This window comes from Panthera onca, chromosome D4 (assembly GCF_046562875.1).
Source record: "Panthera onca isolate mPanOnc1 chromosome D4, mPanOnc1 haplotype 2, whole genome shotgun sequence".
Taxonomy (NCBI): domain Eukaryota; kingdom Metazoa; phylum Chordata; class Mammalia; order Carnivora; family Felidae; genus Panthera; species Panthera onca.
The window spans coordinates 35,839,792-36,993,224 of record NC_138351.1 but is presented as its reverse complement, the minus strand read 5'-3'; the positions used below and the strand labels follow the sequence as shown (position 1 = coordinate 36,993,224).

The following is a 1,153,433-nucleotide window of genomic DNA, read 5'->3' as shown; positions in this document are numbered from 1 at the left end:
ATTTCTTAATTTATCGTGACTATTTCTTAGGTCTTTGATCTCTGTACCAACAGGTCATCTGCTGTCTTCTATCCTTTTTTCAAGCTCAGCTACTAGTCTTATGACTATTATACTAAATTTTTGCTCAAATATATTGTTGATATCTGTTTTGAGAAATTCTCTGAATGTCATTTCTTCCTGGAATTTCTTTTGGATGGAATTCTTCCATTTTGTCATTTTGGCTAGTTTTCTGTCACGTGTTCTAATAGCTTGTTATGTGTCCTGCACCTATGGACACAACTACACAAAAAAAGCATCATACACTGTCCAGGGGCTGCCTTTTCAGGAAGTGTTTTGGAGTGTGTTGCATGCACTCTTTGTTGCGTCTTTAGCTCTCTATCTCACAGCTCATAGTGGTGGATTTGACCTTCTGCCAGGTGTACTTTGATTTGTTAATGAAGTAACCCTGGAAAAAAAGAAAAAGGGTAGGTGGAAGAAACCTAATACCATGCAAAGAGAGAAATGACAGGGGTGCAAAAAAAAAAAAAAAAAAAAAAAGACTGGGCAAAGAATCAAAGAAGGTATAGGGCTTAATTCAGAGAGAGAGTGAGGAAAATAAAGGAGATACAGAAATGGTGTAAAAAATATACAGTAAAAATGACTGATTAAAGGAAAAAAAAATAACCAGAAAAGAGAAAAAATTATAAATAATAATTATATATATATATATATATATATATATATATATAATAAGAATTGACCAAAAATCAAATCAGAAACTATGAGGCTGATACTAAAGGGGGAATAAAAAAAAGAGAGTAGAAAGAAAAAAAAGGGAAAAAAGAAAAGGAAAGAAAAGAGAAAAAATAATAAAATATACAAAAAAACAGACTAACAGACAAAACTGTAAGACAGTTGTCTGTTGGTGCCTGGGACCTGTGGCTGCACTGGTCTCAAGGAGAGGCTGTCTGGTTCAGTTAGTGTCAGATCCAAGGAAGTAGATAAGCAGTTATCAGCCATGGAAGGGTGGGGTTTGGTGTAAGGGGGTCTAGCCTCCACTAGGAGTCCCTGTCCTGTTTCCTGAAGACCCACTCTGTTGGTGCTGCCAAGGAAAACAGCAACACCCTAATCACTCCTTCCTGGATCTGGTGTCTCAAACCATGCTGTTCAGTCCACCCTCACAGAGTTGTGTGAGTGGCTGGCCTGTCCTGCTCCACAGTCTTCTGAACCTCCTAGGTACTCAGCTGGGATTCAAAACCGGATGTCTTAAAGGATCCTGCTCCACGTGACCTGTTTCTGGGATAGTGCCACTCTGCTCAGCCTCTGGCTGGCGCCTGCACGGTCTTTTATCCTTGGGGAGGCAATATACCCTCTTCCCACAGTACTCAAGGAAGGAGACTGTCCTCTCCCAGTGTGCCCCTGAGATCACTACCACACCCCCAGTGGGCTCTCCTCCCTGCCAGGTGCACATACAGAGCTGAGTCTGGGCTGAAGAAAGTCAAGCAACCCTGAAAACTCTGATCTTTTGCTCCTAAGTCTATTTGTAAATAGAAACTAACTCTCCCCATATTTCCCATTCCCCAGCCCATGGTCCGGAGAGGTTTTTCTCTTGTCCAAATACAATACCACATGTCCACAGCCTCTCTTTCTCTTCCTTTTGTTTCCCCACGAAAGGCGTTCCCCTGCTCCATGCTTACACTGCCGTTTTATCTCTCCCAATTCGCAAACACGCACCTCTGTCCTACCAAGCTATCTCTTTCCACCTGTGGAGATTTTTCTGTCTCTCCACAAGTTGTATTCCAAGGTGTTCCAAGTGTTCTGACTTCAATACTGCTGTGTTTGAGGGATGAGGGAAATTCCGATCCCTCTACTTCTCCACTATCTTGATTCCTCACCATAATTTGGATTTTTAACCACATATTTTTCAAACTGAAATTTCTCATGTTTTCTAATTTTTTTGGGGGGGGGGGGTAAACTTCTGAACTTAAAACACAGATGAACTCTGAAAAAAAAAAAAAACCTATTATACTTAGCTCTCTAAGTGAACGTGAATGTGCATTTGGAAGAATTGGTTCATAAAAGCCAGAGACACTGACTACTTCTTTAAACTTCTTTACACAAGTAAATTTTACATAAATCGTTTGTACTGTATTACCTGTAAGAGTTGTTCATGTAATATACTGAAATATTTACTTTTCAACGCTTAATGTAACGTGCAAAATACATAAATATCAAAGGTGAGGCCAAAGAAAGTATTTCTTCAGGAAGCTTCCACAAATAGTCCTCTACTCTAATATTTAGATAATTGAAACCATTCCTATTACCCCTCCAAATGGTATCATGTCACTAACTGAATGTAGAGGAGTGTATTTTGTTACTTAGTAATTTCCAACTAAAGTGATGCCAGTTATAATTGTTTCAGAGACTCTAATCTATTAACTTGCTTCAAAGTGGCCTTGTACGGGAAATGTTACAATTGGATGGACACTGGGAAGTTGAATCCCATTAAGTTGCTTTGCTGAATACTAAGAGAGAAATCATTTAATTCAGCTTCTCCGTGACTGATGTAAATGATGAACTTGGTAACTTTTGTCACTGTTTGTATTGTAAATGCCACCAATTTAATACAATCAAATTTTTTCTAGCCGATGTGGACTTTCTTTCCATCTGATTCGCCTATGGCACTCTCTGATTGACAAGTAGTCTACAATCAGTTTCCCTTTTAAAAAAAAACTTAAGTTTTATCCCTTATTTCTGTATATGTTTTTCTTTTATTAGGGCTTACATTTGAAGTGCCCTGGGAGTCTTTGATATCTTATCTCTTCTTCCCTCGGACTGCCTACAATTCAGTTACAAAATACTCATTCTATCCCAATATTTTCTTTTAACTTCTCCCTCCCAAACTGAACTACATCAATGCCTTATTTCCTGGCAATTTTACGGAGGAGCTGAATAGAGTAGACTTCCAGTAGTAGAAACAGCTTTTTTCCCTCTTTCTGTTAGAGTTCCTTTCAATCTTGGTCATGCTGTCAAGGATCTCAGACAAGCAAAATGTTTGTTTGTTTGTTTGTTTGTTTGTTTATGGGTGACTGACATGTAAATAGTTAACTTGGGAAACTTGGGATGGAAACTTGGCAGAGGGCCAAGGTTGAGAATATTAATATTTCTCTATTAGTTTAAGGATGGCAAAGCAGTATGACCTTCTTCAAATGACCAAGCTATAATTTCAGCTGCTCCTAAGGATTTGTGTCTGCTTTTATTTTCCTTCATTTCCTCACAATCGAGAGAGTCAGCAACAATATTCCTATAATAAACCTCCCTGGCTTAGAGCCAATAAGTTTTTATAGGTAGGCAGAACCTTAGCTCATTCAGTTAAGAGTTTTTCACTCTGGGTATTGGAATGCCCTTATGCTACATAAGAATATTCTTAGATCTTCTCAGGAGATATGGGAGAAGCCAAAAATTCAGAGTTTAAGATCAGAAAGCATAACACTTTTATGAGAATAACTCCAGTTTCAGTGATTAATCACTTTGAAATCCCCTATTTTCTGTTTTTCAACTTTCATTGCTTAAGCATAATAATAACAAATATTATTTTCTTGAGTCTATCCTGTTTACCATTGTAGGACATCAGAATCTATTCTATTCATTCTATGTATGTCTCAAACTCAAAGAAAGGCCCTACCCTTCTCTGAACTAGTCTATAAGAGCATACACAATGGAATTCAAAACATCCAAACCTCCACGTCTGTGTCATCTCTGCAAAGCCATCTCTGGTAACTGCCAAAATCACACTGAGTCAGTGCCAAACTGTGCCTCATTGGATGTAAACTATACTGATGTGTTAATACCTCAGAACTGTTGGAACTGGCAAAGAAAGTTGGGATTTCTGAGAATTTAATGCAAAAAGAAATACAGTGTGTTCTCATCATATGTGGGGAAAGAATCTTACTTCCTAACTCTGCTAATCCATGCGTCCCTAGGCAGTGCTTTGACTTTTAGAGATTTGAGTCAAATACCTTTATCTGAACTTTCTACCAAATCCCTCTACTCAGATTTAGGCACACACTGGTGAAGAGTAGGTTATAAATAATGTGATACTTAACACTAGGCTTTTCAATTTCCCTTTTCCCTTCATTCCCCATTAGACCTTGAAACAGTTTTTTGTGCCTTTTGAGTTTGGAGTTTATTTTTCCTGGTGATGGGATACTGCCTTGGAGGCTCTACAATTCTTTATATATTGTTTATAGCTGGACATGACCTTCAGATCCTACAGTGGAGCTCCTATATGCATGAATCCTATAAAAAGCAAATAAAGGTTCAAGCTAACATGGGGAATTGAGGTGTAGACAGGAGAGAATAACTTGTTCCAGTCTCATAGCCACAAATGGGACAAAAATACAATTTACTCATTACCAGTTCACCGCAGCACTCAGCTTCTCAGGAACTCTTGGTTAACATCTTCTTAAAGCATATTATCCAATATTATATGACACCAAACTATAGAAAGTTCACTTTGAAAATAAAACCAGTAAGGTTGCACCTGATTGGCTCAGTTGATTGAGTGTCTGACTTTTGATTTCAGCTCAAGTCATGATCTCAGGGTCATTGGATGGAGCCTCACATTGGGCTAAACATGGAGACTGCTTAAGATTCTCTCTCTCCCTCTTCCCCTCTCCCCTGCTTGTGTTCTTTCTCTCTCTCTCAAAAAAAAAAAAAAAAAAACAGTAAGAAATAGTTATTAGAAGAAGAGATCATTCGTAAGTCCTTAGTTTTTACCTAATGTTCTTTTTCAAGATCGCATCCAGGATACCACACATATTTACTTGTCATTTCTCATTAGGCTCCTGTTGGCTATGAAGAGTTTCTCAAACTTACTCTTTCATGATGTTGGGAGTTCTTGAGGAGTACTGGTCAGGTATTGTAGGAGGCCCCTCTATTGGGACTTGTGTCATGTTTTTCTCCTGAGTAGACTTGGGTTTGAGAGAGGAAGATCACAGAGGATGTGTCATTTTCATTATATCATATCAAGAGTACACAGCATCAGCATGATCTGTGACTGCTGATGTTAACCATGACCACTCATTATCTAGATGAATGTTTGTAATTTTCCTGACTGTGAAGTTACTTTTTTCTCCCCATTTCTATTCTTTACTCTTTGGAACAAAGTGTCTATGCACAGTCCACATGTCATGAGTGGGGAGTTATATTTCTCATATTTTAGGGCAGAAAATATAAATAAAATCTTATGGAAGATTTATTTCTTCTTCCTCCAATCATTAATTCATTGAATAATTTATTTATATTTATGGACTCATGGACATTTATTTTATACTTTGCGTTATAATTCAATACTATTTTATTTTGTTGCTCTAATTGTTCTATCCAACTTTGGCCAGTGGGAACGCTTTCCATTAGCTCATGAGGCTCTTTGAAAAACCTTAATAATGTTTGTTTATTTGTTTTAAATGGATCACTTCATGAACTTGCATGTTATCACTGAGCAGGGGCCATGCTGGTCTTCTCTGTATTATTCTAATTTTCATACAAGTAAACACTAATGTGTTTTTGTTTTCCTTTTTCTTTCAGCCCTGCCTTTATTTTTGGCACAGCAAAATGCTCCAGTCTCATCTTATATATTTCCTTCCCTAGTTCTAAAATCAGCCATTCACCAAGGAATATTATTCAAAACTAAGATTTGGGCCCAAGGTGTGCTCATTGTTACTGGGGTGTCATTTCTTTTAGGCTTTCTCACCTGATAGACCAAAAGAATATATATTTGTATACTACCCCTGTATACACACATAAGTAGAAATAAATGTATATAGATAGATGATAGATGATAGATAAATAGATAGGCAGACAGGCAGATAGATAACATATAACTATCTGTAATAATATTAAGCTAAACATGAGTTCTTACTGACAGTAGTTATTTTTAAATTTCTCCCACCTCTCATTTAAAAAAAAAAATATGTATGCATTTATTTATTTATTTATTTATTTATTTATTTATATTATTTTCTTAGGGAGAGAGACAGCATAGTGGGGGAGAGATGAAAAGGGAGAAAGAGAGAATCTCAAGCAGGCTTTATACTCAGGATGGAGCCTGATACAGGACTCCATCACACAAACCTGAGAACATGACTTGAGCTGAAATCAAGAGTTGGATGCTCAACTGACTGAGCCACCCAGGTGCCCCCCCCACCTCCCAATTTTTATTCTTTTCACATTTCCTGGTTTTACTCTGTCTTTGAATTATCCCCTTTAAATTAAGTTGGCTCATCTAAGTAACAGTATTCTGGAAGCTTCTAAAGATCCACCCACCATCAACATACTGGTAATCTTCATTCTCCCAACAAGTTTTTTTTTTTCAAGCCTCCATGCCTTTGCATATGTTATTTGCTCTGTATAGAATTCTCTACACAAACTATTCCAGTTGGTAAATTTCTTTTTACCATGCTGTACCCTATCCCAGGTGTATTCCTATCCCACCACCCCACTCTTGTTTGAATGTAGCTGTTCCAGTGAAGGTTTTCCTGATGTCTTAACCTAAATAGTTATGTGTACCTTTCATTCCAATTTTGTAGTAACTGCCTTTCTTATGCTGTGTACCTTATTTTATTATAATTGTGTGCTTAAATCTCTTTGTCTTTCAATAAGTTGTGAATTTTCTGAAGTCACTTCCAAGTCTAAAACAGTATCTGGCACAAAGTAGATATTCAAAAAACCTTCATGAATTGAATAATTGAATTAATTAAAGAGGAGAATATTTTATAGGGTTTAAAAGGGCAAGCATATAGATGAATTTGAAAATGAAACTTGGAACAAAGTTATATTAAGGTTGTTAACTCTGAAAAAGTCTCCAGTCCCAAATTATCTACTCCATTTACCTGTCACAGGGTGTGAAATTCACCATTAGAATTTCTTTCATTCAGTTCAATATATTTTTGTTCAAAGTAACCTATTTCAAAGTGAAAATATATCCATCCAGAGTAACCTTTTAACTGATAGTTAATGTATTGTCAGTCCTTAATGCTTTAGTGTGTGAAATCATCAGATCTCCTGATAGATAGCTTTAATACTGAGCACTGACTGCACAGGTAGAAGAGGATTTATTTGGTTCTTTTTTTTTAAAAAATGTTTATTTATTTATTTTTTATTTTTGAGAGAGAGAGTGTGGTGCGGGGCACAGACAGAGAAGGGAACAGAGCATCCAAAGCCGGCTCTGTGCTGACAGCAGACAGCCTGATGCAGGGTTTGAATCCAAGAATTGTGAGATCATGATCAGAGCCAAAGTTGGATGCTTAACTGACTGAGCCACTGAGGCACCTGTTTATTTGGTTTGTAAGAGAATTGATGTTTATATTAGACTGGTGAAAAATCTGTTTTGCCCTTTATAATTTTTTACTTGAATGAATAATTGACTTTCCCAAATCTCAATTTTCTCATCTAGGAAGGTTTCTGAAATCTGTATTATTGAAAATTGTTGTGAAGGTTAAACAAGATTACACAAATGTCATCCCACTGCCTCATACACAGTAAGAGTAAGCACCCAATAAATGTCAACCACTATTCTTAGTATGAACATATGAAAATATTCCCCAGGAATGAGAATTTTGATAGGCTTTTGGTAAACAGAGATTATTTTGCTTTATAAGGGATAGCTGATATTAGAAAACCACAAGTGGGATATTAAAAGGATTTGTAGAATTTTTCGGAAACCCAAGGCATCCATTAGAAAGTTGGAAACCTGAAGGAAACAGATTTAAAAAAAAAATAAAAGATTAGATTGGCTGCTAGAATGGGTTAGAGTATATCCATGACGGATGCTGAAAAGAAACATTGTGTCTATTACAAAATATTATGATGGGTTGTGTTGGTTTCAAGAACCTGAAGGTTGACTGGTGATTCATTCTTTCAACAAGCATTTACTGACAGAACATTATGTATGGTCCAGGCACTATTCTAAGCACTGAGGATACAATAGCAAACAATAGAGAAAAAAACAAATCTGTGCTCACATTTAAATGTTAGTGGAGGAGGTAATATTTCTCTAAGCTTGAAATACGGCTCCAACGACAAATGGTTTTTCATGTTACACTGATTAAAAGTAGGTTATGCTTTACTCTTGTGAAATATATCAAGTAAGTTCTAGAATAAGAACACATATTTATTACACATTTCATATGTGCAAGAGACTATGCTAACCCCTCTGTTAAATAGTTAAACTCTCGCAACAAATTTATTATGTAGTATCACTATTATCTTAATTTTTCCAATGAAGAAACTGAATCACAAGGAAGGAACTTAAATTTTCTGAGGTCACATACCTAATAAATGATAGAGTCAGTATTTAACACACCGAAGTCTGACACCAGAACCCTCAAACACCACCCTATAAAGTTTAAGACAAATAAGAATGTCCTCTACCAGCCCTCTGCTGTCATTTTCCCCTAAGACTTCACAGAGAATAGTCGATTGGCACATCTCCAATACTCTTTCTTCCTGTGAAGTCATTCCCTTCCAAATCCATAGGACATGAGTCATTCAGGAAAGAAATATGAACCAAAGTGGGTCACATTTTTGCAGCTTAGGTCACATATAATTTTTATTTTTAACTGAACACAAAAGTCAATACACTAGTAGGTCTGGGAGCTGTATTATTTTCTCTATTAAAAAGATATATATATTAATAAGATATATATGTGTGTGTGTGTGTACGTATATATATGTGTATACACACATATAAATATATATACGCACACATATATATATGCATATACCTATTTGAATAATCTAGAATATGCCTTTAAACACAGTTTTATTTTTTAATTAAAAAAATTTAAGTTTATTTTTTTTTTTGAGAGACAGAGAGAGAGAGAGAGAATGAGGGAGGGGCAGAAAGAGAGGGAGAGAGAGAGAGAAAAAAAAAAGAGAGAGAGAGAGACAGAGAGAGAGAAAATCCCATGCAGGTTCCACACTGTCAGCAAGGAGCCCAATGCAGGGCTTAAACTCACAAACCGTGAGATCAGGAGCTGAGCTAAAATCAAGAGTCAGACACTTAACCACTTGAGCCACCCAGGTGCCCCAAACATAGTTTTTAAATACACCAATCCCATACCTAGTCTACAAAAAATACATCAAATTTAACATTTTGTACAAACAGCATAGCCAAGGTAACTTTAATAGGCTACTCTAACAGTAGTTGGTAATAAAAGCATTCTGTAAGAAAGGGGAAAAGAGCAGGAAAAGTGATTCAAGGAATATCCAATAACTATAAAAGCAAAATTGCTAAAATACATGAATTCTTGATTTCTTTAATGGATCGCCAGTTTTTAGGCAAAGAAAGACTACTAATCTCAAGCCATTTACACAATGTCTAAAATCTGTATTTTAAAATATCTAAATCACTCACCTTATTCCTATTTAATTAACTGTCATGAAATGAATATCTTGTGGGTTAATAGAATCACTGAAGCACAAACTGAATAAGAACATGTTTGTTGAAAAATAAGGATACTCTCTAAAACCCAGAGAATATCATTAATTTGTTTCATGGAAATACTGAAATTCATAATTTAGACTAAATGATCAGCTTTGATATTTTTTCATTTATTTATTTTCCAGTGATATTATTTACAGTTAGACATAATCTTTAACTAGGAATAAAAAGTACAATGAAACACAAGGATTTATAATGTTTGTGTCCTAGTTGTTAGTTTTTGCTTTGAATTTGAATTCAATCATAGCTACTCTTTGACAGCTGTCTTTTACTTTACTGTACCAGATCATCTCTCGTGGGTCTTTTTTTTTTTTTTTTTTTTTTTTTTTTTTTTTAGTTTACTTAGAAGTTTCTTTATAGTAGAGTCCCATTCTATTAATCACTGCAGATATTTTACAATATCCTATTATAATGTGTTTCATGTATAGGATATAGAATTAAGTGATAGTTTCAAGCTTCATCTAAATGCAGGGTACAGACATGAGAAGTTATAGAGCCATTTATAGGAGTTAAGTATAACAGAATTTCTCATTTAGCATTTTTATTGCTATTTCACATTTGTAATTACAGTACAAAAGTGATTCTAAATCTTTCTTATGCTAGTCTTCTTTGCAGTACCATGATTTAACATAAGTGCTTCTATTTTCAGTTTTAACTTAAGCATAGAAAAAATGCTAACTTTTTGATTCTCTTAAACTAAAACGGGCAGTATGTCATAATTAAATACTGGAATAGAGAATCTCAGCAGAAGAGGGATCAAATTCCACCTCCATTACTTACACATCGTGTGATGTACAGCAAGGCACTTAACCCCTTTAAAATACAGGCCACTCATCTGTAAAAGTGAGGTCAATTATATCTGCTTCATATAGTGGTTGTGAAGATAAATGGTAACGCAAATAATAGACGACTTGACATAAAGTAGGTTACCTTCGATGCCTGTGAACTTTGGGTTATATTAAGTTATTCTTCTCCCTTTCAAAGGGTATTGTGTAAATTCCTTAAGTAATTTGGTAACTAAATAAATATCTGTATTGTAAATTTAAATGCTTTAACAGGAGAATGCAAAAGAAATCCTTTTCAATATTCACAGAACACCAGGCCATGTACCTTTGGGACTCAGAGAAATTTTAAGTAATGTTAGCATGTAGGTAAAGCAGGTTTCAGCCCAGCTGTGTTTGTGTATATATATCACACGTGTGATCATCTCTGCCTCTGTAGATCTTAATTGGGAGAAGAATGTGATTCACTTTGTCAGTTTCAGTTTCAAGGTGTTTTTCACATCTTGAAAATGTTGAATTAGTTTAAAAGTTGTATACAGCTTTTGGGGGTTTGAAGAAGAGAAGAACTGAAAATGTAGGTTAAGGTATTTAAAAAGTAACACACTGGGGGGCGCCTGGGTGGCGCAGTCGGTTAAGCCTCCGACTTCGGCTCAGGTCACGATCTCGCGGTCCGTGAGTTCGAGCCCCGCGGTCAGGCTCTGGGCTGATGGCTCGGAGCCTGGAGCCTGTTTCCGATTCTGTGTCTCCCTCTCTCTCTGCCCCTCCCCCGTTCATGCTCTGTCTCTCTCTGTCCCAAAAAAAATAAATAAAAAACGTTGAAAAAAAAAATTTAAAAAGTAACACACTGGGGTGCCTGGGTGGCTCAGTCAGTTAAGCGTCCCACTCCTGCTCAGGTCATGATCTCACAGTTTGTGAGTTCAAGCCCTGGATTCAGTTCTGTGTTAACAGCTCAGAGCCTGGAGCCTGTTTCAGATTCTGTGTCTCCCTCTCTCTCTCTGCCCATCTCCCATTCACTCTCTGTCTCAAAAATGAATAAACATTTAAAAAAATGAAAAAAAAAAAAGAAACACTACATGCCATGTCATTTCAACAACAGCATGGAAGAGAAGCCAGGATATTGATATCCAAATCCAAATTGACTGTAGTTGATCAGAGGTATGATCTGGAAATACTACTTATTATTGAAAAAATATGAATGAAAATTATTATTTAACAACTACTAACTAACAACTTGTAGAAGTAGTCAGATGTAAGAGGTAAAGGGGACAAAAAGCTGGCATGAGACAGTCATACAATGCTGCACTTTTCTTTTTCCTTGAGTAGACCCACAGTATGTTCAAATGAACAGAAACACAGTTTTAAATGGAAGTTCAAGCAATGTCCTAATAGTTCTTCTGTTCAAAACCCCTTTACCTAAACATGAATTAAATCAAAGTGAAAGGAGATAGCAATGATTATAATCAACATTGTTTTGCTTATGACTTTCTTATTTTGTTTTTTTTTATGTTTCTTTATTTATTTTGAGAGAGAGAGAGAGCAGCAAGGAAGAGGCAGAGAGAGTGAGAGAGAGAGAGAGAGAGAGAGGAAGAGAGAGAGAGGGAGAGAGAATCACAGACTGCGCTGATAGTGCAGATATGGGGTTCAATTTCATAAACCGTGAGATCATGACCTGAGGTGAAATCAAGAGTTGAAAACTTACCCAACTGAGCCAGCCAGGCGCCCCGATTTTGTTTTGTGTTGTTTTTTTAATGTTACTATTTTCTGGAAAAAAAGTAATAAATGAGAAATTTTCATTAAAATTACAAGCATATGAAACTATCTTATTAGAATATAACAAAAACAAGAACAATAATAGTGGCAGCTAATATTTGTTGATTGTTATAAATACCATGGTGATATGTTTCATTGAATTATTACCCTATAATTTATCAATTTACTCATTTGTCAGACAAGAAAACTGAAATTTGGAAAGGGGAAGTTTCTCCTGGTCATATAGAATATGCACACACTAACTTCCATTTGAGTTGAGAATGTGAGTAGGTAAAAGAGATTCAAGTTGTAACTATAAAGGAATGTCATTAACATTAGAGATTTTTAAACAATGAAGCAAATTGCCAAAGTGATGCTACTGGATCCATTGAGAAGGTAAAAAATACCTTCTCTTCCTCTTGAGTTCATTTAAGTGTTGTTCTTAGAGGTAGGTTTCTTGACATGGGCTTTAGGAATTTGGCTATGCCTAAAAATTGTATACAAAATCATATGTGTATGTGTCTGTGAGAATATCTTGATATCTGTGTGGGTTTGTATTTGGATATATAAGCAAATGTGGATGTGTTTGGGTTTACTTTTTTAGGGACAGAAGGAAATAGTTATCCAGTTTTCAAAAGTTTCCATGATACAAAAAATGTTTATAAGCAAGTCATTGTTTCATAGGTAGCAATGATTTAAATTAATTAAAAGATAGACTGAGGTATAGTAAACATTTTAAGAGTTTATTTGTACAAAAATGACTTGGAAATTTGATTCGCTATAACCTTATATTGATGGGCATTTGCCTTATGTGGAAAAGCTTAGTGGGATGTGTGTGATTAGTTGTGGTTAGGTTTTAATGTCTAACCTTAAGGCATTTATAAGCTTAGGTTTTGGTTTGCTTATGTAGACTGCTAAGGTATTTGAACCACCTCAATCTAATGGCCTCTTTGTTTAATTAACAAGATCAATGGTTCGAATATCTCTCTATACATTATGCCTGGAAAGATTTGTGAAAATATTGGTAATAGGTTCCACCAATATTTTAATTGGTCTTGGGTGTGGCTCATGCATTGCCATATTGAAAAGCTCCCCAAGTGATTCTAATGCATAATTATAATAGAGAATACTTATTTAAATGAGATGATATGGATCATTTCAATATTGTTTTGTAGCAACAGCACACTCATTGTTCTATTATCATAAGAGGATAACTTTAATTTTAGTTTTTAGTTTTCTTTAACTCACAGTTTTTCAGTGTTAAATTATATTTAACTATAGTTTTCAAATATGCTTTTCACTTGTCTACAGTTACTGAGTTCTTAGGGCTTACCTTTCCTTATTACTCTCAGATCACCGTTTTCCAATATCAATACATTTAGGAAATAGACACTGGCATTGTAATTTTAAGGAATAAAACCTTCGGGGGTGCAGGTCAAAATATAAGCCCTTTAAACTAAATAGCATGGCAGCACATTAAATGATCAGGCTGAAAAAAGAATAAAATTTTGCTCATTAATTCAGATCCTGAGAAGAGATTGACATCAGTGTTGTTCTCCAGGGTACTGAGCATTTTAGTAGAGAAAGCCATATTTGAAGTCATTGTTAAAATCAATATACTCTCTGAAGATCAATCATTAATATGATGCCACTGAGCTAAAGTCATTTCACACAAAATACAAAAAAACAAGAAAATGCTTGTATGTGTGTGTGTGTGTGTGTGTGTGTGTGTGTGTGTGTGTGTCAGAGAAAGAGAGAGAAAGAGCAGGGAGAGGGAGGGAAAAGGGAGAGGGAGGGAGGGTATAATTTGCATACTGTAACTAAAATAATAATGACTTTGGGACTGGTGTGTTTGGCCATAAAGCCTCTTAAAGTCTTCTAACACATGTCTGTTTTTCCTTGATACCATTTTAAGGAAACCAACGTAGAGTTACTATTTAGAATTGAAGATAAACGGTTGACTCCATTGAAAACGCAATGAATCATTGAGCTCCTAACAAAAATGAATAAAAAGTACTAATGGCAACATTAAAAATACTCTTGTATTTAATTCTCTAAACAATTGTACTTTAAAGATGAGGAGCCTGGTCCTTAAGGAATTTATTGATCCAAATTCACATAGCTAATGTAAGATGAGACTGGGATAAACATCTAGTACTTTCTGACTCCAGAGGCAGTAATCCTAACCCTTATATTTTCTCTATTTTCTTGTACTCCTTGCTTATATTCCTTCTCTGGTCAGCTTCCCTTACTTTGTAATGGTCAGGATAAGGAGAGACCACTTCTCAAAGCAAATGGATCCACATGGGTCTCAAACCGAAGGCTGTAAGGACCACTGAACTAAATAGAGCAGCATTTGGGAGTGTGAAAAGCAATGCAAAAGCAGAAGACCTTGGTTTTAGCCCAAATATGCTATAAGAAGTCCCAGAATGCTGAAATCCTTTACTTTTACTTATCCAAATATCTCTTACCACAGTTCAATACAGAATATTTTTGTTTGTTTGTTCTCTCTGGAGAGCTACTTTTCTAATATTATACTGAATACAAGTTGGGTAAATTTCATTGTAGCATTTACATTCCGTATTATAACAAAGCTTAGGCGACACACAGGTATTCTTTTTTATGTTATCAGTTTTATCTGCACAGAAAGAGGCCAGTGATATACATGTGTATATACACATGTATATGTGTGTGTGTATGTATATACGCATATGTATGTGTGTATATGTATATGTATATGTATATGTATATGTATATGTATATGTATATGTATAGTTCTTTTTTGGACTTTTTTAATGTTTGTTTTTGTGAGAGAGAGAGAGAGAGAGAGAGAGAGAGAGAGCATGAATGGGGGAGGAGCAGAGAGAGAGGGAGACACAGAAATCGGAGCAGGTTCCAGGCTCTGAGCTCTCAGCACGAAGCCCAATTCAGGGCTTGAACTAACAAACCGTAAGATCATGACATGAGCCGAAGTCGGATGCTTAACCGACTGAGCCAGCCAGGTGCCTATATATATATATATATATATATATATATATATATATATATATATATATAATATGAATATATATGTGTGTATATGTGCATGTGTGTATGAAATATATATATGTATGCACACACACACACACACACACACACACACACACACATATATATGTGTATATATTTTTTTCTTAGATCCATTACAGTCCTGAGAGACATGTCCCAAATAGTGATTATCTCATGATATAGAATGATTCCAAATAGAAGAAAGTAGCAATTATTCACTGTCACCACTTTAGTCTTAATTTAATATTCCAGATCTCTCTATATTTTCACTATGCTAATTATGATTCACTGTCTCAGACTTCCCTTCTACCCCTCCAGGAAATTTTCAGGAAAAGCCTGTTGAGTGTTTTCTGTAAGTAAATGAAAGTACAAATATTTTATATAGACATAGTAACAGATAAGAATAAGTCATAATGATGTAAAATTATGTCTTATCTTCACAAGTTTCTCTCTAGTCTAAGAACTGGACTTTTCATCATCTCCACAGAAAAAGATTATAACAGTTAACACAAATATTGGTGAGTTGGAGAAACAACTGAAACAACAGCTGTGTTAAACAATGCATATATAGATTTAAATGTTTAAATATTTATACAAACCTCAAAATTCTTTTTTTTGTCTTTAACTGTAACTAGGTTTCTTTATAACACCACCCACCTCTGGCACCAGTCTCATTGTGTTGTAAACAGGCTTGTATATGAACCTCCCTTGCCATTACAATGGGCATAGTTACATTTTTTTAGTTACCTTGGATGGATCCCATACAAGTCTTCCTCAGTAATAACTAGAACATGAGATGGTTTTCTTCCAGATGTGCAAGGACCATGATCCAAAGGGAAAAGAAAACTAGCAAAGATACATTTATTGCCCCATTTGAAAAATAGTTTTTACACACATTTTTATATGTATACGTTTATCTTATAGGTGTTGTATGGTGTTAAATTGGTTCTCTTTTTTTCACGTTCTTTTTATGTCAATTATTTTTCTAAATCTGTCTTTTTCTTTTTTGTGAGGTGTTTATTTTTAATTTATTCTTTTGAGGACACTAAAATCATTTTTAGTCTATTTTACACTCATCATTTTATTCTCTGTTGGAATACTGTGCTAAAATACACAGAATTCTCATTATCTTGGTGTAAGTTTTATATTTAACTTATTTTAATTTAATTTAATTTTTTCCTGATGTGATGCATTTGCTTTCTGTGACTTATTCATTTTATTGGTATAAATATAAATGTGTTTCAAGGCGTTTTTCCTCTTTGACATTGAGTTTTAATGGTCTTGAGACAAAATTTAGGATCTAGTACAATTATATTTCTGTTTTAACTACATATGTGTATGAATATATACGTATGCATGTACAAACGGATATGAATGTATGCATGTGTATATATGCATAATAATGTATATTTGTAAACAGGTGAGTTTTTTCCATTTTTCATTTGATAACAATTGATAATGGCATAAATGTATACCATAAATATATACATAATGAATAATGGATTTCCTTATAAAATGTAGATATCTCATGTGGCAATAAATTGTATTTTCATTAATTTAATCAGTTTTCATTTCAGGATACCATGACTAACTTAATAATTGGATAAAAAATTAATATTAGCTCTAACAGATTTTCGTGACCTGGGCCTGGTTAAACAAAACAATCCAAAAATGGTTAGCGTCTATAGAGACAAATATTTGTAGCAAGTCTAATAGCAGTATTGATCCTGCCACATATAATTCCTGCTACTGCTATTTACCAATTTAATGCTGGTGTATTGGCTTATTGTATCACCTCTCACTAATTCATGGGTCTAAAGACATTTTGATTCATACCCTCAGTCCTTCCACATAAATACACTGTGATAAAAGCTGTCTGAATCTGAAATATAAATTAGTGAAGAGTTAATCAGTTTGGCAAAGGTGTTAAACAACACTCTGGTATTGTGACAACTTCAAGACGTTTATCCAGCAGATAGTTTTAAGATGAAATTTATTCCTGATGCAGGGTTTGGGTCAGTAATTCAGTTGTTAATAGGAACTCAAATGTGCAGTTTAATATTTTGACAATAAGTGATTTGGATCTTAATATAGGAACTAAAATCTTATAAAACTTTATGTATGTTTTTGGCCAGTCATATAACTTTACTTCCTCCAAGGCATACATTTGCTTCCTTTCCCTAGGCTTCTATCTTTGTACATATGGACAGCCTGATGAATTTACTCTGGAGATTCCCGTTTTGGAAAATTTTTAAAAAGCGTAGCTACTCTCTTCGATGTCAATTTCAGCCATAACAGCAAACAGCTTGATGCGGTTTGTTGGAATACCTTTCTCATAGTATAAAATGTCAAACCATTAGATAAAATGTTCAGAAATATAGGACACAGAAACGTTTTGAGTAGTGTTGTTTTCACCACTTGGAAAATAATTGGGCTGTGTTTCACAAGACAGAACTGTTAGAATGGGGTAATGATCAGAAAGGAAATTCTTCTAAACTCCAAGCTCATAATTGTCCTTGATTTAGGTTATGGTCCCCAGATTTGAAAACACACCCACCAAAGTACAACCATAATTCAACCATTGTTCTTATATTTCGAATACCAGATATGAGTGTCAAAATTTATTTTAAAAATGTTTTAATGTTTATTTATTTTTGAGAGAGAGACAGAGACAGAGTGTGAGAAGGGGAGGGGCAAAGAGAGAGGGAGACACAAAATCTGAAGCAGGCTCCAGGCTCTGAGCTCTGAGCTCTGAGCTCAGAGCCATATGCAGGGCTCAAACTCACGAATCATGAGATCATGACCTGAGACGAAGTTGGACCCTTAACCAACTGAGCCATCCAGGTGTTCCTTGAGTGTCAAATTTTTACCTAATGGATACTTATATTGTATATTACTGGATATTAACTAAAATGAAGCCATTATATCTCACTCTCTAAAATTCTCTAGATACCAATGATATAGAATTCCTAAGAAGGCAAGAATCACTGGTGATAGTTAAGCTCACAATAATTGTTCTCAAAGCCTCTTTTGGAGTTATCTCAGATCAGCAATGGCATGTTCTTTGTTTCTATTGTCTTGGGTGTAGTTTCTTCTTTAAGTTATGTTATTTCTTACCCTCATCTCAAAATAATAAAAGCTTACCAGCATGGAGAGTTAAAAAGCATGACCTAATTCGCTACTATCATAAAAGATACCAGGCTATTATTAATATTTGAAACATGTTACCATTCTCCACCTTCCTAAATTACAAATTATACGTTCACACAAAATACATATTTATCACACAAAAACACAGGAATGCTATAACGGGCATTAAGTTTCCCTCAAACAATCCGTGAAAGTCCATTTAATCTGCAATGAGATTCAAATGTAGAACTATTACTAGCCTATTTCTGGTATCTAGGAGCAGTTGGTCACATGATATAGGAAGGAGAAGAAAGATACCTCCCCATTCCCTCCCACACACTTGTTAAGGAAAAACAGAAGGGAATTTTCTATAAATGTTCTGTCACTTTCCTAGGTTTTCTTTTCTTTTTTCTTCCATTTCTCTTTGGTTCTATTGCCATTTCTTCATTATCTCTCTTTACTAATACTGTTTCTAAATCATTTGCCTCCACATAATCAAAACTTCCACACATCAACTAATTATTAATCTGTAAAAATTCCCACATTTAAGTGGGAATAATATCCAGTTCCTTGTGCTGGTCAATTGAATTTTCATTTTAAAAACCGATAGTCTTTTTAGCAAGGTAAGCTAAATACTCAGGTATTATGGAAAGATACATATTTGGGCAGAGATCCCAAAAGATGAGGCAGTTCTCTGGAATTTATGCTTCAGCAAAATCTTCCATATATGCTCTTTCTGCCTTTCATATGTTTTTCCTCCTATCCCTATTTCAGAATCTAAAATTCTTTAAGAATTCTGAGTATTTTTATAATGGACCCAGTGGCTTCAAGAGTAAGGAAGTTCCGCAGAGAAGGGATAGGTATAGCTACTTTCACATTCAAATTTTTTGTACTTTGTGATTTGCTAGTAGAAATAAAAGGGTTTAAATCTCTTTGGATAAAGAAAAACACACATAGACACTCTTGTAGGTCCTTGCTTTTGTCATTTCTCAGTAACTTAAAAGCTAAATGAGTTCCTGAGACCTGTGATCAAGGATCCTAGAGATATTCCAGGTTACTCTAGTACCCTTCTGCATAGCTCAGTCTGCAACTTTGCTCTATTTTCATTTTAAATATCCTCGTCGATGAATAAATAGAATCTTGTTACACTCCACATTTTTTATCTTTCATTCCTCACTTTTTACCCAATTCATGTATCTATACTTACCCTTTCTCTGAGTGGATAAGTCTTGGGCCAGACACACCAGATATTTATTTCCCAGAGAGAAATATGTGGACCTATTCTGAAGTAGGTATTTTCCCTTTCATGATTTCTTTGTTCTCAGTTAAGAGCAACTTCTTTTGAACTCAGGCCTTGTTTCTGACATTGTCTTTTTTTTTTTTTCTTCTCCTGAAATTTTTTGTGAAATTGGTTTCCATGCAACACCCAGTGTTCATCCCAACAGGTGAGGATGAGCACTGGGTGTTGCATGGAAACCAATTTGACAATAAATTTCAGGAAAAGAAAAAAAAAAAGACAATGTCAGAATCAAGGCCTCTTAATCAACAGACATTTTGTAGTCCTAGACAGTTAGCATTTATTTTTAGTATGTGTACGTATGTGGCTTTAAGTTACTTGTTCCATCTCTAACTTTCTCCTTGGATTCAATATATCACTTTTGGTGTCATACAGTAACTTAGTAATTCATATGCACTCCCCTATTTTGTTTAATATTTGGAAGTGATGGTCTGCTAACTTGTTTTATCATAAGTGATTTTATTTATTATTTATTTATTTATTCTGAGGGATGGGGGAGAGAGAGAGGGGGAGAGAGAGAGAGAGAGAGAGAGAGAGAGAATCCTAAGCAGGCTTCTCACTGTCAGTGCAGAGCCCAATGTGGGGCTCAAACTCAAAAGCCATGAGATCATGACCTGAGCCAAAACCAAGAGTCTGATGCTTAAGGGACTGAGCCACCCAGGGACCCTTATACAAATTGATTTTAAATCAGTAGTTTCACCTATAAGATCTGAGACTTTGACTCTCAATCACCCATCCATCTGGTTATCTATCTATCTATGTATGTATCTTATCTAATCTGTGTGTGTCTTTATCAACCTGATTGAGGTATGTATTTATATCTCTTGAATAAATATCCTGGATCAAATGGTAGGTGAAAGCTTAACATCTTAAGGAACTTACAAGTTTCTTAGTTTTCCAGTGTATTGTGCTATATTATATTCACATTAGCAGTGTATGAGAGTTCATGTTATTCCATATAATCAATAATACTAAGTATTGCCAGCTTTTTTATTTTAATCATTCTCATGGGATACGTGTAGTAGTGTCTTGTTTTGATTTTAATTTGCATTTACCTGATGAGAATCTGTCACATATTCACTACATCCACTTAGCCATTTGCACAGGTTCTTTTGTGAGACATCTGTTCAGATATGCTCATTTCTTATTGGGGAATGTATCTTCTTTATGGCTAGTTATAAGAGGTTATATATATACATATATATATATATATATATATATATATATATATTATGGATAGAAGTCCTTTGTCAGCTATGTGTATTAGACTATTTTCTCTCAGGATGTAACTTGCATTTTCTGTTCTTAATGGGGTCTTTCCAGAGAATTTTTTTTTAATTTTGACAATACCCAATTTATTATTTTTTCTTTTATAGCTTATGCATTTATTCCCTAATTAAGAAATCTTTGCCTACACCGAAGTCACATAGTTTTTCTACTACATTTTTTTTTCTAAAAGTCCTATATTTTTGCTCTTACTTAGTCATGATCTGTTTTGTGTTGATTTTTATGTATGATATGAGGGAGGGTATACGCTCCGTTTACTGTTCCTTTTGGATATCCGAGTATTACAGCACCATATCTTAAAAAGCTTTCCTTCCCCCATCAATTGCCTTGGTACTTTTTAAAAAGTCAATTGATCAAATGTGTGCAGATCTATTTCTTAACTCCACTGTTTCTCCTTCATATACATGTCTATTCTTCCGCAAGAGTAACACTACCGGATAAAAACAGATGTAGAATAAATCCTGAATTCACATAGTTTAAGTGCTGTGGTTTTCTTTTTCCCTTGTTATTGTTTTGGTTGATTTTCCACATATATATTAAAATCAACTTGTCAAATTTTTAAAATAAGCTTACCAACATCCTCCTAAAGAATATAAGCTATATCACATAAAAAAATCTACTTTTGTTGGCACTGTTATTGCTTGATTCTAGAAAAGTTGATCATACAGGCAAATAATAAGTATTTGTAGGATCTTTAAATTGATGAAGAAATGGCCTCTGCTTGTGAAATTTATTAGAAAAGCAATAGAGTTAGAATGACAGCTGAGACATTTTAGTATTAGAGTTGTTGGTATAAACAATTTAGACAATGTAAAAAAATAAAATTTCTTTTCTCATGCATAAACAAGTATCTTTAATTATATCTTCTGTAAGTTCTCTTTTATTCATAGGTTATGGATGTACTTTTTATGAAGACTCCCTTAGGCTGATTTAGTATTTCCCTAATATTTTATTTCTACTATATTGATTTTACTTCTACTATAGCAATTATCATGCTGCATTATAGTATTTTCTTTATCTGTTTCCCTCTTATTTATTTATTTATTTATTTATTTATTGAACACAATGAGTGCGGGGACAGTATCTTATTTTCATCTTTGTATCCTGACCACTTGGCACAGAGTCTGCCCCAAGCACATTTCACAAAGGATACATGATTGAATGGCCAGGCAAATTTTTGGTGATTTTTCTTTTGAGTGCGACATCAGGTAGTGCTGATAAAACTACTCAAGATGATGAATATGGCGTTCTTGGCAGTTATATTTCCTGTGACCATATAGATTAGACACAAATACTACTCCAGAGACTTGCAGCTTTGCATAGTTACTATATCATGACTGTCAACTTCTCAAAAGACATACTGACCTTTCTTAATCAGTGCATCATTTGGAATTTGTGGCAGTGGAGGTTCTTGACAACTTTTAAGCTTGAAAACCATAGTCTGCATGTAAAGATTCCCTTGTGAAGGCAGGCCATGATTTTCATCTTCTTCATGCTTGTCATTAGTAGCTCTTTGCTGACCCTGCACATTTTTAACATGCAAGAATGCAATCACTAGCAGTTTCTGGATTACTGTTATAAGGATTTATGATGGTCTTCATAGCCTGTTGAGTTAAAAAAAAAAGTTTCCCAGAGGACCAGAAGCACACTATGACACCAGTTTCCATTTTTAGCATATGTCCCAGGGTAAATTTAATGTTCTGATGACTGCTTTAAAATAAACCTTTCTTTCACTTAAGAAATAGATACTTCTTTTCATTAAACATATTCTATCTTCTGTAATGGGCAAACAGGAATGGCAAACAGGAAGAAAAAAAAAGGAAAATAAACTTGAAATGAGCATCAAGTAGGTAATTGTCTCTTCTTATATTTAATTCAACTATTGAGTTAAATGTATGTGCTAAAGGTGATGATGCATTAGGATGATGATTATCTATAATTCAGGCTTGTTCTTACAAGAGTTAAAAATCTGAAGCATGCAAACAAATCACTCATTGTTTTTCCTCTTCCTCCCACTCACTTAATTATTTAGTTTTGAAGTTTCAAAATGTCATATCTGACCACATGCTATTAAAATATTTCAGCCATTTGATAACTGGTTCAATAATCTACAAATACATTTTAGCCATGTTACAGTTATATATAATCTTTGTTGACAAAAGTCATAATGGATAGTTGCAAACTTGAAAACCATCCTATTACATGGGAATTGAATTCTAGGGAAGTCACATCTGGGATTTTGGGATGGTTCTTATTTCTGCTGTGCTTATAGACCTATGTGCCAAAATGTCCCAAATAAAAATGGAAATGATAAGGTCATGGTACTGATAAAAAATGCTATTTTGAGGACAAAAGAATCATAATGAATACTGAAAGATAAGAAGATGTAAAAGCAAATAGAGTAGCCTGCTTGGTCTTTCTACCTCTATACGTGATTTTCTACCAGCTGTTCTCCATCAAGCAGGGTTTTATTTTTTTTTCTTACTTTTTAGTATATTTTATTTTTTTAATAAGAAATTTATTGTCAAATTGGTTTTCATACAACACCCAGTGCACATCCCAACAGGTGACCTCCTCAATACCCATCACCCACCCTCCCCTCCCTCCCACCCCTCATCAACCCTCAGACTGTTCTCAGTTTTTAAGAGTCTCTTATGGTTTGGCTCCCTCCCTCTCTAAACATTTTTTTTCCTCCCCCCCACCCCCAATAGTTTTCTGCTAAGTTTCTCAGGATCCACATAAGAGTGAAAACATATGGTATCTGTTTTACTCTGTATGACTTATTTCACTTAGCATAACATTCTCCAATTCCATCCACGTTGCTACAAAAGGCCATATTTCATTCTTTCTCATTGCCACGTAGTATTCCATTGTGTATATCAACCACAATTTCTTTATCCATTCATCAGTTGATGGACATTTAGGCTCTTTCCATAATTTGGCTATTGTTGAAAGTGCTGCTATAAACATTGGGGTACAAGTGCCCCTATGCATCAGTACTCCTGTATCCCTTGGGTAAATTCCTAGCAGTGCTATTGCTGGGTCATAGGGTAGATCTATTTTTAATTTTTTGAGGAACTTCCACACTGTTTTCCAGAGTGGCGATCAAGCAGGGTTTTAAAATATAAATTAGGTCATACTACTCCCTTCTCAAAATCCTTTATCAGAGTCTCATGGGGAATCACTCTTAGAGTAAAATCTGAAGTCCTTTCCAAGGCTGAAGTGACCCGCATGACATAGTCTCTTACTACTTTAACTTTGTCACTCCAGCTTCAACCCAGCTCATCGTCAGCTTTGACCATCCTGGGCTCATTGCTGTTGTTGAATAAACCAAACATGTTCCATTCTCAAGAACCTATTGCTGTATCTTCTGCCTAGAACACTTTTCATCCATGTATTCATTTGGCTCTTCTGCATTTCATTCAGAGAAGTTTGTGTGGCAACTTTCAGTACTTCATAACCATCATATCTCTTTAGCCTGCTTTCCTTTTCTATTTAACACTGATCAAAATCTATTTTATACTTACTCTTGCTTCTCTTTTAATAGAATATAAACTCAGTGAGTGAAAAGTCTTCACTTCTTGACCGTACCCATCATTTTCTCATTTTTAGTTGACCTTTGTTTGGCTAAAGTCCATTTTCCAGTAGATTTCCAAAAAGAGGATATAAAAGGTAATTACCTGAACACTTGAATGTCAGAACATTTCTTAAACCTATCACCCACCAATCCTTGGAATAATGGCAAACACATTGGTTTATAAAATACAGTGTGTTGATAGGAAATTATGTCATTTTTTAAAAAAATATTTGTGTGGGGCGCCTGGGTGGCTCAGTCGGTTAAGCATCCGACTTTGGCTCGGGTCATGATCTCGCGGTCTGTGAGTTCGAGCCCCGCGTCGGGCTCTGTGCTGACAGCTCAGAGCCTGGATCCTGTTTCAGATTCTGTGTCTCCCTCTCTCTCTGACCCTCCCCCGTTCATGCTCTGTCTCTGTCCCAAAAATAAATAAACGTTAAAAAAAAATATATTTGTGTGATTTTTTTTTCCTGTCCTTATTTCTGGACACTCTTAAGATCTTTTTTCCCCTATTTTTCTGAAATTGCAAGTTAATGTGCCTTAGTGTGGCCCTCTTCTTTTATCATGCAGGAAGTTTGGTGGGTTCTTTCACTCTAGAGATTGGGATCCTTGGTTTTAGAGGACCTATTTTCTAGTGTTTTGTTACCAATTTCCTCTACCCATTTTCTCTGTTTTTTTTTTTTTTTTTTTTTTTTTAATTCTATTAAAAAGATGTTCAGGATTTTGGATTGATAGTCCAAATTGCTAGTTAAAGCTGTATTTTCCAACTGAATGCTTTAACTTTTTCTTATACTTGGGAGAGATTTTCTTGAATTTATCTTCTCACCATTCTGGAGGGAATAGAAATATGGAAAAATTATAATTTGTAAGGGCTTCCCTGTTCTCTGAATTTCTTATTTATAGCATATCATTCTTTATGTTTATGTGCAACCTTTTTGCTTATCTTCAAAATAAATTAAGGTTTTGAAGTTTTCTTTTTGTCTCTGTTTTTTTTTTAGGTGTTTCCTTTTTTGTTTGTTTTGTCCCCTCTAATTTTTGATGGATACTTTACCTACCTTTCTGGGGATCCCTAACTGTAGGGAGACTTTACCTACATTGCTGGAGTATGTGAGTTGACTAATCAAGAGTGAGTTGACTATATTGACAGAGCTGGTCACCTGGTGGTGTTTAAATGTCAATCTTACATCTTCAGTGGGAGAATTAAAACTATTAGTATCTGAAAACTCTTTCCCTGGAATTATTATTTTATCAAGACAGTTTTCAAATCTTGGTGGAGGTATACAAGGAGATAGGTGATAGACACTTGGCTCCTAACTTTCTGGGAACCAGATAGGGAAAGAAAGATGAGGTCACCCTATTTTATATGCAGTCATTTATGTAATCCTTACCTTCCTATTTTCTACAGTTCCTGGTATCTCTAAATCCAGTCTGTTTTCCTGTAGGAGACAAGTATGTGAGGATGTGAGACATGAAAGTCAAGTGCTTTTTAATCAGATTTTCAACCAATCTCAATTTTTTTTTTAAGTCAGTGCATTAACCTTGTTTCTCAGCATATCTCCAAATGCTGAAAGTTTCAGGGGTTCTGCAGGATGGATTGTCTTCATTGTTTTATATCATCGATGGTGGATTGTCATTAATATGTTTTTCTTCACTAACCTAGGTGGTGACTTTATTGACTGGACTAAATCAATTATGACTGTATGGGGTTTAGTTTTCCAAGGCAGATCCTGCGATGAGGAATTTTTTGAAAGTGGTTTATTAGGCCTGGGGAAAACAGTAGACAATTGAGGTTGTGGAATGGGAAGGGAAGGAAGTGAAGCAAGGATGTTGAATCAAGCAAAATCCCCAAGAGAATTTTTTTAGTTTAATCCCACCTCAGAGCTCAGGAGACCCAGGGTTGGTGCAATCAGGAGGCAAGGAAGTTGGTGTATCTAGACTATCACACCTGGCAGTCATAGGAGAAGGGCTACCTGTTGCACTCTGGGGTACGCAGGCACACGGAATGGGTTTTCAGCCTAGGAAACAGATCTCTAACAGAGACACTAGTATTGGCTAAAGGGCATGGAACGTCAGATAAAGCCACTGTGCATGAAATGCGGATCAGAGAGAATATGATGGCAGTACTAACAGCGACTCGTACGCCACTTCTCTATCCATAAACTTACTTCTAAAATTCTGTTAAAATTGTTGCTGTCTTTTTTTATCCCTTATTGGTAAGTTTTGATCATTACATTTTGTTTTACTTTATTTTAGACATGATCTCAATCTCACACATTTACTAGAATTTGCTAGGGGAAGTCCCAAGTTTCTTTTATTAACGTATTGTACGTTTATAGGAAAGAAAATATGATGCAATGGAAATAAACAGGAAATAATATGGATAATTTTAAGAGGAAAGAATAAAAAGTATTTGTTGATTACTAAATACATGTATCATATTAGTCAAAATACTGACGGTTGTAATTTTTGTCATATATTCCTCAAGTTGGTCAAAAATAATTGGGGGGAGGGGGAAACACCAAAAAAGGTGAAGGACAACACATGGCAGAGTAATTTGAGTTAACAGAATTGGAAATGTATCAAATGATGTTTTCCAAAGACTTATAAAACCAGATATGGAATAATGTTAATTAAAATATAATTACAGTTGAATTACAAAAGTGTAGTTTATATAAGTTATTGGAATTAGAAATACCATCACTTATTAACTAACCATGATTTAAGATTTTTTTAATACAGTTAAAAATACCCTTGGTATTTCGACCCAGTTTTCTGAAAGTTGGTGGAAGAAAGCAAAAAATAAATTACAATTTATTTGAGAGAAATTCAAATTTATTCTCATTGAAGGTAATGAATGGCATAATTGATTTTTCTGGGGGAGGAGCAGGTTCTATGAACATCTCTAATTTTATCCTCTCCTATCCCAAGTAAACTGTCCCAAGAAGTTTAAAGGTCATTTTTTAAAATTTATTTTTTAATGTTTATTTATTTTTGAGGGAGAGAGACAGAGAGAGCACAAAAAGAGGTGGGGCAGAAAAAAAGGGAGGCGTAGAATCCCAAACAGGCTCCAGCCTCTGAGTTGTCAGCACAGCGCCCAATCGGAGCTCGAACTCACCAACCATGAGATTGTGAACTGAACCCAAGTCCAACACTTACCCAACTGAGCCACTCAGGTGCCCCCAAATGTCCGTGGTTTTAAGGTAAGCAAATGGGAATGGCCTTTTTTTTTTATCACTAGTTGCTAGCCATTCAGAGAAAATATATTTTAAGTTTCTACAGATATTAATTTTAGATATAGGTAAAAATATACATATATATTTGGGTCTACTCTGAGGTTCTAAATATTTTGGGGAGTGGGGCACCTGGGTGCCTCTGTCAGTTAAATGTCAGACTTCTGATCAGGTCATGATCTCACCATTCCTGAAATCGAGCCTGTGATGGGCTCTGTGCTGACAGCTCAGAGCCTGGACGGAGTGTGCTTTGGATTCTATGTTTCCTTCTCTCTCTACCCCTCCCCTGCTCGCTCTCTGTCTCTTTCTCTCTCAAAAATCAATAAACATTAAAAAAATTAAATATTTTGGGGAGTAATAACAAAACTTGATAATATAATAAACCTTAGATATTACATATTTTTCCTAACTGCTTAATTATGTTTTGTTTACGTGATGATGGATCTATATCCTACTACATGCTTTCCACAAATTTTTCCTAGACAATTTTGTTGTGTTAACTTGAAAACTATGTACAGTATATAAGAAAGTGCTAAACATGTAATAGGAAATAAGTAAATAGTTGTTATCTGGCAATTAAAGAACATGGTGATATTTAAAATTTGAAAGTCAAACAATGTTTGGGAGCAGAAAAATATCAAGAAGTTTTATAATTTTATATTACAAAATATGTGAAACAGGAAATATTATCTAAAAAACTAGTATAGTAAATAATTATTTGTTTTATTTCAAATTCATTTTTCTAAGTAGTATAGTTCTGAAGAAAATGAAACTATATTCAGTTGATCTACATCTGCTGTGGTTTTCTAGCACTTTAGGGAAGTTGCTGACTCCTTAAAAAAAAGAAGAAAATTTAAAACCACAGAGTGGGCATTGTTTTCTCATTTATACAACTTAAAATGCTACCAAAATGTATTTCCAAAATACGTACCTAAGGAAACTTTAAAATTGTGTAGTCCACAAAATTGAAGTTAGTTATTTATGTATATTGAATTGGCTTTTTTTTTTTTTTTTTGAATTGGCTTTTGATGAAAGATACATTACCAGGAGTCTTCCTAATCAATCAGATCTTACCTGAGAACTGGAAATAATTCAGTGGTATGTCTCTGAGCCTTAGCAATGCTTCTTTTTCTTTGCAAATAAAATACTAGTACTTCTATAGCATTTACTATGAGCCAGCTATTGTTTAAGCACTATGCTTGTTCTCATTTTATAAATCGGGAAACTGAGGCATGGAAAAGGTAACCAAATTGTCAAAACCATACAGATAGTAATTGGTCAAGACAGGTGAATCAAATTATCTGGCTCCAATATCCATGTTCTTATCTGCTTTGAATTACTACTTCTTGAAAAGCATCTCCTATGGCAATAAAAGGAATGAGCAAAGATTAATCACAAGGAATATTTTATTGTGGCTTCAGTTAGCAATAGTGTTTCTTTTTTATAGTAACATCATTTTTTCTCCAAATAAGTAGATAAATATGAGGATACACAAGCTAATTGAGACAGCAGTTAGGTGCCTCTTGGAGGCAATAGCCAGAGTAAGTTGCCAGTGTGGTCTACTGGGGTTTAAATTTAGAATGAAAGAATAGAAAAGACAGGAAATATATACAATAGGACAATTGATGGATAAATTTGTAAATATTTGGAATGTTTTTGAGAGAGACACCCTTAAAAATGAGGAAGGAAAGGACAAAAGAAGACAGAATAATTTGAATTAAATACATCAGTTTTTGCTTTTCCAAGATTTATGAGTCTATATGGTTTTTCACAAATAAACCACAATGTAGTGTTATAAGGTTTTAGTTCATCCAATACCATCTATGGGCTTTTTGCCATGGGGACTCAAAAACTCTCATGGAACCCAGTTTAGATTTTTAGATAGTTTCTGATATGATATGATACCAAGATCAAGAAGCTTCACTTTGCAAGGACCTCTTACTCTAACAAATTTGGCAGCTCAATCACATGGTCCAAAACAAGTAGCTAGCCAAGGCTATCTTTGTCAGTTATCAAAAGCCTGGGCATTTAGATCAAAGGGAGGAGTGAACACCATTCAAGTGTATTATTTGATGGATCAATTGCGGAAATATTCTTTGAAATTCTAAGCCATAGCTAAATCTTTAACCCATGCTGAAAATACAAATATTTAAAAAAAGAGACTTCCTATATTTTTCCCAAAATCAAAATAAAACATTTTTTATCTTTACATTCAGATTTTTTTATGCTTTTGTGATCATATATATATATATATATTTATTTATTTACATTAGTGATTACTTAACAACATTATTACCAGAAATAGTGATACGTAAGTCAGTTGCAGTGTACTTTTCATATCCCAAAGGCATATGCAAGCACTTAATGTGGAAGATGAGCAGGGGATCAACATGGCAAAAGACTGGGAAAAGCATGCATGTATTGTTATCTTAGCTTAAATGGAAAAATGCATGCTTGCAGAGAATAGTCATTCATCTCTTGACACAAAGCATCTGAATGAATATGTTTCCTTTTTTTCTAAGATGAAACACTGGCTTGTGAATTACCTAATCCTTTAATCCAGATTGAAATCCTTTAATCCTGCTAAATATGGCCTAAAATGGGAGTTAAGAAAGGTATTTCAAATGCATTCATAATTATGCCAGTGAAAATGTACTCCTTGTCCAATATGATCCTTTTCTCAATTGCTTTCTAGGCCTTTATCTGTTCCAGATAAACAAATAAACATAAACAGAATTTGTAGGGAGGAATTGAAAGAACTGAGAAAGTAAATTTTTGTTTCCATCGATATTGAATGTATAACCTATTGTTTTATTATTTTTATTTATGGATATGTTTAGAATTTCAACAGTGTATTGTTGGACAAAACTGTTTATTACAACTATGGACAATGATAATAATAATAATAATAAAAGATTAAAAAGTTGGGCTATAAAATTTGAATGGTTCCAAAATATTGACTAGAAAATATCTGACTGGACAATAGAATTAACTCTAAACATAGTAACTGGTTTAACAAGTGCTTTGTAACTTTTGTGAATTTCATCATTCATAATTTTTTATTGCTTTTGATTTTCTCTTTGACAAATAGGTGTCAAGAAATACACAGTTTTCTGAGGCACCCGGGTGGTGCACTCAGTAAAGCATCTGATTCTTGATCTTGGCTCAGGTCATGATCTCACAGTTCATGAGTTTGAGTCCTGCCCCGGGCTCTGTGCTGATGTGGCAGGCCTGCTTGGGATTCTGTCTCTCCTTTTCTCTGCCCCTACCCTGCTTGTGCTCTCTCTCTGTCTCTCAAAATAAATGAATAAACTTTACAACATTTAAAAACAGAGAAATACACAGCTTTCTACTTGATTAAGAAGCAAAATATATGCTTTCGCATGTGAGTAGAGGAAAAAGTGTTATTAAATGGTGGTTACCTAAAAGGAGCTTCATAAATACTTAAGTGATTAACTATTTCATCCTGATCACACTAAGTCATAGGGCCGGTTGTGTTCTTCCTATGATTTGATATGATATTTTTTTTTTGCAGTAATCCCAGAGAGTTCACCTTCAATTGGAATTTTCAAATCATCTTATAGCTATATTTGTGATTTTGCAACATTCTCCCCACCAAAAAGTGAAGACTCTAGGAAAGATATCTGAAAGATGTAACATATAAAATTACTTTAATATTTATCTCAGTTAAAGTCAGGCCTTTTGATACCCAGGAAGGTTAGAGGACTTATTTAGTCCTAGTATTAATAGGGAATAAGAATCAAGTGATGGTAATAATTTATTCAAAAATACTTATTGTGGGGTTAGTAAGTGTCATTCATTGATTCTGCTCTTAAGAAAACCAAACTAATAAGTCACACATCCAGGACATAACCAGTTCACCAAAAAGAACAAATAGCAAAAACAAAAACACATGTACATGTATATTCAAAATTGGTAAAAAACTAAACATAAAGAAAAAATTTCAAAGAAGCCAGGGAGTGAGGGTATACCTTACCTATAAACAAGCGCAATGAGAATTACAGAGGACCTCTCTTCACAAACCATGCAAGCAAGAAGAAATATTTAAAGTGTTGAAGGAAAAACAACAACAATAAAAAACTACTAACCTAAACTTTTACATCAAACAAAATTATCCTTCTAAAAGAAGAAGAAACAAAGATTTCTCCCACAAATAAAAACTGAATGAATCATTAACAGACTTCCTGTAATAAATATTAAAAGAGGTATTTCAAGTATCAAGAAAGTAGCATAGGCTAGAGACTTGGACCTAAAGAAGGAGAGGAAGGGAGTTGGAGACGGAATGAATGAAGATAAAATAAAATCTTTTCTTTTTCTTACTCTAAATTGACCTAAAAGATAATTATTTCAAGTAATACTAATTTGATATATAGATTCAACACAATTAAAATGCAATAAAAACTCAGCAAGCTATTTCATGGCTATCAACAAAATGATTCTAAAACTAACATGGAAAGGCAAAAGGCATACAATAGCCTATAAAATTCTAAGAACAAAGTTGGAGGATCACACTACCCAATTTCAAGAATTCTAAAACTACAGTAATCAAGTCAGGGTGGTATTTGTTAAAAAAAAGACATTAGAATTATAATATAAATAAAATGTAAACATAGAGCAATAAACATAAATGCAGATCATAAACTGTACAATACTGATATTGCAACTAAAATATAGATCAATGGAACAAAATTAAAGTCCAGAAATGACCCATATAAACATAGACAACTGGTTTTTAACAGTGGTGCAGAGGGAATTCCAAGGAGAAATGACTCTTTTCAGCACATGATGCTGGTACATATGAACATCCATACACACATACACACATATACACACATGCATGCAGATGAATCTAGATACTTACCTTGCATCTTTCCTATCAATAATGCAAAGTCTATCATTAACCTAAATGTGAAATTCAAAACTACAGGGGCACCTGGGTGGCTCAGTTGGTTGGGTGGCCGACTACGGCTCCAGTCATGATCTCGTGGTCTGTGAGTTCCAGCCCTGCATCGGGCTGTGTGCTGATAGCTCAGAGCCTGGAGCCTGCCTCCGATTCTGTGCCTCCCTGCTCCTTTCCTGCTTGGTCTCTGTCTCTGTCTCTCTCTCAAAAATAATAAAAATTAAAATAAAGTTTAGAAATTCAAAACTACATTTTCTAGAAAATAAGTAGGAGAAAAATTTTTATATCCTTCATACTGATGATTAATTTACTAAACACCACCAAAAGCAGAAATATGAAAAAAAATAGATAAGTTGAACTTTATCAAAATGAAAAATTTCTGCTTTGAGACACTGGTAAGAGAATCAAAACATCATTATAGACACATATCTGATAAAAGTATTTATATTTTAAATACACAAAGAACTCTTAAAATCAATAACAGGAAAACAGACCACCCAATTAAAACAAGGCAAAAGACTTATTTCACTTAACTTTTAGGTCCATCCATGTTTTCACAAATGGCAAGATTTTATTCTTTGTAATTCTTTATTATAGCTGAGTAATATTCCATTGTGTGTGTATGTGTGTGTATATAAACATCTCACATCTTCTTTAGTAATTTGTCTATGGACACAGGTTGCTCCATACCTCAGCTATTGCAAAAAAAATCTGCAATAAACATAAGGGCACATGTCTGTTTTCAATTTAGTGTTTTTATTTTCTTTGGGGGGGGGTAAACACCTGATAATGTAATTATTGGATCATATGATATTTCTATTTTTATTTTTTGAGGAATATCCATATTGCTTTCCACAGTGCTGTACCAGTGTACATTCCCACCAACAGTGCATGAGGGTTCCCTTTTCTCCACATCCTCACCAACACTTGTTATTTCTTGTCTTTTTGATTCTTGCCATTCTGGCAGATGTAAGGTGATATCTCATTGTGGTTTGGTGTGCATTTCCCTGATTATTAGTGATGTTAAACATCTTTTCATGTGTCTGTTTGGAAAATATCATAGGATTTTACTTATATGTACAATCTAAAAAAATAAATAAAAGAAACAAACTAAAATCAGAAACAGGCCTGTAAATAAAGAACCAGCTGATGGTTACCAGAGGGAGGCATTGGGAGGATGGACAAAATAGGTCAAGGGGAGTAGGAGTTACAGGCTTCCAGGTATGCAATGAATAGGTCACAGGGATAAAAGATACAGAATAGGGAATATAATTAATAGTATTGTAATAACATTATATGGTGACAGATGGTGGCTACACTTCTGGTGAGCATAGCATAATGTATAGTCTTATGGAATCACTATGTTATACACCTGAAACTAATGTAACAATGTGTGTCAACTATACCTCAGTTCAAAAATAAAAATAAAAGTAAAAATACATAAAAATAGGCAAAAGATGTGAACAGACACCTGATCAGAGACAATATACAGATGACAAGCATATGAAAACATGTTCAACATCATTTAACACTAGGGAAGTACAAATTAAAACAATAATGAGATACCACGACATATGTAATGAATTGCAAAAATAAAAATTAATGATACCATTTGCTGGTGACGATGCTGAGGGGAGGGTGGCTGGCTCAGTCAGCAGAACATCTGACTCTTGATGTAGGGATCATGAGTTCAAGGTTCACATTGGGAGAGAGCAAAGATTTATTTAAAATAAATAAATAAATTTTCTTTAAAAAAAGATGCTAAACACTAAAATCCTTCATTCAGGGATGATGGGAAAGCATAATGGTGAAGTACTTTTGAAGACAGTTTGGCAGTTTTTTTCCAAAGCTAAGCATAATCCTAGTATATGATCCAAATATCACACTCCCAGGTGTTTACCCAACTGATTTGAAAGCATTTCTACACAGAAGTCTGCACTTGAATGTTTATTCATCATTACCAAAATTAGCACAACCAGGATGCCATCGACAAATGACTGGATAAACAAACAGCAGTACATCCATACAATGGAGTGCTATCAAACAATAAAAAGAAATGAACTAGTGCAAAGATAAGGATGAATATTAAAGGTATATTCCAAGTGAAAATAATGAATCTGAAAAGGTTGCATGCCTTAAGGTTACAACTTTACAGCATCCTGGAAAAGGAAAACTATAGAGATGTTAGGTAGTTCTGTGGTTGCCAGGGCTTTGGGGAAGAGGGAGTTAAATAGGTAAAGAGTGATGGTTGCATTAGGGTGATAAAATTATTCTGCATGATACTATAAAGTTGTATAAGTAACACTATACATTAGTCAAAGCCCATAGAACTTTATAGTACAAAGAGTAAATCTTGATGAATGGAACTTCCAAAAATCACTTAGAGATATGGCAAACAAAAGAGAGAAGGCACAATGTGTAAAGAATCTATTAGTGGTGTGCCTGGGTGGCTCAGTCAGTTAAACGTCTAATTCTTGATTTCAGCTCAGATGGCGTTCTCATGGTTGATGAGACTGAGTCCCTCATCGGTCTCTGTGTTGACAGCGTAGTGCCCTCTTGAGATCCTCTCTCTCCTCTTTCTCTGACCCTCTCCCGCTCACGTGCCCTCTCTCCTTCTCTCTCCCTCTCTCAAAATAAACAAATAAACATAAAAAATATATTAAAAATATATGAAACAAGTTCACTGAACAGGGAATATGTGTTGTCCTATGAAACAATCTTAATGGAAAATAAGACTAAAGGGGAAAAAAAAACCTGTAAAAAAACTATACTCTAATTAATAAAAGTGTTTCCCCTAGGGAAGGGACTATCAATTCTGAAACCAATAAACATGTATACTGGAAATTAACAGTTAATTAAGTAGCTGGTTGAAGTCAGATGTTCAACATCGGATTGGAAGATTACCAATAAACAAGGGGTAGGGAGGCTAGAATGATCCATGTGGTAATGTTTTAGACATAGAAACGGAAGTATGAATTTGTGTTGAGCATAATATATACATGGTGAATTAGAGAAATGTTTATAGATGTGCAAAAAACAGGTTAGTACACACATATATATTTACTTGTTCTGTCACCAATGAGGGCCTGGAAACAAAAAACACTCCACTATCACTGAGTGCTTATAATAAGCTATGTGCTTATTTTGGTTACTTGTAGTGCCAGAGTAAGTGCTAAAAAAACAAAACAAAACAAAACAAAACAAAACAAAAAACAGCACACACACACACACACACAATAACAAATACACTCCAATGTCGGTGTGTCGGTGTGTCAAAGTTAACACAGGAACCAACTGAGAAGCTGCTAATGGCCAATACTGGACCATTAGAAACCGAACTGGAACAAAATGAGCAACAAAATAAATAAAATTGTACTAGAATATAGCCCATAGTATAAAATAAATAACCATAATCTATTCTTTTGTAAACAAATGATTAAATGAATAAATGGAGGAGAAAAGGCAAATTTCCTATGCAAAATATTTCCAAATATATATAGATACTTCTCTACTTGTAAAGATAGAGTAGAATTTCCCACACAATATTGGCTGCGGCTGTGTGACTTCTTTCTGATAAAGTACTTAATGGAAAGTAGGGAGAAAGAGTAACTTTAGTACTGACAGACAGACACCACCTCAGCTGCATGATCAAACTGAACATTCACAGTGATGACATGTGGATAGGGTATACATACACTTGACACTATGTGATAAGAATATCACTTGACTTCTGTGGTCTTTCACCCAAAAAAACCCCATAAACTCAGTTTAGTCATGAGAAAAACAGCAGACACATTCCAATAAAGGGACGGTTTGAAAAACATCTCACCATAAATCTTCAGAACTGTCAGGGTCATCAAAAACAAGGAATACCTGTGTGGTTCCTGGGTGGCTGAGTTGGTTAAGTGACTGACTCTTGATTTCAGGTCATGGTCTCATGGTTCATGAGTTCAAGCCCTGCGCCAGGCTCTGCACTGGCAGTATGGAGCCTGTTTGGGATTCTCTCTCCCTTTTCTCTCTGCCCTCCCCTCCCTGCTTGTGTGCTATGTCTCTCTCTCAAAACAAAAAAACAAACAAAAAAAGAAAAAAATATCTGAGAAGCTGTCAGAGCAACGACAAGTTTAAGGAAAGATGACAAATTTTGCAACTTTTCTGTAAATCTGAAGCTATTCTAAAATTACAAGTTTTTTTTTTTAAAGGGAAAATAAAGACTTTTTTAGATACACTGGAAATGGGTTGGTAAAATCAGAAGGAAGTAAGAAATATTAAAGGACTCCTACATGCAGAAAAAAAATTTTTTACCAGGTTGAAAACTGGATCCAGGCAATTGAATAAAAAGAAAAAAAATAGCAAATATGTAGGTAAATATAAAATCTCTTTTCTAACCTACTTAAAATATAATTTGATGCCTTTAAAAATAATAAAAATACTTTGTGAGGTTTAGAAAAAACTTAGAAGTAAAATGTATGAGAGCAACAGCAAAAGACAAGGACAGGTTAAATATAATTATGCTAACGTATGGTTCTTAGACTATACATGAAGTGGTATAATATTACTGAAGATAGGTTGTGATCAGTTGAAGATGTGCACTATAAACCTTAACTAACCATTAAACAAAACAAAAAGAGATAGCTAATAAGCCAACCAAGTTTTATGAAACGGAATGATTTAAAAAATAAAACTCATTCTTTAGAATGTAGAAAAATAAGAAAATAAAGAAGACAAAGGGACATTTGGAGAATAGGAAACAGTAAGGTGGTAGATTCCAATCCAACCATGTCAATAACCACATTAAATTAAGTGATAAATACCCTGATTAAAAGGTAGAGATTGTCAGACTGGAAAAATCTACATCTGACTATGTATTAAATACAACAACCCCAATTTAATTTAAAGGTGTAAAGTAAAATATATATACCATGCAAATAGTAATCAAAAGAAAATTGAAGTAAAAACAGAAAATTGGAGTAGTTATATTAACATTAGATGACCTAGATCTTAGAGCAAAAAAATTCTCATATAGGTAAGACTTTCATTTCATAAGTTCATCAAAAGGGTACAACAATCCTAGGGGCATCTGGGTGACTCAGGTGGGTAAGCATCTGACTTTGACTCAGGTCATGATCTCATGATTCAGGAGTTCAAGCCCTGTGTCAGGTTCTGTGCTGACAGCTCAGAGCCTGGAGCCTGCTTCAGATACTGTTTCCCTCTCTCTGCTCCTTCCCCGCTTGTGCTCTCTCTCTCTCAAAAATAAATAGACATTATAAAAAAGGACATAAAAATTCTAAATATTTATGAATGCAATAACAAAGATAGAAAATACATGAAGCAAAAACTAATAAAACTGCAAAAAGAAGTAGACAAATTCAGTTATATTTAGAAATATCAACACTCCTCTCCCAATAATTGAGAGAAAAGAATGACATTAAGTCAGTAAGAATATGGAAGACAGTCTATCAACAAATTTGACTTAAATGACCAATGAAATATTCCACACAACAATGTGGAATGCATATTATTTTTAAGGGAACAAAGAAGTTTTATTGGGATATACCACATTTTAAGCAATAAAATTACCCTCAATACATTTAAAAGGATCAGGCATTTTGAAAAGTATATTTTTTGATGAGACTTAAATTCGAAATGAGTAACAGAAGACATTATGAAAAATTTCAGATATATGGATAAAAAATAACACTTTTACAAGCATCCCATCACCAAAGAAGAAAGGAAAATTGGAAATTATTTTCAATGGAATGAAAATGAATACATAACATGTCAAAAGCTAAAATAGGGCTTAGAGGGAAATTTATGGCACTAAATGCCTAAATCACAAAAGAAGAAAGATCCCACACTAATGACCTAACTCTACTCTACTAAACAAAGTGGAAAAAAAAAATCAAGCCCAATATTAGAAGGAAGAGTTTTTTCTTAGAAGAAAGAAAATAGGGGCTCCTGGGTGGCTCAGTCAGCTTATCTCAGGTCATGATCTCACACTTCGTGATTTCTAGTCCCACATCGGGCTCTGTGCTGACAGTGCAGAGCCTGCTTTGGATCCTCTGTCTCCCTCTCTCTCTGCCCCCTCCCCCGCACTCTCTCTCTCTCTCTCTCTCTCTCTCTCTCTATCTCTCAATAATAAATAAATGAAAAAAATTATATATATATATATATATATATATATATATATGAAGAAAGGAAATAATAAGGGTAAAAATACAAGTAATAATATAGGAAACAAAAACAATGGAGAAAAATCAATAGAATAAAAACTGGCTATATGCAGAAGTCAATAAATTTAATCTGCTTCTAGCCAAGTTGAAGAGGCAAAGAAAGAAAATGACACAATTGTCAACACCAAGATTCAGAGAGTGATTATCCTTACAAATGAGATAAAGTAGAGGGGAAATTTGAATAACTTTGTGGTAGTTTTAATATATTTCCATAAATCTTTATTGATTCCCTGGTAAAAAAAATAGATATTTATTGTCTTATTCTTCAGTTGTGAGCAGAACTTAGTAATTTGCTTCTAATGAATAACATAAACTGGAAATGATGGTATGCAAATGTGTACACTAGATCATGAAAGGCACTGTGACTTTCTCTTCTCTCACTCCCTTAGATCACTTGCTCTGAGAGAAATTTTCATGTTGGGAGGACACTTAAGTACTTAGGCAGGTTATGAAGAGGCCCATGTGGTAAGTATCTGAGGTCTTCCTCCAATGGCCATATGAGTGATTCATCTTGTAATTAGATACCGTGAGGATCAAGTCTTCAGATTACTGAAACCAATTGAGAGACAACCCAGAAACATCCAGATAAGCTGTTTCTGAATTCCTGACCCAAGGGAACTTGATGTAATAAATGTTTGGTATTTGAAGTATTACATATTGAGGTAATTTGTTCTTTGGTGATAGGTAATAAAAACATTACACCAACTGGTTTGAAAACTTAGATTAAATGGACCAATTCCATGGAAGAGGCAAAATACTGACACTCAAGGAGGAAAAAAAAAAAAACAAAAATAAAAAAAACACCTATATAGCTTCAAATCTATTAAAGGAATTGAATTTGTAGTTTAAGACTTTCCCATAAAGAAAACGCCAAGCACAGATGTCTTCACTAGTGGTTTCTACCAAACATTAAGGAAAAAAATAATAGCAATTGTATAAAATCCCTTCTAGAAAACTGAAGAGGAAGAAACACATCCTCAATGAAGTCATCATTATTATCCTTACACCAAAAACAGAGGAGGACATTGGAAGAAAAAAAAATCTATCTCTTTGCAAATTTCTCTCACACAAGTGCAAAATTTCTTATATAATTTTAATATGTTTAATCCAACAATATCCAAAAAATAATACTTCTTGGCAAAGTGGGCTTCTTCTGGGAATACAAGTTTAGTTCTACATTTAAAAATCAATGAAGTTAATTTACCATATCAATAGAATAAAGAACAAATATCATATGAGCATACCAATATGCAGAAGAAATATTTGACAAAATTCAATATACATTCATGATAGAAAAGTTCAAGGAACAAAGAATAGAAAATAACTTCAATTTGTGAAAAGGGCATCTACCATAAACCTACATCTAACATATATTGAATGGTGAAAGACTGAATGTTTTTTCTCTAAATTCAAGAAAATAGCAAGGGTGTCCAATCTAACCACTGCTATTCAACAATTTTCCTGTAGGTCCAATCTAGGCAAGCAGAGCCAAGAAAAGAAATCAATGACATACAGATAAAGAAGGAAAAAATAAAACTGTCTCTGTTTGTGTCAACATGATTTCCCATGTATAACCCACATATTTTCTAAAAAATGAACTCATAATCGACCCTTGGTCCCAACATCCTTGTAGACCTGGCTTTCTTTTCTTAGTTAAGGGTACCAGCACCTACCACCAGACTGTCCAAGCCAGAAACATCCTGTCACACTGAATAACATTATTTCAATTGCTTCATTTATTCTATCGTCAAGACCAATCAACTTTCCCTCCTAATGTCTATATTATCCATCCCCTGTTTTCTATTTCTACTTCTAATTCTTCTTTTCTGGCACTCTCTCTTTGCTTAGGGTAAAGCAATAGATGCTTAACTGATCTCTGTCTCAGGTGAGGTTCTGTTCCGGTCTTCCTATACATGCTGACCAAGAGATCTCTTCAAACACAAACCTAATCATAATACACCCATGTTTGAAAAAGGATTCCGATGCATCCTAAAGATTTCAGAATAATATGCGATTGATTTAGCTCTGTCTGCATTGTATTCTATCTCCTGAGCCCTCAATATTGAACCCAGCCATTAACAATGACTGCAGCTTCTCCATTTGCATGGTATCATTTAACATCAGCATGGCATTAACATTATTTAGAATACAAGCTCATTCCAAACCCAATACCCAATATGTGCCCAAATAACTCCAATTTACCCTTAGAGACTGAACTTTTATTTGCTCAGAAGTCTCCCTTGGTCCTTAACTATTACCCTCAAGGTTCATAATGTAAGTGCTTTTACCTTGTGATCCAATAATCCTCCACGTATACATCTATCATAACTTGGATTATAATAAAATGCTATGTTTACCTTACTTTTTGACTCCAGATACTAGCTGTAAGGTTGCTGAGGATTGAAACGATGTTTAAATCATTATTCGCATCATAAGGTCAGGGATGATTTTGGAATTTCAAAATTTCCTATCAATGTTTGACTGATGAAATAATAATCAAATTGTTTAAAAATGCCTTAAAAGTAAAGGGTTAATATGACATATATGGCATCACACTGCCTTGTTTCGCAACTGAAATGCCAGTGCATACATAAGTTAGCCCAATAATTTACTAGAGATACAACAAATGACGTGAAAATATAGTGACATAATTTATTGTTCATGTATTCTTCCAAGTATATAGTCCTAATTTATACTCTTTAAGGAGCTTGACTACATCTTCAAAGCTTTGTCAAGGACCAGGAAATAACATTCGTCTCAGTGTTTGCAAACATCTAATATTTTCTCTACTTTCCACATCTTGCCTTTTTTATATTTTATTTATATTTTTTAAGTTCATTTATTTTAATTTTGAGAGAGAGACTGAGCATACAAGCAAGGGAGGGGCAGAGAGAAGGGACAGAATCCCAAGCAGGCTCTCTGCTATCAGCCCAGAGCCCAATGCTGGGCTGGAGATCACAAACTGAGATCATGACCTGAGTCAGGATCAAGATTGAGACACTTAACTGACTAATCCATCCAGATACCCCTCCTCTTGCTTTTTTAAAATTAGAGTTCCCCTTGGGGCGCCTGGGTGGCGCAGTCGGTTAAGCGTCCGACTTCGGCTCAGGTCATGATCTCGCGGTCCGTGAGTTCGAGCCCCGCGTCGGACTCTGGGCTGATGGCTCAGAGCCTGGAGCCTGCTTCCGATTCTGTGTCTCCTTCTCTCTCTGCCCCTCCCCCCTTCATGCTCTGTCTCTCTTTGTCTCAAAAATAAATAAAAACGTTAAAAAAATTTAAAAATAAAATAAAATTAGAGTTCCCCTTGAAATTGCATATATTTATACACAAACTCAGAAATCACTAGTTCATTAATTTCCCCTAGATTTGGACTCTTCCTTGGAGATTTAAAAACACTCCACTGGAAAGATATTCATGACTAAAATTAGTGCACTCCAGTTTAAATGAGAAATAAAAACATTGGTTTCACACCAGTGGAAAGAAGCCCTTCAGGCAAGATGACTCTGAAGGAGGAGTATAAGAAATGGATAGAAGAGATAACAGTATAGCCTGTAGGTTCTAAAATATGATTTTAGCTACAACAATTGAGGCTATTAATAACTATAGTTATGGATATGCACATATTCACTAGAACAAAGGATTCTCAGTTTTAAAGCAAAAGAGGCATCAATACACAATGGTAGACAAAGTAAAGTGCCCTGGCTATGACAAACTGTAGCAATTCAGACATCTTATACTCTTCCTTCTAAATTGACAATAGTATGAACTTCCTTGTCCCCCAAATAGTTTCCCTCAATTAAATATATAAGTAGTTTGTAACTCCTGGATGCCTCATTACTGCATTCTAAGCATTAGAGCCATGATACAAAGGAGTCATAGTATTTTTAGTTTTACATCTTATTGGCACCATGCTAATCCATTTTTACATGAGCATTTATTTTCTTTTTACTACCTTTAAAAAGAATTATGTTTTGCTAACAGTTGTTAGAAAACAGATACAAGGCAAAGGCTTGTAGACTACTAGTTTACAATGGAGTGCAATTCCAGAGAGCAGAAATGAGAGCAAGGAGGATTGAGACAGGGAAGAATAGATTATGCAATTTGAGGAAGAACTCACACAGAAATGAGTACAATAGCCACGTGCTGGGATGTAGGAAGTGATAGAAGTCCCAGAGGCAGGAGGTACAGGACAGATACATGAGGTTGAGGTGATCTGGCGTTTAAAAGGTATCTGATACAAAATATCACTTAAAATGTATCAGATCCAGATTCTTGCTTCTGGAACTGTTTCATTAAAGTCAGTATTCTGATCCTTTCTAATTATTGTTTTCAAGTTTGTAACTACTCTATGGCTGCTTGCAAAATTGTAAAATATAGCATGGCTGATGTGATTATGTTAGCCCTCTCTGTGGATGATGTAGTATGTTCCCTTGGTGTGAAGATTGCTTCTGATTGTAGGAATAGCTGAAAAGATTAGAACTTCTGCACCACCATTCAGTCACTTAGCTCAAGGATTGAGTTTTCTTATTGATAACATTTTGGGAAAAGTGAGAAAATTGCTCATTGTTTTCCTTTGTAACTCATCGCATCAATTAAAGATGAGTGCAGTTTGCAAAAGATCTCCAGACTATAGGGTAAAAAAAAATACCCATTTTTCCTGAATATAAAACACGGGAATGGAAGTGTACCTGGGTGGCTCAGTCAGTTAAGCATCCAGCTCTTGACTTCGGCTCAGGTCATGATCTCAGGTTTCATGGGATCCAGCCCCATGTCTGGCTCTGTGCTAACAGCATGAAGTCTGTTTGGGATTCTCTCCCTCTCTCTGCCTCTCTTTTCTCTCTCTCTCTCTCTCTCTCTCTCTGTCTCTGTCTCTCTCTCTCTCTCAAAATAAATAAATAAATAAATAAATAAACAAACAAATAAATAAATAAAATAAAACAAAATCAATAAACATTAAAAAAAAAAAAGAGAAATGGAACACCCTCATTCCAACATTGGGAGGATTACATGCAGCCTAAGAGTTGACAGTTAATATAAAATAAGGCACTTAACTTCCCTGTACTTGGCCAGATGTGTAGCTATGACTGCTTTCTAAACTTGAGAGTATAGAATGGCACAGAATCTGACCTATTTATCATGTGCTCAGTATAAACTGAAAAGTAGGAGGTCATTAGAAGTATAAAGAAACTCTTTTATGTACAATACATGAGAAGGAGAGCTATTTGGCTCCTGGGGTCTTGTCTCTGGAGATATGTAGGCATACTATTTCTTTGAAAATACAATCTCTGTTTTATCTTTTCTGGTAGTGTATCCTCTACTCTTCCTGCACACACGTTACTTATCTCCAGCTGTCTCTGTCACAGTCTACAAATTATTTTGTCAGTCTTTCTCTTGAGCTCAGCTGAATTTTAAGATCAATGAACTTACTTGCCAATTTGACAGGGCTATCAGTTGTTCTAGCAATTAATTAAGCCTTACAAATTATTTTAACCCACGACTAGCAGTCTCTACACTGCTTAATTGCCACTCAATCACACAGTTAAATTTGCCTGAAATTAACACGGTGTTCCACAAGGGAGACAATTTCAACCAGTCTGTCCAGTTGCTAATTTTCTGAATATTTCCTTAGGCATAGCTTTGAAAAAAAAAAAAAATAAAGCTTCAACATAGGAATCTTACTTTTCTGAAAGCATTTGAAAATGATCTTTTCTCCTTCAAAGACTAATTTGAGGTCATGCAGAAAGTATTGATGTGAAAGCACTTTTCTGTCTTTGTTATATTTAGCATTAATTTAGGGGAAATAAAGTGACTAGAGACCAGAATACAGAAGGAAAGGGTAAAGAAGGCAAACACATGCAAACATGCACATGCAGTTACACTGTTCTGGTTCATTGACTTTGTCTTGCGAAATGATAGCCAAGAAAGAGAAACTGGTAACGTGAACAAATTCACAGCTGATCTTCGCACTTAAATATCATTCACCATGAAGCTGACTTGGAAATTAACAATCTATCCACCTGTAAAAATATATATTTAGATCCGCTTAGTGCTAGCATTCATTCTTGGCTGGCATGAATCTAGCAAATACACTGCCTTTGTAACTGAATGACAAAATGGCAGTATTAGTGTCTTTAAGAATCACAATTTGTGCCTGGACTTTTAGTTCAAGCTGTATAATACATGCAGTATATGATCTGCATTTGAGATAGCTATTTAAAAATGACATGGTTTCCTTTTCTAAGCACATGAATATACATGTTAGTCAGTGCCCAGCAGGAGAGCTATCTTTTCTTTCTTTGCTCATGTGAAAGAGTAGGTTGTCCTTGGCCGGGGGCATTATGTTATAGAGAAAAATCATCTTCCTTATAGAATTGGAGACTAACTTTCCATAAGTGAGGAGCTGGTGAAGGGAATCTACCTAATAAGTGCCTAATGGATTTCTGTCGCTATGCTAGCTGCTTTATATAAGTGTTCTCTAATCATCATAACAAATTTAAAATGTAGCCACTATTATCCTCTTTTTTTAGATGAGTAAGCTAGGCTCAGAAGAGTTATCCAATTTAATAAGGTCTTACAGTTGATATGGGGAGCAAACTCTTCACTACCTTTGCCCATTCCAAACCATTTGTCACATTTGCAATGGGGTCATATTATCATGTCACATCGTTGCCTGAAATCCATCCATTATTCCCTGTTGCCTAAATCAGAGTCCAAAGCAAGCTTCAGTCTTTACCTACCTCTCTGGCACCATCCATCAACTTTGTGCACTTTGCACCGAGTTACATCAATAGTTAATTACTTGTGGTTTCAGGAAAAGGAAAAAAAAAAAACCTCCAGTTTTGGTTTACTCTAAGTTTTGGCATATCCTTCACCTTTGTCTGAGAGATCTGGTGCCTGTCTCCCTAAGCCCCTCTTTCTGACCCAATAAACTTATATTTCTCCTGACTAATTCTCCATAGCCTTTAAAATTGAGATGAGGCTTTACTTCCTTTTTGAGGCTTTCCAGGACCTGGCCTTCCTTCAGTGCCTTTAGCCACTTCTGTTTGCACCTTCTCTTATGACTGTATTATTGTATATTAACACATCTGCCACACGGCAGACCTTGGCTCCTTGAAAGAGAGTCATGAGTTATAGCTCTAGAACTAGCACCTTACCTGGACTTCATTGATACTACAATTTGATAAAAACAAATGGATACATTGAATCAGTCTAAAGTAGGTGTCAAAGTAAAGACAACCTAAGAATGCTTGGGCTTGAAGAAAAAAAAAAGTTTTTCATCCAGGAGAAATTATCATCAAATAACGATATCCCTGAAAAGAAGGAGGGGTGGGGGGAGCATGGAGAATATTATAAAATTGATTTCAGAAAAAGTTTCAGGGAAGGGAACATTTCTCAGTTATGCTAAATTAGGCTTCCCTTACGCCACATTCACTACATTTTAATGATAGGAATGGCAATTTTGCCCAAATTGATTTTTTTAATTAATTGTTTTGCCCTCAGGATAAATATGTAAACCAAATCATACTCAGCCTGGCAATCTGCTAGTAAGCATTTGGTGAGTTTGTCATCTATTGGTGGTGGGTTGAGGGAAGGAAAGTAGATGGAGAAGAGAAGAATGACATGAATTTCATCAAGTGAATCTCAGTAAAAACTTTTGTAACTTAAATCCTTTGGTACTTGCTCTTTTATGGTTATGGAATCTATTACTTACAGTTTTATAGTGTTTTGCCAATCATTAACCAGATTCCAACTTTTAAATGAAGATTAGAGAATTTTTCTTCTCTTCTTTTTTGTTTCTAATAACTTCCTTTATCTCAGAGGAAACAAAGATTCCGCACATATATTACTGAACATTCTGTTTGCCCAAGGCATTTTAGAATTTCAGCAGGTAATATCTATTCTTGAATATTTTCTTTATTTGGAATATATTTTACCTGGGTTAGAAGTTTATAAGGAATCATAACGGCTACTTTGTGTACTCTTCTCCCCAAACAGTTGTTCTGTTGCTGATATTTCATTCCTATTCCCCTTCTAAAATTTATGATGAAAAGAGGTCCCATTTTCTCAGCTGAATCTTATTGCATGGGCATTAAAGAACCTGATGTTTTCCTTCTAAAATTTGATTGCTTTCCAAACTTTTCATTAGAATATACTTAAAAGATATTTATTTGTACTCCTCTTCTAGTTAACCAATAACTCTGCCATAAAGCATACAGCCAGAGGCTGTTTGGTTGCTGGGACCCACCCACATAAAGTTTGGCAAACTTACAAGCAAGTAAACCACCCTAAGCAAGGGAAATCTCATTTGAAGAGAATGGGCCACAGTTAATATTTCTGAGAATAGCACAGCATATGCTTCTTAAATTGTTCTACACTCAGGCCCATGGAACATCAATTAGTTTTTAGGCATAAGGAATGTACATCAGCTTGGTTAAAATGTCATTTCTACTATTCTCTGTGTGGAACCTGGAAAGCTCAATGTTAAAGGAAAATCTGACTCAGATAATTTATTAGTCCTCATTATTAATATTTTAGCTCACTTTTCAGCCCTAAGCAATCCTTTAAAAATACAGTTTAGGGGGGAGGATGTGTTTTTTTTTTAACTCCATTAAAACAGAACATTTTGATAAATGGGCATTATTTAGAAAAGCATTGCTTTCATTTACACAATATCAAAGTAGAGAGTTAGCTTCAGATATTTAAAATAAAATGTAAGTATACTTAAGTCATTTCTGGATATAATATTAAAGTATTTTTAAACTGACCAAGATTAGGTTGTCGTAATCAATGTTTTGTTTTTTTGTGTGTGTAGTTGCTTCTTTTCTCCAAGAAACGTAGCCTGAACTTCAGATATTGTATTATAGATACCATAAAGATTGGCAGAGTTTTGAGCTACACGTCCCAGCATTCACACTGCCTCTGCCTCCCTCACACACAGGCATGCAAGTTTTTCATGAGGCAGGACTCATCAGCCAGCATTTGGCAATATCAAGTATACCTTATTTAAAGTTGCCCCCTTTCTTCTTTTTTTCACAGCCTCTTTTTAGAAACCTATTCAAATGTTTAACAGCCATTGCCCACCAGGGAAATCTTTCAATGGTTAACTTAAATCACTCACGCTGTGATCTAGAGCCATTTACAGTTTTGTCCTCAGTCCTCCTTAGAAGGAGAACTAATGAGAACATAATCACTAAATTATCTCCTGTTCACCTTCTGGTGCTTTTTTCCCTTTACACATAACTTACTAGTATGTAGTTCTCACAAGTATTTGAACTCAGGCATTTACTAAATGCACTTAAACATCACACACGCAAAAAATGACAGTCGTGACAAAGTTTAGGGGAACAGAGAGAGATTTTTAAGTTAGACCTTGTCATTCAGGAACTAAAAATAAAAAACTCAGCCTCCATAGGTTTTAATTTTTTTTATTTATGTTAGAAACTTCTTGCACCAAAGTCACCCATTCTTATTGTTATGAAAGCCTTAAATTGTTTAGTGTATTTCCAGCTTCTATGGATTCTTCCAATTCCATTTTTAATGCTGTGTTTCTTTTAATGAGCATAACATTAATTTGTGCCCAACATTTGGATCTATCATTTTAATTTACCAAAAATAAATAATTTTTTAGCATGCAAGGATACATGATATATTGGTTACTGTTTGTTAAAGATGATCAATTATATTTTGTATAAATTACCTTCTACTTCCTATAAATCAGCAGGATTATTTTTTTAAAAGTAATATTTTTTGATTGCCTTTTAAGAGTTTGGCTTGATAAGTAGGTTTTATTTATAGAGCAAACTCTCAGGAAGTTACTATGGTTATAAACATGAAAATATATTCATTTTCAAAACTTCATTTGGGGCTCATACTAATATATTTTTTAGTGTTTATTTATTTTTGAGAGAAAGAGAGAGCGAGAGTGTGCACGCGCGCGCACACACACACACACACACACACACACACATACACGTGAGTGCAGGGGAGGGGCAGAGAGAGGCGGAGACACAGAATCTGAAGCAGGCTCCAGGCTCTGTGCTGTCAGCATAGAGCCCTACACAAGACTCAAACTCGTCAACTGTGAGATCATGACCTTATCTGAAGTCCAACACTTATGCAACTGAGCCACTCAGGCGCCCCTCACACTATTATAGTTTCAATAACACAGTTTCATTAAATATAATGTATAAATAAATCCAGTGGTATTACTCTTGTCTGATGTTGTCCATCCATACAACAAAAATATACAAGCAAACTACACTTAATGCTACAGTTTGAGTTTCACTGGGGAGCAGACCCTAAGGCAAAGTTCAGTATTCATGATGTTTATAGAAGAAGGACCATTTGAATCATCACTATGGGAAAGAAAAGAAAGACGCAGGATTGGACCAACAGCCTCAGCCTAACTCACAGGAAAGTTTGAGCTAATATAGCCATCACAGACTTTCTGTGCTGGGCTGAAATGGTTGGGCCTTTATACTTCCTCTTGATCAGCCATTTGATACACCCCGAAAAAGCACAACCTTGGGGCAGATGAATATCTGTAGCTGAAGTGATTCCTGGAGGGGTAACAGCTAAAAGTTGGCCCTTAACAGCTTTCCTAGAAGTTAGGGTAACTTCTTCCTTGAAGGGGAAACTGAGTAGTGTATATCCAACTACACCAACATTTGTATAGTTTTGTGTCAGATATTATTATAAGTTCTTCACATGTATTAACTCATATAAAACCATAACAATATGAGAAAATCACTCATATGATACTCATTTTGCATGTGCAGAAGATTAGGATCATAGAATTTAAGTGACTTGGCCAAGGTCACACAACTAATAAATGGTAGAGCTGATGAATTCAAGTCTGATTCAAGAGTCTACTACTTATTATGTACTCCATCTCAGAGCCACTAACTCAAAGGTATCAAGGACCTCTTAATTGCCAAAATCCAATGTTCACGTTTTCAACTCATACTTATGTTATTTATCTTTCTGAATTGCCTGGTATGATTTAATTTGTTTTACTTCTTAAGATTCATTCCTAGGTTAATTCATATCCTTATGCTGATTTTCATATCTAGTTGTCTGAGATCTTTCTAGTGACTCTTCTTCATCTCTCTACTCCTTACATGTTGATGTTCTTTAAGTGTTCATTTCTGTTTTCTTCTCTACTCACACTACATGTTCAACTTCAAGTGTACTTCAAGCATACTTCATCCACGCTGCATCAAGTCTTATAAGATTATGAAAGGCTGAGGCATCAGGTTGTATTAGGAATGGAAGTGGTAGGACTAGAGTGGATAGAACCAGAATTTCTCCATGCAAAGGCTGATGAGAAAAAAAAAATCTGAACAGCAGTTTCAGCCCTTGGCAACAGAAAATGTTCAGGAGCTAATATCCAAAAGGCACCTGCTAACAAGGAATAATCTAGGAATTATGGAAACAATAGCAACAGGAATAGTAACATCTAGGGAAGCAATTAGATGGGAATTGTGTAATGCCAGAATTCAAATTAAAGACCAGGTGAGGGGCACCTGGGTGGCTTAGTCGGTTGAGCCTCCGACTTTGGCTCAGGTCATGATCTCACAGCTGACAAGTTTGAGCCCTGCATCAGGCTCTGTGCTGACAGCTCAGAGCCTGGAGCCTGCTTCTGATTCTATATCTCCATCTCTCTGCTTCTCCCCTGCTCATTCTCTGTCTCTGCCCCGCTAAAAGATAAACATTAAAGACCAGGAGGTGACAGTGCAAGAGTTTATAACAATTAAATCATTCACCCTAAAATCACCCAGTGGAGGTATGGAACTGATCTTCAGGAGCCCAAAATCAGAAATAGAATTTAAATGTGAAAGGGAGAGATTGATAAGAACTATTTGAATTCCAAGATAAAAGAAAATAATAATAAGGCTAGGATAATTTTCAACGATTTGGTATTAGTCTGCTCATTTAATGGGAACACATTTGAGTTCATTTGTATTTGAAACAAGAGTTGGGGGCTTCCTTTAATATTTATATTAGGTACTGTTGATTTATGAAAGGAAACCTTGGTTGTATTCTTAAACTTTTGTTCTATTTAATATCCAGCCTTATATATAAAAATCCATTAAAATATATTTGTGTAATTGCCTAACATATAGTGTTAGAAATAAAAAGTTTACATATCCAGAAGATGATTTAAATATTACCAATAGCAAAAACAATAAACAAAAAAAAAAAAAAAAACACATCAACAGTTAGACCACATTGTTTTAATACCATAGGTTTTCTTGCACATACAAGCATTATATGTATTTCTAATTTAAAATGGTCTAAATTATTTCATTTTAATATGCCCTAAATTAATTCTTCCTTGAGCTTTGTAGTGTTTTGCTTATTGCATCATCTATACTGATATTAGGAAAAGTTTAGGTTTGTACATTATTTTTCATTACCTGCTATAGTTTAACAAATTTGGTTTTCAAAAATTTAGATGACCCTCTTATGTCAACAAATGCAGAGTTACAATTTTCAGACTGTTAAATTATTAATGTGAACAAATATGCTGATATTATGTAAAACATTTGGTGAGGTATTCCTTTCTTTGTCATTGTATCTCTGACAAATATGCTCATTAAAGATAGAAATCAGTTCTATAAAGTATCACTAAGACATAGAAATAGTAACTCTGTAAGATAACAAAAATTCTGGAATTTATTCATCAGAGTGTATGAGGAAAAGTGCCTAAACCTGAACCAGTCATGTCACCAAGGAAATTTAATGTGCACATTGCTTAAAAATTCATAAAATTGTTCATAGAATTAGGGTGTGATGAATTAAGAAGGGATGTTTTGACAAGAATGGAAAGAGAATGGATGCTGGGTGGCAAAGAGCAGATGTCCATTGTAGTGAATTTGTGTGTATGAGGACTATGACTTAGAAATATGTGGCATTACATAATAAAATAATAATTCAATGTTATAGTAATTCTGTTACACAGAAAAATATCATTGCATTTTGTACTTAAAATACACTAAAATTTACTTCTTTGTGGTTTCAATTAAACAAGCCATAAATTCACTTCTTCCACTTACAACATGCCAGAGAAAAATCACTGATAAGAAATATTATTTTTTTAGGAGTGCCTGGGTAGCTCAGTTGGTTAAGCCTCTTACTCTTGATTTCAGCTCAGGTCATGATCCTCAGTTAGTGGGATCAAGCGCCACATTGGGCTCTGTGCTAATAGCACAGATCCTGCTTCTATTCAGGATCCCTTCAGAGTAGGGATTCTTTCCCTTCAGAGAAAAGGATTCTCTCTTTCTCTGCCCTTCACCTGTCCGTTCTCTCAATCTCTCTCTCTCTGTCTCTAAAAATAAATAAATATTTTTTTTAAAAAAGGAAATTTTTTTTTTTAGGTTAAAAGATGATTTAACTCTTGAACTAGACCAAGTGCTCCTGACTCATCTGGAAAACTCATGGCGCTTCAAAAGAGGGAAGCATTTTTCAGTTCATGATTTATCTGTGTTGCACTCATTATTGAAGGATTCTATGGTAGAATTGCCTGTGTTGTCAAAATTTCAATTCCATAGAAGTGGTGAGTTGTCAGCTTCGAAGTGGTAATATATTGTTATAGCTACTCATTGTTACCATGTATATAGTCTGGAACAAGTTAATATATTCAATCTTTCATTTATTTCTTTTTTTAAAGAAATACTTTTGTGGCATCCCTATTTTCTAAGCAACTTTTTAGATGTTCACAATGTAAAAATGAATAAGACAAAATGAATGGCATGAATAAGAATATGACTTTCACATAGCAAATGGTATACTAGGGAACTATATTAGGTATGCTGAGAATAAGGGGAGATAATATTGGGACCAAATTTTGAAGGATCTCATGTCGTGTTAAGGAGTTTAGAATGTATCTATTATGGTTGAAGGTTTAATGAAACTTTTCGAGTTTCATGACCAGATCTTATTTAGAAAGATACTTCCACAGGAATTGATTAGAGAGGAGGAAAACAAGAGAAAGGAATTGAAAACCCATTATGTTCCAGGACCAGGGGATATAAATATTAATAAGGCATGATCTTGGCTCTCAAGGAATTTAGGATTGTGAAGAAAACACACTTATAAACATGCAAATTTAACAATGTCTTTACTAAAGGAATAAACACTGAAAGGTGAGGGCTTAACTGCTTGTTTGTGGGTATGTGTCAGGGATTCTAGTAGGGGGAGTGGTTTGGAGGGGTAGGAAATAATCAGGACACATACCCAAAAGTTATACATGAATTGGAACTTGAAAGAAGAGATCGAAGATTCATAAGGGAACAAGAATTGGGATTAATATCTTTCTTTCTTAGCAGAGGTAATAGCATATGTAAAAACAAGTAGGTATGAGAAAGGGTAGTGCACTTGAAAATATCAAATAGGCAAGGACTACTTAATCAAAGCAAAGTTGTAGAAAAAAAAACAAAACAGTGAGAGATTATGCTAGAAAAGCCGACATGGAATAGACCAGAAAATGTTGCTGTCCTAGGAGTAACTTTTTATCAAGATCATCATCTTTTCTTTTTCTTAATTTATTGTAAAGGCTTTATCAAGCATATATTTTATTTATAGAAATATATTTATTTATAAAAATAAAATAATATGGATAAAAATTTTTATATAAATGTATAATTAATACAATATAATATAAAAATAAATATAATAAAACAAATTTTATAGATTAATATATTTTATATATTTTTCAATAAAAAGTGTATATATTTAAGTATACAACATAGTTTGATATACATATATAATGAAATGATTACTATAGTCAAGCTAGTTATCGTATCCATCTCTTGAGTGTGTTTTTAAACTGGGAAATAAAGAAACTTTGAAGGATTTTATGTAGATATTAAAGGATTGTATCTCTGTTAACAGAAGCAGACAAAAATTAGAGGCAGAATATAGTAAGGAGAAAATTAGGAGGGATAATGAGAACTAGAACTAAATGAAAAGGAAGAAAGAATGGCTAAGAGTATATAAATTTTAAGATGTTTAAATACACCAATAACGAAACAACAAAAAGAGAAATCAAGGAATCAATCCCATTTACAACTGCACAAAAACCCATAAGATACCTAAGAATCAACCTAACCATAGAGGGGAAAGGTCTGTACTCTGAAAACTATAGAACACTTATAAAAGAAATTGTAGATGACACAAAGCTCATGGATTGAAGAACAAATATTATTAAAATGTCTATACTACCCAAAGCAATCTACACATTTAATGTAATCCCAATCAAAATAACACCAGCATTTTTTTTTCACAGAGCTAGAACAAACATTTCTAAAATTTGTATGAACCACAAAAGACTGAATAGCAAAAGCAATCTTGAAAAAGAACAGCAAAGCTGGAGGCAACACAATATGGATGTCAAGCTGTATTACAAAATTGTAGTCATCAAGACAGTATGGTACTGGCACAAAAACAGACAGATCAATGGAACAGAATGGAAAACCCAGAAATGGACCCACAACTTTATGGTCACCTAATCTTTGACAAAGCAGTTAAGAATGCCCAATGGAAAAAAGACAGTCTCTTCAAGAAATGGAGTGGGGAAAATTGGTTAGCAACATGCAGAAGAATGAAACTGCACCACTTTCTAACACCATACACAAAAATAAACTCAAAATGGATGAAAGACCTAAATGTGAGACAGGAAACCATCAAAATCCTTGAGGAGAAAACAGGCATCAACCTCTTTAACCTGGGCCACAGCAACTTCTTTCTAGACATGTCTCTGATGGCAAGGGAGGTAAAAGCAAAAATGAACTATTGGGACTTTATCAAAATAAAAAGTTCTGCACAGGAAAGAAAATGATCAACAAAACTAAAAAGCACCCTATGAAATAGAAGAAGATATTTTCAAATGACCTATCTGATAAAGAGTTAGTATCCAAAATATATAAAAAGTCATCGAACTCAATACCCAAAAGACAAATAATCCAGTGAAGAAATGGGCAAAAGACATAAATAGACATTTTCACAAAGAAGACATCCAGGTAGCTAACAGAAACATTAAAAGGTATTAAACATCACACATCATCAGTGAAATACAAATAAAAACTGGAATGAGATACCACCTCACACTTGCCTAATGGCTAAAATCAATATAGGAAACAACAGATTTTGGCTAGGATGTAGAGAATGGGGAACCCTCTTGTGGTATTGGTGGGAATGTAAACTGGTGCAGCCGCTCTGGAAAACAGTATGGAGTTTCCTCAAAAAGTTAAAAATAGAACTACCCTATGACTCAGCAATTGTACTGCTAGGTATTTACCCAAAGGATACAAAAATACAGATTCGAAGGGGCACATGCACCTCAGTGTTTACAGCAGCATATCAACAATAGCCAAACTATGGAGAGATCCCCAATGTCCATTGACTGATGAATGGATAAAGAGGATGTGGTGTAGATATAGATACAGATATAGATATAGCTATAATGGAATATATGGAATATACCATGGAATGTTACTCAGCCATCAAATAAAAAAAATGAAACCTTACCATTTGAAATGATGTGGATGGAACTAGAGTGTATTATGCTAAGTGAAATAAGTCAGTCAGAGATAGATAAATACCATAGATTTCACTCATACATGGAATTTAAGAAACAGAACAGATTAACATAGGGGAAGAGGGAAAAAGAGAGGGAAGCAAACCATAAGAGACCCTTAACTATAGAGAAAAAAACTGAGGGTTGTTGGAGGAGAGGTGGGCAGAGAATGGGCTAAATGAGTGATGAGTGAGGACACTTGTGATAAGCATTGGGTGTTGTATGTAAGTGATGAATTACTAAATTCTATTCCTGAAACCAATATTGTACTATACATTAACTAATTAGAATTTAAATATAAACTTGAAACAAAAATAAAATAATATTCAAATAAAATAAAATAAAGTAAAAGGAAGAAATTACTGTATTTAGTGATACCTTGGATATGAAGTTTTAAGTGAGAGAGGATTCTGATGGGAGTCAAATGTGGAAATTAGCAGACACTTATAACAAAGGCAAGTGTGAGAAGGAAAATGGTGCAGAAGATTATTCATTACTTTAGACCTAATAAAGTGTTGGTGCCAATGTGATATAGACAGGATATAGCACAAAAAAGTAAAAAGTGGAAGCATGGCAAGAAATTGGGTTTGGTTTGTAAATTTTTGATTGAAGTCTGAGTCTTGCCTTATCTAAGCCTAGTGCCTCGTCCCTCAGCCCTGATTTTAGTGATAATACAGATGGGCTTAAGGACAAATTTTGGTCAATGGAAGAAGGCCTGAAAGTAGATATGTAATCCACTTCCCATTAACAGGTAAGATTAGATATGATTTAGAGTCCAGCTGCCATGTGCTCAAAGGTCTGAGCATAAATGAAACATTATTTTCTTCCCTGGCTCTTCTTCCTTGATCATCATGCTTGATATTTTTGCCAACTTCCTTTCACAGCTAATGTGGTTGATAAATGTCTGGTGGAAACACTGGTGGGATGATAATACATGCAATCTTATGATTTAAAGTTAATCTAAGTCTAGGTTTCTAGACTTAAAAAATACTGCTACTTGAAATTTTCTAAAGTCACAGTTGATGTTATTATACCCCATCTCAGGTATTCCAGGTGTATGCCTACCATGCTACATACTTATTTCCTGCATAGGAAATTATACTAAATTCTAGTAAAATCCTGCCATAGGTCTTATAAAAATGTAGATATAAAGCAAAATTAAAATAATAATATAGAATTCACTTAGACATATTTTTAAGTTATTAATTTCAGGATAAAAATGTTTTACCTTTTCAACAATTCCCTTCAAAGTCATCTTCTCTGTGTGAAATAAGTTTCTTTTGGAAATAGCTATTTCATTTGCTTTGTAAAGTTATGTAATGTGTTTTTTATTACATTAATATAAATTATCAGCCTGGTGCTCTGAATTTTAAGTACATATTGTTAAAAGACAAAAAAGCTTGAGTAAAAAAATAAAATAAAATAAAATCTGCTCTGTGATATTTTCTAAAGGCACCCAAAATAAGAGGGGACAGGAAGATTCCAGAAGTCCAAAGTAAAAAACCTATATCCGTGAATTCTATCTCTGAGCAGAAAAAAAAAGAAACAAAAGAAAAGAAAAAACAAGGTAGTGCATTAATCCATTAGCTTCCTAATGTAGAAAATAACTACTTTCTAATGTCTCAAAGACTGCTGTGTGGCATATTTATATATATTCTAAAGTGATATAACTATGATAGTGGGTAGTTTATACAGAGTAACAACAAAGTAAATTGGGCAGCCAAACTTAGGACATGTTAAAACCCATTGGGTGGGCACCAACATGATATAGATGCCCTGGATAAGATTCTAGCAAGTGATTGGATTTGAATAACTTTTATGTCTTCTTCTAAGCCCAGGGTTTTAATATTATATAATGCTATGAATTATTGTCCTCATTGCTATATTGATTTGACGATATCCGAAGCAAACTTTCTGAGTCAGAAAGCCCTGGAACTGTGGTGAGGAATAATGTTGTAGATAGGGGGAAAGGGAAAAGGAGTATAATATAGGAAATATCAATAATTTAGTATTGTAGTATAATATAAATTGATCTTAACAAATTAATAAGAGGAGTCAAGACAATGCCAGAAGCCATATTATTTTTAAAAAGGGGGTGAATCTCCTCCTCAGCAAGCAAGCACTGGTGGGAACAAGTTGATAACTCTGCCTGAAAACATACGTTCTTCCCTAGGTCACATCTAGGATGGAGTCCCATAAAGCCAATCATTAAAAAAAAACAAAAAACAAAACAAAACAAAAATAACCTTTTTTTAATGTTTATTTATGTATTTTTTTTTATTTTTTTATTTTTTTTATTTTTTTTTTATTTTTTAATATATGAAATTTACTGTCAAATTGGTTTCCATACAACACCCAGTGCTCATCCCAAAAGGTGCCCTCCTCAATACCCATCACCCACCCTGCCCTCCCTCCCACCCTGCCCTCCCTCCCACCCCCCATCAACCCTCAGTTTGTTCTCAGTTTTTAACAGTCTCTTATGCTTTGGCTCTCTCCCACTCTAACCTCTTTTCTTTTTTTTTTTTTTTTTCCCTTCCCCTCCCCCATGGGTTTCTGTTATGTTTCTCAGGATCCACATAAGAGTGAAACCATATGGTATCTGTCTTTCTCTGTATGGCTTATTTCACTTAGCATCACACTCTCCAGTTCCATCCATGTTGCTACAAAAGGCCATATTTCATTTTTTCTCATTGCCACGTAGTATTCCATTGTGTATATAAACCACAATTTCTTTATCCATTCATCAGTTGATGGACATTTAGGCTCTTTCCATAATTTGGCTATTGTTGAGAGTTCCGCTATAAACATTGGGGTACAGGTGCCCCTATGCATCAGTACTCCTGTATCCCTTGGATAAATTCCTAGCAGTGCTATTGCTGGGTCATAGGGTAGGTCTATTTTTAATTTTCTGAGGAACCTCCACACTGCTTTCCAGAGCGGCTGCACCAATTTGCATTCCCACCAACAGTGCAAGAGGGTTCCTGTTTCTCCACATCCTCTCCAGCATCTAGAGTCTCCTGATTTCTTCATTTTGGCCACTCTGACTGGCGTGAGGTGGTATCTGAGTGTGGTTTTGATTTGTATTTCCCTGGTAAGGAGCGACGTTGAACATCTTTTCATGTGCCTGTTGGCCATCCGGATGTCTTCTTTAGAGAAGTGTCTATTCATGTTTTCTGCCCATTTCTTCACTGGGTTATTTGTTTTTCGGGTGTGGAGTTTGATGAGCTCTTTATAGATTTTGGATACTAGCCCTTTGTCCGATGTGTCATTTGCAAATATCTTTTCCCATTCCGTTGGTTGCCTTTTAGTTTTGTTGGTTGTTTCCTTTGCTGTGCAGAAGCTTTTTATCTTCATAAGGTCCCAGTAATTCACTTTTGCTTTTAATTCCCTTGCCTTTGGGGATGTGCCGAGTAAGAGATTGCTACGGCTGAGGTCAGAGAGGTCTTTTCCTGCTTTCTCCTCTAAGGTTTTGATGGTTTCCTGTCTCACATTCAGGTCCTTTATCCATTTTGAGTTTATTTTTGTGAATGGTGTGAGAAAGTGGTCTAGTTTCAACCTTCTGCATGTTGCTGTCCAGTTCTCCCAGCACCATTTGTTAAAGACACTGTCTTTTTTCCATTGGATGTTCTTTCCTGCTTTGTCAAAGATGAGTTGGCCATACGTTTGTGGGTCTAGTTCTGGGGCTTCTATTCTATTCCATTGGTCTATGTGTCTGTTTTTATGCCAATACCATGCTGACTTGATGATGACAGCTTTGTAGTAGAGGCTAAAGTCTGGGATTGTGATGCCTCCTGCTTTGGTCTTCTTCTTCAAAATTACTTTGGCTATTCGGGGCCTTTTGTGGTTCCATATGAATTTTAGGATTGCTTGTTCTAGTTTCGAGAAGAATGCTGGTGCAATTTTGATTGGGATTGCATTGAATGTGTAGATAGCTTTGGGTAGTATTGACATTTTGACAATATTTATTCTTCCAATCCATGAGCAGGGAATGTCTTTCCATTTCTTGATATCTTCTTCAATTACTGCATAAGCTTTCTATAGTTTTCAGCATACAGATCTTTTACATCTTTGGTTAGATTTATTCCTAAGGATTTTATGCTTCTTGGTGCAATTGTGAACGGGATCAGTTTCTTCATTTGTCTTTCTGTTGCTTCATTGTTAGTGTATAAGAATGCAACTGATTTCTGCACGTTGATTTTGTATCCTGCAACTTTGCTGAATTCATGTATCAGTTCTAGCAGACTTTTGGTGGAGTCTATCGGATTTTCCATGTATAATATCATGTCATCTGCAAAAAGCGAAAGCTTGACTTCATCTTTGCCAATTTTGACGCCTTTGATTTCCTTTTGTTGTCTGATTGCTGATGCTAGAACTTCCAGCACTATATTAAACAACAGCGGTGACAGTGGGCATCCCTGTCGTGTTCCTGATCTCAGGGAAAAAGCTCTCAGTTTTTCCCTGTTGAGGATGATGTTAGCTGTGGGCTTTTCATAAATGGCCTTTATGATCTTTAAGTATGTTCCTTCTATCCCGACTTTCTCAAGGGTTTTTATTAAGAAAGGGTGCTGGATTTTGTCAAAGGCCTTTTCTGCATCGATTGACAGGATCATATGGTTCTTCTCTTTTTTTTTGTTAATGTGATGTATCACGTTGATCGATTTGCGAATGTTGAACCAGCCCTGCATCCCAGGAATGAATCCCACTTGATCATGGTGAATAATTCTTTTTATATGCTGTTGAATTCGATTTGCTAGTATCTTATTAAGAATTTTTGCATCCATATTCATCAGGGATATTGGCCTGTAGGTCTCTTTTTTTACTGGGTCTCTGTCTGGTTTAGGAATCAAAGTAATACTGGCTTCATAGAATGAGTCTGGAAGTTTTCCTTCCCTTTCTATTTCTTGGAATAGCTTGAGAAGGATAGGTATTATCTCTGCTTTAAATGTCTGGTAGAACTCCCCTGGGAAGCCATCTGGTCCTGGACTCTTATTTGTTGGGAGATTTTTGATAACCGATTCAATTTCTTCGCTGGTTATGGGTCTGTTCAAGCTTTCTATTGCCTCCTGATTGAGTTTTGGAAGAGTGTGGGTGTTTAGAAATTTGTCCATTTCTTCCAGGTTGTCCAATTTGCTGGCATATAATTTTTCATAGTATTCCCTGATAATTGTTTGTATCTCTGAGGGATTGGTTGTAATCATTCCATTTTCATTCATGATTTTATCTATTTGGGTCATCTCCCTTTTCTTTTTGAGAAGCCTGGCTAGAGGTTTGTCAATTTTGTTTATTTTTTCAAAAAACCAACTCTTGGTTTCGTTGATCTGCTCTACAGTTTTTTTTAGATTCTATATTGTTTATTTCTGCTCTGATCTTTATTATTTCTCTTCTTCTGCTGGGTTTAGGCTGTCTTTGCTGTTCTGCTTCTATTTCCTTTAGGTGTGCTGTTAGATTTTGTATTTGGGATTTTTCTTGTTTCTTGAGATAGGCCTGGATTGCAATGTATTTTCCTCTCAGGACTGCCTTCGCTGCATCCCAAAGCATTTGGATTGTTGTATTTTCATTTTCGTTTGTTTCCATATATATTTTAATTTCTTCTCTAATTGCCTGGTTGACCCACTCATTCGTTAGTAGGGTGTTCTTTAACCTCCATGCTTTTGGAGGTTTTCCAGACTTTTTCCTGTGGTTGATTTCAAGCTTCATAGCATTGTGGTCTGAAAGTATGCATGGTATAATTTCAATTCTTGTAAACTTATGAAGGGCTGTTTTGTAACCCAGTATATGATCTATCTTGGAGAATGTTCCATGTACACTCGAGAAGAAAGTATATTCTGTTGCTTTGGGATGCAGAGTTCTAAATATATCTGTCAAGTCCATCTGATCCAATGTATCATTCAGGGCCCTTGTTTCTTTATTGACTGTGTGTCTAGATGATCTATCCATTTCTGTAAGTGGGGTGTTAAAGTCCCCTGCAATGACCACATTCTTATCAATGAGGTTGCTTATGTTTATGAGTAATTGTTTTATATATCTGGGGGCTCGGGTATTTGGCGCATAGACATTTATAATAGTTAGCTCTTCCTGGTGGATAGACCCTGTGATTATTATATAATGCCCTTCTTCATCTCTTGTTACAGCCTTTAATTTAAAGTCTAGTTTGTCTGATATAAGTATGGCTACTCCAGCTTTCTTTTGGCTTCCAGGAGCATGATAGATAGTTCTCCATCCCCTCACTCTCAATCTAAAGGTGTCCTCAGATCTAAAATGAGTCTCTTGTAGACAGCAAATAGATGGGTCTTGTTTTTTTATCCATTCTGATACCCTATGTCTTTTCGTTGGCGCATTTAATCCATTTACATTCAGTGTTATTATAGAAAGATATGGGTTTAGAGTCATTGTGATGTCTGTATGTTTTATGCTTGTAGTGATGTCTCTGGTACTTTGTCTCACAGGATCCCCCTTAGGATCTCTTGTAGGGCTGGTTTCGTGGTGACAAATTCCTTCAGTTTTTGTTTGTTTGGGAAGACCTTTATCTCTCCTTCTATTCTAAATGACAGACTTGCTGGATAAAGGATTCTCGGCTGCATATTTTTTCTGTTTAGCACACTGTAGATATCGTGCCAAGCCTTTCTGGCCTGCCAAGTTTCAAAGGAGAGATCAGTCACGAGTCTTCTAGGTCTCCCTTTATATGTGAGGGCACGTTTATCCCTTGCTGCTTTCAGAATTTTCTCTTTATCCTTGTATTTTGCCAGTTTCACTATGATATGTCGTGCAGAAGATCGATTCAAGTTACGTCTGAAGGGAGTTCTCTGTGCCTCTTGGATTTCAATGCCTTTTTCCTTCCCCAGTTCAGGGAAGTTCTCAGCTATAATTTGTTCAAGTACCCCTTCAGCACCTTTCCCTCTCTCTTCCTCCTCTGGGATACCAATTATGCGTATATTATTTTTTTTTTAGTGTATCACTTAGTTCTCTAATTTTCCCCTCATACTCCTGGATTTTTTTATCTCTCTTTCTTTCAGCTTCCTCTTTCTCCATAACTTTATCTTCTAGTTCACCTATTCTCTCCTCTGCCTCTTCAAGCCGAGCTATCGTGGTTTCCATTTTGTTTTGCATTTCGTTTAAAGCGTTTTTCAGCTCCTCGTGACTGTTCCTTAGTCCCTCGATCTTTGTGGCAAGAGATTCTCTGCTGTCCTGTATACTGTTTTCAAGCCCAGCGATTAATTTTATGACTATTATTCTAAATTCACTCTCTGTTATATTATTTAAATCCTTTTTGATCAGTTCATTAGCTGTTGTTATTTCCTGGAGAATCTTCTGAGGGGAATTCTTCCGTTTGGTCATTTTGGAGAGTCCCTGGCGTGGTGAGGACCTGCAGGGCACTTCCCCTGTGCTGTGGTGTATAACTGGAGTTAGTGGGCGGGGCCACAGTCCGACCCGATGTCTGCCCCAGCCCACTGCTGGGGCCACAGTCAGACTGGTGTGTGCCTTCTCTTCCCCTCTCCTAGGGGCGGGATTCACTGTGGGGTGGCGTGTCCCCTCTGGGCTACTTGCACACTGCCAGGCTTGTGTTGCTGGGGATCTGGCGTATTAGCTGGGGTGGGTAGGCAAGGTGCACGGGGGCTGGAGGGGCAGGCTTAGCTCGCTTCTCCTTAGGTGATCCACTTCAGGAGGAGCCCTGTGGCAACGGGAGGGAGTCAGATCCGCTGCCGGAGGTTTGGCTCCGCAGAAGCACAGAGTTGGGTGTTTGCGCGGAGCGAGCAAGTTCCCTGGCAGGAACTGGTTCCCTTTGGGATTTTGGCTGGGGGATGGGCGGGGGAGATGGCGCTGGCGCCTTTGTTCCCCGCCAAGCTGAGCTCTGCCGTCCGGGGGCTCAGCAGCTCTCCCTCCCTTTGTCCTCCAGCCTTCCCGCTTTCCGAGCAGAGCTGTTAACTTATGACCTCCCAGACGCTAAGTCGCGCTTGCTGTCGGAACACAGTCTGTCCGGCCCCTCCGCTTTTGCCAGCCAGACTCGGGGGCTCTGCTTGGCCGGCGAGCCGCCCCTCCGCCCCGGCTCCCTCCCGCCAGTCCGTGGAGCGCGCACCGCCTCGCCGCCCTTCCTACCCTCTTCCGTGGGCCTCTAGTCTGCGCTTGACTCCGGAGACTCCCTTCTGCTAATCCTCTGGCAGTTTTCTGGGTTCTTTAGGCAGGTGTAGGTGGAATCTAAGTGATCGGCAGGACGCGCTGTGAGCCCCGCGTCCTCCTACGCCGCCATCTTCCGGCTAAACCAATGTTTATTTATTTTTGAGAGAGAAAGAGAGAGTCAGAGCGTGAGCAGGGCAGAGAGAGAGAGACACACACACAGAAACCAAAGCAGGCTCCAGGCTCCGAGCTGTCAGCATAGAGCCCGGTTCAGGGCTCAAACCCACGCAACCAAAAAATTATGATCTGAGCTGAAGTCCGATGCTCAACAAACCGAGCCACCCAGGCGCTCCAAACCGATCACTTTTTTAAGTTTTATTTATTTGTTTTTAACTCCAGTGTAATTAACATATAGTGTTATATTAGTTTTAGGTGCACAATATAGTGATTCAAGAATTCTATACATTACTCCGTGCTCATCATGACAAGTGTACCCTTATCTTCACCTAGTTCACCCATTCCCCTCTCACCTCCCCTCTGGTAACCATCTGTTTGTTCTCTGTAATTAAGAGTCTGGTTTTTGGTTTATCTCTGTCTCTCTCTCTCTTTGTTTTTTCCCTTTATTTGTTTGCTTTATTTCTTAAATTCCACATATGAGTGAAATTATATCATATTTGACTTTCTCTGATAGAACCAGTGTTTACAATCTATTCTCTTAGCCAGTCAGCTATTTTTCCTTGGGGAAGAGTTACATAGGAATTTCTTTCAAAACAATTTGAAAAAAAAATTCTTGTCAGAATTACATCCAAAAAGAAAATTTTCACCTGGAATCCTATATAAGAAATATAGTCCTCCATGTTCCTTACAACAGCTTTGTGATGAATATGAATGACAAATCCACTTCCACATGGCAATTTCTTACAGTAGAATTTAGCAAAAGCAGAGGATGTAACATTAGAAAGGACCTCAGAGAGGATACTGTATGGTACTAACCACTTTTAATCTAAGTATACAATATTCTGCTAGTCTAATTCAATCTGAGGGAAGAATTCAGAGTTGAATTGCTGGTCTCTGACTAATTTCCCTAAAGATCATAGTCTCAGATCCACTTTTGATATAGCATGACAGTCCATTCAAGAATATACTGAATTTTTCAAGTGCTGTGTTCTGTGTTGTTGAAGGAAGACTAATCTGTATTCTTTATAAAACAGAAATTGGAAATGGGGTCAAAGTGGTACTATATGACCACTAACATTTTTTTGGTAAGTTTATCTGTAAGTAAATATTGGCAAGTAAATTAGCAAGAGGTTACTTTCATGAAGTCATATGATACATAATAGATATGTAAATAATCTATTCATGAAAAAAGCAATAGAGAAAGTGGTAAACAATTTTATGTAAGATTATAACAAATATATCTTGCCAGACATTTTAATTTGTCATGATAGCATTTAGCTCATTTCTCTTAGAGATAGCTGCCAATAGTTACTCATCTTAGACCAGACTGATTTAATCTAGTCATCCTTGATGTAATTTACTCATCCTTACTTTTACATTTGTAATCTTCTCAAACGGTTTATGCTCTAGCTGCTCCTGTTTCCTTATTTCCTGATAGTTCACTGCTCTTTGCTTCCTTAAGTTACAGGAACCAAGCCATTAACTTAATTACTGTACTTCATCTATCTTAACATGAGTTTCTTCAAGTCTGGAAAGGTGTTGATTCTGGTAAAGTCTGACTGCAACAGAAATTAATCTTAAAAGCAAAATAGTGACACCTATTTACTTTCTAGTTTTAACCATCCTAGTGGCCATATATTCACTCAACTTCAAATAAAGTTTAATGTTCATTAAACACTATTATAGCCTTAGTTTTCTAGGGCTTAAATTAAAAATGAAACAAAAACCAAGATAAAACTTACAAAAACATTATGCCTGTATCACTGAGGGAGAATTCGTTTAGTGATGGAATAATCTTCCCCCATCCTACTTGCAGTTCTTTAGGTATTTGCCTATTTTCCCTCTTACTTGACTCTTTTCTGCCACTCAGCTTTCCAAGATAGATATGATCCTTATAAACAGTCAAATACAATACTGAGAGATTTGCATTTCTATCCAAAACATTTTTTTAAAGAAATGTATTTTGAATGTTGTTTTAGAATACATTTAAATTTTTTAATGTTTATTTTATTTTTGAGAGAGAGGGAGAGAGAGAGAGAGAGAGAGAGAGAGAGAGAGAGAGAGAGGGAAGAGAGAGAACGTGAGCGGGGAGGGGCAGAGAGAGGGAGACACAAAATCCAAAGCAGGCTCCAGGCTCTGAGCTGTCAGCACAGAGCCCGACGTGGGGCTCCAAGGAATGGTGAGATCATGATCTTAGCCAAAGTCAGACGCTGAACTGACTGAGCCACCCCAGTGGCCCTATAATACAGTTTTAATGACAGAATTGACCAAAAACAGTTGTTTTTATTGTGATGGCTATTTCATTTTTTGATTTTTTATACAATGTAATTGTAGCAAGTTATAAAGAGTCATTTTTATTTATTTTATTTTTTTACTAGAACTTGAAAAAATATAATAATAACCTCATACTATGACTATCTCCAGCTGACACCTTTTGTAACAGTTTACCATACATTGTCATCTTATAGAGAGGAGTGGAGTTTGTGAAGAAAGTGCTTATGCTACCCCATAATTACCTTCTTCAGTTTATCACAGAGAGAGATTGCTTTTATTCAGTAGGTAATATTTGAAAGGCTAGTCTTTCCCCATTTTTCTTCCATTGAACCCTTTACAATGATTACAGAATGTAAGCTCGTTCTATTTTTCTATCAACATTTTATCATTTAGCACCTGTGGAAACAATTCCCACTTTACTAAGCACACTCAGGGTCTGATATGTTTCGGACTAAAGTACTTCTAAGTGTCAGACACACAGGTGTACAAGGGCACAGAGTTATCAAATACTGCTGTTCACTGCCTATCCCGAATGCAAGGTACAAACTAACAGTTAAAGAAATGGGCATAAGAATAGACGTTCAATAACTATTTCTAAAACGTGCTGAATTTGTTTTCCCTCTCTCAAAGTTGTGTTTTCTTCTCATTCTAAATATGCAGCTTGGGAACTTGGACCACAGAGGAATTGTTCTGAACTTGAGATTGTATTGAGCAGTGTTGGTGTACTGACTTAGAAACAAAATTGAAATCTTTTATATATATTACCTTTTGCAGTTACAAAGCACTTTTAGTTATGGTGTCACACTTGATCTTGAATCAACTCAACCTAGAAAATGCTTTCAAACAACACATGTCCTATTGTAGGGCATATTTTAGTCAGAGGTAAGGGTGAGGTGGGGGTGGTGGTTAGGAGAAAGTGGAAGTAAAGGTCAGGGACCTGAATGTGGATATTTTGAGTCACATCTTCTAGTATTTCCTTTGTGGATTTCTAAACTAGTTGTAAATCAGTGGCCCGCAGTAGTAGTTCTCGGACTATGGCCCCCATAACAGCCCCATGTCACTAGATGGGATTTATTGGAAATACAAATCTCCAAGCTCATTCCAAGTGTACTGACTCACAAAGCCTGGGACCGTGTGATCTGTGTTTTAACAGGGTCTGCAGGAGAATCTAACACATGCCAAAGTTTAAGAACTTATGGTCTATAGCTATGGGCTCACAAACTTTTGTGGAGATCAGAGCACCTATGTAAAGTGCCTGGATTTCTTCCAGGCCTACAAAATCTGCCTCTCATACAAGAGGGAGAAAATTTTGCAACTGAATATTTTGAAAACATTTTGAATATTTTGAAAATTCTACAGATGAATCTAATGCATAAATATATATATTTAATTTTTAATGTTTGTTTTTGAGAGAGAGAGAGAGAGAGAGAGAGAAAGCATGAGCAGAAAGAGGGAGACACAGAATCCAAAGCAGGCTCTAGGCCTCTGAGCTGTCAGCACAGAGCCCGATGCAGGGCTCGAACCCACAAACCACGAGATCATGACCTGAGCTGAAATCAGATGCTTAACCAACTGAGCCACCCAGGTGCCACATAATGCATATAGTTTTAAAAATGATCATTTATTTAATTTTGAGAGAGAGAGAGAGAGAGAGAGTGAGAGAGAGAGAGAGAGAGAGAGAGGCAGAGAGAAGGGGAGACAGAGAATCCCAAGCAGGCTCCGTACTATCAGCACAGAGCCCAACAAAGGTCCAGAACCCATGAACAGTGAGATCATGACCTGAGTGGGAATTAAGAGTGGGGTCCTAAACTCACTGAGTTACCCAGGTGTCTCAAAATCTAATGCATATTAAGGTTTGAGAAACACTAACATGGTCTATTTTCTGAAGTTTGTTTGCACTGAAGTAAAATTTCTGAGTTTCCTGGCATTCAGTATTTTCTCCTGGCATTTTCACCACTCTTTCCCTCATTCCTACATTTTAAAGTCTGATTACAACATACTTAACTCCATAACATCCCCTAATACACATGAAACGAAAAGCCGCTTTACCTTAAACACATGATCCTCGGACAATCTTTAGTCATCCCTCCCATCCTTGATGAAATGCTATCTTTGTTGTGAAGAGACAACATTCCAAAAAGACTTAAAATACAGTCTCTTCACATGCCTTCTCATTGTCCTTATCTCTACTTTGGTTATGTCATTTATCTAATTGTATTAGATTTTATTATTAAATAAATGTCATTCTCTCCAATTAGTCTGAGTCCTTTACAAAACATGGACTTTATTATCTTACTAGAACCCATGTAATTCAAGTCTCCTTGATTAAGATTATAAGTGAAAATAGTAATCACTCATATTTATATATGTTACATGCCCCATTTTCAGTGCTTCATACACATTATCTCTTTTTAAACATGTTTAAAATAATTTTATGGCACAGGTACAATGATAATCCATTTTTCATAGAGTATACAAAAGTTAAGAAACTTTCCCAAGGTCAGACATGGAAAAACCAGGACTCAAACCCAGGCAGTCAGGGTCCAAAGCCCAGCCTCTTCACCATTACAAGAATGTCTAGGGGCGCCTGGGTGGCTCAGTCGGTTAAGCGTCCGACTTCACTCAGGTCACGATCTCACGGTCTGTGAGTTCGAGCCCCACGTCGGGCTCTGGGCTGATGGCTCAGAGCCTGGAGCCTGCTTCCGATTCTGTGTCTCCCCCTCTCTCTGCCCCTCCCCCGTTCATACTCTGTCTCTCTCTCTGTCTCAAAAATAAATAAACGTTAAAAAAAAAAAAGAATGTCTAGAATACATAGGTCTGACCTCCTTCTCTCAGTGTTCCCTAGGAATGCCTTAAGAGTATCTCAAAGTCTATTCCTTTTTTCCCTCTAGCTTCATGATTTCTGTTTGTGGAAGACAGTGCCCCACCACAATCACCATTGCTTTGCCCTCTGTAAGGATCCTGTGTCCCCACCACTTGGCCCAGCTCCATAAATACCACCACACCTCATTCTTCCCATTATTTTGTAGGTTTTATTTCATCCAGAGCCTCAAAATAATCCACACAGCCTCTAGGGATGAAACCTTTCTGTAAAATGGCTCAAAATCAGTCCTCCATGCTGAGCATGGGCACAAATTCCACACTACATTCTCTATTCTATAAACTGTAGTCAAAAAATGTAACATAAACGTACCTTCTTAACCATTTTAAGTGTACAACTCGGTAGTGTTATGTATATTCTCAATGTTGTGCAACAGATTTACAGAATTTTTCACCTTGCAAAACTGAAACTCTATGCATATTAAACACCAATTACCCATCTCCCTCCCTCCAGGTCCTTAGCAACCACCTCTCAGCTTTCTGATTCTATGATTTTGACTACTTTATATACTTAATGTAAGTGGAATCATACAGTATGTGTCCTTTGTGCTTGAGTTTCACTCAGCATGTGACAGGATTTCCTTCTTTTTTTAAAGCTGCAGAATATTCCATTGTGTCTTTATCATATTTTTTTTTTTTAGCCACTCATCTGTGGATGGACATTTAGAATCACTCTCCATTGTTTTTAACAATGTACTCAAAACTTCTTCCTACATCTTCAAGCAAACTCATGTCCACTCAAAAATCTGTTCTACCAGCTCACTAGTTGTGAAATAGCTATATCCTGCATTTCATTTTGGTTTCAGCTGAATCTCGTTGCTTCCTTTATCTATTCTCTGGCCTAGAGATTGGCATAGAGTAGTCACTATATAACTTTGTTTTGAGTCACATTTTAAAGGTCAAATAGTTTAAAAAGTAAACATGTTCAGAACAAAAGATGTTCTAACACAACTATATTTTCATGATGCCACACAATTTTAAGCTTCCACTGGCAAGTGACATCTCCCCCATTGCATTTAATCAATTATATATGCTTGTTTCTGCAATATGCATTTCTAGATATTAGTATCAGAAATATCAAAATTTGGACTGACATGATACTGACACATGTGATATATTTTGTCTTTCTCAAACCCATCCTTCACATCATAGCCAATGTTACATCTAAATTTCCAATATGACCATGTCTTTCACTTGCTCAAATATATTTAAAAGGTCTCTGCCTAAAATCTAAAACTTACATATTTTCAAGGACATTTGAGATCTGGTCTTCCTTTACTACCAATACATGCCTCAGGCTTTACTATATTATTTTACACTCAATTATATGTGAGATTCCCTAGTCTGATCATCTCTTTCATGCACTGATTTCTTGTTCTGGCTTGGCTCCTCATAGAATTCCTTCCCCCACTCATAAGGTGAGGTAAACCCTACTCATTCTTCAAGAGATGCAAGTCTTCCTTGCCATCAGAAGCAGCCTTATCTACTTTTGTGTAAAAAACATAATCACCAAGCATGAGTTAACTACTTTTCCAGTGTCTACTGACCCTCCTTAAGACTTACTTTTACCACCTCATTGTTCCCAGATCCATAACTGGGCTCAAATACCAGTACAGCACCAAAGAACAAATATTCACCACAGCAGGGTGAGTACATACCCAGATGTAAACTGGCAAGATGTATTATATACAATAAAAAAATTCCAAGAGTTTTGTAATTATCCATTTGGTATTTGTAGGAACCTGGAGAAATATGATGAGAATGGATTATAAGGCTATTCTACTAGAGAGAAAGGAAAATCCTAGTGGACTGAGTCAAATTATTGATATGGAGAGATGGCCCAGAGATTCTGAATTTAGTACATATTAGTTTGAACAGCTGAATGGAAGGTATCTCTATTGCTTGCTCTATTGTTTGACTGAAAACTGAACCCAATGGTGGCCTATACTGAAGGAAGTCTAAATGGTAGAACTTTGGAAGACAGTGAGAGAAGAAATCAGATGGCTCAACCTGCTCACCCACGTCAACCTGCTCACCCACACGTACTTCACAAAGCTTTGTATATTGGCTCTTTTTTGATACCATAGCATCTGGGTCACTGCCCTAACATTAAAATTAGATTTTTCTCTTTGTTTTTTATAGTCAACTATAAGGTCTTCAAAGGACTACAATTATTCAGCCAATTTTATTCAAATACCTACTATACCCAGATTGTTTAATGGACATGAAGGACCACAGTTTTGTTTGTTTTTGTTTAAAGCTATGTTATATGACATTTTATTAAATATATATTTGATGACTAATGTATTAATTCAGAGATTTCTTACTTACATTAACGATATATGTTAGCTATTATTCAGGAACTTATTTTTTCATTCATTGTTAATTATGTGTGTGTGTATATATATATTTATATATATATGTTTTATATACATATATATCTGTTTTATTACTTTTATTTAAAATTTTTTAGCATTTATTTATTTTTGAGAGAGACAGAGAGAAACAGAGACAGAGACAGAGGACAAGCAGGGGAGAAGAAGCAGGGAGAGAAGGGGGGACACAGAATCAAAAGCATGGTCCAGGCTCTGGGCTGTCAGCACAGAGCCCAATGTAGGGCTCCAACCCACAAACCATGAGATCATGACCTGAGTGGAAGTTAGACTCTTAAATGACTGAGCCACTCAGGCACCCCTGTTTTATTACTTTTAACACCTCTATATACTACAGAACACTTTTTGCTTCATTTATATCTTCATATTTAAATTGTTTATAGGTCTTCCCTGCAATCAAAAATATTTCAAAAAATATATATAAATAGACATATATAAATATTTCCAGGTGCCTGAGTGTCTCAGTCGGTTAAGCGTCCAACTCTTGATTTTAGCTCAGGTCATGATGTCATGGTTCATGGGTTCAAGCCCCATGTCCAGCTCTGCGCTGACAGTGTGGAGCCTGCTTGGGATTCTGTCTTTCTTTCTGCCTCTCCCCTGCTTGCAAGCTTGCTCTCACTCCTGCTCTCTCTTTAAATAAATAAACTTAAAAAATATTTTTCATGTTTTCTAGTTTATGTAAATAAAGTGTTTTTTAAATTAACTTATTTATTTTGAGAGAGAGAGAGAGAGAGAGAGAGAGAGAGAATGAGTTGGAGAGGGGCAGAGCGAAAGGAAAAGAGAATTCCAATCCTGACAGGGGGCTTGAATTCACAAAACGTAAGAGCGTGATCTGAGCTGAAACCAAGAACCAGGTGCTTAACAGATTGAACCACCCAGGTGCCCCAAGTTTCTTTATAGCTTCTCTTTTCCACCTACAATCAAAATCTAGGAATTTTAGTTTATATAAAGTTTTAATTCTGCTAATCTCCATCAGGGTTATGTGAGTTCCTCACCAATCCAAAATATTATAATGTTGTTTGTTTTTAATATTTTTCTTAACATTTAAAAACTGGTAACTAAAAACAGCATTTTTCATACTCTTGGCTGTTTTCTTTTTTATGATGTGCCTTCATATATGTTGCCCATTTCTGTTACCTTTCCCTTGTCAAATTGGAGGAGATTTTATATATTCCCCATGCTTATGCTTTGTAAATTATCTGTGTTGTAAATATCTTCTAATCTCAGACCAACCTTTAATGTCATATGTGATAGCCTGTGTCCTATAAAAAGATTGGTATGACTTAATCAAATTTATAATAATGTTTTTTTATTTGTTCTGAGGTCAAAACAAGTACCTCCTACATTTTTCCCTTAAATTTTTGTCTTTTGTCGATCTAAAAGTTACACTTAAGTCTGAAGTGGAGAGTTAATGACATTTTTTAATATGGAAATTTGATCTTCCTAACACCATTTCTTAACAAGTTTATCATTATCCATGAATTATTCATGCTGCCCATGTAATACAAATTCTTAAATAGGCTTTGTTCTATTTCTGGTCTTTTAACTCTAATTAATATATTTATAGATCTGTAGGTCAAACCAACCACAAACTACAGATTTATGCTTCATTTTGATATTTGTTTTATTTAAACCTTTTATGTCTTACTGTTTATCTGTATTTCCTTACCTTTTATTAAGTTTTAAATTTCCATAGGAATTTTAGAGTATTTGCTTAGTTCCACAATGATCATTTTGGTCAGTGATTGAAATTGCATTAAATTTATAAAATAATATGGGCAAGGGCGCCTTGGGTGGCTCTGTCAATTAAGCATCTGACTTCAGCTCATCTCATGATCTCATGGTTCCTGAGTTCTAGCCCCATGCCGGGCTCCATGCTGATGGCTGGGAGCCTGGAGCCTGCTTCAAATTCTGTTTCCCTCGCTCTCTGCCCCTCCCCCACTCATGCTCTTTCTCCCTCTCTCTCAAGAATAAACAAACATTAAAAAAAATAATAGGGGCAAAACTGACATCTTTATGTAACTGTATTTTCTCTTTCAAAAAATTGTTCTAACGTTCCATTTATTCAGGTCTATTTGAAAGTTATTCATAATATTTTTCAATAATATGCCATAAGGTCTTTATAAAGATCCTATTCATATTTGTTAGTTTCACTCTATACAGGTTTTTATACTATTATAATGAAACTTTTTGTCTATTGCATTTTATAATTAGACATTCCTGTGAATATAGTTTAATTTTTATACACTGACATTGAATAAACAGCTCTGATGAAATATCTCCTAACAAACTGTATTGTTTGCAAATAAGAAAAAAATGTGTATCTTTATAATTTATTTAGCAACTCCTATATTTAATTAATTTAATAGCTAGAATGTCTATTAATGAATAGCATATTAAATGAATAAGAGTTATAATATTGGCCTTTGTCTTTAATGGAATATTTCTTGAAATAGTAAATTATATGATGTATTTTGTGGGATTTTGGTACATGTATTTACTGGGTTAAATAAGTTATCTTCTATTTTTAATTTGCTAAGAAGTTACTTTTTATAATGATTGGGTATTGCATTTTATTGGATGATGTTTCTGCAATTAATAAGATGATTATATAGACTTTTCCCTCATTTTGTTAATATGTTCAACTATACTGAGAGATTTTTTTAATGTTGAAATGTTCCTCCAGTTCTGTGATATTGTGTATTTGGCCATTGAGTAGTACCTTTCTCAACACATGACCAATTCAATTTGTGAATTTTTTTTTTTTTTAGAATTTTGTATCTGGTTGTTAAGAAAAATTGATGTATTATTTTCTATTCTTGTTTTTTCCTTATTTTTGAAAGATTTACCAGTTTCAGAAATAAATTTAGTAGCTCTTCTCTTTTTCTTTTCTTTGAAATATTTTGTGTAACTTAGTGACTATTTGTATGTTGAAAGTTTAGAAATATGTGTATGTAAAACTGCTTGGTTCTGATAGCAGGTGTTTGTAATGCTACAAACAACTTTCGGTGCATGTGAGATGCAGCTGAGTTTGAAAGTTTTCCAGATCATTTTCTCTATTTTTCCCCATCTCCAAAACCATAGACGTTTTGTTATTCCATATAGGATCTCAAACAAGGAATAGTAGGAGAGTTATCCTTCAACCAGCGGGGTAGGGCGTCAAGAGTTGAGTGCTGAAGGCCCCTTGTCTGTAGGAGTTTATCAGAGGTGCATTGTACAGTGACTCATGGGGTGCACAGAGGGGGTTGGTTCCAGTTGCACATAGTATTAACCAGTTTAATAAGACATCTTTTATTGACTTTCCCTACTTTTCTCTCTCACTGTTCTATCTCACTTCTGTTTCAAGGGATTTCCTCTTAAATAAATTACCGCATCTAAATCCTTGTCTAAGGCTTTGCTTTTAGGAGCTGCAAGCGAACACATGTAATTGTGAAAGAGGTCTTGAAAGGCAACCCACAGAATGAAATTTAGAACTAGATCACTCCCTGATCAGGTGGCCACAAGGATCCCATTACTAGTATAAATGTGTACTATTAACTCCTGGCATGCTGTAGAATAACAATTACTAATCTGTCTCCCTGTTATGAATTAGGAGATAGGGAATAAGAGGTAAAATTGAGTGGTGTAGAAGCCCTCTAGCATTTGAAGAGAATAAGAAAATGGTAATTATAAAGACTGTTAGTAGCCTGGATTTTTTAATGGCTGTAAAAACCTTTAAAAAGGACTGACAGGCACAGGGTAGTCAATTCTCTGTTCTGTGCATGCTGTGAAAATGTGAAGGGCTCCAGGTATTAAACACACACACACACATGCACACACACAAATAAAAAATAATAAAAGTAAAAATAAAAAAAAAATATCTCCTGCAGCTGCAGTGAAGACTATGCTGATAGGCCAATTTCATTTAAAAGATGGCAAAATTGCTAAGGAGACCAGATACACAGCCTTGATACAATGCAAAAAAATCATGTCTTGATAGAGAAGGGTGAAAACCCTCGGAACAGGGATGGGGACATTAAGGTGGATGCTCTGGAGACTAGATTCCACTAACAATATAAACCAGCAAAAACAACCCTTATTTTCTGGAACAGGTAGCCTCTCTTTGCCCAGAGACTATGCAAACAACACACTTATGGTTATTTCTTTAGAAGATGATGTATTTTCTCCAAGGTACCCCCTTCTGACTTCTCTCATTGCGTCTAGACAATAACTAACATCAGGTTTCTGCTTAGCCTGAATGGGACTGAATCAGGCATACATGAAAAAAAGACATGTGGCACCTGATAAGTAATTAGTAGCAAAAAGACTGGAACTTGGGTAGTTTTGGGTTTTGAGGGTGCTGAAATGGAAGATGTGGGTAAAATATGAGCCTAGGATAGGAAGAATTTATTAATATAAAAGAAATCTCATGTTATGCCTCAGAACTTAATATCCTGACAAATAAAACTGAAGCCAATTCTAAAACTTTGCTCTTTAAAGTTTGGACATGATGATTACAGCCTACAGGAACTAGGTATATATATTGGATATTGCCACCATAGTATTAACAAATACAGTTAAATCTGTCTATTTTATGTGACCAAAGAACGTGCCACCTAATTACATCCTAAGAAAAGACCAGAGAAGTTTTCACTATGGGCAATATTTGTGGGGGACCAGCATCCTTGGGGAGCTCCAGGGTGGCTGTTCTCAAAGATCAGAGTTGACAAAAGAGATTTTTCATGGAATTGGGATCACTGGCATGAGTAAAGATGATGAAATTCTGAACTGTCAGAGGCCAGGTGGCAACAACCATCAGGAACAAGGTGAATTGTAATTACCATAACCTACAGCAAGCATAGATTGACAACTGCTATCATTTGACCTGCCAGAATCTATGAAGGTGGGCATTAATGATGATAATCTTAGGGCAAGATTATATGGGCAGTCAACAAGGCTGTTTACTGTTTTATATAAACGAAAAAAGAATCAAGAACTGGTATACAAAAGTCTCATATATATTGCCACAGTGAAAATTCACTGAACTTTGTCCAGTTACCAAATCTGAGATAAGGAGTGAGATTCAAGAGTCACTGATTCAGAAGAAGATTAGGGATCCTTAGATAGGTCTTTCATTATCACCAAGAATATGAGAATAAATATTCCTCCATTTCTTGCCTAAAGGGATCTGTAGTCATTTACTATAATAATATCATTATGGAAAAGAAGATACCTAGATATTTTGAAGGCTACTAGGTTTAGGGTCTAAACCATCATTTTTACCATGGAATGGAAATTACCATTATGACTAGCTGATTATAGAGAAGGTTTATGGAATACAGGATATAAAGAAAGAAGTGACACAAGTCCATCTTGCAATGAGTCACAAGCATCTATGGGCACACCTTATGGTAATTTTTCTGGTCCTTATATGCATAGTTAGGATGGCTATACACAATTGCTGACTAGCCCTCAATTTAGTTTCTCTGAACTATGGAAGAAGATGCATTATTATAAGTGTAAGATGAAAGTGCCAGAACTAACTCCACCACACACACACACACACACACACACACACACACACACATATTCCAGCTATACCCAATACCCCTTTAAGGTGAACCCCAAGTTATTTGTACCTTGCACATTTTTCCATGAATAAAATGACACAGTTGTTATAGATCTGTTCGAAATTTAAAGGCAGAATTTATCAACAAGGATGCCCCTAAGGTTTGTGGGGCCCTGAATAAATATTTTTGAAGGGTCCAGTCAATATAAACAAATTTATAAATATTCATTATAAAACGCAAGGACTCATATGGAATATATTAATTTATCTATAAAGATTTATAATACTGAATAAAAAGGAAATGCTTACCTATTTGATTATTATCTAATTATTGCACCTGAGAACACTGTGATGTCCAGGCAACATCTACTCCTATTCAGATGCAGGAACTATCTCTTCATGTGCTTTATTGTGAAACATGCTGCTCCTGGATAAGTTCAAATCTCCCACCTTTAGAAAATGGAAGTATTGCTGGTATTATTCAAAATGCTCTGGCTCTTCAGAATCTGTGTCTATTAAAACAATATAGATCTTCTTGGCTCTGAAGTCACCTGATACAATTTAATGCTTGCTACATCATTACTCATGACTATGCATATCCATTCTAACATCTGTAAATACTGGCTTGCAATGACCCTCTCAAAGGTGTCCCTACGTTTCCCTGATGAAACAGTGATGAAACAGATGCAAATCTTCCCAGACATTGAAGGACAACATGAATGATAATTCATTTGTTACTTAGCTTACTGCTTTGAATTTTATAGAAAAATAGTAAACCAAGACATTTTCTAACATTGTGTTTTCATGAACTCTCTAAGTCCTATTGCCTCTATTTTGGAATGCGATCACTTCCAACATGGACTGCAACTGCCTCCCACACACTGTGGCCAGCTAGGCAAGCAGCCCATGGGCAACATGAGAAGAGTGGTACAATTCAAGCAAAAAAAAAAAAAAAAAAAGTCTACCATTCATCAGTAAGAATTCTCTGGTGTTGTGAAACTAAGATCTCAAAAGTTTTGTGAGGATAAGGGTGGGGGGGGGGTCAGGTGATGCCTTGAGTACTAGAAATATGAAGACGCCACAGGGTAAGGAAGAGATTCCTGCTGCCACCCTTACTCTCCTCAAGTACTCTGGTTGGAGGTGGCACTACTGATACTGTCACTACTTGTCACAGAGAGATGAGAACTACCCACAGGCCCACACAGAGGCTCAATCCCAATGATAGACAGGGGAATGTTGGTAGCCTAGACGCCTGAATGTGTTCTGTGTCAAATATAAGAAAGTCACCAAACATCAACAGGTCAGCATCATTCTGGCAGACCAATCTCACACAATCCCACAAAAGTAATACTATTTTCTAGGCCACCACATGGAAATGGGACCTGGCTACCAGGCCCTGGGCTAACCCTATAGGGACCAGTCTCAGAGCTTTTTGAAGGATCTGGTCAATGCCACATGTGAGGATGAGGGTGGTTAAAAGACAGAAAGCAAATGAATGGTAAGAGACGGGAGCTCTGTTAAGGCTTCTTATATAGCTATTCCCAGGCACCAGAGGGTCCTAATGATCCAAACCCACAGGATACCTGTTCTTTGCCTGGCACTGTTAGCCCTAGACCCAGACATTGGAGGAGTATTAGAAAATCTTGAGGTAAGGATCTTTGAACAGGTAGAAGAGCAGAGCTGTATGATGTGTCTGGGAAAAAGCTGCAACCAACCGTAACTCCCAAGTCAGTATCTGACAAATGACATTTGTTGGAATATAACAAAATGAAATAGATTACACTATGTTTTTCAATTGATTCATATTTATTAATTAGTTCTACAAAAACTTTCTGAATTCTTGTTGTGACAAACCTTGTTTATTCTGTAAGCAAATAGAAATACGAGTACCTATATGGAACATTTATACCATGAGGGTAGACAAATAATAAATTTTATGAATATATGTATATGTGTATATACATGTATGTATATACATACACACACATACATATTTACACACAATTTATATAATGAAATTACTCATAAAAACATGTAAACATGTAAAACTTAGGTTTGGTAAGAGTATAACTGATGAGATTAATAATTTAAATAAAATCATTAAGGATAGGTTCTGAGGAGCTGATATTTGAGAAGAAATTTGAATGAAGTAAAGGAGATAGTAACGTGAATATCAACTACAAGTTGGGAGAAGGGTAATATCAAGTACAAGTTGGGTTGGGGAAGGTTGGTGATGGCCATTTTACTAGATTTAATTATTATTTGTAATTATTTTTCCAGCTTTATCGTGGTGTGATTGTTGAAAATATACATATATTTGCATTTTGTACATTATTTTATATATTGCATACAAACATATTGTGAAGTGATTGTCATGGTCAAGTGAATTGGAAGCTTTAAAGAATAGCAGTGAAGACAGTTAATAAGAACACTGTACAACTGGAAGAGTAGGAGGGGGTAAGGCTGGAGGAGTGACAGGAGGTTGTTAAGTACTTGGGCAGTTGTGAGGGTTCCATATTTTGTGTTAATTTTGATGGAAAATGATCAGAGGATTTTAAGCTGGAGAATACTGTGACCTGGTTTACATTTTTAACTTGATCACTTTCATTGTTTTGTAAAGAAAAGAACGTTACATTAAATATGGAAGCAAGGAGGTTAAGAGGCTATTAAAATACCCTAAATGATGAATTTGTTAAAGTTCATCAGAATTAACAGTTAAACTTCCTCAGTGCTTTTCACAAGTTAAGTAGTTTAGAATCATTTGCTGATTGTGTTTTGTATCTGTATAATAATTATACTGACATTTCTTAAAAGCTATTAAATATGAGTTTACCACATTCATATATGAATATGTAAATCACCATGCTTCATGCAATTGGCAAACCTATTAAGGGGGATAAAAACTGAGCTTCTAAAAGGAATAACTGAAGTGAGTCCAATAGTGTTCATAAGATATCAGAAAGTAAATTTTGTAATGTAGAAATGATTGACTCTACTGACAGGAAGGTTATTTCCATCTTAGGGTAAATATATTATCTGTTATAGATTTTCACATTTGTGAAGCCAGCCATCAACCATATTTCAAAATAGGCTATGATGAAACTCCAAAACAAAAATAAAATGTAAAATTTTATCTGATATATATTTGTTCTTTAAATATTTCCAATGAAAATACCTAATGTGGTAATCAACCAATCTAAAATACAACATACAGATATTGAATAATCGTGCTCTGCACTGCAGTTGATACATCTCACTATATCTTGCCAGCACTTAATCACTTTTATGGAATTACAATTTGGTTTTCACTAACTGTGATTTACTTAATGTGGGCTGATTTATGCCATTGAGGATTTGTTTAGTTAATGGAACATTTTAATTTACGGCAGAAGGCAGCATAAAATTGCGACGAATATCTGGATTGCATTACTATTGACTGCCAGTCAAAATCTGAAATGAAACAAAATGTGACAGATAAAAGCATTTCTGTATCAGCCATACCTATCACTGGTAGAATATACATTTGAAACTAAAAGCACAAGAAACTAGTAGCTTTTACATTTGCTTCACCAAACTCTTGACTAGATGTTGCAGTTCTCACTGACATATGGTACTGTCTGTGAAGTCTTTTCAGTGAAGCCTCTCAGGGAAAGAGTGAGATGTTTCATAATATAGTGTCATCAGTATGCTGTTGGCAACCAGCACTGGGTCTCCTTTCATCTGGCCCAGATGGTACAGATCTCTGACTCTTAAAGTGTCTGCCTGAGATAAGGAAAGAATTGAAAGCAAACTGGCTGATGGTCTATCCTGATGATTTCAGAATAATATGTGTAGGTCAAAGAAGCCAGGAGCAAGTAAAGCTTAGCCTTCTCCATTAATGAAGATTATTTAGCCTTTGACATCAAGTTATATGACTTTTTATTTAATACCTGATGGATAAATACCCATTTCTATACCACAATTGTTCATACATGCCTTTGAGTGTTTCTTTCAGGCTGTGAGACTTTTCTTGAAAGAATATAATAAGATTAGCCTTTCACAGAATCAGAGACTTTCAGGCTTTAGTGAGATTCTCTTGTATTTAGAAGTGTCTGAGCTAGATATTCTCTGCCTTACCCACCAGCTGCTTTCTCACCATTGGATCTGTGCACTGAGTAGGTGGCTGACCTCTGAGGATTCAGTCAGCGGGGCTCTCTTGCACTCTGGTATCCTGTTGGATTTTACAAATGACGTCACCAGCAGAGGGTTGAGGTTGGGGCAGTTGGGGTGGAAAAGAGATGTCAAGAGTTTATTGTCCCAGCTTTCTGCCTGCCAGGTACAGGAGGACACAGTGGCTATCTTCTTCACTAAGGCCTTCGTTCTTATTGTGCAGCCCTTTCCCACGGAGAAAGAGACTGGAATCTCAGTCCTGGCAACCACTCACTCCCCTTAGCCCTTCAACTCCAGGTTGGCAAATACCACTGTATTTGCCCCTGGATTCTCCACTCTCTCTCATGTTAGTTTTTCTTAAACTTAACCAAGCTTTTGCAATGAGTTTATTCATTAAAGTGTCTCCAATATCACTATTTGAGTGTTCCATCTGTTTCTTGCCACTCCTGATAACACAGATTTGTTGGATTTGTTGGGTGCTTGAATCCTCATTATAACACTTTTTCTGAATGGTCAATTTGACCATATGTTTCACTGAATGTAGTAACAGAGAACCCATTACTCCTCAAGACAGCCTATTCTCTCTTTCATCAACCTCTATCTGAATTTAACCTCTTATTTATGGCAAAATAGCAGTAAATCTTTGTGCACCTGTTAGAAACTATTTTCATGATTTTGTGAAGTTAAAGTTTGCTGAGCATGGAAAACTGGGACCTGGCGTAAAGGACAAGATTTGGAAGTTAAAGGGTGAGGTATATAGATATGTGGCCTCTAGAGAAATAGAGATCCTTCGCCCCTTGGAGCCATAGGTATACCTTCCACATAATAAAACCAGGAGTCATTCATTCATATTCAAAAGAGTAAACTAGGGATTTATTTCTTCCTCACAGAGACTACTTGTTTACCTTAGGGAGATAAGGCTTCTTTTTCACTCTCAGGAGTGGGGGAAAGCAACTCTATTGTCGTTTCTGTATAAACATCAGATTCATAATTTTGGGATCCTCTCCTGGTACACACTTTATAAACACATGCCTAGCCATCTAGCTCTCAGTGCAATACCCTAAAGAAAAGCATGCAGTATGAGGAAGAAATACCATTGTTGCTGTAAATAATAATAGTCGGGTTTGGATCTGAAAACCTTATATTTGCTTTCTGGGGAAAATAAATAAATATAGGTATTCAAATTATGTGTCTAACTTCCATCTTTGAAGTGACTCTATAAACATGCAGAAGAGAACACTTTTTCGGAAGACATCATTTTTGGGTTCTGATCTTAGTGTCCTAAATCTTTTGTTCAGTCTTCAAATGTCATAGATTAAAGTCTCTTCAACTTCTCAGTTGTTTTCTTACAGAAACCTCAACTATATTCAGCTTTTAATTAAATAGTATCGTAGCTCTCACCAGTGCAAAATATATTACCTTTACTCTTCTAGTTACTGCTTAAAAGTATCCATTTGGGAAAGAGTAGGGAATCTCAAGTTCACAAGAACAATTATAATGTTTCTATGATGTATCATAATCAGGAAGAATCAACTCTAATTATTTTCTGTATTTGGGCATCTAAGCTCAAGTTTAGTATTCCAAGAAAATATCTGTTTAGGCTTGATTGAATTATGTACTCATTCTTGGTGAAAAGAAGATGATTCATTCTCATTGTCATTTCATCGAAGTCATTTAGAAAAGGAAAAGAGGATTCCCCAAAAGAACATAAGAATGTTGTTAACAGAAGAAGGGGAATACAGATAATAAGCAGTCAAAAAGAAATTAATAAAGGTTTTGCAAGTATAGAAAGAAATTTGAGCACAGGTACATAGCAAGGATGAAGAATATATTTTTTTGAAACTAAGAAGTGGTCTTATAAGAGAAGAATAAGTAGAAATGTGGGTGGAAAGAGTTAAATTAAAACAGGGTAAGTTTTGTTGTTGATTTTTTTTTCCTCTTCCCTTTTTCCATTTGTTTGTTTTGTATTCTTTGCTAGGAACAGACCAAATTGAATGATAAATTAAAAGTACTGAAAAATCCAATCAAGAGACCCTCTCTAGTAATAAGACAATTTTTTTTTTATTTTTTAACGTTTATTTATTTTTGAGACAGAGACAGAGCATGAATGGGGGAGGGTCAGAGAGAGGGAGACACAGAATCTGAAACAGGCTCCGGGCTCTGAGCTGTCAACACAAAGCCCCACGCGGGGCTTGAACTCACTGACCGCGAGATCATCACCTGAGCCGAAGCCGGACGCTTAAAGACTGAGCCACCCAGGCGCCCCAAGACAATTTTAATAATTGTGGAAAAATAAAGATGTTTTCAGACCAAAACAAAACAAAAACAAAAACAAAACAAAAAACTGAGAACATTTATTTTCAACATAGCTTTACTAAAAGAAACACTAAGAGCAGAGGGAAATGCTCTCAGTAGGAAACACAGAAATATAGAAAGAAATGAAAATTAGTGGAAAGAGTAAATATGTGGATAAAATTAAATAAGAAATCATAATACTAAGCAGTAACAGTAATATGCTGTACAAACTTAAATATAAATATATATATATATACTTGGCAATAGTAACACAAAGATGGGTGGACAATAAAGGAATATAAAGGTTCTAGTATATGGGAAAAGTAGAGTATTATTGATTTGTACAGACTGTAATAAATTGAGAATGTATATTGTGACCCCAAAGGTAAGTATATTAAAAACATAATTAACAATCATATGAAAAATATGAAAGTGAAATGCAGTTATTAATATATAAGAAATGGGAGAAAAAATGAAACGAACTGTAGGTCAAATCTAATACAAATAGAAGGTAGATATAAGCCAACCCTACCATTAATTACATTATTTTAAAAAATTTTTTTAAATGTTTATTTGTTTTTGAGACAGAGACAAAGCATGAGCTGGGGAGGGATAGAGAGAGAGAGAGTATTTGAGAGACAGAATCTGAGGCAGGCTCCAGGGTCCAAGCTGTCAGCACAGAGCCCAACATGTGGCTCGAACCTATGAATCCTGAGATCGTGACCTGAGCTGAAGTTGGACACTTAACTGACTGAGCCACCCAGACACCCCTCTCATTAATTACATTAAAAACTAAATAGTACAATTAAAAGAAAAAAGACTTAATTGACTAAAAAATGAAACTTGGCTATTTTCTATTTATATGAAACACCCCTTAAATATAAGGCACAGAACTATTTTAAGTAAAAGAGTGGAACAAGATATACTTTGCAAGCATTAACCAAAAAAAATGGCAGTTGAAATCACACTAATATTAATTAAATAGACCCCAGGAGTATTAATAGAGATAAAGGGAAATATTGTGAAATGGTAAGAAGATCATTCTACTAGAAAAAATTAAATGGTTCTAAATGTGGTTTCTATTAAATGGTTAGGCTTCAAGTTACATAAAACAAAAATGGATAGGATTAAAAGGAAGGTTGGATAAATCCATAATCAAAAAGGAAGATTTAAACACAGTTTCCAAGGCAAGAAAAAAGAGAGAGACAGAGAGAGACTATAGAATTTCCACAAAAAGACAATTAGATAATTAACAAGTTATAACTAATTATTTTAAACAATATTTTAACCTAACATAACAGAATGCACATTTTCTTGAAGTACACATGGGTCATTCATCAAAATGGACCTAACAAATATAAAATTATTCAGAGTATTTACTAATCACTAGAAATTAACAAGAGAAAAAGAAAACTAAATGATGTCCAATCAATGTAGTTCATTTTTTTTAATTTTTTTTAAAAAAATTATTTATTTATGACAGAAAGAGAGAGAGACACACACACACAGCACAAGCAAGGGAGGAGCAGAGAAAGAGAGGGAGACACAGAATCTGAAGGAGGCTCCAGGCTCTGAGCTGTCAGCACAGAGCCCCATGTGGGGCTTGAACCCACGAACTGCGAGATCATGACCTGAGCCAATGTTGTATCTTAACCGACTAAACCACCCAGGTGTCCCAAACAATGTAGTTTAAAATAATCCATTGTTTAAAGAAGCAATCACAAAGGAAGTAAGAAATATTTTGCACTAGAAAATCAAAATGAAATATATCAAAACTTGTAGAATAAATTTAAAGCAGTGTTTAGAGGAAAAATTATAGTTTTTTTTTTCAATATGTGAAATTTATTGTCAAATTGGTTTCCATACAGTATTGATGCATAGGGGCACTTGTACCCCAATGTTTATAGCAACACTCTCAACAATAGCCAAATTATGGAAAGAGCCTAAATGTCCATCAACTGATGAATGGATAAAGAAATTGTGGTTGATATACACAATGGAATACTACGTGGCAATGAGAAAGAATGAAATATGGCCTTTTGTAGCAACGTGGATGGAACTGGAGAGTGTGATGCTAAGTGAAATAACCCATACAGAGAAAGACAGATACCATATGGTTTCACTCTTATGTGGATCCTGAGAAACTTAACAAAAATTATAGTTTTAAATACATTTATTGGAAATGAAGTGTCTTGAGAAGCTAATTTTTAAAATGGTGAATCAAACCAAACTAGAAGAAGGAATTAAAGATAACAGCAGAAATTTAAAACAAAGAAAACGAAAGGCAATAAGACAAAACAATAAAACCAAGAGTTGATTCTTTAAACCAATTGATAAAATTATAGCAATATCAATTATGAACAAGCAAAACACAAATTATAAGTGACAAGAAGGAAAAAAGTAGTATCCCTACAGATATTACACATTAAAAATGCAATAGAAAGATATGAATAACCTCACTCCATTAAATATGATAATTTAGAAAAGCACACTTTATGAAAAACAAAACCTACTAAAATTGAAAAAAGAATAGAAACTCCAGTCATATTTATTAAATAAATTGAATCCATTTTAAAACCTTCTCTAAAGAAAATCCCAGTCCCAACTGACTATTCCACTGAATTTGCCCCCAAATCTATTAAAGATATACCACCAATCTTAAATAAATCTGCCCCAACAATAGGAGAAAGGAGAATATCTGATGATTCATTTTATGAGGTTAACATATCTTGAGTCCTAAAACCTGGCAAGTAAATTATAAAAAAAGAAAAGGTACAGACAATTCCCAAAGATAGGCACAAATATCACCTAATATAATAATGATAAATCTTCCCAGAAATATAATAAAAAAAAAGACAACATAACAAATCAAAGGGAACTTAGTTCATGATTGGGTGAACATTCATTTTTTTAAAATGATGGATTGATACATGGAGAGATGCATATTTATGTGATGAAGCAATTCTGGCAAAATATTAACAATTATAGAGTGTAGGTGGTAGGAATATAGGTATTTCCTTTAAAGAGATTTCAACTTACCTGTGTTTGATTTTTTTATAATATTTGAAAAATACAGAATAGTAAGCATCAACCATTGAAATTCATCACTATATATAGGAAAAGGAAAAGAAGGAAAACTGATATGAATATTTCAATGGGTACAGGAAAAGCATTTGACAAAACTGAACATATAGTGGTAATTAAAAAGTATTATAAAGTTAAGCATAAAAGACAATGTCTTTAATCAGATAAAGAATATCTACCAAGAAAGAAAAAAAACCTATCAAACAGCATATATATGGATGAGTTGAAAGCTTTTCCTCTGAGACTGAAAATGTAATAGAGATACAGGAGATACAGGGAAATAAATTGATGTGTAATATTAACTACCTATACTCTCCATTGAACCAAAGTCCTGGCCAGTATCATAAAGTAGTAAAAGCGATAATAATGTGAAAAGGAAGACATAAAATTGTCAGTTTTTGCAGACAATGTTATTATACATTGCAAACATTTAAAATCTCCATGTCTGGTTAGATAAACACACTCAAAAGACTCAACAGACAGCATATAACTCCAAATGTTGGTGAGAATGTGGATCAACAGGAACTCCTACACTGCTGAGAGCGGAGTTAGGTGTAATCAGCTTGGACAACTGTTTTAAAGTTTTCAAACCAAACTTTGGTTTTCAACCAAAGTTGAACATATGCCAGCCCTATAACCCAGCAAATTATGCTCGTAAATATACAATCAATAGAAATGCTTGCATATGATGTCAAAAGATGTACATAAATGTCCTCAGCAGCATTATTCTTAATAACCAAAAGCTAAAGCAACCCAAATGCCCACCACCATAGCTTGGACAAAAACACTAGGCATATTCCCTTAACAAACTCTATAGAACAGTGAAAACAAATCATAACTATTGTATACAACATACTTAGTGAATGAAGTCAGGTTAAAAAATATATATACTATGTAATTGTATTTAATAAATAACTTGAAAAAGCAGTCAAAATTAAACTGTGGTATTAAAGTCAGGGTAAGGATTAGCTTTGGTGGAAGTTGTGAAAGAAGCAGGGAATATTTGAAGCTTCTGAGTGCTAGTAAATATGTCTTCATCCGGGTGCTGGTTACAGGGTCTGTCCTTTTATAAATATTCATCAAGCTGAACATTTGCTATATGCACACTTTCTACACTGCTATAATTTAATAAAAGGGTTATTACTTTTAAAATATATTAAAGAAATGGATGCAATGGTAAAGAGTAATCTTTAAATAAGGTTGACAGTGAAATCAAGAGAAGAAACTCATGGAAATTTGGCTATAAGAACAGCATAAGAAAAGGTCATTTAGGAAAATGGGATTAGAGCAGGTACAAGGGATTTTTTTGAAGACTATGGAGAGATAAAAGCTGATGATGCAAATGAGGATAAAGGCTAAAAAGTAGGATCCCCTAAAAGTGACTAAGAAGGAATATAGCAAACATAGATGAAAAAAAGATTTTTGCAATTAGAACAGACTGAGTGAAAGCAAGGAGAAAACTTGAAATAGATATGAAATTAATTCAGAGATTTTCAGGCATTTTGTCATGATGAATCAATATTTTCACAGGTACAACCATGTACAGAGTGAGGGAAAATATGGGATATTTAGATTTTTGAGGAAAAAGGGATTGGAAAAAGGAAAGAGTTTGAGGACTCGTAATAGAAATTAAATAATAAAACGTTTAATGACCATCACGAGCCAAAAAAAGAACGCAAACCACCAGATAACCCATATTAACATAACTTTCATCACAATACACATATTGTGCACATAGTGTACAATAACGTTTAGTATTTATAGAAAAAAAGGTAATTTACAAATGCATACATTTCTTTTATTAGCTCTAATTGTTTCAGTTCCATTCATCTGTTTTTAAAGACAAACTGAGATTTGATCATGTCTCTTCATTTTTTTTAAGTTTATTTATTTATTTTGAGAGAGACAGAGACAGCGCTAGTGGGAGAGGGACAGAGAGAGAGAGAGGGAGACAGTGAATATCAACCAGGCTCTGCAGCACTAGCATGGAGTGGGATGCAGGGATCAAACCCATGAACTATGACATCATGACTTGATATGAAACCTAGTCAGACACCTAACTGAGCCACCCAGGCTCCCCCTTCCATTTGTTTTCAATAGAGATCCTTTGGTTAATGTTTTCACTCTCCATGATGATATTCACTTAAATCCCTATAAGCCAACAAATCATCACTTTTATTTAAAATTTGTACAGTTTTAATTAACAAGATTACTACTTTACTAATATTTTATGCCTGGTTAACACTGTAGTTCCAAATGCATTCCTTCACATATTGATATTTATATTTTCTTTTTGAAAGATCATTCACCAATGGATATTTACTTATGTGTAAGAATTAGGTGTGTTTGCTTTCAGAAATTATTAACAATACTATTGATTATTAATAAGAGTTTGTTTTTTCCACTCTTGCTTTAGAAAGGTATACTTCTATACTTTGAAAATGATCATATAGTGCTTGGTTTTATATAGTTAGTCTGAAAAAAATTTTCAATTTGAACAAAATTCTTGATATTTATCTCTTTAATCAATGAATTTTTATTTCTTTACAAGAAATCCAATATATGCTTGTTTTCTTTAAGCTTATATTTTATGCTTCACCAGTGATTTATTGGACATATCATGATCTCATTTATATCTATCCTAATGATTTTCATTTACCTGAAAAATGAGGTAAAAATTTACTATATGTTATGAATTTGCCCTAGAGCATAGATATAAGTATACTTCAGATTTATAAAAGACAACTTGAAGAAATCAAGATTATTCAGTGAAATATTTGAAGGTTTTAGGAAAATTTGCATATTTAATTTCTTTTTTTTTATAATTTTACTCTATTGGTCACTAAGCAGAAGTGGATAGATCTTCAGAGGTTTGGTAGAAACAGAAATATTTGTTTTCACTTTATTTATGGATAAAATAAAACAACATATCTCTTGTATCACTTATGTAAATAAAAAGCCCTATAGTAAAATAAAAGAGAGAGAGAATTAAAGGGAACAAAAGGAGGAAAAACTTGGTATGGAAATGTTTCTCAATATATAAACGGCAAAGAAGTCAGAAACCATAAGAGAAAATAATAATAGATATGACTAATACCAAATCAACAAAAACTTGTGTAATATTCCATAAGGCTGAAAAGAGAAAACCTGGAAAAATCATTTTCAGCACATATTTCAGACAAAATGTTAAAAGTCTCACTATAAAGAGAGTTTGAGATCAAACTAAGGTTATATTTGCTTTACTATTGCATTTACAGAATTTAGTAAGAGTATTCTCCCCACATTAGGGGTTTCTCATCTCCAAATATACTGAAATATACAGAGTTCACTCACTCTGGCCCACACTCAGTCTTATCACTACCTCATCTCTCACCATCTGTCAGGAGAACAGGTACTTTGATGTCCTCTGTAGTCAGATACTGGACCTCCTAGCTTACTGACTATCCCTCTTCTAAATTCAGTTGCCTACAGAACCTCTTCCTGTGAATAACATCCACCTTTCTATCAGTCTAGTAAGACCAGAATTAAACTAAGCTAACTAATGGTCAGAGGTTTTACAACTATTTCTATCACTAGGAAAGGTAGTTTTGGGGATGCCACCATTTCTTGGGCAGGCTGGGCAACTCACCTACCTCAAATATTAACCTCCCTCCAAATCCTACCTCTACTGTTCCATCTGAAAGAATGAACTTGAGGGGAAATTTTGGAGTCCCTCCATATCTGGAATTAATGTCACAATATTTCTGTTTCAGTGTTAACTATTTCTCTTCATGCTTGGGAGTAAATATATTTAGCTACAAGGATTCTAAGAGACAATAGCAAAGTAAAATCTAACTGAAATATTTCCTGAGAGGTGGGATTTTCAGTTTCATCAATGAGTGTCTTATTTACATATGTGTATGTGAATGTACATACGTGTGTGCGAAAATAACAAATATCATCAATTATTGTTGGGATGGTTATATAGGGATTACTTAATTTTATTCCTTACAGTTTCTCTATTTGCTAAAGCTTGTATGGTGAATATATGTTCCTATTTAATTCAGAAGAAAAAGCATCAGTTTTTAAAGAAAAATTAAGTACCAGTTCCATTCCATTTCCTTGTTAACATTAATAACAGGAAAATCCTTTTAAATTCTCTTTGCTATATTTCATTAAAAGTAAGTCCAACTCAGCTTTTTCCTTAACTTATGAAAAGTTTATTTGAAAATTTCAAAGACTATGAATGGCACTAATATTAGCATAGACCAAATAACTAGCTTGATGTTTTTTTATAACCAGGAAGGAACTCCATAAGCAATATTTGACATTCACTCACTCAGCAGGCAGTTATTGAACTTACTGCATGCTAGGCACTATGATTACAAAAATAATTAAAATATAGGTTTTGTCATGTAAAGGAATCTAAATTTGCACTAGAAAAAATAGATAAAGCGCTAAACAGAACACTCATCAAGCAGTGCTCCAAATATGAAGGACATATGTACCAAAGTACAGCACAGCTCTGACACTAAATGAATTCTTCTCTACCTTTCAGTGATCAGATTTCATTATTTTGTATCTAGTAGAGTTTTAAGAAACCTGAAAGTATAAGTGGTTGCTTCATGAATAACCAGCTAGTAAATTCTAAATTTATACTCAATTTTTAAACCAACAAATATCTTGAAAATATTCACATGACAACAAAATTTAGCCTTGTCTAACTTAACAAATAAGTATGAATAGTCTCAATAATTCAAAGAACTATGTTATTGATTGAAGGTTTAAAAAGTTTTCTTGATTTTATCCATCCTTGTTTTCTCCAATAAATTTCATCACAATTAAAACCTGCTAGGGCCAGAAAATCCCTCGCCAGTAATCTGAGGCTAAATTTTATACTGCCCATTTCCTTGGACCAGTACTTTCTTGTAATAACCCAAATACTCTGTGTCTTCACTAATATGTATTTTTTAAGTTTCTAATATTAATTCCAGCATGGCTAACATATACTGTTATGTTAGTTTCTGGTACACAGTATAGCGATTCAACAATTCTATGCATCACTCAGTGCTTATCATGTTAAGTGAACCCTTTAATCCCTATCACCTATTGCACACATCCCCCTACCAAACTTCTTCACTGTGCAAAAGTGTAGTAGTCCCAGTAGTTTATTTTCACTTTTATGGTTTCAGGTATCACTGTCACTATTATGTTTTGATGTAGTCCCAATAGTTTAGTTTTGCTTTTGTTCCCCTTGCCTAAGAAGACGCATCTAGAAAAAATATTGCTACAACCCATGTCAACCAAGTTACTGCCTGTGCTCTCTTCTGGGATTTTTATGGCTTCAGGTGTCACAATTAGGTCTTTGATCAATTTGAGTTCATATTTGTGTATGGTGTAAGAAAGTGGGCTAGGTTCTTTTTTTTTTTTTAATGATTATTTATTTTTGAGAGAGACAGAGGCAGAATGTGAGTGGGTTGAGGCAGAGACAGAGAGGGAGGCACAGAATCTGAAGCAGGCTCCGGGCTCTGAGCTGTCAGCACAGAGCCTGACACAGGGCCCAAACCCACGAGCTGTGAAACCATGACCTGAGCCGAAGTCATTCACTCAACCAACTAAGCCACCCAAGTGCCCCATCTAGGTTCTTGCATATAGCCCTCCAGTTTTCTCAATACCATTTGTCAAAGAAACTGCCTTTTTCCTGCTGCATATTTTGCCTCTTTTTTCAAAGACTAATTGACCATATAATTATGGGTTTTTTTCTGGGTTTTCTTTCCTGTTCTATTAAGCTAGATGTCTATTTTTGTGATGGTAACATATAGTTTTGTTTACTATAGCTTTGTAGTATAACTTAAAATCTGGAATTGTGAGATCTCCAACTTTGTGTTTCTTTTTCAAGGTTATTTTGGGTATTTGGAGTATTTTGTAATTCCACACAAATTTTAGGATTATTTATTCTAGTTCTGTGAAAAATATTGTTGATATTTTGATAGGGACTATATTAAATGTGTAGACTGCTTTGGGTAGTACAGACATTTTAACAAAATTTGTTTTTCTAGTCAATGAGCGTGGTAGCTCTTTCCATTTCTTTGTGTTGTCTTCAATTTCTTGCATCAGTGCTTTATAGTTTTCAGAATATAGGTCTTTCACAACCTTTATTAAATTTATTCATAAATATTTTATTCTTTTTGATGCAATTGGAAATGGGGTTGTCTTCTTAATTTTACTTTCTGCTCCTTCATCATTAGTGTATAGGAATGCAACTGATTTTTGTACATTGATGTTGTATCCTGTGACTTCACTGCATTCATTTATCAGTTCTAGTAGTTTTTTTGGTGGAGTCGTTAGAGTTTTTTATATGCAGTATCATGTCATCTGCAAATAGTGACAGTTTTACTTCTTCTTTATCAATTTGGATGCCTTTTATTTCTTTTTCTTGTCTAATTGCTGAGGCTAGGACTTCCAGTACTATGCTAAATAAAAGTGTTGAGAGTGGACATTCTTACCTTGTTCCTTACTTTAGGGAAAAAGCTGTCAGTTTCTTTCCCTTTGAGTATGATGTTAGCTGTGGGTTTTTTCCATATTTCCTTTATTATATTGAGGGATTTTCCCTATAGACCTAATTTGCAGAAGGTTTTTTATCATGAATGGATGTTTCCAAATGCTTTTTATATATCTATTGAGGTGATCAGATAGTTCTTATCCTTTATCTTTTTGATGTGATGCTTCACATTGATTGATTTGTGAATGTTGAATCATCATTATGTCCCAGGAATAAATCCAACTTGATTGCAATGAATGATTTTTGGTTTTGTTGGATTTGGTTTGCTAATATTTTGTTGAGGATTTTTGTATCTATGTCTGTAAGACATATTGGCCTATAGTTCTCATTTTGTGGTATCTCTATCTGGTTTTAGGATCAGGATAATGCAAGCCTCCTAGAATGAATTTGGAAGTTTTCCTTCCTCTTCTATTTTTTTTTTTTTTTTTTTTTTTGGAATAGTTTGAGAAGAATAGGTATTAAGTCAGCTTTAAATGTTTGATAGAATTCATTTGTGAAGCCATCTGGTCCTGGACTTTTGTTTGGAGATTTTGATTATTGATTCAATTTCATTGCTAGTAATAGGTCTGTCCAAATTTTCTCTTTCTTCCAGAATAAATTTTGACATGTTATACATTTCTAGGAATTTATCCATCTTTTCTAGGTTGTCTGATTTGTTGACATACAATTTTTCATAACATTCTCTACTAATCCTTTGCATTCCTGTGCTCACTAACATTGAATTAGGACAATACTGCCCTAACTCTAGGAATTGGGATAAAAATTGGAGACTACATGAAACTGGATATTATCTTGTAGGTGTTAATTATAGAAGAAAATCACAAGTCTATAAATCTAAGGAATTATGTTTTCATTTCCAAAGAATACACAGGTACATATTACACTACTGCAAATATTTCCAAAGAGCTTTCAAATACACAATGCGTCACTTTTATCTGTATAAGAAACATGAGTTTGCTAGGCAGACATGTTATCTATTTCTTGAAAGCAAGAGAGAGAGATTTCCTGGTCTTTAAATAACTGGTATGTAGCAAAATTAAAGGCAAACTAAGCTCTTCTGATTTTCCATCTGTTGCTTTTTCTCTGGAAAATACCTATCCTTTACTGAATCATTGTATTTCAAAAGATGGAGTACACAATTAATAAATTGCTTTTGTCAATACATTAATGGCCAACTAAATAAATGTTGTATTTTATACATATAGAAAGCATAAATTAAAAAAAAATATGTTTCTACCACCTGAAATTTTTCTTTTATGTCAAATAAGAAGACATGAATTAGATAAAGAAGGCAACATTAGCATAGGGGTATTTGGGGGTCTATCACTTAGGAGTCTTTCAGTTGTAAGATTGTGTTTCAACCTGGGGCTCCAGTGATGCCACTAGAACCCTGCTCTGTTTTTCTTTTGATAGGTGCCACTTTTTTAAGTTGACTCTTTCTTCATATAAATCAGTTCTTCTTGCTAGCAAAAGAGTTTCAGTTGTTCTAGATGACAAACTTGCAGGTCCAAGTTCCAAAGGAAAAGTGAAGATCCCGGGGAGATTCCAACCAAATTTCCCTTCATTCCATTGGTTCTCAATGCACCATGTGTTCATTCCTAAAAACTAGTAATAGTTGCATGTGATTTATAGCAATGCAAGTGGATATAAAAATGTTAAGAGAAGAAAACGGTCAAAGCAGTAGGTGCCTGAGGGAATGGGAAAAGTGTTTTAGAAGGTGAAAGAAAAAGTCAGATAAAGAAGTTGAGATTTCTAAAAATACCTATTTCATGAATTTGCCCAGGGCTAACCTTTCTTACATTGTACTATCTATAAGCCAAATACCTTAAATTATAAATCAAGGAGGGTTAACGTTATATAATTATCTTCATACTATCCTGAAGAAAAATGTATAAGCAAAACATACGTAAAAGATTAATGGAAATATTTACCACCAATCCCCTAACATTTAAATCAAAGAATCAAGTTTATGAGTGGTACAACCCAATCCCGGTTGTGGGATGATTTATAGACACAGAGGTAATCTATAAGGCAACAGGAAAGGCCACCAAAAGAGGATTTATAAATTAAAATCAATATGTGAATTTCACTCTGAAGCCTATAGTAGTTAATGCTGATTGCAGAGCTCTGGTGAATGGCCTCTAAACCTGCTTTTACTCATAGATCACTACATTTTCCACCAGCAGGAGTTCAGAGACATTCTGTGCCTGGGAATTCTAGAGGACAAAGTTATTCTGTGAAAGACTAGCTAACCTTGGAATATTTTGTAAAATACACACACACACACACACACACACACACAGAGAGTCATACACACACAGAGACATAGAGATGAATACCAGAGAGAAGAGAAATAGTTTTAGTTCTTTAAAAAAAAAAAAAACAAAAAACAAAAAAAAACAAAAAAAAAAAAAAAACTTTTCTTGTTTTAAAATAAAGCTTGAAAAAATTAAGTTACCAGATGGATAAAAGCAACAGCCACCAAGTAGGCATTTTTTTTAAGTTTATTTACTTATTTTGAGAGAGACACCGTGTGCATGTGCTCTCGTGCACACATGCACAGGGTAGGGGCAGAGAGAAGGAGAGAATTCCAAGCAGGCTCCACACTGTCAGCTCAGTGCCCAAAGAGGAACTAGCTCAAACCCACAAACTGTGAAATCTTGACCTGAGCCAAAATTAAGAGTCAGATGCTTAAGCAACTGACCACCCAAGCACCTCCCAAATTGGCATTTTAATAGCTGACATGGAGGCTTGTTTTTATTTTCACAAAAGGCAGCATTGTGAAATGATTACATGCACCTACTCAGAAGCTACACTTCCTGGACTTGAATACAGGATTCAAACAGTAGGGTTTGGGCAATTTATTTAGCCTCTCCCTGCTTTTGTGTCTTCTGTTAAATGCATGTTATTTGGCATACTACCCCCTTTCACCCATACTCATTTTTCAGTCATAATCGATTTAAAAATGTCTTGTCTAAATTTTCAGAAATATTTATGGATTTCAAACATTAAAATTACTTTTTTACACAAATGGGATTGTGATATATACCTTTGTGGTTTTTACAAAGGGATTAAAAATTCCTCCATATTAATATGATAGAATGCAATCATTGTTTTAAATGGATGCATACTAATCCATTGTATGGATGAACCATCCTTTTTTAACCTCAGAATGGAAATTGATTTGTCTAAAATTTTTTGCTACTTGAAAAATGGATGAGAGGAGAAGTGGGAAATAGCTTTATATTTACCCAATTGTAAAGAATATAAGTGCATCTGCATAATGAGTTCTTAGATATGGTATTGCTGGGTCAGGGGCAAGGAGGTTCAAAATGAAAATCTCTTCTTCAAATTTATATTTTATTATCTCCTATTTCCTATAAAGTAAGGAACAAGACAATCATGTCTATTTGAATTGCGTATAATATAAAAGTGTCAAAGATTCTGGAAAGCTCTCTTTAGGATAAAATACTTAGAAGGTGTGTGATCTTTGTTGTTTATATAGTCCTTTTTCTCTTTTTCCTGACTTTTAGTTATGTTCTCAGAATCTGTGCATTACTGGTAAGTGAAGAGTTGTTGCCTAACACAGTATCAGATGAAAATTTCATACTTTTTAAATACTTATTAGTTCATTGACTAATTTAGCCTGGCAGTCTTTGAAGGGTGGACAATAAACCATAGCAGGAATCAATAAGTTATGTTACGGAAGAACTTTGGTAACATAGCTAATATTTGTTTACATTTGAATTTTCATTTTTCATTTGGAATGTTTCCAAAGACATGTTACAAAAAAGTCAGCTTGTTAAGTGAAAGCATTTATAATAACTAATATGAAAACTTTCTTCTGAAAATGAAGTCTTAGAGTTTATATAAGTAAATAATCTTTAAGTCTGTTTTTGCCTTTCTTTCTCACTAAATTTATTGACATTTTTATAAGATTTTATTCTGTCAAGGTGTCCCTTTGCCATTCCACACAGTTTTGACCATCTCTAAACCTTTATTTAAGTTTTTCTCCAGTGACATCCTTTATCTACTAAGATAACCAACTTCTTTTATCTCCAGGCCTCTCAGATGAAGGGCTTAAGAAAAACTGGATCAGGGGGCAAGCAGAACAGGATAGTCCCATTCTTTAGAGGACTTCAGTTTTTATTTTACTCTGCTTTTTATGCATGTGAGAGAAAAAAATTCTGAAACATCTTGCTGTGTTTCTCTCTTTTTCCCCCCTTTCCCCATATGCTAAGTATTTTCATGTGTTTCCTGGGACACAAATACACATGAGAATAATTTCTTTGTTTCATAACTAATCTTCTGTTAAAGTGTTTGAGATTACCACAAAATAATGATCTGACTCATTTTGAAATTGTTTGCTGAGTGCACATGAGGCCTTAAGGACACAAGTGATGATGGATTTCGTTTGTCCCTTCTCAGAGTCTCTTCTTTCTCCTCGGCTTCCAAAGCTTATCTTACCTAGAAATAAAAATTAAAGAATTACCAACTCTTATTTCATCAAACTTACTCAATTTACTGGTTATTACCTGCGTTATGGTAGAGAAATTAGGGGTTTCTGTATTTAGATTCCATCTACATATTACAGCTCAGTGAAATGATGTCTGTAAGGAATATAAAATCTGGGTTTAACTCAGCCTTTTTATGACTTACTTGCAGTGTTACAACCTGATAATTAATCTTGGAATTTCATTGATTGCAACTGTATTTACAAGGAATTTTCTAGTTTCTCTGAATCTGTAGTCTTATACCTTGAATGTTATTTGTTGTTGTGAAAGGGCATCATGAGGTCGAATTATCAGTTATGGAGTTGGAAAAGCTAGTGTTTGTCTAAGAAAACTAAGGAGATTAATTCATTTATTTATCCTCCAGATGTATGTAGTACCATTCACTTTTTCTCTTCAGCCAATTTAACAAAAATACCAGGATAACAAAGGGATCCACAAATTCCATTTTTAATTCTTAGCATTCCATATTCTTTCTGTGTTTGATCTGAAGTACAGTCTATACTGAGGGAAATAAGGAACTTTTTTTTTTTTTCTTTTCACTAACCCCATCTGGAGACTTCCAGCTGAGATTACAATTTTCTAAGGCTAGAGGTAGATACTATCAATTACCGGCTGTTTCTTAGCTAGATTGTTTGAGTAGCTTTTAATGTCTTTAAATGCCAAATGGTTGAAGATTAGTACTAATTATATGTAACATATTAAGCTACTGTAGATCTCTAATGTTAATAGTGACTAGCAGCAGTTTTTGAATTAGGCCAATATTTAGCACTCATTAAATAAGCTTTTCAGGTCTTACTTGTAAGTTACAGATTTGACTTCAGTATCATGAAGCAGTTTTGCGGCCTGGGAAGAAAATATAAACAAAACCCTTTAAATCTCTTTCCAAAATTGATAAATGAATAAAGAAGCTAAACATTTTTATTCATTATTGTGATGAAAAGATTTCAAATTTCCTATGGTGAAACAAACAAACAAAAAGAACATTAGAATAGCTATTATTTACTAAATGTCGGTGTTTAACATTTATAAGTTTAGAGTTCATGCATGACTTTCCAATTTAATTGGGAAGATAAAAGATAAATTTTTAGATATTTGAAGCTCCCAGGCTCCAGTAAGTATGAATAAAAGACTCAGTGGCAACTCTGCATCCTTGAGCTGAGTGCATGGGTCCAGGGAAAGAGCCAGGCTAGGTTGAATCCTGTAACCCTGCTGAGCACCTAACACAGAAGGGAATTGCTTTACATAGATAATCTCATTTTAATTGTCGAAATATACTTTCATAATATCCCTCTTTCGAAAAAGAAAGAGGTAAGGCTCTGAAAGAATAGAAAACAACTTGTTTGGGAAATTTAGTCAACAACCTATGGATGTCTAACTCCAAAGTTCATTTATTTTCATTAAACTATAGGACCTTCCAAAAGATGAGGAGAAACAAACTGTTTTAAAAGTTACGATCAGTGAACCTAACACCCAGTCTGCAATATAATATTAATTTCTTGACTCAAAATACTTCTACATACTGTATTCTATGTGCCCTGGCATTGTGCTCAGAATTGTTAGGGGAAGAGGGATTGACAATACATCCTAGGACCAGTTCTTGATTTGAGTCAATTTGTTCCCAGAGTCCCAGCTCTTAACCACTATACCATACTGTCTAGATGCAGGCATTAGTGATAGAAACAGGCCCCTAGCAGACTTGGAACCCCTTTTGATTTGCATTAAGAAAATTGAGAGACCATGTGAGAGCTGGGCATTGGAGTCTGGGCCACCACATTCCAATTTAAAGGGGTGTTCCAGGCTTTCCTGCATGGTAGGTGCTACCATATTTGTCTCGGTAAGACAACCTCAAAAATTTATAAGGGCAGATACTACTAAGAGTGCTCCACTAATGCTTCCCAGTAGAAAACACCAGGAGAACATAGTGTATTAGGAATAACTCACAACAAAAAAATAATTTATAATAATCCAGTAAATTATTCCTTGATTACCTGTATAGAATTATTAGAATACTAACTGCCCATCTATGTAAAAGTAAGTTGAACCTTTAGAGGCCAATATGGATAATGAGAGTTATTTTCTTCTTATAATTGTGTTATAATGTAATTTTGTTTAAAAAATTAAATATTTTTTCATTAGGAGATGTTTCCCTTAAAAATTAAATTTGTTTATTTTTTCAGTTATGAATCTGTAACACATATATAAAGTAATGAGTATGTGCGAAGTAAATTTTACTTTTTACTTTAATTGTATAAAAACCTTGATATTTTCTCAGAAATCCTTTGGCTCAGGAAATACATATAATACTTAAGACAGTTAATATTTAAAAGTCACATATTTATACTAGATGGATACTATAGAAACTACAGGCCTAAAATTGTATTTCCCTAAGAATTATAAAATGTGAATATCAAATACTTATTTAACAGAAAACTCATGTTTTTTCTTGGATGTACACAAGGGTTATAGGTGACCAGGAAATCATGTAGTTTAAAGGAATAAATTTCTTATTCTTATGAGCATATTGCTAAACGGAAGAGAAAAATAACTCTAGAGTGGCTGCTAAAATCAAACCTTGCTGTTTTCTGTAAACATTTTACCTTTGATTTCTTATCTTTGGAAACATGGGTTCCATTCTTACCTGTTTACTTATTTACTTTGGACGGTAGAGAAAAATGAAATTGTCTGGTGAATGTTTGCCTTGTCTGTTAACAAACCAGCTGGAACCAAATACTCAGGCCCCATCCTTCTCAGCCGTAGAGACACCATACAGACTGCTCATCTTCCCACAGGAACTGGGATCCTCAAAATTTCTAGGTTTGGGGAGGTTGTTTTCCCCCTCCACCCAAGATCCACCTGAATTAGCTGGCACATAATCTCAGACAGCTTGGTGCCTGAGCCCAAAATGCATATTCCCCCATGCAAGGTGACTTTTATTCTAGAGCCATGTAGAGAGAAGGGAGATGGGGTCCTCTGATAGTGTAGAGTCCTACAGTTTTCCGACAGGATGAAAAAGCAATAAGGACCCTTGTACCCAGTAACCTTTCTGCCTCTGACTTCCCATCTCTATCAATTGATGCTCCTCGTATTTGCCAAAGACAGTAGTAACAGGTAATGATCAGAGTTAGTATTCTAATGAACAGAGTTAATATTCTTTCAGATCATTCACACAAAATTCAAATGAAAATCCTGTGGTGTATACATAAATTAAAAAATGCTCTCTCAAATGCTAAGCATGAAAGTATGATGGTTTTATGCTCTAGAAGTTCTCTGGTCATCACTAGACCATCTCAAAGTTTTATTTGTACCCAAGTGTCCCAGCTTTGTCAGATATGCTTCAATAATAAAATGGAAGCCATTGGATTTAGAATTTTCTGACTCTGACTGAAGATAGCTAACTTAAAATGTGATGATGTCAGATCCCTGGTCCTACCCAGAACTTCTCTTTTAAGCTTAATCTTACACTGCATGAGGCAGGTGGTCATAGGAAAGTGTAACCTAATTTGAGGAAGTTTTCTTCAGCTGAAATGGACCCTGAAGGAGCTGAGAGATAGATGCTGTTTTTAGGCCACATGCCCTACAGCTGGGTTGTATGTTCTTCCCTGAAAGGAAATCTAGGTTGTGCATCCTCACATCTACCTCAATGGCCAAGCCCTAAGCATCCATCCCCCAATGACAAGACCATACATATCTGGGTTTTCATTGTAAAGGAAAACAATGAGCGGGGAACTTTTTCTGGAATCCTGTTGCATGGTGCATGCAGTCAGTACCATGGCCTAAGCTGGTTGCTCTGCAGTATAATTAAAGAGATGGCTCACATAATCCCTCTTTATATGAGTTCTGACATGAACCAAGAGATGCCACATTTTCATTTCAAAATTTTGCTTAGGGCTATACCCAGTAGGAGGCACATGTTGTTTCAGGGCATGGAAGTGATTCAATTATTATATCCAGAGGTGGGACATGTTTATCCAGGGACAAAGGTATTTCACTGCAGGGCCTAGGATAGGTGGCTACATTGGTTGCAAGCAAGTAAGGGGAAAGGGGGATGGGGAGAAAAGAAAGGAAAATTAAGTCTATAGATTCTGGAAGTCCTGATAGAACACAGCTTTTGGAAGTCACTGGCGGGCTGTCACAGACCCTGGGCAGAATCTTAGGGAAATTATTGGATGAATTGCCAGGAGGAGACTGTGACTGCTATAGGTGACACTGCCTAGTTAGTCTGCTAGAAGCTGATGCTTGGAGTAGTGTATACTAAAATTTAGATTGAAAATTATTTCAAAAATCTATGTGAAAGTAATAGGAAGCTAAGATCCATTACTAGAAAAAGGGAGGATTGGGGTGCCTGGGTGGGTCAGTCAGTTAAGCATCTGATTCTTGATTTTGGCTCAGGCCATGATCTCATGTTTCCTGAGATTGAGCCCTGAGTTAGGCTCTGCATGGACAGTGTGGAGCCTGCTTGGGATTCTCTTTCTCTGCCCCTCCCCCACCCCCAGAAAATAAATAAATAAACTTAAAAGAAAAAAGAAAGAGAGATTATCCAGAAGACTCTGCAAAGAGAAAAGTGGGGGTATCTGATTGGCTGAAAAAGAAAAAAACTAGGAGCATGTAGAACACTAAGTGTGGAAAGACTCCTACGTTGGATTCCTTTCCAAGGATGATTTTTAACTGCTTTCCATCCAGAAAGCCACTGTAGTTTCCAGATGTCTTGGAGAGAGATTCAGGAGAAGAAAAAAGGAGAGGCAAACACTTATAACAACTTCTTAAATACTTTCACCCTGAATAAAAAGTAACAACTTTTTATTGAATCACCAACTTGACACTTTATTAGCTCAAAAGAAGACTAAGTTTTGGCCACCTGGGTGGCTCAGTTAGTTGAGTGTCCAACTCTTGATTTTGGCTCAGGTCATGATCCCAGGGTCTTGGGTTTGAGCCCTGTCTCAGGCTCTGTGTTAAGCATGAAGCCTCCTTAAGATTTTCGCTCTCCTTCTCCTCTGCCTCTACCCAACTCAATAGAAAGAAAAGAAAAGAAAAGAAGAGAAGAGAAGAGAAGAGAAGAGAAGAGAAGAGAAAAGAAAAGAAAAGAAAAGAAAAGAAAAGAAAAGGAGGAGGAGGAGGAGGAGGAGGAGACAGGCACTAAGATTGAGATTAAGTATCCTGCCCTTCCTTTCCAAAAAGTTGCCAAGATTAGATCCTTGCTCCCCAGCTCATAAGATCTGTGATTGTTAAAAATCCTATTGGGTGCTTACCCAAAGGAAGAAGAATAAGGGGCAGACAGGACAGAGCCTAGGGTACAACAGCTGTATGTGGGCATGAGTGTCACTCTGTATGAAGCTGAGTGATCTGGGGATGCATGAACCTGATGACTGTTCTGCTCATGAGTTCCAGCCTCCACCAATCACTGCTGCTGTTGTTCATCCTACGCCGTTTACTTAACAAATTTGTTATATAATTTTGAAAATTTTTAAATCTGAGTATTTATATCAGGTGCATTCCTCTTCAAGTATGAATGTAACTTATAGAAATTTCCTAGTTCTATGCCTTCTTATATTAGCAATGAGTTGCTAGCAATTAATTTTGGAAGCCTAGTGGTTTTATGGTGCCATTCTCAAGTCCAAGTCTGAAAGGATGGCACTAACTTCAATACTTGACAGAATAAATCTGTTCAGCTGACAAGATTTATTTTGCATCAAAAGATATAAGAACAACATAGTCAAATGCTACAGTTGAAGTCCCACTATTCATCTTTTGTTCCTAAAGGAGAAGCAAACAAAGTAACATCAATAGACAACACTGAAGCTATATCTTAAGCATCTTAAACAAGACATCCCTGCTTTTGATATCTCCTCCCGCCATGAGGGTCTTAAAATACCCAGGAACAACTTTTATTAGCATGTAAAACAGTAAATCAAGACCTAACAATTGGATCCGGGGCTCTAAATTATCAATACACCAACTCCAGGCAGCTTGTCTTACATGCTCTTAAGTTATATGACCCAACAAGTTTCTAATTGTGTGCACTTATAGGCTCCTTATACATTGTTCCTATCATGAACCATTACAGTGCGTTAGCATCAACCAGAGTCTCACCTCTGTTATATGGTTTATACTTTTAACTCACATATCTTTAAATAAATAAATTCATGGTTAATAAATGCTGAAAATCATTATCTTATCTACTATTTTATGAACATACAAATCCAGTGGCCAAATAATATATTTAGAAGGGATAAATTGATCTTTGGGCCTTTTCTTCTATCTTTCATAGTTCTGCTACCATCTTGCCAATATGTCCCATTTTTGTGGTGGCAAATGACTTGATTGACCTGTTGAAAAAGCTTCAAGCTGCTTATGTGCTGTGTCTCCCGAACATTTGGGATGTCAGGTGTCCTCCCCTTGTGTCTTTTTTAGAGTCTTATTTTGCAAAACCTATCATATTATTGTATGACAATATTGCACTAATGGTTTCTAAACGATGAGCTAGTTCATATATTATATTTGTAAAATAACAAAACACTAACTCTTAAGAATTAGGGATGATACTAAGCCAGTCAGGGAAGCAAGTTGGGAAGGCATTAAGAAGGGAGAAGCAACAATTTTTCTTAGTTGAAAATGGCCCCAAAGGACAAGTGTCTACATACACCTCTACTTGCACCCAATATTGCTTCAGCATGCCTGTTGCTCTGTACCCTTGAAACCATAGGACATTTCAAATCTTAGGCTACACCACACAAACATTTTTGATTGACCTAAATTCTTCCTTCTGCCTATTCTATATTCTACAACCCAAGTTCACCTGAATAGGATGACCTTAAGGTAAAAGAAACTGGGTTATTTCGGTCCTTTATAGCTTATTAAGATACACTAAAAATTATTAGAACTTATGCTATTTAAATCTCAGAAGCTCAAAGGGTTGTTACCAAAATGACAAATCATGTGTGAGAAGAGTATTGAAGGAGAAGAAAACAAGCTGCCATTAATGAACACATCCCAGGCAGAGTGGTGATCAGGTGCTGTCTAGCAAAGAGTAGCAAAATTCAGCCAAATAGTAGTTTCTGGAGTGAAAAGAAGAACTCTTGAGGTAAAGATTATTATGCGCTGAAAATATCCCTTCTACAAGATGTTTCTTTCTTTTGCCCCTAGGAAGTCAGGAAGAATCCACTAAATGAGAAGGGCATTGTGTGTAGACAGTAGGTTATTTTTGAATGCCAATTATGGCCCAGAGCAGTTAATTTGATTTCTCTCATGCTTCACAAAGATTATAAGGTAAAGTAAATGTCTTTTATTTCAGTTTCTTAAAAAGAGATCATAGCCGATCACAGCTCCCACAGTTATAAACATGGCATTAAATCTACGTGTTGCTTTGATGTTACTAAAGAAAATTGACATTTTACATATCACTTCATTAGACTGATGTTAATTAAATCATGATGGTGATTTTTCATGCCTTTTTATTTTCTCAATCCTTCCTTTAGGAGAGAAAAAAAAAAAGAACATCATGAGTCAATTTGTCAATTCATTCTTAATTTACCCCAAAGAAAAAATGATTTTTAAAAACTTCAGTATTTAAATTAATAAACAACATTCACTGTATAAATAGTTTTTGTTGTTTTTGCTTTGTTGGCAGCTTAGAACCTCACTCAAGGGTGATATTTTGGAATTTTAAAGAATCTTTCATTCAAACTACTGATTTTCATGATCTTTAATAAGTTGGAAATCATAATTCAAAGGAAATAAAATGAGTGAAAAAGAATGAATTTAGAGATGAAATTGATTTTTTTATCCACCTTTGTCCTTGAAAGTACATCTGGGCCATTATATGGTGATATTAATCAATACCCAGTTAGACGCCAAACCGGTTAAAGCATGCTTTTATGCTTTGTTATGGAAAGAGCACAGAAAGGTCCCATTTTTCATAGATGACCCTACAGCATTATGCTTTATAAGAAAGAGTCTTTCCCATTTTCAGTCTAAACAGCAATCTCTGCTTGCAGCTGTTCTATTTGAGTAACCTGATTAAAACTGAATGATAACTTTTTTCCAAGTCTTTACTGTATTTATGATTGCTGCAATAAATGGCCACAATCTTCTTTCTCCAGATAGGATATTTTCCCTGAAGAAGCTCAATGTCTTTTAACTCTTGGTTTTGAAGACTTTTCTTTGCTAAGCTGTTAGTGGAGATTTTTTGATCAAAGCATCCTTTATTACCAATGGCTCACTTCATCATTAAACTAGCTAAATAAATGGTATGCAGCCCTATCCATAGAAAAAGACTTTATTAATGGATTTGAGAGGAAGGACATAAATAAGTAGGGCACTGGGATCAAAATTGTTCCAGAAATATCTTTTCAAGACTTGTTCTCAGATATCTATTTAAGAGATAATGTCCCTGAAAAGAAATGTTGTCCGTGGATAATGTTTTCTTGCTTACAAGTAAATAGTGAGGTAAATCCAAGACAGTATTTTCAAAGGAAAAAAAAAAACAAAAAAACCTGTTACATCCCTCACAATGGGTGAAACAGGATTTCACTTTCTCAAGTATAAAGACAATTAAGGGCAAGAGCTACATGTAAACATACATCTCAGAATTGCAAAGGAATTTAAGGTTAATCTACCCAGATATAACAGTGTTTCTGATGGATCTCTGACAGAAAATCATCCAGCCTTCCCTTGAAAATGTGCACAAATAAAAGTTGTTATAGTTCTTGAAATAACCCATCCATTACTTAACACTTTATTAAAGACTTTAAAAATTTTTTTTTCTAATATTTATTTTTGAGAGACAGAGTGCAAGCAGGGGTGGGGCAGAGAGAGAGGGAGATACATAATCCAAAGAAGGCTCCAGGCTCTGAGCTGTCAGCACAGAGCCTGATGCAGGGCTTGAACCCAGGAACCGTGAGATCATGACCTGAGCTGAAGTTGGATGCTTAACCGATTGAGCCATCCAGGCACCCCATTGACTCTTTCACCTTGGAGCAAAACATGTTTCCTAAAAGCACCTGTTAGTGCTGGCCAGTCACATGCTACAGTGAAGTTACCTGGAGTAACTCTGCCAGTACTTAAAATATGTCATCATCCCAGATTCCCCAAATTTGTCATTCCAAAGCCAAGAATTTCTCAATTTTTCAAGTCTTGAACTGATATCCACCTTAATATTAGGCAAAATTGAATACTGTACCAGGTTCAGGAAAATTCTTGTTTTGCTTGTCTTGATTAAGGCAGATTATGAATGCAGTTATGTTTTTAGCTGCCTTGCTGTAATACTTTCAGCTGCTCGATTAAAAGTAACAATGAAGTGTAATTACACTGAAGTATAATGTTTTTGCTATTGGTGTGTGTATGTGTATATTTAAGTATATGTACATATGCGTGTGCTCACGCACACACACACACACACGCATATGTTTTCCAAGGCTTTTTCAAATTAACAGCTCTTGAACAATGAGCCCTATCCTGTGCCTTATGAAATTAAAACAAACAAAAGCTGAATGTTGTTCTTTAACTTTCGTTGTTGTTGAGAATGGTGAGAAATGACCTTTGAAGTTGCCGTCTACTTGGAAAATGTGTATGTATATATACACAAACACTTACCTTTCAACCTAACTTGGAGTCTCCTCCAAGATCCAAGTTCCTATTTTAGTCTACAAAGCAGCTTTACCATGATTGACTTCTCTAATCCTCCTTCCCATCTATGTGAAGAATCCTCTTTCAGTCACTGACACTCTACTTTCTGACTCTCCTTCCTGATTTCCTCTATTATAGTATATCCATTGCTGAGATGTTTGTAATATGTCTCCAAATCTTTCTTTTCAGCAAATTGTAAATAGCCTTGAAAATCAGGGTGTTATCATTGTGCAAACAAACTGAACAATGCTGCAGAAAAGAAAAAAAGAGTGTTATATAAGGAATTATATACCATTTACTAAATTTAATGAAAGGTGTTAACAAGACCCATAGTCCAAAATATATAGATTCAGTGAAATAATTTAGCACAAGACAATGAAAAACAAACAGAAACAGATTCTATCTTTTTTTTCACTTGCAAGTAAAGTGACTTAGGACAATAAATAATGTTTTAGAAGCTCATTTTCCTCACCTGTAAAATAAGGATATTTTTTTTTTCCAGGCTGGTTGTAAAGAGTTTTTTAAAAAGTATTTTAATTTATTCTTTGCCTATTGTGTTTCAAACACCGTAGTAGCAACTTGTGTATATTTTAAACTTTAATTTAATATTCATAACATTCATGTGCCTAAAATAGCATATGTAGCGGCCGCCTGGGTGGCTCAGTCAGTTAAGCCACCGACCTTGGCTCAGGTCATGATCTCACAGCTCATGGGTTCGAGCCCCGCATGGGGCTATGTGCTGTCAGCTCGGACCCTGGAGCCTGCTTCTGATTCTGTGTCTCCCTCTCTCTCTGCCCCTCCCCTGCTTGTGCGCGCGTGCTCTCTCTAAAACAAATAAATATTTTAAAAATTAAAATACTATATGTAAAAGTCTTAGTACTGAGTCTCTGACACACAAAATGTATTTAATGTATGTTTACGTCTTCTCCATTATCTTTTTTTTTAATTTTATTTTTAATGTTTATTTATTTTTTGAGAAAGAGATAGAGTGAGAGTGGGGAAAGGGCAGAGAGAGAAGGAGACACAGAATCTGAAGCAGGCTCCAGGCTCCAGGCTGTCAGCACAGAGCCCGGAGGAGCCTGACGCGGGGCTAGAACTCACGAACTGTGAGATCATGACCTGGGCCCAGGTAGGTCGCTTAACAGACTGAGCCACCCAGGCGCCCCCACCATTATCTTTATATTAAAAGTATAGAAAAATCTATTCTGAACTCCAGGCATTCTGTCAGTCTGCATGCTGTATTGCCCACTGAATTAAAAGAATAATAATAATAATAATAGTAATAATATTAGTGATAGTAATACTAATCTCACTGATTCGCATTACAATAACGATCAGATACATGACAACACTAATTCTAACATGAAGATTTTGAACTATTTAAAAATTTCCTTCCCATCTACTAATATATGTAGTTTTTCAGCGAGGCCTAAAATATTTCCAAATATAAATTTGGCCAATTTTATGCTCAGAATACTTTGCGAAGAATTTATTAGGGTCAGTTTACAAAATCCTGAAAAATTGCCTTAGAAATTTAACAAAATGTTTAAAGAATGCTTCAAAATAATGGTTGAAAATACAACTTGTACTGAAAGGAAATTTGTGTGTCATGATCACATGTGCCAAGAAACAGTTTTGCATTTTATCTTCATTGCTTATCTAGCATATGGTCTGCCAACCAACTTGTAGGCCCTTAACACAATTTTTGTGAAATTAACATCTTTAATGACCAAATAAAAGTCATAAAGCAATTAGGGATATTTGGTAAAATAGGTAAAATAAAACCTTTAGGTCCACATTATACAGATGGGTGAAACTTAAAGTTATTTCTTACCAAACTCAAGAATATCTTTAATAGATTAGGAAAAAGCTTGGTTTAACCAAAAGCGATTTTTATTTTTAAAAAGCATTATAAAAATGACCCAATTAATAAAAGGCAAATAGCCCTCTATTTTCTAAATTTTTAGCAATTTTCTCTTTTAATGTGACTATTTGCAAGATGGAGTCAAGAATAATGAAGACACTAACTAACCCCTGTAACTGCAGAGCTAGAGACACTAGGAAATAAATTGAATGACAGAGAATATGTTGATGTGCTGCAACAAAACACATCCAGCTGCAGTCAGGAGAGGATTGCTCCAAAGTTTTCAATGCCTAGGCTTTTTCTGAAAACCCCTTTATGTTACCTGGAAACTTCGTTGTCTTACTGTTTCCTCTTGGCTTTTAACCTTGCCACGCTTCCCTCTTTACCTTGTTTGTCAAATTTAGAAGACGAACCAGAGCTAGGAACTGCTTTTCTGACATTGTAGTAACCGGTAAAATGATTGCATACATGCTTTCATTCTCTCAACACTTTTTGTAGGGAATTGTTAATAGCCACACACTGTGTTAGGCATGGCAATGTGAGAAATGAATATAGATATTTCCCATTCTCAAAGGGTTTGTGATCTGTTGGGAGAGAGTGACAAACTCAGCAAGTACAATGCAGCTTGATACTTACTACAAACGTCATAGAAAGATTTCTGGAAAGTAAAACCAGAGAGTCTGGGAAAACAAAAAAGCATCTAAGAAGAAAAAAGTGTCTAATGTGAAGTCCAAAATGAATGTATAGTTTCATCAGGTGAAGGGCAGAGTAAAGTAGGAGTAAAAGAGAGCTTAGTTTCTTGATGGAATTTTCAATTTCTTTATGTCTAGAGTGCAAAGAGTAAATTATGAATGACTAGAAATGATGCAGGAGAAATAAACACTCTCCATATCATGAAATACTCTAGCCTCTTTTCTGAGTACAATAGGGAGCCATTGCTAACTTAAAGTAACAGAAAGTTAAGACTCACCAGACTCGGATCTTAGTAAAACCAGCCTGGATGCACTGCAAAAAATGAATTGAAAGTAGAATCAAGGGTAATAATTAGGAGTCTTTTGGAGTAATCCTGGTAGGAAATAATGGTGGTCTGACCTTAGAAAGAAGCAAGAGGACTTTTTCAGCCAGTAGAACGGTAGGCGTATTCATTAGGAAAACCTGATAACCATTGTATAGTTTCCTACAAGAGGACAAAGTAAGATAATTATAGATTTTTATGAAACACTTAGTGATGCCATACTATTGGTTATATATGTATATATATATATACATATATATATATATATATATATATGTATATATATATATACACATAGACAAAAATTTAATTTATTCCTCATAATTACCCTTCAACGTAGCTATTTGTTTTATCCCTGGAAAATTGACTGCTGAAGGTTACACATCTGTAACTGATGTGCTGAAGTGTCAAAACTGGATTCTGATCCAGGAGTGTCTGATTCCCAAGTTCTTACTTTTTTCTATGCCTTGTAGCAACCCTCTATTCTTAATTTCAATTCAACAATTGCCTAATACTAAGAAATTAGAGAAGTAATTTTTAACTACCTCCAAACAAATTTGTCCCAATACTGATGAACAGATTAAAGATAAGATATATCCATTAGTGGATAGATTAATCATAAAGTTCCAAGTTGAGAAAACATTTGAGTTGATCTGATGCATGGATCTTCTAATAGAAACCTTGCCAAGTGATGCCTCAGGCTATTTTTACTCTAAGTGTGGTCCATGAAACACCAGTGTCTGAGTCACATATGCTGTTTATTAAAGCAGGTTTCTGAGCCCCATGCTGAACTGAGGGCATGGTTCAGAATCTTTGGAGACAGAGGTGATAATCTCCATTCTAATAAGGCTTCCAGATAATTTTTATGCTCAACAAATGTTGAGAAACCCTGTCATAAGATCTGGAAAAATATATTTAACCAAGTTTATCTATACAGAGGAAAGGGAATAGGCAAAAATAATTTATGCTGTGCAAACAAACTTAAAGTCACATATCACAATATGGGGATTTTACTTTTCTCATGTTTAAAAGGGTTGGTAGGAAAAATAGAAGACATTAAAATAAATGACAGCAAATTAAATTTTGAGAAGCAAACATCTTTAGAATGTGTTCCTACATTGAAAATAACTGAAATGTTTTCTACATTGAAGTTTAGGAAAAAATTAGCCTTTTACTCCAGATAATCTATTTGATTTAGTTTCCTTTTTTTTCCCCCATAAAATAGCTGTTCTGAAGATTACTAAGTAATGCTGATTTTGTTAGTGTATGAATGGGCTAAATAGATAAAAAACATTGCAAAACTAGAAGTGATATAATAAAGGATAAATAGATATTGAGAAATTCAAAATATTTCCTAAGCTATTCCCTTCCCTTTCAGTATCCCATATGGGTACATAGACATGGCCATTGAGATATATTTCTACGTTTAATGTTTTAAAGTACTGAGATTTATATCAATTTTGGCATGTTAGCTATTAGGTTCATTTTTTACATGATATATAGTTCTGAGAAGGGAAAGCCAATTTACATAGGAAATGTACAGGCTTCTGTGATTATCTTAGTGTATCTATCTTTGACCTGCTCAAGTCTTGTCTTGTCTGAGCCCAAATGATAGAATGCATGTTTCTTTTGTAAATGGTGGATATGTGTTTTTTCTTTCCATTGTAGTTTTTTTTTTTTTTTTGGCTGATTATTTTCTCTGGAAGCATTTTTGAAGAATCTACCTTCAAAATCTCTTCCAAAGGCTAATGAGTTTGCTAGACATTCAAGTAAAAAATCAAATTCACATATAAGGAGAAGTACTTGTTCTGTCTTTCCGTATTCCCCTCTTGAAAGTGGAGGAAGCAGAATAGCAAAGAGACTATATTCTGGATGTCAGAGTCTCAAGTATTCTACTCTGTGGGAGCTAAGAGTATGTCAGGGTGTGAATACATACTATATGTTCTACGAAAAAATATTTTAATCCATAAAAAAAAGAAAGTTAGTTTGATCAACTTGGGTATTGGTGTGCAGCCGAATCTTCTACCATGTACCTTGGAGCTCCAAGGGCACTGCAGATTTGCAGTCAGAGCTACAACTTCAAGAATGTATTTGACAGAAATTGCAGGAGGATGAGTTGAACACAGGGAACTCAGTCAGTTATTTATTTTACCTTTAGAAATCAACCTTCCAAGCAGACCAGCTTTTGAAAATATTTGTATCATAAATTATCTCAAGTGTCCTATAGTTCCTTCTTGTAGTGATGCTTTCTGAAGTCATTTGTTATTCAGAAATTTCACTGGTGCATTCTATTAGCAATAATTTATGTTTGCCAATGAAACCTGAAGGGACAGCTTGACACCTTGACATTTAATGTTGTGGTGAGGTAAAGTAAATTGGTGGTTTCATACGGTCTGTGCACTACAATAATTTATGCGGCTTTTGCACATATTGAACAATAACATTTGAATCCATAAACAAAGCTAAGAAACAATAGTTTAGAGGAACTCAGTCAATAACATGTATCTCACTGAGTTATTATCTCACAACTAAAAATACATATACATTGCCGGATCCGTTTCCATAGGTAGCTTAGTCTTTTCAAGTCTCTTTTTAAGCTGAGAGTAACTTCAGGGTGGATATAAAAGAGCTGGCTTGACCCATTAATTAATATTTCCAATATATTTAATTGTAGAGTTCTCTTTACAAAAGTTTTGTATGTAATTTGCATACAATGTTTAACGTGGGAGTCTTTTGAGTGACTGGTTAAAATATTTTGATCAATTCCATTATTAAAGAGTAATAATAAGAAAGGAATCATATCTTCCATGTTCTCACATATGGCATGTTTCTCATATATGAATATCATACATAATATAAACAATATGAATTTTAAAATATATACAAATACATAAATTTCATGTCTAACTTCATTAAGGAACATAACCAGTAGATATTATGATAAATTTATGTTAGCAGAGTTGTGGATCCTCAACTCCTACAACAGCAGTGAGGGTGTTTATTCCAACACATTTTCTTCTTCTCAACAACTCGTTGTACTTGAGACTTAAAAGGGAAAGAAATAACAAACTAACATAAATCTCTAAAGGATGCAAATATATTTTCTTCTTTTGCTCCCTTGAAAAAGCAAGAATTACTTCTGTTGCATCAGGAATGAAAAGTAGGTCCAAACCATTGTTTTTAAGGGTTCATTTAGAATTGTCCATTTTCTCAATGATTTCTCACGTTAACCAGTCTCCTCACAAGAAAACTGCGTCCCAAAAGGTGAAGTTTCCCCTCTCAGGCTTCTTGAATATATAAAAGTACACAGGCTTATCAGACTATTTCCTTGGAAGACAATAATTCACTTAGGTTCATAAAAGAGAAGGAAACTACCAAAAAATAATTTTAATATATTAGCTCTCCACGCCTGGTTTTGTATAGGTAGGAAAAAACAGCATTCTCCGTTTTAAACTTGGCTCCGGTCACTGCCAGGGCTCTAACTGCAGCACTATCTTTTCGCTAGTGAGCTTCAAGGACAAGCTGAGGTCACTGAGTATCACTTACAATTCAGGCAGTTTGAGATGCTGCTGAACAATGTGATACTGCCACATTCTTCCAGCATCTTATTTTGTGAATCCTGACGTTGCAACTTTGGAGACATATTAGGTAGAAGAGTTCATTCTTCACATTTTCTTTTAGTTCATGCGACATCTAAATACTGAAGACTCATGAGGGTAACTCCTCCCCCCCCCCCCACCAAATTCCAAGGCTTCATAACGCTTTTCAAAGCTAACATCAGATAAGAGAGCAGAAAGGCAACAAAAGGGCCGCCATTCCTTAATAATCACAGCCGATTATATAATCATAGTTTTCAAAATCTAAGCACCAGATTTTTAACCTATTTTGGAAATGTTGTATAACTAGAGAAGGGACCACAGCAAAAAACTTGGGTTCCACCATTAGATTGATAACTCCTCCTTAATGCAAAAATAGGGTATGTGTAGCTCAGAAATACCATATGTTGCATTAAGAAGGGATGGAAGAGAGACAGAGACAGACAAACGGACAGATAGACACAAACACACACACACAGACACACACACACACAGAGGTGAAAGTAGATCTTTTCAATATATGCAAGAGGATCTTTGGGGAAAATTTTTGTACAGACCCTTGGGATTTAAATATATATATATATATATATATATATATATATATATATATATATATATTTTAAAAGTATGCTCTGCCCACCACTATAGTAGCTTTAAAATGCTTCCTAAGGAATATATGTAATAAATTGTTCTCAGAATTTATCAGGAGTTAACTAAAGCCACTCATATACGTGCTTTACATTAAAAGCCCATACGATTGCTTATTGTAGCTATTCTATTAGATTTTATGTACACAAATGTCTAAGAAGCAAAAAGTACTGTTTCCTCAAAAAATTAAGTCAGAGACATTAATGATATTTTCTCTACTAAACACTAATATTCCAAAGAAATTTCAGAATATCTATAAATACAAAAAGAATGAGAAGATAGGTTTGGAGTAAGTGGTAAGTATGTGTGTATAGAAAGAGCGAAGCAGAGAAATAAAATTCAGAGAGAGAAGAGAGGGAGGGAGAAAGGTAGCATGTGTATGTGTGTGTAGGTTATTATTAAGGATGTTCAATCGAGGTACTTTCTATAGGAAATATTTTACTGTACTGTTTTCTTCCACTGCACTCAATGGCTTTCAACAAGTGTAATAAATTCTTCCATCCTAAAATGCAGATGGGATCTGTAAAAGACTAGGTGCAAAAGAAACATAAAGATTCTTTAGCCTTTTTTGCCAGCAAGTCTGAAGGGTCGTGATTGATAACAACTACCATAATTACAGCTACCCTTCTTACCCTTGAGCAGCAAGTAGGTATTTGGGGCTCATCTAGACAGTATATGCAGCCACTGTAATCTTCCCAACAGCTTTGCAAGAAAAGTGTTATCATTCCCATATTAGAAATGAGGAGACTAATGCTCAAAAAGGAAAAGTAGCTTTTCCAGAGCACATGACAAATAAGTAAGAGTCAGGCTTTGAATTAAGGTCTTACTGCCTCTGCCAGTAGATTCAATCCACACAGCAGTAGCAGAAGGAGAATTTGAATGTCCTACATTACATTACCATGGGGTGCTTTTCTTTTTCTGCTACAACATGCAGATCAATGGCACCGCCATTCAGAAAATATAAGGATGAGATTAGCAGCCATGATGTAAACAAAATTATCACTCTCTCTTCTTGTCTTCTACAAAATGTCAACTCTATGTAGGTGGTATTCTCTGTTACTTTCCCAGCCCATTCAGTACTCACTGGTCTGCCCTTTTTTCCCTTAAAATTCTTAAGATTTAAACACAAGTCTGATATCTTAAAACTAGTAAGTAGTAGATGAAGTAATGGCCATAGGAAAAATGAAACCTGTGTTGGAATGAAGAATAACATCAGAATAGTGGTAGTGGTTATAGAAAAGCTACTGACTGGAGAAGATGATAGGGCAAAGAAGGTGATAGGGCACAAATACATAATATGATGCAAAGTCTTTAGTGCAGAGAGGGTAGTTTATATTTACATGTGTAATTTTTATACAGTGAGTCTCTAAAATTCTCATACTGTGTTTATGATTGAAATACTGAAGAAAAAACATTCTTAGAGGTTTTTTGTTGTTGTTGTTTGTTTTTTTTACTATATTACCGAGTTATGAGAAATTCTTTGTTATCTATCCCAGGTATATATAAAGATATTGTTAATTAAACTTTGGTAACTTTGAATGCCAAATAATGGAAAACTCCATTGTTTCTATTACTTACTAATAAAGAAAATATATGACGCTAATATTGTTGGTTACTGATTGTATTCAAGTACCAAAATCAATGGATGAGGTCCATATGAAAAATGATTATAAATTCAGAGCTGGTGTAAAGGTCTGCTCAAGTCAACAGGTAATATTTAATTTTGCATAAACCTGCCAATTGTAATGCACTGTTGATCTGTGTTTTCACATTGCAAAAGCAAGATTATATATAGCTATATTGATGAAAATGGGAAGAAAAGAATTTGAGGGCAGTGGTTCATGGTCATAAAAGTTGGGGAATTAATAGCAATAGCTAGAGCCAACACTGTAACAACTTCCCCTAGTGCATCAGGAAAATAAAACAATGCCTTTTCCAGTCAAGGGTTTCTACCATGTGAAGATAAATGGTTATAATAATATTCAGCACTTTCAACCAAAGATCACAAGGTATTTTACAAACCAGTATGTCATGGTCTGAAAATGGAATAAAAACACGGATTCATGATAAGGTGAAAAACCTTAAGAGAACAAGATGCTCTATTTTATAAAGCTATAATCCAGGTTCCAGAAACATCTCGTCCATAGAACAGCTTCTTTATAACTGCATTTGAAATAGCTACACTTTTGTTAAGTCACTATACTGCACAGAATATTATAGCATATTTTATTTGGAAAGTTAATAAATTTTTAAAAAATTGATGTGTAGTTGGAATAAGAAGGATACAAAAGAGTATTTATTGAATGATTATGTGATCCAATTTTTAAAAGAAATTACATCTATATTGTGTGTGCATATACATAAATGCATGTACATATGGTGTAGAAATGTATTCACAATATGTTAACAGTAGTTATCTCTGTTATCTCTGTAGAATAACAGGTGAGTAATGAAAATATACTTTTACTCATCACATATTTTAAATTATGCATATTGCTTTATAATAGAGGAATAACAAAAAGCAAAGAATATTTATAACATGGTTGTATTTAAAACAATTTTAAAGAATTGTTTTACTTAGCAATCCATAATTAATAGAGAGTCACAAGTTCTTTAGATCTTATGATGTCACTTATATTAAAACCATAGCTGTGTGTTAGAATATACTGGTTAAAGATTTTTTAATGTTTTGAATGTGTCACTGATATTTTTATATGTCAAATTCTATTTTCCATTAGTCTGACTTATAATTTTAGTGCTATGATTCTTCAATTCTCATCTCATTGTCCATTTCTAAATGCCATCTACTTTTTCTGAAAGTTCATAAATTAAATCATGAGAATTAAATTCGTGGAGCATCTCTATGTGTCAAACACACAATAGATGTATTACATGAATCACCTACTAATTTCCACAAAAACTCTGTAAGTGAGACATTAATGTTTACATTTTGCAGATGAGGTAAATTAACATTTGAAGAAGTTAAGAGAGCAGCCCAAGGTCAAATACCTAAGAAATATCAATACAAGATTTAAAACCAGATCCATCTAAATCCAAAGTTAACACTTCTGCAACACTAAAAATTAAGGAGTTAGAGAGATAATCAATCCATTTGAACTTTGAAAACTTATTTAGAAGCATTCATATATTAAAACATACCACACAGTTAATTTCAAATCTTCTGAGATTTCTCCCTGACTCCATAGAACTTGAATTTTTAACCACTTTGCTGGCCACGCCATTAACAATGCAAACACTTGGCAGAACTCCATGACTAAAAGTGTCTCATGTTAATGCTTTTTAATATAGTTCAGACAATAAAAGGAATTCATGATTTACACATAAAAAAAGTATTTTGTGTATAATTCCATAATATCTACCTACCTACCTACCTACTATTGCTAGAGGGAGCATATACGTGAGCTTTATAATCACAGTTTTACAGAAGGTTTACGAGACAGCAGTGTCTAACCAAAGATTTACCTACCTATATGTTAAGCAGTGCAAGATACTTCTATTCAGTCTAGTCAGAATCCTTCAGAGGTTTCCAGCTATGGCTTTCCAGTTTATTTATCCATTTACCACCTGCCTGAATTCTGCACCTCTGCTTATATTGCTGGGAATGTATTTGTATCTTCTTCGGAAGTTACTTCTTCCCTCTCCCACCAGCTTACCACACCAACATCCTATGTTGTTATCCTTCTATATTTTTTAATCATCCTTAGCTGATGCTTTGTAATGAGAGGACCAGTACAGCACAATCTGTACTAGTGTAGGGTCCCAAGACCACCATGTGTTTCATGCTTCAGTCTTCCTGAACTTAAATTTGAACCTGGGAAAGATAAGCTTTATAGCAGATCCGAAAGACTGTTGGCGTGGTTTTCAGGGATGTCTGGGAAACTGTCCCTGGCACTAATGCCATAGCTCTGCATCCAGGAAATTATCATGACCCAACTGTTTCAGTTTTATATTGTGAAGGATGAGAGTTTTAATTGAAGCATTTGCTCAGGCCTGACTGTACTGCATCTCATGTTAGTTACATCTTGTGTTGCATCGCTGTGAGATTGATGAAGAGCGTGGATCTTGATGTGGTGGTTCCCAGCAAATATCCATAGAAGCCTACCTGAACTCCTATATGACAAGGGTTGCAGGAGACATTTGAACTTCCTAAATATTTGAGATGATCTTCATTCATTCAGATACTAATATGCTCAGCTGCGAACACCACAACGAGGATTTCAGGGGTCCACAGGATGCATCTTTGTGTTGCTTTGAAAAACGCTGCTAATCTCTCTTCCAGGCACTGAGACTGGCATGAACACTTTTTTGCCGTTTTATTATGCAAATAATCTTGTACTTTACCCAAGTAATTCTTATTTTAGTCTTTTCACTAAGTTGAGCTTATTCTTAACATTTGTCAAAACAATACTCTACCACTGGGTTTGATTGACAAAGTCTCAGAACCATTATCATAAAATTCTGTAGGGAAAGTGCTAGGATAGTGAAGGGGGAGATGCTGGTTCAGTGATGCCAAAATTGCTCCACTGAACCTGAGGGTTGGGGATGACTAGGGCTTTGAAACGTATTAAAGGAAGTAAAGTTTTTCAGCGGACCATAAAGTCCATACCCCGAAATCCTGGAAGTCTGACCCACTGATAGATTCTAAACTTTTGCAATGGCCGTTTAGTAATGCTGTTGTAAAAACAACTTATGCCAACAAGGTGGGCTGATGTAGCATAGATGCAGTTGCAGGATGCAGCAGTTTATTAATTGTAATCCCTGAGTACCAAGGAAAGAGGTTACAGGGTTCACAGTATCTTGAAGGAAGACAGAGATTCTGGGACAGTGAGACGGACAAACCAAGATTCAGAAAAAAGGAGATAACTTTTCCAGTATCAACAACTTGGTAATGGTATAGCCAGATTTAGAATCCTTGTTTCTTGACTTTCAGAACAGTGTTCTTTCCAATCTCCTATTCTTGTCTTGGCACTGCTGTCCAAGGTAAAGGTACTCCTTAGGGAAGGCACATTCCAATGTTTTGCTTCCCACCTCTCTTAATTTTTTTCTTCCATCTGCATTCCATTCCTTCTGCTTCCTTGTCATTTCATTATATCCAATTCAACTTATCTGAGCACAGAGGTTGAAATCTTAAAACCTGGCTACCAACCTTCTTTGACATCTGTCCTCATGGGTTCCCAGGATTCAGTTTGCTTTCCTTACTTTTTGGCCCAAAGAACTTAAAGTATAATTGTATTATTTATGGACCTGTTGCTGGATTAAACAGTCAAATGTTGGCTATAGTCCAGTTTGTTTGTATGGTGTGTGTGTGTGTGTGTGTGTGTGTGTGTGTGTGTAAACATATATTACACACAATATCATTAGGAATTTCTTGTATTTGGAAATGTACAATCAGCCACACTATGTTTACATGGAACTAGGACTTATCAGAAAGCTGTGGGTCTCTAGGGGCACCTGGGTGGTTTAGTCGGTTAGGTGACTGACTTTGGCTCAGGTCATGATCTCGTCGTTTGTGAGTTCGGGCCCCACATTGGGCTCTGTGCTGACAGCTCAGAGCCTGGAGCTTCCTTCAGATTCTGTCTCTCTCTCTCTCTCCTCCTCCCCTGCTCATTCTCTCTCTCTCTCTCTCTCTCTCTTTCTCTCTCTCTCTCTCTCAAATAAATAAACATTAAAAAAATCTGTGGGTCTCTAAATTTCAAGTATTGTTGATTGTGTTCATATACAGAGGATATGTTCTTGTACAATGCATAATTGTGCTCATTACAGGCAATGGAAGTACTAAGTACATCAATTATTGTTGGCTTAGACAGTTCCAACTTTGTACAGAAGTAAAAGTAAATAGAAGATGTCATAGGCTGAATAGTGGCCTCAGAGATGGCATCTTTGCTTGACTTCTTCTGAAGGTGCTTATTTTATCTGTATTAACATTATTACATGGCATATAATTTTTTTGGCTATTTGACATATCCCTCAAAGGTAAGGGCCATAATACAGCTGTAGGTTGACTGAAATATACTAAATGTCATAGAAACAAGAGGTTTTAACTTCTGACAATTTTTCTGGTATAGAAAAATTATAGCTAATATATGGCGAGGGCCTGGCAGAAACTGCAATATCATGACTGAAATTTGGATTGCTCATCAATATAAACTCCAAATTTATATACCAGCATATCAGAGAATGCTTTTCATAACACATAAAGTGTAGGACCAACCCAAAAAATACAAAATTTAATTATCCTTTCTTGTGTCAAAAATTCCCAAAGTAGCATGGCTAAAAAAAAACCAAATTTGTGTTCCACACAGAAGTTCTTGGCTAGTGGTATCAGTGAGAGCTGAATTCTAGTTAGTAAAGCTGTTTTCTAGACCTGGTATTGCACCAGCCAGAAGGCACATGTTACACATATGCAAGAAACATGCATCATTTTGCAATTATTCCTATGGAGGGATTGGTTCAGTAATTCACACAAAGGAATAATATCTGCTTGCAGCACCTTTGATAAGGTGAGCAATTAGACATAGTCGGTGTGTTTCTTCAAGTATCACGTTAGTTCTTGTTTCTCATATTCAGGTGCCAGAGGAGTTTAAATGCCCATTTTATATCACTCTAGTAATATAAGCACAAGTTATGATTTTACACTGTTATATCAAGTTTGAACTTAAGTCTCTATATGTTTTGCCTTTAACATACCCCACTTTCCAGATAAACCCAGTCCAACCATATTTTCAAAATAATTATTTAAAAAATACAAATATAAGGACTAATGTAACATTCATGTATTCACATCTTCAGGTAAACAAATAAAAAAGGCTATTATTTTGATACATTTATTTTCAACATACTGTTTTCAGGTATTGAAGTTGAAACCCTTGTTTCCCTACCAAGTTCTGTTCTTCTCTATCCCCAGACACAGTGACCATGAATTGGATGTGTAGCTTGTCCTTGTTTACACACTCTTATTACTTGTATGTAATAACTTTATATTTACAAAAACCCTGCATTTTCAGATTACACACATACAAATTCCTGTAACTTCTTTCTTCTCCATTTTTTTGAGATTGATAAGATCTAATCCATTTATTTTAAGTGATGTATCCCATGTATAGCATACAAATATAGTATAATCTTTTTTTTTTTTCACTTTCCTCTTTATTATCCATTCTCCCGCTTCTCACATTCCGTTGCTCTTTAAAGAAATTATTCTAATGTATACTTCCACTGGATTTGCATAGAGTGTCTGCTTCTCTACTTTCTTTGTCAGTTGATATGGTCAGGCTTTGGGACGTTTCCTGAATGTGAAAGGTTATCTGATTATTACTTGGAAATGTATTGTACTGACTACTGGGGAGATTGAGAATATGTATTTCTTGGCCATTTGGGTTTCTTCTTTGAGTAGTTTATGTCCATTTATATTTCTTTTGTTGTTGCTTTTTGATTTGCCTTCTTTGTATATGAAGGATTTACTTATGTGTTATGCTTACTAAAATATAGACCTTGTATGTTTTTTCCCAGTTTGATTTTTATGACTTTTGTAATAAAGATTTTAATTTTGATAGTTTTATTATTCTTTAATTATTTCTAAATATGTGTCTTTCATATTTTTCTTTCTATAGAGGCCAGAAGGATATTCATCTATTATTCTATTCTATCATTTTATAATGTGTTGATTTTTTACATTTATATTTTTAATACATTTATAGTTTTCTGCTTCGAAATGGAAAGGTGACTGTTCTAGCCTTTTCCTTCCTCATCTGTAAAGAATCTCCATCTTGTGCCAAGATGCTACACACCAATCAGTTCCTGTTATCCAACTTGTATACGTTTACTTACTTTGGCACCACTTGTTCGTTAGAGTGAAATTGCATATATAGTTACTTTAAGACTGGTCTTCAAGGTTTAGTCACCCAGGAAAACTACATCTGAATTATACTGATACCATTATTGAGTATTTATGATAATAATTTCACTCTATCATTTTGTGTTTATTAATATGTGTCTTTTAAATTTTGTATATAAAATATGCTGAAAGGCTAATGCATATTAAATGACAGAGAGCCAAAGTGTGTTAGAGAAAACTTTTGTGAAAAATAAAACAAAAACAACAAAAATTCCTACTTGGTGTCTTTTTCTGTGTCTTTGAAAATAATATTATAGCATATTCATATACTCTTCATGGGACCCTGTACATCACTTAAAATGAGTAGATTAGTTCTTATCAACCTCAAAACTCTAGTATACAAATAAGGCAAGAGTAGGTTACTTTTGTTTCCAAAGAACTACAACATCTTGGGCATGTGAAGTATACTTCAAAATATTTTTTTTTTTTTTTTTATTTATTTGTGGGACAGAGAGAGACAGAGCATGAACGGGGGAGGGACAGAGAGAGAGGGAGACACAGAATCGGAAACAGGCTCCAGGCTCTGAGCCATCAGCCCAGAGCCTGACGCGGGGCTCGAACTCACGGACCGTGAGATCGTGACCTGGCTGAAGTCGGACGCTTAACCGACTGCGCCACCCAGGCGCCCCCAAAATATTTTTTAATACTATGTCAACATTTCCCTTTTTTCTAGTTAACTTACATCAAAGGCTTCTGTTAATTTAAAATTTAAGTTTCTTAGCTCAACCACTGAAAGCTCTTCATGATCTATCCCCCTACACTACCCACACTTATCCTTCAGAAATTCCTACTCCAACTTGCATCCAATAAATCAACTTTTCAAAAGAAATGTTAAGGTTGATTTTTCTTGTCTCTAGGCCTGTTCACATCCTGCCTCGTCTTAGTAACCTACCCATTTCTCAAAGTTTCTTCACCAGGTTAAGTCCTAAGTCTTCTTTTACACTGAAGTTCTGATACTCTTTTCTCCAGAAAACCTCATATGGCCTTCTGTCCCTAGCACAGTTTGCTTACTCATACCATGTTAATTGATCCTGTATCTATTATTTTATCTTTTAAAAAATATGTTTGATGTGATTTTTAAAGGGAGAGAACATATGTTTATGTTTGTTAATCTCTGTATTTTCAGCACAAAGAGAATACTTTAAGATAATAGTAACAGCCAATATTTGTTTATCATTTAGCAGAATTATAGGTACATTGGGAAATACGAAGATGTCTAAAACATCATGACCCTGTTTTATATAGAGTTCATTAGCAATCAAAAAAAGTGTGATTAAAAACATTATTCACGGAGCATCTGGGGAGCTCAGTGGTATAAGCATCCAACTCCTGGTTTCAGCTCAGGTCAGAATCTCAGGGATGTGGGATCAAGCCCCACATCGGGCTCTGCCACTGAGCGTGGACCCTGCTTAAGATTCTTTCTCTCTCTCTCCCTCTGCCCCTCTCCCTCACTTGTTCCCTGTGCTCTCTCTCTTTCTCTCTAAAAATATTTTTAATTAAAAAAATACTAACATAATTATAATTAAAATTATCATAATGCATATATATGCATATATCTGTTAAAGATAGCATATTTTATAAGTAATCCATAGAGAAGAAGAAAAAAGAAACCTGGAAAATGCAAGTAACACAAAAATACATTTTAATAGATACTATTGCTAGCAGTTATTGCCCTCATTATATATACTTTCAATTTGTGTGTTTGATATATATGAATATGCATGCGTGCATATGTATATGTATGTATATATGTGCATATTTATGTGTATATATAATAAAAAGGAACAGAGACAGACACAGAGAAGGGATTTTGAAAATCTCTTTCTTCTTAAATAAAAATACATTCTTATTTTAATGACCACAGACCAGTTTTGAATATTATCTAATTTACTTCACCAATCCCATATTAATAAATACTTTCAACATTTGCAGGTTTTTACTGTTGGTATCACATAATAATAAAGACCTTTTTAAATGTTATCAAATATTCAAAACTGTATTTCTAACCATGAATTTGCTAAGTCACATATTATGAATGTTTTTGAGATACTTGACACATATTGCTGAATCGCTTTCCAAAAATTTTGTAAGTGGTCACATTAAGTGGTGCCTGGCTGGCACATGTGGTAGGGCACACAACTCTTGATCGCAGGACTATAAGTTCCCACATTGAGTGTAGCGATTACTTAAAAACAAAATCTTAAAAAAAAATAAGAATTCACACTCAATTGACAGTGTATTAAAATGGACTCACCAACACTGGGTATTAGAAAAATAAATTCCAGTAAATTAAAGATTAAATGAAATGAATTTTTAATCTATCAGGGATTTATTTGGGTAAAAAATATGTAGGGATGTGTATTTGTATTTGCGTGTGTGTGTGTGTGTGTGTGTGTGTGTGTATGCGTGCACTGTTAGCTAATTATTCTACTGCCATTTATTAATTAACCCATTTGGTCATCTTACTGATTTAAAATGCCGATTGAAGATTCACTAAGTAATTATGTCTAATTCTCTTTGCTTCTGACTTTTCATCATTCCTGCTCTGACCTATGCATATATTCTGTTGCTGTTGCTAAACTGTTTTATTAATGGCATATTTATGAACTTTCATTGGTTGTGAGAGAAAGCTCCTCCCATATTTACTATGTTTATTCTGTGTATTTGTGTATCCAAGTCAGGTTTAGAATAACCTAATCAAGCTTCTTATGCTTTCTCAAAGTTACACTTTGGGTAAGAATGATATCTTGCGTGATTATTAATTTAGGAAATGTTGCTCTCTCTCAGTCTTTCTATTGAAGATCTGAGTATGTTTCTTTATTTTCATTTTTCCTTTAAATTCCATAGAAATGTATGTAGTTTATGTCACAAAGGTCTGGAAAATTTATTCTAGTTCATTGCTTAGGACCTTTTTTTTCTTGCTACCATATATGGCTCTTTATTATCCATTTTATTTTTACTGATGATTGTAAAGGAAAATGTGATTGCTGTATTATTTTCAATCCAGCTTGCTGATCTACAGATTAGTTCTATATATCAGTTTTTAGTTAATTCTTTTGGGTTTCCAAAGTAGAAAATCACATCATCAGCAAAAAATGTTTACTTTGCCTCTTTTAATGATAAATTTATCTTTTTCCCCAACTTCTTTTCCTGAATAATTATATTAGAACTTCCAGAAGGATGTTAAAAAAAGAATTGTCATGATGGCCAATTTACCTTCTCCAGATTTTCATGGGAATATCTCTAGTAACCAATCATTTGGTATAAGGCTTATTTCAGCCTGGAGAAGAACACATTATGTTAAGAAAGTGCATGTGTGATTCATCATGTCATTGTTAGTTTTGTTGTTTCCCCTAAATTATTTCAGCTTTGTTTCTGATTGAATTTGCTTAGTATTTGATCATTAAGTATATCAGCAGTTTTTACTTTGAAAAATGTATTTATTTTTACCTTTTATTCCTACTTAACTAAGATTTTTAAAATTAGAAATACATGCTGACTATTGTTTTGGGGGTTATCTACCAGTTTGACCATATCGTTTTTCTCCCTTGACCTACGGATATAATGCATTGTGTTAATAGATATCCTAATATTAAACTATCCTTTTTATTTTTATTAATTAATTTTATATGTTCTTAATTTAATTAAGTTTTTAATATGTTTCTATGTGAAATAGTTGGTAAATTAATTTTCCCTTTCTGTGTTGTATATTTCAGAATCTAATATGAATTTCTATAGGTGATATCAGAAAAACAAAACTGTAAAATTAAAACAATTTTTAAAAGTGATTGTTTTAGGGGCGCCTGGGTGGCTTGGTCCGTTAAGTGTCCGACTTTGGCTCAGGTCATGATCTCACAGTCCATGAGTTTGAGCCCCGCGTTGGGCTCGGTGCTGACAGCTCATAGCCTGAAGCCTGTTTCAGATTCTGTGTCTCCCTCTCTCTCTGCCCCTCCCCTGTTCACGCTCTGTCTCTGTCTCAAAAATAAATAAACGTTAAAAAAAATTGATTGTTTTAATATGTTGCTTGAAATCTACCAAAAAAAAAAAAAAAAGAGACCATTGTTATATGGAGAAAATTTTTATAATATAAAGTGTTTATGAAATAGTCTCACCTGAAATGTGAGACGCCTCAGTTCATTTGAAATATGCTTTCTATGTTTACCTCTGTCAATAAAAATGAAAAATCAAAATCATTCTTTCAACTACATTTAAGAAAAAGAAAGAGCTGAGTCTGTGAATACAAAATAGAACTTGATGGGGCACCTGGGTGGCTCAGTCGGTTAAGCGTCCGACTTCAGCTCAGGTCATGATCTCACGGTTCGTGAGTTCAAGCCTCGCGTCGGGCTTTGTGCTGACAGCTCGGAGCCTGGAGCCTGCTTCGGATTCTGTGTCTCCCTCTCTCTCTGCCCCTCCCCTGCTCATGCTCTGTCTCTCTCTGTCTCAAAAATAAATAAAACATTAAAAAAATTAAAAAAAAAACAAGAAAAACAAAAAAAAAGAACTTGATAAGTAAAAATAAAATTAAAAAAATAAAGCATGTGTCTTCCTCAGTGTCACTCATAGGATAGAACTATGTATGCATCTAGTCGCACATTTAGAGAAACATATATTTCCAAGTATATGAGGTTATAAAAGTCCATTCACTTATGGGCATACAAATCATGAGGACTGTAAATTTTCTGGGCTTGTGACTATGGGCTACACAAAATATTTAAGTTGAAGTTTTTCATAACCACATATTTGTTAATTCCTTTATTAAAACTACCAACTATGTCCCTTTCATGAAAATACTACAAGTTAAGCATATGTTTTAGAAATAAATCATGAAAATAAGTATAAAGAGATAGTAAATTTTGGGGCGCCTGGGCAGCTCAGTCAGTTGAGCATCCCACTTCAGGTCATGATCTCATGGTTTGTGGGTTCGAGCCATGCATCGGGCTCTATGCTGACATTCAGAGCCTGGAGCCTGCTTCGGATCCTGTGTCTCCCTCTCTCTCTCCCCCTCTTCTGCTCACACTCTGTCTCTCTCTCTCTCTCTCAAAAATAAATAAACATTAAAAAATTAAAACAAAGAGAGAGATAGTAAATTTGTCAATGTTTTGTTTTCTCTAGGATACACATTAGCTTTTATTTTTCGTGGCCCAAAGAATGTGTATCTGATGTAAGAACACAGAACAGTACAAAATATTGAAGAACACCCTGGGCATGCCAATTATGGACATTAGGTTTACAGTCCATGAAAATATTGAGTCAGATGGAAAGACAATGATTTTAATCTGGGAGAAAAAGAAACAATTTGATAACTACAAGGCAATAATAGGTCTGGAGGGATTTAGCAGAAATAGGAACAAGTGAGAGTTGATGTTGAGAATGACCAAAGATGCAGCAAAATCCACACAAACAGGGACATTAGGAACGATTTCCATGACTGGCAACTCTCTGCTCTCACATTTCACTCCCTTTAAGGCTAGGCAAGGCAGGCTTTCAAAAGGATCATCCACATACAATCAACAATTTTTATTAACGCATTGAGTTTACATAGTTCCTTTCTTCAAATGCAAGTTATAAAGATGTATTTTTCAAACAACTGCTATGGATCACATGTAGTTTCAGATCAGGACAGAAGCCCACCAAATGTTTTCCATGTTTATTTTCAGTGTTGCAATGACAATATCAGCAAAGCAAAGTAAGAAACCACATTTTTTTTTAAAGTGGGGATGTATTTAATGACAATAATCCATCATAAAATAACAATAAGCAATTAATAAAGGCTGGGTAAATTTGAGGAGAAAGAGGAAATTAGGGAGGATTCATAGAACAGATAGGTAACACACATTTAGCCAGATAAAAATGTGACAAGAGGAAAAAACATAAAGGAAAAATAAGGGAAGTTGATTACAATTTAGCTAAATCTTTCTTTTTGTCAAAAATGTGCTAGGAATATTTCACCTGCATTACATCTTTTAACACTCAAAACAACAGGTAATATAGTATTATTTCTATTTTAAACGTGAGAACATTGGAGGCTCAGATAACTAAAGTAACTCACATGGTCGCTCTGTTAGCAAACTTTAGAATTTATATCAGTCAATCCCATACTACTTTGTAGCTACAAATGACAGGCTGTGCACATATTTTGTTTGGCATAGGTTTTCTTTCTACTTTTTTTTTCCTCTTCATTATTATTATTATTTTTTTTTTGAGAGAGAGAGAGAGAGAGATAGCAAAAGAGGGGCAGACAGAGAGGGAGAGAGAAAATTTTAAGCAGACTCCATGCTTATGCAGAACCCAGCATGGGGCTTGATCTCAGGACCTGAAATCATCACCTGAGCTGAAACCAAGAGTTTGACACTTAATCAACTAAGCTACCCATGTGGCCCTTGGGTAAATTTTTTTATTTTATTTTTTTGAGTTTATTTATTTTTGACAGAGAGTGAGAGAGACTGAGCACGTGAGTGGGAGAGGGACAGAGAGAGAAGAGGGAGAGAATCCCAAGCAGGCTCCACACTGCCAATGTGGAGCCAGATGTGGGTCATGAACCCATGAACCATGAGATTATGACCTGAACCAAAACCAACAGTCAGTCACTTAACCTACTAAACCATCCAGGCACCCCCCTTTTTTTAAATTTAAATTAGTGATCAACGTGTTTAAAATATGGAGCTTAAACACTTTTTATAAATCAGATATTGTTCAATATTGTGCCAACCTATAGATACTAGGTAGCAGTGGCCCCAGTAAGGAGAATGTCCTTCTTGTTGGCCAAGTCCTTATTGCAATGCAAACAGACACACCTACAGCTCCCTGAAACAATTTATGTATTTATATTAACTGCTGGCCCCTGAGGCTAGACCTCTGCTAAAAAAAAAAAAAAAAAAAGAGACTAGGAAACATGAGCTAATTCACGTGACTTTACACACTGGCAAATACAAACATGATATACAAAGAAGACTAAAAATAAGATCAAGGGAAGGCTGAAGAAAATAGAATATGCAAAAGATTAAAAAGGACCTTAAATGTACTGGATTGACACATAAGGTTAAAAACAATGAATGTTTAAATTTTTTCTGATTACTCTTCTTTAATTGAAATGTCTCCAACAGTTATAGTAAGAATGGTTTGTTTGTTTGTTTGTTTGTTTGTTTGTTTGTTTTAGATCACCATGTCGGAAAATCATTCTGTAAAAATTAACTTAATTGTGTGATGGGGGAAGCACATACATGATGTTCTGAAGGCTGAAAATCTCCTTGTGCACAATAGCAAGGTCATTGTTGAGCATCTTTTGTTAAGTGTTCCCCATAATTATGCACACAAAAAACATATGATTATCTCTAAAATTAACTATGTTTTTAGATATTTTGGAGGACATAATTTTGTTTCTTTATAATACATAGAGAAACTCAGAGGACTGTTGAGGTATACTGACTTCATAAGGGCAGTTATTTGAAGAAATGGAATTAAGAATTTTTTTACCATGTTTTTTATTTATAAAACCATATTTTTAAAACCATATAAAATCTACTATATGCTACTTTGAGCTTCTTGATTCTACTACATTTTATTTTATTTATTTATTTATTTATTTTAAAAAATTTAATATTTATTCATTTCCTGATAGAGACAGAGAGAGTGCAATCCAGGGAGGGACAAAGAGAGAAGGAGACACAGAATCCAAAGCAGACTCCAGGCTCTGAGCTGTCAGCACAGAGCCCTACGTGGGCCTCAAACTCAGGAACCATGAGACTGTGACCTGAGCAGAAATCAGCTGCTTAGCTGACTCAGACACCCAGGTGTCCTTTGATTCTACTTTTTAAATAGGTGTTCTGATTTTACAATACAAGATAAAGTGATGTGGTATCTTTATAATTTTGTATTGGATTTGATTATTGGAGATTGAAAACACACAATTCAGATTCTCAAATAAATTTTTATTTTGTTTGTAGCTTCACTATAGTTTGGTTTGGTCTGGTTTCAAAGAGCAGTGGTTAGATGTAAACTCAGAAATCACTCTGCCTGCATTCAAATCCTCTTTCTTTCATTTACTAATTGTGTGACATAAGGCAAGTTACTTTTGCTTTCTTCAGCTCTATTTATAAATCTTATAAAAAAGGATAATCATAATACCTCATTCCTAGAGTTTTGAGAGAATTAAATGAGAAAACCACATATAAGATACTTAGCAAAAATGTCTGATATATGCTAAATACATAAGAAATATTAGCTATTATTGTAATTGTTGAATTAATTAAAGTACCCTCACAACTGGAAAATTTCCATATTACCTCAAGGACTTTCTGTAATAGAAAGGAGAACTCAAGGGAATAGATTAATTTAATTAAACCTGAAAAAAAATGAGATTACTTAGAGGATGGATCCTTTCAATTCTAGGTCACCTGAACACATGAGGGCCAGAACTACAGCAAACAGATTAACCGCATTTTCTTCTACATTAAATCAGTGGGTTGACTTTTCACAATTTTTCAAGGGCTCAAATACGTCCCACCAACAACTTAATCCAGGAATTGGTTTGCTCTCAAAAAGTGCCAGAATAGTATCAATGCCCTATTTTTGATACTGGCAAATTTGAATAATACTAGGTTAAAAGCCATTCAGGGAGATTTGACATAACTTTCAAAAGACATTATTCAATAAAAAATTCTAATCCTAACTTTCAATTGACATGTATATAAATCAATCAACAAACAACAAGGGCCAGCAATGTACAAAGAGAGTACAAAGCATTTCGATGTGAGAATCGGTGAGAAAGGAGTTCTAACAGAATGACACCATTTGCTCACAGAACAGCCTATCTTTTCTTCCTCATCTTGTACAACTCTGCTTGTTCACTGTGCTCTAGCTGCATTGGCTTCTCAATCCTTTTGTGTTAATCTCTTTTTTTATTTTTTTCTGCCTGAAATGCTCCTTCTTATACTTGTCATATGACTAGAGTTTTGCCATTTGAGGGAGAAATTTATATAAATATCAGATGTCAGCTACTCTGGTAAGGCATTTTCAGACTACCTTGAAGAAGCTCTCTGTCAATCCCCAGGTGCTCTCTGTCATATCCTCCTTCCTTAATATATCATTTCCATTATTATAAAGTCTGTAAATACAGGTTTTATTACTTTATTATTTTTTTGTTTATAATATATCTAGAAGTTTCATGAATATAAGCACTCTTTTTGCCTTATTCACCACTCTATCTGCAACACAAAAACATTTGCTGAAGTAAATGTTAGGAGTCCTTAAAGTAGTCATTTCAATGATGGGTTAAGCCATCCATCAATTTCTACAGCTCTATGACATTAATAGTAGGAATAGGGGTCTGCTTAATTGTGCTTCTTAGCACGAAGTAAGTCCTCCATGAATAAATAAGCTACTTTTTTGAAGTTAATTTATTTATTTTGAGAGAGAAAGAGAAAGAGGAGGAGGAGCAGAGAGAAGGAGCAGCAAAATCCCAAGCAGGCTCTGTATAGTCAGCGCAGAGGGCCCTGGTGGAGGCTGATCTCAGGAGCCCTGAGATCATGACCTGAGCAGAGATCAAGAGTCAGACACTTAACTGGGCCACCCAGGCGCCCCATAAATAAGCTACTTTTAAAGATGATATTGTCATGGGGCGCCTGAGTGGCTCAGTCGGTTAAGTGGCCAACTTTGGCTCAGGTATTGATCTCACAGTCTGTGAGTTGGAGCCCCGCGTTGGGCTCTGTGCTGACAGCTCAGAGCCTGGAGCCTGCTTCCAATTCTGTTTCTCCCTCTTTCTCTCTGCCCCTAACCCACTTGCGTCCTGTCTCTTTCTCTTTCAAAAATAAACATTAATTTTTTTTTAAAAAGATGATATTGTCATGCTGAATTCAATAACAAATGAGATAAATTCCAAGAGGGGGATACAATCGGTTATATGCAGAATGGATTTTGAGAAGATGGCAAACTATGTGCAATTTGATTGTCTGGTAAAAATTCATGATTGAAACAAAACCTTGGCCTTGGTACTTATCTTTTAAAAGCTCGGAAAAAGATGTGGATAAGCAGGCAAAAGCTGTTGAAAGCCATGTTAGGCAGGAAGAATAAGCAAAGATAAACAGGTGACCAAGAGCTTTGTGTATGGGGTTGAATCAAAATAGTTTTCAAACAGCAACAGAAAGTTTGTGTTTGGGCAGTGTCTGGACAAATCTGGGTGTGTAGGGCATAACAAATAACCTCAACTTTGAAAGCTAGGTGGAAGAGTCCAGAATTGATGCAACCTGACATCACAGATCTCTCTTTCCATAACTTCTGCCACTCCATGCAGATCTCTATCTTGAACTCTGTGTTCTGCCACATCTGCAACTATATGGCGTTCTCAAAAGTAAGGACTGTGCTTTTGTTTATCATTGTATTCCAACACCTAACACGGTTGCTAACATCTACCAATCAACAAAACTATTTGACAAAGCTAAGCCATGAGAAACCTCTGAATACTTTTAAATATTAAAATAAGAAAGTAACAGTTGTGCTTTAGAAACATGAAATTCAAAGCCAAAAGGTAAGAGACTAGTGTCAAAAATTTGGAATTGATGCATTGTGGGTCTGAATGTCAGTAGTGGCAAGTGGGGCTTAGAATGAAAGGAAAAGTATGAAAAATTCCTGTAAATAAAGACTTCTGATATCTTATCAACTGAATGAATATACACAATGGAGAACAAAAACAAAATGAGTAAAAGATAATCCTAATGTTTATTTCTGGGATGGATATATATATATATATAAATATATATATATATATATTTATATATATATATATATTTTTTTTTTTCATTTCATGAGCTTAGATGGGTACACAGTCCACAGATTTAAGATGTGAATATTGACTCTGGTAAGAGATAGGTATATTTCAGGATCACCTGTGGAAGGGGTTAACATTTTGGATGGATTATCTTAATATCACCTTGTGGTTCTTTTGTTCTACACTGTATTACCTTAGATGTGGAACTGAAAATATTTTACTTGACTTCATCACAATAAAGCACTGATCTTAATTGACACCAAACTTCACTAAGGGCTTCAAAAGATAAAACACATTTCATGTTGTAGCAATTAAAAGGTCAAAAATTGAATATCAGTTATTCTTGGCTCTTTTCCCCCCCTAAGCTTAGGGCTCTTACGCATACTCCATTGTCCCCTCCCCTTTCTCTTTTCTCTTTCTCTCCCCTCAATTGCTATTCATAAGAAACTAAATTTAAAACTTTCCAATTTTACTAGATGGAACAGTTCAGCTTCATTCTTATCCATCCCATAAAATGAACTTGACAAGTAGTTTAGAAAGTTAAAGATTCACATTTTGATGGTGTGGTAGACACACAAATGTACCACTTAGATTCTCCCTCAAAGAAGGACTAGCCTCCCAGGTATAATGAGTGTGGTTAGCTCATGACATCTAGTTTCTAGTGTCTTCAGGGTCTCATAGCATTCAAGCTGAGATTTATCCTCTTGGGAATTCAAGAAATTAGCATGATGATTAGCAAGCTTTCTGTTACATACAAAAAACTAGCCATTTCCAAATAAGGCAAGATACTTCTAACAGACAATGTTTGCCTTGGAGTTCACCGTTTGCCAGGCTTTTCAAATAAGGCAGTATATCTCTAATAGACAGTGTTTGCTTTGGAGTTCACATTTGGCAAAGATTTTTCAAATGTATGGCATGGTCTAACACCTCACCTTGCCCTTTCTTGCTTGCTACCTTTTTCTTTTATAGCCGCTATTTACCCAAGATCATTTTGCTCTCCTAACTTCATCTTAATATATTCTTCCCAAAAATCAATCTGTAGCAGTGGGTGTCAAGAATGCAGAGAAAGTTGAGACTGTGATGGAGTTTTGCCAGAACCTTCTTAATCATCATCTAGCTGGCCATGAGGCCCTTGTGCCTACAGGTGAGTAGTGTGTAGAGAGCCCCTGAAACATGGTGGCAGTCCAAGTCTTAAAATTATTACCCATGATGATATGGGATGGTGTGTGAGTAGAGGTAAATACAATGTCATAATCAAGGCTTTGAGAAATGTCATTGAAACTCTGGAAAACAGTATTGAGTTTCCTCAGAAAATTAAAAATAGAACTACTCTACAGCCCAGCAGTTGCACTACTAGCTATTTATCCTAAGGAGACAAAAATGCTGATTTGAAGGGACATATGCAACCCAATGTTTAGAGCAGCACTGTCAACAATAGCAAAATTATGGAAAGAACCCAAATGTGCATTGACTGATAGATGGATAAAGAAGATGTGGCAATGAAAAATAATGAAATCTTCCTGTCTGCAACAACACGGATGGAACTAGAGGGCATTAAGTTAAGCTAAATAAGTCAGTCAGAGAAAGACAGATATCATATGATTTCACTGAATGAATTTGAGAAACACAACAGATGACCATAGGAAAGGGAAGTAAAAATAAGATAGGAGGTAAAGTAAAAATGCAAGAAGGAGGCAAACTATAAGAGACTTTTATATATAGCAAATAAATCCAGGGTTGCTGGAGGGGAGGATGAAGAGCATTAAGGAGGGTACTTGTTGGGATGAGCACTGGGTGTCATATGTAAGCGATGAATCATTGGGTTCTATTCCTGAAGCCAAGACTACACTGCATGTTAACTAATTTGAATTAAAATTAAAAGTATATATCATTAGAAGGAGAAGTATAAATATAAGAGAAACAGAACTGGATGATTATTGCTTTGATGAGATCAATAATGAAAGATGAGGGCTATTAACAAACAATTTAAAACTAACTGAAAGCCAAAAAGTAGCTCACAGGGAAATACTCTTATCTTGCTCTAAGCAGACAGATAAAGCTAAGATTAAGCCCAGGATTTGAAACACAGGGTGCTGAATTTCAGATATTTGAATGTTCTACCAAAACAGATCTTTAATACCAAACACAGGGTGTTAGTTGGGAAACCATGGGACTCTGACCCATGACAGGGACATCTGGGAGAAAGCCCTAGAAGACTTTGACCCTCTAGATTTTTCTTAACATTCTGAACCTTCAGAAATGGCCCATATTATCCCATTAAAATCTATCACACTTCCATTATCAGAAAAGAATATAAAGGGATTTACTCCAGAAAACAACAGTTGCCCACTCAGAAGCTTAGGAAAGCCACTTCCTCAGAGCTATAATCAGAGTTAAGTCACAGCATAACACACTCAGGTGTTGATATACCTGAATTGTCATGACAGACAATAGAGTGCAGAATCAAAAGTCTCAGGGAAGTAAGTATTATGTGAAGCTGTTTTTGTATACAGAAACCATTAGTTGAAAAGTTGATTGGGTCCCCTTATTGAAAGATGCTGCAACTTTGGCAAAGAGAAACTGTAATGTTTTCTCCAGGCCTTTCAAAGAGACCTATGGCCATTTGCTTGAGCTGTTACTTATTGGCCACTTACTATGCACTGGAGGAAGGTGACTACACAGAAATTTTGAGGGCAGTTGGGCACAGCGTTTAAGTTGACACTAATATCTGAAGAACTGAAGCGACCTTATGATTCCCCTGATAAAGTGGAATCCTGTGGGGTCAGGTAATCAATTCCTAACTAAAATGCAACATTAAAATGGCCCACTGAGTTGACACACTCTCCCAGTAGAAGTCTCTCTGATAGCTGAATATATATTTGACATTGACATATTTGGCCACTGGAATAACAGTTGAGTTTGTGGGTTTCACCTACAGGGCTGAGGGCAATCACAGTGGAGAAGGTCATGAAGAATTTTCTGAAATTACTACTTCTCCTTCAGCTAAGACAATAAAACAGACCAAAAAAAATATGTATTATATACCAGAGAGAATAACTGAGGTACGTAACCACACTGAAGGATTTAAAGGATGTATAAATTATGGTCTCCATCCTTCTGTCTCTTTAATTTATAGGTCTGGCCTCCCTGACACCAATGGATCCTGAATCCCAGCAAGTAGCTATACACAGGGTGAATGTAACCAACCAGCATTTCCCATGGCATCTGCTATGTCAGATATGATATCTTTGGTAAAGCACATTAATAGAGCTCAGGTACATGGCATCAGTCCACTGACTTTGTAAATATCTTCTTCGCTATTTAGTTAAGACATAGGATCAGAAACAGTTCTCATTCCCTTGGAGAAAATAAGAGTATTCATTTACAGTTTACTCTAGGACTATGTTAACTCTTCAACACTCTGTCATAATGTAGTAAAAGGAGATCTAGACTATTTAGATATCCTATAGAATATCACATCGGCCCATTACATTGAAGGTATTATGTTAATCAGGAAGTATAAGCAAGAGGTGGCTCCTACTCTGAAGACCTTGGCAGTACATGTACATTCTAGAGGCTAGAATATAACCTACAATGATTCCAGGACCTGTCAATGTAGTAAAGTTTTTAAGTGCCCAATGGTTAGGGATATGCCAGAACATAATATCCAAACAAAAAGAGAAATTAATGAATTTTACCTTCTCTCTCACAAAGAAGGAGCTTTAAATCCTACTAGGCCTCCTCAGGTTTTGGATAAAACATATTTCACATCTACAAATACTTCTCTAGCCAGATATCAGGAAACAAGTAAGGGCTGCCACCACTTTTTACATCTTTTTTTTCAGGCTTTATTGAGCTATAATTGACAAGTGAAAATTGTATATATTCAAGGTATACGATGTAATGAAGGCTGCCAGTTTTGAGTGAGGCACAGGTCTTCAACAGTTCCAGGCTGCAATGTGATCAGCTGTATAGTCAGTCAAGTGAGTCAAGAAAGCTTATGATGTTGAAGTTTGGATGTTGGAAAAAGATGCAGTATGGAGTGTATGGCAGCTCCCAGTGCATCATGGGGTTCTGGGGCAAGAGTATGCCATCTGCAATAAAGAGTGTGAAGTTATTTTAAAAATAGCTCTTAGAGTGCTATTGAGCACTGGCAGAGAAAAGGCTTGACCATCTGTAACTGTCCATCATGAACTTGGTACTTACTGTCAGACGCACCAAATCATGAAGTTCGGTGAACTCAGAAGAAAATCATTGTTCAGATAGAAAGAATGTATCCAGGAGCAATCAGGGGCATGGTCGGAGGGTACAGCAAGCTTTGTGAGAAAGTAGCCCACTCCTAAATCTCCCACTACACTTGCACCAGTTCCCCTCCTCCAGCTCATACCTATGACCATTTTGTGGAATCATGTACCAAGAGCTCCAAAAAAAATAAAATTCCAAAAATTCTTTTACATATTAGATAGGATATTATGTGCAAGCCAGCTAAAAAAGAATGGAAGACTTGTTACAGCCTCACTCAAGATTAGGTTTAAGCATAGTCATGATGCATGGACACTTGGATATTTACTTTGTATAGAAGGGGAATTAACCTGTGGTCATAATATATATGGATTAATGGGTAGTGACAAATGACTGATCAAGGACTTGGAAGGAAAAAGATTGGAAGATTGGTAAAAAGGACATGTGGATGGACATATGAGAATGAACATAATATGTGAATGCTTACCAGAAATGATGCACTAAAGAAAAGGTACTAAACCTCCAAATGGAAGCAGCATTCAACACGTTTCTGTTAGTTGAGGCAGAACTATCAGCAACTAACCATAGTACTATTATGATGGGTTATGAAGGACAAGGTTATGATGACAAGGACAATAGGTAGGCCCAATCCATGGGCCCAAAAGCATGGATTCCTATTTATTTACACTAGTCCCACTACTGTTACCACTACCTCTGAATCTTCACGACGCCTACAGCGAAGATCAGTGCTTACCTCCAATATGGCATTATTCCTCGAGTAGCCCAAATGGCCACTTGTTCCAAAGTGTTTATATTGGGTCTTTCTATTATATTAAGCATGTTAGTTTGTTTACACAGGAATATATACCTAGTCTAAGTAAGGTTGTCTTTGCTTTCTACTGGGTCTCAGCCAGCACCACTACCCAGGTGGTTACAGGATGCCTGATCTACAGACATGTAATCCCCAGGCAGCATCTGACCACATGATTCACTGGTTGTTGTAATACATAATGCATCACACAGATGCTGCTGACCTGACAGAGTGTTAGAATGGCATGCAGGAGGAAAATCTAAGGCAGCAGCCTTGAAGAAATATCCTGCAGGAATGAGGTACCATCTCCCAACTTTACAGGCATTATATCAGAGACATTTATATGAGTGGAGGCCAGTTATTCTGTTAAACATCCTATAATGGACAGAACCACCTCTCAAACAATAATTATTTATTTCCAAATGTCGATAGTGCCAATATTAAGAACACCTGAACTAGTGAAACAAAGATACTACAAGGTCCCAATCCATAAGAACTTTGTTGCATAGGCTAACAGGCATTGGTAAAATCAATTCAGGGTAAAAATTAGGATCATGTTATCTTATTTCCTGTTCCTTCTTTGTTGAACTGCTTTCACACTATTCATTTCAACTTGAACTTACAATATAGTAATTTGGGAGCAGTCTCCAATATTCCAGAAGATAATATCAGAGTTTCCTCTACCATTTCAGAATGAATAAAATCTGTCATGATAACTCATTAGTGCAAGTTCAAAAGAAGAAGAAAAGGAGGTTTTTAAATGGGAAACTTGTAAAAATATGAGTTTTCCTTGCTGAATAAACTTGAAAACCATTGTCTGACATTCATTTTCACAACTATGAAAAGTGAAACTCCCTTCTGACTTTTAAGGTAAATTAAATATAGGATGATGAAGACAAGATGGAAAGATTAAAGAAATTTCTTTTCTCGTAAGACATATGTTCTCTTCTGAATAGTGTATGTGTTGTCAGAACCATTTCTCACCTATATTTGCTAGATAAAATCACCTAAATGGAAAGACATGGGAATAAATTATCAAAAATGTTTATAAATATCAAAATTCTACTATTTAATGTATACTGTTTGCTCTGGTAACATTTTCCTATGTTCTTAATTATTATTAAACAATTAGTAAATATATAGTAGGAAATAGATCTGGCAAAACAAAAATGTATTAGTCATTTCATAGATAGTTAAAACACCTAACAATTCCAGCAATTATATCTTGTTCTATACAAACACATCATCTATACTACACCAAAATGTGCAGTATATATAATTTAGAGTGTCTCCTAATCTTAGCCACAGTGTACAAAACAGTAAAGTTTGACACCACAGGGGTTATGTTTAAATGTACAACCAGTACAGTTATTTTGCCTGAATATGCTAGTACTTTTAACTGAGTAGTAAATTCATTCTTCCTGCCAAGACTTTTTATTATTTTTTGACTGAATTGAAAGAACTAACAGTCACTTCAAGGAAGAGTTCTTAAATCTAGCTCAGAGTAAAAGAGGAAATGAGATTTGTATTTTAAAAGATTTACTGTAAAATAAACAATGAAGCATACAAGGGTTATCAACGGGACAGCAGCACATTGATAGTGATACTCCATGGATAAATTATAACAGCCTGTTTTGGTCATGTCTAACTTAATGAGGAAAGTGCTAAAAATAAATTCAAGTAATTAGGTGTCTTCTTGGCCTTGCTATTAAATGGTTTGTTATGAAATATATGTTGCAAACCTAAAAAAAAAAATTAAACAGGCATTAGCATTCGTTCATGCGACACATTGAAGATGGAACAGTAAGTGCTTGGTTGTAGTGTATAAACTCCAGTGAATGTTATTTCTTAAATGCCATAAAGGACCCGAGAGGCATTAACAAAATCCACTAGACTCGCATATTGTCATAAGAAAAGAAAGATAGCACAGTTGAAATTGACCATTTTATAACTTTTTCTTTCTTCTTTATCTTGTCTATTTTTATAGTTGTGGAAACAAATTGCTTTTGAGTGAAGGTAAAAAAGTTAAAAGTTCTTTTTTTTCAAATAACAAATTATGCAAAACAAAATAAATTTCAATAAAGAAAAATAAAATAGTGTAAAAACTAAAGATGCATTCTAAATTAAAATTTTAGTAAAGGCTGAATAGAAGAGTTACTATTATTTAAATTACCATTTAAGTTCAAAATTAACCTTTCCTATTGTGTAGTAGATGTTCAATCCAAAGTCAGAAGACTGAATTCTATTTCCAGCTATGGCATTTACTGTAATGTCAGATTTTGCTATATAGAAAACAAACTCAGATTCTCATTGTCCTACAACAACAGTTTTTGTTTTGTTTTGTTTTGTGTTTGAATAGTTCACAGTTCTTTGAGTTCCTGAGATTTAACCAATCTTAGCTGGATTGAAAGGGATTCAACTGGGCCAACCTCCAGACCGCAGATGGGTTCCTGTCCTCCCACACTTCTCTTTCTGAGGCAAGGAGCTACCTGGGTGCACTATTTTCATGACCTAAAAGGAGCCTCAGAAGCAAGTGAAAACCTGAATGCTTTGTAACTCCTCAGCTAGAAACTAGCATACTGTGACTTACACATGCATCCTATTGACTAAAGCAAGTCACATGGCAAACCCAGTATCAATGGGGTAGGCAAATATATTGTGACCTCAAAAAGATGCCTCACTAAAAAGTAATGGGCCAAAGGGTGTCCATGTAAGATATCCTGCTATACATGGAAGTGAAGAATTGGGAGCAGTAATTCAATTTGCTACACACATATGTGATCTTTGTTTTCTCTGTAAAATGTTATCTACCCTACCTTCTCCACAGAATTGATAATCCGTTTCATAAACAAACACCCATTGAACACAAATTGCTTATTGTTATATGTCAAGAACTCTGCTAGGTGCTCAACACACACAAAATGTGTGAAACACTGCCAAATTTTTTAGCCAAAGGAGACATTCATTAGTAGGGCAGGCTATGCTCAGCTCAGGTAACAATGTTAGGTTAACAAAATAAAATTTTACTTCTAGGATACACATAGTATATGTTATTTTAATTTAATTGATTTTTTTAATGTTTATTTTTGAGAGAGAGAGAGAGAGAGAGGCAGAGACAGAGGAAGACACAGAATCTGAAGCAGGCTCCAGGCTCTGAGCCGTCAGCACAGAGCCTGACTCAGGGCTTGAACTCACAAACTGCGAGATGATGACCTGAGCTGAAGTCCAACACTTAGGTTGACTGAGTCACCCCGGTGCCCCAGAATACACAGAGTATATTTTAGGTTGGAGTTTTATTCTTGGTGACAGTGCTATGAGTAGTAATCAAGTGAACCAGGCTACAAGCATCATATGGCACCATCTCTTAAATGGTCTTCCTGGTTGTCACAAAAGCAAAAGACAAGGTGAAAGTTTGTGCAAGGAGTTTCATATCCAGGCCTTGGAAGTCCCATACTGAAGAAACCAGTCCCATGGCCATTATCTAGTCATAAGATCCCAAACTAATTACAACAGTTTTGAAAACATAGTATAGAGAAAGAAAGGAGTTATTGAATACGCAGGGATTGAATGACATCATTCTCCCTCCCCTTCACTAAATATCTGTCACTTTTCTCTCTACACTTAGAACACACTTTCTTTCTCCCTGAAAAAGGACAACCAAGAGTCCCATCCAATTATTACATCCAACTCAAAGTCCACGATTTTTAAGCCCCACATACTTCTATCCATGGGGCTCCAGTGACTTGTAAGAGCTAGACGTTTCAGTGGTCATTCCTCTTGACCACAAAATTGTCTGATTGTAGATACATACACTCACACACAATGTGTAGAGTAGTGACTGGATAACCCAAATAAATACTCCCGTTTGAGAAGAGACCTTCTAGTCATTGGTCTCAAGTAATTCTGAAACACCACTGAGCTAGCATTGTACAATCCCTCTACCTTAGAAGTGCCAGGATTACTCTAAGTTTTGATTATCTCTGAATCTGCTTTATGGGAGAAACTGTCTTTTTTTAATGTTTATTTATTTTGAGAGACAGAGAGAGAGAGCAGGGAGGGGCAGAGAGAGAGAGAGGGAGAGAGAGAATCCTAAGCAGGTTCCATGCTATTAATACACAGCCAGACTCAGGACTCAATCCCATGAACAGTGAGATCATGACCTGAGCAGAAATCAAGAGTTGGACATTTAATTGACCGGGCCACTCAGGTGACCCAGGAGTAATTTTCTTGTTCAGGGTTTTCCTTATTACCTGGCTCCACATTCTGTGAGATTTTTCCTGGTTCATTATTTACTTTGCCTATGTATAAAGTACTTTGTGGGGAGAGGGGATATTACTTCTGCAGAGCTTTTGATGTAAGGCTATTGCTCATGAAGGTTAAGGTCTTAAGAGTTGTTTTAAGTCTTTAAAAAAATCTTAACTTTTTGTGATCCTAATTTTCCTCAAAGTTTGTAGCCTTCAGATTTATTTGCTTCCAGTCTGTTTCACACTTAAACATTCTTTAATAGACATAGTTTTCAAATCCACTTATATTTTTCTTTCTTTCCCAAGTCTGTCTCACTTAATTTATTGGTGGCAACCTGGAAGCTCTCAGACTTAAATGGGAAAGCTACAACTTAATCTGGTATTTTCCCTGGGTCAATTTATTCAACTGAATTTTTTTTTTTGCTAAAAAAATACATTTCTTAATTTCTTACTGTATGGAATCTAGAAGTAGTAATTTTCTAAAATTAAAAAAATCCCAAAATCTCTTCTTTTCGTATTCAGTTTTGTTCACTATCCTTCCAATTATTCCTTAATATAATTCTTTCTTATAATTCCTCATCTATTTAAATCAATAATAAACAACAATCTGTGCTAAAGTAATGATTTAAAACTTCTTTCTCTAGATCCACAATCTTTGTTTGTTTGTTTGTTTGCTTTGCTTTGCTTTACAGAGTATGAGCAGGGGAAAAGGGACAGAGGGAGAGAGGAGACAGAGACAGAGAGAATCCCAAGCAGGCTCCACTCTCAATGTGGCACAGTACCCAGGGCTTGATCCCAGGATGCTGGGAACATGATTTGAGCTAAGATCAAAAGTCAGACCCTCAACTAACTGATCCACCCAGGTGCCCCTAGACTCACAATCTCAATAGGCCCATAGTCTGCTTTCAGAGTTATGGGAGGTAATCAAATATTTTGCTACTGCATGACACAATTCACCAGCTTTCTAGCTTTCAATTTCAGTTTCTTCTTTATTTTCTGACTTCTAAGCCTACAAATTTCCTTTTTTTATAATTTCATAGCAACAATTCAAATTACCAATATCTTTATTAGTCAGTGTAACCTAAACTATGTTGTAGTAATGAGTAAATCACAAAACCTAATAGCACTAATTAACAAAAATGTTTCTTATCCATTCAAATTCCAATGTGTGTCAGATTCTCTTGGAGGCTTCTTTCCAAAAATGACTTTAAAAACTAAGCTGTTTCCTAGACTCTTAACCATAGAGAACAAACTGTTGATTACCAGAAGGGAGGTGACTGAGGAAATAGGTGATGGGGATTAAACAGTACACTTACCATGATGAGCGCTGAGTAACATGTAGAATTGTTGAATCACCATATTTTACACTTGAAACTAACATACCACTATATGTTAACTATACTGGAATTAAAATGTAAAAAATCTTAATTAAAAAAACTAAGCTGTTTCTATAGTAAATGTCACTATCTTCAATATAATTGCCCTGATCATGATTGAAATAGAAGACAGAGATACTAGGGAATCATAGAGCAACCCTTATTCATAGACATAGGCACTATTCTACACACATTGCATTAGACCCAGTTATGTGGCCTTACCTAACAGGATCACTGCAAGTAAAGACAAGAATTATAGTCTTTCTATAGAAGCAGTAAGGTGAAATGAGTTTGTTGAACCTCATGTCCTTTTTGCCATACACACACACACCACTATAAAACCCTAATGCTGGGTTCTTTGAGGCTGGCATAAGGACCAAAGAATGGTCAGTATACACTGTAAAAACAATGCACACATTCTAACAATTTCATTAACCTGTGTATGGTTTTTGATAATTGATAATGAATATTCATTTGAGAAATATTAGTGTATACCAAACAAATCCAGTGTTTATGCAAAATTAGATGAAACACTTATGTAGCCTATATGATTATATGCCATTTGAATTTTACAGTATCCTAATTGGCTAGAAATAGTTATATTTAATATAAAGTAAATGACTCATGGGTTAATCTCATGGGCATTGCTAGTCTCCAGATAAGAATTACAAGAAAATGTATCAAATCTCCCTTTCATTGAAATTTAAGTAAATGTAATCAATTATGGATATTGTTTCTAAGACAGTAGAAGGAACTAAAATCAAGAAGAAGAAGAAAGTGCCCTAACTATGGGTAGGATAAAGACATATTATATGCCATGAATATTCATTTTGCACTATTTAATAGAAACAGTAATATGCAAGGTCAAAGGATAATTTGGCCAATCACTGTATAATACCTTACATGTAAACAAAACACTATAATTACAGTGACAAGACAAGCAAAAATAAACTAGTTTCACAGTGCTCTTGGAAATGAACTGGAATCAGAAATTCTTTAGGCACTGTGTTCAAGAGTGTGAATTCATTTCTTCCTTATGTTTCTATTTATTCAAAAATGTTGCATGAGTTCTGATGAATACTAACCACTGTTCCATACACAAATTTATGTTAGAACACTTTCCTACAGAATACCAGGGAAAAACAAATGAGAAAAGGAGATATGGGTACATTTCTTGGACAATGTATTTTTTTTAACTTTTATACTTATGATGAACAGAATATATCATCCTTAGTGGAATATAAAGCAAAATCACTGGCCCCGGAATCAGCATACTCTGTCACATCTTGACCCCATCACTTACTAGCCCTACAACCTTGAACAAGTCAGATAAACTCTCATAATTACTGGTTGGTGACTGGATATGGATTAAAGGAATAATAACTACTCTTTGGATATCAAAGAAGGGGTTCTAAAGATCAAATGTATAATTTTATGGTAGTTTGAAACTAAATTGCTACACAATTTTAGGTATTATCATTGCTTCTGAAATCACCTTAATGGATTATGTTTCAGATGTAGCTTTTTTTTCTTCCTGTTATCTTTTTTTTTTTTTTTTTTTTTTTTTAGTACGTGCACTTTAGGCCATGAGTTAGCTAGCTATACCCCTCACCTTTTCTCTTTTCATTCTTTCTATTTTCTTGGTGCATTACTCTAATAAAACTATCTTTTCACAACATGTAAAATGCATTTGTAATCCTGACTGAGGGAAGACAAGCAATGTAATAAAAATCTGTAAAAAATATATAGCTAAGGATCAGGATGAAAGATATGAGTGATTTGTAGTACATCCAGTCATCAAAAGCACTGAGCACTGGGGAATGTATAAGACATGTGCAAAAATCAATATTAAAACCATACTTAGTACAGTTTAAGAGGGCAATAGTGACATTCAGCATTGCATTTTACATTTTGCTAATGGATTAGAAAGGTAACTGTCATTTTGAGCTCCTTAGCAACAAAATCCACTTCATTCTGCAAAGTTATAAATAAAGGAATGTCACAGTATTGGCAACTTCTCAAAGTAGATTGAAAAGTATACGATGTGACCGACAAAGTGTTTTCCCCTTGTGTTTCCTACATTCTTGTTAATTATTTGGGTAAGAAAAATCTAAGATCAACTTAATTTTGTCTGTAAAGTCAATAATGATGATAATCATAGAACTTTCTGAGTATTGCCCTAAGTGACCAGAAGGTAACAGATAATTGTTGAATTGTAAGTAAGAGATAACTTATGTTGGCATGATTGATATCAAAATCATCCAGCAGCTGAACTTTTGCATGTTAACATAAACACAACACAAATTGCATATGGAAGTAACAAAATAGGTAGGGCACCTAATAAAAACGAATATCACCTTATTGACCCTAAGTTAAAGTTTCTTCTTAAAATTTTTAAAGTTACTTTTTAGTTTATGTGGGTTTAGTGGAAAATAAGTCTTGAAGATTGTATCTGAAAATGACTGTCTTAAGTTATATCTAATAGAAGGGTTATAGATGGTTATTTCTATTTTTGCTCATCTTTTAAAATATTTTCCTGTTATAACAAGTGCTATATGCAACAAAAACATGTGAAGTACATATATGTCATTATATTTTTTCTATATCTATTGATTTTCATCTGTTTGGCAAAGAAATTCAATTAGCAACATTTTATTGATAAAGTAAAAATTATCACCCTTAATAAATATTTCTAAATTTCCATGATATCCTTCAAAACTGTGATACTGTTTCCTTGTTACCTTTAATGCCTCCAATACCTGTGAAAAGCTATAAAAATTCATATGGCTCAATAAAACCACCATGAGTGGGAGGCTGACATTCAAAGTTCTTTTCCAACTCACATTGGCCACTATTGTCATACTTGAAGGACAGTTCTTATATGAAGAAAGGTGAAAGGCCCAGCAGAAATGTTGTATGAACGCACTTTTGTTAACAGTTAAATGACAGGTACAGCAGTAGCAGCCACATTTAAATCAATCAAACCAAGTCTAACACACATTCTTGTGGGTGTGGGAGAAAAAGGACTAAAAATCTGGGATAAAATGAAGTGAAAGTATCAGATGCTTGGACTCGCGCGCACGCGCGCACACACACGCACACGCACACAGGAGATAGAGTGAATTATCTACGTGGAGGATGTTTTTCTTTCTTGACTTATTCCTTTTCCTGCCTTATTCCTTTTAGATTTCTACCACTGATTTCAAATCTAACAACTACCTTCTCGTTTTTCGGTCTGCATGGAGAAATACGATTAGTTAATACTCAGCATGTTCAGTATCCTTCAGTAGGGAAAGTCTTTTGTCTAAACCTAAAAATTGCCACTTTTCTACCTCCCTCACTTTCTTTTCACTGTGTTTTTGTGTAACCTAAAAGCAGTCCGGTGAATTAACACCAAAGACTGCAGACATCTTTCCCATTTTTCCTGCACCTTGGATTGACAGGATAATTTTCAGGAATGACTTAGCTAGTAAGCTGTAAAAGCATAGACCCTCAGGTGAAACCCTACTCTGCAATCTGAGGTCTGCATTGACTCCGAGCCAATTCTTCAACATCCCAAAGCCTGAGGTGCAAATCAAAGACATGAATAAAAATCCTTTAAGATTACTAATAAGATTAGAGACGATGTTTATAGTCTTTCACTTAGTGCCTAACACACATGGGGCATTCAGTGAAAAAATGACTACCATTATTTAAAATATATACATGTCTCGAAGACCCAAGTTAGATGATGGTACTTAAAAACTTAAAATATTTTTAGGCTTAGGAAAAGTAAAGACATCATTTTATGTTTGAGTGCCTCTAGAGCAGTAGACACTTTGCAGAGCAGAATTAGAGGCTGTCCTTGACTTTCTGCTTACTGAAGTACTTGCTTCTTGCTATTGATTTCACAAGTATGACATAAGCGCTTGGAAAGAAGAGGGTAGGTAACAATGGCTTAAAAATAAAATATAAGAGAAGATTGCTTTTGAAATTTTTGTTTGGGTGTTAGTTTACAAAATATGTCAAGGATATATCTGTAAGACCTTTTCAAACTTCTCAAAGAGAGAGGAGATGGGATAATTAGTAGCATGTAGCATGCCTGTCTATCCATCAGTGGATAGTGTGAAGACCCACCTATTTATTTAGTTATCAAACTAATAAATGTAGTACCAGGTATTGTTCTAAAGCATACACATGAAATTATCTTCTCTCAGTTTATGATTTCCTACATTTTGTTTTCCCATATTTTTTAGCATTGTGTCCTGAAGATTATAGAAAATAATTATGTAAGCATATAATCCAAATCCTTTTACTTCTTCCTGTGTTGTTACCCTTGTCAATGAGCTGGCCAGTATCACAACCTGGAATTTCTAAAGTTATCTTCACACCAATCTTCTATTAATCCTTTCACCTAGTAAGACATCAAATCCTGTAGAAATCATTCTAGAAATCATTCTTAATATAATTGTCATTCTTTTAGTTTCCGCCCCCCTTTAGTATGGCCTACCTGAAAAGCTGTTCAACTAACTCCCCATCACAGATCTCTCTGCCTTCAATACTTTCCCCATGAAGTTGTGACAATCACCTCCTTAGAGAAAAAAAAAATGTTCCTCTACTTTGAAGCTTCTATTAACTCCTTAGCTAGGTTTCTGTGGCTCTTCACAGTAGAAATCTTCCCACATCTTGAACCTCAATGTTAGCCACTCTTGACACTACCACCCTGCCCCATGCTTTAGTAAAACCATATATAAAAGACTTTATATATTTTCTTTTGCAATAGCAAACCTCTCATTACCCCTTAAACACAACACCAGGTCATGTCAGTTCTGTTTTTTTGGACTACTCTCAAAATTACTTATGGACTTTCCCTGATATAACCCATTGTAGGTTGGATTCTTTGTCACTCTGTGACTGAGATTTATTTATAGGAGGCTTATTGGGGATGCCTTCCACAACAATTCATGTAGGAAATTAAAAGGTATTGGTCAGAGAAGTTGAAAAGTGATATAATTGCAACAGAGCCCTTGGCCAATCCAACTGAGTGATCTATAGCCAGCAAGGACATTCAAAGGTGTCCTTATCTGAGGAAAGGAAACTGGTCATAAAACAGTATTGAATAAGGGTTTGCCCTGGGGAAGAAGCATAACCTTGGCCAACATGGATCTCTTTAGCTAAGGATAGTTCATGGAGAAGGATTTTGCAGAGATCTGTGGGCAGCCTTGCAGGAGGGAAAATGAAGGCCTCAGATCTGAAAGTATTGGGTGGCACATCACAACACCCACTGCAGCCCCATAGTGGGGACTGCATGTCTAACAATATTTGGTGGAAGCCCCTTGCCCAACACATGGCACGTTGCACTCCAGTCATATTTCAATCCCTTATCATGGTTTGCGCTCTCCTGTGGCTGCCTTTATATCTTCAGGAGCCATCCAGTTTGCAGTATAGTGCTTCGCACAATGGAGGCTTTTAAAAGGAATAAATGAATACATTGAGCAAAAGTTGGATTCACAACAGAGTAAAATAAAATCTTGCACATGAAATAACAATACCTGATGCTCTATGTTACTTTGTAAAATGTGTATAACTTGTGCTATTTCAAAACAAATTTTTAATTAACATTGCTGTTTGTTTAAACCACTCTCAAGGAGGTAACAGGAGCATGCTGAGGAAAGGCTTGGTTTGTAAAGAGATCTCACAATGGAAAAAGCCATTTCAGAGGCACAATGAGTTACCATCAATTAGAAGTCAAAGAGAGGAAGTCCTGAAAGAATCATGTATTTAAGAGAAAGGGTGACCAGAGATTCTTTTTTTTTTTTTAATATATGAAATTTATTGTCAAACTGGTTTCCATACAACACCCAGTGCTCATCCCAAAAGGTGCCCTCCTCAATACCCATCACCCACCCTCCCCTCCCTCCCACCCCCCATCAACCCTCAGTTTGTTCTCAGTTTTTAAGTCTCTTATGCTTTGGCTTTCTCCCACTCTAACCTCTTTTTTTTTTTTCCTTCCCCTCCCCCATGGGTTTCTGTTAAGTTTCTCAGGATCCACATAAGAGTGAAACCATATGGTATCTGTCTTTCTCTGTATGGCTTATTTCACTTAGCATCACATTCTCCAGTTCCATCCACGTTGCTACAAAAGGCCATATTTCATTCTTTCTCATTGCCACGTAGTACTCCATTGTGTATATAAACCACAATTTCTTTATCCATTCATCAGTTGATGGACATTTAGGCTCTTTCCATAATTTGGCTATTGTTGAGAGTGCTGCTATAAACATTGGGGTACAAGTGCCCCTATGCATCAGTACTCCTGTATCCCTTGGATAAATTCCTAGCAGTGCTATTGCTGGGTCATAGGGTAGGTCTATTTTTAATTTTTTGAGGAACCTCCACACTGTTTTCCAGAGTGGCTGCACCAATTTGCATTCCCACCAACAGTGCAAGAGGGTTCCCGTTTCTCCACATCCTCTCCAGCATCTATAGTCTCCTGATTTGTTCATTTTGGCCACTCTGACTGGCGTGAGGTGATATCTGACTGTGGTTTTGATTTGTATTTCCCTGATAAGGAGCGACGTTGAACAAAGGAAACAACCAACAAAACTAAAAGGCAACCAACGGAATGGGAAAAGATATTTGCAAATGGCATATGGGACAAAGGGCTAGTATCCAAAATCTATAAAGAGCTCACCAAACTCCACACCCGAAAAACAAATAACCCAGTGAAGAAATGGGCAGAAAACATGAATAGACACTTCTCTAAAGAAGACATCCGGATGGCCAACAGGCACAGAGATTCTTAATTTGAAGGTTGACTGGGGAAAACTGGAATGAGCTATGGAGCAGGAGATAAATTATTGAAAAATATTTGGAATCAACTCAGCTCATGGTTACAGATCAAAACCACTGCTGTGATGAAAATAAATTCTCAAGTAGCTACTTGAGTGATTATTTTGGTAAAATATATTGATTCTTTAGTTGGTATACAGACTGGCATGTCTCCCTGAGGAAAAAAAAATGTGAGTGACACACCCTTCACAGACCCATCACATTGTAGGCTCACAATAAATGTTTGTTTGCCATCTCTTTCACATAAAGGTAAAGGTTTTAGGTCATTTCAAACAAGTCTTAAAGCCCAGAGAGTTATGACATTCAGGGAATCCTTTATTGGCCAAACAGTGTCTCTCACAAGAGGTTGTGGTCACATACATGACTCAACATGAGACTTCAGAAAATGAAAAAGCTATCTTTTTTCCTATCTGGGTAGATTTCTTGTTCCTTTGTTTTTGCTTTGTTCCCTCTCCCCTCTACACAAGAAGCATATAGGTAGCATGGTCATTTAAAAATGTTTATTTATTTTGACAGGTGGGGGTGGGAAAGGGCAAAGAGAGAAAGAGAGAGAGAATTCCAAGCAAGCTCCATGCTTTCATTGCAGAGTCAGATGCAGAGCTCAATCTCACTAACTGTGAGATCATGACCAGAGCTGAAATTAAGAGTCAAACACCTAGCAGGCTGAGCCACCCAGGTGCACCTGATGAAGTTTTGGGGTGATGGTGGGGGATTCGAAGCTGATGGCCCAGAAACAATTCTTGAAGATGTCTTTGGTGCAAAAAAGTTATTTTATTAAAGCCTGGGGATAAGACCCGTGGGCAGGAAGACCTGCACTGGGGTTGTGACCGGAAACTGATTGTATATACTCAAGTTGGGAGGGGTTTAGGGATACAGTAAGTTTCTAAGGAATTTAGGAAACAAGGTTTCCAGGACCTAGCTGTGTTAGGAAAACTCCATTTATTATTGTTTAGTAAAACCTCAGTCATGAGACCCTTTAGATATACATCAGGGGCCATTAGCTTGGAGTATGAATACCAGCATATATCTTGGGAATGTTGAGATAAAGGAAGTTTCCAAAGGGATTTTTGTACGTTAAAGTAGACTTAAAGGATCCTTGGGGGTCAGGATAATATTAACCCAAGCTTCCCTTTTGCCCCAGCAAGGTGTAATTTTTGAGACAGCTTAGCTCCTAGAGGAAGGTCACTCTGCCTGTTTCAAGGACTTGTCAATGTTATGTAGGCAGTAAGGAAATTTAATTTTTCATTTTTTTTAGTTTCTCACATCACCAGGGCAAGCACTTAAACTCCTTTCTCTTGTTCTTGGGCAGCCAAAAGTTTCCGAGGAATATCACACGTATTCCACCTGGGGGCAGGGTGCTGTTAGCCTGTACTTTGCCCTCAGCTTGTCTCACTCTCCCTCATCACCCCTAATGTGGTCATTTTAGAGGAATTTAATACGTAAAGGTCTTGCTTACACTGTGTGTGCACATATATATGTGCACGCGCACGTGCACACACACACATTAAGACATCTTGCAAAGCAGTGCCCTAAAAATATGCTAGAGAATGATGAATAAAACATGAGTATGTTGAGAAAGATAAAGCGCTAGCAGTAATGGGTGAAAGTATGATCTCCATGTATGGTTGAGGTGTATTAATGTGCTGTGAGAACAAGGAGGCAGGAAAGATTGCTTTGACGTAAGGGAGATCAGTAGGTGTGGCACTTTTCAGATCTTTGAGTGTCCCTAATCATTGGTTAATTGACTCTTGCTTGAAAATTTGTGTTGTTGGCTCTGTATGTGTTTCCTGGTAATTAATAACCACTTACCCAGTTAATTTTATGTTATCTTCCATCTGTGCCTTTTGGATGTAGGAAAGTTATTTTAGTATGATCACATACACACACATCTCAGGAATGCCAGTTTCGTAATGAGCAACAGTTGATTGAGAGGAGATAGAACAGTGTGACACATCTTGGTATTAAATGTGGTTTGGAGTCCAGCAATGAGAACTATGGTGGGAAATAATGGGAGAAAGCAAGAAAACTTATATGAATGATTTTGAGAAAGTTGTTGGACAGAAAAATCTGTGAAATTAAGATTTGACTCAACCATGATAGAACTGGTATGATACAGCAACTAGAATGACAGAATTTAGGACAATGACTATTCGAAGCTGTTTCCAGACATCTGTAACATAGCAACAGAAAAAAACCGGTTGGATTTGGTGCCAAAATTCAATCTGAATTTGGCGATTGTATCTAGAAATTGACTGCAAAATTGAAGATTAAGAGAAGCTTAGCTGACCTGAAGATAAAGTAGTCTGAAATTGAGAAGTCAAAAAATATGTGCTTTCCAGTGTTGCAGAATGACTCATATTACACTCAGAAGTGCAAAGGAAATATAGATTCTGTACTTTTTCTATAACTACCCCATCTTTCTCACCCTCTCCAATGGCTAGGGAATAATAAAGCTTACTTTTACTTGTTAATCTCAGTAAAATCCAATTGTTAAATTTTTTTCATCAGAAAATGTATCTTCTTAGGTGACTCAAATGCAGCAGTCTTCTCTTATGTTCTCTAAGATGCCATCTGGGTATATAAGAGTATAGTCCTGCTTATGCCATGATTTTGTGACATTGGGAAAAAGGTCAAATGTGCCCTTAGGTGGTATGCTAAAGTGTGGTCTACCTGAACTGCTGTTTTGCCTGATTCTGTTGGCAATAGCTGCTAACTTCTGCAGCAAATGATTTATTTTTTTCTTGTTTCTTAGTTTCTAGGGATCCGCCAGGTTAACACGGACTGTTTTAATTTGTGCTGCTTCTCCCATCTGGACCATGGTCTAGTGGTAGCATCTACTGTGAAATTACTTGTTCTTTACCACATTGCCCTCTGAATCTGTGTGTGTCAGTGACATACAGAAACAGAGAAGCATTTGGAAGTGTAAGTTAAGCCTTTGCCTGAAAACACCTTTCTACCTCCCAATTATGTGAAAGCTTCCAATGATAGCTCAGGAGCACTCTGTGCAAGAGTCTGTTCCCTGCGTCCCAAATGATTGGCTGGCAAAATCCCACATGAAATTGGCCTCAAACTCAGACTGAACCTTGCCCCGCTGACCACTGCATGCATTGCAATTCCAGGCCTGGAAAATCAGAGCACGTGGTTCCCCAGATTTACACTTCTTTAGTCTTTTTCCACCTTTACTTTTTTTTCTTCTAAAATCCTATGGAAATTGAAGTGATAAGATTTTCTTTATCTTTTTTTTTTAATGTTTATTTATTTTTGAGAGAGAGAAAGAGAGAGAGAGAGAGAGAGAGAGACCAGGGGAGGGAAAGAGAGAGTGAGCAGGGGAGGGACAGAGCTAAAGGGAGACACAGAATCTGAAGCAGGTTCCAGGCCCCGAGCTGTCAGCACAGAACCCAAAGCGGGGCTCGAACCCATGAACCACGAGATCATGACCTGAGCTGAAGTCAGATACCTAACTGACTGAGTCACCCAGGTGCCCCAAGATTTTCATTTATTTCTACTACTTGTCTTCCTAGAACTTCTACTACATCAAACTCTATCATTTAAGTTCTCAAACCCAGACAATAATACTTTTAATAGAAAAATGGAAAGGTAGCCCTATCTCTCATGGCAATGCCTGGTTTTAAATCCATAAACTTCAACATTTTATTTTGGATATCAGATTTTAAATACTATTTCTCTTTTTCTTTGTATTCCTTCTAAACCATACTGGTGTTATTAATAAAAGTACCATGGGAAGTGCTTTGGTGGCATGGAGGGCCTCACAAATTTTTGAGATATACTTCCTACCACTATGTGAAATAAACCAGATACTTTCTATTTTAAAAAAATCCTAAAAAAGAGACCAAGGCAGGCTAAATAAAAGTCACATTACACATGATATAAGACTAGGGCCTCAGGTTTTTAATTCAGTGCATTTTGTTTAGTTACACTGATACTGTTTTCTAATTGAAGTCATCGAACACTTTCAGGTTATATACTAAAGGTAAACTGGAATGAACATAACTGAATTAAAAAATTCTTTAAAAAAATTTACTGTCTGTTATTAGAATGTGAGGTGTTATTTTATGATTTAAATATATAATATTCTGAAAAAAACTCTGAGGGAAAAAGTATATACATTTTCAATACAAATAAGAAAATACCACATTAAAAATAAAGCCTTGATTGACACAAGATTGACAGAAAAAATAAGAAGCCTATGTCTAGTTATAGTATTCTATAGTGTAGTGCAGACATTAAAATGACTAGAAAATCAAGATACAGAGATAAACACTGTTTACCAGATCATAAATCAAAATGACTGATTTAAATGCTGTGTTTTTCATTCTCTTTCATCTCTTTTTTGCTGGAAGGTTTTTGTCCAAAACTGACCGTATAGAGTGTGTTTTGAAATTTTTCTATCTATAGGTCCAGGGAGCACAGATTCCCTGAGTGTGAATATCAGAGAAATACATGTCCTTCACCTTCTTGACTTAAGTGCAGATTTATTAGCAAGAGGATTCACTTACCCTTGGGTAGTATGACATAACAAAGGAGATTTGTATTATGCAGGATAATTTAAAAAATAAACTTTCTATTTTACAATAGTTCTAGATTTACAGAAATGTTGTAAAGATAGCACAGAGATTCCAATATTCCCCATACCTAATATCTCCCTATGTTAACATCTTCTGTAACTATAGCTATACTCACTACAAGTAATGAACCAAAATATACAAGTAATGAACCAATGTACATTTGATTGCAAGTAATAGAAGACGAAATCCAAGTAGTGTGAGTGTGTTAATAGTAGTAGTGGTGATAACTGAATGGTCTAAGAATAATGCAAGCTTTAGGTATGTTTGGAACTCGGCTTCAAACATTATCATAAAAATCCATCCCCTCATTTTTTTTCATTTTTCCATAATTTTACTCTGCATTCCCTTTGTTAGCATCATTCAGACAGAAATTCCCAACATAGAGGAAATATGTGCACAGCAGCTTCACGCTCACATTTACATTTTCAATAACCCTGACACTAATGTCTCCACAGATGTTGAGATTGATATTCACTGGACTGGCTCAGGTCATGTGATCCTTTCTGAGTCAATCACCATGAGAAACTGAACATGTGGATTGGCCAGACCAGTATCATATCCCACTTCTGGATCCAAGGATAAAGTTTGTGTTCTTGAATGACTTAACCCAGTTATGGGACAGATGTTTCTCAAGAGTAAATAAAGTTGTTGATAAGAGAGGGAATACATTATCAAATATCAAGAAGGCAAAACCATATGATGTCTACTATGATGTTCATGTGAGTAGGTGTCTTAACCTTGAAAGAGTCTCCATACATACTAGTCCAAAATCATATCTAGATTGCACCTAGAAAAGTGTATGTTTTTTTTTTTTTCTGTTTCTATGGATATGGTAAGAGGGGGAAAAAAGATGCTCTTCTTTTCTTTTTGTATTGGTTATCTTGCAAGTTGGTTATCTCTATTTTTAAGTAAAAACAAGAAACCTAATTTAAGATCATTATTTAATGACTATTTCCCTCACTGCTTCATGGCATAAAATATCCCAAATTCTTCCAGAAAATATTTTTTGATACTTTATATACATAGTGTTTTACAAAAGGGTTAAATAATAACTAAACATATTTCAAGTTTTCATTTAGATTGCCAGAATTTTCCTACACAGAAATAGAAACAGTAGTTAATGTATAGTTCAAGAACTGTAAAGAATATTTACAAAAAAGGTATCTTATAATTCATAAAGCAACCAGTTAAGATTGTACTGTGATCAGTTCCATGTTATAGAGGAAACAACAGAGTCAAATGGACAAAGTAAAGGGTTACAACTAATAAGGGGTTTTATCAGATGAGTTTTAAATTTCTCTTCATTTCTCTTTGCTTTACCTGTTCCAAAGGCATTTGGGTAATTTGCACTCTCAGCCACAGCCACAGAGATCTCCTTTGTGCGGATTCTGATCAAATCCACATGGATACAGCATTACTGTTCTTCTCCTCATGGACCCAATGAAGAACTTTTGACCTTTTGGCAACCTTACTGATGATGCTGAGGCATAAGACACCATGGGAGCATTTGGTGCTTACACTAAGGCAATCTAGAGAAGAATTTATAACCCTGATGGTGAATCTTTGACCAACAGGAGATAGCAGCAAGAAGGGAATAAGTTCTCCATTCTTCTCCCATGCATAGCCCATTGTTAATAAGCCATTTATAAGGAGCAGTTATTATAAGCCATTACTAATAAGCATTTACTATTAAGCCATTTTCAGAAATATTCAGAAGCAGTTACTAATAAGCCATTTTCAGAAATATTCACATGAGATAAAGCAACCACACTGAATACTATGTAGTAGTTAGTTTGGAATTGCACCCCTGTATCAGCTATGAATTTTTTCCTGTCTCACTTTCCTTTGCCTTCACCCTTGCTCTCAAAGACTGTACTCTTAAATAAAGCATTAACACATAAGCCTTTGCTTCAGGCTCTGTCTCTAAGAAACTCAGTCTAAGGCAGTTGATATCAGCAATGTCCCTAGAAAGTGAATCCTTAGGATAATTTATTAAAGCTGCATTACTGACCAGTCTTCTTGCAATAAGGATTCCTTTGCTAGTGTTAACAAGGGCTGGTGATTAGCTCTGGAGTACCATGACATCATGATTACTAAGGCTTTCCTTTGTGCTTAACTGGGATAAGGTGCAGGTGGAAGATAAGACCTTAGGATATCCAGTGGCTGTATGCTTATATGGTATGGGACAATGATAATTATAGGGACTGTGAACTGAGCTGGCTTTTGTTAATGAACTACTGGAATCTTTGAAAGAGAAAATTATAGGCTTAGAGCATTCAGTTGCCAATTTGAGGCCTTCTGTGAAAGCCAGAGGCCCTCTATGGCTTCATTTATGTAGACCCTTAACATCTATGGATACAGGTACTTTGCATAAAATCAGACCCAAGATTTAATTTTAAGAGTGAAAGAACTACAAAGGAGACCAAATATGTTGCCTTGAGAGATCTCATCTATTTAGTTCAGAACTGCAGTTGGAAAAGAACAAGATTTTGAGAATTGAGATGGAGACATTTTTTGTGGACAGAACTGAGAATTTTGAACTGCATATTCAAATGCAGAAACAGTCTCTCCCCTGTGACAGAAGAGAGAAGTTTTTCTAGCTTGGAGCACATGTGAAGACCTCATGGAGGCAGATGCCTCCTAAAATATTGCTTGTGCTCTTTAAGAGCTGTCTGGTCAACACTTATTATTTCCAGGCCCCTTACAAAGCAAAGGAATTCAGCACTCCCTCCAGGACAAAGCCATTTAATCACCAGTTGGAATTGTAAGACCTGATTAACATTTATAAGAGGGGAACTGTAGGATAATTGTGGTAGTAGATTCTCGAAGTGTCAGAACATAGTTGTAAAATATTAAGTTTGGTGTTGGTTGACTTCCCTGGGAAGCAGACTCTGAGATGGAGATTTGCATGCAAACTTTTACTGAGGAATGTTCTTGGAAATATCACTTGTTAGTTGGTGAGGGGAATAGGACTGGGCAAAGAGAGAAACTGAACTGCTATGATACAATTGAAGAAGGGGTCCCAGTCAATCCCACAAAAGGTTCTGGACCACCTAAGTTGTCTGATATTGAATCAAGGGAAAGGGCCTTTGAATTACTTCATAGAGCAGTCATTTGATGTGAGTTGACCCCTGGAGGGAGAAGAACTTGTTGAGGCAGCTCTTTGTTGCTGAAGGCAATGCTCAGAAGCAGACTGAGCAGTGAGGCATTGACCAGCACTGCCAAGAGCCAGGAAAAATCATACCTCAGTCCTGAATGCAGAACTGGGAGGTACACCACAACAAACACAATAATATGGGAGAATTTATTGAATTTGAGCCACTCACTCCTAAAATGAGAGTCAATACTCTGTCAAGAAGTAGTGTCAGTCTTCAGAATCTGTTGAGGTGATTCTTTGAAGCTTGAACATCACCTTAGCCTACAATAAATGAGGTGGGAATGTCAGCACTTCCTTACCAAAATATGAAGGGAGAAAGAAATACTCAAGGAAGTAGAGGTGTTAGGATGGATTGTGATGTACAACTTGAGAATGTACCATCAAACTATTTTCCCATATTATTCCCAGAAGCCCTTTCCTTCACTGGAGCAATGCAATACGGAATGCATTGGTAGGACATGACGGAGAAGCCAACTTAGTGTTTTCTATTCTCTGTAGGACTGAATGGCAGTGGAAAATGATGTCATGAATGTGTGCTCTCCAGGGTAAGTAAGAATAATGAGTCTCTGAAATGGAAAAACATAGATGGAAGCACTTAATGTTCAGAGGCACGATAGATTTAATTTATTCTAAGGCTAACATGGCTATAGTGGAAATCAGGTTGTCTTGATATACATATCTGTCATGACAGCAAATAGATTATAGTGTCCTAAAGCAAAGGTAGATAAAGTGGATAACAACAAAGTGCTGCTTGACTAATATAATAAAAAAAAAATAATAAGATGATGGCTTGTGAACTGAAAACTAGCATCAGCCATCAAAATGGAAAGTCGTGGTCCCTCACAAAAATTCCAGACTTAGTTCACAGACCAAACAACCATTGGTTGAAGGAGAATCCAGGTCCCCTTGAGAATTAACTCTGCAATATTACTACAAGTAAATTAGATAAATACTTCCTTGATCTTTTCTAAATGGATTTGTGAACAATATTAGTATAACTGTATAGTTGGAAACAAGAATTACAGATGTTTTAAGGATTAATAAATGAAAATTCTGAGTTGAGACTTATAATGGAGGAACTGAATGAAATACCATGAGTAGAGGTCTGATGATAGGAAGAGTTTTGGCCCAAAACTATATCACAATGTAATGTATCTAACATGTCCATACAACTACCCTACAGTTATTTCTCTGGTCCTCAAGTGAATAATCAAATTTCATACACTTAACACCTGACAGAATCTCACATAGCTATATGACCTGTGGAGTAAGAACTATTATGGTGAAATTACAAACAACCTCTCCCCCCACCAAAAAAAAGTCAAGTAGAAGTTCTCTATCCTGGAGAATATATAAAAACAATACCATATTGCAGGAACTATAATGATAAGCATCACCATCTGATACTTAAGGAAAACAGCAGTAGTAGTTCCTGTGATAATCCCATTCAATTCATCTACTGGGCTTCTAGAAAAAAAGACAATCGAAAAAACTGAACCTGGGGTGCCTGGGTGGCTCAGTCAGTTAAGCACCCAACTTTTGATTTTGGCTTAGGTCATGGTCTCACAGTTCATGAGATGGAGCCCCACATCAGGCTCTGTGCTGAGCGTGGAGCCTCCTTGGGATTCTCTCTCTCTCTCTCTCTCTCTCTCTCTCTCCCCCTCTCCCTCTTAAAATAATTAAATAAACTTAAAAAATCGATTTATAGATAGCTATGTAAGGGCTACATTTCACTTACCTAAGATATAGCCCCAAGTGCAACTGTATGCTTAACACGTTATATTTATTAATGAAATGTCACATTTCTCTGGCACCTGGCACACAAGAATTTATTTGGCAATTACATTCTTCTTGATTCCAACAGAAAGAGGGCCAAAACCTGTTTGCCATCACATAGCAGGGATAGCATAGTTGGGACAGGATTCACCAATAGTCTCAGGGCTATATTAAATAATTCTCATGTTCACGATATGCTATGCAGGAACATTGATCATCTATTTTTTTTTAAGTTTGTGTGTTTGTTTAGAGAGAACATTCACATGAGCAGAGGAAGGGCAGAGTTAGATGGAGAGAAAATTCCAAGCAGGATTTGTTCTGTCAGCACAGAGCCAGATGCAGGATTCCATCCCAGGAACCATGCAGTCATGACCTGAGCTGAAATCAACAGTCAAAAGTAACCAACTTAGCCAGCCAAACACTCCATAAAAGAACATTAATCCGGAGGATCCTGGGAAGATGGTGGCGTAGGAGGACGCTGGGCTCACCGCCCATCCTGCTGATCACTTAGATTCCACCTACACCTGCCTAAATAACCCAGAAAACTGCCAGAAGACTAGAAGAACGGAGTCTCCGGAGCCAGGCGCAGACGTGAGGCCCACGGAAGAGGATCCATCCCTCCAGCGGGTATGACTCGCTCCCGGTGCAGCAGGGCCCCTCCTGAAGCGGATCGCCAAAGGAAAAGCAAGCTGAGCATGCCCCTCCCGCCCCTGTGCACCTTGCCGATCCACCCCAACTAATACGCCAGATCCCAGGCACCACAAGCCTGGCAGTGTGCAAGTAGCCCAGACGGGTCACGCCACCCCACAGTGAATCCCCCCCTAGGAGAGGGGAAGAGAAGGCACACACCAGTCTGACTGTGTCCCCAGCGGTGGGCTGGGGGCAGAAATCAGGTCTGACTGCAGCCCCGCCCACCAACGCAAGTTATTCAAGACAGCACAGGGGAAGTGCCCCCAAGTCCCGCACTACTCCAGGGACTATCCAAAATAATGAAATGGAAGAATTCCCCTCAGAAAAACGTCCAGGAAATAACAACAGCTAACGAACTGATCAAAAATGATTTAAACAATATAACAGAAATTGAATTTAGAATAATAGTCATAAAATTAATTGCTGGGCTTGAAAACAGTATAAAGGACAGCAGACAATCTCTTGCTACAGATATCAAGGGACTAAGGAACAGCCAGGAGGAGCTAAAAAATGCTATCAGTGAGCTGCAAAATAAAATGGAGACAACTATGGCTCAGATTGAAGAGGCAGAGGAGAGAATAGGTGAACTAGAAGATAAAATTATGGAAAAAGAAGAAGCTGAGAAAAAGAGAGATAAAAAAATTCAGGAGTATGAGGGGAAAATTAGACAACTAAGTGATGCACTAAAGGGAAATAATATATGCATAATTGGTATTCCAGAGGAGGAAAAGAGAGGGAAAGGTGCTGAAGGTGTACTTGAAGAAAAAATAGCTGAGAACTTCCTGGATCTGGGGAAGGAAAAAGGCATTGAAATCCAAGAGGCATAGAGAACTCCCTTCAGATGTAACATGAATCGATCTTCTGCATGACATATCATAGTGAAACTGGCAAAATACAAGGATAAAGAGAAAATTCTGAAAGCAGCTAGAGATAAACGTGCTCTAACATATAAAGGGAGACCTATAAGACTTGTGACCGATCTCTCTACTGAAACTTGGCAGGCCAGAAAGGAATGGCAGGAGATCTTCAATGTGATGAACAGAAAAAAATATGCAGCCGAGAATCCTTTATCCAGCAAGTCTGTCATTTAGAATGGAAGGAGAGATAAAGGTCTTCCCAAACAAACAAAAACTGAAGGAATTCATCACCACTAAACCAGCCCTACAAGAGATCCTAAGGGGGATCCTGTGAGACAAAGTACCAGAGACATCGCTACAAGCATGAAACCTATGGACATCACAATGACTCTAAACCCATACTTTCTATAATAACACTGAATGTAAATGGACTAAATGAGCCAACCAAAAGACATAGGGTATCAGAATGGATAAAAAAACAAGACCCATCTATTTGCTGTCTACAAGAGACTCATTCTAGACCTGAGGACACCTTCAGATTGAGAGTGAGGGGATGGAGAACTATTTATCATGCTACTGGAAGCCAAAAGAAAGCTGGAGTAGCCATACTTATATCAGACAAACTAGACTTTAAATTAAAGGCTGTGACAAGAGATGAAGAAGGGCATTATATAATAATCACAGGATCTATCCATCAAGAAGAACTAACCATTATAAACGTCTATGCATCAAATATGGGAGCCCCCAAATATATAAAACAATTACTCACAAACATAAGCAACTTTATAGATAAGAATGTGGTAATTGCAGGGGACTTTAACACTCCACTTACAGAAATGGATAGATCATCTAGACACACAGTCAATAAAGAAACAAGGACCCTGAAGGATACATTGGATCTGATGGACTTGACAGATATATTTAGAACTCTGCATCCCAAAGCAACAGAATACACTTTCTTCTCGATGCACATGGAACATTCTCCAAGATAGATCACATACTGAGTCACAAAACAGCCCTTCATAAGTATACAAGAATTGAAATCATACCATGCATACTTTCAGACCACAATGCTATGAAGCTTGAAATCAACCACAGGAAAAAGTCTGGAAAACCTCCAAAAGCACGGAGGTTAAAGAACACCCTACTGAAGAATGAATGGGTCAACCAGGCAATTGGAGAAGAAATTAAAAAATATATGGAAACAAATGAAAATGAAAATACAACAATCCAAACGCTTTGGGATGCAGTGAAGGCAGTCCTGAGAGGAAAATACATTGCAATCCAGGCCTATCTCAAGAAACAAGAAAAATCCCAAATACAAAATCTAACAGCACACCTAAAGGAAATAGAAGCAGAACAGCAAAGACAGCCTAAACACAGCAGAAGAAGAGAAATAATAAAGATCAGAGCAGAAATAAACAATATAGAATCTAAAAAAACTGTAGAGCAGATCAACGAAACTAAGAGTTGGTTTTTTGAAAAAATAAACAAAATTGAGAAACCTCTAGCCAGGCTTCTCAAAAAGAAAAGGGAGATGACCCAAATAGATAAAATCATGAATGAAAATGGAATTATTACAACCAATCCCTCAGAGATACAAGCAATTATCAGGGAATACTTTGAAAAATTATATGCCAATAAACTGGACAACCTGGAAGAAATGGACAAATTCCTAAACACCCACATTCTTCCAAAACTCAATCAGGAGGCAATAGAAAGCTTGAACAGACCCATAACCAGCCAAGAAATTGAATCAGTCATCAAAAATCTCCCAACAAATAAGAGTCCAGGACCGGATGGCTTCCCAGGGGAGTTCTACCAGACGTTTAAAGCAGAGATAATACCTATCCTTTTCAAGCTATTCCAAGAAATAGAAAGGGAAGGAAAACTTCCAGACTCATTCTATGAAGCCAGTATTACTTTGATTCCTAAACCAGACAGAGACCCAGTAAAAAAAGAGAACTACAGGTCAATATTCCTGATGAATATGGTTGGAAAAATTCTCAATAAGATACTAGCAAATCGAATTCAACAGCATATAAAAAGAATTATTCACCATGATCAAGTGGGATTCATTCCTGGGATGCAGGGCTGGTTCAACATTCGCAAGTCAATCAATGTGCTACATCACATTAATAAAAGAAAGATAAGAACCATATGATCCTGTCAATCGATGCAGAAAAGGCCTTTGACAAAATCCAGCACCCTTTCTTAATAAAAACCTTCGAGAAAGTTGGGATAGAAGGAACATACTTAAAGATCATAAAAGCCATTTATGAAAAGCCCACAGCTAACATCATCCTCAATGGGGAAAAACTGAGAGCTTTTTCCCTGAGATCAGGAACACGACAGGGATGTCCACTCTCACTGCTGTTGTTTAACATAGTGTTAGAAGTTCTAGCATCAGCAATCAGACAACAAAAGGAAATCAAAGGCATCAAAATTGGCAGAGATGAAGTTAAGCTTTCGTTTTTTGCGGATGACATGATATTATACATGGAAAATCCGATAGACTGAGGTTCCGGAAGATGGCGGCATAGGAGGACGCGGGTCTCACAGCGCGTCCTGCCGATCACTTAGATTCCACCTACACCTGCCTAAAGAACCCAGAAAACCTCCAGAGGATTAGCAGAAGGGAGTCTCCGGAGTCAAGTGCAGACTAGAGGCCCACGGAAGAGGGTAGGAAGGGCGGCGAGGCGGTGCGCGCTCCACGGACTGGCGGGAGGGAGCCGGGGCAGAGGGGCGGCTCGCCGGCCAAGCAGAGCCCCCGAGTCTGGCTGGCAAAAGCGGAGGGGCCGGACGGACTGTGTTCCGACAGCAAGCGCGACTTAGCGTCTGGGAGGTCATAAGTGAACAGCTCTGCTCGGAAAGCGGGAAGGCTGGAGGACAAAGGGAGGGAGAGCTGCTGAGCCCCCGGACGGCAGAGCTCAGCTTGGCGGGGAACAAAGGCGCCAGCGCCATCTCCCCCGCCCATCCCCCAGCCAAAATCCCAAAGGGAACCAGTTCCTGCCAGGGAACTTGCTCGCTCCGCGCAAACACCCAACTCTGTGCTTCTGCGGAGCCAAACCTCCGGCAGCGGATCTGACTCCCTCCCGCTGCCACAGGGCTCCTCCTGAAGTGGATCACCTAAGGAGAAGCGAGCTAAGCCTGCCCCTCCAGCCCCGTGCACCTTGCCTACCCACCCCAGCTAATACGCCAGATCCCCAGCAACACAAGCCTGGCAGTGTGCAAGTAGCCCAGAGGGGACACGCCACCCCACAGTGAATCCCGCCCCTAGGAGAGGGGAAGAGAAGGCACACACCAGTCTGACTGTGGCCCCAGCAGTGGGCTGGGGCAGACATCGGGTCGGACTGTGGCCCCGCCCACTAACTCCAGTTATACACCACAGCACAGGGGAAGTGCCCTGCAGGTCCTCACCACGCAAGGGACTCTCCAAAATGACCAAACGGAAGAATTCCCCTCAGAAGAATCTCCAGGAAATAACAACAGCTAATGAACTGATCAAAAAGGATTTAAATAATATAACAGAAAGTGAATTTAGAATAATAGTCATAAAATTAATCGCTGGGCTTGAAAACAGTATACAGGACAGCAGAGAATCTCTTGCCACAAAGATCGAGGGACTAAGGAACAGTCACGAGGAGTTGAAAAACGCTTTAAACGAAATGCAAAACAAAATGGAATCCACGATGGCTCGGCTTGAAAAGGCAGAGGAGAGAATAGGTGAACTAGAAGATAAAGTTATGGAGAAAGAGGAAGCCGAAAGAAAGAGAGATAAAAAAATCCAGGAGTATGAGGGGAAAATTAGAGAACTAAGTGATACACTAAAAAAAAAATAATATACGCATAATGGGTATCCCAGAGGAGGAAGAGAGAGGGAAAGGTGCTGAAGGGGTACTTGAACAAATTATAGCTGAGAACTTCCCTGAACTGGGGAAGGAAAAAGGCATTGAAATCCAAGAGGCACAGAGAACTCCCTTCAGACGTAACTTGAATCGATCTTCTGCATGACATATCATAGTGAAACTGGCAAAATACAAGGATAAAGAGAAAATTCTGAAAGCAGCAAGGGATAAACGTGCCCTCACATATAAAGGGAGACCTATAAGACTCGTGACTGATCTCTCCTTTGAAACTTGGCAGGCCAGAAAGGCTTGGCACGATATCTACAGTGTGCTAAACAGAAAAAATATGCAGCCGAGAATCCTTTATCCAGCAAGTCTGTCATTTAGAATAGAAGGAGAGATAAAGGTCTTCCCAAACAAACAAAAACTGAAGGAATTTGTCACCACGAAACCAGCCCTACAAGAGATCCTAAGGGGGATCCTGTGAGACAAAGTACCAGAGACATCACTACAAGCATAAAACATACAGACATCACAATGACTCTAAACCCATATCTTTCTATAATAACACTGAATGTAAATGGATTAAATGCGCCAACTAAAAGACATAGGGTATCAGAATGGATAAAAAAACAAGACCCATCTATTTGCTGTCTACAAGAGACTCATTTTAGATCTGAGGACACCTTTAGATTGAGAGTGAGGGGATGGAGAACTATCTATCATGCTCCTGGAAGCCAAAAGAAAGCTGGAGTAGCCATACTTATATCAGACAAACTAGACTTTATTTTTTTTTTTTTTTTTTCAACGTTTTTTATTTATTTTTGGGACAGAGAGAGACAGAGCATGAACGGGGGAGGGGCAGAGAGAGAGGGAGACACAGAATCGGAAACAGGCTCCAGGCTCCGAGCCATCAGCCCAGAGCCTGACGCGGGGCTCGAACTCACGGACCGCGAGATCGTGACCTGGCTGAAGTCGGACGCTCAACCGACTGCGCCACCCAGGCGCCCCAACAAACTAGACTTTAAATTAAAGGCTGTGACAAGAGATGAAGAAGGGCATTATATAATAATCACAGGGTCTATCCACCAGGAAGAGCTAACTATTATAAATGTCTATGCGCCAAATACCCGAGCCCCCAGATATATAATACAATTACTCATAAACATAAGCAACCTTATTGATAAGAATGTGGTAATTGCAGGGGACTTTAACACCCCACTTACAGAAATGGATAGATCATCTAGACACACAGTCAATAAAGAAACAAGGGGCCTGAATGATACATTGGATCAGATGGACTTGACAGATATATTTAGAACTCTGCATCCCAAAGCAACAGAATATACTTTCTTCTCGAGTGCACATGGAACATTCTCCAAGATAGATCACATACCGAGTCACAAAACAGCCCTTCATAAGTATACAAGAATTGAAATCATACCATGCATACTTTCAGACCACAATGCTATGAAGCTTGAAATCAACCACAGGAAAAAGTCTGGAAGACCTCCAAAAGCATGGAGGTTAAAGAACACCCTACTAACGAATGAGTGGGTCAACCAGGCAATTAGAGAAGAAATTAAAATATACATGGAAACAAACGAAAATGAAAATACAACAATCCAAACGCTTTGGGATGCAGCGAAGGCAGTCCTGAGAGGAAAATACATTGCAATCCAGGCCTATCTCAAGAAACAAGAAAAATCCCAAATACAAAATCTAACAGCACACCTAAAGGAAATAGAAGCAGAACAGCAAAGGCAGCCTAAACCCAGCAGAAGAAGAGAAATAATAAAGATCAGAGCAGAAATAAACAATATAGAATCTAAAAAAACTGTAGAGCAGATCAACGAAACCAAAAGTTGGTTTTTTGAAAAAATAAACAAAATTGACAAACCTCTAGCCAGGCTTCTCAAAAAGAAAAGGGAGATGACCCAAATAGATAAAATCATGAATGAAAATGGAATGATTACAACCAATCCTTCAGAGATACAAACAATTATCAGGGAATACTATGAAAAATTATATGCCAGCAAATTGGACAACCTGGAAGAAATGGACAAATTTCTAAACACTCACACTCTTCCAAAACTCAATCAGGAGGCAATAGAAAGCTTGAACAGACCCATAACCAGCGAAGAAATTGAATCGGTTATCAAAAATCTCCCAACAAATAAGAGTCCAGGACCAGATGGCTTCCCAGGGGAGTTCTACCAGACGTTTAAAGCAGAGATAATACCTATCCTTTTCAAGCTATTCCAAGAAATAGAAAGGGAAGGAAAACTTCCAGACTCATTCTATGAAGCCAGTATTACTTTGATTCCTAAACCAGACAGAGACCCAGTAAAAAAAGAGAACTACAGGCCAATATCCCTGATGAATATGGTTGGAAAAATTCTTAATAAGATACTAGCAAATCGAATTCAACAGCATATAAAAAGAATTATTCACCATGATCAAGTGGGATTCATTCCTGGGATGCAGGGCTGGTTCAACATTCGCAAATCGATCAACGTGATACATCACATTAACAAAAAAAAAGAGAAGAACCATATGATCCTGTCAATCGATGCAGAAAAGGCCTTTGACAAAATCCAGCACCCTTTCTTAATAAAAACCCTTGAGAAAGTCGGGATAGAAGGAACATACTTAAAGATCATAAAGGCCATTTATGAAAAGCCCACAGCTAACATCATCCTCAACAGGGAAAAACTGAGAGCTTTTTCCCTGAGATCAGGAACACGACAGGGATGCCCACTGTCACCGCTCTTGTTTAACATAGTGCTGGAAGTTCTAGCATCAGCAATCAGACAACAAAAGGAAATCAAAAGCATCAAAATTGGCAGAGATGAAGTCAAGCTTTCGCTTTTTGCAGATGACATGATATTATACATGGAAAATCCGATAGACTCCACCAAAAGCCTGCTAGAACTGATACATGAATTCAGCAAAGTTGCAGGATACAAAATCAATGTGCAGAAATCAGTTGCATTCTTATACACTAACAATGAAGCAACAGAAAGACAAATGAAGAAACTGATCCCATTCACAATTGCACCAAGAAGCATAAAATACCTAGGAATAAATCTAACCAAAGATGTAAAAGATCTGTATGCTGAAAACTATAGAAAGCTTATGCAGGTAATTGAAGAAGATATAAAGAAATGGAAAGACATTCCCTGCTCATGGATTGGAAGAATAAATATTGTCAAAATGTCAATACTACCCAAAGCTATCTACACATTCAATGCAATCCCAATCAAAATTGCACCAGCATTCTTCTCGAAACTAGAACAAGCAATCCTAAAATTCATATGGAACCACAAAAGGCCCCGAATAGCCAAAGTAATTTTGAAGAAGAAGACCAAAGCAGGAGGCATCACAATCCCAGACTTTAGCCTCTACTACAAAGCTGTCATCATCAAGTCAGCATGGTATTGGCATAAAAACAGACACATAGACCAATGGAGTAGAATAGAAGCCCCAGAACTAGACCCACAAACGTATGGCCAACTCATCTTTGACAAAGCAGGAAAGAACATCCAATGGAAAAAAGACAGTCTCTTTAACAAATGGTGCTGGGAGAACTGGACAGCAACTTGCAGAAGGTTGAAACTAGACCACTTTCTCACCCCATTCACAAAAATAAACTCAAAATGGATAAAGGACCTGAATGTGAGACAGGAAACCATCAAAACCTTAGAGGAGAAAGCAGGAAAAGACCTCTCTGACCTCAGCCGTAGCAATCTCTTACTCGGCACATCCCCAAAGGCAAGGGAATTAAAAGCAAAAGTGAATTACTGGGACCTTATGAAGATAAAAAGCTTCTGCCCAGCAAAGGAAACAACCAACAAAACTAAAAGGCAACCAACGGAATGGGAAAAGATATTTGCAAATGACACATCGGACAAAGGGCTAGTATCCAAAATCTATAAAGAGCTCATCAAACTCCACACCCGAAAAACAAATAACCCAGTGAAGAAATGGGCAGAAAACATGAATAGACACTTCTCTAAAGAAGACATCCGGATGGCCAACAGGCACATGAAAAGATGTTCAACGTCGCTCCTTACCAGGGAAATACAAATCAAAACCACACTCAGATACCACCTCACGCCAGTCAGAGTGGCCAAAATGAAGAAATCAGGAGACTCTAGATGCTGGAGAGGATGTGGAGAAACAGGAACCCTCTTGCACTGTTGGTGGGAATGCAAATTGGTGCAGCCGCTCTGGAAAGCAGTGTGGAGGTTCCTCAGAAAATTAAAAATAGACCTACCCTATGACCCAGCAATAGCACTGCTAGGAATTTATCCAAGGGATACAGGAGTACTGATGCATAGGGGCACCTGTACCCCAATGTTTATAGCGGCACTCTCAACAATAGCCAAATTATGGAAAGAGCCTAAATGTCCATCAACTGATGAATGGATAAAGAAATTGTGGTTTATATACACAATGGAATACTACGTGGCAATGAGAAAAAATGAAATATGGCCTTTTGTAGCAACATGGATGGAACTGGAGAGTGTGATGCTAAGTGAAATAAGCCATACAGAGAAAGACAGATACCATATGGTTTCACTCTTATGTGGATCCTGAGAAACATAACAGAAACCCATGGGGGAGGGGAAGGAAAAAAAAAAAAAAGAGGCTAGAGTGGGAGAGAGCCAAAACATAAGAGACTGTTAAAAACTGAGAACAAACTGAGGGTTGATGGGGGGTGGGAGGGAGGGCAGGGTGGGAGGGAGGGCAGGGTGGGTGATGGGTATTGAGGAGGGCACCTTTTGGGATGAGCACTGGGTGTTGTATGGAAACCAATTTGACAGTAAATTTCATATATTAAAAAATAAAAAAAAAAAAAAAAAAAAAGAAAATCCGATAGACTCCACCAGAAGTCTGCTAGAACTGATACATGAATTTAGCAAAGTTGCAGGATACAAAATCAATGTACAGAAATCAGTTGCATTCTTATACACTAATAATGAAGCAACAGAAAGACAAAAAAAGAAACTGATCCCATTCACAGTTGTACCAAGAAGCATAAAATACCTAGGAATAAATCTAACCAAAGATGTAAAAGATCTGTATGCTGAAAACTATAGAAAGCTTATGAAGGAAATTGATGAAGATATAAAGAAATGGACAAACATTCCATGCTCATGGATTGGAAGAATAAATATTGTCAAAATGCCAATACCACCCAAAACTATCTACACATTCAATGCAATCCCAATCAAAACTGCACCAGCATTCTTCTCAAAACTAGAACAAGCAACCTAAAATTCATATAGAACAACAAAAGGCCCCAATAGCCAAAGTAATTTTGAAGAAGAAGACCAAAGCAGGAGGCATCACAATCCCAGACTTTAACCTCTACTACAAAGCTGTAACCATCAAGACAGCATGGTATTGGCACAAAAACAGACACATAGACCAATGGAGTAGAATAGAAACCCCAGAACTAGACCCACAAACGTATGGCCAACTCATCTTTGACAAAGCAGGAAAGAATATCTAATGGAAAAAAGATAGTATCTTTAACAAATGGTGCTGGGAGAACTGGACAGCAACATGCAGAAGATTGAAACTAGACCAGTCTCTCACACCATTCACAAAAATAAACTCAAAATGGATAAAGGACCTGAATGTGAGACAGGAAACCATCAAAACCCTAGAGGAGAAAGTAGGAAAAGACCTCTCTGACCTCAGCCGTAGCAATCTCTTACTCAACACATCCCCAAAGGCAAGGGAATTAAAAGCAAAAGTGAATTACTGGGACCTTATGAAGATAAAAAGCTTCTGCACAGCAAAGGAAACAACCAACAAAACTGAAAGGCAACCAACGGAATGGGAAAAGATATTTGCAAATGACATATGGGACAAAGGGCTAGTATCCAAAATCTATAAAGAGCTCACCAACCAAACTCCACACCCAAAAAACAAATAACCCAGTGAAGAAATGGGCAGAAAACACGAATAGACACTTCTCTAAAGAAGACATCCGGATGGCCAAAAGGCACATGAAAAGATGCTCAATGTCGCTCCTCATCAGCGAAATACAAATCAAAACCACACTCAGATATCACCTCACGCCAGTCAGAGTGGCCAAAATGAACAAATCAGGAGACTATAGATGCTGGCGAGGATGTGGAGAAATGGGAACCCTCTCGCACTGTTGGTGGGAATGCAAATTGGTGCAGCCGCTCTGGAAAACAGTGTGGAGGTTCCTCAAAAAATTAAAAATAGACCTACCCTATGACCCAGCAATAGCACTGCTAGGAATTTACCCAAGGGATACAGGAGTACTGATGCATAGGGGCACTTGTACCCCAATGTTTATAGCACACTCTCAACAATACCCAAATTGTGGAAAGAGCCTAAATGTCCATCAACTGATGAATGGATAAAGGAATTGTGGTTTATATACACAGTGGAGTACTATGTGGCAATGAGAAAGAATGAAATATGGCCCTTTATAGCAACATGGATGGAATTGGAGAGTGTGATGCTAAGTGAAATAAGCCATACAGAGAAAGACAGATACCATATGGTTTCACTCTTATGTGGATCCGGAGAAAGTTAACAGAAACCCATGGGGGAGGGGAAGGAAAAAAAAAAGGAGGTTAGAGTGGAAGAGAGCCAAAGCATAAGAGAGTCTTAAAAACTGAGAACAAACTGAGGGTTGATGGGGGTTGGGAGGGAGGGTGGGTGGGTGATGGGTTGTGAGGAGGGCACCTTTTGGGATGAGCACTGGGTGTTGTATGGAAACCAATCTGACAATAAACTTCATATATTGAAAAAAAGAAGAAGGAAAATAAAGTCTAGAGTCATCCAAGGAAAAAAAAAAGAACATTAATCCTCTTGTTATTCTGCAAAACATCATGTTGGACTATTATAATTATGTATCATGCTATTTTGACCCATAATCAGGAACTAACAAGTGTTCTGTGTGCCTTTGGAAGATATCAGGTTGCCAGAGAGTGAAGAAAAATCCTGTTGAAGATGCAGGGACCTGCTATATCAGTGAATATTTTGGGTTTCAAGTATCTAGAGCATATCAGAACATTTTTTTAGATGAATAAAAATTGAATTTACCTCATATTTCTTACTCATAGAACTTGGTGTGCCTCTCTGGATTTCTTGAGGCAGCTTTTAACATACTTTAAAACACTATTATGATCTACTTATTGAATGACTAAAATAATGCCAGTTTTTAGCAGTACTAACAGCAAGAAAGTATTCTGCGAAATCAAGACTGTGGTGCAAGCTGCTCTATCATTCAAAGTAATGTGACTCAGAAGATCTCATAGTGCTAAACGTATCAATGGTATATTTAAAATGCTATATTGAATCTCTGGCAAACCCCAGTAAGAAAAATTGATGTGTAGAATCCTAGACTGTAGAGCAAAGTCAAGCTTTCTATCACCAAGAAATTAATTTGCATTGGAAACAATAACTTCTAATATACCACTCGGTCCTAGTACAGAAAGATCCTGACCATGGGATACCAGATCCCTGTGCAACCACCATTCCTCATCCTAACTTGGGTGTTATTAGACCCACTGAGGCGTAGGTTTGGTAGTGCAAAGCCATATCTCATCGTACAATAAAAATGGTATGTGAGATCTGAGCTGAACAAACCTAGAAAGTATTAACAAATCAGATATACAGGTGGCCAAAACTCCCATGTCATCAGCTTCAATTGCATTAACACTCTTTTTCAAGGTCATGTCTAGGGCCTTCTGAAAATATTTCTTGTCAACAATTGATAAGAATAAAAATAAAATGAGGCCTGCTTCACAGATAAATTGGGTTAAAGGAGATGTTGCCCCTGATTGGAAATCCACCTTACCTCTTGGGAAAGAAGTAAGTACACCTTAAAATTATGGAGGTATCATATTATATTCAGTAGCTGGATTTTAAGGAAAGTATCAGGAGATCTGAAGACTATTCGGACAGACATTTCTTGTGTGCTACTGGAAATTGTCTTAACCTTGCTATCTCTGAAATTTTTGATTATTTGTTCCAGACTATGTCACTATTCTGATCACCTACTCTGTGTGGACTCCAGCCAACCGCATCAGGAAAAACCCAACAGTGTCTCATCCCATGGATATTCTGAAAACCATTTATCTCTTGTTTTAGAGCTCTCAAGTTCCCTGAAGAATGGTTGCAGGTCTATTCAGGACCACAATATATGCAACCCAGAAATACAAATGAAGTCACAGTCTAGTGACGGTGAAATTTGATCATTGGGTGAAATTTGATTATTAAAAGATGGGAGTCAGAGGATAAATTCTATTCCAAACCTGAGAATAAATGTCCTGAGAAAGTTTGTTTCTCTTTTGGATGATGATCTCATGAGTTCAAGTCACACTTGACACTAAGTGATGGCCGGCTTAGCAACACATTCTTTTTTTTTTTTTTTTTAAACGTTTTATTTATTTTTGAGACAGAGAGAGACAGAGCATGAACGGGGAAGGGGCAGAGAGAGAGGGAGACACAGAACCTGAAACGGGCTCCAGGCTCTGAGCCGTCAGCCCAGAGCCTGACGCAGGGCTCGAACTCGCGGACCGCGAGATCATGACCTGAGCCGAAGTCGGCTGCTCAACCGACTGAGCCACCCAGGCGCCCCTAGCAACACATTCTTATATTGCTCTCCCTCTTTTATTTTTCTTTTCCCTCCCTTCTTTTTTTTAGTAAAGTAGTGGGTGGTGCTGAAAACTTTGTTTCAGATTCTGCTATGAGGGCAAAACAGTTAAGAGAGAAGATTAGAGTTGAGACCAGACAGCCAGACCTTTAATTTGTTCTTAACTACTACTATCCATGAATATTTCAAATGTCAATAGCCTCCCCTCATTTACCCTTGTGGTCTGTGCTTAAATAGTCTAAATAAATATACCCCTTTATATTTTTCCTATGCTTTGTATATTTTTCTCAAGAATCATTATGTCTTTGAGAAAATAGATATTGCAGTATTTAAGATTAGGCTTTCATCTGCTAATTAAATGCTACTCATCAATTCTCTGTGGTAATTTTATTATGTACTGTATAGCCCATTAAAGATTAAACTGAAACCACCATATACATTCTACTTAAGATTAATTGCAACTATGGTGCCTTCGCAAGGCATGCAAACTTAGTTCATTGTCAGTAGTAGTGATGGCACTAAAATATCCCTTAGGGTAACATGGCAAAATATCTCTAAATTTTTTTAAATAAACAAAGTTTCTAAAAAGGAGAAAGTTTCTTAGGAGGAGAAAGAAGAAAAAAAATAATACAGAGAGAAATTACTATAACCTTGAATTAGTCTTATTAATTGCCAAGAAAGGAAAAAGGGAGCTCGCTGTCTTAAGACATTTTTAATAAAATATATTAACAAAGAATGTTTTAAAAATGAGCATCTGTTATAAAACCAAAAAAAGTCTCACATCTTTATTTTGTATGTTTGTTTGTACCAAACTAAGTGCTAAAAATTATTTGCGATCTATTAGAATAAAAATACATGTATCCAGATAAATACACATCAACAAAGATAATAAAAGACAAAAGCCCAACAGTTAGTTCTAAGATTCCTAGCAATTGGGACAAAATGGAAAGTATATTTCTTGCCTACTGTCAAGGCAGCTAACAAAAAAGAGAAAATTTATTTTTTCTTCCCCAGATCATATGCTTAATAAAGGATATATACAAAAAAATTAATGTAAAATATTTTATACAAAAAAATTAATGTAAAATATTTTAAACAAAAAAATGCAGATTTTTGGTGAGTATTTGATTGCAAATCCATGGCGTTTTTAAAAAGCAATCAAAGATGGGGTGCCTGGGTGGCTCAGTCGGTTAAGCATAGGACTTCAGCTCATGTCATGATCTCAAGGTCCGTGGGTTCTAGCCCCTCATCGGGCTCTGTGCTGACAACTCAGAGCCTGGAGCCTGCTTCAGATTCTGTGTCTCCCTCTCTCTCTGCCCCTCCCCTGCTCATGCTCTGTCTCTCTCTGTCTCAAAAATAAATAAAAACATTAAAAAAAAAGCAATCAAAGATATCTTCCAAATCTACCCATTGCTTTCTCACACTGGGAACTTTATGTTTGCAGTCAAAATTAGAAATATTCTTTGTGACATCCTTTCTTTAAGCTAATTTAAATCAACATTATTTAAAATGTGTTTTCCGGTGCTGGCGGTGACATCTGATACTGAATATCAGAGAACAAATATAAAGATCCAGAGAGGACCACAAAACAGGAAAGTGATCTGTCATATATTTCTCTCCCTTTTTAAGCTTATTTATTTATTTTGAGAGAAAGAGAGAGATCATGAGTGGGGGGTGGGAGGGACGAGAGAGGGAGAGAATCCCAACCAGGCTCTGTGCTGTTAGTACAGAGTCCAATGTGGGGCTCCATCTAATGAACCGTGAGATCATGACCAGAGCCGAAATCAAGAGTTGGACATTTAATCAGCTGAGTCACCCAGACACTTCGTGTCACATATTTTTTTTGTTCTTTGCCTCTTTATCTATTATTTGTTCCCCTCTTTTCGAAGGTGTTGAAGATGTTATCCCCTTTGAAGGGACTCTACTGTGTAGTAAAAATAGCTTATTGTTTTTGTTTAGGTAGATATGGACTTAAACGTGGCTTCAGATATTTAATAGTTACATGTAGATATATCATTAGCTTTGTTTCTGTGCCTCAACTTCTCCAAGTATAAAAATAAAATTGGACTATCTTTTTAATATAAGCATTAAACAGAAACCAAATATACTGCTTTATTTCTCCCTCCTTGTAATGCCAGGATTTATGGCAACTAACACAAATGTCATCTGTTCAGAATCAAGGTCACTGCCACCTCCATTAGTATACTAAACTTGTATTAGAACATACAACAGATTAAAAACTAAATAAAGGAGAAATAAAATATTTTTGGGGGGTCAGTGAGTATAGTTTCAGAAATACCACCAGTTATTCTTTTTGAGGCTTTAAATGTTTTAGTAGTGGTAAAAATGACCAGGAATTGTTATTCTAGATTACTTCTTGCTACTTTGATTGGTTGTAAGACTTTGATTCATGTGTACAGTGATCCATTGATTTGAATCTCTTTTTATGCATATATCTGTGAATTTGAACTAGATTTTGAATACCTATTGCATTATGATGAAGTAGTGTATAACATGAGAATCATATCTAATATTGTGTCCCCATGATTTACAGACCAGATTTAAGAGGTCTTTGCTTCTTTTCCATACCAACACACCTTTTAAAAAGAACGTTTTATGCTTTCCTTCCTGTTAGAATTTCAGCAGAATTTCCTCATTCCTATTGCCTAGCACAACACAGTAGGAGAAAGTACAGAATTAAAATCAGACAAACCTGCACCCAAACCCTAGTTGCAGCACATACCAACTGCGGTAAGAACTGGGATAAGTCACTTAGCATCTGTAAACCTCCAGTTCTTTATCTTTCAAATGAGACTGACCTTAACTGTCATTCTTGGTAATCGTAACAAGTAGAGATAAAGCATCTGGCACATAGTAAGTTCTCCACAACCAATAGCAATTGATAGCAATTGTTATTAGATATTTCTAAGTGGTTAATGAATACGTAAATAAAGGAGGAAAAAGCATAAAGCATTTTATTTAGGTCAAGGGCCTTTCTCTCCACCTTGCCCTTCCTCCCCTGCCCACACCCCCCCCCCCCCAATCACCTAAGTGACCTAGTTCCAAAGAAAAGAAAGTATTGTTAGCAACTGGGATACAATTTTACACCACTGATTTCTTTCTAGCTTTGTTATTTTTCCTTAACCTGCAATATTGATTTGACCTGATACTAATGTACAGTATTCTCTCTCTCTCTCTCTCTCTCTCTCTCTCTCTCTCTCTCTCCCTCTCCATGCTTGAATTTTAAACCTTAGAAAGAAAAATAATAATAATAAAAAAGGGAAGCAATGTGGTGGAGATAATTGGGTAAAGGGCTAATGCACCAAATATAATACCTCAAGAGGCCTGTCTCATTTGCAGATACAGGTATCTATTAACCAGGGCATATATATTCTTGTCTTTCACACTTTAAGTATTATTAATTTCTGTCTACTTTGTGTTCATAATTTTTACAGAAAACATCTTTGTAATCTAGTTGATATACCGTGTGGGCAATGAGAAAAGTAGGTCAAACAGATCAGGTGGTGTTATTTTACCAGATTTCACTATTTGTGTTTTGAGTTTCATTAAACTAGCTTGTGTTATGGATTTTAAAGTATGAAAAATATCTGATACATATATACTTTTACATTAGGCAAAGCATAAGAGAATTGCTTTTTTAACTGGTCTTACCATAAGCAATTTTTGTGCTTTTAAAAACATGACTAAAAAAATCCTTTATAAAACATACATACTTGAAAATCAGCAGGGCTTCATTTCAACAGTTAGATGGATGTTCCTCTCCCTATTCCTTTTACACAGGTTTTCTCTACTCTTCTGGACATAATAAGCACTTCAATATACTATTATCTTGCTTCGCAGCATTTTGCTAATTTTCCAAATCTGGGGCTTTTTTATGTGCAGAGATTAAAATCCTGATACTTTTTTTAAGATGATATTTTTCTTTACCATTAAATGGTGTTTTTAGGGTATGATTGACAGTGAAGTCTTTTATTGTTTAAAAATGTAAATGTGCTTGTGTTTGACTACTATTTAGAAATGCAAGAAAGTGTAAAAATACATTTTATATGACTAACAGCATCAGACCAAAAGAATAGCTTAAAATATGTTATTGAAATTTATTTATATTATTCTCACATTTTATATATCCTTATATTAAATTTTACTAGGTATATCATGAAGCAGAAACTCTAGCAACTATGTTGAACTGTCATTGAAAGAGGCTAGAATTTATGAGACTTCATTGAGGATCCCTTTGGATGGCAATCATTATCAGCATTCAGAGTCACCTCCAGGGTAAAGAATTTTGGCTTGGTTGGAAGACAGTTTGCAAAGAAAATTCCATTTGCTGAGTTTTGCTTTTAGCACCTTCCAGACATTAGATCCTGAGGGCTGTAGAAAAAAACAAATAAATAAGGATATAGCATAAGTCCTTTTACCTGAAACTAAAGCGTACTCTCAAAGTTTCAATTGAAAATTCACTTAATTTACAGCATTGGAAAGCATGATATGAAAAAAGAGAGAATTTCTCCAAATTATAGAAGTTATTTTCATTTCCCCATGTTATTTGGCATTTATTTATCAACCCTTAACTAGGGGTATGGCATAAGTACAATCTCAAATGAATCATTTGGAGACTGAAATCTCATTACCAGTGTCAATTTTAAGTGAAGAAACTGTAATATCTGAGTGATTTGGATTTGGTTGAATAGTCACTAATTGAAATTGCTTGCCAGAGAACGGGATAACTTTATGAAAAAATGAAGTATATGTTTTATGTTCTTATAGCTTTGTTTTCAACATCCATCTGTAACATCCGTCCTTAATATCCATTCTTGCTATCTTAATAATTGTGAATTGATCTCATAAGAGTCCTCCTATACCTATGTTTTTAAGGTACAAGGATTCATGTAGAATTGTCTGACATGTAAATCACCTGTGAGGGAGTAGCAAGGATTATTTAAATGTTATGCATTACCTTGAGAATATACTCTCTGAAATCTAAAATAAAAGTTTAATTTAATATTTTTAAATTTTGGACATAAAGCGAAGAAAATGTAGGCATGAGTTTTTTTAGAACTTTTAAAATCACACATTTTCAAAATTATAATTATTTTAATATAATAAATAGATGAGCTGTGGACCTTTTTTCTTTTCTAAACACTGCACAAAATAATGAAGATGTGACAGCTAATGTTAGCCTCTCTATTTTCTGAATATTACCTTCTATTATCCTCTAAACATCTTGGATATTTAATTTCCCACTCATCTGCACATACCTCCCACACATATAGTGGTATTAGTCCTTTATGATCATTTATAAATCTCAAATTAAAAAAAAAATCAAATCATTCTGGTAAGAAAAACTTTGAATTTGTGATATTGAACCATTGCTATGTATTCTAGCTAGCTTATAGGAATTCTTGGAACAGATGCTTCTGAATTCCACAACTATGTTTGGATTAGTGTATTATCAACATGGCCAATATTTCAGGCTCTGAAGAATAGGGTAGCACCTCAACATTTTCATCTCTCTTCCTTAATCTCACTGAGCCTCAGTCTCCTGATCTATAACAATGAGGGTTTTGTTTTGTTTTTAATTTTTTTTTATTTGAGAGAGACAGACAGAGAGGAGAGAGAGAGAAAGAGGGAGAGAGAGAGAGAGAGAGAGAAACCAGGGGAGGGGCAGAGAGAAAGGGAGAGAGAGAATCCCAAGCAGACTCCATGCTGACAGCAGAGAGTGAGATTTGAACTCACAAACCCTGAGATCATTCCCTGAGCCATAATCAAGAATCAGACACTTAACCGACTGAGCCACCCAGGCGCCCTGCTATGAAGGTTTTGATACCCATCTTTTACATCATAAGCAGACACTCCATTACATATGTGTATTAGTTAGTATAGGCTAAATTTTGTAACAGTAACATTTAATCCCAGAATGTAAGAAATTTATAATAAGATGTATTTCACTTTCATGCTATATGTCTATTGTCAATTGGCTGAGGGCTCCATTGTTAACAAGCTTACAGAATGACAACAGAGCTTTCACCATTGTAGAGCAGCTAGTACCTTTACTGCTTGTTGTCCTCAGAGAAGCAAGTCTATGGTGTCTCCATCAACTCAAATGTTACTGGTAGCTATGTCACAGGGGAAGAACGGAAAACAGTGAAAAAAATGCTTTGACTCCTAAAGACTTTTTCTCACTTTATTTTGGCAATTGTGATCATATAGTATGCCTAACTACAAATGGTGAGGAAAATGCATCCCCTGACGTGGGATGAGATGGAGATTTGTAAACATTTGGTGAAACATGCAAATGACCACATGTAAAATGTATAGTTTATTGATTGATAAACTATAGTAAGCACCAATTATTTCAACTATTGTAAAAGGGTTTCAATCTTCCATTAAACTAAATTTAATTGAAAATGTACTCATCTCAAGTACTGAGTTAGTTATTAGGAATATTTAGATGCATAGAACGAAATTTTAGAACTTCAGGGCCTTGTTATACAGTGGGTGGTGGGAAGGAGGCTATTCCATTTTGTCTCCCTTTACAAATCATTTCACCACAATCTTTTATTCTGTATGAGCCAATTACAACTTCCCTAACAAAGGCAATACCTGAGTCTCTTTTTGCCAACACTGGTCATTTTTCTTATTCTTAGTATTATTAATATTCAAATCAAAGCTCCATCTGAGATATTCATCTCTGTTTCTTGTCCTCCTTTGTTTCATTTATTTTTAGTTCTCCTAGAGTCACCTTAAGGACTTGTCAACAAACAGCCTCATTATCAAGAGTGGTGCCATTCCCACCCCCACCAAAGTCCCATCGCACCGTACAACACTTTTACCGTCACTGGTATAACTGCTCTCTAGCCTCTGTCTTGTTTTTTTCTAACTCCCCTATTCTTTCTGGATCCACATAGATCAGTTTCAAGCTTACTTTACCTCTTTAAGCATTTTAGTGTTTTCTTTTTATTATAATTCTATTGTGCCCAAAAGTTTTACTGAAACTGTCATCCAAGATTCAACCCTGAACCAACCCCATTTATCAGTTCAACACTCTAGTTCTTGGACCAAAGAGCATTTTTAGAGAAAATCACAAAATGAACAACTTTGACCTACTTCAAATATATGCTCACTTTTCAGTCTGGCCCAGAGCCTTGTGAGCATATCTAATAAACTGTTTTATAAAGACAATTAATGCACTGTCATGAATTCACTTTTTCCTTCCTTCTCTATGTCATTGTATATCATTTCTCTTCCCCTTCTCTTTATATTATTCTATAAATCTTTCCTAATACATTAAACTTATAAACTTTCTATCTATAAATGTGATGTCATCGTCTCCTCTTGCATATCACTTATTCTATTTCTTTTATCTTTAAATCCACCCATTCTTAGAGTCACAGAATTTTTAAATCTAAATATAACTTCAAGATTATATTTAAAATCTGTTTCAAATTTGCATTTGCATATATCTGTCAATACAACCTCCCCCAACTTCTCACTAAAATACTTATGAAGGCTCAGAAGGAAATGAAAATTCACATCATTGACAAACACTATGTCTGGCACACAATCGAGTACCAAAATCTGAAATACAGATGGAAATTAAAAGGGAAAAATTGGCAATAGGAAAAACAATATCAAGAACAAAAAACCAACACCAAAATAACAATCCTACCAGATATTATCTTGAAGTACACTCTAAACTCATCTAGTTAAACAGAAGCTACCTTGAAAAAATCATAATTTATGACAAATATTGTATTTCAACATCAATCTGAATACCTACTACAGTGAAGTTTTTTGACATTGTTTTTTTTTTTTTTTAAGTATTAAGTGAGGAAATGACAATGTCTCATGATTGGCATGCATTATTTATTGATACCTCATAGATTATACACAATAACCCTAATAATATTTGGCAATGAATATAAAATATATATTCTCTAAACCCATAGTTTAATGGCTACAGAGCTGAAAATGAAATAAACTAACTTTCCTAGGATCACAATTTAATTGATGTTCATATTTCTTGATGACTAATAATAGATTTTTGGATGTGATTTCTGTTTGTTGAATTATTGTTATTTCTCTCCTATTTTGTAGGTGGAAAACCATCCTCTTCTCAACATATAAGATAATTCAAGTGGCATGTATTTTCAGAGGATAAAGTTTTATCCCATAGTGAACATTTTCCATCATTTCTTTTCCAAATGAGATATTTGTTTTATCTTTTTTTTCTTTCTGATGTATCTTAAAAGTAATAAGCCATTTTTCTCTGGGGGAAATTTTTTTCTCTTAAACAATAATCTTCAATAGCTATGAAAAAAATGAGACCCAGAGAAACTCTTATATTGGAGCTCAAGAAGTTAGTGAACAAAAAGTACTTCAACTTTGTTTACACAGCAGATCTTGTAAGTCCTTAGAGTTTAATGTAGATGATGAAACATTTTCTTCCTTCTTGCTGCTGACAGTTCTATGTCTTTTCCAAGTAGAACCAACAAGCCAGTGTGACATATTTTCATCTTCAAGTCACAACACTTACCAGAAACAAGCAACAAGCCTCTCAAATTACATTTACACTGAAGGTAGCAAGACAAGTATAATCTAACTATCAAAAGGATGGTTCACTGAAGTGCTCCAACTATTGCCAACACATCCCAGGTATAATTTGTCCTGACTTGATTTAGACAGCCAAAGCAGTGCTAAAAACAGCAATAGTCAGTTCCCTACAGCTTTAAATACAGATATCATCAAGCAAGTAACTATGAGGGGCAAGGTCTGTTTTGCAATGCAATGCTTGAAAACATGATCTTAAAAACATTCCATTTCAACAGAGGAGGCATGTTTTAAATGTTTTTTGAATGTTTTTGTTCTGGTTCAATTACAAAAATTCAATACCTTTTCATGAGTATAAAATTTGTGGTACCACTTTTGAAATTATATTAGATTAAGCCATATAAATTTGTTGACATTTGACCTTTTTTTTAACTTACATAAAGGGTGATTTATGTGGTTCAACCTAAGAATCCATTTAGCAACAAATTCTAGGGGAACTCAAGTTTTTTAGAAAGAAATTTTCACTCAGAAAGCTTTAGTGCCTGGGAGTGCCTGAGTGGCTCAGTCAGTTAAGCACCTGACTCTTGATTTCGGCTCCGGTCATGATCTCATGGTCATGAGATGAAGCCCGGCCTTGGGCTCTGCTCTAGGTGTGGAGCTTGCTTGGGATTCTCGCTCCCTCTCTCTCTGCCCCTCCCCGCTCTCACACATCTGGGTGCTTTCTCTCTCTCCCTCTCTCTCAGAATGAATAAACATGTTTAAAAAAAAAAAGAAGAATGATTACTCACCATCTTCTATTAAGTCACACTAATTTTTTTTTTTTAAGTTTATGTACCCCATGGTGTCTCCTTCTAGACCTCAGCACCTGCTCCATCTGCATGGAATGCCTACTTCCCTCCTGCAGCATTTACTAAGTCATTCCTATCCTTCAGTTCTCAGATTAGAAAGCCATACAGGAGAGAGGCCTTTTCCTGACACCACCAAAACTATGTCCCATCCCCATTGCTTCCCCTCCCTTCCACACCCTCTTTCATATAACTTTCACACTTGTAATTATGCAATGAACTGTAATACTTGGTTTGTTGTCTATCTCTCATTTTAGATATAAGAGAGCTGCGGACCAGGAACCATGATCACTGGGTTCCACAGTTCATGACAAAATAAGTTACAAGATATTCAGGTGTTTATCGCAAAATCAGTCTTAGCATCCTGAAGAATTAGTTTGAATCCCCAAACCAATAAACTAGAATACTTCCAAATCATTTGCATTATATTAATGTATTATATTGTTCACTGAATTTTAGTTAAGTTAAAAGAATAGGAGACCTTGTTATTAAATACTTAGCCATTTAGACAAATATTGTAAATTTACCTTAATGTTTAAAACAAAAGTTAAAAAACTATTTTTTCCCTCATAGTCAACAACCTAAAACATATATCAGTTTTGTGGTGATTTAGGCTCTTCCTTGAAATCCCATGTGAATGCATTATAACTTTTTTTAGAGAGGGAAATGTACACACACTTAGTTGACAAAACCACATAATATGAATTTGCATTATATCGTGTTGTCTTCTTTAATGTGATAGCAGCGGTGTCTTCACCAATTTTTAAGTAAGCTTTTATTCCAATGGATAGCTTAATTAGTAACATACAATAAACCATCCAGTAGAAAAGCTAATTACTTGATTGTCAAATAAAATAACAATAGTTTCCCCTACAGTGAAAGCTTCACCACTGTAATTAGGTTATGTCATACTTCACCCTGAAGGGAATATTAAAAACACAAGATGAGCCAATGCTATCCACTATATTTTTCTATTTATAGCATGATGCTAAATTGCTACCTTCATGTTGGAGCTCAGACATCAATAACAGAACACAAAGGGCCCTTCTGATGCTCAATTACATTTGCTTTGTGGATATTAGTGTAAATATAGATCTCAAAAGAGAATAGTTTGCTGACTAATCGTTTATCATGAAACCAATTGATTAAAATTTTTAGAAACTTTGTGGATAACAAATAGTTAGAAAATAAAGCAGTTGCATAACTTTAACAAGTGATTAGATTTTTTAAAATATATATCTCCTTTCTAGTTCTTCATATGTTAACTTCAAGCAAAAAACACAAACATATTGATTAATAAACTCTAAATGAAAATAAAATTACAGAAAATAATATGTGATGATAAGTTAATTAAAATTATTATCTGCTTGTTATATACCCCAAATTGGTTAGTTTTAAAAACTGAACAACCTTAACAAAAATAATAATATATATCTTCATATATGTGAATATAATTAGAAAAGGAAAACAAAACAGCCCTTGTCCTACAAATCATCTCAGTAAATTGTAAGTAATCATTAAAGGAACAAACATGGGTAAAGTAACTTCCCTTGGATGATGGCTTTTCTGATTCTAAAATAGGTCATCTGTCAAGAAGAAGATGGATAGTTTCCTAGTCATTATTATACCATTCCCACCACAAGTATCAGATGTTTGATGCAATGGAACCGTTACCTAATGGTATTTTGGCTTGTAATAGATTTTTAAAAGGAGATAGTACACACATGAAGGACAGCATCTTTTTTTTTTTTTTATTTCACATTACAGTGAAAAATGTGTGTTTCTTTGTTCACAAAGTTTAGTTTGATCATTAAGTTTCCTTCCCAACCACTTTCTGAATGACATATAGAAAAATTGACTTATGTCTTTACAGGACAAACTCCTTTACATACACACAAAATTGCACACGTACTTTTGAACATACACACATTCACATATAAGGTGTGACTATAAATGAGCAAGGTCAGTTTTCTTAAACAGATGGAGATTATTTTATGCTGTATAGTTACACATGCATGTTGTGTATATGTATTTGTGTATATTCAAAAATATCTTAATCCAGACTTCTAGGTAGACCTTTTGACTATACATATTTAGCTGATTTTCTCTTATCTAATTTATTCCATCAATATAACTCTCTGCTATATTTCCTTTCTTCTCTGCATAATGTTACTTTTTAATTTTGCTCTTTTACTTCACATAAGAATTTTTGGATTTAATTTAAAAATTTTTGTTAGCAAGACTTATATTCCTTTATATGGACAGTTTCATAATTTATTCTTATTCATCTTAATATCAGTACGATGAAAAGTGAATTTTTATCTATTGGTATAGATTCCTTTAAATAGTTTCTTAAAGAGTTACCTATTTTGGGGGCGCCTGGGTGGCTCAGTTGATTGGGCGTCCGACTTCCACTCCGGTCGTGATCTCATAGCTCCTGAGTTCGAGCCCTGCGTCGGGCTCTGTGCTGATAGCTCCGAGCCTGGAGCCTGTTTCGGATTCTGTGTCTCCCTCTCCCTCTCTGCCCCTAACCCACTCACATTCTGTCTCTGTCTCTCTCAAAACTAAATAAACATTAATTTTTTAATTATTAAAAAAGTTACCTATTTTGTGTAGCTGTCTATCTATATAGATTTAATATTATTTTTGTCATGTATATTCTTGACAGAAGTATATGATATAGCTAGTACTGCAAACTGAGCAGCATTCAATTCATAAATATTTAACAATACAATGCTATTTAACAATAACATATTTAACAATATAAGGTTAAAATAAAAATACTTATTTTTTAGTATAATTTGGTAATAATGAATTTGACAATTATCTCACATGCTTTTTAATTTTCTAAACCATGTGTCTATTTAATTTTTAAAATTTTATTTACAAATATGTCTCAGTGGAAGAAGTTGAAAGTTGTGGGGTTTTTTAAGTTTACTTATTTATTTTGAGAGAGAGAGAGAGTGGGGGAAGGGCAGAGAGAGAATCCCAAGCAGGCTCTGGGCTCTGTCAACTCAGAGCCTGACACTGGGCTCCATCTCACTAACTACGAGATCATGACCTGAGCTGAAATCAAGAGTCAGATGTTTAACCAACTGAGCCACCCAGGCACCCTCAAGTTGAACGTTGTTTTATATGCGTTTACATTTCCTGTTATTTTTTTTCATTTTCTCTTTGAGTTCTCTGACTATTTAGACCTTTAATATATTATATATTATATATATATTATATATATATAATATATATAATATATATATAATATATATATTGCCATTTGATATATGGAACAGTGTGAATACATGTTCACAAAGAGCTTGAGTGATAGATGTTATTGACACATAAATATTAGAACTGGATATCAAAAGCAAGGCTATGCTCTTTAGAGATGGGCTGTTTTTGTTGGGCATCCCTAAACCACTCTCCACCATTTTCACCCCTTTATCCCTGGAGGCTGAACTATGCAGACTCCCTCATTGGGTTCCTATGTCCTCCAGCTTGGAGTAAAGGAATTAATGTCACAGTATTTGTTTTCCAGTTCCCTCTCTGCAGAGATGACTCCAAGGACTAGCTTAGTCTCTCCACCAAAAGTTAACAGCATTGTCCGGGGACACCTCAACTGAGTCACTGGGTCTCCAGGTTCGGATAGTTACTCTTACCCTTTGATTATGAGTGGAAAGATAGCTTCCTCTCATTCTTACAAAAGCCAGAACTATAATTCAATTTTGTGTTTTCTGCTTTAAAGTAGTTTCTGTTGTGTAACCTTTCTAATGAACGGTACACATAAGTTTTTCTATCAATGAAACATATGGATGATAAATTTATTTTGCCCTCCTCTTAAATTACATCTTAGCTGCTGTACAATTTTAGATTGATAAATTATTTTTCTTTAAAGCTTAGAAGATACTACTTTACCTTCTTCTGGAGTCTATTAATCTGATGAAAATTTGGGCTGTGAATTGGGCTGTGAAAATCGCTCTCCCATTGTGTCTTTTTTTTTCTATTTCTTTCTCAATATATTTTTTATATTTGATCATCTGGAGTTTCATTAATGTGGACAAAGGTGTGTCTTTATTTTTATAAATCCTGCTTGGAGCCTTATGTATAGTTTTAATCTAAAGGAACATATTTTCTTTAATTTTAGATTAATCATTAGGCAAAATGTATAATTCTAATGATTCCATAATTTCAAAGTTCAAATTACTTGCCCGATACTAGAATAAAAGTGTAATTTACAATGGAAGGATAAGACATTGGCCTCCAAACCAACAATCAGTAATGGAATCATTAATAGGTAGATAGCCAGACATCATGTGCCTCTCTAATCCATGTTGTTTCTCCTGTTTTTAGAATCCTAATTTTGTACTCATACGCTTAATGAAATGAGAGATGCTCTTTGGAAATAGCTAATTCCTAAAACCATACAATCGTGTTACAATGCAGAAAAAAAAATGGAGTTAAAGGAAAGTAATTCAATACCTAACTAGTTACCGCTCAAAAAAATGCTACATCAACTTTTGAGCTCTTACAGTTTTGCTCAAAAACTGCTCAACGCTCTTTCCTCATTTTTTCTTCTAATTCAGATCAACAACACAAAAGGCTGACTTGGGGGAATTTTATCCCCAGGGATACCCAAAATATATATAATTTGTTTAGTCAAAAGCAGTGTGCTCCCTATGGTAATGAAGTATCAAGAAATATCCTTGGCTGCAAGATACCCTTCAATCAGATCACTGCTCCCTAAGGATCTGCAACATGGAAATTTCTGGTAACAAAACAGTGCCTGCCACCCACATTCCCATTAATTCAATTCCTCTGAAATGTCATTTGTTACATCAGGGCATTTGTATAGCTCTTAGACTTTTTACTTTCTTATTTGCCAAGCATACTTTTAATGCTGATTGGTTAATTTCCAGGAACTTCTGAAATCTTAAAATGCTTTCCTTGACCTCTCACACTCAATCACAGTTAATAACTTAGTTACATGGTAAAAGGTCACACATCCCTTTAGCAACCTGATTTTTTTCATAAATCATCTTAATTGTTAAATATTTAATTTCTCAAGAAAGTGTAAGCCCTGTAAAGAAAAAAAATGCATATTTTATTCACCACTGTATTCTAGTGCTTAATAAAATGCTTAGAACATAAAAGGAACTAAGCAAATATTTGATGACTGAATGAATGAATGATTGTTTATTATTGTATTTATAGTTTATTATTTTACATACCTCCACAGTAAGCATATTTCTCCATATTTAGAATATGAGACACATTGTAATTGGCCAATACATTGAGTTTTTTAGAAGTTATTTCAAAAACAAGTTTAAAAACAATTAGTGGTATGCCTAATGATAGATGGAACTTAGCAACTATCAATGACTGGATTGCACTTGTGTTGCTCAACATGATCAATCAAACATGTTTAATGACCTGATGCCAGATTGACCAATTTATTAAATATCTGTTATAAGATATTGTGATAATTGCTACTTTTAAATTTTCTTCCAAATTATATGTATTGTCCAAGCATGTGATAAAGAAGAGAGAAAAATCACTCTGATTCACCATTTAATATGCAGTATAGTACAGTTTTTACATGGTCCCAATCATGTCTTGATCATAAAGATAATATGAATCATAGCTTAGGAATAATTTATAGTTTACACATATTTTATATTTTGATGTTTATTTGAATATGCTTTAATGTCATATTTCTATGAACTTCAGTGAAAACTTTGGATTTGAAGCTGGTAAAATATTCATCACTTTCATATACTAGGTATTGTTGTATTCCAACTGGGAATAGCAGTTGCATGGTATTTGTGAGATTGATGCCATAAAGATTGTTCTAGTAATGGATGTGTAGAATGTTCTTCTTACTTAATTTATGAATTCCCTAAGGGCACAATTCTGATAATTGAAATTGTCAAGAGACCCCTAACTATAATGGAAGAGCATGAATTCCCAAGATGCTCAACCAAGAAATCTTTTCTTAGGAAATACAATCAGGAGACAGTGTGGTGCAGATAATTTGGTTTCAGCTTTGTATATTACTGTGTGTCTTTGGGCAATGTTTATTTCAACATTTTTACTTTAATTTTCTCATCTGAGAAGTGAAACATTTACTATTTACATTTTAATATTCTTGGGAAACATTTTAAAATCATCCCTCTTTTTAATTTTGTTGATATTACTTCAAATTTCAAATACAGTGAATTTATTTATTGCAACCAATGAAAAGCTTATAATTTTCTTTCCACCACTGTCTCTGATTCCATCTAACTATGGTAATTTTCATGGCTTCCTGCATTTCTTTACACCTTTTACTCCTTGCTCATAGAAATATTTACAACATATATACAGGTGAATTTATGCCCTGGTTTGCCCAGAGTAATCTCAGATTAAGATTATTTTCTTACCATAATTATTAATAATGTTCCTTTTGTTATCAAAATCATACATTTTTGGATGATAAATTACATATTCACCCTTTTTCAAGGGGTTTTCTTTTTTATTATTAGTTTACCTGTAGCTGTTAGCATAATGCTGTGTATTTGGTAAGTTTTCAACAATGGCAGACACTGTTAAGAGGATCCTAATTTCTTAGGCACCTGCCAAATACTTAACAATGTAGCTATAGGGCAAGTAGTTTAGTAATAGTTGGGGTAACAGTTGAATGAGTGAAATGTTTATTTTTAAAGTATTTTAATACTTTTTAATGGGTGAATTTTTATAATGTTTATTCAAGATGAAAAATTAAACTCTACCATCTTTCACTTATAGTGAATATTCCCAGGCTTTTATTTCATAATCTTAAACTGGGGGTAGAGAGAAACCCATATGATATTGAAGATTGAACTTTCAAAAAAAGTTAAATAATATATTTATGGTCTCACAGATAGTGTCATTTTCTGGCTCAGTTCTGTCATTGAAAATGTACACACACAATGTTAGAAACACAGGTAGAGACTCCTTAATATATCAGGCTATTTTATAACAGAATGTGACTAACTTATTTGGTCTCATCTGCTGGTATAAACGACTGATGCTTTGTGCTTTTTTTTTTCCTTGTATTTTTTTCTATCAGGGAAGATAGGCATTTTCGACTGAACAGGAAAATCTAAAAAAAGAAAAAAAGAAAAGAAAAGAAAAGAAAAGAAAAGAAAATCCATGAGAGAAGGATCCACCTGCCCAGCCAGACAAGCTGTGGAATCATCCCCTTCATTTAGAAACTTTTCAATTTGGTTCAAATATCCAGTAGGTCAGGTTTTAGCATCTGTTTAAAAGGCTATTAATCTCCACCCACCTCTGTTTTCTACCTCCCTAATCATCACTGAATAATTTTAAGGAAAGTTGAAGAGACAGAACTTTTATGAAACAAATTGATAAAGTGATTTAATATCAATTATTTTTCCACGTGCATGTATTTTAAGTGTCCTTAGTCAATTTAGACTCTAACTACCATATTTTAGATATACTAAAGCCAATGAAAAAAGGTAAAAAGGTATTCCAAGGGCAAATGTGCTTCATTAAAGTAGATAAGAGGAAAATTTTTGTAAAAATCAGAAGGAGAGATATAATCAGGGGTTTATGGTTGAAGAGCTCATTTTATTATGAAATAGGGCATATTTCTTCAGTAATTCTGCAGGTTTACTGTCACTGTAGTTAAGCAGATGAGCCATGCTATTGAAGAATAAACAGCAGATATGTTTGAAGTTAGTATAAGAGGAAAATGAAGTACGCAATCCTTGATGAAGTAAAATGAAAATGGGGAGAGCAAGTATCAGTATTTCAAAGACTGAGAAATAGAGAAACAAAGATCCTCTTGAGGAATTTTTCAACAGGTTCGAAAGTTCAGGTAAGATAAGTTTCTCCATATTTAGATGCCCTTTGGAACTATATTCTAATTTTTGAAGGAGATATTTTTCATCTTTTTTTTTTTTGCAGGCAAAAGAACTAAACTCTTTTTTATGAAAACCATTGATGTTTTTTGACTGATTATTCTTGAAAATTAATTGCACTGTTCAATAGTTCTTAAAAATTATAGCTCATCAACAATATTAAATAAACATATACATTTATCAATTAAATATGAATATATTAAAATGCTTGGGATTTTGACCATTGTATTCTAGACAGTGTATAAATATTAATATTTTAGTAAAAATTATAATACTACTCAAAAATAATGTTGCAAATATAGGTGTCAACCTTCTTTTTATATTGTTTTCCTTGGTTAAATTTTCTAAATACACCTAAGGACAATTATTGGTTTTGGGTTTGGTGTTTTTTGTTTTGGTTTTGGTTCTTTGGAGTGGTAATCACAAAAACTGTATTAGCATTTGTTGATGTTCATTGAATACTTATAATAGGCCAGGCAACTGTTGAGTGTATAACATACATCATTTCACTTAAATCTCTAAGTGCTGTATGAATGATGAACAACAAGTACTTCCATTTCAGGGGCAAGAATCTGAAATTGGGTCCAAGGTAATATGGATTAACTGCTTGGTCTAGGTTCATATAGTCTATTTGGATCCCATTTTATAGTTATGTGATGTCATATATTTGATGTGATCCTTTTTGTTCTACAGAAGAATCAACATGCACAAATGTCAGGCAGTCAGCTAGTTCTACTGTTACCACATCCCATGTTCTTTCCAATACTACAAAAAGTCTGAAGAAATTTTTGTTGTTGTTACTTTTAGCTGCATAGTGAAATGTATCTGAATGTTTACCAAAATCAGGAAATAACCGGAAGATTCACAATTTTTTAATGATTGCTTATTTCAGTCCCTTTTTTTCAACATTTAAATGTATATTTATTCATATACATTTTGTGTATGTATACATCAAATATGTGAAAAATGAATGTCTATCAGGTTCTCCCTGCTCTGAGTTTTTGGCACAGGAAGAGGGAACTGGTTGAAATGGAATTGGTTTAATCTCCAGAGGCTATTGCCTCCTCCTCTCTTTATCATGTTTAAATTTTTATTTATTTCAAGATAGAGTGAGTGAGTGCAAGCAGGGTAGGCAGAGAGAGAGGGAGGGAGAGAATCCCAAGTAGGCTCTGCTAGAGCAGAGCCTGATGCAGGGCTGAATCCCACAAACTGTGACCTGAGCTCAACTCAAGAGTTGGATGCTTAACTGACTGAGCCATCAAGCCAACCGACTGCCCCCTCCTCCTCTCTTCAATCACTGGGTTCACCAAGCCATGTAAATCAGTCACTTTCAATCACATTGGAGTGTGTGGTGGTTATCTGGCTTTGTCTCAGGCCATATGTCACCATCCTAACATAACTTCATATTGTTATTGGATCTTTCCTACATTATTCCACATTACTTTTTAGACAAGGATCTAAATTATTTGCCACCTTTACTTCTTTTAAGAAACATTTCATCAGTCATTACTATCTATAATATGCTTATAAAATACAGTATTATTGGAAAAGGAAGTCACGAGTTTTTATTGAATATTTATATTTTCTGTAATAGCAATGGAGAGAAGAGCAAACAGTATCAAATTGGGTCAAATATACTCAATGTAGTTTTTGTATATATGAGTAAAAATGAAGGTGTAGACTATAGTTCTATTTAGATATTGACAAATAGGCACTGTTAGAATGCTATTTTAAAGAATACATTAGTAAGAACACTTATATCACAATTAAACCACCTTCACTGTGAATCCTAAGACCAGCTCTTATTTGGGCAAGTTAATTGATCCAGCTGACCTTACTTTTCTTATGAACAAAATGAAGGTAATTATATCAACAACCATTTTGTTTTGTTTGTTATATTGTGTGTCCTTATAGTAGGGTCTCATACATAGTAACTAATTTTACTAAAGTGAAGAAATAGGTTCATTTCCCTTTGGAGTAAGTAAAACTCTGATATGCTGCCTGTAAATTTGCTTTTTCTGAGTGTATATTTTCTTCTGTGTTAGAAAATTCAGATATCAAAATATCTAATACTATTTAAAGTTATTGTTTACTGTCTTGTCCAAGATGGAAGCCTTCCTACCCCTATTTTATCTAGGTGTTTTTTCTTCCTCTCTCAGAACTATAACATTTCAATGTTTTGGTACAACCTGATTATAATCTCCAGCATACCTGGAGCTCCATAAGTGAATGGCTTGAGTAGAAGATATTTAGTTCTCAAAATGACCTTAATTTGAGTACAATGAGAAGGAATATCTTCAAAAATACAAAATGACTATCCATACTGCAGAGGTAGTGAGCTACTCTGTCATAGCCTGAAATGTCAAAGTCTTTCATTATAGTAAAGAAGATTAATATAAAAGAAGGTCATATGCCAACATTCCAGTTGATGAGAATATATGATCTGTATTAATCTAAAAAATTGAAATTTTGGTACCTTATAAATTTCTCCTGCTATAAGGGTATAATCATTTAACATATTAAATACTGATAGGGTAAGACAATACTTAAAATGTAAATTATGGTGTATAGATTATTTAATATTTTTAGAATTACATAAGAGAAAGACATAAGTGAAGAATTCTTAGGTTTCTCACATCAACTTGGTTAACTTAAATATCTAAAGTGTCAGAAAGACTCAGAAATAAATAAAAACATTAAACAGAAAACTTTTTTTTTCCCCCTCAGGCATGAGGGTGAGCCATCTTGGAAGCAGCTCCTCCAGCCCCAGTCAAGCTTTCAGATAATGTTGTCTCAGCTGTGACTGGAACTACTTGAGCCAAAACCACCCAGTAAAGCCACACCTGTATTTTAAACCCTCAGACACTGTTTTAGATAATAATAGTTTTTCATTTTAAGCTGTGAAATTTGGGGATAATTTGATCTGTAACAGAAGATAACTAATATACTTTTCTAAATTGCCTTAGTGGCTTTTGTTGAAACTTTTATTTCAATAATTGTAATGATTTAACTTTGGCATAAGCGTGTGAGCTTTCCCTTATTTTATTGCAGGCTAACACAACCCTGACAAATAGTACATTTTGATACTGGAATTTTGGATTGAACATGTTTTATTAGGTTCTGAGAAAGGAGATACCTGGCTAACCTGGTGATGATGATGACTGTTTTACTAGAATTATAGCGACTCTCTTCAGAGGTGTGTTGGAAATGGTTTTCAGGGCAAATGATTACCAAGTTTAGATGGCGAATGTTGAAACTGAGTGTCAAAAATTGTCGAATATTTGAGTTTTATACACCACTTAAAGAATAAATTGCAAAAATTATATTATTCTAGCAAAATAATAACTGTTTATTGTTTTAAGAATAAAAATTTGGGGTCTTGTATTATGTACTGTCTTCCTTGATATTTGGGTGTACCATAAAAATATAAATCTATAAGGATTTAAAATAAGCATCATTTCCAGACACTTTTCATGCAGCAAAGCCATCTGGATAATTTTCATCTTTTAAAACTTAGTCCAAAACAGAAAAAAAAAATCCCAGCATGTCATGACTTATATACTCTTTAATATTATTTGGTATTTATTTTCAGAACTGTTAGCACCTAAATTTACTTTTTTAACCTCATAAATAAAATATACACTATAATCACCATCAAATACACAAAGGCAATTAATTCATTTTAGAGCTACAGTGAAAATGCCGCATTTTGCTCCATATATGTAGCAACAATACAATGTTCATTCTTTTTTTTTTTTTAACGTTTATTTATTTTTGAGACAGAGAGAGACAGAGCATGAATGGGGGAGGGGCAGAGAGAGAGGGAGACACAGAATCGGAAGCAGGCTCCAGGCTCTGAGCCATCAGCCCAGAGCCCGACGCGGGGCTCGAACTCACTGACTCACAGACCGTGAGATCGTGACCTGAGGTGAAGTCGGACGCTTAACCGACTGAGCCACCCAGGCGCCCCTACAATGTTCATTCTTTATTAAAGTTCAAAGTTGAATCAAAGCAATGCTGCTATTTTGTAGAATACAAAAAGCACTGACCTTGGAATTCTAATTCTAGCACTGACCTCCATGACTCTTCTTCCACATATTAGCAAAGTGACCTTGAATATGTCACTTAAACTTTGAGTCCTGATTTCCTTCTCTGTAAAAGAGGGAGAATAACCAGATTATTGGAAAGGTCAAAATATATACAGGATAGTGAAGCACTGTCAAAAGCAAAATAGTACTGTTATAGTTGTTATTACTATTATTATTATTATAGCTCTTCTTTTGTTTATTTTTACATGTTTTTAATAAACAAGCAATGCAATTTAAAGTAACTACTGACATGTCACTAGAGGTAATTAAAAGCTATTAATGAGAATAGATAAAGTGATAATTCATGATGTTAACATTGATTCTAGTTGATTTTGGGCCTGTGAAAAGTTTAAGAGAGCATTTAAGGTTACCTGAGAAAACAGGCATTTGATTATTATATAATATAAAATGTTTTATTCATGTTATTTGAGCAATGTTGAACAAGTTAAAAGTGACATTTAAACCAGAGTGGAGGAGTTAAGTGTGAATAAAACTTGTATTTGTCAAAATAGGTACCTGGTATTCCTACAGACTTTATGGATAAAAATAATTTATAAAGTTTATTCACATTAGATGTGTTTTTCTTCATGTAGGTCCCTATGTTTTAAAGGGTATTACAATAACAATTTTTGTACCACATTAATTTGGTATTAATAGTGTATTAAGATGAAAGTGTTGAAATATTGGAAGTATTCCATTCCTGAGAGACTATAGTTATTAGGAAAAATAGTGAAAAAATAAAGAGAGCCCATTTAAATTTAGTGACATATAGAAAGGTAACCAGCATTATAGAGAATAGGATGAATTGCATAAAATCACAATTACTGTAACCTTTCTTAAATTTGGCTCAAAACCCTAAATATTTTAACAGATTATAAATCTAAAGTCATAAACAGAAAACAAATTTCCGATTTGGAAATAAGATTGGTAAAAGATATTTTCGAAAATGCTTCTTTTTCAAAGTATTATTTAAAGTCTAACATGCTTCTGGAATTTTTATTTATATAGATTTTCTTCCTAGTGATTTTGCTTGAGGTTAGTGAAGTTGAAAGATTTACTTTACTAAATTCTAAAACAAAAACATCTCAGAGGAAATTTAGATGTCTGGGTTAGATGGACTGATACAGGAGTCAATAATTCTATGTCCCAAAGTGAATTCTACTTTAAAATCCTTACAATTTTAGTCGTTAAAAAAAAATAGTTCAAAGATTCTGTATTAGAATAAAAATTTGTACTTTTTTTGTCCATGCAAAGTTCGACTTATTTGCATCTATGTATCTTTGACAAATAGTTTTCTTTTCTTTTTATTTCTTTTTTGTTTTGCAAAGTGATATTTCCTTTCTCATCCTCAATAAATATTTATTGGTATTTGATGAGTATATTGATAGGGTAAATATGAATGATATCATAAACAATGAGTCCTTTCCCTTGGCAATAATTGGCTATGAAATTGAATTTAATATGCACACTTACCTTGAGTCATCCTTGTGTGGTTAGAAATCTGTTGCTCTATAATGGAGAAGCAGAGAATGCAACACAAATGCACTACAAATATATATTTTTCTTCTGTTGTGAAGATTTTTAACAAATCAAAAAAACAATACCATTTCTTAAATGTGGTGCCATTGATGTAGATTTATAAAATATATATTTAAATATTCTTTGCCATTTAAATATATTGATTGGGCAAATTACCTAACCCCTTATTTTCATCATCTGCAAAATGAGACTAGTGACTACCTTGCAGGTCTTTGCAGAGACTATATATAATATATATAATATAGCTATATATAATATAGCTATATAATTCTTCATGAAAAATGCAAAATAAGAAGCAAAACCAACCCAACATAGATAAAATCCATCTGTTCTGACACCTTGATATAATTTGTTTTTTCTTCATACTAACTCTAGCAAAAGATTAAAGAAATGAATATAACTAGAGAAAACTATGTTGAGCTACCTTAGAACAAACTGAAATAAGGACCCTCAGTTTTCCACTATTCAACATAAAATACTTGTGAACTAAGCAACAACAAAGCAGCTTTCACTCATCTCCCTTGTCTATGGAATCTCTTCACTGTGTTTAGTGGTTAATCCAAGCTTCTGCGTTCAAAACAGCATATATGTTTCCCCCATAGTCCCTTGAATTCTCCTTTCCAAGGTTTGGTTCATAGAGGGAAATGGGGGAAGCAGGGTAAGCAGGTTTACCTTTTTAAGTAGTAAGCTAAGCTTCAAGGATTCTCTCTTTAGACCATTAACACAACTGCACTCTGCATTTGAAACAGATGGAAATCTGGTTGTTTGCATCCAAACAGTGTTACAGATAATAGTGTTGACAAAGAATGAAGTTATTGCATTGTGGAGGATACTTAAATTCACACTGAACTAATTCTTGCAGGATGGCATACTGACAGTGAACATTAGGCAGTAAGATCTTGACTCTTATCAGTTGAAAGGTATGTTTTATTTCAAATAATCTCAATGTTTCATGTGTAAAGTGGCTTGAGTTTTGTGAAGATACAATGGAATTAGATGAGAGTCCCCTAGTCCACCCTCAAGAATGAGAACTACAGTTTACAGTTTACAAGTCAACCTTGTATTAAGTAAACTATAATAGATGTACAGTCGCTTCTTATATCACTATCTCTTCTTTCCTATCAGAGAACTCATGTAATATGTAATTTAGGTGCTAAGGACATAGCCTTCTTTTTTCCAGCTCACCATTATGTCCCTTGTTTCTCCTTCCCCATGTAATCTGTACTGGGCTGCTTGGTTCTTGTTTCAGTATCATTACTGAACAGAGCACATTAACATTCAAAGCCTTTACTAATTGATTTCTCTGGACATTTTGGCCACCTTTCAACTGGCTGTAGCTGAGTAGTGCTGCAGATTTCAGACTATAACCTAAGCTTTATCAATCTTTGTTTTCTTTAATAAACCACAGTCTCTCCTGGAGTGATCTTTTTTTTTTTCCTTTACCAGCTGATTCATAATTTTATTTTAATTTTATTATTTATTTTATTTTTAATTGAATTATAGTTGACATACAATGTTACATTAATTTCAGGTGTACAAGGTAGTGATTTAACAAGTTTATACTTGATGCTATGCTCACCGAAGTGTAGCTACCATCTCTCACCATACATCGTTATGACAATACCATTGACTGTATTCCTTATGCTGTACCTTCGTTCTCATGACTTGTCTATTCCATACTGGAAACCTGTCCCTCCTACCTTCCTTGACCTATTTTTCCATCTTCCCACTCCCTCCCCTCTGACAACCATCAGTTAATGTCATTTAACATAAAACCCTCTAGGTCTATCCAAGTTGCCACATGTGGCAAGATCTTATTTTTTATGACTGAGTAGTATTCCTGTGTGTGTGCGTGTGTGTGTGTGAGAGTGTGTGTGTAAAACACATCTTGTTTATCCATTCATCTATCAATGGACAGTTAGGGTGCTTCCTGGAATGATCTTTTGATTTGCTATAGCAACATATTTGACATTTAAGAAAACTCTTTGCTTCAAGTTATATTACAAAGCTGCAGCAATCAAAACACTATGATACTGACACAGAAATAGGCACATAGAACAAAGGAATACAAAACCCAGAAAAAAACCTAAAGTTATATGTTCAATTAGTTTTTGACAAAGGAGGAGAGAATGTGAAAAAGACAGTGTCTCCAACAAATGGTATTGAGAAAACTGTATAGCTACTGGCAATGAAACGGGATCATTTCCTTACACTATACACAAAAATGAACTCAAAATGCATTAAGTAACTAAATGTGAGACCTAAAACAATAAAAATCCTAGAAGAAAGCTCAGGTAGCAATTTCTCTGACATCGGCCACTGCAACATTTTTCTGGATATGTTTCCTGAAGCAAAGGAAATAAAAGCAAAAATAAACTATTGGGACTACATCAAAATAAAAAGCCTCTGCACAGCAAAGGAATCAATCAACAAAACTAAAAGGCAACCTATGGAATGGGAGAAGATACTTGTAAATGTCATATCCAATAGAGGATTACTATCCAAAATATATAAAGAACTTAAAAACTCAACACCTAAAAAACAAATAATCCAGTTAAAAATGGGCAGAAGATATGAACAGACATTTCTCCAAAGAAGACATCCAGATGGCCAACAGGCACATGAAAAGATGCTCAACATCACTCATCCTAAGGGAAATGCAAATCAAAACTATAATATCATGTCACACCTGTCAGAATGGTTAAAATCAACAACACAAGAAACAGCAGGTGGTGGTGAGGATGTGGAGAAAAAGGAACACTTGTGCACTGTTGGTGGAAATGCAAACCAGTGCAGTCACTATGGAAAACAGTGTGGAGTTTCCTCAAAATTTTAAAAATAGAACTACTTTATGATCTGGTAATGGCACTACTGGGTATTTGTCCTCAAAATACAAAAGCATTAATTCAAAGGGACACATACGCCCCCCCCCATGTTTATTGCACATTTTTACAACTGCCAAATTATGGAAAAAGCCAAAGTGTCCCTTGATCGATAATATATATATTTCATATATATATATGTGTGTGTGTGTGTATACACATTGATAATATATATTCCATATATATATATATGTATATACATATATGCACCCATATACGTACACACACTGCATCTTTATCCATTGATAAATGGTTGGATAATGGAATATACATATAATGGAATATTATTCAACCAAAAAATAATGAAATCTTGCTATTTGCAACAACAGGGATGGAGCTTGAGAGTATAATGCTAAGCAACATAAGTCAGTCAGGGAAAGACAAATACAATATGGTTTCAATCACATGTGGAATTTAAGAAAAAAAAGGAGGGGGGGAAGAGGGAGACAAATGAAGAAACAGACTTTTAATTTCCAGAACAAACGGGAAATGGGAATTGGAAGGGGGGATGGGTGAAATAAGTGATGGGGATTAAAGAGTACACTTATCATATATAGAATTATTGAATCACTATATTGTACACCTGAAACTAATATAACACTGTATGTTAACAATACTCAAATTAAAATAAAAAAAATTAATATCAAAAAAAGGTCTTTGTTGCACATAGTATGATCCATTCAATTAATATTGTTGAAAACTTATTATATGCTATCATAGTAGACAAGGAAACGAACCAAAAAAAAAAAAAAAAAGCCCTCTTGGAGTTTCTGTTCTAATGGGGAATAGACAATAAGAAAATAAGTAAAAAATATATGCAGGTGGCAATGAAACAATTAAGAGCAGTAAAGCAAAGAGATGCAAAGTGGAATCTGCAAATAGAGTGGTCAAAGATGGAAAGTAGAAATGCAAATAGTGTGGTCAGGGATGACCTCACCACTAAAGGTATGCTTATACAAAAATCTGAAGGAGCCATAAAGCCAGGTAAGTACCTGAGGATAAACATATGAGGTAGAAGAATATAGTATGGGCAAAAGATCAGAGGTGAGAACATGCTTGATATTCCAGAGTAATCGTGAAAGAAGATCAGTATTGCTAACATATAGTGTTCAAGAAGAAATGTAAAAGGAGATAAAATTTGCAGAATGCATATAAATCTAAAATTTTTAATCGCCTTATTTTCTTTCATCCTAAGAGGAAAGGAGTGGAAGGAATATGTTCTATCTTATAACCATGGGCATGAGAACGGGAAATCAGAGAAAATGGAATCAGGTAAGTGAAAAAAAAGTCAAATTAAGAACTTAGTTTTAGACCCTTGTTAAGCATACATTCATCTATTACTATAAAATGCACCATTAGCTAAGCTCTAGTTGAATGGAGATACGGCAGACCAAAAATTTATTAACAAGTTATTATTTTTTTTACCTGATACAGCTACCCATCAGTGGTAAACTACATTTCCCTGATTTTATCTAATTTTATAAATGGGGGTTTGTGGCAGCTGAGAAACAAACACAGCTGTTTCAGTGGCTTTTGCTTAATGTTTAAATTATTTAAAAATAAAATGCTTGAGTTATGATTTTTTTGTAGAATGATCATCATTGACATTTGCATAGTATTTTATAAAAAGAATGTTCATTTGCACATTGTTTTTTAATCTTCAAAAAGTCCCTGTGAAGAGGCATAAGGATTTGACTGTCTTCATTTAACAGAAGAGTCAAGCAACTGGTTCACTGCCACTGAGCTGCAATGACCTCGACAGAACCAGATCCAGACAGATATTAGACTGTGTTCCTTAAGCATATACCTGAACCACTTATTTCACTATCTTTATATTGTATGTCTTTCTGATAATCACAATGCTTAATATAAGGTCTTCATTAGCTGTTTGGCCTTATTTCACAAAATTTATTTCCAAATATACCCAATAAAGTTATAAATGTAAAATGACAGTTTACTTTGGCTTTGTTAACCATTCACAACAAATATTTCCAAGTTGTGAGTAGTCAAGTAAATTTGTGCTTTGATTTGTTTTTATAAACAAAAGTTAAATAAGTGGCTTTATTAGATAACAACAATTACTGTGTCAGAGATATCATTATGTTTCACTGGTCTGAGTTTTATAACCCAAAATTTAAGTGATAAACACATTGTGGATATATTCCACCTGATAAAGCAGTTCACTCGAGTTAGAATTTGGACAGCCTCCTAAAAATGTTTCACAATATATCCAGTTGCTTGGAATATAACCTGGGGTTCTGTCAAATGTATCTTATGTAAGAGCTGATGGGAAGATGTAAATTTTGCATTTTATTTTGCTCTTGCTTGCTCCCAATAATCCTATCTTCAACAGCATACAAAAGAGCTAGCTGTTTCTGTGTTTTTGAAATACACTAATGAAATGAGGGATCAAGCTAAGTTATGAAAGGATATAAAATTAGTCTTAATCCATGAAAAATTATTTTCTTATGATTTTTTAAAGGTAAAAGAAAATAAGAGGCAAATAGGAACTACCAATTTTTTAAAAAAATGTTTATTTATTTATTTTGAGAGAGAGAGAGAGAAAGAGAGGCTGTGAGCAGGGGAGGAGTAGAGATAGAGAGGGAGAGAGAGAACCCCAGCCAGGCTCTCTGCTGTCAGCCGAAACCAAGAATCTGACACTTAACTGACTGAACCACCAAGATGCCCCTGGAACTATCAAATTTAATAGCTAAAGTTAAAAACAAGGTTAGAAAAAAATCCAAGTAAGCAAGCAGCCAAGATTAATTTAAAATAATTTTAATTTTGTTTTTCTTATTTTTGAAAAATAATATTTGTTATTTCTGCTTATGAATAGAAAATACCATATCCAGAAAATATATTTGTCTTTATTTGATGAATTTATTTGTGGTTCATACACCATTGCATATGGCACTTTATGTTGTTGATTTTTATAAACTTGTACCACTAAGATATATAAAATATAGTTCAATAGTTTGTAAACAAAAAAAATAAAAGTAATATAAACAATACAACAAAATATATAAAATACCTGGTAATAAATTTAACAAGAAATCAGCAGAAGCTATATGCCAAAAACCACAAAACTTCACAGACGGGCACAAAGAATACTGGAATAATTGGGAGGATAATCATATTCCTTAAGGAGAGGACCTAATATTTAAAATACATGATTTCTCTAATTCAGTTAATTGATATAGTCAATTTGATTTTAATAATATGTCCAAATTATTTGTTACCTTAAGGTGATTCTCATGTTCAGCTGGTAAAATAAATATACAAAAATAGAGAAAAATGTTATTGGGCAACTAACAATATATCTGGAAACAAATTTGATATTATATCTTTACCTCACACCATTTAAAATTCAGTTGAATTACGGGGACTAAAAAAACCTTAAAAGCATAGAAGTACTGGAAGAAAACATAAAGAAACACTTTTTTAATATAGGAGTTGAAAAATCTTTCTAAGAAATGAATGAAACTTAGAAACCACAGTGATAAAGATAAATTTATCAAAAAAACAAAAACAAAAAGACAACACAACTGCAGAACCTCTGTATAGTAAAGATTCTCATAAACAGAGTTGGAGAGTGCATTAGTTCAGATACATCTAGAAGCAAATCCCAAGTCAGAATTGGCAGTGGGGCTTCGGATCTGGGTTCAGGAAACAATGTAGAGTGAGCAAAGAAAGGAGATTTGGGTAGGAAGAGTCTTGAACTTTCAGGTTTCACAGTTAAACGATAATCCTTGCTGGTCCGATCGTTCGAGTCCTCAATCCAAAGTCACACATAGAGACCACCTATTCTCACTGGAACTGGCCTGCTTCATATCCCTCCTGCTCAGCCACTGGTAGGAGCAGCTCTATGGGAGTTGGAAAGTGTCTTACGTGAGTGAACCTGGAAGTTGGTCCAGAAAGACAGCGCTGAGGACCATGAATTAATAGTGCTCCCCACAGAGGGAGATCCGAGTAGCGTATTTTCATTTCCATTCCAAAAGACATGGAAAAAAAAAAAACAAAAACTAAATTTGTAAGAATAATGAAACCCAATAGAGAATACAAACCTGATAGAAAAGGGTATGATATGAGCAGACCTATCTACATGTAAACAATACATTCATATCACAAAGCCTGGGAAAATACACTTAACTTTTTTCATCAAAGAAAGAAAAACTCAAGTGACAAACACAAATTTTCACTTATTGGATTAGCAAACTATCAAAGTATTTAAATTTGTCAGTATTATATATGGCATAAGCAATTTTTTAAATTTTATTTCAATGTTTATTTTATTTTTGAGAGAAAAAGACAGGGCGTGAGCAGAGGAGGGGCAGAGAGAGAAGGAGACACAGAATCCAAAGCAGGCTCCAGGCTCCGAGCTGGCAGCCCAGAGTCCCTCTCAGGGTTCCAATCCATGGACGATGGGATCATCACCTGGGCTGAAGTCGGAAGTTTGACTGAGCCACCCTGGTGCCCCATGGCAATAAGGAATTTTGAAGGAACACTCGGTCATAACTCTAAAACTTAAACTTGCAGTTTGTTTTACTGAACAAGTGAGTCACTTCTGATTTTCTAGTGCAGTGTTACTTATAATGGTGAAAACATTTGAGGTATTCTAAAGGTCCACCATTAAAAGAATGGTTAGGTCAGTCATTGGGTAACTTACTTACTTTGCCTCAATTTGCCCATCAGTGAGGTAGCTATAATTCCTACCTCACAGATTTTTTGGTTTGTGAAGATTTGGACATGACATTTAAAGGGCTCAGAATATGAACCAGTATATAGTATGCACTCAATATTTGATAACACTCATTAACATGGTGGGATATTACATAATTAGAAGGATTAGACAAACAAGCACAAATTACTGAAATGGAAGGAATTCCTGATTTTTATTTGGCTGAAAAAAGCATACTAATATTTTCTGCCAATATAAATATGATATTTTAGTAAAAATAAGACTTAAAGGAGTATGAGTATATGTGCATGTATACAGAAAAATAGCTGAACAGGTAGACTATAAAGTGTCAACAGTGATGCATTCCAGAGCATGAGAAGAGGTTAAAGGTGGGAGCTTTCACTATTAAATAAAGTTCTGTATTTCGGTTTGTAGTTTTTAAGGAGCACAAATTGTTTTTTTTTTTATTTATGAAATTAAGAAAAAATGAATGAAATCAGTAATATTCCAAACAATATGGTACATTAAATTTTAAAAGCATACAGTTAAGGAATAAGCCCAAAGAAAAAATGGTACTAAAACTAAAAATGTCACTTAAAAATGTGCTAACTGTAGTGCAAGTATCACTTACACATGTTTATTCATCTTTCGGAAGGGAATTTGTATGTTTGGTTCTGATTTGTATTTTCTTGCTCCAAGGTTTAAAATTTTTAGAATCCTGTATCTCTAGGTCACTGTTAGAATGGAAACTGAAAGTCTGATAAGGAATTAGTGACGTAGTTGTAAGTTAAAAGATGAACACAGATTCTGTGACCAAAATTCTTACCAATGGCTTTACCATCTTTCCTATATGTTTTTGTGTGTCTCTGCTTGTGTCTGGCTGACCAATTACAAAATTTTAAAATATTACTGTAGAATCCAAACAGCCCTTCCCTATCATGGAAAGTACTTCAAGCCATTTGCTTCAAATGTACTAAGCCAATTATAGCTCCTGCCACCTTGATCAATTGCTTGCGTACGTGATTTGAACCGAGACAACAATAATCATCTGGATGGGATAGAGCAATTGAAAGATGGTTCATTTTTTTACCCAAACTTTACCAACAAGAGCACTTGCCCAGCATTTTGTAACTGGAAATTGTGGAGGAATCTTTCTAGTTGCTAGGCTTTTAGTGTGTGAATCAGTCCTGAATCTGGCCATATCTCAATGTCTCACAACTTGCCCTGGCATGTGTGGGATATAATGAAACCTATGAAAGAAAAAGGCTGGGGGTGGGCAGAGAATGGGGAGAAACAGGGACAGATATTTTAATGACATCCAAGTTCCCTAATTGTTTCAATGGGAATTTCAATGGAAATTTCTCCTATGTCGCAGCATGTGCTTTGCTAATGAGTCAATACATCTACCCCTTTCATAAACAATTTTGAGTTGTATTTCTCTTCCTTTCAAACAGTCCTGTGTTACGCAGAAATGTGCAAATATGCAAACTTACATATAACTTCAAGGCATTCTTCAGAATCCTTGAAATCATCATATAACCTAGGATATGAACTACTCTTAGACCCAGGATATGAACCACTCTCATAGAGTGATTAGTAGTGACTGCCTAGTTGTTGTTGTTGTTTTTTGTTTGTTTGTTTGTTTGTTTGTTTTTGGCTCTGCTAGTTACTATGTTTGTCCAATACAGTAAGAACAAATGTTCTTTATGTCTCCTAACCTCTCCAGTCATAGACTGTTACATTTACCCTTCACCATGACACTTACTTTGAACTGATTAATTTTTAGTCATGTAATACATGTATCCTTAGCTATGCTTTATGTTAGAAACTAGAGTCTCTCTGTATAGTTAGGCATGAACAATGGGGTAAGGGAGGATAAAGTGTTGAGAGTAACACCACTCTAATTCTCTTAGAAGATGGACTGAGAGCTGCATGATTACCTGCTTTTTTGGTCAATGTACAATCTACAGGAAAAAAACTATTTAGTCAAGTTGATGTTTTGCCTGATGTTCCCATAAGAAGCGATCATTATTTGCCAACCAAATTTCTCTTTGTCCAGCAGTTGCAATGTCCCAGGAAATCCTAGAAAAGAAAAGACAGACTCTTACTGGTAAGAACTTAAGAACCTCATAAATTTCACTGATCTCATGCATCCAAGGCAGGACAAGGTAACAGCGATGTAAAATACCTTTTTCATCATAATTTGACAGACATACATACAGCATTAAAATAATTTCTTTAATACACCAGAAGAAACTGTCATTAATGCCTATTTTTATTTTAGCAATTAGCTTGGGAGAAGAAAGAGAAGAAATAATTTATTAAACACAACGCAATTCAATATAATTTGCCCTTCTACACCCAAGTGAATGAGGAATTCTAAAGTTTCCCTATTTGCCCACATGTCTTATTTTCTTTGATTTATAACTATAATGCCTAATTTAAATTTTCATGTACAAATTTTCATATTTATTTTGTTTTTATATATAAATGGCTTTTTTTCCCATTTAATTCCACTATAGTTAACATAGAGGATTGTATTACTTTCAGGTGTACAATATAATGATTCAACAAATCTGTATATTACTTAGTGCTCATCAATTCTAAGTTGGGAAAGGCAATTCAAGTCTTATTAGCAACTGGGAATATTAACCTTAAAGTCAAATTTTTCCTTTTTTTCTTTTCTTTTCTTTCTTTTTATTTTTTTTAAACATTTATTTATTTTTGAGACAGAGAGAGACAGAGCATGAATGGGGGAGGGTCAGAGAGAGGGAGACACAGAATCTGAAACAGGCCCCAGGCTCTGAGCTGTCAGCACAGACCCTGACGCGGGGCTGGAACCCACGGACCGTGAGATCATGACCTGAGCCGAAGTCGGCCGCTTAACCGACTGAGCCACCCAGGCGCCCCTTTTCTTTCTTTTTAATAATTGACTTGATTGGCATCATTGGATAATTACATTATTGTTCCAAGACTGTTTTCTCATAATAGAAATAATTAATTTAGCAACAGATCCTTAAAATTCCTTTTCAGCTTCAAAATATTATTAAGCGATGTGTCAAGGAAGGTAATTGAGCAGGACTAAATGATAATTGCTTCCATGTTTTGTATAAAGAACACACATCAGTTAATCTCCCTTCAAAAGCATAAATGCTCAGGGCACCTGGGTGGTTCAGTCAACTCAGTTCATGATCTATGGCTCCTGAGTTTCAGCTCCACGTCGAGCCCCATATCGAACCCTGTGCTGACAGCTCAGAGCCTGGAGCCTGCTTCGGATTCTGTGTCTCCCTCTCTCTCTGCCCTCCCCCCAACTCACGCTCTGTCTTTCTCTCTTTCAAAATACAAATAAAAATAAAAAAAATTAAGTGTAAATGCTCTCAGCACTTTTATCTTCCTATTGCTTTTTAAGTGTAATTGATTACTTCTTCTGGCATAAATTTACCAAGTGACCCTAAGTTAATAGGTCATCACATTTGTGGAATCAAGTTGGTGACTTAGATAGTTCCTTTTCCTCAAAATCTTGTGCCCATTTCTTTATTTCTCTGTTTGCTTCCTTAAATTTTAGCCTAATTCATAGTTATCTGTAACTATATCCCTATCTATATGTATATCTATATGTATATCTATATCATCTATATCTATATCTGTATGTGTATGCATGTGTGTATATGTAAGTAATAAAATGTGTATATATGTAAGTAATAAAAAATGTGCATATTGCCTTAATTATAGAAAGACCTTTTACTTCTATTTCTATTTTCTGTGAAGGAGGATTCAAAAAAGAATTACTCTAACTGAAATGGAATGAACTATATTCAATTACTCATAGGTTGTACTTAGTTTTCTAGTCCCTCTTGTCCATTTTCACATTTGATATAGCCTCAAAATAACACCTTGAATTCCATGTGTCAATATATTTTATAGTTTTCTTTTTTATCTTTCTCATATTTATATGTGTAAAGTATAAAGGTATACTTCATCATAATGCATCTATGTCTTGATATTAAAATACTGAAGATAACTGCAGTATTAGTGATGTATACTTTTGGCTGTAGGCAAAGGCCCAATCAACAGTGCCTTAAATTGATGAAGACTTAGTTTTTTCATGAAACAAGAAATTTAGGAGTCTAGTGGTTCAGGACTGGAGAAGTGTCTCAGTGATAACAGCAGGTACCTAGGACTCATTTTTCTTTTTTCCCTGTTATCCATATCTGTGGCTTTCAATCTCATAGGCATCATATTTGGGTTCCCAGCAGAAAGAAGGTAGAAGTTGAGAAGAACAAAGAGAGTATGGCAGCTTAATATTTATAACTTCATCAGTTTGATCTGCTATATTCAATTACCATACACTGGGTGGCTCATAAACAGAATTTTATTTCTCACAGTTTTGGAGGCTGGAAGTCTGAGATCAGGATGCCAGCATGGTTGGGTTCTAATGATAGCCCTCTTCCACATCTCAGCCTGTCAACTTCTTGTTGTATTCTTACTGACAATAAAAAGGTGAGCTAGTTCTCTGGCCTCTTAAACAGGCAAATGCATCCATTCATGAGGGTTTCATCCACATGACCTGATAGCCTCCCACAGGCTCTATCTCCAAATACAATCACATGGGGATTAGATTTAAACATGAATTTTTGGGTGACGCAAGCATTCATTCTTCACCAGTGTTCTTTCTGCAAGTCTTTCCAGGAAGCCCCACCATATGGTTTTTGCATCTAATTGGCCAAAATTGTTGCCATGGACATACCTAGCTAAAAGGATGTTAGGAAGATAATCAATTTTATCTGGGTACATTACCCCACCCCCAAGTACCAAGTTAATAATAAAGACAATGAGAATAGGCAATTAGAAGCATATACCACAACACATATTTCCAGTGCCAAGGGAAGTAGAGTATCTTATTCTCAAAGAGGGATTCCAAATGCAAATTGGCTGATCATGAACTGCTGAAAGGGCAGATTCACTCACACTGTTAATTAAGTTTTCGTTTGTGGTTTAACTTTTCTTAATGCACATGATGATGTTCTTCTCCACTCTTTCTTATAGGCTGTGCGTTTTATGCTGAATAAAGAGAACTGGATTTAGAGAAATGGTATATAATATAAAAACAGGCTTAGTTATACGGACTTAAAAAAAAAAAAAAGCTTACCACTTTGACCTTTGTTTGCTTTCATAATGGTAGCTGCAGAGTTTGTATACGTTTTTAAAGATTTTGCATGTGAGACTGGTATTTATCCTTACAATACTTGGTGACACATTGAGTTAGTTGTTATTAACCCTGCCCTATAGATGAGGAAGTTGATATTCAGAGAGAGTAAATGACCTGCTCAAGATGATAATCTTTGTTGACCATATACTAGTTGCACAATTTCTTATGAATTAATTTCACAATTCCTTAAGGATTTAAGAATGTCTTAATTGTAAAATTAAGAGTCCTTATTGTAACCACCTAGAAAAGACATGACAGTAATTCAGGCCCATGAACAAAGATAAGAGCTATGCCTTAAGTGACATGGAGGAGAGAGAGGTATGCCACTTATGAAAGGTGAACAAACAGCTATTACTGAGATCTGTTGCTCTTTAGTATTGCATGTGCTATTAAGAATAGCAAGTTGCTATGTGAATAAACTGTAAACAATTTAATAATGAATTCCAATAAAAGACTAGGGTAAAAAATCTTGCTATTTTTTAAAGCTTCATGGTCCAACTAGATCTTGATTCCTTTTTTCATTAATAACCCTTGTGATTGGGAAGCAATAATAATAATCATTAAAAGAAGCAAAAACAGGGGTGCCTGGGTGTCTGAGTCGGTTGAGCTGCCGGCTGTTGATTTCAGCTCACGTCATGATCTCAGGGTTCATGAGCCTGCATGAACCTATGCTGTCCTCACAAGCAAAGAGCCTGTTTGGGATTTCTCTCTCCCTCTCTCTTTTCCCTTCCCCCACTTGCACACATGGGCTCACACTTTGCCTTTTTCAAAAACTAAATAAAGAACATTAAAAAATGAAGCAAAAACAAAAACCAAAGAAGAAGCAAACCACCAAAACCACATTTTTTGGGCCTTTGTTATGAATCAGCATAGGAACTTAGGTCTGTTTGATGACAATGTCCTTATTCTTAATTATCATGACAGTCTTAAATGTCAAGACTTACTATTCCAATTTTAGAATAAAGAGGCTGAATGTGGGGGGTGGAGTCTTTTGTCCAAGGCAGAATCGGATTCTACTGCAAATCTATCAAACCTAATCCTCAGACCTCTTTATATTACATTTTGCAGCATCCCTATAATGTTACTTTTTACCACTAATATTCAGCTATCATATGATGACTATTTCTTCTACCTAGACTCCTTTTATTTTCCCCCAAGTCTCTGAGTAGATTGATATTATCTTGTCAACTGAAACATACTCTTGTAGGAGATTACTTGTTTGGGGTTGTCCTCTGTAAACATTTCTATCCCTCTTTGCAAAATTTTATCCCTTTTCATTTAGAGTGTCTTTCCTTGATGTGCTTCTTTCCACATATCTATTGCTGATATGAGAGAAATTAATTCTTTTAAGTTCATTTTCAGCACAGACATGCTTGCCATTGCTTGGGATCAATTCACTCCCTCTCCAAACCCTCCCTCCGCCCTCAGTTTGCTTCCATTTATCAAGTAGAAAAGACACATTTTCACCAGACCCTACAGCCCCATAAATTGGAGGTAGAGAGGGAAAGTCAGAGCTGACATACCTCTTGATTTCTGCATAGCCTCTTTTCTCTCCCGATCTCCCATCCTCTTTGTCTTCACCTTTGTGGTCAATTCTCTCTGCTAATGCACAGCTGAATGGGTTTGCCCACCCCAAACATGCCTGATTTCAGAGTTCCCAATATATTCCCTTCAGGACAGTGTTTTCTCAATTTCCTCAGTGAAATTCTTAGAAGACTGAATGTAGGCCATAAGAGGAAGTGCTGCTTTCCCATGGATCAGCTTTCCTCTTTTGGCATAATCAGGTAAGGTCACCCAGAAGGTCATGCACACAGAGTCCCATTAGTGGGAGCTGTTGTTAAGGAGAAATTTCAAAGCAGGGGTGTGGTTTGGGCAGGCACCTGCAAATTTAACTACTTTGAAAACCTAAACCAGAGTAACAATAAAAGATATGATGTCTAGAAAGGGAAGGTGAGCCCTGTAATTCATCCATATATTCCTCACAACAATTCTGTGAGGGAGATTTGATTATTAACATTTTACTGGGAAGGAGGCCAAAGGAAATTTATTATTATCCTGATTTTACATAGAAGGAAATTTTATATAGAAGGAAAACAAAGGAAATATACTGCTCAGAGAAACCAAAGTATTTACTCAGAGAGGAAAGTAGAAAAACAGGGATCTGAATCTAGGCTGTTTGACTACTGAGTCCACACACAGGGTTCTCATAGGCCATTGTCTTCCACTGCTGTTTTCAAGGAAAGTCATTCTCTCTTACTAAAGTTGCTATTTATTCTCTCCAGAAAAGTGAATCTTACCCTCTCGTACCTTCTGCTGACTCATGTTGAAACAGAAAACACAGGTTTGCCAAATGATAAGGTTTGTTCACTTTATTCAAACTTAAAATATTTGATTCACTATTTAAACATTTTAGTGTTGGCTCTTTGTATGCAAACAATATAATGTGGGAAAGTAAAATCAGGCAGAAAGACAAAGTCTTGTTAATAGCAAGCAAAATTTGTGAAACTATATTCTCAGAGGGCTGAGGTTGATGGTGACTGAAAGCCACTTGAGTCTGATGACTCTTTGGTGGTCTATGTGATACACGTTGGTGGTTTCTCTCTTGTTACTCTTGGACAAATGTTCAAGCCACTAAAACCACTTTTGAAATTGGCACTTGTAATAGGAAAAGTCAGTTCCTTATCTTGGGAATGCTCCACCACAGAGAAGAATCATCTCAGAAAATGGGTTTGGAAAGTCCAAAAGGGGAAAAATAACCCACAAACGTTCTTTATGGCAGCGTACCTCTCCTTGTGAGATTTCCATTTCAAGTATAAAATGGTATAATGTAGTGCAATAGAGACTAACTACAAGGAGAAACAAGCCTCTCTCCTCACCACTTTCCCTCTCCCTCTCTCTCTCTGTTTCAAAAAATTATGATTTTCAAATTAACTACTGTATCTTTAGAACACTGATTCAAAATATCTCATCTTATGATGACTTAAAAAGCTAACAATTAAAATAAATAAAATTTGTTATTTTCATTTATCCTGGTTTTGTTTAGGGAGTGTCTGATAGAAACATATTTTTGCAGTTTGAATTTTACTGATTGTGGCTCATCAGAATTAAATTTGAAATCACATAGTCATCAGGTTGATATAAGGAAATAATTTAATCGTTATGCATTCAGTATTTTGCTATGGGCTGTATGATTCTCATTCTGTGCTTAAAAATCATGGATTTTAGTTGAGGAAGTATAGAGTGATCCAGATAGCTACATCATGGGTTTTCATTATTAAATCTCCATAATGCAAATCAAAAGGGTGAAGATACATACTTCTTTATGAAATTTAAGAGGACAAAATATTACAATGTTAAAAGAAAACTACACTTTACAATGTTCAACCATTTAGGCACTCACATTGTAAGCTTTTTCTTTTCTACCCTAAAATCTTTTCAATTTGATTTTAATGGGCCACTCAGTTTGATACAAATGTATCTTTTAATTTTTTCAAGGTTTTCCTGGAGCACAATTCTGAAGCATTTAACTGAACTTAGAAAACACACTATGCCTACACAAACATTCAAAGACCACATATTTGAACTTTCTTGAACTATTTTATTTCTGGTACTATTTTAGTTATCATTTTGTTCCATTCATAAGTGGAAACTTTTTTTTTTTTCAAAAGAGACACAATGTGCAAAGTGATTCTTTACAAATTTAATTACAGGAGGAAGATTAGAGATATTTAGAAAATATGCAAAGACTTTCTTCAAAATTTAATTTGCAAAGCTTTTCAAACAAGGTGAAACATTAGTTTTGCCATCTTTTACTATTTAATATATGCAGCAGGTAATAGGTACAATGCAAAATAGAGAGGTAATATAAAGCTCCACTCAGAGTATTGTAAAAATTTGCATATTGTAATTACTCTGATTTAGCTTCTTTTGTACATTTTGTATAGATTCTACCAGAATCAAAGGGAGCATTAAAAAAGAAAAAGCACTTACCTACTTTCAGAATGTATTTCAAAGAAATTTTAGAATTATGTATTTCAAATATACTTCTTGTAATGAAAATAAATCATCTTATTTCAGAAAACACAGACATAGAAAATTTAGAAGACTTTAAGGTATTACACAGCATGTTGCCTTTTTCTTTGCATATGTCATGTGTAGTATCTGTATATGTATATCTGTATGTGTATATACACACATGCTTATGTCTATCTTTCACATTTTAATTAACATTATAAAGGAAACATGTTTATCTTAAATATTTTTTCAGAAAAAAAATTCCACTGAATAGAAAATTCAGTGTTCTACTGCAATTTTCTGCAGTATGAATTCTGCTATTTCTGTTCCATTTTGCTTTCTCATTCTGATATCATTGTTGACTTCTCTGGTAGCTTTTTACAATTTTTTTTTTACTATTTCATTCTGTGTTTCTGTCCTCATCAGAAAGGTAATTTTTAATTTTATAGTGTAGTTTATTATCTGCTTTACCTTTCTTTTTTACTGTGGTTTCAAAAGTACATACACTCTTAATTTTACAAAGCATATTGCAAGTGGTTCTAAAATCTGTTTCTATTTTCTATTTTTAAAAAAATTGTTTCAAGCAATAACTTCCTCTGCATTTCATTCATTACTTTGCAAAATCTTGTTCACATTCATCTTTGAGAGCACTTTGATGTTTGGGCCCACAAATTTTCTTTGCTTTTATTACACACTAACCCTTGCTGCCCCCTGCTGTAAACAGGAGAAACCTTGTTCCTTTGTTTTAACATGTAGCAGTGCTGCTTCTCCACGGAACTTTCTATTGCAAGCCATTTTGTTTCCTATACTGCCTTATGGACCAGGCTTACCCTGGAAGTCTGAGGATTTTAGTGAGTTTCTTCCAGAATATTCCCTTTCTTTTCTTTTTTCTTTATTGAAGTTTATTTATTTTGTGTGTGCGAGAGCAAGAGAGAGAGTGAACACACACACAGCACAAGTGGAGGAGAGGCAGAGACAAAGAGAAGGAGAGAATCTCCATCTCACAGATTGTGAGATCATGACCTGAGCAGAAATCAACAGTGTGATGTTTAACCAACCAAGTCACCCAGGAACCCCCTTGTTTATTTTCTTTGACACTGCTATATTTTGAAAGATCAATGTTGAAATTAGCTAATTAGTTAAAATTATCTTCTTTGTCTGTAATTCTATCAACACAGTTTATACACTATGAATGTCTTTTAGTGTTTGGTCATTGAGAGTAACCTTACTAAGTTTCCAGAGATTTTGAAGAATTTTCCTTAATTTAATCTTGCATCAGTAATTTCAGTTCAGTGTTTTCACAAGCTGAGGAGTGAGACATCTTGCTGGCCTGTAGGCTTCTTTGAATATTTTGCATTACAATGTTGGTTGCAAGGTTGCTTGATAAATTAAGTTTTGCATGTTAAATCTTTTAAATTTAATCTGGTGCCTCCAGACTTATGAATTATAAGTTAGTTTATGGGCATTAGGCATTTAGCTGCTCATACACACGGGCACACTATTTACTTTGCATACAATAGGATCTCAAAATATGTGTTTGGCTAAATCCATTGAAATTCGGTACTCTCCTTACCACTATGCCAGAAAACATATAGGTTGTGTTCAAAGAAATTATATGGCGGGCCTATAATGTTTTTGGTCCTATCTGACACCTGTTATAGGCAAAATGGAATGAAAGGATGTGGCTGATATTTCTTCTGTCTGGATGAGCATGTCTTACATTTTTGTAAGCACCTTACATTTTGTAAGCACCTTACATTTTGTAAGCACCTTACATTTTGGGGCACCTGGTGGCTCAGTTGGTTAAGCCTCCGACTTCAGCTCAGGTCGTGATCTTGCGATTCGTGATTTCCAGCCCCATGTCCGGCTCTGTGCTAACAGTTCATAGCCTGGAGCCTGCTTCGGATTCTGTGTCTCCCTCTCTCTCTGCCCATCCCCTACTCACGCTGTGTTTCTCTCTGTCTCACAAAAACAAATAAACGTTAAAAATTTTTTTTAAAGCAAATATTTTATTATTAGTATTTTATTAATTTCATAATGTGTAAACACTTTCTTTGAGAACAAGTAGTATTATTGTGGTCACTAAATATCTGAATAATATTTAATTAAAACTTCAATTTAAGTAATGCATTGATGTTGTGATATCATTTAGGAAAACAATACACTTAATAGAGAAAAAGTATGTTTATTCTATCCTTATTAAAAATGATGATGGTACCTTTTAAAAATAAGTTAAAATTCTAAAATCAATTTATAAACTATGTAACCTGTATTTGGGTGGAAACAACATTTATTTTGTGCATGTATGTGTGGTTTTAAATATAAAAAAAAATTCCTGCCTCCTTATGGTGTGGTGTAAAAGCTGTTAGGTGTCCAAGAAATAAAAAGTCAAAAAGGTAATAAAAATGCAGTCCAGTCTTCAATATTATAAGTATTATTTGGAGGTCCTGATTTATATCTCTCAGTGACATTTATACAAAACTTACTGTTTTTCTTTTCTTTCCAGCTTTTCCACATTTTGTAATCGCTTGGTAGATTCTTATTTTATAACTGCCTTAAATTTTATCTTTCCGGTCTGTTTCCTTAAATCGTTGGTCTGAGTTTTTCATTCCCAGATTTCTTCCATTTCTGGAGTCTCTGCCTAACAAAAGCCTGACAAACAAGGCAGCAAAGGCCTTGGAGGGCAGGATGAAAACTGGATTTGGGCAAGGGAAGTCTAACCTCCTGTACCCTGAGTGAGGATGTGGGGCCACGTGTGCAAGAGTGTCGGAGAGAGGCCTGTTGGCAGAAACAGATTTCAGTGGGAAGCACACTAGCTTTAATAAATCCTTTCCCATCACATGCATATTCATGATCTATATCCCTATTACGTTCATGTTTTTATAGCTTAGATGAAACCGATGAGAATTCTGATTAATAGTAGGAATAGTGAAGCGAGCTTGTAAAGGTGACTCCTCACTAGGCACATCATTTTATCACCCTTTCTAGAAGACTTCCTGAAAGAAGTCTGTGATTCTTTCCCCTTTTTAGTGTAGCGGTGATTGTTCAATGCCTCATCTAAAATTTGCTTAAAAATGTAACATGAAAATATTTTTTCTCACTAAGTGTATTGAATGAGGGCTTATGAAACCAAACACACACTTTGCAATTTAAACAACAAAAAAGCTAAATTTACCTAATACATACACACATGTATATAGCTAAATTGCTTTTACATTAAAATTATTTTTATATTATGATGAAAATGAAAGTTCCCTAAAATTAACAGTGCTTCTATCACTCATTAGTCATATAAAAATGAACATTTCACACATGCTGGGTTTAGTAGTGTAAAAGCGGGAGAAAGGTGAAGGTACTGGTAACCAAATTATCTTGTGTTGTGACACTGATAATTACATGGAAAAATTAATTTTAAACTTACATGGACTTGCTTTGACTTACCTTAGATATCCTTCCACAAAAAGGAGATACGTTTCTAATTTGCTTATCACCCATAAAATATAGAATGCCAGAAAGCAGAGTTCCATATGATATGGTTGTCACATTTTTTCCTTTTGCTTCTATTTTTAAAATCTACAGTTTTATATGTTGAAAATATACATAAAATTTGTGATAAAAATAAATGTTACTATAATTTTTGGCTGCCACAATATCATTACACATGAACAAAAGGTCAGGAATAACTACCTGGAAAACAGATTGTACATCACTAAAACAGGCGGAAATCTTAAAAAGGTTCCAGAAAGTTGACCCCTTGTTATAAAAGAGAGATGACACATAGAATTGCCTTCCATAGCTACATATTACTTTGGTCCTTTCGGTTATAGGTAAGAGTGGGAAGTAAATAAACATGAATAGATAAAAACAAATGTACAAAAGGGAAAAGTAGCAAATGTGGAAAATTGTGATAATAGAACAAATTGTACATAATTTGTCTTGAAAAAATCGTAAGTTTATTTTTATAATACAATTTTTCTATGTTATAATTAGATATGAGAAACACATAAAATGATTTTTTATATAAAATATGCAAAATGATTAAAATAGAAATATAAAGTTAAAAAAGTCACTTTAAAAACTGAAAATTAGGGGCACCTGGGTGGCTCAGTTGGTTAAGCTTCTGGCTCTTGATTTAGGCTCAGGTGGTGATCTCATGAACCCATGAGATCCAGCCTCGCATCAGGCTCTGTGTTGTCAGCACTAGGGATTCTCTCTCTCTCTCTCTCAAAATAAATAAATACACCTAAAAGAAAACCTTAACAATAGTACATACATATGCATGTGCACATGTGTGCGTATGTATGGTTGTGACCATTCTTATGCCCGATTTATAAAAGAAAACACAAAATTAGGATTCATGAGAAGCAAAATTTGCAATGCCTTAATGTAGTAGAGATGTGTACATAAGATCTTGCATTAGGTACCTTTTTATTATTTTTTGAGGTCAAAATTAGACCAAAAAACTCATAGGACTATATTACATATTCTCTCTCAGATTTTACCTTTGTCATTAAAGCACTTGTTCTGATCCTCATTGATTTATATGATATACATTTGTTAAATGGTTGCTTAAAAGAACTTGGTGGGTTGCATTCTTTGTATTCATGTTTGATTGATCTCTTCCCAAAGTATATGCATGGGCAGTTACTTTGGGTTGTCACTGATAACTTAGGTCACTGATTTACATCGTCATTATTGGCTGTTTCTTTTAATAATTGGAAGAATGGATCCATATAGGCTTCTTTACTCATTTGGTTTTTTATTTTTTTAGTTTTAAAATGATGAAAATTACAGTACCTTACAAACTGTGATGTGCTTTATAAGAATAATAAATACTAAACTTCAAAACATGTATTATTATTATTAATTTTTGTAATAAGATGCTATAAAACACTGAGATGCATGTTTAAGAAAAACTGAGAGTTGTACAAGTTTGATGAATTTGGCTCATTCGATACACAGAGAAATGATATCTCAGTGGAAGATATTAATACATTGTTATTACAGCCACACAGATCAGCTAGATCATCACATACTTTCTTGTAGTGCGTTAAAGTTATTTTTAGTTTGAGAAATGGTGATGTTCTGGCACTTCTATACACATTGGACAATATGTTAAACTTTGAAACAACTGAATAAAATATTTCTTGTAATCTTTTAATACTTTAAATAACAAAAATGGATCAGAGTACCTGGGGGAAACAGAAGGCACGATCAGGAATGAATCTGGGGAGAATGTAGATGAGGGGTACTTTCTGGAGGAAGGACGAGGTGAAGGGAGGTGATGAGGATCCATCCATCCTATAGCCACAGTGGAAAGCTGAAGGGGCAAGAGGTAAAGATGTGGCAAATATGAGCGGGAACAGGGAGTGTGGTGCCTGGCCTGCATTCCCAGAGCAATGCAGCCACTGCCAGACAATACGGAAGGGCTCAGTTACAGATTGAAAGGGGCAAGAATGGCCTCACCCTCCGCTGCCTCTCATTGACTCTACCCCAACAGAAGTCAAAGGACAAGGGAAACCAGGTGGTTGTAGTTCTTAGAGGCTAATTCCTGGGGCACAAAGAAGGGTAAATGATGGTTCTGAGGTTTTAGGAGGGGTGAGGAATAGAAAATGATTAGTACAGTGAAAAAAAAATTTGTAAAGTATCAAAATCCATATTTCCATTTCCAAAATATTTAGATTTTGTTTAATTTAGGATTAGCCACATTAAGATTTCAGTGGAATAACTTGAAACCTTGATCCACAATTATCACACATGTAACTTCACTCATTAAGACTCCCTAAATTGGGTACAATCCAGTCATATTTTTTTATTATGTTGTAAGATTTCTAAGCAGCTTTCCTGGAAGCAAAGCATCTATAAGAAATTAGGTAAATTAGACTCATGTAGTCAATTAGAACTCTGCCCTCATTGAGCAGAATAAAAGCTGAAGAGTGAAGGATTATCCTTGTTTCATATGAAATAAGTATGAGCAGTCAGACTCATTAAGTGCATGATTTCCTATTCTATTCTCAATATAAAATTGTTTCTACTTGCATTTTCTGCCAATCAGCATAACTCTAGAAGGAAAGATGGAGGAAAGAGAACAAATTAAGTGTATATCATTTCTGCAGACTGAAAAACAAAACAAACAAACAAACAAACAAAAACCACACGTGGCAAAGAGAGAAAGATTACTACTGACAAATCAAACTCTCCAATCTGGTGGTCATGGGTTACCTCCTTTGATGGTTGTCTCCTTCATAACAGGTTACTTGCTCCTCATAACTCCGTTATTACCCTGTTTTCTATTTATTCTCCCTTAGTTTTAATTCCACATTATGGAGTCCTATATAATTAGGAAGTTTTTTCACGATGCTATTAATGTGTTTAAAAGACATATTAGAACAGGAAGTTATTGCTGTGGAGATGTCTATTGGAGCACTGTTAAGTCTAATTTCACAACTGAGACATGAACGAACGGACTTGACTTCCTCAAAAACCCAAAATACAAATGTAAAGTGTAGGTTGTTAAAATCAATTCTATGTTTAAATATAACAAAGCTAAGCAAAGTTTTGGTGAATGAAGTAAGGTGGCAAAATAAAGGGACCCTCAAAGGGACTAATCTCAGATGGCTGATGAATTTCTTGTCCTATCCCACTTTCCCTTTTTTATTTCTATTTCACATTTATCACGGTTGTTTTGAACACATGGTTCACTGATGATGACCAATTTAAACAAGTAGTGCTGCCTTTTAAAAATAAATATACAATGATAACTAAAGGGGATAGTTAAAGGTGCCTTTTCATTTAATAAGGAAAAATAAACCACAATATTCAGGAAGTGGATATGTAGTTAGATAATGAGAACTTTTTTAACCTTGCAGTCATCCTCAGAAAAGATACCTCAGTCCAACTGTTATGAATCACTAATAAAATCCCTACAAGAAGCTACTAACAATTAACACTTGTGGTGTTATTAAGTAGGGAGGGATGCAGCAGGAAAGGGGTTGAATATAACCCTTACTCTTCCATTGTTTAAATTGCCCTGTGTTCTTCTAGAGGGCACCAAAGTATAGTTGTATAGTAGAAAGAGGAACTCGGCCCCAGGGAGCATTGTCTATGTGAGATGCCAGCTTTGAGCTGAAGTTGAGATGAGTTTCAAGTTGCTGAACACCCCCATACAGCAGTAAAAAGATATAAGATATCGACACGCTCAGCTGCCTCTTGTTAAAAGCTTCCTGTGGGTTGGCAGAATGAAATCTTTATTTAAAATACACAAACTATTGTCAAGGGAAAGATGGAAAAGGGAACACAGTCAAAGGGCCAAATGCTTTGCTTAACCCACCAGAAGCAGCAGAAAGGGAAAAGTGGTCACATTGTCTTTGCAGCAACAACATCAGAAAAGGTTACTAACACCACCACATCAGCATCCATCTGCCCCTCCCATGGTATCAAGATGCATTATTTCTTTTATTATTAATTATATGTGTTTCCGGGGGAGGGCAAGTATATTATTATGGACAGCAGAAGAGGAAATCATTTCTGCTGCCACTTGGCATTAAGTACAGTAGTGTATGTAATGAGTGAGTGATGACAGGAAACATAGCAGCAGCATTGAGTTCTGGCATCCCTGCTACAAACCCGCTCCAACTCACTCTTGGTAGTCAGAGGCTTTCAAACAGAAAGTTCATGTAAAACCATTATTGAACACTGACAGGAAGGAACTGAGACAGGAGGGAGTGGTATGTATTTGCAGAAGGGGAAGCAGGGAGGGAGAGAAGGGGAGACCAGGAGAGAGAATGAGTTAGTCATCATCTCGCACAGACCACACCATAAGGGGGCAGGTGCTTTGCATAATTATAAAGACAGACATACACATGCGCACACACTTGCACACATGGAAGAAAGGTTTTTGCTTTATATGCTATCGTTTCCAAGAACAGCTTTAAGTGATAATGATTGTGAATCTTCTTGGATGAGTGAGCTCAGTGGGTTTAAGGAGGCAGAGCAGGTAGCCTGGCAGGAGATGGGTTCACAAGAAGGGTCACTCCTGAAGAGCAAAGGGACATGGCAGGCAATGAAGCAGGCATGAAAAGAAAAGAGGTGAAAGGACCCAGAGGAAAATGTCACATGTACTGATTAAGCTTTATTTCTCTTTGGGAGAAAGTGACATTTCTGCGATTAGACCACGGACACAGAAGGAAAGTAGATGGCTCGCTGCCTTTCCTTTTTGGCCACAGCGCTTAGGGCACCTTTGTCCAGAGGGTACTTAGAAGGCTTTCTGTTGCATTGTTGTAAACAGGATAATTTTGTTTTGGCTTTGGCTTTTTTTTTTTTTTTTTTTTTTTGAAGCACTAACGTGGTGACACTGCTCTTTCTTTAGCAAGAGGGATAGCGTTCGTTACCACAGCTGCATGCTTTGATCAAACACAAACGATGGTAAAATTATAGGACCTTTCTGTTACATGTCTTCCACCCTGCCCACCTTCCTCCCCAGCTCCAATCCTCTTTTCTAGCTCTGCTCAGGGGGTTTAAATTACTCGTCCCTTGTTTGCTGAGTCTGCGATACACCACCTCAGAGACGTTGGTCATTCTACTATGCAGGTAGTGAAACAATCCCCCCACCTCCATGCATGTCCACGTCCCCGCCTGAGAAGCAAGGCTAGTTTCCAGCAACTCTTTTACAGGTTTTCCCTTCTCACCCACGGCCTTGGCAGAGCCCTATGTCTGTCTCAAGTCCAGCCAACGCTGCCAAACACCCCAACTGAAAACTACATCCAGTATGTGAGACGCAGAGCGCCCTGCACCACGCAGCCTCTGCTCCTTTCCTACTCCTCACTAAAGTGGACTCTTCTTAAGCAACCAGCGTATTGCAAACTAAAACTGTGTCCCTTGCATTTTAACCTCGCCACCCCTGAGCCTTGCCGCCAGCTTCCCTCCGAAAATGCAACTAACCAATCAAAATATAATAATAATAATAATAATAATAATAATAAAGTAACCGAAAGCACGCAAACACCTGAAGACGCGCAACCGGGATCTACACCTGGACAAGTCCTCTGTGGCTCTAGTGGTCCGGTAGAGCCTCCTCTCCCCGCGCGGACCGCTAGATCCCGGAGCCCCGGGGTCATGCCACGGCCTCCGGGTCGCGCCCGGGCAGCTCGGGGTCGCCGCCCGGTTTCCCCTCCTCCCGCCCCGGCTCGCGCGCCCGCACCGCCGCCGCCGCCGCCGTCGCGGCCGCCACCCGGGCTGGCGCTCGGAGCATCCCGCGCCACGTCCTCCCCGCCCCGGCTCCCGCCCGCCGGAGCCGGAGCCGGGCCAGCGCCGCTGGCAGCCATCAAGTGGCTCGTTAAGGAAATGCAGGTGAGTGCGTGCGGCCGAGCGGCTGCTGCTGGAGACGTGGGGTGTGTGCCTGTGTGTGCGAGCGCGAGGAAGGGGGAGCGCGAGCCAGCGAGCGAGTGCGGGAGCGGCCGGGAGATGCTCGCCGCCTCTGCTCCCCGCCTCGCCGCACCCGCGGCCGCGCCCGCAGCCGGCGGCCCGAGCGCGTGGGGCAGCGCCTCGCCCTGACGGTCGCTCGCCTCCTCGCGGTCTCGGCGGCTGCTCGGCCGCCCGCCCAGCGGCCTCCTCCCCCCCCAGCCAGCCCGCGCGCGCTCCCCTCCCAGCCCGAGCCCTCCCGCCGCTCCTCCTCCTCCTCAGCCTCCTCCCCTCGCGCGCCGCTGACAGGCAGCCTCGGCGGGGAGAGTGCAGGTACTTTGCCTTCCGAATAATTTGCAGGACCCAAGCTAGCTTTCGGAGCGCCCTTTATTTTCTTCGGCCGTTGCCCCCTCCCTCCGGAAAAGAAGATCCCACTTTTGAAACAGACAGCACCCGAAGCACCCTACCCAAGCCAAAGCCCGACGGGCTGCTGTGCGCGTGCTGTCCTTTCTTGCAGTTTATTCCGGGCCTGTGTGGAATAGGAAGACAATTCTTTATTTGACTGGTAGGAAAGAAAAGAGAAGACTCCTCAGGGTTTCCAAGGAGGACTGGAGCGGCTGCTTTAGTAAGTAAACTGTGCTTCTGTGTTTCTTTTCTCCAAAGTGAGGCGTATGCTGAATGCTCTCCCTTCAAATGGTGTGGACAGTTCGTTTTACCGGGGAAGAAGTTGCCTTATATAACTTGAGTAGTTCTTAATTGAGGAGTGGTTTGCTAAGCTTTTTATTTATTTATTTATTTACTTATTTATTTTTTGAGAGAGCCTTGAGAAGACTTCAGCGTGGGGAACCTTCCTGGGGATGTGATTTTTAAACGTTTATTGTTCAAGGGCTGTTGGAAACCTCGCTTGGTGAAACGTTGGTTGGTTCTAAGATTTAAGGATGGTTACCTAGAAAAAGCTGGAGAATTTCAGCCTGCTGGTTCACTTCTCTTGCTACCTTCCACATCAGCCTTAATCCACACCAACTCCCCTCCTCCTGTGACTTCACCTGGTTGCTTGCTTTATCTTTGGTTCTCAAGACAGCTTGCCAAGAATTGGGTCAAGGGAAAGTTAACAAAGATGGTGTGAAAGACCAGGAGAATAATCCTGTTGAGGTTTCTAATGCTTGTAGGTAGATGAGATGTGGAAGAAAACCCTGGGAACTAGGCTAGTTAGGAGAATTTGGATGAAATTAATTTGGAGAGGGAATGTGAAAAATGCTTTGGAGAAGGCAGGAGCTGAGGCTGTGACTTTGACACAGCAGGTTATAAACTGTGACAGAGGCTCAGCAGCCAGTGACAGGCTTAAGGTGTCTCCTAGGGCTGAATATCTCTGCATCAAAAACTTTTGCAGGCAGTATTCCTCTTGGGGCTAACATCACCATGTCAGTAGCTGCAGCATTTCTGTAAAAACAAGTAGGACACCCTTCCTGTCTCTGTGAAAGGGTTAATGGTATATTTAAAAAGAAATGAAGATATACAGTCTACTACTTGCCAATATTTTGTAATATCTAAATAAAACCTTTGTGTTATGTCAGGAAAAATATAGTTGAGTCAGTTTGTTTTGCACAAGAGGGAGAGAATCAATAACATTTCAGCATTTTTTCCTTTATTACTGCCAAATGGACTGGGAATCTAATTCTTCTTGCATTGTTACATATACAGTAGATACAGTAGGAATTGCAATTCAGATACAACAGAGCAGATTTTTAACAAAGTCAAACTTCTCTGACATAATAGCATTCATACTGACTAGTGTAGAATAGGGATTTAAAAAGTTTGTTTTATCTTTAACTTTCAATTTTTTTCCTCAGTGTAAAGCACACTTTTAAAATCAGATGTCTTTAAGAGTTATGAACCAGACTGAAAATTAAAGCCACTTATCTCACGCATTTTTTTTTTTTCCAACAGAACACCTTACCATCAAATAATACCTAAGGGCCCTCTTATATTTAATTGCCGATAATGGTAAAGTGAAAAAAATGTTATGTTTATATTTACTCGAATGAATGTATAAAAGTGGCAATATTCACTTGGCATTGATTTAAACAGAATTAAGAGTAAACTAACGTACAATGGTTCAAAAAAGGGAAAGATGTTTTAGAGTTGTCATGGATATTCAATGTCAAAAGCTCTGAATATCTTGGGACATAAGTTTTTTGGGTAATGAAATAACAGTAGGCCAGTTGATGAATTTATTGTAATGAAGTTATAATATATGGAAATCATTTGGGAAAGATATGTCATTGTTTCTTATATATTACTTTACTGTGTATCCAAATGGGTTTTCTTAGAGGTATTGCTGTTCTCAGCTGCCATTTCTGAGATTGGTTTAAAATGAATTTAAATAATTTAAAATGAAACCCTTGGTTGATCAGATTGGGAGAGCATATGACCTCTACTTACTTGTGACCTCAAATATCTGAAAGGATATCTAATATTTGAAAAAAACAATTATTGAAAAATAAAAGGGAAGATTATACTGAAGTAGCCAATTTTAAGAGTGGTTCAAATATATTATTCCATATATTACTATAGGACTAATTTTCCACAGAAAATGTAGAAAAGACAGGACAGAATTGTTGATCCTGTTCAAATTGCTGAAAGCAAAGATGTACAATTAACATGAACATTATCCTGCATGTGTTATAATTATGTTATAGTGCTAAGGCAGATAGCCTGAATTAAAACCATTTCTCGTTAAGCTTGCACATACTATATTTGATCACTTTCAAAAAAAGTCAAAACTGGATGGGGTGATTAAATTGTCAGGTTGTTTTTTGTTTGTTTTGTTTTGTTTTGTTTTTGCCACCAGCTGTCTGTGTAATACAGAGGTGGTTACAACTTTAAAGTTGAAAAAAGAAAGTTGCTAATGTCAGCAGTAATGTGTTTTATTATGCAATTGTTCTTGTTATTCAGATCAGATAATGGCCCTATGAAATACATAAGCAGTCTGCAGGGAATGAATGATTAATTCCTCTAACGTGTGCTTACTAAAGGAGTTCTAATAAAGTGCTGTATACCTGTATTTGCTTACAGTTGCAATTGGTAAAGGCAAACATACTTTTCTTTTCTTTTGATATTAACATAGAATTTATAGGTCTAGTCCTATAACTGTATGACCTAAAGATGATTGTGTGGATCACATGATCTTATATTTTATAGAACCCTTTGGATATGATTGCTGTTTCCTTAAAACATTTAATTTAGAAAGCAAAATATTGTTAATTAGATGGAATGCCAAAAGGCTGGACTATTAAAAATTTTGCTTTTCCACTATGGAATGACATTCTTTCTCTCCTGTCTATTACTAGTTGGGTGCGGATGCAAACTTCAAGTGCAAAGGACATTTTTCTTTAGTACTATTAAGTGTAAGAGAAAAGTTAAGATATTGCTGATTATATAAAATTATTAGCTAGATACTCTTGGAAATGGCTAATAGTGTACATCACAATTGTTATGGTTACCACTGGTGTAAATTGTTTTGCAGTTGAAGATGTATCATTGATTAACTTTCAATATCTTTGCATTTCTAAGACTGAATTATAGGTGAAGGTGGGAAATGGATGGATTTTATGTGGTGATTTGAGAACAGGTGACCTGAACTGCATAGTACACATTTTAAATTTACGTACCCAATGTTTTCTCTTTTTAGAAATTTCTAAAAAAATGATTTTCAAAACTGTCTAATTGAATATATCAATATGTCTCTATCTCTACATTTACAATAACAACTCTATTTTAAGATTCCTCTGTTTGGAGAAAATAACTTAATTTCAGTAGTATTTTTTGGAGTTACACGTAAACTGAATTTAATACACGTTAACAATGCAAACGATGTGATAATATATATTTGATAATTCTAATTTAAGAGTTTTAGTGAAAATTGGATGAGTAGGATTTTGTATCCAGTTGAGTGCCATTTGAATTTATCTCCTTGTATATTTGTGCAATTTTTTTATCACTACTGTCAGTTCACTGGGTTTTCATCAGGCTGTTCAAAAGCAATTTGGCATCCATAAAGAATAAATGAATTTCCACTGGTAGAATCAATGTGGAAGTTAACTTTAACTCGCCATATGTCTTTTCAAACTCTTTAAAAATATGTTGAATAAAAGAAAATGAATGAAGGACCAAAAAATGAACATTGCCTACTAGGTGAACACTTAATGTGATGGTAGAATCAAAGCTTTTGGGATTTCCTCTCATCTGTAATTAGCAGTGTGACCCCAGGGAGGTAACTTGAACTCTCTGTACCTGGATTTTCTCCTCTGTCCAGTAGAGAAATTGACCTACAATTTGAGATAATTTAAATTCCAAAATCTCATGGAACAAGGTAATATAATTAGTAAAATAATTAATTAATAGTAGCATTTAGCAAATTGTTAGATTACACTGTGGCACCTCGAGATCCCATACAGGAGTGTGGTAGCTGTCCTGTTTGGAGAAGAGCTAAGGAAATTGTTCCCAAGCCATGTTGGAGGTGACTAGATCCTGTTGCTATGGGATTAAATGCTTATTTGGAGGAGGAGGATGGAGATGATGGAAGGAAGGGGTGGATTAAAATCCCTCTAAACCATCCTTACCTCTTGCTATTGAAAAAATGTATAAGTAAATATATTCAGATTTGTTACTCTATTTAATACCAAAACGGTATGAGAACATGAAAATAAAAGAAGCTGTTTAGAGTCTTTTGACTTCCTTTTTTCTCCTCTCAGTTTCTCTATATATTTTATTTTACAGTGTCATGTTTAGATATATATGTACAATTTAAGTAAACTCGTTTTTTTTCCACGTAAAATATATCTTATAGACTATCACAACTGAAGTTACCATATAAAAATTTATTTCAGCCCCTGTATTTAAAAGAGAAAACTAAAAGCTTCAGAAGTTAAAAACTATAAAGTTGACATGCATTTCCCAAGTTCACAGAGAGGTTTTACATCACAAAGCAGTAGTGCTAAGATGATTCATTGACAAGTAAACACATAGACAATAATTTATATACCTGTTAGTAAATTTTCAAGAAAATCAATCAGAAAATAATTCCATTGTTGATGTAAGATACATTTATCTAAAAAGATTTTATACTGACAAAGCTTCTGTTCATGGAAAATGAACACAGAGAAAGAACACAATGTTAATTTTGAGGGCTTGCTTTTCTTACAGAAAACCAAGATTGCCTACTAGGTGAACATTTAATGTGATTGTAGAATCAAAAGTGTTGAGTTTTCCTCTCATCAATATAATTGAAGAAATTGAAAAGATTTTCCCCTCTAAGAAAATCAGTGTGCCGAATCTTTCCATTCTGATATAAATATATGGGTGGTAGCAAGTGGAACTATAGCTCTATAAAATGTTTTATATTTTAAATCATTGGAGCCTGGGAAATAATGCTGTATTTGAAATTTATTTGTTTCTGAATGCAAGATATAGCAGGTTAATTATAGAGAGCTTATTTGTTTTACATTTTGTGTGTTTGCTGCTGTGCGTGTCCGTGTGTGTGTGTGTGTGTGTGTGTGTGTGTGTTTAAGCACACCTGTTCAAGACTGAACTGAGTGAAAATGGTGCACTTAAAATTTTAGAGGCGTATGTGTGATAATTGAATAGTCAAAGAGAGATAACGTACGTTAGGGTGTGATATATCAAATTGCTCTCTGAGCCTTAAATCAAATGAAAGTTCAACAGTGTACCATATTGCCAAGGCCTTGCCTCGTTTAATAAATCCATATATTTTCTAAATACCACATTATTCTTAAGGTTAAGGTTATAGAATTGCAGGGAGCATAATTGCTATTCTTTTCCATTATTACAGACTTTACTTACCAGGATACATACTTACATTAGGTACTAAAAACGGAAAGGAAAAAAAAATATTAAATTGATTATGACATGGTTAGTTACTTAAAACTTTTCATCATTAATCTCAAATTAAATGAGATGTATGTATTTTAACTAGGTTACATTGTTATAATTTGTTGCATATTTGATTTACTTTGTAAAGGGGACCATAAAAGTATTACACTTCAACACAGAATTAGTGAATTTTATAAAAATTCCTTTCTGAGCATGCAATTATGTTAGTAATCAGCTATACAAGTCTAGTAATGCATTCAACCTACTGGGAATGCTTTGAATTATACTTTTAAAAACAATCCAAAGTTATATTTCTCAAGTGTGATTTGTATTAGAAAGGTGGCCCCTTCTGCGGCTACAGGAGAGTCAAAGCCAGGCAAGTCTGTGTGCACATACTCCTTTTTACTGCTTATTTGCTTATTTGCTGATCACATGTGCTATGGGATTTGTATTCCAGGATATACTCCTATTCCTTTGGTTAGATGGAGCTGGGTGGCTTAGGACAAGGGCCTACAACATAGCCCGTCCAGTTCCAAGGAAGGTTAATTTAGAATATAGAACCTGAAAAAAGTAAGCAAGAGAAATAGAATGCTTCCTGTTTTTAAATAAACAGGTCTGGGTTACTTGTCTAAGACATTTATTTAGGTAGCTGGAAAAATACTCATACAAGCTTGTATCCCTAGAATGGTGACCCAGTACAGTGACCTAGAATCTTTATGGTTCAGTTCAGAAATTCTAATTGGAAGTAGAATAAAGAATGAAGAGGGGAGAGGATGGAGAAAGGAGAGACTTGTTAATCTTGCCCTGAAGGTGGTATTCTTTCACTTTTTATTTTTCCCATAAATGGATTTCAAAATCAGAAATATGACTTTTTACTTTTGGGCAAAAGATCATCAAATTAAGAAGGAATCTGGCTCATAATAAACTGTGCCATAGTCTCAGTTTTTTGTTATCGCAGCTTTAGATCATCTGGAACCACTAAGAAAGTCAGTTTATCAGTTCATGCATGATCTGCATTATTTCCTCCTTTGATTTTGCTACAGAAATCAAGGACAAGACATTAATTGAGGTACCATAGTCATATCATCTACTCCTAGGAGTTATGTTCACTTCTGTTCCCTAACTTACATGCATTTTCAAGTCAGAATCAGTAATTAGGAGGATGTAACATAGTATCTGGTCCCCATATATTTATTCAATCTCCTATGTACCAGGCAGTGTTGAGTACAACACTCAAAAGCTAGGAATTTAAAGCTGCCTAAACTGTGATCATCCTATATTTTATGAAATGTTTCCCATTATTAAGATTTTTTTGTTTCCATAGAGAAAATAGAATTGCCCGAAGAATCTCTCTGTTTAAAAATTTCCAGGTACATGCTTTCTTTTGCCATTCCCCCCCTTGCATTCACTGTCATCCTGAGACAGAGGTAGCTTTTATAGAAGCTGGGTGGAATTCTTGTTGCTTATTTAGCATCTGCAGGCTATGCAGTATTCCACTGGAATTAACTGACACCCTTCATCATCTTCAAAACACTATTACCCCTATGCTAATTCTTCAGGTGCCCCACTCTCCAAAGTTCAAAAGAAGCAGTAGGCATGATAAACATATCACCATGCCATCCTCATATCTATAAGATGTGGGAAACCCCAGTAAATCTCCAGACCAACTGTAGCAGTTCGCAATCTATGTATCAGTGCCTTATATTTCCAAATTCATAGGCTACAATACAAATTACAATCAAGGCTCAGGTTGTTATTCCAGCTATATCCAAAGCATCACAGAAGTGCCTTGGTTTCCTCAGGAAAGAGAACAGAGAAAAGAGAAGAAATTCTGCCTGTACATTGTGATGTGTGTGTTATTTCATAAAAGGCCTTATAATATGTAGTTTGGATCAGATAACCAAAGAGGAAGACAAAAGTGTAATTTAAATTTTTAGAAGCTTACTTGGATTGTTATGTATATTTGGAGTTTAAAAAATTATCCTGAATTCACCTTTTGATTTCTCTAGAATAAGTAATGGAAACATTTCTGACTTAATTTTAAAGAGATTCCCTTTTTATTCCCTCTAAAACCATTAACAAGGTTTCACTGGTGGTACTATTCAGCAGGAACATTTGAAACACAGTGCCACTATAACATATTCTTTCACTCTCAAAGGCTCTTTTATATTTCTAAATTTTAATGGCAGACCATGTATATCACAAAGAGAGGAAACATTTCCCCATCATTTGTTTTTTTACATTATATAATATACTCAATTAGTTCTTAATTAATATTTATTCATGGTATTTACTTCAACGGACCATTGCTTATAATTTTAGCATGTAAGGATGTCCGGTGGCTTCTCCTCTGAATGGATGTGTTCATTTTGTGTCACACGTGCTATCCATTTGTTTTCCCCTAGGATACATATGTGGTTAGCTCTGTAAGACATGGCTTATCCTCATCATTTATACCTGTGTGGTTGAAGACAATAGGGCTTTCTTGCGGTGGAATTGTGTGCCCTCAGGGATTGGATTCAGCACTTCAGTGTCCCATTTCCCTCCCCCTCAGGAAGGTGTGCCTTCCTGTTGTTTTTTAGGGGCTTGAAACCTTCCTACTTCCCTGTGTACCCCTTCCATTGTGGGAATTTGCCAGGACTTAATAAAATAAATTGCATGTTTGCTAAAACATGTTGATGATTACTGGCTTGTTGAAACAGTACATCTTAAGAATTATTCTAATTGTAATATATGTAACAGTATGCATGTTATATATAGTGCACATACACGCACATACACACACTTTTTTCCGAGAAAGGAATTGCAGGCCATATCCTAGAATGATTTAGTGTGAAATCTTATGTAGGCTGAACCTGGAGATCAATCAGTTTTGGAGGCTAGGTCAGAAGAGATCGTGTGGTTCCCACTAGACAAGGCTTCTTTCTCTCTTATTTCTTCTTTTCTCTCTTATTTCTTATTCTCTTATTTCTTATTTCTCTCATTTCTGTTTCTGTTGCCAAGTTTCCCTTTTCTGCCCATGTCCTTTGTCCTTAATGGGAACCCAGTGTAGTAGTTTCACAGGGATGACCCTGTTGGGCACATGAGGATATAAAGGTGTATGCTGTTAGGATTTTCAAATAGATTATGCCATTGTTTGCGTTGTAGATTTGCTTTACAACTCAGTCCTCCCTCTCATCAATATAACAATCCACATTTCATAAATAGTCCATCAATTCTTATGATGGCACTAAAAGAAGGAAGCAGTTTTTCTTTTTCCTAATCAGAGATGGCCTCAGGGTCTTATTTTTTCTCTTGAGTTTTTAGAATGCCACAGTATCTTAGGTGCCACGGTATCTTCTTATGAGCTCTGAAAAAAAATTCAGATGGAGGTAATTATACTTTCTAACATTTATTGAGTTTTAATATATGCCAATCACTATTTAAAATGCTTTACACGCATTAACTCGTTTATTCCCACATCAGCGCTATGAAGTTGGCACCATTATTATGTTTAATTCACAGATGAGGAAACTAAAGTACATAGAAGCTAAGTAAACTTGCCCAAGGTTGCACATCAAGTGCAGCACCTGTGTCCTCTGCCTGCAGACCCCACATTTTAAGCCACTTGGTGATAAGGACATTTTGGCACATTGGTTTATATGTTTTCCCAGAATTACATTAGCATATGAAAGGAATTCCATAGTTGCATAGGTTCTCTAGATCAAAAGTGGAAAAAGGGAGGGATGCTAGTTCTGCTTGTATAATACAGTTCTTGTCAAATGTAGTAAACACGAATTATTATAAGTAAATAACATATATGAATAGAATATCGTGAAAATGTTCTTGAGGGGAAACAAGCAGGGATGAAATACATTGAGGGAAACTATCTCCAAATAGCTGTTCCCAAAGTCAATGGGTAATCATGGCACCAGTGCTTTGCAGTGTATTCCTTTTCTTCCTTGGAAATTTTTGATCTGTCAGAAAGAGAACCTGATGTGCTTTTTTCTTTTCCCTGGTGTACCCCTCCAAACCTCAGGGCCCTTCCCAGGAGTAGATTGGTCGAGGTGGTTCCCACCACTCAGGCCCATGTAACTTCTTGGCCACAATTTTACGCTGCAGCGGCTCTTTTACACACCTTGCTGCACATGGTGACTGGTGGCCAAGAGCCATACTTTTCAAGAGTAAACCAAGATGTTTGAGTCACTTTCTGCTATGTGAAAGGCGTAGCAGAATAGAAATGCACAAGCAGGGATGATGAGCCTAGGATGCACTGTGGCGTTAAGTTCAGGGTCAAGAGGGCCCTATCTGCCAGTGAATATTATTCAGAGTATTTTGACACATATTTCTCATGATATAGAAATGACACTGGCATAATTAACTAATGCAGAGTAAAACATAAGGGGTACTGATCATAAGCACTAAATAAATAAGAAGAGCTAAGGCAAAAATTGGTCCTGTAAGAGTCATCTTAATTACACTTGTTTGTGTGAATTCTTACTATATATGCCTCTGGGTGTTTTATACACCACGGCATGGTATTGTGTTAACTTTGTTGAAATTTAATTTTATTGTAATAGTAAACTACTTTTATTTGCTTATTTTTTTCTAGTATATTGATCATGTTTCTCAAATTTTAGTATGACTGCCTACCTAAAACTGAAAAATAAATAGGAGGAATATGAGTTACGATATAAATTATGAGTTAGTCTTCAGATTGTAACAGTGGAGAAGTTAAATGGTTACCTCCACATTAACTAAATTGAAGAAAGCTTGGACACAATAATCCTTGGCAAATGTTTATTGGCTTTCTAACACATGAGAAATGCTCAGTGCATATTGATGGAAATCTGGTGCCCTAATTTTGAAAGGACATGAGAAATATCTTTGAAGTTCTGTAAAATTATCAGAAATGTTGTATGACGTTTTAAAAATCAAACAAAATAAAACATTAGCTTTGCTTTCTCAGCTTATAAATCAACACTTCATATGTGTTGGGTATGCATTTGTCAGGTTATAATTTTATTTAATACCACAAGATGGCAAAAAATTCCTTTTTTCCTACATTGGAGTAATATGTAATACCAAGAATAGAAAGTTAAAGTTGTTTCACGACTCATGTTTCAAGAGGCTGAAACCTCTTCCTTTCAGGTGTGAAAGATACAAAACTCTTAGTGAACAGGGTAATTGGATTATCTTTTTAACCCCCTAAGGTCTTCCTAAGGTCTTTTTTCCTTCATGTGTTCTGATTACTTGCTGAGAAAATTCAGTGAATTTTCGGTTGTAAATGAGAATTGAGGAGTGGAAAAGGTGCCAGCCTGGGCAGTTTGATGATACAAACTTGTCCCCTGGAGACTTTCACAGGACTGCTAAACTGTTAAACTACTTGTTACAAGCTAGGTTTTGGCCTCCTGTCATTGACATGCTTATAGGAGGAATAATGGTCAGGAATGAGAAACAAACAAGCCTGGAAATGTTTTTTAACACATTGGCAATAATATCTTTTTTATTTATTTGCAGTTTACAAAGAAAGAAGACATAATCTTTAGGTTCAAAGTGTTTTTAAACAGGTGTCCTGATTATTCTTGAAATATAATGCTCATTATACACCATTTAATTTGGACTAATGATGTGAGTAGAGCAAGATATGTTGGATTGGGTCTCCACAGGCAAACAGATGTAATAAGTACTGGTAATTAGCTAAAATAAGCAAAATTTGCAGCTTCAAGAGAGTAAAATTTTTTAGAAGTCTAGATTACCTCATCAAATTTTTGGCAGTGTCCACATTTAGCTCTGTAGGAGTCCTGTTGCTAAATGATACCTGTCAGCGACTAAGCTCTGTCATATCCACCTTTTATTATTATTATTATTAATATTATTATTATTGCTAATTATCAAATCTTTCCCTTGGCCATAATTTTGCTTCATTGTTTTACCAAATTGTTGTAATCCATTTGGTCTGCTGTAACAAAAATACCATAGACTACTCAGTTTATAAACAACGGAAATTTATTTCTCACTGTTCTAGAGCCTGGAACATCCAAGATAAAGGTGGTGGCAGATTTTGTATCTAGTGAGAGTTCTTTTCCTGGTTCATTTACAATCTTCTTTTTGCTGTGTTATCACATAGGGGAAGGAACAAGGGACTTCTTTGCCATTTCTTTATAAAAGCACAAATACCATGAATGAGGGTTCCACCCCCATTGTCTAATCACCTCCTAACATTCCCACCTCTAGTTGCCATCCAATAGGTTTCAACGTACAAATTTGGGGAAGACACAAACATTTAGCCCATAGAACAAATCTTACCTACATGGTTACTTCCTGTTTCCCTACCTCTACCTCATCTCTGTTCTTTTCTCTGCCACCGAATGATTTCTTGTCAAAATGCAAATCTGATCATGCGTAAAACATTAAAAGATTCTTTACTGAAAGAAGTAAAATGTTAAAAAAAAATCTTGGTGTAACGTAGAGTGACTTTTATTACCTAGACGGCAAACAGCCTTTTTATCTTTGTTCCTTGCCTTCTGTCCACCCCCCCAATAGTCTGTAATAAAGCTGTATAAATACTGAGCTTAAAAATTGAGTAATTTACATGGTTTATGATGAAAATGATGATAATGATAATGGAGATTTATAAATGCATTTTTTCTCTTGAAGAGGCTGTCTCAAATTTTGTAATGTTATATGAAAGCGTCCTTCCGACACTAATTTTGAATCTTATTTCAGAGTATCTTGAGTATTCTTTCCAGCCAATGGCGTAAATAGAATGCCAACTTTTGAGGGACCACTTTCTTTTTGTGGCTTTGCTCAAGATGAACCACCTACTATATTACTTCTGCACAACAAATTGATCAATTTCTTTTGCTTCCCAGCAGCAGCCAGTGTCTGCCATACAAAGTAATGATCTCTAGCAAAATTTTATGTTGTGTTTCCCCTGCCAGCTCCAAAGTGGTCAGCCTCTTTTGGCTTACCATACTGGAACTATGTGGGTTTCTTACTATAGCCCAGCCCCCATAGGCACAGGCTTTGCTGCTCACAGCTTGGCTGAGCTCCAGTTCTTTGTTACTGGAGATGCTACTGTAACATCTGTTGAGTCAGGCATGTATGTAGTTACTGTAGTTACTGTCATCAATCTTAAGAATTTGGGTGTACCTTCTAGGTGTGGGGCATGCATCATATAACCTGAAGCCTGTCTTGAAGAGAATGTTGCAGATCAAAAGGCGAAAGAGTATGTATGTTCTAATGTAGCTTTGATACTAACAATCTAAAAAAAAATCTTTAGATAATATATGACCAATTTTCTTTAAAAATTTTTTTTAATGTTTATTTTTGAGAGAGAGAGAGAGCAAGTGTGAGCGGGGGAAGGGCAGAGAGAGAGAGAGGGAGGCCCAGAATCTAAAGCAGGCTCCAGGCTCTGAACTGTCAGCACAGAGCCTGACATGGAGCTCGAACTCATGGACTGTGAAATCATGACTTGAGCCGAAGTCGGACACCCAACCAACTGAGCCACCCATGCACCCCGACATATGATCAATTTTCTATGGATTTATCAAATAGACATTATTTTTAAAGGAAAATCATTTACATAAATATTTGAAAAGTTACTGATTTTAAGTTAGTAAATTTTGACTGCCTTAGGAAAGGTACCCCCGATTTTATTTTATTTTTTAATTTTTTTAATGTTTATTTATTTTTGAGACAGTGCGAGAGATAGTGTGTAAGCAGTGGAGGGGTAGACAGAGGGAGACACAGAATCTGAAGCGGGCTCCAGGCTCTGAGCTGTCAGCCCAGAGCCCGACGCGGGGCTGGAACTCACGAACTGTGAGATCATGACCTGAGCTGAAGTCGGATGCTTAACTGACTGAGCCACTCAGGCACCCCAGGTACCCCAGATTTTAAAGTGATATATTATAAGAGAAAGGAAGTAATGCAGTGAGAGCATCCATCTCAGTATTTTTAATTTTTATTTTGAATATATTGCATGAACACCTTCTTTAGACCACAAATCCAAGATAATGTCTTTAACTAGGAAAATGTTGATTTTGTGTATATTGAATTATTTATGATCTGAGGAATTCATAACATTGGGAAATCTGCTTTATTGAAAATACAGTAATCTTGAATTATTTCAGTCTGTGTAAGATGTTGGAATTGAGTTTTCTGATTAAGTAACCAAACAGCCACATGCCAAGTGGAGTAGTTTGGAAAATTATAAAATGTTCATGACCAAACTTTAGAAAAAAGTTGGAATATTTGTCCTGGTAAGTGGTTGTTTGTCTTTTTCAATGGGATAATCAGTCTGAAAATTCTTAAAGCCCTTCCCCTACATTTTGCATCATATATCAGGAGTCCTAATTGATATAAAATCAAATAAAAGTCCTTTTTACCCACATGCTACCCTGCAAAAAATAAGTTAGGTAGCAAAGTAACTAATTATATTTTAAGTAGACAACTTTCAACATTGTACAAATTAGATTACAAACTAAGCTGCTATAACCATGAGACCCAAAAACAAAGTTTCTGAAAGGAAATAGAATTATTTTTCCTTCTTAATAGTCCTAAGGTGAGTGGGCCTGCCTAATGGGATAGCAGTGTTTCATAAAGGAATTCATGGACTCAGACTTCTTCCATCTTCAGTTATTACCTAGAGAATTGTCCTTATCTGCGTGTCAGATCTATATCATAAATAGATAGGAAGTCAAGGGGAATAACTTTGCTTTAAGGGAATTTTCATTCTGATCCCATTGAATTTAGTCACATGGTCATACCCGGCTTCACAGGAAGCTGAAAAATGTAGTTCATAGCTGAGTACTAAAATCATGTACCTAGCTAAAATTTGGGAGTTGCTGTTACTGAACGGAGGAGGAGGAAAATAAATATTGGAGGAATCCATATTCTCCACCTTACCCATTACTCATCTTGTAAAAAATTGGTGATAGCTTACATTATCTTCCTTTTTCTCATTATATCCTGAACTCTTCTCCTTTAATCTTCAATCTAGAATAGGTAGTTTAGTTGTTTTGTCATCTATACTGTTGTTTGGATTAGCAAGGAAAAAAATCTAGTTCAAAACATTTAATTTCACTAATCAGGAAGAAGAGGCCTCATGATGTCCCATGACAAATTGTTATAATTAGTCTTTCAGAAAGAAAGGTGGAAATTAGAACCCAGGGAACTTAACCAGCGGTCCAGACCTCTGTATGATAAAGAGTATAACTGGATTTTTGTGTAATTTTGGTTTATTTTCTGTGGAGAATCATCTAAAAAGTAGCATTTTGAAGATAGTTGCTAAAATGTTCCTGTATTTCTTCACCTGCATTTTCTTTTTGTGCTAGTGAATCTATCCATGCTGTGTGAGCAGGAGCTATCATGGGCACAGTCTTATTTACATTATTTATTTTTGAGTCTTATTTACTTTAAAATATGATAGTAGGTCAGCTCTTTCTTCAGAAGATACATCTCCTTTTTGCTGGGAAATTCAAAACACATACTACTTATGATTAAACTGAATGTAGTGTCTAAGATGAAATCAAAGAATCTCTTACCTAAAACAGAATGGATACTTTATAGTTATAATCCATGTCCCTTCAGGTTTTGTAAAATGTACTGTTTAGAAAACTGAACCTCAGTCTGTATCTTGCTTGTCACTCTATCTACTGTGCAGTTGTCTGATAAGAGTATCTAGGTTTCTGGTGAATCCTGCTGGTAGATTTGATGAGGACAGCAGATGCCTATATCTTGCATCACACCCATCCATCAGGAATGCATTAGCTCTCATACTTTCCCAGAGAAGAGTTATTTTGAAGTTGTCCAGAGAATCAGCATAAATTGAAAGCTTATAGTAGGCCCACCTGGAAAGACCCAATATTCAATGGAAGTAATGTTATGTTCTTAATATACACTGTAGAATTACTTATGAGAAAGTATAGAGGGCTTTTTGCTGACATTCTAGCTGTAAATAATGTAAGAGTAAACACTTTAATAATTTCAATTAATTCTGAAGTGTAGCTTTAATTTTTCTAATTACAGTCAATATTCCTAAATCTCAGACTTCTGGCAGAAGTTAATGAAATCTTTGCTTACCATTGCAGCTACATTATAGAACTTGCTGTTGAAGTGCAGGGTGCTTTAATTAAAAATATTTTCTAATCTAAAATGAGCTGTTTTAACTCCTTAAAAAAGTTTCAAGTCATGCATTATTTTAAAATGAATATTAAATGAATCCAACTGCATTTTTCAATTTCTGTTGATTTGCTATTTCAATGTTGATAAAATGCCAGTTTTTATTCATGGGTCAAATGGCAAATCATTGCATTAGTTTAGTAAATTCATTTGAAGACTAAAACTCTGTGAATGCTCACAGTATATTTATACAAAGTATGGATTGTTATAAATTTGCTTTGGATAGACAAAATCAAATAAAAATTATTATTGGCTAAAAGTAAACTATTTAATATGTGCATATTCTAAACATTTAAGTGGAAATCTTGGGTGGCACCTGGGTGGGCTCAGTCAGTTAAGCATCTGACTCTTGGTTTCAGCTCAGGTCATGATCTCAACGTTGGTGAGTTCGACCCCTGTGATGGGATCTGCACTGGAAGGACGGAGCCTGCTTAGGATTCTCTCTCTCTCTCTCTCTCTCTCTCTCTCTCTCTCTCTCTCTTTCTCAAAATCAATAAATAAACCCCCAAAAATTTAAATGGCAATCTTGGTACCAAATAGTAACGTATTTTGGGGAGAAATTTTGGGGAGCACTCTTATGTCCTTAAGTACTATGTGTACTGTTGGTAATGACATTTTTTTTTTTTGAGTAATCCTTGGTATCTCACTTAATATGTATAATAACCAAACAAAAATCATTAAAAGATGATCATGTCTTCTAGAGGAAACCTCTTAATAAGCATCACACAAAAATAGGTGCATAATGGTTTTGGCTTTTTTGGAGTAGCTTTTTTAGAAATGCTTATTTTTCATGTTTAATTAGATTTACTAGGCAACGTTACATACTGAGACTTGGTCTTTATTACCAGTCAAATATCCCATAGTTTGTACATGTTATACTCCTGTTCATTGCAATATGGCCAAATGTTTTTCTAATATTATATGAAAATTCTTTGAACAAATTACAGTTTAGTCAATTCTCATATTTTTATATGTGTATATAAATGTGTGTATATAAATATATACTTATATATGTATAAATTATATTTTCCCTAACAAAGTAAATTCCTTTACTCTTTTTAAAAAATTGTTTTAATGTTTAATTTTGAGAGAGAGAGAGAGAGAGAGAGAGAAAGAGAGAGAGAGAGAATACAAGTAGGGGAGGAGCAGAGAGAGAGAAGGAGACACAGAATCCAAAGAAGGCTCCAGGTTCTGAGGTGTCAGCACAGAGCCTGACGTGGAGCTTGAACTCATGAACCACGAGATCATGACCTGAGCCGAGGTTGGATGCTCAACCAACTGAGCCACCCAGACACCCCTAAATTCCTTTTGTTTAACTTCCATTCTTGACTACCAGGTTTTCATTTTTTATGTCTACCAGCTCTTCATGGTGTTTATCATTATATCAACTTAGAGTCATAGATAAACTTAATTAATATTCTGCTAAATAAAAATAACTAATGTACATATTATGTTTCACAAACCAATAAGAAATATTCTACAAGCACTTAAATATGTCTGCTTATATTTTGTTTACTTTTATTTTATACTGCCTTTAAACATTGTTTATAACCACACACACACACACACACAATTACTTTAGAAAAAGATTAATTTTAGTAATTCCTAGATTATAAGGGCCTAATCTAGTGCCTGTGTATGATAGGGACACAGGTAGTGTACGTAAGTTCACATATATATACACATACACATATATGACATGTGTTATATATAAACATAATTAAATGCTTTTTTGAAAATTTAACAACTTTTTCTAGCTTCTGTGATCAGTATATATTCTGTAATAAAATAAGTAATAAATTTGATTACAAAATAAGCAGTTTATTTTTTTTTAAATATAGTGTTTAATAGTCACATTGATAAGGAAACTGGGCTTCAGAATAGTCAAATTTAAATGACATCTAGGGTGTATTAATTACTAGATTCTTGACCATTGGCCAGTTACTAATATCAGGAAACTTCTCTTTATCTGTGAAGCAAATATCCTATTTTGTACTTTAGTTTGTATAAGATTAAATCAGAAAGCGAACATGTAAACACGTGTGTATTTGTATGTATGTGACTGTGATTATGGAGGTTTTTACAAGAAAATTATTTGAAAGGAAAGTAGCTTTAATTATTTTTAAAAATTACGCTACAAATCACATGCATGAAAGTGTGAAGGTAATGATGGTATGTGGTCCTTTCTCTTTAGATTGTGTTGTCCTTAATTAAGATATGCTGAACTAATGCATATGCACTTTTTCCTCTTACTATATGACATTATCATACTATGTTTTTAATTTTTAAAATCTTAAATTTATTATGAGAATAGTGTTCTGGTATATTAGCTCTTCTTCCCCAATAAAGTAGCTATAGCTTAAAGAAAAAGTATTTTAAAGTGGGAGGTACAGGCTACAGTTATGTAATGAATAAGTCATAGGGATGAAAAATTGAGCCTAGGGAATATAATCAATGATATTGTAATAGCATTATATGGTGACAGATGGTAGGTACTCTTGTGGTAAACAAAGCATAATGTATAGAGTTATGAAATCACTATGTTGTATACCTGAAATTAATGTAAAATTGTGTATCAGCTATACTTCAGTAAAAATTAAAAAAAAATATATAGGAAAAACTGTAGCTACAAAGCTAAACTTTTTCATACCAAAGAACTCACAACAAAGAGAAATTCTATGTTTGCAATCAACATGAAAAGGCTGTCATTGATAATTCATCCCTTCAACATTCTCATTGCTAAACAAAGACAGGTCTATAATCACAATGGGTGAGAGCCTTCATCCAAGCTCCAGCTCTGGTGTGCAAAACAAAATTGTAAATAGGAATAATTCCTAAAACAGGAAATAAGAAAAACAGTCTTTATTTGGTGGAGGAAACTCTTACATTACACAAAATAATTCATAATGGAGAAGCAATTTATTCAATTACACATTGGAAATCTATTATTCATACAGTGATACTTGGAGCGCATGTGAGGTTCTCACTGCATTAAACATTCTCAGTGTCATAAATGGAAGAAAGTCTTCACGATCACTCATTCCTAAGTCAACTTTAGTGATGTCACACTGTGGAGATACCAATAGTTAAGTCAATGTGACAAAGCTATCAGCTGGAGTTCACTTCAGACAACTTATAGTTGGAAGTCACTCTATAACTAATCCTTTAGTACACAACTGTGAAAATAATTTGGACTTTGATGACTTATTATTTAAAATTGTAAAGACGTAGAATTCTAAAGTGTTCGTGGAAATGCTGAGTGCACAATTTGGAAACAAATAATAATCAACAAGGTAAACCAAGTTTCGTAGATTTGTGCTTACATGCATACATTAAGAATTGTTTCTGAACAGTTAGGTATGTGTGTATTTATCTTGACAAAACCAGGAAACATTATGGTGAATAAAAATAAGCTATTTTTATAATAAAAAAGAAATATATATTATATACATTAACAACAAGGATATACAATATAACAACCTTGAGTCAAATTTTAAAAAGTTCCAGAAGTATTAAATAGTGTGGGCAAATTTTGTGTAATGTATAGATATGACTCAGTTACTACACAGCAGAATGAGCCAAAAAACAAAACTAAGTTGCTTATGGAAGATCAGATCAGCTTATTTGGTGATCCAACTGAGCAGGAAGCATGGCTTTCTGAAAAGCCCTAGTGATAGTTGCTTTCCATTGTAGATATTTAAAGCCAAGATAGTTTACTGAATTATCACTGATTTTTCTAACTTATTTGGAAGTAATTATTGGTTATTTGAGGGAAAATTCATGTAAAGCTATTCAATTAGTTGCAAATTGCCTCATTATCTTTTATAGTTCATCTGTTTTTATTTTTAATTTATTTTTCATCATTAATTTTCTTTAATTAGCAATTAACATTAAAAACTTCTTTAGATCAGCTGCCTAGATAATTAATACAGTCCTATGGATTTCTGTAGAGACAATAATATGTTAATGGATGCTTTGATTTAACCTGTGCCTCACTTTTTTTCTCTGAAATTGGTACCCATACAGAGTTAGACAAGAACCACACAATATAAGTAAATTGGTTATTTTAAATTCTGAGGTTAACATACAGCCTAATTATCTGCTATAAAAAGTTATCATTTGAATAATTAAGTCAACCTGTCATTGAGCTTTTTTGGGGGGAAAAACTAACAAAACTCTCCTGAGTGTTTTTTTTTTTTCCAATTCCTTGACAATATAAAAGTAAAATTTGTTTCACTTTTACCTCTTTAAAGTGCAAATGATTCCTTAAAGTAGAGGCATTTTTTTCATTTAATTTGATATTATGACAAAGATGGACTCAGAAATGTGTATCCATGCTTCAGTGCAAGGATACCAAATATTTTATCCTCAGCTGCCCTTACCACACACCTTTGAACAGTAGACATCTTAGGATACCTCATTAGACAGAATAATTGTGGCAAGGGTGTGACCTTGTATTTCTGAAGCAGTCTCCTATTCAATGGATGTTGTGAATGACTAAGTGGGTCAGTCCTAGAAGATTGTACACCATTCATTCTCATTAGGCTGCCAGCCACAAAACTCCAACAACACACCAGGTTGTTTGAGAAATGCAGCAATTTATTGAAGACATTTTTATTTCTGCTTCTCTTAAAGCAATCAGCAGTTCAAAGAACATAAATTAACTGAAAATTTAGGCATAAATAGCATCATTTCATTTTTGCTATATTAAGTCCTTGCTTGCATTTGGACTGATTTTAAATTAATCAGTGATCATAATTTTATAGGTGCTTTACCTTGTTGAGTTTACTTAAATGAAGGTTGAAATGTAAAAAGCATTTCTGGTGTCACTGCTACAGACTGCGAAAGCAGTACCCATTGAATTGTATCAAGACATGTGCAACTCAAGTCCTCCTTTACTATTTTTAAGGGAACCTATTCAAAACCAGAGGGAAAGTATCCTCTGTAATTACCAGTAAAGGAAATTATATAATATGCTTTTTTGGTTTATGCTACACAATTGGTGACAACTAATATAAATGATTCAAAATTATTAGGAGCGATACAATTTAACTCAAAAGGGGTTATTTTTTATCTTTTTAGGATGAAAGGGGAAAATATGAAAGTACTTCCTGTTTGTGATTTGGCTAAGTGCTGAATATATGTTTTTAACAACGAAGGAGAAGGCTATAATGACAATGAGATAGAAATGACTTGAATAAACAAACAAACAAACAAAACACCTTTCTGGGGTAGAGGAAAGATTTTCAAATTGTAGATTTCTTATTTTCTGTCTCAGCAATAAGAAAAAAATATTTTTTGTAAAGGTTATAAATAGGTTTGGATATTTTTCTTAGAAATTCATAATTTGCTTCAAGCTTTTTCTTCATTTGAAAATAGTTCATTAAAAATCTCTTTGGTTCAGTTCCAAACTGTTGTCTGGGCAAAATTCTTAAAGAATTCCCAATCTCTTTATATTAATAAGAAGTGTGTCATATATATTGAATCAGGATTATTCATGATGCATCTTTAGAGAAATATAAGACATATGTGGAACAGGAACACAGTTCAGAAGCCACTTGACCTCCAAATCTCTCTTTTCTCCTTATATAAAATCTGTTGGTGTAGGTGTAACCAGCCTATAAGTATAAAATGAGGTCATATTTGTTATAATATCCAATTAATGATGACAGAATGCCCGTGTTTTAATTGTAGGAATTTGGGGCTGTAAACAATGTCCATTTAAGTGTTTTATTTATGTCTTCATGCGCAATCACTCTTCATGTGCCCTATAACTTTATTACTCAGATTCTAGTTTGTTGGCCAGTAGCAAGTTTATCTCCTGGGAACTTGTTCAAAATGCCGAATCCTCAAGCTCCACCCCAGGCTTTTGAATTATGATCTTTATTTAACAAGTTCCTCAGGTATTTCCTACTAAGATTTGAGACACTCTGCTTTAGAATTCAACTCCATATTGAATTACACATACTTTTTTTGTAAAAACTAGAAAGTTTTGGCAGAATAAGAAGTTTCTAACTCACTTTGGTTTAAGATTCTCTAGTTGAATTTCCATGTTTTGATCTAGGCTAGACCTTGTATTAATTATGGATTAATTGCAACAAATTATTCTAAAACTTAGTGGCTTAAACCAACATTCATATCTAAGTTTCTGGGGTCAGGAATCCAGAAGCGGCTCAGCATGGTGATTCTAGCTCTGAGACTCTCACAAGGCTTCCAGCAAAGTGTCAGGGGTGGGCTTGGGGAGTGTGCAGCACCTCAAACCTGATAGGTTCTAAGCTGGAGGCTTTGGTTCTTTGATATGTGCTGCTCAAGGCATGCCAGGAGAGAGAGAGGGAGAGAGTGAAGAAAAGAAATACTCTGTTGCCTTTTTTGACCTAGTCTCCCAGTTACAAACCTTCATTTCCACCTGATTGCATGCAAAATAATTGAGTCACCAAGTACAACCCCCCTCCTTCCCCCCCCCCCCCCCACACACACAGGTGGGAATTCTAAAGGGTGCAAATACCAGGAGACTGGGATCTTTGGGGCCAACTTGGAGGCTGCCTCCCATAGCCTTTTCCTCAGGATGATTGGTAACTGGTCCTCTTCTCAAGGTATGACTTTGTTCTCTGCTCCCAACAAGGCAGTGTCACCATTTTGTACAAAAGAAAGACTGCATGTACATAAATAGGAGGGTCTCCTTTGCACTGTTTTAAATAATTTTCTTGCTCATTAGATGACAGACAACTGTCCTTGTAATCTGTCTGAAGTCTCTCCACCTTGACTCTTCATCTGCAAATGACTCTCAAACCAAAACAAGACAAAAAGAACAGATCTACAAGAACATCCACTTTCAAACAATAGTATAAGCATAATGCAACTTACATCCATATTATGTAAGTTATATTTCTTCTGTTAACCTTGTTCTCCACTCCTAAACCCCACTACATACTTGCAAACACACAGGCTCCCTTACGCAGAGATAAGGTAATTTGCGTCATACCGAGTATTTAGGGTTTAGTATAACGTATCTTAAAAAAAAAAAAAAAAAAGTTTGTTTGTTTATTTGTTTATTTCCAAAGCAGGCTCCAGGCTCTGAGCTGTCAGCACAGAGCCCAATGCAGGGCTCAAACTCATGAAATGTGACATCAGGGCTCAAACTCAGCGGAAGTTGGATACTTAACTGACTGAGCCACCCAGGCACCCCTAAAATATCTTCATCCAGGCTGATAGTGACCATGTAGTTCTCCACTACAAATATTTCTTGGGTTGTTCCTTTGTATTTCTGAGACTAAAAGAGAAATTTTGAATAGGCTGCTTAGATAATGAATTTGATAGAGAAGGGGTAAATACATTTTAGTGTACTCGTATAATATAGTACCATACATCAATACAAAGGAACACATGACTGATGCACACAGGAATGTGAATGAATCTTAAACAAATGTGTGCTTAAGGAAAGAAGCAGGAGGCAGAGACTAAATAAAATATGTTTTTGTTTATGTGAAGTTCTGAAACAGACAATACTAATTTATAGGGTTAGAAATCAGATCAGTGGCTAAGAGGTGAAGATGTGGAAGATTGATAACAAAGAGGCATTTGGTAAGTTTTAGGAAAATGAAAATATTCTGTATAAATGGTTGCATTTAATTGTACGAGTTATACTCCGTAATGTTTAAAGAAGTGAATTTGCTAGTCCACTTTTTGTGAACAAACATATCTGCTGTAATTACATGACATTTTCCAAATTCTACCTGCTATTACGAAGTATTATGGACCGAGTTTCAACCTTACTACTCTGGATTCATATGATATTTCTTAAAGCATTAAATTTTAATCTTGCTAATTATCATTTTATGTTAGTGGAATACACCTCAAAAGTTTAATTGAAAGTGTGACATTATAGATTATTGCTTTTGTTCCCCTTGGCACAGGTGCCAAACTTAGATAATTAGACTTGATTTATTGTTATTTCTTCATTTACTTTTGTGCTTCTTTCAATAGCTTGAATTTCTACAGACCTTATTACCCAGTGGTTATAAATGGAGTCACATTAACAATAATAACATCAATATACATTTTATTAAAATTTATCATTTAGGGACGCCTGGGTGGCGCAGTTGGTTAAGTGTCTAACTCGGTTTCATCTCCAATCATGATCTCACCATTTGTGGGTTCAACCCTTGTGTTGGGGTCTGTGCTGACAACTGCAGAGCCTGCTTGGGATTCTCTGTCTGCCTCTCTCTCTCTGCCTGTCCCCTCTTCTCCCTCTATCTCTCTAAAAATAAATGGATAAATGGGGGCACCTGGGTGACTCAGTTGGTTCAGCACTGACTTTGGTTCAGGTCATGATCTCACGGTTCATGAGATCGAGCCCTGCGTCGGGCTCTGTGCTGACAGTTCAAGTCCAGAGCCTGCTTTGGATTCTGTGTCTCCCTCTCTCCTTGCTCCTTCTCCACTCATGCTCTGTCTCCCTCTGTCTCTCAAAAATAAATAAACATTAAAAAAAATAAAATAAATTTTATAGTTTATGCACATTCTTAGCCTTTGGGAAAAATACTTCCCAAGTTTTCTGAGGAGTCTCAGGCAGGTATTTCACATGTGTTCAAATAAAAATTCAGATGTCTCATCAGCTATCACTTGGCTTCTGGTAATGCTTTCCTCTTTTCCTGATTCTAAGCCTTTTGCTGTGTAGTAATACTGTGTCACCTGATATCTCATGGTTGCCACTGGATCCATCAGATTCTGTTATTTCTTGTCAGGAGTTTGCTGGGACCCAGGTTTCCGTCTTGTCTCCTAGATGAAACACTAGACCCTTTAGCTGTTGTCATCATAATTCATTGCCAAGGTAGGCAAGAATTTCTTCTCCCCATTTCCCCCTTTATTTTTCCTGTCACATTTTACTATATGATTTCTGCTTATGCTCTAAGGCCTTAGTCATCTTACTGGAACAGTTCCTCAAAAGCCCCTTCACAACTCTCTCTTTGCTCCATAGGACTCACATATGAACCTGAGCCCTGGGTAATTTAACTGTCTGGTTCTACACTTCACACATATGCCTTCCTCTTTTCTTAGGTCATATTCTATTTCAAGGATATTCTCAGTTCCTTTTGGTAACAAAATTTCTTCAGATCCATTTGGCCTGTTTATCAGATCCACACATACATTTCTGAAATCTCTGTTTAGGTGCATGTGCTGATCCTGCTATGTTTCTTAGTGCAGGATTAGATATGATTTCAGCTTTACCTAGAATTAAAGGCCTGAGTCCTAATAACATCTATACATAAGAAAAACTTAGGCGATTCTTTTGGATCCAGGCATGATAAGTCAGTGAGCATATCTGTGCTGAGTTTCTCTATCTGAAAAATGAGAGGGTTTTTATTTGTTAATTCATCTAGTAAAATATTCCCTTGATACTGTGAGAGAAATAGACACTATAAACATTTTAACATATATAATTAGATATTAAGTGCTAAGGAGATAAAAAAATAAAGCAGTGAAGGGGCTGTAGGCAGTGTTGGAGTAGAGTGTAAAATTTTAAATAGGGGACCAGGGAGGCTTTCACTGAAAAGAAGTCATTTGTGTAAAAAAATTATGGAATAGATATATTTTTTAAATTTATTATTTTGAGAGAGAGAGAGAGACAGTCAGAGACAGAGACAGAGAGAGAGAATCCCAAGAAGGCTTCTCACTGTCAATGTAGAACCTGATGTGGGGCTCTAACTCACAAACCATGAGATCCTGACCTGAGCCAAAACCAAGAATCAGACACTTAACCGACTGAGCCAGGTGCCCTGGAATAGATACATTTTTAAGAGCCTCCCATATCCTTGTTTAGAAGACATCAAAAGTGACGATTTCTCACATTGTAGTATACTTAGTAATTCATTGTTCAAATTTTTAGTAATAAGCAATGTTCCTTTTTTTGAGTATATGCATTATAATTTTGAATAATCTATCTTTAAAGTCTAACTGTGGCACTCTTCTAACATCGATATTACAGTAAGAGTTCCACTACTATGGCTGCACCATTTATTCAGATATTTGAGATTAAGACCTATTTTTGGCTTAACTATTCATACAGTAACCATGTATTTATGTGCACATCAAGCCACAATGACACCTTATTTAATGCTCCTCTATTCAGTGTTGATGTAGTTACTTAATTGCATTTCCAAGATCACCACCAAGTGAAGAATACCCATTTTGGAAGTTCTCTGGAATTCTTCTTCCTGTCATGAGCACCATTTTAATGCTGCCATAGACAAATCACAGACTTTGGAGTCCAAAAACTTTTGGTTTGACTCTTGGCTCCTAACTTTAATGGCTGACCAGGTGCTGACAAACATCTAAACTTGAGGATTACTACTGTCCAATTGAGATCACGTAATAATTTCTTTTGTAGAGAATCTGCTTTGAGTTGGACATTGTGTAAGGTCAAAGGGTATCTTAAAGACTCTGTATCATGAAACTAATACTTGCCTGCCTCATAGATGAGTTACCTCATTCCCTTTCTGAAACACTTTTTTATAGAGCACTTTATCATGTACAATGTGTTATCTCCTATGACCTATTAGATACTTGCTATGCAACACATATTGGATTTATCTTTTGTGGGGATAAACCTTATATACGAGCTATATTTCCATCTTGTACACAAAGATAGGAGCTTCTTTGTCACAGAGATCTGCTTTTACTCCATTTTTTTGGCTTTATCCCATATTTTCAGCTTTCTTTGAGCTGTTTTTTTTTCCTTCACCTGTGTTTATAGAGCATTTATATATTTTTCTGAGCTTTTGGTCCCCTTGCTAGACTTTGTGAGAGTGTGAAAGTCAGAGATTAGTTCTTTAGTTTTGTGTATTGAGTACCTTGTTCAGTGTTGAGAACATGGCTTATATGAATATAGTCCTCAAGTGGGGAGGTGTAAGCTAGTATGGTCTTCTCTGGTGACAAACTATGTGCTCTTAGCCATTTTGTTTCTCCAAGTCTCAGATTTTTATTCTCAAAGAATGTGCATAAGCATGGCATGCCTGTCAGCGTGTTGTTATGAAGGTTAAATGCAATAATCTGGAGCACACACTTTTAATAAAGTTACCTACCTCATAAGTGTTCCACAAAGGTTAGCACTTCATCTTCTCCTTTTCTTCCTCTTTCTCTTGCTAATAATAAAATATTATTTTTTCATGTTTAGTAAGTAGATGCTGCCTGGGTTGAATTGAAAAGGCTGCATATACCATAGATGTTCAGTAATTTAAGTTGGTAAATAATGTATATAGAGCCTCTGTTGGGTCCACAGCACTAGAATACATGTCATACTGGTGGTGAATACATTTTTCTCTAGAATATAATTTGGTGGAGAACATTTTAGTGTTTCCTACTCAGGGAAAAGTCATCCTAAAAGAGGCAGGCCTGCAGATGCCTGAGTTGCTCTTTGTAGCTTCCTTGTAGCTGAAAGTAGGACCTTTGCTGTCGGCTTCTCTGACTTGTTTGTGCATTATCTGTCACAATGTATTTCTTCGTGCTTCCGCCTTCTCCACTTCACTTTATCGATTTGATAACACCTCAAGTAATTTGTTATTAGTGGTAAATATCACCTTGAAATATTAATATTAATTCTATTTATCAGTTGTTACATTTCTAGGATCTCAAGGGTAATAGCCTGTCTGTATTGTTTACTCTTAATTTCACAGAGAGGGGTGCCTTGGTGGCTTAGGTGGTTAAGCGTGTAACTTTGGCTCAGGTCACGATCTCACAGCCTATGGGTTCGAGCCTCGCATTGGGTTCTGTGCTGACAGCTCAGAGCCTGGAGCCTGCTTTGGATTCTGTGTGTGTCTCTCTCTCTATCCCTTTCTTACTCACACTCTGTCTCTCTCTCTCAAAAATAAATAAACATTTAAAAATTAAAAAAAAAATTCACAGAGAAATATAGCCAAGATAGTTTCATATAAAATGCAAAGGATGAGAGAGTATTGACTTAACATTGTATATGGTTAAAAAACAAAAAATCAACATAAACTGAGAGCAGTTATAGATCTGAAAGCTTAATTATATTGACAACAAGAACACATTGGTCATAAAAGTCATGCGTGCGTGTGTGTGTGTGTGTGTGTGTGTGTGTGTGTTTCTCAGCATAAACCCATAAATGCTGAAGAATTTTTCATGATTGACAGTACCATGCTCTTTTCTAGGTATTAAGTAAGAGGAAATGAGGCGTTCTCTGCACGTTAGTTATTGCAGCATTTTGGTTTTCAAGAAAAGTTTATGCCCACAAGCAAACCTGATGAAAGACATGTAAGAATGTAGTTCATTCTTTTTAGATTCTTACTACCTTGTGGTTTGTTTCCCTTTTGACTAAGTGCAGAAGATTTATTCTCACAAGCTACTTTAGGTAGAATTGCCATGCAATTTTTATGCTTCCTCTTTAAAAAAAGTGCTTTCTGACATCTTTTCTGAATATTTTCATTCTCATGCATGTTCTTTTCTATGTCACTTTTTATTGAGCTGAATATAGCAATTTGAGGTTGGCATGATACCAGTCTATATTTAGCATTCTTTCTTGTAAAACTCCTCTCACCATCTCTGTGAAGGCTAAAAAGATGTAAAGTTCACATGTTTTTTATGTTATGCTCAGAGTTCATGTCATTTAATCCTGGATAAAAATCATTGTGTGTCCTTATTGAGTCTATTTAATGTGTATCTTTCATTGCAGATTGTGAAGAGACATTTGTCTGATAACCAAAACAAGAATCTCAGAAAAAAATTTGATTACTTAAATATTTTATAATTTTTTGGTGTAAATTGCTTCACTGGATTATGTTTTAAAAAACACATCATACCTGTAGAGCTTCAAATAAATATCTCATGCTAGATATGAGTCTTCTCATACAACATTTATATTTATAGTTTTGTTTTCACATGGTATTACTTTCCATTTACCATCCCTAAATATCAGGTTCTCCTTGCTAACCTAAGTCACATCACTGAATAGATTTCATTTACATATGACTTTTCCATGAATTTTTCCTTTTTTTTTTTAATTTGTGAAGTAGGTTATTTTTGTTTTCTAAGCTGTTAAAAATATCACAAATAGAAAAGTCAGCTCTTATCCTGAAGTCTCCAGTCTTTTTGATAGGGGCCTCTTTCCCTATATGTGCGTGTGTGTATCTGTTAATTGAATGCTCTTTTGGTTGTACTCATAAATCTTAGAGACGCTCTATGTTTCTTTCATTATTTTTTACGTAAAGGGGAAAAAAAACTATAAAACACCATATTTTATTGTATAGGTTTGGTATATCTGTTGCTACAGTAGTGACTATGGTGTGATATGAGGTTTCTCCATTTCTAAAAGCCTTCTAGAGAAATATAATTTTTTTCCTGAATTGGACAGTAAATTTCATATATTAAAAAATAAAAAAAAATAAAAAAAAAAATAAATAAAATCTTTAAGTATTAAAAAAAAAAAAATATGTTCATTGTTTGACTTCTAAAGATGATTTAATCAGATAAGTCATATTCTCCTAGGCAGATGGTTTGAATGAGAGTTAGAAGGGTGTGTGAATGGGACAGAGTATGAGGTACTATCTAAAGATGGGCTTTGATCCACAAATGGTGGTGAGTGGGAGAAAGAGAAGGAGCACTAAAAAATAATAGTAATTATTATGATAAGCCAGCCTATTTTACAGTGTATTTTAGGATGATCAAATTGATAAAACATTATTCAGAGGAAGATGAAATTATTTTACTATTTTAGATTAGCCTCTTTTTTTCTTATCTGAAAGCTCAAATTTGTTAAGTTATGTATCATGCTATTTTGGCTTGAAAGTAGTTTGGCTGATGCTGTCAAAGGTTCAGCTAAGATATGAGTGGTCCTTTGGCCATGGGGTTGGATTTCTGGTTCAAAAATACCCATAGAGTCTTTCCATATTAAACAACTAGAGGCTGTTGCTTCTTATTCATTCATACATGCATTCATTGAACAAACACCTACTGCAGCCAACTCTATGTGGCATCTTTGAACAGATGAACAGGATTTGGTCCTGGTCCTTAATAGATTATCTCCACTGGTATATGTTATTTGTTGGGATTCAAATAATTTACTTTCCTCTATGTTAAAATAGAATCATAATAACTTGTGAAATGGAAAGAGTAGTTGTATAAACATTTATACTCATTTCGGACTCAATTAAATTCATGCTAGACCCAAAGTTTGAGGAATGAGTTCTTGATAAATGATGAGCTATAGTCCTTAGTTTAAGCTTATGGTTTTATTTCTTGAATACTGAGACTTGTGATTTTGATCAAAGACCTACCAGAAAACATCACTGAACAGAATATTGGACATACTTAAACATTTCATTTTGCTTGATGTGTTTCGGTCAGTATTATAATAAATCGCTCAACATTCTCCTTAGTTCCTTGGTAGAAGTCATTAGTATATTGATTATATTTGTAAATATTACTTATTTTAATTTTTAATGTTTTTGCTTATTTTTGAGAGAGAGAGAGACAGAGAGAGATACAGAGAGACAGAGAGAAAGGGAGACACAGAATCCAAAGCAGACTCCAGGTTCTGAGTTGACACGGGGCTCAAACTCATGAACTGCAAGATTATGACCTGAGCTGAAGTCAAATGCTTAACCAACTTAGCCACCCAGGTGCCCCAAAATTTTAATAAAATCCATTAGAAAATTCCTACCAAGCCCATGGGTGCCACCAGCCCATCAGTCCTTTTGCAGTCTCCCAGGCTTTTTGTTTTGTTTTGAGTCTTATTTGATTTATTTCATCAGATTTTATGGTTTTCAGCAACAGATCCTATACATATTTATTACAGTGATAAATGGATATTACTGCTTTGGTGTATTGATAACTATACTTGAGTTTTCAATTGTACATTGCTTCATATGTAGAAATGCATGTGTGTGTGTGTGTGTGTGCACGTGTGTGCATGTTTGTGTGTGTATTTCACTTAATATAATGTCCTCCAGGGTCATCCATGTTGTCACAAATGGTAAGATTTACTTCTTCCTTTTTATGGCCAAATAATATTCTATTTGTTTTTCTACCACAAATAATCTGTTTGTTTTTCTACCACAATTTCTTTATCCATTCATCCATTGATGGACATTTGGGTTCTTTCCATATCGTGGCTCTTGTAGATAGCATTGGGGATACATATATCTTTTTGAGTTGGTATTTTTGTTTTCTTTCAATAAATACCCAGGAGTGGAATTGCTGGATCATATGGTAGTTCTGTTTTTAATTTTTTGAGGAACCTTTGTACTATTTTCCATGGTTGCTGCACCAATTTATATGCTCACCAAAAGTGTACCAAAAGTTGCCCCCCCCTTTTTTAATATCCCTGCCAACACTTATTGCTTGTCTTTTTGGTAATAGCCATTCTCAAAGGTGTGAGGTGATATTTCACTTTGGTTTTGATTTGCATTTCTGTGATGATTCATGATGTAGAGCATCTTCTCATGTGCTATTTGGTCATCTGTATATCTTCTCTGGAAAAATAATGTCTGCTTAGAAATCTTCTGCCATATTAATATTTAATTATTTGCTTTTTCGGTATTGAGTTGTATGAATTCTTTATATTTTTGGATATTAGTTCATTATCAGATATATAATTTGCAAATATTTTCTCCCATTCTGTAGGTTGCCTTTTCATTTTCTTGATAGTTTCCTTTGCTGCATAGAATATTTTTAGTTTTGTGTAGTCCCATTTGTTTGTTTTTGCTTTGTTGCTTTTGCTTTCAGTATCACATTGAAAAAAAACCAATCACCAAGATCTGTGTCAAGGAGCTTACTGCTTATGTAGTCTTTTAGTAGTTTTATGGTTTCAGGTATTATTTTCAGTTTTTAGTCCATATTGAGTTAATTTTTATGGGTGGCACAATATAGTGGCTTACTTCCATCCTTTTGCATGTGACTGTCCAGTTTTCCCAACAACAATTATTGAAGACATTATCCTTTCCCTTTTGTATATTGTTTACTTTGTCATAAATTAATTGACCATACATATGTGAATTTATTTTTGGGACTTCTATTCTGTTCCAAAGATCTATGTGTCTGTTTTTATGCCAATACCACTCTGTTTTAAATACTATAACTTTGTAGTATAGTTTGAAATCCAGGAACACAGTGCCTCCAGATTTGTTTTGTTTTTTTTTTTCCTCAACATTGCTTTGGCTATTTGGAATCCTGGTGGGTCCATGCACATTTTAGGGTTGTTTTTCTATTTCTGTGAAAAAATGCCATTGGAATTTTGATAAGGCTTTCATTGAATGTATATATTGCTTTCGGTAGTATGGGCCTTTTAACATTATTAATTTTTCTAATTCATGAGCCTAGAATATATTTCCGTTTATTTGTGCCTTCAATTTCTTGAAATTAACATCTTATAGTTTTCAGTATATAGATTTTTCACCTCTTTGGTTAATTTTATTCCTAGGTATTTTATTCCTTTTGATGTAATTATAAATGGTGCAGTTTCCCTGTTCTCTTGCAATCTATACTTCTTTGGTTCCATGGCCCATTATTTTGATTACTTCCTTGGTGATGCCCTGCATGCTATCATATTTACCACTTTTTTATACTTCTCAATCCCAGGATTTATTGCCCATAAGCTATACTTACCTGGCTAGGCTTAATCATAGATTAAACCAATATTCACACTTTTGTGTCTGTCAAAAATATTTCTTTCCTTTGCCTCCCTCTACCCAATCTTACTTAATTTCTTTTTTCCCTTACATGTTAGATAAAATAATACTTCTTATCAAGTAAACAGTTCTGGTCTCTTCAAACTAGGTCAGGTTACCCCTTTATTGACTTTTGCAGTAGCTTGGAATTACTTCCTTATGGGGTTTATCTCAATTGCAGTTGTTTGTATAATTTTTCTTTTGTTTAATGTTGTTAATTCTTTTAAGATGTAAGTTTCTTGTCAGAAGACCTGTGTCTGTCTTATTTATACAGCTATCTGGAGCATAGGAGGTGTTCGGTACATGTGTATGAAATGTGCGGATACACATTCCATCTGTTCTAAGATGGAAATACTCAAGAATAGATGGGTAGTAATGCCAAAAATATGGTAGAGGAGACTTCTGGGGTCTTCAAAATCTGAGTCACTAGATTAAAATGAAGGAACAATTTACCTGCACAATATCAGCAAAGTAGAAAAGTAAGCTAATAAGATAATGTAAATAGTGTGAATTTGAGAATTATAGCATTATTTTACATATGTACATATAAATATATACATACACACACACACACACACACACACACACACACACACACACACACACACATATATATATATATATATATATATATATATATTTAAAACATATATAGAGAAAGCACGGATGTGATCTAGTGGGGGAGGGGCAGAGAGAGAGGGAGAGAGAATTCCAAGCAGGCTCTGTGCCAGCAGCTCCCTCCCATAAACTGTGAGATCATGACCTGAGCTGAAATCAAAAGTTGGACACTTAACCGAATGAGCCACCCACGTGTCCCTGTTTGTTAATTTTACATTTTTTTTTTTAGAGACAGACAGAGAAAGAGAGAGCAAGCAGGGGAGAGAGGCAGAGGAAGAGAGAGAGAGAATCTTAAGCAGGCTCCATGCTCAGCACAGAGCCCTACATGGGGCTCGATCCCATGACCCTGGGATCATACATTTGGGCTCAAATGCATGAGCCAAAATCAAGAGTCTGATGTTCAACCAGCTGAGCCACCCAGGGCCCCTGTAGTATTAATTCTAAATTGATATTAGTATGATACCAATTTCATATTTTATTTAAATCTTATGTCTTAGAATGGGACAGAATATGACATAGCATTGGCATGGCTAAAAGAGAAAGGGAAAATTAGAGCAGAGAGGTATGGAAAATTCAAGTTCAGGTATAGCAATTGACCTTCATTGATTAAAAAAAATGGATAATAGCTCATGCTTCTTATTGTTGACCAATAATTTTGCCCAGATGTTTACTAATCCAGAGGCATCTTGAGGTATATTATGACTCTAATATATGGTTAGACCTCACATGATATGGCCTACTTTCTGTGAGAAATAAAGGTCAAGACTTTCAAGAGACACTTGACTAAATCTAGAATAGCCAGTTTAATTTTTTACTTCTGGCAAAAGGCTACCATTCTGTCTCAAATATTACAGCTTCAGATATCAAGCATCCTTAAATTGCAAGAATTTTAAATCCCAGGTTCTTGGCTTTAATTTTTTAGTTCTGATAATATTAGAGGATTACACTCTCTTATTAGCAATGTATCTTGGTGATGATTATCTTGTAGAACTATTAATAATAATATAAAAACCTGTATTTTAAAGTATCAGTCTTTGGGGAACTTAAATATATCCAGTTTAAAAAATACCATTTCCCTTCTACTTAATACTCTGATATACCTTAGAAATGACCTAAACTGCTGAGACTAAACTGAGGGATAGTGAAATAAAAAGGTGATTTACCCAATTAACACAGCAAGTGAGTTGTTTCACTTCAGCATGTGGGGTGGTTAATTGTACACAAAATACACAAATCCTGCTAAGTGCATTGGCATTAATTTGATTCTTGGTTGCTATCACTGAGGATAGCATCATAGACCTGAATTAGCTGAAATTATGAATACCTCTGCATGGTCACTCTTTGAATATTACCTCAAAGACTCTTTGACAAGAGTTGGCTTTTTTAACTGCCTTTGCCATGACATTCATCATAATGTTAAAAGAGACTCTTTAAATTATTTGGTTAAGTCTATGAATAAACAGATCAGTAGTCTATAAACTTGTCAATCTCCTTTCAGGAGTAGAGTGGTTATAAGATAAATATCTTATCTTTCATTTATGTATGTATAATATTTCTTCAGAATTTGGAATACTTGACACAGTTCTTCTGAGACTTAATATTGTTATTCATTTGTTGAACAAATACCTCTACAGTGCTTTATATGCACCAGACACTGTTCTAAGTACTTTACAAATGTTAACTGTTAATCTTCATAATAGTCCTATGGGCTAAAGGTGATTTCTTTTTTTTTTCTTTTTTCTTTTTTTTACATTTATTCATTTTTGAGAGACAGAGAGAGACAGAGCACAAGTGGGGGAGGGGTAGAGAGAGAGGGAGACATAGAATCTGAAGCAGGTTCCAGGCTCCCAGCTATCAGCACAGAGCTTGATGTGGGGCTTGAACCCACAAACTGCGAGATTATGACCTGAGCTGAAGTTGGATGCACAACCAACTGAGCCACCCAGGCGCCCCATAAAGGTGATTTCTGTCTTCATTTTAGAAAAAGATAAATTTGAAGGACAGAGATGACATAGTTTGCATTGATTTACATATGTGGGAAATGGAAGACCAGGATGGGAACCCATGCAGCCTGGAACCTATGTCTGCACTCTGGGTGCCTGTGTTTTGCTGCCTCTTACTATAAAAGCAACTGCTACAGACTAAATGTATGCAACCCCCAAAATTCATTGGTTGAAGCCATAATGTGAGGGTTTTGGAGGCAGAGCCTTTGGAAAGTAATTGTTGATGAGAATGGAGGCCCCATGCTGGGATTAGTGTCTTTATTAGAAGAGAAAGAAAGCCAGCCTTCTCTCTCTGTTCCTTTTGAGGGTACAATGGTACAATGACTGCCTAAAATAGGAAGAGGGGCTTACCAAGAATTGGTACATGCGATTTCAGACTTCCAGTCTCCAGAACTGTGGGAAATGAATGTTTGTTGTTTAAGCCACCCAGTCTATGGTATTCTGTTTTCTTAGCTCAAACAGTAGTGTTTTTCTGACAAACATTTCTTGTATTTGAGGAAACTAAGTGAACTATTTGGTTCTCATTAGACATGCATGTCTATGCTATATTAAGATCTATGTGTGTCTGATGATACTTGGAGTGTAGCAGATTAAATGGTATTATGTAAAGAAAATTGATTTAAGGACCAAATAGTCTTGAGTATGTATTCAGATATTCTACCTGTGTTTTATAGTGCAAATTACTTTATCTTCCTGAGACCTATTGCTTTCTTTGTGGGATGGGTATTATAATTCATCACTTTTTAGTTTATGGTAATTTCTACAACTACTGCTACTACTACTGAAATGATTAAAATTATTACTAATACTGCTATGTTACCTAAGAGTAGCAATTCTGGCAATATTCCTACCCAATCCTATATCTAATTATAAAGTAATTGCATTGATATTTATCAGCAAACTTTTGTGCCATAAAAGTAGAGGAAAATAAAAATGGGAAGCAAGAAAATTTAAGAGAATCAGAAGATGCTTTATGACAACATTGTATTCCCAGCATATAGACACATACACTTGTATTTTGTTTTAAAAATGAATATATTAACACAGTTTTATACACTGTTGATTGAAATAAAACACTTTACCAATGCATTGAATGAAATGTTTTATTTCAAAAATTGGCATAGTGTTTATCAAAATGATTTCTATATTCTGGCTAAGTGCTGAGAAGTTTATTGTGACACTAATGTTGCCTCTTTGAAAGGTTGTTTCATCTTCTAAAAATTTTTTTTTCTTTATTTTTGAGAGAGAGAGAGAGAGACAGAGCATGAGAAGGGGAGGGGCAGAGAGAGAGGGAGACACAGAACCTGAATCAGGCTCCAGGCTCTGAGCTGTCAGCACAGAAGCCGGCATGGGACTTGAACTCACGAAATGTGAGATCATGACCTGAGCAAAAGTTGGATACTTAACTGACTGAGCCACCCATGCATCTCAAAAGGTTGTTTGATCTTATATGAGCTATAGGTTTGCTAGAACATGTTGTATTATTGGTACTACATGGAAAATGACTTCGGCTAGGTCCTCCTGAGTTTAGTTGAAGATGCAGATAAAGTACCTCATTGTTATCATTTATGCTTAATTAGAACAACAGAGACTTAAATCTCTGATTCCAGTTTCCGTTGAGTTTAGAATTGAATAAAAAACTAATATGAATGGAAATGACAATGCTGTAGTGGGTTACTAATTTCATGACGTATATTTGGGCATATAGTAATCTCAATTAATTATTTGCTTCCACAGTGGAAAAATGAGGTTCTAAATGACCAATTATTAATCAATTTCATTTCTTTGTGAAAATACAAGTGATTCATATACCAGAAAAATGAGGACTAAGTAATCAATGGTTTCTGCTAGGCTCTTGGTTTTAAAATAATATATTCATGGATATCATTCCTATCTCTGGGAGTCTACACTGTTTGTATCTCTTTGTGTAAAAGAAGTGTAAAAGTTATGACAACTCCTAAGTAAAATAAAGACATTCACAACTAATTGTAAATATTTGAACATAATATAAAATTTATGAGTTTACATTGGTTCTCGACCTGTGGTAAAGTGCTATATATTACGATATCTTCCTAAATTTATATTATTGTCATTGGGGTACACAATTGACTTTAAATTAGAAGCTTTAGAAACTGTTCAAGAAATAATTATTGAAATACCTTGAAACTAAAGTAGTATGGTAGTTTAACTCACTCACTCCTGGTCTTACACTGTAAACATGAATTATAATCTTTGAAGAGTAGATTGCTTTCAATTTTTTTTTTTAATTTAAGAACCTCAAAAATTATTTTATTCGTAATATAGATATCCTGTATGTGTAAATTTTCTTGTTTTAATACATAAAATATCTTAAGTTACGTTTTATTTCAAATTTACAGATCAAGTGTTTAACCATCTAATCTGGCAAATCATATTATTAGTGTATTAGTTTCCTTGTGCTGCTGTAACAAATTATTTAAATTAGTGGCAAAACAATTTAAAATTTTATCTTTACATTTTTGGAGGTCATAAGTTCAAATTGGGACTCAATGAGTGGAAATCAAGATGTCATCAGGGCTGCATTCCTCCTGTACTAGGGGAAAATCAATTTCCTTGCCCTTCCATATTTTGGAAGTTATCTGCATTCCTAGGCTTGTGATCCCATTTCATCTTCAATCTCAGCGATTGAATCTCTTTAAACTCTTCTTCCATCATCATCTTTTTTCTGGCTCTGATTCTCCTGTGTAGCTCTTTCACTTAAAATGATTATTTTGATTACATTGGTCCCATGAGATAATTTATCATAATATCTCTATCTCAAGATCTTTAGCTTAATTATATCTGCAAAGTTCTTTTTGCTATGTCTTCAGAGATTCCAGGATTAGGGCGTGAACATTTTTGGGGGTCGGGAGAGAGGCATTATATTGCTTGCCATGATGTGTATAATAGACATTTTTAGGTGGAGGTGTAGGTTGCTGCCTAAACTAGGCCCATTTCCTTTCAGGGAAAATCATCCCTCTCTCCACAGTGTTGGGCTCCTCTGTTCCTCTTATATCTTTGTGCTACCCTAGTCCAAATAATCTCAAGCACACAGAACACACACACACATACACACACCATTACAATTACCACCATCACCATTTTAAGGATGGCTGTCACATTCAAGCTGGCCCAATAAATTGTCCTTCCAGAAAATCTATACATGCGGGGTTAAGAATGCTCATCAATAGGTTCTATGACTTGAACAGAAATATGATTTAAAAATAAGCAGGATGAGAAGGCCTTTTGGGTGAAATATGTACAAATGAGAAAGGGAGGAGTGCCTCTCTGCCTACAGAAAAATAAAAACAAACAAACAAAAAAAACCCTTGAAGGTGATGTACAAAGATGAGTAGAAAAAGGAACTTCACCTGATCATTAAGAAACTCAAAAAGTAGCCTCAGTTATTCATGGCTTTCTAGTTCATGTTTTCAGTTCCCATGAAGTCTGCCTATACATCCTTGAGTTTTATGTCAATTTAGTGTGATGGAACCAGCTTTTGAGAGCCAAAAGTGTATATGTCTTCCCAACTCTGTATTCAGTGGCATCATGTTCATGGCTTGAAATTGACTATGGAGTGAGTATTTACAGTATGGAATTAACTAATGCTGTGGATGTGGGATGGAGAGCTACTTGTGAAATATTTACCAGCCCACAACTGGACATAATCTTAGGCCCTGCAGTCGGTTTCTGTCCCTTTGTATAAGTTAGTTGAATGAGTTTACTTACTTGCAATGAAAAGTACTTTAACCAGAATAACGATGATAAATTTATGACATTTATTCTTTTGGTCAACTACATACTAAAATACACATATATTTTCCTCTAGAAATTTTGAATTTTTGTTCATTTTTTTAATGTAGTAAATTACCATATTTTGGAGGAAACAGGCAAAAGGACAACCAAATGAAGTAGAAAAAAAACAGTAAATGCATCCCTTATTCATTAAGATTAGCAGTTAAATTTATTCAGGAGTATTGGAAGAGATTTCTCTGATGAGGTGCCTGTTCAGTAGAACTTTGCACAATGGGTTACATATTTACAACTGTTACCATCTATCTAAAACATAGATGGAAGGAATTGCAGAGTGTAAGTGGTTGATTAAAAGAATTGTTCCTTGTTTGGCATGTTACTTGAGAATAAATTCAGTTCTGGTTCTGAATTGCAAATATTAAACATGAAAAACCATCCTTAAATATTTTCTACTCCAAATTACCATGTAGACCTTATTTATACAACGTGTAAATAAAAATGTTAAGTGGAGTGATGTATATACAAGGTAGAACTGTGACATGACCCAGTCAAGATTAGTTGAAAATTTAAAAGCCAGATCTGCTCATTAACATGATTGGCTTAGAAGTTTGTCTTCAATCTGTAATTTTATTTGTCATTTACTATGGATGATAACAGCTCAGAGAATAATGAAAGGGTAATAATTGCTTAGTAATTATAAATTTTATCTCGTTATATTGACTAATCATAGGATGCTGTTTCTAAAACTAAACTAAACATTTAGGAGGTTCATTTGGATATAGGAGTGTTATTAAGTTACCCAGAAATACATATTCTTATTAAAGAATGAAGATGTAATTTTCTTTATTTTTTCAATAAAAGCTAGCCCCATATGAACAGTGGTTTAAACATTAAAATTTAGAGTTTTAAAATGGGAAAAGGATTGACTTTCTAAATTATTTTGATGACATTTTAAAGAACAATTTATTTCTTTGAAACAGATGTTCTCCATTTCTATTTCAAGCCCTTTAAATGTTAAAAAAAAAAAAAAAGTGGAAACCAAATTGCATGAATATAAGTATCAGAGCCATGCCCACAATGAGCACACCAAAGATAAGGGTGAGTGATAGCAATTAAGACATTTTCCATTTGCTGGCATCTACCCTTGTTAACAATGATGTATTTAACTTGGTTAATTTTTTGTTCACAAATCTCTATTTTTATTTATAACCACCTGTAGTGTTTATGACAATGTGAAATAATAATTAAAATATTCCCTTGGAGCTACTGAGCATATGGCATGTTGAATCCTCTGTTGATTTCACTGTGACACTGGTTCTATTTTTTTACATGTTTTCTCAACATGGTTATTTAAAGTTTTGCTAAAGCTTCAGCGATGAGACAACCATTTAAAAGGCAAAGAAGAATTAGATTTTCTTGTCTTTTTGCTTGTTTGTTTTTGTTGTTGCTGTTGTTGTTTTTAGGAAAATGGGCTGTGTGATGTCTTTGATGCATGTTTTGTCCAAAGTTAAAATATAACAACTTGATGTATTTAAAGTAATTAGGCTAAAATATAAATGTATACTAAATGCAATTAAGAGTAAGAATCAAGAGCCTTACACTCTAATATCATTCAGTCACCTTATTTCAGCATGACACATTGATTTTTAACAATCAGTCCGTATCTAAATACTGGATTTCCTGCCTACAATAGAATGTTTTATCTCAAATACTGGGATTCTGTTTTTTAAGGGCAGGGGTACATATTAAACTTTTCAATGTGTATATTAAAAGCATTATATAAACACTAGGAGTATGAAATGTACCATATTTTTTAAACAACTGCTCATCAAAAAGAGACCTGGAAAATTTGTTTCAAAATCACAGTATGTTTCCAAGCAGTTATCATTAGTAAATCATTCACATCCTTTTCATGGATGCTGAAAATTCTGAGATATCATTAGACTGTTACAACTTATAATGGAGAAATCAATGCAGTAAGAAAATTAAATTTTACTGATAGCCTTTAGGCAAAATGCAATGTTAAAATGCAGTTTAACTTCCCATGTGGTTCATAGGCAAAGCAAGAAATGGAATCTGGGTTAGCTGTCAGTGCAAAATATTTTTTTTTAGAAGCCAGCCGACAGGCCTGCCTGTGAACCAAACTCTTTCCTAATGCATTTGTTCCTTGATTACTTAATAATGTGAAAATAACCGTCCTAATCTGATCATTTGAAAGGTCAGAAGTTGGTTCTACTTAAAAAAAATAATTTCCTAGTCAAAATCAATGAGGAGATTCTCAATCTTCCCAGGAAGAGGAGTTAGCAGAAAGAAAATGGATTTATCTCCTGAGTAATAGAACAAGGACATTTGGACCCCTAGGGAGAGAAAGAGTGGGGAAGAGAAACAAAAATGATGGGGGACAGGGACACACCAAGGGAGAGACTGATAGAAAAGAAAATTCATCAAGCTGCCACCTTCCTCTTGTGAAGATGTGACATATAGACCACTTGATGTGGTTTGTAATCACTGTAAGTGACCACTTTTTTGGTTGGCAGACAGATATGGCAGACATGGATTGACGCTCATGTGTTTTACACATCCTGAATCTGTAATAAAATCATGCTTTATAAGTGATTTAAATGACAATGTTCTTTGCTTAATCATCAAGGGGAATGTGCACAGTTAATTTCTAGATCATAAACAAAGAGAGTAGTACTTTATAACACCTTTTCTACTTTAGTCTATGACTAAAAAATCATTTATTGCCCTCATAAAATGCAATGACTAAGTAGAGAACACAATTTTTTTCCATCTGATTTCTAGAAAAAAAAAGTGTTTTTTGAAATCTACATGCTATTTCATTGTAAGTATTTTAATAATTTTTTTCTCACTTCCATAGGCTTCAAAAGAGTATGTTATAGTTAGTATTTGAAAATTGTTCTCAAACAGCTTTAAAGTGTTAAATATTATGATTATTAATATTTGAAAGCACTTAGTTATCTTTATTGATGTCCACAATGTACAATAGAGGGTAAGAAAGTTATTATTTTTCCAAGTGAAGATCAATGATCTAAAGGATATTGGTTGTGTTGTCTAATATAGTCACAATATTACACATATTTTAAAAATAATTTTTGTCTTTTATTATGATTTTTTGCTTTGTTGATTTGCTAGCTCATGCTACACTGTTCTAGAGTTGCTTACTGTGAGATTTATTTTAAGCAACTTGTAGAAAGTCATTTTAAATTCTTCTTGTAAAATATGGAGTGAGAAGAATTAATTTAGGCAACAAATTATTTAAAAGTAGGGGGAGAATCTAAGATATACATTTGAATCATGTATAATAATCCAAAGTAATATGAATTTGATATATCTTAATAAAGAGACACCTGGGTGGCTCAGTCATTTAAGCAGCTAACTCTTCATTTCAGCTCAGATCACGATCCCAGGGTCCTGGGATCAAACCCTGCATTGGGTTCCATGCTAGGTGTGGAGCCTGCTTAAGTTCTCTCTCTCCCCTCCCTCTGTCCATCCCCCACTATTGCTCTCAAAAAACAATAATTTAATTAATTAATTAATACAGAAAGTATACTTTTTTGAGCAGATTGTATGATTCCTTTTCTCAGTGTTGCAAAGAAAATTCCTGTGTTGTGATGCTTAAGCTATCTAAGGAGTATAATGAACTTTAACTCACAAATTTATTGGAATCATAAAATTGCCATATCTTAGCCAAATCTTAGAAAGGATAGAATTAATATTTCTCTCTAGTTGCATCTTCATTTTACTAATAAGGCAGAAAAGCCAGAGATGATAGATGGTTTCTCCCTACTCACAGATTTGGGATTCAACCCTGACTTGCTACCTCACAACACAGTATTTATTCCAATATGCTATGTTCATTTATTGAGAATGAATTAGTATTTTGAAGTTTGGTGGTCCCTCTTCTACATTCCTAAAAACCTGGGGAGAAGACTCTATAATGCAAACTTGAAACTATTAGTTTAAAAACATAGGATTGGCCATGAAACTATAAATGTCATAAATTCATTTGACCATCATTATAGAGAAAATAACACAGCATATTTAAAATGATACACACTCTATCTATCTATCTATCTATCTACCATAATTATCTATTGGTTACCCTATCTATCTATCTATCTATCTATCTATCTACCATAATTATCTATTGGTTACCTTAGGGAGATTTTCTAGGCTCTGCCTTCCCACCAATTTCAATGAGATATTTTAAAGATTATTGAATTTGTTACAGATGTTTTACACAAGGTTCCCCCCCCCTCATTTATTCCATTATCTAAATATCTAGTTGAATTCTACAGCTCACATTATTGACTTCAGCATTCAGAATCCTTCTGTGGTAAACCTGTGCATGATCCATGCCTGTCTAACTTCATCCTGCTTTACTGTTTTTGCTTTATTCGTACTCTTTTTTCATCCTTCTCATGAGAACAATTTCTGTTCAATGATATACATCTTATCTTTCTTAATTTTTAAATCTACTCATTCTCTATTATTCTATTGCTTGTTCTCAACATATATTTGGGATAGAAGTAATATTTCTTATTTCCAACAAAAATGACTTGAAATGTGTGTAATATGTGTATGTCTGAACCCAAATGTGAAAAATTACTGGATGTGTATACACAAGTAAATTTGTTAAGGATTTTGAGTTAGAAAAACTTGTATTTGGAGCTGGATGTATTCAACAAGGTTAAATAACATTCAATATCTATGTATGTGTTTTAATGTTGGAGTAAAAACATATTGAAATATTTAGATATAAATTAAGATCATTCCTTTTGGTAATATTAATATGTATTTCCCTTTCCAGGATTTAAAGTCTTGTTTTCCCATCTTTGTGGCTTTTAAACCTATTGTATCAGAGGCTACTTATATACTCACAAGTAAGAACTTACTTACAAGTGAAGTATCTGTTAATTCTGGTGGAAGTGGCTCAGATTATGTCACATTTCAGTTGACAACTCAATGATTACTTTTCACCCAAAGTAAAACAGTGGTTATATACAATACCCTATCTGGAATGGACCCATTCAGGCTTTTTTCAACTTAAGTTCTCAAAAAAAAAAAAAAAAAAAAAAAGCATCAGCACCTTGCCCAGCATGTGGAAAGGAAGAGAGTAAGAGGTGGGCTCTGTGGATGGAGAGTAATTCATTCTGGTTGTAGGGAGACATCAATTTGTCCCCAGAAATGACACTTTTATCAATGAAAGCTGTTCACCATCTTTCTATGTGAGTCAGTATATTTGCTTGACTCTTTTTTTTTTTTTTAACGTTTATTTATTTTTGAGACAGAGAGAGACAAAGCATGAACGGGGGAGGGTCAGAGAGAGAGGGAGACACAGAATCTGAAACAGGCTCCAGGCTCTGAGCTGTCAGCACAGAGCCCGACGCGGGGCTTGAACTCACTGACCGCGAGATCATGACCTGAGCCGAAGTCGGCTGCTTAACCGACAAAGGGGCAAAGGCGCCCCTTTGCTTGACTCTTAACAGACCATTGAATACATAGAACAATGTTCAATGGAAATAATTCTTAATGTGTACTCTTACTGTGAATTATAGTTATATCACAGGCATGAACAATTATTTCTTTTTAATTGGTAGGAATAGCTCTTCTTCCCCCATCCAAATGCTGACAGCTTTATAGTTTGGATATTTGGTGGAATGGCTTGTGATTAGCTCCTTACATCATCGTTTAGGGTCTTGGGAACATCATGCTTTCTCTTCCAGCTTACCTCATAGGAACAAGTTTAAAGTGTTGGTTAAATCATTTTCTTCACAGTGTGGTATTGAGACGATTTGTCCAGAAAACAACTCCCTGTCAGTGAGTTATTTCACTATATTGTACTCTGTGTTTTAAACAACATTCCCTCTCCTCCAGGAATAATACTGTTAGAGAAGAACCTATAAATCATGGCCCCTTGTGGACCTACAGTAGTCCAGTGACTGAGACACAGAGACCTGATGGTCATTTTAACTGTTTCAGTTTTAAAAACACTTATTTCACTGTAGGTCCCCCATAAAGCCCTTAAGTTTAAAAGAATTAACTATTCTCTAAAACATTGTACTTTACAGCTACATAAGTTCATAGATCATATCTCCTTAGAAAATATGGTTTGCTTCATTTTATAAAAATTGTTTCATTTATAAAAATTTAGATGGCACTATGGGGCGCCTGGGGGGCTCAGTCGGTTAAGCGGCCGACTTTGGCCCAGGTCATGATTTCGCGGTCCGTGAGTTCGAGCCCCGCATCGGGCTCTGTGCTGATAGCTCAGAGCCTGGAGCCTGTTTCAGATTCTGTGTCTCCCTCTCTCTGACCCTCCCCCATTCATGCTCTGTCTCTCTCTGTCTCAAAAATAAATAAACGTTAAAAAAAATTAAAAAAAATTTAGATGGCACTAAAAATGTCAAGTTCCTTGTCACCTTCTCACAAAGGGTCTGTCAGTGGGGGAATGCACAGTAATCGAAAGCTTTTTATATGACTGGCTTTTTACATATGCAGTTTTAAGTAGCATTGTAGGGTAGTGATTATGACCAATTAATGATGAGTGAATGGAGACTCACAGAAAAGAATAAAATTCTAAGATCACTCATCCAGTAATGATGGAACTTGGATTTAAATCCAAACCTGTCACATTCCAAAAGCTAGTTTTTCTACTATACAATGGAAGCCTTTGGAAATTAATGAAGCATTTATGATATCTGATGACAACACATAAAATAAAGATTGCCGTAAGGAATCTCAGATTGCCATAAGGAAAATACCCAAGTGCCTTGAAAATATGAGTGTACTGAGGATAGGCATAATGTAAATGTCAGGAGATTATAGCATCAGTTTTTAATAACTGTGACAAAGTCTCTATGATGTAAATCTTTCTAAGTTAAATTTTTATATCTGCTGATAACCGAATATGATCTGATGGTACCTTCATAAAAGAAAATTCAGTTTTAAAGACTAGTGAATCATTAACATCATATATTTTTACAATATTATATGTTCTTAAAAATAACAAAAAAATGCATGTTATCTACAATGCCATAATATTAACAAAAATACTACTGTATAATGCTGGAGTCATAAAATAGCAAAGCAGATGAATGACTATGCCACAGCAGTTGGCAGCATGACCTTCTAATATATTCTGCTGCACATTGTCACAAGTTTCAGGTAGAGTTATGGTTTCAAAATCCTTCCATTCATTCTTCTCCCCTACAGTGCTGTGGACTGAGGGAGGGGTACATTAGGGAAAAAATATAGCCATATAGAAAAAAAAATCAACCTTATTGACAAGTAGGCAAACCTCCAGGCATGCCCAAGAATGTTGACCACATAGGAGATAGTAAGCAAGTAGATCACATGAAGCCTGAGCTCCACGCTTTAAGATATGGTGACCTGTAACCTCCAATACAATAATGTGAATATCCTGGATTTACATCAGTCAGATTTGCAATTTTTTGGTAAGGGAAGGGATTAAATTGGCAGCTTGTCCTGTAGGAAAATGCTATAGAAAGATGTCCCTCCTCACTGTGTATGTATGCATATGTGCATGCACACATTAATTTTTTTCTATCTTTTGATCTTACTTCATTTCAGATTTTTAATCTTACATAAAGATTATTCTCTTCTTCCTCTCGACACCTCTCTATCACTATCTTTCTTTCTGTATCTTTTTATAGCAATTCAGTTGTCAGTAATTATTTTGCCTCCTAGAGGATTAAAAAAAAGTGTATTGCTGAAATAGTAAATCTCAGTTAGCAATTTTACTATTACCATTTGTGACCTTTAGACTACTATCTTGCAGTGACCACTGGATAATATCCTCTGGAGTTCTTAATAAATTGGGACAGATAAAATATTCTCTATTTAATAGTAATTTTGATAGCTGTTTCTGGACATTCTAGTTTATCAAAACTGGAGATATGGGTAACAAGTACAAAAACAAATGGCATAGGTCCAATGGTTTGTGAGGGGGATAGTTGGGTGAGTGAGAGTGCTATGGATTTTTTCACTGAGATTCTTCCTGAAAATCTAGAAATATGAGTTAATAATTTGACTTAGCACCTTAAACATTACGAAGTATTATTGTGTAATATGAAAGTGATCCCTTTAATATATGTAGACAATTAGATAAACCCAGCTTATTTTATAGATATATTGATCATGTTAACCTTGCACAAAAGACTTTTTTATATGCTAAGTAAAAGTTGTTTTAACTTTATCCATTTGGTACATTCAGTTCTCTCAGACATTTTATGTCTTTTTAATTAACAATTTTTTTACCCATAGCATTTTTTTTTACCTTTTAAAGTGTGTTCTTCAAATTTTCTACCTTTTGAATGCCTTTACATTCCATATATGACTCAAACAGATGAAATGTCACTTCTTATAAAATCTCCTCCAACTCTTCTGGACAAACCTGATGACTTTTTCTTCCCATGTTTATCATTATACTTTTTACATTATTTTTTTTCTTTCTATTTGCTAAAAGCCCCTTAAGAACAAAGATTCTTTCTTCATTGTTACTGTCTTCCCAGCATGTAGAACAGCCTAGCATATATAGTATTCAAAAATTAATTCATAAGTTAGTGAAATGTATTGTGGCCAAATCTATTGGAATATAGTTGTTGTTTAGTATGGCATTAAAAACAAAACAAAACAAAATGGTAGTTTGTTGAGTACCTATGAGAAGAACAGGGGAATTCCCTTATACACTTAAACCTTTTATTTTTATTTTTATTTTTTTTGTTTAAAACATGCTTATTTATTACTTACTGTATGGTACACAGTGCCAGGGGTTATAGGAAGATAAAAGACTTAGTTGCCTGCCATCACATCAAATACAGAAATATCCGTAAGCCACATACAGAAATAGCTACCATGCAAGTTTGAATGTGATAAATGTTATAAGGGAATTCTAAAGAAAAGATTATAGAAATTCTTAGGATAGAGAGTTATTTCAGCACTCTTTATTTTTTCTTCATTTATTCAGTAATACTTTTGAAATGACTATTATATGCCAGGTAGTATAGATACAAGGGTGAACAAGATATCATCTCTAACTTCAAAAATTTGAAGTCTAGATAAGGTTGGTGTGATGTTGGAAATGCAGATAAGTGGACAAACAATTCTAGAACAATGATGAATGCCATGATAGAGACAAAACAAAGAAAACGTCTATATAAAGTAAGTCAATAGTGGTAGCACATGAGTAACATTGATTTGTCTGTATCACATTAGATTGTCTACACTGTGGAAAATATTTTTCTTTCCATCCATAAATATGCCTCAGCTTATTTCTTATAATACACCTTATTTTAATTCATTGAAGATAAAACACTCCCAAAATATGATTTACCTACAAAATAGTTGTTGCATGACAAATAAAACACAATTTCATAATTTTATCACCTTGAAGAAATAAATATGTTTGTCATTGAACCTGACAGATTTAGAGAATTAAGAAAAAGTTGGTTGTAGAGACAATGGTATAATGAATTACATAACTATGAAAAAGGTAACAATTTAGCAACCTAGATGCTGGATAATTTTGTAGTATATTTAAGTTTCATCTATTCAATGGAAGTCAAGGCTGTATGTATATGAGGATATACATACACAGAAATATATAGGATGAATTTTTAATAACTTAGACCAAATAGTATGCATGCAAATAGGTTAATAAACTAATTATTAAAAAAACCCAAAACCAGACCATGGAAGGGGAGAAGGAGCAGATATTTTATCAAAAATATTGGTATAGTTGTTAAATTGAGTACCACTTTGCCACTGAACTTCCTTGAAACAAGAGTAGAGACTTAATACAATGCAAAGAGCATATCCATGGGTTCCCATTGTTGAATGATGGCAGCTGTTGCATTGATTTAAATTGTGACAATTGAAATTCTAAACTGTATGCATACATGATTAGAAAGGTGAATATCGAATATCAAAGACAAACAGACTAAAATTCAGAGATTATGATTTTTTGATTAATAAAAGTAAGGATTTTTAAAAAGTAGTATGCATTCATTTATGCATGTCTCCACTTCCTGTACTACATATTAGTGATTTTTGCACTCTATTCCATTCAACTATTGGGTTATAAAGAGAGAACATTAAAAGATCAAAACATGGGTATCAAGGTAAAACAAAAGGGTAGGGGTACAGGCACCCACCCAATTCATTCAGACCTGCTTCAGATTGTTTTCCAAAAGGTCTTAGCAGGGATGTATTTTGGAAACCACTTACAGATAATATATCTTAGAATTACATTAGAGATCTTATCACTTAATCAAATGGAACTTCGATATTATGATTATTTTAAAGCATGCTATAGCATTTTCCTAAATAACACCAACAAATAAGAATGTGTGTGATTATGAATATGCAATAGGTTTGCCTTTGAAAAATATTAAAAGACATTTTATTTGATTTTGTGACCAAAGTAAGTCAAAATTTAGAAAAGTATGAGTTCTTGTACCAATCATTTAAAAAATGGTTCTAGGCATATGAAATATAATCTTTTCTCTTAAAGACATTCATTGTCCACTTGGAGAATGGCAATATACAGACTCTTGCAATACTGTTTAATAAATTTCAGGAAAGAGGAAGGCAGACATACAAATAGAAACACACGGAGTGGGGCATGTGACATGGAGATTGCTCAGGAAGGAATGAGAGATTTTCATAGAATACTTGGTAGAGTAAATAAAATCTCTAAGTTGAGTCTTAAATGTTAAGTGGAAGTTAGCCATATGAAAATGGAAGGGAGCGTTTAAGAATTGTACTTTTCTGTATGTTTGTTCAACAAGGAAAGAATGATAAAATTAATGTGTATCAGAGCTAATGGAATATGCAAAAATTCAGATGTGTAAAAGAATTCTTAAAAATGAAAGGTCTGTAGTACACTAGGTTGCTGCATTGGGTATAAGTTAGGATAAGAGAGAAAGCCAGGTTACTGAAGTTTTTACATGTTTTCCTAAGAAGCTCTTTTTTATTTAAATTTATACATTTCAATACTACCTTTTAAAATAAAAATTGCAGTACTTACTATAAATACTTTTTCTTAAAACATTTGTTAGACTGTTTTTTGAATATCTATCTCATTTAGCAGACCAGAAGGGGGCAGAATTGTGTCTAATTCACCATTCTCAAGACATTATGCCTAGTGCATAATCATTGCTACAAAAATATTTTTTTAATTATATGAATATATTTTGAAGACAATGAAGAACTAATGAGGGATTTTTATATATTACAAAGAATATATTATAAAGATGAAATTGAACTTCAGTGAGACAAGTTAAAATTCTGTTTCAGTAGTCTAAGATGTAAATAAATTCTAAGTTTCTGGTTTGGACAATTAGGTAGATGATACCTTTTGGCAAAATAGGTCTGTAGATTGAGATTTGTGCTTATATTTGTGTATAAAATTTCTTTTTATTCCTAAGTTTTTAAATTCTATCTTAAAAACTATTATTGAAGTATAGTTGACATACAATGTTATATTAGTTTCAGGTATACAAGATAAATGATTCATCTTCTCTATACCTTATACTGTATTCACCACAAGCGTAGCTACCATCTGGCACCATACAATTCTGTTATAATATCATTGACTGTATTCCCTATGCTATGTCTTTTATTCTCAGGATTTATTCATTCCATAACTGAAAGTCTATATTTCCTACTCCCCTTTGCCAACTTGCTCATCCCCTTACCTCCCTCCATTAGTTTGTTCTCTGTATTTAAAGGTCTGATTATGCTTTGTCTTTATTTATTCATTTTTTTCTCTTTTTTAGATTCTTCATGTGAGTGAAATCTTATATTTTTCTTTCTCAGTCTGATTTACTTCATTTAGTATAATAGCCCTCTAAGTCCATCTATATTGTTGCAAATGACATAATCTCATTTTAATGACTGTGTAGTATTCCTGTGTGTGTGTGTGCGTGTGTTTGTGTGTGTGTGTGTGCGCGCATTACATCTTCCTTATTCATTTGTCTATTGGTGGACATTTGGATTGCTTCCATATCATAGCTATTATAAATAATGCTATAATAGGGGCACCTGGGTGGCTCAGTCAGTTAAGCATCCGACTTCGGCTCAGGTCATGATCTCACGGTCCGTCAGTTAGAGCCCCGCGTCGGGCTCTGTGCTGACAGAGCCTGGAGCCTGCTTCAGATTCTGTGTCTCCCTCTCTCTCTGACCCTCCCCCGTTCATGCTGTGTCTCTCTCTGTCTCAAAAATAAATAAACATTAAAAAAATTAATAATGCTATAATAAACATAGGGGTACATGTATCTTTTGAAATTAGTATTTTCATTTACTTTGGATAAATATCCAGTAGTGGAATTAGTGGATCCAAATTTAATCTTTAGAAATTACATTTATTATAGCACGCATAATGACTATAGGCAAGTGATAATATGTAGCCTATGGGAAATGTTATACATTCTTTACAGAAGTCCCTCACCTAATAGATGAGAAAATTGAATCTGGGAAGGGTCAAATTCAGCCAAACACTCTCTGTTGGACTTTACCCCCTTATAAAGTCAACTGGTTATTTCTGGTAGGCAGAGGATGATATTAGGTATTTTTAATTAAGTCACATTTATATCTTTCTCATGACTATAATGAAAAATAAAACAAAAAAATAATGCTGTGTTTGTATTTGTCAGGGTTTAGTCATTGAAACAGAAACCATCCTCTGTATTTCTCATGAGGGAATAGGGTAGTACAGTGAATTGGTCACAAAAGAATCTAAAAGGGTCGAAAAGCAAATGGCAAATGGAGATGACAATGACAAGTTTGTGAACCAAATATAGTATTGGTTAGCCCACAGGTCTGCACATGAAGATGGTATTGCAGTTAGTCTTGGATTCAACAAAGAAATTTCATCTGTCTCAAGGCTGGAGCTACTATAAGATGTAATGTCTCAGCCTATCTGAGTCTCAAATGAATCCCCTCATTCCAGCTAATATTATGGCCATTGCCAGGAACTGCCATACTGCTGGTACCAGAAGCAGAATACTACTCCCCCTCCTTTTTTTCCTGCTTCTTATCTCCTTCCAGTGTCTTCTATTGCCAATATTTGGAGGAAGTTTGCAATCATAGAAGCCTGGACAATATAATTCACTGAAAAATCAGCTTCATCAGTTTACAGCAGAGTTTTAAAGAGTTTTATGGGTCTGGGAAACAACAGGTAAGCAAGTAGTACAGATGATATTTCAAAATATGTAGATTGCAGGATATGTCTTCTCTGTTAAAGGTAGTCTTATAGAAATTACGTTGGAAAGACATATTTCTTACCCATGCTCTTAGGCCCCTGTGATTTTATAACTAAATAATCATGTTACTCTAGGAATTACATAATACATTCACTTCAAACATTTTTTTATTTAGCAGTAAAATTTGTTCAAAAGAAAATATTATGTGTTTACATCTGTTGCAAGTGTAATGCTCAAGTCTAAGCACAGCCAGCGAAACTTAAGAGATAAAGGAATGGAAGAGAACAACCACAAATGACACCAACAACACCCTTTAAGTAACATAGTATTTGAGCATAATTTCTGAAATTGAAGTTTTATATTAAATATATACTTTAGAAAATGAATGTAATTTATTTATTAGGAATCTTTTTGATGAAAGTTAGAATTCTAGTTAAACTAGAATAAGCTTAAATATTAAGGGAAAGATACAAGTTTGCATAATCAAACCATAAGAATTATGCAGTCTTAGGACTGATGAGGCATACGTTTATGCCTGTGTCTTATTTGTATGTATGAGTATTTCTTTCAGTATCTGTTTTTCTATTTCTTCTGTATGCCTTCGGTTTCCCTTCTTTTCATCTGGCTATTCACATGACCTTGGATCCATGATGAATAGTACATTTAAACTTATTTTTTCATAATTTTAAAATCAAGAGCCAAGGATTCTTTTCTCCGTGGACATGTACCCTAGTGGACCTTTGAAGGATAGGAATTAGCCTCAAGTTACACCTAGTCTGTGTAATAGCCTCATCCTCTTATGTGGGCCTCGTGCTTATATGCCTCACATGCCTCATATGGCCTCTCATTACTTCCATGATTTTGTAAAAAATATTAATCTTACCTTAGCTGGATATATTAAATATAGTTATCAACAACCATAGCTGAATATATATTGCTTTTCATCTTAAAAAATCATTTCATAAGATGTGATGTAAATCAAGTTTTCTAAGCAAAGCCCCACTGTAAATCTATTGATGTGCTTTGGGTCTCAGGGCTTAAAGGTGGTCCTGCATTGTAATCTAAGATTCCAGCTTGCTGCAGTGTCCCCTTTGCACTACTCTACACATGCAGAAAATTTGCCAGTACAATAGTACTTGTTTGGAAGGCACAATTAAAATCAAGGTTTTATTTAAGTTTAAATAAAATATATTTAATGACACTTATAGTTGTATTAACTTCCTGAAGTGTATCAGTCATTATTCAGGCATATTACTCAATATTATTCATATTCATACTCAATGTCAATATACTAAAAGAATTATTTGGGATTTTAAAATGTTTCTATTAAATTACTTAAATGTTACTCCTTGTATTTCAAGTGTATGCATAAATTAAAATCCTTCACTGACTTTTAAGTGTTGTTATTACAGCTCTCCTTTCTTTAACAAAACAATCACACAAAATGCTTTCCCCAAAAGAATTTTTGTTGTTTCTAATTGTGGACCACAACTACAGACATTATAAAACAACAATGACAACAATGACAACAGTGACAACTGATAAACATTCCTGAAATTTTCTTAAGTAAAAGGGAAATTAGATAATGTTGAATACTTCTGGTCAATTAATCTTTGTACAGTATTTCTTCATAGACCTACTTACTTGCTGCATTTTTCTGAGGTTGTTAGCAATATCATATTGTCATATAACAAATGAATTATTTTAAATAAAGGTGGATGGAATAAATTACTAAAGGATGTTGCAGCTTGAATTCTGAGAAACAGCTTTATAGTACATAGGCAGGAAAAACCTGGCGTGATGACTTCTCTCTAAAAACAGACCATCCTGTATACAGTTCCTCAGTGTGGATGACTGATTATATAGTTTGAAAGGATTCATAATGAGATAAAACATTACCTAAAAAAGACAATTAGGAAACAATCTCATCTCATTAAAAAAATGGGCCAAAGACCTTAACAGACATCTCACCTAAGATTTACAGATTGTAAATAAGCATGTGAAAAGATGCTCTACATCATTTGTAATCACAGACATGCACATTAAGACAACAATGAGATACCATAGTACACACCTACTAGAATGGCCAACTTCTATAACACTGACAACACCAAATGACGGTGAGGATATGGAGCCATAGGAACTCTAATTCATTGCTGGTGAGAATGCAAAATGGTTCAGCTTCTTTGGAAGACCGCTTTTAGGTTTCCTGCAAAACTCAACATATTCATACCATAAGATCTAGCCACCATGCTCTTGGTATTTATGCAAAGGAGCTGAAAATGTTTGTCCATCCAAAAACATGAACACATATGTTTATAGCACCTTTATTCACAATTTCCAAAACTTGGAAGCAACCAAGATGTCTTTCAATAGGTGCATGTATAAATAAACTGTGGTACATTCAGATAGTGGAATGTTATTCAATGAGGAAAAAAAAAAAGGTGCTATCAAGCCTTGGAAAGACTACCCTAAGATGCATATTGTGCAAATATACATGAATAATAGAAGCCACTCTGAAAAAGCTATGTACTATATGAGTCCAAATATATGGTATTCTGATAAAGGCCAAAATATGAAGACAGTAAAAAATATCAGTGATTGCTAGAGGTTTGAGGAGTTAGAGATGGGTAGGTAAGGCATAGAAAATTTTTCGAGCAGTGAAAATACTCCCTATAATATTATAATGATGGATATATGTCATTATACATTTGTCTAGCCCCATTTAATGTACAACACTGAGTGAACCCTTAGGTAATATGTGGACTTTGGGTGATTATGATGTGTCAAAGTAGGTACATCTTTGGTAAAAAAAAATCATTTTTGCAAGTGATGCTCTAATAGTGGAGGCTATGCACTCCACTGTGGGAACAGGGTATAGGGGAAATCTCTGTACTTACTTCTCAATTTTATTTTAAACCTAAACCTGGTCTAAAAACTTAAGTCCTAAAAAATAAAGAAGAGACAATATAGTACAATAGACTATGTTTGATTTCTCTTTTAATGTTATCAGTTAATGTTTTTCAAGTATTATTCTTTCTTTCCATTTAACTGGAATTGTAAGTATAACCTTCACAATTCCTTCAAACACAAATAAAAACAAAATTGAGGCATTCTGTGTCATCAGTTGACCTCTGAAATACTTAAAATATGGTTTTTGATATGTCAGAGGCCTTTATTGTCATGTGTCTTATGGGATCTGCTGTAATGTTTTATAAATGGAAGACACTTTAAAGCTGTAATCCTGAGAATCAGCTGGAGAAGAGTTTATGGATTCAGTTATATCGCAAAGGAGAATACTGAGGTCAGAAAGGTGATTGCTTAAGGTCACAAGACAAAAAGTAGAACCATATTTTCTTTTTCTTTTTCTCTATCCTTTGTTCTTTGCACTAAATCACACAAATTCAGGAGTCCTGGGATATATCCTTAGCCTGCAGTTAACTCGGTCTGTAGCATTGGGCACATATTCATTCAATAATATTTACTGGATGACTTTTGTGTACTATGTAGTATTCCAGGAAATGGGAATATAAAGATGACAGATGCATGTAATCATGTTCAGTATGAACAAGGCACAGTGGGAAAACAACACACATTCTCCAGTGTTTATAATTGAAATTTATTGGACATACTAGATGGAACCTAAGGTTCGTCTGGTCCAAAATGTTACTATATTTACCACTATATCTGAAACGTATTAAATTAGTGCTTCAGGTCTTTTGTTTCTAATTTATAAAACTACCCTGACAGATAGGTGTTACCTTGCCACTTTACGTATAAGAAAATCATGAATTTGCCCAATATTGCCACCAACTTAAAATAGAAAACCTGACCTCAATCTTGGTAAATCCAAAATCTAGACACTTCTATAATACCAAGCTGCTACTGGTTTCCATTTTTGTTTTGAAGAAAAGTTTATATATCCATGGAACTAGGAAATGGGAGAATTTTTTTTTAAGTCAGCTTTATGCTCACTAAGAAATATTTTTAGGCTCCCTGAAAGCAGTCTTCCCTCATACATGTGCACCACATGTAGCAAGGGCACACTCCTTCCACTAGGAGAAGAATTCTGCAGGGTCCATGTCACTGCTGTGCAAAGGGCTTTCTGATGTGATAGACATATCCTCTATTAGTGCTGTCCAGTATGGTAGCCACTGGCCTCATGTAGCTTTTGAACACCTGGAATATGTCTAGTGTGACAGTGGAACTGAATGTTAATTTTAATTTGATTTAAACTTAATTTAAATAGTGATGTGGCTCTTGAGTACTTGGAACTTGGCTGGTGACACTGAGAAATTGAATTTTAAATTTAGTTAAATTTAAATAATCACATTTGGTTAGTAGCTAGCAAAATTGCTAATGGATATCACAGGCCTGTACACACTTAAATGTGCACGAATAGATTTCAGAAGACCAACAGAACCCCCACAATTGAATATTATGTGTGCGTGTGAAATTTTCTTAAGGCAGGCTTTTCTGTCACATCCTCAAGGGATTTATAGAATAATTTTTTTAATGTTTATTTGTTTTTTGAGAGAGAGAGACAGGCACACAGGAAGAGCTTGAGAAGGGGAGGGGCAGAGAGAGAGGGAGACACAGAATCTGAGGCAGGCTCCAGGCCCTGAGCTGTTAGCACAGGGGCTCAAACTCACAAACTATGAGATCATGACCTGAGCCAAAGTCAGACACTTAACCGACTGAGCCACCCAGGTGCCCCCTGGGATTCATAGAAGTATTAAGACACATTCCTCTCTGGGAACAGTGTGGGAGGTCTTCATGGTTTTGTATTTTCTAACCCATGTATTTAACACTTATTACATTTGTTTGTACTCTAATGAAGTTGATTCTTACTAAACTTTGCTTCTGACTCTCTGGATGTTGAAATATCCCCAGCACAATTCATAAAAAAGAAATGGGATTTTGAGTAGTTTTGATGAAACATGATCAAACTCTTTTTATATACATACCTTAAAAATATTATTCCAAAGAAGATGTGAAAAATAAGGGGTTCTAATTCCAAAATTATGTTGTTTTGGTGGTGGTTGCTAATGTTCTTAAGCAAATATTTTGTTCTGGGTTTTAGTAAATTAGGGAATATTGTCCTCACAAATTTATCACCATCTTCCAAAATTCTAAATAGATGAGTCCATCCATCCATCTATTCTTCAAACATTGAAAAGGTTGTACTACTTGCTGGTCATTGTGTTTAGCACTAATGATACAGATGTAACCAGGAAGTGCTCCCCTCTAACTAGGACCTGGTTAGCAGTCTGATAGGTAGACAAATAAGTGACATAAGTTGTAACACATCATGGTAAATGTTATAATAAAATACAATTGAAGAGTCATTGAATTCTTAATGTCAGGTACTGTGCTGAGTGATCATGTGCATTTTTCTTTTTTAATTCCCACAGCATGTTTCTGGCTTGTTATTATTATTTTTTACATTTTACTGATGATAAAAATCAAGCTTGAGAATTTCTAAGTAATTTTCCCTTGGCCACATAGCTGTAAGTAGGTGCACCCACTATCTCAGACTGGAGAGGGTGGATAGAAAGGTCATGAAAGATTGAGAGAAGGCAGTGAAATATATATACAGGTACATTTTTATTATATCTCCTTGGAGGATTTGCTAAACAGTAGGGATTCAGGAACAGTATCAAGGCTCTTAAAGTCAAATTACTTTTACTTGGACTCTGAAAGCTTTATTTTTTCCTCCATCATCTATTTCTAATTAATATCCCATCTAAATTGATTTATATCAAAGATGATTGAATTTTAATATAAGATAAATGGTGATACTTCATTATATTAAGCATATAAGCGTAGTCTTAGGTTACTGTTTTAGAATGTTAGTGCCTACTTTTATCCTCATTCTTTAGTGCACTGAATCTGAAAGAGACAAAAAGGGCACACTTTCAGCAGATTAGCCTTATATAGCACATCTTGAACATCTCAGGAGCAAAGACTGTGATCAGATCCTATTATAGAGTTTGCAGGGCCCAATGTGAAATGAAAATGCAGGGGACATTTTTCTAAATAGTACTAAGAATTTCAAAAAGACCACAAAAGAGCCTTCTTTGTACAGGACCCTTCTCTGTGCAGGACTCTGTGCAAATGCACAGGTTGTGAGCTCATGAAGCCAGCTCTGATGTTTTTCTGCAATACACTTATATGTTTCTTCAAATGTGGCATAAATACATATGCTGTATAGTAAAGAAGTTTGAAGTACCCATCTCTCAAACTTTATGCCCTTTCTTTGGCAATGACCTCCACAACCCTTCCTGAGGGAACTGGCCGGGCTGCCTATGTTTGTGTGAGGTAATTCCATATTGCCTTCAGGTGATGAATCCAGGGGCAAACAGCTAATCTAAGCTGAGCCAATCAGATTTCTCCTTTGAGGAACCAGGACCATTGGAACTAGGCTCATAGGAACATATTCAAAGTTCTAAATCACTAAAGTTTGAAGTTTGGGAGATCTGGGGGTAATAAGAGCAGTATTCAAAGCTCTGTGAATAAAACTTTATGGGAAAGCTGGATCTAAGACATTACATTAGCCATGAGTTGTGGAGTCCAGCAAAACTGGAGATAGCAATAAGAGAAAGAGGGAGGGAGAGGAAGGGGGAAGAGAGGGAAGAGGGATGGAGGAAAGGGAGGGAGGAAATATGCTGTAAGGGGAACGAGTGTTCAGTCTCTACTAGTCTTTTAACAATTAGTACTGTGTCAGACAGGTTGCCATTTTACTCTTTATATATACTTTTAAAGGATGGGATATCCTTTTAAATGATAGAAATGAAGAACAGATGCTGATTACAATTTTTCATGAACTTCTTTCAGTCCCGTGTGTCTTCTCTTTCCTTGGATTGAATCCCCTGTTACTACTTCCACTAATTTGACTGGATTGTGTTTTTTTCAGTAACCTTTGATAATGAAAGCTATGGTGTAATACCAGTTGTTTGTGAAACTGAAGTAAAAGTAAATTCAACCAGTCTTTCATGAGTCATGACACTTTCTACTGTGAAAATTGTGACTGTATTACAGTGTTAGTATTATTACTCATTTGAATGTAATGAAAAAACTAAAAACAGCATCCGAAGTCCAGGCAGTTGGTAGAGCACATGAGCTATAATTGGGACAGAAAGTACTTGTTTCTATTATAACCATGCAGGAATATTGCCTTCCAGTACGTCCTCAATTCCATAGTATGTCCACTATTTTATAGGAATATGAACTATATTTTTCAATTTCCTATATATTATTTTTTCAACATTTCTAACCAAATTATCACTTTTTAAAATTTTTGTTGACTATATCCAATGGTAAATTGCTTGTTCTGATGCTTTCATTAATTGATCTATTTTTACTATTTTATATCAATTCATCTTGCTGCAGTAAAATTCTAAAATATAACTATACTCATACTTTTGTTTTGACCATTTATCTGCCCACATACATTGCCAAAATGTGTTTTATTTGAAAATTATTTCAATGAGATTTTGAGTTTCAATGGACATTTTAAGATGGAAGAAATTTAAGGAAATGCTTTCAAAGTGAAAATGTCCTTATTTTTTCCTTAAATGGACTATCTTAAATGGTCTAATGAGATCCAAAGATAATGTTGAATATTTTGAGTAATTTAAAATCATGAAGAATTTTTAAGAAAAGAAACAATAGATTTTTATTGCGTTTGTGGAGGATGTTAAAATTCTCTCTATTCTTTAAAGAGCTGATATGATCCCAGGGCACTGCCAAAGTCAACAAGCATCAATGAATTAGAACTTGTTAATTTTGTGGTCTTCCATAATTAGAAAGTATCATTATATGAATCTAACTATCTGTATTTTTCTTTCCATTTTAAATGGGCATGCAAGTCATATATATTCACTGTGGAAATATAGAATTCGCATAAAAAATAAACAGTGTCTGTCATGGAAAAAAATCTTTCTTTATAATCTCCACTTTTGTAACCCATTTTAGTATATCTCCTTCCATGTGTTTTTCCTAAGCATTTTCTACTCTATCAAGATCATATTCCATACAGAATTCTGAATTCTATTTAATTTTTACCTAATGTTTTAGTTGGTCATTTTATAAATAGGAAGTAATCTCCCTAATGTTTGCCATTTAGGTGAATCTTAATTTTTGCTACCAGAAATACTCTGGTAAAAATCTTCAGTTGCAAATATTGTTTCAGGTTTCAGATACGTTTAGGAAAGGGTCTCAGAAGTATAAAAAAAACTGTTACAAAGGTTCTTTATATTTTTAAGACTATTTTGTAGTTACTAAATGTTGTTAGATTCCAAAAGTCTGTAACTACAGGTATTCCCATCAACAATGCTATTTCATTGTTGTTTCGCTAGCAAGATTTTTTTCTCTTTTCTCCACACTCTGCTCTTTTTCTTCCTCTTTACCTTTGTCCATTTTATTTCATTTTATAATTTGATATTTCTTAGTATTCATTCTTCTTTACAATGTCTTTTTAGTGAAGGAAATTTATAGGTCTCTGGTTTCTTATATCTTAATATTTGAGTTTATGTTTCCTTCTCTTGTCTGACTACAATCTATAGTAGAACTCATTTTTATCAGTTAATAAATTTTTTTTGTATTAAGAACATAATACTTTTTAATGGCCAGTATATATAATGATGGGCATTCTTACCTTTTGCAGGAGACTGGGTTACTCTAATCTTACTTGATTGGATATATTTTTGGAGGTAGTGAAAGGGATGCTAAGACTGCAAAACCCAAATTCCTCCTAATAGCTTGGCTTTAAGCCTAGAACTACAAAGGAATACCCCCAGTCAAGTTTCTGACACATGTGATGGCTAGCTGCTATTGTATAATAGGTAACCTTCCCCTGCCTGTTGATACAGTTCAAAGTAGGATAACCATTTCTCATTTGCATGCTAAAATGTTTTACTAATTTTATTTCCTATACATCAAGGACAAGTTTGCTTTTTGTTGTTGTTGTTTTGTTTATCCCTCCCTGGAAACACTACAAAATCTTATTTTGACAATATGTTTGGCTTGGTTTTACCAATGTAAAATTGGACAAAATATTATAACTTGAAATAAGGAGTTTTTAGACATTTAAGTCTGCAAGTGGAAAGGCCTTTTGCTGTAGCTTAAAGGGTTTTGGTTGACCTTTTATAAAGACTATAGTTGAACAAGACAAAGAAGTCATATCAGTTTCATAATTTAGGCCAGTTGGAATGGTTGGAAATTTCATAACCATTTTAACACATCTTTTTTATAAATGGTACATGCTGTGGTCTTTAGAAATGCATAAACCTGTTAATAGCAACTGTCAAGTGATACATTATCCTGGGACACTGGAATCCTCAAATACTGGGTGCTATTATGAATGTAGAGGGTGAAGGCAGAAACCATGGATAATATGCAATGATCAGACAATTGTGCTGCACGAGTGCCTGGGTGGCTCAGTCAGTTAAGAGTCCAACTCTGGTTCAGGTCATGATCTCATGGTTTGTGGGTACAAGCCCCGCATCAGGGTCTGTACTGTCAGTCTCCCTCTCTCTCTGCCCCTCCCCAGCTCTCTCTCTCTCTCAAAAATAAAAAGCAAAAATAAAAGAGAAAATTGAACTGCAATTTTACATCAACAAGGAAATAAAGTAAAACATTACTCTAAAACTTCTTACAAATGTATATATTATTTCTTTTCATTCCTTTTTGAAACTGGTTAAGTATACTTTACAGACACGCAGAGATGAGAAAAGTGTAAAGGTAAGAAGTTTACAACTGGAAATGACCCTGGAGACTATATATACTTTCCATCCTTTTTCTTCCAGATGAAGAAACTAAAGGCCCATAATATTATCATATGACTTCTCCAGAGAAGATCCATTGGTGAAAGAAATATCTTGAAAAAAGAGGCAGTTTAAGTGAGGAAGAATAATGCCATGTAAGGGTTAGGAATAGTAGAGTTCAATGGCATATGGAGCACATTCAGCCAGATATTAAAAGTCTTGATCATAAAAGCTCTTAGTTATATTTGGGATGAGCATTTATATGGGACTAGGAGATTAAGAGATTGAATCCTAACTACTTGTATTATGGAAGTGAGATAGGCAAGCAGATATTTCCCACACTACATATCCAGGTAATAATAAAGGGGATATTAAAAGAACAATATTAGTAGGAAGAAAATTATAGCAGTATCCTAGAAATTTTGAGAATAATTACTTAAATGTAAAATGTATCATCCTTCATCCTAGCACTTTCCCTTCTAATAAATCTAATCAACAAAGTATACCTGTACAAGTGAGCAAAAACCTATATTAACAGCATTCACTGACCAATTTGTGTAACTGCAATATTAAACACACTATAAATGTCCATTGATCGGAGAAGTAGTTAGGTAATTACATATATATTATATATACATATACATATATGTATTATATATATGTACATATATATGCACATACATTATATATACATATGCATATATATGTATATATGTATACATATGTATATACATATACATACATTATATATATACATATATAATATATATGTAATCAATATGCTCAAACCTTAAACAAAATGAATTGGATTTTTATGTCAGTATTGAAAGAATCCTAAAATATATTGATAAGTAAACAGAGCCAGTGGAACTCACTGCATATGATATGATCTTCTTTGTGTTTTAAAAGGGAAGTGTGCATGTAAATATTTATCCTTGTAGATATTCGGAGAAAATCTCTAGAGAAGCATGTAAGTGAGGGGGAGCAGAAGTGGGAAGATTGTTATTGCTAGCCATTTTATGCTGTTTGGATTTGTTAATGTACATGTGTTACCTTTTTAATTAAAAAGATAAAGATAGTTAAAATGATCTCACAGACTACAACTAGGACAATCCCAGCATAATCACAGAAATTTAAGCATTGTTCAGTTTTGTTTTTCTGTGTTTTTTTTCCCCCAATTCCTGATGGGGTCCTTGACACACTTATCAGTGATGTTTCACCTGTAACTGTTACATTTCTAAGTACTGCATTCTGCCTTAATAGGAGCTGTTCTGCCCCTAACTATATTCTGGACTTTGTAGGCAGGATGGATAGGAATGACAACTCCTGAATGTACTCCAGTGATTCTCTGCATAGAGGGATTGCTAGAGCTTACTATGCTCAGCTCAGGACACTGTCAAAAGGAGCCACAAATGCTACCTGAGCCCAGTTTTTGTCTCCCACCTTGAACTTAATTAAATCTACCATAGGATAAATAATTATCACAAATTCTATCATCAGAATGACTGTAGCAAACAACTTAAAGTCCCAGAAACTGGATTGCATCCATTGGGATAATCAAAGACCAATCCAGGACAAGGGTGCATTTCTTTTTCTCAATAGAGAGAAGGTAGGAATGCCTCACTCTGTGGCCAGCTTGGAACTGTGTTATTGTCACCTTGCTTATCCAGTGTGAGAGTCTTTTTCCTTACATGGGAAAGCATAATTGCCACTTCTTTCTTTTCAGAAGAGGACTAAAAGAAGAAAGAAATCTCCTGTGGTGGACCTCTTCCACTCAGATCTATTATTTTTACTAGAAGAATGGAAGTTGGAGAAAGAAAAGTGGGCTGACTGATCTAGAGTTGTTAGTGGTAGAAATTTAAAATAGTGCATTATGGGATTCTTGGAGACAAGAGGAAAAAGCCATAAAACTTGACAGAGACAGAGGAGTTAAATTATTAAACATGATCAAGTAGAAACAAAATGTGAGGCAATCAGTGTCAGAAAAATAGGTTTGTGTTAGGAGGGTAATAGAGTTTACAGTTTCAAAATGCAAGCAGCTCCTGTTAATGGTAAAGTTGACTGTATGGAGAGCAAAATAAATGTTCAATGAGTGATGTGAGAAGTCTTTGATGTTTAGGGAATTAGAAGCTTTTGGACTGGTATGTTAAAATCCCTCACGTTCATAATAAGAAGGAAAAGACTTGTTTTTATTTATCTGGACAATATAAAGAAGTGACCTATAAGTCAATAGAAAATGGAACAAAAAGGGTTAGGGTAGGCATAATACTGTCTAAAGACATTGGTATGGAATAGCCTATATGCACCAATTTGGAGTTACACAAATGATACCACCACCTCAAAGGACCATTGACAGTGTGAATACAAGGGTAAACGTCTTGCAATTACTGCAAGGTTGTACTCAGAAGAAGAGCCAGTCATGAATATAAGCAAGATGATATAGGGTTAATACTTTGAAGAAGCAAATGTCACAGACTTTGAGTCTGGAGTTCTCTCCTGCCCAGCAAGAGAGCAGACACAGAATTGAATATAAGAGAAGCTAATGTCCGGGAGGAGACAAGAGCCCCAAGTAAGGGTCTGTGTTCTGTATTTATTAGGATCAGAAGGCTTACAAACGTGATGGATGTGAAGAAAGAGGTGATGAAGGAGTGATCATCGTTAACTCAAGTGTGTGAGAGAAAGGGAGTGTCAAAGATATGCAATGTTATGGGTTTGGGTCAATACAAAACAAAATCCCAGCTCCAAGCAGATGGCTGTTTAAGGCAGGCACCAGGCACCACTTCTGTTTATCTTAATTTGCCTAGGGGATAAGATGGTTAGAGGATGCTATCTCAGGGTCAACAAGGCACCTTTCTTTTGCTAATTAGCTCTGGGCAATTTCACCCTGCTGTAGGCAGTCTATTGCCCTTTTTACCTATTTACATATTCTGGATGCTTTAGTCCTGTAGAAGCAGCTCTACACTTTTGTTCTATACTGGGGGCATTTCCCCCCTGTTTACCTATACTCAGACCTATTCTATTCCTTTCCTGTCCTATGGAAGTGGCTTCTGCTCTATGCTTTTGTTATATGCTGGGGGCGCTTTCGCCTTGGGGCTGCTTTCCACTCTAAGCCTTGTTAACCCACTGGTGCAAGCTCAGGGAATTCCTAAACTTATTTCCCACAGCAAAATAAAAGGTGACATTTGCTTAAAGACTACAAAAGATGGAGAAGCTTGGTTGAACTGGCATGAGCTTGAAAACATAAATATAAAGTAGAGAATTAAGGCTGAGAAGATATGTGGAAAGAGAATAATTGAAGAAGTAATCAGTGGATAGAGATGAAAGCATCTTGTTATCAATCTGATTTTGAATCTAAGTCAATAAAGTCATTTTTAACTAGTACTTCTTCTAGGGATGATTTGTTATGTTTTTAGCTTGCATATGCCAAAGCCCAAGGTGAAATGGTCTGGAAGCAATAATGAGAAGCAAGGGAAGTGAATCACAGTTGCAAATGTGCAGTTTGTCAAATGTCAAAGTCTATGCTATCAGAAGAGAGTTTTGGGTGGGGGGGGCACCTGGATGGCTCAGTTGGTTAAGCAGCCAACTTTGGTTCAGGTCATGATCTCGCAGTTTGTGAGTTCAAGCCCCTCATCAGGTTCTAGAAGACTCCTCAGAGGGTCTCCACAAATCTCTGAAGAGATTGATTTCCAGTTCCCCAGATCAGCAACCAGTTCAATGGGGCACATTTTCTTTTCTCTTTCTTTCTTTCTTTCTTTCTTTCTTTCTTTCTTTCTTTCTTTCTTTCTTTCTTTTTCACTTTCATCTTCCCTGCTTTCTTACTTCTGCTTCCTAGATTCAATTCAAAAATTGTGTAACCACACTCAGATCCTCATTGTCAGACTCTCTTTTAACAAATTCAAATTAAGACAGTACTTTCTTTTCTCAGTAAGCAACTTAGCTTGGGAATTTGTGGATAATGCAGAATGTTTGGAGTAGAAAACTCTAATGAACGTTCTAGGGATATTGATTAGCAGTGGAGTATAGTGAGGAACAGCTTTGTATTTGCATTTATAATTAGACAATCCCTTGAGTCAAATTTCTTTCATGTGTGATGTGCTTTGATATCATTTTCTGGGATTGTTACCTATGGAATCCCACCTGTCCATCGGCATCAACCCTCCAGAGAGATAAGATTCTTGGAAACAGTGAAGTCACTAGGATCAAAGGGAATATGAGCATGGGTAATTTGATAAAGCAGAGAAAACAGCTTTGAAGAATAACAGGGAGTTCAAGAGGGAGCAGGAGACTGTGATATGAGCCATTATCTCTTCTTTGCCCCTTTATCCTTACATTTTTGTAAGTTAAATTCTTTTTTAAATTGATCTGTTGTTTTCCCTAAGTGTAGTGGAAAACTCTCAAGAGTTATCAAGTGATTTCTATGAAGAACACAGAGAACATAAAGGTAAAGATGATTCTACCTAGATCTAAGGATCTACACTCTCCTTAAGGCAGAGAGATAAACTTCTGCAGTGGTATAAACTGATGAGTAAGGAAATGGCCCCCCAGAGAGCTAAACCTACCTCATAATCTCTTGCTGATTCTCTCTGTAATTCTTCCTCAGATTTTCCTCTCTGGCTTGATGCTCCAAGGTGCACCTAATCTCTGCTGGAATCAGTCCTGCAATCTTCTCATAGTCCCTTAATCTTTCAAGTGAAGAGGGAGTGAGGGTGAAGCTAGTGATTAATTTGGACTAAACATAAAGTCTCTTCCCATTTTCTCAGCTCTCTGCTTTTCCCTTTCCCTTCAGCTAAAATCTAAGACTTCATGAGAGTTAGCTTCTGAAACTAGAGCCTAACTGGACATTAGCGGTTAGCCCCTCACGTGGAGGTCCACCAGATTTACCTTACACAACAATGCATATATTCAACTACTGCTACAAAATGCTTTCATTAGTAAGTATACATGGTTTAGAATTGGGAACTCTAGGAGGGAGACTATTTTTTATATGCTGTACTGCACTGCTATTCTGTAATTCTGAATACTGTATATAGCATATATTGATTAGACCAAATGGCTATAAATTGATATAATTAATAATTTTTTTGTCTTTCTAAATTGAACAAAGAACATTAAATTTAAATTCACCATAATTGTGTCATATGCAAAGATACTTGTGGGAAATATTCAGAAGCAGACACATGCAAATTTTTTCTAATTTTCCTGTGTGATTTATTGGTTATGTATTCACAGTTGGTTGCTACCCAAAATTTAATGCACATTAACAGTGTCCTAAAGATCATTTGCATTACTCCAGTGACATATTGCACTTCTGTCCCCTGTGGAGACTCTATAATTACGCTGAAACCTTTTGTCTGTGACATTGGCAGTTCTCCTGGAGTGCACATATCTCCCAGCATCCTACAGATGTTGCTCAAAGTTAATCTGGTGGCAAAGGATGCCTGGTTTTGTTCACATTTTGGGAATCACTAGTGAGAATCTCAGTGCCACCACTTTGTATTTGTCTTCAGAATTTGCACAAGTTATTCAAATCCTCTGTGTGATGCCTGGAGCCAGGGACACCACATGGTCAATGGCTTATGATGAGACTGTAAAGCTGTATTTTTAGGTCTTTCAGATGTTTCACTTTTCATGGCTTTCACAGAACAGCTGAGCCCTCATTGGTGGTGGTTGAGCCCCATGGGTTCCCATTTTCAAATACTTAAACTCCTGTAGTGATTGATACCTAGATGAAAATACATCAGTAGGCCTGATAGATGAAGTAGAAAATGTACATTTCTCCATTTAATAGCTGTGTGGCAGAGACTATCTACTTCTGTGTATGATTTATAACTAAGGTCTCTTTATTCTTTGGGGGAGGAAAAAGCAACAGCGTCTATATAGAGAGTAAAAGAGTCTTTAAATTTAAAAGGAGACCTCATTTTATATGTGTGCTTCAGTTTGTTTTTACGTATTGCTTCAGTCAACTAATGTTTGAGTTTCTGTCACCTCCCAGGCTTGTGGCTAACATTACACATGGTTAAATATTCTAACTTAAATTTTGCTTTACTTGTTTTTACAAGTTTTGAAAATGTTGAAGTTCATTGTCTGAGAGCTCTGAGAAGGCTCATAAAATCTTTTGCCATCCACAGCTAGTGCTACAGCTCTGCCTTTCTCTCAACATATTTTCAGATTAATATGAATTATCATGGTTATAAATATATCTTTATTCTGTGATTGATTATAATCTTGGATAAATCCAAATTAAAATTAACAGGTAACTAATTCTCTATTAAAACACTCTCACAACCAATAGCATATTGTTTCTCATATAGTATAAAGAATAAAAAATATATTGCCATTATACATCTCTTTATTAAAAAATAAAACAACCTGACTATTCCTTCCACTATAACTTTCCATCTTCTTCCTCTTCTATATTTTTAAATCTTCTAAGTGTTGATAAATTTATAAGTTGGTTGAAACTATTATTTGAAAAAAAATCTTGATGTTACAAAATACTACTTATTAGAAAATATAGTAGAAGATATGCACTATATATATGTGTACATATATATATTATTAGTATGTGCACTTCTCATTTGCAATAAATATGTCAGGTAAGAGGGAATGAGTTATTATTAGCTTACTACTCAAACTTTCTCTAAGGGAAAGTTGACATTATGCAGTATTTGAAAAGTTACCAGAAGTGGTAGTGTGTTTTCTCTGGGAGGCCCCCGAACCTGGTAGTATCTTCATGTCTCTGCTCTAGCCCAGGGTCTGGTGTTAAAATTTTTGAATTTCTGGAAATGGAACTTTTTCACTCTATCCAGAGGTGGATTCAAAAAAAGAAGCATTGGTAACAACCATTAATCAAAACTACATGCTATAAATCAATCAAGCCTAATATAAATTTGTGAAACAATAAATGAGAAACTATTTCAAATGGAAACAACATAATTTACTGTCAACCCCAGCCTCAACTCTTCTACTGACACTGATATAAGTTATAAACTGATTTGAAATAAGGAAGTTGATTTTTTAGACCATGTTTAGAGAAAGTTTCATACTACCTATAGGACTATTATATTGAAATTTTGGTGAGGCCCAATGAAATCTAAAGTAGGTGATCTACTTCCAGTGACAGCTTACTTGTCTCTTGGATAATTCAGAAACTCTTACCTGAACAGTGGTAAACTCACATGGCCATATTTTGCTTCTGATTTGTGGCTAACAGCCTTGATATTACTAGGTATATAGGTGAAGGGGGGACTTTATTTTCTTTATTTTGCAGTATATCGATTTGTCCATTGAAGCTTTTATATAGAGTACAGAACATTGCATTATCCTCATGTGCCTCCTACATCCCATATTTAAAAGTGTTGTTAGAATCCTTCCTTTAGGGCTCAGATTAATATATTCATTCACTACCTATGATATCTCATTCACTGGGTTTCATCAACAAGGAAGCAGTGTTTTGCATAAATGAATCAGATCCATGTTATACTAAATTTTGATTCAGAGAATAGTGACAGTATTAGTTGTATTAGTATCTGTTCCCTCATTTTTTATTAACAAATTCCAGTTTGTTCTAGGTGTCCATGTTCCCAATCAAAAAAAAATCTATTTCTCACACCTCTTTGCAGTAAAGGTGTCCATGTGACTCAGCTCTGGCCAATGGGCGGCAAACTACAATTTGCTGAAATCTTTAAGAAAGCTTTGTTTCTTCTTTGTCATTTCCTTCTCTCTTTTGCACAGAAATTGATTTGACAGCTAGAGATAGTCCTTTCATCATGCAAACATGAGGAAAAAAAATAAAGAATGTCATACAGAAAAGTTTTAATGTGTGTGAACCACTGATCCAAAACTAAGAATACTTCTTTCCAGAATTTTTGTTACATTGAAAAATAAGTATGTACACATATTATTTGTTTATATATCTGTCTGTGTTTTCATTTATTCATGGACCAAACCATCCCCCCTGTATAGAAACTTTGGTCCCAAGAGATATTTGTAGTTATTATCAGGATAAAGCAAATTATGGGAGTTTCCCATTGCTACATGAGTTTATTCTTGGCCCAAAACTACAAAGTATTTTGTCTTCATGGCTTCTTAGATATTCCGGCATGCTAAGATGCATTTTTATTTCTAAGAGGGGACTGTAGGATAGTATTTCCAACTAATTTGATCAGGGAATCCATTTTCAAAGAGTTTCTGCTAATGACTGTGGCACTATTCCATATGGCAATGGCACTAAAGTGGAGAAATACATATAAACATAAATTAAATATAATAGAGGAAGTGAAGAGATAAATGAAAGTAATTCTATTGTCAAATAATGGAAGACTACTCAGGTTGGAGTTCAGAGAGACTTTCTAGAAAAAGTGACTGCTAAACTCAGTTATTTTTCATTTATTTTGATATATTCAGCAATCTATTTACACAAATTTGTGAAAATCCTCTTGGTCTGTATATATTTTATGACTTATTTTTGAATAATTTTCCAATTAAAAATTGTATCCCTTGAGAGGAAGAGCAATTGAATCTGTATCAAATAAATAAACAGGGAATTAAAATAACTTCTAGTTTTATAAGCTCTGTGCTGTAACCAAGTGAACTAATTGGCCATAAACCAGATTTTATTAAGGCCTGTGTGTATAGTGTAAATAGCCCTTTGCAAAATCGTGCTAAAAGTATCCAAAAGAAATGACCATGAAGTCTTGAAAACTATGTAATCTAATAATACACTTGCACTTCATAGTGGGCTATAAGCAGCCAGGGGGAGGAATCCCTCTTCCTACCCTTCATTCATCAATCAGCGCTCTTTAGAGTAAAGTTGAGATATTTTTTGACTTCAGCCCCTGGTCAGGTACTACATGAAGGCTAAGTATGAGAAGGGAATCTATAGAAACCACAGGATGGGATTTCACTCTGCCATTGCTGAATCTTTAAAATGGTTGTCTGACCTGATGAGTATTCAGATATGGAAAGTGATTCTAGTCCTATAACCTTTAAATACTGGTTGCTATTTAGCAAATGATGGGTGATAATTCTCTTTACTTCAAATGTAGCACAAAGCACTGAAGATATATTGCTTTATTCTATTATTTAGAAATAGGTAATTCACATCATCATTTAGAATGTATTTTTAAGTAGACTATAGAAGAAAAAAGCAAAAGTGAAAGGCATTTCATTATGGTAGTATACTGGTAAGCTCTTCTATCATTTTTTGCTTCTGTTTAGATGGTATTTTTTGTCTTCTTATTTATACAAATATTTTCTAAAAGAGTAATATGTTTTAGACTATTTTGTGAAACTCTATCCTTGTCTAAATTTGATCTTCAGCATTTTATTTCCAGGGACAACCATATATAGTAATATTTTAAAGATGTGTTTATGATATGCTAAAGGCATGTTTATCTCAGGATTATCTTATATACATATAAAATATATATTTAGAAAAAGTCTTCTTATGAATTGGGGGAGGCAATTATTGTTCCTTATAGAAAATAATTTTATTTGATTGCTTCCTAAAGTTATTAAGACTATGATGAAATGTCTTAGAGAAAGTAATTTGAAAAATGTGATTGAAATCTTGAGTCATGTATTCACAGAACAGAACTTTTCTTTATGATTGAAATACTCCCTCCACCTTTAGTCACACACCATTTTAGCTCTTTCCTACCGCAAGTTGATTCTCTCACATGTTAGAGCCTGGACATACCTCTGAGCTGTAGTTTAAAGGCTACAATATATGTATGTTGAGACATTATGTTGTAACTTTTATACAACCATCATTTATGCTAACAATGCAAGATTGTTTGACAACAATGCATTAGTAACTTTTAGCCCCAGAACCAGCCTTTCCCATGTCCTGGAAACTTATTTGCTGAGACTCAGCATAGTTCTGATATCCTTTTTTCGTGAGGATTGAGCTCATCTTGGGCTTAAGCATAATTCCTTAAGATAACATTATGTCTGAACTTTTTTCCCAGTAATGCTGTTAGATGAGGAACATATATGTGATCGAGGAATTATTATTTTTAACTTCTCAAACTTTTAGAGTTAAGGAAACTAGGATTCTAGTTAGTCTTTTCTCACACACAAAGTCTGTGACCCAAATTTTTCAACTCTGGAAAGTACTCTAACCAACTAGAAAATTTGGTTTGATTAGATGGTCATCTAGAGCCCTTCCCAAGCCCAGTTCAATAAATAAATTATATAATAGTACATCTTTACACACCTTGCCTAAATGTAAAGATAGACAAAGTGATTTTTAACCTTATGTCTTCTACTTTATAAAAGTGAACAATTTATGGCAAATAATCATAATATTTCACTATAAAATGCATGCTATAAAGGCAGATAATTAATACTTATTACATTATGAGATGAATAAAGAATTTTCTACATTGAAATCATCTTAATTGATTGACTCTAGTAATAAAGCAACATTTAAATAGTAAAATTATATATGAGAATGTTTCAAAAATTCAAGAAAAAATTATTTATAACTATATGAAGTATTAGAGGACTTAGTTGAGAATGACAAAGTTTTAATATAGAGTACCCTGAGATTAACTAAAACATTTTAGACTTATGTTGTTACTTTTCTATAAATCCTTACATAGCAATTAAAGCCAAGCAATGACTGGATAGTAAGTAGAAAACCATATTCCAAATCCTTTCAGTGAACTAATAAAAAATTTATGGTGTCTTATAATACAGTATGAGCCGATGTGGAAATACTTAGGATTGGCAGGAGGAGGCTATTCTTAGTATAAAGCACCTGTTTTATTTTTTTTATTAAAAATTTTTTTTAGTTTATTTTTTGAGAGAGAGAGAGAGAGGGAGAGAGAGAGAGATTGATTATTGGAGAGGTGTAGAGGGAGAGGGAGAGAGAGAATCCCAAGCAGGCTCCACGTTGTCAGCATAGAGTCTGATGCAGAGTTCCATCTCACGAATTGTGAGATCATGACCTGAGCTCAAATTAAGAGACGTTTAACTGATTGAGTTACTGAGGTGCCCCAAAACAGCTGTCTTATTAAGTAAAATTTGTCACTATAACTACAAGTAGAATTTGATCAAATTTATAATAAGAAAAGTAATTTTATTAGTCTTTCAAGATGAGAAGGAATTACAAATACTACAGTGTAAGACTCTACTTCTCATTTAAAAAGTAATCTGCCATTAATTTCTCAATTGGTATGTTTAGAGAAAATGTTGGAACATAGTAGAAAAAAAAAAAGCTAAACAACCTAAGGATTGTGTCAATTAATATAACTTCAGTTTAATCTGTACAGGAGAAAATATAAAATAAAATTAGTCAAAGTTGTAAACTGGCTTACATTTTTATTGATATAAATTTTATTTTATATTTTGAGTACTTATATTTTATCTATTTTGAGTAGAATGGTCTTCAATTATGTGTGATGGACTGCTTAAATAAATATCTATTTATGTGATTGCAGTTTATAGAAGCTAAATTACTATAGAATCCCCTGATAATGTATTAGACATATTATTCTTTCTTATCTATGATGATATATTTATTCATACAAAATTTTAGTCATCAAAACAGTAAATAAATATGAAGAATTACTGAGATCAACTTAAAGTTTAGCACTGATATTTTAAACTATCAGTTTATTGACATAACTCATTATTTATATGTTGTATCAAAATATATAAAGAGATAAGAAAAAACACTTATCGCATGATTTTAGTACTCTAACAATCATCAGTCATATTTATTAAAAATGTATTTGCTTTAAGAATTTGACACATACAATCCTTTTAGGAATAAATGAGATGATATACAAAAAAATCTCTTGTGACCATGCACTGAAAATTGCTAACATTTCAAAAATGAGCTGTATCAATTGGATAAGCTTTTTTGTGGACACTAGAGGAACTGACTTCTACTTTTTGGGTTGGCCTATTCTTTCATAACCAATAGACAGCTTAGAATGATGTCTTAACTTTCTTCTCATATCAGTGTTAAAGAATAAATCCATTTCCCAACTCTTATATGATGTTATCTTTGGAAATAAAACATAAAAGATAATTAGGTCTTGTTTCATGACATAAATAATACAAGTAAAGGAAAAACATGTGAAATACTGTCTTTCCATCCTTGAGTCAGTGTGTACTGCACATTAATGTTTAATGGTTTCTTTTTTTACTTAGTTCAGTTTTATTGCTCATGAAATGAGTGAGTGATTGCAGGAACTAGAGCCAAGTAAGCTTTCCCATACTCCTCTGCCAGTGCACTGACCTGCAACACCCTGATATTTCATTCCTTGGCCTCTGCTAAGTGGAGTCTGCCAGCCATTTTAAAATGTGCCAAAATGCATCGTGGTTATGTGATGTGAAAAACATCCATTAAGTTATAGTTTGAGTCTACACGCCACTTCATATTATTGTAAACAAAGCCAAATCTCTCAACCTCAGCCTTGAGAGCAGTATACTTAAAAAACAAAAAACAAAAACACACACATTTTTTGTAAGCAGATAAATATAACAGCTTAACAAGTGTATATAAAAATCCTATAAGATTTAGCAGTCAGGGGTCAATTTTACTTTTTTACTATGATGCAACTGAGTCAAGTCTACATCTTTTGCCTTATGACAGGTTCAGAGCCATGAGGAAGTTGGAGGTAGGGAATTGCTCATATTTGACATCAGTCCCTTGCCTCCCTCTAACATGCTAACACACCCACAAAGGCTGACAATAAAGGACTGTTCTCAAGGAAACAAACAAACAAACAAACAAACAAAAATCTACTTGTACATTATTAAAAGCAACCCCCATTCTCGAATAATAATAATAATAATAATCAAAGCAATGAAGAAAATTAAATTAAATGGGTTCTCATTTAGTTAACAGGTGCTGAGTGTATATTTAGGACAAAGCCATTCAAATTTATCAATACACAAACCCCTCTAGGAGCAGAAAAAATCATTATTTAAAAAAAATAATGTTTATTTTTGAGGGAGAGAGAGACAGGGCATAAGCAGAGGAGGGGCAGAGAGAGAGGGAGACACAGAATCAGAAGCAGGCTCCAGGCTCTGAGCTGTCAGCTCTGAGCTGTCAGCCCAGAGCCCGATGCGGGGCCTGAACTCATAAGCTGTGAGATCACGACCTGAGCCGAAGTTGGACGCTTAACCAACTGAGCCGCCCAGGCGCCCCCCAAATCATTATGTTTTTAAGGAATTTAGGACCAGCCACAGAAGTATAGGCCAAGATAATATTCCAGAGTTGTTTTGAGGCTTAAAAATATTAACATAAGCTCTTTCTAAACTATTAAGCTAAAAATATAAAATGAATATTTACTGATGAATGAAAAGAATCTAGAAAAAAACAAACTGTTGTAGGAATATTGGTAAAAATTCCAAAAACAGAACTTACCAAAATATTCATAGAAAAAGGGACAATATGGGGCATCTGGGTGGCTCAGTAGGTTAAGTGTCCAACTCTTGATTTCGGCTCAGTTCATGATCTCACATATATGAATTTGAACCCTGTATTGGGCTCTGTGCTGACAGTCCGGAGCCTGCTTCGGATTCTCTCTCTCTCTCTCTCTCTCTCTCTCTCTCTCTGTCTTTCCCTCTCTCTACCCTTCCCGTGCTTGTGCTCTCTCTCTCTCAAAATAAATAAACTTAAAAAAAATTAAAAAGAGAAGAGACAATAAAAAATAGTATTTCTCTCCATTCTTCATACAAGATTCAGACCAATGGCAGGTGTTTTTGCAGGCACAATGAAAGTCATTGAGGGTTAACAGATTTGGTGAGTGATGACCCAGAAATACTTTACACTGAATATAATTTAAAAGAATAATATATATTTTCACTTAGTTTGCTAAAGTATGCTGAATTAGTATGTGTGAACATGAAGAAGAATTTCAGAGAGGGAGAAATGTAATTGTTGCTCAACTGACATACAATGATTAAGATCACTGTTGGGGAACACTCTACATAGAGGTGAGATAAACTCTTCATGCAAAATTTGTTTTAATGTCAAGACTGATGATACCAGTCACACACACACACCAAGAGGTGATGAAAACCTTTAAGACTCACATAATGAGGCTTTCTGTAAAGCCTCCAAAATGAGGCTCTAAAGCAGATATGAAAATGGCTTGAAGAGAGAGTTGGGTGGGCCAGCTGCCCTAAGAATGCATATAGGCCAGGGCCTTTGCACACTTCTAACTTCAAGCTGGCACCAAGAAAGGAAGCACCCAAATTTTCTTATCAGCTTATCCGTATGTGTGGCAGAAGGAAAGGAGTGGTGGGATTTCAAGCTATTTTCATGTTTGTGCTACAAACGTGGAAAATGGAACTAACTTTATTATAGTGGAAAGCAATAGTGATAAATTCAAATGGTTGTTTCCCTTGAAAGCATTGCCCCTTTTAAAAATAGGTGCAAGATCAGGATGGAGAGGAAAGTATGTTTCCAGTACTCAGGGGTAGTTGCATTAATGTAGAAGGAAATGATACTTTTGATTTGGGGAACAGCCAACACCAAAACCCACACTTCCTGGAGAATTGCTCACTGGCTTGAACTGGTGCCCCAGGGGAAGACTAGTGTGGTGCCTTGGGTGGAGCAAATGGCTGGATGAAGGTGGTAATAAATGACTCCTACTTTCTAGGTACTTATTATGTACCAAACACTATGCTAAACATCCTAGGAATAATAGCTCATCTTATTCCCAAAATTAACTGATGAGGTGGCCCCTTTTTACAGATGAGCAAATTAAGATTCAGAGAGTAATAGCAAGCTAGTGAATCAAGATTTCAACTTGTTGTATGTCTTAACTCAGATTTTGAGCTCTTGGTTACTACTTCAAAAATGGTTATGTAGTTTCTGCCTATTTTATGTAGCTAACATTTGAAAGCATACATCTCTTATGAAAATTTAGTTTTCTACTATGTTTACATAATAATTTCACTGAAAAAAAGATGGATGATGATATTTCTTTGTTATCAGGAAATATGGAACTATGTGGATCTTTTAGGAATGACCATTATTGGGGTTTGCATTACTTTCCTTTTCTATTCTGAATCACAGCCTGGTTGTGTCACTACTGTTAAAAAAGAAAATTCAACTGGATAAATTTGAAGATCTAATTGGCTCATTCAACAGTTCATGAATTGGGTAGCATCCCATCTAGCGAGTAAAAGTAACTTAGAACTATACAACATGTAAGGCTTTCATAGGCAGAAAATAGGCAAGACAAAGGAAGACTGTATTGTTTCAGGCAAAGTCCCGTTCCTTTGGGAAAAGGCAGGTGTCTGTCCAGCAAATTACCTCACTGGTAGCATTAGGTAATTCCAGATTAAAGGGTTAAATGTCACATTCCTGGGAGAAACTGAAACTGCTGTTAGGTTAGGTATGAAGCCTTGGTTTGTGATGTAGGGTGTGGTATAAGTGACTCCATTTGGACCTGCTGTCTGTGTGTTTCTTTCTTAACACTTCCTTATTCTAAAGCTTTCAATGGGCTTCTTAACACTTCCTTATTCTAAAGCTTTCAGTGGGCTTATCACTACCAATAGAGTCAAATATAAATTTATATGTCTAAATTCACATCTATTTTCAAAAAAATTATAACCCAATATATTAAGTAGTATTTTATTGGATGTTTTGTATTAAACAAACTGAGAAAATGAAGTAGAAGAAGCTCATTTAATACTGTCTACTGGGGTTTACATAAAGATTCAAAATATTAATAATTACACTTAATTTTAAGATCCATATGCTTAAAAGATAATTAAAATGTGTTAAACATTTAAAGAAAACTCATATCAGCGATATCGTATGTGATTTAGATTGGAATCTAAAAGATAAAGATGATTAATAAAGAAGCCTGTTTGTTAACCATGTCCTATGTATGGAACAGTTGACAAAAAACAAGAGGGGACAGAGAGAGAAATTATAGTCCAGAATAATTTATAATCTAGTCAAGAAACCAATCATATAGGCCTGGCATGGGAATAATCACAAAGGAATATCATAAAATAAAGGTTGTATTTTCAAATGTAGTAAAATTATGTCTAGAGAGGGATGCATTAGTCAAGGAAAGCTTCCTGAAAATAATTGATTTTGATTCAAACTTAGAAGCAACTGAATGGTCACAGATGCTTAGAGAATAATAAGGAGAGTTGAAAAATATGAATAGCATCACCCAAACAAAATAAACAGAAAATATTTATCTCCCAGCATCCCCCTCTTAAGGAAACCTGCCATCTTCTTGTGATCAAGATAAGATTTTCCCACTTCCCTGTCCACAATAGTAGGCTCATGATTAAGGATAGGCCAGTCAGGCCACTCCATTTATCTGACCACACTGATTGGTTAAGGATGGGCACTATGATTCAAACTGGGTCAATCAGAAGCTAAGCAATTTGTTTAAGGTCATGCAAGTTGAAAAGCATAAACTCAAATTCAGGTATATCTGACTTCAGAGACAGTGGTTTTATATTTACACCAAATGTTCTCACATTTTAGTATCAAAGACTTGTTAAAATACTGGGTACCACTTTCAGAATTTCTGATTCAGTATGTTTGGGTTGGATCCTGAGAATATGAGTTCCTAACATATATCCAGGTAACATCAAAGGTGCTGATCTGGCTACCACTTATGGTGAACACACTACACAAGACTATAAGAGGAATAATCAAGAGCATGAAATGCTTTTTTGGGTTTAAACATGTAGTTAAAAGGAAACTTCTAGAAGGTCATAAAATAAATTGAGGATACTATAATGAGAAATGTGAATGTAGATATAATAGTAGACTCACTGAAGGATTTGTTCACTGAAGGAGAAAATAGGAACTTTAGCTAAATGTTTTGGGGTAAAAGATGTAAAGAAAACATAAAGGTTGATGGATAGGAGAAAGAACAGATAGTGAGTTGACAACCCAAGAGGTAACAATTGGAAAAAAAGAGAATGAAAATAGAGACTGGGACGCCTGGGTGGTTAAACATCCAACTTCAGCTTGGGTCATAATCTCCCAGTTCTTGAGTTTAAACCCCGTATTGGACTCTCTGCTGTCAGCACAGAGCCTGCTTTGGATCCACTGTCCCCCTCTCTATGCCCCTCCTCCACGTGTGCTCTTTCCCTTTCTCTCTCTTTTCTCTCTCTCTCTCTCTCTCTCTCTCTCTCTCTCTCTCTCTCTCTCAAAAATAATTAAACATTAAAAAATAAAAATACAAGAAATAAAGTCAGTGGAGTTTCATTTTTGACAACTTTTAGTTTAGATTAATACACAATATTTTTATAGAGCCATCTATTTTCCAGCCAATTATAACTTATATACTTGATGTCATGTTATAAAAATAGATACAACAGTACAAATTAACAGCAGAAAAAATAAGTTCAGGAACAAAAATAGGAAACAAACAGAAGGTGGTGTTGAAATCCTTAACAATTTTGGAATTAGAGCTGACATTAACAAATCAGTCTGTGAAGAAGGCTGAGTTGTGAGAGATATCATGTCAGTTTAAGAATAAACTGTTTTAAGCCACTTAGATTTTAAAAACATATCTTTCACATAAAAACATGTTGTTTAAACCACATGACCTAACTGTAAATATAATCTGATAATTTTTTTTCATGTATCTTTATTTGGTGACAATAGTCTTCTTATCCTCTTTAGAATTCTTTCTCTTTAAAAATGAACTGACGCTGTCCATCTCCGATAAGGCTATTTCAGGGCTGGAAGGGAAATGTCCACCTCAATTATGAGATAGTTTAAGGTAGCCCAGAAGCAAAAAGAAGCTTTGAAGTCTTCATTTGAAATATTTTGCTGCTTTACTATCAGTCACTGGTTTAGGTGAAACTCTAATGGCTGGAAATAAAACATTGTCACTTACTAATTAGATTTAAAAGGAAATTAGTTGAATCATGGAATAGGGCATGCTTAGATGTTAGCTTTCAAACCCAAGATAGAAGAAAGGAGGTTCTGAGGTATTAACTCCACATCTAACAAGACAGCTGTCTTTATGCTCATGCTTGCTATTCTCTGCAGTGTATCCTGAGCCCATATTTATGCAAGCAATGCATTCTGCTTTGAGCAGGAAAAGACTGTTTACCCAGTGTGGAGTGTACATTCTTTACATCAGCACTGGACAGCTCCAACAAAGCATGGCCAGAAAGCATACTCCACTCGTATCGCTTTTTTCAGATGCTTGAGTGAACAGATCAAAATTCTAGTAGGTTAGAGAAGTTCCTTAAGTTTTGTTTTTTAATTATTATTATCAAATTGTACATGCACATGAAATAATAAAAGTTATACATTAGTTTAGCTTTTGATTTAAAATAAGTTTTATGGCCATGATTAAGAGACAACAGTTATAGAACGTAAGAAATCCTGAAAGAACAAGGAGGAAGAGGAAAAGGTAGGAAATAGAAGAAACCAATTAAGATCTATGACTTGCAGGAGAATTTCTCTGAATGCTGCGACTTTTCAAATGTTCAATATCTGTAGAGCAGATGATGTTATACCTACCTTTTTGTGCTTTCCTATCTCAGTGTTTTAATGAGTCTCCTATCTGTGTGTGAAACAGTGATAGGAGGGATTTGCTAATGATACATAGTGCCAGGACTCAGCCCTGTAGAATTCTGATTGTATGGATTAAAGTTTGGCCCAGGAACCTAGACTTTAGTATTACAACCTGCCCACTCATAAGTGATTCTGTTGTAGGAGAATTCCTTACCACTGTCTGAGAAGCTCTGTTATATCCTCAACACTGTTATTATTCCCAGAAATCCTTATATTTGATTTTTAAAGCCAAAAACCAACTATTTGAGTAGTAAGACAAACACACCTGTGTGAAACTTATGTCGGCTTTCTCACTATGTGACAATACAGGCCATAAAAAATAAAAGAGTATCTTGGGACAAATTATACCGTATGCTTGGATTCACATACAACATGGAGAGTTGCTGACATTATGCTGGATATCAGTTTTCAATGTGCATTGCTTACTATCCTTAAGCCTAAGAGGAGCTGATGTTTTCTCTTACACTGAAATTTTATATCTAATGAAGAAAATCAAGTATATTATTTTTGTTTAATGGTTACCTCCCATGGCATCTCTCTATATAACCCTGTGGCTTTAGTGCTAACTTTTTAAAAAAAGCAAGGCAGTAAAAATCTTTGCTATGGTGATTTAATCATTCCATTTTATGGAAAGCAAGGCACACATTTCTTTGCCCATTAGCAGAACATATCCTTGTTAGATACTTTTTCTTACGTAAAGAATTTGGCATACAGCAAGCACACCAGATCTCAAATAAATGGTGTTGAAATAGCTCACAACAGTAAATAGATGTAAATTTTCTAATGAATTAGCCCCATGTCATAAAATATTTAGTTTGTTTAAGGGAGAGAATAAGTCATTAATAGATTTCCTATGGTGAAATTTGAGAGTCATCAAGATCAAGCAAACAGAAACAAAATAGTATTTGAATTTTTTCCTCCATTTTTTACTTGAGGGCCTGACTGAAATCCAGCATTCAACATTAAAGCAGCAATCTGCTGCAGAGTGGATGAATTTGTGATAAATGGTCCCTTGAGGTTTATAAAACATACTCTCCATAAAACAAGCCACAATATGTTTCTTCACATTAGTCAGTTCCTGACATTCAGGCTGCAGGAGTTCCAGTCCAGTGTTGGTACCTGCCATCCCCAAGCTGTAAACAACTCTTTGTTTATTGCAGCACAGCTCATACATCCATTTCAAGGTTTTACAGCGATAAAAGGCTGACTGCTTACATAAACTGAAGTGGGCTGCAATGTTGTTATTTTGTTTATTGCTCTTTTACTGCAGTGGTCAAATAGTCCCTTTGAGAACAGACACCAGTTTTCTGCCATCTGCACAGTTCGTGTCAGAAAACTTGTGTCAACTGAATCACTAGGGGAAATATTTATAATGAGAGGACTAATTAAATGAAACGTTGCCTCCCAAAATTGAATAGGAAATGCAGATGATTAATAGCAAATTAAAAGTAATATGCCATCTTTTTTTTTCTTCTTCTTGGTATGGATAGTACAATTTGCCCTGGGGACCTTGGGGAGCATAAATCATGTCTGCCTACCTAGCAATGGCCAGGTAAACATAACTTTTGTCTTTTTCAGTTAAGGTTTTGTGTTTCCATTTTTGAAATGCATGTCTAAATATTTCTGGACAGTTTTAACTACATATTTATGTTTATGGACTGTAAATACCCAGAAAACTCATATCAAATCACTTGTTTTTGCCTTTAAGTATGTTGTCTGAATCAGCAAGTTCAAAAACAAAACCAAAATTTTAAGCAGAAAGTAAAATTTGGTTACACAGTTATATTCAACTACAAGAAAATCATGAAAATTCATGATGGGTAGAGATAATCTGTTTTCCTCCAGACAAAATCATTACATTTAATTTGAAATGATGGAGGGATTTCTCTAATAAAAGTCTAAGTATGCTGTATTTTCAGTATTGAACTCTAGAGGGTGGTCCCATGGTGTGATTTTGACATCTTTTTGGAACTCTGATATTAAAATTTAAGATATGTACCTCAGTAAAGAAAGAGTATTGCCTTCTTTGAATCTCATCACAACACAGTGCTGACATAAGCCTTGAATAATTTGATGAAAACAGTGAGGGTTTACCTCAATAAAATATGTTGTAGAAGAATTTGAGGTTTTAAACTTTCAACAGAATTATTTTTGAATAAAAATAAAATTAAAAATATTTAGAAGTTAGGACAAAATATATTTCATATTTATTATTAAAATCTTCACTTAGAAAAATATTGAAATACAGACAACTTCTAATTGAACAATTTTAATGAAAAAGGCTTCCTGTTGAAACCTCATGGAATTATATTGTCTGAAATACATGTGAGAGAGTGTTTAAAAGATAAGAGAGGTAACTAGTATTCAGATGAAATATATAATTATGAAGATAGTTTTATTTTACCTTACATTCATAAAAGCCTGTCAATTCTAAGAAAAAGTTCTTAGTTTCCCAGTATTTACATATTGCATACATGGTAAGGCAGCTGGAGGGGTTAGTATACATCATTTTCTGATGTATGAATTATTATTTATAAATATGTGAAATGTACTTTATGCATACCTTAATCTTTAACATATTACTGATTAAAAAACAAACAAACAAAAAACCACAACAGAATGCCATGTGTGTCAAAGTAGACTGTTTCAGTACAATGGAATTAAATCAACAAAGTGAGAGCCAGTGCGACAGTTTTCTATATACCTATGCTTGACTATGAATTCCACCCCAAAAGGATTTTCCAATCTACAAATAAGGATACAATATGAGGATATTTTTCATGTCAGCGTGTAATGAGTTGCTTAATATATAAATGATATATGGATGGATGGGTAGATTTCTGAAACTTTACATGAGGAGCCATAAATCCATATGAGCAGGTAAGTAAATGAAATCCAGTGCCTACGAGGTTTTTAGTTATGAAGCATTACATTTTGTTGTGAGAGTTCTTATAAACACAGCAAAAAAGAAAAATATATGTATTATAGTATTCTCATTGTCTGAAGAAATAAAATGTGTTATTTAGGAGAGAGTTTTTCTGGTACAAGATTGTTAAAGAAATATTGAGTAGTAGTCTTTAATACAAGGTTTTTACATCACAAAGTGAATTTCGACAGAAATCTTAGAAAAGGTGTGCAAACATTGTTCATGTGGTCATTGGGGAGTACTTTTTGAATCAACTGTTAAATTGAATAGCAGGCAATGCAACTTTTCCCATTATTAGTAATGTTACCTGTGATCATTTGGTTAAGGTGCCATCTGTTAGATTGCTCTGCTCTAAAATTCCACTTTCCAATAAGTACAGCTAGTTTGGCTATAATGTTTCTTTTGAAAACACAGATTTGTTCCTGTGTGATTGGTATGTTCGGGAACTAACTGAGTATAAAAGTTGTATGTTCGTTTATGTGTGATTTTGTCCTGGGGAAACACTAGATGAACACAGGAAACTATACCCAGTTGGACCAACTGGGAATACACAAAACACACACATGCTTGCCCCACAAAACATCTGCCTACTACGTCAGTTGCCCATGTGAGTCATGAAACAACCCCACCCACATTTGATGTTATAATTTTCTACCCAATTTCAGATAAACTTTCTTCCACTGCTTCACAATAATTTACAAGCTGCAATCCATCTAACATTGGTAACTAGAAGCAAATTTCAAGTCTTATTAAAGTAAAGTGCCATGTTGATTATAATGTCTTAACCACTTAACATGCTACTATTTTTATTAGGTTTCTATCTTTTTTCTTTATTTGTCACTTATGATAGCTTTATATTTTCCCATAAACCTTGTAGCTTTTATTGTGCAATTTTGCATGGCATGGTGACGTTTAAGAACACATCCCATAATAGTAGAGCTGGTTATAATTTATTATAGATGCTTTAAAGCTATGTAGATACCCTATTTTCTATCAGTATTATTTATTTTTGGTTTTAGCATCCATTGATGATTATTGCCTTGTACTAGCAAAGCAATTTCCTTTTTTAAAAAATTTAATTCCAGTATATTTAACATAGTGTTATCTTAGTTTCAGGTGTACAATATAGTGATTCACCGATTCCATACATCACCGAGTGCTCATCACACTTAATGTTTATTTATGGCCTCAAAATGAGAAACAAGAAAACAAAACAAACAAAACTTCTGCTGTGGGAACTTAAAGTAGGACTCACTGCACAGATATGTATCAGATACTTGTTCTCATGGACCTTTCACTCCAGGGTGTGTGTATATGTTGTGGGATGTGATCTGTAGGAACTCTGGTCAACATTTTGAGGGGAAGGACATTGAATAAATTGGAATTTTGATCGATAATTAGTTTTAAATATTATCTTTACCCTAACCTATTATGGATAATTTAAGATATGATATGTAACAAAAGAAAGATGACTATAATCAATTTTAGTTACTCAGGAGCCACATAATTCTCTATTTCATAATGCTACATATATATTGAATATTCAAGTATTATCTTTAAAGAGGCAGAATGAATCATAAGTAATTATTAGTAAATAAATTCATGTCTCCTGATGTAATGGATCTACATTTTACATGAACTTTAAAAAACAAATCATTATAGTTGCTGTTAATAAAATTGTCAGTGTGAATCTTCTTATGTTGATTATATTTATAGGTCCTTCAACTTGATTGAGTTTTAGGGTAAATTCTTGAATTAGCCTCCATTTGTTCCATTTTCTAATGGCTTAAATATCCAGTGGGTCTATCTTTTTACATTATTATTAATTGTTATTAATCCTGATGCTTGTTTAATTACATGACAATCTACATGCCATTTATGACTTCTTTGCAGTTATGTCTTCTTCCAGTCCACGTTATGCTCCCCTCCCATGCTTAATTTCTGTATTTTAATGGATGAATCATGTTCATACAATAGTTTATGTGCTTTGAAAATAGACTCCCCGAGTATGTCACTATTTTTTGTTACCCATTCCCTTGTCTCTCAGCTCTTTGGGATTCTGTTCTTTTTGGTATCAGTAGCACACCATGTCATTAATCCCCATGCCTCTTTGGGGAAGCATGAGAAAACTTTGGAGAAGATTTACCTGACTTAAAAGGATAAATGACACAGACTGGAGTCCGTTGAATTGTTTATTCTTAGTGTCTATCTGTCCACACCATACCCTGATGCTAAATAACACCTTTCTCAGTTGTATTTATCTTTCCTCTAATGTATTATTCCAAACTTTGTGAGAGCTATGCTAAGTAAACTAAGTTGCTTTTCCATTGTGCATTACACTGAATAAGACGTTTTCTGAAAGAGGAACAGAAATAATAGTGGAACTGAGAAACTAGATAAAGATGGAAGGTTATGTATGGATTTCCTGACCCAGGATCCTAATTTGTTGCTGGCCTGCAATCAAAATGATCACATAGGTCATGAAACTTTTCCTGGGACACATATAACCTCTTGTTTTGGCCACTCCCCTTTCTGACATTCCCTTGGTGATTCTATCATTGAGGGTCCATAACCAGAAGCACTTCCTCCTTTATTGTAGTACTGTCTACGTAAGGAGTCTCAGTCCTCATTGCCAATAAGTTAACAAGGAAGAAATTGTCTTAATTTTGGGAGACTCTTTTATATGGACAGTAGCGGAAGAGAATCAAGTTAAAAAACAGGGGCCAGGGATTGTGAAGGCAGCTAGTGGAAACTACCCAGAATAATTTGAAATTCAGAGATTAGGTGTAAGTGATTTCTGGTGTGAAAACCAAAGAAAAGAGTTTGAATAGCACTCTTCAAACTGCCCCCACAACCAGAATTCCAAAACAAAAATTTAAAATATGTGTATTCTTGTACTTATTTAGTTTGAAATCTGTCATTTTTCTCATAGGTGAAGTAGTGGCAATTAATGTAATTTCTGTTAATAAATTACAGAATAATTTCTATTAATAATTTTTTAAAGAATTATTATATCTCTATTTAAATGTATCCAATGATATACTAATCCTTCATCAATATGAGACAATCATCCGTCTTCAAAATATGGATATATTTTGTCCATACATCATTTTCTGCTTTAATATATTATTTCCTTTTACTTCCTAAAAGAATTTTATCTGAGTGAAAAACAATATTTTATTCTTTGAAGTCTTAATTATTATTAACCTGTAGACTTGTGTCCCTTTATTTTCTTCCCGGGTCTTTGTATTTTAGAAGAATGTTTTCAAAAAAAACATAAATAAATGACGAGGATGTTCTAATCTGTACTGGCCAATCCAGTAGCCATGAACCACATGTGTCTAGTGAGGAGTTGAAATGTGGGCAGTGGTAGTGAGGAATGGAATTTTTAACCTTATTTAATGTTAATAGTTAAGCCTGAAGGGCTACTGAAGTTACTGACTCCTTTATTGGACAACATAGTCTTAAGGCAGTGTTCTCATTGCGGGATGATTGAAAGGTGTGCTTTATTTTTTGTAAAGTGGGAGAAGAGCAATTGTAAAAATAGACGCAGAAGGAGAGAGCCAGGTGATGACTCTATGGTAGGCAAATTCTCCAGTATAGCATTTTTGTCAGGAAAAAATACATTTAGAAAATCCTTGTGGATCCCCTTCCTGACTGTTGAAAACCTCTGCCTGTATCTTTTCGAGGAATATTTTATCCACAATTTTGTGTTATGATTTCTAGTGAGGTTTGTTTCCTCAAGAATCTGCAGTGAGCTCACAGACTGCCTAAGGCAAGAAGTAAATAACATCAAACTAGAACTATATTATTAAAAAGCTATAAACCAGTTATGGACTTGTAGGTTATGACATGAAATTCTACATATTTTTGGTGGGTTAATATCACATGGGCAGTTGTTTGTACTGCATATATAATAATTAGATGACTCAGTGTAGAAGAAGTGCTCTGAACAAGACTACAATTCCAAAACTAAGCAGGAGAAAATTCTTTGGTATTTTTTTTTTACAATATGGTTAAACCACATTTTAAATCATATTACTATAGGTCTTCTTTTGAAATTTGTGAAAAAAACATTAGGAGTATTTAGCAATTTTATATGGTTGGACAAATATAGTTTGAAGGCTGGGGAATTAAGTAATATTTTGGATTTATATACTGCCTTTCTTCTGTTGAAATCAGAAATCTATTAAAACTAATACCTCTTCTTTATGACCATATCCTTTGAGAGAAAGTAAAGACTGCTATCCTGGAAATAGAAGCATTTACCTGTAGTGAAGAAACTTATGATATAAGTTCTAGTATTCTAATCTATCCGATCATGTGCCCACCAAGAATACATTACACTAACTTTGCTTATTTTGCTGCAATATCATAGTTTGTCTTTTCAGATTACTTCTATATTTTAATTTATCTACAGTTATGATTTAAAAATAGTAGCAGGAAAACTTTTAGTACAAAAAGGAAAGGAAAGTAGTCAATATTACATTGTGCATTTAATTGAAAGTCACTTATTAATAGTTGCCCATGCCTTGGATTATTACTTCTCAAAGTGACATTACAGGTTTCTAGGGCATAGGAAAATGCCTTTTAAAATGATTAAGTATTGCTTTTATTTTAACAGAAAAATAACTGATGTTCTCAAATTATGTTGAACTCAAATGCTAAAGAGAACATGTGCCTTCAAAAGTAACACATATCCTGTTCAAAAATGTATTTCTTCAAATGATTTTTTAAAAATCAGATATTGACTTCATAGAGGATCTGGGTTGTTAATAAATGATGTTTCCCTTATAAAGTTTTGATTGGATATATTATGGTATTAAGAAAGATTCTTTTTTTAAATTTCATTAAGTTTTAGGTTGGTAAATAGATACAGATAGATGATAGATGATAGATAGATAGATAGATGTGTGTGTTCTTAGATGTAGATTTCTAATTTTAAATAAAAGACAATAGCTGATTTTATTATATTATGAACTACATGTAAGACCTTATGCAATTAGGTACACAGTATGCTATAAGGTAAGTATTATTGGTATCATTTTATAGGTGAGGACAAAGAAGCTTATTGATAAATCACTTATCTATGTTCACAGAAGTAGTTAAAAGCCATAGCCGGGTGTCAAACCCAAGTTGTCAGGCTTCCAAATCCAGGAAGTTAATCTACAACCTTCCCTTGAATTTAGGAACCAAGTTAAGTGCAATTACGTCTTAAACCTCAGTTGTGATGTTAATATTTTTGATAAGATGATTAGAAATGTATTTGGTGGTAAGAGGAACTAATATTTCTAAATAATATTTTCCACTTATTTCACAGAGGGTGGAGATAGTGAATAAGTATAGAAAAAAGAATCTTCGTAGTATGAAACTAGTTAATGGCCATTAATTAAAAAAGATGTTCACTATTGCACCAAAATGTTTGCCACACTATTTTGATAAATAAATACATTATTCACTTATATGTAAGTTTGATAAAGGCAATGCTTCTTGCTGTTTTGCTCATGAATATATGCTAGATTCCTAGAAGACACTATGCCACACTGTAGACATTGAGTAATATTTCTGAATAAATGAATATTTTATCTTTCCATATATGAAGACATTTTTCATTGTTTTTACTTATCCCAGGCAAATATGTGTGTAACAATTTTGTTATATAAAGAAGTTGTAAGGTAAATAAATGGAATTTGAAACCAGTAGAAATCTACTTGAATGCAAGTGAAATCAGAATTTTCACTTTATAATTTTTATTCACAGAAAAAGTTCACTGCAGAATTCAGTTTAGAATGGATGTTGTTATATGAGTATTTATGTCTTGTAAACAACATATCTCCCCAGAAAACTGCATTATTTCAGATCCCCACATTTTGTACTGCCTCCAAACAAATGTGTATATGGTAGGTATGGATATGATTCCTATCCCCTCAGGAATTTTGTTTCCTGCTAAATTCCTATGTTGAAACCCTAAACCAAGTCTAACCGTATCTGCATATAGGAGGTAGTTAAGTTTAAATGAGGTCAGGTCATAAGGTTGAGATCCTAATCTGATAGGATCAGTGGCCTTATTAAAAAGGAGAGAGGAAATTTTTCTCTCTCTGCCTATACACACCAAAGAAAGAGGTCACAGTGCGAAGGCAGCTGTCTGCAAGTCAGAAAAAGAGTCCTTACCAGAAACTGATTATGGTGTCACTGTGATCTTGGACTTACAGCCTTCATAACTGTGAGTACATAAATTTCCGTAGCTTAAACCACCCCGCCTGTATTATATTGTTACAGCAGCCCAATGAGAGAAGATATTACATTTTATTAATTAAATGGTAGCATTTATTGGCATCATCGTGTAGAGTTCTAGTCTCACTTGAAATAAAAATTAATAGCATGATGTTTGTCTTTTTGTTTCTAACAATGGGCACATGATTTTTTTTTTCACAGTAATCATAACGGGAATCAATGGCTACATACAATTTTACCTGTAAGCAAATATTTGTGGCCATTTGCTCTTTTCATTTTTACGTTTTGTTCAGAGACGTGAACTTGAAAGATATTGGTGCTTATAAAGTATTTTTTGTCTTATAATTCTTTCCACTTTGTTTACATTGAAGGGTTAAAATCGTGCTTGCTTGCAGGAGGATAAATGCCTTCACTGTGATTGCAGAACATGCCTGAGAAAAGACTGTAGTGGGAACAGTGGGAGAGTGGCCGAGCTTGAGGTATAGTTCAGGACAGCTGATTTGTCACTGATACCTAATATATCAAGGCAAGCAGGAACTGTGCATGCTTTCAGGAGCATCTAGGCTGGCAATAAAAGTGTCTATGCAAATGAGTCTCCATATATATTGATATGTGGTGGTAAATCATAGCAATTATTATATAATTCTGTAGAGAACTGTGTCAGTCCAGGTATACTGTCTTTTGAACTAAAATGCCATAAGATATACTTTTAAAATTTTACTGTGTATTTCTTAAATGTTGTACAATGTAATACCTACCACTCTGATTGTATTTTGAAACCACAGAGAGGTTTTGATGAAGCGTGTTCATTAGGCTGCATTAATTATACATGCAACAACCATGAAACAGGTGTTTGGCTGTAAGAGGGGTGGTTAATTAAAAAAAATTGATCCTAAACTAGTATTTCATATTCTATCCTTATTCATGGGCTCCCTCACAGAACATTAATAAAAATTATAATTAAACACTTAGATCTTCTTTTGGTAAATACTCTTTTTAGATGAAAGCTGGCATATTTACACTATAAAACAATCTTTTTATTTACATATTCTTTAAAAATTTCAGTTTCTAAATTTTGTTCAGTTTCACTGTGCTTAAAATAATCCAAATTGAGGGTTCTTGCACTGAAAAACCTGAAAATTGTTTGAGATATTCTTGGACACATACCATCTTATAGCTAATAAATCTAAACTAAAACATTACATGATCGTTGTTCAGGTTGAGTTTGCATTTCTCAATTGGTTAAGTGTTTGTGCCTTCACAGTTACAAGATTCTCTCACTAAATCAAATACGTCCCTATAGGATTTGGAGTCACCTATCCTGTTATTACTTTTAACAGGCACAGATTTCAAATATTCTGAAATAGGTAAGTAATCAGGTATTTTTATTTCTTGAGAAAGCTCAATTTTTGCAAATTACATCAGATGGTCACAGGTCTTAAAAGAAAGAAAGCAGCTTTTCTCAGCCTGTAATGTTAAAGGCCCTCTCATCAGCTTTGCATAAATTTAGAATGATCACATCTCAGCTCAGCTGAGGAGGATGCTTGTGAATGTCCAGAACCACATAGCTGATGGCTCTGCATTCAGAGTCCCACATTTTACTGCCCAGAGATTTTGCAGATGTTGGCCCTGGCAATGGTTCACAAAGAATAATTGCTTCAGGGACCCCTTCGTGTTTGAATTCCAAAATGGCTCTCTTCCTCTAATGTTCATGGTTCGTGGAGAAGCAACAGGAGGAGTTGGAATGTAGTAAGTCAGCAAGAGCAAGTCTTTAGCTTGTTGAAGCCGTATATCAGCTGAATCTTACCTTCACATCTGATCTTTGTCTCTCTTCTAAATGTTATATCTATGAGCACATGAGCACACATACCACTGCTGTACCAATACATATTTATGAATCAAAACATGACGATATATGCAAAAGCTCATTCCACTAAGCTCCAAGAGCTGGAACTGTTTTACTTATGTATCCTTTAAAAATTTTGCCAAGCACTTTGTTTGGCATATACTAGTTAAGTGTTAGATGCTTGAAACAGTTGGTTTTATTTAATTATGTTATTTTGTAACAAGTTTTGAATCTTCAAATTTTTACAATCTTACTTAATAGTACACATATACTTGCTGGAATGTTTAGAGCATGTTACTTCCCCCAAAAGAGAATTCACAGGTCATTTGATTTTGTGGGGTCGCTTCTCTTGTAGAAGAAGTAAGAGAGGACTTCTAATAACTTTTCCTGCTGAATAGAATGACCTAGATTTGTTGTATACTGGCCAAGCTGCTAGAGGATATTTTTACATTGCCATTTTGTCCTCAAGAGTTATCTAACTGATTTCACCATATGAAATCCCTTTCAAGTTTGTCTTCTGACAATGTGGATATGCTGTTGGATTTGTAGTATCAGAAAGCTGGAAGGCAAGAGGTAAGAGTTAGCTGAAAATAGAAGATAAGAGTTCATATTTCTTCTGACCATTAAAAAAAAATCTACCCAGAAAATTTAGCAAGATCTCTTCTTGCTCCACACATTATTTTGTAGGAACTAAAATGTGTTATTTTAATTATACCAAATATTTTTAAAAAATCCTGAATTACCCTGACATAATTTGAAAGTAGACAAAACAATGTGAATGATGTAAACGTAAATTGTGACCTTGACCCAGCTGTACACAGTTGCCTTCTAATTTCTCACTCTAACTTGATGAAATGAAACATCTTTATTTCACACTCAATTTCCAATGGACTGCTTGTCATACATGGTGCTTAATTTGTCCCTACTTATACCTAATTAATAGATATGATAAGTGTATTCACCAATTTTTCCAAGTGAGATGTGCAACAACATATGTCAAGCTCGTCAGCTTCCCTGTTAAACCATTATTCATGATTTGTTTATCTGGTAGTTAATTGAAAGACACTCAATCTTTTTTAAGGTATAAAATTCTGACTCTAAATTTTCTCACTATTAATATCAAATGCAAATTTTGTGTATGGCAAACAGTACATAGTTATTCAAGTCAGTATGATAGTGTTCTGTAAGCTAGAATAGAGTGAAGGATTTCATTTTGAGGCCATTGATTCCAGTCCCCTGTCTGAAGTTTCTTTCACCTCACTAACTGCTTATGGAATTTTACCCCTGCGTTTTACTAGTAGAGAAGTCAATACATTCCCAAACTGTCTCTAAAACTGCACTTTAGAAAAAGTTGATCTCTTTCACCATGTAGAAGAAAGTAAAGCTGTTCAATCCTTTTGACCTATATACCATCTCTAAACACACATTTTTAAATCCAAAGTGCAAACCCTTAGAAATGAGAAATGCATTCATGAGGGAAAAGATTGCCGCTGTTAATTTTTCTAAGTTAGACAACAAAGACTTTAACCTCTGTCACTCTACACTGTACCCTCACCAACAAGTGTAATATCATCATACATAAAAGAGGGGTATTACATAAACATATGGGTAGATAGCTATAGCTATGACTATAACTATTGCTATTGATATATTTGTATTTACTACACAGAAATTAACAGAGTTCTGACAATTACTTTGCACAGAATCTATTTTTCTATTTTATTGATTTGAAAATCAGTAAGAATAAAATCAAGAATGAAAGAAAATGAAATGGGCCTAAAACAAAACATGTTGCAGACATAAAGCAATTTTTTAAACATTGTTCATGAGACCATAGCACCTACATTGTGCTTTTCCCTGTTTTTCTAGCTGGCAACAGTCAGTATCACCAAATACCGTTCCGTTTTATGGTAATGAAAGATCAAGTAGTGCATAGTTTTGTTTGTGGACCACAAGAGCTTTATCATTCGATTTTTAAAAACATGGGGCATTAGGAAATCATGTTGTTTTTTTTCTCCTCTCAAAGATCATGGGAGTTAACCTCCGAGAAGACATTATCATCAGCAGCAAGCCTCTATTGAGATTCTACTTTGTATTGTGTATTTGGTGCGTATTAAAAAATAGTGTAAGACAGGGAGTTTACCTGAAAAGATAGACTTCTAGGTTGGAAAACTCTATTCTCTCTTGGTTTAGTAATTTTTGAGTGATTTTACTACATTATCTTCTGTGCACTACTGATGTCCTAGTGTCCCATGTTTAGAACAAAGTTAATCTGATGAATGTCAACAATTTCTTGTGAATTAATTTAATCATTCCTTCTATCCCTAGTTCCCTGAAGCAGTTGCATTTAAAAATATGAATGGCTTCTGAAAGATGAACCTAAAGAAATGTGTCTCTAGTAGTAGAAATTTCAGACTATTTAACAGCTAGATAGATATATCTTGGTGACTATTAAATCTGAACCCAAAGATGGCAACCTATTTTGCCTATAAGTACATCTACTTAATCTTTATTATACCATAGAGAATGCAATTGTTTTCCATGCTTTTTTTTTAATATTTAAAATTTCAAGTAAAGAAATTTCTTGGTAATCTAAGATAGTCAAATAAATTTTTGAAGTTTTTTTGAATTTCTAAAGCCATGAATGATACAGAAAAAATGTGTTATCTGTGCAATGTTTTAAAGTTTATTGCAATAATATGTGAAATGTTAATTTCCTAAGAGAAAATCAAGTCACATTTTTATTTATAAAAATATTTCTTATTTTCAATTCAGTTATATATATATATATATATATATATATATATAAATATATATATTTCTTATATATATAAATATATATTTCTTATATATATATATAAATATAAATATTTCTTATTTTCAATTCAGTTATATATATATATATATATATATATATATATATAAATGTGTTGTGATACATGTATATACAATGAAATGTTCACAAATTAATGAATGTTAAAAACCACTAAAGCATATATCATATTTTAACAACCTAATGTTATAAACATAATTATAATTCTTGAAATTGTGATTTTATTTCCCAGAGAAGTGCTTCTTAAAATATAAAAAAAGAAAGAAATAAAGGGAAAAAATCTGAGCACAGAATTTTCTATTCTTGTATAAATATAAACAACAACAAATATATATATGTATATATATATGTATGTATATAGTTTTATAGATTGATATGTTTTCCAAGTTATGCATTGACCTTACTCTTTTGTTTTACATACACAATTCATCAGAAACATAGACTGATTTTGTTAGAAGGCAAAAATTGACGTTAAACCTAATACTGTACTTATCTATAGAGCTTACAGACTAGGCTACTGTAAACATTGCCTGATCATTGAGGTTTGATTCTCTGTGAATTCTTTGAAGTACCTTTATTACCACAGTTCTGCAGTGTTTGGAACTCTGAGAACATTATGGCCTATCCTGGTGTCCTTGTTCATTGTTTCTGTCAGGAAGAATAGTTTCTGCTGAGTTAAGCATCCCTAAATATCAGTGATATAATACAAAATTTTGGAATTTATTTTGCATACTGTGTCCAATTCAGGTTGTCAAGGAGGCCCCAATCATTACCACTGCCACAGTGTGATAGGAACATGGAAAATTATACACTGACTCTCAAAGTGTTCACTAGGAAGTGACACATGTCACTTTCCCTTACGTTACATTAACCAAGTCAAATCACTTGGACGGACCTAACTTCAAAGGAATTGAAAACTACAATCCTACCATGTGCCCAGAAGAACAAAGCTGAATTGCTTTGGTAACCAGTTGTTATAACTAACCTATCTACGTATTTCTTACAGATTGCTTCTACTGAAATACTTCTACGTATTTCATCTCTGTTTTTGGAACTCTATTCCTTACTAAACAATTTTAACCTCATCTCAAATTCTTCTACTTCCTTCTTAGCTAAAATCTGAGTCTCTCACAAGAAAGCTTCTTGTCCCAAAGCCCTTATGGTTATTCACTACTGTTTTCCCCATATGACACTTAGAAATACATTTGACGTCATCCTATGTAACTTCCAAACAGTAGTTTCATTCAAATTAAAAGCTTTATTAAAACAAACACTTAAACTGACAAAACCAAACCAAAAATAATAACAATGATAAAACAATAACAACACACAAAGACTCAAGTGTACATATTTGAGTCTTTTGCCACTTTCTGTCCTTCACTAATCTCAACTGACGATCTTCTGTCATCTGGGTCAGTCTTTGTCCCCAGCTATTTTTACACCTCGTTGACTTTAGGTAGCCCTGATGACACACCATCAAACACAGGTACATACTTTTTCTCCCAAACTTTTGTTTCCCTCATCTACTCAATTTGTATTCTCTCTATCCTAGAGAATTTCAAATCTTCTGATAGTACCCTCAAATGATCTCTCTTTATTTTCTTGTACTATATGGAAAATTTCAATCCCAGTGCAGTATGAAGATGTGCCTTCTCTACTCATACTTTAGGACTCTAAACCCTCATTTCCAATCTTAGGTTCTTCCTTAACTGTATCTACCAATCCTTTGTGTGATCTTCATCAGCTATCTTGCATTTCTCCAATTAGCTATGTCAAGCCTTACTATGTCCTCAAGCCAGTACCTCCCCAACTTTGCCCCATTTCCTCTTTCTCTTTCATAACAGTACCCTATTTTGTTTTCAAAAATGAAATAGAGGCCTGAATAATTATTACATGAAGGTACTTATATATTCATCTTTGCTTCCTGGCCTCTGTTAAAGTAGAAATTAAGTGGAAGTCATTCATGTAAGGTTACTTTTTATACATGTAACTGTGGATTATATACATGCATTTTCTAGCATCCTCAATCTTTTCTTGAGGCCCTTTCATTAGTAATTTTAGAGCCTTTAAAATGCAAAAAAACCCAAAACCAAAAACAAAAAAAAACCTGTTTTCTTAGCCCTGTGCCTTCTATCAACTATCATTGCTTCACTTTCCTTCATTTCACAGTTTCTTAGAATCATTTGTGCACGCTCTCTCTCTCTCCAATTTCTAACTTTTCATTACTTACTGTATTCATGTAACCTGTCCTGCAATCCTTCAGTTTTACTGATATATTTGTCATAGTAAGCAGAGTCCATTTTCCCCCCTAAATCGAATAGCTGTGATTGTTCACTACCTCCTTAATACCATGCCATCCATTATTTGCTCGGTCAGCATTTTTCCTGGTGGCCTTCCTGTGACTCTGACTTAACTTCCTAGTTTTTCCTTCATGAAATATGCTTTCTCTATATATTATTAAATTTGTTCAGCTCCAGAGTTGTATTCTGCCTCTCCTATTCTTACTCCACACTCATGATAGTTATATCTACTTTTGTGCCTTCACATATCTGTGTGCCAATTTGTTTTAAGTCTAAAGTTCCCATTTTGACCTCTCTCCTGAAATCCAAATTTATTCAAAAGTTTTCCAGGAATTTCCACTCATTTCCTCTTATTAACATAAAAAAAAAAACTGAACTCACTGTTTTCTTCCAAAATATTTCTCATGGCTCCCGTCTTTTGTTGAATGAAACCATCATCCTCCAAGCTTGAATCTTTGATTCTTTTTCATTTTGTATATTCAACCAGTACAAGATATATTAAAATTGTCAATGTCTCATGTATTCAGTTCACTTCCCTTCTTCAGAGCCACTAGCTCAATTCAGGACTTTCCATGTAGGTTTTCATATTTTCTTTGTTATTGGTCTTTCTCCCCCTACTAATCCCCCCTCTTTACAAGTTGTTCTCCTCACTGCTGCTAAAGTTGCCTTTGTAAAAGCAAATCTAATAACGTCATACTATGTGTAAAATCCTTGGGCATCTGACCTTTGCAATAAAGTTCCAAACCTTAGCATAGCAATAAAGGTCCTTTGTGATTCTGATTTCTGCTGAAGTCTTCAACATCATCTTTTATAATTTTTCCTTTAAAATTAATATTTCTTCCATACAGGATTTGCTTTTTATTTCTAAGCAGGGATACCATTTCCAAGCATTCTTCCATTATGTATTTTAACTATAGCCTGAGATTCATTTCCCATTGCTCCTTCACTCCTGTTTTATCACCATTTTTGTTTGTCCTTCAGGAAGCCTGCCCAGATATTCCTATTTGGGTTAGCTATAATTCCTCTTTGCTCTACTGACTTTCACTCTGAGCTTTGTAATCATCAGTTGTAAGTTTCCTGAAGTATGAACAACGTCTAATTCATGTGTACATTCCTGGAACCTAGCACAGTGTCTACTGGTACACAATAATCACAGCTAGTTGCTGTTGAACAAGAAGTGAGGAACTTGGTTTTCATAAAATAACTTCTTTTCTTCTTTTCAAGAATAGAAGCTTCAGTAATTATTTTCTTTGGAGAAGGTTTTATATTTAACCATATTAACAAGTTATAAACACAGAACTTCAGAAAACCTGTTATTAAAGAGGCTGTATAAAAAGCCCAACAAATAGACAATGTTTTCTTTTTTTTAGTGTTTATTTATTTTTGAGACAGAAAGACAGAGAGATGGAGAGAGAGTGCTAGGGAAGGGCAGAGAGAGAGGGAGACAGAGACTCTAAAGTGGGCTGTGCACTGACAGCAAAGAGCTCCATGTGAGGACTTGAATCCACTAACCATGAGATCATGACCTGAGCCACCCGACCCGAAGTCGGAGGCTTAACCGACTGAGCCACCCAGGTGCCCCGACAGTGTTTTCATAAGTAAGTAAATTATTCTAAAATTACAGGGTACATGAACTTTCTCAAAAGAAGAAAAAACCTGAATGTAAGAAGTAGGAAACAAAGGAGAGTCAAAATTCATTAGTCACTGATGCCTTTTCCTCTCTGTTTTTTCTGGTGTGAAATCACTACATTAGATTTATGCACATAACTTCCCTGAATATTTGTTAATTCATTAAATTCTCTCATCTAACATTCCCTTTCAATGGTAAACTTCATCCAGTACACTGGCATTTATGAAGATTTAATATCTTGCCTGGATATTTACGAAGATGAGTTAAGACTGTAAATACCATTGAAGTCCCCATGAGAGCCCATCTTCTCATTTCCATCAAAGAAACTCTCATCATCAAGATGTAGTAGGGTGCATACATGGAGAAACCAGTGCCTGCTCAAGATCTGTTAGGGAAGAGAGTCTCTTAAATAGATCACCACGACTTAATAAGTAAAACTCCATGTTTTACTTTTGTATCCATACTGCCTAACAGGGTGCTTAGCACATTACATCTCCTCAATCAGTTTTTGTATCTTAGCGGAAAAAAAAAAAAAAGTAAAAACTAGTAAGTGCTAGAGATTTCTATAACGTTCTGAAGCACTGTAATTCAAGATCAATTCATTCTTTCTAGGGCGGTATAGAAGAATTAAGAAAAGCTATGGCGGAAGGAATTTTAGTGTGTTCACTTCTCTGTGGAATCTGGATTTTCAGAAACATATGTCCCCGTTCCATCTCTCTCTTTCCATATATGTAAAAACCAAATGCCTTATCACATAATAAATTATCTTCATTTCAAAAACTGTATGTTAGAAATTTATTATAAAGTTTTCATTGTCATAATAAAATAAACAAGTGCTATGTAAATTATCGTTGTTAACAAGAAAAGTAGAGTAGAAAAATAGCATTACCTGTATTCTTTCTAGCTGTATCCTGTTTTAACTTTAGCTGTATTCAAGAAGAGCAAGCAAAAGATAAATACAAAGCTACCAGGTGTGGAGCCTGGATTCATAACTAAGTTTGACTGACTCCAAAGGCCATACTCTGGGTTTTATTTTGGAATTTAAGGCTTTAAGTCCTTGCGTGTGAGTTCTTAGGTCATTTAAATGAGCACAGGGCCATCTACCTGAGGTTTGAGTACTTGAGACTAGCCTTTAAGTTCTTACAGGTTTTTCAACAAATGGTGCCAGAACGGTTGGATGTTATTATGTCAAGAAACTAAAATAAAGCTCAATGTCTACATCACAATTTATACCAAAATTACCTCAGAATTTATCATAGACCTAATTAATTTCTGAAAGAAATCTAGGAGAAAATATGCATGACCTTAGATTAGGCAAATAATTTTATATTTGATACCAAAAGCACATTCCTAGTACTAGGACACCTAGCACATCCCATACTAGGAAATATGGTAAATTGGAACTTATTAAAATTTAAAATTTGAAATTCTGCTTGTGAAAGAGACTGTCATTGGATGAAAAGATTAATCATGATATGGGTAGAAGTATTTGCAAATAATATTTCTTGCACAAAACTTGTCTTCAGAATATATAAAGAACTCTCAACACTCAATAATAAAAGAGCAAACTACCCTCCAAAAATGGGCAAAAAGATTAATCAGACACCTCTCTCAAAAATATATATGGAAAATGAATAAGCATATGAAAAGATTTTCAACAAAATTAATCATATAAATGCAAATCAAATCAGTAATGAAATACTACTACATATCTATTTAAGTCTCTACAGTTAAAAAAAAAAAACAATAAGAAATGATAACAGCAAATGCTGGTAAGGATACAGAGCTGCTGGAACTCTCGTATGTTGCTGGTAGAAATGCAAAGTGGTCCAGCCACTTTGGAAGATAGTTTGGCAGTTTCTTATAAATCTAAAGATACACCTACCACATGACTCAGCAGTTCCACTCCTAGGTGTCTACCTAAGAGAAGTATAAACTTTCATTCAATCAATATAACCTGTCCATGAATGTTTATGACAACTTACTCCATAATTGCCCCAGACTGTAAATAACCCACATATACTCAACATGGAATAGGTAAATAAATCTGTGGTACATGCATACAATGGAATTCTCCTCAACGATAAAATGGACAGACTGTTGATTTATACAAAAACATGGATGGATCATAAAATACATTTTTTGGTAGGCAAAAGAAGTAAAATATCAAAGGCTACAAATTACATAATTCCATTCATGTGACACTCTTAAAGAAACAAAACACTAGGAAGGAAAGCAGATTAGTAGTTGCCAGTAGCTGGGGAGAGATGTTGTTCTTAAAGGTGTAGGCAGAGGACATTCTGGAGATGTCAAACTGTTCTACATGGAACCATAGTGGTGGATTCTATTCATCTATCAAACCCATGTTACTGTACACCACAAAAATTCAAATTTGTGTATGTAAAATAAAAAAAAAATCAGAATATGGGGGAAAGATGAAATGCAGATTGTTACAGATGACTCTGTATGAAAAATGAATCATAAAAACACACTGAATGAGATGGGGAAGAAAGGAGCTGACCTAAGTAACTTTAGAAAAATGGTGTTTGACTAAATATTCTAAGGCTAAATACATTTAAAAAATATATATATATATACACTACACTATAGTTGATGACTGTTTCTCAAAGGGGTGTAGGTTGGAAATTGTGAAACTAATTTACATGTCTATTAGAAGTGAACAAATTAATAGATATATTGCAGATAATGAAAACTAAGATTCTCTCTGTTGGATAAAGAAGCTGCAAAAAGAAAATGGAATGGCTAGAATGCTGAATTCATGTCGGTGGTATTAAAACAGATCCATATTTTTGAAATTTACATACAGGTAAAGAAAGAAAGAAATACAAATGTGTGTATATCCATGAGTTTATATACATGCATTTTTATCCTAGCTCTGTACAATAACAGATACTAGAAGCAGTGTCATTCAGCAAGGAGCAAACCTAATACCCATATCTTGAATTCTAAATATTATCTCTCATTAAAAAAAATGAGGACTCCTTAGATGTCTGGTTATTTTTAGGGCTAAAGCAGAGGAAATGCAAGACAAGCCAGTTCAGAGAAAATGCAAAATGAGCCTGGAGTACCATGTGATTCCAGAAAGTAGAGCAGTGGAAAAAATATATTTATATTATATACTTATAATATATGTTATATATCTATATGTAAATGTATATGATGCATGCATATTAATAGGACACAGGAACCAACATGAAAGAGCAATTAATAACTAATGTTGGAATAACTTGATCAGTAAATTAAATAACTATAAAATTGGATTATAATCCAAAAATAAATATATCCAAACTGATATAAATAAGTACATACGTCAACAAATGGAAAAGTCACAACTCTTCCTTACAGAAGAACTCCAGTTTATAACTGTAGAATGAATGAGGAAAATAGAAAATCACCATTATGATACCATATTAGAAATTATTACAGGAAAAATCATCTCATGGATTCTAAAATGAGTGGGTGAAAATTCACATGGTGATTTACATAGTCTTACATTATCTTCCCTAAATATTTCATAATTACAAAAGGAAAAAAAATAGTAAGTCTATAGGAGAGAATCCTGTAGATTTGGGATCAAAGTTAATTTTACCATATCTCGTATCAGCATTATATACAATGTACTACATCATATACCCTGTCATGGGCTGACATTGTACCCAAATTACATTGTACCCAATTAAGGTATGTTCTAAAAATTTATTGTCCAGTGTTCATTCATAGAGCCATGTTCATGACAGACAATGATAGATTGAGGAAATGACACAGATTGGAGAAAACTATGGCCACTGAATACAATGTAGTATCCTGGACTGGATCCTGTAACAATAACAACAAGAAAATGCAGTACATAAATGGACAAACTGGTGAAATCCAAATAATTTCTTTCCATAGTAGTTTTGTACCAAGGTTATTTTCTTAGTTTTGATAAATGCGTAGTTATATATGATGGGGAAACTAGGGGAAGGTTGTAGGAGAATTCTTTGTACTATTTTTGCAACTCTGTTATAAAGCTAAAATTAATTCAAAAATTAAAAAAAAAATCAAAGCTCTAAAGTACCACCCCCCTTGTCCTTCCACCCTCCTAGATTCATTGAGACTCTTCACATTCTTCTATGAAATCTTTAAAACAAATGTTGCTACTAGCAATCAGTTACCTTTGTAATGTATATTTATCTTTTAATGGTACCTTGGTTTGAAATCATTTGTTTATACCACCTCTGTGTCTGGTGAGTAACATTATTGCAAGTGACTTACTTCAATGCAACCATTACTGAGTTGACTCTCACATTTTTTTATATATCTTATTGTTGATGCTTTTCTGCTTATCTATTGATACCTCTAACTGTAGCAACATCTAACTTGTAAGTTAAAGTGTTTTATAAAACATGATTTCATTATGAATCTTTTCCTAATACTTATTATGTTAGATGAATACATTCCCTTCCCTTCCTCAAGAAAGCAATGACCCTAACCCTAAGTATGCAGCTCAGTTAAAATAATATTTGTTTGATAACATGGAACTATGGGTAGAGTCTGCAACTATAATTTTTTTCAACTTCCTGTTGTTCTGTTAGAGAAAGATGCAGCTCCAGAGCATGCAAGCTTCAAGTCATGGCATGCCTGGTCAGGCCTACAAAAAGTGTAAATTTTATAGCAACCAATGCTTCCTAACACATTTTATTCTGGGTTTCTGAAGGTATATCTTTCAGTTGTTTCTTGATTACCCACGGGTGGCAGGTGGGAGCTTCACAGCTGTTTGATTCAGTGGCTGATATGTCTATTCTTTGAGAACACAATTGGCAGCTTGGCAGTCAGCATTCTTAAATGATCAGTGGAGCTCAAACAAGATCCCTTGTTTTATGCAGCTCTTTCGTGAAGACTTCAATATGTGTGCCAGCTGAAGAGTATCATATATAATGAGTCCTAAACTTTAAATCTAGTGAAGTCTAATTGCCTCTCTTTGGAATAGTGTTGCCGCTGACTACAACAGCACTTTTGTGGTACCTTACATAAGCTGAATGAATTTGAATTAGACTATCTTAATCACATTGAGAAACTAGAGTGAAGGACATTTATATTCCTCTAGCAGACATACTACTTGCTGCTCAAACTTGAATGCCTGTTCCTTTTAAGGGTTTGCCTTTTTTTTTTCATCTTTGGCAAAACCACAATTTCTGACAGCGTCCTAGCATCTCTAGCTATGACAGCTCTTGCGTTCAGATTGACACAGTGTCTGAACAATTCAGAATTGCTTGTATGTAATTGTGTATGTAGTGCCAGCATTGTAACATATACACACCGGTGTTAAAATTCAGCTTTTATAGGCACTCAGCAGCACTCCCCTCTCATGTCCAGCTTCTGATACAATAGCAAGAGAATAGTTCCTTTTGGGGGTGGAAAGAGAATATGAGAGAGTCAGTAAAATAAAATGGAAAAAGACATGTATTGGGAATAAGAACACAGGTCTTAGTTTATAGTTCTTCAATACTTAGCTTTATATCTGTGGGGAACGCATTTTAATGTTCTCAATCCCAGTTTCTTTCCTTATAAAATGCTAATAATAGGAACTGTCCTCTTCATCTCATAGGGTTGTGACATCAATGAATTTGGAGGAGTTGCTGTGTAAAATGCAAAATTCGAACACATTTGGTTTTGTTTTGAATTGATATGACTCTGGCTTTGAAGTTCTCATCTTCAGTAATTTCGCCAGTGGTTCCTGAATGCCCAAAGTTTCTGAGGCAGGAATACCAGGTGGCAGTCAAAGAAAAGTGCTCTCATTTATTACTGAAATTAAATTTATGCAAACACCTACTAAATAGAAGAAACCCAAGTTTTATATCTTTTAGAGATGGATTTTCTCTAGTGTTTTTTTTTTTTAAGAAAAAGGCTACAGAGTCAATTTGAATATTAAGCTTAACATGGGCTTGCAGTGAGACTATATTGGAGACTTTGTTTACATATAGATAGGAGAGAGTTGAACTTCTACATGTTTTAGCAATAATACTTGTTTTAGCAATAGTCTCTTGCTTTGGATAAAGGCTTAAAATCACCATTTCAATGAGAATTTCCCTGTGTATCTTTTCTAAAATGGCAATCCTTTTTGTCACCCTTGACACTTATTTTTCCCTTCCTGGCTTTATTTTCCTCCCTAGCACCTATAATTATCTCACTTATTATATGTTGTATTCATTTATCTTCCTTATTGTCTGTTGGACTACAAAACTGTAAATTCCAGGAGATAAGATAGTTTTGTCTATCTTCTTTACTGTTATATCTTCAGCATCTGCAATGGTGCCTCACATAATAGCCTCTTAAAAATATTTTCTCAAATGATAAAGTATAAAATGATTTAAATACATTTTTCTATCTTAATTTTTCTTTACTAACTAAATATGTCAAATATTATTAGGTACTATTAGGAATATTAATTTAAAAAATAACTAAATTGGAATTTAAACTTTTGGTTTCATTTAATATCTTTAATAAAACATATTAATATACTTATTACCTTTGAAAATGCAATCAATTTGTTGTATTAATTTACAAAGTTATACATCTTTAATTTTACAAATTTTTCCTACACATAGAAGAGTTAGTAATAGTGATGGTCACAATGAAGTAATCTGAATTTATCCATGTATTTCATTAAGCTTTCCAAACCTTCCTAGGAAGAGAGGCTTCTCTGTACTACTTCTGTGTCCCAGTGAACTCTACATGTACTTTTCAGCCCCTAAACAAGCCATTCTTTTAATTTTGTGTACCATCACACATTGGTCAGATCAAAATGGGAGTATTGGTTACAGTAGTGGTTATCATAGTTTAAAGAGAAAGTTAACATTTTGAAGGAAAACAGAGATTGTCAATTATTAAGTTTTTCAAGCAAAACAAATAAACAAAAAAAATCCAAAAAACTAATGCACTGCCTAATACGATGGTAAGAATATATATACTGAATCTTTGACCATATGCTATGTATGTTTTAGAAAGAATGTCTTAGAGGAAGTGTTAACTGTGTTACTTATGAATATCCTTCTACCTCTAAGATTCTATGATTTTATTGCTCTTACATCTCTAAAATATAGCCAAATTGATCTTTTACATATCAAATGCACTCTTGGCTAGATGAGTACAATCAACAGTGTTAAAATACATATAATTTAAGTCTGAAATGATTTCATGAATAGATATTCGGATTACAATAGCATTTCAGTACTAATTCTAAAATATACTTGTATATTTTATAATATTCTTGTTTGTGTGGCATGTGTGTGGTATGTGTGTATGTTTATTTTTGGCCTGCTTTATGCAATGGGATAATTAAATTTGAGAGATACCCTCTTTCTTCTAGATTTTTTCACTGACTTTGCAAAAAAAAATTGGACTTGGTGAGACTTTTTTTTTAACCATTTATTAATTTACTTTTTTGAGAGACAGAGCACAAGCATGGGAGGAGCAGAGAGAGAGAGAGACAGAATCCCAAGCAAGCTCTGCACCATCAGCGCAGAGTCTGATGCAGGGCTCGAACTCACGAACTGTGAGATCATGACCTGAGCTGAGATCAAGAATTGAATGTTTAACTGACTGAGCTACCCAGGCACTTGAAGGCCTGACCTTTGAGAATGTCAAGTAGTTGGGTGAAAATCATACTTTACTGAATTAACCTTTGCTACATTTCTGTGTACTTAAGATTAGATACCACGGGAACTTAAATTTGCAAATAGCTAAATTAATCATGATAAAATAATTATGCAGTGCTTGAGTTGTATATAGATTTCTTCTTTTTTGTTGATGCATATTGCTTAAAAATGCACTTCTCAAATGTATATATTGTCATTTCCTATCATATTTTGATAATTTGCATAGTTACAATTTCTTTTATACAGTTTTAATTCTGCTTAATTTTCTGGTAATTGGATGAATTTTTTCTTTGTTTCAGTTTTTAAATAGATACCAACTAATTTGATAATATTAATTTGAAGATAACTCTCTTTGGTAATTTGAACTTCAACGTGAGATAGTGATTTTTTTCCTAGGTTGTGATTAATTATATAACTGTGTACTGATTAGTCATCAAAATTAAGCTCAAGTTCCCTCTCAGTGGTTCTTCTATAGTAATGGTCCTTAATTCTGCACATTAGAATCTAATGGGGAACTTTCGAAACAGTGATATTAAAACCCTATGTTGCAAAAAATTAAATCAGGATTTCTCATGAGGTGGAGCCCTAGACAAAGGTCACTTTTTGGTTTAAACTCCCTGGGTGATTCTAATGTACTTCCCGGATTGACAAGTATTAGTCTACACCTTCTGTGATGACTTGGTCAACAAAATAATTAGAGGATATCCCTTTTGTAATTCCAACCTGAAAAATGTCCAATAATTGAAGTCCCAGCCCATTCATATATCCTGACATACATTGTTTCCTAATCAGTATTAGGAAAGAATCAACATTTCATCTCATTAAGGTGGAGAATAAATAATATATTCTCAAAGATAACTTGATTTTTCTTGTAAATTCTCCGGGTTGTTTTCTTGTGTGTTTTCATGTAATCTTCAGAATTGGTAACAAGTGATATGAACTGTAAAGTTATTTAACTCTGCTAGGTATGAGTGATTAGGTAGATCAGACCTCTTTTTTTAAATCTTTAAAAAAATTTTAAACACTTTAAAACACTAGTTTTATTCACTTGTATGTATTTTATATTTCATAGTGAAAATGTTTAAATTAGGACTTGGCAGATCTTTAAAATATCTGAAGACAAAAATAAAAATTACACAATGGGGGTGATATTAGAAGAAGCTGAAAGGGGTCACTACTGCTGAAAATACACTATGTAGTACAGGAGGTGGCTCAGTCAGTTAAGTGTCCAACTTTGGCTCAGGTCACAATCTCACAGTATGTGAGTTCGAGCTCTATGTCTGACTCTGTGTTGACAATTCAGAGCCTGGAGCCTGCTTCGTATTCTGTGTCTCCCTCTCTCTCTGCCCCTCACCTGCTCACACTTTGTCTTTCTCTGTGTCTTTCTCTCTCTCTCAAAAATAAAAAACGTTAAAAAAATTAAGAAAAGAAATATGTAGTATGCATTAGAGAAAAGTCAGGTAAAAGGAAGATGATTTCTAAGTATTAGAAAAAAAAATTATAAAGACAGACAAAGGAGATCCAACATAAGTCTAGTTAGTGACTCAATTTTATGGCTTAGTAATATTCCTGTGTGTGTGTGTGTGTGTGTGTGTGTGTGTGCGCGCGTGTGTGTGTGTGTGTGTGTTTATATATATGAATACACACACCACATCTTCCTTATCTATTCATCAGTTGATGGACATTTGGTCTATTTCCATAATTTTGCTATTGTTGATAATACTGCTGTAAACATCAGGGTGCATGTATCCCTTCAAAACAGTATTTTTGTATGCTTTGGGTAAATACCTAGAAGTGCAATTGCTAGATCATAGAGAAGTTCTAATTTTTACTTCTTGAGGAGCCTCCAACCTGGTTTCCAGAGTGGCTGCACCAGTTTGTATTCCCAGCAACAGTTTAAGAGAGTTCCCCTTTCTTCACATCTTTGCCAACACCTGTTGTTTCCTGTGTTGTTAATTTTAACCAACCTGACTGGTGTGAGGTGATATCTCATTGTAGTTTTGATTTGTATTTCCCTGACAATGAGTGATGGATCAGAACTTCTTAATATGAGAATTCTGACTGTCCATGCATCCTCTGGAATTGTAAATTCATACACACTTTTTATATGTATTTTTTTTTCCCCTGGGGAAAGGAACTATACATTTTATTAGGTTCTGAATGAAGTCTGTAACCTTCAAAGGAGTGAACAATCTTGGGGCTAAGTGATCTTTGAATGTATTTCATTCTAGAAAGTTAGTTTTCTAACTCCCAGAATGCTTTCAAGGATCAAAAGAGAAAATATGTCTGAAAGGAAGTGTGAACTATAAATACTACACAAGTATATCATGAAAACCATAGTTCCATATGGGATAAGTTAGTTATTAGAAATGTATATATTTGGTGATTTAAAATAGAGAAACAGTATAGTCCTGGGGAGATAAAAAGGTGATACTGAAAAGGGCAGATTTACTTGAGGGAAGCAGGAATATGAGTGTCATGAGCAATACTTTAAGCTAATGATGAGACAATTATTCATTTTTCTCCAGGAAGGTCTACTGCTAAAAATAGGTTACAGAAATTTTAAAGTGACAGTTTATTCTTAAAGATATACCTACAACCTGTTAGATGGCTATTTTTAAAAAAAGACCACCTTTGCCATATGACAGAAATAATTCAAAATGTTCTTTAGTAATGGAAAATAAGGACAAGGTAAGTAAAGTAAAACATGGTGATCTTAAATAAAGGAATGAGAAGCCTTCAAACATATTTGACAGTTAGACCTAATATTGAATTTATAATTAGGTTTGTATTGCACCTTGAATCAAAGTAGCTGTTGCATGAGCTTAGAACAAAGTTTATTTCTGTTTAGCAATTATAGAGCAGTCATTTGTTTGGTCAGTTGTATGCATTTTGAAAATGGTTTTCAAACATCATTCATTATTCTGGACAAGAGGTCAATAAAAATTAATAATTTAGACTTTTTTCAGAAAAACATGAAAAATGTATCTTCTTGGCTACTGTGTTTGATAGTAACAGATTTTTAAAAGATTTTGTGCAGATCCAATGATAAGTGGAGATAGGCTGAGTATGTAATCTTTGGCTATCCCTAGTGATCATAAGTTAGTGTGTTTAATCAGGGACTTCTCATTATAAAACCTCAAGCTTCATTTCTATGATGAAGAGTAAAACCGTTAACAACTGGGTAAACTGTTGCTTCATTGAAATGCTTTGAGTTGGTCTGAATATTCTTTGGTAATAATAGTTTTTAATATTAACTGAGATATGTAGTTGAGCTGCCTTTTGTTAGGAGAAAGGAGGTCAGAGAAGATTTGTTATATATATATATATTTTTTATAATATATAATATATATATATTTATATAACTATATAGAAAATATATTTATTTATGTTTATTTATATATACATTTATATATAATATATGTTTGATTTATATATATGATTTGTATATAATATGTATTTTGTTATATATATTTTATATATGTTATTATTGTGTTTAATTCTATCTTACTTGTTGTGTTTAATAGATAAGACTGTTGTTTCTCCCCGCATTTTTCCTTGGGTCTCAAGCTATGAAATATCTATAATAGTTAAGTGTTTAAAATTTTGGATCACTTAAAAACACATATGCTTAAAAAGTAACCTTTCTTTTCTTTTCATTTATGGATTTGAGAAGATATTCAAAATGAAAAAAAAGGATGATGTGACCTGTTTTGTTTCAGGGAAGCTCTCCTTTGATATCACAGAACAAATTGATATTAAGCAAATGATAGGATTATTATTAAGACCTATAAGGCCAATGGTGTATTTTTTGGTGTGAAGATATAATGACTATGTTTCATATTGCTTATTATCAATTATATTTGTATATGAAAGTTTTCTCACATGTCTTGGTTTATTTTGTTCATCTGTTAACCCATTATGAAGAAGTAATAACTTTATCTTAATATTAAGCTTCCTTTCTATGAAAAGCTAAACATTAGAATCTGAGATGTCACGTTATATACCCAGGAAAATCATGTGTTGGTACTCATTACAAACAGTATGCCTAAAGGGAGTTAAACCAAATCCATGGAACAGCTGAGTGTTAATTGTAATATTGCTCTGCAGCTCATTTGGTTCAAATGGATTATAAATTATGCATGAAGCAAGCAACATACTAGCAATATTTCTGTTAACTGAGGTCAGGACACTTCTTTTAGCTCATCTTTTAATGTGAAGCTAATAATAAAAAGTCCAGTTATTAACTAACAGAGTAGGTAAGCAACCCAGTGTGTGGTACATAATGATTCCCACAACACATTTTTAAAAACATTTTCTACTATTAATACTGTTTTTGTTTTTAATGGCCAGTTGTAGGAATGTGGATATTTTTATAAACAGTAAATGTCAATTTTAGGATAAATGGAAAGTAGCATTAATAGAGGAAATTATTTTTTTGGTACACATCTTTGTTTTTTCCTCTAAGCATATATTTCATATTTGATATAAATACAGGCATAATCATATTCTCTTTTTCCCTAAATGTAATAATATTATATCCACAACAATGAAATTGCTTAAAGGTTTGAAAGTAATTCAGTATATCCACTACTATATTCTTCATAAAAATAAGATGAATAGTCTTAGCACTCTAAAATATTAATGAATATTCTGTAAACCAACTTTAATCATACAGTGTTAAAATATCCAAATAAAATATACTTGAACTGCATTTATATTTGTCAAAGAGAACAGGTGACTAAACTCACTCTCTATTCATTAAATTAAAGTTTCTTGAGCACGTACTGTGTGTCAACCAATGTATCAAAGGCTGAGAGTACAACGTTAAAATAGATAAGCTTGCCCTTGATTGTGGACTTTACAGTCTAGTATACATGTGCAGGTCACGTGGCAAAATATACAGGAAAGAACACAGATGTGTAAGTTAGTAATGCTTGACATGCCAAGTATTCTCAATGCTAAAGCAAATAGATTGAATAAGTTTGTTGCTAAATAATGTCAACACATTTTTTTTGCTTTATTCTTTAAAAGAAGGGTCATCTATCTTTGCATAATGTCTCAAAAATGCAACAGATTGCAAATAGCATAATGCATATTTAGAACATTTTCTCTCTATATACCTAAATATATTATTGTCCTGACTGGAAATTTTTGATCATAGTTTCTAGTTCTTTAAGAAAAATCCAAAAATAAAATGCCCTAAATTTTATTCATAAAATAAAATTTATATTTTGTATCATAGCTATAACTGAAATTAAGCTATGATTCTGAGAAAAACAATGGAGATTATGAATTTGTTTCTCAATATGGAGTAATAATATATTTTGCATAAGAGTAGTTACTCTAGATTAAGAATGTAATAAATAATTTCTAATATTTTAATAAATATTAATAAAAGCTTTGTTAGAAAGTAGATATTATTGATATAACCAAATATACACAATACTAAAATAAAAAATTGATAAGGTAAAATTTAGCCAGCCAGTTTGTCTTCTTCCTATGTGGAATCAAAACAAAAGTTAAAAAAAAAAAGTTAACTAACCCAGAAACTTACTTTTCCTAACCCAGAAACTTACTTGACGATATAGTCTGGTTTTAAATAGACCCACCTTCTGCCTGACATTATATACTACTGTTATATATTTTCACACTTTCTTTTTTTTAACTTTTAAAAAAATTATTATTATTGAGAGACAGAGAGACAGATCATGAGCATGGGAAGGGCCAAGAGAGGGAGACACAAAATCTGAAGCAGGCTCCAGGCTCAGCTGTCAGCGCAGAACCCGACATGGGGTCCGAATTCACAAACTGTGAGATCATGACCTGAGCCGAAGTCAGAGGCTTAACTGCCTGAGCCACCCAGGCGCCCCTATATTTTCACATTTTCAATGTTTCACATTTAAATACTCCATAATATAAATCAAGTTTTTTTGACATTCATTATTTAATTGTACATTTATAGCTTACAGAATTTCTTGCAGTCTTTATATTTCAATTTAAGGATTATATGTATTTCCAAGAATGTTAGGATTTTTCATCCATATTGAAAATTTTATCTCAATTGTATAATTGCCTGCACTTAGAGGAGATGTTAAATACAAAGCACTTCCAAAAGTCCCTGGTTCATAGTCAAACTGTTAGAATTATCAGTTATTACTATTAGAAAAGATAATTGTGGGCACGCCCAACTCTCATAGGAGAGTAAGGAAAGGTAGATGGGGATTCGTTTTAGGTGAGAAATTCTCTTATCACCATAAACCTGAGATCTGGAAGCCCAGGGTCCTCCCTTAACTCTTTTGTTAACAATTTTGATATCAGTGTTGAAGTGGATTTTTTTCTTAAACTTATATCTTACTCTGGATGATTTATGACTTGGCTTTGCAGAAGAGAGACATTTAGCGGGTATAGTGACCCAGTGCCTACCTTTAATTCTAAGATGCTCTTGCTGGTTCCTGATGACTCTTCTCCATTTCCCTCTTAACTCTCCTTGTGATTGTACAGCATTAAGAAACTGGGATATAAGTATAAAAGAAACTTTTCCTACTAAAGTATTATAAATTATTTTTCTTCTGAAAATTTGTTCTAGTCTTCAAAAAATGTTTTATTATTTCATTATACTCACATTAAAAAGGTTACTAATGAAGAGATAATTGTAGTCTAATTTTCTTACCAAAAAAAGGCAGACATGATTAAGACAAAAACAATGTTAACGTACATATTTCTCATACACATTAAATTTTGTTCACATTTTACAAATTATTTGCACTGAAGTAGAACAGAAGAACACTGGCATTCTGTTTTTTGAGGCAGACTTTTTATGAATATGCAGGTATGAATTCCAATAATATTCGACAACCAAATATGCATGCTAACAGTATGTCAAATGTATCTACTAGAAGTTTTACAATGGTACATTGTGTGCTATAATTTGTCTAACCTAGTATCTTCTAGAAATGAAATCATATAAAAAATTTACCATTCTAATATAAACTATCAAACTGACATTAATTATACTTTGATGAAAATAATCATCAGATTATTTATATTAAAATAATCATCAGATTAATTTGTAAAATTTTTAAATTAAATGATGTCTTACATTTGTATTATAATTTAAAAATATTTCAAAGTTCTACAATTACCTGTGTTTAATGGCCATGTGTTAGGAAAAAAAAATCCCTGCATTGGGAGAAAAGACCTGGGATCTGCCTTTAAGTACAGCTGGAAAACAAAACAAAAATCTAATGAAACTGGAAGTTCAGCCTTCCTAATTAAGTTATCTAGCCTCTTTAAGCCTTACTTTTCTTAGAGGTTAAGTGGGAATACTAGCATCTCAGTATGCTTCAATAGAATGGTATAAGGCCAAATTCTATTAAATACTTAAAAATGTATTATAAATTTAAATCTATGCACATATAGGTTATTGATCTTGTTGATAGTAATTAGAATAAATTATTCCTGTTATGGTCTTTTATACCATTTATCATAATAAAAGCACATATTTTTTCTTTTAAAATAAATTCATGTAATCACAAAATTTGATTATATGTTCATGATAAGTGTTTTGATTAGAAAAAAAAGAGAAAAAATTAAACTTCACCCTGATTTACTTTTTAACTATCTTTAGGGGATACTGCTTATAAAAATGTAAAAAGAATGTATAATATGGGTTTAAATTGAACTGATTATGTAAATATATTGAAACTGAGTTGGAGGTATAAATCACAGATGTCGACTTGATGGAAAGTTTGTTACGAGCAAAATCTGCGCCCAAATCCCAACGTGTTAATTACAAGAAAGCATCTGGTATACAAATTTATGCTAAGCTAAGAAACATAGAGATTAATGTTGAATATAGTATGTCAAATAGATATGGTAGCATCTACTTTTACTTGTTGTATGATTTAAGCCATAATTGTTGGATCAGTGTACATCATGGAAACAGACTGTGATTATTAAGTACAATTAATACTATTGATAGGTAAAAGAGGTATATTTTTGTGTATGTTGCACACTCTAAAAATATACATAAAGAGTTGAGAGCTTAGGAGGAAAAAGTGTATTACACATGGATTGTTATTCTCTGGGAAAAAAAGAAAGAAAAAAAATATATATACATATATATTGAGAGAGAGAGAGAACGTGCCCAGGAAAGTGGGGGAGAGGCAAAGGGAGAGGGAGAGAGATTCTAAGCAGATTCCACACCCAAAGAGACGCTCAACAATAGACTTGACACGGAGCTCAAGGTGGGATTTAACTCCAGGTTTCACATGGGGTTGGATCTCGTGACTGTGAGATTATGACCTGAGCTGAAATCAACTGTTGCCCATTTAATGACTTAGCCACCCTGGTGCCCCTGAAAAAAACACATTTTTAACTTTAAGAATAAGATACAGATGTAAGGATAGGAGGGATTAAAAAAATAAAAATAGAGAGGCACATGGGTGGCTTAGTTGGTTAAGCCTCCGTCTCTCGATTTCAATTTAGGTCAGGAATCTCAGAGTTGGTTAGTTTGTGAAACTGAGCCCTGTGCCTGGCTCTGCACTGATGCGATGAAGCCTGCTTGGGATTCTCTCCCTCCCTCTCTCTGCCCCTCACCTGTGCACATGCTCTTTCTCTCTATCAAAAATAAATAAATACACTTAAAAAAAATAATACAAGGACATGCTTGAGGACATGTAATATTAGCCAAGCACAGTCCTCATCAACTGATCAAATAGTATCAACAGAAGCCCTGTGAATTTTGTGCTGTCTGCGTCAGGAGTCCTACTTTCCCTCTGAAAGTAAGCCTCAATGTCTATTTTTATAGAGCCTGAAATCTTTTGTCCCTCTATTTATAGATCATTTATGTGGATATGTCATTACCCATCTTACTTTTCATAATTTTAGCCATGTTGATGCTATCTTGAGTTGGTCATAGAGAGTTGCAAGAAAAAAAGCACAGAATCCATACTCAGCATTTCCACATTAACATTTACTTCCTAATTATTCACAAATGGTATTACAAGTTAAAAATGACTTTGTAAAATAGAGCAAAGTTCATGTCTTCAGAGATCTAATTCTTATGTCTTAATTTATGTAAAAAATGCAAGATAATTAGAAAATGTGCATTCTTCAATGAAAAGAAAGGAAGCATGGTCTATTAATTTTATAAAATCAAAGCTAATTGTGATTATATGCTGTAACCCCACTGCAAACATCATCTTGTCAATACATCACTTTTGAGAATTATTCATGACTACTCATTTTTATGCACTCATTTATCAATTATTTATTGAACACAATATATGCTGGGTACATTTATAGCTTTTGGGTATGTAAGAGTGAACAAGATATTAAAGCTCCTTGCATTCAGGAAGCTTACAATCTAGTGGGGAATTGAGACAGTAATATATATATTTTTTAAGTCAGTGAATATAAAGTTAATGGTAAGCTCTACATAGGGTATTAATACAAGGAAATGTGTGAGTGATACTAGGTATGACACACTACTTACAATCCACTTCTTCCAAAATTTACACAGTAGGATAAGTTGTGAAATTTTAATAACTGAAAAACAGAGATTAAAAAGAAAAATATGCTAAATGACAGATGATGCATAAACAAAAGTTCCCTGGGAGATCAAACAATATTCCAGAATATCTCTGCCTGAAATATATGAAGAAATGTTATCAAGTAATAGGGCCTAGGTAGGGCTTTTTGCATGGACAAAAACTAGAGTGTCAGGTATAATTTAAAGACAGGAGGGAAACCATAATCTATATGAGCAGATCATAGAGAGAAATTGAAAAGTAAATTGGGGTCACTGCAGAATGATTTGAATCCCATTCAGAAAAATCTAAGGAGTGTCAAAATGCTTTAGGCACATTAATCCAGTGATTTTATACAAGACTGATTTGACATGAGAAGGAAAGAGATGGCTATATAAGCATGGAGCTCATTGAAATATTAATAAATAATTCAAGTACAATATAATAATAGCTTACATTAGGATAATGGCAGTGATTGTTTTTATGAAAAAATAATAAAGTTATAGTTTTTAAATTTTATTGTAGATCAATGCATATTGGTTGTCAAGTATTTAAATAATCATTAATATAAAATAATTTTAAATGTCATCACATGCAGTTTTATAATTTTATATAAAGGGTATCCATAGTTTCCAAATATTAAATTTTCCTATTCAGTATTTAAATATTATGCAGAGGAGGAGACTGATGTAAAAATTATGTATATATATGTATATTTTTATATATGCTTATATATATAGGTATATATATATATATATACATATACACATATGTGTGTATATATATGTGTATATATATATATGTTTATATATATAGGTATATATATACATATGTGTGTATATATATACCTATATATATATATATATAATCCATATATACTATATATAGATTAGATCTACATGATCTGACAGATGTTGCTGTTAAGTAGAAATGCAAATTTAAGGGGAACTTCCCCTCTCTCCCCTCTCTCGCTCGCTCTCCCTCTCGCTCTCCCTCTCTCTCGTTCCTCTCGAGTCCCCCTTAAATTTGCATTTCTACTTAACAGTACAATCTATCAGATCATGTAGATCTAATCCATATATAGTTATTTAGATAAGAATATCTGAAATATATAGAAATGTGTAAGAAATAAAATAGAACATGCAAAATTGCATATTTTGAAATAGTTAATGGTGACAATGTGAGAACTATTAAAAAAGTGATACTGTAAGTGAAGTTAAGCATATTGACATAAGAGAACTGCTTTATTCACACTAAAGCCATTAACAATTGAGGATCTGGCAGAGTTAAGTGAACATTTGATGAAGAAAGAAATGATAGGGGGGTGCCTGGCAGGCTCAGTCAGTTAAGCGTCCAACTTTGGCTCAGGTCATGATCTCACGGTTCGTGGGTTCGAGACCGGCATCAGGCTCTGTACTGACAGCTCAGTGCCTGGATCCTGCTTTGGATTCTGTCTCCCTCTCTCCTTGCCCCTCCCTGACTTGTGCCCTTTCTGTGTCTCTCAAAAATGAATAAACATTAAAAAAAATTAGAAAAAAATAAAAGAAATTATAAGAAGATGCACTGACCTGTGCTAAAAATGGAATAATTTGAATATCAAATACATTTTTAAAAAGCCTTTTGAAACACAAAGAATCTTTAGAATATTCCTTATAAAAGCGAAAGTGTGAAAATCAAATATAATAATTTTAAGCATGCCATCATACATGTTTATTAGAAAAAATGTGGCAAAAATCAACACTTAATATATGAGAGGTTGTGGGTTTATCATTACTGTAACAAAATCCTATTGCTGATTGGATAAACGGATTTCCTTTTTGTATTAAAGGCCCTTTTAAGATTTTTATGATATTGCCTTATTTTCTAATTCAAGTAGTTACATTTATTTATTCAGTTTTTGCTTATCTCTGCCAGTAGAATTTAAGTTTCCTGAGGGCAAGAACTTTTTTTAGTTTTAGTCATAACTGCATGCTTAATGTCTAAAAGTATGCCTGCTTATGGCATGTACTCAATAAATATTTAATGAAACTTTTGTTGAAATTAGCACATAATGTCAGTGAAATATGTTAATACATATTTGAGAGAGTTAGAAAGCAGTCAGCTGTGTAAAATGCTATTGGAAAATGAAATACAGTGAGGACTAAAAATTTGCCATTGATTTTGTTTGCACGGGGATAGGGAACATCATTATGAGCTACAACAAGAAGAATTTCCAAGGATTAATGGAGGAAGGGCCATTAATCCTGGAGTTGGTTCCAGGTTAAAGATGAATAGAAAGGAGGAAATGACTGCAGATATGCAGGTTTCTTTCTGTAGAATTTAAGTTGTGAATGGGAGTAGAGAGAAATACTGGTCATATGCTGCAATATTTTTGTTGTTGTGGATGACATTTCACTTGCTTTTGCTTTCTTCCTTCTTGCAGTTGTCTTTCAAATTTGATCATACCATATTCTGCCTCAAAAATGTTTTAGAATTTTATGTGATAATATTTGTTAATATTTTTGTTTTGTATTTTTGATTTCATATCACTCTATGCAAGTTTCCATCATAAAGAATATAGAATGTTTTCTTTTAATGTTGTGATGTCTTTGTTTTTGCATTTTTAGTTTTTAATCACATATAATTTATTTTGGTCTAAGCAATAAAAGGCATATTCCAAGGTTGGAATTCTTTTTGTACTACCTTTTAATTTCTAGTTTCTTGTCTCATAAACAAAACACATTTTGTTTCTGCTTTGGGAAATTATCAAGGGTTCCTTATAATAAGATATACCACAGTTTGGGGTAATAACCATATAGGGGTGAGAAGAAGGTACATTTTATATTTGAAGGATATATAGTTAAATACATGATTAGAAGATGATCTTATTAATTAGATTATTCAGATCTTCCATATAAAAAAGGTTATACTTTGGGGGCACCTGCGTGGCTCAGTCAGTTGAGTGGCCAACTTCAGCTCAGGTCATGATCTCATGGTTTGTGGGTTCGGGCCCTGCGTCAGGTTGTGTGCTGACAGCTCATTGCTCGGAGCCTGCTTCGGATTCTGTGTGTCCCTCTCTCTCTGCCCCTCCCCCGCTTGTGCTCTGTCTCTGTCTCTCAAAAAATAAACATTTAAAAAAATTTTAAAAAAAGGTTATACTTTTTCTCTCCAGTTTCTTGAGTCTAGTTACTACCACATTTATGTCAATTCTTAGAATATGTCATTCTTAATAAAATGATTTATTTTTATGTTTTTATATGACTTTTATTTTATTTTTATTTTTTATTGTGTGACTTTTATATAAAAGTCCATGACAGATAAAGTTTCTGTTTTATAAAGTATTCTTGTCACATTTAAGTTTTAAAATTTATCATTAAAATTAATTATAGCTTCTTTCTCCTTTTGTATTTGTGTGGTACTTAATTGTTCCCCTTTAGATTTCAGATTTTTCATTCACATTCTTATGCCTGTGACTTTTGTATGCGACATATAGGTTATTTTTAAACTTTATTCAATAATACTGTGTCCTTGCTTCTTTTTTTGTTTTGGTGAGTTGATTCTTTCTACATTGTTATAACAGTTATTTTTTAGCTTACTTTCTTCGTTTTCTTTTATTAATTTTTTTCTTTTTTTTAAATTTCTTTGTGCTTTCTTTAGTCCATGTCTTCTTACATTTTGGCCTTCTCTGAAAATCTAGGTAACAGATCTAGGTAAGAGATCTAGGTAACAGAGCAGATAAATTCTGGTTATTATAATGATAATCCCTGGTTTGTAATAAATAAATTATACAGTAAATTTTAAATGACTGGGCACAGTAGAGAGTGCCAATTAAATGTTGATTCCCATCTTTTTTCTCCTCCCCTTTCTGTCCCTCTCCAAAAACCTAATAATCTTTTAGTGAGAAAAACAGCCTTTCATTTTTTGGGTTTCATTGAGTTATATTTAAACCAAGGAAAGAAGATGAAAGAACTAAAATAAAATAAATAGTGGAGGGAAACTTTGCCAAATTTTTTTTCTAATTTTTTTACTAGTTCTTGAGAAGATCTCTATAATTAGTGAATTCCATAATTAAGATCAACAATTTCTTATTTGAACAAATTTGTGGCCAAATTTAAAATGGGAGCTGATATCCCTTTCCCTCCTCAAAAAATGTTAGCTAGTTCTGAATGCCACCAGGGTACTAGAGTTCCCCAAACTGGTTGAGCATCAAACCCACCTAGGGATTGTTTTACAGATACATTTGAAGCCTATTTTGGACATCTAGCTCAGTATTTTTAAGCACCATAAGTAATCTGTGTGCAACCAGAGTTTGAGGAACTTGAACCTGGACTTGTCTGATGTTGATGTCTCAGGTCATGGAACTTTAGGAAGAAACTGGTAGAGCCCAGCAGAAGAGACCAACAAGTACCAAAAAGGAAAGGTAGAGTTTGAACATGCGATTGCTGCTAAAACGTTGTTCCACCTGTCCTTAAACCAGCTTGGAAAACAATTGTGCAATATACCAAATCTGCCTTAAATCAAAGTGACCTTTAGAAAAAGCTAGCATACATATCAGGCAGACAGGTCTTTGTGCCCTGATGCTGTTCTCTTGGCTCCTGGTGAGAGCTCCTTTGTCACTTTACATCTGCTGAATCCACACAAGCAATCAGCATGACTACTTTCTGCCCTTCAATTCTTCTTGAATTGAATTACTTGAATTACTCCTGTAATTTTCACCTCCCCATTCCATCGCTGTTCATCAGATTGTTTTCTGCAACTTCTTGTCTTCTTGAAGTATATCTGTGAGTCCTTTTCTGTGATTCATTTCAGGTTGCTGAAGTTGTGTCTTTTAGGAAGGATAAATGGATAATATACTTCCTGAGTATGTCATATTGATGAATATTTTTGTTACATGTAATATGAATAACAGATTAACTGTAATGTGAGCTGTGCACTTTCCTGATGAAAACTCCAGGAAATTCTTGTTTTCTAGAATCTAAATAAACTGTAGAGAATACTGAATACATTTATGTCCCTACTTTGTAAGTGACACTTCATGTCCTTATATATCTGTAGAACTCTTTCTTAAATGTCATGACTTAATGATGTCATGTATTAAATGTCTTGCTGTTGAGCATCTCTTACTAAAAATTTACAAAATACAGAGTAGTCCTAAAAATCCTGAAACCTTTTCTCTTTAACATGAAGGGTTTTTGTTTTTGTTGTCGTTCACTGTTATTATTATGCATTTGTATAGAATTGAAAATAGATTTTTGTTTCATATACATAGTCTACTATTTGAAACAGACAAAGCAATTATCTATAATTTAAATTTAATGTTATTATAAAACATTTTTTAGATTTTTCCAGTATATTAATACTTATTCTTTGTTTTTCTTTCTATGAATGCACTCTTGACTCTTCAAGCTTCTCTTCCATGTCTTATAGCATCAATGCTAGTGTACAATTTAATGTTTTAAATCTGATAAGTTCTATTAGCTGTCTAATTCATCCCATTTACTCATTTTTACCCTGTTTCTTTACAGTCTACATTTTTAAAATCTGTTCCTATAGTACTGAAACTGTATTTACCTAATATTTTCTTCTGTTCTTGGAGGAACCATTTTTCCAGTACTCCTTTTGATTGTTTTCTGCATTCTGTGTTCGTTTCTTCCTTCCCCATTTTTTTCAGAATTTCACAAAAATCACTGCTGATTTTTTTCTGTTGTATTGTCCACGAATATAGTATGAAATTTCCACCAAAGTAATGTTTGAAGCATCACCTTGACTCACCCTGTCAGGTATATGAATTTTTTTTCGTTTGTTTATTTTGAGAATACAGAGCGCATGAGTAGGGGAGGGGCAGAGAGGGAGAGAGAGAGAATCCCAAGTGGGTTCTGTGCTATCAACACAGAGCCCCACACAAGGCTCAATCTCACAAACCTGAGATCATGACCTGAGCCAAAATCAAGAGTTGGACACATAACTGACTGAGCCACCCAAGTGCCCCAGGTATATGAAATTTGTTATTTCATTCTCCTTTTATAGGTGCATTATACAAAACATTAAAAAATAATGACAATCTTTATCAAAATCTTCCCAATAAAGGAATAGAGGGAACACATTCCAAATCACTCCCTGAGGCCAGTACTACTCTGAAACCAAAGCAAGGTAAAAACAATATTAGAACAAAAAAAGTCTATTTTGTCTTATGCAAGTATTGCTATTCTTTCTTTTTTGTATCCATTTGCATGACAAATGTTTATCAACCCTCTCACTTTCAATCTGCAAGTGTGTTTAGGACTAAAATGAGTCTCTTATAGGCCACATATAAATGGTCCTGCTTTTTTTTTTTTTTTAATCCATTTTAACCCCTTATATCCTTTCAGTGGAATGTTCATTCCATTTACATTCAAAGTAATTGATAGATATGTATTTCTCACTATATTATCACTTGTTTTGTCATAGTTTCTGGAGAATTACTGTGATTCTTTCTTGTCTTTGTCATTATTGGTCTCTATTTTGCACTCAGAGTCTCCTTTAATATTTCTTGCACAGTTGGGTTAGTGGTCACTAACTCCTTTAGATTTTGTTTGTCTGGGAAACTCTTTACTTCTCCTATTCTGAATGACAGCCTTGCTGGATAGAGTATTCTTGGCTGCAGATTTTTCCCATTTAGCATTTTGAATATATTATGCCACTCCCTTCTGGTTTGTAGAGCTTCTGTTGAAAAATCCTCTGCTGGCCATACGAGTTTTCCTTTCTAAGTTACTGACTTCTTTTGTTTTGCTGCTTTGAATTTTTTTTTTTCTTTATCACTATATTTTGCCAATTTAATTACAATATGTCTTTGTGTGTGTTTGCCTTTGTTGATTTTGATGGGAGCTCTCTATGCTTTCTCCATCTGGATATGTTTCCTTCACTAGATTAGGTAAATTTTAAGATATTATTTCTTTAGATAATTTGCTGCCCCCTTTTTCTTGATTCTTCTTCTAGGACTCCTATAAAATGAATTGTATTACGTATGATGTAGTCACTGAGTTTCCTAAGTCTATTGTCATGTTGCATAATTATTTCTCTCTTTTGTTCAGCTCCATTGTTTCCCATTATTTTGTCTTCTAGGTCACTAATTCATTCTTATGCTTCTTTCAGCACACTGTTCATTGCATCAAGCCTGTTTCCAATCTCATTTATTGAATTATTCATCTCTGATTCTTTTTTACTCTTTTATCTCTGTGGTAAGGGTCTCACTGACATCTTCTGCCCAGCAAGTATCCTTATGATTGTTGCTTTAAATTCTCCATCAGTCATGTTACTTATGTCTGTTTTACTTAGATCTCTGGTCATGGCCTTATTGTGTTCTTTCATTTGGGATAAATTCCTCCATACTGCCATTTTGTCTAAGTTTCTGCCTTCTTCTCTGTTAGAAAAAACAGTTATGTCTCTTACTTCTGAAAGTAATGGCCTTATGAAGAAGAGGTCATGTAGTGCCCAGGTCCTGGTGCTTCAGGAGTGTTTTGGGTGTATGCCGTTTCTGCTCTGCTATTGTGTTTTGGCTGCTCTGTCCATCAGGCCAGTTGTCTGCAGAGGCTCTCCTTTCCTGCTGTGGGCAGTGTATTTGCCCCTGGCTTGAATGTGATGAGCTTTAACTAGGATTGCACTGGTCAGCTTGTGAAATGGAATCTGACACCAACTCTATCACAGCTGAGGCCTTGCAGAACTCTCTGGTTGGGAGATGGGGTGCTTAGAGGGGGGTTTGTGCTGGTCTTTTGGGGAGGGGACTGCCATGCTGGGACTGTGGCAGGTTCGACTGAGAATGGCAGTCCCACCAGAACACTAAGAATTTGATGGTTTCTGTTCCCTGCTCATCCATCTTAGCTGCCTGATAGAGAATGGATAGGACTTCCAACCACTGAAGGCACACTGAAGGAAATTCTATTATTTGTGCTTGTCTTTTGAAATTTCTGTACTGTCAGCAAACCAGGCTGGGCCTGGAATGGTTCATCATCTAAATGTGGTCATTTGTCGAGGGGAGGTGGGGTTGGATCTTTACCTCCTATATTTTAACTCCTCTTACAGGAATAGAGCATAACACCATTAGGATGGGACCTTGGTTTTTTGGAGTCCATTTGTATCAGGTTATAATAGCATTCATATCTGTCTTCCTGTTTTGTCTTGCCTTCAGATTTTTCCCTCCTCATCAGAGGATGGAAAATTCAGGACCTAAAGAATTAAAAAAATAAGTAAAATTACAAAATACGACCATAAATTTTCTTAACATCCCTGCCAAATATAGCCCATTCAGATTGAATAGTTTTGTGGAAGCCCTTAAGAATATTCTATACTTTTCCACAAACTATTCTTGATTAATGAAGTTGTGAATTCATTCCTGGTGTCTTGTTCAGCACTTTTCAAACTATATTATATCTATCTGTGGTAGAACATAGTGGTATACTGTTCAGAATATGTGGTATACTGTTGAAGTCATACTCAGAGTGTACATTAGGTTTTGCTTTCTCAAGCATCCCCTTTTTTCTCTATCTTTCCTGAAAGGTATGTGTTTTTATATAAAAGACTGAAATTTGAAAGTTAGCTAGTGTAGGGGCGCCTGGGTGGCGCAGTCGGTTAAGCGTCCGACTTCAGCCAGGCCACGATCTCGCGGTCTGTGAGTTCGAGCCCCGCGTCAGGCTCTGGGCTGATGGCTCGGAGCCTGGAGCCTGTTTCCGATTCTGTGTCTCCCTCTCTCTCTGACCCTCCCCCGTTCATGCTCTGTCTCTCTCTGTCCCAAAAATAAAATAAAAAACGTTGAAAAAAAAATTAAAAAAAAGAAAGTTAGCTAGTGTTGTTCATGTGACAGACAGGTAGCCCTAGTGTTGCTTGTTCTCTGGGTAAATGACTGATATACAGCTTTGGAACATAATGTATCTGGACACCAATTTTGAGGATGAAAAATCTGTACCATAATTTTTTTAAAAAAAATTTAATGTTTATTTATTATTGAGAGACAGAGAGAGACAGAGTATGAGCAAGGGAGAGGGGGGATGGGCAGAGAGAGGAGACACAGAATCCAAAACACGTTTCAGGCTCCGAGCTGTCAACACAGAGCCTGATGCGGGGTTCGAACCCACAAACCATGAGATCATGACCTGAACTGAAGTCAGATGCTTAACCGACTGAGCCACCCAGGCTCCTCTGTCCCATAATTTTTAGCATTCTAAGGAAAGTAAGATGATGAGTGTTCTACATATACCATCTACTTTAGCCTACTCAAACATTCTGTAAACAAAACCATTGCCAGAAAACTTTATTTCTGATTTAATTACATTGTGTGTTTTGTGAGGTTCATTTAATGATTTTTTAGTGTTTATTTTTGAAAGAGAGAGAGAGACAGAATGTGAGCAGAGGAGGGGCAGAGAGAGAGGGAGACACAGAATTCGATGGAGGCTCCAGGCTCTGAACTGTCAGCACAGAGCCTGACATGGGGCTTGAATTCATACACTGCGAGATCATGACCTGAGCCAAACTGCTTGCTTAACCGACTGAGCCACCCACGCACCCCATAATGATTAAAAAATATTAGTTTTGAAGATCCTTTTAAAAATTCTGTCCTGGGTGACTCAGTCAGTTAAGGGTCCAACTTCTGCTCAGGTCATGATCTTGCAGTTTGTGATTTCAGCCCGACATCAGGCTCTGTGCTGACAGCTCAGAGCCTGGAGCCTGCTTGGGACTCAGTGTCTCCCTCTCTCTGCCTCTCCCCTACTTGCACTCTGTTTCTCTCTTTTTCTCAAATATAAATAAACATTAAACATTTTTGAAAAACTATTTTGTATTTTCTTCTTCTTTTTAAAAAGTTAAAAAATTATGTTTTGAAAAACATGAAAAACGATTTAAACATTAACTTTAGAATTTTATTTTAGAATCTCATTGGGATACAACATTCAGATTTGTAGACAGTAGAGTTTATTTCTGAAATTTTCCTCAACGGAGATGAGTGAATGTTTACCTGAATTATGTGGAAATATGAAAACATAGTGAGTGGATTCAGATATGTCATTTAATTAAAGACGAACACCCGGAATAATGAAAGGAATGTTTAGTGTTGCTTTCCGCTAGAAAAGAAATCAGTCTGTATTATTTTAGTTTACTAATATAATGTGATTTATATAAGTTAATTATCTTTTCTTCACCTGTCTCCTCTTTATAATGGGCATGATACAGTAGGAACATACATCTTATAGGCAGGAATCTAAATAAAGAGGTTTTTATAGATTACTTCCTTTAGAAATTACTACATGCTTTACAGATATGGATATTATCCACAGTGTCCAGAAGCGAATGCTATGGTTCAAGGCATTCAGATTGTATGTTCAAGGTCACACAGTAGGTGGTAAGATTAGACTTAGAATTTTATAGTTTAAACAACATAGTGTTATATATTGTAAGTAAAAAATAAGCTTCCTGTGGTTCCCCTTGTAAGTGTAACAATGTTTATTAGGTTTTAAATGGAACACAATAACTAATTTGTGAATTTTACCTAGTTTGATATAATGTAATTTTTAGGTGGTGTTCTGATTTAAGTCTTAGATTATTAAAACTCTCTCTTCTATAGGATTCTAACACTAAATGAAATAATTCACAACTGATTCTTAACATTAAGATGAGTTGTGTGACTCTTATTATGTAGAAATAACAGGAACAATAATTTATAATGATCCCTTTTCATGAGTCCAAAGAATGTTTAATTTCCACTGATCTCTTGAAACTTTTCAAACATTAGGATAACTGAGCACTGTTTTCATTTTGTTTGTCTACTTAATATAATTATATCAAATAATATAATATAATATATAATTATAATAATATGTAATTTATTAAATAAAATATTACCATTTGGAATTTAATTTCCAAAATGAATAAATTTCATGTATTTGTTACTAATATCACACACAGACACATATTCGCATATATATGTGAATACACAAGCTTTATCTTATTCATCAATTTCTATATTAGGAAAATGCTATTGTTAGATCATGTCTTCTAAGTATATTACTGTGGGGGCACCTGGGTGGCTAAGTTGGTAAAGTGTCCACTTCAGCTCAGGTCATGATCTTTTGGTTGATGGATTCGAGCCCACATGGGCTCAGAGCCTGGAGCCTGTTTCGAGTTCTGGGTCTCCCTCTCTCTCTGTCCTCCCCCACTCGCGCGCTCTCTCTCTCTCTCTCAAATATAAACAGTGTAACATTTAAAGAGTATATTACTGTGAATTAATAACACCAAGACATCTCTAGATAAAAGTGAGATTGCTAATAGCTAGAAGTTACACAAACACAACTAAGCTAACAATTCTCTATAGGAGTTACTATGTATACTCTCTGGTATGTGATTCTGAGAGAAATGTTCTCAATTTTAAGTTGGATTTTGTTTTTCTAAATCATTGTTTATTGTCTATGCTAGCCTTTCTGTGTTCTGTTTTCTTCAAAGTTTTCTTTTTTAAAAAGCCAATAGTATAACAAGAAGGATTGAATGTAATTTGGCCACATGTGTCACATGACAAATGATGGCAAATTTTCATGCAGGCCAATTTGAAGTGCTTGAATGAATTTGGAGTATTGCTCTATGGCTATAACAATTTAAGTTTCATGTGACCATACCCTTGAAATAATCTTAATGTTTTAAAATATTAAGCACTCAGTTTATTTGTAATATAATCTCTTCCTTTACTCACATTCAATTATTTAAAAATGATATGAAACATGTTTTTAATTTTTTTCTTTATGTGCCTCTTTTGGAAATAATTTTAAATAGAATTTTTATTATAATTATGATTGCTTTCTTAATATTAAAAAAATATTTAGGTTTGATGTGTCAGATATCATTCAATTTGAATTTCCTAGGATGTCATAAATGATTTCTTTGCATTTAAGAGAACTCTTAAGAGAAATCTTAAGGCACCAAGGTAAAAGGGGAAAAAGTGGTCTGAACATTTTGTTTTCTCTCCAACATTGGATATTGTTACTACAGTAGCAGTTAGCCCGGATAATGTGAAGATGTCCAGCAGCTCCAGCCCAGCCTGTCAAAGCGAAAGTAGCCTGTTTGTGGTTACAGATATTCCACTGACATTGCCATGCATCTATGCCAACCCCCAGTACTCTATCCTGCTTAAACATTGGTTTTACTTGACATCTTATGTTAAAGAAATTCAAGACTTGTGGACTGCAGTTTAAATTATTGAAAACTGAGTTACTACTTTCTGTAATGTGAATCTTAACAAAAATTGAATAGCACAAACATTTAATCTCAAGATGCCATTCTGGACTTTGCAAAATAAATATTTTGCAGTATTAGTAACTTGAGAAGTGTTGGAAAACAGGTTCATTGTGTATGAAGTGCTAAAACCAAACATAATTTTCACACTTTTCATTTTTCTAAACTTCTTCTAACACCCTCTAAATAAGAACTTGAGAAAAACAATGACTTCATCTATTCTTGTTAAAGTTAGCTTAAGAATCTAAGAATCCTATAATTTAAAATTTATATATAATGTTTTGCACTTATGAGAACACAGCAAGAATTTTTACATTTTGTGATATCTTATAAACTATATAAAGTTTTGTTGTGAGGTGTGTCCTTTTTGACGTGAGACACAAACTAAAAGAGTGACAATAGAGGTTATTCTTTGGACCTATCTGGCCTTGTGGATTCTTCAGTATTTAATGTCTGCTGGTATTTTGATTGCTATTTTTTCATGTTTTTTCAATTAAATAATTACTTTCCAGTTTTAATTGTAAAGTGAAATTGACCACACAAAATATTTTTAGACGTGTCTTCAGTTGGAAAAATAAAATATCTTATCATTATGACTATGACTATAACAATGATTTTTTTTACCCATATATCATGAATGCTTCCATAAGGACTTTATAAGCAAAATAATATTAATTTAAAATGCAGGAGAACTTTGTTTTGAACATTCGTTATGTTCTAGGCACTGTGCTAAGACTTTCATATGGTTATTTAATTTATTTTTCACAACTACCAGATTGGAGAAAATAGGAAGCGGGTACAAAATCATATAAATACTGAAGTCTAAGATAGATTACAAAACAAGCTAGTTCTAAAGTACAGCCAGCATTATTAACAATTAGACTATAGTGCTACACTATCCAGTGATGCTTTAAAATTTTGAAAATTCAAATATATAAAAAGACACAAAAAGAATGTGACTGGCACTCGTATCCCCCATCCCCTCAAATTCAATAAGATGTTGCCATTTTGCAATTTTAGTCCAGATCTTTCTTTTGTTCCCTTCTCCTCCCCTTTCATTTTGAAAACTAATAGCAAAGACTTACTTGGCTACAGTGGTTCTCATTTGGAAGCAATTTTGCCCCTGAAGAACTTTTGACAACTTTTGGAGACAGTTTTAATTGTCAGGACTGACAGGAGGGGTGCAACTCTCATCTAATGTGTAAAGCCAGGGATGCTGCTGAATATCCTGCAATGCACAGGGCGGCCTCCACAGCAAAGACCGTATGCTACTTCATTAATTTTCTCTTCTCTTTCTCCCCAGAAGGGACCACTATCAGGAAGATGATACACATCATCTTCTGGCAAATTTTCATACTGTCATTACTTTGTGTATTGAAACAATTTTATACATTTATATTTTACACAAATTGTACATATTTGAAGAAAAGGAATGATTTTAACTTGATATTGAAATCAATTTCCTATATAGTACTATGTAACGGATTTTGATAGCCCACAGGTGAGTTCTCCCTTTTGTATTTTTATATTACTACCTTGACGCTTTGCTGTTTCCTGAGCTTTAGTATAAGCTCAGTATAGTGTAAGTATAAAAAATAAAAATTTTTATAAAAAATCCCATTGGGATTTCATTTGGAAGGGCACTGTACCCATAGTTTAATGCTTTGCCATCTTTAATGGTCTCCTTCCAAGAAAAATGATTTACTTTATTTATGCACATCTTCTTTTGTCCTTATATCATGTTTTGCAAATTTCTTCAACTATTTTGTTAAATTTCTTACCCTGTACCTTATAGTTTTGTTCCTTTTGTGAATGCTACCTTTTGAAACATTTCCCAGTATTCTGTTGGTTGTGTGTAGGGAAGAAACTTGCTGAATATTCCTATTTGCTGAACATTCCTAATTGCTTCAGAATCATTTCCATTTTCTGTGTGGACAACCACATCATCTGTGGGTTGTTTCTTTCTTTTAATTGTTATGTCTGTTTTGCCTGCTTTGAAATTGAGGACATTGCTGGGTAAAAGCATGGATAGTGTACCTCCTTCTCATTTTTCTATTTTTAAAAGGAATTATTTTCAATCTTACCATTACTTTCCTATTACTATACGTTTTTAGTCATCTTTACTAGGTTAGGGGACTTCTTTTCTATATCCATTCCATAAAGAGATAATAACTTTTGTCAAATGAGTTTTATGTATTTACTAGTAACAGCATATGGTTTTTCTTCTTTAATCTACTATTTTGAGGAATTAAATGTATACAAAGGAAAATATTGAGCAATTTTTGTATTCCTGGAATAAACCATGTTTGGTTATGACACATCATTTATGTATGCATGTATACATACATATACTCACTTTGTTTTAACAAGCTTTTTCTCTCTGGTTAAGTTTTGATATCTGCCTTTGGTATTTTGCATTTTCAACAGAAGGTGTCAGGGTGTAGTCCTTCCCACGGGGTTTACTCTGAATGCTTAATTTGAAAATTCATGTCTTTCGTCACCCCTGCAAATTCTTAGCCATTGTTTCTTTGAATAGTGCTTTTTCTTGTGTCTTCTAGTCTCTCTGACTGTAGCAAATATTAGATAAATCTTGGACTGTCTCTTCCTTGGTGACATTTGACCTTTCTACTTATATTTTACGTGATTTAGATATATCTGTCAATCCATGTAATCTCTCCTCAAATATAATGAATTTTATTTTAGTTATTGTATTTTTCCTAATGAAAATTTCTTATCATATGGTTTTATTTGTTGACTTTTGTTTTGTAGGCCTTTTTACATTACTGTATTATTATCTTAGGTTTGCACATTCTTTTTTTATTTTATTTGCTGATACTCATTTAAGACAGACTTTTATCTTATTTTAAATAAAACCTTATTTCTAAGAGGACTTGTTTTTGTTTCTATTTATAAATCTTAGGTGATCTGTTGTATAATAATCCCTCTGTGGTGGATGTGTGTTTGCTTCTACCAGATATCATAAGAGAATTTCTGGCTCAAGATTAAGCTTTATGTTAGGTCCTTAACATGTTGATTTCCATATCAGAAAAACATTGTTGAAAACAAGTAGTGACTAATTTCCATTCTGAGGCTTTCTTTTTTGTACCTAGAGGCCAGGTAGAAAAGTTTGTGTGTTTGCTTATGGTCTTACTGGCTCCTAGTTCACTTTAATCAGGGTACCTCTTAAGTAGGGAGATATTTCAACTTATAGATTATGTAGGCCTAATACATTTTCTCCTGTCCTATGGACGTACTATATCTCAAATTTGCAGTAGGTCACTGGTTCTAGTCCCTCCTTTTCATCCACTCTGTAGCATCAGCTTACTCATTAATTGTTCTTACTTTCAGTTCCTTTGTTTCTGGTACTTGGGATGTCTTTTATCTTTCATTTAGGTGTATATGTTTTAAAGTTGTTATTTATCTTTATCCAGTATTTCTGTGTGCTGTGCATTAGTTTTGTCTGTGAACTTATTGGAACAGAAACTCCATATAACAAACTGGAATTACTCTTTTGATCATATGTAATCAAAACTATGTCATAATCCATATTTTTTATAAAATATAGTTACTGAAAAGCAAATATAATAATATCAAACACTGTTGTATAAATTATGGCAGCCAAGAATCCATTAGCCTAACACAATTATAGGTTACTGTACAATATGTTTGGCCTACTTTCTTCCACACACACACCTTAATTATCAGAGCTACAGTTGTACTTCACCTGGCATTTTGTAGTGTGCTTTTTTTTAGCATCCAGTAAGTTTTTTTCTGTCCTCATAAGTATACTTTAAGTTCTGCATCAAAATTCAATTGCAAAGCAATTTACAGTAATTTATTATGCCATCATTCCCTAATGTTGAATTTTTAGCTTCCATCCAAATTTTGACATTAAGAAACTGCTGCAAAGAACATTTTCAAATATGTCATCTTTTCCTTAAATTGAAGTTTACTACCCTAAAATAAGGTCTTAAAATGAATTTTCTTTTGTCAAAGGACAAGGTAATTTTGTGGTTTTTCTTACATATTACCTATATTAAATGTCTTCTAAAGCATTGTGCAGATTATGTGTATATAGCATCCCTGAATAGCTAATTCAATTTTAATATCTTTTCAACATGGCTTATTTTGTGTTTTTTTTTTTTTTTTACTTTAATGATTGCCAAAAAAATTAGATTTTATTTTAACTTGCATTTCATTGCTCTGGAAAAACATTTCCTATATGATTTTCCTTCTATATTTCTTTTCTTGTCCCCTTTCTCCTTCTCCTCCTTTTCTTCTCTATTTGTTTTAGCAACTTTGTTTGTTGTTTGCCTGTATGTAATATTATCCATTTTAGATCTTTGTCTTACATTCCTATATTGATATAATTGGTGATCATTTATAATCATAACTATCACTCTTTTACCTCTACACACGTGTATAAACACATTGATATTTTTCCTATTTTTCTTTTTCTTTTCTGTATAAGGAATAAGTGTGTGTGCATTTTCCCATGTTTTAAATGAAATGGTTTGGATCTTATTAGAATCTGTATTCATTTGGAGTATTTGAAATATGGGGAGGATGCAGAGTATAGGTAGACTCTTGTGGAGAAAAGCAGTTTCCTAAGGGCAGGTAAAGGTGGCTCATGAAAGGAGACTGCCAGTGAGCGCTGCTCTTGGATGCTTCCCATAAGAAGACAGTGGGGGTGAGTATTTTAGGGCACAGAGTCACTGAAAGACAGGACACCCATGAGTATTTCTGGGTAGGAATATTATTTGCTTACGCTGTAAAAGAAGGGGAAACAGGCTTAAGGTCCCTTGTCAGAGCTTGCCTCTCCCCATGTCTTGCTGGTCATCTCTTCTGTATGTTGACACTCTCTGGCAATATAACTAAAAATGCTTTCTTGATTTTTTTTGTGCTTTGTATTGAGTTTGTCCATCATCATATTAATGATAAAATCATTAAAAAATAACTTATTTAATGCTGGTCCGGGAATAATGCAGGTGTTTTACAAGCAAATTATTTTTAATTCTTTAAATAACACAGTAAACTTGGCAATGTTATTGCCTTTTTGCAGATGCTGAGTCTAACATCCCACAACTACTGAGAGTAGAGCCAGGTTAGCCAGCTAACTCTGTGTTTTGAAGTTGTGTGCTCTTTTCCCCACCATACATCATTAGCATTAGCATTGCACAATGGAACGGATCTTTATTTGACCTGCCTCATGGTGTGAGGGCATGGCAGACATCAGAGCAATTGGCTGTGCATTCTGAGTGTGGACAGATGGGTAATGTCTGGTCACTAGCTGAAGTGGATAGGTGGAAAGTGAGCCTCCCCATGGTGAGGTACTTATTATATTCATTATTATATTTATATTATATATGGCTGGTGCCACAAACCATGGGGTCTCTGGGAACTGTAGTACTCTCTACATAGTACTTGTTATCATAGTTCCTAGAGTAAGTGCATCTGTAGGACACTCAACATCTACATTAGTCATACCCTGCTGAGTGATAATTTTTGATGTTTAATGTTGACAGTTATTTTAAATCATTGAGTGAGTTGTGTCTCTCATTTCTCCCCTTCCATGAATTGCTATCAGGGTGCCACAAAACCATGAATAATTCTGCCTTTCTTTTGAAAACCTCACATTACCATTTTTAAATTTTTATGTGGTTTTCCAATGCCTGATCTGCATTCTGTTTTACGTATTTGATTTTGTGCTTTAGAGCCAGGGCCACATTTTCATAAATGTTGTTTACTTAAGGGATTTATTATTCATTTTCAAATAATTAAGCAGTAGCCATGATGTCTCCCTGCATACATTCAAATCTTGAGTCTATTATTTTCCGTCTATAATATCAGGAAACATATTAAGCTTCCCAACCATCAGTTTTCTCATATAATTAACAAAAAAAGGCTGTTGTAGTAATAGTACCTTCCTCATCAGATTTTTGGATTATTATGACAAAAACAGTAAGGAAAAGGTCCAACACTGAACAAATCATAGATAAGAGGCATCACAGTATTAGTAGTAGTAGCAGCAACAATAGCACAATAATTACTATTTCAAGTTTCACTCATTTATTTTTTCCAGTGTGTTTTTCAATCAGCAATCATAGTCCTAAAAACTATATTTTGATTGTATTTGGAATTCTTCTAAGCCTATGTACTTATTACATTCATAAAGTGTTTACTATTTGGAATTATATAGGAATTAATTTATAGTATTTAGGCTCTCTATGGCTTGTAGTATTCGGAATTGTGTTCAGCTTATATATTTCCTATCTTTTTACACTATTAATTGAGAGATCCAGGTCCATCATATATATTTCCATTTATTTGCATCATTTTCTGCAACTCAATAAAGTTTTATCAACAGCTTTATCTATCTATCTATCTATCTATCTATCTATTTATTTATTTATTTATGGTTATTCAGAAGAATGTTGTTGCTGCTAATGTGAGGAGTAGCTAAGATTTGCCATCTTGTAAATTAATTTTTGTGATAGTGTCTGTTATCATTTGTGTTTTCCTAATGGTCTTTGCTGAAGTACGTAAGTGTTGGATTGTGTACCATTCATCAGAAATCATTATTGACTTCCTTTATTATTAGTAGTGAGAATTTAGCTGATCCTTCCAATACATGCATTGTTATATATAAATAATAATATTTATCTCTATACTTTTTTTAACCTTTATTCATTTTTGAGAGACAGAGAGAGACAGAATGTGAGCAGGGGAGGGGCAGAGAGAGACAGGGAAACACAGAATCTGAAGCAGGCTCCAGGCTCTGAGCTGTCAGCACAGAGCCTGACACAGAGCTTGATCCCACAAACTGTGAGATACTGACCACAGCCAAAGTCAGAAGCTTAACCAGCTGAGCCACCCAGGTGCCCCAAGTATTTATCTTTATAACAAATATTCCTATTCATCCTTCCTCTTGAATTATCGGAAGCCTCTTTAATATTGAACAATATTGATAGCAGAAGATAATCTTCTTTGTTACTGAATTGAAAAGGGTTACTGCCATCATTTTGCCATTATTGTAATGTTGGTTTTGGGTTATGTGACTTTTTCTAAACGGAATTCTTATAGTCTTTGAAAGTATTTTATTGGGAGATATGTTAAATTTTTACTTTTGATTAAATTTTGAATGATTTTGTTAAATGTTTTAGCCTACTGATATACTAAGATTGTTACATTGAATTATCCTTTTAATTCTGGGTTAAATGGTACCATTAATTTATTGGTGTGTTTGTTACATTTTTAATATTTAGTCAACTAATAAGTTTAATCTTTGATTTTATTAAATATGGGTTGAGAATCATAACTAGCTCACAAGGAATATTATACATACCTATTATAATTTTTCTTTCCTTTCTTCACCTTTTGATGTAAGGGAGACACATCTTTATGCTTTTCTCTCCTCACAGCATGTTATAATAATCAGAAATGTTTTTAATTTCTAATACCAAAATTTTAATACATTTATAGCTGCACATCTAATTCAGTTAATAAATGTGTACCTTTTTTTTTTTTAGTATATAGTTATTGACCAAGGTTTTATAGTAATCAACATCTGTGCTGAGAAGTGCTCTCATTTATTATGTTATTTTTCTCAGCCTCTGCAGAATAAAATTGTGGTAAATTTTATGAACGTTCACAAGTCTGAAACTGTCTCTCATCTTCACATATGAATGAAAACTTGCTTGGGTAAAGCAAAGTTCTTGAATAACACCTCTTTTTTTTGTAAGACTCTGAAGTTATCCCTCTATATTACCTTCTGATGTTGACTGTCACAGTAGAGAACCCTGAAACAATCATGCCTTGCCTTCTTTGAAAGATTTTTGCTTTTTTCTTTTAGAGACATAGAAAAAACTTCTCCTTTTCCTTGAAATTTAAGACTATTTCCTTGGTAACTTTATTGAGGTCATTGTGAATTCAATCTGAATGCTTTTGTGAAGTTCTGGAAAGTTTTCTTTAATTTTATATTTCTACCTTTTGTAAAGAGGTGTAAACAAGATGGGTTACAACAGGCAACTTACTCTTGGTTATTAATTCAATTCTTATGTGTTCTATGTTTTCAATATTTGTCATCTCTTCTTGTATTCTTCTTGTCTCTATTAAATTGGTTTTTATTTTATATGCATTTTCAGCTTACCTTCTGGCTTACTAATACATTTTTATCCAACATAAATTCTAATATATACTTCTCTGAATGACTTTTCAAATAAATGTATTTTAAATTATAGCAACAAAAACCCGTGAAACCAGCTCTCAAAAACTATTTTCATTTTCAAAAATATATAAACATGTAATCATGTCATGACATATACACATAATTGTATCTCTTATAATGTCTTAGAGTTCTGTATCCATTTTTGACTCAGGATTATGTCACAGACGTAACTTACGACATCATAAAGAATGTCAATATTGTAGAAAAGCAAGAAAAACATATCATGTGATGACAATATCCAAAGGTAATGGTTATTCAGTTGAAAGTTGCCATTGTCACCATTGAATATAATTGTATATACATACAATTTATGTAAAGTTCGTATATCTGGTTGATTTTATTGATCCTACATATGTTAATCATTTCTGTGGCCTTAAAAATTTTTGTATTCGGGGGCGCCTGGGTGGCGCAGTCGGTTAAGCGTCCGACTTCAGCCAGGTCACGATCTCGCGGTCCGTGAGTTCGAGCCCCGCGTCAGGCTCTGGGCTGATGGCTCGGAGCCTGGAGCCTGTTTCCGATTCTGTGTCTCCCTCTCTCTCTGCCCCTCCCCCGTTCATGCTCTGTCTCTCTCTGTCCCAAAAATAAATAAAAAACGTTGAAAAAAAAAATTTTTGTATTCATCTGAATGGTTCTGTTAATATTAAGCCCTTTTATGTACTGTTGTCTGTATGCATTAATAAATGTGTGTGTGAGTGTGTAATGAATAATGCTACAAAGAACATTACTAAACAGAAGTCCAAGCAAACCTTCTGTGCCTTCTTTTAGAAAAGATATTTAGAAATTGTAAAGTTCATATTGTCCTTGTGGCTTTTTTCATAGCTGAAATGTATTGTTTTATTAATAGGGAGTTGGTAATAGTTGTTTCTAATAAATTCCACTTTGTTTGATTACTGTAACAGAGTGAACTATCTGGGTTAAAAATGTGTGGTAATAGGTAAGGACCCAATCCAACTGTCTAGCATACTGACCCAGGTATGGGTGAGAACCCACCTCCCAATGTCTATGAAATTTCCAAACTTCTGTTGTTCAGAAATTTGGACATTGGCTGAATTAGTGACAGTATATTTTGCATTGAGGGAGCAGGGTAGGGTGGCACTTTTACCCTTTTGTTTCTAAGATCATAACATAGTTGGACATTCCAGTAACTATCTCCGTAGCATGAATTACCTTTTCTGAGCCAGTATCTGAGGTATGTATTGCTGTTACTATTAATTTCCCTTTTCCATTTAGATAGTATTTTGTGTCAGTGCTTACAAGAATCTGGATTTTTGTTTTAGTTTATTTCAATATATGCTGTGTGTTTCTCTGTGTATGCTAGTGTGTGTGAATTTATTTATATGCCATAGGTTTCCATTGTGCATCAGGAAAGAAAGATCAAAAGGAAAAAGGGAAGCTATTTCCATGGCAAGCTAATTTTCACAAACTCTTCATAGGTATTCCTTGGGAAAGTATTCTATTGCCAAATAATTTTAGACATGCTGGATTACACAAATCTAAGAGGAATCTATAGAGGCTTTAATAGGCTAAAGTCATTTTAATTTCATCCATTTTATAACGTTACACTACTTTACTGTACAAAGCAAAAAATATGTCTGTAACTAGTCTTCCTTGGGACACAGTTTTTAAAATGCATTACATTTTACTCATGCTAATTTTCTTTTTTCCCAGATACCTTGCCCCTGCCTCACTGAGCTACTAATGATATCTTACTTCCACTGTTGAGGAAGGGAGACTGGTAGAAATAAGGATATCTCATCCTATTATCCTAGAGAGAAATGTTCCTGTGATCCGGTTTCCCTGGGCCGTTTGCCATGTATCCTGGTTATATCTTATAATCTGTGCTGCATAGTGTAGGATGCTCTGAAGAACACAGGGTATTGAGTGAGGCAGAAAGACCCTCATGCCTCCTCTACCCTTATTACATGTATGATGTTAGTGAATTGTTTTACCTCTCAGGACTTCATTTTCACCATTATTAAAGTGGAGTTTAATATTTTCTTTCTCAAAAGTCATTAGGATAGATAAGACTCATTTGCATGTTATATAAAGTACTCCTACAAATATATTTAAGAGAAGATCTACTCAAGTGGCCACTATTCAAATAAACCATTTTTAGCATCAGTTCTTCAACAGAGAAATGCAAATTTAAACTACAAAGAGATATCACAGTAACATACCCAATTACATGGCTATTTACTGACCATATGAAGTTTTTTGCAAGAATATAGAGAAATTGAACACTCATATTTTTCCAGTGTAAATGAAAATTGCCACAACCATTTTGGAAAGCTTTTTGGCAGTTTCTAAAAATTAAATGTAGGCCAACAATATGATTCTACAATTGTACTCCTAGAGCATTAAGTGTTCATTGCAGATTTAGCTATAGATAAAACCAATAAGAAAATCTATAAAGTGTGGCATATTCTTAAATTGGAATGCTACTCTACTCATAGCATGTGGGGACATTGAAGGATCTTTTAGAAAGAATCTAGACTTGGTAGACTATAGATTATATGATGTATAATCTCATTGATGTGACATTCATGAGCAAGCATAGCTAATATATGGTAATAAAAGTCCAAATAATGGTTACCTCAATGGAATGGGATGGGTGTGGACTGAAAGGAGGCAAAAGGGAACTTTCTGAAGTGATGGAAATGTTCAATGTCTTGATCCAGGTGGCCATTCTATGACTGTATACACATATATAAGTGTATCCAACTATGAATTTAAGATGTTTACATTTTATGTACTTAATGTAAGTATGCATTAGCTCAATTAAGAACAACAAATGATTAGGATAGCATTGAGTTATGATATATATATATTATATATATATATTATATATATATAATATATATATATTATATATATTATATATATAGTATAGAATATTGACATTTAGTAGATCCTCAATAAATTGAAGCTTCTTTGGCTTTTATAAGTTGGTCTGAGACTGATATACTGCATATAGAGGCATTCTGAAGAGAAAATGTGTTTCGTATTCCTAGCTACTGATTTAAAAAAATGAGTTTTTGGACTACTACCAGTTCATACGTTTGGATCAGCCTATATATATGCAATGTACTTCCTAACAAGGAGAGTTCTAGAGACAGAAATAAGTTACAATCTGTATCATCTGCAGGCTGTTTGAAGAAAATTACGGAAGGATAAAATTGAAAGACCATAAATTTGTTTTCATTGCATTACTTGCAAGAGAAGAGTAGTAAGAAAAGATGGCAAACTGAAAGAGATGCTTCTCTAAATCTGGGACAAATCTGGTGTGGCTGAGCTCATCCTACTGTTCTGCCTGAATTTATATCCTTTTTCTAGAGAAAAGTGCTGTCTATTTGATAACTGCACCATAATACCCAGTTGTTAATAAAAACAAAACAAATGAGAGAAAACTGATAGTTTTTTAAGATAAGGTCTGAATATTTGAATTTAATGTGTCCCTGGAATTAGATTTCTCCCCTTGATCTTTAAAAAATACAAATGAATTGAGATGCTTCTACATCTAATAGTGCTAACCAAAGCTATCATGCTCAGTGATTGGATGGTGGGTACAGCACTTACGCAGAGAGTTTGATTCACTTGGTAAATGAAGCTTTAAAAATGATTATCAAGTTTTTAAACAATGGTAGCTATGAAGTGGTGTTTCAAAACAGCTCTTTAAAACTACACCCATTTAATTTGTTCTATTTTTCTGTTATATTTTTATAGGTTCCCATTTCTCCTGCTGCTGAAATTGCTTAGCCTTATAAGTTTTATGAATGGAGACACAGTCTCAAGTAGTTTATTTAATGAATCCAATCTATCTGTGCATTTCATCTTTATGTAATAGACAAAGACCACAAGATTTCCTTCCACAAGGTTCTAGTGAGCCTGAGGCACAAACATTTTTTAGTTGGCTTGTAATAAACAAAGCTGCATAATAAGAGTACTCAAAACAGAGGATCAGAAAATTAGAAACAAAATTCTAATATGTTTTTTTATAACTCTGCATTAAATCTTGATCTGTGATTTCTTAGCAGTCCAAATATAAGAGGAAACACAATTGGTCATATATTCCTTATAATCTACTTCAAGTAATCATATTCGTTGAGAGTAGTAGTTTTTTTCTTATAAATGAGTGCTGAAGAGGAATTTGCACCATATCAAAGTTGAGCAAATTAGTGAACAAAGCTTTTTGGTCCTCAACAAAAGATGAATGCTCTCCATGAAATATCTATTCAACTTGTGTGCTAAATAGTAGTGGAGAGAAAAGAAGGGAGAGAAAGGGTGGTGGTGGGGGGTGGTGGAGAGTGTGCACTAGCCTAGTACAGGAGGAATGAAGAACTACAGTGAGGTCAAAGACTAAATAATTGCAGGGTTAAATTGTTGAATATAAAGCATGGCTGGGGCATCTGTGTGAAATGTCCAAAAGAACTTTTGACATGCAAGTATCAATTTTTGAAGAAGAGATCAAGAAAAGAAATGCAGAGATAGATGTTTTTGCATTAGGTGAAAATTGAGTGCATAAGATTTCCAAAGGGGGGCATCTGGGTGGGTCAGTTAGTTAAGCATCTGACTTTGGCTCGGGTCATGATCTCGCAGTTCCGGAGTTCGAGCCCCGTGTCAGGCTCTGTGCTGACAGCTCAGAGCCTGGAACCTGTTTCAGATTCCATGTCTCCGTCTCTCTCTCTCTCTCTCTCTCTCTCTCTCTCTGCTCCTCCCCTGCTTGCTCTCTCTCTTTCTGTCTCTCTCAAAAAATAAACATTAAAAAAAATTTAAAAAGTTTCCAATGGGAGGACATTAAATAAATAGAATTAAGAGTCAAAAGAAGGAGAAAGACTTAGTATAAGTGAAGTAGAGGATAGAGGAGAACCACAAGATTTACTTTACCCAAACTAAAAAAGGATTGTTAAAATTATTATTTGAGTATAGTTGACACACGATGTGACATTAGTTTCAGGTGTACAACTTGGTGATTTGACAAGTTTATAGATTATGCTATTTTCACCACAAGCACTGCTACTATTGCTAATTACAATATCACTGACTATATTCCTTATGTTGTGCTTTTTATACTTGTGACTTATTCACCCCATAACAGGTATCTGCTTCTCTTCTTCACCCATTTTGCCCAAGCCCCCACCCGCCCTCCTTTCTGGCAAACATGAGTTTGTTCTCTATATTTATAGTTCTGATTCTGCTGTTTTTGTTTATTCATATTTTTATTGCATTTATGAGTGGAATGGTATTTGTCTTTCTCAGTCTGACTTGTTTCCCTTAGCATAATTCCTTCCATGTTGTCTCAACACATTCCATCCATGTTGTCTCAAATGGCACAATCTCATCCCTTGTTTTGGCTATGTAATATTCCAATGTGTGTGTATCACATTTTCCTTATCCATTCGTCTGTTGATGGATTGGTCAAAAAGCTATGGTCAGAAATGCTATAGAAGTTCTATAAACCTTCTCTGAAAAAAGCTTATCTCATGGGATTGGTTTAAATAACTTCCATGTCTAGATTGCTTCCATGTCTCACTGTAATAAACATAGTGGGGATGCATACAATTTTTTGAGGGATTCACAAATGAGTTCTGCCACACATTTAAAGAAGAGTTAATACCTTTTCTCCTAAAAGTGTTCCAAAACATAGAAGAGGAAGGAAAGCTTCCCAATACATTCTAGGAGATCGCATTACCCCAATACCAAAATCAGAGAAAGAGACTATAAAAAAAGAAAACTACAGGTCAATATCCCTGATATTGCATCCCAGATGCAAAAATCCACAAATTATTAGAAAACTGAATACAACAATACATTAAAAAGATCATTCACCATGATCACGTGGGATTTCTTCCTGGGATTCAAAGACAGTTTGCATTGTTGATTTGTAAATCGTCAATGTCATATACCACATCAACAAAACAAAGGATAGACGTGGATGGAACTGGAGGGTATTATGCTAAGTGAAATTAGTCGGTCAGAGAAAGACAAAAATCATATGACTTCACTCATATGAGGATTTTAAGAGACAAAACAGATAAACATAAGGAAGGGAAACAAAAATAATATGAAAACAGGAAGGGGGACAAAACAGAAGAGACTTGTAATTATGGAGAACAAACTGAGGGTTACTGGAGGGGTTGTGGGAGGGGGGATGGGCTAAATGGGTAAGGGGCATTAAGGAATCTACTACTGAAATCATTGCTGCACTATTGCTAACTAATTTGGATGTAAATTTAAAACAACCAAACAAAAATAAAAACAAAACACAAAGGATAGAGATCATATGACCAACTCAATAGATGCAGAAAAAAGTATTTGGCAAGATTCAACATCCATTCACGATAAAAACTCTGGAAAAGTGAGGTTAGAGGGAGCTTACCTCAACATAATTAAAACCATATGTGAAAAACCCACAGTTAGCAACATCTTTAAGCGTGAAAAATTGAGAGCTTTCTCTCTAAGGTCAGGAACAAGGCAAAGATGTTCACTCTTGTCACTTTTATTCAACATAGTACTGGAAGTCCTAGCCACAGCTGTCAGAGAAGAAAAAGAAATAAAAGGCATCCATATAGGTAAAATAAGTTAACCTGTCACTATTTGCAGACAATGAGAAGGAGATATTTTTAAGAAAGATTTGGTCAGAAATACAGAGGTTATATAAGCCTTCTCAGGAAAACCTTACGTCATGGATTTGGTTTAAATAACTATGTACACATGTCTATTGAAATTTCTTGAATCACTTTGACTTTGGCTTCCAGAAGACTTATTTCCTTGGGAATCTGAGGCAAACCAGTAGAAACAATGCAAGTTGGGTCAGGAAAGGTGTGAACCACAAGGGAAAGAGTAGCATTTGAAAATTTGGAAATTTCAAAGATAGACTTCATTGGGAAATTCCTGCTAAATTAGGTTATTTTTACTTTATTTCTTCACCTCCAACTTGTACTTCTTTTCCCCCCTTTGGATTTTCCCTGGTACACTAAGACAACTGCTCTTTTTAAGTTTACTGATGACCTTTTTGTTTTTCGATTGGTTAATTGAAATTTTAATATTCTTCTCTAGTTTCTGTTTTGCTTTCCCTTTTTGAAACACTACCCCTTTACTGCTGTGAAAAAGTTATATGCTAGAAGCCATCCTATGTCTTTGAATATATCTGCTCTTACTTCTCTGGGGACCTATTCTTTTCCTGCTTTGTAAGTATAGTCACTGCACAGAGCTTTTTTACTAAACCTATAAAATTTTATGATCTTTTAGTGTTTAAATATCTCTTGGTTGTGGTAAATATTTTTGCAAGTAAAAAATGAAATTCACATGGTAATTTTTTTGCAATAGGCATTGCCCCTTATCTAATTCTAATGTATGAAAAGGTCAAGTAATTAGTAATTGATAGCATAGAATTTTATAAGCATAATACTTGAAGTGTTAAATATAAAGAAACTCAAGTATTATAAGGTTTAAAGATGAATAGTTGTTGATTAGTGAAGAATTCACATGTAAATCTACTTGCTGTATGGACTACAGAGCTTTTTATATGTATTATCCTATATGAATATAATAGTCTATTAAGGGCTCTTCAAAAGACTTTGAAAATGCTCTTGAACTGTAACTTCGTACACAAATCTTATTGATGAAATAGAAATTGTAAATGAGAAAGGACATAAAAGGAGATATAAGAGATTTTTGAATTCAGAAGTTTATGGGCAAAGGCCTATTTTGCTACTGGGCATGCTTTTATTTTTTGTTTTTCTTTTTTTCTCAGAGTGGAAATAATTAAGCATTAGCTGTGAAACAATACCTTGAACTGATACTGTGAAATTCCTGTGGTATGCAACACATAACTAGGGTCAAGTTTAGTTTTGTGTAATTTTGATCAGATGAAAGTTCTAGTTGGCATACAAGAACATTCTAGAAAGACAATTCTTAAACCTTAAAATAAGAACTAAGAAAGCATTGATACTAAGAATAAGTAATCAAAGTGGGAATACTTTCAAATTGTAAAACACATAGAAATCCTTTAGAAATCACTATATTAGTGAAAACCTTCTGCATACTTTAACATAACAAGTATAGGAACACTTTAACGGCACCTGTTATGTGCCACACAATGATCTAGGTGCTGAATGTGTCAGATTCACTTAATCCTTTAAACAATGCTATATAGTTAGATACTATTTTAATCACCAGTTTAGACATATTGAACTGTGGTGGAGACATGCTTGAGGTCTTGCAGTAAGAAGTAGAGGAACCCAAATTCAAGCCCAGGAGGTCTGGTTAAAGCTTTCATCCATACTGCTAAACTCCATTTCACCATTAAACAAACAAACAAACAAACAAACAAACAAAAAACAAAAAACATAAGTGCCATGGAATGACTTTATCATGTAAAATAGAATGGTGGCATATGTTAATTACAGACCACAGCCCTTCCATAAACTAATTCTCCAGTGAACTGAGGGATTAATCAAGCAGAACTAGGATTTATTTTTTTCCTTAGCCCCAGAGCACCTTAAAACAGTGTTTTGTTTGTAAGAGTCTCAACTTGATTTTTACTGAATTAATACACATTTTGCTGCTTGAGGTATTTTAGTGAGTCAAATTGATCACAAATAGCAAAACAAGTATACTTAAATACTTATAAAACATTTTAAATGTGGTAGATTAAAAATATGAAAAGCACTGACTTCTTGAATAAAATATCAAAACACTTTATGAATTAAATGTATCAAGAATACAGGTTTTGACCTCTCAGAATATTCAAAATTTTTTTGTAAATTAAATGTATTAAGAGTAATTAAAAATTTTGGAGATCTAAATAAATAACCATTATTATCTTATCAAAGACTGTTAAGTGCTCCAAAAACAATAACAGCTAAAAATTGAATAAGACTTAGTGGTAAGGCAGCTGTCACATTTACTGAAATCATTTTAAATGTTTGAATCAAATATTTGCATGTCAACAAAGCTAATCGAATGATTTTAAGTAATGATTACAAACTGATCAGTACATGGACTGAAGAGAATACATTAGCCAAAAAAGTGACAGTAAAATATATGATGAAACTTTAATAATATAGTTCTTTCCAAGGGCAATAGCTTAATTTGAACTGGAATTGAGCTTCTCTCTTACTTTTTGCATGCTTAAGGATTTATAAAATATACACTACAGATTAGGGACTATAAATTTTGGAATGCTTTGAATAAATCTATAAATAATTGTGGTGCACATTCTCAAAGTTTCTCTGAATTATTGACAAATAGCATGACTTCATGAATACTGATTGCTCATAGTTCCTAGCAGCAAGCTAATATGACAATTAGATAAGTAAGGTAAGCATATTTTTTTTTATCCTGTGACATATATATGAGACATTTAAAAAAAAATAATGTTTATTTATTTTTGAGAGAGAGAGAGAGACAGAGAGAGAGACAGAGCACGAGCAGGGTAGGGGCAGGAAGAGAGGGAGACACAGAATCTGAAACAGACTCCAGACTCTGAGCTTTCAGCACAGAGCCCGAAGTGGGGTTCAAACCGATGAACTATGAGATCATGACCTGAGCAGAAGTCGGACGCTTAACCGACTGAACCAGCCACCCAAGCGCCCCATATATGAGTCATTTTAAATCATGTTGATTTTTTTAAACTTAATAAAATGAGTAGTATCTTCATTAAGTAAAAAGATTACTAAGTTAATGAAACATTTAGCAAAGATTCCAAATTTAGGAAAGCATAAAATATTTGTGAGAGACAATGGTACAGTTAAGGGATTGCCTTTCACTTTACTTGGAGAGAATGGGCTCTCCTGGGCATGCAAGATACTTGCATGTGATGTGATACCTTGAACAGATCTTAGGATTGGGAGAGGGGCAGATGTAGACTCTTGCTCACTTTGCCAGTTATCAGTCTGGCTTTTTGGCAAAGTTAATGAAACTCTCTTAATTCTAATATCCTCATATGTGAAAAGGAATGAAAGCAGTTTTCATTTTTTTACATAGTTGTATCTCTCTCAAAAATAAATAAACATTAAAAAGATAATAAAATGAGTAGATAGTTGTGAAGAGGAAATCAATCCGTACATGTAAAGTTTGTACACAATGTGAGGTAGGTTCAAGGTGTCCATTAATACTTGCCATCCTACCCTTCCTATCATTGGTCTTCTCTATGTTTCAGATAAACCACCCTTTAGAAAATATTATATTTAGTGCTAATCTGATTTATATAATCTCAAGAGCGAACAGGGCAAGAATACTTAAAACCATTGCAGTGTTCCCTATAAGTTTTGCCTGTGCAGGGGAAAATGAAAGGTGTAGCTGTCTCCATACACAGAAACATGCCTCTGTGTTGTCCACTGTCTGGTCAGTATCCCGGAATCCAGGCTATCTCTAACTCTTTAATTATAGATTGTCATACAAGGCCCAACAGTTTGCAGGACTCTAAGTCAGGAATTTTTCCGTAGCATTTTGTTAAAGTTAGAATGATGTAGAATTAATGCTGTCATAGTAGTCAAAAAGACTTGAATTTGTAGCCCCAGCTCTGATCTCTGATATGTATAATCCCTAATTGAATTAAAATATTTGGGTCTCTGTTTCCTCATCTGTGCGAAAAAAATTAAGAAGTAGATATAGATAGATATACAACAATATAGACATTAAATATATATGATCCAGGCGTACATGAAACACACATGCACACACATATACACACACACACACACAAATCTATAAAACGTTCTTATTTTCTCATAAGCTATCATGAGGACTGTGTGTGCCAGTCTTTGAAAATGTTATACAATGTGAGTGTTCTCACCATTCTAACACAACTTGTGCTTGACCTTAAGTTTCTGTTATTATAAAGAGCCCGACTAGCCTTTCCATCTTTTTTTTAATATTTACAAATATCTATCTATCTATCTATCTATCTATCTATCTATCTATCTATTTATTTATAGGAAAGGGCAGAGAGAGAGAATTCCAAGCAGACCCTGTGTTGTCAGCTCAGAGCCCAACACAGGGCTCGAAGTCCCGAATTGTGAGATCATGACTTGAGCCAAGATCAAGTGTTGGATGCTTAACTGACTAAGCCACCTAGGCTCTCCATCCATCATCTTATATATAACCCAGAATGTCATCTATACTATTTTACTTGAAGTAGTAGAACACAAAAGGATTATTCGGGAGCATCAACTTCAGACTTTTCCCATGAAGCAAATTCCAGAATTTAGGCCAATAACTCTGGTCACATCTCACTTTAAGGAGCTCCTACTGATTCCTTGTTAGGCAGTCCTGGCTTTACTTTTCTGTATTCCTTTTTGTCCTTGAGAGATATAAACAACTAAATATTTATTTATACGTAGTGTGATTTGGTCTACCGCTGCTTTTCAGTGCTCCAAAGTATAAAATGAGGAAGGCTGAAAAATGAGAGAAGGAATGGTGGAAGATAATTTGGCATAAAGAAGAATTAGATTTCAGAAAATACTGGCAAAATTTTACACGTTTCCCCCAACCCCTCAGTAGCCAGAATGATCAGAGAAAAGTTGAGGTATATGAAACACTGAGAGGATTAATAGTAGCATGTGAGTGCCTAAAGCTACCTTCAACTCAGGTTGATGGGAGCACAGATCTGACAGAGAATGTTGTTGGCCTTAGAGTTTACTCATTAATTTCATGGCAGTTATTTCTCTACATACCATGTGCTTATGCAAGAGACAGTTAAATCAGTTAACCTAGGCGCTAACTCAGGTGGACATTCTCTTTTTATCTGCTGGTCAAGATGCCCTTGTTAGGCATCAGGAAATCTGGAAATGGAACTCTTATTCCTACAAGCTGCTTTCACTACAGGAATTGCCCTTCCAGCATGCATGGAATAAAATTTGTTAAGAGTTTTATCTCTGAAACACTAATTCTCAACACCTTCTTAGGCAGATTATTATTATTTTTCTGAAGTGCTTAGATTTACAAGAGAACACTTGTACAAATCATCTTATTTAACATTCTTTGCCATTACATGAAGAGTTTTATAAATATATATCTTTTTGTGCATTTATGGGTTTCTCCCCATATTCTATATAACTTGAAGTATATAATTGTGGCCAGTATCTTATGGCATAAACATTAGGCCCCATGGTTTTTTGCAGTTCTTTTCAGAGTAATCTCTCTCTTTATGGATTCACACTTTTCTTTTAAACACACATAATATTGAAACAACTTGTCTCCTTGATAAGCAAAAATCTCTTGAGGTTTAAGGGTGATTAGGGCAGTAGATTTGTTTGCAAGTAAATCAAACATCAAGTTTAGTGGCTTCCTGCCATGTACACAAAATTTCAACAACGTCACTTACACACTTAGGTCATATTTTATTTAATGATGTCTTGCTCTTCAGTTTGAAAAGAACACTTTTATGATTTTATTTTTTCTAATCTATAGTGTAGGATTTTTACCACCCTATTTGATTTTCTTGAAGTCTTTGGGAAGTATACCGAGTCCCACTAAAAGAAGACAATTTCAAAATATTTCATCTTTTAGGTCTGAAATGGTTGTCACAGCAAAGGAATTGTTTTAATATAAAGTTCAGCCAAACCAGCACTACTGCTCAATAGTTCTCACATTCTTCTCTTCCTGGCTCCCTTGAACATTACATAGAACAGTAATTCCAGACCCTTTTCACTTTCTTCAAACCTCCATCTCCTCCTGCAACTCTTACCCCTCAGGATATTAAAGATGATGTAGTTTATTCATTGCTTTGTATTTTATATTTAACATATAGGGGAAATTAATGATGTCTTTCTCTAAAGTATTTCACTCAGCATAATACGCTCTGGGTCCATCCATGTCATCACAGATGACAAGATCTCATCTTTTTTTATGGCCAGCTAGTATTCCATTGTGTGTGTGTGTGTGTGCGCGCGCACGCGCGTGTGTGTGGGCACGCACGCACACACACACACACATGTGTATAATATCTTCTTTATCCATTCATCTATTGGTGTACACATGGGCTGCTTCCATATCTTGGCTATTGTAAATAATGCTGCAATATACATAGGGGTGCATATATCTTTTCAAATTAGTGTTTGTGTTTTCTTTGGGTAAATACCAGTAGAGGAGTTATTGAATCATATGGTATTTCTTTTCTTTCCAAGTATTTATTTATTTTTGAGACCGAGATAGAGCACAAGCAGGGGAGGGGTGAAAGAGAGGAGGACAGCAGAGGATCTGAAAAGGACTCCATGCTGACAACAGAGAGCCTGATGCAGGGCTTGAACTCATGAACTGCAAAAGGGTGACCTGAGACGAAGTTGGATGCTTAACCAACTGAGCCACCCAGGTGCCCCTGGTATTTTTATTTTTAATTTTTTGAGGATCCTTCATACTGTTTTCCAGGTATGTCTCCTAAGGCAAGGGAAACAAAAGCAAAAACAAACTATTGGTACTCTATCAAAATAAAAAGTTTTTGCACAGCAAAGGAAACCATCAACAAAATGAAAAGGCAACTCTATGAATTGTAAAGTGTATTTACAAATGATATATCCAGTAAGGAGTTAATATCCAAAATGTATAAAAACTTCTACAACTCAACACCTGAAAAATAAATCTGATTTAAAAATGGGCGGAGGACCCAAGTAGACATATTTCCAAAGAACACACACATGAGGAACAGACATATGAAAAGATGGTTAACATCATTAATATTCAGAGGAGTGCAAATAAAAACCACAATGAGATATCACCTTATACCTGTCAGAATGGCTAGAATCAAGATAAGTAACACGTATTGGTGAAGTTGTGGAGAAAAGGGCTTTTCATTTTCTAAAAGCTTATCTTGTTGGCTTGAATTTGGATATCTCAATCTCTGGTTATTGTGTTGCTGATAATCTTTATTGAAACCTTGATATCACAATATCTATTTGGCTGCTTTCACTACTGAATAAACACGCTTTCACTTACCTGCTCCTAAATCAAAATAAGAAAGAAGTGCTGTTGCCTATTGAAAGTATATTCTCTTTGTTCTTGTATTCTTCAGCACTAAAATTCTAGAAAGTAGACCTCAGTTGTTCACTTCTTCACTTCTCATCTTGTCTTGACTTCATGCCTGTCCTTCTGGTACCTATACTCATCTTTAGGCATCATGTTTTCAGTGTTGTGTTAGTGCTTCCCAAATTGGGTTCCAGCCATTCAACCACTACTCTCAAGCCAGCCCTAGACCAGTATTATCTTAATGGTACAATTGTTTACTCAGTCACACAAATCAAATTCTAAATATACTTCAATCTGTGTCTCTTACTTCATTTCTAATTGGTTACTCAGTCCAGTATATATATAGATCTTCTTCATATTTTTCATACACTTTGCCCTCTTTCCATTTTTTTAAGTTTTATTTATTTATTTATTTTGAAGGAGAGAGTGAGTGGGGAGGGGCAGAGAGAGAGAGAGAGAGAGAGAGAGAGAAAGAGAGAGAGAGAGAGAGACTGAGAATCCCAAGCAGGCACCACAAACCAAACATGGAGCCTGATGCAATGCTCAAACTCACGAACCGCGAGATCATGATCTGAGCTGAAATTAAGAGTTGGACGCTTAACTGAACCACCCAGGCACACCTTCTTCTTTCCATTTCTATTGCCACAATGATAGTTTAGGCTTGCATTTACTTCATTGCTTCCACTGCAGACATCTCCCTAGCTTCCTTGTTTCTAGCTTCTCTCTGCACCTGCTTAAAAAAGTAACACTAGTAATGTTCCTCTTCTGCTCAAGTTCTTTAAAATAAATAATCACAACTCAGATTATCTAACTCCTCTCAATAAACAAGGCCTTCAGTTATTTGACTATAATTTATCTTTGTGGGCTTGGCTAATACTGCTTCTCCATAATTATTCTCTTATCCAACCATAACAATTTCTTGGTTTCTGTTTTTTTTGTTTGTTTGTTTTTGTTTTGTTTTGTTTTGCTCTCTTGCTTTTTTGCTCTCCATTTTGTTTGCTCTCCCTTTTGTTTCTTTTCTTCACAAGAAATACCTTCTTGGGGCACCTGGGTGGCTCAATCGGTTGAGCATCCCACTTGGCCCAGGTCATGGTCTCATGGTTCTTGAGTTTAAGCCCCACATGATCCTCTGCCTCTCTTTTCTGCTCCTCCTCCATTTGTACACTCTCAAAAATTAAAAAAAGCGGGGCACCTGGGTGACTCAGTCAGTTAAGCGACTGACTTCGGCTCAGGTCATGATCTCCTAGTCCGTGAATTTGAGCCTCACATTGGGCTCTGTGCTGACAGCTTGGAGCCTGAAACCTGCTTTGTATTCTCTGTCTCCACTCTCTGTCCCACCTCCCCCTGAACCCCAATCGTGCTGTCTCTCTCTCTCAAAATAAATCAAAACAGTTAAGAACATTAAGAAAGAAAGAAAGAAAGAAAGAAAGAAAGAAAGAAAGAAAGAAAGAAAAGAAAAGAAAAGAAAAAAGAAAAGAAAGAAAAAGAAAGAAAGATCTCACCACAGCATTTAACTTACTTATAATTTGGAAGTCCTGAATGTCTTTTCCTTTTTACTGATCTTCTCTTTTTTTTAATTTTTTTTTAATGTTTTTATTTATTTTTGAGACAGAGAGAGGCAGAGCATGAGCAGGGGAGGGGCAGAGAGGGAGGGAGACACAGAATCCGAAGCAGGCTCCAGCCTCTGCGCTGTCAGCACAGAGCCTGACGCGGGGCTCGAACCCACGGACTGTGAGATCATGACCTGAGCCTAAGTCGGATGCCCAACTGACTGAGCCGCCCAGGCGCCCCACTGATCTTCTTAATTGATCTCTATTTTCACTCCTTCAGACCAGTAGTAGCTGGTTTGCACTTTGCACTTCTCTTAAGAAACTTTGCATTTTCTGCCTTTTTAAAATCTCTATATATGTGCAATTTCTGTGAGAGAAGTGGCTTCCCCATAGTTGATGTCTACCATAAGGAAAATATATATATTGAAGGGAAAATCAGTTGATTTGAAACAAAAGTCTTTTACTTAGGAACACTGTCTAATCATAGTGCTTCCAAAACTACAAGATAATTTTATTTCACTTCACTGTATTGGAATTAGAAGTTTCACTTAATTCTTTCTTGTTTTGTCTCTGTTGTTGTCTTTTATGGAATTGTAGGGCACTTTATTAGCTTCTAAAATAAACTTTAGCATTAATCTTTCTTCTTATTTCATGTAATTGCCATAGTTGATATATATGTAGTCTCTAGTGAAGTATTCATTTTATAGATGTTACCATGTTTCCTTGATTGCTGGATTTAAAACAAAAATGTCATGTGTTCTATAATCTGAGTGTAAAGAAAGTTGATAAAAACCAATTACCTATTAATATGAATTTAGAAAACTTAAATGATTCTGACTATATATTTTTAATATTTATATCTATAATTTTTACCTACTTACCATAATGTAACTATATATTATTCAAATAGGCCGTACTCCCCTTAATTGGTCATTAGAGACCTTTATTATTTAAAATTTATTATATATTGTCTACTTTGGAAACATCTGAATTGCATATAAATTGGAAACAAAGAAAATAATGTATTTTAGAATAAAACAGAACAGAGGTAATCAACCTAAGGAGTTAAAGTAGATAATACAAGGTATATACATAAACTGATAACTTTCATTGGTTCGTAATTGGTTTCTAAGTATTCTGGCTATTAAGACAGAAATATATGCATGTTGACTTAAATGTTCATCTAGATAATTACTGACTCTTGACTTCAAATTATATAATCTGAACTTGGCAGAAATGTGAATTTTGAGCAGCCACCTTAAAGGAAGCCACAATCAGGGCTCAGTGTTGCTTATTAGTAGAAATGGATTAAAGTAACATATAGGATATAGCAGCAAGTTAATTGGCGACAAGCAAACTCAAGGATTTCTCATAACAGTTTGTAGAAATGTTATTCATTGTGGGCAATAGCTCTGCATAGTTTTAACTTCAAAGCTTTTTTATTTATTTATTTATTTAATTTGAATCTTCTGAAGTCAGGCACTTTATGAAATACCTTATATTTAGCAACTAATGGACATTAATATTGAGGAGAAATCCTAAGGGAAAAACAAGTGTACCTCACTGAAAAGCTCTTTAGCAATAAATCTTACTTGGTCTGAGAATATATATCTGCATTGCAAGCAGAGAAAAAAAATACATGAAGCCTCAAGTAATGTAACTTAAAGGTATAAATGGATATATACTGAAGTAAGGTAAATGCATTTGAAAGCGAATTTCAGTTATCTTACTCAAAATATTTCTTTTCTCAGTATTATTGTGAACTCTTTGTGACCTCATATAAAAGAAAACTTTCCAGGGAGATAGTAGTATGTCAAATTGGGTTTGATTCAAGGGACAGTTGGTGAACACTACATTGAGTCTGGATTGCAGGCTAAGAGAAGTTAGTTTAGAAGATTTACTACTATAGCTTGAATCTAGCATCTCACCATAAACCCAATTTATCATCAGACATTACTTTATCAGGTAGTTCCACAAGGTAGAAAAATTACGCTGCAGGTTTCATTAATTTTTGGCATATGTGGCTGGATTCTAAGTATATATAGCCTCAACATGAACATTTTAATGTGGACTAACTTTATTTCTATCAGTTCACATGAACACAAGACTGTATCTCTAATAAAACACACAAACATCATCCAAGACAGGTTACCCCCCTTCTTAAATTGCTCATATTAGAAGACAGACTTCCGTTTCTCTGTTCATTTTCCTAGTTATCTTAAAATGTAGAATTGAGTGCCAAAGGAAAAATTGCTACCTGATGTTTATTCTTTTAATCTGTATGCTGATAAATTTAATTAAAGCCAAGATATAATGTCTCCTCATAAACATGGATACTTACTTTGACTTTTTAGCAAACATAAAAACACCATTTTAGTAGAACTAACATTATAAAATTTCGGGGCTGAATGGATACCTGAAGTCATAAATTCTAGTCTCCTACTTCCAGATGACAAATCTTTTTTGACAATAAGTCAACATTTACTAAACACATATGGTTGTTAACATTACTTTAGGTACATGCATATATTAAACCATTTAATCTTCATAATAGCCTGTGATGAAAGGGCCATTATTGTTCTCATTCTCTTTACTTTTTTAGACCTATACATCATATAATTACCATTGTCTTGTTCATTTCTTTTTAACCTAATGCTTCTTATAAGAAAATATGAGAGCAGAACTTGATTATACTTGCTAGAAATCTAGCAAATAAAGCAATTGTATAATGCATATGAATATAGGCTAATTTATCAGTTGTATTAAAGTATAATAAAAAATTTGGATGCCAGCCTATGTACTATATTCTAATCATTGGCATATCTCTTTTTCTCAGCAAGTAAAATTAAGACCACGACACTACCTATTTAAATTGATTACTGTTGTAAGCAATATTTAACAATTGGTTTACAAGCAGAAACAAAGACTTCTTTATAATCAAATTTTATTCTATTTAAATTTGCTTTTAATCCACATATTTTAAAGTATATTGATACTTTTTACAAGAATCCAGCAATGCCAGTTATCCCATTTCTCTTGATTATTTGCTACCAACTTGCCTTCAATATTAACTTTTATTATGCTATTTTACCTATTGGGGGAAACAAAACAGGAGCAAATCTGAGATCCCTTGCTAACCTTACTATGTCTTTAGAGTCATTTTTCAGAATCTATTGGATTACTCTTTCTCTATGCCTTCTTGTAAACCAAGACCAGAGTAAATCTATCCTTGTAGATTAAAACACTAGTAACATTCCCTTACCCTTCAGACTTCTATAATCCTGTAGCATTGGAACTAATAAATTAACTTAGCAAACACAACTCAAAATCCACATAACTAGGGCAAATCCGTTTGACTGCTCAATATGCTTTCTCCTTGATCTTAGATTTGGTCTCATAACAGAAGGATGGTGACTTTGCCAAAGAATAATTAAATCTTGATAGAAAACAGATTGAAGAAATATTTCTGGTTACATTTATTCAATAATCAATAGGTGATTCTGCATGCAAGGTATTTTAGCTGAGGACACTAATTCAAATCACTTGGATTTCACTAAGCTCAAGAACTGGATTTTTAAGAATTTTACCAGAGAGTCAGGTGTGGGTGATGATTGCATTGGTTCCTCAAGCATTTTTATTTAGCTTATTGGCTTTTTTCCCCCCATTTCTTAATTGTTTCCTCCAGTTCTTTTTTAAATCATCAAACTAAATTTGTCTGTGTCAACAAATTTAGCCTTGTATGTTGATTGGTAATGATTATAATTGGCTAATAGGTTTGAAAATGCATATGTAAACATTAAAAGAACTAGAGAATACCTCTTTGCATAATATATGCTCATGTTACTACTGCATTTATGTGCCTTATATTTATTTTATTCACACTGCTCATATATGTATACATTCAGATTTAACTACTTGTTGTAGGTGGCAGGTATGTATTGGTATTGCAAAGAATTTTAAAACATTTTTACTACCATTCTTTGACTGATTGTTAAGTGGAAGTATGAACTCATGACCAGATGATTATAACAAAGTGATAAGCCTGAAAATGAGGGCAAGTCATGGTGTGATGAGAACACAAATCTAGGAGTGGTTTCTTGGAAAGGATTGGAAAGCTTGTAGAGAAATAATGATATTTAAACTGGGGCTTGAGTGGCACCTGGGTGGCTCAGTCAGTCGAGAAATTGACTTTTGATTTCAGCTCAGCTATCGTGCCTCACATTGGGCTCTGAGCTGATAGTGTGGATCTTGCTTTGAATTGTTTCTCTCTTCTTCTCTCTCTGCCATGCCCAGTTCACATGCTCTGTCTCTATAAATAAATAAATTTATAAACTTACAAAATAAACTTGGGCTTGAAATCTAATTGTAATAAGTCTGCTGGATGGCAAAAGAAGAAAAAAAAATAGAGTAAAAGAAACTTTATTTGAAAAAATAGCCACTTGAAAGAACTTGACACACCAAAGAAAATTCAAAATATTCAACAAGGCTAGATTGCCTGATGTGTGGGAAAGAAAAGTAGGAGATCACATGGCCTCATAGTACTTTTACATAGGTGATCACAGTTCACATCAAGAAGGGTCTTTCTTTCATCCCATGTTCCACGTATGGACTATGACATGTAGAAAACCATATTATGATTGTAAGGTAAGTGATATCGAAGACTTTCATTTAAATGCATTGTCACTCTAGTAGCATTGTGAGTGATAAACTACTTGGGAGCAAAATTAGAGAGTAGGAAAGAAAAAGTCTGGGTTAGAAATGGTGAGGTCCTGAACTAGATTATGGTTTTAGAAAGTTGGAGACATTGTGTGTATATATATATATATTTTTCCTTTCTTTGAAATATTTTAGTAGTTTCTTTAAATTTAAACATTAAAATGATTGTTATCAGGGTGCCTGGGTGGCTCAGTCAGTTATGTGTCTGATTTTGGCTCAGGTCATGATCTCACAACTCCTGAGTTTGAACCCTGCATCGAGCTCTGTGCTGTCTGTGCAGAGCCCACTTCCTATCCTCTGTCAGCCTCTCTGCCCCGCTGCTGTGCACATGCATTCTCTCTATCCCAAAAGTAAACATTAAAAAACAGCTTTTTTTTCAAAATGGAGGTATTAAATGTATGAATATAGTGATACAGGACTCAGTGGTTTTATCTCTAGGAGCCTATTGTATTCCATCTCTCAGGATCCTAAATTAGGACCCTTGAAACAACTCATGGCACTGGAGATTGATGTTAAGGCAAATAGATCCAGGTAGGATTTCTGTTTTCCTGCACCTTAATATTTGTCTTAATTTCAGAAACTGTATCCTTTCATAAAAGATTGACTATTTTTTTTTCAGTTTTGTTGGCCTTTGAGATTTAAAAAAAAAAAAAGCTTATTGACCTTGATTTTTCATTGCCTGCTGCTTTGGAGTTTGGTTTCCATCCATCATTAATTAATTTACTTTTCCAATTTCACCCCCTTCTTAGTAGACCCTCTGCTACTATTTTGCCCCACGTTTTTCCCATATCTCCCCTCTAGTTTTTTTTTTCTCTTTTTATATATCCATTTATTTTCTTTCAGTTCTCCAGACCACTTTCCTTTTATACATTAATCACTAGAAGTTTCCAGCTGTTACTTAAAGTATTTCTCTGAAGTTCTCATATCTATATTGACATGATTTATATGGTATTACTATATATTTTATAACAAATTATATTTTGAGGAAATTCTTTAAAAATTCATAGTGGTAACTTTAAAACCTAACTCAATTGACAACAAAAATAAAGGTTGCACAATCTTGGGAAATATTGTTTTAACTTACTGACTATTCAGGGGAACACCTGATGCTGCAAACAAAAAACATCTGTTTTTCTATAGTTTTCTATACTACACCCAAAACCAGTTATGATAGCAAAAAATATTCATTATGTCACCAAAGCATACTTGTAATTATTAGTAATAGTAACAGCAGTAGATCTTCCACCATTTGTGTAAATGCTTGATTAGGACATTTAACTTAGTAGATCCAACATTTGTATTTGAAACTGATATATTATCTTTCTAAGTTTATGTTGAATCCACACTCCATAGGACACACACACAGACACAGACACACACACAATAATGGATGAGTGCTTGGGGATTTTCTTTTTCTTTTTTTAAGGTTTATTTATTTTGTGGGGGAGGGGTTAGAGAGACAGAGAGAATATCAAGGAGGCTTTGTGCTGTTAGCAGAGAGCATGACCCAGGGCTCAATACCATGAACCATGAGATTTTGACCTGAGCCAAAATCAAGAGTTGGACGCTTAACTGACTAAGGCACCCAGGAGCTCCAGTTGGGGATTTTCAACCCCATGTATAGATTACAGTACACTAAAAGTAAAGTACAAATACATTTACCATTCAAAAAACAATATTTGTGAAAAAAGTGTTGATGTTCACCACCACCCCTTCTACATGTTTTCTTTGTCACTTTCACACTATAACAAATAAAAGGAGAGGGAGACTGGGGAGGAGACAGGAGAGAAGTGAAAATAATTGTGAACAATTTTTCCTAAGTGTGTCTGATTTTCCTTTTTGTTTGTCTTGTTATTTTGTTCTTATTTCATATTCAGTTTATACTTTGCTTCTATCCATCATTAATTTCTGTTAACTATACAGTAAAAGAAGAGTTCAGGGAGTTTCTCATCCTGTTCTTCGTCCTTAAATATGCATTTAAATAATAATAACCCACTGCATTGTAAATAATTTTGTCAGTGTGACTTCAATGTTAATGATTCTTTTACAGGCTAGTACTTCTTCCCAGAATAAAATACAATTAATAAAAGTAATCTAGATGTAAGGTTGTTTGTTTTTTCACAGTTTACTATAACAAAAACACCAGTTGTACTAGAGGAGAGAGCATTAACAATGCTTGGAGCATGCTGTTTCCCCCTAACTATGTCATGAAAAATCCTCCCAGAGGGGAATACTTAAACACAATATTGCCACAAAATGTGCCAAACCTGAACCAAAGCCTTTGTCTCAGTTATCTGTTGCTGTTGAATGAATGAAATGGCTTAAAACATTCATGAGTTGACAATCCAAGTTTGGTGATAGTGTCAAGAGAGGAGGAGCTATAACGGGACAGTACTTGTCAAACTCTCCTTGTGTCATATTTGTTAATGCCTAATTTAGCAACTAAGTCACTTGATCTGTGTGGTCAAACCCTGAGTGTATGATAGAATAGACTGCAAAAGTCATGGATGCAAAGAGATATGTCTCCTTAGGACCATTATTTTTACATTCTACCATACCCTATCTCACATCATTTCTTCTGGCTCAGTTGTGGCCATGAAGTAGGTGACATCTACCCCCCAAGCACTCAGAGGGTAGATAAAACTTTTCCAAAACATGATGACAATATATGTTATTATGAGAAGACTGAATGAATGAGGTTTGGAATAGAAAAAATCCAAAAGTATTTCATCTCTCACAGTATGCCAGCCCTTACACTAAATTATGAATATAGAGATCTTCAAAGAGGACCACATATATTGCTAAAAGAGGAATCAGTAAAGAAATAGAAACAATAACTAGTATACCAAGAAAAAAACAATAAGAACTATTGTCATAATGAAGTGTGAATTTAACCAGTCGCCAGGAAACCTGGAAATGACACTGACTTGGGGTCCAGAGATTCATAAATTCCTTGAGGTTGGTGTCCATCTCTGATTTCCTTTACTTTCCTAAATGCCTAGAGTGGTTTCTGCCACAATATAAATACTTGGTAATTGCTAAAGAAATGACAAATAAAAGAAGTGGCATTGAAAAATAATTACTTAAAGGTTAGAATATCTTTGCTGAATCTTGGCCATAGCACTTAATACAGAAGCTATTTTGAATAAATCACATTTTTCTGGAAATTGATTTTATCTTTAATGAAATAGGAATAATATCAGGGTACCAGGGTGGCTCAGTTGATTAAGCATCCGACTTCAGCTCAGGTCATGATCTCATAGTTTGTGGGTTCGAGCCCCACATCAGCCTCTGTGCTGACAGCTCAGAGCCTGAAGCCTGCTTCGGATTCTGCGTCTCCTTCTGTCTCGGCCCCTCCCACGCTCATGCTCTCTCTCTCTCTTTCAATAATAAACATAAGAAAATTAAAAAATAAAATAGGGATAATATCTTAATTATATATATTTACCAAGAAAAAAATGGAATGATTTATTTAATAGATGGAATTTTTGAAGATGTTAACCATACCACTTTTTTTCAAATATAACTGCTGTTCAGCATGGTATTGTAGATGTGCTCACTAACAGGTAAAGTAGAAACTAAACACAGACCTGCAACTCTTTACAATAGTCCATGAAGTAAACCTAAACTTTAAAGGAAAATCTCAGACCCTGAAGAAGAATCAAACATCATTCACACATAATCTAGTATGTTTGATGTAACTTCTGATATCTAGCTGTGTTAATTTTTGGATTAGAAATTCCATGCTGATTTTGTGCTACATGATCTGAAAATCAGACTGGAAATACTGTGTAGTGCTGATCAGATTTAATTCAAATATCTTTGCTTCGTATCTGGAAATTCAGAAGTTATCACTTAGGAATGCTTTTAATATATTTATTTGTTCAGTCTCATTTATATGAAATTTTAAAATCTGATCCATTGCTGATTTTTTGGCTCACATTATTTTTGGTTTTGCTCAGTATTTTTCAGTAACATTTTCTTTTTACCTTTTTTCTTCCTTTTTTAAAATAGACTTTCTTTATAGAGCAATTTTAAGTTCACAGAAAAATTGATGGAAGGTACAGAGAATTCCCATATATCCACTGCCATAACACATGCTCAACCTCACTCATTATCAACGTCTCCCACCAGAGTGGTACATTTATTACAATTGATGAACCCACATTGACACATCATTATCATCCAGAGTCTATAGTTTCCTTATGGGTTCACTCTTGGTGTTGTACATTCTGTGGGTTTGGACAAATGTGTAATGACATGTATCCACCATTACAGTATTGCAAAGAGTATTTTCACTGCCCTAAAAGTCCTCTGTGTTCTTGTTCATTATTTCTCCCTTCCCCCAAGCCCTGGAAACTACTGATATTTTTACTCTACAGTTTTACCTTTTCTGGAACATCATATAGTTGGATTTGTACATTATGTGGACTTTTCAGATGGGCTTCTGTCACTCAATAATATGCATTTAACGTTCCTCCATATTCTTTCATGGCTTAATGGTTAATTTCTTTTTAACATTAAGTAATAGTCTGTTGTCTGGATGTGCCACAATTTATTTATCTGTTCACTATTGAGGGACATCTTGGTTGCTTCTAGGTTTTCATAATTATGTGTAAAGCTGCTATAACTAGCCATGTGCATGCTATTTTGAATATATATTTTCAAATCATTTGAATGCATTGTTTTTTTAAATAACTTTGCTTCTAAAAGTGACTCTTCTAAAAAGAGATTGGTTATCTAACAATTGAAATGGGGATTCCAAAGTATATTTCAAATTTCACAAAGTCCCATAATGGTCGCTGATAATATATAAAGCAAGTGTATAGGAGTAGTGGGTCCTGAAAACGTATCAGCCTTCAGGGAAGCACAGGAGATTGTAAAATTAGGTCGAGTTGCTCTGTTGAAGGAGTGGTTATTGCATATCTACTTATCTCAGCAGTTAAGAAACTGCTTCCAAAATGACTACCCAGTTAAGTTCAGCCCACGCGTTGGAACTTAACTGACAAGTTGGCGTGTATAAGTGGACATCTTGCACCCACATTTAGTACACGTTTAGTTCCCTGAGTATATTGTCTCTTAAACTTTATTTTCAAGACCCTCCTGAACCAAGCCTCAGGCATTAGTTCTCCATTCCTACATAGCATTCTTAAATGTTTGACAAGCTCATGAACAGAAAAGCTACATGTCAGTATTTTTGACAGAGATTCAGCCAAATAAAACAGGAAACAGAAATAAAATGAGGAGTAAAATTTTTAAATGGTATCATTTTTTTTTTCTTAAATTGCTTAGACTTATTTCAGGCAGTGGGAGAGATTATAAGAGGCCATTCACTCTTGATATAGGCAGGAAAAATAAGTTGAAGACTAATTTGTAATGATTTAATCTGTTTCTAAAATGGCACATGTTAATTCTTGTCTTACACATTATGGCACAGAGTATGATTCAAATTCTGAGTGAAAGGCCGTTGATATTGAAGGGTGAGAGCAGAACACCCTTTTCCTTCCTGTTAGTTTTTAATACAAATAATAACGCTGAAAACAACTTATGTATGTAATTTATATATTATACACAATTACACACACACACACACATTTATATGGCAGAGAGATGGAGAGAGAGAAAACCAGAGAATTAGTTCTGCATCCTGACCATAGCTCTCTTTTCAAGAAAAACATTACTTTCATTCTTTTGACATATTATCATCTTCAGACGTGTCCTTAAAGAGCCATTTAAGTGTTTTTCTTCTCAGAAACTTGGCAAATGATCATAGTGATACTAAGTGACTTTTGAAGACTCTTTCATGTTATACCCCTTTCATTATCTCAGAAGGTAGATAGTACAGAAATGGCTTATTCTTTCCATACAGTGTCCTTTTGTGAGGATAGAAACAAAATATAGGCAATTGTAAAAGTCTGAACACATGGAAAGGGCCTGAAGACATAAAAAAGCAAAGTTGCTTCCGAACACTTGATTTGTTTTAGTAACTGAATATTCGAATTCACTCTTTTTTCTCTTGTTTTGACTCTTAAGTGTGTAAGAGCCAAAATGTGTAACACTCAACAAATAATTATACAAAATAACAAAATATATTATGTGCATGACCATCAGTCCATTTATGTTTTTGAAGTTATCCATTTTCTCCAACTCTGCCATAAGCATTTCAGATATTTTTGGAATGAACAAAGTATAAATAAATAAGAATAATTTAAAGATTTATAGTAAAGTTATAATGCAGTGATGAACAATTTGATACAGCAAAAAGAGCAAAGCAGCAGGAGTAAGGCAAATTTGGATTGAAAGCTTGGCTGTGTTCATAATTAGTCATGGGTCCCTGGGAAAGTCACTTTACCTGTCTGTCCTTCAGTTTCTTTTTGTAAAATTGAATATTTAGGCCATTGTGAAAATGAGTGTGAAAGTGCTCTGAGAAACCTAGTATGCTGTAAGGGTGATATAAAGTGCTGCTAGGATGTCTTATTATAATGTTTTAAAGACAGAACTTTTGGAAGATATGGATTTCCTGCTGGATCTTGTTCATTTGCACCATTAGCATTGGCTACAGTTGAGGGAATAACCGTTCTCCTTGTTCACTTTCCATATATTGTACTTTTGAAGTTTAGTTTCAAATATTGCCAGCTTGCATTGGCTTCTTTGGGTTCTTGAAGCAATAATGTCTCTTCTTCAGGAAAACATGAGCAAAAGCACCCTTCAAAAGTATCTTTTGTTTAGATTCCAATAAAATTGAAAATAAACACTTTACTGTTTCATATTTGCTCTCTGCTTTTTCCATACCCAAAACTCTACTTCATGTCCAGTTTTTGGAGGGAAGCAAGGGTCTGTGCCTCACTCGAAGATTCAGAGATAGTGTCCAAACATTAAGGTGCACTTAAGAAGTGCAAGTGCCAGTACCATGGTTACTGTGAGTCATCATCTAGCCACATTTACATGATTGATCAACTAGGAGAAAAAGCAGAAACTACAGAAGTAGTTAATAAAGTTCTCATTGTGCAGAACCAAAAAATATATTCTTTCAAAATAAATTGCATGTAGAGAAAAAAATCTCTACCAATAGCAGTCATGGGGAAAATTGTTTTTTTTTTTTTTTCCCAAAATAACAATACTTACCTCCTGTAGTTTCAAACAATCTTTTAAGCGTATGTTTTGTCATGACTGTTAGCATTTAGTATGAATGAAGACCTATTACAATAGATTGTGCTAATTAGCATATGAAAATAAAAAGGGGCATTCTTTTTAAGAGAAATAAGTCTGACACCTTTCTTTTAAATTATGGAATATTTAAGTGCTGAAATAAGTATAAAATAGGTAAGAAAACCTATGAGCATTATTTTCTAATTTAGATCATTTTAACTTGTGCTAAAAGATGACTGTTAACTTTATTTATTAATTGAAGAACGGTACTGAATGTTTGTAGCCGAGATGCCGTCATCTAATATATTTGAATCATGATATCTAGTTTAAAAAGTATCTTGAGAGGGTGCCTGGGTGGCTCAGTCAGTTGAGCGTCCAACTCTTGATTTTGGCTCAGGTCATGATCTCACAGTTCATGGGTTCCTATGCTCATCGGGCTCTGCGCTGACAGTATGGAGCCTGCTTGGGATTCTCTCTCTCTCCCTCTCTCTCTCTCTCTCTCTCTGCCTCTCCCCTGCTCACTTTCTCTGTCTCTCAAAATAAATAAACTTAATTTTTTTTAATAAAAAATAAATTTAAAGATTACCCTGAGGTATATTTTCATTTGGAAATAATACAAATATTTGTTACTTTTAGATGGGATATTGAGAGATGCTTAAGAAACGTATTTAAACATATTTAATACATATTATAGACTTGACACTAAGTGATGCTTATTAATATGTGATATTAATTTACTATGTTACATGATAGAGAATCACAATATCTGTAGTTCAAGGTGATTTATATTCATAAAATTTATACATTTTGAAATGAACATGCAAAGAGTCACCTATTTAATGACATTTCAAAACAATTTTCCTTAATATTACATCCCAACCCTACATTAGATGTTTAATTAAGTACAGAAACAGTCAATTAAATTTGAAATAAAATAAGTAATTGCACTCTCGCATCACTGCAAACATATTTTTGTGGGCTACATGATGTAGTTAAGGGCTTTAAGATGTCTCTTCTCTATGTTGACATTAAAAAGTATTCCTAAGATTAAAAGCTGCATATTAATTATGTTCATAATTTTCTGATCACAGGCGTCTTTGGAAGTAAGAACACAATCAATTTTCCCTTTAATTGATTTATTACATTGCTGATGGCTCTCCAAGTAACTTTGTAATGGATTAAAATATAGTATTATGATCAATTATGAATTTAAAATAGCCCATAGAGTATTTTATTTATTCTACAAATAATTTTTCTTAAACTTCCTGAGAGAGGTTTTAAATATATGTGTTAAAGTCATTCTTTAATGTAAATATTGTTTCTAATATTGCCTGTCACTCCCTAAACATAGATCCTGGGGGTCATCTTTTGTATTGCACACTAAGTCATTATAAAATCATCACCTTTTTCCATATAATTTTTGTTCCCTCCCATCATTTTTATCTATTTTCAAATAGTCAAGCAATCATATTCCATTTTTATGTGCTTCCCTTCCAAACTTGCCCCCCCCCATTAATTTCATATGCTCCATATGGCTTTGAAATCTGATGAATGCTCCCTCTAAATTAGGTGACAAGCATTTTTTATTTGGTAACATCCAACAGTACTTGATATTATTAGATAGATAACTTGAGAGCATATTCCTTCTCAGGTGAAAGAATCACAATCATGTCATAATCTTCATAGCTGAAATATCAAGAGCAGTCATACATACAATTGAAGGATGAGGTTAGGAATGCCTTTACAGCAAATGAGACCCTTGAGCTCTAGAGACAATTAGGTGTTGGTTGTATATACCTTGGTAGCAGAACCAGGAAGCATCTGTAACAAGATGTACCCAAGACACTTGAGCATTTTAAACCACCAGCATATTTCTTAAAAAAGATATTTTTGTGTTAATGGAAGCACAGAAAATGGCATGAGAGCTTATCTATATAAACTTATATGTATAGATGTAGGTTAAAATAAGGAAGTAGGAGAGATAAATTGTGTTCTTTTATATGGGCCTTCAGATGAGTGAATTGCATGATGGCTGCTTTTGAGCAAGCAACATTTTCCCTGAAGAAAGAAACTGAAAACATACCTAATTGTCTCCGAACACTTTGAAATATAGCAATACTTAATACAGTGTCATTGTTGAAAATAAAACAAAAATGGAAGGAGCTATATTAGTAAGATGGATTTACGTGTAGACCTGACAATAAAGGCAAACAGGCATCCTCCATGGTTGGCTGATCTGATGGCAGATGGAAAGGGGGAGGGATCAGATCCAGGAAAGAAAGTATGTGAGGCACCAGGAGCAAAAATAAAGAGGTATGAAATCAGCCTGGTATCTCAAGAAATATGAGTAATTCGTTCAATTTTAGCATGCATATATAAGGAGACACGTGGGTGAAGGATGTCTAGGAAGCTTGCCTTATAGCCTAGAAGGCAAATGAAAGATCAAAATAGCCTCATATGCCATTACAGAACTTTTAAACATCATTCTTTAGATAACAGTAGGTGGGGAGGGGCACTGGTTGGGTTTTATCAGTGAAATAAAATGATCCGCTTTAAAATTTTAGAATGTCATTTGGGTCGCATTATGGAAGTTGAATTGGGTAATTGGAAGACCACGGTCAGTGATGGTTTTATGAGTCCAGGTCTGATCTAAGAAGTAGTGGGGATGGAATGGAAAAAGAATAGAAAAGGTGTTAAGGAGCTAGAACTGACAGTACTTGGTGAGGGATTGATGTTGTGAGAAAAGAAGGAAGGGCGGGATAAATTAGTTGAGAAATTGAAGTTGGAAAGAAACCTTTCAAACAATAATTGTAAACTGATGAAATTTAGGATACTAGGAAAAGGATAGAAGAGACTCAAAAGGAGGCATTTAGAGCTCTCTTGTGAGGCTTGTATTGATGGAGTTGAGAAATCACTGCATTGTATATAATTTTAAATATTATTCATCTGTGGTTTTATATCTACTTATAGTTAGTTCAATCTGTGATAAGCACCCAGATACCATTGAGGGGTTAGTTCTTATTTATGTGTTTATATATATACATATATAAATTTTGGTAACTGATATTATTTTGATTTTTCAAAAGTTTAAAATATTCCCACATAATCAAAACATTTTCAACTTTTCTTCATCTGTAACTATTGTCAACTTCCAATTAATATCAGGGATAAAGAGGAAGTATGATAGCTTACTGAAAGCAGTTCTCTTTCACCCTACCCTATATTAATAATTATGAAAATAACTAGAGGCGCCTGGTTTTCTCAGTCAGTTAAGCATCTGATTCCTGATTTGGGCTCAGGTCGTGATTTCATGGTTGGTGGGATTGAGCCCCAGTCAGGCTTTGTGCTGACAGCATGGAGCATGCTTGGGATTCTCTCTCTCCCTCTCTTTGTGCCCTTCCACTGTTTACACATGCATGCTCATTCTTGCATGCTCTCTCTCTCTCTAAAAAATGAACTTTAAAAAATAATTATGAAACTAATTAAAAATATGAGAATTATAAGGAGTTTATCTTTTTCACCTTTTACCAAGACCAATATTTATTAATGCTAATGTTCTATACATATACTTTAATTATTATTTTTATAGCCCAAAGGCATAATTTATTAGCATGATTATGATTGTGATGGATGCAGTCAGTCTTTTATACAGTGTCATTTCAGTGAAGTTTTTAATAGATGTAAAAGACTAAATTAAATATTATGTTAAATTAAATATCTTAATTTTAAATAAAAAACGTATACCATTTAAAAAGTGAAAATGCTTTCTCAGTTATAAAATTATGTAGCTTATTTCAAACAAAATTTATTTATTTTCTGGCATAATGTATAGTTTCACATGTTACATTGTATATACTTTATATGTATATATGTACATAGAGAGATTATATATATATATATATATATATATATATATATATATATGTGTGTGTATATATACACACATATACGAGAGAGAGGATAAGGCATACATACACACATATAAGATTATTTAAGCATTATTTAAATAATGAACACTGCCAAACATCATTTGTAGGTTTATATTAATCTATTTTAATTTCAATTATCTTTACAATTAAAGTAAAAATTAAATTTGAGATAAAAGCATCAATAATTGTCTGAATGAGACATAAAACCATTTCATAAGAATTACTAATTTTTCTGAATTTCTTGATCTGAACCATATATAATAGCATATCTCTTATAGAGGGAGATACCTGCAGGTTGTTATATATTTATTTGGGCTAAGTTATTTATATAAAACATATCTATTCTTAGGACATGAACTGTTATGTAATTTAAGGTCCATAAGAATAGTAAATAAATTAGTGATGGCACAAGGAACTGGTTAAAGGATTGGCATAAGGTTTAGGGTAATCTTGGTTTCAATTGTATCTTTGACAATGAAAAGCTTTGTAAATTTAGGCAAATCTTTCACCACTCTCAACCTGTATTTCTTTATTTAAGAAAGGGGACAGACTTACTTCCTAGAGTTTTGAAGACAAATTAAAATAAATTAAGTAAGTGTCTATTCCAAGTAATGTTTAAACTTTAGATGTACTAGATGGTAATAATGATAATTAATTTGATGATATTTGATAATTTGATTTTCTGGCACTTATTAAAGACTTATGCATCATCATAACCTTATTCAAACCTCTGAGACCAGTGCTATTATCACCCTTATATTCCAACTAAAGACTTAGTAATTTAAAGGAAGTTGTCTGAGGCCACATCCAGTACATGGCAAGGCTAATTGTGTCTGACTGCAGACCCTTACATACATAGTAGACTGCATTTCCTCAAATCAAGAAGAATGCTATTATCAAAGCACCTCTAGTATTTTCATACATTTTCTTCCCTCTCAAATACTACCATTCATTCTTTACTGTGCCAAAAAGTGTGATAAGCCATAATAGCCCTGTTCTGTAGATTTTAATAAAAGATGTTTGGCCAAACAGATTTTTGCTGCTAACTTATTTTGACTCTTTATATTAACCATTTAATACTAACTTCTTAAAAATAAAATCCTCTTGGGGCGCCTGGGTGGCTCAGTAGGTTAGGCGGCCGACTTTGGCTCAGGTCATGATCTCGCTGTCCATGAGTTCGAGCCCCGCGTCGGGCTCTGTGCTGACAGCTCAGAGCCTGGAGCCTGTTTCGGATTCTCTGTCTCCCTCTCTCTGACCCTCCCCCGTTCATGCTCTGTCTCTCTCTGTCTGAAAAATAAATAAACGTTAAAAAAAATTAAAAAATTAAAATAAAATAAAATAAAATAAAATAAAATAAAATAAAATCCTCTCTGAGGCTATATGTGGCATAAGAAGGCTGGTATCTTAAGAATGTTGAGTCTTCAAGGCTTTTTCCACACAAAGTTTTCTAATACTCTCTAATACTCTCTGAAACATAAAATAAGCAAAACTATCAATAGCATTGAAATTACAAAAAGTACTAATAGCTGTTTGCAGCATGTGACACTTACAGAAAATATTTTATACCAAAGTTGTAGCTTATTAGTTTAAAAAAGTTGCTACTTAAAGATTCATCTGTATGAATTAGCCATGTTACTAAGGCATCACTATAAAAGAAATTCCTCACTATAAAAGCTTAAATTCTGTTTTTATTTAATCTTATTTTAAATACTTTTACAACATGCTTGCAACGGTGGAAAACTGATGTAAGAGTATTGAATGAATATACCTAAGTTGTAATATACTCCTATATTATGTTTTTCCCAGAAAATTTATGCCATCTAAATAACATGAAATTTTTTAAAGGAAAAGAATAATGCATATGGAAGTTGTTGATATTTTTAGTGGTCAGTCACTCCTCCCAAATATTTTAGCAAACTTTTTCCACACCAGTGGGGTTTTGTTTTGTTATATCCAAGGGGAGATTTCCAATGAAAGTGACTAAGTATTTAGTATCTAATCAGGACAGGCAGTACATGTCAGCTCAGGCTTTGATCCCCCTTTTTAGTGAGTGTTTTATGATTGGCATGTAGCTCTAGTGAATTTTGCCTGAATGGCAGTTGTCAACCATCAGTGGACCATATGCTGTGATGGGTAGAGTTGCTGCCAGCTGCCAATCGGCCATCTGGCATAATACTTACTAAGTAATCTAAAGATCACCCAGAAGTACAGATGAGAACCAGCAGTCAGTGGAATAGGTCTTGATCCCTTCACACCAAAACTTGGATTAACCTTAGCAATTGAGTTATAATAAAAAAGATATAACTCTTAGAGTTATAATAAAAAAAGATAAATACTTTTGCCAATTTTTACATGTTCTAATCATATTTAACAGGGCATAGGTTTCATAGTGATGTGAAAATCTACATTTCATTTATTTGGAAGATATCTAGTCATTTTATCAGGAACATGTTCACAGATAAAATGATAGTACAAATGCTAGCCAAAAATGTGGTCACTGATTTTATATGCTATTGCATATAAAGGAGAGGACAGTATTTAAAACAGATTTACTTACTGATTCTATTTAAGTACTTTATAAACAAGTGATATGTAACAATGCAATTAATAAAGGAAAAATGACACCAAAATTCCTCTTTTCAGCAATAGTATAGAGTCTTTGTGTAGACTTCTTTTCATTTCATTTCCTTAGAATTGATATGCAGGGATGTCTTTGACATCTTTGCCATCTAAAAAAGATTTGAGAAATGTACTTAGTTCTGAAATTTATGACATCTAAAATTGTTGAGAACACTGACAGTTCCTTTGCCAATGTGTACCCTATGGACTTATGAGTAGATAAATAGAAGTTTGGGTGATGCTTATGGCCAATGTATTATTTAGGCCAATATCCCAAAACCAAGAGTAATTTTTAATTTTCTTCTTTGCCTCTGAGGAAACTAAAATCTACTTGGGTAGATACAAAGATAGCACTGTTATCATGTGAGAAGCTGGCCCTTACTTTGATTGATGGACATTACCAGTCTGCAGAAAAGAAGACCTCTCTTTGTCAGTATCAAGCTGCACTTCTCTCTCATCCACTCTTTTTCTTAACTTAAGAATGGGCCTCTGTAAGACACCTGGAACAGGTGGATATAAACTGATGGCTTTAAAATAAAGCAATGCTGGGGTGCGTGGGGTGCTTAGTCGGCTGAGCATTTGACTCTTGATTTCTGCTCAGGTCATGATCTCACAGTTTTGTGAGTTTGAGCCCCGCATCCGTTTCTGCACACTGACAGAGCAGAGCCTGCTTGAGATTCTCCCTTTCCCCCTCTCTCTCTGCCCCTCCCCACTCGTGTTCTCGCTCTCTCTCAAAATAAATAAATAAACTTAAAAAATAAAACAAAAATAAAACAAAACAATGTTGACCAGATTTCATAGTAAAACCATTAATATTTCTGCTTTTGGTAAAAACCACAGATTTTCTTAGTAAAATTACATAGAATTATATACACAAATCCTTTGAGGATTCTTAGGCTTTTGAAGAAAAAAAGTGCAAGGCAACTGACAAAGTAAGCAAGAGTTAGGGCTTTGTAAAGGAAAATAAAATAACTGAGCAATGAGATTACTCATGAAATAAGAGTTGATTACTTTAAACGTAGAGTTTTATTCTACACCCTTTGGTAAGATGAATTTTGCCATTAAAAAAAAAAAAGAGTGCTGATTTTAGCAGTAATAACAAGCTAAGATATGGAAAACATTATCCACATGAAACAGAATGTATATGTAGTGATCTCTTAATTACTGGTTTTGTGTTGCATTATTTCCTGTTATCAAAATGCAAATAGTGGATTGATACATATCCAAAATGTTCATATATTTTATATAGTGGTATTTATAATTGTGCATATATATATCCATATATATATTTAATGTGTGTATGTATACATATATACATATAATTGAATATGTATGCATTAAATATCTTCAAGGAAAAAGGTCAACGTAATAAGATGGGCAAAAACGTAAATAAAGTTGTATATGAATTATGATTGTAATCACATGTGCAGCATGTGTTTTAATATATTTTAGAATAATTGAGTCAGCCTGCTATTAGTTTAATTAAATTTTTTACACCTTCTTGATTAGACAGCTAGTTTAATGACATCTTCCACACTTTGAGCTATGAAGTGTGGCTCATTTTAAAGTTCTGTAATGAGAACGAAAATGTAAATCTGATGAACATCTCGCCAAATTAAAAATAAAAAAATTCAGTTTTCACTTGTGAGAAAAACAACAGAATCCAGAGATGGTTAGCATTTCGCTTAAAACAAATTTAGTCTGAGCATGATGTAATTGGCCATTAAATGGGTGAAAACCTTTACTGCACAGGGACATACCTCAGTGCTGTGAGTGCAAAGTAGCATGTTACAGATGAGATTGCGTGTGTGTGTGTGTGTCTGTGTGTGTCTGTGTGTGTGTCCGTGTGTGTGTGTGTGTGTGTACATGTTTTGCTGTATATTAGACAAATAACACTGTAAAGGTGAACAAAGAGAATGTTGTTCTGGTGACTTTGATAGGTAATACAGGAACAAATATTCATCAAATGTGTTATGAAGTGTATATAAGACTGAAGACAAAATGAGACTGGATTTTATTTTCTTTAGCACTTTAATATTTCAGTAATTCCTTTATAAAGCAAACACTTGAATAACTCTGATGAGCTGACTGTAAGCTGCCAGCAAGCTCAGCAGCCATTTTATATTTACTAGAAAATTATCATTGGTCTCTGGAGCTCTGAGACTATTATAAAAATGCTTATTTTTATGTTATTTTTAGTTATATGGAGTCCCGTGTAAAAATATGAGCCTTATATGTAAGTTATATATTTTTTACCTTTATTAAACTAAATAGACTGAAGAAATCATTTGTCTTCACATTTTGACTTGGAATGTGAGGCTAAAATACTATATAATACATGAATCACACTATTTTGGATGGGGTAGGACTATTCATTTAATTATTCATATTTTTAAAAGTATTAGGAAAATGGAAATAGCATGCCACTCGGTAATAACTGTGAAATAATAATATCTCTTACACTTTTATTTAGTCCCAACAGGGTGTTTGTTTTAGTTTTTTAAAGAGAAATATAGCAGTGAATATTTAGCACATAAATCCATCAAACAGTGGCCATTCACCATTTGTGAACATTGGAAACTTAGTGATTCTTAGGTGTCCATACCCCTTTGCTTGTTCCTGGTTATATTGCATAGGTTTGCCATGCTTCCCCTCACTTTATTATCCCTTGTCCTTTCTAAGGGAAGGAACAGGGAGAGCACCAGGAGAGCATCTACCCTGAGAGTCTCTCCTGTGCAACAGCTGATGTGTTATTTTTTTGACAAATTTACAGTTTTCAACCCCTCCTGTTCTAATGGTGAATGAAGATTCCTGTGATGGATCATTGCCACAGAGATCCATTTCTGGGCAGTATTGCTTTAGCGGGAATAATAGTTCTAAACAGTTAACCAAAAATGTAACATCTCATAATGCCTAAGAGAGGAAAAAAGGAAAACAATACTGTGAAATTTTATTTATGTCCACTTTGATTTAGATACCCAATTTTTTTAAACCTTTAATATTCAATTATAATACATAATGGCCTCTGAACTTATAATACAGTACACATTACTTTCATATAATGTTAATTCATTAGACTTATATGGTCCCTAAATATGACCATGATGTTGCCATCAGTTCTTCATTTTGCATTCTCCAATGTAAGGCTTTAACTCAAACAAAAATTTTGAAATATAATCTGTTTTCATGCTTCTAAAACTTTTTCAGTCTGTCACTCAAGTAGCTTTTTACAATTAATTTTTCATGTTTTGAAAAGAAAATATCCTCTCCTGACACATGTTAGTGAGAGGCTTCTTGAGGATGAAGCTTTCCATCAGTATTTTAGAAAAGAAGAAAAGGAAAAAAAAAAAAAAAACACTGCAATGAAATGTAGATCCCACCTTCTTCTCAAAATCAAGAGAATGAATTCCAAACCTAAAAACATACACTGGAAGTTACATGTATTTATACTTGCCACGGACTGAAAACTTGGATTTTAAGTACAGTTTTTAACTATGAATATATTTACTTTCAGATATGTTAACATTTAAATTCTGTTCCCTTTATTTTTGCCATAATATATCAGTCTAAGAAATTGTCAGGTTCTACTTTCAGAGGAGAATCTTTAAAAAATGTCTCCTAACCACCACATGAAATATAGTATACTATTGCTACTTTTAACATTTGCAATTATAGTTTTCTTTGAATGCTACTGGGGACTATCTTGGAGAAATCTAATAAAGTGAAACAAAAGAGGGAATGATGTTATTAGTGAGTGTTTATATAGGGAGTATGACCATAATTTTTTCATAAGAGATTAAGTCATAATCAGAATTTAATCACAGTGTCTGGAACATAGTAGGTACTTTGTAAATATTTCTATAATGAATAAAAATTTTGTGCCTCTTGAGTAATTCTCCATATTAAACTATAATATTGTGTCTAGGGCAACCTTTCTGAGCTTCCACCGAATTTTTTGGAATAATAAAGGATGGTGTAATTGGCAGAATAGGAATAGTTGGCCAATGTTAAAAAGAAAAACAACAAAAAACAAAAAACAAAAAACAAAAAACAAAAAAGAACAGTTAAAATTAAAGTAAGTTCAAAACTAAGATTATAGATAAGCTAGAACACCAAATAGGAAGAAAAATGGAAATTACGTGAAAGAAATAGCAAGATACTATAAAAGGGATTGGTGCCGGAGAGTGGTTTCAGAAACTACATCTGTTAATTTTGACAATGTAAAATGGTACAGCTCTGATATATGATATAAAATGCCTTGTGGAGCTAGTGTATAGAAACTTAAGTGGACAGCATGTCTTAAATTGGACAGTAAGCTCTGTTATAATTCATACCATCTCTTTAAAATGATTCAGTAAAAACCAGAAGTGGCATTTTCTTATCTTTATTACTTGCAGTCAATTAGAGATAGCTAAATAATTTACCAACAGGGGCACCTGGGTAGCTCAGTTGGTTAAGTGTCTGACTTCATCTCAGGAGTCCTGAGTTTGAGCCCTACATTGGGCTCTGTGCTCACAGCTCAAAGCGTGGAGCCTGTTTAGGATTCTGTGTCTCTGTCTCTCTCTGCCCCTCCCCTGCTCATGATCTGTCTCTGTCTCTCTCAAAAATTAATAAACATTAAAAAAATAAAAAATTTACCAACAATATAGTTCATAATTCTTCCATCTTGACATGGTTACCATTACAATGAAATTATGTTTCTTGTCATCTATACTGGCTGACATCGAATGTTGATATTATAATAGAAAAAAGTGTAAACTTAAGGAGTAGGATGAAGGAGGAAAAGGGAAGGAAAGTGTAATTCTATTTGAGGTCTAATTGTCATGAATATCCAGCTAAGGAACTCCTCTGATCTGTGGTGCAGAACATGCTTGTTTCATGACGTAGTGAATTTTGTAGATGGTCAATGCGAATTGGCCTCCTAGATGAGGAAGAGATGAAACAACTCTAGTAAGAGGAAAGGCAATATGGAAATCTTAGAAAGGTAAGGCAAAATCAAATAATATTCGTTATCATGACTGACAGAAAAATGAAATGAACAAGGCATTTAACTCCCAACAGCTCAGGGCACACACTGAGAATTTTTAAAGCATATTAAAGTGATAGGAAACACAAATTAAGAATAAGTAAGAGAATGTAGCTCGAAACTGTAAGTGCTGTTTGATGAAATTTAAGACATATAATAAGTAAAGACATTTGAAGCCACTAGGGATAAAGACTATGAGTTCAATTATCTCTTTAGAATAAGACAATGACCAGGAAATGTGCCCACTTCTTGGAGAAAAATACAGTGTTTTTTCTCTTGGTTGTTTCGCTGGCCCAGCCACATTACATCATGAATGACTGATAGTAATTAAAATAAACAAAATAGAGTAAATTGTTCAGCAAGGGTTTGTTTCTGACTCATAAATGCTCCCCTCCTTATTCAAGGATCTCTATGTCTCCTCTAACTTAGTTCTAGTCTCCATACCTAGATAAATTACATCTCATAATAATGAAAAATTGTTCAGAATTCTTGAACACTATCAATATTCTTTGATAGAAATTTTAAAGATTTTCAAAGGTGACAAAGAACAAGAGATGACCTATTTCTCCTCTGAATATCAAGAGAGCATAAATTCTGCCCAGGAGTACACTCAAAATTAATTCCTGAAAAAAGTATAGAAACAATTATGAACTGGATTGTGAAAATTAGAAAATGTATTGGTGATCTGTGGAAGCTAATATATGTTGATTAAAAATGTCATGCAAATTAATAGTATCATTATTTCCATTTTTCAGAATTACATTTTGTTCAGAACTACAATTATGTTCAGTGGTTGGGTTTTATATAGTGACAAACCTAATTGTTCTAAAATTATAATGTTGTTGTAAATTGTTGATTCTTGTAATCTTGAATTACAACATTATGATGTTGAATTTTCCTCCTTGTTGAGCCTTAGGAATTGACAAGACATCTATAACAAGGGTTCTCAAATTTAGTGCAATGTGAAAAGCACTAGATTTTTGATTAAGGTCTAGATTTCCATTTCCCCCTCTAGAAATTTTAATTCAGTACAGTTGGAGGTACAGTTCAGGGATCTGTATTTTTTGTAAACAGTTCAAGTTATTAGGATGCACATAGACTTGAACCTCATTCTGAGAAATACTGAATCTAGCCTAAGTCAGGAAAGAAGTCAAAGACGTAAGCTTTGAGGAATATTATAATTAGAAAAAAATCCCTAAATTTAGAAGCCAACAGTAAATGAGTAAGTGTGAATTCTGTCCATTGGGGTTCAGGAAGATTGTATTAGAACTCATATATATTTTTGCTTCTACCTTAACAAATAAGGAAATGAACTCTGATAGTAATTACAAACAGATCACCACTGACACCCTTGCCGAGTTTCATGCTTAGAGACCCCCACATCCTAAGCAATCTAAGAAGTATTAGAGTTGCTGTATTTGGTGGTTAGAGGTAGGGGCTCCAGAGCTTCGCCTCTTGCATTTAAATCCCAGCTCTACTGACAATAACACTGAAGTGCTTTCAGATCTTTGTGCTCATTTTTTTGTCATCTATGAAAAGGGAATTGTAGTATCACCTGCTTCATGGGGTCACAGTGAAGACTAAATGGGTTAATACACATAAATCGTTTAGAAAAACTCCTGGCAATAGTAAACTCCATAATATAGTAACTTCTGTCCTTTTTATTCCCTCTTCTTCCTCCTCTTTTTATCATTTCATTTTTATATTACCATTATTTTTATCACCATTTTCATTTTTCAAAGAGAATAGAAATAATGCACAGGTGTGAGAGCCATACTCCATCTTTTGTTCACAGCCAAAAATTTACAATACTAATGCAATTACTTCTGTCTGGTTAAGTTAAGCAGTGGCAGAACTGGACATTCTAGTGTGGCAGTGACTGGTTGGGAGCAGACTGTAAACAAATAAATAAAGTCAGATTTAAATATTGAATTATCTAGTTGAAATATCCCTCACTAAATGGATAGTTTTAACTTGTTAATGAAAAGAAATTTCAGGTTATATATAAAAATAATAATGTAGGCACAAAAACAAGAAAATGTTATAGTACAACATTGCTGAATCCTAACTGGTCCTCTTCATTGGCACTTCATGGGATGAAAAACAACAGATTCATCTAAAGCCTTTCTTTCCTTAAAAAAAAAATTATCAAGAAGGCTATAGAGTCATTTTCATTATTGTTAACAATGTATTTTGCCCCAAATGTATATTCTGTTCTTCTTGATTTGCTAATGATAAATACAAAGTCATTGCAACTAAACAGCATTTAAAAATATTGTCATTGTATCTTTATCTAATTTTTTGTTTTTAATTTTGCATTGTATTTATAGTATCTAAAACTTGTTAGAAAATCATTATGGAAAACTGATTTTTTTTTAATATATAGAGTTTTAGAGTTTTTTTTTTAAAGTATGTCTTCCACTGATTTATAGTCCTGGTAGAGTAGTAAATATCAATAAGTTCAGAGAGAAGGAAAGACTAGTGGGCTAGGAATAGAACAGCAGAGAAGGGTGTCATGGAAGTCAAAATAACAAGGTGCTTACATGAAAACAAGGTCATCTTTGTTGAGAGCTGATGAGATATCACATAATTTGAAGCCTGAAAATTGTCTGCTTGATTTTGCAAGTGGCAACCATTGGTGATTTTTATACAAGTAGCTTCCTTAGTGCTATGAAGCTTTGTCACCAAACCAACATAGACCCTGAGCTGGACCATCTTTTGTGTAGGCACATTTAAGAAAAGAAAACTTCAGCACTAAAGCCAGGCTTAGTTTTGTCCTTGATCACTTATGTTTCAAGCCTTTGTATTAGAAACTGTTCTCCAGAGAAATAAAACCACTAAGAGATGATAAGTAGATAGATAGATAGATAAGTAGATAGATAGATAGATAAGTAGATAGATAGATAAACATAAACAGACAGACAAATAAGTAGAAATTTATTGTAAAGAATTGGTACATGTAGTTATGGAGGCTGAGATGTCCCAAGATCTGTGATCAACAGGCTGGAGACCCAGGAGAACTGATGGTGTGAGTTCTCATGTGAGTCCAAAGGTAGGAGAAGACCTATGTCCCAGATAGAAGACAGTCAGACAGAAAGTAAATTATCTTACTCTGCTTTTTTATTTTATTCAGGCTTTTAGTGGATTGAATAAGGCCTCCCACACTGAGGAGGGCAATCTGTTTTACTCAGATCACCAATTTAAATGTTAATGTCAACCAAATATCTGAGCACTTGGTAGGCCAGTCAAGTTGACACATAAAATTAACTATCATAGCCCTCATATAAATCATCCTAGTATAATGAGAGTACAGGGAAAAACATGCCAAGGCAAAGTGAGGATACAGGCTCATCCCCCCAAAGGGATTTATTCTTAGACCCACTTTCCTTATTAGTATCGTGGGATAAAAAAATGAAACAGGAAATCACTTCCAGAAGGGCTCTGAAATCTAATGGTGCCCTTCTTCCATGTATCTCTGTTGCCCAATTAATCCTTAGAAGTGATTTCCTTCTTTTTTTCTTCCAGTACTTTCACCTTTTCTCTCCATTCCTACAATTATATATTTATTATCTATCTATCTATCTATCTATGTATCTATCTATCTATACACACACACACACACGTGTGTGTATATACTAATGACTACCTACTACATGGTAGACACTGTCTGGGGTCCTGGAAATAAAGCAGGCACAAAACGATGTTTCTGTGATTATGAAGCTGAACAGTCTAGGGTGGGAGTTGGAGGGAGCAAAACTTAACCAAATAAATAATAACAAATATTTAAAATTAACAGATATGCCAGATGGTGATGAATGCTGTGGAGGCAAAACAGAAAAGAGGGATAGAAATGTGTGTGTGTGTGTGTGTGTGTGTGTGTGTGTGTGTGTGTGTGTTTGTGTGTTTGTGTGTCTGTGTCTAGAACTAAAGGCTGTATTTTAAACAGCATGGTTAAGAAAGGTCCCACTGTGTGGGGAGAGCCCTCACAAATTAATCGTGCTTTCTGTTTAATTAACCAAGGGCAAAGGGATACAAAAAATCAACCAAGGGCAAAGTGTGTATTTTTCTTTCGTAGATATTATTATAAATTATGTTATTGTGAAATATACAATGCTAATGCATTTTTCTTGAGCTAGATAGCACAATCTAACTCCATTAATAGATTTAATGCTTTTATACAGTGAAGAACTTCAAAGATTTACAATTATACCATTATTATGCTTTTTTCATTTCCGCTGCCTTTTAAAACAATAGCAAGCAGTGTATATTTCATCCTGACTTGAAGACTTAATAGAAAACAACCTACATTACTTAATCATTTGTCTTTCATGATTTCTTTGCCATTTCTTCTCCCTTTCCCTGCTTTAGGAGACATCATTAACTAATCTCTTTAACTCCATAAATAAGTAAAATGATATATTCACAGTGTAAATGTTTTAAACCTTGGAAAAAAAATCTGGAGTCATTTAATGAAGTCCTGAAGATATGTTAAAAATAAAGTGCTGCTGGCAAACTAGTGGAAGATTTGAATATTCAAACAGTGAAGACTAGAATGCTTCTCTAATTGGGATTCAGTTCATGTTGGCTTTACTCAGAATTGCTTGTCTTAGATTCCAGTAATCCCTATGCTTCCTCCTGGGGAAGAGTTTTCCTTGACACTGCTGTTTTTTTTTTTTTTTTTTTTTTAACAAAATGGATAAATTATGAAATTTATTTGTATTTCATGACATTTTCTTTTTTCTTTTAAATTTTTAAAATGTTTATTTATTTTGAGAGCTAGAACATAAACAGGGGAGAGGAAGAGAGAGAGAGAGAGAGAGAGAGAGAGAGAGAGAGAGAAGGAAAGGGAGGATCCCAAGCAGGCTCCATGCTTTCAGCACTAAGCCTGAAGCAGCCTCGATCCCACGAACTGGGAGATCATGACCTGAGCTGAAATCAAGAGCTGGATGCTCAACCGACTGAGCCACCCAGGCACCCCAATGTTGTTTTCTAATTTCAGTTTGAATTGTTATTTATTTTTTAAATGTTTTATTTATTTTTGAGAGAGAAACAGAGTGCAAGCTGGGATGGGCAGAGAGAGAGGGAGACACAGAGTCCGAAGCAGGCTCCAGGCTCTGAGCTGTCATTACAGAGTCCGACGCAGGACTTGAACTCATGAACTGTGAGATCATGACCTGAGCCAAAGTCGGACACTTAACTGAGCCATCCAGGCACCCCTGAATTATGTTATTTTTTTTAATAATAGCATGTGTTAATATATGCGTCAGAATCTAAATTCATTTTCCATGCATCATTCTTTATAGTTATTACAAAGCACATAAATATCACCATGTTTGTTATTAATTGCAGTACTTTTCATCTAAAATGTTCAAATAGCAAGAACTTAGCGAGCATATGATGCTTTCTCTGTTCATTAGTTATATCCACAAACTAAATGTCATAGGACTGTAAAGAAAGAAAAAGGGATGCCCACCCAACAGATCTTTCCGGAATCACTTTGAGTTCCCAAGGACGAGGAAAATAGCAAAATTCAAATAAAATAACAAGGAATTCTTTAAACCATTAAAAATAAATATTCACATTTTTATAGGAAGATGGCTATACTGGTGAATTATTAGAATGTAATGTGTTTTTGAGATTTCTAGTATTTTACCACTAGATTGATTAGCACTGAACTATCTATATTTGATCATCATCCATTCCTAGGAAAGGAATTCTTGCTGTATATTGAAACATTTCTTGTTCTTGTAAGAAAAAGAAATAAATGAAGCACAGAAACCTCTACACCCACACAGTTTATTGTCTTCAGTAACAAAAGTTTGTAATTCCACTCTTCATCAACATGGCTTTACTATTCAAGGAAAATCTTACCCAGGAAGATAAAAGTTGTAAAAAAATTGTTTAATTCAGGGACTTCCTGCAAAACTCATTTCAGTGAACATCAGGCTGTACAACTTTTCAATAGCATCAATCAATTGTTTATTTTCCAAGACTCTTTGAACTCTCGTCCTTGAGTCCTAAACTATTGTATCAGAATCTGTGCCCACTCTGAATTTAGCCCCAGAGAAATTCCCACCCAGAGGAAGACCCACCTTAAGCCAGATCCCCAAACCTCATAAATATCTTGACATGGGCCACCCTACTGACACATTCCTAACTCTCTGTAAAAGTAGTGATCTGTTTTACTAAGTAAGAATAAACCCACTTTGCTGTATCTACAGTTGTTCTGTGGTATTTTCTGGCAGTTTCTTTAAAATTTTTTTTTGATGTTTATTTACTTTTGAGAAAGAGAAACAGAAAGACACACACACACACACACACACACACACACACACACACGGAGTGAGAGTGGGGGAGGGGCAGAGAGCAAGGGAGACACAGAATCTGAAGCAGGCTCCAAGCTCTGAGTGTCAGCACAGAGCCCCACGTGGAGCTCAAACCCACGAACTGACCATGACCTGAGCCGAAGTCAGACGCTCAAAAGACTAAGCCACCCAGGTGCCCCTTTTCTGGCAGCTTCTAATTGACAAGGATGAATTTGAACTATTTGTTCTTTAGCATCTTGCTTTAAATTAAGCTGTTTTTTTACCACTTTCTTCCCACCCCTCCCAGTTTTATTGATATACAATTGACATAACATTCCCCAATTTTAAGGTATACAACATAATGATACATGTATATATAGCAAATTGATTAAATGTAGTTAACATCTGTCACCTCACATAGTTACAATTTTTTTTCTTCTGATGAGAATTTTTAAGACCTACTCTCTTAGCCTCAACACTTTCTTTTTTGTGACAGGGCATATGCTTTAAGTTAATTTTCTAGTAAAAGTGATATGCTTCCTTCTGTATGCATTTCTTTAACACTCAGTCCCTTCCCCAGCTTCTTTCAAATTCTTCTACTTTAACATCACTCCTCTTGAACAATTCCTATCTCAAAAGTTTTATGTATTTTTTAAAATATACTGTTTTCTGTCTTTGAGGAAAAAAGGGCCTTTGTTGTCTTTTGAGATTAATCTTGGATTTGTATCCCAATAAAAGTGTTAAAAATGAATTTTGGACTTGTGCTGCCCATATTCTAGAAATGTTCTCTCCTTCCCCCTTCTTTTCCCTCTGTTCATCTCACTTGACGCATTTTCTCTATCACTGTCTCTTTAGTTTTTGTAATGTACTTTTTGGTGATACACTCTTTTTATGTAAAAGTAGTCGTCTGTTTTCTCCCTAAACCCACCTCTTGCACAGACACTTTTTCTAGCTAAAGTTACTATTGCTCACTCTTCTTTCATTGTGCACCAAAGAACTGGGGGTGGAAGATCTATATGTGTTGTTTCCATATCTTTATCAGTGATTAACTTTTTAAGACTTTGCAATGTATTGTCAAATCATGTTATTCTATAAAAACAATCACGAAAATATAACTGATATCTTTCTAATGGCCTAAATCATTTTTGGAGAGGGGGGGTTACAAAAAGATGATTTTTTTTGAAGAGAAATTTGAGGTCTTCCACAGGTTCACAAGAATAAAAAGGCATGTTACCTGGCATACTAGATTGTTGTGAGGAAGGTATGGTTTTAATTCTTGATATGAGTCCATGAGGAATGCCTCTCTAACTTTCCTGCAGAGGGACTACATAATATGACCCGAAAGGGGCCCTTCCATTTTGGAGTTAAATCCTCTGCTGTATTAGACTTCCAGTTGTTTAAATAAATCATGCTTACTGGGTTTATATGGAGTCGGTTTCTAGTAACCATCAGATCATGTTTAGGGAGGATATGGTTTGCATATTTACTTACAGATTTATGAATTAACCCAACCTCAAGTGAATAATAAAGCACTGCAGTAGTATCTACAAAGTCGTGGTATTGAAACATAATTTTTCTAACTACTCTCATTTCCAGAGATAACCAAATCAAGACTAATTAATTTGTAAAATAAGTCCAGTTTTAACAAACTTGGACTAATTATTTACATAAACTCAGCAAGAGTAGTGATTGATCAAATAGATCTCTTAGAATCTGCTCTGCTGGACCTTTTTATAAGGAATCTCTAGAGTAAACTTTTAGTAGCCTCTCCAGAACAGAAGCCAAACCAAGTACTTGCTATCAGACTTGCCTGCAATACCCGTAGATTTGGGTGAATTCCTCTTCCTGAGGTCCCCAAAACACCCTGAAGTTCCTGCACTGCCAGAAAGTAACATTCTTTACTCACTTGGGAACTCTGTAACAAGGTATCAGGCCAACAGTTCCAAGGGGCTGTATTGGATTAGTGCTTCATAAAGTCAATCTTAGTTCCTTAAAAATCTATGGTCATATCTGAGTCTATGCACCTCTCTCTCAAATATGAAATTCCAGTCAAAGCCTTGGTAAAATAACCAGTATTTCCAATGGTGTCCTGTTACAAGGATAAAAGATTTCTATTGAACTTATTACTGGACTAAATCTGAAAGTGCTTTCTCAATATTGCTTCTTATGAACAGCAACACATTATCAGTCAAAAAAAAAAACCTCTTGCCCAACATTTCCTTTATGAATTTCTCCCTTAGCTGGCTTAACCTTGACTTACTTTTAGGAAACAGTAAAATGAAGACCATTCCAATGGCAAATATAAAAGTCAGTAATATTTGTTGACTAATTGAATAGCCCATTTTCCGGGGTACATAAAATAGAACATTGCTAAAATATTTAGCAAAAAAAAAATATGTACATATTAACATTAACATATAGCATATGTATATATGAAGCATTCTTACTTTTTGAAAAACATTGTGCATGCATATAGCATCTCATAGTAAAATTTCATTTGTATGTTATCCCATTTAGACCTCATAGCAGCATAGATATATTAATTTACAAAAGATGTAGCAAGGTTTCAGAGAAGTTACTTGATTTTCCCAGACTATATATTGAGAAATTTGTATTCATTTTTTTCTCATTCGTCTTCAAGCCTTTATTTAAGTTCTTCCCATTATGCTGCACAGCATTACATAAATAAGATTTATTAAGGAATGGATGCACGTCATTAATAACCTCAGAAATTATAAAACTCAGTTTTCATAATCACACATCTAAATGCATGATAATCTTGATGTACATCATATTTTTAATTAAGGATTTAAGTACTTTTAATTCACGTGCACTCTTGATTGGCATCATGAACACCCAAAATAATTTTACTTCAAGTTTATTTACTTATAAATATGTGACTATGTGTGAAATTTTAAGTTAATTTCAATGCTTTTCTTTATCATTATGAAACTTTTGGTAACTGTCAATTTTGTCACTTTAGAGGCCAATGGAATTACCAACACTTATGTAAGTTCTTATTGAACCAGCATAAGGTATATTAAGGAACCATTAGCAGCTGTATCAAAGACAGAGAACCAAAACTCCAATGGCTCAAGTAATATGGATTTATTTCTTACCTGTTGAACAATTCAGGCACAATTTAGCAGATCATCAATCTGCTCTTATCTAAGGGGCATTTCAGGAATTTAGGATGATGTTGGCTCTGCCAACTTTAACACATTCTTTCCTAAGTCACTTTGAATATTAACATTCTGGAAATGAAAGAGAAGAAGTTTAGAGTCACAGATTTCCTCTTAAACAAGTGAGATAGAAATTACACTTACTTCAGTTACATTTCATTGACAAGAGCTTAAATGTTTTGCAGCCTTTTAAGGCGTACTGGAAAATTCTGTCCCCAACTGGGTAGCCAAATACAAGTTACAATTTTTTTACTATATCAAGAGTGAAGAATTCTGGTGACCAGATAGCAGAATCCTTCGATTGGGTCTATAACTTAATTGTTCTTCCTAATGCAAATTAGATGACTTAAAGGCCTTTTAAGAACACAAACATATTCCAATTCAGAGTGGAAAAAGTGCACTTAAAAATCTGCATTATCCAGCTCATTTTTATCATGTCCGCTGTTAACCTTATTCTAAACAATAATGTAGATGATAAATTAACAGATCAACATTTGTTGGTCTTTTACCTTGTACCAGGCTTTGTGCTAGTATTTGACATCAATTTTCTTGTTTGTTGCCTACAACAAACAGTTTACATTCCAGTTTCTTGAGTCAGGAATTTGAGAACTGTGTAGCTGGACAAGTTGGGCTCAACACTTCTCAGGAGGTTGCAATCAAAATGTTACTGAGGTTGCAGTCATCTGAAGGCTTGACTAGGGCTGGGGAATCTGCTTCCAGGGTGGCTTACACACATGGTTGCTGTCTATGCTGGTGCTGGCTGTATGCGAAATCTCAGATGCTCTCAATGTGGGCTTCTCCTGATATGTTCAAGATGTGATATTTTCCTTCTTCCAGAGTGATCTGTATAAGAAAGAGTAAGGAGGAAGTTCCAATTTTTATGACTACACTTTGGAAGCAATATAGCATAAATTCTACCACTCTTATTCACTAGAAGCAAGTCCACAGCCTGGCCCACATGGAAGGGCATAAGCTTTTACTCTTTAAAGAGAAAAGTGTCAAAAACTTTTAGAATAGTGTTATATATTAATACCATGATATGAAATATAGTATTATCATGAGTATGGTATGGCTGCAATTACATATATATTTACTGAAGAAGTGGGAGATAAATTTCAGAAATAAAAAACAGTTTGACTTTGAATATTTGGTAGAAGGATTTGAACTTGATCCTTTACTTTCATTAGGTATGTATTTATGTATGATTTTTGCGAAATGGAGTGATATGGTAAAAACAGTGCTGTCAGAAGATTAGTGTGACCTTGGTATGAAGGATAAATTGAAGAGAGGAGAAACTACCATAAAGAATAGAAGTATATTAAAGCTATATAAGGGGTTACTAAACTTTATAAATTTTACAAATGTACCAATTCATACAAGAAACTCATCAAGATAGTTTTCTAAGATTTATTTTTCCAAAAGTATTTCTGTATTTTTAGCTGAAGTCTAGATTGTTATAGCAGCAGTTGGCAAACCATTTCTGTAAACAACCAGATAGTAAATATTTTAGGATTTGTGACCCATACACAATCTCTGTCATGCATTCTTGTTTTTGTTTGTTTGTTTGTTTGTTTTTTATATTCCCTTAAAAATGTGAAAGTCCTACTTAGCTTGCTATCGGTACAAAAAGTGGCAGCTGGCCAGATTTGGACCGTGAGCTATATATACTTTGCCATCCTTGGGTCTATAGTTTTACATTTAATTTAGTTTTGTATTAATACTCTATAGTTGTTGAGTAGCTTTATTGTCAGAGCACTTTTTTTTTGAGAGAGAGAGGGAGAGAGCATGAGCAAGGAAAAGGGGCAGAGGGAGAGAAACACAATCTTAAGCAGTCTTCCGGCTCAGCCATGATCCTGGGATCATGACTCAAACCAAAATCAAGAGTTAAATGCTCAACCGACTGAGCCACCCAAGTGCCCCATAGTCAGAGCACTTTTTAAAATGCTATTGAGAATGATATAACAATAGCTAACACATATTGAGCACTGAGTTGCAACCAAGTGCCTTGTTGGGCATTTGACATTATTTTTGCAATTCCTTCAGTGGCTTAAGATATAGAAACTCAGAAGAGTAAACCGAATCATATAAAGATTAAGTAACTTGCCCAAGTGGGAAAGCCAGGGATTACCATAGGTTTTTAGGCAATAAACCCTGTGCCACTAGCATATAAAGAAGAGTAAGATCTACCACTTGTTTTCATGGGACCTATACTCTCTAGAAGGAAACAAGAATTGACAGAACTGCTTTAATCAGTCAAAAGCCCAGAAATGCAATTATAGAGGTACACATTTTGTTAAGTAGGAAGGATGAAATAGCCTAAACCAGCTTTCTCATCCTAGCCCCAATTCCTAGCTGCATAATCTTGTAGAGTCATTAAAACTCACTGATATTCCATTACTGCATCTTTGATGTATTTATTGCAGATGTTTATTATTAAAGGTCATCAGCTCTTTGCTTCTTCATGGATGTAGTGAAAAATAATGATCTTACATGGTGGGTAACCCCCAGAGTTTACACGACATTCTTCTAAGGAACAAGCAGAGTCTAGCCCACAACCACATTCTTAAGAGAGGGAGACTTGAAAGTGCCTAGACTGGGAAGGCTTCATTCCTGGTGCTAACATCGTTACCCAAATTCATTTATTTGAACAGAACTAGCCCCTTTGGTTGGGTGTTACTTGTTCTTAGAGAAATGGGAATCACAAGAGAGGCAGAAGACATGAGGGCAGGGGAATACAGTGCCGATTTGTAAAATTGTTGTCGTTTCGTGGAAAGGAATGTGGTGGTAGAAAATGGGAGAAGAGAGCTGAAAATACTCATATTACCTGTATTCCTCCATTTTAGCTAAAAACTATCAGAAGGACATTATTTTCAAAATATTTAAATGCCTTCCTAAAACCAGGGACAATTTTAGAAAAACACATTCCACTTATCTTGGTATTCATCATCAGACTTTTCATTTAGGTGTGTGTATTATATGTCTATGCATATACCCTATTAGATCTGTAACGGGGGACATTAAAAATCTGTTTGTTTGTTTGTTTGTTTGTTTGTTTGTTTATTATGTGGGAGAGAGAGAGGAAGAGAAAGAGAGAGTAGGTGAGGGGCAGAAGGAAAAGGAGAGAGAGAATCCCAAGCAGCCTCCACCAGAGTGGAGCCCTAGGTGAGGCTCCATCTCACCACCATGAGATCATGACCTGAGCTGAAATAAAAACATCAGACACTTAACCGACTGAGCCACCCAGGTTCCCCATAGATTAAAAAAAAAAATATTTTGAGAAGTCATCAACCTCTTCCATAAATTCCCCCATCAAAAAGAATTACCATGAGCTGATCATTTATATCATTTGTATCTATTCACATTTTGCTAACACTTAAAGGTTTGCAAGGAATTTATAACGAATAGCTTTTTAGCACAAAGTTTAGTTTCCTTCTCATTTATCTAGCAGACTATTACCATTTTATAAGAAAAGTTTGTATGCATATATCATCATTATCAAAATGGACCATGCATTTATACATGCTGTTTCAGAAACCCTGTCATCAATAAAATTTTTAAACAGATTTCTATAGGTCAAATCACTGAGTGTTTCTGACAACTTTCTAACAAGATGTAAACAAAATGCCTCTTACATATGCAAAACTCTTTGGTGAGTTGAAAGGGTATCAGAGCTCTTTGCAGCTGCCATGTATTAGGAAACAAATCAGGCAACTATTTTAATAGATAGGCTGTATATTTTAATCCATTTTTGTTTTGTTCTCAGTTTTTGAGTAAATGGAAGTCTATTCAGAATAAAATAAAAATTCAAGAGCATATGAATTCTGAAAAAAATGGAAACATTCAAACAAATTTGCTTAGGTCTGTGTGAATGACATTCCTTATACATATGTTTAACATCATTCAATTATTATGCCATCATTCATTTTAAATCCACAACCTAAAACTTTATTGGGTATAATACCATGATCACATAGAGCAATATTTTTATTTTTATTTTATGGTTATAATTTAAAACTCTAAACTATTTCCAATAATGGAACTTCCACCTATCTAGATAATTCTGCCATGTAGCAGAGTCTTTATAGGTGAGATGTGGTTGGGCTTTGAAATACTTGTTTTGATGGGCATTGCCAGTAAATATTAAGAAATATATTGATAGATAGTAGTGGTTATGGTCTGATGATTTGGGTGAAAAGATCAGTGGACATTGTTCATTTAATTTAACGACTCACACCACTGAAGGTGACCAGCTACTTATGTAGGAAATCAATAGCTGGGTTACTCCACCTATTTTTGGTCATTCCCACTCACCATGGGAGCCTTTGAAACTCTACAAGCATCTTTAGTGTAATAATTTTCAAAATCTTTCTGCCACTTCTTTCCCTTGCTCACCAATGCTGATGTGAAAGCTGGCTCTCACTCATGATTTGTGCTGATTAAACTGAAACCACTCTTACAGAAAATTAAAACACACATGCTAATGGTGAAAATTCTCCTGTCATAGCTATTTACAACTAAAGATTCTTTGTGTATACAGACCTCTATCCAAAAGCAATGTGTTTCATTCACATCGGTTGCAGATATTTTGTTTTCATTTCATCCTTTTTTTTTTCTTGTAGTGCAAACAGATATTGGTGAGAAGAGAATTTCCCTATAAGATAGGATATGGATGGATTCTTTTTACTCTCTAAAATTAGAATATTGTCAGGAGTTCATACAAGATACATATAGTCCACTCTTTTGTTTTTGCTCAAATGAAGACTATGAAAACTATGTAGATATGACCTAAATATTTTTGCTATTTCTCTAATTTTCCCTTTTTGCTCCATTATGATAGCAGACATTTTGTACAAATGTGAACTTATCCAATTTTTTTGTTAAATCAGGTTATATGATAACTTAAAGGGCCAATTATGAGACCAATAAATATACAATATTTTTTTTTCAAATTGTTATGACAATTGTTGAAATTATAACTCCCTTTACCATCTATAAATTCCAAGTACTATTCTTATTTCCACTTCATTCAAGATTTATCAGCTAGAAGAAAGGGTAAAATCAGTAATTTCTAAAGTATATATATTAGAACATCTCATCTGTCTGCAAAATCATTGATTTCAGTTATATTATCATATAGTTGATAATTTTAAAACACATTCCATGATTTATTCTTATAATATTCACCTATTAATACAAGTTGATAGAATTTACAACATTAATATTCTGTGGTATACAATTGAGGTAATGTAATCTTCAATTATGTACTTTATCTCCTTACATTTGTTATCTATTCCTATCATTAAGCAATTGCTTTAAAAAATTAGCTTGAATAAAGTCTTGATACCTATCAACTTTTCCTGAATTGTTGTAGTTGAGCTTTACCAACCATTTTGTTGAAGTTGTGTTGGGCTAGATTAAACTATTAATTTTCCATTTATTGCATTTATTTATAGATGTAAACCTGCTATTAGATCTTTATATATTTTCTTTTGTATACATGTCCTTGATATTTAAACATAGTCACATAAACTAATGTAAGTGATTTGGAAGGTTCTTAACTAGATATTTTAGAAAGAATAAAAATTATTACTATCAATTGCTTTTATTCTATTTTCTCTTTTAGTGAATTAATTATATTTTTCATACTTTGTGATATGGCAACTATATGGTTCTCTAACTTTTGTTTTGCTATTCTGGTTACAATATTATTATATGTTTTATTTTGTCCCCTCCTGATCATGACAGTTTACTTTTTTTATTAATACATTTGTATAAAGTAAAGGCAAACATTCCAAGTAACTGGCACTTAAATAAGAGCATGATGTTTAACTGAAAATTTACTTGTAATGCAATCAATAAATGGAGATCCATCACAGATTTTGAAGACCTTAGATATCTTCCAAGGTTTCACAGTTAAGATAGTCATCTGACATCTTAACATGGACCCCTCTCAGCACTGATCCCCCAGTTTTCTTTCTTTTCTTTTCTTCTTTCTTTCTTTCTTTCTCTTAAAAAGGTTTGTTTTACAGTTTTTCAGCACTTGCCAGTGACACATATTTCCCTGGCCAGTTATTCATTGGTCAATCCAGGCATGTGATACACTTGTTCTTCTGGTTGTTCACAAGCAGGGAGAGGGCGTGAGGTTAGGTCAGTCCCAAATTGGCTCATGCCATTGCCACAGGGTTTGTGGATTTCACACATGGGGCATGGATGATGAAATTGAAATGTCATCTCACAATTACTGTTCTTTCATTTAGGTCAACCAACTCTCCTCAGTACTTCAGAGGGCAGAGGAAGAGAAACACACCCTAGTCACTATGGCAAAGGACAGAATAAACTTCTTGTAGACCCTTAGATTAGCAGATGTGAGTTTGCCAGTGCTAAGCTTCTGAGATTGGCTTGTGAAATATGGAGTTTCTTCTACTTCCAGGTCTCAAAATATCTTCTTATTAAGATTTAATATTTCATAGGGCTTCCTTTGTAATGTGTAACTTGGTATTCTAAATGAGGAGATAGAACATGAAATAATTTCTAGAACTTTATACTCAATAATTGTCATTTATGTTCATCGGTTGATTTTTGACATATTGTAAAAACTCAAGTTTAAAGTAAAGCTTCATTTATATACAAATATCTTTTCATTACTATGGTTATCTCAACTGTTGGATTAGCATACCTGATAAAACAAAAAGCATATCCTTTTGAGAAGACAGATACAGGCTGAAAATAACAATAATCAAAATAAGAATCCATCTAATTACTCTTGATTAACATTGTGCCTGTGGTTCTTCAGTAGTTTAGAAAACACATGCCAGTTTTAACTTTCTCTCAAAAAGTACATGGAAAAACATGCTGGTTACTCTGAACCTAAAATGTGACTCTCTAGCAATCTGTAACCACTCTCTACTCTCAGCCCCTCGTTGGGAACCCAAGCTTCATTTGCTAATTTGTTTTTTTAATTTAAAAATTAAAAAAATGGTTAAAATGGCTAATCTTTTAAAATAAATTATGATTGGAGCACCTGGATGGTTCAGTCAGTTAATCGTCAGACTTTGGCTTAGATCATGATCTCAGGGTTCCTAAGTTTGAGCCCTGCGTCAGGCTCTGTGCTAACAGCTCAGAATGTGGAGCTTGCTTCAGGTACTATGTCTCCCTCTCTCTCTCTCTGCCCCTCCCCCTGCTTGTTTCCTCTCTCTCTCTCTCTCTCTCCTCTAAATAAATAAATAAATAAATAAATATTAAAATATTTTAAATAAATTATGATTTAACTATTCCTTTCTGTGCTTACATTTTCATTTGATCTTTTCAACTCTGCTATTTAAAATAATCAAGATTGTACCTTATTAAAGTGGTCTTTCAATATAATTTTCTGATAATGATGTATTTACACACATGCACACATTTTCATTTCATTTTTGTGTTTTCTTTTGTTTTTGTTATTAAAAATTATAAATTTATCTTTGTGTCTGTGGTCATGCATATTGCATATTGGTGGTGCTGGATGGAAAATTTTTAAATTGATGTGCAGAATTCAGTCTGAGAATTTTGTTTCAGACAGGTTTTCTTCAGTAGTTTCTAAGGATTGAATAATTGATCTGCTGTGAAGAAGAGAGCCATTAATATAGTGAAAGAAGCACACCAATTTAAATAGATCTAATGGCTACATAGAGACATAATAAATGTCTAGAATCCTGTTCCTCAGGCTCTAAGGCAATAAAGAAATACAGAGCTTTGAGGGGAAGAGAGACCTTGGTAGTCTCTCCACGTTAGTTAATTGGAGGCCTTAGAAAATTCAGTTTTAATAAAATGTGATGAGTTTAAGGTGGATTGGAAACTGTCACAGATAGACTAAATGAGGTTGAAACATGATTTATTCACAATAACAAATAAGGTATTTCATTTATTTGGTTTAGTTTCTTTACCCTGTGTAAATCCAGGAAAGGGAATAACAATATTCTTATCATGGGTAACATTATTTACAACTTTTATGTCTGTGTACCCTGCAGTTCATAAAAAGATATTTAATGTGACCTTTACTACAAGGCGCTTTTCAGGAATCTTCAGCCACTGGAGAAATACTTTACATTGCTTTATAGATCTGCTATTTTCTCATCTTAAAAGTTAAAAATTTAACCTGATGCCTAATGGATATGAAAATGTATCTTGAAATATGTTCATCTTGTGATCACAGACTAAATTTTCCCTTTAAAATATACCTTAGGATTTGTGATATCATCTGCTTTAGAGTTGAGGGAAATCGTTGAAGTATAACAGTTATAAGTAATTGTCATCAGTTTGCAACCTCAAGATGTTTTTATGGATCCCCCATACAATTATTTATTGCTTGGGTTCATCTATCAGCCTGTCTGAAGGTACCTAAGTTATATTTAAGAATTTATTGCTTTACAAAACAGTAGCTGATCAATGATCTGCTCTGTAAGGAAACAGACACACTTTTTAAATTTTGCACCCTTTTTCTTTTAATTTGTTTTTTCTTTCAAACCACAGTTACTTTATATCTCTGGGTTTACTCTTAGTTAACATTTCTGAAACTCACTTTAGATGGATTTCTTATAGATAATTTAGTCCAGTGCCATATTTCTGGAATATGCTCAATTTTTATATTTAAAATTTATACTTAGGACAAATAGATACATCTGAAAATATGATTATTAAATGTAAATATGTTAAAGTGAGGCTTTGATTCAAACTCAGGGCTCTAGAATAAAATTGACAAATGTCCCATACTTACATCCACCCCTATTGAGGTAGGACACATATCAAACTTTTATTCTGTATATTACACCGAGTATCCATTTGTAAGTATACAAAAAAATAATATCTACATGATGAATTATTCAAGACCAGTTTTCCTCAGTTTTTTTTTATTATCACCCATGTAAGGAATCTTCTGTCTTAATCTTCTCAATACCCATGAAATTTTAATACCATGCATAAATTGTTATTAGACAGGTATATACACAAACTATTTGGAGGGCCACAAATTATTTTCATATCTAAGATTTTTGCCCCCCAAAACCAATTTAATCTCTTTGAGGATTACACTCCCCCCCATTGAGAATGCACATCTTTGACTATCTCTCAGGAGATTTCTTTTTACAATTAATGTCTGCTTGATATATTTACTCATTTAGAGATCACTTCAGATAAATTACCTCAGGTAAAATAGAACTAGCCCCAGGCCTTGAGAAATTTATTATTTCCAGACATGATACTGCTGTGTTAAATAAGATAAAGTAGCTTAGCTGCAAGTTTAAAGTAAGATGGTTCAGGCAAAATTGAATAATTGGAAAAAAGATGATGGTAATTTTTAGATAGAAAACTAAAGCTTCCTGGTATATGAAAATATAGAGTTGAGTTTCAAGGCATGTGATAGTCCCAAATTATTGGTGATTGCAGTCTTCAGAAGAGAGAGGAATGGCAAATGCAATGTGATAATTAAGTAGAATATAACATTAGCACATTGGCGAGAGTGTATGAGCTATGGAAGGAGAAATTGTTGTGTAGACTGAGGTACCTGATTGATAGCTAATCTTCAAAACCAAAGGGAGTGTTTTATATTTCATATCCAAAATATCTAGGCCTGAGAAAATGTACAATAGTACATTTTTATGTGGTCTTGACCTGATTGCAAGTTGCTTTGGGGAGAAATAATTATAGCTGTAGTGGATAAGCATAAGTATGTATCTGCACTAAAGACAGGCAGAAGGAATGGGAATACAAAGAAATAAATCCACATCATAGAAAAAAAAAAACTTTAGCTCTTAATTACACTATTAGGTTACTGCCTCTGAGGGACAAAAGAGAGAAAATTCTTAAAGATAATATTAGTAAAAACTAAGAAGGAAAGAGGAAAAAATGCAATTTTCAATTATTGTAATAAGCATAAGCTCAAAATTAATTTGATTTCGAAATTCAATTGAAATTTTAGTTAGAGAGGTCTTGACTAATCCTTTCAAACTTGGTAAATTTTTATTAATATTCCACTTGATGTTTCGTAGTCTGCCTGGGGTGATACAAACTCAAAAGTTGATTTTTAAGGATTTATTTCATTTTTTACTTTGATTCCCCATGAATGCATTTTGAAGTAAATTTACTACTTATGGTGTTAGCACTGGCTTACCTATTATTAACTTGCAAAAACAAAAAATCACATTAGTAAAAAGGAAAATAAATTAATTAAATACATGAGGAATTATGTTTCTTTTAACATTTAAAGTACCCATATTGGTACAACATTTGGCAGCAACTTATTTTAATAAATTCAGCAATAATTTTTTAAATGTATGTTGTATTGGATAGAGAAAATTATATAATAACCTCATTAAAAATTAACTTATTAAAAATGTCTTTGTTCTCAATCCTTACAATTGCCCTGTGACTGAGAACTGTTATTACCCTTCTTTTAGAAAGGAGAAGACTGAGTCTCAGAGACTTTAATTGGCCTGCTCAAGGACACAGCTAGCTCATAAGTGGAGGGGACAAGAATCAAACACATTCCCTCTAGCTTCTGTGAGCACACACTTACATCAGAGCTCTGCTCTATAAAATAGGAAATCACTGATTTTTTTTTGTAAAAATTTAATTTTGAGGGAATAATATTTTTGGAAGAATAATCTGATATTGCTTTCCCACTTGTAATGATTTAGGGGCATCCATTGCCAACAGGATAAATCTAGACTCCTTAAAATTGCACTCCAGGCCTTTAGCGTTCTCATGCTGCCTCTTTCTGTAGCTATGCATCCTCCTGTTCAAATACTGCCTCTCCTGCCACCATTTGTAGCGCTCACCCTAGAAACACTAAACTATTTTCAGCTCCTTGAACATGCCATGCTCTCTCTTATGTTCTCACTGCCTGGAATATTTCTCCTACATATTGCCTCAATATTCCTAATCAGTCCTCAAAAGTAGTTCAGATGTCACTTCATCTCTAAAATCTTCCATGAGCCAGCCCCCACCCAGGCATAGTGAATCCCTTTATTACTTTCTATATATAATTCTCTAACGAATTATACATACTATTCTCTAACGAATTATACCATCACTACATATGATTAGCCCCAGAACACATATAACTCCATGAATCCTCTTAAAGATGGTTTCGTGTAATTCTTCCTTTATACGTACTGCCTGCGCACATTGTAAGAACGCAATAATGTTGGCTGCATTAAATAATAATTTTGAAAATGTTTATGTTTCTTTAAAAAACAAAAAAACACACCACACTTCAATGTTAATGTCGTATTTTTGCTTAAGGTCACTATTATGTTTCCTGAATAACAACAAAAAAGTATTTGATACAAAAATATCCAATAGTAGAAATTTGAAAATGGAAAAATAAAAGTATCTAAACCTTTCTCACACTAAATCCAGTTTTATCAATTGTTTCATATTTACATGCCCTTCTCTACTGTATAAGTCTCAGAATCTTTCAATTCTTGATTCTTGTAAAAGTCTTGATAACTGTAATTGATTTCGTGATAACACATTCTTTAACAACCACCCTTTATTTTTTTAATTTAATTTTTTATTTTTTTTAATATTTATTTTATTTTTGAGAGAGAGCTCATGTACAAGCAGGGGAGGTGCACAGGGAGAGGGGAACAGAGGATCCAAAGCAGGCTCTGTGCTGACAGCATAAAACCCTATGCGCGGCTCAAATTCTCAAACTGTGAAATCATGATCTGAGCCAAAGTCAGATGCTCAACCAACTGAGCCACCCAGGTGCCCCACAACCACTCTTTATTTTAAATAAAGACAGTCTTTGCAGGAGCCAACCACTCTCAACCCCACTAGTGGTTGTATTTCTGAGGGAAGCCCGTCAAAAGAGAAGTGTGACATTTATTGAGTACTCTCCTTGTGCCACATATAAGCTTAGGAGATGTCCATATGTGAGGTAATATAGACTGTGGATGAAAGCCCAACTTTTTTTCACACAGCCTAAGTCTCAGTTCTATTATTTCCTTAGACAAGCTGTTAACTCACCTCTGCCTCAGTTTCTTCATCTCTAAAATGAGGATAATAATAGCATCCTACTGTAGAATTATTGTGAAAATTATATAGTAGCTCTTGGATATGATCTTCCATAATAAAGAAGTGGCTTCTGTGGCTATCATTAGCATCATCATCATCATCAACTGTAAAGTGGATTACTTTCTCTGATACAACTAAGAAATTGGTAGGAAGTATTTACATTGGATGATTACAAAGGGCATCACAGCAAAAAATGTTTCTTATTTGTCTTTATATCCATAACATCAGGCTCAACATCAGGAACATAGTAGGTACTTATAAAGACTACTTTCACTTCTGATACACATTAAAATCAACCAAGGGAAAACACACATAGGTCAGAGTCCAGAGGAGTTCCAGGTATGATGCTTTCTGTTGTTGTCTTCTACTAGAGGTGTGGACAGTGCTAACTCCTCACAGCAAAGATGTGTAACAACGTACTTGAAGTATTGCCAACCAGGGAAGCTCACCCAAGTCTTGGTGTCCAGAGTTTTTTATCGGGGCCTGGTCACATAAATGTAGTTGACCGCTTGGAGTTTCCAGCCCCTCCAAAAGCTGAATTGACAATGTATGGCCTAAAGTCCCCACCATAAATGGTGGTGTTAGTGTAGACTACTCAATGTTTCCAAAGCCCCCATGTAAACAGACGTTCTTCAGGCAGGACATTACAAGGCTTAGAAATTACTTCCCAGGAGCGGAGAGCAAAAGACAGGCCTCTTTGAATGAGATTAATACTTTACTCCACAGTGTTGAGAAGTAATTTTGAGCTAATGAATTAAGCTTTGAATCCAGGTAAGGAGTAAAATAAAGAGAGGCAACCAGATCCTCCCAAGACTTACACTGACTTAGACTACACTTATTTTAAGAAAGATTATAATGGATGCTAGACTAGGATAGTGAATCCAAGAATTCTTATTTGTAAGTTGTATTTACAATGCTGTGATAGATAAAGAACTTTTATACCAAGAGATAGAAAAGTTATGACAAATGAAGACTTTTATTTTGTTTTGGTTTTGGTTTGGTTTTGTTACCCCTCACTTGTGTTTGTTTTCTGTCATAATCACTAGGCTGATGCATCTAAAATATAGGAAATAAAGAACACAGATCATGTTAGGGGCCCACTCTTCCTCATCTTCTCAGGTTACAAGAAGAACACTTCCTAGAACAGAATTAGAAGTATGAATTACCTATACCCTAATTTTCACAGCTGGAGGCAAAGAAAAATTCTGTAAGCCATTCTTAAAAGCTAAATCCAGCATCTCAGGGAAGATGGCTTTTGAGAACCTCTGTTTTCACCTATTGACCCAGTTTCCCTCAAAACAACATTAGAAAGAAGCTGGAAACTATAATCCTTAATTTTCTCACTGAATAGGTACTCACTTCTTTCATGAGCCCCACCTCCAATACTTATTTTGGGCAACTGTAATATGCACAAATGCATCCTGATTAATATATTATACCTGTTTGCTAAGGAAGCAGAGGGAGACCACAATGTATTGTTTTTACTTGAGGGATATTAGAACAATGTAAAATGTGTTCTAGTTCAGTGAATGTTCAAAATTTTACCTGCTGTGAATAAGTGCATATAGATAGTTTTGAAACTGTGCCTGTTGTGATTAATCCACTTTTGTTTACTTTGTAAACAATACTGTTCAATAAGAAAATGGCTGAGGTCAAATTATAATAGGTTGAAAACCAGCAAAACCAACAATAATAAAACTAAGTAACAAGTCCAGAGCTTTCATGCCTTAGTTGCTTCTAGGATACTTGCATCTTGTTAGACTGGCACAACGAAGGTGTGGCAGATGTGCTATTACCAATGCCCATTATACAGCTAAGAAAAGTACAACACTGGAGCTCTTAAGCATCCAGCTCAGGTCACAATCTCAGGGTTTCATGAGATCAAGCCCCTTGTCGGGCAATCCACCTGACCATGTGGAGCCTACTCGGGATTTTCCCCCTCTCTCCTCTCTCTCTTTCTCTCTCTCTCTGCTCCTCCCCAGCTCACACTCTCTCTGTCTTTCTCAAAATAAAGAAATAAAACTTAAAAAAAAAAGGACAACAAAAAGAAAATAAATAGATACCGACTGGTAGTGCTGGGTGTAAATGCATAGCTGTCAATATATATATTTTATAGAAATACATATTTCTTGTCAATACCTATATTTTTCCCATTTCCTTTTGTGGTCTTATATAGAAAAAGAGCAAGCTGTTATTCCTATAAGGATGAGGAGAGATGTCCCGGGCTATAGTTACCCAATGTTGGTGTTGGGGCTAGTGGTATACAGCTCAGCAAGTTTCAAAGTAGCCCCATACCTTCCTGTTGTGCCCCCAGGTGCATAGCTTGATGTGTAACCTGCATTGTCAGAGAGGTTATTTGGCTGGATGTATCAAGAGCCTGATTCCAGGGCCTCAAGTATGGGGGAGGTGCCAGCAGTGTTCAGTATGTAATTTTGTTCTCAGCTCCCTTCAATCTATGCCTGCCTCCCCACTGGGCCAATTTATAGTGCAGTGTAAAGTAATGAACAGTTACAGTGTCCCTGGGGAAAATCAGCAAGTTTTACTCAGTATTGCATTACAGCCAATTGTTATGTATACTTCCCCATTAGTCAGCTTGAACAGACATCAATGAAATCTGCAGATATTTCCCAAATCTCATTAAGACATCACTTTACCCTTATTTCCACCAAATCTTTTACTAGGTGGCTAAAAGATAACCAGATACATTGATTTTACTTTCGCTGTCTTTGTAATTCTTTTCCTGGAATCTGGCAGAGGGATTAATAGGATTAAAGCTCATTTTCAAAGAATTGGCAGCAGACTAGAACTAGGGGGAAAAAAGAAAGAATGATTAATAATTTAGATAATTAGGTCTTAAATAATCAACATGTTTTACAACCCTCCCCAACCGTTTGATTCTACTAGACTGAGAGATCTTGAAAAATCACATGGTTTATTGCCCAGCCAGCTCCCTCAACCATCCCCAGCAGCCTCCCACCTCAAAGCTCAGCTCATTCTTCCACCTTCCCTGTGATCATAAGATTTCAGGGAAATTAAAATAGCAGTGCTATTTCTGGGATAAAGTTTAGAGGCTCCTGCTTTCCTCACTAGATCACATTCATTTTAATTGAAACTATTGTTTATAAGTAAAAATAAACAAACAAAAAACTATCTTGCAGTACCTACAGTAAAAAGGGAAGAAGATGTGACAATCTAAAGGCTTTTCATGAATACGGATCCCATTAGGCTCATGAGGGGATTGAAACCAGACACTAGAAGGTTTGAGAAGGGCCAGGAAATTATTTATTCTTCTCTGTCTTTTCATCTTCATCTCTTTTTGCCTCTCTAGGATCAGTGTTTCTACGTCTTGCTACTCAATACACAGCCAGTTCATTGATTTCTGTGAGCGTTGCAGTTTTTATTGTTTTGTTTGCCTTTTTCTTCGGCACTTGTGATTATTTCATTTCAATCAATTCTAGAAAGAGCTATGATCTCTTTGCCCAAATGTACTTCCCTTGGAATGAGAATTTGTTCCCCCTTGGGTCAGCTCATGTATGTGACTATTACACACTTGGTGGTGAGGCTGACTATAGTGTATGAGATGGCCAAACAGCAATTAGTCCTCAGCTGTGTACACATTTGCCTCTCAAAGCATGAATATCTTTGAGGTCAATAATCATATTTTATTTTTTGTTGTTTCACCTGAACCCTGTGCCTTCTATTGAAGAAGTGACTGAGTATTTTTAAGTGGTGATAGTGTTTTGTAAAAAATGGAGGACAGGGCCACTGCCCTTAGAAAGCATGCAGAGTAAGAGGTTCCCATGAATTTCTCAGTATTTACTGAGCAGTGGAAGAGTGTGTGAATATTGATGAAATACAGGCAGCAGCACCTGAGGTCACTGACAGCTGATCAGAAAAATTGGTGGCACATAAGCATGTCCTCTAAACACATCACTGTGTTCATTAATACTACATTTTATGAGCACCGTTAAAAAATTTTGGAATAACTATCTTGATACCTAAAATATTCTTCATCACATAGGTTTCTAATTTCATTTTAAAAAGCCTATAGAGATTATTTATTCAATGCTGGTAAACAGAAAGTTAATCAAAACAAATTACTTATTTTATATAATTATGTATTTATTTTAACAAAAGTAAAGAAAAATGTGACTTAGGTGACACAAAGTGCTATTCTGATAAAGTTTTCTTAATCATGACACCGTATCACTATTAGGTTGTACATGTTACTCATTGAAGGAACTGTTGGGTAGGCTAAATGGTTTTGGAAATTTATGTGTGTCATGATGGTTCAAGGTGCTCATTCTGTTCTGTGCAGTCTCATTTAATTCATGTGACAATTAGTTTTACTGATGAAGGAAGCTGTGCTTAGTGGTGTTAGATATCTTTAATAAGACCATATAGTTACTAGGTGATAGTGTTAGTTTTTTGTATACTTTTAACTAAGTACAAAAAATTATTTGTTGCCCAATTATTCAATATGGGGGTTGATCAATTATTGAAAACTAAAGTCACAACTATTAACTATACCTGAACTTCACATTTTCTGTAGAAGGTATATTGAAGGAAAAGAGAATTTTGTTCATATTAGACAAATTAACAGATAAACATTTTTCTAGTAGGTATGCTATAGCCAAGTGAAATGAATACATTTGTGTTTATGGCAAATGCTCTGGAAACAGTGTAGAGAATAGTTAAAAATTCCAAGATTGCAATATTACTTTTAAAAAAGGGGAGTTGCAGTAAAGACTGTATTAACTAGGAAATGTGGCCAGTAAAAATGCCTATTTTGTATGGTTTATTAAATAGATCCGACTTTGTAACTCAGTTAATCAAACCCATGATAACAGCCTATTCATCCTTCAGCTAAGTCACCATCAAGGCCTCCCTTGACAAAGCAAATGTGTATGGAAAACCTGCATATATTTTACTTCGTGTTATATGTCTTCAAAGAATTTTAATTGTGCAATTGGAGTTATGAAAGAAATGATAACATGCTACTACTTAGGTAATAAATGGATTATGTAAATAATAAAACTATATCTAAATAGGTAAATTCTTAATTCCAAGAGAATTATAGAAAATCATCCATTCATGAATTACTTAGTAAGATAAAGTATATGTAGGAGGCATTATTGAATGCAACAATATTGATTAGGCTTTCTTCATAAATCCCAGCCTATGAAACATTGACACCTCTGGTACATTACTCACAGTGGGAGGTCCAAACCCCTAAAGCTCCAAGACTGAGAAAGCTCTGCTATTTCAAGGACTCAGATCCCATAAGACCGGACTGTAATGGATCACTGTGTTTTGCACCAGGTCCTGCCTATTCCTCTGCTAAGGGCCTTGGGAATCTGCTCCATTCTTTCTATTCTAGCAAATGTCTCTACTCCCCCAACAAAATTTGCTTTCTCACGTAGCCACAATTTGCCCTTCCACCTGAATGGCCCTCTTTCCAATCCTTCTTCTGTTTCTATTCTGGACTCCTACTCATCCACAAAGCCTCAGATTCGATACCATGTCCTGGAAGAATTCAGAGTGCCCTTCCCTGGACTGCCATAAAATACTTTCAGTAACTCCATGAGGACATTGTCATCTGATTTTACCTTCCGTGTTTATCTTTCCTCAGTGTATTCTTTAAAGGAAGAACTTTGCTTTAATCATCTTTATATTCACTTCATCTTGTAAGGCACAGGATGATAAATTCTAAATAAATGTTTGTTAAATAACAAATGAATATAGGCCTAACTGGGGCATCCTTCGTTTTCTAGGGATTTTATTGCCCTAGTTGACCTGTTTCAGAGTGAGGCTGACTCCCCTTCATGCAAATTAAGGGAGACTTCTTATCTACTGAGGGGATATAAAATGACCAACATTTAACCATTCTTGACTACAAAAACAACTATTTTTATATGGTTCAGCATAATATCACCTAATCATAAAATTAAACTCATCTTTATGTGGCTACTGACTAAACACATACTATGGACATAGACTTTATTCATGATTTTCACAGTGTGCTAGGGGATTTTCTTAGTTCTGAGGATAAAGGTTCAGCTTAAAATTTGGATTTTAGAAGAAGAAACAGAAAATAATCAGCTTACTCAAATAGTTTAATTCTAGTAATGAAAAGGAGAGGATGAGGAAGGAGGTGGAGGAGAAGAAGAAAACATGTTAGGGAAAAGAAGAGCAGAAAGATTAGTGTTTAAGGAAAGTTTCTCCCACAAGTAACAATCTGAGCAGAGACTTGTGTGGAATATGGGGTAAGCCTCATGTTCTGGAGGAAGAGCACTCTTGATAAAGGGTCCAGAAAATGCAAAAAGCCCAAGATGGCATGTTGGGACAGTGAAAATGTCTGTGAAATAGCCAAGAGTTGGATAATAGTAAGGATTTTGGATACCGGTCTGGGGATAATGGGAAACTATTGGAGTTTATGTTTAGGAAAGTTATACAATCTGAATTATACTGGAAGCGATCACTCTGGCCGCTATATGGCGATAAGACTTTAGGGGGCAGGAAACCCACTAGAAATAGACATCCAGGTAGTTGATAATATTGACTTGGATGAAGGTTATAGAAATGAAAGTTTTGAGAAATGAACAAAATCAGGACATATTTTAAAGGACTTGCTCACAGGGATTCTCACTGTACAGACATTCATATCTGTCTAAGCTGTGAATAAAAGAAGCAGCCCATGACAGATGGGAATTGTCCTGGTACTGTCAGTCATGCCTTACTGATATTTGGGAGTTTCTCTGATGTTCGAGGGTAGACAGTGATGTCCTCATGGTGAGCATAAAAAATGTAACAGAAGACCCATATCACACTGGGCCATTTTATGATTATGATGGGTCAAGACAAAAATAAGACCATCCTTTAAACATATCCAGATGCACATAAATACATGAATATTGGCCAAACCATAAAAATGCCCAAATGTCCCCCAAACCTGCTATGTTGCCACTTTCCCAATCATAGCTTTAGCCTTGCTTTGTTCCTCTGTCTTCTACATAAGAACTATTAAGTTACCTAATAATGAAATTACCCCTGCTTTCTGATTCATCCTATCCAGAGAAAAGGCTTACTTTCTTTAACCTTTCCCCAAATAATTTAACACAAGGCCAGTACTATAATAAGTCCTTCTAATAGCTTCTCACTGAGACACCCCACAGTTCCCATGGTGAACATTATCCTCCGTTGCAGAAGCAATAAACCAAACTTTGCTCAACTATATTATTCCTGGTGGCCTTTGGCTAGGGGGCATTGACAGATATTGATAGTAGGCCAATAGTTTTATAATACCTTGGGAAATTTGGTTGTCTATTTTTAAGCCTGAAAACCTATAGCAAGATCCGTATTAACTCTCTTACCAAAATATTTAATTTTAGGATTAAGTCTAGATCCTGCAGTCATGTATCATGTGAATAAATCAGATGAAAGCTGGCCTGGGGAACAAGTCTACTCCAAGAAATCTGCTGTATTCTTATAAGTGTTTAGTTATGAGAGTACCTCTCTTTCCCTACCCTGAATAGAAAATTATTTTCTCATCTCAGAGAACATGGCCAAAAATGAATACTATTTATTTGTTATGCTTCCAAGGAGTTCCCTTAAGCTTCATAGTCAAACACTTGTCACTCTGTTGAGATTACCCTAGGTTTCACATGCAATGCTTGTATTCTGTAGTAGACTCTTATTGTTTTGGCAAACCCTTAGAAAGAGATAAACCTCCTTTTAATAGTTTTCCATAAAGGGTGTTCTTTAACTGCCTTTACCCACCCAGACAATCAAAGTCTTCACAGGTCAATCCAGAGAAGGAGAGATGAGGCTGCTCTCATCCAGCTGAGTCTAACCTGGATTTCAAATATGTCAGGATGTGGTACATTAATTGTAATAAAGTGGAGGTGATGTAGTGAAAGTCAAGGGATTAACAGTCTAAGACCATGTTCTATGATTTGGGGTGTAAGTGTTTTAATCATTATAAATGTTAATTTCCCTCTCTAAAATGCATAGATAATTAAATGAAGTATAGAGCATGTGAAATAATATGTATGAAATTATACTGTATTTAATCTCGACTATATATGTCCATTATAGGTAGAACCATATTTATTTTCTGTTTGTTCCTAAAGGTTAATTTGTCTAACATTTGATTGTAATTGTGAACTACATAAAATTATCTAGAGGGAAAAAAAGATAATTTACTCAAGCTTATTAAATATTAGCTGTGCATTGACTGCAAAATCTATGGATCTTATAAATTAATAATAGAATCTTTAGATCAGAATAGCCCTTGTCAGCAATGGTACGCTCCACATGTTTTCTTCTTCCAAAGGTGTTCTCAAAACCAAATGAGATTAGACAAAAAAATGGTCTGAAACAGATGACTGTCATAAACTTAAAATTAGACTGCGAAACTGAAAAACTAATATGAACATATGATTTTGTAAGGTGTTTTATGGTGTTTTGATTATAATGATGTGGAGGTGGAAACTGATGTGTGATGTGGAGAAAGTCAGAGGTGTGGAGTCAGAGGAGACTGTAAGGCTATAGGCTATAGTTTAGGGTGTTAAGTCTTTTAATCATCTCAACGTTGAGTTTTTTATCTGTACTGCAGAGGTAAGTAAATACAGTGCAGAGCATATTAAGTAGCATATATGAAATATTTTACCCATTACAAAACACTATGCAAGTGTTTATAGAAGAGCTCTTGGCTTTGTGATAAAGGAAACAGCTAAGGGTGATGCCAAGTTGCTCTTGATAGATTTGGCCAGTGCGAATGTTTAGCTTGAATGGATTTCAGTTGAATTGGATGTTTTGAAATATAGTTCCTAATGTTATATTAAAATAGTACTCTGATAGAGAGTAAGAGATCATCTAATTTCCAAAATGTCATATCTGTGTCAAGGGAGCAATTTCCACACTGGGACAATCTCATTGTGTCAATAATACTTAAATGAGTCACTGCTATTTGTAAACCTTTAATTGTGATAGCTAGCACAAAATAATATGTGTAAAACATGATTATATGGTTATCACTCTGTTTAATAGGGTTTGCAGCCTCTATGTACACATAACAGCTGCCAGAGCAAGCCCTCAATTAATTTTACATAACAGGAGCGATTTTACACAATTACTTGAAAATCTTTGGCCATGTTCCATTTCTCTGACATAAACATATGGGCCAAAATCACAAGAAATGATTACTCCATTGGGATCTCTTACGATAATAATTATATAACTATATAACTACAGTTAATATTTTTCCAGATTCAATTTTCAACTTTTATTCAATATCACTTGATGTTTTAAGGGTTATTTTGATATGTGTAATGTGAAGTAGCTACTATTAGAAATAACATTTATTGAGTACTTATTAATCCTAGGCTCTTTGCTAATCATTTCAAATTTATTAACTCCTTTAGTCTTCAGACTTCCTAAAGAATAGGTACTGAAATTATTTTTCCAGTTAGGAGGAGACAAATTGAGGGGGGTTAAGTAGCCTTGACTAAGGTCACAGTGACCAATAAAGCAGAATAGGCAAGACTCTAACACAGGTCAGCTGGTATCTAAAGCAATTTTCTTAACCACAAACCCCCAGTTTCTTTTTGTCACTATTTGATATGCTATTGTCAGAGCTAAATTCAATGCAGGAGTTATTTTTCCTAACTATAATTATAAATTACTTCAGAATGCATGTGTTTATTAGCTGTGACAATTAGTAACATCATGTAGGCACCATCAGCTATATTTTGCTAATTATCCACTTAGATATTCATTCCACAAGTATTCATTAAGCACCTAGTATAGTCAAGCCCCTGTGCTTGAGTTGACATATTCAGTTGCTCCTGCTGCCAAGAAATGCAGACGTGTACTCTCCAGTCAGGAAGCATGTTTCTTTCTAATCATCTTATCTCAGGATGTACTTCCTTTCCATTTGGGAAGAGAATAATTATAGTTGAGTCCACATTCTATATATAGCTAATCTATGAGTCTTTTAATCATAGTTCCTTCAGTTATCTTCCTATCCCCTTGCATTTACAAATATCTTTATTATAGACTATATCATATTTCATTGCAATTTCTACTTATGTATCCATTTGCCCTTTTAATCCATAAACTCCTTGAGCAGAGACACATATCGTATTTATCTTTGTTTTCAGCATCTATATTATAATCTGTGCTTAATGAACTGTGTTGTCTGAAAGAAAGAATGAATAAATGAATGAATGAATGAATGAAATCTCCAGTGTACTGTAGAGAATTTAAGATCACTGCTTAAAAGAATTCTAGGAAAAGACAAAATCATTTTATTACTGTATTCACCAGATATCAGTAAGAGCATTTCAGCTGGAAATGACAGAAATGACCTCAAAGTACTTATGCTGCCATGCAAGGTAGGTCCTTTGAGGCTTCCGTCTGTCATGTACCAGGGCTCAGGGGGAGAGGTACAATAACACAAAGTAAGGTTAAAGTAATAGGCCTTATTGAGGAAATTTACTATTCAGGTATCAGCGAGAGGAGAAGGCCTGGTTGCTATGATCTTCAATATCAATATCCAGGGAGGTGAAGATGAGTCCAGGTTCCACCCTGGAATACCTATTCTTGCTTTGTGCACAGCAAGCTCCAGTAAGCCTCCCACTGGGAAGTTAGTGAAAATAAGAGGACATATGCCTTCTGGTCTGACTGAATCCTAGCGTGTACATTTTCCCAATAAAACCTGTTGCTTAACCCGTATTTAGCCATACTGCCTGACTGGCTAAACTACAAGGCACCAACCATATAAGGTGTAAGGAGAAAAAAGTAAATTTATGGTTCAAGTCAACTGAAAAGACCATAGGTGTTATTGGAAACTTTATTCAAATACTGTCCTGTGTTTCCCATGGCTGCTGTAAAAAATTATTACAAACTTAGAGACTTAAAACAACAAAGATTTAGAAAGTCCCTTTCCCTGTGTCTGCCTCTCTCCCCATCATCAGTTTATCTACATCATAAAACAGTGAAGGTGTGACTAAGGTCTAGGGATTAAGAACATTTCATTTTGCTGCCCCCAAGGAGTGCACACATGAAACAATTCAGAAAATAATAGGCCTTGGAAGGAAGGGAAACTTTCCTCCTATCATGGATCCCGAAACTAGGAAGCTGTATCTTATTAGCTGCTGGCAGCCCTCTTCCTGTCTTGTGGAACTTAACAATAATGCCCTAATACAGAAAAAGAGAGTCAAAGTAACTATGGAAACTTTTCTTTAGGAAGTTCGAAGATTAAAGGAGATAATGCATTTGAAATGTTTAGCAGAGAACTTAGACTTTAGTTAACACTTGATAAATATTAGCTCTAATAATAACTAAGAGCTATATCTCTGTAGCAGGCAGAAAAAAATGCATCCCCAAAGATATACCATAATCCCTGGAACCTGTGAATATGTTATGTTACATATAAGAGGGAATTAAGGTTTCAGGTAGAATTAAGTTTAATTATCAGCTGACTTTAAGATAGGGAGATTATTCTGGTGGGCTCAATTTAATCAGAAAACTCCTCAAAAAATAGAAGAGAGATACAGGAAAGTCACTATCAGTGATACGATAGAAGAGCGACTCCGTCACCATTGCTGGTTTTGAAGATAGAAGGAGACCACAAGCTAAGGAATGTGGATGGCCTCCAGAAACTAGAAAAGGCAAAAAACCAGTTTGTTCCCAAGAGCCTGCAAAAAGGAAAACAGCCCTGCCCACACTTTCATTTTATCCCAGTAAAACCCATTTAAGCCAATTTTGGATGTTGGGGCCTGTAGAAATGTAAATTATGTTTCTACAGGAAAGTATGTCTATTTGGGTTAAATAACATCTCTCTACATATCTGTGTTGGTGGTCCTCCCACCCAAAGTAAGTCAGAAATACAGACTCAATATAAAACTTGGATCTTAGCTTGTCTTTATATGTTTTATCATACACAATATATCCTATGTGTATTTTTAATGTTTATTAATGTTTATTTATTTTTGAGAGGAGATAGAGACACAGTGTGAACAGGGGAGACAGAATCTGAAGCAGGCTCCGGGCTCTCAGCTGTCAGCACAGAGCCCACCCAGCATGGGGCTCAAACCCACGAACTGTCAGATCACGACCTGATTCGAAATCAGACGCTTAACCGGCTGAGCCACCCAGGTGTCCCATGTATATGATATATCTTAAAGTTTGCATAATGAAAACTTTTGCTAAATAATGATTGAATGACATGGTTTTCGGTTTGTAAATGAAAACATAGTTCAGCGGCACCTAGGTAGCTCAGTTGGTTAAGTGTCTGACTCTTGATTTTGGCTCAGGTCATGATCTCATGCTTCATGGGGTCGAGTCCCACATCGAGCTCCATGCTGACAGTGCAGAGCCTGCTTGAGAGTCTGTCTCTCCCCTCTCTCTCTGCCTCTCTCCCACTCATGCACATGCCTGTGTACTTGCTCTCTCTCTCTCTCTCTCTCTCAAAAACAAATAAATAAACTTTAAAAAATAAACTAAAAGCTAGTTTAAAATGTAGGTCAGTTTACTTTTGTCTCTTTCAAAGAAAAATAAAATATTCTAAAGTAAATAATTATGTTGACTTAAATACGTTGAAAAATAGTTGTATAAAAGATACTATTTTACAAAAATGTAATATGTGATCTTGACATTTTTTAATGTGTAAAAGGTTGATTTTCTGTTATAATCATAGATGTAGTGTCCTAGACTTTAAGGAAAACAAACTAATGTTCATGTGATTGGCCATCTGTATCAATTCTCAAAAAAGAATCTCATAATGTACATTCTTTTGATAATAATCATCTATGTACCAGACACTAAAAGCTGAACACTCGTGTATTTGCCTTTTGCCCTTTGCAATAAACTATAAGTTAAGTACCATCTATATTTTATAAGTGAATGAACTGAAGCTCAGATTGATTTTCTCAACATCACATATCATTTAAGCAGAAGCCAGGTCTCTCTGACAAAATAATACCCTTCATATTCTGCAATGACAATATATCCCTTTATTTGGGGGGAAAAGATAGATTGACTGCAACTTTGGAGCTTGTAGTTTTCTGTCTTACTTACATTAACAGTCACTGAAATGTACCCTCGTTTTTGTTGCCCCTCCAAGCATATTTGCTGAATACATGAATGAAATATGTTGTGTTTCCACCTCTCACAGATTGGAGCACCCTTCTGTGAAGAATGCGTGCTGGAGGCTACAAGAAAAAATAACTATTTAGTAAACTCTAATTCTTCTTAAGGAGTTACAAGTTTAGTGAAAAAGATAAGACAAAAAAATTAAGATTTTCACAGACACACAGACACACACACACACACGTATATGTGTGTGTGTGTGTGTGTATATATATATATATATATATATATATATATATATATTACCAGAACATTAGAGTATGTGTTCTACTTTCCCCATGAGAAGCATAGGGAACTTTATAAAGAGAGATAACCCACTTTTGGGTGGATTAATGACCTTAATGACCTTTTTGGAAAAAAAATTAGTATTTGTGGCTAATTTGGAAGGACACATAATTTCCAGTGTGTAGCAATATGAGAACAGACTAGGCAAGGCTGAAAAGCAGCCCACAAGATGAGCAATAGAGTTGGAGGAAGGAGAAACAGCATTGTGAGCCATCTCTATTATAAATGGAAAGAGGGAAAGGCAAGGAAGTGGATCTTTTTTAAAATGTTTATTTATTTTTGAGAGAAAGAGCAGAAGTAGGGGAGGGGCAGAGAGAAGAGAGACAGAAGATCAGAAGCGGATTTTGCACTGACAGCAGAGAGCCCTATGTGGGACTCAAACTCACTAACTGTGAAATCTTGACCTGAGCTGAAGTTGGAAGCTCAACTGACTGAGCCACCCAGGTGTCCCAGAAAGTGGATCTTTAGGGCAAGATTGATCTTAAAACCCAGAGAGAGTTCACATTTAAGATTTAGAATTAAGGTTTAAATCATGGCTTATGAAACAAAAATAGTAATTGAACACTTCAGTAAAGGAAGATTATCCCTTGGAAAATTTTTTAATTCTAACTTACCTCTTTAAGAAGGTGAAGCAGTCCTTTTGCTGACAAATTTAGAAACTATTTCTCCATTTTTTTCAAGGCTTGTGAATTTGTATCATGTGTGCTTACAGGGATTTTTGCTCTTAAATTTTACTTTGATATATTTCTCATTTCTTTATACTGTTCTTTTGGTATTTTCTCTAACTTGTCTTAATTCTCCTTTTTTCCCCATCAAATTGTGTGGTCCTTTATTCTGTTCTCTAGGATTGGGGCCATCTTTTGTACCTTTTCAATTTCATAAAGATGTAAAGTGCTTGATATTTTGTTTCAAATAGTACTGCAGTGTTTCTGAATGACTTGGTTTTACTAAACACATGTGTCTAGATTCTATTAGCATTTTGTTTGTGTCTGTTATATCACATAGAATAAAAAAGCTATAAGGAATCGTAGGAAATCACCTGGTCTAGAATAATAACAATGATGTCCACTCTCTTTAATGAAGGTTTTGAAATGGTATTTTCAAATCTTCTTGATAGGGTAAACCTGTGGTTAGTATTCTTGACATAAAATCTCTCTTTTGTTTATGCTATAATCATTATTTCTTGATGTTCCCATTTCCAAAATGGTAACAGCTGATGTGGTCTCTTCCAGTATAGTCCTCTCTTTTACACCGATTTCTAATTGGAGCCAAATAGTTGATGCCTATGTATTCAAACTCTATAGGGTGACTCTCCCCCCAAATCTTATTACTAAAGATTTTGTCTTGTCATCTGCAGTGAATTGTGACTTATGAATAGTGCAAAAGAAACACATGCAACACTGCAATTCTGTCACTACTGTGCTTTGAAAATCTGATGTCATCCATTTTCAACATGTGACTTAAAAAGAAAAGTGAGTTAAAAATGAGAACAACTGAGGATGTAGACACAGCTATGTTCCCCAAACTCAGCTGTACCCATTCGAAGTAAAGCATAAGCCTTATCAATCATATCATTTAGGTGGTATTGATTGTGTTAAGGAACCACAGAGAAAGGAGTAAAGGAAGCATGTGATGTAGACACAGCCCTTGAAATACTTTGTAATGAGACCAGGAAATTAGGATATGAGCATATGAGTTATTAACTAATATATGTAAATTTGATGAAAAATACTCTCTTTCACTTAAAAGTGCTAAATTACTAGGAATTTGGGATTCTTTATGTTTGACCAGTGTTTTAAAAATGACACTAAGAGGGGCATCTGGATGGCTCAGTCAGTTGAGCATCTGGCTTTGGATCAGGTCATGATCTCATGGTTCGTGGGTTCAAGCTCCGCATCAGGCACTGTACTGACAGCTCAGAGCCTTGGAGCCTGCTTCGGATTCTGTGTTTCCCTCTCTCTATCTATGCCCTTCCCCCACTAGCACTTTTTGTCTCTCTCTCTCTCTCTCTCTCTCTCTCTTTCTCTCTCAAAAGTAAATAAACATTTAAAAATTTAAATCAGCAAGGAAGAAGAAAGACTTAAAAAATAATAAATAGAAATGACACTAAGAGATATTTTACCTGATACGAATATCTTTAAAAATAACTGAACAAGGGCGCCTGGGTGGCGTAGTCGGTTAAGCGTCCGACTTCAGCCAGGTCACGATCTCGCGGTCCGTGAGTTCGAGCCCCGCGTCGGGCTCTGGGCTGATGGCTCGGAGCCTGGAGCCTGTTTCCGATTCTGTGTCTCCCTCTCTCTCTGCCCCTCCCCCGTTCATGCTCTGTCTCTCTCTGTCCCAAAAATAAATAAAAAACGTTGAAAAAAAAATTAAAAAAAAAAAATAACTGAACAAACTGAGGGCATTTAGATTGAGGATAATGCCTGGTGGTCAATACTGGAAAGTTCATAGTTTCTACCATGTGTAAAGTAACTAGATATAAATCCAAGTTAAGTGAGTATGTTTACAATATATTTACATGCACTCTGATTTTATGACTGTTATTAAAAATATATAACCAATGTCTTGAGGCATCACCATTATATGAATACAAATATGAAGTATGTTAATAGTCATAATTCAAATATCACTGCCACTTTCTCCAACTTATTCAAAAGCTCAACATCACTGGGAGAACTGTGGAGAATGTTCCTCTCTATACCACACGTCTTTACCAGGGGTCCAAGGCAGATCCTCTCTGAGGCTTTTATTTAAAAAAAAAAAAAAAAAGTCCATTTTAAATGCTAGCCATTTTGTGCAGGGACCATAATCCTTGACAAAGGCCATTCTGTTTGTTTTGTATCCATGCTAATCAGTGGATACAAATAGGTTTCTTAGGGTTATCACTCTTACCAATTTTCTTAGACTTATTTGTTTTAGTATGAGACCCCCTCCTACTATATGTACTGATAATGATGATAAAGAATTTATTTTAAGAAAATTAAGTGCTTAGTATCTGTCTGTCCCATCGAATATGGTAGCCCTGGGTATTTGATGATGAATAAGTCATAATCTCTATCTTATCTTGTCTAGCTGCATGGAAGCAGCAATACCCAGTCCAGATTGTGGTTCAAAAATTCTTAGAGCAAGTCATGTTTCAGTGTGGAAACAAAAATGAGTAATGACTAGTCAGTTCTTCTAGAATTTAGGTAGAAAATTACAATGCAGAAGCATTGGGATAAAAGTAAAGCATAGAATATTAAGGTAACTATAAATAGTTCAATGTAACTATATTGATGTGTGTGTTAATCTACAGGAGGAGGAACACAGCCAAGAGCTTGGAAGAAAAGGACTTTGAATGTTTTATTAGAAAGGTGAAGATTTATGTGGAGTCACTGAAATTAAATGACAGGGGCAGATTTTAGGTATTAGAAAGATCAGTCTGGCATCATTGTGGAGAATAGAAGCAGCCTAAACTGAGACTTGGAGACCAAATAAATATCAGTTTGGGAAATGACAGTGACAGTGGCAGTGGGGTGAAGAGATTAAGTGATTTACTGGTTGTGAAGGATGAAGTGAGGTAGAGTACAGGAAATAGTTAGGTTTCATACTTCTGAATGAGGAAGATGGCCCCACTATTTTCTGAGATAAGAAACACAGAAGGAATCATTTTATATAAATTAAATATATCACAGGAAACTTTGGATTTAGATCTTATTTTTATCATTTTCTAGTTGGGGGAATCTGAGAGCAAGAAAGATTATATTAAATTATTCCTCCTTAACTCCACTGAAAGATGTCTAGCTGCCCTAATAAATCAGCTATGTCTGACCTAAAACCCATAAGTTTTCCTCCACACCAATGCTATACTGGTAAATGAAAATCAAAGAGAGCCAAATAATCTATAGAAGATCCCTTTGTATGTGATAAATAGTTTCCCAGTTTCTTATAAAAAAGTATCCTAGTACTTACAAATGGTGAGAAGAGGATAAAGTGACCCCTCCCCAGTGCTAATGTGTGCTGGTCTTTTGTAGCCAGATAAGAGATTAGATTAACAGAAACAAAAATAGATATTCAGTCTCACAGACTTTAGAATCTCAAAGAAATGATCTCCAGATCACATTGTAAGAACAAGAGCTCTGTGCTTTAAGTCTCTGAAAATCTGTTTGGCCCATTTCATTAGAATGAAAGTGTGATATGGTAACAAGCCAGTTGGCTGCAGCCAAGGACTCTGTTGAAGGCTTCTACAATATAGAAATGATGAATCTGGCTTACGGAGGGAATTTGGTGGTTAAATGAATTCCTGCTATTGCAGCTATTGTATGTTTCCTAGGCAACTAAAATACCTAAGAAATGGTAGCAGTTTAAGAAGAAAAGTGCTTTACAACTAAGGCGGGGTGGGGGAGGGGGGTGGATACTCTTTTAAAAGGTGATATGTGGCCAGACAATATTATGATTTTTTTAAAAAAAATTACTGAATGAGTAATTGTCCCTGATGTACAATTGAGAGCATTTAAAAAAGTAATACAGGGCCAGGATGACTACATTTTATTTTTGCATTTCAGTTCCGTTTTTATTTAGTTGATTTAATATGCTGCATTTTATAATTATCAAGTTGAACTTTTTACTAATCTCTTTCTATATTAAGCAGCTTGTGCATTTTTTTATTTATTTATTTATTTTTTTTATTTTATTTTTGGGACAGAGAGAGACAGAGCATGAACGGGGGAGGGGCAGAGAGAGAGGGAGACACAGAATCGGAAACAGGCTCCAGGCTCCGAGCCATCAGCCCAGAGCCTGACGCGGGGCTCGAACTCACGGACCGCGAGATCGTGACCTGGCTGAAGTCGGACGCTTAACCGACGCTTAACCAGGCGCCCCAGCTTGTGCATTTTTAAAGATCTTTACCATATGTCAATTCTCTTTGGAGAAACTAAGTGTGAAATATACCTGTGAAAAACTATTTTCAATGTGTGAAGTGCATCTTTCAAAATGATAAAGATGATAAAAACTATTCTGATCATGGCATAATGGACCCACCACAATTGAATTCAAATATATGTGGCACAGACTATCGGGAAATCAAGCCAGAGGAAAAAAAAAAAAAAACAAAACAGAAGGCTGATGGAATATTTGAGCTGAGATGATAAGAGTCCTAGAAATAATTTTACAATGTTTGTGTTCATTTTTCAATCTTCAAGCTGTTTTTATCAGAAATTAATACTGTATTTTGTTCCATTGAACTTCAGAACATTCTAGTAATTTCTCAATATCAAAGAAAAATCCGGTTATATCGGACCAAAACATTATTTTTGAATAAAGACAATGATAGCATTTTTTTTTCTTGCAGTCAGATGATAATAGAGATGCATTTTGGTATTTGGTATAGGCTATCTTCCTCAGGGTACTTAGTTTTCAGGGACCTGCTAACCCTTGTTAGGGAGGCAACTAAAAATACCATTCCTAAAAATCAAGTGGATCCAACACATTTGGAAACCACATTCAAAAGCATCTTGCTCTCATCTTTTCTTCTTTGGTATTTATATTGACCCAGAACCCAATGTGAATGTTTTGCTATTATGGATCATTGACTTCTACAGAATGTCCAAGTTTGCATAGCAAAGCTTTCTGAGAATGACAGCGTTTTCCATACTGATAACATGCTTAAAAAAATACAACATATCTATGTGTTTCTTTCTGATTCTTTTAAAAAATTAATTAGAAATCAAATTGTCAAAAATAACTTTACAAAAAGAAGAAAAGAAGGAAACAAAGATGAGTCTCAGATATTGTACATAGATTTCGCCTATGTAAATAGAAATACTTTGAATAAAAAAGATTCAGACATAAAATACATTCTCTATAACAACATACACGTATTTGGAATTTCTAGATGGGTTTATGAGAAATTTACCACATACTTCAAACTGTAATTACATTCTTCCAATATTCATGGTAATGAATAAGCTAGAAAGACAGAAAAGTTTGAATAACTCAAATCTAATGCAGAAAAAAATAATTTATAGTTTTTAAGCAAATACTCTAATTTGAACTCAATTATACTTTTAACACAAATTGATTGGACACAAAAATATCCTTATTTCTATAAACATTTCAAGTAGAATTTCATCATATATTTAAAAGGTGCAATGCTTGTATGATGTTGACAACTACATATTGAAAGTGCATATTGATAAGAAAGTGAAACTTGACCTAACTGAACCTCAAGAATAATCTGTTTTGAGGATTTACTTAATCAGAGTAATTTTAAACACCATCTCCTCTGATGTCAAAGTACATGGCCCTGAATTTAAATGGCATCAAAGAACAAATAGATTCATTAGGTCATGTTGCCCTGTCTCTGAAAATACAAGGATAATTTTCTGTCTTAATACCAGTAATAGATGTTTTTTTCCCAACCAACTGGTTTATTTTTATCTTATGTACACAATAATTAACCAATTCTGTTTGCCTGTTACACTGACCACTTACAAATTCAGAATTAATATTGAGACCTTTGTCTAGCAAGTAAGTAGAATATCAAGACATGCATTTACTGTATTACATTACTTCTTAAATAATCTTCTTGTTCTATAATTTACCCTTTACTCTAACTTCCTTATGCAGGAAAACAAAGAGCATACAGTGAGTGACATCAGCAACATGGCTGATTAAAACATCCCTGGTCATGTCCCTCCATCAACTCTACCAATTTGCCATTAATCCACAGACAAAAGTGTCTTTGTTGGAGCTGTGTGGGATCCAGCACCTTGTGTTAAGGGACTAGGAAAGACTCTCACTCACCATTGCAGTGATCAGTAAGCATACACAACTCAGTCCTGGCTGTGGACCCTGCAGTGGCCCATGAAACATCCACAGCCCCTCTGGTATGTGGTTCAGGAGCTCCTGGAAAACTCCATCTTAGACAATCACCCACAGACAAGAAAGCCTTTGTGAAATTCGCATTTCTGGTGGAGAAATTCCTCCACACTGTTGGATCAAAAAACAAACAAACAAACAAACAAACAAACAAAAGACATATAAGTCTGAACACATTAGAGAGAGTAAGAGGAACAATTTGACTTTACCCACATTACCCCCCCCCCCCAAGGCAATATGGCTCAGGGCCAAGAAAGATCTTAGTCTGTGATTTTTACTGTAGAGGAAGTGAGAGAGTGTACTTCAGCACCCAGCTTCCCCACCTCTGAGGAATGCTGCCAAAGAAGCTCATTTCTCCTTTGCCCCATCCAAAGTATTGAATCATGAGCTGTGTGATGGGGTGGGAGGTGGGGGAAGAAGCTGGGGAACCATAGATAGGGTGTTCAGAGGGCATTAAAACGATGCAGATTTTACTAAGTAACTGCACTGCAGGCTCCAACAAGAGATGCCCACCCATGAGGGGCGCCTGGGTGGCTCTGTTAGTTAAGCATCCTACTCTTGGTTTCAGCTCAGGTCCTGGTCTCACCGTTCATGAGTTTGAGCCCCACATCTGGCTTAATGAGGGCACAGAGGCTGCTTGGGATATTCTCTCTGTCTCTCTCTCTCTCTCTCTCTGCCCCTGCCCCACCCATGCACTCTCTTTCTCTCTCTCAAAATAAATAAATAAACTTAAAAAATCAAGAGATGCCCACCAATGAGCAGCTGGATAAACCTTGGCTGTGGATACCTTGACTGACCTATGAGTACCCCCTGTGCTTTCCTTACATACATTACACAGAGACACAGGTGCACGCACACACACACACACACACACACACACACACAAACACACTTTGTGTCTATCTTCCTGTGAATGCTCCCTGTGATAGCAAGAATAAGCTTTGTCCGACAGCTAGTGAACATGTACAGAAAACCAGCCAGAACATATAGGCCAGGGAAAAACCAAAACCGTGAACTTTAGTGCCATCCTTGGGAGATCAAAAAGGAGCTGTCAGCACTCAGCCTGGTACAATGCAGGATCAAAAGAAGACATACAAGCTTAAGAATTCTTCCACAAGGGGGAGCAAGAAACATGAAGCAGGTATACCCAGAAAAGGTTTGGGAAGCCTCAGAATCTCTAGGAGGGCTGATGGAAGATGTTTCTCTCTTGAAGGAAGTTAGTAGAAACACTGGAAGAGGTGTCTGTTACTTCAAATTTGAAGGCGGCAACACACAACTTCAAAAAGCATGAAAAAATCAAGGAAACATGACACCACAAAAGAACCACAATAATCTTCCAGTAACTGGTCCCAGAGACACACAGATCTGTAATTTACCCAATAAAGAATTCAGAACAGCTATTTTAAGGAAATTCAACAAGCTACAAGAAGACACAGAGACAATTCAGCAAAATTAGGAAAACATTAAACAAACAAAATGGGAAGTTAGACAAAGAAAGAAAGATCATAAAAACAAACCAAAAAGAAATTCTGGAACTGAAGAATACAGTGAATGAAATGGAAAATAAACTAGAGACTATCAATGGAAGAATGGATCAAGCAGAAGAAAAGAATTTATGAGTTAGACAACATTTTAAATTAATCAGTCAGTGAAGATCAAAGCAAAAAATAAAGAAAAAAGGGGAAAAAATCCCAAGTCATCTATGGGGATACTATAAAAGGAAATAATTATGAGTTATTGGAGCTTCAGAAGGAGAATAGAGGTGTAAGAGGGTAGAAAATTATTAAATAAATAATGACAGAACTTTTCAAATCTGGATGGAGATTTGGATATCCAAGTTGATGAAGCTCATAAGTAACCAAGCATACTCAACTTAGAGATACTCTGCAAGACACACTGTAATAAAGCTATTAAAAATCAATACGGGCTAAAATAAAATTCAATGTGGGCTTCCAGTTGTGGAATGCATAAGTCATGAGGATAAAAGGTACAGCGTAGGGGATATAGTTAGTGGTACTATAATAGTGCATGGAGACAGATGGTAGCTATACTTGTGATGAGCATAGCATAACATATAGAGTTGTCAAATCTCTATGTTGTACACCTAAAACTAATGTGACATTGTTTGTCAACTACACATCAATAAAAAATAAATAAATAAAATCAAAAACAAAGAGAATTTAAAGGTAGCTAGAGAAAAGAAGCTGCAATCTGCCAGAAAATCCCATAAGGCTATCAGTGGATCTCTCAGCAGAAAACTTACAGGGCAGGATAAAATAGAATGATATATTCAAAGTGCTGAAAGAAAAAAAAATAAAACTACTACCCAAGGATAATTAACTTGGCAAAGATGTCTTTTAGAAATGAAGGAAAGATAAAGACTCCAAAACAAACAAAAACTGAGGGAATTTATCACTAGATCTACTGGATAAGACATGCTGAAAGGAGTTATTTAAGCTGAAATTAAAGGAACTAATTAGTAACATGAAAATATATACTATACTGATAAAGGCACATAAATATATAGTCAAATTTAGACTACTCTAATACTGTGATATGATAGTATGATATGCTAATATGTTAGCCACAGTATAAATGTTAAAAGACAGGAGTATTAAAAGTAATGATAGCTATAATAATTTGTTAATAAATATACAACATAAAAGTAAATCATGACATCAAAAACATAAAAGGGAAGGGAGTAAAGGAGTAGAATTTTTTTGTGCCATCAAGATTAAATGGTTATAAAAATAAAATACATTTTTATACCTATAATATGTTCAGTGTAAGCCTCATGGTAACTCCAAAGCAAAAACCTATAGTAGGTACACAAAAGATGAAGAGAGGGGAATCAAAGCATACCAATATAGACCATCATCAGTTCACAATGAAAGGGAGCAGAGGGAGAAAAGAACAAGGGAAATACAAATTAACCAAAAAACAATAAGATGACATTAGGAAGTCCTTACCTACGACTAATTACTCTAAATGTAAATGGATTAAAGTCTCCAATCAAAAGCATAGTGTAGTTGAACGAATTTAAAACACAACACCTAACTATATGCTGCCTACAAGAGACTCATGTTAGCTTTAAGGATGCACATAGGCTCAAAGTGAAGGGATGGATTAGACATTCCATGCAAGTGAAAACCAAAAGAGAGCAAAGGCAGTTACACTTATTTCAGATAAAATAGTCTGTAAACCAAAAACTGTAACACAAGGTAAGGAAGGTCATCATGTAGTGTAAAGAGTCAGTTCACCAAGAGGATGTAACAATCAAATATATATGCATCTAACATTAGAGCAGCGAACTTTATGAAGGAAATACTGACAGATGTGAAGGAAGAAAGAGATGACAATACAATAACAGTAGGGGACTTCAATATTCCATTTTCAACAATGTATAGATCATCCAGACAGAAAATGAATAAGGGAATGTTAGATTTGAGCTATGCTTTAGACTAAATAGACCCAACAATCATATACAGGACATTCCAACCAATAACAGCAGAACACACATTTTTTTCATGCATACATGGAAAGATAGATCATATGTGAAGCCACAAAACAAGTCTTAATAAATTTAAGAAGAATAGATTCATATCAGGCATCTTTCCCAAGCACAATGGTATGAAGCTAGGAATCAATAACAGAAGGAAAACTGGAGAGTTCACAAATGTGGAAATAAACCAGACACTTCTGAACAATGTGTGGGTCAAAGAAGAAGTGAAAAATATCTTGAAACAAAGTGAAATGGAACGATAACATAAAACTTATGAGATGTCACTAAAGCAGTTCTTAATGAAAGTTATAGCAATAAATGCATATTTTAAGAAATAAAATCTCAGATAAACAATCTAACTTAACACTTCAAGGAAATAGAAAAAGACAAACTAACCTGAAGTTACAGAAGGAAGGGAATAACAAAGGTCAGAACAAAAATTCATGAAATAGAGACCAGAAAAACAATAGAAAGATCAACAAAACCATGAGCTGGCTTTTGGAAAAGGTAAACAAAATAGACAAACTTACAACTAGACTAAAAAAGAGTCAAATTAATAAAATCAGAAATGAAAGAGGAGGTATTACAATTGATATCACAGAAATACAAAGGATCATAAAATACTACTGTGAACAATTATATGCTTCCAATATTGGATAATCTAGAAGAAATGGGTTAAATTCCTAGAAGCACACAATCTGCAAAGACTGAATCATGAAGAAATAGACATCAAAACAGATCAATAATGTGTAAGAGGATTCAATCAGTAATCAAAAACTTCATAACAAAAATGTACAAGCCCAGATTATTTCACTGGTGAATTCTACCAAATGTGTAGAAAAATTAATGCCAATCCCCAAACTCTTCTGAAAAATTGAAGAGAAGGAAATACTTTCAAACACATTTATAAATCCAGGCTTACCCTGATACCAAAGTGAGATAACGACTGCAAGAAAAGAAAACCACAGACTAATAACCCTGGTGAAATATGAACGCAAACATTCTGAAGAAAATAATAGCAAACCAAATTCAATAGCACATTAAAAATATCATATACCAGGGTGCCCAGGTGGCTCAGTTGGTTGGGTATCTGACTTTTGTTTTTTAATTAAATTTTTTTAACATTTATTCATTTTTGAGAGACAGAACTCAAGCAGGGGTTGGGGCAGAGAGAGAGAGGGGACCCAGAATCTGAAGCAGGCTCCAGGCTCTGAGCTGTCAGCACAGAGCCCCACACTGGACTCAAACTCATGAACCATGAGATCAAGACCTGAACTAAAGTGGAATGCTTAACTGACTGAGCCACCCAGGCATCCTGGGCATCTGACTCTTGATTTCAGCTCCGATCATGATCTCACATTTTGTGGGTTGGGACCCGCATCAGGCTCTGCACTGACAGTGTGGAGCATGCTTGGGATTCCCTCTCTCCCTCCCTCCTTATCTGCACCTCCCTGCTTGCAGAAACACACTTTCTCTCAGAAAATAAATAAATCAACTTTAAAAACTGAATTAAAAAAATATCATATACCATGATCAAATGGGATTTATCCTTAGGATGTAAAGATGGTTCCACATACACAATTCAATAAAATGTACACTACATTAAGAGAATAAAAAATAAAAATCATATTTTCATTAGATGCAGAAAAAACATTTGACAAAATTCAACATCCTTTCATGATGAAAATTTTCAACAAATTGGGTATAGAAGGAGCATACCTTAATATAATAAAGGCCATGTATAAAAATCCCACAGCTAACATCATAATCACGGTGAAAGCTTAAAAGCTTTTTCTCTAATATCATAAACAAGTCAACAGTGCTCACTCTTCACCACTCCTATTCAGCACAGTACTGGAAGTCCTAGCCAGAGCAATTAGGCAAAAAAAAAAAAAAAAAAAAAAAAAAAAAAAAAAAAAAAAAAAAAAAAAAAAAAATCCAAATTAGAAAAAAAGAAGTGTTTTTATTTGCAGATTGATCAAAAAAAAGCATTAGAACTAATCCATGAATCAAGTAAATTTACAAGACACAAAATCAATATACAGAAATCTGTTGTATTTCTGTACACTAACAACAAAATACATGAAAAACAAAATTTAAAATGAAACCCATTTGGGGGCACCTTGCTGGCTAAGCATCGGAGTTCAGCCCAGGTCATGATCTCATGGTATGAGTGGTATGAGTTCGAGCCCCGCATTGAGCTCGACACTGATGGTGTGGAGCCTGCTTGGGAATCTGTCTCTCCCTCACTCTCTCTGTGTCCCTCCTCCACTCACACTCTCTTTCTTTCTCTCTCTCAAAATAAATTGATGAACTTAAAAGAATCTCATTCATAATAGCATCAAAAACTATTTACAAAATAAATTTAATTAAGGAGGTGAAATATCTGCACATTGAAAAGTAAAAGGCTTATGAAAAAAATGGAAGAAAATGCAAATGATTGGAAAGATATCTCATATTCTATGTCAGAATTGATTGTTAAATTGTCCTTACTACCTGAGGCCATCTATAGATTCAGTGCAATCCTTATCAGGATTCTAATGGTATTTTTGACAAGGAAAATTTAAAAAAAGCTAAGATATTTAAAAGCTCAATAGTCAAAGTTATCCTGAGAAAGAACAAAGCTGAAGGCATCAGACTTCCTGATTTCAAACTATAGTACAGAGTTATAGGGATCAAAACAGTATGGCACTGGCATAAAAATAGGGGGAAAAGGACCAATGAAACAAAATTAAGAGCCCAGATGGGGCGCCTGGGTGGCTCAGTCGGTTGAGCGTCCAACTTCGGCTCAGGTCACGATCTCGCGGTCCGTGAGTTCGAGCCCCGCGTCAGGCTCTGGGCTGATGGCTCAGAGCCTGGAGCCTGCTTCCGATTCTGTGTCTCCCTCTCTCTCTGCCCCTCCCCCATTCATGCTCTGTCTCTCTCTGTCTCAAAAATAAATAAATGTTAAAAAAAAAATTAAAAAAAAAATAAAAAAAAATAAATAAATAAAAAAAAGAGCCCAGAAATAAACCCTCACATATATGGTCAACTAATATTTAACAAGGGGACCATTAATACTCAATGGGAAAAGGATAGTTTCTTCAAAAATGGTATTAGGAAAACTGGATAACTACATGCAGAAGAATGAAATTAGACCCCTTATACTACTCACAAAAAATTAACTTGAAGTGGACAAAAGACCCAAACTTGTAAAACTCCTAGACCCAAAGAAATTGTAGAGAAAAAAATTTTTGATACTGGTCTTGGTAATGATTTTTTGAATATGATACAAAAAGCACAGACAACCAAAGCAAAAAATAAATAAGCAGGACTACATCAAACTAAAAAGCTTTTGCGTAGTGAAAGAAACAATCAACATAATGAAAAGGCAACCTAAAGAATGAAGGGAAACTATTTGCAAACCATTCATTGGATATGGAGTCAATATCTAAAACATTAAAAAGTCATACATTCAATAACATAAAAAAAAAAAAAAAAACAGTCTGATTTAAAAGTGGGGAGGAGCACCTGGGGCTGGCTCAGTTGGCTGAGTGTCTGACTTTCGCTCAGGTCATCATCTCACAGTTCATGAGTTTGAGCCCCACATTGGGCTCACTGCTGTCAGCAGAGTGCCTGCTTTAGTTCCTCCGTCCCTTCTCTCTTTGCTCCTCTCCCTCAAAAATAAATAAATATATTTTTAAAATTTAATGGGGAAAGGAACTGAATAGACACTTTTTTTTAAAAGAAGAAATACAAATTGCCAACAGGCAAATAAACAGGTACTCAGCATCATTGATTATCAGGGAAATACAGGTCAAAACTACAATGAGGTATCACATTACACCTTTTAGGATGGATGTCATCAAAAAGAAAGACATAACATGTTAGCAGAGATGTGACTAAAAGGGAACCCTTTTACACTGTTGGGGGAAAAGTAAATTAGTATAGACACTATGGAAAACAGTATGGAGATTCTTCAAGAAATTAAAAATAGAATTACCATGGGCATCTGGGTGGCTCAGTTGGTTAAGTGTCCAACTCTTTATTTTGGCTCAGGTCATGATTTCACAGTTGGTGGGACTGAGCCCCATGTCAGGCTCTGTGTTCACAGTGTGGAGCCAGCTTGAGATTCTCTCTCTCCCTCTCTGCTCCTTCCCTACTCATACTCTCTTTTTCCCTCTCTCTCAAAATAAATAAATAAACATTTAAAAATAGAATTACCATATTATTGAGCATATATATAATGGAATATTATTCAGCCTGAGAAAGAAGGAAATTTTGTCATTTATGCCAACATAGATGGATCTTAAGGACATTATGCTAAGTGAAGTTAGTCAGACAAAGATATATACTGTATGATATTACTTATATGTGGAATCTCAAGAAGCCAAACTCATAGAAACAGGGTGAAGAATGGTGATTACCAGGGATGGAATTGGGAGTCAGGGGGGATTAGGAGACCTTGGCCAGAAGGTATAAACTTTCAGTTATAAGATGATTAAGTTCTGGGTATCTAGTTTGCAGCATGGTGATTACAGTTGGTAATAGTATATTATATGCTTGAAAGTTACAAAGACAGTAAATTGTAAATATTCTCACCACACACACACACACACACACACACACACACACACGCCCACAAAATGGTAATTATGCGTGGTGTTACAGGTGTTAACTAACTTTGCTGTGATAATCATTTTGCAATGTATAAGTATATCAAATCAACATGTTGTACACCTTAAACGTAGACAATGTTACCTGTCAATTATATCTCAGTAAAATGAGGGGAAAAATTAACAAAGAACATACTGGTAGGAGATCTGCAATTAAGAATATCTGCTAGGGAATGGCATACATTATTTTGGCTCCTCATGTACTGGCCATAACTAGTCTCGGAAGCTCATGCAATGTCTGTCGTATCATCTTGCCATAGTAGGTTCTCAATCTAAAGTGTCTTTGATGAAAATGTTATGCAAGTTACAGCATATGACATTGTAACAAAAGGCAGAGAGATGATGTTAATGAAGAAATCCTAGAATTAAAAGAAGGCTAGTTAGTATGCAACATATTTAAAACAAATGAACAAGATAAATTGCAAATTCAAAAGAGGGCAGGATAAACTAATCTCAATATTTAGAGAATTTTGACAAATAATTGCTTCACGTTTTGAGCACTATCTCTTAGTATTCAGAGGATTTTCAGAGTCACCTGGCAAAGAATCTGAAAGGTTTTTGAGAGATTCATCACATAGCATAACTTCAAATACTCTTCTCCTTGAAGGGATAGTAACAAAGCAGAATTATTCATTGGGGATTATGATGATAAAATATTCACAATTGCTATTAAAGCAATAATGTGCCAGTTTTTAAATTACTGAACTATTCTGTTTGTTATTTTCAAGGGAACCTTATTAGCAAAGATAGAACACACCAACATGATTTTGCTTTGGGATTCATCACATGTCTGATTAGAGAGTATTTAAAAATATATTTCATATATCCTCTCCTTACTTCCTATAAACAGGTTGAAATGATAATTAAGTAGTGTCTGTGTTATAAAATTCAGAGGACATGAAGGAACATTGTAACTTGTGAAATTGTACCAGCAATGCACATAATAATGTAGACAGAAAAAATAAATAAAAGGATCAGAGTTGCAGTTTTAAAATAGATCTAATTCTGTATGCACAGAATTACCCCCAGAAGCATTCTGGAAATAATTTGTAGCACACAGCATCACCTTGTTGCAGGAACATAATAGTGCAACTTCAGGGCTCTACTTAACATGGAAACTCAGTCACTTGCCCATTGAATGACCCAGTTAGTTTTGAACTGGAAATATCTATCTTACCAAACAAAAGGTGAGTAGTTTCTTTTTTGCCAAAAATTTTAAACTTCGATCATTGATTTAGCCATTTTACATAAAGAACCTATTTTGATATAAGCAAACCAGATCTGTAAATCTGTTTTTTTTTTAAGTTCAAAAGATTATTTATCTAGTTGCTCAGTATACCTTTAGTTTAATATAATTATCTAAAATAAACTGCCCATGTTGCTTTAACCCAGTTTCACAGCACTTCAGATTGTGGGCAGAAGGTGAATATTTATGTCAGAACATCGAATAACAGTTTATGTTTAGTAAGAGCTCACAAATTACTTTAATATTAATTGCAAATAGTCATATACACCAACCAGAAAGTCAGCTGTTTGTAAAAGATAGATATCCTTGATATAAACTAAAGAAAAGTTCATTTATTCTAATCAAGTAGGCCCTCACACAAGAAAAGTGAAACCAGCAGATGGCAGAAAATAAAATCACACTTTATCAATACCTCCCACCTCTTTAAAATGAACAGGGAAGAGGGAGAGGATTCTGAGTCTTGGAGAAATCAATAGTTTTAGCTTTCCTAATCTGGGCATTGACCCTGTGATCTGGTTCATCTGGTTCATCATTCTATGGACAGGTTCCAAAAGGTGGAGCAGCCTGAGCATGGAACAGAGATGTTGCCTTGTTGGATTAGCCGTTTCCTGAAAGAGCATCAAGGAGATTGCCTTTTTTTGTGACTAACTCATCTAGTGATGGCATTTATCAGGAGAAGCCATGAGTTTGTATGCATAATTGACCTCTAGATAAAGCAGCATAACTAAAACAAACCACAATCATAATTCTTACATTGTCCTGCCCACAAATTTGCACTTCGATATTCTAACACAATTGTGTTTATGAAATAGAACCTCTAGCATCAACTTTTTTAAAAGTCCGTCTGGTGACCGGAAAGAGAAACTCTTTTATAAGGAAGTATTTATTTAGAGGACATAAGCTCATCCACAGGGATTTTCCTGAGAATTCCTATTTATGTCTAACTATTGTCAAATATCTCACAGCTGAGGAAGCATAGAAGATATTTGCACTACATAAAGGCATGCACGTTTGATGTAAACAAAGGTGTTTGTGAAGATGTGTAGACCAAACACCAGCCTGGTAGATATGCTGTGATTGATGTGAACTCAAAACTAAAGGAACATAATGATAATGTAAATAAAGTTGATCAGGAATAAAATGTAGAGAAATGGAAGTATATTTCTGACTCCAGAGGTCAGTGCTGCTTAGCTCCAGCCAATTGTTGACATGCAGAAATGTGGGCTTGGTATTGCCAAATCAGACTTTCAAGTAAATCGAGAAAGATGGGACGGCTATAAAAACGATGTGTCTGGAAAAGGGTAAATGGAACAAATATAGTAAGGAAAGAAAAGAGAGAGGAGAAATTGAAACATACATCAAGGAGCAGTAGGGAATGGGGGAAGACCATAGCTTCTAGCCACAAGGGACACAACAAGTCTCCATTTTCGACGCTGTTTGAAAGGTATTATCTTAACTAGCAATCTAGTGTCCAGTCTATGTTACATACTTCACACACTTATATGTTGTTTCATTGAGTAAAATGATGATCTAATTAATGCCAGATGAATACATAGGAGAGGCTGATAAAACTTGTATTCAAATACATTGTAATCTGCAGATTGGATGCCAGGAGCTGTGCAAATGCAGAAAACAAGGAAAGTTATTTGAAGACACTATTAGGTTTTTGGGTAGAGACTAAATTCAAGTTAGTTCCCCAAATGACATCTCATATTTGACTCTGTGAAGTTGAGTTCTCTTACTGAGTTTACTCACATTCTAAGAAGGTTAACCTCATTTTTAACTTGGTTGATGTGTACTACTTTATGTTGAGTTTTTATAAAAATTCATCTATTTGAAATGGAGAAGGTGAACACTGTATATATGCGGTTCTACCATTAGGCCTATGTTTGTAATGAGATTTTATGTATATAAATATTAATGACAACATTAGCTTATTGAAAACTAATGAAATATCTGAAGTTTACATTTATCCGTTTTGTAACATACTGACTGTGTGCTCACCATGAGTCAGGCACTGTGCTAGATGCTGAGTATGGAGTGGTTTACAGTAAAATGATAGGTAGCAGTGCAAAAGGCAAGAGGAAAATGGCATAGGGATGAAAGTGTAATGTTAGACAAAGCTGAATTCAAGGTAAAGTGTACAAACAGGATAAGAGGGTCCCCTTTTTCTAAAAAGTACTGTGAGCTACAATTCAGATAGATATAATTAACTATTTGAAATGTTGAGTTATATGAAAATATGTAAACAAAAACTTCTGGAAACAAAAAAAAGGAAAACATTAGCAGAAATACGAAGACACCTGACACATTTCACACTTTATCAAGAGCTATCAAATAATGTAAATATCAAAAGAGCAGAGGACATGATCTGAATAGTTTAATACAATTACATATTATTAATACTAATAAGCATACCTGGATATCCCAGGGGCAGAAAAGAGAATATCTTCATTACATTTAAAAAAAATTCTTCATATATTAGGGCAGAAAAAAACTTCCATAAAATTTCTAAAAGCCAAAAATTTTAAAATGTGTAACAAATATCAAATGTCAACTACTTAATTCTTTGGATATTTAAAAAAACTCCCTTGTAAGCCATTATTCAGTCAAAAGGAAAAATAATTTATTATTTAGCTATCTAGGAAAAATAATGGTACCACTCTACATAAAAGGATGTAACCAGGTTTGAACACAAACAATATTATAGCTTAAGCATTTTTCAACACCAACAAAGAAAGAATAAAAATAAGCAGATTTCAACTAAAGAAACAAAAATAAGTGGGTAGGATAGACAATTTTAATAAAGCCGATGCATTAATGCATTTCAAAATGGAAAAAGAAACTGAATAGATTGTATTAAGATCAGTTTTTCTAATAAGTAGTCAATTAAAAAGTAATGCACTAGGTAAAACTTGGTAGAACAAGTAGATGCTTTGCATTTATGAAAGAAATAGACACACACACCCACATACACACACATACACACCCTATACAATGAGGTCCTCAAAGTTGCCAAATCTGTCTCAAATTGATTTCTACCCCGAATGTTCTGCTCCTTATAATTTCTCAAAATACTTCCCTCTTAAATCTTAACAGTCTGAAGCCTATTTTATTTTCTCTCAAGAAGGCGGCTGTATTAAAAACTATTCTTTACAATCTTATATATTGTTAATATAGTTTATTTTTCTTTGAAATAACTAGTGCTCAACTCAAACTAGCTTATTAATAACAGCAAAAGGGAGGATAAATCTGGGCAGGATAGTTTGCACACTTTGCATTAGGCAGGGCTACATCCACGACTTGTGTGATTACTCTCTTGCTCTTTCTTTACATTTCTCAGCTCTGTTTCTAATTTTGTGTTGGCTCAATCCTCTCCTACCACCAGTGACTTCCAAACTTCTCTTCCTCCCCATCACTCCACACTGTTAATGTGGTTGATAAAATGGTGGCTAACCATTAGCATCACATTCTCCAACTAAGAGATAGATGGGTCATATCTATGACCCAAGAGATAAAGTAGATCAGGAATCAGGAATCAAAATGGATTTAGACATTTCACCAACAACTCTGAGAAGTAGAAGGCAGTGGTTATGTAATTCTGAAATGAACACCATATGCTCAGAAAATATTCCAAGAAAAAGGTTTCTATCCTAAAATTATATTCTCAGCCAACTTTTTAATCATATACAATGATCAGTTTTCTATAATGCTGTGTCTCCAAAATTTACCCCATCTGCATCTTTCTCAGGAAGATGTACTGAGATATCCTTCACCAAAATGAAGCTGTAAATCAAGGAAGCAGAAGAGGTAAAGTCAAAGAACAGGGTATCCATCACGAGAGAAGAAAATTTCAAGGTAATGATAATCGGAAGTTCCGAGAGAAGAGCTGCTCAATAGAGCAAGAGAAATAACTAATCTAGACTAGAGCAGGTGGATAAAGTACTGCAAAGGGATAGATCTAAAGGGGAAAAAAGTCAACAAGCAAGGGCATTTTAAATGGTATTAGAGAGTTTGGGACCAAATTATTGTTTTAATTAATGTTTATTTATTTTGAGAGAGAGAGAGAGAGAGAGAGAGAGAGAGACAGAGACAGAGAGACAGAGAGAGAGAGAGAGAGCAAGTGAGGAAGGGGCAGAGAGAGGGGGAAAGAGATTCTCAAGCAAGCTCCGTGCCATCAGTGCAGAGCCTGATGGGGCACTTGATCTCATGAATCATGAGATCATGATCTGAACCAAAGTCAAGAGTTAGATTGCTTAACTGACTGAGCCACTCAGGTGCCCCTGGAACCAAATTATTTTAAAAATTAACATGGAAAAGGTGAACAGGGAAAAGTTATACAAGGAAAGAAATAAAATCTTAATATGCAGTTTTCTCAAATGTCAATCATATTTGCCAACTGTAAGAGAATAAACACTGAATAGTAACCTGACATTATTATAACACAACATCATATGGGCTGAATAGAGGAGGAGGATCAGAGGATCAAAGACTGTAAAATATTTAAATATTCATCTTTCATATTAATCATTTGATATACAATATATAACATTGACAAAAATTAAATATCACTTAGAAATACGCATATATGAGCATATTATCAAAAAGCATTGAAGAGTACAGTCACTGGGAAGCATAAATTGGGTTGGATTGGAGGACTGCTGTTTTTCATTATAAATTCAACTTTTAAATTTCTTTACGTATTCTATTTTGATAAAAATAATGAAAATAATTAATGCATTTTTAAGAAAGATACATTTTTTTCTGCTAGCTTCAACAGACAGAAACAGTTCTGGCAAAGATCACATTCCCAACTCCTCTGGATGCTCACTCTGACCAGGGAAAGGGCTATTGATTAGAGAGAAACTCATTACATGTCTGCATCTGTGATCAAAGGAAATAGATATTTTATTGAAAGACAGCAGTAAGGAGGGAAATGAGGCCTTTGTGACTAATATGAGAAAAGGATGCATGTAGGTGGAATATGTTTAACACTTTAGAAAACGTACTGGCTTCTTATTATATTAAATATTACTTAAATATAGTATGTTTTAGGATTTCTATAATTAGATGAGTAAACCCTATTCTCTCTATACCTCAATGCAAAATTGAGTCTTATTTAATTAATGGTTTGATTAGTCTAATTTCCACATATTTTCAAATTCTACATAAATGTTTCCCAAGGCAAAACATGCAGAAAGTTAGTAGAGAACATTTGATTTTTAGACTGATATGAAACAATAGGTATTGTACAGTGTCAGTGAATACTTGCACTAAAAATAGAATAGCCCCAAGAAAGTGAAATGTTTCATGGTGTTACAGCTTCTATTAAAAACTAAATTAATACATTCACTCTCAGTAGAAATTTTTAGTGAGGTTGGTTATGTGACTCGGTAGTGAACATGTGCTGTGATTCTTTCATTGATTACTTTAATTAAATTTTTTTAATGAGGAGAAAAAAGTAAGTCAGAGGCTGTAGAACACATGAAGAACAATGAAAATAAAGAATGTTCTGAAATATGTGATTTGACAATACTGCTGAGAAACAGCATGGTATAATGGCTGGAGTTTCTTGTTCAAGTTCTGGTTCTGCCATTCTGAGCTGTAGGACCTCAGTGTGTGTACTTGATCTTTCTCTGCCTCAGTTTCAACATGTATAAAAGAGGGATAATATTAGTGTCTGTGTCAAACTGTGCCTATGAATATTTGATGAAATAATATATGTAATGTATTAAGATAATGCTTGGCACATAATTAAACATTAGATAACTAGTAGCTATCATTATTGCTCTTTTCTTAAGCCTAAGTTTCCTTTTGACATGCTACATGTCTTTCTTATCTTAACTGAGAATTTCTGTTGTTCATTTGAAAACAAAATTCTGAAGGACTGTGTAGCTCACTTAATACTATTCTTTGGAAGGGTGTTGATGATTACTTTTCCACCTTTAGTATCTGATCCAGATAATTTATTCCTGTGAAATATTCAGTTCATAGAGACACAGCATAGTATAGAAGGGCAGCAGTCAGGTGTTAGTACTTAAAATTGATAAGTTAAAGGGGCTGATAGAAGAAAGGTTTTTACACAAGGAGTGTTTCTTTAAAAATCATTGAGAATCATTTCCACTAGCCTCATTCTTATACATACCAGCAAAAACTTGGCTTTCAAAGGCATTACTAGGTGCTTCTTACTATAACGGTAGCTGTTCAGAGAAATACAGCCAGATCTCTCCTGCTTTCTTTGTTCTATTCCTCTGTCTCCACATAGCCCCCATCGTTGCCACCATACCACCAGGACAAGGACATTCATGGCTGCTAGAATTGAAGCATGCTTGTCATTTCATGTTTGATCTTTTAGAAAACAGATGCAGTTTACTAATTGAATATAGTACAAAGTATTATGGGATTCTAAAACATTAAAACTGCTAAGGATTTTAGAAAGTATTTGCTGAGACCCAAATGCTTTGTGATAAGCAAGTGGATTCCATGAGACAAAATGGTTTGCACAAGTTTGAATAGTTAGTAAAGGGCAAAACAAGAAGTAATATATGGATCTTTTAAATCCAACATAAGCACAATTTTTTTTACCTTGTTGCCTACTAAAGTTGAGACATGTGGTACTATAGCCTTAATTGTTTTGTTTAGTTTTATCATGTCTAATAAAAAACACATTCTTGACAGTAAATACTACTGAAGCCACTAAAATGAGTAAGGTAACCCTGTCCTGTTGCATTTTACTGTTTAATCATACTCCCTGGTTACTTTTTTTCCCCCCATACTTAAGGAAATCACTAATTTTATCAGGTAACTTAATGATTAAAATTCTTTCTATGAATCAATAAATTTTTGGAGCATGATCTGTCATTATGTTCTTTCATTACCATTCCAAAATAGGTATATATTATACCCAGCCTTTGTTCTATGACATTAACTTGACCATATGTCTGCATAAAGATTAGTTTTTTCAGTTCCTCCCTATAAGTGAAATGGATATCTAGTGATTACTTTCTAACTCTAAGGTAGCAAAGTTCCTTAACACTACTCAATTACAACACTTTTTATTCTTTCTAATGTATCTCTATCCTACGTTAACACCATATTATATTAACCACATTGCTTTCATAGAAGTACCTCTAATTCATCAGTTTAAACAAAATCTATTGGATTGAATTTATTTCTGAGAAAGGCAAGAGATGATGTTTGTTGTCAATCATGTGTTATTTCGTTTTAGTAGCTGAACTTAGAAAAGAAGTAAAGGGGAAATTGGGCTATATATATCCGTCATTGTATCCAGATGCAGTTTGTATCCGAGTCTCCACTAAATATTTGAAGGTGTAGCATCTGCTACCTGTGAGTCATATGACATAATTTTGTATTATATTTACTTTCCTTCATTATTAGTATATTCTAAAATGAGCCATTATTAGTCATGTACACTAATAGAAAGACTGTATGTAGAAGAAAAATCACATTTTTTTATCTTAAATATTTTAGAGAAGACTTCGTATTATGTGACAAAGGCAAAATAAGCTGTCCCAAGGCTAATTTTGCTTGCACTCACACCATATTTATCCATCAAGCTAACAAGTATCCATTAACACCTGTTATTACCTAGACTTATTTCTAGATACAGATACAATATTAACAAATCTAATAATAATATGTACTATGTGTTAATAAAAATTATAATGTTTATAATGATGACTACTAATTGATCACTAACTTTGTGCTCATATTATATCTTTTATATCTTATCTTTAATAATCAAAATATCCCTGAAATTCAGATATTCTTTACCTCATTTTACACATAGGTGAACTACAACAAAGGAGTTAAGTATTTTCCTCAAGTTCTAATCAAAATCTGTCTGAGTTTAAAGCAGGTACTTTCTGCACCCTATTATACATTTCTTGACATAAAATAACACTTTGAACACTCCAGATGTTTAGAGGAGGACAATCAATGAGTAGTAAAGGAAGCCTTCTGGGTTAAGTGAGAAAAGCTTTTATATACTCTGCTTTCCCTCCTTGCTAATTTTCCTCTTTGGTTTCTATTCATATATCTTTATCTCTTCTTACTTTACTATTGATTATACTTTTATTTTTCCACTGGTTTATTACTTATTCTCCTGGTGGATTTCCAAAAGACAAGGATTCCATAATTTCCAGTTCAGTGAAGTAATTGTGGTTCTTATCCCCATAAAGATGCATACCACCCCGATGGCCGTGGCTGGCTCAGAGGACACTGCAGTAGATAAAGGTGTAGATTAATGGGTCAGCCTTCCCTTTCTTCTTATTATTATGGTATCTCCCATTTAGCTCCCAGATCAAGATGATGACTTTCTAAAACTTTAAGAACTTTCCTGATGTAACAACATCAAGGATCTCTTTATAATGCTTTGGCACAGTTGAATTTACTTTTTAATTCCTCCCTAAACTTTGCAGGTTAGTTAAAATTTTCCATCATTACTCTGCCTGATTCCAGTTGTCAATAGGGAGAAACTACTCCATAATCTAAACCTATATCTGTTAAGAGCCAGTATTTATAAGGCCTGTGCTCTTTCCTGCTTATCTTTTTGTTTTTCTTTCCCTTTCTTGTAAATACAATATGCAGACAGAAAAGTACATGTTTTATAAGACTATAACTAGAGGAATTACAGCAAAGTGAACCCACCTACGCAAGTTAACAGATGGGTCCAGTAAGCTACCCTCTTGTTTCTTATTAATCACTACAACTTTAGCCTTCCCTTCAAAGGTTAATGTCAAGTCAGAATGTTTTCATAAAGCTGTTTTGTTAAGAAAAATTATGAGGTTTTAATGCATTCATATATGTGGCATCAGAACGTGTTGTGTGTATGTGGTAACAAATGAGAACAACATAGGTCATTGCTTGAGCTGAGTTAAGAATATATGGAGTTTGATTATATCACTGACTTTACTTTCGAGTATTTTAGAAAATTCTTATAATTATTAAAATATCAAACGTATCACATATGGCAATTTTATGTTGTCTCAGCACATATCAGTAACAACACTATTCGGTGTGAAACATAGCCATTCACTAATCTACTCCACAGCTCTCTATTTTGTTCACTTTTAAGATACATGACCAATAGATCTTCTTCCACTTAGTCTGAAATGGGGTGCTTGTTCCACAGTTTCTGGCTACCCTGGAGAACAGTGTGGAATTCCCACAAAGTGAGTTGTAGTGCAAATATCAAGCTAGCACTGCATCACCATCTAGAGGTGGAAATGATAACTGCAAAGTTCGTCACTTAAATGAGCCGTATATAAGCTTTGAAATCTAAATATACATGGCTGTTAATGTGAATGTGGTGAAAATAATCTGTTTGCTACTGCTTTCTCTCCAGTTGAGTTTCCAGAAAGAGATCATAGCACAAAGTAGGAACGACCTGTACCTACAGATGGCATGGGGAAGCATAAATCCTAGAATCATGTATCAGTAGCATTACAACATAATTCTACCAAAGTTGAGCCTCCCATATGTGAGACAAACCACCTACAGAAGGACCACAGTGGTGTCAGTTTTTTTAGCACATTCCTGATAATGAAATCCATGTTGAACTCAACAAGAATGGCTTTCGTTTTTTTTGGCACTGAACAATTTACACCAACTTGCATTTGACTATTCAGATTATTCTTTTCTCTCCATAGGCATGACTATGGGAATAGAGCAGAGGATATGCTTGGTATTTTTGAGACTGTTTACATATTTTTACCTCCGTTGTTCTGCTAAATACACATAGCATCCTTTTTTATATGAAAGGAAGAAATCATTGATATAAGTGTGTGTGAGACCAAATGCCATGCATTAATTAATATTATGAATGTTATTAATTCTTCAATTATTATTTAAATTATATCCAAAATCATGCCATGAATTATTAATGTAAAAGTATTGGTTAAGCCCATTTTCCCCATTTTTTTTTTAGTAAATGTTTACTGAGCTTCCCCTGTATGCCAAAAACTGTGAGAGATTTTCTTACCTTCAAGAAGCCCATAATTTAGAGCATCTCATACAAAATACACTCAAGTACATAAGAATTCTGAGTAATAAACTTTATTCTTGTTGAGGAAATAGAAGAATGCTATGAAAGACTTCGTTTTGGAGGATGAATAAAAATTTTCAAGTTACAGATGTGGACAGGAACATTCTTGACAGAAGAGAAAGTATACATTAAAAAGATTTTAATGACATTGTTAAAGTAAGAAGCTTATGTGGGAAAGAAATAGTTGTGACTGTGGCTGGAAAAGTAGTCTGGGGTTAAATTAGAAATGGCTTTATATACCTCACTAAGTAGTTTGAGCTTAAATCTATAAGCAGAGAGTGGATGACGTAGGTCTTTAAACTGGCAAGTCATGAGACTGTCTATATATGCTTTAGAAAAAGAAGTCCAATGAGAGTATTAAAAAATAATTGTAGAAGTGAAAATCATGAGAAGCTTGGAGGGTACTCCAGTAGTCCAAAGGAGAGATGCTGAGGACTTCAGCTGTTGTCCTATGATGAGGTACTATTAATATTAGTTTGTGAACGATTAAATATAGTATGGAAAAACAAGACAGCATTGTTGGGATTGTCTTTGAGGTTCTTAATTATATTAATGAGCAGATGGTAACATCATTAGCCAACATAAGACTTCAGGAGAAGAAACATTTCTGTGTAGTATTTTGACCCTAGAAAGCAACAGGCTTCAGCTTTACTTTAGATCAATAATATCCCAGCCAGGAATACATCTTACATGTAGAAAATCAAATGCGATTTGAAAGCAAGAAAATATGGTAAAAAGTGGGAAATGGGGCAGAGGATTACAAGAGATAGGCATTTTTTACTTACTTTTCTCTTTAAATCTGTAGTAAAAAAAATGCAATACTGATGGGAGGGTAAGGCTCACTGTGTAGATAGTGGGTAATGTCTACCATGAAATTTTCCCCATCATCCTTCCTTTAGGCAGTCTGTCAAGAATCAGCCCTTATCCTCATCACCCTCTCTGATACAATTCACACAAATAACTTAACACTCTCTTGGTCTCACCTCTGCTTAGACCGAGAACTTATTCCTCCAAGTCCTTCTTTGCCTCTGCCATGCCTCGCCTCCCTTGGTGTTCTTAAAGCCTTAATCATTCTACATCTTAATTAAGTATTTATTTGCCACTGTTCTGTTTGTGACACTGTAAGTTACTGAAAGAAGTTTGATTCTTGAGGTTAATCAAAAATATAATTGGTTATAATTTTTCAAGTCTTTGGAAATCTCAAGTATATATTTCCCTTAGAAATTCATAGAGGGAGGCAGTATTGGACAGTGGTTGAGAGCACAGCTTCTGAGGCCAGACTGCCTGGTTTCAAATCCTGGTTACTCCATTAAAATAGACAGATCTTGGGAATATATTTAATTTTGCTGGGCCTTGGTTTTATCATCTGTAGAATGGAGATAATAATAATAGTACTTATCTGTTGGGATGTTATGCATTTTGAGCAAGTTAATATTTATATAACAATTGGAATAGTATCTGGAACAAATTAAATGCAATAAAAGTGTTTGCTAAGTAAATAATGATTACTTTAATAGTTTCCCATTGCCTCTGTCTACATGTATGAAATGAAGGGAATCAAGCTTGACCTTATCATTGCAAAAATATAATGTATCACTTTTTCATTAGTTTATTTTGACATTTGTTAGCTATTTAAATCCTGGAATGATGAATGAATCCAAGAAATGTTGATGTGGATGTTTCTGCATTTTTCCATTTATGTTTTTAATGTTTATTTATTTTTGAGAGAGAGACAACACGAGTGGGAAAGGGGCAGAAATACAGGAAGACACAGAATCCAAAGCAGGCTCCAGGCTCCAACCTGTTAGCACAGAGCCTGACACGGGGCTCAAAATCATGAACAGTGAGATCATGACCTGAACTGAAGTCAGACGCTTAACCAACTGAGCCACCCAGGCACCCCTCTGCATTTTTCCATTTAATCTTAGCTGTAAGATAGCTCACTTTTTCAAATTTTTAAATATGTGTTTATTTGTGTTTAATTCATAGGAAAGGTCGTAGGAAAAACATTGACAGTTGGAGATATCCAAACAAAGTGTCACAGCATGTCCCTGAATGAAACTTGAAGAATTTAACATTCTATGTGACTATCATTCCTGTAGCAGTGAAAAATGTCACTTTTCAGTTTGTCCTAAAATAATGGCAACAGTATAAATGAGAAGGATAGTATGTAAAAAATAGAATCATGATACTCATAATGTTTATATTCTCTGTTACTTGTTTTGACTTTTAAGTCAATTTTATTACTGAAATCTGAATGTCACACCTAAAGACTCTGATATTCAAAGAATGGTCTTTAGAGCAAAGACTTGTCCTGACCTAGAAGCTTTTTAGAAGTGCAGATGCTCAGGCTTCATGTCAGTCCCTCTAAATCACAATCTGCATTTTAACAGGATTCCCAAGAGATTTTATAAAAATTAAATTTGAAAATGACTGAATAATAGACACCTGGTAATCAGTAACAGATTGACAATAAATAGAACTGTGGGAGAATAAAAACAAACCAAACGACCCTCCCTCTAGCTCCACTACACTGAATTTCTGAAATAAACCCACTTTATAACTATAATCATTACATTTATTTTTTTCCCACAAGTATTTATTAGAAGCCTATTCTGTGCAAATTACTGTTCTGGGTTCTAAAGATACAGTGGTGAAGAAAATAGAGAAAATTCTTTATACTGAAGTGTTAATATTATACTGAGGTCCAAGTGATCCACAAGAAATTCTTATTTAAGAACAAGAATTTAGGGTCTCCTGGGTGGCTCAGTCAATTAAACATCCAGATCTTGGTTTCAGCTCTGATCATAATCTCACGGTTCATAAAATCGAGCCCCACTTCAGGCTCCATGCTGTTAGCATGCTTGGGATTGTCTCTCTCCCTCTCTCTCTGCCCTTCCTCTGCTCATACTCTGCCTATCTCTCTCTCTCTCTCTCTCTCTCTCTCTCTCTCTCTCTCTCTCAAACAAACAAACAAACAAACCCAGAGCAATAATTTAAAGAAGTAGGCTTTTTGGGGGTACCTGGGCGGCTCAGTACGTTAAGCATCCTACTCTTGATTTCAGCTCAGGTCATGATTTCATGGTTTATGGATTCAAGCCCCACGTCGGGCTCTGGGATGACAGATTGGAGCTTGTGTGTTGTCTCTCAAAATAAATAAAATTTAAAAAAATAAAAAATAAAAAAGAGAGAAAGGAAAAAAGTAATAAAGGAAGAAAGAAAGAAGTGGTTCATGGGTTCAAGCCCCACATCAGGCTCTGGGATGACAGACTGGAGCTTGTGTGCTGTGTCTCAAAATAAATAAAATTTTAAAAAAACTAAAAAAGAGAGAAAGGAAAAAAGGAAGAAAGGAAGAAAGAAAGAAGTGGGCTTCTTGACACATGTGAAATTTTTCCTGAAAAAATTTTATATATTCAGTTTTTATAGATTTAGTTGCTACTTAGTTCTTGCTCAGATTCTGGGTCCAGGTTGCGTGGCTTCAAATCCTGACTCCCTGACTTTAGGCAAAACACTCAACCTTTGTGTTCTTCAGTTTCCTCATCTGAAAAATGGGGGAAATAATAGTGTCTACATCAGGACATTGTTGTGAGATTAATGAGATTTGTATACAGAACATATTCAAGGCAGTGCTTGGAATTTTGGAAGCACTATGTAAGGGTGAGAGATTATTGTTGTCAGTGAAAAGTTATTAGTGATACATTTCTCTTCCCTGAATATGAGTTTTGAGAAATTAGCTTTAGTTTTGGAACATGTGGACAGTGTGTGAAAACAAACAACCAACCAACCAACCAAACAAACAACCAAAAACCAAAATAAGCTATGAATGAATTCTGAAGTACTTGAATTAAACTGAAGTACATGCTAACTAGATTCTGGTGGAGAAGACGAGCTTCTATAGTCTTATCCTGGACTGGAAACCTGGATAAGAAGATACTGAATTCTAAACCCTTGTCTGGTTCCTGCATTTTGCACAGTTGGAGAGAAAGTTTGCATGGCCATCTAATTCACTTTGAACTTTGCTCATATCCCCAAGATCTTAGTCTTTAATCTCAGCTTTCCTATTGGTCAACTTTGTTGGTAAATGAGCAGGAAGTTAATTCTTGCTTACTTTGGTTTCTTTTCTAATTTTCCCATGTGTTTTAGTGAAATCTTTCCAAGTGATGACTTTTTTTTTAATAGTGTAATGATCAAAACATAACAAAACTGGTGAAACCATGTAAGCAACCAAAATAGTGTTTCTATTCATAGGCATTTTTTTTTTCTTCTTGTACAAGTGGAAATAAGATTTCTTTCAGTTAATTCACATTCCTTACTAATTCTTCAAACATTTGGAATGTTTCTGAAGTAACCTCTGTTTGAAATCAAGAACTTAAAGAATCATATAAACCAAGGTGTATAATATACACAATGGCATACAAGTTCACGGTTGTCTGGGCTTGGTCAACCAACCCCCATATCTCCTGCTCCACTCCCATCTAAGTACTGTGCTAGTCAAAGCACAGCATTTCGTATAATATCCCCATACCTATGTTTACAACAACTAACAGATCTCAAAATGTGGTCTGGAGGTGAAACTCCTATGGAAAATCTGAGAGGTCAAAGTATTTTTGTGACACTAGGGAGTTGCTTCCTTTTTCAATTCTTCTGACATATGATTTCATAATGAATTGGAAACAGGCATGAGAATCTACCTATCCACCATTACGTCAGATATTATGGAGATTTTTTAAAGATGCAAAATAATGTTACTCTTCGCACCTTTTTTATTTTTTGGCTTGAAAAATAAAGTTTTTTAATGAAAAGTGTTTTTAGATTAATATTAATAGAGAATATTTTAAATATTTAATAAAATAAGTGTTTTCATTGCTTAGTTTTAATTTATAATACCATAATTATCATTAAATGAAAACCATGTAAATGGAATTTTTGGGGGGTCCTCAATAATTGTTGAGTGTAAAGTGGTCAAAAACCAAAGTGTTTGAAAATTTTTAATCTACACTTTTTTCTTGGCATGAAACAAGGGAGAAGGTGGTGCTTGTTATGTAGTTATTTCTCTCCCATCCTGTCTGGACTGTAAAGACATTTCTATACCTTTCCCAAGGCTTTGCTTTTGCAGGGTGTAAGGGATGGAAAGATAGAGTGAGCCAAGGAAAAGGTAAAATGCGAAGTGGATAAAAGTCTCCTTTCTAGGTAATCAAGTGCCTATACTATGTACTGATTTAGTAAAATAAATAGAATCACAAATAAAGATGATTGAGTGTGATTGTGATTATGTGAAGTACTTGAAGGAGCCTCTTTGAATTTTAATATGAGTCCATCCAAATCCATCACATTTGATAGGCAAAGAAACTGAAGCCAACGTTGATGAGGGAAATTGCTCTGAGTCACTTGTCTCTTAGTGACAAATCCAGAATCAGAACTCAAGTTCCTGGCCTCTAGTTTGCCACATAGGTCATAAAATTGAATGTTTATCCATATTTTCAATTAAGGTAAATTATTATGATAATTATGTAGAACTATATGCATAATAGTACTTCTCAGAGTAAAAACCTAGCATATGAACTAATAAATCTGAAAAGGAACATTGAGAAAATATAAATAAATATATAGTTGTTATTTGTCAGAAGATTAGGTATAGAGGTTCAAATTCAACTTTCAAAACAGCGTATGCAATTCTGTCTATCATTCCAGCAAACTATTTCAATAGCCTGTAACACCCTTCATTCAGAGATTCTAGGGGCTTGTAATTATATCTCAACTTTTAAAACGATATCATTATCCATTTAGTTAATAGAGTACATTGATAAAAATCACAGTATCCCCTGGTGTGCACTAAAATTGTTAAGCAGAATAATTTATGCAAATTACTTATAGAGTTAATATATGTTAAATATGTTTAATTACACTGCAGAACTCAGTTCGCTGCAGCACACACAATTATTTTTAATCATAAAAACAGATATTTTGGAGATTTATGTTCAACCCATCACACTGCTGGTTAATACTGCTTTTCTTCCTTGCTTCCAGAAATAAATTTTAAAAAAAAGATTAATAATTTGTGCCATAATCTTCTTGTTACTGAAAAGTTTATGTGTATTTTAATTTTAACATTCTCCAAAATATAAAAGGTACAAAATGCTTTCTGGGCCTTATTTAAAATACATACTTACTTAGGAAGCTAGCAGAAGAAACTGTTTAGGGACATAATAATAACATTTACCTCTGGGGAGCAAAACTGGAGAAATAAAGAGGAGGAAAGTAATTTTTTTGTTCTTATCATAAGCTTTTTTTATTACTTTATTTTTAATTGTATATATACTACTTTGATTAAAAATGAAATATAAGAAAACGTACATGTACCTTAACACAATAGTAGAAAACAATATTCACCCATAATCTTTCTGACACTGAACATTTCTACTTTGATTTATGTAGAAAGGGTGGCTGAACAATGAATGTTCAAATGTTAAAGACAGATAAAATGATATAAATATATCTAAGAAATTCTAATTTTAGAAAAAATACCCTTTCTTTGGCATTATGTTGATATTAAGTACTAGATTTATAAAAGTGTACACATATGGGCAACAAAACCATATCTTAACCAAACACTTTTCAGTAACAATGATGTGATTCCCCATGGCAAAGTGTGAGTTTGTAAGAGACCTAAGTATCTGCATAGCATATATCAACCCCCAATCTTGGAAGTTACAAATTCAGCACAATACTTTTATAGAAAACAATATTCTCCATGATAGGAAAGTGCATTACCTAATGAAGTTCAAAAATACATACTTTTTAGTGGACAACTATATTTAATGACATAGCCTACTGTTAAAGAAATGAACAATTAATTGTATTGAGCACAAAATGCAATTAAATTAGTAAATAAAATTTCAGATTAAAGAATTATTATGTACTACGTGCACTTAAGATAGTATATACCATACCAATGATGGAATATAATAATCAAATCAATTATATGATATTATAAGAATTTTAACATTTTTTATATTTTAAAACCTAACATTTTTCAGTTAGATTGCTATATTGAACAAGCTAATACACAGATCTTTCAAAATTAACCCACAGACATCGCAGCTATTAACTAAGTTTTATACACTAAAGTGTGCCAAAATAAAGTAAACATGACTCCACTCTCTTTAATTTGATGTTAAAATACTTAAAGATCGTTTCAGTAATCAATGAAATTCTAATTGCCTTCAAGGAGGAGATTGTAAAAATAATTAAAACTAGTGCATTATTTATTTGCTGTTTTTATTCACAAATAGGTTTACCATGAATTGTATTTATTTCACTTTGCATGATTAAATGTAGTTGATTTTTCTTATTGAAGAATTTCTGACCAAAGATATGACCTTTTAATGAAGACAAACCTGTTAATTCATCATGTGGAATTTCCTGATCTCACCATTCTCTTTTGTCCTCTTCCCTATATATTGCTTTCTTGAATTTTATACGCTAGCTTTCTAATGAGGTTTTTCCCATCCAAGTCTTGAGCACTGTAGTTGAGGCTACTGACTATAGAGCATTTGAACATGCATCATTAAGTTATTGGGTCAATGTGGTCAATATTGCTGTGTCAATAGTTTTTACATGGAACTATCTTTCTAATACACTTTAAAAATTTATCTTTAGGTAATACAATGAAGCACTAAATACTAGCCTCTGATTAATGGAAATGTCCCCAATGATCTCATGGCTCTCTTCATGATTGCAAGTTATTTTAATATCAAGGAACTTATATTTTATCTTCGTATACACTCAGTGACTATGTCAGCTCTTTGTGCATAGTAGGCATTTTTTAATTATTTAAAAACAATTTCCTCTTTCCTACTGTTACAAAATAATGTAATAACACTTTGATAGTAATCAATATGTTTGCAGCACTTACATGTGCTAAGTTCTGCTTTAAGCACTTTGTATGGGCTATTTTGTTTAATGACATATTCCGTCAGCTGATTTAATCCTCACAACTCCATGATGTAGATATTAATCTTATTAATCCATGTTTTACAGGAACGAAGCAAAAAGGCTAAATAATTTGCTCAAGGCCGTATAGCAACTAAGAACAAGGTTTGAGATCAGGCCATTGGACACTAGAATTCTTTCTATATAACACTGCCAATTTTCATTAAGGATGATTCCTCCTGAAGATACTGCTGGTAGAGTTTCCCAAAATTTTATTTTGTGATAGTTAAATCAAACACACAAAAACTTAAATGTGTACAACTGCTTAAAGCAGTGTTCTCAGAAGTGAGTGGTATACAGTGAAGGCATACATAAGATGATCTACTGGGGGTTAGGAGGAAAATATAGAATTTGTTTCTGTAATACTTTTTAGGTATTTTTTTCTTAATTTTGGTGGTGTTTTTAGTTTTTTTAATATGTAAACACTGTTACAGTGTAGTAGTATATTATGCGATTTATAAATCAGTAATATACAAGTATTGGTATACTTCAAAATATTTTTGCCTGTATACTTCAAAATATTTTTATGAGTATATGAGCTGTAACATTGGGAAATAATCATCTTATAGAAACTACCCAGAATTTAAAGAAAAATAATATTTAGGGTAATAAGGCATATGGCATTCTCTGTAGAATGTGTTAGAGTAGTTATGTATTTTTTTGAGATGCCTTTCCTTATCTATAAAATGGGAATATTAAATACCTTTATAGTTTTATTGTGATGACTGAATGAATAAGAGGTGTGTGAACTTTTTAAAAGCCTAAATCTTGGGGCATGTGTATGATTCAGTTGGTAGAACATGAGACTCTTGATCTTGAGTTTGTGACTTGAAGCCCTACATTGGGCATGGAGCCTTTTTAACAATACATACATACATACATACATACATACATCTCTACAGGACTACTAATTACTCAAGTATTATTCATCATCACATTAAAATGGCATTTTGAGTAAAACGGCATGTGAGAGACATTTTGTGCAGGGAATCTTCTGGGCTCCCTTATGGTTAAGTCATCTGGCTGATTTTTGGCCTGGCTGGCATAAAACAGACAATTCCTGGGAGACACTGTCTCTGCCACTCTAGTTCCTGCTGGTGATATTCCAAAATGCATTAATAGATTTCTAGGAAGCTGCACTAGCCTCTGGCCAGGTATAAGCTTGGTTCAAATAAATAAACAAAATCTGAAAAGTAATAAAGTAGTTTTTCTTTAAAGATCCCTTGCGTTGAAAGTCAAAAAGAAATCAAATGAATTAATAACTTGAGATGTGAATATATCCAGTGAACAGCAATATCTTTCTTGAAGGTGTCCACACCATTTCCAGCGCACACCTGAATGTATTATCTAATATCACTTTAGATTTTAGCTTAGTAAGTATAATTAGTAATCTTCTACTGACAATATTAACCTATATTTTAGTATCTCAAATCTGCATATTAGCTAAATTAGGCATACCGTAGAGAGTTTCCTTCATTTTCTATAACTTCTGTATTTAAAGTGTGGAAATACATATGCCTTTCCCAAAGAATGATCTATAGAACACTAGTCCTATAAGCTCTCTATTGTTAATAAAGCATTCCATGATCAAACATGTTTTCAAAATATAGAAGTTTACTTTAGCATATTATTGAACCTGAGAAATCTAAGTACTTTGAATATTTCCCAAATTTATTTGACTAAGAAAGCATTTTGTATTTTGTGTGTTGCCTAACAAAGCAGGGAAACAAATTTTACAAAACAGGATAAAAAATATAGATTTCTCATTCATATTTTCTGTAGTAACTCAAATCAGGTGATTAGAAAATGCCAAAGCAAAGATGAAATTTTGTAGATTTTTATTTTGCCAAAACAACTTGGCTACCTTACCAAAACAAAATTTACAGTATAAATATACATTAGTAATTAATTCTAAAATTGGTGTATTCTGGATTATTTAATTATGAGAAATAATGTATTCATAAGCCTTCCATGTGAAAATGTGCATCTATTTTAGTGAAAATTTTTTTTTTAAATTGACCTAACCATGCTCCTAACAAATAACAATAAGATAGGTGTTAAGGTCAGAGGAAGGTATCATGACCACATCCAAAACCATGACATCTAATACACACATAGAGCACACAGCACACATCCCTCTCATGTCCTCCTTCCCTCTACCAGAATTACTGGATGTACTTCCCACACTCAGTAAAACATGACATGAAATTGGAGCTGACAGAAAAGGACATAATGTCACACTAGCTGTAGCCTCATATTCATCACCTTCATATGATCCCTTCCAGCAGAATGACAGACAAGGTATTTCAGTCACCTTCCCAGTGCAAACTGGATACAAAACAATTGCTGAATGAAATGCAATAAATATTTTTGTAAATTCATAGCTTAGAGTCAAGGAATTCAAGGAAAACTTTTGACAAAATCTTAAGAGTAATTAGAATCAACTGTAGCTATTCTGTGCACATTTGTCAACACCGGAAATCTATAGACTTGGTTGTAAAGGGTATAAAACAGATAAGAGGCAATATCTGTGAAATATGGGAAATTCAACGCTAAACTAGCTTCAGAGAATTCTACCCTAAACTAGATTGACTGTCACATATACTCATACAAAAATGTACATACACATGCATTAGCATTTTAATAGTCAAAAAATGGAGATATTCTAATGCCTATCAGCTTAAATGTCTATCAATATTTATGTACAAATATATATATATATGTGTGTGTGTGTGTGTATACATATATATATATGTGTAAGCATATATAATACAATATACATAATAGATGATTTCCATAGGCTTAAGGCTGAGCAAAATGCTAAATTATTAACAAAGGATGCTACTTTATATGCAATTGTTGGGGAAGAATTTTTTTTTCTCTATTCTTAAGATTCTTCTAGCTCTTCTAAAGAATTAAATTGACATGAAACAGATGAACAAGAACAAACAAACAAAAAGAACCAGCATTTAATTATGTATAGACAGAGGCCCAATAAAGAAATTGAAACCCAAGGAAATGAGCAAGGCAACAGGTTTTATACTTTCTTAGACAAAGAGGCCATAAAACTGTGAGGAATTGACAGGACAAAGAAAAATGTATGTTCAGGAGTTTCAATTAATAAGGAATTCTAAAACAGAATTTGGGCTGGAGTAGTAAATTAGTGGAAGTAACACGGTTTATGTATATAGCCTTAGCTCTGAATTCCTTATCTCTGATGATGTCCCTTTACTACCTGGTACAGAGAGGGTACTTTTTATATTGGAGATTTATTTCCTACTTTCTGGAAACAGGGGAGGAGTCAGAGTGTTTTCCTGGTACTGTTTCTTAAGTAACTTTAATTTAAAACAATCAATACTCCAAAATGGCATATTTGGGGGGAGCCTACCCTAAGCCTCTCCATAGTATCAAAACAACTGAACAATACTCTTTCTAGTTTAGAGGTATTTGTATATGTAGGAAGATAAGGGAAATTATAATTATTAATTAAGTGGCTAGTACCTTGAAAAGGTGAGAGCATGGTGTAGTTTGGAAACACAATACAGTAAGTTTCAATTGTACTGCTTAAGTTCTATTTTTAAGCAGAATTATAAGTACATGGAAGTTTACTTTATTATTCTTCATGTCTTTCTTATGATTCAGATATTTAATAATAAATAAATAAATAAATAAATAAATAAATAAATAAATAAATTCGTTCCTGAGAAAGTCTTGAAGAAGTCCTAATAGTTTAATTTTAACAGTTATTGGTTGTGATTTATACATATATTATACAATATAATACAGATAAAGATACCAAAAATATTTTCTAGCACATGATTAAAATTTCCTTTTTTGAACATGAGTTTAAAATAAATGAATTTAGTATTTGATAGATGATTTTTGTCATACATTTGTCACTGACTTTAACTATTAAGAGCTTGTTCTCATTTTGTGAGAGGTAAAGAAAAGTCTTGATTTTTACAGAGCATATGGTTATTTGACTCTTTAATCTTCTTTTTATGCTTTAAGAAATTTTCTGTTAATGACTTTAGGATCATTCTTCTGGAAGTTTCCACTCATCCCCCATGCTCTCCAAATCATCTCTTCTGAAAGGATGTTGAAGGGAGTGGTAAGAGCTTGTATTGTTGAGGATAGCAGACAGTGGAATTAAAATAATTGTTAGTATACTCATACAAACAAAGTGTTCAGTTAGTACTGAGGAATGAAAAGTACTCTTTGGAAGTGGAGTAAAAAAAGCTCTGGGATGGTCAAATGACAGGGAAAGAAAAGCACTTGATTTTGTCATTAGTGGTTCCATCACTATCATCGGGCTATTACTGTAATTTTTTTTTTTCACAGGGACTGTTTTTGGTGTAAACTTTAGGACTACTGTAACAAATTACCCTGACCACAACTCCACCTCCAAAACCCTGGTTTTAAGGGAGAGTTTTTTAAAGGGGATTTTTAAAAGGGAGAGTTTCAAATATAAAGTTGTAATATAGCTCAATATATTGAAAATGATTACTTCACTGGTGATTCTTTTATTTTGGATTTAGTAAACAAACTGATAAGTTAGGTGAAGATTCAGGTTTTCTGGATCTTATTGAAGAAAAATTAACCATAATTACCTTGCCTCACATGCAAACTTGGTGTGGCTTATCAAATTTGTGGCTTATCAAATCAAAAATTGATTTTACTCAATTCTAATAAATTCTTTTGAATATAAGTTAACCTTTCTTTCATGATACAAAAGCCATCTGAAGATTTTGCCACATTTAAGGATAACTATTATAGATATTTTACAAGAGAAGCAGAGAGATGAGAGTTAATATAGATTTCTGTGGATAATATGGGTTATATCCTATTTTGTAAACTTTGTACTTACTTTAAGTCACTTAGATAACACATTAAATATAAATATTATAGTGACAAAATAGAGTTATAAAAATAAGAGAGTGTCATTATTGTATAATCAAATACTAATAGATTGTGAGAAAGGTTTATATACAAGACCTCAAATGCTTGAACAAGCAATACATTCAATTACATATGATCTTGGGATTATAAATACTCACACTTATATAGCTATTACTACTTGTGATCCATATTTCATTACTTTAACCTTATATGTAAAACAATTGTCTGTTTTATATGCAGGAACTTAACTGCTCTATCTACAGAGGTGATGTAAAATTTCTACTTGAATAGCAATGTAAATCATGTTAATTCAGCCCTAGTCAAATGAAACTTGGTAGGATGGAAGAAGAATAGGAATGAGAATGGCAGAAACAAACTTGAGTATAAGAATCTGCCCAATTGAAGTAATGAAAAAGTAATATTGGGTTAAGTACCTCCAGCTATGAAATAAGAACTCAGATCAGCAGGAGTGTTTGTATAATCATACTAATCTACTGATAGTAAAATAGGATAAAGTAATTTTGTATGTTTTGATTTTAGTGCAGTGTTTGCTTACAAATTTAGTGAACACAATTTAAGTAGTTTCAAAAAGGAGGTGAAAAAGGACTGCCTGCCAAGGTTAATGAGATAAAACTGGGTTGCACTGGAACTCAAGCAGAGCTCTCAGACTGATGAAATAACCCACCTTATGTCCTCTTTCCACTACATTCTCTTCTCAAAGTGAGGCTTAATGAAATTGGGTTTACCTATCAATGCCTCCAAAATTAACACAGGTACCTAATATTGACTCAAAACTCAATCTTTCTAGTAAGATGCATTTTTTAAAAAGAAGTTTTAACATTTATTTATTTTTGAGAGACAGAGAGAAACAGAGCACAAGTGGGGAAGGGGCAGAGAGAGAGAGAGAGAGACAGAGACAGAGACAGAGAGTGAGACACAGAATCCAAAGCAGGGTCCAGGCTCTGAACTGTCAGTACAAAGCCTGATGTGGGGCTCAAACCCATGAACCATGAGATCATGACCTGACCTGAAGTCAGACACTTAACTGGCTGATCTACCCAGGTGCCCCAGGATGGATTAAAGAGAGTTGTTGACCCACCTATGCAGGTCTGGATTTTCAGCCCACCTACCTCTACTACCATCTGGGAAGTGAACATATCAATTATTTGGTGTCCCTTTGTATTTTCCTAGGTCCTCAAATTTTCATTCCTGAAAAATCTTAATAAATTAATGAACAAAGGGGAAAATATAAGACACTTTTTTTGTGTGCAAATGTGAAATAAAATTTTAAGGATCCTCTACTTGACAAGGAAGTTTGAATTCAAACATCTAGAAGATGTTAACCCCTGATTTCCCAGTATCATTTCTTGGATGAATGATGACTTTTAACCCATAATACCACTGCATATTTGAAAGTTAAGGGTCCCAGCCATGATTGAATTCAACATAGATATTTAGCACCCTGTAATTATTTCATTGCTTCAATACAATATCTTTTCTTAGGGATGAATAAGAAGTTCTCCTTCATCAAATCTATTCTCTCTTCTTTAGAGAGGTTTTGTGTCTGACTCTTAATCTCTATCAAAGTATAATTGGGCACCGAGAGAAACAGATTGATTATTGCCGACTGCAGAGAGCCAGGATAAGACATGATTCATTGATTTTAATCATATTCAAATGAGCCATCCCAGGGAATATCATGCAAAATAAATATAATGTAAAATAAAGGCAGTATTTTAGATAACAAAATTGTTTAGAATTTCTACTTCCAAGATAAATTGACTTGATACTAAATGTTATTTTTTAGTTCCTTTGACTGTGTTTGACTATAAAAGGAAATTCCTTGTTGATTAATTGCTGAAACATTTATGAATTTATAAGGCTTTCAACATGCATCTTCCCTATGATAAAATGCAGAGTTGGGAGGACTCTATTCTGACCACCTAATTTAGTAGATCTATTTATTAACTCATAAAATATTGTTTAATCCATAGTATCCCATAGCTTGTGAACTTACACCACACCACAAGCTAGGTACACCTATCCATCTGCCTTAAAAAGCATCATTAATATTGTTTTTTTTTCATTTTTTGAAAAATAAAGCATCTGAATGCCAAATTGCATTGCAGCAACATGATCCTAAAAATTTCCCAGTTTTATCAGGGTAAACTTCTGGTGATCTACAAATCCCATACTATGTATTTTCTTTCTTCCCCAAGGCTTTATCGTATTAAAGATATGCAGGTTTATTCTCTACAAGTGAAACAACCATGCTAATAGTATCCCTTCTTGATAGAAAAACAAATGATAAGCTGGACTTGATTAAAACTGAAAATACCTGTTCTGCAAAAAACACTATAAAATGAATAAAAAGCCACAAACTGGATGGGGATATTTGCAAAAGACATATCTGATAAAGGAATGTGTCTTAGTTCAGGTTACTATAAAATAATAATGCAAACTAGGTGGCTTAAACAACAAACATTTATTTCTCAGAGTTCTGAGGCTAGGAAGTCTAAGATCAAGATATGGACAGATTCAGTGTGTGGTGAGGATCCTCTTCTAGACTGCCATCTTCTGGTTGTATCTTCAAATGGCAGAAAGAGAGCAAGAGAACTATGGACAAGTATAGCATTCATAAGAGCTTCATTCTCAGGACCTAATCACCTTCCAAAAACCCTTCCTCCCAATACCATCACATTGGGGGTTAGGATTTCAACATATGAATTTGGAGGAGCTCCAAAGTTACAGCCCATTAGAGAGACTTATTCAAAACATACAAAGAACTCTTAAAACTCAATAGTAAGGAAACAAATAGCCCTACTAAAAAGTGGACAAGATTCTTAACAGATACTTCACCAAAGAAGATATACAGATGGCAAATAAGCATATAAAAAGATGTTGTACATAATATGTCACTAGGGAAATGCAAATTCAAACAGTGAGTTACCACTACACACTTACTAGATTGGCTAAAATCCAGAATACTGATAATACCAAATGCTAGAGAGGATATAGAGCAACAGGAATTCTCATTCACTGCTGGTGGAAATGCAAAATGGTACATCTATTTCAGAAGGCAGTTTGGCAGTTTCTTACAAAACTAAACATGCTCTTACCATAATATCACCCAGCACTTATGTTCCTTGCTATCTACACAAATGAGTTGAAAACTTATGCTCACATAAAATCCATACATTGATATGGATAGCAGCTTTTTTCATAGTTGCCAAACTTGGAAGTACCTGAGATGCCCTTCAGTAGGGGAATGGATAAATGAACAGTGGTACACCCAATGGACGACCATAGTGCTAAAATAAATGGGCCATGAAAAAACATGAAGCAACTTAAACACATATTCCTAAGTGAAAGAAACCAATCTGAAAAGACTACCTACTCTATGATTACAACTATATGACATTTTTGAAAAGACAAAACTGTGTAGATAATAAAAAATTCATTGGTTTCCAGGGTCTGCAGGGAGGAAAAGACGGATACACTAGGCACCAAAGGATATCATACTAACATCATACTACTCTGTATGATATTTTAATGATGGATATATATTAATATGCATTTATTCAAACTCAATGAATATACAACCAAGAGTGAGTCCTAATGTAAACCATAGATTTTGAATGATAATGATGCATCAATGTAGTTTCATAAGTTGCAATGAATGTACCACTCTGATGGTCTCTGGTCAAGGATGTTGATAATGGGGGAGGCTATGCATGTGTTGCGGTAAGGGGCATATAGGAAGTCTGGATACCTTCCACTCAATTTTGCTGTGAACATAAAACTGCTCTACAATTAATGTCTATTTAAAATATTTTTTAAGAAATCCCCTCAAAAAGCAAATAGTTGTTTTTATTAACTACATTAAAAAGATACTAAAATGAATGATTTGAATAGACATTTTTTTAAAAAAAATTTTTAACATTTATTTATTTTTGAGACAGAGAGAGACAGAGCATGAGTGGGGGAGGGTCAGAGAGAGAGGGAGACAGAGAATCCGAAACAGGCTCCAGGCTCTGAGCGGTCAGCACAGAGCCCGACACGGGGCTTGAACTCACGGACTGCGAGATCATGACCTGAGCTGAAGTCGGACGCTTAACCGACTGAGCCACCCAGGCGCCCCTGAATAGACATTGTTACAAAGAATATATACAAATGGACAATAAGAACATAAGAAGTTTCTCACATCATTAGCCATTAGAGAAATGCAAATCAAAACCACAGTGGGATATCACCACTGACCCACGAAAATATGGCTATCATAAAAAGAAAATAACGAGTATTCTTGAGGATGTGGAAAACTTGGAATCCTCATACATTGCTGACAGGAATATAAATGGGGCATCCATTTTGGAAGACAGTTTGACAGTTTCTCTGAATGATAACTGTAGACCTGCCTTATGACCTAGCAGTTTTACTCCCAGGTATATACTCATGAGAAATGAAAACATATGTCCATAAAACCTCATACGTAAATGTTCATAGTGTGACTGCATTTCTTTTTGGGAGCTCTGGGGGGAACATATGTTCCCTTGTCTTTTCCAGTTTCTGGAGGCTTCCCACATTCCAGATGTTCACTTCCATCTCCAAAGCCAGCAATGACAATGGCTAATAGAGTCTTTGTCAGATCATACCATTCAGATTCTTACTCTTTTTCACTTAAAAGAATCCTTATGTTACACAGGGACCACCTCAATGATCCAGGATAGTCTCTACCATCTCAAGGTCAGCAGAGGTTAGCATGTAATTCCATCTACAACCTTAATTATAATCCCCTTTGCCATGTAACATAACATATTCACAGGTTCTGGGAATCAGAACATAGACATCTTTGGGAGAAGTTTTTCTGCCTACCATATGTGACTTTTTTTTCATTTTTTTAATCACTTATAAACGATTATTTTAAACTTAAGCATAAATTCAATGGATATTGCTAAATGAAAACATCTTATTTAAATAAAATGTTTATTTTAATAGACATTACTTTTAGAATGGTTTTAAGTTCATAGCAAAATTGAGTGCAGAGTACACAGTTTTTTCATATATCCCCTACACTACACATTTCCACTTTTCATGTATTCAAACAATTATATATTAATCTTCAAATTAATGACTCATTCTGATGACACTCTAAAAATATTTAGGGACATGGAAACAAATCTACAGTATTTCTGAGAGGCACACACACACGTTTGTGTATTTGTGTTTCTGCACATTCCTATTTAGCAATTTAATTATTCAGAAATAACTGATGGAAACATGGACCACATGATGTTTGCTGGAATGATTTATCCCCAGGGATTGGAATTAGCACTGGAGAATATGTGTATTCTCTGGAATATGTGTGAATGTGTGGATGTGTGAATGTGTGTGTGCACATTTGTGTGAATATATACATGTGTATATTTATGCTTTTTCACATCCGTGATTGCATTTCAATCTTATTGTTAAAAAAAATAAGATTTTGAAAATGAATTGGACCATATGTGACATACAAACAGAAGAGGTAAGGGATACCTGGGTGGCTCAGTTGGTTAAGCATCTGACTCTTGATTTTGGCACAGGAGATGATCTCACAGTTTGTGAGTTCAAGGCCCACGTTGGAGTCCACACTGGCAGTGCAGAGGCTGCTTGGGATTCTCTCCCTCCATCTCTCTCTGCCCCTCCCCCACTTGCTCTCTCTCTCTCTCTCTCTCTCTTTCTCTCTCTCTCTCTCTTTCTCTCTCTCTCCCTCTAAAGATAAATAAATAAAAGAGAAAAAAAAAACAAATGGAAGAGGTAAGCTATTTTTTAAAGTTGTTTATTTATCTTGAGAGAGAGAGAAAGCATGAGTGGGGAAGGGCCAGAGAGAGAGAATCCCAAGCAGGCTCCCTCACTGTCAGCCAGAGACCAACACAGGTCTCAACGTCATGAACTGTGAGATTATGACCTAAGCCGATGTCAGCTGCTCAAGTGACTAAGCCACCCAGGGTCTCCACTTCATCCCTATTTTTTTTTTCAATGAAATAAGCTTGTTTTTCTAATTTTTTAACGTTTATTTATTTTTGAGAAATAGAGAGAGAATATGAGCAGAGGAAGGAGCAGAGAGAGAGAGGGAGAAGAATCCTTAGCAGACTCCAGGCTCTGAGCTGTCAGCACAGAGCCCTAGGCTTAAACTCATGAACTGCTAGATCATGACCTGAGCCAAAGTCGGACGCTCAACTGACTGAGCCACCCAGGCACCCCTCATCCCTATTTTAAATCATTAGAATTGTATTTTATACCTCCAAACATGATTTTCTGACACTCCTTTTATGTAAAATTCAACAGTATTCTTTAAAAAGTAGTTAACAGCATTCGTGTTAAAGTGGATCATAGGCCTATGTGATTTGTGATTTTAGATAATTTACAGTTAAAAGCTCATAATGATCTTAATATTGCCTCATAAAAAGTTATCTGAGAGAGAAAAAAAAAACACGCCTAGAGGAAAAACAAAAGATACTCATGAAAGGCAGCACTGGTCTAGACTAGCCCCAGTGACAGGCAGTGGAGTGTCAAGATAAATAGGAAAAAGGAAGAGAAGCAGAAAGCAACTGTGTGGTAGTGATGTGTATGTGGCTCTTGAGAAGAAAAATTGAGACTGGTAGTGTGGACATGTGTTATAGTGAAGACAGAGAATTCTCTTTTCCTCATGGCCTAAGATTTGACTACCTCACAATTACAAGTTTTCAATTATTTGCTTTATCTTAATGACATTACAATTGTGCAGCACATAAAATTATAACCATGACAAGATTTCAAGCAAATTAATAATCAGATCAGATAGATTGACAGGTTCAAGATCAGTCAGAGCTGAGCAGATGTTCTAAGGCCTATGCAGGAACATACATCCTGTGGAATCACAGTACCTCTCATTTTCAGATCCACATCTTTGCATCCTTTTCTACTGTTGACTTCAGAGAATGTAACCCAAGGACAGGGAAGCAAGATTCTCCTGTCCTCCTTCTCACCAATCAGTTTACAGACAGGGGGAAAAGATGCTCTCAAATAATATCTCTAATATTATGACGCTGAACTTAAAATGGAAAAGGAATTTGTTTTAAACCTACCTACTCAGATGTATTTTATCTTTCTGGAATTTTAATATCACTTGCAGCTTAGAATAATACCAAATCTTGTGAAACCACAGAATATGTAGTCTATGCCATATTAGTTAAATTGTTCTATTATACATTTTAATATTTTTCTCATCTTTATTTTTTCCCAGGTATTTTATACACTGTTTTACTATTAGACATTCTGAATCAGGAATTGATTGATTGATTCATTAATGCATTTAAAACACAAATTTAGTCCTCACAATGAGCCAGGTATTGTGTTAAATCCTGGGGAGAACAAGGCCTATAGACATTTTGCATTCAAGAAGAATAAGTTCTTGTTTTGGATGACATTAACTAAGCTAGGGAATGGATTTTGTTTCTAATTTGTCTTTTCATAATTTCTTTCATGGGCTTTTACTAATTTTGACACTGAAACATTTATTTCAGCATTTTTATCTTAGGATACTATTTTGTTCTTTAAAATGCTACCATCGATTCTAAAGTTTGATATTCTGGTTTTTGTATAATTCCTTAAATTTAATATAGTTTTGCATTGTCATACATAAAAGTGGTTAAGAGATTACTCAAATTTAGCAAAATATATGTTTACGTGTCTATTAAAGTCAGAAATATGAGGATTTATAATTTATAATACTAATTGTGATCAGTTTCCTTATGCAAAAAATAATGATTGGGTATTTATGAGTCAGAAACTCTAGTAGGTGATTAGAATTCACCAGTATACAAATAGATTAGTCTTTTTTCTTCAGCCTTCACAAAGATGCCTTTCAAAGAGAGCTAGGGAAAGGAAAATAAGGCTCAGAACCTGAAAACTAAATAACAGAAACATAATAAGTATGATGTGAGATTTACTGGATATAATACTAGCAACCTAAAATATATATCTAACATAAATATGGACAACAGAGAACATAGCATCAGGGATTTTTTTCAAGTATTTGTAACTTTTGTTTGCTGCTTTTTTTTATTTACAAGAAATATGGGGTAGAGCTATTTAAATGGAAAGGATGGTTAATTTTAAAAACAGTCATACCATATATATATTTATGTATTTTTGAGGAATTGCACTTTTGTCATTTTTTCATTCAACAAAAATGTATTTAATCCCTAGCAGGAAATGCACTAGTAAGTAAATACATAGTAGAGGAAAGCACATGATGTATCTTAATGTAATTTACAACTCAAAGGATTGCTTAAATTACCTGTTTTAGTCTATGAATGTCCCATATTCACTAGATAATTATAAAGGCATATGTTGGAATTTATCATATAAAATACTGCATTGAATAGGAAAATTAAGAATAAACAGAATTATACTTTAGGTAAGCATACTTCTTTATTTGGAGACAAAAATTGTCTCTCTTTTATGGATTTTTCAAATAATTTGTTATGAGGCTAAAATACGGTGGGGGGGGGGTGAGGAAGGGGGAGCCCTACCGCTCAATATCAATTACAGACCCTATCAGGGAAAGCTGTGTGGATCACTCCTGCGACTCAGACAGTGAGAAACCACCATCACCCTGAACTCTTGCTTTTGTCCGGTGGACATTGGTTCAAAAAAATCTCTCCCGGTTTTTTCTTTCCACAAAATAAAGTTTTCCTTTGTTTGTTGGCAAAAAAAAAAAAAAAAAAAAAAAAAAATTTGTTATGAAATACCTACCCTGTGGCTTTCTAGCCTATAAATTAATGCTTCTATATATTTTTCTATTGCTTCAAAGATTCAGTAATAATTATCCTTTGTACTACATTGATGACTTTGTCATTTTTTGAATGCATGTATATTTTTATCTTAAATGTATAGAAATGGGAGGGTGAGACTAGTGGCAATAGTGAAATAGTTTAGACATTTGGGTGCTTATTTGCAAACATTGTAAATTTCTTGTATATTCTACTTGATTAAAAATGATTAAAACTGTATTCTTGAATAAACAAAGTAAACACGAAGTTGTCACCTATCAGTGACACAGAACAACTTGAAGGATGCTCTCATGATGTGAGCAAAAGTCAATATGATCTCATGGTCCCCCAATGAAATGCCTGTGAAGTCCATACTAATTAGCTTGTAAATCAGACTAATACTTGAGTTTATTTGGGCCAGAAAGACTACCTACTGTCAAGCAATCAAGTACTACCCCTTTAATTGCAATTTATTCCAACAACCACAATTTATTGATCCTAGCATACACTTATGCCACAGCAGTATCAGTATTTGACTTTATTTTAACAGCTTCAAAAGGTTAGAGAGTTAGAAACCACTGTGAAAGAAACCATTAAAAAGTTGAGTTGCTGACACTGCTTTACACTCTATGCCAGGCAATGTTTCCTATATATTGTGGAACTATATAAAAGGAGAAATAAAAGGAACTAATATTCATTGACACTTAATATGCTAGTGCTTTCTTATACCAAATATTACTTAGTAACATATAGAAAAACAAGGAGGATCAATATTGTATTCTGCATTTTACAGGCAAGCTACAGCTTATAGACTTTAAGTACATTTCTCAGAACTATAATGTTAAAATGTTAAAACCATCTATCTGACTCCAAAGCACATGTTTAATTTCTTGCATGATTTCTTGCATACTTTTTGTACATTGACTATTCTGATGTTGTGGTCTAAGTGATATTGAAGCTCAAAACCAGCTTATCCACATGAATTTTGTATCCAGTATCATCTTTAAAACACAAAACATCAGTTTCTGATCACTCATTTGTTAGCTGTATTACCTTTTATAAGCTAAGACATGCTATTTATTTATTTAAGCATTAGTGCCAAATTTCACTTTGGAATTTTTAGCTAATTAAATAATGTTCTGGAGCATGCTTGGTAAAACAAACAAACAAACAAACAAAAACAAAACAAATAAACAAAACTTTTGTAGCTTCAAAAAATCTTTAGAAAATATTCAGTAGATATAGAGTGGTTTAAACTTTGGAATTTCTCACCCTTCGATAACAAAATTAAAAAGGCCACCTGACTTAATTTTTGACAATTAAAAATTATATATATTTAAGGTATACAACTTGATTATATGAAGTACGTGTACACTGTGTAATATTCACCACAATCAAGTTAGTTAACATATTCATCATCTCATATAGTTAGCATGTGTGTGTGTGTGTGTGTGTGTGCGCGCGCGGGTTGAAACACTTAAGACCTATGCTTTTAGCTGATTTCAAGTCTTTAGCACAGTATTGTTAACTACAGTCACATTATTGTATGTTACATTTCCAAAATGTATTTATATGGCATAAATGAAACTGTATTTCTGGACCAGCACCTCCCATATCCCACTCCCTGATAACCACCATTCTATTCTCTGTTTCAATGAATTTAACATTTTTTATTCCACATACAATTGAGACCAACATGCAGTATTTGTCTTTCTGCATCTAGCTTATTTCACTGAGCTAATGTAATCGGGTTCATCCATGTTGTCACAAATGGCAGGATTACCTTTTTTTTTTTTTAAGGCTGAATCATATTCCAGTGTGTTTGTGTGTGTGTATGTGTGTGTGTGTGTTGTGTACGTGTGCATGTGCATTTATGTGTGTATAATCACATTTTCTTTATCCATTCATCTGTAAACAGACATTTTGGGATGGAAATTTTAGAAATGTGCCATTATAGAAAAGAGTGTGGAAGTTCCTCAAAAAATATAAGTGCCTTATGATCCAGCAATCCCACTTTTGGATGTATATCCCAAAGGATTTGAAATCAGTATCTTGAAGATATATCTGCATTATTCACAAGGAAATATGGAAGCAACCTAAACGTTCATCAGTGGATGGATGGATAAAACTTATATTTTTTTACACATACATTCTGAGTATGCCCGCACAATTCTTCATGCATACTCTGTAAATCCTTGACTAGATTTAAGCCAGAATTAGTCTGACCTGTAGGAAGAGACCAAAAGGTGGAAGTCCTCAATTTTCTCCTTGTATCATCCTCTTTGTATTGTGCTTTTAATACTTCTGTTTTTTCACTTCCATGAAACTTTATTTACAGAATAAACAAACCAATAAATTTTCAAGTGTTAATTATATTAGAAATCATGGATCTAGTCCAATGTCCTCATTTTTGCAGGTGACGAAATGGAGAATCAAAGAAGTAAAGGACCTGCCTCAGAGTCACACTACTAGTAAGTAGTATCTGTAGATCTAGAATCAGGTATCAGACTATTTGACCTGAGTTCTAGCTTTGCAGAAAGATTTCTCATTTTAGACATGATGTTGAAAACTCTGTATAAAACTGTTTATATCCCTGTTTAGACCACATTTGGTCACTAGCATTAGTTGCATGCCACCTGTATTCAATTTTGTATACACTTTAGAGGATACTTAGAAAGTGTGGTACAGGAGTTCTTTTTAAGAAGAAGCAATGTAGATCATGAGATGGTATAGCAAAAGAAAAAAAAGCTGGCATTCATATGAAGGGTTTCCATGTTCAAGGTGCTTAATATGAATCATTCCATTTGACCTTCACAAATATATTGTAATAGATACGATTTTATCCCTACAGTAGTAATAAACTAATGCTCTAAAGTTGTTGATAGTTTGCTCAAGTACATAGAGCTATTTAATGTCAGAGCTAATTGCAAATCTAAATCTCTCTGACTTTAAAGATGTCCACTTGTGTAGTACACAATTCTGTATTTACACAGAAAACAAAGCCACTGATCAACACAAACAGTGCATAATTCCAACTGGTGTGACATAACCAGTTGTATAATATAGTGCACAGTTCAAGGTGCTAAGAGAAAATTAAATAGTGAAAGATCAGCTTGGATTGACACTGTAAAAAGACTGATATGCTCTTACTACTAACTCCCAACTAGCAGCTCTCAGCTTGTTGCAATAAAGACATTAGATATCATGATATCTGTAAATGAGTGGGAAAATATTGGCAACACATATATAATGACACTACAGGTAGAGATTGATAACTTGTCAAGATATGGTGAAACGAGCCTTTCAAAGAGGGAAGCTTTTTTAGCTCTTGGGATGTGAAAACGCTGACCAAAGTACATGACATTTTCAGTTGTATAGGATGTAGACATGTGGGGTTGGATAAACTCATTTTCTTTCAAGAGGAGAATAGGAGAAACATGGAGGTTGAAATAAGTGGAGACATTTGGCAATAGGGTATAGGCTAAGTGATAGAAAATTATATGGAAGAGTGAGACATTTCAAAATGTTGGACTAAAATTCATTGGCAGAATTTTTTGAAACCTGATTTAAAAAATTGTATTTTACTATTTAAGCATTAAGTAGTCATTGAAGATGTTGGGCTTTTGTTATAATTTGTGTTTGTATAGTCAGAGCTGTACCTTGGAAAAAATGTGGTAGCTTTATGATGGCCTACATGGGTGAAAAATCAGAAGTGAGAGACCAAAGAGCAGGTGTGAAAATATGAGGGCAAGCATCCCTACTTAATTTTTATCTGTTCAAGATATTAAGATATCTCCCCTCCATAGTAGCTGTAATCACTCAGATTTCTATAGTAACTTTGAGAAACAAATATTACTGATCTTATGTACCATTCGTTAAGTCATTTTTCACTCAGAGAAACCAAGAAAATTCCATTGATCCAATATCCATTTTTTCCTCAGTTTCCTGTTTCTTGATATTCGTTAAGTGAATAATAGATCCCTTTTCAATCTACATATCTACCTTAAAAATTCCTGTCATGTAAGGGAGAAGATAAATGTCATGATAATTTTTTAAAAATTATTTGTTGTTGTTGTTGTTGTTGCTTTTGTTGTTGTTGTTATCCTGGAACCCTATTACATCCTAAAGAAGTCTTTCTCAGTGAAAACTTTGAAGGTGGTTTGAGGATCCCTGTTTATCTAAAATTTGCACATCAGATAGAGGAAGGGAAAAAAATAAGGGATACTTGTTCATCTCATGAGTGACATAAACAAATAGGAAGTAGCTGTGTTATCCTAAAGCATTTTGCTGGGATAACTAAGGAGCAACAACAATGAAAGAGCCTTTATGCAAATTTTGGATCCTTTAGCTTCTTAAAGGTCAGCTGTTTGGTTTTAACACCCAAACTGGCAGGAAAGAGCCCTGAAAGTTGCCTGCCCCTGTGTTAGATAAACAATACAGGGCAACCTCTGCTCTTAATGAGGATTCCATTTTAAACCCACAGCACTCTCCTCATTTTAGAACCCTCCTTCTTCCAGGAATCATATGCATCCATTAATGAAGCTAAACAATATCATCCCAATACCCTGCTGTTACCTAACTATGATCTTTCAAGTAATTGCAATTGCACTCCGAACAATTTGCTTTCTTTTTGCTCAGCTGATTTCACACGCATGAAACTTTTTTCAGATTTCTTTTTCCTCTCTTGTATTACATTTTTGACCCTGAGCCCCTATAAGAGTGTATTTCTTTGTATTTATATTAATTTGCCATACAAGCAATATATCTGCTAATGCATCCCCTTTATATTGTATCTTTGTTCTGTTTTCTTAGAGAGAAAAAAATATTTCTTTATCCTTTTTAAAGATGGGCTATCTCTCCCAAAGTCTCAAAAGCAATACCTTTGTCATTAGAGATGATTTTGCCAAACTGATACATATTACTATTTCTGAACTTTTAAGAAAACCGTACTTTGATGTAGGGGCTATTCAAGGCTATGTGTGCGTGCGCGCGCGCGCGCGCGCGCGCGCACACACACACACACACACACACACACACACACACAAACACACACGCACTCAAATGTAAGTTTGACATTTTGTCCAGATGTTTGTAATGAAAAGGTGAGTTGGAGTTTTGAGTGATAAAGGAAAGGAGCACTCTACCTTTATCTATAGATGTAATAAAGTCAAAATAGGCCAGCCTTATGGGGTTTGGTAAGAGCACTGAATATCCATTACAGTGTTTGACACACAGAAAAATTATTTGTTGAGTGAATACGTGCATTATTGGCTTGTAACTGGCAACCCTTTTGTCTGTTTCATTGTCTATTTGTGAAAGTAGTCTAGCAGATCAGTCAAAGATTACATTGGTATGGATAGAAATCTAGCATTAGATTTCAGGCAACGGTCTCAGGTCTTAGTCCTCTCCCTGCTATAATGTCATTAATTAGTCAAAAAAAAAAAAAAAGAAAAAAGGATTGTTGAAAATATGTTTTTACATAAAATATATTATCATATTATGGAAGGTTGTTTGGTATAGAGATTAAGAGTGAAGATTTTGGGGAAACTTAATATATGTAAAATAATGGATTCTGCCATTTGTTGTTTGTATAATTTTGGAGTTTTCAAATGTTTCTGTGCTTCATTTTCCTCCACTGAAAAAACATCTAGTTCATAGAGTTATTCTAAGTATTGAATAAGTTAATGCATGCAAAGTTTCTGATATGTAAGCATAATAAGCTTTTAATTATTGTTAATGTTTGCTGACTTAGTACTATATTAATTACATCTGAAATTTTTGATTTCTTGAACTTCCCAAATTATAATAGAAAATCATGAGTCCATTATGAACTCTTGTTTTGTATTTAAATTTTCAAAGAGCACAAATTCTGTATGTTAAAATGTTATTAATTAACTTAGTACATATTCGATTACACTCTGCCTGATATTTTCCACATCAATTTCAGCAAGTTGATAGATATGATTCTTTGGCACCAAGTCTAAATCCCTTAGAATGTGACAATAAAAAAAGTAAGCATGCTGTCTTGGTAGTATATCTATTTTCCTACATGTGTAAGTAATTCTATATTTCTTTTTCCAACCCTAACTTTTTCAAGATCTTTGCATTAATTTTTACTTGGAATTTGTAATGAAATGCATACACATATAATGGGATCTTGAGCGGGGAAATTCTGTTTTACAAATTTACATTTATTAAATTTACTTAAAATAATTTTAGTGTAATACTTCCCTCCCACATTTAATAAACCAAATATGGGCCATTAAGTTTTGAAACTATAAAATTGAAAAGAAAAGATATTTTGTCAAAGGGAGTTATATATTCTAGCAAATTTCACCATATGCCGTTTTTGCCAGTGTTGCACTTGGAAAGCAATTCACCTGGTCTGCTTTATCAAATGGCTGTTCTTCAATATGGATGCTCCCCATTCAAAACCTCCCAGGCAGTTTGTTATTTCTTCATGGCATATCTGGAAACATCTCATCTCTGTGTCTATAGAGGATAGCCTTCATCTCTGTCTCCAAATTCCACAACCAGTTGTCGTTTTCAGTCTGGTTTCTAATATTACTTCTTTGATTTCATCACCGGGACTCATCTCCCCTCCCCCATGATGCCATAGTGTCTTGTTTCTGATGCTCTTATCAACAACTGTCCTGTAGTTATTTGCCAATTCTGTTTTTGCCACTGATGAAAATAAAACTTTCTTTTATTGTTGTTAAAAACTTTGTTCTATTGTTTCTTTTATTGATTTCTTGATTGTGATTTTGTTTAACCTTCCATCATCTGGGACACATATAAAGATCGTCTGGATCTAATTTTCTTAACTGTTGGTGCATTCATACCCACTGACCCCAGTTCTTCTTGTTAAATTCTTACTTATGACTGAATTCTGGCCAGGAGAACATAGGCTAAGCTATGTGTTCCACTTCCTGGCCCATACAAACTTCCAGTGTTTGATTCTCCTTCCTTTTTCCCCCTCCTATGATGTCTTTGGGAGTCAGATAAAATCAGTGCTCTCCCAAAACACTTTTGCTTTTTGTCTCCTTTTTCTGACCACTTACTTGTCTCCTTCTATCCACACTCTGGGATTCAGTTTTGGCTTTCACTTATTTTTGGCTTAGTGTTGGCTAGAATTCTACTGTATCTAGTGAACATCACCGTCACTCATTTTGGTTACAGACATAGACAAAAAGTGAATGATGCCCCGCTAGCCTTGTATGGAGGGTTGTATTTGTTTATTTGTGCTTACTTGTTTATATTTACATGGAATTTTTTTTTTTAATTTTTTTTTTTAATGTTTATTTATTTTTGAGACAGAGAGAGACAGAGCATGAATGGGGGAGGGGCAGAGAGAGAGGGAGACACAGAATCGGAAGCAGGCTCCAGGCTCTGAGCCATCAGCCCAGAGCCTGACGCGGGGCTCGAACTCATGAACCATGAGATCGTGACCTGAGCTGAAGTCGGACGCTCAACTGACTGAGCCACCCAGGCGCCCCTGGAATTTTTATGTATACTTTTGAGACCGTTAGTTTGCTAGGAAAGGGGATCCACAAAATAATAAGCTAAATAATTTTAAGTGACACTTTGGGTGAAACTGAGGCCCATGAAGTGAGGCTATTGGAAAGACAAGGGACATTGAAACAAAAACATTTGTGTGTTAGTAGCTTAAAGAAGTTCCAGGTTCCTGGAAGAAAGAGAAGTAATACTAGATAAGTCCTGTAAAAAAAGTAGCTTAAAAGCATTTTCTTCCCAGAATGAAGGAGGGTTACCTTTTAAACATTGATTTAATATGTATTATAGGCCTTTTATAAACCTCTTTAATAGTCTTTATTAATTGAATTGATGAACCACTTTCATACCTTCTCCAATATTTAGTTTGCACCTACTTTTATGTATAATAGTTAGCTTTAGCACCTTGGCTTCCAGAACACACTATTTTGTGTGTGTGAATTAACCATATTTACTCACCATGTAAACTAGCCTATTTAGAAATCCAGTATTTAATTTTGTATGTTAAAGATGAAAAAATGAGGAAGACTTGGGTCAATTTTAATTGATTCTGTATCATATGGTAAAAGGAGGGAAATTTTTTGTAATAATAGAAAATATAAATTTCCTATATTTAATGCATTAGTTCAAATGATGAGAAGGTAGCAAGGCTCATTCAAGTTTCCAGATGCAGGAGCTGATTACACAGTCTTTTGTTTTGGTACAAATTAATGCTCAGAGACTGCAATTGTCTTTGACAATAGTTTATTTAACACAGGTTCACCGTGGGAATTTCACAAACCAGTAACGTACAGGATAAGGTCTCTTAATAAGCAAATAAGGAAATAACATACTCCACACCAGTGATAGATTAATCACACTATTGTTCAAGGCAAGGAGAGATGAAAGGAATAAAGTCCAAATTTAGTTGAGGTATATATACCTTTACATGAGTTGGTGATACTCAGGAGAGGTAGCTAAAAACAGCTGATAGTTGATATCCAGCTGCCAATGCAAAAGTAAAAGTACCCTGTTGCTAGAGGATGTTGCTAGGGAACAATGACAGGGCAAGGGTATTGATGGACAAGAGGATGTTCATGTGGCTACTGCTTGGCTTTCACCACTGCTTGAATAAAAGGGTCACCTTCACTATGGAACTAATTTCACTAAGGTCTTCAAAGAACTATTTTCAGTCAGCAAAGTATAGCTTTGCCCACACTGTACATTCTTGGGTAGTCCCACAAAATCTCCATGTTTATAGTCAAAATGTCTCCTTGCTACAGTTACTTCTTCCTCTTTTTATTGTTAAGCCCCCAATAGGAGCCCCTCCATAGCTGAGCTACTGAGTTCTCATTGGTGACAACAGATAAGATGATGACATCCTGACCCAATTTACTTCATTCTTATATCAAAACAGCTTAACTTCTAAAAAGTTTTCTTGGTCTTTGTCATAAATAAGTGGAATTGAAATCACATCAAACCAATACATAACACACAGCAATCCTGGAGACGTGGAGAATGCAAACCTAAATTATGCAAAGGAAAGGATCAGACATTTGTAACAGAGTTATGTTTCCTGCTCTGATTTATTAGCAAACTATTTCACAGTAAACTTGACATAGAGAATGTAGAATTCCTATGGCAAGTGAAATTCCATTGACCTAAGGGCAGACAGAATTGGAAGATAAACAATTTGAGCAAATTCTTTGCTGGGATTGAATCATTTTCATAGATATCCTAGTGCATGTCATAGAAATGGCAGACCTTAATTAGGTAGACTAATATCCCTTCCTAAAACTGTATCTTTTCCATAGAAGTAAACATTCTGTCTCTCCCAGCCTCTCCAAATTCCCACACCTCTCAAAAATGAAATTAGAAAACAGTAGATTCCCCTTTGTCAGTGCAGCCAATTAAATGGCTGAGGGTGTCTGTTTCTGTGTCGTTTTGAGAAACAATTGTATCATTAAATCGCTGAAGTTGTAGTGTCAGCAGGAAATAGAGCAAATAGCTGCCAAAGGGGGAAAAAATATGAACAATACAGCTACTTTGATGTCTTCCTGCCCTCCTTTCCAGTGTCTATTGCTGAACAAGCTACAAACAAAATGTGAGAGAGCAAAGGCTTAATGCCTATGAGCCTGGGTGGCTTCAGCCTCCCTTGTTGGGAGGCTTGCTCACTGATTTCTTCTGCTCCCACCTGACACCTTAGGCATGCCGCACTAACTAATCAATGTTTCAGAATACAACTCCCACTGCCCTGCCTCTCTTCCTCTCCAATTACTGTTCACTCACGGAATTTACTCTGTCATCGTCTTAAAAAAATCATTCTTTTATTCATTGAACACATTCCTATGGAGCTCCCACCTTGTGCTAGGTACAATCCCAGGTCAAGATGTATCTGTGAACAAAACAGGCAAAATCCCTGCCATTAATGAGATTGCTTGGAGGTAGTAAAAACAGACAATAAGTTATATACATCATAAGTCTGTCAATTACACAGCTGGGTAAGAGAAATCAAGAGTCAGTGGATTGCAGTTTTTAATCAGATAGTCAGAAGGTTGGGAGAAGTGTTTCATCCTCTCCTCAGAGGCTTGTGGCATAGTGGTTAATAAACAAACTCTTACCAGGCTGTGAGGGTTCTTAATTCACCCAGCTCTGTCATTTATATGACTTGTAGCTGTATAACCTTGAGAAATTTTATTTCTCTAGGTATCAGTTTCTCCATCTCTAAAGTAAGGACCATGCTAATACTGAGTCATATTGTATGTAAAAGATTTATAACATAGTATGTAGTGCATGTTATATAGGGCACATACCAAGTACCTAGTAAGTCTGAAAAGAGCTTACACCTCAAGTTAGAGGCATCTGAGGGTGAAAACTCAAAGATGTTTCTTTTCTTCTTGCTAAACTGACCCTCAGTTGTATGAACAGGAAAACTAACATATTTCCTATCATTTAGAGCCATTATCAGGATTATAAGAAAGTTCACATTAAATAATCATAGAAGATCCTTATTAAATATCATGCTGTCTCCTCAACTAGACTCAGTTGAAATGCTTTGACACCTTCTCATATTATCTCAGCTAGTGACAATCTTAAGTCTCCTGATATCACTCAGTTTGTCCTTGCTCTCTTCCACTTCACAGTCACCTAACTAATAACCCAACCAAATCATAGCAAATTCAGACTCAACATCAGATGCAGAGGCAACAGCCTGGTGGAAGTGTTCCCATCAGCTCCCGTGATTCCATACAATCTGTGTAATAGTAGATCCCTTATTCCATATCATCATGATTCTGCTTCTCTGACCAGACACTGACATGACACATACATTAGTATATGAAGTAAATAAGTGCTATTACAACAAAACCCTAGACCATGTGGCATTGGTTTTGGGCCCAGCAGTGAAAGAAGCTTGAAGGGCCTTAAGACTATTAGCAGCAGCCTTGCCGGTATGAAGGAGGCTGTCAGTGAGGATTTAAAGAAGAGGCCAGTCCCTAACCATTTGAATCATCCTCAGCTGTTGAAGTCTCCCCGCTGAGAACCCTGATCCTGCCAAGCAGAGGCAGACTGTCCCCTCTGTGCTTTGTCTGTATTCCTGATCCACAGGCTGTTTTATGCTACTCAGCCAGAAGTGGTTTGTTAGCAGGAAGAGATGATTCACAAATAATCCGGTGCTAGATGTGGAAGAATCAGAGTTGCACTGCATTCCTGCTCTTGAGCTCTACACTCTTCTTCTAGAATCCTGTATGTTTATAGACACCACTCCCCCTCATTCCTAATGTTAGTCCAAATTGAGTTTCTCTAACTTACAGTCAAAAAGAGTCCTAACCAATCATAAAATCAACAGAAGTAAACATTTCAAATGTCCTTTATGCATATTGTTTTTAAAAAATCACCTTGCTATATCCTTACTATCTTCATGCAGTTTTGAATTAAGAAACGCCCTCTACTTGAAAAATCATGATCCATTTTTGTTTGACATGTGTGAACTTCAACCAGTTATTTTGCGCAGGGAATATTCAGTCATCCATTCAATCATCTAAAAAATATTTATTGAATTCTTTTAATGTGAAAAGTAATGAGTTAAGCAAAGGGAAGGATACAAAGAATTATATAGTTTCTGAGTAGTTAATCACACAGTAACAGCAATGAGACATAAACAGAAAGTAACACATTTCCTTGATTCCAACATCATTTTTTTTCACATTAAATCATTTTAAAAACAGGGCACATCATATAATTGATAGGTGTATTTTAATTTGGAGTGTTTCTTTTCTGCACTTGAAAAGCTGCTATTAAATTGACAGTGTGCTCCTAAACATCCATGTTTTAGAAGGCAAGAATTCCAATATAGCACAGGTTAGTATGTAATAATAATCAGCCTAAAATAATCTACATACTACAGAGAGATTTTTTTTCAAATTTTATTTAAATTCTAGTTAGTTAACATACAGTACAATATTAGTTTCAGTAGTAGAATTCAGTGACTCATCACTTACATACAATACCCAGTGTTCATCACAAGTGCCCTTCTTAATACCCATCACCCATCTAGCCCAACCACCACCTCCCTCCCTCCATCAAGCCTCAGTTTGTTCTCCAAAGAGAGTCCCAAAAAGAGACATTTTTAAGTGACATTTTGTTCCCTCACACCATACGAGGGATGAAATTATGGGAAATATAGTTCCAGCTTAGCTAAGATGACACAATAAAAGGCATTGCAAGTAGTGTGCATCAAAAACCTTTAAAACATTTATTTACATTGGCAATACAATAAGTTTTTGAACTCACAGAAACCCAGTCTAGACAAATGAACAAAATAAAACAAGATTGTTTTAAAGGTTCTGAGGACCTCCATCTATGTGACATTTGACCTGACAAAGTTGGAAGAGAATGGGGTGCCTAAGACCAGTATGAACTATCTTCTGCTTTTGAAGTTCTAGTAAGTTGAACCTGTTTTCATATCACCTCTCTCTGTACTGTAATTAGGTAATAATTCTTTTACTGAATATGATAAGGTTTTAGAGTGGTGGTGGGTGTCCATAGCTGATGACCAAGAAAGAATTCTTGACACATCTTTGGTGCAAAAAGGCGATTTTATTAAAGCACAAGGACAGGATCCTTGGGCAGAAAGAGCTGCCCTGGGGTTGTGAGGAGTGATTGATTATATACTATGGTGTTGGGGGAGGTAAAGGCAAAAGGGAGTTTTCCATAAGGAATTTCATACGCTAAAGAAGAATCAGGAGATACTGGAGGTCTTGCTATTGTCAAGCTAAGGTTGTTTTTCCCTCTAGTAAGGCATTAACATTAAGACAAAAAGGAGTTCCTGGAGAAATGTTACATTCTGCCTGTCTCAAGTATCTGTCCATGGGCTGCAGATTATAAGGAAATTTAATTTTACCTTCCCTTTCCTTCTTGCCTTTGTTCCATCACTATGGAGGGGGGTTGTGTTGGAGCTTCAGGAAACTGAGTCTATAGGTTTCTGGAGATGAGGCTATTGCTAAAATTGCCTTTTTCTTGTAATTTACTAAAACATTTTGTAAACTGATGGAGACTCATGCTCTGCGTGGCTGTGATCTCTATCAGTTAACCATTGGTTTTTCCCTTTACTTTGTACTTGGGCAGCCAGGAGTGCATGAGTATCACACACATCCCACCTGGGGGGTGGGGGTGAGGGGAAGAGGTTTGTGTGGTGTCAATTTGCCTTATGCTCCCTTATCACACAGAAATGAATTTTCTTACACTTAGACCAGAACCTACAGAACACATAATCAAGAATTTTTCTAGGTGAGTAACATTTTAAAGTCTACCTCCATCAAGTTGTTCCAATTCTCCTAGGAAAACTCTCCTGAGAGTATCTAAGTTGACTTGATTCCAGGACAGCAACAGGCCTTATATAAGATAATTTTTATTCTTCTCTATACACTTGTCTAAGTTACTAGCAAGTTTCTCTAGGCAGAGAGAAGTTTGTATAGGTGTGTGTATTTGTGTATATTCATATCTGTGTGTGATGCACATTTAAAAAATGAGATTCTTGTGCCCTCAAATCTTGAAAAAAATATAAAAAGCTTCTATTACTTCCTTTCTTCCCTTTACTTCTTCTTTTTTTTAGTTCTAACAATCTATTTTGTAAAAGCATTTTAAAGTACCAAGTGTGGTGTGTCTGGGTGGCTCAGTTGGTTGAGCGTCCGACCTTGGCTCAGGTCATGATCTCATGGTTTATGGGTTCGAGCCCCGCGTCGGGCTCTGTGCTGACAGCTGAGCCTGTTTCAGATTCTGTATCTGCCTCTCTTTGCCCCTTCCCCGCTCATGCTCTGTCTCTCTCTGTCTCTCAAAAATGAATAAATGTTAAAAAAGATTAAAAAAAAAAGTACCAAGGGCAATTCAATAGTCATCATCATGAAACACACAAAAATGAAAAGCTGTATTTATGTCTCAATAACTATTAATTTAGTATTCTGGAATGGCCTCAGGCCACTGATTAAAATGTTTGGCTCTTGCTATTCCTTAGGATTTCTAGTTTTTCCCCCTAGTCTGTGTAAGGCCAATTAAATAAAATGTTTCTTTTCTTTAGGATTGTTTTGATTTTAAAATGGTAGCTAATCTACAGAGACAGAAAGCTTATGTCAGGAACTGTTGAAGTCCCTTCTTTTATTGTCTATTACAACGTACTGGCAGGAAATTTTTATAATGAAAACTCCAGAAATTGTGGCTGCAATGTAATATGTTCCCTGTTGCAAGGATTTGAGTCATTCTTCCACAAGATGTCGAAGATTGGGGCTGAGTGTTTGCCGGAAACCTAAGATTATGACACAGTCATCACAATGGGGCCTTGTAATAATTTTGGTATTGGTTTGAGCCCTAGACAGTGATGTACTGACCTGAGGGATAGAAAAATGAGTGATCACTTCCTTGTATATCCTTTCTTGGAAGGTTTGGAAAAGGGAAATTTAGTTTCAAATAACACATATTGTAAATCTCCTGAGGTTTTGCCAATGGAATGCTTTCCTCTCTTTGAAGCTTTAAGATGTTTTACTACATATTCACCTTATGTAAGAAATCTAGATTTTGTTATGTTTGTCCAGCAAGTGGTCTCTGAACTCATTGTCATGGTATAGACTATTCCAGAGATTAGTGCAAAACTGGGAGTTAATTGCATTAAATCTACCTAGCACATATAAATTTAAGACCCGAAAATAACTCCAGGTATAAAAAATTAAGACATTATAGACAATAATATCCAGAAGTGTGAACATTTTATAATCATTTATCTCACATCCATTGGTTAGCTTACTGAATGATGAATGATCTGGCCGTTTCCTTCAGGTAAATCAACTTTCCTGATTAATGTTATTTTATTTAAGGAAAAAGAGTCACATTAGTTCTAAAAAAACCCAAAAAGGTCTCTGACCTTTATCACCTAATCAACTGTGAGAAGTAGATAATAGTAATGCATTACCTTTATATACATATATCTCTAATGTTTATATAACATATATATTGTATACATATGTGCATGTTTGTTTGTTTTCAATGCCTCCCAAATTACCTAGACAGAATCAGCAATTGACCAATTCAAAGAAGTTAAACATTTTCGACAACCCTCACAGAACTCTGAACATAGATAGGTTTGTCCGTTGTGCAGATACCGGAGTGCTTATTAATGTTTTGATCTCCCATAGCGATGTTGTATTCCAAAAAAATTTTAGATTGAAGGAATGGGCATTACATTATAGAACTCATTTTATTGATGATATTCCAGTTGTAATCTTAAATGGGAAATTGGTCAGAATAAATTTTTAAAATAAAAAAACAACAATATAGACAGCATATTTCCATTCATACATATTATAGCATAAACAAACACTGAAATATGTATGTATCAAAGAATGAAAGTGTTTTCTTCTGATACTTTGCAGATGATTTTCTTCATACTTTTCTACATTTCCTAAAGTTTCAAAAATCATTGTATTTTATTGCATAATTAATTTGCTAATAAAACCAAATGTAAGGCAATTTGAAAATAAACAATAGATGGGAAGGAAGGTGTGAATACTATTAAGGAATGGTTATAAGCAGGGTGCCTGGGTGGCTCAGTCATGATCTCAGGTTTGTGAGATCAAGCCTCGCAGCCATTTCCTCAGTGACAGCATGGAACCTGCTTGGGATTCTCTCTTTCCTCTCTCCCTCTCTCTTTGTCCCTCCCCCTGCTCGCACATGTGCACATGCTCTCTCTTTCAAAATAAGCATGCTCTCTCTCAAAATAAATAAATAAACATAAAAAAAAAAAGAATGGAGATAAGCAAAGCCAGCCTGAGCTGAAATTTTCAATGATGTGAAGTTGCCTCTGTAATAATTAGTGTATAAGTCAGTAGTTAGAAATTTAGGCTCTGGAAAGAGTATTTATCTCTTTAATACCAGAACCTCAATACTGTGGTTGAAAACTGTTTTTTCTAAAAGACAAATGTTGAGGCTTGAAACAATATCAACCTACCTATAATGTGCTATTGGAAATTTTCTTATAAGATTTAACAATAACAACAAAAATTCAACTTTAAAGATTTGGCTTCATTAACATATTTTATGATATCCCATATATTTTAATTATTTTTATTTCAGAGTTCTCTACTATGAAGGTATTTTGAACTTTGTTTAATTAATACATCAATTTTTTCATAAGAAAACCATCAAATAAATGCCTTACAAACATAATACACAAGTCCCTAAGCATAATCAGATTTCTAAATGGCCAAGTCAGCATATAGGGCCTTCTCATTGGACATTGGCATTTCACCTGAATTATTTGCAGGTTTTTATTAAGGAACACAAAAATTGGTGAGTCCAGCTGACACCTTTTCTCATTTGGACTAAGAGTTTTACATAATTTAAAGTAATGAATAATAATTTTAAATAATTCTGTAAACCTAACTTAGTGCTATTTATGAAGACAGGGTTAAAGATTATATATAATATAAAAAATAGCAAAGTAGTGGGCATTTACTCTGAATTAATTTCCCAAAACGCAATAACAAAAAATATGGGCAGAATAGAGATTCAAGTACTGCATAAATATAACATAAGCTTTTTTGGATTGTATAATGTGTATTATCCCTGCATCTCAAAATGTGGCCAGGTGTACTACCAACAGCATTGGCATCACCTGGGAGCTAGTTAAAAATTCAGAATCTCAGATCCCACTCCAGACCTATTGAATCATAATCTGCATTTCAAGAAGACCCTCAAGTGATTTGCTGCATATTCAAGTTTTAAGAACATTCTCTAGAACACGTGTTTCTGCATTTCACACTGTGTAGTAGCTTAGGGGCAAAGAAAGGGTGCTATTTGGAATCTAGAGCCACTCTGGCCTAAGTAACTACTTTAATACATAGTATCTAAATTACATGTCATTTAAATAATCTGAGTCTCCCTTATAAAATGCGTTAATAACAATATCCACTACAAAACATTGTTATGAGCCTTATTTAAGTAAATTATAGTAAAGGCATTTTGCATGTTAAGATTATAGATATGTTAGTAAAATTTGAAATTCAGATTCGTCTTGTTAAGTTAGACATTTTACTGTTGAATTATTTCCAAAGTTTAGAGTGGACCACATGCAAATTTTGGTAGCAGATCTTGGTGGTGAAGCATCTTTATATGCATAGAGTTGAGGTACCAAAGTTATGTTTTCAAAATCAAATAATGATCAGATAAAAAGCCACTGAGTGCTTCTTTGAAGGCAGGGATTCCCGGATAAGTTCTCCTTGATTACATAAGATTCTATCTCGGAAAATGTCCTCCTTTTAGAAGAATAGGAGATCTCAGAGAGATGCTTATAAAGCCATTGGAGAAAATGGATCATCTCACTAAACAGCCTGATAAGTTTAATCAACTATGGACTCAATGAAGTGACAGCTGTCTCAACAGAAACTCCGCAAATCCACTAAATAGTGGTAATATTAATAATAATAACAGTTTGTCTATTGGCCAAGCAGAAAATATACTTTGCCTTTGAATTTTTTCTTGGTATGAAGTCATACCCACTTAATTTTCATTGATTATTTTTTGCATTAAAAATGAATGGTATTTCCTAAACCTGACATGGTAAAAATCATTACTCAAACTACCATCAAGGAGACATTGTGAGAGATTGTAAAAATTGATGATATTTCTTTGAAAGTTTTGTTTTTGATTCTTCAACTAAGAGGAGGGGCCATCAGGGTATCTAATAATGGGGCATTCTTCCTGTAAGGGATTGTGCATTAATAAAAATACCTTTGGGAATGCTTTATACTCTCTTTAAAGAAGCATCAGTCAATTCATAGGTTTATAGGAGGGCTATCATACTTTACCCTAAAATTCTAGGCAAGTGAGAGAGGAGGCATTACAATTTACCAAGAGCTTACTTTGTTTATAGAAAGACATAAATCAATATATATAACCATTTAAATGTTTCTAGTGCTGCTAACTTAATTCAGATAAATTCTAGTTTATTGTGAATTTCTCTTAAAAATTCATACAAATAAACTCTCAGGCTATTATTTTTCCTTAGAGGATAGATGTTCTTCTGACCTGTCCCTCTATATATAGTCTTAAAATAATTTTTCTGGTGATAGCTGCACTGGTCACTTATAAACATGTGTTCTCTCTGCTTTTTGGTGCATATATACAATGGCCATAATTAGTGTACTGTATTCTGATATTAAAAACAGAGAAACACTCCAGGTCTATCGGAATATATTATCTTTCACCAAACAGAATATAAGACCAAAACTAGATAGCTACTAATTGAACTGTTAACATATATCATTATTAGTAGTACATTGCCAGTTTTAATTATTCAGTAAACTAAGTCACCCCTCTTATTTTCTGTGCCTCCATCTTTATGCAAATGCAGAAAGAATTAGAGTTTCTATTAGATTTTTTTATTTTAAAGTTTATTCATTTATTTTGAGAGAGAGGGACAGAGGGAGCAGGTGAGGGTCAGAGAGAGAGGGAGAGAGAATCCAAAGCAGGCTCCTTGTTATCAGCACAGAGACTGACCTGGGGCTCAAAATTATGAACTGTTGACCTGAACTTAAATCAAGAGTTGGATGCTTAACCAACTCAACCATCCAGGTGTCCCAATAGTTTATATTGGATTTTAAGTGAGTAGCTAAAATGCCCATTTTTACCTCTTTAAATATCTTTTCCAATAGATTGCTCAGGAGTGAAAGCAACACTTTCCTCAATGGCTTACATAAAATTGTGAATGAGATAATTTTTCAATAATGCTTGTGGGTTTTTTGTTTTTGTTTTTATTTTTGTTTTTGTTTTTTTTTTTTCTTTGTCTTCTTCTTTTTTTTTTTTTTTTTTTTTTTTTTTGATGGACTCCTCATGCTATCCATGGTTACTTCCCTTACTGAACATTTCTTCACATTGTATTTTTCTCAGGCCACCACCTTAAGTAACACATAACAAAATTTTCCTGCAAGGAATGGGGAATCCCTTCCTGATAGTTTCCTCATCTTCCACAAGACTAAATGCATCTATTTCTTCATCCCTTAAAAGTGTAATATTTTCTTTCTTTTTTTTTTTAATGTTTATTTATTTTTGAGAGAGACAGAGACAGAATGCGAATGGGTTAGGGGCAGAGACAGAGGGAGACACAGAATCTGAAGCAGGCTCCAGGCTCCGATCTGTCAGCACAGAGCCCGACGTGGGGCTCGAACTCACGAGCTGTGAGGTCATGACCTGAGCTGAAGTCAGACGCTCAACCGACTGAGCCACCCAGGCGCCCCAAAAGTGTAATGTTTTCTACTGACTCTCTGCTGGGTGAAATTTCAGATGGTAAACCAAGTGGTCCCAGTGTGTGAATTGTTTGAGGTGTTCATTGACATTTCCCTCTTTTCAAATACATATTTGCTAATTTCTGAGTATTTTAACCCAAAGAGAATTCCCAAAAGTGACGATCACAAGTATGGTAGCAAAATGATAGAGTAATGTTTGATGGTGGAAAATGATTTGCCGTTTCTTTAATTAAATCTCAAATGTAGATACAATTGAATAAGCTTGACCAGAGTATTTGTCTAAAATATCACTGTTTATTTTGGGTTTGACAAATTGGCCTAGAACAATGGAGAACTTCTTACTTTAAATTTGAAATAGTGCGATTTGAGTGTTAGCTAGTAAACTTCTGGCTTAGCCTGCAATGATGTCTTCCAAATACAGCTTATTTTATAACAAACTTCAGCTCTCATTTGTTCTGTGGTTTTCATCACTTTCATTTTTACAAGCAGTTAGGATGTGCCAACATTGCACTATTTTATCATCATGCATGATTTTTTTTATGGGTCTGTCATGCATTAAACTGTCTGCAAGATGTTTGTATTCGTGGTTGCGAAGAGTACTTGCTGGTCTTTGACAAACTGATCAAATATTTAATGGGGTTTTGGTTTGAGCTTGTTGGAAACAGTAATGTAATAATCCTCACACAGTTTGCTCAGAACATAAATTTCCCTCACTTCATCTTTTGATATGAATGTATTTTGAATTCCTGGGACTTAGTCTTTACCACACTACCATTTCTGTCATTATATTTAAGATTTCTGTTACATTAATATGCATCTCTAACTGATAAATCTTCCTTCTTGGTTTTCTTGACACATTTATTTCAAAGTTAAAATGCTTAAGAGAGAAAAGTGAATTCATCTTTAGGAAAAATTGGAACGTTTAACTTGTGATATTGTGTAATGTTTTTGCAATGATCTTGTGAATGACTTAGGAGTCAGCCATTTTATTCACCTAGTTCTTAATGCAGTATATCTACCTACTTGGATGGCAATTTCAAACATAAATGTTTAGTACATAAATATCATCCTACCATTATTCCTATTAAATTATTTAATAAATAAAATAGTTGATAGTTTAATAGTTAACTATTATGTCCCTACCTACCCTACCTCTACTTTAAGCCCCTCCAAAGTTATCTTAGTTGTCCTGATTGGGGGTGAAGTCTATACTTGGACAATCTACAACATTCTGTTTGGTCTTTCTCTGTCTCTGTGTTGGATATATCTTACTTTTCTTGTTTCCCAAACCTTGTAAAGCTTCTCTCAGTTTCTTTGATGCCTTAGATTTCTTTCAGGTTCTTTGTAATTCTGTTTTGTTTCTTGTCCTTGGTGTTGACTTTGCTTTTGTGATTCAACTCTTCACTTAATCACTTCCCTCCCTACTCTTCATGTTCTGTCTTAAATATTACTGCCTCAGAGAGGTTTGTCTGCAATTCTACAAATTCTGTTACCATTTTCTGATACACACTTTTGTAACAGTTGTCCTCCCAGACCCAAGGGGCAGTCATTTTAATTAATTGATTGCTTAGTGCTTATTAGTTTACCCTCCCATCAGTTAACTAAAGGTGCATGAGTGCTGATTCTGTCTTGTTTTCCACCCAAAGTCTGTATTTGGTGAATGAATAGAAGTATTCTAAGTAGCAGTTTCTAAGAACTCATAAAGAGAAAACAATATAATTTGCATTGTAACAATGTTAGGGAAGTGTGGGATCTCTGTGGGTTTAGAGTTGAATGCCTTGGGTGATAGTAACCAGCATTTCTGTGCTAATAAAAGAGATGTTGCAATATCAAAAGATTCATCAGTTTCGATATAAGGTGTCTACCAGGCACATGACAATCTAGTCCCCTAAAAAAATTATCTTACATTTTAAAGCGGAAACCCGGCCAAGTTTTGCTAAATTCTTGATCCTTATATTAATAAGGCTTAGCGTGATTAAGAGAGAGGATTTTAAAGCTTATGGAGTCAGCTTTTTTTTCCTCAGCTGTAGGCATTGCTGACTTAAGCAAGTCTGAGACTTTATTTATCAATATTAAGTACAGAACTATTCAATTGCTAGTTCTTTATAATGCAATGTACATGTGTAACTGGAACCATTATTTATAATTGAACCTGATTTTGTAGACATCCCTTGCTAAATAGCTACATTGAAATGTAAATTATTCTGTAAAAAGTCAAGAGTTTAGAACATAAAGCAGAAATCCATACTATGTAAAGATTTTAGAACCTCAATTGACAAGCTGCTTACTGATCCACTAAAATGTCAGATAATGCATTTAGGCATTTTTATTAGAATTTCCAAGGGAAATGGCATTTGGTGGCTAGAAATAATTCACTGGAAAATATATCTTTTAGGTTAGTACTGATTGAACTGAGTAGGTTGCTAATACTGTGAATTAAATTATAGGATGATGGAAAAAAATGTCATTGCCAAATATTTCATCTAGAATCCCTATCCTCACATCCTTTGTTATAGTTCTGTGTTTTTGTGTAATTTTAGCTCTCCGCATCATGATCTCTCTTTAAATATCATTTATTGTTACCAATCGTCATTATTATTATAAAAAGGATGTAAAAGCATACTACCTAACAAACAGTAGATGAGTAGGTATACTTCTCACTGCCTTCATTACCCAACCTATATATCCATTTGTTAACAACAACAACAACAAAACAAACAAACAAACAAACAAAAAAAAACTTTAGTAGTGAAATTACTTTATATTAAGTGTGACTTTCTTTTAAAAAATAATTGAAGGGAAAAGAAGATTTCTCTGTCACAATTCTTCAACTTGTTTCCTCTTGCAAAAGATATAATCCAGAAACATTCTAAATTAATTTGATAATTGAGCTTCTAAAGTGAGGTTCTAGAGAACACCCACAGAAGCTGTCATCCATATAGTGACGGTGCCTCACATATATTATAAATCTCAGGTGTACTTATTAGTTAAGTGAATTTCAAATGTGAAATCTAAAGTAGCAACAGACTGTAACCGCTGTATGAGATGATCACTAATTCATCCATCAAGGAGAAGGCTAAGTGCAATTGTTTGCAAGCTTCAAGATACAGAATCAGAAGGTAATTACAGTCTCAGAAACTGATTAATAATGCATTATGGCTTAGGTACGCAATGTCCCCTGCCCATCCTTTTGAATCATCTTACTGTAGCTCGTGCTGGTAGCTTGCCAACAGACACAGTGTGCCTTGCCACCTTTATTTCTATTTTTCTATAATGAATGATTACTTAAGAGTTGATCATAGGATTCTAAAAGAGAAGAAAGAAGAGGGAGAGGAGAAAAAGAAGGAAAAAAAAAAGCAGCAGGAGCAGCAACATGTTTTTAGCTTGACTGATAGCTCTCAGAAGTCTTTTTGCCGTGAGACTCAGCTCTACTTCCAGAGGTAGGAGTAGAATCACCATGGCAGGCAGATATCTACCGCTAAATGCCTGACAAGTGCACATTCCCTCCTGCTATAGAATTTTATTTTGGAGAGGCAGCAATGTACCCAGTTAAAAATATCTTTTCTCCCAGACTTTCATGGAGCTAGCTGTGGTTCTATAACCCAGTTCTAGCTTACCAGACATGCAAGGACATATACTGAGTAGGGGTTCTGGGAAAGGTATTGATTTATTGACTAAAAGGGACTGACAAGGCTGACAGACACCCTCCGTTCTTTGATATGACCTCCATCTTACTTCCTAACATCCCAGCTTCATACTTGAGGTAGAGTAGTTATACTGTTAGGGATGTAGTTATATTGTAGCAGTTATATTGTCATAGGGCTGAAAACGTCAAAAGTCAAGGCCCTTGATCTAGTTTAGACCTCTGGTGATTTTCTGAACAAACTCTGCACATACTCTGACTCCTTGCTATGTGAGAAAATGAACCTTCTTTATGTTTATGTCACAGTGGTCAACTTAACAAAATGCAGCCACTCGAAAATCTTCATGGACACAGATACGAACAACGGAAGAACACAAAGTGTGCTATCATTTTGCAAATGTCGTGATTTTTAAGCAGACACCTATTCTGTCAAACGATAGACCACACTTACAAGTTTGATATAGCTCTCTTGGAGAAAACCAGTGGCAACCGAAGAGGTACCACACACGTGAAATTACTAATGGGTTAAGCTTTAGGTAAAATACTGCATCAAGGGAGACTTTTTTTTTTCTTTTTAAAAATTTTTGAGTTTATTTATTTTAGAGAGAGAGCCCAGTGGGGGACTTGAACCCAGGAACTGTAAGATCATGACCTAGCCGAAGTCCTACACTTAACCGACTGAGCCACCCAAGTGCCCTGAGACATTTTAAGAATATGACTCAAATGCCACATCTATATTGACAGTTAGAAAAATGAAGCTTCAATTTAGAACAAATTAGTGGCTGAAAGTTAAAAATCATCATTATACATATGTATCACATGCATGAATCAAAGGTGAATCTTGTATCTTAAATAGTAGAGTCAGAGGATGTACAGTGCTAGCTTGAAGCCCACTTTGGGGCCATGGGAATCAGCCCCAAAAAGTGATTTTTTAAACTTTGTTTTTGCTTGTGTGTTTTCTGTCTGTTACTTTGAACTTTGTATGAATAAGATGCATAATTTAAAAAAATAGATTTTATACAAAAATCCAGATTTTTCAATCTCCTCACAAAATATCAAAAAATGTAGAAACACTAACCCACCTTCCAGTAAAGTTCAGCTGTAGCCAAGCAACTACTGAATGCTATTTTTAGTTTACTGTAATATCTTACATGACCTATTCCTTTGAATTCTTTTCTGGTTCTGGCTCTGGTTCACTAGACTGTTTTACTCACTTTTCTTGGCCTATGAGAGAATGTGAAATTAAAATATTTTAATACTATAATCTGCAAGGTTTCATATCATCATTATAAATAGAGAAACTCATTCAAATCTAATTTTAAATGACAGCACAAAAAATCTAATTGAATAAATTAGATAATATTGGCAAGAGTAATCCCCTCAAATTATGTGTTTTTTTGTTGTTGTTACTTTTTGCCTCTACTTGACAAAGTGCTGTATAGAGCCTAACTTTTTGTATTAGCATTTGAATACATCTCAAAATGTGAAATTCTGTAGCCAGTCCCAACAGGGAAATAAAACCATTGTGTATGGAATTATATTTTACAAACCATGCATTAGCAAACTAATAGGAGTCTGTACAGAAAATAGTATGTGCTTGCTTTAAGACTGCATGCAAGTGTTGTTTTTGTTTGTTTGTTTTGTTTTGTTTTTATTTTTCTAAGTAGTTAAGACTCTTTGAAGAAGCCCTTAGTATTAGCTTCAAGATCTTTAATTAACCACATTGTATATTGTTAGCTTCTCATTCACCTGGGAAATTATTTCACTGTTGTTGAATCTGTACTTATCTTGCCCAGATTGAAAATGTTCTAACTGCAGTGTAAGATTTTTTATACATTTAGAATAATGGATTACTCATAACTTTGATAGGACTTACTTTATTTGTCTGGGTGTGGGAAAAGGTAAATGTCCTGTCGGAAAAGATGCATAAAAACCATCTAATTTAACATTTGGAGGAATGTACTGATGTAAAATAATCTAATCTAATCTATAATATATATTATATAAACAACATAACATAGTGAAATAATAATCTAATCAAATATAGTTTCAACATAAAACAGTAGTGACTTTTCTGGAAAAATCATCCAAATAAAATCTTTCACAATTAAAAAATGTAAATATGGACCAAAGATGTAGTCCCAGTTCTTTTTATCCTTTTCCCATTCTTAAAAGTTACATACAATTACTCTCATTCTTTTGTTCTTTCTTTCTATTTCTGTTATTCATCCAACATTACTTAATCTTTAGTAACATGAATCATAGCACATAGCCCACGCATACAAGTGCCATTCTATGTTAGGATCTTTCTCAGTCATTTGCCCTTCAAGTACTATTGCTACTATCATTGCAGTTGTATTTTTCTGAATTCCAAGGGCCCTTGATGTTTATAAAGACAACATCTTGTTTGCTAAGGTATTGGGAATACTAGGCTACTATTTTTCTACCTTGTAAAATAATGCACAGTGATCATTATCATACATATTTGCCATGTAGTACCAAGCTAATACTCATCGGTACCTCTGTCTCCTGTTTTTGGAACTGTCCTGAGTTAGTTTCCTTCATAGTATTTAGCCAGATACTATACTAAATAAATATACTATAGTATTTAGTCAGAGACAACTCCAAAAGAAAGATACTAATTAGGTACTTGCCATACTATCTCAAGATGAGATTTCCTTTGAAAATCTAACAGTTATATTAAACCAGTTAAGGGGGCGCCTGAGTGGCTCAATCGGTTAAGCATCCAACTTCGGCTGAGGTCATGATATCATGGTTTGTGGGTTCAGGCCCTGCTTCGGACACTGTGCTGACAGCTCAGAACCTGGAGCCTATTTTGGATTCTGTGTCTCCTTCTCTCTCTGCCCCTCCCCCGCTCATGCTCTGTGTGTGTGTCTCTCTCTCTCAAAAAATAAGTCAGCATTGAAAAAATTAAAACAAAACACCCCAGTGCTTTAAAGTGATTATAAAATATATATCACCATTGTAAATTCAGACTCCAAACACTGTGTTCAGCACACTGTGTCTTGTACTGTCTGTTGTTTTCTTATAAATTTCAAAGTGGCTTATCTGGGCCCAAAAGAGATTAGGATGGCAGTGTCGTAGAATTTAGGGAAATCCAAATGGAAAATATTATGAAATGGATTGCAGTATGAAGTTGTCCTGAGCAGGTATCAGCTCTGTAAATATACTTCTATAAATGGCCTAAGGCACCAGCTAACAGCTGAGCCACTCTCTGAGGATCAACCAGCTTGAGTGCAAAATTGGGAGAGGCTGCAGAAGGAAGGCTAATTCTTCTCTGTAGTTCCGTGGGGCCTGTTGCTGTGCCCTGCAGAGTAGTAAAGGGCTAATGAAACAGGGTATGTTCTTTTTATCCCCACAGATTATTTGGATTACCTTGTGGAAAGTTTAAGAAAAAACCTAATGTCAAACAAATATTGTGACAGATCGAAACACTCTAAACTATGCAAAGCAATAGAATGCACATGCGTTGTTTGAAAATTCTAGAAATTTGTTTTTGTATTATTTCTGCACTACATATTGCAAATTAAAAAAAATAAAAATCCCTATGGTTTTTATAATCTAATTACTTTTTTATCTTATCTACATCTATAGTTCCCTATGTACATTATGATTTCAGAAGAGGTAAGTGTGTTGGAGAGGATAATGGAGTCAGGTTGCTTGTGATACTGGGGACTAGATTTTGTGGGCATAAAATAAATCCCTCTTGCTTTAGATTTAGGTTTATTTCATTTCAATTTGTATGCATGCCATACGTTAGGCTTCTCAAGCATGGAATCTGTGATTGACCTTGTTTAAAAAACAAACAGTCGGGTTGAATTTAAAAATCTTAAATGATCAAATTAACACAAATATAATCAAGGCATTCATTTTGGATGTCTCATAGAAAAAATGAATCATGATTATATATTTTCTTACCATGAAAATGAACTGCATGTGCATACATTTTAATATCAACTTGGTACTGGTCTTTCCATATGTTTGCAAATCTTCCCTACCCGTGCTACCTCTCTCACCATTCACAGAAACATTTAAATAGCAAAGGAAAAGAATTAGACTGTACAAGTTTGCATTAAAGTGTCTCAGAGCCCAGAAGAAATTTATGACCAAAGCCTCAAATACAGGAGCAAATCTGTAATTTTGGAAGGGTGGGTATAATATTGGGCTATGTGGTATTGTCAAAAGAGAGATGGCTTGGAATTCAGGACACAAATTTTAATCTTGCCTCAACCATTTACTTAAAATATTCTCTCAATAATGGATGGTGCCTTGGATATTGGGAAGTGTTGATCACAGTTGCTTTCTTGAAAGTCTCCTCCCTTGGCATCTTTCACAGTATACTGATGATTCTTTCCCTAGCTACCTCTGTCTGTCTCTTTCTCATCTGTTTATAAGTTCTCGTTGACACTATGCAAACTACTATAAATAAATATACTATAAATATATACACATATGTATTTATATTTATTTATACAATATGATTTACATGTTTGTTTGTTTATTTAAGCCTCAAATTCTCTTCCAAGCTTCAGAAATGCATTTTTAATTGCCTCCCAGTTATTCATAATAGGGCATGACAAGATAAACTCAAAGTTTCTATATCATCAACTAGGCTCATCAATCTCCCTTCCCAACAGTACCTAATTCTTTTTTGTTTACTTGTCCCTGCTGTATTCCTGATCCTAAGACTCAAAATAAATCTTTTTGTCTACACTTTCAGTCTCACCCTTCACATCTAGCAAGATGACAGATTCTATTGATTCAGTTTCTAAAACATTTTGAAATTTTGCTCTTTTTATTCTGACATTATTCTTGTTGGGGACTCCTTTTCCTGTACTACTATAACAATTCCCTTCCTGGTCTTCACATTTATACATGCATTCCTATACAAATGTATCTTGTATACATCAGATATATTAATATTTCTAAAGGATAATTATGATTATATTCATTGTCCCATAACTTTCTGAAGTTTTCCATTACCTCAAGATTAAAATACAGATTTCTTAGGTTAATGTCAAATTTGCTTTCAACCTATCTCTCACTTAACAGCTTCTGTCTCCACCACTCTGTCTTCATCTCCTTTTGTCAAATCTCCACGCCTCAAAGACCACCACCTCCATGAGGCTGGACAGAAAGCCACTGCAGTGAGAAACCATATGTCCGATTGGAACCACCAGGTTTTGTCTATATCTTTCTTATGATACATATCCTAATGGACCTTGCATAATTTATAAGTCTCTCTCTCTCTGCATACATAGGGAAATTCTTATGGAAGTCTTCCAAAGGAGGTGTCAGCTTAGCTGGATTTTGAAAGGTGAATATAATTCAGCACACAGAGACAACTGGGAAAACACATTGGAAACAGAACAATGCTTGCAAATGCATCAGAGTGGTATGTTCAGAGATCCAGGACTAGATTTAAATGGTTTATGTATGCAGACATGGTGGGAGGATTGTGCAGGATTCTAACCTACTAGCTACACAGAGAGGGCTTTGTATCTCTTTCTAGGAAATGTCTGCTCAGGTTGGTTAAGAGCTATTTGAAAATTTAAAAATTTTGAAATCCCATTATCAACAGTTGTATTTTGGAATAACCATCAATAGCTATATTTTGGAATACCCTTACTAATGGCTATATAATGTCAAGGTGGACAAAATAAGGATTTATGTATTATTTTTCTAATTATATATCATGCTTGTTCCCTTTCTTCACATATTGTACATCTCCATTTCTAAGTTTTCATTCTCTCTATTCTTCAAATCCCCAATTATTAGCTATAATAACCTGTATGAATAGTGCCTGGGAGATACAATCTAAGCTAGCCCTGTGAAGCTGTGTGTAAGCATCAGGATGGTTTCCTGGACTGAATTGCCTAATGATGGAAGATCTGCTCCTACTTAGCCTCTTTTTAGAAGAAAGTCTTCAAAATCTTGTCCCAATCTTGAGTCCGATTGGAAAAGTTTCACCTATAGAGATTATAAACTGCATAACCTGCATAGGATACAGTGAGAATGGAGAGGACACGTATCCAATTATTATTAATAGTCATGATATGGCTGTTCATTTTTAAATCCATGTATCACTCCAGACCATTGGCAGACTAAAAGATGAGTCTGTTTTTATTATATATATCTTTATAATTACCCACAGGTTTTTATTCTGCAGAAAAAACAATATAGGTGACCCAAAATTTTATATTTCATAATATTACATATTAAATCTCTTACATTTGTTCCTGAACTTTAGTGTAGGGGCTACAAAATTCCTTTTCCAAGGTCAGTGGTACTGCACCTTTGAAACCCATCCTTAGACTGTTTTCTTGGTTATTTCTACTTTAATTTCATTTTTATTGTCTTGTTATGACCTTTTTCTGCTTATATTTTTTCGTGATTTTATATATAAAACACATGTTTTAGAGGAGGCATATAGATATATACCAATATAAAGGATATTAGCTGGTTACACAAATGTAGAAAATAAGGATGCTACTGGTCATATATTTTTATATCAGGTAAAAGATGAAGGCAAATCTTTTTTTAAAGCATTAGTTTACAAATTGCAAAACTTCTAATACCAAGTTGTTATAAAATACCTGGTTAGAGTTTCTATCTTGAAAATCCATTTCTAATCCAACAAAACTAGTAGGTAGCTATATATACTTCATATTAGTCATAATCAATACCTCCATATTCCTACAATACTAAAATGCTATTTTAATTGTATATGTGCTTACTTTATCAAGAATAAAATCAATCTTTTCAGAAATCAATGTTTATAAAATAGCCTCAAATGGATGAGGCAGAGTGAGTAGTCCAAATATGTAGAAAGAATTGATTTTGCCTTTTTATACCAATGTTAGCACAGGAGTATGTAATGAAAAATCAATTATAACATAAAATCTCATAAAGGCATTCAAGTGTTCTCTCATCAGATGACAGTTCAAAAACAAGTCTGGCTGCACTAGACTCCAGTTATTTCTATTTCCTTTGAGTATTAACAGCTGTCAGAGGTGTGTAATAACAGTGAGTTAGATAAGGTTTTCCTATTGGTCACTGTGTGAGGTATCCAAATTAGCAATTGCCAGAACCAGATGTGTCTGTACATATGGGAGGGAGGAAGAGAGAAAAAAGAAAAGAAGTAAATAAAACTCTATGACATCTTTCCCAGGAGCCCTTCCTGACAAAAGCTTTCTATTGTATCAGCATTACTTTGAGTGGTTAACAGTGAGGACAGGGAAGCCCATTATAGTTAGCTTAGTTGTTCTTATACTATAAACTGATCCTATTATATTGCCTGAAGGGGAGTCTGATTTTATACAGAACAATACAATGCAAGTAGTATTGGTAGTATTGGATATCTGTGTGTGTGTGTGTGTGTGTGTGTGTGTGTGTGTGTGTGTGTGTGAAAGAGAGACAGAGAGAGAGAGAGAGAGAGAGAGAGAGAGAGAGAGAGAGAGATGCGAGTTCTATATTAGTTTAACTGAATGAATACCCAACTTTGAAGATAATGGAATGCTTTTTTCCCCCTTTTTTTTCAGTATGTGCACAGTGATGGTTGTCATTGTGCCTATAGCTGTGGTAGTAGCAATGACAGCAGTAGAAGAACCTGATATATGCATCTTTTTGCATCTTCTTTTAGTTTTTAAGGTTGTTGTATGTTTTATCTTTCATGGGATCCTCACAAGAAGTCAGTATCTATCACACAATAGGTGTTCAATGAAACAACTGACATATACATGTATAAATGAAGGATGGAATGCATATATGAATAACCAAAGAGACAGGCAATGTAATTGCATTTATCTTGATTTTGAGGTAAGAAAAATGAACTTAGAGCAAGATGATGATTTTATGAAGATTACTTGGCAAAGTGAGTAGCAAGGCCAAAAATAATAGTCAGGTCCTTATTCCTAGAGCATATTGCATTTGAGTTTAGATTTCCACCAATTTATAAAGCTGCCATTTATCACTCAGGTGCACATAATTATGAACTTCTTTAGTTGTTTCATAATCAGTATGAAGATTGGCCTTGAGCTTAGAAGAAGACACTGTGAAAGCTAAATATTTTTCCTCCAAGTTTAGAATATTAAGAAGGGAAAAGTCAAGGCAGCATAAGAAAAACCAGCCCTTTGAAGGCTAAGGATTGCATACCAAATTTAAAGTATAGCATTATCTACATAAAGTATAAGCAAAATAAAAAGGAAAAAAAAACACAGCATAAATATACTGAATTTGAATACCCAAAATTGGATCTTGCACCCACTTTTATGGGAAAGGGTCCAATGGAGTTTGCAGTAAAAAATGATTCCCATTTGCCACACATGCTTCTTCTGTGACAAAGAGAGATTTAATAATGTGGATACAGCAGGTGACTAGAAGAAACAGCTTATTCTCAAGGCTGTTTTGGACTCAGATGTCCTCTGCCTAGAGCAACAACATATTAATGGAGAAACCATCTTTGCACTCTTTTTTGTTTAAGAATCATTCAGACTTATCAAAATTCCAGTCCCTTGTTTGAAGACAGTGTTACAAGTATGTCTGTTCCGGAATGAATAAATACTCTAAAGGCTTATTGACAAATGGAAGACAATGGAACTTCAGCCAAGAGCTTTAGAATCCATTGGGATTTGTGGAAACATTTTCTCCAAACATTTGGGAAAGATCCAAACTTCCATTATTCCTCTCCTTTTAATACAACCACACATTTTTTTCCTTTTAATTCTCAGTGAACATGTTATTTCTCTTTCTTTTGCCACTGACACATTACTTTCCTCATAATCCTGTTTCCTTAACCTGTAAAATTGGATAATTTTTTTTTCTGAAACTTTAAGTCTTTGTGTTTGTTAAAATAGGCATGGCTAATAGTCATAATGATAAACTGTATTTTTTTTGATATGCCTGTATACTTCTGAAATCTATTTTTTATCAGTTACTAGGGACTAGGAGAAAATAAATACATGCCTTGGCATTTCTTTGACTACGCATTAGTTAATATTTTACTTTTACTAGATTTTCTCTTAAATCCTATATACATCTGTTCTCATTGATTCGTTTTTTATAAAGATTTTATTTTTACATTATCTCCACACTCAACCAGGGGCTCAAGCTCACAACCCCAAGTTCAAGAGTCACATGCTCTACTGATTGAGCCAGCCAGGCACCCCACTTCTCATAGATTCTTGAGTTTGACCCTGAGGTAAATTTGAAAGTCTCAGGTAGAATTTATTGATTTACACTGTTCTTGCTCATTTTAAGTCTCTAAACAGGCTTCTTGTCTATATAAAGAGAGAATAATGTGTTAGTGAAACACCATTTAATAATTGGGAAGAAGAATTCCCAGCCTGTGATACCCCAGGGGATCTCCAGTTGTTTCAATAAGCATTAGATTCTTGACATAATATTTCATTAAAAGTTTTATGTTATGCTGTACTTTTTGGAACAAAAGAGAAGTGTCAAAATCAATCATACCCAGTGATAAGGTATTTATGCAACTCCAAAAAATGTGAAATACTACTTTAGCCTGGAAAATTGTACCATTTTTAGTTTAGGTTTCTTCTTTTCCTTTTAAAAGCTATTCCATTCCCTTATTTTTGTGGAGAAAAATTAATGCTGAATATATACATATATACAATATATGTGTATGTATATATATTGTATGTATATATATGTGTGTATATATATATATATACATATGTGTATATATATATGTATATATATATATATATACATATGTGTATATATATATATATATGTATACACACACACACACACAAACACACATATAATCAAATGTTGGATGTGATAAAGATATCAAAAATAATGTAGTTTTAGGATTTGTTCCCACAGTCAGTAATAATATACTCTCACAAATATGCAATGATTATCCACAAGGGTATTGAATGCAGCATTGTTTATAGTAGCAAAAACTGGAAACAGTATATCTATTGATAAAGGATTGGTTAAATTAATTCTGCTACTTTTGTGTAGTGAAATACAATGCAGAAGTTAAATAAATGATAGAGATGAATTGTTTGCATTTTTGCCATAAAGTCTTATTATTTTTATGATAAAAGTAGTTAATAATATAGAAAAAAATAATAAGTAACAGCAGAATTAGAATTAGAATGCTATAGTAGCACCTATAGAAACTGGACAGCTGAATTCATTTAGCGTGTAGACATTATATCACAAAATAATTCTACAAGGCACTATTGATACTTGAAGCAAGTGAATTCAAATCAAGAAGTAATATTTTGAGATTCTGGATGGGATGTGAAGGGCAAAGAATATGCTCATAGAAGATTTCTAAACAATTTAAGATTTCTGTATTTCAATTATTACTAATTTTTATTGAGAAAAAATGCTTGGGGAACGTTTTCACTCTAGTTATTAGAGGGTTACCTTATTTTCTACAGATTGATACAAATTTTGAAAACTCTTGCTCTGAATGATGACAGGAAAATTACAGGAAGGAGTTACAACAAACCATATATCCCTATTCAGATTTTTAACTTGCATCAGTGGGTTTTGTTTTCTTGGGTTTTTAATCAGCTTCTGTTTTTCAGAAGACAAACCAGCTATTGACAGAGACTACAGAGGTGGAATTAAAGCATATAGAATTGTTAACTTAAAATTTTATGTAATTTTATGGTTATAGCCACTATACAGGACTGATAGTGTGGTGGACAGAATACTGTCCCTTCAATTAAATTATAAAATGAACTCATTATGTAATGAGTTAGATTAGAAATATACCAAGTTTCCTAGAGGAGAGGGAATGGAAGCTAGCTGTCAATATTGGATTTCAGTTCCTTGACTGTATAGGTAAGTTTAATGGGAAAATCTCTCAATAGTGGTAGATAAATTATGGTAGTGCAAACATAAGAAATGCAAATATTGACTGCTTGAGAGCATTGTTAATTCTGGATATATCTGTTTCAGCTATCAAAACCAGCTGCTATTACCTGTAATGATTCCAGAACTACTGAGCAAACTTCCGATGAGTTATTTACCTCACCTATGGTCTCCAGGGTGAGAATACCCTCTTCTGGCTAATGTGAGGTCTATTTCGCAGTTATAATGTGAGTTTTACCATTAGAAAGCCTAGACAGTCTTCCTTTACAAACACCTTGGCCTCACTACAAGCCTTACACACATATTTCTAAGATCTCTTTAATGTCCTTAAAATAGAATTGAAGGATTATAATTTGTAGAGAAGGTTGCCTTTGTTTTCCATTATCATATAGCTGGTTTGAGGGATAGATGAAATTAGCATCTTGGTGCCCTGCCTCCCAGAAAATGTTCTTTGTCATGCCTATTCTGCTGTCCAAAGCACACAGATTTCAGATTTTTGATAATTAAAACTCATCGGTCAAAAAAATAGGCAATAGTCTAAAATGTTCTGCAGCTAATGGATTCTCAACAATTATCTATTGTTGATGATTATAATTAAAGTAATTCTGCCCAAGCTTATTGCAGGATCACTACATATGAATCATTATAATAATAAACTATAAAGTGTTAATAATAATAAAATGTAAATATTACAATGGGAAACCATAAAATGTTAGTGACTAAGATTTATTGAACATTTACTTTTTTAAATTCTTGGGACACCTGGGTGGCTCAGTCAGTTAAACGTTCTACTTCAACTCAGGTCATGATCTCACAGTTCATAGGTTCAAGCCCCATGTTGGGCTCTGCACTGACAGCTCAGAGGCTGGAGCCTGCTTTAGATTCTGTGTCTTCCTCTTTCTCTGCCCCTCTGCCTCTTGTGCTCTCTCTCTCAAAAAATAAATAAACATTAAAAAATAATTAAAAAATTAAATTCTAGTTAGTTAACACATTTAAAACTCCAGGCTATAAAAATTCTCTTTGATCTTAACTCTAACAAATCCTTTTATCATTATTGAAAATTGAATGTTTGGCTTGGCAAGGAACATATCTTTAGTATGATTGGAACCAGTGGAACTCTAATTTGGCAAGTAGTCTTCCTTATTGAGTAATGGATATTTTAGAATATATTTCTATTGGAACCTGTAATGTGTTCTTAAGGTTAACTTTCCAAGAGAAATAAGCTGATTTCCATTTTAGGGCACAAAAGCAGTTACATCTGATTTCAGAATAAAAAAATCTATTAAGAATTATCACTCACAAGAAGTAAAGATTGTTATTTGATTTAGTAGTGATAAAATATTTTTATGATAATTTTTAAATAGTTTAGTTTTTTTTTTTTTCTTGTAAATAAAGGAACCACAAAATTAAAGAGACACTTCAGGCTTCCATTTTCTGTGTTTTCCTTATATTTTGTTAATTTAGGAGCCATCTTTTCTGCCTGATGTTATAGATCACTGCATTCATTCATGCGTAAATTCTTTAGTCCTACTTGCCTTGAAACTGTGTCATAGGAAATGGCAGCTATACCAGTAGAGCTTTTTAATATGAAGGATGACTTAGAAATGCTGTATTACCAGGTGTGAAATCTTCTCAAATCATGGGACTAAAGCCCACACAACCAGAAGTATTTATTCATGCAGATATTTACCATACCAACATTCCTTGTCACTTTCCCATAGTTCTGATTAAAGAACTAAAGTTTAAAGTCTTGGTTTGACCCTCAACACACAACCAACAACAGTTACACTCTTATATACAGGTCCAATTTGTTGTTTGAGATATTGATTATTCATTCATTTATTTATTTATACCTGAATTTACTTTGAGCTTACACGGGCAACTTATTTATTTTTAGAGAAATACTGCTTGTAGAGATGGGCCATCTCCAAACTTTAATCATTAATATTACTCAAGCTCACCCCAGTAGCTCACTTTCTGTGTCTCACACACTGGGTATGTACAGGAGTACATAAAACTGAAGAACAAAATGGTACGTCTTTCCCAAATTTATTTGTATTTATATTACTCAAATATTTATGGGAAATAATGCTATAGATACTCCCACAAAATGATAAGAAGAAATTAAATAATTTTTTCTCCTGCAGACTCTCTTGGACTGTACCCTAGGAATTGTAGGAGGACTTCAAATTCCCCATACTTTACTATTAGCACTTTTTCAGTCAGAAAGCTTGGGTATGGACATTCTTATCTAAGTGGATGGACATTATTATCATATTCTATTCTAATGGAGGATGAGAAATATTGTAAGATTAAAAATAGAAATAAAATGGGCACATTTGGTGAATTCAGAAGAACCTGAGAGATCAACAACACTTAGGAAGAAAGAAGCAATCGAAAACAGGTCAAACACCACAGTATTTATATTCTTGATACCCCAGAAGCAAAACAAGTGAAGACTATACTTGGAATTTGATATATTAAAGTGAATTCTAGAGATGCTGACCTGTTTCTGTCTCACGTCCAGATACCTGGACTGAGACCTCTTCCTATATTAACAATATTACCTAATTATGTAATTTAAAGAACCATAAAGTGATTTTTTGAAGAGGAAATAATGAATTTGGGAAGAAATAACATTAATGTGTCTACAAGTGAAGCGAGTTGAGTGTGTACACCCAGTCGTCTGCATAAGGCATGAATTCATTGTTTTTCTTCTGTCTGTGGTCCAGGTTCAGTGGAGGTCATCAGTCACACAACTGTGTATTTATGTTGCCACAAAGGTCTTTCCTTGGTAAACCCTGCCTTTAAGGAGCCTTAGAGTAAAATATGGACAGTTAGTCTGCAGTCTGAGCAAGCAGCTGATTAATTTTTGCCCAGAAGTGGCACAGCCTTGAAGGGCAGTGTCAGGAGCCATGTTAACAAGGCCCAAGGATTTCCTGAGCATAATCTGTTTATTAGCTTTAGTGTAAACTTCACAAATCTAAGCTATATCAGTCAGGCTTATCTTAAATGTACTTATAAAACAAAACATAGTAAATAAGGATTAAATAAAATATCTAGCCATAACTGAGAGCTGATATACGAAATAGAAGTATATGTAATCCCTCTGCCATTACAAAAGATAATTTTTATTATGATATTCAATGCTCTTTATATACAGAGATATGCAAAAATATATACATGTTTTGAGATGAATTGAATAGCTTATTATGTGTAGATGATGAGAGCTATGTAAGAAAATGTATTTTCTTTTTTGTTTTGCCTGATAGGCTGCTCAGCATTAAATTTGGATTCAAATCCTGTAACCTACTCTATCAAGTTTAGGATATGCTGTTCTTTGTTATCTTATTTTTATGTCTTAACATATTTTGTTTGCCTCTGTCTTTGGATCTTATTTTACATTGCTTTTATTGTAAATCATCTTATATCCTTCTTGAAAATACATAGATTGAAATAAATCAACTTAAAATAAGATCAAGGATGTAAGATGATAGAGCATTATAGTCAATCAATAAACTTCATTGATCATCTCTTATGTGAAAGGCCCTGCAAAAAGAATAAGGATACCATGATGAGTAAGAAATTACCTCTGACCCCAGAGAAGTAAATCTAGTTGTGTTTCGTTGTATTTATAAAAGTAAATCTGGTTTTCTATGCTAGCAGAAACAATCAGCAGACATTTACTGGCTTAAAACAACACAGATATATTATCTCACTGTTCTGTAGGTCAGGAGTGTTGTGTTAGCTTGACTAATTCCTTTTCTTTGGGTCTTACAAGGCTGAAGTCAAGGCATTTGCCTTTCTGGGCTTCTATCTGGAGACTTCTGGGGAGAATCTTCTTTCAGGCTCATTCAGGTTGTTGGTAGAATGAAGTTTCTTGAGGCTCTAGGCCTGAGGTCTTTGTTACCTGCTGGCTGTTACCCAGAGACCCCTCTCAGCTCCTAAGGGACACCTGCATGCTTGCTTACATAGCCCCCTCATCTTCAAAACAGCAAAGGTGCATAAAGCTCCTCTTACACTTCTTACCTCTTTGACTTTTCCTGCCACTACATCTCTTCTGCTACAGCCAGAGGAAGTTCTGTTTTGAGGGCTCATGTGGTTAGTTTGGGCCCAGCCAGGTAAGCATAATACAGGATGATCTTTATATCATAAAATCCATAACTTTAATCACTTCTACAAAATCCTCTTTGCCATGTAAAGTAGAATATTTACAGGACTCGGGAATTAAGGTAGGTATATATTGAGGAGACATTCTGCCAACCATACTGTAATGAAAAAGAGAGTGATATAAATAAATAAGTTCTTTAATAAAAGTATCTGAATGCAATCACACGTAAAAAAATTATTGATCAGTACAGGAGAAACTCAGAAGTATATATTGAGAAAATAAAGGCAAATAATCAAAATAGATTAAAAAGGAAATTCAGTTTTATCCACACACAACATTTATTATTCATCATAATAAATGGAAGGTAAAACTTCTGTTACTCCTGGTAATGACACAGCATGACAAGAACATATCACTGTTTTGCCACGAAATGAAGAGAAAGCATCTCTTAGTCAAACTGGTGTAACCAGCTGAGCTGGTTTTCTGGCTTATCACAAATACTTAAGCAACTATTTCTTCTCTAGTTGATTTCCTTAATAATTTCTCTGTTGATAAAGGCAGTCACATCATTTCTCAATGAATATCCAAGTCACTTATAGCTTGGGTGAAAATGGAACTTTTATGACTCATGATCTTTTATAGGAAAAAAATTATTTTCTGTCTGTAACTATACAAGTGAAGGGCAATTGAAATCTTCAAATATCCAGAATTGCTTAATATTCTCTGTTTTCAGGGGAAAACAGCTAACAGCATATATATAATTAAATACATGGTACTTTAGAAGATAAAAATGATAACCCAGAAACTCCATGCAAAGATGCTTCATATACCTGTCAGTAAGGTAGTACCTTCATACAAATGTCTTTTTAAAGATTTTTAACGCTGATTCAAGACTTATAACAGGACATTTGTAAATATTTTCAATAATTAAAAGTTTTTTTTTCTTTTTTCAGTACATTAAATAGTCATAAATTTATCAAGTAAAATTTGTCTAGCTCAAATGTCTGTCTTAGTTTCATTGATATTTTATGATACACATATTAAAGATAGTTGGTAGAGTAAAATGAAAGTAGCTTATTATCAGTAGACAGGAATTAAAGTCCATCTCATTTCTGATATATTTTAATTGTATGATTTACCTCTTAAGCAATCTGAACATATTTCTCTATCCCTGTAAAAGAGAGGTTTAGATTAAACAATCTCTAAGCTCTTTTCATACTATAAATATTTAGAATTTGAAAATATAGGTAACAAAATATCCAAGAAAATGTATGCATAAAATGAAAACAAATCGATATCTAAAGCCTTTTTTAAGACTTCAACTATTTCCCAGTTAAAAGTGAAAATGTTTTCCAGAAAACAATGCTTTTATGTTGACTTGATTTACAGTCACTTTCCAAAATTGGAAATACACCACATAAAGTAATTGTTTTTAATGGTTATTATACTTTAGCTTGTAACCACTCGATAATGTGACTTTTTCTCCCTATCTTTCTGCTTCTTTCAAATTAGATGCTTTATCTTAATGGGATTTTTTTCTTTCTGTGTTTTCAGTAGATGAACATCTCTTTGTGTTTAGAACCACTGAACATCATCAAATTCATCTGAGGTTTAGCCTGCCTGATATCTCCCCCTTTTTAGATAGCATGGGGAAGCAGGAAAAGCAAAAACAAAAACACCCCACCCAAACAAAAAATTGTTTGGGAAGTGTTTACCAAAATATTCAGTATAAAAATGAGATATGGCCAATTTACTACCAAGGCACCAAATTCTGGTAAAATGTTTCACGTATTTTATAATAATGTTGAGAAAGTTTTATAGATTCCTGGATACTTACCATACCTGATAGTTATTATACAATATGCCATAAGCAATGGAAAAATGAGTGAGAATCCATCACTTTTTAAATTGTGGTTTTATATATCACTGAACAACCACAGTAAGAATGGCAGAAAAAAAATTCACCACATTGTTGATTCCATGCTATTTGTAAGAAGGTAGAATATTTTGAACAGATTAGTACTAAGATCTGTCTAACTCTATGTCTCACCTTGGTATCTCTGAAAGAGACATCATCAGTCACCCTGGGGATTTGTGTGATTTCTACCAACAGGAACTAGAGCCATATTTCAAAACATTCTGAAGTATCATAACTTATTGGTGAATTTTTCTGTAATATATATCCCTTCAGCATATACTAACTTTGGGGAAAGGACATTTTAAAGTTACTGCCCACCTTATCATGAAATATATCCTTTCAATTTAATGTGAGGTTTCGTAAAAACTCTAGGAGTGTCCTTAACCTAATGATGGAGCAAAGGAAAATAAAATTTATGTAATTTGATTTAATATTCTTCAGGCTTAACTTCTTTTAGGCTTTTTGTTTTTCTACTCTCTGAAGTACTTAAACTAAATTTCTTGTCAAATGCTAGATCCTTCTTCAAAATTTTGATAATTGTGTATATCTTGAAACAATTACCATTTTCAGTATTTTTTTAATTGAAATGCAGAGGACAAAAGTCCTATGAATTAGTCTAGGGGAAATAAAATGATTGTTTGCAAGATAAATACTGAGTATTTCCATTTCTTTTTCTTTTTGCTCTAGCTCTTGTAGGGGATCCTCAACATTTTGTTGAGTTTTCAGGTTGTGACATTTCATTTTGATGTGGAAGCAGAAAACACAGAATTTGAGGCCAGAGATACCAAGCATGGAATACTACGTCTGCCACTCTCTGCAGGATCTTGGCCATGCTACTTAAATTCTAACATTTATGATGAAATCAATAATACTCCTTCACAGATGTCTTAAGTGGATTGAGCTCTTATAACAAAAAATGCCTTAGACTAGATGACTTAAACAAATATTTCCTTCTTTTTTTTAAGTTTATTTATTTATTTTGAGAGGGGGAGCACGCAAATGGGAGAGGGACAGAAAGAGAGAGAGGGAGAAGGAGAAAGAAAGAATCCCAAGCAGGCTCTGCGCTGTCAGCACAGAGCCCAAAGCAGAGCTTGAAACCAAAAACCGAACTGTGAGATTATGACCTGAGCTGAGATCAAGAGGTGCTCAACTGACTGAGTCTCCCAAATGTCCCAGCAAACTATTTCTCGTGGTTCCAGAGACTGGAAGTCTGAGCTCAGGGTGCCAGCATGATTGGCTCTTGATAAGGACTGTCTTCCTGGTTTCCACAAAGCTGCCTTGTTTCTGTCTCTTTACACTGGTAGGGAAAGAGATCTTCATTCTTACAACATTGGTAGGGAAAGAGAGATCTTCATTCTTATAATTCTTCTGATAAGGACACTAATTTCACTCATATATATCAGCAAGGAAACCTGCCTCTGGAGTCCTCCAAGAAGCTTTGTTCACACTTGAAGAGAAATGTCAGTACATGCTCATTCCTGAATAAATCAGTATCTAGGGGCAATTAATACAGATTCCCTGATAACAAATTTCATTTGTTATAAAAATGGAAGGTCAGACTATTTAGTGCTGTCAATATTAGATAAACAACCCATACTTCTTTTACATTTCTCTAGCATTTGCTTGTCATTTCTGTATCAAGAGAGTTTATTCATATGCAAAAGTATCTGTATTGTGTTTGTTGAGATAATTTTCCTTTGTTGAGATAATTTTCATGTTATTTAATAATGATACTGGCTAACACTAAATCCTGTAATAACACTGACCCTTCATGACTTGGACCCTTATTCGTTATATTTAAGCATTCATGGAATGCTATATTTTGGGTTTTTTACTCTAAATTTAATGTGTGGTGGGTATTATAAATGCAACCTAAATATGTTTTCAAATAACACATCTCCCTATGGTCTTATTGTTTAAAACCAAGGATGAAAGGAACGTTAGAAAGCTCAGTCCAATGTGGGAGTCAGTAATACAATTTCCTATTTTCTTAATCCATTTGTATATTATAATGTATATTAGTGGGATATGTCATTTTTAAACATATGGAAGAAAGTGAAAGAGAAGAAAGTGAAAGAGAAGCTTTCCAAAATTAAGCTGCACTGTGATATGACTACAGCTTTCATGTGTAGTGCTGTAATCCTGAAAGCAAATGTCTGACATTCTCTTTCTTAAGTTGGAACCTGATTTGTGGGTTTATGTCTGCATCAGTGCTTCCTTTAGACTGTCGCAGTTTAAAAAGAGTAAACCAGCCAGCTTAAGATTGTCTTTGTTAACAGTTCTGGAAAAGTCATACAAAGGAGACGAGATAGATGAGGTATGCGGAAAAGAAAAATCCTGACTTTTACTGAATGAATTAACAGTATTTTGGATGCTTTTAAGGCATGCAATTTGCTCCTAGCAGCAACTAGCTATCAATATTTACTGTTTTCCTCCCACACCTGTGGAGAGGCTCCTACATTTGACCCAAAGACACCAAGTTCAACAATTTATCATGGTCATCCTATCAGAAAAGATTTTTACCAGTAGCTCTTGCTTTGCGATTTGAATAAGTGACTAAGGATGAGGAAAAGTTCAAATTGACTAGAATGCTGACTTAAATTTCAACGAAATAAATGAATATGTGAAAATTTCAGTGTAATCAACCCTATTTACCCTATCCCTCCTCAACACCTACACATACGTCCTAAGAGATCCTTCTTTATCTAAATACTCATTTTCTCTGCACCTTCCTTCCCACCCAGTGCCTTCTACTCTTCATCACAACTGGTCTTATGCATCTTTTATTACCCTTACTTTATTTTAAATCTCATATGTATATAAAGAGTGTCCTACACACAATGGATACTTTAGTTCCAAATGACATTGTAGAATTGCCCATTCAGTACCGTTTTTAAAACGCCCTAATAAACTTTTGTGGTGAATAAAGAACATATGGCTTCTACATTTGCAGTCATTTCCTTTTTTTCCCCCTTTTCTTCTATTTTTCCTCTTAATTGAAGGTCAGGTGTGGTATTAGGATTAAGGGATGAGGGACAGTAACACTGCCAGGTTATTACTTCCACTTACTCTTCAGATTAAATAAAAACAAACAAAAAAAAAACATGTAAACCTCTCATTAGTGTGACTATAGACATTTGGGAGAAATCATTTATACCATTCTTATGTTAGACAGTCTTATCAGTGTGAGCAAGGATCTTGTCTGTGTTCAAACAACATCTAAACTTTCCTGTTGTTGACACTCAGTAACTGGTGTGTATTGTATGGAAACATAAGTTATGAAAATATAAAGTTGATTTATTGCTTTCTTAAAATAGAGAGGATGCCACTTAAAGCCTATGAATAAATGCATAAATACATAAACAAATATATAAATAAATACATCAATGAAATTATATATGGATAAATAAGAAATAACTAGGTTGTTATATCTGCCCAAACTTCATGTGAATGTGCCTCATTTCTGGGAGCTTTGGGCTTTATAGTATGGACTCTGGACTCTCTTAAAGGATAAACTGAAAGTAGTAACATTTTTAAGAGTTTGAGCAAAAACTGATTAGGCAGCACCAAGCCAGACATGGTTGAAAGCTCCACAGTCAGAAGCTCTGGAAAGGACACTTCTAGAGAAAAGGTGGAAGCAAAGCAGAAAACTGTTTTGGTTTGCTTATATAACAACACAACATTAGAGCCACCTTGCCTAAAAGCTTCCTTGATTAATTTAACAACACTTAAATTAGTCCCATTCTGGCAACCTTTTCTTCAAATTTGAATCTAGTCTTTGGTTTTCTAGAGACTGCAGTAAAAAATAATAAAAAAAATAAAAAAAATGCCTATATTGATTTAGAGTAAGTAAGTGAGAAATCTTTCGGTTATTCTACATCATGTATTCCCACTTGGTACCTTATAAATGCCCTATTATATGGTCAATTTCTTTGAGTACAGAGGAAAGCAAGATTGGATCTTTTCTGTTGCATATTTTCTTGTAACCCAGTTTTAGTATCTCTGAAATAAACTCCTCAAGAAGAAAAAAAAAATGTTTTTAATTTCCCAGTTCTAATCTGGGCTTTTGCCATGACTGTATTTTAGAAATTGTAAAGTAAATGAGGCAGTGATGAAGCTTTCATGCCAGAAATGCCTTTAAATACCAAAGGCATGTCATTACTGCTGAGTTTCGTTTTTCTCCTAATTCTTTAATTAGATAGGATAAGAACCGCATCTCTTAAGCAAATTCTCCTATCCTTTCCTAGCCTCAAAAATATCTTATATTTGTATGCCTCATATATTAGTTGTAATGAACTTTTACAAATTATAGACTTTGTTCATTCAGCCTATGCTTGAACTAAAGTGAATTCTAGATTTCTGTGTTCCTGAAAATAAAAGCCAAATTGTGTCATTTCTTTATTTAGTTCAGTAAGTTAACAGATAAATTGATGTTTTAAATTCTGTAGAGAAAATAGAAAGAGTAATCTTATAACATATTTGAAAATGGGCAACTGTAGAATTGTTTTTAAAACTAATGACCCAGAAGCTAATTGAGACATTATATAATAAATAGAACTTTTCCTTCTAAAATAGTTTTAACAAGATAATATAAATGGGTTTTCATTTTTGTTAAAACGGTTATGGAAGTTTTAAGTTAATTTTAAAAATCTGTTTTTAAAATGATAAAGCCAAATCAACTACCTTCCAATGCCTGCCCCCCCCCCCCCAAAGAAAAAAAAGTGGAGGTCAAGTTTTTATTTGGTAATTTTATTTATTTATTTATTTATTTTATTTTTGAGAGAGAGAGAGAAGCAGAGCACAAGTGGGGAAGGGGCAGAGAAAAAGAGAGAGAGAGACATACAATCCAAAGCAGACTCCAGGCTCTGAGCTGTCAGCACAGAGCCCAATGTGGGGCTTGAACTTGTGAATCATGAGAACATGTCTTGAGGACATGTCCTGAGCTGAAGTCAGATGCTTAACCGACTGAGCCACCCAGGCGCCCCTATTTGAGCTTCTTAAAACAAATCATGTAACATAGGTACTAGAAGAATAAAAAGGCTAAGGAATAGCCTTCAATATATTGTGCAGTGATCTGAAAGTGAGGAGGAGGTAAAGATTTCCTACCAAAGGAATGCTCCTAAATTAGGATAGTTGTTTCGTTAAGTAATAGAAGAAAAGACATCAAAGGTGGGAGAAGAGGGACACAGCAACATGTCAGGAGCTAGATCCCAAATGGAAAGGGTAACCAACAAAATCCCGTCTAGCAGAAGAATGAACAGATGGCACTGTGAGGCTTCCTGTTCTGCCTGTGTTATATTTCTACTGGCTCCTGCTTGATGCATGGATACCATCCCAAGGGGAGTGTGAGGCTTGAGTTTAGGACATGTACAATAGCAGTGGTGACACCAGTATGTGCATTTTTAATTTTTCAATTTACTCTTTTAAAATTTAATTTATTGTCAAACTGTCTAACATACAGTGTGCAAAGTGTGCTCTTGATTTTGGGGGTAGATTCCCATGGTTCATCGCTTACATTCAATACCCCATGCTCATTCCAGTAAGTTCCCTCCTCACTGCCCATCACCCATTTCCCCTGCCCCCCCACCCAATCAACCTTCAGTTTGTTCTCTGTATTTAAGAGTCCCTTATGGTTGGCCTCCCTCCCTCTCTGTTTATAACTGTTGTTTTCCCCTTCCCTTCCCCCATGGTCTTCTGTTAAGTTGCTCAAGATCCACATATGACTGGATACGATATCTGACTTTCTCTGACTGACTTATTTTACTCAGCATAATACCTTCCAGTTCCATCTACATTTCTGCAAATGGCATGATTTCACTCCTTTTCGTTGCCAAGTAGTCTTCCACTGTGTGTATATATATATATATATATATATATATATATATATATATATACCACATCTTTTTTTAATATGAAATTTATTGTCAAATTGGTTTCCATACAACACCCAGTGCTCATCCCAAAAGCTGCCCTCCTCAATGACCATCACCCACTTTCCCCTCCTTCCCACCCCCCATCAACCCTCAGTTTATTCTCAGTTTTTAAGAGTCTCTTATGGTTTGCCTCCCTCCCTCTCTCTCTAACTTTTTTCTTTTACCCTTCCCCTCCCCATGGTCTTCTGTTAAGTTTTTCAGGATCCACATAAGAGTGAAAACATATAGTATCTGTCTTTCTTTGTATGACTTATTTCACTTAACATAACTCTCCAGTTCTATCCATGTTGCTACAAAAGGCCATATTTCATTCTTTCTCATTGCCAAGTAATATCCCATTGTATATATAAGCCACAACTTCTTTACCCATTCATCAGTTGATGGACATTTAGGCTCTTTCCATAATTTGGCTATTGTTGAAAGTGCTGCTATAAACATTGGGGTACAAATGCCCCTATGCATCAGCACTCTTCCTAGCAGTGCTATTGCTGGGTCATAGGGTAGTTCTGTTTTTAATTTTTTGAGGAACCTCCACTCTGTTTTCCAGAGTGGCTGCACCAGTGTGCATTCCCAGTAAGAGTGCTAGAGGGTTCCCGTTTCTCCACATCCTCTCCAGCATCTGTAGTTTCCAGAGTTGTTAATTTTAGCTACTCTAACCAGTGTGAGGTGGTATCTCGTGTGGTTTTGATTTGTATTTCCATGATGAGGAGTTACATTGAGCATCTTTTAATGTGTCTGTTGGCCATCTGGATGTCTTCTTTGGACAAGTGTCTATTCATATCTTCTGCCCATTTCTTCACTGGATTACTTGTTTTTTGGGTGTTGAGTTTGGTAAATTCTTTATAGATTTTGGATACTAACCCGTTATCTGATATATCATTTGCAAATATCTTTTCCCATTCCATCACTTGCCTTTTATTTTTGTTGATTGTTTGCTTTGCAGTGCAGAAGCTTTTTATTTTGAAGAGATCCTGATAATTCATTTTTGCTTTTAATTCCCTTGCCTTTGGAGATGTGTCAAGCAAGAAATTGCTGCAGCTGAGGTCAAAGAGGTTGTGACCTGGTTTCTCATCTAGGAGAAATGTTTTCCTGTCTCACATTTAGGTCTTTCATCCATTTTGAGTTTATTTTTGTGTATGGTGTAAGAATGTGGTCTAGTTTCATTCTTCTGTATGTTGCTGTCCTGTTCTCCCAGCACATTTGCTACAGAGACTGTCTTTTTTCAATTGAATACTCCTTCCTGCTTTGTCAAAGATTAGTTGGCCATACCTTTGTGGGACCAGTTCTGGGTTCTGTATTCTATTCCACTGGTCTATGTGTCTGTGCCAATACCATACTGTTTTGATGATTACAACTTTGTAGTAGAGGCTAAAGTCTGGGATTGAGATGCTGCCTGCTTTGGTTTTCTTCTTTAATATTACTTTGGCTATTCGGGGTCTTTTGTGGTTCCATACAAATTTTAGGATTGTTTGTTTCAGCTTTGAGAAGAATGGCGGTGCAATTTTGATTGGGATTGCATTGAATGTGTAGATTGCTGTGGGTAGTATTGACATTTTAACAATATTTATTCTTTCAATCCATGAGCATGGGATGTTTTTCCATTTCTTTCTGTCTTTTTCAATTTCCTTCATAAGTTTTATATATTTTGCATCATACAGATCTTTTACCTCTTTGGTTAGATTTATTCCTAGGTATTTTATGGTTCTTGGTGCAATTGTGAATGGGATCAATTTCTTTATTTGTCTTTCTGTTGCTTCATTATTAGTGTATAGGAATGCAGCTGATTTCTGTACATTGATTTTGTACCCTGCAACTTTGCTGAATTCATGTATCAGTTCTAGGTGTCTTTTGGTGGAATATTTCAGGTTATCCATGTAGAGTATCATGCCGTCTGCGAAAAGTGAAAGTTTGACTTCTTTGCCAATTTTGATACCTTTTATTTCATTTGTTGTCTGATTGCTGATGATAGAACTTCCATCACTATTTTAAACAATAGTGATAAGAGTGGACATTCCTGCCATGTTCCTAAACTCAGGGGGAAAGCTCTCAGTTTTTCCCCTTCGTGGATAATATTAGCTGTGAACTTTTCATATATGGCCTTTATGATGTTTAGGTATGTTCCTTCTATCCCAAATTTCTTGAGGGTTTTTATTAAGAAAGGATGCTGCATTTTGTCAAATGCATTTTCTGCATCTATTGACAGGATCATGTGGTTCTTATCCTTTATTTTGTTAATGTGATGTGTCACATTGATGATTTGTGAATATTGAACCAGCCCTTCAGCCCAGGAATGAATCCCACTTGATCATGGTGAATAATTCTTTTTATATATTCTTGAATTAGAATTGTTAGTATCATGTTGAGAATTTTTGCATCCATGTTCATCAGGGATATTGGCTAGTAATTCTCCTTTTTTGTGGGGTCTCTGTCTGGTTTGGGAATCAAGTCAATGCTGGCTTCATAGAATGAGTCTGGAAGTTTTTCTTCCATTTCAATTTTTTGGAACAGCTTGAGGATAGGTATTAACTCTGCTTTAAATGTCTGGTAGAATTCCTGAGGGAAGCCATCTGGCCCAGGACTCTATTTGTTGGGAGATTTTTGATAACTGAATCAATTTCTTCACTAGTTATGGGTCTGTTCAAATGTTCTATTTCTCTCGGTTTGAGTTTTTGTAGTGTGTGGGTGTCTAGGAATTTGTCCATTTATTCCATGTTGTGCAGTTTGTTGGCATATAATTTTTCATAGTATTCTCTGATAATTGCTTGTATTTCTGAAGGATTGGTTGTGATAAATCCATTTTCATTCGTGATTTTATCTATTTGGGTCCTCTTTCTTTTCTTTTTGAGAAGTCTGGCTAGGGTTTTATCAATTTTGTTTATTTTTTCAAAAAAAAAAAACAGCTCTTAGGTTCATCCATCTCTTCTACTGTTTTTTTTTTTTTTGGATTCTATACTGTTTATTTCTGCTTTAATCTTTACTATTTCTCTTCTGCTGGCCTTGGTTTCTTTGTTGTTCTGCTCCCATTTCCTTTAGGTATGCTGCTAGATTTTGTATTTGGGATTTTTCTTGTTTCTTGAGATAGGTCTGGATTGCCATGTATTTTCCTCTTAGGACTGCCTTTGTTGCTTCCCAAATGGTTTGACTGTTCTGTTTTCATTTTCATTTGTTTCCATATATTTTTAATTCCTCTTTAATTTCCTGGTTGACCCATTCATTCTTTGTTTTTAATTTTTTTTAATATTTATTTTTGAGAGAGACAGAGACAGAGCCAGAGCATAAGCGGGGGAGGAGCAGAGAGAGAGGGAGACATAGGATCTGAAGCAGGTTCCAGGCTCTGAGCTGTCAGGACAAAGCCTGATGGGGGGCTCAAACCCACAAACATTGAGATCATGTCTTGAGCTGAAGTCGAATGTTTAAATGACTGAGCCACCCAGGCACCCCTACCATTCATTCTTTAGTAGGCTGTTCTCTAACCTCCATGCATTTGGAGGTTTTCCAAACTTTTTCCTGTGGTTGACTTCAAGTTTCATAGCATTGTGATCTGAAAGTGTGCATGGTATGATCTCAATTTTTTTACATTTTTGAGGGCTGTTTTGTGACCCAGTAAATGACCTATCTTGGAGAATGTTCCATGTGAACTTGAGAAGAATGTGTATTCTGTTGCTTTAGGATGAAAAGTCCTGAATATATCTGTCAAGTCCATCTGGTCCAGTGTATCATTCAGGGCCATTGTTTTTTTGTTGATTTTCTGTCTAGATTATCTGTCCATTGTTGTAAGTGGAGTATTAAAGTACCTTGCAATTACCACATTCCTACCTATAACATTACTTATGTTTGTGATTGGTTTATATATCTGGGTGCTTTCAAATTCGGTGCAAAAGCATTTATAATTGTTAGCTCTTCTTGATGGATAGACCCTGTAATTATTATAAAATGCCCTTCTTTATCTCTTGTTACAGCTTTTAGATTAAAATCTAGTTTGTCTGATATGACTACTCCAGCTTTCTATAGACTTCCAGTAGCATGATAGATGGTTCTCCACCCCCTCACTTTCAATCTGAAGGTGTCCTCAGGTCTAAAATGGGTCTCTTGTAGACAGCAAATAGATGGATCTTATCCATTCTGATGCCCTGTGTTTTTTAATTGGAACATTTAGTCCATTTACATTCAGTGTTATTATTGAAAGATATGGATTTAGAGTCCTTGTGTTATCTGTAGGTTTCATCCTTGTAGTGATGTCTCTGGTCCTTTGTGTTCTCTTTGTAACATTCCACCCACAGAATCCCCCTTAGGATCTCTTGTAGGCCTGGTTTAGTGGTGATGAATTCCTTCTCTTTTTGTTTGTCTGGGAAAACCTTTATCTCTCCTTCTATTCTGAATGACAGGTTTGCTGGATAAAGGATTCTTGGCTGCGTGTATTTCCTATTCAGCACATTGAAAGTTTCCTGCCACTCCTTTCTGGCCTGCCCAGTTTCAGTAGATAGGTCTGCTACTACCCTTATATGTCTACTCTTGTATGTTAAAGCCCATTTATCCCTGGATGCTTTCAGAATTATCTCTTTATCTTTGTATTTTGCCACTTTCAATATGATATGTCATGCAGAAGATCAATTCAAGTTACGTCTGAAGGGAGCTATCTGTCCCTCCTGGATTTCAGTGTATCTTTCCTAACCTGATTGAGGAAGTTCTCAGATATGATTTGTTCAGCTATAGCTTCTGCCTCTTTTTCTCTCCCCCCTCTTCTTCTGGAACTCCTATGATACGGGTATTGTTCCATTTCATTGAATCACTTAGTTCTCTCATTCTCCCCTCATGGTCCAGAATTTTTTTATCTCTATTTTTCTCAGCTCCATCTTTTTCCATAATTTTATCTTGTTTCACCTTTTCTCCCCTCTGCCTCTTTAATCCTTGCTGTCACTGCCTCTAGTTTATTTTGCACCTCATTTACATCATTTTTTAATTCATCATGACTATTTCTTAGTTCCTTGATCTCTGCAGCAATAGATTCTCTGCTGTATTCTTTGCTTTTTTCAAGTCTAGCAATTAATCTTATGACTATTATTCTAAATTTTTGTTCAGTTATATGTTTATAGCTGTTTTTATCAATTCTTTAACTGTCAATTTTTCCTGGAATTTCTTTTGAGGAGAATTCTTCTGTGTCCTGATTTTGGCTAGTTTTCTGTCCCTTATGTGTTTTAAAAGCTTGTTATATCCCTTGCACCTGCAAGCACTACTCTATTAAAGAGGGGTCATAAACTGTCCAGGGCCTGGCCCTTCAGGAGTTTTTCTTTGGAGTGTGTTACTTGCTCTCTGTTGTTGTGACTTTGGTTACTTTATGTCCTTACTCCTAAAGATGTTTTGGGCCCTCCACCAGGTGTGCTTTGATTTGTTCATCGAAGTCTTCCTGGAAAGGGAAACAAACAAACAAAAAACAAACAAGAAAGAAAAACAAACACACACACAAACAAAAACAAAAACAAAAAAACAGAAATACCAGCTACAAGTAAACAACAGGGTGGAAGCAGTGCTGATGGAAGAGGCCTTATCCCATACAAAGATAGAAATGACAGGGGAAGGGAAAAATAAAATAAAATAAAATAAAATTGACCAGACAGAGAAATTATACTGCTTAATCCAGACAGAGAGAAAGGAAAATAAAGGAGGTGTAGAATATGTATAAAGAAAATAGATTAAAAATGTCTACTTAAACAAATCAAAATCATAATATGTCTGGTTAAACAAACCAACAACCAGAATAACCAGACTAGAGAAGGGAAAAGATAAGGAGAAAAGGAAGGAAGAGTGTATATATATATATATATATATATATATATATATATATATGATAAGAATTGTCTGAGAATTAATTCAGGCAATGCAACAGCACTGGTCTGGAGGAGAAGCTGTCTGGGTAGTCAGCGACAATTCTGTTCCAGTAGATACTCAGTTACCAGGTGAGAAGAGGTGTCGTTTGGTGCAGGTGGGTCCTGTCTCCACTCTGGGCCCATTGTCTGCTTCCTTAAGCCCCACCTTGTTGGTGAGGGGGAGAAAAATGGCAACCCCCTCAGTCTGTCTCCATGGACCGGGTGTCCCAAACCACTCTGTTTAGGCTGTACTGTCTGTGCTGCGGGAGTGAACAAGGTTATTTGTCCCACTCCACCAACTCCCGTGCCTCCTTGTCACTTGGGTGGGACTTAAACCCCAATGTCTTAAAGGTTCCCACTGCCTACACCATGGTTTTGGAGAAGTGCCACTCTGGGCTGCCTAACATATTGCCTCTGGCTGTGGGTGTAGGCAGTCTTTGTCCTTTGAATCATTATATGTCTTCTTCCCAAAACATTCCAGGGAGGGAATTACTTTCTCCCACTGTGGACTATGCCTCTGGACTAGTTACAGAGCCCAGACTGGCACCTCTCCTTGCCAGGTTTGTGAACATGGCAGCCAGCCCCAGTCCAGAGAAAGCCCCACAGTTAGAGATTAGATGTTTCTCTGTCCCAGTCTGTGTTTTTTCTCTTGTCTAGATATGGTCCAACATTTCCCCAGCCTTTCTCTTCCCTTTGTCTCTCTGCAGAAGGGGTTACCTCCCCTCCATTCCTGCACTAACAGTTTTCTCTCTCCCAGTTCACAATCATGAACCTATGGCCCACAGGTTATCCTGGTGGGTTCCTAGAGATGTCTCTGTCACGTTCCTGCCAGGACTCTTGGAGTTCAAAGTCCTTTGGCCTCAACACTGCTGTGTTTGAGAGATGAGAGAACTTTGGATTCCCCTACTTCTCTGCCATGTTGGATCCCCCAGTATGTGCATTTTTTAAATAGTGCTCTTGGGAGGGCATAGGGTCATTTAAACAGAAACTGTCTTTTCTGTGTGGATGCAGAAGGAATGACATGTTAAGAGACAATTTATTTCTGCTATAATTGTATAGGCTTTATTGTGCAGAAGCACCCAACGAGTCATTAAGTTATTTCTGGAAGTCAGTTTTGGCCCACTCATCAAGCTTTGCTATAGGAGCTAACTGCACCTGTCTAGATTTAGGGACACTTTTATCTAAAGGTAGTCCAACAGCCACATGATAAGTATTTGCTAACATGGCCATGATCTTGTCAATTCCTTCCTTACACCGAGAGTAGGAATTTTAAGGGTTTGAACCATGGTGTGCAATTAACAATTAATTAGCTCCTTGACTACAACAATAGGCTGGTGGTCTGGGTAAAACATACTTGACATAATAATGTGTCCTGCTGTCTCTTGTCAATCTCTTTTCACTGCTCTTTCTCAATTGCTGGCTGGCTAGATATTGATATAGATATTTTGTTTATATATATATATATATATATATATATATATATATAGAGAGAGAGAGAGAGAGAGAGAGAGAGAGAGAGACTTCACACAGTATTTGTCTTTCTTTGATGTATTTTACTTAGCATAATGCCTTTGAGATCCATCCATGTTGTTACAAATGGTGGTATTTCATTCTTGTTTACGGCAGTATTTCATATTTCTCAGGTAAAAATCTAGAAGCAGAAATACTGGATTATATGGTAGTTTTATTTTTAACTTTTTGAGGAAACTCCATACTATTTTCCAGAAGGACTGCATCAGTTTATTCCTAGATATCTTATCCTTTTTAATGCAAGTGTCAATGGAATTGCTCTCTTTTTTCACTTATTTTTTTTTATTTTTTTAATCTTCATATTTTTGAGAGAGAGAGACAGAGTGTGAGCGGGGGGCGGGGTGCAGAGAGAGAGAGGGAGACGCAGAATCTGAAGCAGGCTTCAGACTCTGAGCTGTCAGCACAGAGCCCGACCCAGGGCTCGAACTCAGGAACCATATCATGACCTGAGCTGAAGTCAGATGCTTAACTGAGCCACCCAGGTGCCCCTGGAATTGCTCTCTTCATTTATCTTTCTGATAATTCATTATCTTTTTTGCATCTTTTGATAAGATCATGTGTTTTTATCCTTCATTTTGTTAATGTGGTGTAGCAGTTTGACTGATTTGTGGAAGTAGAACCATTCTGGTATCACAGGAATAAATCCCACTTGATAATGGTGTATGATTATTTTAATGTATTGTTGAATTTGGTGTGCTAATATTTTGTTGAGATTTTTTGTATCTATGTTCATCAGGGATATTGGCCTGTAATTTTCTTTTTTTTTTTCTGGCATCCTTTTTTGGTTTTAATATCAGGGTAATGGGTCCTCACAAAATGATCTTGGGATAGTTTCCTCTTCTTACATTTTTTTGGAAGGGTTTGAGAAGGATTAGTCTGAAATATTCCTTGAATGTTCAGTAGAATTCACCAGTGAAGCCATCTGGTCCTGAACTTTTGTTTTTCAGGAGGTTTTGATTACTGATTCAATCTTCTTACTAGTAATTGGACTGTTCAAATTTTCTGTTCCATCATGATTCATTCTTGATAGGTTGTATGTTTCTGGGAATTAATTCATCTAGGCTGTTCAATTTATTAGTGTGTAATTGTTGGTAGTAGTCACTTATGATCTTTTATATTTCTCTGGTATCAATTGTAACTGATCTCTTTTATTTTGGATTTATTTGACTTTTTTTTCTTGAAAAGTCTGGCTAAAGGTTTGCCAATATTGCTTATCTTTTAAAAGAATTTAAGTATGTTGAAATAATAAACATATGAGTCTATTTTTCAATTTAACAACTTTAAACAAAATCCCTTGACACTTACCTGTGAAAAATCATTCTGTGCAATTATATTATTCTATTAGCCTTCCTCACTCCTCTCAATATTTGATACAGACATACTTTTTTGAATTATTCTTTTGGTTACTTCTGCATATTTATATGACTCATTTGAGCTTTGGGTCATGTACCATCAATGTGTGCAGCTACTGAGAACCTTTACTATATTAAATGAGAATACGGTGTTTTTATCAATATGTTTCTACTTCCTTCCCTGTTTCCTGAAAGATCTAACTTTTCTTACATTTTCAGATGTGTTAAACTTATATTGTTTTTCTACCATGTTTGAGTCATTAATACTTTAAAATTTTTTTTTAATGTTTACTTATTTTTTGAGAGAGACAGAGTATGAGTGGGGGAGGGGCAGAGAGAGGGAGACACAGAATCTGAAGCAGGCTCCAGGCTCCAAGCTGGCAGCAAAGAGCCTGATGCAAGGCTCAAACTCACAAGCCAGTGAGATCATGACATGAGCTGAAGTCGGCCACTTAAGGGACTGAGCCACCCAGGCACTCCAAGTCATTAGTACTTTTTGTATAGATTGATCCTGACCATGAGAAAAAGAACTCATAGTAGTATGGTTCTGTGAATACTGTTACTTGCAGTAGTGGGTAGGATATGTATTCTTTTCTGCATCTCCAAGCCTAAGAACCTTTTGCATTAGGGGTTTTATTTATTTATTTTTTATTTTTATTTTTTTAATTTTTTTTTCAACATTTATTTATTTTTGAGACAGAGAGAGACAGAGCATGAACAGGGGAGGGTCAGAGAGAGAGGGAGACACAGAATCTGAAACAGGCTCCAGGCTCTGAGCGGTCAGCACAGAGCCCGACACGGGGCTCAAACTCACGGACCGCGAGATCGTGACCTGAGCCTAAGTCAGACGCTTAACTGACTAAGCCACCCAGGCGCCCCAACGTTAGGGGTTTTAAAAAACAGTAGTCATTGTTTTTGTCTCTCAGTGCTTTAATACTTGTTTAGGGATTTCTTTATCATCATGTACACACACAGGTCCAAACTGAAAGACATAATTTCATGTTTATACAGATTAAAAACATTTAAATATGTATTAGACACACACACATACTCACACACAAATTTCATGTGCCAGGCTCTAAGTATATAGAAACAAATTTAATTAACAAATATAATCTTCTCCATAATCCTCTTAAGGCTGGTACCTATTATTATGCCTATTCTATTTATGAGGATACCGTGACCAGAAAATGTTATATAACATGTTAATGTTACACATCTGGTGGGTTACTATTGGCACTGGGATTCAAGCCCAGGAGTCCTGTTCCAAATGTTGTGATTTGTTCGTTAGAATATGGTGTTTCTATAAGAAGAATTAAATTTAGATTCATAGTAAGATGATATTATGGGTATTTCACCATAAAGAATGAAATTCAGGGGTGCCTGGGTGGCTAAGTTGGTTGGGTGACCGACTTCGTCTCAGGTCATGATCTTGTGGTTTGTGAGTTTGAGCCCCGCATCGGGCTCTGTGCTGACAGCTCAGAGCCTGGAGCTTACTTCGGATTCTGTGTCTCTCCGTCTCTCTACCCCTCCCCTGTGCATTCTCTGATTCTGTCTGTCTCTCAATAATACATAAATGTTTAAAAAATTAAAAAAATTAAAAAAAAATTAAAAAGAATGAAATTCAACTGAAGTTAATATACTGAGCCCCAACAAAATACTTTCTTATGTTAATACAAGGGAAAATAAATTAAAATGCAATCATTTTGCAAATATTTTCTTTGTGCACTTTTAATTTATTTATTCTTTCATGTGAAAATAAATAAATTCTTTTTTGCTAAGTCTGACTTTTAAAACATTAGTTTTTGTAGCATCACATAGAATAGATAAAAACAAGTCTATTTCAGAATTTAGTTATTTACATTTTAATTTGAGAGACTGTTTCAAGAGATACTTAGAGTTAATAACTGACAAAAACCTTTATTGTACTTACTAGCCCAATTAAAAGTAAATTCTTAGTTCCAGTAAGTAATTAAAATTAAACATTAATAGCTTTCATAAAATGTTCAAAATAACAATTAGAATTAAACATTAATACCATTTGGAATACTATCCAAAATGAAGCTCTTGTATAGAAAACTCATGCAGATTGTGTTGTAGACCATGTATGAATCTGGTATGCAGAATTCTAAGATGAACCTCGATGCCATATATCTTTGTGTAATCCCACCCTCTTTGAACCTAAATTGAACCTGAAATTGCTTTCACCCACATAAATTGGCAAAGTAGAAGCATTTTTCATATGTAATTAAGTCCCTAATCATTTGGCTTTAAATGAATTCCAAGGGAGAACATTATGGATGGACCTGGCTGGATCAGGTGGCATCTCCAAAAGGGACCAGGAGATGAGAGACTGGAAGCAGCAAAAACTAGTCCTCTCTCCTGTTGGACTTGAGGAGAAAGGTTCCATGAGGTGTACAACTGCAAGGAAATGAATTCTGCTGACAACCACAGGAGACTGGAAAAAGATATTGAGCATCAGACAGGACTCCAATTCCAGCCAACACTTGCATATACCCTTTTGAGACCCTAAGAGAGAGAACTCAACTAAGTCATACCTGTATTTCTGATCCACAGGAACTATGAGATAATAAATGAGTATAATTTTATGCTGCTATGCTTATGGTAATTTTTATAGAGCAATAGAAAACAAATGCAGCAAACTATCTCTAAGGGAAAAAAGTAGAATATTTTTCAGTAATATAGTCTTTCTACTTCGATAATGTTTTGTCACATATACACAGACACACAAATATGTGCACACATGCATGCAAGTCTAAGACATGTAATTCCTCAGAATTTGTACAAAAAATCCATTTCAATCAATAATAATAAAATAAAAGTTCTAATAATCATAAAATGTCATACTTAAAGAGTGGAGACTATGTCTACACTATTTAACTGTTTAGAAATAAGAACAGCAAAAATACAAAGCATTTGACCAGCATTGACCATAAGTCAATACAAAGCATTGACCATAAGTGCAAAGGACGTCTTGGGGTAATAGCCCTGTCCGTGTCCCCAGAAACAGACCAATTTCCTCCCAGTACAAGTGCTGTGGAATCTAGTCAGACTGCACCAAACCAATACAGAATGGCAGATATCTCATCTTTATTATGTGTAAAAATGAGATTGTGTAATCTTGTGATGAATAGGATTGAAAGGGTTTTACTTCACAACATACACAAACCTGGAGATATTAGGTCAATTGGCTGGACATTTTTATATCATATGGCAGTTCTCAATGATTAACTGTACATTTTGACACCAAACAGACAGTTTAAATCTCAGCTGTGTCAATTGAAACCTGATCTCTATCTTCAGACAAATAGATTGCAGTGCTTGAATGAGTCAGGAAGATTATACTTTAGTGAAACTAATCCACATCCAGTGAAAAGATGCTCAGACTGTCAATTACTGTCTAAGTGCAAAAAATGATAACAAAAAGGTTATTTTTAGCTTTTATTATTTAACAAATATTTATTGAGTGCTTATAGTATGCTAGGCACTTTGTGTTGTTTCTGAGAATAACTAGCAAAAACATCATTCTTGACTTAATGGGGTAACATTCTAGCATTAGATATGGACATTGAACAACAACAGATCAAACAAACTTAAAATTGAATCCACAGTAAGTCCCATGGAGAAAAGGACCAGGGAGCTATGAACATATAGCATAACATCTAACCTAATCTGTTTTTTTTTTTATTTTTTCCTGTGTAATGTGAGATCAAGTTTTACTTTATTTTTTGAAATTATTTTTAAATGAAAAAAATATTGAGGTATAATTGACATATAACATATTAGTTTCATGTGTACAACAAAAATATTTGATATTTGTATACACTGAAAAATGATCTTCATGTTAGTCTAGTTACCATCTGAAACTGTATCAAGTTACAAATATATTTTTCTTGTGATGAGAACTATTAAGATTTATTTTCTTAGTAACTTTCAAATGTGCAATACAATATTATTAACCAGACTCACTGTGCTTTCCATTACATCCCCATGATTTATTTATGTTAAAACTGAAAGTTTGTACTTCTTCAACCTCTTTACCTTTTCCCCTCTGACAGCCACCAATATGTATCTCTGAGTTTTGTGTTTTGTTTTGTTTTGTTTTCTAGATTCCACATATAAGTAAGATCATACAGTATTTTTCTGACTTCACCTAGTGTAATACACTCAAAGTTTAGCCATGTGTTGCAAATGTCAAGCTTTATTTTTTAATGTTTTATATATATATATATATATATATATATATATATATATATATATATAATGTGTATCTTCTCAAGTTTGTGTTTTCATTTTATTCAGATATATACACACAAGTAGAACTGTTGGATCATATAAATAAGTTTTAATTTTTAAAGGAATCTCCATACTGTTTTCCATTGTACCTGCACCAATTTACATTGCCACCAACAGTGCATAAGGGTTCCTGTTCTCCACATCCTTGCAAATACTTGTTATTTCTTGTCTTTTTGATAGAAGGCATTCTAACAGATGTGATGTGATATCTCATTGCTGTCTTTGATTTGCATTGTCCAGATGATTAGTGATGTTGAGCATCTTTTCATATGTCTGTTGGCCATCTGCATGGCTCCTTTGGAAAAATATCTTTTCAATTCTCTGCCTATTTTCTAATCGATAGTTTTTTGTTTTGTTTTTTACTATTGCATTGTATGAGTATTTTTATGCATTTTAGGATATTAATCTCTTATCAGCTAAATTATTTGCAAATGTTTTTCCCACTCAGTAGGTTGCTTTTCGTTTTGTTGATGGTTTAGTTTGCTATGCAGAAGCTTTTTAGTTTAATATTGTGCTACTTGTTTATTTTTTGCTTTTGTTGCCTTTGCTTTTAAAGTCAGATCTAAAAAAAATCATCACTGTGACTGATGTCAAGGAATTTGCCACTTTCTACCAGGAGTTTTATAGTTTCAGGTTTCACATTAGGTCTTTAATTCATTTTGAGTTTATTTTCATGAATAGTGTAAGACAGCCGTCCAGTTTCATTTTGTACATATGGCTGTTCAATTTTCCTAACAACATTTATTGAACAGACTGTTCTTTCCCCATTCTCTATTGTATATTCTTGGTTCCTTTGACATAAATTAATTGACCATAACTTTGTGAATTTATTTTTGGGCTCTCTACTCTATTCCATTGACCTGTGTGTCTCTTTTCAATGCCAATACTGTTTTAATTGCTATAGCTTTGTAGTATAGTTTGAAATCAGGGAGTGTATTGCCTCCAGCTTTGTTCTTCTTCCTCTAGTTTGCTTTGACTATTTGGAATCTTTTGTGGTTCCATACAAATTTTAGGATTGTTTGTTCTATATCTGTGAAAACTGCCATTGTAATTTTTGTAGGGATTATTTAGAATCTGTAGATTTATTTGGGTAATATGCACATTTTAAAACTATTATTTTTTTTCCAATTCATGGATGTGGAATGCCTTTCCATTTATTTGTTTCTTCTTCCAATTTTTTTTAAGTTTTTATTTATTTATTTTTGAGAGAGGGAAGGGAGGGGCAAAGAGAGACAGAAAATCCCAAACAGGTTCCACTGACAGTGTGGAGACCAGTACAGCATGAACTGCGAGACCTGAGCCAAAACCAGTAGTCAGATATTCAACCGATTGAGCAACCCAGGTGGTCTTTCAGATTCGTTCTTTAATGTCATATAGCTTTTGGCATATGGTTCTTTTGCTTCTTTGGTTAAATTTGTTTCTAAGTATTTATTTTTGATGCAATTGAGAATTTGATGATTTTCTGAATTTTTCTTTCTGATAAGTCATTGTTAGTGAATAGGAAGGGGACAAATATTTGTATTTTGATTTAGTACCCTGCAACATCCCTGAATTTGTATATTAGTATCAACCATCTGTAAGGGATTTCTATGTATGACATCATGTCATACTTTATTCCTTTCTAACTTGGATGGCTTTACTTTCTTTTTTCTTGCCTAATTGCTATGGCTAGGACTTCCAGTACAATATTAAATAAGAGTGGTGAGAGTGGGCATTTTTTTTTGTTCCTAGTTTTAGAGGTAAAACTTTCAGCTTTTACCATTGAGTCTGATGTTAGCTGTGGGCTTGTCATATATGGCCTTTATTGTGTTGACGTATGATCTCTTTATACCTACTTTGCTGAGATTTTTTTATAACAAATAGATGTTGCATTTTGTAAAATGCTTTTTATCTGTATTTATTGAGATGATTTTTATCTTTCATTTTGTTAATGCAGTGTGTCACACTGATGATTTTTACCATTCTTGCATCCCTGGAATAATCTCACTTGATTATAGTTTTTGATTCTGTTAACTTATCTTTGAATTCAGTTTGCTAATATTTGTTGAGGATTTTGCACTATGTTCATCAGGAATATTGACCTCTAATTTTCATTTCTTGTGGTGTCCTTGTCTGGTACTATTATCAGAGTAATGATGGTTTCTTAAAATTATTTTGAAAGAGTTACCACATCTTCTATTTTTTGAAAGAGTTTGGAAAGGATAGGCATTAAAACTTCCTTGAATGTTGGATAGATTTCATGAGTGAAGCCATCTGGTCCTGGACTTTAGTTTGTTGGGAGAATTTTGATTGCTGATTCAATCTCCTTACTAGTAATTGATCTATTCACATTTTCTATTTTTTTCATGATTCCGTCTTGAAAAATGTATGTTCCTAGGAATTTTTTCATTTTTTCTACATTGTCTAATCTGTTGACCTATAATTACTCATTGTAATTTATTTTGTGTTTCTGTGGTATTGGCTGTAATGTCTCCTCTTTTCATAGCTATTTTTATTTTGAGCCCTCTCTTTTTTTTCTTGATGAGTATAAAGGTTTATCATTTTTTTTATCTTTCCAAAAAATAGCTTTTAGCTTTATTAATGTTTTCTGTTGTCTTTTTAATCTATTTTATTTATTTCAGCTCTGATCTTTATTATTTCCTTCCTTCTACTAATGTTGGTCTTCATTTGTTCTTGTTTTTCTAGTTCCTTTAAATGTAGTGTTAGATTGTTTATTTGGGACTTTTCTTGCTTCTTGGGGTAGGAAAAAATTACTATGAACTTCTGTCTTAAAATTGCTTTTGCTGCATCCCATAGATACTGGTATATTAGCATTTTTATTTGTCTCAAGGTATTTTTTTTATGTGTCCTTTGATTTCTTCAGTGACCCCAATCAGTTCAGTAACATGTTTAGTCTCCATATTTGTGAATTTTCCAGTGTTTTCTTGTAGCTGGTTTCTAGTTTAATACCATTGTGGTCAGAAAAGACAGTTGATATGATTCCAATCTTCTTAAATGCACTGATGCTTATTTGTGTCCTAACATATGATCTGTCCTACAGAATATTCCATATGCACTAGAGAAGAATGTATATTTTGCTGCTTTTGGGTTGAATGTTCTGTATTTATCTGTTATGTCACTCTGGTCTTATGTATTATTTGAGGCCCATAATCCTCTATTAAAATTCTGTCTGGTTGATATGCCCATTGCTGTTAAGTGAAGTATGAAAAACTCCTACTTACCATATTGCTATTTATTTCTCTTTTTAGGTCTGCTGACATTTGCCTTATAAATTAAGTGCTTCTATGTTGGGTGCATATTTACAAATGTTATACTGTTATATCCTCTTGTTGACCTGACCACTTTATCATTATGTAATACCCTGAGTTGTCTTTTATTCAAGTGTTTGTTTTGAAGTCTATTTTGCCTAATCTAAATATAGCTACCACTGTTTTCATTTGGTTTCCATTTACTTGGAACATATTTTTTCCATTCCTTCACTTTCAGTTTGTATGTCCTTCAAGCTGAAGTGAATCTCTCATAGGCAGCATATGGATGAGTCTTTTTTTTTTTTTTTTTTTTGTAGTCATTTAACCAATCTGTTTTTTGATTGGAGAATTTAGTCCATTTACATTTAAAATACTTATTAATAGATATGTACTTATTGCCCTTTTGTTAACTGTTTTCTGGTTATTTTGAATTTTTCTCTGTTCCTTTCTTCTTCTCTTGCTCCCTTTCCTTGTAGTTTGATAACTTTCTTTAGTGTTATTCTTAGGTTTATTTCTCATTATCTTTTGTGTATCCCACTGTAGGTTTTTGCCTTGTGGTTGCCTTGAGGCTTACAATAGCTCTATATGTAACACTCTATTTTAAGCAAATAGAAACTTAAGTTTGAACACATTCTAAAATTCTACATTTTTATATTTATATTTTGCTGTCACATTCTATATCTTTTCGTTTGTGTGTCCTTTAATTGTTGTAGTTATAGTTAATTTTGCTACTTTTGTCTTTTAATCTTCTTACTAGCTTTATAAGTGATGTACTCAATACCTTTAATTTTATGTTTACCTTTACCAGTAAGATTTATTTTCTCATGTTTTCTTGCTACTAATTAGCACCTTCTCTTTTCAGCTTAAAGAAGTCCCTTTGGGGGCACCTGAGTGGCTCAGTTGGCTAAGTGTCTGACTCCTGATTGTGGCACAGGTCATGGTCTCATGGTTCATGGCAATGAGCCCCACATTGGGCTCTTCACTGACAACAAAGAGCCTGCTTGGGATTCTCTCCCTCCCATCTCAAAACAAAAAATAAACTTAAAAATATTTTTTAAAAGACTTCCCTTTAACATTCCTTTAAATTTTTTTTAAATGTTTATTTATTTTTGAGAGAAAAAGTGAGACAGAGTGTGAGGAGAGGGGCAGAGAGAGAGGGATACAGAATCTGAAGCCGGCTCCAGGCTATGACCTGTCACCACAGACCCTGATGTGGGGTTCGAACCCATGAACCATGAGATCATGACCTGAGCTGAAGTTGGACACTCAACCAACTGAGGTACCCAGGTGCCCCGACGCCTTTAATATTTCTTATAAAGCTAGTTTAGTGGTGATGGATACCATTAGCTTTTCTTGTCTGGAAAACTCCTTATCTCTTCTGCAATTCTCAGTGCAAACTTTGTCAGGTAGAATATTCTTGGGTGATTTTTTTTTCCTCTCAGCACTTTCAATATATCATGCCCTTCCCGTCTTGCCTGCAAAATTTTTGCTGAAAAATCTACTGATGGTCTTATGTAGTTCACTTATGTGTAACAAGTTGATTTTCTCTTGCTGCTTTTAATATTCTCTCATAATTTTTTAATACTTTAATTATAATGTACCTTGGTGTAGAATTCTTTTTGTTCATTCTGTTTAGAATTCTCAGGGCTTCCTGGACCTAGATGTATGTTTCCTTCCCCAAGTTAGAGTAGTTTTTAGTTATGACTTCTTTAAATAAGCTTTTGGCTTCTTTTACTTTCTGTTCTCCTTCTGGAGCCCCTATAATGCAAATGTTACTCACTTGATGATTTACCATAGGTTTGGTAAGTTACTTTCATTTTTCAAAATTATTTTTTTTCGGGGTGCTTGGGTGTCTCGATCAGTTAAGTGTCTGACTTCGGCTCAGGTTATGATCTCATAGCTTGTGAGTTCAAACCCTGTGTTGGGCTATGTGCTGACAACTCTGAGCCTGGACTCTTCCTCAAATTCTGTCTTCCTGTCTGTCTGCTCCTCCCCTGCTGGTGCTCTGTCTCTCAAAAAATAAATAAACATTAAAAATTTTTTTTTAATTCTTTTTTTTTTTTTCTTTTTTGCAGTTCTACTTGGTTGATTTCTATTGTCCTGCCTTCTAGGTCCCTGATCCTTTCTTTTGTTTCATACAGTCTGCTGTTGTACCTTTTTAGTATAGTTTTGAGTTTAGTTATTGTGTTTTTTAGCCCTGTGACTTCTTTTTGGAACTGTTCTTATCTATTTTATCTCTTTGTTGAAGTGCTCATTTTGTATAGCCATTCATCCAAGTTCTTTAGACATCTTCATAATCAGTACTTTGAACTCTTTATCAGGTAAATTACCAACCCCATCTCTTTAAGTTTACTTTCCCCTTGAGGTTTTATCTTAATTCGAATTTGGAACATATTCATCCGTTTCCTCATATACTTGACTCTGTAATCATTTCTATGGTTTTTTTTTTTTTATTTAAAAAAATTTTTTTTAACGTTTATTTATTTTTGAGACAGAGAGAGACAGAGCATGAACGGGGGAGGGTCAGAAAGAGAAGGAGACACAGAATCTGAAACAGGCTCCAGGCTCTGAGCTGTCAGCACAGAGCCTGACGCGGGGCTTGAACTCATGGACCGCGAGATCATGACCTGAGCCAAAGTCGGACGCTCAACCGACTGAACCACCCAGGCGCCCCTAAATCATTTCTATGTTTTAAGCAGAGCAACTACCTCTCCAATCTTGAAGAAGCGTCCTTGTGTAGGAGATGAACTTTATCATTCAACCTTGCCTTAGTTCTTTTTTGTCTCTTGAACCTTTGTGATTTTTTTTAAATGTTTATTTTTAAGAAAGAGAGAGACAGAGTGCAAGAGAGGGTGGGGCAAAGACAGAGTGGGAGACACAGAATCTGAAACAGGCTCCAGGCTCTGAGCTGTCAGCACAGAGCCTGAAATGGGGCTCAAACTCACGAACCGTGAGATCATGACCTGATCTGAAGTCAGACACTTAACCAACAGCCACTTAGGTGCCCCAAACCTTTGTGATTTTTTAAACAGCCTGATTTATTTTAATAGGTCCCCTTGTTGAGAGTGTGTCAAGACCTGTCAGTGTTCCAAAGGGAAGGATCTCTGTCAGCACTTTGGTACAGAGTGGTAGGAAGCCAGACCTTCATACAGCTTTACGAATATTTGCTTACTTGTAAAGTTTGCAAATATATGCAGTCATGTAAGACCACAATCATAGTCTTAGCTGCCCTTCAGATTAGTAGATCTGGAAGTGCCTCTTGAGTGACAATTGGAAAAATAAGGCCCCACATTTGTATATAAGCTCCTTTCTTGGAGGTACTATAGGTTTAGTGATAGTAGGAGGGAACCCAAAGATGGTGTCTCCTTGTCTACATTCCCTGAGAACACTTTTGTAGTGTTTAGAGGTATAACAAACCTGAAGCCTGCACATCAGCTTCAGTTCTAATACAAGCAAATGGGCCTCTGACAGAGAAAGACTGGGGATGTGTTTTAGTCTACCGTCTGTGCAATGCCCTGGAGGTGGTAGTCTGCCAAGAACTGTCTCTCTGATTGTCACAGTCCTGTGAAACCCGGGAACACAAGCTCCTCTGGCCACCATAGCCAATTAAGGAGTGTCTTCTATGTGGAAATGTATGTAACTGCCAGATTTAGCAAGAAGACAGTGGGAGAGCACAGACATTGCATGCCTGCCACTACTGTCAAGGTAGAGGGAAAGTGCAAAAATGATGCCTACCAGCACCTCTGTCCTCAGGGAGATATCCAACACACCCCTGCCACTTTGGAAGACTCTGTAAGGTTAACAGATGAGTTTCCTTCTCATATAGTTCAGATGCTTTTCAAACTGCTGATTTTGTGCTGGGCCCTGGGATATGTGTGCAAGCCCTTTTAGAGCATATCTCAGTTCCGTTTAGCTGTTTGAGTCTCCTGGGTATAAGCTCCATTGGTTTTCAAAACCAGGTGTTTTGGAGGTTCATCTCTCCAGTGCAAGTCTTAGGGGTTGAAGTGCCTGGATGTCGGATTTGAACCCTTTACTCTTTGGGGAGAAGCTCCTGGATTTGTGAGTTACCATGCCAGGGTTGGGGTTTGTGACGAGAGCATGTCTCAGCCTCTCCTACCCACCATGATGTGACCCTTTTATCATTTCTTGCTAGGAAGCTGTTCAGCTAGGTTTTAGTTGTTTTTCACAGAGAATTGTTCCATATGTAGTAGTATATTGGGTGTGTCCATGGGAGGAGATGAGTTCAGGATTTTTGTACCATCTTGCCCTATCCACCTCCCCCATCTAACCTCATTTTAAGGAGGTCAGAGGTGGTGGTGGGGGCAGAGGGGGACTTTCTTGAATAAGTGACTTTTAAAAGTGAAATATAAATTGATAGATTAAATGTGTGTGTGTGTGTGTGTGTGTGTGTGTACATATAGATGTTTTGTGATACAAGAAAAAGTCTTAAATTTCATTCTGTGATTTTGATCTTGGGAAATTAGACAACAGAGGTTTCTTTAACATGAAAATCATGCTAAAGAAGAGGTATTAATGAATGAAATGTATTCAATTATGGGCAAACTGAGTTAGTTCCAGACAGATGGAATTAAGAGAATAGATTTTGGATGAGAAAATTGAATAAACGGTTTTGTGAGGCTCACCTCTATCAGAGAGTCTTTAGTTTGGGAAGTGGAGCAGGATTCCTACTGATTATGCTGTTAACTTCCCTTACATATAAATTACTTACAACTTTACTTCAAGGTGGTGTTTCACAACCCTGATTACCATTGGAATTATCGTACTACTGTAAAGGATCTTTGGTACTCAGGCTGTCTCCACAAAGATTCTGATCTGATTTTTGGAGTCAGTATTTTTTAAAGGCACTCAACCAATTTTAATGTATAGCCAGCTTTTAGAACCACAACCTCCAGACCTTTCTTAGCTAACATTAGGGTAATCTATCTGTTACAGAATCTTAAAATCATTTGAATTTAGAATTTCTTACAGCAGCTATTTAGAATATGATAGAATAATAATACATAAGAGCCCTTGGGAATCATCTAATTCAATTCCTACATTTTATAGATGAGACTGAAGGCTCATCTAGGGTGGCAAAGTAGTTTTGTTTCTTTTTATTAAACCTATTTAAATCATAGTCCACATGAAACTTTATATAGAGTAATTAAATTCATTCTTAAAAAATAAGTCAGTATCCACTATTAGTCAAACTGTGCTAAGTCACTTTAGTTAATAACTGATCATATAAGTAAACTGTTATCACTTTCATTTTAGAGATTAAAGGATATTAAGTAATTTCCATAAATTATAGGGCCAATAAGTATTAGAGTCAGTATTCAAAAACATTTCTGCCAGATATGAAATCTGTGATCTTTTAATTATTGCTTCCATGGGCTTATTTAATGTCTCCTCATCTGCCTAACATTACCTATCAGTTAAATTACTTGATTCTTTCAACATTTCCTAAAAAGGCTTATTTTGCAAATTTTTGATTATTTTAATTGCTTAGAACCCTAATATTGTTGTAATTATCTTAGCATAAAAGACTTACTCAGAAGTGTCAAAGTATTAAATAATTCTAAAATAGTTTATATTATATTAAAAATGCAATGGAATACTGATCCTTGTTCTGGAAAACTTCAGAATGTTCACTTAAAAAATCTTTTGAGTCATTTTTTAAATTGTTATCCTGACCTTTAGTAAGTGTTAAACAGGTTTGTTCAAAATTTAATGAGGATGAGTTTTCATATGATAGTCATTTTAATTCTAAGTATTATGAAGGATTTAACAATTTTAGTATAAAATAGCAGAACTTGTTACATATGTATGGTCGATGACTAGCTCAGGCTAAATTTTGCACATCTATGGATTCTAAAATTGAATTTGGATTTCATCCAAATTTTTGTTTAAGTATCATAAGTTAAAGAAAATACATAGTCTAAAATGAACCATGGTTTGAATCTTCATTCCCTTCAGCCACTGTTTCTTTGTGAGTGGGTTCTCACAAGCAACTCTCACTATGGAATATTAGGGAAGATTTAGAAATTACAATAAAACAAAGCATGTATGCAGTGTTGGCTTCCTCTTACCTGTTTCATCTAGTAAGTGTGTGAAATATAACAAAAAACCTTAATTTTTAAATACCATTATTTCAAGACATAGTAAATGAATTCAACTGAAAAAAAAGAATATTGGTATGAATATTTGCTTAGTATTAACAGCATCTAAACTAGCCACCATTTCCCCCTAAGTATGTACTTCAATGTCTGAGTAACTTCAACCGCTATTATTCCTGACTTGTTTTGAATCATTTTCAGAAGTTTTGACAGTTCTTATAAATTCATATATACATATGACCCTTTCAGATTTTGTACCCCATTAATCAGTCCTGAGTGGTGGCAGACTGAAGGGCCATCCTAGGAAATACGGATATCATAATATTAAAAAGATAGAGAAACAGTAAAATGCTTAACATATAATATAGGAAAGTGAGTAAGTAATATAAGAGAATATTTTCTCTTCAAGGTGAATCCACCAGAATCCCCTGGCTTATAACTTATTTTATGAAAAAAAATCCCACAGATTATCTTGATTCCCTCTAAATATAGAATACTGTTCTTGGAGATATAAAAGTTTAAGGAGTTTACTGTTTTCTTGTGAAAATGAGAGTACCATAAATGAAACAAAAACCATCAGACAAGTGTACTAAATTTTATTTGTAGTATTTGTTTTGTTGTTGTTGTTGTTGTTGTTGTTGTTGTTGTTGTTGTTGTTACTGTTGTTGTTTTTGGGTCATTGGTTTTCGGATATGATCCCTGAACCACCAGCATCAGTATCATCTGAGAATTTGTTAGAAATGTGTTTTAGGGGCACCTGAGTAGCTCAGTCGGTTAAGCTTCCAACTTCAGCTCAGGTCATGATCTTGTAGCTGGTGAGTTTGAGCCGTGCTTCAAGCCCTGTGCTGAAGGCTCAGAGCCTGAAGCCTGCCTCAGATTCTGTGTCTCCCTGTCTCTCTTCCCCTCCTCCATTCACTCTGTCTCTCAAAAGTGAACAAATTAAAAAAAATTAAAAATCATTTTAGACCATACCCAGACTTACTAAATGAGGACTTTTGGGGGTTTGGCCAAATCATCAGGATCTCCAGGTGATTCTAAAACACACTAAAGTTTGAGAACTGTAGACCTTAACTTTTAAAGTTCTATCATTTTAATTATTCTGAACTTATTCTTACTGTTATAATTATTCTGCAATTGGTGGAGACTTGCTCTATTTATTTTAGTTTTGTTGAGATATAGTTGATATATAGCACTATATAAGTTTAAGGTGTATCACATGTTTTTATTTCCATATATAATAAAATGACTATCATGATTATCATCTCATAGAAATACCAAAAAAGAAAAAAAAAAAAAAAAAGAGTCCTTCTGGAACACCTGGGTGGCTCAGTCGTTTCAGCATCTGACTTCGGCTCAGTAATCATCACACAGTTTGTGGGTTCGAGCCCCATATCAGGTTCTGTGCTGACAGCCTGCTTCAGATTCTGTGTCTCCTGTTTCTGCTCCCCCCTCCCCCCATGGTCTGTCTCTCTCTCTCGAAAAGAAATAAACATTAAAAAAATTTAAAAATAATGAGTACTTCTCATGATAAAACTCATAGGATTTATTCTCTTAACAACTTTGATATATACCATATATCAGTTTTAACGATGGTCATCATGTTGTGCATTATATACCTAGTATTTATTTATCATATAACTGGAAACATGTACCTTTTGTCCACTTTCTTGTAATTTCCCTTTTCCTAACTCCCCCTGGGTAACTACAAATCTGATTTCTATCTGTATGAGGTTTTTTTTTTTTTTTCAGATTATTTTTCCTAAGTCTGACTTATTTAATTATCTTTGTCTTTCTCTGACTTATTTAACTTAACATAATGCCCTCAAGTCCATTTATGTTGTCACATATGGCAAGATTCCTTCTTTGTTTATGGGCAAATAATATTTCATTCTATCTATCTATCTATCTATCTATCTATCATCTATCTATAATCTATCTATCTATCTATCTATCTATCTATCTATCATGTATGTATCTATCTATCCCACAACTTCTTTACCCATTCATTTGCTTATGAACATTAAGGTTGTTTCCATGTCTTGGCTATTTTAAATAATGCTTCTATGAACATGGAGGCACAGATGTCTCTTCAACATAGTGTTCGCATTTCCTTAAGATATATTCTCAAGAAGTGGAACTTCTGGATTACATGGTAGTTTTATTTTTAATTTTTTGAGGATCCTTTATACTGTTGTCCACAGTGGCTGCACCAATTTTGCATTCCTCCCATAGTGCACAAGGGTTTCTTTTTTCTCCACATCCATGCCAGCATTTATCTGTTCTATTTTTGATGCTACTTATTCTAACAGGTGTGAGGTGATATCTCATTGTGGTTTTGATTTGCATTTTCCTGATGATTAGTGATATTGAGAAGTTTTTCATGTACCTGTTGGCATTGCTGTATGTTTTTAGGCATCTTCAAATATGTATATATTTTCTCCCATTTCATCCCTTTTCATCTTCTTCACTATGTTTCGGAAAATTGGGAACTAATCCAACTTCAGATAATCAATCAATCACTAGTGGATTTAGCTAAATTTACTCTTCATTTACAAAAATCTATGTAATTCTGAAAGAAATACATACCGTGGGGAAAATGGTAAAAATAAGAAAAGAAATTCTAGGCTTTCTAAGATGGACCTCCTGATTCATTTGACTCCCTCAGTTATGTCTGTAGAGTGTTCATCATAACCAACGTATACATACCCATAAAATTTGTATCAAATATAGAATGCAGTTCCTAGTCTCATAATTCATAAGACACTAGATCTGGGATTTAAAAAAACTGAATGTTCACGATGAAAGATATGGTCAGATGTGGTCAACAGGAGGATTGTGGATAGGATGGAGAGTTCCCACTGGGCTTCAGAAGATGATAAGAATTTGTACAGGTGAAGACAAGAGGCCATTCCTAGAAAAAGGCATAGGAATAAAATTATGAAAGCAACAAATCAATGTTACTCATGACTCTTGACTATGGCTTTTGGGGACTACTTATATTTTCCAAAACTTTAGCATAGTTTAGTATATGTCTTCTGAGCAAAGGCTTTTTCCCTTAGTTTCACACTGTATATCCACCAGCTAGTACAGTGTCTGGCACAGAGTAAATACCTAATAAATAGTTTAGAACATGTAATGAAGATTAAGCAGTCACTTGGGAGTAGGACAGTGATATTCAGCAAAAGAGTTTAGGTAATATTCTATAGGCTTTATCTACATATTAAAGTGATATTGTGGGAATGCAGAAATAGCAGAAAGGAATATTAGAACAAAGAAGAGAGAGAGACCAAGAAATCATTTGAGAGACTTGTAATTAACAAAGTCTTATGGACTAGGAAAGGTCTAGGGGCAAAAGATGTCATTTATTTCTGTTTTATTTCTTAAATTACCAAAATATTATATCAATTATAGTTAAAAAGTACATCTGCTTTCATGAAACAGTGCCATCTTTTTCTTCAGTTTCTACATTTAAGAAAATCACTTAAGCTTTATTACATACGGATGACCATATGCCCTTGATATAAATTTGTTGTATACCCTTACTACTAGCCAGAATGGGGGAACACATTGGAGAATGGTGAGAATAATTATTGAATATCCAAGGACGAGTGAGGACTGAAGCAAAAAGTTATAGTAAAACCTTTTTCCATACATGAAGAGAAGATACAAGTTTACATATATTTTTAAATGGAATAATTGGCAAATGAAGCCAGAAACTATGTGCTTGAAGAGGAAATGTAGTGGAGCAACCCTGAGCTCCTGACTCTGCTAACCTCAAACTGTCCCTCAACCTCTGACACACTTCATTTGTATACAGCGCTCCCAGGAAGCCTGTGTTTTCATATTGAGGATGCACATCAACTCTTCTATCTACGCTACACTGACAAAGCAGAAATCTAATATAAGGAATAAAAGGGTGTTAAATTATTTTCTCCTATATGTTTTCTGGTAACTTCGTATTTGCATCTAGGGTCTACAAGCTGATCAAAATGCACCTTTAAAGTACTTGTAAGACATGGTACCTGAGTACTGGGTGCCTGATCTCCTTGTAGATTTCATTTAACTCCACTTTGTAGGTGATTCTTTGAATGCGAGGCTAGGATATATAGAATATACAAATATCACCAAAGAGTGTGTTTTAGTTGAATCAGCAGGGATGGAATCGATAGTACAGTGTGAGTAAGGAATTGCACCTGGAGTGATGTAAGGCTGCTCCACAGTCATTTTAGCTTCCTTAGAATCAAGCCCCTTCCCATTTCTCACTTCCATAGCCACCATAACACAGAGCTTTGCATAGTGGAGGCACTCAACAAATGGTTTGGAGTTTAATTAAATATCATATATCACTTTCTTGTCCATTACAAATTTAGAGCTCTTTTTATTCCCATTACAATGATATGTGTAAATATACTAACACTTTTATTTTTAAACTTGTAATTTACAAAAAAGCTTTGTGTATATAAAATTATGTTTTTCCTCTCAATTTTAAAAATGTGACAATATGGAAGTATATCTCACCTTTAACAATACATGGATTCCTAAAACTTTGGAGAATCAAAATTTTATACATCAAATTAATTTAAGTAATGTCCCTTTGGGAAAATTAGTAAAAATTCTTTCCTGGGTATGATTGGGTGGGAAATATATCGTAGGACATACATTATCCTATAAGCCCTGTATACCTTTTGTTTTAGGATGCTATTTTAAATAATTTTCTTATATATAATGCCCATTCCTGCATTTGATTATGGCCAAAAGAGAACAAAACCTCAAATAAAGCCACTAAAATAATCTATGTTTTTATTTGTTGTACAAAATGGCCGTCTGCCATGTGTATGTTGTGAGACTAGCTTAAATAAAAATTCTTGTCCATGTTTGTTCCCAAAGTTTGTTTTAATGCATTATGTATAAGAAATATAGGCTTTTTGAAGCGTAATTTTATGGAGATCTCTCTTATAAAATTGATCACAAAAGATTGCTAGCACAAATTACTTGAATTTCAGTCATTTAAGTAATTGAAAATAACCTGCAAATTGACTCAGTCAGACTTTATACTTGAATGTACTCGCTGTGTGGGCACTCATTAGACCCAGGATGCATCCCCCTGACAAAATTTGGCTCAGGTGTCAGGACTGATGACACAGACAACCCAGAGGGTATAAAAAGATTTATTACCTGCATGATGAGGTTTTGGGATAGAGCAAGGCATGTGTCTGAGGTTGGCCCAAAAATGGCTTGGGAGAGCAGGAAAAGGAGATGAGCCTGGGTTTTCACTGTGGTTAGGGAGCAAGGTCAGCATCAGTGTTACTGCATTTGTCGGCCAGGGCTTGTGTGATCAAAGAAGGGGACTCCTTGGCCTATTCTTTGCTGCTTCTCGAGATTGGAGAAGAAGTGGACCAGAAAGTTGTGAGGCTGAAAGCTTCTAGCTGTAAAACATCAAAAAATGAAGTTAGACTTTTTGTTTCACACTCTCTTTGGTCCTTTTAAAAATGAATAAAGCAGAAACATTTCTATGTAAGTTTTTGACCTTGAAATTCTCAGAAATTGGTTCTGATTCTTTGTTCTAGAACGATAAAGAAAATCTCAAAAATTGAGTGGAGGGGAACCTGGGTGGTGCAGTTGGTTGAGTGTCTGACTGATTTCAATTCATGTCATTATCCCAAGGTTATGGGATTGAGTCCTATATCGGGATTTGAATTCTCTGTCTCTCCTTCTGCCCCTTTCCCCTGCACTTGTTCTCTCCCTCTGTCTCTAAAATTCATAAAAACATAGCAAGTGGAGATCTATATGTAACTATATCAAAAACAAATTATTACCATGAAGACTATATTAAGCAAACTCAAATGGCAGCATTTGTATAAGAGCCAGAGGATTTTAGGTCTCCATTATTATTATACAAGCTAGCAGGTATTAAACATTCCTTATCAGATACTCAGCTAATCAGTTTATATAATTATCTCATTTAAACTTACAACAACCTCATATGTTAGGTTCTGTGATTATTTCCAATCTACAATTAAGAAAACTTGTGACTAGAGAAATAAAAGGATTTCCTTAAAGTCCTTGGCCATGGTATAGAGAGCCCAGGCTGACTTCAGAGGAGGGCTATTAATCATTGTTGTCTTCTGCCTTTTGAAATTGTGAACTTTTTTGGAAGATTACATTAGAAAAAAATGTGTAAGAAACTGATTTATGATAAAGGCACCAGACAGTATGTAAACTTCTGCCATATTTTTTTAAAAGTATACATATCAATGATGACAGTTATAATCAAGTTAATTTGCTATGAAGAACTATCTAGTAGAATAAACTATGGAAAATGTATTGCATTAAATCTCTGGGACTTATGTCAAAATCCAATTTTGAAATAATAGAAATATTTGTATTTTATATTGGCCAATGTGTTTATGATTTAAGGTGTTATTGTTGCTTTTTAAGATTTAAATAAATTGCTCCAAGAGGTCATGTTTATAAAATTTGAGAGTGACACTGTGTGAAATATTAAATGATGTTTCATTTATAAAAGGAATAGGAACTCAGTGAAACCAAGGCCTTTGGATGGCACCAGGTTGGTGGATGGCCCTTTGGTACTTCCTTTCCATTTCGGTCCTTCTTCCGTGCTCACCTTTTGGATGCACTATGCTGAAAGAATCAAGGGCTATATAATTTGATTACTCTTTATTAACTATATCCCATTGGTATATTTTTACATTACATTTAGATTCTTTTCTTTAATGGTTATATATTTTTGAGAGAGAGATAGAGTGCAAGTAGAGAAGGGACAGAGAGAGAAGGAGACAAAGAATCTGAAGAGGCTTTAGGCTCTGAGCTGTTAGCACAGAGCCCAACGTGGGGCTTGAACTCAAAAACTGTGAGATCAAGACCTGAGCCAAAGTTGGACCTTAACTGACTAAGCCATCCAGGCACCCTTACATTTAGATTTTGATTGGGCTGAACTTAGTACAGCTTGTGCACTCAAAGAAGAGTAGAGATACTCCTGGTGATCTGGCCAACAGCTAGAATTTATGCAGTTCCCATCCCTAACTTGGAAAGGATTAAGCATACTATTTAAAACCATGGGAATAGTTTCTACGCTTATGCGATATGCAATATATGTGTGTTTCAATCAATTCAGTAGGTATATGATATACAAGAGTGAATTTTATAGGCTTAAAATCCATACCTTTATCTACTACAACTTTCTGTTAGATTATAGAAGTACCTAGAGACTAATACAATGAATGTGTCTAAAGATATGTTTCTCAAATGATTTTTTTACAATAATTTTAATGACTTTGTCTTGATTTATCAAGATACTCTGCATACTGAGATCTGATCATTTCTCAAATGACTGGAATTAGTTATAATTTGTACCTACGTTCCCTTTTAATGAGAAAATTAGCTACTTTTTTCTTGCCTTGTCCTTGGGGGTAAGTGGAAGAGGCATCAAAGAAAGGAAAGAAAGTTCAGGATTGTGCATTTGTGCATTTGTGTCGTGTAGTAGTTAATGAGCTGAACCCATGGCATTTCCCAAGGAAAATTAAATATGCAAATGAAAGCAATGGCTGAATTAAGGCCTTTCCATGTGTTTAATGTGAGATCCTCTGTAGAAATTATTTTTTAATTACTTTTTTATAATATTTATTTTTCACCATTTTATTCATCCTGATGCCATTGCTGCAAATCATTATTCAAGTTTAGGCATCCCCAGTCAGTCTGTGCTACGCATTGCTAGTGGGTCACTAAGGTCCAATTGAAAGGGGGAAGATAAGTGGAATTTGTTAAATGTTGCTAAATGTACTCAACTCTTTAGCTTGAGAGACCAAATGAGCCACATATTCAAAGTACCCCAATTTAGAGTGCCCCGAAACCCATGTGCCATTTTAATTTTGATGTTCTCCTCTTTTATTGTAAAATCCTTCATGGATTTTCTCTATTTGGGCTATCTCAGATATTCCTAAGTCATGTTGTACTTCTGTCTCTACCATTGCCTAACTCCAATTGTGTCCTTCCTATTTCTGAAAGGGATACTTTTAATGCATATTCTATAATAATCATCTCCTACAATTCTGGGACAGTCGACCTTGACCTTCATGATGACAGATGTTACTACCTCTATGTGACATTGAAGAAGAATGCCTCCTTTTTGGCAGTGTGTCCCAATGATAGAAGAGAATCTTGCCTTAATTCTCACAAAATGGTAACAAGCCTAGCACTGTTTATTATCAACACCAGATTATAATGCCATTTATGGAGTACTTAATGTGTGCAGACAATATGACTTAAGCTTCAAATAAATCTATAAGAACATTAATTCTCTTTCTTAACCAAGGACAAAAATAAGTTTCAAAAAAGTTAAAAAAATGATCTAAAAGATTTGGTGCTTGAAAATAGTAGATTTGAAATGCAGGGCCACTTGTACTCCATATGGTATCTTTGTACAAATAAGAAAAATAAAAAGAGCTCCCTTTTCCCAAGTTACTCTCATCTTTCAAAAAATTACCAGAATATGAATATATATTTTAAAAGAAAAACATACTTCACTGCCACCTTCAGGAAAGTTGTGATGTAGTCTCTACATCTATGATGGCTATGACATGAGTGGTGTCTCCTTAGATGTGCTGCCCTTGTGAAGTCAAGAATCTGCACAAACACAGCAGCCCTTAATAGGGTTTGAAAACTGTTTGGAGTTCAGAGCCCTTCTGCCTAACTTGACATAAACTCAGAAGTATCTAACAAGACACTGTCACATTGTATATGTAAGTTATGTAGGTAAAACCGTTAATGCTTTCTGCTCCCATCCCTGGTCACTACAGTTACACCTGTATTCCAGTCCACCACAGAAATTCTGAGGGCATATTCACATTGTTGCTGTCTAGCTCCTGAACATCCTGAGGACCAAAGGAATTTTAGAAAGAGAGATGACAAAGTAAATGCAGTTATGGCAAAACGTAAATCAGGCTCCTACGTTATCTAAGAATTAAATGGAAGACCTTTTCTTTCTTCAAAACTCAACAAAAATGGGGAAAAGAAAAAGAAAATCAAGCTCCATTGTTTCTTAAGCTACTAGACACTCATAACTATGAACCACAGCACATGATGACAGAAAGTTCCTGAAAAGGGTGTGAATGTAGGCCTAATAGTCAACCAGTATCTGTTTTGGATTGTCTGTGTTTCTGCCAAAGCCATACTTGTTACCTAATTTAAGAATCAATTTAGGTCATACTAGTGCAAATCAGAGTCTCTTTTTTTAAAATTTATTTTAATTTCTTTTTAAATGTTTATTTTATTTTTGAGAGAGAGGGGGTGGAGGGAGTGGAACGGAGTGCTAGTGGGGGTGGGGCAGAAAGAGAGGGAGACAGAAGATCTGAAAGAAGCTCTCCACGGACAGCAGAGATCCCAATGCAGGGCTGGAACCCATGAATCCTGAGATCATGACCTGAGCCAAAGTTGGATGCTTAACCAAGACACCCAGGCGCCTCAAGATTCTCTTTTTTTTAAATGGAAGAATGCAGGGGTACCAATAGTTACAGTCACATGTTAACTATGACCATTGCCCTCTGTGGGGATTCCTATATGTCAGTCCATTTTCATTCCCTTCCACATCTTATGCAGAAGTTGTTAATATACAGTCCAAAATGCAATTCTATGATCAAATCTTAATGTGACTGGCATACCATCCGTTTTTATTCCATGCTGTTCCCTGTAATGGGAGCATATCACATTTGCATAGGACCTTAGGGGTCAGCTGGTAGCCAGAGCTTTCATTTTAGAGTTGAGAGAACAGAAACTCACACATTGACTAGATTTCTCAAGGCTGAAGTTCTTTTAGGGGGACATGACTAAAATAAGAACACTTGTCTCATGACTTAAAGTATGCAGATTTTTTTTAATACATTGCACAACAATTGTTATACTGAGTCATCAAGGCAGTTTTTAAAAAAAATTCAAAAAAGAAATGTGTTATATTTCTAAATAAACTGATAAAAGCAATAATACTTTATTACTTTAATAAAAAGTATATATAAATAACTAACTTAATTATAGTTACCATTTATAATATGCTAACTAGTAGCCATTATTTGTGCTACCAAGGATTTTTTGAAATTTTAATTCCCATATAGTTAACATACAGTGTCATGCTAATTTCAGGTGTACAATACAGTGATTCAACAATTCCATACAACACCTGGTGCTCATCTTGACAAGTGCCCTCTTTAATCCCCATCACCTGTTTTATTTATGCCCACACCCACCTCTCCTCTGGTAACCGCCAGTAACAAACTCTGTAATTAAGGGTCTGTTTCTTGATTTGTCTCTCTCTCTTTCTTTCCTTTTTTTTTCTTTTGCTCATTTGTTTTGTTTCCTAAATTCCACGTGAGTGAAATCATGTTATTTGTCTTTCTCTGACTCACTTTTTCACTTAACATTATACTCTCTAACTCCATCCATGTAGTTGCAAAGGACAAAGTCTGATTCTTTTTTATGGCTAAATAATATTTCATTCATTTTCTTTAGTCATTCATCTATCAGTGTACACGTGGGTTGATTCTATAGTTTGGCTATTGAAATAATGGTACAAAAACACTGGGATGCATGAATCCCTTTGAATTAGTGTTTTTGTATTTTTCTGTGTAAATGCCCAGTAGTGCCATTACTGGATCATAGAGTAGTTCTATTTTTAACTTTTTGAGGAATTTCCATACTGTTTTCCACAGTGGCTGCACCAGTATGGATTCCCACCCATAATGCAAGACGGTTTCTGTTTCTCCATATCCTCCCCAACACCTATTGTTTCTTGTGTTACTGATTTTAGCCATTCTGACAGGTGTGAGGTAATATCTCAGTGTAGTTTTGATTTCTGTTTCCCTGATGATGAGTGACATGGAGCATCTTTTCATGTGTCAGTTGGCCATCTGGATATCTGTTTTGGAGACATACCTGTTCATGTCTTCTGCTTACGTTTTAATTGGATCATTTGTTTTTGGGGCGTTGAGTTTTATAAGTTCTTGGTTGGTGTTTTGGATACCAACCCTTTATCGGAAATGTCATTTGTAAATATCTTCTCCTATTCAGTAGGTTGTCTTTTGGTTTTGTTGATTATTTCCTTCACTCTACAGAAATTTTTATTTTGATGTATCCCAGTGTTTTTTTTTTTTCTTTTGTTTCCCTTGCCTTGGAAGACATATCTAGAAAAATGTTGCTATGGCTGATATCAGAGAGATTGCTGCCTGTGATGTCTTTTAAGATTTTAATGGTTTCTTGTCTCATATTTAGGTCTTTAATCCATTTTGATTTTGTTTTTGTGTATTGTGTAGGAGAGTAGTTTAGTATCATCGTTTTGCATGTAGCTGACAAGATTTCCCAGCATCATTTCTTTTTTTTTTTTTTCAAGTGGAAATAAACTTTTATTTTTTTTAATTTTTTTTATTTAATATATGAAATTTATTGTCAAGTTGGTTTCCATACAACACCCAGTGCTCATCCCAAAAGGTGCCCTCCTCAATACCCATCACCCACCCTCCCCTCCCTCCCACACCCCATCAACCCTCAGTTTGTTCTCAGTTTTTAACAGTCTCTTATGCTTTGGCTCTCTCCCACTCTAACCTCTTTTTTTTTTTTTTTCCTTCCCCTCCCCCATGGGTTTCTGTTAAGTTTCTCAGGATCCACATAAGAGTGAAACCATATGGTATCTGTCTTTCTCTGTATGGCTTATTTCACTTAGCATCACACTCTCCAGTTCCATCCACGTTGCTACAAAAGGCCATATTTCATTCTTTCTCATTGCCACGTAGTATTCCATTGTGTATATAAACCATAATTTCTTTATCCATTCATCAGTTGATGGACATTTAGGCTCTTTCCATAATTTGGCTATTGTTGAGAGTGCTGCTATAAACATTGGGGTACAAGTGCCCCTATGCATCAGTACTCCCGTATCCCTTGGGTAAATTCCTAGCAGTGCTATTGCTGGGTCATAGGGTAGGTCTATTTTTAATTTTCTGAGGAACCTCCACACTGCTTTCCAGAACAGCTGCACCAATTTGCATTCCCACCAACAGTGCAAGAGGGTTCCCGTTTCTCCACATCCTCGCCAGCATCTATAGTCTCCTGATTTGTTCATTTTGGCCACTCTGACTGGCGTGAGGTGATATCTGACTGTGGTTTTGATTTGTATTTCCCTGGTAAGGAGCGACGTTGAACATCTTTTCATGTGCCTGTTGGCCATCCGGATGTCTTCTTTAGAGAAGTGTCTATTCATGTTTTCTGCCCATTTCTTCACTGGGTTATTTGTTTTTCGGGTGTGGAGTTTGGTGAGCTCTTTATAGATTTTGGATACTAGCCCTTTGTCTGATATGTCACTTGCAAATATCTTTTCCCATTCCGTTGGTTGCCTTTTAATTTTGTTGGTTGTTTCCTTTGCTGTGCAGAAGCTTTTTATCTTCATAAGGTCCCAGTAGTTCATTTTTGCTTTTAATTCCCTTGCCTTTGGGGATGTGTCGAGTAAGAGATTGCTACGGCTGAGGTCAGAGAGGTCTTTTCATGCTTTCTCCTCTAGGGTTTTGATGGTTTCCTGTCTCACATTCAGGTCCTTTATCCATTTTGAGTTTATTTTTGTGAATGGTTTGAGAAAGTGGTCTAGTTTCAACTTTCTGCATGTTGCTGTCCAGTTCTCCCAGCACCATTTGTTAAAGAGACTGTCTTTTTTCCATTGGATGTTCTTTCCTGCTTTGTCAAAGATTAGTTGGCCATACGTTTGTGGGTCTAGTTCTGGGGTTTCTATTCTATTCCATTGGTCTATGTGTCTGTTTTTGTGCCAATACCATGCTGTCTTGATGATTATAGCTTTGTAGTAGAGGCTAAAGTCTGGGATTGTGATGCCTCCTGCTTTGGTCTTCTTCTTCAAAATTACTTTGGCTATCGGGGCCTTTTGTGGTTCCATATGAATTTTAGGATTGCTTGTTCTAGTTTCGAGAAGAATGCTGGTGCAATTTTGATTGGGATTGCATTGAATGTGTAGATAGCTTTGGGTAGTATTGACATTTTGACAATATTTATTCTTCCAATCCATGAGCAGGGAATGTCTTTCCATTTCTTTATATCTTCTTCAATTACCTGCATAAGCTTTCTATAGTTTTCAGCATACAGATCTTTTACATCTTTGGTTAGATTTATTCCTAGGTATTTTATGCTTCTTGGTGCAATTGTGAATGGGATCAGTTTCTTTGTCTTTCTGTTACTTCATTGTTAGTGTATAAGAATGCAACTGATTTCTGTACATTGATTTTGTATCCTGCAACTTTGCTGAATTCATGTATCAGTTCTAGCAGACTTTTGGTGGAGTCTATCGGATTTTCCATGTATAATATCATGTCATCTGCAAAAAGCGAAAGCTTGACTTCATCTTTGCCAATTTTGATGCCTTTGATTTCCTTTTGTTGTCTGATTGCTGATGCTAGAACTTCCAGCACTATGTTAAACAACAGCGGTGAGAGTGGACATCCCTGTCGTGTTCCTGATCTCAGGGAAAAAGCTCTCAGTTTTTCCCCATTGAGGATGATGTTAGCTGTGGGCTTTTCATAAATGGCTTTTATGATCTTTAAGTATGTTCCTTCTATCCCAACTTTCTCGAGGGTTTTTATTAAGAAAGGGTGCTGGATTTTGTCAAAGGCCTTTTCTGCATCGATTGACAGGATCATATGGTTCTTCTCTTTTTTTTTATTAATGTGATGTATCACGTTGATTGATTTGCGAATGTTGAACAAGCCCTGCATCCCAGGAATGAATCCCACTTGATCATGGTGAATAATTCTTTTTATATGCCGTTGAATTCGATTTGCTAGTATCTTATTGAGAATTTTTGCATACATATTCATCAGAGATATTGGCCTGTAGTTCTCTTTTTTTACTGGGTCTCTGTCTGGTTTAGGAATCAAAGTAATACTGGCTTCATAGAATGAGTCTGGAAGTTTTCCTTCCCTTTCTATTTCTTGGAATAGCTTGAGAAGGATAGGTATTATCTCTGCTTTAAACGTCTGGTAGAACTCCCCTGGGAAGCCATCTGGTCCTGGACTCTTATTTGTTGGGAGATTTTTGATAACCGATTCAATTTCTTCGCTGGTTATGGGTCTGTTCAAACTTTCTATTTCCTCCTGATTGAGTTTTGGAAGAGTGTGGGTGTTTAGGAATTTGTCCATTTGTTCCAGGTTGTCCAATTTGTTAGCATATAATTTTTCATAGTATTCCCTGATAATTGTTTGTATCTCTGAGGGATTGGTTGTAATCATTCCATTTTCATTCATGATTTTATCTATTTGGGTCATCTCCCTTTTCTTTTTGAGAAGCCTGGCTAGAGGTTTGTCAATTTTGTTTATTTTTTCAAAAAACCAACTCTTGGTTTCGTTGATCTGCTCTACAGTTTTTTTTAGATTCTATATTGTTTATTTCTGCTCTGATCTTTATTATTTCTCTTCTTCTGCTGGGTTTAGGTTGCCTTTGCTGTTCTGCTTCTATTTCCTTTAGGTGTGCTGTTAGATTTTGTATTTGGGATTTTTCTTGTTTCTTGAGATAGGCCTGGATTGCAATGTATTTTCCTCTCAGGACTGCCTTCGCTGCGTCCCAGAGCGTTTGGATTGTTGTATTTTCATTTTCGTTTGTTTCCATATATTTTTTAATTTCTTCTCTAATTGCCTGGTTGACCCACTCATTCGTTAGTAGGGTGTTCTTTAACCTCCATGCTTTTGGAGGTTTTCCAGACTTTTTCCTGTGGTTGATTTCAAGCTTCATAGCATTGTGGTCTGAAAGTATGCATGGTATAATTTCAATTCTTGTAAACTTATGAAGGGCTGTTTTGTGACCCAGTATATGATCTATCTTGGAGAATGTTCCATGTGCACTCGAGAAGAAAGTATATTCTGTTGCTTTGGGATGCAGAGTTCTAAATATATCTGTTAAGTCCATCTGATCCAATGTATCACTCAGGGCCCTTGTTTCTTTATTGACCATGTGTCTAGATGATCTATCCATTTCTGTAAGTGGGGTGTTAAAGTCCCCTGCAATTACCACATTCTTATCAATAAGGTTGCTTATGTTTATGAGTAATTCTTTTATATATTTGGGGGCTCCGGTATTCGGCGCATAGACATTTATAATTGTTAGCTCTTCCTGATGGATAGACCCTGTAATTATTATATAATGCCCTTCTTCATCTCTTGTTACAGCCTTTAATTTAAAGTCTAGTTTGTCTGATATAAGTATGGCTACTCCAGCTTTCTTTTGGCTTCCAGTAGCATGATAAATAGCTCTCCATCCCCTCACTCTGAATCTAAAGGTGTCCTCAGATCTAAAATGAGTCTCTTGTAGACAGCAAATAGATGGGTCTTGTTTTTTCATCCATTCTGATACCCTGTGTCTTTTGGTTGGCGCATTTAATCCATTTACATTCAGTGTTATTATAGGAAGATACGGGTTTAGAGTCATTGTGATGTCTGTATGTTTTATGCTTGTAGTGATATCTTTGGTACTTTGTCTCACAGGATCCCCCTTAGGATCTCTTGTAGGACTGTTTTAGTGGTGACGAATTCCTTCAGTTTTTGTTTGTTTGGGAAGACCTTTATCTCTCCTTCTATTGTAAATGACAGACTTACTGGATAAAGGATTCTCGGCTGCATATTTTTTCTGTTTAGCACACTGAAGATATCGTGCCAAGCCTTTCTGGCCTGCCAAGTTTCAAAAGAGAGATCAGTCACGAGTCTTCTAGGTCTCCCTTTATATGTGAGGGCACGTTTATCCCTTGCTGCTTTCAGAATTTTCTCTTTATCCTTGTATTTTGCCAGTTTCACTATGATATGTCATGCAGAAGATCGATTCAAGTTACGTCTGAAGGGAGTTCTCTGTGCCTCTTGGATTTCAATGCCTTTTTCCTTCCCCAGTTCAGGGAAGTTCTCAGCTATAATTTCTTCAAGTACCCCTTCAGCACCTTTCCCTCTCTCTTCCTCCTCTGGGATACCAATTATGCGTATATTATTTCTTTTTAGTGTATCACTTAGTTCTCTAATTTTCCCCTCATACTCCTGGATTTTTTTATCTCTCTTTCTCTCAGCTTCCTCTTTTTCCATAACTTTATCTTCAAGTTCACCTATTCTCTCCTCTGCCTCTTCAATCCGAGCTGTCGTCGTTTCCATTTTGTTTTGCATTTCATTTAAAGCGCTTTTCAGCTCCTCCTGGCTGTTCCTTAGTCCCTTGATCTCTGTAGCAAGAGATTCTCTGCTGTCCTCTATACTGTTTTCAAGCCCAGAGATTAATTTTATGACTATTATTCTAAGTTCACTTTCTGTTATATTATTTAAATCCTTTTTGATCAGTTCATTAGCTGTTGTTATTTCCTGGAGATTATTCTGAGGGGAATTCTTCCGTTTGGTCATTTTAGATAGTCCCTGGAGTGGTGAGGACCTGCAGGGCACTTCCCCTGTGCTGTGGTGTATAACTGGAGTTGGTGGGCGGGGCCGCAGTCCGACCTGATGTCTGCCCCCAGCCCACCGCTGGGGCCACAGTCAGACTGGTGTGTGCCTTCTCTTCCCCTCTCCTTGTGGCCCGTCTGGGCTACTTGCACACTGCCAGGCTTGTGGTGCTGGGGATCTGGCGTATTAGCTTGGGCAGGTAGGCAAGGTGCACGGGGGCAGGAGGGGCAGGCTTAGCTCGCTTCTCCTTAGGTGATCCACTTTAGGAGGGGCCCTGTGGCAGCGGGAGGGAGTCAGATCTGCTGCCGGAGGTTTGGCTCCGCAGAAGCACAGAGTTGGGTATTTGCGCGGAGCGAGAAAGTTCCCTGGCAGGAACTCTTCCCTTTGGGATTTTGGCTGGGGGATGGGCGGGGGAGATGGCGCTGGCGAGCGCCTTTGTTCCCCGCCAAGCTGAGCTCTGTCGTCCGGGAGCTCAGCAACTCTCCCTCCCTTTGTCCTCCAGCCTTCCCGCTTTCTGAGCAGAGCTGTTAATTTATGACCTCCAAGACATTAAGTCGTGCTTGCTGTAGGAACACAGTCCGTCCGGCCCCTCCGCTTTTGCCAGCCAGACTCGGGGGCTCTGCTTGGCCGGTGGGCCGCCCCTCCGCCCCGGCTCCCTCCCGCCAGTCCGTGGAGCGCGCACCGCCTCGCCGCCCTTCCTACCCTCTTCCGTGGGTCTCTCGTCTGCACTTGGCTCTGTAGATTCCGTTCTGCTAATCCTCTGGCGGTTTTCTGGGTTATTTAGGCAGGTGTAGGTGGAATCTAAGTGATCAGCAGGACGCGCAGTGAGCCCAGCGTCCTCCTATGCTGCCATCTTCCCTCTCTCCTCCCAGCATCATTTCTTGAAAAGACTGTCTTTTTGCCATTGGATAATGTTTCCATTTTTGTTGAAGATTAACTGACCATATAATTGTGGGTTTATTTCTGGGTTTTCTTTTCTGTTTCATTGATCTCTGTGTCTATGTTTTGTCCATACTAAGTGGTTTTGATTACTCTAGCTTTGTAATATAACTTGAACTCTAGAATTGTAATGCATTGAGTTTTGCTTTCTTTTTCAAAATTGATTTGACTATTTGGGGTCTTCTGTGGTTCCATATAAATTTTAGGATTGCTTGTTCTAGTTCTGTGAAAAATTCTGTGGAGTTTTTGAGAATGATTGCATTAAATTTATTTTACACTTATTAAATTTATTTTACACTTTTGGTAGTATAGACATTTTAACAATATTTGTTCCTTCAATCCATACGCATAGAATATCTTTTCATTTCTTTGTGTTGTCTTCATTTTCTTTCATCAATATTTTATAGTCTTCAGAGTACAGGTCTTTCCTCCCTTTGGTTAGGTTTATTTCTAGGTATCTTATTATTTTTTGCTACAATTGTAAAGGAGATTGTTTTCTTAATTTCTCTTTTCTTCTTACTAGTTTGTAGAAATGGAACAGATTTCAGCACATTAATTTTGTATTCTCCTGAATTCATTTATCAGTCCTAGTAGTTTTTTAGTGGAGTCTTTAGGATTGTCTATATATAATATTATGACATCTGCAAATAGTTTTAATTCTTCCTTACCAATTTGGATACCTTTTATTTATTTCTCTTGTCTGATTGCTGGGTCTAGGACTTCCAGCAGTATGTTGAATAAAAGTGGTGAGAATAGAGATCCTTGTCTTGTTCCTTACATTAGGGGGAAAGTTCTGTTTTTCCCCATTGAGTATGGTATTAGCTGTGGGTTTTTGACATATGGCCTTTATTATGTTGAGGTATGTTCCCTCTAAATCTGCTTTGTTGAGGGATTTTATCATGAATGGGCATTGTCCTTTGTCAAATGCTTTTTCTGCATTTCTGGAAACAATCATATGTATTTTGTTCTTTTGCTTGTTGATATGATTTATCATATTGATTTGCAAATATCAGACCCCCTTGAATATCAGGAATAAATCCGACTTGATCATGTTGAATGATTTTTTTAATGTTTTGTTGGATTCAGTTTGCTAATATTCTGTTGAAGGTTTTTGCAGTTATGTTCATCAGAGATATTGGCCTGTAGTTTTCTTTTTCTGTAATGTCTTTATCTGGTTCTGGTATCAGGGTAATGTTGGTCTCATGAACAAACTTTGAAGTTTTTCTTCTTCTATTTTTTTGGAATAGTTCAAGTAGAATAGTTATTAACTCTTCTCTAAATATTTGGTAGCATTCACCTATGAAATCAGCTGGTCCTGGACTTTTGTTTGTTCGAGTTTTTTGATCACTGATTCTCTCTCTCTCTCTCTCTCTGTCTCTCTTTTTAAATGTTTATTTATATTTTAGAGAGAGAGAGAGAGAGAGAGAGAGAGAGAAAGAGAGAGCACAATCAGGGGAAGGACAGAGAGACAGGGGGACAGAGGATCCGAAATGGGCTCCATGCTGATAGCAGCAAGCCCTATGTGGAGCTGGAAATCATGAACCATGAGATCATGACGTGAGCCAAAGTAAACACTCAGCCCAATTGAGCCACCCAGGTGTCCCAGTGATTCACCCTCTTTCTGGTAATCTGTCTGTTTAAATTTTGTTTCTTCTTACTTCAGTTTCTAGATTAGGTTTCTAGGAATTTATCCATTTCTTTTAGGTTGTCTAATTTTTTGGCATATAGTTTTGCATAATATTATTTTATAACTGTATTTCCATTGTGTTGCTTATTATTTCTCCTTCATTTGTGATTATGTTTGAGTTCCTTCTCTCTCTCTCTGTTTTCTTTAATGTATCTAACTAGAAATTGGTCAATTTTGTTGATCTTTTCAAAGAACCAGCTCCTGTTTTCATTGATCTATTCTATTGACTTTTTAGTTTCTATATCATTTATTTCTTCTCTAATCTTTATCATTTCCTTCCTTCTGCTGGTTTTGGATTTCATTTATTGTTCCTTATCTAGTTCCATTAAAGTGTAAGGTTAGGTTGTTTATTTGTGTACTACCAAGGAATTTAATTTTGATCACACAAACTCAGTCCCACACTAGGAATCAGCAGCATTTCTTAGGCAGTTTAGTGCATCATTCTCTTCTTAATGGTTCTTTGGTTAGAGAAACACATACACTTTGATCAACTCACCAAAACAACTTCATAATGGACCAGGAATTGTGGATTGTATATAACCTTGGTAAAATTCTGATTTACACCTAGAAGCCACACTAAGATATTTTTGGCAAAACAAAGGTGTTTCTAGTGCATCGAACTTTGGTTTAAACTTCAGTTAGGTTAAATGTTAATTCGTATTCATGTGTGCTTTTTTTTTCTCTCTTATCTTTCTTTTCTCTAATATGCCACATCTAATATAGTTTGTCACTATAAAAGTCCTAATTCCTAGGATTGTGCTAAAATAATTTTCTTATTGGATTGTAAAAAAATATTAACAGCATTCCCTCCATATTTGAAATCTAATATGTACTCCATGGTGTGGCTTGTGAAATCAGTGGATCTATAAACTGATCAAGCAGAGGGACACTGGTTCTAGAGCTATAGTTGGTCTCTAAAGGCACCTCAAAGCTCTTGTACATGGATAATTTTTTAGTGAGGAATTCCCTTGCTATATTACGGATACATCATCTGAAAAAGGTAAGCTCTTCTCTGAATATCAGAATTGTAAATTAAAGGAAAACATCTGCACACAAATTGTGCCAATCATCAGAGCATTGCTGAGAAAAGACAGTTTTCCTATGGGCTTGCTCATCAAATCTTCCTGAGTATGTTTGACAGTGACATCAGGCATTTTTCATTTCTACTGAATTGAAACAGAATACTGATGGATAACATTTCAATTGCTTGCCACACAGAAGAAAGGCATTTATTACAAGTTAAGATAGGTAGACTTGAAAGAATTCTCACATGACATTTCATACTCTCAGTTTCTTAGCCATATATTAAAACTTTAAATGGCCAAATATTTCCATTTAGAGAAAAAAATGTCAAGTTGGATATCAGCTTACTTAACTTACTTTTTAAACAGGGTCTCAAATGAAAATAGAATGTAAGCCACTATTTATGTGAGTTTCGATACTGGTGGTATTTATAAAATGAAAAGCAAAAGTTATCATTTGAAATTATGTCTAACAGATATCACAAGAACAAAATATAGTGTTGTCTCAAAAAGCAGTTGTTTCGTTCAAGCTGTTAATAAAATAAAAATTACATGATGAATATAAGATACAAAAGCGATCCATTTAGCAAGGCATTCTTCTCTTTTCAGAAAAGAAAACAGTTCACTCTTTGGTGTATAGTTAAGACAAATGAAAACGTATGCCTAAACAAAATTTTGTTCATGGAAGAACTATTCGCAATAGTCAAAAAGTCAAAACAACTCAAATATCCATCAGCACATAATAGATAAATAATATGTGGTATACCCATAAAATAGAATATTATTTGGCAATAAAACAAAATAAAGTATCTGTACATGCTACAATGTTGGTGAACTTTGAAAACATCATGCCAAGTGAAAGAGGTCAGTCACAAAAGACCATATATCCTGTGATTTCTTTCATATGAAATGTCCAAAGCAAATAAATATAAATAAAAAATAAATTAGTGGTTGCCTATAGCTCAGAAGAGGTTTTGGGGAAATGACAGGTCATGACTAAGAGTATGGCCTTTCTTTTGGGGCATGAAAATATCCCAAAACTGATTATAGTGACAGTTGTATAACTGTGAATATAGCAAAACATTGAATTGTGAGTGAAGTGTATGATATATTAATTAAACTGTTATAAAAAATGCCCAGACAACAGACTGAAGGCAAAATCACAAAAAAATAAAAAAATAAAAATACAACAAACCAAAGAAATATTATGTAACATTGGAAACATTTGTGTTTATCAGTATTGGGTGGTATTTGCTTATTAATTTATGAGACAGTACTCAGATTGATAACTATGAATTTTGCTTCATTGTTATTTTTGTGAAGTGCAACATTCTTAGAAGTATTAGATTCTCAGATGTCATCAAGAGATCCTTATTTGCTCTTTATATTTCAGTTATTCTGAAATCAACAGTTGATTAAATGTGCCATTTGCATACCTTTACTTGTGTTACATATTATTTGTAAACACCAAAATATGTCATTGCAATCTTTAAAAACATTATTTTTCTTCTAATAACGTATATGAAAATTTAAAAATTATATTTAAAGTGAATTAAATATATACAATATTTAGAGAGTTTAAATGTAAGTGCAAGAAAATATGGCTGAAATACTGCTTCTCTTAAGTTTTGTCCATTAAAACATTAGGCTCAAGAATTTGAATAGGTTTAGGAAAAATTTTTAAATTATAAATTTCAGGTAATTTCTTACAGGATCATGAAAGTCTTATTCTAGTAGTATATTTAAAAGAAGAATATATCTAAGATAGATTAATGCATTATATGTTACATTTTTATGGTCAAAAATAATTCCATTTAGAGTAAATTGTCATTATTTAGGCTGAAATGTTTTCCACGGAGCTGAAGATCAAATAATATATCTGGTATGAAAGTCAGGGTCTTATTGTGGTTTTTGTATGGCAGTTCTGCATTTTACATCTTATTCAAATTAGGTTTTTTCAACAGCTGGCACAGCCCTCACTGACAGATAAAAATTGCTTTGTAAAATTATAGGAAACAAAAAGTATATACAACAAGGCTCATTTAGTTTGCTTTCAAACTCCTTAAAATCCAATTTGAATTTGTGTTTCCTTGACTTGAGACTCGTATCCTTAACCCGAAATCCATTGCTTTATTGCATTCTGTTTTTAAAAAGTATGATGTTAAAGGAGTGCTGGATCAACATAACACATTTTTATTTCCAAACAAAATGTTGTAGACATTTTTTAAAAAGCTTTTTTTAAGTATAGTATGTCCTGTGGATAATTTCATTAAGGAAGATAAATTTAAAACATTTTAAAATGTATATGTATTTATAAAGCTCTTCATAGGTTTATGTATATTGCCAGATGCTCATCATTATTTAAAACCTATGCACATTTCCACACATAGAAATAAATATTAGTCATTAGAAATATAATTTCTCATCTCAAAAAGTTTATATTTAGTCTTTCACATTTTCCTAATTCTGTCCTATAGTTCTGCCACACTGAATATTTGGGTTTAGATGGAAAATTTACTGTGCACTCATATCAAATTAATCACAATTAAAGCAGTTTTTTTTATTTTTAAAAGTTTTTTAAGAATATAATTTTACAGAACAAATTTAATTTAATATATTCAGAAGGTTTCTATATAGATTATAAGATACTTTTTTGAAACACAAAAAAATGAGATCAGTTTAGTCTCCATGAGTTAAAAAAAAACTGGAACTTCCTTTAAAAAGTTTTAGTTAATAAGTCACTATGTATTGCACTTTCTACAAGACAACATTGTGGGAACTGTGGATGGATAAAAGATGTTGGAAAGATATCGCTTGCCTTTAAGTAGCTTACAGTCTTATTAAGCAGAGAAAGAAACAAAAAACAAAACAAAACAAAAAAACTAAGGAACAGCTGAATACCCTCTCACTTCTTAGAATCAAAATATCTTCTTTCCTCAGATGGTTGATTAGTGACAACAGTAATATTACCCGTCAGGGTGAATAAGTGGCCTTGCCCTTGTCTCTTCAGAACTCTATTACACCATCCAAAGAGATTATTAGTTCAGTGTTAGGGCATTTAGAGATTGTATCAGATTTTTCATCAGAGTTACTATTTTGAACAATGTATTTTCCCCCCAGCGTGTTTAATCTGGTAGTTTTGAAGTCTGGGGTGGACAGTGAACAGCTTGTGAAGTGACAGCCTTTTGGATGGAGGAATTAATTTTGAGAACGTGATTTTAGTCTTTGGGATCCGACAGGCCTTTCCATTTTCTCCAAAACCAGTGGTTCTCAGCATGGTAATATTGCCTCCAAGAGGATATTTGGCAGTGTCTGGAAATGTTGTTGGTGACACTGGGAGTGCTACTGGTATCCAATGGGCAGAGGCCAGGGATGCTGCTAAACGTCCTACAATGCACAGGACACGGTGTTGCCGCAACACAGACTGTCAGTAACACTGATGTTGAAAAATCCTGCCTACAATGAGGAAACATTTTAACCTCTCCCTCTTTTTTCACCCTGCCCCCATCTTTGGTAAAAGCTGGCTTAAGTTGGATTTCTATCCCTGACAGTTGAGTAGGTGACATTCTACTATCAATGGAAGTTAAGAGAATTGTTCAGGAGAGTGGTTATTTAAGGTCTCTGGAATGTGAGGGTACAGATCGCCTCTGACTTACTATGGTTTGAGGCACAGTTTTTTGACTTATGATGATGTGAGAGTGATACACATTGAGTAGAAACTGTTCTTCAGGTTTTGAACTTTGATCATTTCCCAGGCTAGTAATATGTGGTGTGATGCCTTCTTGTGATGCTGGGTAGTGGCAGTGAGCCACAGTTCCCAGTTGGCCACACCAGGGCAAACAACCGATACACTTACAGCCATTCTGTACCCATACAATCATTCAGTTTTTCACTTTCTGTGCAGTATTCCATAAATTACATGAGCTATTCTACATTGTATTATAAAAAAGGCTTTGTGTTAAATGATCTTGCACAACTAACTGTAGGCTAAGGTAAGTGTTCTGAATACATTTAAGATAAGCTAAGCTAAACTTTTTGATTTACTATTATTTTCAGCCTGTGATGGGTTTTTTGGGATGTAACTCCACTGTAAGGAAGATCTGCACTAGGAAGAGGGTTTCAAAATAGGAAGGAGTCACATCGAGAGAAACAGGTGAACTGTTCTAGGTAAACAGAACAGAACAAAGGCACTGGACTGAAGAATAAAAATAAGAAAGTGTGATCTATTTGCAATAAGTAGAAAGGAAGAGTAGACGTGGATAAAAAAGATACTTGCTAATAGATTGTGATCAGCCTTGCATGTCAAAGTAAGAAAGATTTGAGTTTTTGAGCTAGAAGGAATAGTATTTCCTGACACCATATTTTTTAATCCCTATAAAAGCAATATTGGTTCATATTTGCAAATTTTAGAAACTTTTAAAAGTGTAAAGGAGTAAATGCTACCACTTCAGGAATAATTACTATTATTGTTTTAACATATTTTCTGACAGATTTTTCTCTACAAATAAGTATTCATACACATATGCATTATGCATGTGTGATTTTTATGTCACTTTTGTACTATTCAACTAGGATAATGAGGTTCTCAGATTGATGACACTTTTTAAAAATTTTTACGGTCACATAAAATGTGTTATTTTTATTTACCATATTTTATTTAACCATTTCCTTATTGTTGGCCTTCCTGTTGTCAGTTTAGAAAAATAAAATGACTATAATCAATATACTTGTGCATAGGGGCGCCTGGGTGGCGCAGTCGGTTAAGCGTCCGACGTCAGCCAGGTCACGATCTCGCGGTCCGTGAGTTCGAGCCCCGCGTCAGGCTCTGGGCTGATGGCTCGGAGCCTGGAGCCTGTTTCCGATTCTGTGTCTCCCTCTCTCTCTGACCCTCCCTCGTTCATGCTCTGTCTCTCTCTGTCCAAAAAAAAAAAAAAAAAAGTTGAAAAAAAATATACTTGTGCATAAAATTTTATAAGTGATTATTATGAATAGAATTACATGAAATATATAAACAATTAAGAATCTTGATGTTTTAAGAAACATTGTACCAATTTATATTACTTTCAGCAATCTACAGAAATTACTCCTAGTTATTCTTAAAATTTAAGACAATTAAAAAAAAAAGTTTATTTATTTTGAGAGAGAGAGTGGGGAAGGGGAAGAGAGGGAGAGAGACAATCCCAAGCAGGCTCCACACCGTCAGCCCAGAGCCCAATGTGGGGTTTGATCAAACAAACCGTGAGATCATGACCTGAACTAAAACCAAGAGTCAGACACTCAACCTGCTGAGCCATTCAGGTGCCTCCAAATTTAAAATAATTCATCACTAAGGAATGCCTTGGGCAATAATTTTGTTTTTCCTATATTTTGCAAATAGGCTAGGTTCCAATCATTTGCTATCTGTGTCTGAAAATTTTAACCATTAAAAAAATAACTTGTGAATCAATGCATTTATTCATAAACCACAATTCTAATAAGAAATTAATCTACAAATTCTTCATTGCTTAAGTCATAGTTGCTTCTTATATAATTATTGATCTTAACACTTAGTGTTAAGATTATCAGTGTTTTTGACATGCTAGGGACCTATCATTTGTACATGTATTTTTATATATATTCCACCTACTACTAAGAATGTTGTCCTAAGTCTATCTGCTGTATCCCTGACTACTCATAAAGACAGAAATTATTCCTTAGTTCCATCATGAATTCTTATGATAGTATTTTGACAGCTTCTAGAATGTTCTTAATGGTCCTAATACTCTGAATTTTTAACCCACATAAGTTAGAGAAGTAACTTATCTAGGTTAGACTTTTTTTTTCTTTCTAAAATTAACCTTCAACACAGAACTGTTCTCACTCTGCTTTAAACTGAAGTTTCCTCTGAAGTTCAGTTCAAACTTTACTCTTTGCTAAGTGTTCTCTCCTTCTGTCTTTCTACTCTCCTCTCTTTCTACTCTCCTCTCTTTCTACTCTCCTCTCTTTCTACTGTCTACTTTCACATTCTGCTCCTGCTCTTCATTCTACACATATATACACACTTTTGATGTTATCAGTTCTCTTTTACACTAAAATTCTGTCAGTTAATAACATTAATGGAATTTCTTCTGAGATATATTCTGCATAAATTAACAGTGACATATTTGGGTCAAAATTATCCTCATTCAGCATTCAAGGACACATAGATCTTTTAAAACTACCATATTCCTCAGCATCATCCATTCTCTTCACTCTCATATTTTAGAGATGGCCTTTACAACTGGCACATCACATGAAGGATCACATTTAACATTTTACATTAAATAATACATATAATATGCATAATAAGATATTTGCAACATTTTGGTTTATTTAATTCTCCTTAACTTTCCTTAGATCAGTGGGCTTATCATCTTGCTTAGCAACTGTGCTTTTTAAAGCACATATAACTAGTTATTTTCAAACTTTAACTGTGTTTGTACATGCATGCAGAAGAATGTTGATCTCATAGGGCCATGGAAGAGGTATTATGTGAAATTTCAGTTATATTTTTATTGTTCTAGTTAATATAATTTTAGTATTGTATCCCACGTTTAAAGCAATCACTTCCACCAAAAATAAATTTGAATTAGAGGAAAAAATATTTTGTATTCTATTCAATGATGAATACTTGGTATTTAGGGAACAGATTTTAATTGGAATAATGTAATTATGATTTCACTTGTAATTCAAATTCTAATTACAGAATTGATTTTCTCAATGTTAATGAGCCCATCTTGAGCAAGCTATCAGCTTCTGCTGTATAACAAACCACCTTAAAGTTTTTTGGCTTAAAAAAGGGGTTGGAAAACTACTGCCTGAACCACATCCAAGTGCTGCCTGTGTTTTGTTTCTGTTTTTGTTTTCGATGCCTGTTTTTGTAAATAAAGTTTTATTGGAACACAGCCATGCCCATTTATTTGCTTATTAGCTATGACTGCTTTGGTGCTACAACAACAGAATTGAGCAATTGTGATAGAGATTGTATGACCCACACAGCCTAAAACATTTACTGTCTGGCCCTATACTGAAAAAAAAAATGTTTGCTTACCCATGGCTGAAAACAACAGTCACCCACTAGCTTGCAGTTGTATCTGTCAGCAGTTTGGGCTGAGCTCAGCTGAGTAGTTCTTTTGATGGCTTTTTCTGGACTCATTCATGTGGCTATAGTCTGCTGACCTCATTTACATGTCTGATGGTTGGTGCTGGCTGTCGTGTGCAGTGGAAAGGATGACTGAGTCACAGGTTTGCCTAGCCTGAGATGATTCATATTGCTGCTCTTGCAGGGATCCCAGAAGCAGCAAGAGAGGGTAAGCCCCACTGAGCAAGGAATTTTCAAGCCTGTGTTTTATCACATTTTCTATTCTCTCATCTACCAAAGCAAGTCACAGTGGGAGGCCCTGCATCAGCGTGCAAAGGATGTATACAAATGTGTGGATATAGAAAGTCATGAACAAACTGGGGATTATCGCTGCAAAAATCTACCACAGTTCATTTCCTAATGTTACAGATGAGGAAAAATGAGTCCCAGAGAATTAAAATGTTTTCCCCATGTTCATATAGCTAGTCAGTGTCTAAGTCTGTAGTTGACACAGAATCTTTTGATTTCCAAAAGCAATGTGTTCATTTCTTTTATTCTGTTAAATTTTTTTTTAATGTTTTTATTTGTTTTTGAGACAGAGAGAGACAGAGCATGAGCAGGGGAGGCAGAGAGAGAGGGAGACACAGAATCTGAAGCAGGCTCCAGGCTCTGAGCTGTCAGCACAGAGCCCGATGTGGGACTCAAACTCATGGAGTGTGAGATCATGACCTGAGCTGAAGGCAGAAGCTCAACCGACTGAGCCACCCAGGCGCCCTTCTTTTTTATTCTTTTTAAAATGCCCTTTAGCTCATTGTCTGTAAACAGTTATGTAACACACAGGGATAGTATAGTACAACAGCTAACAGCATTATCTTGGATTTTAAACCTCAGTTTTAATCTTGGCTTCACTGCTCTGTAGGTGACTTTGAACAAGTGACTCAAATCTTATGAATATGTTTCTCCTATGCATGTAAAGATGGCAGAGCTTACATTATAAGCATGTTTGATAAGCATAAAAGATGAATTCTGTAAGGTACTACCAAAATACCAAATCAGTGTAAGTGCTCAAAAAACGCTAGCTTCTTTAGTGTTACTATTTCATTTCATATTTCATTGTGCCATTTTTTGTATCAAATATGTTGTTTGCTTTTTAAAGTTTATCATTGTTTCTTTCAAACTACAAATTGGTTTCTCTCGCATTTCACCTTTCTGGACACTGATTTTCAAGTAACCTAAGTTTTCATCCTTAGAGCCTAGTTTGTCAATTAAATGCTTTAGTATGTAGATAACAGGCAGCTTTATCATATAAAGTAACATTTTTGGCCTTTCAACACTTCTGTTTGATCAAGGCATATTTTCTGTTGGGGAGACATTATTTGTTGAACTAAAGCCACAATTTTGCATGAGAATCTTCCAAGGCAGCTACTGAGTTTACTAGGTTCTAGGAGGTACATCTTATTTCTTCATGCCCAGCAGACCAGGGTACCTCAAGACTCCACATCTACTTTGATACCTAGTGTAGAAACAGATCTGTTTTGTTACTTCTATACATTTATTATTGTTTTATTGTCATTATCACTTTTTATAAAGGATACGTGAGTTCAAGGAGTAAACTTCATTTCTTTCTTACAGTGTTAAACCATATCATTGGCATAATCATTTAGATACTCTGATTTGATTTTTTAAACTCAGGAATCACTATTTCAGTTGGATAATAAATAAATATAATTATAATATCTTTATCATAGCTCAGATTGAATCAACATAAATGACAACTGTCAAAAACATTTTGAATTTGTTCCCAATTATTTTATTAAGCATTTACATTATTTTATTTTTGAAACATTATTTTGTAATGTTCTTTCTCCATCTTTGAGTGTATATCCGATTCCACTGCTGTCACTTCAATGCTCTACTGAGGAAACTCAGTTTCAAGTGTTTGTGAACTTGGCAATATGTGTCATTGCGATAATTTACATATATTATTTCAAATGACGTTATGCTTTTTTTTTGTTTGTTTGAAAAAGCATGTGTCATATGAGCTAGAAGATTAATTTGTAAGCATATCTCTTGTTTCTAGCGTCCTCTAGGGATTTTTTTGTTGTTTTATTTTTCTTTTTTTTCCTCTACAATTGTTTTGATCAATTTGAACTGGTCTATAAAGTTAGTTTCACTTTAATAACAGAGGCTTTGGCTTATTTAGAAACATAACTATATGTATGCCCTAAGTAAAATAACTCCCTTGAATATGTAAGAATTTTAAAATTTTCGTTCCTTTTCTAAACTGCTGGCAAGGGACAAACAAAGCTATTACTATAGACTATTACTAAACACATGCTGTGTTTAAAGGAAATTTCCAACTGCAAGTACAACCTCCATTTTGTTAATTATCTTAATAGAAGCTCAAATGCTTTTCTTCTGTTATGAAAATCAGGAGTTTAGAATATTCTTGTATTCTACAGGGTAAGTGTAAGAGTGTCACCTTATAGTCACATTTGCAAACACACTAATACAATATGCCAGTCTTAGACATTATTCAAGAGCTCACTCTGGATAACACAGGATTAAGTAATCCAAAGATTTAGGCTTGCATGATAAAACCTGGGTTTGTGTTTAGGAATGCCAGTATTTGAGACACGATTTAGACTTGGAAGGCACCTTTGAAACTACCTTGTTGAGATTCTATATCTGTTGAAAAATTATATCTTGAGGTAGAGAAAATTCAATAAAACATCAGAAGTAGCTGCTAGTAAAAGAGGCACTCAATTAGGATAGGAATGTGAGATCTGACATTACACCAAATGTTTTCTTGGGGTAGATAAGGTTTCAGAACAATCCAAGGGATTCTGTTTATTTGATACTGGTTCATAGTCTGGACCCAACTACCCACTGCCAGAATCAACAAATAAAAATGTAAGACACCTAGTTAAATTTTAATTTCAGATGGACAGATCTTTTAGTAAAAATATGTTTCCATAATTGTCATATTACAACAGCTAGCCTTGAGATATATTAGACTTGAGTGTCTGGTAAAGATTACTCATAGGAACCAAGCAGAAGATAAGGGGCCACCTAAGTGGCTCAGTCAGTTAAGCATCCAACTTCAGACTTCAGCTCAGATCATGATTTCATGGTTTGTGAAATATAGCCCTGCCACGGACTCTGCTGTAAGCACGGAGCCCGCTTCGGATCCTCTGTCTCCCCCTCTCTCTCTCTCTGCCCCTCCTCTGCTCATGCTCTCCCTCTCTCTCAAAAGTAAACATTAAAAAAAAATCAGGACCCAGGCCATAAAGCTGAGTTTCTGGGTGGTTTTATAATTGAACAGGAGTGTTTGATGGGGGAAAACTAAGGTAGATCCCCACCTTTTATTAATTCAACCAAAATTTTGACAGTTTAAGGACAAGTTATAGGAAAAAGGCAGTAAATTAATTAATTGAAATAAAAATGATCACCAGATGGTGTTGCGAACTTCTGACACAGTTTCCAATCAGATTGGCTCAAGAACTGAATGGGGCACATCCAAAAAGGGAAAACAGCAGAACTTCCTACTTGGAGGGTTTCCCAAGCCAAGGGGGTCAAGAGTGCAATGGATGGCTTTGAGGCTTTGTATAAACAAGGCATCATCCCTGGATTTGAGGGTATTTTCAGTCAGCAATCGAGTGATTATCAGTGAGGAGGACCAAGCATATGAGCTCCACTATGTATTCCTACCCGTAAGAAACAGATACTTTCAACAATCTCAAAGAATTAGCTGAACAATACTGTTTTAAAGTTGTTTATCTTTTTTTTTCTATTTGTAAGAATCCATTCTCCATCATACAGCAAATGATTTTAATGAATTATAAATTAAACATAAAACATGAAAGCTGTGGCATATTCAGTTGTTTTCCCTACTCTTTGAATTTTTAACCACAAATTGTTATCTCTAAGTGTGTGTGTGTGTGTGTGTGTGTGTGTGTGTGTGAGAGAGAGAGAGAGAGAGAGAGAGAGAGAGAGAGAAAGAGAGAGAGAGAGAGAGAGGGAGAGAGATTGGAGAGAGGGAAGTCAACATCTTACAAAACTGAAACCTCACTCAATTGCCTATTTGTATACTTAATACGAATTTGGTATAAAAAAGATTTAGGTGCAGGTAAATATTTTGAAGTAAGTATCCAGATGATTGTTTGTTGGCTTGCGAATATCATGTATAAAAATTATTGCTTTCTTTATTGCTGATTTTATAAGCATTGCTAAGTGAAAATGTGTGCATAAAAATACCTAGATTCATTACATAAATTGCATCATTTCATGATGATCTAAACATGTTAATGGTGGTCAGTGCTGTTTGAGGTATTTATAGCAAGGTACCATGTTCATCTGCTCTGTTATATTTTGATATCTTACCTTCATACTTTCTTATGGTTCAACCTGGTGAAACCACATTAATGCCACATTTCTTGTCCTCCAGGACCCCTCAGCCACCATGACCATGCATAGGGAAGTAAGAATGAGGGCCACATCAGCAGAAATTCATCAGAACCTGAGTTCTGGATCATGACCCTCAATTAATATGTTTATGCCACTTGGTCCTTCTGTTCGCTCTAAACCCAACTGAAGCTAGGTTAAGCAAGACGAGAGATATATTAAGTTTGCCTTTTCAATCTCTGTAAAAAAAATCTCTCTCTCCTTCTCCATCTCCCTTTCCTCCTCCCTCCCTTCGTCTTTCCTTCCCTCTATTCGTTCACTTTCTTATACACACACACCTAAACCCAGCACAGGCACACCTTTCACTCTCTACACATGCCTCTTTCATTATTTTCTACGACAGAAAGTGTTGTTTCATTTTTTTTTTAATTCCATGGGTGCATATGACTGTTAACATCCTAACATTTTACTTTGTCTTTAATCAGCTAGTCAGTTACTCTTATCCTAAGTTTTTAAATTGGCAGGAGAGAATTCAGGTTGGCCTGGCTTGAGTCACGTGTTTATCTATTGACCACTCAAGGTGTTTAGGAGCTTGAGTACCATGACTGGTCCAGGTGAGGTCTCCTCTTGGAACTTTTAATGATTCTAGCAGAGAGAAGCATGGGAAGGAGGAAATATATTATGGCACCATGGAAATCTTTTTGAAGTAGGCAGTCTGTCCAAATTGTACCCCTCCAGTAGTCTGGGATATTGCTGACTTTGCTCTTTCTCACATTTCTGTGCTTGCCTAACTAATTGGATGTAATTCATATTCTTTTCTTCCTGGCTATGAATTCATTTCTCGGATGGTGATCCTGACTCTTTGCTTTAGCAATTTTGCCCTGAAGGATGCTCCTGGTTTTCTGTAGCTCCCTGGGAGCCCGTTTCCACCAGTGACTCCTTCCCAGTTGCAGGCTTAACAGTTAATTATATAAAGATTTTGCCATAACCAGCAAAGAAACTTTGTGCCTTGGGCCTTTGAGGTATAGACAGGGTGTGAGATACAATCTATTTTTTTTTTTCTTTGTATCTCAGACAGTTAATAGAAAAGCAAAAACCTGTTTAAAGCCAGTTTATGTTAACTCCTTCAGTCATAAATTATCTTTAATTTTTTAAACAACATTTATTTACTTTTGAGAGACAGAGAGAGACAGAGCATGGGCAGGGAAGACCAAGAGGGAGACACAGAATCCGAAGTAGACTCCAAGCTCTGAGCTGTCCGTACAGAGCCTAACACGAGGCTTGAACCCACGAACTGTGAGATCATGACCTGAGTCCAAGTTGGATGCTCAACCGACTGAGCCACCAGGTGCCCCAGTCATAATTTATCTCTTAATTTTAATAATCTTTTTTGAGCATTATGTGAGCCACCCTACTAATTGGAGAAAAAATAGCCTTTTTCCTGTCTTTGTGGAACTTTTTGTCTTAAAGAGACAGATACTAACCAAAATCCACTTTAACATTGATGATCCAATGTATGGAATTATTGATGTGAGAATGTATAATGGTGTACGTGATCTATATTTATCATTATGTGAACATAACAAGGAAGGAATGGTTGAGGAAGTGATTGAACTGAGATGTGAGGATCAACTTGGGGTAGAGTAAGTGAAGTGGAGTATTTGCAGCTTAAGAGGTGAGTTAGGGATGGTAATTACTGTAAAAGGAACTAACAGGCAAAAGTTCAGTGGCAGGGGAAAAATCTGACATTTTCAAGAGGGACCTGATGCATAATGAGCTTGTAGAATTAGATAGGACATGTTAAGGGTTCTGTCCTGTATGATAGGAGCAATGGTGGTCACTAAAGGCTTTTAGTAGGAAGATGACTTGGTCAGTTACTTAACTGATGAGTTGAATTTCTCTTAACATTGACACAAAGTATGAGACAAAGACAGCCCAAATAATAAGAAACACTTGATGGAGTAATGTAACAAGCATCACTTCATTAAAATAGGAACAATTTGAAGTTAGAAGGGCTTATGGAACACTTTGTACTGTGCCTGGCAGAATGAAAGATTCTTGTCAATTGTTATTATCATTTTCTCCTTCCTTTTCTTTGCATCATATCTCCAAGGCCATACGTATGATACTACCGATATTTTCTCAAGACGTACAATAGCTACCGATATTTTAATAAATAAGAGATTTTATAGAGCATATGGGGGCAAGTGAAAAGATTGTAATGCATGTTTTTAGTCATCCGAGGTCAAAGACTTGGTCCTTTTGATCACTAGAGACTACATTTGTTAATGCTTGCCAAGAGTCTCCTAGGAGACAGGTACCAGCCATAGCAAACACATGTGAACCATAGTTTACAAAAATTCTGTCTACAAATTGGTCCTTGTGGCCTCAGAGCAAGAGGAACATAGTGTCAGGGTATTAGTTCAGAGGGGTATCTAGCCTCATTCTTTCCTTTCTACATCTGGCAGTCAAAAAAAATCCTCATTCTTCTGGAAAACTTTGGATCTATTTTTATAGCAAGGACCACAAAGATAATTGAAAGTCTTCAGTCATCCTTATGGTTAGTGAGCACAAACTTTCTTGAAACAGAAGTTAGCTGGGCCTAAATTGCTTTTATCCTTTATCCATTTGCCATCAGTGAAGATGTGAAAACACACACACATACACACGTACACACAGAGATGGCCATCAGCCTAGCAACAGTAAAAAAAAAAAATAGATAAAGTCTTGGCTATTTGACAAACCGGAACATTTGTCCCTGAATAAGAAGTTGGCCCAGATATTAAACAAATATACTTCATTATGTAATTTATATTATTTATCACCAAGGGAAATATTCAAAACACTATTAAGCACATTTTGGTAAATCAAAGCCTTAATGTTATTACTTTTGAATTTTAAATAACTGACTTTTTGTTCAGTTACTTACTTTTACTTTTATATGATCTCGCAAATGATTTACCAGCTTACAACAAATATCCATTTGTAAACTGTATAATATAAATAACAATTTCGAACAGGGTGGGGAGTATATGACTGTGTTGGACTTGTTCTAAGTAGACAGTATGATGATTAGTTAGAGCCTTTTTTTAATTTGCTGAGACAAGATGCTTTCTTTAACATTAAGCTCTAATGGAAACATTTTATTATCTTCAACATGATTACATTTCTATAGTTATATAATTAGGGTTAATTTATCTTATTTAAAGTTTTATTTTCTTTCCTTTGACATTTTTCTTTTCAAAAAGTCAAATTGCTGACAAAGGGCGATATTCTACTTTATAGAGTTATTGTGGACTTCTTTTCTAAGAACAGTTTCTCAAAGTGAGAGAAAAATTAGCCCATTTAATCCTCTGCAAAAATTATAGTTTGCCTTTTGAAATACTGTATAGCCCTATATTAAAGGATTATCTCCCCTTCTTCAGTGTATTTAATGTAGTAAGCTTTTCTCTTTCTATAGTGCACTTTGGGAGCCTGATACTACCCAAGCAAATGCCAATCTTTGAGAGGTTTTTCTTTGTCTGACACATTGTTCTTGAAATGGTTAAAGCTTCTAGTCTTTACATTTAAAGCTAGGCAATGCGACTGAGTTATTATGTCGTAGTTTGAATTCAGACTTCAGTGCTATGTTTAATTTTTTAATGTTTATTGATTAGAGAGAGAGAGAGAGAGAGAGAGAGAGAGAGAGAGAGAGAGTCAGCAGAGGAGGGGCAGAGAGAGAGAGAGGGAGACACAGAACCCAAAGCAGACTCCAAGCTTTGAGCTGTCAGCACAGAGCCTGATGCAGAGTTCAAACTAGTGAATCACGAAATCATGACCTGAGATGAAGTCGGCTGCTTAACCGACTGAGCCACCCAGATGCCCCTCCAGTGCTATATTTCAATCAGACGAGAGAGATTGGTTTTTAGTTCTGTGTTAAAAGAGTTGGTTGATTACATTTACCCAAGCAGCCAAGACCCTAAGTGCATGGTCATCCTCAATGTGTCTGGGCAATTTGGTTGCTGCATGCCTTGTCTTCTAGAAGAATCAGAACTCCCTCCAGGTGGCCCCATAAGAGGAAGGATCCCAAATTCCTGGTAGTACCATGGTGATTGATGATGGAAATGTTCTTCTTTTCTACCTTAGGAATAAACCCATTAAGATATACATGTGCTCTTTTATTCATCCTCTTATGCCAAACCATGCTTGGAGTAGTGATGGATCATCCTTTTCTTTTTGGGTAGCAGAAAAATGAAAATTTTCATTAAGCCTAATTGTGAATCTCTGTATCTCCATAAGATCTATTCGTTTAGAAAAAAGAAAATGTTTCAGCTCTGTAACTAGATTTTTTTAAATCAAACAAATTCAGGAATATATTTATTTAATCAGTCTATTTTTATCAGAAAAAAATTAAAAAGGAAACTTGGTGACTGGACTGGTTATTTATTGCTATAGAGCATTTCACCCCACCAAACAGTGGTATCTGTTTATTTGTATTCCTCGTGTGTGTATCTCATCATCATGGACGTGATTGGGCTAAGCTTGGTGGTTCTTGCTCTTACCTCATAGAAATTGAGTCAGATCATAGCAGAGACCTGTGTTATTCCAAAGGATTTTTCACTCACACCTCTGGGAGTTAATGATATCTGTTGACTGGGGATTTAACTGGAGTTTTTGCCTGGAATGCCTATATATAACCTGTATATATGGCTGGACTTACTCTCAGCCTGATGATCAGATTCCAACAATAAGCATAGAGAGATAAAGAAAGACAGAGAGACAAAGAGACAGAGACAGAAAAAGATGGAGTGATACAGCAAAGACACAAAGAACGGCACTGTATTACCTTTTATGACCTAACTTTGGAAATCCTATAACTTTATTTCCATCAAATTCTGTTGGTTGTGTCTGTCACAAAGTTGCACCCAGTTCAAAGGGAAGAAGACATAGACTCTAACCCTTGATGGAAAAAAGTGAGGTCAAGTAGTGAGAGGAGCAAGTGAATTATTTTTATGGCATATCTGCCACAATGACTCCATAAGGATCACAGAATGAATACATGGTAATACAAGTAATGTTAGATAACTTTTATTATATACTTACCATTTGCTCTGTGATATTCTACATGATTAACATTATTATTCAGATCTTACCACATTCATTTATTTAATATGAATACTATTGGTTTCCCCCATTTTAAAGATTAGAAAACAAAGCTAAACAATTTATTCAGTGCCACACAGCTTGAACTGAACGTGCAGATACCAAGCTCTTAAGCTCTATTCTTAATTCTATTCTGATTCTTACTAGGCAATTGAAATGAATAGACTGGGGAAAAGTTTAATATCTTAATTTAGAGGACCTACTGTTCAACCACATGTATTTCTGGAGTGCCTGGGTGGCTTAGTTGGTTAAGTCTGACTCTTGGTTTTGGGCTCAGGTCATGATCTCATGGTTCCTGAGATTGAGCCCTGTCTCAGACTCTGCCCTGACAGCATGGAGCCTACTTAGGATTTTCTCTCTCCTTCTCTCCCTGCCTCTCTTTCTCTTTCTCTCTCTCTCTCCCTCTCAAAAAAAATAAATGTAAAAAAAAAAAAAACAACATATGAGCTTGATTTACGTACTTTAGATCTGTGACCCTTAGAGATTCATGTCTAAAAATTTGAATGAAAATAATAGATCTTTAGGGTGATCATCAAGGTGAATTTTTAATGCACACAAAAAAGTGCCCGGCACAGTGCTGGTCACATAATTGTTGTCTGAAATGGAATGTTTGAACATGTTATTTCATAAATTTTATGTTGTATACATTTAGGATTTTTTTCAATATTTTTTCTTTCATTTCAAGTCATTACATATAGATATATGGATAGTGCTAAATTCCATCTTATTCCAGGTCTCCTATTTAGCCCACTAATTGAACTACATTGGTATTGATAGATATTATAAATGATAATATAAACATTAAAATTTGTAACAAATGAGATACTTTTATTTTTTAAACACTGAACTATAGTGTGTGTGTAATCTGATACCTTTCCAGGAAGGCTATGGACTAGGTATACAGATATTTTTTGTCCCTTTAAGTACATATATTAAATATTTAATATGTAACATATATAACATATAATCTCCTGCAATTGTATGTATCATACATATATACATGGACACACACATATAACTGGTTTCTTCTTGGACCCTCTTTTTATTCTTGGGGCATATTAGTGACATAAACCAGCATATAGTTTATAGTTCTCTGACAGACACTAAGTGATTTAAGATGAATTTTTTCCTTTTTTCCCCCTTTGACTTAGATTTTTTTTCCTGTGTAATTAGAATGTTGTATGTTCAATAAGTGTTTGTTGATTGATCAAAGGATTTTAGGTCTGAGATTAAGTTTAAAGAAGGATTATCTCTGAATTGTCTCTTGCTAAATATCATTTTGGAAAAGCTTGAAAATGATCAAGCCCCATTTAAGACTCTAATTTTGATCGTATGCTAAACTAAACCTTATAAAGACTTTCTAGGCCTTTTGACATTACCGAATTTGGTTCTAGTACATCTTGTCTTGGCAAAAACCCAAAAATGAAGCTCCTGTTCAGATGTCTCATAAAATTATTGAGTTTAATTTAAAATTTGGTTATATAAATTAATGAGAAGCCGTAGAACATACATGGCATATATTTTATTATCCAAAACTTGAATACTGAAGGAAATTATTTACTTTTTCACTTTTTATAGTCTCTTTTATCAGAGTCTTTATTTCTTTTCTCTTGATGTAAATGCTTTAAAACAATGAATGTTCCATTTATGCTGTGCTAAAGCTATTATAACCCTGAAATTATATACTAAGTACTTTAATTCAAATAAAGTTTGACAAGTACAGCAACTAGCATGAAAGCTGAGTTATTTTCCCCAAGTGTTCTTTGTAGACAAATCTATGAAGGATTTAGATGTGGCCATCTTTTCTTTAGAAAATGTGTATCAATATTAAAAATCATCATTTTCTTTCTATTGGCAAACATCTTTGTCTCTAATTGTGTTTAAATGGAAATATTTAAGCATTTATTTTTTTAAGTTTATTTATTTATTTTGAGAGAGATAGAGATGGTTTGAGTGGGGAAGGGGCAGAGAGAGAGCGAGAGAGAGAGAATCTCAAGCAGGCTCTGTGCTGCCAGCTGCGGAGCCTGAAGTGGTGCTCAAATCCGCAAACAGATCATGATCTGAGTGGAAAACAAGAGTCAGACACTTAATTGACTGAGGCACCTGGGGACCCCTGAGCATTTATTTTTTGAAAGCAGCCAATTTCCATAGCTTATTGCAGACACTGTTATCTTTAAACTGATGCTGACATGCAAATGGACTTGAATTTGTAGGTAGCTAAGTACCAATCCTTAACATGTAAGACAACTGAGTTTATAGTAGCACCATTTCCATGTTGTCTAATTGCAGAAAGTAAAGTCCTTAGTATTAGAACTTATCATAAACACATGGGAAAATTTGTTAGAAAAAATACAATGAGATTTAAAAATAAAATATTGATTTTTAAATCTGGGTGATGAATTGGATTTCAGGTATGTTCCTCTACCTACTTTATAAAATTGGTCAAATTTCCATTCTTTTTTCTTGAGAGAGTGATTACTTAGATACCTTGCTCTCACTAATGGGATCAAACCTGCCACATGGAAAGGATATTTTTAGGTCTACTCTTGGCTATTACCAAAATTTACTACCAAATTTTAAACTCTTACTCCTAGCTCCTGCAAATCTTGAAACAAGAGAAACTGAGAGCTACCAAAACTGTTAGTCTCAGAAAAATTCAAGAACGATAATGTCTTTGTTGTTGTGAGATCAGAATTAAGTTTCCTTTTCACAAGAAGCATGGTCACTTGACCTTTTCTGCAGTGACTAACAGCTATAGAGTTTCCTCTTGCTACTCTCAGTGCAGGCATAGCAGGGGAGATAAAAGCAGAGAGGTCTTGAAATAGTTTTAATCACTCACCTTATGGTGAAGATTTTTAAATGCAGCTTGAATTTACTGACTTCAGAGTAATAAGATTTGCAGAAGTAATATCTTGACTTGAAAAAGGAGCGAGCACAAAAGCAGTAGAAATGCATAGCATGATTCAAGAGACCAGGTTCCTAGGCTACCATGCAATATTACACCCTTAGGAGTTCCAATTCCCTGCAGTGAGGTACACACCTGCATTTGAGAGGAAATGGAGTCAGTATTCCTAAAGAAGAACACACTTCTTATAGATGGAGGTCATGTGTTAGTCAACTTTTTATCCCCAGCGTGTGACATAAGATTTCTGAACTAACCCAGACTCTCTAAAACCATCTCCCTACATAAGAGGATATGCCCTTAGTTTCATGAAGCAGGAGAGGGGCAGAGAGAGAGAGGGAGAGATAATCCCAAGCAGACTCCACACTGAAAGCAGGGCTCCAACCCATGAACCATAATCAAAGCCAAAGTCAAGTTATATATTCAACCAACTGAGCCACCCAGGCATACATTTATGTATGTTCTTCATAGGGAAATCGTACTTTACAAATTACCTAGGACCACCCCAAAAAATACTGACTCAGAGCCTCAGTCCCCTGTCTGCCTCCTCTTGACAGCATTTAACCCTTACTGCTTACCTTTACTTAGTACTAAGACTTCCCATCACTCCTTTTATATCTCTGCTATATTCCTTCCTTTACCATATGGAACACAACCCTCTTCTCTTGTGCACTCTGCTCTCTCCCCTCTGGATTCTAGGGAAGCAACCAAAACAGAATGCAAATAAATATGAAAAACGATGAGATGTGTGAATTTTTAAAAAAATTCTATAACCCCATAAACCAACATTAAATGCACAAATAATGTCAGGTCTTTTAGGGGAAATTATCTGTGGAAATGATACAAATGTGACAGCAACTATAACTGGGAATAATGCTGAATCCATAAAATGTTCAGAGTATATGGTAATGTATGTGTAAGCTATGAAAGTAAAAATTCTACTAAAACATTGTTTATAAGTTACTGTGGAAAAATAGATTTTATGCCTGACTTACTGTCTTGGGATTAACTTTTCAGAGAATTAATAGTGTTTTAATAGGGATCTTATTATTTTAATTTATCTGGGAGGAAAATATGCATAGCTTACCTTTCAAAGTTCTGAAGCATGTATCTTAATCACTTCTGATTAAATTCAAGTTGCAACTTAATGGAGTCTAACTCAGAATATTATCATTTAGGCCTGGAAATTTAAGATGCCATTGTCCCTCTAGGTATATAGATTTTTCATTAATAAGGACAATGACTAATGAAACTACTTTTTATTTATATAACACCTTTTAATCAAGGATTAAAAATGTTTAGGGGCTCCTGGGTGGCTCAGTCAGTTAAGCGTCTGGCTTCAACTCAGGTCATGATCTCGCAATTCATGAGTTCGAGCCCCACATCAGACTCTGTGCTGACAGCTCAGGGCCTGGAGCCCCTTTGGATTTTATGTCTCCCTCTCTCTCTACACTTCCCCCATTCATGCTCTGTCTCTTTATCCTTCAAAAATAAATAAACATTAAAAAAAGATTAAAAATGTTTAATTGTCTAGTAAGGTTTAAGTTACATTTTATGAATGCAAAGAAAAGATGTTCTTCTTAGAGCAGTTTTGTGTGTCTACAGATTACCTTTGCAGTTAGTGAGTATTTATTTTGTGCTCATATAACTCCACCAGCTTTAAAAGCTTAAAGATCTATGTTTTATTTATTTATTTATTTATTTTTTTAAATTTTAATTTATTTATTTTGAAAGAGAAAGAGGCAGAGAGACAGGAGGAGAGAGAATCACAATCAGGCCTCATGATGTTGGTGCAGAGCCCAATGAGGGACTCGACCTCACAAACAGTAGATCATGAGCTGAAGTCAGGAGTCAGACACTTAACTAAGTAAGCCACCCAAGTGCCCCTAAAGATACATGTTTTAAATAGCTATAATTCCTGCAGAGTTAAAATAAATAACTAATTAGAGTAGAAAGAGTGTGTAGTGATGGTGATAGAAGAAGGAGGAGGAGGAAGAGGATGAAGAAGAGGAAAAGGGGAAGGAGAAGGAGGAAGAGAAGGTGGAGGGAGAGAAGAAGGAGGAGGAGGAGAGGGAGGGAGTGGAGAAGGGGAGAGGGAGGAGGAAGAAGGGAAGAAGAAGAGCAAGGGGATCAGGAAGAGGAGGAAAAGGAAGAAAGTAGCTATATTTTCTTGAGGTTTTGCTTTATGTCTAGTATTGTTCATGTATTTTGCAGATAATCCTTTAAACAACCAAAGGAGTTTAGCATTCTCTATTTTCTGGATAGGTAGATTCATGTTTAGAAAGATTAATTCAACTTCCAAGCATGTATACCTAGTAATTTGCATAATTGTTTCAACCTTAAGTTATTCTTTTTTAAAAAAATAAAAGCTTATTTATTTTGAGAGAGAGAGAGAGCAAGTGGGGTAACAGCAGAGAGAGACCATCCCAGGCAAGCTCCATGTTGTCAGTGCAGAGCCTGATGCAGTGTTCAAACCCACGAGCCATGAGATCATGACCTGGGCCAAAGTCAGATGCTTAACCAACTGAGCCACCCAGGTGCCCCAACCTTAGGTTACTTTCTTAACCTCTGTTATGACCATACAATTGTTAGAAGGTTTGGAAGGCAAGAAGAGAGAAAAAAATAGTCAGGAGACCAGTAGAAATGTTAAAAATAAGCAATATTCATTTCTCAATATGGTTTATATTTTTTCAATGTTCAATGCTTGCCTTTTGATAGAAAGTGTTGTATCATTGAATTGTCTTGTAATATTTTTACACATTTAATTCTTCAAAATATCTCATATGCCATCTCCCATTTTTGAAGGATTTTTTTTTTAATTCAGTGATTTTATATTTTCTTTTTCTTATTTGAGCTTACTTAACTTTGGATTCCTTATATACTGCCTCACCTACGTGATCAATCTCCCTGCCCCATCTCACACCCCCAACCCTCACACATGACAGATTAATGCCTTCAGGAGAAGGACTATTTCTTTCTTTTTTAGCAATTTATTCATTTATTCATTTTTGAGAGACAGAGAGAGACAGAGTGCAAGCAGGGGAAGAGCATCACGGACCAGACTGCGAGATCATGACCTGAGCCGATGTCAGATATTTGACTGAGTCACCCAGTTGCCCCCAGAAGGACTATTTCTTATTTGATAGCTTGTTCATTTATTTCATTATTCCTTCATTCATTCATGCATGCATGCATTCATCCCTATATCTAACAAACTTATAGTAGCTACATACCATTAAAAAACAATCCACTCCTTTTTCAATCTAAGTTTGTACCTTATAATGAGAGAAAAGGGCTACTAGTACACCAATGTTTATAGTGTAGTGTCAGTGGGGTCACCTAGCATATCATCTACATATGAGACTATCAAAGAGTTTTCATTGAATAGTCAGTTATGCTCTTTGTAAGCAATCATTTTATGGAAAATGCTATTACAGTTATACTTAAGGTATCATGGGTAACATGATATGCTTAAATATTTCAAATTATTATTTTTACTATATATTAAATATGTATCATATGGATTTACATCATAACCTCTGGTCATCCTGTACTTAAAGGAATATATGTTCATTATTTTTAATGACATATTTACTGCACACACATTCTAAAACATATGACTAATGTGTCTTAGGAGGAAAAATGACCCAGAAAAATGCTGAACTCTGTGTTTTTCTCAGCTGGAGTATGGTAGAATTGCATTTTATTTTTCACTGTGTTTAAGGTAATATGTTTTGCCAAGAAATGGAAAATGCCAAACCTTAAATAGGGTCATAATTGTAAATAACGTTCCTGTTTGGGCAGTCAGATACATTGTGTTAATGTTCTAATATACTTTCATTTATAGCTTTATTTTTATTATTAATTATTAGGAAACAATAGGATGAGAAGAGTTTCCCAATATACTGCTAATTAAAACAAATTGTGTGATGAACTGTCACACAGACTTAAACCATATGTCTGAGTCTAAAGGATTATGCTTGAGCTTAAACAAGTCAATACAGAATCAGCGGGAAAAGACTGCTTACATAAGTAGAGCTCTGATAAGAGAGGCAGACATTCTCAAATTATTGTCCGATTAAAAAGGCAGCGATCATAGTTTTTCTCCTGTTTTAAACATTGTTCGAATTTCAGTTCCTCAGACAACATTGTTCACATAGAACATTACATTTTAAACAGGGCTCTACAGGTTGAACTAGCTGGAAACACATTTTTAATTTTATCTTTTGATGAGATGATTTCCTATTCATATAGAGAATGCAAGAGGGACTTTTATTCCTGTTCAATGTAATAAGTAGCTTTGGTATGAAAAAGAAATCTACATTGACCATAAACTCTTATCTCTGTGCCCGTATCTTTTTACTGTCCATAGAAACTTGCTCAGCTGTGCTCTTATGACATGCACTTCACTATATTTGAAAAGTTGCACCCTGAATCCAGTATCTAACAGACATTTATTAACCATCTATCATGTACAGGACATGGTGATGGGCGCAAAGGATGCAGAACTGCATTAATCAATATCTCTTCTTGGAGGGAGATTGCAGTTTAATGAGGATGCCTTGAAACAAATATTACAGCACGCTGAAGGGAGTAAAGCTGTAGGTTAGATGTACTTTTAGAATGCAAGAATAGAATGACTAACCCTCTAAGGGCCACATAGTGATTCACAGAGAGGTTGCTTCTGATCTGGGGCTTAAAGTATGAGTGAGATACCAATAGTTTATAACAGTGAGAAAGAATAGTAATTATTGAAGGCTCTCTATGTCAGTCTAATGCCATGCAATTTACATATATTTACCTCATTTATTCCTCCCAAAGCTATGAGATAGTGTCAATATGATTCCAACTTAGATGAGCCAACTGTAGGAAGCTTAACATATCCGATGTTACACATTAAGTGATAAAACCTTGATGCAAATCTGAAATTTTGTAACCTTAAATCTAGCAGTTTGGTGCAAGGGCCTGATGCCAAATAGGAACAAAAAAATCAATTAATTGAGGACATGGGGACAGCATACAGACACAATGTCTTTAGGTTTGAGATTATAAATTCAAAGACTAGATGACTGATATGTAGCACAGCTAAAATAGGAGGCTGAAGGTAGAGATTGGGGCCAGATTGGGAAGAGTTTTATATGGTAGGCATTTGTAGTTATTACTACTGTCGTGTGTATATTTGTTGATGATAAAAAGATGTATATCTTTTGGGGGGGGTATCTAATGGGATTTCTGAATGAAACTGTGGTAGCTGTGTGAAGTGTAGATCTTACAGGAAAAAAAAAGCTGAGAGTATTAGTTGGAAATCAGTTAAGTGGAGCTGTTGTAATTTTATTGGTGGGAAAGTACTGATGAGAACTCATATTAAAACAGTAAACACAAGTCTGTGATATGGAATAGAAGATCTCACCACAAAATATATCTTATGCTCAAACTTCCACAGTCAAGAGCAATTGTTGTAACACACATAGCAAACAAAACGATAAACATTAAAATATAACATTTAATATGAGAATAAAATTAAACCTGTCTTAAAAACACTAGCCTTTTCAGCTGTGGCCAAATGCTGATACAAGGCAGAATATAAATGTGGAAACCACTCAGTTTTCATAATCAAAGGAAACTATTATACTCAAACCAGTGACCTGAAGAAGAAATAAGCATGACATTAAGAAGGCTTTCTTTGAATAACTCCCTCCCCAAGAGTGAATACCCTTGGATTTTTTAAAGGTATCAGGCAAAACCATTTACAAAGTGTAAAGGGACAGTAGAGACTAAATTGCCTCAGGCTCTGAAAATGGAAGCCCTAGTTAAAAGGCAGAAATTTGTATCAACTTTTAAACTCCATTTTTGAAGGATAACCATTTCTCTCTCCCCCGCCACCTCATCTCTCTCTCTCTCTCTCTCCTTCACTCCCTCTCTTTTCTCCGGCACAGATGTGGTGACATTTTGCATATTCTGCCAATTTTCTACTAGACAAATGTTATGTTATGGCAAGTCTCTTGATCACATCCAGAGAGAAGTAGCAAGGTTATAAATTTTATAGTCATCAGCTCACTTAATTAGAGGTAAATTGTACTGTTTCCTCAACCAGCAGAGAGAAAAATGTCCATTGATCCTCTCTAAGCTCTAAAATTAGATATTCTTGTAAATCAGGAAAATCCTCAAGCTGATTCATTTTACATGATACTAAAGAGGCAGTATGCTATAATCAGCAATGCAAAGATAAATTTGTATTCAATCCTTGTCTCTAATATTGAAGTAAAGCTACATTCATTACACTCTCCCTGGATCTAGCTGAGTGCCTAGCACATAGTAGGGACTCATATATCTGTTGCTTTAATAAATGAATATTGGTCTAATGATTTGATCCATCCAAATCACAGTATCCTTAACTTCTATGAGAACTGATTACTAATACATAAATATATCTAAAACGAGTCTTGGTACTGTTCTGGTGTCATGCTGTGTTAGGCATAGTATAGTCAAATAGCTTCAATATTTCAGCCCACCATGATTTGCTGAGATGAAATTTCATATGGCAGTTTAAAGAAATTAAGTAAGTGAAAAACAGCACTTCTGTTTTTGAAAAGAAGTTAGAGGACTAAAAATGAGTCTATTCTGGCACACCTGGGTGGCTCAGTTGGTTAAGCGACTGATTCTTGATTTCAGCTCAGGTCATGATCCCAGGGTTGGGAGGTCAAGCCCTGCATGGGGCTCTGAGCTGAGCCTGGAACCTGGCATAAGATTCTCTCTCTCTCTCTCTCTCTCTCACTTTGCCCCTCCCCCCTGCTAGTGCATGCTCTATGTCTCTCTAAAATTTAAATAAATAAGTAAATAAATAAATAAATAAATAAAGCTAGTGGTAGAACAATATTTATTCTAAATTGATCATATTCTTTTTTCTGTCTTATATTTTCAGGTTTTCTCCTTCAAGTATCATAGTCATAAATCCAAAACCTCTTATTCCCTTACATTGGCTTCATTAGCCTTATACTTCAGTGCAGACAAAAAACAGCCTTGCTGTTTAAATAAACTTCCAATAAGGTGGGTCAATTTGCAAATGAGAAGTACAGCCATGGTTTCATTCACCGTTATTTATAATAAATACTTGACTTCTTTTCAGTTTACCTTGATAAATAATCAATTTCACAGCATTATTATAGTATACATGACATGGAAAAAAATACCTCTAATTTAAAGGATATAGTTGTATAATTTTAAACATACATATTGATCTATGAACCATACCCACATTAAGATAATGAAGATATACATCCCCCAAAGTTTTGTTGTTTGCCTTTATAAACTCCCTCCCTCCCAAACCATACTCCCAAGGCAAACATTGATCTGTCTTTTGTCACTGTAAAGTATTTGCATTTTTTTAGAATTTTGTATAAATAGGATCCTGGAGTATGCAGTATATTTTTTTTATATTTTCTTTCAATTATCATTATTATTTTTATATTTACCTGTGTTGTGTGTATAAATAGTCTGTTACTTTTTATTATTGAGTAACAGTCCATTCTATGGTATACCACAATTTGTATGTCTTTTGTTAAAGTTATCTCTGGGCATTTCATTTTTTTTGATTCTTTAATGATATTGTTTTATGATTTCAATCCTATTTTTCATTGCAAATGTATAGAAATAAAGTTAATTTTGGTATATTCTTAAATCCTGAAGTCTTTCTAAACTTACTTATTAGATCTAACTTTCTTGCAAATTCTTTAGCTTTTTTAGATAAGTGATCATATTGTCTGCACACAAACCTGGTTTTATATCTTCCTTTTACATCTGTGCAACTTTTACTTTTTCCTGCCTTATTACTTAGGCTGGGAACTCCAGTGCAATATGGAAGTATCGAGAGCAGACATCCTCTCCTCTTTCCTAATTTTACAGTGAAAGCAGTTAGTCTTTCTTCATTAAACAATATTGTCAACTAAAGTTTTCCATAGGTTTTTTTCTATGATGTTGAGGAAGTTTCTCTCTGGTTATATTTTGTTGATTGTTTTTACCATGAATGTCTTTGGGATTTCTATTAAATATACTTCTAATGCTTCTTTTGAGACCATCAAATGTTTTATTTTTCTCTCTTTTTTTCTCTTATGGTGAATTATAATAGTGGATTTTTGCATGCTAAACCTACTTTAAGTTCTTGACGTGAATCCACCAGGACATGTCGTATTATCTTTTTTGTTTGTTTTACAGATTGCTATAGAATTCCTAAATTGTCTTACTAATTTTATGTCTGTGTTCATTAAAGATAAAGTCCTGTAGTTTAATTTTCTTGTCTTGTAAAGAAGTTTATTTCTTACCTGTTTAACACAATAGGTAATATTTTATAATGTACTCTTTAGTGCCAGCTTGTACTTTAACTGTTGCCTTCTGTATTCTCTGGACTCAAAAGTCATCCTATTTCCAATGGACTCACACCGCTAAATTCTCAGCAATGCTAATACATAATAAGATATTCAAACCATTGTTACTATTCTGCTATAACAGCTTTATTCAACCCTAGTGTACCTGATGAATTTTATTTTACATATATTTTGTAATTCCCTTTCACTATTTGAAATGAAACATAAGTAAAGTACATGAATCAAATAGTGCAATTGTAATGTAAAGGAGACATAAATAGGGAACAATTGATAATGAAACAATTGTGTTTATTTTATTAACAAGTGGATATATTACTATGAAAATCTAATGAAATAATCACATGCTTACATTTGTATATAGAAAATCTTTAGAGGGCCAATGACAAATTTGGATTTATCACATTGCAACTCAAACATCTTGAGTAGTATTCCCATGTAGGTGACATGATTATGCTTAATTGAAAAGAAATTTTGGTGAAAAAAAAAGTTTTTCTGAGGGTCCTGCGTGGCTCAGTCAGTTGAGTGTCTGAGTCTCAATTTCAGCTCAGGTCATGATCCCAGGGTCATGGGATCTAGCCCAGTCTTAGGCTCTCCTTCTGCCCTTCTCCCCCACTCACATTCTCTTTCTATAAAATAGAATAGAACAGAGTAGAAGAATAGAATAGAATAGAATAGAATAGAATAGAATAGAATAAAAATAAGTTTTTTTCTAAGTTTAATCTTCCCTTAATTTAGGCAGAAATTATTTATTAGAAATTCAATGTAGACTTAAAATGTGGAAAAGTGTTCTGTGTTTAAATTCCAAACAGTGTTAAAGGTTAGACTCAGGTAACCTTTGATGTTAGACATTGCAAACATCTAGAATGTGGTAGCTTTGTATGTTGTGTCCTGCATATTGCAGGACAGTCCTGGCTCTCCCTACTGAAATTCCCATTTGCCCTAAATCATTCTGAAAACTCATGACCATTCAAGTTGTCAAAATTCTCTCTAGAAGGAGGCGCTGCTTCTGTGAATATTCACTGGAATGAATTTTAATTTAAAATGACGTTTGACGGGAACCCTCTTGCACTGGTGGTGGGAATGCAAATTGGTGCAGCTGCTCTGGAAAGCAGTGTGGAGGTTCCTCAGAAAATTAAAAATAGACCTACCCTATGACCCAGCAATAGCACTGCTAGGAATTTACCCAAGGGATACGGGAGTACTGATGCATAGGGGCACTTGTACCCCAATGTTTATAGCAGCACTCTCAACAATAGCCAAATTATGGAAAGAGCCTAAGTGTCCATCAACTGATGAATGGATAAAGAAATTATGGTTTATATACACAATGGAATACTACGTGGCAATGAGAAAGAATGAAATATGGCCTTTTGTAGCAACGTGGATGGAACTGGAGAGTGTGATGCTAAGTGAAATAAGCCATACAGAGAAAGACAGATACCATATGGTTTCACTCTTATGTGGATCCTGAGAAACTTAACAGAAACCCATGGGGGAGGGGAAGGAAAAAAAAAAAAAAGAGGTTAGAGTGGGAGAGAGCCAAGGCATAAGAGACTGTTAAAAACTGAGAACAAACTGAGGGTTGATGGGGGGTGGGAGGGAGGGGAGAGTGGGTGATGGGTATTGAGGAAGGCACCTTTTGGGATGAGCACTGGGTGTTGTATGGAAACCAATTTGACAATAAATTTCATATATTAAAAAAAAATGTCTTAGTCTGGGCAACACTAAAAAAAAAAAAAAACAGTCACAGTGTTTTGTAGTCTGATTTTGAATTGACATCCCATCCTTTTGCCATATTCTACTTGTTAGAAGCAAGTCACTATGTCCAGCTCACACACAATGGAGAGGAGCATGAGACGAGGGCCACTGGGAGCTCAAACTGTCTACAATAATTAAACTTTCTTATGTAGATGGAATAAAATCATTTCCATGTAAATATTTAAAAAAATAAAAATAAAAAAAAATAAAATGACGTTTGAACCTACATTACTGATTTATCCCATTGTGATCATTTCTTCAAAGCTGGCAATTAACAAATTGAGTTTTTGAAAAGAGAATTTATCTAGACATAATATACTTTGCTGAATATTGCTATTCACTATTTTTATATAAGGTTTTATTTTATATCTACATATTAGTCCCATGATTATAAGTGAATGAGCCTCTTTGTGGATCCTAATGAATTTTTATAAATTTTTTAAAAAGTACATGCTTTTGATACTTAACATTAAAAAAACTATGTCTCATGTGAAGTAATACAACATTACACCCAGTAAAAGACACTTCTATTTGAGAATTAAACACCAGATTTTAGAAATAGCTCAAAGTGCTTGGTTCCTTTCCTATAACTTATAGACAACAATGTTGTAAATATATATATTTAAAATATATTTCTAAAATCAACAACGTTGATGGAACCAGAGTTCCATGTTAAGTGAAATAAGTCAATCAGAGAAAGACAAATACCATATGATTTCACTTATATGTGGACTTTAAGAAACAAAACAGATGACCATAGGGGAAGGGAAGGGAAAATAAGATAAAAACAGAGAGATAGGCAAATCCTAAGAAACTCTTAAATACAGAAAACAAACTGGGGGTTGCTAAAGGAGAGGTGGGTGGAGGTTTGGGCTAAATGGATGATGGACATTAAGGAGAGCACTTGTTGTAATGAGCACTGGGCATTGAATGTAAGTGATGAATCACTGGCTTTTGTTCCTGAAACCAATGCTACACTGTATATTAACTAACTTTAATTTAAATAAAGAAATTAAAAAATAAATATATATAAATAAATAAAATATTTTTAATATAGTGCACTCTCATGAGCTCTTCAGAAATGCACCTTTTAAGAGTTATGCACCTTTTACTGATTTATGTCATATCGTAAAATAAAAACCTATTATGAAGTAATTTTAGCTAAAATGTGAAGGTTTATAAAACAGAAGCAATAAATAAGCTTGAGAGATGGTATAGTTGAGCTTAATGTGTGGTAATAGATTTTCAATGTATCCTAATGCTGGAAGCTGCCTAGTGCTAGATTTTGCATGCAGATCTACCATATAGGACATATAGTAACTAATATATGTTGAGTATACTTTCAGAGTGAAGTTCTAAGGGAAACTTAATAGACTGAAAATATAATAGAGTGTGCTGGGAAAATGCAATGATGAAAATGGTGGCAGTCACATATGCAAATTGTGCCCATCTGTTGAACAAATCCTTGGGATAACATGGATTGGTGGAGAAGAATGAATATTTTCCAAGCATTCCTGCCAAAAGTCATACATTTTAAGGCTAACTGTGAAGATAGGAACCCCTTTTGAACATTCTTATCACCATTATCTTTCTCTACTCTGAATGACTTGGCAAGCCCAAAAGGTAGACCAAAAACTAGAATAAAGTGAGGCCCATTTTTGCCGTTAAACCCTCATCAAACTTGACCCAGTTCAGTTTTTCAAATGGCCTTGGCAACGACTTCACTTCCTGGAATTTGTTGTGTAGTGCAGACATATCTCTATCTTTCACATAGGCAGAGGTTAGGGCACAAAATGGTCTTTGGAATGAAAGCTTAAAGTTGAAAATACCCTGTTATAAAAATGACTTTCAGGGGGTGCCTGGATGGCTCAGTCAATTGAGTGTCTATCTTCAACTCAGGTCATGATCTCACGGTTTGTGAGTTTGAGCCCACATCAGGCTCACTGCTATCAGTGCAGAGCCTGCTTCAGATCCACTGTACCCTTCTCTCTCTGCCCCTCCCCCATTCATTCTCTCTCTCTTGCTTTCTCTCTCTCTCTCCTCAAAAATAAATAAACATTAAAAAAATGACTTTCAGGGCAGTATTAGTGGTAGGGAAGCTTTCATGATTATTTAGTGGAAACTCATATTAAATCACAAATCTCGCTTTCTAGTTTCAGGTAGGCTAGTTACTGGAGCCACTATGGTTGAGAACAAATACAGATCCTGAGAGTCTGGAATGCACTAGAATAATATCAAAAGTATATGTCAGTCTACCGCCATAAGGATTAACCTACTTATCTTTAAAGTAGCCTTAAAATGGGACATTTTTATATTACAATTTCACGAACAATTTATCCCATTAATTACTTAAGCCTGCATATATTGTTGGGATACATTTGCTCTTATGTAATCTGTAAAGTGAAGTCCCCTGTGGATGAGAGCTTTTAAAGACAATTGGTTTTTCTCACATGTAAGACATGTTATAAAACTCTAACAGCTCATGAGTGTTGACTACCAGACCAGCTGGTGTTTGACTCATTTGGCAGTTCTTTTTTGTGCCTGCATTTGTTTTCCTGCAGGAGTCCAGAAATAGGCTTAAGTGATTTCACCAAGTGTCTCCTAATTTTAGATTTTTCCTCATGTGCTGGTTAATGGTCAAACAGAGTGCCATAACCTTCCTGGTTCCACCCACTTTTACATGAGCAGCTATCTGTACTCTTTATAGCACTGAATCTTTCTGGTGTACAACAGAGGGATTTTTGTTAGGAAGTGGAGCACATGCAATTGTTTATAGGTAGTCCTAGTACATTTTGGCTCCCTTAAATTATTTCATATTGGGTGTCATATGGCCTTTTAGGTTGCATTATTAAACTAAGGTCATGGAAGTTCAGAGGCTTTGTAGAAGAATGCAATCCACTAAGGTAATCATCACCAATTAAATAAATTAACATTAGCAATATTTAAACATCTTTCTATTAAAATAATGCATGTTCATTTTAAAAATAATTGTAGAGAATATAAGAGAGAAAAAGCAAGGGATAGAAAATTATAATCACTGATGGTCTCAAAACAAAAGATTATTTTTAAATATTGTATAATGATCAATTCTAAATGTTTATATCTATATATATGGACATAATCCATATATATATGTGTGTATATATATATATATATATATATATATATATATATTCACATGCATAACAACATATGTTGCCTTAAGCTATTTTTAATGACCTAACTGTAACTATTATAATCATGTTTTCATAAATTAGGAAAACACATCAGAAGTCCTATGTAATGAAAATTTCAGACTTTCAATAGTGCATTTCTTGATCTTCCAAACTATATTTAGAAATATGTTGTGATAAAAAGAAAAAAAGAAATCTCTTGTGATAACTAAAATGTATTTCAGTTTGACTCTTATTATTGCTGAGATAAACAATTAGTATCCCTTGGGTAAATTCCTAGGATGGGGGTGGGAGGGAGGGGAAGGTGGGTGATGGGTATTGAGGAGGGCACCTTTTGGGATGAGCACTGGGTGTTGTATGGAAACCAATTTGACAATAAATTTCATATATTAAAAAAACAACGACAACAACAACAACAACAAAACAATTAGTATTTATTCTCCACAGAACCACAACTTGACCCAAAAAGTAAAATAAACAATTTTGATCATTCATTTATTTAAACAAAGTTAACGACGTTTAAAAATATTTATCAAAATATTCAGAAGAGCTATTACTTAACAACAATTACAGGTTTGCAATTCAGTGGTGCGTTTCCGTCAATTTTCATACCTTCATTAAATTTCTTGAATTATTGTGTAAAGTGTTAATTGTTTGTTGTTTAATTTTCTGTTGTCAAATATTTAACTAGTTTGATAACTCCATAACCAATTATAAGTGTAAATATAAACAATTCCCTCTAGGGAATCCCTACTGCCCTCTAGGGATCAATGAGGTAAAACTAAAGTTGTATGTTAGATATAATTTGAAAGGTGAGAGAAATATATATGTCAAGAAAAAAAAATAATCAAACTTAGATTTGGGCTGGTTTGGAGACTGGCAAAAATTATCAGAGTATTCCCATAATATGTGTTCCCTATATGTGTTCTTCATGTGTCCATTTTAAAAATGGTTGTGTAAGGTGATATTCCAGGATTGAGAGGGATCTTTATGTTTTAGAGTAATATGTTTTTCTCAGTAGAATCATGTATCATCTCTAACAAAGACATACATAGCCAGATGTTACCCAACATATTTAGAAGTTAGCATTTGGTACTTTAATAGCAAGACATATCCCATGGCAGAGATTCAGGGAAGATTCCTGGCATGGAAAAAAAACTTTAAGTTCACATGCGATGTTTTTCCTCAAGGCAGTTCCCCTTCCTCAGGCCTTTTAAAATAATGATGCATACCTCCATTCAGTTTCTCTCTGTTATTATTATTATGAAATAATTCAGCATTATATTCACTTTAAATTTTATTCACTCTTGTATTTTTAAATATTGAGAACTTTCTATATCTCAGACCACACTGGGATACAGTGATAAGCAACATATAAAAGATCCTTATGCTGCAGTGGTTTTGCTATTTTGTTACACACTGGTCTCTAGATTTCAAATATTTGGTGTAGGTGGAATTTGAATATACCTCACAATAAAGGGGTGCTGGATGGAACACTGCAGTTATATCTGCCCATTAGATGCTGGTTTCAACTCACGGGTCCAATCCACTTCAATACACATGTATGTACCCAGAATTGTGATCACGTGGACCATCATTTTTGCTCACTCTATATCAGTGCTGAATCCCTGCTGCATCAACTTCGAGGGGTTTGCTAAAAATACAAATTTTGGGACCGCACTTTAGACCTCCCTTATCACCTCGGGGGTCAGGCCAAGTAATCTCTGTGTTAACAGTCTTTCAAGACAAATCATTCTCATGTGTGCTAAAGTTTGAGAACTACTGGTCTAGAGTAAATGTTAATGCTCTCTTGATCACAATCTATAGTGGATGTCAGTATTACAGTGCTTATTTCATCATTCCCTAATCAATTAAATTTTGAAGCTCTACAGCACTTTCATTCTGATGAAGAAATCATGTTGCCATCTTCATTATTTTTGCTGGGTGACTAATGATTGTATTAACAAAATCATGTGATATTAATCAATAGCTATTGCTTTGGCACAGGAAAAGTGTTAAATTCACTCCCATCAAGTTTATCTCTAATAATATAAAAATTTGAAGCAGCAAGACACCTTCTGCATTCCTTGGTATTAATAATTAACCTCAGGGGTGCCTGGGTGGCTCAGTTGGTTAAGCGTCCAACTTCGACCTAGGTCATGATCTCGCGGTTTCGTGAATTCTAGCCCCGCTTGAGACTCTGTGCTGACAGCTCGGAGCCTGGAGCCTGCTTCAGATTCTGTGTCTCCCACCCTCTCTGCCCGTCTCCTGCTCATGCTCTGTCTCTCTTTGTTCTCAAAAATAAATAAATGTTAAAAAAATTATAATAATTAACCTCTAGGTACAAGATGACAATGTAAAAATTGTTCATACTTTAATCCAATATTTTAATGCCTGATATAAACATTGAGTTTCATTCTCTAGAAGATAAATGGTTAGACTGATTTAGTAATTTGATAATTAACCCCCTCTATGAGCAAGCGTGTATGCAGGAGACTGTAAAGTTGAATAGTATGACATCTTCTCTATCTTTAAGAACTTAGAAATTAGCAACAGATATGAAATATACACACATAACTGTGTAATGTGGGGCAGTACATGAGAAACTTGATAAGGGAAGTATATATATACTCTTTGACAAACGGAGGAGAAACCCCTGATACTGACCTTCTGAGATGCTTTATGTTAAGAGGCCATTTGAATTAAGGCCATTAAGCCTAAAAAGTGAATCATATCTTAAGAGGTATGACAGAGTAGAGAAGAGTGTTCAGGAAAAGTAAAGAACATAAGCAAAGGAAGGGAGGGAAGAAAGCCTAGCAGTCTGTGTTCATAGAGTATCAAAGAATGAGGCTCATTAGACTTCAAAGTATGTGCCTACAATAGTTGGGGACATAATAAGGAATCCAGTAGAAATTTATAGACTGCTGAGAATTTTAAGAAGGAAAGTGAGACAATTAAATGTATAGACACACACATGCTTTTTTTCTTATATAGAATGGATTAGAAGAGAAAAAAAGTTTGAGGGAAGTTGAATAATTAAAAATTGTATTTAATTCTTCTGTAAGGAATAAGAAATTAGACCCTGAGCAAGAGAATGAAAGGGATTAGGGGAGGAAGAAGAGGGGACAGTATAACAGAATTATTGGGTAGCCTCCAGAAGTTAAAGTGAGTATTCACAGTATTGAAAAATAATGAAGAAAGTGTGTTTGTATTAACTATAGAAGGGCAATGTTCCTGGTAGGAGAAACAATAAGTTTATTTGGGGACATGCCAATGTGGCTTTGTTAGAGGGACTAACAGGTCTATGGGCAGTTATTAAAGGGGAACTGGGACTCGGGAAGAATGGTTGTAGCTGAAGAAAAGCAGAGAGGAACTGCCTCTTTGGTGTCCGTTAATACCAGGTGTTCACAAAACTGAATCTCTTTCCAGGTAGGTTTTTAGTAATTAATCCTTTCCCTTATCCAACATCTGTTTCTTAAACTTTCACTATATGCCAGACACTATTCCAGGCATACAACAGCAGTGGAGAAAGTACCTTCATTGTACTTAAACATTAGATGGTTATTAAGAATAAGGAGGGGCACCTGGTGGCTCAGTCGGTTAAATGTCTGACTTTAGCTCAGGTCATGGTCTCACGGTTCATGGGTTCGGGCCCGCATCGGGCTCTGTGCTGACAGCTCAGAGCCTGGAGCCTGTTTTAGATTCTGTGTCTCCCTGTCTCTGCCCCTCCACTGTTCACGCTCTGTCTCTGTCTCTCTCAAAAATAAACATTAAAAAAAATTTAAGGGGTGCCTGGGTGGCTTGGTCGGTTGAACATCCGACTTCGGCTCAGGTCATGATCTCACGGTCCGTGAGTTCGAGCCCCGCGTCCGGCTCTGTGCTGACCGCTCAGACAGAGCCTGGAGCCTGTTTCAGATTCTGTGTCTCCCTCTCTCTCTGTCCCTCCCCTGTTCATGCTCTGTCTCTCTCTGTCTCAAAAATAAATAAACGTTAAAAAAATTAAAAAAAATAAAAAAGAATAAAGAGAAATTAGAAGAATACATGTATGCATTATTTCAGGTAAGGTAAATTAATTTGATTTTTCTGAGATATATTTCTAGAGCCACCCATTTTTTGTGTGTGAAATATTTATTCAAATTATGCTTTTATTTAATGTTCAAGTATTTTAATATAGTCTATGTATTAGATTTTCTACCATACTAATCTCTAGACTGAGTATGACATAATCTGAAAAACTATCTTAAGGTTTCCCAATGTTCTTTCACATTCATGACAGAACTAATAATATCTATATACTTAGTTGTAGATTTTATGGGAAGCAAAATTCTTTTTGGCAAGTAAAATATAATGAGAGAAAAAAATCTGTCCATTTCTTGGTAAACTATTGCTCATAACTTGGCTTTCCTGAACAAAAGTGTTCGTATTTTATTTAATTTTTTGAAAGGAATTAAACCAAAAGGAAAAGAGAGAGAGATCTCAAGCTGTTGGGCTTTGAAATTTTGGCAGATAATTATTTTCTCTGAAAAAAAAAAAATTGTTGGATGAGAATTCAAAACATCCGCCTCTTTAGCCCTATTTAGATATCCATAATACTGCCTCTGAGGACACAAAACAGTGAGGGACCCAGCTTATCCCACAGGGAAAATCATTTGAAATATTGGCATGGAAGCAGAGAAAATTCTGGTGACCCTGTGTACATCCAAACCACTCACTTTCATTCTTAGACCTCAATCACTATCATTTCTATGAAACTGACAGAATTCTCAGCATTGGTATGCAAATGAATGCACCAACAGTAGCCACATTATTTATTTTCCATGTGCTCTGTAAGCCAGAATTCTGAAAGGCTTCCAGCAATTTAATACACAACACCTTCAATGAATTCAACTAAAAACAGTCAAACAGCTTCACACACACTAGACTAGTCTGTTGAGACCTTGACATATTCCTGAGGACTGTTATCTTTTAAGTTTGTTAAATGCCACTGAGGAATTTTTTTTTAATGGATAAAATGGTAGCAAAGCAAAATGGAATGCTTAAAATCTTTGTTTCCATTTATGTCTTTCAAGTTACATAAAATGTATGGCATAGTTGACATTTGAGCTGTAAGATCAAATGGAAAAGGTTGGCCCTGTTTTGTGTGAGCTGAATTTCTTTTTAGCAAAGCAATTAAATTGTCTTTCCAATAACAGACTACTCATTGCCTATCGGCCTGTTGTACTCTTCCGAGAATCATGAAAACTGAAATGGGATACAGATTATGATAATGGAACTGAAAAGGAGAAGAAGCAGAAGGAATTTACTCCTTTCTTCTTCTTCTTTTTTTTTTTTTTTCTTCTATTTTCCTTCTCCTAATTCTTAAGGTAATTACAAAACTCTGGAGATGTGAACATCTTTATTATGTATGCAAAACGCTGCCATCTGCTGGAAGCTTACTTTGCAAACCTTCAGGGCCTGAATATGAGAAAAACCTATTAGTAAAAGTGATGCTTTGTTGTACTGTTCCTTTACTCAAGTGCCAGACTTTTGTTTGGTGTCCCAGGAGCTCTGTTTCTAAGGAACTAAAAGGGAAATGGGACACATCTAGGAAGAGATTTGGTTTCATCCAGCCCCCACTGTTATATTCTCTTTCTTCTGATGCTCTAGAGAAGAGAATTATGCCTGGATTAGTGGATGTTTCAGTTATCGCATTAAGAACATTTCTTCTAATGATTTGCAGATCAGAACAAATTGAGTAGCTATGAATGGCTAACCAAAGGTCATTCCTTAAACAAGCATTTATTAAACACTTATTGTGTCAGATGATTTGCCTACATGCTGAGGATACAAAGAGGGAGACACACAGGCACACACATGCATACAAAAATGTATACACCTGCATATGCACCCCTTCACGCACACATACACACGTGCACGCCTGCAATCGGACACTCCAGTTCTGCTCTCCAAGACCTCATGACCTAGTTTATCAGAGAGTGTAAAATAATTACCTGAAATTTACAACCATCGTGATAACAGGTTGCCCTTTTATACTTTGATTTTTTTTTTTTTTTGTAATTGAATTTTTGTTTCTTTTTCTACCTTACTCAACCTCTGGTTATTCCTTCCAATGAACCCATCCATTTTTAATTTTTCTTTTCTGAGTGTTTGTCCCTTCACAGGCTCTCTCTATTGTGCTTGCTACCAGTCTTTCTTCATTTTCTTTCTCTTATTTATCCCTTCTTATCTCAGCTTGATTTTTTTTTCCTTTTTCACCTTGCATGAAACTATTCATTCCTAAATCGCACTTGTCTTAGGAAATCCAAAATACAGGATTTTGCTACTTTTTTTTATAATTTACCATCATCAGGGACTCTGGGATTTACCAGGTTAGCTTGTGAAATTTCTCTATTTCACGTAGTGTTCTGGACCTTCCATGGACACTTGGAAAGGCAAATGACCAACAACCCTCACCTCGTAACCATCCTAGAAAATTAAGGGAACCTCAAACAAATTTTTCTCTGATTATGTATCAAGATGTATGACAACTTATAATTATTAGCATAAATATGCAAAATAAACTTTGAATGCTAGAATCACTCTGGCCTAAACAGTGCATTTCTACAACTGACCCAAATAAGTAAGGATAGAAAACTGCAAGCTTCTGTTACGTTTTGATACACATAGTGAAAATGGTTTTATATGCTATTTTTTACCCTTAAAAGAAAAACACATTTTAAAAAATTAAAACAAAACCAAAAAAACAAAAATGCTAGGATGAACCTCTAAAGAACAACAACCAAAAAATATTTTGGATTTCAAATCTGAAAATAATTGGTCACCACTTACGTGGTTAGGTCATATTCGTTAGATGGAAAAGAGATTTAGGGGAGCCTGGATGGCTCAGTTTATTGAGCATCCAACTTCAGCTCAGGTCATGATCTTGCGGCTAATGAGTTCAAGCCCCACGTCAGGCTCTTTGCTGGAGTCTGCTTTGGATTCTGTGTCTCTGTCTCTCTCTGCCCCTCCCCCGCTCACGATCTCTCTGTCTCTGTCTCTGTCTCTCAAAAATAAATGAATATTAAATTTTTTTTAAAAAGAAAAGAGATTAAACCTTAAGGCCCAGAGAACTACAAACACATCTCTCAGATCCCAATGCTTCGTGAGGGTTTATATGAGTAGAACCATGTTACTGTCAGAAGTGTGTTCTCCAGGTTCAGATCATATTAGGTTGCTAGGGTTGCTGTAACGAAGTGCCACACACTGAGTTTCTTAAATAGCAGAGATTGATTGTCACATAATTCCGGAGGCTAGAAGTCCAAAAAGAGATCAAGATGTTGGTAGAATTACTTCCTTCTGAGGACCCAGAGAGATAATTTGTTCTGTTCTGCCTTCCTAGCCCTGGTGGTTTGCTGGAATCTTTAACATTGCTTGGCTTTAATATTGTTTGACAGGTGATGTCTCACCCTGATCTCTGCCTTTATCTTTACATAGTTTCCTCTATATACATTCCTGTGTCCAAATTTCTTCTTTTAAGACACCACTCATACTGGATTGGGGTCTCAATCAATTCTTGAGTGATCTCATCTTAACTAATTACATCTGCAATAACTCTACTTACAAAAAGATTTTATTCTATGATACTGGGAGTTAGGACTCCAACATAGGGATTTCAGATGACACAATTCAAATCACAACACACATAGATCCCCATGTAACTAACCATTAAAACAGATAGCATGGTAAGCTTGGGTAACAGTGAAGACTTTACCACTTAGGGACAGTGAAGGCAGACAAAGGCTTGTTTCTGTAACTGAAAACACTAAACTATTCTCACCTCATAAGTACTGTCTATCAAGTCTTTGAGTAATGCCTCAGTCTATAAATGAAAGACACTGGTGTCAAGAGAATTGAAAGTACACTGTTCAGGAATAAAATGGGTTACCAGCCATGGGGATCCAAAATATATACCAGTAAAGTAATGAAAGAATATCAAAGCTTGTGAAATACAATTAAAAATTATCTTTGCCTTGTTCTGGTATCACATTCATTGCTTAAAACCAGTTGGTACTGATCTCATGTATCTGAAAATATCAAACTTAGTTTTTGGTCTTTGTGAAATGTCAACTACTGAAGAATTATGTAAGAAGCAATGCCTCTGTCAGTGTGTTTCCATTGCTACAGTACTCACTATTTTGCAATTATAGTTTGAAGATATTCTAATATAAATATAATGTTAATTTAGCATTTTAATTTTAGAACATAAATTTGAAAATAGTTTTGTATACATAACATGTGCATATATATATATATGTGTGTGTGTGTGTGTGTGTGTGTGTATATCACCTATACGTGTGTGTCTATATACATGTATATGTATGTGTGTAGGTACATGTTTTTGTAATGAATATAAACATACATATATGTATATGTATATGCTACACATGGAGAATATATGCATTTTATTTATTTATATATATAATATGTGAGCATATCCAATATATAGAATTTATACTTCTATATAATATAAAATACATATATAAATATATACTATCTCTCTATAAAACTATCATTTATATAGAGAAAATATATGCGTGTGTGTGTATATATATATTCTCTTTAGTTTTTTTTTAAAGCTTTTTTTTTTTTAATTTCCCCTTCTTTTTCAAAAAGAAATGCAGAATTGATTTTTTAGAGGATTTTTTTAGAGGAATTTTACCTTTATAAAAATTGTGAAGAGTAGGTAGATGATGACAAACATTTTCTGTTCCTTAGGAGTAGCTCAAATGGCTTTCCTTATATTTGAAAAATAACTTTCTATTTAACATGTTTAGCTTCATGGTTATAGTTAATTATAGTCGTTACAATTCTATGACATGCAATAGACTAATGCTTATTGTTATCCAGATAACAATCAATATTAAACCTGAAGGCTGGCTAATTCTTAGTGTTTAATATGTAAAAATACCCTGTGGATGTAACACCACCTGATACAGTTCTATGACACAGAATAGACTAATGCTCATTATTATCCAGATGACAATCTATATTTAACCTAAAGGCTGGCCAATGCTCAGTGTTTAATATATAAAAATACCCTGTGGATAAAGCAACACACTTTCTCAATTCTGAATGTGCCTTCCCTAATTGACTTAAGAAAGAAAATGTGGAAACAAAGTATTCGAACATTAACAGGAAACCCTCCTTGAGGCTTAATATTGGACACAAGCCCATTACTTGAAGAGTAATTTCCATAGATGTACAGATCTCTTCTCTTCCTTGAGAATGAGTCATCTAAGATTTCATTTGAAAGCAAGTTACCTAGAATTTGGGATATTTTCTCTATTGTGTTTTTTTAAGTTTTAGATTTAGATTTAGTAGTTAGATTTTGAGGAATCATTTGTTCATAGTGAACCTAAAAGTACAGTAAATGACCCCTGTATTACAAACAGAATTTTTCCTTTAGCCTTCAGGAGCTATAGCAACATGAACAATTTCTAGATTCTTTTGAGTGGCCAAGAAGGGTTTACATTACTCCTGAATTGTGAAGATTTGATAATATGTAAGGAAATTCCTTCCAGTCTATACCCATGTAGGGCCAGGTAAGGCAGGCATTAACTCTGATTTTAGGCAGAAAAGAAATGCCAATCTGCTTGCTCTTCATTCCTTCTCCCCTCCCTCTCCCCTTCTTTCCTCACTCCCTCCCTCCCTCCTTCTTCCTCCTTTCCTTCCTTCCTTCCTTCCTTCCTTCCTTCCTTCCTTCCTTCCTTCCTTCCTTAAATTAGTGTTTTCAATCTCCCAGACATACTATAAGCACAGATATTATAGAAACAAGCAAGTAAAGGGGTGCCCGGTGGCTTAGTGGTTACACATCCTACTCTTGATTTCAGCTCAGGTCCGAATCTCATAGTTTCCTAAATTCCAGAGCCCAACATTGGGCGAAGCCTGCTTGGGCTTCTTCTTCTCTGTCTGTTTCTCCCCTCTTGTGCTCTCTCTGTCTTTGAAAAGAAATAAACCTTAACTGGGTGCCTGGGTGGCTCAGTCATTTGAGTGTCTGACTTCGGTTCAGGTCATGATCTCACAGTTCTTGAGTTTGAGCCCTACATTGGGCTCACTGCTGTCAGCACAGAGACCGCTTTGGATCCTCTGTCCCCATCTTTCTCTGCCCCTGCCCTGCTTGCTTGCTCTCTCTCAAAAATAAGTAAACATTAAAAAAAAAAAAAAGAAACAAGCAAGCAAATAAAAACACAGATTCATCTTTTCTCTGAAGTTGCTGAGAGCTGGGAGGAAGAGAGATGATAATGAAAAACCATAATGTTGGGTGCTAATACAGGATTAAGGATGTGCACAAGTCTCCCAGGCAGAATTAAAGAAGAGCTCCTTACTCTGAAAGCAGAGAGAGGTTGATAAGCAAATTAAATTAAGAAAACTGATCTTTGAGCCAAGTCTTGAATAGCTTTCCCATGGTGGAATTGTATGTGAAATTGAGAAGTTTATTGGGGAAAGAAGAATAACTTTTAACTATAAAATTAAAATAATTTTTACATAAATATAAAACAGATCATAGAGCTGATTTAAATTATTCCTGTTATAATCATCTGAGGAATATTTGACCATTGATTTGTGTATTTGTATAATGCTGTACAACATGTTTTCAATCCAAGATCGTGCTTGATCTTTCATTATTTCGATTGCTTTGTAGAAGCTACAACTCTCTACTACCATACCACTTTTCTCTGCAGTGCTTCTAAATATGCAATTTCAATTCTCTTCAAATCACACTAGACCAGAGATTATAATAATGAACTAAATATGTATAACTGATTTCCACATGAAAACAACTCTGCAAGTATGATGTAAAATTACTTTGAAAAGTTAAGATATTAGCTTCCATTTTATAAATGTTCCTATAAACTTCTCATGGTAGTCAATATTGAGCTTGATAACATAAAAATATGTATATATAGAAATTATCATTGTCTATTTGTTGATAAGGCAGAGTTTTGGCAGGTTGGCCAAGTGTATACATATATTTTATTAATCCTTCAAAACTCTATATTCCTTATGTCTGTTTTTTATTCTAACACCTTTCCATCTACTACAAGTATACGAACTATGAGGAATACACTGTAAAACATGTTCAATTAATTTGGTGAGTGGTCAATATAGATGGCCAATTAGACACAGTAAAAACAAAGTTTAGAGTTTTAGCTACCAATTCCACCTCTGCTCTTGCATGCACACATTTTATCTCATGCTGATGAATGTGACTTTGGACATTTTTTTTTTTTTTAAATCTGTGTAATGGGAACAGAGCACAGAGCTGACTCTGTGGGCATGTGAACAGTGTAGTCACACAGGCCCCATTTGGGATTTAATATACTGTAGTTGTAATCTTTTTGTTTTTAATTTTTTTAATAGACAGAGACAGTGCGAGATGGGGTGGGGGAGAGAGAGAAGGAGAGACAGAATCCCAGGCTATACACTGTCAGCGCAGAGCCTGATGTGGGGCTTGAACTTACAAAACCACGAGATCATGACCTGAGTTGAAACCAAGAGTCGGATGCTTAACTGACTGAGCCACCCAGGCGCTCCTCTGTACTTGTAGTCTTGAAATGCATAATAATTTTATCTTAAAATTTGCATTTAGTGAGTAAAGTCTTAGGGGAAAACGAAACATGCTATAGGTGCTTGGAGCCTACTGATGCAGTGTTCCACCTCCTGCTTTCCTGGGGTCTGGGATATCTTCTTATCTGCCTCCTTCTACTCCACTTCCACTTTTGTGGCCCCAGCTGTATGACTCCTGCCATCTTCCACCAGGAGTGGTAGCTGCAAGAGGTCCATGTTCCACTGCTGCTCTCTTTTCTCACCAGGGGTCTAGATATGGGCACAGGACAGGGAGGGGTTAAGCGCGTGATGAATGGTGTTTCAGAGCAGAGCAAGGCTGTGGACATCCCACACTAGGTTGGCAGCAGCACTGCACATGCAGTAAGCAATTTAACAGGGACTTTTCACCCACTTTCACCCAGGTACTGAGTGCACTTGGGTTGGAAGTTTGCAATCTAGCAATCCCTTTGGAACCATCAGTCTACCAGGCATTGGGATGGCAAGCCAGTGGGAAGAAGGCCTTGATTTCCCCACCCCATCTGGAGCTATACATTTTCATTTGTCTTGGAGCCCAGAGGTTATGTAGCAGGCTCTGAATGGAAATGATTCAAACTTCAACTGTGGTAGGAATTAAATAAGATCTATGTATAATATCTAGAATAATGCCTGGCATCGAATAAGCTCTCAGTAAAGTTATTGTTCTTTCCAATGTCCTATTCCTTTGCTTATTCACTTCCATTAACTACATTAGCCAGACCTGTATTAAACGGGCATAAATGTATTATTCCAATCATTCAAATTCACTCCCATGTGCTATCTAGATTGAAAACCATGAATATTAGCTCTTAAAAGTTTCATTAAATTATTTATTGGATTTAGTTAATACTTAAGAAATGCTCTTGCCATGGAGGCATTTTATCCTCAATATGAATGTGACAGTTAATGGATGCAATGGTGTTACTCTTGGACCATGTTTTTCACTGCTTCTGGACTCCCATATTCAGTACTTTTTTGAAAGAAATAAGCAAGTAATTGAATTAGGTTCCACTGCAGCCAACAAAAACAGGTTGCGTACCACAGTAGTCTCTGTCCATTGAGAATTCCAGTTTTCTCATGGTTCATCTTCTAGTCAACGAATGCAGTGCCTACTCTTGACCCATGTAGCGCCTGCAAACCCTTACACCGAAAACACTAGGTCACTAGTTATTAGTTTACTATCTCTGAAGATAGCCAATAGAAGTAGATTCCTAATTAATTTCACCTTTTTTTTATCATGATTAAGAAGGCTACATACATTAAACCTAGGAAACTCGATGGCCTGGGTGGCTCAGTCTGTAAGTGGCTCTTGATTCGGCTCAGGTCACAATTTCATGGTTCATGGGTTTGAGCCCTGCATTAAGCTCTGAGCTAATGGTGCAGAGCATCCTTAGGATTCTCTCTCTCCTTTGCTCTCTGCCCCTTCCCCACTTATGCTGCTCTCTGTCTCTCTCTCAAAATAAATAAATAAACTTTAAAAATATTAAAAACAAAACACCTAGGAAACAAATTTTGGTGGTCAGCACTTGAGACCTGTATAAAATGGCTTATTTTGTTTTATCAGTATACTTAACTTTTAGAATTATGGCAAGTATAAAATTGAAATACTGTTTGTTTTTTTTACAAGGGAAGCTTTTAAAATGTCTATTCAACATACACTATTAAAATTCAATTATATGCGACTCAATTCATCTGTTTTGAAAATAAAAATACAGATTGGAAGCTAAAATTTTTCTTACCTACTGTCATAGATTCATGTTACAAAATAAAGTTATGTTATTTCTTCTAAAAAGAAACCATCAAAATTATATGAAAGAAATGGTTAAATGGCTTTAGATTTTAAATTATCACAAATGGAGGGGCATAGCAAAATTTTGATATTGTGATGAGTGTTTACGTAAAGAAAACCATGTAATAATCTAAACTAATGCTGCTATATAGAATTTTTAAACCTCACAGTCTTCTGTTTACAAATAGCTAATAGTAAGTTCTGGAATTAATCAGACATAGGTATGCATCAGTCCGCTAACTCTCATAATCCATATAACTGTACATGTTGTGAAAACTTTATTTGAAAAGCCTGTTTACCTGTAATATCTACCTTATAGGAGTCTTGTGAACAGGATAATGTAAAGAGTGCTTGGTATAACATAAGGATTCAACAAATGGAATAGATGGAATGAACTCTGAGACTATTATTCTTAATAATTTGGCTTGTGTTATTATTCCCAAGAGACTACTGAGACAACTTTATAGACTTACCATTATATGAGGATTTTGCCATTTATTGTTTCTCTGCTTTATAAGATATGATTTACCTTATAATAATGTTCAAATCAACCCAATAATATTAACCATATGCTAATAGGTTCTGCAGTAAGAAGTTTCTGGTCTACACAAAGCCATTGGAAAGTCTAAATTAGTATGTATTTACTGTGACTGGTGTAGATAAAATTGTTTATTTTTTGCTTATAGTTTTTTCCAGGATTTGCAAGAACATGTTTCTATACAGGAGCTGATAATTAATATAAATAAATTACAATTCACTTTACTTATATTACCTAGATTTTTTTATTGTTTGTTTTAATAGAATGAAGTGGGTAAACTACTGCAATAACCAAAACCTACAATTTAAGAATACCAGGTGGTTATAATTTACAGTCTAGTATTAGCTTAGTGCCAGGAAATGGACCTATAAAGAACAAGGGGAATGAGAAATAAGGAAAAAGAAATTTAAAAGACGATAAAATAGACTAAGAGAGATGCACATTAGAAAAATGCATGAGGACTAGAGAGAAATAAAAACAAAAAAAATGAATGACTAGAGCAGGGAAAATGAAGAAAAAAAGGAATTAAAAGCTGAAAGAAAATGAGCTTTTTTCCCTGTAATTTTTTTTGTTTTCAGCTGCCCATTCCCAGATTTTCTTTCTTTCCCTCTGGCCTGACATACAACCCTGAACACAACTTCTGTTCCACATCTCCGCCCCTACTACCCCCGGCACTGCACCAAACACAAACATGTACAAACAGATTTTCACCTTTCCTTGAGATTTTCCAAAGCTTTGGTGAATAGAAAACTAATGCAACTAAGTGTCATTTCTAAAAAAAAAAAAATAATGTTTATTTATTTTTGAGAGAAGGAGACACAGAGTCCAAATGGGGGAGGGACAGAGTGAGAGGGAGACACAAAACCAGAAGCAGACTCCAGGCTCTGAATTGTCAGCACAGACCCTGAAGCGGGGCTTGAACCCTCAAGCCATAAGATCATGAGCCAAAGTCAGAGCTTAATTGACTGAGCCACCCAGCCACCCCTAGTGTCCTTTTTTTTGGTTTTGTTTTGTTTTCTAAACTACTTTATTTTAATTTCAGAGCACCAAATTACCAACTATTTTGAATATCGTAGAAGTACACCTATTAATAACTAAAAAAAGCATTTCACTTTTCTTTTTCTTTAAACATAATCTGCCTTTGCCTGGATGAGCCCTTTAGGCAAATCACTTATGATTTCTGAGCTTTGGGTTATTTATTGCAAAGTAAATTAATGATGTTCATATAGTCTTGGTAAGGATGACATGTGATAATGAATTGGAAAAATATATTCTAAACTGTAGGATGTTTTCCAGTGTCCACGGCTATCATTTGACTACAATAAAATGTCTTATACAGCTTTATTGAAGGTGGAAATAAAGAATGTAACAAAACAATAGAATGCTGCTAAGAAAACTTGGAAACTTACGTAAAGTTGACCAAAAATATTTTTTGCTTTCTTTTGTTTTACAATGTGAAATTTCTGTTCTTTTTTTTTTATTTTACACACGTTTAGGATTACTATATTTTCATAGTAAAGGGTACAACCAAACAAGTGTGACAAATACCTTTCTCTAAGAGTATCCATGTGTGATATATGAACTTTTCATAGCAGCAAAGTTGTCACAGATGAGAGGGAAAAGTCCTCGTTAGAAATAGCATCATACAAATATTTTCTCATCTATTTAACTCTGAAAACATTCGAATGTAGTAATAAGTGGAAAGCAGACAGTTTTGCAGGCTGCTGTTTTATGCATTGTGATAGTGAGTAATTTACACGTCTGTAACGTGGAGGTTTAGCAGGTGTGTTTTTTTTTTTTTCTTCTTCTCACAGTTTGTGTTTCTTCTATAAAGTAGTAAGTTTGGTCTGTTGGAGAACATTGTTAGCCTCTCTGTGTTTATTATAAGATTCTCCAAGTTTAATAATTGTGAGAAAAATATTTATAGATCAAGATAATACAGAGCATTTATGGTCTTATGGCTCAATATTTGCTTTCAGATTTACTTGTATTGTACTAATAGACCAGGTCGGAAATAAGATAGAGAAAAAATAACTGTATGGTAGCCACGAACACTAGTCTAATAACTTGGTTGCTATATACTGCTTTATAAAGATTAGAAAAAATCAGTTTAAAAGGATTATAGTTGTACTTAATGCGTCTTAAAAATAGATCTATTGTACATGCCAGAAGGGAACAATTCCTTAGCTTAAATATAAAGAAATTTTATGTAGTATTACTCTTAATGTATTCATAAAAATAAATATATAATATAAATATATAAATGTATGGTCTCAGGGAGTCTAAGGAATAGTGAATGAGTAATACATTTTATATTACTACTTCAGAACTACAGGGAACCTTAAAAACTCTGTGTTCAATGTTTCCACCTTTATTGACACTGAAAAAACCAGTAGCTTAAAAAATAAATAAACATATTGAACTTTCAATGAGATATCAGTAAATCTTATGTTACACATTATGATATTATATCATACATTTTAAAAAAATTAGTTCACATGAAAAGCAAGCAGAATGTGAGGTGAGTTGTTTATTATAACTTTTGGGTCAGGTAATCTTTGGTGGTTTCCTCATTTATTAATTTGATTTCAATAAGATCTAGTCAGTATCAAACATAAACATAGGACAATCAAACTGCTAGGAGCCAATAGTAAGAGAATGTAAGACTGAATCTCCAAATTTCTCAAGGGATTCACTATATGTGTATATATATATACACATATAGTGGAGATATATATATATATATATATATATATATATATATATATATATATATATTTGGCTGTGTGAGTGTGTGTGTGTGTGTGTGTGTGTGTGTGTGTGTGTCTGACCTCCCTTCCAGGCCCCGAATTGTGTGATTTATTTCTGAACACTGAGGGAAGAAAATAACAACAACAAAAAAATATTCAGAGTCTTGAATCTTTTGTGTTCCACACAAGAAGGCACTGACAGGGAAATATTTTGCCAGCTTCTTTCAAGCCTAGTGAGCTTGAACTCTATGATCACACAGGCTCCCACATCTTACTGAATCAATGTGGGAGAAAAGAAAACAGCATCATCGCAGCAGCTAGCTGCCCTTCTGTGTAGTGTTTGTGTGTTCGTTTTTTTTGCTTAATGTTTCAGGAAAGAAATTATGTATGTATGTATGTACGTACGTATGTATGTATTTATTTATTTTGTTCATGGCTCGTTTGTGCTTTTAAACCTTCTACCATGTCTTCTGAGTGCTCACCAATGCCTGGATATCATGCTTCAAAACTATGTAAATTTAAATGCCCTTTTAAAACTTCAACCTTCAGGGGCACCTGGCTGTCTCAGTCAGTAGAGCATGCAACTTCTGATCTCTGGGTTGTGAGTTCGAGCCCCATTTTGGATGTAGAGGTTATTTAAAACAATTAAAATATTTTTAAAAATCTACATTCATCAAAAAGAAAACTCATGGTAGGGGCATCTGGGTGACTCAGTTAAGCATCTAACTGTTGAGCTCGGCTCAGGTCATGATCTTGCAGTTCGTGAGATGGAGCTGTGCATTGTACTCTGTACTGGCAAGAAGGAGCCTGCTTGGGATTTTCTTTCTCCCTTTCTGTGCCCCTCCCCCCCTTCCTTTCTCTCTCTCTTTCTCTCTCTTCTTGTCTCTCTCACTCTCTCCCCAAATATAAATACATAAACTTAAAAGGAATGAAAACTCAGAGTATCAGAAAATAAATTAGTATGTGCATATACAAACACACACATATATAAATACATTTATATATGTATATATTTAGTATGCTAAATAACAACTATATGTGTAGTACAATATATACTTTATAACAATATAAAATTATAGCATATGGTGTATATATAATACAGATATATATATGTGTGTGTATATATATATATACATATATATATATATATAATTTTACAATACACCATTATTGTAAGTTCTAGAATAGTTTATAATTTTTAAGCAGTTACACAATGTTTTTGCTTTATATGCACTTAAAAATAATTATTGAAAAACAGTTGTCCATTAACACATCTGTTCTGTAATGACAACTTGGAATGTATTAATCATTTACTCAAAATGTCTTCAGTGTTTAAGCTCTGACAGTGTAGCATAGTAAGAACTGAACTCTAGAGTCACACAGTGCTCTTTGTGGTTCCATCAGTTACTGCATATGTTAACTTAGGTGAGTATTTAGTTCTCAGTTTCAAAATCTATGAAATTGCCATAATTTCAGTAAATCGTTCCTAGGGTTGTAGTGATGCGTTCAGTTGTTAATATATGCAAAGTTAATAATCATGTTTGGCATGTAGCGAGCATTCAATAAGCGCTACTGATTTATTATCATTTTTTTACTTAGAATATGATGGTATGCTATAATGTCGTATTGCAGTTTATTATTCAGTACATTTATAAGTGGAAGAAATCCTAACGTTGATGTATAAATTAATGATTGTTAATGCTAAAGTAGTCTTTTTTCTTTAAGTAGAGATACTATTTAAAATGAATACAAGTCAGGGTGCCTGGGTGTTTCAGTTAGTTAAGCATCCGACTTCAGCTCAGGTCATGATCTCACAGCTTAAGAGTTCGAGGCCCATGTCTCTGGAGCCTGCTTCAGATTCTGTGTCTACCTCTCTTTCTGCCCCTCTCCCACTCATGCTCAGTCTCTGTCTCTCAAAAATAACTAAACATTAAGAAAAAGTTAAATCAGTACAAATCAATAGGGATATATGTAGGTTATGTAAAATCACACTCCAGTCAAATATTAAGTATGTATGAACAGTTTTGTTTCAACTTTCATTTTGTTTTTACTTTCTCCATTTTTTTTAAAAAAATTACAGAACACAAACAGAATGGGATTTTACAGTAAATGGTGAGAAGTGTATTATATAATTCTAAGTGTTTTTATAAGCATTGTTGATAGTATTACATTTGACCAGTGACTTTAAATTACCTAGATTGCAAAATCTGTAATGTTTCTCTCAGCTTCAGAACTGTGTGCCTTCTTTCAAAGAACAGGAAGAATAAAATCTTCAGGATCTAGAGCAAGATTGCCAAATGCAAGTGTCTTCTGAGTGTAAGAGGAAAAATAAAGAATAGAGAGATTAAGAAAATAGAGATGTGGCAAACAATAGAGAATGTAGACAGTATATGTCATATCTATTGACATGGACATTCATTCACGTGGTGTTTCAGATGCCGGAAACTGGCCCCCTAGAATTTGCAATTCCAAGAATGAAGAGTATATGAAAGTAATATTATATGTTCAAACTCCAACAAAATATTAGTTTTTTATATTTTGTTCAACTAAAACATTTTGTTAAGAATGATATGAAAAGTAAGCATTCTAGTATATAAAAAAACAGCTTTTCTATCTAGAGATTAAAGAAGTGTAGATCAAAAAAGATGAAATTCCCTGCAACTTATCTTCACACATTTTTTAATAATAATTCATTAAAAACCACTGAGAACTTTCTGTTCTTTATGATATGTTTTCTACAACTATAAGGATCATCTTTGATACTTCATAAATAACCTAAAGTTTTTTTTTTTTTTTTCTATAAATCCAGTGTATTGAGTTTATACTCTTAAAAGGTTTTGGCTTGTTTTTAATTTTCAGTATGTTTTCAGCAGTGATCATCTAATAATTTTATTGAAAAAAAGCCAAATTTTTGTTTCTATGAGTTTCTGGTGGCAACTGGAAATGCATGAGTAAGTGTAATCTCTAGTTATCCAAAGTCTTCTCATTTTAGTGCATGATTTCACCATGTAGTTCCATCAAAGCTTAAGAAAAATAAAATTCTGCAAGAAGGCCCTAATCTAATATTGTAAAATTAATTATTGCCAATATAATGTGGAGTGAAATTATAATGAGTTTACCATGTCTCAGTTCAGGTATCTAAATGGAGCAGGAGAAGAAACTCAAGACATGGAAAATCAAACAGTATTAATTAGTTCATGAATGCTCTAGACTTGAGTGGATTAAATCAAATCATTCTATTTAGAATAAAGACATGTAATGTTAAGTGGTATGTCCAGGAAAAAAAAATAGAATATGAATAATTCAGAGACTATTTTGGAATTCCTTCTAAAATGAAATCCCAACTTAACATTAGTAAATGTTTAGGCATTAATTTTTGTTTTGTGTATTTTTATCTCTTCCTTTGAAATTGAAAAGTATTGCTTTTGTATATTTTTGTCTATTTTTAGACTTCTTTTTTATTCTTTTAAGAAATCCTTTTGGCCTAAGACACTCTTAAATACAGAGAACAAACTGGGAGTTACTAGTGGGGAAGTGAGTGGGGGGATGGGCTAAATTGATGATGGGCATTAGGAGGGCACTTTTTGGGATGGGTACCGGATGTTACATGTAAGCAATGAATGAATCACTGGGTTCTGCTCCTGAAGCCAATACTACACTGTGTGTTAATTACCTTGAATTTAAATAAATAAATTAAAAAAATCCTTTTGGATATCTTTTGGAAGACATTTCCCCACCAACATTGTGGTTTTAGAGCATAGATTGATTTGTGTTTCAAATTCCAGAGTAATAAAAGTGCCACAATGTTTGCATTTGCTGTTGGAATCTTATTTTATTTATTTTTAAAATGTTTATTCATTTTTGAGAGAGAGAGAGGGCAGGGGAGGGGCAGAGAGACAGGGAGACAGAGGATCCGAAGCTATCTCTGTGCTGAGAGCAAGGCTTGAACTCATGGACCATGAGATCATGACCTGAGTCAAAGTCAGATGCGTAACCCACTGAGCCACCCAGATGCCCCAGAATTTTATTTTAAATGCTGAGGTTTGTAAACAGCACACATTTTATCTGATCTGGGATAGTGGCATAGTTGAGAATGGGAAAATGAATCTCTAGACTATGCAAATACAGTCGTTAAGTTCCATAATGTTCTGCCATTGGCCAATCCTATCCTGAAACACTAAGCCACTACCAACGGCTTGCCTTGCTACTGACAAAGGATGCCTTTTGAGTGATGAAGTTGCCTCTGGCTACCAAGAAGCGATTGGTGGCGTTTCTGGCCTTCTGATTCCTAGAAATAAGCCATATATACTTGAATTATTAAATGGCTATTCTGTTTATTCATTCATTTATTCATATATTTATATATTTATACCAGAAGCATTGACTCATTGCTTATCATGTGACCTCCTTTATATGAAAAGTCAAGATTCAGAGTAATAAGCACAGTGCTTCCCCCTCAAGATGCTTAATATCAGCTCTAAGATTATATATATATATATATATATATATATATATATATATATATATGAAAAGAATTACAGAATGTTAAGTGCTTTGTCCCTGGCACTGTGGGTCATAGTGAAAGAGAGATTCAGTTTTGAGGGCAGGTGGAGCAGTCAAAGGCAGGGAGGAGAGCAGAATAGTGTTTTCTAGAGGAGCTTGTATCTCTTATAGAGCTACTAGTAATTTAGCGAGCAAAACTTCAGTGATACAGTAATCCTATCCAGCATTGTCATATTTATAGTAATGTATATTCAAATCCTTCTCTGTGCAGATCCAATCAACTATTAAATAAAAAATGTGGTCTTTCTGTGTAACTGACTAAATGGTAGTGCCTACTTAGCTCTTAGGACATACCTCTATCCAGATTGTATATTAATATATTGCCCTTTGGGGGCACCTGGGTGGCTCAGTCGGTTAAGCATCTGACTCTCGCTTTCAGCTCAGGTCATGATCTCGCGGCTTCGCGAGTTTGAGCTCCACATTGGGCTGTGTACTGATGGTGTGGAGACTGCTTGGGATTCTCTCTCTCTCTCTCTCTCTCTCCCCCTCTCTCTCTGCCCCTCCCCTACTCACGCTGTCTTTGTATCTCTCAAAATAAATAAATAAACTTGAAAAAAAAAGATACAGCCCTTTTGCTACATTCAAATACTTAATTTATTTTTAATGAAAAAGAACATTCTGCTTTTGTTCTCCACTATGTCACTCCTCTGTGGTTAAAAGCATTAGTCACAAAAGGCTAAAACAAGGGAAGTAAAGTGTAATTTTAAAAATTTCAATTTAGCAAAAGTTGTTCTCTAAACCATGTAATAAGAATATTAAACTGCTATTAAATAGAGATTTAGAATGACTTATGATTTTATATACGAAAAAAATCGAAGATTAATATTTTAGAAATATGGAAAGAAAACCTCATCTGATTAACAAGAAATCCAGAATCAATTTAGGCAAACCTTTACCAAAAGCTTGCTATACAATTAGGTGGACACCTTCTTTTCCAACTATTTACCCTGAAGACATTAACTCTAGACAGATAGACCTCTGCATCCTCTTAGCATTTGAATTCTATTCCTTCACTGGTACAGAAATCAGATGGTGGTAAAACCAATTAATGCCAGGGATTTCAGCGTAAGTGCACGTTAGCTCCCAAGTCTAAGGTTGGGAGAGTCTTCAGACAAGACTCTTGTATAAAGAAACTTACTGCAAAATCAGGCATGGAAAAACACATAATATTCATAATACTAATGCTTAGAAGCTAAGCTTCTAAACTGCAGATAACCTATTTGAAATAACTTTTCTTTTTACATTACCTTAACTATAAATCTTCACACTATATTGAGAGTTTTATTTGAGAATTCATTCGTATGGCACACATCAACTTTTCTTACAATTTGCTGTATTTTTATTTTTTTTTTTTTCATCTGAAAGAGAAATGAAGATGCCTGTTGGGCCTCCATTCACCACTTCTAATATATTATTATTTGGAAACGTTTGATTAAGTAGTTCATCTCCTAGTACAACTTTTAATTTGGGCTTTAATCTTTCATATGGTGCCCTAGTTTATCATTCAGCACAAAGTTAGTGGAAAAATAAAATGCAGAAATAATTTTTTGTTTTATTTTTAAGGTTCTTCCTGTATATAGTTAACTGTGTCACATTCTTACTGTGTTGTTTAACTTCAAGAATTTTCGGTTAACACATTTTATTTTACTTGGCTTCATAGTAATAACATTGTTTTCATAATGAGTTTATGACTATTATAAACAACTCAAACAATACAGAAAAGATAAGAAATATGTTGTAAATCATCCAGAAGCCCTGTTAAATAACCAGTGTTTTTGGTAAACATCATTACTGACATTCCTATATGCATATAGATAGATAGATGATAGGTAGATAGATAGATAGATAGATTAAGTTCTCTAAGTATTTTGTGAATGGATTCAGACTAAACACACTGATGTATTTCTAGTGATTCACTTCAATTCAAGATTGTATACACTCTGTCTCTGAAAATGAAAGGTAAATAATTGACCTTGCTTACTAAAATCTTTAGAATATGTCGCTTATATTGAATAATATTTGTGCTATTCACTGCCTAATAAAAATAAAACTATAAACTTAAAAGTGAAAAATTAAACTGTTTCCCCAAGACACATACTAAATTTTAAAATCTTTTATTGTACAAACAAAATTTTAAAAACACAGGTAACAAAACTATTTCTTCCAAACATCTCGAAGAGTGAAAATTGAGAAAATAGTAGATACAGGTAAGATAGAGAGGTACAGGCAAGACATAGATTATTTTGGGGGTTTTTGTTTGCTTGCTTGTTTGTTTTAAAAGTGTATTACTGGGGCGCCTGGGTGGCTCAGTCGGTTAAGCGTCCAACTTCAGCTCAGGTCACGATCTCGTGGTCAGTGAGTTCGAGCCCCGTGTTGGGCTCTGGGCTGATGGCTCCGAGCCTGGAGCCTGCTTCCGATTCTGTATCTCCCTCTCTCTCTGCCCCTCCCCATTCATGCTCTGTCTCTCTCTGTCTCAAAAATAAATAAAAGGTTAAAAAAATTTTTTTTAAAAATAAAAGTCTATTACATTGTTAGTATTTTTAAGAGTCTACATTTACAAAGGCCCTATATGTAGGAAGTGTGTCCAGAAGTATGCAAAGTCTACTTTGAGAAGCAATCGCTCTGTGTTTTTCTTCTTATCTAATGGGAAAAAATATGTTACATCTATGTGTGTTTGTGTGTTGTGTTTAATAATATGTTTTTATATTTATAATAAAGTTCCTTGCCACAGTAGAAGATCCTTAATAACTGCAACACCACAGTCACTAAATTTATGTTAACATTAACAAAAATACAAATAACCAAACAAAAAATTCAGAGTTTGTACATCTTGACTTTGCCCTGTAATAAATGCTAATGAACCATCTATGTAAATAAATAAATAAATAAATAAATAAATAAATAAGTAAATAAGTAAATAAAGTAAAATAAAAGTTCCATTGAAGCATTCTTGAAGCTCTTTAAGTTGCCTCACTGTCTTAGTCACAGAATTTTTCTACCATCATTTCCCTTGCTTAAGTGGAAATCTGTGTTTCCAGGTGCCACTCACCAGGACACATAATAAATTCATATATACATTTGGTTGGTTTTTTACCTTCAAACTATTATGAAAATTTCACTTGACCTGATAGGGCAACATAGGATACTTGGTTCAATGAAGTTGCTATTTTTCTTATTGGTCAGAGAAGGCAATTAGGCACCAACTCTGATGGATTGGTGTGGCTTCCTGTTGTGCTTTTCTTGAGAAGGATTTTAATGCATTTTCATGGCTTAGTGAAAAGAGTGATATAATCAGTTTGCAATATCTACTGTGCTGGAAAAAGGCTTAACAGAAATATACTCACCTTCCATGTGCACCTGTGTTCCAGGTCCTCAGCTTTGGGAAGCTCACACAACACTCACTAACATGCTTTGAATTTTGGAGGGTAATATTTGGTTGAGTTTTTAATTTGCTTCCAGCTTTCAGAAGTTTACCTTTGTGGAGTGTGTGTGTGTGTGTGTGTGCTCGTGTGTACATATGTGTTCACACATGTGTAGGCATGTTTATGTGCAGGCTTGACAGAGTACAGTAAAATACAGTGCCAACATAGACATGCAAATAACACTGTATAGCTTAAATCCAGCTCATTTAAGTTTTTTCAAAAGCAAATAAATTTGTAATGACAGGGATAAAGCAAAGAAAAATCTGGTGGAAAGCAAATTTCAGTAATGAAAACTTTTTCAATGCCACTTGAGCACTTATTAAAAATAAGGAACAAGGCAGTCAAGTAAATGAAAAGGAAAAAGATACTATGTTGTAATAGTGATTTTTCTAAATTTAGATTACAACTGAATGACCATTAATAATAACAAAGACATAACCATATAATGGATGAGTTCTTGATTTTCATTTTTTACCTAGGTTGGAAAAGAATATAAAGCTGTTGCTGGAGTGAGCATCCCTATGAAAGTCAGAAATTGAACAAATGAAAGATTTCCATCTTTCTAGTGAATAAGGTAGTTGGAGAATTTTGATAATGAAATAGAGGAAGAGATAGAAAAATGTTACATTTGCATGTCAAGTCACTGCTTTCTAGCATTGTCAGGAATTAATAAACCACACGTGATGTAAATGTATCCCTTGTATTTGTAACTTCATCAGGAAAATTCAAAGAAGCTCTACTGTGTGCAGAAGTTGAGTATTTGAATACATTTTAGAAGCTTTCATAAGTAAGAATTGTGGATTTAAAGGAGAAACACCATTGTATGCCTTTTGTTAGTGTTTACTTAATATTAACTCCCAAAAAACGTATCATTGGGGCACCTGAGTGGCTCCATCTATTAAGTGTCCACCTCTTGGTCTTGGCTAAAGTCATGATCTCACAGTCTGTGGGTTCGAGCTCTGTGTCAAACTCTTTGCTGACAGTGTGGAGCCTGCTTGGGCTTCTCTCTCTCTTCTCTCTTTGCCCCTCCTCTGCTTGCTCTCTATCTCTGTCTCTCAAAATAAATAAATAAACAATTAAAAAACTGTATTGTTGATATTTAAATAATAGTTTAGACTAACCAACATATACATAATCAATAGCATATTTCTAATGATTTATAAATAAATAATAAAGATGTATATTCGTAGCATATGAGTTAATCATAATTTCTACTTCTCTTTAAGTTTGCTTTCATTTTAGTTATGCATAGAAAATACTGCATATGAACTGTAAGTATAGTTAGAAGAAAAATAATAAAACAACCTTCCCCCCATAACTATGGCTCTGCTTAAGAAATTAGAATGTGGGGGTTGGGGGGATGGGATAAATAGGTAGTGCTGCTTAAGGAGTGCACTTGTGATGAACAAACACAAGGTGATGTATAGAATTGCTGAGTCACCTCATGTACATCTGAAATTAATATAATACTATATGTTAACCAACTGGAATTAAAATAAAAACTTAAAAATATTAAATTAAAGAAATTAGAATATCAATGGTTTTGAAATTCTATAAGCCCTTCCCTCTACCTGCACCCCTCCAGGGCTAGGACCAACAGGAAGTAAGTGAGGCCCTTGTTCAAGCCCAAAATTTAAGGAGGCATCAAAAACTCAATAATTGTGATAAGTAATATTATAATGCAGTATTTTTAAATAATCAAAATTGATGAAGAAATTCATGATAAGGAAATACTAAATCTTTAAATACTGTATCAGTGAAAAGGAAAATTAAAAAGGAAAAATTAGTAATTCTGATTCTTTTTTATTAAAAATATAATAAAAAATGGAATTTGTATTATGTTTTCACATTTCTTCAGAGAAGTTTCTCATTGTCAGTGCTATTGTCAGTACTATTGAGTTGGAAAATTCTTCGTGGTGGGGGCTGCCCAGTGCATTGTAGGAAGTTTAGCAGCACCCTGACTTCAATCAAGTTTTGAATCTTATATAAATAGGACCATACTACATGTGTTTTTCATCATTTTTGTATTACTTCCAATCATGCCTTTCAAGTTCAAGCATGTTGAAAAAAATTAAAAAAAGATTCAAGCATGTTTACATGTGCAGTATTAAACACATGTATCTCAATTTAATTAGACATTCTACCATCAATGAACATTTGGAGTGTTTCTAGTATTTACTATAAACAAAGGTACTTTGGACATTCTTACATGTTTCTTGATGCATATATATGCAAAATTGTATATATAAATATATAGACTTAAGACGTTTTTAATGTGGACATTGCAGATTTCTAGAAATCTCATTTGTTCAATTTTTTCATAGGACTTTTCTCTGTTTTAATCAATACAAGTTACATTTTTATTTACTTGCATGCCATTGACAAATATCTAATTAAAGTTTCTGAGAGAAAAGGTGAAGTTAAAGTATAAAAATTTCATTTCAAGCATGAAGGGGATGTTTTACAACATAATTTTAATTGATGATGGATGCACTGTTTATATCTAAATCTTTTGGTGAAGATCTACATTGGAATTTTGAGGAAGAAAAAATTGTTCTTGGCAGCAAGGAACAATTTAGGGAAAGGGTAGGACATATTTTAAAATTAGAGTATGGAATCAACTTCTACCCACATGGTGCAGTATTAAGATTCCAATTGTCTATCTAAAATATCTCATCCAGCTCTTCATCATTTCCTTGGAGTTGCCCAAATATTAAACTCCTAGAGGTTTTCCAGGGGTTAAATGCCTTAGATGGAAATCTTCCTAGAGAAAAGTATCTGGTCAGCAACTTTACATGTACAGTGTAACAAAGTCCACACTAGACTTGTCTCAGCACTAAAGGACTGTTAAATGTCTTAGCTATATGTTGTTAAAGAGACTAATGAGAAGAGTCTTCAAAATGTTGCATTTCAGCAGCTCTATCCAATTTGTGATTCTTCATGAAAGCTGCTTTGTTGCAACAGGACTGAAAGATTTTTATATAGGCAGGCCTTGTGTTAGGTTATCAATATGAAAGCCATGCCCGCAGCCAATTTCCCTAAATGGAAGCAAATTTTCCAGTAAGAATTCATAGTAAATGAAGGCGGTGGTAGGATTCATTGATATTTGTAGACAGGACTTTCCATATTTTCTAGCCTTAGAAATATAATTTACATACTTAAATATAAAGATTACATGTTAAAATAGATAGCAAAACAAAGTACACTAATAAAACTCCTTGAAATTAAAACGTAAGAATACACTTGTAAAATGTACTCTTTTGTGCATATGCAAATCCTATTGATGGATTTGGTGAAGATGTACTTCTTTTATAGCTGGCGATGGATAATTGTGGGATTGATATAGGAGAACAGGGAGCCAGGCTGACAGAATTATTTTCCCAGAAATATGTTGCAAATGAAAACACCAAGACAAGCAGTGAAACATGCTTTGAAGCCTGAATAATTTCAATATGTGTTCCATGTATGATAAAAATTAAAATAAACAGGGATAATTTAAAGAATCCTTACATGTTTGGAAAGAGAAATTATCCACTTAGGCATCAGAGATTTATCTGTATTTTGCTAACAACACAATGTTACAGTATTTCCTGTGCTCCAGGACTCTTGATTTCAGAGCGAAACTTGGGTAAATAGTATAAAGTTTAAATATGGAGAAAAGAAACTTACAGTATTCTGAAGTGAAATAAATAAAGTCAGCATTAAGCAAGATTTGCTAGATGCAAACTTATTTAGCAAATAAATTCCAATGCTTTAGTGGCTTAACATAATGGAAGTTCATATCTTCCTCTCTTCACAGTCTTTTTAGGAGATGGCTTTACTCAGGTACGTGACCCCAGATCCCCTGCTCTTAGGTCTGTCTGCCATCCTGTAAGACTTCAAGGTCCTCTGCATCCACCCTGCAGACAAGGAAACATAACATGGAGGAGGTACAGAGACTTCTTGAAAGCTAGGCCCTGAAGGACCACACATTATTTGTATCCAAAGCTTACTTCCCCTCTGAAGCCTTCCTTGATTCTTCTGGGCCATGAAAATCCCTATATTCTCAGGATCCCCAAAGTAGTTTGTTTATAACTTTATTTATTTTGTGACGTTGTTTTAATTCACTTACCTTCTTGATCCTCATCTTGACATCTCTAGTTTGAACACCCATCAAAACATCTTCAGTCAATTCTCTTAGAACAAGTACATACAATTTCAGTTTCTTTTCATAATATTGATTTGGGTCATTTACATAATGTGTGTTTTTCTATATAAAAATATCATCTGACCATTATACCAACCCCTGAAGTATGCATTTTTCACATTTTAACAGAGAAAATGAAGTTCAGAGATTGTAAGTACTGCTCAATTTTTGTAACTAGTGGAAACTAACTTCAAATTGGTAGACACTAAACTCTGTTTTATCACAAAATAATTGACTGAAGCCTCAGAAATATATTAAATATTGTCTGAAGCATCATTTCTGACTCCCTAAGTCTCTATATTCCCACCTACGTCTCAGAGATGTATCTTAACCTGTTAGAAAAGGGAACTGCCAGAATCAGCAATGCATTTTGAGTTTGCCTTCTCTGGTAGTGTTGTTAATCAGACAAGAAGATGCACACATAGAACTTTACCCACGGAGGTATATCTCAAATGCCTTATAAGGTTGTCTTTAAAAGCTAAAGGGGAAAAAATAAATAGAAACTGAAGGGGAAAAAAGTGACTCTTTAAAAAATAGTATACCCAGTCTTGGGATTTGCAGTCCCAGAAGCTAATTTGGGACATCTTGGTTACTTCAATGACATTTTTAAAGTCTACTTTCAAGTGACAAATTTAGTGTTATGTATTTTTTGAAGTACATAGAAACCTAAATGCTATTTTTTTTAATACCAGAACATCTTGTTGAGAAGCTTATGGATTTAGAAATACTTTGATAGTGCCATCTAGTGAATACAATACAGAAATCCAAGTAAAAATAATTCTGCTTTGTTAAAAAAAATGTAAAGTAGCATTTGTCATGATGTATTTTTTTCTTTCCTTTCTAAGGTTCAAAGTTGTATTATCATCGGAAAGCTTGTGTAGTTTTAATGTGTCTTTCTTTGTTATGTACTTACTAGATTTTTAAAAGCCAGACAACAATATAAAGGATAACTATTATAAAATGGTGGGTGAACTTACACTTTGTGCAACACTTTAGCAATAATTTCATTGCGTTCCTGAGAGAGCTCTCTGAGATAAATAGCTCTGTCATACATAGCTGCTGGCATTCCTTAATATTCGCAGACGTGCAATCACTCAAGCCATGTGGGAAAGGAAGAGTAGGTTACAAAAGTAGACTAGTTGATCCTGTGGGTGAAGCCTTCTAGGACTCTGGCAAGTTCGCCATGAAAACACTGTCTGCCTCTTGACAAGAACAAGATTGTAAAATGCTTTGAGCAGAAGATATCAATTGTGACCTGAATTACAGGGAAAGGATTACAGTACATATCCAGAGAATCCTTAAGGGATTACAAGTACTTACTTTCCATGCAATGGTGAATAATAGTATATTTAATTATTGTTTTTGATTAAATACTTGAAGTGTTTAAACTGAAGGAAGCTATTTTATTAATATGAGTAGTAAAATTCTCCTGGTGGAATCAAGCACTCTCTAAAAATATATATAGCAGAAGCAGTTTCAATTTTATCTTTAATATTGTCTTCATACTGACCTGATTATATGGAACATAGATATTTTGCCATTATTGGTATAACAATCTAGTTTCTTCATCCTTTACCTCTTGTATAAGATCTTTGCCCATACATTTATCCTCAGCTACTACCAACTGGTAAATTGAGATACCTCAATACCAATTCCCATATGTTCCATTCTTTCATGGCCTCTTTTCTCCAGCTTTCTTTTGCCTTTGCTTACCCTAACAAGTTACTCTAATAATAATCTCTGAAATCTTCTTGATCAATGGCTCATGGCCATATTAAGTGAGAATCTGAGCTGTCAAAACCTTTGAAGGTTTCACTGAGAGAACACCGTCAGGTACAAATTGCATAATGGCTACTAGATAGAATAGAAAAGTTCATTCCACTGGTCACTGTTTTCTAAATCATATTTAGTCTTGCTCACCAGCATCTATTACTTAAATTTCATCCTGAAGTGTAATAGTACATGCCGAGGTGGCCTGCTGCATATTTAATGAGTTGATGTCAGGTGTTCTGTGTCATCCCTATTGGCAGAGAGGGAGCCACAGAAGATCTGATGCAGTTTTTCCTTTCAGCCTATTTACTGATTGACGCTTGTATGATGCAACAGTGCTTCAAGTAGCATCTTCTGTTCAAGAACTGCAGGTCCTAGGTTTGCTGTACATGACAAGCTGCATGTTTTGAATTTAGAAAATCATCTTTGAAATAAGTTTAGTCTAAGTCATGCGTGAAATTTTTCATCATTATAGATTAGTCCTTAAGTACATTTGCCCTTGATGCTGCATTATTTTTCTTTGTTTAGGAACTTTAGGTTTTTGCCTTTGAAGCACTCTTCAGGCATTTAATCAAAGGCTGTTATTTCTGTTATTATGAATTTCTATTTCTTCCACAGATGGTATTATAATAAAAATAAAGGAAATAAAGAAATTGCTCACCCCAGGGCATTCAACTGTTTCCATTTTTCATTTTCACTGTACTCCCCTTTTCCTTAGATATATTAAATAGAGAGATAATTGCATTCAAATAGTAATTACACAATTGTATTCTGTGTCTTTCAAATAAATTATTCCATTAAATTTTGTCATGTGTACCTTTCTTGTTTTATTATGGCTATATAGGTCAGTTTTATGGACATCTATGTTGTTTAGCATTGGCTCTGAACTTGTAAATCTGAAAAAAATATATCACAACAACAGTTCAAGTATTCAGCTCAGGGTGATATATGTAAATGCATATAATATGTTAAGATTGAGAGTATCACTTTATCATTATATGATTAGCCCCATTGATGTCTCATAGATAGTGGAAATGGATGAAAATGTCCTTGGCATTTTTCCCATTCCCCAAGAGCTGGAAGGTATTGATATTTTCTTGTAACTAACTGGTTCATATAACATCTAAAAGATACTACCTTAATTATGAATTTATAGATAATCAGTAACTTGTTCCCATACATTTTGGATATCTAATGAAGTGCCTCAACCATATTTTCATATCATCTCTCTGTCTCTTCTCACTTTTATGTGAGCTATCCGATTTTTTTTTTTCTTTCTCATCTTTGTGGCTTTGGGAGGCAACTCATACAGATTCACCTGTGGGTATTACTCTCTTACATGACAATTGATAAATGCCCAATAATGCAAGTTACAAAGTATACACCACAGTTTCCAAAGTTATATTTTAATGGCCGACGTGAAGACAATTTGAATTGGTAATCCACTTAATATTTATTTGAATTTTTAAACATGTTTCTTATTTTTTACTACAATTTTTTGCATAGATAACCTTTTTCACTTTTTGTAATTCTTTCTTTAACACATCTTTACTAGATCAAGGATTTGGATGGTAGGTTGGTTCTTTTTTTTTTATTAATTAATCTATTTTTTAATTTACATCCAAGTTAGTTAGCATATAGTGCAACAGTGATTTCAGGAGTAGATTCCTTAATGCTCCTTACCCATTTAGTCCATCCCCCCTCCCACAACCCCTCCAGTAACCCTCTGTTTGTTCTCCATATTTAAGAGCCTCTTATGTTTCACCCCCCTCCCTATTTTTATATTATTTTTGCTTCCTTTCCCTTATGTTCATCTCTCTTAAAGTCCTCATATGAGTGAAGTCATATGATATTTGTCTTTCTCTGACTGACTAATTTCACTTAGCATAATACCCTCCAGTTCCATCCACATAGTTGCAAATGGCAAGATTTCATTCTTTTTGATTGCTGAATATATATATATATATATATATATATATATATATATATATATCTCACATCTTCTTTATCCATTCATCCTCCATCAATGGACATTTGGGCTCTTGCCATATTTTGGCTATTGTTGATAGTGCTCCTATAAACATTGGGGGGCATGTGCTCTTTCAAAACAGCATACCTGTATCCCTTGGATAAATACCTAGTAGTGCAACTGCTGGGTCATAGGGTAGTTCTGTTTTTAATATTATGAGGAATCCTCATACTGTTTTCCAGAGTGGCTGCACCAGTTTGCATTCCTACCAGCAATGCAAAGAGATCCTCATACTTCTGTTGTTGCCTCAGTTGTTAATGTTAGCCACTCTGACAGTTGTGAGGTGATATTTCATTGTGGTTTTTATGTGTATTTCCCGGAAGTTGAGTGATGTTCAGCATTTTTTCGTGTGTCAGTTGGCCTTCTGGATGTCTTTTGAGAACTGTCTATTCATGTCTTTTGCCCATTTTCTCACTGGATTATTTATTTATTGGTGTTGAGTTTGATAAGTTCTTTATAGAGTTTGGATATTAGCCCTTTATCTGATACGTTGTTTGCAAATAACTTCTCGCATTCCATCAGTTGTCTTTTAGTTTTGCTGATTTTTTCCTTCACTATGCAGAAGCTTTTTATTTTGATGAGGTCCCAATAGTTCATTTTTGCTTCTGTTTCCCTTGCCTTTGGAGACGTGTTGAGTAAGAAATTGCTGCAGCCAAGGTCAACGAGGTTTTTGCCTGATTTCTCCTCAAGGGTTTTGAGTTTATTTTTGTTTATGGTGTAAGAAAGTGGTCCAGGTTCATTCTTCTGCATGTCGCTGTCCAGTTTTCCCAGCACCACCTGTTGAAGAGACTGTCTTTATTCCATTGGATATTCTTTCCTGCTTTGTCAAAGATTAGTTGTCCATACGTTTGTGGGTCCTTTCTGAATTCTCTATTCTGTTCAATTGATCTGAGTGTTTTTTTGCCAGTACCATACTGTCTCAATGATTACAGCTTTGTAATACAGCTTGAAGTCTGGGATTGTGATGCCTCCTGCTTTGGTTTTCTTTTTCAAGATTGCTTTGTCTATTTGGGGTCTTTTCTGGTTCCATATAAATTTTAGGATTGTTTGTTCTAGCTCTGTGGAGAATGCTGGTATTATTTTGATAAGTATTGCATTGAATATGTGTATTGCTTTGGGTAGTATTGACATTTTACCAATATTTCTTCTTCCTATCTAGGAGAATGGAATATTTTCCCTTTTTTGTGTGTGTCTTCTTCAATTTCTTTCATAAGCTTTCTATAGTTTTAAGTTTATAGATTTTTTACCTATTTGGTTAGATTTATTCCTGTGTATTTTAAGGTTGTGGGTGCAATTGTCAATGGGATTGATTCCTTGATTTCTCTTTCTGTTGCTTCATTATTGGTGTATAGGGATGCAACTGATTTCTGTGTATGATTTTATATCCTGCTATTTTGCTAAATTCATCGATCAGTTCTAGCAGTTTTTTTGGCGGAATCTTTTTTGATAGAGTATGATGTCATCTGCGAAGAGTGTAAGTTTGGTTCCTGATACTGATTTTTACATTGCTTTCCAAGGAAATTGTACTTATTTGTCTTAACCACAACAGAAGAGCCAGATTTATCTCAACATTTCTGACCTTTAATATTCTCTGATTTGGAATGAATAAACTTGTAGATCATATTTTGGAAATGTGGAAAACATTTTCCTCATTTAGTTCCTACTTGCATTTCTGCACTTTTCTGTTATTGTTCATTGTCTTTGAAGGACTTTTATTTTGTTTCATCATTTATTTTACGTAAAATAATGAAAGATATGAGATCAAGGGCTCTGTGTACTACCATAAAATTAAGTCCAAAAAAATTACATAGTACAAAAAATAAAGTAATATAAAAAAGTTATAACAACTTTAAAAAATAACTAAGAAACTAAAGGTCAATTGTCAATCAATGTTATTGAAACAATTTTATGTAAGAGTGCAGGGGCATGAGGAGGAAAAAAAACTTGAATTGATTTGACTACCCTAATGGCCTATTATCAAATTGCCTAAATGAAAAAATTTGATTGCTACTAATTTGAGCAGAATTAGAAATTGAGACTGGAATGAATTGGTCATCACAGTGTCTCACAATAAGCCTTGTACATTTTATTTTTCATTTCCAAAAATTGAGGTTAGTGTAAATTGGGTATTAACAACCGATTGTGGATTTGTGTTTTCATAGGTTTTTCTGTAGATCTCTTTTACTTTCTTCTGAATACTTGCTGTTATTGTGGACTTTCTCTAAAAGCAGACTCCATACTTAAAGCAGTGTTGTGTATCTTCTTGGTGTATTGCATGCCATAGAACTTTATAAACAGTATTTAGTCATACAGTGTCTAGTAGAAGAAAAATATCATGACCTACAGCATCCATAAAACTTCTGAACATGAAACTCAGATTGTGTCTTAAAAAAGCAGATAAAACCAAGTAGTATTCAACATTTGAAAAACTGAAATCTTAGCTCTTCATATCATTTTGTTTTGACACCTTTTCTAGTGCACGGGTGTCTGTCGCATAATAAATAAATGGTCTGGTAGGATAAAAGCTGTCTGCATTCTTTGCAGCTGGTGCAACGTGACATGGTGCCTTGTCATCACCTGTCCACATTTAATTAATAAACGTGTTTAATTTTTATATTTACTCAAGATAGTGGCTTGATTTTGCATTCTTGATTCTGTACTTATTTCTGGTAATAAAGGAACATTTTCTCTTTTTTATTCCTTCCCAAACAGCTTATGTTGACAAAAATTCAGGGCATGTTTGTTAAACTAATATGGGGAAACAGACAATGCCGAAGAGATTTTAGTTCTAGAAATTAAAAGATGAAATAACTTGTGGATAAAACAGCGGTGAATTGGATTGTATTTTAGCTCTTCACAATTTCTCTTGCTGTTCAAGTGGTTTTAGTTTTTTATTACACTACCAGATGCAGTATATCAAAAAAATAGCTTGTGATAAATTACAAGATAACACAATTATTTCCCAGAGAAGATGTTAACAACAAAAGCCCCCATTAAATAGGTTTTTGTGGTTGTTGCTCCTGGGAGCCAAGGACTTTACAGCCTAGAGCTATATTTAAGGTAATGATTGACAACTTCTGATTCTCTATTAATGTTGTGTATATGCAGGATCAGTGGGGAATACGTTAATAATACAAATCTTTGCCAAGAAAACGATTCCAAATGTGTGGAGACTGATATACTGTTGATTGTAGCAACATAGGTAAATTATTTTTTTCTTCTTTTTTTAAACAAGTTTTTTTAGTTTTGTTTTTTGCCTCCATACAAGAAGTTGCAAGCTCCTTTTTGTTATTGTTTCCTTTTCTTGGAATAATTTTTTTTTTAATTTGTACCCACTCTTCTACAGTGGATTCAAGTGATGTCAGACTTAAGTATAGATCATTGTTATTTCAGAGCAAAAAGAACAAAATTGGTTGATCTCCATTAAGAACTAAATTTGTAAAATGGTATTTTAAAACTACTCTGAACATACATTCTGTGTCAAATAGTGCTTTAAACTGAGCTAATATTTTCATTAGAACACCATCACTGTTTAATTACAAATAAACTTTTATGATATTGTTTATAACTGAAGAATATGGAAATCTGATCATGTTTTATGTTCTTAAAATGTAATGTCATGTCCCAGTCTATACTTGTGGGTGCTTCCTGAGTTTCTAGTCTTTATTACCATCAATCTCAACTACTTTTTCTATTTCTGTTACCTTGTTCATAATCTGTATACAAAGACTTCTAAGTCTTTGTATCCAACTAGAACTCTCTGCTGCGATCAGGACCTAAATGTACCCATCTACCTAATAGATATGCTATCTGGACATTACACTTATACTTCAACCTATGTGCTTAAAACCCAGATTATCTTTTTCTTAAAAAATTTGCTCCCTCTTTCTGCTCAGTTAATTGATTTGTAATTCTCCATGGACTGGAACAAGAAAATTCACAACTGTTTCTATACTTGATAGATCCAATGATGTTCCAAGTTCTATTAATTTTAACTTCAAAAAAATATCATCTTCATTATTTTCTTCATATTTTGTTCACGCTCATGAAGACTATTTCGATAGCCTGAAACCTAGCTCTGGTCTGACTTCCCTCTAATCTGCTGTATGTATTACCGATAGTGTGGTTTTCTAAAAGTTAAGTCCACTCTGAGATGACTTTGCTTGAGAATTCCAGGTGATCACCCAGTGCCTTCAGAAAAAAAGGCACATATTCCTTAGCATGGGAAGGGAGACAAAGTCCTTATATTCTGACATTTACTAACACTTCCTGTGTTTGTTCTTTTCTACTAGTAGATTTCCTTGAAAATTGAACCTCAGAAAACTAACCTCCTTCTAGTCTTCTGAATATGCTGTGATATTCCATTTCTTTCTGACTTCACATATGCTGTTTCTTCTCCCAGGAGTGCTGCTCACCTGTATGCTTGCAAACTCCTACTTTCTCTTTAAGATACAATTAAAGCTCCTTAAGTTCCGTGATGCCCTGGTGTCTCTGAGTCACCAACACTTTTTTTTTTTATAAAGCTATTAATGGAAGTATTGATTTATAGACACATGATTTCCCTACTCCCTACTAGATTAGAAGTTCATGGTGAGCATGGCAGTATCTGATTCATCTTTGTTTTCCCATTCAGGGCTTAGGACAGGAAAGTCACATGTAATTCAACGGGCATCCATTGAGTAAATGAAAGATGGAACGAACATGAATAATACAATTAAGCTTATTTTATAAATTATAGAATTACATGCCACTTCACATAATTATAAAATTGTTTGAAAACTCTATGCACTGTCTCATATTAAATACTTATGACTATTTAATAATAATTTGTACTGAAGCATGGGTTTTCATGAAGTTTTTAAAATAGAGCAAAAATGTGACCACAAAGTCTAAAGTAATAACAACTCTGTTATTTTAAAATATCTGACCTCTATAAATTCTCAGTGTTCATTACACTACTTAAACTTAGTTCTTATTGAGCCAAAGCATAAGAGACTCTTAAAAACTGAGAACAAACTGAGGGTTGATGGGGGGTGGGAGGGAGGGGAGGGTGGGTGATGGGTATTGAGGAGGGCATCTTTTGGGATGAGCACTGGGTGTTGTATGGAAACCAGTTTGACAATGAACTTCATATATTGAAAGAAAAAAAAAACTTAGTTCTTATATATTTTGCAGTGTTAGAAAGAAACTTTTTTGAAAGAAAAAAAAAAGAAAATGTTAAAGATAATCCCTAGGTCACAGACAAGCAAAATTTAATATTAAAAATGTTATTAACTTGATAAAGTTTGTAGTTATAGGTACAGAGAAAGTATAGATAAAACAAATTAAAACAAATAAATAAATACAGAACATGGGTAATGGGCTTGAAAATAATGCAAAGCTTAGCAGAATTGTTGAAAGAAAACTATAATTGTGGCATTCGAAGTAATAATTTGTACCTAAATGTGCATTATTAAAAACATCATCCAGTAAAAGAACTATATTAGAGATGGCTGTTCACAGGTTTCAGCTTTAGTAGCATAATGCTGGAGAGAAGTCTTGAGCTTGTCACATAACTGTATGCATTCTCTATTTGGAGAAGAGAAAGTAATTTATTTGACATTTATAGACTTACTTAAAATTCAACAATAGATTTTCTGATAAAATTAAATGTATTCAATGTTAATTTTGCTGCATATACACTTTGTTCTTCTTATGTTGCAGAAAATTTTTGCAACCAATTCTTGCGGCAGTAAGACAGTCTTCAGCAGATATCTTTTTTAGGTTATCATCAATCTTACCTTTGTCATAGTCATGCACAGCATTGCTTGGCTAGAAAAAAAAAATTGAGTCTAAACTTATGAATCAGAACAAGTGCTATATTCTCCATATTGGTTATGCCAAAACTATCATCTCAATTTATCTGCTTATGCAACAAATATTTAATGCTAGTCAACCAGATGCAATCCAGTTGAGGCACTGAAAACACAAGGAGTGAGGTCTTTTCTTGGATAGGAGTAATATACCTTAGTTAGAAGGTATCTGACTTTTTGCTAGTATTTTAAAGTGGAGTGGTATGATAGGAATACTCTGAAATTAAGTTGACCAAGACTGGATTGGTTTAATAGAACATATGCAATGGGACAAGCAGCAAAAACAAAAAATTGTTTACACTGAGGTAGAAATCTCTATGTAGCTTCTGTACATACCAGAAAGAAAGAGGACAGTCAGAAAAGCAGGAGGAACATTCAAATCTTATAGAGGTCAAGTCCTTTAAAACCAAAGCATGAGAGAGTTACAAGGAAAAGACCTAGAAAGCCAGAGATTCAACAGCAATAGCACAAGCTCACAAATTGGAAATACACTCACCATAATCCAGAAACTATTTTTTCCACTATTTTTTTTTGGAGTTTGGGGGAGGAAGAACATACATTTGAGTTTGCCATCACATTTTACATACAACTGAGGAAAGGATATAAATTATAGGATTATCTTCAACTTAGCCCCTGGAAATTTGTTTCTACATTCTTTATAATTTTATGAGTTAGAAAAATAGCAGTGTGACCTAATAACTTAAGCTGAACTCCTCTATTTTAATTATATGTTATTTCCAGATTAGACTGAGACATTTATAATATGGAATGGTTCTGTACTGTCACAGACATACATAGAAGTGATTTTTTTTCCCATTTTAGTTATGTGCATACACCAAAGATCATGGTTGATAGTGAGAGGCAGAGTCTGTTCTCAATTAGGGATATGTAGTTCTTAGCATACTAAGTAAGTGACAAAGTCCTGTATCCATAAAGCATGTCCACCTCCTTGTCTGTGAATAAATGGATGTCAATAAAAGTGATTCTGAAGTCTGAAATAGGTGATGGGGATTAAAGAGCACACTTACCATGATGAGCACTGTGTAATGTATAGAATTGTTGAATCACTGTACTGTACACCTGAAACTAATATAGCAATGTATGGTACCTATACTGGAATTAAAAACAACAACAACAAAAACTTAATTAAAAACACCAAAAGAAAATGGCTCTCAAATTTCTAGATTGTAAGAATAACTGGTAAAGCAGTTAAAAAATATAGATTGCATGGGGCACCTGAGTGGCTCAGTTGGTTAAGCGTCAGACTCTTAATTTCAGCTCAGGTCATGATCTAGTGGTTCATGAGATCAAGCCCCATGTAGGCTCTGTTGACAGCATGGAGCCTGCTTGGGATTCTCTTTCTCCCTCTCTTTCTGCCCTTCCCAGACTCACACTCGCTGTCTCTCAAGATAAATAAATAAGCATTAAAATAGTTAGATAGATGATAGATGTTAGATAGATGATAGATAGATAGATAGATAGATAGATAATAGCTTCCTCAATCTCTATATTGGTTGAAAACAATAAACCCTCTGTTTCAGAATATGGTATGGTCTTTACATCATTGATGATTTACCAAAACCTCCACCAAATGTCCTGCTGTAAACCCAGAGCTGGCAACCATAGTGTATAATACCTATAAAGCTGGCATTAGCTGATAATGGGTTTATTTCCCTGTGGACTCCAGGAAAGCTAGTTAATAGTATGCAACTTTCGATTTATTCATCATTGATTTTGAGCTCTTCTTATGTGACGGCCACCGAGCTGTAAGACAGAATCTAACAGCACATAGACTCTTCCCTCCAAAATCTCAGAATTCACATATAGAAAATGGAAGATAGCAAATAGGAACTACATTTCTCAGGAACTCATTTGGATTTGAATCAACAGCATCCCTCCACTTTGGTGTATTAAGCAAATTAAAAGTCATCATCGGGACATTTGGGTGGCTCAGCCAGTTAAGTGTGTGACTCCTGATGTTGGCTCAGGTCATGATCTCACAGTTCATAAGTTCGAGCCCTGCATTGGGTTCTATATTGATAGCACAGAGCCTGCTTGGGATTCTCTGTCCCCCTTTCTTTCTTCTCTTTCCCTGCGTACTCTCTCTCTCAAAAATAAATTAATAAATGTTTAAAAATGTCATCATCCAAAATATCATTAAATTATATATATAATACATATATATATATGTATATATATATATATATATATATTACACAAAGATATATAGATACAGACATAGATATAGATATAGATGATACAGATATAGATAGATATAGATAGATGATATAGATATAGATATATTTTATATATAATATATATACATTATTTTATACACACACACACACACACACACACAGATAATGGATAGATTTCATAAAGGTTGAAAACAATTTCTCTTTTAGGTTGGGTTGCCTATAAAAGATATAAGATGTGACATATATAAACATGGAATTAACACATATTAACTCTTCACTGGTATGTACACATATCATGAATTCTAAATAGGCAGCCAGGTGGTATAGAATTTGAAGCACCCCTCAATGTAGCCCACTTAACTCTCAGAATGACAATCTCAATCAGGCAATCAAAGGATAATTTGAAGAAGTGTACATGTTGTAATAAGAAATATAAGTCATCATGGAAGCTAAATTTTCAAGAGGCTAAATTTTCTCTTCATTTTATTTAGCATCATTTCTAAAGCCAGCCCTGTATTTAAATTGTAGCACCTGGAGGTGAAAGGAGACCTTAGAGCTTACCCAGATTCAACTCCTAACAAAACCTAGAATCTGTTCAATAACATGACTGGCATAAGGTCAGCAGCCTCTATTTGAAACTTCTAGTGGTATGGAAGTTTCTACTTTCTAAGGAAGTTGAGGATGCTGTGACTCAGTTATGATAACATTCTTTTTATAATGAGCCAACATTATTTTTATAAATTTTACCTGTGAAGACTGTGGTCTCATCCTCAGAAGAATCATATATATCAGATAGATCATATAGAATCACTAAATTCATTTGCATATAAAAGCAGAAGAGATTTGAGAAAAGTTGTCATTTTCCTCATGTGTCTTCTCTTTCCCAATCTAAAAATCCTTTCCTTATTTGAAAACACATCTACTTTTCTCACTGTCTTGGTTTCTCTCATCAGGGTGCTTATCCTTTGGTAAAAATTTGTCAGGAGGGTCACCTGAGTTGCTCAGTCTGTTAAGTGTCTGACTCTTGGTTGGTCTCAGGTCATGAGCTCATGGTTTTGTGAGCTCAAGCCCCGCATCGGGGCTGACAGGGAGGAGCCTGCTTGGGATTTTCTGTCTGCCTCTCTCTCTACCCGCAACCCACTTGCGCCGTTTCTGTCTCTCTCAAAATAAATAAATGAGCTAAAAAACATCTGTCAAGAAACATACTGCCCAGGAATTGAATTTCAGTATTGCTCCTTACAGGCTTCGAGACTAAAGGAAAACTATTTAATCTCCATATATAAGTATTAAATAGTATATTTTATCCACATCTGAAAAATGAGGCAAATACCACATTTAACTTCTGAAGTGGTTGTGAGAATTCCCGTGATTCGTTGTTGAAAAGCCCCTACCTATTGCCTCATACTTAGTAGGCTCTCACTGTTTCCATTCCCTGCATCCTGTCCGTGATGAGAAATAAAATAATAGTGGCTCATGCCAACAATTTTCCTAATAGAATAGAGAACAGAGGTGGGCAGTATCATGTCAGTAATGTCAGACCTTCCATAAGCATCCATGTATCAATATTGATTGTTTATAAGGTTCTGCTATCATTTTTTGTGGATTGGTTTTGAGGGTAGGAATAGGAAAATTTTGATTTACAGGTGACAAATAGCATATGTTAGAAACAACTAATTATACACTAAGTAATTTATGGTAAGAAATAGAGTGCCTGAGGCCATATATTGGTTTTAACAAATGCACAAGCAACTATGTAATAAAGAAAAATAACCAGTTCAAATAGAGTACATTGTGATCATGCACTGATCTTAAGAAGTTCCAGAACCTGAACTCTGCCTTAAAATGAAAGAGGATTTGAAAGGCTGAAAAAAGAGGAAAAGGGAGGTGGGGATGGAAAAGAGGAAAAGGAAAGGTCTGTGTACGTATTTCAACATAATGGATTATCTTCTCTGTGAACTTTATTTAGCTAAATTTGAGCCAATCCATTTTTAAAAAGACAATTGTGGGGTTGCCTTGGTGGCTCAGTTGGTTGAGTGCCTGACTCTTGATTTTGGTTCAGGTCATGATCTCATGGTTCATTGAGTTTGAGCCCACATTGGGCTCTGCACTGACAGCTCGGAGCCTGCTTGGGATTGTCCGTCTCCTTCTCTCTGCCCCTACCTACCCTGGTCATGCTCTCTCTCACTCACAAACAAAAAAATATTTTAAAAGTAAAATAAATAAAAAGGCAGTTGTGTATAGTGACCCTTATGCTTCTTTAACATGCATCCTTTTATTGCAAACTTAGAAACAATTATCAATTGAATGTATATGCCACACTGTGTATTACATTTGAAATTATAACATCCAAATTGATTTGAGAAAGAGACATGTTGTCATATGATAAAAGAAATTGTCATTAGACATAATGAATTCACGTAATTTACTTTTGCCATTTCAACATTCATTTTTCTACCTTTGAGAACAAAAGAGGCATATTAATCTACTGGAGAATTGATGTATTGTTAAGTAAACCTTTCCAGTTGTTTATCTGCTTTCAAAGTTTTGATTAAGGGCCATGAGTGAAAATGAAATTTCATTTTATCCTTTCAGTGTTTCCTTTGCCCTTGCCTCTAACAGTCCTGTAATGGGTCCCGCCTCTCGTTTTTTTCAATTATGTCCATAATGCTAATGCCTTTAAGCATCAAATGTCCTGTGAATCTTTTCTGACCCACCTCTTCAGGCAATCATTACAACTTTCAGCTTCTATTACTGTACTCCATTTGTTAGAGCTGATCATACTTGGCCATCAGCTGTAAGGTATCACCTGATTCTATCTGCCTTTCAGGCACTAGCATTCATGCCTGACCACTCTTCCTTTTGTGCACAGCATATAATCTGATCAATCAGCATTACAGTGCCTGAGATCATGATACTGTACCTATTCTTTCTCTCAACTCTACAGTAATGTATTCCTGGGATTGTCTCTGCTATCATCATCAGTTATTTTAATTGATTTTATCTATGTGAAGTAAATTCTTCCAAATATTTTTAAGAAAAATGACATGTATCAATAAAAGATTAAGTGATAATTTTGATATAAAGTATTCATTAAAAGCAAGATAGGGGCGCCCGAGTTGTTCAGCCGGTTAAGTGTTCTGACTCTCAATTTAGGCTCAGATCATGATCTCACAGCTTCGTGAGTTGGAGCCCCACATTGGGCTCTGTGCTGACAGCACAGAGCCTGCTTGGGATTCTCTCTCTCTCCTTCTATCTCTGCCACTCCCCTGCTCACACTGCCTCTATCTCTCTCAAAATAAATAAACTTAAAAAATTTTTAAATAATAAGTAAAAAATAAGTTTTAAAAAAGCAAGATAATTTCTTCTTTTCAAGTAAGTAATTTTAAAAAGTATAGATTGAAGACACAATTTAATTATTATTTTTTATATTTTCGAGAAAGAGAGAGAGAGAGAGAGAGAGAGACAGACAGACAGGCAGAGACGAGGGAGACTGAGGATCCAAAGCAGGCTCTGTGCTTATAGTATCGAGCCTGATGCAGGCTGGAACTCGTGAACTGTGAGATCATGACCTGAGCTGAAGTTGGCCGCACAAACAACTGAGCCACCCAGGCACCCCGAGTGAATTTTAAAAGAGTGAATTATCTGTAAGTGAGGAATACATAATTCCAATTTCTGAGGTTAGGAACAGGGCTTATATTTTACAGAAATTTTAAGTGATATGTTACATTCTGAGATGTCTCAAGCTTCTTTGAATGTTATTTTTTGGTGTCTGCTTTTCTTGGTCTTCTCTCCAGTTATTGCTTCCCTGACTACTTTGTCCCTTCTTGGACCCATTCCTACCATGGTCCACTAGGCTTCTAATGAAAAGTTCTTCACCATAAGCTATGGGTTTGTTTACCAGTCAGTCTCCCCTGTAAGCATTCAGGCATCTACTCTTCCTGAAGCTTCTCCCAAAATAAAGACTATTTACTGGTGAAATGCATTCTTATACCCCTGCATATCTCCGTGTCTAATTGTGTCGTTCAGGAAGACCATCATCAACACTTTCAATGGGCTGATTTCCTCAGTGTAAAAACAAAGCCATGGTATATCCCTTATTTCTTACAAATATGAATTTCCCAATGAGAAGTGGAGCATGAATTTGTCTAAAATAAAACTATGATGAAATTATGGAGAGTGTAATGCTCATGGCATTGCTCAAGCAATTTTAATGTCCTGTTAAAAGGGATGCAGTTCTATCACAGTATGTCCTGTGAGAAGCCGCTCCTATCTTCAATGTACGTGGCTGCTGTCATATCTCAAACGTGTATAATTCCCACAGAGTTTTCTTAATGACTAGATTTGTAATTAGGTCCTGTGTTTTATCAAAAGTAAAAATAAGTCATCCTAGATGGAATGCATTGAAAGAAAAAAAAAATCAGGCTAGAGTGTAGTGGCAGTACTAGGGTAGGGGGGGACTGGCAACCATCCAATTTCAGACTTTTGGTTCTTTGGCAACACACCACAAATTTTATTTCTATTCCTGTATGTGTGTGTTTTTTCTTGCACTTTGATAATAACATAAACTTCCCTACCATAAGGTACTGTATTCAGATTGGTTGATGGATTGAGTTTTTTCTTTTTCTTTTCATATAAATGTTTCCTTTAAGGCATTTGCTTTGAATGCAGTGCAGATTTAATACCATTTATTTCCATGGATTAATATTTATATCTTTTTTAATAGGAGGTGATAAGACATTAAAAGGGTACCTGGAGGGACATCTGAGTGACTCAGTTGGTAAAGCATCTGACTCTTGATTTCAGCTCAGGTCAAGGGCTCATGAGTTCAAGCCCTGCATCAGGCTTGCACTCACAGCATTTGCATGGAACCTTCTTGGGGTTCTTTCTCTCTCCCCATCTCTCTTTGCCCCTCCCCCCATGTTCTCTCTCTCCCTCTCTCTCAAAATAAATAAATAAACCTAAAAAAAGAAAATTATTAGGAAAAATTACTTTAAAAAAGGGGTACCTGGTGGGTGCCTGGGTGGCTCAGTCGCTTAGGCATCTGACTTTAGCTCAGGTCATGGTCTCAAGGTTGGTGAGCTGGAGCCCCACATCAGGCTCTGTGCTGACAGCTTGAAGCCTGGAGCCTGCTTTGGATTCTGCTTCTCTTTCTCTCTCTGCCCCTCCCCCATTCACACTCTGTCTCTCTCTCCCTCAAAATAAACATTACTTTTTTTTTTTAATTTTAAAAAAGGGGTACATAGAAAGGAACTAGAAATTTTGTCTTTTGAGGAATGTTCAGGTCATCTAAGAATGGATTTATAAGCAATAATAGCAGCAACTAATACAGTGCTTACTTTCTGCCAGCATCCTCTAAACACTTTACATATACTAACTAATTTAACCCTCAAAATAGAACTTTGTGAAAGAAATACTCTTTCTTTTAAGTGCATTTTCCAAGGTTCCAAGTAGGAAATGAGGGAGCCAGGGTGAAGGAATATTTCTACAAATGATAGTTTCCTAGGATCTTGAACAAAATTGTGTGATACTAAAATGTGGATTCTTCATTTCTTTTTTATTAAATGTACTAAAATACTCTACAGAGGAACTAAATAAGGGGTGATCTTGTGTGAAAGCAATTTGACCAAGAAAGGTCTATAGAAACTAGAATGAACTTACAAAGTGGTTATCTGACAAAATTCACATTGACAAGACCATGTTGGAAATAAGAATTCTAAATGACCCTTGAATAACTTAGTTTACACATATTTTCTTGTGCACTCATACAAAGGGTATATATAGCTCTCTAGAGTTCTGAACACATCGAAGTATACAATTTCAGACTTTCAGTATCAATCAGCAGACTACCCAGGCAGTAGTTACTCCTGTTTAAGTGCTGTACCTTGAGCTTGTAACTCACATAACTGGTATTGTCAAATATTTATCTAATTGTGGAATCACAAAACTATGATGAATATAAACTGTATTTAAAAGATAGTTCTACAGTGGCTCAGTCAGTTAAGTCCCTGCCTCTTGATTTCCGGTCAGGTCATGATCTCACAGTTCGTGGGATGGAGCCCCACATCGGGCTCTGCGCTGATAGTGCAAAGCCTGCTTGGGATTCTCTCTCTTTCCCTCCTTCTCTGCCCCTCACCCCCCAAAAATATTTTAAAAACTACAAGATAGTGCTAAAAAACAAAACAAAACAAACAAAAAATGATAGTGCTTTACCCCCACCTTATTTTGCCCTTGCTCTGATTATTTCTCTTCATAGTATTTTAAAGACATTGAAGACCTTTTAACTGGTAATATTTTAATCCCTACATTGGGTTTACAAAAAACTCAGAGGCAAATTGTGATCCTCAGCTAACTAAGGCTATGTAATAGTTGTATAGCTTATATGTTTGTATAAGTCATGAATATTTTTGAAGTATTATTTACATACAATAAAATCCATCCATTTTAGCTATATATTTTAGTTATTTTGATGACTGTATAAAGTTGTGGAAAAACCACTACAGTCAAAATGCTAAGTATTTTTATCTCCCCATAGAGTTCTTCTTGCTTTTCTGTAGTTAATCCCCCTGCTCTACTCCCAGCAATCACTGGCAATCACTGATTTGATTTCTATCATTGGTTTGCTTTTCAGTGATGTCATAAAAATGGAATCATACAACCGGTAGCCTTTTATGTCTGGCTACTTTCATTTAAGATGGCGCTTTTGAGATTCATCCGTGTTATTGCATGCATATGTAGTTTGTCCCATTTTGTTTCTGAGATGAATTGTATTGTATATTTCAAATAGTTAGTTAACTAGGATAAGTTTTGAAAACAGATAATCCAGAACAGATAGCCCAGAATAAAGACGCTACTAGGAGAGGCACTGGGGGAAGAAACAAAAATGACAATAAAGTCTAAAGATATTATATTGAGGACAGCTTTTATCCTTTCAAAATTGTATTTTGGCAAAACCCTCACTTTGAATACTGATTGTATGTGGTCCTTTTGTTTTAGAAATATTTTGGAGAAAGAAGCAAAATAACAATAGGTAAATAGAATTTTCAGCTATTGGCCTTTGTTCTAAATTTGAGCATAGCAATAATTATTTTAAGAATTAAAATGGAATGTGTTCTGGAACTGATTAAGCATGTAATATTATGACTTCTTGATTTTTCTCTTAATTTAGCTTTCTTTTCTTGTTTAGTTCCCATAACAGTGCCAAACTTTCGACTGATTATTTTTTTTCAATGTTTATTTATTTTCAAAGAGAGAGAGAGCATGTGCGGGGAAGAGGAGCAAAAGAAGAGAGAAAGAGAATCTTCACACTGAGTGTGGAGCCGGATGGAGGGGCTCAATCTCATGACGGGGAGATCATCACCTAAGCTGAAATCAAGAGTCCAACCCTTGACTAAGCCACCCATATACCGCATTGATTAATTTGAAGTACTAGAAAGAGGAGTGCCAGGGTGGCTCAGTTGGTTGAGAGTCTGACTTCAGTTTAGGTCAGAATCTCACGGTTTGTGAGTTCAAGCTGTCAGCACAGAGCCCACTTAGGATCCTTGGTACCCCCCTCCCCTCACTGCCCCTCCCCCACTGTTTCTCTCTCTCTTCTCTCTCTCTCAAAAAATAAATACACATTTAAGGTAATAGACATGTGTGTTTTTTTATTTAAAAAATAATTACATAACTTATTTTCCTACAATTTCCTACATATACCCTGCATATTTTACAAAGTAAGACTAGTACACGAAGACATACAAAAACAATTTTAAAAAGAAATTATGAAAAATAAAATAAAATAAAATGAAATCAAATCAAATGAAATTCTGTGTGAGATTATTGGCATCCTGAAAGGACTCTTTTCAAATGTATTCATAAACACACTTTCTTGACATTTAAAGCTGATAATAAGCCCCATTCCTATAAACTTGCACAAAATACTACTAATGGTGCAATGTGTCAGTAGTTTTTCCTGGCTTTACATTTGTTTGCCTTATGATAATATGTTCACGTGGTAGTACTTTCATTTTCTGACTCTTCCAGCTAATCTCCAAGTATTTAATTGCTAATATTCCTCTTCCCAACCTAATACACACATAAACCCTTAGATTAAAAATATATATTTTTTTATTAAAAAAAATTTAACGTTTATTCATTTTTGAGAGACAGAGACAGAGTGTGAGTGGGGGAGGGGTTAGAGAGAGAGGGAGACACAGAATCCCAAGCAGGCTTCAGGCTCTGAGCTGTCAGCACAGGGCCCGACGCAGGGCTTGAACCCGTGAACTGTTAGATCATGACCTGAACCGAAGTCAGACACTTAACCAACTGAGCCACCCAGACGCCCTAAAAAGAATAATAATAATAAAAATAAAATTAATGTTTATTTATTTTTGAGAGAGAGAGAGTATGAATGAGGGAGGGGTAGAGAGCCAGGGAGACACAGAATCTGAAGCAGGCTCCAGGCTCTGAGCTGTCAGCACACAGCCCGACACAGGGTTCAAACCCACCAACTGTGAGATCATGACCTGACCTAACTTGGACACTTAACCGATTGAGCCACCCAGGTGCCCCAAACCCTTATTTTAAATATAAGTTGGGTGACATATCTAAGCAGACTTTTCCCCCAGATCAAACTTTCAAAGTCATAAACTGAAGTAAAAATTTCAAAACAAAGCACCATGTAAAGTAATTCAAATTTTAAAAAAGGAGAAAAGCAAGAAAACAAAAACTAGAGTCTTTGAAGAATGGAGATCATTTAACAGTGGAAGTCCACAGAAGAGAGAGTAGGGAATTGAAAGTATCTCCGAAAATAGTCAAAGGTATTTTTGGTTAAACATACCTTCGGTTGAAGAAACAAAAACTGACCTATACTGTAATAAGATGCTTTTGGAGTTTATATCAGGAAAAGGGGAAATACTTGAATTCTAGAAAAGGGTTTTTATGATGCTTTGGGGGTCCAGTTCCGTGAACCTCTTGAGAAATAAGCTGGATGTCCGCTGCTTAAGAAGGTTTAGGCTCTTATCCTTCCTGAATTCGTAAGTGTAGACTTACAGATCCCTAGTGTACCATTTTGCTCTTGTAATTCTGAAATCCTCATTAACATTGCTTTCAGGCTAAGCTTATTTGTCTGCTGGGATTCCTAGAAAGGGATAGCTCCCAGTTAAGTGAGCTATTCTTTCTCAAACATGTGTTGTCCTGATCTGACAGCAAGGTTAGGATTTGGAAGTTGGTGATGAATAAAGAACATCAGGCTCAATATTTCATGTTGTCTTATGTAATAACTCTTACCCAGTTTGAGAGCACATATCATTTGAATAGTACAGAAAACATTTTGCCCTAAGCAGTATTACTTTCTTCCTATTGAAACCATTAAATTGTTGGTCTGTGCCTATAAGGCTTTATATCATTTTATGGGGAGTATTGTTTATATGACAAACTTTTTTAATTTTAATTTTTTTTCTAAATTGTGACCCTTCCAACAGCTTGGTTTTATCTCAGTAATTTGATACTATACAGAATAAAGAATAAATTTCTTTTGCATTAAGTTGCCAGGTTGTGGTAATTTGTTACAGCAGCCATAAGAAACTAATACAGGGTGTTTACACAGTAACCTCACAGACAATTACATGAGCTGTATTTTCCCAATGAGACATTCTAGAAATATCCAATTCTTTTTCAAGTACATATCTGCCTATTCAAAAATAAAAACAAAAGCTGACTTAACACCCTAAGGGTGATCATTACTTGATATTTTTTATAAAGCCTATCTTTAATAAGAAATTGCCTTTCTTCTCAAATTCACAAAAATTGCTTCAGTTATAATGAAATATGTATTACAGACCTCACCTAGGGTAGATAATGGTTTAAGTTGTTTTGTGAATCTTAACCTAGTATTTTGTTACCCACTAAATAATTCATAATAACAATAACTGGTTAGCTAACCACCACTATAAGCACTGTGGACACTCAGTTTAGTGCATCTTGGTTGAATGGCATTTTGATATTTATTTCTATCAGAAATATCTGTTTTTCAAAGTAAACATTTTCTTCCTCTCTCTTCCATGCTCTCTTTTGCTTCCAGACTTTTGTTCATGCTGTTGTTCCTTGAACTCAGAAGACTCCCCCTTACATTTCTTTATTTACTCATTCCTGAAGTCTCAGTATATTTTCCTTATCGATAAGAAAATTTTCTGATTCCCCACTGGTCTAAGGAGATACTCCTGCTATTTATTCTTATAGTGCCCTAAATTCCACCTCTTCTTAAAAAGAAATATATATATATATATATATATATATATATATATATATATATAATAGCAGCTGTCTCTTTTATATATTTTATACATACCTCAATTATAAATAAAAATATATAATTATACATGATAATATATTATATATTATATATTAATAACAATTACCTATTTTATATATACTTTTATATAAAATATATAATCATATATAATATAATTAATATTGTATATAGTATAATATATGATATAATAATACTTCTATTTCTCTAACCCAATGAATCTGGGTTGGATTTATGACTTGGTTTAACTTATAAAATTCTACAGATATTATAGTCATAAGCCTTTAAAGGTATTACAACATCCACTCTTGACTCTTTTTACACTGAAACCCCCATGTGAAAAAAACAGGGTTAGCTTCCTTGAGAGGTAAATACTCATGAAGAGAGAACACATCAGTACAAACTCCACACATGTTTGAACGAGATCTGGTAAGACCATCCAGCTGTCTTCTACCAGCAGATCATTGCAGCAGCCTGAACGACCTCAGGCAAGACCATTTTAAATTGTGAACAACAAAGTGAATAAATACAGTTAGTCTGTTAGAAGAGTCTAAGTTGTTAGGTTGTATATTTGGCAGCAATAGATGACCAACAGAGTTGTTATATTTACAGTGCCTGTCACAATTTCCTCACATATAGTAGTATAAAATTTAATCCACCTGCTGTTTACTTATGATGAACTTTCTGTCTTCATTCTTTAAATAAGCATACCCTCCAATACAAAGAGGCTTGCACCTATAGAGATATATGCTTTCCAAAATCAGCTGTATTATTCTCAAAATTCTAAATGACAGTTTTGCTTGTGAGAATATATGACTTTTTCTAAATACTACATAAAATTTTAAAAAATTGTGTGCAAGAACTAATTATTTATAAGAAAACTAATGAATGACTTGGAAAGTAAAAAAAAAAAAAAAGGTTAATATTTTAATGATGCTCTAAGTTAGGTGTAGGCATGACAACTATAAAGGATTGGGAGAAGATCACCAAAAATTTGAAGGATTCTACATTCAGATTACATTACAAGTAATTTATCACTCCTCATTAAACTCTTTGGGAGTTTGGGGTGCCTGGATGGCTCAGTCGTTTGGGCATCTGACTTCAGCTCAGGTCATCATCTCACAGTTCGTGAGTTTGAGCCCCACATAGGGCTTTGTCTGACAGCTCAGAGCCTGGAGCCTGCTTCAGATTCTGTCTACCTCTCTCTCTGCCCCTCCTCTGCTCACACTCTGTCTCTCTCTTTCAAAAATAAATAAACATTAAAAAAATTAAACTGGAACTCTTACAAAGATATATTATGGTTGGTGTTTATGCAGAGACAACTCAAAAACCTCATTCAAAAATAAGTTTTGGCTGTACATCAAAAGATTCTGAAGTGAATGTAGACATATAGACTCTGAAATTAAATGGAATGTTTAAGATGTGCTTGTATCATGATTTTATGAGTTTTATTTTAATAAACATTTCCAATTAACCAACTGAATACAATCTCAATCATGTCAGCTAAGATATTTGACTTAATACATATTCATAAAGTTAATGGATATAAGCAGAATCAAGAAGAGAAGGTTTCGTAGCTTTCCTGTTGGGACAAACTACATAAATGAATTTTAGTTGAAAGTTCCATAGGATTCCCAAATAATGGTAAATAATACTGGAAAATGTGGATATATGAGATGAGAAGAAACAGAGTAGTGAAGATATTTGGAGATGTATTGGAGCTCTATTATAGAGATCTCTCAAAGTCAGACTAAGGAGTTTAATATTGATTCACTATAATAGAAAGCCTTTGCTTAGGATTTTTTTGTTTTTTGGTTTTTTTTTAAGACGAGAATTATGGAACCACACTTTAGGAAGATAATTTTTGCCATATTGTAAATCATACATAGGAGAGCCAGGAAAGATCAGTTGGAAGACTTATGGCATAATACAAGTGAGAGATGAAATCCCAGGGTCACCTACAATACCAGTTCATGGAGATGCAGAAGAATGGTCCATGAAAATGGAGGAATATCTTTCTAAAGCAGAGGACTTCTTCTCTCCCTCGTCCTATCCCATTACACACAAAGCACAGGATGGAGAGGAGCTTCAGTATTGGAGGGAAGTGTAACAGCTTCCTTTGCTGGGTCTTTTGGAAAAATAATTTTAGTGGCTGTGAAGAATTTGGTGCTCACTACAGGTTAAAACTGGAGGGGATTTGAGGAATCAAGCCCTAGGCCCTTAATTTACTTTTTGTGGGAAGTCTCTGTGCAAATATCTACTTTATGGTATATTAGAAGCTCCCGTTAGAATACAAAATCAAGATCCTAAAGATGTCTAAGCAGTGATTAGAGAATTAAGTAAGTAATATCGGTGAAATCTAAACCCTTGATAAATGGCATAAAACCCAAAAGCTGTGTGATACTGCTGGATTGAAAGAACTGACTCATCCATTCAATAATGGAATGCATATATGTATTTCACCCAGGGTACTGTGCTGCATACTTTTGGAGAGACCAAGATGTAGAAAAACACACCATTTTCTGCCATGAAAGAGAGATTTACAAATATGACAATCAAATTAAGAACAATTTTAAAATGAACACCTATGAATCACTAACAGATAGAAAGTTATATAAATTGAATCAAACATATTAGTATGTTACTTGCATTGGTCACTAGAAAAGCAGAATATATTTTATTTCCTGTATGGGATGAGGGCTATCATTGCTGTTAGGAACATTAATAATGGAGATTCTTGAATACAGCAAGAAGTCAGTGGGGTTTTCTAATTATGGAGTTATTTAACATGGATGCCAGTAGCTGAGAATTTTCTTGAGTAATGGTCTTCCTTAGATATTAAAATAATCTGAAAAGTCAATTGTCTGTATCCTACGACAATAGGCTGGGTATTGTCATACACACAAATGATTTGCACACTTGAAGATACCATTTTGAGTAGTGTATTTAATGTTCCACACTTCAGTGATTCCCGATAGTGCATTTTTATAGCATTTAGTGATTTTATTTTTTCTACCAATGTTATTTATGAACCAAAAACCTATCTTGGCAAGGCCAGTCATTTTAGAAACCTCACTGGAAATGGCTCAGTGTAAATTTTGTTTAGGCGAGGATTTGTAAAAGATGATAAATGCAACGTAATATAATAACCTCATCCTTTCATCTATCATATTGTTAGATCAAATTGCAAGTGTTGCATTAATGTGATAAAATGCTTTCTGCTTACTTTTTCTTTTAGTCAGTTAAGAACTGAAATCCAATGAGAAAATTGGACCTGAGTAAACAAGATTGCAAAATGTTTAATCTATAGACCAATAAATTAAAAGCAAAAAGATTGATCATATATCTTTGAGGTCTCAAATTATGCAGAGAATCCTAAGGCTACCTTGCATGTAGGTCAATTGCAGAAAAATAATTGACTTTTGGGCTGAATTTAGTTATGCTGAACTTTTCTGATTATCTGGATTGTACTGAAAAGTTGGTTTAAGTTTGGATGCCTCACTCCCATATCCCTGTCACTAACAAGGGCTATTCTTTACTTGAACATAACTGTCTCCTACCATTGTGCGTGTTCTCATATACAAATGAAATGGTTATCACTACCTCAAAATCCTGAGTCATTAGTTTGCAGACATAGTGTTCAAAAGTTGACAAATAAAAGGATCTGGTAGTAATTCCGATGGAAATTCTCACCCTTTTATACAGACACCATTTTAATAAACACTTGCCACACACACACACACACACACAGTGAACAGACATAGCAGGATTTATTACCTACTTTTGCATCTATTCTGATAAAATGTCAGATGCTTCACAGGAAGTGAGTTAGGTCATAACCCACATATGTAGATTCCACGAGGAAAACAAGGAAAGGAAGCTCCCAGGTACACAGTGAATTCCTGTGAAAACATTAATTAGAATCTGCAATGCAGATATGAAAAGATGACAACTGGCATTTTTAAAGCATGAGTTTTAGTCAAATTCGATTGTGTTCTAACTGTTGTCTTGAACATATTAGCTATCTAACCTTAGGCAGGTTATCAGATTGCCCTGAGGTGTTTGTAAAACTCAAATAGAACCATTCCATAAAGTTTCTATGAGAACTAACTGAGATAATTAATAAATATATATGAAATGCCTTGCATACGGCTTACCACAAAGGAGGGAATTTGTGAAATGCCAGTTCTCTTTCTCTGTCTCTTTTCCTTCAGAAGAAGTCACAAGACTCCTTAAAACATAAAGTAAATTTCCTATTGTAAGGGAAGATTATGCATTATTCCAAACTGGAAAATATCGTCAAAATTATTGCTTCACACATTCATTGGCTTTTCTTTTTAATTTTAGTCTGAATTATATGCTGACAGTTGGAAAACCATTCTCTGTGTTCTTTTATTAAACACAGTAAATTGTAGTAAATCGGAGTTCAGAAACAAGTAGTAAGATCTCATATAGAAAACATTATTTATTTATTTATTTATTTATTTATTTATTTAAAAAAATTAATGTTTATTCATTTTTGAGAGACAGAGAGAGACAGAGTGCACGCAGGATGGGGGGCAGAGAAAGGGGGTGACACAGAATCCAAAGCAGGCTCCAGGTTCTGAGCTGTCAACACAGAACCCGACGCAGGACTCAAACCGACCAACCCCGAGATCATGACCCAAGCCGAAGTCGGGCACCCAACTGACTGAGCCACCCAGGCACCCCAGAAAACATTTTTTTGATTATGTAAAGATTAACAATAAAAACATCTTCAATGCTGTTCTGGTAATGGTGTTACAATAAAAGCTAGTAGAATTTTTTTTTTTTTAAATATATATGTTTTTACCACTTTCAATCTATTCCTAAAAATATGTCTCCTTATCTCAGGAAACATGCTCTCTGCTTTTATATACAATCTTTTAATTTTAATTTTGTTTTAATGTTTATTTTTGAGAGAGACAGAGCATGAGCAGGGGAGAGGAAGAAAGAGAAAGACACAAAATCTAACCAGGCTTCAAGCTCGGAACTGTCAGCACAGAGCCAGATGCAGGGCTTGAACTCACGAACCATGAGATCATGACCTGAGCCCAAGTCGGACACAACCAACTGAGCCACCCAGGCACCCCTTTAATATACTCTCTTGAATGAGTCCACCAATTTCACAATGGCGCTGTGGTTATAGATGTTTATTATATGCACTTTAAGTTTTCCTGCCTTTCAGGGTGATACATAAAGAGGAATGAAAAGAGCTATATCAAATTGCAAAGTATCTGCTCTATGTCAGGTAGGATGCTACGAGTCTCCTGTGCATTCTTTTATGTGATCCTCAGAAAACCTCCCATTTATCACTTTGACTGAAGAGAAATTCCTGGCCTTGCCCCTATACATTAGTCCTTTTAAAAGCCAGGGTAAGAAAAGTGAAAACAGCAAGGAGAATGGGAAAGAAACTGGGGGAAAGGATGGGCATAATTCTGCCATATAACCCAGTGCTTTTTATTTGCATACAGAGTTACTATCAATGTTTAGCAAACATTTCCCAAAACGTACACTGTGCTCCATGAGCTGACGAGGGGCTAGGAATTCACACTAGATGCATCCTAATTCTCATCTTGAAGTTCTAGTGTCTAGGTGAGTGCATTCTAAGGTTTCTTTTTCATTGAAACCAGCAAATCCTCTCCTTATTAAAAGGTTTTGGAATCATTCTTATCCTACCTTATGAGTCATTCCTTAAATAGTAGAATAATATCTTTAGTTGTAAGGGAGATTCCAAAGTAACGTACACATGAACGTCACACATTAAAGTGTGAATGAAAAATATTTGAAGATACTCAGAATTATTTCATGTGAGTGAAAAGTAATTATATTTCTTTATGAAACCCTCAGTGGGACCACAATTATAATAGTTATCTCCCCTTTGCTGTTTACAATATCCATCTGTTAATATGATCATGCATTTCATTGTTGGCTTACTAGTTTATTTATAGTAAAATGAGACGTTAATTTTTTTTCTCTGACAATTTTTCCCTAAAAAAAAAATAAATAACCTCACAAAGGTTTTGTGTGTCCTCTCTTTGTCTGCTTACTCTTTCAGTTTTCATCTCTCCTGTTTTCCTTTTGTCTTTTCATACTGGCCCTAGATACGGCTGACTCTGAGTCCTTGAGGAAAGGCATAGAAACAAATGAATAAACTAAAAAGCTGCAACAGCACTTTTTTTTGGCCCATATTAGCTCTCTCTTTCAAATAATTCCTAATGCAGGTTTAGTAATTTTATCATAAACACTTCATAGAAGGATATATTTTTAAAACATTAAGAGTTTCCTCAGTCACTCACCAGTTTGAACCTTCAGAGGTATGCAATTCTCTTTTCCTTTTTATTTTTCACTCAAATACTTCAGGTGCACAAAAGATCATAAATATGAATTGATCATAATCCCAGTTCATGAACTGTTATCATCATTCTGCCCATGGAAGATAATTCTTGTTATTCTTGTGGTTTGTTTTTCACCCCCTTTCCTCATTCCCTTATTCTTCCCTTATCCTCAACCCCAATCCTTATAGGTACTCACGCTAATGTATAAAGTGATGGTCACAAACTGAGAATTTACTGTGTGCTAGGATCTGACCTGAGAAGTTGTCATAGTTAAAACCTATAACAATCCCAACAGTCAATTATTATTATTATTATTACCATTATTATTTCCGTTTTCCATTTAGAATGGACACAAAGAGATTAAGACACCAATATATTAAGAAGCTTGCCCAACCTCAAAAGCCAGTCTATGAAAAATATAGTATATGAATGCAAGGAGTTTGGTTGAGAACCTGTGTTTTCAACCAATTATATTGTATTATCTAGCTGCTGTCTTCATACTTCACAGTATAATAGGCCTGGGAATGGACTTTCCTGAAGTATTGCCAAATTGTTTCTAGGATGGCTGTACCAATTTACAGTCCTGTTTGCACTGCATGAGTCCCCACAACATCTATACCATACCCAGAATTTAATATTTTTCTACTTTCATTTTTAGCCAGATTTATGTGTATAAAGTAGAAACTGATAGTTTAAATTTGCATTTATCTACTTTCTGGTGTGTTTGAATATCTCTTCAAAATATATATTTGTCACTTTGTTTTCCCCTTCTGTGAATTTTCCATTAATATTATTAAGTATATAAATAGATATAAAACACTTAGAGGCATTACTGATAAATAGTAAGGTCTTGGCATCTGTTGTTGTATTGTCATTGCTAATTAACATAGCTTCTATTTCATTTCCTAGATTTTCCAGAGGATTTGAAAGAGTCACCAATCCCCTTAAATTGTAGACATTCCAGATATATTCTCCCATATCTTTAACTTATCCATTTATATTTTTCTTTTATTATAAGTGTTTTTATTTTTTAAATTGTTTTATGTATTACTTTCAGAGAGAGAGAGGAAGAGAGAGAGGGAGAGAGAGAGAGAAAGAGAGAGAGAGAGAACACAAGTGAGGTGGGGGGCAGAGAGAGAGGGAGAGAAAGAGAATCTCAAGCAGGCTCTATGCTATTAGTGCAGGGCCTGATATGGGGCTTGAACTCGCTGAAATCAAGAGTTGGATGCTTAACTGACTGATCCACCCAAACGCCTCTTCTTTTAAAATTTTCTAGGATACTTTTGATTAAGAAATTTATAATTTTGACTCAATAAATACATTTTTTCTTTTGTAGTATTTAAGAAAGTTTTCCTACCTCAGGGTTTCAATAATATTGTCTTATTTTCTGTTATCATTGTAAGTTTCCCTTTCACATTTTGACATTTTATCCTTTCGAAGTTAAATTAGAACATAGCCTGAATTTTTTTTTACTATGTAATGGAACTATTTATTAAACAGCTCATCTTTTGCATATATACATTGTATGTTTATAGGGCATCAATTATGTTATTCTATTTGACAGTAACTACATGAGTATAATTCTATATTAATTACTATGGCTGTAAATATGCTTTAGTATCTGGAAAGATTAGTTTTCCCTGCTTATGCTTTTTATTTCATAACTTTTATACAAGATCTTCTTTTAATTTTAATTGAATAATGTTTGTGAATCTTCCTAAAGTTTTAGAGTGTATTAAATTTATAAATAGATTTAAGGAGAACTGAGGTCTTTACAATGTCAAATCTTTTCATATATGAATATACAATTTCTCTATATTTGGTGAGTTATTTTTATGTTATTTAATGGAGTTTTAAACTTCCATGTATGCAGTTCATATTCTCTATTAGGCTAATTCCCTAAAAAAGATTTCCCATTGTTTCACTTGGTATTATAAATGGTGCTTTATATTTTCTGGTTGTTAATTGCTCATGTAAATAATGATAGTACATTAAACAACCTTCTTTAGTCGGATGTCCTTCTATAATACCTCCTATAACAATAAGGTGGACATCTTGAATTGCCTATATAAGTAATCATATAAGTTAATAAATGTTACCATTTTGTCTCTTAGTTCCCAAATTATTTGATATTTTTCCCCCTTGACTTACACTGCATTATCTAGGACCTTGAATTCTGTGCTAAACAAAAGTGATGATAGAGGACAATCCTTTGGTTGTTATTGATCTTAGAAAGACTATTTCTAAAACGTATTCATTGAATATGGTATCTACTTAGCTTTTCAGCAATAATCTTTATCAAGTTAAAGAAATTTAATGCTGACCTAGATTTTTAATTTTCTTTTTAATCCTGAATATACTTCAATTTAATAGAATCCTTTCTTTTCTGCACAAATGAAATGATGGTGTAATTTGTATCCTTTGACTCAGGAATGCAAATATTTACATTTATAGGTAACCTAAGTTTGGGTTATGCTTGCATTTCTGGGATAAAACATACATCACTATAATATAATTCTTAAAATACATTGTAGGCAAGTGAGTCATTCTTTCATTTAGATTTTAAATATCTCAGTTCATAAATAAAATTGGTTGATGATTTATTTCTGTCTTTTTCTAATTTTGGTGTCAATTTTATAATACCATCATTTAAAGAATGAGTGTTTTTTTTTTTTTTTTCCCTCTCTTCTAAACTTCTGGAACAATTTAAAATATTACTTTAAAGAGTTTGTTCATATTTACCAGTAAAAGCACCCAGCCAGAAATGTATCCATTTTATCTAGAAATTCATATTTATTTGAGCTAGTGTGGCTCAAGCAGACTGGCTAAGGGGAAAGGGTGGTAAGAAAAGAAGTCAGAGAGGAAAGAGAGATAATATGGCAGATAATGTTGACTTTTTAAAAATGATAATTACTTTTTAGCTTAAAGTATATACTTTTTTCTTCCTGACTTATTGTTTCTTTTACCAGTATGTACATCCATCCTTGTGTCTTAAGTCTGCCTTTTGCCTTAATTTTCTGTTTACCTGAAATAAAATAGATTCCATTTGGTGTGTATATATATAATATACAAATATATAAAATAAATTTATATATAAATTATAAATTATACATATAATTTATTATATGTATTATATATATATATATATATATATATATATATATATATATATATATAATTTTCAAATATTCTATAGCCTTTATTTAACCTAAATGCATATGGTATAAACAATGTATTGGTAAATCAAGATTTGGTTTTTAAAGCTAATTGTAAAGTCTTTATCTTCTAATTAGTGAATTTAGTCTATTAATATTTATTTGAATTACTATCATGTGTTACTTTTTGATACTCCTTATTTTCTATATTTACCATGCTTTTTCTTTTCTTTTTACCACTCTTATTTTTAAAATTTGATTTTGCCAGCTTGAGCTAAAATGTGTGCTTATTTTTCCAATCACTGTCTCAATCTGATTAGCAGTAATATCTTCTAGTTGTCTCTCTGTTCACTGCAGAGGAGTGTAGGCTCCTCAGACTGCCTGTGTTGAACCCTAACCCTGTGACTCTGGCCATGTTAATCAGCCTCTCTTGGTGTGTTCAGGATTCTCATTTTACATGTACAATAATAAGAGAAACTATTTTATTGTAATTTAGTGAGGATTAAATAAATACATGTAAAGCATTTTGAAAAGTGTCTCACATGCAGTAAACCCACAATAAATATGTTATTATCATATCTCAGACAAAAAATCTTCATATGCTCTTACCTCTCTGTTCAAACCCTTTTCCTCAAAATTCTCCTTTTCCTATGCCATATGCATGCACCATGTTGGTGTAATTTGAGATCTTCATTCTGTATTTTAGGGATATACTTTATTGTTAGTCTTGCTCATTTAGACAAGAGCAAACTTAATAACACTTTTACTCCCCTATTTCCCATATCTCATTGCTATGTCTTGGATTTATTGCTCTTGATACTGGTAATATCCTGTAAGAGTTATGTCAAAAGATCTCTTTTGTGTACTTCTTGTAAGAATTTTATAACACAGCACATCTATGTTTTGGCCCCAAATTTATTTATTTATTTTTTTTTTTTGCCTAAAAAAAACATTTCTAACTCGAAGGTCTTTTCCATCAATGTTGAAAATATTTTACTGTCTTCTTGCATCCATTGCTGTTGTTGATATAGATGATGCCTAATTGTTGCCATTTTTAAAAATGATCTTTTACTTGTCAATAGCATTTATAATTTAAAATTTGGTTAGATATTTCGAAATTTAACCACAATTGACCAAGTATGGATTTTTTAAAAATCTCTTTTATTATTTGATAGTCCATGAATGGTTTCCATCATGTGTATACATTTTTTTTTAATTCTAGAAAATTCTTACTCCTTAATTCTGTATTTTCTCATTTTTATTTCTTTCTCTTTTTGGTACTCATAAGATACAGTTATTTACATCTGTACTTCTCTTATCCATATATCTTAGTGGTACTGTACTGGGCCATTTTGCCCTCCAGCAGATATTTGGAAACATCTGAAGATTTTTGGTTGTTGCAAATTGAGTACAGCTGACGTCTTAGTGGGTAGATATCAGAGATGTTGCTAAGTGTCCTGTAATGCAAAAGAAACCCCTCACCACCACAACAGTTATCCATTCCATGTGTAGCATTGACATTGAGAAATCCTAGTATATCTTACCTCTTCTTTTAATATTCCTATCGTTTGATCTACTCTGAGGTCCACAATTTCATCTTCCAATGTAATAGTTTCTTTTTGTACTAAATACATTCTACTATCCTGCCCATCTATGAAATCTGTATTTTATCACTACCATTTTTCATATCTAGTTTTCTCTTATCTCCCTGAAGGCATTCACTGTGCCTTTAACATTTTTTCATTTTGTCTTACTAATTTAGGCTCTTCTAGTGTCTATTTTTCTGTATTTTTATTTTTTTTATTTGACCAAAGTGCTCATACCCCTCAGATACTTCATAATTCTTTCTTGTGTTTCTGTCCTTTATTCCCTGAAGATGATAAGATTCCTGGACCACTTGATTATGGGTGGGGAAGGGTGGAGAGGGACAAAATTCTAGACCCCTAGTTTTCATTCTTCCAAGTGAGTGTAGGGACTTGAGGTTACTCTAGTCTTCCTTTGTGCATATAATCCTTCCTCATGACCCACACCTACTCCAAGATAAGTGTTTTGTATTCTTTAGACACATAATCTCTCCATCTAGAAATTCATCTGGTATCCAGACAGTCTTTGGTATAACTTCTCACTAATAGAGTCAAGGGAAGAAATGGGGAAAATACAAGGAGGGAACATTAGGGACTGGTAGCCCCATCATGGCCACAGGATGAGAAATGATCCATTAGGAGAGGGAAGAAAAATGTCACTAGAAACCAGAAATGAGAAATCTCTCCTCCAGTTCAGGTCATAGTCTCCACCTGGCACTAGCCATTTCCCATGTTGATTTGTACTTTGCCATATCTGGTACCTTAGATATAAGAGAGAAGAATATTCTTAAGCATGAAAGGAACCGGATAGTAGATGACAACTCCTTTCAAAATGTTCAACAAAGGAATCTCCTGGCTTGAAATTTATAATTGAGACAGCATTCAAACTTAACCCTCAGTATAATAGGCAGAGCTCATGGAAGGGGAAAAACAAAACAAAACGAAACGAAACGAAATGAAATAGAACAAAACAAAACATGCTCAGCAAGCTCATGCCATAATTTTTAAAAAGTTAGTGATTAAGCCCTGTTAAATCACCTTTAAAGTATATTTCCAGTCACTTACACATTTCCATTCCCATTGACGTTGGCCTAATTTAGGCCACTGTCATTTTTTACATGAAATGTGGGATAGCCTCTTAACTCATTTTTTTCCCCTTTGATCTTGCTGTCCTGTCCACTTTTCCATTTGTTTCCACACAGCCACCAGAGAGAGTTTTCTAATTTGCAAGTTTCATCATAACGCTTTCATTTGTAAAACCATTTAACAGCCTTTCTTTGTACTGAAACAAAAAGCTTATTATCCCAGCATACAATGTCACTTGTTATATAGCCCCTTGGTTTTCTGCCTTTCCTTCCTCTCTTTGCCCTCTTCACCTTTGCCAGTCCAGATTTACTAGGCTTCCTTAATTTGTCATTCTCTCTCTTTCTTCCCTAGACTTTCATTTTTATATCCTCTTCCTTGAACACTTCACTCCTCACCTCCCCTAGTGATTTCTTGCTCATCCTTCAAATCCTAGTTTGAATGCAAAAAGCACTCCATGATGAGACCAAGTATGTTGCTCCCTTTATATTATCTATCACAGTGTGAAACAGCTTTCTATTTCCATTGATTTTTCTCTGTCCCTTTTTAGAGTATAAGATTTGTGAAGGTAAGGACTCAATCTTACTATATTCTAAACACCTAGCACAGTAGCCACAATGTGGGTAAGTTATATGAATGAGCAGAAAAAAGAAGCAGACAGGCAAACTGTGTATGAAAGGCTCCCACCCAATAAACATGCTGGGCTCGCCTATTTGTCTTTATAAGAATGTGCTTCAGTGAATAAATAAGAAAAAAGCGATCCCAAGCAATTTTTGGTAACAACTAGACATTAAATATTTATTTCATATCAAGAGTGTATTATATTAGCTTTTCTATTCACAGCTTATTTCTTTTTTTGAATACAGCACTTATATGGTTTTCTCAACTAGAGTTTGTCTTTTGTAGAGAAGGTGGTGTGGCTCATAAATGGTTGAGGATCTCTGGAGGCTACTCCTAAAGTAGCTGGCTTCCTAAGCCCCTGTCACCACACAGAGATAATTATTTGTATGATTTATGTGCCTGCAAAGAACCTTTGCTCAAGATAACCTTTTCCAATTACTTTTATTATGTAACTGTCACAGTATCTTGAGATTTGGGATCTTTCTCTGCCTTCATGGATCCTTCTTTCGTTTATTTACAGGTCTGAAAATTGATTTTATTTTTCATATATAGGTCAAAGTGCTGCCTTTTTTCTTCACTTGGTTCTGAACGATTTTATGGACAATCTGAGTGATTTGGGTTTTTAAGGTTTAACTGCCTAGGCTTTTCAGTGTTTTAAATACCTAGGCTGTTACTTTCTTAAACTATGGTTTAGACTTACACCAAATTATCAATAGGAAAATAAAAACTCATTGACGTCTCTTAACCTTCTACTGAGAGAAACTTATATAAAAATAACTACATAAATAAGTGGTGTTTAAATAAAACATTGTATTTACATTGTAATATTTAAAGATTAATACAAAGTATTTTGCTATCTTGAGTAAGAAGTATTTCAAGCAATACAACCATTCATGCTCCTCAGAGAAACAAAGAAAAGAAAATGTCCTTTAGCAAATATTGTTTGCAGCACTGCATTTGAAGGGATACTTGGAACAGTAACAAGCCGTTTGTAGGTTTAACAGATACTGTAACTCCTTTTGCAGCCAAAAGAATAAAAAAGATATTGAAACTTGCTATTAAAAATAACATCTCTGGGGTGCCTGGTTCAGTCGGTTGAGTGTCTGACTTTGGCTTCGGTCAGGATCTCATGGTCCGTGGGTTCGAGCCCTGCATTGGGCTCTGTGCTGACAGCTGAGAGCCTGGAGTCTGCTTCAGTCTGTGTCTCCCTGTCTCTCTACCCCTCCCCCACTCATGCTGTGTGTGTCTCTCTCTCTCTCTCTCTCTCTGAAAAATAAATAAACATTTAAAAAAATTTAAAATAACTTCTCTTTATGTTTAAGGAGGTTACCTACTGTCATAATGAACCTATGCCCTGGATGTAAGGGACCACAAGGTGTTTCACTACACTCAAAGATAAAGAAAGCAATGTTACAAAAGCCTACTGTACAACATACTGCCTATCATTAGTAATACTGTTTCATCTACTTAAAAATTTCCTGACATGGTAGATCTTATGTTGTGTTCTTATCACAAATTATCATTATAATCATCACAAAGAAAAAGGGTGGAGAGAAACTTTGGGAGGTGATGGATATGTTTATGGCATACATTGTGGTATTTGTTTCATGAAAGCATATTTATCTCCAAACTCATCAAATTGTATGCATTAAATATGCACACCTTTTTGTTTATAAGTCAATCTTGATAAATTGTTTAAAAAACGATAGCTCATCACTATCTACAATTGGATACCTATTATAGAAAATGATTTGGTATTCTAAATTGTGTTATTTAAGGTAACTGTATTTGACAATAGGTTATACAATGTCATTTTTCCTTAGGTTTTTAAATTTAGATAAGTTGTTGCTTTCTTTTCTGATTTGATATGGACTATATAATAAAAGCTGCCATTCATTGAGAGTGATGGGTAGGCCAGGTGCTTTTTTCAACGTGATTTGTAAATCTTACATTTTCCTTCTGATAATAGTTGCACACAGTTCTACAGAGAACGGGACTGAAGTTTTGGTAAGGTTAGGTGATCATGTCAGTAGTGGTGAGGCATGGACACTTTGATAATTGTTGTAATGATCCAGCTCCTTCCATCAAGTGGTCATTAACTCTCCTAAACTGAGACAGAAATCAAGTATTTATTGTCAAAAAGAAGTTATATAACCCTTTCACTAACTTAAAGAGCTCTAATCCTCACTACTGTCTGTTATTTTCAAAAACATATTCAATAATATTAAAGATAAGTAATCCCAAGGTAGATACTCTCCCAAGTAATTGGTTACAAACATTCATTTTTGCTGATCTAAACAATTACAAACATTCATTTTTGCTGACGTAAATGATTTTACTGATGATCACCAAGCATGCCTGTATTTAAGAAAAGTTATTACACTGTTTAATTCCTGAATCAAAAGAAAGAGTAAAATAAGTTTAATATAAAAGTTTAGAAGGTAAATCTAGTATTGCATTACTTTTTTATTGCTGTCTTTTGATAATTTATGTGTCATTTGTGATCTTCCTGTCAATGTTATTTAAAATTATCATGGGTGTGGTGCCTGGGTGGCTCAGCAGGTTGAGAGGTCTGCTCTTGATTTCAGCTCAGGTCATGATCTCACCGTTCCTGAGTCCAAGCCTACCCACCCCCCAACCCCCATATCAGCGCTCTCAGTGGAGAACATGCTTGGGATTTCCTCTCTTCCCTCCCCAGCTCGTGTGTGTTCTGTCTTTCTCTCCCTCTCAAAACACATTTACAACATAAAAATAATATAAAATAAAATAATCATGAGTGTTATCTGTGTATATGTGCACTTACGATTAGTTGCTTGCACTTCTATTTTTGGACATAAGTAGAATTAAAAACTGTCAGAGAATTCACCTAATTCTTTAAATTCCAAGTCTTTTGTTTGAAAAGAAAGCTAAAAGGAAAAAATACATATACATATATATATATATATATATATATATATATATATATATATATCCTTTGTTGATGTATTTATTATAACCAAAAGTTCAAATCTTTTTCTGAGTGAAATTTTTTACCTCACCTCTGACACATTAGGAAAATTGCCTTTATTTTGTAAATAATGCCAAACAAAAGCAAATTACTGCTAAGGCATATAGTTCTAAATAGAGGACTTCATTTTCTATGCATACACATATGGCTGGCAGTTATTTTTGTTACTGTTTGGAAAGAATTTTCCCCCAAATTGAGTATGGTAAGTGCTATCAACACTATTATAAGTACCGAGTTGAATACTGACAATCTTAAATTTAACAGTCACAGTTTAACTGCTCATGTGAGACCGCAAGGCTCAGTACATGTTATTATGTGTAATTATCCTGACTCACCTTTCTGTCTAGCGATCTGTGAGAGGCATTTACCTAAAGGATGAGGAGAGAAGGCTACGTGACACAAGTGCAGGTATCTCTGTGAGTCTTTTTTGTTTTCTGTGTATCCTTACGTGTCAGATATCCTCCTCTGAAATACGAAAATGTTTTCTATGGTGAAAAAATACCATTGGGGAAAAAAACTTAAGGCCAGTTTTTATTTGGGAATGTTAAGATAAAGGAAAACATTCCTACATGAATGACAATGTTTGTAAACGTAAGAATGTGCAAAGTTGGAGGCATTATTCTTTAGGAATAGGAATGACTGGTTTTGATACGATCATAAAAGTATATGATAACCTGTGTGGGGCGTCTGACCCTACATCTTACTACCTATGGGCTAGACTAAGCAAGTCATTTACACTTTCCTTAATGCAGTTACTTGCTCTTTAATTAAAAAAAAATGTCTGTTTTAATAGTGTTTTATAACTTTAATTTTTGTAATATTTTTTCTAATTTCTTTTCTAAGAATCTCAAAGATGCTATTCCTAACAAGATAAAAAAAATACCAGAATATACTAAAGAGTAAGATCCCTCACTTCACATTAAATTCCCCCAACACAAATAGATCTAATTATAATAAAATGTTAATATAAAACTGCCATCTGGAATCATATTCTGATGTTATATTCCAAATATAGATGGAAAAATGGCCACACTACATTCTGTAATGTGAATTATTTGTCAGAAAATTATTTTTCAACGAATGGCTTTATATTTACAAGGGAAAAGGGGGACTCTAATGATATTTATGTGACAGTGGTAATTTGACCCTGCTCTCATTTGTCTCATTTAAATTAACAATTTTGTTTATAAGTATGCACAAGTATCTTCTTGGTAAGACACAGAAAGTCCTTGCCAGCTGATAAGGTTTGTCATTGATGCTGAATAAATCTCAGTTTACCTCTTTTCACATACTCACTAGTACTCAACTTTAGATGTTGATTGGCCCAGAATTCACCAGCAGGCCTGTCATTGTAATTAATCATGAGGAAGTAGAATGCTGTTGCATCTCTAGAATACATGCTCTTAGAAAAGGCCCCAACATCTGCCATATCCATTTTTTCTTCCTGTCTCCCAGCTCAGTTCAGCATTAAATGAGGCTGAAGAGGAGAGTCAGCCATGAATAGGCTAACCAGCCCCATCAAAGGTAAACAGAACTAGAAAGGCAAATCCCTCAAAGGCATGATTTGTTGACTCAGAATTATGGATGGTGTAACAAATCATTCAGATAATGAGGTCACTTTCAAATAATCCAATAGGTATGATTTCAACTGCTTATTTGTATACTTGTATATTTATATTAATAACAGTGGTGTGTTAATTTTAATACTCTTTACAAAGATTGAAACACCATCTTATTCTTAAAGTATCTCTGTGAACTACATGGTAATATAAGGCTACGGTATTTGTCACTTGATGTATTGCCCAAGAAAAATAATAACACCGTGTGTTGTCACACCTAAGTAAAAGGCTCTTCCTGCCCTTTCTACTGTCTGGTGTTCCTGGGTTAGAAAAATATATTGATGGTTAAAGTGCATGGTTAAGAAGCAGGGAAGTACATTTCTCAGGTATAGTTAAAACTCCCTAAGGAGTTATTCACTTCTGGAGTGAAAGACTTTACATGTTGCTGCTCTTTGTGGCATCTGACCCTGTATTTATTCAACAAATATTTGTGAAGTGCCCACTATGTAGTAGGCACTGAGATATAATGGTACTAGAATGAAATCTAGGAAGTGAACTTGAGGGTACCTGTACTGTATATGTGGAGATGTTCCTAAATTACAGTCCAGTCTTGGTTTCCTGTTTTTGTTTTGTTTTTGTTTTTGGACTCCCGACCCTGAGATCAAACGTGAGCTCAAGAGTCGGATGCTCCACAAACTGAGCCACCCAGGCACCCTCAAACTTAGTATTTTTTAAGTTATTCTTATGAATATTTTCACATCCACAGTTTCTATTAGTGTGATAATATTCTATTGATAAAGGAAACTAAAAAAGGGGGGTGCTTAAAGTAGTAGTATTTGTATTTGGAATAATAAATGTGTGACTCTAGCTATGTTATTGAAAAAAAAACATGATTTCCATGATTTCCAAAACCTGATTTTAATTATTAAAAATAATTTAGTTGTAGGTGAAATCTTCCAGAGTATCTAAATAGTTTCACAATAAAATATGCCTACTTAAAGGCATCTCACACTTGCTTTCAGTGACCATTTTGACAAAAGAAGTGGGTGTGAAAAGACCTAATTATACATCTCCCCATGATCCTTGCAATAGCAGCTAGGGATCGGATTCTGGGATCCATCACTGTCACTGTGGAGAGGAATTGTGACCCCTTCTGCCTGCTTATTCTACCTGCTTATGATAAATGCACTATCACATGTGATGCTCCAAGGATTCTCTATCATTCTTTGGAATTCTCAATACACGAAAGTTTCCTCTAAGTTCTATGTCACATTCGAATGCCAGGTTTGAAAAAGATCTTCCTTGAATTTTGTGATACAAAAGTATCATATTGATAACATTTTCTCTAATCTTTGGACATATTTTTCTATATTTATTTGAATACATTTATTACAGCTGCTCTGAATTCTTTGTCAGCTAAATTCACTCTCTGGATCTACTTGGAACCACTTTCTATTGCGTATCTTCAGTATGGGTCATACCTTCCTATTTTGTTACAGGTCTCCTAATTTTGGACTGAAAGCTGGGCATTACAAATAATACATTTTGGAGATTTCTAGCCTGAAAAATTCTCTGTGGCACCTTTTCCTGGCAAGGCCATGGAGTTTTCTTCTGATATTTCCTGCAGCTATAGCCATGAAGTGTGGACAGTGCCCCAGGTCAGAGAACCACACTATAGATGAGAATTTCCTCTGGATTGTCTCTGCCTAGGACATTTTAACGTAGATTTAAATAGTTGAGTTGATTTAAAATTTGTTATCCGGTTCATAATTGTAGTGTGTGGAAGGCACAACCATCTCACTTATCTGACATTATGATAAATGTTCCTCTTCTTTTATTTGTATTCATAGGTTTTTCTCTATTAGGACTCAGACATGAATGCATTGATGGCAGTAGGAATATAGGGGTCAACTGGTAGCAACTGGTATTTTCAGAATCTCCCCTCCATTCGGGAAGCTATCTGTATATTTGAACCAGTCCCCTTCCCCACATGTTTTTTTTTTGTTGTTGGTTTTTTTTTGTTTTTTGTTTGTTTTTTTTGTTTTTTGTTTTTTGTTTTTTTTTTTTTTTTTTTTGATAAATCAGTTCCCAGAAGTCACCATTGTTCTTCTGTAATAAACTTCTGACAAGTTGACTTCTTCTGGTCAAAATTTAGAGGGAAATAAGCTAAGAATTAAACTGTAGTTACTCACCTCTACTTTCATATCTACTTTGCCTTCAGTCTAGATAAGCTTTTTTAGATTTAATTGCTAGGCTCATAGGATATATATATATTTTTCTTTTTTTCTGAAAGAGGACTGAAAATTCCAGTTTGTTTCACTTTTGTCTGATACTCACAGAAAAAGTAAGTTTTAAGCTTATGTAGTTAGTCATTGAATTAGTGAGTGACAGATCTATTTTCTTTTAATAAATACCCTTTTGGCTAAAAACTTTATATTGGAAAATGAAAGATTAAAACATTTTTCTTTCTTTCTTTTTTAAATATGGGAAGATACACTGCTGCTTTGGTATTCCAGAGAAAGAGAAACACAAAAGATGCTGTTCTTGTGATTTTTCTGTTAGATCTCTATAGAGATTTTAAAAGGCAAATGTTAGGGATAAGAGCCCATGCAGAGGCAAGGTATCATAAAGGACATGACTGACTCCAGGCATAGAGCAGCTGTGAAAACATCATTTTTGCTGCAGACCATAGTGTAGCTCATTACACCGACATTTTAAACAGTACTACCTATTAGAATGAATATTGGATTTTCAAAAACAACAAGTCAGTAATAAAAGCTCTTTTAATTTTCATGAAGTCGACTTCAGGATTCAGTAAATGCTTCAATGTTAATAGAATGATTGAATAAAAATATAACTGTAAAATACAATTTTATTACATCATTATGTACCACTTTAAATTTATTTTAACAAACACAATGCTTATTTTCATATATTTTGCAAAAATATTTTATAATAGAACCATCTCCTATGAACATAAATATTTCTTAAACCTCAAGGTATTCTACAAGTTTTTTAAAATATAGTTACAAGGAAAAAATTAAATTTTCTCCATTAGCTACCCACCATCACTTCTAGGGATAATGGTCAGTGAGGCACCAATGAAGTATCTGCTCATCAAGTTCACACTGATGCTTGAGTTACAGTGCAGCTTCTGCAGGCTCCCTGCAAGCTTGTGTCTCCAGCACATTTTCATCTCCCCATCGCTGACACAGCGGCAACTCTTACAGCCACATTGGGAGAAAGTGAATTTGGACTTCATCTGTCTCTCCCTGAAATAAAAATACTAGCCTCAGAGTTTCTGGAGATAAGCTGAGGAATAAGACTAAACAGAACATTAGTGAATCAATCTTTTAAAAACTCAGTACATCGACTTTTAACTATAGGATATCCCAAACTGTATGCATAGTACTTTTCTAAAAATTCAATTCACAAAGAAGATTCCATTTCCTAATAGCTAAACAGATAACAAAAAATCTTTAGTATATCCCACCTTGTAGACAAAATCTCCAGTAATATGTTTGTATCATTAATATATATCCTTGAATATGTTTTTATATATCCTTGAATATTCCTTTCCTTCATAAATGAACAGTCAACCTGTGTGTCCACTAGGGTAAAATATTTGCTGCTTTCAGCATGTCAGAAGATTTTATTTTTACTTCAGGTCTTTTATTTTTATGGTTCCTTTTCTTTTGATAACTAGTAACAATAATTTTGAATTAATATTTTGACATACTATGTGAAGAAATAAAAGGTAATTGCCATAAAATATTCCAAATTTTCAGATTCTACCTTTTAAACAGACATAATAAATATGCCAAAGCTTTACTGTTGTCTATGGGCAGCCCTGTAATGCAATAGCTCAGGTATCCATAGGTTACTTCCTCTGTAAAGGAAATATATGTAGATTCAGTTTAACAATTGAGGACTATCTGTGATAAGTGATAGATATATGGATTTTTTGGCTAAATCAAAATATTGTTGAGTCCTCATGAAGAATCAATGAACGAGAATGTGCACTTTTCCATCGCAATGTTTCTTGGTTTTTTAACCAACTGATAACTTATTTACACAAATATGCAGGGACGAAAAATCTTCAGTTCCAAATGTAACTTTATATTGCCTTGAAACTCAAAAACAGATGAAGTTTATTTCCAATATTATTGGGAGTGATCTCTAAAGGACTGTCTTTAAGAGCCTCCTTCAATTTCACATCAGCCTTCCTCCTACTCCATTGTTAGATATATGTTTAAATATGAAAGGTTTTATGAGACTAAGTACCTGCAAAATCCAAGCAGGTAAATACTGTACTTCAGATTTATATGGACTTTAATGCTTAATACAATTCTAAGAGTGAGTAATTTGTTTTGACCACTAATTCAATTTATATATCAAATATTTTCACACAAAAGGGATGCAATAGTCTTGTAAATTTTATGCATATTTGGAGGACAGTAAGCATAACTGATTGTTTTATACCTGTAAGGTGTAAAAAAAATCAGCATTATATGATGAAAAGAAAACTACAGAAAAAAAAAATATTTTGGAAACAGGTAGTACACGGACAAAGCATCTGATAGAGTGGAAATGTCTGATGTCTTACAGTCTCTCATTTTATTTCCGTGAAACATATTAGTATCTTGACTTTCTTGAAAATGTGTTATTTTTATATTTTTCCAAGTGCTAGAGAAGAAGAGCAATTTTGTTTACTCCCAGGTGGCTTAAATTTGATTTGAACTCACAGCAGAGTTTACGCTGATGAATAGCTTTCCATTGAACATGAATAAATTGAGAAATACAGATTAGTCAGCCACTTTTTCTTCATAATTTAAATTCCAGAGAAGAAGCATTTAGCAAAAATAGAACACAAAGGGTTGTGCAGTTGATGAATTGCACCTGATGACTAGCTGAATTAATAAAACTATTAATGAACTAGACACCAAAGCTCCTTTCAGAACTTCTACAAAAACGACTGTTTTAAGTAAACAAGCAGACAAAAAAGAAGCACTGGCATCAAAAAAAGAGCAAGTGTTTTGTTCAGTTAATATGCAGACTGATATGATGTTAGTGACAGATGCAAGCTTCACAAACACGTTTTTTTTCTGTGTTATTTATTTGTTTGCTTTTTACTTTTACGTAGCTTAACCACCAAATATCTTTAACAATTAAAATGATAAAACTCAGATATTCTCTCTCTGTCTCTGTCTCTCTCTATGTGTGTGTGTATATATATATATATATATATATGTATATATGTGTGTGTGTGTGTAAATGTCCTGTACATTTTACAGTGCTCATTATTTTAAAACGTTCAGATTTCTACAAATTTATAAGCATGATATCATATTTAGATAAGCAATTTTTCAGGATGTTTTAATCTTATTTTAGATAAAATATTTTTGTAAGTGTTTCAAAACCTTACAGAAAATCTCCATCTGTAACAAGCATTTGAATTTATCTTCTATTCGTTTAATACATGTAACTCTTCTAAGCCTTTATCATTGTGACATTAAATTTGACCATGATACATTGTTAAGTTGAAAGCACTAACTCCTTTAAAAAATTAATATTTTACTTCTTGGTAAATAAGCAAAACCTTTTACTAGCCACACTTTTATATACAAGAATAGGAAGTGGGTATAAAACAAAGCCACTTACATTCAACACAAAGAACAGTATTTTTTCTATATTTGACAGATTGCTAATTGTTTTCCCAGTTTTTGATTCTGCTTTAACATAGAAATCTTACAAGATACTACATTTTAATGATTTTTAGTTGTGGTTTCATGATTACTAAAATGCATGGCATCAAACCCCCGCTGAGGACAGTAATTGATTCAAAAGTCTTGAAAATCACTCATGGCACATAAAATAGAATCTTTAAATGTGAAGGGATTAACTCAATGCTACTTTCAAACAAATACAGGACATTATAGCCTAGTCACAGGATGATAATCTCTTGAGCAATGTAAATAAAGGCTCCATAGTTTAGGACTCTGGGCTCTTCTATGGAGATTCCTGACTCAGTTTCTATTTCTGCAGATACCAGACCCTCAGAATTCCTTTTAGCTCTGTGGTCTTTGGTATGGCTTCTAGCACAAGTATTAATTCAGACCTTCAAAGATGGCAGTACTTTGTTCCTTATTTTCTGATCCCTAATCAGTATGGGCCAGTTTAGGTTAAACCATAGATTCAGTAGTCCAAATTCATAAATCAGATGTGTGTTAGTAGGTATTCTTTCTTGTCCAGCCTAATCTAATGGATTTAATGGAAACACACTGAATATGATTAATTGATGGCAAATTTAGTACAATGGGAGACAACCAGTCTTGGAAAACTCATGAATAAAAGCAATAACTACATTTGTTTGAGGAACCGTATAGTATATGGTTTTAAGCTAATTGGTTCAAGAAATTGGCAGTCATCTCTATTTTTAAATTATTCAATCTCATGGGCTTCTTGAAGCTATTTAAGTGCTAACATTGATTTGTAGATTTTGTAGAAATACAAATGAAAAGATATGAATATAACTATTTTCTAATCTATATTTTATAATCCTTCAAGCCTCATAAATAACTATACAGTAATTTAAAAATTTTCAAAGTATGATTAATATACAGTGTTATATTTGTTTCTGGTATACAGTATAATGATTCAACAATTCTATATATTTCTCAGTGCTCATCAAGTTAAGTGTACCCTGCATTCCCTTTATCTATTTTACTCATCCCTATGCCCACCTGCCCTCTGATAAATAAATACCAGTTTGTTACCTGTTTTTTGGAGTCTGTATTTTTTGTTGTTGTCATTTCTTTTTTTCCTTTGTTCCTTTGTTTTGTTTCTTAAGTTCCACATGTGAGTGAAATCATATTGTGTTTCTCTTTACTTGACTGACTTCTTTCACACAGCATTATACCCTCTAGGTGCCTCTTTGTCGTTGAAAATGACAAGATTTCATACTTTCTTATGGCTGAATAGTATTCCATTGTGTGTGTGTGTGTGTGTGTGTGTGTGTGTGTGTGTGTGTTTGTGTGTATCTCACATCTTTTTTATATTTTAGCCTATGGATAAACACCTGGGTTTCTTCTGTACCTTGACTACTATAAATAATGCTGCAGTAAACACAGAGATGCATATATCGTCTCCAATTTGTGTTTTCAGTTTCTTTAAGTAAATTCCCAGTAGTGGAACTGGATCAAATGGTAATTCAAAATTTAATTTTTTAAGGAACTTTCACTGTTTTCTCCAGAGTGGCTGAACCAATTTGCATTTCTACCAAAAGTGCACAAGGATTCTTTTTTTTCTCTACATTCTCGCCAATACATGCTGTTTCTTGTATTTTTTTGTCTTAGCCATTCTGACAGGTGTAAAATGATATCTCAATGTTGTTTGATTTGCATTTTCCTGACGGTTAGTGATATTGATCATCTTTTCATAAGTCATTGGCCATCTGCATGTCTTCTTTGGAAAAAAAATACTATTCAGGTCCTCTGCAGATTTTTAAATTAAATTATTTGGGTTTTGGGGCGCCTGGGTGGCTCGGTCAGTTAAGCGTCTGACTTCGGCTCAGGTCATGATCTCACGGTCTGTGAGTTCGAGCCCCGCGTCGGGCTCTGTGCTGACCGCTCAGAGCCTGGAGCCTGTTTCAGATTCTGTGTCTCCCTCTCTCTCTGCCCCTCCCCTGTTCATGCTCTGTCTCTCTCTGTCTCAAAAATAAATAAACGTTAAAAAAATTAAAAAAAATAAATGTTTTGGATTTTGTGTGTGTATGTGTGTGTTGAGTTGTATGAGATCTTTATATTATCATTTGCAAATATTTTCTCCCATTCAGTGGGTTGCCTTTTAGTTTTAATGGTGGTTTTGTTTGCTGTGAGAAAGTTTTTTATTTGGTGTAGTCTCAGTAGTTCAATTTTGCTTTTATTTCACTTACTGAGGAGACATATCTAGAGAAATGTCTCTATGGCTGATGTCCGAGAAATCACTGCCTATGTTTCCTTCTAGCAATTTTATCTCACATTTAGGTCTTTAATCCATTTTAGGTTTATCTTTGTGTATGGTGTAAAAAAGTGGTAAAATTTCATTTTTTTTGCATGTGGCAGTCCAGTGTTCCCAACACTACTTATCGAAGAGACTGTCTTTTCCCCATTGTGTATTCTTACCTCCTTTGTCATAGATTTATTGTCCATATAAATATGGGTTATTCCTGGACTCTCTATTCTGTTCTGTTGATCTATGTGTCTGCTTTTATGCCAGTACCATACTGTTTTGATTACTGTAGTTTTGTAGCATATCTTGAAATATGGGATTATGATATTTCCTGTTTTTCTTTTTTCAAGATTGCTTTGGTTACTCGGGGTCTTTTGTGGTTTCATACAATTTCCAGGATTATCTTTTCTAGTTCTGTGAAAAAAGATTCCTGGTATTTTGATAGAGATTACATTGAACATGTAGATTGCTTTTGGTAGTATGTAATTTTTAACAACATTGGTTCTTCCATTTCATGAGCATGGGATATCTTTTCGTTTGTGTCATCCTCAATTCCTTTTATCGGTGTTTTATGGCTTTCGGAGTAGAAGTCTTTCACCTCCTAGGGTCAACTTTATTCCTAAGAATTTTATTCCTTTAGATGCAATTGCAAATGGGATTGTTTTCTTAATTTCTCTTTCTGCTACTTTGTTATTAATGTATAGAAATGAAACATATATCTGTATATTAATTTTGTATCATGCATCTTTATTCATTTAATAGTTTTAATAGGATTTTTTTGGCGGAGCTTTAAGGAATTTCATATATAGTATTATGTCCTCTGCAAATAGTGAAAGTTTTAGTTCTTCCTTTTCGATAGTATGCCCTTTTATTTATTTATGTTGTCTGATTGCTGTGTCTAGAACTTCTAGTACTATGTTGAATAAAAGTAGTGAGACCATTCTCCTTGTCCTCTTCCTGATCTTATAGGCAAAGCTCACAGTTTTTCTCTATTGAGAATGATGTTGGATTTTTCATATATGGCCTTTGTTATGTTGAGGTATGCTCCCTCTAAACCTACTTGGTTGAGGGTTTTTATCATGAATGGATGTTGTACATCGTCAAATGCTTTTTCTGCATCTATTAAGATGATTATATGGTTTTTATCCTTACACTTATTAATGTGATACATCACATTGATTTGTGAATATTGAACCCCCCCTTCCTGGTATGTAATAAATATAACTTGATCGTGCTGAATGATTTTTTTAATGTATTTTTGGATTCAGTTTGCTGTATTCATCAGAGATACATACTGACCTGTAGTTTTATTTGGTATTAGGTTTTGGTATTAGGGTAATGTTGCCTTGAAGAATGAATTTGGAAGCTTTCCTTTCTCTTATATTTTTTGAAATAGTTTGACGATAAGTATTAATTCTTTCAATGTTTGGTACTATTCACCCGTGAAGCCATCTGTTCCTGGACTTGTGTTTATTGGGAGCTTTTTGATTGGTGATTGGGTTTCATTTATCTAATCCAGTCATTTTTATGTTCTGAAATTCAGATATCTGTTCATCATTGTTTTAAATTGTATTTTCCACCTGAAAGGAGGATTATAACATTGTTCATTCTTCTGCTTTAGTCCAAGACAATTTTTGAATTCTACATGAATGTGTGTGTGTGTTAAAATTAGTTCATTGTTATATATGAGTTTCAATATATATTTACTTTGGATTAATATTATTTAAATAATCTACGAAAGAGTATGAAATTTAAAAAGCCTACTCCAGGGGCTCTTGGGTGGCTCAGACGGATTTTAGCTCAGGTTGTGATCCCGGGATTATAAAATCGAGAACCAGTAAGGCTCTGCACTGGGCATGCAGCCTGCTTTGATATTCTCTCTCTCTCTCTCTCTCTCTCTCCATCTGCCCTCTCCCCTGCTTGTGCTCTCTCTCTCTCTCTCTTTCTCAAATAAAATAATAATGATAATAATTTTAAAAAGCTTATTCCAGTTACAAGAACAGGTAATACTCTCAATAACCCTTCAAAGAAAAATGTCAGTAGATTTTCCCTGTCCTATGGTTGAGCATACTGATGACTTGGATATTTTGGTGTAGCTCACATCCAAATAGCGATCTCCAGACATATGTAGTTTTAGACGTATTTTTGAAAAGGATTATCTTGAAGAATATTCTTCAAAAATATATTGCTTTGAAATGTTGACCTTGGTCAGCTCGAATAAAAATTGTTGTTCTAACTTGCTCATTATACATTGAGTTGATTTTCAATCTGTCTTTAGTTCTACAGATGAAGAATAATCTATATACCTTGAATTTGGAAATGGAATATGAAATGAAAAATATGTTTCAGTGTATAAAAATAACATCAACTTTAATGGAATTGTGGCTGATTGAGACATATTTATTCTAGTCAGCTTAGAAACTCACTTTATAAAAGTGAATATATTATCATAGGAATACATTTAAATGCAAATATGTTTAAATTCTATCATAGTTAAAGGATGTCTCTGGTTTACATTTATCGCATAAAATGGCGTAATATTTTCTAAGTAACATGTCATACATGTTGGGATATTGTATTTAGAATCAAGTTTAAATGAAGGGTGGATTTAGGGTCTAAGGAGAGGACAGCAACAGTAAAAATTGGCCTGCATGAGAAATTTACATAATTGGTAGGTAAGTTAGACAGGAATGACATTTAAATCATTTTTCATTAGGAAATTCAGAATTTAACATTCAATATAATATACATGATTTTTTTAAATTTTTTTAACCTTTGTTCATTTTTGAGGGACAGAGAGAGAGTGCAGGCAGGGGTGGGGCAGAGAGAGAGAGACATACAGAATCCTAAGCAGGCTCCAGGCTCTAAGCTGTCAGCACAAAGCCTTCGCGGGGCTCAAACTCACAGACTGTTAGATCATGACCTGAGCCAAAGTTGGACGCTTAACCGACTGAGCCACACAGGTGCCCCTAGATGATTTTTTTTTAAACATAAAAATAATCAAAATGAAATTTTTGTTTCCTTATTCCTTCGTTTTATCTCCCCCATCTAGACTGATAAATATTGATATATATTTGCATTGTATAATCACTTTGGTGTCAATCTAGTCAAAAACCTTTAGTAATACATCTTGCTTATATTTTTCCTCTAAAATAGCAGCTAATTAATAAAAGAAATATACAAAAATAATAAAATTAAACAGCCAAATTTTAATATTTATAGATATGGCATAGCTTAATAGAGTAAAAATATGTAATATAGAAGGAAAATTAATACCACTTGTTTCAGGGGCCAACTACTTGGTTTGAATAATAGTAGTCTCACTCACTGAATATGTACCTTTGAGCAAATTTTGCCCATCTATGAAGCTTCACTAGAGAGGTAATTATATGATTATTAAATTACTTTTCTCAGAGGTTCTTTGTGATATTCAATGAAATGATGTATAAATTTGACCTGATATAAAGGGAGTGATCCATAAATGGTAGCTATTAGTAGTTAGACCTGGTTTTTAAATCATGTATATATATTAGGTAATTTTGGGAAAACAAGTTGATCATCTGAAACTCAATGCCTTTATTTTACATTGAAACAAATACTTATTATAAAAATTTTAAATGATAGTTAATTAGCTAATATACATTGTATATTTAAATAATGTGTCTTTTTTGTTCCCTCCTCCTCCTTCACTAGCATTTTTTGTTTTGGTTCTTCTCATTATTTTTATGAATATAAAGGATAGAAACTGCCCACAGAATATTGCTGAAAGTGGTTCAGTAGGGAAAGAGCTATTTCTGAAAATTGAAAATAAGGGACCAAGACTGAATAGGAGGTGAAAAGGTGTGTGTGTAGAATGATATCTTCTTAAAAATGGATGGGGAAAAGTTCAAAGGACAATGCATGTAAGAGTGACATATATGGACCAAAATAAGATTCAAAATAGGGTTTTCAGCAGACAGAGAAAATGAGATCAAGAGAGCTAACACTGGAATTTGAAGTGGTAATGCTGATTCTTAGAATATAAGCAGTAATTGATCTAATAACTTAGCAGTGGAATGGTCTCCTCAGTCATATCAATCAGCATAAAAATTGGAAATTTATGAAGCTCACATAAGAACTACCAAAGCATTCACAAATTTTTGAGCAGCAGGAAAGCAAATTAATAAGCAGTGAAATGGAATATTTTTTCCCAATGAGTTACACCTTGATTGGTAAACCAAGAGAAATTAGCAATTTGAATCTTGTTTATTTGTATAAGTAGATAGGTAATAGTGAATGCTTATTATACAATTTATGCAAATTTAAAAAAAAATCAAGGTACTTATAAATATGGATTTTATATTAAGTATTCAGGTTGTATTTTGGATTGCTATAAAGTTTTGTTTAATAAAGTTATTCAGTAATACCAAAATCACTTCACTGTCCAAGTTTGGGATTTGAATTATGATATATTGAATTGTGATTTTTAAAGAGTGAATTAGTTTTAGAATAGGACATGTTACTTTCTATTTGTTATTATAGTTAATAATCTCATAAAAACAAAGGGAATACACCATATAAAAATTGACTACCATTTCAGATTTTATTTGTGGGCAATGCAATGCCTATGAATTTAGCATTGTCTCTACTGAATATATGCCTTTAGTAAGTAACTCCATGCTTCTAATAGGAAATGAAATGTGGATAGCGATTAAGGCAGTAGCAATTCCAGGAGTTCAGTGTCATTCCCCAACTTGTTAGGAAAAGCTATGCAATTGATGTTGATAACCCTTGCCTTCTTCCTCTTTTCTCTTTTTTCCTGGGGTGTTTAATGATGGATCTCATCTAACTCCCATTCTGGGCGAATCTAAATTCTCTTTTAAACTGAATGTTGGACAAAAAAGATAACACTTTGTTACTAACTCATATGTACAGTTGTCTTTTTCCCTCACTTGACTTTTCTACTCCTAGCCCATATATTATGACTTTTTTGTGTTGTATCAAGAATATATATGGAGCTCCTGGGTGTCTCAGTTGGTTAAGTGTCCAACTTCAGCTCAGGTCATGATCTCGTGGTATTGTGAGTTCGAGCCCCATGTGGACTCTGTTCTGACAGCTCAGAGCCTGGAGACCTCTTTGGATTCTGTGTCTTCCTCTCTCTTCCCTCCTTCCCTTGCTCACACTCTGTCTGTATCTCAAAAATAAACATTATTTCTTTTTAAAAAGATGGCATGATTTTCCATTTAGAAGATTACCCAAAAATATACCAAAAATGGCTACCAGATCTAATATATGAGTTTAGAATGTCACAAGACACAAAATCAGTATACTAAAATTAATCTTATTTCCATATACTAGCAATTAAGTGGGAGTAATTAAAAATCTTAATTCCATTTTCATTAGTGATTGAAACACATTAAAAATACATGAAATCCTTAGGTATAAACCTAATAAAACATGCCCAAGATCAAGATGCTAAAATTTTACCTTGAAATCAAAATACACCTAAATAAATGGAGAAAAATGCTATGTTCATGGATTGAAATAACCAATATAGTGGAGATGTCATTCTCTCTAAATTGTTTTATAAATTCAGTACAATCCCAATGATTATTTTAGCAGTTTTTTTGTTTGTTTGTTTGTTTTTTGGGTTTTTTAATCAACAAATGAGTTCTGAAATTTATATGGAAATGCAAATATCTTAAAATAGCCTCAACAATTTGGGAGCAAAAAGAGTAAAGTTAGAGGAATTAAACTACCTGTTACCAAGACTTACTATAAAGCAACATAAATCAAGGCAGTGTGATATTATCAAAAGGTTATGAGTGAGAACATTTGAATAGAATGGTCCATCTATCAATAGACCCCCAGATGTATGGTCAATTAATTTGGACAAAAGTTAGAAAGTAATTCTATAAAGTTTTTTTTTTTCAAGAAATAGCACCAAACAGTTGAATATGTGTATGTCAAAATATAAAACACACACATACACACAGAATTCATACCTCACACCATGGAGAAATCAATCCAAAATGAATCATAGACTTAAATGTAAAGCCTTAAATTATAAAACTTCTGGGAGAAAAGGTATGAGAAAATTTTAGTTTCCTTGGATTAAACTAATATATTTTTAGGTATGACACCAAAAACATTACTCATAGAAGAAAAAAAAATTGGACTTCAAAATAAAGAACATTTGCTATTTGAAAGACATTGTTAAGAGAATTGTAGGATAAAACCAGGAGAAACTATTTGGAAATCTGATAAATAATTTATAACCAAAATATATGAAAACCTCCAAAATTAATAAAAACAAATGATTCAATTAAACGTGGGAAAAATAATTGAACAGATACAAAAGTTATACAAATAACATATAAACATAAAAAACTCAAAATCATTTGCAATAGGCAAATGAACATTAAAACCATAGTGAGATAGGTACACATATTTACTAGAATGACTGAAGTTTTGTTTTGTTTTGTTTTAACACTGATATCACTAAATGCTGCTAATAGGGATTCTCATATTTTGCTGGCAACATGCGAACATTTTATAACCACCTTGGGAAGTAGTTTGGCAATTTATCGCAAAGTTGAACATAACTTACCATGCAATCTAGGAATCTCAGTTCTAAGTATTTTTCCAAGGGAAATAAAAACATATTCACTAAAACATGTATGCAAATGCTGATAAACAACTTTAGTCAAAATTGCCCTGCATTGGAAAAAACCCAATCACTCTTCAGCTGGTGACTGGATAAATAAACTGTGGTATATCCATTGAATAGAATGCTACAAAGTACTGATACACACAATAGCAGATATGGATTCCAAGTCCAATATGATAAGTGAAAGTAGGCTATATATTATAAGTTTCTCTAAGAGGTAAAGACATAGTCGTAGGTAACAGATCACTGGTTGCCTGGGCCTAAAGGCGGGTTGAGAGGTTGACTCCAAATAGCCTACGAGGTAAATTTGGGGGTATTGGTACAGTTTATATCTTGATTGTGGTGGTCATTACACAGGCTCTGTGAATTTTCAGAACTCATAAAACTTCACACTAAAATTTGTGAAATTTATGTAAATTAAACCTTAATTTAAAAAGAATTATAAAAAAAGTTAACCAAAAAGAGTAGAAATTATACATATATACACAAAAATTACATTTTTCAGCCAAATTTGATTAATTGATTAATTTTAAACTCACAACCCACCATACAGACAGTGTGGGATGGATGGATGAATCATGACGAGATTAAGCTTTTAAACTGAAATTTCCTGTGTTCAAAGCAAATTTAAAACTTGTAAAAGAATTTACTGGACTTTGTGAATGCATTTACTGCCTTCCCTTTTAAGCAAATTATCCCACTGAGGAAATTCAAATCATGTTTTCTAATGAATACCTTGCATTCCATTCTGTTGATTTACCAGGGTTTATTTAACCATATCTTATTGGTAAACATTTATGTTATTTTTTTTAGTTCCTCAGTATTATAAGCAATTATTTGAGAATATCTTTGAACATAAATATTCTGAATTTCTTTATTTATAAATGTTATATTTCTAAAATTTAATGTGAAGTTTCATAGTTTATAAGGTGGATTTTTTTCAAGAAGTTCTAACTATAGGAACAATGGACAAGATCTTGTGCTGGAACATTTACACATATGATCTCATTTAAATGTCCACAATTATGCAGACAGTAAATAGTGAGCTGGAATTATAATCCATTCATTTTAGTCCCAGGCCCTGAGTCTATATCAATATATCAAAAGCCTTGAATTCAAATAACCATCGATATCAGGAAGGTCATATGAGTAGGTGTTGCACACCAGGTAAAGGTCAAGTGAGCTAGAGGAAAATGCCTTGCCTCAACATGCTGTTTGTTATTCATCTACAGCCAACTATTGTCATGTGAGAACACAGACCAGTCTAGAAAAAGCTGGGAACTAGAGTTTGCTATTATTTGAAAGGTTGATAACTCTTTACAACCTTTTAAAACCAAACAATAAATATCTGTATTCAGGTACTTTTGTTGGGTGAATCTGCTCCAGTTTCCAGGTGGCGATTTATTTCCTCATTGGCAAAGTTGCCATCTTGAATTGTTGTTGTTATATTTTAATACAAAATATTTGAAGAAAATGTGACAAGTGACACCTGTGTTGCAGGGTGTCTGTCCTAGAATCTATAGCTTCCTAGTGATGTATTAATTAATATCTAATTTCATTTCAGTGTTTCTAAATGATAATATGAATATTGCTCTGTACTTGTACTTGCTATGTGGCCATGATATAGGGACATTAATGATTCATTTGAATGTGAATCACATATTCTCATTCCCTTCTACGGTGAATGAAAGGCTTTTCTGAGCCAGCTGCAGGAAGCACACTAAAATCCCATTAATTTATTGTGAAACCACATTTCTGTCCTCACATACCCCAATCTCTGTTACTGTTCAGCTTTAATGATATATAGAAGAGATAAACATAGTCCTGATCTTCACAAGCCTATATTTAATAAAGAATATATATTTCAACATGTCTCTGATGTATTAGTGCTCAAACTTGGCTGAGTGTTGGAAGTACCTGGGAGAACATAAACTATGCTGAGGGTGGTTTCTACCCCACAGGTTGTGATTGAATTGACTTGGGTGGCCCTGTACATCAGAGTTGTTAAAAACTTTCCAGGCGATTCTAGTGTTTAGCCATGGGTGAGATCACTTACCTAATGTATGTTTCACAACACAGTTTTTGATCAATAATAGCAGCTCAATAAATAAATAATTTGTAATTATTATTACCAACAGCATTTTCATCTCTGCATTTAAAATCAATACCATGAGTTATTCTTTTTCCTTCAACCTTCTCAAGAAGTAGTACATAGCATACTGTGATGCCATTCTTTATAAATTCATAGAGCTTTCTGATCAAACGGAAGAGGTGAGGTTCTTTTTATTTCCATCATCTCACTAATTTTCTAGACTTTAATATTCTTGAAGTCAGGAACTGTGCCTCAGTGTCCCCAATACTTAGCATCACACCAGACACCTATTATGTGCTTTAAAAACTACTTGTTGAACAAATGAGTAGACCCATTCATTTCTCATAAGTGAGAAAGGTAAATTAGGTTGAGAACAGACAGAAACAATCCATGAATATTCTTTCCCTGCAAGTGACTGGGAACCAGGAGAACAGGAGGAATACAAGCAACAACATCGGTGTCTTTGAATTGTTTCCCACATTGTATATGTGTCTCATATTCAGGCACATTCCTTTCATTTCATTGTTGAAAATGCAGACAGAGTGAAGAGGGTGAGGCAGAAGAACAAATTCCAGAAACTACTGTCTGCCTCTTGATTTCAGGTATCTCTGAAAAACAAAATTTGGGTCAAAACCCTTGACCATAGTGCTTTCATATTTATAATGGGCTCAGGACTTACTATGCTCAAATATGCAAAGTAAATGTAGGCTTTAAATCTCTATAACTCATCTTCTTCCTAAACCTTTCTTATGGCTGAGAAAAATTAAAGTTAGCTTAGTGGAATAAAAATTTCTTATTCTATAAACTGAAATCATTTCATTATGTAGCTCAGTCTCTTAGAATTAAATGTTTATTTTATTAGATTTCCTCCCATCTTCTCTTTGAAGTGGCTTCTGAGTATATAGGCAGTGTGCTTTCCACTACTTGGACAACATGGCAGAGGGTCAGAAAAGAGTTCACCTCCACCTGGAATCCTTGGGTTCCTTCCCAGTGTCTGCTGGAAGTAGGTCTAGTTTGCACCTGTATTTGTTACTGTGATGATGTTTACAGTCCCATTTTGACAGTGGGTGTAATATTCACTTGGCTTTGGTTGCATTAATTTGTTTTCAGACTCAAAGTCACCACCTGTATCTTTGGACCCCAGGTCTCTCTTCATCATCTGGCTCTGCCAGCCGCAGCACCTTCATGCCCCTGATACTCTTAAGACTTTCCTAAATGTACTTCTTACTTGCAAAGACTTCCTGCATTCTCAGGTATTGCTCCAAGATGGGAATGGGGAGTAACGAGGACTTTGTTTCAGATCTTCACCCCTCCTAAGACTCTCCTCTGCTCACAATGCAACAACTGGTTGAGGAAGCGTTTTTAATGCTTGACGTCTTATCCTGACTTTTCTTTACTCTGTTGATCAGGCCCAAATAGGTCGAGCTCTAGATATCCTAGGCTAAAAAGCTTTAGAAAAGCCTATCCCTTTCACGCCTCAAAAACCTAGCTTTCAAGACTATTTTCTGGGAGCACAAAATTTATCTGTGACAGTTAACTTCTGGGAAAGACTCGATTTCTCTGAGGTTACAATGTCAACCTTGCCTAGAAAGAGCCACCTTCAAATTATTTTAGATATTTCTTCATTTATTTATTAGTTGTCGTCTCCACAAACTGTTAGTTAAAATGAGGACATTCATTTTATTAGTCTTATCAACCATTGTATCCCCACCACATAGGACAGTGATTTTTTTTCAAGAGATAGGATCATTAAACTATTCACTTATTGCAGGTATATATGGATGGATAGATGGCTATATGACTGCATATCTGTATGTGTGCATAAATGCCTGAATAGGTGGATATATGGATGAATTCATTAATTAACATTTCAGCTTTCGACTGAGAAGAAAGTAAGAAAACATAAGGAGAAAGTGAAATGGCATACATTTTATATAACTAAAGTACCATCTCTGCAGACATTTTTGCTAATATATTAAAATAAAAACAATAGATTTGATATTTAAAGTTTGGGATATCAGTTGGATTTATACTTACATTTATAAACACATGCTTATATAATTATGTCGAGGGGGATTATAATCAAAATATAATAAGTATATCTGGATGGGATTTTGACTAATTTTTATTTTGCCATTATATCTATTTCACAGACTATTCTACCACAATTGTATTTCATTTTGTGTATAGCAGAAAAAAGCAATAATTTATCTGAAATTCTATGAGGGTGCCCGAAGAAATTGAAGTGATCCTTAATGAATTCCTCTGGGAGACAAAATGTTAATCACTGACAATCTCCTAACATAATAGTAATCAGAAAGCATTTTTTGTCATAGTGTAAACCCTGTAGACAGATGGAACCTATACAGGAAACAAAAGTAAATATTATTAAAATGGGTGTGTTTATTTTTATATTTTCCTTTCATAAAAGATGATATTTCAATTTTTCTACTTTCCAAGAGGACTAGCTAGTCTTATGTTTTTTTTCTTGTTAGTAAGTTTAGCATAGTGCTATAGATTAGGACACTGATTATTTATTTATTTATATATTTATTTTGCTAATGAAAGAGAAAAAAAAATCATGATTAGCCCAGAAATGAATAAACCACGTGCCAAATTTCATCCTGAAGTGATTTTTTTAGGAGCATAATTTATTAGAGAAAGAGATTGATAATAGGAATACTATTATATAGTATTATATACTAAACTGCTCCTATGCCATATAGATGCTGCCTTAGCTGATTCATTAATACCTAATGAAGCCAGGCCCTTATCTTTTTCAAACTGAATTCTTCCTTTCCAATGAAGACAGGTCAAAATATTGAAGAAGCTCTGTGCTCTCCAAGTAGAAACAAAATAGATGATGCTGACATCTCCACTGGTTTAATGAGAGTGTGGCAGCAGAGGGCCACTGGATGGAGTGCTTTGTCAAAGCCGACTGAGGTCTATTTTTAGACAATGTATGTTGCCTTTTATATTCATCCCACCTTAATAGCAGGGGGAATGCAGTAAGTTCCTGAATGCTGAAATAGAAAAAGCAGGAATGAAAGCAGCTCAATTTTGATCAGCACTTAAGTCCAACTCAGTGTCACCAATTCTTTGCCTTCGCTTAGACATTTCTTTTTTTCTTTCATTCTTTCTTTCCTTTCTACTTTACAGTTTAGAGACTGCCTTTACCCTTTGTTTAATGTAACAGCAACCCCAGAGTTGTACCCCATTAAAATGATGTATTTTGTGACTTGGCTGTTTTATTTCCTAGAGTTCCAAGTAGCTTGTAGGGAATGCTGTTGGTTTGACATTTTTGATATATCTATTCTGATAGAATTGGGTAGGTTGTCTTGAGAAGACTTTGAATTATAAAAAAAATATACTGCAACTTGCTCATGTTCTAATTGTTTAAAGGTGTGAACAATTTAGTGTGCACAATCAGTACTGATAGTCTTGCCTTTAATGGAGCATATGTTAATTTTTGAGTCTGTGGATATTTGTGTCATTTTTATGAGCTTTCATTGCAGATGCTTCATTATATGTAAGTGGGAAAACTGGATTCTAGATTAGGACATCAGGATGCTTACAAAAAACCAGTTTACCATTTACTATATGTGTGATCTTTTGCAAGTAATTTCACCTTTCCGCCTTGTTTTCTTAATTGGCAAAATGGCAGCAATAATATATTAGTGAAAGATTTATGAAATGATGCTTAAAACGGTGCTTGCCTCATCATAAACAACAAATGCTAACTTATTAACTCAAAAATGAATTTTATTGCACCATTAAGTATAGAAATTAATTAATTTGCATTATAAATTTAATAAGGCAATTATCATGTAAATTTAGTTTCCTATTTCCAATAAGCTAGCAGTAGTTCACTGTTTTTACTACTATGATACACTGAAGAATATACCACAAAAAAGACATAATTTTATAATCATAATGATTTTCTTCCAAATATATAAATAAATATTTTGAGCAAGAATCAAATGTTACAGTCCAGGTACACATATTCTATTGTGAGGTTTCAAGAGAGAACTAGATTTCCAATATGCTTTCTTAATCTGAAATTAAGTTTTAACACATACATATAATGATCAGTAAAAAATACTTATAAAAATGTCATATCTATACAGAGGTTCAAAAATTAACATACACATCATTAAAAACAAGACTAAAGTAGCAATTGATTGTAGGCATTTTAAATTGTAGTTTTTGTCCTACATAAAAGGTGATCTGTCTTCTCCACCGCTTCTTTACTGAAGATGGAATATAAAATAATGAGGTGATTGTATTAGATATGAATTGCTGTATTAAAAAGTCTCAAAATGTAGTAGCTTAAAACAACAATAAACAGTATCCTCACAGTTTCTGTGGGCCAAGATTCAGGCATGGTTTACGTAGGGGCTTATGTCTTAGAGTTTCTTATGAGTATGAAGTCAGATGTTATCTGTAGGCTTTTCAGAAGTTGTAAGGTTCAATTCCAAGGAGTCCTGTTTACAAGGCTGGGATGTTGATAGCAGTTGTTGAGGGGAGGCTTCAGTTCCTCCTCACATCTCCACTTTTTTTTTTTTTTTTTTTTTTTTGGCTTATGACATGACTGTTGGCTTCCCCCAGAGTAAGTGGTCCAAAGAGATCCTGTGTTCATGTTGTGTGGCTGTGCGTGTGTGTGTGTGATCCAGTCATATAGTAACACTCCTGCCACATTATATTAATTAGAATGAATATAAATAAAGCCTACATTTCAGGAACGATAAATTGATCTTCACCTTTTGATGGGAAAAGTATTAAAGAAATTGTGGACATAATTTAAAATGACCACACTGATCTAATTCGGTTAAATATTGCAAAGAAATTCTTTAAAAAGTTTTGTTAAAAAGAGAATATATGAAAATACTGGAAACTTGGTAAAGAATGTACTTAGCTACACAGGGATGATATAGAATAAATACTACCTTAATGTCTTAAACAGTCTTAGATTTCAACAATGTAACACTTTTAGGTATTGCCACACTCTATAAGTTTTGATAAAACATTACCTTAAAAATATATATGTGTGTATGTGTATATATATATATATATATATATATATATATATATATATATATATCTCAACATTTCTCTTTTATACTTTTATACTTTTCTGGAATATATAGGAAAATGTAATAAAATTTGACATAATTTACAAAGAAAAATAATTATAAGAACTGAGTACAGTGATAATGCAAATGCTAATCTTAATATATAACCTATTTTTCAACCGAAAATTAGTTTAGCATGTATCAGACTCATTGCTGAAATTTAAACATTCCCTGTATACAAACTTAAAAGTTGGTGTGTATTAGTTAATTAGTAATTAGTTAATTAGTTTATTTGTTACCATCTAATATGGTTTTTCTATTTCACATATAATTTTTATTAGGCTAAGTTTATGGCAGTTATTTTCCCCACAATATGTTCATATTAGTTATTCTGTAATGTACTTTTTACATTACTTCATGTTACTTTTAAGTGATCTATGTTAGTTATGCACTTATATATCAATTACTTATATTAAGTACACATATATATACTTTTGTATTTCATTCCTATGTGGTAGTCATATGTCTTTTTTAAGTAATTTTTTTAATGTTTATTTATTTTGAAAGAGAGAGTATGATCAGGAGAGGGGCAGAGAGAAAGGGAGAGAAAGAATCCAAAGCAGGCTCTAAGCTGTCAGTGCAGAGGCTGGATCTCACAAATTCATGAGGTCATGACCTGAGCCAATCATTATCAAGAGTCAGATTCTTAACTGACAGAGCCACCCAGGCAAGCCTGTAGTCATTATGTGTCTGAGATGTGAGTTAGGGGTATTCTGATCCTCAGTAAACATTGGACACAAATACAGTTTTTTAGCTATAGGAGTCTAGAGATTCCATGTTCACTGCACTTTCTGTATTTGCCCAATGAGTTTCTCCACATTTATTTAGATTCCCTTACACCTGTGAGTGCTGTTTCAGTTCCCCTGTGTCATCTGGCTATATACCTTCACCCCTTTGGTGGTCCATCCTGCTACCCACATCTTCTTGTGTACCATGCATGTTCTAGTTTACCAACTTTACCAGCACTGGTCTTGTGCAAGAGAATTTGGATTCTTTGCCCCTAGACTTCTCCCTGGGCTGAGTGTCCCTCGGCCATGACAGCTGGCTGCCTCTAGAGTGATTAATGAGAAGACAAAAAGGCAGAGAGAGAAAGACACACACGTGAGCTCACGAGCGCATGCACGCGCGTGCGCGCGCGCGCACACACACACACACACACACACGCAGAATGTCAAAGAGAGAAGTCATAGGCTTTTATTACCTAATCGTGTAAGTGACATAGTATCACTTCTGCTGTATTCTATTGGTCACATAGATCAATGTGGGAAGGACTTTCACAAGAGCATGAACACCAGGAGGAAAGCATAATTGGGGGCCATCTTGGAGGTTGCCTACCACAGTCTGGCTTCTGGCCCCAGCGATGTAGCTCACATGTGCAGAATGTGCTCAGTATGCTCACTGGCTCTCAAAGCTACAACAGACAGAAGCATGACCTTCCAGAAATCTCCTGTCATGGTGTGGGCTTCTACTTACCATCCTTCTTATTTATTTCCATACCCCTTCCCACCACTTCCTGACATACACACACTTTCTCTCAAGATCAACCAGCCAATTGCTTGACTTATTGTGAGCGTAACAGTGCTATCTGTGCTATGGATCCACTAAGGTCTTCATTTCTACTCCAGTTTATCTTCTCAAGAGATATTCTGCATCTAGCTATAAGGAGTTTGTTGTCCTCTGTATTTGACTCTTTTCATTCCCATATTTAACATAGTGTTTGCATATGGGCTTGCTAAATTAAAATAAATGATTATTTCAAAGAGAATAATATATACTTAAGTATGTATACTTTGTAAAATTTTTTATTAATTCCTGGTCAACAATCAAGTAAACTGAGTCAGCATAAAAAATGATGAGAAGCTAGAAATACTCTTAACTGTAATAATGGTTAATGATATATTAGAATGGAGTGGCTGTAAACATTTCATAGCAGGAACCCCTTAATTTCTGAAAAATCTCATGGAATGTCCACCCTTCCATATACAGAATTTTTCCTTTTATTTTCCATACTTTATAAATAAATAATACTTTCAATCATATATTTAAAATGCACTAAATTACTAAATGTGTTAAGAATAAGCATTCCCAGTTTTAACTGATGACCACTAATGTAAACATTTTCAGTGATGAATGGTGCCTCTACTTTTTTACTCTATTTTGTACAGTCTTTTATCATTGTAGTTATTTTAAATAGATAACACGATAGTATATACTGGATGAGATGTCAGGCAAACATACAGCAGAATCCTATCTATCCCTTAACTTTTAAATATGGTCTCCTGGGTGGCTCAGTTGATTAAACATCTGACTTCGACTCAGGTCATGATCTCATGGTTCATGGGTTCGAGCCCCGCGTTGGGCTCTGTGCTGACAGCTCAGAGCCTAGAGCCTGCTTCAAATTCTGTGTCTCCCTCTCCCTCTGCTCTGTCCCCACTTGAGCTCTCTCTGTCTCTCTCTCTCTCTCTCTCAAAAATAAAAATTAAAATCATTAAATATGGTCTTTATTGTTCCAGTGTATTTTTGATTTTCAGATTTATAATTACCTGTGTTTCCGCATTACATGAACTATGCAACTATCCTCCATGGGCTGTGAATGAGAACGTTGATGATCAGATATACCGTACTGTATACTTAAGCCAGCTTTAGCAAAATTGTGAAGTAGTTGATCTTCCACACCTTCCCACCCTTTTTTGTGCTCTTCTTGAACATTCCCCACCTGACGTACCCCCTATATAAATATCTATATTCATATTTATGTGTATATATGCATATGTGTGTATGATATCCAGTTATGAAAGATATTTAGGTGCCAACAGAAGAAAATATGTAATAAATCACACCCTTCTCTGTATAGTTATACAAGAATGGGAGTGTTTAATATATAATAGTGCCTGAGTATTTGGGAGTCAATCCTGAATTTGGGAGCAGGAAAGCCTTCCAGAAATCTCTAAAATATAGAGTGTATTAAAGATTGAAAATAATAGTTAATATTTATTGAGACTTAGCAGTATAGGCTTTATCCTAAATGTTTAAACATTCTTATTTTCTCCTTCACAAGTGCTTTGAATTACTACTATTGTTCCTCTTCCCCAAAAAAGGAATCTGATGCATAATCAAGTCAGGTTAGGCCATCAGGCTCCTAACTGACAGAACTCGGAGGCTAGCCAGACATCTTTTACCTCAGAGCTTTGACGTTTTAAATACTGTTAGATACTAAGACCAGATGACCAAAACAAAAACACAGTGATTGTTTTTCTTGAGTTTTGCCTAATTTCCCCTCCTCTTTCCCTCTCAAACACTAAAGCAAGTCTTCCACAACCTGCCCTGCAGCCCAGCCTCCACCAAATACAATTCTTCTTCTTCTTTTGTGCTGCTGGACATTACTATCACTCTTACTTCCTTTTTCTTGAATTTGATGCTAACTTATAGAGCTTTAAGGGATCTATTCTTTCTTTTCTTTTCTGAATGTTCTCTGCTCTCAGTCTCCACTTTTCTAAGAAGTGCTGACCTACTTTGTACAATTCTTTATAAAGAAAGGTCTGGGAGTCTTGTTTCCCAGACTGCTTCAATTTCCATTTCCAGCTCCTCTGCCTACCTTAAAGTCTGATTTGGCTCCAAAGAGATAATGTATCATCTCTCTATAGTTCTAACTTATTTTTATTTTTTCTTACAGTTATGTCTTCAGTATAATGTATTTTATTGTTTAGATATATGGTTACTTGTACTATTTCTGTCAATTCAAAACAGATTTACTGGATGGGTTTTTACTTATAATCACTTCCGATTTCCTCCTATTTTGCATTTTGCACCTGTGTCCACACAGAAGATGGATATTTTCAGTCAAAGCAGTGCAGTTCTATAACATGTGAGTGATGCTTATGCGTTGTGCATTATGTTTAGAAATGCCAGGTAGACATTGATAACTGACCTTAAGAAGCCCACAGTTAAATAGGACACATATATTTCAAATGAACTACAGACATAATATGCTGTTATCATTGCTGTAAAGAGAAGGTAAATCTGACCTATGCTACAGAGAAAGGACAATGAAGAGGTGGGCTTTGTAATAGGATGAGCATGATTATTGAGGGTACAAACAGAAAGGATTGATGCTATTTTATGTGGAAGAAACGTCTTTGATAATATTTCTAATACTTAGGTAGCAATCTCAAATATTTGAATGCTTTTTGAATAGCTGACTCAATTAGAATGTAAATTGTATGGGGCAGTAGAAAAGAAAGAGCCAAAAAAGTAGATTTGGGTCAGTTCGTGTAAGGTTATAAGTGCTAGTCTAAGAAGACAAGAGGAGTAGAGAACCACTGAAAATGTTAGAAGTCTACATATGTCCTTATCAAAGTCCAAGACCAAATCAAAATACACTTAAATGTGCCAATTTAAATTCATTTTCAGCAATATTATTTGTAAGTGAATACACCAGAAAAGTCATCCTGGAAAGGTAGGTATTTTTCTAAAACTTTGTGGTCTATTTCACTAAACTTGGTCATTCACAATCATGATTTTTATTATCAAATAATGTTCAATTCAGTTATGTTTTTTCTATGATGATGGCTTTGGTGAAAAAAGAAATATTGATAATTAGTATGAATAGTACCAACAACCCAGTCAATTTAGATGATTCAAAACAGGATAATGGAGTTGGAGTTGTTGTGCTTAAGTGATATTACACATGCACAATAAGAAAGTTTGCTGCTTAAAAGACTATTGTTAAGACTAATATGAGGTATGAACTTCTGCATAGCCCAGGAAATTATTGGAAATATGTTTCTGGGGCCACTTTAGAAAATGTGGGCATCATTTGTATTCTTTTCGTAATTGAATCCTTGAGAACGGGCAAGAGAGTAGGCAATAGAGGAGAAACCCACAAAAGACAGGCAAAAGGATTAGGACTAGGAAGAAAACCAAGAAAGAAAAGAGAGAACAAAAGTCAAACAGACAATAATTTGAAGTGCAGAGAGTAGTCAACTATGATGATTGTTTTATAGACATCAGTAAAAAGAGCAGTGAAAGTAGAATCAGTTTTGGAAAATAAGAGGTTTTTGGAGACCTTAAGAAGGGCACTGAACACATTTTAAGGATTAAAGAAAGGATTCTTGAAGTGTACAGAATAATCTATACATTCCATTAGTATGCATGGACTTTGTGAGTCTGTCAATCATAATTAGGTGATAGTGCAACAAATATAACCCATGATCAATATCCAGATGAATATCAAAAAAGTGTAGTATGCCTTCAAATTCATGCACAAACAAGAAACAGAAAGGTTCAATCACTCCTTATTTGAAGTCATATCAAGAGAATTGAAATAGATAGCTTACTATATTAGAAAATGTTTTGCTCCTATTCTTGATACTAGCTATTATTTTATCTTCATGTATTGCTTATCCTTGTGTGTCTCCAGAGCCAATTTATACAGTTTAAACTACTATAGATGTCCTATGTCAATGAGAGTGGCCACAAGGACACTCCAATTTACTTTATGTTTATATATGAAAATTAAATAGAAGTCTGGCTTTTATTTTCAAGTAATCAATATGACAGCATATGATATTTTCCAAGTGAATTAAGTACTATTAACTGTTTCAAAAAACTGAAGTTTGCCAAGAGCTAAGGCAACTGAAAAACAGTTACAGAGAAGGCTGTAAGACTTGGGGTAGTTCTTAAAGGAGGAAGGCATGTAATGAAGGCATTGCAGATAGAACCATGGCACAGAGAGGAAAATGTGCTTAGGATGTTCAGAGACTGTATTAATTTTCTAAGACTGCCATATCAAAGTACCACAGATCAGGTAGCTTAAATGACAGAAATTTATTGTTTCAGGTTCAGGTGTTTAGAAGTCTGAAATCAAGGTGTTGGCAAAATGGGTTCCTTCTAAGGGCTTCAGGGAAGCAATTTGGCTTCTACTTCTCCCAGTTTCTGGTGGTTTGCTGGAATTTTTGGCATTCCTTGGCTTCTGCTGTGTCATTCTGATTTCTGCCTTTATGTTCACATGCTGTTTTCCCTGTGTGTGCATGTCTGTGTCCAAATTTCTCCTTTTAATACGGATACCAACCTTACTGGATTACAGCCTCCCCTCCCCCCCCCCCACTCCAGTATGACCTAATACCAACTGGCTACATCTGCAAACACCCTATTTCCAAATAAGGGAACTTTCTGATATATTAGGATTAGGACTTCAACATGAATTTTGAGGGGACGCAATTCAACTTATAACAGAACTCAATGAACAAATCATTTTGACCAAAATAAGGGCTCATGCAGAAGAGACCTGGTGTCAGAGGGAAATCTGGGGCCAGAAAAGGGAGTATCTAGAAATTTAAATGATCAGACTTTATCCTGAAGACAGCTAACACTACTGCTTTTCTAAAATTATTGTAGCCCCCAAGGCCTTTCTCCAAACACAGTGTCAAAAAGAAGCACAGTATATAAATTGGGTAAAAAGCGGAGCCTCTCTGGTTGTAGTCTGATGTGAGATCTATGGCTCTCCACAATCTTGTCCCCCCTCATCTCTGTGACAGTTATGGGAAATTTTAAGGCTCCCTGGAGCAGAATTTGAAAACTTCCGCTTCAGAGGATTAATCTAGAAAAAAACAAGTTAGACACAGCGGAAAAGGAGACCTAAATAGATTACTGCACTGCTGCAGAAATGAGAAAATGAGGCCACTTAGGTGGTGCCAATGAGAAAGGGAAAGTTAATGACTCTACTAATGCAAGTGGTACAGTTTGTACAAGTTCGAATAATAATATGACGGTGGCTATAAGAAGGAATACGAATAAGATGATTAATATTTTTAATTAATAAATGATTACAATATATTAATTTCCACTCCATGTCAAGCTGTGTCCTACTTGTTCAAGTTCATTAAGCTAATACACTGGGATTTGAAAATAAAGCTGGTATGGGAATCTTGACTTCAAAACCTCTTTTCTTTATTACAGATCTTACTTTCACTCAAAGATCACACTAATATTTTGAATGTAGGTGACTAAAGAGATTTTCAAAACCATTTGCAGAATTGTGGCATGTTTGTGTTTAAAGAAAAAGTAAATTCTCTTTTACCACCTTAATTTGAGATAATGGTAAAAGCACTAAGAAAAAATGCCTTGGGGGGCATTACAGGCATGAGAACTGTGTTCAAGACAGATGTCCTGTGTGACCCCACTTCTGTCAGCTGCTCCACTACACTTGAGTCTCAGATTCACAGGACTCAGCGTATAGTTGAATTCATGACTGATAATTATTGAAGCAACATATTAAGGATACAAAGCTGGATGAGTAAGGGAGCAAGATGTATCAGCTTGCTTCTGGAGAGACCCACGTGCACTCTTCCTAGGCTCTCCCTAAAGGTATCACACCAAGTATGCTCTCCACTAAATGTGGAGACACACTTATAGTGTTTCCTCCCAAACAAGTCCGTCGGAGACAGAGTTTAAAGAATTTTGTGGGAAACCATGATTATATAGGCAGTCTGCCTACTCACAGCTATCAAAATTCTAGACTCCCAGAAAGAAACCAGTTGTTCGCCATCAACCACATTGTTTGTATAGTCTAATGAGGCTAATATGGTAAAACAACCTTATCAGTTACTGACAGAAAGACCAGTTTAAAAGCCAAGTTCCCAGATGCCAGCCCACACCCATCTCTATCAGCAGATTCTCCTAAAGCACAGACTGTCATGCTCTTTCCTGCACATCGTTTAAAAAGGAATCTGGTGTTGGGGTGCTTGGGTGGCTCAGTCAGTTAAGCATCCGACTATGGTTTAGGTCATGATCTCACAGTTTGTGAGTTTGAGCCCCATGTCAGGCTCTGTGCTGACAGCTCAGAGCCTGGAGCCTGCTTCGGATTCTGTGTCTCCCTCTCTGTCTTCCCCTCCCCTAATCACACCCTGCCTCTCTCTCAAAAATAAAGAAACATGAAAAAAATTATTAAAAAAAAAAGAATATGGCATTGCTCATAAAAACTAAATGACATGTAAGATATAAAATGAGAAAAGCAGACGAATAAGAATTAATTCTTGGTTTATTATCATAACAAGGAGCTCAACGGTCTATAAAATTTGGTGATAAATTGATTCTAAAGTTTGAGGTGATGAGGAGAGTTAAGCTATATAAAGCTGCATTATTTAAGGAATCAAATTTGTCAATTATCAACCCCTGAAAATGAAAGAAAGATTGTAAGGTACAAAAATTTAAGAATCAGTCTGAAGATATTAGAGGACATCAAATACTAGGCATATTGTAACAGGAAAAATATTTTAATAGCACATCTCACGAAAAAGAGGTCAGGAAATTGCATTCAATTTTTCCCAGCTTTTATTTTTTTTTTTATTTTTTTTTTTTTATTATTTTTTTTATTTTTTAATATATGAAATTTACTGTCAAATTGGTTTCCATACAACACCCAGTGCTCATCCCAAAAGGTGCCCTCCTCAATACCCATCACCCACCCTGCCCTCCCTCCCACCCCCCATCAACCCTCAGTTTGTTCTCAGTTTTTAACAGTCTCTTATGCTTTGGCTCTCTCCCACTCTAACCTCTTTTTTTTTTTTTTTTTTTTTTTTTTCTTTTTTTCTTTTTTTTTTTTTCTTTTTTTTTTTTTCCCAGCTTTTAGAACACTATAATATGCACTTGCCTTTTGCTTCCCAGTTTAATTCTTGAATTGTTAGATTGATATATGGACCATATTTTTGAATGCATACCAAAGGCTAAAGGAAAATATGACTTCTGTATATTGTGCTAAAACACTAAATTTAAAAATTCATTTTATAGTGTGTTCACAAATTCTGTTTTATAGGTACAAAAGTAATAGGATAACTTACCAATTTACTATTATAGTGACATCATTTGTGCATTTTTATTGTTTTTGGTCATGGTATTTTACATTTAAAGAACTTGCATGCTAGCATCTATTTCTGTAACAATATCCATATTTATATCTGTATCATTATCCATCCCCACATCAGATTTTCATGTTGTTAACTGCTAGTTTTATTAGAGATTTAAAAAAGAAAGAAAAAGATTAGTTTTCCTTTGATCCCACATTTCTCCTCACAAAAATTTTAATGGTACTATGTATATATACATGTGTGTGTGTATATATATATATATATATATATATATATATACACAATGTTCATTAAGAGACTAGCTAAAGAATATGGCAATAGTATAATAGTGTCCTAACAAAGGTAATCGGTCATATTGCCTTTGACAGATTTCACCTATAGAATCTCAAGAACCCTAGTATCCTTCAAATCAGTTCTGCCTCGGAAAATCTTCAGCATATGTATCAAATGAGACCCTAAATACAGTACTGGAGATTGGTTAACACACACTACCCTTACTCAGAAATGACTACTCAGTTGCTACCTTGATGTCTTTTCTGTTCTGAGCTATGTGAGTTCACAGCCTCTTGCTAGATTCCTTTACTATTTCTGAACATGGTCTTTGTAAGACTAGTGTGCTCTGTTGATACATTTCAGATTGTTCCTACTTTTTTTAATGCTTCCACATATATATATATATATATATATATATATATATATATATATTTAAGTTTTAAAAAATGTTTATTATTTACTTTTCAGAGAGAGACAGAGCATGAGTGGGGAAGGGGCAGAGAAAGAGGGAGGCACAGAATCTGAAGCAGGCTCCAGGCATGAGCTGTCAGCACAAAGCCCGATGCAGGGCTTGAACCCACAGACCATGAGATCATGACCTGAGCCAAAGTCGAATGCTTAACCAACTGAGCCACCCAGGCACCCCTCACACAAATATATTTATTTGTGCTATAACACAAAACAGAAATTCCAGAAAAACTTTGTGCTTTGAAAAAAATGTTCAAATAAAAAGATTTTTTGGAAAAATATGATTGAGAATAGAGTGTTCATAACCCATGCAACTTTATTACTACAGTATTAACAAGACTAATAACAATTCTAGCAAAAACAGTACCACACTTTAAAACGCATGCAAACTTCCTAGTAAACCTAAATTACAATGTATAAAAAATACTTTTTTCTAAAAAGCAAGGTAAGGATGTACATAGCTTGATATGAAAGAATTCTAAGGAAGGACTTAGATCTCTAAACTGTGGAATCAAAGAATAAACATCCAGAATTTCAGAAATCTTCACAAGAATGACCAACTCAGAGTATGTGGCCAATCTGTGCCAAAAGAAAAAAAACAGGGGATGAGTGAGCATGGTGTACTATATTGTATTCTTCCACAACTTGCTGAATTAAGCCATGTAATATACTTTGCTTTCAGAAGCAGTATTTAGTGACACACAATATTAACGCTTTGGGAAAATTATACAATAAAATGATTCTTCTATTTACCAAAAATACATGCACTGATTTTTATTATACAAGTATGCATTAAAACAGTAATTTCTAACTTGTAGAATACATTATGTTAAAAATCATGTTTGAGTACAATTGATATAACAAATCATTGCTGAATTCTGTGCTCTGGCTCTTTGTTCTTTGACAGTTTTTCTTAGAGTCCTTCTACCTTAAGACTAAAGCACAAGTTACAAAGGTTTAGCAAGAAACCTATCCAAAGACTGTCTTCAAAATAAACTCTTCCTTTTCGCAACCAATTCTTGTTCCTTCACCAAATTTTACAGCTCAACCCTCTCTTCCATCAAAAAGATTCCTCAAACTGCTAAGTAGTTTCAAGTAAGTTTTATCAGCCCTCTAAAAGCATCCTGGGTGCGTCTGAATTTATGGTAGTCACATAACACAGATCTTCATTCTAGGATTTGCACCCCACATTCAAAATTAGACAGCTCCACACCAATGTTGTTTGGCAAGTTATAAAGAACACATGTTTTCTAGTAACGTCTATAGTATTCAAGTCCACAAACATTCAGCAGGTGCCTGCAATGACCTTGGCATTATAGATGCATTGTAGATGTAACCTAGTATACACACTAGGTTATTTTCCAGCCAGTCCACCCAGTTGTTTAAACCATGCTGTAACTACAACACAACACGGGCAATAATGCGGAAACTAACACCATGAATACAGTTTTTGAAGGAAGACACATTCACTATTCCAACCTACAGTAGCATGCAGTCATTTTTCTCCATCCCTGTTCTCCAAAATAATGATGTAGTTCTCTTGATCTGCCTTCATTTTCCTCCATCTTCTTAAAGATGAGTTGGTGGTGAATTCTTTTTCAAAAGTCACTTTTGACAGTGGTCATATAACAAGATAGTGCATGAATGACAGGGATGGAAGTCACAGAGAATAATTGGGATGAAATTTTGGAAACTCCATCTAGGGTCAACTTCCATGACAACCCTTCATTGATTTCCCTGTATCAAAAGGAAAGGAAAATAAAATCAAATGCTATCTTTGGCAATTTGGGACTTCATAGAGATGATTGCAGGGCACAATATGAAAGAACAAATCTGACACTATAGAAAATTTGAAACAATTCTTCACCTCACAAACACACATGGTAGCACACCAGTCATTCATTAATCACTAGGTAAGTTTTATAAATATGGTGTGTTTAATCTAAAGGTGTCCATGTCCCTGATGCAAGTTTAAAGTACAGGAAGGAGCATTTGCGAAGCTTCAATTCATTGTGTACCCTTTCTCAACATCCCTTTGCTCTGGGGAATTTCTCCTCTTAACAGTATGTCCTGTAGGATATGCCTGTGCTGTTGCCTTAAATGTCCAGCTTCTATGTTTTCGCTAGACCAGGTATGTGAACTGGTTCCTGCTTCTAGGACTCAGGCAACAGACAGGCAACCACTTCAGCAAGTGTTTAACCTAAGCAAGCATATTTGTTAATGAGAGAGCTGCTTAAATGCACCCTCCTGATACCTGCAGCAGTTTTCTAAACTGCTGTTTTCGGGCTGCTTCTGTCAAGGAAAAGTCCTCTCCACCACATTCCACTTTACGACTGCTTTACAATCCCTGAGGTTAGCCAACTGCCAGGTTATGCAGGGGGGAGAGCGGGGGGGGGGGGGGGGCAGGGAGTGTCAGTGCTGTTAGGGAAGCCTAACGTTATTTCTCTGACTCCTCTTTATAGGGAAAATAGCATGCTCCAGCCCAGTCTTACTCTCTAACTGCAAACTAGAGCTATGGTTTAGATACAGAAATGGTATGATCTAGAGAACTGAAGATCCTTACCAATGTCTAATTGCACTCAAAGGGTCCACTTTGTTAACCAGGTCTGGATTGATACTCTGATGCTCATTAAGCAAACATAATATCCACTTCAACATGATATCCACCAAAAGGATATTTTTGGTTTTCTTCATAAACTTCCAGTCTTATTCAAGCATCCCATTGACCTCAACCAAATTTAAATAAATTCATACTTTCCCTGGTCACCCTTTGATATCTGAAAATTACTAGATTTATTTGAAATAAAACCATTTTTATTGAATATATTAGATTGCTTTTTGTATGTTTTTAAACATTTATTTAAGTAATCTCCACCCCCAGTGTGGGTCTCAAACTCATGACCCTGAGACCAAGTGTCTCATGTTCTTTCAACTTAGCCAGCCAGGTACCCCCTGGATATATTACTCTGATTGACCCACTTAATGTGGTCCAAAAATATTGTAATTGAGTATTTGTAAGACCTTAAGCCTAAGCATATAACAGCTTAAGACTACTGTGAAGACCTGATTTTACTGAAGCTTAAGGACTAATGGAGGAAGACTACAATGAGCAGAATCTAGAACCAAATTAAAATACAGTATCAGAAAAGTTAGTATGCTTTTCTTGGGAATGGAAACATCCCTCTGCCAGAGACAGGCCCAGGTTTTCTGGGCCTGAAGCTCATACAAGTTGTGTACTTCTGTTAGAAAAGGCATACACAATTATGAATGCAAATTTGACCCCAGTGTGTTGGAGGAACTTTTGCAGATGGGAGGCCCTTATGTTTGTTTCATTAACTTCTCTCTATGCTTTTTACTCATCCTTGCCCTTGCCTCTGAATTCTAGGAGTCCCTATCCTCTCTTAGAATCAACTGTGAAGGGATAACTAAGATTTCCTTTTTACATCCTTGTCTCAAATTCTCCCAATGAAACCAACTCTTCCCTTTCATAAGGCAAAGCATTTTCCAAAAACAAAGTCCCGTTTACTTTTAAGGCACTTCCCTATCCCCATTCCCATAGTTAAATCATAAAATATAGATGCACTTATTTTTTATTAAACGGCATTAAAAAATTAATGTGAACTCATTAGCAGTGGCTGGCATAGTATACATACATGATAAACAATACATCATTGTGATGATCATGTTGTTAGTACCTGTAACAGTAGCACTAATAGTTGTTTAATATCAATAGTGGTAATTAGCATTAGATTTGCAGAACAGAGCATATTTTATTTTTTCCATATGCCTCTGCTCCAGGACATAGCTATATCTATGCTTTTGAAGTCCTTATTGTTGGCAGTAATGGGAAACAGGAAATAATATGAACTTTTGTAAACTCCATATCTTTTTCATTATTTTAACCCTAATTAGTACAAAGCCTGTGCTTTCAGGCACACCAACCTCTGAAGGAACAAACACAGACTCTTTAGAAATAAATCCAGTCTGAGACTCATCTTGAAAGTTTGTTATGTGAGTTAGTGTTTCAGGAAGCTCATGGCATAAGGGTTGAAGTCGGAATAGGGCCTGTCTGGGGAGAAGGTAGGAGAAAATGTCACACTTCACCCTCAGTCTTTGTGGATGGAGAGAATATAATCTTGGTGTTCCCTCTGCAGTCAGTAGGATAACTATGCTGGGTCTACTTAAGTATTGAGGAAGACTTAATATTCATGTCATAGTGTTATTGTTTAATGAAGGATGTGGCACTTGAGGTATACTTCGAACTTTTATATGAATATGGATACATGAAAATAGAAGACTATAGGCAGAAACAATAGTAATAGGGCAAGAATTAATGAGAAACCTAGAGCAAACACTAACTGGCAACACAAATTGGATATACTTGGATAGCCTCTGGGTTTCCTCCTTAAGTCTGTGTTGTTGTTGATGTTATGTTGTTATTGTTGCTAGGTGTTGTGGTTGTTGGCACTACAATCAGCAGTCCTGTTTGGAGTGCCCTGGTCATACCACCTTTAGGCAATCCCACCTTCTTATCGAATAATGTTTGCCTATTTTAATTTTAGCCTAAGCAAAGTGCAATTAGGAAATAAATCGGCTTCCAAATTGAAACACATCCCAAAGCCAACTCTAAATGATTTTGGAATCATTCAGTATTTAGGATGATCCACATCAATACTTCCTTCCAATTACATGGCTAAACAAAGGTAATTTAAAACACAATCTGTATGAATTTGGCATATTTAATCATTAAGGTGGGAGCTGGGTTGAATTACCATTGATAATGAAAACCCTTATATATCTATATTACTGGGCAAGCTAACAATTTAATAAGATTAATCAAGAATATTGAAAATATTAAAGTCATCTTTTAAAACACATTTGACCTATTAAAGTGATCTGTTTTGCTACAAACCATAGCAAAATTCTACAACCCTACATATCAATAAAAATAACCAATATATTTTATCAAATGCGAATAAATCTATACTGATAGTAATATAGTTTGCCTCTGTCCTCTGTCTCTGAGGTCTATTCATTTTTTTTCTTTTCTCTTAGAACCTGTACAAACTGTTACTTTGGAAGGGGACATGAGGGAAGTGGCAGGAGTGAGGGTAGGATTTAGCATTTGCTCTGGAAATATTTTGTAAGATAAGTCATCCAAAGGAAACTGCTTATGGTTTTAATCATTGGCTCTTTGAATAGATTTTTTAAAGAAGAAATTTCAGGGGCGTCTGGATGGCTCAGTCGCTTGGACATCAGACTTCGGCTCAAGTCATGACCTCATGACCTGTTTTTGAGTTCAAGCCACTCATCAGGCTAGCTGCTGTCAGCACAGAGCACACTTCAGATCCTCTCTGCCCCTACCCCACCTGAACTCTCTTTTTCAAATTTTTTTTTAACATTTATTTATTTTTGAGAGGCAGAGCGAGACAGAGCATGAGTTGAGGAGGGGCAGGAATGGGGGGGGGGGTGGACACAGAATCCAAAGCAGGCTCCGGGTCTGAGCTGTCAGCACTATGTGGGGCTCAAACGCACAATCTGGGAGACCAGCTCATGACCTGAGCTGAAGTTGGATGCTTAACCGACTGAGCCACCCAGGTGCCTCATGAGCTCTCTTTTTCAAAAAATAAATAAATAAATAAATAAAAAGAAATTTCAAATTTGGCTATGGATTTTCTTAAATATGTTTTTAAGCAATCTATTTGTGAAATACATATAATCATCGATGGTCATTAAAACTATAGGAACTCTTCTGAAAACTTAACATGTTTATTATTTGTCTTCATGATGTCTAGGAATATCATAAGGAAACAATTTTGTATTCTAATAGGTATACTTCAGAGTGCATTGACCTCTGATCCATGACAGTTTAGTTTAGTAGTACAATAATTATAACCACAGACTTTGTCTTCAGAGACCTAGATTGGAATATTATTAATTGTGTGATACTGGCTAATTTATTGACCTCCCTAATCCTCAATTATTTTCACAATTAAATGGGGATAATAAATCACAGCTATGGTTGTTAAAATTAATAAAAGTTAATACTTAGGACAAGTACTTGACTTTCATAACTATTCAACTAAGCTGAGATACCATTATTGCGTTTTTCCCGATGCTATTATGCTATTATGACTAGTAGGAAAAGTATACATAATAATGCACATAAATCAATTAGCACAAAGCCTGCCTTGCTGAAAGCACTCAATAATTATTATTGTTATCATAAAATGTAAAATGCTTAGTACTGAATGCAGTAGGTATTCATGAACTATCAGTTTCCTCCTGCTTTCCTATGCAACGAACATACACATACACTGGGGAGGCCACGTGTTTTAGACCAGAGTGTCATTTTCTTTCCCGCTGAAGAGACCTACATTTCTGTCATTCCTCTGCAACTTCCCATCTATGTAACTTGTACAATAGTAATAATGAATACTTGAAGGTAACATTGGGAAAGACTTTGGAATGGGCCTCGATGGGTGTCTTCAATTGAAAATTGGTTGTTTTCTAAGCACGGTCTCTTATATTGTCTGATTGCAATGGGTCTCTGTACCTCTCATTATCTTGGAGCTATTTTACAACACTGTACATTGTAGGTAACTGATAGCAATTCACATCATTATTTTCCATACACATGAAAATAAAATGTTCTAACAAAATATGACTGACTTCCCTCCCTCCTGTAAAATACATGTTTTGTATTATTTGTAAATAAACTATAATATTTAGTGAGTTTGTGTGTGTGTGTGTGTGTGTGTGTGTGTGTACGTAACTGTGGTTTAATTCTCCTTAGAACAGTTGTAATATCTTACTGACTCCCTCATTAATTGGTGAATTAAAATCTTTGGCCCATATTCATTTTATATTTGTATGTGAATTATAATGATATGATTGCACTTGCTTCTAAAAATTATCCTTTTACATATTCAATATATTTTAACTACTCTCACTGTCAGAACTATTCTAAACAATTTTTATTTCATATGTTAACCTGAGAAGTCAGAATGCTACACTCTGGATGCATGGCATTCTTTTAAAAGACTTATAACAGATGTGCTCAGTCCAGTGTACCGTATAAGGCCAAGATTGTGAATATGGTTTAAATAATACGTTTAGAATCTTCAGTTGTTCAACCATGGGAAAATCACTTATATTTCCTCTTCCCAGAAATGGAGATAATAATCTCTGCTTCGTAGGATTGCTGTTGAGATTGATTGCGATAGTGGAGACATGCAGTTAGCTTGGTACCAAGCACTTCAATGAACAGCAGTTATCCCTGTTATGGAAATTCAGTGTGTGACCAGGCAGTCCATTTCACTGCTTAATAGTTCTCATATTTAGCAGGTGTTTCTTACAAGGAGTTCTAACCTTGTCTGCCGTAACTTTCATTTTCTAGTTTGCTTGTTTGTTTCGTTTGGTTTTATGTCATTTTACTACTTTCCACATGACCATGGTTCAAAGTTTTTAATACAAATGTTATTTCTATTCCCAATAGCTCTTTCAAGGTAAATATCCCTTTTTCCCTTATGTTTTTAATATTGTATATTTCCAAGATTCTTTACGTTCCTGGTTATCCTGTAGTTTGTAAAATTTACCCTCAAAGTACTGTGCCTAGAACTTGAGATTCTTTATTTTTTTTAATATTTACTTATTCTTGAGAGAAAGACAGAGTGCAAGTAGGGGAGAGGCAGAGAGAGAGGGAGACACAGAATCCGAAGCAGGCTCCAGGCTCTGAGCTGTCAGCACAGAGCCCAACGAGGGGCTTGAAGTCACAAACTGTGAAATCATGACCTGAGCTGAAGTTGAACACTTAACGGAATGAGCCACCCAGGCACCCCTGTGGCTAAACCTTAACACCAAAAGCTCCTTGTGATCTGAACTAAAATGTAGTGTTGAACCAACATTTATCAAAGCTATTTTTTTCAGGAATTCAATCCAAAAATACTTTACATTTATTAAAAAAACATTTTTTAATGTTTATTTATTTTTGAGAGGGAGACAGAGCACAAGCAGGGGAGGGGCAGAGAGAGAGGGAGACACAGGATCTGAAGTAGGCTCGAGGCTCTGAGCTGTCAGCACAGAGCCCCATGTGGAGCTCAAACCCATAAACCATGAGATAGTGACCAGAGCCTAAATCAGATGCTTAACGGACTGTGTGACCCAGACTTCCCAATACTTTACATTTATCAATTTGGATATATTTTTGGCTAATTTTGAGCTTTTTGTAGCCAACTACATCTTCAAGTCTTTTTTCCCACCTTCTCTCTCTCCCTCTCTCTCTCTCTCTCTCCCTCTTTTACTTGCAAGTTTGGCATTTTGAATCAAACGTTAGAAATTTATATGTATCACTTATGATAACAGAGATAGTCAATTATATTATGTAACACATTTAACACACAAGACAACCCTTGGAAGTAGTTACTCTTATGGATTTAGATCAAGTATATGCAGCACATATTATTCCTTTTGGGCACATAGGAGGTACTCAATAAATGTTACAAGTTTCTTTTAGTCATTGAGCACTTACCCTCTAATTTGATGCTTCCCTAATCACTGCCATGGGAATCTCACAGGTCGGTGACCTGAGATGCAGTCTAATCTCCGTCAGGCTAGCCTCAGTTGACCTATTGCCTATGGAAAGAAAGTAGCATCCATTGTTTAGGTATTTCTTATCACTTTTTTTTTCCCAGTGGGAAAAAGTATCAAGTCAGAGTTCTCAGTCTGTAGTTAGTTTACTTCCAGCTTGATGCTGAAGATCAATTTACACTAGTCACCTTAACTATGCAGAGTTTTAGAGTCCTACTCCACGGTGCTACTATTTGTCCCATTTAAATTTTTAAAAGAACTTTTGGAAATATCAAACCACTTTTCTTTTCTTCAAAATCAATTAGCAGATCTTCCAGAATAATAAGGTATATAATTCTAGAAAAATATTAAGAAGGCCTAAGTGTCCTTTTTGAAAGCAAGGTAAATGAAAAGATCTAGTTTGTTTAAGCAGAAATTTCTGGATCAGTTGTTGTCTTCTGTAATGAATTATGTCTTTCAAAAAGATTTGTCCTAATCCCAATCTATAGTACCTATGAATATGACCTTATTTGGAAATATGGTCTTTTCATGTATAATTAAATTAAAGATTTCAAATATTCTGGATTCAGAGTGGTCCCTAAATTCCAATGACTGGTATCTTTATATTTTATTAAAGTTTTATTTAAATTCCAGTTAGTTAACATACAGTGCAATAGTAGTTTCAGGTGTAGAATTTAGTGAGTCAACATTTCTTTTTTTTTTTTTTTTTTTATTTTTTTTTTATTTTTGGGACAGAGAGAGACAGAGCATGAACGGGGGAGGGGCAGAGAGAGAGGGAGATACAGAATTGGAAACAGGCTCCAGGCTCCGAGCCATCAGCCCAGAGCCTGACGCGGGGCTCGAACTCGCGGACCGCGAGATCGTGACCTGGCTGAAGTCGGACGCTTAACCGACTGCGCCACCCAGGCGCCCCAGTCAACATTTCTTTACAACACCTAGTACATCACAACAGATGCACTCTTTAATCTCCATGAATTATTTAACCCATCAGCCCCCTAACTCTCCTCTAGTAACCATCTATTTGTTCTCTAGTGTTAAGAGTCTGTGTCTTTGTTTTCCTCTCTTTTTTCTACCTATGTTACTTGTTTTGTTTTGGTTCTTTAATTCCATATATGCATGAAATCATATGCTAAGTGAAATAAGTAGGTCAGAGAAAGAAAAATACTTTACAAGAGAAAAGAAAGGGGGGTATGATCACACATCACACAGGAGAGAAGGCTATGTGAATATGGTGGCAGACTGGAATTCTACTGCTACCAACCAAGGAACACCGGGAGCCACCGGATGCTGGAAGACTCAAGGAAGAATTCTCCCCTAGAGCCTTCAGAGGGACTGGAGCCCTGCCAACACCTTACTCTGGGACTTCTAGCCTCCAGAACTGTGAAAGAATAAATTGTTGTTTTAAGCCACCAGATTTGTGGTAATTTGTTGCAATAGCTCCAGGAAATGAGTATATTTTCCATAGACACTTTTAGTTAACTACAATGATAAAGAAATAACATCAACTTTCTGTCTAACTTTTCTGGTTCTACATTTAGCAATTGTAAAAATGAGGTAATCTGTTACAGAGGCAATTTACTCTGTTTTCCAGCCTTATTTAAAGTGTCATTTACTTTTACACATTAGTCTCTCATTTTACAAGATTTAAATATATAGCATGAGCAGGGAAAGGGCAGAGAGAGGGGGTGAGAGAGAATCCCAAGGAGGCTCCACACCCATCAGTACAGAGCCCAATGTGGGGCTCGATCCCACAAACCGCAAGATCATGACCTGAGCTGAAATCAAGAGTTGGCCACACAATCAACTGAGCCACCCAGGTACCCCTCATTTCACAAGATTTTATTGAGTACCTTCAAATACATTACGATTCTGTGGTGAAAAAACAAAACACACACACACACACAAATGCCTGCTTTGATGGACCTTATATTCTAGGGAAGGGTTGATAGAAAATAATAGTAGGTTGTAATGTCATTAGCAGAGTGAGGAAAAATAGGATCATATGGAGGGATATGATTATAAATTAAAAAGAAAAGCACAGACTTGAATGAGGTGACATTTAAAAAAAAAAAGTTTAGAAGGAGGTAAGTGAGTACAAAATGATCATGTCCAAGGGGAAATAATTCTAGTTAGAGGGAACAGCCAATGCAAAGATTCTCAGTTGGGAGTATGTTTGATATATTTGAGAAATAGAATGATGAAGCCACAGCTAATGGCTATAAAAATCAAGGAACCACGAAAATTTCACTTAGTAAGATGTATAACCATTGGAAAGTTTTTAAGAGAGCAGTGACATGACCTGTCTCATGCTCAAAACAAATATGTCTTTTTCTCATTTTGAGAGACAGAGAGAGTGGAAGCATGGGGGGGGGGGGGGCAGGGGGTGGTGGAGAGAAAGAGAGAGAGAGAGAGAGAGAAAGAGAGAGAGAGAAAGAGAGAGAGAGAGAGAGAGAAACCCAAGCAGGATCCGTGCTGTCAGCACAGAGCCCAATGCAGGGCTCAAACTCACAGAACTGTGAGATCATGACCTGAGCTGAAATCAAGAGTTGGCCACTTAACCAACTGAGCCACGCAGGAGTCCCTCAAAACAAATGTTTCAATCATTTTTGTGTCATGAATTTGTAGTCCATATTGTACTTTTAGAAGAATGTTTTAATGTTAATAACATTAAATGTCTAGATAATTCAAAGTAAACCATATCACAAATTTGTGATAGAGCAAAATATGAGATTCATTAAAAACCTAGCAGTATGTATACTAAATACTGTAATTTTGAAATAGTGATGGATATAATTGATATTTCAAGATATCAGTGGCAACTTAAATATGATATGAAAACACTTGTAAAAAAATTTTGGTGACCCAAATATGAATACTGTTAATACTACCATGGCTTAGGGGCACCTGGGTGGCTCAGTCAGTTAAGCGTCCAACTTCAGCTCAGGTCATGATCTCATGGTTCGTGTGTTCAAGCCCCACGTCAGGCTCTGTGCTGACAGCTCAGAGCCTGGAACTGCATCAGGTTCTGTGTTTCCCTCCCTCTCTTTCTCTCTCTCTCTTTCTCTCTCTCTCTCTCAAAAGGTAAATAATAAACATTAATTAAAAAAAAATACTACCATGTCTTATTGTCTGTATTCATAACCAGTGAAATGACTTCCTGAATTCTCTCAAAATTAATAACCATTGGTTCTATGTATATTTTAACAAAATCAAGTCTAGAAGCAGAAACACCAAGAATCCATGTATCATATGATTTAATTCTGACTCACATTTTGCCGCTTAGTAATAAAGAGATTTTTATGATGATGTGGCTATTTATATGGCTATTTCAATATGTGTTCTTAATGTTCAAATGTAGGAAAGAAAAAAAAGAATTTACATTTTAGTTTATATTTAGTTTATCATGTTAAGTCCGATACAATTATAGGTACAAATATGGAAAAAGTGAGGGTTTACTCCCCTAAAGATGACTGTATTGTTACCAAAGAGCATACTTATTTGATAGATTATGTAGATAATATAGATGATATAGATACTGATCTTGAGACACACACACACACACACACACACAATTTACTTCCCAATTTATGGTATTAATTTGTTCTCCTAGATTCAAAATGAACCTCGATAGAAAAAGTAACTCAACTTAAGTATTGCCAATAGACCTTGTGTTACATTACTCCAGTTATAATCCAAGCCTAAAATAGTTTAGGTTTTAAAAGGAAATACACCTACACAAATTTACACTGAATCGTTCTCCTTACATCGAAAAGGAAAAAAAAATCTCATAAAATTTTAACAAATATCATTTAAGTGCCTTACTCTCATGTAGGTCTTAAAACACATCAAATTTGAAAGTGAACACAATTCTGGAACTTAAACAAAGTTTTGCATTCACTCTCAATGTCTTAGCCAAATCATGAAGAAACAAAGGGTTCTATTTTGGAAATTTCATCATGTAGCAAATAATCCAAAAGTCATTTTAGTCACTTAATTACCATAAGCAACATAATTTTATATAATTTTTTTTTATTTTTTTAATGTTTATTTTTGAGTGAGAGAGAAACAAAGCTCGAGCAGGGGAGGGGCAAAGAGACAGGGAGACACAGAATCCAAAGCAGCTTCAGGCTCTGAGCTGTCAGCACAGAACCCAATGCAGGGCTTGAACCCAGGAACTGTGAGATCATGACCTGAGCCAAAGTCTGACACTTAAACCGACTGAGCCACCCAGGTGCCCCCAAGCAACATAACTTTATACATCTCATTAAAATGTTTAACTCTTTCAGAATGTGCTAGAATGCACTATCTCTTATACTTCACATTAGGACAATTCAGTAAATATACACCAAGCCCTAGCATGCACACAAAACAGCTCTGTGTTAAATACATGATATTAAACATATTGAAAGCATATTTAATTAATTGTGATTTTCATACTCGCATTGTTTGTGCCTAATCCACATTTTAAAACATCTGGATATACCAACTGGAATATAGTGTGTGACTTTTCTTTTTAATAGACATATTTTTCCTGCTTCATTAATAGGTGTCAACCTAAGCTTTGTCCTTGCCACAGGCTATTGAAAGGCAGTACTTTGAAAGGTGTTTTTTTTTTTTTTTTTTTTTTGGCGGGCAGGGGAGGAGGTGGAGGTAATCCAATAAGGAATGTTCTGGGAAAGAAGCTGAAGACCCTCACCCTTTAGAAAAGTAATAATGAACTATCAAATAAGGTTAAGACACAGTAATAATAGCAGACCACTGTATTATCTCAGAAAATTCTATAATAAAAAATTTGTGTCTTTCCGTATTTTATTGATATTTTAAGTAGAACTTGAGATTTAAAAGTTGGGAATGTAACATATGAATCAGCTTAACATTTAAGAACATGCATTATTAAAAAGGTGTTGTTAAAATGTCATATTGTGTGAGCTACATTAGCATTGTTTTAAAGGTTAGCTGTATTACATGTGTCTTTAGAATCTCAAGGAATCTATAAAATTTAACTACATATGCCTATGTGTATATTTCATATCTGCAAGCATATATATTATACATACTCAAGTATATACATGCATATGTGCACACTCACTAATGTATTTATCTTGATAGAGTAAACAGATGATATTTGCTTGTGGGTGTGAAATGAATATGTACAGAGAGATAGAGAGACTATCATGTTATAATAACAGACAGGGATCGGTCCTGCCTAGCTAGTAAGTAGATAGAGTGAATGTAGTGATTTTGTGAATTGCCTTTACCACCTAAGAATCAAGAAAATACAGGAAAGCTTTTCTGCTGCTTTGGCCGAAAGTGATTCTTTGCTGGATCCATAGCCTATTTCCGTTGACCCCTTGAATAGGGTGGCTCAGCTGTTCTTTGCTTTCATGTTTAATCTCATTTTATCCTAACAACTCTATAAAGGCACACATTGTTCTCTCCAGGTTATGGGTGATAAAACCAAGGGACTGAATGACTTCTATAATGGCACACTGCTGTTCTTTCCACCTTTAGAGTGCTTTGATTTCCACTGCCTTTTCAGTGTTTATCAGTGGAGAGCGGGATTTAGGACTATCTGCATCAGAACCAAATCCCATGAGATTCTTGTTAAAAAAAGTACATTTTTGATAACTGCACCCTGTCACATCAGAATCTAAAAGAGTAGATACTCGAATTTGCATTTTTTACTAACAACCAAAGTTGTTGTTTTGTTTATGAAAAGGCCAAGGTTATGGCTACCAGTAAATGAGTGCTAGATCTCAGACTGCTGAGTCATTGCCTGGAGACCGGTTCACAAAATGTGGTCTGTGCACCAGCAGCACTGGCATAACCGGATGCTTGTTAGAAATGCAGAAACTGGCATGCCGCGTGATCTCCAGGTGATCTGTCTGCATATTAAAGTGTGAGAAGTACTGCCTTAAGACTTATTTATTATTCACCTCATTTGGTATTTCCCAAACCTTTTTTTTTTTTTTTTTTCTTTTTTATAATACTAGTAATCACCTAGTGGCCTTGTCAACCATGACTCCCCCCAGACTTTTCCCTGGAGATTGTTTTTCTAGGTCTGAGGACGTGTCTGGAATCTGTGTTCACAAAGCACCCCAGATGATCGTTACCAATGGTTAAGTTTATAAACCATCATTTCTATTATCTTTAATACCAAGTCTCTGATGTGTATATCTGTTGGCTGTTGGAGTTTGGGGTTGGTATTTGACTTATTGGTCAACAGGCAGATGTAGCAAATTGTCTGTATCTGTGCAGAAGCAGCATGGTGTGGGGATGATGAGCACATTGATACAAGTGGCCTGGGTGTGCCAAACTTACTTAACTTCTCTGGCCCTCAGTTTCTTCATTTGTAAAATAAGGACAACAATCATATATACTTTTAGAGTTGTTGTGAAGAATAAATGAATTATTATGAAAACTACCAAAAACAGTTCTTGTTTACCTGATATTACTAATATGTAGCCTCCCTACAAAACTGCTTTATAATTGAGCCCTTGACTTTTTGTTTTTACTTCTCCAAACACTGCTGTGTCTCTTTGCAAGCTCTCCATCTTAAGAGTTAAATTAGATTTGGGAATTTAGATTCCTACACCCCAGATTTATTTTCCTCTCTTCTCCCTCCCCTCCTATGTAGGCAAAAAGTCTGTAGGTAAAATTTTGGGTATGAAAGAGCTCCTTAGAGCCACCTGCTAGCCTGCACCCCAATTTCAACTGCAGCTGTTCCCACTCTATTTCAGGCCAGGTGGGTGTTACCATCTCCACCTTGTGACTAAAAGAAGCCTTAGAAAAGCTGAGATATGCAAAGAGGCAGTGGAAGGAATGGCCAAATATTGAGCATCACTTGATATAAATGATTTTATTTACATCAAAAGCCTGCAAAGACATTTTAGAGATAGGTTAACTGACAGAAAGATTATGTATTTTCGCTCAGGCCACACAGAGTAAGGGATCCTGATTTCAGACGCAGGTCAGTTGGTCTCTGAAGCTACAGCTTTTTCCATTAGAGTCATATATTCTCCGTGTTTCAGAAAGGAATAGGGGAAATGCAGAGTAAAGTACAGTTCAAGATAAAACATTTTAGGAAAAAGGAGACTGGTGATAAAGAAATTAATATAATAGCTAATAGTTCTGAATGCTTACAACAGATCAGGCTTTAGTTTAACATGCATTAACTCATCCAGTGTCTGAAGTAATATTCATTATTATTATAGTCCTCATTTTAGAGATGAAGAAATTCAGGACCAAGGATATTAAGTAAGTAGCCCAAGGGCACTATCAGGGCTGGAACTGGAACTGGAAAGTGGGGAGCCCAATTCCAAGTCTGACCCCTTAACCACTCTATGTATGGCCTCCCCAAAGCTGAGCTCCCAAGTGCGTCTTTATCTCCAACCATCCAAGCAGCTGGGGGCAAAACAAGTCTATTAGAAATTCAACTTTTGATTTTTTTGCCAATTCAACGTTCAATTTAAGTAAGGACTTCTTACGTGTTATGACCCATTTCCACCTGATTTAATTCCCCTTCCTGTACCACTTGCACTCATCTCAATTCGACCTCCAAGGTCCTAGAAAGGAGTATCAGTGTCCAGCTATTGTGTTGACACTCCTGGGCACACAGTTTTTAGAGAAGTAGATTTCTAGTACTGAGGCATTGTAGAAGGCTTAATTTCTGCAGGTTTAGTATGAACAGAGTGGGACTTGAGACCACAGGAACTTTGGGAATGTCACAAAAAGAGTGTCTCTAAAACTTCAAATGACTATTGGCAAGGGCAGAGTCAACTCTCCCAGAGTTTGGGCAGGATGAATTGCCACTTTTGGCAAACATCCCTTATACCATATTTCCAGCTTATAAAATAAGTCATGTGGGCTTGAAGGAGACTAGTTCTGAGATAACAGAAAACTGGTCTATCCTGCTCTATCCCCACAATGGTGGGGAATTACTTTATTTAAAGAGAAGGCATGCACATTGGACCATCCTTGGAAATCCAGGAAAAGTCAAGGAGGGGAATATTTGAGAATCATTTTCCTGGTTCTTCCTAGTAAGTGAATTATCTTCCAACTCATGAGAATATTGAAACCCAGCCTGTTTGCATTTTGTTTAATTTTAGCTTTCCTGTTCCCTTACTGTGACTTTTAGAATTTGGATTCAAGAAAAATAGCTTTATCTGAGAAGTCTGCCTCCTCCACAACGTGGGTGGGGTTAATCATAGCCTGTTATGCATCTAGGATTTATCATGGTTGCAAAACAGTCAATTGTGTATCTATTCCTCTTTCTTTCCAAATTTGATATTCCTGGAAAGCAGTGACCTTAATTTACTTTTTTTTTTTTTTTTAAGTCCCCAGTGTCAAGTGTAGGGCTTAACAAAAAAGTGTTAGATAAGTGTTGGTTGAACAGATATATCATTGAATAAATCTATAAAAGTAATATGTCCATTGTTTTGGCAAGGTAATCACACAATATCTGTTACTAATGAGGCTCATATTAACTCCATGCATAAGATAATAAGTAATTAGCCTGCTGTGCCAAGTACATGCTCTGGATCAACCTCAGAGCTCAGCTAGGATTTGTTTTCCTAGCTATCTGGTTTCTGGCTGCATGAAACAAGCTAAGCCCTCACAGCTGGTCTTTCTGAAAAGGAAAGTGGCTTGTCAATTTCATGAACACCAACAGCACTGTGAACAAAAGTGGAAATCTGGGATAGTCTTCCCCTCCGAGGGTACCTGCGTATTCATCACCCTATGTGCCTTGTTATTTACTCACAATTGCCTTAAACCACTACAGTCAATCAAGCCTGTATATCAGAATTACATGGGAGAGAGCATATCCACTGGACTTAGAGCTGAAATGCAAAACTCATAGAGATAAAAGAAAATGCATTTCATCTAATCAAAATATGCTATTGCCTATACATACATGATCTTTCTGAATTCTCATCCTTCTATTTCATAAACGAAGAAGTGACCTCAAAGAGGCTAAATGACTTGTCCATGACAAGAATCAGGGGTACCTGGGTGACTCAGTCAATTAGACGTCAAACTCTTGGTTTCCACTCAGGTCATGATCTCAGGGTTGTGGAATCAAGCCCCACTTTGGGCTTCGTGCTGAGCGCACAGCCTACTTAAGATTCTCTCTCTTTCTCCCTCTGCCCCTCTCTCCAGCTTGCTATCTCTCTAAAAAAATATGTAAAAATTAAACATTAAATAAATAAATAAAACCTAGAATCAATTTATCGGCAGAATGATCTTTTTAAATTGATCTTTCTATTACAACAAATTTAGAATGAAAAGTAGAAACCATCAAACTGCTACTCATTCAATTGTCAAATTATACCTGAGAAAGGAGTAATTAAGGAGGACAAAAGCTCAGAAGTATCACTGAAGTGTATAATAATTGCTACAGTAATAAGGTTGGCCCTTCTTCTGCTATGAGAAACCAAATGGAAGTACACAGATTATAATCACTCTTTTCATTTGCATAGAATTGTTCACAAAATGCCATGGCATTTATCTAATTTCACAAAAACCTTAAAAACATTGGTTCTCTCCATTTTGCATAGGAGGCAAAAGAGATGCGGGAACTGAGGAGTGTGTGTAGGGCCATATGGGAATTGAGTATCACTGCAGTACAAGACTTTCTCATGTGTTGACGCCAGAATGACACTTTATGCCCAAATTGAAAGTCCTCAGAACTCAAAATCAAAATCAATAGTTTCATTCATGAAGTTCTGTTTAAAAGATTTCACTAAGGTTCTGATAAAGCTTTGGCTAGCTTCAAAGTCAACTATATGGGACATTAAATTATTATGTTTCATAATAAAAATCTACTTGTTAATATTTAAAGAGTGGAGGGAGTTGATACTTTCAAACCACATTTTTCTTGAAAATAGCCAGGGATTATTTCCAAAATAAGTTATTTCCCGCCTTAATTATTGTCAATCTTTTCTTGATTGAACCGGCCAATAAGCCATTCAGTAGCCTTCCTTTTGGCAAAATGTAGTCTCTAATTGACCTTGGCTAATGTGGCAAACTGAAGTAAAATTGCTCATCTCCCCGACTCCCTTTAAAAAAAAAAATGATCTTAAGCTAACAATCTTCCTCATGGTTTCTTTTTCCTTACTTTCTCCTCTTGCTTGCTTTTAAGATTATTTTGCTTTTCTTGGATTTACTCTTCCATGTGTTGTTAGTTTGGTTTGTTTGTTTGTTTGTTGGGGGGGGGGAGGGGTTATGGGAACAGCTTCATCAGATACCACGTCATAGTCATGCAATGTTGAACCAAGGGCTGAACTTCTCTGAGATACTTTTCTCATCCTCCAGACTGGCAACAATAATAACTTCACAGGGTTATTGTGAGAAGTAAAATTCCAAATTTGGTGCAAGTAGCACACAGGGCCTAAAATACAAGAGGAACTTAATAATTGGACTTAATGCTATGGATGAAAGAGACTTGTATATGCTCCTTCCAACATTGGGTTGGTAAGTACTTAGTAGAAGGTTTGTGATGGGGTGTTCTCACCCTTTTATGGGGTAATTTAATCTGTCTTTAGCAACAAACAGGAAACAATACCACCCACACTATTCATTATAGCTAGTGTATCAGATATGTCAACATCATCTTTGAGAAAAGAAACTTTTCTTCCTTTTTTCCCCCCTCTCTTTGGCATAAGTCATTGGCATATATCAGGAAAGCAGCTGCAAGGATGCTGGAATTTTGACAGTTTGGGGCTGCTTGTCCTTGTCTTTTTATTACTGTCACAATCATTCTCAAAAATAGTCTCCTTGCACAATGAAATGAAATATATATATATATATATATATATATATATATATATATATATATATCTATCTCCAGGTAGTTCATTTTCTAGCTCCTATTTTTTCCCCTGAATTTTGGAAAATTGGCCCCTAGAGGTCTGGATTTATCAACCACTAGTAATATTTGCCATGGAAATACTACCAGACACCCCGTCACTCAACCCTTCATCAGGTACCAATAGCAGCAATGAACACTGCCAGTTAAATATGACTTGTGTCAAATATGATGATCATAATAATAGGTAGTCAGTAGAAAATCTGAACTAAAGTTGCTTAAGTAAAAGTAGATTATTTGTTTTACCCTGGTTTATATTTTTCAAACTGGTCAAGAATTCTTTAGAAGGAATTCGTTTAGAATAGTAGATACTCGATAGGATATTTATTGAATGCACTTGGATTTCATACTTACACAAGTGATTTTATTTTACCTGTTACATCAAAAGATTTGACAATTTTTGTTAGGAAACACCATTCTGTCCCCCAAAATATCTCTTAATTAGCCAAATGACTATTAACTAGCCAATTTAACATCGAATGTACCCTTAATTATAAAATCAGAGCATCAGTCTTCTTAGCAGCCCTCTTTCTTCATCTCAATGAGAATACAACAGTTTGCTCTTAGTAACAGAACTTTCCAGAGGAAGGAAATCAGAATGCAATAACAGAAATACATTGCTTGTAGAAAATCTCTCTTCAGCCTCCTTTAATGTCTTAAGGTATTGGCTTTGCCGATTCCTTAAAGAATATTGCAACATATTTATGTTTTCCCTTTATTTATGTATTTTATACTAATATATTATATTGGTATTATATACTAATTATATACTAATATCAGTCATTTTCTGATACATCAGTCTACTATAGTGTCATAACTCATTTTTAAATCATGAAAATGCAAATATTATGCTAATCTTAGTGGTACTGGAGGTGCTGAGATTTTTAAATTAGTAAATCTGGAAGGGACTTTCCTTCCATTAAGTTGAATATACTAGTCAGGATTGACTAAGTTATGCTGCATTTTCCAAAAAATCCAAGTTCTTATTGGTTTATACAATAAGGTTTATTTCTTGCTCATGGCACATATCCATGTCAGGTTGGTTTAACCCTGAGAACTAAACTGACCGAACATCGGCACATGTCATTTTTTTTCTTACAATGTACAGTCATGAACTAGTCCCATACATTTTCGCAGCCACAGGGAGCCAAAAAGTAGAAATCCTGCCATTTGCCACACAGGAGGGAGAACCATCCATAGTTGAATGATCAGACCAATGACTATCAGCACCAAAGAAATCATTAATAATGCCAGATAAAAGGAGTAACATTTGTGAGGAGATTGAGCTAAGGAAGTTGAAAATACATTTAGCCAATTGAGGAAATATCTTTAGGGATAATCCAAGATGGATTGCAATTTACCTTCCAGTTCTAAAGTTTATCTTTTTCCAGTCGTGAATGCAACAAATGTTTATTGAGCACATACTGCATATATGTGATTTACCAGATACTGTGTAGTTGAATAGGTTAAAAATCCATGAATCTGCATTCAACTTACATTTACTGAAGGTTTATTTTTTGCTAGGAATGGTGTCAGATACTATTGTGTATTTTATTTTGTGTATCCTTACAACAAATAAAATTAAGTTTATGTTACTCTTGTTGGGCAGATGGGGACATTGGTTAAGAAAGGAGCATAAACTTGTTCAAATTTAATGGCAGAGTTAACCTATACACCTTGGTCATTACAGTGACAAGTTTTCTCTTTCTAAACATATGTGACAACAGAAATGGCCAATGTGAAAATAAAAACCAAAACCAAACAGTTCCCTACTCATGCAGAAGAATCTTTATGACTAATAAATTTCGCACTCTGGTTTGACAGTTTCTCACTTTTGTTGTCTTCTCTTTTGCATATCCAGCAATCGTGGGCCTTTATCAACCTTCTTTTGTTTTGGTACTATACTTTCTTTTTCTTTTTCTTTTCTTTTTTTTTTTTTTTCCTTAGAGAGTGCCATCCATTTGTACACATGAGGTCTCACATTCAAAATAAATACCAGTATTTATTTCCTTTTCCATTCCTATGTGCCAGGTCTATTTTAGTTTCATTATCCCATTAATTTTAAAGTTTTAAAAAATTTATACACTCTTCTCTAAAAGCCACATTTCTCTAATATATATTTTAGTTAATCTTCAGAATATTTTCTAGTTCTTCAGCCTCCGCCCTTTAATATCATTTTTGATATCTTCCTCACCCCCACATCCAGTCATTTTAGAGCTTATTGCTCTGGGTGCCTGGGTGACTCTGTTAGTCGAGCATCTGACTCTTGATTTCGGCTTGGGTCATGATTCTGGAGTTATGGGATTCTGGAGTTATGGGAGCTCATGTCAAGCTCCACCCTGGGCATGGAGCCTGCTTGAGATTCTCTTTCTCTCCCTCCTCCCTGCTCTCTCTCTCTCTCTCTCTCAAATTGAAAAAAGAAAAAAAGAAAAAAAAAAGAAAAAAAAGAAAAGAAAAGAAAAGAAAAGAAAAGAAAAGAAAACAGAGCTTATCCATCACAATGGCTCTTGCATTTTTTTCCTTTTCTGTCAAACTCATTACTAAAATTCTGTCCCTTGTGACATCAATTCCAAACTTTTGCTATAGTTTCCATTCTCCTTGCCTTTTCTTCATGTCACTGCCTAAATTTTCTGTTGAATATGTAGACTTTTTATATCTAATAGCTGGCATTCAAATTCCTCTATATTCTGGCCTAGTGTTCCTCCTCCTGCTTATTTTCCAGCATGTATAACACACAACAAAATAGAGGCATCTCACTGACTCAGTTGGTAGAGCAGGTGACTATTTCAGGGTTATAAGGAAGTCCCACATTGGGTATAGAGATTACTTAAAAATAAAATCTTAAAGGTGTGCCTGGGTGGCACAGTCGGTTAAGCATCCGACTTCGGCTTAGGTCATTATCTCATGGTTTGTGAGTTCAAGCCCTGGGTTGAGTGAGCTCTCTGCTGTCATGCATAGTCTGTTTCAGATCCTCTGTCCCCTTCTCTCTCTGCCCCTCTCCCACTTGCACATAGTTTCCCTCTCTTTCTCAAAAATAAACATTTTTTTAAATTAAAAATACAATAAAAACCTTTACAAAAAGAAAAAAAATAAACAAAACAAAGCCAAAACTTTTATTTTATTGCAACTGGCCGACTAGTCTTTTCTAAATACACCTTAAACTTTCTTACCACTGACCCTTTAATCATGTTATTTTTATCATTTGGGTTGTCCTCTCATACTTTAAATTTTTTTTTTTTTTTAATGTTTATTTATTTTTGAGACAGAGAGAGTCAGAGCATGAATGGGGGAGGGGCAGAGAGAGAGGGAGACACAGAATCGGAAGCAGGCTCCAGGCTCTGAGCCATCAGCCCAGAGCCTGACGCGGGGCTCGAACTCACGAACCGTGAGATCGTGACCTGAGCTGAAGTCGGACGCTCAACCGACCGAGCCACCCAGGCGCCCCTGTCCTCTCATACTTTAAATACCTATTGAAACTTCACTGATTATGTTAGGCAGAAATAAAGTTCATTGTTGTTGTTTTGTAACATACTATAGCACATTCATAGCTTGGTAAATTATTCTTTTGTTTGTGTTACTAGAGTTCTCTATGCACTAATCAACAAGAATAACAAATTCTGCCTGGGATCCACAACTTCTGAGTTAATAGATTGACTTTTTATCTATAGTAGGTAGATTACAAGCATCATTGTGTCCAATAAGTTATCAAATTGATAACTTTCTGTAAGCCAACTAAACAGTATTAGTGAAAAAAAAATGTGGATTATCTTTGGGGCCCCTGTCTGACTCAGTCAGTAGGGCATGCAACTCTTTTTTTTTTTTTTTTTTAAGTTTTGGTGGTGGTGGTGTTTTTTGAAAGAGAGAGAGAGAGAGAGAGAGAACACGCACCCAACTCTGGGAGAGCGGCAGAGGGTGAGAGAGAGAGATAGAAAGAGAGAGAGAGAGAGGAGAGAGAGAGAGAGTCCTAAGCAGTTCCAAGCTCAGTGCAGAGCCTCATGCAGGACTCAAGCCCACAACTGTGGGATCGTGACCAGAGCCGAATTCAAGAGTCAGAAGCTCAACCAGCTGAACCACCCAGGCACCCCAAGCATGTGACTCTTTATCTCAGGGTTGTGAGTTCGGGCTCCACATTAGGGGTAGAGATTACTTAAAAACATAAAATCTTTAAAAAAAAAACTAAAATAAGTGTGGATTAGCTTTGACCTCAAAATTTCACTTCAAGGAGAATTTAGAGCATTGTATTATGTTTTTGGAAAATGGGAATCAACCTAATTTCCTGCACATATAAGGTTAGAGGAGGAGGGAGCAGGTTACAAAAACTATTTTTTTTAAGAATATGTGATAAACCAAGATTCCTTTTTCTTCTGAGCACTCACCTTCTTATAGGCATTTGTGTCTATGAGACTTATTCTGACCAATAAAATGTGAGTGGAAGTGCTGTGTACCATTTCCAGGTAATAGTATTTAAGATGGAGTGTATGAGTTTCTTTCTCCCTTTTCCTGCTGTCAGGAATCCTGAGATGTGCTTATGTGGTGACATCATAAAATAGTGGTGCATCCATCAGATTAGGGCCCTGAGTAACCACACTTTGCTGTCTGCTGTACTGTTTTTGTTATGAAAATATTGGCAAATATTTTAGGAGCTTCTCATACGAGATAATAACTCTGCGACTAACATGTTAATAACAAATATGTTCATATATCTTTGAAATTAACAACCTTAAGGTTTAGGGGCAACTGGCTGGCTGAGTGAGAAGAGCGTGTGACTCTTGATCTCGGGTTCGTGAGTTTGAGCCCCACTTTGGGTTTAAGAGATTACCTAAATAAATAAATCTTTAAAAATAAAAACGACCTTAAAGTTTAGAAAGTAGCAAGCTGGACAAAGGCAGGTTAGCAGAGAGTAAAACGATGAGCAAATTACTAATTATCAGGATAATAGAACTGCAAAAATTTTGAAGAATTGTGTAGGTTAACTACTTTGTGTACAGATGAAGAAACAGAAAGGCATATGAAGTGTAGGTAAAAGGGGAGAGGCAAGACTCTTGGTTTCTTGCCCTTTAATCCCATGCATTTCTTGCCATATACACTTCCCCTGAAGAAATGACATTCTTCCTTCCATTTAACTTTTGTCTAGCTGTCTAGCTAATCTAGTTTGAAAATGTGTTGCAGCCATTATCAGAACTGTAGAGTAAAATGAACCAGGTAGTTAACAGCATGCTTCAATAATATATATTAATGTTCACTTTATGATTAATTGTAATGTAGTTTTCAAAATACAGGCCATTGACTAATATTACTCTGTCAAGGTTATCTTATTGCCTAATGTATAGAGTACTTTGCTAGGCATTAGAGAAAAAAAAAAAAGAAATATTCAAACAAACAAAGAAAAACACCATCCTCAACGACTCCTCAGTCCAATGGAGAGTAGAAGAAACCTTCATATTAAAGTGATATGTGTAGTGCTATTTCAGTTATTCTCCAGGCACTAAGGAACACAGAAGAGATACTGGTTAAGAAAAGGTATTTCAAAGGGGGACTAATTGAACTGATAATTGAAACATGATTAAGAGAAGTTTTCCAGATACAGAAGGGAAGGAATGTGTTCTGACGGCCGAGAGTTTGCAGACATTAAAAAGTTGGAATGCATGATGCAGGTGCCAAGTATGGCTGAAACATGTTGCAAGAAATGAGACAAAAGATTAAAGCAGGAATCATAATCTATGCCAAATATAATTCTTCTGTTTCTTAAAGATTTTGAATGAAAAAAAAAGGCATTGAATGATTCCATGTACACATTGGATTAAAATTTTTTGAACAAATAATTTTCAGCATTTTATTGTATTAAGTAAAAAAATAATGATTTTGGGGAGTGTCTGGGTGGCTCAGTTGGTTAAACAGCCGACTTTGGCTCAGGTCATGATCTCATGCTTTGTGGATTTGAGCCCTGCATCCGACTCTCTGCTGTCAGCACAGATCCTCTGTCTCCCTCTCCCCTGCTTACATGCTCTCTCTCTCTCTCTCTCTCTCTCTCTCTCTCTCTCTCAAAGTAAACATTAAAAAAAGTAATGATTTTGGATAAATAGACAAACTGGAAGACAAGGATCATCAATTTTGTTATTAAATAACTTTTAAATGGCATACGAAAGGCAGTAGATCTTAAGTATTCTTACCACACACAAAGAATGGTAAGTATGTGGGGTGATGGATGTGTTAATTAACTTGACTGTGGTAATCATTTCATGCTGTATATGTATGTTAAATCATTACACTGTACTTTAAAAATCATGTTGTATAACTTAATGTTACTTAAAAATATATAACAGATAGGGACACCTTGGGTGGCTCGAGTGGTTGAGCATCCCACTTAGCTCAGGTCATGATCTTGTATTTTGTGGGTGGGTTCAAGCCCCACATGGGACTTGCTGCTGTCAGCACAGAGCCCGCTTTTGATCCTCTCTCCTCTGTCCCTTCTTTATGCCCCTGCTCTGCTTGTGCTCTCTGTCTCTCAAAAATAAATAAACAAAAATAAATGAATATATAAAGCAGATAAATAAATGAGAAACGTGAGAAAAAAGAAAATATTAATTAAAAATCCATATCAAGGTGCCTGGGTGGCTCAGTTGGTTGAGCATCCAACTCTTGATTTCAACTCAGATCCCAGGGTCATGGGATGGAGCCCCACATGGGGCTCTGTGCTGAGTGTGCAGCCTGCTTAAGATTCTCTGTCTCCCTCTGCCCCTCTCCCATGTTTACTGTCTCTCTCTCAAATTTAAAATTTACTAATTAACTAATTAATTATAATAAATTTGTATTTATAAAATGATGTATATATAACTCTATTACAAACTATAATTATTTTAATAATTAGCTATTTAATACTTTTATTTTAATAATTTTGTGGTTATTTTATTACTTCTGGCTATAATGAGTTGCTTAAATAACATTGCATGGGATTTCTATAATTCCACTTTTAATTTATCTAAATCCTTAAGAACACCCAGCAAAAATGTGATAAATTGCCATGTGGAAAAGGGGTGGGCCAATCCTGATTCTATTTCAAAGTAAGAATTAGCTTCCCTAGGACTCCAGAGTTCCACTGGGGAGAAGGCAGCAAAGATTCATTAGAATCAGTGTTAGGGAAGAATCAGGGCGGGACAGTGGACCCCTTAAACCTTCCCCTTGAATGTCTCAGAATAATGCATAAGACAAAAACACATCCATGTAACAATGAGGGCTTTAAGGGGATGATAGTGTGTAATGAGGCACTTGGGTAGTTTCCATTTTGATCCAGAATTTGAGGTGAGCTTTCGGTACCATTTTTTGCTAATGGTGCCATGTTTTTGTTCATTTATTTACTTTTAAGCTCATCTCACTACAATGCTCTTAATATATTTATACATATTAAAATTTGGCTTAAAATAAGCATTATAATCCAATGGCAATAATCCTGACAATGTGTATCATATTTCCTGGTTTTAGGTAAGAAAATTGTAGCAATCAGGAAATGTACGGATATTTATGAAGAAGCAGTTCTAGCTTTACATAAAATAAAAAAGACAGCTATATAAAGTAACTAAAAGCATGTGCAGATATTAGTGCTGGGTAAATGAAAATTCTTTGAAAACCAGTCTAAGATGCTTCTTATTCATCCTTTTTCTTCTCCCTCAGCTATAATAGGTTTGCATATTCCTCCAACACTTGGCAATCTCTTTATCATGTTATTTGCATTACTGAAGTCTAATTTTTTTTTCATTGGGTTCTAGAGACCAGGTTCCACTCTTATTCTTGACATCTGGAACAAAGTGCGTATTTAAAAAAAAAATTTTAACGTTTATTTATTTTTGAGACAGAGAGAGACAGAGCATGAATGGGGGAGGGTCAGAGAGGGGGAGACACAGAATCTGAAACAGGCTTCAGGCTCTGAGCTGTCAGCACAGAGCCTGACGCGGGACTCGAACTCACAGACCGCGAGATCATGACCTGAGCCTAAGTCGGCCGCTTAACCGACTGAGCCACCCAGGCGCCCCACAAAGTGCACATTTTAAGAAAGACCATTGAAGGAATGCATGAAGAAATGCATGTGTAATTATTATTATAAAGGATAGGAAATGTTTGGAGTAAATTATCGGCAAACACTGATTTATGTTATGAGTTGTTTCTCCTTTATAAGAATTCGACTAGAAAATGAGTCTTATATCTTCTCTATGATATTTTCATGCCTTTTTTTAACAAGGTATTTTTTTTTCTTTAAACTCATTTTGAAACACTTACTGAATAAACGGAACATATGTCAAACTGAAGTAGTAGCTACTGATGGCTATTATTACTACTGATACCACCTATATATCTCACAGAAAACATCTATGAGAACAGCTGAAATCTTGAGGATAAAATTGTACATAAGTTATGGATTTTGCTAGTATTTTATTAACATTTTATTAGTATAAATAATTATGGTAATGAACCATCAGAGAAGGATAGCTAGCTATTGTGAATTGTTTTGTATCTGATTTAGTAAGCATTACAATAATATTGAGATTAGTTCTAGGGATTCTTAATTAATAATAAACTCAGTATTCTGTTTATATTGACACCCTTCTAGCAGCAATCTGAAGATTTCGGTATCTGATCTTTGTTTACAGTTGTTTTCATTTTCTACTCACGAGGAATGTTTCATCAAATTTAATACCCCAGGCAGCAGAATATATTGAAGGATCTATGGCAAATTTTAGATGAAATAGTTTGATCCAGTGTAAGTTTCAGAAAATAATGAGTATTATAGAAATTAGAGAAAGAGAAAGACTGAGTGAAGATTTTATAAGACATAAAAAACAAACTTGTCATGTGTTAAACTAGAGGAAACAACTGATTTAAAATGAGTATAAAATAAGTTGTTATATGCACGTGTATTTATTAAAAAGAATGGTTCAAATTCAATAAATGTATGATTAATTAACACTGAGATGTAAATTTCAAAGGTGCTTCTTCTTAGCACATCTATAAAACGTAGCAGGTGTATGGCCGGTTAAGTGACATGTGACCTGCTTTCCTTGCAGCTAGGGTACTGGCAGTGCTTCTTCAAATATATGCTTCCAAAGTTGTCTCTCATAGCACCTACAATCATCCCCAGAATGGATTTGCTATTATTTACAGGTGTAATGTGTAGTCTCTAATACACTGCAGCTGTGGCCAGGATTTATGATTTTAAATAACTTTTACAAAGTGCACTTGAGGTCATTTTTTCATTGCACGATAAGTTCCCCATTATAATATTAACTTGTATTTTCATGTGGTTGCTCCCAACCTTAAAATATGCTATACAGGAGAAAGTAGTAGGAGTTGTGCAAAGCATCTTCCGTACGAAGCTAGCTATATGATATGAAATAAAGGCAAGAAGAAGTATATCATGGAAGCTGGTTTTTCTATGGTTAAACCTTGGTATTCATATGTCAGTATTAACTTGGGTCCCCATGCCCAGGGATACTTCCTATGGTTGTTCAGGTTGTACACTGTTCAAAGGCATCTAGGAGAGGAGGAAAGCTGAGATACCAGCTATGCTCAGCACGCCAGGCAGTGCATCCTGGGGTGATGCTGCATCAGCTATTGGGTGATGCTGCATCAGCTATTGGAAAGGAGTGCCATATTGTAATCTGTCTCTACAGATTGGGTGCCTTTTTGCATTTTACCTGCTGAAAGGGAGTCTTTTCTTCTTCTTCACATAAGTGTTTTTCACATCCCTGTTCTTTACTTTCAGCCAATCTAGTAGGAAATCCACTTTTACTTCCTTTGTAGGCTGCTGACACTTACTCTGCTTCTTAGCATTGTTCTCACTCATGAGTCAAAATGGTCTCCTACATGCTCCACTTTTGCACATTGTTTTAGGGGAAATTTTTCAATCAATCCCTCTGAATTTTGAAGCCACCTCTGTTTCTTCCTTATTATTTGACTCATGGGCAAGTGGCCTAATAATTTTCAGCCTCTACTTCCTCTTATACAAAATAAGCAAGATTATTCCTACTTTGTAGATTATGGGGTAAAGAGAAAGGTAATTCATGCCAGTGACGAGCAGATGCACAGCAATTAGGATGCACTTAGGCACTCAATATATATCTATTCCTTTTTTTCCCTCCCTGTGTGCTACTACTTAAAGCTATACATGTTTTTAGTTGTTTTTTTTTAATTTCTGTTTCTCACTAGTATTAAAACTACAAATAATAACAAAGGGAGTCTCAGAGTTTTAAAAATCTATGACACCCGTCCTCTCTATGACTCCACACCCGATGTTTCCTGAGTTCCTTGCAGATAGCCAGCTCTGAGATCATCCTTCTCGTGAATGCATTCCTGAATGTCCAGTTCCGCAAACCACTTCCTATACCACTTGTCTTCCCTACCTCAGGAAGTAATAAAGCTCAGAGCAGAGAATACAGGCTTTACAGCTAGACAGCATAAGTTCAAATTGTACTTCTTACTAGCCATTTGACCTTAAGACAGATACTTATATATTCTATTCTTAATTGTTTCATCTCTGAACTGAGAATAATGATGGTACCTACACTTTGGGTTGTTATGAATACTTAGTGAGAGGACTACATGAAAGGTGTTTCGTGAAATGCTGTGGACTAAGCAAATTCTCAGTTTGTTGTTGTTTATCATTTTCTACTTCATTCCTCAGGAAAACCCATCTGTCCGATTGTAGAATTAAATCTAAACTGAGTAACATTTCCCAAAGTGTGTCCTTCTAAAGAGAAGTTAATAAATACTGTTGGTTAAAGCTTACACACACATAAACCCACACACAACACACACATAAATTTGTGAAAAGCTGACTTTAAGGAAAGTTGTACATGTTTATATCCTGGATGAATTCTCAGTTCCTTCAGTATGCCAGTGTGCATCAGTAGATTATGGAGCACGTAGTATGTACTATACTAATTTACCCACAATACCTTCCTTCTAGTGAAGAGGCTTTCAAATCTCTCTTTTTAATCCTAATTCTACCCATCCTGTTTTAAACACCAGGAATTGGTAACCATGGCATGTTTTAGACATTGCATGACAAATTGTCCCAGCTCCATGATCTTTTATTGCCAAAAAGAGAAGACTCAGCATACTAAGACAAGCACAGAACTCTAAGGACTGTGAGACAATAGTAATTTGGCCTTTGCAGTTATTACCTCATTTGCTTAGGGCAGCTTGTCAAATGGGCATTACAAAAAGATATGAAATAAAGCCCCAACAACAAAAAATTTGCAGGAGTGCCTGGAAACCAGACTCTTGATTTTGCCTCAGATCATGGTCTCATGGTTCATGGGTTCAAGCCCCTCATCTGTGCTGAAAGTGTGAAGCCTGCTTGGGATTCCCTCTCCCTCCATCTCTCTCTGTCCCCACACTGTTTACTCTCCTTTTCTCCGAAGACAAATAAACATTAAAAGGTTTTTTTTTTAATTTTTTTTGTAATGTTTATTTTTGAGAGACAGAGAGAGACAGAGTGTGAGTGGGGGAGGGAAAGAGAGAGAGGGAGACAGACTCTGAAGCAGGCTACAGGCTCTGAGCTGTCAGCACAGGGTCTGACTTGGGACTTGAACTCATGAACCATAAGATCATGACCTGAGCTGAAGTTGGACACTTAGCTGACTGAGCCACCCAGGAGCCCCTTAAGAAACTTTTTTAATAAATAAATAAATCCAACAAAGTTTTATTTGTTTCTAGGGAGGATGGCCAGAAACCTCAAATCATTTAACCATGTTATTGCAAATTTTACAAAATTTAAAAATAATAACAGCAAACACTGAAATAGTATTTGCTATAAATTGGGGGATTAACATATATTAAGTTATTTAACTTCTACCAATTGTGTTGTAGGATACTACTTTTATTCCTATTTTTCAGTTGAGAAAACTGAGGCACAGAGAAATTTGCTGAAGTTCACATTACTTTTATGTTAGCTGCTCTGGAATTTGAACCCAGGATATAATTCCGACTTTGAATCACAATTATACTTAACAAGTATAATTATACTGTCTTTCAAAATATAGTCCTGACATTAAAATCATAATGAAAACTATGAGCCTTAATGAACTATCTATGGAAATCAAGAGTAAAAGCATGCATTAAAGAAATTATGACATTGATACCATTTGTTTACACACCTTAACATAGTTTTAAATGTTCTAGTATATGATCACATTGAAAGAGAGTATCTAGCTCGGTGGCTTTTGCTGCCTATAAAATTTGACTTCCTTACTCCATTTTTTTAATCTGAAAAAGAATGAGTAAGATACTGTAGGGAGTGCTGAAATAGTGAAGTGGAAAATCACTGATCTTTAACTATATAATCATAGTACAGTTTTTAAATCCCAGTACTGCAGCTTACTGCCTGTGTGCCTTTGCATAAGTTATTTACCTTTTAATGTGCAGTTTTTCCATCCGTAAAGTTGGGATAATAACTCAGTTCTTGGATATTCTGAGGGTTTAAATGTAGAACATATAAACCAGCCAAAGGAGAAAAGCTTCTTAAAGTGATCAGAGTCTTTCTGCTAGAACAAAACTGTTCTACCCTTTCCCTCTGCAAGGCTGACAAAGGTGTGACACAGGAAGACACTGCCACCTGTTAATACTGAGATGTGACAGAGTGTGCCCAAACAAAAAACAAAAAACACTTGTCATTAACAGCTGTTTTCAGTCAGAGAAAAGGGGTGATGTATGGGGAATGCTTTTCATCACGTGAGCTGCTTTTTGAATTCAGTAATAGTGATAAAAGAGACGTGTCAGACAACTGATACAACAATCTATGTCTTGATAACTTTTCCTGTCGTCCTGTGTTTGACCAGTACCCAAATCCATTAGTGTCGCCTAGAAGAGGTGACATTATTGCTTGTATGATATTCCTCCATTGTTCAATATGTTTGTGCTGTTAAGTGATCAGAATGGTCAGTCTGCAGCTCTACTGCTATAAGCTTACTGAACGTCCATTACAGCTCTGATGTGGAAATGTTAGGGTTCGTAGCAAACGGTCAGGAAAGAAGTCTCGAGATGTATTCATTGCAAAAGGTGGGTTGTTTTTTTGAAGCATGGGAATAGGACCCATGGACAGAAACAACTGCACGGGGATTGTGAGAAGCAATTGATTATATACTTTCAAGTTGGGAGGAGGTTAGAGATAGTGTAAGTCTCTAAAGAATTTTGGAAACAAGGTTTCTAGGACCTTGAGGGGGCTAGCTATTGTGAGGAAAATGTCATTTATTACTGTCCAGTAAAACCTGAGCCATGAGACCCTCCAGATGTGTATCAGTGGGTTATATGCTTAGAGGATGATTGCTGACATATATCTTGGGGGGTAGAGATAAAGGAAATTTCCAAAGGAATTTTTATATGTTAAAGAAGACTTATAGGATCCTGGAGGTCGGGATAATGTCAAGCTAAGACTGCCTTTTGCCCTTAGCAAAGTGTCAACATCAAGGCAGGTGAATTCCTAGAAGAAGGTCACTGTGCCTATTTCAAGGACTTGTCGATGGGCTACAAGTAGTTAGGGAATTTAATTTTGTCCCTTGTTTCCCACATCAGTTCAAGGTCCCCTTGGTGTATATGTAAGGGCAATGGAGGTACACAAGGCACATAAGATGGGACAGATAATATGACTTCAGGCATGGCAACAGTAAACATGAGAGACTGGGCACTTTGGGAAGAGAATCACTGACTACTGGAAAAGAAGAAGCATGCCTGACTTTTGTGCTATAATATGTTCAAATGTCAGAGATATGTGTAGATGAGGACGATGACTATTAAAAATCCTATCTACGGTCATAATACATAAATCTATACATTTTTTTTATTAATGTGGGAGACACATTTTGGTTGCATAAAAATAATGCCTTTACAGTAACTCATGTGAACTGCTGACTAACTATGGCTAATTACCACACAACACAGAATTGCTGTAAATTTGGTTTTAAAATGTTCCAGATTAACACTTTTATGTTTTATGCATTAGATTAATAAAGTCTATGCATATAAACTCAGTTTTCATTCTTGTCCAGATGTCATGCTGTTCTTGCAATCTTGTATGTAGAGAAGAAATCACTGGCTACTTTTCTGTATTGAACTGCAGTAGGTGATCATGAGTAATGAGAAGGGTAAGACTGTATTCATGTCAGTATGGCTGATCTATTTTTTTCTAATGTTGCATTGCAAGTATCACCAGAGGTGACATGCAGGTATGATGTGGATTATTCATTTGTGGCTTCTGAAGTAAAATATGGCACAATTATAGATTCCTGACAGACATTTCCAGACTCTAGGATAAAATATTGAAATACTCTATTATGTTCCATCTGTGGGGTAGGCACACTTTTACCTTATATTTCACTGTGTTTTGCAGATTTAGCACTGCAAAAAGAAAGAGAATATATCAAGCTAAATCCATTAAAGTGAAAGCATTCCTCTACTATTTGAAGTGTCAGTATGAGACTTCATACACGATTTTGTTTAGAACCAGCAAAATGACAGAATATCTTACCCACGCCTCTTTCCTCTTTGTAGATTGTGCATAGTTTTCTGTTTTCTTCAAATTTCTATGCTGACACCTTAAGGCTTAAAATACTCTTCTCTGAAGTTTATTGCTATTGTAATGAATCTTAAACCAGTCTATAGGACACTCTAAAGTGTAGGGAGTGTATGTGATAATGGAAAACAAATCAGTAATGCTAATATCCTTGCATTTGAAGAAGTCCATGATAACAAATGCATAAAAACCTGGCACTTGGTGTAAGAGTGAAATAAGGATGAAAGCTTTTCACTGTTGGTTGTCAAAACATTTTTTGAAATTCTCAGGCTTGGAAAATTAGCTTACTGTCATCACAGCAGTCTTTTGCCATGCAAGCCATTATTTTAATTTCTTACTGAAATTCCTGTTGAGAAGTCAAGCTCTACAGCGTCATGTTTTACATAAACCAAACATGATTATAGATATGGTGGGTCTCCATGTGACAGAAGTGACTGATATCAGAAATGGGAAATGATATAATATGTTTCTCTGGACAATTATCCTGCCCTGTTTCAGAAGAAAATGAACTATCATTTTTTTAGTGATTTTATTTTTGCTCTCTATGGTCTCTGATAGGATTAGTGTAAGTCACAAATGATTGTTTAAGAAAGAAAAAGCGTGAGATTGATTTTCAATCCCTTGTCTCAAATCAGTGCTGAGAATTGGGAAAATCACATCACATTTATGTTAAGGACCTTCTGCTATTCTCACTCAACATCCAGTGTCTCTGCTTTGTGAGTAATTTTATACTATAACTATCATAATAAGTCTCATAGGGGTTGAAATTTACTAAAAATATTAATATATAAGAAAAGAAGGAAAACTTTTAAAAAATATGATAAATACAGGGGTCAGTTAATTAAATGTCCGACTTCAGCTCAGGTCATGATCTCACAGTTTGTGAGTTCAAGCCTTGCATCAGGCTCTCTGCTGTGAGCACAGAGCCCACTTCATATCCTCTGCCTCCCCCTCTCTCTGCCCTTCTCCCACGCTAGTGTGCACACATGCTCTCTCTCCCTCTTAAATAAATAAATGAATAAATAAACAAACAAACATTTTAAAATAATAAAATAAGATAAATAAAAGTAGGATAAATTCAAAGATGGATAAATACAAAGGTGGAAGGAGTAACATGTTAAAACCAAGTCAGCCAATCTTACAAGACTGGAAGCTTTAGAGAAATACATTTTAAATAATCTTTAAAATTTACAGCTTTCATAGGGCACTTTTTGACAAATAGCAATGCTTTCTAAATCTCTGATTATAAATATCTTTGATAATAATATTATGTGACTGAAGCCAATTGCAATATTTTCTTAGCAGAAAAAGATTTCAGTGATGCTTTCTGAGAAGTGCCTAGGGTGGTTTTGTAATTAACAGATTGGCCTACAATTCCCTGTCAAGTACAGGCCCTCACCTTTTCAGAATTCAAAAGCTTGCATGTATAATACCTAAAACTCACCCAATGATAATGGAAACAGAAAAACAACTTTATATCCAAATAGACATTTTATTCAGACATATATCCTGATTCTTTCCTTGACATACAGCAAGCCACTGCTTCCTATGTCAATGTTTTATATGAGGTATAGGTGGGAGACAGATTCCCTTATGCTCTACTTCATCTTTACCACATTGTAGGGAAGTACAGTATTGATTAGATGTTTGTGTCTTTAACAGCATTGCCTTGGTCTTTGACTCTGGGCAGGAATCAAGTGTAAGCCAAAATTTATCATCTCAAAAAGAACCTAGGAGATGTAGACCCATACAACCATGCATTACATACATTACAAACCATACATTACTCTGAAGCTAAGGTTGTTAGGAGTGGCCTTTTAAAGGATCAGTTAATAATTTCCAGTGTGGATAAAAAAGGTAGGCTCTGCTAACCAACTTCTTTTGAACTTGTTCTTTAATGATGACATTACTTTTGAGTAAGCTGGATGCCTTCCCTGCCTCTCTAAGGAAATGAGAGATAAGTATTATCTTTCATGAAGAAAATATGGATATATGATCATAATCTGTAGCAGTCTTAATAATAAATGACCCTGCTTTCTGATTATTCTTAGAAAGCCTACAAATCAGTTACTCTAAAAATAATTATTTTGGTAAACATCTATCTTTTGATTGACATATACTTGACAATTCCAAACCACAACTATTTTAAAAGAACTGGAAAACATTTGGGCTGTAAGACCTTATGATAACCCATCAAAATGCACAAATATTTTAAGTTTCTATTTTAGGAAGAAACGTTCACCATTGAATTTGGAAGGTCTACTTTCCATCTCCACTTACAATGCTATTTGCATTCAATTTCAAAATCAATTTCTGGTACTGAACACTTCAGTACTGACTTGGTCTATATTTTAAATATAGTACCTACAATAATTAACTCTTCTCAATGAAACACGTTCAAATAATTTTCCTTTTACTATTGGGACATCACAATCTTGCCAGAGAGACAAAAATAATTACTTGCATTTTATGAAAGAGAGAAGTTAAAAGATTCTTTCAAACTATGCAGTAATTAATAAAAGTGTCTAAATATGTCCTATTAATCCTAAATTTCAGCCCAGTTTGTACATAGTTTTTCATGCTTTATGCATTTTTGTTATAGTTCATTGAGTTTTTTCCATTAGGAAATCAAACTCTGCTGTCTCTTGTTCTGCATAAACCAAACATGATTATAGAAGCAGTATATGACAGTATTGACTAACGTCGGAAATGAAAATGGGTAACATTTTTCTCTGGACAATTAGTTTTAGGGGAAATGTGTGTGTGTGTGTGTGTGTGTGTGTGTGTGTGTGTGTGTGTATGTATACACACTTCTTTATTTCACTTTTGTATATATTTGTGTAAGAAACATATTATTATACATATTATTGTAGGATACAATACAGCAAATGTATGATGTAGTAGAATTTTATATTCCACTAAGAAAGAAAAATACTATCAAAAGAGACCATTGATTGCAAACATGCTACTTTATTTCAGGGTTGTTAACATGTGAAAAAAACTTTGCATCTTAGAATCAACTAAATGCATTATTACAAAGCCTATTTTCTATAATTTTTGTCATTTATTTGGGATAGTCTAGTTCTTGCTGGATGGGTTTTGATTCACATGTATACTTTAATCTTTAAGCTGCTTGTGAATAGTTTGGTACTTCCTATGTGCTGAAACTGTTCTTTTGTTTTTCTTTAATAGAAAATTCAAAGAGCTGACTAAAAACAATCAAAATTAAGTTTTTAATATCTTATGTCATGGCTTAATTTCCCCCAGAGATTTAAAAGATTTACTACTGCAGATTTTGTCCCAAATGCCTAAAGTCCTTGGTGAACATACTATTCTAGAGTACTCCAAATGTTCTTAAGTTTTTGCTACTAAAATGAATAAGGACTAAATTATATGTCAACTGAGTTAGATTTTAACACAGTTTTATAGACCAACCCTAAATTTTTTCAAACCAAGAAAATGATAAGCTGTTTTTAAAGAGTGAAATAAAAGATATTAAGGATGACAACTCTACTATATTAGGTGCATATACCTAGTTTTAAACAGAAACATGGTTTTGAACTGCTCTTGAATTTCCAACTAAGACAACTGAGCAATTTCTTTAACTTGTAACTATTTTTCTTCACTCTTTTCATGTGCTGGCATACTCTGTCATGTTAAAAAATGAGAGAGAGAAAGAGAGAGATCGATCTAAATAATGGACTATTTCATCAATTGCTTTTAATTTGAAATATTTTTTCAACATCTTTACATTTCATTTTATTTTTGAAGTAGAAGGTCAATAGCTCACACTGCCAAAAGTATGCTGGTTCTACTCTTGAAGTATTAGACTTTATTGAGTTATGTTTCTCCCAGCTTAGTTCACACTTTATATGTAGACTGAATAAGAGAGCCTTTTATTTTCCTTCAAAGTTTGAAAGGTATTAAAGAATTTAGCCTCCTTTATGTAATATCCAGGTATAGTAATATGTGTAAAAGATAGAATAAAACACTTTCATGAATTTTCTTTTCTTGTAATTTTTTGGCCTCAATTAAAGTCATTTAAATAAAGAGCAGCCTCTCTATCTCCCAAGGGGGACTGCGGGGAGGCAGAACAGACCCTGGCCAGAAATCAGAAAACTTGGTTCTACTATGAGATATTCTATATATTACTGATATCTGGAACACAAAGAATACTCAATAAATATCCATATAGTACATAGATTAATTAATAACTTATATAGAAACAAGTATCCTGAGCCCTGTCCTCATGTTCCTCTTCGTGTTCCATCCATTGGAAGTATGGATGCAGTCATCACTGGAGACATTGCAGAAGAGGGAAGAGAAAAGAATTAAAGTTTACTGAATTCATCTCAAGAAGCATGCACATTATAATTTCAATTGATTAATTAGGAAAAAAAAATATACTGAACCAATCTACTTTATCCAAGTCATTCATTTACTATATTTGGAGAAGTTAGAATTTGGCTCTGGCAAAATCTGAATTCATGAAAATTGTGGATGATTGAATTGCTAACTTTCCAGTACCTACTCCTCTAGTAAATGGCTCAATTGGATTGGATGCTATGTCATATCCTATTTTGCACTCTTCAATATTGCCTACTTTTTTAGCCAAATGTATGTGTATTTATTCAACTACATCACAAAATCTCAGCAATTATTTATAAAACATATCAACTTCATCATCATTTAAGCTTTTTTTTTTTCAAGTTTATTCATTCATTTTTGAGAGAGAGAGAGGGAGGGGCAAAGAGAGATGGGGACAGAATCCTGAGCAGGCTCCATGCTGTCAGCACAGAGTCTGACATGGGGCTCTAACTCATGACCCGTGAGATCATGACCTGAGCCTAAATCAAGAGTCAGACACTTAACCGACTGAGCCTACCAGACGCCACTCAACTTTATCATCTTTTATCTCTCCATTTTTCTAACCCTTCCTGTTGTTTCCTTACCCACTATTATTATACATTATGGTATAACTAAAAGACTTCGAGCTTACACTAGCTATTAGCTATGTCAAACTTTTCTCATAGACTTTTGTGCCATAGTATTTCAAGACAGAAAATCTCTATTCTATGTACAAGATATTTTGTATTTATTAATGTGTATTATAATAAACATAATCATAGCAAACCTTATTTTGTTTTTTGTTTTTCTGACATATAATCCATGATAATATCTAACATAAAATAAAATTTGCTATTTAAAAGTGTATAATTCAGTGGTTTTTAGTTTATTTACAAGGTTGTGCGTCACCATCAAGCAATTCCAGAACATCACTATCAACCAAAAAAGTAATACAGTACACATTAACACCTAAACTTTAGTGAGTATGTTCCATGATTAAGCACTATGCTGAGCACTTTATGTATAATGTATTGTTTAATACTGGTAATAGTTCAAAGTTGGTAGGTAAAATTTCCACACCTATTTTGTAGAAAAACTGAAATTAAGAGGAGCTGATTAGATTTAGTATATGACAGAAATTCTTGACTACCATCCACACCTTGCAGACTTCTTGTGTTCAGTAATAACATTCCAGTTCTTTTTTCTTCTTGAAGATGAAATTGACCTAAAGAGGTATCTTCTTTCACATAGAAATAAAGGCGACAATAAGATATAGGAATCCTATCTTCTTTTCTCCATCTTTGTATTTCAAGAGTGAATAGCTTGAATTTTCTAAGAGAGTACTGACTTCAAATCTTTTTTCCCCTGTCATTTGATTATAAATCAGAAGATGTGTACTTGAAGTCTATATATATGAAAATCTTACATATTTTAGATTTACTTCTGTTGGAAACATATTCATTTCTTGCATTAAAGCTGGAAATTCCAATTACATTTTCCTCTGGAAACCTATGGTGTTTAAGTAGAGATGAAACTGTCCTACTCCTACTCAGTAGGAGGATATAACTTTTCATTGGGATGTAATTTTCATAGCACTGTTTGTATAGAAAAAGATGACTGTTCCAAATAGCCAGGTTTTAAGTAGTCATTTCTTTACAACTTACCAGTTAATAAATATTGATTGAATAAATAAAGTAATAAATGGATTAATATATGTCATTATTTTCAAATTCCCTGTACTGCCTTAAAGAAATTCATTCTAAAGTATTGTAAACATATTATAACATATTGAAGTATATTTGATTGTACTTTGGGAAGAACTTAAACTTTCCAAAAGAAGTAGACTATATTTGTAGTCTGAAAACTGTATATTTATTTAAGAACTTATTATATTGAAATCTCAAATTTATAAACTTTTCCATGTAGCTACACACTTTAGATAGAGCTATGATGCTTCACAGTAAATGCTTGTTTGTTTTTCCATTGGTTCCAAGTGCTTATCTCATAATAATTGTTGCAATGCTAAGCAGTCATTTTCTATGAGTACATTCAGTTATAAAACATTGAATCACTCATTTCTACCTACAAAGCAAGATGAGAACTTAATTTCCTCTGGGTGTTCTGTGAAGAGATATTTTGGAAAGTTCTCATGGCACTCCAGATGATCAGTTATTATAATATTAGTCTCTTAGTGTTACTAGATTTCTTTTCAGTCCCTTCCTTCCCTAACAACTCTCTGCCTGGGTTTGATGGGAGGCTATATTTATAGTGATATAATGAATAAACTACACTCTAAAGGATCAACATTGAGAACAATCTTCAATAGATGCTGTAAAAAAGAAAAAAAGTTGTAGCATAATTGGAGGATCTAGTAATAATACTAGCAGGTATTCCTTTTATGTAAATTCAGAATTTTAGAGACTAAAATTCAGTCCTCATGCTACCTTTAAGCCACAGTGAAGATGAATATTTCCATTTGGGAGAAGAATTTAAACATAAGATGAGTGTAATACAAATACATCTGTGTCTACAAAGTTTAGTTTTAAAAAAGTATAACGTTTTGCTACCTCATTATATATATTACATTATTTTTTAGTTCCTAAAAAAGAAGTAAATCCAAAATGTTTTTGAGGGGAAAAAAAGCTTTGTTTATATTTTGCTGCTTAGTTTACTTTTTACTTAAAAATATTTCCCCTAGCAACTTTAAAAAGGCTTATAGCAGATTAATTCAATGGTCAGCAAAGGATACTGTTGAGGCCTCACTTGGAATCATTTCAGAGGTCAAACCCACAGTTTGTTCTCCCCTAAAAATGAGAACTGCTATAAACTTAGAAAGAACTTTAATTATGAAGAGTAGATACTAGACTTGAAATCACCTTTTCAAAGGAGCCATTACAACAATATGTGTTTATATTTTCTTTCATTTATCCTAAACAAGATACAATAAAGAATAGGCTAGAGAGTTGTTTGAAGGGCTACAGGTGATTCTTTTCAGCATTAGTGCCTCTAGTGTTGGGGAGGAGGACCTTCCTCTGCCCTATGGTCCTGCTAAAGGGACTTAGAATCAAATTGACATTACATAGATTAACAGATTTAATAGATGTATATAGGGGGAATCTGCATAGAAATGAAAGTCCGAAGATCAGTGAGGCAACTTGCAGTTTATCTGAGTTAAAGAGAGGGGTAGGGGTCTGAGTATACAAAGGGGAGAAAACTAAAGAAGGTGAAAAGGGATGTTGGGGGGAAGACAAGTTTGCTTTATTATGCAGATAATGTCCTTTCTTAAAAGGGAGCCTCTGTTAATAGTTCTGTTCCTTTTGCAGGCTCTCCTTTCCAAAGTAAATTTAGGCAGTCTTGGAGGAGGCAGAAAGCTATTCATGCATCTGCTAGGTTTTTATTACTTTTAACCCAAAGTAATATTTATGTCAAAGTGGCATATTTTGGGGCATCTCATCCTGCACTCCTTCAGTAGGTAGACATGGGACTTGCATGCTTAATAAACTTAACCTCAATCCTAACAACCTGCAAGAAGCTCTTCATTTGCCTAACATGAGAGTCCCAGCATCAGAAGTATTTGTCTAAGCTTGCTCCTTGGAAAGGGACAGAGATGAGGAGCCAAGCTCATGTCTTTCTGAGCTGAAACGGATTCACTTCCATGCCACTGAGGCAGGCAATAGTTTGAGCTACTGGTTTAAAGCACTGAACTCCAGAACATGGAGTTCCTTTCAGTGGTCATCACGGTGACTGAAAAGCAGAGGATGGTTGGATTGTTCTATTGCTGACAACTTTTAAGATACTGTGGGAAACAAACTCCCAGACAGTGAGTACTGATGTTAGATGAGTCATGCGCTGCTTTATACAGTCATCACATGTACCTAAAATTACAAATAAGTCTACAGCATTTTTTATACAAATGATATAATTAGGCCTTTTTGTATTAGACATCTCACTTGTCACTATGAAACTCACCTATTTGCCAGTCCTTATTAAGTGCCACTGATGTGTCATACCCTTTACCAGTTCTTATATATTAAGAATCAGATAATTTTTTTAAATTGTTTTTCTGAGACCTTGGCAACTGATTTCTGTACATTGAGTTGATCATATAGGTATCGAATAAGACCCCAATTGGTTGTTAAATATGCTGCTAGGATTTCATTGTTTTTAATCTTGTATCCTAGAAACATTGTGTTGGTTGTAACCGGATGGGTTAGATTTCATGAAGCAGAGATTTTCATAGGATAGAAGTTGGCAGTTCATCAGGTTCTGAAACATACTTAGAGAAATTTCAAAAACATTACTGATGATGTCTAAAGAAATTGATAAAACAGAACTTTTTTACCTAAAAATTACAGGTTAAGATGACAGCTTCCCCTAATCCTTTCCCACTTTGGGAGTTGTTGCTCAGCAAACAGGAGGCCTGTGTGTGTGTGTGTGTGTGTGTGTGTGTGTGTGTGTGTTGATGGTGGAGGAGGTGTGTGTGTGTGTGTGCATGCATGCACCATTATTCATTATCAGCCTTTCCCACTTTCCACCCTGTAACTTGCTTCCTGGGCTTTAGCCATGATCAGCATCTTTACTCCATTCCTGCCTGGGTCTCTTATGGCATATTGCACTGTGTGGAGTCTTTCATTTCTCAACAAGAAAAAATTGAAGGACCGACAGAAACACTGGCTTTCAATGCAGAACTTGATCGTACAGTCTCACGCTTAGGCTCCTGAATGCTATTCCTATTTTAAAGTGCTTAAAAATATCACCAGCACTTATAAATAAATCCCATTACCACTCACATGGAGGGTGTTTCACCATTCAAAATTATGTTGGCCGGGTTCACCATGAGATCAAAATTCATTGTAATTTTTCTGTTACTCATGTTAATCAGAAACTTGAAATTAATTGGTTATCTAAGTTCCATCGACTCCAGATTTTGTTTAATCTCTTGCCATATCATTTAAAAAATGTTGGCTCTATGCCTCAATATTGGTATATATTTATTTATAAATTACATAAATATAAATGCATATAAGACTGTAGTAATATATTTTATACATTATATTGCATACACAAATTAATGGCAAAGAAATTCTAACATTTTATAGCCAGTCTTAATGAATGGTCATTTATCCACCCATCTTACCTCACACCCAGAGAAGTCACCCCTTACTTTGAAAAGCCCTGAAATTAATTTTTCCAGACTATTCCAAATCATGACTAGGGTTTAAATCTATGCACCTTCATGCTATCATCCTAAGTGTTTTTATCCAGAAGAACTGAAGCTCTTATTGATATTTTCTATGTATGCTAAAATTTCTGAGTTTTATCTACTATGTTCTAAGTATGTTGTGTTGAACTGAACAAGGGCCAGCAAATCCCATGGAGCAAATTTGTTTTACCCTGAATTTTCTAAATAAAGTTTCATTCTAACAGAGCATACCCATTTGTTACATAGTGTCTATGTCTAATTTCATACTATAGGGCAGAACTGAGTAGTTGTGAGAGACTATGTGGCTTGCAAAACATGAAATATTTATTATCTAGCCCTTTATGGAAAATGTTTACTGACTCCCAAACTAATCAATCAAATATTATATTTAGCTAGTGATACTTACAAAGAGATTAGTAGTAATATGTAAGAATACCAGCAAATATTGCCATGCCTATTAATGTAAATTAATGAGTGAGTGGATTATAACCTTGATTTAATGATAGACGAACATACATAACAAAAATAGGTTTACTCATTAATTTAAATTTCACCCTGACATAGTTCTATTTGCATTATATTTTCCTTTTTTTTTTTTTTTAGGTCCTCACACAATGTAACAGAAATACAATTAGCTTATTATGTTATTGAAAATTGAATTATAGTGTTTCCAGTAGAGCATCTGGCATTATACTAGGCACTGGAGAAACAAAGGAGAAAAATATACATTTTCTATACTTCATAAGAGATAGCTAGACAAAGAAAAAGAATTTGTGGGGTGCCCGGTGGCTCAGTCGGCTAAGCCTTCAACTTTGGCTCAGGTCATGATCTTGGGGTGTGTGAGTTTGAGCCCTGCGTCAGGCTTTGTGCTTACTTACAGCTCAGGGCCTGGGGCCTGCTTCGGATTCTGTGTCTCCCTCTCTCTGTCCTCCCCCACTTGCACTCTGACTCTCTCTTCAAAAATAAATAAACATTACAAAAATTAAAAAAATATATATACTGATGATCTAATCACAGCACTTTTATTCCTAAGTATAACAAAATGATACCTAACAGGACTATAGCATAGTATGGTTTACATGTATTTTTACATATATTATATCACTTGGTACTTAAAACTCTAAGAAGTAGGTAATACACCTCTTATTCTCTGTGTTTTCAGACTGGAGAATACAGGTTTAGGAAATTTGTTTCATCCAAAGTCAATGACTATTAAGAGATCAGGTATGATCTTGAGCCCAGTTCTCTAGATGACTATAACCAAGTATTAGTGTTGACCCATTTGTGAGGTCATTTAAGAGTGTTATCTGCCAGTGTTAAGTAATTTGCATTTGTATTTATATTTTAAGTTCTCATTAAAACTCTATGCTTTTATTAGAGTGTGCTGTATAAACATCAATTTACTGACAAGAATTAGCTCCCTAAGCAGTTTGGCCAGACTTTGAGAAGCAAATGGTTCAGAAATATCATCTATCCCTCCTTACACAGGCATTACATACCATATGGTGTCCTTTTCAAATAGTTGAGTATGTAATATGTGTATATGACTATCTACACATATATTGAGGGTAGCTAAGAAATATAGACAAGGCACCTACCTATAAGGGACTTCTAATCCAATTGGAAACCAAATTTAATCTGACATAAAAAGTCAATTTATTATTAAAAGGTGACATATGTGAGTTGGTTAGACAGAAGGTTACTACAAGAAATCAGAAGACAGCAATATCCAGGGACTAGGTGAGTCAGGGAAGACTTTTAAGATAGTATAGAATTTATAAGATTCAGAATATTATCATAAGTAAAGAGGTAGAAAGAAGAGGGGAAAATATACTTCAGATGGAATTTATATAGCTTCAGAATTTCATTAAGAAACAGATTTGGAAGGGGAAAATAATTTCTAATGTCTAAATCCAAGATTGATTGTATGTTATCTTTTTCCTAAAGAGGGACTGTCGGCACCTGGGTGGTTCAGTTGGTTGAACGTCCGACTTAGGTTCAGGTCCTGAACTTGGAGTTTGTGAGTTAGATTGGGCTCTGTGCTGACAGCTCAGAGCCTAGAGCCAGCTTTGGATTCTGTGCCTCCCTCTTCCTCTGTTGCTCCCCTGCTCGGATTCTGTCATTCAAAAATAAATAAAGATTAAAAAAAATGTTTTTAGGGGCTCCTGGATGGCTCAGTCGGTTGAGTGTCTGACTTCAGCTCAGGTCATGATCTCATAGTTTGTGAGTTCGAGCCCCGTGTCAGGCTCTGTGCTCACAGCTCAGAGCCTGGAGCCTGCACCAGATTCTGTGTCTCCCTCTCTCTGTGCTCCTCCCCTGCTCACACGCTGTCTCTCTCTCTCTCTCAAAAATAAAGATCAAAGAAAAAATTTTAAAAAAAACTATTAAAAAGTGTTTTTTTAAAAAAGAGGGACTGTCATCACTTAGTTTCATTTTGAATAATCACCAATGTGACCAAATATTGAAATATTGCCACCGACAATTAAAAGAATGTCATGTGTGTATGCTTTTGGGGTAGGAAGAGATGGAGTTTGCTTTCTAGCATAGTTTCCTTGAACAAACCTTGCTATGGTTAAATAAACATATTCTACCAATTAGCGTATCAGTTTTGTGAACTGTACTTTTCTTAAACACCTAGTGCTGTCAGGGCTCAGAGATCATCTTTGCAGAACTTTTTGGCCCTAAGTACTTTCAAATGGTCAAACTCAAAATGACAATGAAGATTGTATGTAACTCTCTCTCTCTCTCTCTCTCTCTCTCCTCTCTCCCTCACTCTCCCTCATTTGGAATCCATAGTGCTTACTATAAAACCTGACAGTAAATTTCTGCTTGATGGAATTATTTGCTGCCAAGTCCTTGTAGCCACAAAAATCACACCCACATTTTGCAGCATAATTGGTGCCTGCACCTTGTCAACTTGAAAGCAGCAACTCCTGCATGGGGTCATTGTTCATATTATAAGGGTTGCGTCCAGGCTACTTGGTGCTGTCCTCCAGTTGCAGGTCAAAGGTACCAATCCACATGGTAAGTGTGAAGATGATGATACTTCTGAACCTTACCAATTTGATCAGTTAAAAGCAGTGTTTGCAGGCTTGACAGATACCATTAATTAAATAATTAACCCCAGGAAAATAGATTTGTGAAAATTTCTTACATCAATGCCATCATGAAATAATAGATAGTAATGAAGACATTTGTAGGAAGCCAACACATTTGCAGCTGCCAAAGCAAATCAGCCACATGGATTTATTGTTGGCATTTCAGAGATAGAATTCTTCTATTTGGCCCAGTGAAGGTTAAATGTTACACTTAGTTTTTCTCTAAATCCTAAGTGACCTAAGTCTAAATTTTTCAAGTTATTACAAAACACTGGTAATGATGAGTGGTTGGATTAATTAAGAAGTACTCAGTTACTTTCATGAGTAGCTGACTTAGAAATTCCATATGAAACTTTATAAAAGCAAACCTAGTAATCCACATAGGATACAAGAAAGTACTTAGCAATTAAAACTAAAAGTCATGGGGCACCTGGGTGACTCAGTTGATTGAGTGCCCAAATTCGGCTCAGGTCATGATCTCAAGGTTTGTGAGTTCAAGCCCTGTGTCGGGTTTTGTGCAGACAGCTCAGAGCCTGGAGCCTGCTTCAGATTCTGTGTCTCCCTCTCTGTCTGCTCCTCCCCTGCTAATGCTCTGTTTCTCTCTGTCTCTCAAAAATAAATAAACATTAAAAAAAAACCCTAAAAGTCATAGCCAATGTTATTTCCTTATAGTAATAATACTATAACTCCCATTTCCATTTGTTTCATAATTAATTTAAATCTTTGAGGAAAATAACCAATATTTAGAGAATAATTTATTGATTCATGTGTATTAGAATATTGTAATGTTTAAAACTTTTTCTAGAAATTTAAGAATTAATATTTCTTTGAAAGGAATACTGAGAAGCATGCTTATTTATCCTCATACTTTTACCTTAACTGGATAATGAGAACAGCAGATATTTTTAAAAGGTAAAAAAGAAATATTTTAGTGGATATTTCATGTCATTTAGGTGTTCCAGTTTAAAAAACATTGTAATTTTATTGAAAGATATAACTATGTCTTAAAATAATAGATAATGGTTCCTAGTTTTAAAAAAAAAAAAACACCTTAATATATTGTCATCATTTCTTTCAATTATTAGTATATCCATTTGTTCCACTATTTTTGTAATGTTTTTAGAATATTCACACTAATAATGGTATGTCTAACTCACCAGGAAATTAATTTTCATGATGATAGTTTTATAATTCTCTAGAGCATAAAATGATAATTTTATCTTTCTCTTTGCCTCCCTAGTTAAGGAATAAGAACTCCTATAAAGAAAAGAAATGGTGTTATTATCACTTTTTAAAACTATCTATAATGTCTATGATAATAGATTTCAGCTATCATTATGTATTGAGATAGGTCAAAGCCCCTCATCCTGGCTGGTCTGTTATTTGTATGTAAAGCATATTTTCTCAGGAGTTTCACACAGATAAATCTGAGGCTTTTACGAGGGAAGGGCTAGGAGTTTAAGCAGTTTAAGCTTGTCACCTTTTATTTGCCCCATTCTTCCTGTTTCTTCTAATACATTCCTAATTTCTCTACTTCTCTCCCTTGTGTCATGATTGGATTAAAATGTGACTATGACAAGTGATTTGAATACCAATGCCTTCCTATTGCATCTAGTCTACAAGCACACTCTTAACATTCAGGTTTAGTCTAATAAAGGAGATACAGCATTTTGTCCTCTGGTAAAATTGTCATTATTTTTTCTATTTTCAGTTTTCCTGCTTCTGCCAGATTTTCCTTCACTGTGAACTGTTTTTGCTACTCTGTGCTACCAGCTCTAACGATGGTGATTTGTAACTAGTTTCCTTTAGAGGATATGCTGTCAGGCTGTTACAGAAAGCTTCCTTAACTTATCATTTAAATGTATGCCGTTCCCTTTGCATTTAGGTTTTCTTAGACCATTAGCAGCATTTTCTCTTCCTTTTTCTCTATTTGTGTTTTCTGTCTCCTAAGTACTGTTCTCTTCTGTCACACAATTCCTTGTTTGTTCTGACCACACATTGGATGGTGTCATGTGACAGAATGGGATTGTGCACACCGAGCAGAAGAAAAAATTGTGACTAGAATTACCTTGCATTCTCTGAATCTATTCCTGTGCTCCCTGAGAGTTATTTCCAGTAAATGCTCTGTCTGCATTCCTTGCCCTTTGAGAATCAGTGCAAATATACCCATTTAGCAGTTGGCTTCAGAGTGACTCTGAATTTGCTGAGTACCCATTCCCAAAAGTGAGAGAGACCAACCTTAACTTAGTCAATGCCAGTTCACAAGATGATGAAGACAGGCATGAAGATTTACAGCTGAACAGGATTTTTGAGTTTTATAGAGAAAGTAATTGAAGCAAACAAGGGTGAGGTTGGTGTCAGGGTACTATATTTAAATCCAAGATCACGTAATTAGCAACAAGGCCAGAATACAATTCAAATCTCCAGCCTTGATGTATTCACTGAAACATGTGGCAGTGCATTGGTGTAGTGGAAAAGAGGGGTGTGAAAAACAAAGGGTCTTAATTCTGGAGTGCCTCTTGCCTTGGTTGCTCTGAAAAAAAAAAAAAATAGCAATAGCCCCAGGGTAGCCTCAGGGTTTCATTCCTGCCAATGAACATTTGGATGTGAGAGGGGTATTGCCTTGTATTACCATTTCTTTTAGTGCGATCCCTGTGTACTCGGCCAAGAGTGAATTTGCCATCTGCAAGAGTAAAGCCACCAGAATAGCCACAGTGGCATGTCTGCCTAAATCAGATCAATCCATATCAGGTAGTCAGACACAACCTTAAGCTGGAAACTAGAGTTCAGAAGCTTTCCAGTGCTGCTTTTACTTTCCAGGACTGGCATCTGAAATTGGCTTGGAGGGAAGGGTAGCAATAAAATAGATTAGTCTTTTAGGGGAACATTTTAAGATTTAAAACACAGGTAAAGTCGGGTGCAAAGGACAAAAATCTAAATGTTGTCTGCTTATATTTAAATTTCAACAACAACAACAGATCCCCACTCATAGTGTGATAGGAGGCAGATTTAAGCTGGATAATGATCAATCAGAAGAAATCCAGAAAAGAAAAAAAAAAAAAAAAGCCAGATGGTGAGGACTCTAGAAATAATGTCTCGTATTTAATGTTGTTAGAAGGAGAAGAATAGGGGAAAATACGAAAACCACCTCTAAAATATTTCAAGAATTATCAACTGGAAGAGGCAGCATTTATTTTACAAAGATGAAGAAGAAGAAAAAGAGGAAGAAGAAGAGGAAGAAGAAGAAGAAGAAGAAGAAGAAGAAGAAGAAGAAGAAGAAAGAATGGATATAAATTCCTGAGACAAATATTGTTAAGGTAACTGGAAGAGAATTATAGAAATTAGAGCTGTTACAAAGGCTATTTCATGAAATACTTAAATAATGATTAACTCATCTTCTGAAGAGTAAAGGAGACTAGATGGCCAATTACCTGGTGGAGATTTTTAATGACACCAACAATAAGTAGAAGGCTAGTTTATATTATGTGAAAAAGTTCTTTCTAACTCTAAGATTCTATGAATTTATATAATTATCAATATAAAATATTTGGTTATTTTTTTTTAAATTAACGGTTTATTTTTGAGGGAGACAGAGAGAGACAGTGTGAGCAGGGGAAGCACAGAAAGAGAGGGACACACAGAATCTGAAGCAGGCTCCAGGCTCTGAGATGTCAACACAAAGCCCAACATGGGGCTCAAACCCACAAACCTTGTGAACATGACCTGAGCCGAAGCCGGATGCTCAACTGACTGAGCCACCCAGGTGCCCCCAAAATATTTGGTTATGTTTTGATTTATTCTTTTTTTTTTCTTTATTACTCTCCTGGAGTCATTTCTAAGGGATTTTCTAACATCTCTCTGATCCTTTGAATTACTCCATTCCCAGGCATTTCTCTGTGGATAATTCATTCCTATAAAAATTGGGAACTAGCAATATGTCAAGTACTGTGTGTAAGGTGAAGGAGATACAAAATGAATGAGATTTTGATTCTGTTCGCAAGTTGCTTAGTGTGTGCAGGGATTCTTAGATTTGTGATGCATTTTACTTTCAGCTATGGGCTTCAAAATTGGTTTTGTAGGGGAAAGGAAAATAAAGTTGAAGCCCAGTTGCATTTGGTGTGTGCCAGGCTATATGACTAGGCAATGACAAAACCATTGATGTCACAACGTCTTTCCTGCAAACCCAGCAGCAATCGTGATTTCAAATTGGCATTCATATTTAAGGGAACCACTGACTATACCTGTGTCAGGTTTATTTAACTTTGAGGAAGGAAAGGGAAAGAGCATGTCAGCATGGCTTCATCAAGTAAGCTTTCCTTGAGATTTCTTATAAGAGTCTGGGCACTGCTTTCCAAACTCCACAAAAGGGGGCAGCTCAGTTTTAAAAGTTGAGTCCCTAGGGGTGGGTGAAAGTCACCTCAGCATAGGCCAGCCTCATACATAACAGCCTGTGAGAGTGGCTGATAACCTCCTCAAGAGCCATGCTTTTTACAAGAGACATGACACAAAGAGGCCAAGGGTTGTATTTTCTATTAGGTTTTTGTATGTTTTCTTTTTGTCATGTAGACCTTCAGGGTTTATATATGTTCATTCAAAGTCTTTCCAGTACCGATGTAATTCACCAATGGGAGTTAATAAACAATGATGTCTCATAATACAGTTTCCTGTTTATGCATTTTCAAAGAAACAAAGCTGAAATCTTCCCACAGAGAAAAGGTATACCCTGCTGTTAATCCTTTCTCCCCAGATGGTCTGTGAGCAGAAGGTTATGATGAGTACTGGAGTTCAAGAAGATTAGCTGGTAGCAGATGTATGAGAAAATATTGGCAGTGAAACTGGAGGTGGGGGAGACAGAGGCGGCAAGCAGCACATGACACACAATAAACACTCAGATATGCACTCAAGAAGCTAGAGAGCCACTTAACAGTAGCTTGAATGAAAAATAATGAGGATTCATGAAGATGTTGGCAGTGAAAATGGGAAGAGGGAACAGATCAGATGACTATGATGGAAGTACTGAGGCCAGAATTGAAACCTTTGTTAGGAAGATGTTAGAGAGTATCAGTTAATCTGATTCCAGTGATTTTTCCCATTCCACAGAAAGAAAAACATTAATGTGAGGATTTTGCTTTTTTTTTTTTTTTTTTTTTTTTTTTGAGAGAGCACTAGTGGGGAGAGGTGCAGAGAGAGGGAGACAGAGGATTCGAAGCAGGCTCCGTGTTGACAGCAGACAGCCCAATGCAGGGCTCTCTAATCCGTGAACTGTGAGAACACAGCCTGAGCCAAAGTCGGACGTTCAACTGACTGAGCCAGCCAGGTGCCCCATGAATGTGAAGGTTTTAAAGCACTTATGCAGAGGAAAATAGCAGCATATACTTTATGAAAGATGATATCATAGCTATCAGAAATGACAGGACTCTGAGCTTTTGGTCCTCTTCCATTTTGTTAAACAAGTAAAGTTTAGTATAGACTTCAAAACTTTAAATTTTACAATGACCCTGGAATCAACATGTCTAATACTGCAATTTTATCCTAATAACAACCACAACACAACCCCTCCACTCCCAAAAAGTGAAACAGAGATAAAAGAAATAATTTATCTACTCAGCAAATATTTACTGAGTGCCTTCTATGTACCAAATACTGTCTAGGCACCTGTGAATATCAGCAAACAAAACTGATGAAAATCTCCCATAATCTTAATGATTAATAGAAAATTTATATAATATAAGGCAGTAAATGCTGCGGAAAATAAATGAATGAGTATCTAATAAAGTGCAAAATCTTTAGTAAGTTATTTTTATCTTGGACTTACATTTGTTTTAAATCTTTTTTTTTTTTTTTTTTAAATATTCTTGGGGCACCTGGCTGGCTCCATCAGTGAAGCATGTGACTCTAGGTCTCAGGGTTGTGACTTTGAGCCCCACACTGGATATAGATATTCTTTAAAAATAAAATCTTTAAAAAAATTTATTCTAGAAATCTAAAAATAATGACAAAAAAGCATATTTCATATAATTCACCAAATTTTTGGCTTATAGTTAATAATCATTACATAACTCCAGGGGTCCACTTCTGTAACAGATACATTTTCAGTAGTAAAAATAAATGTTCAGCTATTGCAAGTATTCAAAACAAAAAGGCAAACCTCATCTTGCTGTATTTTTTCTCTTTGGTAAAAGTTAATATGTACTGGAATCCAATGGAAATCTTAATATTATTCCCATATCAATATTTGTGCCAATGACTTATTACTTCATTAAATCCATTTAGTACACATACAGAAAATGAATTTACAGATTTGGAATTTCTTCATATTTTTGTCTCCCTCTTTCTCCATACATCTTATTTATGGAAAGGAATGGAAATGAAACAAATTATTTGGCTATGTAAAACTTTCCAAAAAAACTCTAGGGGAAAATGTAAGCATTCCACAAAGTGGTTTAAGGGAACTATGTTCCCATCATTACTGAAGGTCTTAAATGGTAGATAACCATTTAACAATTCAGATGGTTTCAGATTGATGCCTTATATACCACATTTGGTATATAGCATGGCTTATCAAATCCCTTCCATTACTCTGGAAATATGAGCTGAGTACACACGGTATACAGGGAACTCATAGGAGCTCACTCTTTTTTCTAACCAGATCTGGGATGAAAGGTTTCTGAATAACTTCAAAAATTGGCGACCTTAACTTGGCATCCATGGCTTTAGTAGGATCAGAGAAAACAACATGAAATCAAGTGAAAATGTAGTGTCTTAGTGCATCCTTTTTTTTTTTTTTCCTGAAAAGAGCATCCGAAGCACTCATCAGATTCTCAAAAGGTCCCAGTAGCTTTAAAAGGGTTAAAAATAGGGGCACCTGGGTGGCTCAGTTGGTTAAGTATCTGACTTTGGCTCAGGTCATGATCTCACCATTAATGAGTTTGAGCCCCGCGTCAGGCTCTGTGCTGACCACTCAGAGCCTGGAGCTTGCTTCAGATTCTATGTCTCCCTCTCTCTCTGCCCCTCCCCTGCTCATGCTCTGTCTCTCTCCATCTCTCAAAAATAAATAAACATTGACAAAAAAAAAATTTAAACAAGGTTAAAAATACCATTCTGCTGTCAGTTTTAGAAGTTCTAGAGATCCAAACTGAACCAAAAACACCCCGAGTAGATAGGTACCTAAAGAGGGTCTGGCATTGAATCACATTCTTTGATGTTTGTTTGTTTGTTTGTTTGTTTATGGATGTAACATTGGCTTTGGGTTTGGACTGAAAAGCTGTAAGCTGTTTTCACTGCTGTGGTTATCATAATTTAAACATTATCAGGCCACCGCAGGAACCTGCAGAAATGAGCAAGAGCCAGGTGGTCCGTGGTATCAAATGGTGTACAAGCAAGGAAGTGAGGGAGGCCAGAAACTCTCTGATGGGACAGTTCAGTCCAGTGAACATAGTACAAAATTAAGTAGACCATTGGAATACCTGCAACTGTGGTAGAAATTTGAATACCTACCCGGAGATCCTAGCACGAGAGCTGACAAATTCAGAGACAACCTACCCAAGGTAAAGTGTAACTCTGTAAGACACTCATTTGATGATTGTAAAAGAATTATAGGTATCACAATATTTTATGTACACTTTACCTTTTATCAAGAACAATTGATGGGGCACCGGGCTGGCTCAGTCAACAGAGCATTTGACTTTTGATCTTGGGGTTGTAAGTCCAATCCCCTTGCCACATGTAAAGATCACTTAAAAATAAAATCTTTATTGAAAAATTAAGAAAATAAAATCTTCATAAAAAAGAATAATTGAGGATTTTCTTTTATTCCATGTTCTAGCTCTGCTAGTTTTAAAAGTTGTTAGTCCAGGGCTGTCTAGGTGGCTCAGTCAGTTAAGCATCCCACTTCGACTCAGGTCATGATTTTCTAGTTCATGAGCTTGAGCCCCACATCCGGCTCTGTGCTAACAGCTCAGAGCCTGGAGCCTGCTTTGGATTCTGTGTCTCCTTCTCTCTCTGCCCCTCCCCCGGTCACTCTCTCTCTCTCTGTCTCTCTCTCAAAGATAAATAAAACATTAAAAAGACATTTAAAAAAAAGTTCCTAGTCTATTAAATTTAGAAAAGCATTAATGTACATTTTAAATCAGTCATTTGAAAAATCTTTTGTTAAAACTTCAAAAATCTTCAAATCTTTAAAAATCTTTAAAAAAGGATCTGAACCCAATATAGTGTTTCACTCCTACCTTTCTCCAAAAACTCATTACAGAAATGAGTGGAAGATAAACATAATAGAATCTGGATGAAAAAATCTGGCTCTTGCCAACAGGAGGTCTTTTCATTCCTGGACTGTTGGCAGTTGTCAATGGCATTGAAATCCAAGGCTATGGATGGAATGCATGCACACTGATGAGATCTCTTCTCTCCTAGTGGAAAGAGCTCTGGACTCAAAGTCAGAGGAAATCATGTCCAGCAAGTGTGCTGCCACTTTCCAGCTTTGGGATTTTTAGGAAATCACATAAATATTTTGTGACTTGAAGTTTCTTGTGTGTGTTTTTATTTGGTTTTGTTTTTAATTGAAGAACATATTTATTTTCGATTTCTTTAATTTTTCCTTCATGCCCTTTTTGTGTCCCACAGTTTCATCCAGGATAACCATATTTAGTTGCCATATTCTACTATCTTCTTGGTTGTGATAGTTCTTTAGACGTTATTTTTGATGACCTTTACAGTTTTAATGATTACTAGTCAAGTGTTTTGTACAACATCCCTCAACTGGTATTTGTCTAATGTTTTTCTCATGGCCACAGTGGGGTCTTGGTTTGGGAAGGAAAATCACAGAAGTGAAGTACCATTTTCATCATTGAATATCAAGGGTACACACCATCAACATGAATTATAGCTATTGGTATTAATCTGGCCACCTTGATGGCATAGTGTTTGTCAGATTTCTCTACTGTAATGTTATTCATTCTCCCCTGTTTCCATACTGTGGACTTTGCAGAGATGTATCATATCATCTATACTGATAGGAGAGGGGAGTTATACTCTATCACCTTGAAAATGGAATATCTAAATAACATATTTAGAATTCTTCTAGATGAGAATATTTTCATTTCCCTCATTTATTTATCTACTTGGTTAAAATATTTAATGATTTATTAAAATCAGTATAGGTTCATGCATACTGAGTTTATGGATCAAGTTGTGTGAGCTTTACCATTGGGAATTCTTCCATTTGGCTCTTGTCCCTTTGTCATATCCCCATTATTGTGGATGTTTGCTTTTTTGAATACTCTCTTTCCTTTTTGGCACTAATAGATGTTCTTGGCTTACCTTTTAGATTTCCAGGCTCAGTATTGCAGTCAGCAACTTCTCTAATGAGCCTTGGTTCATTGGATACTGAGCTTGTTGCTAAATATTTGTATGTGTTTTCATCTGTATCTACATTAAGCCACACATGAGTTTATACTGATGTCTTCATTTCTAATACACTATAACAGGGATTATTCTGGACAATTGTCCTTCCTTATCTATAAAGTTCCACCCCAACAGTGAAGGATCTAGTTACCTATTCTCCATCCAGTTAATTAATTATCAGCTATAATACAGTGTTTGTATGCAGTTTCCTTTGCCTTTAATCTTAGAGACTACACTCATTTCCAGGTTACTTAGGTCGGCACCTTTGCCCCCTACTCTCTCCATCAAGGTTGTTTCATACATTTGTATGCAACTAGCTTCTTTTGTCACAGTCTACACTCTATCCCAGAGTCTCACAAGTTCCTAAATTTTAGATTTTTTTAATTTTAAGTTTCACTTTCTGTGCTGTAAAGTTACATGGAATATTGACAATCGCCTATTGTCATATATCTACCATTACAGTATGATAAGGAAAAGTTTCACTGTACTAAAATCCCATATGCTTCATCTATTCAAAACCCCTCCCCCTCACTGGAACTCCTGATAACTACTAATCTATCTTCTCTGTTGCTTTGCCTGTCCTTTTTCACACTGGCTTCTTTCACTTGGCAATATGCATTGGTGCCTGCTTTTATATGACTTGATATTTCATTCCTTTTTATGACAGAAGTATTCCACTCTATGGAACCACAGTTTGCTTATCCATTCACCTATTGAAGGATATCTTGGTTGCTTCAATTTTTAGCAGTTATGAATAAAACTGCCATAAACATTTTTTGAAGACTATATATGGAAATATATTTTCAAATTAGCTCTAAGAATGTGATTACTAGATTGTATGATAAGACTTAGTTTAGCTTTGTGAAAAACTGCCAAATAGTTCCAAAGTGGATGGATTACTTTAAATTCCCACCAGCAGTGAATGAGAGTTCTTGGTGTTCTACATCCTTCCTAACAATTGATGATTGTCAGTTTTTTTGGATTTTTGTCATTTTAATAGGCGTGTAGGAATACCTAGTTGTTGTTTTAATTTGTCTTTCCCTAATGGAAAATACAGAGACCACATTTCATATTTTTTAATGTTTATTTATTTTTGAGAGAGAGACTTAGCACATGCATGCACACATGCAAGCAGGGAAGGAGCAGAGAGAGAGAGGGGGCGACAGAGGATCCCAAGCTGGCTCTGGGACAGCATAGACAGCATAGAGCCCAATGTGGGGCTCTAACTCAGGAACCTGTGAGATCATGACCTGAGCTGGTGTCAGATGCTCAACTAACCAAGCCACCCAGGTGCCATCAAGCATATTTTCATATGCTTGGTTGACATCTATCTGCCTTCTTTGGTGAATTATCTGTTCAGACTCTTGCCTATGTTTTGAATGGCCTCTTTGATTTCTTTCTGTTGAATTTTAAAACTTCTTTTTATTTTGGATACAAGTCCTTTATTAGACATATGTTTTATAAATATTTTCTCCCAGTCTGGGGCTAATCTTTTCATTCTCTTAAGAGTATCTTTCACAGATGATGATTTAGTTTCAATAAAATACAAATTGTCTTTTTTTTTTTTTTCATAAGTCTTGCTTTTGGTCTTACATCTAAAAATCCATCACCAAATTGAAAGGCACATCAATTTTTTCCTATGTTTTCTTTTAGATGTTTAACACTTATATTTAGGCCTATAATCCTTTTTAACTTAATTTCTGTGAAACTTATGCTATTTTTTTTTCCTGCATGTACATCTAGCTTTTCTGGAACCATTTGTTGAACACACTGTCTTTTCTCCATTGATGTGGCTTTACTGCTTTGTCTGCCTTGTTGATGTGCCTTTTTGTTGTTGTTGTTGTTGTTCTTTACCAATACCCTGCTCGCTTGATTACTGATTATTGTATTTTTACAGTACATCTTGAAATCGGGAAGAACAAGTCATTCAACTTTGATCTTCTTCAGTATTGTGTATCTTTTCCCTTTTTGTATAAATTTTAGAATCAAGTTGTTGACATATACAAAATACCTTGCTAATATTTTTATTGTAACTATACTAAACCTATAGATCATATTAAGAATACTTGACATCTTGGCAATATGAAGACTTCCAATTCGTAAACATGGAACCATTTATTTAGATTTCCATTTATTTAGATTTTCCATTTATTTAGATTTTCTTTGATATGTTTCATCAGAGATTTGTAATTTTCCACCTACAGATTCTGTAAATCTCTTGTTTCATTTATGACTATGTATTTTATTTTTTCTGCTATCATAAATGGCATTTTTTTTACAATTGAAGTTTCAGTTATTTATTGCTAGAATATAGGAGAGCAGCTGGTTTTTACATATTGACCCTGTATCCTCTGACTTCCTTACTCAATCCTTAGTTACAGATGTTTTGTTTTGTTTTGTTTTGTTTTCTTTCTCCAAATTCTTAATTAAATTCCAGTTAGGTAACATACAGTGTAATATTATTTTCAGATGTCAAATTTAGTGATACATCACTCACATACAACATCCAGTGCTCATCCACAAGTGCCCTCCTTAATGCCCATCACCCATTTAGCCCATCTCCCTGCCCACGTCCCCATTGGGAACCATCAATTTATTCTCTATTGTTAAGAGTCTGTTTCCTGGGTTTGCCTCTCTTTCTTTCCCCCACCCCCATATCCGTGTTTTGTTTCTTAAATTCCGCATATGAGTGAGATCATATGGTATTCGTCTTTCTCTGACTTATTTCGCTTAGCATAATACTCTCTAGCTCTGTCCATGTCATATGTACATATACCACATTTTCTTTATCCATTCCTCAGTCGGTGGACATTTGGCTTCTTTCCATAATTTGGCTATTGTTGATAATGTTGCTATAAACATTGGGGTTCATGTATCCCTTTGAATCAGTATTTTTGTATCCTTTGGGTAAATACCTAGTAGTGCAATTATTGGATCATAAAGTAGTTCTATTTTTAATTTTCTGAGAAACCTCCATACTGTTTTCCAGAGTGGCTGTACCACAAACAGTGTAAGAGAATTTCCCTTTCTCCATATCCTTGCCAATACCTGTTGCTTCTTGTGTTGTTAATTTAGCCTTTTTTTTTTTTTTTTTTGAGAGAGAGAGAGGGAGCTTCTGCATATGCATGCACTTGTGCATGTGCAGAAGAGGAGCAGAGAGAGAGAGAGAGAGAGAGAACCCCAAGCAGGCTCTGTGCTGTCAGATCTCATGAACTGTGAGATCATGACCTGAGCTGAAATGAAGAGTCAATGCTTAACTGGCTGAGCCACCCAGGACCCCTAATTTTAGTCATTCTAACTGGTGTGAAGTGGTATCTCATTAAAGTTTTGATTTATATTTCCTTGATGATGAGTGATCTTGTGCATCTTTTTGTGTGTTTGTTGGCCATCAGTATGTCTTCTTTGGAAAAATGTCTATCCGTGTCTTCTGCCCATTTTTAACTGGATTATTTGTTTTTTGGGTGTTGAGTTTTATAAGTTCTTTATAATTTTGGGCACTAAACAAAAACCTTTTCTTATTCCATAGGCTGCCTTTTATTTTTGTTTCCTTTGCTCTGTAGAGCTTTTTATTTTTATTAAGTCCCAAAAGTTTATTTTTGGTTTGGTTTCCCTTGCCTCAGGAGTCATATCTAGTAAGAAGTTGCTGTGGCCATTATCAAAGAGTTTACTGTCTGTGTTCTCCTCTAGAATATTGATGGTGTTCTGTTTTATATTTAGGTCTTTCATCCATTTTGAATTTATTTTTGTGTATGATGTAAGAAAGCAGTCCAAGGGGCGCTCGGGTTAAGTGCCCGACTTCGGCTCAGGTCACGATCTCCCAGTTTGGGAGTTCGAGCCCCACGTCGGGCTCTGTGCTGACAGCTCAGACCCTGGAGCCTGCTTCAGATTCTGTGTTTCTTCTCTCTCTGCCCCTCATCCGCTCGTTCTCTGTCTCTCTCTGTCTCTCAATAATAAATAAACATTTTTTTTTTAAAGAAAGCAGTTCAATTTCATTCTTTTGCATGTTGCTGTCTTGTTTTCCCAACACCATTTGTTGAAGAGACTGTCATTTTTCCACTGGATATTCTTTCCTGCTTTGTCAAAGATTAGTTGACCATATGGTTGTGGGTTCATTTCTGGGTTTTCTATTCTGTCCCATTGATCTAGGTGTCTGTTCTTGTCCCAGTATCATACTGTCTTGATGAGTACAGCTTTGTAACATAACTTGAAGTCCAGAACTGTGATGCCTCCAGCTTTGCTTTTCTTTTTCAAGATTGCTTTGGCTATTTGAGGTCTCTTGTGGTTCTGTACAAACTTTAAGATTGTTCTAGCTCTGTGAAAAGTGCTGGTGATATTTTGATAGGAATTGCATTAAATGTGTAGATTGCTTTGGGTAGTATAGACATTTTAACAATATTTTTTCTTCTAATTCATAAGCATGGAATGTTTTTCCATTTATTTGTTTCATCTTCAATGTCCTTTATCAGTGATTAACTGTTTTTAGCATATAGATCTTTTACAATTTGGGTTTGGTTTATTCCTAGGTATCTTATGGTTTCTGGTGTAATTGTAAATAGGATTTATTCCTTGATTTCTCTTTCTTCTGCTTTTAGGAAGATTTTGTTGTTGTTGTTTTTGTTTGTTTGTTTTAGATTCATGACTATTTTTTTTACCCTACAAAATAAGACTAATAAGAACTCCCACCTCATAATTTTACCTAACAACAACAAAAATACAGTATTATAAAGGCGATGGATAATACAGAATCTCATACATAGTAAGAGTTTACTAAACAGTAACAATAATTTTAATTCAACAAGAAACTTTGATGTAAAGATTGTTTTCATAATTTGTTTGAAAAATACTAAGCAAATACATTCTTTTCCTAATTACTTCTGTCGTTAACAAAAAAAGTAATTAAGGAAGTATTTAATAAGGTGATTTTAAGTTCTCTGTACCTGATTTTTCTTTTGTTTTCCTTTAACTTGAGACAAAGATATTATTGTCAATGAATGTACAATGCACTGTTCTTGGTGTTACTTTCTGTCATAGAATTTCTTATGTAAATAGCTGCAAATCTTTCATATTATTGTTATCGTAGTGTTATTGTACTAGATTTTATCTATAATGCTACAAAATTGCTGAATCCAACGTGAAGGAATTACGCTATCTTTAATTAATTTTATCGAGCAAGAAGTACAGATAGAGGTTAGAAAAAATTTATAATACTTTCTTTGACCTATTTTATTTCTTGGGATTTCAGTTTAAGTAATTAAAATAGTCAATAGTGAGGGGATAGAAGTGTTTGAAAAACTTCATGGGGCAAAAATGATACAACAGCGACAAGTGTTTAAAGTAGAGATGGCATGGTGTGTGAGCCAGAAAAGCCAGCATACAAACTGCTCTCTGGACCAACTGGCCCATATTCTGGTGCATCCTCTATGAGCAATTTCCACTTGTGTTTGAGCAAAAGAATCACATTTTATTGCTATTCATATTTCTTATTTCTAAGCTTCACACCAAATGTTTTGATTTAGTATGTCTGGATTTAAGTATGGGAATCTGAATTTGAAGAATAGTTAGGATGTCTGGCAGACATATTTTGAGAAAGTACCTGTTAAGTACTGAATTGTGTTTCCCCTCAAATTCACTGGTTAACCCTAACACCCAGTGTGGTGTCATTAGAGAGAGGGCCTTTAAAAGAGGGGCACCTGGGTGGCTCAGTCGGTTAAGCCTTGGGCTTTGGCTCGGGTCGTGATCTCGCTGTTCATGAGTTCAAGCCCCATGTCTGGCTCTGTGCTGACAGCTCAGAGCCTGGAGCCTACTTGGGATTCTGTGTCCCTCTCCCTCTCTCTCTGCCTCTCCCCCACTTATGCTGTCTCTCTCTCTCTCTCTCAAAAATGAATATATATTAAAAATTTGAAAAAAAGCAATTACGGGTAGATGATGTCACAAAGGTGGAAACGTAATTTGATAGGGTCGATGTCCTTATTAGAAGAGGAAGAGACACTAGGATGCATGTGCACAGAGAAAAGACCATGTGAGGTCACAGCAAAAAAGTGACCATCTTCAAGCTAAAAAGAAAGGCCTTAGGAGAAACCAAACCTGCCAATACCTTGATCTTGAACTTGGAAACTCCAGACCTGTAAGAAAATAAATTTCTGCTACTTAAGTTACCAAGTCCATTGTATTTTGTTATAGCAGCCCTAGCAAACTAATACAGTATCCTCCTGCACTATTTATACCATGTATCTATTATAATGCTAGATATTTTTAATATAAGTATGCTGAGCACTAACTACATAGGATTTCTTCCTTTATAAAACACATAATTTCGTTGGCATTAATTATTTCAAAATGGTGAAAAATTGAAACCAACAAGATACTGAAATATCTTAGCTTGTTCATTTCTCAAGAGATGTCATAATATCAAGGAGTACGGCTTCTGATTCTTGGTTATTTCTCTCTTTGTGAAACAAAGAACAAGAGTCATTATCTATTGGAAATACCACTATTTTATAATAAAATTAATTAAGAAATAAAGATCTTCTTTTATTGGGGTCAAAGGCAAAGTGTCAGTGGATGATTAGTTTGAGTGCTAACCCAGCCATCTACTCACCTACTCATTTGGCAGACTTGCACACTATAAATCTGAATAACTGCATGTGGTTTTGTGAAAGAAAGGAAAACATCATTCTCCTAAGAGAAATCCAGGGAGCAACTCCACTAGAACTATTCATAACTGACAAATGGTCAGGTAGTTTGGAATTGGTATGTGGAGGAGAAAATCCAATTCCAATAGGGAGGCTGGCATAATACATTGTCGCAAACCAGGAAGGGGCTAATGTTCACAGTATGACTTTTTGCAGGTGCTCATGCTCTTAGAATTATAATTGAGAATCATAAAGGGAGTATCTTTTGTTTGCACTCTGTTGGAGACAAGCCTCACCACTTTTGTTGCCTTCTTATAGTCTGGGGTTCTTCCCATTGTGTTACCACCTCCAGCCTGACTATAGTGAGAAGGTCAGGATAGATGTCCTATCTCTCTTCTCTGAGAGATAGGTGGAAGCCATACAGTGTTCACAAGTTAAGCAGAACAATGAAAGCCTTTTGTGAAGAGATGAAGGGTCTAAACTTGAGATGACAGAACAAAACAAAGCTGACAAATCCAAACGTCTAAAAGAGATCTGGCAACCAAAACAGTGCACGTGTGCACACACAGTATTGATGAGTAAAGATTATACTGATAAAGAAGCTGGTTAATATAGTGGAAATAATCTGAAGCTGAGAGTGAAAGCAGACCACAGATACAAAGGATATTTTTGATTTCAGTTACCTCTTATACTTTATGGATATGCTGGGTGTATTTTAAGGGGCCAAAAATACAAAACCAGCATATATGCTAAACAAATATGCAAAAAGGGGAGAGCATGTTTTTGTGCTCATTCTTCTTACTTTTTCATGCTGTTTCCACTGTTAATGCCCTTCCCTTCTGCTCCAACTTGGTAATAAAAATGCTTGTTCAATCCTGGTGGAATTAATACACACAATGTTAGAAGGTGCATTAACAGTGCTTGTAGTTACATTAATTACTCTCCAAGAGTTGGCCCAGAGGAGCTCAAAAATGTAGAGGAACTTGGTTTGCTGGTTAAAAATATAGTCAGTTATTTTATTCTTTGAGTCTGTATTGTGTGAGATACACTCTCTATATTATGTAGATGAAATTAGTTGTTATGTGAAAGGATATAGAGTGTGTGACAGACTAACACAAAGGAATAATGTCATAGATATCAATTATGTTCTATACTTTTGTTAATCATATTATTATTTATTAAATATTTCAGGGTGGATTACCTTTTATGTTATTCACCTTGAAGGCAGTTAACAGAGGAGTTACCATTTTCCTCGGCATGGTAAGAAAGCCAAGGTTCGGAAAGGAGAATGTTTTTCACCTTTCCTACTTCTAACCAACCAGCAAGTGGGATTTGGAACTTAAACTGAATATCAGTTCTTCTCATTCCTTGTCTAGTGTGCTTTCCCCTATATCTGATAGCCTCCTCATAAAGCATAAACAACTCTAAAAACTAATAGTGTTTCTGGAAACTGTTGTTAATTTCAGTAGATCAGTTAAATCAATTCCTGGTCACCAGACCTAGAAGATATAGAGCAGAGAAACACAAGATTACATCATAACTACGGAAGGAAAAAGTTTGAATTTGATCCAGTTCATGCTATAGGCACTTAGCACCAAAGAGCCCAAGAGCCACTTGATTAACATCTATTTTCAACTCCATGTTCAAAAGTTTGTAATTGGTAACTTGAAATTGGCCAGGGTGGGTGTATTTACATTAGAGAAACAAGTAAATGCTATGCAGTCATGATTCTTTTATCTAGAAAGATAGTTAAGTAATTTTATTTGCACATTGGGGTGGGAGGTGGGGATATGAGTAATGAATAATAGAAAAGTATAATCTTTGGAGTAAAAAAGAATTTGGTTTGAGTTCTGTCTGTACCATTAGAGAATAGAGTGGCCAAATCATTCCCTCTGAGCCTCGTTCCCTATTAAGCCTAAGCAGCTAATAACATCCTTGCAGAGTTTTAGGATTAATGATCATGTATGTAAGTGCTGACATATAAAAAGAAGTCAATTTTAGGTGTTATTATTAGGATTATCAGAAACTTCACTGTTTTTTTTTTTTTTTTCCTTTGTGACAAGTTTCCACATGAGTAAAGTTAAAATCACGTTTGTGCTCTGTGGAAGATGTATGCCATTGGAGAAAAGATTTTTTCAAATGGGAAAAAATGATAAAATCCATTAGGCTCTTTAGAAACAGGTACCATTATAATTTTAGCTATTTATTGTTACTACACAATACAACAGAATATAAAATCCAGCTAAGAGAGAGCTACTTTTGCCAAATTGAAATAACAGGAGGTAAATGGTACCGTTCTCCTCCAAAGGATCTGTAGATTTATAAATTGGTTGGAAGCATAGGGTTTTGGTTATTTTGTTTCATATGATTCACAGCGCCAAGCACTGCAGTCCTAATTTTATCCTGGGGCATCCATTCAATACTTGCTTGGAGAGAATAGTGCCACCAGCCGCGTCCTCATAAGCACTGCCAAATATCCAAATTTCTTTTTCCTGTTTGGAGATGAATACACTCTAAAGAGCATCTATGAAGCCTAAGCTCCTTTTTTTTTTTCCTCAGGATGACAACCCAACTCTTGTATCAAAGTTAGAGTTTAGATTAGGAGTGACATTTCTATAAGAAGCATCTTACTCCAACATCCAGGGACTCAAGGAACCTAAGACAATACAAGTATTGTGAAATCTTCAATATACAAGGCAGTAAACATAGTAGTGGTGAAACCAGAAATAATACAGAAGGAAAATAAGCGCATAATGACAAAACATTGAAAACTAGCTTTTGTTTAGTAGAAATGCTGAGGAGCATAACTGTTTTGGGTACCTCAGACTCAGGGAAAGCACCTTTTTGGTCCTTCAGGCACATTGCATTGAAGAAATTTAACGGGCACTGCAATGCCTGCTAATGCCATGTAGAAGACACTCAGGAAGAAGTCCTGCTACTAGGGCATGATTTCATTTAGAAAATAACAGCTTTTGAGGTACCCCATTTTCTGCTTATTCTATGAAAGGTATGAAGCAGGTCAAAGCGAGTCATATAGATGATTATGTATTTATTCATTGAAGCCTTGTAATAAAAGTATAATTAATGGTTTAGGTTAATGAAGTGGTTAAGGGGCCTCTCCTCCAAAAAAATGAACAATAGAACCTTGGTTGTGGATCAGGAAGCCTTTGAAATAAGTGTTAAATTTGCTATTGCTTCTTTGTATGCAAATAGATAAGCATTTACAGGACAAAGGAGAGGGTTCTGAAATATGAAGTTATATTGGTAGCAAAGCTTTGTTGTCTCTCCTTTTAAAATCATTGGCTGATGTTGAGAAGGAGGAATATCCTCCAGAGTTGGCAAAAGAACCAAGAGGTCACTGAATAGACTGCTTGCATTACTGGAAACAAATATTTCACTTTATGTTCCAAGAGAATTGACACTTTGCTAGGAGGTATTAACATCCAGAAAGTTGAATATTTTTGGATGAGAAAAAACATAGTTGATTCTGTGCAATCTCTAAAATAATGCTTTCTGGAAATTTGCATTGGCTTCATTTGCTTTATGATACCAGTAACATGAAAAGACTGGTAATAAGTAAGAAATCGATCTGAAATAGAGACCAGTCTTCCAGCCCCCCAAATGGAATTGGTCATGATAAAATTCCCTAGCTCTCTTAATCATTGGCAAGTGCATTCTTTCTCAGTTTTTTAGGGAAAATATTTAAGGAAAAAAATCACCAGGCCCACCTCATTTTTTTGTATCTTGGTTGAATTTCACAGTGTTTCTTGCCTTTTAGCTCTTCCATATCTTGGTAGATGTTTGAGGTCTGCCTTCATAACTATAGCAATCTGTAAATTCTTTAAGTGGATATTTCCTGTCAGGCCCTGGGGATTCAAATGTATCAGACCAAAAATTTGATTTTATTTGTAATGAAAATGGTAGAGCACGATAACAAAAATCCAATGGTCTAGTGGTGCAAGCAAATAAAATAGGCCTTCTCCCAGGAAAAAAGCCTAATGGAGTTCCTGCTTCAAGCATGAAAAGTAAAACCATCTGACTGTGACAAAGCTGCATGGTATTTTGTTTTTTGTTGAAATTCTAACTTTTATAGGGCTAGTGGCCAATGACAGAAAACAACCATGGATCCATTGACTATGCAACTCTGCACCAGTTACCTTGGATTAGAGTTGTGTTCTCAGGCAATAAATATGTGCAAACTGGAAATGATGAGTTTCTGGATCCCTGCAAAGCACCTCCCCCCACTCTTTTTTTTTTTTTTAAATTCAAACCACAGCAGAATAATAGGCAGAGAAATTCATTTTAAAATTTAGAGAGACAGTGCAGCATTCTAAGAAAGGCATATTATTGTGTATATTTGAAAACATCTTTTTATACCTAATTGGATTTCTCTGGTTCTTAATTAAATGTTACAATTTAAGTCAGCTATTGGTTGCATGAACTCTTAAGTTAGCAGGAAGTAATTGTAGAACTAGAATTTCAGTTTAGCATTCTGCTTTAATATGTAGGACACTGACCTAGACCATGAAATAGCAGATCAAATCTTTTGTCTCATGGTTTTTGAAGACTAACTGCTTAATGTCTTTAAAGCTCATTTCCTTTTTTTCGAGAAAGAGGACAATCTGGGAATAATAAGACCAAACCTACTCTGAGCTTCTTGGAGAGAGTCAACTTTGTGGAATTCTTGATGATGCTGTTAGTAAAAATACAAAAGGAAGGACGAAGGAAGGAAGGAAGGAAGGAAGGAAGAAAAAAGGGGGGAGGGAAGGAGGAAGGAATGAAGGAAGGAAAGAAAGTATCATTAACTACAATTATCTGACTGAAATGAGTTTGAATTCAGTGAAAAAACAAAAGAAAACAGGTATCAAAGATAAAAATATATTTCCCCTCTTGAGAGACATGAGAGAATAGGAAACCTAGTCTTATTATAGTTTCTGTCATTTTTGAGGTCAACTGGATTCTGGAATATCTATCATCCAAATTCGGCAAACATAAAGTACTCTGTTGGGCAGAAAGGTTATAAGTTAATACACCCTAGTCCTTCCTCTAAAAAATCTCCCATTCGAGTCAGTGATAAATATTTAGACAGCTCACTGTTTCTAAAAGCCAGAATTAAATGAAAACCATTCCAAGTATAAAGAATTTTTAACAGAAACAAAGAGAGAGGACTAAGTCTTATAAAGATGAGCAGTAGACAAAGAAAATTCCAAAAAAAGTATTTTAAATTATACATTGAAGACTGAAAAAGATCTCACTAACTGAAAATAAGGGAGGGACATTCACTACAAGCTAAGGAAAATATCCTGGGAAACATGGGAATTTTATGATGGTTGAGGGAAGAGATTTGATGTGTTTTTACATTATTTATATCAACATCCATGAAGGGATGTTTTAATCCTAAAATTGGCTAATAGTAGATGTTTTTGAGTTTTGTAAGTTGAGGACTATCCACTGTAAACTGGAGATTCTGTGTGTGTGTGTGTGTGTGTGTGTGTGTGTGTGTGTGTGTTGTATTACTACTCACACTTTCTCTCAACTAGATGGTATTGTTAGATTGCAAGAAATATGGAATACTTTCCAGCCACCTTCAAACCTCAGGTTCAATATCTTAAAGTTTTGACATTTTTGGACCATAACTTTCCAAATTTCATATATTTATAATCAGGTGTGATGGAATTCAAAACATGCTACCCCAAAATATGACATCTGGCATATTAGATATTTATTATTATTATTTTTACCTTTTATTTTAGAGAGAGAAAGAGCTTGAGTGGGGAGAGGGGCAGAAAGAAAGAGATAATCTTAAGCAGGCTCCACGTCCAGCTCAGAGCCCAATGCTGGGCTGTATTTCATGACCCTGGGAGCATGACTTGAGCTAAAATCAAGAGTTGGATGCTCAACCAACTGAACCACCGAGGCATCCCTATATTAGATATTTTAAACTGAAGGAACTTGAGAAATGCAGATGAAGAAAGGACTCTAACCTCTCCCTTCTCTCCTGAAGCAGGTCATATCACCATCTTGTGAGAGGTGTCCTCTCCATACCTGGAGGAAAGAAACTTCTTTTTCTCCAAAGACAGTGAGACACCAATTGGAATCCAAATGAACAGACTTTAATCTTTTGTCCTATCATGTTTTTCTACAACTTCCCATAATTCATTAAACCTACATTTTAAAAATTAAAAATTCAGGTTTAACTGTTTTCTGAGTCATTTCCTGGTCATAAAAATTATATTAAATTAATGTTTTATGCTTTTCTCTTATTAATCTGTCTTTTTAAAGTCTAATTTGCGGGGCGTTAGCTAGAAGGGTAGCTAAGGGTAGTAGGAAAAAAAATGTTTTTCTTCCCTACACGTGCATATGATGCTCACTTGTCTGGTGTTAGAACTTAATTATTGTTTTATGATATACACAATTTTCTGCCATACAGTAGAGGTCTCCTCAATTCAAAGATATAAAAACTGAGACTGAAGGATCTTACTAAATGATCTGTTAGTAAGTACTAATTACTACTAATTACTAATTACTAATTACTAGATTAACTAGTAGACTAATTAGTAATAGATCTGGATCTAACCTCATGCCCCAAATTCTGGTTTGGTTTTTCATAACTATTTTGTTCCACTGTAGGGAAAAAAAACATAATAATTTTCTCTCTATACTTCTAGGTTCTTGACTGAGACTCTCTGTGATATAAAATTAACAGATTAACATGCAAAAGACAATCAGAAACTTAATACCATGTATGTATGGGAGATAGCCAGGAAAACAGAGTGACTCCCAAATATCGCCCAAGCCACCACTAGCTAAAGACTAAAGGTGTTGAGGCTGATGGGGTGAGGTTGGGGTAGGGTCAGAGCCAGTTACAGGACGGTTGCAGGCATAGCACAGTAAACAAGGGCATGTTGTCAGATCCTTGCCTTTTCCAGTGATACAGTTTCTAAAAATGTAATCATCCTCCTTTTCCTATTACAGAGATGGAGACATTCTTACAAATGGAAATTTCTCTTATAAATGTAAATGTCCCTTACAAAAGGTTAACTTCTACTTGGTTTTCAGAGTTTTTTCCTGTCTGCTCTTTCCTACCCACAAGTAGCCTAAAATAACCCTGGTGGCAGTGTCATGTTTTAGGGTGGCAAATTTTGTTTCCCTTCATTACTATACTGCACTGGTCCCTCCTCTTCAATAGATGCTTTGAAGGCATAATTAAACCTAGCTTGGGATTGGCAGTTATTATTAAGTGGAATACATTTCTTAAGAGAAAGGAGGAGAAATATATATATATATATATTTTTTTTTTCTCTCTATGTTGTTGTTTCTCTCTATGTATGTTGACTATGTTGGCTAAGTTTTGTAAGTTGAGTACCTATGTCAGTATGAATTGGTTAAAACTATGACAGAAGTAGAACACTTGAATTTTGCTGAATTTACTAAATTCTTTTTTTTTCAAACCTTGACCTTATTGCATACAATAACATATTAGGATACTTGTTTTATTTGCTATAACTTATTGCCTTTATAGGATAGATTTCTACTGCCCATTTAGCAGACTTTCTCTGCCCTGCAGATAATCTGCAAATGATACTAAGTTACTTGCTACACTAAAATTTCAAGACACTGCATGGGATTCTATTTCCAGAAGTGTTTCTCACATTCATTCTTAGGACATCCAATGCTCAGATCATGCCAAAAAAAAAAAAAAAAAAAAAAAAAAAAGACATACTATTTTATCCCCCTTATTCCATGTTCCCTCAGTATTAACTCATTAAGTGATGTCAACTGGGAGTAGATCAGAGGCAAAGATAGGCATAAAAATGGGAATTTTGAGTTAGGAGGACAAGAATTCCAAGATGAATGATGTTTAACCATACTAAGCTTTATGTGAGCTAAAGTGTTCTAAACTGTCAAGAAAAGATATATATAAAAGATTTATATGCATATATATATATATATATATATATATATATATATAATAAGAAAAAAAAAAACCTCACTGTCTTGCCTAGGGTACCATTCCCAAAGTGACCATGGCTACTTTATAACCCTGATATAGAAAACTGGTGGCAGAAAACTAATAATAATACAGATGATCCATAGAAAAGCAAACGGATTGTGCTTGATGAGTACAGTTGACTACTGCCCAGTGAATTTAGTAGTCTTAAGTCTTTTACACATTCATTTCAGTGTTTGTTATTATCTAGGTATGTATAGTTATTTGAATTTGTGTTTGAACTGGTTATGGCATCTTACCATCCCTCTCATTAATGAGTTAAATAAATCAGCACATGATTATTTAAAATCATATGAGAGTCATAATGTTGCCACTTTTTCAAAAATGCTTTAGCAGTATAAATCAGTGGTTCCAAACTCTGGTGTGTGTTACAATCCCCTAGAGGGCTTGTTAAGACACAGATCACTGGGCCCCATTGCCAGCGATTCTGATTCAATATTGCTGAGTGGGGCCCAAGAAGGGAAAAGAAGTAAGTGCCAGGTGATACTGATGCTGCTGGTCCAGGGACTATCATGTCAGAACCACTGGTATAGATCATAGTGCCCCAGGCTGATGATTACAATCCCAAGAAATCTCCACTTTGCCTAAGCAGAAAGATATTCATTCCAAAACCTAATCTGCAGCCCTAAACTTTTTTCAGGTCCCTATGTGAAAAGAATGTTTCTAGTCCTTTCATTTTTTCCCCCTATGGCTGAATACATCAGCCTCTTAAATCTCCCGATTTGAGCATTAGAAATAGTGGCAGCTTCTATTAAGTAATGTGATGGGAAATAGGACGGTATCATAGAAGACAATATAAGATTCACTCTAGACCAATTATGTAGTTAATTACTCTAGTGTGTGAACTTAGCCTTCAAAGTAATCTCAATCGGGCTGAGGAAAAAGCTACTACAGATAATTATGGGATGTGTGTGATGTTAGAAAGGGGAAGACAGAGCTATTGTTGGAAGAACAGTATAAATGCTGAGCAGAGTAATCTGAAATAAACATAAATGGAACTGTGTTTTCCCTGAGCTGTAGTCTTCATTGCATAATAGGTCCTTTCCATTCTAATTTCTATGATTCATTTGCTCACTGGGACATGTTATATATTTTTCTTCTTTCCCCTTTCCTATTGCAGGATATACATTATCCTTCCCTATTGTGACTATAGAATTCAATATGCATTTTTATTGTCAGACAGGAAGGCAGCATTGGAGAGTACTTTAAATGAACAAACATCTTTTCCTTATTTAAATCAAAAGGAAATCCTGATACCCTTGGATGAACACTATATATGCCACCTAAAGATGTAATTATTGTTTTCCTTTTGTATTTTCACATTCCCAAGTGAAAAAAAAAAAAAGTAAAAGCAAGTCCTGCCATTGCTATGCTGATAATGGGAAAAATATAAACAAAACTTTCAAATACTTGATGTTGACTTTTTAAAAAGCCTTTTGTGAACCCATACAACATTAGGTAAATTAAATCTAATTTGCATGCAATTTGTCATGTATTTAGAAGTTGGTGGCAATTAAGAAATGCAGTTTTTTAATACTGTATTTCTCTGTTATGTACATTAAAAAAACATCAACACATTTCTCTTATATTCATGAGATTACGACGGTGCACTCTAGTGGACAAACTGAGCACTTGAAATTGCACACTAAATTTCTGTAAGGGTTTGATAATTTTATACACACAAGCTGACCTGTATTTAATTCAAACAGAAACTCAGTAATGGCACTTTGAGTAAGTAGAAGACAGTGCATTATTTTAGGAGGAGAGAATTTGTGGATGGGACAGTGTCTGAGTCAATTTGGATTTAGAAAGTGGTTTTCTTTTTCTCCCCTGTTTTCTTTCCTCCCATTTTGATTTTCCTTTGAGCAATAAACTCTCAATTCAACATTATAAAGCAAATATAAAGTCAGGACTTGAAAGCTGAGGGCATAAATGAAATGTGTTATTATCACAAATTTCAGGGCCATTTTAGGAGGTTTTCACTTTGGTGGAGAAAGCTATTGAAGCAAAACCATTATGCAATGGTACCTCTTCATAGTCCTTGCATGTGGGATGTCAAACAAATAGAATACTAGAAGCATCTAACATAGAGATTTATGAAGACTGTTTAATTGGTTGATACTCAACACTAACATTAGAAAGAATAAAAATATCTGAGCAATACCTTAATCCTAAGTTTTTTTCCCCCTGAATGTATTGATATCTTGAGACTAAGATTTTTGCCTGTTATTCTAAATTATCTAATAATCATGCATACTTTCATTTGAATTTTGTAAGGTATTTTCATATTACCTGTACTCTTTAAAAATATCCACAAGTAAAGTTTAGGTTTGGGGGGTTTATTTTGTTTTGTTTTATTTTTTACATTTCTGAAGTATTATCTAAGAGTCTTTAACAGATAAGGTGTTTTTATGTTTAGGATACTTACAAATTATACATAATTGGAAAAACAGTAATTTGCTTATCCTCACATCTAATGTATCCATGACTAAAATAGTAGAAAAAAATATGCTACAAAGAAAAGGGTATAATCTGTTCAAATACTAAACACCCCAAATCTCTAATTCAAAGATCACACTTTTATGAATAAAACCTTTTCCCTTGAATATTAATAGGTTAAATGAACTATGAAATAAGCTGTGATCAGTTAAGTTATCTAAGAAATAAACTATACCATGAGTGACTTTGCATATTATTGAGGGAATGGTTAGTACAAGTGACTGCTTTGTTATAATGGAATGGTCCAAGAGCTGCCTGCAATTCTGACTCCCAGAAGTAAATGTGTCATAGTTGATGTGGAAATGTTGGGGTTTAGAGCCGATGACCAAGAAAGAATTTTTGAGATGCCTTCCGTGCAAAAAGATGGTTTTATTAAAGCACGGGGACAGGACCCAGCAGCAGAAACAGCTGCATGCACTGTGGTTGTGACAGCTGACTGATTATATACTTTCAAGTTGGGAAAGGGTTAGGACCGCTAAGTCTCTAAGGAATTTTGGAAGCAAGGTTTCCAGGACCTTGAGGGGGCTTGCTATTGTTAGGAAAAGGTCACTTATTACTGTCTAGTAAAACCTCAGTCATGAGATCCTTTAGATGTATAAGCAGGGAGCCCTAAGCTTGGAGTATGATTGCCAACCTATATCCTGGGAAGGTAAAGATAAAGGAAGTTTCCAAAGGAATTTTTATATGTTAAAGTAGATTTACGCGATACTGGGGAGTCGGGCTAAGATTGCCTTTTGTCCTTAGCAAGTATCCACACTGAGGCAGCTGAGTTCCCAGAGAAGGTCACTCTGCCTATTTCAAGGACTTGTCAGTGGGCTGTAGACAGTCAGGAAATTTAATTTTTCATTTGCCTTTGTTTCCTACATCAATAGTCATGATTTTCTTAGACTTACCCTATGTTTGGTATGCAAATCCTTGAAGAGAAGGCCCAAGAGCATTGGTCAACATAGTGGTTGTGAATATTGGCAAGCTACTGTACATGAGTGTATAAAGAACATTTCTATCTAACCCTTTATTCCAGTTCAGGCTCACTCACGAGACTCAGTTGGCCCTAATATAATCTTAGATTTGAACTTACTGCTTCAGGACAAACATAATGCCATTAGCAAAATAAATGAGATGGTAAAAGTTGCTTCTACTCATTCTCTCTGATTCACTTATAATAATTTTGTTAAATTCAACTGAGCATATACATATCTATTCAAAATAAATGAATTCATTTTATTTTGGGCTTTAAAATAGCCCTTCTGTTTACATGGGAGATATCCAGAAAACTAAATAACTCTCCAAAATGGCTCAAAACACCACCTTAAATACTGTCAAAATATTGGGGGGCAAAACAGCCAGGTATGGGAGGCTATCAGGAGGTTGTTGAGGGTTAGATTGTTATGAAGATGTAGGTCATAGCCTTCCCCACTGATAAGGGCTTCTAGAGATTTAGTCATCTTCCTCTTCCTGTTACAGATGAAGACACTCTTACAAATGGAAATTTCCCTTATAAATATAAATATCTCTTATAAAAGGGTAACTTCTACTTGGTTTTCAGAGTTTTTCCTGTGTCTGCTATATCTTAAAGAAATAACAAGCTCAAAATAATCCATATGTTAAAATAATCCTTATGCATATTTTAGATGGCAGATTCTTCTCCCCTTCACCTGTAACAATGCCTAGCCTCCTAATAAGATTGTGAACCTTTAGTTTTGAGTTACTATGGATGGAAAATTTCGCTCTCAACCATAGACAGCAAAAGTCTACTTTGTTAACTGCTTATATAGCCTTTGAATTAAGTGTGGGACTATGGGTTGTAAGAAACTTGAAACCCAGACTTGAATAAAATATAAGACTATATGCTCTTTGAATAACAGGAAATTCAACAGAAAGGTATTTTTATAGGTTGAATTGTGTCCTCTAAAAAAAAAAAAAGAAAAAAAAAAGAAAGAAATGTTGAAGTTCTTACCCCTAGTACCTCAGAATGTTACATTATTTGAATTTGGGTGTTCATGAAGGTAATCAAGTTAAAATGAAATTATTAGTGTGGGCTCAAATCTGGTATATTGGTGTCCTTATAAAAAGGGGATATTTTTACATAGAGACAGACAGATATGCATATTTGTAAATAAGACAATGAGAAGACAAGTATCTACCAGCCAAGAAACACCGAGGCTAACAGAAACTAAGAGAGAGATCAGACACAGATTATTCTCTAGTGCCTTCAGATGGAACATGGCCATATCTATGCCTTGATTTGGAGCTCTGACCTCTAGAACTGTAAGACAGTAAGTTCTTATATTTTAAACCATCCATTGGTGACACATTGTTATGGCAGCCCTACAGAATTAATTCTAGTAGAATATGCATGCATTAGAATTAGGGCTCTGGTGCCATTTCCCTACAATTCTCTTTATTCTCTATTTGGTGTATCAGCTTTGATTTTAGGTTAGTTATATCTTGTTTACAAGAAGATTCCAGCAAGATTTAGGCTTTTTTTTTTTAATGATTTTTTTTAAAGTTTATTTATTTTGACAGGGAGGACCATACAGCATGAGTGGGGGAAGGGAGAGAGAGAATACCAAGCAGGCTCTGCACTGTCAGCTCAGAGCCCAATGTGGGGCTCCACCTCAGGAAACTTGAAAGCATGACCTGAGCCAAAACCAAGAGTAGGAAGCTTAACCAACTGAGCCACCCAGGTGCCCTAGGCTTTTTTTTTTTTTTTTTTTAACCTCAGAAAGATGAGAGAAAACTTGTCAATTATTAAAAAAAAGAAAAAAAGTTGTTTGATTTGATTGATTCTGTCTTACTTTGGACCAATAACAATGGCCTTGGATTGCCAAGTTTTATTGGATTAAGCCTCAGTTCCTAAACTAACAAATAAGGAGGACAGGGAGGGATTGCTATCCTTATCATAACCTAATCAGGCTTACCTCTGTAGTTGGAATTAGCATCCTTAATTACATGGGTTTTTCTGGGGAGCAGGATCTACCTGAAAAGTCCAGTGTTCTTTTAGGAAGGAACACAAAGGAAGATTCCATGGTACTCATTGTATCCCTTGTCCTTTCCACCATGGCAAGCACTGGAATAGCTGGAAACTATGATTAAAGGCTTCTTCTATGGTGGAGGCCTTTTGGTGGCCATTCGATAGATACACATATTTGAGGGTCTAGAATCTCTTTTCAAAAGTTCTTTTAATAGACTGCTATAAATCTTTTTTTTTTCTTTCTTTTAATCCTCCAGTCTTACCCCCTAGAAGTTCCTGGCCATGTGCCAAATCTCTGTCATTCCCTAGTAGTCAATGTAGAGCCTAACCTCAGACCATATCTCTTTCCAAGCATAGTGGAACATAAGATGTTTTGCTCTAAATCCTGCCCTTTTGAGTGAGGATTGTTTTCTTCCTTCATGTTCTTAGGACCATACAAGAGGGAGTGTGATTATGTGGAAATTCACTTCAGCTGATGCTGGTATACAGCACCTAAGTTGGCTGCCAAGTCTTGCTTGCTGTTAATTCCTTGGTTGGCTTTTCACCTCTTCAACCTTGTTGGAACTATTTCCCGCATTAAATGTCCTCTGTTAAATGTTGTTATGTCCGCTATGTTCTGTGGTGTCTCTCCTGATCAGATGGGGGCCCACAAATGTGGGTTGACCCAATCGAGTGGAAACTGGTGGTGCAGATGGTGAACGAATTCACCAGACGCAGAACAGAGGAGATAGAAGTATTGATACATAGCAAAAGGGAGCAGTACACAAGACAGCAAGAGAGACTGTGAAGAGGCAGGGTGAGTTGAATGGCATCATGAGGGAGTAAGGGAACATGTGGGATTTTCCGTTTGGTAACTGTGTCCAGTTATAAGTAACCCATTGATCAGCGATGGCTATGGAGATTTTGAGGCAGCTCACCTAATGGGCCTGTTTGTATACAGCTCTGGGGTCACTGTGGGCCCTTTTGCCTTGCTCTACATTCCATTGCTCAAGCCTTGAAGAGCCCTCTACATGTTCCTGACTGGACTCAGACTGATCTAGTAGTGTTCCCAGTTATTTATCACATCTGTGGCTAATGTTTGATGTTGGTGTAAATGTGCAGATTCCTTATAATTATTGTAAAGCCTTCCAGGTCTTTCCGATGCAAACTGCAGCATCTCAGAAATTTAGAAACTTTAAGAGGTTCACCATAGTAGTATATCTGGGTACAGAGATGGAGCTAGGTACCAGCTCTCCTGACTTCCATTTGAGTGTCTTTTTATTTCTATATTACTCTATATTTTGTAAATATTATATTTCTGATCCTGCTTATAATTCTCCATATAATACAAATTCACTTATTTTTCATAACCAGAAATAATAATCCCACAGTGAATACCTATGCAAAATTTTCAAGATTCAACAACTTTTAAATTTTAAGACAGATTGTCTGTAAGGCACTGCTTCAGTGCACTAAATAATACTCAAGTGGCTTGAAAGAGTTAATTCAGCTTGCAAAGGAGCTTAATTTATTCCCAAGACATAGCCCATACACAGGGAGAATATGGCTCATTAAATCCCTTTCAAAGACTCCCGATAGAGAAGTGTGTTTTTGGATCAATATTATGTTCCTGTGGACTTAACGGAATCACAATTACTCTTGGGAGGAGGTTAGCTCTTCCTTCTGGGTGTGGAACTATTTTCAAAGATGGATGTTATACCTATGCTTATTCACAATTCTGTTTAAAAAGAAAACTGACTACTTAAAAAAAATGGCTAAGAATTAGGTAATCTTTTATTCACTAGTTGCTTTTTTCCCCCTTTCTAGCAGCTAATATAAGAGGTTACCCTTCTGTTAAGTATTATGTTTGCTTGACACTCTTTGTGCCTGCAAACTTCAGCTAGTCAGATTCTCTAATAGAAACATTGTAGTTCACAATGTACTTGGTACTTGTGAGAGGTACTGCTCAGAGTTCAGAAACAAGCATTAAAAGCAAGCTTGCTTTATTATATTAGGTGATTCTTTCCCCTAGTTGTATACATACTATAACACCCAATTCATATGATGACACAATAAAATGGTGTCTTCACATTGTCTGAAAATTGGATGAAATCTCAAAAATCATGATGATTCCCCCATATAACATAGTGAAGTGTTTAAGAATAAGGACCCCAAAATCAGTTTCCGGCATTTAAATTCTGGCTTCACCACTTAGTTAAATTTGTGGCTCCATGACTTCAAGTCTCCAAGTCTGTTTCCTCTTCTGTATACTGGGGTAAAAAACATCATCTTCCTCATTAGAACATAGATGACAGGGCTAAATTAAGTGAAAGAGTATATATGTGAAAGGTCTGATTATATCATATATAATCAGTATTATTGTATATATTGTATTATATAAATTCATATTAGCTATAATTATTACATGGATATTTGTAAGCATTTCCATTATTTTTAAATATGCAAGAACTTCATTAGTATAATTGATGAATATTATCATAACCCTATTTTTAAAAGTGCTCTATCTATGTATGTATGTATTATTTTAAGTAGACTTTATACCCAATGTGAACCTTGAACTCATGACCCTAAGATTAAGAGTCATATGCTCTACTAACTGAGCCAGCCAGGTGCCCCTATTATAACCCCATTTTTAAAGACAAATTTTGCATATCTTTATAGACTACAAAATCTACATGGGCAGAGACACATAAAAATATCTCTGCCAGCATCTGTTGGTTATCTCTTCAAAGTATAATGACAAATACTATCTATACATTATTAAGCACAACATTATTTGTATGATTATGAAGGGGTTCAGGACAGCACCCCCTCCCCAGAATAGGACAATTTGGCCTGTGGATTAATTTGAGTGGAAGACATTTGAGACCCTATGGGTTCAAGAGAAACTTTTGCCTCTCCTGTAGGGACATAAAATAATCTAAATTGGGAGGACAGTCTTTCCCAGAATAAAGGTTATTAGCAGAGATAAGTTTTATCTGAGTGACCCATCTGTACAGTAGGGCAAACATCTAATTACCAAACATCCGCTCTTCTTATTGCCTATGAAGCCCACTCCTTTCCTCTTAAATCCCAGACCCCCACCCTCCATCTCCTTGGTTTGGAATGATGTATACAGCTCATTTTGCCTGTCTTTGGGATTTCCATGTTGACGTGGATTCCCCCATTTGTATACCTATTGATTTTCCCCTGTTAATCTTTCTCATGTCAACTTAATTCTTAGTCCAGCTTGAAGGACCTTTGAGGAACAGAAGAAATTCTTGCTCCCTGACAATTACTATACTTATCTACTAAATATTCTCCTCTGACTGATGACTATTGGGAGTCTTCTGTGATGGTTGTCCTGACTAGTTTGAAATGGAGTGGGCTGGGGAAAGGCTTATATTTTTGAGTTTAATAAATCAAGGAGCTATTCACATCTAAATTATTTTTAACTGTGTGAAATTTGCCCTGTGTTTATTATGAAGGCAGAAATAATAACAGCATTTCATGATATGTTCTCAGTCCTCTACCAAGTTCATAAATTATAATGGCAAAATGTGTAAAGAATTCTCTGATGAGTAAAATATATGAAATACTACCTAAAAACCTCAATGCACTATTAACAAAAAGCTCAATTGCTGTTAATTTAAAAAGTCATTATTTCTGTACAGAATACATAATCTCTACAGGGTTACAAGCATATTTTTCCTCTATTCACCCACTGAGAACATCCACTGTCATACGCCATGAAATATTCAAACACCTGACCCAAAGCAGCAGCTCTTTCCTTCACTTCTGAAAGCCACTGATAGACCATGAGAAGGAAGAATATAAGTACTAAGGGCTAAAGGGAAGAGAATGGCAGAAGAAAGATATTGGGCCATTTTGCTTCCTCACTTGTGCAGCTCCAATATTAAATGCCAAACAACTTTAAGGCTTATTATATATTTGAAAGTCATTTCAGCTCTGTTTGTTAACAACTAATCATTCATTGTAAGGACACAAACATCATAAGTCTATTATTTTTGAGTTTCATTTAGTTTCTTTATGTTTTGTTTACATAATCATTTTAAGAATCAAACAACGTTTGCTTTATTTCTTCCTCATGATAAGATTTGTGAATATACTGTCTACTTTCATTCATTAAGTACATTATGCACATTTTACATTAGTGTGAAATTTAGTTTTGTAGAAATATTCTGTAAAGCACAAAAATATAATATGAAAAAAAACACAAAGTATATTGTACCCTTCATGGTTAGCAGCATGATTGATAATTTTTGATATCCCGCATAGTGATTGGTGCGTGGTAAATGCTGAATGTTTGTTACAGGAAGAGAGGGAAGGAGGGAGCAAGGGAGGATGAGTAGATGGATGGTTGGATGGATGGATGAGGAAGGATGGAATTGAAGGGAAGAGGGAAGTTTGTGATAATTGAGTGGGGAAAACAGAGTGAGAAATGTTTGCATTTAACCTGGATCTTTTTAGCTGTGTAACAAGCTTTCACACCTGTTAAAAAAAAAAAAAAAAAAAAAAAAAAAAGAGGTGAGACAGATGATAATACTCACTTCATGTGTTCTGAAAATCAAAGCAGATAGCCTGGGAGAAATGCCCACTTTCACAATACCTGATATAATAGGTGTTCCATAAATGTCAGTTTCTCTTCTTTTGCATAGCTTGGCCTGATTTTACCTTAAAGACAGGTTTCTCAGTATTTCCAAGTTACAGTTGAACAGATGATTCGAAGGTGGGGAATGACACGGTTCCAACTCTTCGCACTTCTCCCTCCTGTGCTGCTTCTTTTGGGAGTTGGCCACTAAGCAGTCATCTTTTTTAACCTCACTCTGAGTGAGCTCATCTTTGGAGAAAGTTTCCTTCTTGTACTCCGCTTTATTCCATCAATAGAAACTATTGATTCGTAAAGCCAGGTGGAGCATTCCTTGAGGCATATGGACATGCTATCTGAAGATTGCATTGCAGTGTAAATAATCACAGAAAGGAGCCTAAATAATTAACCAAGTAAAATACATGGTTATAGCGATTTATCTTTAAGTTTCATGTGGATTTGAACATTAACATATTTTAGCATTCCTTGTCTTAAAAAAAAGTTAATTGAAACATAATCATGTTTGAAAAGGAGCAAAATTTCCATATATTTATTAAAGGAGAAAAGATTACTCTCCTTTGACTAGAAAAAAGGAGTGTAGGATCACAGAAGAGGCAAAGCAGTGTCCCTTGACAGAGGAAAAGGAAGACTGTAGTGTCACTGACATTATGGAGGGGAAAAAAATCACAGTATGACTAAAAACAGAAGATGAATTAAAATGCATGAGCTGGGAGAGGGCTCACAGTGGGAGATGAGTAAGTACTGGTTAATATTTCTAATACCTTTAGGGGAATAATACAGAACAATAATTGCCAACTTATAACTAAGCCATGTTTTCCTAAAACAGAACTCTTTTCTTCAAAATTAAGAATATTCTTCTCTTCACTTAGAAATAAAAATGACTTCATTCTATGCTTGTAGAGAATAATATACTAGGTACAAAGTATTCAGTGGCTTCTGCATTTTTTCTTTTTTATGTGGGTGTCAAATCTGCTGTGAGAATATAACAACTTTGATTTTGCTTAAGGTACATTTAGCATATCATGGGGTAATGTGTGGTTTATACTGACTTAGGAAGTTTTAATATTGATGAAAACTAGGCATTGCATATGCTTACCCTTTTCATAAAGTTGAAACAGCAAAGTGAGTCAACATTTAACTTCATATAATTTTCTAATGAATGGTTACATAGAATGTTTTTCAGAGTCTAGTATGGATGAAGAACCACAGCTGCCAAAGTATTGGGTAGGAAATTCAGGGTTAAACTGAACCACACAGTAAAATAAAAATAAGGCAAGGGTATACATTTGAGAGGGTTCCATGGAGATTTTTTTTATTCTTGGTTTATTAAATAACTATTCATTGCAACTGTAATTTTACACATTCAGAAGATTTCTGCAAGGTTTTGCCAGGTTTATTGTACTAAGGCAAGTTAATTTTTATATTGACAAAAAGTCGGAGTTTCTTTAATGTCATGGCAACAGCCCACGAATGTGGCCAAGGACACCCCCACCCCCAACACACCTGCAACATAGCCTTGCCTATTTCCTTCTCCTTTTACAGTCCGCCCTCATTCTTGGGGTCCCAGCACAGCTCTCACACCACAATCTTCCCAAATTCTCATTGATCATCTAATTCAGTAGATATCTATTTGTAACCTATTATTCCAGATACTTGGCATAAAAAATGGCTTGACAGGTATAATCTCAGTCTTCACAAAACCCACATCTTGGTGAAAAAGTAAATAAATGCATATAAAAAGAATTTATATTAAGTGATGTAATCAGATTCGAATAAATGCCAAAAGAATGTACTGGATTCTGAGATAGGTCATGCTACCATAAAGTGAATCTTGACTACCTGGTTCACTCAAAAGTCCTTGTCAGGTGTAAATAGGATGCTATTGTAGGTAAATACATGTACTTGGCCTGCAAGCCATGCTACTTGTCTATAAGTAACTTGGCATCAGAGTATTTACATGTTCCACAGCTGTAAATACTTTAGAAAAAAATGTTTTAAAGAATACCTACCCTACTTGATATATACTATTCTCCCCAATTAAGAGTAGTTGGGGATCCATATATATATCTGCAGAGAATTACTGTTGGAAGACTCTTGAGTATCACTTACAGAGTATATAGTAACTTGACTTCCCCTTCAAAAAATTCTCTCATAGTTCTATTAACATTGACCCAAAAGCTTTGGCAGGATTGCATCACTGGATACAAAAAAGGGAACCTGGCTTAAAGTGGAAAAAGAAACAGATGGTAAAGTGTGTTCTACACACACATATAGGTTCCTTGCCGGGGAAGCTGATGCTTCTTTTAATCCAGTTCAGTATGTTCTAAGGCAGCTACTATTTCTGAAAGCATTGAACATGCAGGGCCAAAGTTTCTAAGTATGGACCCACAAGAGGCAGGAAGGAAATGATAGATGTTAAATGTCCTGGAAAAATGAGGGGGCTGCCATAGATGGTTGCAAAGATCCCTTCCAGCTCCAATACCCTGTGCCTGTCTGTCCTCCGCAAAGCCACATGGAAGTGGTACCAGAACCAATAACAGTTCTCAGGTGACATCACTGCTTTTTCCTCTAAATGCTTTGCTTTTTTCATTTCTCTTTTGACACTTACGTTTTATAAATTTGAAACTTCTTTTCAAACCTCACTGATGTCTCATTCAAGGTCTGCAGCTCTCTCCTGCTCTGAGATTAACCTAGAGTTAGACCTTTCTCATGACAAATGACATCCAGTCCCAGTATAATTCAAGACATCCTTATTCTAAGTAACCATCCTGTGACCATCTTTTTTTGCTCTTTCCACTTACTGAACATGACTTTTAAAAATTAGAGGGGTGCCTGGATGGCTCGGTCGGCTAAGCATCGGACTCTTGACCTTGGCTCAGGTCATGATTTCATGATTCATGAATTTGAGCCCCGCATCCCACTCTGTGCTGGCAGTGTGGAGCCTGCTTGGGATTCTCTCTCTGTCTGACCACCCCCTTCCTATCTCTCTCTCTCTCTCTCTCTCTCTCTCTCTCTCTCTCAATAAATAAACAGTAAAAGAATAAAAATGAGTTATATTTTGGATACTTACCATTTAAGTTAATCTCAGTCATTAGCATTTTAGTGACACACTTGAAAATAGGATTGTTGGGGGGAAGGGTTAGGAATTGACAGTCACTATTTGTTCTCTGGATACAAAGAAACTATTGAGCTAAGATGATTAAATATAAGAATACAAGCTTATGGGGAACTCCTTTACTTGCCTTTACAAAAGCTAATGGTCCTAGATCCTACGTTTCTCTAGATTTTTTTCCCCACCAGTTTCCAGAGTGAGTATAAGTAACTAAGAGTCTTGATGAAATTAGGAGCATGAAAGATGAAAATTAATCAATGGTGAAGTCAGAATTCAATATATTCAGTGAAACCGGAAGCCAAAATAAAGTAGTGGATATAAAATCAAGAAGACAGGTGGAATAAATCCAAATGTCATTGGTCAGATCAGAAGCACAGGTCAAAGATGATAAAAGAAGCCCCAAACCAGAGTTTTGGCAAAAGTCAAAGGCCACCATCAGGCCATGGGTTTAAACTAGATATGGAATCTGTAAGCAGAGCTGGGGTACTGAAGACTAGAGTCCTGAGCATTTGTTGACCAGAAACTGCTTTTCTAGATAGCCTCATTAATGATTTTAAATAAATATACTAAAGTGCATACACTTGTGATAATTTTTGTATTATATTATATTTTATGCAATTGTTTTCCCAGTTATCCATAAATGTTTTTAGGTTGCCAGTTAAAACATAACTGAAGACAGATTGTAATAATTTAGGAGCCAAGAGCAGCAAGTCAAGACAAGGAGCACAAAGAAGAGGGGGTGCTGAGGTTAAGGAAATCAGTAAAACAAAGCAGAAGGTCAACAAAGTAGTAGACGCTAGCTCTTAGAATACCTGGCAATGAAAATGTGGTAAATATCACTTAGGAAGCCTTTTATATGCTTTCAACTTGTAGCAAGAAATAGCTAGATTCAGAGATTCAAGAGCAGAACTAACATACAACCTGGAGGCAGCTAATGCTTGCATTAGGAAAATAGGAAGCTCACTTGGTGGATGTGAACTATCAAAGATGAGAATTCATTGGCAATCCTGCTGGGAGCAGAAAAATGAATAGGATAAGGTGAAGAGAAGGAGCTCATATTTCTGTGCTGGACTTTTTGCTTGCTTCAGCCCATTTAACCATCTTGCAACAGTTTTGAGAAATTGTTAGTAATCTTTAATAAATGAAATAAACATGTTTGAGTAAAGCCAAAAGAATTGCCTATGGCCAACCAACTGATTGATCAAAAACTCAGATCCAAATACACAAGTTGACAGTGTAGGAATAAAACCCAATTTTCCAATTGGATCCTATTTTACTTATAGTACTGTGCCATATAAAAAATGAAATTTCAATGTTTTTATCCTTATGGAGTCAAACAAAATTTTGTCAGGGGCGTAAATTTGGGAGCCGCAATAGTGGAAACAAAAATTTATGTGGTCAGTGTTGTAATAAAAATCCAGCGATATTAAATTGAAAATAGAAGGAGGATTTTTTTTAATGAATTTTATGGAAATTCATTTCTTTTGAAGACATTTATTTCCTCAAATTAACAAACTAAAATGAATAATACTAATACATATTCAACAATCACTGCCAGGTATGTTAGTGTCAGGAGACATAATCATATATATAATTTTCATAAAAAATGTAAGGTAATTACTATCATTTTCCTCATATTATAGATGAAAAGACTGAGATACAGAGAATTTAGCACACTAGCCCAGGGCCACATACTTATGAAAGGTTTGGTGCAAGGATCCATAGATGGGTGTCACTCCTTCATATTTACAGTCTCCAGACATTGTAATTTCATGTTCACAAAATAATATATTTAACTTACCTATGTCATAGGTGGCAATATTCAAACTATAGGTAGGCTCCCATTACATTATTCTTCCTAAAGATTAAATCTTCTTTGTTATACAATATAGTGAAAGATGTTTGAGTAGTAAAACATCCATAGTAGTAAAACAAAATATCCATGGCATTTAACATTGAATAACCAATTTGATCTGCTTATTACCTATAAAATATTATAGTTTGGATGTCTGTAGTTATTTTTTTGAGTGCGGAAAATAGATTTTTCTTTGAGAGGTGTAGTGATGTTTTCAGACCAGCGCAGTTTTTGTGGTATTCCCATTTTTAAACAAGGTGGGCGTTTGGTTAAACTATCTTGCTTCCACTATAAAAATATTATCAAGAAGAACAGCATGTACTTGTTCGTCTTCATTAATTGAGTGGAGAATATTAACTGTTCTCTGAATGCAATCATCCATCATATCTTTTCAGATAAATGGTTCATGTCTTAGCAAATGTACCTTTCTCTGAAATAAACCATTGCTCAGTAGCAAGTAATATTTATATTTAGATATACCTTGTATGCTGAGAAACATTGAAGCATCCTGAGACAACTCTTGAGATACCTTCACATTCCTCATTCTGGTTGTTAGCCTGTACTTAGAAAAATCAATTCAGGCCATTTTGAAACAGCGTTTCGTAAAGGTGAAAGGAGTTTACAATATTGCCTTAGTTTGAAATGTCCATTTTTCCAAATCCTGAACAATTTTGAATGTTGCAGCTGTGATTTAACAGTTCTTCAAGTTTTTAGTGAAGTGTAAGAAATTTGCTGAAGATGAAAGGTTAAAAATCCAAAGATTCAGTTATGTTTTAACTGGCAACCTAAAAACATTTATGGATAACTGGGAAAACAATTGCATAAAACATAATATAATATAAAAATTATCACTAATGTATGCACTTTAGTATATTTATTTAAAATCATTAGTGAGGCCATCTAGAAAAGCAGTTGATGGTGATTTATAATGTTCAGGAAAATTATCTGGTCATTAGCTAAATCCAGCTGCTAAAAAAAATTTGGAAATCAAGTTAAAGAAGGTGTTTTCTGTACCTTAATATATTTCATATTTCTTAAATTATCAATGTAATATTACTAACATACTATTTTCTTGAATTTAGAAAAAAGAAAAACAGGGAACCATTGAGAGATTTCTATTATTTTAATTTAACACTTCCCCCAATATTGACTTACAATTTAATATGTTACAGAAAATTGCAAATAGAAACCTGAGATTCCATACAGTTATGATTCTTAGAAGAAAATAAATGGAACTAGGTCCTTTTAGAAATAATTTGATGAAAATGAATATTTCTTAAGCAACAGCACAGACTAGTGGCCATGCCTTTAAAGCAAATGTTTGCCTTATTCTGGGACATGTTACCTGAGGTAGTCATATGTATGTATATATTATGAAATGGTATTAAACAAATGATATGTTTAAATAATAATCATAATACACTATAATTTTATGGATCTTAAGAGTATATTAGCCAAATATACCTTATTCATTCTATTTTGCATCCACTCCAAATTGCCTAGAAATTGTTTTGAAAATGATAGGTGAAAAAATGTACACATAACTGCTATCACAGATAGTGAATTTAAAGAATATGTACTTATTAAAACAGATATTTCAGTGATGTGTATTTTTTAAGTTTATTAAGCTTTAATAAGCTGGTCCTCTATAAGCAAGGCTATGTTTTTAGTTTAGAACAGTGACAGATTGATAACACTGAGTCACATTTTATATATGTCAGTTCATTTGTCCCAAGACTCTCAATTTATAGGAAGTCACTTTAAATGATGTCCTTCTAATATTTAAACATTACTTTCCCCCAATTAAAGTGTTTTGCCAATTATTATTTTTTTTTCCAAATTATACTTTTTATTAAAAAATTCTTAAGAAATTTGTCTGTAGGGAAATCAAAGGGTACTACTTGGCCTAATGGAAAATTATGGGTATTCTCTGAATTGTCTCCTAATAATGTGAAGAGAAGAAAAAGATGAGCAAATTAGTTCAAAGACCTCATTTTGATCTCTAAATCTTGAACAAATTTTCTTTCCCAAACTCTATAATCAAACTTTCCTGCATAGAATATACTCACCATTTGGAATGAGAGAGAGGGAAGCCTTCACATTGTGATATGCAGGAGATAATTATGAATAAAATGACTCATAGACTGGTAGCAAAAGGTAGAATACTGAATGGCTCCAAATAATCAGAATAGTGGATAATAAGCCTGTGATTATTTTAGATTGTGCCTATTCCCATGAAGACACAAAATCTGTCCTATAAGTTCTGAAAGTTTTGCATTGGTCTGTGATTTACAATAATTATTTGGATTCCAATCCCAGCTCTATTGTCTACTATGCCTACTAAGTTTGAAAAAAAGTTGCCACTCTTGCTGAGCATCTATTTCCTAATCTATAAATTGAGTATAATATTAATGACCTAACAGGATGTTGGCCAAATGAGATAATGTTTGTGAACACTGAGAAATGCAAAATGAGAAAAAACTATTTATTCCAATGGCAAGGTTCTCAATCTGTATCTGTGGATATTTTGTTTATTTATTCATAAAGTGGTGATTTTAACATTGCTCTTTAATCTCTTTATGGGGAAAGATCATAGGTATCAACCAAACCTAATTCCATTTTTACATCTGAAAAGATATTCCCCTGGGATACAGAGCCAACACACTAAATTAAATCAATGACTTCATTGTTATAGTTTTGTTTGTTTGTAATTTTGAAAAAAAAGTAGCAAAATTTATATCTTCTGAAGTTTGAGGATAATCTGTTATGTCTTCTCTGTTGTTCAACCACAAAGAATTATTTTAAGGAAAAACTCTTAGTCACTATTCTCTTATTCCTGTTAAAATATACTCACAAACAAAATTTTTGGTAGAATATTTATTCTATAGTGGCACAAATTGGATGCATTATAAGTATCTTCAATAGTAGATGGCAGGATGTCAAACAAGAATGAGGGTTCTCTATTATCTTCCATGACTTCTGAGACTACAGGGAAAATGGGGGCCAATACGTGTTGCAATTCTAAATTTGTGTCCCTGTGTTATAAAGCATAAGAAATAAGCAGTAATCAAAATTGGAGAGTTGATTTAAATCACAATGATCACAGCTCATGATCAAAATATTTGTTTTGGAACTGCAATCCATTATGCATGCTCACTCATTTGGATGTTTACATTGTAAAAGACAAATCAACCTTTGGAATCTTGCAGTTGTGGGTGGGCAGATCCTACATTACTAACCTAGAAGGTTCCTCAGAAACATGACATTTGTCTCTTTATGTCACGTTGATTTTAAGGTGAGAACCATTTCCTTACATTTTTTGCATCATAAGCTACTCTGAATTGTAAGTCTAAACTATGAAACATTTCAGAGAAAAATGTACATCTGCTTCATATGAAATTGTGAAAACTTATTAAGGAGACTCATAAGAACCCCAAGGTTAAGACTTGCATCCCATAGAAGTTCACCATCCTAGTTGGTGATTGCCAACCTGTTTTCTGCAATACTTCCCATGTATAAATGAGCACTTTGAAAGAGAGGATATTATGTGGAATATCAGAATTGCCTTCTTCCTCAAACATAGTCCTGATCTCTAAGTAAAGCAACAAATATGCTTCCTTTCAAATTCCAGTGGTTTGAATCATTTTGGTTGTGTGAATAGTATACATTAGTTTTATGTAAAAATTATAGATTATTGTGCAGAAATACTCTGATGTCCAACCCTAGCAGAAAGTCAGTAGCACAATTCATAGTCTTTAATCCACAACCAGAAAAAATAAATATTTCATACAGTTTTGTGTTTTTAGAAATCTGTGATCTCTTAGAGATCTGCTTTTCCTGCCCTCTTTTGAACAGATTAGAAACTAACTGAAATCCAGAAATAGCCCCTTACTGCCCACATTTGGTAAGTGTCCAAACTGAGATTATAATCAAATATTCTCAGTTAAAACTCAGTGTTCTTTCTTCTGAACTTTAAACTCTTCACCTGTTCATATGTATGGGCATTAAAAAAAAAAAAAAAACTTTTTCAGGGACGTATTCATATTAGGTAAACAGTGAACTCTCGGCAGTTTTATGCTTTCTGTTTACCATAAAATATTGTCATGATTTTAAAAGTGCTGGATGGTATCTGTCATTTAAATTTATTTGAATGAGGATGGGTAAGGTGAAGAACAATGTCCTTTGCAGTTGGTGCCACACAAAGCATATCCAGGCAGCCCTAACCTTCCTGTTCTCAAATTCTTCCTCATCTGGTTGTTTCCACTTGCTCTCAGTTCTCTGTATTTTACCTTCCACAAAGAGCAGCAACTCTGCCCATTTCTTCGTCAATACTAATGTATTAGTAGTTCTGCCAGTAGCCCCTCTTGTTATATTTCCTAAGGGTAACTGCATCTTACTAAGGATGCCAGCATAAAGCAGCAGGTAAAGTGTTGAGAGTGGAATTCTACCCCAGAGCAAGAGTAGCATTCTGATTTCTCAGGAAATGGTTTCGATAAATAGGTTCCTCTTCTATAGCTCTACTGGGCTACTTTTAACTAAGTTGGCAATCTGGTGTTTTAATATATTATATTTAATAAATTAATCTCCTTACAGGATTAATCTCTGAATCTTAAATCTCCCCTTCCTTTTTATTCTGACTCATCAGAATATGTAATAGTCGGGCAGGAATGGAATACACTTTAAATTACGCATAGGGAAATGACCCTGGTGGCAGCTGAAAAGGTAAAAAAGGGGGTTAAATTTGCTCTTATCTTTTATATGCCTACAGGGCCTTATTTGCTGGTGTTTAAATCTCTGGGAAAAAGTAGTTGGAGGTTTCAGTATTTTGCTACCTCTGCTACTGTGTTCCCATGAGGGCAGTGCCCTATTTCTTACCATTATTCATTGTCGTTCTGCTTCTAAATAGCAATACTTCTGAGGATGATTGTGTAGTACTGCGGATGCTGCTTTACTTGAGCTAGGATGAGATTCCAGAAATGCTGTCACCAAAGATGTGCTTCTAAGAAGGATGTTATTTTGCCATGAGCAGATGAGATCATACATTATATTTAGGATTCATAGGGAAAGAAACTGCTAATGGGTTACAGTCTGGATCTAAACTTTATATTTTATTTAAGTTGCATTAGCTTTTAAGAAACAACAACTTTTCTTTTTCCTAGGTGATAATTTTCTTTTAAAGTGCTTAAACATTTCATGCATTTGCTCATGTAAAGAAAGTATGTTTTCCAAAATTAACCCAATTAGTGGTATTTTTGTACCAGTGGTGCTGAGATTGCTAAGATTTTTTAAAGCTATGTTTCTTTCTCGTATTAAATATTTTAGTGAATCCTGCAAAGCCTCAAATGTAACAAGAAAATTGGGGATGATTTTGTTCCTTACCCACCCCTCAGTTTTAGACAGGATTTAAAAATGTGTTTGAATAATTGCTCCAAAATATAATATGCTTATTTTCAGAGAGCTGTTTTATTTTAGGTTCCTAAAAAAGTGGGGTACTGAAATATTGAGAAAACTTTTTTTATAGATAAAATCAACAAATTGCTTCTTTTTTTTAAATGGCCTTTTTTTTTCTCCTAAAGATTGACTGCAAGTGAATGTGTTACATTATTTATTTTGGTAAGTAAGCTCCTCACCCAACGTGGGGCTTCAACTCCTGACCCTGAAAGCAAGAGTCACATGCTCTACTCACTGAGCTAGGCATATGCCCCTAGAAATCTGGTTCTTTTAAGACTGACTTGGGGCACCTGGGTGGCTGGTTAAGCATCCAACTTCGGCTCAGATCATGATCTCACAGTTTGTGGGTTCAATTCCCACATAGAGCTCTATGCTGACAGCTTGGAGCCTGGAGCCTGCTTCAGTTCTGGTCTCCCTCTCTCTCTCTGCTCCTCCTCCACTTGCGTTCTGTCTCTCTCTCTAAAAAAATACATAAACATAAAAAAAAAAAAAAACCTCCTAGGGAGTTTGGGAAGATGGTGGAATAGGGAGGACTCTGAGCTCTCCTTGTCCCATGTTAACAACTAGATTGCATCTACATCCAAGTCAATAAACCAGAGAGCAATCTGAAGATTGGCAGAACAATCTCCACAATCAAATCTAGACAAGCTGCCTCTGAAAGCTTAGGAAGGCTGAGGGAGGCTGCCCACACTGAGAGGGCACAGAAACAGGACATGGCACCACAGTTCACTCAGGGAAAGTGAATCCCCATAACGTTTGGCTTTAAAGACCAGAGGGGCTAAAAACAAATAATCCAATGAAGAAATGGGCAAAAGACATGAATAGACACTTCTCCAAAGAAAACATCCAGATGGCCAACAGACACATGAAAAAATGACCAACATCACTCATCATCAGGGAACTACAAATTAAAATCATAATGAGATACCCCCTCACACCTGTCAGAATGGCTAATATTAACAACCCAGGCAACAACAGATGATGGAGGTTCCTCAAAAACTACCCTAGCACCCAGCAATTGCACTACTAGGTATTTATCCAAGGTATACAAGTGTGTTTTGAAAGGGCACATGCACCCCAATGTTTACAGCAGCACTATCAACAACAGCCAAAGTATGGAAAGAGCCCAATGTCCATCGATGGATGAATGGATAAAGCAGATGTGATATATATATATATATATATATATATATATATATATATATAATGGAGTATTACTCAGTAATCAAAAAGAATGAAATATTGCCATTTGCAACTACATGGATGGAACTGGAGGGTATTATGCTAAGCGAAATTCGTCAGAGAAAGACAAATATCACGACTTCACTCATATGATAAATTTAAGATACAAAACAGATGCACATAAGGAAAGGAAGCAAAAATAATATATAAAAAAAAAGGAGGGGGACAAAACATAAGAGATTCTTAAATACAGAGACAAACTGAGGGTTGCTGGAGAGGTTGTGGGTGGGGGGATGGGCTAAATCAGTAAAGGGCATTAAGGAAGACACTTGTTGGGATGAGCACTGGGTGTTATACATAAGGATGAATCATTGGAATCTACTCCTGAAATCATTATTGCACTATATGCTAACTAACTTGGATGCAAATAAAATAATTAAAAAAAAATTAAAAAACAAAAACAAAAAAAAAACATATGGAACCTGATCAAAACTCTACTCAAAAGGGAACTGTTACACTTAAATACTTTCATTAGTTTAAAAGAAAGTAAATAAGTAATAACTCAAAAAGGCAAGAAAAACAAAAAGAGAACAAAACAAATAGGATCTTTGAGAAAACCACAAGAAAAAACCAAAAAGTCCATAATTGAAGTTAACGAATTAGAAAACAGAATGTAGAACTAACAATATATATCCAAATATGTCCTAGTTATTTGTGTTGTGAGAGGAAAATAAGCAAAAAGCTAAAATGAAAGGAAAAGGTGAAAATATATATATAAAATAAAAACCAGAGGGGCTGAAGTCCATGAGTTTTTAAAACCAGTGGGACTTGGAGCCTGGAGCTTTAAAAGTCTTCTGACTCAGCACTGGGAGAGCTGGAGGGCAAGTAATAGCTAAGTCTCTGCCCTTAAGGAGACATCAGCCTGTGTGGAGAGGCAAGGTGAGAACATGAGCTTATACAACAATGGGGGCAAACAAAAGACAGATCTGTTCATTCTGATTTCGAAGCATGTTGGGGACTTTGAAGACAAGGGAGCTGGCAGGCACCATTTTTCTCCCCTCACCTCCCAGCATAAACATAGAGACCCACCTGAGGGGGCACTGCACAGACACTACCTAACCAGTTAGCAGTGCATGATGCCCACAAGTTCCCCTGAGGACTCCCCACTCCAAGCCAACTAGCCTCGGCACCCCTGGGCTCAGAGCAAATTTTGTTAGTGCACATATCATGCCAAGCCATTGTGTTGCACCCAACCACTACCTTGTGTGGCGCTCAGCTGCTGTGTGCCCAGCTGCCATGCTGCACCCAGCCATGAGCCCCCAGTCACCATCACATGCTGGACACGGCCATGCCAAACCCTCAACTGCCCTGGCCCCCAGTCCCCAGGCAATGAAGCACTTCAGGGAATCCAACATAGGACTAGTGGCTCAGTGCACATTTTACTAACACCATCACCCCATTCCCAAATTCCCTGGTGGACATACCCCCTCAGACCTGGCCTGCCGGGATCCCACTCAGGGCCCGAAGAGAGTAAGCACAGCCCACAACAGTCAGAGAGTCAGTGCAGACAACTGTGCTGAAAGGAAAATTGACTCGGACACAACAGCAGGGCATAATCCACACACATAAGAGACTCTCCTGATGTGCCAGCTTCTGGTGAACAGGGAACACCGCACTGAAGGACACTGCAGGATCTCTTCTTCATAAAAGCACTGCTTTCAAGAGCAGAAGACATTCCTGACTTTCTTAACACAGAAAAACAGACAGAGAGCCAGACAAAATGAAGAGACAGAGAAATTTATCCCACATGAAAGAACAGGACAAGTCTACAACCAGAGATCTAACCAAATAGGACAAGTCCGCAAACAGAGATCTAACCAAACAGTCTAACCAAACAGGTAACATATCTGATAGAGAATTTAAAGCAATGCTTAAAAGGATACTCAGTGGATTTGAGAAAAGAGTGGAAGACATGAGTGAAACTCTTAACACAGAAATAAGGAATAACACAGCAGAGATAAAGTGCTCAATAAAATAACTTAAAATATGTTTGATGGAATGAACAACAGGCTGAAAGAAGCAGAGGAATGAATTAGTGGCCTAGAAGAATAATGGAAAGTAATCAAGCTGAACAAAAGAGTGAAAAAAGAATTGTGCCAAATGAGAATAGACTTAGAGAATGCAAACATAAGAACATAAACATCAAACATAATAACCTTTGTGTTATAGGAGTCCCAGAAGAAGAGAAAAGGGGGCAGAATATTTATCTGAAGAAAGAATAGCTGAAAACTTCCCTAATCTTGGAGAGGAAACATATCCAGATACTGGAGGCAGAGAGAACTCCCATCAAAATCAACAAGAGCAAACCTACACCAAGACATATTGTAATTAAATTTACAAAATACAGTGATAAAGAGAAAACCTTAAAAGCAGCAAGACACATGAAGTCAGTAACTTATTAGAGAAAACTCATAAGGATTTTTCAACAGAAACTCATGATATATTCAAAGTGCTGAATGGGAAAAATCTGAAGCCAGGAATACTCTACCCATCAAGGCTATCATTCAAAAAGAAGGAGAGATACATAGCTTTCCAAACAAACACAAACTAAAGGAGTTCATGACCACTACCCAGCCCTGCAAGAAATATTAAAGGGGACTCTTTGAGTGTGAAGGAGAGACCAAAATGATAGTATAAAGGTAGGAAATACAAAAGGAGTAAAAATGAATATTTCTGTAAAAATAACTCAAGGAACTAACAAAAAAGGATATAAAATATAACAACATATACCCTAAAACATGGAGTCAAGAGGAGAAAAGAATGGGTTCAAACCTAAATGACCATCAATTTAATATACACTGCTATTTCCAAAGAGGTTATATATTAACTTAAAGGTAACCGTATATCAAAAATCACAAATAGGGGCACCAGGGTGGCTCAGTCATTTAAGTGTCCAACTTCAGCTCAGGTCATGATCTCACAGTTTGTGAGTTTGAGCCCTGTGTCTGGCTCTGTGCTGACAGCTCAGAGCCTGGAGCCTCCTTTGGATTCTGTGTCTCCCTCTCCCTCTGCCCCTCCTCCACTCATTCTTTTTCTGTCTCTCTCTCTCTCTCTCAAGAACAAATAAACATTAAATTTTTTTAATGCAAATATGCAAAGAATAAAGAAAAAGAAATCCAAATATATCACTAAAGGGAATCAGCAAAACATGAAAGAAAGAAAGAATCAGAGAAATACTTTAGAAACAATTACAAAACAAATAATAAAATGGCAATAAATACATATCTACCAATAATTACTTTGAATGTAAATAGACTAAGCACTCTGAACAAAAGACATAAGGTGACAGAATGGATACAAAAGTAAGTCCCATCTATATGCTGCCTACAAGAGACTCACTGCAGACCTAAAGACACCTGTAGATTGAAAGTTAGGGGATGGAGGGACATCTGTCATAGTAATGGATGTCAAAAAGCCAGAGCCGCAATACTTATATTGGACAAAATAGGCTTTAAAACAAAGACCATATCAAAAGACAAAGGAGGACATTATATAATAATAAAGGTAACAATCCAACAAGAAGATATGACAAATGTAAATACTCATGAACCCAAAATACGAGCACCCGAATACATACAACAGTTAATAACAAACTTAAAGGTACTAATTGATAATAATATAATAATAGTAGGGGACTTTAACACCCCACTTGCATTAATGGACAGATCATCTAAACAGAACATCAACAAGGAAACAAGACTTTTATTGGCATAGTGTAACAGATGGATTTAACAGATACATTCAGAACATTCCATTCTAAAACAGTGGAATGCACACACTTTTCAAGTGCACATGGAATATTCTCCAGAAGAAATCACATATTAGCCAATAAAGCAAGTATCAATAAATTCAAGAAGATTGAAGCCATATTATGCATCTTTTTTTGACCATAATATTATGAAACTGGAAGTGAACCACAAGAAGACAATCTGGAAAGATCACAAATATATGGAGGTTAAATAACATACTACTAAATAATGAATGGGCCAGCCAGGAAATAAAACTAGAAATTAAAAAGCACATGGAAACAAATGAAAAGGAAAATACAATGGTCCAAAACTTTTTGTATGTAGCAAAGTGGTTCTAAGATGGAACTATATACAATACAGGCTATCTCAGGAAGCAAGAAAAATTGCAAGTGATCAACCTAACCTTACACCTAGAATAAACAAAGCCTAAAACCAGCGGAAGGAATAAAATAATAAAGATTAGAGTAGAAAAAAGTGATACAGAAACTACAAAAAACAATAGGACACATCAATGAAACCAGGACCTGGTTCTTTGAAAAAATCAATAAAGTTGATAAACCTCTAGCTAGAGTTATCAAGAAAGAAAAAGAGAGGGGGAGGGGACTCAAATGAATAAAATAACAAATGAGGGAGGAAAAATAACAACCAACACCAAAGAAATACAAGCAATTTTAAGAGAATATTATGAAAATCTCCATGCCCAGAAATTGGATGACCTTGAAGAAATGGATACATTCCTAAAAACATATATAGTACAAAAACTCAAATAGGAAGAAATAGAGCATCTGAACAGGCTGATAACCAGCAAAGAAATTGAATCCAAAAAACTCCCAATAAACAAAAGTCCAGGTCCAGATGGCTTCACTGGAAAATTCTACCAAACATTTAAAGAAGAGTTAATAATACCTATTCTTCTCAAACTATTCCAAAAAATAAGAAAGGAAGAAGAACTTTGAAATCCATTTTATGAGGCTAACATTTATCTGAAACCCAAACTGGATAAAGACACTACTAAAAAAGAGAACCAGAAGCCAATACCCCTGATGAACAAAGACGCAAAAGTCCACAATACTAATAAACTGAATTCAATGATACATTTTTTAAAAAAGCTTTCACCATGATCAAGTGGGGTTTATTCCTGGGTTTCAAGGGTGGTTCTATATCTGCACATCAATCAAGTTGATACTTCACATCAGTAAGATAAAGGATAAGACTCATGTGATCATTTGTTTTTTTTTTTAATTTTTTTAATGTTTATTATTTTTGAGAGACAGAGTGCGAATGGGGGAGGGACAGGGACAGAGGGAGACACAGAATCCAAAGCAGGCTCCAGGCTCTGAACTGTCAATACAAAGCCCAGTGTGGGGCTCAAACTCACGAACTGTGAGATCATGACCTGAGCCGAAGTCGGATGCTTAACTGACTGAGCCACCCAGGCACCCCATGATCATTTCTTTTTTAAAAATGTTTATCTGTTTATTTTGAGAGAGAGAGAAAGAGAGAGAGAGAGAGTGAGATAGGGGCAGAGAGAGGGAGAGAGAAGCTTAAGTAGGCTGTGAGTGCAGAGCTGATATGGGGCTCAGTCTCACAAGCCATGAGAGCATCACCTAAGCCAAAATCAAGAGTTGGATACTTAACTGACTGAGCCACTCAGGCGCCCTTCATATGATCATTTCAATAGATGCAGAAAAATCATTTGACAAAGTACAACATCTATTCATGACAAAAAAAATCAACATAGTAGGTTTAGAGGAAACATACCTCAACATAATAAAGGCCATATATTAAATACCCACAGCTAACATCATCTTCAGTGGAGAAAAACACTAAAATCAGGAACAAGAGAAGGATGTCTACTCTCATCACTTTTATCAACACAGTACCTACCACAGTCCAACAAAAAGAAATAAAAGGGATCCAAATCTGTAAGGAAGAAGTAAAACTTTCACTATTTTGCAGATGACACAGTTCTATATATAGAAAACCCAGAAAGACACCATGAAAAACTGCTAAAACTGACGAACAAACTAAGTAAGTTCACAAGACACGAAATCAATGTACACAAATCTGTTGTGTTTCTATACACCAATAATGAAGCCGCAGAAGGAGAAATTAAGAAAAAAAATCCCATTTGCAACTGAACTCAAAATAGTAAAATACTTGGGAATAAACCTAACTAAAGAGGTGAAAGACCTGTACTCTGAAAAATACAATGAAAAAAAATTGAAGATGACACAAAGAAATGGAAAAACATTCCATGCTCATGGATTGGAAGAACAAATATGGTTAAAGTGTTTATACTACCCAAAGCAATGTATATGTTTAATACAATCTGCATCAAAATATCAATAGCATTTTCACAGAACTATAACAATTCTAAAATTTGTGTGGAACCATAAAAGACCCTGGATAGCCAAAGCAATCTTTAGAAAAGAAAGTAAAGCAGAGCACCTGGGTGGCTCAGTCGGTTAAGTGTCCGTCTTCAGCTCAAGTCATAATCTCATGGTTTGTGGGTTCAAGCCCCACATCAGGCTCTGTGCTGACAGCTCAGAGCCTGATGCCTGCTTCAGATTCTTTGTCTCCCTCTCTCTCTGCTCCTCCCCCCTTGTGTTTTATCTCTGTCTCTGGAAAATGAATAAATGTTTATTTTTTTTTTAAATAAAAAGAAAAGCTGGAAACATCACAATTCAGGATTTCAAGATATATTACAAAGCTGCAGTAATCAAAACAGTATGGTACTGGCACAAAAATAGACACATAGATCAATAGAACACAATGGAAAACCCAGAAGTAAACCCGCAACTATATGACCTTAATCTTCAACCAAGCAGGAAAGAATATCCAATTGGAAAAGGACAGTGTCTTCAACAAATGATATTGGGAAAACTGGACAGCAGCATGCAAAAGAATGAAACTGGACCACTTTCCTACACCATATACAAAAATAAATTCAAAATGGCTTAAAGTCCTAAATGGGAGACTTGAAACCATAAAAATACTAGAAGAGAACACAGGCAGTAACCTCCTTGATGTGAGCTATCGCAACTTCTAGATATGCCTCCTGGGCAAGGAAAACAAAAGCAAAAAAAGATTACAGCGACTATATCAAAATAAAAAGCTTCTGCACAGCAAACAACCAACAGAACTCAAATGGAACTTACTGAATGGAAGAAGGTATTTGTCAGTGACATACCCAATTAAGGCTTAGTATCCAAAAACTATAAAGTAGTAATACAGCTCAACACCTGCCCATCAAAAAAGACACTTGTCAGGATGAGCACTGGGTGTTACACATTGGGGATGAATCACTGGAATCTACTCCTGAAATCCTTATTGCACCATATACTAACTTGAATGTAAATTAAAATAATAATAATGAAAAAAAAACGGTTAAGTCTGGATAGAAGGTACAAATAGACATTTCTCAGAAGAAGACATCCAGATGGCCACTAGACCCATGAAAAGATATTCATCATTGCTAACCATCAGAGAACTGCAAATAAAAACTATAGTGAGTTATCACTTCACACCTGTCAGAATGGCTAAATCAACAATACAGGAAACAACAGGTGTTGGTGAGAATGTGGAGAAGGGGCAACCCTCTTACACTGTTGGTGGGAATGCAAACTGGAGCAGCCACTGTGGAAAACAGTATGGAGGGTCCTCAAAAAGTTAAAAATAGAACTTTATGATCCAGCAAGCACACTATTTACACTGTATTTACCCAAAGGATACAAAAACACTAATTCAAAGGGATCTGTGTATGTACCCTTATGTTTATAGGTGTATTATTTACAATAGCCAAGATATGGAATCAGCCTAAGTGTCCATTGGTTGAATAATGGATAAAGAACTTGTGTTGTATATATATGAATGGAATAATATTCAGCCACAAAAAAAGAATGAAATATCGCCATTTGCAACAACATGGATGGAGCTAGAGAATATAATGTTAATAAGCAAAATAAGTCAGAGAAAGACAAATACCATATGATCTCACTCATGTGTGGATTTTGAGAAACAAAACAAACAAGGGAAAAGAGAGAGACAAACTAAGAAACAGACTCTTAACTATAGGGAAGAGACTGATGGTTACCATAGGGGAGGTGGGCAGGGGATGGGTGAAATAGGTTATGGGGATTAAGGAGTTCACCTGTGATGAGCACTGGGTGTTAAATGGAAGTGGCAAATCACTATATCACACACCTGCAATGAATACAACACTGTATGTTAACTAACTGGAATTAAACACTTAAAAAAAAGAAAAGAAAACTGACTTTCCTAAAATTCAATTCCATTGAATTTCACATTTTTAAAAAAATCTAGTACGAAGTCAAAATCTAAAACTCTTCAATGATAGTCTCAGTCTTTCACATAATTTCAAACCATCTCAAGATATAACTATATATTTCTCAAACGACAATTTTTGGTGTGTGTGTGTGTGGACATGAAGAAATAAAATATTATTCACAACAGTAACTTTAAAAAGTACTTTCTTTTACTAGTGGCATAATGCATTTTTGATTTGTATATATATATATATATATATATATATATATTTAAGAAAGCATGCACATTTTATGGAAATGTTATATATTTTACATTCTTATTTTTCAAAACATCAAAATGCATTTATTTAAGGAAATGGAAACATTTTTCAATTTATCACTCTCCAAAACAACAAATAGAAATTGTGAAAGAAAAGCAATACCACCCACATTACTGTAAATTTGGTTAGCAAGAAGGCAGAGTTTTACAGTAATAGCTTTTAAGCAGATTATCTAATTTTAAAATAGTGCATATGCCACTTTGTGTGAAACCGAGATGGAAGAATACATTGCAGTTTGTTTAAATGCCTTTAGCAGTAAGGTTTATCAGTGATCAATTTAATTTTGCATTTAATACCGTTTTGCTAAATTCTTTCTCTCATTTTTTCATGATTTTTTTATCTCATTTTTGAAAGAACCATTCTTTGAAATGTTTAAGCCATCTTTGTCTTAATTTTTGTCTTTGTCTTACTCTTTGCCACTGACTCAGAAAGAAGTTACCTGTATCAGCCCCATAAAGACACCTACAGAAACCAATTTGTTGTCTATAGTTGCTTAGGACTCTGCTGCTGGATCTCCCAATAGCCTGCATAGTTCTGCTAAATTGAGAGGATCACCAATTTTTATTTGGGAAAAACAAGGGCAGGTCAGCAGTGATTGCATCCCACATTCAGAGTGGTGGCAATTAGGTTGTAGTGATTTGGCTGCTTATTTGATTGGAATTCTCAGTATGTGGTTTGGACAGAAACACATCAGCTCTTAGGAGTCCCTATTAGATGCATCTAATGTATTTTGACCAATTGTTGAAAGTGCCGGATGGCTGTTTGTTCAAAGCTACATTCAGCATGCATAAAAACTGTGTGAGTGCTTTTAATTCAATGGCATCAGACTTGCAACAAAATGGGAATACTTTGAGCTCTCTGGCCAGAAATTGTCTATCAGTACATTCATTTTTATTGATCCTTTGACCCAAAAATGCTTGTTCATCTCACTTCTTTCTCTAGTTTGAGCTTATTTTTCTGGACAGAGTTGTGGCAAACACTGAGGTTACTACTGTCTTTTACTTTTTCTATTGTAAATATATCTTCACTTTGAAACAAAGTCATTCATTACTGAAAGCAATGTGTATACCTTTGTAATTCTGAATTTGTACACTTTAACTAAAGGTAATTTAGGAGAATAGCATTAAATCTTGTGGACTTTTTCCTTCAAAATTGAAATAATTCAAATTTTGAAGTTCACATTTTAAATAACAGATGTCTCATATTTTTTGTTCTCCAAATAGACATAATAGTGTTTTGTCAATTGTTCAAATTTTGCCCTTTGCATTAATTCACATGATGATACCAAAGCAACGTTATCCGATTTGAGAAATCTCCCCAAATTGAAATGCTGAGCAGAAAAAGATCTTAGAATTCATGTAGTAAAATGTCCCCCACCCCACACTCTTCCTTTTCCCCCAGATAAGAAAGCTGAGAGTGGTAGAAACTTAGCAACTTTCTTTGGACATGGATAGAAATGACATCTTAATCCAGGAGTTTTAGTTTATGTATTTTTTTTAATGTGAGGAATAGTTCTTTTAGGTGGAAATTGAGAAAAATGTTCCTGAATTCCTGAGAGTAATTTAGCTTACTTGTGCTAGTCTTCCCAATTTTTCTTTTTTTTTTTAATGTTTATTTATTTCTGAGGAAGAGAGCGTAAGCAGTGGGGGAGCAGAGTGGGAGACAGAGGATCAGAAGCAGGCTCTGCACTGACAGCAGGGAGCCTGCTGTGGGGCTCAAACTCACAAACCTGTGAGATCATGACCTGAGCCGAAGTTGAATGCTCAACCAACTGAGCCACCCAGGCACCCTAATTCCCAATTTTTCTGTTTCATTTCTGTATAAACATGCACAGATGCTAGCCACTTGTAAATTTTACGTATTGGTAGCCAAAACTCATGAACCCTTCTTTCTCAGAAGTTTATTTTGCCATATCATGAAAATAATTGATTGGCTTTGGGAAAACGGACGATTTACATTCCTGCACTTTACATCAGAACTACATCAGAGTCTGCACTTAGTTTATTTCAATGCAAACGAGAGCTCCAAATTGTCAAAGTACAAATAGAGGGGTGACTTTTATTCGTAATTTTTATAAATTTTCAATTTTTTTACAATTAATCCCATTTTTGATTATTAGAAATTGTATGCATTATCTTAGGAAATCAAACTATAGAGATGGGAAGAATTTTGTGTCCATCAAATCCACACATATGTCCTTTTTATATAGCCTGTTGAAAATCACAGTGATATCGAGGTCAACTTTTTTCATAGTCACACACTTTGTTTTTTCTGGTTACCTAGACTGATCTTAAACAACAGCAGAACAAAGTATTGAGAATCAGTAAGAGCCATACTTATTAAAATAATCCAGAAGATCTAAACTAAAATCAGAGCCATATGAATGGAGAGGAGGAAATGTATGCAATAAATATTTTTTACCCATTATCAGTAAAGTGACGAAAGTGATACCCATATCATCAGAGTGATGATAGCTGTCTGTGGTGAATAAAAGATATATTTAAATTGTTTCCATCTAATTCTGCAACTGGGCATATATCTTTCAAGGTATAATGGTTAAGAGTGTAGACAGTCTGTTCTGATTCCAGCTCTAGTATTTATCGCTTGCATGAATTGATGTGTTTTTTTTTTTAACAAATCAAAGTTTTTATTTGCATGGCTAATTATCATCTGTACTCTTTGCAGCTTTCATATCCCTTTAACAGGTTCTAAGCTTTTGTTGCACAGGGAATAAAAGCTGCAACACTGCAAACTTCCTTCAACAGCCACTCCTACAACACCTAGACATGAAACCTGTAACTTTACTTCTTTGTGTATCAATTTCATTTTCAAAATGGTGATATTATTAATATCTTCATATGTGTTTGTAGAATACTTAAATCAGATATTGAAAGTGTCAGCCATAGAGAAAATGCTGAATTAAATGTTATCTAATTTATTGTTCGCTGAGATAGAGAATGCAGGAACAGATGAATGGAAGCAAGGTGATTGAAAATTTCCCAAGCTGAATTGTGAATGTCTTTGGCACATCCATGTATAAATGTCCAATAGTAAGTTTGGTATATATGTTTGGGGGCTATGCATTTGGGATTTATCAGTAATAGGCTATTTTAGGAAACATGGCTTTATATGAAGTATGGTAAGAAATGGTATAAAATGTGGGGCACCTGGGTTGCTCAGACATTTAAGCATTCAACTGTTGGTTTCAGCTCAGGTCACGATCTCATGTTTTGTGAGTTTGAGTCCTTCACTAGGCTCTGCACTGACAGTTCTCTGAAAGGTTCTCTCTCCATCTCTCTCTCTCTCTCTACCCCTCCTCTTTGTGCTCTATGTCTCTCTCTCTCTCTCTCTCTCTCTCTCTCTCAAATTAAATAAATAAACATAAAAAAAAAAAGAATGAAGAGTGCCTGGGTGGCTCAGTTGGTTAAGTGTCTAACTTTGGCTCAGGGCATGATCTTGCAGTTTGTGAGTTCAAGCCCCATGTGGGGCTCTGTGCTGACAGCTCAGAACCTGGAGCATACTTCAGATTCTGTCTCTCCTTCTCATTCTGCCCCTCCCCTGCTCACACTCTGTCTCTCTCTCAAAAATAAATAAACATTAAAAAAAAGAACGTGAAATTCAAAGAATGAAAGATGAAATGCTAAGGAAACATGAGATAACATGTAATTAATTAAGGAGGAATAATCAGAGTGATAGGAGGAAAGCTAGAGGAAAACAATGTCATAGAAGTCAGGAGAGAAGTTTTAAGATGGTAACAGTAGTCAGCAGAACCAAATGTTAAATAACACAGGCAAAATAACTGAAAACTTAATCGGCATTGGAATTGTCATTATGGAGATCATTGGCAACTCCAGATATAGCAGAGTCAGCACCAGGAATCTCTAAGGAAGTGTTTAAGTTATGAAGAGAACTTTGTAAGTGGAGATAGTAAAGGTTAACCACTTTTTTTGGGAGGGCATGACTGAGAAGAGGAGAATGGAGAAAAGTAGTAACTTTATAGAATATGAAGCTTACAAGTATTTCATTTCTTTGCTTTCTTTTTCTTTTGAGATATTGGAGCTTTCAAGTTCTCTTCAGTGTAATTATTTTGTAGATACTACAGCTGCAGTTTAACAAAACAAAATATCTTTCTGTATGTAAGATAATTGCCATGCTTCCCAACACAACACAGATTGTTGCTCTTTCAAATATTCTAGTCTGTTCTCATGCGAAACTTGTCTTGATTACACCATCCAGTAAGTGTAAAGTGAATGTATCGATTTCCTATTTAAAAAAATTCTATGCAGTTCATGGAATCCTGGTCAAATTTCTTAAACATATATAATATCTTCTGCTGATATTCAGTATGGTTGACTCACACCTTATGGGTGCCATCTGATGTGATGCTGAAATTGTGACAAAATTGGTGTTCACCAAGGAAATGAGCCTTAGAACTGTTAGTAATGCCTATCAGTCAGAAACATCAGTGAGTTAAGCATGGTGGTAACACTGTAGTCACCATATAGCTGTCAACAAGCTACCATTTGTGAGTCCCACATGTCAAGGAAAGGTATGCAAATCTGCCTTAGAAAGCAGAAATGTCACTAATGTGTGCACACTGTCAGCCCTAACCTGCCCTGGTTCTTATCAAAAGAATTAGTATATTAGTACGTGTTTTTGAAGTATCTATTTCTGGATTGTTATTTGGAAGATATGCAAAGTGAGTAGCAGTGAGTGTGCTGCTAGCCACCAGGTGTGAATGCCTGACATTGTAGCTTATGTTAGACCTACATGCTAGCAAGAATCTGAAATAATCATTGGTAAAGCATATTCCATCCCACAATTTACATGAGCACATGTCTCTTCCTACCTTTTAAATGCAGACAAATGAAGATCTAGGCTGTCTTATTCTTGGACTATGCTCTACAGTTCATCTTCAGAAGCATACTGTCTTGCCGCTATATACTCACTAATCCTTTTCCAACCCAAGTTTGTAGACAAAATAGATTACTATTATTAATAAAGAAGCCACAGGGACACCTGAGTGGCTCAGTTGGTTGAGCATCTGACTTTGGCTCAGGTCCTGATCTCACGGTTTGCCGGTTGGAGCCCAGCATGGGGCTCTGCGCTGATACCTAGGAGCCTGGAGCCTTGCTTCAGATTCTCTTTCCCTCTCTGCACCTCCCCCTCTTGCACTCTATCTCTTTCTCTTAAAAATAAATAAACATTAACAATTAAAAAAAATAAAGAAGCCATTAATTATGAGTTTTATTAATAAGGAACTCAGATTGTCAGAGTTGCAAAAAAGAAGATATTGAATGGAGGAAAAGGACTGTTGGGCTGGTCTAGAGTTTTCAATTAGCAAGATAGTGAAAATGCAGGAAGACTAGTAGGGTTTTAGTTATTGGGTGTATGAAGATGTTGACCTGAGGCCAACCCAGAAATGGAAGCAGGAAGAGGGGACGAGACTGATATAGACTAGGGGAAGGGTCAGAGGCAGGAACTTTATAGTTATGCTGAAGAAATGATTTAGAGGAAGGAGTGGAGGTTGGATAATAAGGAGCAATTGTAAGAAAGAATTTCAGTGAGATACAGAGTTGGTTTTAGCTTTACCTGTGGATTGAGGCCAATTGCTTACATGATTATATTTTACAATCTTTTATGAAAGCATTATCTTATATTCATCTTTTCATTACACATATGTTTTATTAGGGAATGTATCTTTAATATCTGTTCACAGAATTATACCAGATACTAAACAACTTTTAAAATAAGTATACATACTCTTTAAAATTTTGACTTTTTTCCTATTACTGTCTACCTTTATTACCCTCAGAAATTCCCTCTTTTCTATAATTTATTATAGAACAGAAAGTATACTTTATAAATTTTCCCCTTTCCAGTGTTATGAGTCTCCTTAACTACTGGTGTTTATAACATATTTTAAAAGCTGCTTTAGTGTTCTAATATTTAAAATCAGTGACTATGGGATAGGATTTAATTTGCAACATCCATGGTCAGGGAATTTTTAAAAATGATTAGTGCATACAAGGAATGGTAAATTAGCTTCAAATTTATAATGTCAGATCTTTTGTAAATTATTTAAAAAGCCATGTAAATAATGGGTCTAAACACAAACAGCATGTGTTTTAAACAACATATTTGATCTGGAGTGTGTGTTTTTGAGTCTATTATTCACTTTTTCTGTGAAAATTAAAAGCAAACAATGAAGTGTCAGAAAATGATAACAATACAACACAAAAGAAATACAGCAAAAAGAAACAATAGGAAACCCAATATCAAAGAGCAAAGGAAAAACCCAAGCTCTTCTAAGAATAACTTGAGTAACATTGGGCAGTGATTCAACATGCTTGTGACACATTTTTCCTAACCTTTAAACGGGGAGGATTCTGTCAAAGATATCTACTTCAAAGTTAAGTGCATACTATAAATCTCAAGAAAATGTTTTTATAAGACTTATAATAACTTGTGAATTAGCTTTTAGAAAGAAAGGGTTAGAGTATCCTCTTGCATAATTTTGAATACCACCATTATTAAATATTGCTTTATTCTATGAAATGTGCATACTTTAGTGGAAAGGGCCTCTTTAGGGAAATGTGAAGTTTGTAGCACTAAAAGCTCAAAATTATATGCAGGTCTCACACATTCTGTATCTGTTAATGGAAATATAAAAATGGTTAAAATGTTCAAGAACAGAGAGGTAAAGGTACAAATCAAATTAAAAGCTATTTTAAATGTTAAAATTAAATGGCACAATTTAAATTCTAATATCTTACAAAAAAAGTGTTAGAAATGTTTAGTGCCCATGTAACTATTTAAGAAATTTCATTTCTTTTTCCTAAACTCCTTAATATATTCCTACATCTAGACAAAAGGTTTATAACTTTTTGGCACATTTTCATGAACTAATTTACTCTAAGACTGCCTGGGGTATATTGGGGAAGGGGTATGAACAGTACAATCCTTTAGGAATTGCTACTGATTTTTGAAAAATGTCAGTTTCACATTTTGACAATATATAAACTATCTTTCTCATTCTTTCCTCCTGGCATTCTCTTCCCCTTTATCTAGCATGTGTGAATTGTAGACGCAGGTAGCATATCATTGAAGTTAGAATGGAAGGCTCTGAATCCGACTGCCTGCATTTAAATCCCATCTTGACCACTTACAGACTGGCAGGCTTTGGGGAAGTAACTCAAAATTTCTCTGCTTCACGTTCCAAAATAAAGGGAATCAACAGTAGTTTCTTCCTTCTTACTTTGCATTTGATCATGAAAAGAAATGGTCAATGTAATGTGCATACAAGACTTCTGGCACATGGTAACTACTCAATGTTATTTTGCTTAGGTTCTGTAGACCCTACATTGTTCAGAAGTTTAGCAAAAGGTTATAGCAATATCTTATAAGCTTTTAACAGTACCCATTGAAAGCAAGTAGAAAAAATTAGTTCTGATACAATTTTCTATCAGTCTTGAACAAGAACTATTTGTTAAATTGGACAGACTAGCAGTCACTCAATGGAGTTTTTCACACTAATCATTGCATATATAGTGTGTAGTAGCAAGACTCACCAATTAACTAAGTAATGAAAACATGTATGTATTTTCCCATCTAAGTAGCTAGAATTCTACTATATTCTGACTTTCTGAATACATACAGAAGTATAGAGCATGACTTCAGTTCCAGTGATCTAAAACGTAGTTGAGGAAAGAAGGCATATATGTAAAAATGTGTGATGAAGTAGATATTAGAATTGGAACAAGCCTATGAATGCAAAATAAATTATGGCTCCATAGATTAGATGTTTAGATTTTGGTTTAGAAGGCATGAATGATGGAGGCACCCGGGTGGCTCAGTTGGTTAAGCATCTGACTCTTGATATCGGCTTAGGTAATGATCTCACTGTTTGTGAGATCAAGCCCAGGGTCAGGTTCCACACTGACAGTGCAGAGCTTGCTTGGGTTTCTCTCTTTCTCCCTCTCTCTCTCTGCGTCTCCCCCAAGGTGCCCTTAAAACTCACTTTTCTGTGGACAGTAAATGGCAGAAATTTTGCAGATTTCTCCTCAGATCTCAGGAGCAAATGACCAGATAATCATTAAATAGTTCATGGAATCACTGATCTTTGTTACTGATCAATTCTATGTTGTTAAATGTGTAATTTTAACTTAACTATTTAATTGTATGTGATTTTTCTTTGAGCTGTGATTATCTGGTAAATATTCAGCTATTCACTTGTGTATTTTCTATCCTGATACATTAAAAGTTTTTGATGTACATTAGTTATGACCTCAAATATTTTATGTTTAGTACTGTGCTGTTAATTTGAAAATTGTGAACTTTTCTAGAGTACAACAGTCTCTTGGATGTGGGATAACAGTTTTATAGATAATAAACATAATTTGATAAGCGGTGCTTTCGGAATCTATGAGAAAACATATCTGAATAATGAGTAATATAATAGAAAAAAGTTGTGAGTGGTTCATTTTTTATGCAACATGAAAGAGAAAAAAGATTTAAAGATTATATATATATATATATATATATGTGTATATATATATATATATATATATATATATATATATATATGAAGATCATATTATGTTTTAATAAGGTAAGTTGTCTTTTAAGAAAAGAAAATGGGTTTGTGGTTAATCAAATTAATATCTTCTAGCATGAAATTTTATATCAGAGAAGTATTTAAGAATCGTATTCATTCTTTAAATGTGATGGTTATAATACTTTATATTAAAGCAACCCTTTTGATGGCATTATTATTTAGCATTAATTAGTCAATTTTATTAATCTATAAATTGTCTATTATTGCTCTCCTTTTTCATCTCATCAGCTGACTTAGATATAGCATCTAATAGCTACCAAAAAATGTGAATTCACAATGTGTTCCTCCTCCCCCCCCCCCTTTTTTTTCCTTTTAGGGAAATCCTGAGGGGTTTGACACTTTTCATCCTCCAGCCATTAATCATCCTGTAGGGAAAGGCTATACCTTGGTAAGTCACACTCATTGGAATAGCTCTTTTTAAACCTGTTTGACTTGATTGTAATGCAGAACAAGGAGGACTAAAGTCATGCTAACATCATTGCCTGGGTAAATAAAGACTTCTTTTCAAACAGAATTTGTAACATCAGGATTGGGTTTTATTTTTAACCAATCTACTAATAGGAGTACTATTAAAGCCTGCAGTTGTAAAATTAAAATTATATACAGAATGCACACTAGTAGTTTTTTAGTCTCTAATTGTGGTGGTATTACTTATATATATTTTGTTAATTTACAGCATGACCCACAAGCAGTAGTTGAATGAGCATCAATGAATAAGTCTGAGGCTGCAAATAAAAGCTAATAAATTCTATCAGTTTTGGTAATACATAATAGTTATTTTGCATGTTGAAATTCAATTTTAAAGTTAAATAATTCTTATGTATTTTATGCCATAAAATCAAATACATGTTTTTGTTTCAATTTATTATTATTGTTTTCTACCTGTAAATGGCATTAATGTATCCTAATATCATGTTTCTGAACAACCCTCACCTCAATTATCCAACTAAGTTTTTTTTCTTTCTCTATCTTGCGCAAACGCGCGCGCGCGCGCGCGCGCACACACACACACACACACACACACACTCACACTCACCCATTCCTTAAAATATCAAACTTTATTTCATATGTTATACTTAGGTTTAAATTTATGTGCTATGTTTAGGTCAAAATTAATTAATCTGAACTTTTCCAATTTCTCTAAACTTCAGTTTTTGATGTATTTCTCATGTCCTCACATGCTTTGTAGCTATGACCTTCAAATGTTTTTGATGAAACAATCCATAAATTAAAAATATTAAATATACACTCCAAAATAGGCACATTATTTGTAAATTACATTAATTTATTGCTATCTTTAGAAATACAAATAATGGTAAAAATATGAAATGCTCCTAAAATAAAGTTTTAAAAGATACAATGACAATGTAAGTATTCTCTCTATGTATATTATATATTGTCTCTCTAGATATCCTTTGCTTTTTCCTATTTCTGTATACTCCTAGAAGTTATGCTGGGTACTCAAAGATTCTAAAAAACCTCATTTTAAGCATGATTTTGTATAGATACATGGTATACTGCAAGTCAGTGAGTGTGTTTATACATTTATATACACAAATGTGTGTGTGTGCATGTGGATGATTTAGATAGGACTGGCTGGCTCAAGATTTTGGGGTGGCTTAGAGTCACAGCCAATGATCTTATCTGAGTATTCCTTTTCTGGTAAGCATAAGGAGTAAAATAACTCAGAGGGTCTGTTATAGGGAATCAAATAGCCAAATAAATAGGAGGGATACCTTGTGTCGTATGGAATACCTCAAAAGATATCTTGTCAAGTTGATATCTTGGCAAAAATAGATTCACACCACTTATTGTCACTGTATGATAGAATTCCTTAGTTACACATAGGCTTGCCATTTTTTTTTTTCTCAATAAGGTCCTCAGTGGTGAGCCATCAGGTATCATACTATGAAGAGATGAGGGGAGGATTAAATGGTTAGAGTGAAAATCATTTAATCCTTATTATTTCTCCATATATGAACCAACAACCCCATAAGAGTTGTTTTTCACAGTACCTCAAGTTAATTTCCTTTGATTGTTGAATATAAACCAAGAGCTTCCCACCCCTATCCTTACAAAAGGAGCTCACATTTAACTGGAGTCAAATCTCAGTTCAAATCTGAAGCCAGGCAGGGACATGGTATGACAGTTAATGACAAATCCAAGATTAACCAGACAAGGCAACTTTCATTAAATCTTCAATAGCAAAGTCTTCATAATTGCTGATTCCACTTACTTGAGCCCTCTTCTAATTTAAGAGCCTAACACTGCAGAACCAGTTAAAGAATCCATTTAGATGCTCTGTTATCCAGGAACCAACTCTCTACCTCTTATCTTCGAAAATCTCATTATCAGACACCTTACTGAAATATGGATCTATTGTACCCACTTCATTCCATTTATCTATTGGTTTAAAAATGCTCATAAAAAATAAAAACAATAAGAAATAAAATGAGACTTGTCTGACAAAACTCAGTAAATCCTTAATGACACTTACCAATTATGGCTTTCTTCACAGGACTCTCAGGTGGTAGAGAATTCCTTTAAACTTACAGATATTTGGGGGATCTTCTATCTTACCTAGTCATAGTACATGTAATCTATCTTGTCTAAAACAAACAAGCGAAAGAACCCTCCCAAAAAAACACAAAAAACAACTCATTACCTGGCCTTAGGTTCACTACACTTGGGCTCTAGTATTTCTTTATGACTTGATCTAGAGAAAAAGAAAGAAAGCACAGCAATCAGTTTTGCTGTTTCACTTTGGATTGAATTTTTCCTGTTCTGTGTTCTGAGCAGCAAATCCCTTCAAAAAGGTGTCTGAGTTGTTAGATGTTGAGAAAAAAGTGGGAAAAAAGAGGTTAATTTGCTACCCTCCCACAACACAGGTGATGTTTTAAGCAGTTCTGTACTCAAAATTGCTAGTGAAAAATCATAAACCATAGAATCCAAGTGTGAGGATGAGGTGGGGTGTGATTCTAACAAGGTGGTTAGTTTGTCTCTTTATTGAATAAACTATGTGCATCCTTTAAGGCATAGGAACTGTCCTTTAAGGCTCAAACTGTCAAGATTTCCCCAATTGGTATTTTTATAATTGGGTAGACTTCCCATGGTGACTCCCTTCCTTCTTTACCTATCACTAGGCCCTATTAACCCTTTTCTTTGCTGTAAGTCTTCCCTTTTCCCAGATATCCCTTTCAAGGGTTAATGTTAACTCAATGACTTATGTTTCCTCTCCTTTCAGTCTGTACCTTTCATGCTTGAACTCATCTACTCTTGTAGCTTCAGAGATCATTTATATCTAGTGACACCCTAATCAATATGTTCTCTTAAGATTTAATTCCTTAGAATCATATCAGCATATCTATTTGATAGCACATTAAGCTTCTCAACTTTCAGTATATTAAAATTGAACTCACAGTTCCCACAAGCTTATTTTTTTTTTCTTTCCTGTTTCTCTGAAGTACCATCTACTCAGTTTCCCAAAAAGAAACCTGGGAAGTATCTTGGATTCCTCTTTCACCTCTCGTATTATATCATCCATGATGTCTTATTAATTCTACCTCTGGGCAAATGAAGAATGTCACTGGCAGTAAGAAAAAGCATAATGTGTATCATAAAACTAGTTTGAAACGCCAGTGGAAACTAAGTTCATTGAGAGAAATTGAGACTGTGTGGCTCAATCGGTTAAGTATCTGACTCTTGATTTGGGCTCAGGTCATAATTCCAAGGCCATGAGATCAAGTCCTGCGTCATGCTCTGGGCTGAACATGGAGCCTACTTGGGATCTCTCTTTTTCTCTCTCTCTGCCCCTCCACTGCTTTCAGTCTCTCTCTCTCTCTCTCTCTCTCTAGCCCCCTCTCCCTCTCTCTCTCTGCCTCCTTCCCTCAAATTAAATAAGTAAACATTAAAAAAGAGAAACAAAATGATCATCAGAATCTAAAACAAATAGAAAAGATAATTCATCCCTAAGTAAGAGCTAATGTCATAATTTTTTATCATTAAGTTCATTGTATTTTACTATAAACTCCAATCTCTTTAATTTTGTTTCATTAATACCTTAGTATTTCTTGCCTGTAATACATATGCATATATCTTTGTAGAGCCATTATATCATTTCCCTATAATCATATCAATTCTAATGTTAAAAAATTTCCATTATGTAATAATATCAGTAAGAAAAGAGTTATTTAACATAACTGCTTTCACATGTTGTGATTTAACATATGTATTTTTCTCTAATCCTTCTTTAAAAATTTTTTTTTAAAGTTTATTCATTTTTTGAGAGACAGAGAGAGACAGAGCATGAGCAGGGGAGGGGCAGAGAGGGACACACATGCAGACTCCGAAGCAGTCTCCAGGTTCTGAGCTGTCAGCACAGCCTGATGCAGGGCTTGAAGTCACAAATTGTGAGATCATGCCCTCAGCTGAAGTGAGACACTTAACTGACTGAGCCATCCAGGCACCCCTCTCCAATCCTTTTCCATAGAATAGAACATATGACACACATTTGTGTTAATAATGTTTTAGTAGTTTTATTCTTAGCCACTTTTTTATTTAATTAAGTTTTTAATTCCAGTATAGTTAATATACAGTGTTACATTAGTTTCAGGTGTACAGTATAGTGATTGAACAATTCTATACATCATCATTCAATACTCTTCATGATAAGTGTATTCTTAATCCCCTTCACCTGTTTCACCCATTACCCCACCTATCTCCCCTCTGAAATTCTTTATTTCAATGAGTACTGTCAGTTAAAGTTACTGTTTTTGTTTAAACAAAAACTTATTTTTACTTGAAGCATACTTCAGAATACATGGTTCTAAAACCATGGTTTTATAAACCATGTTTATAAAACATTCTATCCAAGAAAAATTGAATGCACATTTTCTTTAAGTACACAAGAAAAATCCCCCGGTTAAATCACAGAAAAAGAGACATATAATATGACATATTTAAGATGACTGAAATCAAACCAAGTAGATTTTCCAAACACAATGGTACAGAACTAAATACCAACAATAAAAGCTAGAAAACTTACAATGTAAATATTAAACATTTGCTACTGTACAAGCAATGGGCTAAATAAGAAACCAAATGGTAAATCAAAATACGTCTCAAAACAAAAGCAAAGGAAAACACAATATTCCAAAAACTATGGGATGCAACAAAAGCTGACGATAGAGTGAAGTTTATGTTTTAAATGCTTGTATTAAGAAAAAATGGTTTAAATAAACAATATTACACCCAAAGGAACTAGAAAAGGAAGAAACTTGCTTGAAATCTAGTAAAGGAAGGAAATAACAAAGAAAAATCAAAAATAAATAAAATAGAGACCATAATAAACAATTTAACACTGAAATTATGACCCATTTTTATAAAAAAATAAAATTAGCAGTTCTAATTAAAAATTTATTAAAAATAACATTAACTACAATAACAAGAAAAAATGAGAGAGGGAGGGAGGGAAGGAGAGAGAGAGAGAGAGGGAGAGAGACAGAGAGAGAGAGACTCAAAAACCAAAATGAGAAATGGAGGAGAAAACAATACAACAGATAACCACAGAAATACATAGTGTGATAACAGATTACTATAAACAATTATATACTAACAAATCAGATAACTTAAAAAAACCCAGATAATTCCTAAAAATGCATTTTACCATAATTGAATCATGAATCTTGAATCCAAGAGATCGGAAATATTCTTAGACCAATAACAACTCTGAAAGTTAAGAATCAAAATTTCCCAGCACATAAAAGCCCAAGGCCACATGGTTTCATTGGGTAATTCTTCCAAATGTTTAAAAAAATATTTAAAGACAATCTTTATCAAAATCTTACAAATAATGGAATAGAAGGAACACATTTAAAATCATTCCATGAGGCCAATACTATCCTAATATCAAAGCAGGCTAAAAAAATTACAAGAACAAAAAAAGTCTAGTGTGTCCTATATGAGTAGTGCTGCTCCGACTTTCTTTTGACATCCATTTGTGTGGTGAATGTTTCTCCACCCCCACACTTTCAATCTGCATGTGTCTTTAGGTCTAAAATGAGTCTCTTTTAGATGGCACATAGATGGGTCTTGTTTGTTTGTTTGTTTGTCTTAACCATTCCGATACCTATGTCTTTTTATTAGAGTCCTTGGTCCATTTACATTCAAAGTAATTATCGATAGAAATGTGTTTATTGCAGTTTTATTACTTGTTTTGTCTTGTTTCTGGGATTTTCTCTTATCTTTTCATGTCTTTGTCAGTTTTTGCATTCAAATAATCCCCTTTAATATTTTTCGCAGATCTGGGTTAGTAGTCATGAACTCCTTTAGTTTTTATCTGGAAAACTTTTTATCTCTCCTTCTATTCTGATTGGTAGCCATGATGGATTAAATATTACTGACTGTAGAACATTCATTCATGTAGAACATGAATTCAACATGTAGAACATATCATGCCACTCCTTTCTGGCTTGCAAAGTTTCTGTTGAAAAATCCCCTGCTGGCCTTATGAGTTTTTCTTGTAAGTTACTGACTTCTTTTGTCTTGCTGCTTTTAAGATTTTTTTCTTTAGCACTATATTTTGCAAATTTAATTACAATATGTCTTGGTGTTGGCCTACTTTTGTTGATTTTGATGGAAGTATTCTGTGCCTCCTGGATCTGGATGTCTATTTCCTTTCCCATATTAGGGAAGTTTTCTGTTATTATTTCTTGAAATAAAATTTTTTGTCCCCTTTTTCTTCTCTTCTTCTGGGACTCCTATAACATGAACGTTATTACATTTGATGTAGTCACTGAGTTCCCTAAATCTATTGTGTTGCATAGTTCTTCTTTCTCTCTTTCGTTCAGTTTCATTATTTTCCATTATTTTGTCTTCTAGATCACTAATTTGTTCCTGTGCTTCCTCTAGCCTGCTGTTCACTGCATTAAGCCTGTTTCCAATCTTATTTATTGCATTCTTCACCTGACATTCTTTTTTAATTCTGTTATCTCTGTCATAAGGGTCTTTCAGATGTCTTCCATTCTTTTCTCAAACCTGAGTGAGCATTCTTATGATTGTTGCTTTAAATTCTCCATTAGGCTTGTTACATGTCTGTTTCACTATATTTTTGGCTGTGGCCTTATCTTGTTCTTTCATTGGCATTTTGTCTAAGCCTCTGCCTTCTTCTCTGAGTTAGAAAAGCCAGTATGTCTCCTGGTCCTGAAAGTAAATGGCTTTATGAAGAAGAGGACATGTAGTGTTCAGGGCCTGGTGCTTTGGGGAATATCTCCAGTATTTTCTGCATGCACTCTTCTGTTGTGGTTTGGCTGCTCTGTCTTTCAGACCAGTCATCTGCAGAGGCTCTCCTTGCCTGCTGTGGGGAGTGTTGGGTGGCTTGCCTGAATGTGGCAAGTTTTAACTAGGTGTGCTCTGGTCTGCTTGTGAACTGAGACCTGGCACCAATTCCACAACAACTGAAGCCCCAGAGTACTCTGGTTGGGAGACATGGTGTGGGTAGGGGTTTGTGCTAGTCTTTTGGGTGAGGGGCCTACCACGCTGGGACTGAGGCAAGCTTGGCTGAAAAGGGCAGTCTGCCAGAATGCAGGGAGGTAGGGCTTGGTGTAAGCAAGTTAGTCAGCTGTGCTGCCTTCTGCCATGTCTCTGCGTTTATGTTGAAGGGCAGGGAAGGGAAAAGGTGCTGGCCAGCACCTCTGTTCCCAGAGAGGTGACTCTGTGAACATTGCCTCCAAGAATACTCTCTGAGACAAGTGAATAATTTCCCCACCATGTGCTCCAGGCATTCTTCATATCACTGTTTCCAGGCCATCTGCCCCAAGGTTGTTTGCCTTCTCTCCAGGAGCAGTGAAGTGCCCTCTGGGCTGTATCCCAGCCAAGCCTGCTGACCTTTAAAACTCCAGGTGATAAGCCCGGCTGGTTGCATCAACTTAAGACATTCAGTATCTCTCATTTTCCAAGCCAATGGTTTGGGGAAACATTCTTCTTTTACATTCCCTTGTGTGTTTCTCTCTCTCTCTCTTTCTCTCTCTCTCTCTCTCTCTCTCTCTCTCTCTCTCTCTGCATGTACAGCTCCGTCGCCTCCACAGCACCTGTAATACAATTTTTCCCTAAACCACATCTCCATACTTCCTACCTTCTTTGATGTGGCCTCTTCTCGATTAGTTGTAGAGTTTGTCCTGTAAGTCTTCAGGCCTGTAAGTCTTGGATATTTAGGATGATTTAATAGTTGCGGATGGGATGAGAAGAGTCTAGGGTCTTCCTACTCTACTGCCATCTTTGATCTTTGTTATAGTACTTTTGGACACAGACTTAGCATGGCCAAAAATATTGTTTGAAAGATTCATATGTGCATTTCACCATGTACTGGAACATATTTGTGAATTAGCAATTGTTGTCCTGACAAGTTGGAAATGGTCATATCTCATCCATCTCTTTCTACCCCCCAAATTTAATGCTTATATTTTTATCTCAGTGGTTTTGAACATCACAATGGAAGTTTTTATCAGTTTCCTCAATATTTCTTTTTTTTTTATTACTGGAAGAGGAAATTTTGGCTGCCCTTAGCATATATAATAGGTTTTGCTTTCTATGTTTCCCATTACCCATGGTTTCAGTTGCTGGCGGCCAACTGTCATCCAGAAGTAGATGATCCTTCTTCTGAAGTATTGTCAGAAGGTCCCTAGTTTCCTAACACTATATCACAGTGCCTGCATCATTAATCTCACTTTATCTCATCAAATAGGCACTTTAGCATCTCACTTGACAAGAAGGTTGAGTACGGTACAATAAAAGAGAGAGAAACCATAGTCACATAACTTTTATTATAATTTTTTATTATATTTGTTCTATTGTATTATTAGTTACTGTTGTTAATCTCTCACTGTGCCTAATTTATAAATTAAACTTTAGCATACATATGTGTGTATAGGAAGAAACTGTATATATAGGATTTGGTGCTATTCATGGTTTCAAGGCACCCACTGTGGGTCTAGAAACATATCCCCCATGGATAGGGGGATTACTGTAAGATATAATAAAATTGATAATTCATATCATGGTCCAACTTCTATTTATTAATGGTAGACCCTCCTCCCTCCTGATCATCCACCCACCCTGGGTCAGTTTTCAGGAATCAGACTCTGTTCCTATCAATGGCCAGAGTGAACTGAATTAATAGAAGGAATTACCCCTTTTTATTTATTCTACCAAGCTGAGTCTCCAGAGGAATGCTTCATTGTTGCAGATAATACATCCTTGGTTTGCTGGCTGGCCTTAATGGGATGTTTAAATCGATTGGAGTAATTTCTCTGTCACCTGAGAAGCACTGTAGGTTTTGTGGTGTGTTGCAATTACATATCCTCATGTCTTTTAAAGAATTTTATAACATTAAACCAAGTGTCTTCCTTGCTTATGAGACCACAACTTCCTTTTTCTAAGGAAACAGTTCTTGTAAATGTGTGATATACCTGGAATCCAGGCAGACCCACCACAGTGGTTGTGTCAAAACCAGGACAGATAATATTGCACATGGTAGGAGTAAATTGAAAGTATGAGGGGCTAAGACCTTGTGTATTTGCAATTAACAGTGCTGCTATATTGATGAAACAGTGCCCCCTTGTGAAGGCAGCCTTATTCTTGTGAATACTGTTTGAAAGCTTAATCACAGATTGGGAGAAAAAACAAACAAAATCAACTTTACTTTTTGTTCTATTGTCTATGTTAATCACTGTCAGGATAGTTATTTCCCTGCCCTTTGAGAAACTCAGGCAGGCTCTTTGTGTAACTTCATGTTTTTTTTTTTTTTTTTTTTTTTTTTTTTCTGGTAACTTTATGATGTAAAAAATGTCCACAATCCCTTCAGAACTTTAAAACAGTGTCAGTTCATGTTTAGTCTCCCGGATTAATGTGAAGACCTCTCTTCCTTGCCAGTCTGAGCAATTTGCAGGCCAGTAGTTCAGGAAAGATTGGTTGATCAATTTCTTTCCCCTTCTGTGTTCTCGTACAATTGATTCCTTTCACTACAGTTTGCCAAACAGTTTCAAAATCCTTAGTTTTGGGGCATGATGAGAGAGAAGAGGTAGGGGGATCAGTAAGGTTCTTGGATAAATAATACTGGCCTGAACTGGCAGATATTTAAAACTGATTTTTTTCAGGGCCCCAGAGTGGTTCAGTCAATTAAGTGCCTGACTCTTGATTTTGGTTCAGATCATGATCTCACAGTTTGTGAGATGGAGCTCTGCATCAGGCTCTGCTCTGATTGAGAGGAGCCTTCTTGAGATTTTCTCTCCCTCCTTCTCTCTCTGTCCCTTCCCCCCACTTCTTTCTCTTAAAATAAATAAATGCACATTAAAAAAAAGTAAAGCTGATTTTTTTCTTGTCAGTATATCTGTGGTTTCTTCAAAGACCCCACCAATCTTTCAGATATTGTAAAGCAGTATCTATCAGGCAAGTAGCAAACTTTTCTGACATTCATTGTTGAAACATTCTTCAGCACTTAGGCATCAGATTTTACCTCTAGTTTTCTTTCTTGAGATCTGTCCATGCCCTACAGTTCTCTTTTCTGTCAGAATCTTTATCTCACCCTTTGTATTTCTCAAGTGGGAATGTTAAAAATGCCCCCCCCCCACTGTAATGCAAGTATTAAAACCCCTAGAAGGTATTTACCCTCCTAACAGTTACCTGAGGGTCACTCTCTGTTGTTGTGGTATTAGTAGATTGTACCCCAGATTTGTAAAAAGTCAGTGGGGGAAACTCATAGAATAGCTTTTTCCAAGGAAATCTTTTTGAAATATCATTCAGTTTCTTATTTTCTCAATGTGGGTGAGAGATTTAAAAGTTACCTAAGTTTTGTTTTATTTTATTTTATTTTATTTTTATTTTTTTATTTTTTAAATGTTTATTTATTTTTGAGAGAGAAAGAGAGAGAGAGAGGAGCGAGCCCACAAGCAGGGGAGGGGCAGAGAGAGGGGGAGAGACAGAATCCGAAGCAGGCTCTAGACTCTGAGCTATCAATGCAGAGCCTGGTATGGGGTTTGAACCCATGAACTGTGAGATCATGACCTGAACCAAAGTCAGAGACTTAACTGACTGAGCCACCCAGGCTCCCCAAGTTACCTAAATTTTAAATTATCTAAAATTTGTCTAAAGACTGAATCCACTTGAAATGTGTACAGCCAAACATCTATTCTAAGTCTCTCTTAGATGCATAAAGAAATTCTGAAAGAAATATGAATTCTCCCATGATCAATGTTGACTCTTCAGAAAATTTAGTAAGCCAGTTCAAATCTGGCTGTCAAAGAGAGGGAAGGAGGCAAACCATAAGAGACTCTTAAAAACTGAGAATAAACTGAGGGTTGATGGGGGGTGGGAGGGAGGGGAAACTGAGTGATGGACATTGAGGAGGGCACCTGTTGGGATGAGCACTGGGTGTTGTATGGAAACCAATTTTACAATAAATTTCATATTAAAACAAACAAACACAAACAAACAAAAAAAAACCCAAATCTGGCTGTCAAATGGGTTGGGTTATGGTTATGTTTAAATATACATATCTTGATATTTATTATTCTCACCTGAAATTGTTTAATCATAAAATATCAGAATTTCTATAAGGACTTGGGAAAAAGTGGAAATGAGTGAGTGGATCAGTAATGAAACTCTTGAAGTAGTGAATTGGGACATGTGGTTGCAGTAGTGAATATACTATAGCATTATATCATTTTTTTAAAAAGTATGACATTATGAGAGTTAATTATGTAATTACAATAAAGGGATTGCAGATTTGTAGTCATAAAAGTTTTAGAGTCTAAGGGATGTTATTTTCTCAAGGCACTAGGCAATCACATGGAGCAATCAAATCTAATAAATGACAAACAGAACTCCTTTTGAGGGGAAAACTTGCCTTCCTGGTTGAGTAGCAGCCAGAATATACAAAATTCCATTTATAAAATCTTCTGCATACTTAATCTGAAATGGATTTTAAAACCACTATGTAATTACACACACACACACACACACACACACACACACACACACACACACATATATATATATATATATATATATAGTTTTATTTTTTAACTTATTAATTTTTTTAGTAATCTCTACAACCAATGTGGGGCTTGAACTCATGACTCAAAGATTAAGACTCACATTCTCCACTGACCAAGCCAGCCAGACACCCCTAAAATCTTTCCTTTCCTTTTGGTTTTTATTTTTGTTAGTTAGTTTGTTTGTTGTTTGCTTGTTTTAGTGGGCTCCATGTCCAACACAGGACTTGAACAATACTTTAAATAATCATGACAAATGCTTATCACAATTTAATTATATATTATTAAAATATTTGCTATCTTTCATCAAACACATTTCATGACAGAGATAATTCAAATCTTACTTTCATAAAATATTTGAAAATACATTTTTTTAAAGATTTTATTTTTAAGTAATCTTTACACTCAACATGGTGCTTGAATCCATAACCTCAAGATTGAGAGTCACATGGCCTACCGACTGAACCAGCCAGGAGTCCCTGAAAATACATTTTGAAATGATTGAACATACATTTCAATGTTAACATTGGACATTGTTAACATTTGTTAACATTGTCCAATGTTAACAATGTTCAAGTGTTAACACTATAAAAATATAGGAAGTACACTTGACTGAAAAATAAATAATATGCTTTTCAGTTAAAATCAAAATAATTAAAGTTTACAAATTAAAGTTCTCATTTTGTAAAAAAAAAAAAAAGTGTATTTGAAATAATTCCCAATCATTATTTTAAAATATTATTTTGAAGCATGAAACTAATGTAATATTTTGATGAAGAATAAGCATTGGCATATCTACTATGGAAGTAAACAATGTCTTTACCTATCTTAAGTGAACTGTTCTTTTTTTTTCTCAAGCTTGTTTTGTTTTGTTTTGTTTTATTTTGTTTTGTTTTGTTTTGAGGACGTAGGTACTTAAGCATTTGTACTAGGCTCTTACTTGCAATGCAATATAATATATGAGTGTTAGTAGCTAATAAAACAAACTTAGAACTTAATAAGATGAAGAATATAGATTTTATATAATTATGTAGCAACTCTCATACTTTATCAGAAAAAAAAATGTGTGCAACTTGACTTCTGACAATAAAATATGTGAGGGAACACTGGACAGAATTCAAAAAGAACAATGGTAAGTTTGAGGGTTTGTGAAATATTTGAAGGTAAGAACAGATTTATTTAGCTAAAAGAGGTAGGGCTTTCATTTCTTCAAGTTCATGGAAGAAATTATAAGAATTGGTTTTCCTTCACCTGAGGAAGAACAAGAGTCTTCATTTTAAAATGTATGATACCCCAATTACACAGGCACGTGCATCTGTGGCACAACGGGAGAGGCCCAGACTCCTTTCCCAATGGAGCCTTAGTGTCTCCTTTACTGACAGTTTATAGGAAGCTTGGAAGTTAGTTAATATATGGCTTTGTTTCTATATGGAAATCATGAGATGGGATTTTTGGGAATATTCCTTTTAACAGGACTAGTGTCTAATTATTGACTTCTATGATGATATTCAAAACTCTTGAAGTGATGAAGAGCTTTTGACATATTGTGGTTTCTGATCTCTGAAGAAAATTTCAGAACTATGTATATCATCTGCTGTATACTTATAATGAGTAGTCATAATTAAATTAAGCATAACAGTGATATATACATTTAGTGATTTATGAAAATCTGTTTAGGGTCTATTTGTTATTGATTAATCTTTACAAAATAATCTATGAAAAAATTTTCCTGTATAAATATGTAAAATATATTATTTTTATTTTACTTTAACTTTTAATTTGGACAAAGTATATGCTTTTAGTACAATATTATTTTCTGAGATGAAACACAATTTCATTCAAGGACAGCTTCATATGAAGCCAATATCAGGGTTTTTTTGAGGCTTTTAACACTGAGGCATAAAACATGTTACAGGAACAACTCATTACAACCATACAGTTCAATGGGCTTTCTGCTCTATGATAGTGAATTATCGAGAACTGGAAAACAATTAATGGAAAAAATTTTTTTCTAAAATGGAATTTGGCTTTTGGCTCCATTTTATTGCATTTTATTCATTCTAGTGGCTAAAATAAGGCTTAGCCAATATAAATCTTAACTCCTGCCCAATCTACATAAACTGTAATAAATTAGTTTAATGATTCTAACTATAGTTTAAAATTCAATACCCAGTGTGTAAAACTTATGTATGGTGGTTTTGGCCTATGCAATACAAGTGTCTTTGGCTTTATTTCTCCTCCAATTATCTTTTGAATCAGGTAGCAATATTTTTGTCATATTAGCAAAAATTAGTAGCATCCAGGTGTGAGAAGCAGAGTGATTCCTTATTCCACAAACATTTTATTCATATCAGTTGCACATGCCAATAAATTAGAATGCTATGTTTGAGAGCAGCATATCAGAAACAAGTAAGAGATATGGGACCAAAATTTCCTTAAAAAATAGGGGTTTACCATCAGACACATCAAGTAAGGAGGTACAAAGTTCTAGGTTTGGTTAATTCTGTGAGTATAAAACATTTTGAAAACTGCTTCTTGTCCTTTTCCCTTCTTCAGTCCCTGGACTTCTTTCATATTCAAGTTTATTTCCCTCAAGGTCATAAGATGACTTATCTGTGAGGGTCTGATTTTCTAATGCCTGATATTTTCTTTAGAACCCCCTGGCAGACTTTCTCAATCCAATGACCACATTTGGAAAGCAGCATTGTAAGATTATGTATCTCACATTTTCATAATGTGTAATGGGAGACAGATGTATCAGACATGTGTGCGTGTGTGTGTGTGTGTGTGTGTGTGTGTAAGTCTAGTCGCTGTTCCATGAGAAACCAGCACACTTGATAGAAGAAGCATAAACAAATTGCTGTGGTTTACAGAGTGTAGAAAAAACACCTTGGTGTGTATAAGTCTAGTAAAATTGCATAGAGGGGATAATACTTGTGATAAAGAGGATGATTAAGATTGTTCATTTAAAACAAGGGGTTTAGGGGTGCCTGGGTGGCTCAGTCAGTTAAGCGTTCGACTTCATCTAGGTCATGATCTCACAGTTTGTGAGTTCGAGCCCTGTGTTGGGTTCTGTGCTGACAGCTCAGAGCCTGGAGCCTGCTTTGGATCCTGTGTCTCCCTCTTTCTCTGTTCCTCCCCTGCTCATGCTCTGTCTTTCTCTGCCTCAAAAATAAATAAACATGAAAACAAATTTAAAAAAAAATAAATAAAACAAGGGGTTTATAAGTGGATAAGGGTAACAAAAACAGGATTTTCCAGTTGTATTAAGTGACTAACATCTATTTCTGAGAATATCATTTAAAAAAAAGTGATTTATTTATTTTGACAGAAAGAGGGAGAGAGGACAGCAGGTAAGGGAGAGAGAGAAAGAGAGAGAATCCCAAGCAGAATCTGTGTTGTCAGTGCAGAGCCCACGTGGGGGCTCGATCTTAGGAACCACGAGATTATGCCCTAAGCTGAAATCAAGATCTGACGCTTCACTGATTGAGTCACTTTGGCTCCCCTATTACTAAAAATATTCTTATGGCATAATAAATGTGAAAACGAACAATATGGATGTGTTCCTAAACTTGGGAATGCGGCTGTGTTGTACCAAGGCTGGTGGTTTGTTTAAGCAGAGAAGAAAAGGTCCAAATTAGTAGAAGCAGTATTTGAAATATTTGATTATGAAATGTTTCCTTTTATAATGTAAGAAGTATTTTTTATTGTTAGAAATATATCTTTAACCTCGTCAAATGACAAAATTAAAATGATTATGATTTCAATCTTCAACACTTGAGGCTGAATTCAGTATAATAAAAAGGCTTCTGAAAATTGATAGGCAAAAGTACAAGACGACAACAAAAAAATAGACAAAGTCATGAACAGGAATTTCACAAATGAATGCCTCATATCTATATGAAAATATGCTGGCAGTAAGATAAATACAGATCAAAACATAATGAGAAATAAGTCTGTTCTAACGAGATTGAGAAAACTGAAAAATCTGTCATCATTACTAATTGTCAGTGAAAGTGTGTAGCAATGGGAATGGTTCACACGCTGCTGGTGGGAATGTAGGTTGCAGCAATCGGTTTAGGAAGATTTTCTCATTGGGCCAGAGGTATGTGTAACCCATGACACACAATTCCCCTTTTTAGGAATAATAGCCTAAAGAAACGCTTATAAACGTGCTGTAGGAGGCGTTTCCATAACGTCCCTAACAATGTTATTTGCATGAGAAATAAACCAAAAAATCAACCATCCTAGAAACAGTCTACAGGTTTCTCCACTTTTCAATTACAGTGTTTCTTTCATAATTAATAAGTGCCTTGTGGAGAGATTCTTTGAGACTATGTAAGTATTCTCTTCTTTCTTGGGGTACCTGGATGGGTTGGTTGGTAGAGTATGTGACTCTTGACCTCAGGCCCCACGTTGGGCATATAGCTTACTAAATAAATAAAATAAAATAAAATAAAATGGGAGTTGAATTAAAAAAAAACTTCTGTTCTTTCTCGAACTTCCACCCACTACTTGCAGCCTCTCCTGATGATATTTAAACTCCATTATTTCCTTTGTATTTATTACTTGGTATTCTACTAAGGAAGAGCCTATCTATCATCTATCTATCTATCTATCATCTATCATTTGTTTACATATATTTAGACAATATATTTCTATTTTATTCAAATCCATTTGATATAAATGGATTACTTATAAATAAGTGTGCTTCAAAATAAATTTGCATCACTAACAAAAATAAGCATTTTTTCTAACACTTGTTAAAATGAAGAAAATATTTATAATAAAGCATTTATTTACAAACCATTCAATATTGCATCACATGTTGGCAGATTACATTAAGCCGTATCAACTGCACATGCCAGATTGACAGTATGCAAGCAAGTTCTGAGGAAGAAGGACAGACACAGGTAGGTAGAGATAACTGTAGCCTAGTGCCTCACACAGTAGATGCAGATTCAAGGGATTGACATGTATCAGGGGCAATACCAGTCAAAAGACAACTAGAGAGATGTATATGAGACACACGTAGTATGGGATCTTGGGAGCAGCATAATAGGACTTTGAATTTTGCCTAGTACTAACCCAAAGATGAAATGTTTCAAAAGAACTCTGTGATATCTTATTATAAAATCTGCTCAGTTTCTAAATCCCACCAGAGGACATACATTTTATAAGATTCTACCATAATGGTAGCTCCTACTGGCCTCTGTTGTGCTTCCCCCTTCCTTTTCTCCACCTCGTCCTCTTCCTCCTCCTCTTTTTATTCTATAAGATCTACTGTTAAGATAATAATTTTAGTAGATGCCTCAAATAAATCCCTTCGTACTTGAAACACTCCACTATGTGGTTTTTATATATTATTTCACTAGTGCTTACAATAGTTCTTTGAGAAACATTATTTCATCATTTTACAAATGAGGAAATTGAAATTCAAAAAAAGGTTAAATAGTTTTATTGAAATCTGAATACAGTGTTAACCTTTTATTAATTTATCCCATTAATACTAACCACGTGTCAGTGTTCTCAGACATCTGTCTTCTCTCAAGTCAAAACTACCACAATCTGCCTGGCTTTTTAAGGCATTGTATCCACTGGGCTTGCCTCATCTCTTCAGCTTTATCTCCTATATCTCCCTATAGTATTTTTCTAATTTCAGTCTCCTCAATCTTTCCTAAGTATGATAAGCTTAGTTCTCCCTCCAAACATTCCATCACTATGCACTCTCTTACCTAGAATGCTCTTCATTTTCTCATCTGCCTATCCAAATCATATCTTGTCTTTAAATCAAGCTTTTTACTACTACTTCTTCTGTGGAGCCTTCTTTTTCCTTCTAGAAAGTTCACTCTTCTGAAAACTTAAGTTTCTTATTATTGGTAGAAAGTAGCAACAAGACAAAAAGCTTACAATTATGGAGTATCAGTTGTATTTGAGTGTGATTATAATGAAGATATCCGGCTCCAGAATCAGGTTCCTGAGGAAAAAACAAACTTTTTGTACTTACTGAAAGTGTGAACTTGAGCAAAAATTTAACTTTTCTCTGTATCAGTTTTGCATCAACAAAATGGCCTATTGTATATAATAGTAGTGCATAACTCATAGAATTTTGTGTTTTGAAACACCTACAACATGTAAAATACCCAGCGTTGTATTAACTGCTTTGCATGCACAGAAGTTAAATCTCACAGGGATTCTCACTTTAGAGTTGTGGCTCCAATTGACTTTTACTTCTTAATATACATATAAAAAATCAAATTACCTCTATACTTCTACTATGGCCTATGCAACCCTAGCATTCAATCGTCAGTTCGTTGAAATTTTATTTTTAACAGCTCCCAAAGGGTTTCTTTCACAAAGAAGCATGATTAGTCTGAGTGTGAAATATTTTCACATAGACACACTGACTTTATGTTACTATGGGCTGCTTTCTTCTACTATCAAGGTTTTCTTAACTATTTAAATATTTATCTAACATAATAACAATAATTATAAAATGTAAGTCAGCAGCTGTTAGTGCACATGGTTTTGTTGCTAACAAATTCAATTAGAGGCATTTCTAGCTAAGCCAATCAAAAAGCAGGTAACTCTGAAAGGTCAATTCTGAATTATTGTTACCCATAATCATTTCCCAAGCCATTAAGCCCATAAAATCCAATTGAAACTTAAAGCCATAAAAGTAAATTATAGAAAAGCTGCTTAAGTAGGTAGTGAGAGTTCCATACATGTGAGCAAGGCACTTGTCTACAAAAATTACTTTGACTGTATTATCCACAATAGGACTGCTCTAGTGAACTTTGTGTGGTCATTACCGTTTATAGACCCCGTCTCTCAAGACATTTTAATCAACCCCAAACAATCCAATGAAGTGAAGTGCTAACTGGAGCGTTTTTAAAATATACTCATAAGATAGAGTAACAGGTCTCTGGAATTAGAAGTGAAAAAAAGAAAAAAAAAGCACAGTTAAATATAGAAACTATGCTTAGGGTGCCTGGGTGGCTCAGTCAGTTGTGTTCGACTTTGGCTCAGGTCATGATCTTGTGGTTCATGAGTTTGAGCCCCGCATTGGTCTCTGTGCTGACAGCTTGGAGCCTGGAGCCTGCTTCGGATTTTGTGTCTCCCTTGGAATCTGCATGTCTCTCTCTGCCCCTCCCCAGCTCACACACACACACACACACACACACACTCCCTCTCTCTCTCAAAAATAAACAAATAGTTAAAAATGTTTTAAAAAGAAAGAACTATGCCATTACTCACATTAGATGTCTTTTGTTACAATAGAGATTGATGCAAAAACTGTTAGGAAATAAGCCCACATCATATAATTTATAATGGACATTAAAAATATATTTATTACAGAGGTACCTGACTGGCTCAGTTGATAGAGCATTAGAGCATGCAACTCTTGATTTCAGGGTTGTGAGTTCAAGCCCCACATTGGGTATAGAGATTACTTAAAATCTTTAAAAAAATGTGTATATATATATATATATATATATATATATATATATATATTCACCCTAAAGTGATGATATGTATATAATATATGATTATATACATGTTTTACATATATATATATATATATATACACATATATATGTATATGTGTATATGTGTGTGTGTGTTATATCTCCAAATCCAAATTTTTCTCTTCTTTGTTTCATTCTTCTTATTCCATGTGTCATTTCTCATTGTGTAAAGTAAGATTCCTTTTGTCATTTAAGACATGTTGAGGCTGTTCTCGCTTTTTTGAAGTGAAATGTAGTGAAACAGTGTGAATGAAAACAAAATTTAATGTTGTAATTTAGTGTACTATTTCTAGAATAAATACTATTTTCTTGTTATGATCCTAAGTTTTTGGGAGAAAAAAGGTCTGAATACATCAGTAATTCTCCCAGTCAAAACTCACATACAATAATTTATGGCCACTGGACTTGGTATGTGCAATTAACAGTTTGCATAATGAAATATGAAAAAGTAAATGTAGAATTTCTTCTTGGAAGTCAATGGAAAGGGCGAAATAACATGGATTTTTGCAGACTAAACACCTTAATTGGAATTACAGCTTTGGAAAATTACTTAGGTGCTCTGAGTCTTAGTTTCCTCATCTGTGAAGTGTTTTTGTAATGGGGAAGGTATTGATCCACTAAGAAAATGTAGCAACTAAGGCGCCTGGGTGGCTTGGTCGCTCAAGTGTCTGATTCTTGATTTTGGGTCAGGTAGGAATTCACAATTAGTGAGATATAGCCCCAGCTTCAGGGTCTGTGCTGACAGTGTGGAACCTACTTGGGATTCTCCCTCCCTCTCTCTCTGCCCCTCCCCCTCTCACGTTCTCTCTCTCTCTCTCTCTCTCTTTCTCAAAGTAAATAAATAAACATAAAAAAAAATCAACCTAAGGAGGCTGATTGTCAAAATTAGTTTTAAAAAATATAGCACCTATAAAATATATACACCTAACAACAGAAATACATGCATAAAGTAAACTACTTAAGTAAAATATGACAAAATTGAAGGGAAAATAAACCATTCAATATTAATAAAGATGCCAATACCACAATTTTAATGACTAATAAAACAATTCGGAAGAAAATCAACAAGGAGACAAAAGACTCAAATAACAATTAATCCAACTAGACTAGCAATGATCTATAGAAAAGTACATTGAATAATGGCAGGAGAGAGAGAGACTGGTGATATTTCCTATATATAGAATGAATCACTTAAATGGCAAAAATCAGTCTCCAGGTATCAGGTGGTTTCCCATGTGTGAGAAGGACTTTTCAAAAATAAAATGGAAACAAATGAGATTTTAAATAACAATTAGTAGTCTTTAATTTGCAAAAGTTCATTCTATCACTGTAGAAAATTTTAAAGAAACAGAATAGCTCAAAGAAGAAAGTAGACATCACATAAAAGCTAAAATATAGAATCTATTGATGTGTTTTTTAATGCATACTTATCTAGAAAATTTACTCATGTTTTTTTCTTTAAAAAATTTAGATTCTATCATACATACTGTTCAAAAATCACTTCATTGTTGAAACATATGGTCAACAATTTTTCCACCATTAAATATATTTCTACAGCAAATTTTTCATGACGTTAAAATATCCCTTCACTAATCTATTCATTGTTTGATATTTGATATGTAAGTTATTTTAACACTTATACAATAGACTGTTTAATTTTTTTTTTTAATTTTTAACTGGTTAAAAAGATTGCATATATTTTCCAAGGCATTATGAAGAGTTTAAAATTCAAATTCCTATTTAAAACAATGATAGAGCAAGACTTGAAATAGGGGCAAAAATTTAAGAGAATAATGCATATTCTGATAGGTTGAGAAAATGTCAACATGAATTTTGTTCCTCTCACATATACATAAGTTTTCCATTTAACAAGTCATTAATTCCAAAAATATTAATTGAGACTTATTATGTATAAAGCAATTTGATAGATGTTATGAGGGTACCAAGATGAAGATCTGCATGACCTTAAGGAGAAAAGAGAATAGATAAAAAGTACATTTAACAATGAGATTTATTCATCATTTCAAGAATAGAGTAGCAAACAATCATCAGAAGCACAATAGTATTTGGATGGCAATGAAATGAATTCTGGAAGTACAAATGGAAAGAGCACAGAACTGGCGAATGGGAGATCTGGTTCATGGCCTGGGCTCTGCTGCTGCTAGCCTCCCATATGACCTTGAATAAGTCCTTATATCTCTTTTCCTTAAGAGCTGATTTCCTCATCTATAAGAGTATGAGATTAGAATTCACAGCCACTGAGGTTACATTCAGCTATAAAAGTGCATAACTTTCATAGTAGAATTATTTTTTTTTCTTTTTTAATATAAGAGATTATATTAATATTGCAGATTATAATGGGAGAAAATAATCATTGAGTCTGTCTGAACTAATTTTTCTTTCTTTCCTTTCAAAGGTTGCAGAATGAGAACTCTTGTGTACAGTGTTAGACATATTTCATGTTTTGGGTAGTTTTTTGGTAAACTCTAGTTTTGGAGGGAGCATGCAGGTGACTCGGTTAAGTGTCTGACTCTTGATTTCAGCTCAGGTCATAATCTCACAGTTGGTAAGAACAAGCCCTGCATCTCGCTGTGTGGAGTCTACTTGGGATTCTCTCTCCCCCTCTGTCTTTGTCCCTTCCCCACTTGTGCTCACTCTCTCTCTCTCTCTCTCTCTCTTCCTCTCTCTCTCTCTCTGTCTCTCTGTATCTATCTCTGTCTCTCTCTCTGTCTCTCTCTCTGAGTGTGGATCCTACTTGGGATTCTCTCTCCCCCTCTGTCTTTGTCCCTTCCCCACTTGTGCGCTCTCTCTCTCTCTCTCTCTCTCTCTCTCTCAAAATACATAAATAAATTTCAATAAAACAAAACAAAAAATAATACTATTTGGGAATGGATCTTTGAATATATGTGATTATATGGATGAATTTACTTAATTGATTGAAGCTCTTTTCTCATCAACTGTAAAATGTGAATAATTACAATTAGTATCCCTAGTAGAATAATTGAGAAAGTTGTAATGAGATATTGTATGTAATGTCTCTAGCATCATGCTGGCACATAGTAGTCCATAATAAATTATACATGAGTGAGTCTTCTCTTCTACAGTCACTTACTTTTTCTCTACATCAAAGATAGATTTTTAAAATGAAGTTTGTATTTTACTTTATCACAAATTATACCATAAATTCTTAATGAGCATCTTCTTGAACAACTCTCTGTGTATTTGTAAGTTAAGTTTGTGTAGTCAATAAGTAGCATTACTAAAAAAGTTAAAATGTAATTTTTTTAAAATTTTACTATCTCTTTTATTACTGTTGGAGCAATGGAAATCACAGACAGTGTTTAACAAACAAGTCAGAGATGTGTTTAAAAGGGAAAAAGAATTTTTGCTAGGTCCACAATCTGGAATTCACACTGTCTTTAATGTAATATTATGATTTAATATGGTAAGAGCAAAGTGACCATTATATGATGTTGCATTTGACTGTTTAATTGCAGTGAAATTGAGAAATAAAGTTGAATTTTTGAAATGTCAGAATGAGATGCTCTCTGATAATCAACTTTTACTATTATCTTGTAGGTAGCTAACCTATATAAAACCAAGGAAGGATGCCTTGAAAAGTTAGCAAAACCTTGATATGTGATCTATTGAGAAGACTGTAAAAGAATGGAGAAATAAAATTTAATATGCAAGCCTATGTAATTATGCAGTCTTACTGTCTTCCCTCTGGTAGAGTCAGAAAATAGATTAAACCACACTTCCAGTTATAAAACAAGTCATGGATGTAAAATACAGTATGAGGAATATGGTCATTAGTATTATAATAACTTTGTGGTGACAGATGATAAGTAGATTCGTCATGGTGATCATTTCCCGACATACATAAACGTTGGATTACAATGTTGCATATCTGAAACTAAACTAATATTGTATGTCAACTATATTTTGATAAAAATAAATAAATATAATGGCACACTTATCTTTCTGTATCCCTCTAATTTACAAAAATAAAACTAAAACAAAAGTAAGTGCATATTGCACAACTGATATTTGGGGACATATGTCTGCAGTTTTCTGATCCTCTGTTTACATCTAAAACTACTCTTAACACCTAGTGTTCATACAATTAGGCAGCACTTCAAAGTCCTTAATACAGTTAATGAACCATATTTTTATATAGATTAATAGAAAGTTGAGTATCTACTATATTCTAAATGTTGGAATACTAATGTAAAAACTCAGAACTTACCCTTTGATAGCTCAAAACTGAGTGGTCAAGTGACAAAAAAACAATTTAAAAAGGCAATTACTTAAGTACTATAAAGGTGAGCAAAGTGCTGAAGAAATGCATATTTCAGAGTTCCTGCTTCAGTATTAAAATATTGTATAAGATTAGACTATGCGTCAGAGAGTGTTAAAAAATGAGATCAGATAGATGAGTAATAGTTTTATTTTAAGCATCTTTGGCTTTGTACCTCCAATAGCATAGCCATGTGTCTCACTGGATGGTACACATTCCATAGTTGTGTGTTCATTGATTGATGTCAGTGAATAGGCTTGCATTCTTGTATTTGTGCCTGAATTGCTGTGTACCTTTGAGTCTAATCTTTTATGTATCATTTTTCCAGTTGGCAGCTTAAAATGGATGATAGAAGAGGTGATTTATGTGAAGATTTATTCATTCAGACATTCTGACTACCTTGTAGATAATTTTAAACTAGAGAATAAAATCAATAATACATGGTTAGAAGTATATATTTGCCCTTTCTTTCCCTCTATGCTATTTAGCAGAAAGATACAAAATCTTACTTTTGAGAACTGTACTCAATGGAAAAAACAAACAAACAAACTAAAGATGATGGCAAGCCAAAATTATCATATTTTATTTTACCTTCAAATTTTTATTTAATTCTAGTTAGTTAACATATAGTGTATAAAAGTATCAAATTTTAAAGCATCACAGTAGGAACTAAAACATAAAATGGCTAGCAGAAATTTAAATATAAAAAATTGCATGTATCTCCCATAGGTATAAAACATTGAAAAAATTCTGTAATTAAACCATCAACATCTCCTACATCCATTTTTATTAAGAACCCAATGAAATATTTCATACATGTACAGTATAGCTTTTTTATAGAATTTATTATACTCTGGTAGTAATTGCCATCAAATACTTTCCTCTGTGGTGAAATTTTTTCAACTATTCTGTTTCTGTAAAACGTGAAGAAATTTCCGCTATAGATACAAATTTTATTTTTGAAGCTAATCGTCCAGAAATTCCTAAGGCTGAGTTCTTTTTTCCTACCTCTTGTGTATTGTATGTCATAGAGGGAAAAAGGTTTATCTGTATGAACCTAAGCAATTGAAAAACACAAATAAGAAGCATGAGTAAGAACTGATTATCATGCTTATCAGTGGAATATTCATGATTGTTTTTTACATTCTTAATATGAATTTATTTATTTATTTTTGTTTCTGTGAAAATTATCTTTTTGCCACCATTAGCACAGTAAAGTGCTCTTAACTGGATGCTGGGGAGTGATACCTCTTCCAGGATCCAATAACAACCTTGCAGAAATCAATGAAAACCACCATATCTTTATTCTTTTATAAAATGATAGTAATAAAGACTTCTTTTACTTATAGTGACTGTGTGATATGGTAGAAATAATATTAGCTTTGAATTCATTTAACTGAAGTTCAAATCATGTTTTTGCCACATATCGTATATATGGATACAGAACTGTAAGTCAGTGAACTTTCATATCACTGATAGTATGATGATAATAATTATGGCACAAACTTGTTGAGAATTAAATAAATATATTCCAGAGTGCGCATACTCCTCTAGCATATCATAGAAGTTTTAATAAAATATCAATATACTTCATTTATTTAGTCATGATCTCAAATGTTATATGGACCATGTCCAGGTAATAATGTAATCTTGCAGCTCATTGATTTGGATGCTTTTGATGGGTTGTATGTTCTCTATTGTTTCTTGCAATGAACAATAGGAGGTTAGCCTATAAACAGCTGTCCTGATATATACAATAACAACACTTACACAGGCAATTTGGTCCTTGGAAATCTTAGTGTTTTTTACTTGTATTTAACAATTACCACAAATATTGAGTTTTGCAGTGCTTTTATGATAGGTCTAAAAATCTTACACTGAGGAATTATCTAGTGCAGATAACAATGCTAGTCTTGGCAGATGAAATAGTGAGTAAAAGCTGATTATTGTTGCCGCATTAATAGAACTTACAGTCTGGTAGAGAAGATGCATATTCATAGTTAAAAAATATTAACTCATACATAAAGTTTCAACTGTGATAGTGCTCAGAGAAGCAGTGGAAAAGATGATAATTTTTCACATCTGATTGTCCTATAGTATTTTTTTTCTTGTCTGAATTTTCCCTCCTCTTTCATCTCTTGTTCATACTGTGATTACAGCTTCATTTTAGTTTGTCCTTTCTAAAAATATAAAGTATTTTTTATATTCCCCAAAAATCTTATATAAATTTCTATGTTTACAGCTGTTACAGTATTTAAAATTCTGATTAGGTAAGTAAATATTCCAGTTTGATTAAGGGAATGATTAGACATGTATTTACTTCCTTTAAAATAGTTATTACCTACAGGTTACCTGTCAATATCAAATTTATCATTTAAAAGGAAGGATTTAATGGAATAAAGTTAATTGGCTAAAAACAAGTAAACTTTGGGCATTTACATGGACCAAAAAACTTGCTATGGACCGAACATAATAGAAGGCCCTCCAAGTGTATTTGTCCCTACTGTCTCTCTGTCCTTCACCTAAAATTTGGAATATTGATCACTGATTAAATAAAGTTAGAATTTAGGAGGTGATTTTAAGTCACAAGGAATGCTTCTACAAATCCAGTTTAGTGTTTTAATAGAAAGCTAGTAAGTAAAGAGCAATGAAAGTTCCTGAAACTGTTTTCACAGTATAATCATAAATTCCTATTGTAAACATGTGAATTCCCAGAGTTCCACATGCCGCAATGGTATATATCTCTCTGAGAGCTAAGCATAGTCCTCCCCCTCAAAAAACAAAAATGCAAATATTATCTAAACCAGCTCAGCACTGCGTATTTGTCAGGAGTTAAGCATTATGCTTTGATGCTGGCCTATCCCTTAGTGTGCTTTGACTACCTGAATGAAGTGGAGAAATCAATGAAAACTAATTTAAGAAATCAATACATTAGTAACCTATCAGTGAAAAATGAATTAGAGTAAGCTCTTTCGTGTATTTGTTTTGTTAAATTCCAAGTTCCAAAATGCCAGGAAATGCTAGCTTTTTGGTACTTCTTCAGACAACAGATTACTGACTTGACTACCAAGGAAAAGAAAACTGAATGAAAGTTAACTAAATTCAATCTAACCAACCAATGTTTTACAATTAAATGCTTTTCTAATGATAGGAGCTTCAGCTTTTAGTAGGTGAAATCAAAGTTAACAGCTTGGAGCATTGACAAGGGTCTATTAAATCTTTTTCCACTGTAAGAAAAATAACCCAATCGTATGTGATTTCTTTCTTCAAAAATAAATGTCTTTAATAGTGATAAAGACTTGGTGGACGGGTTGTGGGGAATTATTTTTTTTTTTTTATAGCAAGGGTCTATTTAATCATTCATTTATTATGTTTTAAATAAACAACTTTGTAGAATTTGCAGTGTATTCTATGTGCTAATGAGATGAAATACTTTGCTATTGTTTCTTGTTTCTATCTATAATTACTTTAATTTCTCTGATAAATCTGGAGTATTAAAAATGTTACCTAGCTTACATAGCATTTTCTCTCCATTAGAAGTTATTGTATTGGTTTGAATACAATGACAAAAGTAATGATTCTTAAATGTGAAAAACAGTTTTTGTGTTTCATCAGTTTTAATGCAGAAATTTCATAGAGTTCTCTGTGGTCTTTCCATAACCAAAAGGATCTAGATGAGACTGTCTAAAATCTCAAATTTTGTTCCATTTCCGTTACAGAATTTCTGTATATGTGTCTTTTTGTGAGATGGCAGCAGTTGGGACTTAATGGTCACCTCTGGCTTAGAAAGCCAGTCACCACTGAGTCCAGCATATGAATTGCCACAGAGTCCTGTGCATGCCCCCTTGGTTGCACACTGCACTGAGCCATCTGTGAAACACACCCCCCTTCCCCAATCTCCATAAGAAAACAAAAAACAAAATAAAACAAAACAAAAAACAATCAACCAAACAACTCCCAAAACATTCTCACAAGCCACAAGCAACCATTATTGAACATTTGAGAAGGTAAGGAGACATTATATGAACATTATAGATTAATTGTAGACATCTTATTTTTGTATATATTTGAGAAAATTACTATGTAAATATGCTGCATTTTAAAATACTTCAAAATTCATATTCAGCTTTTCTCTGAATATGAATCAGATGATAGATTTTATTTTTCCTTTTACATAATATCTGGAGACACATGAATCACAGTTCAAATGCTATCTTCTCCAATTTCTAGTGGGGTGAATGTAGACAAGTAAGTTTATTTCCTAAATTTTATTTCTCAGCTTAAAATGAACATTTTAATAATATCAACCCATAATTAGGTTGTTGTAAAGATTAAATATATAGAATATTTCAAGTACCAGGCAAAGGTTTAAGACTCCAAAGTTTCTCAGTGTTATTAATTTAATTTTCTATGGCATTAGATAATTGATCTTTTCAAAGCAAATTTTCACTAAATAAATTTAAAGCCCTCATTTATGCTTTATTCTTAGACAGTAGGTTAGATTTGGCAATCAGTAATTGGAGAAAAAGAAGCAGAAAAATAAAATAAAATCATCCATTGTAAGTATTGTTACTTATATTACAGATAGTCAGTTTATTCACACACTTGTTTTCAATCACCAGATTTTTTACTGGGGCATTAGCCATTTCTTTATTTTGGTCTTTTTTGGATGTGTCATACAGAATTACTGGTCAACTAGAAACTAATCTTGAATCAAATTGGAAATGCTAACCGTCCCCAGATTTGTAGTATTAAACCAAGTGGGTTTTTCATAATGTAGCTAATTTACTACTTTCTCTATATACTTAACTAGAATTTGTGAATCTTAGGTAAGACTAAAAGTATGGAACCATTATAAATGTATTTATCCATAACCTTAAAAATCAACCAAATTTTGGTAAAATAAATATGGGACTGATAAATACAGATTGATGGTTTTGCATAGATTGTACCCAGAGTTTATTCCTAACCAGTTTTGACTCTGAACAGAGAGTTTAAGAGCTAATATCTTAAATATCCAAAAATATACTAAAAATATCACTGGATTTATTTACTATTTTAGCCAAAACCTCCCTCATATGCATGGCAGTAGATGGCTTACTAACAAAATTGTTGGCTGTGTCATATTTCTCCTGACAAAGCAATTTAGACATAGAAGAGATTAACACCACTGAATAGAACCATATTACCAGAAGCAATTCATGAGATCATATGGTTCAGCTTGAATGCAATGCCAGTTAGTGCCCAGATATCCAAACAATGGCTTTCTGCCATATTTAACTGGTCCCCAGGTCCCCATGGACAAGTAATTCAGAACATCTCTTAGTAAGTAGCCTGTGGTCCACTATTATAATCAGAATTTTTTTATTCTTCTTCAATGCTGCTTTTGTTCTCAGTACTTTTTTGTTTATTAGACTACCTTCCATAAAAATGGATATAAAAATCCATCTGCAAATATTCTATATTTTAAATGCTTAATCAACTTCTGTCTTCTTTTTTTTTTTCTAATCCATTTTCCATGAAGATGAGATAAAAATAATAATCATACAAATAGAGTAAACTGATGTGTGTGATGTCAGTGCACTAAAGGTTTATGTAGTCTGGTGCAGAGACGGAGATTTTAGAGCCAGACAAACTTGCATATGATTCCTGGGTCAGATAATTTCTGATTGTATGTCCCTAAAAGTAAACTCTTTGAGGTCCAATATTTTCTTTTGAAAAACAGAAGCAATTACTTCTACCTTAGAATAGTTTTGAGAGTTGAATGACCAAATAATATAACTATTAAAATGGCTGGTGTAGTGTGGGTATTTGTTACATTAAAATTGTTGCTATTAGAGCTAATATATCAGCAATAGTATTCTTATTTTGGAAAAACAGTTAGAAGGAAATACTGACCACTGAAAACTAAAATGCAATCTTTGACAATGAAAAATGTCAGAATAAATAACTTCATTCCATTTACTTTAAAAGGCTATTAGACATAGGTAGAATGAGGGTTTATTGCCAAAATAGCATATCTATATTATAGCAAGTCTTCAGAAGTCTGCTCTAGTATTTTGTGGATAGGATAGAACTATACCGAATGAGTGATTGGAAAGATGGAGGAATTCCTACTTACTTGAGTAAAGAGTTTTGACTCTGATTATTGGTTTGATGAGAGGAGATATAAACCATGGCTGACATAGGAACTCACACTTTTACATTATTTGAATGGATATATTAATTATATTCTAATTATATTCATGCACAGCACAAAACTGGAGAAGTGCTGTGATTCAATAAAACAGTAAATGGATTCAATAAAACAGAAACATGATCCAAAAACAGCTCACTTTAACTCTGGATATTTGTAGGGACTAGATCATAAATATTAAGTAAGAGTTTGGGGAGATATAAAGGAAAAGAAAATTTTAAGGAAGAAGGATCAGCATATACCTTAATGTTAAGATTAATTATAGCGTTAGTAAAATTAGTGGGAAAGTGGTAATAGCGAGACAACAATTAAAAGGAATAGTCACGTTGGAAATGATAGTTGAATTTTTATGCTATTCTAGTGAAGAACCACTGAAAATTATCAAAGGACTAAAATTCTCATTATTAATTCCCAGTTTTTCCTGTCACTTACACTTTTTGAATATTTAACCTAAAAATTTGAAATCTAGGGACACCTGGGGTGGCTCAGTCAGTTAAGCGTCTGACTCTTGATTTCATGTCAGGTCATGATCTCATAGTGGTGAGACTGAGCCCCTCATTGGTCTCTCTACTGATAGCACAGAGCCTGCTTGGGATTCTTCCTCTCCCCGTCTCTCTGTCTCTCCCCCTGCTCATATGCTCTCTCTCAAAATAAATAAACATTTTTTTAAATTTGAAATCTAAGAATCAAAAGCACCAGTATATAATTTAGTACAATATTTATCATTTTCTTACTTCATTTTTAATATAACGATATTATTCTATAATATATTTACAAATATTATTTTATAATATATTTGTATTATATACATATATATATACTTATATGTAAATATATATCATATCATGCCTTGTAGCTTTTCTTTATGTTACATCATAAGAATTTTTGATATCATTAAAAATTCTTAAAATCTTAATGTTATTGATTGATCCTACAATAGTTTCTCCTTTCATTTTTAATCATGCATTTAACATAATTATTTAAAAAAATTTTTTAACGTTTATTTATTTTTGAGAGAGAGACAGAGCATGAGTGGGGTCGGGGCAGAGAGAGAGGGAGACACAGAATCTGAAGCAGGCTCCAGGCTCCAAGCTGTCAGCACAGAGCCTGACACAGGGCTCGAACTCATGAACCATGAGATCATGACCTGAGCTGAAGTCAGATGCTTAACCGACAGAGCCACCCAGGCGCCCCTATTTACCATAATTGTTTAGATTTTAATACAGTTTTGTCTTTTTATGAATAATACTTATGATGAATCTCTGTTTATGTATGTGTGTGCATTTCAGATTGTTAGAGAGGGATAAGATCTTTCTAAGGATAATAACTAGGTCAAAGTCTACATGGTTATTTTCATTTTGTTGATATCTATTACCAGGTAGCTTTCCACAAAGTTTTATTGTGTCATGCCGGAGAGATTAGATGAGAGGGAGAACCTGTTGTTGAGTAATGAAAGGCACATACACATCTGCTTATGTGTTTCTACCCCCAGACAACTCTACTACTTAAAAAAAAAATAGTATGTAATTCATTTTTTTTTTCAACGGTTTTTTTTTTTTTTTTTTTATTTATTATTTTTGGGACAGAGAGAGACAGAGCATGAACGGGGGAGGGGCAGAGAGAGAGGGAGACACAGAATCGGAAGCAGGCTCCAGGCTCCGAGCCATCAGCCCAGAGCCTGATGCGGGGCTCGAACTCACGGACCGCGAGATCGTGACCTGGCTGAAGTCGGACGCTTAACCGACTGCGCCACCCAGGCGCCCCGTATGTAATTCATTTTTGAGAAAGAGAGCAAGTGAGAGAACACAAGCAGAGGAGGGGCAGAAAAAGAGGAGGAGAGAATCCCAAGCAGGCTCCATGCTCTCAGTGCAGAGCCCCAGGAGGGGCTCGATGTCACAAACAATGGGATCATGACCTGAGCTGAAATCAATAGGTGGACGCTTAACCAACTGAGACACCTAGGCGCCCCTCTCTTACTTTTTAAATAAAAAATAGAAAAGGAGGAGCTGGGACACAATTTAAAATTCTCAACAGCCAGTATGCATTTTAGAGTTATCTGGAGAACAATGAAAAAGAAAAAAAAAAAAAATATGTGACAACCTTTTGATGCTTGGCCAAACTTCCTGCCAGGATGGAGGAAAGGAGCTGGGACATAGCCAGGCAGCAGTCCCTAAAAGGTGAGCACAAGTAGCACCTATAACTGTTTTCTGAAAAGGATCTTATTCTTAACTATCTTTTAAAACTGAATTGCCATTGTGATACAGACGTAAAGTCTATCATCATAATTATCAAATAATAAAAAGTGCTTGTGTCTCATTTACCTTTATTTATTTTTCCATTTACCTCTAAAAGCTGGTTAGGTCCTTTGGAAATGCGAGTGCCAGCCATTTGCTGTCCCAGGACAGTAACAGGTACAATCACAAAAGAGTTATAAAATGAAACTTATCTGGGCTGAATATAAAAGACAAAAAAGAAAATTCTGTAAGAAATGCTTTCCATATTTTATACCTCCTTATGTTTTGTATTCTTTGCAATAGAATACGATCAAGTTGAGAAAAGTAGTTTTTTCCACTGGTATGAAGTGTGGCAACCTAGCATTACAGTTGACTTAGATTTTGAGTTAATTAATAATTAAAGTATATCCCTAAAAAACCAAGCTAACAAGCACTGGCCTACTTTTCAATTCCAGTAAGTTCATATCTTTGCCAACTCTTATGAGTGATTATACACCTGGAGTGGAAAGTTTAAGTCAGAAGATATTTGTCATTTCTACTTTAGTTGATATTGCCAAATTTTTTTAACCACCATCTGTATGTAAAACTTCACACTGGTATCTAATTGTTGTTTTAGTTTATTATGCCTGATGTGCTGGACCACATTATTATTTTTCCATTCCATTTATTTTATTATAACTTTTTATTTTCATTCCATCTAATTTTTAGTAGCTTTATTGGAATATATTTATATCACATAATGTGCACTCATTTAAAACACACAATTCAATAGATTTCAGTATATTTTTAAGTGATGCAACATTCTAATTCTAAATATTTTATCACCCCTAAAATAAAATCTTTACCCATTAGTATTCATAACCATCATTCTCCCCAAACTCCCAGCCCTAGGAAATAACTAATTTACTTTCTGATTCTACAGATCTGCCTGTACTGGATGTTTCATATTAATGAGAATATACAGTGTATAGTCTTTTGTGTGACTGGCTCCTTCCACTTAGCATGTTTTTGAGGTTTATCATGTTGTAGAATATATCAATACTACACTCATTTTTATTGCTGATTATTTTTTTATTGTATGAATATACCACATTTTATTTACATCAGTGGCCATTTGGAATTTGTGTGTGTGAAATGCCATTGATGTCCCTTACACATTTTTCTTCTGGGTGGTCACACATCTGGCAATGATTTGTGCAAGCTCTTTATATATTCTAACTATGTGCCCCTTGTTTGTTATATACATTGCACATATCTTTTCTCTCTTTATGATTTTCCCTTGCACTGCTTCAGTGTATTTTGATGAAGAGGATTTCTTAATTTTAATGTTTGGTTTACCAATCTTCTTTGTTTTGGTTAGCGCTTTTGGTGTTCTGCTTAAAAAATCTTTTCTCAAGTCCAAATTCATGAAGCTCTCTTATTGTTTATCTTCCCTAAAGATTTTACTTTTTGTATTGGCAAAGCTATTTTGATATGGAGACAAAGCATTTCTCCCAAGGACCCTCATGAGGTAGATATATCTACTGTGGTGGCATGTCCTCTGGAATAACATGGTAATAAGTTTAATGGAGATATTTATAATAACACTGCATGTAAGCAGATGTCATCTTGCTAAAGTGCACTTGAAGAAAAACAATTCTTCAAGGATGGGTTGGTGAGCGGCATATACCAGACATCCTTCCCAGGCCTGGGCTAAACAGCTTTGCAAGAACAAAGCTGTTATATTGACTTTGAATTATCACAATATAAAAATAAAGATGGTATGTATAACCACATTAATAATTTCACAAATACACAATTTTATGTTGAAAATTGTTTATTATAATGGGCTTTGCAACTGAAATGACTTTGTGGCAAGTTTATTCTAAAAGAATTCTAAAACATGTAGGTTTTACTTATTTACACATGTAAGATTATTCAAACATCAACCTGTGCAGTAAACAAAAACATTCCTTTTGTCATTGTGATTTTATCTAATTCAGGTCTGATCGCTGTAACAGCTTTATTCAAGTCTTAATCACGTTATGTGGATTAAGCTCTATGTTCCGATTCTCTCTGTAAGGCATGTAAGCCAAGAAATGACAGAAACAACTTGGCTAGCTCATCTTACATTGTAGGAGAAATTCTCTGATATTTAATGGTGGGAAACCCTTCTTGACCCTTTTATAAGAAATAAATCCAAAATGATGACCTGAATAGATATAATTACTAATACAGATAAACTTGTTCTGTCATGTATCTTGGTTGCAAAAAAGATGGCAGAAAATAAATGTCACCAGAAAAATTTTACCTATGAATCCATTCCTCATTAAACTCTACACTCCACAAACTGAGATGTATGCATTTGCAAAATCTAAGTTCAAAGGAGATGTTTTAATTGGACTATTTTTAAAAAATACACAAAGAACCAAAACCAAATTAATGACTGAGAACTTTAGAGATGGATTGCTTATTAAACATGGACTCACTCTGTTAGTCTGTTTGCTAGGTTGCTATTTTTCAGTGTAAGATATGTTTATATTTATATATATTTTAGCCATCATTTTCCACTATGTGAATCACGTGTAACTTTTTTTTGTCATCCTAGAATGAAATGAAATGTATTAAACTTTGTGACCAGCTTTCATATATTATCTCACTTAACCCTCTTGGTTATTAGCCCACATATTGCTGCAGCCTATGCAATTATTTCCCCATTTTTCCAGATAGAGAAAACAAACTTTGTGAGGTTATATAAGCAATCCAAAGTCATCCAGTTTGTAGGACTGGACTCTGTCTCTGATTTAAAAGACCCCATGGGTAATGTTCTTTCCAATGCACCATCAGTTGTGCTCTGCTGTATGTTTTCTATCTATCTATCATATATGTCATATCTATCTTTGGTAATACAGTTTAAAATAATATTGTCTTTCACCGAAGCAAAAATGCTTCACTTATAGAAATAAACATGACCTTGGTCTATAATTCCATTCAGGACTATCTTTCCTTTAATTTATTCTATATTACATTTCCATACATTGAAATATAGAAGACATGTGAGTAAAAATGTACAATCTGCATATTGAACTTCTTAGTTTTGGCAGAGAGCATAGCTACGAGCTAGAACAACTCTTTAGGCATAGCTGCATGGAGTTATTTATTGCCAGTAGAAACAGTGGGTAACAACTAGAGCCCTGTGATTGGATTTAGTGCGACATTTACTTAAAACAGACTGTCCTGATGTATGAGAGGAAGAACACAGCACCATTACGTATAGTCATTAGTGCAGAAAGTAATTGGTCTTGCTTTGTTTTTCTCTGTGTTTCCCTAGATCAGTTGTTCCTTTTCTTCTTATTGAAAATAAATTAAAATTTTCTCTTCTTTTGATGTATGAAAGATGTCACTTATATAATTCCTGACCATAACAAAGAAAATAAAAGCTTTCCTTTAGATCTGGGAAAACAAATCTTTGTATCTTAAAAGTATTTTAAACATACTTTTTAGAGTTTTGATAGACTGAGCTCTACTACTTCTAGATATGTGAAATAATCACCCTGAAACTTTTTAATAAAGAAAGAAAAGAAAAAAATGACAACATTAAGGCTACATATTAGGGCAACAACATTACTAAACAGAGAAAAAAAAATAATAAATGTTTTAAGAAATAGGCATAAATGTAACAATGTATTTGTGATAGACTCAGACCAGGCATTTTACTTTTAAGTCTTACATTCTGTGTGTGCTTAAAATCGAATCCAAAATATACAGATACTATATCGAATATAATTGGAAAAAAAAAATGTTGTTTGTTACCTTAAGGAAATCAGTTTGATCTTCAAGCTTGAAGGTCAGAGAACTCCTGAACTAATCAATTAAATAAAAACTAACGAGTCGGAATTCATAATACATTCAGGCAGGTTTTAGTCTGAGAGAGAAAATGAAAGATTAAATAATAGACAAGGAGAACTTTAACAATTGGCATAATTTCACAAAATACAATTTTTGGAAGTAATGGGTGAATGTGTGCAATATAGTCTAAAGCAATTTTGGTTTTTCATTGAGGCTCAATAGATGATTTTCTATTTGATGACAGATTTTAATCATCATGTTTGTACAATCAATAAAGGCAATTTACTTTTGAAATAAGGTTAGTGATGTATTTAGCTATATAGCATCCCAAAATAAATATTCTTTTATATTCAGACACCTGTTGTAAAAGCAGATGATTGTCTAGGTGCCTTGTTATTGACATCTTTTAGAAGAAATGTGCTGACATGATTATAACAAAACTGCTGTCACTGCAAATCTGTCAGTTTGATATGACGCTAGAGCTGCTTTGTAGGATTTCATTACCAATTACAGTAAATAACATTTTTCTTGTGAAAATGTGAAAAATGAGTTTCAGTATACCAGGTATCTTTTTCCAGTGTGAAATAAGTATACTAAAAAAAACCCTATATGAGTGGTAAGATTTATTCCATGCATTACTGTAATGCTAGGCAAGCTGAGTATGAAAAAGTAAATAGTCTTTCATGAAATATATGACATACCAAACCTTGAAGAAACTGTGGTAGTTACTTTTGGGAATGAATCTTTGTTAAGAAATGATAAGTGTAATTAGTTTAAGATTATAAAATCTAATCTATGAAATTATTCATTTGGTGTTAATATCCATGTACTAATCATATATTTAAAGGCTGTGTTGGAGGTTTACTATCCGTGCTTAGGATTTTGATTAATATTTAGCCTACCTAGAGAAAAGCTTGTTTGTTGGAGTTAAGAGTACAAAAATCTCTTGAGTTACAGTCTAATCTCTGCTTGATTATAGCTACATAACTTCCTCCCCAGTCACACCATATATACCCTATATATTTTCCCTTCCCCCGCCCCCCTCTCTCTCTTCGCCAGCTACTCTCCTCGATTAAATTCTCTAAAACCAATTTCAGTTAGATGTCATTTCTGTTAAAGTAATAGGGGCAAGTTTAACCATTCCAGAATTCTACAGAGTAATTTTTTTAAGATAAAAAACACATAATATGAAGTCTATCTCATTAACAACATCTTAAGTGTACAGTGTTATTAACTATATGTGTATTGTTGTACAGGTGATATCTAGAATGTTTTTATCAGAATGTGGATAAACAAAAATGTTGCTTTTCTAAGTGATAAAATTTAAAAAGTAAATTTTAAACCATGTGAATGTTTTCTTTCTTAGTATAAAATTTTTCTTTGGTTTATTATAACAGTTTATTATAAAATTTATTGTATCATATAAACATTTAACATAATTTAAGTTACACAATAAAAATATGTAATATAAAAGTTTATTATAAAAATGTTGGCTTTTGTTTATGTTAACAGTGCTCAATCCAAAAATTTAGGTAATATGAACACACATTAACAAAACAATAAAAGCTGGGGTGCCTGGGGGGCTAATCTGTTGACCGTCCAACTTCAGCTCAGGTCATGATCTCACGGTTTGTGAGTTCAAACCCTATATCAGGCTCTGTGCTGACACCTCAGAGCTTGGAGCCTGCTTCAGATTCTGTGTCTTCCTTTCTCTCTGCCCCTCCCCCACTCATGCTGCCTCTCTCTCTCTCTCTCTCTCTCTCTCTGTCTTTCAAAAATAAAATATTAATTTTTTTTTAAATAAAACAATAAAGGAGAGGTTCCTGGGTGGCTCAATTGGTTGTCTGACTCTTGATTTTGGCTCAGGTCGTAATCTCATGGTTGGTGAGTTCAAGCCCTGCATCAGGCTCTGCATCGACAGCACAGAGTCTTCTTGGGACTCTCTGTTTCTCTCTCTCCAGCTCCCCTGCTCAGAAATAAATAAATAGATATTAGGAAACAAAAAAGAAAACAATAAAAGACTGTCAGAGTGTCCTCCTCCCCAAGGAGGAGATAATTATTGTGAATTGTTTTCAGATTATAGTTTGAGACTTTTGTGTTTATACATGCATAAATTGTGTTCAAAGCAGTAAGATTGCATTATAATTCCAGTGTTTATTTTTATATGCTATCAAGAGCAGTTATTCACACCAAAAATATTGTCCTACAATATAAGTTTAATAAATGTATAGTAGTATGCAATTATATCAATGCCTTATAATGTCTTGAACTTTCCATTGATAGATATTTAGCCTATATCCATTTACCATTATTGCAATAATACTACAAAGTAAAAGGTAATGTTTACCTCTTCTCATAATTGTTCAGTTATTTTCTAGATGTGAAATTTGTAGTTCAGGAGATATAATTTTAAATATTTTGACATCTACAAAATTGCTGTAAAAAATTGGTAACAATTTGTATTTCTAGCAATGTAAGAGAGAGGCTGTTTTTCTTAAACCAGGCTAACTTCATCTTTGTAATCTCTGACTAATGAATACACTTTTAATTAGTACAAATTTTGCAATGATTATTTTGAATTACAGAATTCCCAAGTTCCTATAGGGTTCTCCCCATATGCAAGATAAATTAATCTTCTAAGAAGTAAATTGATATTTCTACAATTATTTCAGAGTTTTCAATATTTGGTTTTAAGGTCTACCTACACATCATTTTTCACTACTATAGACAACTAGATGACTTGCTATAATTCTACTCCAGGACATTGGAGATAGAAAAAAAGAGAGTGTGACTTGTACAATATTGTTATATTTTTCCAAATACGATATATAATTAGCTAATATACTATATATATATATATATAGTATAGTATAGTGTGTATAGTATAGTATATATATACTATATATATATATAGTATAGTATAGTGTGTATAGTATATATATACTATATATATATATAGTATAGTATAGTGTGTATAGTATATATATATATATATATATATATATAGTATAGTGTGTATAGTATAGTATATATATACTATATATATATATAGTATAGTATAGTGTGTGTGTGTGTGTGTGTTTCTAATAATCAAAAATTATTGTAAATTATATGTTGTTATTTTTTCTCAGATTACTTATTAAATTATACCAGGTGAACATAATATTTTAAAAAATAATAATTGTTTAAGTCTTTTCAGTATTTTAGGATGAGGACTGCAACCCACTGCATCAAACATAGCTATTAGGACTAAGAAATGAGGGCACCTGGGTGGCTCAGTCGGCTGAGTGTCCAACTCTTGATTTCAGCTCAGATCATGATTATGTAGTTTCTGAGACTGCGCCCCATGTCAGACTCTGCACTGACATTATGGAGTCGGCTTGGGATTCTCTCTCTCCCTCTCTCTCCACCCCTCCCCTGTTCATGCACACACACTCTCTCTTTCCAAATAAATATTGAAAAAAAGGACTAAGAAATGAGACTACATATGGTTAACATGACTTAGTTGCTTGTTCCCAAGAAATCTTTGCTCCAGAAAGATAAAACTATAAACCAGTAAATAACCTCACTGCTAACCTCAGAAAACTAATGCAAAATCAAAACAAAACCAAACAACTATTGACTGGCTGGAGGATGCACTTTCAAGGTAGCTTATTCTCATGGCTGGTGGGTTGCTGATGACTTTTGGAAGGAGGATAATTTCTCTCCCACATGGACCTCTTCACAGAATGTCTGGTGTCAGAACATAGCATCTGGCTTTCTCCAAACTGGGTAATATAAGATAAAACTGTAATTTTTAATAACTTAGCCTTACAAGCCAAATAATATCTTTTCTACCATAGTCTATTCATTACAGAGGAGTTACTGACTCTGGGTCACATTTGAGAGAAGGAAATCAGGTTTCCACAGTGGGGAATGTCAAAGAATTTTCAGGCATATTTTAAAACTTTCATAGAACATAGTCTGTTCTATAGCTTACTCAGTTAGTTATCCAGGGCTTAGAATTGTATATTAAATAGTGGAGGTGATAGTCAGGATAATGTTGAAAGTATTATTTGGATACTTGTTTATTTTAATGTTTAGGAAAGCCTTCTAGAGCACCACAAAGAGAAAATTATTAATACTTTTTAAATTATTTATTTATTTTTGAACGAGAGTGCACATACACAAACAGGGGAGGGGCAGAGAGAAAAAAAGAGAATCCCAAGCAGGCTCTGCACTTCAGTCCAGAGCCCAACATGGGGCTCGATCTCATGATCCAACTATGAGATCATGACCTAAGTTGAAATCAGGAGTCAGACGCTTAACCAGCTGAGACACCCAGGCTCCCCAAGAGAAAATTATTTTTAAAAGCCTAAGCTATGCTGACATTGATGTCTCTGACCATCTCAGGACATATTTCCCAGTATAGGAGAAAGGTCTGGAAGACATATATAATAATATAAAAACAAAATGTTCACTTACAAATATCTTTATAAAAATACTTAGTACTATTTGAAATATGGTATAATGGAAAAAAGTTATATAAAGTACCGCTATTACACAACATAAACTCTAGAGGTAATTATATACATTATAAATTAGCAGAGAACTTCTGCTATGATTTTTATTTACTACCCAGTGTAGAAGAGAAATACTAATCAAAGCTACTAGTTCGTGTCTGTATTCAAATACTTAATGTAAAAGCAGCTCTCATGTGTGTTCTATGGGAGCAAGGGACTTAAAAAGTGTACAGGTGCGGTACGTATGGGTAGCAAGCTTGGGGTCATAAGCCTGAAGCTTTTGTTTTAATAATTTGGTTTTAGCAAGAGAGATGGGGTAGAATAATTGGGAGTATATGTCTTGAAAATATCAGTGGAAAATGTGTCTTTTATAGTTTTGTACACCATATTCTCTTGCTCATTCTTAAAGCATGACCACTAATTAGCTATGTTTTCTAAAGTAACAATTTTAGTGATAACCTAAAGAAAATAAAAGGTAATTGTGAAGTATTTTATTGGAGAAAAACAATTATATGATATATTCAAAAAATGAGTAAAATTTTATTTTTGATCATGTATATTTATTTGGATTATGTAACCATATATGTATATGTTTATGTGGATTTAAACTGTGAATCATAGCCATATAATGTATCACCTACATACTAAAATACATTTCAATTCCTATTAAATGTTTACATTAATAAAGCTATTTTACTCAATAAGTTTTATTAATGTAATGAGATAAATGTATAATTTAATATAAAAGTATTAAAACCATTATCTTCAAATATTTTAAGCATAAATCTTTTTTAAAAAAAACATTTATTTATTATTAACTGACAGAGAGAGACAGAGCATGAGCATGGGAGGGGCAGAGAGAGGAGGAGACACAGAATCCCAAGCTGTCTCCAAGCTCCCAGCTGTCAGCACAGAGCCCAACACTGGGCTGGAAATCACAAACCACGAGATCATGACCTGAGCCGAAGTTGGATGCTTAACCGACTGAGTCACCCAGGCGCCCCTAAGCATGACTCTTTATTTTTTTTTTTATTATTATTTTTTTATTTATTATTTTTTTTTTAATTTTTTTTTCAACGTTTTTTTATTTATTTTTGGGACAGAGAGAGACAGAGCATGAACGGGGGAGGGGCAGAGAGAGAGGGACACACAGAATCGGAAACAGGCTCCAGGCTCCGAGCCATCAGCCCAGAGCCTGACGTGGGGCTCGAACTCACGGACCGCGAGATCGTGACCTGGCTGAAGTCGGACGCTTAACCGACTGCGCCACCCAGGCTCCCCTAAGCATGACTCTTTAATTACCCCTCCCTCATGACAGACAAATTTTGTAAAACTTCTATCTGCCCATCTTACTGTCTTACATTGTCATGTCTTTTATTTATTTATTTTATTTATTTTTTAACACTTATTTATTTTTGAAAGACAGAGACCGAGCATGAGCAGAGGAAGGGCAGAGAGAGAGAGAGGGAGACACAGATCTTAAGTAGGCTCCAGGTTACAACTGTCAGCACACAGCCTGATGCGGGGCTCAGACTCACAGACCATGAGATCATGACCTGAGCCGAAGTCGTACACTTAACCGACTGAGCCACCCAGGCGCCCCAATGTCCTTTTATTCTTTAAGTTTATTTATTTCTTTTGAGAGAGATTGAGTGAGAATGTGTGCAAGCAGTGGAGGGGAAGAGAGAAATAGAATCCCAAGCAGGCTCTGTGCTCACAGTGCCCACAAGGGACTAGAACTCATGAGCCCTGAGATCATGACCTAAACCAAAATCAAGATTCTGTCACTCTACTGACCGAGCCACTGTGCCCCTCCGTTCTCATGTCTTTAAATTTTATCCCTGGCTTTGATTACCGCATGTTATGTGTTAGTAAAGACCATGTCTCTGAGCTTCAAACCCATTCAAACCCAATCATACATCCAATGCATGGCTTATGGATGTCTACGTTTTTTTTTTTTTTCTTTTTTTCTTTTCTTTTCTTTTCTTTTCTTTTCTTTTCTTTTCTTTTTTTCTTTTCTTTCTTTTCTTCTTTTTTTTGAGAGATCGAGATAGAGGGGGAGTGGGGCAAAGAACAGGGAGAGGATCTTAGGCAGATTCCACACACAGCACAGAGCTAAATAGGTGCTCGATTTCACTACCGTGAGATCATGACCTGAACTGAAATGAAGAGTAGGTGGCTTAACTGACTGAGCCACCCAGGCACCCCTACAGTCTTTTCAAACGCACTATATATTCTCTGACCACTCTATATATAGGTCAGATTATTCTTTTGTGTTTACTTTTTTTTTCCCTAGTATTGCTCACTATTTCTGTTATACTTACATATTTTATTCTTGACTGTTATAACCTTTTGTAAAATGTGAGCTTCATAACAATATATATTATGTCTGCATTATTATTGCACTTTTACCACCTGACAGAATATTTACCCCATAGATGTCTATTGACCATTTTAAAAATGGCAGAGCTAATTGAGTTGTTTTGAAGAAATGGTGTATGAATCTCAGAGTCCTGATGTCCTACCACCAAGTGACTAGGCTACTGATTACTTGTATGGAACCATAAGAACTTTATAGAATATATTTTTTAAAGCATTAATTTAGAAAAGCAACAAACAAAAATTTTTCTTTAAGAAGATTGTCATACTCATTCATAATCTGTAAAATGATTAAAAATAGAAGAAATTTATGTTTCTCTTCATTTTTCACTACTTTTGACACTGTGCATTTCTCTGTGTAAATCTAAATTTATGTCTCCTATCATATCCCTTCTGTCTAAAGGATGTCCCTCGACATTTCCTATAGCATAAGTATGCTGAAAAAGGATAGGCTTTAGCTTTTCTGAGAAGCTTTTCTCATATTTATTTTTAAAACATATATTTAGGGGCGTCTGGGTGGCTCAGTCAGTTAAGCCTCCGACTTTTGATTTTGGACAAGGTCATGATCTCAAGTTCGTGAGATTGAGCCCTGGGACAGGCTCTGGGCTACCAGCCTGTCAGCTGGCCTTCAGTGTATTTACTGAAGATAGAATTATGGGCTGAAGATTTTGTTTTCTTACAGAAATTTATTTATTTATTTTTAAAAATTTTTTTAACCTTCATTTATTTTTGAGACAGAGACAGATCATGAACGGGGGAGGGTCAGAAAGAGGGAGACACAGAATCTGAAACAGGCTCCAGGCTCTGAGCTCTCAGCAGAGAGCCTGATGCGGGGCTCGAATTCACGGACCACGAGATCATGACCTGAGCCGAAGTCGGCCGCTTAATCGACTGAGCAACCCAGGTGCCCCTCTTATAGAAATTTAAAGATGTCACTGTGTGTTCTTGTTGTTCTAGCTTACATAGTTTCTGAGGGTTTTGCTTAATTTTCTTTGGTTTGTTTTGTCTTATTTTGTTATTGTTTTTGTCCCTGTATGTGTAATATATCTTTCTTTTCTGCTGCCTTAAAACTTTTTTTTTTCCTTACATTATAGTGACTGAGATGTAGCTTGGTGTGTACATATGTTTCTATGTTTTGTTATTTATTCTGCTTAAGGTCCTTTGAACTTCTTTGTTCTGTGGTGAGCTCTCATTAATTTTGGAAACTTCCCATCCATTATCTCATTTATATATTAAATATTTTTTCTCCTGTTCTCTATTGGTTCTCTTTTTTGGGACTGAAAAACACTCATGAGACACCAATTGATATTGTCCCACAACTCTTGATGCTCTGTTCTTTGCATTGTTTTTGTTGTTTAATTTTCCCTTCATCACTATATTTTTCTCTCTGTGTTTCAGTTTGTGAATTTTCTACCCATGTATCTTTGTTTCTTTCCTCAGCTGTATCAAGTACCCTTATGTGTCCATTAAGGCAATCTTCAATTCTTATTATCATGTTTTTAGTTTTAGCATTCGTATAGTTTTCATATCTCTGCTAAAACCCACCATCCATGGAAACACATTCTTCATCCTTTCTACTAGATTTCTAACAAGTTTCACAATTATTTTAAAGTCCCAGCCCAATAAATCCAGTGTTTAAGTCATGTATGAGTTTTGTTATATTGATTTTCTTGTCTCTTGACAATGAAGTGTTTGTTTCTCAATCTTTTCAACGTTTTTTATTTATTTTTGGGACAGAGAGAGACAGAGCATGAACGGGGGAGGGGCAGAGAGAGAGGGAGACACAGAATCGGAAACAGGCTGCAGGCTCCGAGCCATCAGCCCAGAGCCTGACGCGGGGCTCGAACTCACGGACCGCGAGATCGTGACCTGGCTGAAGTCGGACGCTTTACCGACTGCGCCACCCAGGCGCCCCTGTTTCTCAATCTTTTATTGAATGCCAGACATGAGTTTATAGAAGAAGAGAGACCAAGGCAAATAGCATTTATGCCTGATAATGACATACCTGTTATTCTGATAGGCCATTGTATGAGGATTGAGAAAAGGTAGTCAGAAGTAAGGCTAACAGGACATTCCATTGAACTTGACCTTCAATAATTGTTTTAAATTATTTTTCTTACTCCTATATATGTCAGTAATACCTTCCCTCCATGATTGTCTTTTTTGGAATTCTGGCTAATTGGTTCTCTGTAATATCACTGATCTAATAGAATTGAGAAAATTTATACTTTTCCTTTTTTTTTTTGGTTAGTAGCAATAGTACTTCCCACATCCTACATCCTAGATAAAAGCAGAAAACTCGTAACCTCTTTTTTTCTGAAAAGATATTTTACAAATACTTTTTCAAAATACCTGATTGTGTAAGAAGAACTATTAGGTTCATATTTAAATAAACCTCCTAAAGTCTTTTTAAAAACATTTTTTAAAGTTTGTTTATTTATTTTGAGAGAGACAGAGACAGTGTGAGTAAGGGAGGAGCAGAGAGAGAAGGAGAGAGAGAGAATCCCAAGCAGGCTCTGCACCATCAGAGCCCTGATGTGGGGCTCAAATTCATGAAACCACAAGATCATGACCTGAGCCAAAACGGAGAGTCAGACACTTAACTGACTGAGCCACGCAGGCTCTCCTAATGGCTTTTTAAAAATCATCCCTTCAAACCAGCTTATGTTGAATTATAATTATAAATAAACTTAAAGTCTCTTCTTTCTTAGTTTTATCTTTAAATAACTTAAAGGTAAATGACAATGAGTTACATAAATTCTGGGAGATTTATTGAATTCAAAGGGAATCATCAAAAGCTAATTGATGTATTCCCTTCAGATATTGTCATGGCAATTTTCATTGTATCCACTCCCTCTTTTGCCACTTTTGTTTTTTTCAATATATGAAATTTATTGTCAAATTGGTTTCCATACAATACCCAGTGCTCATCCCAAAAGGTACCCTCCTCAATACCCATCACCCACCCTCCTCTCCCTCCCACCCCCCATCAACCTTCAGTTTGTTCTCAGTTTTTAAGAGTCTCTTATGCTTTGGCTCTCTCCCATTCTAACCTCTTTTTTTTTCCTTCCCCTCCTCCATGGGTTTCTGTTAAGTTTCTCAGGATCCACATAAGAGTGAAAACATATGGTATCTGTCTTTCTCTGTATGGCTTATTTCACTTAGCATCACACTCTCCATTTCCATCCACGTTGCTACAAAGGGCCATATTTCGTTCTTTCTCATTGCCATGTAGTACTCCATTGTGTATATAAACCACAATTTCTTTATCCATTCATCAGTTGATGGACATTTAGGCTCTTTCCACAATTTGGCTATTGTTGACAGTGCTGCTATAAACATTGGGGTACAAGTGCCCCTATGCATCAGTACTCCTGTATCCCGTGGGTAAATTCCTAGCAGTGCTATTGCTGGGTCATAGGGTAGGTCTATTTTTAATTTTCTGAGGAACCCCCACACTGCTTTCCAGAGTGGCTGCACCAGTTTGCATTCCCACCAACAGTGCAAGAGGGTTCCCGTTTCTCCACATCCTCGCCAGCATCTATAGTCTCCTGATTTGTTCATTTTGGCCACTCTGACTGGCGTGAGGTGCCATTCTTGAACCACGTTATTATACCTTAATATTTCTGCACAAAGGCTTAAAAAATACCCCCCCATCCCATCACTAGTCCCTCTATTTTATGTTCAGGTCTGTGATTACATGTTATTTATATCATTGTATTTGTGGATTTGGTTTTTCAACATTAAAAGCTTAAACATAGATCTATGAATATTAAACTCTGTACTTTATGCATGCACCTAAGCTCTTTTCCTTGAGATGTAATTTTATTGCTGGAATCTGATATTATAAATGTATTGGGATACCAGTAAGAGCCTTGAGATAAGATCATACATCACATGCTGTTTTATGTTTTACTTGTATTAAACCCAGATATGCATTTGGGATTTCTATTTGATAATTTCCACTCTGGAGCTCTTACTACCTCACAGAAATGTATAAATATTACAAGGCTGGGAGATAAGTCTATCTATCAAGGCCCTGAACTGGCATCACTTAAAAGAGTAATCTAAAAACTTCAAAAGACTTTGAAAATTTAAGTAATGACTGTACATGCTTAAGTTGACATCTGAATCATATTTACCATTTTTAAATAATTATAAAATATTTTATTTTAAGAGTACCATATATTTTCTATGTTTTTAAAATTTATTTATTGAAACCTTTTACCTTCAGCTATAAGGCATTCAATTTACAGAAAAAATGTCTGTTCTAATTATATGGCAAAGTTAGTCCTCATGGCCAAAACAAACATCAAATCAAATTTGCTGTCAGAAAAGATTGGTTTCATGTTTTAATTTAAGTAAACTTGTTAATACTCATCACATATGCAGAGTCTGAGCTCTTCTAAAATAGGTAGCTGGATGGCTAGCTAGAGAATAAAGCACACAATTTTGCTATTAATAGTTTATCATCTCACTGTGCTGTACACCTGAAATGAATGTAATATTGTATGTCAATTATTCTTCAATTAAGAAAAAAAAATTAGTTTGTCAACTTCATAATACATGAAAAGTTCCTTTGTGGCTGCTGCTGTGTGTGTGTGTGTGTGTGTGTATGTGTGTGTGCACGCACGTGCAACCATTTACACCCAGGACAGTGTAAAACTTAAATAGCAGAGTTACATTTTGATTTTGTATATTGTGAGGAGGACCTTTGTGACCAGGCAACTTGGGAAAAGAAAGGCAAAGCTCAGACACTATAGCAGACATGACAAATTTTAACTTTTTATAAATTTAAATAGATGCATAAGGATGTTGGTGATCTTGCAAATGTTCCACTTAAACCTAATGGTACCTCTGTTCCATTTGGCATGTTTATTATTACCTTTCAGGGTTGTGTATCCCAGTTGCAGATTTCTGTTTTAGTTTACTGTAAGGCTCATAATTCCTGAAGAGAACATCTTCAACCTGTTTTCCAATCCAAGTTTACTTAGTACTAGTGGTGGTAACAAACTCTACTGAGTGCTTACTCTATGCCCAACAATATTAAAGGAATCATATCAACCTTATAGATTTGGTGTTATCATTATCTCCATTTTCTTATACTAAACTAACTAACCTGATCAAGGTAACTTAATATCTGTTGGAATCCAAGTAGTTTGATTCCAGAACCCAGATGCCCACAGGCTATATAATGCCTTCCTCAAAAGCCTTTCCTGATTAGCTCAAGAGAGTTCTCTCACTTGCTTTGTATTTCAGTAGGTTGACATAACATGGGGTGGTGCATCTCAAACTTTACTGCATGTGTGAATCACATAAGAAATTTGTTAAAATGCAGATTCTTCTTTAGGAGGTTTTCGGCAAAGTCAGAGATTCTGCATATCCGACAAGTCCAGCTGATGCAGTGCTGCTGGTCCTAGGTCCCCATTCTGAGTAGCTCAGTATTTCTCAGTCCTGAGTGTAGCAGAATTACCTGTTGTTTTGTCTGCTCTGAAACTTGGGGATGGAGCACAGGCAATTGCATTTTATAAAAGTCTCACAGGTTACTCTGAATAATGGCCAGAAGAGGAACCACAGTTGAATTTTTGTCTGAACCTCCTTTACATTACTTTAACTATTTTATTTTATTTTATTTTATTTTATTACTTTATTTTATCCCCAAAAGATGTGTTAGCCCTATTCAGAAGGGAGAAGCTAGAGGGTATGTCTTAAAATATCTAGGGAGCTGAAAAAATGGAGGGGAGTTGGTGGAGATGGTGAGGCTAAATCCCACCTTGCCACATTATGACTGTGTCATGGGGTGCAACTCTATCAGGTATATACATAAGAATGGTGCTCTCTATCACTGGGAGGTGAACTGGGGAGGGTAAAGCTAAAATATGTTGTTAATGCAAGAGTGTGTGAAGAAGAGAACATGTACAGTTTGAAGAAGTCTGCCCAAGTGATTCTGATATAGTCTTATCTATGCCTAGAGAATCACAGATTTAGAGCATGTATTATAGTTACATTTCAATTGTATGTTGTGTTTTGAGATTTTTCTCCAGTTCTGCTTGTCTCTACCCCTAAATAAACTATAAACATCTCAATAATAAGACTTGTGAAATCTCTCATCTTCTTACCAGGTGAACGAATAGAGCAAGGCCTCATTCATTGCGTGTTATATTTATGAATTCATTTATTCAACTGATGTACCAAAAAATTTTCATATATCAAACAATATGATAGAAAATTAAAGGTGTTAGACAGAGTTCTTATCCTCAAAGAATTCACAATCTAGTTAAGATACAGAGGGAAGTATATATGGAAGTATTCTGGAAAGGTTTTGAAAGGATGTCAGAGACCCCTGAGAAAAGCACCCCAGCCTAGGAAATTTATCCTGAAATTAATGGAATAAGTAGGTGTTAGTAGGAGACCAAGTGTAGCTTCATTAAAACAGATCATCTTGAAGAAACCATTAAAAAAAAAATTCTCAAAGCCCAGTGACCCTGGCCAAGAGGTGTCAAAACACCTTTATGGAAAGAAATACACAATTAAACACTACTTGTAAAGTGAATGGTATTCATTGTCCACATGAGGCTGTAGGCAGCTTCTTTAATAGCAAAAGAGAAATATTTTTTGTAAACATTTTGGCATAATTTAAAACAGGCCATCTGTGCATACTTCTGTGGGAAAATAAAATGTTTTTAATTGGTAGTTTTTATATTTAAACATCTCTGGAAGCCTACATTAGGTTCAGAACTAATACATTGAAGCTATGTAGTCAGTGCCTTTCTGTTGTAGATCATACAAAATAAAACAAGACCAAAAAATCTCTGATATGTAGGTCAGAGATAATGAGGAGGATATCTCCATGTTTCATCAAGTTGAAGATGTTGGGCAAGCCTACTTTTTCTAGCTGCCTGTAGTGAAAGTTACTTCATAATTTAATTGGATGCAAATCATCCCAGGGGTCATAATTTCTAAATTCCTATGATGTGGACAAATCTATTTATAGAGCAAGCTGAATATGTGCTTTCCCTTTTTACAAGTATCAAAGCAATTTCAGAGGTATGGAGAGTCTGTGATTACTTTTCAATATTTTGTGTCCTCCTTAAAGTATTAATTATATTGGAGCACATTTGCACTGACTAGTTAACTAGAAAACTAACAACAAAAGACCATAAAAATACAAATAAAAGCCCCTTAATTTATATCAAGGTATATATTTTCACATCAACATATTTTCCTAACTCAAGGTAAAAATCTTGCACCTGAGCTAACCTTGTGTTCATCTTTGAGTCCCCGAGGCACTTAGTCTCTATAAGGCATATAAAGGATGCAGTATAGGGGTGCCTGGGTAGTTTGGTTGGTTAAGCGTCTGACTCTTTTTTTATACAATTTTTTTGATTTTAGAGAGAGACAGAATGGCCAAGTGGGTGATAGGGTCAGAGTGAGTGAGAGAGACAGAAAGAGGCAGAGAGAGAGAGAGAGAGAGAGACAGAGAATCTTAAGTAGGTTCCGCACTAATGGTGGAGCCTGACATGGGGCTCAATCCCATGCCACTGGGGTCATGACCTGAGCTGAAATCAAGAGTCAGATGCTCAACCAACTGACCCATCCAGGTGCCCCAAGTGTCTGACTCTTGATTTTGGTTCAGTTCATGATCTCACAGTCTGGGATTGAGGCTTGCATGGGGCTCTTTGCTGGGTGTGGGGCCTGTTTGGGATTCCCTCTCTCCCTCTCTCTCTTCCCCTCCCGTCTCTCTCAAAATAAGTAAGTAAACATTTTTTAAAAAGGAATGCGTATAAATAATGCAGTTTCTTCCTTTCTGAGCCAGGAAAATTGGGTTTAGAATGATAAGAGTGAGTGAGGAGTTATGGAAATTTTCTGAGCAATTCAGATTGAGTATGTCTCTTTCCAATTATCATCAGAATATCTGCCAAACTTCAATAGTGTTGCAAAAATTCAACCATGTTAGTGTGTGTCTTCTTCCCTTCTGGTAAATGTAACTATATACTAGGCTCTTTGGAATTTTCTAAGTCTCCAAAATCAGTTTTGAGGATGTTCCTGTTTAGCCCTTTGAGCTAGGTTGAATTATGCCCCCCACAAAATGTCCATGCCTTAATTCTAGAAGTTATGGATATGTTATATCACAAAAGGAACCTTGCATATGTGATTAATTAAGGATCTAATGATGAGGCAGTTACCCTGGCTTATCCAAGTGGGCCTAATGTAATCACTAGGATCCTTATAAGAGGGAGGCAGAAGGGTCAGAATTACTAGGAGATGTCGGGAAAGAAGCAAAAAATAGGAGTAATGTGAGCAAGAGGCTATAAGACAAGGAATGCCTGTAGCCTCTAGAAGCTGAAAAAGACAAGGAAATGGACCATTTCCTCAGAGCTTTGACAAAGCCTGACATCTTGACACAAGACTGATTTTGGATTTCGTACCTCCAATTTTAGTACCGCCAGGACTTTTTAAGTCCCTAAGTTCATGGTAACTTCTTGTGCCAGTAACAGGAAACTAATGCACCAGGACATTGACAAATAGTCACGCAATGTATATTAAATGAAGTGAAGGGGTAAACTTAAAATCATACTGGTAACCTAAAAAGCTAGCATGGGAATAGCAGGAAGTTTCACTGTACCCAAACTATAACTGCTAGGAGGACTGCAGAAGCATAAAACAGAAATTTCCCAAGGGACTCCCCAAACCACTCATTAACTTTTTAGTTGATTCCTCTTGAAGGAAGTAAAACAGGTGTCAAGATTTCATATTTTTCAAGAGAGGTAAAGAACAAATGTGCACGCTAAAATGCCGAATGTTGATTCTTTAATGCTTACTGTGACAAAGAAATTGGGAAAACTGCTAGAAATGGCCATGAATGTTTGTTCATTTTCTCTGTGGATCAGGTTTTGACTGACAAATTCTACATAATCAAATAGCATACAGCATGAATCTGCATATTGTCAAATGCTGCAAGTTTGATTTATATTACTCGAAGAAACGCAGCTCATTCAGATGAAACAGACTTTTAATGTGAAGAATTCAATATTTTTAAAAATTCTATTTACAATACACTTTCTTACTAAAGTTAATGGTCAGGTATAAGTTACTAGCAACATTACTGAAGATGATTTTGCTTATGAAATTCCTTTTTTTGTTAATATAGATCAGTGGTTGTGAATTTGTGACCTGTCCCAAATTTGTTCTCAAAATACTAAGTGTTTATGCTGTTTAAAATGTAAGTACACAAGGAAGGAGAATTCCAGGGAAGATGGTGGAGTAGAAAAATCCTAAGGTTACCTCTCCCCACAGATACAACTAGATAAGTCTCACATCACTGTAAATAACCCAGAAAATGACCTAAAGACTGGCGGACAGATTCTTCCCAGCCAAATATAGAGAAGAGGCCACATAAAAGAAGGAAGGAAGGGCAGAGGCATGGTCAGGAGCTAAATGAACTTACAGGACTGTCTGCAGGGGGACAGATACCATGGGAGCACAGAGGGGAAAGAAACAGACCCTCATAACAGGCACCCTAGGCACAGGAGACCTGCATGGTTAAGATGAATCCCCATGACACTTGGCTTTGAAAACCAGAGGGACCTAACCTCAGAAATTCCTCACAGTTTGCAGAACTTAATACCTGGAACTTTAAAAATCAGTAGGCTAAGCTCTGGGATTGTCAGGAGGGCAAGAAGAAACCAAATATCTATTCCAAAGACACAGCACAACAAATAGCACCACGGAGATACAGCATAGCAGCAGCAGTTTGAAAACTGCATGGGATATTCAGGATCGATATTTGTTTACTAATCTCAGAGCATGTGCTGGAGGGGCAGGGATCCTTGGGAGATTTCTCCAACAACAAAAGAGCTAGGGGGTGCCATTTCTCTCCCTCCTCATCCTAGACACATGGACACTCATGGGAACAAGCTCAGTGCCAACACTCCACCTAGCTTACTAACAGTGTGCCCCACCCCCATATTCTCCTGTGGGCCTGCCCCTTCCAATATGCCTTTGACCTTTGCAAGAACCTATCCAAAGTGGTGCTACAAGCCTGGCAGTGGTGCAAGCAGCCCTGACAGGAGCCAGCACCACTCTAAAGTGACTCCTGCTCCAGTGAAAGGTGAGATAACCACACACCAGTCCAACTGTGGCCCTGGCAGTAGGCTGGGGGCAGGCAGCTGGCCAACCAAAGAAAGATTTTCAGGGGACAACATAGGGAGAGCACCTTGCAGTTCAGTGCTACTGCATCTCTGGCAAACCTTGATCTGACTCAACCAAGACCAAGGTAGCCCCAGACTGGCCCACTAACAGCACAGGGACCAAACACTTCCCACAACAGGCAAAGAAAACCAATATAGATGACTGGACTGAAAGCAAACATGGCTCAGCCACAACAGTGGGATGCATCCAACACACATAGGAGACACCCCTGAAGTGCCAGGTTCTGATGAACAGAAAGCATTGCATTACAGGGCATTGCAGGATCCCTTCATAAAGGTCACTACTTTCAAGAGCAGGAGACATAGATGACTTTCCTAACACAGAAACAGACATAAAGAGTTAGACAAAATGACAGAGGAATATGTCCCAAATGAATGAACAGGGCAAAATCACAGCAAGAGAGCTAAATGAAACAAAGATAATATGTCTCATAGATAATTTAAAGTAATGGTCATAAAGATACTCACTGGACTTGACAAAGGAGTGGGCTACCTCAATGAGACCCTCAACAAAGACATAGAAAACATAAAAAAGAACTGGTCAGAGATGAAGAACTCAATAAATAAAATTAAAAATACAGTAGATGGAAGAAATAATAGACCAGAGGAAGGAGAAGAACAGATTGGTGACTTGGAGAACAGAGTAATGGAAAGTAATAAAACTGAACAGGGGAGAGAAAAATAATAATAAAGGGAAATGATAAAGGAAATAATAGATATCAATACAATAATAATAATAGGGGAGTTTAGCACCCCACTTACATCAATGAATATATTATTCAAACATAAAATCAATAAGGAAATAGTGCCTTTAAATGATACATTAGACCAGATGGATTTAAGAGATATATACAGAACATTCCATCCTAAAACAGGGGAGTACACATTCTTTTCAAGTGAACATAGAACATTATCCAGGATAGATCACAATTAGGCCACAAAACAAGTCTTAAGAAATTCAAAAATAGTGAAGTTATACCACGCATCTTTTTTGACCACAATGCTATGAAACTAGAAGTCAACCACAGGAAAAAATCTGGAACCACAACAAATACCTGGAGGTTAGATAACATGCTATTAAACAATGAGTGAGTCAACCAAGAAATCAAAGAGGAAGTAAAAAATACATGGAGACAAATGGAAATGAAAACACAATGGTCCAAAATCTTTAGGATTTAGCTTAAGTTATTCTAACAGGAAAGTTTATACGAATACAGGCCTATTTCAAGAAACAAGAAAAACCTCAAAACAACCCAACTTTACAAATAACGGACCTCGAAAAAGAATAACCAGCATAATCCAAAACCAACAAAAGGAAGAAATTAATGAGATCAGAGCAGAAATAAACAAAGTAGAAATAACAACAAAAAAAGAACAGAATAATTAAACCAGGAGGGTTCTCTGAACACATCAACAAAATTGATGAACCTTTAACATAGACAGCTTCATCAAAAACAAACAAAAAAAATTAAAATAAAAACAAAAACCCACAGAGTATTTGAATAACAACATCAGAAATGAAAGAAGAATAATACCGACACCACAGAAATACAAAGGATTAAAAGAGAATATTATGAAAAATTATATGCCAAAAAATTGGATAACCTAGATGAAATAGATACATTCCTAGAAACATATAACCTACCAAGCCTGAAACAGGAAGAAATAGAAATTTTGAACAGACCAATTACTAGCAATTGAATCTGTAATCAAAAATTTCCAGTAAACAAAAGTCCAAAACCAGATGACTTCACAGGTGAATTCTACCAAACATTTAAAGAAGAGGTAATACCTATTTTTCTCAAACCATTCCAAAACATTGAAGAGGAAGGAAAGCTTCCAAATTTATTCTGTGAGGTCAGCATACCCTGATACCAAAACAAGATAAAGACACCGCAAAATGAGAACTGCAGGCCAGTATCTCTGATGAATACAGATGCAAAAGTCCTCAACCAAATGTTAACAAACTAAATCCAACTATACATTTTAAAAAATCATTCACCAAAATTAAGTGAGATTTATTCCTGGGTTGCAAGGGTGGTTCAACATTCACAAATCAATCAAGGTGATACACCATATGAACAAGAGAAAATGATCATATATATATATATATATGATCATTTCAATAGGTGCAGAAAAAGCATTTGACAAAATACAACATCCATTCATGATAAAAATCCTCTGCAAATTAGGTGTAGAGAGGACATATCTCAACATAATAAAGGCAATGTATGAAAAGCCCATAGGTAACCTTATATTCAATGGTGAAAAACTTAAAGCTTTTCCCCTAAAATCAGGAATGAGGCAAGGATATCTACTTTGCACACTTTTATGCAGCCTAATACTGGAAGTCCTAGCCACAGCAGTCAGATAAGAACAAGAAGTAAAAGGTATCTAAATTGGTAAGAAGTAAACCTTTCACTATTTGTAGATAACATATAGTGTATATATAGACTCTACCAAAAAAACTACTAGAAATGATAAATGAATTTGGTAACGTTGCAGGATACAAATTCAATATGTGGAAATCTGTTGTATTTCTATGCAGTGATAATGAAGGAGCAGAAAGATGGATTAATAAAACAATTGCATTTGCATTTGCAGCAAAGATAATAAAATACCTAGGAATAAACTTGATCAAGGACATGAAAGGTCTATACTGTGAAAACTATAAAGCTTGATCAAGGAAATTGAAGAGGACACAAACAAATGGAAAGATATTCTAGGCTCATGGATTGGAAGAACCAATATTGTTAAAATGTCCATACTACCCAAAACAATTTACACAGTTAATGCAATCCCTGTCAAAATACCAACAGCATTTTTCATGGAACTAGAATAAACAATCCCAAAACTTGTATGGAACCCTCAAAGACCCCAAATAGCCAAAGCAACCTTGAAAAAGAAGAACAAAGGTGGAGTATCACCGTCCCAGATTTCAGGCTTATACTACAAAGCTGTAGTAATCAAAAATAGTATGGTATTGGCACAAAAATAGACACATAGATCAATGAAAGAAAATAGGGAGCCCAGAAATAAACCCACAATTATATGGTTAATTAATCTTTGATAGAGGCAAGAATGTGCAATGGGGAAAAGTTTCTTTAACAAATGGTGCCGTTAAGCTACATGAAAAATAATGAAACTGGGCCACTTTCTTACACCATACACAAAAATAAATTCAAAATGGATTCAGGACCTAAATGTGAGTCCTGAAACCATAAAGAACCTAGAAGAGAGCCTAGATAGTAATGTCTTTGACATTGGTAACATTTTTTCTAGATATGTCCCCTGAGGCAAGGGAAACAAAGCAGTTGGGACAATGTCAAAATAAAAAGCTACTGCACAGCAAAGGAAATAACCAACAACCTACTAAATGAAAGAAGATAGTTGCAAATGACATATGCAATAAAAGATTAGTGTCCAAAATATATGAAGAACTTGTTCAACTCAACATCCAAAAAACAAATAAACCAATTAAAAATGGGCAGAAGACATGAACAGACATTTCTCCAAAGAAGACATACAGATGACCAATAGACACATGAAAAGATGCTCAACATCTCTAATCCTCAGGGCAATACAAATCAAAACCACAACGAGATATCACCTCACATCCCTCAGAATATCTAAAATCAAAAACACAAAGAAATAACAAGGCAAGGATGTGGAGAAAAAGGAAACTTCATACACTGTTGGTGGCAATGCAGTCACTTGGAAAACAGTGGGGAGCTTCCTCAGAAAATTAAAGATATAATTACCACATGATTAGTAATTTCACTATTGGGTGTTACCCAGAATATGAAATCACTAATTTGAAAATATATATGCTCCCTTATATTTACAGCAGCATTGTTTACAATGGAAAATTTATGGAAGGAGCCCAAGTATTAATCAATAGATGAGTGAATAGAGAAGAGTGTACACACGTACACACACACACACACACACACACACACACACAGTGGAATACTACTCGACTATAAAAAATAATGAAATCTGGCCATTTACAGCAACATAGAGGGTATAATGCTAAGTGAAGTAAGTCAGTCAGAAAAAGACCAATACCAACAATTTTCTCTCACATTTTTAATTTAAGAAAACAAATTAACAAAGTTAAAAAAAAGAAAAGAAACAAACCAAGAAACACGTTTAGCTGTAGAGAACAGACTGATGGTTATCAGAGGGGAGGTGGGTGAGAAGATAGGTGAAACAGGTGATGGGGATTAAAGAGTACACTTATTGTCATGAGCACTGGATAATGTAGAGAATTGCTGAATCACTATATTTTAACTTGACACTAATATGACACTGTATATTACTTATACTGGAATTAAATTTTAAAAAAAGAATTCAAAAATGTAAGCACATAAAAGAATTTGGGATAAGTTACATTTTCAATGAATTAGCTTATTTTGTTATATGAATCATAAAATACCACTTTAAATGAATCATGGTAACAGCCATTTGCCCAGCTACCACCAAATCAATACAAGGATTTTGTCCAAGCATGTTGAGTGCTTTTTCTATATATATACTTAGAGGTGTGTGTGTGTGTGTGTGTGTGTGTACACACTAAAAAACAGTTTCTCTTTTCACAGGATGTAATTCAAATTAATTAAAGCTTATTTTACAATCTAACATCTTGATTTCTATTAATTTTTTTGATGTTTATTTGTTTCCTAGAGACAGAGAGAGAGAGACATACAGAACACGAGCCGGGAAGGGGTAGAGAAAGAGGGAGGCAGAGAATTTGAAGCAGGTTCCAGGCTCCAGGCTCTGAGTTGTCAACACAGAGCCCAATGAGGTTCTGGAAACCACAAACTGTGAGATGATGACCTGAGCTGAAGTCTGATGCGTAACTGAATGAGCCACCCAGGCACCCCATAACATCTTAAGTTCTAAACCTTAAATCCTCAAAATTGTGAAGATTTAGTCTTTTTTTTTTCCCCAGAAACTTGTTATGGGGCACCTAGGTGGCTCAGTCAGTTAATTGTTGGACCAGCTCAGTTTATAATCTCAAGGTTCATGAGTTTGAGACCTGCTTCAGGCTTGCTGCTGTCAGCACAGAGCCTGCTTCAGATCTTATGTCCCCCTCTCTCTCTGCCCATCCTCTACTCTCTCTCTCTCTCTCTTTATCTCTCTCTCTGTCTCTCTCTCTCTTTAAAAAATACATACTTAAAAAAGTAAATTAAAAAAATAAACTTCTTGTTCTGGAAAATCCAAAATGCAAAAGTAGAAAATAGTGTAAAGCTGTGTTCCAGTTTGAACAATCAATTCCTGGCCTCTCTTGTTTCATTTATTTCTTCCCCCACCTCTCCTGATAAATATCCAGCCCACTAGATACCTGGTTTCCACTCTGCACCTCAGTCTAATTACTTCAGAGATCTTCAGCTAGTGCTGCACATCTGTTTTCAGAATTCTTTTTCTTTTTCTTTTTTGTTAATGTAGGCTCCACACCCAACGTGGAGTTTGAACTCTTGAGATCAAGGGTTGCATGCTCCACTGACTGAGCCAGCGAGGCACCCAAGTTTTCAGAATTCTTAAAGAAACTTTAAAATTTTCTCTTTATACTTATGTTTACTTTTCTTTTCTCTCTCTCTCTCCCTCTTTTTATCACTTTTCCTTTTATTTATTTATTTTTATATAATTTATTGTCAAGTTGGCTAACATACAGTGTATACAGTGCACTCTTCATTTTAGGAATAGATTCCCAGGATTCATCACTTACGTACAACACTCAGTGCTCATCCCAACAAGTGCCCTCCTCAATGCCCATCACCTGTTTTTCCCACCCCCCTCCACTCCCTTCCACCCTCAGTTTCTTCTCTGTATTTAAAAATCTGTTATGATTTGCCTCCCTCCCTGTTTGTAACCATATATATATATTTTTTTCCCCTTCCTCCATGGTGTTCTGTCAAGTTGTTAAGTTTCTCAACTTCCACATATGAGTGAAGATATTTTCACTTTTCAATAATTTTTTAACCACATGATTTTTCACTATATTGTTTAGTTTCTCCTTTTGAATATTGACTCTGTAAAAATCTTTGAGGCAGGATGACAAATAGAACCAATTAGAAATTTCCTGTTTGTAGGTTGGTACTTTTTGAGTGTTAGCTCCTCCGTAAATAATAACTGCTGAGATTCTTGAATTAACCTCCTCTATGAAAAGAGATTTCATTAGAAATAACTGATTTCATTAGAATAACTAAGAACAAGATTGATGAATTTAAAATCAAAATACAGAACAATAGGGGCACCTGGGTGGCCCTGTCGGTTAAACGTCCGATTTGATTTTGTCTCAGGTCATGATCTCACAGTTTGTGAGATGGAGCCCCATGTGGGGCACTGCTCTGTCAGCATGGAGCCTGCTTAGGATTCCTTCTCTCCCTCTCTCTCTGCATCTCCCCTGCTCTGTCTCTCTCTCTCTCTCTCAAAATAAACAAATAAATTTTAAAAATATATACATAAAGAACAATAAATTGTCTGTATTTACTATATTCTTAAGTGTAGAAAGGCTAGGCAGTGTGAGGGAAAAATGTATCTGTTCCTCCTCCTCCACTACGGCTTTCTGCAAGCAATAAAACTGCTGGGTTGGGAGACAAGGTTTTCTTTCCTTCCTTTTTTTCTGTAATTCCATACCGAGTCAAGGCTGAGATCATGGACCCCGTGCTCACATTTTATTTCTGTAACCTAGCTTTCCTGCAAGAGAGGAAGAGGTGTGCCAAAGTCCCCAGGTGAATCCTTACCATTTAGAAAGAAAAGGTCTGATAATCTGCTCAGGAAGACTGCCCCTCCTTTCAATTCTCAAAACACAAAACCAAAATAAATCATCCTTTCTCAGGTCTCTCTGCTTCTCTGGGGACTATATTATTTTCTGGCCCATTTCTTCAAGATCCTTTAACTAGTTGTTGTTTGCTTTTTGCCTTTGTCTCTCTAGTGGCAATCTGGATGGCTTATAATTACAAGGGCAGTGTTATTTTATTCATCCAATTTATTTTTTAATCTTTTACTATTATATACTCAAAATTTCCTATACAGTGTTTGTTACTTAATAAGACAGTGCAAAATGACGTTTCAGGGCTTGTGCTTCTGAATGAGGCTACTAGAAATATCATTAACACTAATCAAATTAGCTGCCCTCACAATCCAGCTTCACTGGCAGTTAACAAAAGCGTGGCCTTCAAATGTCCTAGTGTGACACATGTGCATATAGTAAATACTCAATATTGTGACTTCATGGTTTAACAGACAGATAGCAGTTTTCCTTTTAAATCTTTTTATATTCTGAAATAGAATTCTTCTACCTAATGAAAAATATTAAAAGCACTAGACCTGTATACATATATACTCATTACCATAAGCATTAGAGAACATTTTTCTTACCATTTCTTCTAATCAGAATGTTTCACAAAAGCTTCTCTAATATGAATATAACATTCTAAATTTTTGAATTTGTTTTTTTAATATACGATTTCATATATAAGGATATATATCCTACATATTTATATATCTAAACAGTGTATTTAGAGCATGGTTTCCATCTCTTTAACTTCTCAGGCATGGTGTGCTTACAATAATTCTTACTAAAAAAATACTGAGTTACATTTCAACTTATTGCATTCTTCCAATTATCCTTCTTAGTGATTTTGAGATAACAGAAATGAAAGCACATTATAAACCAAAGCTACCAACTCCATTAAGACAGACCCCTCACGACTTGTTCCAAATCCTGATATAACTTTCAATTCTGGGTGACATTAGGAAAGTCTTTTGAACTCTGCGAACCTCAAGTTCCTCATCCGAATAATAATCACCTTTTATGAGCACTGTGGATTCAATGATATAACATGTAGAATTACGAGGCATACCTTCTAATACATAATTGTGTCTCGCATGTTATCTTTCCCTCTCTCAACCTCTGCCCCTGCACTATCTTAATATCTTAGTACAGAGATTGTTGATTAGTGGGCATAGAGATGATTTTAAAATAGGGCAGGAGGAGGCTTACAGATCTAGAGAATGCCATGCTTTATCTTCCTCTGAATGACTTAAGCCTGGCTTATGTTCGAATGGCTAAGCGTCTTTATCTGTATCAATTTGTCACCTAAATGGTATAATACTGATGATAATGATGACAACGGCTAACATTTTGTGTAGTGTATGCAATTGTCAAAACAACTCAGAGAAACTGTTAATATCTACAACTTACAAATGATAAAACCAAGGCAAAGGGTGGTTGAGACATTTAGTTCAAGAGTGTCCAGATAATCCGCAGGTCCAGGCAGTCTGGTTATGGAAACCGACTCAAATATTAAACTACCCTGGCTCCCCATACTACACTCGCAACTACCATTCAGGGAAGCCCTCTGCCTTTGGAGTCATGATGTGTGGGGTCAAATCCAGATAGCTACCTCCTATCTTTCATCTTGAATCTCTAAGCTTCTCTAGGACTCTTTATGATCGGTAAAATGAGGGTAGCATTTATAAGAATTTATTGAGGCAGTATACACAAGTGCTTTGCTCAATACTTGGTACAGTGTAAACGGGTGTAAGTTAGCTATTTCTATTAATGGATACAAGTACCTGTTGTCCTTTCTGCTTCTAAACTCTGTCTAAAGCACTCATGGGTGTGTGTGTGTGTGTGTGTGTGTGTGTGTGTGAATCTTTTCCCCTCCTCTGTCATCCTCGGGAACAATTAATACTAACCAAAAGAGCCTGCAACCAAAGTAGACCATTTTTCAGATACTGGACTTATCCTAACCCCACCGTGGGAAACCAGTGTTAGGTCAAAGGAAAAGTAGAGCAGACAATGGAATAATGTTGCCACTCTCTGTGCCGGTAAAATCCTAAAGGGTCTCTGAATCTTGTTAGCATAGCATATGAGGTTCTTCTCAACTGGTTCATGTACAAATTTGATTGCATCCCCTAACATTTCCTGTTTCTGACACATTCTAAACTAACACTGAGCTGCTCTCTTTTCTGCTAATCTAGGACTACCTATTTTATTTTTATTCCTGCCTTAACTAGTTTCTTCCTCTATTCTCATGTAGTGTCCAATGCAAATACTATTTCTTCTTAGAAAAATTTCCTATTGCCTCCTTCTTTAAACATTTTTAAATGTTTACTTATTTTTGAGAGAAAAAGAGACAGAGTATGAGCAGGGGAGAGGCAGGGCAAGGGAGACACAGAATTGAAAGCAGGCTCCAGGCTCTGAGCTGTCAGCACGGAATCCAACGCAGGGCTTGAACCCATGACCTGAACTGCAAGATCATGACCTGAACCGAAGTCAGATGCTTAACTGACTGGGCTACCCAGGCGCCCTTCTATTCCTCTTCTTAAAGCTACCTGATCTAACCATCTTAAAATAGAATTGACTCCTCTTACTCCTCACCTGAGATTTCACAGCATTTTATTCTTAATTGCTTGGCTCTAGTATTTACAGAAAAATTGTTTCTATTTTTGAGGACGGTTTCCCAGGGTCTGCCCAGATCTGAAAGAATTTACTAATTTAGACTCCATCAGTGTGTTGCGTCTGAGCATACACACGTGTGTGCCTACTTGCAGATCTTTTGCAAATCACAAAATTCTCCTAAATTTACATAGTGTTGAAATAAGTCATTATGACCATTACTGACTTAGAGGTTCCAAAACCAAAATAAGATTACAGATTTTTGTTAATGTCAGACTTGTTCTTTAACATAGCTTTGCTTAAATAACCAAAAAAGAGGAGAAAACAAAAATAAAAGCTTACTATTTAGTTACGTTTCAAGTGAAAAATAGGTTTAGTTAACTCAGATCTTGGAATATACCTTTTCATTATACCTTCTGGTTTAAACACAAAGCATACAAATCCCATAGTTATGCTACACAAACTAAGCTTTCATTGTCTTTCATTATGTTCTTAAAATGTATCACTTCAATCACATTAAGTTATAAGCAAGAGATGAAAACTGACTTTTTCCTGAAGAAATGTAAATATAATCTAGCTTGCTATGCAGTTTGATTAGATTTAAGAAATGAAACTATAAACTGTAAAACTAAAATAAAGCTGTATAATGTTCTATCCAAAAACAAGTTTTACGCCACTCCTAACCTTCATCAGGAGGATTTACTCAGGTCCATTATGAATCATGATTAAGGTATAATTTTCTCCTTTTTCCTGTTTCCTTGCTGAGCTCTTATAAATTTTACTCTGCATCATAAACAGCATTTGGAATTACCCAGAAAGAAGTTTCTCAATTCTTTCCTTTTGAGCTTCTATTTCTAAATCATGAGAAACATTGACCCCATGACCCATACCTGTCTCAAATATATCACATGTTTTAAAGTAGAGGCAGTAATATTTCTAGTAAGATGCCCTGTCCCTTTCCTTTCTGTCCTGGTAGTGATTAAATATTTGATAGCTGGATTCCTTTACTGCCAAACCAAATTCACTGCTAAATTGGCTACTGCTTTTGTCCCCATTTTGAGACTGAATTTGAGTCCCTAGTTGAAAAGAATAGATATCTCTCTGATTCTATTTCAGAAACCATGCACATCATACACATGTAACTGAACTTAAGTTTGTATGCCCAATGTGTAGCAAAGCCAATCACTGAGACCTTGAGTATGCAGCAAGGCAAGGGTTTGAGAAGCAGCCCTACAAGGAGACAGGAGGGAAAGCCTTAATTCTTCCTCACCCAATTGAGATTAGAGCAAGTTTTTATAATCCTAGGAGTTGGGTTGTATAGCTGTTGATGAAAAGATTAGAAAAACTCATGACTGTTTTTGAGAAAATGTGGAGCATGTGCATTGAGCAAGCATGCAACATATTCCATGTTTACTTTGAGATGGAGACATTAAAATGAGGCAAAATTCAGCCCCTCTTGTTGGGAAGTCCAGGAGAGGTGCTATCCGGATGGGCACGATCCGAGAACACAGATAAATTGGGTAGGGTTTTGAGTTCCTTATCGCAGGGAAGGAATGTAGGCCTTGCTGGTTCATACTCTGCAACCACATCAGTGACCTTCATTTGTGTCAGTTTGGGCCCCTCGGGAGGCAGCTAGTGCATTTGTGAGTGGGGCCTGAAAAGAAACAACAGCTGATTGGGCAGAAACAGGTCCCTGAAAAACAAGCTTTAAATTTGTTAGCTGTAACCTCATTAACTTTTCGGGGCATAGTTTCACACACACTTGAACAAAGGTAGTTTAAATAAGCTCTGACATGGATATGCCATTTATATATTAATGTATGAAAGAAATGCCCATATAAATGGAAACATAGAAACACCGCTTATTTGTACCCAAAGCAAAATACTTTCTAGATTAAGAATTTTATTCTAACTCAAAATGTTTATGAACCCACATGTGTACTCATTAAGGTTGATGAATGCTTTGGCAGCCTTCTAATTAACATTGATAAGATTGTGCCGAGTACCCTCTAGGAACTAATTGAAACCACAAGTTTATTTCCTTATATATAAACTCTAAGTCTTTAACATAACAGATTTGTCTGTCTTGATCTGGACGTCAGGGTTTCATTACCAAAAGAGACTTTCTTTCCTTACTTTCTTCTGAAAATGTTTAAACATCAAGCAGCTCAACTTAATCAAAATTCAATTTCTTGATTGCATATTTTGTGCTGCCTTTTTTGCATGGCAATGAACTCTATACTGGCAAATATGCCAATCTCTGTGATGCAGCTATTCTCTCTGTTGCCCTGATTTATTTAATGATACTACAATCTGGTTTCTATCACAATCCAATCATTTTCATTGAAAGAATTAAAATGTCAAACGTAAGAAATTGGGCAGAAGACAGAGGTTAATTATAAAGGAGAAAACTATGTAAACATATAGGTATTTCTTTTTTTCTCAGTGCCCATAGTATTCTCATTACTGTTAATGGGACTTATAGGGGCCAACTGAGTGGCAAATAGACCTAGAATATTAAATCTTGGTAATCAGCAGTAATGGAAAATTAGGTGCATACACTTCAGTTTAATGGAGTCTAGTAAGTTCTTTTTAAATTTGTCTGAATTTGACAAGGAATGTTTAAGTGTTAGTATTAATTGTTTACAAAAGCATTTTAAAAAGACATCAAATATGCCTGATTTGTTTTCTTGACAACTTCTAAATTTATTTCTCTGGTTGCAATAGAGAATAAGAAATCTATTCTCTAGGATTTTGAGGTGTGATTTAATGTTCCACTATTTTATTGCCCTGATAGATTCTTATCTTTCTGGTTTAACACATAAATTTATACATTCTTATTCAGTTGGTTTACTCAAGTTATAGTGTATCACATTTTGAAAAAATATATTGACATCTCTGGGGGCCTGGTAGCTCAGTCGGTTAAGGGTCCGATTTTGCCTCAGGTCATGATCTCACAGTTCGTGAGTTCAAGCCCCACGTCGGGGTCTGTGTCCAGAGCTTGAAGGCTGCCTTGGATTCTGTGTCTCCCTTTCTCTCTCTGCCCTTACCCCATTCATACTCTCTCACTGTCAAAAATAAATAAACATTTTTAAAAAATTAAAACAAATATATTGACATCTCTCCTATTGTGTATAATTTTTATTAACCTCTTAGGTTTCAACCATGATTCTCAATGAGTAAGTTTAAGCAGAAATTGGAAACCTGTTGCAATTTTAGCCAGTGAGATGTTCAACTTTGTGGAGTTGGATGGCAGTATGTGTAACCGCTAGAGCACCCTAGGCATGCAAAGTAATAGGGACATTTAAATGGTGAGTGAGGGAGAGGAGGAGCGATGGGGAGAGGGAGAGAGAGGGGAAGATGGGCTGTTAATGAAAGAAGTTAGAGCAGCTGAGATTTCTTTAAGATTTGGCATTTAATTAGAAATATATTAGTGTTTTTCTTTTCTAATAACATTTGTCAGCAAGCTGACCAAGATCAGATTAGCTCTCTGCTTCACATCTATTCACTTTTTAGTCATCATACTTAATACCTCTGTATAACATAACATATGAAATTAAACTTGAATGGCTGAAAATTATACAACCTAATTATACAACCTAATTACCTTCATCTTCAATTACACACTTATTAGTCTGACCCCTGGTGGCAGCAGATGTATCCACAAGTTCACATGAGCTAGCTAATTATGGAAAATGTGTTTTGGTTAAAAATACAAGACTGTCTTTGGGTTGAGGTGAGCTATATTCAGCACAGGGCGTCTTACTGGACAGTTGAGGCAGAGAGAAAATAAAGAACTTAGATCAGTGGTTCATGCACAATTTTTTCTGGCTCCCTTTAACACACATGTGAACAATAACATGTTACATTATATCATACAACATACACATGTGAAAAAAGTACATATCATTACATAAATTAATATCAACACTGGCATCTGAGGGGGTGGGCATATTAGAATTGCAAGGGGTACATCACTTCCTTTTGTTACTGCCAAATACCACAAATTTCTTCCACCCAACCCTAGGGCAGAAGGTGCAGTTTATTGTGAGCCCAGGAGATGAAGAGTCAGGATTATTGAAAGAAGAGCATTGATGAATACCATAATCTCTTTAAAATCAGGCTTACAATAAGGAGTCTAGAAGACACAGGATAAAAAAGGGCAAAGGTTCTGCACCCATCTGTGTATGTATATATGCATTTGCGTTGGAATGATAACTTTTAGATGAAACTGACAATTGTGGAAATACAGGCAGTAGTTTGTAAAGGCAGTTTTCTAAAAACTGTTGCCTAATATTTGAAAGGACTGTGTTCTGAAAACAAATTGGAGCACCAAAAGAGAACAAATGGGTACAAGAGCCAATATGCTTAGCCTATGTTCACTTTTATAATAGAGTACTTATTTAGTATGGTATCATGAGTTAAGCTGGATGGATAGGAAATAAAATTCTTTATTGGTCATACTTTAGAAATATTACTTCCTTTAGCTTCTCACTTATTCTCAATTATTCTATCTTTTAATCACCTCACCTACATATTTTGGGTGTCTTAAAATGCACCTTAGTTATGGAGTGCTTTTCTTCTATGCAATTAATTGACCAGTTACAAACTGGAGACATATTTTACATGCCTGGTCCCTCATTGCTTTGTTTGCAGTTTTAGAAAGCTAAATATCCTTTTAATCATCAACTTTTTAAAAAGCTACCACTGTTATCAGGAGCAAAACGGAAGATGTCCTGCAAGTTTACTTATACCTACTTCTAAGGTACTGTTCTTAATTCTGAAACATTTTCTATGGAATTCTTTAAAAGTACTGATAGAAGCAATACCAGTCATAACCACTATATCTATCTTCCACTAGTAATTGTTCTTGGGTTTATTTTTACAAACTTTGACTTCTTTTTTGTTTAATTTTTTAAAGTTTATTTATTTTGAGAGAGAGAATGCAAGTGGGGAAGGGGCAGAGAGAGAGAGAGAGAGAGAGAGAAAATCCCAAGCAGGCTCTACACCACCAATGCAGAGCCTGATGCAGGGCTTGAATTCATAAGCCGTGAGATCATGACCTGAGCTGAAGTCAGACGCTTAGCCCACTGAGCCACCCAGGTGGCCCACAAACTTTGACTTCTAAATTTCATGATGATTATGTTTTGATAACTGGTCATTAGCTTTACCAAGCACTATATTACACAGTTGATTTTCACGCTAACCTCACTTGATTTTCACATTAACAAAACATGCGCTTGTGTTCAGGTTTGCGCGCCTGCTACTTCCTATGCTGTCTGTCATAGCATTTATTACACCAGTCAATTAGGCAATCATCATCAGGGCAAAAACAATATTTTTTTCATGCTTTAACCTACAACATGGAGCACAGTGCCTATTATTTGGAAGGCTTCATTTAATGTCTGTTAAATGAATCCTTACTAATGCTTTTAGAAATTTTAAGCCTTTTGGGGAAGAGGATTGATTTTATCATATATTGCTGGAGTGAATATTTTTGTTTAAACAGTACATTGGAAATCATATTTACTCCCAAGTTCAGTTATTTAAGACCACAGTTGCAGAAAGTATATTTTCTACTATTTCTCAAACAAGGAATTGTTGAAAGCATGTTTGCTGTGTCTCAAACTTCTCTGGTTTCAAAATTTCTAACTGTAGGTTTTGATATGGAATAGATGATAAATATGGCAATAATTATAGTTGGGAAGAAAGACTCTGTCTGCCTGTGAGACATTCAAATATACACATCGTAAATATATGTGCATATATATGTGTGATATTGGACCCTCATTTAATCTAAGTTTTGACCACGTTGGTAAAAGGCAATATTGATATTACACTATTCATGGACAGTTTCACAGTGAAATACATGCCAAGTCCTCAAGAATATTAATATTAGGCAACAACATGCAAATGTGTGCATATTTTAATCCATGAAAATCATATCAGTTAATGTCAAAGTTATTAACATAACATTTTCTATCCTGATATCTTTGCTCTCACCTCTGCTTAAACATGCTCCATAAACACCTAAGTGTTTGCTGTTCTTAGAACACACCATGATGCTTCTAATTTTCCTACTAGAAAGCACTGGTCTTTTCTACCCAGAATATCCTCTCTGCATTTGCTATCTGCTTGCTTAGTATGTTAAAACTCCCAGTTGCTTAGTGTACCACATGTTCCTATATTGCCTGGTGTATATGTCTCTTACATAGTATATACATATTACTCTTATCACATTATTCTATTCTACACAGCTCTGCATTGCCCTTATCACATCATGCTATATACTTTTTTTCTTGTTTTTATTTTATGTTTTTAAATTTTATTTAAATCCAACTAGTTAACATATAGTGTAGCAATGGTTTCAGACTTTAGTGATTCATTACTTACATATAACACCCAGTGCTCATCCCAACAACTGTCCTCCTTAATGCTCCTTATCCATTTAGCTCATCCCCCCACATCATGCTATAATATATTTACTTTTCTACTTGATGTGAGTTTTAAGAGAAATGATCTTATCTTACTCATCTTAACATCCTATACCTCTAATTCAATAAATGCTAAATGAAAAACAAATGCATAAATAAATGAAAGGATAGATTTAGAAATGCCTCTGTCTTTATCTTAATGGAATTCTCACTATAGAGGGAATCCTGGGGCTTATCTGGACTGTTCTGGTGAGGCAACTGAGGCTCAGTGATATCTACCTTGCTTCCATTGTAACTATTCCTGATGGTTACCTGGATTCTAATATGGAGTCCCATCATCCTCTGTGAAACTGCAGAGCCTGTTAGTTCATCTTCAACCTGTACTACAGAACATAGCACCTTTGAGTTTCCCAGTGTTACCCTTTCCCTTTTTACCAATGTACCCTTCACTGCTTAAATCATACTGAGTCTTCTGGGCTCTCCTAGGGACATAAATGCAGGTGGTTAGTTTTCAAACCTTACCTAGTAAATCCATTCAAATTTTCCTACCATTCTAAACTTCTAGATTTCTTTAATACTTTGCAAAAAAAAAAAAAAAACCACAAAAAAAAAAACAAAAAACAAACAAACAAAAAAACGCCTGCAAATCTCTAGATTATTTAATGCAGGCCATGATTATATGTAATCTTCAAAGAGTTATTCCAACTCGCACATTTGTTCTAGGGCCAGGTATTCCTATCCAAACATGGGATCCAAATCATCAGTAGGTTCTATGTCAAATTCTCCTCATTCCCAGCCTAATTCGGAACCCCACCTTGGTCTAATTACCACAGCAGATTTAAACACGCTGAATCTTGGTTCCTGCTCTATGGAATGGTAGATCCTGCTGTTTCTACAGTGTGTAAGCTATTTCCCTCTGAAGCAGAGACTGTACTTCTCCGGTCAGGCTGTGCTAAGATCTCACCATGGTTATTGCCCTGTGGGGACAAAAAGGGTTGCAGAGTGGGATCTTTGAGAAAATAATATTATCTTTTAAGGGACCTATTACAAGTAATGTCCTTGTACATTCCCAAGCAAGCAGAGGTATAACTTTTCTCTAAGAGTTTGAAGGTGCTGCTTTTTTTTCTGGCTAAGAGGATTCCAAGGAATTTAGGAGTTCAGAATTTAAAGGCTCATCCACTCAAATGTACCCTTGTAAGACTTGGTTTCCCATAGTGTTTTGTGGAATGACCAGGCCTTCATTATAGATCAACCAAGGCTACAGTGTTCTTCATAGCTCCAGTGTGAAATAGGATTAATTTCACAATTAAATCCTGGGTTTGATTTTCAGTGTAGTTTGCCTTTTAATTCTGGGAGATAAGAATATCTTCAAAAACTGCTTTAGGGACCCACCCTCAGGCTTTTACAGCTTGCTTTGGGTTGAGATTGGTTGCCCGGGGTCTGTCACTCAATTTTTTCTTCTTTCTCTCTTTTAAGGCTTCTAATTCAGTTAACAAAAGCTAGATCTCTCCACAGTTATCATTGTCTCTGTACCATTAAGGGCCATAAATAGCTAGTATTTCACCTTCTTCCTCAGTTTGATTCTTACTAACCACAGGTAAAAAGCCTTAGTAGTTGGGATACATTTGCATTCTGTGGATTATCGCCACCTATTACCAGCAAAAATGGAATCTCTTATATGAGACCAGTGAGTAATCCCACTTCCAAATCCTTTCTCATCTTGCTTTCCAGTGTCATGTATGGTTCCAACTGCCTTAATCAGAACAAAATATTATGTGCTACTAGTGTTATTAGGGACATCCCTGTATAATAGGAATAAAGGAAAAATAGAATAAAGAATGGGGAAATATAATAAAAAGGTGCATTATTGAGCCAGAGCTTCAATAGATTATTTCATACTCAGTGTTTTCTTTTTCTTTTTCTTTTTCTTTTTCTTTTTTTTTTTTTTTTTTTTTTTTGTTGTTGTTCGTTTGTTTTGTTTTGTTTTTCGTTGGGTGCCAAATAAAACTGTTTAAAGGAAGTTTGTCCAGGGAAGGAAAGGGTAAATAATTTTTCTACCAGCTGCCATAGACTGTTGTCAAAGCTTTACCTCTTGGGAAATTAAAACCCCACAGTTCTGGCTTAAATATGTGTGTTTGCTAAAAAGGGTTTCACAGCCTTCCCATCTAGATGTCAACATGGAAGTCACAGGGAGAAGATGAGAGGTATGTGGTATGAGTTCATGATAAATCACTGTTAGGCCAGGTCAGCATGAAGTCTGCCACAGCTCACAGAACGGCCAGAGCGTCAACTAGGACAGAAGACAAGTTAAGGCCAAGAAAACCTAAAGTTATTCATAAGGTGTGAGTGATAACAGATAAGCTGGGCTGTAAGTTACAAATGAGAGAGACCTTATTATGTATGTGAAGAGACAAAATTAGGAAATGATCACAAGAAACCAAAAGGTGAATTTACTGGCTTACACAGAAAAGGGAAATGTATTAGTTAAACTAAAATGTTTTGTGATGATTGTTCCAGAACAGCCATGGTCCAGGTATTAAATGGGGTCACCAAGTATCCCATTTTCTTTGTGTTAATTTGCTCTTCAGTGTATTGTCATTAATATAAAATCACCTCATCTCAAGATGGGACAAGACTTAGGGCTACATGTTTCCAAGTTCTCATTAATTGAGAATGACAAAGTATCTTTTTCTCAGAGTTTTCATCAGAAGTGTAGACTTAGAACATGCCCACCTCTGAATGTGACTAGGGGGCTGGATGTGCGGTAATTGGGTCAGCCTAGGTCATGTGACCCTTCCCTTAATAATGAGAGTAGAAGTCCCCTAGACAAAGGTATAGTCAACACCCATCTGGAGATGTTTGAAAGGAGAAATGTGCACATGGACACTGAGGTAAGGAAATAGGGGTGATTGCATAAATCACTAAATCGTTACTTCTTAGTAAAATCAACTTAAAGATAGAATTCTGAAAACCTATAGATTTCATCAAGAAATAATTTTTTAAGGGTCCTCCTACCGGGACAGTTTTTTCACTCTAAATATATTGTCAATCTTAAAAATCTCTTAGAAAGGTTTAGAAGTAACTACCATTTGCTAAAGTATGAAGAATAGGAAAGTCGTAAATATGAATCAAACATGAAAATTTTTGCATAGATCCGTGACAGGAAAATTAAACCTATGAGAATCATTGATTATGTTTCTCTTGTGGTTGGACTTTATCTGACTTAAAATTTCCCTTGTGAAACATCTTGCTTTCTCACATTGGTGACCCTTTACTCTACCCCAGAAGTCTTAGCTTCACCATCCTGCCATCGTATCAATGCTAGTGTCGTTTGCTGCACGTAAGAATTGTTTTACTTATGTAACTCTGCTACTGAGTGTATTATTTTCACTTCAAATAGCCTTTATACTTGTGACTGGCCTCTTGTTTTATGTAATTATCCTCTTATTGTAATATATCTTTTCGGTCTTTTCCTTTGTACCTACTGCTACGATCATGTTTTAGGATACTGCCAAATTTGTTGTCGTTGTTAGACTGATAATACTTGCCTTACTCTTAGAACAGTGTTCCTGAAGGTACTGCAATTGCTTGAATAGACTTCTTAAAATGTTTTGCTAAATATTGCATGTTAACCTTTAAATTTTCACCTTTGTAAGATATATGGATATAGGAGAGTATTAGATGAACCAATCACAGAAAAAGAGAAGCTAAAAGTGCAGTGGTATTTGATCTAGCTTAATTTTACTTTTAGTTGCCTTTATCTCTTACATTTGTTGTGTGTTTTCTTCAGTCATTTTTTTTTCACTGAACACTCAAATGACCTGTTTTCCAGGCATGATGCTAGGCACTAGAGATGGCCTGGGATGATGGCAGGTTTGAGGAGAAAAGAGTGGCAGTAATAAGGGACACATATCCTTCTTGGAATATCTTGATCAAATGAGGGAAAGTGGTGACTTTTTTTTTTAAATTAAAATACAATGAAAAAAAAAATAAATAAAATACAATGAGAGTGGTATTGATAGAGAATCACAGTGCAATTTATAAGTAAATGGAACAACTAACTTTGAGGATAGCCGATGACTTTCAGCAGGGTCTTAAATGATGAGGAAGACACCAAACTGACAAATTATGACTCCTTTTAGGATAATCAGTAAGCATCTCCACAATTGTTTGTGCTCTAAATTTTCTTTTCATTTTACCTGTTTCCTCCATCTGTCACATTTCTGGATAAAGTCGAGAATTTAAAAAAAAAATGTGCTCTTTTGCAAGCACGCTGTTCCTCCAACAAAGAAACATAGATTCCTTCCAGAGTAAGGAGGCTCCGTTGTTGCTGCCTTTCTTGATGTGTTTTCTGTGGAGAGATATTCACTCTGAGAAGTAGACATTTTAATAAAACAGCCTTGATAGTCACATTATGCAAATATCTTTATGTGCAAAGTTAACTTATCTAGTTTCACTAATGTTAAGGGAAGAAAAAGCTTTTGGAAGATGAGATATTCACAACATTGCTAACTTTAAGGATTTTAGTCTTTAGAACCAAGAGTCAGAATGAAAATCTACCTTGCCGTCTCACTACCTACATGTCATAGTATTTTTAATTGTATTGTCATCCAGAGAGCACATGTCAAATATATCTAGCAAAGGATTCGGACACCTAAATGTTACCATTGCATCCCAAGGTACCTTACTGAAAGCTTCATGATGTATTATTATCATCGAACTGCTCACCATACCGAGCAATCCTCTTCTATACGGAGATGCACATGTTAAAGAGAAGTGTCAAATTTTCAGCTCATTATTTTTTATAAAAAGATAATCATTTATTTTTTGGATCTTCAACTAAGAAATCTTCAATTTTGGTTTTCAGAAGCAAATAGAATTCTACGTGAGGCTCACAAAATCAGGAGTTTAATATATATAATCACTATTCATCCTGTCATTTGCATTATAAACATGATAATGAATCAGCACATATTCATAATTCTGCTTCACAGAACATTTTGCTTCAGTTAAAATATATTTTGTGTTGCAGTGAAACTTGTATGATTTTTTACTTCTAATTTTATTGTGAAAACTTTCTTATGATATTTCAGGCATGGGTTAAGGAGAAAACAATACTTGTGACTTTACAGCTTAGGTGTCTATTACTGTGTTAGTGTTTTTATGCATTTTGTAAACTTTCCCAGCCTCTGTGCTGCTGAAACTGTACTCTAGAAAGCCAGTATTTGTGTGGGAGATTTGGGGACGAGGAGCTTGGAGACCTACAATAAGAAAGGAGTGTATTGAGAGGTGAGTGCTTCAGTAAAAGCCAGGCAAAAGGTCATGGCAGTCCTCAGGAGTGGATCCTTTTTGGGGGACTGAGAAGCAGCTACTGAACCCTGTACTCTGTGCATATTTATTTTTGCAGCTAGTTTAAAGAGCAGATTTTAAAAAAATTCCAAAAGTTTAACTGATGTCTGCCATGCCACTTATTAATCTAGGTATTTTCAGCCATATTAACAGCTTTGTACATCCCTCAGTTATACTTATCAATGTGTAAGACCATTAATTGTTCAAAAATTCATCTCATCCATTCATTAAATAAGCCTGCATTGAGCACCACCCACTTGTTAGGTATTTTGGCAAGTGCTAAAGATTACCAAGATAAATGCTTATGTTTAAACCTCCCACAGTGCAGTGGGGAAGATGAGCAAATAGTCAAATTATCTTAGAAATAGGGTACAAGATGGTGATTTTGTTTGCATGGCCAATTATTTTGCATACGTTGCTAGAAGCAGTCCTCAGCCTGTGGAAGTGGAGCATGACAGAGAGGGTAAGGGTCCTCAGGGCTTCTCAAGTTTTAATATGAAGAAGTTCTGTTACATTCAGAACATATTATTCTACATTTAAACTAATATTTCTTGGGTTATTAAATGCGTTTTTAAGTTACCAGATAAATAGGTTAATTTTGTATCTCTTTAGTATTGATTTTCAACTTATTTTTTTGAAGTCCTATATAGACCATGTCCTTTCACCATGACCTTTCTAAAATTAAGGCTTGCTTTCTAATAGAAATCTAGTCAGTTTTAATAAACCTGTACATGAAAATATTACACATTCTCTGGTGTCTCCCCTTTACATAGGTCTTGGTTCCTCTCCATTCTAGCACCCTCCCGGATCATTTCACTGAGACAAATCTCGTCTTAGTCATCGATTTCTACATTTTGCAAATACACTGCGTACTTCTTGCTCTTCCTCTTCCTCGACTCAGCAGGGGCAGTTGACACAGTTGAACATTCTCTCCTCTTCAAAGGACTGTTTCTTCTTGACTTCTGGTTTCCCTGCATACTGCAGTAGCTGTTCCTTTTCATTCTTTTTTGCTCTCTCCTCTTCATCTGCCAGCCTTCAGTCCTTGGACCTCTTAACCTTCCAAACAGACTTTCTCCTTCAGTGACGTCATCTGCTCTCAGGGCTTTTTAATACTACCCATATTCTAATGACTTCCAAAGTGATATTTCCAGCCACAATCTTCCCCCTGGATTTCAGATACCCAGATCCCTATTTGATATCTTCATTTCATTGCCTAATGGGCATCCTAAAACTCACATTTCCACAATGGATCTTTTGATAACTCCCCCTAAGCTTTGGTGGTCCTTTTTCTCTGAGTTAATGCCAACTCTACTTTTCCTTTTGCTCAGATATAAAACCAAAGGGCTATGGGACACTTGGGTGGCTCAGTCAGTTGACCGTCTGACTTTGGCTCAAGTCATGATCTTGCAGTTCATGAGTCAGAGCCATGCATCGGGCTCTGAGCTGACAGCTCAGAGCCTACAGCCTGCTTCAGATTCTGTGTCTCCCTTTCTGTCTGCCCCTTCTCCACTTGCACTCTGTCTCTCTCCCAAAAATAAATAAATATTTTAAAACATAATAAAAAAATAAAATAAAAATAAAACCATGGGGCTATGCTTTATCTCTCTCACTAACACCCCACGTGGAATCTGTTTGCAAATCCTAACTTTTCTACCTGTAAACATACAATATTCTAACCATTTCTTTCCACCTCCACAGCTTCTGCCCTAGTCTAAGCCATATTCATGCCTTCCCTAGTTTGATACAATAGTCTCCTTTCTCTGCTCCTGACTTTAACACCCTTCAGTTACTTTTCAAAAGTCAGCCAGAATGGTTCTATCTGTCATCTACCCCCAATCCGCCATTGTCTTTCCATCTCATTAGGAATAAAAGCTGGTGTCTTATTTCTACAGTAACTTTTAGATGATTACTCTCAGATTTATTATTCTCTGAGCTCTTCTACTAGGCTCCCTCACGTGCATGTGCTCTCTCTCTCTCTCTCTCATTCAGCTCACTCCAAATTAACTCGGTGTCCTGCTGTTTTTCTGAAACAACATCAACAACAACACCAAAAATACTCACCTTAGACTTTGTTGTTCAAGTTGCCTTTGCCTGGAACTTTTTCCTGCCAGTTGCCCCCAGGGCTGACACCTTATTCCCTTCAGGTCTTTACTCAAATGTTGCTTTAGTGAGGATTTACTTCACTCTCACGTGTAAAACTGTAACCTTTTCCAGACATTTCTTCCACCCTTTTGCCACTTTTTCTCCTTAGCAGTTATTGCTATGTTATTTATTATGTATTTTATGTTTGTCTTCTCTGCTATGATCTACATATGAACAAATTGCATTTTTTCACTACTGTGTTCTAAACATCAAAATTAGTACTAGCATCTAGTAGGTAGTCAACAGATATTTGTGAAAAAGACCGGATGCTGTATCAGGTTATGAGCTGCACAGTGGTCACCTTGCCGTTCTGGGTAGGAGCAGAAGGAGGCAGAGGTCAGCCTGCAGGAAGTTTATAGGCAGTGTTCTGGGATCCACTTGTGTGAAACAGAAGGGAAGGAACAAGGAGTGAGCAAATGGCAGATGGGCTGCAATGTAGCCTCAACTAAGGTTTCTTTCAACAACACAGGGAGCTGTCCTGCATGGTGGCTGTAGGCCAGGCCTTCATGCTTAGTGTCTGTAACTGGATGCAGGCTGCATTTGAGCGAGGGGCTGGTGAGGCAACATGGCCAGCCTGGGGCAATTTCCAGGTGGGATTAGAAGTGGCAGTTGGCAGCACTCCCATCAGCTGGGTGAAAAGATTTATTAATCCTGAAAGGGCATCTTTCAGATGTCCACTGCAGGGCTATGGGCATAAGACTACTGCCACGTTCCAGGGACTCCTAGGGGGCTCAGCCGGTTCAGTGTCCAACTCTTGGTTCCAGCTCAGGTCAGGATCTCACTGTTCATGTTATCAAGCTCCGCATCGGCCTCTGCACCAACAGCATGGAACCTACTTGGGATTCTCTCTCCCCCCGGCCTCTCAAAATAAATCAATAAATTTAAAAACAAAACAAAACTATTGCCATATTCTAGATGATTTCTTGTCTTAAGAACCACATGGTTTCCACACCCTCACATCCTTATTCAAAGAGGCCTACCCTTTATTTTCCTCTCTAATTTAAAGAGAAACATGCACTCTTCTGCCCCACATAATCTCACAGACCCATATCTCGCAATATAAGGATATTACTTACTTAATTACCCTCTTCCTGAATTCCATGAACTAGAAGATATGCTCCAAAGAGGACAGACTTTTTTTTTTTTGTATATTTTGTTCACTGAAAATAATCACAAGCACCTAGAACAGTGCATATAGTACTTGAAATACTTGTGGAAGGAAGGAATTTCAAGCTTCTGACTGAGCTGACTTTGTGCTATTTTGACTCCTTGGAATTCTAAAAAATGATGATAGGTCTTTTGAACACACTGATGTACAGAGATGGGTGAAGCAGAGCCTGACTTCCTGGAACAAGCCTTGTACTTCAGCCCAAGACAAGACAAGATACTCTAGGGCCATTTTTACAACATCTGAGTGGCGGTGGGGGTGGAGTGGGGGTGGGGGGTGGCGCCTAGGAAAAAAAATGAATCTTGCCTATTAGGACACCCACAAATATGCAGACACAAACCTCGTTCTTTGAGGGCTAACGTAGCTCTAATGTCTCCTTGTTTTCAGGCTGGGTGCGGTTCCATATAGTCTCCAGGGTGAGGAGACTGGGACTAGGTTTAGAGGTTAAGGAAGAGTTTGATAACAAGCAGTATCTACCTATAGTTTCTGCCCCAAGAGTTAATGCAGGGAAGATGCGATGGAGCAGACGGCCACCAGAGAGCGCTGTGGGACCTCTTTGCGGGGATTTGCTTTCCAGCATAAGATTGCAAGGAGCTTGGGAACACAGGCTTTTAAAAACCTTAACTTAGAGGAATTTTGCTGATGTCGTTAATGACTTTGCTTCATTTTGAAAGTACATAGAATGAGAAAGAATGTGTTAAATTGTACTTGAAATTTAAAAACTGCAAAGAATAGTAATAGAAGTTTCACACAAAAAGATACATAATATCCCTTAATTGACATAAGGAGATATTGAATCTACATCATAATTTTTCAAATGTTCATTTAAATGACAGAGATAAAAATGTTCATTATCAGATTTTCGAGAATCTAGAAGTCTGCCCAACCAAGTAGAAGTTGGTGGTGGTAGCATTAATTGGTTTGATTTTCAAGGAGGGAAAATTGGCAACATATTTGAAAATTACAAATGCATTTGCCTTTGGCTTCTCCACTCTCAGAGGAAAGTATCCTACAGATGTACCTCTTAGATAGAAATTAACACTTTTTTTTTAAATCTCAAGAATGATAAAAGTTTTGAAAGATAAATATCTTGGGGTATAATTAAATAACTTTAGGTGATTCAGAATAATAGATATGAAGGCTACACAGGAGGTGTTGTTTATTTCCTAATATAAAAAGCCTGCTAGTTACTTTATGTAGGGAAGGGGGAAAGGCAAGGCCCATAATGGTGGGTGAAGAATGCAGTCTTTTTTTTTTTTTAAGTGGGGGTGGGGAGCCGAATAATATACAAGATTTCTTGTATTTGTATAAGGAATTTTTGCAGGGATCCACAGTTGCCAATAAAGGTGATCTTGTTGAAGGTGACATAAGAAGAGGAAGGAGGCAAGGGTGAGAGAAAGGTTTAGTCCTATATGCCATTTTATGATGCTTAGATTCATGCAAATTTCTTACCAGTTCACAAAACAGAAAAAATGTGTATTTTATATTTTTACGTTTATTTATTCATTTATTTTGAGAAAGAGAGAGAGAAAGAGAGAGAGCAAGCTTACATGGGGGGAGGGGCGGACAGAGAAGGAGAGAGAGAGACTAGGCAGGCTCTGCACAGTGCAGAGCTTGACGTGGGGATCGAAACCATGAACCGCAAGATCATAGTCCAAACCAAAATCAAGAGTCAGATGCTCAGCCGGGTACCCCAATATATGTATTTTAAATTTCAGGGGAAAAGTGTTGGGTTAGTCATAGAGGAAATGTTGACAGTTCAACTTGCCTTTTCACTGAGTTTCCTTTGGGACCTCTTCTTCAGTTGTCTTGACTTTCCATGATAATCTTACTCCCCACCACCTACCAAGTTACAGATTGATTTGCCCTTTGGGCAAAGAGGAAAGAAGTTAAGAAACCTTTTCCTTTCATTGTCATAGACTTACTCTAGTAATTCACATTTATTCACTTAATGTTTATTGAATATCTACTAAGAACCTGAGAATGAACCACTTTCTGAGGAAACAAATCTCTCAGGCATAACCTTTCCTTTAAGGAACTCCTAGTCAAATAGGAAGATGGCATAGTCTAATTACTTTGCAGAGTGATATGTGCCATGGAAAGACAAAAAGAGAATGATGTCCTTTGAAACGGAAGAGAACCTTCAGACCATTTCATGGATTTTAAAACATGAGTAGGGATTCTCTAGGCAAACAAGTTGGGATGGAGAGGGGGAAGGAATAGCACTTGTGAAAGGTCTGGAAATACACCGTCCATTATGAGTGCTGAAGAGTGTCGTGTGGCTAGAGTGTGTTTGTGTTTGATTTCAACACATTTTGAGAGGAATTACTGCCACTGTGTCTAATACTAACTACTTACTAGATATACTTGTATTAGGTATGTTATGCCATTAATTCTAACAATGAAACTCTGAAGTATGTTATCTGAATTACACAGATGATGATACCAAGAATTATAAAAATTTATCTGGTTACACAAGTAAGTAAAGCTAGGAATCAAACCTGTATCTAATTCCAAAGTCCATGATCTGGAGTATGAGTAAGTGTTTGCTGAACCTCTTCCATTCTCCTTTCAGATTCACTCTTTACCCTTCTCCATCCTACTAACACTGGAAACTAGTTCAGATGGGGTTCAACAAGAGGCTCAATGACCTTGAGAGTCCAGTGTGATTTGTCCCATAGGTAGTGTAGGTAGGAAACTGGAGAGAAGATGAGAGAATGCAAGATGACAGGGCTCCCTCCCATCCTGCCATCCTGTTCCACACAGGACTTCCAATTAAAGATCAGTGTTTCTACCCAGGAGGCTCTCGCTATACATCGGGCTCCTAGAGGCAGTAGCTGCCCCCTGTCCTCATCTCTGCCAGCCGAAGGGTGATAACAACTTTGTTCCATCCTCTCTGTGGTTTCCCTCTCTGTGGAGCCCACAGTTTTGTAATAGGTTCTTTATTAAACTCTCTTCAAATTATTCTAATTGAAAGTGCCATCTGTTTTCAGTTGGCACTAGATCAACATTTAAGAAGTTATTGTTATTATCTAAATGAGAGCTAATGAAAGTTTATTGTGCAACGAGCAGAAGAAACAAAGGGAATAAAATGGATTTCAGTGTGAGATAAGAAAAATTTGAATTTTTAAAAAGGCTGCAAAGTATGAACAATATTCTCTCTTAAGATCTGAATTCTATTAAGAAAATGAAATGACTCTGTCTCTCACCTTTTATGTTACCCGCTCTTAAATCAATAGCAACATGGGACAAAATAGGTAGTTTGTAACTTGACACCAAGGAGTTTAGGGTTTGGGGAAGCTGATTTCACTTCTTGTGTTGAAGCACATGGAGCCACATTATTCATTCAGAGAGGGTGGTGAGATTCAAACAAGTTATCAGTGCAAAGTAGGTCCAACAAGAGGTAATAATAAATAGGTTACCCTGGCAGGTAGATCAGACAGTAGGGTATATCAGCCTGGCTCAGGGGATTAGTCAGGCAGCAAGCATCAGGAGGAAGGTCAGCAGATAACAGGATCTCCACCATGAGATTCAATCCTGAGTCAGATTCCAAGTGCTGGGGAAGGAGACGAAGACAGAGGCAAAACAAGTGCTGGCTGGACAAACTGGAACAAGATGGGAACATTGTTGATTTCTTCTGTTTCCTGAAACCACCCAATTGTGCAACAGACTGGAGAGACTGCTGAAGGTCACGTGGCCCCAACTGTGACAAGTAAAGGACCAGAATAACCCAACATCCCATTCATACAGAGGACATTGCATTCATACACAGGCAGCCCAGCTCTGAGGGCTTTTTTTTTTTTTTTTTTTTTTTTTTTTTTAGTCTGTGATTTCATCATCTGGTCAAAATGTCTATTTTTATTGAATGTTCTGTAGTAGCAACACTCTGGTACATTTGAGAAAGCATCTGTGTTCTTCATCAATGTCTCACAAGTTGAAAAACTATTGCATTCCTAAATTGTTTCCTACTGGGATTCCTTCTCATGGTGTTAAAAAAAATCCAGAAAACAATATTTTCAACATATTTTCTGTGTTTAAAGTATTCTGATTTACCATCTCCAAGGACAATATATAAAAATGGCTTCCTAAATTAACACATCAATTACTTAAACCAAATGGATAGGAATGATGGCACTAAAATAATAATCTTTTACAAAGAACATTTTTTAGGAGATAAAATACAGACGGTCCCTTTGACTTAAACAGGTGCTATATTAATCATTGCGGTACAAATGATAGAGGGGAAGAGTTTATGCTTCTCTCCTTTGTGTTGAACATTCCAATAAATGGGTGTCTAATGTGACAGGGAAAGATAACATAATGAATATCTTAATGTGCTTGAATGAACATAAAAAAAAAAAATGACTGACACTGTATTTTGTTCCAGGTAGGAGTAAAAAGCAAGCAGTTCCTGGCCAGTGGTACTCCAGTTAAAGATGTCTGACTGACAAGCATGTTGGCACCAGCATTGAAGGAAGTGATGGGCTTTGCTCCAGGTAAGTACAGTTGCCAAGGCATAAAGTGTGCATCTTTCTGACTCTTAAGCACAGAGCTCATAAGATAACTCCAGAAAGATTTTTACCCTCTCAAAATACAAGAGTACTGCATTTTTTCAAAATGTTATCACTGTAAAAATAGTACTTTAAAGTCAATGCATATATTTTTTTTTCCTCTTTAAGTGATGAAACAGGTAACTATGAATAAGTTTATTTCTGAACTGGGTGTCAAAATGCCTGAACTATAAATAGAATGAAAGATGCAATTTAATAGAATGTTTGAGGATTAAGGAGGGTAGGCTATTTCTATAAGTGACCAGTGTGGGAACAAAGTTATCATTAAGCATTTCAGATTGACACATTGTTCTATAGCCTTCTGATGACTGGCACATGAAGGCTGAGTTAGCCTTGAGGACCCCAGATTTTGTCACTTCCAAAGTCATGCATTTAGAGCAAGCAGATAATCCAGTAACTCAAAAGACTCCTTGACTTCTGGCTTCTAAATTGCAGGAGATCAGAAGTAAGGGTCAGACATACCTGTGTTCTAATTATGATTCTCAGAGTATGTACCTTCATGAATTCGTAAGCCAGAATGTATGCATCACCTAGGGACCTTAATATGAAACTTTTGTGGGCTGAATAGATTAATGGGCTCTAGATCTAAGGAATGGAAGACAAATATGACACAACTCAATTTTTTAACTTTGGAAGACTTACATACGAGGCCAACACACATGTTATTTTTGTTCACATATAATTTCTGCCTTCAACAGATTTAAATATTGATAAAGGAGATAAGCTAATTAAGACTACTAGGACAAGGACTAAAAAAAGATGTAAGGAGCATGGAATAAGTACTTAGTCTACTTAGTGTATATATATATATATATATATGTATATATATATATATATATATATATACTTTTGTCACAGCAATTCTGTATCTAGTGACAATGTAAGAAAAAAAATTAAGATACTTGAAAAGATATGAGCTAGGGATGTATTTCATAGTCTGTTTTACAGCAATACAAATGATAAACAACCCAAATACTTACTTGTATTGAACTTACAAAATATATTTTTGTTCAAAGAGTGAAATTCTGTAGAACGGTTCAAATGATTTAAAAGAATGCTTATGACATGAAAGAAAGAACAGGTATATTTTTAAATTTATAAAAGTTCAAAATGTCTTAAAATAGCATTTGTGTGTTTATGCAGAAAAGACAGAAAGTTACCTATGATTATTTTTACTTTTAACTTTATTTTTGTGATGTTTTCATAGTGGCTGTTTTTACTATAATCAGAAAAAATATGACTCAACATTGAAAGTTAAATCATTATAAGATTTTACAAGAATAAAGTAATGAAAAAATACCATGTATCTCAGACATTAAAAACCAGGTTACAAAATGGAATTAGATTAAAATCCTACATTTGTGTAAAACACCTATCTATATAGATAACAAAACAGAATTTGGGTAAAATCCTGCACTTGTATTTGTATTTTTTTAAAGTGTATGTATGTATGTATGTGTGCTTGTGTGTGTGTATTCAATATATGCAACTTTTCTGTTTAAATAAAAGAGTTTGGGAGAGTGAAGATAATTCCTATTTGATAAGTATGTAAAGTCCCCAGAGACTGAAATTTGAGTAGAGCGTTGAAGGTTAAATACACAGAAATGTGCTTTCATGAGTATTAATAACATCATCTGACCTGTTAAAATGGATGAAGCACATATGATGCTCACTTGCGTTGTTCCACTTCTCATTTTGTAGAAAATTATAGCATAAGTAATACACACTGTGTGAATTTGAATATTTTTGAAAGTTTGTTTATTTATTTATTTATTTATTTATTTATTTATTTATTTATTTATTTATTTTGGGAGACAGAGAGAGAGAGGCAGAGAGAGAGAGGGAGGGAGACAGAAAGAATCCCAAGTAAGCTCCACACTGTCAGTGAGGAACCTGACGTGAGGCTCAAACTCATGCACCGTGAGATCATGACCTGAGCCCAAGTAGGATGCTTAACTGACTGAGCCACCCAGCCTCCCTGAATTTGAATATTGATATTTGTTTCAAGTTCAGAATATTCAAATTGCCAAACTAAATGGTATCTTTTATCCCTCACTGACATTTTGTAAATACTACTGCATTTTTAACAAAAATTACATCATTGTGTAATTATTCACAGTATGAACATATTCGCCAAATCTGTGAAAGTTACTTATATTTCATTACCATAGCCATCTGCAATTCTCCTTTATATGACTTCTGTGATGCATTAAGTAGGTTGCATATTTATCTTAGAAAAACAAAATGAAAGAAACAAGTCTAATTTCTTATGTGAACATTTCACTTTAAAAATAAATATTGTGAAGAGTAGCAGTAATGTTCTCTTACACACACTTCTCTGTACTTATCTTCCACTTAGATTATGGTTTTCAAGTCCATTCTTCGCCCTTTTTATTCTTCCTCTATATTCTGCTTGGGTGATCATGTGGACACCCATGGCTTTAATATTCCCAGATTTATAACTCTAAACCCACACCCTAATCGTCCACTGAATCAAAATACCAGAAGAACCACAGGTATCATTGTCTCCTAGGCTGTATATTCTGCATTTTTTTCTTCAGATTCCTCTTTAATGGGGTCTCCTGTTTCCACCCTCCTGATGTCAATTCTGAAAAGGTAAAATCCCTCTTATAGGGATATGGAGGGGGGTGCCCAGATTGACTGAGTAGGCCTGAATTATGGACAGGAGAAAGGACAAGTTTGTTGTCATTAACATATTAATAGCTTAATAATAATACAAATGTTTCTCCCTTTTTCCATTATCAGTGAATTTACCCTTGGTAATTCTTCATCATTCCCTTATCTATGCTTCTCCCCACAATACGCACATTATAAATGCATGGCCTAACATGAAGTTGAAATGAGAAGAATGGCAGAAGAATGTGTACAATGGTAGTTTAGAGTTGTCAACATACCAACATGGGCATGTGGGACAGATTTCTACTGGGTGATCTGGGCTCAAATATCTACTCTTCCATGCATGAGTTATGCACTCTACAATCTATCATTCTCTTCAAGCCTCCAAGTCTTAAATTATTCATTGTACATTATTCCAATTCTATAAGTCAACTAATACAGTGTTTGTGTAATCAGTGTGTAAATGTTTAAGCACTTTGTGAGCCTGAGCATTGATTGTTACCAATCATAGAGAACAGATACAACTTCCCAAAATATTCACGTGTGTGTATATGTATATATACATTTGTGTATGCATATATAGAAAGACAGACTATTTCTATTGAAGTAGTAGGAGTAGTTGTTTCCACAGTGATATCTTAGCTTTTTGGTAAAATATCTTCAAGTAGGTATTTGCAGAGAAAGTTCCCTCTTTTTTACTTTAATGTGTGGCCTGCCCATCAAATCAGCACAGTTCAATAATTCAGGAGGTGTTCTCTCTGCCCTTTGGTCACAAAGGGACTTCAACTCGGGATAAATTCACAAGATAATGAGCTAGGCAACACAAAGCAACGTTCTCTTATGAAATCAACTCACAAATAAATGTAGTATGAAACTTAAAGACACAGACTATTAAGATAGCATTGATTCATTGATCTGGAAATTATTTCCAACCATATAATATTAATAACACTCCATGACCTGAAATTTAAGCTGCAGCGAACATCACACAGCAACAAAAATTATTTAATATTGCCAACAACTGTAGTGATGTTGAACTTTAACAGTTGAAATTACATTTGCTGAAGTACTGAGAATATTTTGCAAACTACGACATTAGAAATTCTCCTCAGAAGATGAGAATTTGGTTAGATGAATCAATATTCATTAGACATTCAATAATATATGCCTAGAATAAATCAAAATACATTTCATTTTGGCTGCATTGAAACCACCTAGAGTTCTAAATAATGTACAGTAAAATCTGTGAGAATTAGATTACCACAAACCAATACTCTCAACTAGATTTATGTGTGTGTCCTTTTTTCATGTATTTCAAGAAAATTTGATTACTTGAAAATTGACCATAGCTTAGGAAGGAAGGAAGAAAGGAAGGAAGGAAAAGACTAAATTTCAAAATGGTGGTTCTCAATAATTAAAAGTCGCAATCACTCAAAAATTTTAAGCCTCTACAACATACTTTATGTTCCCCACAGGTCTAGAGACATACAAATATTAAAGTGAGGATTCCCCATGAGAGGAAATATAGACACTATTAAGTAGTATGACATTACGTAGATACATATCATACTTATTTAGATAAATATTAGTGTCAGATGTCAAAAGATAAGGAGAGATCAAGTTCCAATGGCTTCCAACAAGAAAACTTTTGACTTGTGTTTCAGCAACTGAAAAGGCTTCTTGAAGGAAGTTGAATTTGATAAGTTAAATGGGTGACGTGCAGGCTGGGAATGATATTGTAGATGGAGGGGACAATTTATATGCAAACAATGGCATTGAATGTAGAGGAGATGCAGAAAAGGGCAGCCAGCAATTTTTTCTTTTAATAAAGGGTGACATTATTGGAAAGAGGAGGATGGAGACTAATTCTGATGGTGTTTAATGTTGGCCCAAATATTGTGTTCTTAATTTTGTGATCACCTTCCAGTGATCTTTGAACTTAACATTGTATTGGACCCCAATACCATCACAAGTACAAATCTTGCATAGTCTTGTTCTAACTTAAAATAAAAATGCTCACCATCTTATACTGGTGGAGCATATAATAGTTGTTACCAAACTTTTAGGTTCAGAGCAGTGTGAGTTAATGAACAAAATTTACATCCAAAGTCAGATAAAATATAAAATTTAATACTTTTTCCTACAACCTCTAAGTACATTTAATTTTCACAACAAATATTGGTCTCAAGGTTACAAATCAATGGTACTTGGAACTATCAAAACTAATCTTGGTATATTACAAAAAGCTTTTTACCATTTGTACTAAACAAAATCAAATTCATGTAACATAATGCTAAAAAGCATAGATTAAAATGCACATTTTATGATAGCATACGGGTATTTAGTAATCTATATCTTTCTACACACAGTGAGTGAGTCATAGCTTTGTTTTCTCAAAGTACTTGTGTCAATTTCTTAGTTTCTCTTGAACGTTCCAGATTAACACTAGCTCAAAATTTTGGCTTCAAGTTTCAACTACCGTTTTAGTCAAGAATGAGTTAAATATATTTGAGGCTTACAATCTTTATTTCTACCATTTTTCAAATCTATTTGTGATAGAATTGCCTTGACACTTATTAACATTTTAAATCATGGAGGTTTTACTTGTCTTTTCTCCTCATTTCCTCACATCTGTTTATTCACCTAGGATTTGTTGAAGTGAAGCACTTTTCCAAGTACCAGAGCCTTCTTTCACAACCTCTTTTGTATTTTCCTTTTTTCCTCTGTCTATCCCTTTTTTTTAAACTGGATTATTTTTGTCTTGGATACTTAAAACTGTTCCTTAATGATTATTCCAATACTGTCTCCCTTTCCTCTTTCTCCTTTTTATTTTGTCATATCTTTGCCATAGTAATTCTTTTAAGATAGAGGCACTATCCTATTGCTATAGTTCACCAAAATTATTGTGTGTCTTTATACTGAGTTTTTGAGGGATTGGCGTGGTGGAAGGATATTATACAGAAGGACAATGTTGCAGTTAAAAGAGTGAAAAACTGAGAAGAGCAGTTGGGGTTTGGGTGCATAGATTTGAGATTCCTTTCTACAGATACTTAGTTTGTGGTAGAAGAAGACAAAGACAAAAGCAAGACAAAGGACAGATGGTAGAATAAACTTGTTTTGAGGCATGGACATTAAAATAATGTCCATAATGTCCATAAAATAAAGAAGAAAGATTAGCCAGAGAAGGAATAATCTCAGGTCATGATGAAAAAGTAGGAGAGTTTAGGTGAAGGAGTGTTTTAAAAACTGTTGTGGCACCTCGGTGGCTCAGTGGGTTGGACACCAGACTCTTGATTTCTGCTCAGGTCATGATTTCACGGTTTGTCAGTTCAACTCTCTGCTGAGAGTGTAGAGCCTGCTTGGGATTCTTCCTCTCGCCCTGTGTCTCTATCCCTCCCTGCCAGTCCCGTTTCTCTCTCTCAAAAGTAATAAAAACATTTAAAATAAAATTTAAAATGTGGTTATTGTTGTCATCTGCTGATGTTTGCCGATGGGAAAAAGAGAACTGATAAAATAAAATACATTTTTGCTGCACAAAAATGAAACGGATGTTGTTTTTTCTAAAATTAATGTGAGGTGAAGCACCTTTCTGGTTATTCAAAAAGGTAAATCAATCCCTTCAAGGATCCTTTATATTATATAGAACCTCATTCAGTGTTCTATATAGAAAATAAGACTTCAGATACAAGAAACATCAGCATGTTTCCTAGATCTATGACAGATGCTATAGATGAGATTATATAAACTCAGACCTTAACAATAGTAAATGGTAAATACATAAAAATTCCTGTTAAGGCAATTTTTTTTTAATCTTAATGAGAAGAATTTTCTTAGAGTTTTAGGTATCCCTTTCCTTTTTATGAAAGAATAAGTGATCTTTGCCATTAAAATCTGTGATTGTATCTTAAATATGTGAAAAAGTAATTTTTTGTTGTTGAAATATGCTGTAACAGTTAAATACCACCATCTGTAGTAAAAACCAGTATATACCAGTTGCTGAAGTCAAAGGTATTGTACTCAATATTGGCAATTTGGAAATGAAAGTGCACACATAAATTGTGGAAATTGACATCTTATCACTAGCTGTAGAGATAGCGTTTACTCTGGGTGGGAATTGAAAACAGGGATAGGATGTGCCTCATTTTCAAATATATTTTTTAATTAATTTATTTATTTTGAGGGAGAGGGGAGAAGCACAGAGTAATAGAGAGGGAATCCCCCACAGGCTCCACTTCATCAGTACAGAGCTTGACTCAGGGCTCTGTCCCAGGAACAATGAGATCATGACCTGAGCCGAAATCAAAAGTCAGATGCTCCACCAACGGTGCCCTCCAGGAGCCCCTCAAACATATTAAACGTTGAAAGTTAGATGCATTTGTGGTGTTAGTATCCTCATACTGAAAGCCATAAAACTCTTGCTCTCAAATTTCTCTCAAACCGTCAATCCTAATTTTGTAAAGCAGTTGTTTTAAGAGATACAAAGACAACAAAAACATATGGGTCTTTGAAATTTATTTTGTTGGGAGGGTTTTCTGTTCAAAAGTGCATCACATGTAACACTGAGCAAATGCTTCCTTTTTAAAAAAATGACAGAAAAAACTGGGGGAGGGGACCTCTCTGTATAATGATCAACGTACTCTATTTTTAAAATGATTTAATCAGTTTCAGAGAATGAAGAAGTGTTCTACTTCTTAAAATTGCTTTTATTCTTAAAAATAGAAACTCATGATCTAGTAATCAAATTGTATTAAGAGATTTGCAACAGCAGCAGGATCACAGTTGCTTGCTGCACATCTATGCTTCAGTCACACTGAATGGAGAACAGAGTTCTACTCTTATCTGTTGGTAGTTACCTTATTTTTATTTTACTGTGTTTGTATTATCTTGATTAATCTTAAGCATTACCTATTAACTTCCTAGTATGATACTTACCTAGGATGAAGGACAGGAACACCATTTGTAGGGATTCTTTTCCACTTATTCTCTCAATGTACTGAATCAAACTATTTTAGAGAAATCAACATTCAACGTTAAATCATGATTATACAAATGCTGTTTAGTCAGTTTCCAACTTTTAACCTAAGATATTTTTTAATTTTCCAAGTTTATATTATTGTTAATGACTATTTGAAATTTCAAATGCACAGAATGATGAAAAGATTTGTGACCTCCATTATTTATGTGAGCACACTCCGTCCTTCCATCCTGCTGCTCCCATCTACCTGCTGGCTCTCTGAGTCTCCCTGTTTTTGCTTTTCTCTGTTGGATTTCTTGGTCCTGGGTTGCACTTCGTCTTCCTTCTTGATTATTATGCAATGATCGCTCCAATCCCAGCCCCATTCTCCTGTTTTACTTCTCTCTTGTGTTCTGTTTTGCTTTCTCTTTAAGAACCTCTCAGGGTTTTTGAAATTCATGACAATGGGCCTTGGTGTGCAACTAACTTCATTTTGGAGATTGATATTTTTGTGTTAAAAATTTAATTTCTTAGTTTCATCTTAGCTGTCACAGGTTTCTCTTTTTATTAGTTAGCTACTGGGCCTTCTGAATTACTCTTTTCCTATATTTAAAAAAAATTTTCATCCATTTTCTATTAGTTTTGTTCTTTGGGTGATCTCCTTGATTTTATCTTATACCTTTCTTGGAATTTAAAAAATAATTTTATTTGGAAAAAAAAAATTGAAACATACATAAAGGTTGTTGGGGGTTGGGGGTAAATGCAGGAATGCATCAATACCTTTTACCCTGATTATCTATAGTTAACATTTGTGTCTTTGATTTCTCTGCATACTCACACACACATATGCTGTATCAATCATCTATGTTGTTGTTGTTTGCCTTAGCCATTTGACAGTAGGTAGCATATATCATTGCCCTTTGCCTCTGGTGAATACTTCAGTTTGTGTTTCCTTAGAACAAGGAGATTTTCTAACATAATTACAGTAAGGTAATTTGCTTTAGAAAAAATAACATTTATATAATACTTTGATTTAATCTACTGCTGGTATTCCAATGATATCAGCTGAACCAATCTTTCATAGTATGTTTTTATCCCACTGTGGGATATAGTATAGAAAAATGTATTGCATTCTGTGGTGTTAAAAACCAAACTGAGGCATATTAAAATTTGGGAGAATTTGAAGAAAAATCTATTCAAATAGGCAACACCAAAAAGGAAATGTTTAGGAACACTACCCCAACAGGAGGTCAATGATAGGTGTTTATTGAGAAAAGGGAAAAGCAAAGTAAGGATTTTTTTTTAAGGTTTATTTATTTTGAGAGAGAGAGAGAGAGAGAGAGAGAGAGAGTGCAAGCAGGGGAGGGGCAGAGAGAGAGGGAGAGAAAGAATCTCAAGCAGCCTCCAAATTCAGTAGGGAACCCTACTTGGGACTCATTTTCACCATGGTGAGATCATGACCTACCCAGAGATCAAGATTCCCAGGCTTAACCAACTCAGCCACCCAGGGGCCCCAGTAAAGAAATTTTTGATTGGCTATAGCTGAAAGCCTACTGGCAGCCCATTGACTGTGATTGGTTGTCCTCAGGTTACAATTTCATAGTCTTAAGGGGTTTACAGGCTTAGATTTTGGCTTGTTTACATAGGCCACCATGGCACTTCAGCCACTTGAGTAAAATGGCCTCCTTTAATTTAACAACAGCCACGTCTCTGCGGTACCCTTCACTCTGTAACATTTTTGCAGCTTTTCTTTGACCACATCATTTGTTAAGAATGCTGTCTGCCTTTTAAAAAATAAAATATTATTCGGGGGCCAGGGTGACTCATTTAGTGGATCTCATGGTTTGTGGGACTGAGCCCCTTGCTGGGCTCTACACTGACAGTGTGGAGCCTACTTGGGATTCTCTCTCTCTCTCTCTCTCTCTCTCTCTCTCTCCTTCTGCCCCTCCTTTGCTTGTTTTGCATGCTCTCTCTTGTGCATGTGTGTGCAAAATAAACTGTAAAAAATAAAAAAAAAGAATGTTATGATTTTTGTATCTGATGTTCTGCTGGTTTTTAAGTTTTATTTATCATCTTTTAAGGTTTAATAACTTATTTTGATTGTCACAGCATGTTTTTGTTTTATTGTCATACATTCTTATTCTATATTGCTTATAGTAACTTCCCCCCCCCCCCCAGTTCTTTCACTCCCTATATTGTGTGTTTATTTTTAGCCTTTTTTTTGGGTGTTAACATCTCAGCTGTAGGTCTCAGTAATGTGACTGTTTTCCTCAAATAACTAACCTTTTGTTCTTCATTTGTATAAAGTGGGGTCTTTGAGTAGGAGTTGGGGTAGTATAATTTGGCTGCTCATGTTCTAGAAACCAAGGAAGCAAGGGAAGAGGGTTATAGGTTCCATGACTAAGTATGTCTAGTTCAAATAAGAGCTCTGTCCAAAGTCAAGTGTACTAGGTTTAATTTCCCCAGAGAATGGACTTAGAATTTGGGATTTGGGGGTAGGGGATGATAGGGAATGAAGTAATTGCCAGCTGTGGGCAATGAGAGAGCAACCCCTCTAGAATTTTAACAAATTTCCCCTTTCTGGAACTGCTTCTCACACCTGCCTTCCAAAGCACTCAGTTATTCAAAGGGCTGGACTGCTGGCAGGTTCTGTGGGTGCGTAGCTGACTTCTCGTGGTACTCTGCACTGTGAGCACGTGGGCAGCACATCCTAAACTCTGCTCCATCAATCATCATTCCTCTATCTGCTCCTTACCTTCCACAATGTATTGAAATACAGTTTAGTGATTAAGGGTATGACTCTGAAACCAGACTGCCTGGGTCTGTTACTTGTTGAATATATGATGAGCAGGTTGCTTAATGTTCCTGAACCTCTATTTTCTTACCTGTGAAAAGACGATTGTGGAGATGTTATAGGTACAGAATGGGTTAGAACAGTGCCTGAACAAAGCAAGATTGATAGCAACTGACACATTGTTGCCCTACCTCTTCCAGTACTGTCTCCACTTTTGTTCCAAGCCCCTACTTTTTTTTGTTTTTTAATCAGCCCTTAGGTGACTTTTTTTTTTTTTTTTTTTTTTAAGATTTTACTGTCTTTTGTGGTTTGGGAAGCTGAAGAAATTAATAACTGTGGTCAATTCATTAGTTTTTGGTTTTATCTTAGTAAGGTTCTTATTTACTTTTTTTTTTTTAATTGAAGAATAGACTTTTTTGTATGATGATTAAGCTCTCTTGGCACATTCTTTCACTTACCTTAAGGATAAGAATGACATTAAAAAAAAAGCCAGGTTAATTTCAGGATTTCATTTATCTATATGAAAATCCTTCATTCTGGTTTCTAAGGTAGTTTATTTTAGAATTATAGGTGTGAGGTGTCCTAAAGTCTTAAGTCATTGGTTACTGTGGTTTTAAGACATTGTACTATTTATATGAGAACTTATATACAAGATGATCTAAGATCACATTCCCAATTAATATTATAATATGAAACTTTGCAAAAAGGCATTCTCTTTTTACTATGTATAACCTATTAACAGGCAATAGAATCCTTATCTTCTGTGCACTGATATTTATGTTATAGAAATTCAGTTATTTAAATATTTATAAAATGAGAGTTGAGAGCAGCACTTTTGAAAAGCAGTTAATAATGAACAGACATCAAGGGAGCTATCATTATAACAGCAAAGTGCTTTGCAACTCCGATAACTTCAGTGGTGCAGAAGCAGGCCATCAAATTTAATTAAAAGCAGTCAAAAATAAACTGAGAAATTGAACTGTAAAAACCTGTCCTTTGCCAGGAGCCGAAGGCAGAAAGAAAGCAAAGGAGAGCCTTGAAAGTAGTAATGAATTGATAAGCTTTACTGCCTGCAACTTGTAATGCACTCTGTCAGATTTTAGTTTCAGTTAAACTAGATTAATAGGGCAATCACTGATTCTCTATCTTAAATCCTTCTTCCTCATCCCCCCATTATAGGCTTCCATGATAGATGGAAGCCTGAGTGGGTCAAAATTTCAATTCATTTCTCTGCTCAATCATTTTTTAAATAATGCTGGCATTACATTTGCTGGACACCAGCATTCTCCGTGATATTTTAAAAGCAGAAATAAATTTAGTTACTTGACAGGCTGCAGCCTTCATTTCCAGAGAGGCTTAATTCCTTTTTATTCAACAGAGCTAGAAATCCCCTGGAACGTGAGCGATTGACATCTCTTTCTACCACTAGAGGCTACCATGGTGAAGTGAATGATAAAGAGAAGATTACACATTTATTGTTGCTTTAAACACTCAGATTAATGTGAATCTGCAGAAAGAGTACCACAAGGACAAAAACAATTTGCCCTCGATCATTTTATTTTTATAATAATGTTCTTTAATGAAGCTAAAGCCTTCCTGCTGTGACCTTATTATGTTTTTCAACATCAGTGAGAAATAGATTCCTCCGAATTGTAAGATAGCTCATGAAACAGCAGGGATATTGAAACAGAGGATCAATTACTTTTTTGCAGTAATTTTGAACGTGAAATGGCTACAGCAAAACCTATGTAGACAAGGAGACAAACCAGCTTATTGGAAAGCTGTGTACAAATTAAACAGATCACCAAAAACTGAGGCAGACAAACTGTTTTTTTTTCTAACACCTTTCAGCAAGATTACAGCACCCCTTTAAAGAGCAAGTTCTCAAGATTGTGTTGCAGCAGAAGCAAACAAAAACTGAAAACATAATTTGTTACCAATTAAATGTAAAATTTTGAAATATTTTTAAGAACCCTTCAGAAAATTGATAATAGCCCTGTTTATGAGTTAAATCTTACCCTTTTTAACCTGAAGAAAGGATCTTTGAAGACAGTGGGAACATAGAGGTCCTGATGAGGATGGAAATATACAAGAGTATAGATCTTATATAAATGTAACAGATTGTTGCATTTATGAAATATTCTAATTTGTGAACTGCTTCCATATCCATTATGTCATTCAGTCCTGGCAGCGATCCTTATAAGGCATTAGCTCAAACAGGCACTGACACCTTACAAATGTGACAGCAAGGAGATCTGAGGCTCAGCCAGGTGAAATGATTAGCACCAGGTCAAGGCACCTACGTTACTTGCAGCTGGTTTTGCACTAAGTGATGGCCCAGGACTCTTTCCTTTTAGTTTTTGAAAAACTCCCAACTTGGAAAATGCAAATAATTTAGCTGTAATAAAGTCAGTGTTACCAGAGTATATAATTTCCATTTCCATCTGCTGCATTCAGGCAGGAACTTCTCATTTGTGCTGATGTGGGAGTCGCACGGATCAATGGGCCTTTAGACAATGGAAGTGCTAAGTGTACTTTAGCTGAATAACTGTTCTGCAGCACAGGCAGGACTCCACAGCAGTCTAAAGGGCGGGGATTTGAGATGGCTGAGAAGGGGGCTGAGACCCTTCTTCAGAAAAGGGCACCTGACATGAAAGCCACATTTATTCCTGAACAGGGACTTCCCTGGCTGAAGGATTGGGGTGGGGCTCAGGCAAGACCCTCAATCACTCTGGTCAATGAGTTTGACTTAGAGGGATTGAGGGTCAAGGTGATAAAGTTCTGAAGCTACTTAGAAGGAAGAGAAATGAACTTTCAAGATTGGGATCACAAGACAATGGAGTAAGTGGAAATAAGGAGATTGGAGAAGTAAGAAAAAGGCACTATGATATGAGTGTGAGGGGCAAAGTCCTGAGTAATGAGGAGGAAAAATAGCTAAAATTCAAATAAGTTTGTTCATATCTCATTTTTTGTAAATCGCATATTTTAACCAGTTAGATATTTTCGCTTTCTTACAAGCTGGTTTTGGTTGCTTCACATGAATCAATAAAGCCTGCCAGATAATATTCTACCTCCTCAACATTAAGATTGGGATCAGTAAAGGTGAAAAAAAATGACATTTATTGAGTTGGAACAATATGCCAGACACTTTTCTAAGAACTCTACATGTATTACATTGTAAATACTATAAATATATTAATTATTACTCCTATTTTAAATATCAAGATAATAGCATACAGTAAGTTTTGCTTGCCTAATTAAAAACTGTGAAACTCCTAGGGCGCCCAGGTTGGTTAAGAGTTGGTTGTTAGTTAAGAGTCTGACTCTTGATTTAGGCTCATGTCTGCATCTCTCTGTATCGGGCTCCTTGCTGGGTTTGGAGTTTGCTTAAGATTCTCTCTCCCTCTCCCTCTGACCCTCCTCGCCTCCCCTCAAAGAGACATTTAAAAAAAGAAAAAAAAAATTGTGAAACCACTAAGTGGCAAAGTCAGGAATATTTGGCTCTATAGTCTTCATCCTTACCACTTTTTAAGTCATTCCCTAAAATGAATCTCCTTATTAGGACAGCTTTATATTTGAATTTTAAATATGACCTTTGGCAAGCTCACAAATTTATTTGAATTTCCAACTATAATGATATTGCTTGACTATTCCCAGAATATTCTGGGTTGAGACAAAGCCCATTCTGCTCTTTGACATAATGTGAAGAAAATGAAATTTACATTTTTATATTATGATTATTTCCATGTGAAATGCAAAAATATATCCAATAGGACTCTATGACCTTATATAAGAATGGTTGCCATGATACACAGAGATACAGTATGAAAGAATTTATTGTACATGTTTGTATTTTAAGGTTTTTTATTTTACTTATTTTAAGAGAGACAGAGAGTTGGGGAGGGGCAGAGAGAGAGGGAAAGAGAGAATCCCAAGCAGGATCCCCACTGTCAGCATGGAGCCCAATGTGGGGCTTGAACTCAAGAATGGTGAGATCATGACCTGAGCCAAAATCAGGAGTCAGATGCTTAACCCAGTGAGCCACTCAGGCCCCCCTATTGTAGATGTTTAAGCATGGACTTCAGTTATAACCACCTACTGGAATGTGGTTTTGAGCATAATAGAATCTGTTGTAAACTGTCCTATTACTCAGAACTTCATGTATATCAACTATGTGTCTGTGTGTATACATACATACAGTTGATGTGCATTCCAATATTTGCGAATTTACCTACTTACTAAAATGTATTGGTGCCTCTAAAATCAATGTTCATGGAACTTCCATGGTCATTCACAGACATGCACAGAGCAGGGAAAATCTGCGTTGCCCTGCATACTTTCCCACCTTAGGTGGAACAGCTGATACTCTGCAGTTTTGTTTATATTTCTAAACAAGTGTCCATTTTGCAGTCTACCTAGTGCTATGTTTCCTTTTTGTTGGATTTTATGGTATCTTCACTGTTTAAAAATAGCCCTGAATTGTAGTCCTGAGGTGCTGTCAGTGTTCCTAAGGGCAAGTTAACTGAGATTGGCTTTATTTTATGGTGAAGGTACATGTGTAAATTAAGCTTCATTCAGGCATGGATTAGATTGCTGCCAGCTATACATTAAATGTTAGTAAATTAACAATATATTGGTAAATAAGGTATCTTTAAACAGAAACACACTTAAAATAAGGTTATGTCTTGATTTGTTGAAAACATTGTGACTGAAGCCCAGGAATGTAACCCTGTATTTGCCTGAGGAGCAATGCTTCACTACTCACCAATTTATTGGTCCCTGTGACTTCATAGAACCTAATTCTTGTGCATGACAATTGTATATCTTATTTCTATCCCAGCCAAAGCAGAACTTCTCATTCCAACCCATTCTAACTCATGTATCTTTCCAAGGTTCTTCCCAAGTACTTCTCTTATCAAGTCAAAGACTGACTTTGTTTACTGGATGGAATCTCTTATAAATTTACTTTCTAGAAGAAAATGTATTATCTATTACTTAAAATGATGGTGTTGTCTTCAAAATATTTCCACTTAAATTATATAATAACTCTGATATCAGTGCAAGGAGAGGTGTGAATGTGCCAAATGAGAGTCATTTCTCCCAAAACTCACTTCCTGATGTATGTATGATCAACATTCTGAAAGAAGAAAGGAGGGGGAGAAGGAGGAAAAGTAATTGTTAGGTAAGACTCAGAAGAAATGATAGTGAATGAAATCCAAGGTGTATGTGTAGAAGGTGGCTCCAACTTTCTTTCTTTCTTTCTTTCTTTCTTTCTTTCTTTCTTTCTTTCTTTCTCTCTTTCTCCTTTCTTTCTTTCATGTTTATTTATTTTTGGTAGGGAACAACAGAGCATGGGCAGGGGAGGAGCAGAGAGAGAGAGACATACTATCTGAAGCAGGTTCCAGGCTCTGAGCTGCCAACATAAAGCCCAATGTGGGGTTCAAATCCAGGAACTGTGAGATCATGACATGAGCTGAAGTCAGATGCTTAACTGACTGAGCCACCCAGGTGCCCGAAGAAGACATTTTTCTGAAGACAGAGAGAAAAATAAAGGAAAGTGTAGGAAATGATACATAAAACAAACAAACAAAAACATTGAGAGTAGAAAACCTACAGGTGGCTAGACTTAATTTTTAATTTTCTAAACTAAAAGATAGGCAAAGTCATGTACCGATATATTGCTTACTGGAAATCCTACTATAGAAAGCCTGGTTGGAACTGGAAACACAACATACTGCATACCGTTGTATGCAGGTGAATTAAAGACACTGCATACCCTTGTGAGACTATGACCTGATGTGAGATAAAAGAAATTATACAAACCATCGTATCGCATTATACATTAGACTATATGCCTAAGAAAATGTAAATAAAAGGCTATAAGGACTTTACTGAAAATAAAAGGTAATTTTGTCTTTTTATTATCATAGTTCAAAAGCTCCTAAGTGAAAACAGTTCTCCTTAAAGCATGTAAGTGAAAGTATATGTTCAGAAAGCTAACTCTTTTGTGATGGCTTATTATATGATATATTAAAACTTGAGAATAGTGAAATGCTTATGCATCATTTGTATTATTTGCAACTAACTGTTCTGTAATTATAAAAAGCTGATAAATTTTATGGATTGTAGAAAGATGGGGGAAAAAAGTATTGAGCTATATGATAATTATTTAGGAAAAGCATGTGAGCTGCTAAGATTGTTTTCCCTTTGTAGAGTCTATTCTTTATGACTCATTCTAGTGTATTTTACCTTAACATATGTGTTTATAAATCAAACTTACTGGCCTTACTTCAAAGTAATTTCTTTAAAAGGAATATATTGTATTACTACTTTTAATAACTTTTTAAATATATCACTTTGGAAAAAATGGAAGGTACAAATAGAGTGATAACAAATATAATAACACTTCTGTTAGTACTTAGGTAACTATGAATAACAAAGATTACATCTGGATGTTTTCTTTATGTGTATATAACTAAAGGTGTGTATATTTTTGTATCATCCATCATCGCTCGCATTTAATATTTTGGGGAAGCTTACTCAGCATTACTTCACTTAATTGTTTAATTATCCCTCCTTTATAAATGATAAAAATGAAACTTAGAAAGGCTAGATATTTTGTTTAAGGCCCTGTGACTGTCACTGTCACATACCCAAGATTTAAACCTCAGACTGTTGGAAACCCATTATCTTAATACAACACAGGCTGCCATACTGTACTGTAAACTATTCTTTTCAATGATAGTATATTGTGAAAATATTTTGTCCTTATAGTTTATAAAATACATTGTTCTTAATGATTGTATAAAAATCCATTGTATCAATTCACTGAATTTTTTTCTTCTTTCAATATGAATTCCATTTAGTTAACATACAGTGTAATATTACTTTCAGGTGTACAATACAGTGATTCAGTGATTCCATACAACACCCGCTGCTCATCACAACAAATGCACTCCTTAAATTTTTAACAAGTCCACATTATTAAGTATTTTGGTTGTTTTTAACTTTTCTTTATTAGAAACAATGTCCTAATAAATATGCACAAACACCTTTGTGATTTTGTCCCCTTATTTCCTCAGGATAAATCCAAAGAATCAGAAGTAGAATTACCAGACGAAAGTCTATGTACCTGTTACCCTGTCAAATTGCCTTCCATGCAACCACATTGTTCACAGTACGACTAAAAGCCTACAGAAGTATCCCTTCCCGCCACACCCTTGCCAGCTCTGGGCATAGGTTTCTTTTAAATCTCCATCAATTATATATAGTTATATTTAAATAAATCTTTTAGTCTGTGCAACTCTCAAATTTCAAGTGCTTTGCTTCAGAGAAATTATATAGGCAGAGGGAAGAATTCCTGGAAATACCATTTCAGAATGAGACTTACCATTTTTTAGAGATTGATTTTTCACCACTACTGTAATAAATCCAAGCATTTCAGAATAAATCATCTTTATATCCACTGGTTAGTAGTTCAAACTAACAATACTACATGACTCTGACTTATTAAATAAATGTCCACTCTCTTAATTTAAATTTAAGTTAGGTTGATCAAATCAAAAGACATGAATTATTGCCTTTAAGAATTTACCATTTATCATTCCATAAGATTTATCATTCCATAAGATTTTTCCTTTTAATTTTCACTTAAGTTACGTCTTTTCAATGCCAGAATATAGGAGTATTGAAATAATTTAAATTTACTTAGATTCTGAAATAAATTGAACTGGGGTACCTGGATGGCTCAATCAGTTGAGCATCTGACTTTCAATTTTATCTCAGGTCATGATCATAGGGTCATGGGATTTAGCCCTGCATACGGTTTTATGCTGAGCATGGAACCTGCTTAAGATTCTCTCTATCTCTCCCTCTGCCCCTCTCCCTCATTCACACATGCTCTCTCTGTCTTTCTCTCTCTCTCTCTCTCAAAAAATAAATAATTAAAAATTAAAATAAATTGAACTGTCCTAATGATATTCTGAATCTGCAAAACAGAGCAACAAAGAAGGGAATTAATAAAGTAGTTAGGATTACTGAATAAAACAGGGCTAGATCAACCTTGGTTGCTGGTGAGCATGTACTTGCAAGAGGGGGAATCCAGAATGTATTGCTTGTCATATTTCCATAGTTTTGGTAATCTTAATGTTGCTACTTTCCATTATTGCTGAAGTCTGTTCTCTTCCATCTAATTTTAGTATTAGTCAAATGTTGCTGTCATTACTTGGACTTGATTGATACGTGGGGCATGAATAACACAATTATCTTTAACTCCATTCCCTTTTAGGCAGAGAGATATAGAGAATATAGACTGACAGTTTGAACCAAGAACAAGACTGTCCTAGAAACATGTAGTACTTAAGCATTTTACCAAGTCTTTCTTAAAGTTCTGTTGTGAAGGAAAATATGAGTGAGGAGGTGTTGCAAGAAATTATGTCTCATCATTTTCTTGCATACTCTATATTGTATGTTTAATGAAACCTGATCAGTATTTGGAATCATGACATCTATAGATATTTAACATTATGAACTACCCTATTGACAACCTTACCACATTTTACTTTACTTTAAACTATAAAAGTATACTTGATTATTTCCTATATAACAAAGCTGTACTTTTTGTGAAGGCCAATGGGATTAATTTCTCTCAAGCCTCAATGCCAGATGACACTGTGTTTTCTGTGAGAAACAGATGTTTTTAAGTTATGAATACCATATATTACATATTTTCTCTCTCTCTCTCTTTTTCTTTCTTTTTTTTTTTTTTTTTGAGTAGGCTGCCAGAATGCCCTAAACCAAACTTAACTTTAATAATTGTTCACAAAAGTATCCAAGACCTTATGATATGGGTCAGAGGTATTAAACTAAAATTGCATTTTTTTTCTCTCCTACTCTTTTCGTTTTGGTTATTTTTTTCTCCTGTAGTGAACATTCCTTCCTAGGTAGTATCAAGTCCTATTGAAAATTAGTGGGATATGAGTACTTTTACAACAAACTAAATAGTTATCTTATTTGAATGTTGAGCATACGAAGCTAACATTTTTGTAACTATGGATAGTTTGCTACTAAAAGGAGGGTGAAGGAAGGTAAGATATATATGTAGACAATAATATAAAAACAGTAACCATGTAAATGTAAAAGGCCTGGAAATTGAAAAACAGAAGCAACTACATAATCAGATTTGCAGTTTGAGGTGCATATGTGGTCTTTCTAAAAAGGAGGGGGTGAGTTGAAGAAGAAGAAAATGTGTTTTTTTTAAGTTTTATTTATTATTTTCAGAGAGAGAGAGAGAGAAAGTACAAATAGGAGAGGAGCAGAGAGAGAAGAGAGAGAATATCCCAAGCAGGTTCCACACTGTTAGCACAAAGCCCAACACAGGACTGAAACCTACGAACCGTGAGATCATGACCCGAGCTGAAGTCAGACGCTCAACCGACTGAACCACCCAGGTGCCCCTTGGTTGCTTTTAAAAGTAGTAAGAGCCACAATTGAAATGAAAAGACCAGGAAATTGTAGTGTCCAGCCTCTGAGAAGACCCAGTTAAGAGAGAATATTACTTGACTAAATTATTCTAGATCTTGTTTCCTGAAGCAATGCTCTCAATTGCCAACTCTTCACCTAAAAGCCTCGAGGCATTGTTATTTCCATTTGGACCTACAGGGATAGGAACAGGGCCAACTGACACACAAACCAAGGTGGGCAACAGAATTTAATGGCATTAGTGGACTTATAGTAAAATATATTAGACACTTAGCATGTCTGTTCCAGGGCAGATTAAACAGGGTGGTAGAATGAAAGTGATCTTCACTAAATCCCTCCAAAGCAATGAATATGATTGTCTCTTACCTCTTATTGTTTCTCCTGGAGCTACTCCTAAGCCATCTTAGAACAGGGGCTTTTGTAGAGGTGAGAGATATATAGACTCCTGGCTCTATCCTTGTAAATTGACATGCCATGATGCAACCAACTGGATCCTCCTTCAACTGCTTGGAAGCTTGGAAATAGAGTAAGACGTGGAACAGGGAATTATTCAAGGCTATATTATGTGTTTGGCAGTGGAAGCATGTGGTCTAGAGGGAAAAAACAAAACAAAACAAAACAAAAACAAAAAAAAGACAAAACCATTTTTTTTAGTCTAATAAGAGTATTTATGGTGATTGTCACTCCTCTTTGAACATCACTTAATATCTTTAACAAGTCTTTAAAAGTCACTTAATGTCTTTTAACATCACCTTTCCAATCTATAGAATGGCATAAATGGAACATGTGGAAAGTATCAAGCACAATACCTAACAAAGAGTGTCTGTAAAAAACAAACAAACAAACAAGAAAAACTACCTTAATTTCTTCTGACTCAGTTCATAATTTCCCAGCTTATCAGATTTTGTAATTGGCTTCTCTTTTTCAACGTTTTTTTTTTTATTTATTATTTATTTTTGGGACAGAGAGAGACAGAGCATGAACGGGGGAGGGGCAGAGAGAGAGGGAGACACAGAATCGGAAACAGGCTCCAGGCTCCGAGCCATCAGCCCAGAGCCCGACGCGGGGCTCGAACTCACGGACCGCGAGATCGTGACCTGGCTGAAGTCGGACGCTTAACCGACTGCGCCACCCAGGCGCCCCAATTGGCTTCTCTTTTAAGAAAACACTACATTTAGGGAGATAAACCTACAATACCATATTTCTGGTACTCCCCAAATGGAATTACATGGTTAATACATTTACCTAGATAATTGGGGAAATATATTATTAGGGTGGATTCCTAACAAGTTAGGAAGGCTTAACAAGTTCCTTGGTATAGTCTAAGATAATGTCATTTGGAACTGCTGATTCAGGAACCACCATCTAAGAGTAAACAGAACTAACACTTCCACAGTATAATTTCTTAGAACACACATATACACAGTATTTTTTTTTTTGTCTACCATGCAAAAGTTGAAAATTGACCAAGCCCTGCTTCTGTAATTGGTTTTATTTCTGTCTTTTAACCTCTCCTTTGTCTTCCTCACTCAACTTTCTCCTCCGTCCTCCCCAAGTTTCTCTCCTGTGCTCTCATTCAGCTGTTTTCATCCACCTTCCCATTTGCAACTCTGGTCTCTAAGTAGATAGATTTTTTTTTTTTTTTTTTTTACAACTATTCTTCTGAAATCCAATCTTTATCTCCCACTCCTTATTCTGCAATATTTCCTTCATCCCCACCATCATTTTGGCTTAACAGTTTAACACTAAACTCCTCAAGGAGCTTATTGTACATCAGCAAAACAAGAGCCTGAAAATGCTGATGGGCACAGAATTTGAAGCAACAAGTAGGCAAGGCTATCTCCAAGAGTCATTTAATACTGATCCAGACCAGCATGATTCAACTGCCAGGCCTGAGAAGCAAGCACATTTAGCTCCATAAATTGTGGAAAATTGAGAGGAGGGGCACCTGGGTGGCTCAGTCAGCTAAGTGGCCCCCTCTTCATTTTGGCCCAGCTCATAATCTCAAGAGTTTGTGGGATCCAGCCCTGCATCAGGTCCTTCACTGACAGAGTGAGGAGGCTGCTTGGAATTCTCTCTCTCCCTCTTTCTCTGCCCTTCTCCCACTCACTCTCTCTCTCTTAAAATCAATAAATAAACTTTAAAAAAATAGAAGGAACTTGTTAAGAAAAAAGTCATATAATTGTGTTTTCAAATATGTTAATCTATTCATTATTTTCTTTAAGTATTTAGGTAACTTAGTTTGAAAAAATCCCAAGAAGAAAGGAGGGTATAGAAGGAAAAGTTAGTTTGCTTCCTACTTTGTTCTCATTCTCTCAATTCTACTCTCTGAGGCGAACATATTTTCCGGGTTCCTACAAATCTTTTGCGGGTGTCTTTTTATCTAAAGCACATGTGTATAAAGGCATACTTTTTAAAAAGTTGTAATTGTTGCATTTTGTGCACATTGTTTTATGTCTATGTTCATGACTTAGAAAAAAAAAGTATGTGCCCTTTAGGTTATTTTAAATATTTTTTTTTTAAATTTTTTTTTTTTTAACGTTTATTTATTTTTGAGACAGAGAGAGACAGAGCATGAATGGGGGAGGGTCAGAGAGAGGGAGACACAGAATCTGAAACAGGCTCCGGGCTCTGAGCTGTCAGCACAGGGGCCCGATGCGGGGCTCGAACTCACAGACCGCGAGATCGTGACCTGAGCCGAAGTCGGCGCTCAACCGACTGAGCCATCCAGGCGCCCCTAAATATTTTTTTTTAAGTTTATTTATTTATTTTGAGAGAGACAGAGATTGCATGAGTGGGGGGGGGCAGAGAGAGGGAGAGAGAATCCCAAATAGGCTCTGTGCTGCCAGTGCATAGCTCGATGTGGGGTTCCAACTCACCAAACTATGAGATCATGACCTGAGCCTAAACCAAGAGTTGGATACTTAACTGACTGAACCACCCACGTGCCCCTGGACCTTTAGGTGATTTTAAAATAATAGAATGGCTATAGTTAACATTTGAAAATTGCTTGTGACTTTGTGTCAGGCACTGTCTAAGCCCTGTATATTACTTAATTCTCATAATTCTTCTCAAAAACTGCCATTATTATCTCCTTCCCATAAATGAGGAGATAGGTGTTGAAGAAAGGAAACAGCTGTGGAAGTCCACCCAGCTGGTCAGTGGCCGAGCCCGGCGGCTGGGATCCAGCACCCACTCTGTTGTCCGTCATTGGGTAACTTGATAGGAACCCTGGCCTGAGCAAGCGGGGTGAGGAGTTGCTGAATTAGCTAAAACTTATCTTTAGTAATAACTGTGTAAGTTGACATGCCATATAGAGAACTTTGAAGGAAAGGAAATGTATAAATAAACTGAATATTTTTTAATATATAATTTATTGTCAAATTGGTTTCCATACAACACCCAGTACTCATCCCAACAGGTGCCCTCCTCAATGCCCATCACCCACTCCCCCCCCCCCCCCCATCAACCCTCAGTTTGTTCTCAGTATTTAAGAGTCTCTTATGGTTTGCCTCCTTCCCTCTTTGTAACTCCCCCCCCTGCTTCCCCTACCCCCTGGTCTTATGTTAAGTTTCTCAGGATCCACATATGAGTGAAAACTTATGGTATGTGTCTTTTTGGGCCTGACTTTTTTCACTTAGCATAACACTCTCCATGAACTGAATATTTTTGACTGAAAAGGGCTTTTTAGGGACTTTGATGCAGATCTGGAATGCCATCTCCATTTTTATTGTTGTTTTATTTTATATTTTATATTTTTTGATGATGATATTGTAACTGAAATAAGTAGGAACAGCAAGAAGCTGAGACAGTGAAGAGAGAGAAAATACATTCTCACTCACCAAAGGGGGTGAGAACAGAGTGGAAAGACATGAAAAGGACTTGAGAGTTAATTAGAAGTCCCGAGAAAGCTCATCAACTTGTTCTTCACGGAGAACAGCCTTTGTAAAGTGGGCATCCGTGGAAGGAGCAGGCCCATGTAATGTTCAGTTGCAGAGTCCTGTGTGTTACAAAGCAGACGATCAGTTCAGGGAGGAGAAAATACAGTGCAGCAGAAAAGACTAAACAGCTACTGATTGCAAATTGTCGAAGTATGGAAAATCAAGTATTCAGCTTTCTGTTCTCCCTCTCAAAATTGTTTATCATATATCTTAGAAGTAAGAATTAAAAAAAATTTGGTATATTAACATTTTTATAGATAGAACACAAAGGAGCTTTTTCTATGCCCTCTCAGGAGCCACAACTAGGGAGTTCTAACCTTTTGACCCAAGTAGCCAGTCCCATGGCGCCATCTGGTGTCATCTATTGTAATTCCAGGCATAGTCCTTCCCCAAATTCTCATTCTCTGTAAAAGGAGATGATTTTTAAAAGAAACCTACAAAGTGAAGAAAAAAAGGCCAAGGCTTCAATAGGTTGGCAGTACAGGCGGAGATTAGCAAAGGCAGACTTTGCCAATATTCCATTTGTGGGTGATGGTACCCTTGGCCTATTTGAATTCTAGCTTTTGAAAGAATGAGTTGCTCTGGATACTTTTTTTTTTTAATTTTTTTTTTAATGTTTACTTATTTTTGAAACCGAGAGAGACAGAGCATGAATGGGGGGGAGGGTCAGAGAGAGAGGGAGACACAGAATCGGAAGCAGGCTCCAGGCTCTGAGCTGTCAGCACAGAGCCCGACGCGGGGCTAGAACTCCTGAACCACGAGATCATAACCTGAGCCGAAGTCGGACACTTAACCGACTGAGCCACCCTGGCGCCCCTGGATACTTTTTTTAAAAGGCACAATGTTTTCATAAGCATAAAGATATTACGGCAAAATGAGAGTCAAACAGAACAAAGTCAGGTTGTATATTATTTTCCCAGTCACTCGGGAGTATAAATTACATCACCTTTGCTTAATTTTTAATTTCCCAATGTGAAATATGGAACACAAATTTGAGATAGAAGTAATGGAAATATCTAGGAACTTATCTATAAATAGAAATATCTAGGCCATGCTGTGTGCCTTATAAACAGCAGAACTGACCAAAGGTGAAACAGCATCCTATTCCTCTTTGGGCATGTTTGAAAGCAATCATGTGTGAGGGTCTCCACACTACCAGAAAATATATCTTTGGCAGGATGGGACATGGAGCTCAGGATGGACTGATGGATTTGGCCATGGACAGACTATTAGGATGTTGAAGATGAGGGCACACAGGCATGAGAAAGGCAGCAAGTTTAACAAATCCTTTCAAAGAAGAGCCAACATTTTGGAGGAGAACTTCTTAGTAATGCAGGCCCAGGCATGGGCACATTTTGAAGATATATGAAAGACACAAAATAAAAACAAAATAGTATTTAATTGCTAGTAATGTTCTAAATAGCTTTGCCTATCTTATCCCCTTTGATCATAGAAAGTCTCTGATATGTGTGGCAATATCCCTATTTTATAAATGAATACACAGGCTCAAGGAAGTAGACAGACTTGTCTGAGGTTACATAAACAGTAAGTGAAAGAGCAGTGTTCCAAGGACCCTGTTACTTCTACAACATTTCAGACTGAATCTACAGTTTAGCAAGGTTTTCAGGGTGAGTGGTAAAGTAAATGCTCAAGTGTACCTGGTACTGTTAGCACGTCTTATGTACTCAAATGATACTAATGACGAAATGCTAAAGTAGACAAATATAACTGCTTTCAAATTAAAGGGGCAGAGTGACAGTAAAAATGAGAGAATATGCTGTGAATAAGTTCAGTGATATTTGAAAATATGTCCTGAATTTAGGAATAAAGCTGCTGTTTTTCTTATATAACTGTCCTTTAATACCTGTGAGTCTATGATAAATTAAGATAAAAGTGATATTCTGGTATTTAACTCTGAACCTCAAATTTTAAAAACAACTTACTCTATGAAAGAAAAATTGTAGTAGTATTTCTCAAAGCCTGTGTCACAGATTACAAACAATTGTTAAGTGTTCTGTGGCAAAATGGCTATTTGTATTTTGATACCAGTTGGTAACTTAATTTGGGGAATTCTCTGGGTACTCTTTGTCCCCTTTAGAGTGTCACAGTGAACGTTTCTGTTAAACACTCTGAGGGGTCCATGGTTACAAATTTATTGGAATTGGTTAACCTATCATTGTCCAATATTTTTGACATTAAAGTACTCCTGCTCTACAATGCATATCAAGTTAATCTATCAGCATTATTTTTCTTATGGGACTTTGATGCTGAATAAGATTCATCATTGCTCTTGACTAAAATCAAGACTCTTTAGGGGGTGCCTAGGTGGCTCATTGGTTAGGCTCCTACTCCGGCTCAAGTCATGATCTCACGATTTGTAGGTTCAAGCCCACGTCGGGCTGTATTCTGACAGCTCAGAGCCTGGATCCTGTTTCACATTCTGTGTCGCCCTCTCTCTCTGCCCTTCTCATCCTCACACTCTCTCTCTCAAAAGTACATAAACATTAAAAAAAGTAAAAAATAAAATAAAATCAAGGCTCTTTAGGAATGATTATTTAAAGAAACTTGTATTCAATTTTGCTCCATAGCCAAACATATTAATGATCAAATACTATGCATGTCAAACTTTTCTTTTTTCATAAGGAGTCTGTCTCACAATCAGAACTTAACTTGGAGTTATTTTTCACTGGAGCTATATTGTCACCTCTTCTGATCCAGAACATTTGTAATTGATCACATACTTGTGTGATTTGCAAGATGAGGCAAGAAGCATACTTTGTTAAGAATATGAAATTATAAGTTTTATTTCTACAGAAAGCATGCATGTTATCCAATGTGCTTATCTTGACTTACATTTATTTATTTTTAAAAAAAAATCTTTTTTTGCTGTTTCTTAGTGTTTATTTATTTTTGAGAGAGAGCATGAGAGAGTGCGAGAGCATGGGAGAGGGGCAGAGATCAAGGGAGACAGAATCCCAAGCAGGCTCCATGCTAGCTATCAGATCTTACCAACTAAGACATCATGATCCGAGCCGAAATCAAGAGTTGGATGCTTAACTGACTGAGTTATCCAGGCATCCCTTGACTGATATTTATAAAGGGAAAAAGTAAAAAAAAAAAAAAAAAAAAAAAAAAAAGGAGACAAGAAAAGGGGAGAGGGAGGGAGGGAGGAAGGGAGATGAACAGAAAGGGTCAGTATTTAAGAAATTATAAAGTACTTTATTTGTTTTTTTTTAATGTTTTTATTTTTGAGACACAGAGGAACAGAGCATGAGCAGGGGAGGGGCAGAGAGAGAGGGAGACACAGAATCCGAAGCAGGCTCCAGGCTCTGAGCTGTCAGCACAGAGCCTGACGCGGGACTCAAACTCACGGACTGTGAGATCGTGACCTGAGCTGAAGTTCAGATGCTTAACCGACTGAGCCACCCAGGCACCCCTAAAGCATTTTATTTGTACCATATTTTTATACTCTCTCTTTTGAAGAAGTTACCATACTAGTGAGATTTAAATATTCTTGCCATATTTGAATGTTGTTGAATCATGTTAATTTAAGGAAGAAAAAAGCTTTAAGTCAGGAAAGTCTACAGGAATGTAAATTTATTCTCAAACTGGTATTATTGGCTTTATGTACATTTTATTTGTACAATGGTGTGAATTATGGTACCTATTGGTTCTCTGTTTCTCTTTGCCACCAGAGGGAGATGAGAATTCACATCTTGTGACACAGCATTGATTGCCTAGGATAACACTTAGTATTATTCAGGTGCCTTTCAGGAATTATCATTATCAAATTATTTCTAGCAATGATAAGGCAAAGCATGTTCCTATTGGAGAGTATTGTGATCTCAGGCTTAACTTCATATGACAAGAAGACCATTATTTTATGCAGTAGAGTCCATGATAACCCCAGAGAAATATTGAATTTACAGCATAATCAAAGCTGATGTTTGGCAAAGGAGGTCTCTACCTCATAATAAATGAGTTGACTTTCTCAATTTTGGACACATGTCTTATTTGAATGTTGTAGTCTGCATATTTTAACTTAACAAACAACTACAAGTGCCTTGTTTTTTAGTTTAAGTGGCAGGTGTTCCGGAGTGACTGACCTGCTCAAATTTAAACTAAAAGATAAAATTAAATTGAAAGCTGAGAAGAATTATTTATCTTTTTATTTGGAAATATAGAATTGATTGAAACTTACTGAATTTGAGGGTTTTTTTTCCTTTTAGTTTTTCCCCCAACTATAATATACATTACAGAAATATCAGCAAAGCTGTAGATTATTAAAATCATTTTTCTTATTCCCCTAGCTTGACATCCTTAAATTCATACAAGAGAATTAAAAACTTTTATTTTAAAGTCTAGTAAATTATGGCTGTATGTGCTGCCTCTATAAAATTGTCAAGAAAAAACTGATCGTCTGTTGTACTTCAAGTAAAATGGCCTAGTTGTTTTTGAAGAATAGCTTTCTAAATGTGCTTTTATTAAACAATGCCATAGGAAAATCTTAAAAATGGGTTAGCTTATTAACACTGTCTTATTTATTATCATAGATATTTTACTTAAAAGTAGAAATGTAAAATTCAATCATTTTTCCCTGTATCCCACTGTTATTTAGCTTGGTTACTTGGCGATTTGAATAATATGAAAGTTTATTACTAAATAGAAATATAAAAGCAATACTTTTCTTTAATGTTTACTTATTTTTGAGAGAGAGAGAGAGAGAGAGAGAGCACACGTGGAGGGGGGGAGGGGGTGCCGTGACTGGGAGACACAGAATCTGAAGCAGGCTCCAGGCTGGAGCTGTCAGCGCAGAGCCTGAGGCAGGGCTCGAAATCAGGAATCATGAGATCATGACCAGAGCCAAAGTTGGATGCTTAACTGACTGAGCCATCCAGGTGCCCCTAGAAGCAATACTTCATAATCTTTGGAGAAATGTAAATTATTTGAAAACGAAATGTTTTTTTCTCTCCCAGAATATTAGCTTCATTAAACTTATCATAAGTTTTTACCCTGCATTTTGTTTTAACAGTGTAACTACTTGCTTAGTAATTTTCTTGGGTTGTGTTAGGGTATAGGAATGAACTCTGACTTGGGGTTTGTGTGTATATGCATGTGTGTACTTCTAAATGTCATCATGTAAGGGGTGGGTAATGTTCATTTTCATATACATTTGCATTTAACAATTTAGGAAATACTTGGTGAGGTTTCATCAAATGTACAGGCCATGTTCTAGTGAGTAAGAGATCTTGCATTCGACTATATAAAATATCTCCCTGCAGAATTTGATCAGACCAGTGATTTACCCAGCCTTGGAATTCTTTTACTGAGCAGGATAACAATAGTTGTCATAGCTGTTTAATTACCTTCCCAAACCAACTAAGTCAAGAAAGTGGGGGACTTGGTTAGAGGAGCAGAAAGGGCCAATCTATATGATCCACTCAGTGAACCAGAGAATAATCAGGAGCAAAGACAAGGTTAACAGTGAAGCAGACAGGAAAGAGAAGAACAAAATGTTGACAGAAAGGAGTGGCCATTAGCAAAATCTAAGTATGAAACTGTTATTGACATTGAAAGTACACCAGTCAGTTATTTTACTAGCAAAATGACTTTATTTGGAAATATCAGAAGAATTACAATTCGAGACAAGTAAGCTATAGCAAAAGCTATAGGCAAGTTTGGAAGGAGGAAAAAAGAAGAGGAAAACAAATTTCTAGAGTAAAGGGGGGAATTGGGAGGACTATGATAAAAAGTCCACTGGCGTAAACTGGGAGTTGGAAGAGTAGTGGTTTTTCATTGGCTAATTTGTGACCGTCTCTCACTGGCAGGGCTGTTGCTATTCTAGGAGCTCTTCCTTCCTTCTGCTGGGGTACTGAACTAGGTTTTTCCCAGGTGGCAATGTAAGGTACCTCTCTCCCTGTTGGAGTCTCCTGGCTATGAGTGGTAGGGCATAAGAGCTTCCGACTCTGGCCTCCTGACTCCATTTTAAATGCAGTTTTGTGTATTCAGTTTCACACAATGAAATGGAAACCAGAGACTCCAAACCAAGGCAAGTGGGTTCCAAAGAGAAGAATTCCCACAGGAATGAGAGCCACTTAAGTTGAACCCATTATGTAGTCTTTGCTGCATTAAAACACATTGAATTCTCTACTGGAGCCATTAAACTTACCAGACCTTTTCAGCTTTCCAAGTTTTATTCAAACCATTGTGAGTGTCACAGATTATGCGTACCCTACTGTTTCGAAAATAGTTATCTATTTGATAATTATAACCAGTATTTAAAAAAAATCGTTTCCTATAAGATGATCTCATGGAAATCAGTGAGAAAAAGACACACATATAAATAGGAGGCACAAAAAGCAAAAAATACACATTAAATGATGTCTAATTGCACAGGTCAAGAAATGTAAGCTAAAAAAATATTTTTAATTAAAATTGAAAAGAAGAGTTAAAAGCAATATTTTGGGTAGGGAAAGGTGAAGGGAAATGGTTAGAGTTTTGTCCTGTTGGGAGGGGGATATCCTTCAAAAATACCTATCTTTCAACTTAGTATGTTTACTTCTAGAAATTGAACAGATGTTCAGACATACATATATACAGATGTGCATTCTAAATCAGTACACAGATTTTTAAAAAGATTACACACATAATTATATATCTATGTAATGAGAAATTAAAGATAAACAATTCAAACACATGTGAAAAAAAGTTCATATACTGTATTTTTGTTTTGTTTTTTGTAAAAATGTATGGGTTCATAGGAATCACAAAACAGTATACGTCTCATCAACATTATACCTATTCTGTTCCAGGAACCCATCTAAATACTTTAATCCTGATCACTTTTGAAGAAAAATACTACTGTTATCTACATTTCTGGATGTGAAAGCTGAGGTAAAAGCAGATTAAGTCACTTACTTGTAAGATGCTGAGATAGTAGTAGACAGCAGAGTCAGGACTTGAACCTAGGCACTCTGAGTCCAGGGACCCTAACCTTTACCTTAAAATGTATACGCAAAGGTATTAGGACTTATCTGGTTAATAAGATGATTTTGTCCTTTTCATGCTATGTTCTCTAAATGTTCTCTAAGTATGTATTACTTTTCTATTAAGAAAAACATTATGATGCCAACTACATGGTAGGGAAACAATAATGGCACTTAGAGGGGAAAGACAGATGTTGAGTCAGGGCTAGTGTATAATGCCCGTGATAAACCATGTAGAATTGGAATAATAATGTCCCAAAGGCTTACATTTCTGATGTTCAAGTCAACTTAGTCAATTACTTAATTAGTTTGTTAAAGTGCAAATGGAGTATAAAGACGAAGCTGACAATATCAAATCGGGAAATTATACAAGTAATTTTACATTTGGGCATGTTTATTCCAATTAAAACACTTCACATTTTATAAAATATTTATAATTGTGTCTAACGTAGCATCTACTGTTAAATCCATATGCATAATATACTAAATGATAATGCATTTGGAGTGGAGAGCTTATGACATTGAGTTATATTTAACTCAATACTATACTACTTTTTCCAATTGTCATTTTTAATAAAATGGCATTTATACAGTTATGTAAGCATTTTAAAAAACCCTTCCGATAATTCTTCCCAGCCCCCAACAATTTTGGTAGTTAAATTAGTAGGAAAAGCCTTACGAAATTTTCAAATTAAAAACAATCTAGAATCTTCTTCATCAGCATGTTACTCATCCATAACAACAGTATATGAGAAGGAAAAAATACACACTAAGCACACAATTGACAAATACGCTATTTCAGGTACAAATGTGCTGCTTCATTTATTTTTTGATGAACATAATGTATACATCAGCAATAAAAAATTGCATCTACCGCCACCTCCAGAAAAAAAGAAAAACTTGAACTCTATAGTTTGGACTTGCGTTTTAATCCTAGCAAATATGCAAAAAAAAAAAAATCTTTTATTCACCTTACTGATACTAGTAGAATATCATGTTGAGATACGACCATGTCAATCTTAAAATTTAAAATACAACATTTTTAGTTAAATTCAGGGAGGCATCTTGTATCTTCTCTTTATATGATAATATTTTAAATGCTTATGTTAATATTTGACCTTGACACTAGTGATTATTATATCAAGAGTTTTATTCTCTTAGTCTTAGCACTTTTATTAGTGCATATTTACATACATTTCCCAAAGTTAAATGTCCTAGACTAACATAAATTGCTATGTTTTCTTTGTACCTTGCTCATAGATATATCTGATGTGTTAGTTAAGAAGTCAACACAGAGAAACACAAGAATATAATTAACAGAGGGGCACCTATGTGGCTCAGTCGGTTAAGTGTCTGACTTCGGCTCAGGTCATGATCTCACGGTTCATGAGTTTGAATGGTTCCGAGTTCATGGACTCTCCACACAGAGCTCCACACAGAGCTTCCTTCAGATCCTCTGTCTCCCTCTCTCTCTGCCTCTCCTGCTCTCGCTCTCTCTCTCTCAAAAATAAATAAACATTAAAAAAAAGAATATAATTAATGGAACACATATGAAATAGTAAATGGGTGCAAAGTTTATACTTTTAAACACTGCCTGAACAACTAAATCTTTATTTATTTATTTTTTTTAAGTTTATTCATTTTAAGAGAGAGAGAGAGAACCAAAAGGAGAGGGCAGAGAGAAAGGGGGACAGGGGATTCAAAGCGGGATCTGTGCTGAGCTGAGAACAGAGAGTCCAAGGTGGGGCTCAAACTCACAAACTGTGAGATCATGACCTAAGCCAAAGTCTGAAGCTTAATGGACTGAGTCACCCAGGCGCCCTACAACTATACCTTTAAAACCCATTTCCCTCAACCACAACTTTGACACTTCATGTCCTCTCTGGACTGGCATCTGAGTAACACCCCTGTGGATAGCACAGATTCCCCGCACAAAGGATTCTCTGCAATTATAATTTATTCCCTTCCAGGCCCACAATGGGAACATAGTCTACAAGATGTGGGCCCACTACTTTAGTTGGGCTTGGTCTCAGGCCTAGAGAGACCCAGTTGAAATAGCCTCTGTTTCCTTGCCTGCTGTTCCTTCCCAGCTTGTCTTTTTGTCAGCTACTGATAAGTGGTCTTCACTTTAGCTTCCTTGGGTCATACGGTACTGGCTGCCAGGCTGGCCTGCTCTGGAGCTGTAAAGCACATATCACAGGAATGCTCTAAGCATTAAATGCCAGGAAGTTACCGAACTTAATTTTTCCCTGGCATTGTCCATCTTCTTTCTCTCCCCTCCTTTGACTTTTCCTTACCTCAACTGGACACAGCTGATTTTTCATTTTTATCTTATTTTATTTTTTCATTTCGGTGTCATCTGTTCTCTGAGAGTCTCCCCCACCTCCCAGCATGTTCCTTTTACCCTAAACCCTGTGTATTTATGTTTACATTAGAATCTTATAAACCCTCTTATATATGCTTACATTAGAATCTTATTGCATACTATATGAGATGTTATACGTTAGGAACATGATATTAATAAATGAGACTCTAATAACAAGTGGAAAAGTTTCAGGGTGGTTATGAATATTGTGCATTAAGTTTTATAATATGTTTATGATTCTATGATATATAAAAAATGTTACTGGTATGAGGGAAGAAAGTGAGTGCTGTTGAGATTCCCGGTTTTCAAATCAGAGGGCTTTGATTATAAAGAGTACTTACGGCTAATAGGATTTCATGGTAATTGGTAGAAGTTGTAGCTGTATGAGCAGGGATGACAAAATTTTATGAAATTCGTGAATTATCTCTTTTATGGACTGAATTGTGCCCCCTAAAATATGTATGTTGAAGCTCTATTCCCCACTGTGACTGTATTTGCAGATAAGGCCTTTAAACAAGTAGTTAAGGTTAAATGGAGGTCATAAAGTTGGGGCCTAATCCAATATCTTTTTTTGTTTGTTTGTTTTGTTTTTTAGTTTATTGATTTATTTCAAGAGAGAAAGAAATGGTGAGCAGGGGAGGGGCAGAGAGAGAAGGAGAAAGAGAATCCTGAGCAGGCTCCATGCTGTCAGCACAGAGCCCAATGCTGGTCTCTAACTCACCAACTGTGAGATCGTGCCCTGAGCTGAAATCAAGAGCCAGATGCTTAACCAACTGAGCCACCCGGTCACCCCATGACTGGTGTTTGTATTGTAAGAACCAACTGAGCCACCCAGGTGCCCATGACTGGTGTTCTTATTATAAGAAGAGAAAGAGACACCAGCCTCCAGAACTGTGAGAAATAAATTTCTTCTGTTTAAGCCATCCAATCTGTGGCACTTTGTTATGACAGCTCTGGAAGATGAATATAATCATTACAGGATATTTCTGCAATTATGATTATAGGAGAACCCATTAAAGAGAAATACAAGATGGCAAAACCTCTTAGTAATCATCACCTATGGGATGATTGTACTTGACCTAATTAGACTACATTTGCCACTGCAAAGAAAGACAACCCCAGAGCTTTCAGGGTAGACAAGGTAGAACACAGAACACTTGCCTGGCAAATGCTGAGTTCCTTCCTTTGTTACAAACTGACCACATGACTACTTGGTGTGTGTGTGGCAGTGGGTGGGGGAGGAGGGCAGGAAATGGGGGACCTAAAAACAAGAAAACTATCCTTGTATGAGAATTCATCATCCTGAATTCAAATGTAGGTAATTTTTCCTAAAAATCTTCTATGTTCATCGTACTCCTGATAGTGGTGCTTTTTCACTGGAGTCAGCATGGCTGAAATTTTGGACGGCCAAGAATGCAGGCAAGTCAGAATAAGTTCCAAAAGCCAGATCTTGTATTAACCTATCAAACAAATTTTTAATACAGAGTTTCTCTTATAAGATTTCCTTCTAGATACTTGAAAGAGAATTTTGACAAGTCTCTTTTTCAACTGACAACTTGTAGTGGAAAATACAAAGAAAATTTATCCACGTGTTCTTTTGAAAAATGGATTCCAGTTTAATTAAAAATACTGGTTTTCCCCTACCTGTGAGTTTTCTATGTAAGATACACCCTAGCCCTTGAGACTACTTGAAATGTGGGTTGAAACATGATAAAGGAATTCTCTGTGGAATTATTTAAGCCTAAGATTGGACCTAGCTATCTGATAGAAATGTCTACCTGCAACTTAATTCCTTTATTAAGCTTTGTTTAGCACAAACAGTGTAACCACAGTTATGATATAACAGAAGATAAGAGAGGGGTACCTGGGTGGCTCAGTCAGTTAAGTGACTGGCTCTTGATTTTGGCTCAGGGCATGATCGATCTCACGGATGGTGAGTCTAAACCCCACGTCTGGCTGTTTCCTGGCAGTGCACAGTCTGCTTGAAATTCTCTCTCTCTCGCTCTGTCTCTGCCTCTCCCTCACTTGTGCTCTCTCTTTCAAAAATAAATAAACTTAAAAAATAGTAATAACAATTAAAAAAAGAAAGTAAGAGAAATGAAAAACTTGGACCATTAATACACTGATTACATAGGCACAAATTCAGATTGATCAGTAGAAGATAAGATAAAAGCAATGATGATTTGTGTAGCATAATCATAAAATAAATGATAGCAAGTACAAAGTGAAGTTAGTACTTGTGGAGGAATCTAGAGCTGTATTTCACAAGCACATAGAAACATCTTCTCATCATCTCCATGGCTGAAAACTTTGAATCCTTCTCCTACCTCATGTTTTAGGATGTATTTTGTAAGTCTGTCATGAGATTGGTTGTACTTTGAAAAGATTCTCATTCTATCTTTTCCTTCCCCAGTGTTCTCCTTCCCCATGACTGGACTACTCTTATAATTTCTTTGTCTCCTCTTCACACTGCATTTTTTCTATTCTTTGCCTTCCTAATGCTCTTACATCTTGTTTGTTCCTTGTTCTTAGATTTATGAGGACTTCTGTTGCCTACAGCATCTGCTTTAGAATTTTCTGGCAATCGCTCGCTTCGGCAGCACATATACTAAAATAGAATTTTCTGGCAATCAAACCTGCCCTAATATAGTTTTACTTGATGTTTATATTCCATTAATTCCCAACATAATGTCTGCTTCAGTCAGAGAAGGCTTCCAGGAATATGTACTTCCCCAGACCTGTGTATTCTGGTTTAGTTTTCAAATTTCTCTTTCTTTAGGGGCTCCTGGGTGGCTCAGTTGGTAGAGTGTCTGACCTTGGCTGAGGTCATGATCTCACGGTTCATGAGTTTGAGGACTACTGTCAGTGGTGAGGCCCCTTAGGATCTTCTGTCCCCCTAGCTCTCTGCTCCTCCCCCGCTCATGCTTTCTCTCAAAAATTCATAAAACATTTTAAAAAATTGTCCTTATTTATATCCTTTTCCTTGATTATAGTAACATCTGTGTTCTTCCTGGTCTGCTTTGTTATTCATTTTTCTAGTTTTGGTCCACTTCCACCCATTAGCATCTTGAATTCTTCGAGTCTATATTTGGCTTCTATTGCATACACTGTAAAATTATGCAGTTGAAAATTTAACTACATCTTATCTTGTGTTTTGTCCCCATTATGTTATGCCATTCATAAGATCTCTAAGAGGGATCTGTCTTTTATTTTTATGAACATATGTGTATACTAATATTTACTCTATATCATTTTTGTCTTGTTAAAAAATAAACATTTTAAATAAATGTTTGACTTGATAATAACTAGAATTTAATTACATAGTGTCGTATTTTTACATGTAACTATAAACTTTGTTATTGCATGTAATTATGACATTTGAGAACATAATTGTTTGAAGAGTTAGACTTAGACTATATTCTTGATAATTGTCCATTTGTTAGTTGTTAATGACACTGGATCTGATCATTTAAGACTCTACCTAAAATACAATTCTGGCTAAAAAAACCCAAATAGACATGATTTTAAGTTAACAAAGGAAAAAAAAAAAACCCTGAATTCAAGGCAAATAGACGTATACAGAGTAGATGAGGGGATATTGAAGATACATAGCTATAAAAACACACAACAGTTTAACAAGTGATTTAAAAAAATGTGCTGTTCAAGGATAGGCTAAATTTGCTAAGTTCGGGCACAGGAAGGTGAGTTCTTCAGATGATATGCTCTCATTAGGAAGGAAATCCACTGAGTAGATCACAATGAATATTAAAGAGGAAATTGATAATGTATGCCTCACTGATTTGAATCTTTAGGATGGTAATTTAAACACACTAAAAAAATCCATGTTTATGCATGTTCTTTAATGAACTGAATAAAAATATGTGACAGATTAAAGGCACTTTCAGCATGAGAACTTAAAAGCTCCACTTGATTTCACCCAGGTATATCATTTACCACCTACAATTCTTCTGAGTTTGATCTTAGGCAAAGTAAACTTTGAACTTCTTTTGCTTTATATATTTACCAAATAAATTTGGATGGATCATTAAATTTTCTCAATGAAAAAAAAATGGTTGGACTTTATTTTTTTGTCTTTTTATACCTATATCATGCCCTGTGTTTATTTAGTAGTTTGCCTTTTTCAGAGCATTTTTATACATTTGGGTTTAATCTCTTTGAAATAATTAAGGAAAGAGATTACGTAGGTGTGGAAACTGAGGTTCAGAAAAATTAAATTACTTATTTATGGCCACATACAGTGGTGCAGATGAGAGCACAAACTTTAGATTGTGATTTTTGCCTTTGAGGTTATCACGTTCTAATGGAGGATTCAAAATAGTAAATTAAAAGTGAATTACTTTCATTATTCTTATGAATTATTATTATTATTAATATTATTATAATTCACTTTATTATTAAAGTGAATTAATTAAATTAAAAGTAAATTAAAAGTGAATTTAATTTACTAAAGTGATAGTAAAAACCTTAAAAATATGTAAGTTGTAGAACAAGTGTAGACAAGGTGTATTTTTTGTCCCAGTCTTCCAATTCTAAGCATCTTTCCTCATTTCTCAAAATAATCACTGTCATAGTTTAAGAAACCAATGAATGATAACTTTACAGCAGTGACCTGTCTCATCTCAATGAGCATTTAACTTTGGACAAGTGATCTCATTTCCTGTACCTTATCAAAGGTTTAAGCCTAAAACATATTCAAGATTTAGAAAAAGAGCTAATTTCAAACTTTAGACCCAGACATACTGCCTTATCTGTCTCTCTGTTTGACACAGAGCAATTGTTACCGAGCATAGAGGGAAGAGAGATGATGAAACAGACGGACTGTGCTTCTGCAGATTGTCTTGCAGTGTGATCAGCGCACCTGTAAGACTGCACTTTGCCAGGAATGACCCCATGGTTTATTGATGATACCCAAAGTGCAATCGGGGGCTTTGACCTGAAATAAAGCCTAAAGTCCCCTGTAATGTCTGTAGGTTGTGAGTCAATGATCCTATTAGTTGATTCACAAACTTTGAAAATTTAGTTTACTGCCATGATCAAATAAAATGCAAAACACAAGTGTACTGACACACATTTTTGAGATGCAGAGTCATGCTGGTGCTGCATGGTAATTAGAAGGGGTTAGAGAGGTGGGAAAATCCCGTGAAAAGCTTCAAATACTTTAAAATCTCCAGACATTGCTGAGCCCAGGGTAAGCTAGGGAGCAAGAGGAAAGAATACTCATAAAATCTAGACTTCTAAAGAGATCAACTCTGGTGATTTGCTTAATCACTTTATATTTTATTCTCTTTAGTTGTCTTAAATGTTAATTCATTCTTTCAAAAAATACTTAGCTTCCTTTTGGTCTCAGGCGCTGTTCCTATGCTAGACGTAGAAAGTAAAGGAGACAAACTTTATCAGTGAGTAATAAGAAGTAGCTATCATTTACTGGGTGCCTGGTGTGTGCCCAATGGAGTTCTAAGTGCTTTATAAATATTTTCTTATAAACGCATAAAATCGCTTTTATGATTATCTCAGTTTTACTGATAGGGCAACAGAGACACCGAGTTTTGAGGTAGAATTTAAATCCAGACATTGTTGGTGGTGTAAGAGGCTAGCAAATTGCCTGGCACATTGTGGGCATTAAGTAAATAACAACAAAATGATAATGCTCAATTTAAAAAGTTTAATTTGGCAGATTAAGGTGTTGGATTGAGGGCTTCTGTTTCTGAAGTTCCTAGTAGCACAGAACATGAATAAATAGATGGACTTAGAGTGTCTTGATTCTACTTCCAGATATGGGACTTGAACAAGTTACGGAAACTCCCCAAACTCAAATGCTATGTTGATTATAAAGATAATGGGTGTTGATAACGCCCTGCAACGTTATTGTGAGAAATGATGAAGGATGGGCAATGTTGTTGCATAGACTAAATCCTCAAGAAATAGTGGCTATTATTTTTCTTACTACATTAACTTCATAATAAGCTTGTGTTAAATTTGAAGGAGACTGGACTCAAACCCCAAATTGTGTGTGCTTTCCCCTCCATTTTGTTTATTCTCTTATTATTGTGCTTTTTCCTCTTTTTATTTAAATGGAGCCATTAGGGTTGTGTGGTTGGTAATTTTCATATTAAATTCTCTATCCCCCCACCTTATATCATAAGAATTTTCTGGGACACCTGGGTGGCTCAACCGGTTAAGCATCAGACTTTTGATTTTGGCTTAGGTCATGATCTCATGGTTCCTGAGATCAAGCCCCGCATCCGGCTCCATGCAAGAAAGAAAGAAAGAAGAAAAGACTTTTCTGAAATCAGCTTTCTTAAAGTTTAGCTTATAAGTTTGGCAAACATGGGGCCAGTTGGTTATGTGTCCGACTTCAACTCAGGTCATGATCTCATGGTTTGTGGGTTTGAGCGCTGTGTCAGGCTCTGGGCTGACAGCTGGGAGCCTGGAGCCTGCTTCAGATTCTGTGTCTCCCTCTCTCTGCCCCTTCCCCATTTACACATTGTCTCTTTCTCTCTCTCAAAAATAAATAAACATTAAAAAATTTTTTTAAATGAGTTTGGCAAACATCTATTCATGCTTCTTGTAATGTTACCAACTAGGTCCTTTCTCCTAACATTTCCTATGATCCTGTTAACCTTCAAAATAAAATTGTCAGTTATTTTACCGGCAAAATGTGTTCATTCAAGATAATAGAGAATTATAATTCAGAATATTCAAACTATGGCAAAAATATAGGCAAGTCCTACAAACAAAGGAGAGGAACATGATTTCAGGGAGAAGGAAAAGGAAATTGAAAGGTGTTTTGAGTAAAAAAAAGCCCATTGGAGAAAAGCAGGAGTTCAAGGTGATGATGGTTTCTCATTTCCTGAGTTACAAGGGTAGTTGATTTCTCATAAGAAATTCAATGTACATCTTTCCTTGAAGCTTGTAATTGATGATTCTTTCCTGTTAAGGAGTCCTCTGTTGGAGTTGGTAATTAACAACTCTTCCTATATTTGGCATGGAGTAGTACTTGGCTCCCTCTTCCAGCCTCCCCTTGTAGCCTCCTGAGTCCACTTTAGTGAAGTTTTCCTTTATTAATTTTCACAATGCAATAATATGTATTTTGCATCAGCCTTATTCTTGGTTCCATTTGATCACCCTAAGCTTGTGGCATGTGTGTGTCTCTCTCTGTATTAACCCTCTCTTTCTCATCTAATTTTAATTTACAGTTATCTTACTATATTCTTATTTATGTACCTTGGTAAGCTTTTTTTATGGTTGCATTATATTCTTTTTTTTTTTTTTAATTTAAATTCAAGTTAGTTACCATACAGTATAGTATTAGTTTCAGGAGTAGAACCCAGTGATTCATCACTTCCATGTAACACCTAGTACTCATTTGAACAAGTGCCCTCCATAATGCCCATCACCTATTTAGCCCATCACCCCCCACCTCCCCTCCAGCAACACTCAATTTGTTTTCTGTATTTAAGAGTCTCTTATTGTTTTTCTTCTCTGTTTTTATCTTATTTTTTCTTCCCTTCCCCTATGTTTATCTGTTGTGTTTCTTATATTCCACATATGAGTGAAATCATATTTTCTCTTTCTCTGACTTATTTTATTTAGCATAATACACTCTAGTTCCATCCACATTGTTGCAAATGACAAGATTTCATTCTTTTTGATTGCTAAGTAGTATTCCATTGTTAATATATACCACATATTCTTTATCCATTCATTAGTTTAGGCTTTTTCCGTAATTTGGCTATTGTTGATAGCATTGCTGTAAACACTGGAATACATGTGCCCTTTTGAATCAGCCTTTTTATATCCTTTTGATAAATAACTAGCAGTGCAATTGCCGGGTCATGGGTACTTCTATTTTTAATTTTTTGAGGACCCTCCATACTGTTCTCCAGAGTGGCTGCACCAATTTGCATTCCTACCAACAGTGCAGAAGTGTTCCCCCTTCTGTGCATCCTTACCAACATCTGTTGCTTCCTGAATTGTTCATTTTAGCAATTCTGACAGGTGTGAGGTGGTATTTCATTGTGGTTTTGACTTGTATTTCCCTGATGATGAGTGATGTTGAGCATCTTTTCATGTGTCTGTTAGGCATCTGGATGCATTCTTTGGAAAAGTGTCTATTCATGTCTTCTTCCCATTTCTTCACTGAATTGTTTTTTGAGGTGTTGAGTTTGCTAAATTCTTTATAGATTTTGGATACTAACCCTTTATCCAGTAGGTCGTTTGAAAATATCTTCTCCTGTTCTGTCGGTTGCCTTTTAGTTTTGCTGATTGTTTCCTTTGCTGTGCACAAGCTTTTTATCTTGATGAGGTCCCAACAGTTCATTTTTTCTTTTGTTTCTCTTACCTCCGGAGACATGTCTAATAAGAAGTTGCTGCAGCTGAGGTCAAAGAGGTTTCTGCTTGTTTCCTCCTGTAGGATTTTGATGGTTTCCTGTCTCACATTTAGGCCTTTCATCCTTTTTGAATTTATTTTTGTGTATGGTGTAAGAAAGTCGTCCACTTTCATTCTTCTGCATATTGCTATCCAGTTTTGCTAGCACTATTAGCTTCTTAAATCACATTGTTTAGGAACAATGTGGGGTGGAAACAAAGAAAATGAGAAATTTTGATTTCTTATACAATAAATGGAATTGTTTTTATTTCTTAAAATACCTGATTTTTTCTATGAGTGGTTTAGTTTTAACTCAATAATCATAGATCACTTACAAAAATGTGGCGTTTTACCTATAAAGTCATGTTGCTTAGACAACATGGTGTAGAAATTTCCTTTTAAGGAAGCACAGTATTTGAATCATTAATTTTATATTTAAATAAAATATAAACTAATTGAATAGACACTATTCAACTTCAGTCACCTGACTGACTAGAGGCATTTGTCTACTTGTTTGCATGCTTGCTTTTGAAGTTATTTTTGATAATATATTCCAAATAGGTAACTTGATGAATTCAGGTGTACTTGGAAATATAATCATGAATTACAGATATTTTCCCTTAAAAAAACTTCTTCATAAGCACACTGCAGTGAGTGTGAAATACTTTTAGATGTCTTAGGTAATAGGGATTTCACAATACACAGGGATTTTTCAAAATCACTTAGCATATGTACATATCAAAGTGTGACTGGCTGCTAGTGAAAATAAAACAGTAGCTCACTCTTAATTTTGCCAAAATGCCCAATGGTTATTTTTCCCAGAAGTAGGAAAATGTTTCATGCTGGTTTTCTTCGTTAAGGAAAATTTATCATGACCTTAGTTTGTCACATAAACGATATGATTTAAGGACGTTTTGCTGCGATGAAGAGCATTTTCCAGAAAAAAAAAAGGGGGGGGGGTTTACATATGTACATATGTATTTGAGTTAAAGATGTATATACTTATTTAACCTTTTGTGACATAAAACAAGTCATCAAATGAGAAAGAAGTAACCCAATTTGTTGAATCAAATCATTTTTCCCACTGATTACATATCTTACATAGCGCAGATTGCATGCATATGAATGAATGCATATGACTCACTGTATGCTCCCTTTCAATTTAAATCTGCATGATTCCTAATAGTTTTTTCCTAATAGTTTGTATTTGCTCTTTTTCCCCCCAATATTTTACTTGATAATAAACTGGACCATATTTAATTTCTTTAGATGTCATGATAAGACATTACTATTCTTTTTTTAAATTTTTTTAACGTTTATTTATTTTTGAGACAGAGAGAGACAGAGCATGAACGGGGGAGGGTCAGAGAGAGAGGGAGACACAGAATCTGAAGCAGGCTCCAGGCTCTGAGCTGTCAGCACAGAGCCCGACGCGGGGCTCGAACTCACGGACCGCGAGATCATGACCTGAGCCGAAGTCGGCTGCTCAACCGACTGAGCCACCCAGGCGCCCCAAGACATTACTATTCTGATAAAGATTGCTATACTATTTGTTTGGTAGACATGGTCAGTGCACATTCCCAAACTCTAAATTGTCCCAAATGATGTACAACTGGCCAGTATTGAATGGTGTTTGAATAGTGAAGATGTTAGGTTTATTAAATCCCATTAATGTGCTTTAGCGTTAAGCTATTGTAGACTTCATATTCTTTAAGACAAGTTGTCATATCCTACTTTCAGTTCAGCATCTTGAATTTTTTAACAACTATGTGCCTGAAAATAGTTTAGGTTCAATGAATCTCAATCTGATTAAGATTACACAAAGCATTCTACATTTAAATCCTTCATGAAATTACTATTAGAGTTTCTGGGAAAGAAATCAAATTCCCCTGGTCTCTTTTATTAAGAATTCACTAGAGTAGTCGGAGGCACTGTAAGCTGTGGTTATTGATATAAGAAAGCTTTTAATATATTTTCAAATATTTAATTCTCAAATTTTAATGTATTTCATTCATCATAAATCATTATCTTACTCAATATAGCATCATATTCTAATAAAACAATAATGGAAGAATACTCTTTGCAATATATTTGTTAAGATTTGGCCTCATCCATAATGATAAAGATTTGTTCTGTGAATTGGCCTATAGGCTTTAAGCACCACTCCAGGAGGATGAACATTCACAGTCCAATAGCCTTACAGAAAACATTAATGAAGGATCCAGAAATGGTAGTAATAGCATATCCACACTTTAACGATACCATAAGCTTACCCAAAACATTGACCCCCTAGAAGCTAGTCAGAGAAATGTAGTTGGGATGATTATGTCAGAAAATCCTGAATATATATCCATGAATTTATAAACTCATCACTATCTACAGAGATTTTAACCCAATGGGCTTAGGATGGGGACTGAAATGTCTGTTTAAAAAAAAAAAAAACTTTCTAAGTGGTTCTAATAAAACAGATCAGAGGACGACACTTTGAGAAAACTGTTATGGTGGAATGCATTAAAATATACGGCTTTCTAAACTAGGTTTAAGAATTTGGGTTTATCAATGCCAAATATCTTAATCCATTTCTAGAGTTCATATAGAGAGTATATGACACTTGAAACCACTGAAATTTCAGTGCACTAACCACACACAAGAACCTTGATGTGATTTTCTTTCTCTAAGATTTAGGAATTCCTCAAGTTGAAATGGAACTTCAATCTAGATGATCTAGAGATTCACATGAAGTCATGGAAAGTACTCCCTCGTGTGTTCTTATATTGCTAAATATAACAGCAATATAATACCTTGAAGGGCCAGATTTTGTGTGTGTGCGTGTGTGTGTGTGTGTGTGTGTGTGTGTGTGTGTGTAATTGGTGAAGTGTGAGTATAGCTTTTATTGGTATTCAAATATTATTAGATTAAGACATCGACACCATTTATCTAAACAGTCCATTAAAAGATATTCCTTTCATTGGCTATGCTGTAATACAATACCATCAAATTAGAAATTCACTACCACCAGTCCCAAACTAAAATGGTTATTTTTATTTTTTTCCTTAGTGATTAAAAAAAAAAGTTGGCATATACTTATGATTTTTGTGTCATTCTCTATTATTAATATAACTTTATTTTTAAAAGACATTTAAGAATGTAGAAATTTTACACATTTTCTTAAAAAATTCAAAGCAATGGAAAAGATGCATTCTTGACATAGTTTATCTATGTTATTGAAGACGTTCTTGTTATTTTATAATTGACACCAGGGTTTGACAAAGTACACCTGTGTGTACCAAAGCCACCTGTTATTGTAAATAAAGTTTTATGGAAACACAACCATGCCCACTTCTTTATCTTATTTCTGTGGCTGCTTTTACACTGCCATGGCAGAATTGAGTAGTGGCAACAGAGGCCATATGATAAGCAAACCCTAGAATATATACTATTAGGCTCTTTAGAGGAAAGAGCCTTTTACTGGTGCATAATTTAGATAGCTAAGAGTTAAAACAATAGTTAAATACATGCTACTTACACTACAAAATCACATTTAAAATAAAATACTTTTTGTTTGTTTTAATATATTGGTTTATAACAAAATATGTATCATATATAACATTATATTGATCTGTTTTTCAGGTTGACAAAATCCTGATACAGAGGTGAATTGACACCTAGAATTTCAATTGTGCTTATGTATGTTAGAAATACTGTATATATTCTTAACATAATGAGAAAACCTCACTTTGATATTTTAAATTAAGGTATACAGGGGCTCCTGGGTGTCTCAGTTGGTTAAGCATCTGCCTTCGGCTCGGGTCATGATCTCACCATTCATGAGTTCTAGCCCCACATTGGGCTTTGCACTGACAGTGCAGAGCCTGCTTGGGATTCTCTCTCCCTCTCTCTCTCTGCTCCTCTCCCACTTGTGCTTTCTCTCCCCCCCCCCCACCTCTCTCTCTCTCTGTGAGTGAATTAAAATAAATTTAAATAAGGTATACATATCTCTCATGGAAAAAAAAATGACACATATAAAATAATTATCACATTTTAAATCAGTCTTTTTGGTTTTCCTGAAGGTTCATTGTAGAGTTCAACTTTTCCTAAAATATCTTAATAGATTTTTTTAATTTTAAAATATGTTTGGGTCCCAGGGTGGCTCAGTTGGTTAAGCATCCAACTCTTGATTTAAGCCCAGGTCGTGATCGCATGGTTGGTGAGATAGGGGGCTCTGTGCTGACAGCCTGGAGACTGCTGAGGATTCTATATCTCCCTCTCTTTCTGCCCTCCCCTGCACTCTCCCTCTTTCTTAAAATAAATATATAAACTTAAAAAATATGCTAATGGGGGCACGTGGGTAGCTCAGTCCGCTAAACATTTAACTCTTGATTTCAGTGCAGATCGTGATCTCAGGATTGTGAGATCAAGCCCCGTATTGGGCTCTGCGCTGGGCCATGGAGCCTGCTTAAGATTCCGTCTTTCCCTGTCCCTTTGCCCCTCTCCCTGTCTTGAGTGCTCTCTCTCTGTCTCAAATAAGATAAAAAATAAAATAAAATAAATAAAATATACTAATGAATGTCTTATTTCCCTTTTGAAAATGCTTAATGTGTTTATCTTTACGATACTGTGTCTCTAGTCCATATATTCTCTGGTTTCATTTATGTCATTTTGATATAGCAAATCGATAATTCAGAGATGACTGTGAAGTGTTTGCTGGGAAGCTCATTTCTTTATATTTTAGCAATCATTCTGAAGGAAGGAGGCATTACCATCACCAACCCATGGAGGCAGTTGAAAATGTGTGTTTTGTAAGAGAGATTTTTGTTGTTTTAATGACTGGGAAGAGTTGAGTACCAAGGAAGGAAGAATGTCAAAAGTCTTACAGTATATAGCCAGTCACAAAGAGGGAGAATTGTCTCCTTAAAGTAACATTAATGCCCCCATTGAAAAACACGGTAAATCTAGGGATTATTTATGAGAAATTACTGAAAGATTTGAGATTGCAAATATAAATCTGCTCACATTTGATCATCACTTTTTATTATTGTCACTTAGTAAATGGATCTTCAGTTAATGATTTTTCTAATGTGTTATTAAAAGTATTTACCATTCTAATCCAAATAAATAGCAACTGAAGTCAGATTTGCATTTTATTTATATTTGAAAATGTATTCAATTATGGTAATTCCTAATATTTCAATTGATGCCCAAAGCAACTACATTTGTTGATGTATCATTAAAATATTCTTTTGTAATCCATAAGTCAGTTAGCTCCTTGGGCTAATTCCCTTCAAAATGAATTCCTTAGACCTAACTCTTTAATGCACGTTCTTTTACATAAAAAACATAAATATTCTGATGATTTTTTATGTTGTTCTGTTGCCAATCATTGTAGATATTCCTTCTTTTTTTTTCCCAAGAAGAAATATTTAGCAAGCCAAATGCATTAAACAATTTCCCCATAGTAATGGTAATACAATTCAAATCTCTATTTAAGGCTGAACAGGACAGGCTGTTCTTGTTTCAGCTGCTTAAAACATGGCACTGGTGGAGACTTCTTCACCTGAAAACATCATTTTGTACTGGAAAAAAACATAATTTCAAAGGTTTTACATTCTGTCTGAATCTTAATCTTTTCTTTCACAATTCTGTTTTTTTTTTTCCTTGTCTTTAAAACTTCTCAAAGTCTTCCTTTTTCCTCAGTGAAATATTTGAGACCTGGAGACCATGAAAATTGTCACATTCTGTGTGCGTGTATGTTTCAGGGAAGACTCCAGGAACCTTCATTGTAAACTAAGGTTCAAAAGAGAAAATAAAAGATGGAAAAATTAATCTGTCTCTGTAAATAAATGGATGGGCTCTAAGCTTTGTAGCCATCTCATTTGCACTAGACGGACTATGACAAACGGACCCTTTAGCTACCCATCATTCATGTTATGAGTAAGTTTCAGCTTCTACCTATGCGGCATATAACCTCAAGAAAGACAAGCTTTCCATTATAAATGAAAAATGACCTTATTTATCACCGTTGTGATAGACTCAATTTTTTAGTTATTTATCATAACCATGAAAAAAAGAAGAGCAAGTGTATAAATCAATGAGATTTTAAGGAACTACATGTCATGAGTGTTAAATTGAAATTTAGCTGCTACAAGTCCTTCATTTCACAATTTGCAAGAAATGAAAAATATCATTCATTCAATTGATATATTCAAATGAATCTAAGGTCTTGGGTTGAGGTATGTCCTCTTTGCCTCCATCTTGTGCCTCCCATTTGAGGAGTCCTGCTGGAGTTCTTCCCCTTCCAAATGGCTTCTACTGGAAAACCTTTTTTCCATTTTTTCCCCTATTCCTCCTTTCTTGGCCAATATAGTAATATCTGGAATCCCAAGTGTTTATTGGTACTTTTTCTCCCCCCTTGAGTTATGGGCCAAATGCATCTTTTGGGACAGAAACAAGCACTCACGGATTGCATCTTAGGCCATATCTGAATGGTCATATTCATTCATTCATCTGAATGAAATGTAGAAATATATACTTTTTTTTTCCCCCATCACTTATCTGGAGACTCAACTTTGCAGGATTTTAAAGAGGAGAAAAAAATAAAAAGGGGATTAAAGATCAAGAGAAAAATTGCAGCACCTTTGGTATTTTCTTCTCTCCCCTCTCTTTGAACTGAAAGCACAGAAACGTCTCAGAAAGAAACAGCAAAATTGGAGAAAGGCATAGAAGCAACCTTAGTCGACAGGTATTTATTACTAAGTATATGCCAGGCACTGGCACACTGGCCCTGGGGTTACAAGACTGAACAAAAATTAAGTCTAAAAACCCATGGAATACATAGCCTAATAGAGAAGGTAGGTATTCTTTCACTCATCCCCACAATATGCATGAGATGAAAACTGTTGACTGTTCTAAGGAAGAAAGGTATGAGGTAGGATATCAGAGTATAGAGGGAATTTAATGTACTCGGTGAAGGACCTCATGGGGAAAAATGGTGCTAAATTGCAATGTACAGAATAAGTGGAAATTGGTTAAGTAAATATAGGTAAATGGAAAGTATAACAGGAAGACTCTATGGCAAGAGGGAACATATTGAGTGTAAGTAAAAGAAAGTGAAAATGAAAAGTTTGTCTGATTGAAACTCAAATTGCTAAGGGCAGTCAGGAAGATAAGGCTGGAGAGAGATAGCAAGAGAGATCACACAGGGCCTCCAAGAGCCTTTAAAGAACATTGGTCTAAATGCTCAAATGGAAAAGGATCCATGGAAAGGTGTTTAGTGTGAGGAGTTAACATGATCTGTATTGCCTTCCCAAAATATGTGTTTGGGGCAGTGTGGAGAAAAGATTTGAGGGGAATCATAACAGAGGCAGAGAAACCAGCCAGGAGGCTATTACAGGAGTTGAGGAGAGAGATGGCAGGTGTTATCTGGGAGGTGGAGAGATGTGATGGATTATGTTAAATAATAAAAAGGTAAAGAGGGGCACCTGGGTAGCTCAGTGAAGTCTCCAACTGTTGATTACTGCTCAGACCATGATCTCAGGGTCATGAGATTGAGCCCTGCATCAGGCTCCACACTAAGCATGGAAGCCTGCTTGGAATTCTCTCTCTTCTTTCTCTCTGCCCCTTCCCTGCTCTCTTTCTTTCTCTCTCAAAATAAATAAATAAGCATTTAAAAAAAATAAAATATAAAAGGTAAAGAGAACAAGCTAAAGGGGGGCAGGGTGGTAGCTGGAGGAGGAAGTTCTGTTGCCTAATTTAGCTTCTTTGGTTGTTTTAATGTGAGAGAATTGAACATTCTTAAAAGTTATTGAGAAGAGTCCAGGTAAGAGAGAAAGGGGAGTTTAAAATATCAGAAAACTGTAGAGTGAGAGAGATTCCTTTTTTAATGATTTTTTTTAATAATCTACACCCAATGTGGGGCTTGTACCCACAGCACTGAGATCAAGAGTCTCATGCTCCTTCAACTGAGCCAGCCAGATGCTGCGAGTGAGATTCTTGAGAAAGCAGGAGGGGTAGAGGTGAATTCTGGGGGAGGAGGATGTTCCCTGACATTCTCTCCTCTCCTTCACTTTTCTCCATATTGCTGGGCTCCCACCCTAGGATTTAGGAGCCACAAGTATCTACAACAAGGGAGAAGTTATTTAAACAGTAGTGTGGTAGCAAGATAGAGCACCATAGCCAAGGCTATGTATTTTTTGAGGAAAAGTACAGAATATATTGTCGTATGGAGACATTGTTTTAATATAGCTAATTACAACTGTGGTATGCTATTATATTTTATGAAAATCTTCGGTTAAATACTTTGTGTTGGGGTCACATTGGAAACTAGTCAGGTGTATCACCCACTTTCTTCTACTAGAAGGAGTGGTCTTGGATTCAGAGAGACTCTCAAACTCACAAAGTACGATAGATTTTACCCAACACCAAGTATACTTAGTTTTCATACAGGATATATGACAAAAAACAACAGAACAGCACAAGTCTTGTACCTTCCAGCAACAGCTTCCAATGTTTCAGCCGTTTTGCACTTATATGCATGTGGTCACAGGAGCTAAGCAGAATGTGTGCAGGTAATTTCAGAGAAGCTCTCAAGTGTTTGTGACCAGCCAGCCGGGTAACCCCTCAGGCATCACGACTGCACTCCTCTGGGGCAGCAGCATCTCATCAACAGTATTAACTGTGCCTTGCTTATAGCTGCTTAATTTAGTTTATCTTCCTTGGCCAGATTTTCACTTATTTGGGATCTGTAAAGGTAAACTCCTTCTCATTCCTTGAGATAATATTGCAGTAGGTTTCACCAAATTCCAAGTCCTCAGGCATCCCTGAAGATAGAAGAAAAACCTCAGAACCATGTTACTTCCCTTCTATTGCTGTTTTTATTACTATTAACCTATTGTCAAATCATCTGCTAAAATAACTCGAGGCAGTTTACTTACTTTGATTAGTTTTGCATTATTTATAGGTAATCATTAAAAGTTCTCTACAATATAATGCAGTCATATATTTTTCAACTGTCTTGAATAATTATGTAACATTACATTACATTAAGCTTACATTAAGAGAAATTGCTAAGCATTGGCTTGGTTATATATAAATTAAAACTTTTCTTACAGATATTTTGGGAACTTGAGATATCTCATCACTGAGAATAAAAATTATTCTATATATTAGAAAAATTTCAGAGTAATTTTCCTGGCATTGAAATAATTTTCCTAAAAAAAAAAACTCATGTTCTTACATTAACAACTATTCATTAATTTATTCATTTATCACTTTATCTCCCCAAATAATTATAGAAGAGCTGCTATATACTGAGGCTAGGCAATAGCATGTGTCCTCAAGGAAATTTGATCTACAGACTAGAAATCATGTTAAAATATCCTTTGCTTAATTCTTGTGCAGAAATGGATGGGGGAATTTCTTATGTATACTGTGTTAGTTAAAAGTATACAGCTACTAATAATAAACCAGACTAATACTGATCAAAACAACCACAAAGGTGTTATTTTTCCCATCTGAAAAGTCAAAATAGGTAGGCCTGGGCTGATATGGCAGATTCGTAATGACATCAAGGACCAGATTCTTTTTTTTGCACTATTTACTCAGCTATGTTTAGTCTGTGGCTTTTGTCCTCATGCCCCTAGCCTCATGGTTTCAAGATTACTGCCTGTCCTCCAGCTTGCATCTTCATTCCCCAGAGAGAGAAGGGAATGAGTGAAGTAAAATGTTTGAAGGCACATTTTAAGTATTTTCTATCTTTAATAAGCCTTAGACAACTCCTGCCCCCTCAACTTCTGATTGCATCTCATTGGCTAAAACTGTGTCACATGGATGCATCTGTAAAGAAGTGTGAGAATCTGAACATACTGAATATAGGTACACCATTATCCTTAACAAAATTGGAGGTTGGTAAGGATATTAGGTAGGCAGCTCTAATTGATAACTGTGCTTCATATTATGTTACTTTACCAGGACACTTTCTTAATCACCAATTTTTAAGAAATTTGTTTTGTGTTAAAGAAAAAAAAGTTTAACTCATTGTTTTATATATCTATATCAATCTTCTATGACCATAACTTAAAAAAATGGAAATGTGGAAATTTAGAACTTAATTTTTGATTCTTTTTATGAAGAGAAACCTATTTTAAATTATCTTTATGGTGACTTAGAAGCCTTAGTTAAATTCTATAACTTTTTCTCTTTTACTTAGCTTTCCTTTAGAAGGTTTGACATTGGAGAACTTTGACTAAGAACACATTACCATGGCAAAACATAATATTCACATGTACTAACCTATTTTGGTTTGGGAGATTTATTTACAATGGTGTATAATTTTCTTCTCTTCATTGAAATATAGAAGAATAAAATGATTAGCTGTGACTTTTGAAACAAGTTTATATTTAAAATCACACATCCAGAGATTCATTACCAATCAACATTTTTGCAATATTTTCATTTATTCCTATAAAATTAAACTTCTAAAAGCTTATGACTATTTTTTATGACTTTCTATTGCCTAGATAATTTTGTTGCATGTACCAGGAATTGTGAGTCTTGAAAACTTACAAGCTTAGAGCAGTGATAAAATTTCAAAGTAGCAATAGATTTCACAAGTGCATTTATTAAGAAAGTATACATCCACACTTATGCTTATATATATAACAGATACAAGTAATACATACATAAGAAAAAAAACCCTCTTTTTTGCCCCCAGTCTTTAATAATATGCACAGGCTCTAAAAAAGAACTGGAATTGTGCATTGCAATGAGTTTAGGTCTGTTTAAAATTGCTGTTCCCTACAATAAATTTACAGAAATGTCTCCTTTGTGTTTGGAAATACTGATAACTCCCCCTGGTAAAGCAAAACATGATAGTTTCAAATTATCTCTCAACAAGAATATTAGGGTTTGGAGGAAATCAGAGGGATAGGATGCTAACATTTCCTGAAATGGGAGGAAAGTTTGGTAAGTGGAGATAGCAGAAGGTAGTGTTAAAAAATAAATAAATAAATAAACTGAGTAAATTTGAGGATCTAGTTGGCTTTATTCAATTATTCATGAGTTGGGCAGCATCCTGTCTAGCAAATAAAAAAGAACTCTGAGGAATGGTGTAAAATGGAAGGTTTTTAGACAGAGAATGGGAGTAGAGGGAGGGATGAGGAGGTCAAAAACAAAAGAAAATATTGTTTCCAACAATGCCACCTTCCCTTTGTGGGGAAGGCAGGGGCTGATCAGAGATCAGGCCAATCACCTCACTAATGCTGGCCAGGAAATTCCAGACTGACTGATTAAAGGTCACATTCCTAGACAAGGCTGAAACTGCAGTTAGGTTGCTGTTAAGTTTTGGTTTGCTGGCGTGGGACTTAGCACAAGTGACTCCATTTTCAATCTGTTGTTTCTTTAACAGTAGGGAAATCAGCATGCTTTTTAGATCTAAACATTAGTGTCCTTTCTACAGTCATGTGGGAATAACATTCAATGCATTTAGAGCAAGGAATGCAGTGTGTCTACTCTCATGGAAGAATAGATTTTACTTTCAGGTAACATTGAAATGAATATTGCATCTTCCATTTTCTAGTTATATAACTGTGGGAATTTATTTGATCTCTCTTGGGCTCCATTTCATTACAAAATTGGTGTGGGTATTAAATATGGAAGGCCCTAATACAATGACTGACATATCCCAGGCATTAGTAACATTAACTGCAGTGATTCATTTAGTCACATAGCTCTAAATATCATCTGTATGCTAATATTTCCCCAATGCCTATCTCTATCTTGAAGCTGTCTGCTGAACTTCACACTGTTACCTCCAACTGACTACTCAACATGTCTACTTGGATGTCTGATGTGCACTTCAAGTTTATTATGCCCACAACTGAATTTCTGATCTAACACCCTTATCCAATTTATCCCAACATAAGCAATGGTGAATATATCCTTCCTTTTGCTCTAACTGAAAAATTTGGAGTGATTCATCCTTTACTCATTTTATCTCTCATATCCCCAAATTAATTACTTATTAAATCTTATTAACGTTACCTTCAAATTATATCCAATATAATACCATTTCCCAATACCTCTGCTACTATTTCTATGGACAAGCCACTATTATCTTTAACCAGGCTATTATAACGGCTTCCTAACTAATGTACCTCATCACTGGCTTTTGCTACTCCTACTCCCCACCAAAGTCTCTGTTTGACCAGCAGAGAGTGGAGTCATCATAGTCCTGCTCAAAATGCTTCGGTTTTCCCATGCCACTCAGAGTAAAAGCCAAACATCATAACAAGTGCCCACAATGTTCTGGATGCTTTGACTTCCACCTACAATTTTGACTTCCTGTATATCTACTCACCGTCAGGTTCCCGGTGCTCCAGACCTGCTTGTTCTTCCTGAGCAGAGCAAGTACACACACACACACACACACACACACACACACAGGGTTTTTACTTTTTCTGGACCTCAATGTCCTATCCCCACTAGGCATAGATTGTTCTTCCTCAAATGCCAGCATGGTCTGTTCCTTCACCTCTGTTAGGTCAGAGGTCATTTCAGTGAGGCTGACTAAATAGACTCCAGGACCATTTAAATATCTATTCCTCTCCTCTCCCTTTCTCTGTGTCCCTTTTGCTGACTTATTTTTCTTCATACAGCTTATTATGTGACCTAAGATATATTTACTTATGTACTTATTAATTATTGGGCCTGGTGCATGGTAGTCACTCAGTAAATGCTCATTACGTGAATAAATGTGTCAATAGAAGCAATTGAAAGTAAACTTAAGTTTAGTCCCTTCTCAACCTATTTCATCTGAGTGGAGACATCATTTCTGTTTTCTATGCTCAACTTTAGAAGATAGTGGTAACAAAACTATGAGGTAAATGTTTTAATTTTTAAACTAAATTTACAAGCTTGCTAAATCCTATCTGGTAAAAAAAAAGAGCATAAATTGCTCTCTCTATATATACAATATATACATACATTGATGAGAATTTAAATGTTTTGACACTTAACTATATTTATATGTGGTTCATATTTAGCCTTTTGTGTGAGTTTTGTGTGCCAGCATGCATACAATGCAGTCATGTTTTTTGAAAAATTGTATTTCTTTTCTTGAATTACAAATACTAAGTATCATGTATTTGACAGCAATCTGTGTTTAAGAGTCTCAAAAGGAAATCATCTTTCTCTAAATTACCATCAATATCTAATTGGTTAAACAGAATAGATTTATATCAGCCTTTAAAAATAGGTAAATTTGAATGTGTTGCCAAGAAAATAAGTTCATATATATATATATATATATGTTCAAATCAGTGAAAACATGTAGAACAAATATATAGCTCTTATATGGAAGAAGAAACTGTAGCCTGTGTGTTAGTAATGGCTTTCTCTATGTGCTGAATGACAAACTGCTCACAATCTTTACCGAATAATAAGCCTGTGCTTAAAAAGTTAAATATTTTCCTGATGTCATTTATTACTTGAAATATAAATATTGTTTCTCAGTTGTTCATTAATTTTTAAAGATTCAAAAGTCCAACATTATAGAAAGTTTATGACCCATTTTATACAAACCTCCTGTCGTTCGTATCTCCACACCACTGGGAAAGGTCAATTAGGGTTGTTTTGGAGAAGAGAGCAGGACTTATATACATAAGTGGGCATATACTGTTGGTTGACTCACTCCACTCCCTTCCACATTTCCCTTTTTCCTAGCCACTTTTTAATAGTTGAGCAAGACATGGCCATATGACCCAGCTCTTGTTGATTAGATAAAAGTAAAATCTTTGGCTTCCATGGAGGTTTTTGGGAAGAGACAAAATCAATTGGCTTTTCCATTTACTTTTTTTTTTTTTTCTTTCTACTTTTTACTTTCTGGACTATAGATAATGGTGCTCCCTCCCCCCATTCCAGTGTAATTTAGATTCAGCTACTCTGATGTTTTCATGTAAAGTGGAAATTTGATATTAAATAGAACAAGAGAGAAGAGAACCAGCAGTGCTTGAAGAGTATGGGGCTTTATATGGCAACCTAGAAGGCACAGTATGTTTTTGAAGTCATCACCTGCCTCCCCTTCCTTGGATTGAAGCTAAACAGAAGTTTTCCTGGAAAATGCATCAATTGCTTCCTGATTTCTCTCATTTTTGGCAGAGATAGTAGCATCCTGTGGGCTAGTTTACAGCATCGTACTGAGAATCATTCCTTGAGTCCCATTATAGAGCCCACACTCTGCCTTCCAATCTGCCTGATGATATTTCAATAAGTTCTGGCATAATACCTAAGTCAGGGCCCTATGAGGAGACAGAAATCACACTGTCATTAGATTAGGAACAATTTAATATAAAGAATTCTTAATTTTAACAGGGTATTGTAGTAATTGTGATTGCCTAATAAGGAGTTATCAAATATATAAAGAATTTAGGGATATATAAGGCATAGTCACAACACTTAGAGCTAACACAGGACACCCAAGAAAGGAACCAGTTTAAAAGAAGAACATCTTTGGGGTTAAGATCCAGGCCTCATTGTGAGGGTGTGGTCATAGTTTACTGGATGGAGTTTATTACATTGCCATGCTAGCCAGAGTTGCTGGTAATGCATCCTCTGGGTTTCCTTAGAAACTACCTATGGGGGTAGGGTATGCCATGTGTTGCTGGCTACTGCCACTGCAGAAGCCGCTCACACTTCAAGGACCTGGCCCTGCAGAGAGAGACCTTCTACAATGCAGGGATTTGTTAAGAAGCATACCCTGGAACCAGGAAGAAAAGCCTTAACTCCTGCCATGTGCCTCCAGCACCCTCTACTGACAAAGCAAAATTAGCATCAGGCCAGTTGGCAAAGGAGAAATCTTTAGAGTCCAGCTCTGTCACAGAATGGACAATGTAATGTGCATTTGGGGCTGGGGGCCTTAAATCAATCACTAGTACACACATGCACCTGAATTCTGATAAATCACCAACTCAGAGCCTTGGCACATGGAGTTCTCAGGCTTCTAATGTTCTTCACCCAAATATGTGTGAGGAATCTGCTTCTTTACTCCTCGTGTCCCATTTAGGGTTACCTCTTCGTTAAAAACCTATGTGTTTATTTTGTGAGTTGAATTGTGTCATTTCAAAATTCATAAGTTGAAGTCCGACTTTCTGCTAGCTCACAATGTGACCTTTGGAAACAGGCTTTATAGAAGTAATCAGATTAAAATGAGGTCACTTGCAGTGGCCCTTCATCCAATATTACGAGTGTTCTTACAAAAAAGGAGGCTTTAGACACAGAGACACACATAGAAGGAAGATGTGAGAGACAAAAAATGACCATCTGTCAGCCAGGAGAGGCCTGGAGTAGATCCTTCCCTCACAGCCCTCAGAAGGAACCAGTCTTTAGAATACCTTGATTTCGGATTTCTAGACTTCAGAATTGTGGGACAATGTATTTCTGTTGTTTAGGCTACCCAATTTGTAATACTTTGTTATGGAAGCCTTCTCCAGGACTATTCTCCCCCTCCCCACTTTTTTATGGCAACAGTCTCAGATTCAAGGTCTAAGCTCTTTTATTCAAACCATGTGCATGTTTGATAGTGCTCTTCGCATTGCAGTTCCTGAGAAAGCTCCTTGGAACCCCTGTGAATTAAGGAGACCTAAGGAGATCTGTACAGATATTCTGATTCAGAGAAAACTAGATACCCACAGCAGTCATTGCTATATAGCATTTCCGACATCCAGCTGGACACGTGTTGTCAATTCCTTGATTATGGCTCAATCTCGGTCTCTAGAGTTGTCCTCTGCCATCTCTTGGATATATCCCTTTGGCATCATTATTTTTGTATAATAAGTCACTGGTGTATATAAGTGAGGAAATTTCTCAGCCTGTTTCCTATGTACAGTAGTTTAGAAGTTCAGAGGTCTCTGGTCAAGTTGTAATGTGTCCTTTTAATTTCAACTTGAAATCATTCTTCTCAACATGAGAGTTTGTATAATGTATCAATTGTAATCCACTATGTTAGGCAAAATTCATATCCATAAATATCTTTGAGGTAGGCCTTTCTCTATCTTGGGCAGCACAGTTGTGTCCTGTTGCAGCTAAAACAAATGATCCAAAAACTTAGTGGCTCAAAAAATATACAAATACATAATTTTGAGGGTCAGAAATATAAAATGGGTTGGCAGAGTTATGTTCCTTCTGGAGTCTCTAGGGCATCATTCCCTGCTTTGCCTTTTCTAGAGGCTGCTCACAGTCTTTTCCTTGTGGCCCCAGAACAAGGCAACCTTTGCTTCCTTTTCTATCTGTCTCTAACTGCCCTGCTTTCTCTTTCCCTTATAAGAACTCTTATGATATCCTTGGGCTCACCCAAATAATACAGGATGATCTCCCCATCTCAAGATGTATAAGTGAATCAAATCTAGGAAATCCCTTTTGTCATGTAGGTCACACATCCACAAGCCTCCTATGAGGCTGCTGAGGTAAGGCTCCCCTGAGAAGCTATAGTATGTGATGGAGGGGATCTGTAGCAAGTGCTTTAAAATTCTCTGAGATTGGACTTTGGGTGATTATGATGTGTCAACAGAGTTCCATCAATTGGAACGAACATACTACCTTGGTGGGGGGAGGTTGATAACGGGGGCAGCAGTGCATGTGTAGAGGCAGAGGGTATATGAGACATTGCTGTGCCTTCTCCTCACTTCTGCTGTCATCCTGAAACTTCTCTAAAAGTGTAAAATTTGTTTTTGTTGTTGTTTAAGTAATATGGCAAATTTTTCTAAAAATGTAACAAATTTGGGGTGCCGGGGTGGCTCAATCGGTTAAGCCTCTGACTTCAGCTCAGGTCATGATCCCACAATTCGTGAGTTCGAGCCCCGCATCGGGCTGTGTGCTTACAGCTCGGAGCCTAGAGCCTGCTTTGGATTCTGTGTCTCCCTCTCTCCCTCCCTCTCTCTCTGCCCCTCCCCCATTGGCGCGCTCTCTCTCTCTCTCTCTCTCTCTCTCTCTCTCTCTCTCAAAAATAAATAAACATTAATTTTAAAAAATGTAACAAATTTGTGGGGAAAAAAAGTCTCCAGTTTTTTGTCTGTATGAAATGTTTCATTAGACACTACTGTAGAAGTACTAAAACAGCACCAACTCCATCTTGTTCATGCCACCCAATGACCTCCCTTGAGGCTACCTGTTCCAGCCCCATGGAGGTTCAAGTATGCCTGACCAGAATTTGGGAAGGTTTATTCTTATCTTCCCTAAACTGGTGCTCAGAAGGTGCTTTAGATAACTAGCGGATAGGACTATCACACAGGTGGCACCACTTTAGATAACTAGGCGACTGGACTGGTGAGAGGGTGGTACTACTTTAGATAACTAGTAGATCTGATTGGTGCACAGCAGTCTTCACTTTAGTTAACTACCCTTCAAACTCACCTTAATGAGCTCCTTACTCTATAAAAGCTCTGGGTCAAGGATCAGACTTTGTGGAGAGTAGTTGTGAACTGTTTGACATATTTCTGTGGTTCCCTCTCCCTTGAACCCCATGCATTAAGTTATTCTGTAAAAGGTATGAAGTAGCTTGCCTTCCCCCCCAACCCCGTTCTCAAAGTGCTTCTGAGTCTGGAGAATACTTTACTCTTCTTCCTCCATTTTCTAACAGCCACGTTAGATTTTTTACTAGGGGTTAACAAAGGTATATCTCACCTCGGCCCTTTCTTTTTTTTTTTTTTAATTTTTTTTTTTCAACGTTTATTTATTTTTGGGACAGAGAGAGACAGAGCATGAACGGGGGAGGGACAGAGAGAGAGGGAGACACAGAATCGGAAACAGGCTCCAGGCTCTGAGCCATCAGCCCAGAGCCTGACGCGGGGCTCGAACTCACGGACCGTGAGATCGTGACCTGGCTGAAGTCAGATGCTTAACCGACTGCGCCACCCAGGCGCCCCTCACCTCGGCCCTTTCTTACTTAGAGAACATTTTGCTGCCTGAAAGACTGGCCTGAGTCTTTGTTTTACAATTCAGGAATTTGAGCATTGAGAGTAAAAACCGGAAAGTATCTGAAACCTTGATCTATATTTAGTATCCTATGATTTAATTTTTTTCTTTTCTCATTTTAAATTCTTTTTAATGTTTATTTATTTTTGAAAGCGAGAGAGAGAGTGCAAACAGGGGAGGGGCAGAGACAGAGGGAGACACAGAATCAGAAGCAGGCTCCAGGCTCAGAGCTGTCAGCACAGAGCCCACGTGGAGCTTGAACATAGGAACAATGAGATCATGACCTGAGCCGAAGTCAGACGCTTAACCAACTGAGGCATCTAGGCCCCCCTAAAATTTTTTTCTTAATGTTCATTTTTGAGGGAGAGAGAGAGACAGAGCATGAGTGGGGGAGGGGCAGATAGAGAGGGAGACTCAGAATCCAAAGCAGGCTCCAGGCTCTCAGCTGTCAGCACAGAACCCATGAGCCGTGAGATCATGACCCAAGCTGAAGTCTGACACTTAACTGACTGAGCCACCCGGGCACCCCCAGACATTTTCTATACTTTCTGGTTTTTCTTGTTTCTTTCTTGTTCTTTCTTACCCTCCTCCTCAGATCCTTTTGTCTATTTTTTGAATATAATTTTCTAGATTTTTTTTCCTTTAAAGCCTGTTCTGCTTATGTTTAAAAAATTTCTAACTTTTCTCTTAGAATAAGGCAATGTGTCTATCAGAAAATAGGAAATAATTGAATTTGTGCTTAGATGTTTTGAAGCAAAAAGGGAGGCTTGAAAAATAAACCTATCTCTCCTGTGAACTACCTGTTAAAGTATCAGCACTATGACAGACCAGCTTTGACTCCTAGTGTGGGGAGCAGGGGACATGTGCACACAGATGCAAAGCTCCCTGCTAGACAACAGGAGCATAAAGGCATGCCATGCACAACTTAAACAGAGATCTCCGACAAGATGCTCAATAGTGATGCTCAAAACCTGAAATGCCACCAACAAAACCCTATTTTCTTCTTCATAGAAGTTACTTAATTTAGGTTAAATATCCATTCTATACCCAGAACTTCTGAATTAAAGTCCTCTGAGGAAGGAAAAAATATGTGTTGGAACTTTCCTTCCTCGACCCTAGGAATATTACTTTCTCAACAGAGGAAACCAACTTTACCCTTTGGAACACTGCTTTAACCAAGTTGTGGCCAAATATAAACTGTGAATAAAGCAAATAGATACAAGAAAAAATGGTGGGGGAAATCCTCTGAAGCAATTTCTTCAGGGTCAGTTCAGTCAGTGCTTACTAAGCATCTGGAAAGCATCCCAACTTAGGCCTTTTTTAGACTCTTGAGAGAAATGACAGGTTGGATCAAAACAGGAAATGCAGTGGGGAGAAATGCAGGTGGTGGAGGGGCAAATTGAAGGAGCAGTTTCTAAAGAAGTTTCCAACATATATGGACATATATGTAATACAAATGGATATTAAATATGTGTATGATGTTAAATACAGAGTTATTAGGCATTTTTTACTTTATAGTAGCTTGTCTATATCCTTTCAACTCTACACATGTTAAAGGACTTGAAAGTGACCTTTGTTAAAGGGTACTGTGAAGTCCATGGTGGAGTGGGTTGTGGGGTGATGGTTGTTGGATGAGGCTTACAAGTCCAGGGGGTGTCCCAGGTGACTTGACTCTGCTCTAGTGATTTTCCATTTCTCTGGCAGGCTAGCCCAGACATGTTCCTATGGTGGATAGAGGTGTAAGAGCATGAAAACCCAGTCATTCAAGCATATTTCAAGTTTCTACTTTTGCTAACATTTCATTGGATAAAACAGGCTACAGGGCCCCTCTGAGAGTTCAGTTGCAGGGTTCTGTGTTTTTATAGAGTGAGGTACAGTGACAGAGGAACTTCAATACAACCCATCTATACAGTTGTAAAAATCCCTCCAGCCATTTTCTATGGTCCCAAAGCTTGATGATGGATCTGAAAGTTTCAGGTATCATCAAAGGTTCTTAATATAACCATCTATTTTCACAACAACACTTGAGTTAGATATATTCTGTTCACAAAGGATGACAATGCTGAGGCAGAGAAATAATCTAAGTGGGCTCCGTGAGCTTGGACTCAAAACCAAGTCCAACAAAGCTCTTAATCTTGTTACAAGAGCAGGGAACTAGGGAAGAAGGAATTACTCCTGATTGGAGATAGGCACAATAGTAATTCTAGAAACATCAATAGTTAGGGACTCAGGTTGATAGTAGAGGCTAGTGTTAAAATAGCTGACTATCAAGTGCTGGTTGTTTTGGTGAATTGATAAGATGATTATCTCAAAGTAATTGCTCTTGTTTGATTTTTCTTTAAATGTCTGAATTCTGAAATATCAGGCAATTAAAAAATACTTAATACTTAATTCTTTCCCATATAGAATGAATTAAGAAAGAAAACATAGTTGAATAAAGTTTCACTTCATTGCTCAAGGATTTTCAGGCACCCTTTAAAAATGGCTAAAGAGAATTTTGCTGAGGAATCTTAATTTAACCAGAGAAATCTTTCAGTGCACTCTCCAAATGTGACTGTAGAAAACAGTTTAAGATTGAACAAAGGTACCAGTGGAAAGGGAGAATTGCTCATTTAAAGTATTTAGAGTATGCAGAAATCTGAAGATCCATTTGGAGCAGAAGAAAGAAAGAAAGAAAGAAAGAAAGAAAGAAAGAAAGAAAGAAAGAAAGAAAGAAAGAGGGAAAAAGGCAGGGACAGAAAAGGTTAAAGCAATATCATTCTGAGGAGCTCTGTACAATTAATAGATCAATAGAAACGTGTGTGGCTGGCCTTAACAGTCTCAGCAATGAATAGCATTTGCCTAAAAAGGCTTATCATATTTTCCAAATGACCCCCCCCCAAATGGTAATAAAACCCATTGTGCCACTGTATATAATACACTGCTTATCACACACACACAAACCCACAGACACAGAATTTCAGAGAGATGAATTAAATCCTTCTCTAGGGCATTGAAGCAAAAGTAAAGTGTACCTAGGATTCAAGACATATTAGAAGAAACAGATAAATATCAGAAATCATATATATGTTAACTTCAATTTGAATACCCATTTTAGTATTGTTTAAAATTATATTTAGTGGTAAATATATTCATTGGTAAATCTGATTTTTGAAATTCTGAAAAGTAAACCAATTAACATCAGAGAAACACACAACATTTTCACTTCAATGTTAGCAATTAGCCCGAAAGTCATCTTTCAGGCATCCTAGGAAAGAAATTAAATATTTTCTGACTTCAAGCATAAAATATATAGACGGCTTCAAGCTTCCAATATAATTTTCTTGTCAATATCGACCCAGCTGTCAGTGATTATTCTTGATCTTCAGGCTGTCTGAAGCAAGATGAGCTGGAAACTCAAGCTATTCTTCAATATTAACCTGATCATAACAAACCAAGAGGCAAAGAATTTTCTATCCCTTCCAACTTCTTGTCTCCTGAGGTGATCTTATATCAGAGATATCTCTTGATCTTGAGACTTCAGTTCTCTAAATCAGAAAACCTAACAGTTGTCACTTGGGCGACCCACCAATTAAGTCAGTATGTCCCTATTTTGACAGAAGTGAATAGGGAATTGGCTACGTTGGTAAAATGTTGTAGCATCAAATACCTTGTTTAATTTTTGTTCTCTTCAAACTTCAGAATTTACCTAATCTTTGTTAATTAAAAAAAGTCTGTTCCCTCCATGATAAAAGTTATTTTGAGTTGAATGCTGTCTATAGTATAGGTTTGTTTCTCAATAAATGAAGGGATTGACTCCTAGGACACGCACGCACACACACACACATACACACACACACACGGCTATATCTGGAGACATTTCCTTGTCACAACTAGGAATGAAGTAATACAGACGTGTGGATAGAGACCACAGACATTGCTAAACAACCAGGAAATCCCCTCATAACACAGAATTATCTGTTATAATTGTTAATAGTGCCCAGGTTGAGTGACTCTGATATAAACAAAAAAACACTGCTGACCTCAATTTCTCCAATCATTTGCTATCTATTCCTGGGTAGAATGGAGCCTAAGGCTAAATTATACATTTAGAAAAAAGGTTTGACCGTGTCATAGTACTATAGAGGAGTCTAGAAAATACTAAATGGAAAATGTTGGGGTGGGTAAAATAATCCATTTGAGGGAAGATAGAGTACAGCTACTTATTTATTTACCACCTACCATGTATCTGGAGCACATGATAGGGTTCAGAGTGATGGGGGAGTGGAGCAGACACAAGGGGCATCAGCTAGGTATGGTGTCTACCAATCCAATGTCAATAGCTTGTGGTTGATTGTGGAGGGAAGGATGAAGAAAAAGAAAAAAATAAAATGCCTCTTCTTTTCCTTGTTTTTTCTGAGTTGTGCAAATACTAATAATAAATAAATGTGATAAAATCCACGAAAATACAGGGATGTGGATTGGAAAAAGTAACAGCAGGAAAAATCTAACAATTATGAGAAACCTGTGCTGTCCTTGGTAGATCACATGTAACATCATTTCATTTTCCTAACAGTGCTATTTGAAAATGAGGAAATAAGTCAAGAGAAGTTCTGTAATTCATCCAGACAGGCAGCCAAGACTTAGCTTGTTAGACATTGGTTTCAAAGATCTAGGTCTTTCCTTCAATCTCAAACCATCCCAGTTTCTTTTATATGCAGATTACTTGTCTGTAGTTCTACTTCCTCCCACCTCCTCCTCCATTACTTGGATAATGCCTATTCATTCTTCATGTCTCCACTTAGATGACTCTTTCCTGCAACTCTGAATAAAGCACATTTCCAGTGTGCTTCCTAAACTTCTCTAACCATGGCCCACCTCTGCATGTCCTGAATGGCCTGTCTCCACTGACTCTTCTAGAATATAAGCCCCTTGGCTCTCTTACTCAAACTCTCAGTAAATACGATAGTGCATGGCATATAATATATGCTATTCTGTGACTAAACATATGAGCTCTCCCCGGGTATTTTAAAGAGTATATAAAAATACTTTACAAAGATGTACATATGGGAAAACACAAAACAATCCTGCTCATAAAGCCATTGCTCTTCTGTATCTAGATATCCTAAAAAGGAATTGGGATCTTCCATCTTTACCTTAATTGACAGGATCCCTTATCTTCTCTAACCACCAGTGAGGTTAAGCTTGAATTCTGGAGAGTATCGGATGGGAATGGTAAAAAAGGCAACCACACATCCCTTCAAAAGCTTTGTTGTAAGCCCAGGTCTGTTTTCCTGTCTTGGTGATCCAGAGGGTACCCAAAAGAAGGTTCAGTAACTCTACCTTCTACGATAAGCCTACAGGCAAAAATATTTTCATTCACTCTCACTTTGAATAATTCATACAAAGGAAGAAAATATCTCCACTCTGATAGAGTGTTCACAATATATTATCTCAGAGGTAAGATTGTGGAAGAGCAGAGTGTTTTTAAAAAGTTAGTATCTGGGGCGCCTGGGTGGCTCAGTCGGTTAAGCGTCTGACTTCAGCCCGGGTCACGATCTCGCGGTCCATGAGTTCAAGCCCCGGGTCAGCCTCTGGGCTGATGGCTCAGAGCCTGGAGCCTGCTTCCGATTCTGTGTCTCCCTCTCTCTCTGCCCCTCCCCCATTCATGCTCTGTCTCTCTGTCTCAAAAATAAATAAACGTTAAAAAAAAAAGTTAATATCTCTTTCCCAAGAGAGTTGTCCTTGGATCTGTGTCTATTTTGCAAGAGAAATGTAAAATTACCTGAATTATCTGTCACTTAGGAGATTCATCACTCACTAGTTAACCAAGTTCTTATTGAGGTGTACCACTATATCCTGAGAATTCCCGTAATATACTGCAAATGAAAGTCAAAATGTTTCCAGACTGAAATTTGATGTTTTTTGGGTATCTAGGACTGTGCTTGAACTTTGTAAAGTGTTCTATCTGTAAAAGTAGAAGACAGCCTAAACAAGTGGCTTGGGAATATAACTAACTTAAGCTTCTCCACGGGAGAATTATTCCCAAGAAGTAAGTAATTCAACTTATTTACACTTGTGACCTATGTTTTCTTGTGTCTTAAAGTTAGCATATTTAAATGTTTTTAATATGAAACAAATGAGCAAAAACCTATAACTTGTTTTTTAGGCTGACAGTTTTTGATACAAAAACATGACTTTATTCTCAGCGGATAGCATGTTATTTATTTGGAATTTCTTGAGTAATTTTGTGCTACCATTATAACACAGCTTTATTTTATGATATCTTGTGATTTTAATATAGAATTTGTGTAAAGCAAATTTGAAAGGGGCCCTCCAAATAGCAAATATATATGAAACGATATCAAGGGCAAATGTTTTCCAAAAACCATGCCAATGCACTAATTCTCATCTAATGAATCTTAAGAAATGCAATGATCTCATATTTGTTTTATTGTTAAAACTGTGGAGGTGGTTTAACAAGTGTTTTCACATCATGTGTGCTTTGTTAGATGTTAAAACAGTTTTTTTTAAGCGGCATAATTAAAATAGAATGGTAGGTGCCCTGGGGAGACATTCACAGTTCTGTTTAAATATAAGTGCAATTTCACAGATGTTAGCCAAAATTTCTAAATGTATGCTTGCTTCTAAAGTCCTATTTAAAAAGACATTTTCAAAGTATTCTCTCAAGACCTTTTCAGTGATTCTGTTTCATTTAGTAGGTTTCTTCATTAGAAAGAAAAACATTCATTCATTTTAATAAAGCAAAAATACTGATTATGTAAGAATATATTTCCTAAATGTTTATAGCAAAGGTGAATTCTAAAAGTTCCTCCACACACCTTTGGACTTCAAGTGCCCGGGATTATATTAATGATAATCCTTGGTTCAAAACACAATCATTATTGGTCTATACATGGGTAATCTTCCTTCTTTCCCTTTTAATAATAGAATGAGCGCCTGCAAACTCACTGTGCAAAACAAAGCCAGGATCTCCAGATTATCCTATATTTAATCATCAGTTGTCCTTGTCCATCCCCCTGTCTGCCTCCACCAGAGAAAGCCATTCTCTTGGGTCCTGTATTCATCATTTCATGGATTGTGTGTGTGTGTGTGTGTGTGTGTGTGTGTGTGTGTTTAAATTTTATTGGTATTCCAATTTTATCAATTAATATTTATTGCATTTGACTAAAAGACATAAGATTAGCTGATATTGTGGATTGTTATTCTTTCTTAAACTTGGAAACTTTCAATTTATAAATGACTAATATTACAAAACCCTGCCTCTAACTCAGCTGTCTACAGCATGGATCCTTAGAACCTATGTTATTACTGATCATTAGATTTCAAATTGTGTTTACTAATACTAATGATGATTACCTGATTTCATGGTCCTGGGTGTAGACCATGTGCAAATAAAATAAGAAGGTGATAAGGGTGTTCCTGGGTGGCTTTGTCAGTTGAGTGTTTGGACTCTTGATTTCAGTTTAGGTCATGATCCCAGGATGATAGGATTGAGCCCTGTGTTGGGCTCCACTCTGAGTGTGGAGCCTGATTAGATTAGAATTCTCTCTCTCTGCCCCTCTCCCCTTCTCTACTTCTCTCTCTCTCTCTCTCTCTCTCTCTCTCTCTCTCTCTCTCTTTAAAGTATTAGATACTGTTAGGGTTGTATCCTACTTAGGTTATTAATAAGCAAATATTCAACTTTGAAATTATCTAGCCTTTTTAAAAACTCATTTTTTTCTCAGCAATTTAAGATATTAATATTCTACCTTATTAGTGGCTCTTGATTTTTCTTCCAAATAAAGAGATCTCAAAATATATAGAATTTTAATAAATTATTTAGGGCCCAAGTTAATAGTGCTTGAGGCAGAAGCTTAGAGAATATGGGGGAAAAAAGGGCCAGAGAATGCAACATCTTTTACAGCAATAAAAAAAACAAAACAAAAAAAAAAAGCAAAAAAACAAAAAAACCTTATTGGTTTATAGTTTGATACTTTACCAATTTTGTTCCCTTGAGTTATGTAAGGATTTTCAGAATCCTTTGTAGCAGAAAATAAATGATCATGTTCTTTATTCAAATGATTTCACAGAAACTCAAGGTTTAAGGTCATCTATATATTATAGAACTTGGAATCATTAAATTTCATACCTGAAATACTTTATAAATTTTTTAATGTTTATTTTTGAGAGAGACAGAATGTAAGCAGGGGAAGAGCATAGAGAGTGGTAGACACAGAATCTGAAGCAGGCTCCAGGCTCTGAGCTGTCAGCACAGAGCCCGATGTGGGGCTCAAACTCACAGATCAGACCACAAGATCATGGCCTGAGCCGAAGTTGGACGCCTAACCAACTGGGCCACCCAGGCACCCCTCATACCAGAAATATTTTAGATTTCTAGGCTATGAAGTACACCACAGGGTAATTTCTCACTAATCACACATTTGTTGGACACAAGTATTAAGGTTAAGATTTATATTGTATATCTTTACAGATTTAAAAGAATTTCAGAAGTATATGTTACTTAAGCATCAGTTCTCTTACTCAAGGAAACTTGATTTTGCTCTCAGTAATTAAAAAACAAAAACAAAAAACCCTCCATGTTTGACTGAAGGGCTGTGGACATACTGCCTTTTTCTCCCCCAGCTTTATCGATATATCATTGACAAGTAAAATTGTTAAATACCAAAAGTGTACATTCTAGAGATTGGATTTGATGTACGTATATATTGTGAAAAGATGCCCCCATGTAATTAACACATCCATCACCTCACATATTTATCTTTGTATTTGTTTGTTTGTTTTTGTTTGGAGAAAACATAATTTTCGTAGCAAATTTCAGCTATACAACACCATGTTATGCACTATAGTCACCATTTTTTTTTATGTTACAACCTTAGATCATATTCACTTTATAGTTGAAAGTCTGTACCCTCGTGCCAACCTTGCCCTATTTTCCTCACCTCCAGCCCCTGGCAACTACTTTTCTGTTTCTAAGAATTTGACATTTTTTTTTTAAGATTCCGTTTGCAAGTGATACCATGCAGTATGTGTTTTTCTTTGGCTTCACTTAGCATAATGCCTTCAAGGTCCATCTGTGTTTTCACAAGTGGCAAGATTTCATTCTTACAGCTGAATAATATTCTAGTGCACACATGTGTGTGTGTGTGCACGTGCACCACATCTTGTTTATCCATTGATAGGCACTTAGTTCTAGATCTTGGCTATTATGAATAATGCTGCAATGAACATGGGAGTGCAGATACCTCCTTGATATCCTGTTTTTATTATTTCCTTTGGTTCTATACCCAGAAGTGGAATGGCTGGATAATGTGGCAGTTCTATTCTTAGTTTTTTGAGGAGCCTCCATTCTGTTTTCCACCACGACTACACCCATTTGCATTCCCGTCAACAATGCAAGAGGGTTCCCCTTTCTCAACGTCCTCACCAACATTTGCTACTATGGTCTTTTTGATGCTAGATGTTCTAACATGTGTGAACTGATATCTCATTATTTGAATTTGCATTCCCTTGATAACTGATATTGAGTACCTTTTCATATACCTGTTGGCCATTTATATGTCATCTTTGGAAAAATGGCTCTTCAGGTCCTCAGCCCTTTGTTTTAGTTGGAGAAATCTATATTTGCTATATAGTTTTGAGTTCTTTATATATTTTGGATATTAACTATGTATCCTATATCTGATTGGCAAATATCGTATTCCATTCTATAGGTTGCATTTTTATTTTGTGGTTTCCTTTGCTGTGTAGAAGCTTTTCAGATTGATATAGTCCCACTTGTTGGTTTGCTTTTGGCCTTTGGTTTCGGTGTCCTTCCAAAAAAATCATTGTCAAGACCCTGTCAAAGAGATTTCCCTAGTGTTTTCTTCTAGGACTTTTATGGTTTCATGTCTTATGTTCAAGTCTTTGATCCATTTAGTTGATTTTTGTATGTGGTGTAAGATACTTTTGAACACTGACCAAAAGCAAAATGTGGTTGGAATTTTATTCTTAGAGAATGGAGAATTTGAGGAGATGGGGTGATGTCAAGGCTCTTTGTCCTTCTTTGTCAATTCAAATAAATTTAGCTTAAGTCCAGCATTCCTTTTGATGTCTGAGGATTAAGTGAAGGAGATGCTCACATTTACTCCAGATAGTGATTCCTGTTTTTACCAATTTTTACATTTCATCTGTTGCAATTGTTCTTTTATTCTCAGATTTATCCAATATCTATATCTCATAATACACCCCTCAGGCAAGGTGGTTGGCTGCTTTTAAGAGAACTTTAGTGAAGATTTGGATGTTTTGGCTTGGGATTAGAAAATTGAAGAGTAAGTGATTTTATTTATTAATTTTATCTTTTAACATTTATTTATTTGAGAGAGAGAGAGAGAGCATGAGTGTGGGAGGGGTAGAGAGTGAGGAAGACAGAGTCTAAAGCAGGCTCCAGGCTGCAAGCTGTCAGCACAGAGCCTGATGCAGGGCCTTGAACTCATGAACTGTGAGATCATGACCTGAGCCAAATTCAGACGCTTAACTGACTGAGCCATACAGGCGTGCTACAGAATAAGTGACTTTAAAGTGGATAATAAACAGCTGCCCTAGTAAGGTCCCCATCATTCCCCCTTCTAGATAAAATGCTTGATTGAGCCTCTCTTCCATATTGTCTCCAGTCGCCTCCCTCATCTGTAGCCTCTTCTTCACCCTCACAGCCCACAGTCCCACTTGGTAGATTCTTATTCATTCATCATGCACAGTAATTTCTCCTTCTGTTTTATGCTTGCTTATCCAGTCCACTCCCTAAGTATTCCCTAAGGACAGGGTCCTTTAAGAGGTTTCTTTTCCTATTAAAAAAGTCATCTTTCTAAGAAGTCTATGTATCACTCATATTTTTCCTTTTATGTAGAATAATATGTTATTTCTTCAATACATGCTATTGTTTTATTTTGGTGAATAATAAACCTATTAAAATACTATGTCAAATATGGTTTTGTTCTCATAACTCTTTTTCCACATAGGCTCATAAATTCTGCTTCCGTAAATTATTTTATCAAGGGGGTACTCAGAAATATGAACCCAAGGCTGCGGAGGGAATATTATAGTTAAAAATAATTAAGAATGATTGTACCCAGTCTTTGGTATTTACATGATATGTTTTGGTTTTGGTTTTTTTTTTTTTTTTTTTTTTTTTTTTACAGCAAAACTATATTCTAATTTTCTTTTGTATTTTAGGTTCCTAGGTAACCCTAGGCATGTCATTAATGCAGATGTAGAATGCAGGAGGCGAACACTATTTCTGTTAACTTCAATTCTGTGCTCTCCTCTTTAGAATCTGTGGTAAATTACCCAGAGAGACTTTGTTACTTTACTTCTTATTAACTTCCCTTTTGGAAAAAATAAAGATTGTAAGATCCAGGTTTTAGCTAGGGCTTATGACTTTCTGGATAATTACTTTTTTTGTAAGTGGATGGGAAATATATTGACCATACTTTATGCTTTAAGGATTATTTCATTTCTTAATTATTCTTTTGATAAAATAGGAAGGAGAGGTGCAGCTAAGCCACCAAAAGCTGAAGCTGCCACTGTAGAAGGCAGAAAGCCCCAAAGAGAACTAATGCTTTTTCTTTTACCTGATAAGTTAGAACAGTTTCTCCTTCCATGTTAAGTAGAGTGGTGAATTCTTCCAACACATCCATGGTTATCCTTTCTTTGATAATACTTCTTTTGTTGATTTTCTTTGCTATGGTAGGAGATCTGGTGCAGTGTGCTCACTTCATGGAATGATTTTTTTCTTTTTTAATTAGTGACCACAAGTTTCAGTTTAAACACTGTTTTTCTGCTATTTTTTAAATAAGTAAAATATTGCTCTAAATCTCTATTGTAAAGCACTTAGGTGTTAATTGTTAAACGTTTGCCAAGTAACTGAATTTACTAAGCTTCTACTTAATAGTAACCAGGCACTTTGCTTGGGGATCTAATTGAATTTAGACTGTCTTCTACTCAATTGATAAATATTGCTACTCCTGTATCTGCCTGCCCCCTATTTTTGCTTCAAGCTTTTTATTTTGGAACATTGTTGCTTTTTCTCAAAATCTTATGATACCGCTGCAGTAAGGAATGTCCTCCATTGTAATGATATCTAACATTTACTGAGTACAGTAGGCCCCTCTTATCCTTAGTTTCACTTCCCCCTGACAACTGTAGTCTACAAGCAGATGATCTTCCTTCCTGGCAAATCCTCAGGAAGTCTGTAATAGCCTAACTCTGTGTCACCATGCGTATGTCAATCACCTCCTTGCATCTCATCTACAGGCATTTTACCATCTCATGTCATCACTAGAAGCAGCAGAAGTACAGTACAATAAGATAGTTTGAACAAGAGACCACATTCATATATCTTTTATTACAGTATGTTATAATTGTTCTATTCTATTGTTCTTAATCTCTTACTGTGCCTAATTTATAAATTAAACTACCATAGGTATGCATGTGTAGGAAAAACAATATAAATAGGGTTTGGTACTACCTGCAGCTTCAGGTATCCACTGGGAGTCTTGGAATGTATTCTCTGCAGATAAGGGGGGGTTTACCTACTATACTTTCTATGTACAGGCTCTGTATCATGATCTTTAACTTTATTTTTTTAAGCTTATTTTGAGAGCAAGCTTAAGTGGGCGAGAGGCAGAAAGAGGGAGACAGAGAATCCCAATCTCAAGGTGTCAGCACAGAGCCTGACATGGGGCTTGAACTCATGACCCTATGAGGTCAATAATGAACACTTAAGCAAGATCCAGAGTCAGATGCTTAACTGACCTCCCCAGCACTCCAAGTACTATGTTCTTTAAATGCACTTATCTCAAGTAATCTTCTTGACTTGTGAAGCAGTACCATCTACATTTTATTGTTGAGGAAAATGAGGAACAGTAAGGGCAAGTTACTTGACCAAGGTAACACAACCAGTAAGTATTGGAACAGGAATTTAATTTGCAGGATGACTGCCTCAGAGTCTACATTCTTTTTTTTTTAAGCTTTATTTAAATTCCAGTCAGTTAACATACAGTGTAATATTAGTTTCAGGTGTACAATATAGTGATTCAGCACTTACTTACAACACATGGTGCTCATCACAACAAGCATGCTCTTAATTTCCCATCACCGATGTAACCTATTCCCCCACCCACTTTGCCTCTGGTAGTCACTAGTTCTCTATAGTTAGAATCTGTTTCTCGGTTTGTCTTTCTTTCTCTATTTGCTCATTTGTTTCTTAAATCCCACATATGAGTGAAATCATATGGTTTCTGTCTTTCTCAGACTTATTTTGCTTAGCATAATACACTTTAGCTCCATCCATTAAATGGCAAGATTCATTGTTTTTTATGGCTGAATAGTATTCCATTGTGTGTGTATGTGTGCATACACACACACACACACACACACACACACACACACACACCCACCAACTTTTCTTTATCCCTTTATCAGTCCATGGATGTTTGGGCTGTTGCCATGATTTAGCTATTATAGATTATGCTGCTCTAAACATCAGGATGCTTGTATACCTTTATTTTTTATTTTTTATTTTTTTTTAATATATGAAATTTATTGTCAAATTGGTTTCCATACAACAGCCAGTGGTCATCCCAAAAGGTGCCCTCCTCAATACCCATCACCCACCCTCCCCTCCCTCCCACCCCCCATCAACTCTCAGTTTGTTCTCAGTTTTTAAGAGTCTCTTATGCTTTGGTTCTCTCCCACTCTAACCTCTTTTTTTTTTTTTTTTTTTTTCCTTCTCCTCCCCCATGGGTTTCTGTTAAGTTTCTCAGGATCCACATAGTATTTTTGTATTCTTTGGGTAAATACCTAGTAGTGCAATTCCTGGGTCATAGGGTATTTCTTTGCTTAAATTTTTTGAAGAACCTCCATACTGTTTTCCATAGTGGCTGCACCAGTTTGCATTCCCCTTTGTCTGCATTGTTGCCAACACCTACTGTTTCTTGTGTTGTTGCTTTTAGCCATTCTGACAGGTGTGAGGTGATATCTCATTGTAGTTTTCATTTCCATTTCCCTGATAAGGGATGTTGAACATCATTTTATGTGTCTGTTAGCCATCTGTATGTCTTCTTTGGAAAAGTGTCTATTCATGTCTTCTGACCATTTAATTGGATGATTTGTTTTTTGGGGGGTATAGAGTTTTATAAGTTCTTTATATATTTTGGATACTAACCATTTATTGGATATGACATTTGCAAATATCTTCTCCCATTCCATCAGTTGCTCTCTAGTTTTGTTGTTTCCTTCTCTGTGAAGAAGCTTTTTATTTTGATGTAGTCCCAAGAGTTTATTTTTGGTTTTGCTTCCCTTGCCTCAGGAGCTATATGTAGAAAGAATTTGCTATGGCCAATATCAGAGACATTACTGCCTTTGTGCTTTCCTAGGATTTCTATGGTTTCAGAGCTTTAATTTACGTCTTTACTTATTTTGAATTTATTTTTATAGTCTTCAAATCATTATATTAAAGTAGACCTTTCATTTGTAAAAGCAGGGGGACTGTCAACTCTGATGGGTCAGGATAAGATGAAAGTGATGAGGAGTTATACTGTGTATAGTAAGAAAGGGGGGTAAACCTGACTCTACCACTTTCCAGCCTGGGAGGCCAGAAGGTAATAGCACTTTCTCATGAGTTTCTCATGAGAATTAAATTAAATAATACATGTAGAATGTGTAGTTCATTGCCTGGCAATAATTAATTGCCATTAAACATCTGCTTTTATTATAACGATGATTATTTTGGGATATTTATACTCATGTGTTCCTGTTGTTAAAAACAAAACAAGACCTTAAAGATCAAGTCAATCCCTGCCTCAATGACCATTTAAAGAAGATATTTATATGAAATATTCTCTGGACTCATGAATGTTATTTAAAATTTTAATTTTTTATTTGATCCATGAGATCAAATTAATGCATTTAATGTTTAAACTTGTAAAAATTTGATTATTCACCTTTTTATTTTAATTGTATTTTCTCCTCAACCATCTACCACAATAAGTTTCACACCTGCAGAAAAGTTGAAAGAACACTATAACACATGTATTTCCTTAGTACAAACTTAATAACTTTTAACATTTTACAAATGGAGTTTCTCCTTACCTTTTGTTCATGTGTGTGTGTGTGTGTGTGTGTGTGTGTGTGTGTGTGTGAAATGTTTGGCTGAATTATTTCAAATTAAATTGCAGAGATAAATACACTTCATCCCCAACTTTTCAGGAGGCATCTTTCAAAACTAGGACTTTGTTATACATAATCATATTAGCATCCTCCTATCCAAGAAATTTAATATCAGTGAAATAGAAATGTCCTTGAATATGTAGTTCCTATTCAATTTTCTGTAATTATTTAGTAATTTGTGTTTTTTTTAATTTTGAACAAAATACATTATGATTAAATAATGTAAAATCTGAACTCTTTGAAAATATTAAAGATTATTGGAAACTTAGTAATTTATTATAAGTTTTTCCATATGTATAGTAAATGTAGCATGTCAATTGCCCTAGTCAATTTCACTGTGTTTCCCTCCTCCTTTTTCTAGCAGATCTACCCAGATTTTAAAGAAGGATGACATACTGAAGTTTGCACTGTCACTGTTTTTACATAAAAGTTCTTTGAATGATAATCTTTCTATTTAGAAATTTTCAAATATACCATGAAACAGAGAACATACTATAATAAATCTCCATGTACTGATTCCCCCATCTTTAATGATTATCCACATTTTGTCAGTCTTACACATCTCCTTTTACAATTCTTGTTTTATCTGTGGGTCCTCCATATAAATGCCTAACAGATAAGATGTATGTGTGTATATACATACACATACATAAACACATATCAAAATGCTGTTACCAATGTCTAATATCCAGGTTCTAATCACTTTTCTGAGTGTCTAAAGAAAAGTAATTTTATTCTTTTTTTATTTTTTCAAATCACCTTTGAACAAGGTCTAACACATTGCATAAGTCTCTTTCTATTTAAATTTTTATCTTGTTTACTTGAAACTCATTTTTGTCATTTGTTTGTAGAGTGTCCCATGATCTCTTTGCCTATAGACTTTCTACTGATGATGTTTAAACCATTCCTAACTCACCTGCATTTTCTGTTTACTGATAATAACTAGAGGTTTGCTTGGATTTAGGTCCTCATCTTATTTTTCCAAGAATACTTCAGGTACTTGCTATTGAATTATACCAGGAGGCACACTGCATCTGGTTGTTCTACTTTCAGAGAAACTATGATTGATCTGTGTGTTCACATTGTGTCAATCTGAGCCATTCTTTGTAAGGATCCCCATTAACTGTTCACCTAATGGTTTTAGAATTAATTAATGATAATTGTCTAGCTCCATTATTTCATTAAGGGTTGCAGAATGGTGATTTTCTGCATGTAACATTACTTGTGCATTTATTAGCCTGACTTCTTCCTTGAGGAAGACATTTTCCTCATCATCTCTTTGATAATATGAAGATTTGAAGCCTATTTATTTTGTTCAAAAAAGGCAGGGTAAATGCTTGATTCCTCTAGTTTTATCAATCTGCAGAGTAATAGCTAATTGTCCTCATGTTTCCTGCAGTGATGAATTTCTCACATTTTTAACAATTTCGGCTTTATATGTTTAGTTGATATATTGGTAGAGCAAGAAAACCATTCCTATTGAGTGTCTGGTACCAGGTTTGTTGGAATGGAGGTGGTCAGAGGATCCCCAAAAGCCAGGATCTCCTCAGATTCTGTCATATTCCGAATCTCTTTCACTGGTTCCCATGCTTTCATATGGAGCAAAGAGGGGAAGATATTGTTAACTCTTGGTCTTAAACCCACTTACCTGCCAGACCAATAATTTTTTAACCTATGAGACGAGAATCATTTTGGGTTGACAATTGAAGGCTATATCTATGCTTTTCTCTACCTATACTTTGAAAGATTATATTTCTTGAGAGTATCAATTAGCTTCCTTCTTCATGTAAGCTGAAAGCTTATTTTTCATTGGCTTGTGAAATAGACCCTGGTCACATTTAGGAGAAAAAATATTTTGAATCTCAAATCCTTGGAGATTCCTTCTTTAATAATATAACCTTATTTATAGAAGCAGTATGTTGAAGAAATAGGCTTATTATGTATCATATTTCATTATGCAGAATATCTTGAATCCTTTTGGGAGTAGGGATTGTAATTAAATAAGGATTAAATTTTTAATCCCAACTGAATAGGAAGATAATCTAAGATTATATAAAGTAATTTGATCATTCATATCTGTCTCAAAATATTCTCATTTCAAAAATAATAGAATTAAAAATGTTTTGACTAAGCCAAAAATATGATCAGGAAAATAAGTAGTTTGATTTATTAGGAGACTTGGATTCTAATCATGATAATGTTAGCAGTTAACTTTGTGATCTTAAGGAAAATATCAGATTCTCATCTGTTAAATGAAACAATAGAATAGGTGAAAACTTAGACCCTTTTGGTTTCTAAGTTTTCTGAAACTCTATAAACATACCTTTGAGTCTGAGCACTAAGGTTGAAAACTATGAAGACAAAAGAATTAGCATGACTATAGTCCATGTCTTATAAAAGAACCATCTTCTAGTATAAGCTGTATTTAGCCTCCCCACAAACACAACTATAGCAAAAATCTTTACTATGGAATAGGAACTGTGTTGCGCTATATAAATGTAAAATATTATTTTCCAGTCATGCTGAGCACCTATGCTAATGTTCTATTTAGGCACTAAACTCAGAAGATACTGAAAGACTTACTGTACTTTATAATGATACTGGGCACTTGTAGTGACATATAAAAGATGTTTTCCAAGAGAGCATAGTCACAAATGCCTAAGAACTCTAGAAATCAACCCAGAAATCACATAGAAGGCCTTGTTAATAGAACAAAGAAAACTTATAACAGCTAAGACTCCTCTAAGAGTCCCATCTTTCATTTTTTGTTTTCATTCCTATTCTCCCTTTAAACTTTTGAGGGCTTAGTTATTTTTACAAGCACTCTTGCTACCCATTTCTCTTGTTCTCTTTTTCCTTGTGTGTAAACATTACCAAAGTACCCCCCTAAAATTTGTAAGAAAGATAAGAATTTTATCTAGACTATTTGCTTGAGAAACCAAAAATTTTAGTTACAACACTGGAAGACATATTTATGGTACCAGATTATATGTCTTGATTATTTGTGTCTGGATATTATTAAAATTAAAAAATACTTTAATGTTATTAATTTATTCCTAGAAATACAATGCTGTAGTAAGTGTTATAGAACATTATTTGTCCTAAATATATGATGAACTTCAAGAAAATGAAATGAATAAACCTGAACTTATCAGAACTAGAATATATATACAGTTCTAAAGTACATGGCACAGATTGCTAACATTGTAAGTAATCCGAGGAACAAAAATCAACTTAGACACATTCTAGAATGCATAAGACATAAACTAGATGCTAAATGATGGGCCAATCTTCTTTTTGTTTTTATTTTTATTTTTTTATTTAATTTTTTAATTTTTTTTAATTTTTTTAACGTTTATTTATTTTTGAGACAGAGAGAGACAGAGCATGAATGGGGGAGGGTAAGAGAGAGAGGGAGACACAGAATCTGAAACAGGCTCCAGGCTCTGAGCAGTCAGCACAGAGCCGGAGGCGGGGCTCGAACTCACATACCGCGAGATCGTGACCTGAGCCGAAGTCGGACGCTTAACAGACTGAGCCACCCAGGCGCCGCTTGTTTTTATTTTTTGAGAGAGAAAGAGTGCTTGCATGTGTCCACCTGCATGAGCGGGGGAGGGACAGAAGGAGAGAGAATCTCAAGCAGGCCCCACGCTTAGTGTGAGTCCAATGTGGGTCTCCATCCCACAATCCTGGAATCATGACTTGAGCCAAAATCAAGAGTCAGATGCTTAACTGACTGAGGCATCCAAGCACCCAATGATGGACAAATCTTAAATGAAAGAGAAGGTGGTTTTAGGGACACAGAACAATATGTATATATGTACATACATATTGTTCAGGTGTGAGGAACATGCTGAGGTTGTGAGTTCTTATATAGGAAAACAACATAGTAGAATCAATATAAGGCCTGCTGGGAAAAGAGCTAAATTACATAAAATCTGCTAATATGAAATGTTACTTTTATTATCATACTTATAATAAATGTTCTAAATAGCTTAGATTTTATAGTAAAGAAAATACTTTCAGCAAAAAAACAAATTAACAGATTATTGAAAAAAAATACCACCCACTTCAAAAAACAAATAAGAATATATAGATATTTTAGTTTGTATTCTTATGTATGAGATAATCTATATCTAGTAGAATCTAATATATATCTATCATGTGCCTTAATATCCAAAATACATAAAAGTATTTTATAATCTTCCCTAAAATACCCTAATTTTTAGAAAGCTAAATCTTACACAGGTATAAAGTAATTATTAGTTTGAAAAATGGCTCTTGCATTATGAAATGCATAGAAACTGTACTAATGCTTTCTGTATTTCTACTTAGACTTTGCAGACCATGAAATCTATATCACAGACTCCAGATATTTCCTTCACTTCTGACCTCTACTCCCAACTGCTTGTTCCATAGCTCGATCGGGATTTCAAAACTACTAGGCCCCGCATAGAGTAGATCTTCAAATTAAAGTATTTTGGGCAAGTAAGATTAATCAACTCAAAATGACCTAAAACTCAAAATTAAGAGGTAGGATGGGGATCAGGTGTAGTTAAATCAGATCTTTGGGTCTGTTTTTCTTTTAGTACTTTATCTGGTTGCCCTCTTGAATGTGGAATAGCTGCTAGAATATCAATTCTTGCTACTTTGATCATTACCAAAAAAAAAAAAAAAAAAAGGAAAAAAAAAGACCTTGTTTTTCGCAAGTTTTTTAAATGGTATCTGGGAAGCTTCTATTTTACCTCTTCACCTTTAACAAACCTCTCATGAATGTTTCATTGACTTTGAAGGTCATGTGCCCACTTTAAATAAATCGCTGAGGTAAATGGAAAGAATGCCCTCGCTCAAGGGCCTTAGGTCACCTCTTCTGAAGCCACTACTATTGCAAAGGGGGTTGGATAATCCTGATTAGTTTAGATTAATCGACGCTACCTCTGTACATGGGATCAAACCTCTAAATTGTTCAGTTACTACACAATGCGGGAGAGGTGATTTAGAAATTAGGCAAACTTTAAGCTCAGTACATCCTTCTTGCCCCCAGACACGCTTTTGTAGCCGGATTTTATATTGCATGATATGACTGACTGGTGAGTATATCAAGCTGGAAAATTTGGATTCATCCTTGACTGTTGCCTTTACCTAAGCTAGCACTAGATTTTCTAGAGTGTATCTCAGAAACAGTTATTAATCCAACCTCCCCTCACTCCTGCCCGCATCCATTCTGTCTTTTTCTTGGTCTTTGCACCATTAGTCTGTTTGACTTTAGCAGTGGCATCCTATATTATCTCCTCTGTGGGCTGTTATGAGCTTTCAAAGGGGAGAGACTTTGCCTAATTTGTCTTTCTATTCCCCAAATTCAGCAGTATTTCATGCACTCAAAAGTTGAGCTCAGGCCTTTCAAAATGTTTTTGCAGAATGAATAAAGTCCAAAAATAATTTCATAAAATTACTACAAAATAAAATTTTCTACTATTGTCCCCTGTGCTAAAGTCTGTCACATCAATGAAGAAATAATTGCTGTTGAAAAGTTTATAAATTATTTTATGGAGCAATGTCATAAGAAAATCAAGTAAATTTTGATATCCTAAATATTTTGGTTACTCCTCAAATATAATCGAAAAGGCACCAGGACACCTTCAATAGAATATACATAAGAGGACTTAAGTAGTGGCATTTGAAGTGTGTGTGTGTGTGTGTGTGTGTGTGTGTGTACACACTTTTCCTAAAATTTCAAAACAGATTTTGGGTAGGTGTTAGTGTTTGTGTTTGTAGAACCAAACTAGTTTCAATGGGAGCTGCTTTATTATTCTTTGAACACAGCATGTGCAGCATATCTTCAGAGAACTTGAAGAATTCAGCTCAATGTACAACAACAAATATTTCCAAATACAGATAATTACACCTGTGTTGGAGATTTCTTAACTTTGATTGTGATCCAAAGACTGTAGTTGATTTCCAGTTCCTGCAGCCCCTCCCATGTAGGAGAATTAAAACAGGCATAAGAAGGTATAGTAAGGTATACCTTCTTATGTATACCTATATACATAATATAGTATGTATTATACTATATTGAAATAGTATACTACCTTGAAATAGTAAGGTATACTATTTCAAGAAATACCTTACTGGGGCCATTACCTTACTGACGTGTTTGTTTTCTTTGCTTTTGTTCTTATTTTGTATCTTAAACTAGCAACACCAATCAGACAGATTTAGGTAAATGGCACTGTGTGGCAGTTAGGGGTAATCCTGGTGTATGCATAGACAAGGATAGATTTTCACTAACCTAATTTATCTTGTCCCCCTTCTAGAGAATGCAATAAAACTTTTATTTAAATGTACTTATAGCAATTTATTTTATCTAAATATGTCTTTGCTTTTTTGAAATGGCAGATTTAACTTTTTTTTTTTTTTTTTTTTAATTTTTTTTTTCAACGTTTTTTATTTATTTTTGGGACAGAGAGAGACAGAGCATGAACGGGGGAGGGGCAGAGAGAGAGGGAGACACAGAATCGGAAACAGGCTCCAGGCTCCGAGCCATCAGCCCAGAGCCCGACGCGGGGCTCGAACTCACAGACCGCGAGATCGTGACCTGGCTGAAGTCGGACGCTTAACCGACTGCGCCACCCAGGCGCCCCTTTTTTTTTTTTTTTTGATGCTGGTACTCTGTAGGAACAGGTTTGCCAAGAGATTCCTTCGCACATTGCTAGCAAAGTTAAATTGATTGGAAAATACTTTTAAGGAAGCAATTTTATAATGGATAGGAAGAATTTGCAATTATTTGCAGCATTTGGCCTATAAAAATCTATTCTTATAAGAATCAAATCAATCTAATCTATTATGACTCTATTCTTCAGCAAGAATTAGTGAATTTATTTTTAAAAAATCAAGACAAAGTTGGTATGATATTGTGATTTGTAATAAATACATATTTGGTCTTTATCCCAGTGTTTCTCAAACCCTTGGAATTTCCTAAGTGATGAAAGCAATATAGGCCTCTTTTGATATTCTAATGAGGTGACTTTTGGATCCTCCCTAAAGGTGGGGAGGCTGGTTCCCAGGATAACTTTCAGCACCGGCCCTCCCCCCCACCTCCCCACATACCTTCTTGGAGGGGAAGGGGCTAAAGTTGATTCAATTGCCAATGGTCAATGATTTGATCAATCATGCTTACATAATGAAGGCTCCTAAAATAAAATAGTAATAATAATAATAATAATAATAATAATAAAACAAAAGTACAGGGGAAAAATGTATAGGGGAGCCTCTGGACTGGTGAACTTGAGAGTATGCTGAAAGAGTGGTACTCTTGGAGAGGGCAAGGAAACTTGGCTCCCCTCCCCCATACCTTTCTCTATGAGCCTCTTCCATCTGTCCCTGAGTTATATAGCCTTTTCTAATAAACTGGTAATCTAATGAGGAAACAGATTACTTGAATTCTGGGAGGCCCTCTAGCAAATTAATCTAATACAAGGTTGGGTTTGTGGAAACACATACACATACATATACTTATTTATGAAGATTCCGATTCATTGGTTATTCCAGGTTGTCATCATCTACTGTTGTAAGTAATTTTAATAATTCCTTTACTCTATTTTAACTAGGGTTTCTGTATATAACTTCAATATGTACCTTAATTTTTCTACAAATCTGTGAATGATCTCACCACTATAAACAAAACATTATATAGATCAGTAATTGAAAAATAATCTAAATTTTTAATGAGTTATAAGAATAAGAAATGACTGTTTTGAACATTAATTACTCTCCTATCATGGGAGTCTAATTGGAGTGAATCTTACTGGGATAATATAAAATGTATTTCTCCTAATGTATTCACATGATTCTAATGGCAAAATTTCCTAGCAAAAATTCCTTCTCTTCTGTCTCCCTATCTCTCCTTCCTTTCCTCCCTCTTTCTCCCTCTCCTTCCCCCACTTGCATACATTTGCAATTTTAGTGATCTAAAAGTGGTTGTAAGAGTAACACTAATGCATTATGTGTGTTGGCATAGGATGGTACAAAGCCAACTGAGATTCCTTTTACTGTTGAAATATAAATATTTTAAAAATTTTGATTATAAAAATAAGAATTTTAACTGCAATATCTATTTTGCCAACAATTTTGTTGTATTTTGTTGATCCAATACATAATTTTAGTTTATTTCCAACACTGCATTTTTCTTAAAGGAAGAATGCCAATTCTCGGATCCATACTATAAATGCAGCAGTTTTTGTCATGTTACAGAAAACTGCAATAAAACTAACAACTCTGTTTTCTGCTATATGGTGATAAAAGAAAGCTTTGACTAAGGAGTATCACTGGAGACAATGCTATTTTGGTATGGGTGAATAATATATTGGGCTCCTGAGTGACTCAGTTGGTTAAGCGTCCAACTCTTGATTTCGGCTCAGGTCATGTTCTCAGGGTTCTTGAGTTCAAGCCCTGTGACAAGCTCTACCTTGACAGTGTGGACCCTGCTTAAAAGCATCTCTCTCTGCCTGCTTAGGATCATCTCTCTGCCCCTCCCCTGCTCACATTTTCTCTCTCTCTTTATCAAAAAGAAATCAACCATATATATATATATATATATATATATATATATATATATAATGTATTATATACATAATACACACATATAATTGCTAGTGGTACTAGGGGAGCTTCACAAATATATTTCCAAAATGAGATAGTCTAAGTGTTATCAACATAGGCTGTGAAATGTGAGTATATTTGTCATAATCTTGAGCTGGTGTTTTTCCAAACTAAACATAAGGAAGACAATAGAAAGTAGTAGTATTGAGGAGTTGATAGGAAATAGCAACTTCTAGAACAACCGATAAAATTTGTTTAGTAACTCTATATTCTTATAAACATATATGAACAAGAAGAAACCATGAAATGCTATATTGTGCCTTTCCTTAACCCAAATTAGTCATATATGCCCTCTTCAATACAGATAATTAAATACTTGTCCAGAAAATAAATAAAATTCTCTCAAACTTGGTTCAAGCTGTTCAAGGATTGAATCTTCAAAAATAAGTTAACGGTGATGTCTTTCCTAGATGACTTTGTAATCCCTTTCCTTCATCTGTTTTGCCTTTAGTGATTCCACAGTGGAATAATAATCATGATTCTTTCCAAAGCAGATCTTATGAAGTGCTATATGCATTTATTATCAATTATTTGTTTTTTTTCCCAGTGGATATTATTCATGGACATGTGAATTTTATTTTATGCAGTAGATATATGTTGCTGAAGAGTTATTTTTAAATATTTGGGTGAATCAAATCTTATTTTAAATGTACCAAGGGAGTTTGTTATTATTAGGAACCTTATGATAAACACTCCTTTAAAGTGAAATATTCTAATTTATTTTCTAAGTTGTGATTTTTTCTATACTGTTATCTAAAATTAGGTGCAAATATACTGGATGAAACTTTGAAGAAAACGGTGTGTGGCACATGAAGGAGCAGAAGCTTGTTAAAAGTAAAGAGCCAGCTGGCTTCTCCCCAAATGGCTCCACATTATTTTTGTAAGCTACCATATTCCAGAGCCTGACCTTGAAGTTTGCAGGCTCAGAAATTTGAATTTGTCAGCACTATAAGACTAGATCTCAGGAGCATTAACTAAGTTAACAGAACTGTGCTATTAAATCAGGATACCAACTTAATTATAGCTATTTAAAAATTCTGCTTTCATATGAACTAAAATAGTTATGCAAACAGGACAGAAACATTCATTCCTTGAAGGTGGAGGAGGGCTCTATTTGGGAACACAAATAATTTCCTGAAGTTATTTTGGTGCTATGGGGCTCAGAATAAGGAGGCTAAGAAGGGGATATCATGTACTGTTAGTTCACAACCTTGGGTGCTTCTCAGGTATAATCTGAAAATGGTCCTCAGAGGCCAGGGAGTGAATGAAGAAAGAGGCCCACCACTCCAGACTGGGAGGTTGTAGGTTCAACAAGCAAGAGTTTTTATAGATGAGGCTTCTCCTGGGCAGCTGCAAGATGTGTGGATCCTTACACCCCCCTGCTAATCTCACAAGTTGATATGGAGGCCTTAACTGGGTTCATTCACATATTCAATCCAGATGATCTAAACAATATTTTATCAAGGCTATTTACTTGAAAATGGCTCCCATTATAGAACAGTGGGGGGGCTTGCATTCCAAGCACAGCGGATGGAGTGAAGAACCTCCGTTTGCCCAGGTCACCTGGTGGTCATGTCATCTAAATTAGCTCCTTCAAAAAATAACACTATTTCTGCTCTTCCTTACCTTCAAACCTCAGAGACATTGATAACTGATCATTGCTAATTAATCAACTGATCCATTAGGCTCAGACTCCACTTTGGCATCTTTTTCAACACATTGATCCAGGAAGCCACCTCCATTGATTGGGGTTGGCACAAGATTTAACACCTGTTCTTGGCCAAATCTTTCTTCTCTATGCTCAATTTCCTTATCTGTGAAATTGATAGGTTGGACCAAGTTTATTTTCCTCCTAGGTCCTTTTCTGTCCTACAAATAATTCTGCTGGTTTGAGCAAATCACTTCACTGTGGTTGGCCTTAATTCCTGCAACTTTAAAATGAGAAAGTTATACTGAATATTAAAACCAGTAGGCTTCCAGTTATATAATTCTTCACTCTACCTGAAACCATTTAGCTCAGAACTTTTGTTTAAGTGTATTGATAATCAAGAAACTGAGACCTAGATAAATTGCTAGCTACTGCCTTGTATGCATTTTTGAGTCCTCTCAAAATATTGAGTTGTTGAAAGAGTGCCATGGTGAATTACAGTCTCCATCCTGAAAGCAGAATTTGGGAGTGTTGGCATGTTTTCCAGGTGTTTACCATTCTTGTTCTATAGATTAACCACTATTCCTGGTATTTGTTTCTTTTTTTTTTAAATTTCTTTTTACATTTTTTTTTTGAGAGACACAGAGAGACAGAGCACAAGTTGGGGAGGGGCAGAGAGAGAAATAGACACAGAATCCAAAGCAGGCTCTAGGCTCTGAGCTGTCCACACAGAGCCCGATGAGGGGCTCAAACTCACAAACCGTGAGATCATGACCTGAGCCAAAGTTGGATGCTTAACCAACTGAGCTACCCAGGCGCCCCTCCTGGTATCTGTTTCAATCATTATCTGTCCAATCCAAGAGCAGAGGAAACCAAAGCAAGTTTGAAGTCACATGTACTGTTTTCTGGATAAGTGTTTTTCACTGTAAAATCAGGGATATTTCCATTATACTCACCAAATACAGACAAAGCATAACTGTTCTGTTATCATATTTATAGTCCATATGTGTCTACTAGTAGCAAATGTCTTTTAGTTTTAGAGCCTCCAGAGTATCATGAAATAGTGCATCTTTTAATGATGAAAAGATAGCTCATTACCAAAATGTGTTCTTTTTATAATTCAGAGCCTGTGTTTCTCTATTCTCTAAAACAATTACACTGATGATAGATCACAGTTCCCTGAGTGTCTGGTTAAGGGGAAAAATATCAAGTTTAGATTGGTGTTAAGGAGGGAATCTTTTGACAGAGACAATGGTTCAGTGTAGAGTGATAAAGCTTCACTTTCTTTTTGTTCACTTAAAATTTCTTTCCATTTGAATTTTTTCATTTACTTTAAGGAGAGTATTCATCAACCATGCTCATATAAAAGATATCAATGTTCTCTTCCTTCACCCAGACTTTTATTCTCACACAAGACAGATACTAAATGTGATTAGAATGAATACTGCCATATTAACGTATTGATAAACGTCTGTATGGCCCATGAGGGGTGTTTGCCCTGAAATAGAACTTTCAGACATCTCTGCCCAAGAAGCAACCAACCTGTCTGCTGTCTGACTGAACTACAATTCACATTTTGTATAATATAGGCAGAAAGCAATTTTAATTTAATATATAAATGTAACACTTCGGCTTCCACTTGCTGTAATATGGACTCTATGATTGCATTTATTTATTTATTTTATCAGCAAAGCCTGCATCCTGCAAGTTTCTGTGATGAAATCCACTGTATGTGCTGAGTGACTCTATTAGGCTGTGGGAGAGGAGGAAAATGTTTTGAGATAAATAAAAAAGCAATTACCTAGGCCTGGGAAGGAGATACTGCACATTTATTCAGGAGGCATTTAACTTACTCAGGGCTCTATTCCAAAGACTGTTGTTCCCTTTTCTGCCTCCCTAATATAATGCAGGTCAAATGGGAAGAAACAGAATGATGTTTCACACCCCAGCAAGAAGGAGTCAAAAGTCTGAGGACTTGAGAAAGCTGCTATTAGGGAAAAGACCATGATGATGTCCCTCATTCCATTTCCAATGTTGGACACTGAGGGCAAAGGATTTGTGATTATGTTATAACCAATTGCAGTAGCCACTGGGCAGATGGCTTGGTGCTAAATACAGTTTCAAAAAGCTGATAATTAACAAGCTGATGGTTTAAAGGCTGAAACCAAAGTTCCTACTTCCAAGGTTTGTAACCAATGTTGAAGGATAAAGAAGAGAAAGAAGAATATATGGGTCATTTCATAATTACCACTGCTTCCATTTCTTATTCTTCTGGACCCATTTCATATTTTATTCTAGCTTATTTCCCTGAAATTCTTTTTACTTCTACTTTTCAGTCCTGGATCATTCCCTTCTCCTTCATAGTTCATGGATCAATAGAGCTCATTCACTGTATTGAGCAAATGCCACTTTCCATAGGAGGTATCTGTTGAAGAGGGGATGGGAAATATGGAGCCAATTGAATGAAGAAGAGAGTGAAGTTTTGCTGAGTAGGATAACTCTAGAGCAGTGGGGACCATCAGAAAACTGGACAGTCTAACAGATTCCATAATCATTTCCCGACTGAATTTTGAAAATAAACTTTGCTTTTTTTCTTTAAAATTTCCTTTTCTTACAGTTACTTTCTCCTGTGATTACTGGGATTGTCACTGATTCTATTTCATCCCTTGAGAATCTTCTGTATTCTGGTCTTCCTTCCCTTGCCATCCATCCTGCTACTTTCAGTGAACGGAGATTCCATTTCTTTGCATTATACGTGTGATGTGATTCTTTTTGTTACCAGACTTCTTTTTTTTTTTTTTTTTTTTTTTTAACGTTTATTTTTGAGACAGAGAGAGACAGAGTATGAACAGGGGAGGGGCAGAGAGAGAGAGGGAGACACAGAATCTGAAACAGGCTCCAGGCTCCGAGCTGTCGGCACAGAGCCCGACACGGGGCTCGAACCCACGGACCGTGAGATCATGACCTGAGCCGAAGTCGGACGCTCAACCGACCAAGCCACCCAGGCGCCCCTGTTACCAGACTTCTTAAGTGGGCATTGTCTCCCAACATTTTCAGTAGAATTTGCTATGTGCAGTTCCAACTTTTCCTTTTTGTTTTTCATGATCAGTCATGATGCGGCAAAGGGTAGCAGTCTCCTCCTCTTTATTTAACTGGATATTGCTGGGAGAATTAACTGAGAAGTATATGAGAATATACTTACCATTATAAAACTTTGTAAAAATGAAAGTCATAATTTGCTTGGCTTTTCTTAAGTATTTGTTTTGAGAGAGAGAGAGAGAGTGAGTGAGAGAGCGAGCGAGCAAGAGCTCGCTCATGAGTGGGGGAGAAACAGAGATAGGAGAGAATTTCAAGCAGGGTCCACACTGTCAGCACAGAGCCCAAGGCGGGGCTCAAATTCATGAACCATGAGATTGTGTCCTGAGCCAAAAATCAAGAGTCAGACACTGAATAGACTGAGCCACCAGGCGCGCCCCCCCTTTTTTTTTAATGGCTTTCCTGTAATACTTCATTATAGCTGTTCTAATGTTTATAATCATACATTGTGTAGCCTTTGCTTCTGTAAAAGAAAATAAAAAGGGGCTGCTTTGACTTGACCTCAAATTTATCATGGCATGAATGGTGACAGATTATGATAAAGACCACTTGGATCTTGAATCCATTAAACGCCTGTGAAGAAATTATTTACAATTGGAAGGTCTGGCAAATATCATGTTACTTTTAGATCTTTTTCATTTTGCTTAATATATAGATATTTGACCAAAAAAAAAGAAGAAATATGCTTTTACTTCTTTCACTGATGTTAAAGCTTGTGCAAAAGTGCTCTAAGACCCTTAATTTGATAGTATGGTTGTTAGAAAAAAATAAAATTGGCAGCACTAGTATCTTCTGGGCTTTTTGAATATCATTCCTAGATCTGCCAAGAGATAGACTTACATGCAACAATACTTGCTTTTTGGCCTCATGTCAAAATGGATAAGAGGTAAGATCCTTTGTTTTAATTGTCACGGCCTTTCTGAGGGGTATTAATTTTGCAGAAATCATGAAGCTAAATAATTTTTTTAATTTTCTAATGCTTATTTATTTTTGAGAGAGAGAGAGAGAGAGAGAGAGAGAGAGAGAGAATGAGTGGGGAAAGGGCAGAGAGAGAGGGAGACACAGAATCTGAAGCAGGCTCCAGACTCTGAGCTGTCAGCACAGAGGCAGATGCTGGGCTTGAAACTACTATGAACCATGGGATCATGACCTGAGCCAAAGTCAGACGCTTAACCAACTGAGCCACCCAGGTGCCCCTAAAAACGATTTTTGAAACTGGATTTTAGCTCAAATATTTTGTTTAGAAAAGTGATCAAAATCAGGTAAAAATATGTTGAACATATAACTTGTAAAACAAAAATATAAGAAAAATATACAAATAAAAATTGATAGCTGTATTTGTAAGTACCAGTGGAGTCCTCCTGAGAAAATATATTTACCATTTTATTTTTTAAAAATCTTGGAAGCTATCTCCTTGATAAACTTTCCAAGATTTACTAAAATAAATTTGCAAACTCTCACTCTGTCAAATGTACAAGAACTTCCCAAGACCTTTCTCTTCAATCCCAGATGTTTTGTTTAAGTTCTAATCTGGAAAGTACAAGTTAGTTTCAAGGATCAGACAAGCTTTATATCTTGTTCTTTATGATGTGACCAGGGGTTATATAACTTGTTTTATGGGCATAACTAATTCTATAATTTCAAAGCCATGTGGTGCATTAAAAATGGTAAATCAAGGCTTATCTTGCATGTAAAGAGCAGAATAGAGTTATACCAGATATTATGAATACTCCAATGCCTAAACCACTACCAGTAAGAACTTTAGACACTGTAGAGCAGGGACCCAGTAAACTAGCCTGGGTGCTAAATTGGGTCTACTATCTGTTTTTGTATCTTCCAAGACTTAGAATGCTTTTACATTTTTAAATGGTTGAAGCAAGATTACAAGAAGAATATCTATGACACCTGTCTATTAAATGAAATTCAAATTTTAATGTCCATAAGTAAAATTTTATTGGAGCATAGCCAGCTCCTTCACTTCTGTCTTGTCTGTGGCTTTTTTGTACTATTGCAACAGAGTTGAGTAGTTGCAGCTAAGCCTGTCTGGCCTGCAAAGACTACCTGGCCCTTCACAGAAAAACTTGCCAATCTGTGCTATAAACATCAAAATTATATGAGGCCACCCATACATGTATAATTAGGCCATGTAAATGAAGTGACATACTTAATGCTATAAGGATGATGCATATTTAGTGTGCTCACTTCTTAGCACTAAAACCTTATCTGTAAGACTCCATTAGATATCCACCCGATGTATTTAGGTAGGATTCATGTATTATCTGTGTGATGGGAAAAATCACTAACCTTCTCCAAAGCTTTTATTACATCATCTAAAGAATACAAAAATGGCAGTCTTGACCTCCTAGGATTATCAATGAAGAATAAATAAAATCTAGGGGTGCCTGGGTGGCTCAGTCAGTTAAGCTCAGGCCATGATCTCACGGCTTATAGGTTCATGTGCCACATCAGGCTCTGTGCTGACAGCTCAGAGCCTGTAACCTGCTTTGAGTTCTGTCTCCCTGTCTCTCTGCCCCTCCCCTGCTCATACCCTGTCTCTCTCTTTCAAAACTAAATAACAACAACAAAAAAGAGTAAAATCTTACCTTTATTTTGTACCATGTCTAATAGTAAATGGTCAAAAATTTGGTAACTACAATTTAAAAAAAAGTATAGATAACTCTAAGCACATAGAAAAGATCTTTAACTTATGAAGGATTACATGAAGGATTACATGAAAATGATCAAATCCATATGAAGGAGTGAAAATATTTAACTTTTATTTAAGGTCTATATGTGTATAACTTTGTACATTATAGCAGATTTCTAATTTTAATGTTTAATTTCTTTTCACTATGGATCTGTTACAAAAAAAATCAATTTGGTCTCAATTTTTTTTCTTAGTATCTAATAAATCTTTTCCTGCTATTGCCATTTATCATAGTTGCAAACACTTTGATGAAAATAATAGCTACCAAAAATTCTCTTTCAGCATCTTGGCCTATAGTTATTCAAAATTCCAATTCTAGATATATAGTCCACATCAACTCTTTCCTAATGAAGAATTTTCTGTTTTCATCTATAAATTTAACTTGTACAGGAATTTTTTTTATGTAAAGAAATTTATTCAATTCATTTGGCCTTGGAGCTTTCTGAGAATATGAAAATTTGTCCATCTTCCCTCATTGTGTATCTCTGGTCTCTGTTCATTGCTCTGTGGAGAAGAGTTGGTAGTCTATTACATTTATCAGTAACAGAAATTCTCAGAATGAATATGAAATTTAAGAATGTTGTAGAACTCAATTTGCCAATTAACATTTTAACTAGATACAGGCAGCTCAGACTTAATGATTTAATTATTTTAGACAATAATACAGCCAAAATTGGCAGTAATAAGCTATGCATTTCTTATGACAGTGATTTTCAATAAGCAACGCAAATGTATAGGCCACTAAAATTGTGAGTGATATATATATACTGATACATCAGAAAAGTACTTTTTCCTTATATCTTTTACAAAGAATTTAATTAAATCCCGTAAAAATAGCATCACGAAAATAATTGCTTAAAAACTATGAATCTAGAGGCGCCTGGGTGGCTCAGTCGGTTGAGCGGCCAACTTTGGCTGAGGTCATGATCTCGCGGTCCGAGAGTTCGAGCCCCGCGTCGTCGGACTCTGTGCTGACAGCTCAGAGCCTGGAGCCTGCTTCCGATTCTGTGTCTCCCTCTCTCTCTGACCCTCCCCCGTTCATGCTCTGTCTCTCTCTGTCTCAAAAATAAAATAAACGTTAAAAAAAATTAAAAAAAAAAAAAAAACTATGAATCTTTAGGCCATGCAGAGAATGTTTTAACTTCAACTGAAGCAGAAAGGGACAATGTTCAATTCTTCATTGTGTATATCCTAAAATATATCGTTGATCCCCCACTGACTCTGTGGAACACGTAGAAGTATGCCGGCGTCGAAGTAGCCATGCTAGGGCTTACCTGGAAAGAGCATTTCACTTTAAACTTTTAATCTCCTAGTCAGTGGGAGGATGCTGCAATAATGGGAGCCAGATCAATTTTGCTCAAAGCTGCTTCAGAGGGATCTCTTATACTGACCCCACTTTTGCTTATAGTCCTAGTAAAATAAGAGACCAGTACTTCAATGTTTACTACATGCTAAATTGTGTAACTACAGCATTGTATTTTAATCTAAAATAAGCTATGGGATATGTGTTGCGAGCATCAATTTACAGATGAAGGTCCTGAAGTTAGAAAGGTTAACTTATTTACATAGTTATATAAGTTATATAAGTTAACTTATTCACATAGTTAGCAGATGGCATGTAAGGCCTCTTTGATCACAAAGACACATCTTTTAAATACTGTATTTTTGTATATGTAAACTTTCTCCAAAGGGTTTTGCTGAGGATTAAATCTTCCCTCCCCACCATTCATTTAATTATTATTTTATTTATGAATTTTCAGAAATGTATCATGACTCTAGAAAACACTGGTAAGCCCTGTGTGTTTGATGTTTTAGTCATAATTCGGTCAGTAAACTGAGTGGCAAGCCAGGATAATAACAATGCCAATAATAATAATATTAGCAATAACAACAACAACAACTTCCAATTGCATGCTAATTTCATTTTATCCATACTGTGAGTCCATGTTCTTTCCTGCCTGCAGCATGACCCTGGATCTTCACTAAGTCTCAAGACTTATGTTGCATCTGATTCCTACAAAGAATCACTGGAAAGATTAAAATTTGGGTATCTACAGGGATGCCTGGGTGGCTCAGTCGGTTAAGTGTCTGACTCTTGATCTCAGCTCAGGTCATGATCTCATTCATGGTTTGTGGGATGGAGCCCTGCATCCTGCTCTGTGCTCACAGCATGGAGGCCACTTGGGATTCTGTCTCTCCCTCTCTCTCTGTCCCTCCTCCCACCTCCCTCTCTCCCTCTCCCTCTGTCCCTCTCTCTCAAAATAAATTTTAAAAAAGGGTATCTACAAAGAAAGGTTAAGAATCAGCTTTTAATATACTGAAGAGTTAAATATATCCCAATGATACCTTTATGTTCCAGAGTTAAATATTAAGTCATTTGGTGGGTAGGGATGGGTATGGCTGGCTGGTGTTTGTTGGTTTGGGTTGTCTGGCTAACTTAACGTGTGAGAGCTGACAGCAAAGCCTGCTCTGGCTCGAGGGCTTGTTTACAGATGCCATCTGTCTGTGTGTGCTTATTTTCACATTACATTGATGGCTGATCTTGATTAGAAGCTGAGCTGGGTTCTGGACAAATTTTATTCCCCGGGGAAACCATACTCTTGTCTGACTTTACTACATTAAGCTTTAAAAGGTAACCACCTATAGTTTCAATGTGTTGCTGTGTTCAGAAAAAGTATTTGAAGATTTCGATTTGGTTGTAAGAAGCTTGGTAATCATGGGTGGAGCATCAACTAGACAAGAGGCAGCTTGTAAATTAGCATCCAGCTAGTATATCTTTCACTCTGATATTGATCGCTGAAGATCATGAACTGAAATATCAAAATGCCTGTCAACAGCTTCATAATCACATCTGAGCCAAATGTGCTTCTTGAAATCTTGAATAATCCAAACAATTCCTTATATTAAGCCTATGGATTTTTTTCCCTTCTTCCCTCATCTTTTTTTTTTTTTTTTTTTTTAATCATCTTCTCCTCCTCCTTTTCCTTCAATTATCCTATCCTCCTCTTATCCTTCAGTCAGGATAAATAATAGCAATACAGTTTGATTTGCATATATTACATCTAACAAGAGAATATTTTTTGCCTTTTTTTTTTGGTTCTAGTTTAACCAAACCAGTGCATGTAAAATCAATCAATTGTTTTTATGAAAAAACATCAAAAATTAACATTGTTGATCATAACCTTCCCAATTTGATTTTTTTTCTGTAACTTGGTTCCTGGGTTCATTATTTCATCTCTTTCTGTTTTTATTATAATCCAGGTATGTTTCTTTTCTGAATCCCTCCTTATGAAAATAGCTGTGGTGGATTACACCTGTACAAGCTGATCCTTTGGGATCAGGTGGAAGTCATTGTGAGTAGTGCAGGGGACCACTTTTCCCAATAACTACAGCTGCTTCCTCCATTGCAAATCTTCCCAGAAGTTCACCAAACACTCTCCTCTTTAAGTGACCATCCTCCAAATACATAAACACATTCTGTTTTTCAGGTATTTGGACATGCTCAGACATATCTTTGACTCAACTTAGAAAATATCTTGGATGCTCTGATAAACAGATTATTGATTAGAATTAAGACCTGCATTGTTTGATTTTCAGAGACCTATTCAGTAGTTTATCAAGGCAATTAATTTTTTTTTTTTTTTTTAGTATTTGAGAAACTTGAAGATCAATGAGCTTTATAACATGGTTTCTTACAAGAAAAAGAAGTAAGCACATGCATGTATCAGTTCTGTTTACATGAGCGCCATTTTGAGAAAGATTGGTCTGGGGCACCTGGGTGGCTCAGTTGATTAAGCGTCCGATTTCTGCTCAGGTCATGATCTCATGGTCTGTGAGTTCAAGCCCCGCATCTGGCTCTGTGCTGACAGCTCAGAGCCTGGAGCCTGCTTCCGATTCTGTGTCTCCCTCTCTCTTTGACCCTCCCCCGCTCATGCTCTGTCTCTCTCTCTGTCAAAAATAAGTAAAAACATTAAAAAAAATTAAAAAAAAAGAAAAAGATTGTTCTGCTGAAGCAAATGAAGATATGAAGATAAAGTTGATATGTTATCTGTTCTATGTGATGGATTTTCTTAATGTCTTTAACATAGATTACTAAAAAGACAGAAACATTAGTTGAGATCATAGCTCCTAGAATCAGAGTTCCAAATTTCAAAGCTTGGATCTGCCACTAGATTTATTTTTCTAAGCATCTGTCTTCTCAGGATTCACTTCTTGAATAGACAAAATAATGAGTGGTGATTCAAAAGGGCATATGCACCCCAATGTTTATAGCAGCACTATCAACAATAGCCAAATTATGAAAAGAGCCAACATGTCCATTGACTGACAAATGGATAAAGAAGTTATGGTATATATATATATATACACAATGGAATATTACTCAGTGATCAAAATGAATGAAATCTTGCCATTTGCAACAATGTAGATGGAACTGGAGAGTGCTAAGTGAAATAAGTCAGAAAGATAAATATCATAAGATTTCACTCATAGTGGAATTTAAGAAAGAAAACAGATGAACACAGGGGAAGGGAAGGAAAAATAAAAAAAAACAGAGGGAGGCAAACAATAAGAGACTCTTAAATACAAAGAACAAACTGAGGGTTGCTGGAAGGGTGTTTGATGGGGGGGTGGGTTAAATGGGTGATGGGTATTAAGAAGGGCACTTGTTGGGATGAGCACTGGGTGTTATATGTAAGTGATGAATCACTAAATTCTACTCCTGAATCATTATTGCAGTGTATCTTAACTAACTTGGATTTAAATAAAATTAAAAAAAATAAACTACATATTTATATAAAAGGTCTATTTAAATAAAACACCTGCAATTTTGAGAAGAAAAAAATGATGAAATGAGATAAACTATGTTAAATGCTTATAAAAGCAACAACTGGCATCTCTACTTGTTCTGTATGCATCTGAGCATTTACCATCGCATCTTACATAATTTGGATTCTAATTTTGAAATGTATTCCTGGCCCTTAGTAAGCGTATAGTCTAGTGGTCATATGTGTCTGTATTTATTCACAACCCAAGCCAAGATATGGTAAAATGAATGGGGATATGGCTGCTAAATGTGTTGGTATTGAAGAGAAAAAGCACTGAAGAGCGTTTCACTCTACAGCCATTGTTTCCAAAAAGTATACTGTAAAATCCAAAAGATAATTTCTGTGGTTAATATAGAGATCAGACTGAAAATAGGAGATTCTGAAGTGGGGTGTAGCTTATCAGAAGCCCTTTAAAATTTTTCCCCATTTCACTGCTCTCAATTTGGCAGCCCAGCTCATCTGACTTGTTCACAAGTTCTTCCATATGAGAAAAGTCCTCAATGCTGATTGCGAATCACGTGGGCTGCTGCTACCCTTGTGTGATTTCGTTTTCTGGCACTTCTTGCTGGGGGCTGATGTAGCAGGATGTAGCTTCATCACGTGGAGCTGCCTCTTTTAAAAAGTGTGATGTACATCACCTACAGGCAGGTATCTCAGCTGGTTCAGTGAAAAAGCAAAGCAGTTTCATTTCCCGGCCTGAGGCCTCAGCTCCACAGAAAGGCCCTAGAAGCTCCCCTTTTAATGCTCCAAGATAACTTCACAAGCACCAGATGGTTCTGGTAAGTCCGGGATGATTTGGAGGCTTCCTGTTCAAGAGCAGCAGCCTGGCAGGAAGATCTGGCCTTGCCTAGAGAGTTCTCATGACAACAGAAAGAAGGGGACGGTGGTGATGATAGATACTAGCTTCTGCATGAAGGAAGCTTCCTATTTCTCTGTGTTTACGATTAATGAAAAATAACCAAATACTTCTGGAAGGAAATCCTCTTCCATTACCTTGAGCCTAGGGGGTTCTGTTTTCCTAAGAAATGATAGGCATTTGGGGAAGTCAGAGGGCACTGGTGAAGAAGTGGGTTGACTGCCCAAACTGGGGTCAGAGAGTGGGGATTATTTTCAAGAGTTAATGTAAGTGCAACTGGGCAGATATTTCATAATCAGTCATTTGAACCATTCTCAGAAAAATATAGCATCAATTATATAAAATTCCCTGAAGCATCAAAATATTTTGCATGCTTGAAATCCTGCAGATGGTACTCACAAGTAAAAATACATTGTTTTATTTGCAAAATATCATAGAGCACATTAGTAGTTTGTTGTGGATGGCATATGTGTCCCATTGCAGGGAAAATGATGAAGCAGTCAGTTTTTGGGTGTGGAGTCAAATGGGGCTGGGTTGTTTCATTTATTTTTTATCCATGGGGACAGAAAAATAGGGCTTACTTTTAACCATTTTGGGAGGACATTTAGGATTGCCTTTAGATTATATTCTTTCTACTTACGAGCCAAGTTAAAGGTAATTTTCCAGGATAATCTGATAACATTTTAAAACCAAAAGTTTTTAGAAGAATAATCTAATTAGTTGAATGTCTGAATACATTATTTTCTTTTTTCTGGCATACTGGGGGAATTTTCTATTTTATGGCATGATATTCTCTCTGCTAGTTTCACTCATCACCACTATGTCACTTCATCAGTATTGCTCAAGATAAAAGCTTTCTCATGATCTCCCACTCTCTTTAATTCTCCTGTGGGTACAAAATGTGGCTTTCTTCAAACACGATTTTGGCAGTTCCTAATCAAAAGGAACTCCTCCTCCCTCTGACCCTCCATGTTCTGTTTCTTCTGTCCAAGCAATGTCAGCCCTAAGCCCTTTCAGTTACATTTTTTCTTTCACCTCCGGTTTGTTTGGTGTTCAGCCGAGTAACGATCTCAGTGACTTGTTTAAAAATAGTTTTCCAAACTGTATCTGCAAACTACAAATCAGAACCCCTTGACATGGAGTCCAAACATCTGTAAACTCCTCTGATAACTCATGTGCACTTAGTTTTGAGACTCCTACATTCCGTATCTATATGATCAATTAATACTACTTTCAAGAGCCCAATTACCTGAAATGAATTTATTTTATAAAAACTCCATTGAAATGTTAACAGAGTATTTAGTGTGTTTTTAAGGGCTTAATTTCTGCAATGAGTTTCAAGAGAACTTAGTGTATTTTCTATTAACATCATTCATTTACTAAAGTTGCTTCAACACTTACGTTAGGGTCTGATTCTTTACCTTAAAGTTTGGATCCACTTTGTGAAAACTTAGCATTAGAGAAAACCTGAGAGCAATTTTATTTATAAATGGTCCCGGATACCAAGGCTGTGATAATACCCCTTTCTGCTGTGCTTTATGTACAGGTGTAAAGATTGGAAATTTGATGATGATTTGAGGGAGAACAAAGTGGTGTTAAATTGAGAAACTAAATATATTGCCGGGGGCGGGGGGTGGGGTGTATTATAATCTCTTTAACACTAAAGTAATTTCCAAATAGCAAATATTAAAAATAGGAAACTAATTTCCATGCCTTGCTACATAATTTCTATAACACTGGGATTTAGTCTTCCTCTAAACACAAGTAGATTAATATCTTGCTAATCTTTTTTCCTCCCTTGTGCTGGTGCTGACAAGGATCAGACTGTAGCTTCTGCCTCACCTCCCACTACCCTAAATGAGATGCCCTACCCCCACAGAGGTGGCGCTGAAAATGGTTCTGTAGTTGGCACGCTGGTATATTAACTGCAGCTGTCTGCTAACCATTGCCAGGTTTGAGTAACCAGCACAGGCCTAAAGATTGGCTTTTATGACTTGCCTTGTCTTTGTTTAGGAGTCTCGATTTTCCTTCATATAGTTGACTTCATGCCTTCCTGCTGAGAACTTTCTACCCAGCCTTTATAGCTTCTGTCTTTTTACCTTACTGTTCTTTACATTGGCCTGAATAAATCCAGCATGTCAAAGAAGACAGGGCATGACTCTGAATATCACCACTGACTCAAGTACTCTATTACTTGGACCCTTCAGTCATATGAGAAGTTTTTGGGTATTAAAGTTCTTTTCTTTCCTAAAATTTTTAGATTAAAATCTCACAAATTCTGATTTTAAAAATATTGAATAATGTAGATGCTCACTTCCAGAACCAAGTCTTAAGAATTCTAAGAACGGATATTTTATATTGTATTTTGAGTAAATTCTAGTTACTGAGATTTGTATAGCATTCAATATTAAATGATAAATATTAGATAAATCTATCAATACAACACATGATTTCAGTAATTTGTAGTAATTATGAGGGATCTATGTTGTTCATTGTCACCTACTCTTTCCCATTAGCATGTAATTTCAATGCTGCTTCTTTTTCACTTATCCTATAAATACAAACTTAATATTTTCTAGGCACTTAGCTATGTATTAGGACTATAAAAGTAGAAAACTGTGGTCCTTCCATTAAAAACAGATTTTTATTGACAAAATTCAAAATATGTAAAAGGTAAAAAAAAAATGATTAAAATGAAGCATACACCACTAGAACTCTCCTATTTAAAGACATCCAAAACGTTTTTGTTTCTCCAACTATGAAATACTGATCCCACTCGGATCTCAAGTCCACACTGAGTTTAGCTGCCATGGTCTAACAATGAGATCACTGACACAATCCTAGCTAAATTCCATCAATCAGTTAACACCCCTCAAACATCCATTTGCCTGTTCCTTTATTTATATTTCTGCTCTCATTTAATGTAATTAAGTCAGTAATTGTTTATATTTTGCTTATATTTATATTTATTGTTTTTTTAGATATATAGTGTGTATAAGCATGCGAATGTGTATGGTTATACATACACATATATATTTTTTCAAAGATCAATACAAACTTGTGTATAGTTGTTACTTTATAGAGTCAAATCTCTTTATACTTTATAGAGTCAGATCCTGCCAAAGTATGTGGGAAGAGAAGCAATTATCATTTACTGAGGGCTCATTTCCCAAATATGGAACACAGGCAGGCATAACACTTACAGAACCATATAAGATATTAGAGTCTCTATTTTAATTATTTTTATATAAGTAAACCAAGTCTCAGAGTGTAAGTAACTTTGCCAAGGTCATTTACCTTCTTTAGCAATGGAGAGAAGGCCTAATTTGAGGAAACAGATATAAAGTGTACATGAGCATTTATGGTTAAAAAAAAAGTGATACACTGGCACCTTTCTCTATCAACAGAAAATTCCAAAGTGTAACAACTATTTATAAACTCTGGAACCATGTCCTTAAGAGATATTAAGTTTCTCTTCTTATTCACAAACAATTGTGACTTGAATTCTTTTCAGTTTTCTCTAGCAAAGAGAATGGTAAACATTTTCTGTAAATGGTTACAGGAAAAAAAAATAGGCTTTTCAAGACATAAGGTTTCTGTTCCAACAACTTAAGTGTTCTGTTCTAGTGAAAAACATTTATAGATACTGTGTAACTGTGGCTATGTTCCAATAAAAGTTGACTTAAAAATACAGGTGTTAGACAACATTTGGGCCACTAGCTAGTTTGCTAACCCTAGCTTGAATTTTAGACTGGTAATCCCCCAATAACACATATACTATTATTTAAACAGTTTCATGCACATACCCCAATAGGTGATCTTAATTATGTATAGGGTTTTACAAGAACTATTGTTTTAATACATTTTGTTCAGTATGAAACATGCATAAAAACACAGAATAAAGATTAAGTAATATATATACTTAGAAAGTCAATTTTACTTCACATCATGTGCAGTGTCCTACCTACCACCTGGTGTGTGAAGCAAACACTGAAGAACGCTGCCCTAAAGCCAGTAAAACAAATACATGTATATAATATATGTATCATATATATATGTATAGTATATACATCTATATTAGATCTATTTATTTAATAGTTAGGTTTAGTTGGTATTTTGCTTAAACATACAGTTTCCTTGCCAGCAGGAGCATCAGATTATAACAACCATACTACTTTTAGAATTTGTACTGATGATGCCTGATCTCCCTTCTTGGCTCTTAAATCCTTTTTCTTTCTTCTCTTTCTCGCACCCCACCTCTCCTCCATCCCACCTTTCCTTGTTGCCTTCCTTTTAAATCCACCTGAGTTATCAGCTTTTGTTAACAACTGTCAGTCTTAGCATGGACTCAATTCCCCTTTTCACTTGGGAAAGGAATAATCTTTAGGTGTTTGTACAGAGCACTCTACTGGATTCTTGCTTCTTGGTTTCCATACAAAAAGAAAACTGCTCTACTTCAGTTGATTTTAGGCTTCAAGTTTTTGTGTTTTGAGTTACTGCCATTTAAAATTACTCCAAGCAGACAATCATACGTATGTTGGTTCAAAAGAAATAACAGATTATATAAAAGCCTTCTATCTCAAAATTATTCCAAGCATACATTTTCTCAATATTCTGCTTTATTTTCATTCATGATTTAAATATACATGAGTATATAAATATGTATATATGTATCTAAAAATATCTTTCCTTAGCTATTTTAGAGGAAAAAAACAAGCAAAAATTTTCTAATATTAAAAATTTATACTTTCATATTAAATATTCATGTCAATTCCTTGTCCAAGCAAATACAAAAAAATGAATTTTTTTACATGAGTACTTACATGCAATTCCAAACATATTTAAAAAATGAAACTGTTAAAAGAAAAATGCAGCATATCTCTGTTTAGATTTTATGAATATGGTCGAAATACTTGTTAGCACCCAACCTAAGATACATGCATGTCCTTTGGGCAAATATGTACTGAGTATGTATTTGTGTGTAGATCTGATAAGCTGTGACCTACACCAGATAGAGAAAAGACTCAGTTAAGTTTCATGAAAATTAGATTCTATTGTTTTTTCCATCAAAATTGTATGTGACCTTAAGTAAATATTCTCTCCGAGTCCGTCCCACCTTCATTTTGAAGGGAAGGAGAAATTCTTCTCTACCCTTAACAGTCTTGCAGCTGTACTAAGAATTAAATGAGACCAATAAACAGGAGAAATAAATGATGTCTTATAATGTGCACACGGAGGCCTAATAATGAAATTGAGACCTGAAGAAATGAACAAGGCAGGCAGTTTTTATACTTTTTAGACAAAGAGGCAAGAAATCTGTGAGAAGTTGACAAGACAAAACTTATCTGTGGGAACTTCAAATAGTAAGGAATTCAAAATAGAATTTGGGCTGGGGCAGTTAATTAGTAAAAAGTAACAAGGATTGTTTATAAAGCCTCCTGGGCTCCAAATTCTCCATTTCTGGTGATAAGGATGTTTGTACCTCCTGGTACAGGGAAGATGCTTTCCCATGGGGAATTTGTTTTCTGCTTTCACAGAGGAGGCTCTGAGTATCCTTCTTAGATGGGACAACATCTCTTAAGTAACTTTAACATTTTTAAATTTAAATTTTATTTTTTTTTAACGTTTATTTATTTTTGAGACAGAGAGAGAGAGAGCATGAATGGGGGAGGGTCAGAGAGAGAGGGAGACAGAATCTGAAACAGGCTCCAGGCTCTGAGCGGTCAGCACAGTGCCCGACGCGGGGCTCAAACTCACGGACCGCGAGATTATGACCTGAGCTGAAGTTGGCCGTCTAACTGACTGAGCCACCCAGGCGCCCCTTATGTTATTTTTTTAAGTTTAGTTTTGAAAGAGAAGTTGTGAGCTGGGGAGGGGCAGAGAGAGGAGACAGGATCTGAAGCAGACTCTGTGCTGACAACAGAGAGCCAAACGTGGGCCCCAAACTCACAAACTGTGAGGTCATGACCTGAGCCAAAATTGGACTCTTAATTGACTGAGCCACCCAGGTAATTCTTTTTTGTAAATGTTTATTTTGAGGGGTGAATGGGTGGCTCAGTCAGTTAAGTGTCTGACTTAAGCTCAGGTCATGATCTCACAGTTTAGGGGTTCGAGCCCCACATTGGGCTCGGAGCTGACAGCTCAGATCCCGGGGCGTGCTTCAGATTCTATACATCCCTCTCTCTCTGCCTCTCTCCTGCTGGCAATCTGTGTGTCTCTCTCTCAAAAATAAACATCAAAAAAATGTTTATTTTTGAGAGATTGTGTGAGTGCTTGAGCATGAGCAGGGGAGGGCAGGGAGAGGGAGAGAGGGAGAGATGGAGAATCTCAAGCAGGCTCTAAGCTATCAGAACTATCAGCACAGAGCCCATTGCGGGGCTTGATCCCACCAAATGTGAGGTCAAGACCTGAGCTGAAATCGAGTCGGATGCTCAACTGACTGATCCACGCAGGTTCCCCTTAAGTAACTTTTTTTTTTAAATAATCCATATGCCAAAGTGGCACATTTTAGGGCAGTCTGCCCTTGGTGCCTACAATTTATATGTTTGGGAGCATGGAACAAATGCATTCTGAGGGCCATTCCATCACTGAATCTATGATATAACCTATATTCTAATAACAGCAGCATTATATAAAGACAATATTATGTAAAATTGACTGAGCACTTAGTTTGTGCCAAGAACTAGGATATATACTTTTCATAAATTATCTCATTCACTGTTTATTTTAATTAAGTAATGTAGTCATTTTTGCTCATTTTAACATCAGGAATTGAAGATGTAGAGATAAGGTTCACTAGCACAAGTTTTGTAGCTAGTAGGAGAATAACTAATAATTAAACCCCAGGATCTGTGATAAGTCTACTGTGTTTCAACTCTTCTTAGAACATTTGAAAACACACACACACACACACACACACACACACACACACACAGCATCGTAATCATGGTTGTTAACTCCACCACTACCACTCCTACCTACTTCTGAGTATGATTCCTGAGGTCCCAAATAATTGGGATGTTTTGCTACTAAACATTAGGGAATATTTTGAAGTACACATAGCTGAAATGTAACAAGAAAAACAAAAATAGGAGTACTTTCTGGTGTACTAAGATACATTCTGTAAAAACTTCCTGCAGAGCGTGGCATTTGGATTGAGCTCCATGGTCCTTCATTCACTGTTACTAATAGCTTATTGTCAGGGGCGCCTGGGTGGCTCAGTTGGTTAAGTGTCCGTCTTCAGCTCAGGTCATGATCTCATGGTTCTTGGGTTCAAGCCCTCGTCGGGCTCTGTGCTGACAGCTCAGAGCCTGCAGCCTGCTTTGGATTCTGTCTCGGGCTCTCTTTGCCCCTCCCCTGCCTGTGCTGTGTCTCTCTGTCTCTAAAATAAATAAACATTAAAAAACAAGCTTAATAGCTTATTCTTCTCTATCCAAGAACAGTGCAGGTGCCAGGACCTGCTGAATTTCACTTTATCCCCTTTTATTTCTCACGAAACCAAGCCCAAAGAAATGTAACTTAAAAAACAAACAAAAAACCAATTTTTAAACTAATTTTTAACGTTTATTAATTTTTGAGACAGAGAGAGACAGAGCATGAATGGGGGAGGGTAAGAGAGAGAGGGAGACACAGAATCTGAAACAGACTCCAGGCTCTGAGCTGTCAGCACAGAGCCCGACGTGGGGCTCAAACTCACGGACGGCGAGATCATGACCTGAGCCAAAGTCGGAAGCTTAACTGACTGAGCCACCCAGGAGCCCTTCAAAAAACCAATTTTTATTGGTTACGTATATCCCCTCATCCCTCTTTCCAATTCACAATATTTTTTCCTAATACTCATAATCTCATACTCTTATCTTTTTGGCTCCCCACTCCAATGAAGTGAGTTAACTTACAATGCAGAAATAGGCACAACATTATCAGGTGAATCCTTTACATACCTACTTCTTTGTTGTTTTATATCCTTTGAGAAAATTAAGCTTATAGATTGGATGATAAAATTACGATTAGGAAAAAAAAACAAGCTCTATTTTTTAAGCTTTATAAGGGGGGCACAAAATATATTAAAGTATGTACTGCAAGTGTCAACCACAAAATTATATCACCCTGAGTTAACCACTATTAGTAATTGGATATGTAGATTTTCACAACTTTCTAGAAATATTATACAAATACTCTCCTTTTATTGTTATATGTGCATGTTTACAGGTACATATCAGCATATGTCTAAACACATAATAGGTTTCTTGATTGCTTGCAAAATAATGAGTCCTACTGAATGAATTGGAGATCTAGGGTTCAGAAAAATGGCAATAATGATGGGGAACAGAGACCACTACCAAAGCCCCAGCAGTCTGGTTAGGATGCTGCACTGACATCACAGTCCCTCTCCTTGTGTCACAGACACTGCAGGACCTTTCACATTTTCACATCTGCCTTGACTGATTTTCCAGTGAAACTGGATCTTTGCTTTACTTCATCAAAATTCAAAAATTTGAGTTGGAGATTGAGGGCCTAAACCTGTGAGGTAAGACTGTGTCCTCAGATGTATTGTCCCTTTGCCTTGGAAACCTATGGAACACTGAACCTACTTCTCTCCAGGACTCACACAATAGGGAGATTATCCTAAAAGGAAAAGGGAATCTCAGAAGATGGATGTTCACTAGTGTCCACAATATTGTAGCAGTTTGGTCATACATCAGCTACATCCACTGTTCTAAACACTGATCCTGAGTTTAGATATTTTAACTATCTCTCATTAAACCATTTCCCCCAGAAAGAAATAGCTCAGACTTTCATCCACTCATTTGGTATCAAGTATAGTATTGCTGAGTGGTGTTGTTTATTTTGTCGTGTGTTGATCAATCTCATTATAAATTGTGAACTACATTGAAAAGTTAACCCTCACCCACACATGTAATATACAAAAATGAGATAAACATGGAAGAAAGTAAAAACAAGTTAGGATTTAATTTTGTGCACATAACATAGGGAAAAGAACATGGATAGAGTTATTATAGACCTCATTTCAGCACCTGGTTATGATGATATAATTGGTGCTTATTAATTCTTCACCCTCTAGATATTCATGTTTCATCTGCAGCTAAGACCACACATTTTATGCTTTTTAGCCATTTATATGGCCCAAATACTTAATTCTGAAATAAGTTTCACAATTATCAGTCTTCCATTAGTTTTTCTACCTCTACATAATACATTTTATTTTTTTTTAAATTTTTTTAACGTTTATTTATTTTTGAGACAGACAGAGACAGAGCATGAACGGGGAAGGGTCAGGGAGAGAGAGAGGGAGACACAGAATCGGAAGCAGGCTCCAGGCTCTGAGCCATCAGCCCAGAGCCCGACGCGGGGCTCGAACTCACGGATCGTGAGATCGTGACCTGAGCTGAAGTCGGAGGCTTAACCGACTGAGCCATCCAGGCACCCCTACATAATACATTTTTCTATTCTATTTAACCATTTCTTATATGGTACTCACTATGGTATCAGTTACTGTCTTGTTTCATATATATACTAAGTCACTTAATTTTCATAACAGTCCTGGAATATAGATTTCTCCTCTTATTTTATAGTTGAGGAAATTAGATTTACCAAAGGTTACATGAGTTGCCCAAATTCACACAGCTAATAAGTATTAGAACCAGGATGTTAACCCAGGCAGTCTATGCTGTGTAAAAAGACAGCCCATAGTGTCATCTGTGTTTTGTCCATAGTAGTCTCTTCTCTTGAAGAGGACCAAGAATATTTACCTTTAATAGGTTAAATCACCCTCCAAACTGCATCCTTTCCTTTTCATCAAGTAGCAAGAAGATTCAGATCACTACTGTTGGGTAATTACTTTATCACCCTGGAATATGATCTTCATGTTGGTACGTATAGTTAGCAAGTTTGGCATTCATCAGCGGTAGTCGTGTGAGCGTTGGTGAGAGAAAGTTCATGTTGTTGAGGATCTGCATAGCCTCTATGTCTGCTTCCATGGCCAAATGGTCTACAACCCCATACAATAGGCCCAACACAGGCTAAAGAATGAAGGTGACTGACCCACACAAAGGTCATCTTGTCAACCTGATTATTAATAGTTTTCTCCCTTCTGTTAGTGTTCAAATGACTCTTAAAAATTTGCATTCAGATATAATCTAGATGTCCTCATGTTCTCAGGGCTACTCTGGGAGGTCCTTCCACATTCCTTCTTCCCCAAACTGTCTTGTTACTAAACCTGGAGTCTCGCTTTCCACATCTCCCCAGACATCTGTCCACACCAATTGTCAATGAATTACTGTAGAATTTTTAATTCAGGCCAACACCCTTTCCAGAAAGATTTGGACAATGAGATACACTGATAAAATTTCCTCATACTAAAATTAGCCTCCTGCAATTTTTTTTTTGTAAAACTGATGCTAACGTTTTCCTTCTTGTTAACTGACTACTTTCCATGACATCAGAGTTGAGTATTGAAGAAGGCATATTGTAGTGTGTTAAGACGGTGGCACTGAGAATGTGCGCAGTTTGCTTATACAGTTGGTTCAGTTGATTCCACTTCTGTATGATAATGGAGTCCTCTCCTGATCACTCCTAATTTTTGATCAAAGTAGAAAATACCTAGTTCAGTAAGGTTACAGTGTCATCTGCTGTCTTATGCTTTGATAGTTGGACTTCATCAAATTCCAGTACAGGCCAAGAGCTATTTATCAAAGGAGATTTAGTTGCTGAAGAAGGCATAGATTTGTTCCAAAACCTCAATGGTCTCCAGTGTGAGTCTTATTCTTGGGCTTGCTCCTTTTTATTTATTTATTTATTTATGTTGAAAGAGAGAGAGGGAAAGAGAGAATCCCAAACAGGCTCCATGCCGTCAGCAAGGAGAAGGAGCCTGATGTGGGGCCTGACCCCATGAACCATGAGATCGTGACCTGAACTGAAACCAAGAGTCAGACTCCTAACTGGCTGAGCCACCCACATGCCCCTGGACTTGCTCCTTTCTGCGTGTTCTATCCCAATGTGTCACAGACACTGTGCATACTATTGCATCTGCTCAGTAGCAGAGATCCTTACACTGTCACCATCAGAAATTAGAGCGTCTTCTTTTGCTCTGAGTTTTATTCAAAAGTGGCATTCATTTCAGATAACTGATTAATGGGTTAGAGCCCTGTCACTTAAACATGCTGTTTATGGCTTCTGAAATATAAACATGCTCAAGTATTTTGCCTCTTGGCTAATGTCGGGGGACACAACTATTGTCTTCTTAGGAAAGTATTACCCTACCTTGGCCAATATCAATGGATTCCCAGAAACTTCACTGAAATTGTATGCAGAAGTATTTCGTACTAATGTGTGTGTTTAACTGATATCTAGAATACCTTCTAATCCTTGGTAACTTGGTCCTAATAATATGATGTCATCAAGTAATAGAATAGCCTGTGTTCTGTCAAATGATTATATAACTAAGGACCCTGTCTATTATATTTTGACAGCAATGAGAGGCTAGTATGACAATAAAGGAAGGTAGTAAAGTGGCATTCTCTTACTTCGAGGTAAAAACATATCCTGTTTTTTTGGGGGGGGGGCTGGAGAAAACAAAGTGTTTATTAGATTAATATCTATATACTATAAGCCATAAGCTACTGTTTTAGCTCAAGGAAGGAAACCATATGTGAAACTCTAACTGTAATTAGAGTTACCAATCAGTTAAACATGTGCTAATCTTGTGTCCTTTGTCATGACATACGCACTTCTTCACTGACCAAACAGGAAAATTGAATGAGGATGCAATAGTAATTACCATCCTGTGTGTTTATAGTCTTAGATGTCTGTATGAATTGTATACTTCACCCAGAGAAATAATACTGATTTTTATTGATTGTTTGGATGGGAGAAATACTAGCCTCAGAGTCTTTTAGTTAGTTCTTTCTGCCAAAATAGTACTTACTTCCTAAACAAAAGGAGTAGTGAAAGTTTTTGCTGCTTGCTTCCAAATGCATATGTGAGAACTGATAGAATAAACACAGGACGGTTTAGGGATTTCACTGGGTTCAAGGAGGCAAATTTGGGGCAAAATCCCATTTATTACTCCAACCTACAAGCCTCCACACTGATTGGTGAACTTGTGCTCTTTTGGGTTCTAAACAATTAATGTTGTGCCAATCAGAGCGGCTGTCTAATAACGCAGGGTAGTTAGCTCTGGGCTTTCTCTTTCCTCAAAGCACAGACTATGATAAATCCCTGCAGGTCCTTTAGTAGAAACCTAAAAGGATGATTTACATTACATACCTGTGTTGCTATATAGCATGTCTTTGCCTCCTCTTTGTTGGAGAGGTCCTGTGTTTGTCAGGGATTGTGTGAGGAACCATGGATCCCTTAATCATTCTCATTCCAGTAAAACATGCCTTTGTTCCCCAGACCTGGAATTATTTTGTTTTCAAAAGTAAAAAGCAATATCAATTAAACTATCTAAAATAGTAACGTTTGGGACAACTGCATGGCTCAGTCCGTTAAGCATTTGACTTCGGCTCAGGTCATGATCTCATGGTTCGGGATTTGAGCCCTGAACCAGGCTCTGTGCTGACAGCTCGGATCCTGAAGCCTGCTTCAGATTCTGTCTCTCTCTCTCTCTCTCTCTCTCTCTCTCTCTCTCTCTCTCTCTGCCCCTCCCTTGCTTGTGCTCTGTCTCTCCCAAAAATAACAATTAAAAATTAAAAATTAAATAAATAAGACGTAACTTTTTCTAATCCTATAAGAAGGAGAGAGAGAGGAGTCTTCACAATTGGTTAATTCACCCCCTCCCCCCCCCCAAAAAAAAAAAAAAAAAAAAAAAACGACTGAAGAGTCTTCATATTTTTTGTGCTCTGCTATTTTCAGCATGCCAGCTTGGTCCATAGGCTAATTGTCTAGTCATCCCAGTATGGCTATTAAAATTCCAGGCATCATCCAGACACATTATAGTCCAGTGATAAAAGAGTGCTATCTCTTTCTGTGTTTCTTTTTAAAAGCAGACTTATTTCTAGGGAGCCCTTAGAAGTATTCACTTCATGTTTCATAGTTTTATCACAGTTACCCAGGCCTAAATCAATGATTAGCTATACAGATAAGATAGTCACAATTTACTTAGATATCAGAATGTATGGAAATAGGAATCAAGTTTCATGAGTGTTGTGTACCTGAACAAAATTAGGTTTTATTAACATAGAACATATAATGAATGACTATTACACAGACCACCTAGTATACTATCTACTAAAGTATCTACTATTGGGGATTCTAATTGATTGTGTATTTATTTTGATTCTGAAGAAGACGTGAATAGTGCCCTATATATCCCTGCAATATTCATATCTTAGTAGACCCTGTCTTCTATCATGATAACATGTCTACTTTGTTTCTGGTGTTTCAGTGTAGTTTCTTTTCTTTACCACTCAAGATCTACCCAGTCATGCTCAAATCAGGGGTCTTGTTTCAACCATAGCTTTTCATTGGCATGCCAGTCTACAAAACAGCACATACTCTTCTACAGAACAGCACATGTCATGAAACAGACGCAACTCACCTGTGTATTTCCCAATATTTCTGGTCACCTGATTATCTTTATGCAAAGAAGAATTTTTTGAAGGAGTAATTAGGTAAGTTTCATGATAAAAAAAAAACACTTCAAATAGTTCTAATAGTTTATTTAATGTTTTGGATTCTTTACTCTGTAATATTTCTGGCATTGCAATGGCATTTGGTGAGGGCGAAGTGTGGATCCACGTTTTTCTAAGCCAGGCAACAGAACTAACTACAATCACCCAGAGGTCCAGGTTAGCATGATAAATATAGAAACTCTGACAAATTTATCCATATTTGTAATTTTAGACTGATCTAAAAGTTTGCTCCCCTTCCTCTTGGTAAAATAATATCCATAGCTATGATTTACTGATTTTCTAATTACTCATTAATAAGGAAAATTCTGAAGTTTTTTCCAGGAATAAAATGTTCTATTCTGCAATTGGTCCTTCAATTCGTGATGGAATCTCACCGTATACAGAGAGGACAATGAGTGGTAGCTGGGTGGGAAGCATGTGGATAATTGGCTTTTTATTGCAAGTTAACTCCTTTAGGAAAAAGAATGATAACATCTTCACTCTGGGAATGAACAATCCTATAGGGCAAGTTATAAAAATTTCCTGGCCAGGCAAGGAGGATCAGTAGCTTTCGATGTTTGGGGTATTCCCATTCCAATTTCTGGGTGTAACTCTCTCTAGATCAATACTCTAATTTACTATAGTTGGAATCCTGTGGGTTGAACTGACATTGGAAATAATCAGTCATAGAATTATTGTAGTTTTGGCTACTTCAGCCTGAGGCTATAAGAGATAGGAGACACTGGTTTTCAGTCTACAGTGATTCTCTCTTGCCTGCAGTTTTGCTTTCTATGATATTAGTATCCTGTGGTCAACCATGGTGCCGAAGCAAATGATCCTTGCTTCTGACACTACATCAGAAGGTCAGCTATAGCCTAATGCTGCATCACAGTGCCTGTGTCATTTACCTCACTTCATCCCAATGCACAGGTATTTTATTATACCATCACAAGAAGGGTGAGTGCAGTGAGGTATTTTGAGAGAGAGATCACATTCACACAACTTTTATTATTATAGTACATTATTATAATTCTATCATTATCATTAATGTCTTGCTGTACCTAATTTATAAATTTATCATATATAGGGAAAAACAGTATGTATTGAGTTTGGTACTATCTGCAGATTTAGGCATCCACTGGGGACCTTAAACTTCTCCCCCATGGATAAGAAGGGGCTAGCGTATTTTTTCAGCTGAGAATTGAGAAATATGGGTATGCAGTTCACTTTCTTTATGGGACACGATGCATTTAAAAAAAATTTAATGTTTTATTTATTTTTAAGACAGAGAGAGAGCATGAGCGGGGATGGGACAGAGAGAGAGGGAGACACAGAATCTGAAGCAGGCTCCAGGCTGTGAGCTGTCAGCACAGAGCCTGATGCAGGGCTCAAACTCACACACTGTGAGATCATGACCTGAGTTGAAATTGGTCGCTCAACTGACTGAACCACCCGGGCGCCCCCGACCCAGTGCCTTTTAAAGCAGGTACCTAAATGTGCAGTCACTGAATTTATGTTAACCTTCGTAGTCAGTACTTAATGACTATCTGGACTACACCCTGAGGCTTTGCATCCAATGGGTGTCCACAGACTATAATGAGTAAGACATTTAGGTTTGGTGTTAAATAAATTGAGGATTCCTTCCTGAAGCGCTCATGAGATTTTCCCATCATCAGCCCTAATGCAGTCAGCTAAACAGTCCCAGAATTCTTATATTTTCTTGAGGGACTGATACCTACAATCCATTTTCTGTTCTGTTTTCTTGGTTGCTAGCAACAGTATAAAAAAAATTAAAAGAAAAATTTAAAAGGAAAGGAATATATTAGATTTTGACAGGAGGGTACAACTATGAAAAGCGTCAGTAATAGAAACACAACTAAAGACTTGCCTCAAGAGTCTGCTTAAGAAGGCACTGCTGATATCATGCCACCGGACTTCATACAATTTCCACTACCAGGCTTGCAAAATTGTACTTTCATATTGTCCAGGTTTTTTTGTGTGTCAGTCCCTCGACATTTAAAGTTTGTGAAAGAAAACTTGAACATGCTCGTGTTCTAGCTGCCACTGCACAGGAAGAGGAAGCTGTCCCTTTTGGCTTTCAAAGATGGAAATGGACTCTACTTCTCAGTGGATTAAGAAAATTAAGAAATACAGGAGATTCTAGAATGTTAATGCCTATAAAAATAAGATAAATGTAGATGTTTATCAAAACTAGGGTCATACTTTGTCATATTCCATAAACTGCTTCCCCTCTCCTCCACACTTAATAGTCCCGTGTTCTATGCTGAGTAGTCATCTATATCATCATTTTCAAAATAAGAAATAAACTAAGAAATAGAAGAAGTCAAATGCTCAAATAACATGACAAATGAGAAACAATACTTTCAAATTTACATGTAATAGATAGTTCCTATCTATTAATTATTTTTTAAACTTTGATCCTTATTTTTCACTGTGCATTCACAAACATCATAGAAATATTTCCATCTACTCCTGAAATCATTGTTGCACTATATGCATATAATTTGGATGTAAATTTAAAAAAATAAAAAATAAAATACAAAAACAGAAAATGAACAGACAAAATAAAAAAAGAAATATTTCCAAAGTTTTGAAGTAAAGAGGTGTATATGGGTTTTTAAAATGTAAATGTAAAAGTGAATTTTATTTTTACATTATAATGTCAGGAGTTATAGACTAAAGTTTAAGAAAATATATTGGAGGTTTCAATTCCATGCTATATGGGACTATTACTCAAACACCACATTTTTATAGATAACTAAGCAAAAGAAATGAAATTTACTTTATTATAGGCACTCAAATATTTGTTGAATGATTGAGTTTTATTAATTATTACTTTTAGGTGCTCATAATTTTTATAGATGTAATGGAAATAATAAGCATCTGATAACAATAGTTTTTTAAAACAATGAGTTTCTTCAAGGTGATAATAATGCTGATAATAATAATGATAATGATAATAATGTAGATTTCTAGAGTTAAAATTAATTTCTAAGCCTGTGATGTGCCAGGCATAATTCCTGAGTTAAAAATAATTATACTTGTACCATGCTTATACTTGCTCACTAAAGCTTAGTGACTCAATTAATGTAGTGAGTTTGTTTCATGTTATCATGTATGTGGAGATACATGTCACATAAATGTGATGGCTGATTTAATGTCAAAAATTAGCCAGCATACCACTACATAGTCCTCTCTATATTAAAAATCATGTTTGAGATATAGTTTATAAATCATCTGAGCTTTTCTCTAGAAACATCACTTGGCCACATCAAACAAGAGGAAATAATCTTTTAAAGGCAGAGAAAGATCAATTCCACAGCGCCTGTGGTTTTGTATATTTATTACAGACTTTATTGTAAATGCTTAATATTTACTGGGTAAACATTGGCTTATTTTATTTATTTCTTGTATTTAGCATAGGTCAGTTATTATTCATAGTAGAAATCAAAGGATTGATATTTTTTGGATTAGCTATAATATTCTGAAAATGAACATCAGTGTAGATATTCAAATATAAATAAATGCTACCAGTTTATAGACATAAGCAGTGAAGAAAATGTCAACTCCAATTTGAATTGACCTTCCCTAAGTTTTAATACAATACTTGAGGTCATATTCTTTTTTGTGTCTTCTAAACGTGAAGAGCAATGTCCTAGATGAATGCAAAATATCTGTAAAACTTTATATCCCACTATACCTCTTCCCTTAAACTACAGATGCATCTGAAGTATATTACTCCAATAAGTTTTATGGACTTATTTAAGATATGTTACAAATAGTAGACGTAATAATTAAACAATATGTTTTTCATAACTTTATTATATGTGAACACATATTTTACAGCAAAACTATCGATTATAACATCATATTGCTTCTGAAAACAGTTAAAATATATGAAAGTGAGCATCATCAAATAAATTTGGCATTATCTCCTCTTTAGAGGCTAAACATTTTTAGTCATCAATAAGATGACGCTATAACTGCTACATTGAATAGTTGTTATATTGATTACTGAGAAATAGGGTAAGTATTTAAAATTTAAAAAAAATTTTAAGGGTCTTTAAAAAATCTTGCCTAATTTCTTAAGACTTTGATTAGTACATCAAGTGGCCAAAGATTTTATTAAAGGTGTTTGCAACTCACACATTTTATCTAAAAGTTTATAGTAGAAAATCACTACTAAGGACACAAAGCATCCTGGAAGTACCAAGTAGTAGAAGACATATACATATACTTTTGTATCAATTTATACTCGGTAATTAACTATTGGGGGAACTAAACATTTCTATCCATTAATTCTGACAAATTACTTTGTGACTCACATTGTCCCTGGATTAACTAATTGAATAATCAAAAAACTCTATGGCAAAAAATAAAATTATGACAGAAAACATGCCCACAAAATGGTTCAAAGCTGTGCCATTGTATATCAAAATAATCTAGAATTTAGGAACATTATAACAGACAGAAAATGTCAAAAATCAAGTAAAAAGTTCAGGAAAGTATTAAAAATAAAGAAATAATCACTTCAGATATGAGGACTAAACCAGAAAGAACACAAAAGGAAATATACTTAACAAGTAAAGCATTGAGGGAAAAAAAAGGTTAAAGGAAGGCCTATTTTAGAAAATATATAAAAGAGAAAAGATTTGAGACAAATCTCAAGTTCCTGCATATAAATAACGGGAGTCCCAGAAAACAAAAGGAAAAGAATAATCAAAACTATAATAAAGAAAACATTCCTGATATTTGAAGCTGCATTTTGAAAGATAATCTCAGTACCTAAGAATGTCAACATAGAATTACCAATAGCAAGAAATATTCTAATAAAATACTGGACTCTAATGAAAATGACTAATAATTGGAAGAAAATAAATTATTAGACAACAGAAACCTAATTCTAGAGGAAAATGATAAGGAAAGAAATGAGAGCCATGTGGGCCAATGACAGTATATTTAGAAAAACTAACTTTGATTTATAAGAGCATAGAAAACTCATTATTGCTATTTAAGAACTCCATTGTTTCCTAGAGTCTTTATTGAGAATCTTCTATAGAATCAGCTTCAGACAGCCATGTGAGTAGAGGTATACGCAAAGATTGGTGTGAGCATTTAAAACCTAGTGACTCATAGAACTGACCATTAAAAGGGAAAGCATATAGTGTGTCGTGGCTTTATGCCTTGACTGTAGATAGAGTGTACAGGCATTGATATAGGTTATTGATGTGAATGATGTAAATGGTATAGATACACACAAATATATGTATATATGCGTGTTTGTGCAGTACAACTATAAAATAAGGGATTATGGGAAAGCATATTTAAATTTTAAAAACTGTTTTTATTAGTCCTATTTATGGTGGCAGTGTTAATATTGATATTCTGAGACTTTCTTTTTGGAAAATGAATAAAGGAAATGAGTGATAATGACTGAATCTTTTAATTCTATTGTTCTCTGTGTCCTCAAAAATCAGGGTTTTTGATATAGACAAGAGGAGAATGGTGCAATATGAACAAGATTTAGTAAAAACCCTGTAGTCCTGGGGCTCCAGGGTGGCTCAGTCGGTTGAGCTTCCAACATCGGCTCAGGTCATGATCTCACCGTCTGTGAGTTCGAGCTCCGCATTGGGCTCTGTGCTGACAGCTCAGAGCCTGGAGCCTGCTTCAGATTCTGTGTCTCCCTCTCTCTCTGACCCTCCTTTGTTCATGCTTTGTCTCTCTCTGTGTCAAAAATAAACATTAAAAAAATAAATTGAAAAAAACCTCTGTAGTCCTGTATTTGCATTGGATGCATTAGTATTATGAGGATTTTTTTTCTTGAAAAATATGTTTATGTATGCATGAATACATATATACATATTGTGTGTGTGTGTGTGTGTGTGTGTATCCTAGCTCTGCCACTATAAGCAAGAAGTAATGATCAACCCAGTAGTAATGAATATCTATAGCACCCAGATTGTAGTTTTGAAATAGTATTTTGAAACCAGGCTTCTGGAAGAAATGTCAGGACTAGGACAGGTTGAACCTAGAATATCTCTTCAAATTAGGTAGCAAGCAAGCTACTAAAGATTCTATAGGTGTATGTCAAGATGATTCAGAAAATAACTTGAAAAGTCTTCTATAGGTTAATTTGTAATTAATAAATATAGTCTTTGCAATTAACTGAAATTTATCAAATATGGTATAAGTCTATGAGTTCAAAAGGATATTTAATTTTTTAATTTTTAAAATTTATTTTAGAAAGAAAGCACACGTGTGTGTGTTGACAGGGGTGGGGCAGAAGGGGAGAGAGGGAGAGAGAGACAGAGAGAGAGAGAGAAGAGAGACAGAATCTCAAGCAGGCTCTACGCTCATCATGGAGCACTCACAGGGCCTGATTCCGTGACCCTGGCATCAAGACCTGAGCCAAAATCAAGAGTCAGACACATAGACTGAGCTACCCAGGTGCTCCCAAAGTGATATTTTAAGAACTGATCTACTTCAGAGATGAGAAGCAATTATATTATATTGAAAACTAGTAAGTGAAATAAAAGAATCAACCATTTATCTTGCAATTCTTATATGGACTCTACCTCTAGTTAACAAAAGAGCGGAATAGTGGCATGTCCTGTTAGGAGTATCTCAACAAATAAATATAATGGATAGGGCAAATTACACTATTACTTTTTTTTAATGTTTGCTTATTTGGAGAGAGAGAAAGAGAACATGAGCAGGGGAAAGGCACAAAGAGATAGGAATGAATCCCACTTGATCATGGGCAGAAAACATGAATAGACACTTCTCTAAAGAAGACATCCAGATGGCCAACAGACACATGAAAAGATGCTCAACGTCACTTCTCATCAGGGAAATACAAATCAAACCACACTGAGATACCACCTCACGCCAGGGTGGCTAAAATGAACAAATCAGGAGACTATAGATGCTGGCAAGGATGTGGAGAAATGGGAACCCTCTTGCACTGTTGGTGGGAATGCAAACTGGTGCAGCCGCTCTGGAAAACAGTGTGGAGGTTCCTCAAAAAATTAAAAATGGATCTACCCTATGACCCAGCAATAGCACTGCTAGGAATTTACCCAAGGGATATGGGAGTGCTGATGCATAGGGGCACTTGTACCCCAGTGTTTATAGCAGCACTTTCAACAGTAGCCAAATTATGGAAAGAGCCTAAATGTCCATAAACTGATGAATGGATAAAGAAATTGTGGTTTATATACACAATGGAATGCTATTTGACAATGAGAAAGAATGAAATGTTGCCTTTTGTAGCAACGTGGATGGAACTGGAAAGTGTTATGCTAAGTGAAATAAGCCATACAGAGAAAGACAGATACCATATGTTTTCACTCTTAGGTGGATCCTGAGAAACTTAACAGAAGACCATGGGGGAGGGGAAGGAAAAAAAAAGAGAGGGAGAGAGTCAAACTATAAGAGACTCTTAGAAACTGAGAATAAACTGTGGGTTGATGGAGAGTGAGAGGGTGGGGAGGGTGGGTGATGGGCATTGAGGAGGGCACCTGTTGGGAGGAGCACTGGGTGTTGTATGGAAACCAATCTGACAATAAATTTCATATTAAAAAAAACATGTATTCTTAAATTTTTGCCATTCACTACCTTGGTGAGACTCAGAGTGCAGCTAGATGAAATTAACAAGAGGGAAATGAGGCCAATGGAGTTCCAAGACAAGTCAACAAAGAGGATGTTGTGAGAGGATCAGAGTTAAATGTAAACTTTAAGTGTTTTCCCCAAGGTCCCAGTTCCTGGGATCAAGCCCCATGCACTGGCAGCAGGGAGCCTGCTTGGGATTCTCTTTCTCCCTCTCTCTCTCTGCCCCTCCCATGCACACAAGCTTTCTCTCAAGAATAAACAAATAAACATTAACAGATAATTAAACTGAAGAAAGTTCCATAGAAGATCGAAATTTTAACTCTTACCCAATGTGCCCATGATTCTTGAAGATAGTAGATTACCCTTCATAATGATTATGTTAACTAGCTTCACAATGGCAGACAAAGATGACTAACTTTAAATTTGTTTAATCTTCAGGTAGAACTCCTAACTTTTAAATGACACAGTAAACTATGTGCTTTCAAGACACCCTGTGTGTATGCACTTTTTTTTCTTTTATTTCTTTACATAATATTCACAGAAGTTCCCCTCACTCCTCATCCCATTTGTTTTACTTTCTGTGGATAAGGGTTGGCCTAAAATATTATAAAAATTGGATGAAAGGAAAGCAAAATTAGCTACAACATTTTACTTTCCATTTCGTTAGCAATGTATCTGTGTAAATAGCAGACCAAATAAACTTGACAGGATGAGAAAATATATGTACCTTGTGTATTTGGCTTTTAAAGATATTCTTGAACTAAATTTTTGGAATAGAGAACATTTAATAAGTAGCATTAAGTTGACTTTTCGTTCAGTGAATACTATAAATCATACGTTGCTTTTGTCTACCACTTTTCATGTTTAAAAATCACTTTTTGGTCTGACCTATGGGATTACCATGTTTATTAGCCAATTTGATTATACAATCATATTTATGTTAATATAAAAAGAAATCAGAGGTCATTGAAGAATGCTTAATGTGGCTTACAGTAGTCAGCCATCACTGCAGTTACTTTGTTGTTGCAAAATTTAGAAATGAGTTTCAAGGTATATTTTTCAAGTTAGTCTACACAAGGAATTAATTTAAAATCTATTTTATTTATATGACTTGTCTCCCTCATGATTCATTTTTGAGTTGGCCTTCAGGCGAAAGCAATGTTAACATGCCTGGGGGAAGCTCATTTAATTTGATAGTGATAATTTTTTTGACAGCTGGTAATTTGCTTATTTACAGCTTCCTGATTAGGCCTTCGAATGCAGCAGTTACTCATATAAACTAATAATCTGCACTTAAAGAATCCTTATTTCCCATTCATTGTCACACTAAGAAAACAAACTTTAACTTTTTTTTCTTCACTATTATCATTAATATCCTGTGACTTTTCTCATCTTAAACTAACAGTGATTATTATTTCAGGCATAGAACAATGGAGATCCACTCTTTGTTGCAGGATTTTTTTCCAATTTAGTAGCTTTATTACTGGTATGCACCTTACCCATTATTGCAATGATGATGGCAGCCTAGCCCCTAGTGATATCTTAGGATGGGGAATCCTAGAAAACTTTAAGCAACATATGTAGCTGCTTCACAATATGCAAAAGTTCTTTTCTTTCTCTTCCTTTTTTTTTCCCAGCTAATAAGGCATTTTTTTGGGGGGAAATAGTCCTTTCAATATGTTCACAGGAATATATTATATTGTCAAATAGTGAGATTTATATAAATGTATGAAAGCGCTTTAGCAATTATGATGCATTAGGTAGCTCATTTGCATAAAACATAAGGCTATTTATTAAATATGTAAAGTGGTTGATTTGGATGAAGATGTTTCCAATAAAAGATGAATTTTGTTCGTTTTAATGTGGCAATACCCATTAACAGGTCTTTGTGAAAACCAATTTCCTACATTTAAACGTATTGGTTTAGGTTTTTTAACGGAAAATTTGTTTAGCATAAAACATGTTTGATTATCAGACATCAAATTTGTTAGCTTCTTTCATAGTAGCAGAGGAAACGCATTTTAATTCTTTTTATAAGCTGTAATGATGCTTCTACAACAAAGACGATTCTTTGAAATGACTTATCTTAGTGGTGGAAGTGTTATCTCAATAGATAGAGATTATATGGCCAACATAAGGATATGTAAGATCAACATCCCTTGTACCAACAAACCTTCTACTTATCCTTTTTGGCTATAGCTTCAGGCCAGCTATCATTCATATATTTGGATTCTGTGCTTTTCTATTATAATTCTAGAGAGTAGAGGAGGGGAGCTACTATCACCTTTATTTTAATACAAGAGTAATCAGGGGATTAAAATATGTGTTTCGCTTTCCTAAAGCTTGATGAGTAGAACAAGATTATACAATGGCTTGTTTTGCACAAACATGGTCTTTCTGCACAATCCCATGCGGTCTACCATGTCAGTGTTGTAAGCTACTCCAGCGCAAAGGAGACACACAAGTTGGGGAAGGAGTTGATGGTAATTACAAAGTTGTGAGCTCCCTTAATCAGAACTATTTCACTCAAACCATTCCTTCCAAGAATACAATAGTGAGCAAGACTAACCTGTTTCATTAAGGTGTTCATATATCCATTAGGTAAACAGATAAATAAACTTATACTAATGTGCTATATATACTGATAAGTATAATCATGTATTGCAAGGGGATAGTTTAAGAGTAAACTTTCTAAGCTAATATCTGAAGAACAAGTGGAGGTATTAGTAGTTGCGGTTGTAGGTGGAAGTGAAAATAGAAGAGAACGGAGGATGTTTTAGATGTGGATGGCATGACCTTCCTAGGGCTCTAGAAATGCTTTTGACAGCAACCCTTAATATCACCACTTTTTCCCACTGGTTTCTTAAAGATTGAGCGGTACATCTGTTGCAAATGACCCCTGTTGACTTGGTCTCCACAAATAAGACTGCACTTGCTAATTTGGCAGCCATAGTACATTGTCAAATCTGTTTTTCTGGTTGTGTAGCTAACTTCTCCATTCAGCCTCCAAATTTTGAATTTTGCCTTTGATCATCTTTCACCTCTTTATCCATTTCCACAGTTGATATTTCAAATCTGCTGCTAAATTCTACATAAACAACCTCCTTGTTTATCTGCCTCTAGTTGCATATTTTATAATTTCCACCTTTCTGAAGATTCCATTACAACCTCAAATGTGTATTCTACATCGGAATCACCATATTGATGGGATGGCAGACTTCTTGGTCAGACACATTTGGACATCAGAGTTAGCTTCATATCTACCTCTTCAATCAAACTTTAATCTCTATAACCTCTAGTCCATATAGTTATGGATTATGCAATAGTTGTGAACAACTTCAAATATAAAAATAGAGAATCTGATTCAGGGTGGCTTAAAAAGGAAATATGCATGTTCTCATGAAAAATAAAGCTAGATACTTACCAGAATTGGTTTAGCTGGGGATGAGGTGTTTGGGGAGGTCAGAGCAAGGAATCTATCTCCTTGCATTACTCTTGACTTTTCTCTGAGATCTTCACTTAAGTTTCTCAGCAGACTTCTCATTGTGTTTGATTAGCCATATGTGAATCTTGTCTACCTGTTCTTTGAAATCAGAGGATTTTCAGTCCTTAACAAAATTGCGGATGTGTGAGCAGTAAGAGGATAGCGAATAGGGAATATATGTTTTGTAAGGATGTGTATAGTATGTTTTTCACAACACCATTGAGTTGTGTTGCTGCTTGCCTAAAATCTTTACTAACTCCAAAAACCTTTCAGGAGACTATAGATGCTGGAGAGGATGTGGAGAAACAGGAACCCTCTTGCACTGTTGGTGGGAATGCAAATTGGTGCAGCAGCTCTGGAAAGCAGTGTGGAGGTTCCTCAGAAAATTAAAAATAGACCTACCCTATGACCCAGCAATAGCACTGCTAGGAATTTATCCAAGGGATACAGGAGTACTGATGCATAGGGGCACCTGTACCCCAATGTTTATAGCGGCACTCTCAACAATAGCCAAATTATGGAAAGAGCCTAAATGTCCATCAACTGATGAATGGATAAAGAAATTGTGGTTTATATACACAATGGAATACTACGTGGCAATGAGAAAAAATGAAATATGGCCTTTTGTAGCAACATGGATGGAACTGGAGAGTGTGATGCTAAGTGAAATAAGCCATACAGAGAAAGACAGATACCATATGGTTTCACTCTTATGTGGATCCTGAGAAACATAACAGAAACCCATGGGGGAGGGGAAGGAAAAAAAAAAAAAAAAGAGGTTAGAGTGGGAGAGAGCCAAAGCATTAGAGACTGTTAAAAACTGAGAACAAACTGAGGGTTGATGGGGGGTGGGAGGGAGGGGACGGTGGTTGATGGGTATTGAGGAGGGCACCTTTTGGGATGAGCACTGGGTGTTGTATGGAAACCAATTTGACAGTAAATTTCATATATTAAAAAATAAAAAAAAAAATAAAAAAAAATAAAAAAAAAAAACAAAACAAAAAACCTTTCAAATAAGACCCGTACATGCTATATCATCCTTGTGCCTTTATGAACTTGTCCCCGTCTACATTTAATCTGTTCCCCAGTGAGGTTTTGAATCTAATGGCTATTGCATTTTGCACCTTTCTTTAGGATAAGGATCACAGTCCCTCCTAAAAGCTGCTTCTGTTCAAGTTGCTCCACTATTTGTGGAGTGAGTATATTAATTTGGCTCACTTTAAGGTTTGTTTTTTTGTACATTTCTTTCCTATTTTGTCTTTCCTCCTTCCTCTTTTATTTTACAGAAGTCCATACATGATAGTGCTTCTAGGTTCTATTTTTCACTGAATAAAGGATTTTTTTTTTTTTTTAGTTCAAGAGAAGCATTAATGTGCATGAGCAAGAGGATGATAAATACCTATATGAAAGGCGATTCTCCCTTAGTGAAAAGAGTAATTAGGTACCATTTTAACTAAATAGGTTTTAAGCTATAAAAGTTAGTATCTTATGTTCACTGATGAATAGATTTTCTAGCACAAATATTGCATAGGAGTATACTTTAAGAAATCTCAATATGTATAAACCCTAAGTTATAATAGATGAAAATGTTTTAAATATTCAAATTACACATTTTTACTTTGTGAAAGTTAATCCAGAAGTGTTCTTTCAGATAGCAAATTTTCACTTCTCATTTTTCACTTAATTGTGCTGGTAGAGTATTGGTTTGAAGAACAAAATCTGTGAAGTCAGACTGCCTGAGTTCAAGCTCTTCACTATATCCTAACAAGTCACTTAACAGTTCAATCACTCATTCAGTCTCTCAAGCGCTGGAAGACTAGTGCTACTAATTAAATCGTTATTGTACACTTGCTGAAGGGAGAGCATGCGCTAAGCACTTTGTGCATTATTCCTTCCAATTTTAAATCAAAAGTATAAGTTTTTTTTACTTCGTTCACCTGGGGCTTGGAGATGCTAAGACATTTGTTCAGGGTCACGGAGTAAATGGCAGAATTAGGATGCACACCCAGGCCTGGCCCCAGAGACTGTACTTTTAGCCACAATGGAGTGGAATTATTGTTCTTTATTTAAATGCGGGTATTCATACTTAACTGCAAAGTCTTTTAGGGTAAATTTAGATATTACATGATGGCACTATATAAACTCTACAATATTTTACAATTTTAATGTATTGCCATTACAAATTAAAAAAATTTCTGCAGACTCATTCAGCCTTTAGGAGAGCAATATAAAATTATGATAATTATGACAGGATTTCTTCTATGTGGTAAACATTTCAGGTGTATATATAAAATGCAAGTAAAATTGAATATAAGATTAAAATTTTATTTTGGGTCACCAAATTATTATAAAAATCATATATAAAAAACACCCCACTTACCTCTTTGAAGTGTATAATGTGATAAAGAAGAAAGCTGGGTTTTTTTAGAAGAAAACTTCTTGTTAAAGTTTTGTTTAGATTATGTGTCTTTTTATTCATGAGTTTCTGAATGTAATTTCCCCCACAGATCATTTAAAATTTTGTGTATTTATCCAATATTTATTTAATACCTGTATTGTGTCAAGCACTGATTGGAATAAAAATTGAGAGAATCTTCCTCACAACAGAGTCCAGGCAAAGTGACTGTACCTTTCTGAATGAAAGTTTGTGATGTTATTTAAAAGCCATGTGAGTATTACACAAACTTTAGAATGTCTTCCTGAATCTACCATATCAGTTAATATCCAATTTACCCTTTTTGAAAACATTTTTAAAAATGCATTACCTGTGTGGCAGATATACCAATGGGTTTTGGGATATTGATCCGTGTTCCCACAGGTAGGCTTTAGAGGCAGGTAACTCAGTGCAGTGTATGGCCATGTTATGAAATGTTGCACAATTATATAACTATCTTACTGTGTCCCAAAGATGAAGCATCTTTCAGCTAAGATAGCTTTATGAGAGAGAGAGAAAGAAAGAGAGAGAGAGAGAGGCGGGGGGGGGGGGCGGGGAGTGGGAGAGAGAGAGAGATGAATGTAGAAGGGTGGGCCTAAACATAGTGTGGTACTTAATTCTAGTCAAAAATACAACAGGTTTAAAAGCTGATCAGAACTAGCTGTCATGTAAGATAAACTTCATACATTAACAAAAAGAAAAATTCATCAGTGTATTTCTGATTATGTAAATTTTAACACTGGACTGTAGCAGGCATTTGTAGGTGTCCTTGTTTCATTTCTGTTGCTTAGGTAAAAGAACTCAGTAAGGGGCGTCTGGGTGGCACATTTGGGTTAAGCATTGGACTCTTGATTTAAGCTCAGGTTGTGATCCCAGGTTCATGGGATGAGTCCTGTGTTGGACTTCATGCTGGACGTGGAGCCTGATAAGAGTTTCTCTCTCCCTCTCCCTCTGTCCCTCCTCCACTCTCTCTTTTCTCAAAAGAAAGAAAAACAAAAAGAAACAAAAACTCAGTTAAGATAGGTGCCTCTTCTGAGATGGTGTAAAACTAAATAAAATTTAGGTCTCCTGTCTTCCTTAATTTATTGTAAAACTACTATCTCAGGCTGTTACTTATCCCATTAAAATAAGTCAAACCTGCTATCAGAACATTCATGAACTTCCTTTTAAATAAGAAGTTCTTCTATTTTTCTGATTTTCTGTGTGTTTTCACCTTTAATAATAGCAAGTATTACTAAAAGGGGAAAACAGTCCCTTCCTTGACAGCCAAAAAAAAAGGAAGAAAAAAAGAAAGAAAAATAAAAAACTGCATTTGGAAGTTAAAAATTCTGTTCCTATTCACCCAACGATCAGCACTCCTACTGGACTCACCACTGGTAATACTGGGCAAAGATCCTGGAAATTATGAAGGCACCAGTTACGTTTAATTGTAAAGTGCCTAATTAGAAGATTGTTAAACCTTGCTGGTTAAGCATTTTCATCTATTCTAGAAGATCACTAGAATGAGTAAAAATTTCACTACTGCATCTGTAATGAAAAATTCTTAAAAAAAATAGATTGCTAACTCTTATTGGAGGTAATGTCCCATTAAAGAAAAAAATACACTTTCTTCTGTTTGCAATTATATTAGAGAGTGATGGGAATTTTTGTTTCTTATACAAGTTTGACATTTTTTTTTCCTTTTTACAACCAATAAGGATTATCACTGAACATTTTACTGACTTGCCTTTTTTATCATAGAGCTCATTTAAGTGAGGACTATAGCAAAATTAGTATTTTCCCCAAATCATTCTTTTAATATTCCCTCTGACATTTCAAGTAATTTGGCATATCATCTCCACCTGCGTAATGCTTAGATGTCTGGCAGCACATTTACTTAGTGATAGGTTCTGGAATTTATAATAAATGGATATGAAGCAAATGACATTTTAGAAATGTTTTGTATGATTGTATATAAATACTGTATGGAAATACGTTTTCTATATCCATGTGGATAATACTATATTTGATAATCTAACCATATTTATAATGGTCAAATACAATCAGTGTAATATTTGGTACTCTTAACGTAGTCTAAATTGTATAATATGATAGAAAACAAATTTTGATTGGAACCAACTATAAGCCATACCCTGTTCTAGATGTTGGTGATGCAGAGTTGAAAAAAGGAATCATTTCCTAATTGCTGGGGCTTTATCTTTCAGGAAGGTGAGTTAGTATATGGCTAGGCTTGCCCACAAAAATAGTCCCTAAGCACACACATGTAACTAATCTCTAGGCTATAGAAGAGAGGTATAAATAAGTAGACATAGCCCCAATATTAGGACAACAAGCTATTTGCTGCTGGAACCCAGACATTAAGTTTGGATTATGCGACAAACTGAGGAGCAAATTATTGCCTTATAAGAGGTAGTCTTCAGATTCTAAAGTGGATACAAACTTTTTTTCCCCTCAATATACAACTTACTGGTCTGTGTCCTTATATTTTGAAAATTATCCAAGCCGACTCTATTTTTATGTTAAATAGAACCATAACCACTAACTCTTATCATCATGCACTTCCGGCATGGGTACTATGTGCTTGAGCTTTTCACCAAAATGTATTTTGATGAAAATGCATAAAGAGCATCCTTCTGGTTTATAGGAAATTCTATAGCAAGTCAAGCAATGGCCTGGCCAATTTCATGACAGGCAGTTAGTTTTTCTCTGTTTTGTGAGTTTAACCTTTAAACATTGTAAATTTAAAATGATTTTTTGACAAATCAGTCAATAAAATGGAACAAAATTCTCGGCATCCCAGACGAATCCAACAAAAGTTAATCCAACAAAAGTTTTGTTGACTTACTCTCCAAAGGCCAAAAAGATGTTTCCTTTGTTTACCTAGAGAAACTCTCCTTTCTACAAATTATTTAAAATTAACAACTAAAGGAATGCAATAAGAGCTTCAGCAAGATTAGCATGATTTTTAAACAGCATGGTTTATACAAGGGCAGCCTTTGACAAAAGGAAAATCCCTTTGGAGTTTAGGTACAGTACATTTTCACTCTTCTTTTGTATTTGAAGAGACTCTCTCATCCTTTCATCTTTAGCTTGCTTAGACTTGGTGCAGCATAGAGAAAAGAGAACTGGCTTAAAGCTGGTAGCTTTACTTCATCAGAGAGGACTTACTATGTATGAAAGCGTTTTCCTTTCTATGAATGTATTCTGGAAAGTCACCACTTAAAAAAATTCCCATTTATATTTGTCACTAAAAGACCTCTAAAATTCAGAGTTGTTAGATGATAGAAGTGCCTAATATTTACTCTTGATAGAAAAGGACTTTTAAATAAGTGTCTGATTCTTTATTCCTCCTCAAATGTAAAAAAAAAAAAATCAGTCAAGTGCTTCTTTCATTTATAAGTTTTTCTTGTTTAAATGCATTCTAAACTCTTAATATAGAGCCAAGAGATTATGCCCGAGCAGTTGTCAAAAAAGCTCCACTTATCATTTATCTCTTTGCTTTAGAGATATAAATGCTATGTTGCACATCTCTTAAGTAATGTTCATTAATTTTTTGAGTGACTGTCATTTTGCAGGCTTTAAATTGATTGGTATACATATCAGTATCAGCTAGAAATTGTGGATGAGCCTATTTATTGACATTTAGTAAGCTTGGTTTTTAGGATATATCCATGGCCCTTTGACTTTACATAAATTGAACAAAGTATAATTAAACACTTAATCTCAATGAGGTACCAGTCAGTCAGCCAAAATTCATTTATGATCTGCTTTGTGCTGGACTGAACCTCAAAGATTAAACAAGTGGTTTCTGTATTTCAAAAATTATGGTGCATAGATAGTGGTCCTTCTTTCCTGTCTTCCTTCAGCCATCTAGTTTCACATCATTCATTGTTTCTTTACAGGTTTGTATTTCAGTTACAAATCATTTCAAGATGTTTGGAAAATCATTCAATCAAGTGACCCTTCGTTGTTGCTATTTATTTCAAGAAATCTGCAATTCAGGGTCACCCTAGTTTTCTTTTTTGCCAAGTAGCTCTGAGTTCATATAAGTTTCAGAAATGTTAAGTAAAACTAACAAGTTAATTCTTCTTTCTTCTTAAACTGGAAGATATTTCAGTTATTTTATAACACAAGTGGGCATTGAGATCATCTAAATGGGATAGTGCATGTTCAGTTTCCCAAATGTATTTTACTTTGAAAATTTTATTCTGTTTCCTTTGAGAAAATCTTCTCTGGATTTTTTCTTGCTATATATAATTTATAAATTTCAAATGGCTGGCACCCTTTAAGACCAGTTAAGAAAGGAAATTTGCAGACTACAAGAGTTTTCTGTTTGTGCTATAAAGCAGATTTAACCCATGTCCTTTCTTTCTGTGTTTCTAAGTCTGTTTTACTTTTGTCTTTATGAATATGGAAGTTCAAAATGAAAACCTAACATCCAAGCAGTCTCGTTCGTGGGTTCAACTTCCTTTATGTCACTCCTTCATTCTTTCTTCCTTTTTCCTTTTGTTAAAGCCTCAGACTTTCTTCTTATGTTTAACTATTTTTATGTTTATTGAAATCTCATTTTCTCTTTAGTTACTTTCTGTGTATACTAAAACTTGTTTTTACCTAAAGGTAGTCTTCCTCTAATACCGCCCTTTTCTCTTTTTTTTCATTATTTTTAATAGAACTTATATTTTCTTATGAATGTGACCTTAGCAACAGTTGTCTTTTTCTTGGCCCTCATTAGTGTTTTATAGACTATTGAATTGACACCACTTACCATATGACTCTTACTTTTTTGCAGCCTACAGAATTTGGTGTATCATTCTTTCAAAACTTCCTGATTTCCATGTGGTTATTTTTGTTTTTTTGAGATCTTTGGTACTGGCCTTTTACTGTTTCTTTCTGCCCTTATGCCTTCAGAAGATTGTGGGCAACTTCAGTATACTCTGTGTAATATTCTGTGTTCAAGATTTTCAAATTCCAATGGTCTTCAAGCCTATTAATTCACATAGAGAACTATATTCTATAATGACTTTCTATGTCAAATATTTAATTTATAAATTTAAATTTTGTCCAAAACATATCACCCCAACATAATCTATGAGTATTTAATAGGCTCTTCAACCTGACCACAAGCCTTCCTCATGTATTTCTTAAATAGAAATCAATTGTTTTTTATTAAAAGGTAAATAGGGTGAAAGGAAGCTTGTGGTCAATGGCTTTGAAAAACTGTAGGTGAGATACATAAGTTTCAGTTCTGTAGTAATTCTTAGAGTCTCTATTTTGCTCTTATGCTATATGAATTCCTATGCTATGTGAAATCCTAAACTCAGGCTTTTGGGCTTCAAGGTAAAGCTGCCTCCTCTGTGGTCACTCCCTGCCTTCATTCAGACACATAGATCTAGTAAGCATTTTTAAAAATTTTTTGCTGTTATATACTCATCAGTTACCTTTTGTGACAACAACCTTGTTATCTATTTTTTGTTTGTTTCATTTTAAGAAAATTGAAACATAATTGTGTTTAGTATGGTTTGATCATTTTGCTGTGTCAGTGAAAGTTTTCCTTGCTCGTTAGTCTGGAATCATCAGACATTGTCAGAAGATGTGTCAGATGTACTGAGGCATCTGATATAATGAGAAACATAAAATGTGCAACTTCACCCACAGGCAGGTTTGCTATTTGAAGGACGGCTGTAGGTTTATGCCCTACAACACAGAAATACTGATCAAATCATTTCATGTGATTCCCACCAAAAAAAAGTCTTTTAATTTTTTTTTACAGAGGGAGAGAGTATGAGTGGAAGAGGGGGCACAGGGAGAGGAGGAGAGAAAACCTTAAACAGGCTCCATTGTCAGCATGGAGCTGGACATGGGGCTTGTTCCCACGACCCCACGATCATGACCTGAGCTGAAATCAAGAGTTAGATCCTCAAATGACTGAGCCACCCAGGCTCTCCATCCCAATTTTTTTTTAAAGAGGTGATGGAATGTTTATACTTAGCATAGTATATTCCTTCTTTGATATCCTGTTTTGAGTAAGTACCAATGAGAACATGATAGTCCGTTTATGCTTTGTATGATGATTCAGAATTTTCTTCAGAACAAATCCTCAGATTTGTTTCTGGCTCCACTTCTTTCTTCTCCACTCTCCACATCCTTCCTGTGCAGAGTGCCAGGAGACCTTTGTATTGTGATCAGACCTCTGGCCTTACAACTTTCTATTTCAAGGCCAAGTGAACTGACACGGGAGTATTCCTGATAGCTTTTCCTACAGTGGGATAGTTTTCCATAACTAACTTATATGAGGACAGTATTGCAAACCGCTTAACTAGATCCCACTATTTTCAAGCTAATTATATGCCCAACATTTTTTAAAGCCAAATTGCCAGTACACGTGGCCTTTCCAACACCATAGGATAGGAGCAAAAATGTGACAGGTTGGAAGGCAGAGTTCAGACACAGCAGCCTTAACGATTTGTGGTTAATGCATTGCAAATACTACAAGTCTGTAAGACCATAAGAAGCCCTGCTATGGCTTCTCCCAGCGTTTAGCAGTGGCCTGTGCCGGTGAGAATCCTGAACTCAGTCTTTTGGGCTTCAAGGTAAAGTTGCCTCCCCTGTGGTCACTCCCTGCTTTCACTTAGACATGTGGTATTTCCAATTTAGATTATGGTAGCATCCTCTTAACCATTCTCTTTGGCTTTTAGAGTCTCTTCTGTCTAATATTGTCACTTAAAACTGCTGATAAAGTTATCTTTTAAAACACCAGTGTGGTCAAGTCGACAATTTGGCACAGCAGGTGTGTGACCTCTAGAGAGAAATCCGGGTTGAGTCACTTACTACATATTTGATTTCAGACCAAATAATTATCTTCTGTTAGTCTTGGTTTTACTTTCTGTAGAAGGAGGAACACAGTACTTCTTAGTTCTTAGGACTGCTGTGAGGATCAGATTAGATTTCACATGTAAAATAGCCAATGAGTAATGTTATTTATTATCATGAAGACACATCATCTCCTTAAAGTTTGATTTTCTGTGTTGTTTGATTAGCTTGACATTCAAGGTCCCTCACCTTTCTGTTTCTTTCTCCTAAGTTGTCCCATATGTTTTCTCTGCAATAGCCTCCTGGTTGAGCTCACTGTCCCTATACCAGCCCACTTCAAAAACTCCAAACTTTGAATGATGTCACTCTTGTTTCTTTCGGATACCCACTCCTTTATCTGGCAAATATTTACATATCCTTTACTCAGCCTAGCCCATATGTCATCCCTTTGTCATCACAGACATAATTAACAGTCCCTAATCTGTACTTTTCAGAACACTGCATGCAAATGCTCATCACATTGTTTTGATAGATATTTCCCTAACTCCCTTAATGATCTTTCACCACCTTGAGGGCAGGAAGTTATATCTTTGAACCTACCATAGCTGTCTGGCATAGAACTGGAGATCAATACATGTTGGTGGAATGAACCTAAATTTCTGTATTTCTTACCCCTTTTGATTATTCTCTAGCTCTCTTAATGATTCTTCTGCTTTAAAAAGTGTTAGCTTGTATTTCATAAAATATTTCCAGTACCATACAACTAAAAGTCACATTTATTTTCAAACTTTATAGTGATTAAATTTTTATCTTAATATTTATTCCATCCTTTATATTCATTTCTTAAAATTAACTGGAATTTAGGACTCACTGTAATGGAAATCCAGTAGGCACTACTAATAAGGAGAAAGAACAAATGAGATACTTTTACTGCTATATAGTTTTATTTAAAATGATTTGTCCAGGGGCACCTGGATCATTCAGTCAGTTAAGCAGTTAAGTGTCTGACTCTTGATTTTGGTTGGCTCAGGTCACGATCTCATTGTTCATGGGATCGAGTGCTGAGTTAAGATCTGCACTGACAGTGCAGAGTATGCTTGGGATTCTCTCTCTCTTCTCTCTCAGCCCCTTCCCCTGTCTCTGTGTACACTCTCTCTAAATAAATAAACATTAAAAAAATAAATAAAATGATTTGTCTAGAGTTAAATTTGAAACATTTTATTAAGTTTATTTATTTACTTTGTGTGTGTGTGTGTGTGTGTGAGAGAGAGAGAGAGAGAGAGAGAGAGAGAGAGAGAGAAAGAGAACATGAACAGGGAAAGGGCAGAGACAGAGGGTAAGAGACAGAGAGACAGAGAGACAGTGCAAAGCCAGACATGGGGCTCAAACTCACAAACTGTGAGATCATGACCTGAGCTGAAATCCACAGTTGGACGTTTAACCAACTGAGCCACCCAGATGCCCCAAATTTGAAACTTTTATAAACATTGAATAAAAAAAAAATAGTCTTTTTCCCCCCTCTAGATTTAGGTCTAGGGTATGTGTCAGAGGAATGAATTTGTGAATATAATTTATTTTTCTGATAAGGAAAATTTTAACAGCATAAAAGAGTCTTAGTGGAGGCATATTGACAATCATATCTATCTTTCTAATTATATTTATATTGTATGCATATTATGAGTGTTTTATATTTAGTTCAGCTAGTGTGCTGCTAATAAATACAAAGCCACAGGTTTGACCCAGGAAAGTGTGTTACATTTTGTTTGTGGGTATAATGACTTTACTTTCAAAAGATGGAAAGAAAGAGAGAGAGGGGCTCTATTTTGATTATTAGGGAAAAAGAAAATGTGAACCAAAGAGTACATTTTATAAATAGAGATGCCTGTTTTATTTATAGTAAAGCTGTGGAGTGATAGAATATCCATTAAATTGATACCTGTCTATTAATGTATGAATAAAAGCAACTTTTATGAATGTAAGAGACTAAAAAGTAATTTTTTCATGGCAAAGTAATAACAAGAATTTCAGATCTGTATAATTTAGTGAACAGAAGAGTTAGGAATCATCTGGATACAGCACAATCCACATACACCCACACTGTATCCAGCGGTTACAAGGTCACCTCTGTGCCACTGTAAATGGTCCAATTTTGCCATTTAAACTTGGTATAGGCTCTCAGAGGTTTTGATTATTCAAAATACCTGTTTGCCCGAGTCTATTAAGTTTAAAAACTACATTTTAATGGTCCCTTATATTTAAACCCTGTTTAATATGGCAAATTTTTGAGAGCTACTTACATTACATTTCATCACTAATTACTAATAACAGGAATGAAATTAGCACCTGTCTCAGATGCTTTAGATTTTGGATTGCACTTAATAAACAGTTGAAAAAATTCTCTGTTGCTAAACATTTATTGGGACCATTTGCATTCTTATTTTCAGTGAGCTGTTATAATTTATATTCTCATTATACTCATCTAAAAAAGCATGGAACTTGAAAATACTGTTCCTTATTTGAATTAGAAGTTATATATGTAATATCTTACATTTTAAAATTATTGTTCAGTATGAGACATCAGTTTATTTCCTATATAAATGATTCTATCTTTGTCCCAAAGGCTACTAAGATGAGAATGTCAGTGGAGTGAATTTCACACACAAAAATACATTGAAATGATTAGATTAACACACAAGAAAGAAGGTGCTGTACTTTTCAGTGATCCCTTAAAACAGAAAAGCTCTTAGAAAGGTGAAACTCTGACTTCCTTGCGCTCCTTTGTGGGCATTTGGCCTGTGCTACCACAGTAAGTGTGGAGGAATTTTAAAGTGAAAATAAGGCAGTTAAATAGGCAAAATGGTTCAGTGCTACCTTCAACACCATTAAAATAGCATCACTAATTAATAATAACACAAACTGTGTATTTGGGAAAATTTCACAGTCATTGACAGAATGATGGTCATCTTGCTGCCACAATGAAAAGTTGTGAGAAGATACATAATAAGTAATACGATAGAAAAATGCCAAGAAGCCTTGTCAGTCTCCAAGGTTAATAGTCCTAGGATAAAAAATATTTTTCCATCTTTGGTGACCCATTCAATTTTTATACGTAAATGTATACAATGTCATCATTTCAGGTAGGATGTTATATAGCAGGATTTCAGGCCAACTGAACTCTAAATACAGTGACTCTAATCATTCAGACTGTTTTCTTTGATTTAATACAAATTTGGGGAGGTAATATTTTAAAGTATAGCAAGAAGTGCTTTTAAATATGAAGTTGAGAAGCAAGCATAAAATAAAATTCTTACTGAATAACCAGAAGATGGCAGCATGGCAGTTACTTAGAAATTTGATAGCTTTTAACTTCTATCAAGTGAAAAACAATTTCCAGATTTTTGAAAATAGTATCTGTTGACATGTACAAAATTTTATCAACATAGGAAACATAGTTAAAAAAAAGATTGTTAGGAAGATTTAAATGATAGCTTGGCCAAAGTGGGGTTACAAAGGAACAGAAATGGTTTCTTCTTCACTGCAAATAATGCACAAGAAAGATGAAAGATGGTACGGGGAGAATGTCAAGTCTTTTAAAAATATGCTTTCAGAGCATTATAAATTAGCTCGATAGACCTCATTATGGGAAAGAAGAGACTCTTAAAATTCTAAACAAGATGAGTCCTGATACTGAAATAACCAATTAATTCCATCTAGGCCATTAGGAAAGAATTAAAGTTCATTATTATAATTGCACAGGTTCAAAACAAACTCCTTAAATTTATCATCTTTAAAGTCCATTTCAGCTTTAAAAATGCACCTATGATTCTATGATCTTACAAATCTTTTATAGACCAAATATGTGCACACTTTACAAAGAACTCCAGTACACTTTCTTATTTTTAAAGGTGCAATCCCATAATTAACATAGTTAACTGTAGACTTTTGTATAAAAACAACAAAACTTTTAAACCTCATCAGAGGATCCACATATTTATAGTAATATGGAATAAATAAGTTATATATATATATATATATATATATATAATATGTAATATATATAATGTAGTAATATGAAGTAAGTAATATGGAATACAGTGACAGTTCAAGAAAACATTTTCTATCAGCCCTGAAAACATTTATATAAGATTTAGTGTAGAGTAGAAAACTCAAAGAAAACTCTCTAACATATTTTACTATGAACTGTTAAAAATAAAGCTCAGCACATTCATCTATTACATTTCCCTGTTCACCTTTTAAATTTATTGTAGGTGCTAACCCTCAGTCTTCCTCCAAAATTCACTAAGATCTGTTCAAACTGACTTAGTTACTATGCTTATTAAGAAACTAGTTTGCATTTGTACATGCAGTAATGTAGATCCATTTATTTATTTATTTGTTCAACATTTATTTATTGAGTGTTAGAATACTTGGTTTTATTCTAGGCAATGCTTGAGATGTATTACGAGTTTTGAACAGATCTGGTAAACGACTATAGCAGAAAAACAGCAGAAAATACAATAACCGAAGTAGAAGGCCAAACATTTTAAGAGAATGTCTACATAGTCATTACAATTAACAACAAAGATAATTGTTAATATGTGACTGTCATTGTCTTTACTTTGGTGTTATGGATGTAATAGTTCATCAAAATTACCTTTAAGGTATTAAATTAATATTTTCACAGGAAAATATGAAAATATTTATAAGCCATGTCCTTCAGGGAATAAATTATGGACCAACCAACAGAACACTAGAGATAAATTCACTGAAGAATCCAGGCAGAAAAGAGAATGCTTTATCCACATTTCCTCCTGCAGTGGGCAGCAAAGCCTTAGTTAGATTTTAAGATTTGAGAGAAAAGGAAGCCATGAACAACAGAGCAAAACAAGTACCGAAAACAGACAGATGTCCTCAGTTAGGGCTTATAGGAAAGAGGTTTTGGGGGCAAGAAAACAAATTAGAGGATGATAATGATGATTATGGTAAGTATTTGATAAAGATCTTCATATTTGCTTTTCATTCTAAACAAGTGTCCAATATATAAGCCATAAAATTAGACACATTTTACAGTTGAGCAACTTGGGGCTCAATGAAGTTACATCAACGACAGAGAGCAAATGAACAGAGTCAGGAGCTAGAGATCTCTGCCTCTACATTAGAATTGGAGGAAAACAGATCAGAAAGAGAGATGGGCCTGCGAAGACCATCTTTGATGCTTTGGGAATTGAGAAAATATTTGTGTTCTTTTTGTTATTCCACAAATATAAATAAAATATGTACTCAAGTGCTTAAGCTCCATGTTTGAAGGCAAGAAGAACATTGAAACTCATCCAAGTAATTACTGAAAAACAGATTTCAGTAGTCATGATGATTTGTTCATCTTGACTATGATCCCCACTCATCTTGGTAAATTACAGCTTGGACTAACATGTTTCCATCCTATGGGTAAGATGTTGATTTCCCCCCTCAGTAGAGGGTCGTGGCCTTGTGGATAGCGATAACAATGCAGGATGAAGTATTCTGGAGCACCCAATTTATTAGTTGAGTCTATTTACATCCTATGAACTTCACCTTGTAGGATGCCCCTCCCCGTGCTTATTGTACATCAACCCCAGGTGGACAAAATAACATTTCTTTAAAATTTGACCAAATTTGGCCAGATTTTAAAATTTTATAAATGTTTTAAAATGTTATAAACCACAGGAAGCCTACCCAGTAGCTCTTTGGTCTTTTGTTTTTCCTCTCCCTCTTTAACTGTTTTTTTTGTTTTTTTTTTCGTTGTATAAAGTTAATATTCTATTTTGTGTCTGTTGAGGTAAAATAAAAATCTGTTGCTGCCTCTTAGTGAAACTGCTATTTTTTATACCTTATTATTTTTTATGGCATGACCTTCCATAGATGAAAATATTGCCAGGGGCACCTTGGTGACTCGGTTAAGCATCCAACTTTTGATTTTGGCTCAAGTCATAATCCTGGGGTTATGGGATTGAGACTCACGTCAGGCTCTGTGCTGACATCATGGAGCCTGCTTTGGATTCTCTCTCTCTTTCTCTTTCTGCACCCCTACTCTCTCTCTAAAAAATAAAAATATAAAATTTTAAAAAGGGAAAAAATATTACCAGTTACTATTCTGTACATTGAGATATTATTAAAAGAAAAAACAGGAAAAAATCAGAAAAAAAATTATAACTCCATGGTCTATTTGTACTTGGTGTACAAATTTATAATTTCTGCTAATTATAAGGTATATACATTGTTCAGATTTAATTTTTGCTACTTCATTTTATCTGCTTTGGAGCTTTGATCTTTCTCAGGTCTTTGACCACTTGTGATGCAATTCTTTTATTCTCTTTTCTCTTATTCACCTTATTAGGTGTCCCAAGACCCTTTTACCTGATATTTTTTTCAGTATTTCTTTCATAATTTTTGTTTGTTTCTTGTTTTTGGAATCTTATTTAACTCACTTCTTCACAAAATTTATGTGTTTAGGAGAGAAAATGTGAGGTAAACTGTAACTAAAGAAACGACACAGAGTAAACTTAAATGCATCAATTAAATTCTGGACAATAAAGGATTTGACTCTTTTTTACTAAGTTGAAACAATTCCTAGATATGTACATTAGTTTGTAAGTGCTTATTGGTCATCTTTAGTTGTTTACCCATGATATGAAAAAGGTACAAAATACTAGGCTCCACTTTAGTGCAGCCTGACTTGTCTATCGTTATATATCAACAGCATAATTCCCAATCTCATAAGCAAATTTGGACTTGAACCTGCAACTAACAAATAAACATTTTAAGCTTGATGAAGTGGTACTCCCTACCACCCAATCACTGACTACTGACGATGTCATCATTATACAGTAGCGTTTGTGCTTGTTTTCCAAATGAAATATTTTATACAATTTATTTTGATGAAATATATGGACAATAGGAATTTTTTAATTAAAAACATAAATTAATGTTTAATTATTAAAATTCGTATTAACATAGGAACTAGAATTACTGCCCAAGTGCTAGTCGTTTGAAAATACCCCTCCTATTGCTAATCCTGGCCAAGGATTTTGCACTGTGCTTTTGTGCCTCCAATATTCTACTGTGCCTCTCACAGTCTTTTCCACAAATTTAAACTTTATGTCACAAATTTCCATTACATAGTAACTTATTTTATCCCTGCTGCCCATATGACCTCATACCATTATATACAACCCTAATGATGGCAAAACTCCTGAGGTTCTTTTAATTTTTTAAATTTTAATTCCAGGGTAGTTAATATGCAGTGTTATATTCATTTCAGGTGTACAATATAATGACTCAACAATTTAGTATATAATTCAGTGCTTATCAAGTTAGGAGTACCTTAATCCCCTTCATCTATTTCACCCATCCGTCCCACCCATATCCCTTCTGGTAACCGTCTATATGTTCATTATAGTTAAGAGTCTATTTTTTGGTTTGTCTCTCTTTTTTAAATTATTGACGTTCTTGATATTCTATCAATGATGGTATCTTTTTTTTTCTCTTAGTTTATTTATTTTTAAAGAGAGAGTGAACAGGGGAGGGACAGAGAGAGAGGGAGAGAGAAAAATCACAAGCAGGCTCCACACTGTCAGCACATGGCCCAGTGTGAGACTCAAACTCATGAACCGTGAGATCATGACCAGAGCTGAAATCAAGAGTCAGATGTTTGACTGAGCCACCCAGGTATCCTGATAGTATCATTTTTAAACCAGAACTGTAATCATTAAATGCATGCAAATTTATCAATATATATCACCATAATTTAAACTTACATGATAATAGTTTATAGTAGGAATGTAAGATATAAATTACATAAACTATTTTTTTTTTAGATTTTGTTAATCTATGCAGGTATGTATATTGTAATCATCTTATATCTTCTTGAGTACATGGCACACTCTAGCAGTCAGTGAGTACTTGTCTTGAATTTGATGAATTAATATGAGACAAGATAATTAGGGGATAGATACATGTAATGATTTTAGAAAACATAGGCTTAAGCTGTTGGTTTTATTCATAGTATTGGTAATGAAATAAGGAGGGGTAATATATGCTCAATTTATTTTGAGTGAAGAACTAGGACAATGAGTAATCATATAATTCAGCAAAATGGTGACATTGGAATAATTTGGCAGCTATAAAGAAAGTTTTAGAGTATGTTGGCTTCATTTATGTCATTACCTACCTGAAGCTCTGTTAAAACAGCTTTAAAATTTTTTGAAAGAATTTTAGATAAGTAGAAAAATTGCAAAAAAAAATGGTACGAAGAGTTTACATATACCCATCATTCAGCTTCCCTGGATGTTAATACCTGACATAGTCATAATACAATTTTTTTTGCACAATAGTGTGATTAACATTCATACAACAGTATTTCATAATCTAATACTGCTTACTGGAATTTTACTGGTTTTTCAAAATATCTTTTTCCTATTTCAGAATCCAAACTGGGATCCCACATTGCATTTAGTTGCTATTGTCTTAGTTTCTGCTAATCTATGATAATTTTTAGGTATTTCCTGGTCTTTTACCACCTTGAAACATTTGATGAGTACTGGTCAATTACTCTGAAGAGTGCCTCTCATTCTAGGTTTATGTGATCTTTTTTTTGCATGATTGAGGTTATGCATTTTTGGCAATACCACAGAAGTAGTGTAATCTTGTCAATACTTCTCACTGGGGGTACATGATACTTTATTTCTCAGGATATACTTGATTAAGGTAACATGTGCTGGGTCTTTCCACTGTAAATTTGTTATTCTTCCCTTTGTAACTAATAACTATATTTGGAGAGACAAATTGAGATTATGTGAATATCCTGCTTCACCCAATTATTTTAGGCATCCTTTGGTATATCTTGCCTGAAGCAATTATTAGTATGGTGGCCTAATGGTAACTTCATATTTGTCTTATTATTTCTCTTTTATTATATAATAAGTTTTTGGTTACATAATTATTACTTGCTATTACTAGCAAAAATAAATAACAAAAATATGTTCTTTTATATTTTTGTTCCTATTTATTAATTTGAATTTTTTAAATTACTTCCAAAGACCCTAACTAATTAGAGTTCCTTCTCCAAAATAGGTTTTTAGCTAAATTTTGCTGGTACACAGAGTTATGTTCATCCAAACTGTGCCCGCACCATTATATATGTATAATATATACATACCCATTACATATAAACAAATATATATCATTTATATGTGTGTATACATGTATATATACATAAACATACATATACATGTATAGATATACATACACATATATTTTTGTGACACTGTATGTATATGTCATATGTATAATATATACATACCCATTACATATATACAAATATATATCATTTATATGGGTGTATACATGTATACATACACATACATACATATACATGTATAGATATACATGCACATATATATTGTGACGTTGAAATGTTCTTCAGATTTTAACCCAGCACAACTTCATTAGACAATCAGGGCTTTGTAATTGCCTTTGAATGAGTCAGTATGGTCTCAATTATGTCATTGATCTGCTAATTAAAAATTCTTAAAGTAAGTGTCATCCAGAAAAGATGCTCAACATCAGTAATCATCAAGGAAATTAAAATCATCATGAGATATATCACCTCATACCTATCAGAGCGACTGAAATAAAAAACACAGGAAACAACAAATGTTGGCAAGGATTTGGAGAAAAAATACCTCATGCATTGTTGATGGGAATGCAAAGTAGTAAAGCCACTGTGGAAAACAGTAGAGAGGTTCCTCAAAAGCTTAAAAATGGAACTACCGTAGGATGCAGTAATTCCACTACTGTGTATTCACTCAAAGAATATGAAAAAACTACTTCAAAAAGATATACTCACCCCTCTGTTTATTGCAAAATTATTTACAATAGCCAAATTATGGAGGCAATGCAAACGTCCATCGATAGATGAATGGATAAAGAAGAGGTCATATATTTAATGGAATATTACTCAACCATAAAAAAGAATGAAATCTTTCCATTTGCAATGATATGGATGGGTCAAGAGAGTATAATGCTAAGTTAAATAAGTCAGAGAAAGACAAATACCATATGATTTCACTCATATGTGGAGCTTAAGAAACAACACAAATGAAAAAAGAAAAAAAAGAGACAAACCAAGAAACAGACTCTTAACTACAGAGAACAAACTGATGTTTATCAGAGGGAAGTTGGGTGAGGGGGATGGGTGAAATAGGTGAAGGGACTTAGGAGTACACTTAACATGATGAGCACTGACTAATGTATAGAATTGTTTAATCATGATACTATACACCTGAAACTAATGCAGCACTGCATGTTAACTGTACTGGAATTAAAAAAATCCCAAGTAACATCATAACGAAAGAAGTGTCACTATGTTTTAATGATAAAATGTCTTACTTGAGAGCTCCCTTATGAAAGTTCATTCTAGGTTTGGAAGTAAATTTGTAAAAGAGGGACAAAGGAAATAATACAGTGATTTATAATTCTAAAATGTGAGATTAGATATTAAAAATGTGTTTTTCGAGGCACCTGAGTGGCTTGGTGGGTTGAGCATCAAACTCTTGATTTCGGCTCTTGTCATGATCTCAGGGTTTGTGGGACGGAGGCCCTCATCTGACTCCGTGCTGCCAGTGTGGAGCTTGCTTGGGATTCTCTCTCTCTCCCTCCCTTTCTGACCCTCTCCTGTGCACTCTCAAAGTAAACTTTGAAAACAAATTTGTTTTTCCTTAAATATAAATCATGAATACTATGGTTGAAAATTTATTAACACCAAAAAAAAATCATGAAAAATTTGAGAGGTTAAATTAAAATTATATCCCTAAATTTTTCCCCAGCATACACTTTAAAATTTTTCTACAGCATATTGTTTAATTTCTAAATATTTCTTTGATATGACCGCTTCAAAGTTGGCAAGAATATTTTTAGATGTTACCTTCTTGCTCTGCATGGTATTCTTAGAATACGACCCTTAAACTAAAATCATTATATGTCAAAGAAAAGAAATTTTACTTGTAAGCATATGAACAGCAAATATGGCTTTGATTGCCTTATAGAAAACCTTTTGCACTCTTTAAAGCTTTCTGTGAATCTGTCTGATGACATATTAATTCAAATTACATTATCTTATTTTGTGATTTCTGTAGTTATTCAGCTTTATCACAAACTCACCAAGAATGCCCCTCCTCCCCACCCCAGTTTGAAATCACTAATGGATTTGCATCTAACCTCTGGCTTCGGTTGCTGTCAGTTGCCTTTAGTATCAATTGTGTATGCATTGAGCTGATAAGTACTGTGGCTCATTTTACTCTTGAGCAAACCAAGTTTAAGAAAAAAAAAAAAAAAGAAAAGAAAAAAAGAAGCAGGGACACACACAAAAGAAAGAAAAATGAATCATTACTTTAGCTTAAGATGAAGGTGGTGAAAAATTACTTAATTGCTTCCTAATTCTTAGCAAGATATAATTAAATAAGACTTTGGAAGGTTGAACGTGAGAGGAGGGCCCTAGAGCAAAAGGTAGGAGAGAAAACAAGGGATAGGACATGGCTTTCTTGTGCTCTCAATTAGTTTCCTTGGGCTCCTTCAAACTGTATTTTATTCTATACCATCAGTTTGATGCAATTATAATTAAAATGTACATCTTGGTTTAATTATGGATTCCTTCCCACATCAGTGGCTATTCTTCAATATTCCCAGTGTCATCATCCTACATTACATTTTAATTTGTTAGTTCACCAGGAAGAACAGTTTACTCTAGCATATAAAGTATTACTTGTCCTGACTCGGTAGACTAACGAAGCTTTTGTTGAAAGGCGGAATTTAATGAAAAGAAAGATTCTACTCCTTCTAGGTCAAATTATTAGCTCAGATATTTCATGCAAGAGAGGAAATGGCAATTTTTAATTGCAGTGTACAATATACTTACTTAAGAAACAAGAATATATATAAAATGTATATCTCCTGTAATGGGCAAGAAAATTGCAACTGATAATAAAATATATAAGTAGAATCCGAAACAAACAATTGTGCTATTAGAGATCACTTTTAAGAATTGCTATTGCATGGAGGAATGCTTTTAACATTTGTTCCTTTTATTTTAAAATAATGATAATCATCTCTGATAACCTAGAAAAAATTGAAACAGAGTGGTTAAATATAAATTTAAAGGTGTAATAATGAATTTCATGGCAATTTGCTTATTTACATTTATTTATTTATTTATTTATTTATTTATTATTTATTTATTTTTGAGAAAGAAAAGAGTGGGGTAGGAGCAGACAGGGGAGACAGAGGATCCAAAACAGACTCTGCACTGACAGTAGAGAACCCAATGCGGGGCTCGAACGCATGAACTGCAAGATCATGACCTGAGCTGAAGTCTGAGGTTTCGCTGAGCCACTCCGGCGCCCTATACCTTCATGTATTTAAATTATGTGACTTCAAGGGCGCCTGGGCGGCTCAGTCGGTTAAGCGTCGACTTCGGCTCACGTCATGATCTCAGGGTCCATGAGTTCGAGCCCTGCGTTGGGCTCTGTGCTGAAAGCTCAGAGCCTGGAGCCTGTTTCAGATTCTGTGTCTCCCTCTCTCTCTGACCCTCCCCCGTTCATGCTGTCTCTCTCTGTCTCAAAAGTAAATAAACATTTAAAAAAATTAAAAAAAAATAAATTATGCGACTTCATATTCTGGGCTTGTCTACTCAGATATCTTTATTTTATTTTATTTTATTTTTTAACGTTTATTTTTGAGACAGAGAGAGACAAAGCATGAACGGGGGAGGGTCAGAGAGAGGGAGACACAGAATCCGAAACAGGCTCCAGGCTCTGAGTGGTCAGCACAGAGCCCGACACGGGGCTCGAACTCCCAGACCGCGAGATCATGACCTGAGCCGAAGTCGGCTGCTTAACCGACTGACCCATCCAGGTGCCCCATCTACTCAGATATCTTGAACGATATATAATGTGAGTTTGTCAACAGATATTTATAATTTACTTACCAGAAGAATAGCATTAAACAAGCTAGTTTAGAGGAAGCCAATGCATTAACCACAAAAGAATAAAATGACCTTTAATTTGGGGGATTTCTGAGTGTTCAATAAAGCATTTTGATTTCAAATGGAGAATTATTTGTTACACAATGGAGTTTTATGGTAATAACTAAGAAGCCCTGATAGAATAGTGCAATTAAGGAGGTAAAATTCCCGAAGTGATCTTCTGTGTCCTTTTTTTTTTTTTTTTTTTTGTACACATGAATAACTTAGACCTATTTTTGCTTATTGCAGTTATTCCTGAAAGGCAAGGTGCATCGGGCAAGTAGTTCTGAGCTGAGGGGTCTGGTTTTATTTTTGCTACTCATTACCTGTGTAAGCCTGAGCAAGTTCCTCAAATTTCCTTAGTCCAGCTTCTACATCTCTTAAATGAAATGTTTAGAAAACATGGTTTCCATTACCTTCAATTAATAAATTTGTAACTTACCTCAATTTTGGAAGATCCATATTTTTCAATAATCTTTGAAAGATGCAAATGTGTTCCTTAAATCAATGGACTATCAATCTGAACTATTACAGCAGTGGCCTGAAAGGGTTAGGAAGTTTTAGAAAATGTTATCTTCCTTTTAAATTATAACTTTAATGATGGCCTTAAGATATATGTAATATAGTACATCTTATGGCATGCAGCTTGAGTTTACTGTTACTGTTCACACACACACACACACACACACACACACACACAGGCACTGTGATGGGAAGGTGCAGGATATTATGAAAATTTCTACAGAAAGAATCCAAGCAACCATTGGTGTCAGGAATACTTCGGGAGAAAGGTATCTGAGTTGAGATCTGACAAAGAATAGAAGTTAGCTAAGGTCTAATGAGGGGAAATAGCATCTTAGCAAAAGGGAATGGTAAAAATTTATTGGAAAGAGAGACTAATCCTTTGAGAAATTATAAAAGTTCATTAAAGTTGAACTTCAACTTGGGAACTTTTAACCTAGCTCAGTGAAAGGAAATTAATACTTGTTAAACACATACATACTGTGCTTTAAGGGGAATGTTTGGTGCTTTAGACTTGCTGTGTTATTGGGTATGTTACATGTCTCTTGACAGCCAGGGGAGCCTCATGTAAAACTTCAACTAGGCAACTACTTAATAATGATTAGTTTTTATCTGATTGATTTAATCTTCTTCCAATCTCACCATTGCGTTTTACTGATGAATCCCATCTAGTCCTTACTCCTGCCCTTGGCATATTTTCTTTATCCAAGCTTTTCTAGCATCTTCTATTATGCAGATGCTATTTTAGACAATGGCCCCTTTAAAACCCCTTTGGCTAATAGTTTGAAGAGTGCTTTTTTTTTTTTTTTTTTTTTTTTTTGTCTCCAGATAGAGCTCTAATTCTCTTTGTATATTTGTACAATTTGTGCATTTTATTTTACAACACATATTACAAAGAAGAGTGAGACCTTCCTTTAAAGTTACTGTGAAATATTGACAGGTTTCTAAAATTATATATTTATCTATGGGAGACATACTTATTCTTTGACAACTATACCACTAGCACTGTGTGTGTGTGTATACAAATGAGTATGTTTGTATGTGTGTTGGGGATATATTAGACAAAAGCTGTACCAGAAATTCATCGGATTTTTCTCCTCCCAAATAAGAATTCTAAATTAAAAAAAAATCCATTTTGATCATATCATTTTATAGATGACATGAAACCCAGAGATGAGTATATCTAGTTTTCCTAAGTTCAGTTCCAGGGCTCTTAATATAGCACACAATAGCCACGATGGCATGTCTGTTTCAAAATGTGAGCGTGTATATGGCAGGGTACATATTTATAAAACTACTCAGTGGTGCCCAGACTATACTCACATGGATGCTCAATTTAAAAAGTATTTTTAGAAGATGACTAGGAAATTGATTCTCCGAATTTATGCCTTTCAACTCAGAGGATAGGACAAAGTATGTACTGACTATTTGGAAAATGTATGTGTAAAATTAGCTGGCTATTATCTAGTTAAGAAATAAGCTGTGCTGTCTGGTGTGCTATGAAGTGGAAGTGAGTGGTTGTTGGAAAGAGGATATATAAATGGTGCTTTATGAGGTTGTATTGATCTTTTTTTTTTCAAATTAAAGTTTTGAAAAAAGTAAGTAAAGATAAGGAAAAGTCTAGTGAAAGTCACCATCTCTAATATGTTATGGCTGATTAGGCTATAAGAGCAGCATGTTCAATTTTCTATTGTAAGGTAACAGGGAGTAGACTATATTTTGGATAACTTTTTATATGTGCAAAAAGAGCAACAAATAATAAATTATTCTATGAAACATATGGTTAATTTCTGTCCATTCATTTAATAAATGTTTACTGAGTGACTACTATGTGCCAGGCATTGTGTTAGATGTGAGAGAGAGAGAGAGAGAGAGAGAGAGAGAGAGAGAGAGAGAGAGAATAAGTCCTTTCTAAGTCCTTTCTATTTGGGAACTGACAGGTGTTTTGAAACAGATACACCTTGAAAGCAACAACAGGGTTATGATACAGGAATGTAAGACATATGAGACCTATACATTTTAGGGACAAACAACTAAGCCCAGAAGAAGGATGGAAAGGTGGATTGGGATAATCTGAGCGCTGAAGGATTTAGCCTGAGGTACGGGTGTAGGCAGGAGGAGAAATAAGATAAGAGTATTTGAAGAACAAGAGATGGAATATGAAAAGCACAGAAGTGAAAGATAACATGGTATACTCAGGGAGCAGCAGGTGTTTGTTTGTCTGTGTTTTCCCAGGAGCAGAAGGATGATAAGAGTTAGTGGTGGGAGAAGAGACTGCTGAGAAAGACAGGAACTACTTACTTCATGAAATGCCAAACAAGAAGTTTATATATTGTCTGCGGTGATGGGGAATATCTTTTAGGATGTTAGTGAGGAAGGGACATAAACAGAATTTCCTCTTTGTATAATAGCCCATACTATAATGGAAGATGGATGGGATGAGGATAAAATCACTTAGATAGGAAGATTAATAAATTATAGCTTCTGGATGCTACATAAATTTCCCATCTACCACTCTTCTTCCTAAAAGACTGTTTAGGTATAGAACTATAAATACTCAAAAATGAGTGGATCCCTAGATTGCAAACCTAATTATTGCATTCTACAAAGAAGAAAATGAGGTCAAACAGGTTAAATGACTTGCCCAAAGCCAGAGAATTTTTGACAACACTGGAATTTAGGACCCTGATCTGCTCTTTCTCAAAAAACATGGATTAAAATTCACAAGGAACCAACCCTTCAGCTTTATAGAAATATTTTAACTAAAGTATTAATGATAATGTGTCTGTATTAGCAGTACCATAAAACAAGTGACCTTCATGGACAAAACTCTGTGGTTAAAATTAAAAAGACAAAGGAAAATGAGATCTGATTACTAATGTAATTAACTGATGATCCAGTGGGTGCCAGATCCATAAATGCCAGTTATAGACTGATGATAATGGAGCATTCAAATCTTAAAACTGGTGCTCAAGTCCTGCTCTCAAAAATAATGAGGGACCCACTTCCTCCGACCTCCCTCCTTGCAAGGTGCTAATGCTATGTTCTGCATAATGATGTGCAAGCCAGTGTAATGGCAGTGCTCTCTCACTGCACATTAACTCTCTTTGTTTTCTGTTGCTTTAGGTTCTGAGTTTTTGAAAATTGGGCATTTATGAAGTGCTGTCATGAATAAGATAGGGAAAGAATATTATGATTAACCCTTCTTCAGTATTTCCAGACTCACAACATGTTCATAAACTCAAACAAACTGTTAAGGGTATAACACACTAGAAACTTTATTTATTTATTTTAAAATAATCTCCCTCAAAACCTCGGTAAGAGTGCCTAAGTCACATTTTTAAAAGTGTAATGTGGCACCCAACTTGTTACTGGCTCCTTCAAACTGAGTATTTCAGTGCCAAAATAGAACTAGTTATTCATATGGACATTGACCACTTCTTTCAAGTGGGTAGCCTTAGTTGGCTTTTAAAATTGATAGTATTCATGGAGCTTGTTCAGATGATCATCCAAGTGGGTAGACTTAGTTGGCTTTTAAAATTGATAGTATTCATGGAGCTTGTTCAGATGATCATCCAAGTGGGTAGACTTAGTTGGCTTTTAAAATTGATAGTATTCATGGAGCTTGTTCAGATGATCATCCAAGTGGGTAGACTTAGTTGGCTTTTAAAATTGATAGTATTCATGGAGCTTGTTCAGATGATCATCAGCCCCAATGAGGATTTGATTTGCCCAAGAACACAGGTTAATAAATGATAAAACTAGTGCCTGAATCCTGCAACCCTCATCCCAAGATATCACTATAGCCACTGCATCAAAAATAATTTGCACTTTGGCCAATATACTATTGTTTAAAAAGTGAAGTAATTCTTAAAGGGGGTTAATTTCCTGAAATACATATATGTATCTGTATTCTCCCAGGTCCATAGATTCTAAATTTTGGAAATAGAATTTTATATACATAGTTATCTGGGAAGGTGAAATGAAAGAGCCTTCAATGTTTGAGTGATCACAGAGCAGCTTTTGACAATTAAGGTATCTAGCTGTGGGGGGTACCGTGGCCTGGCCCCTAAGTATTGGCAACACGTGATATTCAGAGCACTATGGCCCAGGAAAAGGGGGCCATATTGCATATGTGCAGTATTTGCCTAGTTACTGGGGTGAGTCCAGCCCATTTCTCTCGTTTGCAGAGTAAGTAGAATAGAAGATTAACACAGTGCTTCTCTGGAATGACACATTGATTCTGTTTGTAGAGGAGATACATTGTCATAGTAGGAAAAAAAAATCAGTACAAAAAAATATATGGAAGAAAATTGCCACTCAGAGATAACCACCAAGAGCATTTTCATATATATAGTTTTTCAATTTTTTCTATGTACATACTACATGAAAAGGGCTGTACACATGTCTGTTCACAGTTTATATAAATAATTGAGTGGTGGAATGTTCCAGGTACCCTGGTGATAATCTTGCCTCAACAGGATGAATTGGTATTTATAGCCATGTGCCATTTACAATCCTTTCTACATTTCTGAAAATATAAATTGACTAAGCTAACACTTGGCAATAATGATACAACAAGGTTTAGACTGTTTGAATAAAACAGTGTAGGTACATTATAACAAAGGTATGGAATAAAGTTTAGAGGACTTATTCATTTATTTTTATTTTATTTTATTTTATTTTATTCATTTTATTTTATTTATTTTATTATTTATTTATTTATTTTAATGTCTTGGAGTGGCTGGGTGGCTCAGGTGGTTAAGCATCTGACTTTGGCCCAGGTCATGATCTCGTGGTTCATGAATTGGAGCCCCACCTTGGGCTCTGTGCTGACAGCTCAGAGTCTAGAGCCTTCTTCAGATTCTGTGTCTCCCTCTCTCTGCCACTCCCAGACTCTGTCTGCTCTCTCTCTCTCTCTCAAAAATATTTAAAACATTACTTTAAATTTCTGTGTCTTATGTCATGAGATATTTTCTTATACTTCTGTTAGGGAGCAAAGGAAGACTACTTCTTGATCCTAGAATAAGAAAAGAAAGTTGTGATTGGATGTCGTAAGTTTCAGTTATTTTGGAGACAGAAGAGGAGGCAGGTCACTTGAATATTGAAGCAGGTTGTATGAACAGATTATAGCCATGGTAACCTGTTTTCCCATGCTCTCCTGAGATGATGGGGGGACTCTGCTGAAATACCCTAGTGACTCATATCTGCTTCTTGGAATTCTAAGTGTTTTATTAATTTATAAAGGAGACTTTTTTTTTTTTTTTTTTTTTTTTTAGGGAGGAGGAGAGAAGGTTGGCAGAGTAAAGGGAATCCCTGATTTGGGGGGAAGTTACTGTAGTTTTACACAATGAAATACTATTGTGTCCTGACCTGATCACCTAAAATTATAAAACTCACTTTGTAATCTCATGCCATTAAGTTGTCTTTGAAAACATGGTAAAAAGTAGATAAAAGCACAATAATTCCTTATCTGGGGAAGACACTCAATTTCTCTAATGTATTAGAAAATATTTAGCTTGCTTCCTTTTTGGATGTAGAAGGGTTAGTATAAATAGTGGTGAAGTGGATTATCAATTCATAAATTTTTGCCAGCGTCTGTTGATAAGTCCTTTTGAGAGATCCCAAGAAGAGAAATAACTGGGTGAAAAGGAGCAAATATTTTTAAGACTTTGATACATGCTGGCAAATTGCTTTCCAATTTATACAACCACTAGCAATGAATGAAGATGGCAATTTCATCACACTGCTCATTACTAACAAAGCAAAATAACACAAAAGGCTTGCTTTATAAAAAGGTATTATTTACTTTTTGCAAATATAGATATAGGCTAAGCTGTTCTCAGTAATTAGTCTTTGTGATAGACTGTTTCTTTAGGTCAGGAGAGGATCGCTTTGAGAATGCATTTAAAGAGCAAGAAAGAGTTGTGTTCACTGATAGACAACTTCTTGAATTCTTGAACACCAAAAAAGTATTACTTATGCAAGAAGCCCATGAAAGAGAAAGACAATTATTGCATGAGAAATGGGAGAAGCACTGAGGCTAAAATTTATCTCTTGTCACATGTTTGTGTAGAGCTATACTCTAACTTTGGCAATTACAAATTCTATTAATATTTTAGGGCTGTCATAACAGAGAACCATAGACTGGAAACTTATACAACAGAATTTTGTTTTGTTTTGTTTTCCTCATGATTCTGGGAACTGGATGTTCAAGATCAAGGTGTCTACAGGGTTACTTTCCTCTGAGGGCTTTTTTCCTTGGATTTTTATCTCTGAGTCTTAATGTGGTTTTCCTCTGAATGGCTGTTATGTCTTAATCTGTTCTTAAAAGGACACCAGTCACAACGGATTAGGGCCCATCTTAATGAGTTCATTTTAAGCTAGTTACCTTTTTAAAGACATGCTCTCTAAATATAAATCACATTCAGAAGTAATGAAGACTAGGATTTCCACATAAGAATTTTGAGAGGACACAATTCAGCCAATACCACAAATATATTAAAATTTCTGCTTTGCTCATATAAAATATTATACACAGCACACTATTCTTGAGGGTTACCCACTTATTCACTAATCATTATGGCATCATTACCATCTTTTATGAGAGAAAAATATGTTACACACAGGGATCATTCTGAATTTGCATTATGTCCACAAGCACATTTGGTTTGATAACAAGCAGATACAAAGAAATTTGATTTAGTAGTAGCTTAATTTGGTCTCTTAAGTTCAGTTTGCATACCATATATAGCATCTTTCATTGGAATATAGCATATCTATTGAACTTGTTCATGAAATCGAACCATATATCAGTAAGGACATAAAACTGAAGTGAAATTTCTTCCAAGATAGGCTGAAAAGGTAAGCCATTTTACAGACTTCATATATATCTGGAAATTATATATTGTATGAACAAATTTATTGGATTCTAATAGTTAATAAAGAGAGAAATAACAGAAACTCTGTCCAATTTTAGAGCATTCATATTGGGCATGAGGGGCATTAGTCATTGTGTGATGATTTACTTTAGAAAAAAATAGTGACCCTGCTCTGGTGAAGTAGTTGTTGACTTAAATCTCCTTTTGCAAGAACACCTCTTATTGTGCTCAAAACACAGGAAGAATACTAGGTACATGGCATTGCATAGCTATGCACGTATGACCATTGTAAGTTTCCTCTAAATATGGACCTTTTGTTTTGGGGAGTTATTTATTTTGATTTTGATTTTGATTTTTGATTTTTTTATTTTTATTTATTTATTTTTTAAATTTATTTATTTTTGAGAGACAGAGACAGAGGACAAGTGGGGAGGAGCAGAGAGGGAGGGAGACACAGAATCTGAAGCACCTCCAGGCTCCCAGCTGTCAGCACAGAGCCCTATGAGGGGCTTGAACCCACGAACCTTGAGATCATGACCTGAGCTGAAGTCGGACGCTTAACCGACTGAGCCACCAAGGCGCCCCTGTTTTTCATTTTAAAGATTGCTTTCGCCCTTCAAGGCCTTTTGTGTTTCCATACAAATTTTAGGATTGTTTATTCTAGTTCAGTGATAAGTTCTGTTGGTATTTTGACAAGGATTGCATTAAATCTGTACAATGCTTTGCGTACTATAGACATTAGAACAAAATTTGTTCTTCCAATCCATGAGCATGGAATGTCTTTCCATTACTTTTTATTGCCTTAAATTTCTTCTCTGAGTGTCTTATAGTTTTCAGAGAGCAGGTATTTCACCTCTTTGGTTAAGTTTGTTCCTAAGTAAGGTATTATGCTGCAATTGCAATGGGATTATTTTCTCAATTTCTCCTTCTGTTGCTTCATTATTCATGTATAGATATGCAATGGATGTCTGTACATTGATTTTGTATCCTGCAACCTTACTGAATTCATTTATCAGTTCTAGTAGTTTTTCGTAGAGTCTTTAGGAATTTGTATATATACCATCATATCATTTGCAGATAGTGGAAGTTTTACTTCTTTCCGATTTGGATGTCTTTTATTCCTTTCTCTTGTCTGATTTCTGTGGCTAGGACTTCCAGTACTATGTTGAATAAAAGTGATGACAATGGACATCCTTGTCTTGTTCCTGACCTTAGGGAAAAAACTCTCAGTTTTTCACCATTGAGTATGATGTTGGCTGTGAGTTTTTCACGTTAGGCCTCTATCATGTTATGATATGTTACCTCTACTTTGCGAAGGTGTGTTTTTTTTTTTTTTCAATCATGAATAGGTGTTGTATTTTGTCAAAAGCTTTTTCTGAATCTATTGAATGGTCATATGGTTTTAATCCTTTCTTTCATTTATGTGATGTATCATCTTGGTTGTTTTGCAAATATTGAACTGCCCTTGTATCACAGAATAACTCCCACTTGATTGTGGCTTCTGATACCTTTAATGTACTCTTGGATTCTGTTTGCTAATATTTTGTTGAGAATTTTTACATCTATATTCATGAAAGAGATTGGCCTGTAGTTCTCTTCTTTTGTGTTATCTTTATCTGGTTTTGGTATCAGGGTGAATGTGAAAGTTTTTCTTCCTGTTTTAATTTTTGGAATAGTTTGAGAAGAATAGGCTTTATCTCTTTTTTAAATGTGTGGTAGAATTCCTCTGTGAAGTTGTCTGGTCCTGGATTTTTGTTTTTCTTGAGTTTTTGATTATAGAATCAACTTCATTGTTGATTATTGGTTGGTTCAAGTTTTCTATTTCTTCCTGTTTTAGTTTTGGTATATTATATGTTCCTAGGAATTTATCCATTTCTTCTAAGCTGTCCAGTTTGTTGGCATATAGGTTTTCATAATATTCTGTTACAATTTTTTGCATTACTGTAGTGTTGCTTATTTCTTCTTTCATTAGTGATTTTGTTTATTTGGTGATCACCTCTCTCTCTCTTTTTTCCTGATGAGGTAGGCTAGAAGTTTATGAATTTTGTTGATCTTTTTAAAAAACAAGGTCTTGGTTTCACTGATCTGGTTTGTTTTGTTTTGTTTTGTTGTTGTTTAATTCTTATATCACTTATTTCTGCTCTAATCTTTATTATTTCCCTCCTTTTTCTAGGTATAATATTTTTGGTTCTTCTTCTAGCTCCTTTAGATGTAAGATTATTTGAGATTTTTCTTGCTTCTTTGGGTAGGCCTGTACTACCATAATCTTCCTTTTTAGGACCACTTTTATTACAGTCCAAAGATTTTAGACCATTTTGTTTCCATTTTCATTTTTTTCCATGTAAGTTTTTTATTTCTTCTTTGATTCCTTGGTTGACTCATTTATAGTCTAGTAGCAGGTTATGTAACCTCTGTGTATTTTTGCTCTTTCCAGATATTTTCTTGTGATTGATTTCTACTTCATAGTGTTGTGGTCAGACAAGATACATGGTATGACTTAGATTTTTTTTTATTTTGTTGAGACTTGTTTTGTGCCCTAATATGTGATCTGTTCTGGAGAATGTTCCATGTGCACCTGAAAAGAATGCATATTCTGATGTTTTAGGGTGGAATGTTCTGAATAGGTCTGTTAAATCCATCTGGATGGGCCTTTCTTTTGAATCACAATAATAGCAACACAAATGAAACTCTCCTATTCTTTTCCTTCGTGTTTTCTCAATATGTTGGTTTTAGCTGTAGAAATTCATCTGTATTTGATGAAAGGTTTTAAGGATTCTCTTCTCCCAAATTTTTGGCCTTTGCAGATATCCTTGAAGGAAATTTACCAACTAAAACATGGCATGTTTTTTAGGTTGTGAATCCCACTAAATTAATATCAAGGAAACATCATACTTTACAGGTTAAATATTCTAAGAAACATGATAGTAATGAGGTATTCTGAAATGAGCAAAACAATAATAATGCAAAATTACATTTTAGTTTATATTAGTGACAATTTACCTGTTCTCAAAAATTAGTTTTCTTTCATGTTGCCATGTATATTGTATCTTTATGTTAATAATCAATAGAAATGTAACTTAGTTTCACTTAAAATAGTTGTTAATTTGGTGTAAAGTAAAAATAAAATAATATTGAACACCTCATTTTCTTTAAAAATGATTTTAGGGGCTCTTGGGTGGCTCAGTTGGTTAATCATCTGACTTTGACTCAGGTCATGATCTCATGGTTCATGTGTTTGAGCCCCACATCGGGCTCTGTGCTGACAGCTCAAAGCCTGGAGCTGGCTTCAGATTCTGTGTCTCCCTGTCTCTCTGCCCCACCTACCCCCACTCACGCTTTGTCTCTCTTTCTCTCTCTCAAAAATAAACAGTAAAAAAATAATAAAAATAAAAAAAATAAAAATGATTTTAGTTAGCTATTGAATTATGATGAATTATTAAATTTCTAATAATGATAAGGTAAATAACCTGACACTTAAACTGAATTATTTCAAATGGGATAATATCTAACTTTGAATTTAGTTTTTTTTAAAGAATAAAATCAGATAATTTACTAGGATATTTTCTGATGTTGCAAAACATTTGAGAAAAACAGTGGGAATACCATTATGTATAGAGTTCACATTGATGTAGTGTAAAAATCTTGATGACTAGCATCTGATCAACCTGTGTTTAATACATGGCTACATTAACTGCTAGATGGGCAATGTTTAAATAGATTAATTTCAACTAAAATATCCTTTCTCAAGAACCTTGACCGAGGTCAGTTCTCTTTTTCCTGGAAGAGTCACTCTATGTAAATGATCTGATCTCATGATTTGGAAAGGTTTGCGAAGCGCTGAGGTAAGAGGCGGCTCCACCTCCTCTGCTAAGACAGACAGGGTTTCTCAACATTAGCACATGATTGATATTTGGGCTACATGAATCTTTTTTGTGATGGGCTGTCCTGTGAATTAAAGGATGTTTAGCAGCGTCTATGGCCTCTACCCACTAGATGACAGTAGCAACTAGTAGCATGCTACCCCCAGCTGTGTAATATGTCCCCTGTCACAAGAATGGGGGTTAGGAAATTAGCCTTGGTAGAAAATCCCTGGGGCCCCTGACTGGCTCAGTCAGTGGAGCATGTGACTCTTGATCTCAGGGTTGTAGGTTTGAGCCCCACATTAGGTATAGAGATTCCTTAAAAATAAAATTATAAAAATATCCCTGAGTTAAAACATTAAAATGATGTGAATTAGTCTCCAACCCTCCTTGAGTTCCACCACCAGATCTGTAAAAAGAGATTCTGATCAAAACATACTTTATAAAATATGTTGTGTACCTTTCAGGTTTGGCATTTAGTGCTTTCCTTATCCAGGGTATTGTTTTATTCCTGTCTTTTTTTTTTTTTCTTTCTTCCCTTTGTTTTTTTTTTTGTTTTGTTTTGTTTTGTTTTTTTTGTTGTTGTTGTTCATTTTCTCTTATCAAGTCATTTTCCCCCTTCCAATTCTACCCTGTACTTAGTTAACCCAATCTTCATATATTTTATTGATTTATATAGTTTATTGTCAAGTTAGCTAACATACAGGGTATACAGTGTGCTTTGGGAGTAGATTCCCATGATTCGTTACTTACATACAACACCCAGTGCTCATCCCAACAATCCTTCTCAATGTCCATCGTGCCCCCAACTCTCCACACCCATCAACTCTCAGTTTGTTCTCTTTATTTAAGAGTCTCTGATGGTTTGCCTCTCTCTCTGTAACTAATTTATTTTGTTTCACTTTTTGCTTGCAAAGTAGCTAAAGATTATCTGTTTGCTTTGTCAATCTAACTCTTCCTTATTGATACCAGGTCTTTCTATGATAAATTTATTATAGCCTGGCAATAACACTGGTAATCCAGTTTTGTACTGTCTCTTTGTCACATACTTTTGCTCCCATGGATATTAGACAATTGGATTCTTGCCTGACCTATGGAAAACGTTAAGTGCCTCCCTGTCATTTAAGAAGATTTTCTTTCTTCTAGTCATTCTGTATTTCTGTAAAATACAGAACATAGAATTCCAGATGTTAAATAACCATTTAAAATGCCTCATTGAAAAAAAATGCCACAAAGTAAAACTTTGATTTCTTTAGTGATTCTTTCATGAATGAAGTTTGTCATCCATAGTTACATTTATAAATTATTTGTCACAATTATAATATGAAAATATAATTATAATTATATTCAAATATAAGAAATACAAATGGAGATTTTCATACTCAAGAGATGATTAGTAAACTAGAAACATCATTTGAAATATTTTTTAAAAGTCCAAATTATTTAATAATTTTAAAGGGTTTTTGAAGAATTTTTACTTTTCAAATGTTTTGTAGTTTTTAATAGCCAACAATTATTGGCTACTTACTATGTCCTAGGAAGAGTTCTAAGCAATTTATTTGTATTAACTCATATAATCTTTGCAACAACTTCACTCTATGTAAAACAAACTTAGGCTCAGAAATGGTTTTGTAAATTGTCCAGTATAGCTAGTAATTCAGGGGCTAAGGTTCAAATCTAAGAAATGTGATCTTCTAGGTTTGGCCATAGAACAAAGAAAATAGCCTAAATTTGTGTGTGTGTGTGTGTGTGTGCGCACGCGTGTGTGCACGCATGTGTCTGCATTTGTGTCCACGTCCGCCGTACTTGAATACTGGCTGAGGGAAAATTATGCGTGACCCAAAGGATTGATTCCCTTGGATTATCCAGGGACTTGTGTGACACTTCCATATAACATTGGAATCCCTTAATTCACAGTTTGAATTGAGTTTACTCAGGTGTCTTCTAGAGTTAAGATTCTTTGAGTTTGTGAACTTTAAATATGGAAGAAAAAACATACTTTTACTTTATACATGCTATATATTTTATTATTGATTGATTGATTGATTGATTTATGTATGTATTCATGGTAAAACTTTTATTACAACATACTGGTGGAGATCACAAGGAAGTTCATGCCTTCTGATTTCTACCCCCCTCACATCTGGAAATTTCAAGTAGATAGAATGTCAAAAAAATATGGACAAAGTAAGTGGTTCTTTGATTTTACATTTAATTGAAGTTCTTGTAATCAGCGTTGTCACATTTGCAATGAGAATTCTTACATTTGGATCTGTGATTTTATGTGGATGGGTATCCACGTATTTGCAAATAGGACGCTGCCTCTAATAGAATAATAAAATTGAAAGAAATCATGGAAATATGGGTCTTTTATGCAGCAATATGTGATTCTGTTTCCTCTTTTGATTTCTGAAGTACCCAAGTTCATTTGAACACATTTAAATCTATTATCTGAACATACATTCTAGTTTCATTGCCTGAAAATTTAAAACATTATTATTACTGTGAAAATGATTCTCTTAATTGATGTTCTATTGCCACTTTTTGATGAACAAATATTATAGGATTTTTATTATCATAAAACCTGTTTAACCTACTTCCTCATCTTCCTATTCAGAACATAATAATTCATTTAGCAGTTTTGATAAGTGTTATCTGAGTTTTTGCCTGAAATTGACTGTTGTGTATCAGGAACTGAATCTACCTCTATGTTTATTTCTAGGAAAAAAATGCTTTTTTTTTAAGATATAAAGGAATAAAGCTCATTTAGAAATTCAGATTGAGAAGTATATTAGAATATTTATACCTTACTCTTTTTTCCTTAATGAACTAAAGCAAAAAAATAAATACAAAATTATTTTTGGAAGTTAATAGATAGATACTAATATTGAGCAATGGTTGAGCATTAAAACATGTTCTTGTTTTAATTTTATGTTTTGGTATTTCTCAATCTGTTATACTAAGTGTATTAATGAAAACATTATATATATATATTTTTTACAATAGGTTCCTGTCCTGAGACCACAGCATGATGTGCCTTGGACAAAGGTATGCACATTTAAAGTATATTTCAAATATTCTCCACAAGTAAAGTATATAAATAAAAAAATGTTTTCATAGTAAAAAAGTTATAGTAATTATATTATTGTTATGTGTTTAGATATATTCAATTATAGTACATGTTCATGTCATGATAAACTAACCTGATAAAACATGATACTAGTGAGAAAACATCAGAATCAAAAATCTGATTATTAAACACATATCATTTCCTGAGCAATGAAAGTCTTAATCCATACAACACATAATCAAAGAATAGTTATAACTAATGCTCTTGACAGTAAAAGAATGATACTATTCAAAGTTTAATGGAAGTTGTGTAAACTAGTATTTAATGATTCTGATGATTCAGTTATTGAAGATAGAATATATGAAAGTGAATTATATCAGTCAAGATCTACCGTAGAGTGCCTAGGATTTGGGGGGACAAGATAGTGACATTACAAGTGGATTTCAGAAGAAGATGCAAACAGCAAGATACATAGAGCTCAGTAAGAATTATATAAATGCACTACAGGAAAGCTAAGGAGGAGAGTATAAGGCCAATACAGGATGCCTTTAATTTCAAATGGAATATTATTGTAAAAAAAATGTGGAAAAGAACATTATAAATATCATGAATTGTAATAACCTTGAATCCTGAGAGGGAGCCAAAAAGAAAAATTATACAATGAATAAAAAGTACATAGTGGGAACTCCAGGAGTAAAGACAAAAGGAACTAAGATTCTTAGGGATAGTAATGGAGAAAGAAGAAGGAGCTGGAAATGGATCCCACCTACAGAAGCTATTAAAACCATTCCTTCTCTATGGAGGAAGTAGCAAGAAAAAATTTGCTTAAAGTAGCACATATGGAATTTGAGTTCTAGGATAAGGTACTGAAAGAAAGTTTGTCATTTCTTTGGAGGTATTTAAATAATGAATGGAGTTACAGATGTCTGCTTATAGTTTCTCTAAAATTCTCTAGATCATTTACCCTATTTTGCATCCTTCCACCCCACAATGAAATGGGTGAAGCAGTTCTTTTATTATTTTTGTGTGAAAAAAATCATTTTATATTTAAAAGAAAGTGGAAAGTAGGTTTGTGGTTATAAGAAAAATGTAGATATATATCTCAATAACAATTGATATCCTATTTTATGCAAGCATAATACTTGGGGAAATACACTTATATACTCATGTTTATATTTTACATTTGACCCAAAACATACTATATGTGTTCTGGTATATTAGTTCTCTATGAAAAATAAACGTCTAAAAGCATATCCACATAAATAATATTCAATATATGAATAATTGATTTTTAAAAATTGAAACATGCTTCTAGTTTTTTGTTTTGTTTTGTTTTGTTTTGTTTGGAGTATGACTCCTGACTCTATTTTTCATATAGTTTTTTCTCTTAGTCACTTTCAGTACCTATTCAGAGACTGGTGTGATTTCAGAATATCCATGTAAAATATGCCAGCTGATGTGCTCTCCCAGACAGAATGAATGGCTGCAGGCACAAATCTCTGTTGTGTCAAGACTTTGGCATGACATTTGGCAGGGAGCAAAATCAAACACAACACAATGCAAATAATCATGGTTTCCCATAGATATGTAGCCTCAAACTCAAGCCTGCTGTTAGTCTTTACTACTCTTTTCCCTCTTTTTCTAGGGAACAGCGTTTCTAGTAATGAACTGAAAACTATGGTATTCCCTGGTGTTCTCATAGTGTAAAGAAATAGGAAGATTGTGGCTTTGAAACTGGGCCTTCCTATCTTTTAAGTGTGGCTCTCTCACTAACTAGTTGTGGAATCCTGGACAACTTACTTCAAATGAATTCAAAATGAATTCACTAATAATTATCACAGGGGTTGTGCGGGTATTAAAATGATAAAATTGTCCATAGAAACTCTTCCACCTGTTAAATAATTAAATGCTATTCTAGCCCTTCCCATTTTTATAATGAGATGGGTTTTGCATGAAACTTCTTAATCATCGTCTCAATCATATTGTGAATGCAAGAAGAATTACTCTAATAACATTTTTAAATTTCAGGCTATGTAAGCATGTGCAGTAATATTTGTCTTCATCTTTGGGTGGGTACTCTTTCTAGTGAAGGAAGAGTTGTTGCAAATTTCTTGATTTTTTTTTCTATTTGCTTCCTTTTTTAAAGAGTTGCATGTGATAAGAGGGTTTTTATGTTGTGTAAGAGTGTTTTGAATCTCCTTAATTTAATTATAGGTTTTGTTAGTGTACTCAAGGATGGAAAAACACATAGTAAAATATAGATGGCTTAGCAAAACTATACCTTCATAGCATACCCACACTTGGTTTTTAGTTCAGTAGCTCAGTTCAACTTCCTTACTGAGAAATTATTATGTATTATATATACTGGGCTAGATGCTAAAGGTGCAAAGAAGAAGGAGATGTGTATTCTGCTGTATAAGGGAATTATAATCTAGAAGGGAGGATACATGTGAACATCATTTTAAAACAATGTGGTAACAGTACAATGGAGAGGTTCCAGTAAAGGGCCATATATAAAAGCATTTCAATTAAGTTGGCTTCCTGGAGGGGTTGACACTTCAAGTATCTTGAACGGTGATGATGAACTGATCAATATATAAAGTCAAATATAAAGTCAAATATAAAGACAGGATGGTGGAAAGAAGTCAAGAATAGGACTAAAACACTGAAAGTAGTAGTAAAGGTACAGATTTGAAATTAGAAAGTAAAATCCCCCCAATTTGTTCTTGAAGGTATATATTTAAGATCTATATATCTTTTTGTTAGGGGATAGGCTTCAAGAAGAATACATACAAGACGGAAAAAAAAATTCAACATCATTAACAGTGGTTATCTCTATGTAGTATACCTAGATATATGTGTGACTTTTGTGTTTTATTGAAACTCTGATATGTGTTCTACATTTTATATAACAAACATTGTGAACACATTCTAATGTGGCTCCCATGACCCTGCCTCTTGATGTTCATACCTTGAGTGTGGACAGATCCTCTTGCTTGCATCTAATGAGCAGCATATATAGAAGGTGATAGCATATTAGTCCTATGATTATGTTATGCTGATAGGTGTTTATAATTCTGATAGGTGTTAATGATATCACATTATAGTTTTAATTTTAATTTTGCTAATGGCTAATGATTTTGAACATATTTTCATGTGCTCATGTGGCATCTGTATCTTTGATGAAATGTCTGTTCATGTTGCTTGCCCATTTTATAACTGGATTGTTTTATTTATTTATCCTTTCATTTTTTAAAAAATTGTTTAATGTTTATTTTTGAGAGAGAGAGAGAGAGAGAGAGAGAGCGCACATGCACAAGTGGGGGAGGGGCAGAGAGAGAGGGAAACACAGAATCCGAAGCAGGCTCCAGGCTCTGAGCTGTCAGCACAGAGCCTGATGCAGGGTTCGAACTCATGAACCGTGAGATCATGACCTAAGACGAATTTGGGCGCTCAATCAACTGAGTCACCCAGATGCCCCTATTTATTTATTCATTCATTTTAATGTTTATTTATTTATTTTGAGAGAAGGAGGGAGAGAGAGAGAGCATGAACATGAGTGGGGAGGGACAGAGAGAGACTCCAAAGCAGTTCTTTGCCCAGCAAAGAGCCCCATGTGAGATCATGACCTGAGCTGAAATCAAGAGTTAGATGGTTAACCAACAGACCCAGCCAGGGGCCCCTAACCGGATTGTTTTTAAAGTGTTGAGTTTTGAAATCTTATGAATCTTATTGAATACATACATTGGCTGATAGAGAAGGTGAAGAGATATTAGCTGGAAATACAGACAGGTGAGCAGTCAGGAAGCAGGTGGCATATATGTCTGAAGCCCTGGGGGGAGATCAAGGATAGAAATAAAGATTAAAGGAGCGCCTGGCTCAGTCAGTTAAGTGTCCAACTTCGGCTCAGGTCATGATCTCAGTTTGTGAATTCGAACCCAGCATCAGGCTCTGTGCTGACAGCGCAGAGCCTGGAACCTGCCTCAGATTCTGTGCCTTCCTTTCTCTCTGCCCCTCCCCACTTGCACTCTATCTCTGTCTCCCAGAAATAAAGATTAAAAAATTTTTGAAAAGAAATAAAGATTAAAATAATGTCATAGTCAAGATGAAATTGAAGCATGTCTTGAAGGACAGTAACTTCAAGCCCTTATATTTTCCTGAAGCACAGAATGGTCCCTTACTCTCAAAATTTTATTGTATGTTATTAAGTAAATGTTCTTTAATTCCCTGGACTTGAAATTTTATATAAAACATTAAGGTTTTCTCATTTACCATAGACCTTTAATACTACCAGTATGTGAGTAGTGTCAATAAGATATGAAATTTTCAGTGGAAAAACTAAATTGAAGTTTTGGTGTGTGGCATAGACACAGGGAGAGACGAAAGGCTTGATCTGGTCAGGCTAAGATCTGGAGCTCAGATTATCTACAGAAATAGAGTAGATATTTTGTAAAGACTTCCTTCTCTAGATACTATAACAAAGTTCAGTTCAGAAGGCAAATCCATTATCTGAGATGTATGGTGATACATCCATGGAAATCCAGTAAAGCAGGCTAGATTGGGAGTTTATCATGAACAAATGTACAACACCAGGTGAGAGAAGGAAAGGAAGGAGTCTCTGAAAGTCTAGAAAGACTAGAGCATGTTGGCTAATTGAGGACATCGGGGGGCAAAGTAACAATCCATCATTCAAGAGAGACATTAACTATTTTCAGATACCTGCCTCATGTGCTAATCTTTGTAATAGATTCAGTTTATACTTGAAAATGAAAATTAATATGGTGCTGGTATAAACCAAACATAAGTCCACTCAGTGGAACAAGGGACAAGAGGCTCCCCCACTGTACTAGCATTAACCCTTTAGTTGCTAGGTTGTGGGGGCTTTTGAAGGATAGGCCAAGACTGTAAGGGCAGTGGGAAGAAGGGGGATTTGAGTCAGTGCCTGTTTACCAGTTGTATCTAAGTTTTTTAATATTTTAATAACCAGGTCAGCCACTACCAGAACAGATGGGCCAAATACAGCCTGGACTATATACCTATTAGTAGAGAGTCTCAGTGGAGTGGACTAGAAATAGAATGACTAGGGGTGCCTGGGTGGTTCGGTTGGTTAAGCATCTGACTTTGATTTCAGTTCAGGTCAGGATCCCACAGTCCTGAGATTGAGCCCCTAGTGGGGCTCTGTGCTGGGCATGGGGCCTACTTAAGATTCTCTCTTTCTTCCTCTGTCCTTCCTCTGCTTATGCTTTCTCTCCTTCACACAAATATATAGATAGATATAGATAGATATAGAAATAAAACTATATAGATAGAGATAGAGATAGAGATAGAGAAATATATAGAGATAGAGATAGAGATAGAGATAGAGATAGAGATAGAGATAGAGATAGAATAATGACTAAAGATAGGGAGCAAGGGACCTCCTTGTTCAAAGACAGAAACTTGTAGAAGGATTACTTTTGAAAGTTATTTTACTACAGAGATCATCAAAATTGGCTTGATAAGAGTCTGAAATACTGAAAGTATAAAACATGATTTTTGTGTCCATTAAACACTATCTACCATGCTCTGGCAAACCCACTTCTTACTGGGTAGTGTGCTTACTACCTTCATCATATTTGGGGATCCCAAATATTTTCAGCCACTTTTTGCTGTGAAAATGTCTTTTTTTTTCTTATTAAGAATTCTGATTATTTTCAAGTTTCAGCCTCATATTTAATTCAGAGATCTCATCTTGCCTGGGCACAGCCTAGACTTGATGTTCTAGTTGTTCTGAATGTGTTTGGGGTAGTAGGCGATGGGGATGAGTGGGAGTGAAGGAATGGGAGGAGGGTGCCAAAATGCCCTGCTTCCTCATGCCTCTTCCTCCTTCCCTGTTAATTGTTTGGATTGGGGTAGAGAAAGGAGGAGGGACACAAAGTTCTCACATGTAACTGCCTTCGGCAAGTGGCTATCCACTCTCCACTGATTGTCACTGCTGCTCTATCTTTGGCATGCGTGCTTTCTATGAACCTGGAAACAATTTGTGCCATCAGTATGCTTTTGGTGGTACTTCAGAGCATCTTGTTAGGGCTATGACTGGGTAGCTTCCTGGTACTTCAGACCTGGCCCAGATTCAGCCTCTTTCTACCTCTCCTCACCTCCCATCAGTGTCCATATGTGGCCACATCACAGACTTGACATATGAAAAGAAATGTGGTTCCCTATTACTCTCAATGACATAAGAATTGTCTTAAACTAAAAGTAAACATTAAGAAAAATACACAGAAGTCAACTGAATAGAAGAGAGCCTACAGTGAATGATGTCTTTTTTTTTTTTTTTAATAAGAAAAGGAATGGTGGTATTTTCTTTAGGAAAAATTAAGTCTGGTGGGAGACTGTGAAATAGACATAAATGTATGTGTGTGTGTGTGTGTGTGTATGCGTGTGTGTGTGTGTGTGTGTGTGTGTGTGTGTGTAAAATTATATCTTAATTTATCCACTTTACTCTTGAAACATAAATACAGCCTAAGGGCAGTAGCCTGTGTTTGCAATGCACCCAATCAGGATTATATGGGGACTTTTCCCCAACAGTGCCAGAGTTTCACCAGCAGAAATGACAATGGGGATTGTCCAATGTAAACCTTACGATGTTGATAATAATTGTAACTCAAGGATCAGTGCTATCCAGCAAATGGTTTCACCTGTGCTCCAGACCGTAAGGAGGGAGGTAAAGCCAAAATACTGATGACAGGCTTGCAGAAAACAGGAGTCCAAATTCTTGACTACATGAGTGGGATAGTCAGGATCATACATATGTTTTGAAAGGATAGGTTAACATCTATATCTTATTTACTCCTTAATGGCAATTTTACAGGTAGAAATATCCTATTAGTTTATTTGGGGAAGCTGAGTCACAAAGTGCATAATATGTGACAGGCAAACTTCATTTGAACTGATTCTAAATCCCACCTTCTTTATATGAAATTACAATAGATAATATAGAAAATTGGAATACAATTGGGGTCAATTAAAGAGGAAATGATTATTTTATAATAAATCCTTATTCTCAGTTTCTAACTGCTTTAACTTTTGATGAAATTGTTTTCTCTAGGAGAAACATAGCCAGAAAAATAAAACTCCACAAAATTTATAGAAAACATATATTTAAAAAAAAAAAAACAGAAAATTCGTGTTTTCAGTTGTTTTTGAAAGACTCATTTAAGTCCAGAAGCAGCTGTGCTAAAAATTGCAGAATGTCAAATCTATGCTCCCCTATACATTTTGTTTTATCATAAAATTTAAATTGTTATGTATAGAGAGCTATCATTTGCATGAAATTTAACTGAAAAGTAAATACTAAATGTTTCAAATAGAATATAAAAGGTGTAATTGCTTAGTTTTCTTTGCACTTTTACTCTTTCTATTATGAACAACTGCTAAGGAAATGATCACAAAGGGAATTCCAGGAAACTGCTCTGTCTTTATTATATTGCCTGAATTCATGTGAAGTTTTGCTGATATACTAAGTAGATCATCCAAGTGAAAATAATTCTGTAATAAATGTTATTCTCAGAGCTTTGAAGAAAAACAGGTATTCCATGAGTATTTTATGAAACACATCTTCATAGAAATCACTCCAGTTAAAATGGGTTCCATGAAAAAAGTAATTTGAGAAACACCACTTACCAACCTCCTGTACACCAAGTCATCCTATGGGAGATTTAGCATGCTTATCATCACAAGACCTTGAAAATTTCTGCAGCAAAATTTATTAATTTTGTTTGATCTGGAAAAACTTGGATCCAATATAGCCTCCCCTATGGGGGAGGCAGTATTTTGCCATGGTTTAGAGTGTGGTCTCGAGTCAGACTGGGTTTGATTCCATGCTCTAATTTTTTTTTAATTGAGGTAACATTTACATAGCATAGAACTAACCATGTAATGTGAATCATTCAGTGGTATTTAGTACATTAACAATACATTCACCACCTCTATCTAGTTCCAAAACATTTTTATCACTTCAGAAGGAATCGTGTTCCAATGAGTTGCTCCCCATTCTTCCATCCCCCACCTGCTCCACTCTGCCAAATTGTGTGAACATCTGCTTACTGTCCTTGAGACTCAGTTTTTCTCAGTATTCTATAAAGACAGGATTCACCTTATATAGTAAATGTAAGGATTCAATAAAACAATGCATACAGTGCACTTAGAACATTGTAAGTATTAAATACATGTTTGATAAAATGTTAAGCTTATGTGGTCCTCTTCAGCATCCAGGGAACAATTGTTTGAGACGGCACTTTTTAAGAAATGCTGACAGAAGTCTATAGATCAGGAAAAGACCTCTAATAAGTGTTAGATCAAGGATTCCTTGGGTGCTAATGAATCTCACATGATACTCTTGTGGCCCAGAAAACTGACAATTAGCACCAATGTTTATCTTTGTCTTTTCCATATAATGTTTATTGCTAAAGTGGTTTAGAGGTAGAAGTTAGAGCAGAGAGGTGTTAAGAAGAAAGTCACAAGGAATTAAGACATGAATAAAGGAGATGAAACAGCTGACACCAACAATAACCTAGGTCTAATTATTTTCCATTTGATTCCATAGGTATTCATGATTATGAGATTTTTTAAAATGTCATTGGCATGGCAAAGCAACATGTAAAAATATAAAATTATGTATGAGTATATATTTATATTTATACATGGAAATATATGCAAATTTAATTATAGGTATAATTTTATATAAATGGAATCATATTCTACAATAGGTGTATAGCTCTAGAAGGATTTTCACTGAAATGAGAGCAGTAATTGCCATGCTGTATCAGAAATTCGGGTGTTTTTGCCTCTGTAATTCTTTCTACAATTGTTGAAATTTTCTATGTGACTGTATGCTATCTTACTCACAGAAACAAAGCAATAATGCCATATCCATTTAATAATAGAGACATATTATAACCATACCTTGTTTGATATTTTTATACAACTTGTCTTGATAATTGCTGGAAGGACAAATCCTTAAATATGAAGATGATTGTGAACCTGAAGCAGGTTCGCTTGGTTCCAAGTGGTCACAGAAGAAAGACCAAAAGAGTTTGTGGAGCCCTCCTTTCCCCCATAAATACAAATTACTGTTGAACCTGGAAATAATCAGAAAATTGGAGCTGTCAATTTCTTCTTACTTTTTCTAGTTCAGTATGTTCATATTAAAAAAAAAAAAACAACAAAAACCTTTGCCCCCTAAAACATTATTATACCGTTGATTTATAATTCCTTTACAAATTCTACAAAAGATAACATACTCAGTGATTTTAATTTTTTAAATGTTTGTTTGATTTTGAAAGAGACACCAAGTGGGAGTAGAGGAGGGGGGAGGGGCAGAAAGAGAGGGAGACACAGAATCTGAAGCAGGCTCTAGGCTCTGAGCTGTCAGCACAGAGCCCTGTGTGGGGCTTCAACCCAGGAACCATGAGATCATGTCAGATGCTTAGCCACCCAGGTGTTCCATCACACTCAGTGATTTTAAAGGAAGAGAAGAGTTTATCACTCTTCACCACTCAGGGAAGTTTAATTTTCTATTCTGATCTTTTTTATTCTGTACTTTCTTCATTTGCCTCTTGAACCAAAAGATGATTCTTGTAGTGGCTCTTATAATGGTTCCCAACTTGAAGTGTCTTCATAGGCATCATTTGGAGACCTTGTTTAACATGCAGATTCTTGGACCCCACCCCAGTGTTTCTTATTCTTGAGAATGAGGTCTGGGGATCTACAGTAGGTTGCAATGGTCAAGATGATACTTAGGCATGATTCATGAATTACACTTTAAGAAACATTTGAAGCTTTATAAGTCTCAATAATTAACATGTTTGCAAACCTATGATTTTAAAAAAATCTCTTGCAGTCATTTTTTCTTATAAAAGCATTTGTAATTCTTTTTTAGCTCCTCTCCTTGAAAATGTGTTTGGTTCAGGTAGAATATGACAGCTTATCCATCATAATAATCACATGGACAATCCCCAAATGGCAAATGCAGAAATGATCAAACAATCTACTTTTCATTTCATTTCTTTATAGAATAGATATAATCCAATTGCTTATGACAAGTGAAAGAATCAAATCTTCAATTATATTTTGTTGTTAGATTGATGTGATTTCACCAAAACAGTCCCGTTTGCAGTAAATTATTTAGCACATAGCACACAATATCAATATAATATTTAATTTATATAATAGTTACAGTTTAGGATTTTTCTTTAAACTGTCTCAGCTGTGCTAACACATTTGCCCCTAAACATCTCTGAGAAGCAGATAAGAACTGCTATTATTTATGATCAGTTGCAGAGAGATTGAATCACTGAGCTATTAAGTACCCCAAAGAGGGTCACACAGTCAGTGACTAAGTCAGAACAAACACTTCATTGCCTAAATTCTTGATCAGTAATTTTCTCAACAAATCCTTTTGCATGTATCTTTTCCTCTAAGAGTTTACAGCTCATTCAATTTTCTGAGAGATTCTTCATTATGGGCATATGAGAATTTGTACCCTGTGGAAGGTTGAAACCTGGAAGGGGGAAATCATATTAAAGACAAGTCCTTACTTTTCAAAAATATCTTTTAAAATCCCTTATGTGTCCTTGTCCATATCCTTATTTCACAGAATACTTTGTTCATTCATTCATTCATTCATTCATTCACTAATTTAGTCAAGCAACTGATATTTCCTGAGCATATACAGTATGTTGAGCACACTGCTAATAAACGGGATATTATCCTTGTCCTCATTTTGTGTAATCAGATAAAGAAACAGACACACATACAAATAATGTGATATAGCAATTACTCTCTTGGAGTTAGGTATTATGTGCAAAGTAGCTTAAGCAAAGAATCACCGAGTCTATTTTCTTCTCAGAAATTAGTAAGTTTGCACTAGGATTTGAATGAAAGGCAAGAATTTACATGGATTCAGTATAAGGATAGGGGCATGGCTAGCAAAAAACAGAGGAAATTTTAAACATAATGTAGTCATATCCCATCTAAAATATAAGTGTAGATATCTGGATTCAATATTTAGAGGCCAAATTAATACATTTGTAATTTTTTGAGGGCATTTGCACCACATTGGGACCCTCATTTTTGGAATCTGGCATCTTCCAAGGCGAACAATGTGGATCATACAAAGATAAATGACCTTTATTTAGCACCATGTGCTTTCCCCATTAAAACCATTATCTCTCTGGCAGCCATATTGATTCAGAAAACTAGACTTGTCTTGATTATACAGTATATACAAGCAAACACAAAAGAACGCTAGTGTTTTTAAATAGTAAAACTAAACAAAGCAAACACTCACTTCCTAGGCTGGACTTGTATGCTTCAGCCTGAAGGGTATTTTTGCAACCAAGTAAGAAGCCCTCAAAATATAATGGAAACACTGACAGACACTTAACTATACCAGCTCTGGTGGGTACAGCCATAATTCACTTCATAATATAAATTGATATGTTGTCCAGAGGGGTCCCTGCATTGGTGTTATTGAGTGTCTTTTGAAAAGTTCTGGTTCTGGGCTATGAAGCCGTAAAATGAAACTGAATGATTCTCTCTGAAATAGTTTCTGAACTGGGCCCCTCAATTACAGTAGTGCTATCCTTAGGGCAGGCAACATGGAAATGTCCTACAAAGACTGGAAACAGGAAATAACAAATGAGAGTGAAAACAAACAATGAAACAAAGTTTGTTGCATTAAAAGTCTAATATTTCTTCCCACAAGGTCTATTTAAAAGCTCAGCTCACCAGAGGTGAAAAATGGCAGCTTGCTTTAAGTGGGGTCAGTTGTTAAGCAGGTTAGGAGTACACTCTATATTTGTGAAATCATGTGGCGGGCCAGAGTTCAGCCATCCCAGTGATCTTGATGGCCAAAGTGTCCTATGTGTTTTATAATATAATGCAAATGACTTCAATCTGAGGTAGCCACCATTTAGGGCTTTAATGATTTGTCCTAGAAAGGTCCTGCCAGGCCATATTTAATGGATCTTCTAAACAACGTAAAAAGATTTCTCTAAATGTGTTCTACAGCTTATAATTTTAGTGTAAAAATAATTTCCCACTGTCCCCACCACTGCTCTCTTCCCCAAATGCAATTTTTGAGGCTTCTTATTGAAAATGTTATACTGTCACTTTCTCCTCTCTCCATCTGATTCCTCCCAACCTTAGTCTTAGGATTCCATGTGCAGAGTTGGGGATCTAAAAATTGGAAAAGCTCCACAGAATTCACAAAATAACACAGAATCCTGAAAGACAAACTCAGTTTTCAACAGAAAATTAGGAGACAAGGATTCTAGTGTCAGCTTTTCCAATGTAAATGGTAACCTGGAGTTCATTGTAACTTCTGTGAGCCTCAATTTGCTCATCTCTAAACTGAAGGTCACAGACTACCTCTTTGTGCTTTTTAATGTTGTTCCATAGCACGATTTAAAGCTGCTAATGAATTACTTAAATATTGAAGTCCACATTAAGCCTTATGGAAAAGCATAACTGGCAAGATTTTCCTCTCAATTACTTGTGCTAATAGGGGCCAAAATGGCATGGATACTTTAAATTCACAGATAATCCCCAAACTTCAATTTAGCTAAGTGTTCCAACCTCCTCTCCTGCCAAACCATTTACAGGGGATTCAAACAATTAGCACACACTGGCATGAGATTTATCTCCTTTATAATTCCTGCCTTCCCTATTGCCTTAGCACTAGGAAATTTCTACATCTAAATTTCCAAAAATAGAAATGAGGAGTAAATCAAGTATAGCTGTTGCATGGCTACCTATAGGTTGCTTCAAAAAAATCCCAATACCGTTACTATTAATGGTAATTTATAGAGGGCTTATCCTATGTCAGCCATATTACAAATCATTTTATTTAAACCCCATGATCACCTTGTTAGATAGTCTGTTAGTTTCCTAAGGCTGCCATTACTGAGTGTCACAAGCTGAGTGTCTTAAACAACAAGGAATTTATTGTCTCACAGTTCTGGAGGCTAGAAGTCTGAGATCAAGGTGTCAGCAGGGTGAGTTTCTTCTAAGGGCTCTGATGAATTAATTTCAAGCCTCTTTCCTAGCTTCTGGTAGATTTCTTTCTGTCTTTCTCTCCTTCTGCAATATGGGGGCACTCTGTTACTTATAGATGGTCATTTCAGTCTCTGCCTTCATCTTCACATGGAGGTCTCTGTGTCTCCATCCTCTACATGGTGGTCTTTTCATAAGGACACTATTCCTATTAGACTAAGCGTCCATCCTACTCTTATGTGACTTTGTTTTAACTTGATTACCTCTGTAAAGAAAGTCTATTTCCAAAAAAGGTTGCATTTGGATGTACTGGGGTTAGAACTTCAAATACGTCCTTTTATGGTGGGACACAATTCAATCCATAATATATATGTATTCTTAGTTTGTAGATAAGTTAGCTAAGGTTACAATGCTGAATTAGTTTTTCCAAGGTCACAATATTAGTCAGTGGTGGAACTGGGATTCACATCCACTTTTGATGATTTCGCTTATTGTTTTCCAAATAATCTTGGGTACTCAAAAAGAAAAGTTCTGTCAGACTCCCAGGATTAATAATATTGAACATAATCTTTTGGAAAATTTCAATAGTACAGAGGATTCAACAACCCTATCCAACAACCAAGATTCATTGATGGCATCAAGGCTAAATCTGTACTTGTCAGAATTTTTTTAATGTTTATTTATTTTGGAGAGACAGAGCATGAATGAAGGAGGAGCAGAGAGAGAGACACAACCTGAAGCAGGCTCCAGGCTCTGAGCTGTCAGCACAGAGCCTGACATGGGGCTCAAACTCACTAACAGCGAGATCATGACCTTAGCTGAAGTTGGATGCTTAACCAACTGGGTCACACAGGCACCCCGTCAGAACTGATTCTTAAGGAAGGTCTCCAAACCTGGCAAAAAGAAAAAATATATATATAAAGAATCAAGGACTCCAAATTATCTTGAAGGGGACCCATATGTATAATAACCCTAAGAAATCTAATAATAGAGTGTCCTTATAAAAATATTTTTTAATGAAGTATAATTGATACACAACATTAGTTTCAGGTGCAGGACATAATTGACATTTGTATACACTGCAAAATGATCACTGCAAAAAGTCTAGTTACCATCTGCCTCCATAAAAAGTTATGATTTTGTGTGTGTGTGGTGAGAACTTTAAGATTTATTTTCTGAGCAACTTACAAATTTGCAATACAATGTTACTGACCATATTCACCATACTGTGCCTTACATTCTCAGGACCTATTTTGGAGTTATTATTTTATTTTATTTTATTTTATTTTATTTTATTTTATTTTATTTTATTATTTTGGAGTTATTTTATAACTCCAAATTTGTATCTCTTGTTCACCTTAGCCTGTTTTTCCCCACGCCCTTACAGCCCTACCCTTGGCAACTACCGATATGTTCTCTGTATCTATGTTAGTTTTTTTTTTTGTTTTTTGGGGTTTTTTTGCTGTTTTTCAGAATCCACATGTAAGTAAAATCATACAGCATTTCTCTTTTCTGTCTGATTCACTCCATTTATCATAATACCTTAAAGGTCATCCATGTTGTTGCAAATAGCAAAACTTCATTATTTACTTGACTGAATAATATTCGTGTGTGTGTGTGTGTGTGTGTGTGTGTGCATGTGCACATATATGATATCTGTCTCACATCGACTTTATCCATTCATGCATTAGTGGACACTTAGATGGTTTCCATATCTTGACTTTTATAAATAATACTGCAATGAACATAGCAATGCATATATATTGATTTGGTGTTTTTGTTTTCTTTGAATAAAAACCCAGAAGTGGAATTGCTGGCTCATATAGTAGTTCTACTTTTAATTTTTTGAAGAACCTCACACTGTTTTCCTTAGTGGCTACACTAATTTATATATTCAAAAATAGTACACAAGGGTTCCCTATACTCAACATCCTCACCAACACTTGTTATTTCTTGTCCTTTTCATAACAGCTATTCTGACAGGTGTGAGGTGGTATTTCATTGTTTTGATTTCCAATTCCTGATTATTAGCGATGTTGAGAATCTTTTCATGCGTCTTTGGCCATCTGTATGTCTTCTTTGGAAAAATATCTACTTAAATCCTGTGCCGCTTTTTAATTTGATTGCTTTTCTTGTTATTGAACTGTAGGAGTTCTTTAAGCCTTTTGGATATTAACCCCTTATCAGATATATACTTTGCAAATATATTCTCCCCTTTAATAACCTGCCTATTTATTTTGCTGGTAGCTTCCTTTGGTGCACAGAAGCCTTTTTGTTTGATGTAATTTCATTTATTTATTTTTCCTTTTTATTGCCATTGCTTTTGGAATCTGATTAAAAAATATTTTGTCAAGAGTGATGTCTATGAGCTTACTGCCTATGTTTTCTTCTAGATTTGTGATTTATTTTTTTTTAATTTTATTTATTTTTGAGAGAGAGAGGGAGGGAGAGATAAAAAAGAGAGAGAGAGAGAGAGCAAGCAGGGGAGGGACAGAGACAGAGAGAAAGGAACACAGAATCTGAAACAGTTTCCAGGCTCTGAGCTGTCAGCACAGAGCCTGAGCCAAAGTTGGATGCTCAACTGACTGAGCCACCCAGATGCCCCTGGTTTTATGGTTTCTTATCATACATTCAAATCTCTAATCCATTTTGAGTGAATTTTTGTGTGTGGTGTAAGATAATGGTCCAGTTTCAATCTTATACATGTGGCTGTCCAGTTTATATGACACCATTTATTGAAGAGACTGTCCTTTCCCCATTGTACAGTCTTGCCTCCTCTGTAATAAATTAATTGATCATATGTGCTTGGGCTTTTTTCTGGGCTCTCTGTTTTGTTCCATTGTTCTTTGTGTCTGTTTTTATGCCAGTATCATACTGTGTTCATTATCGGAATTGGAGACCATAATGCCTCCAGTTTTGTTCTTTCTTAAGATTATTTTGGCTGGTTGGGATGTTTTGGAGTTCCATACAAATTTTAGGATTATTCCAATTCTGTTAAAATGACATTGGAATTTTGATAGGGATTGCATCGAATCGGTAGATTGCTTTGGGTAATATGGGCATTTAAAAAATTCTTCCAACTTATGAACATGAAATATTTTTCCATTTATTTATGTTGTCTTCAATTTCTTTCATCAATATCTTATGGTTTTTACTTATAGGTTTTTACTTCCGTGGTTAAATTTATTTCTAGGTATTTTATTCTTTTTTGAACAACTATTAGTGGGATTGTTTTCTTAATTGGTCTTTTGGATAATTGGTTGTTAGTGTGTAAAAACGCTATAGATTCTTCTATATTGATTTTGTACACTGCACATTTACTGAATGTACTTATTTTAACAGTTTTTTAGTGTAGTCTTTAGGGTTTTCTACATATAAAATTATGTCATCTGCAGAAAGTGATAGTTTTACATCTTCCTTTCCAGTTTAGATGTCTTTTACTTCTTTTTCTTACCTAATTGCTCTGGCTAAGACTTCCAATACTATGTTGACTAAAGTGGTGAGAGAAAAAGATTTTTAAATGATCAATATTTACTTAATGGGGAATTGGTAAACAGCACCTAGAAGTATTATTTTGTTTGTGTGTGTGTGTGTGTGTGTGTGTGTGTGTGTGTGTTTCATCAAAGAGCCACTCTCCTGTGGCAGGAAGGGGGACAACTGACATTCTACAATTATATAGGAGTTGTATTGGTAAGTCAAAGTTAACTGTCATCACGTTTTAGATTTTTTCACCTCTGTTTTGCTTTATGGCCTTTATAGGATTGGTGCTTATGGAACTGGCTGGCTTCCCTTTAACTTGGCTCTGCCCTGAGTGCCTTTATTTAATACCCTACACAAAATGGATGAGGTAGAACCTTGGGAATTTGGAAGGAGCAGAAAGCCTTCAGGAATCAGGGGAGGGAACACAGAAATGTAGCGATTAGGGTGAATAGAAATGTTTCCATTGGACCCTTGAGTCTCTGGAGTCCTCAGTTTCATCCAACAAACAACCCCTACTTTTCTAATAGTTTACCAAAATAACCCCTCACCTTAAGATATCTTCACAGGGGATAGACAAGGTAACTGATATTTTGCTAAATGGGGAATTGCTTATGTTAATAAACTGTGGGAGGTTAAGGGTCATTAGCTATTCACGATTTAATATGAATTTATTATGTGCAACCTTTGCTTTAAAGAACATTCACTAAGATTAGTTACAGTGAAATAAGTTGAAGTCTTGATTGGTGAATGGGTAAAAGGAAAGGATAAACAATTTGGGAATGTGTTTACTCAGTGAAGAGAGTTTATGGTATAGGCATATTGGTTTGTGTATGGCTATCCCTCTTTGCATTGGTGCTATAGAATAGATTTATAATCTGTTTACTTGAAGCCATATTTTTGGTTTGCTTTATAATTGAAAAAATATTTTTTCATGAGTGCCATTATTTTATTTATGAGCATTTCAATAATAGATAGATGGAATACATAACTGTTAGAATAAATTTAAATGTCTAAATAATTATCACCTTTGATTGCACTTAGAATATGCATTGGGAAGATGCATGAAGGAATTGACATAATGGCGAAATCTTTGCAATTTGCTTTAGTAATGGTTGGTAAACCAGGGGTAATGTTAAGTAAAACAGATTTACATTAATCATACAAAGGGTGATTTTTTCACAGTTGTTATCAATTAAAATACTCATTTCCAAAATCCCATAGCTGTTTCTTATAAAGTGCTATGCACATAGTTTCACACAGTAATCAACATATCAGCACCGTTTAAAAATTTATATAGGTAATAATAATGGTTGCGGGTTATCTGAAGTGACTTTAGCTGAATCCAGCTTTAGCTGAATCCTTCTCCTCCTCCTGCTCCTCCTTCTTAACGGATGAAGAAATAGAAGCAGGAGAATTGCTAAACTGAGAGCTATTCTAATAACTATAGTCCTAACTTCTATCTTATGAATTTTCCAAATGAACTGTCAGACTCTTAATATAAATCCCTTCCTGAGGCTTTTCTTCCTCAAAAAAATTAGAACACACAAATGATTTATTATTAAAAAATCATACCTCCTCCACTGACCCTGAGGTGTATACACTCTGTAGATTCTATATAGAACATTGTTCTGTTATGGAGTCTTGAAAGGAATTAAGGCTGTTAAACAATGATTGATCTAATAGTAATAAATATTTGGTAATATCATCTGGTGTTTTATTATATCCACTGCTGTTAGGGTTTAGGGGATCAATAAATAATACCATGTTATTCCCCTCCTGAGCTTAAAATCAATTCAGAATTAAAGCCCAGGAGACAGACAAATGGAGGTGAAGTAGCCAGTTTTCTTATAAGCATGATTAGAAAATGTAGTTTTAAATGTGTAGGAAAATCATCTTAATAATCCACCACTGAGTAAACAGACTTGGAAATTCTGTGGTCATTGGCACATCTGAACAACCAAATGCCTCCTCAACAGGGCCAGGTTGGCTCCTCTAAATTTATCATATGGCATCAGAGAGAATGACTGAGATATGAAGACCAAGAGGCATTGAAAGAGGCAAGAGCCCAGAGGGTGCCGAGCTAGATGTGCTCAGTGCCTTCTGTCAAACTTTGGGAACAGAGGAGCTGGAAGAAGGTTGCTTTAATGGAGGCCCTCCTGAAAACAAGAGGCAAAAGAAGGAGGGAAGAGTCTACTTAACATCCTCATTTAGTGGTTCTCTTAACCTATTGGGCTTTCCCATACTACTCACTTCTCTCATTACAAATTATTATTGTCCATCTTGTCAATTACAGATTAAGATATGTGCAAAATGAATACCAGTATACAGATACTAATGTAATGTCTCTGATATAAGAAACATCAATATGGACAGTATAATTTTTCTGTTATTGAATGACCAGATGTTGATTAAAATCCCCATAATTAAATCACCTTGCTATATAAAAATCCAAAAAAAAAATCCAAAATTTCTTAGTTAAGTCCAAAGAGTTAAAGTCCAAAATCATAGTTTTTGCTCAGTGAACCAGCCAGTGGTAACTATTCTGATACCTGAATAGTGAGTGACTTCAGGCTGTCATTCAATAAAATTAGTTGTAGTTCCTTCAGCAGTTCAGAAGCACTCTTGATTTTCTCTGCAGTTTTTATTAGTATATATCCTTTATAATTAATTACTTTGTTTAGTTGGTTTTTGAATTTTAAGGAAATTGAATCATGCTGGCTATAATCTTCTGTCTTCCTTCTTTTGCTAGTCTTAGTTCTGTATTTCTTTTAATGTATGTAGCTATAGTTCACTGACAGCATATGCCACAATTTATTTTTCACTTCCTTGGATCATCGCTTCTTTTTATTGTCCTTGTTATTAACAATAATGCTGGTGTGAATATTCTTGCAAATATTCAAGGATTCCTCTAGTATGGAATCTTTGAAAAAGTACAGTGAATTAATAGGACACATAATATTATCACAGCACAAGCTTTATATGTACCAAATCTAGGAAACACAACAACCCCATATCCTACAGTAGTGAACTAGAGATTCACTGGTAATGGAGGGGAGGTATTCTAGGAGCATCTTGATGGGATTCGCCTTGCTATGATGCTACTCAGTCCGTGCCAGGTATCTATATTCCAAAACCTGTGGACTCATGCAAGAACTTTTCTTTCAGAAACCTAATAATGGCACTATATTGACCACGTTTTAGAAGAACTCTACCTGTGTATTCAGTCCTTTCTCAGAGAGTGTCATTTGAAGGTTTCTAGCCATCTTGCTAAATTTAGAAACTTGAAAAGATGGCAGATTCAGTTACCAGGTATAAACTGAGGTGACTTCTTTCCCAAATGAGATGTTCAAATCCTTTTAATTTCCATTTTGTATTTGAATCTTGGATCTCTGGAGCCCCAATGCTGTAATGAATGTGGATTCTGTCTTGTGACATGGCTCACATGTGTGCATGCATATTATGTGAGCACACATGTTAAGTTCTGTGCCGCACTAGATGCTACCATGGACTCTAGATATGGAAATGCTTAAGCCTATGAAACATGCCTTCTGGGAAAGGTTAACCCTTTAATTTCACATGTGTTTCATCTGGAAAATCAACTTGATCTGAAGCTGTTGATAGTCCTGAAGCATGTCTCCCCAGTGATCTTGTCACGCACACTACATCTTCCAGCAGCTACTCCCTCGAATACTCCCTCTGTCTTTTCCAGACCTTAAAAAACTTCTACTTCTTTAAAGACATTAGAAACTTCTTTATTTTTATAATATCTTTTTCTGGAGCAATGGAGATGTTGCTAGTGTTCTATTTCCTGCTGTTGTTCTCTTACACATTTTTGGGAGGGAGACTCAGCTGAGTGTTTAACTGTTCAACCTGTTAAAACTTTTCTAACACATACAGGACTAGTACTGTTTGCAGGTTCAGAATGTTCTGTTTCCTTTTTCTGCCACTTTGTTTTGTGGTCCAGGAATTTGATTTGGCAGTATACTTCTCTAAATTTTTTTTTTTTGTCTTATGACAGTCAAAAAATAAATGAGTACTGTATCTGTCAAAAGGAAGTGCTTTTCAAACATTATCTTGTCTAACTTTACCTCCTGAAGTTGGATAACCCTGTCCAAGATGTACACCCCTGCAGAGCATGTAACTGAGGCCTGGACTCGATATATTATTATTGCTTCCTGGGCATTTGTGTTTGCTATGCTTCATCTTTTCTGTGCCTTTTCTTATTCCACTTCTTGTTCAACTTCTCAAAGGAAACCCCTAATGACTAAGCAACAAATATATCAATCCATTACAAATTATATTAACTTAGTTAATACCAATTTATGAAATGAACTTTATGAGATTTTAAAGATTCTGTGCCAATCTTCCTGGTATTTTCCTCTCAATCCTGTCCAGATTTTCACATGTGAAGTGGCCTAATAAACTACGTCTTCAAGGGGTAGTTTTCCAATAGAACTAATTATTAACTCTACCTTTGGATCTCTTCCCAACCCCCATGGAAATGCATATGTGTTTTCTCCAAAACAGATAGTTTAGTCTCTTTATGGAGCCTTGAATCTCTTTTTCTGTTAGATTTATTTGGGTATAAATATATTTCTGGTTTAATAACAACTTGGGGCACCTGAGTAGCTCAGTTGATTAAGCATCCAACTCTTAGTTTCAGCTCAGGTCATGATCTCATGGTTCGTGAGTTCAAGCCCTGCATCTTACAGTTTGTGACTTTGAGCCCTGCATTGGGCTCTGTGCTGAAAGTGTGGAGCCCACTTGGGATTCTCCCTCTCTCTCTGCTCTTCCCCTAGTTTCCCTCTTTCAAGATAAATAAATAAATTTTTAAAAAATAATTAAACCTTTTTTTCTTAAAACCCTTTTAAAGAAGTTTGACATGGGCATATCTTCTCTTTTATTTCGTATGTATTTAGCTTCCCGTTAAGATCACAACCTATCGCTTAAAAACAATCTCTCTCTTCTTCTAAGTCATGCTATCTTTCTTTTTATATTTCTTTCATAATCCCATATTTATAGTCAGACTGAAGTACATTTTAAAAAGTATTGCAGTTTCTCCTAGATGTCCTGAGCAAATTGTTTCCTAGAATATACATATAAAAGCTTTAAAAAAAGATTTCCAAAGTTCATTGAGTTTGTTTGTTTTTGTGTCTCAACCAAAGGTTGCAGCATATTTTCTTATAATAAAGGGCCTCCATCTTGTTTGATTTGTTTGTTATTAAGGCCCATTATATTGTGATTGAAGTTACTCTCTCAGTCTCTAGTTAACCAATATAAAGCCACTTCATAGCTGTGAATAAGTGGTAGGGCACAATTTGAGCTTCGGTACAATCAACATGAATAAAAAGTTTGCCTTTCTATAGTTCCTTTTCCTGAATGCATTTCAGAGGAATAAAACCTGGAGACCTGTTCTAGCATTCAGCTACCTCAGGACACCAAATTTAAAGGTCTTGTGAAGGGGAGGGAACATAGCAAGTTTGGGAATTGAAAAATGTCCAATGTGGCTAGAACACAAACATGGAGAAGAAATTAAGGCCAGAAAAGTAGGCAAAGGGCTTGAGCGGGCAGTCTGCTTTTGAGGTGAGAATCTTCAGTAAGTTTGTGCAGGAGAATGAAACAGCTAACATCTTAGGAGAGGAATTATGACATGTAAATGAATAAAAATCATGGCAAAACTGCTGAAAGATACATCTATTTGCCCGGCCACGATAGGGAAATTTGAAGGAAAGAACTCTACCTAATGGACACATATTTTTATTGGACTCTATTGCTTCATCTTAGTTGTCTGTGTGCATTCTCTAGGACCGCACAGCTTTTTACCCAGACATTGTCCAGGAAGCTAGATCCAGCAAAAATTATTTGGATGGTGATAGTGCCTGAAGAAAGGGAAATTGAATAGAATGATGTTTTCCAAGTTCTGATTTCATTTTGTGAGTCATTTGGTGGAAGAAAAATCTTTCTTTCTTTCTTTTTCTTCTTTTTTTTTTTTTTTCTACTTGTCTCTCCAGGTGAAACTGGAGTTTTCATTTTAGCACAAGTAAATAATGTATCAATAAAATTACCAGAATTACTGTTATTTGTCCTCAAAAATAAGTTCATATTTAGCATAGTACAAGACGTAAAGCTGTTTTATTCCCACATTGAATCTAGGCATAGCCACAAAATCTATTGTTCAAGAAAAAGAAAAGATGAATGTTTGTTCTTTCAAAATGTCTGAATTTTAGTTGAGTCTATGTTACTTTGGTTAATTTATTTCTGTATTATACTTTTTAAGAATTAAGTATATTTGGAGTGGATGGCTGGCTCAGTAGGTAAAGCATGTGACTTGATCTTGGGGTCATGAGTTCAAGCTCCATGTTGGGTGTAAAAGTTACTTAAAAAATAAATTTTATAAAAAAAGAATTAAGTATTTCCCATTTTAAAATGTACTTTACTATAATCAAAACTGTTTATTCTACATTGCTATTAGTTATTTTGTTATTATGGAAATCAGCATGAAGGACTTTTTAAAAAATTTCTGATATATAGGGGCACCTGGGTGACTTAGTTGGTTAAGCGTCCATCTTTGGCTCTAGTCATGATCTCATGGTCCATGAATTCTAGCCTCGCGTCTGGCTCTGTGCTTGTAGCTCAGAGCCTGGAGCCTGCTTCGGATTCTCTGTCTCCCTCTCTTCTCTTTTCCCAACAAGCTCCCCCACCTCAAAAAGAAATAAAAATTAAAAATTTTTCTGATATGTAGATTATTTCAGTTTTGCAATATAACTACATGCAAATTAACTTTTCATGTACATTTTTGTAATTGCCAAATTTTTGGTATTGTTAAATTTGCTTAAGTTCTCACATAGAAGTTAAATGATAAACTGCATTATAATTTACAATATTAATTGCCATTTATTGGGAACTTACTAATTATCAAGGCTATCAGGCTATCATTCATTAATTTATTTACTCTTTTATTCAACCTGCTGGATAACCAACTGTGTGTCAGGCATTATCTGTAGTTGTTGGGTGAGTCAAACCAATAATGTCTCCGTGTAAGCATTTTAGATCATAATGAAAGGCCAAAGTTTCATCAAATCTCTTTACAAAAAAAAATCATTACGTAAGTGTTGTAGGTGCTCAGAAGGACAGACACAGACATTTCTAAAACAAAACAAAGGAGGGATGTCAGAAAAGGCATTCCTCATTTACCTCTCAGGATGAGTCAGTGAGCCTATACTCTGAGCCAGACTACCTGTATAAGAAACCTGGCTATGCCACCATTGCTGTTTGAACTTGGGCAAGTTAATAAAACATTCTGTCATCAGTTTTGTCATTTGTAAATGGAGATAAGTATAGTACCTTCTTATTTAGGTTCTTGTGAGTATTAAATGTTTACAGGATTAAGTAACTAGCCCAGTGATAGTAAAAGAATAAATTAGGATCTGAAGCCCAGTTTGGCTGACATCAGAATGCAAGTTTTAATTGTTGCATGGTTTTTACCAGCTAGTTAAGAGAGAGAGAGACTTTGTAAGGAGGCCCTATTTTCTGGGTAATAGTGTTCATCATGGTGCAAATCAATGTATCCCCTTTGATAAGGGGAATGCTTGTTATTTCATAAGGAGATGCCTATGCAAGCTTCACTGTAGTTAAGCTGCTGAAACTCTCTTTCTTTGTGGACTTATCTCCGTGTTTTTCATATAGTGAAATATTTTATTTGTTATCTTTCATTAGGCCACATGAAGAAAAGTGTCATAAAATAATTAAGGGCACAGACTGCAGAGCTAGACTGCAGAGCTAGACTGCTAAGGTGCAAATCTTGGCTCTGTCATTTAGTAGCTGCGTGACCAGGAGAAGAGTGTTTAACTCTGTGCTTTAGTATCCTTTCTATAAAATGGAGATGGTGATCATAGCAAGTGCCCCCTAAGGCTGCCCTAAATATCAAATGAATTAGTGTATATATAGAGCAAGGCCTGGCCCATAGTGAGCCTATGTAAGTGGCAAATAATGAACAAATATATACCCTACTCTGTTGAAAGTTCTCTTTGTAGATGCAGTTATTACCAAATCTAGTTCCTTAAGCCACTTTTCAAAAAAAAAAAAAAATAGCCATAGGCATTTGAAGCCTGAGAATTAGAATTACATTTAGTTTCTTTAAGCTTCTTATTATCCAAAACAACTTAATTTCCAGATTTAGGCATGTCGAAAGCAAACACACTAAAGCAACAAAATGCATTTTCCCCCTGTATCAAGATTGATTTTAAATCTTTTTACATTATTTTTTAATCTACCATGAATAAGGAAAACACACAACAAATAGAACTGGTTCTGTTTACCATGCCATCCCCTTGTTAGATACAGGAACTGGAAAAATTATCTCCTCAGGAATCACTCAAGAAAACAGTAGGTTAGTGTTGCAAATGTACAGTGTTCTTTGAAGCAATTTCCATGCTTCATCACCTGCTATCTGAGTCACCATGAAAACCAACTAACTGAAAATTGTTTGTATCTCATTTAGGTATTTATAAATCAGTTTGTATAACACTGTCTACGAGACTAGCTGTGAACACCAAGAGCTTCAGTGATTTTTCTCCACGTACCTAGTTTCTCCAAACACCTGACTTTGCCCTTCAGTGTTCTGCTGAAATAAATGGCATTTCATTTGCAAGAAACTATTCCACAGAATGGTAATAAATGAATTATTAGTCCCACAAATGTATCCTCAAATGTATAAAACAAATGAACACAGAATTTTTTTTCTCTATTATTTTCCGTATAGTATGGTTTCAAACAGATGATAAGGAGACTAAGCTACAGTGGAGATCCACTCTAGACATCCAAATACGAGGTTTGAACAGGTCTCAAGGTGCAATGTTAGACATGGGGGAGCCTGAGTAGCCAACCAGCAGAATGATGAAAAACTAGCGGAAGGTAGAATCACCTAGTAAAACTAGGCATACAGTTACATTTTTATAGGGTTTATTATGGCATCTTTACCAAGTGGAACTAAATGCAGACTAGGGGTGCACAGATGGAGTAAATCATAAGTAGTTGGTAACAAGGAAACAAACTGGGAAGATGGGTTTGAGGTCACTTTAAGTAAAAGTGTCAGAATCAGATTTAGGTCCTAGAAAATGACATTTCAAGCTTAGTGCTTTGGAAGAGCTTACACAATCAAGAAGCAGTTTATTTGCAAGATTATTGAACTTAGAGACTTTATCTGAATGCAGTGGAGGAGGAGGATCTTGTGAGACATTTCTAACTTGGTTGGACCCACCCTTTTCAGTTCAAATGAAAGTGATATGTATGGATTTCATAGTTGTTATCTCTAGGGGATATGTTTGGAGAGGTTACCTTTCTTTACTTTTCTTTTCTTTTCTTCTTTTCTTTTCTTTTCTTTTCGTTGTTTGTTTTAAGTTTATTTGTTTATTTTGAGAGAGAAAGCAAGAGAGCACAAGCAGGGGAGGGAGAGAGAGAGAGAGAGAGAGAGAGAGAGAGAGAGAACCCAAGCAGACTCTGCGTGGTCAACACAGAGTCAGGTGCAGGGTTCCATCTTTTAAGCGTGAGATCATGACCTGAGCTAAAATCAAGAGTCAGACGTTTAACCAACTGGGCCACCCAGGTGCCCCTAAGAGGTTACCTTTCTTACATGGTGTTGTGGATAAAGCTGGAATTTTGTGAAACAAAGTGCCTGAAGTGTGCAGGTGGTGGGTTCATTAGTAGACATCACTTGTACTGTGAGTACCAAAAACTAAGCATGCCAAAAGTGATTGATTTAAGAAATATTTACTTAGTACCTTCAAAGTGTTAAACTCTAGATTCCAGAATTACAGGTATGAATTAGTTAGTATGGCAGAGAAAAAGAATGCAGTTGACTTTCTAGTGATGGACGGAAACCAACTTTTACAGAAAGTTCCCTGGTATCTTTGTGAAATATACCCATGGAAAACCCTTTTACTTTTACCTCCCAGTGACTTAGCTTTAGAATTGTCCAAAGTCAGAGGGGGAATAGGATGCTGCTATCAGGGATCCCACCAAACAAAAGGAGTAGGCAAGCAGGCGCCATGTGAACCCAGAAAAAGATATGGATGTTGACAACTTAGAAAATTGTACCTATAACACTAGGTTCTCAGAGCATGTTCATATAATTAGTTCATGTAATTAGTTCATGGCTCTATATACAAACCCTTATTAAAGCATTTACCATGCCTGGTAATGATTTATTTACTTCAATTTTCACTAGTTAACATGAACCTTTTAAAAGTAAAACTGAGCCTTAGTCATAGTTGTTTCTGTTTCACAATTTCTTGCTGAATGGTTGAATGAATATATAGGTATTATTGTGACATGAGATAACACAGGAAAAAACTAGAAGGCACATTGAAATCTGTTGAAGCCAATTATTCCCACATCAAACTACATTTAATATTATAGGCAATCACATTCACTTTCAACATGAGCAGCTTTGATTCACAGGGTTGTAAATTTAAGACTTATGTGAAAAAGTCCTTCTGTGGTTTCAATAAATTTGATGAACTTTGGTTTAAACATCTAAAGGTGAATTAAATCTATCCTTGTTATGGACCATCTAATATTTTTGTTTGCCATTGTGCACTGTGGATAATAAGCAGGGAATGCAGTAGTAAAAGTTTTTCCCCCACAAAAAATCTGTGAAAGCAGCATCTTTTCAAAGAAAGATTTAAGAAGTGCCAATTTATATCATAAGTTGAAATTATTGCTACAACAGCAAATATTTACTCAAATTATTGCTACAACAGTTTTATTTACTCAAACAGATAACCTATATTTAAGGAACTAGAGCTATTTAAACTAGAATGAGATAATATTGTAGAAAATATGTTAACTCATCAGCAATTTTCAAATTCAATCTCACAGAGTTTTAAATAATTAATAAAATTGATTATACATATACATATATATGTATATATATGTAGATAGAAGATTCCTCAACATCTACATTAAAAATCTATAGAATGCACTTCAAAACACAAATCTGGTTGCTCTAAAACAAAAGAAAAAAAAAAAACAAAAACCAGTAAAAATATTCCAGTCAGAAGACAAGTAGAGACAATTGCATGAATCATCTTTATAATTCATCATAAATTATTACTCATTTGAGGAGTGCAGTAATTTGGAAGTTTCAATTAAATAACCCCAACTGAGTTAAAGTTCATGTTGAGAATGCTAGAAGTCAGATTGTGTCCAAGAGACTTTTTAAAGCTTAAAAGAATCTATTAAGTCTCAGAAATGTACATAAGAGTTTAAATAGCATGACTTTATTGACACACTGCCTAATCAGATAAATTATATGGAACACACAGGCATTAGAAAATTGGAGGTGTTGATTTTTAACATGAATATTAATAGGAGGAGGAGAGTAATTGCATTATATAGATTTCTATAATCAATTAGCCTATGTTTTACCTTGTCAGAAAAGAAAAAAAAAAAAAGTCAAGGCATAATTGGAACCTAAAGAGAACTCATCAAACCTACACTCAATTTTTGTAAGGGCAATTTACTGAGTCAGAAGAATCCCAGAATATACACTTATTCTATATGAATGAAGTTTTGGGTGATAAGTGGTAAGACTCAAGGTGGGGTATAGCGTGTGTGATGTTTTAATCTCTTCTTTCAGTTAAAGGTCATGACTTTGGAAAGGGAAGAGGATGTGGACTGTAAGCAGCTAACTACACAAATGGTGCTAAGGAATAGATTATTGGTTATGGTCCCAAAGAAATGGACTCTTAAGAAAGTCACACCTCATCTCAGATCAAGGTTTATCTAAACTTAGGAGCCCTCACTAAGACATACACTTGTCTTAGTATCTTTATAGAAATAATTTCTTTAATTCTTATAAGAATCCTGTAGGAACTGCATCTTAAGATCTCCTGCTTATGGACAAGGTAACTGAAGTTCAGACAAATTATCTAAATTAATAAAACTCAACAGCAGTGGAGTTAGAAAACAAACTCTGGCCTGTTAACATGACTGCTTCCCTCTGAAGGATCTGAATGAGGTATTTGGCAGGTGACTTTCCACTTACATAAAGTGGTTTTAGTCATTCATGCACTAAGGTTTTTATTCATACTTACCCTCAGAAGTTCTATGAACATCAGCCTATGCAGAGAGGATGAGGAGAGAGACATCAGTAGGAACAGTGTCCTGAAGAGCTTAATGGAAAGGAAAAAATAAACTATTTAAGTAAAAAGAATAAAAATGGACATCATTTGGAAAAATTGGATGGCATAGAGAGAGGTATAATTGTACTCAGCAATTATCAGGAAGAAACTAAAGAAATAGTAACAATAGAATTGATTCTGTGTCTCTGTATACCCATATAATGAGTATGTGTAACATAAAAAAGAAACTTGAAGTTTTATCAAATGTGGTTGAGTATAAACCCCACCTGGTTCCCAGGTACCAGTGAACATTATTTGAAGTACATACTTTGATCAAAAGAAGCTAGTAGGAGGGAAAGAGTTGACACTCTTTAAGAGATACATCCAAATGGAAACCAAGAGTCTAAATGTAGAAGGTTTATGGTACATATTTATGTGAGAATAAGAGGAGGAACAGGTACAATGGCCCTTGTATGTCTGCCATATTTTAAAAAAAAATTTTAATGTTTATTATTATTATTTTTTTAATTTTTGAGAGAGAGAGACACACACACACACAGAGTGTGAGCTGGGGAGAGGCAGAGAGAGAGGGGGACACAGAAACCAAAGCAGGCTCGAGGCTCTGAGCTGTCTGCACAGAGCCCGACACGGGGCTTGAACCCAAGAACTAGGAGATCATGACCTGAGCTGAAGTCGGACGCACAACTGACTGAGCCGCCCAGGAGCCCCAATATTTTTTAAGGCTAACTGAGATTATGGATGAGGTTCTTTTATCTAAAATGTTTAGGAAAACTTGTATATAAATTAGAGCTACATTTCTCTAACTCCATCACCACATACAAACCTTGTTTCTGCCCTCTTCCTTTCTTTATCAAAATTCAATATGTGTGTGTGTGTATTCACTTAACTATATATCTTTGAATTACCATTCATCACTCAAAATGTTAAGCTTCTGATCTCAACATTATGCTTAAATGTTGCTTACTAAAGCAATTATGAAGGCCAAATTTCTGTTTCATCATCTTGGAATACTCTGAAGAACATTTTAGATTTCTGACCCTTTGTTCTTGGCTCCTTGCTCTTACATCTCATGTTTTTCAGACAATTTTGCATATTGCATTTTTGATGCCTCTTCCAGAGGTGTTGATGTTCTTCTAAGTATCGATTATTGGTCATATTTTTGTTCCCTCCTTATCTCCCATGCTTCATCTATCACTAAAACACTGATAAATTCCCAATCTGTATCTCCAGTTTTCTTCTGAACTCCAAATATGTATATCGACTTGGTTACTAAAACTACCGCCTAGAGAAGCTACAAAATTGTAAAATTCAATACATTAAAAGTTTACTTTCCATTTCCTTTACTACCTCTTCAGATTGCTTCAGTTTAGTTAAAGGCATCATCTCCCTATTACAAAATCTTCTCTGCCTTATCTTCAAAGTCTTGCTGTTATCAAACCCTTCAATTTCGGTCTTAAAGTATATCTTCAAATATTGGTTATATATCATTCCATCACATAACTTAAAGTCCAGCTACATAGAATGTCATTATATACACTATGTATATACCCATATTGTTACCTACACTGTTTCTTATTTGGAATATATATTCACCCCAGTTAAAACCTTCTTTGAGTCTCCTCAGAAGAGGTGGCAACTTTCGCCACTGAGTTGACCCCCAATGTATTAACATTAGCATCTATTTCTTTCTACTAGAGTTATTTGCTCTTTGTTGAGAAAAGTCCATGCAAATGTTGTTATATTTCTATTAATTTCCAACAAAATCAATTTAGAAACAAATGTAGTATTACAGGCAAAATGGAACTACTTCATAAGTTTCTCATGAACAGAAGGATATAAAATTTATAAATTTGTATGTGTTTCTTAATGTAGCCTAACATTTTCAAATAAAAATAATTATGGTTGCAAAAGGGAAAAAATAAATTCAAAGTTATGTTGGGAGATTAGAGCATTCATCTTCCAGCATGATTAACACATTTAATATAATTTATGTCTGTAGAGCTATGCACACAAATGAAGAGTATATATTATTTTCAGAATCACACAGAACATTTATATAAGTTGACCAATGCTGAATTGTAAAGCAAGTTTCAATATTTAACAGGATTTGCATCATATAGCATACATGCTTTATGCACAAATTAATTTGAACTAGAAAATGTCCAGGTATTAGGAAAATTAAAATACATATTTTTGGAATAACTCTTGAGTTAAAAAAACACAACAAAGACAACTTCAAGACATTTATGAATGAATTTAACTTAATAAAAGTTAAAATTCTGTGCAACCAAACTAAAGTCAATGTTAGATGAAAGTATATTTTAAATACACATAGAAGAAAAGAATGAGGTAGAAAATCAGTTATAAGCATCCATCTCCTGACGTTGGAAGCAAACAGAACATTTAACCCAAATACAGACGAAGAGGAGAAATAATGAAAATCAGGAGGTAAGATCATGAAAAATATTACTATGCATATTGTACCAAACATACAATAGAGAAGATCAACACACCAAAATTGGTTCTTTGAATTAACTGATAAAAGTGGGAGATATTCATGTGACTGACCAAGGTAAAAAAAATTGAGAGGGGTCAAAAATAACTTACAGTTGGAATAAAAAGTCAAATCTCTGTAAATACTGAAGATATTAAAATGATTTTGAGAGGCTGTTCAAAATTACTTTTAAAAAATTAAAATTTTGAATGCAGTAAGTTTGTAGTAAATACATTTTAAAACTTATAAGAGAAAGAATAAGACAATCTAAATAATTCTATATTAAATAGGATTATTTAATTATTAAATAATTTTAAGTTATTTATTAAATATTTGTTAAATATTAATCATGAATAAATCCTGTTAAATATAGGATTATTAAACCTTATATTAAAGTAATGTAATGAATAATAAAAAACCTGTATAACTAAACTCTTAGTAAATAAATATAGAAGGAACCTTTCTCAATTTGATAAAGTATATCTACCTAACACCTACGGCAAAATACTGGATTTAAGAGTAAAAGGTTCCCCTTGAGATCAAGAGATGGATGCCCATCTTCTATTCACTGTTGTCCTGGTAGTCCTAGAAAGTGCAAAAAAACAAAATATATACATACATGTATGTACACACGCAAACACACATGCATTCATATAAGCACGAGTTTTAAATTTCAAGGATTTAAACGAACATATGAAACTCACATCATTTGCATATGATGTGAGAGTACAGATAGTAAATTGAAAAGAACATAGAGGTGAATTGTCATTTTAACTGTATGATTCCACCAACGATGCTCAATATAAAGTCAGTTAAAAATTAATTGCATTTCTATATACAAATGATGAATAACAAATAAAAGTGCCACATCTAATAGCATAAAAATATCAAATAGATAATACCAGCAAAGCAAAATTATAATAAATTCTGACTGACATTCTTAAAATATTGAAACTTGAAGTGTTTTAGGGGCGCCTGGGTGGCTCAATGAGTTAAGTGTCCAACTCTTGATTTCAGCTCAGGTCATGATCTCATATTCGTGGGATCGAGCCCCACCTCAGGCTCTGCACTGACGGCATGGAGCCTGCTTGGTATTTTCCTCTCCCTCTCTCTCTGCCCCTCCCTCACTTGCGCATGCTCTCTCTCTCTCTTTTAAAATAAATAAAGTTAAGAAAAAGAAACTTAACACCTCTTTATTTTAAATATTTTTCAGTTACTTTCATGTTATAGGAAATATTAACCATTAAAAATTAATGAAAGTAAAAAAAAAAAAAAAACTCAAAAGGCACCTACATTGTGGGAGTGCAAACTGGTGCAGCCACTCTGGAAAGCAGTATGGATGTTTATCAGGAAGTTTAAAACTAGAACTATTCTATGATCCAGCAATTACAAGACTAGGTATTTACCCCAAAAAAACCATAAAAATACTAATTCAAAGAGATATATGCACCCCCAATATTTATAGCAGCATTATCAAGAATAGCTATGTTATGAAGACAGTCCAAGTATCCATTGACCGATGAATGGATAAATAAGATGTGGTATATACTCAACCTGAAAAAAGAATGAAATTTTGCCTTTTGCAATGATATGAATGGAACTGGAGAGTATTATGCTAAGCAAAAAAAAAAAGTCACAGAAAGATAAATACCATATAATTTCACTCATATGTGGAATTCAAGAAACAAAACAAGCAAAGAAGAAAAAAAAGCAGAGAGGAAAACCAAGAAACAGACTAACTCTAGAAAACAAACTGATGGTTACCAGAGAGCAGGTGAGTGGGAGGATGGGTTAAATAGGTGATGGGGCTTAAGAGTGCATTTGATATGATGAGCACTACGTATTGTTTGGAATTCATCACTGTGTTGTGCACTGAAACTAGTATTACAATGTATGTTAAGTAACTGGAATTTAAATAAAAACTTTTAAAAAATCAAATAGAAATGCACTAATGAAAGGTAAAAAACCTCTACATAGAAAGTTCTACATTATTGTGATAAATAAGAAAATGGAAAGAAAAGCAATCCATGGAATGGAAGACCATGTTCTCAAATCATATATCTGGTAAAGAGTTAATATCCAGAATGTAAAGTAGTGAGTATGAAACAATAAAAAGACAAACAACCCCAATTAAAAAGTGGACAAAGAATTTGAATATTCATTTCTCCAAAGTTATACAAATAGCCAGTAACCAATAAAATAAGTATTCAACTTATTTGAATAACTGAATAAAAAAGCATTCAACATCATTAGTCATTAGGGAAATGCAAATCAAAACCACAATGAGACAGCATCACCCTCCCAGTCTATAACGGCCATCATTTTTTAGTGGAAAATAGTAAGCGCAGATTGTAGGTGGAGAAATTGTAACCCTCATGCATTGCACGTAGGAATGTAAATCGGTGTACCCACTGTGGAAAACAACTTGGCAGTTTCTCAAACAGTTAATCATAGAATTATCATATGGCCCAGAAATTCCACTCCTAAGTATACCCCCAGGAGGATTGAAAGATATTTTTACACAATACCTTGTACACAAATGTTTATAATAGTATTATTCTTAATAGCCAGAAAGTAAAAACAGCCAAAATATCCCTCTGCTAATGATTGAATAACAAAATATTCCATAGCCATTCAATGGAATATTATTAAGCAATACAAAGGTGGGGAATACTGCTATGTGCAACACAGATAGATGGATTTTGAAAACATTATGCTAAGTGAAATAAGTTAGACAGAAATGTCCACATATTGTATGATTTCATTGGTACAAAATATCCCATACAGCCAAATTACAGATTGCCTGGGGAAGAGAGTAAGGGAGAAGAGGAGTAGGTTGTGGATACAGTTTCCTTTTGAGGCATCAGAAATGTTCTGGAATTAGTTGTGATGCTTGCATGATGTTGTGAACAGACTACAAACCACTAAATAGTACAATTTAAAATAGTGACTTTTATGTTATGTGAATTATATTAAAGCAAGTTTAGCAAACTCTTAAGGAAAGGTAGAAGAGCTCGCTCTACAGATACCAAGGTATATTATAAAGTTATGTGAGATAGTGTGGTATAGACACATAGTTAAATGCAATACACTGACATCTAGACATGAAGCCAAGCATCTATGGGCATTTATGACAACACTAGCATTGTAGAGCAGTAAGAAAAGTTAAGATACTTTCAATAAATTTTGTTGGAGCAATTTGTAAAATATCTAAGTTTTACCCCAAGTCACATTGAACAAATATTAATTTCAGATATGTTCTTTGATTATATGTGAGACAAAAGAATCATAACATAACAAAGCTGTTAGGAGAAAATATAGAATATATATAAACATTTTGTGTAATAAACAGGACTCAGAAATAAAAATAGATTGTTAAATTTTATGTGATAAAATTCAGGGGCATCTGGGTGGCTCAGTCAGTTAACTATACAACTTCAGATCAGGTCACGATCTCACCATTTGTGGGTTTGAGCCCTGCATCGGGCTCTGTGCTGACAACTCAGAGCCTGGAGCCTGCTTCAGATTCTCTGTATCCCTCTCGCTCTGCCCCTCCCCTGCTTGTACTCTGTCTCTTTCTCAAAATTAAATAAATATTTTGAAAAGATAAATAAATTTGTAGTAAAATTCAGACTTAATATTAAATAAAAGTCACAATAAGTAAGTATTAGGATAAGCCAGGAGTGGGAAATATAGTTCCACCACATATAACCATGAAAGTGCTCATACCTAGAATACATAAACCACTTTTACCAAATCAATATGGAGAAGACAATCCACAGAAAATGGAAAGAAAATTGAAACTATCTTATGTTCTTAATTTAGTTTTATAATTTTATTTTTTAAAAATGCTTATTTTGGAGAGAGAGAGGGCATGAATAGTGGAGAGTGGCAGAGAGAGAGAGAGAGAGAGAGAGATTGAGAACCTTAAGCAGGCTCTACACTCAGTGGAGAGCCAGACATGGTGCTCAATTTCATAACCATGAGATCATTACCTGAGCTGAAATCACGAGTCAGATGCTTAACCAACTGAGCCACCCAGGCACCCCGAAAATAACTTCTTCGTACGTATGTATACACACACACACACAGAGCTAATAGCTAATATATAGAAATGCACTAAAACTCAATAATCAAGGAAATGGAAAAGTATATTCAACATGGTAATGACTAAAATCAAGCAGAATAAACATACTTTCAGGTGAATTTTGACACAGTAGCAACTCTCATATATTATTTGTAAAGATCTGCTAAAGTAGAACATATTCATATTATTTGACCTAGTAATTTACTCCTAGAAAAATATCAAATATAAATATACATACATGTTTTAAAATGATGCTCATAGAATGACTCATAATAACTAAAAAGCAGAAACTATATCTCTACCAAAAGAGAATTGAATATATAGATTGTATAATACTTATCAAATGAGTATTACAGAGTAATGGAAATTAATTATAGCTTCAAGCGAAATGATAGATGAAGTTCAAAAACATGTTAATGGAAAGAAACTAGACATACAAGAAAATCTAGTGTTCAATTCCAATTATATAAAGCTCAAAACTGTGGCAAAATAAAACCATAGGATGACCAAAAAGTCTGGAAACATAGATATATATTTTACATAGCTTATCAAGATTACAATATGTTCAATGACATTACATGATATGTTCAAAGGGTTGTCCCACTCTGGCAATGCATAGTCAATATATCCTGCAGATTTATGATGATGCGCTGTCCATGTTACATTTCCAAAAATCACCACATGCATCTGTGTTGCCTTAGATAATTTATATTTTCATTTGAACCTGTGCTTTAGCACAACCCATGGGTAATCAAGTGGGTTCAAACTGTGTGTGTGTGTGTGGGTGTGTGTGTGCACGGGCTATGTGTATATAAGTGTGAGTATGCTGTGTGTATATGTGTATGTGGATATGTGTAATGTATATATGCTGTGTGTCTGTGTGTATGCCAGGTGTATATAAGTGTGTGTATACATATACACCCTGTGACAAAAAGCTGCGGGCTTCTAAGTGTCAGTCATGTTCTAGTTACTGAGCTGTGTGGTGATTACATGAGTGTTTAACTTTGTGATTATTTATGGAACTTTATACATTTGTACTTTTGCAAGTTTCTTGTGTGGTTTTCAACTGACACAATTAAATAACTTAAAATATTAAATGGAATGAAAATATACCAGATATTCTCTATGGCTCTTATGCTTGAGACTCAGATCCTAGAATAGAGGCTTCCAAGAGACTTTACACCTGTGAAGGTAGGGTAGGGAATTCCAATAGCTCTCTCATAATACAACAAAAGCCATTACTTGTTTCTCTTGAGTGAACCACTGGTCTTCTCAACTGATTCCAGGTCCTAGAGAAGGAATTTTTAATAGATTCATTCTGGGTGATTTGTTACCAATTAGGATCCAGCATTATGGCTATAATTCTGATCAGAGAATCTAATTTAGATGCTCTGAGAATAAGGGGGAAATACATACTCATATGCACATAAAACCCAAGACTCATGGTGTCAATTATTTTTCACACTTATTGTATTTTTCATTCTTTTTCAAAGAAAGATATGTTTCCTCAATCGTACAATATGTAATTTCAAACTTGATTCCCAAGGCAAAAAGAAAAGGTGGTCATCAAATGTTTTTTTAAAGAAAAAAAACCCTTTATTTTATAATAATAATGGTTAGAAGTTCAATATTTCTGCTCAAACACAGAGAAAGGCAGGCATATTTACAAAAGGCCTCACAATGTTTGCCATAGCCTTTACACAAGACAACGTTTATAAAACCTTTGCAGCCTGTGGCAGGTGCTAGGTCTCCTCTTGGGGATTTCTGCTGTTCAGATATTGCCTTTCATTTGAACTTCAAAACCCTTTAAAAAATAGAAGCTGCATTTCAATATAATTTGGAAATTAAAACTCTTTTATTTTTATCATTATAATATCTTCCATGGATTTACTTTTCAAAAATGAATCAAAACCCAAACTAATTGCTGCCTGATAGCCAGCAAAGGCAGAAAAATTGGAAAAACTTTTAAAAATAAAGGTTTGCTTTGCCTCACCCACAGGAAAATTAAATGCAAGCAATAAATAGAGAATTTCAAGTACATTTAATGATCATATTTCCCCTTCCATTGAGAACTTAAAGAATAAAACTGAATAATGATTATGGTCACCTGAATAATTGGAAATATAGTTTTAGGAGCAAGACTACTCCCTTTCTTTGTTTTAATGGCACAATAGGAAATCAAATAAACACATTAAGTGAAAAACATTTTTCACCTTGGAAAATGGTTTCCTACAGTATACTCATCAGTCTGCAATACTTGTAATGATTTTGTAGAATTATAAAATTTCATTGTATTTTTTTAAAAAAACAGAACACTAAAACTACCCCCCCCCCCCAAATCTTTCTATTATTTTCTTTTTAGGCTTGGACTCCTGGATCATCTGGTGACTTCAAATATCTGGTAAGACTTTTTTTTTTTAATGTAGCATTGCCACAAATCCTTGGAGGATGGTTCTTTTCCTCTCTCAGCTTTAATCCATTTTCTTAGTTCTCCCCTCATTTCTACCACCTGAGGCTGAATCTCAGAAGGCCAGTAGAAGAAGGTCAGTTACTTCTTACCTGTGTAGGAGGATCTGTTAAGTCCAGACACTCCTTGCAAGAGTAAACTTCACGGGTCAGGAAAATACTCCAAAGAAAGGGAGAATTTGCTCCTTAAGGAAACAAAACTTACCATGGAAAGAGTCTGAGATAGAAAAGAGGATTATTCAGGTAAGAGGTAGAAAGTTTCAACTGGAAAATTTTTCTTTTAAAATAAATTGCAACAGTTGCATCTTGGATAAAAACCATGGGGGCTGAGTATGATGACTGGATTTAAAAAAATTTTTTCATTCCTACAATGTGGGTATTATAGTTTACATAATATAAAAGTGGAAACACCCTGAAAGCACTGTTCCTTTTTATGGAGAAATTCTTAAATTTCTTATGGCATTTGCCTGGTACATACATCATACACATGGGAAACATATATTGTTTGTTTAAATAGATGTGATGCTAAGGTTGAAGTTTTTTAATTGTATTTTTACAGACAACAGATTTTTATTCATCTTAGAATCTACCCAATCATTTTATTTTCCTCCAAATATTATTGGTAGTTTGATAGCATTCAAATTCATAAACTGTGATCCTCCTATGCTCTGAATCTTTGCAAGGTTAAAAAACATTTAATCTCATATTCTCTTATTTAATTTTCTAAATACTCTATCTTGGATTTTTATTTTTGTGTAGCCTGGGAGTCCCATTAAGAAATATTTCTAGGGCCACCTTTTCTATAATACCCAGCTATGAACAATATGAGATCCCACCTTGGCAGATTGCAGGAATACAGTCTTATACACCACTGTACATTAGTAACTGTTTAGAGTTCTGTTAGAATGGGAGCTTGGTGAGAATTCAGCATGTCTTTGTGTTGCTCTTACCTCTTGCTCTCAAATGATTCTCATGGTTTCTCAACTAGCACCTTCTAAGGCCATCTTCTCATGACTTTTCTGTGCGATGTCAGGCCACCCCAGTCTGCAACTCCTGCCAAACAGTATCAAAGTTGACAGTAAACTGTCTTGTTTAAAAATTATTACTGAAGACTTGAGGTTAAGCTAACAGAAATATAGCATGAAAACGGAAACTTAAGCTTGTATCAGGTCTTACTGCTTCTGAAACTACTGAATATGCGTTTCCAAAGAGGATGGCATCCTCAGTCTCTCCTCAGGCACCATTGTATTGTATACGCCCTCATCCCCCTCCTGGCAGAATCCACTTTGGTGTTCTTTTTATTTAAGTCCACCCATGCAAATGTAGAGTATATTAATATCATAATAGTCTGCCAAAATTTTACCCAGCCTACAAAGAAGACCAGTTTCTCTTTATTGTGCAGACTTTTACTAGGCATGAGTAGGATTTTGCATTACCTTTGGATAGGGATGTGAAGAAATTGCTCCCAAACAAACAGAAAACCATCTGCTTACAATGATAAACTCAGTGTTCCATATTTAGCCATAAATAGGAGCAAGAGAAATTTGAAGTTTATATTTTTCTTTAACAATTTTTAAAAGTCTTAATTGCATTCTCAGCCACTATCTATTCTCAGGATAAGAATGAGGGTTAGCCTCCCATGCCTTCAGTACTTTGTGCAAATGGAAAACATTTAGGGAAGAAGGAGACACTTAATGGATCTTAGTGGTTCTCACAGAAGAAATTTTATAGCCCTATGGCCATCATTACAAATCCCAGAGTTCCTGGATTTGTTTTCCAACCCTAAAAACGTTTTCTTCTTTGTATTAGTGGGATTGGACCTTATCTCAATTCCACTTTCTTTCCTCACTTAAATTTTTTTATGTTTATTTATTTTGAGAGAGAGAGAGAGAAAGAGAGAGAGAGAGAGAGTCAAAGTATGAATGGGGAAAGGTCAGAGAGAGAGGGAGACACAGAATCCAAAGCAGGCTCCAGGCTCTGAGCTGTCAGCACAGAGCCTGACTAGGGCTCAAACTCATGGACTGTGAGATCATGACCCGAGCCGAAGTCGGACGCTCAACCGACTGAGCCACCCAGGTGCCCCATCTTTCCTCATTTAAATTGGCAGTGTGTTCTTCCAATTCTGATCATCACACTTACTTATCTTCTGGGTTTTCTTCCATCTTGTAATTCATCTCATTTCTAATCCATGTCTCATAAGACAGATGATTCATTCTAAAACAACACTCTCAGACTCCTAGATCCCACCATGTTTTCTATAGGTTTTTCTCCCCACCCCCCCAATCTGTTATGTAAGATTTAATGGAATTCCACCACACTTATTCAAAATCAGTCTTCCTGTAGTAAAAACCTGGAAACTCAAAGCAGGCCACATTTCTCAATCTCTTCCTCTGTCAGCTTCCATTGTCACCATTTCTGCTTCTGTGAACAGAGGGATTCATAGTTCTATAAGAAATATTTTCAATTGACTAACTTATTTAGGATCTCACATACACTTATAAAGACCAAACCTAAAATTTAATTTCTATAATTATTTGCTTCTATCCAATTATGATATTCAAAATAAAGAATGGTATGAACATGGAGGATGATTAATAACATTAACTGTAACAAATTCTGCATTACGTGATACACGGTAGAAAACTGTTTTTAGGGTGCAATGTAGAGAAAAGTAAATGAATGTAAAATTCAAATCAGAATAGTACTGAAATATAAATGAGCATATGAAAAATATTACAAAGTAAATAAATTAAAATATAGACCGTTCAATTATGATATTACTCTCAAGGCACAAAAATAACACTTAGTCTGGAACTAAATGTCAGCAATAAAAATTCACTTCAATATAAAGCGCTAACATTGCCTGCACTGAAGATGAAAATATTTCCAGAAAACCTTATTGCAGCACTTTTTCACTTATATAATATAATGTGTTTAATTCTTACAATTCACTGAATTTTGTATCTGTATGTGCAATTGCAGCAATCTGTTCCAATTCATAAATTTTATTTTCTGCACCTGGAGTTTGGACCTTTTAAGAGGTCATAATAATAACATATGCACAATTATGTACAGTTGAAGGGAATTCATATTTTTAAACATTCACTGTATATCAGGTACTAGGCTAGGTACTTTTTCTATGTAGTCTCATTTAAACCTTCCAATCATACTTTGAGTCATGCATTTTAGCCACCATTTTAGAGCTAAGGATACTAAGGGTTTCAGAGGTTAATTAGTTCATGTGCAATCACTTAGTAAATTAAGACACTGAGATTTCAATTCATTCCTAGGATTTCAAAGATTCCATTGATATGCCTTCCTAAAGAAAACTTTTCCCAGTAAGCTTTTAATAAAACTTAATTCTACATGTACTGGAGTAATAACCCTGATCTGCAGTCCTTAAGAAAGTTGATATATATGAGGTTAAAATGAGATTTAATCTTTGTACTTGTACAGTTATTTGAGAAGATGGAAGCTTGCTTATTTTATTATTATTTTTTATTTATTATTATATTTATTTTTATTTTTTTAATATATATCCAACGTAGTTAGCATATAGTGCAATAATGATTTCAGGAGTAGAATCTAGTGATTCATTCCCTATGTATAACATCCAGTGCACATCTCAACAAGTGTCTTCTTTAATAGCCCTTGTCCATTTAGCCATCCCCCACCACAACCCTCCAGCAACCCTCAGTTTGTTTTCTGTATTTAAGAGTCTATTATGTTTTGTCCTCCTCCCTATATTTTATATTATTTTTGTTTCCCTTCCTCTATGTTCATCTGTTTTGATTCTTAAATTCCACATATGAGTGAAGTCATATGGTATTTGTCTTTCTCTGTCTAATTTAAAAGCTTGCTTAGTTTAAATCTAAGTGGGAAAAACTGTCACAGACTGTGCCCAAATTGTGTGTGTATGTATCTTTTATATCATATATATCTCTTACATATCTTTTATGCCATATATACATAGCTATACATATATATGATAGAAATCTATCATATATATGATAGAAATATACATACATATATCTGTGTCCTTAGTAAGAAAAACAGAATCTTTGGAAACACATATAATCTTTCTGTATTTGGACAATGGTGATTAATGGACATTTATTCTCAATCATGTTCTAGGTTTTTTAATGCAAATTTTATGTAAATTTGGCCATCCTGAATGTTTTTAACAGTATTACAGGCAACCTGCAAATTACACTCATGTGCTTAACATTAGTCATGGAATTTCTTTCAAGTGATACAAATTATTCAACTGAATATTGTGTCTTCCAAGAATTGAGTGCTATCTTCAATATAAAGGGTTTAAAATACTTCTCAGAAATAAGCCAAAATATCTTGATATTGTAAAGTACTACCCCCTTGAAAATTAAATGTTTGGTGTTAAAATATTGCATGTTTTGTAAGGTTCTTCGGTTGTATGTGAAAACTGAAGGGAATGAAACACTCACATGTGCCTACCTCATAGGCTTAATTGATATATCAAAATGCTCTAAATTTTAAGACAATATACAGTTACTATAATTGTTTACTGTTAGTATGTTATACTGCTGTGAATCATCATGGTATGAATATAAATCATATGTTCAGAGACCAAAGGAAGGATTCATAGTTGCGCCAATTCATTTCTCTATACATCCTCTCACAATTTATCGAGTAAATTATTTATGCAAACAGTCTGGTAGAGGTTGAGTGATATACAATACGACATGACCCTGACTTCAGGGACCATCATTTTATGTATTCTGTATAATTGTGCTGCTTTTACTTATTTTTTTTTTCTTTGAAACCTGGTGCTGTGTAAAATTCTGAGCCTTTGTTTTAGACCTTGCATTGTTTCTTGCTGGGATAGCAGGTTATTGGAAGTCATGAGGATAGTGTGAGAAAGGTTGCTAGTGCACATCAACATCTGGCTTTCCTTTCACTCTTGAGCAAGAAGGAGATTATATGTTCCCTCCACCTTACAGTTTGGTGGAGCCATGAGGTTATTTCTAGTTAAGGAAAAGCAGAAGTGAAATCTGCCACTTCTGGGCTGGAAGGTGAAGAAACCTCCGTGTGCTTTTCTAGCCTCTGTGCCTCTGCATAGGAGGTATGAGGTTGAAATAATGGAGCCATAAGATTAGATCATCCTGGATCCCTGATTCACTGATGGAAGATAACTGCTGTGGTGAGTCCTTCAGTTCCATAGCCCATTTAGAAGAATAGGAAGTGTTATTTTGTCTTAAGTCACTGAGGATTTTTTTTTTTTTTTTTTACAGTGACATAAAGCCTACCCAAACTAATCAAATTATTCTTGGGAAAATGGACATTATAGTGTTTGGGTATAAACACTATACTAAAATTTGGAGTATGTTCCCAAAGGTATATTTTGAAAAAAATTTTGTTTTACTGTGAAAAGTACTCTCTTTGGGGCACCTGGGTAGCTCATTCAGTTAAGTGTCCGACTTTGGCTCAGGTCATGATCTCAAGGTTCCTGGGTTCAAGCCTCACGTCAGGCTCTGTGCTGACAGATCAGAACCTGGAGATTGCTTCAGATTCTGTGTCTCCACCTCTCTCTGCCTCTCCCCTGCTTAAACATTGTCTCTCTCTCTCTCTTTCAAAAATAAAAATAAACATTAAGAAATAAAATAAAATAGTTCTCTCCTGTCACTGACTAATCTGAGGTACCACTTATTTGCTTGGCAAAGTAGATAATGCAGCCCCCCCCTCAATAATAGTCTTGGTAAAATCTGTACTAAAGTATTTAACAAAAATCAGCTGTTATTTCTTTAACAAATACCTTTAGATGAACCAAACAACATGAAGTAGGGAAAAATACAAGACATAGATCTAATTTTGAAATGGAACACTTTCTGTTGAAGAATGAACAACTTTCTCGCAATACTACTTTTAGTTCTTTAAGCTTATCTGGCATGAGGGATATATAACAGTTTTCCTTTTTCTTAAGTTAAAAAGATTCTGCATGCCTTAAATGAGTCTATTCTGGTGTGGTGCTCAGAGTAATCTATGTTTGGCTCTTTACTTTTTTGGAATGACCTAAAACAACACCTCCTCTTATGTCTCATTCTTTTTTTGCCTTTTATAGTGGAAGTCTCCATATGCTTTCTCATTTTTACTTTTTAGGAGATGTACTCATTTAAATGCCACCAACATGCCCTCTAGCATCATTTCTACAACAGCTAATTAATTACACATAACCTCTTTTCTTCACACATAGGACTGGAGATCAACATAATTGTAAACAATTACCTGGAACTGAAATAATTTAAATACACTACTATGGAAGGGGGCACAACAAATTATGCCTCTTGAAGTATTTCATGCAGTCATTAATGGCCTCCAAAATAGTTGGGGGACATTAAAATTTACCTCTACAATATTTACTCACCTTTACATCTGGAATACAGTCTGCCTTCAGTGTTACGTCCTTTCAACAATTTCTGTTAAGCAGACATAGAATCTGCTTATTCCTCTCACCTAATTTCACCTTCAGGATGGAGTTCAAAAAACCTTTGTAAGGCAGCAAATTATATTTTTGGGAGACTATAGGTTTTTCAACATATTTCCTTAGCACTAAGCAGATTTACTTCATATTAGTAGTTTGTTCCTCAGGGTGACTAGTGTCAATAATCAGACTACATGGATCAATGTCCTTTCAGTAGAAAGTTAAATCATCTACTTTTTAGACACTCATCTGCCATAGAATATTAACAAATGCTCTTATTAAAACAAATAGAGATTCTAATAAAGCTACTGGCATTATTTTCTCAGTACTAATATACTGAAAGAATATTTTGTGGTTAGTTAAGCAACATGTCCCCCCCCCCCTTGATTTCTTCCCTGCTGTCCTAAGTCAAGCAGTAATTCTCCAGGTGTTCACCAAAATATAAATACTACCATAATAGGTATGTATGTATGTATGTATGTATGTATGTATGTATCTGTCTATCTGATTAAAATAAATCCATGTTTGTTATTCTCTGCTTGTGCTTCCTCTGTTTGGTGTACTCAGAACACTGGACTTATGGTCCAACAAATATCATGTGATATCAGGGAAGCTCTGTGATTTGCAGCTGATACTCTGTCAACTTCTCACACCCCTCCCTTTGTATTTGAGAGAGATACTACAACAGTCATTTCCACTTTGTCCCAGCCTGAAAACCACTCCTTTCAAGATATTATGAAAAGTTTCGCATAAATATATTGAGGCATATGAAAGGGTCTTTGCATGTATCATTACCATTTTCTAGTTGATACTGAATTGGTTTTATTGATAGTGGGAGATAAATGGTAGAAGATGCCTTTCACAATTTCAAAAACAGAGGAGGTATAGGGAAACATGGAAATATAACAAAAATGAGATTGAAGAAAGGCAATATTATATAATATGTTTAATTTCCCTGAAAAAAATGTAAGGACAGAGTTTTGTTACTGACCTTAAATGCTTTTGTTTGCAAAAGCACTAATTTTCCGCCATGTACGATGTCATACATATGCATTTGTGGTTTTGACCTGTATGTAGATTGCTTTTTGCCACAACCACCAAACTTGCTTTGAATTTGTATTTTATCTTTAATGTTTTTTATTAAAGTAAAATTTTACAATAGGCCATATAGACACTTACAGTGATTTTTAAATAATGCTTAAAGAATATCATTGCATTTTGCTGAAGATACTGAGCAAGGTAAGTGGCAAGGTGGGTGGGCTTTAGGGGAATGGGGCTATGTAAATAGATGTTAAATAAGGAGGATTTTACATTGTCCTGCCAATGGCTACCTATGCCAGAATGGAAATCCCACTTCAGCCTTTATCCTTGCTTCAGAGATATCCTTTATAACCTGGACATGTATAATGGTTCCTACATATGGAAAGCAGAGGCTTGGTACATATGTGTGTGACGATGGCAGTGTTCTCATATGGGTCTCTGAGAGTGAGGATGTTTTTGGTGTAAGATTGAATGGATATAACCAAGATTTTTGAGAAAGATCATAAAAGAACACTAATTCTGGAATAATGTTTTCTTGGTATTATATAATACACAAATATTCTGTTAAATAGATGTACAAATGGTCTGTAAACCATAGTGTAGGATTTCCTTAATTTTTTTTTAAAGATCACTTATTTATTTTGAGAAAGAGAGAGAGTATGAGCAGGATAGGGGCAGAGAGAATCTCAAGCAGGCTCTATGCTGCCAGCTCAGAGCCCGACCTGGGGCTCAAACTCACAAACCATGAGATCATGAGCTGAGCCAAAAGCAAGAGTCAGATGCTAAACTGACTGAGCCACCCAGTCACCCTAAGGATTTCTTTTTCTTTTCTTTTTTTTTTTTTTTTTTCAACATTTTTTATTTATTTTTGGGACACAGAGAGACAGAGCATGAACGGGGGAGGGGCAGAGAGAGAGGGAGACACAGAATCGGAAACAGGCTCCAGGCTCCGAGCCATCAGCCCAGAGCCTGACGCGGGGCTCGAACTCACGGACCGCGAGATCGTGACCTGGCTGAAGTCGGATGCTTAACCGACTGCGCCACCCAGGCGCCCCAAGGATTTCTTTTTCTAACATAAAACTCTACCAAGTCAAATAAATCATGTTTCAGGTGTAGGTAGCTATGTACTTGCTATATTACTCAAAACACTGGGTTGGTTGGGTTGCATATTTTCTCTTGTAAGATTCTCCTGAAGGCATCTGCTTCTCTAAAAGAAATCTCCAGGGATCCTGGGTGGCTCAGTTGGTTGTGCATCCGATTCTTATTTTGGCTCAGCTCATGATCCCAGGGTTGTGGGATTGAACCCTGTGACAAGCTCCATGATGGGTGTAGAGTCAGCTTGGGATTCTCCCTCCCTCTGTCCCTCTCCCCAGCTCATATTCTCTCTCTCTCTCTCTCTCTCTCTCTCTCTCTCTCTCTCTCTGCCTTTGTCTCTCTCTTTCTCTCTAAATAAAAGAGAATACAATAAATTTTAAAAAATTAAAAAGAAAAGGCTTAGTGTAGTTCTTCCAATTATTACAAGTATGATCAAGTTTTATTATTTTGAAAGAATAATTCCCTTATAGAAACTTCATTGTAACTTCTTGAAGTACTGCAACCTGTCATTAATTTTCACGAAAATATTTGTTTCAAAAACTTCTCAAACATTTCTTCCCCTCACCCAGAAATAGAAAACTTGGATATTTTGTTCTATCAAAATGTATCTGAATAATTACAAATGCTATCTATACTGAAAAGAAAATCCAGAAGCCTAGGTCAAGGGATACATTCAAACTTAAGAAAATAACTGTTCAGGAGCTTCCCTCACTAATAGTCCTGCAAACCTGACTTTAGGAATGAGCAAAACCATTTTTCAAATTGCACGTACAAAAGTCTTGGTTGGTATTCACAGCTCAAATTTTTATAAAGGAGCTCAGATTTTAATTGTTTTTGGTGTCTTTGCTGGTGACTGTGCATTCCACTGTACATTCCACATTCCACATTAAAATAGTTCAGTACTATAATTCTTGTATTAGTTGTACTAATATACTCTTCCGAGGAACACAAATGATCTGAGTGGCAAACAATTGACTGTCAAGAACGTGTATCACTCTTGTCCATCTCTTTAAAAATTCTACTGGGGAGAATTGAAATTCTCATTGAAATGTATGACATCATTGATATGTCAACTATACTTCAAGAAAAAAGTGCATGACATCATCATTCCAGAATCCAACAGTCAGATTTTAAAGACATTAGTGAAGCTTAAATTCCATAGTAGTATTGCTGCATTTTAGCAAAGTGGTCTTTTTCTGTTGCCAAGTCTAGGATATACAGGTAAAAAAATCTGTTGTGGTAGGAGAAGAATGATCACATTTCTTGAGGTCAAACAGGTATCCTCTGTAGAATAAAGATGAGTAATTCAGTTTTATTGTGGCATGGTTTTGTTCTAATTCCTATTAAAAAGATTTTTTTTGTCATTAAAATTAGCATGGTCCTATCCTGTCTTTTTCACCTGTCACATTTAGTAGCTTCATTTTTAGAGGGGTTGATTTATGCTATTATTATTTTACAATACTTATTTTGACCATGTAGCAGGACTTTAACATATACTTTATAACTTTAAAATATATTGACTAAACTCTTAAATACCTTCTTTGAGTGTTACTATAATCACTTTCATTTCAAATCAATGTGCAGCCATTGTATATATATTTAGTTCACTGCCCAAATTTCCTATATCTGTCCTGATGGCCTTTTGTAGCAACGTGGATGGAACTGGAGAGTGTTATGCTAAGTGAAATAAGTCATACAGAGAAAGACAGATACCATATGTTTTCACTCTTATGTGGATCCTGAGAAACTCAACAGAAGACCAGGGGGCGGGGGGAGGGGGGACAAAAAAAGTTACAGAAAGGGAAAGAGGCAAACCATAAGAGACCCTTAAAAACTCAGAATAAACTGAGGGTTGATGGGGAGTGGGAGGGATGGGAGGGTGGGTGATGGGCACTGAGGAGGGCACCTGTTGGGAGGAGCACTGGGTGTTGTATGGAAACCAATTTGACAATAAATTTCATATTAAAAAATAATAATAATAAATTAAAAATAATTTAAAAAAGATTTTTACCTTCATATTTTTAAGAAAATAAGAACTTAAAATGACTTATTATAGCTTTGAAAAATATATATAACTATGGAAATGATATTGTGTCCCAGGAACACCTTCATGGTCATGAAGACTGAGTTGTAGGCCAGTTCTACTATTAACTTATTGTGTGTGACTATTGTTAAAAGTTTGTTTATTTATTTTTGACAGAGAGAGAGAGACAGAGAGAGAGAGACAGAGAGAGAGAGAGAGAGAGAGAGAGAGAGAGAGAATCCCAAGTATCTTGTATTTATACCTATTCCTTGGCAGACTCAAGTAGCATTTTGTTTATAAAATGTATACTGTGTTCTCCCCTTTTCCCCATAATGGTAAAGGACACTTGAACTGGCCACGGTTTGACACCAATCCTTGATTTATAAGGGAATCATATGAAGAGGGTATTTTCTGGGAAGTTAGAAATGATTACAACTTATACTAAAATTTGCTTAGAAAAAGTTGGATTTTTTTTGTTTCAAGTCTTTCCATTACTAGTTTGGTCTGATTCCTACAATATATACTTTTTACCATGAGCATATTACAGATGGAAGTATCATGTAGTTCATATGTTCCCATATTCTTTTTATAAATAAAAAGTGTCTGATAATCCAAAAGGGAGGGTTTACCATGCCAAGATTAATTCCTTCCATGTACTTCACAGAAAACTGGCTTGTCACCTCTTCCCACCATCCCTTAAATTGTCAAGGACTTGCAGGAATGCAGCTGAGGAATGAGTGCTGCTTATATGCTTGGTCACACTTTCCGCTGGGATCACAAAGCACCTTAGTTGTAAATCATTCCTTCCATTTCTGTTAGTTTCTTAAGTTTTTAAAAATATTGCTTTATTTTTGAGAGACAGAGAGCACAAGCAGGGGAGGGTTAGAGAACGAGGGGGACACAGAATCTGAAGCAGACTCCAGGCTCTGAGCTGTCAGCACAGAGCCTGATGCAGGGCTCTAACACATGTACGGTGAGCTCATGACCTGAGCTAAAGTCGGATGCTTAACCAACTGAGCCACCCAGGCACCCCACTTTTCTGTTATTTTCAAAACTAAACTTGTAAGTTCTTGGTTACAATGGCCACAAAAGTCATGTAAACAAAATGAGTGAGTTATATATATTCCTATTTTGAAAGATGTGCTCATTTAAAAGTTTATTAGTACTCATTAACTCTTAAAGTATTTAATTTTATATAGAATTACAAATTCTGTGAAAATTACCATTCAGAACAGTCTCAGCCTTTCAGCTCTCTGTTTCACATCTGTTTGGAATAGGGTTTTAAAAATATGTTTCTTTTCATACTGAGGTAAAAGAGCTCATTGTTATAAATGAATACAATCTCTTAATACTGTGATGTATTCTTTTCTCTATATAGCCAGAATTTGTGTCTAGATTCTTTTTGAAGTTGAGGATTTACTCGGATTTAAATATGGTATATTCTTTTTAGCTTTATCAGAAACAGGTGTTTGTCCTTTGATGCTAAAAGTAAACCCAAACTGTCCATCTCGTTCTTTTCTTCAGTTGGAATATATTTCTCATGTTTTACTTTGTAGGCTCGGACCAAGGCATTAATATGACTTTTTATAATTAATATTAGGTATTATAGAAACATCACTAGTAATATGTCCTTTGTGCAAGGACTTAGAAGTCAGATAATCAGTGTAAGTCAATTCAACAGACATTTATAGAGTGTTTACTTTGTGCCAAACAGTGTCAAACTCTAAGGATTTGGAGTTGAAAAATATACTGCTTTCCTTCAAACTGCCCTCAGTATAGGGTGGACAAGAACCAATAAATTATAGTACAGGAAAATGTGCATACAAAAAGGTCAAAACATCCCATTTTAACTGTACAGAAACTGATGTCCAGAAACAGAGTAAGTTGCCCAAAACCACACAGGTATTAGGAAGAAGATTCAAAATAAACTCAAGGTGTTCTAATTTCTTCTTTATTGATCTATAAATAAGTGTTGTAGAAAGGGTTAGAATTGCCTGTACTTTCTTCTTCCACTTAGAAGTGACACACACACACACACACACACACACACACACACACACACACAAGTCACAGCAGTTATGGACACAAACCAACAATAAAAATTGTGATGTACTAAATACTCCTATTTTTGCCTTATGCTCAATCCATCCCCCATTACCACCACATCACTATTTTTAGATGAGGCTAAAGGAAGGTAATTAACATATATTGAACATCTCCCCTGCCAGATGATATCTGTTAAATTCACCAGTCACATTATTGCCTCACAGTTTTTATTAGGTATTGCTGTCCATGCCCACCACTCTCACCTGGAAGACTTGGAAGACTTCTCATAATTATTAGCTCCACTCATTCTTCAGGTTGTTCATCTCCTCAAATTTCTCAAATGTTTCTTTAATTACTTTCTACCTCCCTGATACCAGATAAAGCACTGAGTAAACAATCTTACAATCTATAATGATATGCTTCCAAATTGTGCTCTTATTAGTAATATTTACCGAAAATAATCTCACATAATCTACATACATGCCCTTGAAAAAATTTAATTGGGGTATAATTGACATAACATTATATTAGTTTCAGGTGTACAATATACTAATTTGGTATCTGTATACATTACAGAGTGATCACCACAATAAGTCTAGTTAACATGTGTCACCATACATAGTTAGACATTTTTTTCTTTTGATGAGAACTTTTAAAATTTACTCTGTTAGCAATTGTACAATATGCAATACAGTAGTAGCGACAGTCACCATGCTATGTATGACATTCCTGTGATTTATTTTATAACTGGATGTTTGTAACTTTGACCACCTTCACCCATTTCATTACCCATGCCCCACCTCTGGCAACCACCAATCTACTCTCTGTTTGTATGAGCGCAGTCTTATATTTTTCTTAAAGATTATACCTATCGTATTCCTTTCTCTGATTTATTTTACTTAGCATAATGCCCTCAAGCTCCATCCATGCTTTTGCAAATGATAGGATTGCCTCCTTTATTGGCTGAATAGTATTCCATTGTGTGTGTGTGTGTGTGTGTGTGTGTGTGTGTGTGTGTGTGCTTGTGTTTGCATATATGTATTCACATTTTCTTCATCCGTTCATTGATGGACACTTAGGTCATTCACATATCTTGGCCATTGTAAATAATACTGTCATGAATTAAGGGTGCAGATATTTCTTCAGCATACTGTTTTCATTTTCATTTTTTAGATAAATAACTGGGAGTGGGATTGCTGGGTTATATGGTAGTTCATATAGTAGGTATAGTTTTTAGTTTTTTGAGGAACCTCCATAATGGTTGTACTAATTTACATTCTTACCATCAGTGCACAAAGGTTCCTTTTTCCACACATCCTTGTCAACACTTGTTATTTCTTATCCTTCTTGTAATAGCCGTTCTAACAGGTGTGGGATGATATATCATTGTGGTTTTGATTGGTCATATTCAGTACTTTTTCATTTACCTGTTGGCCATCTGTATGTTGTTTTTGGAAAACTATCTATTCAAGTTGCTGGCCCATTTTTATTTTTATTTTATTATTATTTTCTTATGTTTATTTATTTTTGAGAAAGAGAGAGAATGCTTGTGGGAAGAGCAGAGAGAAAGGGAGACAGAGGACCCCAAGTGGGCTCTGCGCTGACAGCAGAGAGACCGATGTGGGGCATGAACTCATGAATCATAAGATCATGCCCTGAGCTGAAATCAAGAGTTGGACATTTAACCAAGGAAGTCACCCAGGTGCCCCTCTTGGCTTATTTTTAAATTGGGTTGTTTTGATGGGGTCCCTGGATGGCTCATTTGGTTAAGCACCTGACTTCAGCTGAGGTCATGATCTCATGGTTGTAAGTTTGATCCCCTGTCAAGCTCTGTGCTGACATCTCAGAGCCTGGAGCCTGTCTCCCTCTCTTTCTCTGTCCCTCCCCCGCTCATGCTGACTCTCTCTCTCTCTCTCTCTCTCTCTCAAAAATAAATAAAGATAAAAATAAATAAATAGGGTTGTTTTGCTATTGAGTTGTACGTGTTCTTTATTAATTTAGTTATTAGCCTCTTATCAGATATATGATTTATAATTATTTTCTCCCATTTGGTAGGTTGTGGTTGTCTTTACCATGCAAAAGCTTTTTAGTTTCAAAGCGTCTCATGTACATACTCTTACTTTTGCTTTTGGTGTCAAATTAAAAAGTCATCACCAAGACTGATGTCAAGGAGCTTACCAGCTATGTTTTATTCCAGCAATTTTATGGTTTCAGGTCATACATTCGTGTCTTAAATCTGTTTTGAGTGTATGATGTAAGAATAAAACATTACAGTTTTATTCTCTTGCATATGGATGTCAAGTTTTCTCAACATCATTTAATGGTTTTTAAGAGACCGTTCCCTGTTGTATGCATTTGGTTCCTTTGTCATTAATTAATTGACCATGTATGTGTGAGTTTATTTTTTGGTTCTTTATACTGTTTGATTTATTTATGTATCTGGTTTTATGTCAACATCATGCTGTTTTGATTACTAAAGGTTTGTAATATAGGTTTGTAATATAGTAAATTACTATAGGTTTGTAATATAGTAATAAAATTACTAAAGGTTTGAAATCAGGCAGTGTGATGCCACCAGCTTTATTCTTTTATAAGATTGCTTTGACTATTGGGGACTTTTGTGTTTCCATTCACATGTTAGGATTGTTTGTTCTATTTATGTGGAAAATACCATTTGAATTTTCTTCCTCTCTATCAGCACAGAACGTTTTCCCAGGCATTTGTGTTGTCTGCAGTTTCTTTCATCAATGTCTTATACTTTTTAGTGTACAAGTCATTCATTTCAGTTAAATCTATTCCTAAGTATTTTATTCTTTTTAATGCCATTGTAAATGAGATTGTTTTCTTAATATTTTCTGATAGTTCATTATTCATGTGTAGAAATGCAACAGATTTTGTGTATTGATTTGTATCTTGCAACTTTACTGAATTTGTTGATTAGTTGAACAGTTTTTTAGTGTTTTATTTTTTGAGTTTTCTATATATATGAAGTCATCTGCAAATGGTGACAGTTTTATTTCTTTTCTGCTTTTGATGTGTTTTGTTTCTTTTTCTTGCTAATTGCTCTGCTTAGGACTTCCAATACCGTGTTGAATGATATTGTCAAGAGTGGGCATCTTTGTTTTTTCTCTGATTTTAGAGAAAAGCTTTCAGCCTTTCACCCATGAGTATGATGTTAGCTACAGACTTATCATATATGTTGTTATGTAGAGGTACATTCCCTCTTTACCTACTCTGTTGAGAGATTTTATCATAAATGGATGTTTAATTTTGTAAAATGCTTTTTCAGTATCTATTGAGAGGATTATATATGATTTTTATCCTTCATTTTGTATATCATGTCGATTGATTTACAATTTGGAACATCCTTGCATACCTACTTGATCATGGTACATGATCCTTTTGAAGTATTGTTGAATTCAATTTGTTAATATTTTGTTGAGAATTTTTGCATTTATGTTCATTAGGGGTATTGGCCTATAATTTTCTTTCCTTGAGGCATCTGTATGGTTTTGGTATTGGGTTAATGGTGACCTCATAAAATGAATTTGGATGTGTTCCCTTTTTCTTCTAATTTTGGAAGGGTTTGGAAGGGTTTAAACTTCTTTTGAACATTTGGTAGAAATCACCAGTGAAGTGTTCTGGTTTTGGACTTTTGTTTGTTGGGAGGTTTTTGATTACTGACTCAATCCCCTTACTAGTAATTGGTTTGGTTGCATTTTCTATTTCTTCATGATTCACTGTTAGTAGGTTGAATGTTTTTGGGAATATATCCATTTCTTCCAGGTTGTCCAACTTGTTCACATGCAGTTGTTCATAGTTGTCTCCTATCCTTTGTATTTCTAAGGTGTCAGTTGTCATGTCTCCTCTTTCATTTATGATTTTCTTTATTTGAGTGTCTCCTTTTACCTTGGTAAGTCTAGCTAAATGTTTACCAATTTTGTTTATTTTTTTTTAAGAACTAGCTCTTAGTTTCACTGATATTTTACAATGACTTTTTAGTCACTATTTCATTTATTCTCTGACCTTTGTCATAGCAAACTCTGTTTGTACTTCTTCACATAGTTCCTTGAGATGTAAAATTAGGTTATTTATTTGAGCTATCTTGTTTCTTGAGGTAGGTACTTACTGCTATGAACTTTTCTCTTAGAACTGCTTTTGCTGTATTCTATACATTTTGCTGCAGTCTCATTTAAATTTGTCTCAAGCTATTTTTGGTTTCTCCTTTTATTTCTTCTTTAACTGCTTCTTTGGTAGCCTGTTGTTTAACTTCCACATATTTGTGAATTTTCCAGTTTTCCTCTTACAATTGATTTCTAGTTTCATACTTCTGTGGTTGGAAAAGATACTTGATAATGAAATTTTATCTTAAAGTTAATAAGGCTTGTTTTGTGGCCTAACATATGATTTATAGTAGAGAAGTTCCCTGTGCACTTGATAAACAATGTAAATATGTTCCAAAACACACACACACTCTCTCTCTCTCTCTCTCTCTCTATATATATATATATATATATATAATCAAAAGAATATATATAGTCAACAGATTCTTTTGAATTAAACAGAATATATGTATAGTCCTTCTGTTCTGATACATCATTTAAGGCTCATGTATCTTTATTGGTCATCTATCTTAATGTTAGATCATTCAAATTTGAATGACGTATCCATTGATGAAAGCAGGACATTAAAGTCCCCTATTGTTAGTGTGTTGCTATTTCTCCTTTAGGTCTGTTAATATTTGCTTTATATGTTTAGTTGCTCCTATAAAAATATTTTTATAAGAATGAATCTCAAAATGTAGAATTGCTGGAATAGGACATGTACAATTTTAAACCCTGTAAGGTATAATCTGTATGTGTGGTTGTGTGTGTGTGTGAATGAATTGTTCACGTTTCTTGCCCATTTTTCAAAAGAATTTTTATAAAATTCTCATTGAGCTCTAAAGGCTCTTATATGTTAAAATATGTTTAAAGCATTTGGAATTTATGTCTTATTTTTCAACTACATTTATAATGTGTTTTGCCACTTGGAATTTTTATGAGGCTAAATTTACCAGCTGTTTTCTTTATGGTTTTTGGTTTTCATATCATCTTTAGAAAGACTTTTCCCCATTTCAAAATACTGTACTAACTCACTGTATTTTTTTGTATTTTTAGAGTGTTTATTTATTTCTATTTTACTCTGGATTAATCTGAATTAGTTTCGCTGCAAAGCATGCCAAAAAATACAGCTTCAATTTTTGACAAAGAATTAACTAATGGTCCCAATTACATTACTGAGCAATCAATATTTCACTGACTGATTTAAACTAATGAAATAGTATTTTATTGTCATTATAATTTTCATTATTAAAATATTTATATGCCAAAATATGTTTCATGCCTATAAGAAGAGCTCTTAAAGTTTTCTCACATTTGTCTAGAATTGTATGGCTCTGGACAGAACCCAAGTCAATCCTTGCAACATTTAGTTTGATTTTGCAATAGCATTTAGTGCTCTTCAAAAATATATTAACTCAATGATCTTCCTCTGAAAAAATTGTTATGAGACAAAAAAAATGCTATAGCCCTATAGTAAGAGTAGCAATCCTACCAATCAGGAGTAAAAAAATGCAACTTCATCTTAACTTTTCAGAGGAAGTTCCAGGGAGGCAAATCTGTAGCCTGTATCTCTATATTTAGCAATTTGTATTATATATATATGTATATATATATATATTACAAATATATACATATTTGTATATATATATACATATATACACATATATATACATATATTTTTTGCTCAAATATATATATATACATATATATTTTTTGCTCAAATATCTATATCTATATATCTATCTATATCTATATCTATATCTATATCTATATCTATATCTATATTGCTCAAATGGACTGCCTGTTTTAAAAGATGTGTTTGTCCTTTTGTACCATTATATATCTGCAAACCCTACTTCAGGCACAAGACCTTCCAGTGTGAATATGAAACTTAGACAAGTAAAAGTTCATTTTGCAAGGTAGCTAGAAGTGGGGGTTGGGGGAGGATTCTACCAATCAAGTAAATTCTTTTGAGTGTTCTAGCACTCGTAATATAGAGAGACAACTTCAGATAAGAAATCCCTTGATTAATAAGGAAGTCTATGAAACTAAGCCTCACGAAAGTTCTGATTTACAAAAAGAGAGACAAGTAGCCATAATTATAGTGAAATCTTGCAACATATTCCTGAGGATTTGTTCTTCCAATATTCTTTTTTTTTACCTTTTTAAAAATGATTACTTATTTATTTTTAGGGGAGTGGGGAGGGGCAGAGAGTTAGGGAGAGAAAATCTTAAGCAGGCTCAGTACTGTCCAGCTCAAAGCCTGACATCAGGCTCAAATTCATGAACCTGTGAGATCATGACTTGAACCAAAATCAAGAGTCAGATGCTTAACCGACTGAGCCACCCAGGCGCCCCTGTTCATCCAATATTCTTTTCTTGTGTTTCCCACTGTTCCTGTGGTGAAAAAAGGATGAATGGGCCTTGCTAAGATGGTGGCTGTGACAAGCCCGCTGTGGAGCCTCTGTTGCCTCTGACACATGCTGCTTTTCCTCTTACCATTCTACTACTTGTCCTGCTGTTGTTAAAGTTAGAGCATTCACAGATGCTGGCTCTCTTAGTCAATGATCGAGGTCCAACATGAACTTTCACAGTAGCTCCCAGGGCAGCAGAAAGTACCAAAATCCCACTTCATGTGATCAAGTGTCCTGTTGACGGTTTGCATAGTAGAATTCCTGCAGACTGTATAGAATGAAAGACGAATTTATTCTTTGTCTATGGGAAAACTGCCATTAAAAATAATTTTGAAAAGAAGAACAAAGCAGCACGAATAGAATAGTTTGCATAATATTCTCATCTCTCTATATACAGGGAATTTTAGGAGGCTCTGCATTTATTTATTTTTTTTCTAAAATGAGTCATCCTTTCATGGACCAGCTCAATTTTAGTTCTTCTGTTATGCCTTACAGTGTCAGAAATTAATCTTTTCTGGCCTTAAATTGCCATTAATATACAGTTTTGATGCTGCATTTTGCACTTGGCATAATATGATTGTTGTTCATAATTTTTGCTTGGTTGCTTATGATACCCAACCGTTTCATTCACTGTAAGTAACCAAGGAGAGCAGTTTGACTCACATTTCCTTCTGCCCTTCATAATGTGTAGCATGAGGTCTAGAGATCTAAGAGGACTAGTGACATTTTGATCTGTCTTATGCATTATTCCTAACTGATAAGAGCCATGATCTCCTTTTCCCACCCTAAATTCCTTGGTGTTTCATTCTGTCTCATTTCAATAACATACAAGAAGACTTTAGGATTTTATGCTTTGTTCTTTGGCAAAGAATATCAATAAACACTTAATGTCTGATATTATCTGGCAGAAATAAGCTGCAAGGATATGTGTATTTCATTTCTAAAGTACCAAATGTGGACATGAGTATAATGGGTCATTTACCAAGTAGAAAAATCTTGCCCATTTATAACTATTTTATTTAAAAGTCTGTGCAAGGCTTAGTGAAGGATGACCATTAGGATTATTTTTCAGGAATCTGAGCAAGTCAAGTTCAACAAGATTAGTGGCTAATTTAGCAAGTGAAGGTTTCATTAGTGTATTGTGTATTCCTCATCCATCATAGACCTTATCTTCTCAGTTATTTGTGTCACTACAGCAATAACATAACCTTGCATGGAAAATAATAAACACCATAAAACAATGCTTTATATATTTTTTAAAGTTAAATTAGGTAATACTATTTTTAATGAATTTTCTTAGGTTCTCTTGGTATGATACTGGGTTTCAAGAGCTCAGATGGAGCAGAAGATTTCCTTTATTCTGGGACCAACTGGATAAACTAAACTAAAAAACAAAACAAACAAAACAAAAACAAAAAACAAAAAGCAAGGTCAGCCTAATTTGTATAATAAATCATGTTGTGTCTGAAGGATACACATATGTTTTAAAAAATGGTGATGTGTCACAGAATAGGTGTGTTATCTAGGAAAGATTTGCTGTCACCCATTCCTGTAGTTTGGAATGCCTTTTTTGACAAGCTGAGGAAGGAACCTTTTCTCATAGAGTAGTATTTCTCCTTCCCTGCGGGTTTAATTTGTTTTTGACTGAAAGAGAGCATCATGCTTTTGGCAGTGTGCAAATTAAAAATATTAATGAACTGAAGTGAAAAGCAAAATAAAATGCTTTTTTATTATTATTATTAAATCACAATCAAAGTTTATGTTCCTATCTCAGACTTGTCAGACTGTCAGTGTTTCCCTAGGCTCAAGCAATAGGGGAGAAAATCTTATGAATTTTGTTTCTTCTGGCTTATGGTTATTGCTTATTTCTTTTAGAAATAGGAAATGTTATTATTTCTTTTTCAGTCCAGATGGCTACTATTTTCATGTTTACTAATAAAAGAAATCAGAAGTAAATAGAAAAAATATTTCAATGGATATTATTATTATTATTATGTATTTGGTTTCAAATGACCTAGAAACTCACATTTAAGTTCTGCAGGTTAAAGTCAATGAAAAGCTTGTTCAGCTTTTGTTTGGCTAAGCTGGTGCAAGATCTCAAGTCACTAATGTTGGATTGGATCCTAAAAGAAAAATCATGTATGTTCATGCATCAACATGACAGCATTTGTGCCAAGGGAACTGTTACTGGTTCATTTTCCCATTGAACAACTTTATATAAAGTTGGGTACACCTGTTTAGCTTGGAAATCCTGACATGGTTCTGAAGCAGACCTGTCTAATTAGGTAGGTATGTGAATCCATCTCACTTGTAACCCACAATAAAAAATTATTTGAATGGATCAAGGTTTCTCAACCTCCACATTGTTGACATTTAAGGCTGTCCTGTGTTTTACAGGATGTTTAGCAGCATTCCTGGTTTCTATCTACCCCATGACACTGCCAACCCACCACTTCTAACAACCAAAGGTGTCTCTGGACATTGCAACTGTCATGTGGATGTTAAAATATCCCTTGGTTGAGAACCACTGGGATACAATGGACATAACACTGATAGAAATATTTTATTCTCACTATGTGTTCCATTTCTGACAATCAGTGCATAAAATAAGTGCTGTAAGTTATTATTTAGCACATTGTTTTATTTTTATCTTTTTTGTTGTTGCTAGCTTATGCTGATCTAATGAAAGTTACAAACTCGATAGAAACAAAGCACTTGCATTTTCAACTAATTCATATATATATTATCTCTATAGATATCAAGAAATTCATATATATATCAACTAATCTATATATACCTATCAATATGTATTCCGATTGGTATCAAACCATGATAATAACCTACTGACCACTTTCTGAATATTCTCAGATTAAAATGGGATAGTGTCATTTAATCTAAAAGAAAGATTTCATAATAAGATAAGATTCAGTTAAAATTTCTTTTTGGTAAACAAAACTTTTCAGTCCTCCTATGAGTGTTTTTTTTTTAAATAACAATAAAAACAATACAAAAAACCTTATTAGAATTGATAATACAAAATCTTTGAATGAAGTCACAATGATATGAAATGAAGCAATTCTTTAAATTCACTGTGAGTTGCTTCCCAATACCCAGAAATCAAGTACTTGGAATAAAGCCGCTGAAGTTTCTGTATTTATTTACTAAGAATTGAATTAGATTATTGTTGGCTTAAATCTTTAGTAACTTTCTTAATTATTCTTCCCATTATAACTATCCCTTGGGGTCTGGAATCAACCAAAGACTTTAATTTTAGAGTTCGGGTTCTTGCCCTCCTTCTGCTACCTAATTAACTATTTAAATGAGCTAAGTTACTTAACATTATTTGAGTTTTAGCTTACATAAGGAAAAAGTGGAGTAACATGCCCTCCCACTTACTTTACACCTTCATAATAAATATCAGATAAGACATTAAACTATAAGCACTAAAGTATATTTGACATACAGAAAAATTCAGCTCATTTGATATATGTGCTACTCAGGAAAATGACATTCGTAGTAGTGACACTATAGACCTATTCTAAACCTTTTTACAAACGAGGTAGCAAAGTGTAGCTGGAAAAGCTTATGCTTGTTAGATGTGATCAAAATAATTGTTTTCTACTGAATTACAGTGTCTCTAGATTAGCAGATAATTTCATAAATATTTATATGTCTGTTAAATGCAGAAAAATAACATTCTATTAATCAGATTTAGTAATTAGGTTTGTGGAGAAACAATATTCATACATACGTAAACATGGAGAAAACAACCTACATAGACCACATTTTCCTAAATCTCCAAAGTATGATTAAATGACTGGTACTATATAAATGGTGATTACTACTGAAGGCAGTGATACAAAACAAACAGTGCTTTCCTTTTTCACCTTTTAAAGTTTGTTTAAAGTTTGCCTTCTCCTAACCAGAAATGATGTGCTACATTACCCAGATACTGCCTTTCCCCTTTAGAACAGCCAGACATGAAATGTACTACTTAATAAAGCAGATGCAAGGTTTTGTATTATGTATTAAGATAGATTGCTCATGTGAAATGGAAGTGGATACCATAAATCAAGATAGCTCATTATACATTTCTTGTTTTATAGTAATTTATCAGTTTTATTTTTAGTTTTTTTTTTTATTGTTTAGGTCTGCAGTTACTACCTGAGTGTAGGCCTCCTTGTAAAACTTGGTTATGTGTATGCCTTTACCACAACAAAAGAGTGCAGAAATAATACCCTGCCATTGCAGATACATGACAGATTACCGACAAAGTTGGGGAAAGCCATACTAATTGATGACCTGTTAAAAATAACAACGAAATTTTGATATTTTATAAATTAGAAAGGTGCTTCAAAATAGATAATACCACCTAAGATATTTAGTAGAAATATGACAACAATCCAGAAAGTTGTAGGAAAATAGGAAGTATTTATTACTAAACATCTTTTTTTAATTTAAATTCAGAATACTTAACATACAGTGTAGGAACTAGAGGGTATTATGCTAAGCAAAATAAATCAGTCAGAGAAAGACAGATATCATATGTTTTCATTCATGTGGAACTTGAGACACTTAACAGAAGACCATGGGGGAAAGGTAGGAGAAAAAAACAGTTACAAACCTGGAGGGAGGCAGACCATAAGAGACTTAAATACAGAGAACAAACTGAGGGTTGATGGAGGGGCGGGGGAGAGAGGGAAATGGGTGATGGGCATTGAGGGGCATTGAGAAGGGCACTTTTGGAATGAGCACTGGGTGTTGTATGTAAGTGATAAATTACCAGAATCTACTCCAAGAGTGGAGCCAAGAGCACACTGTATACACTGTATGTTAGCCAACTTGATAATTATGTTAAAAAAATATGGCATTACTAAAAAAAATGCAGAGAAGGAACTGACAGTTGCTGGAGGGGAGGTGGATGAGGATATGGGCTAAATGGGTGATGGACATAAAGGAGGGCATTTGTTAGGATGAGCTCTGGGTGTTATATGTAAGAGATGAATCACTAGGTTCTACTAATCATCTTTTCCTAATACTGTTCTGTTTTAGTATTTGAACTTCTGCAAAACCACATATTCTTGCCTTACAACTTTTATGCCAACTTATTTGAATAAAGAAATATTTTATCAGGTTTAAATTTTGACATTTCTTCACTCATGAAATTAAGACTACAGACATTAAAAAATATAATTAATGCCCTCATCGTGTAATTTATGCTGTATAATATAACATGGGGAGTCCCAAAGAAGATCTTCTGGGCTTAGTAAAATGAAGGAAAAACATATTTTAGTAAAATTATAATTTTAAAAGTTATATTTTTCATTAATTTATAATGAGACTTCAGCTAAATAGGAATACAGAAAATGGGTCATGTTGTCTTTTCAGTGGTATCCTGAATTAGATTTTAGCAAAACCAGGTACTGTGCAAGTTTCGACCAAATTCTGAAGTAAATTTGCACAATTAATGATTATTTAGAGGCAGCTTTTTCCCTCACCCTAGATGACTTCTACTAGCAAAGGTAGAAGAGAAGAGGGGTGCCTGGGTGGCTCAGTTAGTTAAGTGTCTTGACTTTGGCTCAGGTCATGATCTTATGGTTTGTGAGTTCGTGAGATCTTAGGGTTCATGAGTTTGCGATTCCCTCGCTCTCTTTCTCTCTATGCCCACCCTCCCCCCGCCCCACTCTCAAATAAATAAACTTACGAAATAAAAAATGTAGAAGAGAAAAGAGTCATAATTGGGAGGAGACTGTCCAGGTAGAGAGAAAGAGTAAATATATATCTGAATGTATCAGTCACAGATATCTTAAAATTAATAAAATTTTAATATTTTATCAGTAAATTTTATTAATAAAAACCCAGTAATTATAACTTTTTCTGAAAGTATGTTTTTCCAGAAATCTGTTGTATTATTTTGACTATCACAAACCCAATCAATAACCCTAAAGTAGGTAGAAATCTATAGTTGAAACAGTGTAATTCCTTATTGATACCAGAGAAACTTCTCTGTGTGTCATTTATTCTTTTTTTTTAATTTTATTTAAATCTAAGCTAGCTAGCATATAGTGTGGTAATGGTTTCAGGATTAGGCTTCAGTGATTCATCACTTACATATAACACCCAGTGCTCATCCCCAAAAGTGTTCTCCTTAATGCCCATCACCCATTTAGCCCATATCCCCACCCAATACCCCTCTAGGAACCCTCAGATTGTTCTCTATATTTAAGAGTCTATTATAGTTTTTCTCCCTCTCTGTTTTTATCTTATTTTTCCTTCGCTTCCCTTATGTTCATCTGTTCTGGGTGTCATTTAGAGTCTCTTCATTCTTACTGTTGAGCAAATACTTAAATGCTTAATCATCTGGTTTCTCTCATATCAGTACTTAAAACACATTAAATGATGAGTAAGAGAATTCTTACAGGTAGGCATGTATCCCTGAGAGGTAAAAATGGGCAATGAGAGAGTGAAAATGAGAGAGAATCTAATAAGCATAAGGAATTTCAAAGCATAGCAATGTGGAATCTTGATTGTGTGGGCATAAACTCTAGATTTCAATAGTTCTTTATATAGCAGATTGCACCCCACTGGAGTAGTAGAACTGCTAGCACATCATCAAAAATAAGATGAACTTGTACAATGTGCCTGTAAAAGAGAAATTATGCATTTAGCATGTGTTATAAAAGTTATATTTTAAAAGAAAGAACTTTTTTGATCATTCATATGTGAAACTCTCTTTTCCTAGATGATTTCAAAAAAATGTGGGATGTTTAACTATTTTTAAAATGGCATACTGGGGCCCCTGGGTGGCTCGGTTGCTTAAGTGTCCGACTTCGGCTCAGGTCATGATCTCACAGTCCGTGAGTTCAAGCCCCGCGTCGGCTCTGTGCTGACAGCTCAGAGCCTGGAGCCTGTTTCAGATTCTGTGTCTCCCTCTCTCTCTGCCCCTCCCTGTTCATTCTCTGCCTCTCTCTGTCTCAAAAATAAATAAACGTTAAAAAAATAAAATAAAATGGCATACTGGATAATTTGAACAACAATGGTGCTATTCCAATTAGCATGGCAGCACTTTTCAAAATGACTTATTTGTACCCATTATCTTGCACATCAAATGTCATTTTCTATCAAAACAAACACTATTAACATTTTTTCTAAATTGATTTCTATTAGAAATGAATTGAAAATAAAGTAAATTATGTCTTACCCATGACATTATGATTTACATCTTGTGTCAGTTGAATAATAATAAAATGAGATTTTTACCCCACATGTGTGTGATCTGTAAAAATTCCAGCATGGATGGGCCACCAATAAATATTTATTTCATTTGGTTTTAAAATACAATATTTTTAATTAATAATAACATCATAATTTTCAGAATAAACTTTGTATAAATAAATGTCATTTGATATGGCCTTCAAAGTACTGTATATATTAAAAGTTAGAAAAATATTTCTCACTTATACAATTCTTTTATGGTATTTCACAAATATTACTCAGTTGTATATACATTATTGTTACTTTCACAGCAGGTAATTTATCTGTAATCACAGCTTATCAATGCTAAGAGGATTTCTTTTAGTTCTTTTAACTAGTTCTATCATTTTAGTTTTGCTGATAACTAATTACTTCATTGGGTGTGTCCCAGTGGTCCTTTGAATGGATGCATGATTTTCAAATTTTAAAATTTATCTGTTTTCTTTGTTTCATTCTATATAAAACATGTCCTTTCTATATGTAATGCATGCTTTTCCTCTCATTCCCAGCACAAGTAAGGCTTTTGTTCTCATGCATCTTTATGCTAGATTTCTCTCTGACAGAATATTTGGATACACACTTGAGTTTTTAAGAGTTAGCAATTGTATAGTGATGTGTAAGTAACAATTTAATATAACCACCTATTTGGCATTTGATAATACATTGGAAGAAAAAGTTTATAATAAATAAGTCAGTGTATGCAAGAGGCTTGGTCATATCAGTGATATATTTTGGAATAGTCAAAATTGTTCAGAAAATTTTTATCCAAAACATATAACACATGTATGTTAATACAAAAAATCTCAAACAGAACAATTTATAGTTTTCTTATGCTGGGACTGCACATTTCCCCAGATTAGTGAGTACTTCACAACACACTGTGTGGTAATCAGAGTAGTTGTAATAGCAGTGGTAGTTTCACAAAAATAAGTAGCTGTTACTTATACAATATTTACATGCTGCTAAATGTGCTATATGTTTTCCTTAAGTTATTGGACTTAATCCTAACATGGATTCCACAAGGAGATATTATTTTGCTCATTTTGTAAGTGAAGAAACTACTGCTCAAAGAGATTAAGTAATTGGCCCAAAAGCTGAACAAACTGTGGTCTACTGCAGTTTGAAACCCTAGCGCACTATCCACTAAGTGAGGCTACCTCTCTGTCTTATCTGACATCACTGGCAAAAAACCCAATACATTTTAAAGTGATTGAATAAATATGAGGTTCTATATCTTACAATCAGTCTTTTTCAACAATGGGACAAGCTAATAAAAAATATTTAATTGAAAAATCATTCTACAAGGATAAAGATAAAATTTCTTCGATCGTTTTATGTATGCGTATGTACTACAAAACTGGTTAAAGCAGTTGAATTAACTTTTAATATTATAAGTAGCTATATTCCTCTTAAAATGTTTTAATATAAAAATACTTTTATTAGCTAAGAAAATTGATAGTTTAATCCTCATATGCTATCATTAATATTTTATTATGTGCTTCTAAGACCATGGAGTGCAAAGACCTCAAGTGTTTGAGAGAGCAGTTTCTATTTTAGATAGTAGGAGTTATCTCATTCTTGGCAAATGTAAAATAAAATATAAAAACACTTTGTTATATTAATACCACTTGAGAGTATTTTAATATAAAAAAAGAAAATTTAATTTTTTATCTCTGTCTAATCGTATTTCAAAATATTGGATTCTAGACTATGGATGCTTTCTTAGCTTAATTCTATATCTAATTAAACTAATCATAATGGAAAATGTAGGTCTACATTTAAAAATTGTTCTCAAATCCTAATTCATTTATAGTAATTCAGCACAAAACCAGCAGCATGAGAATGGAGAAACCATTATGAGATATTACCTGTCATATGCAATTCTGTGAATGTTTATTGAATAGTACTTGACCTAAAATGCAGCCAAGTATGTAAGATGAATTTCTAGCTCTGCATGAGGTGCTCTGGATAGCATTAACAATTGCTCACATTTATTCCATTAAATAAAGAAAGAAAGAAACAGTGAGAGAGATGGCATAAGCATGTAGTTTGAGGAATCACAATTCCTTTATCTATTTCTATTTAATAAACTACCCAAAAACTTAGTGACTCGAATCAACAACCATTTTACTTCATCTCATGAATTTTGGGGTCAACAATTTGGACAGGGCTCAGTTGGGAGATTCTTCTGTTTCATGTGACATTAACAGATGCCACTCGGTGATATTATGTAGAAGATGACTGATCTGGAGTGTACAAGATGGTTTCCCTCATGCTTTGGTTTCCCTCATACACATGCTTGATGTGTATGACTAGTCAGCTGGACTTAACAGGGAATGTCAACAAGAACACCTTCGTGTGGGCTTTCCATCAGTCAGGCTTCTTGCATGGTGTACCAAGGCTTCCAAAGAAAGTAATCCAAGAAGTCCAAGCAGAAGCTGCAAGAATTATTATGTGCTAGCCTTGGAAGTCCCAGAACATCATTCTGACTTCATTATTTTGTTCAAATAAGTCACTGATTCTAGTCCATATTCAACTTGACAGGAATTATAATCAATATTTCTGTTGGAAAATCATCAAAGAGTTTGTGGCTACCTTTCTTCTACCATCCACGGGACATCACAAACCAGATTCTCCCCCACTGGTTTCTCTATCTCTTTTGATTTGCCTTAGCTATAGATTCAGGACATACTGAATAATTATTTAACAAAATATATTAAGTGTATTTAGAGGTCTTTTTAAAAATCTGTGAATAAACAGAGGCAAAGGAATAAGATTTGTTTTTTGTTTTTTGTTTCTGAGCGTGCTGCAATAATGCTATTTGACGATCTGAATCACAGTCCTAATCTATTAGAATATATATGGATGACCTACATTTGATTTTCAAGGCATCCAGTAAAAGTAGGGCTGCAATATAATGTCCAGGTAATTTACACTTACATTTTTTAAAAAAGTTGTCTGGTTTTATTCATCTTGCAGAACCATTTAATAAAAACTAAAATTAACCAAGTAATTATTTTTAAACCAGAGAAAAGTTTTACATTCTATAGTTGTTTGTAATACTTCTTTAAAATGTGATATCAGATATTTTTTTTTAATTTTTTTTAATGTTTATTTATTTTTGAGAGACAGAGAGACAGAGCATGAGCGGGGGGGAGGGGCAGAGAGAGAGGGAGACACAGAATCGGAAACAGGCTCCAGGCTCTGAGCTATCAGCACAGAGCCCACGCGGGGCTAGAACTCAAAAACCGCGAGATCACGACCTGAGCGGAAGCCGGACGCTTAACCGACTGAGCCACCCAGGCGCCCCATAAAATGTGATATCAGATATTTTTGATGCAACTTACTTTAACTCTTTAAGGCTATTTGACTGCGTTTTTAATCCTCCTGATTTCTAAGAACAAACTAAATATGTGTTGGTTCTTGGCAAAAAAAAAAAAAAAAAAAAAAATCACTTATTAACCAACATGTATTTTTTTAAACAGACTTACTTTAAATAATCAATAGGTAACAAAAACCATCAGCCACTTATATGCAAATATTAATATTTACTTTAACATTTTTGCCAATATGTCTTATAATTTAACATGCATATTAATTACCTGAAGAATTTTTTATTCTTCTGAAGATACTTTTGTAAATGCAGATGAAATTTCAGTACATCTGGGATGGAACCTAGCTCTCTGCATTTCTAACAAGCTGCCGGATGATGCTAATGCTCCTAGCATGTGAATCACACTTTGAATAACAATGTTTTAAATGGTAAGATGATATTGAGACAAAACGATTTAGGAGATCATAACAGTTTGAGTTTGGATCATATAATGCATTCTGTTTAAAAAGGGGATAGTACTAGATTGTCTTTCTGGTGTGTACCAAAGTTGAGCTGGAGACTGAGTTCCTGCCATTCTTCACTCTTGTTAATCCCTTCTCACGCCTTGTAAATTTCACGAGACGCTAGCTACTAAGTGTACTATTTAATGTCACCTAGATTCTTCCCTTGTTCATACCTCCTCTCCTATAATCAGTTACTACTACTTCCAAGTAAGCTGCCTTTTCTACTTTTCTTTTTTATCATGAGCATTCTACTTCAAGTAACACATTTCTCTGAAACACCTTGTTCTCTTCCATTTCTCATTACTAGTTTTCTACAAAATGGTTTTAATTTACTAACTCCATTTTTCTCTCTCCCCTGTCTTTACCTGGAATCTGTTCCCCCCAAACCCCACTCCAGCCTATGTAATGAAATTACTCTCTTTGAAGATAGCTAATAATAAGCTCCAGCCATCAAAGATGAGAGTTTTCTTAGTCTGGTTGGCAGTTTTGGAACATATGATCTAGAAGAAGCTCACTGTGAAACTCGATGCTTCTTTGGGCCCATAATGCTGTATTTTGGTCAGCTTTCTTGATCTTGTCCTTCTCTTTACACACTCTTCTTTTGTTACCAACTCACTAAATACAGACATGACTGAAGTTCTCTTTTTAGATTACCTTATTTATACACTGTCTCCCAAAGTGAATTCATTCTTTTTGCTTTTTGTTTATTGAGGTATAATCGGCATGTAGCATTATATTAGTTTCTGGTGTTACAACATAATGATTTAATGTTTATAATGTTTTCTTGTGATGAGAACTTTTGAGCTCTACTTTCTTAGCAACTTTCAAATTTATAAAATCGTTATTATTAACAATAATAATCATGATTTACATCACAGCCCCGTGACTTATTTATTTTATAAATGGAAGTTCTGTACTTTTTGACCACCAATTCATTCTTAATTATGGTTCAACAATCTCTTCATTAAAGGACTACTACAATACCCCCCCCCCTTTTTTTTTACCCTGTAGGAAAAGACTTAAGTTTTCAACTTACTTTTGATCACTTTGTGTATAAAAGAGAACCTATTTTATTGTCTTTTAAAACTTCATAATGAACTCTGAAATTATTTTAAAAGCACATTTATCCTTCTCATTTGAAAAGGAATTTTCAGGGTGATTTTAACCTTAATATACTATCACTCATGCCTAATTTATTTCTAAATCTTGCCCATTCTTCCTCTCCAAGCTCTCTCCCTTGTCACCTGTTCTCCATCACCACTTTTATCATCCAGAAGGCCAATGATTGGCTAAATTCAAATTGGAATCAAAGTCTTGGCAAATACCATATACAACAAGCTCTCTGATGTAATAAATTTTACTGTGGCATTTAAAACCAGATTCTTCTCTCTTTATTACAACTCAGCTCAGATTTCCCCACAGTATCTATATTGTTCACCTATATTTCCAATCTAGTTGGTCTCCATCTCCAGTTTCTTCTTCCCATCCACTCCATGAATTGTTAGGGTAATTTTTCTATAATGTAATTCTATTTTCACACTCATTACTTTTAGCTTTTGAAACAGATTCTCATTGTATATAAGGTATAACTACCATAATATTTTAGACGTTCTTTTTTACTCTATGTTTGGGGACTCATCTCTTAATTTCGTCATTGCCTACCTATGCTTTGAATATCCCAAACTCCTTAGGTGTTCTCAGAATGGGTGATACAAGACTTTCAATATCTGTATATGAGCTGTTGTAGATTTCTTAGGCCTCCAACCTATTCCACCTGGGAAATAATACTAATTTTTCAAATTTCAATTCAAAATGTTTAGAAAGCTTTTCTGACTTTTCCTGGGGTAGTTTATCTCTTTCCTCTGAATTCCCACAAGTATGCATTTTTATCTTGCTGTCAGTACCCAGTATTGCAAACTTTTGTCAACATCTTTAACTCTCTGTTAGATTGTGAGTTATTTGATGGTAGACCATAACTTACTCATCTGTGCATTCCAACAGCTTTAGGGCACTGATTAAAATCTACTGGAAGTTTTAATGGGAGATGAAAATAGGAGATAACCTTTGAAACTTAGTGAAGGTCAGAAAATAAGATATTTTAACAATGATGGTAGTTTTATCATATATGCAATAAGTAATTATCATGTATTATATATACAATAAGAAATTACTGTTTATAGTTTTAATTCAATATGTATATTGAATTGAATTACTAAAATTTTGTGATCTCTCATTTGCTTTTTTATTGTCTCTTTAATGGTACCTATCACTTTTAACTTTACATTGTTGCTATTTGTGTAAACATCTCATTTTCTCTATAAATAAAATGTTTTGAGAGCAAGAATTAGGTTATACATACCATTCCAAAGTCCTTTACAGTGCTTTGTACATCTAAACTCTAGAAATAATAGGTAATAAATTACCATATTACAGAAAGACACAGCATTAGTATATAATGATATTTTTGTACATGGCTATTATTCATTATGCATGCACTTAAAATACTGAGTTCCTCACTTGAAAGTACATTGAAATCTCTGGGAAAATTTTAAAAAAAGGTTTCAAATAATAATTTAGAGAAATGTTAAAAATTCTTTCATTATAATGTGATTCCACTTACATCTAGGAGTTTAACATATTTCCCACAGCCAGTATTACAAAAATGATAATACATGCATAGTCAATTAGCCTCAATAAATATCAATCATGATAAATACATATATAGTTCAGTATCTTTTCCAATTTAAGTGTTATATTTATCCTAGTTTAAAATGTGGTATTAGAGTTAGGGAATTCACATTTTTAATGTCATTTTTCTTCTCTTCAAATCCACAAGTTTCTATAAAAATAACAAACATCAGCATACCAACACCTCCTTGAGGTAGTTAATAATTTTGAAGGATGTATAGATGTCAGATCTAAGCTCCTTCTGCAGGGTTATCTCACAAGGAGTGGAAAAACATTGCAACCCCCGATTAAATGAGCAGCTGGTATAGTGACTCTGATTCGATCATGTTGATTTTCTAGACAGACTAATTGTTCTGATATATGGTTATCACCTGTACTTCATAGCTTCTTGCTTTTAGTTCTAATTAATGGATAATTCCCCCTCCTGAAACTTTAATTGTCCCTCTGATTTCAATAAATATAAGAAATGGGACTGTTAGCAACTAGAAGCCTTGCTGTTGTGACCTTTCCATGGCACTTAGTTGGCAAAAGAAAACTCAGATTTTTCCAAGTGACCATTTTCCTAAATGAGGTATTTTAGGTTGCTGATATTGAGGAAAAGCACTTTAACAGAAGATTTTTTTTTAATTTCTATCTTAATTTAACTGTTAGTTAAACTATCATTAATCATATAATCCCTTATGTACTGAGGATGTGTCAGTCGAGACTCCAAGTGTACAGTTCAGTTATTCCTTTCCTAAGAAGGGAAAAAAAGTTCTAGATTAAGTGTGAATCAACAAGATTTTAAAAATATTTTGTTGAAAATTAAATTAATTCAGAAATTAGTAATTAGAAACAAAATGAAGATAATTATTTCCAGCTTTATTATTAGCAAGTTCATAACAATATGTTACTGTACTGGAAAACAGGACTCCATAGAATCCATAAATGTAGAAGAAAAATGTTACACTTGGTTGTATTTCAGAGAAGCATGTTGACTAGAACGCAAATACCAGAACTACATATTACTCCTAGCATGATAACCACAGCCAAAATATCCAATTATAAGTTCTTTCTTAAAATGCAAACTGGATTTCTTTAACTGAAGGAATTATCTTGTGGCCCTTTTCTCATTAAAAATGACAAGTAGGAGGAGCTAAGAGAAAATTTCAAAGTAACAAAGTCATGCTAAAAATAAACTTTTAAATAAAACACAGACACACATAGCAGTGAAGTTCCAAATTTTAATCACGTGCTTGATTATAACTTTTTTCAAAAATCCATAAAGCAAAGTAGTCAATAAATAGAATGAAGTTAGATTACAAGAAATGATTCATAATGTGAAGCTTGCCCACAAGTGGTTTTTCCTACTCTTTTGGCCTCATGGTTGTTCAAATTTCTCTTCCCAATTCATCACTCTTTAGTCTTCTTGAGAGCAAATATATGTATTTGGTTGGCATTAGCTCCACATTCCAGATATTTATCATCAAAATGATTAAAACACAGGATTTTTAAAGAAAATCCTACATTTCACTTAATTTGCAATGATCTTTTGTGGTGGTACTTTGCTCATTTTACAGATGAGAGAAGAAAGGCAGAGAGAAGGGTAAGTTGTAGATGGTTAAGGAAACGGAGATCCAGACATGCAGTCTGTCACTCTACAACTGATATTTGAGAGACTCAAACAGAAAAGGATAGAAACACTCATGCACTTTAGATTTATTTAACCACATGAGAGTTGAGTTGCACTTGACTAGCTTATATGTTCATTTACATTTAACATTTATTTTCAACTTTGCTGTTTTGTTTTTGTGTGCTAGAGTGAGAATGTATGTAGGTATGTACGTATGTATCTATTTCTATTTGCCAATCTATGTGTCTATCAAGTATTTATCTAGCAAACCATACACCCATCAATCTGTCAATATTCAGGATATAACATTGGGCTAACATAACATCAGTTTAAAAGATAGTATCCTAGCCGTAATTTTTAAGTACCTATCGGATAAAATGCCTCTGAAACATGGAAAGTTTAAAACCCATGTGCAAAACCTGGAGCAGCAATTTCTTTTTTTATATCACCATATAGGCTTCATAATTGTTCTTTCAGCTAAGTACATTAAATTTTAGGAAAATTTCCCTATGTTGTCCTCATTTTTTTAAATTCACTGAGGACCAGGGAATGCAAAGCCAGTGTCTGGCATTCGGAAACTATCACTTCCTGAAGACAGCCTTAGGCTGTTTACCCTTCAAGAAACCCTGGGAAACACACCTCCAGAAGATAAAGCTTTTCTATACAAGTTCCCACAAAGGGGTTCCACTTATCCTGTCATCTAAGCAGGTTATTTCTTCCATCTGGGTAAGGTTTATTTTAGTAAATCACACTTCCTCATTTTAGCAAGTTCTGTATTTTTGTAATATTTATGTAGACAAGGGTCTCAAGTTTTTAAACATAGCTTCTCTCTAATTCCTGGGAACTTGTATGTCTGATTATATTGTTAATGATGAGTGGGTGTGTGTTTACGTATTTGGCCCACCCTCTCTTTCTTTCCACTGGGTTCATTTATTATACATTTATTAATAACTATTTTTGAACACTGCACTATTAGGTGTTAAGATACAGAGATTAGTAATAGCCTGAACTCAGTTCATGATCTAGTATTAAAACAGAAGTTCTTGGGAGGCAGGGACCATATTTTATTTGTCATTCTATTCCTGTAGCACCAAATAAAAGCCAGACATAGTGGAAGAAATCAGTGTGTCTTTGTTGATTAAGAAAAATTTCTCTCTCTCGCAAAAAAATATCTATCAAAGTTACATTTGTGTTCTCAGAACTGTGAAGTATGAGGACCTGGAAAAGTATCGTTCATTTCTTATAGTTGTGTATATGTTTGGTTCTTTAACTTCTATAAACATACCTTATGTACATATGTCTTATTATAAACATTTATCGATGAACTATGCATACAGTATAGTAAAATACCCAAATCTTAAATGTATAGATTGATGAATATTTACAGAGTCAGCATGCATTTCAAGATAACAAAATTTACAGCACCCCAGAAGCTTCTCAGTCTTGCTGCCTTATATTTGTTGCCCTACTCCAAAGGTCACCACCTCTGCTTGTACTTCTATCAGCATAGATTATTATTTATTCTAGATAGATATCTGTTCATAGGTAATATATATTCTAGATAGATAATACTCTGTCTATACATATATATAATTACATAATTAATATATAGATTATATAATTTTAGATAATATATCTAGTATAATCAATAGATTATTTAATAAACTTATATAAAATATTGTCTATTCCTTCACCATAGATCTAACTAAAAGAATCAGAATGACCCTTGAAAAATGTAAATCTAATGCATAAATATTTGGTGAATTGAGCTGTTGAAATGTTATGCAGAATACATAGTGGATGCACAAGTTCAAATGTAGAAATAAAAATAATTTATATACATATGCACATCTCAAAAGAAGACATGATAGATGATTAAGGTTAAAGTAAAATTGGTAGCATACAGTATTACAGTATCCAAAAGAAAACAAAGTTAAAAAGAACGAAATAGTAAAATACATTGTTTAAAAACAAAACAAAACGTAGTCATTTCAACAACGAAAACAAAAGAAAGAGGAAAAAATCAAAACAAGTGGAGTATCTAGCTTTTTAAATGCAAAACTTTGGACAAAGTTTTACTTAAAAATTAAATAGTTTGCCTGAAAATTAATAATTTCATATACATTTATCCTTTAAATTCCTCATGTTCTCCCAAAAACATTCTAAGAATTCCAAATTTTCAACAGCATTAAAAAAAAAAGTCAGTGCTTTCAAAATGAGTTGGACTTTAGCTTGTAATTAAGAGGTAAATTTTTTTTGATCAACCAGATCATACAAATGTAAACCTGACCTACTGTTTTTGAGAAAGAAAAAAAGATGCTACTGACAGATGGCAATGAAGAATTGGATGGTTGTGCTCACTGAATTTTAAAAACTATATACTTAGAAAATAGTATCAAACATTGTCCCAGAATTACCTATAAAATTTTTTGCTCTATTGTTCTGATATGCTTTACTAATATTTTCTTCCCTAGGCAAAAATGAAAAATTATTTAATTTAAAAGGCAATAATTTCAATCTGAAACTAAGCTAACTATCGGTAGGTATGCAACACACTTTTCCGTATCCCTTTAATTCAGTGAAGGAGTTTACATATTTTGATTTGGATATTATTAAGATCTTTTCATTTTTGTATATTTTGAAACATTACCAGGATGAAATTAAGTTCAAAATATATATTCAAAATAACAGAGGAGTTATACACTTAAAAGCATAAAAATCATGGAATGTGAAAATAATAGTTTTCCTGAGCTAAAATATACTTGTTCTCAATTTTAAATCCAGTGTCTTTTACTGAACTTGCATTTGGAAGGTAGCCTCTTGTTTTAAGTATGTATGCATGAATGCGTGCATGTATATTTGTAGATTACATTTGCATTCCTCTAAAAAAGTGAGATTTAGAAACTACATATACTATAAACTATATGTATACCATATAAAAATAGTCACACATTTAAGAACTTCATGCACTTATGAACTGGAAACTGTTTTTATTTTCACGTTTTTCTTATAAGTTGGTAAGAACTATGATCAGCATATTTGAAAAACAAATGCAGATGGAATTATATACCTAAAGTTGTATTTTCATGTTTTCTTTAAAAATCCACTTGTAAAAATTAAAAGTAAATGGCTTTTGCTGAACAATAATAGCTAACAGTCCTTAAGTGCTCACTATGTTCCAAAGACATATGCTTCAAGTTAGCAACTCAAGTAAGATATTAACACTATGAAGTATAGTCTGTTCTTATTTTAGAGAGGAAGAAACTGATACACAGAGTTTAAATAACATGTCCAGGATCAATAGCTAATAAATGACAGAGTAAAGACTGGGGTCTAAGTAGTGTGACTTCAAATTCTATGATCACAATCACTCCTTTTGTTCTGCTCTAAAGACTACAGCACTTCTCGAATGCCTGAAGTAGAAAAAATAACCCAAACCAGGAAAAAAACAAAACAAAACAGAAAGAAATCCACAAATGTCAGTCTAAAATTTCAATGCACATAAAAGTAATTTCTAGAACATTTATCTGCTGTTAAAATAGGTCTTAATGTACATTTACTGAGTGTTTCAATAACTTCCTGCCTACCTACTCTGCCTCATGCCAAACATTTTTACTCAATTGCCAGCTGAAAGATGAGCAACTAACCTGAGGTAAAAGGAAAATCTTTCTTTGAGTTAATTGAATGGCAAAGGAGAATCTAGCCAAGGCCACAGAGAACAAGGTATCTTTTAGGACTAAACTGATCTAGGAAGTTAGCATCTGATGTTCAAAAAGCTTTCAGTCAAAAACTTTCTGAATGAAAATATGCCCCATAGTGATAGCATCTGGGGGCTGCAAAGTGATAACATCTCACATATTATAGTGCCGTTTGAGACTGCTTGGAGGCTGCATTTTGAATTATTCTTGCTATTTGAAAGAGTACTCAATTCCTCGCTTAATATAAAATGTTACGTGGTCTTTCACTGTTAACCCTGCATGTCTAATGTTAAATGTTCAAGATGTCCTCTTATTGAACAAGGGGTAAGTGGTCTCTTCAATTATGAGTAGAGAATCTTATCTTTTTTGATGGTAGGATTGTATACAGTTCCTAGAGGTCTAAAATTACCCTTTAGGCTACAATTAAGGAGCTCTTACTGTCTTTTTCAGAGGATGTTTTTTTTATATTCAAGAACATTAATGTTCATCATATTTACTTCTGCCTGCATAAGTTGCTGGAAGCATACAATTGCTATTAAAATTAGAGTGGTCATGGGGTGCATGCATGGCTCAGTAGGTTAAGTGTCAGACTCTTGATTTCAGTTCAGGTCATGATCTCAGTCATGAGATGGCCCTGCTTTGGGTTCTGTGCTGGGCATGGAGCCTGCTTAAGATTTGCTCTCTCTTTCCCTTTGCCCACATTCTGTGTTTTTTTTATTTTTCTGAGTGTTTCTCTTAAACTTATAGACCAAAGAACATGTAGAAGAACTGTATACAGGTTTCATATGTCATTGTAAATATTTCCCTATCAGTGGAAATGTTTTCCATTGAAACTGTCATTAGCTCTCTATTTTTTCCAAAGGTAAACCAGAGCTGTTGTCTTTTACATGCATTGTTGCTTCTTGAATTACTCTGATAAAAAGGAAAATAACACACACCCTATTGCTTTGGTTTTTTGAGTTTTGGTTGTTTTTCCTGGATTGTTACCTGTCCTCAGTAGTCAATTTCACCAGGGTCTAGTATCTGTCTCCAGATCTTACCCTGGTGCCAGAAACCATCACATTTACTTGACAGAGTTCTGTGTTGCCAACAGCTTGCTTATTTAGGCTTCCAAAAAAATCAATTTACTCCTAAATGCCTGTTAATTTTTCCTGCCCCCCTTCTATTGGGAAGCACTTACACTGCATGTTCAACTTCTTAATTAACAACAGCTCATTTAGCTTTTTGAATATAACTTTTATAATTTCAGTGACTAGCTAATTAGTGGTTCATATATTTCCACCAAATGGCAGGGAAGAGTTACTATTGTTAAAAGGGAATCCAGGATGTTATCTAGAAGAGCTTGCGATTCAGAACGTAATTATTTCTTTCAAGTTTCTGGTCTTAAAAATGTGTGATTTTATATTCTATCCTTAATATATCTATGTTATTTGGCTATAAATGGTAGTAAGGCTATCGCTGATGACTGTCCATATCTTGCTCGTCAAAGTTCCTTCTAGTGGATATCCCCACCACCACCTGACAAGAGATCCAGTCCAATCTCTCCCCCAGGGTTATGAGGGCCTGGAGCTTTCAAGGGATTAAGCAAAATGTTGTGGAACTGATAGGCAGTATGTGTTCAAAACAGTCCCAAAGGTATATACTTACAGCAAAATTTCTAAAAAGATGTTAGGTGTTGGAGAGTGAAGTTTTTGCTGGAAGGAAGGCTAGATGGCTTCCATATAATGTGTTAGCTACTGAGCCTAGGCAGTGGACTTTCCCTTCCCCAAGCACTTCTGAGGTTCATTTATCAAGCTGGTTAACCTCCTTTCCTGCTTTCTTCTCTTGTCCCAGAGATCTGTAAGGTTCCCTTTCACCCCCATCCCTCAGACACTTGTATTGATCTTCTCCACCAAAAACAAAATGAAACAGCAACCATAAACCCTCTTAAATTCTTGCTTTTTAAGAAATAGACCTTGTAAATCTCTTAATCAGAGATCCTGAGTTATTAGCAGATGGCAGTTGATAGAAAATGTGAGAATTGTCAATATATAAAGGAAGTATCAGAGAAAGTCGTTAGAAAAGAAAAAAAAAGAGTGCACCCTTAGAAGTATGGGGAAAAGGATCCAATACAACTATAGGACCAGAGAAATGCAGGTCAGAAGAGCCTTGAAAGATCACCTAGTCCTATTCTGAACCTCTTAGAATTTTCCCTCAAGCCAGTACAGACTTAAAGAAGGATGGCATGCTAGCAACCTAGCTTATAAAACAAATTTTTTATTAATATCAGTGCCAGGTTTGTGTTAAACCATCACCTTGTTGTTATCCAGAGACTGGAGAGTTAGAGCCTCTGCAAATTATGAATTTGGCAGTTTAACGAGGTTGTCAAGCTCATCAATCGTTAGAGAAAGAGAATGGGTAATGACAAGGAAGAAAGTTCAAGGTGATGTCTTTGCTAAGCTCTGGAATGCTAATAACTGGGAATAGACATAAATACAGCATCCCCTATATAAACATAAATGATTTTACTGCATTATTACTTTCTTATTGTCAACAGCTTCTACATCCTAAATGGTGTTTCTCTTGCTGGTTTTTATGTGCCAATTATTTTCTGTTGTAAGTCAGCAACCAGCTAGGAAACCCGTCCTTTTGTGATCACCTTTTAATTAAAGCAAATGCTAAACTCAACATTCACTTTTCTATTATTAAAATGACTTGTTTGCTGTATAGGGATAACATGGAACAGATTAGTTTTCCTCAAGGATAAAGATACAAGAAGAGGGGAAGCAATCTCTCCCAGCCTTATATGGTGTTTGCTTCTTTTCAGATGTTCTGATTAAAAAAAAGATATCAAAGTGAAAAAAGGTCACATAGGGAGGCAGTGGGGGCCCACATGTGGTAGCATGCTGGGTTTAGACAATATTATTTTCAGTAGGATTATGTGTTAAGATCATATCTTTATACATCACTTGTTTTGATACCACTCAAATATTGCATGGGGGCAGTATTTACCCAGGCTGTTAGGAAACCAGAGCATAGATTAGGAAAGCAAAACAAAAACAAAAACAAAAACAAAAAACTGAAGAGAACAATATTCATTTAGATGTTTTCATGTCTTAAGCTTTCTGATAATGTTTCAGTCTAATATAAGAATACAGAGTTGATGAAGCAAACAATCTGTTAATCAAGGAAGCAGGCCTCTATATTCCAGAATCACACTACAGAAAGAACATTACGTTTTAGTTTAGGAAATTTTAAAATTATAAGTGTTTTCATTACATTAATTTAAAAAATATATTCCAGGTTTGAGTAAATCAAAAGATCAGCTTTGATCAGTATTTACATTTTTAAAATATTTTTCTCTCCAACATATGTTTATTTTTAAATATCTATTATAAATTTGGAAAAAATAAATAAAAATAAAGTAAATATAAATATAAAATAATATAATTATATAATCTAATATTTAAAAGTTCTCTTTAAAATAATAAAAGTTCTCTTCAAATATTTTTTTCATAATTGTGAAGAGCTAGTGTCACACAGTATATTGTTTCTCATTTTGTTAAACTTTGTGAAATCAAAAATTTAGGATCAACTTCCCTAAGCCCAGAACAAAGCTGCCCTTCTGTTGTGACTCCTTTTGTTGAAATGATAGAAAAAGAGAAATAGAGGCCAAAGAGGGAGATTCCTGGATGGATACTGCACTCTGTGACTAGGGCTTTGAAATGCACCATCGAGAAGATGAACATCCAATCATATGTAAGAACAAGGCTACATAAAACTTTTGGATAATTTTGTCACTTCAACTGCAATGAAGTATTGAAAGAACAGTATCTTAGAGCCACCAATCTTAATAGATAACTGGAAAAACATAAGATTAATAAGAATGTTTCCATCGGAACATAGTGATATATAACTGCAAATTATTCAATTACCCACAGATACACACCCACAGTTGTTAGGTTCCAGATTTTGTGCCAGTCTTCATTTTTTTTTCCACACACAAAACTTATGAAAGACATGATAGTGTTCCTATTTTATAAATGACAACACTGAGGCTCAAAATTAAGTAGTTACCTAAACAATGCAGCAGTTATGTAGGGAATACCAAAATCTAACGCAGTGCTTTTGGGCAACTATCCGGATTCTCTTTCGATGATGGCATGACCTAGGCCACAGTATCCTGTTTTATTTTTAATATCTATTAAGCTCTGGTTTGTTGATAATATAAATCTCATCCTTAAAGCATTTGAATGTTTTCAGCTTCCCCGTAATATTCCCAGTCATCCCAGAAATAGAATTACAATATTTGAGGTCTGGAAAAGAGCTTAGGGGTCAATTACTAGGGCATCTTAGTTTAGTTTTTTTTTTGTTTTTTTTTTTAAGTTTATTGAGAGAGGGAGAGAGAGAGAGAAAGAGAGAGAGAGAGAGAGAGAGAGAGAACACAGGTGAACTTGGTGAACTTGAGGGGGAGAGGGGCAGAGAGTGAGGGAGAGAGAGAATCCCAGGCAGGCTCCGTGCTGTCATTGCAAAGCCCGGACTTGGGGCTCAATCCCATGAACTGTGGGATCATGACCTGAGCTGAAATCAAGAGTCTGGGGCTTAATTGACTAAGCCACCCAGGGTCTCCTAGTTTCACTGTTATCTTTGCAGTCTTAATCTCCCACTTCCTCAAATGCAGCCAATAGAACTGACCACAGTAGCTGCTAGACAGGCCTGGAGGGCTGAAGAAATCCAAAGTCCAAGCAAGTAAATCAGAAGGTATCCATCCATCCATGAGATATCCTACATCCTTCCCTCCTACACTGTGTGGGACATTAAGAATGCAAGAAGCAAGAAAGGATCCCCCACCCCCACCCCGTTAACACTCACAGAAGTTAGATGGAAAACAGATGTGCACCGCTTCAGCTCACCCATATGGAGAGGTGGATGGTCTGGGTGGTCTGGCCGTGGGTCAGCTCAAGCAGAGAAATGCTTTCACTAAACCAGGCTTTATTTTCTCTTCTTCTTAGCTAACCCCCACATAGTTAAGAAGGTGCATGCCTTCTTCCTCTTGATCCCAGAAGGGGATGTGGTGGAAGTAAATCAAGATGCTAAGGCTTCCAGCCTTCAAGTAATATGTTAGTAGTAAGTAATGACCAGTCACCTCTTCCTCATCACTCCCTCCAATAACTCACATCACCTTTGCCTTTACCCATTTAAATTTCATTTATTTAAGAGCATGAGCTTTATAGATGTAAGTTACTTGCTCCTGATTTATTTGCTTTGGTAAACTTCAGATAGTAATCGGGTTTAAAAATGACAAAAAAAAAAAAAGAGACACATTTCATTTTAGCCAGATAATTTAGCTTTGAATGATGTTTAATGATTATTTAACACTATATTTTAATAACTTAATTTGCCATGTTGTGGTAGATGAAGTTTTAATAGGTTATAGGCTACCTTTATAGTAATTCCTACAGTGAATGACAGCTGTCAATCAGAGACTATCAACTTGTCAGATTAAAAATATTTAACCAATAGTAGGAAAATACTTAAGGTAAATTTGTTACAAAGATTATGAATAAAAGATGAAATAAAAATTTTGTAAGTAAATTTAGAAACTAAAGCCTCCTAAGAAAAACACTAGTATACATCTTGCGATAGAGTATTTTTTCTAATTATTATTGAAATGATCACTTTGGGGCTTAAATATAAGATTATTTCTCATTAATAGTAGCTCACTAAATGATTATAATAAATCAATTTGTGTTTTAAACTTTTTAATTTAGAAGTACTAGCAATAATTCTAGCAATTTGTGAAAATAAATTGCTATCCTCTAATTTCTGGGCTTGATGGACAAATGATAGCAAAATGAGCCTTTCTGTTTATCTTCTAATTTTCAAAGCAATATATTTAAATTAGATACTTTGGAGCCCAGTTTTGAAATATTCCAATCCTACAAATCAGAAAATTTATTTGTCCTTTTGCAGATTACAGAAGATAAAGGCTTTTTTTCATATTAAGTAGAAAAATAGTTGTGATGAAAAATTACCTTGACAGCATGGTTTGAAATAAAATATCTTTGTAAGATTGAGAAGCTATTATGAGTCATATAACTGTCAAATGTAAGTGAATCTTAGCAGTATTCATTGTTTCCCTGATATCCTATTTATCTTGGGAAAATTTGAAAGGAAAATATTATTTTAAAAATATTGTTCTCAACAGGAATGAACATAGATTATTTTATATTCAAAAGCAAGAAATGTATTCAGATAATCTTGTGACAGTTTTGCATATCTTATATCAGTTTTGTTATCTGAGTAAGCACTATTTCACTCCTGTGTGCTATTATTTATTCTGAAAATTATTGACTGATTCTGGATTTCAAGAAGGATTGGCAGGAATAAATATTCCCTACACCTTCATTTTGGTTTTAATCAAACCATCTTTGAGTCACAAGTAGAGTTGAATTGGCAAATCAGGCCCTCCTGAATTTGGTGATTTTCCTTGCCTCATTCATTCACTCATTCATTTTACTCATTCATTTATTCATTTTTATTATTTGTTTGTTTGTTTATTTATGGCTATCTGTCAATCTTTACAAGGTTGGAGAACTGAGGATACCCAACTGGTTTGACCTGTCCTGTTTTTGTTGTGTGCCTGCTTCATAAGAGTTCTCACAGTGGGAATTTGCTGTTGTCATCCTTTGATATCAAACATTTCTGTGTAAACTATTAGCCAAAGAGGACTGATCTGTTTTACCACAATTTTTGAGCCGGATTAATTCGAGATGGTGTATACTTCCATCAGGTGGCACATGATCTCTATTTTTATAGCTATGCTTTTTATACTTATGTTTTGTAGCTATAGCTATAGAAACTTTGTTTCTTCTAGAGGTAGTTTTTATTTACTGATTGTATATTTGGCATCTTTGCTTATCTTTTACCTTTTGTGTATTTATCTGTGTATTCCAAGATTCCTAGATCAGCAGTGTCTTCTTTTGTGTGTAGCAAAGCGTTTGTGTTTAGGTGTGTGTGTTGGAGTGAGGAGGGAATAAAAAGATGGGAGAACAGAGAGAAAGGTTGAGCCACGTTTGTGTTACCTTTTGATTTTTTAAAAATCAATCGTTTCCCCTTTGGGTTCTTTTCTCCTCCATCACTTAATTGCTGAAAGGCATCTCTCCCTTTTGCAACTTTGACTCCCTAGTGAGCTTTGAAGACTACCTCCTTAAGTTGCACATGTTTCCACATTCTTCCCCAGTGATGAACACTGCATGTTGTATGTAAGTAATGTTACTAAATCCTACACCTGAAACTAATAGCACACTATATGTTAGCTATGTGGAATTTACATAAAAACTTGGGGTGGGGGAAAGGACTCATGAGCTATCTTGAAGTGGTTAGTTTGAAAATATTTAGAGATTTTCTATTTGCTTTTCTTTCATAATTGACTTTGTCAGAGTGCAGTTGTCAAAAATCTCTTAAAATTTTTAAATTTTTATTTGTTTATTTTTGAGAGAGAGAGAGAGAGAGAATCCCAAGCAGGCTCTGTAGTGACAGAGCTCAAACTCATGAAAGCTGAAATCATGACCTCAGCCAAAATCAAGAGTTGGACGCTTAACCAACTGAACCACCCAGGCACGCTCTCTTAAATATTTTAGACTTGTTTTTCAGACTAGGGTGTGGTCAATTTTTATGAATGTTGAATGTGATTTTGACATGAGAATTCCTTCTCTAGTTTTGTACATAGGATTCTACATAGGCCATATGTTCCCAAATAAAACTTACGGTATTTTTCAAAACTTCTATAGCTTAACTATTTTTTATTATCTGCTTGACCAACTAATCATTGAGAAATGTTGCGTCATATTTTTCACTATTATGGTAAATTTGCAGTTCACTCCCCTCACTGCCCCCAACCACCAGTGATATAAAGCATGTTTTTCTTTTATAGACCTCAAAGTATTTTTAATTGATGCATATAAAACATATTTAGAATCATATCTTCTTAGTAAATTGAATCTTTTATCACAGTGATACTTTCTGTGTGGAAAGGTCATTTAATATTAAAGTTTATTTTGTCTAATATTAATGTAGTTAACAGCATTTTTAGGTATAATTGACTGGCTTATGTTTTTATATCCCTCAGTTTCAACCTTTTTCTGTGCTTATTTTGTCTAGGAGTTCATATTCAATTAATCTTTGTAAACAGGCTGAGTTATTGCTTTTTTTTCCTAGTAGGATTCTTCCCTCCAAAAATGATTTGGGCTTGTTTCTTCCAGGAGCCAGAGGGCACTACAGACATGGATCCCTTTAGTTCATTGAAGAATGTTGAGTTTAACTGGGGAGTCTTAGATGTCCCTTCATATACTTCTTAAACTGCCTTCCACATACTCCTAGTAATACTGATACTGAATTTTACCTTCAAAATAACTTTCCTTTTTGTGTTTGTTTACAATCACTATTCACAGCTCTAATTTCTTTTCATAATTATGGAAGTCTGTTCATTTCTATAGTATTGGCAGTTTTCTTAACATCATGTAAGCCCAGCAAAACAACAACATAATTATAGATAGATGATTGATTGATAGATAGATAGATAGATAGAAGATAGATAGCAATTCCTAATTGTTCCCTGTGGAAAGAATCCTCAGAGTTTTAGTATGCCATCATTCTCTTCAAAGTAGAAGTTCTGTTTGGTAATAGGTTCAAGCATGTCAATATTCATTAACTGTTTTTGAGTAATTTTTCTGAACTAAGCAACTTAATAGGCTGTAAGTGTATCTTGGTTAGAGAAACAGACATGGTATCTTCCCCCTCTCCTTGTGGCTTACAGTCCGATGGTGGAATAAAGAAAATCAGCACGAAAACAAACAAATAAATAAATAAATAAATAAATAAATGTATATTAAGAGTATTTTATATGATTAAAGATTATGAACAGGACATTAAAATGTATGGTGAAACGATAATGGTAGATAGTTCTCTAGGATTAGATCTAAAATTTATACCTGTTTTTCAGTCTTGTGAAGTGGTTTTTGAGCCACTATTTTTAACAAACTTCAGTATTGAGAATTTGTACATAGCTTTATATTATCATTCCAATTTTTATATTGTTATTACCCTATACATGCCTCCCTTTCCCTTGATTAACAGGGATTTATTGTTTAGACTAAGTCTAGAACCCATGTCAGCAAATACTTGAGGTTGAATGCTTGCATATATTTTACTATCTATATATGTGTCCTTAGTCTTTTTAGAATCTTTTTCCATCTTCAGACATTGGAGTTATGCTGATTCAGATTGTATGTGTAGACTATACTTACTAGAGCTGCAGTCTTACATTGCTAAATCTTCTGTAGCCTCTATTTTCTCATCAGTGAAATTGGATGAAAAGTAACTTTCACTCAGGATTTCTATAAAGATTGAATTGAAGCCATAGATAGATGGATAGAGTTCAGACTGTAGTTTTAATTTCATTCTCTCTGTGAGGTAGCTATGTAAAATGGTTCTCATCATGAGCTCCAAGATTAACCTGGTTAGGAATCCCATCTCTGCCACTTATTAGCTGTGTGATATCAGGCAAGTTATTTAACTTCTCTATGATTCTATTTCTCATTTAAAATAAGAATAGTAATAGTGTATTCTTCATAGGATTGTTTTGAATGAATTATTCTTTAATAAAGTGCTTAAAATAGCAGGCACAAATAAAACAATATCTAAATGTAGATAATGCAATTATACCAATTCACCTATATGAGTATTTTTTTTAATTTACAACAAACAATTATTTTGCTCTTTGTAAATTATCCATCAATATTTTATAATATATTAAGAAATAGTCTTTAATCTAGATGATGGAATTTACTAATAATTATACTTATTTGGATTTGTTACAACTATACTCAGAAAGTTACATTGTAAGTATAATATAGAATCATGTAGTATGATACCTGTTTTCTTTACATATGAGACAATGTAAATTCCTTTTGCTTTATCCTATAGCTTTCTTAATAATTGAATATCCACTCCCATAGTGATCTGTTCAATGTGATTCATTTTTCACAGCAGGTACACAGACTGTAAAGGTTGGCTCACCTTCCCAACTGTATCTCTGACAAGTCCTGATGGTTTAATGTACTGTGGCAATTTTTATTCTTCCCATCAAATCTCATAAAAACTCCCTAATCATAGTCTCCTTTGGTTTGGAGGTTTCATGCAGGCATATTTGTGATAACCGTGAGTCTCTTCTCTCAGCTACTCTGGTCTTGTTATTTTTCTTCCACATTAAACACACTTTTCATGGTGTCTTCTATTTATTTTTAGTTCAACAGAAATCACTCCTAATTCTTTGTCAAATATAACTCTAATTTACTGTCAGATGATTAAAATTTTTAGACCCTTCTATGTGAATAAATGTTGAAAAAAATAAGCTAGAACAGAATTGAAAGGACCAATAGAATATTTATAAAGGGTGGTAATGAATTAATTAATAATATCACAGTTGATAATATCATTGGATTACAAGCATATCTTAATGGACAAATGGCTATAATCATCTATATATGTTCAGTATTTAAATGGTCAATAATGACTATAATATACATGATGTTCAGAATTCTTATCATAAAAGTTATTTCTGTTTTAATATTTTAAACATTTTTTTAATGTTTTATTTATTCTTGAGAGAGAGAGACAGCATGAGCATGAGAGGGACAGAGTGAGAGGGAGACACAGAATGTGAAGCAGGCTCCAGGCTCTGAGCTGTCAACACAGAGCCCAACGTGGGGCTTGAACCCATGGACCACGAGATCATGACCTGAGCCGAAGTCAGACGCTTAACTGACTGAGCCACCCAGGAACCCCTGTTTTAACATTTTAGATGGATGATTTTAAGTTATAAAAATGATATGAAAAAACACTAAAGCTAATTGAAATTGACCAAATTTCTATGAAAATTTAAGTTTTATTTCATAAACATAATAAAAACCTAGTTTATAGAGTTTTAAATGCTCATTTAAAGTACTATTTATTTTCAGATAGTTTGATAAATGATATTTTAACAAGTTAAAAATTCTTAAGTTTTCAGTACTTCAAACACACTTTACAATTGCATTCTATTTTTAAAATTTGTTTAAAATGGCACCTTAAAATGTTCCTTCCTTTCTGGCACTCACATATGGTTTTAAGAACTCCACTCGATGCAGTACTTTGATCTTCTGGCTTCTGGCTCTTCCTTAGTGATAGAAAGTAGATTACTTATGCTTGGGCCAAAGCTAATTTCATACCAATCAGGGGCAGTACAACTGCACAAGTAGAATCCCTCTGTATTGTGTTCCTTGTCCACCTCAGAAACTGTGGAAGTTAAAATTACCTCTCATTGCCATTGTAGAAAACAGGGAAAGAGAACAAATCTGCTATTAATTTGCTACTTCACTATCATCTTGTACTAGAGCAGCACATCAGAAGTTAATTTAAAAGGAATACGTGTACCAAAATATCATTCAAAACTTAATGATTCAAAACTTAAGTTTAGGTTTGATCCCCAAAGAGATACTTCCTCCCCGAGTGAGTTCTTGGTGGATAGGAGATACAAAAGAAAGTGAAGGAAGGTTATGGGAACCATTATTGACGTTGGTGTCCTGAATTTGTAAAATCATATTAGTCTAAGAGGAAAATAAAATCAGTTGGCTGAACTAAGAGTGTAAAATAATAATAATATAATAGTAATAATAATAATAATAATAATAATAATAATAATAAAGTAAAAGGTACAGTTACCTTTAGAGTGTTAACAAGTCCAGGGGCAAGTTTACATTTAAAATGATTAGTGCAACTGAATTTCTCTTTATGCTGAATGAACAAATCTATTAAGAGCAAAGAAGATAAGAGTTAGTTTATAATTTCAGGAGGAAAAAAAAGCCAATCAAAACTTAATTGGATCCATTTAGAAGAAAAAGAGATAAACAATGTACTAAAAAGGCAGTAGTAATTAAGAAGGCATTTAAGGATTAATACAATATACTCTAATATTGTATGTCTCAGGGTAACCAAATCAGACCTAATTTAAACTTTGAAGGCTGCAATTAGCAAAAATTTCTACTAATAAGCAAAATCCTTTGAAATTTCTTGTTTTATTTCTAGAGAGGAAATATGAAGTCTTGTTGAAGACCATTCAGGAAATAAACTGTCAGGTCCAGATGGTTATTCAATAGTGTTGCATAAGGAAAAAAAAATGACACTGGAATTCATTTCCTTTATCAGTCGTGCTTATAATCAGTTCTTGTTTTAAGAGCTTCTTCCGTTTTCCATGAGTGAGACCTGAGGGTGTATTATTCAAAAGCACTTAGCTTTGACAAAGCAAACTATTATTTGAGTTTGAGGATCTATGAGTCTAACTCTGATTTTGAAATGGAAAATGGACAAAAATTCGCCCATTTTCACAAGAATTTTGTTTTACTTCAGGTTGTTCTAATAATATATGTAGGTCATAAATTCTTATTTAGAAATATTTGCAAGTGTTTCATTTCTAAGGGAATGTTTTGTAAATTGCACCCCCCCCCCCCCAGACTACTTGCAGAAAAGTCATATGGGATGCTTCAACAAATGCAGACTTCCACTCCCCCTGGCACACCACAAATCTCTGAATAAGTATCTGGCTGACACAATGGAAATCTACATTTTGATAAGCACCACAAATGATTTAGAGGCATGCTAATATTTGACAACCAGCTTTCTAGACATTTGCCAGCATTTGCCAACTACTCTGAACTGGATAATTATCCAGCTATTGCTTGTAGGTGACTTGGTCTTCACTGCCAGCACTTGTATCCCTTCTCAAACTCCCTGGACTTTTAAACGAATTTGCTTTGAAAGATATAACTAGTTTATAAGAGTAGGCAATGTTACTACTGCATATAATTGAAAGAATAACTCCTTACATATTTTGCCACTGTATAACTTGAAATACATTAACATACACTACATCATGGCATTCATGGAAACGAGTAAGTGAGGGAGAGACAGTTTCACTGGTTCTGGCCATAGTACTCATAGACCCATTCAATACTTTATTAGAATACTGTTAAACACTGGGGCAATAGTCTGGCTCAGTCAGCAGAGCATGTGACTCTTGATCTCAGGGTTGTGAGTTCAAGCTCCACATTGGGTGTAGAGATTAAAAATAAAATCTTTTCTTAAAAAGATACTGTTAAGCACTATAAGAAAAGTAAAATGCCTGACTGGAAAGTGAGAATGAGAGAGGTTAATTATGAATGTTATATCTCAGAATGTATAGGGAAGTAATAGTATTGTAACAGGGTATGGAAATATTTGGATTTTTGATAGAGGTGCAAGAAGAAAAATTGACATAAGAGAAAAAAATTGTGTAATTTAGAAAAAGTGAGGTGGGGTTTATCACCTTGAGTAATCAGTTGTCAATGGATCACATGGGGGAAAGGGAGTGAAGAAGAAATCAAGCTATAAAGGAATCAGATTATAGAGCAATCTTAAAGGGCAGGCTAAGGACTTTGTGTCCCCTTGTGTTAGCACTTTGTGGGTAAACATGGAACATGTTTAAAAAGATGTGATGGGTATTATTTGGTTTTTAATAATACAAATACAAAAGTTTATCAGTAGTTCAAATGACCTATACCCAGGCCTTTTAGCTGATATTCATATACAACAATGTATCCATGGAAAGGGAGGGGAAGAATTAAGGGGAAAAAAGTGTGGAAGGAGAAATTGATATTGATCTTAATATTCTACTTAGATCATTCTGATAGATTAATATGAAAGATGAACTCAACAATCTCTTGCTTTTAGAATGACAATGTAATGTCATTCCTCCTCTGTAACGTAATGTAATGTCATTCTTCCTCCTGAAGAGGAAAGAAACTAGATCCAAGGATGAGGAACTACTGCAGTGGTATAGCTGAAATAGTTGAAATAAAATGAAGGCCTTAGCTAGAATAACAGAAACCAAAAAATAAGACTTGTGGAGGCTGACTTAACACAGTTTGTCAACTAAGTAAATACAAGGTCAATGACTTAAGATGTACATCCCATTGGTAGTAGTAGGAGTAGTCGGAGTAATATTTTGTTAATGTTTTTAAACATTGTCATTATTTTTATAAAATTGAGTTAACTTTACAATTGTAACTTTAAAAAAAAAAAAGCAAAAATCACACAAATTCCTACCAGAGACCATATCCTAGAAGTTGAACATTCTCTCTAAGATAGAAAAATGATCCAAATTACAGAAATGTATCAACTATGATTGGTTGATACAGCTTTTATCACTCTACACTGTGTCACAGACATATTTTTGTGTCAATCAAAATGTAATTATATCATCCTTTTGAGTGCATGATTGTACAATATACCATCTTACAAAGGTGCAATATTTTGATTAGCCAATCCATTACCAATGAACACTTTATTGCTTCCTCTCTTTTTGATGTTATGAATACAGCTTCAGTTATCATTTCCATACATATATATTTCTTTGGTATGAATGCTTAGATGTAGAATTTTTGTTCCAAAGGGTATACACATTTGACATGTGGATCACTATTGAATAACCCCATTCCACAAAACTTATACCAGGTTAATTGACAACAGTATTTTATTTTTTGCATACACAGCACTTGCTCCTTTATAACTTGAGAAGATGAATGATTTTGGTTTCTTCATACTTTATACCTTTCCTCATTTTGGAGTTAATATCCATACTTTGGCTATTAAAACAAGTAAAAAATAAACATTTGAAAGATGGTAAATCACTTCAATCAAATTACCAGTCAAATTCTCTGTAATATGCTCCCTGGAATTTTGATAGGCAAAGTTCCTAGTTTACCTCAGGACTTTGAAAGAAATATTTCCTTTAAATAATCAAATGATTATTTGAAGACACTTATATTAATATCCTTAATGTAATCTAGGGAAAAAAAGGGATAACAATACATTCAAAGAGTACAATTTTGGGTGAGTTACATGTGAGATGTAGGGGTGTGGCTGAAAGAGAATGGGCCTTGACACCCCAGACCTAGCTTTGAAGCTTTGTCCCATCCAGTACCTGAGGGCCCCTGGGTAACATATTTGACTTCATGGAATCACAACATCTCCTGAGTATTTAGGGTCTCCTAGAAGTCAGAAAACCAGAGTGCTAGAACATGGTAAGAATCTGATCAACGTAGTTTTCCTTCTTCCATGTTCTTTTTTTTTTTTTAAGATTTTATTTTTAAGTAAGCTCTGCACCCAGTGTTGAGGATCAGTCTCACAGCACTGAGGTCAATTGTCACAGGTTCTACCGACTGAGCCAGCGAGGCACCCCTCCTTCTTCCATGTTCTATAACAGTGGCAACATATATATTTTTTGATATTAAATGAAAAATCTATTTTGTCTACTCACTAGAAATGTTCTACTCTGATGTAATCTTGTACAGCCACTATTTTTCAAGTGTATACAGTTCAAACAGACTAGATAGATAAATTAGTGAATACCGTAAATCTTTATCTCATTTGTAAGTCCATCAATTACTTATGGACTTTAAATAACCCATCCTAGGGTTTTTATCCATAACTGGAAAGTTGGCCATTCATCTTTTTGAATCAGAACACTATTTTCTATAGTTGTCAACCTCTGAATTATTCTTTCTCTCTCTCTCCCTCCCTCCATCCTTTCCTCCTTCCCACCCCCACTCTTTCTCTCTTTCTTACATGTGCATTCTTTTGCATAACTCTGCTTAATATAAACAAACATATGCACAAAAGAGAAGAGTGACACTGATTACTGGCTCATGTATAAGAATTTGAGTATATAACAGGTTTTAAGTAATTGCAATAAATTCAATTTTAAAATATAATTTTCTATACTTAAGACTGATGGAGAAAACTTGTTTTGTGTGTGCTTACACAGCTCTAATGTGCTCTAGTTTCAGGAATCTAAAGGTTACCAGTTACAAAAGCTTTCTGAAATAGAAGGTTTCTCATTAATATACAACAAAGGTAGAAAGTACTTGTTCACTGATTTTTAATCAGTTTATGACATGGACTGCAAGGCTCCTTCAAAAGGAGATTCTGCTTGACTAGCAGTACATTAGCAGTAATCCAGTGATCTGTCCATGCATTAAGGATACAATTTATTTTTCTACTGATCAGTTCTTTTCCTAGTAAAATGAATTGTCTGACTTTGGATGGAACTGTCTAACAAAAGAGCTTTGTAGATGAAATTGACAGACCTTATAGGTTCAGTTTAGTTTGAATGCTTAAATTAGAAGCCCTTGTATTAGGATTAAAATGGGAAAAGCACTGATCTAATTGCATGTCCGAGAAGATATGTCAAATTTGGTTTCCTATGAGCATTAAATTCTAGCTTAGTTCATAAATGCAGTTAATATATGAGAAGAGATTCTTTAAAGCTAAAGAAATATTAGAAGTAGATTCTCCCCACTCTCTTCTTCAGAAAAAAAATTCTTATATGTCAGTATCAATAATTAAGCCTTAATAGCAATTACTAAGCTCATAGGTGGTTATCACTACCAACAATCATTTCTGCATATGCTAATGGTTAGTACATACACCTCTTTCATTATTTTAATTTTAATTTTAAACACAGGCTATGTAAGAAACTCTACAGACAGTTTGTAGCTTGTCTTCTCATTAGATATATAGTTTTCTCTTTATTACCCATGTGAGTAAATGTTTTTATGCATCTACAAAGATACAGTCTATTTAAAATCAGTTATTAGTATACTCGGGAGTAATGTAAATAAAAACTCTTTCAGTGAAAGGCATGATATAATATCTGTAAAGGATGAGTATCTGTGAGAAAATTTATAAAACTTTATCATCAAAATTACCCAAACCTAGCTACTACACTACTAACAAAATTAACTTAATTTTGCATATGAAACTTTGCTTTTAACATCTAAAGTATGAGTTCAGTCAGCTGCTACAACTATTAATCAAAACCATTAGAAGAGAATGGGAAGTATTTTACTGATGTAATATATCTATATATCTATGTAGATAAATAGATATATATAATATAATATTATATATATATATTCTCACTTAAATCAGTTTTATGCAACATTCATTGTTACTTTACCAGTGAATAAATTAAAAATCAAATTCTGGTCTTAGTTGTAATTTTGATATGAAAGAATAAGAGAAAGATATTCTGGTTATAATACCCATTTTTTTTCTTATGCAAACTGATTGGTGACATTTATTAATATAGGCAATATTGGTGTAGGGATTTTTTAGGGGATGAAGTATAATTCTGAAAAAAAAAGGATAACTCTGTTTAACTTGTGTTTGAGCTATCTATAAGGGGACAGATAAAGAAGCTAAATTGATAATTGTTTCTAACACTCTGGGTTGATTTTTATTTTAAAACCTATTTTATTGAGATGATGTTGTCACTTTTTTTTTTTGCTTACATTGAAATATCTATGTCCTAACTATTTTTATAAAATCAAGTTTATTAATATACTTAATAAATTCATTCATAGATATTTTTAATGGTTGCATTTTACCTTTATATATTATTTAGTATAATTTTCTAATCCTGTTTCAAAATAAGTATTTCCCTTGCATGATATTGCTGAGTACTGCAGTGATGGAAAGAAAGAAGTGGATTAATGATATCAACCCATTCCAATATTTAATTTCAGTTCAAGCTTTTGATTATTATACATTTGCTAGTTATAATATGTAATTCATAAACATACCTGTTAGCTTGTTTTTTAATATAAAATTTTGCTATTTTTACATCCCCAAATTAGATAGGAATTACGGTATGTGAGTTTTTTACAAAATAACTCAACTCACAAATAAAGGGAAAAAGTAAATTCGGTTGTTGTCTTGGTTAAAGAGGGTGAGATGTATTGATCTTTATGATAATAACTTCAGTAGAAATGCTCACAACTAAATGTCTTTGCTCCCAAGTCCTCCGCAGTCAAGTGAGAGAAAAATGTGTATATAGAAAACTATGGACAAGGTAGACTACAATGAGCATCATGTGAAAGACACCAAGATCCAAGTGGTTTTAATGCCTTGGAGCAGTCCCATCTGTAAATTAACTCATGTAATTCTAAAAAAGGACACGTCTTCAGTAGACATGTGTGGTCTAGTCACTTTGGACATTTTGCTTTGTCTTTTTGGAATGTTACTTTGTGTGGAGCATATTGTCCTTACATAAAGAATCTATTGAAGTGGTGATTGAAAATATTTTCCCAACCTTTTCACACTGATCTATTCAGATATTTTGACAGAGGACGAAAACACTATTGCTTCATATGGTGTTAAATAATAAGGAATACCATAACAAAACTCAGCTCTCCTATCCTTGTTGATGGTTTTCTCCATACGTTATTGTGTATTTATAGCACAGACTGTTTTCTCTTAAGGAGAAGCCTATTGCTGTTGTAGCAGTAATGTGGTGCAAATAAACTCATGATTACATTCCTTCGGGAAATGCAGCTGCAGTTTTCCAATTTAACTACCTAAGGTATATATTTGAACAATTTTCTTTTTCTATTGCACATAGAGTTGAATGTCACTTTCATAATAATTAGATAATAGGTTTGTTTTGATCCTCCATAAGGAGGTTCAGTAATAACACATGTAAATACTGGAACTGAGACCTTACCTTCCTAGGCTTTCAAGATATTTTATAACTGTGTGAAGTATTAAGAATGCTACGGTTCTTTACTCTCAAAGAGAAGAATACCATTTTGTAATTTCTTATGTAGAATAGCAATATTTGACTACTTTTGTAAAATCAGGCATTGATATCCTTTAAATTAGATCAAGAATTATATAGATACTATGTATATGTTGTATGTGTGTTTTGCTGAGTGTTTTTGTGTATTGTATTGTGCTATATTGTATTTGTGTATTGTATATTGTATCTGTGTATTGCTAGTTAGTATTAAAAACTCTTAAAATCTACAAAAACTTGAGAGTTCACATAGATCCACCATTGCACCAGAGCATGAACCCCTCAAAATAACTTAGCTGTTCAATACCTTAGGTGACACAAACATTCTGATCTCCTGATTGTCACAGGGCCTTTCTTTCTCCTTCCCATCCTTCCCCATTTCTCTTCTGTCTCTCCCTCCTTCCTTTCTTCCCTTGCTTCCTTTCTTTTTACCTTAGATTATTAAAATATAAATCATGTCATATCACCGTTCTCTTTCAAAATTTAGAGTATGCCTGGCTAGTACTGTTGGCAAGATGAATAGTGATGAACAAGGTAGACATGTTTTTTTTTTTTCCTGTATCATGGAGCTTGCATTGCTGGAAAGACAAATGTAAACAAATAAACCCAAATATACATATTCTGTGTTGGGAGAGTAAGCCGTACATATTCCACATTATCTAATGGTGCCGTGGCTTGATAGAATTGTTACAAGAGTAGTCATTATTTGTCAGTAGAAAACAAGATTGCTTCTATAGTGAAGCATTAAAAGATATGCTTTGAAAAACATTTGAAAAAGAGTGAGATAAGACTGAATACAATGTATTAGTTTTAAAATATACAGTTTAGGAGTGGCCTGGGTGGCTCAGTCAGTTAAGCATCCGACTTCAGCTCAGGTCATGATCTCACAGTCCGTGAGTTCGAGCCCCGCATCGGGCTCTGTGCTGACAGCTCAGAGCCTGCAACCTGCTTCAGATTCTGTGTCTCCCTCTGTCTGACCACCCCCCCCCCCGTTCATTCTCTGTCTCTCTCTATCTCAAAAATAAATACACATTGAAAATAATTTTTAAATATACAGTTTAATTTATTTGAAACACTGGTTTTTAAAGTACTATTTTCTGGTTACTGGACAGTATTTTTATTTCTTTTTTTATTTCTTTTTTTATAGTTTTTTTTTTTTTTGAGAGACAGAGAGCACATGTGATCCAGGAGGGGTAAAGAGAGAGAGAGAGAGAGAGAGAGAGAGAGAGAGAGAATATCTTAAGCAGGCTCCATGCCCAGTGCAGGGCCCACCATGGGGCTTGACATGAAGCTTGATCTCAAGACTGAGATCATGACCTGAGCCAAAATCATGGGTCGGATACTCAACCAACTGACTGAACCATCCAGGAGTCCCATGGACAGTATTTTTACACAACTAGTTTTAATTATTGTTTATGTATTATGGAGTCTTAATTAGAAAATGGTGTGCATAGAAGTGAGAAAGGGACTGACTCATCTTGATTCTTTATAAACCATCTGGACAACCTCACAGTGAAAATATATAGCATTTAATATATACATTTAATATTTAATTTAGGCCCCTACATATAGGAAAATTGTTTAATATATGAGTGCTTGAATAAAGAAACAATGACCCTGAATGATATATTGGATCCGATGGACTTGACAGATATATTTAGAACTCTGCATCCCAAAGCAACAGAATGTACTTTCTTCTAGAGTGCACATGGAACATTCTCCAAGATAGATCACATACTGGGTTACAAAACAGCCCTTAATAAGTATAAAATAAATGAGATGATACCATACACACTTTCAGACCATAATGCTATAAAACTTGAAATCAACCACAGGAAAAAGTCTGGAAAACCTCCAAAAGCATGGAGGTTAAAGAATACCCTACTATAGAATGAATGGGTCACCCAGGAAAGAAATTTAAAAGAGAAGAAATTTCTAGAGAAGAAATTTTAAAAAACGTAGGAAACAAAAGGAAATGAAAACACAACAATCCAAACGCTTTGGGATGCAGCGAAGGCAGTCCTGAGAGGAAAATACATTGCAATCCAGGCCAACTCAAGAAACAAGAAAAATCCCAAATACAAAATCTAACAGCACACCTTAAGGAAATAGAAGCAGAACAGAAAAGACACCCCAAACCCAGCAGAAGAAGAGAAACAATAAACATCAGAACAGAAATAAACAACATAGAATCTAAAACAAACAAACAAACAAAACTGTAGAGCAGATCAATGAAATGAAGAGTTGGTTTTTTGAAAAAAATAAACAAAATTGATTAACCTCTAGCCAGGTTTCTCAAAAAGAAAAGGGAGAGGACCCAAACAGTAAAATCATGAATGAAAATGGAATTATTACAACCAATCCCTCAGAAATACAAGCAATTATCAGGGAATACTCTGAAAAATTATATGCCAATAAACTGGACAACCTGGAAGAAATGGACAAATTCCTAAGCACCCACCCACTTTCAAAATCAAACAGGAAGAAATAGGAAATTTGAATAGACCCATAACCAGCGAAGAAATTGAATCAGTTATCAAAAATCTCCCAACAAATAAGAGTCCAGGACCAGATGGCTTCCCTGGGGAATTCTAACAGACATTTAAAGCAGAGATAATACCTATCCTTCTCAAGCTGTTCCAAAAAATAGAAAGGGAAGGAAAACTTCCAGACTCATTCTATGAAGCCAGCATTACTTTGATTCCCAAAGCAGACAGAGACCCAGCAAAAAAAGAGAACTACAGGCCAATATCCCTGATGAATATGGATGCAAAAATTCTCAATAAGATACTAGCAAAGTATCCCACCATGATCAAGTGGGATTCATTCCTGGGCTTCAGGGCTGGTTCAGTATTCACAAATCAATCAATGTGATACATCACATTAATAAAAGAAAAGTTAAGAACCATATGATCCTGTCAATCGATGCAGAAAAAAAAATTGACAAAATACAGCATCCTTTGTGTGTGTGTGTGTGTGTGTGTGTGTGTGTGTGTGTGTTTTGTTAGCATCTTTTCTTAATAAAGACCCTTGAGAGTGTCGGGATAGAAGGAACATACTTAAACATCATAAAAGCCATTTATGAAAATCCCACAGCTAATATCCTCAATAGGAAAAAACTGAGAGCTTTCCCCCTGAGATCAGGAACACGACAGGGATGTCCACTCTCACCGCTGGTGGTTAACACAGTGTTGGAAGTTCTAGCATCAGCAATCAGACAACAAAAGGAAATCAAAGCATCAAAATGGGCAAAGATGAAGTCAAGCTTTCACTTTTTGCAGATAACATGATACTATACATGGAAAACCCGACATATTCCACCAAAAGTCTGCTGGAACTGGTACAGGAATTCAGAAAAGTCGCAGTATACAAAATCAATGTACAGAAATCAGTTGCATTCTTATACACTAATAATGAAGCAACAGAAAGACAAATAAAGAAACTGATCCCATTCACAATTGCACCAAGAAGCATAAAGTACTTAGGAATAAACCTAAACAAAGATGTAAAAGATCTGTATACTGAAAACTATAGGAAGCTTAAAAAGGAAATTGAAGAAGATATAAAGAAATGGAAAAACATTCCATGCTCATAGATTGGAAGAATAAATATTGTTGGAATGTCAATACTACCCAAAGCTATTTACACATTCAATGCAATCCCAATCAAAATTGCACCAGCATTCTATTCAAAGCTAGAACAAGCAATCCTAAAATTTGTATGGAACCACAAAAGACCCCGAATAGCCAAAGTAATATTGAAGAAGAAAACCAAAGCAGGAGGCATCATAATCCCAGACTTTAGCCTCTACTACAAATCTGTAATCATCAAAACAACATGGTATTGGGACAAAAACAGACACATAGATCAATGGAATAGAGTAGAGACTCCAGAATTGGCCCCACAAAAGTATGGCCAACTAAATCTTTGACAAAGCAGGAAAGAGTATCCAATGGAAAAAAGACAGTCTCTTTAACAAATGGTGCTGGGAGAACTGGACAGCAACATGCAGAAGATTGAAACTAGACCACTTTCTCACACCATTCACAAAAACAAACTCAAAATGGATAAAGGACCTGAATGTGAGACAGGAAACCATCAAAACCCTAGAGGAGAAAGCAGGAAAAAAACCTCTCTGACCTCAACTGCGGCAATTTATTACTTGACACATCTCCAAAGGCAAGGGAATTAAAAGCAAAAATGAACTATTGGGACGTCATGAAAATAAAAATCTTCTGCACTACAAAGGAAACAATCAGCAAAACTAAAAGGCAACCAATGGAATGGGAAAAAATATTTTCAAATGACATATCAGACAAAGGACTAGTATCCAAAATCTATAAAGAACTCACCAAACTCCACACCTGAAAAACAAATAATCCAGTGAAGAAATGGGCAGAAGACATGAATAGACACTTCTCTAAAGAAGACATCCAGATGGCCAACAGGCACATGGAAAGATGCTCAACATCACTCCTCATCAGGGAAATGCAAATCAAAACCACACTCAGATACCACCTCACGCCAGTCAAAGTGGCTACAATGAACAAATCAGGAGATTATAGATGCTGAAGAGGATGTGGAGAAACGGGAAGCCTCTTGCGCTGCGGGTGGGAATGCAAACTGGTGCAGCTGCTCTGAAAAACTGTGGAGAGTCCTCAAAAAATTTAAAACAGATCTACCCTATGACCCACCAATAGCACTGCTAGGAATTTACCCAAGGGATACAGGAATGCTGATGCATAGGGGGACTTGTACCCCAATGTTTATAGCAGCACTCTCAACAATAGCCAAATTATGGAAAGAGCCTAAATGTCCATCAACTGATGAATGGATAAAGAAGCTGTGGTTTATATATACAATGGAATACTACTTGGCCATGAGAAAGAATGAAATATGGCCTTTTGTAGCAATGTGGATAGAACTGGAGAGTGTTATGCTAAGTGAAATAAATCATACACAGAAAGACAGATACCATATGTTTTCATTCTTATGTGAATCCTGAGAAACTTAACAGAAGACCATGGGGGAAAGGAAGGGGAAAAAAGTTACAGAGAGGGAAGGAGGCAAACCATAGAGACTCTTAAAAACTGTGAATAAACTGGGGATTGATGGGGAGTGGAAGGGAGGGGAGGGTGGGTGATGGGCACTGAGGAGGGCACCTGTTGGGATGAGCACTGGGTGTTGTATGGAAACCAATTTGACAGTAAATTTCATATTAAAAAATAATAATATATTAGTGTTTGGATTTTTTTTTGAGAGAGAGAGAGATCACATGGACATGAGAGCACAAGCAGGAGAGAGGCAGCATCAGAGAGAGATTCTTAAGCAGGCTCTATGCCTTGGTCTTAGGACCCTGAGATCATGACCTCAGCTGAAATCAGGAGAGCAGACAATTAACTGACTGAGCCACCCAAGTGCTCCTGGATTTTTCTTTTTCTTTTTTCTTTATTTCTCTTTTTCTTTCTTTCTTTCTTTCTTTCTTTCTTTCTTTCTTTCTTTTTTTCTTTCTTTTTCTTCCTTTCTTGTTTATTTTTGAGGGAGAGAGACAGAGAGAGACTGCAAGTGGGGGAGGGACAGAGAGAGGGGAGGGAGGGGAGACACAGAATCCAAAGCAGGCTCCAGGCTCTAAGCTGTCAGCACAGAGCCCAACGCAGGGCTCAAACTCATGGACCGTGAGATCATGACCTGAGCCAAAGTCAGATGCTTAATTGATGGAGCCACCCAGGTGACCCTGCATTTTGCTTTTTAAAGTAAGAAATTATATTTTTGGGGAAAGTTATATGGTAATACTTTAGCAACAAAACTGGAGGGTAGATAATTATCTGAATAAGACATGATTTCCCTCTGAAGCTGTTAATGAAGTTTTTTAAAAGTCTTAGTTATTGGGGCATGTTGTTAGCACTTAACATGCCAAACAAACGAAAGGCAAATTCCCATCTATGTTAAATTAAAATGCAATATATTTTAAAATGAACATTTAGGGCTTTGTTTTTTAATTGCTCTAGATATTCTAATTTGGTTGGGTAGGTTGCTTCTTTGACATAATGCTGAAATTACTGTCATTAAATGAAAAGATAGCAGAACCTGTAACACGCAAAAGAATTGTTATGATCTTGGAAAAATAATGTTGGAAGTCTTCTGGAAACAAATAATTTGGCAAGATGCAAAAGGAAATTAAGCATGAAAGTCAAATGGGTTCCACTTTCCTGGATTAAATATGTAACAGAAATCAAGTCCCATCCTCTCTTTAGGTCATGGAGAAATGTCCCGCCACATTATATAGTTCACTGCCCAATTAAGTGCTTTATGGAGGGCTTGTAGATTTGCCATACTTTAAAGCATACAGTATCAACCACTATCAAAGGGAGGATATGGCCCATTGTTTTGTGGCAGTTTGGCAAGCCTTATGGTCTTAGGTCAATGTGTGCTCTAAATGTCTTCCATGTAGTATGTTAAAAAAATAAAATAAAATTGCCAAAAAAAAAATAAGGATTAAGTTCTCGGCAAACTGTAATTTTAGTTAGTTATTTTCTAGAGTGCAAAACTTTGAAATCATAGATAATTTGTCTCGTTTTTTATTGTTGATCATCTTTATATCATTTTATTATTTTTTCTTTTGTCATGAAATAGCTGAAAATCAGATATTTTGCACAAATTATTTTCTAAGTACCTATCATATTTCAGGCTCTCTACTAGTTTTCTGAGATTCAGCATTATTAATCAACAGAGTTGCCATTTGTTGAGTGCACACTAGACATAAAACATGCTAAATTCTTGGCAAACTGCTCTCATTTCTATATTCTAGACTTTATTTGTTTTTAGAGAATATTGAGGTTCACCAAAAAATTGATGGGAAAGTAGAGTTAATATATACACTATGTATCCATGAATGTCATGTAGTTGGAATAATATAGTAAGTACATTGGCTTTCTTCACTTACGAATTTGTATATAAGATTCCTCCAGGTCTTCCTCATAGCTTGATTGTTTATTTTTTGTTAGCAATGAATAATATCTCATTGTCTGGATGTACAGTTTATTTATCCATTCACCTACTGAGGGGCGTCTTGGTTGCTTCCAAATTTCAGAAATTATGAACAAGGCTGCTTTAAAAAGTTATGTGCAGGTTTATATGTGGATACATTTTTCAACTTATTTGAATAAATAGTAAGGAGTTCAGCTGCTGTATCATCTGGAAGAATATGTTTACTTGTATAAAAAATGGCC

At 35.0% G+C, this 1,153,433-nt stretch overlaps 1 protein-coding gene, 1 long non-coding RNA gene and 1 other non-coding gene across 28 annotated transcripts in view; 2 read left to right on the top strand and 1 right to left on the bottom strand.

The window, feature by feature from the left end:
- Window positions 1-5,441: 5,441 nt before the first annotated feature.
- LOC132663943 (U6 spliceosomal RNA) lies at window positions 5,442-5,547 on the bottom strand. Its single transcript, XR_009603333.1, has one exon. It is a non-coding gene; the product is annotated as a U6 spliceosomal RNA (small nuclear RNA).
- Window positions 5,548-222,829: 217,282 nt separating this feature from the next.
- On the top strand, window positions 222,830-893,573 carry LOC132663485 (uncharacterized). The gene is made up of 4 exons (XR_009603071.3): window positions 222,830-223,517; window positions 483,351-483,405; window positions 811,669-811,740; window positions 893,471-893,573. It is a non-coding gene; the product is annotated as an uncharacterized LOC132663485 (long non-coding RNA).
- A 157,888-nt stretch (window positions 893,574-1,051,461) lies between these two features.
- The window catches only part of PTPRD (protein tyrosine phosphatase receptor type D), a 1,372,973-nt gene continuing 1,271,001 nt past the window's right edge, over window positions 1,051,462-1,153,433 (top strand). For all 26 annotated transcript variants that reach the window (XM_078436828.2, XM_078436827.2, XM_078436819.2 and 23 more), the window contains exons 1-2: window positions 1,051,462-1,051,515; window positions 1,089,142-1,089,180. The gene's annotated coding sequence lies outside the window, so the exon portion shown is untranslated. The remainder of the gene's footprint in view (window positions 1,051,516-1,089,141; window positions 1,089,181-1,153,433) is intronic.